Below are 1,066,300 nucleotides of genomic sequence, written 5' to 3' on the forward strand. Positions count from 1 at the left end.
TCGTTCCAATCAAAAACACTGCGTTGAATTGCTAAAGCTCCTCGCTTTGTGTCTAAATCTAACTTGCACCGAGATCTGTTTGTTCCCTATGTTTCTGAAGCTGCAAGATACCGTTATATTAAATTTCACGCTTCAATTACCTTACATCCCCAATTTTCTAGTTTCCCAAGTTACTGCATTGCCAACAAATCCTGCAAGACGATTGAAGCGCTGGTGGCGACGTGATCTTCTTCTAAATAAAGTATGTGCTAGTGCATAACTTTATTTGGGTTCCTTTATTTCATTACTGCGGATCGGATCGGTGGACAAACCAGGAAGTCTGTCTGTTGTCAAAGCAATAGTAACGGGACAATTCCCTCTTTTAAAGTTGGTAAACTGCAGAAACGCTGCCTTCTGGCGGAAGTTCTAAAACTCTAATTTCTCTTTCAATTCTGGACAATGATTGATAGACTTTATGGAGTAAAATAATAAAACATTAATATTTTTGGTCTATGAATGTGGAACAAACTTCTTTGCTATTTTTATTCCAATTGAAAATGTTTAATAATTAATTACTTAAACTGAGAACATTTCAATCTCACTACTACTTCCTGGTAAGAGAAATATTCCAGGTGGTTGCAAGGCCATCCATGTTTTAAATGTCGTCGTGGATAATCAGGTAGAATGTTGGTAAAGATAAATGTGCTTGGATTGGAGAAAATAACATTGAATTTCCCAGACGCAACAAATAATTCAAGCTTAATTATATTCATACGATTATTCCTTTATTGGAACTTGACAAAACTTGTCCCGTACAACAACTCCTTGCTCCTTATTATTATTAGTTTTCCTTCTAAATCTCCCAACTGATTATGCTTGTTATATAGTCATACAATAGTCGGACGATACGGCAAGTTACCAAAATTATATCATTTAGCATTAGGCGGTTCTTCCTACTGCTTTAAAGAATCGTGTTGTATTTAAGAGTGCTGTTGCATCTAACCTTAGAAGTGTTTCACTAGGGATATCCTCTCTTTCTTTCTTGAGTTCGAACTGTTCTGAAGGACCGTGACATTAGTTACAGATACGCTGCTGTAACTTTAGATATAGTTACCTGGTTATTATTCTGTTCTTTCTTCAGTACAACGTCTGGCTAGTTATGGCCAAATCGCTTTGTCAGCCAGATTAGACAGTTGTTTTTAGGAAATGGATCACAGGTTTCTAGAAAATATCCAAGTAGAGCTAACTTAAATTGCAACAAACTATTATTTCTAAAATATTTTTAACACATTATCCAGTGCAAATCTTCGCAAATCTTTCCTAATTGCTATTATTTCAAAGGTATTCCCAATAATTGGCACTTAGATAAGGGTTCTTGTGTAAAGCCTGCAACAAATACAATTTTGAATATTAATGAAAACTACACACACAAAATTCTGCTACTTCAAAGAGAAAAAGGAAAACGAACAAACAACAAATAAAACAAATAACTGCTAAGAATTTTCTTTGTGGAAGGCAGTGGGAGGGCAAAGATTTCAGATTAGTTGGTCTGTTTGTCTGTGACTATGAGCAAGGTATATTGGAAACGATAAACATGATATTCCATTTCGGGACCTCAGTTGCTAAGGTTTCAGCGCAATCAGTCGAACTGAAGCAACAACTGAAACCGTTTATACTTTCTCATACACGGCTAGAAGGAGAAGGTGTTGTAAAATGTGCTGCTCACCGATTTGGAGGTTTCCTCAGTCCCAAAAAGTGGCTTTTTACTAAATGGACACTCGTTGTATGTATTGTGTATCTGCCATAACTCAGGAAAAGGAAGAGCAGCAGAAAATTCATTAAGCTTAGCTGCTAACAGAGGACGTCACAGTAAAGCTTCCGTCAAAATCGATCTATCGGAAGTTACAATTTACAGAACAGATTTTAGAAATAGTTTTTTGTTGGTGGGGGCATTTTCTCAAAAACCGTTACTACTATTTTCGTCAAGCTTAGGGTGCTATTAGCTTAAGAGGAGCTCTTCGAATTTCGTATGACAAATTTTACCAGGAAAATTCGATTTGTGAAACTCCTAGAAGAAAGTTGAGTTAGGCATCGATCCAATGTGCCATCACTGTGCATTGTACTGGTTTGCTATCTGATAGTAATGTCCTAAATAAGGGGGTAGCTGGAGTGTTGAAAGTGGAAAATTTTAAAGAAAACTTTTTAAAAAATTATTGCCGAGGACTTGGTAATGTTCTGCCGCATATCAGATCTAAGGGTAGCTAATGTTGAACTTACTTCCGCCTTTACAGGAATTCTCCTGTTGTAACAAACATAGGCCAGCAAAAAGTTCGCAATATGAACCTTGACATGCGCAAATTAGATCCACGTCTATGACACAGAAATCTTCATCGCAAGAAACTTGTGAACTGGATGCTGAATTCCAAGTTAGATGCACTGAAAGCAGAGTTATTTCCTTATAATATTGTATATGTATTACAAGGAAAAAAAGGTAATTTAAATCATCAATTGTTAGGAGTTTCACTTTTTAAATTGTTCATTTAATTTGCGAATAATTTACTTTTCATAATTGAACGTTTGATCTTTGTAGGTCTGAACAAATACTTTTTTTCTGCAACCATGTAGGAATGTTCTCATTATGTACTCAATTAAAATCAGCTGTGTAATGCCCAACTTTACCTCATTAGTGGGGAAAAGTCCCCATTAGTGTCACTTTCCTCACTAGTGAGTGAAATAACTTTATTGTGCTTCCTGGATGTAAGAAGTTTTGTTATTAAATATTTTCTGTAAAACTTTAATAAGCTTATTTAAATTTATTTTATCTAAATAATTAAAAAACGAATATTAAAAAAATAAAATAAAAATTGAAAGGAATATAGAAATAAAAATAATATTTTAATAAATAATTAGATATTTTTAATTATAACAGTTAAAAAGGTTATAGTGTTACCTTATAGAAATTTAAAATGGATTCTAGTGATTCCTATTTAGTTTTTTTTTTAGTTAATAACCCTAATGGTTGCAGAAAAAATATAATATTTAACTCGAGTGTAAAGTATTTACCTCACACTCGGCAATTTGCACTTGCACTCGCCTCGCTTCGCTCGCTCTTGCGTGCCAACCCTGCCTCGTTTGAGGAAAAGTACTACTTTACACACTTGTTAAATGAATAACTATTACATAATATATTTTTAAATACTTATATTTTTTAATACTTTTAAATAGTTATTTATAAGAATTAAAGATCAATATGATGCTAGCTGGCATCAAGGTTCATTGAATATTTTGCTTATTCTATCGTAACCAATCTCCTTTTATTTATTGGTCAGAAGTATGAATGAACTAGATGCTGCAGTTAAATAAGATAATGAAACGAAGAATGGAACTGAAATACTAAAAAAAAATTCAATCAATTCAATCAGAGCATCATCGATGTTAAGCCATTTATTACACTGCAAAATATTTTAAAAATATTGAAAAAAAAATTATGCATAAATAAAACACATTAATAATAATATTAATAAGGAAAGGGATTAGCTATGCGGTTAGCGTACTGGACTCCCACGCGGAGGTCCCGGGTTCGAATCCAGCTGCTGACCCTTAGATTTTCTCTTCTTAGGAGGTTCTTACAGCTTACTGTCCGGTGATGGACAGTGTTTTCGGTAACGAGAGAACACTGTCCGGAGGCCGGTAGTGTACTGAAAAAAGCTCCGGGCGCCAATAACCATAGATGTTGACGCGCCTTAAATCATTTTAAAAATATTAATAATATTAATACCCCGGTGGTACACAACACAATGTCCAATTTTAAATTTTTTACACTAGAGCAAATGAAAGAGGTTTTTTGCGGGTTTTTCTCACTTATAAGCCAACGGGAGTTATTTTGCTTAAATCTTTGGTGGATAATAAGTAACATAGATGCTCCATAAGTAATGGTTGGGTAATAAAAAACAATAACTTTGTACTAGAAAGATTAAAAAAATAAATTTTGAAAAAATGGGCTTAGTATTGTTATACCTCCGGGGTATATTATATTATATTTTAACATTGTCAAAATATTATTTAAAAAATAAAACTAGGCTACATAAAAATAATTAAAATAATAATTTTAATAAAACAGAAATATTTACTTACAGAAAAGGCACACAAGCAGCAGATATTTTGGAATCATTTTTCTGGTTGCTCTCAACACGTACATAAATTTGCTATTAAATTTTTATGCGTAACTACTATATATATACGCACAATATCAAACTTAGACCACAAATATATATAATTAAAAAATAAATAAAAAAATATATCTTTTAATAATACTTTAGTTTTCCGGTATTATTTCCCTAATTATTTGGCTTTACGAATACTTTTTTTAGTCAACATTTTTCCTGGTTAGATATTTAGTGCATTCATTTCCGCTGGCTCAACGTTCTTTGGGTCATTGATACCTGTGGGCCAAAATTTTATCATCCACTACTGAACATAGACAGCTAGTCTAATTTGTATCCGGCAGATCTGCTCAATTGAGTGGTTGACCCCACGTCAACAACGGTAGCCGAGCGGTTAGAGGCGAGACCTGCAAAGCTAATATGCATTGTGGTACTGGGTTCGATTCCCAGTCTTTAGGTCTTGGATTTTATTTAATGGTTAATAAAAGAAATTTTACAGTAAAGTATGTTTGCTAGTCGCCTTCGTCCAAGACACCTAATTGGTAGTTGGACGTTAAGCCTCGCCTGAAAAAAATAGGCATTACTTTACTTTACTTTTTTTTTTTGATCATCCACCCTTTGCGCTATAAACCTCTCCGGTCTCCGAATACCAGTATTAGTGAACCATTGTCTCCATCCTAAGAATTAGCTTAGTGGTTAGCGTACTGGATCCCCACGCGGAGATTCTAGATACGATTTCACCTGTTGGTGCTTGAATTTTTCTCTTCCTAGGGAACTTCTTACACTCTCTGATTGTTTTTGTGACGGGAGAACACTTTCCAGAGGCTTGCAAGTGCTGTAAAAAGCTCCGAGTTGCCAAGACTTTAGATATTGAACTTAAATCACAAAAAAGAATTTTTTTTTATTCTTCAATACTGATGTTCCATCGCCAATTCGCACAACTACCTGCACAATTCTCTTTAATTTGAGCACCACTTACTCACAATCCTGGGCACTGACGATCTTGTCTTCTGGAACTAGGAAATTACTAACGCGTTGACGTCACTTTCAAGTTATCTTACATCCCTTAGGCTGGAAACATAGTGGAGCGGCGAGCAAAGCGGCGATGATAGCGAAGAGCAAAGCGGCGAAATCAAACACAAGTAAACAAATGGGACCGCGCATAGTGGCTAGCAAAGCGAAGATAGAGCAACGCTATCTATAGAGAGTAGAGCGAAGCGTTATGACATGTTTGATTTCTTCGCTATCATCGCGCTCAATTTGTAAAGGTTATTTTTCAAAGGTTGTGGATATTGATACATTATTGGTTTAGTTTGTTTAAAGAAACCTCTGTGGGGCCATAGTATTTGTGAAACTACAATAGTTTTTAATAATTAATCGTTAAAATTAATTAACAATTAGTAGTTAATGGAGAATTCAGGTAATTTTTGCTACATTTAATTTGGTTCTCAATCCCTTAATGCTAACTTTCATCTAAATACTAGGCAAAATTAAATTACATTTTCACGTCCTACTACTTCTGATCAGAATGAATTCTCCAATCCTTCTTCTGTAGCGTCCTACTACTCCAGTTTTTTCAGCTGAATAACTTTAATTTACGACTGATTTAATAATTATTAGTAATAATAAAGTGATTTAATAAAATTATTGTTTTTTTTTAATTGACTAATTTCTTTTTATCTGCATATATTTCTATTTTGTTTTTATTTATTCTTTTCTAACCTTAAAGTAACTGCTAGGATTAATGGGGTTACACAGATTTGTATTTAGTTAATTTTTCTATATTGTGCCTAACTTTTGTTGTGAGTTGTATTATTCAAAAACAATAAAATTTGATTTTGATTAATGGGGTTACACTGGGCTAGTATATAATCAAATGTTGGTATAGACATTCGAAAATACGCATGAAACTTGCCAGGATGCTCCCGAAGTTGTTGGTACAAGTGATGGAATTCACCAGGTTCATTTCTAGACTTATTTATGACATGTACACTGCAGCTCCTACTACTAAGCTGCTGCAAATACCAAAGTTTCAACGAAGAATTTTCATATAAAAATAGTTCCTCCATCTTGTTTTGCCAAAAGGAGAACGCGACTAAACTCGTCACTATTGTGCATGCGACTCTTTGCTCGCTGCTCGTCGCTCTCTTTGATTTGAAGCAGCTATCATCGCCGCCTTGCTCGCCGCTCCACTATGTTTCCAGCCTTAAGAGGAAGTAGTGTTTTCAATATTTATCTTACTGCTCTTATTTAAAGGTGCTATAATCGCAATGTTATTTCTATTATCCCTTTTAATGGGTGGTATTTATTGATCACTTAATTTCACATTTCTCCACTCTCCATCTTCATCCACCAACTTGTTCCGTACCATCACCTCTTAACTTGGGTCGTCTTTTTTTCTTCCTAGATGTTCCAACTAATTATTCCTGATTCCCGTATATCTAAAAAAATCATTAAATATAAACATTTGTTCCAACCAAGGAACAAAAAAAAAAAAATTTATCCAAAAGGTACAAAAATCTCCTTAACAAAAACTTACAGTTTAAAAAGTTAAGTATAAGGGTTGATTAAACGCCAAAAGGTACACAAATCAGCGAGTACCCAACATTTCATCCATACTTCTAGTATCATATTTTTTAGAATGTATTAGATGTCACAGACCCTTATGCTGGCCATTTTAATGCATAAAATATTTGTTCAGTAATGAGTAGCACCCATTAAATTTAGATTGTAACAAGAGGTATTAAACTATTCATGCACAGGTTTAAACAAAAAAAAGTTATAGAAAAATAAAACTGTTTGTACGTTAAAAATTAAAAATGCATATACCAACGTACATATCGATTTCATTTTGTTTTCTGTTTTTAGCATTTGATTTAAGTTCAAGTTTAGCGCAGCAGAAGGAAGTAAAATCGTTGGTTTAAGTTCATTGTTCAATTAAACTGATTGGTACTTTATGCAGTAGTTAAGCATTAATAATATGTAATTAATAACTAATCTAGTTCGTTAATATTAAATGTTAATGTACTTTTCTTCAATTACATTGTTAATCTAGGTGTTCTCCCCGCAGTGTTATATATATGTAATATAAAATAGATATGGATGCAAATTTTTAGTTGGCAATAAAACTTATTTACAACAAGTACTCAATTAAAGGGCTGGAACTAGGAAATTACTAACGCGTTGACGTCACTTTCAAGTTATCTTACATCCCTTAAGAGGAAGTAGTGTTTTCAATATTTATCTTACTGCTCTTATTTAAAGGTGCTATAATCGCAATGTTATTTCCATTATCCCTTTATAAATATATGCTCGCAACCCGAGCGTCCTGTCTAAATTAAAGTTTGAAAATGAATGAATTATAATTAAAAGTATTATTTATTTGATATGAACTATGTAACTTGTGCTCACGTAAGACGAATTCAAGACTGAAATTTCGTTTTAACTCCGTAATTCAAATTGGAACAGTAAAAGAACAACTCTAACTTTTCCTATTTCTTTTTAATATGCGAGTGAATGTGATGATTATTCAGAATAAAGATAAATCGCAAGAATAATTTGGAATAGAGTTAAAATGAAATGCCTTTTTATTACTAACTATGATGATGAGATACATCTTTCATTATTCTAACAGAAAATTATTTATGCGTGATAAAAGGCTAGCACAAGGGTCTGTGACATCTAATACAATCTAAAAAATATGATACTAGAAGTATGAATGAAACGTTGGGTACTCGCTGATTTGTGTACCTTTTGGCGCTTAATCAACCCTTATACTTAACTTTTAAAACTTGTAAGTTTTTGTTAAGGTTATTGTATACGGAATTAATCTTTAAATACATATCGTGGGATTTGAAAATAAAAGTATGAAAGTCTTCTCTTGTACTAATTTAGTGAAACAATCCCTTTTTCTAATCTATAAGGTTAAAAAGGAAGTAAAAAGTAACGTAACGCCCATTTTTTCAGGCGGACTTCATATCTAACTACCAAATTAGGTGTCGTAGACGTAGGCGACTAGCAAACATACATTACTGCAAAGTTCTCATTTAACCATTTCATATTTACTATAGGGTCATTCCATGTCAAATCAACACGGGGTCTGAACCTCACCATCTCGGATTTTCTTGAAATTTGGCACATGTGTACTATTGGTATAGACTTGGAAAAATATGAAATTTTACTGTGATATGTCAACTGGTTTATGAGTTACAAGGCTGTAAAGTTGCCAAAAATGGGCTGAAAAACAGGGAACCCCGTGTTTTTGAATTACTGTAGAAGCTTTCCTAATTGAGCTACAGACGTGGGATTGGTGTCATTTTATAGCATATATAATGCCCTTTCCTGTGATGTGCGACACCATATGAGTTAGGATAAATAAAGTTTGTTAAATTTAAATTTTAAATTTAAATTTTAAATTTTTTAAAAAGTACATATTTTAAAATTTTAAAATTAATTCCATGAATAGCTAGTAGTGTTATGAATCACTGGGCAAAATATTAATTTGGGACGACAATGGCTTCATTGTTAAAAAAATTTAAGACTAAAGCTCCAATCCGATTAATTCAACTCTGAATTCATGTTAATACAATAATGCTAATAATAATTCCACTAGTAAGTCCAAAGTAAAACATACTGTTAAGTAATAGGATCTCTTTAATATTTTAAGCTTGAAAAGGCGTCATTTGTTTGTCATGCATCACTTTCTAGTAGGACATATGTAAGTTCTTCCAGTCAGAGTCACAGGATCAATTTTTATCAAAACATCCACTACTGAGACCCAAAGAATATCGGCATTTCTTGGATGCGAGATGATTTAGAGGGTCCAGCTGGATGAAGAAAAGTTACTTTTACTTCATCAAGTTCTCTAAAACATATCCAAGCCAAGCCACCAGTTTCTTTATAGACTACACTGATATACAACCTGATATGGCGGCTAATTTTAGATTATCAGGGAATTTTGAAACTTCCATTTCGCAAGCTTCTGAGTTCATAGAAAAGTTTTTAACTAATATTTTGGATTTACTTCTGGGAATGAAAGCATGGTATTGCTGTTCCTTTAATAGCCAATGCTTGAGCAAACCGATTTTTTAAAAAACAGATTCAACATAGTCTTCCTGGGTTGAATATGCAAAGTCTATGTTGGTGATGTTTTCTACTGCCCACTCAAAAAGTTGTAGTGAAGTTTGGATTTGATTTCCACAGGGTCGTTGCAAACTGGCACGAGCTGCCAGTCTCTTTACCGAACCCCCTACGCCATCACAAGGCCCTTTGCCGACTTAAACCAACTTAAAGAGGCTGTTATCTCAGCCAAAGAAGACTGTTCTTGAACAAAGATATTGAATTGAATTATTTTTGTATAATTTGATTAACTGCATAATTTCATTAAAATAATATATTATAATTAATATGAATAATTACTGTAATCATAATTATTAATTCTAAAAATGATTTCAAAATCAATATTTTAAATCTTAATAATTATGAATTATGATTCATTGATTCATTATTACTATTTTCAATTTATTTATTACTTTAATTTTATTAAAATATATTTTCCATGAAAAGGAGCTTTAGTCTTAAATTTTTTTAACAATGAAGCCATTGTCGTCCCAAATTAATATTTTGCCCAGTGATTCATAACACTACTAGCTATTTATAGAATTAATTTTAAAATTTTAAAATATGTACTTTTTAAAAAATTTAAAATTTAAATTTAACAAACTTTACTTATCCTAACCCATATGGTGTCGCATATCGCAGGAAAGGGCATGATATATGCTATAAAATGACACCAATCCCAAGTCTGTAGCTCAATTAGGAAAGCTTCTACAGAAATTCAAAAACATAGGGTTCCCTGTTTTTCAGCCCATTTTTGGCAACTTTACAGCCCTGTAACTCATAAACCAATTGATTTATCACAGTAAAATTTCATATTTTTCCAAGTCTATACATATAGTACAAATGTGGCAAATTTCAAGAAAATCCGAGATGGTGAGGTCAAAAATGGTCTTTTTTTGTGTTGATTTGACATGGAATGACCCTATAATAAGTAATAAAATAGTTAATTCCACTATTGATTTTTTTTTATCTTCCTCAAAATAGGAATTATTTGGTATTGAAAAACATCTGTTTTTCTAAAAGTTCATTTTGAATGGCTTTGTGTGGTAATGGATCGGGATAGGAATACAATTTTTGTGAGAAACAAATTATACCAATAAATTAAATACCTACAGTCCTAAATCAGTGTCCCAAAATTTAATTTTGTTCTTGTTCTTCATACATTTGGGTGGTCCCTGTTAACTACCAAATTTGGTTGGTTGATTTTGTAGTGAAAGATATATGCTCGCAACCCGAGCGTCCTGTCTAATTGACCTAATAGATTGTAGTTTGACGAGAAGCTGGAGGTGTTTGGACCATTTTCGTTTCTGTTTTTAGCCTTTCTTTTTCTCAATAGTAAAGTAAGAATGTGGTACTCAATTCCAACATTTAGTTTGCTCATGCTGAAGGCATGAATAGATCGAATACTAGTTCTTTTTAAATTTGAGTAGTAGAAATAAAATTTGATTAAAATAAAATCTAAATCTAATTGATCTTCCTTATTGCTGGACATTGGCATTACAGGAGCAGTTAGCAACGGCTATACAGTCTGAAACGGTTTTAAAAAGATTTACATTAAACAATCTTAGGGATCCGTTAAAATATGTAATGATAGTAATTCTTGAATACTTACTGCTGTTGTAACAGGTATTTTCTCTTTCAAGAAAACAGCGACTTGTAAAAGTAATGAATTCCGATTCATGGCAGTATCCGCAAACTGGGTCGGGTGCAAAAAGATATGGGCAAATAATGTCGCATATTCCTTCCGCTTCACCTGCAGTTACAGATCTAGCTAGCACTGTTAAAAAAATGGTTATGTAAATTATAGCGATTGCAATACTCAACCATAAACTTAAACAATGGAGCTGCCTAAGAGAATCATCTAAAACTATCAACTCCTAGTACAATTCTCAAGGTTTAACAGATACAAGTTCTCTAGTATAGTTGATAGGGGGTTATTTTGTTTTATTCATTTTTTAAACACATATTAATGTATTTTTTTCGCTTTCTGTTTAAATAAAGTTATAAATCGTTTCTATTTCCTGTATTGCGATGAAGAAAACCGGCGATAAAAGTTAACGAAAAATTACCAAAATAAACTCTTAGTATAACTCGTAATTAGTTCGGTGCGGACAATTAGACATCAACTAAATTCCGGACCAACATATTTAGTGTGAAACTAGAACTTAGTTGAAATTAAATTGATGGATGAACATCTGAATCCGGTCAGAAATATATTTAATGAAAAACTATTATACTTAAAAAAAGAAGGTAATATTAATGAAACTTATTAGTAATTTGGTTACCTATTGCTACAATCAACAACCTATAAAAACACAAAACAATTTTGCTTGCGTGAATATTTTGAAATTACTACAGGAAGGAAGTAATTAAAGTAACCGGTTTTATGCATATATCGAAAAAGGAAAAATGGAGTCAATTATAGTTTTAACAATTGAGGAAAACTTGACATGAATTTCCAGGCCATCCTAATTAATGTGCAAATTATCAGTTATGGTTCTTTTTTACTATTGATCGCTTGTATCAATTTTTCAACTAGTTACTAGGAGATAATGCAATCTTATACTCAATGAACTATCGATACTTTTCTTTAAAAGGAGGATTACTTAAATTATATTGTCGTTGGTAAACTTTAAAACGAAATCGATTACCTTTATAAGTTCTAATTATCTACTTAGCTGTTAGAACAGGTGATATTTTATCAAATGAAAATTAGCGATAATTATACTAGAAGTAGTAAAACAATATTTCTTTATACAAGTAGCCGAGCTTAAGCTAATAGTTTCGAATGAATTTAACTAAAATAAACTAATAATACTTCGATTTACGATGAGAGGGGTTGGCTGAGTGGTTAGCGTTTACTTTTACCCAACGCGGAAATCCCAGGTTCGAATCCAGCTGCTGGTCCTTAAAGTTTCTGTACCTAGCTGTTACTCCTGAGGCTTTTCCCTTCTAGGAGTTCCTTTAAGCTCCCAGTAATGGACAGTGTTGTCTGTAACGAGTGAACACTGACCAGAGGCCGGCTGAGCACCAAAAAAAGCTCCTGGCGCTCTGTACCGCAGACGTTTGCACGCCTTAAATAAAGAAATAATTATAATAAAATGATTTGTTATTCTTTTTTATATCCTTCCTGAAGTTTATTAATAATTGTTTCCTTCTGTTCCAGGTAAGTGGGAGGTTTAACATCTTTACTAAGCTTAACATCCTGAACTTTTGGTGAGAAAATTTAAGCTTATATTAAAAATAAATTGATATTATTTTTTCTTTAACTTGGAGTTTCGCCTTTATCAACTTTGATATCGTTATTTTTACGTGATTTTGAGAAACTTTGAACGGATGAGCGGGAAAGGTTCACCATATTACCGGAAGAGTCTCGTTATACTTATAATGCAGTTTAATTATTTGAAAAAGGTGGCTCCATCTATTAGATGGATGAAATTAGAATGCTTAGAATGTCTATGAGATTAACCATCACCTTTATTTGTAACGATTTCTAGAATCAATTAATTTCGCTAGTTTTATAAACGATAGACATAAATTAGAAATCTTAAGTATTTTCTAATTGGGGGGGGGGCGCAATAAAGTGGTTGGTTAGTGGAAACTGTAAGTTTTATTCATTCTGGGATAATTTATGGTATCCTAACCGACACCTGCACAACTAGTACGAGCCAAGTAAAACTGAGAATGTATAAGGAAAAAGTCAAAGAGATCTTAAGGTATTTTTCTAAATTTAGTTTAGTTCTCTTAATTACTAACAAGGGTTGGAACTTCATTGATTAGATTAGATTCCATGGAAGCTGGCCAGAAAGCGTACTCCACCGCCACTCAGATAGTCTATCTTGGCACCCTCTTTCGCTTTCTATACTAACAAGGGTTGGAACTGCATTGATTAGATTAGATTCCATGGAGGCTGGCCAGAAAGCGTAATTCACAGCCACTCAGATAGTCTATCTTGGCACCTTCTTTCGCTTTCTATACTAACAAGGGTTGGAACTGCATTGATTAGATTAGATTCCATGGAAGCTGGCCAGAAAGCGTACTCCACCGCCACTCAGATAGTCTATCTTGGCACCCTCTTTCGCTTTCTATACCTAGAGTTTATGTCGGGGAAATTGCGGGCTAACCAGAGCTACGGGGAAGAGAGAGTTTGGGTGGGGCCACAATCCAATGAATTATATTTTAATATTATTATTATGGTCTGCTTAGTTTTTAAGTTTTTAAGTAGTTTCAATGCAAGAATTCCAGATGATGGGTTAACAAAAATTTCGATACATTTTTATTTTATTGATGAACATTGATTGAGGAGAAGATTGATTACATTAAAAGAATGGTAATTAGTGATTTTGTTTATTTTTTTTTTGTGGCAGAAATTCTCAATTTCAAGATGATTGCATTTCTTAAATTAAACTTTGACGGAGTCGTATTAGAGTTCCCACCAGATTTGTAGTTTACAATTAACTATTAAGGGTTATACTAACCAACCTAACCTGCCGGGATTGAATTTAATCTCATCACTCCCCTTCCTACAGTGATAGGTACCTGGGATTCTTCATGGATAAACGCCTAACCTGGAACCCATATCCTAGACTTAAATGGAAAGAACTAAACAGACGATTCAAACTTCTCTCTAGACTTCTCGACTAACGATCTAAACTTCCACTAAACAGCAAACGATTTATCTAGACAATGATGCCCAAAACAAAGTTCGGGGTTTCAGTTAAAGCTGCCAATATCTATAGAATCCAATCGTTCCAATCAAAAACATGAATCGCTAATGCTCCTCGCTTTGTGTCTAAATCTAACATGCACCAAGATCTCATTGTTCCCTATGTTTCTGAAGCTGCAAGATCCCGTTATATTAAATTCCACGCTTCAATTACCTCACACCCTAAACCCCCTACTATCCCAACTTACTGCATTGCCTGGAAATCCTGCAAGACGATTGAAGCACCGACGGCCACGCGATCTTCTTAATGAAGTAGGTGCTAGTACCCAATAGTGAACTGTTTTTTCCTTGGGAGTCCAACCATTGGGTGAATTCTCCCTTCATGCTACTCATGTATTTACATGTATCATGTTGTATCAGTTTCAATTGTTGCAGAAATGTACTGCAGTTGTGAAAATAAATAAAGTTAAAAAAAAAAACGAATATGGAACAAACTTTTTTGCAATTTTTATTACTATTGAAAATGTTTAATAATTAATAAATAAACTGAGGACATTTCAAGCTCGCTTCTAGTTCCTGTAGAAAGAAAAATGGTCGCAGATGGTCCCGAGGCCATCCATGCTTCAAACGTCGTGGTGGATAATCAGGCAGGATGTTGGTAGACAGGGCTTGGATTGGAGGAAATAACATTGCATTCTCAGACGCAACAAATAATTCAAGCTTAACCATATTCATATGATTATTCCTTTATTGGGACTTAACAAAACTTGTCCCGTACAACAACTCCTTGATCCTTGATTATTATTACTTTTTCCTTCTCAATCTTCCAACTGATTATTTTGTTATATGGTCATACAATAGTCGGACGATACGGCACGTTATTAAATTGATCTGCTTCTGCATAATAGAGGTGACAGAAGTTCCATCTACTTTAAAGAATCGTATTGTGTCTAAGTCTGCAATTGCATCTAACATCAGAAGCGATTTCGAACTGTTCTGAGAGACAGAGACATTAGATATATGTAGATACCTGCTTGCTATTTTTACTCTGGCTCAACGTCTGGCTAGTTATGGCCAAATAGCTTTGTCAGCCAACTTAGACAGTTGTTTTTAGGAAATGGATCACAGGTTTAATTGCACATTGATCTTTAATAGCAAAAAAAAATTTTATTTTTAAATACTTTTAAACACAATTCATCAGAAAAATTCTTTGCAAAGCGGCCTTAATTGCTGTTGTCTTGAAATTAGTAGCCTTAATTGCAGCATGAGATATCTACTTGGACATAATCTGCAACATAATTACAATTTTAAAAGATGAATATGAACACACTTGAAATAAAAGAGACTAGGCTTATAGCTAAGAATTTCCGTTCAGCAAGGAAGTGGAGAGTTCCCATTAGTTGGTCTGTTTGTCTGTGACTATGAGCAAGGTTTATTGGAAACGATAAACGTGATATTCCATTTCGGGACCTCAGTTGCTGAAGTTTCAGCACAATCAGTCGAACTGAAGAAACAACTGAAACCGTTTTTACTTTCTCTTACACTACTAGAAGGAGAAGGTGTTGTAATCGTGCTGCTCACCGATTTGGAGGTTCCTTCAGTCCCAAAAAGTGGCCTTTACTAATTGGACACTGTTTGCTCGTTGAATGTATTGTGCATCTGCCATAACTCAAGAAAAGGGAAAGCAGCAGAAACTTCATTAAGCTTAGCTGCTAACAGAGGACGTCACAGTAAAGCTTCCGTCCAAATCGATTCACCGGACGTTGCAATTTACAGAAACTTCTGAAAGAATGGTAGATTAGGGTTCACTCTAAAGTGCGATTGTAGTAGCTTGCCATCTGATGATAATGCCCTAAATTAGGTCGTTGTTGGAGAGTGGAAAGTGGGAAAATTTTAAAGAAAACTTTATAAAAATTATTGTCCTGAACTTTGTAAAGTTCTGCCGCATATTTGATCTAAAGCGAGTTAAATATAAACTTACTTTTGCCGTTACAGTCATTCTCCTTATTTAGAAAACATATGTTAGTAAACTTTTTGCAATCTGTACAGTCACATCCGCAAACATAATCCACGTAATAAGGACAAACTTTATTGCATGTTGGGTTTGCATTGGTTGCAGGTGTCCAAGTTAAGTACACTGTAAACAAAGATATTAGCTAATAATATTGTGCATTTGTAGAGGAAGAAAAGGTAATTTAAATGATCAATTTGTTAGGTTCAGATTTTTGAATTGTACGTTTAAAATACAGATATATTACATAAACTTCAAATTTACTTTCTTACAGAATGGGTCTCTGGTTTAAGTAAATGACAAAATGGGTTCTTCATTAACCAATCAGCAGCGCCAAATATTAAAAAATCTCTGGTCAAACAACGAAAATTTAATAACATGAAAACTTTGTTTAACTTCTCATTGGGCTCCGGGAACGATGGCTACCTATTAAGACTTTTTGGCGGAACTCACCATTTCACAAGTACCTCCCTGTTGTTTACTTTTTCATGTTTCATTTTATTCAATTTTTTTTTCGATCTATTATAGAAATTCACGACTGTTGCTACAAGCACATGCGATATAAGATTAAAATATCTGGAATATCAAGATCATTGATCGTAGAGGGCACCCAGTGGTGCCACTCCATTAACGTGAAACTATTATACTGCTCATATGATGAGAGTAGATCGCTCCGCATGATGCTTTGCGGAGTAGTTAGCGCTTTCTATTATAATTATTTTCGATTTATTTATTGGTCTAAAGTATGAATGAATAAGATTTTACAATTAAATAAAACAATGATAAGAAGAAAAGAATAGAAATACTCTAACTAATTTCATCAAATCTCTTCAATCTCTTTGGAGGATTACCTGATATTGCGGAAGAAGATTAGTGGGTTAGGATGAGCGCCTGTAGAGGAATGAAATTTTAGGAAACGAGACAGAATGGGGCGTTAAGTAGTCATTTATTCTTAAAAATCAATTATTTGATTGCATTACGAATGTTCAAGTAGCAAACATTTCTATTTACTCAAAATAATCGCGCCATCTTACAGTTGCATGAAATGATGATTCGTCAACTCCTTGAATTATTTATTATTATTCTGTTTGAAGTTATTACTAATGATTTTAGTCCATCTGTTTTACAAGCTGAAAACGCCAAACTATGATACATTAATTTCTTAGATGTATATTCCATTTATATGAAGGCTTTTCATCGTAAAACGCATGATCTTGGTTGAACTAAATACTTTTAAATACAACTTTATAAGAATTAAACATCAATACGATGCTATCTCTGGCATGATGCTTTGCGGAGTAGTTAGCGCTTTCTATTATAATTATTTTCGATTTATTTATTGGTCTAAAGTATGAATGAATAAGATTTTACAATTAAATAAAAGAATGATAAGAAGAAAAGAATAGAAATACTCTAATTTCATCAAAAAATCATCCAGGTTAGTTTATTGCACTGCCAGTACGATTAACTCACATTTTGACAAAACGATTTGAACACATTGACAAAAAAGTTATATAAAATAATAATAATAAAACAGTGATAAAATAGAAATATTTACTTACAGAAAAGGCACAAAAATACCAGATATTTTGGACTCATTTTGCTGGTTGCTCTGAATACGTTGAAGGAACGTTCTATTGTGTTACTAAAGTTTTATGTGCAACTACATATATATGCACTCTATATCACTCAGAAAATATATTTATTTATGAAAACAATGTAGAGGAGATAAAACAGTTTTCTAGGTGATAATACTTTGGTTTGCCCCACTAATTATTTCTGTATTTATTTTGTTTCATACCTTTTCTAATCAACATTTTTTCTGGTTAGACACGTAGTGCATCCATTTCCAATGCTTTCAGCATCTTTGGGCTCATTGATACCCATTTGCCAAAATTTATCATCCTCCCTATGCGCTATAAATCTTCACTATTTAGTACTTACGAGCATGCTGTGTTCCATAGAATGGGGTTGATCGTGCGGATCGCTCTAACACAGGGGTCGGCAACCTCTTTTAAGTAGAGAGCCATTTCTCCTTAAATAATTTTAATAAATCTTACCAAGAGCCGCAAGGATGATAGTGTAAACAAACTCTGTAGATCATTTGTATTCTCAAATTATTATTTTATGATATTCAACAACATTTAAATGTTTTATATATTTATTTTCACATATTGAAAAGTAAATAAACATATAAATAATAACTTAAGGAATGAAAAGGCGGCAGTCTTACAATATAAATCAAGTACTTTATTTTGATATTGTATAATTCCATTCAATTTCGAACCTATCACATTTAAAATTATTTTTGAAAAATTACCTTTAATAAATGGAATTTTCATTCGTTTCAATAAAATTTAACTAACAACATATTTTGGGCAGGCTGAAGAGCCACAAAATTTGGATAAAAGAGCCGCATGCGGCTCGCGAGCCGCGGGTTGCCGACCCCTGCTCTAACAGCTTCACTTATCATTTGACTTATCTTACAAGTTGAACAACCAACCGTTCAGTATTAGTCAATATATATTTTGCTATAAATTATTTTGGGTTAACCTCCAATTATGTTCTAGTTGAAATGATTGAATTTGTTACGAGTATTTCTATTCCTTTCTTCTATCACTCTATTATTGACTTGTAGCATCTTATTCTTTCATACTTTAGATCAGTAATTCAATGGAGAATAGTTGTGACAGAAAACACAAACTACTCGACGAAGCAAGATGCCAGGTAGCATCGTATTGATCTTTTATCCTTATAAAGAACTACTTCAATAAAGTCGTTCGAATGTATGACTTCATTCGCTAGTAAAACTGAATAACTAAAAGCATTAGTAATAATTACCATTAAAATAAATATTAAATTAGTGAAGGAGTTAATAGTTGGAAGAGAAGCTGGAGGTAGATGTTTGGACCATTTTCGTTTTTTGTTTTAACCTTCCTTTTTCTCAATCGTAAAGTAAGAATGTGGTGCTCAATTCCAACTATTAGTTTGCTCATGCTGAAGGCGTGAATAAATAGGATACATGGTCTTTCTGAATTTGAGCAATTTTTGTGGGAAAAACTGTTGTGCATATGTGTGTGTATATACTCAAATATTTTATGTCCTCCTACACTTTACCATTTTTAATTATTAACTTACCTAAACTGTTTTTTGTCTAGAGACCAAATTTAATTAGCATTGCTTTCTAAAAGTTGATTTTTACTTTCAAAGAGGAAATATTAAGAAATGAGGGGAGATTATGTTGAATAAATTAAAACATCAAACCGTGGGTACGGAAACAACTTTGAACCATAGTGCAGCAGTTTCTTCTCCAGGGCAACCGGTACTGCGAATGAACTGTTGCTAAGAGAGTCATAGTTACTCCCGCCGATTATCTGCGCAGAGTCAGTTCCAGCCTATGGAGCACAGCATGCTGGAGAATACTAATAATTAAAGATTTATAGCGTAAAGTGCTGATGTTAAATTTCAGCCCGTCGTTATCAATGAGCCCAAAGAAGCCGTTGCATAGATACTCCACGTGTCTAACAAAGAAAAAGTTTGATTAGAAAATGTATGAAACAAATAGTGCAGGGAAACAACAGGGGAAAACCAACGTATTATCTTTAAAAAAGACAATATTTTCTTTATTTTTTCCATACATTCTAAATAAGATATTGTGGGTATTCATATGTATATATGGTAGTATACAAACTTAAAAATTTAGTAGCAAAATAGAACGTTCCTTCAAAGTGTTCAGAGCAAACGACAAAATGATTCCCAAATATCAGCTATTAATGAGCCTTTTCTGTAAGTAAATATTTCTATTTTATCACTGTTTGAATATTATTATTTTATATAACTTTTTTGTCAATACGTTTAAATAAATTTCTTAAATTGTTAGTTAACCGTTTTGGCTGTGCAATCATTTATTTTGGGTTAACCTCCAATTATGTTCCGGTAGATTTGATTGAATTTTTTAGAGTATTTCTATGCTTTTCTTCTTGTCTTTCTTTTATTTAACTGTAACATCTTATTCATTCATACTTTGGACCAGCAATTAAATGGAGAATGGTTGTGATGGAACACGCAAACTACTCAACGAAGTATGATGACAGCCAACGTTAATTAACATTAAAAATTAATTTTATCAGTAGATAAATTTTTATAGGTGAAGAATCTCTTGTTAATGGTCTTTTAATAATCGCGCTTCTGGAAGCGCATATTTTATCCAAGGTGGTGAATCCCGGGCCATCTGATTCACTATTTATCATTAGATAAGATGTTTCAATACTTAATAAACTGCTTCTAATATATAAAGCAATAGCAAGGTGTTGTTTGCTCACTCTAATACTTTCTCACTCTAATTGAAGATGTTCTAGCGTCTTTTGTTTTGTAAAACAAAGCGCAATCACAAAATTAACCTCGCCAATCCAAACTTAATTAATCAAAAGTAACTACCAGAAAATATTTGAATAAATGTTTGTTTAGAAACCAAAAACACTAAACTGAAAAAACTTATCTAAACCGTTAGAAATTTATCTAAAAAAAGATACTTTTAACCACTTAAAAAACAGAGCAAAAGTAGCTACATGTGAACACTTCGCTATCTCAGCTGATTCCCATTTAATTAGAGACCAAATTTAATTAGCATTGGTTTCAAAAAAATTATTTTTAGTTTCAAAGAAGAAAGATTAAAAAATGAGGGTTATTAAGTTGAACAAATTCAGAGCTCTTTAGTAGTCTTTTTTATTATTCCTTTTGATTAAAATAAAATCTAAATCTGATTGATCTTCCTTATTGCTGGACATTGGCATTACAGGAGCAGTTAGCAACGGCTATACAGTCTGAAACGGTTTTAAAAAGATTTACATTAAACAATCTTAGGGATTCGTTAGAATATGTAGTGATGGTAATATTTGTATACTTACTGCTGTTGTCACAGACATTTGCGCCATCAAGCGAACAGTAACTTGAAAATGTTCTGAATTCCGAATTACTGCAATATGCGCAAACTGGCTCGGCTGCTATCATAATGGGGCAATGTATAATGCATGGTTTTTCCGTTTGATCCGCAGTTACAGAACTGGCTAGCACTGCAAAAAATGGTTATGTAAACTAATGCGATTGCAATGCTTAATCTTAAACTTAAACAATGGAGTTGTCTTGGAGGAATAAAATTCCCACGGCGATTCTGGAGGATCTGACTGATAAATGTTCTCCAGTAGTTCATTAAGGGTCATTTTGTTATTTATTTTTTAACCAGTATGAATTTTTTTTTTCGCATTCAGATTGAAAATACGATAAAATCTCTTGCATCTCTTTCCTGTTTTGGGATAGAGAAAAGCCCGATAAATATTAACGAAAAATTACCAAAATAAACTCCTTGAATAACTCATAACTTTTTCGGTGCGGTGAATTTTAAATCAACTAAATTTCTGTTTAGACCAACAAGTTTAGTGTGAAACTAAAACTTAGTTGAAATCAAATAGATGGATGAACATCCAGAACCGGCCGGAAACAAATTTAAGAACACATGCGCAGTACTTCGGCTAAAATTAATGAACCTAGTAATTAGCTTACTAAAACTGCCAACCAGCAACAAATAAAAAAAAAAATCATTTTGCTTGGGTGAAAATTGGGAAGATACTGAAACCAAGTGATTAAAGAAAGTGGTATTTATAGATATATCGAAGAAGGAAAACATGGAGTCGATTGTTGTCACGTTTGAGCAATTAAGGAAAATTTACTATGAAATTCCGGACATAATGTTCAAATTATCAGTAATAGTTCTTTTTACTATTGATCGCTCGCATCGATTTTTCAACTAGTTACTAGGAGATAATACAATTTTATGATCAATAAACTAAAAATAGTTTCTTAAAAATGGGGATTATTTTAATTATATTGTCGTTGGTAAACGCTAAAACGAAATCGTTTACCTTTATAAGTTCTAATTATCTATTTAACTGTTAGAACAGGTGATATTTTATTAAAAGAAAATTAGCAATTAGTATGCTAGAGGTGGTGAAAATATATTTCTTTAAACAAGTAGCCGAGCCATGGCTTTCGACCTAAATTGTCAATAATCTTTCTGCTCTAAAGCACTTTACTTTTCTCGTATTATCATCAATATTTTTATAATGAAACGAAAGCGTCAAGCATTACGCATCATCATATGATACAATCTTACTCTTCTAGTAACAGTAGCTGTTGCGATCGTGCCGTAATATTTACGGTAAATATTCTCTTGAGCTCCTATGTGGGAGAAAAAGTGTTTCAACAGTTTCAAACTGTTTTATTCCTCATCAATTGATTGCCGAAGCAGGTAATGCCAGAGGTGAACTCTTGTAGTAGAACACCAAAAGAACCATTACCCGAGGCTTCTTCTGATCAGTTCTTCTTTCTCAAAACATCCATGAAAATCTATTTCTGTCGGCTCAAAATAATCGCGCCTTCTTAGGTTAAAATTGCAGTGATATCAAGAAATATCAAATTTAGGAATAATTTATTATTTATTTTGATGGATATTATTACTAATGATTTTAGTTACTCAGTTTGACTGGCTAATGAAGTCAAACTTTAATTGATAAAACAGTGAAAAAATATTATTTAATTGAAACGACTGACAGTAGAAATATTTACTTACAGAAAAGGCACATAAACAGCAGATATTTTGGAATTATTTTGCTGGTTGCTCTGAACACTTTGAAGGAACGTTCTATTTTGCTTCTGAATTTCTATGTGTAACTACTATATGTATACATATATGCATAATAACATATTTATAAAACACAATATATATTGCAAAAATTATGGATAGATTTTTTTTTAAGATAATACTTTGGTTTTCCTCCCTTATTTCCCTGCTCTATTTGGCGGATGATAAATTTTAGCCCATGGGTGTCAGTGAGCCCAAACTAGCCGTTGCATAGAAACTCCACGTGTCTAACAAAGAAAAAGGTTGATTAGAAAATGTATGAAACAAATAGAGCAGGGAAATAACGGGGGAAAACCATAGTATTATCTTTAAACAAAAAATAATCTTTCCATTATTTTTTCAAAATGTACATGTATTATAAATATGATATTGTGCAAATATATATATATATATATATACAGTAGTTACACATAGAAATACAGTAGCAAAATAGAACGTTCTTCAATGTATTCAGAGCAAACACCAAAATGAGTCCAAAATATCTGATGTTTATGTGCCTTTTCTGTAAGTAAATATTAAATAAAAAACTTCTCAATATTCACACAAGGATAATGGTTCAGTGTTTTTATATGTTGCTGGTTGGGAGTTTTAGTAAGCTAATTTCTAAGAAGTTTCATTAATTTTAGCCGAAGTACTGCACTTGTGTTTTTAAATTTATTTCTGACCGATTTCGGTGGTTCTTCCACTTCAATTTGATTTCAACTAAGTTTTAGTTTTACACTAAAAATGTTGAGCAGTCAAAAACTTGGTTGATGTCAAATTCTGCGCACCGAAAAAGTTACGAGTTATTCAAAGAGTTTATTTTAGTACCAATCAGATTCTCCAGAATTGTAGTTGGAGATGAGAGTTTTAGATATTTCTCTCAGGCAGCTTCATTGTCCAAGTTTAAGATTGAGTATCGCAATCGCATTCATTCACATAACCATTTTTTTACAGTGCTAGCCAGTTCTGTAACTGCGGATCAAGCGGGAAAACCATGCGTTTTATTTTGCCCCACTTTTATAGAACCCCCACCAGTTTGCGCATACTGCAATAATTCGGAATACATTACATTTTCAAGTTACTGTTTGCTTGATTACGCAAATATCTGTAACAATAGTAGTAAGTATGCAAATATTACTATCAATACATATTTTACAAATCCCTAAGTTTGTTTAATGTAAATCCTTTTAAATCCGTTTCAGATTGTGTACCCGTTGCTAACGGCTCCTGTAATGCCAATGTCCAGCAATAAGGAAGATCAATTAGATTTAGATTTTATTTTAATCAAAAATAATAATAAAAAAGACGACTTAAAGAGCTTTGAATTTATTCAACTTAATCTCCCCCATTTCTTAATATCAATTCTTTGAAACACTAAAAATCAACTTTTAGAAACCAATGCCAATTAAATTTGGTCTCTAGATTAAAAGCAGTTTAGGTGAGATAATAATTAAAAATGGCAATGTATATGAGGACATAAAATATTTGAGTATATACACATATATACACAACAGTTTTACCTCACAAAAATTTATTTCTACTACTCAAATTTATAAAGACCATGTATTCGATCTATTCATGCCTTCAGCATGAGCAAACTAAATGTTGGAATTGAGCACCACATTCTTACTTTAAGATTGAGAAAAATGAAGGTTAACATAAAATAACAATAAATTACGACTTAAATTGTCAATAATCTTTTTGCTCTAAAGCACTTTACATTTCTCGTATTATCATCAATATTTTTATAATGAAACGTGAGCGTCACGCATTACGCATCATGCGGTACAATCTTACTCTTCTAGTAACAGTAGGTGTTGCGATCGTGCCGCAACATTCACCGTAAATAGTCTCTTGAGGTCCTGTGAGGGAGAAAAAGTGTTTAACAGTTTCAAACTGTTTTATTCCTCATCAATGGATTGCCAAAGCAGGTTATGTCGGAGGAGAACTCTAGTAATAGAACACCAAAAGAACCATTACCCCGAGGCTTCTTCTGGCCGTTTATTCTTTTCCAAGACATCAATGTAAATCTATTTGAAGTAATTTGAATCCATAAAAAGAGAAATCGCGTAAGAACTGTCAACGATTTCGGAAATAACCTTCCAGGACTGCTTCCAGCATTGGGACAGCATTGATTTTACAAATGTAGTCGTTAGTTTAGAGCAGTGGTTCTTAACCTTTTCATAGACGCGGAACACAATTATATGTATTATATATTTTTTTCGCGGATCACTAACATCAAATAATTTGAAATTCGGTATTTAGCAAGAACTTAAAATTAAATTCAAATTAAAAAAAAAGGAACAATTTTTTGTTTTCGTATCTTTCCTAAGTTTCTAAATTTCAATACATTTAAAATACTTGGACCATATTCCGCGGAACACCGGTTAAGAACCACTGCTTTCTATCTTCTAAAATTATAGTTCTGTGCACAAAATAACTATAGTTTATAATTGAGGAAAACAAAGTGTACAAGAGAAAAAAATTCCATATCAATACGTGCTTCACAGTGGGAGATATATAACGGCCATAATTTTACGGAATTTCATGACCCAAAAAATTTTCAACCCTTTATAATAAAAAAATAATAATAATTAACTAATAATAATTAAATAATAATTCTTAACCTTTTCATAGACGCGGAACACAATGATATGTATATATTTTTCTCGCGGAACACTAACATTAAATAATTTGAAATTCGGTATTTAGCAAGAACTTAAAATTAAATTCAAATTAAAAAAAAAGGGACAATTTTTTGTTTTCGTATCTTTCCTAAGTTTCTAAATTTCAATACATTTAAAATTGAAATTTCGCGGAACACCATTGTTCCGCGGAACTCCGGTTAAGAACACTGGGTTAGAGTGTTAGAGCAAGGATTGCAAACCCGCTTCACTCTTCATATCCTCTGCAAGCTTACTTTTTATATTATTTTATTTGTTTATTTATTTTTTTTTTAGTTCGAACTGTTCTGTGGGACAGAGACATTAGATATAGATACCTGGTCACTATACACTAGCTCAACGTCTGTTCAATTATGACAAAATAGCTTTGTCAGCCAGATTAGACAATTGTTTTTATTAGGAAATTGATCACAGGTTTTTAAACAATTTAAGAGAACGATTTGAACACATTGACAAACAAATTATATAAAAAAATAATAATATTCAAACAGTGATAAAATAGAAATATTTACTTACAGAAAAGGCACATTAACATCAGATATTTTGGAATCATTTTGCCATTTGTTCTGAACACTTTGAAGGAATGTTCTATTTTGCTATTAAATTTTTATTTGTAACTACTGTATTGTGCGCACTATAACACTTTTTGAAAAAATATATATAAATATATATAAACTATGTAGAAAAGATAAATCATTTTTTCAAGTGATAAGACTTATAGTTCCCTCCACATTATTTCCATATTTATATTGTTTCATACCTTCCCTAATAAACATTTTACCTGGTTAGACACGTATTGCATTTGTTTCTAGTGTCTCAAACTTCATTGGCTATAAATTTTCACTATTTAGTACTTACCAGCATGCTGTGTTCCATAGATTGGGATTGATCGTGCGGATGGCTCTAAGAGCTTCACTTATCATTTGGCTTATCTTATAACTCCAAGAACCGTTCGGTATTAGTCAATATCTTTGTTTTTTGATCTCAATGTAGTCATCTACCTAGGAGAGGACCTTTCTTAGTGGTTAGCTTACTTGATTCCCACGAGGAGATCCTGTGTAGGAATTCAGCTGTTGGATCCTTGATTTTCTCTTATTAAAAGCTTCTTACAGCTCATTCAGTATTTGTAACGAGAGAACACCATCCAGAGGCCGGTATTACACTAAAAAAAAGCTCGGAGTTGCTAAGGCCTCAGCGGTTGATCTCAAAAAGTATCTTTAACAGGGATACCTCGTCAGTCGTCATATACTCGTTTTCCTCGCAATCCTGGGCAATGACGAGCTGATCTTCTGAAACTGCAGTTTGCAGTTTCTTCCTCTCCATTACCTCTTCCCCTACACATGACTGTATACTACTAGTATTTAAACAATAGTCGGACGATACGGCACGTTACCGAAATGATCTGCTTTTGCATAATACAGTTGAGAGTTCGAACTCTCATATACATTGCCATTTTTAATTATTAACTTACCTAAACTGCTTTTAATCTAGAGACCAAATTTAATTAGCACTGGTTTCTAAAAGTTGATTTTTAGTGTTTCAAAGAATTGATAATATTAAGAAATGGGGGAGATTAAGTTGAAGAAGTTCAGAGCTCTTTAGTAGTCTTTTTTATTATTCCTTTTGATTAAAATAAAATCTAAATCTAATTGATCTTCCTTATTGCTGGACATTGGCATTACAGGAGCAGTTAGCAACGGCTATACAGTCTGAAACGGTTTTAAAAAGATTTACATTAAACAATCTTAGGGATTCGTAAAATATGTAATGATAGTAATATTTGTATACTTACTGCTGTTGTAACAGGTATTTTCCCTTTCAAGAAAACAGAGACTTGTAAAAGTAATGAATTCCGATTTACGGCAGTATCCGCAAACTGGATCGGGTGCAAAAAGAAGTGGGCAAATAATGTCGCATGTTCCTTCCGCTTCACCTGCAGTTACAGAACTGGCTAGCACTGTAAAAAGATGGTTATGTAAATTATAGCGATTGCTATACTCAATCTTAAACTTAAACTATGGAGTTGTCTTGCAGGAATATCTAGAAGTAAAACTCCCGCGGCGATTCTGGAGGATCTGACTGAAACATGTTCTCCAGCAATTGATTGGGGATTCTTTTGTTTTATTCATTTTTTTTAAACAGATATTAAAGTTTTTTTCGTATTCAGGTTGAAAATAAAAACTGTTGCATCCATTTCCTGTTTTACGATGGAGAAAAAATCCGATAAAAATTAACGAACTATTACCAAAATGAACTACTTGTAACTATTATTATTTACTAGTTTGGTGCGGAGAATTAGACATCGACTACCTAGGCATTCAAGTTTAGTTGAAATCAAATTCTCTGCATGAAACTTTTTAATTTATATCTGATGATGGGTGAAAATCCGAAACCGGTCAAAAAATAAGTAATTAAATAAAACATACGCAGTAATTCGGCTAAAATTAATGAAACTTCTTAGAGATTTGCTTACTAAAACTGCCAATCAGCAACATATAAAAACACTGAACCATTATCCTTGTGTGAATATTCAGAAGATACTGGAAGCAAGTGATTAAAGTTATCGGTATTTATAGATATTTCGAAGCAGGAAAACATGGACAGTCAATTGTTGTCACGTTTGAGCAATTAAGGAAAACTTAGAATGAAATTCTGGACATAATAGTTAGATTATCAATAATAGTTCTTTTTACTATAGATCGCTTGCATAGATTTGTCAGCTAGTTACTAGGAGATAATCTAAGCTTATGCACAATAAACTAACAATAGTTTTTAATGAGGAGGTTAACTAACTGCAGGTTATTGATTTGAGTTTTTTATTTATTAATTTCAAACCAATTTCTTTCTTCTTTTTCCTCATAACAATTATTTAATAATTTATTCCTTAAACAATTATCTAGTAATAGTTAGAATAACCTTCATTCTTATTGTCTCCATAGTTTCTTGGGTTCTTTGATCGCTCCATTAAAACTCCCATTCAGCTCTAAGTTGCTTTATTTAATTCAAAACATTTTGCTTTCAATTCGTGCCGCAAGAATATTTGGTTTATACCATGGCAAGATTACTTGAGGTTCAATCTAAAACTTGACATAGAAAAATGACGCTCATATTACTAACCGCTTGGTTCGCTTTAGTAAACGCTGTAACGAAATCGTTTACCTTTATAAGTTTTAATTATTTATTTAAGTATTAGAAGAGGTAAAAAAAGGCGCCATGGTAGCCGAGCGGTTAAGAGGCGAGACCTGCAAAGCTAATATGTATTGTGGTAGTTGGTTCGATTCCCGGTCTAAGGCCTTGGATTTTATTTAAAGGTTAATAAAAGAAATTTATAGTAAAGTATGTTTGCTAGTCGCCTCCGTCTAACTACCTAATTGAAATGAAAATTAGCAATAATTGTGTTAGAAGTAGTAAAACTATATAAACTTTGGTACGAATGAATTTAAGTAAAATAATTTAGTAATTTAAGAGTAGAGGGATTAGCTGAGTGGGTAGCTCGCTGGATTCCCATTTGGAGATCCCTGGTTCGAATCCAGCTGCTGGTCCTTAAATTTTCTCTACCAAGAAGCTTCTTACGGCTAATTATCCTGTGATTAAAAGTGTTTTCTGTAACGAGTGAATACTGACCGAAGGACGACAGTGCACTGATAAAACTCGGCGCTAATGTCGTCAGATGTCAGATAAATAGAAATAGAAATAGAAAATAAATTTATTATTCTGGGACAGTTGTCCCCTAAGAATAAATACAGGAACAAATAGAGGCCTTAACAGTTTGGCCTGTGATTAAACAGAAAATAAATAAATAAATAAGTATTTACAAAAAGTGAAAATAAAAATAACAGCAGAAATTAAGGAAATAAATTAAAACAATTAGAATTTCGGAGGAAGCTGAATAGAGACGAGATAACTGAATAGATGGGATTTAAAGATAGATAGGGTAGGAGCATGGCGGACAGTTGAAGGCAAGGAGTTCCAGAGAGAGGTAGCACGTATTAGGAAGGAAAAGGATGAGGTGCGGTGAGAGGGAATATAAAGATCAGATGAGCGAGATCTAGTGTTACGGGAATGGATGGAGGATTTAAACTTAAGGAGATGAAAAATATAGGAAGGCCCTTGAGACTGGATGACTTGAAAAAGGAAAGAAGCCAAAAGATATTGGCGGCTGTAGACAAGAGAAAAAGCCACTTCAACTCATCGTAGCAGCGGCGAAATGCGAGAGTCTCTGGAAATGCTGAAAATAAATCTTATAAAGCTGTTCATGGAGGCGTTTGAGCTTAGCTTCAATATCACCAGAAAGACCGCCATACACTAAGCAACCATAGTCGAAATGGGGGAATATAAGAGAGGAAACAAGGAGTTGCCGGGTCTTAATTGGAAAATGGTGACGGAAACTATTAAACTGCTTTAGGATATGGATGGAACGACGAGAGATTTGGGAAACATGGTTTTTCCAGGATAGGTTTTGATCAAAAGTGATACCAAGGTTTTTCACAGAGGAACAATACTTTATTATTAATACAATAAGTTATTATTTATGTGGTAATGTTGCAATTGTGGAGAATTTGCTGCAAACTCTTCACGGTCATCTTAGAAACGCTTGAACCACTCAAAAACTCGCAGACGTGATTAACATTCTTCGCCATAAACTTCTTTTAATAAAAGATAAGTTTAAGTAGCGGTTTTACCCAGTTTCACGTGAAATTTTACGACAATTCGTTGCTCTACTACATGTGTAGTATCATGTTTTCGGTAAAACGAAACTATCACCTCTTACACAAACGCGACGGTTCCGGTCAAACAGATTTCTCTACAGACACGTGAGACGCTGCAATCGAAATAGAAGGCTTTACGCTGCACAGCTGTCGGTCGTTAGGATTTGGCGCATGCATAGATCTTCTGTAGCAGCATCAGTCTCGTTATTTAATAGCCACAACTGGTATATTATCGATATTTTTGCCACTCTAAAAACAGAACATAAAACATGTTTGTAATTAATTGAAGTTGTTTGTGCACTTACTGTAAATACCCGCTGACAGAAGGGCGAATTTCAATCTCATGTTTTTCTAGTTTGATTGACAAGTGTCATAGAATGAGACAAAATTAACTAAATGCCAAAAATGTTAACACTATTCTTGAAACTAACAATAAAAGTCGATTGAAGCAATTCGTTTAAATATATATAGCCTAATTTTACCTGAACGAACTGATAATAGGGTAATAACTCATGTTGCTATTACGTAAATAATTTCTGTATTTAAATTACTTTTAGCTAGCTCATTTACATTGGTAAACTGGCTCTTACAAAAAGTTATGGGCACTTATTAGGCCTAATTTAATGAAATTATGATGTAATTGTTTACGAAAATCACTCACACTACTTTAATATTAAACTTGTTACAAGGAAACTCCTCACGTTTTAGTTTTACTGAAAATAAATGTCGATTCATTCTCAGGTAAAGAGGATTAGAGTGTTTTAGATGTCCTTTAGTTCAATCACAAAATCCCTCAAAATTCTGGAAGTTAAGGTTCCTCAAGGATCCTCCAAAATCGTTGTGTCCGTTTAAAATTGTATTAGTTGTATCTGGGTGTAATTATCATTCTAATTTAAATAAAACATCTTACAACCAAAAGTATTTTAGTAAACTTCAAGTTATGAATAACTTACAGAACAGACTTATTCAGTATTCTAATAATAACTTTAACGTTACTTGGCCTTCTAAAGATACCGGAACAATAACCTTGTCTTCTTTTTTTTTTCAAATCAAGACTTTTCAGAGTGACTCCATAAGTGACATTTATTTGAGAAACCGTCAAAACCTATGTATGTTTGCCTAGGTGGCCAAAAAATCGATTAATGAAATAAAATCGTAGATTTTATTTTTTTAAATGAGCAGATGTAAAATAATTTACTAAACTTTTTTTTATTTTTGTTTTATTTATTTATTTTGTAATTTACAATCTGTATAAATATATACAATAAGTAAATAGGAGGTGAATGAGGTGAACTGGTGCGGGAGGAGCAGGAGGAGAGAAGCTACCCAGCGGTAGCACTCTCTATTTGAGATAGGGTAATGCAAAGAGGAGAATATGGGTAGGAGAGAGGAGAGATTTAGTTCTTCAGACTGTAAGGAAGTCGCGGGGGGCCACTGGCAATTCAGTCGGCGAGGAGGATTGTCAGGAATGTCAGAGGAAGCGAGAGGCAGTACAAGAGGATTAGAGTCTAGTCGAGAGAGTAGTGTGGAATTTTTGATATTTAGTCTTAGCGAATTGGTCTATGAAGGGAATGTTGAGGCCATGGTGAAGAGTGAGGTTAGTCACCGTAGAAAGGAGCGTCAGCTATCTGTCGACAGTAGTTTTGACTGAAATGTCTTGTACAGTCCGTATGTTCTGTAGGTTTGGCTGAACCCAACAGCTCTAGTCCAGTAAGTCCACATAGGTTTGAGAATATTACTGTATATTAATCGTTTGAGTTCAATGGGTAATTTGGAGCGTCGCCCAAGTAGTCTGTAAAGTAGTTTCGCACGTTTTGTCATTGCTTATCTTTTAAGTCTAGTGTGTGGGTTCCACCGTGAGTCGCTTGTCTATGTAGAGCCCAAGGTAGCGCACCAGATCTGTATAAGGAAGAGGATTGCTGTTGAAGAGGACAGGTGGACAGGAGCCACGCCAGAGAGTCAGACAAACTTAAGTTTAGATTAAGGAAAAATGAAGTCTAATTGAACGAAAGTTAATGGATTTTTGTAGTTTAATGTTTTAAAACTTAAGTTTTTTTAGGCTTGTATTTAGCGGAGGAAGCGAATAGAAAGAACTATTAAACAAAGAATCTGGAAAGTCTTATCGCAGAACTTGCAGTAGAACGGTACTTTGGCACTGGTTCCGTCTTGTGCAAAATGAAAAATAAAGAAAGAAATCTGTTAAATTGTGCAGTTAAGTTCATTGTCCGCATCTTCATTGTAGCATTTGCTGGCAAAATGTCAAATTCGGCGGCTCATGTGCATATCTATTTGCTATTTCCTGCGATCAACTCATGTACATTGTCCAGGCAATAACTATTGGAAAGTAAAATTTAAAAAAATTTACATACTTATACCTAATTTAATGATTCACCTAACTTTTGACCTTTGACATTTTTATCAATTTGAATAAAGGTGAGCCTTAGAAATTTTAAATGGCAACTTTGTATAATTTTAATCATTTTTCTTTTAACCCTGAATTCAATATGATGATTTAAACTAAAGATAATCGTGATTCCGTTAGAGAATTTAATGTTTTATCAAAATGGGTCTAACCTTTGTCCAGCAGTAGACCAGAGAAGAGTTTTCTCTGATAAATGAGAGCAATGAGAAATACTGGATTTCTACGAAGAGCTCCTGAGTCCAAATCCAGTTGCCGACCTTTAGATTGTCTCTTCTTGTGATGGAGAATAGTGTCTATAACGAGAGAACACTGATCGGAGGTTGGCAGTGCACTGAAAGACGCTCCGGGCGCCAATGGTCTTAAATGTTGAAGCGCCTTAAATTAAAAAATAATTGGAAATAAAAATAAAAAATTAAAATATACATTTTATACTAATGATGTAACAATCAATTCCAGTCCTCCTTCTCAGGAATTGCAAATTTCCCGCTGACGTCAGCAGAACAGTTTAGCTTTTGACCTATTCAGCTTTCCTCTAAGTTTCTCCTGGTCCTGGTGTAAGTTCGAGTTTGTCTAGAGGCATTAAGAAACAGTTTCTGCATCTTTATAATTAAAATAGTCTCAGAAATAAACCATTGTAGAACCAAAAAGAAGAAAGAATTCTTGTTCAAGTAAACCTCCATCACAGTAATTATGTATATATTACAGCAAAAATATTGATTGCAGGGCTTTCCAAGTCGGCTAAGATCCGCGGTCAGAAGTGAATGTAGAAGCGCTTCTTTCAGTCCAATGGTGTCAAGGGCCACCACCTCTTACAATCCCTCACATCTTCTAACTTCTTTCTAAATTAGCATTCAGCTACGTTTCGTTACATCATCATCATCATCAGCCGTACCGACCATCACATACGTCACTCTTACGTCATATATCTTCTTTAATTATTGTAAAATTGTGCATATTATAACCGCATTTTTTTTCACAGTAATCATTTTAAGAAACAAAAAAAATTGATCACAAGACGAAAAAATTCGATGTTATTTTCGATTAGGTTCTTTTTATATTTGTTCTAACCCAAATATCAACTCTAATCTAAAGATTCGATTATAAATTTTCTGCTAATACTGGGGAAAATTGTACGCTAAGGGTCAATTGAGGAAATAGATGTTTTTAAAACTGCAAATGGAGACCTTATATTACCAGAAACAGTTCACTATCATTATGGTTACGGTGACATCCTAGTATCTAGACATAAACCTAGAATCGGTTTAAAGTTTTAGCAATTAACTTTCTGCCACCATTTTGCTGTCACATTTAGGCTGCTAAAAGTCAATTAAATATTGTGGTAGCAGTGCTTGCGAATGCCACGAGAAGATTAAAAAAGTACAACCATTTGGCGGTTAGGCTTTCAACATTGCCAAACTAGAGATCTTAAATTATTCTTCAAACTAATTTGTAATTTACCTGTTATCATATTATGACGAAAAGGATGATCAGCCATGGCCATTGGTGTGCCCTTCGTCAAAGAAGCTTCTGATTACTTTCCATTTTATTGGCCAGAAAATCCTTTCTTTTGGAATTGGTACCTAACACTATATATTTAACATTATACACCAATTTCTTCTTTTATTTTATTTTATTATTTATAATGTAAATTTAATATTTCTGAATATAGTTCTTAAATAAATTAATTATTAAATTACACGTTTGCAATAAATCGTACTGAATTTGATGATTCTGATCAATTATATTTTTCTCGAAGGTGAATTCCTTTCATAATGCCGACGCTGTTTAGAGGCCTACTTTTTTGCAGTTAATAATATAATAATAAGTGTTTATTTAATTTCAATTATATACATAAATTACAGTACAGAAACTTTTTTGCAGTTAATCACAGATTTCTGCATCAATTTCTAAAATAACCCCTATGCATTGCATACCTTTCGAAAGGTGATTGTATGTAGATGTTTTTCCTGAATAGTGCACGTTTTTTTCATATAAAATGTTTTAGAGAAAAATGAAGTCGAAAGTTTTTAGAAAAAATTAGAAACTTGCTATTTCTTATGTTTGGGCCAAAATTTGAAATACTTAATATTATTATTTTGGAATATAAATTAGCTTATTTAAAAGGAAATTTAACCTTCTTTCTAATGAGCTGAATAAACATGCTTTAGCTATAATAGTTTGAGAAATATAGACAACTGTTTGCTAAAAAGTAGTAGTACCTTGAAAAAATATAAAATTAAAAATATCTATAAAACGGAGCCGAATCGAGCCATAGTTTATATGGAATTTTTTTGTTGCAAATGATGCCCAGAATCGCCTCCCGAAGTTACGGTAGTCTTATGCCGAACACCCTGTATAGTGAGCAGAAAAATTACGAATAGAATTCTTCGATGTTATGAAAAGAGGCGAATTTTCCCATGGTCAAGAGATGCTGACAAAACGTTGCCCTTGGCTTCTTTCAGAATAAAGAGGAACTATTGTTAGATTGTCTCTCTTTATTCAAATAATATCGATATACAAATAAATAAATAAAAAAATGGGAAATCACGTAGAAAGCATGAACATACAAGTTGGCCATCTTACACCAATCTAATGCAACAAGTGTTTGTACAGACTTAGAATTGGAGTATGGCAACGTTTACGTCATTGTGCGTGTTTATATGTACGTAAAAACTGGACAAATGGGGAGGAGATATGATGCCGATCAGATCTTAGTGGAGGGGGAGCTAATTAAATTTTGTCTGTACGTAAATCTTTGAACAATTTATGTGTTCGTAATTTAGCAATCTAAACCGGAAAAATGCTGTTCATTTAATCAACTATTTAGGATGTGATCCTTTATCCTTTTAATAATCTCAGCGGCCAAAACTATTTCAATTAACCTTTTGTGAAAGACTGCCAATATTCCTCCTAGCTTAGCGAGAATCCTTGGATTAGCGCTCTATGTCTGGCTCTTAATTTTTCTTCTTCTATTGGCAGCCGTCTCAGAGCCCCACTGATCCATAACCAGAAAGTTATTTTGTAGCTAAAGAGATCATTTTGTTAACTTTCTATCAGAAACCATATCATTAAGAAAGTGATTTTTTTTAAAAAATTTTTATTGTAATCTACAATCTGTATACATTGTATACAATCAGTAAATGAGAAGAGTATGATGTATATGGTGCGGGAGGAGAGAAGCTACCTCTCTCTATAGGAGAGAGGAGAATGTGAGGAGGAGAATACGAAGAGGAGAGAGGAGAGATAGGAGAATAATGATTCCTAAATCATCTGAAGATCTATCTTCAGCCTACAAGGAAGTCGCAGGACCACTGGCGATTCAGTCGGCGAGAAGTATTAGGGATGTCAGAGGAGGCGAGAGGCAGTACAAGAGGATTTGAGCTAGTCGAGAGAAAAGTGATTGTATTTTACACGAAATAGTTCTTAAATAATTATTTCTTAAATGAAACCTCACTTGAACCAAGGTTTTGAGTAAGTCATTTATGTTATTTGGTGTGGGTATTAATGAGCTAGAGTTAGTTAATAGGTTCTTTAATTAACCAAAGCATTTGCACTCATCAACAACCTCTGCCGCCTCATGGTATTCTGTGAGGTGAAGGTTATTTATTTTCCCGCTATTTTTCAAGATGATACAAAAGATAAGATTCAATCAAAATAAAACAATGAAGCCTCTTCTCATGTACCAGGTAAAACCATAGCCTCCCTGATCATCCTACAGCTCTGCCTGGAAGTGGAACAATTAACACTTTTCTAGAGAAGAGACTGGGAAGCCGGCAATTAGGGATATTTTAGAAACGACTAGCCTAAATTAAGGGAAGCAAGTTTTCCAGTTTTAGGAAATAGAGTGATCGATATCTAGGGATAACAACTTCCTGGATGCGTTTTGTTTTTAGTTAGGCTGGGATTCTCCTGAAAGGTCCTTAAAATGCATGTTAAAGTGGACAGTTCGCTTCCTTTATCTGTTCAAATTTGCGTAATTACGTAATTTGCGACTGGGATTTCTTTTATTTTGAACTAATATTCAAATGCACTGGACAAGGTTAAAAGAGAGACTCACTATAAAATTTCTCAAAATCATTTAGTTTTCTTTCTACCTTAAAAAGAACACTAAATGATTTTGAATTAAAGATAACATTCTTCGTGTCTTCACGTGAAGTTTACGTGATCGTCGTATTTTATAGATAGAAAAAAGATTTAAAAGACACGAATCAGGAAGTGCCATCAGAATGTATTTGAGGAAGTTATTTTTTTTTTTTTTAAACTTTAGAGGAGCGTGATTGTCAATATTATGCAGTTTTTGTCTTGGATGCATTATTCTAAAATAGTGAGGAAATTAAAAATGGTTATGTAGTCGTACAGAGGTTGGCATACCTGCATGAATTTATATTTTAGATTTAAATGTTATTTAGCTTAACTGGTATTTCGTGCTTCAGTCTTGAATGGTGCACTATAGGAAGCCTTCATTGGTGCGATTACATAAACCTTTTTTTTGCAAGAGCACTTAGTTGTAAATAGAGTTTTGGAAAATATCTTCAGGACCTAGGATTTTGTTCTTTTTTTTTTTTTCACTCTCGTTACTCTTGTAGAAATGGTGCGGATGTAAAACTGAATCCTGGAACCGTGGAATGCGCTATAGGTGACAGAATTCACGAAAGTTTACGCGAAATTCCGCCTTAGGCGATAATCGATCTTCTAGCAATGATGGAGCCACAAAATGAACTTTATTTCATTGGAAATCTTGTACGGAAGTTGTCATGAATGAAATTTGAGAAGCCAGAACATATGTTTTATTTAGATGTATCGATCATTAGCATCACAGAGAACATGTTAACCAGTAACTTGCTGCAGTAACCATATTAGAGAGTATCGATTATCTTTTCAAATTAACTGATGTTATTCTTGACCTCCCTTCCAAAACAGGGAAGAGAAAGAACAAAGTCAAAAGTAAAAATCTAGAATAACTTTATTAAATAATCAAATTTAAATACATTAACATATAACAGCCAGAATGTAAAGGATTTCAAGTGTAACGTTTTTAGAATAATTTCACATTTTATTGTTTAAAAAAAACGTGGGTTTTTATATAAACTATATGTATTTAAATTATCAAACTATTTTGCAAATATACTATTCACTGTAAAGAACAGTCGTTGACTACTAATACAGTCTTGCCCCCAAAAAACTAATATTTTTGTTTTGTTTTGAAAAGCTGGTAAACCTGGTTATTATTACGTGAAGATCGTTACAATTCTTCATTAAAACAGTGGACTACCATTAGCATTACCATTACCACAAAATGGATCTTCTCTAGAAGCGAACACACTCTGTTCATTGCAAAACATGTTTTAGTAACCAACATGTGTTCTACGTGTCTCTATTTAGGAAACTAAATTTAGGCCTCTCCTCTTACTCAACAGCTGTCTTCTTTTGGTAACTACCCACTGTATATAATCGTGAAGATGATATATATGTAACTATATCGTGAATGTATAATGTTGACGAAATCTGTAAAACCATCGCTAGATGATTGTAACTATCATACTATTTATTTATGAAGTAGTGAGTGTTATCTAAATATTAGTTATTAGTTATTATCTGAATATTAGAACACATCTGAAGTATTGTTACGAACCATGTGCTAAATGCAAATAGAATTGTGATTGTATATATATATTTAGTTTTTAAATCCAAATTTTTTTTATTATTTTTCATACTTTTTATTGCTTCAGACACTTTTTGACCTGAATCAGGTATGATGTAGGTTAACAGGAGATGTGATTGGATAGAATTTATTTCTGCAGTATTTTTTAAATTTTTCGAAACGTACTGCAGGGATTGTATAATCTTTTTAAACTTGGAATGATTATAGTCCAGATAGTAAATAGGCTACAATTTAACTGCATACCTCAACAAATATGCAGTCTATGGCTAATTATTTGATATTAGATCTGGGTTGTTACAAAAACATGCAGTTGTAAAGGAGGATTTGCCCTAAAACCAAAAATTGAGAATATTTCCTTTTATAGAAAAAGAGACAAAAAAAAATATTAAATTCTACTTTTTGAAGATCAACCCTTGTACAACTGTACAATTTTGGTTTTAGCAAGTCCAAGAGACGAACTCTAGCTCGGCAAACACTAATCCACACTATCCTGAAGCCATAGTCTGGATAGTTCTTTTTAAATAGAATTTTAGACAGCGAATCTGGCTTTATCACCTCTGTCTGTACTGTCCAATCTAATCCAAACTTCAAAGGAATTTCATTCACTTTGTTCAAGTAACTGCTTAAGAACTTCGTACTTCATACATAAGTCCATCCTCTTCTACCACCTTTGCAGAAGAGTAGAAGCAAAAACTTTGTCAAGATTTGAAATATTAGGCACTACAATTACTTGAAACGAATGGCACAAAAAGACGGCAATCAGTGACGGTATTATTTTCTCATAATAATTAAATAACCGTAGCTACTAAACTTTGTTTGTTATAACTAAAACAAACAAGTTGAGAAATCAAATTTGATTTACGAAACCAAAATTTATGACAGTGAATTTTGGTTTTATTTCCAAATTATATAATTAAAAAAACTAACATACATTCAAACGGGCGAAAAACTATTTCCTAATATTTTTTATTACATATCGTCTTAAATTTCCCAGCTTTAAATGAACTGTTTAAATCAATTTTACGCCTACTGTTAAGTTTAAAATAGGGAAATCTAAATCGAAAGCAATCCCACGCCATTCAGTTGTGTCTTTGATTACAAAATCATTTAATGTGATTGGAAAACCATTCGCCTAACTGATTGGAGGTAAAAAACTAAATAAGTTTTTATTGACAGAAGGTTGATTGAATTACAATTGTGAGAGACCTTTGACTTCAGTGCCATCTCCACGTTCTAAATACATTGTGAATTATATTTAACAGATAGTTATGTATCATCTTATACAACTAATGACTAGAATGTTAATTCAAGGCTGCATTTGCTAATTGTGGTGGACTAAATTTCGCAATACACTTCTTACCTGGAACGAAGCTAATTGGAAAGGAGTTACGATAGAAAGCATGAACTTAAAAAGGGTCAAGAATCATTGCATTCTCTCTTTGACAGGATTTGCCGTGAGAATCTCTTCGTCCTCTAGAAACGGCGTGTGTTTGTTAGTACTATCTCTTACACCTGATGACCACCAAAGGTTTCTAAGGACTTTTCCAGATAGAGAGAGAAACATTCACCACCTCTCGCCAAAAAAAAAAAAAGGATTTTCAGTTCTACTATTAAATTTTTACTAAGGCTTCCCGGGGAGGTGAAAATCTACGTTAACTAGGAAAAATAACTTCGAGGGTACGACTGGTACCTCAGAGGCTCCACTTTCGACACTGATACTACTGTGACATCCATAGAAAGATAGATAGATTAGACTAGGGTGGCCTCAAGGCCTACGCCACTGCGACCCCTTTGGATCTATTGTGGCTCCCATCACTCTAAAGCTCACCCTACACAACACGTGCAGTGCCGTTTCCTACTCTTCCTGACAGAACCTGCAAAGGCTATCATCTGCCAGACCCATGCGATGCATGTGTTTCCTGAGCCTGCAGTGGCCAGTTAATAGGCCTACAATCATCCTTATAGCCCCCACGGCCTTGACGGATTAATTCTGCAGTCAGCTTCGACGAATAGCTTTTAATGAACTCCTTCGCCTGTCTCTGTCCAGTGGTGAACTCTTGAGACCTACTCTGCACCCATAAGTTAATGGCCGCAGTCTTCACACACTTCGGAACCACAAAATAGGGCTCCGGGCTGTGACATCCATATTAGGTCATCACCCCAAAAATTTCCTCAGATATTTTTTTTAATTTAATATAAGGCGCGTCAAAATCTGAGATCATCAGCGCCTGGAGTTTTATTCAGTGGACTGTTGGCCTCCAGTTCTAGTGTTCTCATTGCAGACATTTTCGACGAATGGACTATATAAGAAACTCCTTGGAAGAGAAAATCTAAGGGCCAGTACTTGGATTTGAACTCGAAATCTTGCATGGTAATCCATTTCGCAAACCACTCAGTTAATCTCCTCCCAAAACGTTCTGCGGATGATTCTCTTTTCAGCGAGAGTAGATTCAGGTTAGCTCAATTCTGACTTTGAAACAAGTGTTCATAACGTCTCTGTTATAGCTTCTTTTAAGAGCACAATTGTTCCGGAAGCACCACGAGAATATGGAGATCGGATTTGGCCATCCTCCCAAAACATTATTTCTTATTAAGAAAAGGAACTTAATTATTTCTTATAAGAGAGGCTAAGTAGAGCAGGAAGTGGGTTTACTGTTAACTTTGTTTAAATCAGAACGTTTCACTTTAATCCAAGCCTTTAAACATTTTACTTCCGTCAGAATGTCTGCATCTTATTACACAATACTAAGTCAAAGCAATTCGAAAGAAAAGTGCATTTCTATCTTTAAACATAAAAGGTAATGATAGGGTATAATAGAGTGGTCTGTTCTCAATATGAAGATGTTGTGAAAGAATACGTACGGAGAGGTGTGTATTGTCTAGTCAATAAGAAGAAAATAACAAATACATTTTAGAACTTCTTTCTCTATAAAATTAACCCCGAATCAAATAACTGTCGGCTTAGCTGTGAGGTATCTCCGACAAGATTGTTGGGAACGCATGTCCAGACAAAGGTACACAGTTGTGGATGTAGATAAACATTATTTGAATTACCCCTTCGGGCCAATAAAAACTGGTGTCTGTCAGTTAGCGGGTCTGTTGCAATGCATGTCTTCAGCCTTCCTCCTGCAATATTTAAACTTTCCGTTTCTACATTTATTTTATTACTGACTTCTTCTTAATGTCTTCTTAATGGTAACTTCCTTCCTTATCTCCTACAACGAAATAAGCCAAATAATTCCTCAGGTCTAGCTGCTGTAATCCAAGCAGCATCTTGCGATCAAGCAAAAAAACTGTAGCATGAAAAAGAGTTTTTTTTTAATTAGAAATTACTCGTAATTGCCTATTTTTCAGGCGAGCTTTACCTCCAACTACCAATTAGGTGTCGTCGACGGAAGCGACTAGCAAACATACTTTACTTAATAGGATGAAAATTTAATGCCATTTTCAGTCATTATAAAACTTTATTATGCCGAGCTTTCGACCTAGGGACTAGGTCATCTTCAGGAACAATTTACAAAGTTTACAATGTTTTACATCATTGGTTGGTGTGTCTTCTATCTTGTCTGTCCATGAACAGACAAGACAGAACACATACCAACCCTCTAATGATGTAAAACAGTACATTGTAAATTATCTCTGAAGATGACCTAGTCCCTAGGTCGAAAGCTCGGCATAATAAAGTTTATCATGACTGAAAATGGCATTAATTGTTCATCCTATTGAAACTATGATTCAGTCACCAAAAATAATGAACAGTAAATACTTTACTTAATTGGAAATATCCGTATTAATTTTCCCTGAGTCTCAAAAAGAATACGGAAAGTTTAGAATGGGAAGGATACGAAATGCAGGGAACAAGGATGGAAACACCTGCAGCTGGTGCAGAAAGAGAAGGATGTGTTTTATTCTTTTGTGCCCTGTAGGAATAGAAGGATATGTAGCAGGCTATGTCGCGGCAGAGTGAATTAGGATGACAGACTAGAGTGGGAAAAAGAGTTTCAGCAGACGATTTTGGATTTAGGAGGGTACGGGGATAATGGACGCAGTCTCGTGGAGTGATTATCGATTTTAGTGCATCGAGCAGAGTAGATTAGACTTATTTCAAAGCAGTCTGTCCTCTTTTCTGAATGGAAATTCAATTTTAGATTTTCAAAATAAGAAATTAATATATTATCTTCACATTCGACCGATACTCCTGTAAGTAGCCCATGTTCTGGTCTAATACTTACACTACTAATTACAATAAAATACAGTCTGTATAAAATAAACGCCTCAGATTGATTGGCTCATTTGTCCTAGATGGACGCCCATAGACTAAATGCACGCGATGTTTAACATTCCTTGTGCCTCTACTTCTACTTTTATTATCTTTTAGACAAATTTGTCACTACCTGTCATATAAGTCCATACCCTCAAACAGCAAACATTGTTAATAATAATTTATATTGTAATTATCTTGTCTATAAAAAAGTGTAAACACAATTATTTTACTGTCACAATTTCCTGCATCGAGCCAAGGTTTTTTTGTTAATAATTTTTCCTTTGAGTGAATAGCATATAGGCACTGAGCTTGAAACCTCAATTTTTCTTTATTTTTTTAAAAATTTTATAATTTAAAATTTTAAAATTTAAAAATTTAAAAGTCTATAAAAAATTCCGCGCTAACCACTCCACTAGCCAGCAATGCTTCAGAGTCGTCGATGTCATCTCTTCTGCTTTTGAGAATAAAAAGTACTGCTCAGGAGTTTTCCTGGACATTGCCCAGGCCTTCGATAAGGTTTGGCACTTAGGTCTCCTCTACAAACTTAAAAAATTCCTTCCAAGCACTTATTATTTAATTTTACGCTCCTACTTGGCTGATCGACATTTTAAAGTTCGAATGGGCTCCGAATATTCTCCTGTTAAACCTATTTCCGCCGTAGTTCCACAAGGCAGCATCCTTGGTCCCATCCTTTACACTGTATACACTGCTGATATTCCTACTCACCCAAACACCTTAATCACTACTTATGCTGACGATACTGCCATCCTCTCTACCCACTCAGAACCATCCGAAACCTCAAAATTCCTTCAAGAGCACCTCAACCTAATTGAAAGCTGGTGCACCCACCCATTGGCGCATAAAAATTAATGAAAGCAAGAGCGTTCAAGTAACTTTCACGCTCAGGCGTCAAACGTGCCCCAGTGTTTTCATCCTCAACAATCCGATCCCTACCTCGAATGTAGTACGCTACCTGGGTTTCTACTTGGACAGTAGACTCACGTGGAATCCACACACGAGACTGAAACGACTACAACTAAACCAAAGGTACGGACAACTAAGACGCATGATGGGACCTAAATCTAAACTAACCACACCTAATAAACTAACTCTCTACAAGACGTTACTTAAACCCATCTGGACTTACGGATCAGAGCTGTGGGGCTCAACTAAACCTTCCAATATCTCCCGCATCCAATCCTTCCAATCAAAAGTCCTCCGCCGAATTGTAAATGCTCCCTATTATGTCACTAACATCATCCTTCACTAAGACCTAAATATTCCTTTTGTCACTGAAACAATTCATTCACGATTCCTCAATTTCCACAAAAACCTATCCTGTCATCCCAATCCAACAGCTCAATCTCTTTCCTCATCATCCCATCCTGATAATCCCCCACGACGTCTGAAACGACGTTGGCCTCGTGATCTCCTAACCTAGACCTTTTCACAACTAGAATTCCCGAGAGTGTCAGCACTGGCTGATTTCTCTCTTCCTGCGTCCTTACGGTTGCGGTGTGCGTCGGCTATGCCGGGCAGTTTTCGCATCCTATACTGTACTTCTAATATTAACAATTTGCCTGGTGTATATTTATTTTTTATACAGGTAGCAAATAAATAAATAAATAAAATAAAATAAAAAAATAAAAAAATTTGGAGTACATACATTTTTTATTAATGAATTCAAGTAATTTTGAACCATCACTATTCCTACAGAACCTCATTGTAATCTTTTTAAGTAATAAAACATTTTTAAAATAACATTAGGCAATATATGAGCGTAGGCTATTTAGCATTCATTTCTGCAACAACAACCTATTATGCCTCTAATTACACTTAATTAGGTGTTGTATGCATGGCCGGTGTCAAAAGCTACACTATAATAGTATATTGCGAACTTTTTAAATATTGTTTGGCATTAGTATTGCAATACGAGGGTCGTTTGAAAAGTCCGTGCAAAAATAAAAACTACTTAATTTTTTGGGGTAAACCTTTTTTATTTTTCAACATAGTCTCCTTTTAGGCTTATACACATTGACCAACGCTGCTCTAGTTTGTTGATCCCTTCCGAATAATAGGATTTGTCCAAGTCTGAAAAATAGCCATTCGTTTCTGCAATCACCTCCTCGTTTGAATAAAATCTTTTTCCCGCCAGCCATTTCTTCATATTGGGGAAAAAAATAGTAGTCCGAGGGAGCCAAGTCTGGAGAATAGGAGGGATGTGAAACGAATAGGGAATAAGGAACCCTATTTCCATTAATTTTGCTACCACAACTGCTGAGGTGTGAGCTGGTGCGTTGTCGTGATGGAAAAGGACTTTTTTGAGGGCCAATCGTGGGCGTTTTTCTTGCAGCTCGGTTTTCAAACGGTCCAATAACGATGAATAATATGCACCTGTAATAGTTTTACCCTTTTCCAGATAGTCGATGAGGATTATTCCTTGCGAATCCCAAAAGACAGTCGCCATAATCTTTCCGGCCGAAGGAACGGTCTTCGCCTTTTTTGGCGCAGATTCCCCCCTTGGTAACCCATTGTTTAGATTGTTCTTTGGTCTCAGAAGTGTAGTGATGTATCCATGTTTCATCCACAGTGACGAAACGACGCTTAAAGTCCTGCGGATTCTTCTGGAACAGCTGCAAACCGTCCTTACAACACTTCACACGATTTCGTTTTTGGTCAAGCGTGAGCAATCGCGGCACCCATCTTGCGGATAGCTTTGTCATGTCCAAATGTTGATGCAAAATATTATGTACCCGTTCATTCGAGATGCCCACAGCACTAGCAATCTCACGCACCTTCACTCTTCTGTCCATCCATCACCATATATCATGGATTTTATCAATGATTTCTGGAGTAGTAACCTCAACAGGGCGTCCAGAACGTTCAGCGTCACTTGTGCCCATATGGCCACTCCGAAAATTTTGAAAACACTTATAAACTGTTCTAATCGAAGGTGCAGAGTCACCATAATGTTTATCAAGCTTCTCCTGAGGCGTTTTGCCTTTCATAAAGTAGTGTTTAATCAACACACAAAATTCTTTTTCGTCCATTTTTTGAAACACACTCGACTTCCTCGATTCAAACGAATGCCAAACACAAAGAAATAGACCGATCTGGCTGAAACTTGGTTTGTGTTCTTCCAAGAGATGCTACTAACTAAACATAACCTCGATACGCGCCAGTAGTGCTATCTCTCTGACTTTGCACGGACTTTTCAAACGACCCTCGTACTTATCTCCATTCTACAATAGTTGTAAGCTAATGTTTGCTAGCCTTTTCTGCTTTTTCATTATATTTTATCACATTTTTTTTTTAATGCATAAGACTCATTAGGGTACTAAATGATAGTGATGCTTTTTAATGTTAATTATAATATCTATTGTTTATTATTTATCTGTGTTGGTAACACTTATGAACTAGAAAATGCCCTAACAAAAAATATGAATTTTATCTTTTACAGAAAAAGTGAAAACAATTATCACGATTGGGCAATAAATTATGCTTTTTAGAGCATTATTTTGACGATAACCCTCTTACAGCTGTCCTAAGTGGTCTGTTTCAATGGTTTATTATTAATTAATTTTAATTTCCGTTTCTTCAAATTAAAATCCTCTTTCACTTTTTTAAAATTTTATCAATTTAAAATTGTACAATAACAAAGCAAAAGTGAGTAAAATGATTTATGAAAAAAACCTTTGGTCACTTGGTGAAGTGGAAGCCAAAATGGTGGACCTTACTAAAATATTGTCTCTTTAGACCGCTTGCGGCTCCAGACGTCGCCTTTGGTTTTAGCTGGATATAAGGGGAATGGTATGAACGGAAAGGCTAGTGTGAAATCAGGTTGGAAACAAAAAAGGGAAGGTTAAGACTAGGTGGTACAAAATAGGTAGCGTAAAATCTGAATTCTAACATAAAAGGAGCTACCATTTCTTGGGACACGTCATTGTTCTGGATAGAAAGACATCTCCAGCATATTATCATACATTTTTCATATTTCACATGATAAACGGAAACCAATTAATGGTACCAATTATTGAAATTAGAAATTTTAGGAAAACTATAAATTTGTTTGAATCAACTAATTTCAAGTGAGATGATGATGATGATGATAATAAATAGAATTTTTTTAAAAAATAATAACTTTATAGCTTCTGCTATTTTGACCTTGAGTAATCAAAATATTCAGCGAAAAGAAGATTTGAAAGCGTGCCGCCGCGAACTTTCGCCAAGTTGGTACGTAGAAGCTGGTGCCGTGAAAGTGAGCAGCCTCAGGTGCGGAGGTCACAGCCGATCCCCCCTCCAAATCCTCTACAATATAGTTCACATCCTTACAATTGTATTGAAATTATATTTCACTACTTTGTTAATTATAGTAATCAACAAACTGCAAAGCACTATTTACGTCATTCTCAACTATAGATAGTTATCTAAATATTTTTGTAGATATTAAATGGAATTTGATTTAAATTGGAGAAATTTTGTTATTAAAGAATTTTGTATTTTATGTTTTTAGGTACACGAAGAACAGTGGGCAGCTCTTCAAAAATTGGTACTTAAATCCTGAATATGTGAGTAAATCGCTTAAATTTAATTTCAGATTGTTTGTTTTTTTAATTTATTTTAATTTCAGGCGGTTTTCAGATGGTTTTCGGTACCGACAACACTTTACAACTCCAAAATAAGTTAAAAAAAAAAATTCTGATTGGCCTAATCTGGTTAAGATCCACACCAATCTCACAATTAGAATAGTAGTTCCCAATTTGGCTCCCAGTCCTAAGCCTTACCAAAATATTTTTACAAAAAAATATAATAAAATTATTTACAGTTAATTTTTTGCACAAATTTTGCACCGTTTGACAGGTTTATCATTTTTGAATAATATACTATGCGAATAAACGAAATCCGAACGTACACGGATTTTACCGAAGGCTGTTCGTTGTCTTAGACACCTGCACTAATACAGTTGTCTTGTTACTCGTTGGGTAATTAGATGCTTGGCAGATCAGCGGCTAGTTAAGACTGAAGCATTGGATTAATGCTGTGTAATCTATGCTGAAGAAAGCCCACTCGACATTGTGGCCACATGTTTCCTTGTTTTCATGCATTTTTTATTTTTATTTATTTTTTTGTTGAATTAATTCCCTTTTTTCGGGGCCAACTTACCGGTTAAGGTATTCAAGGCGACAAGTCCTTTATTGTAAATTTCTAACCATTTATTAAACAACAAAATCTTGAAAATTTAAAGTTAACTTCTATTTCTTGAAACGGTCCATGTCTGTAAATTGGTAGTACGCTGCTCAGAGACACGCCAATCTGCATGTTCAAGATCAACGAACATTTAATCTTATAGCTCATCTATCTTCTGATTTTTCCAACATTCACTTAGAATGAGATGCATTCTGCTTATTTTGAGAAAGAATTTCCAATTTGCTAGTAATTTTAGCAGCAATTTTGGAATTGTAAACTCAAATGAACAACTACAAATCCTTTTAGAGCTAAAGGATCTCTAAAACTGAAGTGCCGGTAATCTTGAACCTCAAATTACTCTACTGTTTTTACTCTTAACTTTATAGGCATGTTCTATAGTTCACACTTTGAAACCTGTTGATCAAATAATATCCATTAAATTCCACCAAATCTTATTACTATTTTGGAAATAGATTTCCATGCGAACTTTTGCAGCTTTTTCAGCCCCCCCCCCCCAAAAAAAAACCAATGAAAGCAATCTTATACAATCTTGAATAGAGCCAATAATGGCAAATAGTGGCTTTCCCTGCACAGTTTAAGATGGTTAAAGTGATTTACTAAATAGGTGCAGCTGCAACGATAAACTATAATGCATCTTAAACCAGTTGTACAAATGGTGATGTCATTGACATTTCAAAGAAAGATTATGGTCTTTACAAAAGGCTGGAACTAGTTTTAAATTTGTCACGGCTAACCACCTTCACTTTTAGGTTAGAAAGATAAAAATAAATTCGGCGGAAGTTAGATTTTTTTTACGAGAAAAATAAAGCACTTCCTGTGAATGAATTTGTTGGTCTCTTTATTCTTTTTAGTCCATTAACCAAACTGAACCTGCAGCACCTTAAACTCAGCGCCTTTTACCGCTTTCTGTTCGAATTAAAAAATATATATATATATATATTCCAGTCATAGATTGCATTTATAAACAAGTTAAAAGCATCGTAATCATTTACGAGAAAAACTCCTTAAAGAACTGAATTAAAATGGTGCTGCAATTGATTCATTTTGACCAAAACTGTGTTGCCGAATTCCCTGGCAGTTCCTGGTCGAAATTTCCAATTAGATATTTTAATTTTGAATTATGTGGGTCAACAAATTCGGCCAGTCTTTCTCAAAGTGGGCGATAACGCCCCCTTGTGGGGCGCTGGAGGCCTACAGGGAGAGCGGTAAAGGGGCCCAGAGAAAGTTGGGGGTTGTTGAAGAGGTTTAGGGGGGCTGATTTGTGTTTTTCTAATATTTGTAAACTAAAATCAAAACCTGCCTACTGCAATACATCGATTATTTAGTTAATTTTGGGCTACAAAAGTCAACTCCTCAATTGTATCCAGAATTGTGGTCGATTTGTTCAACGATTTTTTTTGCTATCATCACCATCGTCGTATTCGTTTGAACGTGGATTTAGTGCTGTGGCAACGCTCGTAACTAGAAAGAGGAATCGTTTTGCATGTTACCGAACAGCGGTGACTTACGACTGTTTTTTTGAGTAAATTCGAGCCTGATATTAACCAAACTTGTTAAAAAAAATCATCAGCATCATCCTTCACATTAGATTAGTTTTAAAATTTAAATTGAAATGTTTTGTTTTAATTTGAATAAAAGTTTTTTATAAATATTATTCATAAAGTTGCATTTTATTGCTCTGATTAGAACAGTCTCATTCAAAAATGTAAGTTTGAACTCAGAAACAGGATAAGACTCATATGGCTCGCTATAATTAATGATAACGATTATGTATTTTAAGAAGTGGTAAAGTTAAAAATGTTAGGGGAACTTTGATTCTCAAAGTGGGCTGATTTATAAAAACAACTATTTTTAGGGTTCAAGTTTATTTTTGTATTTTAAGGTTTATTTTGCATTATGGGGTTTCGCTTAGCCAATTTTTTTTTTTTATCGGATCCAATCTTCCTTACAAATCCAAAAGCCAATGCTCCTTATCATGTCTCCAAAACTCTACATAATGATCTATCCATTCCCTTCGTGGCCTAAGCAAAATTCCTCTATCAAAGATTTCACAATTCCTTATCCAATCATCACAATCCCCTTATTCAACAGCTTTCAAGACTAAACTGAATCAATCCCTCTTAGACGACTGAAACGCCAGTGGCCTCATGATCAACTTCACTAATTCCGACGCCAAGAAATGATAACCGCTGGGTATCTTCTTCAAATGACATTCGTGTCTCATTTTATTCTAGTTTTACAATTTTCTTGTGATTTTGACCGTTGCCAATCAATAAATGGATGATAAAAATTTGGTTTTTTTAAGAGGTTAACTGAAAATCAAAAATCTGATCTATTCGCTGTACTTCCTTAATCGAAAGGTGGGTGAAAGTAGAACTAGAAGTTCTAAAAATCGATTTATGATCGCAGTATCGCATTTATCACAGTACTTTAACATGAATAAAGTAACAAAAAAAATTGCTCAGAATAGTTCTAAGTGTTGTTATAACAAGAAGTATGGCTACCATGACCTATACGATCTAGTAGAATGATCTAGTCTTTAGGAGGAGAGTGGTTACTCTTTCACTTTCCCCATGACGGCCGGTATATTGCACCGACCTGAGGTTACGTTCGGGTTACTCGGTAGTGGCTAGGAGAGAGGAAAGTTACCAGACATGGTGACCACCTAATCGATGGTCCTAATTACCTCGGTCTTTGTTCCTGTCTATTTATCGTATTTTGTTCGTACTTTTGTTCGCTATAGCTAACTTTACAATCTGTTGGTAGTAGAGTATCCGATAAAGTTCAGTTGAGAAATTTTATATCGTAATATGAAGTAATTAGCAATAAATACAGTCTTAACTCACTAGATCATTTGTGCAAGTTTGTTTTCTTTAATTTGTACGTAGCTCTCAATTTTATGTGTGATTGTAAAGCTGGACTTTAAAAAGCGGGTAGTAGTGAGTATTTAAGTGGATAAATATGAGCCAACTCCTTGTACAAGGAACTGTTTGCAGTTAGGGGAAAGGTCGTCTGTTGACCTGCCAGCGAACTAGCGGGAGAGTGCAAGTAAAAGTTCTGGAACGGTGACAGAACTTTCTTTCTCTTCCTTCTTAAACCATCGTCAGACTAGCGCGTCGCTGCTATACCAGACGCACTAACCAAACTGACGTGTTCCTTTTACATGAAATATAAATGGGTATTTACCATTTCAAATAGATTTATCTTCACTTTTGATAGCTTTGCGATCATGCTCATTTTTTTTGACTTGAGTTTTGATCGAAAATAATCGTTCTTTTTTAGGATTTTGTTTACAACACTTTACAACAGGGATCTTCTTTATTTATTTATTTACTTTTTGAGGTTTGTTAGAGACAGTATGGTCAATGAAGGGTGGTAAAACGAGAAATATTACCAGTTTTTCTTGAATGAATTATAATTTACTTGATTGAATGATTTAGTTGAATCGTTATTTATGTTGAACATGTGGTTAGGTCAGCAGTGTTGGGTAATATCTTTGATTTTAACCGTCATAGCGTCCCGCATCCATCAACAGAGCTAGATTAATCAGTTTGGATGAAGTGATTTCGATTTCAGAAAGTGTTGGGCAAGTCGGAAACATTAGTGAAGTCGAAATCCCTTTACCAAAATGATTCATCCAACATTTAATACATTACATGACCCACAGTCCTGTAGATTTAAAGCCGTTTATGGCGATATCCGTACGAACATATTTTGGGTAAGCTTTACCCAATAACTCCGAAACGGTACTTTGTTTAATTGTTAAATATTAAGGGATTTAAAAAAAAAACGGTCTAATGGTTGAAGACGGTGTTCATCTACCTAGCTCTACAGTTATTGTAAATGTATTTCAACAAATACGCCAGAAAACTAAACTTGAAACTCCTTACGGCCGGATCTTAAGTCTTACGAAGCGTAAGTGGGTACGAGATAAGGCACAGCGAGCATGTCAGTTAATAAAACCCCAAAAATATTTCGAAAAAATCTTCCACAAAACTGCAAGAAGCAAAGAAATCACTAATAGATATATAACTTATACTAAAAATGCAAAATGTAAAAAAGTAATCGCCAATTTTTTCAGGCGGGGCTTAACGTCCATCTACCAATTAGGTGTCGTGGACGGAGGCGACTAGCAAACATACTTTACTGTAAATTTCTTTTATTAACCATTAAATAAAATCCAAGGCCTAAAGACCGGGAATCGAACCCAGTACCACAATACATATTAGCTTCGCAGGTCTCGCCTCTAACCGCTCGGCTACCGTGGCGCCCAAAGAATGCAAAATGTATTTAACTAGTGTTTTCTTACCTTAGGAGCTTCCACACTCCAGATGGAAATTACACTCAAATGGATGTAAATGAACTTGTTTACCAAAAACAGACTTAATTCATTGAAACGCAGATGCCACTGTCAACGCGCAACCGAGCAGTATAACTATTGTATATAGTTACCATTTGTAAGGCGCCACGGTAGCCGAGCTGGTTAACAGGCGAGACCTGCAAACCTAATATGCATTTGTGATACTGGGTACGATTCCCGGTCTTGGCCTTGGATTTTATTTAATGGTTAAATGAGAAATAGTAAAGTACGTTTGCTATTCGCCTCCGTCCACGACACCTAGTAAATGGTAGTTGGACGTTAAGCCCCGCCTGAAAAAATAGGCGATTACTTTACTACTTTTACTTTACTTTAGTTACCATTTGTAAGGAGGAAAAAATGCTTTTTAAATCATTGGGGTACGATTTAAGCACCGGTACGACTTTTAACGAACAAATAATCAATTTAAAGATTGCCTACCAATGTCAGTTAACAATTGTAAGTACAATCAACATTACTTTGGTTAATGTAAGTAAACTGGGCCAGTTTTTAAGTCTGTAACTTTACAACTTCTGGTTGATGCAATATTTCTTCCTTTTTTTTTTGGCGCGCAGTTTAGTTTTTGCGCTTTTTTTCCCTAGAAATTACATCTGTTGCTATTTTATCCATAGTCGTAATTACTGAACAGTAATAACAATGAAATGTTCTCTTGCAACGCTGTTTATAACATTTTACAGTATAATTCTTGTAGATGTGGACGTTAATCTGCCTTTCTCGGCTCGTAATAATATTCTTTCTTAATAACCGGTCATGTTGGATGTTAGGAAACACTAATCTAGTCTTATACGAGCTAGCCCACATGGGGAAATCAAAACAACCAAGTGGGGGTGTTCATCAGTTTAGGTTTCTTAAAATTTTTATACTCAATTTATTATTTATTATTAATTATTTATTTTATACTTAAAAAAAAGACAGCGTCAGATGGCTATGAAATATGGATTAATTTAAAGATCTACTTCCGGAACAGGATATTTGAAAATTTAGGATTAATTATATCATTATTATTACTATTATTTTAACAAGTATGTAAGCGGTTAGCGTACTGAGTTCGAAACCATCTGCTAGCCCTTAGATTTTTTCTTACTAAAAAGATTCTTACTGCTCGCTGGCCGGTGATGAACAGTATTGTCAGTGACAAAAGAACACTGTTCTGAGACCGGAAATGCACTGTAAAAATATCTGGTGGCGAATGACGTCAGATATTGACGCAACTTAAATTAAAATACAAAACAAGTATATCAGTTTTTTGGACTGATTCCTCTAGTGCACAATTGTCTTTAGAGAAGGTCTAGGCGTGTTTTTGTAGAAGCAAGCTAGTGACTAAACTCGTTTGATTGGGAAGTCGCTAAGTATACGACGAGGAGAATTATCTGGATGGGTGGATGAAGATAGGGCCTGGACAGTTGAATTTGGTTGAGCTGGAAGGTTTTTGTAGAAATTAAGGGAGTTATAATTAAGGGATTGGGCTCAAAAACAAAGGGTTGAGAGCAGTTAAATTGGGAGCTAAAGTAGGGAGCGTTTGCAATATGGCGAAATACAATATATTGAGTTAAAATAAAACGTGACAGGCTTTGTTAGTGTAATAAACAAATTAGAAAAACTAGTTGTAGGGTTCTTTGAGCCGTAATGGCCTCCGTTTAGTCGCATACCCAATTGAAGGAATTCAGCGGATACATTATCAAAACGTGCGACTACGATTGGCTTCCTGCAAATTTGCGTTTGTTCAATAGTCTGATTTCTCTCTTTCATCCAATCCCATTGGACCATGTGCTAAAAAAAGAAAAACATTTTCTAAATGTCTAGTGCCTCCAAAATAAGGTTAATGCGTAATCAACATCGCCTTAGCGAATATGCTGCATTGTAACTACATTCTACAGTTTCTAAACCTTAAATGGCCTTTCGTAATCTATTTTATTCAGACATGTAAACACTAAGTCAGTGCAAACTTCAAACCTGGTTTGACCTTATAGCGAGACACTTGCTTTGGTTAACGTTAAGATAGGTTAAAGGTGGAGTTCACTTTTCTGTCACCTTTATCTCCGCAGCATTCCAAATAAATGAAATCGGTTTCACGCCTGTTTTGTAGCCTGTTACTAAATAAATCTTGTCCTTTAAAAAACAAAAAATTCCCTTTTTCATCACTTTGTTTATCTTTTTAAATGTAAATTCTTTAAGTCCAACTAAAGGCTGGCTATTTATTATATATAAACAAGTCTAATGTGAAACACTCATCCAATCAAATCGTACTTATTTATTTTATCAAGCTCATCCTCTATACAGATGTTTACTTCGATTTTATTTTTAAGGAGAAGGGAAATTTGTATCTGACAAGAACTAATGGTAAACAGCTACTATAATTTGAACCTGAATCGTATATAAGTTACATTAAACAATTACAATATATTACCAATCGCTTTCAACTATTTAGGTGCTTGACTGCAACTACATGCAGCGTTGTCGATGTCTGAATGAATCTTTTACACCAATTCTCGTAGTTAACGTGATAATACTGGGCGGATTTTCAACAGCCCTTCAAATTATAGCAACATACTTTAACCACTAATCAGGGGAAAAAAATTGTTCATTTCGACCTTCTTGAGAGAATAAGATGTTCCTTGTTTGGACTTGTTTTGAATTTAAGGCCCGTCACATCAGAGGTCCATTGGTGCCCGGAACTTTTTTCAGTGCACTGCCGACCTCTCGTTACAGACAACACTGTCCATCACAGTAAAAAGTGAGCTGTAAGAAGCACCTAGTAAGAAAAAAAAAAAATCTAATAACCAGCAGTTGGATTTGAACCCAGGATCTTCACATCGGAATCCAAATACAAGCTATACTAGTACCACTTTCTGAAAATGGAAACACGAAATTCTCGTAAATATACCTGCATTTGTTGGTTTTCTGCAGCATCATTAATGGGACTTTTGCCGTAGTTATCTTGTAGAAGAAGAGCACCATGTCTTAACAACCATCGGACACAATCTACATGACCTCGACTGGCGGCGAAATGAAGAGGAGTGGCACCGTCTCCATCGCGTAGATTAGGATCTACTCCTTGGTCTTCTACCTGATGATCACAAAAAAAATAATTAAAATATTTCTGCTGAGCAAATCATTTATAAACAAATCGAAATAAAATTATTAAACTCCAAGAATTTAACTATAACAATAAACAATTCAACCCTTTAGAAGCTTCTAGGGTCAACATTTTTTGAACTGCTAGAAGTCTTTACATACCATCCATTCAAGACAAGATAAGGATCCCATCTGTGCGGCTGCATGGACCGGTGCCATTCCATCTTTTGCTCTTATGTACAAAGATCCACCAGCTACTAGTACTAAAAACCTTAGAACATCTAAATGGCCTTCTTGAGCTGCAAGAAATACCGGCGTTATATCATTTTCCATCTGCGTATTCGCTCTGAAAAATTATAATATGATTAATTTCCTTTTATTTTAACTAATCTCTTCCTCAGGGGCAGTCGAAGCGCCAAAATAAATTAATAAATAAAATAAAACTATCACTATTCTTTGTATGCCATCTAGAGTAGTTTAGTTCTGTACAGGATAAACTGCATGTCACTTGGAGGAACCGGTTTATTAGGGTAGCAAGGACAAACCACAACTGGCACACTTTTGTAGGGTAGAATATGATGAGATCTGGATTGGCAAGTCCAGACTGCTTATCTGGGAGATATAAAGACTACCGCATTCCATCAGAACTGGCCTCCATTCACATTTTACATGTCTAGTTCCCCTCCTCCTCCACCCTAAAGATAGGAGACTTTCATGTTCTTGTATCTTGTCCCACTGTCAAGGTTACTAGAGCGTAGAGAGGTGTTGCGTAAATTGCGTCCATTTTTAAAGAAACTTGTTATAACATGCTCATAATTTGTCTTTTAACATTATTTTATTTAACGCCTACATTTAGCTGGTATAGGCTCATTTTTTTAACTTGAAATTCTACATTTTTTTTTGGAACCTGCATACATTAATAGCTTATGGGAGTTGTTTGATTTATACTGAAGTTAGAACCAGCTTTAAATCCGTTTCATTGTAGATACTTGAACAATCTTTCTTAGAAACCAGTTCACAAGTTCCAGTCGTAGCTTCAGTGGCACCTTATTGCGGCAAAAATTGTAGATCAAATCGTATCAAATTATTTTACCGAGCTGTATACAAATGTTTACTTCGATTTTATTTTTAAGGAGTAGACAAAATTTGTATCTGGCAAGAACTAACGGTAAACCGCTGCTATAATTTGAGCTTGAAATATATATATTACATAAAACAATTACAATTAACAATTACTTTCAACTAACTGGGTGATTGACTGCAACTACATGCAGCGTTGACGATATCTTGATGAATCTTTAAATAAGTCTTTTTTATTCGATTAGTAAGACTCAATTGTTTTAATTTGCAACCCTAACAGGATCTTAATCTCGATGTAAGCCAGTCGTGCCAACTCCTTATTTAACTTCTTCGAATTTCCTTCTTTATACGAGTAGTTTCCATCATACTGCTTTAGTACTACATTCAGTACAACTATTGTAATTATTAATGTTCACTTCTGAGTTTACTTCGGACGGTGCACTATCAAAACAGAAAAAAATTGCCTATAACCGGAAGTGAACTGTAGAGACTTGTAGGAAAAGAAAGTATACGGGAAGAAGAATTGCCTGAAGTTGAGGTGGACATCTCCGCGTGTTAGTCAAGCGCATTTACCAATCAACTTCATTTCTTTGCACGTTGACTAAGTATCTCCACTAGGTGGAGGTGGTTGTACAGGATAGAAAAAAAAGGATAGTTGTAGAGGATCCCAGCAATAGAATTAAACCAACTACCTTGGCCTGAAAACCGTACGCAAATTCTTAATTATTAGCACCTTAATAAGAACTGTGTGTATGAGAACCCAGCAGATAGCACTAGATTTGGCATTAAATTTCTTTCTACTTATATAACATCTCTTAAACTCTAAGAAAACTGAGCATTATTCAACTCTGATATCTATTGTTATCAAATGAAACGTGACTCGCTAAATTCCTTTGTTCAAAAGAGGAAGGTAGTACATAAAAACTATTTTGGCAGGCAAAAAAATAAAAGAAAACAAATTACAAGTCATTAAATTTTCACTTGAAGAAGTAGAAAGAGATCATGAAGTACTTAAGATCGTCTACCAAAAGTAGAAGACAAACAACATAGCTTTTTTTTTTAATGTCCTACATTTAGTGAGCTTAATTATGTCTTTATGAACAACTTCCAACGTCACCAATCGTGAATCGTACTATCGCTTACTCTACAGCTACTCGACAAACTGAAAGAAATGCGGAAACTTGCTGGAAGTTAGAAGCCTCTCTTAAATATTAAGTACTTGTTGAGTAGGCAATGGTGGGGATAAGACTCTTCTTTTCTAAACTTTCACTTCATTTACAAACAGTTTTATAAACACACTAGTATATAACTGAAGCACTGAAACATAAATTGATTCTTACCTGATGAAATCTACCTATCGATATATATATTCGATTATAATATATGAGTTTATTTCCAGTTTAAGTGAAACTTATTTATTTATATTCTATTGATAAAACATTGGAGTATTTGGTATTGTGTGTATTATCTTCTGGTCGAACGTTACAAAATCAAGCAACAGCTTGACTACTTACCTTCTATAATCTTCATCATTCCCCGCTTCCATGGTGATAACCATTAATGAGCTCAGGTAGTACCGAACATGGTACTGTTCTAGCTTATTAGAGAGCGAACGACCTCTCAGGGGGATTCTCTAAAAAAAATCCATTTTTCTTGCGACAAAAGTTGCAAATAAAAGTGATCGGCCTTTATCTGTACCGCTGTTTATTGCTAAGTTATAGTTTCTATAGCTTATAGTTGTAGTTTTTATAGGTATGTTATAGTTACAATCTTTTAGGACGGAATCTCGAATTTTTTCACTGTTTTCTACCTATATTATGAAATAAGGACAACCCAGTCTTGTAACATCCAGCCTTGCAGTGGTCAATGATTATTTAACATTAAAATCACATATTTTTTTTGGTTAATCTAGGCCAAAATTCCGACTTTTCTCAGTATTTTTTAAGTTTATTATACTTAAATGATACATTGATGATGGAGCCTTTGTTCTCTTCCCTAAAACTGACTTCAGAAGGACTTTCTTAGGAAAGTGTTATCACTAAAAGTTATAGAACTACGTGTACTGTAAGCGTATTCAGTTGAAAGGTGATTTTTGGAAGCCGTTTTCAAATAAATCCCCAAAAAATATATAAAGTTTTATAAAGTTAGATGCTCACTACGTAAGTTCACAGTAAACGCATAATATTATCATTATTACATAATAATTTATATTGAAATTATACTGTTATTTTAAATTATGTAGCCATATAAAATAAGATTTTTCTTTATTATGTTAACATTTTATGTCCGACGTTTATTACCTAAGAAAAGAAGTTTACATTTTAGACATATCTAGTCCAGACAGAATAAGTTCCAAAAAACATTTTATCGTGATCAAAGTGAAAGTTTTATAAATTATGGAGAAGACAATTCAGTAATAGAGGACATCTTCCGAACGCGTGAAGGCGGCAGCAGAAAGGGCGTGTCTGATTCTTATTGACAGACAATTTCTTGATATTCCCAATTGGACAAAAAGGCGAATTATGGAAGAAATGGCACATTATTCGAAATATTTGGCAATGAATTCATGTTGAGCGTTGAACTGTATAAGAAATTGAAATGTTTAAGCCCTTTTATCCCTTAAAAATTTCTCGTCTAAGAAAGAAGCTAGAAGGGTGGTTACATACTTCGCAATTTCATCTAGAGAATTTAAGTCTCCAGATGAGAGTAGCCGACATTTCAAGCAACTCTAACTACTTGCGATGACCAGTGAAAAAGAAATGACTAACTTTACTATAGAAAGAAGTAGGAATTAAGGACAGTGGTGGATATCCGAACTTTACTACAAAAATACAAGGCTAATCCAGAACCGGGGTACATCTTTGAATTGCGGTACTCGACCCCAACGTGACGCCTCAATTTTCCTTCTGATCACTTCATATTTCACACAAAGCACTTTGTCACAATACTCTCTTTATTTAACTATTCTCGTATTACCAGGACATAGGATCTTACACAGTAACCATTCTTACAATGAGAGCATTAGATAAATATTACTAGAAAAGTATCTATTTGATTTTCACACAATGTAGGGAAATTGGTTAAACTAAATCGTGAAAGATACAAACATTGAAGATGATATAAGCATATAAAGTTTACTAACTAGCAGTTAATCTAGTCCATAACCATGAAAGCGCACATGACAAGAAAACTGATGGAACAGTTTTACGGAGTATCTAAAAATTTTAACTCGAGTAAATCAGAGGCTATGCTAGTGATAGAAGATAAAGAGGAACAATGATTGCTATTGGACAATAATAGTATCTGCAGGGATGACAAATCACAAATGACATGAACAGTTTTGGTTTAGAAATATCTAGAATAAAACTGCGTGAAAATTGGCTATTTTACTGTTAAACTGTGTTTTGGTGAGAATTAGGTTACAATAGTAAGTGAACAAATTTAACAATCAAGTAACTTTTTTTTCTTTTTTTTTTTGTGAGGAGCCATTTTGTTTGTGGATCAGAAATTTGAAGATTGTTTACAAAAATTGCAGGTCCAAATCGTTTCCTGCTTGGAATTTCTTGAAAAGATTGCAAAACATGGGATCAGCATTCAAATCATAAAATGAAAACTTAGAAGAATTTCGATATCCACAGAATTAAAAAGAGGGATTTATGCGGCAAATACTTTTGGAGTCTAAAGGGATTTTTTTTTTTTGGAAAGTGTGGATAGAGTGCACAGCATCTCTTTATCCGATTGTCCTCAACAATCCTAAATTGAACTTTTTTTTTCTCTTGGATTTGAACTTCCTTTTCTACGGAAAAATTTGATGCGAAAACTTAGCCGATTTTCTCTCATCACAATCGCAGATTGGGCAGGTTTTTCACCAAATTTTGCCTTTTAATTTCCTATTGGAGTGTCTGTCTATTAGTATTACAGAGATAATGGGTCCATATATTATACTTAAATGATACTTTGTTCTCTTCGCTAAAACTGACTTAAAAAGCATTTTCTTTGGAAAATTTTATCACTAAAAGTTATAGAACTACGTGTACCGTAAGCGTACAAAGTTGAAGGAAGATTTTTGAAGCCATTTTTTTTTTTCAAATTCAAGGACCTCAAACTCAAAAAAATGTGTAAAAATACTTAAGTAAATCAATTCAGAGACTTCTCTGGGACTTACCTATACTTTAGAGCTGTCACAATTAAGTGGTGATAGAAGTGTCGCAGGGGGTTCTGCAGGGGGAAAAGCTCAGTCCGCTGCTTTTTAATTTTTACCTGAGTGATTTTGTAGGTTTTTTTAGGGAAAGAGGTGTGGAGGGTATTCACCTTAAGGGTGGTAAGGATGTCACGATCTTAATGTATGCAGATGACGTGGCAATAACCTCTTATTCTTGGTATGATGCACAAAATAAATTGAAATTGCTGTCGGATTACTGTGAAATTAATCAAATTAAAGTGAACCCACAAAAAAACGGTAGTGCTACACTGTCACAAAGGAGGTAGAACGAAGAAAGTAAGGGATTTTTTATATGAAGGAAGTAAGCTAAGTTTAGTAAACAGCGCTTCGTACTTAGGGGTCCCTTTTTCCGCCTCCGCCAAGTTTATCTTAGCGGCCAAGCACTTTGTAAAAAAAAGTTCTGTCGCTATGGCTTCCGTGTTGAGTCTCATAGCCAGATCCGGGTGCAACTCTTGGAGGGATAAGATGTACATCTTTGACAGTATGGTTTCGAGTGTTTTACTCTATGCTTCGGAAATTTGGAGCCATAATTATTTCGACCTTCTGGAAAGAGTGCATTTAAAATTCCTAAAATCGTTACTGCATCTTTCTCGCAATACGCCTGACGCTTTTGTCCGTTTGGAAAGTAATCGGCTGCATATTAAAGCTCTAATTTTTAAACGAATGTTGGGATTCTGGTCAAAAATCTTAAATCTACCTCATGATAGTCTACCAAGAGTCTGCTATAATGGTTTGTTTGAACAGTCAGATACTATTCAATGGCCTTATAACTGGGTAATGGAATTTAGAAGACTCTTATTGTCTATAGGTGGCGACGATGTGTGGCTAGCGCAAAGTTCGGAGGAATTTGGAAAAAGGAAAAACTCCTTGACAGAAAGTTTTAATAATAATTTGTTGAGTAAGGATGTACTTTCTGTGACTCATGCTTCCTTTAATAACTATTTTAGAAGCATAAGCCTTCTTGGTTTGCCTGAACCATACATCTACTTCAGATGTGATCCTAAATTTATTCGGACTTTGTCACAAATCCGCCTAATGAGCAAAATCAAACCTAGAATTTATCTAAATGGAACTGTTCATAGCTTCAATCCTGATAATGTTTGTTCTTTATGTAAATGTTCTAAAGATGAATTTGCACATTTTTTGTTTGAGTGTACTGTATTATCTTTCTTTAGGGACACTTATTTAAGAAGTTATGTGCGATCGAATGTAAAGTTTCAAGACCAAGTAGATGATCTCCTTTTGGTTGATAACTTGAGTAAATTAAAAAGTATATATTTTTATGTTTATAATGCATTAAGGCTAAGAGCTATACTTGTGGGTACCCAAAAAAAACCGGAATTATTTTTTAAAAGCTATTTATTTACAAATTTTTTACAGAACAACCTTATCCCCTTCAAAATACTCTCCATTACAACTAATACATTTGTCCCACCGGTGCTTCCACTGTTCGAAAAATTTTTTGTAGTCATCTTTAGAAATGGCTGACAGCTCCTTCTTCGTTTGTTTCTTGACCTCTTCAATGTTGTCAAATCGGTGACCTTTCATGCCCTTTTTCATGTGTGGAAATAAGAAAAAGTCGCACGGAGCCAGGTCAGGCGAGTAAGGTGCGTGGGGCAGCGGAACCATGCCATTTTTAGCCAAAAACTGTGTAACAAAGATGGCTGTGTGTGCAGGTGCATTGTCGTGGTGGAAGAACCAGTCTCCTGTTTGCCACAAATCGGGTCTTTTTTGGGCGAACACTATTGCGCAATCTTTTCAAAACTTCCAAATACAAGGTTTGATTGACGGTCTGACCTGGGGGGACAAACTCTGAATGGACTACGCCTTTGGCATCAAAAAAGCAAATCAGCATTGTTTTGATGTTTGACTTGACTTGACGACATTTTTTTGGTCGGGGTGAAGATGACGTCTTCCATTGGCTCGACTGTTGCTTTGTTTCTGGATCATAACCATAGCACCATGACTCATCACCAGTAATGACCTTTGACAGAAAGTCTGGATCAGTTTCAAGCTGTTGTTTCAAAGCACGACATGTTTCAACTCGATGTTCTTTTTGATTGTCAGTCAGAACTCGAGGAACAAACTTGGCAGCAACCCTTTTCATCCCCAAATCTTCCGTTAAAATTCGCTGAACCGAGCTCCAAGATAACCCACTACTCTCTGACAGTTGATCAATTGTCTGTCGACGGTCTGTGAACACCAGCTCTCGAATTTTTTCAACATTTTCGTCGATTCGGACAGTTGATGGACGTCCAGAACGAGGTTTGTCATCAATCGACATGTCGCCATTTTTAAACCGAGTAAACCACTCGTACACTTGAGTTTTTCCCATAGCGTCATCTTTGTAAGCTGTTTTCAACATTAAAACACTTTCAGCAGCATTTTTGCCGAGTAGAAAACAAAATTTCAGAGCTTCACTTAAACTTGCCATCATAAAAAACGAAAAAAGAACAAAACAGCGCTGGTAAAAACAATCACTGCAGATGAACAGAACAAGCCAGGCAGACAACACAGGCAGGACTGAACTGGCAAGGAATTGCGCTATACACGTCTAGCGGCAGAAATGCGTACTACATAAGCTCCATGCGCGGCAACGCAATTCCGGTTATTTTTGGGTACCCCCTCGTACTTGTGGGTTGATATTTCTTATTTGTTTGTTTTTTAAACGCAGATTTGTTTACTTTTTCTTTCTTTTTATTTGTATACTCTATCTCATAGTTATTTAATTGTGTATAATTATTAGCAAATATATTATAAAATTGTATGTATCACTCTATTGTGTGTTGTATATAGATATATAATAATGTGTAACCGAGACCAACCCTTGCTATGAATTGTACAAAATTTAAAAGCAATAAATAAATAATAATAATAATAATTAAGTGGTGTGAATTATACTTTTTATCTGGATGAAACGGAAGGTACATTAGCTTGTTAAGAATAATGCTCAGTCAATGATTGATGTGTTTTTTCAACCTGTCATCACACTGCCAGTGCCTCCTCAAGCTGATTTGTTTTCTCTCTATCAATGGTGTCTTTATTTATGTTCTTGTGATATATCATGGCTGCGCTATTTTGGTATCTTTTTTTATTTGATACTGTGATTATTGCTTATTTTTATTTTAATTAGTGACAGTAAATAGAATATTACTATAAAACGATACTTTAGTGTGGAAATTCTCACTTTAATTTTCATAATTTGTGATTAATTTACTTTCAATAAAACCGGCGTATAGTTTTATCTAGTCATCAATCATCTGGACAATATTTCCGCTCTGAAGAAAGGAAACTGTGGATAACTTCTATAATTTGTAAACCTCCTCCTCTTGAAATTGATCTTTTCACTTTAATAAAATAATTTGCAAAAAAAAACTAGACTAATGGAAGGCGTTCCTAATTTTCTTTCATTAATCAAAAAATTGAAATTTGAAAAAATTAATCTCCATTCACTTCACTAATGTGGTGAGGTAATGTCGGTGTTTTAGGGTTAATAATGCTGGCTTTACCTACCCAACTTCCGGGTACCACCAATTTACGTACAAGAAAGTATTAGTAAACAGTTTTTTGCGATAAAAAATCGTGAAAAATTACTATACGAGGTGAGTTCAAAAAATAAGGTGAATTTTCATTTTTCTTAAAAAATATTTATTTATTCATCGATTTTTATTTTGTCTCCTTCAAAGTAGTCCCCCTCAGATATAATACATATGTGCCAGCGTTTTTTCCAATCCTCGGAACAGTTCTGATATGCACTTTTTGGTATGTCCTTGAGCTCTCTCAGCGATTCGGTTTTTATCTCCTCAATCGTCGCAAATCTCCGTCCTTTCATGGGTCTCTTCAATCATGGGAACAGGAAAAAGTCGCAGGGCGCCAAATCTGGTGAATACGGTGGCTGAGACATGATAATGTCATTCAACAATTCCTGAGCGATGCTCATGCGACGGTTTTTTTGATCAAAATTCAGCAATTTTGGAACGAACTTCGCTACTACACGCTTCATGCCCAAAATTTCCGAAAAAAATTGCAGGACATGTGCCAACCGATATGCCGACAACCTTAGCAACTTCTCTAATTGTGATTCGACGATTCTTCTCAACATTTTCATCGGTTGTTGATGTGCTGGGGCGTCCAGGGCGAGCGTCGTCATTCACATCTTCTCGACCTTCTGTGAAAAGCTTGTACCACTTGTACAACATTTTTTTGACACAAGAGTACTCTCACCGTACGCCACTCTCAACATTTCAAGTGTTTTTGAGCACTTAATTCCAATTTTTACATAAAATTTGATTCAAATTCGTTGATCCATTTTTTTCGACAGAAGAAAATCGCCGAACTCGCAAAACACTTGTCTTATTTATGCCTCTAACATACAAACTAAACATGCTATATAGCTACAACTTTGAAAATATGTTCGAGACAAGTGTACCAACATAAAAAAAAAAGACAATCGAAATTCGAATGTACGTAGCCCGCGAAATTTGAAAATTCACCTTATTTTTTGAACATACCTCGTATACGTATCCCTAGGATGGCATTTCCGTTCTGGTTATTTTTTGAAACAAAATTTTAATTACCGTAATGAGTTCCTTCTTAGCACTTAACTGATACTTACAGATGTAACCTTAAATCAACGAAAAATTTTTTAAATAAAAGTTTAGAGGCGTTGGTTAAAATATCGCTTCAGTAAAATGTCACGTCCGAAAAGAGGATTGGAATGGACACTTTTTCAACAGAAGAGATTGAATTTGCTGAAGATTGGAGCGTTCCGTTGAACCCTACAGTTTAATACCAGTACGTCCAGGTGGGTTTTAGTGTATATCACCCCTTTGTTATTATATGAGTGATTAGATCGTCGAAGGCGCTTTCGAGTAATCGATAGCGCCTTAGTAGTCGAATGTTGAAACTCTGAATTTTGAGTATAGTCCACTTGTTCGAAATTTGAGACGATTGTTCTTGTTTATACTTTCTCAGACAGAAACCTTGCGCAGTGGTAATAATCGTAAGCAATGAAGGCCTCCTGAGGTACGATTATTGCTAGTTGAAAACTAGGCGCCACGGTAGCCGAGCGGTTAAGAGGCGAGACCTGCAAAGCTAATATGCATTGTGGTACTGGGTTCGATTCCCGGTCTTGGCCTTGGATTTTATTTAATGGTTAAATGAGAAATAGTAAAGTACGTTTGCTAGTTGCCTCCGTCCACGACACCTAGTAAATGGTAGTTGGACGTTAAGCCCCACCTGAAAAAATAGGCAATTACTTTACTTTACTTTCTCCGACAAACAATGTTCCCATAAAATGTGCGAGGAAGTAAGAATAAAATCGATATTAAATCCAGTTTTGACTATATCCGTTGTACAGTTTAAGAGAGCTAAAATTGAATGCGGTTGCTAATTCAATGCAAATGACATGTGTTTTTAAAAAGCAATCATAAAATTTCATTATAATTCTTCACCTTTACACTCTTATTATGTTACGTAGATGCAAAAGAGGTAGTTATCTGTTTTTAATGCACTGTAACCACTGTACGGACTGTAGACATCATTAATTACCCAGAGCTTGCATAACAACCTTGTTCTTTTCATCTCATCAAAGTAACATTTCGAACTTCATATCATTAGTTGACTTTTAGAGACACCTAGAAGTCTGGTGCCTAAGATATTTCTTAGTTCCAATCCATCCCTAACTTTATTGGCAACCTTTCTAAAGAAATCTGCTTTTAGATTGCGGTAATCAAAATAAAACGATTATCCATCGACATTCCGCGTCAGTACCTCCATTAATAATTTGGGTGCTCTAATCCAAGAATTCTTCCTTCTCTTAACCAACGAATTTTGTTGTTTACAAATCAGGAATTACTCTAAAATCTGGCTGCTAATTAAACTATTTAAGCGTGTAAATGCATTCTAGGTGGTGCATTACAGAATAACGATGTATCTCTAATGAATTATCTTAATTTTTATTGTCTTGGAATAATGCTGTGTCGCGTTAAGTGACATTAACTATAAAATTACGATTGTCATTTCTTATGACGTTCTTTATGTTGTATAATTTAGCATAATTATTGTAATCCGATGAATATAAATTTAAATATCATGGTAGATACGTATTACTGTATCTTTTAAAGAATTTCTTTCTTGTAATTTCTATTTAATCTCTTTTATTTCCATATTTTTTTGTATTCTGTTACGTACTAATCACATCTCTTAAAGTCTTAAGTAGTTTGCAACCTCTTACCACATACACTCATCTTTACGATAATGATCATACTTAAATCTTCTGCAATGTACCATGTTATAACATTGGTCGATTTCGTCATTTTGCTTCATTACTTTGACAAAATACCGCATCAAGCATCCATTTTTTTTTTTTTTTATAGTTAATTCATTTTTATGTGCGAGGGGTTTGTAAATTTTTTTAGTGGTTCATCAACGTAAATTTATTTTATTTTCTTTTTATCATTTAAATTTTTAATAATGAACACGAATTTTCTTTACACGTATTTTCCTGTCGGACATTGATAGTTTTTTGTGTTTATTGATTGAAAGCTGGAAAAATTTGGTTCTTAATGGATTCAGATCGGACGAATTGCGTAATTAATAAGAAAAGTAAAGTTATGTTTGTTTTTCCAGGCGGCTTTACGTCTAACTACTAAATTAGAAATCTTGGACGGAGACGATTAGTAAGCTAATTAGGCGATTAGTGAACTTTGATATAAAGTTCTCATATTAACCATTAAATTAAATCCAAGACCTAGACCAGGGGAATCGAACCCACTAACCAACAATACATCTTAGCTTTGCGGGTCTAGCCTATCTAACCGCTCAGCTATCGTGGCGCCAGCGTTTATGACAACCAATAACGTATAAATATTAATAAATAATTATTTGTTTAGAGCTCAACATGATAATTGTCTTTGCCATAATTCTATCAAACAGTATGTTCTCACAAATAGTATGGAATGCGTAACTGTTTAAATGAGAAAGGTAACCGATGTGCCTAATCATTTGTAATAAATTATTAATGGCTTATTTTATTTTTAAAATATAAATTATGTAACTTTATGTTCGGTAAAATGTACAAAATTATTTAATTATTAAAGAGAGCTTTTAAATTTTGTTTGTACATCAAAGTTCACCGGGCAGAAAAAAAAATCTAAACTTGATCAGAAAAGGAAGGCAATTAACAAATCTTCACTTTCGTTTACTGTAATTATTTCTCTTAACAGTTGATAAATTTTTTCTTTTTCTCACTAGTTAAGTAAAGTTTGCTATCATACAAAATTTTAGGAACTGACTTTTTATTGGAAATCTTTTTTGATTTCTTGAATAAAAAGTACGTAAATTAATGTCTATTTCTTCAGGCGAGCTTTACGCCCAACAGTTGTACGATAACTGAGCCATACCATGGAAACGATGAATACTGTCCACAGTTCTTTGGTCTCCTAAGCCCACCAGAGTTCTAGGGAACGAGGATGCTGTTAAAGCCACGCGTTATACCTGTGACTCGTCAATCTTCTAACCCTGTATCCTTGGACGTGAAACAATGGGCAGTATTTGCGTGCATTACTTCCGTTTTGACGGCTGCTGTAACCATCATTACTTTTAAAGCGACCTGAACTAGATTGATAGTTTTTTTTTTTTTTAAAGATTTATGTCCTCTTGTAATACTTAAATTTCATTGTATAGCGAAGGGGGATTTGTTTGACTAACACGATATTTTGTTTTAAAATCCTGTTATTTGTTTAATTAATGAGCGGTTACGACAGTTAAACTCTTTTAAAAGATAGACAGCTTCCTTGTTTGTTTTTCTGGCTGAGATCTCAACTGTGGAGGTCTTTCATTCAGATACCAACATCGCGTGCACATTATCAAGGAAGTCAGGCTCGCCAACTGTTTCCAAAACATAATGTTTTTTACATAATCAAATTGTGGTTAAAGATACCTGAAATTCTTTTGTTATTCAAATGAAAATACTCTTATCTACTGCTATAGATAACTTATCTGTTCCAGTTTCAATTCTATTCAAAACGAAAAATGGGACTTTTTGGGCTAAAAAAAACTATGGCCAGACAAATTGTTACTTATCTAGATTGAGTTGAGTTGTACTCAATTTGTTTCATGCCTCATTTTCCACTTAAGTTAGCTTTGTTTTATCTACAAGTTAATTGCTAACTATTCTACCAAATAAAGTATGTCAATTACTGTGACATCGTTAAATAAATTGCTGTTTTTCGTAATACGATAATTACTAAATAGAGTTATATTTAAAATAAATTATTATTAATATAATATTAGATTGTAATATTACTCCATCACTTATCGAAAACTGGATGTTTTAAATTTCCTAAAAGCGTATATTTCACATTTTCTCTATTGCCTTCAGGTATTTCCATAATTCTCTATTTAACTCAAAATAAATATTTAAAACACGCAAAGTTTTTACCATTTTGGAATTTTATTAAAGTATTGATTATAAATTTTCTATTTGATTACTAAATTGCCTGTTTTGGAAGTGACAATTCTCTTGGTTATCTTGTATAACAGGTCTTCTTCAATAATGTGGATTTTTTTAATAGACTTATGCAATTGATTAGAAGGTGTGTATTTCATTAGTCATTTCAAAGTTTAATCTGTGTAGCTGTCCTAAAAAATTATCTATCATAATTTATTCATTTAAACGTGAATGAAATAAATGCTTCGTTTGTGCATTAGTTTGTCTTTGACGTGCCAGTGCAGCGAATGAATCAATTTGATGAGAATAGAATAGAATAGATTAAATTAGGGCGGCCTCAAGGCCTACGCCACTGCGACCCCTTTGGATCTATTGTGGCTCCCCTCACTTTAGAGCTCGCCCTCCAGACCAGTCCGTTTAATCAGACTCTTAATTCTGAAGAGTGACTCCTGGGTAAAGCTCTCAGGCCTTGGTTTTTCCTCCCCGAGAAGTAACATCCTTAGCCATACAAGCCCCTCACACTGACACAACTCGTGCAGTGCCGTTTCCTCCTCCTCCTCCTGACAGAACCTGCAAAGGCTATCATCTGCCAGGCCCATGCGATGCATGTATTTTCTGAGCCTGCCTGTGGCCCAGTTAATAGGCCTACAATTATCCTTATAGCCCCACGCGGCCTTGGCGGATTAATTCTGCAGTCAGCCTCGGCGAATAGCCTCTAATGAACTTCTTCGCCTGTCTCTGTCCAGTGGTGGCGAGCCACCACTCCTGAGACCTACTCTGCACCCACAAATTAATGGTTGCAGTCTTAACACACTTCGAAACCCCAAAACAGGGCTCCAGGCCAACGAAGTGTCCCGCAGAGCCTTCCCGGGCCAATAAATCTGCCACTTCGTTTCCTTTATGTCCTGAATGCCCAGGTACCCAAACCAGAAAGACCTTATTTTGGTCACTAATTTCCTTCAGGGCATCCAGACAGTCCCAAACCAGCCTTGAGTTGACCTGGTAGGAACTAATAGCTCGTAGAGCAGCCTGACTATCCGAGAAAATTACGACCTTAGAATTAACTCCTCGTCCAACAATCTCGAGAATAATAATAATAAAAAGTTAAGGTGAGGAACCTATAGTTACTCTAGTATCTAGTTCAGTTTCCGGTATGCTGAATTTTTCGTTCAGGATATTTAAGAAGAAGATAGCTTCAAAGGAATGCTTGGAAGAATTAGAAATTAAGGATACGATAGAGTACTTTCGACTAGCCAATAGGTTAATCCTGGAAGATTTTTTGGAGTATTTTATCTTCTTTCTTTTTTTATCCTACGGATCTTAATTTTCCCATTTCCCTGGCGAGTCCTGAACACAATAATGTCACAGATAGTATAGGTCACCAAATCTTTGGCTGTCAGTTCTGTAAAATTAGACAGCTTGAATCGTCAATCGTCGTGATATCCTTGGATGATAATTTGCAAGCAGCTAGGTAAAGGGGAAAAGATTATAAAAATATCAGCTGCAGTAGCGCAGCTTTCTCTAATAAAGCTGGCCTTTAGAATAATTGGAAATGCCTCCATAATATCACAATTAATTTATTTAAAATATCTATTTTTATTTTTTTGTTTTAGTTTTGTAAGGTGCGCAACATCAAGGGTCCTTTGCACCTTCACTATTCTGGGGAATAGACACTTTACTACACAGCCTAATCTACACCTAGTCAATCTAATCGAAACTAACCTAGCGGTTGGCCTAACTCGTATTTCCTGTTAACCTAACTAACTAATGTTGGGGTGGAGTACTCGATATTCCTCGCACCACATAGAGGTCTAACCTAAATATTAAAATCATCTATTTACACAAAATTTATATACACACTCATTCACTCATCCTAATAAGAACATTCATCCTAATAAATACGTACATCCCTAATATTTACATTCATGCTAATCATTACATTCATCCTAATAAATACATACATCCTAATAGATATAATCCTATATATACATTGAGTGGAGTACTCTATATTCCTCTCACTCATTTACAATCCTAAACCTATTTACATTCACGCAGCCCATTCATACGCGTGCCAGGGATATCCAAAAGTGCTTGGGTCTTAAATATAATAATAACAGAAATATTAGCAACAAATTAACTATATTTTAGTGAGCAGAATTTAATCACATAGGCACTGGAATAGTCTTCGAACATTCTCCACTAACATACTTAACCAGTGAGGTTCTTTTGCAGTTTATTGTTTGGTTGAACTCGCGTATCAAAATGTAATAGAAATGTAGCCTTTCCTATCTGCAGTGGTGTCTGAGTAGATTATTCTGTTATAGTCCAAGTATTATATAATACTAGTGTAGTTGTGTTTTTAAAGAAAGTAGATGAGGTCCTCCGAAGAGGTCAGTGGGAGTACCCCAACTACTGGTTGTAATTTATGGCCGACTTGCATGTTGCTCTTGTATGTAGCCACTACGTACTGCATGTCTACATAGTTCTTTCATTAAAACACACTATAGTGGAAAAAAAAAAACTTATAACCTAATTTCTTTTATCACTTTTAACCCATCTATTTGTTTCAAAATGAAGTTGAAATCTTTCTTATTTTTTAATTGATTTATTTGATGACCCAATTTCTAATGAAACTACTCGACCAAAACATCCCACCATCTCCTTTGCGCGAGCTCTCAAGAATCGTTTGCAGTTCTTCAGAGGAAGTGAATATTGCCATTTTTCAGACAACTTTCTACGGCTCACTGATCTCTGTAAGATCAGAAAGAAGATATGGAAGCCATGGCTGATCTGAGGTTTGACGGCCTGGGGATTTTCTTAAATAATATTTTGTGTCTTTGAGCACAGTAAATAGCAGTAATTATGTGCAACGTTGAGTGCTCAAAGGCTGAAGATATTTAATACCCAAAAAACTGAATCTTCTCGGGCAACTATTGGTTTGATTCGAGTTAATTCTGAACTACTGCCTGAGATTGCTGGTTCTTCTGATGGGATTAAGTATTCAGAGTATGATAGCCTTTGGCTGTATAGAAAGGATATCCTATAAATGCACCCACCTTATTTCTTAGATACGTAGTTAGAATGGAGACCATACGAGTATGTGTACTTCAGTAACCACTCGCTTCAGTTGAAGAATTTCCACAAGCAAGGCCGTATTGTTCCATCTCAATGATTGTATGATATAAGCAAGTAATTTTTCCGACAGATAATTATACGAGGTGTGGCTATTAAATAACGAGACTGATGCTGCTACAGAAGAACTATGCATGCGCCAAATCCTAAAGACGGACAGCTGTGTAGCGTAAAGCCTTCTCTTTCGATTGCAGCGTCTCACGTGTTTGTAGAGAAATCTGTCTGACCGGAACCAACGTTTGTGTAAGAGGTGTTAGTTTCGTTTTGCCGAAAACATGATACTACACATGTAGTAGAGCAGCGAATTGTCGTGAAATTTCACATGAAACTGGGTTCCCCAAAGTCAAATCTGCATTAAAAGGGACACGATTTCAGTCCGCTGAAGCTGTGAAAGAAAAAGCGGCACGCGTCATGCAGGAGTTCACAGAAAAAGACTTCCAGCACTGTTTCAGAACAATGGTAAATTCGCATGGAGCGTTGTAGGGATAGGGGAGGGGTGTATATTGAAGGTGATAATAACTAAATGTGTATAAATTTAAAATAAAATGTTTTGTAGCAACAGTCTCGTTATTTAATAGCCACACCTCGTATTATACGGAACAAGTTAGGTGTACCATATTGAATTTTGGCTTCTTTCATGCATAAGACGCATATGCAGAAGCATTATACGTCCTAGATGGGCCTGTAAAAACTTTACAGCCTGAATAGTTTTTGTCAAGAAAAGAAATAATCGCCACTTACGTATTATATCAATATCAAGTTCTTCTATGGCTGATTTTTCCGCTTTTCAGATAAAGAAAAGTTCATATCTTCTGCAACTGCAAGATAATTGGGCTTCACAAAAATTGTTCAAAATTGTGTATCCAAGTTTTAACACAATTGTTCTGGTTATTGAATATCCGCACAACACAAAAATCGTTTATAAATTTTTAATTCTTGAGCTCGTAAAAAGATATATCAATTTTAAGTCAACGATTTTTTAACGCACTACAGCGATTCACAAGTCAGATAAATGATAATCCGCATGCGCATGAATTATGGAATATTTCCTAGAGACAAAAACAAAATCTCTCCAAATCCTTAACAATTATTTAGTTTGCATAAAGGACAACAGAATTGAAATATTTAGAAAGGTAAATATTATCGCATCCGAAATCAATAAAAAAAAAAAAATCTAAGCTAAGCTCATCTCTAAGAATGTAAATAAGTTGATTTAATATACGAATACTTTCTAAATAGAGTCCAAGATGTAAATATCCAAATAAGCTGTAAATATATTGCATTATTCCGCTAAATCTCATCACCTAATCTCCCACTTGCCGCAGTTGTGACAAAAAGATAGCCCCTTATTATGCAAAACGTTATTAATGTAAAAGTTATGAGTTAGAATATATCGTACTAGAAATATGTTGTGTAAGTTACTCATAATTTAGTTAATACTCATGAATAGCCGCCATGTTTTAATTTCTGTTGTGAATGTGGAAACCACGATTGTGAATATTGTAGTGAAAGGAATGTAACAGATTAATTCACATCTCACGAATTGGCCGTTCCATTACCGGACGTATAGTCGTAAAAACAAAATTAATAAATGGACGGAGCTGCAAGTAATGTGTGTACAACTTTTCCGTTCTACTTTTGACAGACAGTGGTGCCTAAAGGATAGTTTTGTTTTATTGTAGTTTGATAAAAAATAGTTTATGCAGAAATTAAAATATAGTGGGCAGTGTAAAGTGTGTACTGTAACTGGCAGTTAGGAATTGCAACCCGTTTAGTAACCAAATAACTAATTTGAATCCCCTAGGCAATCAATTATTAGACGGGTAATTTGAAAGCTTGTTTGTCTTGCCTTCATTTACTGTTCTTATTGAGGAGATATTAGATCCAGTTGTTATTAAAACACAAGGAAGTCTCCGTTCCCTAAGGCACTGAAGTGCAAGCTGCAATGGAATTGTGGATATGGTAAGCCATTTCCAAGACTTCCTGACATAGTTCGCACAGAATGGATTCAGGACTTTATAATGGTGAGATTATTAGATTTTCATTCTGGCTTGGTACCGTTAACGGCACAACTTCACCTGCAAGTGAAACCTCTGTACTCCCTTGCACATCTTTTTTACTGAAAGAAATGGATTATTTTGAAGGATATGAAAACTAGTCGAATGAGAAGAATTTCAGGAGCTGAGGTGATTAAAAACTCGAGCAAACGGTGAGTAAATACTCATCCGATTTCAGAATGGGTTTCAAATGAACGTTTTGTTAATTTTTAACGATGCCTTTATTTTCTACAAGTCACTGTTGCGAGAACTGTATTCACGAAAGGATTGCCTATATCTGGAAGAAAATATTTAAGTTTTCAGGTTTGAAGTGTAGCATTAATTCATTACATACTTAAAGTCAGTAGAGTAATTGCCTATTTTTCTTCAGTCGGGGCGTCCAACTACCAATTAAGTAGTACATACTTTACTTAGTACCCTTAAAATTTTTTTTGTAATAAATAAAAAGTAGCTATACGCGGGATTCGAACTGTGGATCTCCCACTTACAAAGACACTCTCTTAACCATTAGACCAAAACCCACCCCTTAGTTCAATTTATACTCGTAATGTAATAGCTAGCGTTTATGTTTATAGATCAAACTTATTGTACTCATCATAAGTGAGTTTGCCAAAACTGAAGTTTCTGCCATATTTAAGAATTTCTTTTTAGGAACCTATCAATCAAGTTTCGATTGAATCCAAATTTCTAGATCACAAATAAGAAGCGCACCCTCGCACAAAGACCATACTAGACCCTGAAGGCCAAAAAGCAACAAGCTTTTTAGAAGACGAAATTTCGGTGTTGATTTCAGTAATTCTAGGAGCAAAAGATAGTAAAATTTGATTGCTCTCAGTGTAATGGATTTGTTAAATAACCATTACCAATTTCGTTACCCACTGTTAGAGATTCAGACTTCAGGTTTGGACTCCCATTTCCTGTTCTTCCAGAGGGACTGCCAATACTTAGAAAAAATTAATTTTCGGAGGGGGCATTGCACTTGTGTTTTATGCAAGAAATAAAGTTATTCAATTCAGCAATTGTTAGTAATAAGTTAACCGTATGAATTTTTCAATATTGTTATTAGATAAACAATTCCAATTAGGCTTTATTATCTGATTTAAATTCTCACCTGAGCTTACATTCCTTATTTATCCGAAATGGCATCATCTCCCAAACTTTATTCACTAGTATTATTGCCAGAAGCAGAAACACCTTACTGTTTACAGTAACCTATCCACAGGTTGGAGGTAAATGTTAGGTTACGAAAGTTTTCACCTACATTGAACTCCACGTAACTTTAATAAATAATTTGAAGATATAATATCTATCCGGTTAGGGTCACTCAAGTAACCTGAAGTCCAACTTCTCTTTAGGTGTTATTTCCTAGCCATCTTGAACAAGTGATGGTGGCCAAAAATTTAAAAATTTGTTGTGAGCACAATTATCTTAAAGTATAGAAAACAGCGGAATTTTTAGACATGTGTCCAAGTAAGTAAATTATTTCTTTTATAATAATGCTACTTATTTATTCGATACATTCTAGTCGAAATATTTTTTTTTTTTATTTATCACAAATCATCTAAGGGGTATAACTCCCATGATTTGCCAAATTCCTGCATTGAAATCGGTCAAAATTATAGTATACAAAGGTGTCAAGCATAGAGTTTAGGAAACACCGACTTCAACAAAAATTTCTTTTGCTGATTGTATGTCGAAATATATTACATACGGCTTCCCGAATTTTTGTCTACATTCGAAAGAAACATTACTACATCTCCTGCACTTGAAAGAAAAGATTTAGTTGTACAACTGTTGTCTTTGGGCAGTTTTCATTAATTTTTACAGAACCTTTCTCCATCGTGAAAAACAAGAACATGATGCATTAATTTCATCATTTTTACTTTTCTCATGCTGAATACAAAAAATAAATACTTTCATGGTGATGGGAAAAAAAAGTCGCAAATCTACTTAAAAAGTTCACCAACTTTTTTTTGGCTAGCGTGAAAGTAACATATTTTTCTAGCCTCCTCGCCTCGGAACTGCTTAAGCATTGGTCTGTCTAAAAGTTTGTCAGCTTATTAAGTTAATCAGAAGTAAAAGAAAGTAGAAATGAAGTTTTCTGAAAGAATAACACACATTTTTTTTTGTAATTAATTTTTAATAAGTTCCAAGTATATTTCATTTTGATTGACTATTGTAAGCCATATTGTCGATAAACTCCTCGTTGATAACAATTTTTGGGCTTAGAATAAAAATAAAAAGGGAACCCTTGCATTCAAACTTCAAGTTTTAGAGACGTTATTACATTTCACTCTCGTAAAGAAAGCGAACCATGGACCGTAACAAATGGAAACTGGATTGAGCTAAGTCAGCATTTGTTAAAAACAAAAAAATCATAAAAAAACACTTTGTGATGGTTCCAAGTTGTTGTACAAAAGGTCGTGATTCAGTTAGAAGTCGCCTTACCAAAAGATTAATGCAAAACTAAAAAATACTTATAAGGATTGGTTCTTATTGAAGCTGGAAATGTTCAAATTATTGAACTGTAACGTTGTCTATCGTGCTGCTAAAGTATTGGGTTGAAAAAAAAGTACCACTCCTTAATATAAAGTATTTTCTTGTTATTTCCCCTTACTGTGGGTAAGAAGTATTGGGATCATGAAAAATATTCGCTGAAAGATATAAATTTCAAATCGGTGCCACAACGGGACCCGTTAATCAAGATTTTAGATAAAAACAGTCATTCGGGGTGCCACATTATTCAATTGATTACCTGATTTCTTGAATTTTCTTTTTATAACTGTGATTTCCTGCAAACTTCGTACAGCAAGTTAATCAGATTAGATTCTTCAAAAGTCTGATGAGACTCATCAAAAAGCGGAGGCGTGCATTTTGCCTTTTCTAAACATCCAAGACCCTCACCTAAACTAGGTCATCACTCAGGGCGTTGTAAGGTTTATTCAATCTACAGTGGCTCCTTGAAAAAAAGACCTACGATCTTCCTGATAGCCGCCAGACCTTGCTGGTGTAGCGGTGTACTAAGTTTAGGCAACTAGCTTGCTAATAAACAATCTCGCCTGCATCTGGTGCACCCATCATTGCTCTTATTCTGGCAGCTCTGGCAAGGGATTTTGATACGCTGCAAAAGGGTTCAGGACTCTTTGCACCATCCGGCTTCGTCTTAATGCCCAGGATAAAAAAACCTTTGTTTTTTTTGCCAACAATTCCCGTCAGAATTCCCAAAGATTTTCACACCAGCTTTGGACAAAACTCCATAGAACTTAAATGACTTATAAGGCCTCCTGACTGTTCGAGAAAATGACGATTAAAATTAATTAATAATAGGTTTTAAGATAATAAAGAGTTCATGGGCTTTGTAATGGTTGATCACAGAGCTAGCTCGCTATTTACCAATTTATACGCTAAACAAATCAAAAGTATGTCAAAGTTTTTAGCTGAAAAATAATATTATAAATATAAAATACCAAGATAATGTTATATATGTTATATTTCCATTCTTATTTTTGATTTTACATAATAAATTAGGTGTGAAATCATCTCTCTAATACACTCTGTAAATATCATTATGAAAACATAACACTACCTTTGAACAATGGGCCATATTTTGGGCGAATGTAATTCCTTCTGTCTGACTTCACTGTTAACACTTTGCATCATATTTATCTAAAAATCTGTTTAAAAGCTTTATCTAACTTTTGCACTTTTTTTTTTTTTACATAATCCTTCGGAATAACTATGTCCAATATATCTTCATTTTTGAGATTAATGTGCTATTGTGTATTGAAGAAAACGAACCCTTACAGTTGACTTGACAACCAAAATGTTTATTCCTCATACAGCATAATTTCTCATAGCACAACAATTTCAACGAACACACAATTTACTTGCAAAAATACCATAATAATGGAAACTATTCGCAGATCGATGGCCAATTATTGTGATGTATATTACTGCGTTTAATTGTGCAGCTCGATAAGATAGTTTATCAGGCCACTGAAATTTGTAATGAGTTTGCTAGCTTGCAGGTGAAGTCACTTTCAGTTGGTTGATTTCAAAGAGTACCTGAGGAAAATTTGAAAAATAGAAATAATAAACTATTGTTTACCATCAAATTTCATCGATTTGTGAAATAGTTTTGGTTTTTGTGAAGGAAATGCCACCATTTGAAAAAGATCTTTGGGAATAACTTAGTCTCATTTTCACCTGCTTTATTCAAGGAAGTAATAACAAAAAATAAAAAATGTTTACTTATAAATCGGTGAATAGGTGAATGATTGTATTCTGTAATAAATTATCATGCAATCAACCAGCTAACTCTATCATTATTTACGCAATTATTTTTATCACTCAGGTGCGATTATAGTTTTTTGAAGAAGACCCAAGTGGCTAAAAGTTAGTTGTTTAGCGCGGAGAATAAAATCATTACGTTAGTTACTATCCGCGATCCATATAAATTGTGAAACAATCATTTTCAAGTATACAACCTGCAATAAAACTATAAAAGTAAAAACAGATAGTTTTGTAATTATTCGCAATAAAAAGTAATTAATGTAACCAGGACTCACGTATATATGAAGTCTGTTCGCTACATTAATTGATTTATTGTAAAGAATAAAATAAATAAATTTCGTAACATAGAACTGGTGGTTACTTATTTGATTTCCGTACAAAATTTCCATATTGTCCTAAAATCAAGTGAAGATACATATAAAAAAAGGTAGGCCAATTTGTAAACGTTAAAAGGCGTTGGATATTGAAAATAGAATTTCAATCCTACCTTATAATCATGAGGTTCCAAACACAGCATACGAAATGCTTTACAATCTCTCCTTTCAAGTTATATCCTAAGTAATAATCATGTGTATAAACTGAGGACCTTTATCCATCTTCAGACTAGCACTACACTTGTTGACTCAAGCGCGATAACGAAACATAAATAAAGTCAAAATCTCTACATCAACTGAATAATCTATCTCTGATAATGGCTTAGAGTCAGAAACCGGTCAGCGATACAATAAACATGAGAGCTACAATAGAGAAATTAAAAGATATTACCCAGTACTGCACAGCTAACCAACCTCATTTGCAATCATTTTAAGTCAAATGAATAAAATGTTTTAGGCGTAAACACAGTTTCGAAAATTGAGCAATTTGGCATAGTCGCATTATTTACCTTTCCTTGCAATCGATAATAATTAAATAAAGTCTGAAACTTAATAATTTGAAAAATAATTTGTAGATAGGATGAAAAACAAAAGTTATTTGAATAATTTACAAAAAAAAAATGTGTGTCTTGTCTGCTAAAAATGAATCACAAGGTCTTTATTATAGTTGAGTCAGACTTTTGATATTGACCTCGGTCAAACAATAAATCAAGCAAGGTTTTTCATTCATCTTATTTATTTATATATTTTGCGTGATTGAGTCTGTTCGACTGACAGCTTTCTTATCAACCTACCAAAAACTCTTGATTTGTTACCTTCTTTTCATTCTTTATTATTTAATTTAATGGGCGTCACCATCTAAGGTCGTTGGCGCCTGGTATTTTATTTTATTTTTATTTTTTAGTGCGCTGTTGGCCTCAGGATTGGGTTTTCTCGTTACAGACAACACTGGCCATCACTGGACAGTGAGCTGTAGGAAGCTTCTAGAAAGAGAGAATCTAAGGATCAGCGTTGGAAAGGAGCTAATTCCTTCCCTGATTTCCATTTTTACTCTATATAGCGTTTAATTTAATTTCTTATATGGCTAGGTCAAGGCCTGAAAGAATGTTTATTTCTTTGGCTGACAAATAAAAAACTAAGGCTGTGAGTGATAGTACAAATGGGATTGGCTAAATATTTAATCTCCTTAACAAAAACTTACAGTTTAAAATGTTAAGTATAAGGGTTGATTAAACGCCAAAAGGTACACAAATCAGCAAGTACCCAACATTTCATTCATGCTTAGTTGATATAATTTAAATAATTTTGCTGCATTAACTTTTCCTTCACATTTTTTAGAATTTATTAGATGTCACAGACCCTTATGCTGGCCATTTTCATCTACAAAATATTTGTTCAAGTAGCACTGTAGATTGACTTTAATCTATAATAATCAAACTATTAATTACATGTTAAAAAGAAAATGTTATTAAAAATAAAAAAAATTATGAGGCTAAAAAATTCACACTTTTTTAAAAAATGCTCACACCAACATACATCAATGATTTTGTTTATTTTATTTATTTATTTTATTTTTAAATAAAAATCGTCGGTTTAAGTTCATTCTTCGATTAAAGTAATTGTTATTTTATGTAGTAGTCAAACGTTTATTACAATAGGTAATAATTATCTGGCTTAAACGCAAATAATATAGTTTTCTTCAATTACATTCTCAATCTAGATGTTCTTCCCACAATGTTGTATGTATGTAATATAAAATAAATAAAATATGCATATTTTTAGGACAGTAATTATTCCAGTATTTTACTATAAGTAAAATTAGGGGGACTAAATTAAATTACAATAGAGAGATGAATGTTTAATAATCTACTTGTTATTAACTGTAAGTCATTTGTGCTCACGAATATTTCGGTAAGACGAATTCAAGACTGAAATATTGTTTCAGATCCTCCGTGATTCAAATTTAAACAGTAGCCGACTCTAACTTTGTCTTTTTTTACTTTTAACAAGCATGAATATGTGTCAGAATAATGGGCATATTAAAGATAAATCAGAAGAATAATTTGGAATAGAGTTAGAATAAAGTACCTATTTAATAACGAAGATATAATAAACATTTTATCATAATTATAACAAAAAAATATTATAAACGAACTGGCCAGCATAAGGGTCTGTGACATCTAATAAATTCTAAAAAATGTGAAGGAAAAGTTAATGCAGCAAAATTATTTAAATTATATCAACTAAGCATGAATGAAATGTTGGGTACTTGCTGATTTGTGTACCTTTTGGCGTTTAATCAACCCTTATACTTAACATTTTAAACTGTAAGTTTTTGTTAAGGAGATTTTTGTACCTTTTGGATAGATTTTCATTTTTGTCTATTTTGCGAAGTTACATATCTGCTTTACAGATTTTTTTAAAGTTTGGAATAAGCAATTCTATCATTATAACCTGATAAGGTGACCGTAATTACCACCGGAGAGATCTTTGTAATAAAGAATGATTATAGTTGCGGTCCCTAAACCATCCTCAATAACAATTCTTTTTTAGAAAGCGTCTTGAACAAAATAGCAAGGTATTTGTACGTAAATAGCAAAATTAAACTGCGATTTCAGAACTTCCTTTATGAGGAGTAAGAAAAATAAACTGCGATTACAATACTTTTCCATCAAAGGCAAAGAGTGAAATATTTTGAATCGAACGACAATTCATTGATGTAAATCGGTTCACTCATTGATAATTTTAACGATTGCAGTACTTCCTCTTAGTAGGTGTAAGAGCACGATGGCACTTCACAGCCACGTAGAGGAGCTTTAATCACTTCTTCGTGCTAAATTTTATCGAAATCGGACTAACCGTTATAGAAATATTGGTAATAATAGTTTTAGAAAGGGCCTTACTTGGTGGGGCAAACTCCCCTCCTTAAGAGGCATAGCATCGAGACTTTTACAGTGCAAATCTGTACAAAATTTTGATTCGAATGACACTTCATTCATGAAAATCGGTTCACGTGTCGGTAACTTGAAACGATTTCTATACTTCCCCTTAACAAGTGTAAGAGCAGATCGTCGCTTTAATGTTACGTAGGGAAGCCATAACCCTAGCATCCTACCAAATTTTATCAAAATCGGGCCAAGATTTACAGAGTAATTAGTAATAATAATTTTGGAGGAGGCCTTACATAAAGGGGGCTAACTCCTCTCCCATTCGATGTACAGCGTCGAGACCCCCAAAAGGCACATCTACATAAATTCCTGAATCGAATGACACCTCATTCATGAAAATCGGTTCGCGCGTTTAGGCGCTACGCAGTTTACAAAAAAGGTAACAACAACAAGAAGAACAAGAACAACAACAATTTCTGAAAAAGCCGTTTTTGCTCATTTTCAGCAACTTTTTTCTCAAAACCTATTAGATCTGGGTTGTTGCAAAAAAATTACAGTTATAAAGGAGGGTTTGCCCTTTATTTTAAAGAAAATTCGGGAATTTTATCTTTTATAGAAAAAGAGAAAAAAATTGTCAAAGTTGGGTGTTTTTCAACGTTACACTTTTTCGTGCAGTTTTTGACGATCAACCCTTATACAACTGTCCTACCGGACAGTTTTAATGAAAAAGTTCATAAATAGTAAAAAAATTATAAATCATTGCATGGTTTAAGTAGAAAAAATTGTTTTGTTTTTTCGCTGACAAACCAAATCAGACAGTGATGATTAGTGCCAAGGTACCTGATGCTGTAATTTTGGAATTCACATTCAAAAAATATTGAGAATTTTCACTTAATTTTTACAAGAAAGAATGTAATTCCTGTCGATGGCCTATAAACTTTGGCTACGCTGTTTTTATTACCATTCATTAATGCCAGTATATTAAATGAAAAAAATTACATATTTTTTTCTTATAGAAATTACTCTTTTTAAACTGTATGACAATGCTGATAAGCCAGGTGTGAAAAGTTTGCAAGGAGGTTTATCAATGGTTATCACCAGTGTTATTTCCTTCGTTTACTAACCAGCAAATGCTGATACTTAAAATCGCTATTTAATATAGTTTTACAACTATGGATGGTTTGAAATACAAGGATGTTCGTAATACACATTAGTAGCGTTAGAAACAATTCTATCCCAAGAGTATGTGAGTATTGTTTTCTGGTAATTTTTCTAAGTCTGAACAATGTGGTGCATAATTTTGCAATAAAAATTCATTTATATCTGAGTGGAATCACGTAATTGTCGTGTAGAATATGATTCCTCTTTGAAACTATCGCTTATTTTCAAAAAAAAATATATATTTACAGCTTGGTTGTCAGCGAAGTGTTAGATAAATGTAATATTATTAAAGTGTGGTAGGTTTTAATAATGATTGCCTAAATCATTCGGTTATAAGGAAAGCTTTACATGTTTTATATATACTTTAATATTGTGTAACTCAACTCAGTTGGCTATAAAATCTTCCAATATAACTGTATTAAATAAAAATGTCTTTAATAAAAACACTTGAAAAGTAACTACGAAACTTTCATTCCACCCTAATATTTGCGTGTTTTTTAATAATTTGTTTTTCTTTTCTCAGGTTGGTGACGTGCTAGTTGGACACAATATAACATATTGAGAGATTAAATTGATGAGTCAATTTCAACGAAACATTGCGACACTGTAGTAGAAAAATACACCTTAAATTGTAGTTCTGCCATCTGAGAATTAACAAGAAGCATAAGTTGACCATTCTATTGTGAGTAGTAAACCTTTTTTCTCAATTCTAATTGTTTCACAGCTTGTAGAAAGAAAGAAATAAGTCTTTATTCAATTTAAAAAGATACATATCTTTTAATTATTTCTTTTAAAAAATATGTATAAATTATAGAATTCATAATGCACAAATTAATAAATCATATAATAATAAAACAAAAAAGAAACTTTATTCAATTTAAGTAATTAAGATATTTAGCCATAAAGACATCCACATGGTACTCTGACCGTCAGGGGAGTCTGTTCAGATATAGTGAATTAATTTAGTGAGTCAGAAATTATCAGTGTGATAAATATATATCTATACACATATATTTAAATATGATCGTATTTTTATTTATTTATTTTATAATATATATTATGTATTTTAATAAGTAAGTAAATTTTACTAAACATAAACTATGTTAATAAAGCACGGCGAGACAAAGCAGCAAGGTAATATTTGGCCAACGCCTCCCAATCCTTTCCATTCAAGTAAGCCGCAACGTGCTGAGCGGGAAGGGTTCACGATCCGAACCATTGCTCACGCAGGTTGCTCAATGCATGGCAGACCGCAGTAAGTCTTTGCCAGAAATCTTACAAAAAGATACCAGATGATCCTTGGTAGTTTCACAGCTTGTAAGTTGGTTAATTTTATTTAGACTTCACTTTTTTTTTTGGAACATTCCAAATTTTATTTTATATTCACCTTTTTAGTATGAGTAGATTTTGGAGAAGTAGGATTTGTAATCGCAAAATTTAAAAGTCTTAGGAAAATAGTAAATTTTCTCTGGTACGAATCTAACCTTCATAATGACCTCAAAATCTTGTCTTTTTTTTTTCTAAAGGCGGATATTTCAAATAGTTCTTATCTAATTCAGCGAGCTTTTTTTGAGGAAAAAAAAGAGGAATTTTAAATTTTATTGTTTTCAAATTCCCTCAGGTCTTTTTTAGAATGAACTTGTTGAGTTAGTTACTTCTTGAAGTACATCGTATACGTATTTAGGAATGCCGTTCAGCAGTTCGAGTAGATTTCAATCCGTACTTCAGTAAAAGCAAAATGACAGTATCCTGCACATGGAACATCAATTGTGGGGGAGTTAGTAGAATGATAAGTTGAAGAAAGCCTCTTGTTAAAATTTAAAATTTTATGTATTCACAAAGGAAGATGTAAATGACGTTAAATAATTTTTTTAAAACATTCTGCTATTAGAATTTTTATTTATTAATACAACTTGAAGAATAATGGTGTATGAAAATGTAGAGTATGCTATTTTTCTTGGAGCCCATATACTTGGATTTTAAACGAAACACCCTATAAATCTGAGGCTTCCAAAACGAGTATTTCTCTCAGTATTTTCTTCAGACACAGTTTAGTTAGTTATGAAAATGTTATCTATCGGCTAAATAATACTTATTAGTAACCAGTCTTCTAAAATTACTTCTCTCTTGCTAATTTTATAGAAATTTAAAAATAGTTTAGATAATAATTTAAATTTAGAAATAGTTTCATATTTGTAGGATCACATATTCCACTCAAGTCGAAACTTCATATATTTAATGCCGTGTCGCGAGCCATTCTCTGCTATGCAGCGCAAGTGTCGGGGTCAGAGTATTTTTATGTAGTAGAAAAAGTTCTTTGGTTTTTCATTAGAAAGTTATTCGCCCTGCCAAATTTCACCCCAACTTACATACTTCACTTAGAGACTGGTCTAGAGCCTATTTTCCATTATACCTTAACGTTAAATAGTCGCTATTTAGTGAAGGTATTGAATATGGACCATTCAAGATTTCCCCGAGTAATCGCGGAAGAAGTTCTAAGGCTGGGAGTATCTTGGGCTGGGAACACTGGATCACTTTAGCTTCCCAGACTGGAGTTGCCCTTAGTTTTGATAGGTCTGAAAGAGAAGTTCTTAATTTAAAACTCCAATCTATAGTGGCTCGCCTAAAAGAGAATTTTAATCTTAAGCAAATTGAAAGGGCGCAGGCTTCACATCGGTACACTACTTACAGGCTGCTGAATCATGAAGCTAGGTGTGCGGATTTGAGCGATAGAGGTGAGGTGTGCAGTAGTAATGAAGAGATGCGATGGGTGATCAGGTTGAGGGGAGAACTGCTGAATCTCAACCATAAACCTTATAACCCTGATGGTCAGGGAGAATGTTCCCTCTGTAATTATAGGGTTCAGGAGGATACTTTCCATTTTGTAGCGGTCTGTCCTATCCTTGCCTCTTATCGCCTAGAGGTTTTTGGCGAAAGATTCCTTTCATTTGACTTTTTTATAACTCTCTTAGATGGTCCAAACTGGACTAATCTGATTAAATATGTAGTTGGTGCTTGGAAGTACAGGAGGATGCTTAATAGTGAATACAGCTGCTGTTGATCTAAAATGATGGTCTGATCTTTGAAACCTCAGTTTCATAATTTCTAATTATTTACAATTTCTTATTTTATTTTTGATGCTTAATTTCATTTTTTTCTAATTTCCCAGTGAAGTGAGCATTATTTTAGAGAGTATTGTTTTGTTAACTATTTATTTATAAGTTAGAATATTGGATTCTGAATGACCTGCTGATTTGTTTATTATTATTTGTTGATTATTTATTATTATTATTATTATTATTATTAGGTATTCTTTGGCTATTGATTAATTTTTTAAGATTATTATTTTTTCTCTCTAGTATAAAGAAAAGTAAAAGAATAAAAGAAAAGAAAGAGGTCTGTTTATTTCATATTATCAACAACACAAAATTGTTTATAATTATTAAAAATGTATAGTTTTACTTTATTTATATTTATATAATTTGATTTATATTCAAAACCAAACCCCGGCAGACGGATTTCCATGCCGTAATAAGTTTTTTTATTTTTTATAAATTAAAATGTATTATGTATTTTGAGTTTCTCAATAAAACTTTATTATTATTATTTGTAGGATATTTCCATTAGGGTATATGGATAACGAGTGGTCGAAGCTGAATTACAAACACCTCAATTAGACTGCACAGTTCATTAGAATATCTTTGTATTTCTGATATGATGTGTTTGTTATTTGTCCTGCAGCTTAATTTTTTATTTTTAACTGCTATTTTTCTTTCATTTAACTAAAACTATACATTAGATATGAAGTTCACTTACTTTATCCCCTTTATTGCAATTCTCAACATTAAAATGGTAGATATTTCTTCAAATTGGTATTTTTATTCCATTGTTTGGGGTTTTATATTCTTTGAAAGGCAATCTTTATTGAATTATCCGCTACTACGTCTCATAAACATGCATCTAAAAGTAGTTGTAAGATAAAAGTGAAGACCTATGTTATTTATTAGTAAGTGTACTGTGGTTTTAAAATAGTTTTTTAGTTCTGTTATAGGTGCCTTCGTCCTCTTTCAGCCATTCGCCAGCTTGCACTTACGTTTGAGAATCCATCTTGACATCCAGCAGCACTTCTGCATTTAAGCTGAAGTAATTTCCATCTATATCTTCATTCCGGACGATGTAAGGAACATAGAAAGATGAATCAAAATTCATGTTCATATAATGAACTGATTGTTTTAATGTATTTATCTTTTATTTTTCCAGTGTACTCCTTTCTGAGCCCTTTCAACCCTTCACAGTCTGCTGCCACCTTTTAGGCCATTCTTTACATCCAGCAGCACGTCCATACTTTGGAGAGTCTTTTACACCTATTTCTACATTTCAAGAAAAATCTACTCATGCTCACTTGTGAGGCTGTTCTTTCAGGTAATTATCCCTTAATTCGCAAAGCATTTTAACAGAAATAAAACCCTTTCTTCAAATGATTTAGATCTTTTCCTTTATGAATAAGATAAAATTTAATTTTATTCAAAGTAGGTTATACTTAGATTGAAACATACAACATAAATGTTCATGCGATTGCTATAGGATTTCGAATCACTGTTTAATAATTTATTATACAATATTTCTAATGTTTAGTTTATTTAATTCATCACATGTATATTACAGAAATAATGGCCAATTTCAGGCATGATTTTTTTTTTTTTTATTTTTTGTCAACTTATTTTATGTCAACCTTTCGTTCTGGGACTAGGTCCATCTTCAGGGCTCATCTAATTATATGTATTGATACACTGTTACATCTAAGATTATTGTGTCTTCTGTCCTGACTATTTAGATACTAGGATTAATTACTGGGAATTAGGTGCTGTTTAGAATTCATATAGGAGATGAAATTTATTACTAACTACGGTTTTGTTTTATTTGAGGTATAATTGTAAAGAAATATGATTGTAAATTGTAAATGACTGATGTAGAGAGCCATACCTCAACTTCATTTATAGTCTGCTAAGTTTCAGTAACAAAATTGCTTACAAAAATAGTTTCAAGGTTAATGTTAAGAACTATTTGTTTATTAGTAAGTGTATCTTGTTTTGAATTTAGTTTTCTTTTGTTCCTTTACAGAGTGCCTTCGTCCCTCGGCCCTTTTAGCCATTCGCTGGCGCACAGTTAGCCTTGGAGGACCCTTTTTTACATCTAGCAGCACTTCCCAACTTAAGTTAAGATGATTCGCATCCACTTCTACATTCTGGTCATTAAAAGGAATTTAGAACATCTAGCACACATTCTTGTAGAGCTGTAATTCAGGTAGTTTTATCTCAGTAAAGTATTGTTAATTATTGATCGATTGATATTGTTAACTGAGTCAATTATCCTAAAGGGAGAAAGATTATTGCCAATTTCAGTCATAATATTTTATTTATTTTTTGCCAAGCTTTCAACTTAGAGACTAGGCCATCTTCAAGGCTTATACTTACTTATCAGCAATCATAATATTTTTTTACATCGAAGTGTTGTGTTTTCTGCCCTGACAGTTTAGACACGGGTATTAGGTGCTCTTTAGTATTAATTCAGATAGGAATACAAATTGATTAACTAGGTTGTTTTAATTTTGATAGTAGTAAATAAGAATAATAGTAAAGAAAGCTTCTTAAAACTAGAATTACCTCATTAAGCACTTTTTTTAATTAAATAATGTTAGTTTTAAGAATTAAAACAGCGTATGGAGTGGTGCCTGCAAAACGTCTCACCAAATTTTGCAAATACAGTTTATTTAATAAATAAGTTATAAAAACGTATACACAATTATAAAACGTAGTTGTATTGTAATTTTGAATTTAATCCAATTAGTTCTATATTTCATTTTAACTTTGCTAACAATAAAGTGAAAACTCATTAATTCAGAAAGTCTTCATTTATTTACCAATTTTTTCATAATCTTATTGTTTTAAATTATATTTGTATAAAAATAAATAAATTAAAAATGAGTGGTTAAAATGCCAAAATAGAAAAAACTAGAATCAATAATCATGAGGTTGGAAAGAAATATTAATGAAATTAAAAAAGAAATTAATAATAGTTTCTAAATTGGTCACTAGGTAGCAGCATTAATTGGAAAAGTAATGGATAGTACTTTCAAAAAGCGCCACTAGGTAGCAACACTTGATGGACCTCTATATATAGAACTAAATAATTTTCTTCAGTATCATCGATGAGATCAAAGGGAGAGGACATTTTGTCGGTCTCCAAAAATGATAGTTGTAAAAAGCGCCACTAGGTGGCAACACTAACTGGACTTTTAAACATAAAACTAATAAAATTTCTTCAGTACCATCTGAGACATTAAGGGGTGAGGACAGTCTGTCGTCGGTCTCTCCAAATATGTCTTGACATATTCGAAAATAAGTATGATAAATAAAAAAAATGAACATCAAAATATGATAAATGTTTTGTTGAATAAGTTTTGTATATTTAGTGTGTTAAAAGAATCTCCTAAAATGTTAGAGTGGTAGATGCAGATGGTACAAAAGACGAAAGAAACCAATTTATGTTAGATAAGGTTTTAATAATTTCAAACAGTGTGGTAAAAGGTAAACAAAAAAATAACCAGGGTGTTACCAGCAGTTGATACACACAAATGTAATAAAACGTTTTGTTGAATAGAATAATAAGTTCTGTATATTTAGTGGTTAAAAGAATCTCCTAAAATGTAGGGTGGTAGTATGTAGAAGGTACAAAAAACGAAAGAAACCAAAGTTATATTTTATGTTGATAGGGTTTAATAATTTCAAACAGTGTGGTAAAAGGTAAAAAATAAGAATAACCAGGAGTGGTAACCAGATGTACCCAATAAGATAAGGTTGTTTAATTGCCCCACCCTCCGCACCCTGCGAATTTAACTTTGCTTTATAAAAACCAGGGCAAAATGGCCACTATCGAAGGAACTTTCATTTATTGCTTTTTTTTCAGCGAATACAATTTATTATAGCTTTTTTTTAATAGAATCTATTAATAATAACATAATACCACATAATTATAGTTGCATCTAATTTAAAAAAGGTCAAACAGTATGATTAATTAAAGAAAACGATTAATTTTAAAATTGTGTTAGTTTGTGATTAGCTACCAGAAAGCAGCACCTGTTCTAGAAAAAGTACTATCTTTCAACTTGTACAACAGTTTTTATTTTTAAATTAAAATAAATCCATTAACTACTCATTTTTTCACAAAATTAATAAAAATACAGAATTGTGAAGTGAAAACAAACTTATTCGTAATTCGAATCTATCTTTTTTAATTTTATTTCGTAGAGGATGCCATAACTACTTTAGTTCATAATATAAAACTTAAAAGAGAAATAATATGAACATATGTTAAATTGAAAGCTTAAAAGGTGGGAATTTATCATTTTATGTTTAATATTGTTAACTTGCCGGCAAAATATAAATAAGGCGAGTACTGTAATAATTTTAAACTAACCAAGGAAGAAAAATTACCTTTCTCCAAGAAAGCTATTGTTAGATCTGAAAACCACTTAGAGTATTAATTAAACAAAATTGATTATGCCTGTTTTTATCTACTTACGTTTTTAGGAGGTCGCGGACTGATTTTTTAGAATCTATCCTCCCCTAAAGCAAAATATTCCTTTCAGATATGTAAGGGAGTGTGCCCACGAGATCACAGGGTGGCATCTTCTTGACCAGCACGAAACAAGAAATGCCCAACACCTACATTCTGTTTACAGGCAAAAGGTGGTTCTTACAGGAATGATTAGCCTGTTTTGGAAGTATATGAGACGAAATAACCATTCAAAATCAGAAATTCTCTTTATTTTGGGATCGAAAAGTGTGTTTTCCATCGCCTTCATTCTATATACAGGCCAAAGGTGGTTCGTACAAGTATGGTTGGCCTGTTTTGGAAGTATATGAGACGAAATAACCATTCAAAATCAGAAATTCTCTTTATTTTGGGATCGAAAAGTGTGTTTTCCATCGCCTTCATTCTATATACAGGCCAAAGGTGGTTCGTACAAGTATGGTTGGCCTGTTTTGGAAGTATATGAGACGAAATAACCATTCAAAATCAGAAATTCTCTTTATTTTGGGATCGAAAAGTGTGTTTTCCATCGCCTTCATTCTATATACAGGCCAAAGGTGGTCCGTACAAGTATGGTTGGCTTGTTTTGGAAGTATATGAGACGAAATAACCATTCAAAATCAGAAATTCTCTTCATTTTGGGATCGAAAAGTGTGTTTTCCATCGCCTTCATTCTATATACAGGCCAAAGGTGGTTCGTACAAGTATGGTTGGCCTGTTTTGGAAGTATATGAGACGAAATAACCATTCAAAATCAGAAATTCTCTTTATTTTGGGATCGAAAAGTGTGTTTTCCATCGCCTTCATTCTATATACAGGCCAAAGGTGGTTCGTACAAGTATGGTTGGCCTGTTTTGGAAGTATATGAGACGAAATAACCATTCAAAATCAGAAATTCTCTTTATTTTGGGATCGAAAAGTGTGTTTTCCATCGCCTTCATTCTATATACAGGCCAAAGGTGGTTCGTACAAGTATGGTTGGCCTGTTTTGGAAGTATATGAGACGAAATAACCATTCAAAATCAGAAATTCTCTTTATTTTGGGATCGAAAAGTGTGTTTTCCATCGCCTTCATTCTATATACAGGCCAAAGGTGGTTCGTACAAGTATGGTTGGCCTGTTTTGGAAGTATATGAGACGAAATAACCATTCAAAATCAGAAATTCTCTTTATTTTGGGATCGAAAAGTGTGTTTTCCATCGCCTTCATTCTATATACAGGCCAAAGGTGGTTCGTACAAGTATGGTTGGCCTGTTTTGGAAGTATATGAGACGAAATAACCATTCAAAATCAGAAATTCTCTTTATTTTGGGATCGAAAAGTGTGTTTTCCATCGCCTTCATTCTATATACAGGCCAAAGGTGGTTCGTACAAGTATGGTTGGCCTGTTTTGGAAGTATATGAGACGAAATAACCATTCAAAATCAGAAATTCTCTTTATTTTGGGATCGAAAAGTGTGTTTTCCATCGCCTTCATTCTATATACAGGCCAAAGGTGGTTCGTACAAGTATGGTTGGCCTGTTTTGGAAGTATATGAGACGAAATAACCATTCAAAATCAGAAATTCTCTTTATTTTGGGATCGAAAAGTGTGTTTTCCATCGCCTTCATTCTATATACAGGCCAAAGGTGGTTCGTACAAGTATGGTTGGCCTGTTTTGGAAGTATATGAGACGAAATAACCATTCAAAATCAGAAATTCTCTTTATTTTGGGATCGAAAAGTGTGTTTTCCATCGCCTTCATTCTATATACAGGCCAAAGGTGGTTCGTACAAGTATGGTTGGCCTGTTTTGGAAGTATATGAGACGAAATAACCATTCAAAATCAGAAATTCTCTTTATTTTGGGATCGAAAAGTGTGTTTTCCATCGCCTTCATTCTATATACAGGCCAAAGGTGGTTCGTACAAGTATGGTTGGCCTGTTTTGGAAGTATATGAGACGAAATAACAATTCAAAATCAGAAATTCTCTTTATTTTGGGATCGAAAAGTGTGTTTTCCATCGCCTTCATTCTATATACAGGCCAAAGGTGGTTCGTACAAGTATGGTTGGCCTGTTTTGGAAGTATATGAGACGAAATAACCATTCAAAATCAGAAATTCTCTTTATTTTGGGATCGAAAAGTGTGTTTTCCATCGCCTTCATTCTATATACAGGCCAAAGGTGGTTCGTACAAGTATGGTTGGCCTGTTTTGGAAGTATATGAGACGAAATAACCATTCAAAATCAGAAATTCTCTTTATTTTGGGATCGAAAAGTGTGTTTTCCATCGCCTTCATTCTATATACAGGCCAAAGGTGGTTCGTACAAGTATGGTTGGCCTGTTTTGGAAGTATATGAGACGAAATAACCATTCAAAATCAGAAATTCTCTTTATTTTGGGATCGAAAAGTGTGTTTTCCATCGCCTTCATTCTATATACAGGCCAAAGGTGGTTCGTACAAGTATGGTTGGCCTGTTTTGGAAGTATATGAGACGAAATAACCATTCAAAATCAGAAATTCTCTTTATTTTGGGATCGAAAAGTGTGTTTTCCATCGCCTTCATTCTATATACAGGCCAAAGGTGGTTCGTACAAGTATGGTTGGCCTGTTTTGGAAGTATATGAGACGAAATAACCATTCAAAATCAGAAATTCTCTTTATTTTGGGATCGAAAAGTGTGTTTTCCATCGCCTTCATTCTATATACAGGCCAAAGGTGGTTCGTACAAGTATGGTTGGCCTGTTTTGGAAGTATATGAGACGAAATAACCAATCAAAATCAGAAATTCTCTTTATTTTGGGATCGAAAAGTGTGTTTTCCATCGCCTTCATTCTATATACGGGCCAAAGGTGGTTCGTACAAGTATGGTTGGCCTGTTTTGGAAGTATATGAGACGAAATAACCATTCAAAATCAGAAATTCTCTTTATTTTGGGATCGAAAAGTGTGTTTTCCATCGCCTTCATTCTATATACAGGCCAAAGGTGGTTCGTACAAGTATGGTTGGCCTGTTTTGGAAGTATATGAGACGAAATAACCATTCAAAATCAGAAATTCTCTTTATTTTGGGATCGAAAAGTGTGTTTTCCATCGCCTTCATTCTATATACAGGCCAAAGGTGGTTCGTACAAGTATGGTTGGCCTGTTTTGGAAGTATATGAGACGAAATAACCATTCAAAATCAGAAATTCTCTTTATTTTGGGATCGAAAAGTGTGTTTTCCATCGCCTTCATTCTATATACAGGCCAAAGGTGGTTCGTACAAGTATGGTTGGCCTGTTTTGGAAGTATATGAGACGAAATAACCATTCAAAATCAGAAATTCTCTTTATTTTGGGATCGAAAAGTGTGTTTTCCATCGCCTTCATTCTATATACAGGCCAAAGGTGGTTCGTACAAGTATGGTTGGCCTGTTTTGGAAGTATATGAGACGAAATAACCATTCAAAATCAGAAATTCTCTTTATTTTGGGATCGAAAAGTGTGTTTTCCATCGCCTTCATTCTATATACAGGCCAAAGGTGGTTCGTACAAGTATGGTTGGCCTGTTTTGGAAGTATATGAGACGAAATAACCATTCAAAATCAGAAATTCTCTTTATTTTGGGATCGAAAAGTGTGTTTTCCATCGCCTTCATTCTATATACAGGCCAAAGGTGGTTCGTACAAGTATGGTTGGCCTGTTTTGGAAGTATATGAGACGAAATAACCATTCAAAATCAGAAATTCTCTTTATTTTGGGATCGAAAAGTGTGTTTTCCATCGCCTTCATTCTATATACAGGCCAAAGGTGGTTCGTACAAGTATGATTGGCCTGTTTTGGAAGTATATGAGACGAAATAACCATTCAAAATCAGAAATTCTCTTTATTTTGGGATCGAAAAGTGTGTTTTCCATCGCCTTCATTCTATATACAGGCCAAAGGTGGTTCGTACAAGTATGGTTGGCCTGTTTTGGAAGTATATGAGACGAAATAACCATTCAAAATCAGAAATTCTCTTTATTTTGGGATCGAAAAGTGTGTTTTCCATCGCCTTCATTCTATATACAGGCCAAAGGTGGTTCGTACAAGTATGGTTGGCCTGTTTTGGAAGTATATGAGACGAAATAACCAATCAAAATCAGAAATTCTCTTTATTTTGGGATCGAAAAGTGTGTTTTCCATCGCCTTCATTCTATATACGGGCCAAAGGTGGTTCGTACAAGTATGGTTGGCCTGTTTTGGAAGTATATGAGACGAAATAACCATTCAAAATCAGAAATTCTCTTTATTTTGGGATCGAAAAGTGTGTTTTCCATCGCCTTCATTCTATATACAGGCCAAAGGTGGTTCGTACAAGTATGGTTGGCCTGTTTTGGAAGTATATGAGACGAAATAACCATTCAAAATCAGAAATTCTCTTTATTTTGGGATCGAAAAGTGTGTTTTCCATCGCCTTCATTCTATATACAGGCCAAAGGTGGTTCGTACAAGTATGGTTGGCCTGTTTTGGAAGTATATGAGACGAAATAACCATTCAAAATCAGAAATTCTCTTTATTTTGGGATCGAAAAGTGTGTTTTCCATCGCCTTCATTCTATATACAGGCCAAAGGTGGTTCGTACAAGTATGGTTGGCCTGTTTTGGAAGTATATGAGACGAAATAACAATTCAAAATCAGAAATTCTCTTTATTTTGGGATCGAAAAGTGTGTTTTCCATCGCCTTCATTCTATATACAGGCCAAAGGTGGTTCGTACAAGTATGGTTGGCCTGTTTTGGAAGTATATGAGACGAAATAACCATTCAAAATCAGAAATTCTCTTTATTTTGGGATCGAAAAGTGTGTTTTCCATCGCCTTCATTCTATATACAGGCCAAAGGTGGTTCGTACAAGTATGGTTGGCCTGTTTTGGAAGTATATGAGACGAAATAACCATTCAAAATCAGAAATTCTCTTTATTTTGGGATCGAAAAGTGTGTTTTCCATCGCCTTCATTCTATATACAGGCCAAAGGTGGTTCGTACAAGTATGGTTGGCCTGTTTTGGAAGTATATGAGACGAAATAACCCTTCAAAATCAGAAATTCTCTTTATTTTGGGATCGAAAAGTGTGTTTTCCATCGCCTTCATTCTATATACAGGCCAAAGGTGGTTCGTACAAGTATGGTTGGCCTGTTTTGGAAGTATATGAGACGAAATAACCATTCAAAATCAGAAATTCTCTTTATTTTGGGATCGAAAAGTGTGTTTTCCATCGCCTTCATTCTATATACAGGCCAAAGGTGGTTCGTACAAGTATGGTTGGCCTGTTTTGGAAGTATATGAGACGAAATAACAATTCAAAATCAGAAATTCTCTTTATTTTGGGATCGAAAAGTGTGTTTTCCATCGCCTTCATTCTATTTACAGGCCAAAGGTGGTTCGTACAAGTATGGTTGGCCTGTTTTGGAAGTATATGAGACGAAATAACAATTCAAAATCAGAAATTCTCTTTATTTAGGGATCGAAAAGTGTGTTTTCCATCGCCTTCATTCTATATACAGGCCAAAGGTGGTTCGTACAAGTATGGTTGGCCTGTTTTGGAAGTATATGAGACGAAATAACAATTCAAAATCAGAAATTCTCTTTATTTTGGGATCGAAAAGTGTGTTTTCCATCGCCTTCATTCTATATACAGGCCAAAGGTGGTTCGTACAAGTATGGTTGGCCTGTTTTGGAAGTATATGAGACGAAATAACAATTCAAAATCAGAAATTCTCTTTATTTTGGGATCGAAAAGTGTGTTTTCCATCGCCTTCATTCTATATACGGGCCAAAGGTGGTTCGTACAAGTATGGTTGGCCTGTTTTGGAAGTATATGAGACGAAATAACAATTCAAAATCAGAAATTCTCTTTATTTTGGGATCGAAAAGTGTGTTTTCCATCGCCTTCATTCTATATACAGGCCAAAGGTGGTTCGTACAAGTATGGTTGGCCTGTTTTGGAAGTATATGAGACGAAATAACCATTCAAAATCAGAAATTCTCTTTATTTTGGGATCGAAAAGTGTGTTTTCCATCGCCTTCATTCTATATACAGGCCAAAGGTGGTTCGTACAAGTATGGTTGGCCTGTTTTGGAAGTATATGAGACGAAATAACAATTCAAAATCAGAAATTCTCTTTATTTTGGGATCGAAAAGTGTGTTTTCCATCGCCTTCATTCTATATACAGGCCAAAGGTGGTTCGTACAAGTATGGTTGGCCTGTTTTGGAAGTATATGAGACGAAATAACAATTCAAAATCAGAAATTCTCTTTATTTTGGGATCGAAAAGTGTGTTTTCCATCGCCTTCATTCTATATACAGGCCAAAGGTGGTTCGTACAAGTATGGTTGGCCTGTTTTGGAAGTATATGAGACGAAATAACAATTCAAAATCAGAAATTCTCTTTATTTTGGGATCGAAAAGTGTGTTTTCCATCGCCTTCATTCTATATACAGGCCAAAGGTGGTTCGTACAAGTATGGTTGGCCTGTTTTGGAAGTATATGAGACGAAATAACAATTCAAAATCAGAAATTCTCTTTATTTTGGGATCGAAAAGTGTGTTTTCCATCGCCTTCATTCTATTTACAGGCCAAAGGTGGTCCGTACAAGTATGGTTGGCTTGTTTTGGAAGTATATGAGACGAAATAACCATTCAAAATCAGAAATTCTCTTTATTTTGGGATCGAAAAGTTTGTTTTCCATCGCCTTCATTCTATATACAGGCCAAAGGTGGTTCGTACAAGTATGGTTGGCCTGTTTTGGAAGTATATGAGACGAAATAACAATTCAAAATCAGAAATTCTCTTTATTTTGGGATCGAAAAGTGTGTTTTCCATCGCCTTCATTCTATATACAGGCCAAAGGTGGTTCGTACAAGTATGGTTGGCCTGTTTTGGAAGTATATGAGACGAAATAACCATTCAAAATCAGAAATTCTCTTTATTTTGGGATCGAAAAGTGTGTTTTCCATCGCCTTCATTCTATATACAGGCCAAAGGTGGTTCGTACAAGTATGGTTGGCCTGTTTTGGAAGTATATGAGACGAAATAACCATTCAAAATCAGAAATTCTCTTTATTTTGGGATCGAAAAGTGTGTTTTCCATCGCCTTCATTCTATATACAGGCCAAAGGTGGTTCGTACAAGTATGGTTGGCCTGTTTTGGAAGTATATGAGACGAAATAACCATTCAAAATCAGAAATTCTCTTTATTTTGGGATCGAAAAGTGTGTTTTCCATCGCCTTCATTCTATATACAGGCCAAAGGTGGTTCGTACAAGTATGGTTGGCCTGTTTTGGAAGTATATGAGACGAAATAACCATTCAAAATCAGAAATTCTCTTTATTTTGGGATCGAAAAGTGTGTTTTCCATCGCCTTCATTCTATATACAGGCCAAAGGTGGTTCGTACAAGTATGGTTGGCCTGTTTTGGAAGTATATGAGACGAAATAACAATTCAAAATCAGAAATTCTCTTTATTTTGGGATCGAAAAGTGTGTTTTCCATCGCCTTCATTCTATTTACAGGCCAAAGGTGGTTCGTACAAGTATGGTTGGCCTGTTTTGGAAGTATATGAGACGAAATAACAATTCAAAATCAGAAATTCTCTTTATTTAGGGATCGAAAAGTGTGTTTTCCATCGCCTTCATTCTATATACAGGCCAAAGGTGGTTCGTACAAGTATAGTTAGCTTCTTTTGGATGTATATAAATATAAAAATGCATTAAAAATAAGAAATTCTCTTTGTTTTGGGATCGAATAGTGAATTTTCCATCTCCTTATTTCTATAAACTGGCCAAAGGTGGTTGGCCCAAGTCTGGTTGACCCTTTTTGGAATTATATAAATAGAAAAATGCATTCACAGTAAGAAATTGTCTTCACATTGACGATGAAATGTGAATTTTTCATCCTCTACATTCCATTTCCAAGCGAAAGGTGGTTCGTACAAGTCTGGTTGACCCTTTCTGCAACTATATAAATAGAGAAATACATTCAAAATGGGAAATTCTCTTTATTTAGGGATAGAAGTGTGAATTTTTCATCCTGTACATTCTATTTCCTGGCTAATTGTGGTTCGTACTAGTTTGTTGTTTAAATAAAAGAATGAGCACGGTAAGTTGTTTCTATTTGCTGGCTATTGATGGTTTGTTCTTGTGTAAGAAGGCAGTATGGATAGTGCTAATTAAAAAAAAAAACATTTGAAACAGTAAATGCTGTCTACTTTGAACAGGAAAACTGATTCTTACATTTTCTAGATTCTATTTCCGTGCCAATTCTGGTTCGTAGAAGTTTACGTTTTCGAACTGCATGTTAAGGAATAGCATTTTAATAGGTTTTTGTCTGTACCTTGAGCTGGAGAAGTTAATTTCTTATATTCTATTTTGTAAAAGTTATGTTGGGCAATTAGGGATGTGTTAGATAAGAAAAAGCATTTCATTTTCTACAAGGTAGATATCTTGTGGGCACAGAATTAATGAAGTAAAATAATTAAGTTTTACTAACGGTGGTTTTTGGTGGAGAGATGATTATATTGAATTTCGGCGTTTTTACCTTCGGTCATCTCGTGCATAATCCGGTAAAATGGTATTCTATTTGCGATCCACATACGACCTCTTTCGGAATCCAATCATGTGTATTTGTTTGTAAAAGTGTTCAAATAATTCATTATAAAGATTAATTACAAGGTAAAGTAGATTACGCTTACAAAGTTTTCTATAAATTTGTAATATCTTGTTTTCAGTTCTCTCTTTAATACAAAACATAGAATCTGCATTTTTCGTAAATTTGGGACCTGTTACGCAATATATATTAGAGTAAACTCAAACTGAGTTCCGTGCTGATGGGTTTTTCTCACAGGTTTTTGACAGTTAGGAGGGTAGTACTAATTTAATCTAAAATGAATAACAGATTTATATATAAAAAGTTTATTTAGTACAAAAATAATAAAAAATATTGTATTCCAAATAAAGTTTGGCATGGTGATCACTTCGAATGCTGGGCAGGATGGTAAATAATAAATAAGCAGGAAATAAGTTAGGAGGAGAGGATGGAACATTAACTGGCGGCCACCATTTCATCGGGTTGTTCAGTTGTGGTGGTCGTGGTGGAAGTATGAGAATTTCCTCCATGAGAACTGGCCGCCGTGCCAATAATCTCTACAGACCTTACAGCTGGCCGTTGTGTGGAGGGCCTGGCTAGAAGCATTCTGATTAGAGCCGAAGAAGGCGGCCTTGTATCGGAACTGTCTCGGTGATCATGGCGATCCATACGATCTTTTAGTTGACCCAGTACACCATCACTTTGTGTCTCTTCCTGTTGGTGTTGAGACTGCTGCTCTGGCTGGGAATACTGGACGTTTGGAGAGGAGAACGCACTATATCCAGGGTACGCTGGTGGTATTGCCGGTAACACTGGTGGTAAGGTAGGTGCAATTGCTGGTGAAACTGGATATCTGAATACAAGAAAACTTTAATTACATTTCTATAATAAAGTGAAACAAAATTGTAGAAAATATGGTTAGGTCCGCCAGTGCTGGATACTATCTTTGATTTAATTTTAATTTTGTATTTATTCTATCCCTGATCGGTTTCAGAATTTCATCCATTATCAGAGGCAAATTAATCAGGGTGATACTTACAAACTAGACTGTGATAGCATCCATATTGGCCTGAAGGGAGAAAAATCCAAAACAGAGACAAAGAACATTACTAGTCGGCGCTAGTGGCTGTTATGTGGTTAAGTAAAGTTTTGAAACAGATCTTTGCAAAGTAATTGATGGATAAATGGAATTTGAGCGGTGTTTACTGCAGGAAAGGAGTGTATGTAGGATAACTGAAACTTTGAGATCGTCTCGAGGAGTTCGGCAATTTCTGAACAGTAATAGCATTGTTTTGCAGTTCCAGATTAATGATTATCCAAGGTTTCTAAGGTTGAGGAAGTTTATTCATTATTAATCAAAATGATGCCCGCTGGGGAGTCTGTCACTAGGAGATGAAGAGAAGTTCTAGCTAGAATGGACCACGCATTTTAATTATTGATTTATCCTCGATGAACGATTTTTGAGAAAAATCACAAATAATGTATTCATCCAAATGATAATTACTGGTTTGAACTTTCTGCAGTTTCTATTTTTAGATTTTAATAAACACTTATAGAATTTAAAAACTACATTTTTGAAAACCAGAAGACATTAAAACTGTGAAAACTTGAAATTTTAAACATTTCTTAATTGTTGATTTAAAAAAAAAAGAAAACCCTACCTACCTTGGGTAATAGGGTGCTCTTGGAGGCGGATAGTACGGAGTTTCAGATTGGGCATGCTGATAGTAGTAATAAGGATTGATCCTGCGAGCTCTAAATTGAAGGTACTGAATAAGATAATTCATAATTTCTTCTCTAAGTGCTTCGTAATCTAGAGGTGGAAGATAGTCATCATAAGGTCGAGGTACGCGAACAGGATACCTAAAAGAGTTGTTTAAAATAATGCAAATCGTTAATTAAATTGTACGACTTTTTTTTTTTAGTACAGACAATTAGGAACCAAAATCAGAAATTAACCTTCTTTCAGGCACTGGATAACCTGATTGATCTACAACTGCTGGTGGACGAAATCTCGGTCTACTAGCTAACACTCTGTCTACCATGGGTACAACGGCAGGCACATCTGGATATTCTTCTTCATCTACTGGGGTATAATATCTCACTCTACTAGAATATTCAGGTTTCAAATTGTTCTGTTCGAGTAACATATTTCTGTAAACTTCTCTAGGATCTGGTCCAACTATTTGTGGGTATCTAAATCTCTGAGGGAGTACCTAAAAAAGATTAGTTAATTAGTTTCAGTGTTTAATTGACATTAGTAAAGTAAGAATTTAATCGAAATATGTTAAATTAAAATTATTAGATAACTTATATTAAAATTAAAAATTTGTGGATTTAAAAAATAGAAGTTTAGAAGTTCCCGCAAGTGATCATTATATTGCTCAGCCAAAACGCACATAGAATGGAAATCATCTATATATGGAATTTTTTTATGTAGGAACGGGGTAGAGGACTGTCTTATTAGAATATTAGATTAATATAATATTTAAGTAAAAAATTACAATATTAATATAAATTGGATATAAAAAGGCAGTTGATTGTAAAAAATAAATATTTTATGGATAAGATAAAATCTTGAAATTCGGTAAAAGTCATGTGCTTCAAATACACCAATCAAGACGCATTGTTTATTATAAAATTTAAAAGTTAATTATTCATAAATTGTATTGTAGGAAAATAAATAAAATAAAAACCTGATTCGCTACCTCACTATTCATTACCTTATTATGGATTAAGATTAATAAAGATACTTTTGCGAATTTGTGTAGAAAAAAAGCTTTGAAGAACTATTTTATCTGCAACTTAAACATGAGGTTCCTTCAAGAAAACCATGAGCTCGTAAGGTCCCACAAAATGTAAAAGGTTGAAGACTCCTAGACTAAAGCAAAATGCTCCTTGGGTACCATATTTGTTAGTGAAACCATTGTTGATTTTACAAATTTAGATCAGGAGTTTTTGAACTCTTAAGATAACCCCACCTAACGGGTGGTTTATCGTAATCGATGCTAATGAGATTCTAATTTTTTTTTGATAAATGGAATTGTTTACTTTTGGCAAAGATATTAATGCTAATTTCGATTAAATTGAACAAACACCATTTTAAAGTGCATCCTTTGGAAACCAGCATTTTTTCCTTCCAACCACAGACATTAATTTAAAGAAAAACAAAAACAAAAACAATATTAATTACTTTTTGGAAAACCATAGAACTATAAAAACGCCATTCCAAACCTTGGACATGACCGCATTACTTCCTCTTAACTTTATTACATAGTAATGCTAAAATTAAACTAAAAGTTCATTTTGTAATATTCATTCTAAAATTTTATGCAAAAATTTTTCCAAAACTTACCCTAGGTACGGCGACACCAGGTTGATAAATATCTTGCGAATCTCTTGGTCTAGCTTGATCAGGTAGTAACTGCCTTCTAATTAAATTCACACTCTTTTCATTCACTACAGGTCTTTTAGTGACCAACACTCTGACTGGTGGACGTTGGGTATCTGGTACAGGTGTGGTGGTCGTATGGTAAGTTCTTTGTCCGTAGTCTAGGGTAGGCGTAGTAGCAGGAGACGGCGTACTGTCTTCAGTACTACGACGTGGAATGTGTTGGATTACAGGCGATCTTGTTGGTCCCCTGATAATGTAAAAAATAATTATTCAGGTTGAATTGTTTTTTGAAAATAATGTTAATTGTTAAAATATTAAAACAGGATAGCTTAAAACGCCCTCTTTTAGAGGCCTTAGAATTAATTGCGTCTAGAGCCTCTCAAGAGTTTGGTGTAAAATTTTTCAATTTCTGAGTAAAACACATTAGACATTTCGTAACCTATGAAATAATTAGACATTAATCTATGAAATAATACGTTTTGATGTTTATATTTTCTCCTGCAGCTTTAAATAGTAATATATTTATTAAAAACCATTATTAATCAAAAATCACCTGTAGAATAGGACTGGCCTTCTTGTGGGCGCTTGCTCTGGACGAACTATATTTCCTGTAGCCTGAAAGCCGGTACCATTGCTTGCCGAATAGGAAACCCTCTTCAGCTCACCAGTATCGTCAATAAAGCCAAACATTCCTTTCACATTGCCAAGTACATCCCTGGTCTCTATTTTAAAACTACCATCCGCCGCTTCGTAACCAAAAGTGTAAGTACCGTCTTCGTTTACCCTATTTATTTGTTTAATAATGGCCACCTCCTGAGGCTCTTCTTGACTGAGAGCTGGTGTGGTAGTTATTAATGCTAATATTAATAATAATGACATAGTCCTGGTTGGACAGTATGATTCCACCACGGCCTGAAAAAAATACCAAATTTTGTAAGTCTATCTGTTTTCCGTTAACCTACTAAATTAAATTGTCCAATTTGGATTTTTCACGGAAAGTACACTGATTTTAAGAACTCTAGCAGTTGAAAAAGTAGCTTTAAACTACTAGTTGGTTGTGAGTGTGTATCCAACGTGACTCAAAAAGTCAAAAATAGTCAAAAAAAGGCACTTTAAAGACGAGTGTCGTCACCTCAATCGCTCTTCTAGTAGTACCTTAAAATGAAAACATGGAATAAAAATAAACTCAAAACGTCGAAAATTCAACTTAAAACTTTTGACACAATCGCAATACTTATTCTTAATAAAGATTAATCAGAAAAAAAGAATTTGTTCAGAAACTTTCACCTAATTAAGCGATCAGAAGTTACTAAGCACTAGTAATCTGAAAATAAGCACTATAGGTAAACTCTCAGCACAATTATCACCTTTAAAACGCTAACTTTCTTCCAGATTCACTAAATCCCAAAGATAAATGAAGATTTATGCTCTAATCTTGGTCTTATTACTATAATATGTTAATTACATTGAATTTTGTTGGTTTCATCACTCGCGGAGATGGTGGTGTTGTTAGATGTTGCACTTCCTGTCCTGTAGAACACACGGTATTGCACACTTCCTTATTGCCACACAATTAGACCGTCAGTAATTAGAGTGATAAATCAGAGTGTGTGGTCTGATATTATCTACAACTTAGAGACATCTTGGTCTTAATTTTTTGTTTTTATCTTCCATCCTACTTGTACAACATATATTCTTTCCTCAGTTTAGACATTTATAAAAAAAACGTTCAGAGAAGTATTTTTCCTTTAATAATAATAAATTTTGGGCCTTGGTTCGTTGGTTGATGCACATTTCTCGCCAAAACACGCAAAGCTTCAACCCCGGTTTACATATGTAATTAATCTTTACTTTCTCTAATTAAATAAGAAAAGTATTGAGATTCTGTCAGATTTTCTATTACTAGTTTTCACCATAAAAAACAGTTTTGAGCTTCCATGAGACCGATAAAATAGTTTTTAGAAAATTAATATTACAAAATAAAATCTAAAAAATGCACGTAGCTGAAACACTATACATACGTTGTATTATCTTTTAGTAACCGTAAACTATTAATACTTAAGATTGAACTAGCGAGGATTTGGTAAAAATATTATACGTATTGTTACACAATACACAACTGTTAAATCCCGTTAAGTCTGTACAAAGATAGTTAAGGTTATTAAATAACAGGTTATAATTGTGTACACGTTTAATGCTCATACAGTATATATATATAAAATTCTTATCTACATTTGTTGTAAGTTGGCAGCATTGTTTTAATCTCAAAATTTAGGGGAAGCTCTACTTTTTTTTCTTCCATCTTGTTTCAGTTGCAAAGCATAGATTAAATTTTAATGTTTGTTCACAATATTAATTAACAAATCGCTATTAATTGGTTTGTTCACATTTAAAGTGTTTGCCGTGAGAAAATTTTAGTGCATATTCCTTGCGAGTGAATTGTGGCTTATGGGTCAATTTTTCAACCGCTTCATAGCAGTGAGTAATGGTCTTTTTACTTTTAATGTAATTCTTTTTATTTGTAATGTTTCTAATACTTTTCAAACATACTTCGCTGTGTTGTTTGACATTACTGAAAAAAATGTTGTTTTTTTTTTCATTTCCTACTTAAAGAGAAATATTTGAGCAGTTCACTGCACAAATCGGTTGGTTTTCTCCACTACTTTGAAATATTTTAAATTTAAGGGTCAAAACACTTGGTTCAATCACAGCTTTTTATGTTTACAATCAATTTTCCAAATAATAAAGATTAAAACCATTAAACGACAATAATTTTTTTCGGCCATCAATAATAAATAATTTATTTCAGAAGCCTTTTTAACTCTGTGGTCTAATGTAAATTGTTGCAATAATTTAACACAAATTCAGATTAATAACAATCATTCAAACAAATGATAACGGTAAATTTATTTGAATTGATATTATAAACAGAATTATAAAAAATAATGTACATTTTTTTTTTTTTTTGAGTTGTGCAGTGATCTTCATTTTAAAATCATTATTTTATTGAAAAGTAGCCATTCAGGGGGACCTGACTGCCTTCCATGATTAGAATTTTTATTTTTTTTGTAACATTCTCAAAAAAATAGGTCCAACCATATTCTTTGAACTACTTACACAAGTTGTACTCTTGGTGGTCTCAACTTTTATTTGGAACATTTTCCTATTCACAGGAGGTATCCGCTTTGAGACCTCCAGAGCCCAAATAAGTGGTTTTTACAAATTGGTCGGTATGCGCGTGGTCAAAATGCCCCAAAACAAAAAAGGCATTATTTAATTTAAAATTTAGTTTAGATTCAAAAATCAGACTTAATTTGGATTAAAATTAACCAACCGAGAAGGCCTCTTTACTGAATCGAGTTTTCATTTTTATGGGATTATTCCTAGAAACAATTATTTCACTTTCTCTGAACATTAGCGTGCCATTTGCATTTTATGTAGATACATAGCATTTGGTTAAAACATTTTCCAAGAGAAATTCATAAAGAGATCCTTTTGAGTGGAAAAGAGGGACTTTCCTCAAAGTGCCATTCCAGTCAAATGTACGGTCATTACATCCATGAAATATTGAAACGATTTAAAAGTTGATTTATGTTCAAAATTTGAAGAGAATCAACCGATCACATTATGGAATAAGTTTAAGTAAGCAAGCGATTATTTCGAAAATTAACATGGTTAAATATGAGTGTAGAATTGTCCTGTACAAGTCTAGTGAGTCGTAAACATGGTTAAATATGAGTGTGGGAGTTTCTATACGCCTAGTGAGTCGTAAACCTTGTTAAACATGAGTGTAATATAGTACTATTATAAGACTAGTGAGTTGTGAACATGGATAAATATGAGTTTAGAATTTGCATTTATGTTTACAGAAATCGCCGCAAGAGTTCTCCACAAGATGGAGTGTAAAGTAAGCTTACAGCCTATTTAATGGCGGCTCTCATGCCTATTTCTATATTATCTATTTCTTGATTAAACGAAACAAATTTTGAAGTTTTTTTTCTTTCTGTTAACGATAATTGGGTAAAAGACGAAGTATTATTCCAAAAGAAATATTATTTATCGTATTTTTAAAGAGATTTTTTTTTCTCGCTTTAATCGATAGTTTATCAAATACCTATGGGAGAAATGTTGAGAAAAAATTTTTAAATTAGTTATTTCATTAAAATTATTGATTTCAAAGTATTGGCCAATCACAAAGCAGTACGGTTGCAGACGGTGGGCGGGTCATGCCCACCTCTAGTGTAGCCACGCCCCGTCCAATGAAAGCGAGTCAAGGCTGATCACAACTGTTTTAACATGGTGCTTCAATACCTTTAACTAATTTTTCTAAATCTGTTATTATTTTCTCATATTTTATTAACTATTTTTTGTGATTTTAGAAATAATATTAATCTTGGTTAGATATTGAGAAAAAATGCTAACAAATTATGTGAAAAAAATATCAATCTCAATTTTCAAGACATTTTTCATTAAGTAAGATCGATTTCGAATAGTTTTCGCCAATATTCGACAGTTTCACTTTACTTTCTCATGAAAAGAATCTCGTATGAACACTCGCATGACTTTTTCTTACAATAATTTACGAATATAATGAATTGAATGTTATTGTAACTTAGAATTGCATAATAAAAAGGAAAAAGGGATCAAATTAATAATAATGTTGATAGAGTGCGACACATTCCCTCTGAACCAAACTATTAATTAAGACAAAGTAAGAAGTCAAACTGACATTTAAGCTTAAGTACGCCATTAGATCAGCTTCAAATGAATCCGTTTGGCGAGTTTATAGTAAATTACAGGCCTTTCTTTAAAACTGCACTTACGGAGTATTGATTTTTTATCTTCTTGGAAGTTTGGTTAGAAATTTAATATATTAAATACTTAGAGGTAGTAAAACCTTAAAATATCTAAAATGGAACTTTAGAAAACCTTATTAATATTATTTCTTATAGAAAGGCTTTTCCTTACTTATCGATATGTTTAACCATATTTACGACTCACTAGACTTATATAGGACTATTCTACACTCAAATTTAACCATGTTCACAACTCACTAGACTTGTATAAAAATATCGCACACTCATATTTAACCATGTTTACGACTCACTAGACTTGTCTAGGACAATCCTACACTCATATTTATCCATGTTTACGACTCACTAGACTTATATAGGACTATTCTACACTCATATTTAACCATGTTCACAACTCACTAGACTTGTATAAAAACATCGCACACTCATATTTAACCATGTTTACGACTCACTAGACTTGTCTAGGACAATCCTACACTCTTATTTATCCATGTTTACGACTCACTAGACTTGTATAGGATAATCCTACACTCATGTTTAATCATGTTGATGACTCACTAGACTTATAACTGACCAACTTACACTCATATTTAACCATGTTGACGACTCACTAGATCTAAAAAGTTTCACCTTACACTTATGTTTAATCATGTTGGAGACTCTATTGACATATCTAGAACCACTTCACAATTAACTATTATATTCACAATTAACCATGATGGAAACTCGTAGGATTCATATAGGTCCACCCCACTCATATTTAATCATGTTAGAAACTAGATAGACCTTATAGTTCCAACTTACACTCACATTTAACCATGTAAGAGACTCACTAGACTTAAATAGGGCTACCTTACACTCACATTTAACATGTTGAAGATGCATTAGACTTATATAGGACTATCTTATACTCATATTTAACCATGTTGGAGACCGATTAAATTTAGGTTTAATTTAATTGGAATTGAATTGATTAAATTCCAATTATAAGTTGAAAGTGAATTTAATTCAATCAACTAATTTTGGTCCATTTTTTAAATTTTAATAATGATTAAAATTAAATTTAGGTTTAATTTAATTGGAATTGAATTTATTAAATTATTGCCCAACTCTGGTGCCAAATGAATTGTGACTTTTTTGCTGTGACGTATATTACCGAGGGAAGGGATTAACTCAGTGGTTAGCGTAATACTGGATTCCAACGCGGTGATGCTGGGAACAAATTTAGTTATTAGTCCTCTCTCTTCCTATGATTTTCTTTTTCTAGCAACTTCTTATAGCTTCTTTTCCGGTGTTGGACAGTGTTGAATGTAACGACAGAACACTGTTCGGGGACCGGCAGTGCACTTAAAAAAGAAGAAAAGCTCTGGGCGCTAATGACACTTTTTAAAAAAATAATAATAATTACATATTACCGATCACCCTCCAAAGAACCTTATCAGTATTATCTAGTCTTATTACCAATGCCGAGCGAGGTTAGAGGCGAGACCTGTAAAGCTAATATGTATTGTGGTACTGGGTTCGATTCCCGGTCTTGGGGGCCTTGGATTTTATTTAATGGTTAATAAAAGAAATTTATAGTAAAGTATGTTTGCTAGTCGCTTCCGTCCACGACCACCTAATTTGGTAGTTGGACGTAAAGCCCGCCTGAAAAAATAGGCGAATACTTTACTTAATCTGCCGGAAGTACCATTTAACTGAAGGGATTCTTCTGGTTCAAAGCAATTTTCAACAGTTAATAAAATTTAATTACTAAATATGAGAAAAGTCATGTAGGTGATTACACCCGATTTTCTAAAGGATATAGCTGTAAATAGAGATATTTCTGATTGAAATTCGATAGAGAAATCTTGATTCCAATACTTTGTCTTTAAGGAGTTACAGATAATAACATGTAAAGTTAATGTGGGCAAAATGCATGATAAATTCTAACATTCTAAATAAGATATATTTAAGAAGGAAGTTTCAATTAAAGAACATCCTGTATTACGGTTAAAAACAATGCGCTATGAAAGACAATAAAGCTAACAGTCACTAAGCTTTCAACTTGTGGTAACAACTCGTGCATTACTCAAGTAAACACCATTAAAAGAGTCTTCACTACAGGCACAGTTACACAAGTTATGTTACAAATTTTTCAGATTGCATCCTAATTTATGGTATTATTTAGTTAATTTACACGTTTTGTTTACAATTATGTGGATGTATGAAATAATAAAATGAGTAATATAAATAATAATTCACATAAACATGATCTAATTCTTTAGGACAACTCTCGTGAATTCCTCAATTAATAATAAGTGATAAAAAAAAAAGAAATAATAATTTCTACGAATTAAGCAGATCATATGTGGGAAGTATGATTATTATTCTGTGGAAATTGTCTGACTGTGAATTGTTAACTCGTTCTTGTTTATTTTCTGAAAAATAGCTAACTTTTTGTTGCATTCTTCAAGCTTATTCTAGTTAATGGCTAGTTCACGCTCTTTTAGGGCAACAATTATTTGATTCTCGTAAGATCTCAAACGCATCATTGTGAGTAGATGAGCTTCAGTAGATGATTCAGTATGTACTGCACTTGGCTTTCTTCCTTCTCTAAAGATATCTTGTAGTATTGAACCTTTAAAAACTTTAAAGAGCTTCATCAAGATTGATACTTGGGGTGAGTTAGTAGTTATTAGTCTCCAACATCGGCTCCCATTCTCTTAGAAAATCTAAGTGGTCTCATAAACCTCAGGAGATGTTGTAGAGCAGGGATGTCAAACTCAATTAAAACCAATTGGTGCTACAGGCAAGATGCACGCGGGCCACATCACGTTTACAAATTTTGTTAAATTTATATTCTTAAGTGAGGACTCAGGAATATGGATAGGATAATTAAAACGCTATATAATTGTACATTTTTACCCGAAACTTGGCCAGCGATTTCCTCGAACAAGTTTTACTATATCTGGGATTCAAAGACTAAGGACGTAAGAATATATTTCAGGGAATCCCTACTTCTTTTTTGTCTTTTAGAACTGAATCATTCAGTAGATGATTCAGTATGTACTGCACTTGGCTTTCTTCCTTCTCTAAAGATATCTTGTAGTATTGAACCTTTAAAAACTTCAAAGAGCTTCATCAAGATTGATACTTGGGGTGCGTGAGTAGTTATTAGTCTCCAACATCGGCTCCCATTCTCCTAGAGAGGCAGACATATCACTCACCAAACGTTGCCGGAACTGAGTCAGCGTGTTTATACAAGTCTGCAGGTCTCCAGATAAGCCACTGGGCCACGTCTTCAGTAGCTAAAGGGTTAACGAGGAAGGAAATTATGTGTACGATATTGCCTTGATGACCCCCTAAGCGATATTTTCTTCATAACAATTTTTTGACTATTTTCATTTTATTTCAGAATAAAATTGGGCCACAAAAAATTACCTCGGGGGCCGCCATTTTGACACCCCTGCTGTAGAGTGAATAAATAATCTTATCTATCACCAGTGAGCGCAACAGTAGGCTTTTTTGACCGCAAAACAGTATTCCTATGTCTTCTCTAATGTGCCATATCTGTGTATTGTATTATCTTATCACCAGTATAACATTGATAAAATCAATTATGAGATTAAATTCCCGAAATGAAAACAAATCGGTTGGCGCCAACACAATTTTGCTAAAATATCTATTCAGTATTTTGAATTTTTCTCGAAAATGGATACTTAGATTTTTGGTAATTTAGTGTATACATACATATATTACGTGCCTACGTTACATAGATAATAAATTTTACTTCAATCGTTTTTCTAGAAAAATCGTTTTAAGGAATACCATTCTGAAGTGGTTAGACTAGGCTTTCCTGTGAGGTAACATTTCAATTTTGAAAATTTGGTTAGGTCCATAAGTAAAGTAAAGTAATCGCCTATTTTTTTCAGGCGTGGCTTAACGTCCAACTACCATTTTCTTGGTGTCTTGGACGGAGGCGACTAGCAAACGTACTTTACTATTTCTCATTTAACCATTAAATAAAATCCAAGGCCTAAAGACCGGTAATCGAACCCAATACCACAATGCATATTAGCTTTGCAGGTCTCGCCTCTTAATTCGCTCGGCTACCGTGGCGCCTTGGTTAGGTCCATAATGTTAATTTTAATCGTCTTAGAACGCATTTTTTTAATTTTTCTGGCATCTTCAGATTTTGATTCATTATTACAGGTTGATTTCTCTTAGTATAGAGAATCAGATGTGTTCTTTCTGTCCCCTCACAACACTAACATGGTCAAAGTTAAATTCTCTACACTAACTAGGGATCAAGCTCTGATACTGGATGAAAATCTGAAATCGATTAGTTCGCTAACAAGAAGATAGATAATCGATCATATATTTCAGTGCTTCAAAAATATTAACGTTAACAGGACTCTAATATTCTGAGTTTACAAACCATTTGTGAGAAAGTTAGTAGCAAAGAAAAAGTTGATTTAGGGGTTATGAGTTCAGATTTGTAAGTAAGAGGCTCTTGCTTTTAATGAGAACTACATTTAATTTATTGTAAAATGAAGTAATACGAGTATATGAGTTTACGTTCTCCACCAAGATACCTAATTTGGTACTTGGACGTAAAGCCACAACTAAAAATAGGCGATTTCTTTAATGTAAGAGAAATCCATACCGGATTTTCTTTAGTTTTTTCTTTGAATAGTTTCTGTTGAAATACCTGTTGTAATCTTTTTTTAAAAGATGGTTTTTAGATTGTGTTGGGAATGAATTGCAGATATATATATATATTTCTTAATCAATAAGTTTGTTTTTTTTCTTTCTTTTTTTAAATAAAAGTTGGCCTAAAACTGACGCCATTCTGTGGTAACACTGGTAGAAACGATGGTTGGGAACGTTCCCGAGAAATGAAGTAAAACCTTCTCACGGCACCTTGCTCAACCAGCTGGCTGTGGGAAGTGTCCTGTCAAGACTTGCTACAGTCTAACTGATAAAGCAGTGGGGGGGGGGGGATTCTGTCCAAAAGTGAATTGTGGTTTATTTATTTTTAAGTTTTAGTTGATTAGGAGACATTGCCAAACCGTTTAATCGGGTAATTCAGTCATCAAGTGAGCAAGTAGTACATGGCGGAAGCATGAGTAAAGTCGAAAACTATTCACCAAATCTGATGATGAATAGAAGTCTTAAACCGATCAGAAATACAATAAATATGCATGCTAAGACGGATAAAGTAAAAACTATTACTGTGGATCAACCACATTTACAAGAATAATAGTTTAACAAATCAAACAAGCTAGACAACAAAGGTAAAGAAACATCTCTACGAACAAAGATCATTATCAAGGTGACTGGCGTTGGCTTTGCATCTTGAAAATGTGATAGTAGTGTCACGATTGCGCGTTGATTCCTCTAGGTTTCAGCGCCACAATCAGGAGACTAGAGTCAGCCTGTGCTGGAACTGTTTGGTTACGAATTAGGAGTTAGCAGTTAGCTTGTCGGTGTGAGCGATGTACAGCATTATCGAGATGGGTGGGCTGTGGGATGGGTGAAAAGAACTTGTACTACGGATTTGGGATGGACTGCAAGGTTATGGTGGAAGTTCAGGAAGTGAGGAATGGATTAGGTCAGTACCTAAGAAAATTATTAAAGTCTTGGTGGAGAGCTGAATTGGGACATAGTAAGGAGCAATGAGTAAAGTAACTGCCTATTTTTTCAGGCGGGCTTTACGTCCAACTACCAATTAGGTGTCGTGGACGGAAATTATTAACCATTAAATAAAATCCAAGGCCTAAGACCGGGGAATCGAACCCAGTACCACAATACATATTAGCTTCGCAGGACTCGCTTCTAACCGCTCGGCCACCTTGGCGCCTAGTAAGGAGCGATGTGGTTAAAGGCTTTAGATTAGAAGGATTGGATTCTCTGGACAGCGAATGTTTTCGCGAAGCCCCACAGTTTGGTATCATAATCTAGATTCATCTCAGAAGTGTTATGAACATTTAAAGTTTGATTTTTTACATTTACGGATGATTTTCTTGGCCCAACGTCCGTTTTAATTTAGAACTGAACGAGTGCACATATATATAGAGCCATTTTACTGAAAAATAGACCAAATACTAATTTGAATTTATAGCAGTTAAGTAAAAACCATTACTTCCGTCCCAGAGAACCTAAAAACGGATTTTCTTGTGAAAAATTAAAATCAAAAATTTTATATTTATGTGGAATAACTAAATTATTTTTTTAGAGCTCCAAGATTATTAAAAAGAGAAGTTTACTTCTTTATTTTCTTTAAATATATTCTTAATTTTGGTCATTTTCAACTATAAATAAAATTAGCATAAGTACAAAATGTGTTGAACACGACTAACTATTAACAGTCACTTTCTCCTAAAACAAATAAATTAATGAAAACAATGGCAGATCTTTAAACGAAAACGGATGTAGCAAAACGGAACTAAGTTAATTTTTGGAGGAAGTTAATTTTTTCATGGTAAACTATTTTTGTTAGTAAAAATTCAAAATAAAAAAGTAAGACCCAGTATGCGGAATATACTTGAAAAATTAAACTACTAAATCAGTAGCAACTTTTTGTCTAAAATTTATGATTGGATTCACTTTGTCGGTCAGCATCTCCTTAAACTTTGTCTTCTTCTCCAACAACACTCTAATCCATTAATGTAGCCAGTTTGGCCTGGTTCTCAGCAGCTACTCTTCCAGTCTTGAGGCCCGAATAAGAGTCCTGGCATCAACTTCAATTTTAATCTATGCAACGCACCCTGGGATGGTGTGATGTGCTTATTTCAGAATACTTTTTTTTTTTTTTTGCACATTTGCAACTGCTCATGCGTGTTGAATGCTTCTTATATAGATATTCTACTTGTTTTAACGATGTTTAGATCGTTAAACGAATACTGTAGCTAACTTCAGCATCCAATTCTGACCAACTTTCAAAAGATTTAGATAAAGGCGCCTCGATAGCCGGAGCGGTTATAGGCAAGACCCGCAAAGCTAAGATATATTGTTGGTTTAGTGGGTTCGATTCCCAGTCTCTTTGCCTTGGATTTTATTTAATTGTTTTAATATGAGCACTTTATAATAAAGTTTGCTAGTTGCCTCCGTCCACGTCACCTAATTTGGTAATTGGACGTAAAGCCTGCCGCAAAAAATAGGCATTACTTTACTTTAAATCTTGAGTACATGAGTACTGGGCTAATAAGGTTTTTATAGACGCTCAGGTCAATGCACTTAGCCTTAGAACTTCCCTATGATTCTTATTAACAGCTGATGAAGTTCTTACCAAAAAAATTGAAACAGCTAACTTTAGAGGGTTCCCTTAAACGAAATAACTTTTAAAAATGAATTATAAAAAAAATTATAGGCCAGATCTATCAAGTTTAACCAAAAAGATGGAGCCGTTTTCGAGAAGAATTGAAAAAGTATTATTTCAGATAAGTAGCATTTCCAGTTTGATGGGTTTCTCGAAAAGCGCTTGCTTTACGGTTTCCTGAACTAAAAATTTTGAACATCTAAGATTTTTCGTAGTCAGACTGACGTACACAGGCCAATTTGTAAAAAATCACTCCTTCGAACTGAGGTAACTTCTAAAGATGGAGTAAGGTGGGAGTTAACATCCCAGCTTGCACTTCTTTCAAACCATTCTCGTAATTCTTGAGATTTTTTTCGCCTTCATTGTCCTTATTATTGGTTAAGGCTATTTGAATAGCACTTTAGAGGCATGTCTGAGTTCATCGTTCTTCTAGCATCCCCCCCCCAAAAATGTTGTCCAGAAATAAAAAATTCCAAAAAAAAAGTTTAGCGTAATTAAATAAAGTATAGTTAAGTATAGTAAAGCAGTATAGTTGCATCTTTTTTTTTTACTGTTCAAATTGTTTGCTTAACATTTGATAAGACATTTGATGTAAAACACAGAACGATATCAGAGAATATAGCGAGTGATATTTGAAGTTAAAAGTCCCTCTAAAATAAAAATTTAAAAAAAACTGAGTTACAAATATCTCTGAAGATGGATACAAACTCGAAAATAGTCAAAAGTAAACAAAATCATGCACATTGTAACGGATAAAATCTTTGAAAAATATTTTCTCGCCTCTTTTTAGCAGAATTCTTTAATTCAAATTTTTCATATGATTATTAATTTTTTTGTTATAAAATAAGGAAAATTTAGTAATAACTGTCCCCACATGGGTGTTGTATTTAAATTGAGCGCGTTAAATAATAGGAACAAAATAAGAAAAATAGCAATGACTCACCACCAGTTTGTCGGGATGCACCATGATAACTGTGACCAAGCTGGGTGTAGGAGTGGTGGATATATAGCTTTGGAATTCCCACTTCTGGGTAGCGCTGGAGGGGCTGTTGGCTCCTCCAGGGTCGTGTTGGCTAAGTAAGCTAAATATCCTTCACCATCCTCTTTTTAGGGGTGCTCAATCCTCATGTACTTATATTTATTTATTTATTACTAATTTAAAAAAGAAAGAAAAAGATTTGTAGAATTTCCACGGTTTTTTGATATCTGTGGTTTTATTTTAGAAAAAAATCTTAATAAATATAAATTTGACGAAGAAGCTATTATAAAAATGTGGGTTCATTTTGTCCTGGACGGAGGCGACTAGCAAACAAACTTTACTGTAAAGTTCTCATATTAACCATTAAATAAAATCCAAGGCCTAGACCGGGGAGAATCGAACCCACTAACCAACAATACATCTTAGCTTTGCCGGTCTAGCCTCTAACCGCTTAACATACTTTACTGTAAATTTCTCATATTAACCATTAAATAAAATTCAAGGCTTAGACCTGGGGAATGGAACCCACTAACCAACAATACATCTTAGCTTTGCGGGTCTAGCCTATCTATAATCGCCTAACATACTTTACTGTAAATTTCTCATATTAACCATTAAATAAAATTCAAGGCTTAGACCTGGGGAATGGAACCCACTAACCAACAATACATCTTAGCTGTGCGGGTCTAGCCTCTAACCGCCTAACATACTTTACTATAAATTTCTCATATTAACCATTAAATAAAATCCAAGGCCTATACCGGGGGAATCGAACCCACTAAACCAACAATACATCTTAGCTTTGCGGGTCTAGCCTATCTATAATCGCCTAACATACTTTACTGTAAATTTCTCATATTAACCATTAAATAAAATTCAAGGCTTAGACCTGGGGAATGGAACCCACTAACCAACAATACATCTTAGCTTTGCCGGTCTAGCCTCTAACCGCCTAACATACTTTACTGTAAATTTCTCATATTAACCATTAAATAAAATCCAAGGCCTAAGACCAGGGGAATGGAACCCACTAACCAACAATACATCTTAGATTTGCGGGCCTAGTCTATAACCGCTTAACATACTTTACTATAAATTTCTCAAATTAACTATTAAATAAAATCCAAGGCCTAGACCGGGGAGAATCGAACCCACTAACCAACAATACATCTTAGCTTTGCGGGTCTAGCCTCTAACCGCTTAACATACTTTACTGTAAATTTCTCGTATTAACCATTAAATAAAATCCAAGGCCTAGACCTGGGGAATGAAACCCACTAACCAACAATACATCTTAGCTTTGCGGGTCTAGTCTATAACCGCCTAACATACTTTACTATAAATTTCTCAAATTAACTATTAAATAAAATCCAAGGCCTAGACCGGGGAGAATCGAACCCACTAACCAACAATACATCTTAGCTTTGCGGGTCTAGTCTATAACCGCCTAACATACTTCACTATAAATTTCTCATATTAACCATTAAATAAAATCCAAGGCCTAAGACCAGGGGAATGGAACCCACTAACCAACAATACATCTTAGCTTTGCGGGTCTAGCCTATAACCGCCTAGCATACTTTACTGTAAATTTCTCATATTAACCATTAAATAAAATCCAAGGCCTAAGACCAGGGGAATGGAACCCACTAACCAACAATACATCTTAGCTTTGCGGGTCTAGCCTATAACCGCCTAACATACTTTACTATAAATTTCTCATATTAACCATTAAATAAAATCCAAGGCCTAAGACCAGGGGAATGGAACCCACTAACCAACAATACATCTTAGCTTTGCGGGTCTAGCCTATAACCGCCTAACATACTTTACTATAAATTTCTCATATTAACCATTAAATAAAATCCAAGGCCTAAGACCAGGGGAATGGAACCCACTAACCAACAATACATCTTAGCTTTGCGGGTCTAGCCTATAACCGCCTAGCATACTTTACTGTAAATTTCTCATATTAACCATTAAATAAAATCCAAGGCCTAAGACCAGGGGAATGGAACCCACTAACCAACAATACATCTTAGCTTTGCGGGTCTAGCCTATAACCGCCTAACATACTTTACTATAAATTTCTCATATTAACCATTAAATAAAATCCAAGGCCTAGACCAGAGAATCGAACCCACTAAACCAGCAATACATCTTAGCTTTGCGGGTCTAGCCTATAACCTCCTAACATACTTTACTATAAATTTCTCATATTAACCATTAAATAAAATTCAAGGCTTAGACCTGGGGAATGGAACCCACTAACCAACAATACATCTTAGCTTTGCCGGTCTAGCCTATAACCGCTCGGCTAACGTGGCGCCTTTATCTAGATCTTTTGAAAGTTGGTCAGAATTGGATGCAAAGATATGCCCGTTAGCTACACTATCCGTTTAACGATCTAAACATCGTTAAAACAATTAGAATATCTATATAAGTAGCATTCAACACGCATGAGCAGTTGCAAATATGCAAAAAAAAAGTATTCTGAAGTAAAGTACATCGCACCATCCCAGGGTGCGTTGGATCGATTAAAAGTTGATGCCAGGACTCTTATTCGGGCCTCGAGACTGGAAGAGCAGCTTCTGAGAACCAGGCCGAACTGGCTACATTAATGGATTAGAGAGCTGTTGGAGAAGATAACAAAGTTATAAAAACTGGAGAAAAAAGAGCGTTTAATTTATAATTTAGAAATAAAATTTGAATTTGAAAATATCGCTCGGCTTTTGTCTGGCAAATTTGTCACCGATGATCTTGTAATTAATATAATTGACATATTATCTTGGCACTCCAAAAAAGAATAGATCTTTAATGATGATCGATAATGAAGGGGATGATGAGTTAAGTGAAGAGCGAAAAGGAATCATAAGTGAAGTAAAAAAATCTCTGTATCAAAACTGTTTAATCTTCTTCAAGAGAGATTATAAAAATGCTGAGTCTGTAACGAAAGAACATTGTTCGAAGGGTACGCAAAGCATAGTAAAAGGGTTTTTTTTGGGGGGGGGGCTGTTTTTTGGCATTGGCTTTCGCCGTACAGCCAGCATCGTCTAGGTGCTTATCACTAGAATATCACTCACTCTCCATTCTTACTTATAAATACATTCGCTTCACCCATTCATCCCTTTACTATATACAACTATTTACATAAACTACAGCTAATGGATGGATCAGTACTCTGTGCTCTTGCCATCCTTATAGCTTAACCGAAATTAAAATCACGTAAACCTGCTCTAATCATTTTCTTCCATTCATTCTAATCGGCTATAACTTTTAAATACATTCATATTTCATAGCTAGCTCTGCTATAGATTTAAGCACATAGATGGTGGAGAATATTATGTCTTCGTAGCGAAATGGTGCATCTAAATACCTGTATATGTCGTCAAACATTCGTTTCCTTTCTACTCCACATAACGTGGACATATTTATTATTATATGTATGAAATCCTCCTCATAGTAAAAGGTTGAGAAAGCCATTGACCTCAAATGTTGACGCAACTTATAAAAAAAAGAAAAAGTAAAAGGGTTACCGATACTTCCTTCAAATTTAAAAAACCGGAAATGCCATTTGCAATCAGAATATTTGTTAGATTTTAAAAGTTTTTCACAATTTTCACTGCTTTTTTTTTTTAATCACTTTTCCCGTCTCTAGGGGGCTTTAAAATGGATTTTATTTGGGGAAAACTAAATACAATTTGTTTTTTAATTACTAGATTGTAAAAAATAGCTTTTCCGGATTGACTATTTTAACCAGGAAACTCACTTTTAAATTATAAAGATGTTATCCAGAACTGTGGATTTCACATTTTGTTAAAAAGCATTCTTAAATCTATATCACGAAAACTCAGAAGCAAGCCAATTATCTACCAGTGTTCCACACCTCTATACAATTTTGTACTACTTCATTTAAGTTATTTAAAAACTATAAACTGTTTTTAATTACCCACATAGTTTTTACTAAATATTTATCACCATCAACTACAAGTAAACAAATCATTTTATAAACACATCCGTGAGAATCTATTATCTCATCATTTTCCTTAGACCGCGCCTAAATCATTTTTCAAGGTTAGCTGATGTCTTTTTTGACTTGTTTCCATCCTATTTTTATCTAATCTTTAGATAAACTAAAAATGTAAAGTTTTATTATTTATGTACGATTAACGATTATATCTTGTATGGGGGACTATTGCGAGGGATTAGGATGATCTGTAATCTAAAGTAGGGTAAAATATTACTTAATAATAATGTAGGATATTGTGTTTAACTTTAATTTCCGAGTTAAAAGACAATTTCAAAACCAAAAGATGGGGTTTTCACTGTTCTGATTTATTTTTTCTAAAATGCCTTTTTAGATTTTTCAAAATCCTTGTGAAGTAACTTTTGGGCCATTTTGATTAGGGTAAAACTGTGCCTTTTGGTGTAACGTAAAGTTTGTAAAATCTGCATCTTAGAATAATAGTAAAAGAACGGCCTATTCGTGTTAAAGCCAATTATTTTTATTTTTCCCAAAATGCAGTAAATAGAAAATTGAAAAATCATTTTTTAAAAGAAAAAAAAATTGATACTTTTATTTTTTATTGTAGGAAGGCTTCATTTATACTTTACGAATTGTCTTCCCATTTTTAGGGAGACAATGTTGGGAAAAGTCATTTTGTGTATATATAATAACACAATGTAGAATTGTCAAACAAGACTAGTTCTAGACAATACTATTGCACATTAGCTATTCAGATCTTTCTTCTAGTTAAAATAAAGGCTTTATTCAATTTACGTGAAGCAATATCTTTCGTGATATTCTAAGGTAAATTATAAGATATAGATAAGTATATTTAATAATTTTCTCTGAAAGTTATGCGTGCATGTATTGTCATGCTTTATAGCGCTTCTTTTGGGCAAGGTTGCATTTCTGTCTTCTTCTTTTTAAGGATATGCAAGTATGGTTGTATTAAAGTCCAAGTAGGAAGGCTTCAAAACCAAAACCACTTAATATTGGTTAAATTATGAAGCGCCATCTATCTTTCCTGGTTATTTTTCTGGCGTAGAACATTTTGTTTTCTTTTCGGGTCACAATGATGCGCTGAAGACCTTGCAAGATCTAAAGTGTTCTTACTGGTGTCAGATGGAACCTTTTACCAACTCTCTTCCTCGACCAAAGATCCTCCTCCTTCTTCACCTGGTGTTTGAATGTTCCTAGATATTGGCGTCGCCATTAAACGCAGGAGATTTATTGGAGTTTCCTCCATTTAATCACAGAATCTGCTGGTGCTATCACATTCCAGGCTCGGCATCATCTTGTGCCCTCTAACTTAGACCGAGATCAATTTTCTTTTCATTATAATTGCCTAGACAGATCTTCATCTATCCTCAGGATTGAGAAGCTGGTCCAAAGTGAAGTCCAAACATAATTTTCTATCAGTTAGGGTTATAGCAATTCCATTAAGACACGTAGCGTTCATTTTACTAGTAAATATCAGAGAATAAAGACATGTTTAGCGGCACTGAATGGATGATGTTAAGAAAGCTCGCAGCATGGGTGTAGCTAAACTTATTACTCTTGAGAGAAACAGTTAAAGTAGGTGATTAAATCAAGACTAATTAAATATGAAATATTGTTCAAATTTACAGTAGGTTTGAACAGTAATTCTTTCAAACAGAAGCGGTGTCCATATTTTATGTAAAGTTTCATCAGACAATGGTCGAATATTTCCAAGCGCAGAAAGTAGAAAAGCTGTTTTATACTTCCGCCGAGAAGAACCAAGAGCGCAATCCACTGCCATATTGACACCCATTTACACACTCTACTAAAGTACCGACCGTAGGCCATTACAAAGTAGTTCATCTCTTCTGACACCTTTACTAAAACTGTAATTGCAAAGTTCCCACAATTGTCTCACATTTTTACTATTCTTAGCTGTAACTTCTTTGATGCATAATTATTTCATTTTATTATTATTTTTCTTAATTAAGACAACAGAGGTTATTGTAGCCTGGAGCTTTTGTTTCACTGTACTGCCAGCCTCCGGACAGAGTTCTCTCTTTATAGACAACCTTCCACATTGTTGGGAAATTGAGCTGTCCCACAAGGAAAAAAAATCTAAGGGTAGGCAGTTCTTGAATCCGGGATCTCCGCATGGGTGTCCCAAAGTACTACCACGAAGCTAATCGATTCCCTTAAACTAGGGGTCCCCAAACTTTTTACACAGGAGGCCAGTTCACTGTCCCTCAGACCGTTGGAGGGCCGGACTATAAAACAAACTATTTTAAAGTAAAAAAAAAAACAAAAAACAAACAAACAAAACGGGAACAAATAGAATATTTAAAATAAAGAACAAGTAAATTTAAATCAACAAACTGCCCAGTATTTCTGTGGGAACTATGGACCTGCTTTTGGCTAATGAGATGGTCACAATGTCCGGTTTAGTTATAGTGCTTTGCCTTTCTTCCTACTTCTGGCTGTTATTTTACACTGTTTTCGGAGCCGTGACGCCGGAAGTAGTACTGTACATGAGCGACGCAGCGCTTTGCGGCACCGCCACAAATATAGTGCTCCTCTCACTGACCACCAATGAAAGAGATGCCCCTTCCGGAAGTGCGACGGGGGCCGGATAAATGTCCTCAGGGGGCCGCATGTTTTGGGGTCCTATAAGTTTGGGGGTCCTTGCCTTAAACGTATAGTAATTGCTACTTATTTTCTTGGCGCATCGCTGTTATTTGACATTAGCGCATATTATCTGTTATGCTTTTAAAAATAATACGTCCGGTATGAAAAAATCGACTTTCTCATACCCCGTTTTACGTAAAAAAATATTTCTTGGTACTATTTTATGAGAAAACAAAAATCGCTATAGTCGAAACAATAAAATTTAAATAATAAAATCTCTTCCGCTAGCACAGTCGATTTTCTCTACAATTTACAATGTTACTTATATATTTAAATTAGATATAATACCTCCTTCAAATAATCAGTTTCATCTTTTCCCTTATTTTTGTTAACCATAACGGTATTAATTGTGTATTATTACTAGTGGCGGGGAAAAAAAGCAGTGTTCTGTGTGGAATCTAAATGTAGATGTTCTTTTTCAACGCAATGTCTGGTATTGGATTTTAAACACTTTAATTGGGTGATCTTAACTGTTTTTTTAAAAAAGAAATAGTTCAAGGTGGCCGCCATATTACTTTAAAGAACTTAGTGGGTAGTTGCAGCGTCGAACCCACCCAAAAGCACACGTACCTTACTGCAGAACTATTCTACCTTGAAGTATCCAGCAGGAGGATACAATCTGCCAAGTTCTCTTTCGAAAAAAAATTTATCCAAAGTGAATACTGAAATTTGCTAGCGAAATCCTGATTAGAATAGCTGGATTACGATCAAATGACTATTTGACAAAAAAATTCATTGTATTGACATATTCATCTACAAAACTTCTAGTTCCTTCCGCTTTGCATCGCCCCAGTGTACACTTCAATAACTTCACGGAAAACCATCTTCCGGAAGACAATATTCTTAAAGCTCACAGTCCGGTAATGGACATTGCTGTATGTAACGACAGAACACTGTCAGAAGGCCAGCAATGCACTGAAAAAAAGCCACGGGCGCCAATTACGTCAGCTATAAATTTAAAAAAAAATAATAATAATAAACTGAAGTTGAATTGGAACAGCAGAGCGAGAGATTCCAATCTATTCATACCGAAGGCAAGTATCTACGTCAAATCTAATATCTAGTAAAAAAGATGGCTTACAGTTAACTGCAATAAATGTTTTAAGCGGTGTGGGTGGCTAAAAAGACAGAAGTCTCTCTCTAACATAGATTAGCTACTAGGTCTGTAATCAGCAGCGAATCATTAAAAACATCAAAATCCATATACCACAATCTCTTACTTTCATTTCTCCCGAACTAAATTATTTTTAAAAAATTAACTTTTCACTAATTTAGCAGCATCTTCACGTGAATAGTATCTTCTAATCTCTTCTTTTTAGTGTTAGCATTCTTATACGAGTACTACAATAAAAGTACTCTAATTTCTACTTTTATATCCATTACGTAAACGTATTATGTCACTAAGCGTATTCTTCTAGTTTTTTTAATTATACTCAATTTAAGACAATTATAAGAATTAAGAACACCAGGTTATTCTCTTTTTTTATATAAATTGAATACATTTAGAAATATATTAAAATTTAAATAATTAAAGTTTGCGGTTTAAAAATAAACTAACATTTTTTCTTTATCCAGAGAAAGGGCTTTACGTAGACCGAAAACTTTCTTGGAACCTCCACACTAGACTTAAAAGAACAGAACTAAACAGACGCTGTCGACTACTTAAAAGACTCTTAGACGATAGATCTAAACTCTCTCTGGACTGATTTATACTTCTATTTTGAAACCCATCTGGGCTTATGGAATAGAGCTGTGGGGTTCAACCAAACACACAAATCTCCAAAGGATTCAATCTCTTCAATCTAAAATACTTCGAACTATTGTAAACGCTCCATTTTATGTCTCTCAACCTGGACTACACACACTGACCCTTAACATTCCTTTTGTCACCCAAGTCGCTGAAAACACGATACAGAAAACTCCACTTCAACCTGCAATCTCATATAAAATCCTCTAGCACAAAAATATTTCTTCAAGAACTCTTCTAGACAACCCGAGACAAGACGCCTTAAGAGACAGTGTGGCCTCGTGATCTCCTCTCCAGTGAAGAGAGTGGACTAACCATCTAATATTTTGGAGTGTTACCACTGGAAAACTTCTCCACTCGTTACCTTATCATTTGTTACTCGGTTATTACTGTTACTTATATCGCTAACGCGCTGATTGTAGCATAAATGAATGCCAAAAAGAAAAATTCTGAGAAAAAAATGACAATAATTTAAATCGTTTTTGTAGTCCAGAATGTTGAAGGAAATGTAACGGTTGCAGAGTTTCAGATTCTCTTACTCTAATAAGAGAAACTATTGCTATGGATCAGATCTTTTTTTTTTTTTTGGAACATTTTTCAAGGTCCTTTGAGTCCGAAAAAGTGTTTTTACGGAGTAGAATATTTTTTCGTCATTTTTAACAGTAACCTTGACGAAAGGGTATTTATTGAAATACACTCAACACATATCACATAATGTATATCGTGGTTATATTCTGATTACTACAAACAAACAAATAATTTAATTACCTAAATACAATTTCAATATTTGAAATAAATCCTCTAAGACCAAGATGGTTGTCTCTTAAGCTCCCGTTTATATTTATTTTAACAAAGTTTTGCTGCCATTTATTGACTGTAAATTACTTTAAATTAATGTATGTTTGTACGAAGCACAAAGAATTGATTAAAGACTTTTATTATTATTTGTATAAATTTAAAATAAATTTTACACAAAAAAAAGCAAACTTTTTCTCTTGTTACAATCACTAAAACACTAAATTCTACAATTTAGCACTTTGTTTCCAAATTTATATCATATTTACGACAAGTTGGGCCACAATATAGATTAATATATACATTTTTCTGGAAAAAAAAACTTAAAAAACTAACATCATGTCCACAGGCTTAGTGTGTTTGCTTGCATAATATTGTTTTCTCTGTTTAATTATTAAATTTTCCCAGATGTTTGCGACAGTCTCATTGTATCGGCTAGCTCTATCCAATTGCCACACCCGTGGGATCATTATTCCAAACTTTACACTCCCCTCGCTACTTCTTAGCCTAACAATCAACAGTACGTATATTTTTTCTTTTTTTTTTGTGTCATTATTTCTATTATTATTCATATTTTATGACTAACAAGAAGTATGTAATAGTAACTGGTGATGATAATGTAATTCTGTAGTAATTTTTATTGTTTAATTCTTGTGTTTTTGGGGGGAAAAAAAGTTATTGGAGACCACAACAAACCAAGCTAATTAATCTGTATATTTCAAATTCGGGGTTTAGGTTTTCTTGATGGCTAGTGTACCATTAAGTGTCTCGTACAGATAGGTTACGTAAAAAACTTGTCTTATTATACTTGCTGCTGTAGAAAAGACAATTATTGATGTCACTTTACTGAACAGTTTCCGCAATACATTTAGTATTTTCTCTTACTTCTGTAATTCTCAAGGTTATAACCCAAATAGGAATATTTGACCAATCACATACACTATAGTTTGTAAAACCGTACAATTACACTGTAATGTGACTTTACAGATAGCCAATAAGAAGTTTATAGAATAGTGTTGGAGCCATTAGTCTAATAGTCTAGAAAGTGGACTATCCTACAAAATAAAGGGGCACCTCCGCTTGAGGAATTTGAGTCAAACTCAATTTTAACAATAAATTTAACCCCCTCCTTTACAATATCGTACAGGTAAGTAATGCCCATAGGCCTACTGTGTGTAGTACATCTAAAGTAGAGTTCAATGTCGTATTGGTCAACTTCATATTTTCCACTGTTCTTGAGTGACGTCACTTTAAAAATTTTTTTTTCACAAATCATTACTTTTTTCCAATAAAAATTGTTATTACTCAGAAAAGTTTTAGTCCGAATTCGATTCTGATGACACGGTTAGAAAGACAGATAAATTCTCTAAAAATTGATACCATTTTGAAGCATAAGTTATTCTCCAAACAGCCTCAATCTTCCTCCGAATGCTGGAAAAATAAAAGTAATAGAAATTTTTGAAGAAAACTCATTAGGCCCTTATGTGATCATTATCAGACCTAGGTGCTGGCACTTTTTTTATAAAAGTTTCCCTTGTTTAATGGGCTTTCAAACGGTATATCATTTTCCATGATTCCTTTTATCTTCGTATGAGAAATTACGTTTGTTTTACAAGAAAACGTGTTCACGAGCACTCAATCAGTCATCAAGTTGTTTAATTCATTGAAAACTCTTTTAGATGGACCACTAGTCAATTTTTAAAGTAGATTGTCTTAAAATAAGGAAGTCAAAGGTATAAAAAGTGCCAGCGCCTAGGTCTGATAATGATCATAGATTCACTGGTTCAAAGAATTAAATAGCATAGCATCAGACTATGAATTGAAAATAGAATTTAAGTTAAATAACGTAGACTTATGGTTATATAATTTAAAAATTATTCATTTTCGTTGTAATTACTATTTCCGTCAGAATTGTACATCTAAAGCGCTAAGTTCTTCATTAGGTAAAATTTACATAGAACTGAATTTGGACGTTACACACTTAATTTTTTTTTTTTATTTTTGAAAAAAAAATAAATGACCGCATATTTTTTTAAATTTTATTGTATATTTATTTAAAAAAATATTTTTTTCTCCTTTTTTCAGGGACTGAAGAACTTAGAAAAATATTATGTAGTGTTGGTCACACTGTCTTTAATCATTCACGAAGATAACCTAGTCATAGCAATGAGTCCCATGTGTTATGAAAAACACAATTTGTGAATCCAGTTGTATCCTAGGCAAGTATAATTTAAATTGCTTTCTTATGTGTTGCTTCATATGTTAATAATACAAATATTCTATCACAATGGTTTTAGTTTGGCAATAATAGGATTAAAATTTAAGGTTTTTCAATGGAAGATAAAACTCAAGAATTGTGTACCGAACCTTTACAACCGACTGTGTCTGTACCAGCCACGGATACAACGAACTATCTGAGTGGAGACTCACCAGAAGATGATCCAATGAAAGTGTTCCATGGAAAAGTTAAAAGGTGAGTGGCTGTTCTATGTTTTGTGCTGTAGTTCAGGACGTAATAGTAATTTAGTAGTTAGTTGGGATTAAAAAATATAATTGCATTTTGTTTCATTTAATCTTAGCAACAGAATGTATTATCGTGTGATTTTTCGAATTTGAGGGTTCACTTGAAATGCATGTGTTCTGTGTATCGTCTCTATACTATACAACAATGCAGAGGAATTTAGTCAACAGAACTTAAAACTTAAAAAAATTGTAGAATTTTTCAAACTTTATGTCCGTTTCTAAATTAAAACAGTTTTATAAAGATTTTAATTGTCAAAAAGTGTAACGTTGAAAAACAACCCATTTTGACAATTTTTTTTTCTCTGTGTATAACTGTAAAAGAAAATTTGAAAATATAGGGCAAATCCATCTTTATAACTGCAAATTTTTGTAACAACCCAGAAGCTAATAGAGTATTTCGAAAAAACGTTACCGAAAATGGGCAAATTCAGAAAACGTTTTTGTTTATGGTAGTAGAATTCTTGTTACCTTTTTTTGTTAACAACGTAGCAACTAAACCGCGAGAAATTGATTTTCATGAATGAGGTGTTATTCAATACGGAATTTCATGTAGATTTGCCTTTTGGTGCAAAAGAAAGTCAAGAGTGTTCGTAAGATTTTCCAAAATAGTTCCAATATAATGTATTGTGTAATTTAAGGTAACTACTATTCGGCAAAAATTCTATTTTACAAGAAAACTCAACTTCAATGGTAGTGGTAACAGAAAGTCGTGTGAGTGTGCATTTAAATTGGAAATAGTTATAAAATGTGCCGACAATTGCCGACAGAAACCGATCGTATTCGGTTTAAAGTCGTGAGAGTGTGCAAGTTAGATTTTTTTTTTTTAAGGCGCGTCAACATCTAAGGTTATTGGCGCCCGGAGCTTTTTCCAGTGCACTGTCGGCCTCCGGACAGTGTTCTCTCGTTACAGACAACACTGTAAGTTAGATGTTAAATATTAAATTGGAAATAAAATCATGGTCAACTGAACCGAAAGTTGCCGACAAATTCCGATCGCATTCGTCTAGTAAGGCAGGTTGGGTTACAGATCCAGTGATTCCTGGAATTTGAATTCTCTAACCCATCGTGCCTTGATGACTTAGGTTTGGGACTGACTTTACTACTCTGCAGTTAGTTTTTCCACTATATCTCGGGAACGGTAAATCGTAGAAACTTCAAATTTGATATTTCATTCACGTTCAACTAGAGGAAGTGACGATTAATTTTTAGTCAAAATAGCTCCACCGGAAGTACCACTTTACTGAGTAGATTTTTCACTTATTTAACTTTTTTTAAAAAACCGCTTCTTGGATTTTCTTCAAACTTGGCACAATTATAGCTCACAAATAGTTCTATAACTTTTATACGAAACATTTTTCTGGATTACTTCGAATAAGGGTACTTTTGGGGGAGGGGGTGGTTAGGCAGTCCAGTAGAATACTAGGTCGCTGTAACATAAGGTCACACACTATGGAAGGCTACACTTTTCTGAACAAATTTATTTTATTTGAAAATGGCCAGTATATGGGTTTGAGACATCAAATGAATTCTAAAAAATTTAAATGAGAAGTTAATGTAGTAAAATTACTTGAATAATATCAATGAAGTACTCGTATTAGTGAAATGTTGGGTTATTGGTGATTTGTATAACTTTTATCGTTTAATCAATATATTTTGATCAATTTTTTTGATAAACACTTTTAGATACTTTCCTCAAATGGACCTAAAGAGATAGATTATTGGTGGAGAACTCAATTTCGAAAAATTTTCACGATTGCAATGCTTCCATTCAGAAGAAGGAGAAAGTAAATTTTAAAATATTTTTAGAGTGTTGTTCAGAACCGCTGTTACAAATAAGAGAGACCCAATTTCCTTTGCACCTGAGAACATATTTGTTTATTTCAGTTTTTAAATTTAACCATATGATGTAAATATGAAAGAAATATGTATAATATTGTAATTATTGGTTCGCGAATGTAACAATCAGTAATACACTCAGTTATTAAGTACAAAAAAAAAAGTTGCCACTGGATTCATTGAACAATGAATAGAAGATTTTATTTACACGTTGTCATAACTTTTACACTATTTTTTGTGTTTTGTCTTTGTGTTAAAATGTTGTACTGTATTTTGAGTGAAATCACTTTTACTGGTGGTTTAAAACAGAAAAATTACTTTAATATTGATGGCAGTCAAGTTTAAAAATATACACGTATATAAAACAAGAGTTACATCAAGAAAAGAATTGCATTTTTGTTTTTTGTTTTTTAATTGGTGACTATTACTATCTTTCTAATAAGTTCGAATATACATAAACAATTCAGTAAAATTATTAAAATATAACTTATGTTTCTAAATGAATGTAGTACATACGAAAGAATGTTCGCTTTTAATATATTTATATTACATTTATGTAAATGGACACCAAAAAGTGATAGCCGCCCGGCCATTTCTGGGGTTACCGCAATAAGTTTAGGCGACTAGCTGTTATAAATTATTGAAATATTGCTAGCCATACTTATAAAACTCAACCGTAAAAGGCGCTCTTAACAAAAATTGATAACCAAACGTGATGGTAGCTTTAAAAAACACCCCTTGTTAAAAAAATGAAGCATTCCACTTACAATTATGCCTACTGTCTATAAAATTAAAAAGCAGTTTGTGTATACTTGTGCTTTATTTCTTATAATCTCACGTCTTTTAAATTGTTTCTGCGTTTAAATCAGTGGGGAATAATTGTATGAAACGGTGTACACAGCGCTAGGTATGGACACTAATTTCGGAGCGTTAATCTCGAACTCTGAATATGGAGATGCATTGTGAAACGGGTTACTGGCCGAGAAGCATTTCCACCTCAGTTCGTTGGAATCGCTATCGGAGGTGTTAAAATATTTCATAGAAGGCAACCATCTATGCGCTCGATTTTGTTTCAAATTGTCACGATGGATCTGACATGCTACATAGTAGTTTTCTATAGCAGCTAGTTGGCCAACATTGATTACCTTCACGTTGGGCACATTAGCATAACGGATACTTTCCCAATAATCTCTGGACACCCGATATGTCCTACCATCGAACAGTGGTGCGATACCTTTCTTATATTTGACATCGGTGCTGGGCTTGGCATCGACCCTTGTTCTCTCCGGTGGCCGTTTATTTGCTTCAATGGTGTATTTATGGGCAACACCTTCCTTCAAACACTGACTCATCTTTCTTGTCTATGTCCCAGTATTAACACAAAGAATTTTGAAAAATGTAAAAATTAAAATGGAATATTGAAACTGTTACAAAATATACTATTTAATATTTCATATTTGTTTTCTAAAGCCGAGCATATGAGTAGTATATACTTATATGTCATATGGAAAATAATAGTTTTTTGCACATATTTAATAACATTCCAGAATTAAAGTGAAAGGTATAACAAAGAAAAAAAAAAGTTATTTCAAAAAACTCACAGTACCTCTTCATTTACAATCACTTTATTTAGTAGAAAAGTACTGAGAAACCAAGTGGAATGTAACCTACTCAACACTCACTGAGTTATACCTTTAGAACTGTTTATTTACCTCCTGTAATACTAATGCATAATGTTTATTATATTTACAGCAGATCCAAGTTTCTTTATAGCGCTGTCACATAGTGACGACCTTATTGTAAGTAAAAAATGGTAGTTTAGTCAAAAATATATATATTTTATTATATTGCACTTAAACATAAAGTGTTGTTATTTGGCAGAAATACACCCACAGATTCCTAAAATCTTTGAATTAATATGTAGATTACTCTCAATGAAATTGATAATAATAGGAGTAATTGTTTTTTGCCGGCTTGATCTGTTTCAGGGAGGCAAACAGGGTAAAACGGGATACATCTTCAATGGTATGTACACAGAAACCTGAAATTGTAAACGCTTGCAGTTCAAAATGTGAAGATAATGAACAATCGCGTATTTCTAAAGAATTCATGCAAAAATTACATGAGGAGAAACATCAAAGGCAGTGTACTTTCGTTGAATTATTGCGTGATTGGTAAGTATTTGAATGCATTTATTACAAAGTTTTGCTAGTATGAAAAAAGAAAATATTTGAAAGTTAAATGGAATAATTCATTATTATTGTTATTATTTCTTTTTATTTCAGTGCACAGTACAGTTTCGGTGAAAAATTGGCAATATTCTGCGATTGGATATATGCTAACATCGATGGTAGAATTGCTTTATTTGGTACATCAACTGTGGTGCCTTTGTGTGCTTGGTTTACTAGAGTATTTTGGGGAGCTTTGATTAGCCAAATAATTTTTGTAATATTTGTGTGGATGTTCGCACGTTTTGTATTCTTTCCGCCGACATCTCCTCCTCTGCGTGAAGCTGAAAAATTTGTAAGTATAATCATACAATTTTTATTGCTATAAAATAATAGTTAAGGTATAAATGGAAAAAATGAAAACTCTCAGCTTATCGAATTTTAAAGAAATTACGTATCTCAGGCACAGTTTTCAATTTATTTGCATTTTTTGACGATCCAGATTTTAATTGTTTAACCACCTCTGTGAGTAACTCCAAAAAAAATGTAGTTTTGTACATTCCGCCCCTAGACAGCTCCTAATTCAACTAATATTTAGTTTAAGAAAAATTAGCTTACAATTTTTTTGTCTTTGGGAAAAATTGTGAATGTATTCCAAACAAATATTCTACGAAAGCGGCATTTGTATGCTGAATAATTAAGAAAAAGGAATGCTCGAAGAATATTTTGGTTAGTAATAGTAGGAATGTGATACTATGACAGAACTACGAGGGTCGTTTGAAAAGTCCGTGCAAAAATAAAAACTACTTAATTTTTGGGGGTAAACCTTTTTTATTTTTCAACATAGTCTCCTTTTAGGCTTATACACTTCGTCCAACGCTGCTCTAGTTTGTTGATCCCTTCCGAATAATAGGATTTGTCCAAGTCTGAAAAATAGCCATTCGTTTCTGCAATCACCTCCTCGTTTGAATAAAATCTTTTTCCCGCCAGCCATTTCTTCATATTGGGGAACAAATAGTAGTCCGAGGGAGCCAAGTCTGGAGAATAGGGGGGATGTGAAACGAGTTGGAACCCTATTTCCATTAATTTTGCGACCACAACTGCTGAGGTGTGAGCTGGTGCGTTGTCGTGATGGAAAAGGACTTTTTTGTGGGCCAATCGTGGGCGTTTTTCTTGCAGCTCGGTTTTCAAACGGTCCAATAACGATGAATAATATGCACCTGTAATAGTTTTACCCTTTTCCAGATAGTCGATGAGGATTATTCCTTGCGAATCCCAAAAGACAGTCGCCATAATCTTTCCGGCCGAAGGAACGGTCTTCGCCTTTTTTGGCGCAGATTCCCCCTTGGTAACCCATTGTTTAGATTGTTCTTTGGTCTCAGGAGTGTAGTGATGTATCCATGTTTCATCCACAGTGACGAAACGACGCTTAAAGTCCTGCGGATTCTTCTGGAACAGCTGCAAACCGTCTTTGCAACACTTCACACGATTTCGTTTTTGGTCAAGCGTGAGCAATCGCGGCACCCATCTTGCGGATAGCTTTGTCATGTCCAAATGTTGATGCAAAATATTATGTACCCGTTCATTCGAGATGCCCACAGCACTAGCAATCTCACGCACCTTCACTCTTCTGTCATCCATCACCATACCATGGATTTTATCAATGATTTCTGGAGTAGTAGCCTCAACAGGGCGTCCAGAACGTTCAGCGTCACTTGTGGCCATATGGCCACTCCGAAAATTTTGAAACCATTTATAAACTGTTCTAATCGAAGGTGCAGAGTCACCATTATGTTTATCAAGCTTCTCTTTAGTCTCCTGAGGCGTTTTGCCTTTCATAAAGTAGTGTTTAATCAACACACGAAATTCTTTTTCGTCCATTTTTTGAAAATCACTCGACTTCCTCGATTCAAACGAATGCCAAACACAAAGAAATAGACCGATCTGACTGAAACTTGGTGTGTGTTCTTCCAAGAGATGCTACTAACTAAACATAACCTCGATACGCGCCAGTGGTGCTATCTCTCTGACTTTGCACGGACTTTTCAAACGACCCTCGTAAAGAATGATTTTTAGGGCTCAAACAAAGTTTCTGTCAACGCCTCTAGTGCGTATAGTCTTCTAAGGTTACGAAATCTTTCTACTCGCTTGTCAGTGTTCTCTCGTAGAAAACATTGGTCATCTGTGCTTGAATTTCGCAGGATTAAACCCGTTAACACCCACAGAAAAAATTGTAAGCTAATTTTTCTCAATCTAAATATTAGTTATATTTGGAACAGACACAGTTTGGCATGAATTATCATCAAGCAGTGAACAAAATGGAAATAGAGACGTTAATGTTCCATCCTTCCATAAGTATAAGATTATTGATAAATGAATGCGCAAGTAGAATGAATCCTTTAACCAAGTTAATCGTTTTAAAGCCTTCACATTTACATCAACTATAACCGAGACTCGTGTCAAAAACTTCTGAGTTTTGCATATTATCAGAAACGCTCTAGAATTTTCTAGGGAGCGGCAGAAGCGGGTTAACGCGTTGATTTGAGAAATTAAAGCATTACTTTTTAATTTTAAAACTGTTCTTTCATTTAGGGTATGGGACAATCATTTTCTTAATGAGATTTTTTATACGGATGAAAAAAATATAATAGGTAGTTTGGTCAATCGAGTGGAAGATTGATAATATAAACAAAAAAAAAAATTATGTTGGGGGGCTCAGTAAGGTTTAAGGCACCTCTGCATAGGAATAGATTTATTTATTTATAGATTTTTTTAATTAAAATTTGGCATAATAGTTATAAAAAATAAAATGTAATATAGAAAGAAAATTTAAGGAAAAAAGATAAAAGAAAAAAAATCAGAGAATAACCACTAGAGAGGTTATCGGCAGTATTGTCTGTGACTTACGCTCATGGTGACCAGTTGATTGGATTTCTTGGCGTTGCTGTATGATTGTGTTCTTAAGTGTAAAGGAAAAATATCCGCGATGGAATGTTCTTTGGATATAGTTGAGGCCAAAAAGCGAAAGGGCAAGAATTTTAAGAAAAGGTGCTTTGTGTGTAGTGCTAACCCCAGTGCTGTTGGGTGATTTTCGACAAAACATTTATTTAAATGTTTAAGGAATTTATTTATTTAAATTAAGTATGATAGAGGTAAGTTATATGCTTTTTGTCGTTCAACAGTCCGTCCGTTCGACCGGATAGATCGGTATGCTCTTTTATATTAATTTGTTTTAATTTGACTTTCTACTAAGTTCGTTCGAGCCATTCAAGATTTACATACTCTCTCAGAATGCTGTGTATGGTGTGAGAAAGTTATATCATAACCAAAGATGCCCTAGGACCATTATTGTTTTCATTCTTCATTAACGACCTAAAAGAGCCTGATGAGGTTTTAGGCCTGAAAATAATATCTTCTGTATACGAATAAGACTTTGGCAAATGATTCCAAAAGTTTACAAAAAAAAACTATTAACGAGTTCTGCCAGTATTGTAATGTGTGGAATTTGAAAATAAAGTCTCAAATTATGGTTTTCCAAATTTGGGAATGAATTGATAAAAGTTATTAGTTGAAATAAAGTTAATACCTACACTCGTTTCATAAAACCTACTTTATGAAAAACTTCAAAAATCGAAAAATTAATTTTACTTATAAAATCTGTGTAAGGTATGAGATTACCCAACTCTCAGAAGTCAGGCAGCCTTAAACCTATTAAAGATCACTATTATATTCCATCTTTAAGCTATAAAATAAACAATAATTCTAATTATGTAAACATTAAAAGCATTAATAATTTAGTCATTACTTATAAAACTAATGTGTTCTTAATTTACGGTGCTAATTCTAGGTGTGATAAATATTTCACCTAGAGGTAAGCTAAGGAAAACTGACCACTGTTTTTAACGACAGAGCTAGTTGCAATTCATTGCCAAGATTATAAAATTCGTAAAAGAAACTATTCCAGAGTCGTAATTTTTGTCGTTAGCATGGGGATCATGTTGTGTGATTCGTTCTAATATTTTGTTTCAGTTAGTTTGAGTATTACCCAGTTCTCCATTACATAATGTTTTATTTTATATCTGAAAAGGTATTTTAATGTAAATATCTTCCTTGCAGGATAGGCAGTTGTATCATCAAAGCCAATCGCATATGGATAAGATGTTAAAAATTAAGGATAAATTAGAACTCAGATCAAGGGTAAAAATTAGTAATTAAATTGTTTTTACAGATTCAAAGGGTAATTTTTTTAATGTATTTACCTTTTAATTTTGCAGATATCTCCATCAATTAAACCAACTGGAGAAGATTCAGTTGGAACTAGGGAATGAAAGGAGAGACGAGAAAAACTATTTTAATTGAAAAAGTTTTTTATTTAAAAAAATATATAATAAATTGCTCACAGTAAAAATCATGTTTAAATTTGTTTAAGTGGATGTTTCTTCAGGTCTCAGTCTGAGGTAGCAAAGGAAAGCATTCTTTTATGATTTACTTTTTAGGTATCAGCATATTTGGTTTGTAGTCACTTATAATAGTGGTTCTCTTTCTCATGGTTCTAAAACAGAAATATTTATTTCTTCTATTCCAGTTGATGAATCCACTGAAAATCTCAACTTTAAAATTGCATGAAGTTAAAACTTAGTTTTTCTATCGAATACCATATCGTCGCTCCTGATACCTAAAGTTTCGAATAAAATTCGACAAACTACTTTTAAAAAAGTTATAATGCCTATTTTTCAGGCGTGGCTTAACTTCCAACTGCCAAATTAAGTGTATTGGACGAGAGAAGGAAGCTCAAACTTTAATATTAACATTTTAACAATTAAAAAAACTCTGATCTCAAACTGGGAATCTCCCACTTACTAGACTGAAGGTTTAAAAATGAATAATTTGTAATCTGTAGTTGGACGTTAAACCCCGTCTTAAAAAATAGGCGATTACTTTACTTCATATATAACTTGTGATGACTAAATAAACTATGTTAACAAGGTAATTTTTATAAAATTATATGATTAAATCTTCAATAGACACCATTAATCTAAATCTGAATAGTAGATCGTTGAAGATTTATTTTAGATACAAAGAAAGTTCTTTTAAATTGTTGTTCTTATAAAACTATTTAGGTTACTGGCTTATTTATTTAAGCACTTGAAGAACGTTGAGTATTCTATCAAAGTTACCGTATTAACTTAAGCAATTGCAGCAAGAGAAAGTCTGCGAGAGTTCAAGCTGAAGTAGTCACGTCCAGAAGAAAATGACACATCTTGCCAGCCAACAATTGCTATCCACAAAACAGAGTCTTATAACTCGCAACACTTTTCTATTTTCCTATTTTTATTTTCAGAAAATCCAATGTCTTATTGGCTAATACTAGATAAAAGTTACTGTGAGAAAGAAATTGTACTGTACACTGAGTAATCTGTGCCAATGTCAAGACTCATTTTACCTTCTTCTCATACAACAAGATTATGTTTTGTGATAAGATTGTTTGAAAACTGTGATTAGTCAACACTTAAACAAAATAATACCACTTTACTGCTATTTTACAATTTTGTATCGTTAACTTTAAAAGTTTTTATTTTATTTTGATGCGTTCCATGATACAGACGATTCCCAATGGCAAGAATAATTTCTGAATAATATACTTAGCTAGTTTAGGTACTTTTTGGTTATGATATATATTTTCTGTTACAGTCAACCCTCCTATAACGCGGTACTCTCAGAACGCGGTTTCCATATAACGCGGAGCTGAAATTGCGACAGCCCTCCTATAACGCGGTACTCTTAAAGCGCGGTTTCCGTTCAATAACGTCCCATCAGTTCTTTCCGTGCACCCAATGAATGATTTTAACTGGATATGTTTATATAAACATTCAAGCTTATCTTTTAGCCGTTTACGACATCGGTTTCAGTCGTCTCAGAGCTCTTTCACAGTACGTTTCGTTGGTGACCAATTCTTTCTAAAATATTGTTGCTGGCACTGTTCTAGCGACAGCGAAGAAGCGCAAAATCGCTCCGTGGCACTCAAACGGTTTATTTGTGGTTTATAATTGTCTTCCTTCCTCCTAACTGCACGTCATTAATACAACCTTTGGACCAAGGAGTCATTCAAACTGATCATTCAACGGTGCGCAGCGCAAAGTTTAAGAGAGAGTTAAGAAATTGCTTAGCTCCCTATAGAGAGGTTTTAGTGGAGTTAGAAAAAAAAGCTACGATCGAAAACCAATGTGAAGATGAACCAAGTGAGGAAGACATTTTACACATTAAAAGAAGACGAGTTAGGCGACTCATATTTAAAAGCGAGGATGAGTGTTAAAAGATTACATAAGTTTACAAAAGTCTTTCTTTTTTTTGTTAAAAAACAATTTTTTAGTTCAGTTTTTGTTTCATTTCCTTCTATGAACTCTTCAATTCAATAAAAATAATTTATAATTTATCTTGTCTTTTTTATTATTATTGGTCTCCATATAACGCGGTACGAACGATGTGATTTGTACTAATTCTGAGTATCTTATAGCGCGGTTTCCATATAACGCGGTACGCACTCACCGCGTTATAGGAGGGTTGACTGTATTAGCATTGTATTTTTTTTTTTTTTTTTTCAACAAACTTATTGTTAGGTTTTGGTCCTTAAATAGAAGAGATGAACGGTACCCTACATATCTACAGTCACTCTTCTTTTTCCAAGAACAGTGAGTGTCTGCAGCCAAAGACAATAATTGGCAACTGGCTAAAGCAGAGGACTTCCCTGTGTATATTCTTAGCGTGTGATAAATTGGTAAATAATGATAAAAGTAATATATTTATTAGATTAAGGGCATTTTTAGCGAGATGAAGGGTAAAGGCTTTTAGTGATAGTAGTTTTATTATAATTGAAAGTTTGGTGGACTCGAACCCGGGATCTCTGCGCATGCTAGTCGTTGTATGCTGCACAAATCACTGAGCTTAATCTTTCCGTATTCGTCCCTTAATTTCTTGTCGAGACTTATAATTTTTTTCGTCCATTTATTATGGAAAATACCATTCTATTTAAAGGTAAGTGGTGGACTAGTCTCTCCATTAGGGCCCTTCAGGTAACCTAGCTTAACGTTTCTGACAACCCAACACAATAGACTTAATTTTGTTTTTTCATAAATTCATAAATCGGAAGTCCATAATGAAGATTTAGTCGAACAGTCAGTAATATTAAACAAAACCTTTCATTGTTCTACATTTATTTATTTTTCCCTCTAATTTAAAAACAATATAATTTTGTGTCTTTGTAGACAAATTTTTTTCTTTTCAATATTTATTACCTCTTTTGTTTGAATAAGCCCTAAGAAATAGTGAATAAAAAAGTATTCTTAATTTATGATAGCCCCTCAATAATCAAGAAAGTCTTATTGAAAATGTAATAATAGGCAACTAAAATGTTCGGGGACGTTCGGCCAGTTCGGCTGGCTATGACTTCGCGCTGGTCGGCCCATCGCCCGCGCGCGTACTGACGTTCGCCTCCGCTGGTTGGACTTTCAGCTTTTCGTGTATATTTAAAACCTTATTCTTATTCTCTGAAGCTTTTTATCTATTTTACCTTATTTTCTATGCCATTCTCACGCTACCCAACTACCCCCTCTACCTTCTCTTAGACCATAGGGTCACCTCCTTATCTATTGAGGGAGTCCGCTACTGACCAGCGTCCTGTACGGTGCTTGGTCTGCTGTATGTGCCTTTGAGCCTGCTGGTTTTACTGTGCTTCTTACCGCTTCGCTTCCGCCTTGGTGGTATACACGTACCATCACTCGATTGGCATCAAGGGACATCACCCCAATTATCCTACGCTTCGCGGGCCACTCCGTGGACCCGCTTCCGGTGCAAGGTTCGTCCTCTCCTTGCGCCTTTCCTGAGATTTCCCTCTTCCTCCACGCTACGCTTAACCCTCAGACATACAGTTACTATTTCCGCTTTCCTTCTAGACGCATATACATGTACTATTTCCGCTTTCCTTAGAGACGCTTATACCTCTACCATATCCGCTGTCCTGGCATTCGCCCTTATACTTCTAGCACTGCGCTTCAGGAGGTTCACATCCGGCCGCAAGGGTAAGTGTTACTCATTCCTACCTCTGCTCTACTCTCTATATATATTTGCATGTATTCAAGTGTGACCTATTCACGATTATTGTGACCCACTTCGTCACTAGCGTTTAACGCTACGCTTTGGGGTGTCAACGTTCACGCGCTGACATAAAATATAAAACGCAGTAACTGTTCAAAATATGGCCCTTTTTATTACAATAGGTAAGTTTCATTAGAAATACTTATTTAAGTAGTAAACGTGGAACTTCATGATTCTGAAGAAACTTTTTGGCCATTCATCAGATTTTCGGAGATAATATTCTAATTTTTGTTGTATTTCTGAAGAAAGAGTTCAAGGAAGGAAGATTTTGTTGGGTCTCAGAGCTGATATCTCAGGTTTGTTTAAATGTGCAGCTGTTTATTTTAATTACTGGAGTTTATTTATTCAATTGGCAGATGCTACTTCAGAAAGAAGAATGGTGATTATTGAAGCTTAATTTAAAATCAACATGATCCATATAATGGTTTCAAGTTTGTACTACCTTGCAATTCGCTACATCTAGCTCCGTAAGTCGTTATAGACGACTTAAATATTTATTTATAATACGAATCGAGAAATGTGTGCTTTAGGTGTCCTGTAGACAATCTGTGTGTTTCTAACGAAACAGTTACATGACTTTTGATTTATTTTCTAAAACTTCATTATATTTATTTTTCAACTTGCTCTTTACACCAAGGTGGACAAATATGTTTTTAATTTAAATGATGGATAACTTTAAGAAGAGATACAAACGACCCTGTATTATTAAAAACATTTTACTACTGAGGTGAACCCCCTGAAATGTAGCTTAAACAAAATTATAATAATGCATTTTATTCTTTGAACGTAGTTTAGTCATATTGATCAATTACTTTTATATAAGTTAACAAAAAATAAGTCCGTCAGAACATAACATATATGTAAACGTTAAAAGTACATTCAGAGCTAAGCCTCGATTGAGTTACTCTTTTAAGGCGATAAGAAGAAGGAAAGGTACCAGTTATGTTTGTTATAAATAACAGTTTATTACAGATTCTAATAACTTCATGGGAATTATTCTCTAAACATTTTCCGTACTCACTCAAGATTGCGTTAACAAAAATACAACTGGCCTCAGATAACAGTATCTCCAGTAAACAATTACTCTCAATATAAAATAAAAATGAATTACATTAAATTGGGAACTACTTTTTTAAAAAGCACAGAATTTAATTAAATTTAAAATAAGATTTGCTTCCAAGTGAAGTACAGTAAAATCCTCTAAAAAATACGACAAAATTTCATGTTTACCCAAATTGCCACCAGATGCCAACACATGACGGGAATTGAATATTTAGTTTACAAAAGTTGCCACCAGATGCCAACACTTGCCGGCAATTAAGTTTAATGCTTACAAAATTAACTTTTTAATTTACCATTACTTTTTATTGTTTACTAAAATTGCCACTAGATACCAGCACTTGCCGGGAATGTTATTTTCACAGTTTACATAAGTTGCCACCAGATGCCAACACTTGCCGGGAATGTTATTTCTATTGTTTACAAAAATCGCCGTTAGATGACAGCACTTGCTGGGAAATAATTATCTGGGATTAATAATAATCGATAGGTCAATTCGATATAACAAAGAACCTTCTTGAATAATTTCTGTTTTCATAAAACATGTACGTCTCTGTTGATCTTCCCCTTCACGGAAAGTAATTGAAATAATCTATGATCACATAATTAATTCCTTTTAAATAAAAATATTTTGATTCTATATAAGGTTTCATTTATTGTAGAGGCTCTAACCATATTTCTTGAACTACTAATTCGCTATCTCCACTACAGTACCTTGCTTACCTTTTGGAAGAGAAAATAATTGTCCCGCCCGCCCACCCGGCGAATTAATCTACATAAGTAGAAGCCAACACAACATGGCCATACGAGAAAGAAGTGCAATCAATGTAATATTGTTTTGACACTGTTTGTTATTAAAGCTCAACTATACTTAAATTTATTAGCAGTAATATAATACCAGGTAAAGATAATATTTTAATGTTTTAAAAAACGCAGTAAGTATAATAAATTAATAAATAAATACATGAGGTAATTAAAACGACCATTAGTTGGCAAAATAGCTGTAAGGTAGCAGCAACTAATATTCAAAATATTGCTTTGGAGCTACTAGCTTTTTTCATTTCTTTTTTAAAAGTTTTAATTAGAAGTACCTTTTTCAAATTAGGCCGAAAATTTGTTTTTATTACCTTTAGTAATAAATTTATAAAAATATCGAACGACATGAATTTGAGTAGAGCTCAAATTCAAATACATACTACATAAAATAATAGAAATTCAATGTACTACATTTACCTACTTCAATAGTTCTACTTCTTATTAACATTTTAATTTTTTTAATTGTTCACGCTAAATAGTCACATTGTTATCGTTAGATCTTGATGATAAGTTCTATTTGAGGCTACTCACACATCCAACGGTTACAGCTTTAGTTTCCGCTTTTTTTTTTTTCTTTTTTCTTTTTTTAACATAAAAGTACTTTGTGAAGATGATGTTAAAAAAGATAAGTACATTTGCTGATAGAATTTGTAAAGGTGTAGACGTGAAATCAGAAATGCTGATTACTTATAATTATCAGAAATTATTCTTTTATTTTTATTCATACATCGGATAAAACACAATCATTTATTAGAAAAAGAGAAATCTTTATTCATTCAATCATTTTATGATAAATATACAGATGTATTATTTGTTTTAATACACGATTGCAATTATAACACGTATAAAATTTATAATATATTCAAATTTTATAATTTATTTGGCAACATTAACATTGGATTGTTAAGTTAACAAATCTTTACCATTTGTGTGCACTAGAAAAACAAGTTATTGTGTTTGTAATTTTTATTAAAAGTAAATAAACATTAATTAGGATCAAAAATATATTATAATTTAAATGCTATTAAACAATATAAATTGGAATTTACTGACACTGTCAGTCTAGGTGTTTAAATAAAAGCTCTATTGTAGATTTATCGTTTTTGGTAACAATTTAAAAAATATAATTTTTAATAGTATAAGGTAATTAATTTTTTATACCAAATTTATTTTCGTTAAACCAATTTAATTCACTATAATTCTGTAACAGTAAAATATATTCTCCAACCCTGAAGATGACATAATTCCTTGGTTGAAAGCTTGGCAAAAATTAAAAAATTATGACTGAAATTGGCAATATTCTATCTTCTATTTTGAAGTACTTTGTTGCTGTCCAGTCACTTCTGTTATCTGGTGTTGCTTTATAACAACTGACTTGTGTCCAGTAAGTGCTGGTACCTGCTGGCGAGAGCTGAAATTAGTTTAAGTAATATAATTCGCTTTTTTAAAAATGAAATAATAAATCTAAAAACTCTATAATTATTAAAATATTAAGTACCTTCGTTCAAAATTTATTTTAAAATGAATCTAAAGCTTACAAATAAAAATCATTTAAAGGAGAAATGTTACTTTGTTCGGCTATTTGTAGCAGAAGTAGCAGAAGGAATACATTCATGTTTGCTGAACTTAATTACAATCGAACCTCATCAATTAATTGATAATGAACGATATGTTTATTATAATTAGTTAATTACAGGAATAAATATGTACAACTAAATATAAGATCCTCATTCCATCAATTTAGGTATCTATTAATTCTATCAATTTTATATAAAAAATAAAATTATGATTGACTTGGACATTAGATATTGCATACTTGTAATTATTGTTCATTGTTTTTGGTGACTGATTCTATTGCTGATTCTGATCCTATTGCATACTCGCTCATCTATTCATACATCATTCAATTTGTTAAGAATAATTGATTATCGCTCCAGAATGAATCACATGTCAAGGTTTGTTTTAGAAAGGTACATTCTCGTTGAAATCAAAATTAAAATTGAGCATTCACAAATTTAAGTTCCTGTGACGAAGTGGATCGTGTAATACACCTACCTGTAAGAGTGAAAATATGGTTAGAATCGAATTAATTTTAGTTAAGTTGAAAGCATATCACTATCTAGAAAATTTAATATAAACTACTGCTTCGGCAAACATTCTCAGTCATAAAAAGTATATGTTGTAAACCTGTAAGAGAGAAATATTCAAAAATGTGCATTAAGTTGCTTTAAGTTGTTTTGTGCAGTACAGGTTTCTTACCATTATTCCGTAATTAAATTTTCCTGATGCAGTTAGTACTAGGTGCAATTACTTATAAAAATAATAAAATATAAAATTCCATTTCCGTATTGCACGTGAATTTTATGTAAATCGTAAACCATTCAAATCAGAAAAAGCCTAGATTTAATCTATTCCTAGTCGACCTAGATTGCTAAACCCAGAATAATGGTCCACCATAGAAAAAAGTTTCTGTGAACAATAAATGGTAGATCGATCCTGGATCAACCGAATTTATTACGTCCCATAGCCTCAAATTATGAAGTAGAGGTTCAAATTACCTTTCATGGTAAATATATATATTTTTTATTGTTCTGATAAAATAAAGATTGATTGGCCAAGACATATTCAACATTAATCAAATATACTTTAATTATTTCATCAAAAACATATTAAACTGACTCATGATGTTAATAAATTAATTCAGTCACTATCAGAAGGCCAAACCTTAACCTGAAATCGGTTAATTGTTAATTGTTCAATTAGTCGTGGATAAAACTTTTGCATTTCCTATTATACTAGCTACATCGTATAATATATAAAAAGAAAGTTGGTATACTTTATATATTCTATGAAATTGGATCAATGTTACATAGGATACTACTATAGCAGAGTAACATTTATTTCTTATTTACTGTTCATTTAAATTATTTCACTTAAGGAAATATAATTCTTACCAGTAAGGAAGTAATCTCAGAGAACAATTATTCTGCATCAAGTAACAATTTTTTTAAATAGCGATCTTGTTTTTTGAAATTCGTAATTAGGAAGTTTAAGTTTTTGCCTTTAAATTTTATTTTATTGATTTATATCTTTTTTGTTTTACAATATAACAAATATCAAATGTATTTTCCATCACTAAAAGACAAATAATGGTTCGATTAGTGCCATTTCTTATTTTTTGTAGAAAGTGAGTGGGTTTTGAGGTAATTTATACATCTTTTAATTTATTTCTCGTAGGCCGTAACAAAGAGCGGTTCATTTATTTAAAACTGAAATAAAAACTAGCTGCCTCTTATATTTTATTATTATTATTATTATTTCTTTTTTTGAGTTATGGGGCGTCGATACAACATTAAACTCTCCTCCGGGGTCCTTTCAAAAGATACTAAACTACTTTTGCAACAGGAGGAATTACACTAGCCATTCTTCAGGGATCTTGGAAAGTGTCTCAGCCTAAAATCCAAGCTTTTCTTGACAGCAGATCTACCAAAACTGTTTAACTGCAACCAGCTCAAAGAGAGAAGATACTTTGCATATCCCTATCTAATTCTTTTGGGCAAATCTTTACCTGGAGACACTTTTATGCGTCCTTCGAATGCTTCCTTAGCCCACTCACTCTCCAATCATTAATCTTCCCATTAAAAAATAACTGCTTTTCTTTTGCTGGCATATGATTGCTCAAGGCTATAAAACAATGTGATGATACCTTCTCCCAAGCGCCTCCATTCTTTTGTTGTCTTTTATCCAAGCCTTTTCGGAAACCTTGAAAAAAATGTATAGTAAAGAATTCATCTTATAATATAGCTCATACAGTTCTTCGACAATTGAAGATATTTTATACAAGATTAGATTTCACGTTACTAATTTCTATGAGCCTACACTACCGCGATCAAAAACTCTATTGTGGTACCAAGTTACTCTTTTGTGTAAAATAATAGTTCTTCTCTTACATTTTTCAACTAATTTGAAACGCTTACATGTCTAGCCCAAATTCTTGAATGAAGAATACCTGAAAATATCCTCTATTTTTTTTGTTGTTAATCACCCTGCTATATAACCATCAATTACAAAATCCATCTTAGAAGAAAATTTGTGAATTAGATTGGTAAAAATCATCTTAGGAATTGTTTCAAAGGTACTTCTTTTGCAGCTATAACTGATTTTATCATACATAATGTTTCTGCATGGCAGAACTTTGCCTTTGTATATTCAGTTACCTTTATAAAACAGGAGAACACTTTTATACAACGCCTAGCTACTGACCTTTAAGCAAAACAGGTGTTCTAATTTCCTTTGAGTAAAAATCCGTTCGTCTTAAATATTAATCCAGCCTTTATTTAATTACAATTTTCATTTTATAATTATTTTAGATCCAAACATATAGTTTTATGAGAATTGCTAATATTGCTTTACAACATTAGTTTTCTTACGGTGAAATTAATTTGTTTTTCTAAATTTAGAGCTGCGTAAGAGAAGTTGTTCCAAATGAACTACGAGCCAACAAAAACTAAAAATCAAGTTCCTTCTCTTTTTAACCTTGAATGAAATTACATGTAATTACAAAACTAGAGTTACTGTTTTCTTTTTTTAAGTCACTAAAAATATCTTTAAATCTTTCAATATCCGGTGTACAATCTCTTGCAACATCACTACATTGAACACATTTTGTACTTTCTAACCGTATTATTTCTTTTTTACTCTTTTTAAACTCCTTTTGATTGTGTTTGACGTTTACAGTGTTTCAAGGACAGTAGACCTAATCTAAGTACTTGTCAGGAGATTGCTACAAATGTAATAAACTTACTTCTCGGTTTAAAAATGTTTTAGATCTATTGGCTCTAGGTTTTCCTATTTTTATTTCATTATTACCATTATAATTAATGAGATTTAACATCTGTAGTATAAGCGTCTGGAACTTTCTCAGTAGCTGCCAGCCTTGAACATTGTTCCTTCGCTACAGTATTTAGTTTATTCAGGGGCCGAAGGAAAAGAATTAGTTTATCACCTATTTAACTACTTCTCTTGGATCTAGGATTTAAGATACTTGATGCAAATTAATTTAGCCCAATTTTAATTGATTAATAACTTTTGAATATTAAATATTCCTTCAGTGTGGTTCATTATTTTACTTCGCTTTTTCACTCTGTTATTTATTTTTTATGGTGAAATTTCGATTAAATGATAAAATTACTGCGATCATATTTCACCCCAAGTTTGCACTTCCTAAACAATACTAATGGTACGATGTTTATAATGCGATTATTATTTATTTCAGGCGACAAATATAAATTAGATATATTAAACCCAAAAGCTAGATTCTCAAGGAGATAATTTGTCTTACTACTGTTTCATGCCTTATCACAATGTAGTATTTTTAATACAGATACGGCTCTATATTAATAATTGTCATTACTAATTTCCCCGCCAATTGCATAATAATAAAAAACAAAAAACACTCACTTTAATTTGCATGTTGATATGTCGCACTATCGCTTTCATCAGGCATATTTCTACTGTAAACTTTCACCAAAAACAAAATTAACAAATTTGCCTGAGATACGATCATTGACCCGCCAGTCTTAGAAATTCCTTTATACTGGACTTTCAAACCATATCTTGCCCTACAAATTATAATGTAATATTATTATAACATTTTTAATTTCTGCTTTCTCAAAAAAAAAAATAAATAAATAAAAATACATTTTAGCAAAACGGCTGCTTGTTTGAATTTATTAGATCCATATCTTACGAAAAAATAAATTAATTTGGGCAGACTATTTTATAGTTTGCTTTTAAAATTGCTCTTACCTTATCTATGTAAAAAAAAAATTGTGATTCTCTATTCAAATCTTGTTTGTGTTGTATTTTATTTCTCCAACTGAAAATAAAACTTAAATATCATTCCAACAGATTAAGTTTTTTTTTTATATGTCTGAAAGCAGCCAGCCACAAAAAGCAAAAGTCAAACAAGTTAATTCTGTTAGAGAAACTGCGTTTAGGTTTGAAATTTGTATTCGCACTGATCATCTTATTTTCTGTTGCGGTTATAGTTTTCAAAAATAAAAAAATTGAGCGGATTGATTGAAATTAGAAAGAAGGATAACGATGTAAATAACCAATTTTACATAGAAAAAAAAAACATTTTTTGTTAAAAATAAGTTCTCGAGTTAAGATACATATATTGCTGAATACTTTCCCTAGGAATAACAAAAATATGGGTTTTAGTAGAGATAAAAACAAAAATTAATGCCAATAAATATGAGATATACTGAAAAATTCCACTGTAGAAGGCAGATTTTTAATTCCTAAGAATTGTAATAAAACTTTTTACAGAATTATTTGTGAGGTAAACATTATACTCTAAATTCCTCATAAGTGAGAGTAATTATGTAATAACGAAAGAAATCATTAATGAAGTTAAAAAAAAGTCCATTGGCATTTGTAACATTATCTTTTTGTCAAATCAGATTTGTCTTCAAGTAGAAATGTTTGATTACCTACATTTTTATTCATTCAGGGCTAAGTATATCGAAATTAAATCAATATTCAGCTTCTAGCTGATGTACACAAGTTACAAATTAAAAAAATTATTAACATTTAAACTCACCAAGAGATAAGACAGCAGTGATACTTTTTTACAGCACTTCTTGGTCTTGGACTTGATTCATTCATTTTTTCGTGAAAGATTATTAAACAATCATTGCATTGTGTTTCGGTAATTAGAAAGTGAAAGAATATTATGGATCCTTTAACTGTATGTTATAGATATTCAGTTCCATTATCTTCTGTATGGCACAATACATAGTTTGATTCCGCCATAACTTAGCTGATGAAATCTCATCTTTTAAATAGTCTCTACAATTTTTTACTGATATAGATGAACAACTGGATGGATGAAAAGTACTGGAAATAAAAGAATTAATTATTAAGATCTAATCTGACAAAAGGTTATCTGCTAGTACTAGAATAAATTTAACCTTATTTGATGCTGGCTGTTACCTATTGTTTAGTTGAGCAAGTTTAGCCAACCCAACCCACCAACCCTGTGTTTTTGGCAGACCACTTTGGAAATGCACTATTGTAATATACAAAGTATTAAATATAGTGAGTTTATTGCACATTCGAACTGTGTGAATATTGTAAGTGACATAAATATCCTGCCTTCGGTGTCAGCCTGCTTTTCTTTCATCCTGAAGAAGATGAACTCCCAAGACAATTGAAAATATATCTCTGGAAGAAATTAACTCTCGCAGAAGTGCTTTTAACAGAATTTGCCGGGAAAATTCTAAATTCTTCATTCTAAAGTGTGAAAGTTTGTTGCCTGCGAATTAATTTACTTCTCGATGTTACACACTACTTTCTGATTCTGACTACTTATTGATTGTGCCTAGCAACAGATTAAAAGCAATAAAAAAGATGACAGGAATACCATAAATGATGTATGAAGATCAAAATTATTTGATTCTTTACAATCAAAGAACTTATGAAGCCAACTTTATGTCGTAAGAATTTATTATAATGAAATTAGGTGATAATTAGACAATATTATCTCACAGATTAAAATGATTGCTATCAAATGCAATATACGATTGCTAAAACATTATGGTTACTACATATCTTTATTTATCCAACCTACTTTAATAACAACTTTCGACCGTTCTGATCCAATTTGGTTTTCGTATTTCTTAAATCCGTTTTTTTTATATACATAATAACAGCTTTTTATTAATCTTGCCCAATACTTTTTGACGTTTTAGTCATTAGCTATTATTGGAATGTTGTAAAACTTAAATTGGATTATTGCTTTTTTACTTAAACACTTTTTGATATTTATTTCTAAAAATCGTTTACCAAACTAATGCCATTTTTTCATTTAGATTGTATTTCTTCCCAAAGCGAGGGATTTTCACCGAGTTTGTTACAGATTTTGTGATTCTCGAGAGTACATTTTAGGGATAAAATAAACGTACATATGAACTTGCTATCAGCACCAGGGATAGATATACGTTTTATTTATTATGTTCAGGACTTTATCCCTTCGAAACTTAGAACTTTTATTAACAAAAATTACTGTAAAATTTGCAGGCTCTATTTTCTGACGGCTGAGATCATGAGTTTTTAAAGATGATGTTCAGATGTATGCAAACTTAAGATTGGCGAATAAAAATCATAGAAGAAATAAAACCAACTTAGAAATACATCAGAAATCTGGACATGCCTGTTAATGTAGCAATCAACTCTTCCTTACATAAGTAGTTCGTAAATGGAATTCTTGATATCAATATAAGGTAAGCAAAAGAATTAAAAAAAAAGTTCATTCTCAACCTGTATAAGTGCATCTCCGTAATTGTTGCAAAATAACTTTAATTGGCTCAAAAGTTCACATTAATTTATGTCTACTGTTGCAAGAAACCAATGGTTGAACAGGACCGTCTGATTTTAAGTTACTTTTATGTGGGTTAGCTGATTATGAAATATAAAAACAGTGAAATTCAAGGAAAATATTTCTATTTGCGTCTAAATGATTTTTATAAATGGAAAAAAAGTTTTCTATAAGACGACTATTGACCTGGGAAAAGTGAGATAATCTTTATTGTGCTTTTAAAAAGTTGCATAATAAAATATCAACAAGCTAGAAATAAATATGTTACTTAATAATTAATTAAGGACTACTTACGTTATTGTTGGTTTTTCCACTTTTTTTGCTTGAGCACGAAAAATGTTTTTTTCTGTTCTGAAAAATATTAGCATGGACTTTTCTAGATAGCGCATTCTGGTCTTTCTGATGACCTCCTTCAAGCAACAGTTTTTTTAAAAATTAAACATTTAGAATATTAAAAGAGATTTAAAAAATCAGTTTAAATTCAGAAAGTAAATATAAAAAAGTGTATTTTTCATTTTAACACGCCTCATTTCCTGTGGGCAATAAACTAACATATACTAAGCTCTTAATAGTTATTGCTTTTAAAAAACTAACCAAGTTCCTTCTTCCAAAAGTTAGGTCACTTCACTATTTCTGTACAGAGATTACAAAAAGATATTACGATTTGCGGTTCTCTGTGGCTTTTCTAAGAGTTTGCATTGTAAATAATGCCGCAAGTGATGGGATATATTAAGCTTTAAAGATAATAGATTTTACAGGGAGCTCCAAATTTTTAGTGATAGTTTCCGAAATTAGATCCTTGTAGGTGTCACAATAAACCGTACTGGTCGCAGTGATGTAAGCTTGATGAGTGACCACCATGAAATCTACCCCGTAAATGAGAAAGTGATTTTAAGTGGTTTTCTGGAATCTAGTATCTATGAGATCACTTTTACCCAGAGTTGACTTGTGGTGGCCTTCAAATCTAGACTAAAGTGCATCGCAATTGGCCTTTTAATTATCACAATGAATGAATTATCTACAACTCTACTAAGTGCTCATTTACTTGAGAGAAAATGAGGTATCTGAGGAAAGTTTTTCGTACAAAAGAATATGACCTGCGAGAGTTCGCGCCAGATTTGTTTACTTCAACACTAATGTAAGATGAGGTGTGAATACATTCTCCAATACTTGAATAAATGTGAAGGAACTTTTAATAATAAGATACGTAGCTGAAATCGTTAATGAACAACTTAGGAGAATTAGTATTCAACAAGTGATCCTATTTTAAGAGAAAGTGTTACCTTCTTTTTATCTACATATATAAAAGGAAGAGTCTTCCGTCATTTATGTATTTTCTTTCCAGGTCTGGAATAGGGCGTGTGTGGTGTGAGAAGAATGTGTAAATGATGATGCAATGCTGTAGCGAAAATTCCTGAGTTAAATACTACAAAAGGAAGTAGAGCTGTCTATTAACTGGACTGGTTCACATAAATCGTACATATATATCTTCTTCCTCTACACGTCGTTTTGAAAGCTATAAGGAAGGTGGATTATGTAATCAATAGCATATAAAAAAATTAAGTATTTATCATTAGATTTATTTTATTTATTCACTCAGACCAAATCAAAATTTACAATGTACAAAACAAAAAATTATTTTTGCTAAATATGACAAAACAAAATTTTAAAAAAATAAACAAAACAAATACGACTATATGAAAATAAAATACATGGCCTCTACAAGAAAAATCTGAAAGTGCTAAAAATGAAAAACTAATTTGTATATTTATTTAATTTTTGACTCTTATATTGCTACCTGATAGGTAGTTAGTGCCTCCTTATGGTACTTGAATTAATATAAAATAAATAGCGTATTCCTTTCTTTCATTTTTTAGCGCCACCTTTGTCTTTTCAAAGGAGGGAATTCATTATTCTTGGCAGAGAGGATTCTGGACTAGTCTGTCTCAACCTTCGAATAAATATAAGGAGAGTTGGAAATAAAACTTATATTGGTCGCAGTTTATTTCAAAAAAATTCCTTTGCTCAAACAAAGATTTTTTGCGACCTGATCGCAAGCAATAAACTTTCTCCCAAACACACATATACATATTTACAACAAGAAAATATAAAAAAACAAGAATTTCCAATTTAGAAAAGCGCTCTTATTTTTTTTTTATTTACTCATTTTTTTTTAGAGAGCTAAAGAATGTCCGCGAAGAAAAGCGTCAATTTGGCCATTAGACAGACCCGTCCTATCACCGTTTGGGGTCACGAAGAAAAATGGTTGTGCTGGAAGTGGATTGGCAGCGTATTGTTTTGGCGAAGAAGTAAACCTTTGAGGTTCTTGCTGTAACAGACTAGCTGGGTATCTTTGTTTTTCTTGTTGTTTCTTCTGTTGAGCAGCGAACAACTGTTGCGATTGTTGGAGCAAGTTTGATTGTTGTTGTTGGAAGATCTGTTGTTGTTGGTTGTATGGATTTGGTGGCGGGGGACGGGAAGCGAACGGTCGCGGCTGGAAGAAATGGGCTTGTTGAGGCTGTACAAATGGTTGCAGCCGACCGCGGAGATTGAAATCCGCCTGAGCTTGCGGTAACTGCTGATAGAGCACCGTATTATACTGTCCCGATTGGGGATCAAATACCAGTTCTGAAGTGTAAATTGGTTGACCTGTTAATGCTTTTGATGGGATTGCCGGCCTAGGGGTTGATACAACGTTGTGCTCAAGTTGGAAGTTCTTTAGTTCTTCGTCCAAGTTGAGAGAAGCAGGTGCAGATGTGGCAACGGCCGGCCGTTTACTGTATGCAGGAGATGCCGTAGGGGTCGGAGAAGGTGTCGACAGGTGCAATAACTGTGGTCTGTAAGTGGTTGCTGGGGGCTGTGTTGACGCCGGTCTGGGAGTGATAGATACAGACTGTCTCGGTTGGCTGGCCAACAACAGATTTGGTCTTGAAGTGGGCGCTCCTTGTCTCAACACTTGCGGCTGCACTTCTTGTTCCAGTTGGGCAAAAGTTGGAATTGGGTAATTCCGTACAAGTTGAGGACGTGCTGTAGGTTGTGGTCTTGGTGAATGTTGAAGTGGCTGTATGGGTCGAGGTGGGATATTGGGTATGTTTTCTTCACTATCCTCTGCGCTATCTTGATTGTAGCTTTGATGGAATAGAGTCTGTGCAGGTCTTGGTGGTTTGGACACAACTGCTTTTGATTTCGGTATCAGCGGTCGTCTGGGAATATTGGGTGGAATATTTTCCTCGCCAGAATCAACTTCTTGACGTTCTTCTTCCTCTTCTTGAACAGAATTTGGATCACAAGGATTGCCTGATACATAAGTGAATTCCCTCTTGTTACCATCTGGGTCTATGTAGCCATATTTTCCCCTAACCACACAGTCAGTTCCTCTGGTTTCTTCCTTAAAAGAACCATCGGCCGCTTCATAGCCAAATGTAAAGGAACCATCATCATTGAGCTTATTATAGTTTCTAATCGTTTGCACAGGAGGCGGTCTAACTCCTACAGGCTTCAATTTCGGTTGAAGCCTTGGCTGACCTGTCGCTCGGCCGTAAGTATCTTGCCTAGAGACGAGTACTGGACCTTGATCATCTTCTTGTTCAGCATAGTATTCTACTTGTTGCGGTGAATCTTCTAGGGAGTCTGTGCTTACTGGTCTCACTCGTACTCTTCTTGCTTGCGTGCTTAGCGTCAGTGCTGCCGTCTGTAACAGACGAACAAAGTTTGAGATTAAAAGTTTTTGTCACCTGTTCAGAGTTTATGTTTATGAGCAATCTAAAAACTTAGCATGCAGTTTTGTTAATATGATACCAAAATACGTCTGTTGGAACTGCATTATATTGACGTGTTAATCCAGTTTGAGTTTTGTTTCTGTTTTTATTTTGTTTCTAATGGCTCCAATGTATTTCATTAAACTAAGTAAACTATTTACCCATTTAAGTGCGTATAAATTTTATTTGAAAAGTTTAAAATAGTGATTTTAAAAAAAACTTTATTTTATTTTCTACTAATATTTTCCTTTGCTTTTAACAGGTCACCATTGCGGTTAACCGGTTCAATTCAAACTTAAAAATGTGTGGTTTACGGATCTGAACAAAAAATGGTAGAAAACAATTTCTGGAAATTAAGTGTTACGATATACAACCCATTTAAACTGTCTATCTAAAGAAATAATTACTGCAAACTCTTTGTTCATCTTCAAACGCCTAACATCAAATTATCTTTAAATTTTTAAAGACTAACAGAAGTCATAACAAGTGTTCCAAGTATGTATTTGTACAAGAATTGAAATGGGCCATTGTCGTGATAGACGCTCAATAAAAGGTTAGATGGAATACTAAAATTCTTCTTTAAGTAATGAAGAAAAGAACGTGCAATGAAAGGACAGAAAATGTTCATATGAGAAGGAGGACAAAATAAAGAGTCGAGGACATCTTCTCTGCGCTTACAATAAGTGACAGAATCTTGCACCATGCTCTTATCTTACATTACATTTTCATTGTAGCTCATCTTTATATTTTCAGAGGTGGGGGATGGTTAATTGTGATAATTTGTTCATAAAACCCCCTTCTCCCTCCTTATTTATATACAAGGGGAAATTTAGTTAACATTTGCATTTTAATTAGAACATCTGCTTTTGGGTTCATCATAGAAATTATAGAAAAGTCCAACGAACATTGTAGAAATTCAATTTTATGATTTACAAATATTTAAACCTCTCTATCAGATCTAATCCGTTACTAGAACCTGTTTGCTTACCACTCAGTACTTTTTCTTCGAAAAGAAAATGAAAGTAACCCAAATCAGTAACCCTTATTAATAACTTTTCCTTTTTTTTTTTAAGAGCAAGGCGGACTACTTTTCCCTCCTTGAAGTATAATAAAATGCAAAAACATGTTAACCAGATATTGCATAGTTCACAACTTGTTTGGATTTCAGTTTAAACTTAGGTTATTATTTTAAAAAAATACATAAAACAATTTAAGCAGCATTAATCAGGTTTTACAGTCTGATATATATATATATTTTTTTAATTCAAATCAAAAGTATAATTTATTGACACATTATTATTATTTTTATTAATTTAAAATAAGTTCCTTAAATTTTAAAAGTGTAAAAACTTTAATAAAGTATAAGACAAAATTGATCAACTAGAAGAGCTAGCTAGTAGTTTACTTTACTGAATGAATTCTGCATCTGCTAGTAATTTTCCCGTAGAAAAGATGTACGTGTACTAAAATTAATCTTTAACTTTTATATGAAACATTTTAGGGCGCTTTTTTGACGAGAAATAAGGACAGCCCTAGGCCCTAATTTAATAACGTACACAAGGATTAAATGAGCTGGTAATAATATTCCGAATTTTAAGAAAATGAAGCGACCATAAATGCGATTTTTTTGCCATTTTTTTTTATTTTTACAGGTAATATTTTCCCTGTGCCATAGAAAAGTAGTGTTTAGTACACGGTCTGAATGCATGTTTACCTAAGAAACGAAAATCAGGCAACTTGACGGAACCGAAACTATATACTTCGATTAGGTCTAAACAGAGGTCCTGGACTTTATCTTAAGAGATCATAATTTCTGGCCTGGAAGTACAGTTTTACTGGATGCCAATGAGTAAGTCAACTCTGTTTATACTTCATTTTTAATTTTAACATTAATCATATCTGGTTTAAGGTGATTTGCATATGACCTCCTCGAATTTAGTGGGCAGTCTTGTTGTTTTTGCCTTGAAAGTCACCACTATTACCTTTATAGGTCATTGCAGTTCTCTCTGCTTAACTTTTATTGATGGCTTGTTTTTTTTTTGGCAGTTCGTCACTGCCAAGGTTATGCCTAAGTTGAAGGTCGAGGTCATTATCAATACTAGTACGGGTTGTAATTTTAGTATCAAGAGGCCAAAAAAAGTGTGTGTATTGTTAAACACTCAAATGACTTTATTTTACTATTCGTAATCTAGCCAATTTTCTTCACTTTATTTTTTATTTTAACTTATTGGGCTTCAATATTATAAAAATCTGCAAGAAAGCAGGGCGGGTCTTCGAAAGAACGCCTTAAGTTACATTTACAATCATATGCTTGCTCTACCGCCTTCTTTCATTCCTCTGTATCTGCTGCCAAGATTCTTGCATCTCTCCAAGAAGTGCCCTGTACCTTTGGCCTGGACATTCTCTCTCTTTACTTCTTAGCCTGAGTCTTGTTCGCTATCTTGGGCAGAAATTATTCGCAGAACCAGCATAGCATGTTTTCCTCTATTTACTCCTCTGCTGGCTATAATCTCCAGACTGGATCTTTTTAATGGCATTAACCAACCCTGATTTAACCCTTTATCTTCCACAAATAACTCACTGCACACGCCTAAATCTGATTTTTTTAGTCTTTAAATTAAACGCCAGGTCACAGATGATTAAGTTAATATAGAAAGAAATGTCCAACTTAAATTCGAATAGAAACTTAGTTTCAAAACTCTTCTTCGAAAAAATAAAAAAAACATCATGGAGAAAAAGAAGTTTCGAGCACTCAAATTCGTCAAAATTAGAAGTAAAAATATTCTGAGAAAGTGGAAGGAATATTTTAAAGGTATCTTCAGAGAGAATGAATCAATGGAAGAAAGATCTGAATCAATCAACGAGGGTTGAAGACCATTCTATTGACAAGACGGACATCTATGAGTTTCTAGTAGAACTGAAATTTGAAGAAAATTGCTGATATGATCTAAACCCGTAAAAGCAAGCATTTCAATGAATACATAGTGTAATTGTAATTTGTAATTTATAAAAGAATCTTATAATAATCTATGAATATTCATTCATTTATTTATTCAATAATCTATGAACAAAATTTAATTTAATTAAATTAAAACAGCTAACAATAAATTCAAATTGCGGTTTTTAAAAATGTATTTCTAGTATTTCATTGTTTGAACCATTATTAATGTTCTCATTGTGCCCATATTTTTATTGCATTCACAATTCGATAGTACAATTTGTTACGTGCAAGATCTAGAGAGTCGTGATCAGTCTTCGCTTTGTATCCATGCTTTTTTACCTTTAGATTCTGGTATTTCAAACTGTTATTAGAAGGTGTGTCTGGGTCAATGTATCATTACATAATCAAAACAAACAAATAAAACAAAAAAATGACAAATTATTTCATTTTACATAATGATAATAAAACCTGAACGTAAAAATATTTTTAAAAAGTTCAATTCCCCCCCCCCCCTCAAACTTGTATCCCCGACTAGAACTTTCTTCATAAAATATACTTTTTTATTCGATCCCCAGAACATTCCAGCTCGTAATTGGAGGCAATTACAAGTATTTGGTGTAAAAGATGTAAATCATTAATGAAATTCAATAGGGTGCGTTGTCGAATAAAGAGCGGAGTTCTTTTCAGGAGGAGAGTCTATGAGAAGGGCCAGAAAGACACGAGCGTGTCCTCCTACGTTTATTCTCGTAGTTAACGGAAACTGGGAATTGTGTTCGATATTTTGCCTCGATCCTCCCCTAAGCGCTATTTCCATCAATAAAACTTTTTCTATTTTCATTTTATTTCAGTACATCGTGGGGCCACAAGAAATTACCTCGGGGGCATCCAGTTTGACACCCCCGTCCTAGACGGACCCATCCTTACCCAGATCTGACCTAGAAGTAAGCCTGACATATAAAAGTGTTGTTAAAAAAGTCTATAACCTTCTGTAAGAAGTGAAGTCTTGCTTAGAGTCTTTAAAAAGTATTTCGTGAAACCAAAGGAAATATCACACTTTATATTGCGAAAGTTAAGGTATTAATTTTTTTATTTTATTTTGTCACCTTGCACCTTTTAGCAACGATTTCAGTATATCACTAACAATTTAGGCAACTTATGTTATGAAAACTGGAGGCCGTTTCCGCTTTTACCAGATTTTAACTCCTTGCCATGTCGCAATAATCCTTGGAAAATATCTGAATAGGAATACTCACAAGACTTTTTCTCTAACCTCAGTGTTCCCCTCAAAAGAGGAGAGTGGATTATCAACTTTTTAAAAGGAATTCTGGTGTCCCTCTAGGTATCCCCATCTAACAATTAGATCCAACACTTTACTGGCACCTAAACCTACACAAATCACATGGGGCCTGCAGTTTTTAGTTGATGTATGCAACTATTTAGTTTTAGGCAAACTTTGAATTCATCTTATAATCACGCGCATTCATTTAACACATTACAAACGCCTACATTCTAAGCAGAAACACAAATATATATAAGAGCAACAAAAAAAAATTCATTACAAGTTGTTTCAAATTTTAGAGATCGTAGCAGGCTTCTTTCGTTCACGTTGTTTTTCAGACAAGGTGCAAATTTGAAAAGGTTTCAAAAATAAATATTAGACCATGTTTTCTTAATCTACAATTTTCAAGACTTAAACCAGAACATACTCTATATCGATTCATATAGCAATAAAACGTAATGTGCAAAACACAAAAATAATTGTGAATTGTGAATTTCTTCCTTAAAATTAACTAAATATCCACCAATCCTGCCAGTTGTTAGACTACAGAAGACTAATCCACAAGTAACCAACTGCATTTCACTGCTCACTACAGAACCATTATTGTTGTACTTAAAAAAGATTACCTATTTTCCTATGAACAGGGTTTTCAAATTACGTGAATTTTCCCGAATTGCTAATATAAAAAACCGTTATCAAATTGTGAACTTTGTAAAATTAATTGTTTTATCAAGCTTGCATTCATAGAGAATACCCTACTGGCCTTGTGTTTATTGAATTCTGACGGTCATCTTGTTAATTTCAGCGCTCCTGTTCAAGTTCCCACCTGTACATTTTCCAACACCATTAATTAGATTTATTTTATAATAACAACGTCACAAACTTTCTCTTTAGGTGGACACAAAATAAATCAATTGGTTATTAATTAAAATCTTTTTTAATTTTAATTTTTTTTTTAATGGTAAGACCTAACCAAATGATAAATTAGTTAATTCAGGGTTGAATAATGAATATTTGAAAGTAACGAACAACAAACAACAAAAGGTCTACTTCAAAAATCTGTTTTAGTGAGTTCTAAGTTAACATGACTCAACATGTTTACTGCGTATGTAATAAGCCACATTCACTTGTAGTAAACCAGTTTTTTTTTGTTCTGGCTCTTATTTGAAGACCTTGAAAAGTATTTATAAAAATAGTGCATTAAATGACCTGGTTGTTTTGTTTTAATATACTGGGTTAGGTTTATTTATTATTTTGTTTAGGATAAGAGAGTCAGACAATAGAATCTAGCAAGATTAATAGTTTGGGACTTACGCGCTGCCTACTGCGCTACCGAGGCTCGCCACTTGTTGCAAAAGTGTGTCTTGTATCACAGTAGACAGTATAAAAAATGTAAGGTTTTCCACGCGGGTACTGTCCGCCTCGCAGGTAACTAATTCGGTAAACCATGTCAACAGCTAGAACAAACGCGGACACATACCAAACCCAATTATAGTATTCAAAATCACTTCTCACTTCTCAAAAGCCTAAAAAGCTTAAGGAGAGAAAAACCTAGATCCTCCAAATTAGTGGGGACTAAGCGTATTCCAAAAGATAATTGAATAAAAAGTTTTTTTGAGACCAAAAATTGAACCCTTTTTGAGAAAATTTTTGAAAATAATGAATGTACTAAATTGAGAAAACATATTTCTTGAATTTTTAAATCAATAATTTTTAGTCGGTCCCCTGGATGGGCGGTATTCGAAAAAATAAAAAAGTAAAAAATATGACACAGTAAAAGTGGGATTCCATTAGGCTAGTTTTGAACAAAAACTTAATTACAGGGTCTCCAATGGTACCATTAATTTTTTAAGTTAATTTCCATGAAACACAAGTCTAAAAATAATCCACAGGGTAAATCAGGTCCCCACGAGGAAGTCGACTGAGTGAACGTTCAAGAAAGAGGCGTACAGCATTATCATCAGTCATTGACAATTACCCACATCGTTTATGTGGACCTTTCTCCAGTTATCTGGTGACATCATTGGCTTCAATAATAATCTATTCTAATGCTACAATTATCGTGGACATAAATGTACGCTATAGATCTAATTATTAAAGGAAATGATAGATCTGTAAGGCGGGACCCAAACCACGACCACTTCTACTCAAAGAAAAGGGAGATTCATTTCCCGAACATACAGTTGGTGTATTTCTTTTTTGGTAACGTATCTTACTTTCACTATGTGGTATATTTTTGGCCGCCAACTTGAAACAATCTATATCAGAGAGTCTAGATAGAAAGTTTTTATTATTTAGCTCTTCAAAATAAATGGAATATAGTCACGAAGAAATATATATTGACAGAAATTCTCTCACATACGCCCAAATATTTCTTGGTAATAAAGATATTACATATGTGGGTATTTTACAACCTCCATTACTGTTAAGGAACAAAAATACAATTTGCTGGAAAAAAGAATGCAAAACTTGCAGCTTTTAGAGGAAGAGGAGAACGTTTAATTAGTGGTGGCTTCAGGGCAAGGAAGGATCGTGGATGGCTATTTCGCGGAAGAGTGGGTTAGGATGACAAGCAGAAGTGGAGAGAAGCTCCAGCAGATGGTTTTGTGTAAGTGAGTTAATTTTAGGATATGGAGAATATAGTCAGTAGTAAGTCTGAGAAATTTCTTGATGTTTACAACTACAGATCAGGCGCAGGAGGTGGCGCACAGTAACAGAGTAAAACTAATTATAATTGCTAATAAGTATAATCCTTAAAGATGACCCAAAACCCTAAGTAGAAAGCTTTACAAAAAAATAAAAAAATAGTGACTGATATTGGCAATAATCTTTCTTCTTTTAGGACTAATAAATCAATGACTAAAAAAGATAATACACTATTAATTAGGTTAAATTATCGGTTATAAAATCGTTAAATTAAAAGAGATTATATTGCCCTGCCACAAAACGTAGTAAATCCACACTTTTACCTCGTTAGATTCAGTTACACTAAATTCTTATCAATATTTTAAAACTTCATAAATCGAGCGGAGAAAAAAAAAAAATTGACAAACTAGTGAGTTTACAAAATACAAGTTTATACCTAATTAATTGCGTACAACATCAAGTTTCTTATGTAATCATCGTTGTTACGAATGAAAAAATTAATAGTGGTTGATGAAGAATCTAAATTTTTTTATTTTATTATTTTATTAATAATAAAATAAAATTATCATTGGCTCACAAATCTCTTTTTGCACTACATTTAATAATAACAGTACTAAAACTTTCTAACCTAATTATCATTCCATTTTATCAAATTCGTTTTCACCTAATTAATGTAGTCCGTGTAGCGTTAGCAATACAGGTTTCACCGCAGTATCTCGTAGTAGTTTGATACTAAATGAAGCCATAAAAATGTGACTGGCTGTATGGACACAGAGAGAGGCGAAATGATATCTACTTATATCTAAAGGAGATTATAACAACTAGTTTTATGAAAAACTAATACTTTTGAGAGATTTTTGCTGGAATATCGTTAGTAATAGAGCAGAAAATGATCCAAGAATTAATCCTTGTTGAACACAATCCTGGAAATGATCAGTAACTTAAACTTCCGCCAGACTGTATGATGAATTATTTATTTACAGCCTGTACAATATATACATCTTGAAGATGAGATAGTAGTCTCACGATTGCAGGGTAATGCTAATTTCTCTAGGACTCTAGGCCACAATCAGAGAGGCACGATGAGAGGAGTGAGCTTGGGCTGGAACTCTTTAGTTACTAATCAGGAGATAAGAGTTTAGAAGGTTGCGCAGCCAACGTCGATTTGAAAGATGTGGAAAATTATCAAGATTGGTGGTTATATTGAAAGATGCTTTCATTTTACAATGTTAATCTGACTGACATTGATTCAAACTGTTTCACACCAGACGATCTACATTCTTCAACATTTTATTGATCACTTAAAGAAGCATTTGTTTTACGAACTGATCCTTAATGTGGCGATATATCAGGATTACAGTTTAAACTGGCCTTTTCTACGCAATAATCCTTTAGGAGATCTGACATTTCATAATAACAAAAGAATCTGGACAAGGCCTTTCTTCAATCGGCAAGGTCGTATAGCAGGCGTGTCACAACACCAATGTACTCTAAGTGCTAATTTTATGTTTTGCTATTTTAAATAATATTTTGTTTACATAACTTCGCTTTATGTTTACACCGTAAACAAATATAAATAAATAAATAAAAATGTAGAATTACACTCTATGGTATAATAAATTTGCCTAGTTTTGTTGGACCATAAAAAAATATGCGTCGTAAAGTTATGCGTTATATAATATAAGAAGAAATATTACGAAAACACGTGCGTATTACGACTGAGAGCATACCAAATTTATTATAATTATACCTGCTTCAGGTAATAAATTGAAAATTAGAGTAGTTAAATAAAAAAAGCGTTAGTATGTTTTAATAAAATGTGCTATGATATAAACGTATACTTCAGTTTATGATGGTTGTTATGGTTAGGAGGTATATCATTCATAACAGCACAATTATTCTTCTAATATTATTTAATGATTATATTTCAAAATTGTAATGTCTATCTGACAAAACTGTTACATAGTTTTGCGGCTATTGGATCAGATAAGAAGTTTATTGTATACTCTTACCGTGTTATTAGATTTAAAAGTGAAATGTATATAAACAGATAAATGCTTACAGACTTCTCTTATATGAATGTAGTACTTCAAATATTGCCTCAAATCTAGGAATGCTATATTTATTTTTCTAATATAACAACAATTTAGGCCTGAATAAATTGTAATATTAACATTTGGCCTGAATATTAACTGCTTTTTAACATAAAGTACCTGAATGAAATAATTTCAGGGGATTCGTAATGTTGAAATACTTCCACCCAGTTGACTAAAACATTATTAAGAATTGAATTTCACTCTGCTCATTATTAAAAGTTGCAGGTAATAATGAATAAAGGTGTAAAGAATTGGCTAAAATTAATCACCAACAATTCTGGGAGAGGCCGCGAAATTACTATGCTTTCTTTCTTCAAAGTTTAATATAATTTATTTATTTTTTTTATAAGAGATCTGCTTAAAATTAAATGAACAAATATTTAGTCTTTTGTTGAAAATGTAGTCAGGTTCGCAGAGCTGGATAAAATCAGCTATATTTAGGGGACAAAAAGCTTTAAAAAATTAATGTCACTTATGAGCTTTCAAAAGTTTATCCAAAAGTTGTTTACAAATTTGAAAATAATAATACTCGTACATCCAATATTCAAGCGCATGAAACCTCTCGCCTTATATGAAATCACCCAAACATTGCCAGTATTAGTGGAATCCATTACAAAACATTTTAATGTACATAAAGGGAACTATGGTGTACAGATTTATAGTAAGTTCCTCTACATTGACCACAATGTCTAGTGAAAGTAGAGTTAGTTACTGCACGAACCAGTCTCTGTAATGTATTTATATTTTTCGTGTTCTAAGTCACCTTTCTGCTATACAATAAAGGTATCTAGGTAAACCTAAAATTGCATGCATTCAAACGTAAATATCGAATTTTATCAATAAGCGCCAATTATTTTAGAAATATTGATTGTGTTAAAGAAAAATAATTTTAAAGTTTCTAAGGACTGAGAAGAATTGTAATGATTAGGAATACAAAAAAAACAAGATAGAAATTAGGATGGATGGAATTAAATTCGTGTAACAATTTTTGTTGAATGCCAACGGTATGGTAGGTACGGAATCCCACTAGATGAAACAGTAGAGGAAAACAGACTGAGATATGAGTGACATCGGAGTCGGTTAGCTCTTTATAGAATGACAGATCTAGTTATTAGTAATTTAGAACTTGTTAGGTAGCCTCTAGTCTGTTAAGCATTTTTGCAAATTTGAACATTTATTTGTTATAATCAAAACTAAGAACAAATTCAATTTCAATACGACTGTTCAAAGTATTTAACTTTCGAACTGATATAAAGGTCGGAAACAGGTTAACATACTTTACTATTAACACATTTAAATGAAATTTTATGGTGCAGAACAGAGAATCAAACCCCATTACCGCAGTATATCCTTGCTTTGCGGTCTAGCTCAGCTTATGGTAGTGTGTATTCACTAAACAATAATTGATATTATTGTCTGTGGCCTTTAAAAATACAAATATTTTTTATAAACATCGGCAGAAATTGGAATTCATTGAAGACAAATATTTGGAGCATAAAATGCTCTGGTTGAGACCAGTACAGAATCTCTTGCCAGCAATCACAGAATACTACATCAGCTGCCTGGTAATATTGCCCACGAATCAACCTAGGAAAAATAATAGATGGTTACAATTTTTGACAAAGCTATAAAACTACGCTTAGAACTGTGATTGAAGTGATAATCATTTATAGAGCCAAGTTTATTAGGCTCCACGATAGCCGAGCGGTTAGAGGCAAGGTCCAGCTAGATGTATTGTGGTACTGGGTTCGATTCCCGGTCTGGACCTTGGATTTTATGTAGTGGTTAGTATGAGAATTTAATAGTGAAGTACGAGGTGTGTTCAAAAAGTAACGGGAATTTTCGTTTTTTGAAAAAAATATTTATTTATTCATCTACATTAATATTGTCGCCTTCAAAGTAGTCCCCTTCGCATACAATACACTTGTGCCAGCGCTTTTTCCAATCCTCGAAACACTTCTGAAACTCGATCTTTGTGATAGCTTTCAGCTCTTTCAGCGATTCTCTTTTAATGTCATCTATGCTTGTAAAACGACGGCCTTTTAATGTTCTCTTTATGTTTGGAAATAGAAAAAAGTCACATGGAGCCATGTCTGGCGAATATGGAGGCTGGGGCATCGTTAAAGTTTTGTTTTTGGCCAAAAATTCACGAACAAGCAATGAAGTGTGAGCAGGTGCATTATCGTGGTGCAAAATCCATGAATTGTTTTGCCACAAATCCGGGCGTTTTTTTCGGATTGCTTCACGCAAACGGCGTTGAACTTGTAGGTAGTACTCCTTATTGATTGTTTGACCTTGTGGCAAGAATTCATGATGCACTATGCCATTAAAATCGAAGAACACAGTGAGCATAACCTTCACATTCGACCGCACTTGTCGAGCCTTTTTCGGTCTTGGCGATCCAGAATGCCTCCACTAGGACGATTGAGCCTTAGTTTCGACATCATATCCGTAAACCCATGTTTCGTCACCTGTTATAACACGTTTCAGTAGATCCGCATCGTTGTCGACTTCATTGAGTGACTCTTGAGCAACTTCCATTCTCCGCTGTTTTTGTTCGAAATTCAACAATTTTGGAACAAATTTTGCTGCCACACGTTTCATACCCAAAACATCCGAAAAAATTTCATGGCATGAGCCAATTGATATGGCAACATCATCAGCGACTTCTCTGATTGTGATTCGGCGATCGTTCATAACCATTTCTATCACTTTTTTTCACGTTTTCATCGGTTGTTGATGTGCTTGGACGTCCAGGTCGTTCGTCATCTTCAACGTTTTCGCAGCCATCTTGGAAACGCTTATACCACTCGTAAATCCTTGTTTTACTCATAGCATACTCACCATATGCCTTTATTAACATTTCACACACTTTATTTCATTTTTACGCAAAATTTAATACAAATTCTTTGATCCATTTTTTTTAACAAACAAAAATCGCCAAGCTCGAAAAACACGTCTAACCTTAACGGCTGCCACTTAAGAAGTAAACAATGAATATTACTGAAAATTTTATCGTACTTCAGGGGCATGTGTACCAACATAATAAAAAAAAAAATTTTACAATCAGACTCTCCAAACCCGCGAAATTTAAAAATTCCCGTTACTTTTTGAACACACCTCGTATGTATGCTAATCGCCTCCGTCCATTACTTGGACTTTTAATTTAAAAAAAAGTAGGCATTACTTTACATTTTTTGAAAAATGCAAATCGCTTCGATAGACTAGTATAGTGCAAATACTAACAATAGATTATTTAACAATCAAAGTTCGAGTAAAGCAAAACAATTCTTTTGTAGCTATTATCTATGAGTTATAAAACCATTTGCATTGCTCTCTATTACTGTTATACTACTACTACTATTATAATGCATTGTGTCACTGAAGAATGCGTAATGCATATTGAACGTGATGTTCGCAGCGAGAAATAGGTAGAAAAATATGGGGGGAAAACGGAAATAATGACCAGAAATCACGTCACGCCAAATAAGTTCATATGTGTATGTTATATGATTGTTGTATGTATGTATTATATAAACGTTAGTTTATATATAATATAATATTTACTAGCTTCCGTTATCTAAAAGATGATTAATTTTGAGAAACTTCTTACTAGAAATATAATAGTTTTTCCGGGAAACCATTTTAGTTATAATGGAAAATGAATTCCTGTTCTCAAATAATTTATTTATTTTAATGCTTTCCTTGAAAATAAGTCATTTGTGATTCAAAGCAATTATACTGCATTTATGACGTTATATGCACCTGTGTGAACCAACTAAGCGTAATGGATTTAATGAGATTTTAATGGAGCGTAATGGATTTTTAAAGAGAATCTAATTTAAATAGATTATTTTTAAAGAAACTTTCTCTTACAATGCGTTGAATGTCTATTTCTATAATTTATTCTTTCAATTAGTTTTAGGAGAGGTTTTCCTATATTCCATGTCTGTAACTAAAACACAGACCAAGATTTTGTTTTAAGGTTAGCATAATAATTTAATCAATACATATAACTATAACCAACTTTCTCACAGTTTCAGATCTGTGGTGGAGCCGTCATTTAGAGAATTACAACTAAACGTTAGGAACTAGGAAGTTATTTCACAAACTGGGTTACGGTTGTAATAATTTAAGATGTTGCACTGGGGAGTCAGCAGCAATTCGAGGTCGTAATGGAGCCTACTAATTTAAATGAATTTTAAAGGTTGTTTCACACTAATTTTAAGTTTCAAGTGTTTATTGTATCTGTGTTTGACTTAGTTAAGAAAGAGCCTTTATTAACCTTACTGATTAGACTAACAAATCAAAACTTCACCATCTTTTAATGAAGTTTTTTACTATTAAATAATAAATATTCTTTCCAAAACCTAATATCCACCTGTTCTGTAGTTTACCTTGTGTACATATATATTATTTTCGAATGTAAATTTCAGTCAGTTTAGTAAAAGTTTTATTTCTTTAATTGCGTGTTTAGAAGTATATTTTTTTAAAATGAATGATGTAGGTAATAAGAAATTTCTTAGAATACATTTGAGATCTTTTCACAAGGCCAAGGAGCAAAAAAAAACAAGGAAATTTAATTGAGAATTATTTTGAAATTATAGAGCATATAATCTGACCCAATTATGATGAGTTATAATTTACATGTGAATAATTTATGGTTTGATTTGAATTGCTTACATTTTGGTTTATTTTTTCGAATACCTTTGATTATCTTAGCAGAAATGTTTAATTTAAGAATGAATTTCATCAGTTACTCAGTTAATATTTTAGGATTCGAGTCTCCTTTATCTCCCCAACACGATCTGCAGCTAATATCATGTACTAAGTCCAGTTTTTTTCACAACTAAATGTAGATTTGTTAATTATGACAATCTGTATTGGAAGAAGACAAAAGTGCAAATTCATACAAGATAACTTTGTTAGTATAAAAGAGTTATCAGAAATTTTTCTATCAAGAATAGGTTTAAACGTCAGCATTACAAGGTAAAGTGCTGGTCTAAGAAAAATGTAAAATACAAAATAAGAATAAAGGGTCGAAGAAAAACCAAAGTGTATTTAAATTAAAAAAGTAAATTGTACAGGATAACCAACCAACCATTAAAACATGTCTAAACATGATTAAAAAAAAAAAAAAAAAAAGGCTTAACTTGTCATTTTTATTTTTATTTTTTAGATCACACCGGGTATTTGATATGAGAACCTTTAGCGTCACGTGATTAACTGAACGTGACTTATGCTAGTGCCAAGAATGTCTATGAAGACTTTATTACAAGTTATTGATCATATAAGGTGGTAAAAATGGTGCAAGCTATACAAAAAAAAATATATATATATAAATGCTGGCCTTTTTACTTTGCTGAAATCTAGTAAACGTGATGTACTAAAAAAGAAAGAGATTCGCCAGGTTAACATTTTGTATGGATATGGTTATTTTGTAATTATTATTAAATTGTTCTTATATTAGTCTTGAAGAAATGAGAATATTATTGTACTTTAGTTTAGTTTTTTTTTTTTTTTAACTTGCCTTGGCAACATAACTGAATTTATTTATTGATAAGGATGCGCAGATTAGGATGAAAATAAAAAATTCTCGCTCGCTTATTTATTCTTTTTCATAGTACATTTTAAGTATTTGAGGTTTTCTTCCAAATTAAAGGAAGATAAAGTGTTATCAATAGTAATCAAGAAAATTACTACATCCTTGTATCTTGCCAAGGTTCCCTCAAGAAATAGCCCAAAACAGATGTAATAATCCTCAGCAAGTTCATAAATAAACCTATCCCCCGATTTACACGGAAGATAGGTTCCAGAGAAAACCGTGAAAATCGAAATCGATGATTTTTATACGTAAAACCGTGTAAATCGAAAATAAACTAAATGTGCATAATTCAGTTATTTATTTCAAAGTAAAATAAAACTAAATACATCTTAAAAAACATAAATATAATAATAGTGTATATAATTCATTTTACGTTTAGAAACAAGAAATATAAATTTAAAAATTGAACTAAAAATTTCATTATGTACTGCTATCACTTTCATAGACTCTTCGTTTTTTCTTTCTGTTTACTAAGATGTCACTTTCATCACTCGATAGTATTTGGTACAATTCACTTTCGTTGTTAGATGAATAAGAAGCAATTTCAGATCGCTGAACCTGAACCTAACAATTGTGTTTGGTTTTTGGTCATATCCTTATAGACCTCCTCATATTGAGTTAAGCATTTATTAATATAAATAGGAGAGCTCGTTCCAACATTTGGGTCATTTTGTACAAAATGATTACCCAATTTTAGCTCTAATTCAAGTCCTTCACGGATAACTTTTGCTGTGAACGCTACTGGGTCAGACTCCTCTTCATCAGGATCACTATTACGAATATTTGTTGCATTAACCATGTCAACTAAATCATTCTCATCTAGTTCATTGTCCGCCATTAGTTCTACAACATCTGCCTCAACAAAATCTTCGAAACCTTCTCCTCCTATTGTATGCGCTATCTCCGTTATCTGAGAATATTCGTGCTCCAATGGTAATACGGAATTTCCACCTTTCACCACTTCTGGCCATAATTTTTTCCAGCAGGCATTCAGCGTTGATGGCTTAATCTCCGTATTTGATATGCCAACATGTTTAACACAATCCAAGATTGTGAATTTTTTCCTAGCATCCGAAATCGATAGAGATTCATCATTTTCCATTTGTTCTAAAATGTATTTGAAGGTTCGCTTGATGTACAGTGCCTTAAAAGTCGAAATTATCACTTGATCTAAGGGTTGCAATGTAAACAAATCGAACGGAATTAAAAAAATGTGTGGAATTTTTTTTTTTTTAAATTTCATATTTTAAAAACCGTGTAAAAGTGAAATCGTGTAAATCGGGGGATAGGTGTAGTTAATTATCCTCTTAATTTTAGCAGCCAACAGGTGGTGATATTTTGAGGATACTGCTAAAAATGAAATTGTAGAACTATGCAACAATATTCGCACAATTGTAACAACCATTAGGCAAATAACGCATTGAACACCCAGTTACAATATAAAAAATAACTCTTTCGAAAATTTTTTACAAAAAAAATTGAACACCTGCTCCAACTTAGTTTGGAGTACCTATGAATTACGTATCCGCAAACTGCAAAAGTTTTTTTTTCAGAGACAATTTTCTACATTGGATATTTCCGGCCATTTAAGTCAACCAACCAACTAAAAAGCATTTTAAAGAAAACAAGCATGAAGGACCCTATTTCAAAAAAAAAAAAAAAATTCATCACGTACTCTCCAGTACTAACACCACCTGTGGTTTATCTTACACAATTATTATCGCATTATTTGCTTATTTTGAAGTAAGTTTGTTTTTTTTTTGTTTACCTGTTTATACATTTATTTACGAGTTATGGGAGAGTGTGAGAAGGGGAACTCTACCTGCAACATTGAGCCATTAAATAATATGATGGAGACAAATAGGTTATTACTCAGAACGTTCTGAAAGGTAACTGGCTAACAGGATACGTCCTACCCGATGTCCTTGAGCCCGCCACAGTTAGTCACTATTACCTAGTTAACCACTTTACTTTGACTTCACCTACAGTTAGGTGGGCTGTAATTGTTATATAGTTGATTCACTGCCGCTTTCCATGTACTTATCTATCATATTTATGTCATGGGGTTTGCTATAAGTAGGTAAAGTAATGCCAATTTTTTTTTTTTTTAAGGCAGGCTTTACGAACAAATATTAAAATTAGGAATCGCGGACGGAGCAGCTAGCAAACATACTTTACTATTAAGTTTTCGTAATAACTATTAAATAAAATCCCAAGGCCTACACCTGGAATTGAACCGAGTACTACAATACTTCTTGCCACTAATCGCTCGTCTATCGCAGCACCTTACTTACAGTAAAATTTGATTATAATGAACAGTGTCTTCTCTCTGTTCCCTTATCTCAAAAAGTTAATATTGTCACTTAGGGTTCGAAGCCTCCAATCTACCTCATTAACGGTCTTCCAAGCGATTTCTCTTCCTAAGGTACCCTAAGCTCCGAGTTCCTCCACTGTTTGTACACTACCCATCCCAGCCATCTCAATTTACCGGCCTTAGCGAAGCCTACTCATATCCAAGACGTTTTATTCCTCTTGTTTTTAATCTTAAATCCATCTCGTATCGTGGTAACTCCTCAGGACCTTTCTTATCCACTTAACTAACCTAGACTCATCTAGTTTAATCAACAACCACAGCCTCACAGGTTGCTATAGAACGTAAAATGATTCTGTGTAACCTTTCATATAGATGTCTTACTAGCTACTGCACCCCAACACATTGCCATCTCCTACAACCCCTTCATGCAGTTTTTTGACGCAATAATTGCTCCAAGATCCCCGAATTCCTTCAAAAGCAGGATCTGGAAACTCCACTATTAAGTGGCTGCTGTAGGCTCCAGGTATTTCGCTTCTAGTCCCACCCTGTTACTTAGTTCAAATTGCCATACCATCGCCATAGGCCAACCCTAATTATCCTATTATACTCGTTGCCTTTAGCGGCTCGTATTATTACTTAAAATAAAATAAAACAAAATGACCACCCTTTCCTACTTTAATTGCTTATGTTATGAATCTCATATGAGATTGGTGTGAACTCATTTAACGATCACGTCCCACAGGGTAATTACAGGTTCCTAACATGGAAACTACCTTTATTAATAATAATAATAAAAAAAGAGTGAATAAAATAAATGATTTAACTTTCTCATGCATTGAAATAGAGTGAAAGGACCGCCAGTACAAGTGTACAGTACTGTGAGTAATGTAACTGTCTCCATTTATCTGAACTCCACGTGCCCTGCACCTTGACAGCAATCAAGATTTTATTTTTTTATTTTATTTTTTTTCATTTCAACATAAAAATAACTGATTGCGACATTCATAAAGTTTACTTACTCCGCTGCCCTCCAAAAAAAAAGTTTACCCAATATTAGATACAAATAAAATTCAGTTTTAACATTGCTACAACAAACATTTTCGAAATATATACCTATTCATTTTGTAATATTCTAAGTTTGGTATTTAAAAAAACAAAAAATTCTTTTTTCATTTTGAATTTAAATTTAATAAATGTTATACCTATTTCACAAATCTAGTTTTATTTTATGTCATTCGCAGAGAGATTTCTTTTGATTGCACGAAATAGTAAATGTCAAGGAAGATTGTAAAATAAATTTCTCCAAAAATAATATAATTAATTTCTATTTTTAGAATTTAAAATTCACTGATTTCTATTTAGTTTACGAATTTTGGTAAAGTTCAAGAGAGTTTTAATGAGATTCAACTGTGTTATAGGAGAAAAAGAAGGGACATGTTTGTTATTCTACAGGCTGTTGGCTAACAAAATGTCGATATTTACAGATTCTAGTTCTGATTTTTTTTTAATGGTGAAATGGTCCTTAGTTGTTTAATATTACATAAATAGGGAGGGTTTCATTAACAAAATTCTATACCAGATCTCCAAGACAAATATCGAATTATATTGTTGGTCGTTCAATTTATTTTCTACATTAACAAATATAAAACTTAGCGTAAGTTAAATTTAAAAGTAATTTAAATAATAATAATGCCAACAAGCACGCAGTGTTCCCAGGCGGTCACCCATCCAAGTACTAAACCACGCCCGTTGTTGCTTAACTTCGGTGATCGGACGAGAAGTGGTGTATTCAACATAGTATGCCCCTTGGCTACAACTGCAGTGAAACTAGCGAATTATACTTTATAAGAGGAGGAGGCAAGTATTGTGAGTGAACCTCGTAAAGTCATTTCGTGAAGTATGCATGTCTTGAAAACATGAGGGGAGATGCCATAACAGTGAAGGAACTCCAAGATTATGGTTGAAGTTATCCTTTTAAGGAAGATGGTCGCGTGGACAGTGGTATTTACTTTCCAAGGATGATTGTTTAGGATTGTGAATGAGGTGAGTCTTTGAACGAGAGGGTTCAGATGGTTGGATTTATGGTTTTTTTAATAAATTGTTGTACGAAAGGAATTTTTAGGTCAAGATGTAGGGTTAGATTGGAAACTCAAACATTATAATTCGGTTGGAAATTCACGTGAAAACTTGCTGGTTAATCCCTGAAAATGGCTGGTACAAATTTTCTTTCTAGTTCGCATGATACCTTTTCTATAAATCAATAATAAAATACAGGGTTCGATTGCCGGTCTAGTTGGTCATGGATTTTTTTCCATTTAATACGCTCAATAAAGAGAAATTTACAGTAAAATTACAGAAACATTTTGTGGCCGATTTAACACAGTTCTAGCCCGAACTATGCGTCCTAAATGGATATAAATTCCTAAACTTCCCTTTTTTTCTGCTAAAAGTGCTAGCAGGTTGCATTTCAACTTGTTTTACGTCATAATCCCCGGCCAACTACCTTCCTTAAAATAAAAAAACACCCTGTCTACTTAAGGTCATACAGGAATTTAACTCGTACTTCTTATTTAGTTAGAAAGTGTATAATATACGTTTATTGTGTAAGTAATTGAAAGATTTCAAATTTTATATATAATTATAATTTCATTATTAGTTTTTTAAAGAATCTATCTACGGTCTTCTTAGTTATTCCAACTTCACCAAGGCAAGCAAGTTCTAGAATAATTTATTGAAACATCTATATGCCATTTACCCATCTAACCAGTTAAAAAGAAACCTTAATAAAATGTATTCAAGGTTAAAGTTTTCTTCGAATAGTATTCAGCAAATAGTGTTTTAATATATTTTATTCCAAAGATTGGTGGAAGATCTTAATAGTTCTTTTTGTTTCCCATCAAGTAGAGTGTAGGATAGTATCAAATTTGAAAACTCACTTATTAGTCTTCTGTGTATTTATAAACCTAACTGAGAAAAAAAAAAACGAGAAATCGAGGAAAATTGAGATTTGGTATTTCCCTTAAGACACCACCCTAGGATGATGCTAAAACAAGGTTTTATTTAGAAGAACCACTTTGCTAAATTGATTTTAAAGTAGATCTGTAACGTTTATATGAAACATTCCAGGGAAATTCGTAGTAGGACACTACTGTAAGAGAGAAGTATTATATTTCCTCTATAGTTTTACAAACCTAAAAATGTTGCTAAGAATTAAATATGATTCAAATGTCCGAAGATTGAGAACAATTGTTTGAGTAAAAAAAAAAAGAGATAAAAATCGAAATTTATGCCCATAATTTCATTAAAAAAACTTTTCATTGAAAGTAATTTAAGTTTCTGGTTTTTTGGAAAGTTTAATCAACTTTTAATTTATACGGGTAATCAAAAGAATTTTAAGGCAACCAACAATTGAGGTCAAACCGATTCTGTTGGTTGATTGCACGCTAAAACGGAGGCCCACAGAGCTTGTACAATGCAGGTAAATGCATTAACCTAGATGCTCCTATCTTGCTTATTGCTACTTTCTCTATTGGACAGAAGTTTTGATGGTTTTCAAATCAAGCAGGTTAGTTATTTTGCTTTGAATTGATTCACTATTTCTTATTAAGTTGAAACTTATTTTCTTTCCATAGTTTTTTCTAAATTTCAAGAACTTAGAGCGTTCATTCCACCTTTCAAGCATTTTGCTTAATCACTTTCTCTCGGTAATATATTTTTGTAAATAAATAAGATTTTAGGTAAAATCTGCCAATCAGAAGAACCACTTAACTGAATTGACTTCTCAAGTTCTATATATTGTCTTGAGGGACGGGTGTTGTGGTCAAGAATATGGTTTTGTGAGTGGGAGATTCCCAGTTCGAATCCCGGGTATGACTACTTTTTATTTATTAGAAAAAAATTGTTTATTGTAAACTATGTGCTTCTGCCTCCGTCCACGACACCTAACTGGTAGCTTGCACGTTAAGCCCCGCCTGAAAAAATAGGTAATTACTTTATATTGTCTTGAAGACCGTCCCTAGATTTGACTGCAGTTTTTATTGATTTTATCGAACATGATATCTTCAAAGCATAAATTTAAAAAACAACTCTCTTTTGAGTGTAATTTGTATATTTATATTAGGAAAGTTAACTGTGTAAACTAAGAAAAAGTCGTAAGAGTGTTCACACAATATTTCTAGTTTAAATGAAAATAAAGGAAAACGAGAAATGTTGGCTAACCGAGCAGTAATTCCCAGATATTTCGCCAGAGGTAGACAGAGGCATGACACCCGCTGAGTGAGAGTAACTTGACACTAATATCCGTCAGTTATTTCTATTGTTCTGGCTGCTAACAGCTGCAGTAGTTTAAACAGTCTCCGCTGTACGTAAACAGTCTCCAAGCAAATTGATTACTACCTACAAAATGAACTAATCAATATAGACAAAAAAAATTACTCCAACCTTGGTCACTTTTTGGACATGTCATTAACATTTGGTATTACAGTCACTAAATGGTATCTTATTATTTTCACATCATCTCTAGATATTTTACATGTCACCCTTTTTGTATTATAGACTTAAAAATAATATCTTTTTCATGAGAAAAGTGATTAGCTCAGCGATTAGCATACCGGATTCCCCACGATAATCCTCTGTTCAAATAGCAGCTGCTAGTCCTTAGATTTGTCCCATTCTAGGAGCATCATACAGCTCATTTAATGCCAACAGTGCAAAGGTAATTTTTAACAGAAAAAAATTGTAACAAGTCAGGATGTGTAACTAATCCCAGCAAAAGAATTAGAATAGTGACTCTAATGATATCGATGAAGAAATCGAATAAAGTGAGTGTGGCTACACCACATATTTAATAAGTTCATTATATTCTATTTAACATTTTAAATTAATAATTATTAGTGGCACGCACTTTCGTGATAAGCCGAAGATCAAGAACATCATTCTGAATGGTTTGCTCACGACATTAGAATATTCTAATAGATCAATCTTATTAGAATATTTAATTGACTAATGAAAAGGTCATCTTATAGTCATCTCTTCTTTATCGAATTATGCCCGAAAAAATAAAGATCAACATCATGATAAGTACGGTAATAATAACAGTAGATTAAATATAATACAGACAAAAATTTTTAAAATTATACCCACTAAACAAGGGGCGAACAAACCGACTTTATTTTTGATACAAAAATAATGAAAATTAAAACATTTAATAACTAATAAATAAGAAGCCATTATTTTTAAATTATTTATAAATATTTTTTAACTTTAAATAAATAAGCAACGCCTTTGTTAAAAGTTTAATAAAAGAGATGTATTATGTAATTTTTTTTAAAAAGAATAAATATATTTTATTAATAATAATTATTTTATTTAATTTTTGCTTATTACAGCGTAATTATTTCCATATAATTATGAGGCCAGGACCTTGTGTGGGGAAGGATTTGCCACTGAATGCTCAACAATATTCCCACACCAGATGTTCATCAAGTTCTATCTCTGTTGTGGTGAGTCCTTCACTTGTTTTTATTTATTGTTCATATTTTTTTGTCACTATTTTAAGTTACCATTGTTTTTCTATTCGTTAATGCTGATTTTAAAATTGTCTTTTCAATTAAAGATGTTTTGACATTTGAATGTATATTGTATCTTTCTAGTTTTCCATTAAATTTTGACAGGAGGATTTGTTTTCATGGTAGCAGCTTTCTTCATTTGAGAATTATTGCTAGGGAAATTGTTTTTGATGAGTTATCAGTGCTTCTTCTGAACAATTTAGTAATTTGGGGTACTCCTGGCCAACGGCAGGTGAACACGTTTTTTAACAGCTACTCGTCCAAACTCTTTACGATAAGCTGGGCGGCCATAGGATGATCATATGCTACTTAATTTTCGTGAAGAACGAAGGGCTCACAGTTCGTCTGTACGGAGAAAGAAAGCCACATCTTCATACTTCGGCCAGGAGCCACTCACCAGACTCCTAAATGACTTCTAAACTACAGACTGGATTGGAAGAGCTGTTCCAATTAGTGGTTGCCGCGCAATAGACCTTCTGAATCGCGATAGCCTTAGGCTTTCTAATCTAAGATTTCCCAATGAAGTGCTCCTCTAGAACCATTTATTGCTACGTCAATCTTTAGACAGTAAGAAAACGATACAAAGCCTTAGGAAAATCCAAGGTTGAGAAAAGTCTGTCGCGCAGAAGTACAACTTTTTAAATAATTTTTTCCTCTTTAACTTCCACGGAAACTTCAAGTGAATTCTAAGCTTTAAAGTATCAATTTATTTGAGAAAACACGATTTCGCGTAATAGAGGGGCAAATACTTGTCTACTTAAGTTCAGGCTTGTAAACTAACTGCTTTGTTTATACCGGTGAAAAAAACATGTACCCCACTAGTTTCGTACATTTATTTCAGTGAAATTAAACAACTGAAGAAAATTGGTCATTTTATAAACATAGTAAAGTTAAAGCCGGAGAAAATCAAATAATTTTCTATCTAATCTAAGAAATCTTGAATACATTTTGATATCTTCTATAAAGCAAGCTTGTTCGTGTTATGCAATGAAATTTTCTATTATAAATGTAATAAACTTTACACAACGTTTAAATTGAAAATTAATAAACAAACAAATCAATAAATAACAAAATAATTCTTGTAATAACAAATCAAATTATACTGTAATTGAGTGCGTGTCGATTAGTTTATTTTTTTAAGGTAAAAGCTAAAATTTACCATTAATCATGAATGTACAAGGTTGTGGGTTACAACAGCAAGAAGTCACGAACTTCTGTTGATCTTCACTACTGAAGTACAATACAAACAGTAGAGGTTATACTGTTTGCAGTCCGGTAGTGCATTAGCCAAGGAGTTAAACTGTACTCAAAGAGACGGTTAGTTCGTCACGCTTCTTAACAGTATCTTTTTTTCTTTTCTTTTTTTAATTTGGTCTTGCGACAACATTTTCCTGTCTTCTAGTCTTTTGCCCTTTTTCTAAATCTTTCTATTGGTCTCACCTTTGTACTATTCTCAATTCTGTATTTTTTTTGTTTTGTTTATTAATCCCCATTTTCTTTGCATTCATTTGGAAATGGTGATGCTCAAATAAACATATATTTCTTACTCTACATCAAAGTGAATTGCAAAAGGCCTTTCTCCACCACATTGAAGTTGATACAGAAATTAAAGAAGCTACTTATAACTAAACAAGGGTATATAATAAAAATAAAAGGTTTATGTTGAAAAACGCTCAACTTTAACAATTTTTTTATATTTTTCTATTAAAAAAATAAAATAAAATACCCAAATAAAGGGCCAGTCCACGTTATGAGCCACTGAGCTAAGCCGTTTTTATAAATTATATTTATTTAATTATTCTTTTTCATTAAACATCCATCCTGGAACTGATAAAAAAAAATTAATTGTGCAGGAGTTGTATTTTAAACATTTTTTTTAAAATTAATTTTTAGAATATTATTCGTTCCAATTTCAAAATTATTATTTTCTTCATTCCTTTAAATTGATCGTAGTAAAGCGATACACGGTTACATGATACAGATTTTCTAAAATATTGTAATGGTCGATACTGCTGCAAATTCATAAAACAGATAGGATGATGATGGGTAAGACACGAATTTGGCCTAAAACCGAGTTACACGACAGCTAAGGGAAAAAAAAAATTATCTTTAATAGTCATTTTTAAGAAAGATATTCGTAGAGTAGAGTTAAGTGGTTTTCGATAGATTGATTTTGAACTTGTTACAACACGTATTCCCGTAATTCCACAAAACATATTCAGAAATCCATAACTAGCAAGTATCTATCAAGCGAACATTTTTAATATTAGGTTGAATTAATTTTAATTGCTCAATTAAAAACAAAATTTTATTACCCATCCTGCATAAGTTATTTGGAGCCCCCCCTCAAAAATACTTAAACGCTTCAGACACCTCTGTTGTCCTACTTCATGAACGACGCTTGTAGAGGTAGGCAGGTGGAAGGTTATTTAGCAATGGAGGGTCCGAACATCAACCATCCAAGAAAATGTATCTTTTATTTTTAGTCCCAACCAACCATTGCTGTTTGTATAAGAAATAAATGATAAATGAAACCTATTTCTTAATATAAAAAAAAAAAAAAAAGCTGTTACAATTTAAAGAATGATTATGTAAATCAATTACTTTACGTATCTCAAAGGAAGAGTAATTTTAATTAAAGGAAGCTGATTAACTTGTTGCTAAAGAAATTCTCATTAAAAAAAAAAACAATAAACAAGTTAAAACCAACTGGAAAACATTTTCCTGTTTCTTTACCGTATTGTAAATATTAATATTTGTTTAAGAGTAAAGTGAAATGACTTTATTGAATGAACTATGGAAGTATGTATAATACATAAACAACTTTTACAATTTTATGCAAAACAAAATGCGAACAACCTGAGAAAGAACTAAATAAATAATAATAAACAAAAAAGAAATCAAGAAAAGATTGGCGAAAGTATTTTAGCGCACGTTAATCTCCATTTAATATGATTGTCTGTCATTAGTGTATGCACGATACGAGACAAGGTGACAACCACTTTCAAACTGACATTGTAGCACTCTTTTTGTCCCCTTTCGGCCATTGAGACATCCGACAATATTGCTACAACTGCCACACCCACTTAAATTTCTGTTCCGTGACGAAACTCGCAGAAAAGTGAAATGACTGTCTTACATCTGAAAACATACTTGCTATTATTTTCAAAGTTTTCGTTTGAATTTGTACTAAACGAAGGTTAGCTTCAATATAGATTACTAAACGGATAATGTTCAAAATTATGGAAACCTCTTCCAGGTTAAAAGAAATTTTGTGGGAAACAAGACAACAACTCTGCCAATAAATGGTTGTCCTGTGTAAAAAGTTATATGTGTATGCGCAGACGTTAAATAGATTAAGAAAACCAAAGAAGATTTAGGCTCCAACTAATGAGTAGTAAAATACTTTTTTAAGGCTACTTAAATGGATTGTTTTTGACACATTTACGTTTCCACAATATTTGATTATTTTTGAAAAAGTTCTGTAAATTTGATTACCTATTCATATTAGTAAAATCACAATACCTTAACAAAATAGATTCAATTTGGATGTACTTATAGTTAGCATTGGGGAGGCTGCAAGGACAAAGCAACGCCACAATTACTAAAACTAGCTTGTACTAATTACTTCTAATAGTTTTCTGTAAATTTCACTCACGGATAACCAGGTAAATTAAGTCAGAAGTTGAAAAATTGGCTAAAGAGGCTTTAGACAAAAAAAAAAAAAAGAAAAAAGAAATAATACTCCAGACTAAAGATATTCATCGAAGTTAATGCGGTCAGATAAATTAAACTAAAGCAGCATCGAACTACTGAACCTTGGCTACACCAAATTATCAACCTAACCAAATGTCACGACTTTAGTTGAGCAACCAACGTAAATCCAAATAATAATAATAATAATTCACAATATCAATGTTTTATTACCACTTTCATACAAACATTCAAAGAAAAAATAAATAATAATAAATTGCTATATTATTTATTATGTAATAAAGTATATGATATAGCATATGAAATGCGTGTTCATTATCTTGAGATTCAAGCAATCTTAGTTATCTCTCACTACATGGGAATTTATTTATAAGAACATGTACATATGTTTATTATAAAAAAAAAATATATAGTAAATGAAAGTATTGTATAATAAAATAATAGTCTTTGTTCAAAAAATTTCGTATTAAAGTAGTTACTTCTACGAGAAATTTCAATCAACTTTCAAAACTGTTGAATAAATAACGAATTTCAAGAAAGTAATATTTGATTGTGATTAATAATTCCTGATGAAAGAATTTATTGAATGATTGTCACCAATAAATTACGTAGATGGGTGCAAATGGGTCTGTCTATGTATGGACAACAGATTAGAAAAATATTTGAGATAGATAAGAACAATTTCAGGCTTCCCTCCAATCTATTCGACGATTGCTCAAAAAATCCTGAAAAACTTGCATACGGTGGGGCGATTATAGTCCAAACCTGACCTAAATTATACAAAAGACTGCTTTAAAATAACTAACTATGGTCATTGAAGAAATTTAAAGACTACGTCTTCTATTATAAACCGCATCCAGATTATCATCAATCTTGAGTACTATGTCCTATGAATCCAATCTCATTCCTACACTCTGACAGTAATACTTCTGATCGCCATTCTTGGCCACACACACAAAGTCGTTGCCTCCTGGAAACTTCTAAAGACAAGGGTGAATACTCATCATTCATTAGTTTCCTAATGGAAACCATCATCGTCAGATCATATGGACCAGTTAATTTCTTCAGCAAACTTACGTTTACCACGAAAACTGATAAAAAAAAACAACCACTTTTCAACTTAAATCGATTGAAGTTAGAAAAATAAAAATTAATTCCTAAAATAAACACTTTAGTTTAAGTTGTTTTTCACTTATTTGAACTTAAGCTTTCTGGTAAAAGTTTAAACTAATACCATGGTAACACTTTATTCGTCACGTGACACTTTTGACCTTGGGAAATATTTTATGGTTTTTAATTAAGTTAAATGAATCAAAAGTAAACACTTACAATTAATAGTAGATACAGCTTCATATTCTATGTCCGTAATTCCACAGGACACCACTGTCTGAACACAATTGCAAGCCGAAGAAAGGTGTCCCTAGTTCTTATAACTTCCCCCGCTCTTTGTACTTCAGTATAAAGCCCCACCATGGATGGCTTCTATACATTATCATCCTGCACAAAACATTTTGTTTTTTCTTTTTAGTTTATTAAATCATTATTTTTATTTTGAATTATTATTAACCTAGAATTAACTTTAATTTTGCAGATGTTTTATTTTACTTTGATTAATATATTGTAAAAATCAAAGTGGACATTCTGAATTTTAACTAAATGTGTCCTTAATGATAAACACGAATTGGATCTGCTTTATATTCTAAAAATAGCAGCTTAAAGGAAGCTACAGCTGCACTTCATAAACTTAATCTATATCTGATATAGTTTCGAGCGATAATATTACAAGTTAATCGTTACTGAACTAATTTTGAATAATTTTGTTTTTGTTGTTGTTGGAATATGCAATGCGACCATTTTCTGTGTTCTGACCAGAGCAGCTGAGACCTCACGCCCAGATAATGAAACAACAACCTAATTTGAGTTGTCTAGGGAAGTACTGAGAATAGAATTGGAAGCGTGCAGTTAGGGACAAACACCCATAGGCGCCAATAGGCACTACCCCTTAATATGCCCTCCTTAAATATGCCTAAAGATAGAGAGTATATTATCCTCCAACTTCTGGTAACTACTCAGTTTCTGTATGGAAGCACCAGTGAATAGATAGATAGAATGAATAGAATAGGGAGTCGGCAGTCAATGATAACCATTTCTTGGTGCAACAACGTGCCCCAACCATTTCAGAGATCGTGAAAATGGTTTTACAAAATAAAAGGAAACTTAGAAGCACTATTCTACACAACCACAAAGTCTTCACAACAACTATTGTGTTCTTAAGGAAGTTCTTAAATTTATAACTGTGATAATTTCTAGAAGAGAAAGTTTGTTCTCAGAAGAATTTACTTTCTCTTAAATGGTCGAAATTCGTAAATATTCGGTATACTCGAAAAGCATCCGTAAAAATTTTGTTTATTCAAAAACAACTTCAGAAATAATAGTTTTTATTCATTATTTAGTCAGATTTAGTTTGAATTATCGTTAGTTTTTTTTTTAACAAAATTCATATTTAAATTAAGACGTAAAGAATAACTTGTAATAAAATCATGTTCATCTCGTTGCGAGAATTATATTTTTAAAAAAACAAAATACTTTGCTTGAACTTGACGTTGAAATTTACACAACAGTGGTTTGTATACAACTTGTCAGGTTTGAATTACAACCAATAAACCTCTACTAATTTCACTGTGCATTACGATTTCAGTATTTAATTTTTACTTTCTCTCACTAGTGATAAAACAAGTGTACCGATCCTGTATTTTTTTTTTAGAATTTTAGCTCCTTTTTTTTAAATACTTTTTTTTGTTTTTTACATTCATCATGAACTTGATAGAATACATCATATCCACAACTTTCTCTTCAATCATCACAATCCTCTACAACTCAGGATGACTGTCCTCCCTATATTGTGACAGTGCCAGTTGTAACCTTTAATTAAATAATATTTAGAGAAAGAAGATACTTTGTGAGATTCAGCGTGATTTCTTATTAGAAACCATTTTTGCCTGGAGACAGCAGGCCGCATCCGTCCAGTGTTTCTCCACTTTTTAATTTCTTTCTTCGTGATGAGTAGTCAGAAGTTGGAAGGCTACTATAGTATTGTTTGAGAAACTCATCTACGCCAACTCATGCGCACCATAGTTGTCTTTTACCTCCCGGACAGAGATGAGCTTCTGGTTACTTCCATTGAGCTCACTCTCTCACTGTAAACAAAGAGGAAAAAAGAGTTACAAATCTGACAGTCTCGAGATGAATTTTTTTTTTAAGTCTGAGAGAAGATTTTACATTAGTGCAGTTGGCAGAAAGGTTGTGTTACAGTTATCTCGATAAAACTTCCTAAGACCTTGACTCACGATATCAAGACTATTTTTTTATTTTTGAAAATTTTTTCTAAAACCAAGTAGTTTTTTGAATTTTTCTAATACTTTACAATTTTGATTGTGAATTTTTCGGAAGTTCTAGAATGATGGAGTAATTAATTACCTCAAGTTGGTTACCAGGAAATGCAGCAGCATAGAAAATAAACTTATAGAAAGTAGATTTATAAATAATAATTCAATTAAAATAACTTTATGACACTGAATAAAATAAATATAGTATTTAAAAATTATTATATTATTTATTTATCATTTCAGGCAATCAACAACTGAGGTCATTGGCATCCAGAGCTTTTTCCAGTGCCCTGCCGGCCTGCAGACATTATCTCTCATTACAGACTTCCCATCAACACACAATGAGCTACAAAAAGCTGCCAGGAAGAGAAAATTACATGGCCAGCTGTTGGTTTCGAACCCAGGATCCCGACCAGTGCACTAATCACCAAGTAAGTAAGGAATGAGTTTTACGAAATCCGGACTAGGATGAAGTCACGTGGAGCGAATGAAAAGCTGGCAAAACAATACTATTTAACAAGACGAGAGATTCTCTCAAGGTTTATCCCAGGTAGATAATTAGAACAGAAGATTATACTGGTATAGATGGCTGAAGAATGACCCACAGGAGTTAGTAATGAGAACTCCTCAAGAGTCTAGTTAGAGTGCATTTTTCGGGAGACTATTGGACGATGAGCAAGTAAGGGTGTCAAAATAAACGATTAATACAATTTCTAATTATAAATAAGATTGTACAGAAAAACTTATGCCTGGAATTAATTTTAAAAAAATCATTCACTCCAAAGTGAATGCATAAATTAATGCTCATTTTATGGATACCTGATATTTCCTGTTTCTTATTACCTTTTAATTACCTACAGAAAACTTGTTGCGTGTTTCGTGCAAATCTTGTTTCCTACTTCTGGCCTACGTTAATAAAACAACTAGGCCATTCATTTTGTAATTAAATTAACCGAAATTTTTTTATGGAATAATTTATAATGAAAATAATTTTTACTATAAATTCTAAGTAATACAATTACTTAAGGTCTAGGCCAAGATTCTGTCCCGACCTCGAACTTCCTAAGATTAACACAGTCCGAATAAATCAAACAAAAACCATAAGCGATAAAACCTAAGCTCTTTCATATCAACCTGTTCAGAAATCTTGAACATAGTCTCCTCACAACCCAAATGAAGACGTTGCGAGATATTGAGAGTTTTCTCTTCTACCTAACAATCCCTATACAAGGGATGTTCTGGTGGCTTACAGCCCATTAGGTGTTCTCCTTAAACCACAATGTCCACTAAAGATCCAAACAATTGTAGTAGAGATAACCGAGACAGGCATTATTTCACTACCAGCTCTTTATGTATCCCAATTAGCATTTTAGATTGCCGACGGTCTAACGATGAATGTTGTGAAGTAGATCATTCCTGGAAGTCAGGAAGTCTTATGTACCGATAAATGCCAACTGCAGGTTCAGGAAAATAAAGGGGAGAGGCGCGCTTAATTTGATCACCACAACTAAATCCTCATTTCCTAATATATCCTCATGACCTGGTAATCTAGATAAGAATTGTATCCTTGACGCAAGGAAACTTCTTGCAGTCACCTGGACATTCTATTATCTACTTCAAGAAGGAGAAACTACAATTTAGTTCTTCCAACTATAATTGAAAATCCGAGCAGATACATTTTCGTTTTTGAACCAAATTTTCACAGTCTATCATCCAAAATACATCAAATAACTGCATACAAATGGGTTCATTCACTAAAAGACGCGAGCAAAGTAGGGTGGATACTGTGATGTCAATTAAAAACAACTATTCTATAAATCCTAGATTGCACATCCAAACATGGGGTGTTAGTTCTGTTTGTTAGATTAGAAAGACCAAATTATCTTTCTTGGATTTTGGCTGCTCCCTCAGTTATAGTTAGGTGGGTCTGCATGTGTCGTAGAATGATAGTTATCACTCCTGTTTGCACCAAATTAGATTAGATTCCATGGATGTTGGCCAAAATGTCCACACTTCGCAATACAAAGGGTCCTACGGTTAGAGCACAACCTCTAACTCTCATCGCTAAATTTTCAACGGTTAAATTAAAATTGGTGATACAATCAACTCTATCCATAAGTTTTGGAGATATGTTCCAGTTGTTTGAAATGGCATTAAGTCCTGCAGACACTACAAAACCAGAAGAAGTGTCTTCTCTTATGGAGAACTGAAATACTCGTATATAATATAGAAATTCTTTCTTCAGATTAAGCATTCATCAAGGACAAAAAAAAACTCATCAGGGTATTTTATTGTCAATTGTTTTACAGATTATTAATTTATTATTATTATTTTTATTATTAATGCATTGTAGTTAATTACACCCACGTTTACGGGCGCGGCTCACTAACAATACGGACGTCTGATTGAATTCCCTTGATTTCGAATGACTAATCAATATTTATATATTTAATCCCCATATTTTGAGACGCATTCTGGGCGTAATACTCAGAAAAGAATCTATTAGGTAATTTTTGTACATAACACTCTGAATCTGAGTCCCATATTTACGATTTAAAAGTAAAAAAGAAATATTAGAAATAGTCTCGCTAGCAAGCCGGCTTTCTTTGAGGTCGTATGTGGAGCGCATTAGAACGTAAATGCCAGGGTTACAATTTGTAAAAAGTATTTGTGAGCGGGCCTACCTTTACTATTGATTTATTGCAAATTTTTTGTGTTAAAGTGTTCCAATACATTATTTTTAATCTGAAAAGAACTTCCTATCTCAAACTTCGTTCATCTTGTTACAGATGGTTAATTATTTCCCTATTTTTACTGAAGGAAACGATAATCGATTTCTAAACAAAATTAAACGGCAAATCGGGGCGCGTAGGGTGGGTGATGAGCCTCCATTTTTTTGGTGACAGAGCCTGGGTAGTAACCAGGTGTTACAATATTCTCAACCCTTTTGGTGAGCTTACTTTAGAACACATAGAGAGGGCAAGGAGGAGAGGATGAATTGGCTCTAGATAGTGATTAATCATAACATTGACTCCCACTTCTTCAACTCGATTTCCCTAAACTGGGTAATACTTCGAACGGGATCATAATAATAATTGCAAGAAAATAATTTTATTTTCCAAAGCCTTCGAACGTCAGAATACTCCTAAATGGTAGTTTTAAACGTACAAAGCTCAATATAAAAAAAATTGTTCTTAATTACGCCTTATTCACTCATAATTGCAGAACAAAAAAGAACAGCGAAAGATTCAATTGTAGGCCCTACTCTACAAAATGTTTGGAGAATAATTTTATCTGAAACAATATAATCTAAATTAAAAACTCTGTTAACACTTAAAAATCTAAGAAAAATGAAATGATGTATAAATAATTGAAAAATCCTTGTCAATTGAAAAATGAATAGTTTGAAACAAAATGTTATTAAGTTTTATTTTAGCAATAAGAAATCAATTTTTCAAGGATTGCAGCTAAAACTGATTGAATTTCTAACGCTCTTTCCTCTAATGAAACTGCAACAAATTTGTTACTTAAAATTAAGAATTAATATTAGAATAATCAATATTTTATGCAAAGTTATTATTAGCTTTTTTTTTTTATAATTTATTTCTGAAAGCATTATTTCCAAATGTAGTCATGTACTCGTAGTTTCTTTATTTTAAATCATAGGTCGAAATTTCTATTTTCTCTATTTTCCGAGTAAACTTCGTAATAATTTCTTTCTTTTACTCATCTAATGATCTTAATTTCATTGACTTCTTTTTCACTTAATTTTATTTATTAATAATTTTTATTTGTTTCAGATCTCAATATTTCACTAACTTGCAAAACACTCGTGTATAAACTGCGTTTTCCTTCAGTGTTGTTTAGAATACGAAACAGTACTGCGATGAAGGGAAACTTTATAATTGAATTTTCACCCAAGAAGGTTCAGATTCAGATGCTCTCAGATAAAACAATGCTTTTGAGCGAAGGACCTCTATTACTTTCTCGTCCTGGCGCTTTCATTTACACACATCACCACCAGCGTGAAAAATACAAAAATCTCAATTATGCGTGAAAACTGAGGGTGTTTGGTCTCGGAATAGTTTTGACGATGGAGGAGCTTCACAATTCAGTTCAACAGAAAATGTAACAGAAAAAAAGTGACAGTATGAACGAAGAACAGGACAATCTTAGCACTTATCAAATCCAAACTTCTACTAGACCAAGCACTACATTTAAAACTAGTAACTTTATCGGTCACTAAAGAACTTTCAAGCTGGCGAAACAGGTTGTAGCTCGATTTATACGTAATTCTGTTTGAATTACAGTTGCCTCAGTCAACATACCTATCTATCGATATTATTATCGATGTTATTCTTTTTAATAGCTATATGGACCATGAAAGATTTCGTGTAACGGCGCATTACCGTCCTCAGCGATGAATAAATAATAATGTAAAAGCTTCCAACGCACACAATAATCACAAAAAAAAAATTACACGGATTTACAAAATTTTAATCGGTAATTTGACGCGGAGATTCTAATCGTATGATGTTTAATTTCGTTTCCACTTTTTAATCTTTTTTATTATTATTATTATTATTATATTAATTCCTGATTGTTGTGGAAAAGCAGTCTGGTAGCAGAACGATTTGCATACTTCATGCACTGTTATATGTATTATGTAATACTTTCTCCATTAGGGACAAATTGGAGCAATTTTCTGTATATACTATATTCATCTAGTGAAGGAATTGTTTTTTCGTTATGTTCAGTTACCCATGAAGTTTGTATATAGTTTTGGCCAAACTAATGGATTCTCAGCTGTTACTAGTTTCTAGCTCTTTTGTTTACAATCTGGAGAGATATTTAATTATACTTTCTCTTACTAGTCAATATAATAAGGCCTAGGTACAGTCGTTTTCAAAATTTTGAAATTAAGTTTTCATCGAATATTCATATTTTTTTTGTATCATTTGAAGATAAAAACAATAGTTGAAGAAGTGGTCTGTAACTGTACATCGTGAAAGAAATGCCAAATTGATGTATTGATCTGCAAGTATACCATCACCATAATCGTAGTAATCGTAGAATTTCTAAAACAATAAGCCTCAGGTAACCAATGAAAATATAAAATTAGTAAGTCCTTACTATATCAAACTCGACATTAATATCTACGTTACAACTAAATCGTTGATAAATAAACTGGTTGAATCAAAGAAGATGGTACCACCAAGGATCCTCCCTGACGACAGGAGATTAGATCTATGAGAGGAAGTGTGGAACCAATTCAATCACCTGGCGCTCCACCATACCATTGCAAACGGGCAGAATATCTAAGAGTCGTCTCAAGTTGTAAAGAAGAAAAGTTGAGGGGTGCTAATAGATTTCCATACGCCAAAATAAATAAATAAATAATAATATTAAAAAGACGAACATAAAAGAAGGCACAATTAAAAAAAAAGAAATAGACAACACTGCAAGAGCATCCATCCGATCAGCACAGAAGACGATGATGACTGCAATTGATGTAGAAAAGACAAAATGTCTATTTTCAACTCTTTACGGATCCTTAACTAGTATTTGGAAATGCCTTCAACGATTATTTTGTACCGAATTTGCTAAAGTTCTGCGCGCTATGTCAAAATTGATCCTTTGAGTGTAGCTAATAAAAAAAATGAGCACGTTTGCGCACAGCCTAAATTCTGATTACAGTTCAAACAATAACAGAGCGCAGTTTGAAGTTAGGCCTTGTGCGCAAAATGTTATCAAATTACAGGTTATACAGTTCAGTTAACAGCCACATTAACCGGTTTCCATTCCAGAAGTAATTGGAATTACTTTTAGCTGTTAAGATTGAAACACAGATAGTAATTAGTTGAACTTCCTTCGAGTTGTAAAATATATCGAGGCTAATAGGTGAAATTCTCTGAGCACACTCCTCTCAATTAATAAAACTTATGTTACAATAAATATTTTTATAAAAAAATTATATATGACTTCATAAAAATACAGGTTATTATAGTAATTATTTAATCATAATTACGTTTTTAATTGAAATTGAAGATGCAAAACGTTGTCTCTTTCATTCATAAACAAGATTAACGGCTGCAACCAGTTTTTACTTCCCCTTTGCGACTAAAATGGAAACATAAATATCCGGTTATATTTTTGAAATTAAGCTTTAAAAATATCTATACAGATATAGTCGGGATGTTAAAAAAATTAAATCCAGTAAAAACAATCATAAGGTTTTCTGTCGACTGCAAATATTTGTTATAAATTGTTAGTTAAAGGACGAGAGTTGTCTCAACTTCCCCCAGAACTCCACTAAAATCCTGTAATCTACCAAAAAAAAGTTTGAAACCAAAATGAGAAGGCTAAGCACATTATGTCGCCAGTTTAATTTGTCCACTTTACTACTTAGAGAGCTAATCTCCACCACTCCCCAGAACTGCCTCTGGATGGATATTACTGAAAAATTGTTCCAAATACAAGTTCTAGAACTGCACACATGCGATGAGCAACGGAGCTAGTTTCATGGAAAATATTAAAATCATTTTCGACCTTTCTTAGTTCGATCTTTTTTAACAATTCACTAATGGGATTGATAGTTGTAGTGAGTTACCAGCACTTCCATTCATTTTCACAGATCACCTGGCTACAATTAAAGATCTGGCTTCTCCTAGTAAGAAATTTTGGTCAATTCTTGCAATGTTGTTCTCAATTAGTTAGGAGCTTTGAATACTGTTTCCGTTGCTTAGTCCCCTGGTCATTCCGGGATTCCGGGTAACGAACTTGCTAATGAAACAGCAAAGGAAGGAACTGTGACGATTACAATGACTCCTCAGCCTATAATCCCTGTATCCTAACCAACGTTGTAGAACGGAGGTGGAGCAAGTGATTTTTGAAGGAACACCGGAAACGGTGGAGATCTCGAGCTCAGAGAATTTCAAAACCTGCATTTTTCGATAAATACAAAAAATAGAAAATCAGCTGGATTACATTATTCTACCGCGAAAAACAAGTAAAAGTTCTTAAATTTTTAATTAATAATTCCATAATTTAGTTAGTTAATTAGTTCTTAATTTTTCCTCTAAGAAAGTTTTAGACAATAGTGAAACAATCTTATTAATCCCATAACTTGACATTAGATAGAGCACATGAAAATGTTATTGAAAAGATTTTAAGCAAATCTTACTAACAAGCAGTTTAACATTTCACATTGCTGACGTAATATTTTGAATAGTAGAGTTAGGTATATTTCCTAGAACCGAGGAAAAGATATATATATATTATAGAAAAATAATCATGGTTAGGATTTGGTGAACAGTTGTGACTGATAAGACACGAAACGCCTGTGGATATCTCGCCCAAAATAATTCCGGCTAACCCCCGCCTAAGTTTTGATAACCATATAACTCGCCAAAGGGAATATGCTTTTGTGTGGAAATATATGTTGATAGTATACTTATATGTCTATCTCTAATTTAATCTAAGATAATAATAAAATTGTCTATATTTTGAAAATACCACTCAAGTTACTCCATTTGACGGTGCTAGATGTGCGAAATTTACTCGTACATCTACAGATATACCAACCGGTATAATCGTGTGGTTTACCACAATGTATGCGCAATGCTCCACTTTCTCTACTATGTTTACATGCTACTACATCATTATTAGCCACATTGTTTCTTTATAATAATACTCATTAAGAAGAATTAATTCAAATACTACGTTATTAATTAAAAAAATCTTGTGATTATATAACAAGGGTTTTAGACAGCCATTTTTACACTGTTCTATGAGAAGACAAAGCTTGACTTTTAAACAGAACATTTTTAAAAAATAAAATTTGAACCTGAATTAAATTTAATGATTGATTGAATCAATCTGTTACCAAACAAGAAAAATAGTACTCCACAATGCAGGATGTAAGTTATTAGACCGAACATATTCAATGTGACTGAAATTGGAAATTACTATTCCCTCTTGGATGGATCAATCACGAAGAAACAGAAGACTTCACAATGTAAGTCGAGAGCAAACCATTTCACTGAGACTGAAACTGGCAATACTTTCACTATTCTACATAACATGAATTCAACTAATAAAGGTGTCTAAAGAGGTTTCTGTGACAGATAGGTATTGGCTATAAAATACTTGCAAGAATAAAATTATATATTAAAACTTTTTGGAGTTAGCAGTGAGCCTATACATGGGCTTTTTATCGGATGTGCCAATCTCTTATTTTATTTTCACGTAATTCTACTTGGATAAATTAGATTTGTTCTTTACTGGATACCCCACAGACGATTGTTCAGATCTTATAGAGATTGTAACAGCTGAAGAGGTAACGGTCTCTTACATCATGTCTGATCGTGATGCGAGTCTGAGATGTGAGATCTATGGCAAGAAAGGCATTAATTGAGGAAATATTTGGGTGTTGCGAAATAAGGTGAAAACAAAATTCCCTTTATTTTGAAAAGAGATAAAAACAAAGAAATCCTACGTATTCTGAAAAATATATTCCAGAAGATTCTACGAACCTTGTAATACTTTTTTAGATTTTAATACATGCACTCTCATTAGTAATGTAGAACGTGAGATCAAGTTGACCATGTTCAAGGAATTGTAAATAAATACAAAAATTTATTTGAATATTATTCTTATTAGTTGGATATTTAATGGATCCACTAAAAATATGTGCATTATAAACCGACTGTATGGAAGGTTTATTTATTGCATTATTTATTAAATTATGTTCAAATTTACATTAGCGCATGCACATGCGTTTACTAAATCTATATCCTTGAAATTTACTTCGTAAAATTACCTCCAAATCCCGGTACAGGTGATATTTGGAAGAGTATTTGGTAAATGAGTGTACGCAAGAAGGGCAATTAGTTCCAATAAATCTTCATTTCATAGGAGTATTTAGCAACGTTAAAAAAATTAAAGAACGACAGGGGATGAGGGAAAGTTCTACAAATCAATTACTTTCCAAGACGGATCCTTCAGGAACATCTGTCGGCTGGCTTAGACTGGCATTCATGACTTTGTTCTGTAGTCTGCCCTTGAATAAAAGTCATAAATACTAACGTCAGAGAATTAATAGTTTTTCATTTCAAACAATCAATTGGTAAATAAAAAAAAAGAAAGAATAATGCCGACAAAACCCCATAGATTAAACCTCTTGAACAGCTTTTCGTTTTGGGACCAGAAAAGAGGCAAAAAAGCTTCGTTAATAATATTTTAAAAACATCACCAAATACCAGGAACAAGCATTATTTTTTATATTATTTTTATTGAACATTAGAATTTGAGATGATTTCCTTAGTTTAAAAATGACGACTGAATCCTAATATTTTGCTGACTCGGATCTATGCGTTCATTTAAATTCCACACAATTTAAAACGAAGATCAATATTATTATAGTTAGAAAACGCAACCAAGGACTAATCCGACCACAATATTGTAATGGTTTATTCTTTCAAATAAAAATTGTAACGCTATTACTACTCTATAATTTTTTTTTGGTGCAAAAATTACGCTCCTTAAGTGCATCTAAAGAAGAAAAAACTTATCTCTTACCAAATTTGTTCAACTGAATATATAAAAATTAGTGAATACAACAACCAAATTCTATTAAAGAAGTTTACCACAGAAAATAATTGAATTATTCCAAAACGTGAGTTTTCCCCACATTTAAGCGAAATATCATACATTATCCTTGGACATTACAAATCTCATTCGTAATACAAGACTTCTTACTTTTATAAACAGCAATAACCAAGGATATATTTGAAATATATAAAATAAAACTGCAATAGAAAAAAAAAACACAGGTAAAACTGTCATCACAGTTTTACAGAAATTTTTTATGTAAAAACAGAAAAAGAATGTGGAGCAGAAAAAATAAAACATCTGATGTGAATTCTAGGACGACTTCTTACCGTAACTTATGTGATCAATGTGTCGTAGTTATTAAAGGACACTACCAACATCACATTTTTAAAAATATTCTTAAAAAAACATTTTTTGTTTCCTAAGCCCAAGCGATTCGCCACATATGTGTTTCGTCCAAATTCAAATAGAACCGTTTGTCGATGAAAAACTCGAAAAATCTCTAATGTACGATAGCATTTCTGTTTACTGATATTCTTGTAAGTCGTAATTCTGGCTAGAGATTTCATACTCATAAATTATAGAGATGTTAAATCCGTATATCAAGAAACAGCACTTTATAGGAGCTTAACTTCTTCTCCTCATCTAAGAACTCCTCTTCAATAAAGTTTTCTGGACTAATGTTTCAAAGAATAACTGTTGACCTTAACAGGAAAGCTCAATGGTTAGCATTTACTGAATTCAACGCGGAGATGCTGGGTTCTAATTCAGCTGCTTACCTTAGATTTTCTGTTCCTAGGAGCTTCTTACAAATCACTGTCCGGTGAAGGGCAGTTTTGTCTATAACGAGAGAACACTGTCTGGAGACTAACACCGGGCGCCAATAACCTCAGGTGTCTTAACCGAAGTGTTGGTTAGAAAAAATGTCTCAACACACTAAAATTGCCACTATTAAGTGTGATCATTGGTTTCCATTATGAAGAAACTAAACAATAAAAAAAAACTTCTTTTTAAAACAAACAATAAAACAATTTGGTTAATAATTACTGACACAATGAGAAACAATCTCTTTTATCTCTTAAGCAATTTATTGACAAATTAAACGTAACTTTAAATACTGCTTAAGAGAACTATATTGCAACTTAATCTTGCTAAAGGTTTAATCAGTTATTATTATAAAATAATCTCGCATACCTACAGCTATCAAGTGATTTGAATTGCATCGTCCCTTACAAGTTAAGAAAACATTCTTTCACAGACAGCAACCATTAATCTGTAATAGAAAGATTTTTAGTTCAACATAAGAATGTGTCCATAACTTATAAAGGGTATTTTATTTTTTTTTTTTTTTTTTAGAAAATACTCACTTCGTGACATTCTGAAATTTCTGGAAAAGTGCGATTGCCATCAAAATACTACCGAGCTCCAATTCAACTTCAGACAAGTATTGCGAATTAGTCTTAGTTTTTCAAACGATGATAGATGCTAACTGCGCATGCGTGCATTCTAATAAAAAAACACTGTATCCAACAGTGAAATTGCTTATCGTATGAACCCCATTATTCACTAATTTCCTAGATCAATATCTACTCACAAGAAATTAACTCTAAAATTTAAATTGAGTTAAAATTTTGATTAAGTTAGAGTAAAATTTCGATATATGTCAATCGAATTTTTTATACACTGGTAAGCAAAATACGTCATAGCAGGGAATTTTATTGGTATCCAGAGTCCTAACAGTAGACTGATCTTGTGGTAAAAGAAAAAGATGGGTTGTGAGATCTGTAAGTCTTTTGTTCCTTTATTTAATCTGTTAAGAAGTATTTTTTAATCTTATTGAAAATTATGTTTTCTATCTTAAAGAACAAATCAACCAATTAATTTCCACTAGTAAGTATGATAAAGCTAATCATTAAATTAAGATATTATCAGGGACTTTTAAAGATATGTAAGTTTGAATCTGGGTCACAGATGGTCTGGTTAAACATAGGCTTGATAAAAATAATAATAATAATAGTCCAGTAAAGCCTTTGTGGTGAAAAAAGTACTGGATCAACATTGATAAAGAAATTATCAAAGGATAAGGTAGAAAGTCTTATTTAGTTATCTTAGAAATTAATTTTTCCAACTGCCACTTTATAAACCTGAAAAACACCAATTAAGATTTCAACTTAACAACATAAGATGGCCAACTTCATGAAGTTGGTAGATAATAATTAGTTTGAACTTCTTATTTTAAAGCTAGTGCTTTTAAACTTTAAACACATCGCGCTCGCAACTTACATATGTATCTAATTTATTATTCATAATAAGTCATTTTCTCATTTCTATGTTGTCATTGTGGATGTCTTTTAAATTAAATTACAATGTTATTGCTATTTAGAAATATATATTAAAGATCATGTTAGCGATGTTTTAATCACATTATTAGACATTATTATTAGACTCGTAATAACAGACAGCAATTTGCTGTCACAATTCAGAATTCAATTAAACTATGAACGTTCCTTAGATATAGAGGCCTTCTGAGCACAACTTCAACTAAATTCAATTTCTTTTGATTGATCTGTGGATGTGAAGGTCCATAGGACAAAAGAGAAGTAATTGATTTTTTTGTTTTATTATTTTATTTATTTATTTTTATTTTTTGGTAGTGTAGTTAGCCAAATCTTATAATGTCCGTTGTTGGTTATTAAATACTCATCTATTTCGAATTGAACTTTTAATTCTTGCTCAACGTCTTTAGATCTTTGTTGTTGGTCCTGTGTACCTGTGGCTCTGCCCCAAAAAAGGCAATTGCTTTCTTTCCCGAACTGGTCCAAACGAGTTTTTTGAATTAGAATTGCTGGCCATCTTTTCTTTTACCGTTTTTCTTTCTGATATTATTTTTTAGTGCCTTATAACCAAATACTTCGATGCTAGCCTGTCTTCATGTTGGCGTAGACAATCGGTTTCTGGTGGAGCGTATAGGCTCAATGGATTTTGTTTTACGGCCAATCTACTACATTCCCATTTTGGGTAATTTTAATTAGCTCTAGGCTCTGTACTTACAAGACAAGACTCAGTAAGAAAACTAATAGAAATAGTAAAATTTATATTTTGTGGTAGCTGATAAATTTCAGCAAAAACGCACGAAAACATAAGCAATAACAAACACTGTATTCTAAAGAAAAAACTTGTTCTTTTTTTTTAACATTCAGGCCACTCCTAAATAAGATTTTTTCTTTCTTGGTTCGTTGAAAGCGACGAAATAAGTAAAAAAAAAAAATTACAGTTGCATAAAATGTAATTGTACTTGCAATTATAAATCCAAAATTACATTTAATGAACTGAGGCAATTAGTACTGCTAAAATATAAATTAAAAAGACCGAAATGAATTAGTACAACCTGCATCCATGTTCAGAAACTTTGTTTTTCTTAACAAAATGGTTATGCGATTAATCTAGTTTTCTACACAATTCTGTTCGACTATATAAAGTTCAATTAGCTTATCTGCTGTCAACAACCACTGCAGCTTCTATCAATTTAACTTTGAAAAGCACTGTTCTGAAGAAGTTTAGCGTAATTAAGTTTCCCAAAAGCAAAGTATTAATAAATTAGATGCTAGAGAGTAAGGGGAATAATGACTTAATTGTGAATATTATAATATGACTTGAACTTAATTTTATTAAGTACAGTAAGTGTAACATATGGGCAAATTAAAATTAGTATTAACTAGTGGTTTTACAGAAAAGTAACACATAGCATAGACGGTGGCCGAATGGAACCCAGGTATCGGGAGTCCGGGTTTTTTATACTCCTGGAGTGGAAGGTCCTTTGACCGAGCTTTACTGTAGCGGTACTTCGACCTAATTGCATGCCTGTCATTTTTGATTTGATTAAATATCTTATTTTAAAATTGTAATTCTAGAATTTTCTACTTGTTGCTTCCATCAAATTAGTTAATTCATCCTCTCCTAGTGGGCTTTCTAGATTATCACATATCAGTGGTTTACATTTATTTATGCAGATAACTTGTTCTTCGATTTGTAAAGAGCCGAACCACTAATTCTTCATTGACAATCATCTAACTTAGAGATATAACCAGAAAGAACTTGGAAGTTAAGTAGTTAATACCACTAACTAGGACTAATTGATAAAAAGCTGATCAGCCTGGGCAGTAAGAACCAATGGAAAAGTGGATCTCAGCGACACATGATAACATATTTCTACAGAAAACAATCAAAAAACTGTCAACGAATAGCAAATGCTCCTTAATTAACTTCAAATCTCTTTGTTTCTCTAATCCCTCTTCTTCTCAGACCATCCTTTCTAATTGCCCAATATTCGCATATACTATTACTTTTCTTCGATTGAATTTTAATTTACCTAGGATTGTTTCATGTGGAATTAGCGAGTAGTATCACATTTTTTTAGAGTTAAATCAATTACCGTGTGGTTTGAGTTAATGAGAAAATAATTTAAAACTTCTTCTATGCTGTTAGTTTAACGCAGATTTATTTATCCACGTTAGGAAATTAAAAGTTATTTCAAAATTTTTCTGTTTTTTATTTTGTAAATCACGATGTGTAGTGGTTATTCCTAGAGTTACTTATTGTATGCAGTAAACGTTTAGAGATTAATGTAAAACGATAGAAAAAGTCAAAAATAAAATTCAGTGCTCTTAAAAAACAGGATAAGAAAAGAAATCATGTAGAAACTTTGCATCAGGATCCGGGTATTCTGAAAAAAATGTTAACCAGTAACTTTTTATGTCCTAAATTAACTCCGTTGTGAAACTATTTCCAACAAATCTGTTTGCCTAAAAATACCAGTTGAACTTTTACGCCGTTAATAGTGCAAATTAAAAATTTCAAGCAATTCATTAAGAACTCGCATAGAATTATGTTATCAGAATATAAAGTTGCTTTCTTTGTTGTTAAATAATTAAAGTTAAACCTACACTTTTTTATCCACTTTGGGGCATTAATAATTCCTTTTAGCGTACAAATTATTTAGTTCTTTTGATTTTAAAAAATAAATATAAAATTTAATATTTATTAAATTAATTGTAGAATCGTGATATGATTATCATTTTTATGAAAATGGCAAGCATTTCTAGTTGTTAATTATTTATTTTTTTATAAAAACAAACTGAATTTTAATGTAATTTATAAAATAATCTGTAACGTATTTATATAATTAGAATAATTGTTATTCCCAAAAATAAAACTCAATAGCTCCAATTTAAATTGATCATTCCACATAATGTGGATATCCGTTGTAAGATTTAAATTAAATCTAAAATGTAGCTTAAAAATAAAGATCAAGGTAAGATAATGTCACCCTTGAAAATCCAAGAATATTACGGGATGAGAGTTGAACATAGGATGAACTTTAAAATTTATTCGTATTTCTTTTTGCACAAAATGATCTTTTTATGTGAAGTTTTATATCGACGATAAAGGTTACGGATATTTAATAATGGTGCATAATGAAATGTTAATTGGAAGTTAAATTATTGTGTTTTGCTTGTTTTTAAATTGTATCAGTGTTTTTATAGTCAAGTGTATGATCTTAAAAGTTGTTTGTTATGCCTTTTTATGGCGCCTTTAGACTTAGATAAATCTTGAAAATAAGATAATGAATCTAAAACTTTTCTACATTTAACGAAAGAAAATCTATCGATACACCTGCCATATTGATACCACCTGCTATATGGAAAAATTAGTGTCGATCAAAGGAGTAAAGGATTTTTTGGAGCAAACGCGATGGAAAACGTATCCTACATTAACCATTATTACTAGACGAAACGTTCCAAAACAGTCAGGGTGTCTAGGATTCCTGAAAGAGAACTATAACTCGAATATTTGGCCCACAGCTGTGAACTCGGAATTCAAGGAGAAATTTTCTATCATTTCACGGGCAAAAATTCACTCATGAGGAAAATGATTTCAGTTTAACCTCAATAAGGGCTATCGGTTTCAGCAAATTATTATATTTTCTGGTAGGTTACTCTCAAAAGCGATGAACTCCGGATTTTGCGCTGAAAATTAATGGCCGTCTTACAACGGAGTTGCGGTGATGTTAAATGGACAGTCTTTGTCCAGTGATCATTAGTGTAACAACGAAATTTAGTGGTGTAGGAAGTTTACTTCATTTGGCAAAATGCAATAAAAAAGGTAATAAAGATTTATTCATTATTTATTACAAAACTGTTATTTAAATCAAAATAGAAATAGCATGATAGTAAATTTTAATAGAGCAGAACAAAATATTGGAAAATATCTTTCATTTTCTTGATCCTGCTTTGTGGTTCCAGCTTACCTTTCTATTTTAATATCAAGGAAATTACATCGCATGTCAATAGGAAATTCTTTCATTGTACTTTGTCAAATTCCATTTTAGTCTATTTCTTGAATATTCACCTACAATCTCATAGATGTGAGTTGACTTTTGTTTTCGAGTTCTGCACTTTCGTACAGAAAGTAAATGATTTTCTAAGATGAGAATTACTGTTCCAGTCATTCTGAAGGGTTGATCAAAATTCAAGCGACAGTTTTAATTTGTATTTCTGTAACAGGTACGGTAAGATAGCGCTTGTAACTTTATGAACTGAAAAAATAAAGACAGACAATGAACGAAGCTATTTCTTTCAATATCTAGCAATAAGAAGTATCTCAGGTGTATGAAGTTTTATGAAAAATGAACGGTGGAAAAACAAAGGTTTCCTAACTAACGGACAGAAAAAAATATTAAAAATAATAGAACTGAAAATGTAACAATTGATATTCTCAAAATTTAGCAGATACCTCAGAGAAGGTGGGCAGATGTTCTATATTTAACCGGTTTAATGAAAATTTAGGGGAATTATACATTACAATTGCCACAAATTGCGCATTTTTTACCCTAGTTTATATGTAATTTGTTAAAAATAAAAATCTGTACTTTGTTTCCTTCGTTTTCCCGTGTTAAAGAATTAAATAATTTCCTTCCATTAAATAATGTTTTTCTCTCTTATTTAAACTAAATATAATCTCATAATTTGCGCTAGACATTTTTAATACTTGGAAAGATCAAGAAATGGCAAGTTACTTTTTTTTAAATATCTTTTCATTACAAGGAGTAAAACGAACGAATATTCTTGGGTAATTAATTCTTTCCAAACAATCAATCCCTGGGAGTTTAAAATTGGTTATATAATTAATTTAAAGAGATGAAATGCTTCATCAAGTTAAATAATTAGGGTGAGAAGAAGTATAGTACACTGCACAATGCTGCCTTAACAGCTAATGTCCTAATAATGTCATAAAACTATATAAGAAGGAACTCAATTACAAAACGAGCACTAGTACATTCATTGGTATATAAATTCTCAAAATTATTTTATGTTTTATGTTACATAAATATAATTTTATATGCCGGATTTTATTTTATTAATTATGTCTTCTGGGAGATACATATCTGCTGCTTATAGTTGAAAGATTAAATTAAAAATTATACGTGCATAAAAAATACACTTATATCTGCATAACGAATGTTTAATTCATTATTCCATGATTATATAAATATTAAAATTGTTATACGAGTCAATGTCAAGAGCTTAGGTACTAATAATTTTTGTAAGATTATATTTTAAGGTTAAAACTTTGTACAATAGACGCCTATTCAAATAATTGCTTTCTGATTTTAAATGCGTACCAAATTAATCAGAAAATAGAATTCGTTATTTGCTTCAATTATTTTTTAGCGTTTTTTTTTTTTAAGTTCTCATTGATTAATTAATTAGTGGTCCTAATATTTTATAAGCAAAAAATCTAGTGTGAAGGCGAGTGTTGGTGATACTCAAGTCATGTGGAACTCGCTAATCACCTCTTTTAGTCAGAAACCTGTCAGGAACAATAAAACATTCCTGATGTGATGGATAAAATCAACGATAATGGCCAGTGATGGGGGCCTTACCATATCAACATTTAGATTTATTTAGGTGGTAACTACTAAAGTAAATATGCAATTATTTGTTAGTGCAATCGCAACTATTGAGATTCGATTTAGTAGGGTCTACAGAAAGTAAGGTAGCTCTGTAATGTATATAATAAACCAATATAGTTTAGAGTTCATTTATGGTAACCCAAATAGATATAATAATAATAGTGTGGGTATGCTAGACACATTTATTACCTTTACAATGCTTAGTATGTTGAGTAAATAAGTCAATATTTTGTTTGAATTACCAGTTCCAGATTTCTTCATGTACGCCAAGATTGTCTAAGAAATGACCACTCCAGCCTATAGCAGTAAGAGCATGTAAAAAGGTGGTTGAAAGCAGAAATTTAACTTTCGAAGATTCTTCTGACCCTTTAAAGAATTTAAGAAGGTAAGAAATAAATATGTATTATACTTACACAAAATTTTTGCTACAGTGAATGCCTCCATTTTCGAAAATCATACAGATATTTAATGAAAAGATTAATGATAATGACATTTGTGGCAATTCAGGCCGCCACACACACTGTATGTGTAAATTAATTTAATTATAAAAATTCCATTGACAAAAAATGATCCAAGTATATGTAATGACGTTTCTTAGAAATACATTGCAAAACTAAGTTGAACGTCTCATATTGAATGTGAGAAAGCGTTGCAAAATAGAATTGATTGCGATTAGTAATCTAGCTAAACGTCTTTTTTTGTTTCTAATGAATCAAGTTGACATTTGGTGGTTATAATTCGCTTATAGTTTGTAATAACCACTGTGGGCGCAAGAATTTTTAACAATGTAATATGATCACCTATAATGTCAAACCATTATTTTGCTATAACTAATTTGAAATTATATTTTCAACCTAATCATTGTTCTACAAGAACAAGTAATTCCTTATGTACTTAATAAAGATTATTTAATAAGTGAGGTTATTTCGAATAAAATTTGTTTTTGTATTAGGGAGATTGTTCAAAAAATTTCTAAATGTTATACGGGATTTTGTTAATTTTGTAAATTAACTTAACAAATGTGTATCAGAGGAGAATGGTTAAAGAAAATATTGATCCTTATTAAAATTGTTTCTCTATTAAGATTAGCCAGGATGCTCCGTCTCAAGGGGGCGCGTAATATATTTTATGCGATTAGAGCTCTGTCCTTCAATGTAGACTTCTTCAGCACACTGTTCCGAGGAAATATTTCTTGGAGACCATTTCTTTATTAAATCTCTACGTCTCGGTACCAATGCCTCTCATCAGAACTTCTTTGAGAGGAAATGTATACATTTTGTAATCGTACAGACTCAATTCGCCACTGCATCGGATAGTTACGAATGATAGATTAAAACTGACTTAATACTAAGCTGAGTGCAATTCGAGAAATATTAACATTGGTAGTTTGAAACGACGAAAATAAAATTAATTTTTTCCATCATATAGTTTATGCTATAATCACTTAATGTTAGATCCTAAGAGAATGTTTTACTTTCATTTAACGAAAGCAGTTCACATGCTTGAGAAAGATTTTCTTGTTAGCGTACGGAAGAAATTATTTTCTTTTAGAAATGTCTCTCATCTCAATATTGTTTTATAATGAAAGTTAAAAACAAAAAAAGAACAAACCTAAGTACAAAAGTTATAATTGTTAAGTATTGTGCAATTTAAACAATGGTCACAAATTAGGTTTCACTTGGTAGTTGGCTCATTGAATATTTATATATCTTAAGGTAAACAAAACCATGATGTTATTCGAACAATGACATTGATTTCTTCATCGCTGTATTTTCTTCCGGACTAATTCTAAAATCTTTCCAGGGTTAAGATGAGCACGAAAAAAAATGTATAATTTTCTTCAATTTTATTTGATAATGTACAATTATAAAACTGTTACCAGAAGAACTAAGATTCAAACTTCTGTGTGTCCTTGGGCAATTGATTTTAAAAAAATGTTATTTCTTTCATTAGATAATAAAAGCTCGCGGAAGATTTATTTGCCTAAATAAACATTCTGAATGATTATGAAAACTATAGCCCGCTTATGTAATCTTGCAGAAGTGCGTGACCATATAGATAATCAGTCTAATTTCGCAAGCTTAGTATCTACTTTTTAGTCAGTTTTTTATCTTTTCAACAACGGTTAGCAAAGGAGTGAACTGATATGCTGAGGATAGCTTGTGACTCATTTTGAATAGGAAACAGTAACAAAAATCAATTTGAAGTTCATTGCAACAATATACTACGTTATTTATTAATTTTTTAAACTGAAAAACTCTACGAAATGTTCACGTTTCCGAAGTCAGTACTTTAAGCCCTGAAGTTAATCAACTTAATTAAACTTCGTTCCTATTATAAAAGTCCTTACATCACTGTAAAATAGCCCTAAGGAACTAACTATAAGGGAGAAAGTGAAAACGTTTTATAAATATAAGTTGATTAACTTTGATTTATTTTTTCAAGTACAAAATAATAAAGCATTAAGTTATTTAAAATAACATGGATATGTATTTATTTCTTGCAGAATCACAACTGTTTATTTTATGGACCAAAAACGTAGGACTAGCACTTCATCAGGGATATTGGCGTTTCTTTGGGTATCCCAGCATAAAAACAGAAGCTTTTGGCGAACCCACAAACTCGTAACTCTGCTCAATCAGTAGAAATTTCGACCCGTGCTGAATTATGCATGTCACAGGGGTGACCGTGTATAGATAGAAAGGAACCTGACACTCCCTCTGAGTAAGTAATCTTTCTTGATTATTTAACTTGGGCTTGTGATCATACCTCTAAAAAGCCTGCACATTAAATACGGTATGCCCTTTCTTTGAAAGAGGGAGGATGATTGTTTTGATCTGCTAGCTATTGTTTCTCTAAAATATTAGGAGTTGAAGAGGGAATAATCCCCCCTTGGGGCACTGGGGGTGTCTGGTATTAGGGATTGGTAATCCCTAAATGCCTATTCTGCTTCTCTGGGATTTCCCTAAAGAGCCTGGCTAATTGTCAGGTTTGAGAGATATGGCCTCCCCCGAAAACATCCAACTTTTTAAAACCAAGTGTCATCAGTAGAGGTTTTTGTGGAGAGAGATACATTGAATGATCAGGATGTGGATATCCTGGCCTACAACTTCCTTATCCATATAATGAGATTCAAACTCTTTGTAGAGTTATTAAGGTAAAAGAGGACACAACTAATCTAATGACAGAACGAGGTGTGGGAAGATTAAGTTCAGGGTATTTGGACTGAACATAGGCTAACAGTGGAGAACATAAAGCTGTTAAATTAATGCTCGTTTTGTTTAAACAGCTGTGGATCTTAGATCGCTCTGGTCCGGGAATACGTTTATGTTCTAGTCTCGACTTGTGTTGCTGTATTTGGCCCAAAGGCTCTTTAAATGGCGTAAGGCTTTTTCTCCCTATTGACTGTTAAAGTAATGGTGTGCAACTTTTTGGGTTTAACGTGCCCTCATAAAGCGAACACTAACTTAATTACCACTCACTCACACTTAGATGCCAACATTCTAGATACAAACACTGATACAAAAATCTTTTCGATTGCTGAGAACTTGCTTTATAATCATGCCCAACAAAAACCAAATTTATTTTGAAAATAATTAATTTTAAATGCAGACATATGACGATGATGAATCTATCAGGGGGGATGTGGGGATCTTCATAATTCAAAAGTGTAAATTTACAGAAAATGAGACAGATGATGAAGCAAAAAAAAAAAAATATTCGGGAATAAAAGGACAAAATATTTGTGTAAAAGAAGAATAAAAAGAGGTGGAATGAATTGCTCAGCCCGGTCGACACTATGACGTACGCGTCTACATCTTTGGTATCAGACAAACAGCATCATGTAGGAGTCTTGAAGGGTTATATTCCTAGCTAAGGAAACACGTCCCACATACTTGCCACAGTTATATCATAACTTTCTTATGTTTATTTCTCATTTCGCTTTCTTCCACAATTTCCTAACCAGTTTAGATTTATTTAATCATTTTAAACTTGTTAAACTACTGTACGGCGATAACACTAAAACCTATGTGTTTTGAGAGCTGTTCATTTATAACTGGAAACATTTATTAAAGCTCTTGAATTTTTTGTTTCTTATTTCTCGAAAGTGGAAGTATAAGGGTGTCCTCTTAAGAAGCCATTCAGTGTATATACTGTTCTAAAACCTGTTTAATATTCGTAAGTATGAAATTTGTCGCCAGAATGGCTAAATAAATTTTTTTATTTTTTCAAAATTTGTTTTTTTATTTACGAGTATCATATAATTTGTAAAGGAAAACAAATCCATGAATATATTCAAAATCCAACAAAACATTTTTTAATTAAAAAACTGTTAGGTTTGCTGACTAGTTAAGGTCGTTGCATTTATAATGATCTTATTACAGTTTTGTCATTGAAAACTTGGCTTAATGTTTCATTATTTGGACATTGAGCTTTTAAGGTCAAGTTGAAGTTAGAATTTCATTTTTTTTACGTTAGTAAAATTTTTAGTAATTCCCAATTATTTTTTTTGAGTAATTGCGTGCTGACTTTTCAGAAATTTGGAATTCTAGTTAGTATCAAATGCATATTTTTTTTCTTATTTATTAATTTTTATGTAATTTTTTTTACTATTAAAACATGCTAATAACCAAAATATGTTTCAGGAAAGTGGCGCTTCCAGTCTTTCAATTTTCTACAAGTTTGGTATTTTACTGACATCAAGTTCCTGTTAGTGGGCCTTTAGTGGGATCTTTAACCGCACCTTTTTTCTCAGAGCTGCTGGAACTTGGGGTTAAGAGAAGGTAAAAAAAAATTATTCGATTCGTAATACTTAATGTAAAGTACCTTTATTATCAAATCTTTAGTATTAATGTTATCTAATTATTAATTGTAATAATTATGCCACGGGGAGCTTGGTAAATGGGATGAAAGAACTAAGAGCAGTGCGGCTTAAGTCTAAACGTAGTGTCTTACCTACCTTTTCCTACGCGCTGTTACTTCAGTGGCAATCCTTTCTGTGATGGTCAGTTTCTCAACTTCTGGTCTTTCTTTTCACGTACCGTAGAAAAAAACATCAATTTTTTGCTTTTTTCTTTGATTTATATAAAATCAATAATATCTTTTACAAGAATATGTGAGAATTGATAGAAATGTAGATCACCATTCGTCTAGGTTTTTTTCCACTTACATTGTCTTAACTATACCCGGGTTGTTTGCTAGCATGCTCAAAACGTTTTAGGTGTTGACAGATTTATTTCATTTGTCCTTTTGACTTACGTTCGACTGCATTCTGCACTGTTGTAAATAGTGATTTAAGCTACTATTCTGCTCAGAAGTAGAGTAAAAAACTAGAGGATAGATCATTATTGATTGGTAGAATATAATTATCTACTTTTTAACCAGGTGTAAAAATTGACAAATTAGACGGAATAAGAGGCAAACTGAATAACCAGTTCAAGCGTTGAAAATGGTTAGTTTTTTAGGCATGTGGTGCGAGAGAATTAAAAATTCCAGCCTGGGGCTCTGTTAGGATGTGGGTAAGGTAATAATAAACAGAACTGTACATACCTACGTATATTTTCTAATTTAGCACTTAAAACGATAATATTTCATCCAGTTGTAAAAATCAATGTTCTCTACAGTTGTACGGAATACACAATAGATGTCTGAACTGTAGAGAGCAAGATATTGATACCCAAATTTTGAATGTCATGCAAAACCACCAAATTAGAGAATATTGTATGTGGATCTGTTTGTATGATGTAATCTCATCCGACCTACTCTACACTTGCGCGCCTCAGATATACAGAGCGACACGCCTCGCTCCCACCGCTTGCCCAGCAATATCGCCTCAGATCTCTGTCTGCTACGTACTCAGAGCTCTCTTATTTTTATTTTTTTTATTTTTTTATTGTTCGTTTTAGTTTTTATTTTTATTTTAATTTCTCCGTGGGAAAATGTAGACTTATTTTTATTTGTTTATTATTCCTATTATGTTTCTAAAAATTTGTTTTATTGCACGTGGAACAAATCGAAAATAGGATCGCCATTCATTATTATAATTATAGGGGATTTATAGATTCTTTGAGCTCTATCGTCTCCAGCACATTTTGATTATTCCTTATTATTTTTAGCCAACAAAGAATTATACTAGTAAAAATTTTGTTGTAATTAAACTCTTTTGTAAAAAAGTATAATTTTTAAAAAATTACAAAATGGGTGATCTCGCAGTTTGGATCTAAAACCTGTTAAAGACTTCTTTGAAAAGAATTTTTTATTCAATCCAAATTAAGTGATAGTATAAATGTTCAGAGTAGTGATTTTGAATTGAGCTAGTTACGTTTTTTACATATTTTTTACTTCCGAAGAAATTCCCAAAATTTTGGCTGCGAACAATGGCCTTGCATTCACTTCATTCTGCTAAAAGAGAACGGCTTTAGTAGTTGCATTTGTATAAATAATATAATAAAACGGAAAAAAGTTAATTTAAAAGAAAATAGCGTAGCCAATGCCTTCTATTTCAATCAAGACCCAACACGAAGATATTAAATCGTTCTGCTTGATTAACTTCTAACAAAGATGGCACAATAGTAATCTAGTCTTTGTTCCAGGTCGTTCTTATCGACGATTCGTTCCTGTGTCAAAAAATAATAATAATAATAATAATTACGAATAGCCATTGATGTCAAATAAAAAACTTTTTATAAATCTTTGCGAATATTTCAAAAACAGCAATATTGTACGACTACTAACAACTATTTACTATTCTTTAAAGCCAGTTTGGATTGGTTAAGTTTATGAGCTGAAAGTTTGACCCACATTTCTAACTTAGCACATTAAATTCTTTATTATTGTTTGCATTACTCGTTATGAATTATTATTCAAATCATTGTCATTGTGTTTTGTATTGCTTAACTATCTACTCTTTACTTTCACCTGTTTTCGTCTGTTCACAATTATTTTAATTGGTCCAAAATTATTCATTTTGGAAATCCCTAATTATTTTTTTTTTCGCCATCTGAACTCACAATCATAATTAGTTGAAGTTGACAAAATTATTCGAAGTGATATTTAGAGGTGTATGTTTATTAGGAAGCCATTAATGTTTAAACTTTCTATAAAGCAATTTTAGTAATAATCAATAATAATTATACGAGCATTGTTGAGAATAGTAGTAGAAACTCTGGTAAGACCACCCTGCTTCATTTATCGTAGTTTATTTAATGAAACTATACGAAAATAGTTTAGAGCTACACAAATTCGTCAGCAAAATAGCTCTTGCGCTTAACAGAATGATATTGTTATGTCCCTTCTCGTTAAGAGGTATCGCATTTACAAACATTACTGATTTTTGCAGTATTCAACGCATTACAAAATTCAATTTATGCAATTTGAGCAGAGGTTCAGTTAGGTCTCGTTAGATTTTACTGCCATCACCAAACTGGAACTGCTGGATCTCACAAAACTCACTTCTCTAAAGTATCAGCAATATTCAGAGCTTAATTTTATTAAATTGTGAATTATCATAAAATTGTAGTTGTATAATGGATTAAATAAGATTTGTTTATCTTTTAATTTTTTTTAAATCGTTTCTGATGTTATATTTTAAGTTGTTCTTGGTTACATAGTTTTGTAAAACTATATGTAACTATATGTAAACTATATGTAAACTATATATGGTTAAACTTTAATATTTATTACGTGTACTACAAAGGTAATGGGGCAGTCATCTTTTACGTTTAGATTTTAAGAAAATTGGTAACTTTGGAATATTTATATTCGAAAAAGTAACTCGTGTGAATGCTCTCTCCGTTTTTCTTTATTTAAGTGTCGCTTGGTAATGGTCATCTTAGGCAGATGTCATCCGATTAGGCGAATGGTACTTCGAGTTTTCAATATCTCCTTAACTAATCACCTCAGGCATCTAAAAACATAGTTAAATTTTCTTTACGATTGAATAAAAGAAGGAAAATATTCTTTAAAAAAAAGAGAAATCAATTGTAATTATTCATTTATTTCAATATTACTGGACATGCTTGGTTACAAAATGCCCAAGAAATGGTTTACTTCAGATAATATGTTGACTAATGGAAATAACCGTTTCTAAAATCCTTGAATAATTCCATCATGGAAACATCAACAGGAAATGTGGTAACCAGTTTTACCAATCAATAAATTATTAAAGAATTCCTTATTGAATTATAGAAAAGAAAAAAAATATTATGACTAGGTATGGCCTCTTTTCCTCCTACCCACTGTTTCGTATAAAATTCTTAAAAACTATTTGAAGCACAAAAGTGGTTAACCATCATCTGAAAATAGTAGTATTGTAGTTTGTATGTTAGATCTGGAAATGTAGATTTACGAAGAGTTATCTTGATAAGTTTTTTTCGAATTCAGCTTTCTTTTCTACATTTTTTTAGATATATTTATTTAGGTAATTATTTGTTAAAACATTTAATTTAATTGATGTTTGAGGATTCTATGCAGGCTAACATAAATGCTTTTCTTTAAAGTATAACTTCTAAATTACTTTGTTACGATAATATTTTAAATATTTTTCCGTGAAAAAATTATCCATTGTTAACAGTATCATTAGTATAAGTTGTAATAATGATGGTGAGAGAAATTCCTTCTATTTTGTCAGCAAAACAACTGGTAGTTTTTTAAAAATTGTATCTAGAGAATATTTAAAAATTTATGTTTTAGGAACAAATTAATTAGAATTAACCACATATATTTAGTGAAAGCTTGTTTGCCGCTGGAGTTAGCATGCATTACGTAGTTGCTCCAGTTTAAATTATTAAAAATTGATTGCTAGGACGGGATTCCAGGTAGGACAGTTACTTCCTGATCCAACTAGTAAAACTATCCACTGAAGTTGACTTGATATCTGTTAAAATGTTTTCGTTATTAGCAGACACTAGGAATTATTTTCAAAACTATTTGTAGAAATATACTTTACGAACTAACTCAAATTTTTCTTGGTTTTTATTTGTTTTATTTTAAATATCCAAGTTTTTCCTTTTATTCCCAGTGAGTATGATGGTGGTACAAAGAGATAGTAGGACCAGGTTTTATAAAACCAAGGTTTTGGTCGGTAAGGGTGGCTAGGGTGGCTGGTTATTGGACGGATGGTTGCAGCACTAAGTGATTACTTTATTTTAGATCCTGGTTAAAGAGGTAGCCCGTCTGATCCGATCATCTCTTCAACAACTCAAGCTCAAGCTCAAGTCCATGCTATAGTCTCTGCTGAGTCATTGGCAAATAGGTGCAATTGAAGGTCCCGCAGATCTTAACCCGAACCAAACTTGTATTCATGCCGCCCAACTTGACCTTTTTTTCTTTTTGACAGTTGTTAAAGCTCATTGGAAACTTATGCTTTTTTTATTTGGCAGTGAGGATCAGAAAATAACACCAGTGAATGTCTCAGATGGTTCAGCTCCTATTAAGACAGTGGTTATGACAGGAAAGGAAACTCTCTTACATCTTACCTGATAGCGCAGTAATCGCTGGTTTACTATATGAGCTCTGGGAGACTTGAGGAAAGGATAACAGACAACTAACTTGCAGGAAACCTTTGACCTTTGAGGTATCAAGAAAAAAAGCCCTCTTTGTATGCAGTGACTGAAGAACAGTACCCGGCACCGTGTTCTCATCCAATTTGATGAAATGACAAATAGTGTTCTAATAAATCCTGTTTATGGATTCGAGGCCAAAATGATTAAGTATGTATGTACACATTCATTAACTTTTTACTTTTTGTATACTTTTTTTAATACTCCAGGAGCTGTAAAGCGAAATAACGTATGGTTGAAAATGTAATATTTTCTAATTCTAATTCCTGAAGATTGTTCGTGAAAAATCGTAGCATGGCAGTAACGGCGCGGTCCGTAAAACTAAGATAATGGTTTCGATTTCTGTTCTTGGCTACAGATTTTATTTAATGTGTTAATAGAAAAATTTGTAGCATATTAGTTAGCTTACTGTTCCTGTGCAAAATACTTGATTTTCGATTTTCTTAAAACGAGGAAAGATACGATTGCATTTACAATTATAATTGCCTTCACAGAATACTTTTAGAAATCAATCACTTAGATCTAGTAAATCGCAGAACCAGAAAATTAGATTTCACAAATTTCAGTATTGCAGTATTTCCTAAATAAATGCAATTGGAAATACTTTCTACTGTTTTATTCAAGATGGGAAAGAATGGAATCAAGTTTGAATCCTTGGAATTAATAAAAAAAAAAAAAAAATCGACATTGTGGTCAACGATTCCCTTCAGGGTCAAGAATTAAATCAAAAACGATAGTTGCTTCGTGGTAGATATTCCCATGTTTCCCGCCACCACCTTCATTTCATGACCTTTAAAACCGCCTACACGTTGGCAAGGCCCTTGACTCATACACCACACGCGGCAAAAATCTGATTATCGGTGGTCCGGCTGTGGTTAAACTATTATAATATTGAAACAAATAGTTTATTCTCCAACTTCTGAGAATAGCAACTTCTGAGAATAGGAAATACAACGTTCTTTATTTTGCACGTACTGCACGAAACCCTAAACCAATTCGGTCTTGCATCCACTTTCATTTCCATTTCCATCGGGCTTTCATTCATGCCTTTCCACTTAATCTGTTTATTTTTTTTTAAAGTGGAAATTCCCTATTTTGTTCTCTTCCAATCACTTGAAATATTTATTGATCAGTTACAGTAACAATAGTTACTGGGACCATGAAAGTTACAATCATATACAGATATACGTTCTTCATAAAAGGGGTGGGTAACAAGTAAGAAATATAATTAAATTATAAAAAAATTATAAACTATATAAGAATATGTGTATTTTTTAAAATAAAATATTCAAATATTTTTAAATAAATATTAAGACACTCCTTTAAAAATGTCCTGTTAACATAATATTATTATGTCACATGGAATCATAGGCAAAAGATATAGGTAATTCTTTCCATAGGCGCTACACCTTAAAACGAGACCTGGATCTTTTCACAACATCTATTCCAACTTAGCCGTGTCCAACTACCTCGTTTTTCTTGCCCCTACTTGACTTCCATTTCGTAGCCTTTTTTGGTAGGCTCTCTTGCGATAACCGTTGGGGATTTTATCTGGCTCTCCGAAAAATTCTTCAAGTTCAATAACAAATCGTAATTTATTTTAAATAATACTTGTTTCCTTAAAGCTATCCATCCATTGGGTTTTAATTAAGTTTTTTACATTAAAAGTTCCAATTTGAGCATCCTGAACCGTTTCAAGATTGATTCTTATTAAATCCATCAGTTTTTTTTTGTTACCTCCTTTTTTACTGATGTTATGTTTGTGTAGTGCAGTTGGGAAGCAGGCTCGGCGTACTGGTCCTATTTTGATGACCAGATAAAATTTTTTGAAGGAAGATGTAGAGGAGGAAATGTTTAGAAAAAAGCTATATTGGAATGAATGTCCACGTACTAAAGAATGTCGTCGATAACAAGCAAGGAGTTCCCCAGGAACACAGGAGGAGAAGTGTAATGATAGGATGGAAGAAAATGAAATAAAAGAAATGGAAAATTCAAGTAAGTGTATATTATCATATTAAGATACACGTTTTATACTCCTCAGTTGTTAAAAAATTATTTCTTATGTTTTGATTGAAGAGTAACATTTTGGTTGTTCTACTGTTTTTGAATAAGTAAATTTTTAAAGAAGCGTTCGAACTAACTCTGCCAAAACTATTGTATATTATAAACTTCCTGATTAATTTTGTAAAAACCATCAGAAATAAAAATATCTACAACGAATTGAAAATTAAAGTTATGGAAGAATATGTTCTCAATGAGTTACATTACCAATCCATCCAAAAAAACTGTTTAAAACGTTAACAATTTAAACTTTTTGTTCGGCTATTGTATTATTATACTTTCTATGTATTATTGTCACATATTGACAATAATATGGTTACTGTCTAATAGTGATGTATAGTAAAAAAGTATGATGTAAACATTCTAATTTTTCGTACTACAATCTTGAGTTTTTTTTAAAAAATTTTGATAGTTTACTAAATATCAGTTCAAATTCTATCGGACGTTAGTGATGTTTTCCTCAATAGCACGCTTTAATCCACAGTTAACCTCAGTATAGTGTCCAGTTCTGAATCTTATTTAAAGTGAGGATTAAATGTATTGCATACAAATAAATCCTTAAGATTCATCATTTCTATTTCTTTCTTTCAACTTCGCATACAAGTATATTTATTCTTCTTTTTAAATAATTCGTATAGGAATATCAATATTGAGCAAATTTGAAGAGGGAAGAAAGAATAATTTCCGTGTTATGTACAGTTATACCTACTGTTTAAAGATTAGAATTATTAAATGTGTTTTGAAAACGAAGTTCGAAGAAATGAAAGAGTTTCAAGCTTAAGAAATATAATTTTTTTTTTTTTTAAAGTAAAAATGCGATTCTAGTGGTTAAAATCTTGAAGAATTTGTTTAATACGTGTTTAATGTTTTCGATAAAACAATTAAATAAGACAGGTTACTACTATATGGGAAAGTGTGAACATTTTAATTGTGGAATAGTCTAAGCAGAGGCACGTTGCTATTAATGAAGTCTCTTTTTTTTACACAATAGCAAAATGGAATTATGTAAAGTATTAAGAAAAAAAGTAAGAATGTTTTCTTGCACAATCTGGAAACATCTAAACTATTATTATTATTACTCTAAAGCTATAAAATGAAATATATGACAACGGCTAATTCATTCAATGAACCGTAACCAAAATAAAATATGTGAAATGTCAAAAAATATTCTGAGCCGTGATTTAACTGACAATAGAAATGTAGATGCAACATTTTACTTGTAAAAAAAGAAGGAGTAAGATAGGTTTGGGCAGAGGGAGACAGAATAGAAGGAGAAGTACTGCGTGACATTACTGTAAAAAACTAAGCATTCACCAGTGCAAGCGTTTATAAAGTCCCGTTCACCATCAGTAGTAGAGAAGATTTAAATAAATTTAAAACAAAATACTATTAAGTGAAATGTGTGGGGCTTATTACTTGTTTATATCTGTGATTTCATCTGTCGCAGCACGCATGATAATTGGATCTCTGACCGGTTTCGGAATTTCATCCATTATACAAACCGGTCAGGTTTGCAATAAACGCGTTCTACGACGAATAAAATTATTATCCAGCACTGTGGGCCTAACTACATTTTCCATAATATTAACGAGTATTTATTAATTGAGTAATTTTGAGTTACTAGGGAATTAGCATGACTAGAAAAGCGAATTCCTGAAGGATTTTCCAGCTTCCCGTGATTTTCTCCACAAGCTTCCTTTTTTGGGGGGGAAACCTAATGTAAATTAGATTTCATAACTGCCTAAATTAGACTCCACAATTGGCCCTAGAAGTTTTGATAATAGGTTATGTTTTCCAGGTATTTTGTACTGAAAATTTCATGGTAGTTCTCATTTTAGTAATAGATCTTACTTTAAATTCCACTTCACTGAATTTTATGAAATTAAACAATCATTGCACTAATCTTAAGGCAAATCTATGGAGATAAGAAATGCATTCAGTAAAGGGGCCTTTACTAAAGGTTATTGTCTGTTCCTATGTTGACTCCCAAATAAATTAAAAAAAAAACTATTTTGGATTCAGGAAGACCTCAAAGTAGATGTTGTTGCGATTGAACTACTTTCTCTTACTCAGGTGGTAAAAATTAACTGTTTCATAACATAATTTAGCCTTCGTTATTAATGTTTGGCAAATTTAAAAAAAAAAAAGTAAAAAGTATTATTCACACATAACTATTTCATTAAAATAATTACTGCAGGAAATGAAAGCAACGTTTCAATTAAAAGTAATAAAATGAATGCAATCTTTGCCTCTTTTTATCCTGCAAGATTAGCATATCCGCATTTTTTAAAAGGTAAAACCATCCACTTTTGAAGGTGAAGTAAAAATTAGAGAAAGTATTAAAAAAAGCAACATTATAAGCTCGGATGACCTTGGCTTCATGACACTGCTGTTCCAGACAATTCTGTTCCATGCTCTTCCTAAATACTCTTTGCCATCCTGGCTTTCTTACGTCGTCTTCTACATCTTGAGTCTTCAAGGTTGTCCAACTCTTCCAGTTATAGCTGACATTCAAGCAACTGCTATTTTTATTACTGATACCTCAAGTGGGACTGACTGTTCAGTAGGTGAATCGTTAAAATAAATAGTAAATTAATACAATAAAATAGCTCAGATTATTATATTATAAAGTGATCCGGCATATTTTAATATTTCTGCCGTTGGTAGGTTTGTGTAAAAAAAAAGATAATGCATTTGGTTCTTGAAAACATTGTATGAAGCAAAAGATTTGGAACACTCTTTCACTGTACAATTACATCTCGTTCTAAGCACATTGTGTTTATAATAGACCAAAAGGTATCAGTTACTGACATAATTTATGTATTTAAATGGTTTTGAAACTTAAAAAGAAATTTGACTTCAATATATGTATATGTTAGGAGTAATTTATCGTCACCAGATACACACTATATTTTCTGCAAAAAAAAAAAAAAGGTTTCGAAACAAACGGCCTAGAAAATTACAGAAAATGTGAGTAAGACTTTTCGTGGAGTCGCACTTTCGATATACTGATCATTTTCCAGCTAAAAATTGGTTAATCTTTTCGCAAGCAAACATCATACTGATATTAGAATCGCACAATATTTATAATAGTAAATTGGAGGTGCTTCATCCCTCTCTTATAACTTCGCATAGAATAAATTGCCTTGGAAAATGTTTCAAATAAATTTCACAGTCCTTTATCTGTGATGTTAGCATACAAAGTTTAATGTAGGCCGCTAGAACTGTTTGTGAAAAAATAGTTTAAACAAGAAAAAAACTGTAAACCTCTTAGTAGTACTGCAATTAAAAACCCATTTCATCAAATAGAACTTCAATTACATATTTAATTTGTATGAATATTTTTAAAGACCCAATCGGGAAAACCACCCCACCCTCTTACTAAAAATACCGTTTTATTAATTTTCTTGTGTAACATTTACAATTATATGTTTCAGATCCACAAATCGTTGCGAGCACTTTCCGAGAAAAATCTAAAACATTGTAGAATCGATGCAGTAAATTGACACTTCTGATTTGCTCATTTTATTGGAATTTGGAATTTTGGTAATATATTTAATTCATATTTATTAGGTGATAAATCCATACTTTACATGCCACATTAATGGTAATCCTAAACGCCTCGCTTATAAGTGCTTTTAATTGGTAAAGTGAAAGTTATCGAATTATTTATTTGCAATTTTTTGAAAAAACCTCTTTTTGGAACTCAGTGGCCGTAAAGCGGATTTAATCGTTAAAGAATCAAAATGAAAATTCAAAGAAAGTAACAAGGTCACAAAGATGTAAGTTAAAAGTTTTAGTTAACTTTTCGGGTTATAATGGCTTACTTCTGGAATACTTCTAATTATAATGAGTTGGCTGCTAGGTTTTCAATAAACTTCGTTTTGATTGTGGTAGGCTTCCTCTGAATGATTACATTTCAGTGTAATGTGCTGTTACATTACAAACTATAATGTCGGCAATGGTTAATATGGGTCAGATATTCCTAGTTTGAGGGGTATTAATGAGTTATAGTAATAACCTTGAGAATAGTAATAAGAGATAGTCGTGTGAGTCTTCACGTAATTCTTTTTTGGTTATAATATATACAAAACTCTGATGGATAATTAGACAGTTGATATGAAACACGTACACTGGTCAAGTTACGCCTGACTGAACGTTTAAGGATATTGGTAATAAAAGCAGACTGCTGTGCCAAATAATTAATAACTTATTATATAATCTTATTTCTAAACATTAACTTTACAAATCTTTTAAACTAGTTTTCCTTCTTGATAAACTGCGACTAACTTAGTTAATATAGTTAAAAATCAAGTGAAGAAATGGATTCAATCCATAACCATTGTTTTTTTTCTCTTTTCTTTGCTATTGAGAAACTTACAGGAATCCGGGGTCTTTAATAATAATAATCGGCACTACAACCCATTGCTCAGTCTTGGCCTCCCGCTCCCACCATTTTGAGTAATTCGCAAAAAATATCTATTCAGTAAAGGGCAATCCTGATTGGATGAGTTTCTAAAACCTTATCAGATCATATAATAGCTTCTTGAGTTCAAACTTAACATTAAATCAGAATCAAAGTTTAACTTTTAATGATTTTCCGTTTTTAGTAATACAGAAGTAAGAAAATGAGAATAAAAATTTTTAGAACATATTCCGAAAAAAAAAACCGTAAACTTAAAAATCTATTAGCAAGAAGAAACAAATCCGATTATTCGAATTTGTCCGAAAAAAACATCTTGTCAGCACGAAATTGTAAAGTTGAACATTGTATGACCTTACCTTCTTTGAATTATGCTTACTACGGAGAGAGATGCAAGCCTACAGACATCCAGTCCTGTAATTCCTGTGAAATCTTAAAATCTCTTATCTGCACGATTACAATACTTCTTGTTAATGGTAGTTAGAGAGAATAAAAAGCGTGTAAAATATTACCACAACAAATGGGTGAATTACTGACCTATTTGCTCTAATATGTTGTAAATAGTGGAATGTGTAAAGGACAAATTCTCAATATATTTCTTTTAAATACTTAAGTCTACTTTTGGTTGTTAATGTGATAGAAGAGAAAAGATCTTAGGTAATTAAGAAATAAGTAAAAGATGCGAGAGATAATGCCCATTAAAAAAAAAGGAGAAGTGAAGATCAGACCGGAGCCACCACTCTTGATGACTCTCACTGCAATAAAGAAGAAATGGTGGCAGAAGAAAAAAAAAAATACTTGACCATTTTTATGTCACTGGTGGTACATGCTATCTATACAGTCGTATTCGAAACTTTCATTTATAGTGCTGAACTTTCTTTGCAAACTGTAATAATACCCCAAGGACTAATTATCTTTAATTTAATGCTGCACTAGAAGTATCACAGTTCAGAAAGGTACAGAAAGCTCGGTAGATATTGTGCGTACCAATTAGTTTCTCTACCTAGTAAAATTATTAAATTTTATTAACTCTTATACTTCGAGCAGATTTGAATGTGTAATGTAAGGTCTTATATTCATGTAAGACCACATGAAAACTATTTTCAGTAAGACCACATCTCATAAATAATCAATAGTGACAATCTTCTTCCTCCCAACCAATCATGCCCTCTATTGCCAGACCCCATTGAAATGCAAAAAATTTGGGCGATTTGCTGATGATAAATTTTATGACCTGCCTTTGGCAAGGTTCCTCCTGCAACTACTTCTGCCTGTTCTTTGATGGCTGCGTAAACGAGACATATATCTCTCGTAAAATTTTTCTCACTAACTTTAAGGAGACCTCGCTGGACTTGATAGTCCAGGCTGTAAATGACTATTTTGGAATTATTTACTGCTCCCCTTATATTAATATCAGTAGCTCAAATATATACTCCGCCTAAAATACTACAGCCAGCCATCAAAGGCTTTCTGTGGGTCGAATCAGTAGTTGTGGTCTTTAAAAAACTGGATAATTATGATTTACTAATAAAATGAAAAATTGAATCAGGGCAGTGGTGTTTCTGGTTAGCTGATTTTGTCTTCATAGCACCTTAACGAATTAAAATATGTAATTTGAGTCATAACTGTGAGTTTCAATTTTTCATGATTTGTTATCCACAAATTAGACACACTGACAGACTTCTAAACTGACCAAACACAAACAAATTTGTAAAAACATCATTTTCGAAACCATGAGCTTTAAACAATTCATTTATGTGAAACCTCGAATGAGAAAATTAGCACTACTTATTTCAAGTAGATTGTAATGCTATCTCCTACGAGAGGAAGAGAAAGAACAAATTGAATCCTTTGAAGATTGTTTATTCCATCTTTCAAAAACGAGGGTAAATAATGCGATAAAATTCATTTAATAGCAGTGTCAACATTGTTTAATTATTTGAAATAAATTGTTGCTACATCTTGAATATTCATAAAGAATGGTTAAATAGCGTGTGACTGAGAAATAATTCTGACACTCTCCCAACATCTCAACACTGGGGTTAGATATGACGTTGTTTACATAACTTTTCGAAACAAAAAAAGAAACTCGGCTTTAAAAAATAAAAAAAATTGAAAGAAATATTTCAGCAAAATTATATTGCAACTCAAAGCGATCATTTTAAGAGAAATCAAAGAAGCAAAATAAAGAGTTGTAGCCTTGAAGTTGCAATGAACTTATGTATCACTTCTCTTGCATCAGTTCTACCAATTTCAACTGTATGAATTTGATTTTTTTTGTGGGTGACAAGCGTAGTTTTCAAGTATTGGCGATTATTCTTTACTTATTTATTGTAGTTTTGCTCGCAGTTGGATACTAACTTTACGCTATTTTTTAGTAATTCTAGACAAGCGTTTAATGCATCATTACCTCTTTTCAGATCTTTTCCACACTGCATTTAACCACAAGCTAAATGTCACTTGCAATGAGGGTCATCTGTGGTCCATATGGTGCAGCCTTTTTCTACAAATGTGTGGAACATTTTCATTATTCTTCGAAGATTAAACTCATTTTCCATTATTAATCCAAGACCGTAAGTGTTCTTTTTGTTAAGTAATGTTTTTGGAAATCATTAAGACATTAAATGTTTTGATTTTTGGTGGCTGAGAGGAGTGAGTAGTTTCACTTCATGTCTTTCCTCATTAGTGCAAGTTCATTTTCAGAGTTTTAAAAATATATTCTTTGCTACATCTTTCAGCCTAAACTGGTTACCCAATTCACTGTTTTTTGTTATATATTATTCTGAAATTATTACTCTGTTTAGAGCAAATGTCAACCAGTTTCAATAGCTAAGAGTTTTTATTCAGTAGTGAAGGAACTGATTTAGTTATCCTTCCAGAACTGTATATTGTATCCGGTCAGCCAACGAAACGTTTCGCTTTGTCAGCCATAATAAATAATTAAAAAATTATGTATCAAGTAATGACTAGCTTCCGTTAAATGGAACAGGAAGACGAAGTCTTCACTATGAGAACTATTTCCTAAAGAAATAATTTTCTTTTCTAGATTGTCCATTCTATAGATTGTCCAACTTATGTAATATATTACCGAGCTAGTATTTTAGAATGATTATGATGGCAGGTAACTGTTAATAGTTGAACTGGCGGAACTTTTTTTTAGTAAGTACACGATATATCACTTTCAACAATTACTGAGAGAGAAATGAGGTCAGGTACAGTCGAGTCCATATTTGTTTCAAGGTTTATTTATTTATTTATTTTTTTAAAGATTTACTGCTGTCAAATATTATTTCCAATTTGTACCAATTCTTTTATGCATTCGATTTTGTATGCTGTTCAGTGTTTTGCTGATTTAAAAAAAAAATACTGTTTGCATTTTATCTTCTTAGCAACAGTGCTTCTCTTGGAGACCTCTTGACTATTTGGATATTTATAGGCAAAATTTTACTCTCATATAAAAAAACAATAGTTTATTAAAAACTAGAGAAATTAGAATTCTGTGAAATGAACTTAAAAGGCGTAGTCCTTCCTATCGGTTTTATGATTCCAAAATTAATGCGTTTTCATCTTCTACTTACATGAATATTAACTTAATAGACAGATATTTTTTAAAAAAATGAAGTAAATTATAATTATTAGTATTATTACAAATTTGGGCCATAAAACTTGAGAATCCAAGCCTCTTAGCCCAACCTTTAGGAGTTGAGCAACTTTTAATTGAGGTAGATCCTCCCTTAATGTATGGCCAGAGTCAAATGTACTACAACTGACCTTGAGGAAGCAAGGTTACAGTGTCAAATAATGATGCACAGTCATCCTATACTCCACTATATACAGACTTGTTTGTCTCCCTTACCTTACCAGATGCAATAAGTAAGTACCTTGTAGTGTCCGAATTAAATCTCTTATTAATTAGATTAATTTTAATTATATTGTCCTATACCTCAGAAATTTCTTGGTGAACCTTAACATAGAACAGGTAGAAAACTTTTGTGAATTTGAATTCGCTAGCCTAAAAACTAAAAACAGCAAATCCATTTCAAGGTGCACTAAATCCGAGGAGTTAGTAATAGTAGGCGTTTGTAGAGATAATCGCCTATTTATCAGACGTTGCCTTATGTCCAACTACCAATAAGATGTCGTGGAGAGGTTGTGGAAGCTCATTTTGTTCATCTAATAAAAAGTAACTGTAGACGGGACTCTAACTAAAGAGCTCCCATTTATTAAACCACACTAAATTTCTTTTTTTATGCACAGTTTTCAGTAAAGAAAAATTGAAACTTCTATTTTTCTGTTAATTTTAACAAAAAAAAATCATTTATATGATCCGTTTTAAGTAGAGTTTGATATCTTAGTAAAAAAAGAGCCGTTTGTTCTCTAACAGTACATGTCTGATGAAAGTGGAATAGATTGCCCCATCGTAATACAAACAGCGATGGTTAGACGGGGTCAGGACCTTTGGAAATAGTTCAAGGCAAGATAAACGCCCTCCGCCCAGTTCATAAAGGGGTGTGGCATTCTCTTTGTATGTTCCTTGGACGATTTTCTTCTTATATTCATTTATTGTTGAAAGAGAAATAGGAAATTTTCTATTATGAAAGCGTAACATTGTTTTTATTGTTTCCGGAGATAATCTGTTTCCTTCTGCGAGCAAGGGTTAGCGAACCGTAGAGATGTGTTAAATCATAAAATGAAAACTATAGTCCGGCAAAATGTCCCAGCTTAAAGATAAAAAACAGTACTTTCAACTCTGAACAAAAGCTCTGTATTTTCCAAATAATACTTTCATTATCATTTCTTTTAGCATGTAGCATTTAACAATTTTGTAATTTAATAATTTAGGGAATGGCATTTGCTCAGTTGTATGTAAAGATCGGAAGAAGCTGGTTTCTAGTCCAGCTGGTTAACCTCAGATGTTCTTTAGCTACGTCCGAATTGTACAGTCCTCTATGTAGCTCACAATCCTTTGATGAATAGTGTTGTTGGCAAAAGAGAGAACATTGTTTTAAAGCTAGTAAATAGCAAAAACAGTGTTAAACACTGAAAATAAATGTTTCCCCAAAAATAATTAGATTACACATTTTCATAGAATGATCTATTACATTACTGTAACCTTGATGACATCAATTACCTCATTTCTCGGTCTCATCAGTTGACCATTTTTCCAACATTATCATCATGTAAACTTTCACTTTCAACTATAAACTTCATGGTCTTCACTTGTGCCACATTTAATACCCCCTCTGTCACTAAAATTTATATCTTTATTGTTACTTATTATAATAACAAATTTTATACAGAAAATCCTGGAATTCAATACTCATCAGGTTTTCTTTTATGGCTCTTATTAATGGTAAATTTTCTTCAATAGCTTCTTTAAATTTCATTAAACCTTCAGTCATAGATACTTCCAAAATTCCCCCTAAATGAGTGGATTTAAAATCGATTTAAATTGATTCGTGTGTACGAGTATCACTCTTCAGTGCACGACCAGTGTGTGACTGGTTAACTTATTAATTACCTCTGATGATGGGATGTAAGGTATGCAATAAACATGAGTGTAATGACGCATAAAATCAATGATAAAAATTGCGAATTTGAAGCAAATTGTGAATTTATTGTATGATATCTTTTCTTATGTCAAAGTAGCGTAGACTTGCACTACTTGGCTAATGGACTTATTGCTCATGTATGAAACTTTTCATTGCTAAACTAAATGTTTCAATAAAACTGAGGTGTAAGATTAGAATAATAATCTTATCCATCGAATAGCAGACTGATTTTAGTGTTTACTTTAAATTGACAGTGGCTAAAAATAACAAGAGGCATATTACAAAAGTTGGTTGACGTTTATGAAAACAATGGCGTGAATGTGTTTATGTACAAATTGTGTGTTACTAACACAACATAAATATGCATACAATGAAGTGGAGCCAGCAATTGCTTTTTTTTTCTTTTTTTTTTAGTTATCTGATTAACCAATGTCCTAACGGTTTACCTGCCGAAAGCGTTTGTAATTTTAGTAACGTTGTGTGTACTAATACTTCTCTGAAAAAAAAAAAAAAAATTTCTACAAAAAATAATATGAAATGGGAAGAAGTTTAAGTGATAGGTTAATAATAATAATTATCAACATCAACAATTGCTACTTTTTATGGAATTAGAAAACTTCCTGCTTTTATTGTAACTCTGTTACAACTGCAAGAGTGGTAGTAAAAGAATTATCTTCAATGAGGACATTCTTAGACACAGAAGTTCAATAACAAAGAAGTTTCCACATAGCCTTTTCCAAAACTTAGAACCCTGTATGAATTACTATTTAGTTCATCCCCTCAATTGAGTAAAAGTCAAAGAGAATTGGGAAAGAAAGCCAGCTGGGTAGTAGTATTTAACAAACCACTTCCAAGTTCCACCGGTAAGTGGTCTGTGGGTACAGTTTCAGCTAATATTCTGTTTGTTTTCGTTTTTCTTGTTAGATTGCGATATGGACCTTGAGACCTGAGCTGATATTTGCGAAAAACAACTAGTTGGGAAACACTGGACCTAGTAAAAAAAGAAACTATTCTCATACAAAATATTCAGCTTCTAAAACATATTTATACCAATGGTTAGGTAAGTATTGCGACCTGCTAAAATTTATAAATTTAGTTTTCACCGGGTATATCAATTTTGAGATCCCCCGAGTCAGAAAAAATGTTTTCTAATCTTTTTTAATAATAATAATAAAATAAAAATAAATACAGGTAGAGGCACCATTTCGCTACGAAGACATAATATTCTCCACCAACATCTATATGCTTAAATCTTTAGCAGAGCTCTAGCAAAGAAATATGAATGTATTTAAAAGTTATAGCCGATTAGAATGAATGGAAGAAAATGATTAGAGAAGGATTACTTGATTTTAATTTCGGTTAAGCTATAAGGATGGCAGTAATATAGAGTACTGATCCATCCATTAGTTGTAGTTTATGTAAATAGTTGTATATAGTAGAGAGATGAATGTGTGAAGCGAATTTATTTTGAATTAAGAATGAAGAGTGAGTGATATTCTAGTGATAAGCACCTAGACGATGCTGCCTAGATGGCGCAAGCCAATGCCAAAAAAAAAAAAATCTCTGAATGTGTACGTGTGTAAACAAAATTTTTAGAAATCACAGGAAGATGAAACTCGTTATTTTATTTGAGGTGGTCCTACCTGAGGGCTCGACTGTAATTAGCACTCAGCTTTTCAAAATACTTTAACCGGTAGTATCTCTGTATTGATTGAATTTAATCACTTATGCAGGTTTTTTTTTTTAAATAGCTTCAACGATTTTTCTCTAAAACATCATATTTACATTTGATGCAAATAGATCTGTAACTTATAGTTTTTTGTTTTTTTTTCCTAGGGGAATCCATTTTGGGAAAGTTCTGAGAAGAGGTTGAAATAGACTTCCTTCTAAAGAATAACTCAAGAGGAATGTACGTTTTTAAAAATCCTATAATGTGAGTATGAATTAAAAACGTTTGGCAATTCCAAGTTTTTAAAAAGTACTGATTAGAACTTTAGGAATTTATGTAACAGGAATTTCTGTTAGATTTTGTTATATTATCGTATCCGTTCTTAGACTTCAAAGACATTCTTATTACCTTCCACTGTAAAATTTGAATCTTAAATGTCAATTTTTAATTCTTTCTTTTTTTTTTTTTTTCTTTGTTCGACAACGCTCTCAGCGATTCCATTTAAAGGTAGTTTGACGGAAACACCTTTTAATAGTACTTAAGACATTGGTCTAGAACAAGCTGTTGTAACTTCCCTCAATGATTTCTGGTGGTGTAGGAATCAATTTCTTTTACCACAGTGTGCATTTATTTATTCACCCGAAACCCATAGATTTTCAGATAGCTACGATTTCCATTGTAAATGCCGATGCTGCTTTATTAGGAATCCTTTATTGACGGCAAACCTCCGTTTGTGGGTTCATCAAGGCACAATTCACTCCATTCTTCGATTTCGACACGTCCTTGAATAAATAAGTAGGGATTATTTTAGGAATAATCTAATAATCTTTTAAGAATAAGTCCGTGTTTTCTTGCTACCAAAGGAAAAAAAAAATCTATCGCTAATAGAATCTCGCTGAAGCTGTTCACTCAGCTTAGATGAGCTAGTTAAACATCAGCTTCCACAGCCCTGTTACACACAATTGGTAGAAGGGATCATTGTGAAACTTACCAGTGCATATAATGTACAGTACAACTTTATGAATTTTCATCTTATATGGACCGAGTGATAGCTGGTAATAGAGAAATTTATTCAATTAACAAGGTCATCTTGTAATGTAATTAGTGTGATGTTAACGGAAAGTAAACGAGATATCGGTATTTGCTTTTTACTTCTAAAGAATCTATTGAAAGCACATCCCAGTAATCTTCTTGTTTTTTTTATAACATTGATCTTATTCTTAGAGCAGATTTTACTTTCTCTTACTGTTCGCAAAGGAAGTATTGCAGTCGTGGCGATCTTTTTATTATAGAATTTTCTATGCGTATATCATGCCAACCGAGTCAAATTAGATCTTTTGCCTTCAACCTGTATAAACATATAAACTTGAACTAATATTTAAAAAGTGTATTGTTTCTTGAGAAGTTAATTGCAAAATAAAATATAACGACGTGTGTTTTTATATCTTTAAAGAAAATTTCCGTTATATCTGTATAAGTTTTGCATTTATTATAACAAAAAAGTAGTATTTTAAGTTCGTTTCTCGTAGATCAAGACACGAGCATATTTTTCTATAGTAAATGGAAGCGTGCCGGACCGCTTTTGCTTGTAGCATGACGACGTGACGCTAGCCTCTGGGCTGAACTGCCGTGACTCCTACCTTTCATTAAATCTGGAACATTGTTCAGACCAGCGGGCACAGACATCATTTTATTTTATATATTTAGGTAGCTTTGTTCTACATTTATAAGAAAATAGTAATAAAATTACTATTTTAATGGAATATTGATGTCATCATAGTATTGTCCTATCAATTTAGGATTGTAGATTTCATTACGGTTTCTTATTTTCTCTCACTTTTTAAGAGGACGTGTTGTAATCATATCAAATTTACGAAATGAACTATTACTGCGATAATGGAGCTGCTTAATTCTCCAAATTTAGCATTAAATAATATGTAAAAATTTATTTTTTACTTTCCCTTAAACCTCAGAAAGATATTGAATCGTCCAGACTTTCGATTTTGGGTTTTTCACCAGAAATATTTGTTCTGAGGTTCACTGAGTCACAAAAGGGTGATTTTACAAATTGAAACGTGCATGTCTTTGTTAATGGTCAGCCTAACTTAAAAAGGAATGTAGCAGAAAGTTCAAAATTGACCACCATGAATCTAAGCAGAAAGTTTTTTGACGAAGTCTGCTAATCCTAAAATGCCGCTTTACGGAATTGATTTTTTTGATTTCGTTTCGAAAATAGTCCCAAAAATTTCGTAAAACAATGCATTTATGTAGATCTTCAACTTTTTATTTGTAAAATTTTCCCAGAAGTGTCCTCAAGATTGTTCTAAAGGAACTTTATTCACTTCGTTGAAAAAATGTTTTGTTTTTTAGCGATTTTTGTTGTTGCTAAGTTTTGAGTCTTTTAAAGTAGAAAGTTTAAAAAAACTTTTATTACGTGAATTGCTGCAAGTCGTGTCAGTTTTTGCACCAGATATATTAACAGATGTGGTTTTAGATATTCACTTATAAATTGGACTTGAAAATTAGAATTTTTATAAATTATTACCATGTCGACACTGCTCTGTTGTTTACTACACTCTAATATCCCCCTTTGTTTTGCTCTCTATTTTGTTTTTCTTTTACCACGTTACTTTATTTCCTATTCATGTTTCAATTTTCTCACATCAATACGTTTTACATCATTGCAATCTCACTTTTAAGGCAATTTCTTTCTCCAAGGTTATCTCTAAATGTAATCTACTTGTTACAAATGGAAGCAAATGTTTCACCCTTGCGTATCAAAGTTTCAAAAGTAGATAAAGCAAGGCGTTGCTTCATTAATACAAATTGATTCTAAACAAAGCAACGGGGAAGATGAGACTATCTGGGGTTGCATCAACTTAGGGGTTTCTATTTTTTTGTTTTTTTAATGGGGACTGGCTTTTATGTACACCCGTGCCGTTATGTATCAATTTCTTCCCCATCTAGCCTCTATATTGCATATATTTTTGCCATCTTTGTTTGAAGAAAGTACCGTATTTGTGCAGATTTACGATTTTTCAGTTTTCAATAGAAGTATCTGTTTAACGAAAATTTCCTGAGAAAGAAAAAGTGGATTTGTGAATTGACAAATTGTTTTGGGTGAATGTCTCCCGTGGTAAAAAGGTTAAATTTGATATTTTCTGATCCAGGATGAGTCAGTGTATTATCAAGATTACAATATTTTTAGAATCGGCATGTTTTAAACTTGGTGAGGATTTTGATCTGGTTAAAATCAATCATTAAAGTGGCATCACTTCGATTTTTTAGTTTATTTGATATTTTCTCGAAAAGTGCTCTTACGATTTTTTTTTTTTTTTTAACTAATCACACAAATAGTTCTGTTACTTTTATTTGAACAATTTGCTGGGTGAATTCGCTTGAAGGCACTTCTCGACGATTTGGTTGGAAGGACATCTTTTTAACATGTCATTACAGTGTAAGGAGGACTTATGAAATAATAATTAAATGTATTATCAAGATTACAAATTTTTTAGAATCGGCTGAAGAGCGTGTCATTTAGCTAATCGATATTTTGTTTCTTTTGAAAATTGAAATTGAAAATAGCCTCATTGAATTAAAAATGTATAATCTAATTAGTACTAATTCTAATTTTAAAGAAAATTTAACTAGATAAATAAAATGTAAGTCCTTTTTGGATTTTTCACAGTTTTTTTTTTTTAGAATAGAATAGAAAATAAATTTATTATTTTGGGACTATTGTCCCCTAAAAAGTAAAAACATACACAGTTTGAGGCTCTATTAGTTTGGAATGTATTTTAAATATTTATAAATAAAAATAAGTATTTACAAAAATAAAAATAAAAATTAATGAAATAAATGAATACAATTATAATTTCGGAGAAAGCTGGTTAGGAAGGAGATAATTGAACAGAAGGAATTTAAAGATGGAAAGGGTAGGAACATGACGGACAGATGAAGGTAAGGAGTTACAAAAAGAGGTAGCGCGTATTAGGAAGGATTTGTCGAAGGATGAAGTACGGTGTGAGGGAATATAGAGATCGGAGGAACGAGATCTAGTATTACGGAAATGGATCGAGGATTTGAAGTTTTTATTGTTTTTATTTTTTAAATCAACTATTATTGTTTTAAATTCCATCTAGGATAGTTGTGTCTTCAATTTTACATGGATTCTTCAATTAGGCATGTTTTGAAGAACTTGGTGAGGATTTTGTTTTAGAGAAAAACGTCTTGGCAATAATAGTAACGATACTTTATCTCCGGGAATAAAGTAACGTTTAATGACTCTATCAATTAATTCCATTTTATTTAATAACAAATTTAGTTCAAAATTGACAAATGATAAATTTCAGAAGAGAGTGGCAAAAACTAATTGCGAAACAATGTTCTGTTCAATGTCTCACCTTTCACGTGATAAGTAATTTACGAATTCGTAGAAGATGTAAAAGGGAGATTTGGAGTTTTTTTTTCTTCCCAAAAATAGCTTTTGAAGTCGTTTAAAGAAACAACTATAGTTGGCTTAAATAGTTGCGTTAAGTTTCGAAGCAAATGATAACTATATTTCCAAGCGAGTAAACAATATTTAAATTTGTTTTATGGTTACCCACAGACTACTGTTACAACTAGTGTTTTGTATTACAATAATAGTATTCCAAACGACTATTTTCTAACGGGTGGTTATTATTATTTTTGTTGCCCTTGTTGTTGAACTGTTCCTACATATTCTATCATTTACGAATATAAAAGGTGATTCTCCACACTTATTTCCAATAGAGTAGACTATATTGCCTAATTTTAATAATAATATTAATAATTCAATTATAAAGTTCTATTCAATTCTTTATAAGAATCTCAAAAAGAATCTGATATCGACATATATTATATATTCATTTATTTAAGGCTATATAAGGTCAGCCTAAGGCTATTTGCTACAACTTATACTGTACATGCTAGCAGATATAAAAAATGTTGCGTACTTTATTTTGGTATATGTTTTCACTTTTTCAAAATTTATAGCCTTAAGCAATTCCTGTTTGTAATAACTACATTTCTCTATTGTATTATAACTTCTCTATTCTTAGTTAAAAGATTAGTGGTTATTGGAATTATTGCGGGCACTGATAGAAGTGGGTTCCAACTTTTCAAATATACCAAAAAAAAGGCAGAAAAATTTCTGTATTTAATGGCCACTACTCTGATAAGTCTAATATTTTGGTGAGTTCGTAAGGAGAATTTTAATTTATTTATTAAAAATGAAAAATCACTCTGGCCTTTAGATACTTCCCGGATGCGCTAATAATTGTATGCATGCGTGGATAGCACAATTCGAAAAAGAAAAATGCACAAAAAGATTAAATTTGTCATTCGGTTAAGTCACAAAAGGAAACCATAGTAACTTTAGGGTCGAGACCGATTCAAGATTCAGTCCGCATTGCCCTTGATGAACATAACAGTCTCAGATTTTTGTAAAGTTCATTCTGAATTGCCCTTAGTTAAAGCACCTTTCAAGCAAAAACATGACCTTATTTTATTTATTTTCAAGATAGATCGTCTTGCTCCTGGTTTATTAATCTGTCCCAAGAGTTCTCTTAATCTAAAGGAATATCTTTCTCCCATAGTTAAGCAGGTATCACTTTTCTGAAGCTATCTATTACATTGGGCTAAACACAGACCAATTATTTTATGTATTACAGCAGTTTCAAAAATTATAAAGATTAAAAAAAAAGTTTTGTTTTTTGAATGCTAACTGCCAAATTGATTTTATTGATTTAGTTAGATCTCTGGTAGTTCAACCATTCCACCACTCTCCCTAGGCTTGCGAACTATAGCACTGGTGTATTTTTTTTTTAATTCTTCTATGTGTTCATTCAATGTGACGCCCTTCGGTGAAAGGTCATCATTAAAATATCTTTCTTTCACCTCGTCCAATACTTCAAGTATTACACTTATTATCCAATCTTGTTTTTCTTTGAAATCACGTAAATATTTATTTCTTGTTCTCGGTTTATCATCCCATAGTAAACCTTTCTTTTCTATAAGTTTTTCGTCTTCTTTTTGTAAAAAAACAATGAAATCATCTATACACTGGATGCATTTAGATACATTATGACTCCCGTAAATTCTGTCCATTTCGTCTATAAGGTGTCTGCATAAATTTACTTGATGTTTTGAGTGTTCTCTGTATTCCACCACGTGGATTTCCTGTAATTTAAATAATTGATTATTGTTATATATATTAGAGCGCTTTTTTAGGCTTTAGAATAAATTATAGGAACCCTAAGATTGGCCTAAACGACAAGCAACCTCCTTAAAGACTTATTAGAATGCATTAAACTTTTTTTCATCATTAATTGCTAATCTACAGTTATGAAATTCAGGCATATCTACATTAGAAATAATTATACTTTTCAGACATTGCTATCCAAAATATTCTAGCACGATATACTTTCAAAAGCGATATAGTAACCTTTTTTGCACAGTAAAGTACCTAATCATTATTATTAAAACAATACAACTCGCTGAATGTGAAAAATGTCATATAAGAATTGATCTTTAACTGAGTTGGAAATAACCAACTTATTTATTTAAATAAAAAATGGATCAGTAATCCAATTTACAAAAAGAACAATAATAATTATAACATTAATAATACAAATAGTTCAAAGAAATTGTTGACGTCTGGCTTTATTTAGAAACTTGTAGATCGGTGCCAAAAAAAATCGTAAGTCAAAATGATTGGCTGTCCGCATCATACGAAAGATAGGGGAGTAAAAAGCGTAATTATGCTTGCAGTACGGTACATTGAACCGTTATTATGATGGAGAGATAGGCGAAAAGAGCGATTCTAAGAATTTCTAGAGAAAGCAATGGAAACTGTATAAATTTACACTAAAGATTATACATAACTGCCTTTTCTCTGATCTGTAGCTCCTCTAGAGGTAGTACGATCAAGAAGTAAAGCTTTGTAAGGACTTTCGTGACTAATACCTGAAGGAAATAAAGTAGCGAATCTAGTTCTGGTATTAAAACCGAAGGAATCGTATGGTACACGTAAGTGCCGAGTACCTCTGAGGGTACTGGGATTAGGGTGTTTGGATCCTAATTTGAGTATACCTCCTTAGTGTAAGTTTAATTCTTCTGTTTGGCTTGAGAGTTATACTCTGTCATCTAAGCAACGTAGTTTCTTAAATCCTTTGGAAATGGGATTTTGAAGGAGGTGCTTGAAACAAAACAGTCGATAAGATTCCGATTGATTGCAGTATGTCACCGGGTTAGAATAGTTTCATGGAAAATAATAAATTATTGTGCCTGTTGCGAAAGTCGACAAATAGGGGTGTTTACTGAAAACCATTTTCACCCAAAATTATGTAGTAAGCCCAAGCTGATATCAGGGGCGTGCGGAGAAACCGTTCATCATACTTGTATGGCTTAGTTGCTACCATTAATTAGAGGGCTTAGTCTCGTTTCTCGCTGCAACATGTTGCTACAGGATCATGTGTGGCCCTGATCTCCAGGTTCATAAACAAAGCAATGTAATGATTAGAGTTCACTTTTCATTTTACTAATGGAATGGTTTTGAAGTATTCCTCCTGCGAGTATATTCACCATCTTCCCTTTAACCAACATGTATTTAGTAGGAACTCAGTTGCAGCGAAAATTCTGTTCTCGACAAGATTGATGCGTGAAAACTGCTATGCTGGGCCTTGTTATATGGTAGGACATTAGGCATGTGTCAACCTATTTTCAGCCAACAGCACACCCGAAGTCAATAGATGCCGCCATCTCTTTTAATTTTATTTTTTTGTACTTTAAAGTAGAGTCGAAATAGTTATTAATTCTTGATGTATTGCTACTACTGTTCCGAGAATCAAGGTAATTAGCTTAATATGTGGATCCTGATGAGGAAGAAGAAAAAAATTTATAATATATATAAAAAGAAATACCAAGAAATCGTGACATGCCCTCTTCAGTCTTCTGTACAAAGATTCGAAAGTCTTAATTTCATCTATCGCCATTTCATCATCTTGGCAAACATTACTAATGTAGGCAATCTTCTGTGTAGCCACCTCCACAAATCCTTCGAAGATATGTTTCATTGATTTTCCCAAATAACGTATACAGTCCATCAGTTTTTGTAAAATGACACATTGTTCGATGATTATTTTCGAAAATCCAGTCAAGTATGTTCTATCCTTTTCAAATATTTCAGCTAACGCATCGCTCAGTTTTTTGTCAGTTTTGCCTGATATCATTTTTAACTCATTTATGTGTGGTACAGAATATTTCCATTCTTCTTTTTTTCTTTTTTTCTTTTCACATTCTTCAAAAGTGCGAACTACTATTGCAGGAAAATTTACATGTTTAAGTTTTCGTAATTTTTTAGTTTCACATTTTTTGTTCGTTTTTATTTCAAATTTTTTATGTCTTGAATTAATGGTGTTATCTGCTTTGTTTTCTGAATAATCAGAATAATTATTTTCCTGGTCTGCTTTAGTTTCAAACTGACGAAGTTTCTTTTTTTGTGAAAGCTTATCTCTGGCTCTCGAAATTTTACTCTTTATTTTAGAGGTGCTCTTTTTGATGCTCTTTGTGGATAGTAGATCCTGATCGGATATTTTTTTCATTTTCTCACCAAATAGGTGTTATTTTCTTTTTCTCAAAAGATTTTTGACTAGTTTAGACTATTCTACTTCTGAATAAAGTATTTTCAAATAATTTTGAACATATTACCATTTAATGCTGCATATGATTTATTTATTTTTTTTTAATCAAACAACTTTCTTGAAATAAAATTCTCAAAGTTCGAATTTTTACTAAAGTGACTTCAATGTACCATAATTTCATTGTGATAAAAGGATTTTAGATGGAAGCTTTAATTCCTGGAATTTCTCCATAAAAATCAGTTTCATAAAAAGGATAAAATCTATGAAAGCGGTATATCCTGAGAAGGCTTCTTTCTATAGGATGCTAACTTGCCAATTCTGTGAAATGGCACATTTGAGTAAAACCTACCGCTTCCTCTGGACTGAAAGAAAACATTCTTGGAAACAAAATTATTCCATTAGAGTTTCAAGTCATCCCTTTATGAAAGGCAGCTTTTAAAAAATTCCTAGTAAAGTGATAGAATTTCAGGAAGTCCAGGATGCCTAATTAGTTTTTGAGATATATGGTTCTTGCTAACCATTCTAAATCATTTTCTAAAACCAACTTATTTGGTTCTCAGAAGGCCCCAAATGGATATTTCCAAGGAAAACTCGAAATTATGAAGTGTCTCCAAGGAATCTATAATTATAAATATTTTAGGCCAAGTGTTGAGGTCAATGCCAACTTGGTAAAAAAAAAAAAAACTGCAGTAAATTCAGGCACTGCAACTCTCATGCATCAAAACATAAACCGCTTACCTAGAATTCCGAACTCCAAATGCATCACGGTACTTTTCTTGAAAGGAGGTGGTGCCATTTTTATAATTTCTAATCGGCTTGCTCGAGAGCAATACTTTCAAACATAACTATAGAGTCGACAATAGAAATATAGTACTGCTGGACCATCAGTGCTGGTCTTGTCAAAGACAAACGACTTTAATTCGTACAACAAGCGTATAAATTTTACAAGTAGCTTGGTTATGATTGTTCAAACAAAAATATCTTCTCACTAAACTAATAGTTTAACTAAGTAACTAGTGTAAAATCAATTGTTATTTGACAGAGTAGTTTATTATGTCTCTTTTCAACAACTCCAAGAATTTTGAACACTTCAACGGACATTTTGCAATATGCATGAACACTAGAACACGTAACATGTATAATAGTTCTATTTATTCTTTCAAATGCAGTTTTGTGAGGTAATTCTTGGTAAATTAAGTGAATACTAATAGAGAAAAAATTGTACATGTGTTGGAGACACAATTTCAATTTTGCAATCTTATATCAATATGGAATTTAGAAGTGTCACATAAAAGGAAGGGATATACTGCTGAATGGTTAGCATACTGATTCTCACTCGGAGATCCGGGTTCAGTCTAGCTGCTGGCCCTTAGACTAGAAATTTCTTACAGCACACTGTCCGTTGATGGACTTACCTGTTACAAGACAAAACTAACCGGAGACCATCAGTTCATTGAAAAAAGATCTGGGCGGTAATAACCTCAGATGTTGTTGCGCCTTAAGTAATAACAAATTTAAGGTGGACACGGAACAAACCAAAATTTCTTATTCTAATCGCATACCTCACTCGTCATCTGTTGCAAATGTGGTATGGGTGTTTCATCTCGATCTGGCAAACAAAAAGATTTCTCGTAGGAAAATGGAGGGGTATCTTCCTAATGCAGAAAGTCCAGTAAGTAATCGGATTTCAGACCCCATCGATTGCCTGTAATTCGAGAAAGGCACCCAAGCTGACCCAATTCTAAAATAAACGATTAGTTTTGAAATCAATAAATATAAGTCATAAATTTTAATAAATTTGCATTAAATGTTCGAAAAAATATTATTAAAATTATAAATTTCTGCACACTTTCTACAATCTTATTTGTTTATGTATATATATAGAAGTTATTGTAGTTCTTTTTTTTATTAAGTGGCTAGAACATAACTTGAGTTTCACTGAAAGTGTGTTCATTTAACAGGTGCCGTTTCTTTACCGTGATTTATGAGTATGAATAGATAAATTTCTTTATGTTGACTTGTTACTTTATCAGACTACTTAAATGCCGTATCAATTTATTTATTATTTGATCTATTTTAAGGCTTGTTATATTTATCAAATCAAAATCTATTTCAAAATTGATAAATTTAGTACATCAGCTTTATCAAATTCAATTAGATCTATCAGAAGGTAGAAAACAAAAATTATAATTAATTAGAATAATCTATGAAACTATGCTAAGGAAATTCTTTTAATATACTTTCTATAATGTTGTTAATGTCATTAAGGAAACCTGTTGTAATATTGTTAATTTTTTAATTAGAATGACAAATTAACCAATCAAGATTTAATTAGAGTACCAAATTCAGATTTATTATTTACAAAATTTCTATTACTTAACCGATTGTTCATATTATTTTCTCGCTGACTTCATTACTTATTTGCATTTTCCGATTTTCATAAGTTAAGGTTTCAGTTCTCCAATTAAGAGCTTCAGTATCTTTTGTTTTATACCAGTCGTTCGAAGTACCTTAGAATTTGTCTAGGCATTTTCTTTTTTAAACTTCTTTTAAATGGAAAAAAATCTTGACACCAATATGAAATTAAAATTAAAAAAAGTTAACAGAATTCTCTAAATAATCAATCACTATCTAATAAGATAATAGAATCACAATGTTAATGTAAAAAAGCAAATTAAATGTTAACTCACATATAATTTGATGTTATACTATAGTCATCCATATTGGTTACTTAAAATTTCTTATGGATGGATTTGTAACAGTTATGTAAGTTAGAATATTAATTAATTAAGAATTTAAATTTCCTTTTTTATTTTTTAAGCGGCAATTAAAAAGACGTACGTTCACCATGTGTTTTTTGTTTTGTTTCTAAACTGCTACAAATTTGAATCTAGCCGTAAATCAAGAGTAGGATTAATAATTTTTTGTAATTTCTCTGAGTCTTAAGCTCTAGCAAGTGAGCTCAAACGGTCATTAAAGAACTAAAGTAAAAAGTAGTTATAGATTAACTAAATGTAATGAAATTTGGCTCAGAATTCATTTATTTTACATCATAATACTCCGTAGTACATTTATTTATTTTTTCTGTTATAACGAGAAAAAAATGTCAGGTTTCGTCCCTGAATGTACTCGAGTGCCACTCTTTTTCTTATTATTTTCCTTTATAATTTTAATGGCAGCCAGTTTCAACAGTTCATTATCCGGTGATGGACAGTGTTGTCCGTAACGAGAGAACACTGGCCAGAGGCCAGAAGTAAACTGAAGAAAGCTCCGGACGCCAAGGACCTCAAATGATGCGCCTTTAAAAAAAAAAAGAAACGAAAAAAACAACCTATTTCTTGTAAAAACTAAAAATCACAAATCCCAGCTAAAAAATAAGTCCGTTACTTTACCATTTTTTAATTAGTAATAATTGGCATCCTCGTGATTGAGGAGATTGGTTTAGCCACTTCTTCAGGGTTCTAGAATCACTTACGCACATTACATATGTCTAGATATTCTCCTAAAACCGTCACGTATGGGAGTTAGTTAAGATCTTTTAAAGATCGGTGTATTTAGCCCTCTAACCACTTCTTGTAAGCCTTCTATTAGATTTCAATTAACCAAACAAAATATTTTTAAAAAATTATAATAAAAGAACCAACAACTTGTATCCGTTTTGGGTTTTAACAGCGGGACTTTCCATACATCTAAAGACATGTATCAAGAAAGTGCAATTTCATGACCTACTGTGTTGCGTTGTTTATAGTGCAGCAATAATGTTCCATGTTGCACATGAAGAGTACACTAAGTGTCATCATTTTAGAAAGTTGTTTGCGTTAAATTATTATAATATCTTTTTATAAAAAGAAATTTTACTTTCTGTAACTTCATAATTATTTAAATAGGTAAAGTTTAGAAACAATTACTGACAAGTTTTCAACAAAATTTGCCCACACATGGGCAGTTTTCATTATCCTAAGACTGGCGCAGTGCTAGAAACCGCAAAGTGCAATGTTCATACTAAAGTGAAACAGATAAAGAACATTTATGTGATATCAACCTCATAAATCAAACAGATGTACTACAAATTTTCTGTTTTCTTAAAAATTGGCCCCACATTCTTGATCGGGACTGTCCCAATATGGTTCTCCTGCTTAGCTTTTATGAACAAACTTGACTAAGCAAAACTTTTGCAATATTTTCCTGCGCCACGTACTGTTTCAATTATATCCCTTTTCCTTATGACTTATGCGACTTCCAAACAAATTGGTACCGACATATTTAATAGTACTATGACTAACTGAAATAAGTTAAGAATAGAAACATAAGTAAGTTCCTTTTATTGTAATTCCATATTTTAATGTTTATGGTTTACATTATGTTTAAATATTATTCTAAGTTTTTGTACAAAAAATATTTTTCTTCAAAACTAACTTATGGTAAGGAAACCAGGAAAATCTGAAGTTAACATAAATTTGAATAATTTTTCTTCATTTTTAACGTCTACATTGTCAAAAATCCTCACATGTATTCTAGCAAAAGTTAGTAAGTCCACAGAATTAAATAAAAATTTAGGGTTTATATATTATCATGAAAGTATTCATTTTAAACAATGCGTTTCTTAATTGTTTCGTACTTTATGATTGGGTAATTATACTTCTTACTCAAATATTTTTACTTAATATCACTTCAATTGTCTAGTGATTCTTGTATATTATGTTATATTATATTATACAATAGTGTATAAATATGTCTTTTTATTTTTAGATAAATAAAAATTCTCTATCTAAAGAGATTTTGTCGAAATAATTGGATTTGAAATCTCATTTCTTAATTTCGGCCTCATTCCACACTTAAATTAAGTTTAGTGCCTTGCTTGTCCACTAGACTGCACTTGTGTTTTCATCTTTCTGGATTGCAACCTTTTGGTACTATCGATTCACGAATTGATAAGTCTACTTGAACAGGTTACAATTAAAACATTTGATTGAAACTACTTAAAGGAAATTCAACGTTAACTTCAGATTTAGGAGTGTATTACTAACTATGAAATATTAGTAAGAATAACCTTAAGTTCTCAGAGTTTAATGAAAATTATTGACCAGAAGTGTGAATCTTAAATACTGTCTCTTTTTGAATACCAATATCGTCTATCCAGTTCAAGACCTGTTTTATTTGGAATGATGTTCATGAATATTACTTTATAGAAAGGTTCCCAGTTCGTCTCAATCTCAAAAGTTCTATTATAGTTAACTAATATTTATAAATATAAGAAGTTAAAATCCTGACAATTTTAAAGAAAATCATGTGAGTGTTCATTTCCTGAAATCTTAGCATTTTGATTCCCATTTAATTTTTGAAAATTTTTTAAGATTAGTTTTTCGTTTTAGTTGCCACAACAAATTACTGGTGAAGCAAGAAGATTGCGCAAAAGTTAGTCTCAAATTTCTTGGAGTACCCAGTTATAATTATTGTACAACCAATGCAGGTACAGTAGTATATTTATTTTTGTTCTAAGATTTTTTTTTATTAGTGTATGAAAAAATTAAAATATGAGGCTAGCTGTTATCTCTGAAATATATTACAAAGAGAAGAACTTTAAATCTGATTCTTGAACTTGAAGTGATTAATCTTAAGAACATCACTTCTTACTCGAGACGAAACATCTGAATAGTTATTTAGCTACTGTGAATTGAACTAGAAATATGAAGTTGTCCGACAATTCATAGTGTCAATCATCAGTGTCATCATATCTGAATGCAGTTGCATTTCTCATAACCCTATAACTTTCTTCCCGCTACTCAGAATGTATGACCCGGTATAGCACGGCTAGAAACATCTGAATAGTTATTTAGCTGCTGTGAATTGAATAGAAATATGAAGGTGTCAGACAATTCATAGTGTCAATCATCAGTGTCATCATGTCTGAATGCAGTTGCATTTCTCATAACCCTATAACTTTCTTCCCGCTACTCAGAATGTATGACCCGGTATAGGACGGCTAGTTTGCTGCGAGAATGTGTCCGTGACTACGTTGCCGAATTTCCTGTATCTACCTCATCCGCCTTCATTCAGGTATGAAGAATGCTTAAAAGTATTGCAAAACATTTAAATAATGTAAACCATATACCAGCCTTCTTGCATTCTTTTTTCTCTGGCTTCCCCTTGCTTATAGAATGCTTAAATGGCTGTTCACGAAATTACGGTGATTTTTCTTGTCGGACTCAATGGAATTTCGAGAACATGCATACATCTTACCCCAGTACCCAGTTCTGACAACTAAAATTTTACAGCCGAGTAGGGTATGGTACTTATAATTTTGTTGACTAGGTGCTTAAGTAGAAACAAATTTTAGCGGCTTGCCTTGCCAATTTATTTTTAGCCAACGTCTTCTTCTTTACTTTTTGTTTAACACTAGACCAATATACTCTCAGAATAATATTTTTTTCTTTTCTTACACTTATTATTTACAATTCCAACTATACAAACATTCAAAATTATTTTATGGCCTTTTAATAGGCGGCCATCTGTCGCACTGACTTTTTACAGCTGAATTATTTAAACAATAAATATTTAATTTTCTTTGATTATTTACAATCTCATATATGCATTACAGATATTCACCAAGCTAAATCTATATTCTTCAAAAGTTATTGGTTTTAAAGTCAGCTGCAAAATTTGAATTGCTTTTAGTTATTATTGAGATGCTTATGATTATTTATCTGAAGAGATATCCAAAATCTCTTCCAGGCTATTTTTTTTATAAAAAAATAATTTAATAAGTGGAGGAAGAGAAGGAAATGTCATGGGTGAAGCCAGTGCTGCCCTGAGGTAGAGCATAGTCTTTGGCTAACTGGTCTAAGATACTGCCGCCAGTTTGAGCTCTAGATTTGGGTGGAAGATGTACTGGGCTTGGTGAACGAGCTGATGCTAAGTAAACTGGTGGTTCAGCATAGGTAGGAGTAGGTTGTCGTTGTGGTTGCGGTAGTATGGGAGCTGGTGGTGGAGGAGGTGCAACTTGTTTTTGTTCCTCATAGACTGGAGCCGGAGCGAACACCGGAGCTGCACCGGTCACTTGCGCTCTAGGCGGAAGTGCGGCACCAGAAGTAGATAAGGATCTGGTAGGAGCGGAAAAGTATTGTGGTTTTGGTTTAGGTGCTGGCGGGCGATAGGCTGGTACTGGAGCTGGAGCGAACTGAGTTCGAGTAGCGGCGGGTCTTGGTAACTGCTTTGGAGCTGGTCGTGGTACTGGTTCCAGGAAGTCTTGAAAGTATTCTTCTTGCGGCACAGTTTGGATTGGTCTGGGAGCTGGTCTAGGAGCTGGCCGGGGAGCAGGTCTTGGAGCGGGCTCTGGCTCGTAGTACCCATCATTTTCGACCTGGTAAGTTAACAAATTTTGTTTCATTTTCCTATTGAATTTCAGTTTCCTAATTAGAGAATAAAAAAATGTTTAATATGGGTTGATACCGATATAGTGTACTTGTGTGTGTGTGTTTGCACTAAAACTCTAAAAGCAAAAGATATAGTTAAAATGGTATATTTAATTTAGGAGACCCCCAAGGTACAAAAGATTTTGCCCAAAACGGGAGTACCAAGTAACCGAAAAGATTTTTTAAAGAAAGATGGTGAAGAAAGATATTGAAATAAAAATCTTTAGTTTTCAATTACAAGCCCTAATTTCTATACTACAGAAACAGTAATGTAACAAGAATAAGAGCTGTAAGTACAGCCTCTGAACTTAAAGAGCACAATTCAAAATTATGTCAAAAGTTGCATTTATATGCATAGCATAATAGTTAGCTAATGGATAAAAGTGCAGTTGGTGGTTATGTGAAAGTTCAGCGAAAATTGGTGGGGACAGTGTTTGAGAAAATACTTAAGTCTTGAAAAGCGGCAAAGAAGCACTTTGCCTTAAACCGTGAAGCATTTTAGAACAAAGAGGTGTACAAAGTTCGACTTTTACTTATATACGTATAAGTGAGAAAAAGTGGTGCGTACAATTATAAATCAAAGGAGTACAAGATCTCTTGGTATATATGCTGTCAACTTACTATGTTTCCATTCTTATCAGTAGTTTCATCAACCAGTGTTGGCGGGGCCACTGTGATACCTTCACCAGCTGGCATGAATCCATAACGGTTGGCACCGTATTCCACAACACGCACCTTGCCAACATCGTCCACGTAACCATACTTACCCATTACTTCACCTGTTGTTAGTTTTGTTTCAATTTTGAAACTTCCATCTGCACCTTCGTAACCGTATGTGTAAGAACCATCCTCATTGTGCCTGAAATATATAAAATTACGCTTTTTTATTTTATAAAAAAGTACAAACATTTCATGCTTAAATTTTTACTTTTCCAAAGTATGACTTTGGTTACAAATTTACTTGGAATTGATATTGCGGTAATCCTAGAACCGCACAATCTTTGTTGCTCTTTATAAGGCAATTGGTCACTCTTTTCCCAGCACTTCTTAAATGAATTTCCCGGAAAAGTATTATAAATAACATAATAAATCATCAGTGATTAAAACTTGCACTATTGTTTTAGGGGTAATCTATCAGCAAGGAGTGTCATTGAATCATGTTAAGAGATACATGGGGATCACCCGGAGTGTCAGATAATTGTTAGTATTAATATTTTTATTATAAAAGTAAATATTGTCGTTGAAAATGAAAGATTTATTGGAATTGTATGACATCGAGCTGATTCAGTTTTTAAAAATCATCAAAAAGGCGCCTTCTTAGTTTTTTTTCACAAAACTTGGTGAATTCCTAAAAGTTGATGTTATTTCACTTCGATTTTTTTTTTAAATTATGTACATAAATAGTGGTTATTGGCTAATTAGTATGTCAGTAATTAATCAATCTCAAAATGATTGAAAGATGAAAGTTTAGACGGAAAAATGTTAAAAGAATTTTTTGCTACCAATCCTACGATCAAATGCAGCTACATTATCCTTTAATAACAAAACAGAATGTTTAAAAACAGTAAAATTTAATTACATTCAGTGCTATAAAATAAATTACAATATGACATGCAAAGAAAATACGAAACTTATTTGTTTTTTACAATGATTAACCAAGCGGAAATTATATTTGAAGTACAGAAAACAAGTGTAGCGATCTCATTAAAAAAAGAACTAATAAGAAAGAAATAGATAATTCTGTACGGAAATTAGACGCAGAGATGATATAATAATTGAACATAATCCAAAATATGGAGTATGTTATTTTGTATTATTGCATTTTGTATGCAGAAATCAAAATAATAAGACGACTAGTGAAACTACAAATAAGTCTTAGGACATGAATCTTTAAAGTGATTACATAGATACTTAAGGTGGAAATTCTTTGCAATCTTGGAAATAATTGTGAGTATACAAGCGGGTTATGCGCGATTAGCTTTGACTTTGAAATCGATAACTTGGAAAACTATTTGCAGTGTTACAAAGGTAGTTTTATTTGATAGTAGCTACCAACATTTTTTTCTGTTTCTTTTCCTTAAATTAACAATACAATTGAATTCATTGTAACAGTAATCTGATGTGGACACCTTTCTTTTTCTGCCATAATTGTAATACAATTAGCATTTAAAATTGAATTTGCTAAGCGTTCTGTTCTCCTTTGGACTAAATAAAACCAGTTGAATTTAAATAATGATTCAAAATTTAATAAGTAGTATGACAATCCAAGAGGGTAGCGTGTTTGAGACACCTGAGTTTAGCCATTCAGGTTCTCTATTCTGTTCGATAAATGCAGTCAACGGCCCTGAGAGTGTAGACTCAGCTTGAAATAACTTCCTTAAATTTTTGTATTAAAAGAAAAAGTTCTCTTTTTGCTCGCTTTATTTGCAGCATTATCTATTTTGTGAAAATTTTTATTCCGACCTATCCGTAAATATTTCAACTCCTCCGTACGTTCCCGCTTTACGCTCACTCGTCCTCCTGTCCTCGCTGCTTCCTTCAAGAACTTCGTTCAGACATCCGTCCGTCACATCATGATCCTTAACTCTTTCTTCTTCGTATCCGCTTTTTTAACATGTTTTCCAACAGCAAACTAGATTAAAAATTGTTGTTCTCCTTTTATATGTATTGTATCGTAAAAATATAAAATCTACTCTGTTAAACTGCAATTTAGATGACTGATATTGATCAAAATAGTTTTCTCAGATCTCTTAATGGCGGCACCTAAAATATAATTAACAAGAAAATTCTGACCACATGCAATAAAATAATTCCTCATTAAATTTTTCACAATGTTGAAGTTTTTACTAGAACGATAAAAAATTCCCTGACTAACCTGTTGATCTGTTTGAGAATTGGCACAGGCGTAGCTCTGGGAGTGTTACTGGCTGTTGCTGACGGCCTGGTGTAAGAAGTCCTTGGTGCAGGTCTGGCTACAGGCTCTTCATATTCGTATCGATCTTCTTCTACGTAGTTGTGATGACGTTGGCCGAATGTAACTGCCGCCAATAACAGGACCGTCAGCAACACCTGGCGGCAAATTATAAAACAGGTTTAGTGTATCCTTTCACCTACAGATAGAGTTTAAATGCTTTGTACAATCTCGATATTGTAACAATAGATAGCGTTCATGTGAAACTTTGAAAATCAAACTAATATAAGTATGTATTCCATTATATTGTAAAAAAAAAAAAATAAATGGCTAGCCTAGCCTACAGGATAGGTTTCCTATGTCTAAAAGTACCTCGCACTCATTTACTGTATTGTGACCAAGCAGATCGCTATTTTAGTGAAAGTATGAGGTTCGGGCTATGAAAATTTGCACAAAAGGGCCCACAAAAAATATTGACCTCTAGGACATTCCGAAATACGTCAGCTATTGGATTGGGGATAAGTTTAAACCATTTCTGTCAGTCACTAGGTTTCCCAAGCGAACTTTACGCTCTCCTTGCATCATGACACTAGCATCTCATAAACACCTTCTTCTTCAGCTAGGCTTTTTCATTCTGAGGTCAAGGGTCTACTGGAAAGCAATTGAACAAATGGTCGATATCTGGTAATTGACAGACATCTAACCATCACAAACTTATATAAAAAGAAATTTTTTCTACTCACAGAGAGACATTAGATTGGACAGTTTACTTCTCTTTGGGCGTTGCCCAGATTTTTTGGTCGTGCCAACTAGTTGGCTAAGTGAACACTGCTTATAAGCTGTGATAAATAAGTAATTATAAGAGGCGGTTTTGTAAAGGTTAAACTACTATGCTTTTTTTAATGGTAGAAGCCCGACTTAATTTGTCCTTCATACAGTTGACTTTACCAATTCACAAGGTTCTAAGCAGGAACCAAGGAAGAGTTGTTAAAGCTTATTGCACCGCTTCAATATTATTTAAAAGCAAACTCGCGATGCAGCTGCCTCAGTAATTGTGAAAAAGCAGCTGGACTCCTTTTCTTTCTTAGTCCTCTTCTTGATGCGTTAAAGGTATGAATGTTACAAGTCCAGGGTATTCCATTTTTCCCATCTCAACTTAAATGAGATTTTTTGAAAGACTTAGTTTTCTAAAACTTTTCAAGATAAAAAAAGGGTACTTCTAACTTAATTTAATATTTTTATATTTTTAAATAGGTAGCAATTTCTCTAAAATTTATAATCTGCATTTGCTGTGATTTAGAATGTGCAATGCAAGAATTACAAGCGTACTGAAAGTGTAATCTTTATTACTTCAAATATGCTTCTCTTTTTAAGAGAAAACAGCGTTTTTCTCATCTATCTGTCGATAAGATTATTGCATCCATGATTCCTTCTAAATAAATCCACTCATCTATATAAAACAAATATGTATAAAGAATTTTCATTTTTATAAAAGTGTTTTTTCTTCACGGAGGAAATCACGAAAAAAAAGAGGAAAAATAGAATTTTTCCAAATCTTTTAGAAAAATGTAACATTTAAGTAAATGAAGACAAAAAAAATGTGGCATTACAGGGTTGCGCTTATATCCAAGATAGATGATGAATACCTTGGCAATCTTAATAATCCGGTTTTATTAATAGCGCCGTTGAGAAGTCCTTGCCGGTCAGGGGAAATGATAACGAGTGTTTGGACAGAGAAGGGCGGGAGGCTGGAGAGCACAGAGAAAACTAGTTCGCCTCGACGACAAGGAGGTTCAAGGTTAAGTAACAGTAACTGGCCGGCAGTAGGAAACCGAAGTACAAATAGCGCGACACGCCCGCTTAATGAAATTCAATTTTTATGGGGTGTTTTTGTTACTATACAACATACAACGATACATAATTTTCAAATGTTAATAAATATTTTTCTAATGTTATTATCCATTGCCCTACTTCATACTGGCCAACCGCATAGTTAAGACATGCTTCCTCATAACTCCGAACACCAAATGAATTTTGATTAAGTTTAATGATTACAGAATCAATTGAAATGCTAAAAAAAAAATCGAAGTTCATTTTTATCAATTCCTGCTTTGTTTATATTCAATCTCTCGTTCGAGTGTGCCTTCAATCTGGACATATTGATATTCGTATTAAAGATATCCGGTTTGAAAGCAGAGGCGGAAAGCCGAAACCGCTCATCTCCTATAATTTGGACCATGTTATTCCGCTCAAATGATACCAATTCAGCCGCATTAGCTACGAGCCTAAGTTTTAAAATGAATCAAGCGATATATAGAAAGAAATGAAACTGGTGTGGGAACAAAAATCAGGAATAACATAGATGTGTCTCTGCAATGCAGAAGTTACCTAGGTTGAGATTCTTGTCTCAAGCGGTTAATATAACTAAATATGTTTGTTACAGATGGAGAGTGATGCAATATAGTATGTACTGGATAGTGGTACAGGAGAGCTCGAAAAGTACAGAGAATTTAAGGAAAGCAAAATAATAAAGAAGGTTTATGACATGATGTGCAAGAGAGAAATGTGAATGACCACGATGAGTGAAGAACTGCTGCGATTGTATGGTGAGTCCGATTTGATAACAGGATCCTTCTGAAAAGATCCAAAGGGGAATTATCTATGTTTTTCGAGGAGCTATCTAGAAACAAAACTGAGGCTGAACGATGGAATGAATAGCTTGTGAAACATTCCAGTAAGATTTTTTTTAAATAAAAGCCATTAATTTTATTATAGTACATATACGTTGATAGGAACGTAAACGTCTTTTGAAAAAACTCAAAAGTCTCATATCAGTTCGTAAAGAAAAGGTATATATGTAAAAAAAAAAAAATTGCAGTTAATCCTTTAATAATTAGTTTGTTTAAACTGGATTTCTATGTTCCAAAAAGGGTGTAAAAGAACAAAAAAGTGTGATGCCCTCAACAAGAATTCCATGGTCACCAACGGGGTAGCAGAATTATAGAAATTCTTGAGATTTCATCGATCTTTGACATTTATTAAGGAATTTAAAAGGATCATCTTACAAAACAAAAGAAATCAAGCAAAAATATTCAATAATTGATATAAAATTGACGAGTCTTGCAAAGATAAAAAATTATGGGCTCAACTATTTTATTTCTTTCATTGAAAGAAACAGGTGTTATAAGCAAAAACCAGTTTCGTTTATATCATTTATACTTGACATTTGAAATAAACACAGTCTAATAAAAATCTATGCTACATACGATTGAAATTTATTTAATTAAACATTGTTGAGGCAATTTGAGCTCAAATAATTAAATTTAAACTAAGTTTTACTATATGTAAAACTCAATCGGAATCAAAATCAATCGGAATAAATTAAACTAAAAAGACCTAATTTTTATTAGAGTCGTTAGATTTTAGCAAAAACCAGAAATGTAAAGGAATTTTTTGTTTCAGTTAGTTATAGTAATTTGTAATAGCCGAATATATGTAATAATGAATACTTTAACATGCGGTAATGATTAAAATAATAACATTTACTAACGCCCCTTTCACATGGCCCAGCTAGCTCTACCTTGACTTGGTCCTCGCTTTCCACATTCCCTGGCAACCAGTGTTCGTTGCACGTGCTTCCGAGTAACGAGCAGAGCTGCTATTATTATCATTACTAAGTTAGTCTTCAAATTGTTCATAACTTTGATTATGATTTCTTTATTACTGTAATCATTTGACCTTAAACGTATTTGCAATAGACATGCACTTAAAGGTTACCATGCACAGAATGGATTTAGATTGCGGAAGAATCACAAAATATTAATTAGGATAAAATTTCAAGCTTTAAATATAAACACATTTGAGAGAATGCATTTGCTAAATTCGAAAGTTAAAATGGTATATATATATATATATAAGTGTAATACTGTTTAAAAAACAAAAACACCAACATCCCATGGAGGCATGATGACCTTATCACCTTCTCTACGATTTGGATTGAGTTAAATGCTGCTCTAACAACAGTTTGTTAATACCAAAAGAGAATGGCCTATAAAAGCAATGAATGTGTCTGTTTTCGTTACAACATGCTCAGTTTTATCGGTATGTAAGTATAATTCCATATCATTAACTGGATGTAAGTAGTAAAATAATGAACTTCGCAACTGTTTTATTTAAACAGAAACAAATCAAACAAACAAAAAATAGCATTAAATTAAAGTGAATAAAAGAAATTATCTTATATTTTAGGCAATAATTTCATAAAATACGTCTGATTTGGTTCGCTTTAAAATCCAGAGAATTTGTAGATTACATGAAATTGCTTCCAATCGATCTAACTGCCCTTTCGCGTTGGAACTTGAAATAACAGGAGCTGATTGACTTAGAGTTCTTTCATATGATGCGAATCTTTTGCAACCTTTATGATAAAAAGGTCATTAATGTACAGGGAGTTATTGAAGCTTTCTTTTTAAAACAATTTTAAAATCTCAAAAAACTGAAAGAAAACTTTAAAAATTAGTAAAATGCACTTCCACATATCGAATTTTGACTATCATTTACTTTCAAGAAAAATTTTGGTATACAACATATAGTAAAACAAGAACAAAAATAGTAGTTCAGACGAAAAAATTATCAGATATTGTTGCAGCTCTTTTAAATATTTAAACCTAAAACTTAACTTTGTAAAAGAATTAACATTAAGTTTGAAAATTTAAGCATAATTATAAATCTATTAATTTTTAAATTGTACAAAATTAATGTTAGTTAATTAATTAATGTTCTGAACGAACTAATTTTGTTTTTTAGTTTCAAGTCTTGTGCGAAACCTAAACGAACTACAAGTTTGGACTTACTGGTTTTTGATTGCGCGTAACATGCTGAACTACAGAACAAGATATTTTAGTCCACAATTGTCAGATTCAGGATACTAAAAAAGGTATTTCTATGTAGATGAAATAATATTAAGGAAAGTAAAAGTTAGTGCCCTTTAAAAGAACAGCCTTAGTAGCTAGTTTATCAATACCAATAACCATAGCTTTTGAAAATTCTTGAAGTCCTTATGTCGTTGATATAATTTGCCTTCTTGTTCAATACCCATTACACCCAGAAGATTTTTAGAGTACAATTAAGAATTAAGAAACTGTTGAGGCTGAATCCTTAAAGTCTGAACTAACATTTGCTTCATTCCATATTATCGACTGTGTAGCAATAAGAGAGGATGGATCGAATAATTCGACATGCCTCCATTGTTTTTGATTTATTGTATAAGAATATGTAGGGTCAGTTTAGCTCATTAGTTGTGTGACTTAATGCTATTAAAAGGGACAGTAAATAATTGAAGATTTTTCGAATTAATTAAAAAATTGACAGTTTTCTTCTTTTTTTTTCTCATTGCTCTATTTGATGTATTTCAACCGATGTACTATAAAGTTGTAGTCACTTTTAGTACTCCCAAAACTTTACACCCAGCTTAGTTCCTCTATGTTTGAAGTTACTTACTTCGTTTTCATATGTATCTTATTTAAATCATTATTCTTTCATCCCATTGCCAGTATAATTACTTTTCCATGTGGGGCTAAATTCATATTAGAAATCCTTTCATATTAGAAGTTTAATTTACCAATTATTTAGAGATGATAACGGCATTGATAACAGGGTTAACCTCATCTGCAAAAATAGAGATATTTTAAACTGATAACTAAAAACTTACCCTAAATGGGATATTCCTGATCGCCATAGTGGAGTAGGACTGGACCGAATTCAGATAGTTCCCCAGTTCATATATAGTACAACTCCCTCTTTACTCCCACCTTCAATCAGTTCGGTAGTACTTACCGGCAAAGAACCTTCCTTATACATACTCTCTCCGAATTAATGTTATCCTTTTTATTAATTTAATGTTAATTTTTTTTAAGTAACATAATTGAAAATTCATTCATATTTTTCTGAAGGTAAAACTTCAATTTTTTTTGTTAATTTATATTTGAAAGTTGAAAGGAATAAACTTATTGCTGATCATTCTAGAAGAAGATATTACTTAGTATTTTGTTAGGACAGACTGAAACTTTTGATATACCCTCATTATAATATTGCCATCAATATTATTGTTTTCCCCTAATTGTTTTCGCTAGAAGGTAATGGAATGAGGTTTTTTGACATCCCTGCAGGCATCTCACCCTATGAGTTACTCTTGCAACAGTGCGACAATAGTCCTAATTGGATTTCTGTGAACTTAGCATTTAAACCATTCCCAGTACCCTCACATCTTTAAAATGTCTGCTTCGTAATGTTTAGTCTGGGTTACTGTTAATTTGTTTATAGGAATTGATTTCATTCTTTAATTGAGGGTTTTCTCGAAAATTACATAGGCTCAAATTTCAACGAATCGCCTGCAATGCGAATATTAGGTCCATTTTCTCTGGATGGAAGATGAATTAAATCGTTTCTATTTACAAAATATTAATCACTTCAGATTGATAGTAGGTAACGTTCGTGCGTCAAAACAGAATCTGGACATCTACTGTTAATCAAAGATCAGTGAGGATTTTAAAAAGTGTATAGTTCTTTATAGGGAGTTCCGTTTCTATTGCCAGAGCCCTTGCTAGATCTACTGTTGACTTTTACCTCCTTGAAAAGGTCACTCTTGTTTCTTTACACAATAACAATAACACTTCTGAGTTTTACAATTTTTGATTAATTTATTACGAAAAGAACTTATCTTTTAATTTGAAAGACTTCGTAGACCTACATAGTGTAGAAGCTGGACAGTATCACCACCTCCGATAGGAAACTGACTTTAATGACTAAAACCTAGACTGACAGAAGAAGACGTAATATATTAACAATAAATTCTATATTATGTTGTACGATAATGTTTCTGTAATTTTGTAAGGCAGAAGTACTGTCGAACAAATAAAGATGTTTTTTTCTTCTTTCGTAGTAGAAATTTTGATCTTACTGGTGCATAAGAGACTAGAAATTGCGTATTGATTCAAGGGATAATTAAGATAATTCAAGATCAATCCAAAAAACTTGATCAGCGTGTGCACCTAAAAACTTGGTTTATATTTTATGGATTGCTTTTTTAGCGTGTAGAAAGTTCTGAAGAGCTCAAAGCTTCGGCTTATTCAATTTCTTAGTGGATCATTTTAGCTACAAGGCTCTACTAATCGGCCGATAATCTTTGATAATCTTAATTGGTTATCGAGAATGCGTACGTTTTTTAATGAATTAAACCAAATGCATTGCCTCCTTCAAAGTAATAGTTGATTTTATTTGAAGTTCAGCTGTTTGCCATTTATTCCGCCTCGAACTAATTCTTATTTATGAAACAACTGAGTAAATATTCCAACATCTTACCTCCGCATATCATACGTCTTACGTCTCTCGTATCGCTGCATAAGGGACAACTATACAGTCCGATTGAGTAAAATTGGAAAGAAGTGTTCCCAATTTCCATTCCTCTCTTCGCGGATTTTTATTTGAGGGTTAATTGAAGAAATGCCTTAATATCTTTGTCTTACTATCCAGATTTTGAAAATTGACTAATGGAAAGAAGAAGTTTTGAGGACGTCTTCTAGGTTCAAATAAAATGCAGAAGTGTAAAAGAAAATTAAATAAATAAGTACTTATTTGTTATTTTACAGCTCGTAACTAATGTTGATAAAAGAAAGCGAGAAACGAGAGCTCCCCTGACCTTCCTAACGCCTGGATTACGGTCTTATAATTTGTTCGGTCAAGGTTATAAAGTGTGTGTAATTTTATTTAGTTGTGCAAGGAATAAAATTTAGTTTTTACCTGTTAAAACTTGATCAGCGTATGCACCTACCGTTTTAATATTTTATGGAATGCTTTTTTTGCGTTTTGGTAAGTTCTGCATTTCTGCAAATTTTTAATTTTTAGTTTCCTCTGAATTTGAAACATTATTTTTAAATATTGGTCTTTTCGCAAACCCTCGGAAAGATAGATCCATCAGGAAATAAAGTGTTCTAATTAGTGATATGGTTTAGGTGCCAAGTAGAATACGTCAGCAGCAATTAGACTTTGTATGCCAACGGTAGTGCATCCTTACTGAGTCGATTTTTTCTAATCTTACCGCTTCATTGCCAGAATTGATTATAATTCAAAATTTGAATTTGTAATTATTAATTTTTTCCCCCCACAAATAAAACACATATACGAGTGCTGGACCTTCATTAATTTAGTTTGAGAAGTGTTTAACTACTAACTACTTTATTAAAAAAAAATATGTCATTTAAATAACTAAAAGTATTGATTATAATTTCATTAGTAATTATCTCTTAAAGTATTTATTTTGAAAAGACATTTTGATTGAACCCTTGTCTGTATACAGTACGAGTGTATCGTTTAATGTTTATCTCGTATATCTTTAATGTTGGTGTACGCTGTAGCATTAGTGGTTTTTTTTATTAAATATTGTAAAAATATTTTGTGCAGTGCCTTGAGTATATTACATTTATTAGGCCCTAAACTATACTGTGTTTTTTATTTGCCAAGACAGTTATGTCCTCGCTTGGTCGGAAACTATTCCTCTACCGGGGCGTGTTATGGTCAACTCCTTCTTGGTCGCATATGCTTCCTGTTCTGAAATATTTCCGTCTTTATTTGTTTTTCTTATACATAACTCTCAAAATTATAATTATTTTTAAACATGGCACCCCCCAAATTTGTTTGTTTTTGCTTTTATTTATTTTTATATAAATTTTTATAAAACAGCTTTTAACCTTCTATTTGTGAATTGATTTGTGATTAACAATTTTTTTTTTTCAGCCGATCGTCTAGTGAAGAAGATATCTTATACAGGTCCACCTCAACCTACACGCGGTGAAGAGGAGTACTCATAGAATCGGTTAAGGAAAAGTCACAGTAGCGGTTTTTTAATTACCATCTGTAAACACGGAATCTGTAAGTACATATGAAAGGTCAATACAAAACATAGTGTAATGTGTCTTTCATGTAACTCATAATATAGCTGAAAGCATCGCTTGCTGACGAACTACGTTAAATTTTATTAGCTTCCCTTCATAGCTCAGAGCTATCAACGCCCAGAGTAACGCTTCTCGCTATGTTTTAAATTGGGAAAGAACATGCGAGTGATCTCTGTTCCTCAGTCAAGTAAAATCTACCGTGACCACCATCGACCAGACACATCAGATTGCATATGAGCATGCAATTTCCGGCTTACACCCCTTTGAGTTGGTTCTGACTTAGTAGATCCGCAATTTAAGGTGCTTTATTGCTTGTGTTAGGCCGTTCGTCATAGGCCTGGGTATGGAGCAGAAGGGTTCCAGGCCTACGAGCGGTTTACTACAACCTTCTTCGTCCACTGACCAAATTTTGAGAGAACTATTAACATCCAAATAGTAAAGTGTAGAAACGTTTGGTCTCACGTGTTCTTGTAAATCTTGTTTTTACTAGTTTTTAATTCACTATTTTTGACAGTGCACAGTAAATTGTAAAGAGGTAATTTTATTGTTCATCGATTTAAAAGCGTATGATTTACTAGTAGAGCTACATTACTTTTCCCCGAAATTGCTATTCGTGTTAAGAGTTCACAGTAGAAAGAGTATTGTAAGGAGTTAACATTTAATCTGGTCTTACTTGCCACGTTACATCATCAAGGTTTCTTAAGCATTTTCTCTGATTTTTATATTATTTATTATATTCCTGTTAAAGTAAGCTGTACATCTATTTATTAAGGTGTAATTAGCTTTTTTTATTATCTTTTATTCAAACAGAGGAAGAATTGCGTAGGGGGCAAATTTTCCGGTGTAGAATAGTTTGTTTTTGTAACATTCTTTAGAGTTAAATGTTATGTTGAAATTCAGGTTTTACATAAAATCGCTTGCCCTGATGAATCACTTGAACCTGTTGTTTAATTATTTATTTTAACACACTAAACATTGAGATGTAATTTAAATGTAACAATAGTAAACTGCCCTTTGATGGTTGCAACAAATCCTCCAGCACTTTCGAAGAGTAGATCTAGCAACAGATTATTTCTTCTAAAGACACAATATGTGGTCATAATTATCAGGAATTCGCAATTGCAGCAAAATTAAATTCCGTTCCAAATTAATCCCAAAATACCTTATAAGTTCCCTATCTCAGACTACATTTCAACTTTAGAGCATTCGTTAAAAATGAACAATATGTACATATAACGCAATAAAATGTTATTCAACAAAAGCCATTCCATTCTGAAGTGCAGGAGATGCTTGCTAAAGATACTTTGATAGAGTCTAAAGGTTTTAAATGTGTGCATGACGTGGTCAGCTAACAGTTACTCATGAGTGACATTGAAACAAAATTGTCTCTAACCTTAATGTGAGAGCGTACCTGTTGAGTTTAGTAACGGCTATTGACAACAGATAGCGGGTAATTGCTTTTTAATTTAGAATTTAAAATCTTATCATTTTTTGTGATAATGTTTCTTCACGTTTGCCATTGTTATGGGATCTTCAAGTTATTTTGCTATTGAATGAAAGCACTAAATTTGCAACTAATTACTATTTCTTCCAATTAAACAACTATTTAACAATTTAACAATCCATCTCCTTATTTGGTAACTTGATTTTGAGAAATATACACCTCTCTAGCACTGTTCTATTTCACATAGAAATGCAGTTTTATACCTAGGTTATTCGCATTTAACAATGATGAGTATAAGCTTCCCTAAATTTTGCACTTAACTGAAGAGCCTTTTTATTTTCACTTATTCTATGAACAAAATCTCAAACGATCTGAGAAAAGTACTTATGGATGAATTTTGTTAGTGACGTTGGAGTTTCCTATTCCTTCGTGTTTGCGGTCAACCTTGTATAGCTTCTTGAAAAATTTAGGACACATGGATCAAGGCGCAAAAGAAGATGATGACAGTTAGTTTGTGAAAAAGAAAAAAATCTTAGTTTCAATCAAGCGAAAACTTCAAATATATGAATGGACATATTAGATAGAAAAGTCTTTCATATTAGTCGTTGTTGGCAAGCTCAAGGAAGATAAGTAATGTAAATAAATTGTATCTGTTGCGAATTTATACACTCCTATGAAATAGAGAAGATCTGCATGAAGACAATGACGTGACCTGTCGTTTTATTGTTCTTATATTTATGGACATGGTTCATAAAAGTAAAACCCAAATTCAAATCACTGCGGAAAATTGAATAGAAAACGAGGCGAGACCGGATCAACAACACCACCGCCCAAGCCACTTATAACTTATTTTACTATATAAGAGGAAGGCAACTGTAGTGGTCCTGTAGCATACTGCAGGATAGAGATAATATGTTCAGTTTTGCGGTTTTAGTCAAATTTGTGGGGTACACCCTCTCAAAGCTATTTACATAACCTAGCAAAAGCGGTGCCACCTCAAATGTGGAAGTATACTTACAATTTTAATGTTTTGTCTACCTCTTACTACAACTTATTGAAATCATTTTTTCAGAAAAATGGACATAAATAAACATTTCCATCTGCACTGAACGAAATCAATTAAATTAATGCTTAACTTTGAATTATTCTTACTGTTTTTCTTTTTGTTCTCGAAATATTTCTAGTATAATTACTGGCAAAATTTCAAAAATTAGTTTTATTTCTTTTTAAATAAAAATTTCCAGATCACGTAATTGTCGTTATGTTTTATGAGAACAGAATGAATAAGAAAAAGGTGCCAGACCGTTGTTATTTTTCCATTCCTCTCTTATTTCGTATTCTTGTTGGTGATTAGTGATGCAAAAGGTGATAGATATTCTGTATGTAGTTCAGTGCATATATTACTACTTTGTAATTCTGCTTTCTCTTAAATATATTTGTAAACTTCCTCTCTTTTTTTCATTATGTCCTGGTTATTATTTGTTCCCTTTCAATCCTTTTGGGAAGTTTCCTGTTAGAAAGAAGAGTTTTAGATAACACAAGATCTGTTCTTTTTAACAGAATAATCTAAATCCGTCTTTACAAAGACAATGGAGAATATAAAATGACTTTATTGCACACCAAAACAACTTTTTTTTTCTCGGCGAAGATCTGCAGTGATTAAGAAGTTAGATAGCCTGTTGCAGTAATAAATGATCCTTACTTCCTTTTATTTCTAAATGAAAGAATATCTTTCGAATGCATAACATTTCTCTTTGGAGAAAGTAATAGTAAATTATACAGATCTTAGGCCGGAACTGTTTTTTGAATAGATAGTTTAGACTAGACACTCAGAGAATTGTGCCTAAGTTAATTGCATAATAACCTTGAACTATTGAAAAACTATTTTAGTTTTAAGTCCTATTTAATATATAATTTTCTTCTTAAGATTAGCTACTCATATTTATACTAATATCTTAGAAAATTTCAAGCAATGGCTAAATTTTATTAAAGTCTAAAAAATCAAATCAATATTATTTGATTCACTTAAATCTCTGGCTTAAAAATACGAAGGAAACCCACACTTTTTCTTATTTTAATATTATAATCTATTTGATGTTTCTGTTAACATTCAGTTATCCTTAACGAAGTAGCAGGGCCCAAAATTTCGTCTAACAATAAGGGGATGTGGGTTGTTGAAATGCTCGCCCACAAATACAGTACCACCAGCAAACCCGGACAAATATGTAGAACTAAGTCTATGTAGCCCACTTTACCTTTAATCAATTTTTCAATGAAAGAAGCTAGCTTATCACACATAGAGTCACATTTAACCATCGTTTACTTTATAGTCGCCTACATTCTATTTACAACTTCTGTACTTCATTGGATTTTATACTGCTTCCTTTTCATTCTGTAACCTATGTAATCAATGCACCATACGCTAAAAAAAATGCTGCGTACAAGTGAGACCTCTTTTATTTATTTATTTATTTATTTACACAATATGTACAAAATATTTACAGGAGTACCAATGATGTGTAAAAGTGAGACCTCAAACATTTATTGATTTACTGCGAACTTAAAAGACTTTTTCTAGGGGGATTGTCTTCGATATCAGACAATTGACGGATTGTTACGAAATGAAAATGAGCCATAAGATTAAGTAGAACGTAACGAAAAACGTGACTTAAGTTATTTAGCTTAATTACCCAAACAAATAATTATCCATATCACGCATATCTTATAAATAGACCGTTTTAATATTTTTACTTGTACATGTTTGGTGGAAGTTATTTGAAACTTATGAATATTAAAGAAAATGAGTTCAATATTTAGGTGAACTTAAAAGAAGTCTTCCAAAGATTATTTTTTCATCCTTAAAATGTAGACTTCTTCCGTCAGTTTGATTTAGGTTCATTAATTAAGCAGAATAGTACAAACAAAAATCTTGTTAATAACTTGTTCTTAGTTTGCTAAATCTTTAGCCAGTCTTTTGACGTTTCAAACTTTTTTTTTTTAGGTACTTCCGTACGATGCCAGCAGCCTCGCAGCTTTCGTTTGGTGCATTTTTGCTCTGAAATCAGTCTGGATTAAAGAAATTGTGTAAGTTAGAAGCTGAGAACCATAGTAAGAAAATGATATGGTTATTCACTATATGATTATGGTAGTTTTTTTGTTTTTAACATTAATATATGCAAAGAGTATGAATGGAATTCAGAGTTTGAAAAAGATACTTTACAAAACTTGTGACTTTTGAGTAGGTTCATTTTTTCGAACTATCTTTTTTATGTTAAACATTTGTTTACTAATTGATAATCTTTTATCACTAATTACAAAAGACCTATTCAATAAAAAAAACAAAGACTTTTAATTAAAGAATCTGGTTTAAAGAAATTAGCCTAAATGATTAATATTTTCTGAAATTTCACAATACATTCCATTTTCTTTTTCATTACATCTAGCGTAATTCTTACGCTTCAGTGATTGATTACATGTGTTCTATTTTTATTGTTTATACTTACTTAACAATCGAATTTTGTTACACTAAAGTTCAAAGCACTTTTTAAATTTTGCGTGTTTGTTTCGTTGATTTCTGTGGGCAGGCTTTTTTGAAATGTGTTTCTACATCTGATTCTATATTTAAATTCTTTATCTGAGAAGCTTTTTTTTGTATTCTTTATAATAAAGAAGAATATGATCACTTCTGCGCTTTTGTGGCTTTAACTGTCCATAGAATAAGCGGTTATAAAGGCTAGCCTTAGCTTGGCTTTGCTTGAGGCGAGGATGATGGCATTCATAAAAATTATCACGCTGTAATTTAATGCAGAAAAATATTTTCAAGTTCTCTGTTACTTTTGTCAGAAATTTCGTTAATTTCTGCGGAGCGTATCATTGCTTTCTTGCTCTATTAAAATTATGACACAATCATTCCTTCTTTGAAAATGTCAGTTTCTGTTTTTAATGTGAAATGCTTTAAATAACCTGTGAAAAACTTGTGAAAATCTCCTACGTTTTGTGAACAATAGTCTCTTGGATTTTTAAGCACTTGATCGCTGTTTTATGAATTCATTTTTAAAATATTACGCATTTTTTTTATTTTTTAATCGACGAATTAATAAGAAATGATACAGTTGTGGAATGTGCAAGGTCATATAGTCTGCAGCATGAAAATGCCCCACCCTGACATGGCCTTCAACAACCCCGCCTCCTCGCACAAGTATGAAAAAGCAATGTTGACTGATATAAACTTTACCGCATTCTTTCTTCACAGCTTCCTTCTAAACCATTCCCTTTTCAGTGTTAATTAAATAATAATTGTGTAGATTCTTCCACTTGTTTTTTCCAGGTCTTCTTATTTCAATTTATTATATGATGTTTTATGAATTATTATCTTATTCATTACTTATTTTCAGCATCTGAATTTTTTTTTTCTTACTTTCATTCTGTATGATGAAAAATTGAGAGCCTTTGATTGTCAATGATTTGAGGCCCCACCTGTGTCAGAAAAAAAAAGCAATTGTTTCTGTTTTGAGTTTTGGAGAAGTTACAGAGGATTCAATATAAACTTTTAGGAGAAAGTGCGGCAACCGATGTGCATAAATAAATAAAAATAAATATATTTATTTTTAAATAAATTTAGTGATTATTTGTTTTTTTATTTCCTAGATCAAACTACATTCAGAAGGATTTTCAAACTTCCTGGGGGAGTTTTTGGGATGCTGCTGGGTGATTTCTACCATAAAATCCATCGTCAGCAAAACCATAAGGCTTCATTCTAAAAATTCACGATGTTCAGAGAATAATTTTTTAAATTCTTTTATTTCCTAATAAGAAAATCCTCATTATTAGAAGTTGTGGCAAATATTGGAGAAGATAATATTAATAAATATTAGAAGTTGTTGCAAAAATAAATTCTTACACATCTGATTCAGATGAATCTGGGTTCGCATTGCTGGAAACATTAGAGACCTTCTTCAAGATGGCCATTCCATCAACTTGTTTCGGACAATCCGAATAAAAAGTTTAGTTTTCAACACTTACCAAAAATTACTCAGATTATATTTCAGATATGTGATTATAATTATTTTTTTGAAATTACTTCCAACGCTTTGTCTGTGTCTGAATCGTACTATCTTTCAAAATTAATGAACAGTAAATTTTTGTTTTAGCATGTTATCTTATACGTGTTTTAAATGAAATAATAATAAACTAGAAAAATAAAAACTATAACAAAGTCATTTACTTTTAATTATAAGTTACATTTAATAATAACAATAATATAATTATAACAGCCTATTTGGTATATTACACAGTCCTAGGGCTTATATATACAATTGGAGGGAGCTTTGGCCATTAAAAAAAGTTTTGACCATTGAGGTACTTTTTTTTAAGTGAGGAGGGTCTTTATTTCTTTGTTTTTGAAGGAAAAAAATGAGTCATTTGGCTCACTTTTTCTTGTAGTCAACAGAATATGAACCAGAGAAGATGTCAATGTTCTTAACTGCTGGATGTGTGGCCAATTGTGCTGAATTCAGGTAGGATTGCTGATTAAACGCTGGTCTATATGGTTGATAAGCTGGCTGTTGGTAGGTGGCTTGTTGATAGGGTTGTGGTTGATAATAACTTGGTTGTTGATAGGACTGTTGATAGGTTTGTTGTTGATAGGGTTGCTGTTGATATTGTGGCTGATAGGCCGGCTGTTGATAGGCTTGACGATGTTGTTCTTGAGGCCTGTAAACTTGTTGATTTTGAGCAGGTTTGTTGTATCTGCAACAGTATAGAGAAATATCGTATGTTAAATTCGTTCAGGGTTATTTTCTTATTTTAACTACTTCCAGCATCAGGGAAGTTTCTTTTTCTGTACGTAGCTATTGTAATTACCTCTCATCTTTATAGTAAATACTGGGGTCTTCTCTGTACTGTCCATCATCTTCTTGTCCTTCTGGCAGGGGTGGAAGAGCTTGTGGATTGTTAGTCAAGGTTGGAGGCGCCACGTTTATATCATTGCCAGCTGGTTCGAAACCACGTCTGCTTGCTCCATATTCTACTTCACGGACCTGTAAATGAAGATAATATTAATAAATATTGGAGAATAACTTATCTAATAATACTTTAATAAATCCACTACAAAGATTTAACAGCAAACTTCCGTTTGGATGAGGAGCCGAATCTTTAAAGGTACAGCAATAGTTGCCAGAACCCCTTCACAGTCAATATTATCAATGTTATCAATGAATAATATTGTTTGTAAATTCAGCGTACAGATTTCGATTTAGATCCCACAGAGAATAAACATTTATTCTAATAATGGAGCAATTAATAGCGTCAGTGATTTAGAATACTACATACCCTCCAAGACTTTAGTGGCCTTTGAGGAAGCTGTCTAAACTATTTACAAGCCTTTACTCAAACTGATAATGGCATTGGACATGATTTAGCTCGCCTCAGGCCAAGCTGAAAATACCTTTCAATATTAGGTACTATTACAAAGAATTCATAATCTACACCTCTATTAGATTTCCAAAATATTAAAAAAATTACTTAGAAAATTTTATAAATTAAAAGGTCCTGATCTTTAATATTTTGAGCCAAGTTTAAAGAATATCAAACATGCTGAAACTCCAATAATCTCACACTAACAGTTCGTGTACAGCTATAACTATAAATATGACCGCCTCATTCCACCGATCTGCAATCACCTGATTTTAACCTGATTAGAGTATAACCAGTTCTACTTAAAGTTCTCTTAATGTCGTTACAGCTAATCGAATTAATATACATTCTTGTCAGTTATATTAATACGACTAAACAATTCCTTAACCGGCATTACAGAGTTCAAATTGTAAAAGTGGGAAAGAAAATGTCAACTAACCGACTAACATTATAGGTTTAATGATCATGCAAAGTTCTTGTAGACTCCATGCACCTTCACCCCATAAAAGTGAAGGCTACACCAAATTAGAAGGGAAATAGACGATTTCATGTTCAGAACGTTAGTAGATCTAGTATTACCTACGGGCATTGCACTACATATTGAGGAAGATAGGTTTAAAAATCCACGGTCTACTATCCTTAAAATTTTTAAGTTAATTAATCACTACCGTGAATTGAATTATCAAACGTTGATTTAAAAAAAACAGAGAATGAAATATTTTATTTACAATTCCCTAAACGAGTGCGATGTGATTACCTTGTTTTTACAACCCGAAGTAATGTTTATTCTCATTAATAAAAAATTTCTTGATTTAATTGAAGTGGAGAAAATTATGTTTGAAAAATAATATATTACGTGATTTTAAATCAGTCTATCAAAACGATTGATTTCACCAATTGGTTTATACATATGAATGAGCTAGTCACGATGGGTAGATATATTAAATCAATTCAAAAGAAGATCTGTTTACCTTAGAACAGGTATATAAAAGCAATTTTCTAATTAATTTAAATTTATTTTAGGTACGTGTTGGATTGAATGTTTAGCAGCCACGAAGTACTCGGCGAGAAAGCAGAATAGCTCAAAAGTAATTCGAAATGTTGACTTTTGATTAGAGGAATGAATTTTTGGACATCATAGGCCGGAGTGTGGCTTGAGAATAAGAAGATTTACAACTTGGGAATTTATGCATGATACAGTGAGACCTAAACTTAGTAGTTAAACGTTAATGCAAATGATCCTGACACATCAATATCTTATTAAGGAGAATACTATAGGAACAAACATGGTTAGTTCATTAAGTATATAGAATTTTCCAAAAGAGAGTATTTCTCTCTTGAAAACGTTTTGTTTTTTGTGTAGGCTATGATAAATTATTTTGTTATTAACTAGAGATTTGGTGTAACATATTGTTAAGATTGTTTAATGTTCAGTACTGTAAAAAATTTGAAATTTTACAACATAATTTCTCGCCGACAAATCAGTTTACATTACAAATTCATAATCTAAACTAGTAGTTTATGGAAAGTTTTGATTAATTTTTGAATAATTAGTAGCGCATAATAATTAATAATTTCATGCAGTTTGCAATTATCTGTGAACATCATAGTATAATCTTTATAATATAATCCTTTCACTGGATTTTTTTTAATCATATTTATTACTTCCAAAAGCTTCAGGTATTAAATAAAATAAAGGTTATTTTTCATGCGATAGAATGATAGCAAATTAGGTTGATAAGTACAAACCCAGCCTACTGAATCAGCTTCAGTTACTAGTTTGGTTTAAACATAGGTACGTTTTCCTACAAAAGTACATAGAGAATTGGTATTTATTAATTATTTAAGAATATATTTACTTTTCCTAAGTCGTCCACATATCCATATTTACCATACACTTCTCCAGTCTGATATTTAGTCTCGATTTTAAAACTACCATCGGCTGCTTCATAGCCATATGAATAGGAACCGTCTTCGTTGTGCCTGTTGATTTGTTTTAGAATAGGTACTGGAGTGGTGTACTGTTGAGCCCATGCCGCGCCAAGCAGGCAAGCTGCTATCAACTGGAAAATAATTAATAAATTATTAATAAAGGTGGTAAGTAAAGGTTTTTAATAAAATTTAACAAATGAATTTTATAAAACCTCCAATATTTAAGGTATTTTTGCGCTAATTTTGATGTTACCATTCACTAACACTTATATTGTTAGTGAAACTATTATTTATAAACCAAAGAACATGAAGGTGTCTAACTTTACAGGAACGTCGTGAACAGTAATCCTATAATTAGAGTTACGATGCCTTAATTTTATTTTACAACATCCTTAAAATAAATAATAGTTGTAATTATTCCGTTATATATATGCTACAACTTTCCGTTTCTTTGAAGCTTTGGAATTTTGTCTGAAAACACTGTCTACATACAATTTTATGAGTTACTCAATCTTTATTGCGATAAACTGCCACAATAAGAAAAAACTAACAAATGAAATAGATATTGCCAGACTGGAAAAAATCTACAAATGTCCCATAACCCAATTCAATGATGCTTAAGCCCCTCTCTTGGGCCTTGGGCCCTCATCTTTAGATTTAACCTGTAATAAATTCCTCCATTACAATATTCCTCAACTTCTGGTATTTGAAAGGGAACGTTTACCTATTTGGTAAGTGTCAAAATAATCTTAGCTTCGATCCGAACAGCGCTATCAGTACTTTGCAAAATATTGCTCGAGACAATTGTATCTTAATTTTTTTCTGTTACAGACTAATGTGAAAATGAAAATGATTTGGTTTATTGGATTGAAGAAGCTTATGTTTTGTAGACAAGATGTCAGTTATCCAAACTGTAAGATGAATATAGAGCTGAAACTATTCTTTTGTAACCAAGAATCTTAACTGCAACCTTCACTATCCCAAAATGCGTATACAGAGCAGTTAATGTTTAGCAGACGTCTGGAAACCAGTTAATTCTGATGATTTCAGAACAGTTTTAGATTGTCGCCGTTTAGACAGAAATCGACGTTATCTGCTGAAGTATCCCGTGGCTTTACTGATAAGTTCAAGACTTAACAATTGTTAGGAATATCCATCTTCATTTCTATGAAAGTCTAATAATAGTTATACGCATATCAAACCAGATGGATACAAATATGGAATTGCCTAAAAGGCTAATGAAAATCTTGCTAAGTAGAGGAAACAGTTAAAAATGATTATGTGAGATTGCGGAACTGTGAGTAAAGTTAATGATTTTTTTTTTAAATATATATTTTATAAATTTCATTTTTACATTAGCTTTCTTTTTTTTATCATATAAGCTTCCGATTCTGAGAGCTTTAATGCATAATCACTAATTTCGATGGATTTTATTCGAAGTAAATTAACATACAAAGTACAATATTGTAAGAAAACTCGTTTTAATTTGCAATATCGTAGAATAAATATAGAATGCTCATAAATAAAAGAATTACAGTGAAAGGCGTGGCAATAATGAATAATTACGGCACTTTACGTTATAAATAGTTTATTTAAAAATTTGTTGTAGCTTAAGAATTAATTTTGTGCATGTTCTAAGTTTTTGGTAGGATGTATCCTATGAAAGAAAAGGAATTTAATATCATAATGCTTATTAAAGATGTTTTCGTAGATTAATTTCAGATCTGATCTGATGGAAAGAAAACCGACAAGGAAAATTTAGGTGGTGATTTCAGTTGTGGCTTCATATTTTTGAAAAAATCTACTCCAAGGTAAACTAGAAATGTCGCATTCATGGAATTTTGATATCTAATTACTTCCTAATAGAAACAAGGAAGTTTCAATAATCTCTAAAATTGTTTATTAAATATTTCCTTTAATAATCAGTTTCTTGGCCCATTAATTACCATTACTGAACAGTTTTTTGTAATCTCATTTTTTTTTTTTTTCAATTTTCATTGCAGAAAGAAGGTCTTTTTAGTTCTTTCCAGTTTGAGATTTGATGGACAAAGGTGTTGGTTGCCAGATATCTACAATTTTTGTATTACTTAGCGAATAGCTATGTATTGTGGAAGAAATCATATCCAGAGCATAGACACTATCAAGTCCAGTTAAATTGGCTAGCAAAGAATGTAAACTAGTACGATTCAGCAAAGATATTAAAATAGATCGACGACCAAAAAATGAATAGGCTTTACAGAACAAAATGTGATATTCACACTTACCCAACTTTCACTTATCACTATTCACAAGGTACTTCTTCATACATTTCTTTATTCTCCAAATTCATAAATTATATTAAAATCTCACTAAAACTTTATAGTTGATTTTTTGTTCTGATTTCTTTATTATTAAAAAGTTTCTCTGTATGTGAGGTGAATATGGAAACAGATATGTAAAGGAATGCAGCCAGAAAAAATATTAGGAATAATTATTATTCTAAAATCATATTAATTAATCATTCTTGACTTTCTAATAATAGAACTTTCTTTTAAAATTATTTCTCTGCTTTGTAAGTAATTATTATTACATTTTATTTTTTGCTACAAATTGTTCATATTTAAAGATTAGAAATACCTAACTCACTAAATCTTAGATCTGTTGATCTTAAATTTGGTTAAAACTTTGCAAAAGGGAAAGTTAGTACTTTTCGTCTATTTATTTACTTTTATTTTAATTATTTTTTAAATGATGACTATCTTATTAAACAAACTGTGTCCTAACTGAAAGCAGTCCATAGAATTTTAATTGTTTGCCACTTCCTCTTTGATTTCTTTTTCAACTCGAAAAGAAAAGTAAGTCACTTTATGTAACTGTTACTACTTTCGATACATCCTTCACTAAAACAATGTTACTGGCACAATGGTTCGGTAATTTTGAGTGTCTGTGACGCATATATCTTTTCCAATATTAGGGCTGTTTAGTAATAATTAGTTTAGTAGCAATTTAAATTAAATTTTAAAAGAGAAACATCTCTCTTACTTCCTTATACAAGATTTCCGTTTAAAATACTTTTAATCGTTAGTATCGTTAATTCAATGCAACAATCAAATTATAGCACGTTCTTATTATATTTTCTAATTATGATTTTAATGTTATATTAACTTCCTACTTAAATTTTATTAACGACACAAGGACAAAATGGATATCTATTGCAGGGTCAATATATCGAATTCAAGGAGAAATGCCTTTCGGGACAGTACAGTTAGTAGCTTTTTGAACTTCACTCCAGAAGCTAGCCAAGTGCTTGTCGAAAATATAGTTTGAAATACAATCTTTTCTTCTTCTTTTTTTGTGTGACGTGCGCCAGATGTGAAGGTCACTGGTGACTGTAGTCTTCTCAAGATACTGCGAGCTCTGGACTGTGAGCTCTTGAGAAAATTTTAAAATAAATAAATTCTGCCAAATGTTTTTGAACTCGGGATTTCTGCGACCTGGGCTGAGCACAACGTACTACTATTACCTTTTTGGTATTGCTCTATATAAATTGATATTCTTTAAACAATCCCATTCTTGGTTTGTAGTGTCACAAATAAGGAAATCTAATATAGAATAGAAAACGCTGCTGCTTCAAAAGAAGCCTTCTAAGAATCAATTATTCCTCACCCCCTAGAAAAGTGATAGGCGTTAATAATTAGTATTACTAATAGTGTTGAATAAAAAAGTAGTTTGATTCGTGTTGAAACCTCCACTAAGTAGACTTGTAGAACGGGAAAAAAATATAACGGCGAATAAGTGGGAATAATTTATTGGAAATTAATTTTAGACATTTGCGTAAATTGTGGATAATAACTCAACAAATGAGTAATATTGCACTTTCGGTCGCTGATTTATAATTGGAGCCTTCTTATTTGAACATTCTTAATAATTATCTTGAATTATTCAAATTAATGGTAGAAAACTGGGTGCATGAAGTATATATATATGAAGTGGAGAGGAATTCTAGACACGATTTTCGAAAAAGTCTTGGAAAAGCGAAAACCTTTTTTAATAAAGTTACCTTTGCTTGTGGAATTTACTTCATACTTGCAATTTAAGCAAAAAAAGCAACCTTCGTTAATGATGTAAGTGTTTTAATAAAATTATTTTTGAAAAATATTTGAAATACAACGTATAGAACAAAATAAGAAAATGGTAAGTGAAAGTCAGACTCATTGAATCAAATGGATTTTTTCGCGATATTGAATATTGGACATGATTGTCATAATTTTCAAGAAAGAAAGTGAAAGTTAAAAACTGCTTCGAGGAGATTTGTCAGTTTCGAGATTAATTGCTTATTTACCAATTACAGAACTTCATGGCAAAGTATGAATTACTAATAGTGTTGAATAAAAAGTAGTCTAATTCTTGTTCAAACCTCTAATAAGAAAACTTATAGAAAGGGAAAAAATATAACGGCGATTCTGGTTATACTATTAAGAATTTACCGGACTTTGTTCAGAAAGTATCTCGACTAGCGGGAATGCAGTCTTTTCAAGGTTAAAACTTCTGTCTTCGTTGTGATAATAATATAAAACATTCGCTCCACCCATTGTGCGCCAATCTTCAGCCTGCCACATGACAGCACGCCGTGTGCAGATGTAAACAGCAAGGCCGTCAGGTCAAATACCACATTATTTATTTATTTTTAATTTAAATAATAAAACTGTCTAAATTTAATATGGTTTTATTTGTAATTTAATTCAAGGTGAGAATATCAAAATAATGCCAAAACGGATTGCTTAAGTAAACCCCTCCTTCACGCACTTGAAGTCTGTTTTTACTGTAGCGTCACGGTTATGAAAATTTAGTTGTTGATTACATTGTAATTAGTATATTTACATAAACCGTTATTATTTAAATAACTTAACGTTGACAACAGTATCACATCACCCAGAAATAAACAGATTATGTTAGTTGTTTTATGGAATTTTCAATTATATGATAATTTGGACCTATGTATATCTTAGTTTTTCATGTTCTCTAGAAAAAAGCTAGTACATTTAAAATTTTCAATCGCAAATTACACTTAATAATAAAATATAGTTCTGGCGGTCAGTGTGAACAGTACACCGTAATAACCAATATTGAAATAAATTGATTTTTCTCGTTTGGTTCTTGTGATGTTTGGACGTATAGACTTTTAAAATGTTAAAACAAAATTAAGAAGTTTTAGAAATTCCATTTTGTCCTTCAAAAATTAAAGTATATTGGGATGTATTTTAGAATGGCTTAAATACTAAATTATAAAGCTACATATTTTAATTATAAAGAGATTTATTGAATAAGAACAGTAGGGAAGGAAGTAGTTCAGTGTTAAGCGAATACTGAATTCCAACGCGGAGATCAGGGTTCGAATCAGCTGCTGGCCCAAAGATTTTTTTTTCTGCTCACTGTCCGGTGATAGACCTTTGGAAAATAGCCGAGATAAAAACCTGTTAGAATATAGTTTTTTGTGGATTGTCTTAAAATTTATTCCGTAAAGGACTGTTGTACTTCGTGTAGTACTACTGATTACCTTCCTGTGCGCGCATAAGATAGATTTAATTTCTGGGATGCAGTATACCTCTGACTGTACAGGAAAGAATGAATGTTCTTTAGGTTCTTACGCGCTGTTTTTACGTTCCACTTACGATTATAACAGTTATTATGTAAAAGAGGTGCACATATTACGCCTCAGCGAGAAAAGTGAAAGTTCAGAAATGGACATTACCAAAACAATAGTTTACTGTTTAAACGCACAGTAAATCTGGCTCAGTAAATATAATTTTCGGTCCCTGGAGATGGAAAAGCAGATATTTCCGGGTAAATGTCTGAAAAGGTTAATGCTCCTTGTCGGAGCAGTCTCTTAGAAATGTGAAATAATTCTAAACCTTTTAGAAGCTCTCTTAAAATGACGATAAAAAGCCGTAACTTTCAAGTTAGATTTCCCAGAGAACTGGCTGGTGGATGTTTTGCAAACCACTTGGTACGCATCAAATAAGTTCAGCTAGTTCTTCTAAAATCTAAAAAGCTCAGCATCCTTCCGCCTGAATCTAGCTAAAATAAGTATCTTCATGTTAGAAACGACCAGTAAATCTTTTTTGTTAATTATAATTTTAGCAAACAAAATAAAAATTCCTCTCTCGTAATTCTCTCTCTCAAAAAAAAAATAAATTATTAGTAATTGACCTTGCCCAATACAACCAAAATCCATCCATCAAAAGACACCTACTTACTACTGTTCGTGAAAATATAATTTATTCATAAGCAATTCTTTGTTATGATTCAAAGTTATTATTATCATCAGAGTATTCATTTTTGTTAACTGTCCCGTAATTCTTAAGTTACTTGAAAGAACTTAATCATACACTCAGAAAATAATAAGTAAAGTAAAGGTATAATAAGTAATTATCTCAGTACTGTCGTTAAAGTTCCTGCTTTCCTTGAACTACTCGTATTAGACATATTTATCATTCGGTAATATTTTCATATTTTTACTTCCTTTCTATCTGTTTGAATCGAGAATACGACAAAGGATTTATTGTAGTGGTTTAAGTTACTTATGTAATGTGTTTTTTGTTCACTTATTGTTAATGGAGTTCCCTTCTTTTTGTATGATAAGCAGATTAGTCATATTTTGTCAAAATTTTGAGGATGATGAATTTTTCAGGGAGAAATGGAATATTATAATTATAATTATAGTTATAATTTCTTTGTAATTGCCTGATTGAGGAGGATATGTGAAGGAAATGTAAATTGCATACTGATCAAAAGCTTCAACTGTCTCTAGATAACTAAGGACAAGCTAAGAGAATATAGCAAGTTTTTCAATCAAAAGGATATATTATTTCTAGATGCATTCTGATTATTTTTAGATAAGTGAAAACAATCATGAAATGGAACTCATTGTATCTGTTATACCAAGTTTTTGTTGAAATACCAGGTTTTTACAGTGATATAAAATTGACGCTTAAAAGTTGAGAACGTTTATATTCACTTTGTCTTTAAGATTTTTCAAGTGGTTCAAAACTTGGTTGAGATTAATGATTTGAAGTGAGATATTGCCAGCTTAATTGCGTTTTCCATCGTCTACTTTTTTCTTTCATGCTATTTGCATTAGCCCTTTTAACCAGCCCTCTTACGCGTTTCGGAAGCGAATGATACTTTTAGACAATCTCTTGTTTTATTAAGGATTAAGTACGAATTTTAAGGTGTTTAATTTTTTGGAAGACTTTTATTGTCAGATAAATTTACATTTTAATTTCATTTAATGTTTTTTCGAACCGTAATAATGTTTTCTTTTTTTTTTTACAGAAAGCCCCAATTCAACAGTAATTATGGAAGCATTGTTGGATAATCTATAAATCTGAGTTCTATAGAACAGTTAGTTCCTTCAGGATTTTTGAGACCATTTGTGAACAGAGGTTTTTACATATAGACGTTCCTTGTGAATTGGAAGTAAAAGATAATTTCAAGGGACCACACCCTTCAAAAACAGTAGTTAATGGTTACAGGTTAAACGTTAATTGCATCAGTGCGTCCGGTTTGCAACAACTTTTAGTAAAGTTTGAAATTAAAATTTAGATTGTTTTCTTTTTAATCTTTGTTTTAGATTTGTTTATAACAACCTGCTTTAAATGTATATAATTTAAAAACATCATGGTTAGAGAAAAGTATAATATAAACAAATGAATGAAACTTACTGAATAGCTAAATTGCATAACGTCTGTGCACCCTTCAAATATCACTTCGTTGTAGTGTATCAAATACAGCGGCAAGTTAGAGTGACCTAGGTTGTATATATAGTGTTATATATGATTTCCCCCTCTCCGCACAATTTTGTTATTAGAACTGAATGTGTGCACAATACATACAGGGTAGGAACGGCTAGAGGTGTATCGGGGCGTATTTCCGTTGCTTATCAAGTATCCCACTATACTTATTTGAATTTGAAAAAGAGAAAAAATAATTGAACATAAACAAAAACGAAAGTATGTGTTACATTAATAGTACTAAAACATCTTCACCGGCACGTTTATTAAATCTGTTTATTAAGCCAGTTTTTGTTACCAATTTATGGTCCTATTCTATAGTATTCTTTTGTTGCAATTGCTGATCTTGTACTTTCTACTTCATATACTTTACACTAGTTTGTGATCTATCAGTTTGATAAAGACTATCAATTGTCCATATTGGCTTCTTGACCGTTTTGACTTTAATTTGCAATATTTTTTTTATTAAACAATACGATTTAATCTTCCTTACGTATTCATTCTTTTTTTAAATTTTGTTTTGATTTATCACCACCATTATATTAGTAGACCTCGTCTATCTGGGTGAGAAGCTCCCATTCAAATTTAATGCCGTCTACCTCTTTGGAATTCCAAAAATGTTCATATAGTTTCTTTTTTTATATTTTGAATTGTTCGCAAGATCAGGGGTGGTGTACATTTGAGAAAGAAGAAATCTTCCCAGACATTGGACTATCATCCCTTGTTGTGACACTAATATTGAAGTGAAGAGGAAGGAATTAGCTCCAAAGATTGAAAACTGGAACAGAGCTCGGTGCTGAATATCCGTGTTTGAATCCAACTGGATTATGCTCTGAGATTTCTTCTTCTACGGTTATTTATGCCTCAGTTAAAAAAAAAAATGAAGCTAAGACTTGAGTAAGATTTAGACAACTAGACAATTAGATAAATATTAGCGATTAGGTATCTAATTAGTGCCAAAATTAGTGATGCAATCATGATAGTTAAATGTTTGCTCATATTGAACGAATTAAATTATAAAGGACGTAAACGATAATCCTGCTTATTGCGCAGTTAATTAATACAGAGTTCGGTGTTGAATTTCCCGCGTTTGAGTCGCAATTGTATGCTCTTAGATTCTGTAATTCACCCTTTTCTGGGTAAAATCTTGCTCTCCCCTCTTTGAGTATAAAAGAAAATTCAAACAAAACGTGTGATTGAACTACTACGGTGAAAACTAACGAATTAAGAAAACTAACTGAAGTACGAGTATAGGAAACTTTAGTTTCTTTTCTTTCCTATTGAATACATTTTTCATTAACGTATTGCGAAAATTTTAGTAGTTGGCCTTCTTCTTTCTAACTATTTTGATGCAAGTACATTTCAAGTTTACTAATTCTTTTTGTTTTATTTTCAGATCCTTTAGAAATAAATCAAAAGCCGAAAATCGTAGTAAAACAACCTATAAGGTCTAAGGTAATTTATTTTATTTTCATCAAAATGTTGGTTGAACAATTCATTTTTAACCATTTTGTTTGAGGAAAACGATCGTTCCCTCTGTATCCGAGCATGGGAAATACGCATGTCTCGAAAGAGAGTTTTCATCTTATTTCCCAACATTTAGAGAAAATTTGTGTCTTTGTCATTGGCTCATTGACATATTTACTACGTGTGGAAAGCGTTCACTGGTGGTTATTATCAGGTATGTTACCAGCGGCATGTTACTTCCGTCTTCTTTTGTTTGAAGGGTTATGTTTGAGGTATTAATTTATGTAGGTATTCTGTCACGATTTAGTATAAGAATCTTTGACAATATGTATCTCCTCTAATTTTTGTTTGGTATTGCTCTTCACTTTGCACATAACGGAAAACTAAATAAATCAGTAGATTTTACGCCATAACGCCGAATCATACATTCAACTGCTTTTATAGAAAAACAATTCAAAACTCATTAAATAATTAAAGATGATTTTATCTCAGTTGTTAGTAACAAAAAATATAACAAAATCAAAACCCAAATCAAGAAGGCAACAAACCCCATTGCGGTCACCTGATTGAAACTATTACAGATTGTAAGCTCCACACGTAACTTGAGCTCACTGATAAGGACTGATTTTTCACAGCGTTGTATCTATCTAAGCATAGACCTTCCTTGGCATAAACGTTTGGCAATTAGATAAAAGGCTTTTCCAAAACTTACTAACCACAAACAATATAAAAGGAATCAAGACAGTGCCGAGAAGTAAGATAGGTGGTTATAATTTAATGTGCTTATTATTTAGGTAATTACGTTTTCAAAAGCTTCTCAGTTGGGTTACTGAGGACCGCGTTTAGGACATATCCTAATAATAGGTAAAGAGAATTATTACAGTAGTGAGTTTCAGGAATTGAAAATATAGAATACAGGAGTATCGTAGGTAAGAATCATCTTAGTTTAGCTCTTGATTAAGTCTGACTTAATATGAAGAAGTATGTAGTTATTTATCTAAAATTAATTGATTGTTGAAAAAATTAACTTTAGGTAAGTTCGAAATTACCCAAATGATCAGGGGAAAATTAAACATTTTTTTGTATTTTTTTGTTGTTTTTTGTGTGATTTTATATTAATATAAATATAATTTCCTCGAAAGAAACTAACAACCAATTCATATATTAAGGCCAATTATTATTATTTAATCTCCTAATAACTCAACCGTGCATGTTAAGTGGAAAGTGGTTTGTGCAGTTTAACTTTTTCACGATGCAAAGCATTCCTTATTGTCCTCTTTTGAAAATAATAGTTTAAGAGGCGAAATCCTCTTTTGTAATTTTCAAGACAGTCAGTTCTTCAGAGGAAATTATTAATTTTGAAATAAAAATTACTTTCAATCCCAAAATAATATTGATTAATTATTTTTTATTTTTTACTTTTTTAAAGACCTTTCATACTTAAAAAAGGTTTATGTTGCAGTCATCAAGCAATTTTAGAAAAATGAAAGGAGTTCCTTTTACTTCTAGAACTATTATTGATTTTTCTAAAAAAATATATATTAAAATTGCCTAAACTTAATCCTTCTTTCATAAATTTAAAAATCGTTCAACGATATTTGTAGTACACATCTTGGTAATCTTTTATTTATGTGCATGTATAAAGAAATTTGCTTCGTGGCCACATTATGTCATATCGATTTAGTATGCTAAATAACTTCAACGTATCAGGACATCCCAACGAGGATGTGATTATGAAAGTTAGCTATTCATTCCATAAATGGAAAATGGATAAATTGTAGAGAGGCTAAATAAAACTTATTTCGAAAGTTCATCAGTTTTCATCATCTTCACTCTGGTAAGCATCTAAATACCTTGTCAACTATTAAGTACACTAATTTTTTCTTAAATCCTCATTTAACCATCCTCATTTCTGTGCAGCACCGCACATAGCTTGTTTGTCTTTAAGAACTTTAAAAAATGAACGTACTGTTTACTGTTCGTACCTGGCCTCAACTTTTCTATCATTTAAGGTTTCATATAATGAAACTAATTGCAATTGGCGCGCTGTTCCATTTGGGTAAAATAGTAATAACTCATAGAATTTTTATAGTGTTATGCTAAATGATATCAACCCAATATTGGGAAAAAATTCTCTGTTTTCTTTTGCCACTTTGCAACTATTTTCTAAGTTGGTAAAGCAAATTTTAAGAAAGTCTAACTAAGATTCTCTAGCATAGTCCCCTAACAAATATATTATGTATATTAACAAATATATGATGGTAGTCAATTGCAATGCATTGGGAAGTTGCAGAATATACAAATCTTGTACAGTGGCCGGCTAGATTAAATCAGACCATGAGGCGTGCTTTGTTTTCAGCTACTGCAACCAAAAGTTGCTAATGAAGGATCCCTCCTTTCTTTTTCCATTGGTTAATAAAGTCTAGAGAAATATTACAAACATCAGCATCTGATGTAGTGTTCAGAGAGTCATGCTAAGATTCAGTATTGGCAGTGCTTCCGATTAACCTTATTTGTTGACCAGGAAGAAAATATAGTCAATGACTAATTTAGAAACCATTGATTCCCTATCCCAAATGTATTTTTTAAATGTTAATTTGAAGCGATACCTTTCTAGTGCCCAAGTTTAATCTTGAAAACATATTTGATTTTGAAATTATTTTGCATACTGAGTTGCGAAGGAATTAAATATAAAAAAAAAGATGTAAAAATATATGCAAGAGGATTAAAATTCCTTAAATTATTTGCAAAACAAAAAGTAAACAAGCAACTCTTAATTTAATAACAATGCTTAAAAGCAAAAAATAATAAATAAGTAACAATACAAAAGGAAAAAAGAGACATCATGTTGGAGCTAACATTGAATTTTTAAAACCTTGTTTTTGTTTCCTTCTTTTTTGTAATTTACGTATATGTTTACTGCATTATTTAGTTGTGTCAATCTCAAAAAGTTGGACATTCACAAGTGGAGCGCTTTAGGTTGGGTTCCAAGGTGATAATCCTTGAAGAAAACTTAGGAAATGTTAAAAACGATTATAAACGATTTTAATAATAATTAGCTTTCTGAAAAGCAGAATGCATTTTATTATTTATTTATTTATTTATTTTGTGTAAATAAAATGAAAATTTTTCAATAAAAACTACTTTATTGTAGATCTATTGAATATTTGAAACACGAGTTTCGCTCCCAACACTGTTTAGTAAATACATCCACTATATTAAAATCCAAGAGAGCTTCTCTTTCGTAGTGAATTTTCCCCTGAAGCCTCTCCATAACTAACAGGGGGCTACATAACCAACAAAATTTAATCCCACTCATCATCTATTTTGTTAGTATTTCACTTCAAAAAGGACTTCTGTAAATGCAGGTGCCTGTTAATTAGATTTGTACATGCATAGTAGAAATATTTAATTAAATAATTGTAAAATGCATTTTTAATTTTTTTTTTTTTATTATTATATTTTACAATGCTACAGTAATTTATTTTGCTTCCAGAGATGACGTAAATATTGACAGTACAGTAAAAAATATTTATGAGAACCGAAACAGTTGTCTTTTATCTCATTGGCGTTATCAGTATTAGTAATGAACACCTGTATTTTCAAATTGATCGGACACCTACGCTGCATAAAATTTACTTGGTCAGAGCGTTGCTTTTGAAAATTTCCTAAAATAGGAAACATATGGGAGATAGATCTTCTTTGCTGCCAATCTGGTATTGCTAGCGCAGGATCAAAAGGTTCTGGGGTTAATAATAAAGAAGCTACAAAAAAAATTTCTGAACTGGATTTTGTTGAAAACTTTTGAAAGTTAAGGGTCAGAACACAATCTGGTATGTAGCACTAAGTTACTTAGAAATCCTCTCTATTCTTAGTGTGAAATTTTCTTCTATCTTAGAATTATACTAGTTATTTGGAAGGTTTTAAAAAATACCGTATGCTGTGTTTTAAGTAATTAATCTCAAATTTGCAAAATGAAAGTTTAAACGATCTCTGATTAAGCAAAGAAGGTGGTTTTTGTTTTTTAAATTTCATTTAGTTTGGGTGTATGTGTCTACAGATCCCAACTTAAACTTCGTGATTATAATTAGGGGGAAAAAAAAGTGAAGTATCTTAATGAACAAAATTTATTACATAAAGTCCCTGACAAACGAAAGCCTCAAATTCAACTACTATAAACATCACTTTCATTGTCGCCTTCAATTCGAAAACGTCAAGTTTTGAACTAGTTCATTGTAAAAACTTTTGTTTAGAAAATATGTTACATAGCACTGAGTGCATCACGTGGACCCTGTCCTGCTTAGAAAATGTCTGTCAGGCAAGTTGACAGTATTATTAACTACGAAAACAGGAAATGATTTCATAATTTCCCTCTAGCATCTTGTGCAGCTTCATTGTCTTATTAATTAATTTCTAAAATTTTTAAGCAATATATATTTGTTCGCTGACCACTTCTTACGGCAGATGTTGTTGCAATACTTTTATTTTAACTCTGAAATCATGAGGTGAAGAAGAGTCATTTATTCTAGCCTTGGATTAACTGGCAGCTATCAAGTCCTAAGAAGTCTACTCAATGCTTACTTGGCATCGAATACCTGATAAAGAAATTGTCCGAATTGTATAAACAGTACTAATATTGAAAATAGATTCTGGATAAAGAAATTACTTTATGGGATTCAGGAGGCTATGAATGTTACAAAATTGAAATAATTCCGAATTTGGCAATAACACTTTTTTTGGCGATTGAGGTAATCAACCTAATTTATTTTTCAAGAGAAATGTTTAGCTACCATTTTGGATATAAAAATATATTCTATTTGAATATCAGAACCAAAGCTCTATTCACTTCAGTATTATTAAGCTCTATTCAGTATAAAGCTCTATTCAGTCGTCTAGAATTGCGATAAACGTACTGGGAAGTTCTCAAGGAAAAATAACTAATCGCTCAAAATTAGAATTTAAAGGTTCATGGTTTTGTAGTATCAATGCAGATCTGTGGTTAGGAGTTTTGTGTAATTAGGGAATTAAATACTGAAAATAAGTAGTTTTTGGTATCAAATACTATTTACATAAAAAAGAATCACCTGAGATTGGAAAAACCATACAAAAAATAAATGAATATCACTACGTCATTTTTGAAAAAGAAAATATTATTTTAAAAGTAAACTGTGTTCTCATCATTTTTTCCTTCCCTATTGTTATAACATGGTTCCAACCTTGAGCACTTTGCGAAGGAAATCCCACGACATGTCCAAATTAGATTTTTGATTTTCCTCTTTTAGTGACTTCTGTATAATTTGAAAGGAAACCAATTTATTTCTTATAGTGGCTTTTAAAAGATAACAGAGTGTATTTATTTTTATTTTTTTTTTAATTTTAGGCGACGGATTCCAGCAAGTTATGTACGATTATATTAAATACGATCGTCGAACAATTTCTGCAAAAGTCAATACTATTGACATTGTCAAGTTCAAGAATATCAACAGCCTAGGTCCACAGTGAGTTTCGAAAAACTGTGGTCATTGTTTTTTTCCTCGCAGAAGGTATTTAAATCTTATTTTTGGATAAAAATTTTAATTGCTTCTATCGTAATTTTATTCCCAACTTAGAGATCCCTCTTGTAGATTAACTAAGTATCTTCCGCAAATAACGAGTTCAACTCTGACATCTTAAAACGTCAAACTTCACGAAGTTTTGCACAATTTTTCTTTCAAATTGTTTGTATTAAAGTGTGCCATTACTTCTAATTGTCTGAGAGTTCAACTACATTGCAAGAATGATTACGATTATAGCTGAAATAATTCCTTATTTCGCATTATAATAACCCAGAAATGGAATAAAACTTCACCAATCTAATACTTACAGCTGTTGCTAAATATTCACATTAACAATTCACGTTTCCATTTCCCATTTGCATCAATTGATTTGAGTTCGGGTTGAATTCTCAAAATGTATTACTTTGTTATTTTATAGTTATTCTTTATAATTTAAGTAACTCTTTCAATTAAAATTTGTCCTTGAAATTGCAGATTTAATATTGCAGAATAGGAAAGGAAGAGATGCCTTACAAAGCTGTAAGAAAAGAGAGCCCACATTAATAATTTGCTGAGTACGCAAAAACAATTTTAGTTCCCAGAAACAGAATGAAGGTAATAAAAAAAAAAACAGTCTCAGTTATCTTTAGACTTCAAGAAGAGTAAATTTTTTGTTTTTATAATTTACAAATTGTTATTAGGACATTTTAAGAAATGTTATTATTGTTGACAATATGGACATGTGGAAAACAAAAGTACTCTGAAAATATATGGCCAGGCTGTGTGAAGAATAGCGACGGAAGATTAGATGAATTGAAATTTTTATGGAAAAAAGGGTCAGCTTAAATGATTTGATTCTGTCGTACCTACCTGAGTAACATTGGTGGAGTCTTGGCGCGGACCAGCGTCTATTCATACTGTTGAGTGAACATTAGATTTACAGCAGAAAGCAAATTCTCACTATCCAAACTTGTTAGTAAGAAAAATTAAGGAGTGCCAAGGCGCTGAAGTGGTTATGGACCCTTATTTAAATGGCAGGTAAGAGTCTTCCTAAGATTTTTTTTCACAATGGTATTTTTATGACTTTGATCGTAGCCTATATAAGTTAGTTATGGACAGTAAGTTTAATTAACCTCTAAAGTTAGCGTGATGTATATAGGTTTGATATAGTTGTGAAATGTAGTTTACCCTTTATGAATACTTTTACCTGAATAAAATTTCATAAATATATTTACGTCATAATCTCAATACCTAGCTAGCACAAAAACGGGGTCGAACATTCTGGAATTAGAGTACATGACCGTCACACATTTATTCGTATATTTGTTCCTCATTCTTGAACTGAATTCGCTTTACTGAAACTACAACAGTCAAATACCAACACACATAACAACGTCCAAAGGAAGACAATAAATTTGTCGAAACGTTGGCGTAAACACAGAATTGCTAGACCAATCCGACCGAATCCTCGCTAGTTTAATCCAAAGTAATAATAATTTACGGTCACTAAAAGATAATCCAAATCATAATAATTATATTGTTATTTTTACTATTTAAGAGTAATTCTCCTCATATTAGAAATGCTAAAACTATGGTTAAAAAAATATCTTACACTTCAGCTATCAAGTTCTAACTAAAATTATTTCATCAAACAACTTTTAATTAGTATCATACATTAGTTATATGTACAATTTTATCTGAATTTTACTTTCTTTTAGCCCTTGTACAGTCATCTATTGCAATAGAAAACTATTGCATTCGTGATAATTTTAGATTTTGAATTTTCACGAAAATTCTGACATCATGTCCCTTGAGTTCTAAAGTGATTTAGAACTTATTTATTATTTTTGTTTTTTAGTGTTTCGCGATTTTCAAAATTTGCTCTTAGGACTTGGTATCCTGTAAGATAATTGTAAATCTGTAACTTTTATTTTAATATTTATTCAGGCTAACTTCATTTTCGAGCATTTCTAGGGGAAGGCGATGATTACGGTTTTGTTTAAAATACAAATTTAATGTAATGTTTAGCGTATGGTTTTGCTAAAATTCAGTTTTTGTAGGGGTGGAATTAATGAAAATATTGCTAAAAGAATGATGTCACACCAAACTTCTTTATTGGAAATTTGGTGCAAATAATTGCTGCTATTCTTAATTTTGAGAGATAAGTAATTTTATAAATAATTTCTTATAAATATTAGTTGCACTATTTTAAATTGGTGATATATCTTGTTGGATTGCAGTAACCAGTGTTTTAAACACAAATCAAATCATTTGCTTATACATTCCTAAAAATATTATATACTTAATCTTTTTTATTATTATTTTTTTAATAGATGAAGAAACTTTATTATAAATATATACAATAAAAACAAACATGAAGTTTCAATGTATAACTACATTACAACCTTCATTACGTAGTAAAAAGGAAACTTTAGGCTGATGAGGACAGAGAATGGGAAAAAGGTTGGAAAAACCTGCAGCTAATTAACTTAATCATGCTATGACAACTTCCAAGAGAAAAGTATAAATATATTTTGAGTTTTATTATATTTTATTTATTTATTATTTTTAATTTTTCAGACGTTCAGAATTACACCAACTTACAGAAATGTTGTTTCATTATTTTTGGACTAATTCCACACGTACCTCAACATGCACGTGTAGCCTTAACATCAATAAAACAAATGTCTGCAATCAGGAGTACATTGCACTTGAAGTAATTAGTTTTTATGTGTGTTTGTTATTAATATCTACATTCTCAAATTTTGCAACTATTATTAGGAATAATGTTATTAGGATAGAGGTTTCATTTGATTCTGTACAACATTGTTAAGAAGTACACATTTTCATAGGCGAATATTATTACAATCTGGTGTTAGGTTTGATAAAAAAGCCAAATATGAAATGTCGTCAGCTGAAAAAAATAAAAGGATAATGGGTGAACATTTTCTTATGTATTTAATTAAATCATGAGTTGGCCTCATTGCGCTTGTATTCAGATGATATTAACTTGGCAATCTTTAGTCAGTTTGTTCGTCGTATTTGTACTTATTAAAGTTGAAACAATTTCGCACACTAATTTTGTAAGCGAGATATATTATCTAATATATTTGTATTTTAATAATGCCTAGGAATCCATCTACGAAGTTTGATTCGTGAACCTGTACTGGTATGTAACTGTATTGGTGGTGTAGATGAAATAAGGAAATTTGCATTAAAGAGAGCCATTTTATTGAAATTTTGGGATCTAAATATGTAAGTAGAAGATTAAACTTTTTAAAATGCTATTCATAACCCTGGTGATATTGTTATAAGATGGTCTACACTTCTATGATCGATTCTCATCAGAACTTATTTTCCTACACTCTTTGCCTGTCCTCTATGATGAATGTATTGTCTGTGTGCCCAAACAATTCATTTTGTTGTGGTTTATAATTTACAAAATTTGTTCCAGATCCCTTGTTTGCATCCGAAAATTTTAAAAACGCGGACGCTCATCGCATTTGCACTTTTTTAAAATTTGTTTACACCCCATCTGCTACGGAAAAGAGATGATGTTTCTATAAACCAACCATCGACTGATTGACAACTGAATGTCAAATTATGCATTTAGAAAAACCAAAAAAGTTTCGACTAAAAGTCTTTATTCATTCAATTATTACGATTTCATAAAACTGGCAATTTATTTAATACATTGCTTTCAGAGGTAAGTTCTAAATGTGTACATTGTTAAGATCTACCAACTTTAAATATTCCATGAAATAAGAGTTTAAAAGAAAAAAATAAAGTTAATTGTTACAAAAGCAGATAAGACAGAGGAAGAACAATGTAATAGACATAAAACGAAGTGTCCTTGTTGACGTGATTTTCCTAGTTTTCTTTATTCTCATATGAATTAAAACTTTTTTTTGTTTACTACGCTCTTATATAAACAAAGCTATTCTGATCATTTTTAAAGATTATACTTGCTGCTTCTAAATAAGGAAAGGAAATGAATAATTAATTAATTAGTCATCTCGCCGAACATTTCTTGTGTACAGCATCAAAAGTTTTGTTAGTAAGTAAAATATAAACAAGGTTGAACTTGGTAGCTACTTTATTGCATTTACATTTTGTTTGCAAGTGATGGTCTATAAATGGTTAAATGAAAAGCTTTAGAGAATGTAAAAACAAAAGTAAGAAAGTGGATGTCAAGTTAGACTATGAAAAAATTATGCTCTCTATTATGACTAAATACAGAGTTCCAGTGGACTAAATTCGAATAGAAGAAAATTAACGGAAGTTGTTATAACGGTTGTTTATTAAAAATGTGTTATTATAACATATCAGTATACTTGAGTTTCAAGGAACAAGGCGATGAAGAAGGTCACAACAAAAACAAAAAACAGTTCGATCGAGTATCTCGGGTTTAATGTAGAGGACTTCAAATAGTGAATAAAGAGAGGATATCAATGAAACAAATATATTCGTTTAAGGTCGAATAATCACTGGAACGTTTAACTCCTCTTTCTAAATCCTCCTAATCAGTACGAGAACAAAACAATTTCGTACGTGTAATTCCTATGTAGCAGAAGCATGGACACCCAAAATCATCGTGAGCAGTTCTGGAGCTGTACCATTGTACACCATTTGTACAATTACATCTTTCTGTCAACCACTGGATCCCTCGCGGATAGAAATCACTGCTTGGGTAATACAAAAATTACTCTCATTCCAGTTTCTGCTTCGGTGAAGTTATTAAATATCCATTATTCGCTACTCGCTAAAGGAATGTGCCGCAGAGCAAGAAAAAAATAAAATAAGAATTTGAGAAAAAAATACTAATTATTATTGTTTTTTTACATCAAACCCTTCTTAAAAAGAATGGGGTCGGCCAGGTAAGAAATAATAGTACTGAAAGGGAAGTTGAAGGATTTTTCGTGAGGAGAAGGCGAAGATGAATGTTATTTTGGAGAGCCTGTTGGAAGAAAGAACTGGAATCGCGAAAAATGAAGGAATTTTATAAAGAATTTGTTATATCTTTTGAAAATTGGCAAATTCCTTCGCCATAAAAATTTAGCAAAGCATACCAATCCTTTAGATCTGAAATTGTTCGAAGAATTTCTTTTTTATGTAAATGATCTTTTCTTTAAATTAGGTACAATTATTTGTATAATTTTACAAATGTATTGTAAATTATAATTTGTTAATAAAGCTGAACCATAGTTTGCAATTTTAGAAACTATCAAAAATTTCAAGTCATCTCTATTTTAATTAGTGACTTTGGAAACTAAAAGCTTAATTGATTATATAATTGCAAAATGTGTACAGTAATTATCTGATATGCGAGCAGCAGATCAAAATTACGTTGTGAAAGAAAAATCACCAAAATTGTAAATGCAAAACATTGATGTGATTTAAAAAAGTAAAAACTTGTAACTAATGGGATAGGAAAAAAAGTGAAAGAATTATTAAGAACCTATTTTTCGTGTTTCGTTTGTAATTAACGAAAATTACCCAAGGTCATATGAAAATAAATAACTAGGATATTACAATAGAAGTAATTTACAGATGTGATCTAGTTACTGCTAGATACATTATTGATTTGGATTTAGTTTAACTGTACATGGTGACAAGTTTAAAAAAAAAAAAACTTCATTCATGTGAACAAAAATATTTGAGTTATTAGTCACGTGCTTGTATCCTAAATATTCTAAAATAATGATAGTGTTTGCATAATGTGAAACGACCTCGGTGCGGTGCAGTATAAATTTTATTTTATAGGATGGTAGCGAATGTGTGGTGGACTAATCTCTAAACTTACCTTTATTACAAAGTATCCTTGTATACGATAATTTCCTCATTTTCTGTATGTTCCGCTAGGTAGCCTGTATTTAAACGTAGAAGGTGAATTACTAATTTATATAGCTGTTACATTTATATTAGTTTATTTATATTATATATTTGTCGTAAAACCGTTGCATTTGTTAGATTTTGGCAATCTTTGGGCTAAACATTTATAGTCAATTTTAATTTAAAAAAAAATTCAATAGATAAACATGTTCACCATAAAAATAATATTGTTTTTTTCTAACAAATTTGCCGGATTTTCATTGAAATCACAAAGTTATTTTTTGAATTTCATTTCAGTTTTAATGATGAAGATTTTAATTTGTTTATTAATTACTTAAATGTGCATATAGATGTGCATATTTCAATAATATTTATTTAACTTGATTGAAAATATTTTAACATATATAGTAAATGTAATACTACATCTTTTTTCATTACAATTGAGCCTTTTTGAACTATATTAAACCTTTCAACAATGTAAATGTATAGTACTCCTTACTTTTGTTTGAAACATTCTTACCTTACATGAAATAGAGGTGTAGTAAACAAAAGAGTTACAATAGTTACTTCATTGGTGAAGGAGGATTTAAGTTGAAACATTATGGTTTAAAGTAATAATTTTTCCATTTTCTAATATCTTCTTCCCTGGGCGCTTTCAGCTCTTCGCCGACACCTTCGAGGGTCCTTCTTTACATCCAGCAGCACGTTCACACATTCAGGTCACCCACTTTACCTTGAGAAGCTGTTCTTCCAGGTAGTTATCTCCTAATATGTAAAGCATTTAATGAATGAAATGATAAAAGTTTCAATTTGATGAAAGAATTCTTTAATTTGATTGAAAAGTACTGTGTCAGTGATGGTTTATGTGAATTCAGTAGCATCTTTCAATTAATTAAAACTATTTTTTAATCAAGCTAAACTTTTTTTATTTAATGTCGGGGAAAAAGGTTCAATTTAATTTGAAGATATTAATATTCAAAGTATATCAAAATGATATTGTATTTTTCTTACAAATGAACCCAAATTTCATAAATTATACATGTAAATCTTGTATCTTTATTCCAATCTCATTTGTCAAAAGATTATTTGTTAAATTATCATTGAAGATGAAATATTGTTCATAGTTTTTGGAGACTGAAATGATACAAAAGGAAGAAAAACTATTTTAAAAAAAACTGTTTTGTGATATGTCTGAAATTGGTAAAAGTTTTCCTATTATAATTGATGTTAATTTCTATCATTACAATAAATGATAATTTCTATTATATCAAAGATTTGGTTCTGAATAATGGCCTAATTAATGCATTTCATGAAATTTTAAATTGCAGGTAGGTAGGTATATTGAAATACAGAAAATTAAAGTTGTAAAGCAACAAAAACTGCAGTTAGGAGCGCTCTACCGGTAAGAACATAAACTACTCAGCCATCTGTAGTACTAAAGTCTTCCACCAGATCGCATGGGTATGTCAATGGCTGTAGTGTCTGTCATGTATGACATTTACTTTGTTATTATTTCTTGTATTAGATTAGAGTATAATTATATAACTAGCTAATTAATATAACGGCAAACTAATTATTGAATAATTAGTAGAATTAAAATATTGCAAAAATTAGAGAATAATTAGTTTCAAATAAAAAGTTTAGTTGTAGCAGTATTCATTGATTTTTTTTTTTTTAATCAAAACTATAAGTTTTTGATTTACTTATTAATGATTCAGAGTTGCCTAAATTCTCGGCTAACCCTATAATATGTAGTATGGTTTTATTTATATTTGTTGTAAGTGATTCAATCAATAAGTATGGATGTTTGTAAGTGGTAAATGACTAACTTATCTACCCTAGCAAGTAGTGCCGACAACCTTTTAAAAAGTTATTTTAAACGTTTCCTAGACAGGAAAACATTACTCAAAGAGATTTGAATAACGAATAATTTTTTCCCCTTCATTTGTTATCCATACTTAAAAAAAAATTAATTAAAATTATGTTGTTGATTCGCAGTAACCGTTGGACTCTTCTTCACATCCAGTCTCACATCTGTACTTATGTGAGGTAATTCACTACCTTTTCCACATTCTTGACTACACCAGGAATGCAGAAAATCTGTATTACAGGTAGCTTTATCGATTTTATTTATGCTTCCCAAGCAATTTAACAGAAATTTTTTTTTTTTTTTCTCAGACAACTAATCTATCGTCCTTGAACTCTTCCATTTTAAAAATTTCATCCAATATCAAGGACAGTTGTATAAGGGTTGATCTCCAAAAAGTGCACAAAAAAGCATAACGTTGAAAAACACCCGACTTAAAATTTTTTTTCTCTTTTTCGATAAAAAGGTAAATTGAATTTCTCGTCTTTTGTACATTCTGCTGCACCACTCTGGTTATTCTTTTATTACCTTACTACACTGTATCAAATAATGAACCTTCTTAACCAACATAAAGTATAATTTTGGACATTTTAGAGGATACTTTTAGCACTTACAAAACATATCATATTTTCACATTTCGATTGATCATATTTTTTTTCAAATATCTCAGACATATTTAGGGAGACCGACGACAGAGTGTCCTCTTCCCTTGAAATCTCAGATGATACTTAAGGAAATTTATTACAGTTTTATATTTAAAAGTCCAGTAAGTGTTGCCCTCTGGTGGCGTTTTTAGAACTACCATTTTTGGAGAACGACAGAGTATCCTCCCCCCTTGAACACCTTGATGATACTGAAGAAAATTTATTTAGTTCTATATATAAAGGTCATCACTGGATGGCCGTCATTCACGTTTGACACGTTAATTGTTTATACATTTATCGCATTTACCTATTGTACCCTGTGGGTACAGGTGTAAATTACATTAAAAGGATAAATAAAAATAAAAAATATATAAAGGTCCAGTAAGTGCTGTTACCTAGTGGCACTTTTTAAAACTATAATTTCTTTTTTAATTCTACTTATATTTCTTTCCCTCATTACAGTTGATTTTTGTTTTTTCTATTTTGACATTTTAATCACTTTTAAAATTTTTAATTTATTTTTTGTATACAAGTATAATTTAAAACAATAAAATTACGAAAAGATAGGTAAATAAATGAAGACTTCTGAATTTATGAGTTTTCATTTTATTGTTACCAAACTTAAAATATACAAGTAATTAGATTAGATTCAAATTTACAATACAATTACAGTTTAAAATTGTGTATTTGTTTTTATAACATATTTATTAAATAAACTTTTGTATTTTTCTATTGGATAGATGTACTTCAATGTATTTTTAATTTTGGTAAAATTTGATGAGACGTTTTGCAGGCACTACTCCAGTATTCGCTGTTTTAATCCTGAAAATCAACATTATTCAATAAAAAAAATGTTAGTTTTAAGAAGCTATCTTTACTATTATTCTTATTTACTACTGTACAAATTAAAACAACCGTAGTTAATAATCAATTTGTATTCCTATCTGAATTAATACTAAACATCACCTAATACCAGTGTCCAAACTGTCAGGGCAGAAGATACAACACTTCGATGTAACAATGTAAAAAATATTATGATTGCTGATAAGTAAGTATAAGCCCTGAAGATGAACTAGTCCCCAAGTTGAAAGCTTGGCCAAAAATAAATAAAATATTATGACTGAAATTGGCAATAATCTTTCTCCCTTTAGTATTAATGACTCAGTCAACAATACCATTCAATCAATTAACAATACTTTACTAACACACACACCTGTGGGGTACACACCCCTATGAAGTAATAAGTTTCCTCTTTTTCATTAGAGTTACAAAGGGAACATCTAACTGAGTATACTCCGTTCAAACTTTTCCCTTATTCAGTCAGATTGCAAGTGACAAAAATGGTTAGCTCACATCAGATTGGTTTTTCCTTCAAAAAATATATTAAGACGATGAAAAATAAACCGAAATTCCACTTATTATTTGAACATGTCCAAATATGTTTATTTTACATTTTACCATATTTCATCTATTAGTTGTGTCTAGTCCTTTCAACGTTGTAATAAAATCCTGGAAAGAGATTACCAAAAATATAATAATTTTATTTCCTTATCATAACAGAGGAAGCTTCTAATAACTAAAACAGGAGTTCCATTTAATATCCTTTCATAGAAATTATTAACAATCGCAGGATGTAATTTTTAGCGTTTCCTGTACTCTTTTAATGCATCATTTTAATTAAAGACAACCTGAATTCATCGCAGACCACTAAGAACTTCTGCTTAAATGTAAATATTGCAATTATCAGCAATTATTATAAAAACTACTTCTGAAAAATTAGAAGCTTGAATTTTCCTTGAACTAACCTTAAGTGGAGAAAGTAGAAAAACAGTTGACATTGAGTGTGTTTAGGTTTAGAATTCAGCAACTAAAAATCTGAAAATCCACTTTCTCCCACCTCTACAACTTTTACAATCATAATTGGACAAATCTTCTTGATAGATAGATTCAATAGATAAATTGTTTTATTTCTGAAAGTACCCACAATAATTACAATTTATGAAATACGCATTTTTCTCACATGGATATATCCGTCAGCCAGGAAAATTTGCTGAAAAGTAAAATTACATCTCTTGAATAAGAAATAAATTAATAAAAAATAAAAATAACTATACCTACCATAAAGCTAACAAAACAAAAGCTGTATCATTTCTAAGGAACATAAATGCAATGAATAACTCTTATGAGGAGATGAAAAAGAAAGAAACAGAAATTAGTTAATATTTGAAATGGCACTACAAACTTCCCATAATTCTCCGCAATTTTCCCAGACTTTATCATTTAGAATTTGAATTACTACTTCTTGTGTCTGGTTAGTCTAATTGAAAACAGACTTTCTAAATTCATTCAACAGCGGGCAGCTTGCTATGAAGTGGTTTGTATCTTCATTCTGGTTTAAATCACACAGAGAGCACCGATATTCTTTATTTACCAGATAATCTCTTACTATTCAAATTCACTAGTTCGTCCCTACACTTCATTACAATAATGATACCTTTTAATTTTAAATTTGAACTCAGGTAGTTAATATTATAATTCAATTGACTGTAAAGACCGTGATAAACGCCTTTTGTTGTTCGTTAGTGGATTTCTCCCTAAACCAGGAAGCGAACCTGGCTACTACATTTGTATTTTTATTTTATTTTAAATAAAAAAGGGATCAATAATCCAATTTACAGGAACAATAATAATAACATAAATAATAAAAACAGTTTTCAGTCTATAATTTAGGTTTATAATTAGGCATTAGCATTTTATTTTCCCTTTTAGAGGTTTTTATACAAATTTATATAATAGAAATAGTTCAAAGAAATAGTTTACATCTGGGTTTATTTAGAAAACTTTGTATATCAGTGCCAAAGAAATCTAAGTTAAAATTATTGGCTGTCCGCATCATACGAAAGATAGGGGAGTAAAAAACGTAATTATGTTTGCAGTACGGTACATTGAACGGAGAAGAATGTCGTCTAGTATGGGATGAGATATTAAAAGAAATTAGAGGAAGAAGGTAAGGCAAATCTTCTTGATAACTCAGAAGTTTTATTAAAGCTTTTGTTGCCCTTAAAATATCTGTAAATAAACAAGGTGGTAAAATATTGTAAACTAGATGTGTTCCTGAACATTTGGATCTACAAGAATTCTTTTATCAAATCTAATAAAACATTTAGGAAGATGACTCTATACTGTGTAACTCCAGATTTTATTAAATATAACTATTCTATCAAATAGACCATTCATTTTTATTGAAATCGATTAGAGAATTGATTTTTGAAGCACACCTCACACATAGAATTAAATAAATCGATATTTGTTTAACGATTTTTATTAAATATATTAAATATGTTCTAAACATATTTAACCCTTTAGAACTTACAATAAGAAGATTTTGGTAAAGCTTACAATTTGTCTTTAAATACGAATAAAAAGAAAAGATTCAATCTTAGAACAATAGCTTTTTTTTACTATTGTTACAAATATAATTCACAAATTCATCTTTGCTTTAAGCTTATTTTGATTTCGTTTGATGATGAACCATCTAATTGTGGCTATTTTGGTTAAAAAGATGAACCAGAATTGAGCGGTAGAACACTGTCTACCTCTTTTCCACCAAACTTTTCAAGTATAAATAAAAAATAACAAATTTACTTAGAATTCGTAACTATTATGAAATTTTTTTAGATATTAGGCTGCTTACTGTTCTTGTAGATGATGTAGATCACATAATTGGAAAGTATTTTGAACGAAATGAGATCCCAGATTCTCAATTCTTTATAGTATAATAATATTCAGGATTCTAGGTGGTATATTATTGTTAAACATACATTAATTTGCTCTAAAATTGCTATATTGATCAATCAGAAAAGTAAATATTGAACGTATGTATTGAGTATTGGTTTTTGAGCTATCTTAGTGAACTGAACATCACATTTAGGGTCTTAACTGTTCTTAAGCTTAATATAACATGTATAAACCATGTACATCACAAAAGTAAAACCTAAATTTAGTTTTTTTAATTAATATTACCCAATAGAAAAGAAACTGATTGAGTGCACTTTGCAGATAAAAGGAAGAATGGGTAAAAGGCTGATCTGAGTTATTTAAAAAATTGTTCACAGGTATAAGTTTCCGCCTAAACTATTATTCTTCAATATGATGTAAAATTTAATTATAATGCGTAATTGCAAGCTAAAATTTCATTATGAAAGAACATTGACGTAACTAGGTTTCCCACTCTAAGGCTTACATATGAAACAATTTCAGTGCAAGATTAAGATCTTACCACCAGTGTAGAATTAAAGGCAATTAAGATTTAGTACAAATATAAAACTTAAAAGATGAAATTATTTCGTAGGTTCATGGAAATTCGCCATGTATAAAGGTAGGTAATAGGTTAGGTAGTTATTACGGATTTTCTTAAAAACTCCTTCAAAGATTTTATTCAAACTTTGTGTGCTTCTTATTAAGGGATTATTACATAAATTATATTGAAAACCGTTTTCTGAAATCTTATTTTGAGACCACTTTTGGAGTAGAACTTCAGCCCTAGGTCAAAATCGTAAACTAGCATTTAAATAAAATTTCAAGTTTTACCACTAATTTATTATTAATCATTATCTATTATTTAATAAAAATTCCAAATTTGAAGAAAATCTATCGAGCAGATTTTCAAGAATTAGCCAAAGAAGGTCAGAAGTATAGGTGCTCATTTTTGCCTTAAAAAACAATTTCTAGTGGAAAATCAATTTTTAGCTACTTAATTCAACTTGATAATTTAATATTCTTTCATTTTTTAAAAGAAAAAAATTAGTATTATTAATTTTTAATTGAAACTACTTTTTATATTCTTCCGCAAAACCATGTGCTTAGGTGTGACGTCATAAAGTAGTCCCAAATCAATTATTAAAAAAAGACTTTAAACCTATTAATAGAGTGGGAAAATCATTTTTTTATCTAAATTAACTTGTTATTAATCCATTTTAAACCGAATTATGCTTAAATTTGATTTTATAAAAAATCCAAGTTCAAATATGGCGACTAACGAATTTTTTCAGTCAGTTGCCATTGGGCTCCCGACCAGTGAACATCTATGCTGTTCATGTGAGTAAGATTTTATTATTTTTTAAATGTAATTCAATCAAATTTTTATTAAACTTAATAGAAAATTAAATTAGTGTTACAACTATATTAAATATACGGAGTTTTACATATTTTTTTATTAAAAAATTAAAAAAATTGAATTAGCACGTGGCCGACCAATGAATCTTGCATGCCTGAACAAGCAATGATTCGTATTTCTTTAATTATTTTTATATTTCACTTTATTAATTTTTACATTTTAACTTGAAATTAATTATTATTAATTTAAATATTTTTTTACTAAAAATCAAGTTCAAATATGGCGACTAACGGATTTTTGCAGTCAGTTGCTATTTGGCTCCCGACCTGTGAACATCTATGCTGTTCATGTAAGTAAGATTTTATTATTTTTTAAATGTAATTCAATCAAATTTTTATTAAACTTAATAGAAAATTAAATTAGTGTTACAACTATATTAAATTTACGGAGTTTTGCATATTTTTTTATTAAAAAATTAAAAAAATTGAATTAGCACGTGGCCGACCAATGAATCTTGCATGCCTGAACAACCAATGATTCGTATTTCTTTAATTATTTTTATATTTCATTTTATTAATTTTTACATTTTAACTTAAAATTAATTATTATTAATTTAAATATTTTTTTTACTAAAAATCAAGTTCAAATATGGCGACTAACGGATTTTTGCAGTCAGTTGCTATTTGGCTCCCGACCTGTGAACATCTATGCTGTTCATGTAAGTAAGATTTTATTATTTTTTAAATGTAATTCAATCAAATTTTTATTAAACTTAATAGAAAATTAAATTAGTGTTACAACTATATTAAATTTACGGAGTTTTGATATTTTTTTATTAAAAAATTAAAAAAATTGAATTAGCACGTGGTCGACCAATGAATCTTGCATGCCTGGACAAGCAATGATTAGTATTTCTTTATTTATTTTTCTATTTATCTTTATTAATTTTTACATTTTAACTTTAAATTAATTTTTATTACGTAATTTTTTTTTTATAATCTGTTGCAATTCATGTACTTAAGAACATTTAAATTAATTTATTTTTATTTTTTGTAACTGCACTCTTGAAATAGCTTCTTACCTTGGGACATTACTTAACCACTTCACTAAAACAATCAATAATCCAAATTGTGAAGCAAGTCACCCCGAACAGGCGATTGTCTTTACCTACCTTGAACTGAATACGCAGGGGTTAAGTAAATTTTGGAAAAAAACAAGTAAGTAATATTTATTATTTTATTCAATAAGAACTGCAATTAAAAATTTTTAATAGAAATTTAAATAGTTTAAAATAAAATGAATTAATGAAATCAATTAAGGATTCAAATGAAACTTGCTACAATCTACAATTAATTGGATTTTGAAATAATTTTAAAGCGCACAATATGAAAGACAACCTTCACATTGGAGTTAAGCAATGAATAAAAAGAATGATATAAAAATCTTGATTTAAAATATACTAAGTGAATTTATAAGATTTATATGAGAAATGGGTAAGTTAATTACATCCAAATGTTGATCTAAAACAATCATCTTTATATTCATTGTTTAAAAACAATATCGAAATTTTCAATTAGTACATTGCATTAATAAGGAAAGATTTCCTATAACTTATTGATATTACGAAATTCGGTAGATAGAGGTTGTTGGGGAGCGAAATCTGATCTCTACCTCCTCGAGGTGCTCCCTGGGCAACTACTCCCGGGAGTAGGCTAACAGAGACAGTACACTTTTCCAATCTATTAAATTAAAATTTTTTCCAAATTTTATTGAAAGCTACAGAAGATAAAAGTGTTATCTGCTGCAGTATCGCGAACGTTTGAGATATCTATATCAAAACTATACAAAATAAATAATACGATATTCTTTTATTAACAAATTCTCATCCATGTAGAAAAAAAAATAGATTTAAGAATTGACGCTATCATAAATGGCAATGAAAACTGATAGGTGGCCCTAGTTTTAGTTACAGTATTGGTTGTAGTTTAGTTTAAGCAATGCATTACTTTTAAAGTAGAAAAAGAATTAAGTATTAGTTGTAGAAATAGGTATAATTTTAGAAATTAGATATAGAAATAGGTATAGTTTTAAGAAATAGTTATAAAAGTAAATAGTTTTAAGAACTAGTTATAAAAGTAAGTATAGGTTTAAGTATTAGATATAGAAGTAGGTATAGTTTTAAGAGTTAGTTATAAAAATAGGTATAGTTTTAAGAATTAGTTATAAAAATAGGTAGTTTTAAGAATTAGTTATGAAAATAGATATAATTTTAAGAATTAGTTATAAAAATAGGTATAGATTTAAGAATTAGTTATAAAAATAGGTAGTTTTAAGAAATAGTTATGAAAATAGGTATAATTTTAAGAATTAGTTATAAAAGTAGGTAGTTTTAAGAATTAATTGTAGAAATAGGTACAGTTTTAAGAATTAATTGTAAAAATAGGTATAGTTTTAAGAATTAGTTATGAAAATAGGTATAGTTTTAAGAATTAAATATAAAAGTAGGTAGTTTTAAGAATTAGTTATAAAAATAAGTAGTTTTAAGAATTAGTTATGAAAATGGGTATAGTTCTAAGAATTATTTATAAAAGTAGGTAGTTTTAAGAATTAGTTATAAAAATAGGTATAGTTTTAAGAATTAGTTATAAAAGTAGGTAGTTTTAAGAATTAGTTGTAGAAATAGGTATAGATTTAAGGATTAGATATAGAAGTAGGTATAGTTTTAAGTATTAGATATAGAAGTAGGTATAATTTTAGGAATTAGATATAGAAGTAGGTATAGTTTTAAGAATTAGACATAAAAGTAAATAGTTTTAACAATTAGTTATAAATATAGGTAGTTTTAAGTATTAGTTATAAAAATAGGCTTAGTTTTAAAAATTAGTAATAAAAGTAGATAGATTTAAGAATTAGTTATGCTAAAGAATTAGAGATAGAAGTAGGTATAGTTTTAAGAATTAGTTAAAGAAGTAAGTGGTTTTAAGAATTAGTTATAAAATAAGAATAGTATTAAGAATTAGTTGTAGAAATAGGTATAGTTTTAAGAATTAGTTATAAAAGTAGGTAGTTTTAAGAATTAGTGGTAGAAATAGTTGTAGTTTTAAGAATTAGTTATAGAAGTAAGTAGTTTTAAGAATTAGTTATAAAAATAAATATAGTTTTAAGATTTAGTTGTAGAAATAGGTATAATTATAAGAATTAGATATAAAAGTAAATAGTTTTAAGAATTATTTTTAAAAGTAGGTAGTTTTAAGAATTAGTTATAAAATAGGTATAGTTTTAAGAATTAGTTGTAGAAATAGGTATAGATTTAAGGATTAGATATAGAAGTAGGTATAGTTTTAAGTATTTGATATGGAAGTTGATATAGTTTTAAGCACATTTAACGCCATCATAACAGTTCACATTCAACAAAAAAGTGCTGGTGTGGTGAGATTATGTTTTAATAGATAATTGTATTAAAAAGAGTACTAACTTCCAGACATGTAATTTTAATCATTTATTCCTCTAATACATTCTGCGCCTTGCACATCTTTGCACGTTAATAAAAAAATAATTACTAGCCTAAATGTGAGACTTAATTCTTCTAGGGTTCACTAATACGTTGTATTTTAACAGTATGGTACCATACTACTAATATCCGAGCAACTAAATAATTTAAGAAATGTCTGTGGCGAATAAAACGGAGCGCGTACTGGTGATATTAGTATTGGCGGGACTTCTAGGCAACGATAAAATCGAATATTCGGGTATTTCGATAATCCGAGAACGTCAAAATAATTTGATATTTAATATCCTCGGTCCGAGCTACAATTTTATTTTACAGAGTTTAAAAGATTATTCGGCGCGGAGCGTGTTCGGGAAGTATTACAGTGTGGCAAACGGATTTAAATCGGTTACCGGTGTTTTTCGATAATATGTGATCTCTAGAACAATTAGATACGACTTATGACCGAACAATTAGTTAGCTCTTATTAATGTGCTAAGCAGAACTGGGCGCAGAGCAAGTAAAGAGTTCTACTTTAGTAATTGCTTGTCATGCTTCGAATTCGTTCCTATATTTTACAGTTTATGTCAGCAATAAGAAATAGCGTGGAATTTTTTTGATTCCATGAAATTCCTTATTCATGATTGGTCAGATAGGCCTTATTGTATCGTTCTAACATCCAGTGCAATGTGGAAACGGTATATGTTCTTATATTCTTTATGAGAAATGAATTTACATTTTACATAATTTCCAAATGTGCTTTTATTTATTATGTTCAACGTTTTTGAATTTATTGTTTTGGGATATTTTTTCTTTCTGTTGAGAGTTTAATGTTCATGGACTTGTTTTCGCTGCAGTAGATTAACAATCCATAGGGGTTAATCTCTCAATTGATGAAATCCTTTTTTTAAAATTCAAAACGTGTGAAATAAGATAAAAGTATTTTTTATATTGTTTTTCTAATGGATTATGTAAATTTTAAATGAATTACTAATCAAAAATTTAGAAGCACATGTACTTCTACAAACAGATAGTGGACAACAACGCATAAAGAAATGTAATATTTTCTTTTTGTGTATACATTGACCTTGAGTGTAAATAGACCACTAATAATAATTAGTAAGAAGAACCACATCTTTCGAATCTCAATGGATGCTTTAAATAATTAGTTGGGATAAATTCACCTAACATATCAAAAGAAACTAAACCTTATGAATCACAATACATGCCTTAACTAATTAGTTTGGCAAAATGCATCCGCCATATAAGAAGAAACCATGTCTTGGGAATCATAATGGATCGATTACGTATTTAATGTTTAAGTATTTTGTATTAAGTATCTAAGTATTAGTTCATAAGTTAGCTTAGATGTAAGTTAGGCTGTATGCCCCTGCCAAATCAAAAGAAACGATATCATAGGAATCTCAATGGATCGCTTCAGTATTTAGTGTTTAAGTATTTAGTATTAAGTATGTAGGTATTTAGTTTATAGGTTAGCTTAGTGTTAAATTGGGCTGTATGCCCCTCAGATATAAGAAGAAACTTATCCAGATATTCTTAATGGATCGCTTCAGTATTTAGTATTTAGTATCTAAGTATTTAGTTTATAAGTTAGCTTAGTTTTAAGTTGAGCCGTAAGCCCTTCCTATATCAAAAGAAACTTATCTTAAGGAACACAATGGACTGCTTCAGTATTTAGTGTTTAAATATTTAGTATTAAGTATGTAGGTATTTAGTTTATAGGTTAGCTTAGTTTTAAGTTGGGCTGTATGCCCCTGTTATATAAGAAGAAACCATATCTCAGGAATCTCAATGGATCGCTTCAGTATTTAGTATTTAGTATCCAAGTATTTTGTTTATAAGTTAGCTTAGTTTTAAGTTGGGCTGTAAGCCCTACCTATATCAGAAGAAACATATCTCAGGCATCACAATGAACTGCTTCAGTATTTAGTATTTAAGTATTTCGTATTAGGTATGTAGATATTTAGTTTATAAGTTAGCTTACTTTTAAGTAGGGCAGTTTGCCTCTGCTATATCAGAAGAAACTTATCTTAAGGAACACAATGGACTGCTTCAGTATTTAGTGTTTAAGTATTTATTATTAAGTGTGTAGGTATTCAGTTTATAGGTTAGCTTAGTATTAAGTTTGGCTGTATGCCCCTGTAATATAAGAAGAAACCATATCTTAGGAATCTCAATGGATCGCTTCAGTATTTAGTATCTAAGTATTTAGTTTATAAGTTAGCTTAGTTTTAAGTAGGGCAGTTTATCTCTGCTATATCAGAAGAAACTTATCTTTAGGAACACAATGGACTGCTTCAGTATTTAGTGTTTAAGTATTTAGTATTAAGTATGTAGGTATTTATTTTATAGGTCAGCTTAGTTTTAAGTTGGGCTGTATGCTCCTGTTATATAAGAAGAAATCATATCTTAGGAGTATCAATGGATCGCTTCAGTATTTAGTATTTAGTATCTAAGTATTTAGTTTATAAGTTAGCTTAGTTTTATGTTGGGCCGTAAGTCCTTCCTATATCAGAAGAAACATATCTTAGGCATCACAATGGACTGCTTCAGTATTAAGTATTTAAATATTTAGTCTTAAGTATGTAGGTATTTAGTTTATAAGTTAGCTTAAATTTAAGTAGGGCAGTTTGCCTCTACTATATCAGAAGAAACTTATCTTAAGGAACACAATGGACTGCTTCAGTATTTAAAGTTAAAGTATTTAGTATTAAGTATGTAGGTATTTAGTTTATAGGTTAGCTTAGCTTTAAGTTTGGCTGTATGCCCCTGTTATATAAGAAGAAACCATATCTTAGGAATCTCAATGGATCGCTTCAGTATTTAGTATTTAGTTTATAAGTTAGCTTAGTTTTAAGTTGGGCCGTAAGCTCTACCTATGTCAGAAGAAAGATTTCTTAGGCATCACAATGGACTGCTTCAGTATTTAGTATTTAAGTATTTCGTATTAGATATGTAGGTATTTAGTTTATAAGTTAGCTTAGTTTTAAGTAGGGCAGTTTGCCTCTGCTATATCAGAAGAAACTTATCTTAAGGAACACAATGGACTGCTTCAGTATTTAGTATTTAAGTATTTAATATTATGTATGTAGGTATTTAGTTTATAAGTTAGCTTAGTTGTAAGTTGGGTAGTATACCCCTGCCATATCGGAAGAAACATCCTGGGAATCTTAATGGATCGCTTCAGTATTTAGTGTTTAAGAATTTAGTATTAAGTATGTAGGTATTTATTTTATAGGTCAGCTTAGTTTTAAGTTGGGCTGAATGCCCCTGTTATGTAAGAAGAAATCATATCTTAGGAGTATCAATGGATCGCTTCAATATTTAGTATTTAGTATCTAAGTATTTAGTTTATAAATTAGCTTAGTTTTAAGTTGGGCCGTAAGCTCTACCTATGTCAGAAGAAAGATTTCTTAGGCATCACAATGGACTGCTTCAGTATTTAGTATTTAAGTATTTCGTATTAAGTATGTAGGTATTTATTTTATAGGTTAGCTTAGTTTTAAGTTGGGCTTTATGCCCCTGCGATATAAGAAGAAACCATATCTTAGGAACCTCAATGGATCGCTTCAGTATTTAGTATTAAGTATCCAAGTATTTTGTTTATAAGTTAGCTTAGTTTTAGGTTGGGCTATAAGCTCTACCTATATCAGAAGAAACATATCTTAGGCATCACAATGGACTGTTTATAAGTTAGCTTAGTTTTAAGTAGGGCAGTTTGCCTCTACTATATCAGAAGAAACTTATCTTAAGGAACACAATGGACTGCTTCAGTATTTAGTGTTTAAGTATTTAGTATTAAGTATGTAGGTATTTAGTTTATAGGTTAGCTTAGCTTTAAGTTTGGCTGTATGCCCCTGTTATATAAGAAGAAACCATATCTTAGGAATCTCAATGGATCGCTTCAGTATTTAGTATTTAGTTTATAAGTTAGCTTAGTTTTAAGTTGGGCCGTAAGCTCTACCTATGTCAGAAGAAAGATTTCTTTGGCATAACAATGGACTGCTTCAGTATTTAGTATTTAAGTATTTCGTATTAGATATGTAGGTATTTAGTTTATAAGTTAGCTTAGTTTTAAGTAGGGCAGTTTGCCTTTGCTATATCAGAAGAAACTTATCTTAAGGAACAGAATGGACTGCTTCAGTATTTAGTGTTTAAGTATTTAGTATTAAGTATGTAGGTATTTATTTTATAGGTTACCTTAGTTTTTAGTTGGGCTTTATGCCCCTGCGATATAAGAAGACACCATATCTTAGGAACCTCAATGGATCGCTTCAGTAATTAGTATTTAAGAATTTAGTATTAAGTATGTAACTATTTAGTTTATAAGTTAGCTTAGTTTTAAGTTGGGTAATATTCCCCTGCTATATTCGAAGGAGCCATATCTTAGGAATCTCAATGGATGCCTTATGTAATTAGTAGGACAGTAAGCCTCTGCTAGTTTATGAGGGGTTATTATCTTTTTATGCTTCAGGATATGACTTGATTCCTTAGAGAGTATAGCTTTCTCTGCAACAGGTAGTTCTCAGGAGTCTGATTGTTTCTGCATTAATCGCTTCGCAGTCAGTCGGAAATTTTTAGGTGTTTTATTATTTATAATTGATTCACTTACTTTTACAATCTTCTATCATAATCTTGCGTTTCAATAATAATTATAATTCCACTTATTTTACATTTTCATATACTATTAATATGGTGTAATTAACAGCATGATAATAATGCATGTAAAAATTGAATCATTTCACTAATTGCATGTACTCTAATCACTTAAATGAATACTTGGAATTATAATTATTTAAAACATTTTAGTTGTAACTATTAATAATTTTCTTCAGCTTTTTAAGGCCAGCTGTGAATCAGTTATACAGACTAATAAAATATTGTATTAGATTTATTTCGGTTACACATTTTGCACAACACTTCGTGACATAAAAACACTAGTTCCGATTTTACACATTACACGATTAAGCTTTTTTAATTTGTCGTTTCTCCGATTATTTATTTAATTTCAGGCTGAGGTTTTAGTTGTTAATTGTCTTCTAGTTGTTTTTAGAATTTCGTTTTTCTTTTTGTAGACTGGTTTTTCTTCAAGTCTGTATCTTTTTATTAGGCCAATTTCCCACTAGTCCAAAAACCCTTCTTTTCCGAACGCCTTTCTGATTATCCCCCTTTTTCCCTAATTGCCCTATTCTTTACTTAACTTAGAAATCTAGGTTTACGTCATTCTAGGCTCTGGTCTATGGAGACAGATCTCCCTGTATTTCCCTCAGTCACCAAACCATTTATTTACCCTATTACCTTATCCTTTAATTTTCCCCCAACCAATTTTTACAAACTCCATTTTTTGGAGTTCTGCATAACCCTGTGTCTGCTTAATAGACCATGGAGAATGCGGATGTGGGTAGAAAGGCGTTCTTTGGGGAGCGAAAACTGATCTCTACCTCCTCGAGGTGCTCCCCGGGCAACTACTCCCGGGAGTAGGCTAACAGAGACAGTACACTTTTCAAACCATTAATTCGAAAATATCATTCCATTTTTATTTTATCTTTTTGCGTTGATCCTGAGTCACGTCATTACAGGGTCTTTATGTTTGTTAGAAGTAAAAAAAAATGGATGTTGGATTATTAGCTAAAAGACAGAAATAGAAGTTATTTGTTGTTGTTAGGAATTTGTTGATTTAGTGGAAGATTTTGAATCCGAAGTACTAATTGATCCAGTTTGGTGGTGAGAGGGAAAAATAATTGAAAATATCAGTGCTTTTTTTTTTTTTCTGTCTGCGTTCTCCGAAAATTATCTGATAATCGGATAACTGGAATCTATGAGAAGTTATAGTCCCATTCTTAACTTTTTTTTTAATCGACCTTTTTTGGAATACTGTTGGGTGTATTCATTTTTCAAGGAACTTTAAATTATTTAATTATATGCGGTTACTGTAGCTCAATCATGGGCTGATGTCCAAGCAAATCTAGTTTCCTTGCAAATATTGATTTTGACTTGAAGCCTTCTTTTATCTATCCGGGAATTTAACAGAATCAAATGAAATTCCCCAAAATAGATCTGTATTTATTTGTTTGCTTTTGTTACTGTGGTAGCGGGTGGGATACTAAATAAGTTTTACAAGCTTTATTGAGAAATTTGTTGAGAGATTAATTATCTTGCTTCAATGCTTTGCAAAAATGAGAAATTGGATTTATGCAGACTCTATTTGAGAAATGAAGTAAACTGTGTTTCTAAATTGAGAGATCTTTTGTTTAACTTTGGTTTCTCTGAAAGTTGGGTTAAAAATGAAGCATTCACAGAAATGATAAGTTTACAAAAACGAAGTCTTTTTTTAACTTATCATGATCTGATTTACCGATTTATAACTCCTGATAAGTCTGGAGAACCTTGTCTGTGATTGAATATAAAAGAATGAAACTAAGAGGTCTCTCTAAAACTGGGTCTTCAGGGAAAACGGCTTTTCCCTAAAGTTCGAATAGTTTCTGACGGTTTCAATATCGTCGAGACGCTTGAAATACTTTCGAATACGATTACCGTCGGTTTGTTTGTAAATCAAACGCAAGCGCGTCGATCATACGTTCCAAAAAACTAAAGGCTGCCTGAACAAAATCGTTTATGCCGTGCTACGATCTTCCGTTCCGTATTCCGCGTAAGTTCGTGTTCTTATAGACCCGGCTTAAGCAGGCATTTAGGGAAAAATTGTGTCAAGTTTTTATTTAAAAGAATTGGTACATGCTTCAGTCTGATTGTGATTATCAATTTTGGTTTTAAAATGTGAAAAAAAGATCTCTCCTAATATCTTTATGTTAGGTTGGCCATGATTATTCAGTCTGTAGAAATTTCTACATATTCAAACTGAAAGCCTCCATGAGCACACGCTCGCAAGACTAGTTGCTCCAGAAATTAGCAATACGTAATTGTTTTCTCTTGAAGAGTACATAATTTAATATGGTGATTAGGTTTGGAATTCGAGGGTATATAATCTTTTTTCTTTTATAGTTTCTTTATTGCGTGCATTTATTGTGAAAATTCAAATTTGGTTCTAAATAAAGAAAGCTTTTTTAATGCCCAAATTCAAGGCTGCAGATTTACATCCCTGTTAGCTAAATATTGCTTTCTAACTGCGTCTTATATTGGGATAATCGTTTCACAGTTTAATGATTTGTCACTTCCTTTAAGTCTCCTAATGAAGTAAGCAACCATTGGGAGTTATTGGGTATTAGAGAGATATTTGGGAGCTCATAGACAAAACTCAGTACAATTGCAGAAGCGATACTTAGTTTTGAATTTTTTCCAATGCATGTTGAATTCCAGCTCACTGAGTTAGTGTGTAATATTGAAGCAGACATTTAGTTGCACATTACATTGCATTAATTTAAATTTGAGGTTTGAACATTAGAACATGTTAATCATCTCCGGATTATTGAATTAAAATACTCAAAAGTGATTTATTGCTGCTAATAGGAGAAATATGAATAATTCATTGATTGGCAGCTAAATTGAGATGAAGTTTAAAGTCAGAATAATTATTTACGGGGATACATGGATAGACATAGCGAAAAGTGCGATGAATGGATTAGAGGGATCAATCAAAGGGAGATGAACTGGATTTGACCTCGATTAACGGAATTGATGACCTGAATTTGAAGGATGATTATTTTAAATATCTATTTATATTATATTATGTATGAACATATTTTAAACTTTGCAGGGGTTGTTTTATTCTTTTGTTGTTTCGTCTTTTCAGTTGTTTGTTGGTTGTATTCTCGGTTGTTGTTGTCCTCCCTTTCTATATATTCCCAAACGCGACTTATCCCTTATTCCGCCATTCATGCCAAAATCCCCTCTATAATTTCGCGGTTAACCTCGGTTAATCGTATTCTTTAATCGCTGGTTTTCACCCTGACCCTTCGCAGGTAATGCATGTCACAATGTTGGCATCTGCTACCCTGCACTATACAGGGTCAAAACTGGCTGGAATATGGTTAGGCAAGAATGGTTTATTTTTTGGGGGGCAGAAATCTGAGCTCTACCTCCTCGTGGTGCCCCCTGGTAAACTGCTCTTACGAGCAGGCTGACAGAGCCAGTACCAAATGTTAGCATTTGCAGCCCTTGTAACTGTAAACAGTACAATGGTTTGTGATGCCCAAATTGATAGGAATTGATACCTATTACAATTTAAGATCCCCTCAATCTGCAGTGGTTTAGCTGCGTCTAGGCAGTTTGTCAAAATCATCCCCAAAATTTTTAACATTTTTTTTTTATTTGTTTATTTAGTTTGCAACTGTAATAGATGAAACAAGCAAAAGAGGTGAATGATAAGGATAGCACAAATACACATGCACACATATATACATATATCCATATCCACTTTTTTTTTAACAACAACTTATTTAGCAACAACTTTAACAACATATGTAAAACCATTTTTGTCTGTCCTTAATAACAATTTAGATAAAGATATCTATATTCTTTTGTTTCCTATTACTATCTTTAATTTTCTCTTACTTAATAAGAAAGGTTTTATTAGATCATGTGAAATTTAGAGGAAAGCCAAAAAATTTGCATTAATCGATGAGGACGTCATTAAATTATCTCAAAAATATAAAAATCTGGAGAAACCAAATGTTATTTTACGATTTGATTCCTTCCCGTTACCCAACTAGAACTTAGCGATCAAAATGTTTCTTTCCGGAATGATCCTTGACCAAATAGGTTCCTCACTTTTTTAACGTTTTAATTTGTTCAAATTTTAAACCTTTGTCTTGCTCTTCGTATTGTTCAGATTTAAATGAATTCCTAACTAAATTGTAGAGAAAAGTTAGCTCTATATATAGTATAACTCGCAATGTTTTAGTGATAATAGATAATGATATACAGAAGGTTGAATTTTGAATAAGAGATATGGCTGTTTTGGGTCTTGATCACAGTTAAGGAGTTTCGCCACGTGTTCCTCTTAAAGTATTAAAACTTATTACTTAGTAAATATTAGCCCGATTTTGATAAAGTTTGTGAGGAAGTTAGGGCTTCTCTACGTGCTGTTTTTACATCTACTAAGTGAAGTACTGTAATCGTTCAATTTATTGACGCATGAACTGGATTTACATGAATGGTCATACCATTTGAAACTCTATGTGGATGTAGCTTTCGTAGATTTTAATGTCTAGAACATTAGAAAAGAAGTTTGCCCCACTTATGTAAGGCCCCTTTTAAAATATTACCAGTAATAACCCAATTTGAATTAAATTTGGCAGGAAGAAGTGCTTTGTTGCTTGGCATCCTTCTTCTACAGATGTTAAAGGTAGAAGAAGGAAAGGAAGAAGGTAGAAGGTTAAAGGGTAGTATTGCAATCGTGCGTATTTGATGTTTAATTTCTTTTTGCTCTTTTTTAAAGAAGCATTGTAATCGCAGTTTAATTTTGGAATTCATGTACAAATTCTTTCCTGTTTTATTCGAGTTTGTTTCAACCACCTTCCTTTAGTATATAACAGATTTACGCGTGATTGATAAGTCCATCGTTTTTGATAATTTTAACCCTACTATTTTATTATATTAATTTTTTTTATTATTATTTAAAAAAAAAGTTAAGTTCAACAGAAAAATCCTACGTTTATAATATTATTAGAATAGTGTGAATTAAATTCGAATTATTTACTGATGTTTATTAATGAGGTATTTTTTATTTTTATTTATTTATTTTTTTATCCAGCGCCTCCAATCTTAGGCTTTTTCGATCTTTTGTCAAGTTACAGCCTTGTTAAGCTCAGCTGTCACCTGGAAGGATTATTTTTAAGATTCCATCTATACTTCCAGCAACACTACCGTAAAAGTGAGGTGATACGCATCCATTCTAATTCTGATAGTAAACTAAACAAAGGAATCTACCAATACGCCGTTTGTGGAACTGTTCTTCAGGTATTCTTGTACATTATTAAATACTTTCAAAGTAATGAAACAAAAAACTTAATTTTTTTAAATACAATTTATATCTTTGTATCTGAAAAAGTAAAGTTCTATATTTTTGCTGAATGAAGGTTTTCATTTGAATTAAAAATTTAACATCAAACGTGCAAATTAATTCTCTATAATTTTGTAATCACACAAAACTATTTTTAGTAAAGCTAATAATTTTTAATTCATTTTCATAAAAATAATTAAAAAGAGATTAGTAAATTATGTGATGTATTGTCTCATTGATAAATAATAAGTGTTGTTATTGAAAATATATATTATTTTCATTAATAAAAAGATTCAATTTCTTAAAAAATTAATTAAATAAACATATTAATACAATACTTAAGTTTAATTGCCGTCACATTTAACTGTTATAGATGTTTTTCTTTGATTTTCTAAATTCAAGATAAATCTCAGTCAACACTATATTTTAATTACATTTAAAAAAATTGATTTCCAGAATAAATTCCGCAAATACTAGAATACAGGCCACAAAACAGTTCATCAATGCAAGCCCAAGTGAAATAGACGTTTAATCGTTTATCCAGTGAAAATATACCATTCATAGGAATCAATTAATAAAACAAGTATTTATTTGTTGTATATAATATGCATAATTGTTGCACTATCAAGTAAAAATGTTCGGCAAAGTCTTGAGAGTGTGCATATGAAAGATTAAAATCAAGTAAAAATGGTCGTCAGAGTCGTGAGAGTGTGCTTGTAGAAGATATATGTAAAAATGGTCGGTAGAGTCATGAGAGTGTGTATGAGAAAGATTAAAATCAAATAAAAATGGTTGTCAGAGTCGTGAGAGTGTGCTTGTAGAAGAAATGTGTAAAAATGGTGGGCAGAGTCATGAGAGTGTGTATGAGAAAGAATAAAATCAAGTAAAATTTGTGGGCAGAGTCATGAGAGTGTGCATGAACAGCAACACTTGCCATCTAGTGGGAGTGGCATTTGCCGTTGTCATGGAGATATGACGCGCCGCCATCTTGTCTCCAGAGGGTATATAAGGAAGTTCGCTGCGCGGGCCGGGCCGGGTGGGGCGAATATTTGCCTTCCGACCGTCGAAGCGACAACATCTCCCTAACCATTACACTACAATATGACTTTTTGCGAGAAGAAGTGACAGATGATGTCAAACTAGACTAGATATGTTTGGAGCGACGAGCGATATACCCCCCTGCATCACTCAAGTCGTACTGAAGAGAATTTGTTTATGTTTACGTTTATATAGAGGACTAGTAGTGCTACCTGGTGGCGAATTTTGGAACTAATTCATTGTTTACAAGTCAAGTGACAGCTGTAAAAAATTTGTTTACATACACATAGCAGTGCTATCTATTGGCGAATCTTGGAACTAGATTTTTACTTCTCTGTTAAGTGGCGCCCTCTGACGGATTTTTTTGGAACTAATTTTCTATTTTTACATTTTTCTTCCTTATTTCTTTAATTTTTTGGTTTTTTCTTTTTTTTTATCATTTTTTTAGCACTTTTTTTTTGCATTTTATTAAATAATATATGTATTTATGTTCTATAATAAGATGTTAATGTATTTAATAAATAGGTATGCCAATAAATAGACTTTTTTAAACTAATTAATGGTTTTTATTTATTCTGCTCCTAAATAATACATTTTTTTTTTTACAGCAGTACAGAATTCGAGTAATTATTTAGATTGTGATATTAACAGCATGCACATTACATATTACAACTAAATAATAAATTTTTTAGTAATTATTTTATAGCATTAGTTGTTTGTATATTCACATTGGATGTTTTCTCAACGTCATTTTCATTTTATCTTGATTTGATGGTCAGTTAGGCAGGAAGTTCTCCCGGTATTGGCTGTTTTCAATCTGTAAATCATCATTATTTAATGAAATGGTATACAATTTAAACTCAACGTTTCTAAAGATACATTTTTATCCTACAGGAATTCAAAGAATAAATTTGAAAAATCGAAATAAAAAATAAGTTTAAATCTTTTAAACGAATCAGTCTTTTAGAATAAACTGTTAGCATTATAGAATATTGTGTTAGTAAATTATTTAAACCTCAATTACTTTTATGTTGGAATTTTACACTTCTTCTAGTCAAGTTACCAACAAAATAAATGACTTTCAATTTCATTTCCATGAGAAAAGTTTCAATTTTGTCCAAAATGATAAAAATGACAAAATATTATTGACTTCAATAATAAAAGCTGCAGGGATGTTTATGACAAACTATTGATGAAGTATTATATATAAATAAATGTGACTGACTGTATTTTACTAAAGCTTTGAAATTGAAAGAAATTTTTAAAGAACCTAAATCTGTTGTTTCAATGGAAATAAAATACAAATACTTCCAAAAAAATACGCAAAACGAAAATTATTAAGATTAATTTCATTGAACAATTAGCGCCACATTTATAATCTTCTAATATTATCGTTCTAATTTCTAATTCTATTACCTTTCAACTTTTTCATGGAAATTAATTGAAAAATGTTTAGCTCCATTAATTAAAAATAAGGCGATTTGATTGAAAAAAAATAACCAGAATTCACATGCACGTTAGAAGTGCAGTTCAGATTTAATCAAATTAAAACCTACTTCCAACAAAAATTAAAATATCTTTTCCAGATTCAATGTGAAAAAATTACTTACCTGATAAATATTTTGCACTGTAGTTAGATACGAAATGATAGGTAAGAAAACCCGAAGAACAGTTCCACAGGCAGAATGGTAGGTAGATATCCTTGACTTCCTTATATTCCGAAATAGAATGGATGAAAATCGAAATGCTGCTGCATGAAATGAATAGAGGTAATCATTTAAGATTAAAGATGAGCGTTACTGTGCTCAACCTGGTCTAGCGTTGGAAGGCCCTTGGATGAAAGCACTGGAAAATGGAAAATAAAATTACATCAATAATTATAATTTAATTCACACCTAGGATAACATAATGGAAATCGGAGCATTTTTCTGTTAAACTAAATCACTCATCGCGCAGTTCCCGACCGCGGCAACCAGTGAATATTCAGATGAATATATACATTCATAATATTGAATGTAATATTTGTTAGGATGATTAACTTTTTTCAAGATTATAAAATGAATGCATTTGTAATTTGCATTACTACAGATAGCTAGTAAGAAGTAAAAGGAAAACTATTATTGGAAAAACCTTCACTATCACGTGTAATTTTCTGATCGATATACTTAGAAGAATAGTAATACCTATTTCTTTTCAGCTGGGATTTACATAACTACCAAATTAACTTAAAATTAAAAAAAAAAAAAAATCAAAATATACAGCATTCATCAATATTTCAGTCAACCTTTACAAAAATTAAAACATGACCGACTCAGATTAAAAGGGAAAGCAAATGAAAAGGCAAAGGGAAAGTAATTATTTATCAGATAAAAGGTTTTAGTTTATATTGTAATACAACGTATAAAATGAAAGATAAGATTACCTGAAGGACAGTCCTACTAAGGGAGAGTGGTAAGCAGATTTCCTTAACTTCTTTATTCTCCAATATAGACTTGATGAGTGTCACCTAATATTATCGGTGTGCTGCTGGATGTAAAGGACCATTAAGGTAATTATTTCCAGATGAATGCTGAACATTACTAAGCTGCAAACAGCCCAAATGTTGAATAGCACTAGGAATAGGTAGAACGCTCCTGACTGCAGTTTTTAGAACTGTGTTCATTTCAGCAGGCTATTGATCAACAAAATACAATCAAACTTGTAGTTCTTACTTTATGGTACTTTAGTATACTAAAATAAATATTCATTAACGATTTGATACTTTGTGCAATAACATAATACAAGATATTTTGGGATTCACAATTTATAAAACATGTAAACTGTCTTTGGGACCAAAATAATGGAAACCCTAAAAAAAGTGTACATCCACGTATGTATAATCCCTACACCAATTTAGAAAGAACTTCACTAAAACCTCTCTTTCATTTTGAAGAGTTTGTAATAAAATACTATTTTAAAACATGGTTACATTGAACTTCTCTAAGCATTAACATATTTTATTACCTGAATGTAAAATGTATAGCTGATTTTGTTCATCGTAGTACACTGTTTGTTGTAACCCATACAGGTTTTGGACTTTCGTAAGACCCAATCGATGATTATTCGGTTTATATGTTTACATGTTGGTTGGTTAACTCTACTTAATGCTCCAAACTCACAGAAGAGGGCGAGAGGTTACATATGTACGTATTACAAGATATCACACTGAGTGTGATATTTAAAAAATTAATACTTTTTTTGGAAAGTGAAATAAAATTAATTAATGAAACCTAGCATGTATTTAAGTCTTCTGTATTTCTGTTACATAGATAATGTTTTGAAATTTATTTTCCTTGAGGGGGCACGTCTTTTGCAAGCAGAAAACACCGAATGATACCAAACTCAATTGTACTGGAAATAATTATAAAAATCATTATTATAAAACAATGATAAACATGTAATTAAATTCACTTAACAAATAATGCGTAAATAGTAAAATTCTGAAGAAACGTTTAACTTTAAAGAACAAGCAACGTACTTATATAATCATGCGTTATGTTTAATTTTTTTTATATCTGTTTCGGAAAATTTGCTCAAATGAGTGTGTGTTTGAAACAAAATGACTTTAAATAGTATGTCCGAGTTATATTACTTTCATCGTTCTTAATGTTTTTATGAATAGCTTTGTGTTTGTACATTTCAATATTTTGTAAGATATCTATACTTCTTCCATATGTTACAGCATCATTTGTTGTTGATACTGTCCAGTTGGTTGATAAGGTGGTTAGCTTAAGTTAGAGTACCGTTTTATTGTATTTTTACCTGCAAATATGTTCTTTGTATCTGTAAATTTTTTCCGGCAGTATATAGATATCACAGCCTGAACAGATGATTTTGTAAACACCGTTGTTGTCAAGAGAGTTTCTGTTTTGGTATGTGCAAGTGTTAAGACATCTTAATTGGTTTGTAAAAACTTTAATTTTCGTTTATTTTGATTTAAAGTGAACAGTGTGCAATCTGTACGTTGATAATCATTATTGAAGAGTTATTTCCTTTCATGTTTATTTTTTTTTGTGTACCATGCAGGGTAATAGAGAAATAAATTATTAAAAGCATTAGTTGTTTATTGCACTCATTGTGTTCCAGAGTTCTATATTTAACATTTTTGGAATCCCTTGAGGGAAAAACAGGAAAATGAGGGCACACTTTTTAATATCAATTAAGAAAGATCTCAATGGAGAAGCCTGTTCACAAGGTCAGCAAATGAAATTGAAAATTTGTAATAACAAAACAGACGATGAACGTTTGCAATTGGGATTGAAGAAATTAAAGAATAAACCTAATGAGTTTTTACATTAGATAATAAGGTAAATAAAATTTTATTTGCTGAAAGTGAAATTACTGATACTGAACAAATAACTGGAATAAGATACTGTAGAAATTTATCAGAATGGATTTGTAAGTTTAAAAAATATACTTGAAAAAGAATAGCACAGAAAGAAGGATTCAGGTTAAAAATCAGATCAATTGGCTGGAAGTCGTTTTAGCTCTACGAATAAAAAAAAAAGAAGCGTTTTTTACCGAAATTGGAGTTGAATAAATTAAGTGCAGATATAAAAGAGTGGATTGGTTTTTGGGCGCAATACAAGCTACTCATGAAGAACGATGAATTCTCAAGAAGAGTTCGATGGAAAAAGATAAGAAACAAGCCATTATTTACTTCTCCATCATGTAATTAAAGAAAACGGTGCAACCCAAGTCCGACCTGTTCATCCCATCTAAAGGGTTACCTATCTTTTAATAAGTACCTAGAGAAGGGTTTACATCTTATTGGTCAGATTCAATCTATTTTGTTGCGTATATAAAATTGGTATAATTTCTGACATAAAACGTGCTTTTTTTACAGATTGCATTGCAAATAAAATAAGTGTTAATACTGAGGAATCTACTTATCCCCGATGTTGTGAGTATAATGGATGAGGGAATGCTTAACTTGAGAGGTTGGGCACGATCTTAAAAAGAAGTGCAGGTAAACTAAGTGTGTTATAAATGTTTTATCAATCATTTGGTGAAACAAGAAGGGACACCCTTTCTATTAACTCATTTATTTCAGAACCTAACATAAATATGGAAACTAAAAAACAATTTTATATTTTAGAAAATATTTGATCCTATAATTTTTACTCGCCTAGATACACTAATTTCTAAATTGCTGTTACAGGAGCTATGGAAAATAAAATTAAGTTGGGATGAATCGAATTAAAAGCTGGTTGAGGATTACATCATATCTCAGATATTCAAATACCTCGATGGCTTAGAAAACACAAATCTGTTGAGGACAGTATTCGTATATTCACAGATGCAAGTAAATCTGGTTATGCAGCTGTAGTTTATTTAAGAAGCGTTTCTAATAACAATGAAGTTAATATAAATTTAATACAAGAGACGCTCTCTTAATGCACCCCAGAGATCAAAAGATTCCTGAGGAGAAAAAGATGTCTAAAAGGAGTTGAACCATCAAAGTTCCTCAACATTTTTTAAATTCATTGTTGGGCCATATGTAGATTCATTTTGACTTAGTCCAGTTTTACTTTACTTATTAATTTCATGTTTCATTGTTAAATTCTAGATCAGTTTTCAAGTATTTTGATTGTGTTCGTATTAATGTTTACAATTCTCCAAACGTTAAGGTGGGAAGATGTTAGAAATCTTAATGAGTTTGTATAAACTCTAATTTTCATTTGAAGTGAAAGGTAGTATGTTGATAACCATAACTGAAGAGTTGTTACCTTAAAGTTCTATTTGTGTACCACAAATGTGTGAATAGAGAAATAAATTATTAAAAACTTTTTTATTAGTTGTTTATTGCACTCAGAGGGTCCAGAGATTTATACTTTAAAGGAAGTATCCTGTTTCTTAGTTTTTTGTTGATCCTAAACGCGGTTTTGAGGCCTACCTTTGTAAAGAGTACGTTGGATATTTTATTAGTTTTGGCAATGTTAGTTTTTACTTAGTTTAGTTTTAACGATGTTGGTATTGTGATCGATATTTGTGAATATTATTCAAACGGTGTCCAGTTCTCGCTTATAGTCGGTCGGTGCAAGAGGTATACTTTTCAATCAGTTTGTCAGGTGCCAGAGGGTGGCTAGTTTATATTAAGCAGGAATAGTGTTAATGAACATGGGGGCTTTCTTTGGATTGAACATTGCATTATTCTAATTTATTGTCTTTTCGAGTAAGTGGGATGGCCAAGAGGAATTTTGCTATTCTTGATTTTTCAAGATTCATAATCTTCTTGTCGCAGATCATTAACATTTTAATGTTAATAACACACCTCCCTCTCTCAGCCAGCAAGTGTAGGCTGAGACGGAAACATAGTTAAAGTCGAATTCGCTACACCAAACTGATGAACCTTTAATAATGGAGGTTCAATGTAATGTATGTTAATGTTGAAGTAAGACATATGTTACATAAGTTCATGTAATTGTTATTTAAAATGAATTTCTTTTCGAAGAATATGATTTCAATGACAATCCGATTAATTTTTCTAAAAAAAAAAATGAATTGTACTTGAAATTGCCTTGAATACACTTAATTTAGAATTAAACCATATTTTTCTAGGTGTTATTAATTTGTTCTAAGTATTGATGGCAAATTTCGCGCACTCAACTTTCTCTTTAAAATGCTGTTCCAAAGATAGTTTTTATGACAGCGTGACACCCAAATATTTATAGTTAGTATAGTTAAGTAGAATGTAGTCAAGTAGCACGGTTAATAAAGTTTAATTAAGGACCTCAATTGCTTCTTTTTTATGCCACTTCTCTCTTCTGGCTTACCTTTTCCTGCTCCTGAAGACTATAATTTTCATTTTTTTTTTTAAATTAACGACGACTGTGTTCCACTTATCGTAGATAGGGAATTTATCATTTTTTGAAGAGAATACCTGTTCGATGGCATTAACACTAAGTGTGCATATCCCAAACCTTTAATCGTAGTACCCTGAATTGTAATTCCAACCTCAAGGAGATCATAAATATCATCAAAGGACCCCTGTACAATAACATATAGGCTCAATTTTTCTGAAAGGTTGCTCGATTGGACACCTTATTATGTTGCCATTATCGTTATTTGATAACGTTCGTAAGAAACGAATAACTCCCTTGTATTGTAAAATTATCTTGAAAGGGTGAATGTTTATAAAATAATTTCTCTTTGAGTAAAAAAACACTTTATTATAACTTACAATATTTTCATACATAAATAAAAAAAGTTGAGGTAGCTGGCTTTCAAACTCATATTCACTCAATGTTTCTATTGGACACAGTTGTAAGGTTTGAAGACTTCTTTAACTGACCAAAAATTTAATATAGGTATCTAGGATAGAAACCGAGATATTTGCAAAGGAAAATGTTAGGAAATATTTTAATCAAGTGCTATTTTTATAATCGAAGGTTAATTTTCTTAGTTTCAAATAGTGTACAATACAAAATTTTGAAAGACCAAGTCTAACAGATAAGGGAAGTTTATTTGCAAGGCACCTAGTTGTATTGATTGATTAATACCTAATTCCGATATAAGGATTATCTGTTTGTGGGTTCAAAGGGTTGTTAAGGCTTATTCACATTCTTATCTTTTTCAACAGTGCAGTTGAGGGTGAAATTGTAATTTGGAGTAAATACAATCAATATGAATTTTTGTTTAAGTACTTAAAATACTTGTTTAAAATATTTCCTAACAGTTTTTCAAGTATTTCAGAGAGATCAGAAGTAAATGTTTAAAGTGCAATTTGTAACCTTTGCCTTCCTTATTTTTAAGACAGCCTACTTTAAAAATTGACTACTGGTCCATCTAAAAGAGTTTTCAATGAACTGAACAACTTGATAAACTAACACTGTTGAGAGCTCGTTTCATATATACATTGTATATCAACTGAAGCCGTAGCTACTTAGATACTTTAAAGAGAAACATTGAGATATGTCCAAAGAAACGTAAAAAAAGAGAAAAACCTATTTGGTGAAGGATACTTCCGTTACAATCCATTTTGATCGCTAAGTTCACCTGACTGAATCAAATCGTAATATTAAGTTTCGTTTTGCTCCGTTGTTTTCATTTTTGAGATAATCTGTTATCATGGCCAATTTTTCTGGTTTACCTCATTTCCGCATGATCTAAATACTTTCCTTATAAAAGAAGTAAGAAGAAGAAGTTCCTTGTAAGAGAAAATAAAAGAATAATTTAAACTGAATATATTTAATAGATATAAAACTCCCTGTCAGTCTATAACACCCTTGACCTTGTAATGGTCAAGTCTACAGAAAACAGCTTCTCAAAATACAAGTTTATGGCTTGAGCAACCAGACCCTAATCGAAACTCTACTACTTAGAGTCGGAAAGGGCAAACAAAACATTTTTTTAATTGGGGATCGGGAAATGTAACAACAGATTGGACTAGGGAACTTAAGTACGTTAGTTTTCATTGATGAAATCTTTCAAGTAAAACTCTTGCGTTTATTGATTACTTTCATTGCATTTAGCACACACAATTAAATTGGAATCAAGGACAGACAAAAATGGTTTTATAGATGTTACAACAATTTTTGGGGATGATTTTGACAATCTGCCAAGAAGCAGCTAAACCACTACTGACGGAGGGGTTCTTAAATAGTTATTAATTTCTCAGTGCATTACGAACCCATTGGACTGTTTCCAGAACCAAGGGCTGAAAACGCTAAAATATAAGGTTATTCGGTACTGGCTCTGTTAGCCTGCTCATAAGAGCAGTTTACCAGGGGGCACCACGAGGAGGTAGAGCTCAGATTTCAGCCCCCCAAAAAATAAACCATTCTTGCCTAGATTTTGGCATGAATGGCGGAATAAGAATAAGTCGCGTTTGGGAATTTATAGAAAGGGAGGACAACAACAACCAAGAATTCAACCAACAAACTACTGAAAAGACAAATCAACAAAACACAACAACAACAACTGAAACAAAAACAACAAAAGAATAAAACAACACCTGAAAAGTTTAAAATACATACATAATATATAAATATACACAATATAAATATACATACTATAAATATAAAAAGATATTTGAGATAATCATGCAGGAAAATAAAGATGCTTAGTAACATGCAGAATGGACTGACCGACTCTGCTCTACTTGGACTTGAAGTTCCGAAGAAGGATATTAATAGTGGTCATATTAACGATCAATATAATTATAATTCCAGTTACTTTAATAAAATGACTAGTGTCATTTTGTCATGCACTAATAATATCATGCACTGATCTTGACGATGTAGATGATGTAGCTGGTTGATTGGTACCTGAAAACCCTAACTGAAAAGCAAACATTAAACTTGAATTTTGATATTACTTTAATGTCTAACTAATATGATGTCCACCTGAAAACCCTAACTGAAAAGCAAATTCTAAACTTATTTCTGATATTACTTAAAAACTAACTAATATATACGTTGTCCTCTTCCTCCCTCTTGAAGTCCCTAACATGCCCTAATAATTGGAATTATAATTATTTATTATTTAAATCGGTAGTTGGACGTAAAGTTAGCCGGAAATGATATACAATACTTAACTATATTTAGATCGGAGACAAGATTTCGGAAAATATTAATTTTGAAGCGTAGTCTGATCAAAATTTAGAATATTAAGATTATGAAAAAGGAGATTTTAGTGTGCCGCTCGCTCTAGGCGAGTGACACACTAATCGCGTCCGACGCGTCATCAATATGCCACTAAGAATTCCCCAGTCTACCTTATACTGCTGTAGGTTGGGATATGTAACAATATCTTGCAGTTACATATCCATCGATGTGGCCTGCGACGTCCAGGTTGATAGGTGGAGTGGAGGTCTGGTCAGTAGACAGTCTTCTTCTGCACCGCATCAGAACGATAGATAGGTGGAGTGGAGTGGAGGTCTGGTCAGTTGACAGTCTTCTGCACCGCATCAGAAGGACAGCGCTTCTTCTTGAGCTCCATATAAGAGTGGAGATAAACGCAAAAGTTTTTATCGCATGAAATGGCGGAATTTGGAAAACTTACCGATAGGAAAAGAAATATTAAAAACATTTCCGAGCAATCACTCCCGGAACTTTAACATTTCCGACCTGAAAACACAAAAAGTTAACTAAATGCTCCCCAATGGGGGGAGGAAGTGGTTTGTGTTGTGTCTGTATGTGTGAAGTTCTACTGTTATGGAGTGTGCATGGCCTACTGAGCTGGGGTATCCGTGGGGTCGCTACTCCCCAGGTGACTGCATGCATCAGTCACCTCTTGCGGCACTCCTAGATTATATTACCGGAATTATGACCAATAATTGCCGGATTAAAAGGTTTTTGAGTTTAAACGAAATAGTGATAAATGAAGGATAATTATTTTTTATCGACATGGTTGGCAAAAGTTGGTTCGAAGCAGTATAGTGAGTGAAAGAGCATGGAAACCTCTAAAGTGTTCTTGGCAGCCCAGGTAAACTTCCAGGTCAGGAAAATCGGCCAGTACCAGGTCAAATAAATAAACTTAATAGCGATTTAGGAATCAAATCGAACATAAAAAGGTTTAATTTTCACCTATTCAGTCTTAGTTTGAAATAAGAAGAGTTATTAAAAGCAATTTGATAATAAATCACCAAGGCTATCACAAAATGAAGTAAAACAGAACAATAAAAATATGCTGCTCAGTATTCTAGTGTAGAAAGTATGGATGAGCTATTTAGACTTCAGTTTCATCTAGAGTTGAGCTCAATATCAGACAAAATGACTTAATTCATAACGGAATAGAATTAGGCTAATTGTAATCATACTATATACTACATATGATGCTTATATAACATTAAACTAGACAAAAGAGCGAACTGTTAAATTATACTAATTTACGAGACTATAATAAAAACCAGTCATCAAATCCAGTACGTCTATCCACAATCTATCCCTCAAATCCAGATCATATAAGCATTATCAATCCAAATAATCTATCCAATATCAATCCAGATCATCTATTCCCCTAATACTAGTCATTTATCTCTCATCAATTCAGTTCATTCACCCATTATCTATCGCTCTTATCCAAATCATCAATCCCTCTAATCCAGGTTATCAATCCCATGTCTTTTCGCTATGCCAATTAATGTATTCCCTTACATCTTTTTTCTGTCTTAGACCTTATCTCAATTTAGCTAACTCATAATGAATTATGCTGATATGCATTAGCGGCAATAAATCCCTCTTGAGTATTTTAATTCAATAATCCGATTCTGATTAACATGTTCTAATGTTCAAACCTCAAATTTAAATTAATGCAATGTAATGTGTAACTAAATGTCTGCTTCAATATTACACACTAACTCACTGAGGTGGAATTCAATATGCATTGAAAAAAATTCAAAACTAAGTATCGCTTCTACAATTGCACTGAGTTTTGTCTATGACTCCCAAATATCTCTCTAATACCCAATAACTCCCAATGGAGACTTAATTCACTAGGAGACTTAAAGGAAGTGACAAATCATTAAACTGTGAAACGATTATCCCAATATAAGACGCAGTTAGAGAGCAATATTTAGCTAACAGGGATGTAAATCTGCAGCCTTGAATTTGGGCATTAAAAAAGCTTTCTTTAAGTAGAACCAAATATGAACTTTCACAATAAATGCACGCAATACAGAAACCATAAAAGTAAAAAGATTATATACCCTCGAATTCCAAACCTAATCACATTATTAAATTATGTACACTTCAAGAGAAAACAACAATTACGTATTGCTAATTTCTGGAACAGCTAGTCTTGCGAGTGTGAGCTCGTGGAGGCTTTCAGTTGGAATTTCTAGACTGAATAAAAGGGCCAATCTAACATAAAAACGTTAGGAGTGATCTTTTTTTACTTACTAAAACCAAAATCGATAATCACAATCAGACTGAAGCAGTACCAATTCTTTTAAATAAAAAGTTAACAGCATTTTTCCCTATATGCCTTCTTACGCCGGGTGTATAAGAACACGAACTTACGCGGAATACGGAACGGATGATCGCAGAACGGTGTTACCAGTTTACTTTTTTTTGCAATATACGATCGACAAAAACACCGACGATAAACGTATTCTAAATTATTAGAAGCGTCACGACGATATCGAAACCGACAGTAACTATTCGAACGTTAGGGAACCGCCGTTTTCCTAGAAGACCCAGTTTTAGAGAGACTTCTTAGTTTCATTCTTTTATATTCAATCACAGACAAGGTTCTCCAGACTTATAAGGAGTTATAAAACGGTAAATCAGATCATGATAAGTTAAAAAAAAAAACTTAACGCTTATTCTTAACCCAGCTTTGAGAGAAACCAAAGTTAAACAAAAGAACTCTCAATTTAGAAACCCAGTTTACTTCATTTCTCAAATAGAGTCTGCATAGGTCCAATCTCTCATTTTTGCACAGCATTAAAGCAAGAAAATTAATCTCTCACCATATTTCTCAATAAAGCTTGTAAAACTTATTTAGTATCCCTCCCGCTACCACAGTAACAAAAGCAAACGAATAAATACAGATCCATTTTGGGGAAGTTAAATTGATTCTGTTAAATTAATGAAGACTTCAAGTCAAAATCAATATTTGCAAACAAGCAAGATTTGTTTGGGCATCAGCCCATATTGAGCTACAGTAACCGCATATTATTAAATAATTTAAAGTTCCTTGAAAAATGAATACACCCTACAGTATTCCAAAAAAGGTCGATTAAAAAAAAGAGTTAAGAATGGTGACTATAACTTCTCATAGATTCCAGTTATCCGATTATCAGATAATTTTCGGAGAACGCTGATAGAAAAAAAAAAAAAGCACTGATATTTTCAATTATATTTTACTCTCATCACCAAACTGGACTTCATCACAAACTGTACTTCGGATTCAAAATCTTCTACTAAATCAACAAATACGATTCCAAATTTAATTTCTTAAGGTCTTGAATCGAATACATAATCATTTTTATAAATTCCTAACAACAACAAACAACTTCAATGTCTGTCTTTTAGCTAATAATCCAACTTCCATTTTTTTTTACTTCTAACAAACTTAAAGACCCTGTAATGAGGTGACTCAGGCTGGCTGCAGTCCAACTACTGCAGTAACCTCAATACAGGTCTGTTCTGTTAGAAGCTTTAAAAAAATCTATTGGAATTTCGTAGCGTTGACTATGAAATGAGGAAGATTGTTGTTTCAGTGTAGTTTAAGAAAAGTGTATTTACAAACTTTTTAGGTAATAATACGATGGCAACACATAATACATATTAAATAGTAATATATATAAAGGTCACCACAATTTTGCTTTTGCAATTCATTTAACCACGACAAAAAAAAAAAATGGAATCATGTTTTAGAATGAATGGAAGAGATTTGGAATCCTCAGCCAGACAACGTTTGTTTGATGGAGAGTGTAAAACAGATGTGATTTCTGAAATTATCTGAGCACCTTTCTGCCGCCAGTGATCTACAAAAACGATCTAGTTGTTCCTTGCAACAAGGAGTAATAGTCACGCCGTTATCTTTTTTTTTATCTAACAATTCTGGAATATTGTATTTTACTTCTACAAGGAACTAAACATCTTAACGTTTTAAATTATTTTCTTTTATCTACCGAAAGTTATTGGATTAAATTACTAGTAATTATTAACTTCGATATTATAGAAGTAGATCTTAATTTACTCGTGAGCAATTTGTTACGTTTAGACAGCGATGGATACAAAGCTCTAAAGTCGAATGATGAGAGATGGAATCACACTTACTCAATTGAGCTGTTTAAAAATAACTGGACTTATAGCTGGCTCGATATCATAGAACTGGGTTTGAAATTGAGCAAATCTTTTACATACCTTGGTTCCTGCTCAGGAATGCGGGGTAAGAAATGGCTAAAGTACCGTTCTATTAGTTCCCATAAGTCAATGAACCATTATCAGATTGAAAAGTGATAAATAAAATTTAAGACTTCTTCCTCCAATTTAAGATGACAAATAAAAAAAAAATGCTGTACCGTTTTATATTTAAAAGAAAAGATTGAAATTTTACTCTAAAAGCAATTATAAGTTTGGTTTAATGCTGAAAAAGATCACATCCTACATTTCATGTATTGTAAAGCCTATTCAGAACTTAGAAATTTAAACACATTCACTTAGGACAAGCCATACAAAACAAGCTATCTGATCTATATATTAACAACGGTCCCAACTAACAAGTTGAAAGTATTTTTTTTTTATAAATTAAGTACATATTAAGACTATGAGTACAAGGTTTAGAGATTTAGTTTTATACAAGCTTAACCATTTTGATTCCTATATAACCATTTTGTTTTTTGTGAAAGTACGTTTTAAGTTCTGCTCAAAGGAAACTTTGATTATGCTCGAATTCTAGTATCTACTTAGCATTCCTTGTAAGCTAAAAACTGCCCCCCTGCATGTGCTTGAGTATTCGAATAATCATTTACATTTCAACAATTTACCACTTAAATGAAACTGCACTAAGATTGGGGTTAATGGGGGAAGAGCACCTTATCTGCAGTTCAAGCAGACTAATGTTCAATGCCATCGAGTGTTGCTATAGTTAATTTTGATTTTTTTAAAAATACACTTTGAATTACAGATCCTAAAGTAATGTATTAATTTTGAAACAAATCGCAGAACAGATTAAAAGCATTGTTTTGAAGGTGAGGTTCAGAAACATAGAACATGATAAGCGATCCCAAATTATTGAAGAAAAATCGAAATTTAACCACTAATGGAGATTGATGCAAAAACATGAAACTTGAGGAAATTGTTAGCGAAGATTATCAAAGTCAAAATTAGCTCTGACCTGATAGGAGAAGAATACTTCAAAATGATTTAGATCATGTTACTGATGCTGTTTACGAGTCGAGGATATTTGTAGAGCTATAGGAGTTGTTTATAAAAGGTCGATTTTTTCTTCAGCAAAATTCTTTTAGAATAAGAACCCTAAGAAATGCTTGTCATTGAAGATGGTTGGTGATTTACAATTCGTTCTTTTTTTCGGTATTTGGAGAACAAGAAATCGTCGAATCGTTTGTTCTGTTTTCTTATATATCAATTAGTTGATTATTGACTTCAGAAGGTACATTAGGAGCTTCAAAATGAATTCCTGAATATCCGCCAAATGGCCTTCGTAAGACTCCACATATTGTTTTTTTTATTATTGTTAGTTTAATATTTAGATAATTCGCTCAGATATCTTAGATTAAAATCATTAGAATAACAAAAGTATAGTTCTGCAACTTAGTTATGACACCTCAGATGCATCTGTCTCCTTGAGGATGACGCCTCTAAGGAGTCATAACTAAGTTGTAAGCCTAGTTAAAAATTACAAAAAGCTAAATCCACCCATAGAATTCAAATCAGTTATCCTTCTGTTGAAGCCAAACTTTTGAAACTGAGTTCTGTAAATAATTAATCCAAACTCACTCCATAACAAAATAAAGAGAAAAACTTTTTAAATGTACCATTTTATCGCAGCTTTGTGATGGCATGTTCCATTAATACCGAAGCCTGTAACTCGATTCTAATTTCAAACTTAAAGTTGAATAACCTAACACCTAAACTCTAGTTATTTCGATTTGAGTACCAAATTTGCTAAAGTAGTAAATGGTAATAGATATAATTTTTTCAACACTCTAACACTTCTAATTAGATCTATATTGTCATTTTCTTTGGTCCGGTTCTTGCTTGATAAATTTGGGGAATAATTTCCTTGGGCAGTATGGTACCTCATCAAATATGTCATCCTGTTTGTTGACTTGTTCCTCTTGATACCATCAAAAATATAACTGCTTCAAACCAACTGTACCACACTTTAGTAATAAAAAATGGTACTATTCAAGAATCATTATATAAAACTTTTTAATTTTTCAAATGCCATCAAATACTAAAAAATCAAATGCCATCGAACTATTTAAGTGTAAAGTGATTTTATCTTAGAATGTAGTTATGTATCATGTTCTTACATTATGTGATTGTTGATGACTGATATGGTGACAGTGTAAGAGTGTTGTTTGTGTAATTAACAGTAAAACCCTAACTACAAAGCAAACTCTAACCTTTAATTTTGTATTCATTTAAAATCTAACTAATATGATGTCCGCCTGAAAACTCTAACTGAAAAGCAAATTCTAAACTTTAATTTTGATATTACCTTAAAAACTAACTAACTAATATGTTGTCTATTTCCAAAGGAGCTGGTTGAGTGTACCTGAAAACCCTAACTAAAAAGCAAACTCTAACCTTTAATTTTGTATACATTTAAAATCTAACTAATATGATGTCCACCTGAAAACCCTAACTGAAAAGCAAATTCTAAACTTTAATTTTGATATTACTTTAAAAACTAACTAATATGTTGTCTATTTCCAAAGGAGCTGGTTGAGTGTACCTGAAAACCCTAACTGAAAAGCAAATTCTGAACTTTAATTTTGTATAAATTTAAAACTAACTAATATGATGTCCACCTGAAAACCCTAACGGAAAAGAAAATTCTGAACTTTAATTTTGATATTACTTTAAAACTAACTAATATGTTGTCTATTTCCAAAGTAGCTGGTTTAGTGTACCTGAAAACCCTAACTAAAAAGCAAACTCTAACCTTTAATTTTGTATACATTTAAAATCTAACTAATATGATGTCCACCTGAAAACCCTAACTGAAAAGCAAATTCTAAACTTTAATTTTGATTTTACTTTAAAAATTTAACTAATATTTTCAAATAAGTCCTTCTGTAAATACCTGTAAAAAAAAAAAAACATGCATAAAAAGCGAAGATGCTTAGTAACATGCAGAATGGACTGACCGACTCTGCTCTACTTGGACTTGAAGTTCCGAAGAAGGATATTAATAGTGGTCATATTAACGATCAATATAATTATAATTCCAGTTACTTTAATAAAATGACTAGTGTCATTTTGTCATGCACTAATAATATCATGCACTAAATATAATGTTGATGTTGATGATGTTGCTGGTTTATTCGTACCTGAAAACCCTAACTAAAAAGCAAAGTTTAAACTTTAATTTTGATATTGATTTAAAAGCTAACTATTATGATGTCAACCTGAAAACCCTAACTGAAAAGCAAATTCTAAACTTTAATTTTGATATTACTTTAAAAACTAACTAATGTGTTGTCCATTTCCAAAGTAGCTGGTTTGGTGTACCTGAAAACTCTAACTAAAAAGCAAACTATAAACTTTAATTTTGTATTAATTTAAAACTAACTAATATGATGTCCACCTGAAAACCCTAACTGAAAAGCAAATGCTGAACTTTAATTTTGATATTACTTTAAAAACTAACTAATATGTTGTCTATTTCCAAAGGAGCTGGTTGAGTGTACCTGAAAACTCTAACTAAAAAGCAAACTCCAAACTTTAATTTTGTATTAATTTAAAACTAACTAATATGATGTCCACCTGAAAACCCTAACTGAAAAGCAAATTCTGAACTTTAATTTTGATAATACTTTAAAACTAACTAATATGTTGTCTATTTCCAAAGTAGCTGGTTGATTGGTACCTGAAAACCCTAACTAAAAAGCAAACTATAAACCTTAATTTAGTATTAATTAAAAACTAACTAATATGATGTCCACCTGAAAACCCTAACTGAAAAGCAAATTCTGAACTTTAATTTTGATATTACTTTAAAAACTAACTAATATATACGTTGTCCTTTTCCTTCCTCTTGAAGTTTCTAATATTTTCAAATATGTTCTTGTGTAAATACCTGTAAAAAAAATCATGCACAAAAAACGAAATGCCCTAATAACTGGAATTATAATTATTTGTTATTTAAATCGGTAGTTGGACGTAAAGTTAGCCGGAAATAATACACAATACTTAACTATATTTAGATCGGAGACGAGATTTCGGAGAATATTAATTTTGAAGCGCAGTCTGATCAAAATTTAGAATATTAAGATTATGAAAAAGGAGATTTAATCGCGCCCGACGCGTCATCAATATGCCACTAAGAATTCCCCAGTCTACCTTATACTGCTGTAGGTTGGGATATGTAACAATATCTTGCAGTTACATATCCATCGATGTAGTCTGCTGCGACGTCCAGGTTGTTAGGTGGAGTGGGGATGGAGGTCTTGTCAGTTGTCTGTAGAGGAGCAGCCTTGGTTACTTGACCATGATCAAAATGACGTATAACGCATCAAACACTTCATAACGCATGGCTGTAACGGAATTCGGAAGGTACCGAAGCAAATTTTTTGTATATTTAAAACGCACTGGCTGTTCATCTTAATAAAGAGTTGAAACAATCGCGAGCAATCACTCCCGGGGATTTTAACACTCCCGAACTCGGTAACTGCAACAATAAGAAAACACAAATATTAGTAAAAATTAGTTTGAAGGATTGAAGATACTAAACAACTATATGTGAAGTTGAAGTATTTTCTAATTAGCTAAACAAAAACTAGTCTAATTTATCACTACCAACTCATTCTAAATTCACATTAATACCTACTTCGGATTTAGTAAACACCTAATGAGTGAAAGCTGACTTTATTTAAATAATTTAAAAAGAAAAAAAATTCACTCAAATCTATAAATTTACTCAGTTATATTCAAATAATCTACTTCCAAACTTTATTCAATTAAAATAAATTTTAGGACCACCTTTATCATAAATAAAAATTAATAAAGAAACTGTTTAAAAGATTGAAAGTAAAACAAATATTAAAATTATGAAAAAAAAACATGATTTTAAATCAATCATTCATGCCTGAAAGTTGGGTCAATTTGAGTTATCAATTCGGGTCAACTTAAGTTAAATTTGATTCGATTTAAGTTACATTACATTTTTTATCCCACATTGTACTAAATACATAATTGTGCAAAAAACATTTTTGTAGATTTGAAAAAATTATACCACTATATCCATCTAATTTTTATTATAAAAACTAAATTATCCTAAAATATTAATCAAAACAATTAAATAGAAGTTAAAAGATTGATAATTAACAAAAAAACTCTAATTAATTCCAAGAAATCAAAATTCATGCCTGTTGGAACAAGTCGCTTAAGCAGGCAGCTCTTTTTTTTCGATTTTAATCAAATAAAATTTTGTAAAATCATAAATTTTTATATAATTTTATTACTTTTGTATTATTATATCAATAATAATAAAAATTTGATGCAATATTTTCAATTTTAATTAAGAAAATGAACTTACTTTGCAACTACGATGTTGCCTGGCTGAGAGCACGAGTAAAACTGGCAAAATGGCCGTTACTTTCTACATATGTTCTGCTTTACAAATATTATTAAAAATTATTTAATCAATTATATTGAATTTCGTGAAATTATGGATAAAAAAAAAGTATTTTGAAACTTAAAATATTTTTTAATTAATTTATTAGGGACTACTTTATGACGTCACATGCGGATGGTGACGATGCGGTACTTTTGATAAAAAAAAAATAGTTCCAACTAATTATCAATTTTTTTACTTCAATTAGACTAGTTTTTGCCTAATTAATTTTTGGAATTGAGTTTTTAAAAGTAATTTAAGTTTTAAAGACGAAAATAGAAAGCTATTACATACAACTTCATTTTGGCGATTCTTGAAAATTGGCTTGATAGATTTCCTTTAAAATCGAAATTTGGGTTAAGTAATAAACTATCTTTAATATTTAATCAGTGGATGAACCATAAAATAAGTTAATGAGAATAAGTCTGTATCTTAAGTAGCAAAGGGTGAAGGTGCAAAGTTGGACTTGCACTCCAAAAACCTTTTTAAAATCATATCTTAGAAAATAGTTTTCAGTAAAAACAATAGAATATGATATGTTCAGTAATTGTACAAAGTTTCAAACGAATTGGTGAAGTCGTTTTGGAGAAATCATAAAGCAAATCAGACAACTTTGGTATCCATCAACCAAAAGAGATCACGGTTGAAATTTTAGTAGGTATTTAATGGTGCATCGTTAAAAAGTACCTTAGATAGCAAATTTACGCAATAAGACAAAACATGTCTAAAAAATGTTTAGAAAATCTTTAACCAGTTGTTCTATGAGTCAGATAAGAGTGAAGGTCCTGGAGTTGGATTTGCACTCCAAAAACCTTTTTAAAATCATATCTTAGAAAATAGTTTTCAGTAAAAACAATAGAATATGATATGTTCAGTAATTGTACAAAGTTTCAAACGAATTGGTGAAGTCGTTTTGGAGAAATCATAATACAAACCAGACAACCTTCGTATCCATCAACCAAAAGAGATCAGCGTTGAAATTTTCGTAGTATTTAATGGTGCATCGTTAAAACGTACGTTTGATAGCAAATTTACGCTAGATTCCTTTAATTCATAGAAATCTTCAATCAAACAGTTCACCTTCATGAGTTCATTCAATTCAGTTAATTTCTTTAGCTGTATTAATAGATTCTGTTCATCAATATCAAAATTTTAATTGAATTTAAAGGATATACTGTACCTATGAAACGAACAATGTCATTTTCAAGATAGTTTTTGTTTAAAAAAAAGATTCAGTTCTTCCAGCAACATATCGTAGATCATTTACTGTAAGTTCCTTCAATCAATTTCCTTTTAGGTTATATAATAATTTTAAAAACGAAAAGATAAACGAGTGAGGAATGATGCTAAATCAAGAGAGTTAAAATATAGTAAGAACGTGGTTGCATTTGAAAACTACATCAACTTCTGCTTCAAGTAGAATTTTGATCAGATTAGAATAAGGTATCTAAGTTTAGTTTATTTTCCAAACAGGTCTCTTTTCTTTTATTTCTTTGTTTTCATTTCTTACATTGCCTTAAGTTTCAACCTCGGCCTCTGATTATCAAAAACTTTTTTATTAGTAATTGAAGGTTTAGTTAGGAGTTCTTTATTTTATCTTCAAGAATCTTCATTGTTTCTGCAGTCACCTTTTACATAGTTCATTTAATAGTTGGTTTTACATAGTTTATTATGTTCTGTAGACCTTCTTTTTTATTTATACGTTGGTGTTTTGTTCTCCATGTATTATGAAAATTAGTAATTTTAGGAGTTTTTCACATTTATTTTGATTAAGAATCATCAATTATTTATTACAGTCATCTTTATTTTAAATACTTTCCATTTAAAAATAATCATAAGTTCATAAGTGACATTGTACGTGTTAACTTTTAAGATTTTTGTTTATTTTCTACCAGTATTCGAGCTAATATTTTATCTTTGATTTGATTTCAATTTTGTTATAGTTCACTTCTGTGATTAATTGTTGATTAAAAGTAGTTTTATTCATTTTATGAAAGGTGTGCCTCTCGAACTAGTTATGAATCTCTCTACAGTTCTTTATATAATCGTTAATCTTTATATTCTTTATATAATCGTTAAGCTAAAAAAGTGTTTCTTTTGCTCTCCTTACTTGCATAGCGGTACATGGCCAGTTCTATTTTGATATCTAAGTTGAATGATCAGTTGATTTTTGTAAGAAATTTGAACACCAAAGAGTGAAAGTTTCTAAATAACATTCTCGTTGTGAAATCAAGGAGTTTCGTACAGTGTTAATGAAATCTTCACTACTTCTACTTATAAATCTAAGGGTATATTGAAGCTTTTCGGCAAATTAAATACATATGGTCAGAAAAAGTTGAACTGCAGTTGAAAATTATTCCAAGTATGAGCTAAGTGTTATTATTTAATTTATTCACTGTTAGTAGCAAGAACGGATATGACACAATCAGTATAGTTAAATTTAACTTGAATTTATACTAAAATAGTTGTACCCCAATGTTAATAGCGTGTTAATGACAAAAGAAACAGAAATTTATTATTAAAAATGTGGTTAGGTTGGGTGATATCGTTATAGCACACATGGTTTTTGTATTCCTGACCAGTTCCTGACCTGTATCCAACATCTGAAGTAGATCTAATCACTTTGGTGTAGAGAATTTGGCTTCAACTTTGTTTTTCTCCCACACTGCACTTGCTGATTCTTAGAAATTGAATTGTTCAGAAAAAGATGTTATTCACTAAAATGGCATGAATAGGGTGAACTATTTCTCGGGACAGAGTTAAGCTTATTTTAAAACTGTTTTGGATGGCACCTTATACTTTCTTAATTAGATCGATTGTGAAATATGTTTACAGAATAAGTTGGGCAACATGATCTCTGTAGGGGTTAATTATGGACAGTGTATAATAATTGAGTAATTACTTTGAACTTATTGCTCAGTTAGGTTCTCAGAAGGTAAGAAGAGACAAGAGTCTAAGGATCTAAAACTTATATAAATGACCATCCCAAATTAGCCTACTAAATTACTTTCTTTTCTTTTATAGCTTGTCATAGTTTATAAAGGGTAACACTTTAGTAATAAATGACGCACTCAGTAACGAGTCTAAATCTTTGGACGGTAAATTATTATTACAGAATTCGATTAGATATTTCTTTTTTCGCATTTAAGTGCTCTCATTTCTTTAAGAACACCTATTGTGAATATGGCTTTCCTTAACTGTAGAGTGCAACTCTCCTTTTTTGATGTGTCTTGATTGATTTATCGAATAGGAATGAGAAATGATAACCAATATCAGTTTCATTTCTAATTTATTTATTCCAAGCTATCTGCCTGGAGGCATTCAGGGCTTTCTTTATCTGATCATTAAAGAATTGGACATTGCTTTTGATTATACATCTTAAAGTGTGCTTAAAAATGTTTTTACATGCTAGTTGGTTTAAAGTAATTAATTTGCGAATTACCAAACAGCCACAAGTATAGAATTTAACGAGGCATACGTTTACACATTTAAGATTAACACTTCATTTGAACCAACTACAATGTAAAAACAAGTGTTACGTGCAATATAAATTATGGAATCGCAACTAAAGTGCATTGTTAATTTAGAACATCAGCTCAGAAAGCTTGGTTATAATAAATAAAGCAAAAGACTGCAATTGGCAGTAATACCTCTTTGGTCTTGTGGTTCTTAATGTTGTGGTCCTTTATAAAGGAAAATTTCTCTCATTTATCTAGAAATAGATAGTACTGAGGAATATTTTCTGTCGACCCAAAAATAAGAACAAAATTATAAGGCGTTGGAAAAAAATGATGCAAGTGCAGGACAGTTTTTAATTTTACCAAAATAAGACAATTCTTACCAGTACCTACTACTTATGGCTCTTCTGTTCCTGATTCTCCTTCACCAATTTGTCTATTCTCGCTTCTTGCAAAGCAATGCAGCGCCTTCCACCTACTCTTCAAAGTGATTTATTTTATTGTAGTTGTAAAGATTTTAATAAACTGTAGCTTGTTTCATTAAAATTGAATTATGAATGCAATGGCTTTTTATATACGAAATTGGCCACAAGTCACGACCCATTTTTAAACTCTCACGACCCAAAATTAGGTCGCACTCCTAATTACTAAAAGTTTACTAAAATAAACCACTTTTTGTATAACTTTCATATAATTATAAAAGCTACGATATGTGTATAACAAACTATTGATGATGTATGATTTATATAAAATAAATAAATGTGACTGTATTAAACTAAAGCTTTAATTAGTACACTAAAATAATTTTTTAAAGAACCTAAACCTGTTTATTCAATGAAAATGATACATGTGATATACCAGAGGTTCCCAACATGGGGTACGCGAAAGATTGTTTAGGGATTCGAAAAAAAAAAGTTATTATGGCGGAAGATATAAAAATTATACAGATATATTATTAATGAGAAAAAAATTACATAATAAATGATTCCTACAACTTAATTACAAAATTATTATAATAAAACTGAATAACATATAAATTGACAAGAATTAAGTACTCATTCGATACTGCAGTATTTTTATTGGTTTGAAATGTTTACCTATCCATAAATGATTTTTTTAATAGGAACGTATCATATGTACGAGTATATGTTCTTTACAAGAACATTATATTCAGATTGTTTTGCTGTTAATTTAAAGTTACAATAAGTAAAATCAAGAATACGATTATTTATTTTATATATGTATGGGGTACACACTAAGAAAACAATCAGGTAAAGGGGTACACTAATGAAAAAAGATTGGGAGCCGCTGTGATATACATATATTTCCAAAAAATACACAAACGAGTATCACTAGGATTAATCTCATTGAAAAATAAACGTCTCATTAATAATCTTCTATTATCATTGTAACACTAATTCTGCTATCTTCTTTTTCATGAAAATGAATTAAAAAATGTTTAGCTAGATTAGTTAAAAATGGCGCGATTCGACTGAAAAAATAAACAGAATTCACAAGCACGTTTGAAGGTGAATTTTTCAATCAAATTAATACTACCAACAAAAATTAAAACATCTTTTCAGATTGAAATTGAAAAGTGCTATCTAACGGCGAATCTTGGAACTAATTTTTTACTTGCCTGATAAGTGGCGCTTTCTAACCGATTTTTCTGAAACTAATTTTACTTTTTTAATGAGGCTGACGATTTTTCAGAACTTATCTTTTTTATTTTTTAGTCATATATAACAAATGTTTCGCACACGCCCTCTTTTTTAACATCTGTTATTTTTTTTTTTTGTAATTTTATTTTTTTTTAACCATTTGAATCAAGCATATTTTATCGGGAAACAATAGTAACTTTTTTTGAGTTTTAATAAAATTTTAATTTATTTTGTGTTTTTTAAAATTTCAGGTGTTCTTAATTTTTCTTCATGCTGGTAGCTCAGTACTTTTTATTCATTAACTATTTTATGATGAATCAAATTGCTGAGAATAGGATTTCTTTGGCAATAGGGTTTTAGAGATACTAAAAAAAAAAAACCTCTACATTATAATAATTCCACCACCAAATTTATTTTTTCTAATGCTTTTATAAATTTAAAAAGTATGCAATTTTTTGTTTTTAACATAATACATTTACGTACATAATTATAATCGTATAAAACTTATTAATTTCTTTATAAAATACAACTTCATCAATAAGAAGAGTGGAAACGTACATCAAGAAATCACGCAAGAAAACAATAAAAATTAGTTGGTAATATAAAAATTTATACAATAATTTAGATGGTATTATTGTTACAATGCAATAACTACTTATATTTATAATGTGTATATTACTAGTATACATTTATATATATATATATATATATCTTTAAAATATTTTTTCATGGAAGTTCTAATATTTTATAAGTTAAAAACAATTGTTATACAATTAGAAATATATTAGTATTTGTTTATATACGTTCACAATAATTTTTTATTTTATTTTTGTTACTGATTTCTTTCTTTCTTTGTTTTTGGTATATATTTGGCTTAAATAAAATTTATTTTACAAATTTTTAATGAAAATCCATTTTTAATCAAAAATATGAATTGTAAGAACGTCTTAATTAGATATATTAAAGGAAATATGTGCTCATCTTCAAGTGAGAAAAACTATTACACACATAATGTTTCCTTTTTAAAACTTCTGAAGGCTATTCGAAAAATGCCAGATATAATATGAATTCAATTTTTTATAATCTTACAAATTATAATCTATAATGTAGTAATATAACTAATTTTTAAATGGTTTTCGAACTATTTACAATATATATATAGTACAGTCCAAATGAATATTTTAATTTATCAGGAAATATATATTTTTTTATAATAATCAGAAGAGCTAAGGACTGCAGCAGCCGAAATAATTAGAGCAGGTAAAAATCAATAATTGTATCTCAATTTAAAAAGCTATGCATTAAACATAAATAACATCATGATCAACTCACCAAACCCAATTTACAAATAAGATGCATCGAATTTACTCACTGGACTTAATCTTGTTTTTTTTTTTTTTTTTTTGTTTTTTAATATTTACTTAAATATGAGAGCTATTTACAAAATTATAAAAAATTCAAAAAATATATCTTTTGTTTATGAATGAAATTCACGCAAAAACAATTTAAAAGTCTGCAGCAATTCACATTCAATCCCATTCACCGATGTACATTGTTCTAGGTGAAGGTATATATCCTCGGGTGGGGATAGGTAGTCGGCCGTAGATGTGATTGTACGGTGAATCCATGAATTCAGAATCTACAACATTAATGAAAAAAATGTATTCGTCTGTAAAAAACTATTGAATTATACTTTAAAGTTGGATAATAAATTTTTGTCAGCGTTGAACATTAGATTACTCATAAGCTAATAGCAGACATTCAGTTATTCAAAACAAAGCAGTTGTTTAAACTACTGAATGTCTAACCAATAAATTGTAAAAGAATTTTGAAGCGTCACAGTAACTCACCTTATGAAATAATATTAATTTCTGGTTGTTATATTTTTTTTATAGTCAAAAACACTCACCCATGCCGGAATCGTAGCTGCGAGCATGCCACATAGCTGGATGATGTTGTTGCGGTAAATGATGCATATGGTGGATGCCAAGATGTGAACCGGGTTGTCCGGGTGGGAGTAGATACCTTCCTCCAAGTGGAGGCGGAGGTGGACCTCCTTTCATGATCACTGGTGTAGGCTCTTTACCATTTTTACTCTTTACAAAGTTTGGTACACGAGCGCGAAGACCGCAATAGTAAGGGTCATCTGGCAAAAAAAAAAAAATGAAATTCACTATAAGGGAAACAGCAGAAGTATTATATATACATATGTATTGTACAATATATCGTATATACCTAAAAATAATAAAATGTTTACAATTCTATAAAAATTGGTTATTTATTAATCCCTTATTAGTAAAGAACCTACAAATAATATTATTTTATTTTACTCACCGTGTTTATTTGAATCTTTGGTTTTATCCTTTCCTCTTGATGAAGAGAAGTTAGCTTTTGGACCAATACTGTTCTCAACTTCTTCTATGTCATCGTAATCAGGCTGCAAAATGAAATAAATATATATTTTGAAAACTATTGTCACAAGTGGTGGCTAAACGAGAATTGAAATTAGATGTAAAATTATATTTGTTCACTAAAGCTTCTGTAATTAGATAAATCTCTTGAGAAAGAACATTATTATAGTTTTACTATCATTTAGAATATAATATAATCGATCAAATGAAATGTGGAGCTCCAAGCAAATAGGAAATAACATATGCAATGAAAGTAACCCGGTTTAAAAGTACTTGCTTTTTGAAACATTACTCTTAATTCGATTAGGTAATTTTCTCAAATAGATGTTAAGTACAATGCTACAGAACGTCATATTTTCTCATAGCTATGAACAACTCTTACGTTAACATAAAGGACGAGTGAAAATCACCCTGAGAAAAAGGAAAAATACTCCATCTTGTGGAAGAGGATGTTTCTGAGCAATTTATCATTAAGATTCTAAGTTGAACAGTTTCTAGTTACTTTCCATTTTACCCAAAAAACTTTGAACTAGTTTAAGATTTATTTTCTTATCTAATATTATATTCAATTATCGGAGGGGCATCAAACTGTTCATTTCGGATGAGTTAAAGTCATATAAAATGATGACCTATTTATCGATGAGTAAGTTTAGCAGGTAAATAAACATTTTTTGAATTGATGGTAGCAAACGCGTAGATGTTAGTTAAAAACCTAAGAAATTTGTGCATTAATTGTATTTTTTAATGACTAACCTTAGGTATATGATGTGGATAGGGGTTGTTATCTCTTGGAGGCAGTTTGGGTGGTTTATCACTTCTTCTTGGAGGTCCCTGATGAACAGAACCACCGGAACTTCCTGAACTTCCACCGCCATTGCTTGCTACAGAATATGGATCTTCATCTGGTACTGGAATGCGAGGACGATTTCTAATGTCAACTGTACTGCGTTTTACTAAAACACAAAGAATAAATAAATAAATAAATAATTTAATACAAGTTCAAAATATATTTTGAAATATTTGAGGTTTTAATAGTATGAAAAACAAAAAAAATATTGAGGTAATATTGATGGTACATGTAGTGTAGTGAGCCAAACCTATTACTGGTACATCTACCACCTTATTTCGTTAGAATAGAACAATGAAGCCAGGCTCTACACACACAAAAGGTTTTAATTAAATTCTAATGTACTTCACCAAAGAAACAAGTGCAATCATGAGGTCACACAGAATTAATAAGTAAATTAAAAAACTTTAATAACGAGTTCTTTTAAAGTTTGAAGATTATCTACTACTTTGCAGAGTTACATGTTAACTGTATTACTGTATTGGATTTGGTACAAAAATTTAAAATAAAAATGAATTGCACTCATGCATTCGATACCTTTTATTAATGAATGTAGTCGTATAAACTAATCAAGAAATAGGAAGAGTTAAAATGGTCAAAAATAAACTTACTAAAGATTGTTAAAATTGGTAAAACCAAGTCAGTACTTCGTATGCCTACGACTGATAAGACAACTCGCCACAAATACTCAGTTAAATCTGAAGGTTACCGCAATTGTAAATTATATGGTTAGATTTAGATTAGATAATCTTTGTTAAAAATACTAATACATTACATTATCATTGTACAACAGACACAAACAAGAGAACTTAAATCGGCATGGATTTACCGTCTGAGTTTAATAAAAAAAGAAATTATTATGGTTTCCAATTCAACTCAAATGCACTGTACGCTATGTGGAAAGATGTAACAGACATATTTTTGCGTAGATATCACTATTTTCAAACTTACACTGGAGTGTTCCTGTAAATCCAACACCATCACTACTCAAATTCTCTGGTTACCAAAAAAATATTGAAAAAAGATGTTAAATAAGACGGACTCAAACTTACCAAGCAGAACTATAAACACTAGGTAAAATAGACCAATACTTTCACATCTAGCGGAGCCCTTGGTTATCACGAATGAAGTTTGAATAACCTTACCCAGATCACCAGATGCCAGCTGATGCAAATGGTTGCATAACTTTGCAATAACTTACACAATTTTGATCATTTAACCGTTTAAAGACTAGTGTGTAGAATGCAACATTTTAAATAAGCTTTTACTCGAATACAAATAAATAAATAAATTAAATATATCAGAGACTTTAAAGAAGGCCCCACGAAGTTACTATTTATCTTGGCAAAGTAAAGCAATATCTGTACCTTACAATATCAATTCATAGTCAATACTCCAAGAATATAGATATTAAGAAAATTTTTAAAATTGCATGCATGCATATTAGCTTTCATGGGAGGGTCCACACAGATGTATTCACATCTTAGATACACAGTGACGTTGCCCAACAGGAAAATTTTAACTTCGTATGGATTTCATTCAAAAGATTTATAGGATATTATTTTCAAAATGTGAAAGTTACGAAATTCATAGGCTGTTTGAATGAGTACATTCAATTTTAATCCCAATTAATGAAATGCAAGCAACCTTAATTTCTAGATAAAACGTCATTGATGAAAGCAAATGTTCTGTGGTCTGTTTTGACGAATTTGTCCACATTACCCATGTAATGAGATAAGGAATTCTAAGTATTTAGAAAAACGATTGGATGGAATTGTTATTTCACTAACTTGAAGAAACAGCGATTTTTTTTCCACATTTCAAGAAAATTTCAGTACTTAAATTGCAATAAGAAAGTAATATGTGGGTTCGCACTAGATTTTTCATTTATTTCTTGTATTAGAAATTGTTTACGATTATAATGTGCAATGTAAATATCAATATTATTTAGTACTTCTAAATGTTTGCTATTAATTCATTAAACACCAGTATTAATATGTAGGTATTATAGTTTCTAATGACTTTAGGCAATTAAATCAGATGTGCAAATTTAATTATTTCTTTCTCTAATTAAGAAAAATTATTAATTTTATTATGAACATAAGTAAAATCTTTTTCATGTAAATTATTTTTTATGCAATATATTTTTATTTTATTATATATAAATTATGTATTTTTGTTATAGAAATATATAAAAATGTTGTGTGTCTTAATCGTCACTTATTAAACAAAAAAATCTGATTAAGTTAGCAATCAAACAAAAAAGAATCGGTAGTTTTAAAAAATTTCTTTAAAATGGTTTATTTGAACACTGAACATAGCCGAGGCAGGCTGCTCACAGTTTCAAGAACAAGGACTTCAGGATGGCATCTTGGAGCTGCATCCTACATCATCAATGACTGATAGCAATCATCCGTAAGTGTTTTTTACTTTCTAATGTTTTATTTCTGTTTTTAACTTATATTTGTTTTTAATGATGTAATTAGAAAAACAAAATAAGAGCTTATGATTTACTGAGATTCTTTCGCCTCTACCAAGTACTGTTTTAATAATTTTCTTCAGTTCTTTTAAAGGATTATTACTTACGATTTGAAGGCTAGCGCTTTGTTTTTCTTTCTACAATCTCTCTTTTGTTACCATTCTTAGATTCTTCAGCGTTAACGTTCCATTTTAAAGTTTTCTCTTTGTCTAGTGCGAGACCTTAGGGGAACTTACTGTATATTCCTTTGATACATCTCAATTTGCAGACACACCATCTAGTAGTTACTCTGAGAAAGTTACTACAGCCTTAACAATTCTGAACGTCATCTCATTAACCCTGTTAACAGGCATTTAAACGTTCTACACGCACAGAACAGTTGTTATACTAAACCCAGCTTCTACAGATGCATTCATAGGTCTACATAATTTTAAGTACATAAATGTTCTGAGTTTAATGGATACACAAAAGAATTTTCGGTAAGGCGAATTTACATTTGAACAATTCCTTCAATTTGACATGGGTTTATTTCAATTTTAAGGTTGTTTTTTTTTTTTCTTCGGCTCATTTTGATAAAAACATTATTGATGTTCTAAGATTTTGGAAACCATTGGTATGTGTGCCCCTTCATCAGAAGATTTTTTTAGTTTATACAGCAAAATGGTGTTTATTGAAAAAAATGATTGTTTCATATGCTTTTCTCAAAATCCAATCCAGCTGATTTCATAAAACATACCTAGTAATTAATCTAAGAAGCGTCTAAATTCATTTTAGGAACCTACTTCTCCTAAATAGGATATAGGTTATGATGGTTTCCTCCTCCATACTCCAGACCTTTTTTTTTTTAGCAAGTCTAATTTTTGATTACTTTTTGACGCCTCTGTAGCTTCAGGATCGTAAAAATCTATGTCCTATCTAAGCTAGAAGAATTTTTACTACTACTCTATTTTTAGTTTGATGTTTAGTAAAATAATGTTGGAGACATTGGTGAAATGAGATTGTTTAAAACCTTGTTCACAGATATTAAGGCCCGCTGTTGAAAAAAATAAAAAAAATAAAACATTGCAGATGAAGAAGAAAACAATTTAGTGAATGAAAATAGAAAGAAAAGTTGAAACCAATTGAGCGATTTAACTCCAAAGGGTTCACCTAGGCGCGCCTCTATTTACCAGCGCTATACTAATCTTAGTTAGATATATGTATGTGCGAAATACATATATAATAAAAATTACCAGTTTAAAAAAATATTTAAAAAACAAATAATCTAATAAGTTATTTAATTTTTGAAGAAAAAAAAAACTAAAGAGAAAAAGATGTTCTTATAAAAAGGAATTAGCAAGTTAATGATGATGTAACAGAAAAAAAATATAAATAAAGTAAAAAATGCCCAAAAAACTATAAAAGAAGAAAAAACCGAATCATTTTGGAGCGACTTCTCTTACAATTGGACTTGGCTTTATTTCTGGTAATAAAATAAAGAAATTTTCAACTTTTTTGGAAAATAAAAGCTACCTTCATCGTTTTTTTTTTTTTTTTTTAAACCAGAAGAAAAGGGATCACTTGAAGAAAATACAAAACAAACATTGCAGATAAACAAGAAAATATGACCGACAATGGAAAACTAGCTACTGCAAGGAACATCAGTCTGCCTCGACTATATTTAGAAGATAAAATTTTTGTATAGACTTATTTTCTTTGTTAATAACTTTAAAAAAATTAAAAAAAAAAATGATAAAAAGAAAAAATCCCTTCCCCCTCAAAAAAACACAAAAATTACAAAAAAATTTCCGCGTCCCCAAAAATTAAAAAAGGAAAAAAAAAATTAAATATTTCTGTAAATACTGTTAAATTATTTCTTTTTTAGTCCAAATTTTTTTTTTTTTTACTTTTTGTTTAATCAAAATTTTTGTTTATATTTTCGACCCCCCCCAAAATAACCAAATTCTTCTCTAACTATTCAATTTTTATTTATTTTTTAAATTTCTTTCGTTTGTAGTAGTATCAAAATTCTTTTACTTAAATTCAAAATTATAAACAGTTGGTGTAAAGTAAGTTATTTTTTTCTAAATCTTAATTGAAAACTTCATACTCTAACCAAAGTGGACGATTAAAAACTTTTACTTTAAGATAATTTTACCTCCTATGATGATCGATTGGGAGAGTATCTTGCAATATCTTGGCCATTGTATGTCCCTTAAGTCCTTCTTGATGAACTATTAACTAAGGACAATGACAAACACTGAATGGTCACGTTATTGCTAGATACTCTGCTATTGGTCACAGAAGATCCAGGGGCCGTTTGTCTCTGCAAGTAAATTTAACCGCTTCTTTGTTTCCTTTATGCATAGATGGAAGTTTTGAAATAACAATTTAGGTGGTAACTTACTTTACGTCGCCCTGTATATATGTATAAATTTTCGATATCAAAATTCTTGTTTCGATCTTTCCAAATTTTTAGTTAATCATTTCGGCTCTGTATACTTCTGATTATATATAGTTCTAAATAAAAAACGTAAACTTTTGATTGTTTCTATTTATTCAATTGTACTTTTAATGTAAATTTAGCTTGTAAAATTGTTAATGGATAAAGTTTTTTTATGCTTTATCTGTCATACTAATTGTATTTTTATTTTAACTTCACATTCTCTGCTTTTTAATTTTATCTTTTAGTGCATGCCAGAAAGTCCAAAGCATTCTGGAAATCTGGAACCATTATTTTGGTTTACTTAACATTTTTTAAGTCTCTAAATTTTTCCTTTGTGTTACAATACTTTCTGCTGTTATTCGATTCTGGTTTAGCTACACTGTCAAAGTGCACATTAATACATTTTATAATTATTTTTCCATCCTTAAAAATACATTTATAATCCTGTTTCTCCGTTAACATAATTTTGCGTACGAGAAAATTTTCTCTCTTTAGAATACTAAAGTATAAATAGAAAAAATAGAATGAAAGCATGAAAATGAAATAATTTACTGCTTTACAAAAATATTTTGAAATAAAAAACCAACAAAAGACGGTAATCAGTGACACGACGTGCATGCTTCCAATGACAATTACAAATTACCCTTTCTCTTGAGCCCAAAAGGGCTCTTGCTTATTAGGGCTTAGGGGGAAAAAAACTTAACCTAATCCCTTAATTGCAAACTGACTGCTAGAATTAACCTATCTGTCAGTGAAGGTGATCAGAGTAAAGATCTGAGGATGGACTCTAGACCGGTCAAGATTTCCAATTAAGGAGGAGAAAGAGAGGTCCCCAATTAGCGTTGTTTGAACATGGCCACTAAATTGAAGTATGTGCTCATGAGATATGAGCACATTAACTCATTATTCATCTAATTATCTTTACTTATGTATTATAAAACATACAGTTAATTTATTTACATGTCTGATACCACATTCTAACAAAAAAGGTTAACAAAAGGATCAGTGAACGTACGATAAATAAGAAAAAAACAGTACTTTGAGTCTATTAATAAACAAAAAAATAAGTTTCTTAGAGTTGATTGGTGCCTCTATTGCTTTAGAAGCTTGAAAAGGCATTGAAAATTAGGGCTTACTACATACAAGGGAAGCGAGACTGTTCTAAATAGTGTTGCATTCTACAATGCAACTCACTATCATTTACAAAATAATGATTGACGAAAAGGTGCACTGCCACAGACAGGTTATCTCCAGTTGATTAATTATGGTAGGCCTTATTACATCTGCTTTCTAAAAATGTTAACAATTATTTCATCTTGCTTCTACAATTATTAAAACACAAACAAATGAGAAATATGTTCATTAATTTTCTGAAAACTTGTTTTTATTTTGAATAAAGAGAAAAATAAACCAGAAATAGAAATACCAAATAATTAAGTATAAATTAATAAAAGGTGGATACATCCTTCACTTACATTAAGAAAATTCAACAGAGCAATGGTAGAAGTGCTGGAAGAAGCAGAAGAACGTAGTTCTAAATGTTAATGGATAGAAATGGATACGATAAAGTGAAGGATTTTGTGGATATCCATGGCTTAGAATTTTGTTTCCAGCATTTCGAATGTTTTTAGCCCCGAAAATGTGGGCATCACAGAACCATCTCCTTTATTTGAGTAGTAAAGTGGGGATTTGGCACCCCCAATCACTTTTACTTTAACGATTTTAAGAAGTCTCGCACAATCTATTTCCTTAATAGAACGAAAAATTGAGCTAATGTTGATTACCTCCCTAGACATGGAAGGCTGTCTCATGAGTTCAAAACAAGTTCAAAGAATGGAACTATTTTCTAAAACTATTTAGAAATTTTTACGAGGACTGCTTCCCTTTTGGGAATGCTTACACTATATTAGGCAAATGATGCCCCAAATTTGAGGCGTGCCGAACTGAATGTAGAAGAGTACTAGTTTGCCACGTCTAGCTGAATCTGGATTAGGGTTTTGATGCTTTCAGCCGCGATACAGATCATCCACTACCTCTTCAAGAGATTTAATGGTATTTTAAGGTGGGTACAGTTTTAGCATATGGTGCCAATTCTCGTTCAGCACCACATACAGACTTTAATTTGCTCTTCTGGGCGAGCAATAACGAAGAATTGTTGATTTCAGAACCCAAGAATGATATAAAAAGATTTGGAGAAGGCCTCCTGCATTTCTTACCATTGATTCTCTTTCTAATGCAGGTCAATAATGACAATGTCTCAATAACAATGATATTATATTTAATTTCTGAGAGGATCTGCGTTATGTACAAGGATTTAGCTTCTAATTCACACTCAGAGAGATGATAGAAAATAACTACTAAAGTAGTTTTTAGTCAAAATAGTTTTTTTTTTGGGTATATATCCTGATATTATTAACACTAGCACTAAATTCCCCATCTAATGATCAACATCAAGATACATATCTTACAACATTACGCTCTAATTAATGACAACACAACAATGTTATTTTTCTTGAATATATGAATAGCAATCACTTTAATTGTGAAATGATATGTTATTTTATACAGAGAATGTAATGATTGTGTTTGCAATATTTTGTAATATCCTTTTTTTCTAAACTAATGCGATGTTAGTAGTTAAGTTTTATTTTATATGTTTTAATGAATAATTCTACCTAAATTCTACGCAAAATTAGTTGCAAATCCCAAAATAAATTCTACGACAAGCGCTAAACTTGAAAATAATCATTTAAAAATATAGCTCCCGGTTAAATGCATAGTCATTGACTAAAAGTGTTCTCTTGTTACTTATGTTTTTATGTAGACAAACAACAAAATAGATTAGTTGGTTATTTGCCAATAAACTACAAACACAAACTTTTAAACAATTTATCAACCACAAATACGAAATAAAATATCACTTACTAGAAGATAAAGAAAATCCACTGATAAATCCCCAGAGAGGTTAATTCAGAAATGATTTTTAGTACGTACTTTTATTGAGACATTGTCATTGGGCGCATTCAGCAGACAAGAGCGCTACGGAACTATCCGCTGAATGGCGCACTTTTAGCATCGCTCTCACAACATGTTATGGCAGCGGACGCCATCTTATGGAGCGGAAATTTTCTATGCTACTCCGACGGAGCGGTGATCGCTACTAGCAAAGTACGTGTATTTATAAAAACAATTTTGAAATTTTTCCAATTTTTTTGGTAATTAAACGCAACTCTCCCAAAATTACCAAATAATTATTAAACCTTCTTGTTTGTAACAGATGTAAAATTATTTTTTAGTCATTTCGTGTATGCTTGAGAATATCTAAAGCTCTTAACATCTGATTTTTCTTAGAAAAATCACTCGGAAAACTACTTATTTCCCGATATTAAGAAAAATACTAGCTTTACTGCCTTGGCAGTATTTTTAGTAGAAATGGGGATGAAAAAATACATAAAAGTGACCTATCGCGTGCTCTTCTTTCTCTTTGATAACAAGTTAAAAAATTGAAATATGATTAATAAATAACAGATTTTAAAATGGCCTAGCACTTTTTAATTTAAAAAACGAGTTGTTTTTTATTGGACCAATTCCTCGTCAATATTAATTCCAAAAAAGGTTATGTTTAGGTTATATTAGTAGCAGAGCGTTCAGAGAAATAAAGCGCTCCCTTTGGGAGCGATCTGGTAGCGCTCTTGTCTGCTGAATGCGGCCATTATTGACCTGCATTAGAAAGAGGAGGCCTCCTGCATGGTAAGAAATGCAGGAGGCCTTTAGATCAGCAAAGAATATCGGAAATAGCAAAGCATCAATCAAACTGACAATATATACATCACTAACAAGGATTATTTTGAAAAGTTTGCGTGCAACTAAAGTGTTTAATATAAATAAATTTGTAATGGTTAGATTATTTCTAAATTCTGAAAAAATTATGTAAGTAACCTACTTTATAAATTTTAGAATGGAGTCTAAACTATTTAGAAACTATATAGTTCAACATTTTGTTCAGCCATTCCCTAAAAGTGTGGGAGATAGTTGAATGGTTACGATCGTAATCTTGTTATTATAAAATAAGATAGAAAACTGTTAGTACGTAATATTGAAATAGTTACATTTTACTTCTCGGCAGATAATCATGTAAGAAAATATACACCGAATCTTCCTTTTCTCGTCTATTCTGACAAATAATTAGTTTTAATTAATATTGTAACACAAATGATTTCTTCTTTCATTCAGCATAGCCATTAATGTTACATACATGAGAACTAAATAAATTAATCGCAAACTTAATTAATTATAGAAAGAAGTAAGACGCATTGGAATCCTTTAATGATGCAATAAACCCTTCTTTCTTGCATAACTTACAGCTTCTCCGAAATGGAATTTATACGGACAAAGAAACCTGTAAAGATAAGATTTTATTTTATGTGAAACAACTTCTGAAACCCTATTTAATGTTTTCTAATTTTAAAATAGCTTCTTTTTATTTATTTTTTTTTATTCTACGAAACAAAAATGTCTCTAAATTATTATTTTCCAGTTTCTCTGACAGCTTAACCTTGGCTAGTATTCAACCTACCTAGATGTAAGTTGTACAGCGAATGGCTTTATAAAATGAAATCCAAAAATATCTTGGTTATAAATCGTTTGAAGATAGAATGTACTTCATTATTTTACTCTAATAGTGCAACGAGAAGAGGTATCAGCCTTGCAATCAGTGTAAGTTTTGTTTATTCTATGATGTTTACACATTTATCAAATTGCAATAACGTTCAGCATCAATGGTCCACTTGATCAGTAAATTAGCATTAGAAGCTGTTTATTTCGAAGCAATAAAACTGGAATATGTAGCCGCCATTAAATTCTTTGTATTAGACGTTTGTTTATAAGGGGCCAGCTTCTTATTTTTCATCAATCAAGAAATAGGCAGCTGAATTTGAACGTTTTTGAAGAAGATTCATGTGAAACACGACTTAAAACTGACACCAAATATTAATAATAATAATAAAAAATGGAGCAGTTTCACAACTTTGGATTAGGTGAGGTGAGATAGCTGACGTCGTGGCCAATCCGAAGTACGAATAAGGCACATCCTACATCAAAAATTATAACCGTTATCTATCTGACTACGCTTGCTTATCTTTTAGACTGAATTTATTTCTATAATTTCCATTCATTTTTTTTTTTAAAGTTGTATTTAAAATGTAAAACAAATCGAATAATGAGTTAATCTACCTGGAGGTAATTTAGATTTGAGCATATCCATAGCTACTACGTTGATAATCAGCACCCAGATTGGACATTCCAGTAGATCTTGATCGGATTTAACAAAAGCTATCGCACTAAGACATTGACATTCCAATCGCCTGCGATCTGGATAGGCACGCCTTAGTTCACGTGATACATTCGCCTGGAATTTCTTCATATCAAACAGCTGGGAACAAAGTCAACAAAAGATTAAAATAATGTTTACTACAAATTTAATTCTATAAAATTTTATTTCAAAATAATAAGAAAAGTTATGTAAAAATACTATTCTACAAAAAAAATGAAACAGAATTGTTTTGTTTCACGATTTTGGAGACCAATAGATAAGTTCAGGTTAGGCTTTTAGGAAGTCTTATAAATAGTTACAGTGAGAAATAGATATATTTCTTCTATTTTATTTTTTTGGGGTAAGTACAAAAGTAAAACTAAAAAATTAAAAAAAATAAATAAATCAAACGTGATATTTATATAATATAATACTTTAAACATTCCACCACGTTTGTTGATGTAAAGGTGCACTCATTCAACCTATAAAATGAATTTAAAAAATAAATAATTAAATAAGGGTTTGAAGAGGAATATTTATTTTAAAAGATTTGACTGCTAAATACTCAAAAAGAATTAATTTAATTTTAGCTTTAAATTATATCCTCTTACAATTACAGTGGTCAAAAAAAGTATTCATACACTAAGCTCAGAACCAATTTAAAGAAATTATGGGCAGAAATCACATCTCAAGAGACTCTAAACCTGGTGGAATCTATGCCGAGGAGGCTTCAGGCAATAACAAATGCAAAGGGATTGCTTACAAAATATTAGGTCTTTAGTTTTGCGTTAATTATAATATTCAGACTGAGTGTATGAATACTTATTTTGCATACAATAAATTATTTTTCTGCTTTTTAATCAATTCTTTATGTTTATAAAAGAAAATGAGTGCATTAAATTCATTGTTACTATCTTCGATTTCAGCGCTGAAGAAATAGTCATCCTAGAAACAAAAGTTCAGTAGATAAAGTAAGAAAACTTAGTGTATGAATACTTTTTTTGACCACTGTATAAGTAAAATGACATCTTCATCAATTTGTAGACAATTTCATGTTATTTCAATTCAATTGTAATGGAGCAAGAGCTCCATTGAGAATACTGAGAAGTTAAAGCCATTAATATAGGAAAAAAAGTCGCAAAGCATCACAAAGTTTTCAAATAGTTTTCTAGAAAAACGGTTCAGAATCAACACTGTGTAGAAAGCTCTTAATTGCTTAAATCAGTACATCCTCATGATGTCATATGCTTCAAAGTTATTTTGAGAGGGTATCAACTTCAACGGCCCCTCCCAAATTCAGATATAAATGCCCTTGTTTAAACTGTATCATACTATGGACCTGAGATGAGTCACTGAGAGTAAAATGAAGTAATCATTTAAGGCAGAAAAGAAGCGACATCAGGAGATGATGAGCATTAGCAAATCATTACGAAATATTATTTATACTGAATCAAACTTTGCGCTAAGTACCACTCACTAACCAAATTACTATACAAAGAATTAGGCAATAATATATTAACAGTAAAAATACTTGAATAGATAATGTGCTGACAATTGTAGGCACAACAGTCAGAAATGTATACAAATGAAGGGCTTATTGCGTAAAGCTAACCTCAAACCGCCTACACGATTCTTAACAGTTTCCATTGTCTTTTAAAACGCTTCTAACAACAATCACTCGCCACCTTCCCCACTCCCCCAGTAAGGCTTTTAGAAGAAGAGGACAAAAAAATGAAAGAAAAGTCGACTAGGCGATAAAGGGTAAGAGAGACAGTGAGAGATAGACATTTGCTGTGACATTGGAGGTTGAAGATTGCGGATATTAGGTAATATCTATTATTTCTTTAACTCCTTAAATAACTTACAGACAAGCTATTCAACTTAATGATAAAACATTATTAATTTTTTTGATTTCTTATTAAGTAATAATCATATTATTGCAAAGAATTCAATTATTCATGTGCATCTAAGAGAAGTTATCTTAATGTAATGGTTATCTTTGCATTTTTTATTTTTTAACATTTAAAACAATAATCTTAAATTGTTCGAACAATTGATTTTTCAGTGGTTGATGAACTTCTTATTTTTATTTTAATAATTATGGCTACCGAATTGGCCATTAATATTATTATTTGCTTAAGATAATCAATCCTGCGGTGTCCAAACACAGCAAACCGAAGAGAAAAATTCACCTGAAGTAGTCCAAGAATAAAACTGAAATTTGAGCGAACAATGGGTTACATTCTCAAGGGATGCTGTGACATTGAAGTTGAAGATTGCGGATCTTAGTCCCTAAGGCCAAAGAGCCCAACCTAATTTTCTTATAACTTAAAACAATTTATCATAATTTAGATAGATGTACGTGGGATGGAATTGTTGTACTCCTAAGTTACTTCATCACCAGTTCAAAGACACTAAGTAGGTGGTGGTGTCCATCCCGGGTCCGGAGTAAACGGAATCATCAGCTACAGCATATTGACCCAAAATTTAGGTAACAGCCTAGAAACGGAACTCTAAAAAACTTATTCTACTTCGTGTCACCGCCACAGTTACGTTAATGATAGAAGAGTCTTGGATACTGAGAGGTTAGCTCTTGCCTTCATACAGTATGGTCAGGAAAGTGCAAAACCCAATCTATGTTAGTGTCAAAAATATAAGTATACCTACATATATTGCATATATACCTAGTTGAAAATTTGAACTTAAAATTACCCATATTGAAATTTATATTAAAATATTGCGGAACATAGATTTGGGAAATAGAACCTACCAGCATAAAAATTTAAATGGAATATGATTGGGAAATAAAGTGAAAGCAACATTCAGGTTTAAGTAGAAATCTCTCGTGAGCTGTAGTTTTTACAATCATTACTTGAATTAGATTCAGTGTATAATAATACTTTTATGTAATATTACTGACATTTTTTAGTTGTTTTATATTAAAGAATGAAACAAACCCAATATTTCTCTTTAATCTATTAATAAATTTAAATTTTCCTTAAAGCTTGAAATTATAATCAAAATGTACATTTAATTTATGTTCCTGGACAAATAAATATACTCTTAAATTGATTTCTATGTAAAAAAAAATAAAAATTCTGTTCCATTTAGTTGCTCTAATTAAAGTTGCAATCGATTTTTTTTCATTTATTTTGTCATATAATATGACTTAACAACAACTACATCATAAAAGTTTTCTTGTGGTACTCATTTAAAGTACCACAAGATGAGAGGCGTGCCCAGGACATAAGGTCTTGCGTAAGAGATCTTATTGTTCTAATGCAAATACCGTTGAGGGATTTTTTTTAAGCGGGCGCCACTCTTTCATTCTTTTTGAAGTTGCGTGGTCATTATTTATCTATTTTCTGAATACTAACTGAGTATATTTTATGTTTAATCTTGCGCTTTAAGATCTAGTAGAATAGTAGCAATAAATTTACCATTTTTAAGGAGGATTAAATCTTTTAGAAAAATAAAAAGAGAAATACAGTAAAAGCTCCTTATTCGCGCTTCCTTCATTCGCGTTTTCACTATTCGCGGATTAAAAAAATGCGACCCAATTCCTATATTCGCGGATATTCGCGGAAGTACACTATGATAATAAAAGGATTCCAATAGGTATCCAACCCAATATCCTTTGTAAATGCCGTCAAATGGACTAATAAAAAAAGTAAAATAGATCTTAGTATTACAACTTTGCCTAAAGTATGTTGTTAAATGATATCGCCGAGGACTTTGACATAAGCCGCCTTCGCCGCGATCGGTGATTTTGAGAATGTAAACGCACAGAATGAAAGCAATTGTTCGTGATCCAGCAATAGAAAAAAATGGAAGTGGCGTTGTCATTATGGATCGAAGACCGCAATCAAAAAAGGGTACCCCTGAGTGGTCCAATGGTCCGGGAGAAGGCAAAGTATCTTTACGCTCATTTTAAAGAACCTGATGGTAGTTGTAGTGGCAAGTTCAAACTTTGACTGCAAACAAAAGCTTTTAAAAACTGCCAAGCAAGAGGAAATTACAAAATTCTTCAAACCATTGCCTAAGCCTTAAGATAATTAATCAAAATGTTCAAAAACTTCAATTAAATTGATTTTTTTATATATTTGTTTTTGTTTTTTATTTTGTCACCTAGGAACGTATCCCCTATAATCCAATATAAATTACCATTCCGTATTCACGGTTTCTGTATTCGCGGCATATTTATGGAACATATACCCCGTGAATAAAGAGCTTTTACTGTACTCATTTTTCGACAAAATGTTTTAGCAAGAAAATCATCACTTTACTAAAAATTTCCTTTGTTAACATTCTATTAATATCCAGATTTTTTTTTTTAAATATTTATTTTAGGAAAGCTTCTTTGGATGTCTTGGCATGAGCTATTGCAAAAGGAGATTTATATCTTGATTTGGCAACAAATAAAATAGAAAAGAAATCTACACACTAAAAATGAAAGACATTTTTTGCAATCAGATATTTAAATACTAGAATTAATAGAAAGGTATGAATAATTGGGTTAGAATTAAAGACTTGTATCAAGTAATAAAGCTTTACACACGTAGCACTACATGAACGCAGCAGGCAGGCCGATGTGTTCATGATACAAACACGTTATGTTCGTCCTTCAAACAGACAAATTTAAAAAGTAAAAAAATAAATAAATATAAAACAATATTCTCCTTTCACTTAACTGTCATGTGATAGTGGTGTGCTGTTCTGCTAACTGTTAGCACACTACGTAACATGTTTGCAACTTTATATTTGTAATTTTATTAATGATTTCTTTAAAATAACATTAAAATTGCTTCAATTATTCTGAATAGTACTTTTAAACCTATCACATCTTTTTCAAAAAAAAAGAAAACAGCAAAAAAGAAAAAAAGGTATCGTCTGGAAAGAAAATGAGTCTTTAGTCCACCTAAGATGAACTAGTTAACAAATTTAAGAGAGAGAAAATACAAAAATTAAGTTGCTCCAAAGAAAACCTAACCATTCCAAATTTTCTCAAAGGTTAAACCTACTATCAAAAATTAGATTAATGTTTCTTCCTCTATCTAATCGAATGTAGTCTGTGGCATGAAGCCCATTTTGCAGAGATATGCCCTTTAAGTACTAGTAGGAATCTTCAATTTAGCATCTTAGGCTACCGATAAATGTCTCTAGTTGTCCAAAACGATAAGAATGTTGCGATGCTTTCAAAGTCTCGATAATATATCTTTGCCATGCAGCAAAACCCATAGGGTAAGCTCAAGTTCGAGGGCACCTTACCTTCATGTCACGTTAATCTGCCGATGTGAATACAAAAACGCAGGAACTTATACTTCAAATCATGCGAGGTGAAAGAGAATTACACTTTGCAGAAAAGTGTACCTTCAATTCAGAAGATCAAAACCTCTAAAAGTGGTAATCAAAGCTCATCAACCTGATTCTGATAGTAAAAGATAATCCAAAACTTAAAACACGAGAGCCAGGGCCGGATTTAGATGAAAAAAGGCCCTAGGCTATTCCACTTATGAGGCCCTTTCACCTCCCACTTTTTAAGTTTGTAAATTACATGAAAGATAATAAAATACATCACTACTGTGATATATATCAACATGTTTAATGTTAAATTATAATATGTTATGTTTTTAGAATAGTGTAATTTTAATTTTGTTAACAATTTGAATGTAGGCCCCTCTTGATCTTGAGGCCCTAGGCTGAAGCCTAGTTAGCCTATAGGAAAATCCGGCCCTGACGAGAGCTATGATAATATAGCTCACATTGCAAAATAACAATTCAAGAAAAAGTGACTATGAAAGAAGTTCAAACAAATCAGCTCAAAGTATTCCACTTTTTAACTTAACAAGATAAATGTTTTCATAAAACATGAACCATAATTATATAATTCAATTCTTTTGTATTTTTTTAAAGTAAACATTTTAATCTTGTTAGTAAATATTTAGAAATTAATGTAAGGATAGACTTTACGTTTAAAGCATTAAATAAACGAATATTTGTATTTCTAATACACTTGTACAGCAGGAAGAAATGAAGGAAGTCTTTCTTAATCTTGATGAACAATAGCACATTACTTTCTCCCAAGCAAGAGGTCATGACTATTGCAGAAGGTTAATTTGTAGGAGACTATAGAGTTGGTTTGATGAGAACACAGAAGATGGATAATTGGTTACTGTCACATGATGTACAATTTTAAAGCAAGAAATATTAAAAGGTTATGGTAAAACAGGAGGTGACAAAATCGAAGGGAATAAGGCAATTAAATAATTTTTGCGATTAGTTCTAATATGAAGTGAGAAATTACAAATAAATTTTACGTAATGTTTATAAGGCCTTTCTCTTGTTGAACTTTCTCACAGAGTTTTGAGTGTTACATTTTCTTGTAGACTAAATTTATTTACAAATTCTTTATTTCATATAACACACACACAGTTCTCTTGAAAACAAAAAGACTCAAGACAATATTGATCAGGATATAAAAGTAACAGGTTAAGCTAAGGACGCGGCTTGAAGTGAAAAGTGTAACATTTTCGAAAAAACACTAAAGACACACTTTGACTCAACACCATTCCAAAAAACTTTTATATGTTTCGCCTCTAGATGCGAATACGGTAACCTGTTGAATAAACAGTCCCGGAACGAGAAAGCATCCAAGATCAGCGCGTTTCTTGAACCTCCTTTAAAAGGAATCGAGTTAGCATTTCTCTGAAACTATCATGAAAATAGGTGGATGAGACCTTAACTACAACTATTGCTATTACAACTCTGATTTCGACACCCTACCTCACATTACCTAAAAATTTAAATCGCAATAAGTGAGTAAAAAGGCCGCTTTTCTTTAAAAAGTAACCTTCGGTACAATTAAATACTAAATTTGACATACCCGCGCACCTTTGTATTCTCTCAACAGTAAGAAGCAGCAAACATTCTTCCGGATTTAAAGAGCATATATATATATAAGTCAACGTTCAAGGCTAAAGTAATTTAGATTTCAATCATTAGAAGAATCATTAGAATCATCAATAATAATATAAAAATCAATAAGAACATCATATTCTAATTAAATTAGATTGACATCTTTCAAGATGCATTCATTCCTTACATCCTGTTAATATGACAGACAATAAAGTTCTGTTTTTAAACAGATGATTTCATCTTAAAATTATTTACTTTATGGCTCTGATAATTATGAATTGTTGAAGGTTGAAATAATTTCTACTCATCGTAAGCACCATTGAGATAAATGTAAAAGTTATACTTACGATTTGTGCGAAAGTAAATGTTAATAGTGTGAATGTCAGATGCAGAATTGTCTTAACTATTAACAGTCATACATCATCATATATCTTGTTACTTATTCTCATCCGGCTGGTAACTTTACAAGAACAAATAAATCAACCTATAACTGGAATCGCAACCCATGAATAAGGTTTTAGCAAAAGGGCATTTTCCCGAGGAAGAATTTTCTTTCAGTTTTTCTTTGAATAGGTTTTACTAGTCAGCTCACTATATTACAATCCAAAACGTAACGCAACATTACTTGACTTCAGAAGTAGTCCCTCGTTTTGAGTACCCTCCATCCGTTTCTACAGCTTTTCTCCTGTCACAATTAGCACCCCATACAAACCCTTTTAAAAAGGTAAAAGAACCAGATCAGGGAAACCAATTAGAAAAATAAAGTGGGTAGTAAACTTGAATTTGTTCAAATAATCTATGAGAATTTTGAATTAAGTAAGCGGTATGTTACTTTTTGACTGTCCTCGTTAAGGTGATAGATAATATCATAAAGCAGATATGGTAGCACAGTAGTCCACATAATATTATCACGTAAAATAATTAAGAAATAAGAGGCTTACAAAAATATAATTTGAGAAGTAGATTAAGATCAAAATGCAGAAAGTAATAAATAAATTGTAAAAAAGTGTACACAGACTGGTAGATTATAGGAGTGTGCAATGTTAAGGAGAAGGCAAGTTCGAGGAGCACGTAATGTTGGCTCTCTTGTTGCGAGACACGTGTAGGCGTGCGATGCACAATCTGCCGGAATAAAGCGTATCCAATGAGAGTCACAAACCACTAAGCCTTTTGTCCTTATTTTACTTTTTTTTAAAGAATTAAATAACAGAAGATTTATAAATGTTTATTGTTCTCAGTTAATTTTATCCGGCTACTGGAGTTGTAGAAAGTGCATTAGTAAATACTACCGTAGAATTGATTAAATTGGGTGTAAAAATAAACACAGAATAGAATATTATGGCGTTAATCAATTGCCATTTCCTACTTGCCTAAATTAAATTTGAACTTTGAATCCCTTCATGAAAAAAATTCAAAACGTGATATTCTCAACAAAAAAAGAAGAAAAACCTCGCCTTTCCGAACAACTCTTGAGACTATTCTTCAGGAAACATCATCTTTGAGGAGTTAATCTCACTGAATGGGGAAACGCTGAAAGTGCTGGACTGAAATTACATGCAGCCTTTGATGTAGGACTTGAACAATCATCTTTTGTGATTGCAAGTTATTAGTACATTAAAAATAATACGGCAGAAAAAAAAGCTACAGTTGAAAACGTAAAAATAAAGTTGAAACAAAAAAATTGAAAGCAAATTTTTCAGGGCTTAAAAAGTGTCTAGTAGTTTAAGTGGATAACAAAAATAAATCAGCTCTCAGTTACTGCATATTCAGCTCAAAATAATCCTTCTACGCTTCTACGTTGTTAAGATAGAAAACTAATTCAGAACAAAAACAGGGCGAAATTGTAAAACATTACAATTATCAATTAAAATCACGACTGCTGCCTTTTTACTGATGATTTGTCTCTATTCTTGGACTGGAACACTTTTTTTTCTGAATACATAAAACATTTACTTGAGAAAAAGAGGAGAAGATAACAAACAAGACGAATACTAGTTCCTCCTTCATCACTACTTTTACATAAAATATTCTTTCTGAGCTTTCAAATAGCATTTCGTGCACATTTTCCAGAATTACGCCATAGAATAGAGAAAAAGATATTTCTGTCCAAGATTTATAAAATGTTACTGTCAACTAAAGTTTTTTGTATTTTTTTTTATAAAAAAGTTTCATTTTGCTTTCTATTAACTCTTCCAATTGGGTAACTCTTTATTTTTTTTAAAGAATTGTCTTGTCTCATTTCTTGTTAAAAAATGTAAAAAAAAAGTATTTTTATTTGGGCTACAATCAGCGTGAGATACATACAAGAGGAGAGTTACCCACTGGTTGTTCTCTGAAGTCATGTAATACTAACCACTCACGGAGAATAAGAGATTAAATTCGTTGGAGATTGGTGCAAGGAACTGCTAAACCCCATAGTTTACGACAGAATTTGAAATTGTGCAAATTTGTCTTTCGTGTGTTTGAGAGAGCTGTTGTCTGAGGATATTTACGTGGTCAAAAGCGACACCCCGGATAGCTGGGGACTCCTGTTATAATTGGTTAGAAGGCTGTAGGAAGAGTAAGTAAGATTACAAATGAAATGATGTTTTTTAGAATTGCTCTCATTAAGCTTAATAACCCAGATCAACTGTTCTAAAGAAGGGGTGTGGAAAGTTTCTGTGAGCTACTAAAAGAACATGATTAGTTCATAGAATGCTGCTAAGTTTCACGTTATGTAAGAAGTTCAGTTTCAGGAACTGTTGTGCAGTCTGAGGTATGAATTGAGTACAGGAAAGACCTAGAATGCCTGCCTTTTAAGTTTTGCAAAGAAAGACGAGCCAATATTTACACTGAAATACCTTCACTTCAGTGAAATTTCAATATAAAGTAATACGCGATAGAAAGTATGCCCTTATAAGTTTCCATAATAGACCAGCATGCTAAACTCGAACTACGTTTGCTTTATATTAATAAAAGTTTTCGAACCACACTCCTTATCAAAAGAGGCTACCCTAGTGTCTCTATAAGCTTTTACATTACTGTACAGTTAAAAGAAAGACGACGTCTGAACCTTAAATGATGGTCTGGAAAAACTTTACAATCTTTTCTAGAAAGATAGATGTGGTAAACTTTCTTCGAGCAATTTACCAATAGAATACTGTTACTACACTAATTAAAAATAAAAAACGCTACACTCACTTTGACTGGTTTATCAGTTTCTAGGGCACAATTTGGCAATTTCAGAACATCAGCTCCTATACTGGTCTCTTCACCGCTGCTCGTACTTTTCACATAAACATTGCACTTGGAAACACGTTTTACAAGGATATTTCCTTGATCGTCCATCTTCACTTTGACGCCCTGTAATTCAAATTAATAATTAGTTTATAGATCAAAAAATGAAAAATTAATTAATAAAACTTTGACAAAAAAAGAAAACAAAACAAAATAGGATGACAAGATCAAGGTCTCGGTTCCGACAAATCTCGATCTGTTTGGTACTCTTTTTTCTTTGTTTAGTGTGTTTCTCTCATCTTTTATCTTTTCTGGGAAGTGGGTATACTCAGTCGGCTTTCCTTTTAAAAGATATTATCTATGAATAAGTTCACAAGTACGTTTGTATAAACTCCCCCTTAACCTAGGATAGTTCGTCATTTAATTCTTTGATAATAAAGTACGTGATGACGCTTTAAGAAAAAATTGCAACATTGTTAGTTTAGCTTCTAACCAGGGGTTTTTGTACTTAAACTTTAAAGAGTAATGCAATTCTAACACTTGGTATCTGGTTAACCCACTGTAGAAGACCACCAATCACAGTAATGTTATGTTAGAATTAAATCTACTCGTTTCGCTACGTGCATTAAAGTTTTGTCTTATTCAAGATAAATTCATCTAATTACGCTTAACATTAAAATGTACAAACTCATGATTCAACATTGCCACGGGCTATCTAACAGCACTAGAACGTCAAAAAAGCAGTAACAAACAGAACTAAATTTGTCATTTCTGAACTTTGGTTTGTTAGGTGTAGATTAAACAGAAGAATCCTTTTTATCTCATTTCCTGGATGCATGTTGGATGAATGATGCACATTATTGCATGAAGTGCGAGTGATGCATGTGGTGTATAGAGGTTAAAACTTCGATTATGGCTACCTGTGGAGGCTATATTCTGTTATAATATAAATAGTTTTCGTTACACTTACAATCTGGCGATTGATTGTAATGGCAAATGACTGCCTTATGCCAATGAGTCTTTTTTTTAAATTTATTTAGTAATTTAAAATATATGTAATAAGAAAATAAGGTGCATGAAGAGAGAAACTACCCAGCGATAACTCTTGACTTGTGTGCATACAAAAGAAGAAAATGAAACACTCAAGAAAAATACGAAGATCAGTTGAAGAAAAAGGTTTATAATTTAGTTATTCTTTTGAAAAATAGTGAAACTTAGAATTTCACAAGTAATTGCGCTCTGACAAACAAGTATGCAAACGAACTCAATGAAAAGAAAAGTGTAACTAATTTTTCTTTCCTTCTACACCAGATTTTTTTTTTAGTTGATGTAATATTTGTTCGAATAAATTCTCTTGCAAAAGATATTTTCCATAAATAAAATATCACTATTTGAAAGCAGAGTTATATAAAAGCTACCGACAATGAAGGATCTATAGCTCAGTTATTGAACAAAATGACTTCTATTAAGTTACACCACAGTCAAATCGATTGTCTTACTTCTTTTTTCCTAATAAACAAACGTTCGATTGATATACTATTTTTGAAACACATTTATCTTTGGTGAAAGTTAATGCATTCTCATAAAGTTCATTTAAATCTAATTCAAAACTGTCCGGTAGGATAGTTGAATAAAGGTTGATCGGCAAAAAATACCCAACTTTGTTATCATAAGTAGAAATGATTTGACCTTTTTACAATCCGAGTTCGTACTGTATGAAGTTTGTTAAGCGCAAGTTCTTGTCTTAAAAAGCAGAACAGGGCACAATCCTAGGCATCAATCTGGATTTTGGAAGTCAAGTAATTTAAATTTGAAATCTTTACATTTCTGTCCATGTTAATTGGAAATACCCAGTTATTTTACGTCACTAATAATCTTAAATCTTATTCAACCGAAAACGGTTTCATGTCAAGCTCTGAGCTAAGAGGTATCGTATATGGTTTAACCATCAATAACCAACTTAAAACGATTTCTTCCCAAAATTTAATTAAACTCAGACGAAATATTAGAAGAGTCTCTATGTTAGATACCGGTAAGGCCAATTAATCTGGACTATTCCTCAATATTTTACGCGTTTAAGTTGATAAGTATGATACGCTGCCAACTCTGTTAGTATCATTTAGATGATTCTTTCTGTGATGCTTGTTTTGCTTGTTTCATTCCTTCAAGATTCATTCAAGGTTATTGATAACCACAACTGTGATGAAAGTTTCCGAGATCTTACTGGCGAATTTGCCCTTACTCCCAGAAAACCTTCCATAAGAGGGACTTTTTTAAAGCTTGAAAAAGATATACAAAAAAGTCCGTAGATATAAACTTATTGTTTTTCTTCTTTCAGGCTGGTATCATCGCCATTTCAAACTTTGCCTTATGTTTTAATGATGAGGACACTAAAGGCATAAGAATTACCATATTCTCTAGTCGGGACGCCCTAATAAAGGCTTTGGGTCAGATCGAAGACTGTTGAACGTCGCAAAGTATTAGAAACTCTAAGGTAACAAAGACATTTAGGACTGGAAAAAGATACATAAACGGGTAAATATTTTTGTGATATCTTTATAAAAATACTATAAATAGTCCATAGAAAAGTTCATTCAGAAGCAATAACAAAATTTGAGAAGTACGTAAGAAACGAAGAGGTCTTGACGTGACTCGCTCGATCGATAGTACTTCCTTGGACCAAGTAAACTGCTGTGTGTAGATTATATAGGAAGAGGATGAAACCCCGTTCAACCTCCTAAAGGCGCCTTTTTAAGTTAGGTGCTTACTACAGCAAATAGGAATTCAAAGTTGTCACACGCCTTAATGTTTCTGGATGTTACAGAGCTGATATAAATTGTTTTTGTTAATTCAATAGTACCCTGGGCAACTTCTTCCCTCAGTAGGTCCCGATCCCTGATTAGTGAAACTCCCATTGGCTCTATTTATGTACACAAAATTAACTGTCCTCATGGCTTTGTCCAAATTGCAATTCCCATTTATCATCTAGTGTTTACAGATAATAAATTCTTTTAAAATGAACCATAAGATTGGCACCTTTTTAACAAGCACTCCGTTGTGTAGTTTTTTGAAAAAGAAGAAAATGATTGGAGAAAATGCTCCATGACGAGGTGATGACCTTGTTGTCATTATCGTGCGGCTAGATCGCCGTCAGTGATCGTACGGAGGTACCTTGGTACGTGTCCAACAAACAATAGTTACATTACTAAAGGAGATGCTGTCTGGCAGGTAGCATCCCTACGCTGACATTTGCACTCTATTTCTAGTCATTGGTGATAGTATTTTTTTTTTTTTTTTTGGGTAATACTTTGTCTTCTTAAGCGAACCTTTTGCATCGCAGAAATTGCATTAAAAAAAAAGTTAGTTTCTAAAAAGTTTTATTTAAAAATAAAAGCATCACTTCACTACAAAGTTTCACTTCGTATTAAAAAGAGTTTTCTAACAAAGATTGTTATTTCATTTTAGAAAGATGAATTTCTGAAGATTGGAAGTTTCTCTTCAGCATTTCAACCCACAGCCTAATACTGAGGCAATCAACTCTGTTTCTATAATATCTAGCAAGAATTTGCCCATTCTATACAGAATCCTGGAAAAAATGTTTAAAATGATATAGACTTTATGTTACGAATTAAAGACCTAAAAGGAACATTATTTTTATTCTAATGAAAGAGTTTCAATTTGTATCTAATTCACTACTTACATGTTCTGTCAAGCCATACTATTTGTATATTATTTTATGTATGTTTCTATTAAAAAAAATTAATTTAGTAAACAACGTTATTTCTAATATTTTTCCTTACATTTGAGCTGTAAAACATATTTCAACAATTTGTCTGTTATTCGTTCATGAGTAAGTATAGTTTAGAGAGCTTTACCCAGGAGCCGCTCTCCAGAATTAAGAGTCTGATTAAACGGACGGGTCTGGAGGGTGAGCTCTAAAGCCGGGGAGCCACAATAGATCCATAGGGGTCGCGGTGGCGCAGGCCTTGAGGCCACCCTAATTTAATCTAAGTATAGTTTAAAAAAGTATACATTTAATTTTTTGCTGAAAATCAACAATAGATTCTTTTTGACGATCAGATGTTCTTCAATATATTTAATGTTCTATTTCATTTAGTATAAGATCTGATTAAAAATCATTATAATTGCCGTATTTCTACAACATCTATTAAGTAGGACAGATTCTACAATGACACTCTCTTTACGAAGGAATCCCAAGAAACACTTTTTAATTTTTTTTTTCATTTGGAAGACTTCAAAAGTGCAATAATTGGATAATTGTCTTCTAAGTTGAGCAATTATTCTTCCGATATGTTAAATAATTGAATGAGTCTAACTGAAGATTGGAGAAAATAATAATTGGAGAAAAATCAAATAGTTGCTCAAATTTCAAACAATATATTCAATTGAAGTGCTGAATGGGAATTTATCCTTCTCCATTTAAATAAAAATCCAATCTCATAACTAGATATTCCTTTATATAAGAACAAACTGAATCAATAAACAAGTGAATCCATAAACTACTGTTTATTGGAATGTTTTATAATAAAATAGAACCAAATCCAATATATAGCTCTCACGTGTAGGCAGAGGTGAATATATTCAAATTATCTAGCTACATCCACATATTGACAGTACTCTGTATTAAGTTATTCCAGGAGGGCGGGCAAAAATAATTCTTCTTCAAAGAAAAAACTAACTTGTTTGGATGTCAATGACTTTGAAAACGTTTATCTACCTACTCAAAATATATGTTTCTATTTTGCAATATATAAACATATTATTTTCTAAACCGGATGGTATGATGTGCACAAACACATGACTGGAATACTTAGGAAATTCTCAACACATTCATAAAAGTGTCAATATTATTTCATGAATTACAATTTAATTTAGCTGTAAGGTAATAGAACTTTACAGAGATTGAAACAGTGAATTAATGGTACAGTCTTGAGAAATACGTTAGCTGGCCAATTCCACGATGTGTCTTCTTGTAACCGATTGGTAAATTACAAGGACTTGTCTAAAAAGGGATTGTAGAAGTAAAGATAGATTTAAATATTATATAGTGTAATGATTAGCATTAAAAACTAACTTAGAAACGAGGAAATGGCTAACCCACTTCATCTCAAAGGGTCAGGTAAGGATGAGACAATGAAAACAATATTTTAAAAATAATATCAAGAATTTAAAAGTGTCTTGATAACGGAAAAGAGCAATTCAAAATCAAGATACGCATCTAAGCGGAGAAATGCGATGGAAATAAAATTGAAAGCCACTTCATGGGGAAACCGACTGTGTAACAGCCAATCATGAAGATATTTCAACTTCCTGCCTGGTCCAGCACCATTTCTTAATGAGAAGTCTTTTAAAGTCGACGACAATAATGTGTTATGCAGCACAAGTGTGGGGTTTTCAGCAGCATCAAACTGTAGACAAACTCAATCAGTTTTTCCTGAAGAAGTTGTTTAGACTTCCTCAATGTACGCCGCACTATGTTTTATATAATGAAACTAATGTACACCCTCTATATTTATATACATTTAGATTGCACTATAATTATATCACCAAACTGTTATCTATGCCACAATCTCGCCTTCCAAATATGTTAGCTTCAATTATTATTCAAAGAAAATTGTTCTGGTGTAAAGAATATATTCAGTTGTGTAATAAATATAATTTACAATTGTTTGATAGTACTGGATTAGAGGATAGTACTTTTGAAAATTTAATTGCATCAATTTATGTAGATTTTAAGAGAATGCTGGACACCAGAATATTGAACGCCAGATTTCACGCATTGTATAAAGACCTAAAAGTAGATCTTGGTGCAAATCGTTATGTCAGCGATGGTAACTCGCTAAATTTAATAAGTACTGTAATGAAATTGAGAGGGGAGTTGCTATCGCTGAACTATAGTGTAAGTAGATCTGAGAGAGGGTGTATTTGTGCGCACTGCAACACTGGAGATTTAGAAGATACGGTCCATTTTGTGGGAACTTGTCCTGTTCTGAGAGAGTTCCGTGTCAGATGGCTAGGAAAGGTCTCCATCAGTCGGAGGGAGGTTATTAACCACCTGAATGGAGTATTCATAGATACACTCTTGAAGCCTGGCGTTACCGAGCATTTCTAATTGAACAATTTAATTATGATCCCTAATCTTTAATAATAAATAATCTTACTAAACACTCTTAATAAAGAAAGCATAATTTATAAATATTTCTAAATTTGTAATACTAGAGTAATACCAAACTCCTGGCAGACGGCTAATAGTCATGCCTTATTCTGCTTTAATTCAAACTGTAAATAATGTATACAAAAAAGTGTAAAATGAATAAAGCGTTTATTATTATTATTATTATTATTATAAAGTCGACGATATTTAGGGAAACAGAGGTACATCAGTAAAGAGAACAAGACGTTTTATTTTCGTAGGACATTCTAAAAGAAGTGTTTCATGTTTAAAACATTATTGCGCTATATTTCATCCTAAAGACTTAATATTACTCTTCACGAGACAAATCATTTATCAAAAACCTCTAGTTTCTTATAAATTTGCTCAGAACAAAGATGAATAAAATATTGGCAAAAAGATAAATAATTGAAAATAAATTTAAATGTAATACTCACGTGTCCTATATGTTTCTTAACTTCTTCTGTTTTTTGGTCTCTCATCGGATTATCGAAACCGCACAATCCGATCCTGAAACACAATTTTTTATAATTAATTAATTAATCCTTTATTTTTAAAATAAACAAATAATAGTACAAAATACAAAATTTGGAAATTGCATGGCTTATAGCCGTCTGCAGGAGTTAGCCTTTATATAAAGAAAGAAAAAAAAAATACATAAATACGACAATTTTTTATAATTTAATAGGTTTTTCAGGGAAAATAATGGTTGATTATTGAATAAAATTCTCCTTTCAAATGAGATTATTATATTGCTACTATTATGTAAATGACTAACAATTTAAAAAATAAATAAAAGTGATAAAATATAATGCGAACAATTTTCTAGTTCTCAATTTGGGATACAATACACTACTTACAGTGTTAACCCACAAATATTCTTGTACACATGTAAAGCTATAAATATAAGAAAGACTTTTTTCTTTTAGAAAAAAAAATAGGTATTCGATGACTTTAGGTTTGAACCAGCGGCGGATCCAGAACTCCTTTGGGAAGTGTGAATATTTAGTAATAGGGCAGGTAAATGGAACCTATTCGACCTATAATACCGCAAATATCCTTTGATACTGACAATTAAATTGAGGTTGAAGTCATAATTAAACATGATTTGACCAAAATTACCTAAATGATGGAATTGATTGATGAATATTGAAAATTGATAATGATGTTGATGAGTTGATCAATATTGCATGATTATACATACTATATTACAGGCTATTGCTCATATATAAACAAATAATATTGACAATGATGATGATGTACTTAGATTTAGAATATAGTGTTTTAGTTCATCCAACTAATGGCGCAATTAAACTGTGAATATAGTTTTACTATCAATATTAGGTTTATCATTTTTTAAAAAGACCGTTGTATTTGAGTTACATAAAAAGGCTAAAAAAACGTCTGATTGAACGACTATTAGTTCAAAATAAGAAATGCATTAAACAGGGTAAACAATTATGAAGCTTGTGAAGAATGTAGAGAAAATTAGATAGGTGCACTTCATGAAATTAACTTACAATGGGGAAAAGTAGATTTTTTATTATAAAATTAAAAATTATCTAATTTCTGTAGACTATTATTATTCTAAATATAAAGAAATAGCATAGCTACATGGTGGCTATGATGCCAAAATCTAATTAATAACTTAAAATCAACGGTAAAGTATCTTCCACGCAAGATAATTTTAGAATGGTCTGCTTTAACAGCAAAGAATTTACGACATATTGAAACAAAACTCATGTTATATCTAGCATATATATGTCCAAAATCTAATGGTCTAGCCTAGTGAAACGGTAATTAAAAACAATGAAGAAGTTTTTATGTCCTTAAATGTAGGAAGACACACGCAGAACCCCAATGTTGCATTACTGCAATACAGTAATAAGGTCACACATGCCAAAATGCATTTGCTAAAAAACTTCAATGAAATTATTAAAACAGTATATTTCTAAAAATGGTTTAAATATTGATCATGCAAGGTTGAAGGGCCTAAGTATGGGATGGCCTACAATGAAATTAGGAAACAATTATTACTTGCCTATGTGGGAGCACATAGCCTAGAAGTTAACCAACATTTGTACATAGCTAGACAGCTGCTTAGTCGTGACTATTCAGAAGTAGTAGGCGCACTGAGCTTTGCATAAGCCAGAATAAACTATTTTTACTGCCAGAATTGAGTTCAAAGAGTAAGGCAAAAGTGAGGAACAGTCACTTACTTCATTTTTAATGGGTTAAGAAAAAAAAAAAAAAAAAATGAAATAAATACCGATTATGCTAAGATGTGCCAGAAATCTTGGACCATATTGTCAATCACTGTTCAGCTCTTAATCATCTCAGAACCCTGTGAAACCTATCCAAGCTGCTCTTTCAACACTTAACTATTAAACGATGTCTTTCATAGATTCGATGACAGATTAATTTAATGTTTCACTAATGGACATTTACTTCGAAATTTGCTTTTTAATTATTAGGTATTCTCCATCTCTCTCCCCTCTTAGAAGACAGTCATAATAATTACCTTAGATATTTAAACTATTTCTTAACTTAATTGCACTCATGGTTCATTTATAATTTCTATCTACCTTTAGTAATTTATTTTTTTGTTAGTATTTTCTCATTTATAGAATTGGAATGCTACTTCTATTTTGTCCTACACCTTATTTTGTTTTGCACACGTAATTGAAGCAACAATAAAGCATTTGGTTTCTCTTTAAAATATAGAAATATTTGGTTTTGTTCTTGATCACGGAGGTAGAATAGCAAAAACAATTGTCCTCTAAATAAATTACAATACAGGCTGCTTATTACATTTGACTTGAGTTGAATAATGAAAAAAAAAATCTCTTCTTAAATGCTCCCATCCAAAATTTAATAGCATCGGAAAATTGCACTCGACAGGTCAATGGTGTAGATAAAAATCGTGCAAGTATTGATACCAAATTCTGGAAAAACAATGCAATTTAGTAGTAACAGATAAAAATGAATGCAAAAATCAAAAGGAAGTTTCACTTTCAATATTAGCTGGTCAGACAGGTGTGTGTACCAATGTAAATATCCAGACTTGGAGGGGAGAGAGTAGTCCACCTCCCAGACGGCACGAGTATGGACTGGATCACGTTCCCGAATTGGACACCGTTAGCCAAGGATAACCAGATAGTGAATAAAAATAAAATATGTTGATAAAGCGCAGTTAATGAAATGAAACTTTTTATCAAAGCTTAACGCAGATTAAATTTACCAAAAAAAATAATAAATAAATGAAATAATTGAATTAAATAACAAAAAGGAAAATTAGATTTTTCTAAAAAGAAATCCTTGCTTGACTGAATTTCCCACTTATTAGTTACAGTTCTGCTTTATTAACACCGTCTTCAAAATAATTACATTTCTAATAGTTTTGGTTTTATGGCCGGTTATAATTACTAAAATAGTTCTAGCTAACTACTTCAAAACCAAATACAAAGAACTAACACCTATTTGTAAGCATTTACTCCTGAGATCTTAGAATAAATGGATTGCTAGATCACCTGTTTTTATAAAATCCTAAAAAGTTTGATCATTTATAAGTAAGTGAATTCAAAATAGAAACTTGGATTATTCTTTTTCTTTTAAATCAATAAAATGAATATTATTGTATCCTTTGTAAACAAAATAAAATCTACATAGATGTAATTTAGATCCTTACACGCGAAGTAGATTGTCTTTGTATTCAAAGCAGTGTCAAGTTAATAGAGGAGGGCCTATGATTATGTGGCACACCCAAATTACAAGGAGACCTTGTGCTATTTACTTCCACGTTCCTTGTTAGAAACATTTTTAGCTTCAATTCATTTGTAATTAACTATTGCTGGACTCCCCCTCTCGATTTAATTAAATGCTGTAATTGCTTTCAAATTGTATTCTCGCAGAATTTGTTTTTGCATAGAAAATATTCATTCAATGTAGAAGTAAACGTAAATTTTGGTTTAATGGATACTTCTCTCTCACACAGACACCGATTTTGTGTGTATCGAGCGTGGGTTTTATTAATATTTACATTAATTTAAATTGTACCACTTCTGTAGTCTGTGGTGTAATCAATGTGCTGCCCTTTGTACGAAGGTTTAATTGTGATTCTACAACTCTAGACAGATCTGCTCATTCCAAACAAACGGTAGTTCTATCAAGTGGAAAACTTAACATAATACATACAATACCTTATAATTGATGTGTGTAGAATGTAAGCAATGTAAAGAAAAAGTCATTGTACGGGTACATGAAACGAGTTTACAAGAAAAATCTGGCCGACGCTGAGATCCCATTGCTGGCCCATAGATTTTCTGATCCTAGGAGCTTCTTGCGGCTCACTGTTCGGTGACGGACAGTGAAAAAGCTCTGGGCGACTATGACCTCAAATAATTATGTGCCTTAATTAAACAAAAAAAAACAAAATCTGCTTAGACGGGAGTTAGGAAAAGTAAGCCGGCCATAATTGGATCTCAATTAGACAGATTACCTTTTAATGAGAAGGTTTTTAACACAATATTGAACAAACATGTAGGAAATGGGAAAACACCATCAATTCTTCAACACAGCTATCTAGGCCTGAGTCCTAGCCCTTATCTTCTCACATCTCAAACAGCTAGAGATCAAAGGAGGTAGCTTTTCCTTCTGTCTAGTAAGAGTACTTAAATGATCCTCAGAGATAACTCGTAAAATCACAATGCCCAATAAAGTAAAACAACCAGGAATCTGAGAGATGCCCTAGAAAGCACAGTAACTTCCTAATTATAAAACATTGACAATGATTACATTGACAACCCAGCAAATCGATTAATTAAAACAAGGTGGTTATCGATTAATTAAGGACAGACCTCTTTGATGGAGTAGGTTATCATGCAATGGTGTGCGTCCAAGTTAATTTTATGTTGAATTGAAAAATTACTGTTTAATTTGTTTATTCCAGTGCATCTACTGTTAAAATTTTAAAGTTGTCTTGGTTGTGCTTTAAACTGTAGTTATTTTTATTTGTGAGACGAGAATGCAACAAATTTTGACTAATTCCTGAATAATAATTAGAAAATCTACTTTAAAGGTCTTCAGGAATCTTAACGTTCTGTAGGTATCTCATCCAATAACGAATACCAACTCTCACATTAATACCAAAGGCCGGCAAAGTGGTTAAAGCTGGATCAATTATTTGGGTTTCGATGTAAACTCTAGCAGATTGTTCTTCAAACAAGAAGACACGTTTCCCTAAACTATGTATAACTATATTTCTGGACAATACAGATGGATTTGTGCAAAGAATATCACAGCTGAACTCAGATTGGCCCTCATAGTTTTGCTGAATGAACTCATTATTTTACAACTTATGAAGCAAGAGGAGAAGATATTTGAAATTCTTCAATTTTATATTACGTGAATGAAACTTGTTACAGTTTAATTTTAAATATATTTTATATTATATGATATATTGATCTTGGTGTTATTTTTATGGCAATTCTTGAAGTTGACACTGCAGAGGTTAATTTTCATTGAAAGCAACGGTACTACAGAATCAAAAGGCTACTTTCTTAAAGATAGGAAAATAGTTAACTTAAAAAAGCGGAAGGAAAATCTTGCTAAAAATTAAATACAATCATCTAACTTTATGCAGATTACGTGAACTATTAGCATCCTATTAAGAACATATGAAGCGAAAATGTTTTTGATAATAGCCATTCATCTCCATTATCATTCAAAATTATAACAATGTGCCTGCCTATTCAAAGAGAAGTGAAAGTTTCAAAAGAAAGTCGAAACTATATGAAAATAAAAAGACAAAACTTCGCTTCCAATCATTTCGCTGGGTAAAGTATTGTTCAAAGTTTGTTTTTATTTATCTAACTACGTTTGATAAAAACTGTATCTATTGTGAGACAAAATTGTTTTCTACATCATACAAGGATGCGCCTTAATCTTTTACGGATCGCTGGATTTGAGATATAATTCAGGAAAACACGGATAGGAGTGCAATTATGATACCGTCAACAAAGACAATTGACTACCGTCATACAAAGTTATTTTTTCTTGTGAAAGTAAATAATGAGCGCACTAAAATACTTTGATAATAGGACTAGCATATCTTTTTCCTTTACTCTAGATGTCCATTGCGTTTCCTAGTAGCCACTCTCACTGCCAGTAGCCACCAACCATCTGTTGGAAAACTTATCAGGTAACAACTAATAGCTGATAATAAAGAATAGTACTGATTACGCTAATTGAATTTGTCCGTTTTTAGTTATTTTTTAAAATGCAATCTCAATGATTGACTGAACTAAATGTGGAAAAACTATGGATGGGTATCTTTTAGGGGGCATCCTGCATTGGACGAGGTGATGCACTTGGCCAAGTAGCTTTAGCTGGTCACCCCAAAAGTGCCTGCCTTTAAATGAAGAAAATCGAACAGGCTTATTCGAGGAAACTTCATAAAATAATTTCATTTTGTGAGTAATGATGATGTTTTATAAGATGATGGTAGTTACATAATTCCAGATAGACAATCACACACAATAATTCACTTATTCACGAACTCAAAACAGATAATACTAGTCGAGACTTGCAACAAAATTGAACGTTGAAAGAAAAAATTAAATACTATCATCTTATTGACATTGCTTCAAGTTCATTGGCAACATTTAAAGAATTTGGTCAACTCGTGACTGTCCTCTTTATAAGTTGTCTGTATTCTTATGTATCTTTCCTAATTTCATCATTTCCGCTGTAGTAATTGAATGCATCAGCTATCTTCATAAAAAATAACAGTCAAATTTTCATTTAATTCAAATTTAACCGTCTCTTAGTAATCATTTAATGGATAGAGCATTTATCAGCTTCTAATATTGTTAGAATTTAGTGTCAATTCGTTAATAGTTAATTGCGATAAATGAAACACAACTTATTCTAATATGTATGCACAAATAGTACATCATACACTTACTATCGTTATTGTTATATACATTTATATTTAAAAATAGATGTATAAAACTAATCATTTTTGGAGTTGGAATCCGTTGACTTCTTATTCCTCAATACTATTTAATTCCTGTCAGAAGTAGCCTGCACCCTATAGGAGGGAGCTTCGTAAATAGTTCAGAGATCAAGACCTAGAGTCTAACTAAAGCTTGGATTGGACATCTTGAAAAAATGGAAGAAAATTGAATCTAAACTAAGCTATTTATTGGTAACCTAGGAAAAGCGAGGAAGATGAGAAAACCTCGTGTAAGATGGTTGGTTAAGGATAGAGAGAAAAGTTGGTGGAGAATGGTAGTTTAAAGAGGCCAAGGACCAGACAGTCCATCTTAAAGAAGATGATTTAATTATCTCTTACGATATTTTATTGATAATAAGTACATAGACAGAAGCTATTTTTCTAAATTTATCAGCCAATGAGATATTATTATAAGATGTTTAATGCAAAATCTTTAAAAACAACCGCAGAAAAAACTTGAACAAACTTATTATTGGCCAATTTTCTCCAAAACATTATGTTGAGTTTGACACCCTGGTAGCACATCACCGAAATATTTTAACTTCTTCAAACTCACTTTCAATTTTTTTTTTTTTTCTAAAATAAAGAACAATTAAGTTATCAGTGAAAGCTGGATGAAAAAAAAGCACACCTAAATATCAGCAAATTACCTTATTGTCATCAAAATGACGGTTACAATTATTAGAGCATTTAAAACACAAAAGCCTTGCGTACTACAATGATAAATTACCAGATTTGAAGAAGAAACATAATTAAGAAAAGATGAGAGATTAAGTTATCTTTATTATTTATAAAAAAATCTAAATGAAGGAGTTCAAAATTGGATAGACTTCGTTGAAATTTTATTTTCTACATTGCACAATTAAGTGTTCCTCTAATTCATCGTATGTTCCATATTAGGCAATGAAAATCTAGCACAAAATGGTGCTAAGCAATGCGTAAGTTTAAAAATAAAATAAACTGTACTGTTCATTCTTAATTTGAGTAAGATGAAACAATTTCAACCATTGTAAAATCAGAACAAATTGAAGCAAATAACCTGACAGCTGTGCAAATAAAAACCTGTTCACTAACCAATTTTCTGATAACTTTGGACCTTTAACATGTTAAATTGTACATCGTAGTATAGATATTACAATATTACACAACATTGAAATGCTAGTTTCAAGATCAATGCCACTTTGAATTTCTTAATATTGATGCATTGAGGCGTCGCTTGTCATGCAGGAATTATAAATAGTTCAGTGATTGTACTGAATGGAAGTAATTTACAGTCTGAGATGTGAATGGATTAAATACAAATTCTTATTTTTAGATTTAGTCATGGTTTCAGTGTAGTATTAGTGAGGTAGTAAAGGTTTTTTTGTAAGATAAGAGGAGTGTGGTCTGAAACGGATGTAATTGATTGCTTGAATGTGGGATGAAATGAAGTTTAACTATGATTCGTAGGTTTTAGTTCAATTCAGTTATTAGATAGAAATTACCTTCCAGGTAATAGTTATCCAATACTGTCTGGAATTAGTTTAAGCTGGCCAATCGTTAATCAGGATAGAACTCTGTGGTAGGGTGATTCGTGGTTCTCCACGGATATAGAGCAAAATATGAAAAGATATGAGAAATCCAATGAGGACTGATAGGTTATCAGGGTAAAAGTGGAATAGAGGGCGCTGCGGATACAGTATTAGTGTGGAAGGTAAAAGGAAAGAGTGCGTTTTAGTTCATATGTATTGGATTTTCGGTGTAAATGATCGCCAAGATTCCTGAGGAGAAGGTGGTTAGCCCACTTTACTTTTTGAACATACAGCCCTGAGAAAGAAATAAAAAGATGCTACTCGTTTATGCAAAACCCAACCACAATCTAATAACAATTCAAGGTAATAAAGCACAGCCAGACTATTATACTAAATAGGAAAGAAAATAAGAGCATAATACAAGTGCGCATGAAATATTTTTGGGCTGTACAGAACAATAAGAATGCAGTGCACAAGTCTAATATAAAGCCAGGATAAAAAGTAGAAATAAGAAAAGTATAGAACATCCTCCTTAGAATGTAGGTGAAATGCAATAAAGATGGTGCAGACTTTATTGCCATCTATCGGACAATAGCCGAGCTACACTTTGGAATTTATTTTATTATCCTTTAGGTTCTACTTCTAAACTTTCTTATTTTTCTCTCTTAGTAGCCATCTTTTATCTTTCTAATTTTATTTTATTATTTTTAGTTAAACAGTTAACATGTACTTACTAACTGGTGGCTAATTGTTATGCCTACTAGACAATAAAAGGGCTTATACAGTGAAAACTATTCAATACACTTAACTTCTCATTCTTGTTACATCACATTAATGAACTGTTAAGCTGTTGTGTATTTGTACTTATCTGGAGGAATACACTTTACTAAATGGCCTATCTTGATTCTTTGTTTATTTAGAACCTATTAGCATACTTAATCTAATCTGAACTTATTTATTCCACTATTTATAACATTAAATACTTTTAATTGTTAACATATCTCAATTCATTAGCATATTTTCTGCAATAAAATAAATAGATTGCGTAACTTACAGAATCAGAAGGTACCATATAAGTAGAAGAAAATTTTATTGAAATATATCTTAAACTTAGGCGCCACGGTAGCCGAGCGGTTAGAGGCGAGACCTGCGAAGCTAATATGTATTGTTGGTACTGGGTTCGATCCCCGGTCTCTGGGCCTTGGATTTTATTTAATGGTTAATATAAAGAAATTTACAGTAAAGTATGTTTGCTAGTCGCCTCTGTCCACGGCACCTAATTGGTAGTTGGACGTTAAGCCCCGCCTGAAAAAATAGGCGATTACTTTACATTACTTACTTATATCTTAAATTTTCGCAAGGCTTGTAGGATAAATAATAAATTGGAAGTTTGTGACTGATAATCATAAATAAAGGACATCTTTTAGGGGAATTTATACTTAAAAATAAAGGCTTAAGAACAGAGTTTAATTTAGTAAATCTTTCAATGTAATTAATGGTTTAATGTTAATAAAAGAATAATTCCACTGTAGTTCACAGCCACGGTACAGCTATTACTGACAATTTAGGTATATTTTCGAATGTTGATTTTTGCACCGGAATAAAATGATTTTTATTTTACATTCAGTTCGAAAGAATGATGAAATAGATGCATCATATTCTTACTTTATGATAGAGAAAAGACCCGATAAAAATGAACGAAAATTGCCAAAATACGAGTATAGCTCATGATACCAGTAAAAGTAAACCTAAGCGAGAAGATGAACGACTAATTTCCTATACTCTAATCGATGTAGAGGTTGAGATACTCTAATCGATGTTAAACTATGAGAGAAGTCAGTTAACCATTTTGAATTTTTGAAGAAATAAGAACCACCCTCAAGGAAATTGACAGGGCAAAAGAAGATCCAAAACTACATAAACTTGACGTCCTAGCCAGAAGCTCTAAGGGCAAAAATTATACTTCGGAAAGAGTATGATCTAATATCCATCGGATCAATTTATTACTAAACAAAATAGGCATTTCTGCCTACAATTAGGCATTTTTTTTTTTTACATTTTTCAACCAAACCACACAATAACTAGTTCACAAAATAAGAAATATTGATATAAAAATAGGTCACAAGTTGAATAATGACCTGACTAGAATATTATATCATTATAACCCGATATGGTTAACATTTATCATACTTTCACTGAAATTGTATAACTATGTCCACAATTCTCTGTTCTATTTTTTTCTTTTTGTTTTGCTACAAATTTGTGGTGCTCAAGTTTCCCAAGTGGAATAACAAATAAGAGTACTAACTGGGAATGAATGTGGCCTAACTAAAAACAATAAACTCCTATTAAAATGAAATTTGATTTACAAATTTATAAAGTACGAGGGTCGTTTGAAAAGTCCGTGCAAAAATAAAAACTACTTAATTTTTTGGGGAAAACCTTTTTTATTTTTCAACATAGTCTCCTTTTAGGCTTATACACTTCGTCCAACGCTGCTCTAGTTTGTTGATCCCTTCCGAATAATAGGATTTGTCCAAGTCTGAAAAATAGCCATTCGTTTCTGCAATCACCTCCTCGTTTGAATAAAATCTTTTTCCCGCCAGCCATTTCTTCATATTGGGGAACAAATAGTAGTCCGAGGGAGCCAAGTCTGGAGAATAGGGGGGATGTGAAACGAGTTGGAACCCTATTTCCATTAATTTTGCGACCACAACTGCTGAGGTGTGAGCTGGTGCGTTGTCGTGATGGAAAAGAACTTTTTTGTGGGCCAATCGTGGGCGTTTTTCTTGCAGCTCGGTTTTCAAAAGGTCCAATAACGATGAATAATATGCACCTGTAATAGTTTTACCCTTTTCCAGATAGTCGATGAGGATTATTCCTTGCGAATCCCAAAAGACAGTCGCCATAATCTTTCCGGCCGAAGGAACGGTCTTCGCCTTTTTTGGCGCAGATTCCCCCTTGGTAACCCATTGTTTAGATTGTTCTTTGGTCTCAGGAGTGTAGTGATGTATCCATGTTTCATCCACAGTGACGAAACGACGCTTAAAGTCCTGCGGATTCTTCTGGAACAGCTGCAAACCGTCCTTGCAACACTTCACACGATTTCGTTTTTGGTCAAGCGTGAGCAATCGCGGCACCCATCTTGCGGATAGCTTTGTCATGTCCAAATGTTGATGCAAAATATTATGTACCCGTTCATTCGAGATGCCCACAGCACTAGCAATCTCACGCACCTTCACTCTTCAGTCATCCATCACCATATCATGGATTTTATCAATGATTTCTGGAGTAGTAACCTCAACAGGGCGTCCAGAACGTTCAGCGTCACTTGTGCCCATATGGCCACTCCGAAAATTTTGAAACCACTTATAAACTGTTCTAATCGAAGGTTCAGAGTCACCATAATGTTTATCAAGCTTCTCTTTAGTCTCCTGAGGCGTTTTGCCTTTCATAAAGTAGTGTTTAATCAACACACGAAATTCTTTTTCGTCCATTTTTTGAAAATCACTCGACTTCCTCGATTCAAACGAATGCCAAACACAAAGAAATAGACCGATCTGGCTGAAACTTGTGTGATTTCTTCCAAGAGATGCTACTAACTAAACATTACCTCGATACGCGGCAGTGGTGCTATCTCTCTGACTTTGCACGGACTTTTCAAACGACCCTCGTAATGTAATATGAAATTAAAAAGACTTTTAAAAGTATTTATTAGGGCAAACAATATCTACTTTAAAACGAAAAATACCAGAGAAAAAATGAAAGTTCTTAATATTTAAGGAATATCTTCTGTAAGCAGAGAGAGTATTGAAGACAATTTAAAAATATATGAAGTTAGTATAAAGCATTAATTTTACCAATTCTTAAGACGGTATGTATCGGAGTTGCAGAATGGAGGGCGTACTAGGTAATTGATATTTTTTTTTAATTAAAAAAATTCTTGTTTAAAGAAAATGTATAATCTGTAATTTGAGAATTACAGAAAGTTATTTCGAATGTTTGAACAAGGCTTTAACAATAACCCCGAGCGATCATTTCTCCTTGTATAAATTTAAGAGCAAAAGTTACCAGAAAAATAAACAACCAAATAAAATTTGACCTTTACTTTGGAAATTTATGACGTAAAAAAAATTGGAACCGGTTTAATATTGAACGGTTAATTTCAACGTTTTCACTTAATGCTTTGGTTCGGCAGAAAGAAAAACAGTGAACTCGTTTTAAGTTTTACATTTGCATTTTTTACATTTAATATTTTAGCTCACAGATAGGGCCTCTTTTTTTTTCAATGATATATCTTCACTTATTTTTGTTACAAAAAAATAAATCCCCACAGGGGCATAATTTAAAGTTAATTTGGAAAATTAAAAATTAATGCTACAAAATTAACATTAATTATTGTTTAAATCAAAGGACTTCTACCTGGGTTCTGCAGAAACCTAGGGTTCCCTAGATCGTTAACAGGGGTTCCGTAAGTGATAAGTATTTGCTCAGCCAAGGCACACTTAAAATGGAAATCATCTATACAAGGAATTTTTCATGTAGGAACGGGGTGGAGGATTGTCTTATTAAAATATTAGATTAATATAATATTAAAGTAAAAATTACAATATTGGATATAAAAAAGGTAATTGATTGTTAAAATAGATATAAATAAATGTTTTATGGATGAAATAAAATCTTGAATTCGGTAAAAGCCACGTGCTTCAAATACACCAATCAAGACCCATTATTTAAAAGTTAATTATTCATAAAATAAATAAAATAAAACCTGATTCGCTGCCTCACTATTCATTGTCTTTTAAACATGAGATTCCTTCAAGAAAACCATGAGCTCTAGGCGCCACGGTAGCCGAGCGGTTAGAGGCGAGACCTGCGAAGCTAATATGCATTGTGGTACTGGGTTCGATCCCCGGTCTCTGGGCCTTGGATTTTATTTAATGGTTAATAAAATAAATTTACAGTAAAGTATGTTTGCTAGTCGCCTCCTTCCACGACACCTAATTGGCAGTTGCGACGTTAACCCCTTAATGCACAGAATTTTTGAAAAAACCGCTATATTTTATACGATTAAGTAAGTGTTATAGCTTGCAATCCCATGTAAATGATAAATATCAATAAAACGATTGTTTTTCTTTGCTTTCACATTATTTTCAATTCTCGATTATATTCGAGTGTGAAAAATTATAGCAGCATAAAGTACAACGCCGCTCGAATTATCTCGAGTGTGCACAGTTTGGCTAATTTAGCGCGCTCGAGTTAACTCGAGCGTGCACGTTAAGGGGTTTAGCCCCGCCAGAAAAAATAGGCGATTACTACTACTACCACCATGAGTTCCAAGGGTTCCTAAAAGTGGAAAAAAGGTTGAAGAACCCCTGGTTTAAATATTGTCTGCATAGTGATTATTGTTTAAATTCATTTAAATAATTTGAGCCAATATTACCTACCCATGCTTTACAATTTACTCATCATTTTTTTTAAGCCCACTGTTTGTAAAATTTATGATTTGATTATTCTTCTTTTTCTTAATCATTCCTCGTTTACCTTTCAATGTCGAGGTGTCTTCACTAAAACTTTCCAACTATCCCTATCCTCAGTCAAACTTCTCCTTCTTCTCCAATCCAAGTTCCTCTTTCTGAAATCCTCTCTCACCATCCCTTCCCATGTTGTGCGCGGTCTGCCAATGCCTCTTTGACCCTGCATCTTAGCCTCATAACAAAGTCGTGCTATACGGCTTGCGTCCATCCTCATCATGTGTCCAAACCATCTTAGCCATGTTCTCTCAGCAGCTCTTCCACCGGCCTGACATCGAGATTAGACCTTATAGTAGAATTTTTTATTCTATCTCTCCTCGTCTTTCCCTCTATTTTTCGGAGGAAACGCATTTCGGCTGCCTGTACCTGACTGCTGTATTTGGAAGTTAGAGCCCACGATTCGCTGCCGTAGGTTTAAAATTGGGATTTTTAAATACCATTATTTTCGTGCCCTTTTAGTAATAAATCCTTTCTTAAGGGATTGAACATTCTACCTGCCACAGCCAATCTTCCGTTAATTTCACCCTGGATACGGCCTTGTTCATTAATACTTACTCCCAAATATTTAAAATCAGCGACTTGCTCCAACTTAAAATTCCTGATGTTAACATTTAGCGGTCCATCTCTGCAACGGCTAATCTCAATTGTTTTAGCTTTATGGACGTTAATCGTCATGTGAATTTTCCCTAAGATTTGATTATTATTAATTTAAATTTAAACACGCCAAGAAGAGAGGACATTGGGGCCAGAGCTATTTTTTAGTGATTGCGATCGTAATGTAAGTTAGGAACTCATTTTTTGTCAAATAAAAAGACTTGTGTGATCACAATATATATATATAATATATATTTGTAAAAGAAATAATTTGTTATATGCTGTAATCCAAAGTAGTTTATCTTTTTTCTGTTCTTTGAGATGTTAAAGGCCATTCGATAAATCCATCCATGCATCACTAGTTCAGCTTCACTCATCAACGTGATTTTAATCAGAATTTCATTTAGTCTGACGAAAGTTATTCAACAAAAGAACTACAAATTTGCACTATTTTTACTAGAAAGAATTTCTTCACGGCCAAATTGGGCACGAACTTAAATCAATCTCTCACTGGATTAACTTTCGAGAATTTACTCTTCAAACGCAGCAAAATTTATTACTAATAAAGATGGTTCAACGTAGAAGTTTGTCTGCCTCCTTGTAAAATACTCAACTTTTTTGTTTTGTTTAAACTTTTATTTTAACTTTCCATAATTGACTAGCCTCCAGCGATAAATCAGATATCACGTAATTAGTTAAACAATCAGCTGTAATAAATCTGAAAAGGTTATGACCGCTATTGTACATACACTGCCAAGTTGTATATATACTTTTTTCTTTCTTTTTTTTAGCGGAGTTTAGGATCTTCAATTTTATCATGTCTTTGTTCTTTTGTATTTTCTTATTATTATGTTTGTTTTTCATTAATTTCTAATCTTTTTTTTTGTTTGCCTCCTTCTTTGCGAATTAATCGCCTATCTTAAGGCTCTATCTAGTGCATGATCTTCAAAGAGAGATCTTCTCTTTTTATCCAATAAACCTTACGCACCACGTTTAGGTCTCTAACCTTGTGCTAATAAAAATTTACTAGGAATCCTTCTATACTATGTGATGATTCTAAGGTATTTTGTGGATACCTATGTGCATATAATTATCTAATAGCTTTAAAAATTAAATTGGTTAGAATTAGCCACGTTTATAAATAACTTAAGTGCGGTTGATTATGCAAGTTTTTTTTTTTTTTAAATTTTAACTCGAGTTTTTATAGACTTTTGAAAACATTTTAAACTTCCTCTTACTACAACTAGTAAACGGAAGTATTGTGATCGTGCAAATTTTCAATTCTCATAAGAAATGCTCCTTTTGAGCATCTGCTGAACACGAAAAAGTAATTTTTTTTTGCACAAAGTTCTGGATGCTCGTACTGTCTCACTGAAAAGCAGAAATTTTATATAGTTCAAATTTGATATGGCCTCGGTATCCTTTTTAATTTTTGGTTTTTGTCAAAATTTGGACAAACAAAAGAGGCCCTTTAATGAATAGATTTTTTTCAATTATTAGTAAATAGTTACTCACCGATTTTTTTCAATGAAACTTTGACTTGTAGGTTAATCTTGTTTGTTAACGGTTTCACTTCCTGGAAGTACTGCAATCGAGTCACATTTTGGGTATCGAATTTTCAAAGGAAATTTCCATTTTATCCCCTATTCCAGGTTATATACTCCATGTGTTTGATTATTTTTTGTTACATTTATCCTTGAGCAAAATATAAATTTCAGAGGGTGTGAGGTTCGAGTGAAATTTCTTTAGAGAGACGGGGTGAAAAAAAGGTTAGGAACCACTGTCCTAATCCCCCCCCTCAAAAAATAAGTTTTTACCAATTGGACTTACGTAAGCGCTTAAAAAATGTATGCTCAGCATAACCAAAAAAAAAAACGCTGGAACTTCAAAATCAGATATCTGAACCAATAATAAGGCCAATCAACCTTAAGTGTTTACTTCACTGAATCGATTGGTTAAAACTTCATTAACCTAAAAATGTGCATTAATAATAAAAAGTAATGAATAGTCTTTACTCTGTTCAAGGAAAGAGGCAAGCCTATAAGTGTAACAGCCAAGACTGTGTAACTTCCAGTGTAAGCTGAGACTTTTGGCGAAGTATCAGGTGTCCATTGTGTGAGAACGACCTTGGCCACAATAGGGCTAAATTACTCTACCAGCTGTTTCAATAAAAATAAGGTCATCTCGCTTTTAGAGAAACAAAGTAATTCTAGTTGTAAATATAAAAAATTACTACACTTATTTTACTGTAACAGTAACTATAACTTATTACTATAACAGTAACGATTTACTACATGTGAAACTAAAAAAAAAAAAGAAGAAATTATAGGAATTTCGATAGAAGACCTAACTGCAGACTGACTGCAACTGATGAACAGCAGTCACTATTAGCAGTATTCCATAGATGGCCGTGTGTTACTTTCTAATAAACAATTCGAATGAAAGCAAAGTGACAAGCAATATTTTTTTTTTTTTTGAAAAGGGCTTTCTAGTTAGCGTGCATGAAAGGTTGTTATAGCAGATTAATATCCTGCTGATTATCAAAACAGCATTATTATCACAAAAAGATAAGAAGTAAACCAGCGTTTTGTTTTTTACTATAAGACAATGACAAGCAGAAAGTTTATTATTATTTTTTTAACCGTTGCTAAGGAATTCATATCATTACAAATTGTAATATTTAAATTCATTTATTTATAGAAGACAATAATAGAAACAATAGATCTGATTAAATTTATGACTAGGCACTTTTTCCTGAAATTAATTTTCGATCTACGATCAATGTTAATTTTTTATTCTGTCCCTGCTAATTAATTAGACCAGGTGTCTAATATAAACAATCAACCTACATAATCTAATTGAATTTATAAAAAAAGAATTGAATCTATCATTGTTGGATCAAATATTATCCGCTAACACCATTGTTAGAATTAGAAATATGCGCAAGATGGGTGTAACTGAAATGAAACTATCTGGTAACTTCTAAATGAAATGCAGGATAAGAAAACAAAATATGGTCGACTTAATAGTGAAAATCTTGAATAACACTCAATAAGTGCTGAAATGACTACTATCTTAAGTTGCTGTTCATTATTTTTATAATAGGATGAAAAAATAATTGCCATTTTAGTCGTGATACACTTATTCTGCCGAGCTTTCTGACCTAGGGACTAGGTCATCTTCAGGGCTAGTTTTACAAAGTAATATTTTACATTACAGGGTTGGTGTGTCTTCTGTATTGTCTGTCCGACCTAGTCCCTAGGTCAGAAAGCTCAGCAGAATAAATGTATCACGACTGATATTTTTTCATCCTACTATCTTAAGTTTATCTATTTGTAATGACTACATTTAGTTACCTTGTAATGAATTTTTTTTGTTCCAAATTCCGGCTAACATCAAATACCTGTATTTAAGGTGGAAAAATTAACGATCGCCACACTTCCTGATTTTGGATGGATCAGTTACTTAACACAAAAAAACTTAGCGATGATGCACTTTCTATTTTGTTTACTGGCCCAGTTTGCCATTAAAATGAGTTACCCCTTTTATATTCTGTCTTGCATAAAATATTTTTTACTTTCCATTTGTCCGTCTGCTTCTCGGGTAATTTTCTAGACGGTCGCTCGTGTGCGCCGTCCAGACACGGAATTCCATTTTTTTTTTTTAAAGAGAGCCAGTGGAAGATAAGAAAAGTAATTTTTCCGCAAAACTTCAAGCAGAATATATACTTACATAACGGAAGTAAAATAAAATGAAGTAATTAGTAAAAAAAAGGTAAAAATGCTTTTTGAACACTAATTATTACTTTCCTTATCTAATTAAATACATAACCTACTAAGTAATTTTTTTTAAATGTAAATTATTCTACAGAAATGTCAAGGCTCGCTTGGAAATCATATAGGAACATTAAAAAAATATAAATTAATTCACGGAACTCTATATGCGAGAGATATTAAACGTTTATTTCGCTAAAAGTAGCTGCAGTTATGCGTACAGAAGTTTTGCAGTTATCTAAGTGCAAAGACATTACTTCCTTAATCATATCTTTAACTGTCATTCATTTAAGGTGATTACAGTCCCTCGATGAGTGACGTGAACGAACTGATAAAAACTTTCTAATAGTTGTTGATGGAACGATTGTCATTAGCAAAGAAATGAACTCTAGTAAGCAATTAGTTTTTTTTTCAAAAATTTTTTATTGCAAGAAGTTATTCTAAATCGATTAAGTTTTTCCAAATACGTGCTAAATTACCTATTACATAAAAAAGAAGAGACAATTTTGAAGGCTTCCACCGTTCTACTCTTTTGCGCTCAGGGTCTTAGAATCACAAGCCTAATCCTCAGATTAAATCCAAATTGTTTTGCTGACAATCAGATGGCCAGAACTGAGGTTATAGGTGCTGGTTTGACGGTGAGGAAGTAAGAAAAGTTCTTTCACATGCTGGGGTACATCAAGATAGATACTGAAATAAAAACGAAGTATACGGCAATGACGAGAAATGATGAGGAAGTGCTGATAAGAAGTTCACACAAGATAGGAAAGTAATACGAACATTACATCTAGTAGAGTAGGGAAATAAAGAGAAACTTTTCAACGCTCTGCAAGAGTAGCTTTTGGTGAGTTGAGCTGTAACCCAAAAGTGTATTACAAACGTAAATATTGTAGAAATCGAGGAGTTTTATACTAAAAATGCGAAGGCATAGAATTAAAAATGGGAATGAGATGGAAACAATGGAAAAGTGAATACGGGTGAAAAAGTTGAAGTGACATAGACTCACTTAGGAGGATTGGCCTGGGCAGATGGAGCAGAAAATGTACACCCCAAATAAATAGAAAGAAATGCAATCAAGAAGGTACGAACTCGGAGATGGTTAATATTGGCTGGCATGATCGTAAGCTTTGGAGAAAAGCTTTTCGTAGGGAAAATTTGTGGTAGTTTTCCCACAAAGTCAGGAATCTATTTTTTAAAATACCATTTGTTCAACTTTACAGGTATTACATCTGTACAACCTACCATACTAGCACTTTAGAGAGAAGTTTAAGCAAACTGACTTCAGTTCTACGGAAGCCATTTAAAAAAGCCTTATTTATTTATTTATTTTAAAACTATCGAATATATTATGTACTTCGTAATTATATTAAGTATTTTTAGAGAAACCTCAATTTCAGAAATTTATTATACTAGAATTGTAAGGAAGTAAGAATGACTAACAATAGATAAATAATCGTATTATTAGAAAATTAAGAGCAAAAAAAGGATGAGGTGGTTAGAGGAGATCGACACAAGGTTCTCTGAGAGAGTAAAAAATGAAAGTATTGAGGAGAAAACAACCTTTTCAGTAATCTGGAGGACCGATGAATTTCTAGTGGTGACTTGAAGTGAAAACAAGAAGGTTTTAAGATTAAATGCCACGGTGACTGACAACGAGGAAATGGAATTAGCTTGGGATAGCCGAATGAATAGGGAAGCGTAGAAGTTCATATTGAAAGATGTAAATTGACGACTTAGGAGTGTAGGATCTTGTACAAAAGTAATAAGAAAAAAAAAAAGCTTCTGTTTGCAGGTAATTTGGAACAATTTCGTACAAAATTATAAAGGGTACAGTAAAAATTACAACCGGAAAAAAAACTTGCACATTAGAAGGAGAACATACAAATCCATTGACCAACAACTTAACGCATTAATAATTAAGAAACACTAACCTGAAACCATCGAATCCTTCATCAGAACCATTTATAGTTAATACTGGAGCTCTAGCATACGCTTTGGCAACTCTACGATTTTTTTCTAAAACTATAACTTTGGCCCAGATTTCATCGTCAATTTGGGTCCATTTGTCCAGTACTTCTTGAATATGATCCTGTAACAAAAGAAATTAAAATTAAATTTGTTTCTAATCTATGCTAAGTTTTTATTTTTAGGAAAGAACTTTGTTAAAAACTTTTCAGCCTAAATAGAAAAAAGTAACCAATTATTGGGGATGTTTGAGGATTCTTAATGTTATTGCTAAGTTCTAAACCATAAAAGAACAAATACACTTGATTAGCATTGTTGATTGATTATCAGGGTGTGCTACAACTTTTGGAAGGTTTCAGAGCACTATCTTCATTACCTTCCATCTGTTTATATTTTACAATGTGACCAACTCACACACACAAAATATTTATCTATCCTAATGTATATTTCTTCAATATTATTATTTTTATACTATTTACATTATTTATATATTCTTTCATTATTATAGTTATAGTTATTATTATATATACATATTCTCCCACCCAGTTCGGAGTGATAGGGACTTTGGTGATGTAGGGGATTTTCATCTTTTCACCAACAGGGACCTTGAGAAAGCCGTATGCTCTCTCAAAAGCAAGAAAGCGCCCGGCCCAGACGGCATCCCTAATGAGGTGCTTAAGTTGGTCGCAATGCAGAGTCCTGGTCTGTTACTGAGAATGTATAATGCCTGCCTGAAAGCTGGGGTTTTTAGTACCCGTTGGAAGATAGCGCGGCTGGTCCTCATTAGCAAGGGAAAGGGGGAACCGGAACTTCCGTCGTCCTTCCGGCCTCTATGTATGTTGGATACAGCGGGCAAATTATACGAGAAGCTCCTCAGGGAAAGACTAGTGTTGGCGGTGCAAGCGGCAGGAGACCTATCGCCGAGACAATATGGTTTCAGGTCTGGGCGCTCCACAGTAGGCGCGGTCCAAGAAGTAATTGAGGCGGTACGCAGGGCGGAGGATCACAATCATCATTCTCGTCGGGTGGTCCTTCTGGTCACGCTTGACGTAAAAAACGCCTTCAACTCAATTAGTTGGGTAGATGTGCTGAGAGCGCTGGAGGAAACGTTTCAAGTCCCGAAGTACCTTCTGCGAGTAATAAGTGATTACCTGCGGAACCGAACAGTTATTTACCAGACCTCGAGAGGGCCAAGAGCATCCGCAGTTACGGCAGGTGCAGCGCAGGGATCGATCCTGGGGCCGGATCTCTGGAATGTGGCGTATGATAGCCTGCTCAGACAGGAAATGCCAGAAGAGACAGTTTTGGTTGGATACGCAGACGACGTGGCAGCACTTGTTGCCGCACGTGATGTCGAGAAAGCCCAACTAAAATTGAGTAGGGTGATGCGTATCGTCAATCGATGGATGACGGAGCATGGACTATCGTTAGCACTGTCCAAAACAGAGATTGTGCTCCTGACCAAAAAGAGGATCCCCACGAGCATATCATGGCATGTTGGGGAAGAAGTTGTGACCTCGAAGAGCACTGCCAAGTATCTGGGTTTGATGATTGATGGCAAGCTGAGCTTCGGTAAGCAAATTCAGAGCGCAGCGGATAAGGCCGCAAAGAGTGTCGCGTCCCTCAGTAGGCTGATGGCGAACGTTGGTGGCCCCCGGGGCAGCACACGCCGAGTGTTGATGAGTGTGACACATTCGATACTCCTTTACGGAGCTGAGGTGTGGGCAGATGCTCTTAACAAGGAGGTCTACAGGAAGAGAATGGCTCGTGTGCAGCGACTTGGTGCGCTGAGGATTGCCTCTGCATATCGCACGGTGTCTGAGCCAGCGGTTCTCGTGATTGCCGGAGTGATCCCGATTGCACTCCTTGCTAGGGAACGCAAGATCCTCCACGAAAGGAGGGCAGAGGGGAGTAAGGAGGCTCTCTCCAGGGAGGAGAGGGATGGGACTTTCCGGAGGTGGCAGGCTTCCTGGGAAGATGATCTGCGGGGTCGATGGACCGCTAGGTTAATAAAGGAGGTAAAGCCATGGACGAAGAGACCACATGGGGAAGTGGACTATTACCTCACACAACTCCTGAGTGGGCATGGCTATTTCAGGGCATACCTGAAAAAGGTGGGAAAGGTAGAGGATGAGGAATGCCTTTACTGCCCCGGCAGTAAAGACGATGCTTCCCACACGTTTTTCTCCTGCGGTCGGTGGGAGCGGCTCAGAGGTCACTTCGAGGCAGTGATTGGGCAACAGACTCCAGACACTATAGCCGAAACTATGCTGGCCAGTGAGGCCAACTGGCAGACTGCAGCTAGGTACGCCAGGGACCTTCTTCAGCAGAAGAAGCAGGACCTGGACGACTGCCAAGTAGGGTAACACCGAGGGAAATACTCCAATGAGTAAAGACAGAGGCCTAGCTCTGAAGTAATGCTGGTCGCCAGTGAATCCAGGCTAGGCCTAGCAGCGGGGGGGTGTTTTAGCCGGTAGTCTATTTTGGGAGTCCGGCACAGCAGGGCCTCTGCGTGCGTAAACGCATTTCACCCCTCAAAAAAAAAAAAAAAAAAAAAAAAAATATATACATATTCAGTCCGATTCCTACAGTTGTAAAAAATTAATAAATATTAAGAAATGAAGGCTGAAATGTTTAAAATAGTGCACAAATTATTGTACTTTACTAGTGGATAGAGCTTTATTATAAGTTCCGAATGTAGTTTTTTTTTAATTGATGCCAAAATTCTGAAAAACTTTTTAGGATTTACTAGTACATTAAGTATAACATTAAAAGAATCATATTGGTTTGTTTTGGGGATAGATTCCAGCTCTATGGAGCCCGTATTCCGTGTATTTATTAGCTGCGAAAATTTATTTTACCACGTTTAATATTTGAAATTACTATCCCCATTCTTCGGTCCGAACCATTAATTTAACTATTGTCTAGGTTCAATAGATTCCTAGACTCCATGTAAACTGCAAACTGCGATGGAAGAGATAGAAAACGAGGACTGACAGGCGCCATCCCAGCTTGCTAATGACCAAAGTTGGTGATGCGCAGAACTTACTAAAGAAAAAAAGGAAGTACATTTTAACAAAGGTTGTTAAAAGCACATTGAACCTATCAATAGCAATCAATGTTCCTAACCTTCAATAAATTATCTGTAAATTCTTTCATTTCTCTCGCGCTTCTCTATAATTTGAAAAGATATAAACACGGCAAAAAAGAAAAATGAAAAAGTTCATCAATTCATCAGTCAATTTCTTGGCCTTGAAATGGAGAACGAACGATTAATACTTCCAAATAAACGCTACTTATTAGTAAAAGTAATTGATGACACTGAAGAAATTTTCACACATCTCAAAAGATCAAGTAACAAAACAAAAATAATAATAAAAAAGAGAAATTGGAAGAATTATAATGAATTTTCTGTTTAGAGTAGGGAGAATCAATTATTCAAAATTGTAAGAATAAAAAAGTTGGTGAGTTCACTGACATAAATTCTGACATAAAATTCAATTTAATTGAAACTAGTGACACTAACAAGATACGAGATTTTTGGCACCACTGGGCAGAGACAGGCGAAGGAGTTTAATAAAAGCTATTTGCCGAGGCTGCAGAATTAATCCGTCAAGGCCGTGGGGCTGTAAGGATGATTGTAGGCTTATTAACTGGCCCCTGCAGGCTCTCAGAAAACATATGCATCGCATGGGCCTGGCAGATGGCTAGCCTCTGTAGGTTCTGTCAGGAAGAGGAGGAAACGGCACTGCACTGGTGTTGTGTCAGTGTGAGGGGCTTGTATGGCTAAGGATGTTACTTCTCGGGAAGGAAAAACCAAGGCCTATGAGAGCTTTACCCAAGAGTCGCTCTCCAGCATCAAGAGTCTGATTAAAAGGACAGGTCTGGAGGGTGAGCTTTAGAGTGAGGGGAGCCACAATAGATCCAAAGGGGTCGCAGTCGCGTAGGCCTTGAGGCCGCCCTAATTTAATCTATCTATCTAACAAGATAGTTGACATCAATTTGCATATTATCTTTAATAATACTGTCATAGTTGGATGAAATAGCAGAACGTGGATTGCACTTCAGCAGTGAACGCTGCAAAGTAAACAGGCAGAGCGTTGAATGTAGATCATGAACTCAGCAATTAAGTGAATCGATCTGAAAAATATTTTGTTTGTATAGACAACAGGGATGGACTGAACAGAATTAGGAACTACGAGATGGAAACATTCGTCTCTAATCGAATGGTAAAGAGGATATCTACCGCTCTGAAGTGCTTACTGGAATTAGTGATTGTTGGAGTAAAAGTAAATTTAGGATTTCAGGGTGAAGTCACTGGAGACTCGATAACACGTAGCGTCATCCATCACACTGACTGGAGAACTAGGCCAAACATTGCCTGAAAGAGGAACTAAACAAAGGCAGTTTTCTCCAAGTGTAGCTGGACCGGAGAATACGAGGGTCGTTTGAAAAGTCCGTGCAAAGTCAGAGAGATAGCACTACTGGCGCGTATCGAGGTTATGTTTAGTTAGTAGCATCTCTTGGAAGAACACAAACCAAGTTTCAGCCAGATCGGTCTATTTCTTTGTGTTTGGCATTCGTTTGAATCGAGGAAGTCGAGTGATTTTCAAAAAATGGACGAAAAAGAATTTCGTGTGTTGATTAAACACTACTTTATGAAAGGCAAAACGCCTGAGGAGACTAAAGAGAAGCTTGATAAACATTATGGTGACTCTGCACCTTCGATTAGAACAGTTTATAAGTGGTTTCAAAATTTTCGGAGTGGCCATATGGGCACAAGTGACGCTGAACGTTCTGGACGCCCTGTTGAGGTTACTACTCCAGAAATCATTGATAAAATCCATGATATGGTGATGGATGACAGGAGAGTGAGATTGCTAGTGCTGTGGGCATCTCGAATGAACGGGTACATAATATTTTGCATCAACATTTGGACATGACAAAGCTATCCGCAAGATGGGTGCCGCGATTGCTCACGCTTGACCAAAAACGAAATCGTGTGAAGTGTTGCAAGGACGGTTTGCAGCTGTTCCAGAAGAATCCGCAGGACTTTAAGCGTCGTTTCGTCTCTGTGGATGAAACATGGATACATCACTACACTCCTGAGACCAAAGAACAATCTAAACAATGGGTTACCAAGGGGGAATCTGCGCCAAAAAAGGCGAAGACCGTTCCTTCGGCCGGAAAGATTATGGCGACTGTCTTTTGGGATTCGCAAGGAATAATCCTCATCGACTATCTGGAAAAGGGTAAAACTATAACAGGTGCATATTATTCATCGTTATTGGACCGTTTGAAAACCGAGCTGCAAGAAAAACGCCCACGATTGGCCAACAAAAAAGTCCTTTTCCATCACGACAACGCACCAGCTCACACCTCAGTAGTTGTGGTCGCAAAATTAATGGAAATAGGGTTCCAACTCGTTTCACATCCCCCCTATTCTCCAGACTTGGCTCCCTCGGACTACTATTTGTTCCCCAATATGAAGAAATGGCTAGCGGGAAAAAGATTTTATTCAAACGAGGAGGTGATTGCAGAAACGAATGGCTATTTTTCAGACTTGGACAAATCCTATTATTCGGAAGGGATCAACAAACTAGAGCAGCGTTGGACGAAGTGTATAAGCCTAAAAGGAGACTATGTTGAAAAATAAAAAAGGTTTACCCCCAAAAATTAAGTAGTTTTTATTTTTGCACGGACTTTTCAAACGACCCTCGTAGGCCTCCTACTTTCTCCGAGCTGGATTTAAACACAACCCTGACTAAAAGTGATCATTGCAAGAAATATTTACAGGTAGGTGGATTATCGATTCTTATTACTGATTAATTAAGTGATCATTTCCGGTCTAATATTTCTTTAAAAAAAAGTTGTTTTTTTTGTTTTTCTACAAAATTGCTAATCACAAAATATTGCTTAAAATTTTATAAATGACTACGCCTTTGTTCAAAAGGACACGGGCTGTAATTTGAACTTTCCCATAGCAAGATATTTAATGTATTGTTTGTACAATTTATTTGATAGATGAAAGTGTCAAGGTAAAACATTAGACATCATTATTTTGCAAACAACAAATCCTGTTGAAAAGGTGGAAAATTTAATTCTTCTAGTTTATTGTTTTCTTTTTTTTTTAAATATTTTAGATGAATCAAAAGAAATAGCATTGTCCTTGCCAGCAGTCATAAATAAAGTAACTGTTAGCTAATAATACATAAATAGTAAATAAGTGACTACAAAATAAAACATATTTTACCAAAAGAAAAAGTGAATTAAAGATAGATTTACACTGAGCCAAACAAGCGTGATTAACAAGGCACAATATAGGTAGTTTTTTTTTCTGACCTACTCACGACATTCTACTCGATCTAAAACACGACACATAATAACTAGTCTAAGATTACTACAAAACAAATAGTGAAATAATGCTGTGCACTTTTTTTGGGGTGAAAATGGTCGACTGTAATTTTATGCGAGAAAATAAGACGGTATCTAAAAGGAAAAGAACCAACTATAATTTCGTTTCACCAAAGTCCTTCATTTCTGGTGACAAAACTGAAACTTATATCTTGTTCTCTACTTCTTTTATATGGTAAAAGAATTGTCAGCATGTGTTTTTCCATGAAATGAATGGTACAAACGTGTAAAGTTCAACGTTTCCATGTGAATGAAAAGAAAAATATTAAATCCTGGAAGCAATGACACTGGAAAGCAGCTGATCAAAAGAAAAATGAAAAATCTTATGACATGAAAATGGTCAGCTTAGTTTTTTTTTCTTTTTTGGCTGTTTCCCTTCCGTTGAGATATGTCTATTAGACAACTTCCGTTTTAGCAAAATAATAATCCGCTTATATACCATTTTATTGCACTACAATAAAGAAAAGTGAAGTGACATGATGACTAAATCTTCTGGCAATTTCCGCAATTCTACCTTAACTTGTGTGTGTGTGTTTTTTTTTTCAACACGTAATTTTTACTAAGCGTTTAGATGTCTTTAACGCGAGATGAAAGTGGTTATATGAGAAGGAAATAGGTAGATTATGTTAGATTAGTCTTGCGTTCTGTCCACTGTAACACCGCAACCCAAAAGAGGCTAACTTGAGACAAAGAGGCTTATGTCCAGAACCAGGGTTTTGACAATCAGTTATTTTTTGTATATTCTTTGGTGGTTTAAAGATACCATAGGACTCATCTAGCTAATTGGTATTACAAGGTAATCAGATAGGATACAAAAGGCTGTGTCTTCCACTTTTGGTCACAGCTTGCGCAACACTGGAGAGAAAAAGACAATATGGGGGAGTTTTATTTTGGGAACTTAGCCTGCCCTAAAAATAGATGTGCGATTGGAGTAAAACATTTTGGAGACACTCTTTGGCTGTGATGGAGTCAAGTCATTTATCTCGTTCTCACGAGACAAGAGGGATGGTCTGGTAAGTATCACTCCCTCTCCAAGGGCCGGTATAGAAGAATGGGGAGTCCCGTGCAACTGCTTTCGCGACTAAGCTGGTGCGGATTGGAACTGCAGGCCTTCCAAGTCGTCCCAATACTCTAAGCAGCAGTTAACCAAGCCTGGAAACCTTAACTCCAAAGGCCTTGGGCACACAGAAAGCGGTTTGTCGCGGCGGGCAGCAATCCAGCGGTCTACGATGTGGGGACGTCACACAGGACGTGATATCTTTGTTAGAGCGGTCCAGTTTGGTAGCTTTCTTCTTGAGAAGTAGTAGTGCGTTTTCTAGTTCTTTGTTTTAATTTTTATACTCGTATATTGTATGAGCTCGGACGACGAACAACTCCTTCTGCTGTTAGCTTTGCAAAGCAAAAAGAGGAAAATTCGACGAAGTTGGGTGCATGAAATCGATAAGAAGAGAGAACAATTAGGGGAATACCACCGCTTATGTATTGAACTGAAGTCACATGAAGATGGGTTCTTCTGGTATGATCGTATGTCGCAAGAATTTAATAAAAAATGAGTAATAAAGTTTCTTAACATTGGAATCTTTATTTTGTATTACTAGGTGGCAAGGAGAAATCTGCGATTTTGTACTACTAGATCGCTTGTCGTCGGCGACAAAAACTAGCCCTTCGGCTAGTTATACCGCAATCTGTTTGACATAGATGATGCAACATTGTGTAATACAATTAGACCGCCAGACCGGTCGGAGATCGTTGCCCGCCGCGACAGACTGCTTTCTGTGTGCCCAAGCCCTTAAAAAGTTAGCCATGCTCCGAATCTTCATGCATAAACCAGAGTCAAGTGCAAGGACATACAAAAACACTCAGAGGTCATTTCCAGAAAAAAAAGTAACACTTTTTTTGACCTTAGTGACCTCTGAGCCCTGATTTAAAGGAAATTTACATAAAGTTCGGCAAGATCACAGCACTGCTTCTCACCTATAGTAAGAGAAAGAACGAACAATCCGACTGTCTCCTTCTCTCTTGCAGCCACTCTTACATTATAGAATTTTGCAATTCACAATGTCGACACTATAATGGCGTTGTTATAATTTTTTTGCTACACATACTTCTTTTGAAAGTTGGCGATCTGCTCCTTATCTACCAAAAAATATAGACATTTATAGAAATTACCCACTTAACTTTTATCAACGGTGGACATTGACGCCATAAAACAACAAAATTATCTTCTTTAATTCGTTTCTTCTTTTTAGTGACCTCAAAAAGAAATGAACAAAGCTTTCTACTTTGTTCGGAACGATTTTTTTTTATCTCTACCAGAACCATATAGATCTCAAGGTCAGTTGAGACAGAAGAAGGAACAAAAATTATACAAAGAAAGAGAGCGAGAATGTGGGAGAGAGGACTGTTATGGGGGGAAAGTAGTTTTTTTTTTAGAGACTGTGCAAGAAATGGAAGACACTGTACGAAGAAGAGGTTATGGAGACAAAGATACGAGAAATGGTTGGTACACCTGTAGTAAAGGGCGTCACAATTTTCCACAAAGACTTTTGGCTCGTTTTCCTCACCTCAATGGATGGCCGCCTTGGATAGATGCTGTGGGAAGGAAATCTGTTCTAAATCTTCTCTAAGCGGCCCATACTGGGGCGTGAAATGTGGAAAATAACAATTATTTTTCGTTATGTTACAGAAATACTTCTATAGGTATTATCTTATGCAATTATTATTTATCGTTTTATAGAAAGATACAATGAGCAACAATAAGAAACAGAAAACTAAAACAAAACAAAACAAAAAACAAACTATAGTAAAATGGCCAATTTTTTGTTTTCTATAATAGCTTTAACCTTGGGGAAGCGACTTCTTTGATTAATGTCCATTCTTCGGCAATAGTGCGGGTTGTTGAAGTGCTCTAATAATATGCCTGAATGCCTGAATAATATTTCATTTTTGGAAGGACTTTACAGGATGGCCAGCATAATCAACGAAGATTTGAGGACACGCCTCTCATTGATTTGGCTGGGTTTTTATTCCCTCAGTTTTTTGGGGAGTCTTGAAACGAGGGATTTTCCAAAGAGATTTTTAAAAAATATTGTTTATTACCTTTTACAGTCGTTTCGAACTTCGAAAGCTATAATTTCCAAACACCATTCACAAAACACGAAGATAGAGTCCTTATTTCCAATTTCTTTATATAGAGATTGATTTACGACATAGAGTTTTCACGACGATGAAGGAGTTTTGGGGTTCTCTGAATTCGTAAACAAAAAAAAAAAACTAGCGCATATTTTGGGCGTGAGTTATGAACAGAATGTTTCAAAAACTAGAAATTGTATAAGTCTCATCCTTGGTGATTCTGTTCTAGGTTCTGATACTTAGATATGATTAACCAGCCTTCGAAATGATCATCCCACGTTATGGTCACTTCCCAGTACCAGAAACTAGACATGGCAACCTGTTGGACCAGCTATGGGACGTTTCCCGGTTGCATCTATAGGACCTCTTCCCTTCTTAACTCATTTTTCGATCCAAAAAAACCATAAAAATTCAATGAAGGGCATCTCTGGGAGGGAACGATAAATGGTAAGCTTAATTAAAATTATTGGTCGCTAAAATTTCGAATAACTTGCAAATAATAGCATTTAACGAAATGCAGTACAACCTGGATTAACCGGGCTGACCTCCGGTTATACCCATCCCGGAAAACTGAAATCCCGGTTAAACCGAATACACAGTAATACATAGTAGTACATTACTGTTTCATCCCAGAGATCAACTCCTATCTTAGACGGCAATCCTTTTTTTTATTTTTTTGTCATCCCATGGTCTTTTGTAAGATTTTTTGAAAAGACCGTGGTAAATCCAAAGAAATTCAATATTAATTGCACCATATTTTGGGTTTTTACATACATGCACACATATGTAATGACCCTTCAAGAAAATCAGGTATAAAAGAGTTGCTGCCACGCCTACAATTGTGCCGTTTATTTTGAAAGTGGGGCAAGTCCATTTTTTGTTATTTCGAGCTATTTAAGGTTTTGCGGTTCAATAAATTTAAAAATATTGGTAAATATTAATAGACATATTTTTTTTTGTATTTTGTGGAATTAGATAATGTAAGTTAATAATCCAATAGTGTTTATAGTGCTGGCTAAGAAAAATAAAGTTTTATTATAACTAAATGGACTTGCCTCACTTTCAAAATAAACGGTTCAATTATGTGTTACATCGGAAGACAAAAAATTTTTCCTGTCGCCACCGAAAATTTACTTTTGTTTTGGGCGCCGATCCAGGTGTTCTTATGATGACTCAACATGATCCCGCGGTTAATCCGAATCCCGGTTAACCAATAGTGCTGCACGAGACCGAGACGAGGCGAGACTTCGGTCTCGGTCTCGGTTTTTTGAATTTTTGTTTAAGTATTAAAAGCGGTTTGCTATTAATAATCTTTTCAAAAAATGTTATTATTTTCTAATAATTATTTTAATTTATATATTGGTAATGAAAATGTGTGTAAAAGAAGACAACTACTTACACTTCAATGCATCATATGTTACTATTACTGTTATATATCTTTTATATGATTTCAAAAAGATGTTAAAAACGCGCCAAATGAAAGACCCGAATAACATATCTGCCTCCTATAACAAGTCGATTCGTGAAATAAAAAATACACTTCCCAACAAACTTCCCGCTCCATTAGTTATGGCTGTTGGTGAAGATAAAGAATCTGATGATTCACCTTTTGACGACGACGACGACGACTGCATCAATATTTTTGCACCATTTGCTCAAAAATCAGCAAATATCACCGAAGCATGGAAGGCAGAAATAATTAATTACACCAAATTAGACCAAGCACCAGTAGATGTTGACATTTTAGAATGGTGGAAAACACTTGAGAATTCCTTCAAAAATTTGTCTAGAATGGCGAGAGATATTTTTAGTATCTGTGCAACTTCAGTGCCATCGGAAAGATTATTTTCGCAAGCTGCGATGATAATGACCAATAGAAGATCTTCTCTAACTTCTGACTCAGTAAAAGCTCTTTTATGTATCAATGCTTAGGCAAAGTGTATCTTAAAAACGAAAATTTGTGGCAATATTTTTTAGGTGCATAGTAGTCTTTTTTTTCAAATTCACTAATTCCAAAATTCTAAAATATAATTCAAATAATATCAAAGTTCAAAGTATTAGATTATTAATAGTGAAATTTATGAAATTGAATGAATGAATGATATGAATAGTGAAATTTAGTGAATTTATGTAAAAATTATGTAATTCGAAGGGGGCCGCCACGGTAGCTGAGCGGTGCGAGACCTGCGAAGCTAATGTGTATTGTGGTACTGGGTTCGATTCCAGGTCTTAGGACTTGGATTTTATTTAATGTTTAATACGAGAAATTTATAGTAAAATATGTTTGCTAGTCGCCTCCGTCCGCGACATCTAATTGGTAGTTGGACGTAAAGCCCCACCTGAAAAAATAGTCGATTACTTTACTTTGCTTACTTTACTTATGTAATTCGAAGTCAAATAGATGTATTAATATTGAACATATATAATAAAATAGTATCTTTTAATAATTAATTCAATACCCGTAATGATTATTTATTAATAAAGAACACAATTTTATAATTTTGTAGCTAAAAATTAATATTTGAAAAACCGAGACGAGACCGAGATTTCTCGACGAGATATATATCATGTCTCGATCTCGGTCTCGGTCTCGGTTGCTCAAGTCTCGTCTCGGTCTCGGTACCGAGACCGAGACCGAGATTTGTCTCGTTTCTCGTGCAGCACTATTAACCAAGGGCCGGATAATCGAGGATGTACTGTACAAATTTTCTAAATTTGTACAGTTTTCCACAAATTTCTGGATAATTATGCTTAACTGTTTAAACTAAGTGTACCACAAACTGATCAAAAGAATTACCTATTTTTTTTTTTACTAACAATTGTTTTAGTGCATATTGATTTTGAATGCATTTCCGGGGGGCAAGCAAGCTAATTTTGTGCACATCATTTTATTTTTACAGTTTTATACGATTTTTATACAATGCTGCTGCGAATTGGCCCATGATATTACTCAAATTCCTATGTTTGCTGTAAAATCCTCAGCACTTTTGTCACTTAAAACTGTGTGAGAATTGGAGAAAAGATCCATCACAGACTCGCATTAGAGTTTTTATAAATTCTTGACGAATTTACAGACTATTTTGTTTCTTTTTAAACCTGTTCAAATAAATTGCTAGCATTATTTTGTTTTAAGTTAATTTGTTTTCCCTCTATACACAAGTTTCGTGAAACCTGACTTCCTCACTTAACTTTCTCTGTTTTTGCAGTTGCACTTTCTGATATAGATGGTGAGAGCGAAAGATATATATAAAAACATTTAATATTAATAAAAATATTCCTGCATATTTATGAATAAAATTAAATTTTACTTTCATGAAATTCATTTACAATAATAATAATTTTCATATTTTATTGAATGTCCTTGAATGAGTTTTTTCCCCTTCATATGGAGGGGGCAGGTTTTGTCAATCCACCAAAACAGGAAACTTATTTCTATTGTCACGTGTGCCCATTCTGATCTGCGCGCTGCTGTAGAGGGTACAAAGAGAAAAAGAAAGAAGAAGTAAAGCAGATCAAAGAATGGAGAGAACAAGAAAACCTGGTGAGTTGGAGGGGGAATTGGTTAGCTGGTGGCTGAATCCGTGCGTGATAACAGAAATAGTTTTAAGGAAAATGCGCGCTCCTGTGTTAAGGATCGTGATTGGTTGCTAAGTAGTTCCTAACTTGTTATTCCCTTGTTGTGACTAGCAACCTTTCTTTCTCTTTTTTGGATTATAGCTACGTCATACAGCAAATTTGAAAACGAAAACAAAAAAAATCATTTGCATTGCTATGGAACAGGGGTCTTAAACCTGGGTTCCACATAATGTTGACAAGGGGTTCCGCAAAGTGATCACTATTTGCTCAGCCAAAATACTGAGTAAAATGGAAATCATCTACATAATTCTCTTAATAAGATGTTTAGTATTAAGATTAAATAAAGATAACAAGAATAATTTTGGGAATTGGAGCAGAAAAAAAGTTGTGATAAACTATTTTATCTGCTACTTAAAGATGAGGTTCCTTCAAGAAAGACCATGAGCTCCAAGGGCTCCTAAAAGTGTGAAAGGTTGAAGACCCCCTGATCTATACAATTGTCTCATTAAGATTAAATAAAGATAACAAGAATAATTTTGGGAATTGGAGTAGAAAAAGCTGTGATAAACTATTTTATCTGCTACTTAAAGATGAGGTTCCTTCAAGAAAGACCATGAGCTCCAAGGGCTCCTAAAAGTGTGAAAGATTGAAGACCCCCTGATCTATACAAGTGTCTTATTAAGATTAAATAAAGATACCAAGAATAATTTTGCGAATTAGAGTAGAAAAAGCTGTGCTAAACTATTTTATCTGCTACTTAAAGATGAGGTTCCTTCAAGAAAGACCATGAGCTCCAAGGGCTCCTAAAAGTTTGAAAAATTGAAGACCCCTTGCAATTAAAAATGAAATCAAATAACCAAATTTCATACTTTTTGTTAGATTCTGTGAATAATGGTTTGATTTCTTATCTTATCGCACTACCCTGGCTGGATTGAATAGGAGAGTACTTTGAGCTAAATTATATAGTTATTAACAGTTACATTAGGGAGGATATAACGAATCGTAATCCGTAGCCAGAAACATGACCCTTCTCCCTTGAACGTTTTTGGTTATTAGATTGACTTCTAATTCTATCCTTGCAGCTTCACCCATCAGGAGCACAAAGTAAGAAACAAATCTTTCCGAAACAAAGCGACTACACAGTCGAACTCGCACGAAAGCTGTGGCTGGACCACGGAGAAAGTATTATCATCCAAAAAAAAAAAACATTTTCTCAAAGCTAATTTCTCACAGTTATAAATGAAAAAATTTGCTTCTTAATTTTCATCAACAAGTATTAAACTTATATTAGTAATGCTTCTATAGTCAAATTATAGTTTACGTACACATAAATGAGTGATTTCCGTTTTTATTTTTTTGGAGTTATACTGTTTAGAAATACAGGCGGGACACACATTTAGGCCACTTTTTTTCCAGTCTAGAGTAAACTGCAGAATCCAAAATCTGCCCACTAACAAATGAAAAGTGAAAGTAACAAAGTTAATTTCAAAACAGAATTTCAATTAAACTATAAAGTAAAACAAAAATCACACAATTTCACTAAATTTGTATAAAATTATAACGAAATATAAAAGTTACAAATTTCTTTCTTTTTTTTTTTGCCTGTTTTTGCCTGCAGCAATTTATGATCACGTTTTTAAGTGAACTGGAATATGCATACATACGTACATAGAGACAGACAGACTTGCACATACTTACATATCCCCAAGGACGTAAGAATTATTTTTTTCTCCATTCACCTCCCTAACATTATGAAATAACTTCATTCAACGACCTTAATTCGATTAAAAAAAATAATAATTTACCTGTAAATATTTTATGACAGAAAAAGAGTCTTAATTAATATGTTTTTTTGCTAATAATTTGTGCAAAAAATTGCTTCCATGGTTAGCACAAAGTATTTAGAAAATTTGATGGAAATAAGTACAGGAAAAAGTGTTAGCTAAATGGAAAATTGAGGAAAAATCAAACAGGAAATTTCAGGGAGGTTCTAATAACCATCAATTTAACAACAATACCTTTAGATTTAGATTTAGACTTTGAACGGCGGGACGGGACTCATGCCTCACTGCACCGCAGCCACCAAGAGGCTTATTGTGCCTTCCCCTTTAAGTCTAGTAGATGAAACCTCCCCTTCTAAGAAGGTTGAGGGCTTTCCCTACCAGTTCCTTCTGCGCTATAATCTCCTTTGGTCTCAAGGTACCAAAGATTTCGGAGCGCACTCTCTCGATTGCATTGCAATCGAATAACAGGTGAGAGGCCGTTTCTTTCTCTTCCTGACACAATCTGCACAATGGTTCCTCGCTAATAAGCCCTATCTTGTGCAGAACTGCTTTCTGAACCTGCCGTGCCCTGTGAATAGGCCTGTAATCAGAGTAATCTGATTTCTGCCCAAGCCCAGAGTCTCTTTGGTTCTTTGTTTACACAGCCAAGGCATCAAGGACCAACTGTGTTTGGCCCTAGGACAAATAAAGCAGTTCTTTTCATGTTCTCTCCAGATCCAATCTCTGAGAGCCAGACGAACTGCACCCCTAGTGATCCCCAGGCTCCGAGCCAATGAAGAGAGTACTAGCTCCATTCCTGGCCAACTGATCAGCTATTTCATTCCCCTTAATCCCCCACATGACCCGGCACCCAATCCAATCGGACTTTATTGTGCTGAACCAGTTGTTCCAGGAACTTTTTACATTCCCAGACCAGGGAAGAGGTAGTTCTGAAGGAAGAGAGGGCCTTCAGTGCCGCTTGACTGTCCGAAAAAATGCAAATCTCCAACAATACCTTTAATGAAAGTACTATTATTTAGACAAAATTTTGTTAGCTTTGTACGAACTTGTTTTTCCCAAAATATTTCAAATAAATGTTATATAATAAAAATCTACAAGTATCTTTTTTATGGACAATCTGAACAAATTCGATCGTATTCTAGGTTGACCATTAAATTTTCATTTTTTGAACACATAGTTACTCCTCTATTTTCACCGACTAGTTAAATTGCCCAAATATTTTGTAAAAACTAATAATTTTGGAGAAAAAAAAGAACTTAGTTTAAACAATTAATTAATATTTTACTGAATAGATGTAAAAATAAAGTTTGCTTTCGGGTATGTAGCGATAAGAAGGTGTAATAGTTTAAAACTAAAGCTTGCTTGCAGAGATGAAGTATGAAGACGATAAATCTCCAGTCCATCAAACTGCTAGATTACCCAGAAATGGAGTCCTTCCCAGGGGAACTGTAATGATCATAAATCAAACCGTTTTAGAAAATAAAGTATAATTTTTTTTTTATTCTTTCTAATTTTATTAGCTTTAACTAAATAATTATTTCATTTTTATAGCCCCTCACATATAATAATTTTTTATTTTGCAAATATCTTCTTTATTAACAGACTCTGGAGCTTAGTAAAATTTATTTATTTATTTTAATCGTAACTTAAACCCTTTAAACTTTATTGCGATACTTAATTCTCCAGAGGTCGTAAACTTAAAGAGGAAAATAGCTTTTTGGAAAAGCTATTTCTATTATTCATTTATTTTTATGGAAGGATTTTATATTTTTCTTTATATTGTTAAAAAAAATCAAGATATGGTTTTTGTTACTAAGGTTTAAAAAAGAATTTTACTGTCACATCCAAATGGCTGTAACTTTTCTGTGATATGTTAGTCTATGATTTTTTTTTAGCATCATTGAACGAGTTTTGTTTAATTTTTAAAGTTGTAAGTGATAAATTTTCTTCAGAAGATCGACTTTTAAAGATATTCAGAAACTTTACACGTTTTAGAAGTCCTTAACCACGTTAGAAGTAGAAAATAGACTAGAAAAGAAAAGTTATTGGGCAAAATTTAAAGGGAACGGATAAATTTGTTATTTGAGAGAATGCTGTAAAACTGATTTCAGCTTTCAGAAGTACATTTTGAGGATTAAATTCCGCTCTTCCCCGATAATCCCTAAAAAAGTTTAAAAAAAACAAAAAAAAAACGAAAGTACTACGATGGACGTTGAGTTTATAATTGGTTTTGTAAGTTTGAACAAGGCTTCTGATTTAGTTGTGAAGAACATCGGAAACTTAAATAAGTTCAGGAAAACAGAAATGAAATAAGAAGTGCTTGACTATCTTGTCCTTAATAATTAAAAAACAACGTTTTTTCGAAAAACTAAATAAGATTTTAAAAATATATCATGAATTTTAAACGATAATTACATTTCGTATCCGAACAACGATTACAGCGGAATCAGACAGAATATAAGAGAGAGATTGTATCCTTTCTTCCTGTCCAGAACCTGCACAAAAGCTGGATCTCAACAAAGAGGCACTTAGTGAAGATACTTTCTGGAGCCGAACAAAGCCTAGTCAAAAGTTTTAAATACAAGATTTAATTGGAATGGGCTGTTAGCCTAGAACGCGAGAAGATTATGCCATATGCTTTGACTTCAAGAGAGTAACGTGGCAGGAACTAGTGTATCTTACGCTGGCTGTAAGTAAGAGAATTCTCCTGAGGAATCGGACCAATACTTTGACTAAGACGTTCTAAAGATACCCCCGATGATGGGAGAAACGAGAGTGTAGCATTTTTTTTTGGTATTGGCTTTCGCCATACAGCCAGCATCGTCTAGGTCAGTGATGGGCAAAGTACGGCCCGCGGGCCAACTCCGGCCCGCGAAAGTATTTAATCCGGCCCGCCGAGGGTCCATCGACATGGAAAGTATATGGCCCGCTATAATTACGTTTTGACGGTCGAGAAGTATAAAGTAGATTCTACTTAGAAGAATAATAGATGCATAACCTATAGGTGAAGCTAAACTAGCCGCGTAGTTACACAAGTGTATAATGCTGTAATGTTTTTATAATATTATGATTAAAAGCTTTAACACAAAATGCATTTTTTCTATAATTCTGGCCCTCCTCTAGAATTTCTTAAACTTTGTGGCCCCCCATTAAAAAAGTTTACCCACCACTGGTCTAGGTGCTCCATTCTTACTTATAAATATATTCGCTTCACTCATTCATCCCTCTACTATATACAACTATTTACATACAAACTTACAACTAATGGATGGATCAGTACTCTATATTCCTGCCATCCTTATAGCTTAACCGAAATTAAAAATCACGTAATCCTTCTCTCATCATTTTCTTGCATTCATTCTAATCGGCTATAACTTTTAAATACATTCATATTTCATTGATAGCTTTGCTACAGATTTAAGCACATAGATGTTGGTGGAGAATATTATGCCTTCGTAGCGAAATGGTGCGTCTAAATACCTGTATAAGTCGTCAAACATTCGTTTCCTTTCTACTACATAACGTGGACATATCATTATTATATGTTTTAAATCCTCCTCCTCATTGCAATCTACTTCCTGTCAAGAGAGGGAATGTTTCATCCATTCCGCTTTAGGAGATCTCCTGTGTTGTGTTCATTCCGCTGAGGAATCAAAGCGATTAATTGGAGTTCTGCTTATGGTTTTTCCATTCTGGCATTAATTCAGTCATAAATGCTATTCAAGTAACGTTTATCAGCAATAGTAACCTTCGTTTTTTATTTAAATGAAACCGTAACAGAGGTTACTTTACTTCTGGTAACTTGATAACAGTATATTCATGGGTGGATTATAATTAGGTGCTTTTTTTTAAAAAAAACCTGTATATGTATGGCTTTTGATAATTTCCTCGTAGAACTAGCTGTGACCGTTAAATTCCTCAAATACTTGAACACAACTATGATTATGTAGTTATAGTTAAGAATTAATAAAGAAAGAGAAAAAAAACCCGTCAGATAGTGGTAAGAACTGCAAGGAGGCTGTTGTGGGAGAACCGTTTATCATAGTCCAGGGTGTGGCATATTGGCAAGGTCGTACTCCAAGGACGGCTTATTTTCAGCTCAGACTCCTTCTCCTTATTAACTACCTTCATCGTCAGAGATATGTGCTCTGGCTGTCCTTTTTCATTTGTCCCCCCCCCACTCGTCCATCACAGGACTTCTTTCATCATGTATCAGTCGCCTTACATCCCATTCTGTTCTGTTCTTGTGGTTGAAAGGAGTTGTCTCTTTTTTCCATTTAATCTCTTTTGTTTTGACTCCTTTTTTTTTACTCCATATTGTTTTCGGCAAACAAAGAAGTCCCATCTCTGTCTACTTTATCATTTGTCTGTTTCAAAGTGTTGTCTTTACTTTAAATTTCTTCTTTTCTTTTTGCCACATGGGTCTTTGTATAAAGTTAACTATTAATTTCTTAATGCGTTTTGTTCATGTTTAATGCATTATTTTCATTTTTTGTTTTAATTCTTGCAGCTTCATCACGCTTTTTTTTGGAAATAAAGGAACGAGAAAAGGGTCTCATGCACGTGATCCTGCAGAAGGAAGGTTTTTTTATAGTCGATTAAAAGGTTAAGTAAGAAAAACAATGACATTTTCTTAAAATAGCGGAAAATTTGCACTAAAATGGTCTACCGTCAACGTATAAATTCAATTGTTTACTCAGAAACGTTTTGAAAATTACATACACAAAAGTCGCGTAATATTTTCCATCCAATCTAATAATTAACGTCACTTTTCCGAGAGAAAAATTTCGGTTTTCTTCTTTCCGATACAAAACAAAAGGCAAAATATTTTAAAACTCACAGAAACCTGAAACTTTATATTTTCATTGGATAACCACAGCGGAAACCTCTATAATTTAGCTTCCAAAATCCCTAAAATCGGATGTACCACTTTGCAGAATAGAAATTTCCATTTCCTGATAATTACGAGGGTCGTTTGAAAAGTCCGTGCAAAGTCAGAGAGATAGCACCACTGGCGCGTATCGAGGTTATGTTTAGTTAGTAGTATCTCTTGGAAGAACACACACCAAGTTTCAGCCAGATCGGTCTATTTCTTTGTGTTTGGCATTCGTTTGAATCGAGGAAGTCGAGTGATTTTCAAAAAATGGACGAAAAAGAATTTCGTGTGTTGATTAAACACTACTTTATGAAAGGCAAAACGCCTCAGGAGACTATTGATAAACATTATGGTGACTCTGCACCTTCGATTAGAACAGTTTATAAGTGGTTTCAAAATTTTCGGAGTGGCCATATGGGCACAAGTGACGCTGAACGTTCTGGACGCCCTGTTGAGGTTACTACTCCAGAAATCATTGATAAAATCCATGATATGGTAATGGATGACAGAAGAGTTAAGGTGCGTGAGATTGCTAGTGCTATGGGCATCTCGAATGAACGGGTACATAATATTTTGCATCAACACTTGGACATGACAAAGCTATCCGCAAGATGGGTGCCGCGATTGCTCAGCTTGACCAAAAACGAAATCGTGTGAAGTGTTGCAAGGACGGTTTGCAGCTGTTCCAAAAGAATCCGCAGGACTTTAAGCGTCGTTTCGTCACTGTGGATGAAACATGGTACATCACTACACTCCTGAGACCAAAGAACAATCTAAACAATGGGTTACCAAGGGGGAATCTGCGCCAAAAAAGGCGAAGACCGTTCCTTCGGCCGGAAAGATTATGGCGACTGTCTTTTGGGATTCGCAACGAATAATCCTCATCGACTATCTGGAAAAGGGTAAAACTATTACAGGTGCATATTATTCATCGTTATTGGACCGTTTGAAAACCGAGCTGCAAGAAAAACGCCTACGATTGGCCCACAAAAAAGTCTTTTTCCATCACGACAACGCACCAGCTCACACCTCAGCAGTTGTGGTCGCAAAATTAATGTTTCACATCCCCCCTATTCTCCAGACTTGGCTCCCTCGGACTACTATTTGTTCCCCAATATGAAGAAATGGCTGGCGGGAAAAAGATTTTATTCAAACGAGGAGGTGATTGCAGAAACGAATGGCTATTTTTCAGACTTGGACAAATCCTATTATTCGGAAGGGATCAACAAACTAGAGCAGCGTTGGACGCAGCGTATAAGCCTAAAAGGAGACTATGTTGAAAAATAAAAAAGGTTTACCCCAAAAAATTAAGTAGTTTTTATTTTTGCACGGACTTTTCAAACGACCCTCGTAAATCAACGAGTTTCCTCAAACGGCATTTCTAGACGAATCCTAGTTGGTATTTATTTTATTTATTAAGGACATGTGAGGGTTTATCGCCTTAAAGCGACATTGCGTTGTAAAGGACAGTTTTTTTTAAATAAATAAATTAAAAGAAGCGGTTGCTCTTGCAGGAAGTTAATTGGAGTAACTAATGCAATGATATAAGAGGAGTTACCTACTACCCATTGGTAGCTCCCCAATGAGTCTTTTATTAAAATCAAGACGTCAGAGAACGTCTCAGTTGATGGTTAGAATTGTGGTCAAATGTGCGAGAATCAGATTTCTTGTAACGAACAAACAATAGAAGAGACTTTCAGATCAGTGTTCAGAGTCTGTAGATGTTGCAATGTAAGGCTGAACCCCAGGGCAGGATTTAGATGAAAAGAGGTCCTGAGGCTAGTCCACTTATGAGGCCTTTTCACCTCCTACTTTTTAAGTTTGTGAATTACATGAGAGATAATAAAATACATCACTACTGTGATGTACATCAATATGTAATATGAAACATGTTGTTATTGGTACTGTTTTTAGAATAGTGTAAATTTAATTTTGCTAACAATTTGAATGTAAACCCCTTTTGATCTTGAAGCCCTAGGCTGAAGCCTAGTTAGCCTATAGGAAAATCCGGCCCTGGCTGAACTCCATAATTCAGTCCAAATCGGTTAATTATAAATATTTTATTGTTCAGCGACCATTTTGTTCGTCTTCCAATAAGTCTTCTCAGTAAGGTAGTAAGCACCCAAAGCAGTCTTACGTTTTATAAATTCCGACTACGAAGAAACAGATAAATCTTGGAACTTTGAGAATTACAATTTGATTTGTAAATTCATCTTTCACGCCATTATTACACGATTAATTTTGAATTTAGGATAAAACTTCATACGCAAAGAAGATGTCAATGTATTTACTTTTTTTCGTTCTTGTTTATAATATTCATTTATTCACCTGACGATCTAACAACAGAACAGCTGTAACAATTCAAGGGCATCATGATCAGTTTTGGTTTTTACAACAATACAATGTAGCTTGCATCATTTCTCTGTCTCTTTATTCTACTTTTCTTTCTTTCATTTTCCATAATAATTTGCAAGAATATCTGTCTGTCGGTACTCGGGAAAAAAATTCATTGATATCAAGCTGAGGGATCATGATGTAATCACTCTGACGTCTTATAGATGGCGTCATCAAGATATGTACTAGAAAGAGTGTTTATCTATCGATTATTATCAACTTGAATTTGATATACATTTGCTTTTTTTTTTGTAGCGATGCATTTGAAAATAAGACCAGCTTGTTTTAAGTTCAAGAACAGAATTATGATCTGGTTTCTTCTCAGTATAATCTACGCCATCTTTAAGTATACATACATATACAACAAGTTTTGGTGTAGGACATCGCTTATTTGTGATAATCTTGTATTATACTTTTATATTCTAACCTAGAGAGATATTCTGTTCCATTTATTGCAAAATTATTATAATACTTGTTGGTAGGCTGAAGAAGAGAAGATAATCTACTTTAAGCATAATGATTCGCAACATCCAGGTATGGAGACGGTTTTTTATGTGCCCCTATTTGGAGTTAAGTAAGGAAAGTGGTTGTTTGGAGTTGATTTCTTTTTCTTGTTATTATTTAGTTATTTCTTTAAGGAACATTTATGCAGAGCTCACATTGGATAATTTTCTTTTATGGAAAAATCTTCCAGTAAAACAGTCTCATCTCTTTTTATTTTTCCTGACTTGATTGGAGGAGACCCATTACTGGAGACTCGTAAAAAAACAGTTTTCTTTGAGGCTAAGCGCCAAGAGAAAATGGTGTGGAGAATCACAACTTTCTGGCATCAATCAACGATTGATGATGATTTAAGAGAGGACTGGAGCCTGTTTTGAGCGAACCCACATTGGATTCAAAACACACGGAGACTACAGGCGAATATTCATTCTCAAACTCTCCGGCAGTCATTAAAGCGCAGATTTCATACGGGATCAGGCCAAAAAAAGGGTTTCAGGAGCCTAGGCAAACTCAGTGACCAGAGAGTGTAAGTGAGAAATAGTCACCTTTATAGAGAACAGCTAAGCTCTGGAGTATGAACCAAGAGTGTGGAAAAGGGAGAAAGGTTTGGTAACTCTAGCCGGAAGAGATCTAATGCATGATGATGGGGCGGGTCAATCGGCCAAAAGGTAGAAACTGCGAACCCACAAGCATCTAATCTAACATCTTCCACCCCAATGACACAGCATACATACGTGAACCCAATGATTACAAGTTGGTCACCAAGTAGCTTAAGAGGCATTCCTACATGGCCATTTCTAGTTTTTTGCCACGACCTCACAGTAAGGCATAAAAGACTTTAAAAGGTGTGCTGATTGATAAGCACCTCCAGAACTGTGGGAGGAGGGATGAAGTACTGTCATCATTTCAAAAGAAGTTTGGAATATCTTACAGATAACCAGAAATTGGAGAAGATATATCTGTGCTAAAGCCGTTCCATAACCCTCAGACTTCTCGGTTATCTTAACAATTTGAAGGTGGTGCTCTAGAGTGACAGTTTGGGTAAGTCCGACGATTTTTGGACGGACTAGGGTGTCTGAATTTTTGAGGATCTTCAAAAAAAAAAGACCTCAGGATTTTTAGAAGTCGTCTATTGCCTAGTTCATCAATAAAGTAAAACTAATTTCTATTTCTGCAAATGAAGGATGTTAAAAAAAGTGCGCAAGAGTCTTAAGATTGTACGAATCCGATCTTCTTTTCTCACAAAATGGATCTTTTTCCATAATAGCAAATGTATTTCCAAGTAATTGAGGTAGAAAACCACGATGTTAGGCGACAAGTACAATGATCCTTTCCTATAAAATATTTATTAAAAAAATAATAATAAAAAGGAATAGAAAGAGAAAGAAATAATAAAAAATGCAGAGATAGCTCGCGTTGACCAACGGAGAGGGCGAGGTACCTTGCGAAGAAGGTAAAGTAAGTGCAGGTTAGTATATAGATGGTACGTGACCAAGACATGTCATCGCGTCACGCTCCACGATCGCCTACTAGTGTATCTTTGATTTTTCTTTTATTTTTTGGTATTTTTCATTTTATTATAGATTTCTTCTTTTTTATTACCGCCTTTTCTGCTTCGATTATTATTCACGAATCCCCATATCTTATTAAATCTCATCCGGCTTCTTAGAATTTATTTTTCCAAAACGTTGAATTTCTCATAGATTCTCTAATTAAATGCTTTTTCAAGTTTGTAGAGATTTTTATGGCCGAGCTTTGAGCTTTGTGGAGAATGAAGCTGTTCTTCAGAACTGTGCAGCCTTCTTGTAGAAGATTTTTTTAAGGGAAACAATGGAGAATGCAAATCTAGGAAACGCGATGGTTACTAATCAAGGATTTGTATCGCAGGACACCTTCTCAGCATCTAATGTTATTACTAATTTAGTTAGTTAAGATCAGCTGAGACTTTTAGCCTTCCATAAGTCAATCGATCTACAGCAGCTGGGATCCTCGAGTATTCCAATAACTTTGCTAATCTCTTTAAAATAAAGAATTGCCCTTATGTCTTCATGGATTAGATCCATGGTATTATCTGCTTACCATTGAAGGCGACGCTAAAAACCCATGGTTCGCCAGCTTATATTCTTAATATTGAAAATTTAATTGAAAGAAAATTCTCACAGAGTGGAAACTATGAAGAAAAGAAACAGCAGGTGATCTGGAAGGTACAAATACTTGCAGAATACCTCCACAAAAAAATTCGAACATGGGCATCTCCCATGAAAGGGTACGTCCAGAACACAGGTAGGAGCAGAAGAATTAGTAAAAGTGAGATCTCCAATACTTTTATGCAATTTCAAGGCAAAAGTAGCCATCATCAAACCCTAAATAGGATGTAGCTTAGGGCAGGAAATGCGCACAAAAAGTGGAAGAACGGAAATGTGATATCAGTTCCTAGGTCAGTGTCCTAGTTTTTTGTGAACTGGTATTTTAAATGATGGAGGAGGCAGATCTTCTTAAAGTAAATGCATCGGGGACATATCTTACGGTTTTATAGACGGACCAGGAGACTGCATCTAGAGGATGATTCTTAGATTGTTACTTTCATTCTGGAGAGGAGATTTGGGAGGCGGATATAAAGGAGAGAGCCACTAGATCAGATCCTGCGCCCTTCTGATCCCATCCATGGCAATAATGATAAGGTTGGTTTTGGGATAAGAGGATCCAAGATCATCACAACCTTAAAATAGAGATATTAGAGATTAGATTATTGGGGCCCCACGGCTCCGCAGCCAAAAGAGGCTTATTGTGCCTTCCCCTTTGAATCTAGTAGACGAAACCTGCCTTACTAAAGAGGTGGAGGACTTCCCCTACTAGTTCTTTTTGCGCTACTATCTCCTTTGGTCTCAAAGATCCAAAGTTTTCTTAGCGTGACCGCTTGATAGCAACGCAATCGAACAACAAGTGAGAGACTGTCTCCTCCTCATCCTGACACAATCTGCACAACGGTTCCGAGCTAATAAGCCCCCTCCTTGAACAAGATACTATGCCCTATGTGTATTGTGTAAATGTATTGGGGTGTAATAGTATATGTGCTCATGTTCATGTTGTTAGACTGGGATACCAGCAGGAACGCCAAGTACTCTGAAAAAGTAGCTAATCCACTTCCCCCTACGGGGAAATTTAAAATAACTTTCATATAATTGTGAACAAAGACTACAATCAGCTGACAAGAAGTCGAGCAAAATAGTTTCGACGGTAAAGTTCTACTCATTCATTCTATTGTAAATTATAAAACAAAAGAACTTTTTTAAAATAACAAATCCTGTAGAAAACTAAAGACAAACAATAAAACATATGTTTTGCATTTAACCTTCTCCGTGAGTAACAATTTCTTAATCATTATAATAATTGGTAATTTACTCGCATACAATGGTAAGTTTAAACACAGACATATTCACAAACAGTAAAGACAAAGAACGGTTTAAGTCCTCTACAGAATTGAAATGTCCTTGATTGGAATAAGTTCAGTTAGAAACGTTAAAGGTAAATCACCATAGTCGTGACCACAATTAATTACAGATCTAGAATTCTCTCTGTGCATTAAGAAAAAAAGTGAGAGGAAACTAACTATGATTTCAGGGGACTAATAGAATAATTATCGTCTTTCTCACTCTCTAGTTTCCCCTCCACCCAGAGATATTTGTTTATTTTTATTGAATTCATCCGCATTTATTAATACAATGTAGCGTGCGCAAAGATTATAATAGAGAACCTTGACATTTGTGTTTATAAAACGGGTACCCGGTTTTTTATGCAAGTGGGTGTAAAAGCTTGAATGATGAAATGTTAAGTGCTGCTCCTAGCTTGATTACCCGGTACTAACTATATTAAACGCAAAGACATGCTTCTTGTTATTTTCATTTTTATTACAGTTATTATTACGTCATTATTAGTAATTAAAGAAAAAAAAAGCTCTCGGATAATTCAAGCATAATCATGATTAATTGGTAATCGGATAAAATTATGGATTTGTCGGGTTACTCGCAGTACTTTGTTTAAAAACAATGGAAATAAAGTAATTGCTAATGATTCCTTACCATCCCGTATTACCAAATCCTCGACTTCTATTCGCAAGATCATTACTTTCAAGTAAGGAGCGGTATTGAGCTCATCCAAGTCGGCTCCCGGTAGGGAAACACATCGCTGATATTCTCCTCCTTGTCCAGGAAACTCTGATTATGATCAGTAGGTTATGACCCATACATTATTAATCAGGCAATTGCGATCCTGCTAAAGCGCCTACTTACATCCTAGAACTCCTTAGGCACATCTTCTCTTGGTGCCGAAAAACCAAAAGCACATGCCAACAGAATAACCTTACAATTTACGAAGATAAAATTGCGCTCCCATCTATTTCAACGACATAGAAATTGTCGACCTCCACTCAAGTATTGTACTAATGTCAGTCGACTCACAAGAAATCCACAAACGAGGCTGAAAAGTCGAGTATTAAGGAGATCTTATTGATAACTTCGTAAAATTGCTGATAAGGAAAGTTTTTCTGAACTTAAAAACTAGAACGTTAGACGTGAAACAAATATAAAAATCCATCACATTGTAATTAAGTAAAGTAAAGTAATTGCCTATTCTTTTAGGCGGCCTTTACATCAAACGACAAAATCAGGCAACGTGGGCGGAGGCGACTAACAAACATACTATAAAGTTCTCATATTAACCATTAAATAAAATTCAAGGCCTAGAGACAGGGAATCGAACCCACTAAACCAACAATACATCTTAGCATGGCGGGTCTAGCCTATAACCGCCTAACATACTTTACTGTAAATTTCTCATATTAACCATTAATTAAACGGCAAGGCGACTAGACCGGGGAGAATCGAACCCACTAAACCAACAATACATCTTAGCTTTGCGGGTCTAGCCTATAACCGCCTAACATACTTTACTGTAAATTTCTCATATTAACCATTAAATAAGCTGCAAGGCCTAGAGACAGGGAATCGAACCCACTAAACCAACAATACATCTCAGCTTTGCGGGTCTAGCCTATAACCGCTCAACTATCGTGGCGACTTACACTGCCATTAATTTGGGCCTGTACCACTTTTTCTATCTCAAAATTTCCTATTAGTTATTTTATATCTAACAGATTAAGAACAATAACATTTCTATTTATTGTAATACTGAAATTATTTGTTAAAACATTTAACATTTAATCGATGTTGAATGATTAGCAGTTATAAAACGTTCAGCCAATTACACTATTAAAACTGAATAGTGTCATTTACTTAAATCATTTACTTACAGAGCATCTGAATGTAAAAGCAATGCGCACAAGTATGTGTAACAATGGTGGTAACCTACTGGGAACAAAGTATACGATATGATGATCTACAATAATCTATTCCTATACAACTAAATTACTCTACATTGTCTATAGAGGGTGCTACCTCAGTGAAAGTTATGTACTAACTGTCTGATATTATATAAAACAAGGATAAATAAAAGAAGTAGTTATGAACATTGCTTAAAAGAGACGTAAGAAAATATGTATTACCGGAAACAATAAAGTTAAAAATAAGGAAGAGGCGATGTCTAATGTTTGCGCGAGATATAATGCAGTTAATGGCTGGCCTATCTTTGTTTTATTATTTAAAGGAGCGAAGCGAAAATCGTATTTTAATAAATTGGTGCAATAAATCCACTCCTTTTAAAATTTAAGACAGCGTAAGTGCATCTGACATCCGCCTAATTCCGTTGGCGTCTATTTTTAGTTTGTCTATTGGGAAAACAAATATTCTTTGTGATCCTTACTATTTCCCAAGAATCCTGTACTTCAAGAATTAGAATTTCAAACCAAAATGGGTAGGTAAGACTCACGTATGTCCAAATTTGATGAATTCGTACTGATCTATCTGATGGTACCAAGAAGTACTAATTGGAGGACCTACAAAAATGATGATTTAACTAAGACTTCATTTAATAAGAAAAAAAAGAAACTTCGTGATGAGGCACAATCTAAATACATCAAAATTCATGCAACATAGAAACAGGAACTCTGCCATAAAGTTCCTAAATTTAAATTCATGCAATTTTAGTGTAATAAATTATTTACGAGGAGCTGACTAAATTGGTGCCCAATCCAAAAACCCTTAGCACCGAGCATGAAACTGAAGAAGAGCCGCTGATTTTATTCTACTTATCTTTAGACGAATACCAATTGCATTTTGGTTGCTTACAGTACCTTAATTTTTGGAATTATACGAAAAGAGATGAGATTTTTTTAAAAAGATGCTGTGGAGAATTAAAATTAATGAAAACAAATGTAATTACATTACATTCTCCCTAAGGCGAACCCACCCGTTTACCTGTTCCCGCAACAGATTGCGTTAAGTACCTTCATAGACAAACGCCTAACATGGAATCCACATACTAGACTCAAACGGAAAGAACTAAACAGACGATTCAAAGTTCTCTCTAGACTTCTCGACAACGATCTAAACTTTCACTACAGAATAAACGACTTATCTACACCATGATACTGAAATCTGCCTGGACTTACGGAATGGAACTTTGGGGCTTAGCCAAAGCTTCCAATATCTATAAAATCCAATCCTTCCAGTCAAAAACACTCCGTAGAATCGCTAATGCTCCTTACTTTGTATCCTAACTCTACCTTGCATCGAGATTTCCTTGTTCCTTTATGTTTCAGAAACTGTAAGATCCCATTATATCAAATTCCACGCATCGATCACCTCACATCCTAATCCATTAGTATCCCAACTTACTACTCTACCAGGAAATCCTTCCAGGCGGTTGAAGCGCAGGTGGGGCCACGCGATCTTCTAAATGAAATAAGTGCCAATGTACAATAGTTGAAAGTGTACCTCTTTGGCAGTTTCACCAATGGGTGAATTCTCCCTTCATGGTATTCATGTATTTATTCTATTATCATATTGTAACAGCTTCACTTGTTGAAGAATTATACTGTTGTGAAAGTAAATATGGTAAAAAAAAAAAAGATGCTGAGGCAGAGCATGGTGGTAGGCATTTAGACAGGTGAAATAATTGGGGATTATAGGAAGTCTAAAGTAAATCTTCGGAGCCATTTCGGAGAAAATTATGAAAAACTGAACATTAGCATAAATAAAGAGGTGATTCCCCCAAAGATAGATTGCCCAAAAACCTTGGTATCGGAAGCGACAGAGGAATCAAACCGGAACTCCAACCTAGAACTGTTAACGACTTTTCGTTTTCAATACATTTCAAAAGTTAAACAAGTGATACATCCGGTATCACGATATAAATGCCCGAAGCAGAAGTCCATTAAGGATTAAGGATAAGTATTAAGCCCTTCAGTATAAAAACAATATTATGCTTAATAAATTGCCTTACAAAATTATTAGCTACTCGTGTAAGCAGATTGAAAGGTAATTATTTTATACTTAACAACTTTATACATTTTATCTCCAAAGATCTATAATTTTTAATTGAGAACATTTTATATTCAACTTGGACGCATTCCACAATAGTTCAGGGGCAGAGCCCACAAGGTAAGCCGCCATATTCTCGCAGTACAGTTTTATTTATTCAATTTCAGTCTTAGATTTACTTTTTATTCAAGATAAAAAAAAAAAACAGTTTTAAAGAGAGCTATAAAAACTGTGTCCACCACACAATGACAGAGAGGAGGTAATGAATCTACCTGCAGATTTTCCAGGCTGATTTTTTGTAGCAAAAGTTGTTGATAGCCCAGTCGCAAATCTTAAATATTACCCAGAAATTCAAAAATAATTTTTTTCTTTTATGTTAAAGAAAAACTAGAGGTAGACAGAAAATAAAATGGAAATAAGTAAACTTGAAGGAAGAATAAAGATAACAGATAAGGAACATTAAGTCAAAGTTACTTAAGAACAAATCCTAGTGTACTTATAAAACTGCATTTGTTAGCTAATCGAATTGAGAACGATTTTACTTTCATTCGTTCGATATTTATCGCTGAAGGGTTCTCAAATAATATTGACATCAATTTTGAGATAAACTTTTAACGAAGGCTTTTTTTCTTTCAACCCAGTATCCCAATGTATGGTTATTAAGACATTAAAGTATCTAGTGCTCCTATACTTGGAAACTTAGATTAAGAATAGAAGCATCTTTATCTATTTAAGCAAAAAAGACGTTCTAGTTATATGGGTTGAAGAAAGTGAACTTAACTATTAAAGTAAAGTGAATTCAGACATTTAAACTAATCTTAATGATGCTGAATTTACGACTTTTTTTGTATTTTTATGCTTAAAAGTATGGAAACTTTCATAATACTACTTAAATGCTTGAAGAATTTATATTCAAATTCAAGAAATACTTAGCAAATATATTTATTTCTTTAATAAATGTATTACAGAAGTAAAGGAATTTTCTTATTAATCGATAAGTTGCGTTCGATTAAATTCGCACAATTGTTTGGTGAACAGAGTTACTGTGGTCAAAGGTTTATTAGATTAGATACCAATAAGATGAGGGAAGATGTAGGCTTGGTGGCTTTTTTTAAAAAACCTCGCGGGAGGCTACTTTTTATATTTTTAAATAAAAAAAAGGCATTAATAAAGTATGAGCTTTGTCCACGGTGGTAGTTGGACTTTTTAGCCAACCAGGAAAGATACTCGATTTCTTTTCTTTAAGATGAGAAAAGGGGCTTAGAACAATACTTCTTGTAAAGTGGCGTTTTAGGAGAAGATACGTTGGACGGATTGAAGGTGATCAGAGGATATGAGAAGCTCAGTTATCAAGTTCTCTACAAGGGGAGGAATCCGTCCAGAAATCACCCTGGCGCGCTCTCATGATTTTACTGGATTTTGCTTTAAGCCTTAGCATAATAACACGATATTACAAAAATTGGCGGAGCTAAGTGCTAAGTGCTATTTTAACGGCTTTAAAATATATTCATTCGTTGTCGGAGAAAAAATATACCATTATTAGTGACAGCCAGAGTGCGCTATGTAAATTATCACATATACACAACCAGTCTGCAGGAATGAATCATACGAGTATTATCGCAGAGATTGTAAAAACTATGGCCATTTTTAAAGAGAAGGTGGGGTCTGCTTTAATTTTTCGTGGGTAAGGGGGCCATTGTGGTATAAGAGAAAATGAAATTGTTGATAAACTTGCAAAGGAAGCCACCAATAGTGGGGGTAATGGCTAATTATAAATTACCATACACCGATATCAAGTGTATAATTGCAAAAGTAGCACTACAAAAATGGCCAGACAGATTACAGTAATGGTAATAAAGGGAGATTCTATAAAACTATGGCAGATCAGTTACCTAGACAACCATGGTTTAACGGGAACTGTCACTAAATAAATGGGTTGTTACGACAATAAGTAGGCTGAGAGCGAACCACGCGGTTGCAGATCGTATCTTCACAGGATCAACAAAATGTCCTCTCCTCTTTGCGTAGATTGCAATGAGGAGGAGGATTTCAAACATATAATAATGATATGTCCACGTTATGTGAGTAGAATGGAAACGATTGTTTGACGACTTATACAGGTATTTAGATGCACCATTTCGCTACGAAGACATTATATTCTCCACCAACATCTATGTGCAGAGCTAGCAAAGAAATGTGAGTGTATTTAAAAGTTATAGCCGATTAGAATGAACGCAAGAAAATGTTTAGAGAAGGATTACGTGATTTTAATTTCGGTTAAGCTATAAGGACGGCATGAATATAGAGTACTGATCCATCCATCAGCTGTAGTTTATGTAAATAGTTGTATATAGTAGAGGGATGAATGTGTGGAGCGAATGTATTTATAAGTAAGAATGGAGAGTGAGTGATATTCTAGTGATAAGCACCTAGACGATGCTGGCAGTATGGCGAAAGCCAATGCCAAAAAAAAATTTAAAAATAATTAAGGACGATATAAAAGAAAAGAATTAAAATAAATGTTGACAAATTAATAACTACAGGCTAGGAATTCGTCTCTATCTCCTCTCTGAGGGCAGAAGGGGAAACCATAATCTGTAAAAATATCGCCTTTTTTTTGGAATGAAGATGGTATAGCTTGTCCGCGCACACCGTAGTTACACCAGAGAATATCCGTTATAGAACAGATTACCTATCTTGGGTCGCCCTTCATCAAGGCTGCTAGATAGCCAGTACCGTTATTTTGTGGTTACATTACACTGGACTATTCTATTACCTAGGTATTAGGGTAAAACGTAGATTACAGACGTTTGACTCTAGGGTGAAGTTTTCGTTTTTTTGAATTCAATCTTCATCCATTAAAATTCTTTTATTTTACTTCATTTTTTTTTGTCCAACAGTTCGAATTCTCTTTCTATCTGTAGCTCCGTTTCTCGATTTATTTATTTATATTTTTCTCATTACCACGAAGAATATGAAGAACAAAAAACAAAATATATGGATCTAAATTAGGATAATGGCAGCCTAAAAAGTTTGTTTTTAACGTGTATAGTTGTTAGTGCTTGTATTGATAGATTTTGTAACTGCAGTGAAACGTACCACAAAAAATCGATCTGTCAGTAGACATGTACAGAATACCAAATTGTTAACACCAAACTGAGTCATACTCAAAATGGAGGGGAAACAGAGAAAGAAACTTGGCTAGCTAACAATAACAATAACAAAATAACACTTTTTCTAGCTAGCTTTAGAATAATAATAATCTAGCCAACATTTTAGTTTCACTAAGTTAACCAAATTTAATGAGTTTAATTTCTAGTTTAGGCATGTCTTCAAGATATTAGCTAGAAGTTTGATTTCTTATCATCTGCTAAAAGTGTAAGACAAAAAACAAGAAGAGCTTTTATTTTTTGTCTGTCCATTATTAGCCTTATTTTATCTTAAAGCTTCTTGATGACAAACAAGATAAATTCTGCCTGTTTTTGTCGGCTTTTCTTTTAAGCGTCTAAAACTCTTGAATTATAATCTTAAGTATCTTGAATGAGACACACTATTTAACACAATTTAAGATACTAGAACAAATGATTTGTTTAAATCTCACATAACAAAACATATCTCGCAAAATAATATTATTTATAATGAAAGTTTTTGGTTTTCGATCGTTGTTAATTGATGTATTTTGGGGAATATTGAGGTGCGGCCAATCAATACATTCAAACACAAATTTTGTTTCATCTCACCAAAGTTTTGGTAAATCTATTATGTTCTTCATAATAGTGTAGATCCCTGCTCCACAAATTCCACGAATAACTCAACAAATTTTACACTACCCTGAAGATGGTAATAGATTTACCGAAACGTTGGTGAGATGAAACAAAAATTTGTGTTTGATTTTATTGATTGGCCGCACCTCAATCTACTCCCAAAATACATTATCTATTATTGGGTTAAAAGTATAAACAAAGAATGGCGATATAGTCTTTTTGGGCCAACTGTGAGGTGTAGGGGGAGATCACAGAGTGTCGAAGTGTTAAGAATTTTAGGTGAATGGATGTAATGATGAGGTAGCATTTCATTGTGGGTACACACTAATACAGGAATATAGGTGACGTAGAGTTCGTTCTAGGGTAAGATGGTTGGATGACACAGAAAGTGATCAGCGGAAGGTGGGTGTTAGAAGATGGCGCCGAAGACAGGGAAAGTGGCACTCGCTCTTGAATGAGGTCCAGGTCCTACTATAGGACTGTAGCACCATGGGAAGAAGAAGATAGCTGATAAGAACTATCCCTAGTTTGTGTTTAAGGTTTGGTTACCTTGTAGTCGTGGTTGAGGAGAGTCAAGCTGTGCGCAAAGTATGGAGCGCACTGAAACTCCAAGTTAATGAGTTGAAGAATAAGGTGAAGCCCTTCTGGGAGGACCTAAGATTTGCCAGAATAGAAAGGGAAGCCCAAAAAAACGGACGAGCTAATAAGTTTAGGTTCCTCTTATCACTGTAGCACTAGCCCTACAAACTAGGAAGATTGGACACCTGGGGAAATGATGGAGAACAATCAAGGGCGCCACACAACTTGAGCCTTCAAGCTGTGTGGTCTTTGAAGATGGGCATCATCTTGGAGATGATGGAAAGAAGTACCGGACACATTCTTACCAGAGAAAAAAATTGATATAAAAAGAAAAAGATTTCCCAAAATATAAGCTCATATTTCCTCCTCCCCCAAAATCCTTATTTAATTACCCAATCAAAAAGAGAGAACCTAAATATATAGGTGACCAATGAAATCAAGAATTTGAAAGTTATTTCCCGTTGTCACCGTAAAGACAGAATGTTTTTTTAAAGAAAAGAATACAAAAAAAATATAAGAAACCCTCTGAATGTTAACTAGCAACACTATTTGAATACTAACTGCTGAGATTTCTATCTGGGCTTTAATATCGTCTTCAGGTACTTCTTCTTATCTTGGAATTATTAGTTTTAAACACCTTCTACTTAATGTTTACTTTCACTACGCGACATTTTTATAGTAAGTGTAGTATTACATATTAGGATACTGTGTTTGGTATTTCTAGAATTTAAAAAAATAGTAAAAATAAAAACGTGAACAGTTATCATAAAATTGAATAAAATGAACAGGTATATTACAATCTATCAATATCATAAAATAATTGAAAAAATTTTGTAGCCTAATAAAATAGACTAAATATTGAGAGAACTACATAATTTTTTCAAAGAATTCATTATGTGAGAAATAAAGATGAATTAGCTGAGTTCTTCACGTGATTGTGGTAAGTAATCTTCAACTTTAAAAAAAAATAAAGCGTTTTTTAAGCTCACTCTGTTAAATTAACCCAAAAGCTTAACTCACCAGCACCCTCAGAACCTGATAAGACTACTTATCCGCAGAAATCTATGGCCGAGTGTTCGAAGGAAGTGTCTTGGGCGAAGTAGAGAGAGAGAGAGAGAGAGAGAGACTTCATTTAAAGAAGTAATGCACCATCTTTCTAACTGTGGCTTTGAATGGTGGAAACGGGAAGCTACACAAAGATGGTGGGACAGCAAAGAATGAGATGGTAGCCATGGACATCACGTTCTTCTCGACACAAGTAACTGAGAATTGGGCGCTAGGAATAGAAAATGTAATGGCGGAGAGGACAAGTTGGAGCCCCACTGATGAGTTGAATTTATATCAAGTTGAGGGGAAAAGAAATGAGCCTTAAACAGTGATGCCAGGTGGAAGTCAAGAGAATGACCGAGACAATGCAACAGCTACCCAAATCCTAAAGACATTTAGATGGCCGTGAATAAACAATATTGGATAATTGAAGCCTTCACTTCGCTGAAACGGAGCCTTATATTAATTAACAGATAACAAGATCTAAATGTTATTAAAATTCCCTCCTAAGATGAAAATAATTCTCAGAGTATCATCTGCCGTTTCTAAAAGAGAAAACAAGCGAGTCCAATTTACAACCACCATAAATGTATTTATTTATTTTTTACTCTTTTATGTATTCTCTCCATTTTCTGCATATCGATACATTATATCCATTACACAGTTTCTGTGCGCAACAATATTATGGGTAAAATAAATACAAGTTACCAACTAGAGTTGATAAACGATATCGTTCAAGTTTGAACATGAACATTCCCCTAACGTTATCTAATATTATCATCGGCATCATCACCACTTAGTTTATGTTAACTGTTTTCTGCAAATACACTTATTTGTGTAGGTCTGGAGTAAGGATAAAGCAAGAAATATAAGAAGACTTTCAATGAAGAGGAGGGAATAGAGGTAAGCCATAGAATGAGCATAAATTGGAAAAAGTATTGCTCTTTCGTTGTGGAGAAGCGGAAAGGTGTGGAGAACAAATCACTTGTTTGCTCATCTAAAAAGAGAGAAATAAACACTGTTTAGAACGTAAGCTACCCACTCACAATTACAGTCTTAAAGTGCTAAAAGTAACGTTAAATAATCCCTGTATTGAACAATGTCGTAAACTACAGACCCTTTAGGGCTATTAATACTTTTATTTAAAACATTTTGACAGTAAGTTACAATGTAATTATCAAATTACTCTGTCGGAAATGCTTTGTGTGTGGCCCTTCTTATTCTCCCCTTTTTGTGGTCTAAGAATTTTTATTATTATTTATTTCTGTATTATACAAAGTATATTATAAAAAGTGTTAGCCTTTTACTGCACTATAAGAATTAATACTAGATACAAAAATTATAATTGAAATAAACAAACTTATACTGTAATTAAACAAAATAAAACTGCAGGAGAATTTAAAAAGAAAAAGGAAAAAGGAAAATCTCACTCAATAATACATAAACTGTTCTTATCTTTTGCTCATATTCGAAAGGAAACAAAATAAGAGGTAGCTCAGGGAGACAACATTAACCTATATGATAATAAACAGGAACCAAGACAATAAAAAATCACAAATTATTCGTTCGCATTACCGACTAAAGTAACATTGTAGATCTAGTGAGCACAGACTGGACATTACTCTTGTAGCAAGGTACTACGTAGTCACATTGCTTTAGTAAAAGCCCTTTTTGTTGTCAATTGAAGTGTATAAGTAATGATTGAATTCAATTTTTGGAAATAGGTGTAAAAGTAAAGTAATCGTCCATTTTTTTTCAGGTGGGGCTTGACGTCTAATTAGGTGTCGTGGACGGGGCGCGGAAGCTCATACTTTGCTATAAAATAATTTTATCTAACAAATAAAAAGTAGTCCATACGCGGGATTCAAACTAGCGATCTCGCACTTACACAGCCTCGCTCTTGGCCACTACACCAAGACCTGCCCCTCAATACGTGTAAAGAAAGTTTCTTTTTGAATCACAGCCACTCTCAAAAAAGTGGGTATGCAGTGAGAACCCAATAATGAGTATCACTTTCTTGATTGCCACAGTATTGGTTATAGGCGATCCTTTATAATATAGTTACGGTCTTATCTAAGGTTCTATTATTACAATTGAGAGTGAAATATGTTTTGTAATTCGTAAATTTTTAAGTCTTGTGAGCGATAAAAATAATATTTTTATATTCTGTCAATATAAAATACTCAACTTAAGTGTTAAATTACATAACAAATAAGGAGGTAATCGGACTTCATAGATATTGTATTACAAATTTCATTTAAATGAAGAAGCGTTATGTAAACATGTTATTGATAGTTATTGCAATGCAACCTTTTTGACCCCACCATGATGCGAGTGTAAAAGATATTAGAACCTTTGAACTACAGTTTTGTTGCAAAATGTCGCTTCTCAGTAGAAAGCCAGTTTTATATGCACTCCTTTACACAAAGTGAAGTTAATTGTCTTTTCGTAAAGGCGCCACGGTAGTCGGGAGGTTATAGGCTAGACCCGCAAAGCTAAGATGTATTGTTGGTTTAGTGGGTTCGATTCTCCCCGGTCTAGTCGCCTTGCATTTTATTTAATGGTTAATATGAGAAATTTACAGTAAAGTATGTTAGGCGGTTAGAGGCGAGACCCGCAATGCTAAGATGTATTGTTGGTTTAGTGGGTTCGATTCTCCCCGGTCTAGTCGCCTTGCATTTTATTTAATGGTTAATTTGAGAAATTTACAGTAAAGTATGTTAGACGGTTATAGGCTAGACCCGCAAAGCTAAGATGTATTGTTGGTTTAGTGGGTTCGATTCCCCCGGTCTAGGCCTTGGATTTTATTTAATGGTTAATTTGAGAAATTTATAGTAAAGTATGTTAGACGGTTATAGGCTAGACCCGCAAAGCTAAGATGTATTGTTGGTTTAGTGGGTTCGATTCCCCTGGTCTAGGCCTTGGATTTTATTTAATGGTTAATTTGAGAAATTTATAGTAAAGTATGTTAGGCGGTTATAGGCTGGACCCGCAAAGCTAAGATGTATTGTTGGTTTAGTGGGTTCGATTCTCCCCGGTCTAGTCGCCTTGCATTTTATTTAATGGTTAATATGAGAAATTTACAGTAAAGTATGTTAGGCGGTTAGAGGCGAGACCCGCAATGCTAAGATGTATTGTTGGTTTAGTGGGTTCGATTCTCCCCGGTCTAGTCGCCTTGCATTTTATTTAATGGTTAATTTGAGAAATTTACAGTAAAGTATGTTAGACGGTTATAGGCTAGACCCCCCAAAGCTAAGATGTATTGTTGGTTTAGTGGGTTCGATTCTCCCCGGTCTAGTCGCCTTGCATTTTATTTAATGGTTAATATGAGAAATTTACAGTAAAGTATGTTAGGCGGTTAGAGGCGAGACCCGCAATGCTAAGATGTATTGTTGGTTTAGTGGGTTCGATTCTCCCCGGTCTAGTCGCCTTGCATTTTATTTAATGGTTAATTTGAGAAATTTACAGTAAAGTATGTTAGACGGTTATAGGCTAGACCCGCAAAGCTAAGATGTATTGTTGGTTTAGTGGGTTCGATTCCCCCGGTCTAGGCCTTGGATTTTATTTAATGGTTAATTTGAGAAATTTATAGTAAAGTATGTTAGACGGTTATAGGCTAGACCCGCAAAGCTAAGATGTATTGTTGGTTTAGTGGGTTCGATTCCCCTGGTCTAGGCCTTGGATTTTATTTAATGGTTAATTTGAGAAATTTATAGTAAAGTATGTTAGGCGGTTATAGGCTGGACCCGCAAAGCTAAGATGTATTGTTGGTTTAGTGGGTTCGATTCTCCCTGGTCTAGTCGCCTTGCATTTTATTTAATGGTTAATTTGAGAAATTTATAGTAAAGTATGTTAGGCGGCTATAGGCTAGACCCGCAAAGCTAAGATGTATTGTTGGTTTAGTGGATTCGATTCCCGGTCTTCGGCCTTGGACTATTTTTAATGGTTAATATGAGTTTACAGTAAAGCATGTTTTGCTAGTCGCCTCCGTCCACTACATTTAATTGGTAGTTCGGCATAAAGGCCGCCTGATATAATAGGCCCACGCACAGTTAAAAGGCAAAATCTTAATAAGGATAAAATCAGATGGATGAATCCGAAAATTTAGCTAACACAAATACGAACAACTTACACAATTAAAAAACTAACAAAACTGAAAACTACGTAATTGATTGGTAAACGTCAAATTCTTACTCTTTCTTACTAATGGTTATTTGTTTACAATGTTGCTTAAATGTGTTTTTCACCAACTTAAATTAAATTAATTCATCAACGAGCAAGAAACTTTAAAGACAGTACTGTAGAGTATCGTTTACAATTGGGAACACAACGTAACATCCAGAAAACGTTCTTGCATTTAGTTTGGCTGAAGCTAACGCTGAATCAAAAAGTAGATAGACATCTCAACTACATTGCAGGCCTAGGTATATCTAAAGAGGGTCAGTCATTGCAGCATCCTCAAGTCTTGTTTCCCACAAAATTTGAGTTACGTCCTCTATAAGAAGATAAATAAATGCATTCTTTAAACAGAAAGGCTCATCCAAAATTAAGTTCCAACTGTAACAATCTTTTTTTCTTGATAAAATAAACTAAGTAATATCAAATTTCCGTTACTTTCAAATGACGTAATCAAAATTTCAAAACAAACTGTCAAAAAATTCATAACATAACAAGTGTGCAATTATGTGAAAGCAAAATTTTGAAAGCTGCAAAAAATATATAGGTACGTATATATTTAATAAACCTATATTAAATTTATATTTACATTTATATTTAAATATATTTTAAAAATATTTATAAGCTAAAAAATAACGTGATTTTTCCCCCATTTTAAAAAATTTGTAACATTAAAAACAGAAATTTTATATTTAAATATAACGAACTTTTGCAGACAACCTTCACAAAAATTTAGCCTTGGTACTGTATAAATAGTTACCGTGGAATTTAAGCAAATGATCGAAATACTTGTACTAAAAAAATGTAAAAAAGTTTTAATTAATACAACAACTTTTTTTTACAGACTCACTAGAAAATATTAAATTAGCTAACTTTTCTAATAAAAAAGATTTGGGGATAGAAAATTAAATGTTCGTTTTTTTACCAAATTACTTTTTCTACGTAAAAAGGAATTTTGAAATTATCCTTGACACAATCAGACTCGAGATCTTCATGTCTATCTCGCGCAGGCGTCACAGGAACTCCTTTCTCTTGGAGACCTTGCAAAAACATTTTTTTATTTTTTTTTTGTCTTTGTTGCATATCATTAATATTTCCATGGAAACCACAGGACGCTTTCTTTTAAAAGTAATTTGCTTAAAATTCACAAAAGGGATAATTAAAAATTATTTTTGGCATTATTATGCAGTAGTTCTCGAAATGAGTAGTTTGAAACACAATTTCGATAGCTTGTCATGATGAGGATACTCTTTATATTAGTAATCAAGAGAAAGCTGAGATGACAATTCAATTATTGTTGTCTTAAATTCGTTTATCAGAATCAACTATCTGTAATATAAATTATGATTGGTTATCAAGATTTGACAAACGTTTAATGATATTCTAATAAATTTAAATTTCACTTCCACCGGAAGTAATAATGATCAGTATACTCCATTTAAATTTAGTTAAGTACATGTTTTGTTCCTTTAATGGCGTATTGCAAACGCACACATCTTTGCTAGTAATAAAAAGAAATAGAAGATTAGCTGGCCGATAATGAATGGAGGAGATAAGTGCTAAAGAGATGACAATGCGTCACGTATTTGCTTTCTAACAAGAGAACAAAAACTTTCATGCTGCACCAGTGACAATCGGTGACTTTCTAAGATTGGCCGCTCAAGAGATAACTATCTGGTTCTTTTTGTTTTTACTTTATCTTACGGCCAAAAAGGGGCAGTACTAGAGGCAGTAAAAGGGATTTAAACTTTAAGTGCGATCTATTTCTTATAATGAAATGATAGCAAGTCTTCCTTGCTAAGCAATCAATAAAGAAAATCTCTTGGAAAATTAGTGACTGTTATAAAATAACTTTCAACAAAGTTCCAGAGAAAATTGATTTTCCTCTACGCTAATCTCGTCTAAAGTCTAGATCTATAATCTCTATTCTAAATATTTCTCACGAAAATCCATTTAAGCCACAGGTTGAAAAAAAAAAAAAAAACTATACGTTTTTCTCATGGGTACCTTTTTTTTTAAGAATATTGTACGTTTCTAATTCCTGTATACTATTTATAACTTTTTTAAGACAAATCCATAAGTTGGAAGATTACCAGAGTACAGAGGAAGTGCCGACAGTTTTCCGAGTTTTCTAGTAATTTCTAGAAAACCGCCCAAGGCTTTCATTATAACTTGGACATAAACTATATATTAAAGCCGATTACTTTGACTACAAAATTTTGTTTTTTTTTTTAGAGGATTCTAGTTTCAGTTGGCTTAAAAATAAGTAAGGCTACTTTTTTCAGGGGTTCTTTGCGTCCAACTACCAAATTAGGTGTCACGGAAGGTGGGGAGGTTAGCTAACATATTTAACTGCAAAATATCCATAAATTAATTCAAATAAAATCCTGTGTTAAGATCTGAAATTGAACTGAGGATAAAAATAGAACTCAGCTTTTCCATATTTGCGGGACATATCCTGCCTCCTATCTTGGTGAATCCCCCCTTAACCTGTTAAGTGTTAAACCCAATATCTATTACGGTGCATTCGACGTGTATACCTCGTTGTGAAAAATATAAAATTGCCATTAACTATAAAAACTCGAAATTTTAATAAAATACAATAAGAATATTATTTGGTGGGATGTTTCCTTTATCTTACCAATAGAACTGCCAAGTATTTTATACGGAGTGGAAGGTGGGAGTCAGCCAAATGATAAGTGGTTGGTACACGTTTGGTCTCCGCATAAGAGATTGGGAATTACGCACACAAATAGAAGCTCTCAACCCTTGTGCAATGCCGTTTTTACCTTTTAGATAGAGATTCAGACCTCAGTACAAGCATGATTTCATTTTGCCCTGAATTCAAAGCTCTTTTCTTCCTTGTAAAAGCTCTTGCGTCCCCTAGTTAACTAGGCATTGCATACGTGAAGCGGTGTAAGATTTTGAAATGTACAAAATACTCTATAATCTCAAGCCCCCCAGAGATTGCAGAAAAAGTCGCTTGCAGTGACTATTACGACGTTGTAAACTTTTAGTTGTTTTGCTCCGCGTTCGACGTGTGTACACGTCATTGTCTGATTTTAAAACTAAATTCCACGCTTAACTGGTTAATTGGTGCTAGGTGGAAACCCTACAACATTCTCTTCAGTTTGGGATATCTGGAAGACTCAAAATCTTGGAGGATTCTATGAAAGGGCTCTTTCTAACGTCTGCCAGCTTTAAAGGTATCTTAAGTTTTGTGAATGAGAGCTTAGCAGTCAGTTAGGAGATTAAAACTGCATGATTGGATAGTCAAAAAAAGTACGTAAAAGTACACTTGTATACCTGAGGTCATGTTAAACCTAATTTGATTCAAGCCGCTCGACAATTTCGGCTCTTAAATAATATTTTAGTACAAATTCTTAGTGTTAAAAAACACAGATATTTTGTTTCAACAATAAAATATGGTAAGTTCAAAAAAGTACAATGACCCTTAACTGTTTACTACTCGGGTTATAAATATTCTATGTAAAACTATTTAAGTAATCCGTTTTTAGTTTTTATGCCCTGGGTACCTTCGGCTAAGAGTCATGAAGGATTAGTAAAAGTAGGCTAACTACAAGGAATGCTGTAAAGGTGATGATGCTACGTAATACTAAATTATTATCAGATAATAGAACAGTAGTCGGTAGAACAAGTGAAGGAAGTAACCAGATTTGGTTTTTCTCACAGCATTCTTTCCAGATCTGGCGAGATACTTTTACAGTTTAAAATTAATACGTACCATTAAGCTACAAAGAGCCTTAGATTTTATGAAAATAGGTTATACAGGTTGCAAACAATTATGATATAATAAAATTGCAATTAAATGCGTTTTTCAGAAATCATTTGAATATTTTTTAATTTGATTTTAGTCGGTTGTTTTAAAGGGGGAGGTTCTCTGCAAAAATAAGAAAGCAGCTAGTTGGCAGAAAAGGAAGCAATAACCATTGCGATGCAATTTCACTTGCAGCCCTGGGGGAATATCAGGTGAAAGAAACCAGCTATTAGTCCAGGGCCACAATTGAGGGCAAAGGGGAATCCTAGAGATATCATTAATGAGAAAATATTGCCCAGTAACCGGTACTGAAATGAGCTAGATAAAAGTAAGACTGAATTAATAATGGTGTTCTCGCTTAAAGCTAAATTGATCTCTGAAATTATTAATGACGATAACAGAAAATTTTTCACTCTCTTCGAACAGATAAACTCCGAGCAACGTCATGATGAAATTGTACTAAATGTCATAAAATTCGATCTACATGTATAATATAAAAGGATAATATCAGGGATTCAAAAGATGTTTTTAAAAAACAATGCGTTTTTTCTCCTGTAATAAAACAGTTTTAGCCAGTTTGAATAATAATTTTTTATTTATTTTCTACCAAGCTTTCGATCAAGGATCAGGGATCGTACAGGATCTATACTCAGTAACAATTATACTATTTTTTTACATTGTTAACATCTAAATAACTAATAATAACTAATAACATCAGAGTTAATTGTTTTGTTGCAACAAAAATCTAATAAGTAATAACTGTCAGATAGAAAATGAAAAAGACAAAGAAATATCTCAAGAAAGAACTAAAAAGAGATCAAGATACAATCTGTAAAAGCTAATCTTGTTTACTTCTAAAGAATTACGCAAATTTCCTACAAAATTTCAACATGGTAAATTTAAAAAATAAAATAAAAAAATACTTCGAATAGGGCAAAGATTTAAATTAATATTTCTAATAATTTTTGAAACAATTTTAGGCTGCCATCTTTCAATAGAAAGGTAGAGGTTCGATTTGTTTCAAATATTATTATTGCTTACTCCCCACCATCTTTTATCTGTGAAAAATTTAGATTTATTGTTTTTTGGGGAGGGGACGAATTCTCAGCTAAGTTTAAAGGCAAGTGTTTTCTTTAAAGTGGCACATTTTAACTACTCAAGGTTTTGGCATCGAAATAGACAAAGCGCGTCTATTTAAATGTAGTAGACACAATCATAAATTCTATTCTCAACCTCTTAAATTTAATTCTCTAAAATTTAATTGCAAGAAATTTTTGAAATCTGTAAGAAAAGATGGGGAATTTCTTTAAGAATTGAATAATTTTTTTTTAAAATTTTTAAGTATGGCTAAAGGACAAACATACTCGTACTTTCTATCTTTATAACATTTTAACGCCCCGTATCCTGCATCACATCTGTTTGTTAGTAAACCTTTATGAGAATCATAAAAGAATTGCATAATGCACATTTTATTGTCCAAGTATACTGTACTGTTTAATAATTCATAGGATATAATTTGAAGTGCATTTCATAAACAAAATTATTTGTTTAAACTTTACTTTATTTTATTATAAATGCATTCATGACCTCGATAATGCGAGTTTAGTTTTGTAAGTGGTTTCATAGTTTTATTTAGTAAGTTAGTAGTAACATACTCGTAAGATTGCAAGCGGACGTAACTGATTCTTGTTTAGTGAACACTAATAATTAAGGGTCAAAACAATCAGCGTTTTGGCCACCCATGTTTTCATCTAATCTACGTTGTGGTTTCATCCTGAACGATTAGAACTAGCAGAACATTTAATTCCAATCAGTCCGCTGCTGCTCTAGGGATTGATTCCCATTCTAAGGCAATCCACAGATGATTTGGTGCATCCAGAAGAGAATTCCTAGTCAAAGTAACCTATTTCCGGTTAGGGTTTTAGCGTACAATCTGGTTATTACATGGTGGGGCACAATCCTAGCTCATACTCCTCGCAGTATTTCCTGAGAAACTTGCCGAGGAAGAGACTGGAAAATGAATTCTACAATTTTTTGCAGTAGTAAGTTAGAGCTTCTGCTAGCTGACAATGAAGGACATCGGCGAGGCCCAGTTTGGAGCTTATAAGAAATACATCGGAAGGTTTACAGCGCGACGGTTACGCTAATATTATTATTAAAAAAGTAAAAAATAAAGTAAAGTAATCGCCTATTTTTTCAGGCGGGGCTTAACGTCTAACTATCAATTAGGTGTCGTGGATGGAGGCGACTAGCAAACTTATGTTACTTTACTGTAAATTTCTCATATTAACCATTTAATAAAATCCAAGACCTAGAGAGCTCGGGAATCGAACTCACTAACCAACAATACATATTAGCTTTACTGGTCTCGCCTCTAACCGCTCGGCTACCGTGGCACCTTATTATTATTATTATTTTTTCGGCGCATCAACATCTTGGTCATTAGCGCCACCTTATTATTATTATTATTCAAAAGGGATTCCCTAAGGCTCAGGACCTAGACACGAATGAGCTCCTAAACTACTGAACGGATTACCCTAACTCCCAAATTTAATCCTCACACTGTCTGCTATTAATCATAATTATTCTGGGTTATCTTCTTAAATCCGTGAAAGACAAGTTTATGAATTAGTTCATCTATATTACCTCCAATTCAAATACCCTCAATTAGCATAGTAAAAAGCGAGAGCATTCCCCATGTTAGTAGTACCCCACTAGATTAGAATTAGAAACGGGACGGGACCCATGCCCCATGGCACCGCAGCCACAAGAGGCTTATTGTGCCTTCCCCTTTAGATCTAGTACATGAAACCTCCCCTACCTAAAGAGGTTGAGGATTTTCCCTTCTAGTTCTTTTTGCGCTACTATCTACTTGGGTCTCAAACAAACAGCCAGTGAGAGGCCATTTCCTCCTCTTCCTGACACCATCTTCTCAACGGTTCCGAGCTAATAAGCCCCCACCTTGTACAGATGCAAGTACCCCACTAACTTTATACACTCATCAATTCCAAACAGTTAACTAAGTATGGTTAGACTAAGATCTTCAGCTACAGCTAAAAAACAGAACATCTAACAGACGAGAACGATTAAACCCAAATTTCCATGCCTCTTAGATTGGTGGGTTGGACGTAGAGCTAACAATTCTATTGTATATCGCGAAAAAAAAACCAGTCTCACTGGAATACAAAAAATTATGAATGTGTCAGTCAGTGGAGGAGACGCAGAAGATATTAAATGAGGCACAGGCCGTTGAAGGAGCATAATACGTACTGGCTGCCTTCCTAGGATTACTGCAGTATTATTCCCAAAGAATTACACGTGGATATCAGAAGTGCTTCTCCTCAGGAAACCCATGCTTATCGCCAACAAAATAGAATTAGTTAAGCACTTATGGAAGTTCATTGATTTGTACCAATTTAATATTGGCTTCATCAGGAGAGGCTTAAATTTCTAAAGATTTGATTTTTTTTCTTTAGCAATACAGGAGTCATTTGGTCATTGTACTTCTTAAGATCTTGTCATCGTTGAATTACTGAACAGAGGTTAAGTTTTACGTAACAGTGGTCAATGTAGTTGGTGTAAATAGAGAGACGGGGATACAAACATGGATACTGAATAGTGCTGCACGAGAATCGAGACCGAGACGAGACTTGAGCAACCGAGACCGAGACCGAGACATTATATATATCTCGTCGAGAAATCTTGGTCTCGTCTCGGTTTTTCAATTATTAATTTTTAGCTACAAAATTATAAAATTGTGTTCTTTATTAATAAATAATCATTACGGGTATTACGGCGACTAGCAAACATACTTTACTGTAAATTTCTTCTATTAACCATTAAACAAAATCCAAGGCCTAAGACCGGTAATCGAACCCAGTACCACAATACATATTAGCTTCGCAGGTCTCGCCTCTAACCGCTCGGCTACCGTGGAAAGAATTCTAAAGTGTTTTACACTATTTTAAAATGTCAACGTCTACTGGTGGTTGGTCTAATTTGGTATAGTATTAATTATTTCTGCCTTCCATGCTTCGGTGATATTTGCTGATTTTTGAGCAAATGGTGCAAAAATATTGATGCAGTCGTCGTCATCGTCGTCAAAAGGTGAATCATCAGATTCTTTATCTTCACCAATAACTAATGGAGCGGGAAGTTTATTGGGAGGTGTATTTTTTATTTCACGAATCGACTTGTTATAGCAGGCAGATATGTTATTTGGGTCTTTCCTTTGGCGCGTTTTTAACATCTTTTTGAAATCATATAAAGATATATAACAGTAATAGTAACATATGATGCATTGAAGTGTAAGTAGTTGTCTTCTTTTACACACATTTTCATTACCAATATATAAATTAAAATAATTATTAGAAAATAATAACATTTTTTGAAAAGATTATTAATAGCAAACCGCTTTTAATACTTAAACAAAAATTCAAAAAACCGAGACCGAGACCGAGACGTGACTTGAGCAACCGAGACCGAGACCGAGATCGAGACTGCATAAAGTCTCGCCTCGTCTCGGTCTCGTGCAGCACTAATACTGAATGAAACGCCAATCATTACTTTGTATTCTTACTTTATTGAATATTCTCGCGATTTATGTTCAAAACAGATGTTCATTTAAGTAGTTACGTAATAATAATAATTGCGTAACAGTTGCGTTACCAAAGCTTGGATTATTTATAAAAAGAAGTTTTGGATATAAAGATACTCAATATTTAATGACAACCGACATCCAGTTCAGCCCATTTGTCAAATTGGTTTTCACCAAAATTGGGTGAAAAAAAAAAAAAAAATTTAATAAGTGCATAACTAGGAGATCTAGTTCTGTTTTCTATTTCCTCTCTGCAAGTCGTGTGATTGCCTGAGGGATCATATTTGAGACCTTTCCGAGTCCTATACACGCTGACAAACTGGTAAATCATAATGTTGCATAATAACTTAACTGTTCTTGGAGTTATTGTCTTGTTTTGGAGGGGAAAAAGGTGGTATGTTTTGTAACCACTAGCATTTTTTTTGTAGTTATTACAGAGATTTGTTGCTTAAAAAAAAGAAGAGACGCCCAAGAAACAATTTTTTTACTTTTTTTTAATAAAAAATAAACAAATCTGAAATCTTGTGAACACTCACAAGACTTCTCTCGAAAAATGGAGGAGGGGCCAAGTGTGACCAAAATCTTTGATTGTGGTATCCTCTAAGTGGTTAGTAAGAGAAACCTGTAATCCTACGGTGGATACACGCTTAGAACCATTTCCAGAAAATCACTTTTTCGGACTTGGGGGGAAACTCAAAGCGGTTAATTTCCTTTTCATAATTCAAAATCAATAATAATTATTATTGTGTTTATTTAAAAATAAGCAACAAATATTTACAAATTCACTTTATTTACAAACACATCTACATGGACATGTGTCTGTTTGCACAGTTCTGTTGTAGAGTTCAAAGAGTGAACAAGTAGATGAATGCTCTGTGAGTTTTTAATCTGTTTTAAGTGGTTCTAGGCTGAATTCTTTTTATTGAAATTTGGTATTGCAATAGTGGAACGTTTTTGAGGAGTTTAATGAAAATTGAACGAACAGTTTTCCTGTAATTAATTATGGTATTGCAATAGTGAATGGTTAGTGGAACGTTTTTGAGGAGTTTAATGAAAATTGAACGAACAGTTTTCCTGTAATTAATTATGGTATTGCAATAGTGAATGGTTAGTGGAACGTTTTTGAGGAGTTTAATGAAAATTGAACGAACAGTTTTCCTGTAATTAATTAATTAATTGGAGGACTTTCAAAATCAATAAACTGTATATACTTCGTTTATTAAAATATTTAATAAAAGGCTTATTTTATTTAATATTGTATTAAGTGACAGAACCCATACCTTATATTAAAATGGCAATTAAATGTGAAGTGGATCTAATCTTCCTTTTTCCTAAATTGGCGTTGAATTAATTTTTTTCTGCACAAATCGTTCAAATAAAAAGTTTTTAATCGATACATGTGCGATGAATCCGCCAAATTTGGCGAAAATCGATAGGGTCGACTGGAGGATAGATTATTTGTCGCTCTTAATAACTATCAAGAACCACAGGAACGATGGAACTACCTGAATTCCTTATCCTGAATCAGTAATCCATTAAACTTCAATAAAACTTAAAATAGATCTTAATAGTTCTTTTATGTTATAATCATTGTCATAAAACTGTTTCTCTTTTCTTTCAAGTTAAGGGAAGTATTTTGTAATAATTAAAAAAAAAATGTAAATAACAATGTAGCAATGTAGAACTAGAAATAGTTCAATGTTTGGAAGTGCGCACGTGCAGTAGCGGTACAAAGATCAAGGCTAGGTGTTTGCGGTCAAGGAGTGGCTCTATTGTAGCCAAGGATAATGCCAACATATAGGCGCGATATAAGTTGATTGGGTACCTGGTGGCTAAATAATGTATCGCCCGCGCTAAGCCATTAGCTGTAAATTATTGAAACTTTAGTAATTAGCACTAAATGAAATGATTGATCATTTCAATGATTAGTTTTATGCTTCTAAAGCACTATTAACGGAAACTTAATAAACCCGGAATGAAAATTAACTGTTACGTTAACTAACAGTTTTTATAAAGATATTTTTTTTGTATTTGTCCAATTACTTTTAAAGGATTTTTTTTTTTGAAATTTCATTTTATTTAAATTATATCTAAATTTGTGGCGCCCTAACTTCTGTGATTATGAGCACCAGGAGCCTTTTTACAGTACTCTACCGCAAATTGGCAGGTTTTTCTTTGAAATACCGCATATTTCAAAACATGGGATACTACCTCAAGCGTCTTTCTTTTCTTATTTATTCTTTTTAAATTTAGTAATTTACAATCTGTACATACATATAGGTATGTATACAATGAGTAAATATAAGGTAAATATGATTAACTGGTGCGGTAAGAGCAGGAGGAGAGAAACTACCCAGCGGCAGCACTCTCTACAGCAGGGGTCCCCAAACTACGGCCCGCGGGCCACATGCGGCCCCCTGAGAACATTTATCCGGCCCCCGGCCGTACTTCCGGAAAGGGCATCTCTTTCGTTGGTAGTCAGTGAGAGGAGGAGCACTATATGTGTGACAGTGCCGCAAAGCGCTGCGTCGCTCATGTACAATACTACTTCCGCGATGACGCGGGATGCACGCGTCACGGCTCCAAAAAACAGTGCAAAATAACAACCAGAAGTAGGAAGAAAGGCATAGCACTGTAACTAAACCGGACATTGGACCATCATCATAAGCCAAAAGCAGGTCCACATTTCCCACAGAAATACTGGGCAGTTTGGTGATTTAAATTTACTTGTTCTTTATTTTAAATATTCTATTTGTTCCCGTTTTGTTTTTTTTACTTTAAAATAGTTTGTTTTATAGTCCGGCCCTCCAACGGTCTGAGGGACAGTGAACTGGCCCCCTGTGTAAAAAGTTTGGGGACCCCTGCTCTACAGGATAACGGTATTAATGATGAAGATCATCTTCAGAGTGCAAGGAAGTCGAGGAGCTATTGGCAATTCAAATTTGAAAATATGCAAGCAAAACCAAGACGTGCTTTTAAAATACAAGTTTCACATTTATTAACAGCTGATTAAAGTTCAAGACTGCAGCAATAATCTGTTGTTAACCTAAAAAGACGATAAGGCACTTTCTAGAATCTATAGAGACACTATTAGTGCCGAGTAATATGCACTAATTGCCAGATAACGATTTATTATTTTAAATAAAAGTATTTTGAATAGGAATCGGTATTATTTGTGTAAGCTAGTTTAACTGATATTTTTCTAGGATGACATTGCGATAGTTAGCTATAGCTGTGGTGCTTAAAATATGTGCAAGTAGAGTTCCACACATAATTTTGGTGCTTTTATTTTTTTTTAAACAAACATGTCATCATTATCAGTCAATCATTAATTTTTTGAAAAAAGAAATGCCATCAATCACCAGCAGAGAAAGAGATTTGCCAGCCTAATATCTATTTAAAACTGTAAGTCGTTTGCAAAATACTTTTGTTTAATCAATCAAAGTTGACAACGCAGATTTGAAGGATCAGGTCCCCGCCATACAAAAAAAGCTGGAGCTCTCTTGATTCCATTAACAGCGACAACTATTGACAACTGACAAGAATTGTTGTCCATTGAACTTCGCTCAGTTTTGAATCTAATATAACCGAGCTGCAAGAAAAACGCCCACGATTGGCCCACAAAAAAGTCCTTTTCCATCACGACAACGCACCAGCTCACACCTCAGCAGTTGTGGTCGCAAAATTAATGGAAATAGGGTTCCAACTCGTTTCACATCCCCCCTATTCTCCAGACTTGGCTCCCTCGGACTACTATTTGTTCCCCAATATGAAGAAATGGCTGGCGGGAAAAAGATTTTATTCAAACGAGGAGGTGATTGCAGAAACGAATGGCTATTTTTCAGACTTGGACAAATCCTATTATTCGGAAGGGATCAACAAACTAGAGCAGCGTTGGACGAAGTGTGTAAGCCTAAAAGGAGACTATGTTGAAAAATAAAAAAGGTTTACCCAAAAAAATTAAGTAGTTTTTATTTTTGCACGGACTTTTCAAACGACCCTCGTAAGTTGGTGTTACTGGTTCGCTAAAACTTAAGGCCAATACAAAGAAGTAAAGTAAGTAAAGTAATTGCCTATTTTTTCAGGCGGACGAAGGCGACTAGCAAACATACTTTACTGTAAATTTATTTTATTAATCATTAAATAAAATCCAAGGCCTCTAGACCGGGGAATCGAACCCACTAAACCAACAATACATATTAGCTTTACAGGTCTCGCCACTAACCACTCGGCTATCGTGTGGCGCCTCCAATACAAAGAACTTGGTGCTTCAGCAGCTCACTATAGAGAACTCCAGTCATTTCTAGTATGTCCCAAATTCAGTAAAGCGACCGTGTGATTCATTGCTAGTCCAACAGAAGGGTGTATTTGAGGAGACAGGGCCAACCGATCAATAAAACCACTATTTACCCATCGTGGCACTTAGCGGAGGAACCCTCTTAGGTTATACAAATCGATCTGTGCCATTTCGACCGATTACATCGACATTTTACGGCGATTATACAGCTTTTTATCGATTGCGGGACTACCATATCAGTTGTAATTAACAAAAAGTAAAGTAATCGCCTATTTTTTTTTTAGGCGGGCTTAACGTCTACCAATTAGGTGTCGTGTACGGGGAGCGGAAGCTCATACTATAAACAATTTTTTTCTAACAAATAAAAAGTAGGCATACGCGGGATTCGAACCGGTCATCTCCCACACTAGCCAAGAATAATTGAGCATAATTAAGACACTCCCGCATCTCAGTCCTCATTGTTTTCACTCAATAGAAAAGCATTTTCCTCCTGCCCAAAATTGAGGGGAAAGTCTCTAGGCAAGCTTAAATTTTAAATTGAATGCTCAACTTTAGTGAGCACTATCAGAAAATCTGTTCATTAAAACCTATCAAATTAACAGAAATCTCTCAGAAAAACGTTTGCCTTATTGTTAATAGAGAATAATAAATAGCTAGTTACCACTTTGATAAATAATTAAACTATACATGTTTTAACTTGTTCAAGGTTAAACAAAAACATAAAATGGAACAGTTATTTGAATTTTTAACTCAGACAGATTTATTTACATAATAATCGAGAATTAAATGACCAATAATGAGCACAATAATTTTATATAACAAGAAAGAGGCAAAAATAGAACACCATGACGAAGTAAAAGAAGTAAAAAATAAAAATAAAAAATTAGGCCAAAAGCGGTTACGTGTTAAAGTAGAGCGAGCACAAAGCCACCAACATACCAAACACACTATGGAGAACAGGAGAACATAAGATTGGGCAATAGTTTTTTGATTTAATTGTAATAGCGGAAGTCACTAAATGTTACGTTATATTCTCAAGAGGCTGGGAAATCTTTTGTACGAGAGAATTCGTTCAGAAGTATTAAGAAAAAAAAACAATTACAAAGAAATTAATTGTAATATTGCGTTAGCCACTATTTCTATTATTATTTTATACATAATATCTAAATATTATGATATTTATTTACAAGGCAATCGTACAGGTCAGAAAAAAATCGGATAAATGAAGGGCAAAATGTAATAAAACTGATATAAAATCTGTTTTTTTTAATTGGTCAAAAAAAGGGCTAAAAATATCAAAGGTACATGCATAGAGAATCGCTTGTAATCGGCCAGTTACGTGAGCGATTTAATAAGTCTGTACGATAAGGTAGCCCCGTCCATCAGGGTCGGCCGTGCGAGTCTAAATATAATTATGGTTTAACATACACGCCTCTACATTTAACGAGCCCAATAATCTTGTTAGAAATATCTTACGTAAGATATAATCGTATTGGTTTGGCCCCAATTTTTCTTCTCCTCCCAATTCCTCTCAGTTTGGGGGGGGGGGGAGGAGAGTTACACTTTTCCTTTTTCTCTTTTGTACAGGTTCATTAAGAGGCTGAGATATCTTTTGATGCCCCTGGCTACATGCATGAATTTGTTCTTATAATGTTTAGTAAGTGACAATTTTCTGACACAAGAATTTGAGAAAATGCTGAGGATTTGCTGGGGAGCGAAAAGTGTTGCGGAAAATCTACGGCCCGATGGTGTACATTGACGGAGGCTCCGAAAGAACCAAGAACTCAAGACACTATACGGAGAACCCGACATAGTTTCTTGTGCCAAAAAAAGGCAGGCTGAGGTGGCTCCCGGCCATGTTGAACGGATGCCCCATCACCGAGTTCCTAGAAAAGGACTATATGGACACCCGGGGGGACGCAAGACGTAGAGGTCGTCTCAGGATAAGATGATTAGATGACGTAGAAAGAGATCTGCGAAAGGTGGCCTGAAAGCTGAGGACAGGAAAGAGTGGCGCTCTCTCTTGAATAAGGTCCAGGTCCTATTCTAGGACTGTAGCACCATGGGAAGAAGTGACAATTTTCAGGGGTATTCCTTGGGAACAAAAGACCCAAGACGTCTTCTATTACTTATGAGTACAAAAAAATCTGAAACCTATCCCATACCAGCTCGTAATCCTCATAGCTCTGGAGAACCTACCATCATAGCTCTGATTTCAAGGATAGCTCTGTGATTGCTGAAAACAGGAATTGCAAAAACTTCTAGCTAATTACAGGACTGGATTTTTTTTTTTTTTTGAACGCTCACCTACACGAGACAAGATGCCCCAAATAAATGAGATACGAGCGTGAATCTTACATTTCTGCCGGATCTGACTTAGCGGAAGCGGAAGAGGAAGACCAGTTTTATGAAACACGTTACGAGTCACTGTGCAAGATTCAGATTGGCCCGAAATCTCACAACAGGTTTTATAAAAGTAAAAAAAAAAATGAACTCGACAGAAACTTCTAAAAAGCGAAAATGTTAGTTCTTCTAATCGCAGCTTTCTACTGGCTAAAGAACTCTACTACTTTACTTCCTTTTTGTATAAATTATAGTTGTACGTGATCGTTTCCTAATTATGTATTTAGTACAGTTAATAACTAAGTAGGGACACTTTTAAGAATAAAGCTTATTAAAGTTATTTATTTCATTACATAGATTATTTTAAATTATTTATACTTAAGTTAAGTACACTTAAGTTATTGAATTTGAGTTGCTATTAAGGTAACAAATTAACTAAGTATTGGTGCTTCTCTAGAACGTCATGAAAACACTTATCCCAACACAAGACGCCCAGCGATATTTCAGGAAATGCAATATAAATTCAACAAATGAATGCTAATTCCTCACAAAACTATTTCTTTCTTTTGATTAAAAAAACTTCCGTTTAATGAAAAAGATATTGCCAACTTTTTAATGCTCAATTACAATTACCAAATTAGGTGTCACGTACTTGTTCAATTACCAAATTAGGTGTCACGTACTTGTTCAATTACCAAATTAGGTGTCACGTATTGTTCAATTACCAAATTAGGTGTCACGTACTTGTTCAATTACCAAATTAGGTGTCACGTACTTGTTCAATTACCAAATTAGGTGTCACGTACTTGTTCAATTAACAAAGAAGCGCTATTTCTAATATCCACTTTACTATTACTAATTAAAGAATCCGTGGGGAATCCTGATTAAAGTCTACTCATCTCAGAACGACTCAGAAACTACCCGGTAACCGTTTTTTGTTCAAAATTTTGAATTGAGTCAGTTTTATTAGTTTCCGGTTTTAGAAGTTTTTAATATCATTTGTTATTTTCTAAGCAGCTAAGTGCTCATTAGGGACACTTTTTTGGAAAAAATCTTTAGAAAAATAAGTTCTTTCGGTAAAATTCAAAAAAAAAAAGTGATGAGCCTGTAGCAGGGTAAACAGTTTAGAAAGCCATTGGTGTCACTTTAGAGAAAATTGAGAAAAACTAAAAAAAATTTTTACTCGTAAACCTATCATTTCCGGTTTAGCGTATTTTTGAAATTTTTATTTTTATTTTTTGTATTATTCTAACTGGACTCACGTTCATGCATACATCCTCAAGCACACACAGCTTAAAGACTAAGCTCTAAGGCAACTCAAAGTTGGAAAATCCGCAAGCTTACTTTTCCTTAATACGTATAAGCGGAAGTAAAATTTTGCACAGTCGATCGTTTCCGGTTTTAGCAGGATTGCCTCATTTACACTTGCTAATATAATCATTTATCTTACAAGTTTTTTACGATAAAGCGGATATAGTAATGCGTAAAAACTATGTTCGGGAAAGAGAATATTTTTTTTTTTTTCCTTTTTATGATAATCGTGTAAGGTGTGGCAATTAAGAAGGCAGTGATAAATAAAGCGGTGGAGTAGGATGGATGGCAGTGAGGCGGGAGATGATTAAGAGATGGTCTGAAAGTGAATGTTACGGCGCGCGAGCGGGAGCAGCCGTTCACCATGGCGATCCTAACGGGAATCCAGCTGTGCAGGAGCCTGACGTCATATCTAACTTCAAGGTCACAACCCTATTAGTCCAGTAAACTCAACCTTACGGGATTCATAAAGATGGCCGCGCCATATTTTCTTCATTCTTTTTTTTTTATAAATATGGCTGTAGCTGTAAAACTTGTTGTTTTATTCCAAAGCTATAAATTTTTTTTAAACAAAGTAAACAAGTATTCAGGTTATATAACAGGCAGGTTAGGCTAACAAGGCGTGATTCATGCTTACTTTGACAACAAGCTGCAAAAGAAAGATTATAATCATTCAAAATACATTCTCAATTAGGACTTTGTTGACGCTAACACCGAAAACCACCCTGATTTATTTTTACGTCAAATTTAAGGTCCTTTCAGGGCTCAGGCTAATGTGCTGTTGAAGAGAGGCAAGCGCTGATGGTTTAAGGGAACTGTCACTAATAAATGGGATTAGTTACGACAATAAGCAGGCTGAAAGCGAACCACGCGGAGTGCGGATCGTATATTCTTCACAGGATCAACAAAAAGGTCCTCTCTCTCCTCTTTGCGTAGATATATTTCAAACATATACCTAATAATGGATATGTCCACGTTATGTGGTAGAAAGGAAACGAATGTTTGACGTCATATACAGGTACTTAGATGCACCATTTCGCTACGAAGACATAATATTCTACAGCAACATCTATGTGCTTAAATCTATAGCAGAGCTAGCTAAGAAATATGAATGTATTTAAAAGTTATAGCCGATTAGAATGAATGCAAGAAAATGATTAGAGAAGGATTACGGTGATTTTAATTTCGGTTAAGCTATAAGTATGGCAGGAATATAGAGTACTGATCCATCCATTAGCTGTAAGTTTGTATGTAAATAGTTGTATATAGTAGAGGGATGAATGTGTGAAGTGAATGTATTTATAAGTAAGAATGGAGAGTGAGTGATATTCTAGTGATAAACACTTAGACGATGCTGGCTGTATGGCGAAAGTCAATGCCAAAAAAAAGCACTAATCAGTTCCAGGCACAACTGAGCACATCACGAACTAGGAGCTGAAGGCGGACCAAGTTTTGGGTTTTTTTCCCTTCTAAAGACAACTTTTTCTTTGAGCAACTCTTTTGAAGTTCTTATTTCGGACAGAGAGGCTTGGAAGCACGATTCGCCCAGGACTAACTGATGACTCCAAGATGGTGGTACTAGTGGGATCCAAAATATTAGCCTAACTACAGGATCGTCAGCTTTACTAATATCCTGAGACTCCCTGGATAATAAAAAGGCTAGAATAATGTCTAGGTTATAAGGGTAATGAGGCGGGTGGATTTTGGGTCCCGAAATAGGGTCCTGTGCAGTTCTCACAGGTCTTGAACTCTTCAGGACTGTAGACATCAGAGAATGGGTACATAATAAGTCATAGAAGTTTTAGCAGAAATGCCCAAAGACAGAAAGAACTGGGATAACTAAAAAAAAATCAGGAATATTATTATTAAACCGCTGAGAAAACATCAACTTCACTTTCTAATTCAAATAAAGGTATAGTTTTTCGTTTTATTTTAGTTTATTTTTAAAAAAATATATTTTATAATCCAAACCTAGTGGGAAAATTTAATACAAATGGTTCTCAAATGGAGAAAGTGTGGATCATATGAAAGGGCAATGAGAAGCTGATGTCGGTATTTTGTTTCCATTACTTTATCTCTTCTTAACAAGTCTCTTTAAACACGTAATCACATTGCAAGTTATATATCAAAATATAAACCGCAAATCTTTCATTTCTTCAAGTGGTTGAGAAAGTTCTATTCTCAAAGTTAGTACGTCCATCATTAACTAACTATAAAGATTTCTTTATACAGCATCACATAAAAGAGTTACTTAATTTCTTCAATTTTGAAGACTGTTAAGTCTTTTCAGAAGTTACCACATAGATTTCAATACGATGAATATTCAAATTAAAAGATAAAAAAAAAAAAGGGAGAATGCCTGTTACATGTTAATGTTCTCTCTTAAATAACATTTTGCTAAGTAACACGAGTTAAGTTATTTCTTCGTTGCCATTTAATAAATTTAAAACCAACATCAAATAACAATATTCAGTTGATTGTTTATGCTCTTTTGGTAGAATAAAATTGTAGATACAATTTATTCTTGCAAAACATCCTTATTCCCATATGTGTGCTTCATAAAAAAAAGGAATATTTATAGCTTTAATGTGGGAAGATTAGGTCTTATGCAACCACTGGAGTGCTTTCCTTGCAGTATATTCTTTTAACTAACATCTTTTATGCGTCCCGAGTTGTTAGAAGAGACGATTTAGATCAGCGGTTGGGAATCTAAGAGTCAGAATTGGTACGTAAGTGGTTGATGAAGGACCACAATACTTCTATCTCTCATAAGATCTTTTACTCGTATTACTGTAATAAAATTATATAGTGTAAAATAATTTACGAAATACTGTAATTAATGAATGATAAATCTTTGATTTTAAAACATTACTTTTTTGCCATAAAAATGTTATTACTCAGAAAGTTTTAGCCTGAATTCAATTCTGATGACACGGTTAGAAAGACAGATAAATTTTCTAAAAATTGACACCATTTCGAAGCATAAATTATTCTCCAAACAGCCTCAATCTTCCTCCAGAAACTGGGAAAACAAAAGTAATCGAAATTTTTAACCGTTAGAAAGCCCACATTAGACAAGGAAACTTTAATAAAAGGTGCCAGAATAATCAATCGATATTTTCTTAGAAGAGAAAAACGGTACCCAAAAGAAAGTATTTGGAAAAAAACACAGACCTTAAGATTTTCAAAATAAATGAAAAATTAATTATTAAAAAGTTTACAGTTTATTTAATTTCTAGGTTAATGGTAGTTATGATCTTTTTTGGCCAATAAAATGAATGAAAGGCCTCGAAGAGTGGGAAAAAAGAGTACTTTCTATTTTAATTGGCTACTTCTAGTTGGACAATTTTATACGTTCTGGGAATATGGACGATTATTGCGTCACACTTGCCCAATCATACTGCCTTGTTTTTTTTGTTTTTTGACCCTCCATAGTTTTGTGTGACCCACCTCAGCCAAATTTTACTATCTGTTCACATTAATATTGTGAACGTCATAATAATGAACAAAAATTAACATGTCATTTTCTGCATATCTATAAAAATTCATTGTATCAACTAGTTGCATATTCTGAATGCCTATAAACTAATTGTTATAAATTAATTATTGCATTGTTATTGCAACACCATTCTCCTACTAATAAGTAATTAGGGATTCTCCTTTTACAGTGACAAAAGCATTATTTCAGGGACAATAGTGAATCAAAATTTGGGAAAACTCAAACGACTAGAGAGATGTATTAGTAACAACACTACCACCATTATCCCTCAAGCTTTCTGGGACATTAAAGTTGCTGGAAAAATCCCAAATTTTTGGTATACAGGGTGAACCAGTAAATAATGTCCATAGACCTACTGTGTGTAGTACATCTAAAGTAGACTTCAAAGACGTATTGGCCAACTTCATATTTTCCACTGTTCTTGAGTGACGTCACTTTAAATTTTTCGTTAAAAAAACATTACTTTTTTCCAATAAAAATGTTATTACTCAGAAAGTTTTAGCCGGAATTCAATTCTAATGACACGGTTAGAAAGACATAAAATTTTCTAAAAATTGACACCATTTCGAAGCATAAGTTATTCTCCAAACAGCCTCAATCTTCCTCCAGAAACTGGGAAAATAAAAGTAATCGAAATTTTTAACGGTTAGAAAGCCCATTAGGCCAGGAAACTTTTATAAAAAGTGCCACAGCACCTAGGTCTGATAATGATGACATAAGGGCCTAATGAGTTTTCTTAAAAAATTTCGATTACTTTTATTTTTCCAGCATTCCGTGGAAGATTGAGGCTGTTTGGAGAATAACTTATGCTTCAAAATGGTGTCAATTTTTAGAAAATTTATCTGTCTTTCTAACCGTGTCATCAGAACCGAATTCGGACTAAAACTTTCTGAGTAATAACATTTTTATTGGGAAAAAGTAATGATTTTAGGAAAAGAAAATTTAAAGTGACGTCACTCAAGAACAGTGGAAAATATGAAGTTGGCCAATAAGTCATTGAACTTCACTTTAGATGTACTACACAAAGTGGGCCTATGGACATTAGTTACTGGTTCACCCTGTACATTTAATTCTAACTAACTTAATATACAGTTTGTAAACCAGTTTGAAAAGCTATAAAACAGTTATTTAAAAACAGAAATTGCAATTTAAAGGGAAGTTATCCCCCTCCCACTTCACCAGAAGTGCCCTAAAAAAAAATTATTATTATAATTGCTTGGGCCCTTTTTTTAAAAAATTATTATTAATAAGGGACACCATCCCTTAACGTCACGTCAAACTACCATAAATTGAGGTCATAAATAATTTATTAAACACCACAAATGTTCAATTTTCAATTGTACCAAAATGTATGGATAAACTTCGTCCAAATTCGGAAATATAGAATTAATTAGATATTTAACTTGACAGCTAATGATCACACAAATATGGGATAATAAAAGGCAATGATTTACGCAAATTTATAAATTAATTTTGTTACTTAAGAATGAATTTAAAAAAAAAAAATCCAAATAAATGTCAAAATAAGGGGGAAGAATGCTGTTTTTGCTATTCATCCTTACAACATACTGAAAGTAATGGACAGAATTCAATAAAAAGTCACAGCTGACACTCGTAATTACCTACTTAACACTAGAAACACAGACAACAGTTATTATTTCTTTAAAGGAGTAAAAAAATTAATACTAATTGAAATTATGGTGTTAGAATGTCGTGAGGTTGATTATATAAGTTGTATAATACATTATGTAGAAATTTGTCTGTCAGTTTTAGAAAAAAAAAAAGAGGATGCTAAGAAACGTGTAGTTTAGTTACCGCATGGAGTTAGGGATGCTGTGTGTGTGTGAGTGAATGGAGAGCCCTAGAGATCCCCATCCAGCCTCACGATCAAGGAAGAAGTCCTGATCATACTCTCGCTGAGAGATACTGTGTGTTGGTTAATACACTTTAGCACCTGTTAGTTGATTTGATGCTTCTTACTTCTGAATGCTATTCATTTGGTCTTACATAATGGGTACATCTTTAAAGGCCAGAAATCTTCCTTTATTTTGGGACGGTATAACTCCTTTTTTAAATAAGCTAATTACAATTAATAAGATCTGGGATGCTGTAAAGCTGTTTCGTATACCTATGTATTACGTGTAATTAAATAATTTAAAAGGTGAAGTAGGACTTGTGTAATTGTGGATCAATTTTAGAAATTGCATAGAACTATTTGCAAAAAAAATAAAAATAAAAAATGCTGTAATTATAGAGTTAGCAGCGCACAGCATCCACAATTTCTTCTTTGTTTCTTTGAAGAAACACAACAAAGAGCACTTCTAAACAAGAATGATTCTTCTGGATTAAGTTTTAGAATGTTAAAATACAAATTCTTCATTACTTTAGGGTGAACACTAGAGGTATTCGAAATGGAAGAGAAATTATGGCCATTTCATTCTTATGAGTTTAATTTTTGACAAGTTTCAAACCTAGGAACTGACTAGGACATCTTCAGGGCTCAGACTGAATCTGTCAGTCACCAAAAGGACAAAAAAAAAAGACTAATAGATTTGCTCTATCAATTAAATTTGTAAACTGAACTTCTATAAGAGTAAAGTGGCGCAAGTGCAATAAGTAAAAAAGGTTAATGGAATGCAAGAATGCATGAATTATGCAGAGTATCTTGGAAGATAAGTTCTTAATCAGAGGAGACGTTATTGGAAAGTTGGTAAAAGCTGTGGAATGAACGTAGAATTCAGTGGTGACATGCAAATACTACAGCATCAATCGCTTCCGCAAAAAAAATACGTATTGGAGCATCAATCTAACTTTAAATAAAGACAAAGGAGATACAAGTGACACGTGGAATATTTATGTCGGCTATATATGCACGTGTAAAGAGTTGCATTGCGAATTCAATGATCGTCTTATTCATGAAATATTTAATTTTTTTCCCCCTTGCAGATTCAATTTTAAAATGGTACTTACGTATAAAAGACTAGTAAAGAAATAGACTCGTATTTGGCACATACCTGTAACAAAAATAATATTCATTTTAGTTAAGATCAAAATTACAAAATGCACATTGGGGTTTGCCTGTCTGGCAGATGGGAACAAAAAATTAGGTGGGTAATTGGGAAAATGTCAAATTTGGGACAGTTTACTGTTTACATAGAATTTGGTAATTGAAATCCAAAAAAATGATATCCAAAAAGGTGAAAACTGTACTAAAATTAATTCCTATATCCACTCCTTGAATTTTCTTCTTAAGTGAAGTATAGTGCTGTATGAAATTTGGGTATTTTATGTTTTTACCAGCAATATCTAGTGTTGAGAACCATAAGTCCAAAAATATGGGGTTTTCCACAAAAATTAGAGACCGTCAGAAGAGTATATAGTCTGCAATAATCAAAATTGAACCATTCAGAATGTGCAAACTTGATATCTGGTTTTGATACCAATTTTGGGGCCGACAATATCAGCTTTTGGACAATATCATGCTAATCAAAAGGGCCCAGTATAGTATCGTTTCCTTTTTTTTTCAAAATCGATACTTTTGGGCTAGAAGTTTGTTGGTCCATCGTTTGAATAGCCATTCCAGTGTAAAATCTGATCTCTATATTTCCTCACATCGTACTTCATCCTTTGACAAATCCTTCCTAATTGCGCTACCTCTCTTTGGAACTCCTTATCTTCATCTGTCCGCTATGTTCCTACCCTTTCTATCTTTAAATCCCTTCTGTTCAATTATCTCCTTTCTATCCAGCTTCCTCCAAAATAATAATTGAATGCATCTATTTCCTTAAAAATACTTGCTTATTTTTTGTATATAAATATCTAAAATACAGGCCAAACCAATAGGGCATCCAAACTGTACAAGTATTTACTCTAAGGGGACCAATAGCCCCAGGATAATAGATTTATTTTCATTCAGTCATTCATAATATGGATAATATCTACAGAAAACTGACTGACCAAAAATGACACCTGCCATAACTGAAACAATATTGTAATAATCATGACCATAATTTGTGGAAACCCCCCTCCCAAAAAAAGAAGGGTTTGTGTAAACTTTATTTTAGTATGTTTACAAATTTTAGTGTATTTTAAATAATAAATCAAATTAGATTTTTTGGTTACCTTTTATATGATTCATAAGTCTGAGGTGAATCATGTTTGGCATTTAAAAGTATTAAAACTATGATCAAAGATATTTATAAGTACATAAAAGGTGAAAAGTATTTCAACGTTAAATCACAAAATAGGTAACTCTGCACGATTAAAGTACCAACTTTCTCTCGCTGTTAAGTAATAGGTAATGAATATAATAAATAATAGGTAATTAGGTACTGAAGATTACTATCGTAAGGGAAATTAAAAATTATCAGAACTGCACAGAATAGAAGAACAGAGTAGAACAGAGAACAGAACCTCAAACTGTGCCCAGAACAATTTACAAAAGAAAGTGAAAACTACTTTTCTGTAAATAGAACAATTGTCTATCAAAGAATTTTGTACTTATTAATAAAGTATCTCTCCTAAAATCTGAGAACAAACTGAAAGAGGCTCTTTGAGAGGCTGCCAATCATGTGTTTACCGCCCCCAACAGCATGTAGTTAGATGCTGGAACTTTCCCCCTTTTTAAGTGGACAAGAGTAGCTGCACGTATGAGAGGCGTATCTTTGGCTCTCCTCTATTCACCACTCATACACGGGAAGAACATTGACAGCTCTATCTTTAGGAGCACAACCAATGGATTATATCGGCTAGATCTATTCAGCTGTGCATATTGAGTCGACTGTGACCAATGTTATATTCTAAATTATTCAGGTGAAGTATTCGATCTGATCAGCAAGTGGATTTTATTAGAAAAATTTGAATTTTTAAGTTCAACCCTGTTTTAGCCTTACATAAAGGCCATTCGATGGACAGCGTGGAGACCCCCATAAGGCACATCTATATAAAATTCCAAATCGAATGACACCTCATTCATGAAAATCGGTTCGCGCGTTTAAGCGCTACGTTGTTTACAAAAAAGGTAACAACAAGAACAAGAACATTTTTTGAAAAAGCCGTTTTTGCTCATTTTCGGCAACTTTTTTCTCGAAACCTATTAGATCTGGGTTGTTGCAAAAAAATTATAGTTATAAAGGAGGGTTTGCCCTATAATTTAAAGAAAATTTGGGAATTCTATCTTTTATAGAAAAAGAGAAAAAAAATTGTTAAAGTTGGGTGTTTTTCAACGTTACAGCTTTTTTGTGCACTTTTTCGACGATCACCCTTATACAACTGTCTTACACAGTTTTAATTATGGTGCTGTTATTTCTATGTTTTTTTTAAAAATGTGCTGGCCACAATGGAAGAAGAAGTTAAAGGCGCCTCTAAAATACTACTATAGTGTTAATGCCACAGAAAAAGTATGTAGATGTAGATACTGTCTCAAAATCGACACTTCACTCACTTTGCAGTGACAATATTTAATTGGAACGGATCAATATACGAGGTTACTAGGCACCTGGAATGATTTTAGTGCACCGCCAGCCATTCTCTTCTTCACTTGCACCAGAATGCATTTCCATTATAGTGCAGAGACTCACGCTGCTAGTTCAAGCCGAGCTAGATAGGTAAGGCGAATCCAGAGGGACCTTATTGTCCAGACAATAGGCTCAGGCCTATTACAGGTACGACCTTAAATCCTCTGATAATCGCAATGGTACTAGCGAGCCATCAGGATTCTGATTCCAGGATGACCAGACATGGAAAAGGAGTGTGATGGATTGAAACTCTAATTGCAGAGTTCTTAGCTTTTGTCATCTATTTCGGTGAAATGTTCGCGAAGTAACTGAAGAATGATAAAGCTTAAAAACGCTATCTTATATCTGTTATAACAGTCATTTCCTTTATTACCTCTCATTCAATTTACTTTTTTGGTTCCCTTTTATGATTATTATTCCTTATATAAAGGAGAAAGTTTGAGAAATAAAATATATGTAAATTTGAAATGGACTGGATGCAGCGAAGGAATTTATTGTTAAAAGTCACCTTGCTATATGATGGTATATAACGAGATGCCTATTCAACAAGTGAAAGTGGCCGATAGAGACGCTGTCTGTAGAGAAGATCGTGAACTTGGGATGCTGCTTAGCAGACGCTGTATTCAATGCGCTTTAGACAAACCCTTTTTTTTTTTATTATTATTTCTTCTTTTTTTAATGTCACCAAAAGGTAGAAAGAATATTGTAGAAGATGAACAAGCGGTAGAGGAGTAAATAAAAAAATATTCTAAGCAGAATAGATGATATGAGAAGCGAAAACTATCCAAGCTGGTCACAAAGATTGGCCACGCTCTTCATCATGACAAGTTAGCCCGTGCAGCTTGGACAGCCCAACATAATTTGGAGTAATAGCCGAACATGAAGGCTGGCCATCGTATTTCTTCACTTCTCTACCAAGCCCAGGGTTACTTCTTCCTTCAGTTTTCAAAAATTAGCGACAAAAATAGTCTTAGCAAAAGATGGAAGGACACGTTCTATGGTGGCTATTGATAAAGATAATGGGCATCTTCAGCTGGGGAACAGTATTGTTACAGGTAGTTGAATCCATCTGCCACTTAATCCGGACTGTTTCCGATTTATTTAGTCAGTCTTTTGAGGAGTCGTTGACTTCCAGTTTTTTAGTGTAAAAGTCTTAAGAGATTGTATCCGGTACGTTTGGTCTAATGTGTGACAGAAAGTTTTTTAGAAAAAGAAAAGATGGATTCTTTATCTCTCCATGAACTTTAACGATCCACTCTCTGAAGATGGAGGTAAATTTGAACATATACAGAATTTAAACAAAAAAAAGTATTAAACAACCTCTAATATGAGCATATTATATTAGGGATTCATGCCACAAAGTGGGAACACTATCAATGTCAACTCAATGCCAATATGGTACCAATTGATTCTTATTAGGGGATTCATGTATCATTTTGCGTATTTCTTTTCATAAATCTTATTACTAGCAAAGGCCAAACTCTTGTTATAGAAATATATATTTGCATATAAGCAATAATACTAATAAATACTAACATATGGTATCATTTTGCTCAACAAGGCCATTTGCAATTCCGGCCAAAGAAAAAGACAAGAAATAGATGGTATCTATGGATCATATTGCTCTTAATAATTACTCTTCCCCGTAGCGGGAAGTGGATTAGCCACTTCTTCTGGGTACATGGCCTCCCTACGGGTTACCCAGCCTAACAACATGAACATGAGCAACATATACTGTTACACCCCTACATACATTTACACAGTACACAAAAGGCTTAGTCGTCTGTACAAGGTGGGGGCTTATTAGCTTGGAACTGTTGTGCAGATTAGTGTCAGTATGAGGAGGAAACGGCCTCTCACTGGTTGTTCGATTGAGTTGCAATCGAGTGGTTACGCTATGAAATTCGTGGCTCTTTGAGAACAAAGGAGATAGTAGCGCAAAAAGAACTAGTAGGGGAAGTCCTCCACCTCTTTAGTAGGGGAGTTTTCATCTACTAGATCCTAAGGGGGAAGGCACAATAAGCCTCTTTTGGCTGCGGTGCCGTGGGGCCCCAATAATCTAATCTCTAATCTCTCTACTTTAAGGATGTGATGATCTTGGATCCTCTTATCCCAAAACTATCCTTATTGCCAGAAAGGGGATCAGAACAGCACAGGATCTGATCTAGTGGCTCTCTCCTTTATATCCGCCTCCCAAATCTCCTCTCCAGAATGAAAGTAACAACCTAAGGGCCATCCTCTAGATGCAGCCTCCCAGTCGGTCTATAAAACCGTAAGATATCTCCCCAAAGCATTTCCCTAAATAAGATCTGCCTCCTCCATCAGTTAAAATACCAATTCACAAAAAACTAGGACACTAACCTAGGAACTGATATCGCATGTCCGTTCTTCCACTTTTTTTTACACATTTCCTGCCCTAAGCTACATCCTATTTAGGGTTAGACGATGGTGTCTGATTCATATAAACCCTTCTGTGGGCCTGCAGTGTTCCGCTAATTCACCATTCACCTCTGTTTTAGGTTCTCTTCACCTGTATCTAATCTAATTTAATCTAACATTACTCTTTAATTAAACCCAGACTCCCAGATCAGAAAGAATACTTCCAATAATTGTAACAGTTTTCAAATATCCCTTGAATCTGTAATTTGCAAAAAATGAATTGGTTAATTCAAAGCTGCGAGTTACCAACAACACTGTGTAATGGATTCCAAAGATAGCGTCATAAAATTGAAGTTCTATAAAGAGATATTGTCAATACTGTATTTTACGTGAGCGATTTACGCGTTCATAAATTATATTAAAATCGTGTGAAGTTTTCTTTTAAATAGATATATCTGTATTTTCACAAAATTAAAATAACTACTTTTCACATGTAAACTGTTGCCACATAATACATGTTTAGGGCTTATCATTCTACATCTTAATACCCACGCTGGCCAGCCAATAATGTTACGTAGTGAGTCTACAAACAGTAGTTATAATCTCGTTTCATGTCTTACTTCAATAACACAAAAAACAGAAATAAGACGAATTGTAATCACTTCACGGCACGTCTTGACCGGTCGATCGGGCAATTCACCGTGCTATGTCCTCATGTCAACAGCTGGCTTCAACTAGACCATTTTTTCTCCACTTATATAACTTGAACTGATTTCATAATGTTCCTTACTTATTTACTCTTTTCTTTACAGCCAGTCTAATCAGTAGCGTACCAGTATGGAACGGGGACACAATTATCTGTATTATACACTGGCTAATTCTGTAACCAAGTTAAATGTACCATGCAACTACCAGTTCTACAAATAAAAAATTAGTGTAATTTACCCCTTGCAACCCAATGTCCGAGGTTATTTATACAAATTTTCGCAAAAGTAATTTTAATTTAATCATTTATTTTGTTTATTTATTGTTATTTTTTTAAAAATAGTTATCCCCGGAAGTGGAAGTAGATTTGACAAAAGTTGAGTAACTAGGTAATTTGTATTGAGGAGGGAGGCAAATTGGTCTTAATTTGTTGTGGTCAATGTTGCCCAGAATTACGATAGATATAAGATGGATGTGATAGAATTATGGATAGATTACTCTTTCCGGATCAGCCTGCTTATAATAACCAAACTTGGGGTTGTGTAATACAAAATAAATAAATAATCTTCTACAAAAGTCACTTCCTGTTCTCAGTAAGCAGTTTGGAAAAAACCTGGGTCATGATTAAACAAAAAAAAAAAACGCTAAAAAAACTGCTTACTCTAAGTCAGAAAAGATCATGGCACTTCACCTAATTAGTGCAGTGTCGTTTTCTCCTACTTCCCAAATCTCTTCAGGAGACTTAGGTTGAATAGAGCTACCCAGAGTCATGTTGGGATGTAAAAATAAAAAAAATTCCAACTACCGATTAGGCGTTGTAGACGAAAGCGGAAGCTCATACTATTAAACATTTTTTGACTAACTAATAAACAGAAGCTGGGATTCATCACATTACTTCGGATCTCGGAAGACTTCAAAAATCGATGATAGGTAAAAATTAAAAATCTACAATTGGCCCAAAATACAATATTTTCTCTTAATAGTTTAAGAATAGAAAGTCTAAATTCACTGATCTCCTGTTAAAATTGATCAAATTTATCGAAAACTTGTATCTATCGATTTAGGACATAAGGGTAACGAAGCGGCAGATTTATTGGCCCGGGAAGGCTCTGCGGAATACTTCGTTGGCCCTGTTTTGGGGTTCCGAAGTGTGTTAAGACTGCGACCAATTACTTATGGGTGCAGAGTAGGTCTCAGGAGTGGTGGCTCTCCACCACTGGGCAGAGACAGGCGAAGGAGTTTATTAAAGGCTATTCGCCGAGGCTGACTGCAGAATTAATCCGTCAAGGCCGCGGGGCTATAAGGTTGATTGTAGGCCTATTAACTGGCCACTGCAGGCTCAGAAAACACATGCATCGCAAGGACCTGGCAGATGATAGCCTCTGTAGGTTCTGTCAGGAAGAGGAGGAAACGGCACTACACGTGTTGTGTCAGTGTGAGGGGCTCTGTGGCTAAGGATGTTACTTCTCGGGGAGGAAAAACCAAGGCCTGAGGAGCTTTACCCAAGAGTCACTCTCCAGCATTAAGAGTCTGATTAAAAGGACAGGTCTGGAGAGTGAGCTTTAAGGTTAGGGGAGCCACAATAGACCCAAAGGGGTCGCAGTGGCATAGGCCTTGAGGCCGCCCTAATCTAATCTAATCTATCGATTTAATTAATTTGTCGATAATAAATCTAATGTGAAAATAAATATTTTTTTTTTCATTTATTTGTGCTACAATCATCGCGTTGGCGCTGTAAGTAACAGTGATAACAGAGTAACAATTGAAGCAAACGTGTGGAGAAGTTACCCAGTGGTAACACTCCAAAACATTGGACTGTTAGTCACTCTCTTCACTTGAGGGGAGATCACGAGGCAACTGTCTTTTAAGGCAGTGTCTTGTCCGGGTTTTCAGGAAGAGTTCTAGAAGAAAGATTTTGAGCAAGAGGATTTATATGAGATTGCAGACTGAAGTGGAGTTTTCTGTATCTTGTTTTAGCAACTTGTGTGACAAAAGGAATGTTAAGGTCAGTGTGTGTATATAGTCCAGGTTGGAGACATAAAATGGAGCGTTTACAATAGAAAAGTAAAAGTACAGTAATCGCCTATTTTTTCAGGCGGGGCTTAACGTCCAACTACCAATTAGGACATACTTTACTGTAAATTTCTTTTATTAACCATTAAATAAAATCCAAGGCCTAGACCGGGAATCAAACCCAGTACCACAATACATATTAGCTTCGCAGGTCTCGCCTCTAACCGCTCGGCTACGGTGGCGCCCTAGTTTTTGCTTCCCAAGAAGTACAAATGAATAACCAGAGTTTCAAGTTTCCCTCCACTTAGGACATCAATATAAAGGTGTACGTGAACATATCGGACCCTCTTGCTTGTACAATAGTTCGAAGTATTCTAGATTGAAGGAACTGAATCCTTTGGAGATTGGAGCGTTTGGTTGAATCCCACAGCTCTATTCCATACGCCCAGATGGGTTTTAAAATAGAAGTATAAATCAAGTTTTTTGTTGTCCAGAGAGAGAGTTTAGATCTATCGTCTAAGAGTCTATTAAGTAGTCGATAGCGTCTGTTTAGTTCTGTTCTTTTAAGTCTAGTGTGGGGGTTTCAAGAAAGTCTTCGGTCTAACTAAGAGGCAAAATTACCCACAAAATTATTTGAATACAAATATAAGAACTGTTGCGTAACATTTTTGTACTAAATTAACATCATCATCATCATCATTATCGTTACTATATATATATATATAGTTATAATTTTATTCGTTTGAATAAGTATATATATATATATAAAACATTATATAAAAGCAAGAGCTAAAACAATTACTGAACCATGTACCACAGCCCAGTTGATCATGTATAATACAATACATCCAAACAATACAAAAAATGAATTATTCACCAACGGAAAGTTATATAAAGACGCCGTTGTTCTTCTCAATTAGCCATGATTACGACTGATCATTATGCGAGTGAAAATGAACAAACGATTTGGAAAATTAATTCTGCAATACCATATAGATGAGGGAAAAGCGAATCTTGTTAACATCCAATTTATGGTTCTGATTTGTTTTAATTTTATATAAATATATGGCCAAAGCAAGCAAAGCAGTTGTGCAACACCAGGTAGCGGAATAAGCGTCTTACTGAGTATAGATTGGCAAGGAGCATTTCATTTATTTAAGCTTATGAGGAAAAAAGTTGTAATCTACTGATGTTGAGCGTGCTGGTAGAAACGTTTCAATGATGAAGTTGCGTTGAGATAATTAATATAAAATAAGATCAAGATGCAGAATTCTCTAAAAGAAACCTGTATCTTCTTAATTTATATTTAATCATTAACCAAAGTTCATTTTAAGTTAACAGAATTTAAGCTTTCGGTTATATCTAATTGTAATTATAGGTTTAAGGTCAATTAAATAAGCGCCCTTCAAAACCTGCTGGTTATAACCTAAATCCTCGTCTCAATCATACTTAATTCCTGCATACAAAACCTGCAAGAGATAATACTTCAAAATGGACGCTATAGACACGCCCACTAAAAGACCACACCCAGTGCCCATTTTTCTGAATTTCAAATTTTCATTCACTGAGAAACTGAAAACCGATATTTCCTTTTGTAAACTTGATAACGAAAATTTTGACATAAATCGCGCTAAGTTTCCTTAGTAAGAGTAACTAAAAAATGATGGTAATATCGCGTTTGCGGGATATCGGCTTTTGGTGACTAAATTTGTACCGGAAGAATCAATAGTAATCGCCTATTTTTTTTTTTCAGGCGGGGCTTAACGTCCAACTACCAATTAGATATCGTAGACGGAAGCTCATACTTTAACTATAAATAATTGTTTTCTATCAAATGAAAAGTAGTCCCCCGCAGGATTCGAACTGGAGATCTCCCACTTACAAAGTTACGCTCTTGACCACTAGACCAAAACCCGCCCCAAGGAAGAATCAATATGATCAAAATAGAACAAGTTTCCTCTCTCCTCTTTGCGTAGATTGCAAATGAGCAGGAGGATTTCAAACATATAAACTGCTCCACAAAAAAAGTGGCGCACTTTGAAAAAAGCGTTTATTTTTTGTTTTATCACATTTTGGGGAAAGATTATTAGTTTTAATTATTTTCATAAACTGTCAGGGAACAATTAATCGAATCAAGGGTCCTAAGTTTCTTGTAAATAGAGAAGCAATTCCTCGTTTAATCCCCTTCGGTCTTTTTGTGTAAACAACAACGTGAACTTTACCACAACAGTAAATAAATTTATTGACCTCTACAGTTGCGTTTCGACTTTTTTCAAGCTGAAAGCATTGCAAACTCTCAATTACAGCAGAGCAAGTGGCCCGTATTATTGCAATAGTTGAGGATGGACGGAGTCAGCGGTACGCAGCACGAACGTTAGGGTTGCCTGAGACCACCGTCCGTAGAGCCATCCATCGTTACCGGGAGACAGGCCTCTGCACTCGTATACAAGGTTCGGGTCGACCAAGAGCCACAGAAGCACTAGATGACCGATTTATTAGAATTCACACTATAAGAAATCGTAAATCAACTGCTTCTGAAACAGCTCAAACACTGCTTACTGTTCGTGGAGTTTCACTCAGTGCCGAAACTGTACGAAGAAGGCTTGCTGAAATGAATTCACGCTCTAGGAAGCAAGCCACAGGACCATTGCTCACCGTAGACCATCGGAGAGCCCGTCTAGAGTTCGCTAGGGAACACCGCAACTGGTCTGAGAACGATTGGAGAAACGTTCTCTCTTTAGACGAGTCCCGTTTTGCTCTCTATGCATCTGATGGGAGGCGACGAGTTTACCGAAGGCCTGGGAAGCGCTACGCTCCGTGCAATATTTTTGGTAGACTACCATTTTGAGGTGGTTCAGTGCTGGTGTGGGCTGGGATTTCTATGGAGGCTAAGACTGAGCTCCACGTGTTCAACAGGGCAATCTTGAATGCAGATTTGTATGTGAGAGAAATTTTGCAGCAATATGTGATACCCTATGCACCATTTATTGGGGAGAATTTTATTTTTATGCAAGATAATGCCAGACCACACACTGCCGCCTGTGTTGTTCAATATCTACAGGATACTAGCATTCGTGTTTTGAGGTGGTCAGCACGCAGCCCGGATTTAAATCCAATTGAACATCTTTGGGATGAGCTGGGTAGGCGATTAAGATGGAGAAATAATCCTCCCAGGAGCTTAGAAGAGTTGCGAGGTGCTCTGGTGGAGATATGGGAGGAATTAACACAAGATTTCGTGAGAAATTTAATAAGGAGTATGCCGAGGAGATGGGATGCAGTAATGCGAGCAATACACGTTACTAAAATTCTTTTTCTCTTTTTTTAATCGGAAGAAATACTTTTTTTTTCAAACTCATTTTTTGCCGAGAAGTACTTTTTTGTTAAATTAAAGGTTTTTATTTCTTTTAGATCATTTTTTATTTTATTTTAGCCCTCCCGTAACTTTATACTTCTTATATTTGCTAACTAAAATAAAATGTAGAATAAAAAAGTTACAGAGAAGAAAAAATAACGCATTTTTAAAGTGCGCCACTTTTTTTGTACCCTAATAATGGATATGTCCACGTTATGTGAGTAGAAAGGAAACGAATGTTTGACGACTTATACAGGTATTTAGACGCACCATTTCGCTACGAAGACATAATATTCTCCTCCAACATCTATGTACTTAAATCTGTAGCAAAGCTATCAATGAAATATGAATGTATTTTAAAGTTATAGCCGATTAGAATGAATGGAAGAAAATGATTAGAGAAGGATTACGTGATTTTAATTTCGGTTAAGCTATAAGGATGGCAGGAATATAGAGTACTGATCCATCCATTAGCTGTAAGTTTGTATGTAAATAGTTGTATATAGTAGAGGGATGAATGTGTGAAGCGAATGTATTTATAAGTAAGAATGGAGAGTGAGTGATATTCTAGTGACAAGCACCTAGACGATGCTGGCTGTATGGCGGAAGTCAATGCTGGCTGTATGGCGGAAGTCGATGCCAAAAAAAGGAAATAAAAAGTTTCGGCAACTTTTTGAAGAGATTTTCTTCCATACAAACACACAACATAATCGAAGAACCTTTTTTCCTACAGAAAACTAGATCATCCAATGGAAAAGCTGAATTTCAGAAGTTGGACACGAAGGCGGAAGTTATAGAAGCTTTTTAATAAAGCTAAAAATAGTTTCTATGTTTTTTATCTACAAAATATCTTAGTATTAAACAATCATCACTAAATGCGACAGAAATATCAAAGTGCCATTGAACTACCGGTTCGATGATTTAGTTTCTGTTCCTTCTCAGGTTATAAATACAGAATAGAAAATTAATAAACATAGAGCGGATGATATTCGTGACTCGACTTTGAATCTAAACCGTCATGTTTTATGAAGATGTGATCATTTTATAGAGAAGAAGAAGACGCACAGTTATCGTGACCGATTGTAGCTGGAAGTCGATGTACTATTGAAATGAAAAGGGAGAGTAGAGATATTTCCACTAGCTATTGACTAGTATTGGAAGTGGATGATGTGAAGAGGTTGATGATCATGAAGTTATTGTGTCCAAAGAGGATGCTGTAGAATTGTACACGTTCTTCACAAGGATATAGAGTGAAAGTATGTACATTGTGAGGGTGCACACAATAGGAAATAGCTCTAGTTTACTAGTTTGTCATTTTTTTTAATCTTTATCAGATGAAGGATAGACATTGGGGAAATATGGTTGATTTGGAGATGATTTGTACTTCATACGGTTTGAAGACCTTCAAATTGGGATTCGATTTGGACAGGAGAAAGTTATACATGTTCAGCGGATTTAGTTATGTCCATCCATGGACAATGGACACATCAAATATTTGCCTGCATTTAGAAAGAAATAAATATTTACCAAAGCGTAAATTTGATGAAATTGTTTGTTCATCCTTTAGGCGAGAGTTCCGCCATCCGGTGTGCCAAGTCCGTCAGCCATTTCTCAATGAAAAACATGGCTATAATTACTGATCTTTTTTTTTTGGGGGGGGGGGGTTCACAATGAGAGGAAAGGATGTTGGCATCATGGATTGAGTATCATCTCCTGTCATTTCCAAAGAGAAAAAGAAGAAGAAGCCTCTATCCAGTTGTGGGGAAACTTTCTTTGACCGGAAGCGAACATTGGCAGAGGAAGTACTGTTCCTTGTCTGTCGCCTTTTGCTGCTCTTCTAAGCACTTTCCTACAAAAGCTGAGTGTCTTTGTTTTACCACCAAATGCAGCGCTACAGGATGATTGGCCTCATCATAAGTTTAGGGTTCTGTAGATATATTTTGGGCGCAGTGCTAATCATCTCTTTAATGATGGGGGGGAAAAAAAACAAAGCCAAAAACTGTGGATGATTGTGGTACTGTGAGGAAAGATACTACACCTTGGGGCTTCACTGATACAAAATAGAATTCCATGGCAACGAATTAGAAAAAGAAGAAAGATTATTGCCAATTTCATTCATAATTTTAGTATTTATATTATTTGCCAAGCTTTCAAGCTAAAGACTAGGTCATCTTCAGGGCAGTGGAACATGTTTTACAGTAATAGAATATAATATTAAGGGATTCAAATTGGCGAGGAATCGGTCTAAATAAAGAACAACAACTCGTCTTTTTGCCAACGTTTTGTCCAATTTATTGCATTATTCAGGGCTTGTCTACAGTACTTACAGAAAACGTTTCTCAAAAAAAAACGTTACGATAAATTTGGCGAAACGTTGGCGAAAAGACGAGTTGTTGTTCTTTATTTGGACCGATTCCTTGTCAATTTGAATCCTTAATATAATATTTTTACGGTCACTAAAACCAATATAAATTCAATAGAATATAATGTACATTGTTTTTCATATATCAAATTAATGTATTCAGTAATCTGCAACTGTTAACTATGTTTGACAACCCTGAAGATGACCTAGACCCTAGGTTGACCTCTTGGCAATTTTACAAAAATTATAATAACGCCTAAAAATTGTCAATAAACTTTCTTTCTTTCGAATCAATGAATCAGTCACCAAAAATGGTGAACAATATTTTACAAAATAGATGTAATTTTCATAAAAATACGAACCTAAAGTTTAAAAAAATGCTTCTTTTCTTTAATGAACTGATAACTTCTAAAGTTGCCAGATGAAATAAAATATGGAAATTAGGTAATACAAATGGTAAATCTGGTGGAACAATAACTTAAATGAACCGGCCTAAAAGACCGATCTGTTGGGAATCTCAGAATACTCTTAACTTCTGTATTTAACGTCCTTATTAGGAACATCGGTAGCTGTAGTCTCAGAAATTGACATAAAACTTCTTGAATTAAAGAGAAATTTTCACATTAATAAGAAGATAGAAATTAACTACCTCTAAAAATAACATAAAAAAGGTATAAACATCTACCATAAAACAAATAATCCAAACTTTCACTAAAAAAATAAACAATCAAATTGACCTAATAAAACACCAGCGGATCTCATTAATTTTAAACAATAAAAAATGACCGTAAAATTTGATGTAATAGTTGCTAGAAATAAAAATAAAAATCACTTTAAGTGAAATGAATTGTCCAAAATTATTGAAGTTAAAAAAAGAGTAACTAACCGAATACAAAACAAGCAAAACTATAATGATGGCAGTGGAACACAATGGAATCAAACGGTCACTTAATTTCATGGTTAAATATCCGCTATAATTTTTTTTAGAAGATTCACCTTCTGATTTCTCAATTTATTTGGTGATCTGTTTATCTATGAGGCTGTAATCTATCCAATGATGAGCTTTAAGTCTAACAATTTGATTGGGTAAAAGAAATAATCTCTTACGAACACACAACATAAAGAGGAATTTCTTGTGGTCAAAACTTGTGCATCATTTACTAAAAATCCAATTTTTGAAACACATATAATTCTTACAAACAATTTTCTTCACGTTAGTGAAACTATAAAATTACTAGGAAATGATAAATTAGGGATTCGGGGTAGTGATGGACAAACTTCGGCCCGGTAAAGGTTCAATTCGGCCTGTCACATATTTTGTAGTAATAATTAAAAACAACAATTACACTTCATATACAGGGTGTACATTTTAAGACGGCTCAAATGCATTTCATGCTTAAACGGTTGATCTGAGCAAAAAATGGTAGAGGAAAAATTTGTTGCCCGTCACCTCTAGTTTCAGAATATGTGACTTGATTTTAGATTCCTGCCTGTATACACGGCTGACGCGCGACCAAAACTGAGAGTTTGCAGTTGACCCCCATTTTAATATACACAGTTTTAAAGAGTATAAAAAGTTATGAAAGAAACCGGAAACCGCAATTCGATATCTTCAAAATTAAAGGTGCTAGGCTATTGCGAAATCTGGTATTTATTAATCATATTTCGATTTTTTAACTTGTTATCAAAGAGAAAGAAGAGCACGCGATAGGTCATTTTTATGTATTTTTTCATCCCCTTTCTACTAAAAATATTGCCAAGGCAGTAAAGCTAGTATTTTTCTTAATATCGTGAGATAAGTCGTTTTCCGAGTGATTTTTCTAAGAAAAATCAAATGTTAAGAGCTTTAGATGTTCTCAAGCTTACACAAAATGGCTAAAAACCAATTTTACATCTGTTACAAACAAGAAGATTTAATAATTTTTTGGTAATTTTGGGAAGAGTTGCGTATAATTACCAAAAAAATTGGAAACCTCCTGTCACATATTTAAGTGTTCAATATATTTCATGTAAAGGATCAAACCTATTAGATTAGAGGATCAAACTTATTATCAAACTAAAGATTAGAGGATTGTCAACACCCATCCTTAAACGGAACTAACCCCAAGACGTTTCTATATTTAGTCATATTTAATTTTTACCATTTCTTGGTTTTGTATAATCGTACATTAGTATGAAATGTAATGTTACATGCAAAATCTGTACGATTATAATAATTTCTTTAAGAGAAGTTGAGATAACTTAAATAATACTACAGAGCCATTCTATTTAGGTTATCGGTGTCAACTCCAAATGTTTCTCATATTAGGTGAAGGTTTAGAGAGAGCTAAAATAAAGAGACAGAGAGTGCAGTGAGTCTGCTGCGATTCGCTAGATATGATTAGTAAAATCGCCCATAAATGTTTTTATAACAAACTCGAAGAATTCTTTCTAAGTTCCATAAAATCAAGAAAAGAAAGCAAAAAAGATTTCTCAAGAAACTCAAAACCATCTTATCAAATCAATAATAAAAAAACTTGGCCACTGGTGTAGACATACTGGATTTATTATTGAAGAAAAATAGAAAAGAAAGAACATTGCACCAGTTCGTCACCACAAACTGGTTCTAGAAGTGTGGAGCTAGAGTGTGGGCTAATACCAGATCCAGAGAAATCTCAATAAACACAGAACCGGATCTTGGACAAGAAATAAAGTGCCATCCGGTTCCACAGATAGTTTTAATAACTTCCCAAGAAAGTGCCCCTAACGCTATCCACTAATAGTTTCCAAATCGCAAGAGTGGAAAAATAAAACTCTGAAGCCAAGACTCACAAGACTTTTGCTTAACCCAGTTTAAGCGTTGTTTAATTTCTCTTGTAACTTAGAATTAGTTATATTTGGATAGAGGTGAACTTCAATATTCTAAATGTTCATTGCAATTAAATATTCTGGCAACTTTTTTCTCGAAACCTATCAGATCTGGGTTGTTGCGAAAAAATTACAGTTACAAATTACAGAGGATTTGTCCTATATTTTAAAGAAAATTTGGGAATTTTATCTTTTATAGAAAAAGAGAAATAATTGTCAAAGTTGGGTTACACTTTTACGAGCAATTTTTGACGATCAACCCTTATACAACTGTCCTACCGGACCGTTTCAATTTCTATTGGAGGAAAAATGAGACGTCAAAGCTCCCTCAGAACTTTGCTGAATTCTCTGAAAAAAAGTTGCAAAAAGTAGACCAACTTAGTGCTGCACGAGACCGAGACGAGGCGAGACTTTATGCAGTCTCGATCTCGGTCTCGGTCTCGTCGAGATATCTCGGTCTGGGTCTCGGTTTTTTGAATTTTTGTTTAAGTATTAAAAGCGGTTTGCTATTAATAATCTTTTCAAAAAATGTTATTATTTTCTAATAATTATTTTAATGTATATATTGGTAATGAAAATGTGTGTAAAAGAAGACTACTTACACTTCAATGCATCATATATTACTATTACTGTTATATATCTTTATATAATTTCAAAAAGATGTTAAAAACGCGCCAAATGAAAGACCCAAATAACATATCTGCCTGCTATAACAAGTCGATTCGTGAAATAAAAAATACACTTCCCAACAAACTTCCCGCTCCATTAGTTATGGCTGTTGGTGAAGATAAAGAATCTGATGATTCACCTTTTGACGACGACGACGACTGCATCAATATTTTTGCACCATTTGCTCAAAAATCAGCAAATATCACCGAAGCATGGAAGGCAGAAATAATTAATTACACCAAATTAGACCAAGCACCAGTAGACGTTGACATTTTAGAATGGTGGAGAACACTTGAGAATTCCTTCAAAAATTTGTCTAGAATGGCGAAAGATATTTTTAGTATCTGTGCAACTTCAGTGCCATCGGAAAGATTATTTTCGCAAGCTGCGATGATAATGACCAATAGAAGATCTCCTTAACAAAAACTTACAGTTTTAAAAGTTAAGTATAAGGGTTGATTAAACGCCAAAAGGTACACAAATCAGCAGTTCCCAACATTTCATTAGTACTTCATTGATATAATTTAAGTAATTTTACTGCATTAACTTTTCCTTCACATTTTTTAGAATTTATTAGATGTCACAGACCCTTATGCTGGCCATTTTCGTCTACAAAATATTTAAAGTAGCACACCATTTAACTTAGATTGACTGTAATATCTATTTATCTATAATAATCAAACTATTAATAATCAAAAGAAAACGTTACAAAAAATAAAAAAAAAATATGAGGCTAAAAAATTCATAAACTTTTTTAAAAAATGCTTACACCAACATACATCAATGATTTTATTTATTTATTTTTATTTTTAAATAAAAATCATTGGTTTAAGTTCATTCTTCGATTAAAGTAATTGTTATTTTATGTAGTAGTCAAACGTTTATAATAATAGGTAATAATTATCTGGCTTTATCGCAAATAATATAGTTTTCTTCAATTACATTCTCAATCTAGGTGTTCTTCCCACAATGTTATATATATGTAATATAAAATAAAGAAAATAAAGATATGCATATTTTTAGGACAGCTAATTATTCCAGTATTTTACCATAAGTAAAATTAGGGGGACTAAATTAAATTACAATTGAGAAATGAGTAAATATTGTTGAATAATATACTTGTTATTAACTGTAAGTTATTTGTGCTCACGAATATTTCGGTAAGGCGAATTCAAGACTGAAATATTGTTTTGAATCCTCTGTGATTCAAATTTAAACAGTAGCCGACTCTAACTTAGTCTTTTTCTACTTTAACATGCATGTATAAGATGTGACTACTCAGAATAAAGGGCATATTAAAGATAAATCAGAAGAATAATTTGGAATAGAGTTAAAATAAAGTACCTATTTAATTACGAAGATATAATATACATTTTATCATAATTGTAACAAAATTATATTATGAATGAACTGGCCAGCATAAGGGTCTGTGACATCTAATAAATTCTAAAAAATGTGAAGGAAAAGTTAATGCAGTAAAATTACTTAAATTATATCAATGAAGTACTAATGAAATGTTGGGAACTGCTGATTTGTGTACCTTTTGGCGTTTAATCAACCCTTATACTTAACTTTTAAAACTGTAAGTTTTTGTTAAGGAGATTTTTGTACCTTTTGGACAGATTTTCCTTTTTGTCTATTTGCAAAGTTACGTCTGCTTTACAGATTTTTTAAAATTTGGAATAAGCTATTCTATCATTATAACCTGATAAGGTGTTAAATCGGAACCGTAACTACCACTAGAGAGATCTTTTTAAAGAATGATTATAGTTGCGGTCCCCAAACCATCCTCAATAACATTTTTTTTTAGAAAGCGTTTTGAATAAAATAGGAAGGTATTTGTACGTAAATAGCAAAATTAAACTGCGATTTCAGTACTTCCTTTTAAGAGGAGCAAGAAAAATAAACTGCGATTACAGTACTTCTCCCTAAAAGGCAAAGAATTTGAATCGAACGACAATTCATTGATGTAAATCGGTTCACTCATTGATCATTTTAACGATTGCAGTACTTCCCTTAGTAGGTGTAAGAGCATGATGGCACTTCACAGCCACGTAGAGGAGCTTTAATCACTTTTTCGTGCTAAATTTTATCAAAATCGGACTAAGCGTTATAGAAATATTGGTAATAATAGTTTTAGAAAGGGCCTTATTTGGGTGGGGCAAACTTCCCTCCTTATGAAGCATAGCGTCGAGACTTTTAAAGTGCAAATCTGTACAAAATTTCGATTCGAATGACACTTCATTCATGAAAATCGGTTCACGTGTCGATAATTTGAAACGATTGCTATACTTCCCCTTAACAAGTGTAAGAGCAGATCGTCGCTTTATTGTTACGTAGGGGAGCCCTAACTCTATCATCCTACCAAATTCTATCAAAATCGGGCCAAGATTTACAGAGTTATTAGTAATAATAATTTTGGAGGGGGCCTTACATAAAGGGGGCTAACTCCTCTCTTATTCGATGTACAGCGTCGAGACCCCCAAAAGGCACATCTACATAAAATTCCGAATCGAATGACACCTCATTCATGAAAATCGGTTCACGCGTTTAGGCGCTACGTTGTTTACAAAAAAGGTAACAAGAAGAAGAAGAAGAACAACAACAACAACAACAAGAACAAGAACAAGAACATTTTTTGAAAAAGCCGTTTTTGCTCATTTTCGGCAACTTTTTTCTCGAAACCTATTAGATCTGGGTGGTTGCAAAAAAATTACAGTTATAAAGGAGGGTTCGGAGTAAGATTTAAAGAAAATTTGGGAATTTTATCTTTTATAGAAAAATAGAAAAAAATTGTCAAAGTTGGGTGTTTTTCAACGTGACGCTTTTTCGTGCAGTTTTTGATGGTCAACCCTTATACAACTGTCCTACCGGACAGTTTTAATCTTCTCTAACTTCTTACTCAGTAAAAGCTCTTTTATGTATCAATGCTTGGGCAAAGTGTATCTTAAAAACAAAAATTAATGGCAATATTTTTTAGGTGCATAGATAGTCTTTTTTTTCAAATTCATTAATTCTAAAATTCTAAAATATAATTCAAATAATATCTAAGTTCAAAGTATTAGATTATTAATAGTGAAATTTATGAAAATGAATGAATGAATGATATGAATAGTGAAATTTAGTGAATTTATGTAAAAATTAGGTAATTCGAAGGGGGGCCGCTACGGTAGCTGAGCGGTGCGAGACCTGCGAAGCTAATGTGTATTGTGGTACTGGGTTCGATTCCCGGTCTTAGGCCTTGGATTTTATTTAATGGTTAATATGAGAAATTTACAGTAAAGTATGTTTGCTAGTCGCCTCCGTCCGCGACACCTAATTGGTAGTTGGACGTAAAGCCCCGCCTGAAAAAATAGGCGATTACTTTACTTTGCTTACTTTACTTATGTAATTCGAAGTCAAATAGATGTAGTAATATTGAACATATATAATAAAATCGTATCTTTTAATAATTAATTCAATACCCGTAATGATTATTTATTAATAAAGAACACAATTTTATAATTTTGTAGCTAAAAATTAATATTTGAAAAACCGAGATTTCTCGACGAGATATATATCATGTCTCGATCTTGGTCTCGGTCTCGGTTGCTCAAGTCTCGTCTCGGTTCTCGTGCAGCACTAGACCAACTAAATGTTCATCCAAAAGAACCCATTTGGGCTAGCGAGTATCAGAAAACGTGAACAGGTTTCCTAAAAAGAAGCACTTCCGGTACTTCTGAGCTTCTTTCTATCCATACTTTTGTCATAAAAAAAAAAGTTAGTAACGTCCAAACTCCAAAAATGACACCTTTAGTGGGTGTGGCCTTAATTCACTCCTCTGCTAGGAACACCGAATTAATAAAGTTGCTGAGAAAATTGCTTAGATGCAATTAGTATGCCAAGCTGAAAGGAAATCGGAACCATTTTCAAGTGCAATAAAACAAACAAACCGGAAATAGATTCAATAAAGTTATCACTAACGCTCAACCATTTTTATTCGAATTCTAAAAAGTCAAGGCGGATATTTTCGTTAAAAACTCGATATCAAAAAAGACAAGATTCCGATACTTTCTAGTAACTTATTACAGTGAGAGAAAGTCGATAGTAATTCGATGTATCGAATAAATGTTTTGATTCTTCCCTCTCCCACCAATTTCTTAAATTTTTGCATGAGACATGTGTTAGCCAGAAGCAAGATAAAAACGTAAGATAGAATTAAAATTGTAAATAATTGTAAACCAAAACTTACCTTATATAGTTTGTCCCTATTATACCAGACATCCTCCTCCTCTTCTTGTTGGGGATAACCGGGCGACATCTCTAAATTTAGATCATCTCTAGAACGGGACAATATCCTCCGTCGTGACACCATGTCGCTTGGAAGTGTCGAACCACAACTACTGGAACAAGTAAAATGAAATGAATTAGAAATCAATGAAATGTCAGAAAAATTTAAGTATTAATGTGCTTAAAAATGATTATTTACACATTTTTTTAATCATAGTCACTATCATCATAATCGTGGGCATCTTTTAGAGCCTCAGCAGTGGTGAGAAGGTTTTCTGAATTCTTTAAACTTTACTACCTTGATCTTGATTAATATCAAGATAAGTTGAGAATTATTATTGATGTGAAAAGTCTTCAATTATTTTCTTGATCTTGAAGTATACCATCAAGGGATTAATGTTGAAATTTTGTTTTGTAAGGGGGCAGGGAATCCCAAAGAGATGGCGCAAAATCCCTGAACAAGAAGATTTTAATGATTAATAAACAAAATTGGGTAATACAGGCTGACCATTAAATCCAAATGAATAGTTTCCAGTAAATTTTTCTAAAAATAACCACTTTATGGTTATTTAATGATTTTTGGGTTACTATTTTTGTAAGTAATGTTATCATTATGATTTTGTAAGAACAAAAATTTATTATTAAATTGGTAATTGAAATGATAATGTTAATCTCTTTTTGCATGTCTTTGATCAGATAAGGGATGTTTACTGATCAAAATATCACGTAGCAACATTACCGTTCCACTGTTTCCATGGTTATTCATCAAAATCATTAATCAACGTCAGCTTCTTTTGATTTGGAAAGTTATTGTTAGATTGCTACTTTGTTCCCCTTTGTGATCATAAATTGATAGTTTTTTTTGGAGGAAAGAAATTGTGATTGCTTCATCCCTCATAGAAGGAGTATAAATATTCATTGTTCACTGATTTTGTAACTGCAAAGTGATTTAATAATTTTAGATTCATTTCTTTTGCCCACTTCAAAAGAAAATAAAAGGTATTACGTTGAACCGATGGCAAAATAAGCGGCGTATTTAACCTTTACAAATTTTTTAAAATATGTTCATTAAATCATATTGGTAAATGCTAGTATTTATTTATTTATTTATTTGTAATATGTTAAATATCATTCATCTTCTATTGAGTAATGTTGAGATGATTAAATTGTGAAACAAACTGCGTTGGTTTATTCATAAATAAGCAATAAAAAGATTCATACTTTTGTTGTTGTTTCAAGTACTTGGTTTCAGATATTCTGTTCGCATAGACTCTCTAAAAGGAAGAGATAGATTAAGGGGAGGTATGCGCTAAAAATATTTTTCGCATTCACAGTATTGACAGGTTGCTGTTACCTCAATAGAGGTGAAGGAACAAAAAAAACAGTCTCAACAGTTCTCTAAGACATAATAACAAACATTATTCGCAGTTCGTTCCATTGAAAAGTAAAAACAAACTACGAAATACGAACAAGATCTATTTTAGAAGTAATGAGGTGGATCGGCTAACTGATAATGCTACTTTTACTGTTTACAATCTTACTGTAAACATTTACCTGTAAATTCTAAGAGTACTTCTATGTGGGAGGTGTAAGGTAGTTTCCTTCTGAAGTGAGGTAAAGATTAAATATGTCAGACACGTTCAGGATAACCTTTCTTTTTTTTTTTTTAATTCCAGAAATAAAGTCATTTAGGCTAATTTGAAGCACTAAAAGTCTAAGCAGAAGTTAAAAGACTGACTTTACAGGTAAAAACAGATCCAGAATGTTGACATTAAAGTGGGGAATCGTGAGTTTGCTAATATAAAGTACTTTCAGTTTCCATTGTCCTTCACCTTTCAATGGAAACCACTGCTCTACTCTCCTCCACTCCTTATTGTTCTCTCGCCGAGTAGAACACTAACAACAGTTCGGGGAGGTTATTTCAGGCCCAAAACAAAAAAACAGTCTGGTTTAAAACACTCGCAAGTTACTATTCCCAAAAGTTCCAACATCTAACTTTGAATGTATTGGGTTATTGTTGATTCTTATTACTTTAAAAAGAGATCTTATTCGATTCTTCTTTTTAATGTTTTTTTTGGAGCACCCATAAAAAACATATTTATAATGAGTAAAGTAAAGTAATCGCCTATTTTTTCAGGCGGGGCTTAACGTCCAACTACCAATTAGGAGACGTGGACGGAGGCGACTAGCAAACATACTTTACTGTAAATTTCTTTCATTAACCATTAAATAAAATCCAAGGCCTAAGACCGGGGAATCGAACCCAGTCCCGCAATGCATATTAGCTTCGCAGGTCTCGTCTCTAACCGCTCGGCTATATACAAAGTTTGCTGATCTGTTATGAGACCAATTTGTGAAAAACCACTTTTACGGACTCAGGGGATCATAGAACAAATTTCCAGTAAAAATTGAAAACCTGCACGATTGCAATATACCTTCTTTTATTTAGGAGAGAAAAGAAAATAATTAGTCATGAAATAATCGAGAAATTAGGCGCCACGATAGCCGAGCGGTTAAAAGGCGAGACCTGCAAAGCTAATATGCATTGTGGTACTGGGTTCGATTTCCGGTCTTAGGCCTTGGATTTTATTTAATGTTTAAATGAGAAATAAGTAAAGTAGGTTTGCTAGTCGCCTCCGTCCACGACACCAAGTAAATGGTAGTTGGACGTTAAGCCCCGCCTGAAAAAATAGGCGATTACTTTACTTTTTTTTACTAATCGATAAATTATTTTTTCTATTTTTCTGCAATGATGATTTTATTCATATTTTAACTTCTTATTCTTTAACATATGGTGAGCAAATGAGCTAGAAGTGTATAGAAAGTCAACTGCTAATTACTGAAATTAGAACAAGGAGTGGTTGCTGTAGCCCAAAGTATAGCCTTTAGTGGCTTGTTGAAACGATGATCTCCTGAAAAGATCTAGCAGATATAGACACCCCCAAAAATGGCTATTGAACAGAAAAAAAGAGGTTTAAAGCAAAATGACCAAGACAACGGTTGGAGTGTTAATAGTTCTTAGCTGCAGTCTTTGAATTGGCTCAAAAACATGTATATTTTGGTATCCTAACCACAACCACTTGTTATAGACCATTCTGTTTGCATAAAAAGCGTTGTTTTTAAATAGTCTTGATGCTGATAGGTTAAGGGATAAAACTTTGTGGTAACAAACACTAGAAAAGAATCACTTTTTAAATTAACAAAAAGAAAAAGATCTAGATTAAGAAAAAAAGGCAAAATAAGTGCACTCCCTGCATAATAAAGTGAAACCTCATTGCTACACCAATTGCATTTATTATTTATGCAACTAGATCTTTATTTAGAACCTCCTTCAACACCTACTTAATAAAAGTTCTCCTTTTACTTTGTTTTTTTTTTTTATTAAGTAATGCAGAATATAGAGAAGTAAGATGGTACTGTAGCCATGGTACTTGTCTAGTATAACTAGCAGCTATCTCGAGTAAGTGTTTAGTAGGCGACATTATCTAAAGCGATGGACAGAGAGACACGCGTTGGCTAATGTCCTTGAGGTGTTAGCCAAAAACTAATTACATATTCAATGCAGATGTATTTAAAATAATTGAAAAAAAAACTATCCACACCCTGCACCTGTTTTTCTAGTGCCATTCGCTTTCACATTTGGTAAATTTGTTTTAATGAACTAATAGCAGTTTAAGTAATGAAATAATTTAAATACCATCGCTACCAAATTTTCGCTTTTTTGGACTGTAAACCTGTTGAGAATAAATCTAATCTCAAAAATTAAAGGAAATATAGTGAGTTGACAACAAATTGAGCACGAGTTCTCAGCAAAGTTTAACAGGTGTCACAACCACATGGCGTCACTTTGAACGAAAGAGCTTAGGTTGGACGAAAAACTGCCGTAAAAGGAACATGAAGTGGAAGTAGCGGAATTGAATAGAGTATGTTCCCAGGTTGGCCACTAACTAGCGTACAAGTGATTTGCAAAGGAGTTGCAGAGTGTGATCAAAGAAATATTCCTCAACAATGATCGGTGTGGCTCATGAATGCTAAGTGGTATCATAGGGAACCGTAGAGCCTTTACGCTCACTCGCCCTGCGATGGAAGCGAGGCTAAAGGGTCCAAATATGTTCTTTAGTTTCCACAAAGAGACGCACGCCTTCTTCTGTCAACGCAGGATGTGTCAGCTTGAAGATTGGGAAGAGAGATGGCAAATAGTCTTTTGACTGCTCCTATCTAATTATCTTTTACAGAAAAAAAGAGAAAAAAATTGTCAAAGTTGGGTGTTTTTCAACGTTACGCTTTTTCGTGCAGGTTTTGACGATCAACCCTTATACAACTGTCCTACCCGGGACAGTTTTAATAAGTGGTAGAATTGTACTTAATTTCAAAATGGCATTTAAAAGCAATTTTCAAGTAGACTTTCAACTCTCAATTTAGCAAAGAGCTATTTCCGATTATGGCCGCTAACTTCCTGTCAGATCTCACGAGAACTTCTTTTATTTTTTGTCTTCTATCCTTTTTTGATTTAAAGAACCTTAAAGAAGATATTTCCGCGGAAAAGTTGACAATGAAAATTAGACACAACCACAATATTTTCCCTACCTGATTAGTTAGAGTAAAAATTCTACTCAAGCACCAGGTACAATAAGACGAAATTGACAAAATAGAAAAAAAGTGATATTGCAAATATTTTATATACATACAGAAGGTGAAGGAATTTAGTTATTCTAAACAGATCAAGGTGAATTCTTTTGATAATCTACCCGCAAGGTCGAACCAACATTCACCAAACTGTGTATGCTACTACAGTTGCCTTGTGCCTTCTAGATTTGGAATCAATAATTTTTATATAATTAATCTACGAAAATCAAGCTAATTTAGTATAGAGTCTTGATTAGTTACTTATAAAAGTTCATCATTTATATTAATGATTAAATTGGATGCTGCAGAACATTGATTAACTATATTTAATTTGTCTTATCCTTCAAAAAGAAAAAGGAAGTCATACGATCGTGCAGATTTCCGGTTTTGAATTTTTACTGGTAATACACGTTTTAAGGTCCTGTGAGTTCTAATCTAAGAGTTTGAGCTAGAGATTTTTTATTTTTTTTAAACTTGATTTGTGTGATTTTTGGTTTAAATTCTCGTAGATCACGAGGCCATCTTCTCTTCAATCTCCTTAGAGGATTACCTGGTAATGTGGAGGAATATATAGGTGTTCTACGAGAGGGTTTAGATGAGCTGCTGTAGAGTGGAATGGAATTTGAGAAAAGTGAGTGTTAGCAAGATCTTTAGCGAAAGGGATTTTGAGGTCATTATGGATGGTGAGATTAGATACATAGAACGGAGCGTTAAGAAGTTTTCGAAGATTTTGATTTGATTTTTAGTTTCAAATGCCATCTTTGAGAGCCGTCAATAACCTTTACGACAAAAACGAGAAGGAGTAGGAGGTGCCACTCTTTACTGGAGTTTACTCGGCGACCTTTCAGATTGTCACTAATTTTTAAAACATTTGTGCATTTACAAAGAATAATTAGACGTTTTCTCAGCTTGGTAATCATGAAGGACAGAAAAATTTCATGTTTTTCTTCTATTATTCTTCTCAGTTTTAATATATCTGACCGTTTTCGGCGGTCTACAGCGGTTGGTTCATCATAAGGAGATTTTGAGCAACACTTATGTTTCTAGAACTCTGCAAGTTTGTTGAGTGTATCAGAAATTTAAGTGAAAGTCAAATTCTTTTACCTCGTGATAAAGTAAACACTGAATATGGATCAAATCCTGCAAACGGCCAGAAATATATTTTTTTTTTAAATAATAATAATTATAATGCGCAGATAAAATCGACGAAACTATCCAGGCACTGCAGATCCAATCACATTTTAACTGAAAACTTGCACCAGTAATAGGCATAGTTCTTTTTACTTGAACCGGATGAAGTATTAAGTAGTAATGTAATACTTTAAGAATATCTAACCTTAAAGTAAAGCTTGCCAAAGCTTCTATATATGACCGAAGAGGCCTCGAGGGGTGAAAAAACAGAAAATAACTGATTAAAACATTTTAATAAAGACCTGTATGACATTTAATTCCTAATATGTCCTTAAGGCTAAATCTTGAACTGGGAATTTAGAAGAGATATCGGCCTTAATATCTTCTATTTCTTTTTGATCTTCTTCATTTCAAAGCCTGGCGAGATCAAATTTTATGCAGAATACTTCCCCCCCCTTCCAATATAATATTTTTCTTCTGCTCTTAGTAACAAGTCCGCCTCTACCCTGTGTATCTCCCGATCTACAAACTAACACAAGCACACACTTCTGTAATGAATTATATATTTCCAAAGAGGGCGACCTTGGAATTTTTAAATAACACTCGTCCAATACTAGAAGTTATTTACCCCTTTTGGTTGGCAGCCATGTATAGGCTCTTAATCTTTAGGACAAAACCAAATGTACTGTGTATAATATTAGCGAAATGTGTACAAAAATATTTCTATGTTTTTTTTACAAAGCTTTGAAAGTAAGCATTATTTGACAGTAAAAATGAGTACAACCGACTTTTTTTTTTTGTGCCAATGATATGAATGCATCTGAAGATGGAAGGTAATTCATCTTAATTGCCTTCATTCAAACACAATAAGCGAAACCAAATATGGTATAATTTAATGTCTTTCCGTTAGATAAATAAGTCTAGACAAGTTAATTTCTTCATAAATCATGTAATTGCCACCGATTTCCTGTGTTGCCGATCTTAGTGAATAGGAAGGCTTTAGATTTGCTTCAGGGAGTGGCGATAGAACTAAATCCACGGCGGGCTAAAAGATATAAGGTGATTCTTTTCAGATGCTGAACATGGAATCTAACTGTCAGAAAATTGAATGAATGTGCAAGATGAGCTGCGTCTGTAGTTTTAGGAACATTAAATTAAAATAGATTCAAGTTGAAGAGTTGGAAAATATCCTTTGAGGCTGGATGACTTGGAAAAGGAAAGAAGCCAAAAAAAATACTGGCGGCGATAGACAGGGGAAAAGCCAGTTCAACTCATTATAGTAGCGCGAAATGCGAAAGTCTCTGGAAATGCTGAAAATAAATCGTCTGAAACAGTTCATGAAGCGCTTGTGCCCGTTGAAACTATTTTTAGTTTCAACTATTTCTGTTGGTTTCTACTTATTCCGGAAAAACGTTCTCTGGAACTACCGGAAATGACAGTAAAAATAAAAAAAAAGTCTTGGCTAGAGCTAAACAAATATTTGGGCATGTTGGGTTGTTAATAACGGATGTAATGTTTTAACTACCGTTACAGCTAAATGGGTAGATGCACGCACCGCAATACATTAGGATGTATTACAGGTTTAGATATACAATTTATAGTTTTAGCCTTTTTGAAAGTAATAAGAGAACTACACAATCAAATGTTAGCAGCAAATCGCTTTCGTTCACACTTGATTGTAATCGCCAACAATGTTAATTGTTAAGCAAGTGCTATTAGTTACTGGGCATTTATTGTACAATTTATTCTTCCGTCATCATCATCATAATCATCCCCCCCCCCAGTTTACCGCCTAAGCAGTGTTGGGAGCTTTTTTTTTGTAGAGTGCGGTCCAACTCTGTCTGTCCCCCGCCAGCTGCTTTCTCTTCTGCCAATCTATTCCTCTCCTATGACAGGCCTCTCTAACACCTTCCTAATATCCTTTTTCCTCGCCAGGTCGGGTTCCTTAAAATCAGTCCGGCTCTGCTTTGTTTACTTGTGATAAATTAATTCGGATAGGTAGGGAATCGGCCTATCCCATCCTAGTTCGGTCGGGGGGCTGCCCCTCAAGGGAAACCGAACATTCCCTATATTTGCTATCATAGATAGCGTTTCTCTTAGGGTCGGTAGCCCTAAGGTAAGTACTGTAGTGCCTTCGTATTATTTGTAAGTGTATTGTGTTAATGTGCGTGTGTTTCCTTATGTAGTGTAGATGCAGTGTATTGTTCTGGTGGGTGTGCATGATGTACTGAGCTCAGGCTAGGGTCGCTACTCCCCAGGTAACTCCATGCAACAGTTACCCCTTGCGGGTTTATTCTTCCGTTTTCATTCCAAACTAGCAATTTGGAGAACCAATAAATCTTTTAAGTTACCACCGATTTGAGTGAATACTCTTTCCGTGTAAGCCACATCTATTGAAAATAACCTCAAGCGTCTCATGAACTGCTTCATACGATTTATTTCCAGCATTCCCAGAGACTTTCGCATTTCGCGCTACTACGATGAGTTGAAGTGGCTTTTTCCTGTCTATCGCCGCCAATATTTTTTGGCTTCTTTCCTTTTTCAAGTCATCCAGTCTCAAAGGCCATCCTATATTTTTCAACTCTTGTAAGTTTAAATCCTCGTAATCCATTCCCGTAATACTAGATCTCGCTCATCTGATCTCTATATTCCCTCACACCGTATCTCATCCTTTGACTCTGGCACTCCTTGCCATCATCTGTCCGCCATGCTCCTACTCTATCCATCTTTAAATCCCGTCCATTCAGTTATCTCCTTTCTACCCATCATTCTCCGAAATAATAATTGATTGCATTTATTTCCTTAATTTTAATTCTTAGATTTGTAAATACTTACTTATTTTTTATTTATAAATATCTAAAATACAGGCCAAACCAATAGGGCCTCCAATTCTACACGTTTTTATTCTAAGGGGACAATAGCCCCAGGATAATAAATTTATTTTCATTCAAATGTGGAAGAGATTAGAAAGCATACTTTACAATAAAGTTCTCATATTAACCATTAAATAAAATCCAAGGCCTAGACCAGAGAATCAAACCCACTAAACCAACAATACATCTTAGCATTGCGGGTCTAGCCTACAACCTCCTAACATACTTTACTATTAATTTCTCATATTAACCATTAAATAAAATCCAAGGCCTAGACCAGAGAATCAAACCCACTAAACCAACAATACATCTTAGCATTGCGGGTCTAGCCTACAACCTCCTAACATACTTTACTATAAATTTCTCATATTAACCATTAAATAAAATCCAAGGCCTAGACCAGAGAATCGAACCCACTAAACCAGCAATACATCTTAGCATTGCGGGTCTAGCCTACAACCTCCTAACATACTTTACTATAAATTTCTCATATTAACCATTAAATAAAATCCAAGGCCTAGACCAGAGAATCGAACCCACTAAACCAGCAATACATCTTAGCTTTGCGGGTCTAGCCTCTAATCGCTTGGCTACCGCGGCGCTTCATAGTTCCCATAATAATGAATCTTAGCTTTGAAGACCTCGCCTCTAACTGCAGGGCAATCATAGCATCTCACAATGTAGAACAAGTTAAGGTACCCTCATGACCTTTTTTATTGCCCATTATTTTGAATAATATCCGTTCAATGATGTAAATCATGTAGTAACAGAAACATAAAGGACGATTTCCTGTAAACTATGACACTCTCTACAGTCTCCAATTTTTAGAAGATTCAATAACCCAAAAAAGATGGACCTAACCTGCGCACAGGGATTACCATAACCAGATAGAGCTAAGACGAACAAATAAACAAACATCCAAAACGCACATTTTCTAACTCACTTTGACCATCTCAAAAAAAAAGAGCTATTAATAAATAGCATGCAAACATAATTAAAATACAATTATCCACTAAAAATAAAGATAATAATAAAGTAAATACACCTATTTATTGTTGGAAAATATGAAAGTATATTGCTCAAGGGCAGTTTAAAAATTAAAATTTAAGTAGAAAAATTAAATAAAATTAAAGATAAAATTATTAGTAAAAAAGGTATACTTTTTTTCTTAAAAGATCATCTACAGAGCAGATAATTGCCTTTATTAGTTAAATTAATAATGAAAATGTCAAGATAATATTTTTTATTAAAGGTGTAATAAAAATATTCAAACTGCCCATAAAAGAAAACTCTAACTTTGATAATCTTAAAGCTATTAATGCAAGTAATGGTAGAAGTGGCCAATATACTTCTTGGAGGCGTTCATTTTAATTGAATTGTCGTGTACAAGCAGAGGCTTTATCGTGCAAGTAATGCAAGTGCATTATCAGACAGTGGTCTGCAAGTTGGTAGTCCATATTGCGTCGTGGTGGTAGATAATCCAGCTCATATCTCCTTTACAAGGTGAACTGAATTCCAGCAGTTCTGACTGAATTAGGCTCAGCTCTAATACGAGAGATTACTTCGTAACTTATGATCAAGGGGAGGAGAACATTATCAGTAAAAACAGCAACACTGGGAGGAAAAGCAATTTTCTTTTTGCAACGTTTCAATCGCAATATGTGTAAAGTAAAAGTAAAGCAAAGTAAAGTAATGGCTATTTATTTTTACTGAGGGCTTTACGTCCCACTACCAAATTAGGTGTCGTGGACGGAGGCGGCTAGCAAACATACTTTACGACAAAGTTCTCTTATTAAACAATAAATAAAATCCAAGGCTAAGACCAGGAGGAATCGAACCCAGTAAACTAACAATACTTGCAGGTCTAGCCTACTAAACGCTCGGCTATCGTGGCTCCTCAAAGTTCCCATAATAATGCTCCTTAGCTCTAACTGCACAACTATCATAGCATCTCATAAGGCGCCACGGTAGCCGAGCGGTTAGTGGTGATACCTGTAAAGCTAATATGCATTGTGGTACTCTGGGTCCGATTCCCGGTCTAGAGGCCTTGGATTTTATTTACTGGTTAATAAAAGAAATTTACAGTAAAATATGTTTGCTAGTCGCCTCCGTCCACGACACCTAATTGGTAGATGGACGTAAAGCCCGCTTGAGAAAATAGGCAATTACTTTACTTTATTTTACTATCATAACATCTCACAATATGCATTAAATATCATTTATATCAACCACAGATAAGGTTTCAACGACCTTGTGATGGGAAGGGAACTAGCCACTTCTTAGGGGGATCTTTAGAGAGAGGCCTCAAGCCAACTCTATCTTGTCATCATACTTTTTATCCCGGCTGCGCGCGGTGAGCAAATAAAAACGCTGAAATCTCTGTGTCCCAATAGAGTTTATTTAAGAAGCTTCTAGGAAGAGGAAATCTAGGGCCAATCAGCTGGACTCGAACCTGAAATGTCCGAGCTGGAATCCAGTGTCAGCTAATCACAGAGCTATTTCCTTCCCCAAGAATCTAATTTAATTTAAAAACAAAAATACATCCATATACGTGATTTAAATAAACAAAATTAGATTTTGAAGACGTGCAGCCCGGGAAAAAAAAGGGACTTTAAAAGATCTGAGTGAATCAAATAAATCAAAAAAGGAATTTGCACTTACGTATTAAGTCTCTTCACGAAATCCTTAGAAGAAAATAAAACATTTTTTGCATCAACAATTTTTGATTCCCACACAAAATACATCCCATATGTTTACAAAAGAGGAATCAAATACTAGTTGGTATGACAAGCTTATCGCAGGAAGTACACTCTGGAATGTCGTAACTACTCAAACTATTCAACAACTTATTTCCTATTCGTGTCACAAGCTGGGGAGCCATTTTCTTTTCTGAAAAACTAACTGTACTATTCGCCTACGTTAAGGTTTCAGCTAAATGATGCTGATACTTCCCTTATTCGGTATAAGCTTCACCAAAGTTTATAGGACTACGCGTATAACTTGTGAATGAAAGTGGGCGATTTGATTGGTCAATGATATTTGATTCCTGTTGTTGTTCACAGTACCAGAAAGATTCCTCAGTAACAATCACGTAATTATAAATTTAAACTGAATGTGGTGCAGTTAGTGTTTGAGTTAAAAATTGTAATTTCGTCTGTCCGATTGTTCACTCATCTACTTTCTTTTATTCGTTGATAATAAATAAATTCACAAATTATTTCATAACTTTAAAGAGTGACGTTACATTTTTTTTATCCTTTTAATGTAATTTACACCTGTATCTACAGGGTACAATAAGTAAATGAGATAAATGTATAAATAAATAGCGTGTCAGACGTGAATGACGGTCATCCAGTGATGGCCGCCCATTAGTCACCCAGTTGGTCACGGGACCAACGGCGCCTCAGCCGTCTTCGAGGATTGGAGGGTAGCGTAGTTGAAGACCAAGTTTGTAGCTAAAGGGTTAGGGGATGAAATGAGAGTTTTTGATGAAAATTTTTTATATCGAATTTTGGCAAGTTCGGAGATGAGTGGAATTTGGAGATCTGTATGTATTGTGTGTGGTTGCTAACATAAGAATGGAGCGTCAACTATGAGGCGGAGTATTTTAGATTGGAGTGTTTGCAGTCTATTGATGTTTGATTTTTTTTAGCTGTTCCGTAAAGTTCCGAGTCCGTAAACGGTGTGAAGAGCTGTATAGAGTCGTCGTTTGTTCTGTAGTGAGAGTTTTGAGCGTTTGTCAAATAGTCTGGCTAGAAGTTTGTATCGTTTGTTTAGTTCGGTACGTTTAAGTCTCGTATGGGGGTTCCCAGGTAAGTCTCTTGTCTAGGTACAGTCCATGGTACCGCACATGGTCCGGCTGGTGGGATAGGTGTCTGTTGTAAGAAGACAGGTGGTGGAGTTTGTCGTTTGAGTGTGAAGACTAAGTATTTAGACTTGGTTGGGTTAATTTTTATACGCCAGTTTTCTAACCAAGGTTCTATTGAGTGAAGGTGGGACTGTAGTGAGCGTACTGCGAGGATAAGGTCAGAGTGTGTGGAGAGAATGGCAGTGTCATCAGCGAAGGTGTAAATAGAGGTATTAAGGTTAGAAGGTAAGTCGGCAGTGAAGATTGTGTAAAGTAGAGGAGCTAAGACGTTACACTTTAAATACGATAATAGCTAATTTTCTCTTTTGCGCCATTATAAATACATTATTTATTCTTAAATAATAAAAAAAATGCTTTATTAGAGACATTTGTTGGACAGAAAGATTTGAAGTAAACACGAAGAACAGAGATTATTGATTAGTATGATGGAGTAATCATGGCCACACAGAAACCGGAAATTGCAATAATATTTAGTAGCTCTTTTCAAATTTGTAATTGTAATACGAGGGTCGTTTGAAAAGTCCGTGCAAAGTCAGAGAGATAGCACTACTGGCGCGTATCGAGGTTATGTTTAGTTAGTAGCATCTCTTGGAAGAACACACACCAAGTTTCAGCCAGATCGGTCTATTTCTTTGTGTTTGGCATTCGTTTGAATCGAGGAAGTCGAGTGATTTTCAAAAAAAATGGACGAAAAAGAATTTCGTGTGTTGATTAAACACTACTTTATGAAAGGCAAAATGCCTCAGGAGACTAAAGAGAAGCTTGATAAACATTATGGTGACTGCACCTTCGATTAGAACAGTTTATAAGTGGTTTCAAAATTTTCGGAGTGGCCATATGGGCACAAGTGACGCTGAACGTTCTGGACGCCCTGTTGAGGTTACTACTCCAGAAATCATTGATAAAATCCATGATATGGTGATGGATGACAGAAGAGTGAAGGTGCGTGAGATTGCTAGTGCTGTGGGCATCTCGAATGAACGGGTACATAATATTTTGCATCAACATTTGGACATGACAAAGCTATCCGCAAGATGGGTGCCGCGACTGCTCACGCTTGACCAAAAACGAAATCGTGTGAAGTGTTGCAAGGACGGTTTGCAGCTGTTCCAGAAGAATCCGCAGGACTTTAAGCGTCGTTTCGTCACTGTGGATGAAACATGGATACATCACTACACTCCTGAGACCAAAGAACAATCTAAACAATGGGTTACCAAAGGGGGAATCTGCGCCAAAAAAGGCGAAGACCGTTCCTTCGGCCGGAAAGATTATGGCGACTGTCTTTTAGGATTCGCAAGGAATAATCCTCATCGACTATCTGGAAAAGGGTAAAACTATTGCAGGTGCATATTATTCATCGTTATTGGACCGTTTGAAAACCGAGCTGCAAGAAAAACGCCCACGATTGGCCCACAAAAAAGTTCTTTTCCATCACGACAACGCACCAGCTCACACTTCAGCAGTTGTGGTCGCAAAATTAATGGAAATAGGGTTGCAACTCGTTTCACATCCCCCCTATTCTCCAGACTTGGCTCCCTCGGACTACTATTTGTTCCCCAATATGAAGAAATGGCTGGCGGGAAAAAGATTTTATTCAAACGAGGAGGTGATTGCAGAAACGAATGGCTATTTTTCAGACTTGGACAAATCCTATTATTCGGAAGGGATGAACAAACTAGAGCAGCGTTGGGCGAAGTGTATAAGCCTAAAAGGAGACTATGTTGACAAATAAAAAAGGTTTACCCCCAAAAATTAAGTAGTTTTTATTTTTGCACGGACTTTTCAAACGACCCTCGTAAATAACTTATTTAAACGAAATTTACAGAATAAAATAAAAATGGTTCAAAAAAATTACACATCTACTTATTTAATGCCCTTTTGCTGTAACCTTTTTTTTTTTACGAAAAAACGCAATTAACAACCCGCTTTTGTCGTATTTTTGTAATTCCCAATTTCATTACAGTACATATTATTTTTGTGCTTTAAATAATAATAAGAACTTGGTTGTTTTTACAGCACGAGGTCAGAAAAACGAGTTTCAGTTTTTTCTGTTTGTTTGTTATGATGAGATTTGACATTTAAAAACATTTTACTGATCTTTAAACGAAATTAACCTAAAAAAATTGTTTCAAATCAAATGTTAAACTCTAGTGTATATTTTGTATAAAACAGCGGAACAAGTCGATATACAAATGGACTTAATTTTTTGGGAGGATATTTAAGTATTACGAAAACAGTTTCTTTGAAGGCCAAAGAAGGTGGTTTTGTTTAGGTGTATCTGTGGCTGAGGAGAGAGGATTGCATGTGGGGTGCTATCTTCCCATTACTTTGATTTCTCTTTTACAGAAGTTTGTAATATTTTGCCAAAATAAAGTTGAACCAGATATCAATGTTGCAAAATACTTTTGAGGTTGTATGAAACTTAAAAAAAGGTGGGTTTCTTTCGTAAAGTTGAGTTCCTCCTTGTACTTACTACCACAAAAACAACACACAAACCCAGACAGTTACAGTAGATTTTAACGGAACTGGCAAGTTGCAGTTCGCGCTGCACGTATCACCACTACTGGCAGTCACTTTCTACGCACGCTATACAACAAATTAGCATTTTATCTGAGGTTTTTATTTGTCTTTGACAACGTTTATTTATTTATTTTTGTGCAACAACGAAAGCGGCTGTAAAAATACTGAAAGTAGCAACTTTAAATATAAATAGCGTTATTACTTTTTTATTATAGTGTTTTTACGAGATCTAGCTGCCAAATTTCCGTCAAAATTATGAAGTATAATTTTTGTGGAATTAAAAAACAAATATACACTTTCACCAAATTCTCGTTACTTCCTTGTTATCGATAAGGGTGCCAACAATCGATAGTAGTAAAAAAAAAAAGTAAAAAGTAAAGTAATTGCCTAGTTTTTCAGGCGGGGCTTAGCGTCCAACCATCAATTAGATGTCGTTGACGAGGGCGGAAGCTCATATTTTACTATAAACAATTTTTTCTATCCAATAAAAATTAGTCATACACGGGATTCGAACTGAGGATCTCCCAAGCTCTTGACCACTAGACGCCCCAAAAGGAGTAAGATGGTACTATATGTTTACCGTATACTCTTATATCTGTCCTAATGGATGGAATGTGAAACTCTGGTGTTCATACGTACTGAAGCAAAAACTACATTACAATCGATAACAATCGATGTGTTTGGAAAGAAAAATTAGGATCAAATCTCACCCCATTATTTTTTAAACAAATTCACGCAATGGAATGTTCCATAAACTGGGAATTTTTACTAAAAAAGAAGTATTTGATGAGAATATTTTACTCGTATTTAGAGAACATTACACATTTTACTGCTTGCACATATCTGATTGTAAAGACTACCCTCGTATATGAGCATTTAATTTTTTTTTTTGTTTTACTTTGTATTTAGTAATTATATAAATATACAGGGTGAACCAGTAAGTATTGTCCATAGGCCTACTGTGTATAGTACATCTAAAGTGGAGTTCAATGACGTATTGGCCAACTTCATATTTTCCACTGTTCTTGAGAGACGTCACTTTACATTTTTTTTTTTCTAAAATCCTCCGAATTAGGCCTAATGAGTTTTCTTAAAAATTTCGATTACTTTTATTTTTCCAGCATCCGGAGGAAGATTGAGGTTGTTTGGAGAATAACTTATGCTTCAAAATGATGTCAATTTTTAGAAAATTTATCTGTCTTTCTAACCGTGTCATCAGAATTGAATTCGGACTAAAACTTTCTGAGTAATAACATTTTTATTGGAAAAAAGTATTGATTTTAGAAAAAAAAATGTAAAGTGACGTCACTCAAGAACGGTGGAAAATATGAAGTTGGCCAATAAGTCATTGAACTCCACTTTAGATGTACTACACACAGTAGGCCTATGGACAATACTTACTGGTTCACCCTGTATAATATAAGTAACTATGTTGTAATGAAGACGATGTAAATGATGGTGCATGAAGAGCAGGAGGAGAGAAACTACTAAGAGGAAGGACTCTTTATAGGATACCGATGATGGCCATGATCTTCAGACCTCAGTCTTAGGATTCAGTCGGCGAGATGGATGGTATCAGAGGAGGCGAGATATCGTACGAGAGGATTTGAGCCAGTAGAGAGAGAGCAGTACGGAACTAAGAATATTTTGTCTTGGCAAGTTGGTTGTAATTGTTTGAATCATTATTAATATTAACAAAAAATGAAAAGAAAAATACAAATAAATCAGAATGAAAGTAAATAAAATGCTATTATATGATAATGTATTCGTAATTTCCAAGGACGTTCATCGCAATATCAACAATACTGATAACAATTAGGTTAATGACTTCTAAAGAAAAGAATAGAATAATTTTTATTCAGATTGTAACAAGTTCACGGTTCGTTTAACTTGTTATCATTTTTTTATAATTTATTTAATGTTATATAAAAAAATAACGTTCACAAAAATTGTTTGCAAATATGGTGATGAATTTGGAAAATAATAAATGTGAGCTTAAATTTAGCTTCCAAAACTGCTCAATGGGAACCTAATTTGAAGAGAAACTTCGCAAACTCCCATTCATAAAAACAAGAAAACTAAAAATCCATAATGATTTATGTTCCAAATTTCATTGATATATCAAGGTTAAGAAACAGGATAAGAAATCAAGGACGAATTTATGAACTAAAAAATGTAATAATCGAAAAGTAATCTAAAAAAAAAAAAGAAATGAGCATAAATAATAAAGAAATATAAAAGGGCGGAACAGAATCGATATTCACTAAACTAATATCGTTCTCAAACACTTAAGATAATCTTCAGGAAGGTTACTAAGCAGGTTAATGTACCCAATTTGTTATTTTTCCCTTAAATTCCTCTCCCACGATTACTTGGGATAAATGAATGGTAATAAAGAATATTTAAACTAAAATTATTTACTAATACAATCTAGTTAGATCTAATTTATGAATTTCAAAGAGATATTTTGCATGTTAAAACATGTCTTAATACACTACGTATGGAGAAAGTGATTAAGCAGAAGAACTGTATGATATGAGGCAGCAAGAAGTTTGATTAACGACCCGCTTTAGAAGGACCAAGAGAACTGGTAGTGAGAGAGATAGAAATGAGAGAAGATTGTAACACTTTCTCCGTCTATAATCAGCGGCAGACATTAGATTCATATCCTTCTAGAGTGCGTCCACCATTTACCTACATGTCTATCTGTCCATAACTATGTACAAGCTCCCATTTCTAGTCGTAACTTTTCTTTTGGGCTTAATAACTGTCTTTCTTTGCGGTGTTTGTAACTGGTAGAGTTACATACCAGTTTATTGCATTCTTTAGGCACCATTACCAGCGAGTATTAAGGAAAAGTAGAATAAATTTGTTTAGTAATGATTACTTTCTATCACTGGGTGAGGAAAGTATTGAGTGGTGCCAAATTTTCGAAATAGAAATATCCTTATTAAGGTACCAGGCGCCACGGTAGCCGAGCGGTTGTAGGCTAGACCCGCAGAGCTGAGATGTATTGTTGGTTAGTAGGTTCTATTCCCCTGTTCTAGGCCTTGGATTTTATTTAATGTTAAATATGAGAACTATGTAGTAAAGTAACAAGCTCCTATTACCGTCAGGCATTGAGGAGCGTATCAAGAGTTATACGAGGAGCTGGAGGCCGACCCTATTCTGAGCCTGCCTTCGGATTTTATGGCTTCCAAATATAACTTCGACAAGCCTTTCAAAATCTGTATTGGAGACCGGGAGGCCTGGAGACGTGGACCCCCCCCCCCCAGTTGTGGGAGATCGATGTGGTACACGGATGGCTCCAAGACGGAGGAGGGTGTGGGAGCGGCAGTGTACGGGGCGAAGCTGAAATGTGGATTTTCGGTTAGCCTAGGAAAACTAGCTACAGTTTTTCAGGCTGAGCTAGCTGCAATTAGGTTCTGTGCTACCGAGATTAAAGGGCGAGGAATTATTAATTCTAAGGTCGTGATTTTCTAGGATAGTCAGGCTGCTCTACGAGCTACTAGTTTCTACCAGGTCAATTCAAGGCTGGTTTGGGACTGTCTGGGTGCCCTGAAGGAAATTAGTGACCAAAATTAGGTCTTTCTGGTTTGGGTACCTGGTCACTCAGGACATAATGGAAACGAAGCGGCAGATTTATTGGCCCGGGAAGGCTCTACGAGACACTTCGTTGGCCCGGAATCCTGTTTTGGGGTTCCAAAGTGTGTTAAATCTGTGGCCATTAACTTATGGGTGCAGAATAGGTCTCAGGAGTGGTGGCTCAACACCACTGGGCAGGGACAGGCGAAGGCGTTCATTAGAAGCTATTCGCCGAGGCTGACTGCATAATTAATCCATCAAGGCCGTGGGGCTATAAGGATAATTGTAGGCTTATTAACTGGCCACTGCAGGCTCAGAAAACGCATGCATCGCATGGGTCTGGCAGATGATAGCCTCTATAGGTTCTGTCAGGAGGAGGAGGAGAAGGAAACGGCACTGCACGTGTTGTGTCAGTGTGAGGGGCTCGTATGGCTAAGGGTTTTACTTCTCGGGGAGGAAAAACCAAGTCCTGTTTGAGGCCGCCCGAATTTAATCTATTCTATTCTATGTAGTAAAGTATGTACTTAATTTGGTAGCTGGACGTAAAGCCCGCCTGCAAAATTAGGCATTACTTTACTTCAAGGTCCCCCAAGTCAGAAACAGCGGTTTTTAGAAAATAGCGCGATTGTGTAAATAGGATTTACTATCAATTGAAATATTTGAAAACGGAATGAATTAAAATAATCCCCTACAAAGAGCACTTTCTAAAAAAAAAACAAACAGAAATTCTTGACATCTTAGTGCATTCTAGTGCAATGAAATTGCACAACTTGACTCTTTAAATCGTGATAGGGCGTGCGCGCTATATATATATATATATATATATATATATATATAAACCTTCGAATGCACATATGTGCCCTACAATGACTTCAACTTTGGTTCATTCTCTCTCCCTTAAAATAATAATTAAGTAATTTGATCTAGTATTAGATTATAGTCAGCAGTGTTGGGTTAAATTAATCGTCTGAGGCTGTCTCAGGAGTCTGTTTCAGTGCACTGCCAGTCTTCGTACAATGTTCATTCGTTACGGACAACTCTGTAGATCACCAGAGCAGTGAACTATAAGAAGCTCCAAGGAAGAGGAAATTTAAGAGCAGGTTATAAGTTATTCTAACCTCGAAATTAACCTTAACCAGCTGCTCTACATAGCTACATTCATGACAATACCTCATTTTACCATAAAATAAATAAATAAATCCATTGTATTCTTATCAATTTTATAAAATGAAACAATAAACTTTCCTTTTATAATAATTAATTTAAAAATATCACCTTTAATTAAAGGTAACCCATTAAAAATGATAAATATCTTGGTATTTGAACTATTGTTACTGAAAAGAACAATACTAATTTTCTTTTTTATATTAAAAAAAAAATTGGGTTAATTTTCTAAACTAATTACTAATTTTCTTGCATAATTTTAATTAATTTTTGAACTATTTAAACCCAGCAAATTCCCATTCTAAATTTCACATCAACACAATTGTATGAAACAATTAAATAAAATAAAAAAAGAAGAAAAATAATGCAATTGGTTTAATTATTGATGAATATCATTATGAGATGATTCATTGGGAAGCTGAAGATTGCAGAGGAGTGTGTCAAGTGTTAACTGATTCTGTGTGGTAAGTGCCAGGTGAGTTTGTCTATGAGTTCGCTAAACCCAAGAAGTTTGTTGCCACATCATCATCATCTGTGCCAAGATCTGTGTACCTATTATCTTGTGGGGTTTCTAAGGTGTAATTGTGGCGCTCCATTAAACTGGTATTCGCTACCAGAAAACAAAGAAATCATCTTTCTTTTTTTTTTATTGAATGTCTTTTAATTAAGATCACTTTTCTAATAATTATCTTTTTATTTTGATGTCTATAGTAATTGATTTGTTCACTAGAGGTGTCTAGGATCTATTTTTTTCATTTTATTTTTCACTTGTATGATCCGATAGATTATGTCGTATTTTATTTTGACTCATATTCCTCTCTTTTCATTCATAAACTTTTACTATTTTTTTATTTGATTTTCATTTTTTTGATTGGCAGTAAAGGGCGGCAACGCTTTGAAGTTTGGTCACCAACTTCTTCAATTAAACTTTCAATTTTTACACGTTACTTGTAAGGGGTGATCGCGCATTACGAGGGTCGTTTGAAAAGTCCGTGCAAAAATAAAAACTACTTAATTTTTTGGGGTAAACCTTTTTTATTTTTCAACATAGTCTCCTTTTAGGCTTATACACTTCGTCCAACGCTGCTCTAGTTTGTTGATCCCTTCCGAATAATAGGATTTGTCCAAGTCTGAAAAATAGCCATTCCTTTCTGCAATCACCTCCTCGTTTGAATAAAATCTTTTTCCCGCCAGTCATTTCTTCATATTGGGAAACAAATAGTAGTCCGAGGGAGCCAAGTCTGGAGAATAGGGGGGATGGGAAACGAGTTGGAACCCTATTTCCATTAATTTTGCGACCACAACTGCTGAGGTGTGAGCTGATGCGTTGTCGTGATGGAAAAGGACTTTTTTGTGGGCCAATCGTGGGCGTTTTTCTTGCAGCTCGGTTTTCAAACGGTCCAATAACGATGAATAATATGCACCTGTAATAGTTTTACCCTTTTCCAGATAGTCGATGAGGATTATTCCTTGCGAATCCCAAAAGACAGTCGCCATAATCTTTCCGGCCGAAGGAACGGTCTTCGCCTTTTTTGGCGCAGATTCCCCCTTGGTAACCCATTGTTTAGATTGTTCTTTGGTCTCAGGAGTGTAGTGATGTATCCATGTTTCATCCACAGTGACGAAACGACGCTTAAAGTCCTGCGGATTCTTCTGGAACAGCTGCAAACCGTCCTTGAAACACTTCACACGATTTCGTTTTTGGTCAAGCGTGAGCAATCGCGGCACCCATCTTGCGGATAGCTTTGTCATGTCCAAATGTTGATGCAAAATATTATGTACCCGTTCATTCGAGATGCCCACAGCACTAGCAATCTCACGCACCTTCACTCTTCTGTCATCCATCACCATATCATGGATTTTATCAATGATTTCTGCAGTAGTAACCTCAACAGGGCGTCCAGAACGTTCAGCGTCACTTGTGCCCATATGGCCACTCCGAAAATTTTGAAACCACTTATAAACTGTTCTAATCGAAGGTGCAGAGTCACCATAATGTTTATCAAGCTTCTCTTTAGTCTCCTCAGGCGTTTTGCCTTTCATAAAGTAGTGTTTAATCAACACACGAAATTCTTTTTCGTCCATTTTTTGAAAATCACTCGACTTTCTCGATTCAAACGAATGCCAAACACAAAGAAATAGACCGATCTGGCTGAAACTTGGTGTGTGTTCTTCCAAGAGATGCTACTAACTAAACATAACCTCGATAGGCGCCAGTGGTGCTATCTCTCTGACTTTGCACGGACTTTTCAAACGACCCTCGTATTTTCAATTTTACATTTCTCACCGGATATACCCTTTTTAGAGATCCACAGAGATCCAGAAAGTGGGTTTTTACTCATTATTCTGTGCTTATGAACATCTGAAAAGCATAGTTCAAGATCAGAAAACAACACAATTATTACAGTTTTCGAATAAAAATCAGCTGACTTCTGAAATCCAATTTTAGTGAATTATCTATTTATTTATTCTAATTGTTTTTTAATTTAAGGCGCGTCAACAGCAGAAGTTATTGCTCGTCCAGAGCTCTTTTTTTCAGCTCAGTTCCGGCCCACAGGAAAGGGTTCACTCAGCAAGTAGCTCTTTGGAAGAAAAGAAAAAATTGTAAGGGCAAGTAGCTTGGATTTGAACCCTGGGAACTCCGCCGCATTGGGATCCAGTAAACCCTAACCTCTGAGCTAGCCCCCTTCCTTATTAATATTTAGGGTGTTGGTCTTTTGACCCCCGAAAACGGCAGTATTAAAGGAGTAGAAGAGTTAAATATAAAATATCAGTACGCTCCATTATGGTTTTGGTTTATTTCGACCCGTTGTTGATAGATGATTTTTGGTAAATATCGAGGTGCGGTCTTAAATAAAAACAACTTTTTTGCTTTATACCAACGTTTCGGTAATTTTTACTACCTTCTTCAGGATATTATAAAAAAAGGTTTGTGAAGTTTAATGTAGAGCTACAAGTATATCATCATAACTGTTGAATCAGTTATCATCAACAGTTATGATGATATACTCGTAGCTCTACATTAATCTTCACATACTTTTTTTTTTATAATACTCTGAAGAAGGTAATAAAAATTACCGAAACGTTGGTATAAAGCAAAAAAGTTGTTTTTATTTAAGACCGCACCTCGATATTCACCAAAAATCACCCTTCATTAATCTTTACAAATGAGGTTTTCAAACATTTAGGCAATTGCAGGGACTGTTAAATTTTTAAGCTTAAGGGATGGTTGTGCTTTAAGGGAATTGGGTAAAAGGGAATTCAATTTATAATAAGAATGAAGTTTAGTTTTCTATCCCTTTTATAAAGTTTGTTTTTGGGGCGAGGGAAAAGATGCCGCTTTCTAAATTTAGATAAGAGCTTCGTCTTGCCCTTCCAAATAAATGAATTAAGTTTAAAAAATAAGATTCATTTTTAAGATTGGAGAAAAGGGACCCAGTATAAAAATTATGGTTGCCTTATCAGAAAGACCCTCCGCGTATATCGGGCGTTAATTTAAGTTAAATATAAAAAAACGAATTCTTATTAACTAAGTAAGTAAAAATACCTATTAGTAATAAAATAAACAAAGCTATGTAAAGACTCCCAACAAGTTTTTGTCTATTATCAGTTGCCTGCATCAAAGACTATAAAGCTAATGGCAGTCCATTATCTTGATGAATATAAATAACTAGATGTAAGAAATATGATAAAGATAAATACAAAAAAAACACACAGGTAGGCAAGGTGGGAAATAATATCAAACAAGTGAATCTTTTCCAATGCCAAAATACTTGTGAAATACGAAGTTAAAGAAACAACAGGAAGAATGCTTTGCATGTTCAGGTGGTGGTGAATCGATGTTAGACAGAAAGAAGAAGTTGGATTATCTGGCCCCCTGCCCGCCGTCGCGGCCACGACGACCAGGTGAGTTAGAGAGACCACCGTTAACAAGTTCAAACATGTTTCTTGATTTTCCTTTCACTCCGGGGATACTGGCACACAGAGGAATTACACAAGCGCCTTCCAGTCTTTGGACTTCTACGAGTACTTCGTCGTACTATGTGCCTTTCACCGTGCGCTGTCTATCTCGTTTATTTCGTATTTAAACTATTTGTATAATAATTTTTACCATTTCCTCTTATTGCAGAGTTAATAGCCTCATACTTTTCAAGATCTTCTAATTGTGGTCTCTTACTAAACCATCAGTTACCCTTAAGGAATAAATACGGATTGTCAAAAAGACAATGTCAACATTAAATTATTCTAAAATTGCAAAATCACTCAAATTTTCTGCTTAAACAGAAGTCGTCACAGAAAGAGAGAAAAATAAAAAAGAAGCAGACTGAGAAGAGAAAGCGTCAAAATGGTACAAAATGTTTTCTCACGGCATGTTGGCCAATAACGCAGACAAGTCGAGTCGAGTTTGTGTTCATTGTCTTATAGCTAGTGATTTCAACATATTTCCAAGTGGGGCTCCACCTTTACATTTTTATAGGTCAGCAATATGGTGGACGCCACTTCTTTGCTCGTATACACAATATTACAGTTAGTTACGCGATCTAGATGACTTTTACTTGTACTAAACACCTCCGTCATGACCCTACCCGTGGCCCGTTCGTTTCAACAAGAATACCAATTGGTAAATATTGGTTATGCACTTTTTAAACTTGACAAATGTACGGTTCCTTAAAAGTTTTAATGAGTTCTTTAAAAAATCAAAATACTTCGCAAGTCATTATCCTCATTCTGATGTTGACACCCTATTTTCGCTATCTTAACCGCTTTACTTATGCATCAATCTGTCACTAAAATATTTGGCTTTGTTTACATTCAACCCAGAAACTACTAAATAAAGTTTTTCAACCCGCAAAATCAGACAGCGTCCTTGTCAATAATTCTTTTTGTTTAAAATTATTTAGTAATTTACAATTTGTATGTACATACACACAACAAGTAAATAGGAATATATAGGATAAATGAATGCGTGAAAAGCAGAAGGAGAGAAACTACCCAGCGGTAGCACTCTCTACAGGATATTAATGGTGTTTATGGTCTTTAGACAGCAAGGTAGTCGCGGGGCCACTGGCGATTCAGACAGCGAGGAGTATTGTTAGGGATGTCAGAAGAAGCCAGAGACAGTACAAGAGGATTAGAGCTAGTCGAGAGAGCAGAATGGAATTTTTCGATATTTCATCTTGGCGAGTTGGTGTACGAATGTGATGTTGAGGTCGATGTGAAGAGTGAGGTTAGTCACCGTAGAAAGGAGCGTCAACTATCGGAGTAGTTTTGATCAAAATGTCTGTAAAGTCCGTATGTTTATAGGTTTGGCTGAAACTCCACAGCTCTAGTCCGTAAGTTCACATAGGTTTGAGAATAGTACTGTATATTAAACGTTTGAGTTCAATGGGCAATTCGGAGCGTCGTCCAAGTAGCCTGTAAAGCAGTTTCGCAGGTTTTGTCATTGCTTGTCTTTTAAGTCTAGTGTGTGGGTTCCACGTGAGTCGTTTGTCTATGTAGAGCCCAAGGTAGCGCACCCAGATCTGTACAAGGAAGAGGATTACTGTTGAAGAGGACAGGTGGACAGGAGCCCCGCCGGAGAGTAAACGTGGCATGCTGGCATTTCTGGGAGTTCATTTTAATCCGCCACTTCTTGGCCCAAGATTCTATTTTACGTAAACGTGTCTGTAATCCTGACAATACAAGTTTGAAATTTGTTTGGAGTAAATATTTAAATTTATCGCCACGGGTCGCTGATGCATGCAGCTAGCTGGATGTTGCCCTACCACGGGTTCTCCCTTTAAATGCAGCCCTTTAGATGTAAGTGAGTAAACCCTTTAATCGAGGATTGGGCGTAGGGACGCCAATCCCTTACTTTGCGACAAACCTTAATACGCCACGAAAACTCAATGGGAAATTCATGTGAGTGCACATACCAGTTTTTCCTTCATAAAATCGGGAAAATGCAACTCTAGACTTTGATTATGTGAAAAAAAACCAGTCATGGTGGGTGCAGTAATAAATTTTCTTTTCAACCATTTTGGCGAATTATAATGGCTACAATTTATAGACAATGATTTCATTATTTTTATTGGCTTAAAGTTACATACTATGCAACTTTTTCATCGTTATAAGCACTATGGAAGGATAAAATTACGAAAGAGATCAAAAAATAAAGTCACATTCTACTGCATTCAATCTCAGGTCAAAGGACAAACCAATTCAAAGTTCAAAGAGCAAGGATTTGAGGGCGGAGTCATGTTGCGAAACAGTTCAACCGTAACCAGCAGTTATATGACACCGATATTGTCATAAAACTTTATTTTTAAGGAGTTAAATTAATTTAAGGAGTTTACGGAAAGAGCATGCTTTCTAAATTAAGAAGCATTACTATGATGCTTTTAGGAAATATACTGTAGAAGTATCATACGTGTAAAGTTAACAAAACGAAATAAGCTTTCCCCGTTAGTTAACAACAGTTAAGATAATCAGAATAAAAGAATGGGTTGCAGTCACAACAACGGTAAATGTCGTGCAAAGTAATTCCAAATAAAGAAGGCATTGCAGCACAAACACTACACCGCTTCCCCTTTGTAACATCCTCAAGTATTGTTCCACTGTAAATGGTTGCAATGGTTTTGGGCGGGTACCGAGAGAGGTAGGTATAGTTTTTTGTTTAAACTCCTTCCTATACGTGTTACATATAAATCAACTTCCTGGACTCTAACGTTCCATTATTATTATATACCTTCACGTACCATACCACCACAAACATTTCGTCATATCTGTTATTTCCCGTTAAAGCGAGGGAATGAGTTACGTTATTTAGGACAAGCTATTGCAGCTGACCTAATTCAGTGCGCATTACTATGCGCAACGTTTTACGTTATTAAATAAGGTGGTGCCATTCAAGGGGAATATTACTAAACAGATCTTGATTGTGTTTCGAGGTAAAGGAAATCCTAATAGAAATGAACTGCCTTGGACTTGACTAAAAAATGACGCTTTAGTTCCTGAAGATGGTTCCAGAAATTTCTTTTGAAATTTATACTCCTGGAGAGATCAACGCGCTACCAATGTTTGGCCTTCTACCAGCAACCACGCTAGAAAGAAGTCGCAGGACATTTTGTTTTCTAAAAATAATCGGCTTACAAACAAACAAAATAAGACAAATCATGTACGTCTTATATGCACGGATATCCGTTAATGCGGGAGTAACTTCTTTCCGTTGTTTCTTCTAACCCACAGATTTTTGAAAAAGTCCAAGAATGGGAAAACAGGCGTTGAAGATTAAAAATAGTGTAAAAAGTGGAAATAATGCAGTTTAGAATTAGTCAGTCATCTGACCTGCACTGTACACTCAGGTGAAATTTTAAATGTAAAGAATACGTTCAAATTTTAAACGTTTACATCTCTTTCCCTGTTGTTCAGAATTCAATGAATTCTTTACCAATTTTTAGCGAAAAGTAAGCTCTATAACTGGTATAAATTGCAATGTTTTAGTGATAATAGTTAATGAGTTATGGAAGATTAAATTTTGATGGTTTTTACATTCGTTCAAATTTCAAAACTCTATATCTCTCTTCGTAATGTAGCGATTTCAGTGAATTCTTTACCAAATTGTAGAGAATAGTTAGCTCTATAAATGGTATAAATTGCAATGTTTTAGTGATAATAGTCAAAGAAATATAGAAGGAAAGATGCGCCAAGAAAGTTTGTGAAATAGAATAACTGGTGATTCCCTTTCACAATAAACGTACCAATTTCCTAAGAAGCATTTTTTGAAACATTCAGTTAATTGGCTAATACTATTTAAATAAAATTAAATTGAATATGGCAGAAAGATTGCCAGCTTTCACTGACTTTAAACAAAAAAACATCAGCAAGCATATGATTGGCTGTGAAGAAAGGATTGACTGCCATCATCAGTGGTTTTCCATTCTATTCAAAATGACAAGGACGTTTCTATGACAACTGATTGTAAAGGATATTTTTTTCGTTCACAAGTTATTGTAGAAGGATGGATTGTGCAATAATAATTGTTATTTACAGTCTTATTTGCTTTTATGATCTCTAGATAAAAACAAGTCTATTTATGCTAGAAAACGGAATAATATAGTTTTGTAGTGTCTGCTAGAAAAAAAAACGCCTTTTAAAAATAGTTTCTCTCTATTTTACTATCCACATGGCGACGTTAAGAGATATAAAAAGCTGAAATTTCTTTGATTTAAACATATAAATAGTCACGAAATGGATCAGCTGTTATTTCTAGCAAAATTCTAGCTGCACAATATGGATATTGCGAGAGAGAGAGAGAGAAATTAGCGCTGCCATCCATTTTCCCATTGGTTCATTGTTGGAAAAGATCGAAGATCATAGTTTTAACTAATCATGGCGTAGCTTTTAGATAATTCCGTCTGAAAATGGTACAAACCAGGTGAATGGAAGACGTAACCAGGTGGATGAGAGGCTCTAACGATTGATTTAAAAGGAGCAACTATAGAGTTCACGAATACTGATAAGGATCCAAGAACGAAGAAGACGAAGAAGAAGAACTCTTAGACGGAAGGGTGATCGCTATAGAAAGAAACCAAGGGATGATAAAGACAATGCTTTAATTTGGCCATCCGCCGATACCATCAACATCTTCTATTCATGTGGCTGGACGCTGGACTTCAAAGGACCAAAGCCTCCACCGTTATCTTTTCCCAGACCTTCACTCTTATGACACCCATGATCCCTGATGTCCTCCCCAAACTGATTCAGTCACTTTTTTGGGCTTTTGGGGTTTACCTTTCATCGCTAATCTCGAACCGCGAGAAAAAAGAAAATCAATTCACTTTCAGAAAGCAGAACTCCTTCAAGAAAATCGCAATAAAAAACTAATTAAGATTGCGTTAAATGAACGTTCTTAACTGAAATCTGAATGTTTCAGCGATCATTATTTCTTTAGCTTTAGAGAGACCACGTTTTCCATTAAAGAAAATAAAAGGCACCATTAAAGATGAATAATTCTTTCTAATTATTCGAGAAAGTGGCAGCACTTGCACTAACAGACCAGGTGTAACAACATTGAATATACTAGAAAGTCTACTGCAATTAAAGAAAACAAAATTAAGGTTAAAGAAGTGCACTGAGCAGCAGTTTCCCAAAATTTTTCAACTTTTTCTTGGTTTTTCATTCTTAAAATGTATATTTAGAGACCTAACCTCTATAATTTCTTCTTTTTTCTTTTCTTTCTATACGTTCACGGGTCACAACCTAACTTAATACATGCGCAGAATTCATTCTGTAACTTACAGACAAATTTCACTGAATAGTGAAATGGCTCTTTCAATTCTGTTATTATTTTTTAAATTATTTCTATTCTATTCCGGTTTTTACGTATTACCACAATCAAGAAAGCGTTTTCACCGTCTGTAATTTGTTTTGTTCCATTCGTATATCCGGTAATGATTATGATATTCTTGTAATTATAATATTAAATCCTAGCAAAAGAGTATAGGAGCTGCGCTCCACGGAGATTCTCAATTTTGCGACTTTACCGGAAGTATCCCTTTTGAGATAAATAAAAGATTTCTCTCTATCAACTCCCACCACACTTGGATAGGGCAAGTTTAGGCGGAAGTACACCATTTACTTGGAGACTAAATCAACTCTTCCTTCAGGTTAATTAATGGTTACATAATATTTTTGGTATGCGGTGAATCAGAAATATGTGACACGACAATTATTCTTCTTGTATCGCTACAATGAACAATTTTTTATCAAAATAAACAATTTCTATTTTGTTCTAAATTTTCTTTCGCTTTATGTTATCTAGTAAAATTAATTTAGCCAGAAATTAGTTCCTGTTTAATTAAAAAAATAAAGAAAATGCTATTACCGAGTTTGTTTTTTCTTCCTTGTAAGTATTATTTTAAGAGTTATGCAGTCAACAGCGTAGCAATGTCCGCCATAAGTCTATGCGCTGACTATTTGCAAGTTGCTCCTTGAGATAGTAAAATGTTCGAGACCGAAGATGGGATAAAATCGATAAAAAATCTCGAAACAAATCAATAAAAATTCAATGATGCAATCACGAATTAATTGAAATGTTAGTAATAAATATAGAACTTACGAGGGTCGTTTGATAAGTCCGTGCAAAAATAAAAACTACTTAATTTTTTGGGGTAAACCTTTTTTATTTTTCAACATAGTCTCCTTTTAGCTTATACACTTCGTCCAACGCTGCTCTAGTTTGTTGATCCCTTCCGAATAATAGGATTTGTCCAAGTCTGAAAAATAGCCATTCGTTTCTGCAATCACCTCCTCGTTTGAATAAAATCTTTTTCCCGCCAACCATTTCTTCATATTGGGGAACAAATAGTAGTCCGAGGGAGCCAAGTCTGGAGAATAGGGGGGATGTGAAACGAGCTGGAACCCTATTTCCATTAATTTTGCGACCACAACTGCTGAGGACTTTTTTGTGGGCCAATCGTGGGCGTTTTTCTTGCAGCTCGGTTTTCAAACGGTCCAATAACGATGAATAATATGCACCTGTAATAGTTTTACCCTTTTCCAGATAGTCGATGAGGATTATTCCTTGCGAATCCCAAAAGGCAGTCGCCATAATCTTTCCGGCCGAAGGAACGGTCTTCGCCTTTTTTGGCGCAGATTTCCCCTTGGTAACCCATTGTTTAGATTGTTCTTTGGTCTCAGGAGTGTAGTGATGTATCCATGTTTCATCCACAGTGACGAAACGACGCTTAAAGTCCTGCGGATTCTTCTGGAACAGCTGCAAACCGTTCTTGCAACACTTCACACGATTTCGTTTTTGGTCAAGCGTGAGCAATCGCGGCACCTATCTTGCGGATAGCTTTGTCATGTCCAAATGTTGATGCAAAATATTATGTACCCGTTCATTCGAGATGCCCACAGCACTAGCAATCTCACGCACCTTCACTCTTCTGTCATCCATCACCATATCATGGATTTTATCAATGATTTTTGGAGTAGTAACCTCAACAGGGCGTCCAGAACGTTCAGCGTCACACGTTGCCCATATGGCTACTCCGAAAATTTTGAAACCACTTATAAACTGTTCTAATCGAAGGTGCAGAGTCACCATAATGTTTATCAAGCTTCTCTTTAGTCTCCTGAGGCGTTTTGCCTTTCATAAAGTAGTGTTTAATCAACACACGAAATTCTTTTTCGTCCATTTTTTGAAAATCACTCGACTTCCTCGATTCAAACGAATGCCAAACACAAAGAAATAGACCGATCTGGCTGAAACTTGGTGTGTGTTCTTGCAAGAGATGCTACTAACTAAACATAACCTCGATACGCGCCGGTGGTGCTATCTCTCTGACTTTGCACGGACTTTTCAAACGACCTTCGTACTGAAAAAAAAGTGCATTATAATTAAAAAATTTTAATGGTCTTAAAAAGAAAGAACCACAGAATAAAATACGACCAGTGGTTAAAAAATGACCTAATGAGCTTAATTCCACCTATTTAATACAGTTTACTTGTTCTAGAGCAATTACAGTTCGCTATAAATATACTAGTAAAACTATTAAACTGCAATAAAAACCCAAGAAGTTGTCGTAAAACAAAAGAACCTCATCTTTGAAAACAGATTGATACCAAGTATTCTTTGAAATTGTTAACTGATAATTAAAGTACCAAGATATTAGTAATCCAAAAAATAAATAAATAAATAATTATTCTGAATATATAAAACAAAATAAAGTTCATTATTTCACTGTTCGGTGATGGAAATTGATGTCTGTAACGAGAGAACACTGTCCAAAGGCCGGCAATGTATTGAAAAAGCCAATGGCACCTCTTGATTTTAAGGCGCCTTAAATTATAAAAGTAATAATAAATTAGTCTAATGAGAAAAAGTGTTTGAAAAAGAAAGAACCAGAAATTGCAATATTTAATAGAAAAAGAGAAAGTTTAAACGATAATTTTGACATCGAATCTTCGTGCGTGATGTCATAGATAATTACAAACTAAACTAGTTTAAAAGACGATAGAATTTTTTTTAAAAAAAACTACCGGAATAGATAATTTGGTAAATATATATAACTTAAAAATCCTAGTTACATAATTTATTAATGGAATCTAACGAGTGCTTAACTTTATAGAAACTGGACTTTAAAAAAATCTGTTACAACTGTTCTCAAAATTATAACTCAAAAACCATTTTTTTTTTCGAACTCCGTGTTCCATTACCCAATACAGATGACTTAGAATAGAATAGATTAAATTAGGACGACCTCAAGGCCTACGCCACTGCGACCCCTTTGGATCTATTGTGGCTCCCCTAACTTTAGAGCTCGCCCTCCATACATGTCCTTTTAATCAGACTCTTAGTTCCGGAGAGCGGCTCCTGGGTAAAGCTCACAGGCCTTAGTTTTTCCTCCCCGAGAAGTAACATCCTTAGCCATACAAGCCCCTCACACTGACACAACACGTGCAGTGCAGTTTCCTCCTCCTCTTCCTGACAGAACCTACAAAGGCTAGCCATCTGCCAGGCCCATGCGATGCATGTGTTTTCTGAGCCTGCTGTGGCCAGTTAATAAGCCTACAACAATTATCCTTATAGCCCCACTTGGCCTTGACGGATTAATTTTGCAGTCAGCCTCAGATACAGATGATTTAGATCATTAGGAATAAACTTCTAAGATTAAATACCTACTTCTTTTTATTTTACGGCTAGTTCAAGAAAAAGTATGGCGATTGAGTCAAATGTTTTTTTATATAGATTTTCATCGGATAGTTTTCTACCCAAATTGGGTGTGTTTTTTTGGGTGAACTAAATGTTTCACAATGGAAAAACAGCAGCAGGCTGAAATGGTTTATTCAGTTGTGATGCTGTCTTTGATATTCAGGAACCAGTGGACATTAGGAAATCGGAATTTCTACTTTTTATAGGAAAAGAGTTTTCACAAACTATGAAATCCTAGTTCAGAAATTCCCCACCTGATATTTTGACGTACTCCTTTTATTCACATTAATGAAGCCACATCGTTAATAATATCGTAGTATGAGTTATTTCCGTTTCAAGTTCAGTATAACACGCGTTAATTCTAAAAGTGACAGATCTAAATTTACAGAATTGTAAAAAAAATTGAACCTGTATCTCCTATAATAAAGGCAAGAGTATCGACTATAAAAACTTTATTAGTTGGGCTTAACTTTAAACTATAAAATGTAAAAGCTAATTTTAAAACCGATTTAAGACTATAAAATTAATTAAATTAACGTAATTAACAAACGATTAACATAAAAACTAAAAAAAAAAAGTTGAAAGAGAACCTGTCAGTTAAAATTTACATCCTTGTACAAACAATAAAGTAGCTAGTATTGTGATAAAGAATAACAATTATTGTGTTTGTATTTAATTAGTGATTGCTGAAAGGAACAACGGGCCGCGGTTGCACTTTTTTTTAACAAATGTATGTTTAAGCAGTTTAAACAGTTAAGAGTTATACATATATACATCAGTAAATAATGCTTCTACTAGCATGGCAACCTCGTCGCTGCTGTGTTTGTATTGCTTAAGACAAAACGCCAGGTAACTGTTAGCATTTCTTTGTTTCTCCTTTAGATATATGTTATATTAATGCATTTTTTCTTTCTTTTAGTTTTTACGAAATCTTTTACACGAACACAGTTTTTTAATATCGTGTTTTTTTTTCATTTTCATTTTCAAGCAAAGAAAAGCTAAGTTTCAAGATCCTCTTAATAAAAACAATGGTTTTTCCAAAAAACCTAGCTACTGTTTTCCACCAGACTACTTAGTCCCGCAAATGTCTGTCTTTAATGATCGAAATTTGAATTTTTAGGCCTTCGTCTGTACCTTGTTTACAGCCAAGATCTGGAGCCCTCTGGTTGCTGTATCTTCAGCACCCATAGCCTACTTAATATGGGTAAAAAGTTGACAAATATGGAGATGGTAGAAACAGAATGTTTACCACAAAAGAGAGACACCTAGATGTGTATACGTTAAAGATATTTATGACGTACAGTTCCAGTAAAAAATATTGTATAAAGTCACCGACTTCCGTTCCACCTTAGTAAATAAGTGGCAATCAAAAGTGATTTAATATAATTTGAAATCAAATATTTGAATCGCATTCCGTACGTTAAGTAAAAGAAATACAAAATTTCTGTATACAAATAATAATTATTTATAATTTTTGCTAAATAATAAAGAATTTAGGGCAATATTGCAACCGGAAGAAAAAGGAGTGGAAGGGGAGGAAAAGAAAAAAGGAAATCGGAAATGAAAATTTTGAAAAGATTTGACAACACGACCCCTATAATCATAATAAAAACTTAACGCGTCATTTATTTAAGCGAGACGGAATTTCCGGTCGTATTGCTAAGGTATTGTCTCAGATGGTTTTTTTTTTGCCGTGCACTCTCGCGGATTAAAAGAGAAGTATTAGTTTTTAGCATATCCATTGTTTGCCCAATAGTATGCGTTATGTCATATACTAGTATTAGAAATCTAATTTTGTTTGTCATATCTGGTATTATTGCTGTTGTTAGTGTTATGATTGCAGTTAAAAATCGCTGAAGTAGCAAACTATTAGGAAATTCATTTGCCTGCATAAATTATCTGAGACAAATCACAGTGGGATTTTCGGATCAGGATATCTTTGCTTGTAAAGTAGTCCTTTATTGGATGCTGGGTACTTATCGTAGCTTGCCCACTGATCTGTCATTGTTTTCTCTATTAATCTGTACTGAGTTTACTTGGTCATATTTCTTCCTCTTTATTAATTAAGGAGTACTAGCCTACTTTTTCAGTCAGGGCTTAACGTCCAACGACCAATTAGGTCTAAACGGGGCGGAAGCCCGTACTTAATTATTAACATTCGTTAAGAACTTGGGAAAATCGTGATAATGCCCCAAAACAGATTAAAAAATAAATAAATAAATACAAAAAAACAGTATTAACTACTTTTCACGGCTAAAATGTATAAAGTATACAAAATATATATATTTATATACTTAAATAAATATAAAATATATAATAATATAATCTTAACAATAATTATTCTAAAAAATAACAGTAAAAGATAATACGAAGGTGTGAACTGCTAAAAAGTTGATAATAATGAATTTAAGAGAGTAAAGCAAGGAAGGAAAGTAAGCCGAAAGTAAACCACAGTTAAACCAAGGACAGGTAACCCCGGGCTTCCTCCTCACCACTGCCACCAAGATATTTAGTTTCTAAAAGATTCAAGGTGACCGCCCACCACTGGCGCGCTGTGTCTTGGAAATTATACTCGAACTTTTGGAGTGTTTAATTAATTGTTGAAATATATTATATAGGAAGTTTCTACCTTCACTTCCGATAAAAGTTGTAGCTTTTCACGTAAGTGGCAACTGTAAATAAGATTAATGCTATAATCACCGGACAGTGAGCTGTAAGAAGCTTCTAGAAAGAGAAAATCTAAGATTAATGAAAACAGCTGAAGTAGTTTTCGCAAAAAAACTGAAAAAATTCCTTACAAATTCGTAATTAATTATTTTTAATTCCACGATAGGAATTTTGCTTAAAATTACATAAAATAAAGTCTACAGTGCCTCTTTCATTTCAGAAGTTCCCCCTAAAATGAAGTTCATCAAATAAAAGTTAAGGCCTATATAGATGCAAACGGTTGACTAAATTTAAAGGAAATTGTTGGTGGAAAAAGAAGGTAGAATCTATAAAGCGGTTTAGCATTTCCGGTTGTTATTTTATCTAGAAAGAAATAGGAACATCCGTTTTTTTTTCCGGAATAATGAAAACTATTTTTGAGGGAATCTAAAAGCTTGTATTTCCGATTAAAATTCAAAAAAAATAGCATCTACACTATTGCAATACTTCCTTTTTACGAGCGGTAAGAGAGAAAAAGTGAGATGGAGACAGGAAGTGAGCTAGAAATATACTCTTACCAAAAAAAGTAGCTAAATGCATTCAAAATATGCACTTCCGGCACCAAAAAAATAAATTATAGATCTCTTAAATATATACGAGTATATATATATTTTTTAATTTATTTTGTAATTTACAATCTGTATACAATAAGTAAATATGGAGAGAGCTGGTGCGGGAGGAGAGAAACTACCCAGCGGTAGCACTCTCTATAGGAGAGAGGAGAGATAGGAGAATAATGGCGTTTAGGCCTTCAGACTGTAAGGAAGTCGCGGGGCCACTGGCGATTCAGTCGGCGAGGAGTACTAGGGATGTCAGAGGAAGGCGAGAGACTGTACAAGAGGATTAGAGCTAGTCGAGAGAGTAGTGTGGAATTTTTGGTATTTAGTCTTGGCGAGTTGGTCTATAAAGGGAATGTTGAGGTCTTGGTGAAGAGTGAGGTTAGCCACCGTAGAAAGGAGCGTCAGCTATCTGTCGGAGGAGTTTTGACTGAAATGTCCTGTATAGTCCGTATGTTTGTAGGTTTGGCTGAACCCCACAGCTCTAGTCCCGTAAGTCCACATAGGTTTGAGAATAGTACTGTATATTAATCGTGTACCAAGTAGCCTGTATAGCAGTTTCGCACGTTTCGTCATTGCTTGTCTTTTAAGTCTAGTGTGTGGGTTCCACGTGAGTCGTTTATCTATGTAGAGCCTAAGGTAGCTAGCACCAGATCTGTACAAGGAAGAGGGTTGCTGTTGAAGAGGACAGGTGGACAGGAACCCCGCCGGAGAGTAAATCTATTAAATATATTATATTATGTTCAAATACGCCCAATAAAATCGCTCACATCATATTGATCACGTTATATTCTAAAAATAGACACTATAAATCACAGCGCCCAAGGGATGTTATTAGATCATCGAAGGCCATTTAATTTCAACCATAAAATGTAATAAAAGATTTAGTTTTAAATAAACCTAACAACCAATGAGAATTGTTTGCCTTTAAAAAAAAGAAAAAGGAAATTGTGTGTCTGTGTGTGTGTAAAGATAGACCAAAGTATACTTGGCCAGTTTTAATATTGTGACACATCGCAATACGGATATTTCTATTTATAGTAACCTTAGATAGATTACTATATTTTTATAATATAAATACATAATATGGTTTAGGTATTGTTTGTTTCAGAATTACATATGGTCTAAACATTATAGCGCACCTTAGATACTTACATGTTACATCATACATAAAACAATGGTTAAGTAAACTGTATTGTAATAAATTCGAGTAAAACTTGGGATAGACAATCCTCTGACGTCAAGTAAGAGAGAGAGGGAAAGCTTTAATAAGCAGATGTCGTTCCTCGTGAAGAATCATACATATTTAATTACACCTACATTATTTAACCCACTACGTAGTTCAAATCAATGACTTTTTTTTTTATTCTTCATATAGACAACACTTCCGGCAATTTTATGAAGTGGAATCGGTTAAAGAAATAAGCAACAACTTCCTGCGGACTAATAGTGGCCATCTTCTTTTCCAACCTTGGCCTCATTATGAGAGCCTAGATAAATAAATGAAAGTGGTAGAATTAGGACAGTTTTTTAAAGTTAATTATCTGAACGTAATAACTACGAGGTGTGGCTAGTAAGTAACGAGACTATTGCTGTAAAACATTTTATTTTAAATGTATATATATTTAGTCATTATCACCTTCAATATACACCCCTCCCCTATCCCTACAACGCTCCATGCGAATTTACCATTGTTCGAAACAGTGCTGGAAGTCTTTTTCTGTGAGCTCCTACAATGACGCGTGCAGCTTTTTCTTTTACAGCTTCAAAGTACTGAAATCGTGTTCCTTTTAATGCAGATTTGACTTTGGGGAACTGATAAAAGTCACGTGGGGCCAGGTTAGGCGAATAACTGGGATGTTGTACTTGGCTAGAAACGTCTTGACAAGCGGTTGCAGTGTGAGCTGGCGCGTTGTCTTGATGGAAAACCCCGTGACTTGTTCTTCCACAAGTCGGGTCGTTTTTTTCCTTACTCTTTCACGGAGTTGAGCAAGCACCTCACCGGTAGTAATATTGATTAATTATAATCGATATTTTCATCCGTTTTGGATGTGAAAGGGCGACCCGGGCGGTCATCAACGCCGACGTCTTCTCGGCCATCTTGGGAAACGCTTGAACCATTCAAAAACTCGCATAAACTCGTGATTAATATTCATCGCCATTCTTTTAATAAAAGATAAGTTTCATTAGCGGTTTTACCAAGTTTCATGTGAAATTTCACGACAATTCGTTGCTCTACTAGATGTGTAGTATCATGTTTTCGGCAAAACGAAACTAACACCTCTTACACAAACGACGGTTCCGGTCAGACAGATTTCTCTATAAACACGTGAGACGCTGCAATCGAAAGAGAAGGCTTTACGCTGCACAGCTGTTGGTCGTTAGGATTTGGCGCATGCGTAGTTCTTCTGTAGCCAGCATCAGTCTCGTTATTTAATGGCCACATCTCGTTTTTTTTTTTATGGACAATTTAAGACCAAAGATTAATAATAAAATACGGTCCGTGTATCCATACTAATTTCATAAATAAAAAATAGATTTTTCACGAAAAACTCCAGCATTGGAAAAGTTTTGTTTTTTCATGAATCATGGAACAATAAAGTAATAATAATTAAAAAAATATAATTAAATTTATAAATTTCTTTTACTCTCAGTACGACCGCTCCTCCCAATCACAAACCCTGCCTCTACAACGTCACCCCAATCACAACCTCGTTGGACAATTTTCTGTGTCGTTTTTCGACCAATTAGAGCCAAGTATAAAAAATATTCAGCTAAAAACTACATTTTGTCTCCACTAAATTAGTAATATCACGTCATTTCTTTACGTTACGTCACCATTTTTACCAAAATCACACTCCCATAAAACTTTTTCAAATACTGGTGACCTTGATTGTGGTTTTTCGCGCCCCCCAGTGATTCTCAAAAATTGAAAAAATAAATCTACTCCTAATCGCATTACTTCTCTCTTAGAACAGGTAAGAGAAAGTACATAATAAACATCCTCATCTCAGAATTTTCTCAATCGACTATAGAAATCTGGCTGGTTGCAGTTAAGCTGCACGAATTAAGGTCAATTCAGTGCTTAAATCACATTCAGTTTCATCTTAAAATTAAGAATGAGATAACAATTTCAATCACGACCTCCCAAATATTTGGCCACTCGTATTCAGGTGCTATAAAAGTAACATCGTGACATTAAAAGCAAAAAAATTGTTGATGCCTATTTCAAACAAACAAAACAATAACAATTATTCTTTGCCTCAAGTTATGTAACAGCTTGAAACGAAAAAGATCGTGTAAGGCTCAGTTCTATTATTTGTTAATTAACTTATTAAACAAAACTGTAAATAATAGTTTTTTGTTTATTTTGTTACATTCAGTTAGTACATAAATGATCACGTGGGAACGTACATATCTCTTTTTGAGTAATGATTTAGACGTGACTTCTGCTCTAACGTTTGACCTGTCATATTAATTTCTTTGTTTTTTGTTTTTTTTCCTTTAAATTAATGAACGTTTAAGTCAGTCTTTCGCAGCTGATATGTCACATTAAGATGGTGGTAGTCTTTATCTTAGATGTAAGTTAAACCATGGGCATGTTTTAGCGATCCACGTGGTAAATAAAGTAGAACCAAAATGAAAGAGAAGAATGATAATGATATTTTTAAATCAATAAATCGAAGGTAAGTGAAAATTACTCAAGTTAATTTTTTAAAGGTGACTTGATCAAGCTTTATTACCTGTGTTCAATCTCATTAACTGCGAAGGAGTAATTTTTTATTTATTATTTTTTTATTTAAAAAAAATCATACGTATAGATAGCCAAAAATAAATCACTAGAGATCACTGCTTAAATATATTATAAAAGATACAAAATATTCCATAAAATAAACAGTAGGTAAATAACTTAATTGCCTTTCATCGAAATACAAGACACAATTTTATATTTAACTAGCTGTACCCGTTCACACGTTGCTGTGTTTAACAAAAAGGCAGTTTTGATACCTCAAACATAATTTATTAATGATCAAATGTATACAATACATCGAAATGAAAATTAACAATAAAATTATCCCTATTTCAGAGTACAGTAGTGTCCTTGCAAAGGTAGCATTTCTACATAATGTGAAAAATTCAGTTAATGTAGTTGGCGGTGGTGACATTGCTCTTGCACGTACATTTTCTGATGTAAAGTACACACGCTGTCCATTTTCTGCTAAATGAACAACCGTTGGATATCGCTCATGAATGGAAAATGATAAAATACGCCATACGGCCTCATTGCTACTTATGTAGCGTCCCAGTTGATATTGGGTGACTTCATCGTTAGATGCAGTTGTATTTTCCACCCCAAACACTGCCATATCGCTTCATTTGTTCACATATTTGCAAATATACTTTATAGCTTTCACTGAATTGCAGTACCCAACATTTATGTGTGCGTTATACGTTTTTAGTAGTAATGGAGAATATGGTACTACCCAACGATTATCAACATCAATAGTATTGTTGAGTACTTTTAGTTTAATGGATTTTCCACCATCTTCGGTATAATTTATTCTCGTATTAATAATTGCAAAAAACTGTTTTTCATGGTTTTCATGGTTACACATTCAACAAATATTACTAATTAAATGTTATTTTGATATTTTTGGGATATTTGTTCGGGAGCACCTAGAGCCCCAACTCTGATTTTAAAAAAAAATTGCAAAAAACCTTCCCGGGGATATACCTAATAATTTCCCAAATTTTCACGGCGATTGGATGTATGGTTTTTGAATCTATCGAGTACAAACAAACAGACAGACACACATTCATTTTTATATATATAGATTTAATATGATGTAAAAAAAAAAAAAAAAAAAAAGCAGTAAGTGCATCTGCATAAACTTGATTAATAAGAATATGAATTATTGCACCAAGGGCCGGACGAATCCAGATTATTACCGTACACATCTTTATTACAATCTTTGCAAACTAGTTGAGGAATTATGTAGTGGTAATGAGATAGTATTTGAACCAACGTGAAGTTTAATAGCAAGATTAATAGTTGGCGACAACTCACTTTACTAAACGGGACGGGTGTTGATCTAGTGGTTATGAGTGTGGCTTTTTGTAAAGTAGGAGATCCCTAGTTCGAATCCTGCGTATGACTACTTTTTATTTGTTAGAGAAAAAATTGTTTATATTAATGTATGAGCTTCCGCGCCCCGTTCACGACACCTAATTGGTAGTTGGACGTTAAGCCCCGCTTGAAAAATTAGACGATTACTTTACTCAAAAAATACAAAAATTCGAACTAATTCGAATACTTATTTCTTCTTTAAAATGCACGAATTACAGGTGTCTATCTAAAGTAGCCCTCATTTTCCACCCAAAAATGGCACATTTAAAAATGGTAAACCCAATTCATTTCTAAATAATATTTATTTGAAACAATGACAAAATCCAAAAAAAAAACAATGGCTAGGTTACACATAATGCTGACACAATGAAGAAGTAACAACAACAACAAACTGCGGTTTATATTCACGGAATGATGCTTACAGTAGAAGGTCGTACAGCATCCTCTTGTACACACTGATGCCAAAAAAAAAAAAAAAAAATCATCCGTAAGAGACCTTCACGGTCAATGACCATTAGTTAAAGATGTCTTAGAATTTTTTGGTAAAATATATTATTTAATTCTATAATATAATCTTATCTAATTGTTTTTAGCCAATGGCTGTTTAAATCCAATTATTGGTTTCAACTTTTTAACAATTTTTTTTTTTATTTAAGAGGAAAAAACTGAAGAAATATCTATTCTGTAAAATTGACATTTCCGTTTTTTGTCTGAAAGCTTATTATCAAGTTCTATGATGGCAACAATTTGAAATATCATTGAAATTTTTTGCGACTTTCTATTACACACAGACGAATTTAGTAAAAAACCCTTTAATCTAACTCAAGAAACTGAAAGCAATCTTTCCGGTGTCAACTTAAAATACTAATTCTGCTCAATGATTCTTGATGTAGGGCGAGAAAATAGTAAATCCATTTATCTACCTCAGCGTTTCCCAACCTGCGGTACACGAGGAATAATCAATAATGGCGGACACAAAAAATTAAATCATAAAAATATCATAGATACGTTTTTTCCCCCTATAATTCATAAAAATTATTTTAATTAATAATATTATTCAGTAAAGTTGTTAATACGTACAGGAATAAAGTAAGTCTATCTCGAACTATACGAGAAAATATAACAGCACATTTAACAGGATTAAAATTGTCTTTCATGGAGTATTTTCCAAAACCCGGAAATAACAAATGATAATTGAATTTCAAACCCTTTCTATAAAGAAAATTTAGGAAAAGCTACATCATTATCGATAAAAGATAAAGAAAATTTAATAGAATTATCATGTGACAGAACTTAAATGATAACTATGTACGAGGGTCGTTTGAAAAGTCCGTGCAAAAATAAAAACTACTTAATTTTTTGGGGTAAACCTTTTTTATTTTTCAACATAGTCTCCTTTTAGGCTTATACACTTCGTCCAATGCTGCTCTAGTTTGTTGATCCCTTCCGAATAATAGGATTTGTCCAAGTCTGAAAAATAGCCATTAGTTTCTGCAATCACCTCCTCGTTTGAATAAAATCTTTTTCCCGCCAGCCATTTCTTCATATTGGGGAACAAATAGTAGTCCGAGGGAGCCAAGTCTGGAGAATAGGGGGGATGTGAAACGAGTTGGAACCCTATTTCCATTAATTTTGCGACCACAACTGCTGAGGTGTGAGCTGGTGCGTTGTCGTGATGGAAAAGGACTTTTTTGTGGGCCAATCGTGGGCGTTTTTCTTGCAGCTCGGTTTTCAAACGGTCCAATAACGATGAATAATATGCACCTGTAATAGTTTTACCCTTTTCCAGATAGTCGATGAGGATTATTCCTTGCGAATCCCAAAAGACGGTCGCCATAATCTTACCGGCCGAAGGAACGGTCTTCGCCTTTTTTGGCGCAGATTCCCCCTTGGTAACCCATTGTTTAGATTGTTCTTTGGTCTCAGGAGTGTAGTGATGTATCCATGTTTCATCCACAGTGACGAAACGACGCTTAAAGTCCTGCGGATTCTTCTGGAACAGCTGCAAACCGTCCTTGCAATACTTCACACGATTTCGTTTTTGGTCAAGCGTGAGCAATCGCGGCACCCATCTTGCGGATAGCTTTGTCATGTCCAAATGTTGATGCAAAATATTATGTACCCGTTCATTCGAGATGCCCACAGTACTAGCAATCTCACGCACCTTCACTCTTCTGTCATCCATCACCATATCATGGATTTTATCAATGATTTCTGGAGTAGTAACCTCAACAGGGCCGTCCAGAACGTTCAGCGTCACTTGTGCCCATATGGCCACTCCGAAAATTTTGAAACCACTTATAAACTGTTCTAATCGAAGGTGCAGAGTCACCATAATGTTTAATCAAGCTTCTATTTAGTCTCCTCAGGCGTTTTGCCTTTCATAAAGTAGTGTTTAATCAACACATGAAATTCTTTTTCGTCCATTTTTTGAAAATCACTCGACTTCCTCGATTCAAACTATTGCCAAACACAAAGAAATAGACCGATCTGGCTGAAACTTGGTGTGGGTTCTTCCAAGAGATGCTACTAACTAAACATAACCTCGATACGCGCCAGTAGTGCTATCTCTCTGACTTTGCACGGACTTTTTAAACGACCCTCGTAAAGATCTGCTTAAAGAGACTTGATTGTAACGAGTAAGCTCTATCCAAGCTACATTATATTTAATTTAAAAAAAAATATTTAAAAGTAAGATCTTACACTACAAAGTTTATAAAGTGAACATGAACTTAAACTCCTTTGTAACAGTTACATTGAATCTCTATACAAATAAAGATAATAATATTAAAATAACACTCTCGGAATAACAAATTTCACGAAATACAATCATTTTTACGAAGTGGTACAACGTAGCATGATGTAACTACCAAGTGGTACGCGAGCCAAAAAATGTTGGGAAACGCTGAATCTAGCTGATAAATACCACAATCACAACTTCAAGTAAAAGTGTAGAGTCAAAGAAAGAATAAAAACTGGCTAGAAAATGGAATGCAAATGAAAGAATTAAACAGCGAGCTCTGTAAAAGTGGAAAAGAAGCTAACTATTAAATATTTATAAGTTCCAGTCTTTTTGTTCCTCGCGACTGTCCTTACATTCAAATAACAATAACTTTTAATAGCAATAAAACAAAAAACAAAACCAAAAAAGGCCAATAAAAAGCATGTCTGTGTCTTCTTTTTTATATCTAAAAAAATAAAATAAAAAGGGCTGAAAAGCAGTAACAATAATTTGCCTAAGGTGACATGAAGATGTACCTCTGAAGACAAAGGAAGCTGAGCAGTTGCAGATCCTAGGGCTACTATTCTTTCAAAAAAAAAAGCTTGGCAAGATTTACCACCACCAAACAATGTTGTTCTTGTTCAGACTTCAATCTCGTACAGGGTAGCTGGTTGCTGCTGTAAGGAGGAGAAGTGAATCGAAGCGCGCGCGCGCGGGTGGGCGGGTTGCTAAGAATGTCGCTGTCAGCAGAAAAATTTTGTCGTGTACTCTTAAATCATAGTCATGGGATGTCTCCTCCCCATAGAATTTTGTTTCTCTTGAGGTTGACAGCCAACATTGGTCCTAGATATTATGAAGGTTCCAACCACCCAACATGGCGCTGTGACGTAACAGAATATTTTGAACTTGTTCACCGGATGTTTGTACCTCCACTTTGTTCTTAGATTTTAGCTTGATATTAATCTAAGATTCACGATAGAATATTAAAAAGAGATTTAAAGCGCAGCTTGTGTTTCGCTACTTTGTTTCGTTGTAGATCTAGATAAATAGTCTTTCTAAATTTATCTTTCAGGCAAAATGTTACTGTTCAGATCTTCAGCGGCAAAAGCTCAGTTAAAAATCATTCAATCCAAAAAAAGGTTCTCTAATTTCCTTTTAAAACAAAAAAATTTCCCTAAATATTTGTTTGCCCTTATTTTTTTTTATTTAAAATTATTATTGTTTTGAAATATTTTTTGTGAGCAGTTGTAGTTTCTTTTAATCCTGGAGAGAACATGAAAAGAATTGGTTGTTGTGTCCTGGGGTTAAGCACAGTAAGAGTATGATGCCTTGGATGCGTAAACAAAGAGCTGAAGTGACTCTGGGCTTAGGAAGAAATCAGATTACTCTGATTACAGGCCTATTCACACAGGGCATGGTAGGTTCAGGAAGCATCCTGTACAAGGTGGGGGCTTATTAGCTCGGAACCGTTGTGCAGACTGTGTCAAAGAAGAGGAGGAAACGGCCTCTCACCTGCTAACTGCGTTGCAATCGAGCGTTATGAAACTTTTGACTCTTTGAGACCAAAGAAGATAGTAAGCCCAAAAAAGAACTAGTAGGGAAAGACCTCAACCTCTTTAATTAGGGGAAGTTTCGTCTAGGACATCCAAAAAAAGGGGGCTGGCACAATTAGCCTCTTTAGACTGCGGTGCCGGTGGAGCACAGATCCCTGTCCCTATATCTTTAATCTTAATCATAAAAGAGGAAATATTGTAATCCTGTAGATTTTTATTTTGAATTATGACCGAAAATAGATTGAAGTCCTTTGAGAACGAAACAGTTTTTCTTACAAATTAGTCTATGTGTGCATATTTGATTACCACTTGCAGTAATCACTTTTTGGCGTTCTAAGGCAGCGACATAGTTAAGCGCTCACGTAAATTGTTTAATAGACAATTAACCGGAAACTATCATTTGAAGTTGGTCATATTAGACCAACCACATTAGTTTTTTACTTATTTAAGTGAACATGGAATCCGGTAGAATTCTAACAGAAGTTGTGACGTAAGACTTAGTACTTCCGTTTTTGTAATACATTTCATAGAAATTGATTACTAAGGGTTCTCATGGAAATTGTTTTTCCCCCCTTTTTATAGATCGCAAAAACTTTTCTTTAAAATGGTAACCAAGAAAAAGGTAGTTAATAAAATATTATACTTGTTTACATTTTATTTGAATTAAAATTTTCCTGAATAAATACTACAAAAAGTTGCAAAACTGCCGGATTATTTGAAATTAATAAAGATGGTAAAACAAACATTTGGGTGAAGTATTGTTGGCCAATAAGGTGCATGCATTCTATGTGAAGGTTACAAATTACCTAGGCATTTATAACATGTCTAATTTGAAACCTTCACTTATCCATCCGGTCTCTCACATTAAATTCAAAATAAATAAATAAAAATTCTGATAAAAATATTTATTAGAAAGTTAGTGAAAGGGTTTATTTTTAAAGGAAGCCAAGTCTGTCAGTCGGCCAGCCACATATCGAACCTACTACATACTTTGTAGTACTTTTCTCTGAAAATCTGTTCTAAATTCTATAAATTTTAATACTTGAGTTTAGTATTGTGGGTGAGGGGGAATTGACTCCACGAATTTAAATTTGATTATTAGTTTCTCAAACGATTTCCAACTAACGCTAAAAGGTATTAGAAGCGTCACTTCATCGTATTGCTAAGACTGGGATAAGCCGCCACACTCTCCAGAACCCTTGTGGAACTAGCTTCTCAGTAAGGTAAGCACTGTTGTCTCTCATATATTTGCAAATAAATAAAATACTTCCCAAAAATACCACCATTAATTGAAGAAGCTCCACCAGAAAAAACGCACCATTCAGGCGCCCAGTGAAAATAATATAAATGAATGGAATGTTGGAGGTGAAAACATAAAAAAATGGTAATTCATATTGCTTCATTATTATTATTATTATTATGGTTAAAGAGAAAGTGTAATAAATTATTATTATATATGTATCTTGATAGTTAGGTCATGCATTGGGTGGTTCTCTGGATGCGATGTTTAACTGTGCATTACTCCAGGTGAATGGTATAATTTAATTATTAATAAACTTTAATATTAACACGTATTTCTAATTTAAATAACTGAATAAAAATAATAATAATAAAAAAATTTACAAACATATAAAATGGAGTAGTAAAATATCATATAATTAGAACTCAGAAAAAGTAAAAGTTATTTAATGGGAATATTTCCCATCATAGAAATTATGAAATTCTTTTTTACAAAAATGAATTACACAGAAAGTTATTCCATAGCTAGACAACAATTTTAGATCATAGAATAAAGTAAATTCGAAAATCTACATCCAAGTTAAAATTAAGTTTCATCCAGAAAACCCCGATGAATAACCTACAAATTGAATTCTCATTAATAGTGAAATGTTATTACAGATACGTCCTGAAACGGTGGTATAGACCATAAAGAACAATATGGCAAACCTTATTCGGGTACAGGGCAATTCTTTATTATTTGTGGATAATTAAAAAAATGGAGAAATCAAAAGTATTGCTACCATGGAGACGCATTCAACGGTATTATTAAGGATCTATCCAAGGATGTGGACCAGGAGTCTGAGTTTGATTCTTATAGCGCCAAAAAAAAAAAAAAATACGTTCTAAGGATCTTCACCCAGGAGCAGCTCTTAAGGTTCCCTAAAATAGCCTAAGATATCCTTGAACTCCAACATCCACAATATTTCCCTTTGATTATTCCTCTTTTCAACAAACTAACCCTGGGAAATGATCTATTCGGGGGGACCTTAACTGAAAAATTTCAGGGAAGAAGATGCTTATCTTGTGGTGAACTGAAAAAAAAAAGGGATTTTTTTTCCACGTGTAATTGCAGATCTAGAAAGTCATGGAAATGGATAACACGTGCAGTGATGTCGGACTGAGCATCAATTCTATGCTGAACATGAGCAAAAAATGTGCTTTTTTTTTGACTGAGTTTGGCTCTTTTAAGTGAAGAGAAAGACTTTATTTTTTTAGTTTTGACTAGATCCCTAATTAAACTGACGTCTGTGAAGTGGATGCACTAATTGTGGGTAGCCCAACCCATCCTTAGGGTCTATAGCAAAGGTAGCAAGGATCTAGCCGAAGCAAGAACCTACTATATATTTGATAACCACACAAAAAAGTCACTCTTTCATCATTTAAATCAACGAGCACAATATTTTAATGAATATAACAAATTAATAAATGAAAATTCATTTGATCAAAACTTCTGGAAAAAAGTTTTCCTAAAAGAAATCGATTTGAGTCAAAGAAATTGTGCAATCTCCTAATCTAAAAGATGCCTTTGAACTACGGAAAATTTGTTTACAAACAATCGTGTAAATCAAATTTACATTTTAATTTAAGCGGAACTAAAAAAAAAAAAAGATAAATAATAAATAAAAATACTGGACAAAAAAAATAATGATAATCAACAAAAAAGTGAAAGTAAAAACAAGATTATAAATTATCTACTTAAAAAGTAAAAGGTAACCATAAGTAATTACGAACTAATCTTAAATTTAAAAAAAAAAGTTAATCTAGGTAAAAAAAATAAAAATTAAATTAAATTGTTAGGGTGCATAATATAGGCCCAGAACAACCCCTAAACTCTGACCTGTATGTAGGTCGAATACTTAGGATAATTAATATCGATGGAGTAATACCAGACGTTGAATACTTTTTTTAAAAAATATTATAAATGAACTCAAAAAAATATATTAAAAAAAGGGTTTAAAATGTAAAAAGAGGGGATTACTGCATGGAGGAGAAATAATTTGGTAAAATAACCTTCCACCAATGGGGTTGCATAATTTAAATTTAAATCAAGGCCACAAAAAAAGAATGAACTTATTGTTAATAAAAATGTTACTCACCAAAAACTATATTATTTAAAATAGTATTAATAATCCAGGTGTTCCAAAAAATCAAATTTTTTTTGATTGATCAGTAAAGAAAAATAAGTTCAACAAAAATAAAACCTAGGTAAGGGGGGACGACCACATAGACACACTTTAAAAAATTGTTTTGAAAAAACCAAAAAACAAAAAACAAAAAAATTATATTTTGGGTAACTTAAAAACACCACGAACTAAAAAATTTTACTATTTTGAATTGATAATTTACAATTAGACGAGTTATAAGGAGGAGGAGGGAGGTCTTAGCTACTGAACAGCTATTTACACACTGAGGAGTGAAAGCCTCATTGATGGAAGGCCCGGCTATGGGCTATGCGCATGCGCCCTCCAAGGACATTACTATAACTCCCCTTCTCTATGTATCTCTAAAAAAAAAATGAAAACAATAAGAACAAGAAATATATATATATCACGGTTCCCCACCAAATCTTTGGCTCCCATGAATCTGAATTTAAAAGGATAAAGATGAACATTTAGAATTGAATAAATCCGAAAAAAAAGAGGGAAATGTTTAAAATGCACTCAAAAATGTCCCTTCATATTAAATCGAAAATGGACAAACTAAATATTTAAATTATTTTTTTACTTTTGATTAAGGACACCTGGATAACCAGATGGTTTCACAATAAACCGGAAATAACATACTATTTCATCTAAAGGGGATTGCTAACTTCCTTTTTTTTCATTCTACAGGAAGCTTTGGAATTTACTCCTTCCTCCTAAAAACATACCATCCCAGAAAAAACGTTTTCAAAATTGGGGATAAAGTTTTCCTCCTTGCAATAAAAGAGCCTGTTGCTAACATTGTATCAGTTTTTTTGGGGATCACTGCTAACCAGTTTTTCGTTCAAATTCACAAAAAAATTAGGGGTTGATGCTTATTTAATATTGGCTTAGAGCACAATATTTAATTAGAATGAAATAGGAGCCGCCTATGGTCTGGTGGTCAAGAGTGTGGCTTTGTTAGTGGGAGATTCCCAGTTTTTTGCCTTTTTTTTGGGCATTGGCTTTCGCCATACAGCCAGCATTGTCTAGGTGCTTATCACTAGAATATCACTCACTCTCCACTCTTACTTATAAATACATTCGCTTCACACATTCATCCCTCTACTATATACAACTATTTACATAAACCTTACAACTAATGGATGGATCTGTACTCTATAGTCCTGCCATCCTTATAGCTTAACCGAAATTAAAATCACCGTAATCCTTCTCTAATCATTTTCTTCCATTCATTCTAATCGGCTATAACTTTTAAATACACTCATATTTCTTTGCTAGCTCTGCTACAGATTTAAGCACATAGATGTTGGTGGAGAATATTATGTCTTTGTAGCGAAATGGTGCATCTAAATACCTGTATAAGTCCGTCAAACGTTAAGTTTCCTTTCTACTGGACATAACGTGGACATATCATTATTATATGTTTGAAATCCTCCTCCTCATTGCAATCTGCGCAAAGAGGAGAAGGACCTTAGATCCCCAGTTCGAATCCTGCGCATGACTACTTTTTATTTGTTAGAAAAAATTGTTTATAGTAAAGTACGGAGACCACGACACCTAATTGGTAGTTGGACGTTAAGCCCCGCCTGGAAAAAATAGGTTATTATTTGACTTAATTAGAAGGAAATATCTCTTTTCTATATGGTATACTACTGACAATCCTGAAATCCTAAGATACTTCTATTTCTGGTGAAAATTTGAAGATTACAAGTCTGCACGATCACTATGCGTCCCCTTGCAGAGGATAAGAGGTAATAAGTATTAAATAAATGCGAATGGCATAAAAAGAATATTACTTTAAATCAAAATAGGGACATTTGCTTTAATTGGATAATGACAGGGGTTTGAGTTGATTTAACCAGCAATACTTGCCTGTATTGCTGGAATTGCATATACGAGAACCTTATAGATGAACCAATAAAACTTAGTTTTAGACAACTTGGAATACCAATCAATTATTTTATTGCCACAAATAAGTAAATAATCAGGGAAATCTATTTATCTATTACTAGAAAGTAATGGATAAGTGAAATGGTAAAACTAAATACTTTGTTCATAAGTGAAGGGGTAAAACTAGGCTTCAATTTGCATCAGGTGACAAGAACTATAGTAGAGGTGTCCTGTTGCATTTTAAATATTACTCTAATTAGAGAAGTTATTCACTAATAATCACAATATCGAAATTACCTTTCACTTTATTGTGTGGAACAATAAAAATAAAAAATTATGATGTAATTAAATAGATTATCGATGTTGCAATTTACTTTTACAAAAATAAAACGATATTCAGGTCATATAAATATATTATAATTTCTGTTCGCACTAATGAAACGGAGTCAAGTTTAATTCACATTGAAATCTAGTAATTAGAATTGTGTTGCAAATAAATATTTTATTTTAAAATTATAATAATTATTGTAACAAAGGAATTATCACATGAATTTTTTTTGTAACTTACGAAGATTAGGTTTTTGATAATGTAAATACGAGTATACGAGGGTCGTTTGAAAAGTCCGTGCAAAGTGAGAGAGATAGCACCACTGGCGCGTATCGAGGTTATGTTTAGTTAGTAGCATCTCTTGGAAGAACACACACCAAGTTTCAGCCAGATCGGTCTATTTCTTTGTGTTTGGCATTCGTTTGAATCGAGGAAGTCGAGTGATTTTCAAAAAATGGACGAAAAAGAATTTCGTGTGTTGATTAAACACTACTTTATGAAAGGCAAAACGCCTCAGGAGACTAAAGAGAAGCTTGATAAACATTATGGTGACTCTGCACCATCGATTAGAACAGTTTATAAGTGGTTTCAAAATTTTCGGAGTGGCCATATGGGCACAAGTGACGCTGAACGTTCTGGACGCCCTGTTGAGGTTACTACTCCAGAAATCATTGATAAAATCCATGATATGGTGATGGATGACAGAAGAGTGAAGGTGAGTGAGATTGCTAGTGCTGTGGGCATCTCGAATGAACGGGTACATAATATTTTGCATCAACATTTGGACATGACAAAGCTATCCGCAAGATGGGTGCCGCGATTGCTCACGCTTGACCAAAAACGAAATCGTGTGAAGTGTTGCAAGGACGGTTTGCCGCTGTTCCAGAAGAATCCGCAGGACTTTAAGCGTCGTTTCATCACTGTGGATGAAACATGGATACATCACTACACTCCTGAGACCAAAGAACAATCTAAACAATGGGTTACCAAGGGGGAATCTGCGCCAAAAAAGGCGAAGACCATTCCTTCGGCCGGAAAGATTATGGCGACTGTCTTTTGGGATTCGCAAGGAATAATCCTCATCGACTATCTGGAAAAGGGTAAAACTATTACAGGTGCATATTATTCATCGTTATTGGACCGTTTGAAAACCGAGCAGCAAGAAAAACGCCCACAAAAAAGTCCTTTTCCATCACGACAACGCACCAGCTCACACCTCAGCAGTTGTGGTCGCAAAATTAATGGAAATAGGGTTCCAACTCGTTTCACATCCCCCCTATTCTCCAGACTTGGCTCCTCAGACTACTATTTGTTTCCCAATATGAAGAAATGGCTGGCGGGAAAAAGATTTTATTCAAACGAGGAGGTGATTGTAGAAACGTATTTTTCAGACTTGGACAAATCCTATTATTCGGAAGCGATCAACAAACTAGAGCAGCGTTGGACGAAGTGTATAAGCCTAAAAGGAGACTATGTTGAAAAATAAAAAAGGTTTACCCCAAAAAATTAAGTAGTTTTTATTTTTGCACGGACTTTTCAAACGACCCTCGTATAACCAATAAAAGAATTATTAAGAAGGCATAGGAAATTTTTGAATGTTATTGAAAAGGAATTTGTCATTGTTTGTAAGAAAAACAGGTAGCCAACTTGGGTTAGCCTACCTGCTGGTGAAGCAATCATTTTTACAATTCGCAATGATCGATATGGCCATTCGATATTGATTGGGCGGATCTTGTAGAAGGATATTTAACTAGGAACTCACAGCCATAGACTTTATCTATGGCTCAAATTGTTTCTAGACGAAATTCGAGGGCTGACAATTAAGTTGCCAGCAGAAGAATTGGAAGAGTCATGAGCAAATTCTAGTCAGAAGTGAGGGGCCTGTTTTCTTGATGCAGAACCTCAAAATCAAATAGAAACTCAATAGATTATTTTCTCTAATGATAATAAATAGCCTCAAATTTTTCCTTGAAAGAACAACTTGTTGAAGAAATTCATAAAATAAAGGAAACTGTTGCACAGACTAATCATAATTTAATTTTTAACTTTCATCGATTCTTTCAACATCAATCAATAAAATACTTAACAATCAATAGATTAGCTTTTAGCACAAAATGTAATCAAAGCAAACGGATATGTACAAGCAAATAACAAAATAGAAGCCAAAGCTAAACAAAACTGCACAATTCTATACTATATATTTACATCAATAAATAAAGTGCTTAAAGGTGCAATCAATCAGCGCGGCTGTGATTTGATTGAACAATCAAAGTTCAACTTTTCAGAACGAAAAAGTAATTTCTATGTGTTCTGAAAATAAGGCTGCACAAGCATGGCTGATAAATAATTTATCAGCTGTGTACTATTTTCTTTTCTTTGTATAGAGAAATACATACTTGATAGAATTGAGCGATGGATAGCTCCCTTGGAATCTGTAACAGTCATCTTAGCTTAGTATACTGTAATTAGATAATCTTTAAGATAAGTTTAATATAATCATGAATTTCAAAATAGAAAAGCAAGTTTCTTTATGAGATGTGGAACTAACATCATTAAGAAGTACGTGAACTTTTCATGACACAAGGCGTAAATATTATAAATTGGACAAACGCAAGTTATGTACTAAGATTGCATAATATTGCTGCTGCAGTAATAACATAAATGCAATTTGTTTAAACCTTTTTTTAAACTATTACAAAATTTAACTGCACTAAAATCTTATCTGCGCAATACTTATTATTTCAGAGAAAACTCAAAGAATCTGATACGACAATTATTGGGGTTCTAATTGGGACAGTTTTTCAAATTCCCAATTTTAAGCTGAGAGTGTACTCCAATCAAAAGAGCTAAATTATATTAAAATGCGCGTTATGTTCCAGTTCACAGGCAATTGAATCTAAAAGAATCCCAGCTAAAGGCTAAATATTGTGACGTACACACTAATAGTTGCAGCCAATTCATGAGAAACCTAAATAGAATCAAGTATTTTTCCAAGTTCACCGCAATGAATCATGAAACAATCTCATTCAAAGATATTAAACAGGAATCTAGAACCAAGAAATAAGAATTGCCTAAACTGTGACCATTGTTGCAACATAGAGAAGGCTTAGTAGAATTGTTTTTTTTTTTTTTTGTGAAGGACGTCTTAGAAATGACTGGGAGCATCCTGTATCAGTCAAGACGACCTTTGAACATTTGTTAATACTTCCGTTTGTTAGTGAGTTCAAGGATTTGATACATTTTTTAGCCATAATGGAATAGTTATCAATCTGGTAACCAATAATCTGGAGGTTTATTCATAATTCTTATTAAAAAAAGATAATTGGGTGCAATAGATTGGCAACCCAAATTTTAAGAACATTTTAAAATGTGGCAATTTCCAATAAATTTGCTAGATTGTTGATTCAAAATCTTCATAGATAACAAAAACTCTATTTATCAGCGCGTATAAACTTGAATTAAGGGCAGCTACGAATTGGTAACCATAAATCATGGAGAATGTGTTCCACTACGTAATCTAATCCTGGCTAACTGTGCGCAGGTAATGTTCAGCAGGTAAACTTTCTTCAGTCTCTCTTTTCACCTTCGTTTAACATAAGTTTCAATAAATTATTTATGGTTAATAAATATTTACGTTCGTTTACTGTTAAGATTAATTAAGAATAGATAAGTTGATAAGAAGGAAAGTAAGATTGGAAAGTAATTATATAGGATTGCAGTGGTATCTGATAAAACTAAATAATGATTTATTTTTTTTTTTTAATATAGAGTCCATTAATTGTTTTAGCAGTTAAAGATTAAATAGAAAGCGATTTTCGAGAAAATAGAAATCTGGATGCCGGGGCAGGGGTGGCAAACTTTTGTCTTCTTGTCTCGCAGGACGTCTTCCTGCACTTTCTCGGGAGCCACTGCTTTCTAGGACGGGTGGGTCTGTGTCGGGATTGGCACCCTGGCACGCGTATGAATGGGCTGCGTAAATGTAAATAGATTTAGGATTGTAAATGAGTGAGAGGAATATAGAGTACTCCTCTCAATGAATATATAGGAATATAACTATTAGGATGAATGTATTTATTAGGATGAATGTATTTATTAGGATGATTGTATTTATTAGGATGATTGTATTTATTAGGATGAATGTAATTATTAGGATGAATGTAATTAATAAGATGAGTATATGAGTGTACATATAAATTTTGTGTAAATAGGTTTTTTTAAAATTTAGGTTAGATCTCTATGGGGTGCGAGGAATATCGAGTACTCCACCCCAACATTAGTTAGTTAGGTTAGAAGAAAAGAGGAGTTAGGCCAACCGTTAGGTTTGTATCGATCAGATTGACTAGGTGTAGGTTAGGCTGTGTAGTAAAGTGTATTCTACAGTATAGTTTAGGTGCAAAGGACTCTTGTTGTTGCGCACCTTACAAACCCCCCCCCCACCAACAAATAGAAATCGACGAGTAAAAAAAACCATTTCCGGTTTCAACCACATTTGATATTATTATTACTGGTATCCTCTAGTGACCTCAAAATGGGTATTTCTGGGCCATTCAATTTGGAAAATTTGACTTAGTACAGTGAGAAAAAGCAAAATAAGACTTAATTATGAGTGGTATACGTTGGAACCTGCAGTTAACGATCGAAACGAAATACTATCGAGTGATTTGAACAGGTGGTATGATGATCTGTTGTGTTTTGTGTGATGATATTCAATGCTCTCATTGTGCGGACTAAAAATCCGAAAAAAAGGATGAATAAAAAAATTAAGCTTGCCCTAAAAGAAGTAGAACAGTTAAATGTTATTTGATTTTGGTTATATTAAGAAACTATTTACACAAAATAAAAGTAAAACAAGTAAAGTAAGCGCCTATTTTTTTTAGGCGGGGCTTAATGTCCAATTACCATATACTAGGTGTCATGGACGGAGACGACTAGCAAACGTACTTCACTGTATTTTTCATTTAACCATTAAATAAAATCCAAGGCCAAGACCGGGAATCGAACCCAATACCACAATGCAGAATTGACTTTGCAGGTGTTGCCACTTAACCCGCTCGGCTACCGTGGCCGCCTATTTACACAAAATTAACCCAAAGTTTGGTTCCTTCTTAAGCTTGGTACATGTGATCTTTTCTTTTTTTCCCAATCGAAAACCTATTGGTCAAGACATAGGGGGGGAGGCTTTAGGAGAGAGAACTGCGAGAGAGTGCGGGAATGTTTAAGCTGATTGTTGGATGAAAACTTGGGGACCCATCATCTATGAGATGATGCTGGGTAATTTAATCAAGTATTTTGTAAAAGATTACACTTAAATATTGCTTCAGTAAAATTAATTATTAGGGGTTTTGAGGGGAAGACATAGATTAGGCATCAAAAATTTTAATCAGCTACAATTTTTCCGTTATTTTTTCTTGTTAGACCAGAACAGAATAGACTACAGCTTCGATGAAATTTTAAAAAAATCCTTTTTAAGCAAAATTACTCTGTTTTCGAGAACTATAAAACGTACAGAAGTATTGAAAAACCATCTTTAGTAAAATGATTACAAATAATGAAACCATTCAAAATTAAAAATTAAATAATATTCTAAGAAAATTTTAATGAATTTAATTCATAGGTCTTTATCGATCTATTATTGAGTTTAATCGATATATTTTCTATTTAACAAAAATTATTTATTGCTTCATATTAATTTATTTAAAAAAAATTAAAAATTAAAAATACGTAGTACTTAAAATTAATTGCTATTATTGCCATTAATTAACGGCTTACTTATATGGTTAATTGAAAAATTTTAACGACAGCTATAAAATTGTGAAAACCATAAAAATTCTAATATTCTATGTGTTGCCCATCAATCTATGTGGAGGTTCTAAACATACGTACATGAAATAGTCCATTATGGACAAAAGTGGATGAACTGTAGACTTTAACAAGGTACATGGACGCTCCAACTGTAATGAGCGTTTTCTGAACAGGTGAAAGTAATTTCATCGGCGTGAGAGTGATTACTCTTTGGGAGTTCTTAGCAATAAACCATCCGAGCCACCTGTACGAAGAGGAGGACTCGCTCTGAGCTAACACGTACTAAGCATATTAGGTAGGGTAAAATAATTGTCTATTAGAGAGATCATTTACTTTCTATTTATAGCGATTTTGCTTTATGTAAACATAATTCCCTTTAATAATTTTAAAATTCAATAATACTATCAATATCATTAATCGATATTTTTTAATAAAAATATCTAAGGCTATAGACTGTTACAAAAAATTTGTGAGTTTTAACCTTAGAATTCAAAAAACTTACACGTGAAAAATATGATATACTCGATAAAATTCGGATCGATTCCTTAGTAGGAGGTTCATTCAATAAATAAAGACAAAAATATTTAGTGAAGGCAATGCTTAATGCAGGGGAATTTATACTTTTTTAGGTGTTGGTTGGCAACCATGCGTCGAGAGTCAGTCAGCTGATCCATTAATATTTACGTAAAATATAACCTTTAAGGTTTTAGTTTCGATGGCGTGACCGCTTGCAGAAAACACTTTTAAAGAACAGCGTTCTGTGTTCCCAAGTTTTTTACTTTCCGAAAGTGTATACAATCGTCAGGAATATTCTCTCGGATGAATAAAATAATAGGGCAGAAGTTGCATGAACCGAATGAGTTTTAAGAAAAGTTTAGAGGTGGCCTCAAAAGAGTAAGCGACGAGCACCGCTCAGGGTGACAGGTAGCAGTTAACAGACGTTGTGGTTGGAGGAGGAATGCAGAATACTACGCTTAGACTAGTTAGACATGATTGAGTACAAAGTTAAGCTCGCGCTGATAAAGGAAACGTCTAGGATGGCAGAGAAAAGGCATGATTCTTCTTCCAAACAAAGCTCGACCTCAAACGGCACAACTGATGCTCGAAACTGTTGGTAACAAAATAGGTTAGGAGCTACTGCCTTATGTTCCTTACATCCCAGCCTTGCCCTTTCGAATTGGTCCATTGAAAACCCCTTTACGTGACATTAAGTTCGACAGCAACCAGTACTGGCTTCGTGATCAAGATAAAGAATTCTTCGCTGCGGGGATAAGAAGTTTCATAAAATGATGAGACAAGTGCAAAGATGTTAGTGGAGATAACATGGAAATAGTCAATCTACAATCAGAAGAACCATTATCGTATCTACTCAATGAATCAACACGAAGTTCGACTTTACGATTGGAAATGATTCTTTCTAGGACATTTAGAAGACAAGACTCCCCTTCTAATGTGCGACTGCGGCTAAAATGTAGAGGAAAGTGAAACGCTATATACGAGCCTTAGAAACAGTAAATACGATCATAATGTTGGTTAGTGAAGCCAGTACACAGTACAATAGTTGTTGGGTGTTACGTTATTGTTGGGCGGTACATTACTAGAACTGCAATAACTAGTGCATGACACTGCATCATACTGTTAAAACGCGCTTTTTAACGTTCCACCTATTCTAGAGAGCCATCCCCTGGCTTTCTACAAAACAATAGAAAGAAAACGTTTTAGAAGGACTTTTCAAATAGTTTCCTTATTTTCAGATTTTCTTCGCTAGGTCTTTTTTTTTTTTGTTGAGTTTATCAGTTGAAAATATATTGTTAGATAACTATTTTCCAGCAATATTAAAGAAAATTGTAACTATTAAGGGAAACAGCCTTCTAAACTTAGCTCACTATACCGTCCTGCAATTTTCTGAATCTTAACCTATTTCAAGGTAGTCTGAATGCTTAAGAGATGTTTACACTTCTAGCCAATAGCTGTATTCCCAATTATTGGACTTAGCATTAATAAAAAGCAGTAGATGGGGATTACATCTTAATCTTCCTAAGACTAAGGCGTGAAAGGTGATCCAGGAAACCGAAATGGCTTACATAAGCACATTAATGTAAGTAAACTATAGCTAGAGTGACCGAACATCCTGAGTATTCAAAACTAGCGTACTTCTTTGCTAGTTTGGGTAGCCAAAAAGCGATTTCCCTCTGGAGCTAGAAAAAGGGAACAGTTCTGAGGTTTCATGTCTGACCGTGGTAAGGCACTTTTTATTGGTGCACAAGAGTTTATCTAATCAGGCGCAAAAAAACAATCAAATTGCTTTTAACTCAAGTCATTCTACAGAGAGTCTAAACTAGTTTGATCATAGTTGAGTTTATGCCAATAAAGTTAACCTAATTTAGAACAATAGCTGAATTGAAGTTCATGTCTAGAATCAGCAAAGAACTTCACTGTTTCAGTCGAAAGTAATTTTTGTTTTTACTTCTGCCAAATTTCACTTGATCTCCATTAAAATTCTAAATGCACAGATAACCTACTTAATTGTAAAACGGAAATTTCCGTTGTTCCTTTAATCGAAAGCCAAAGTCTGGACATGCAATTTCTTTACTTCTTAACAACTGTGCTGTTGTAAAAAAATGAACCCTCTTCTGGTGACACCTACCAGAAGAGGACATACAACCAACTCTTAACCAATTTGACAAAACCAGTTTTCCTTGAACTCAGGAGAAAAGCGATAAGAGTGCCACACATTACTCTTGGAAAAGATAGACAATTAAAATTAGAACAAAGAAGAATGTTCAGTAAATTAAGAAAATGTACAAATCTAAAACAGAGCAATCACCAAAGAAAGTGTTAAAAACTAGCTAATAATGACAACTAGAAAAAATTACCTTACTTCAGATATAGTATATTAATAACTGAGAGAGGAAATCAGTATGACATTTTGCCAATGATCAAGGTTGCAGAGAAATTGGAAATAACTGAATCACGTGATAACGGGCAGCAGGTTGTCCTCGTGGAACCTATTGAGGTTAATAATCTGAATCTAAAGCGCTTAATTAAGCACTGATGCAAATTATATTCTATCTAAAGTTTTGAAACTATAATATTATTTACTATACAGATTTTCTGAGCTTTTTGTGCTGTTTAATCACTCGAGGACCACCCCAAAATGGGTATCTCTGGGAAGAACTCAAAATCAAAGATCAGCTGTAAGAGAAAGCGACATGTTCATACTTCTCAACAAATGCGGTCCCTCCAAAAATTGACACTTTGACTGAAATTGCTTTAGGCTACTTGAACGTTGTTCTCACGATGCTTCTCAAGAAGGCCACTAAACATCTGAATACTCCGGAGCATTTTTTTTTTGAGGAGCTAAGGTTTCGCACAAATTGGTATTAGCTTGTAAGAAACTGTTAAATAGCTATGGACCTGCAACTTATTACCTTCGAATTGTGAAAAAATATAAATCAATTGGGAAATATATATTCACAGATTATTCACTTCAATTCTATCTTTTTACATCCAAAGACCACACAAATCGTGACGAAATTTCTTAGAAAACTGGACAATCTATAAGATTACTGAGCAACGTGTTGTAAAAGACAAAAAAAAGAAAGAAATATTTCATTAATACATGGAGTAATTCTAACAATATCTGATGGTGACTGAGTGTGACGCATTACAGGTCAATATTAACTGTTCAAGATTCACCGCAAACTGTTTATTGCACAATTAACTCTTGTGACTTCATTCATTGCAATTGAAATTCCCACGTAATATGTGTATATATATATACTTTTTTTAATGAGTCACAACCTTATTTTTACTACGGGTAAAAATGAATGAAAACGGCTGAAATACAGCTCATTGTAAAACTTGAAACTGTTTATTTCAGGATTAAGGGGGCCCATTGGGAGGAAAAAACAGGCCTCGAGACTATAATATGGTTTCAATAAATGAAATTTAATCTCTAAAACAAAATAAAAAATTTCTCTTTCATTTTATCCAGCACTGCGGGACATAAGCCGCATTTTCAAAATAATTTATTGTTAATAATATTGTTAAAAACAAAAAAAAAATGATTGGTTGAAATCGGTGACCCTAACAGTGTAGCGCCCTTGTAAGAGATATACGAGGGTCGTTTGAAAAGTCCGTGCAAAGTCAGAGAGATAGTACCACTGGCGCGTATCGAGGTTATGTTTAGTTAGTAGCATCTCTTGGAAGAACACACACCAAGTTTCAGCCAGATCGGTCTATTTCTTTGTGTTTGGCATTCGTTTGAATCGAGGAAGTCGAGTGATTTTCAAAAAATGGACGAAAAAGAATTTCGTGTGTTGATTAAACACTACTTTATGAAAGGCGAAACGCCTCAGGAGACTAAGGAGAAGCTTGATAAACATTATGGTGACTCTGCACCTTCGATTAGAACAGTTTATAAGTGGTTTCAAAATTTTCGGAGTAGCCATATGGGCACAAGTGACGCTGAACGTTCTGGACGCCCTGTTGAGGTTACTACTCCAGAAATCATTGATAAAATCCATGATATGGTGATGGATGAGAGAAGAGTGAAGGTGTGTGAGATTGCTAGTGCTGTGGGCATCTCGAATGAACGGGTACATAATATTTTGCATCAACATTTGGACATGACAAAGCTATCCGCAAGATGGGTGCCGCGATTGCTCACGCTTGACCAAAAACGAAATCGTGTGAAGTGTTTCAAGGACGGTTTGCAGCTGTTCCAGAAGAATCCGCAGGACTATAAGCGTCGTTTCGTCACTGTGGATGAAACATGGATACATCACTACACTCCTGAGACCAAAGAACAATCTAAACAATGGGTTACCAAGGGGGAATCTGCGCCAAAAAAGGCGAAGACCGTTCCTTCGGCCGGAAAGATTATGGCGACTGTCTTTTGGGATTCGCAAGGAATAATCCTCATCGACTATCTGGAAAAGGGTAAAACTATTACATGTGCATATTATTCATCGTTATTGGACCGTTTGAAAACCGAGCTGCAAGAAAAACGACCACGATTGGCCCACAAAAAAGTCCTTTTCCATCACGACAACGCACCAGCTCACACCTCAGCAGTTGTGGTCGCAAAATTAATGGAAATAGGGTTCCAACTCGTTTCACATCCCCCCTATTCTCCAGACTTGGCTCCCTCAGACTACTATTTGTTCCCCAATATGAAGAAATGGCTGGCGGGAAAAAGATTTTATTCAAACGAGGAGGTGATTGTAAAAACGAATGGCTATTTTTCAGACTTGGACAAATCCTATTATTCGGAAGGGATCAACAAACTAGAGCAGCGTTGGACGAAGTGTATAAGCCTAAAAGGAGACTATGTTGAAAAATAAAAAAGGTTTACCCCAAAAAATTAAGTAGTTTTTATTTTTGCACGGACTTTTCAAACGAACCTCGTAAGTGCTTCATTTCTTGTTAACAATGGTTTTATTTTTGGACTGAGATAGATATTTAAGTTATACTTTTTCTCTTTTCAACTTTAAATGACATTATTATCAATAACTTATTTTTGTTCTATTGCCTAATGCAATTTAGCAAGGGGTATACTGTAGCAAGAAGTTAGAAGACTGTAGGCGTTTTGAAGAAACGTAGATAAAAGAACTGTATAAGACGTTGGCAGTAGAAGAAGTAGTAGAAGAAAGAGATGGTCCAACAGGACACAAAGCTGTGCAAAGAAGTGAAGATAAGTGTAGAGGCCACATGTTACGCCCACCAGAAGTCCGTCCCAAGTAGTTCTGCTCGGTGCTACGAAGATCTATTGGCTACTCCCTGCAGTTCTTCATTAATACACACCAATTATCCCACCCACAACTATATGGGTGTCTTTTTTTTTATGGTTCTACACTCTGTTTTCTGTGCCTACTCATGGTTTTTATTAGATGGCGTCGTGAAATCTATATCCTAAGTAACAAAAGCGCAAAAGCAAAAGGTCACTGATCTCTATGACAACATTGTTCTAGATTCTACAAAATTTAGACATTTTTTTTTCGATTCTACGTATAAATAGAATTCAATCTCTACAATCTAAAATACTTCGATCCATGATTAACCTCCTTTTTGCGTCTCCAATCGCACCATAAATACTGATCTAAACATTCCTTTTTCGTACCTAAGACGCCAAAAAACCCGTTGCAGGAAGCTGCACTTCAATCTGCAATCCTCTAGCCTAAAAATCTTGCTTTCTACAGAACTCTTCTTGTCCACCCAAGAAAGACGTCTTAAAAGATAGTATGGCCTCGTGATCTCTCTAGTAAAGAGTGTAGACTAATAGTTCATTGTTTTGGAGTTTTACTTCTGGGTGGATCATTCAAAGTCTTGCAATCGTCAGTAGTAAAGTTCTTAGCGCCTACATGTTGATCACAAATTAACTTGGAAACCACACATTAAGAGAAAAATCCAAAATTTTGCGTAAAATGCACTTAATGTGCTCTTGGATATGTCACAAATGGTACCGTCGTCCCAAAAATAGCCCTCCTGTTTATGGAAACTTAATTTTTATCAAAAAATAGCCTATGTTTATTACAGTATTTACGGAGATGCTTGCCAATCTTCACTATCTTTATTAGACAAAGAGTCCAGTACAAAGCAATACGCATTTGTTCAGGAGTTTCGAGATCAACGCGCCACTAAATGATCTCCTAATGGAGGCCAAAATTATGCCTCTCCACATAGGTCGAGAATTATTGCTGGGGTAGTCTTTAAGCAAAATAGCCGGGGTAACCGCTCTACTAATGTTCAGTGTTGTCATGGTTACTTACAGAGCCATTGAGCTAATTTTAGCACAAATAAACGAGAAAAAAATAAAATTTAGCTCGACATTTTGGCCATTTGCGCAATCATCTTCATATATATATAAAGATTCTTTTTATAGTTTAATAAAAATTATTTATTGTTAACATGAAATCTTATGTAACAAAAACTTCTCTGAATCCGATCGTTGTAACCAAAAATTGAATATAATAAATAAAATAACTTGATAAAGCGACAGTATGACGAAATAGGTGAACGTGTAGGTGTCAAAAACACTTATTGAACATTACATCCATTTTGACAGATATAACTATTTATAGTTTAAATTATTACGTATACCATATGATGCTGTTAAGTGAACATAGCACATGAATGCATAATAATATTGTCATGGCTGTCGTATGTGGTTTAAGCGTTAACCGTTTCACAGACACGTTTCAAATGATAGATTACATATTTACAGAATCTTATGCTTTCACAAAGTGTATAAAAAAAATGTTGGTTATATGTAGCTGGTTATTAATATTTTTTGTAGATTTGGAGGTTTAAAAAAGACAAAAGAAAAATCGTGTATAATAATTGGGGATGTTACAAGAATCTTCGCCATGTTTTAGTAAGAGTGTATACGAGGGTCGTTTGAAAAGTCCGTGCAAAGTCAGAGAGATAGCACTACTGGCGCGTATCGAGGTTATGTTTAGTTAGTAGCATCTCTTGGAAGAACACACACCAAGTTTCAGCCAGATCGATCTATTTCTTTGTGTTTGGCATTCGTTTGAATCGAGGAAGTCGAGTGATTTTCAAAAAATGGACGAAAAAGAATTTCGTGTGTTGATTAAACACTACTTTATGAAAGGCAAAACACCTCAGGAGAGTAAAGAGAAGCTTGATAAACATTATGGTGACTCTGCACCTTCGATTAGAACAGTTTATAAGTGGTTTCAAAATTTTCGGAGTGGCCATATGGGCACAAGTGACGCTGAACGTTCTGGACGCTCTGTTGAGGTTACTACTCCAGAAATCATTGATAAAATCCATGATATGGTGATGGATGACAGAAGAGTGAAGGTGCGTGAGATTGCTAGTGCTGTGGGCATCTCGAATGAACGGGTACATAATATTTTGCATCAACATTTGGACATGACAAAGCTATCCGCAAGATGGGTGCCGCGATTGCTCACGCTTGACCAAAAACGAAATAGTTGTGAATAATGTCTAGTTATAACTTTAATTTTGTTTGAAATAATTGAATAGTTTTATTTAACGAATACCAATCAGGCGTAGGTAAGCATGCGTAATTTCTAGAGGAAATCAATTATAAAGTAGGAAATGAATACACACTTATCCTCTATCCTAAATCGCCTAGAATTTAATAGAAAGTAAAGGTATCCTAAAATTTATTTATTTACTCTGCCATGCCTTTAGGCTAGGAGAGCTAGAGGAGAGAAACTACCCAGTGGTAGCACTCTCTATAGGAGAGAGGAGAATATGGGGCGGAGGGTGTGAGGAGGAGAGTGGAGAGCAGGAGGAGAGTAGCTACCCAGCGGTAGCACTCTCTATAGGAGAGAGGAGAATGTGAGGAGGAGAGCGATGAACTGGTGCGGGAGGAGAGCAGGAGGAGAGAAACTACCCAGCGGTAGCACTCTCTATAGGAGAGAGGAGAATGTGAGGAGGAGAGCGATGAACTGGTGCGGGAGGAGAGCAGGAGGAGAGTAGCTACCCAGCGGTAGCACTCTCTATAGGAGAGAGGAGAATGTGAGGAGGAGAGCGATGAACTGGTGCGGGAGGAGAACAGGAGGAGAGAAACTACCCAGTGGTAGCACTCTCTATAGGAGAGAGGAGAATGTGAGGAGGAGAATACGAGTAGGAGAGTGTGAGGAGGAGAATACGAGGAGGAGAGAGGAGAGATAGGAGAATAATGGCGTTTAGGTCTTCAGCCAACAAGGAAGTTGCGGGGCCACTGGCGATTCAGTCGGCGAGGAGTATTAGGGATGTCAGAGGAAGGCGAGAGACAGTACAAGAGGATTAGAGCTAGTCGAGAGAGTAGTATGAAATTTTTGATATTCAGTCTTGGCGAGTTGGTCTATGAAGGGAATGTAGAGGTCGTTGTTGAAGAGTGAGGTTAGTCACCGTAGAAAGGAGTGTCAACTATTTGTCGGCAGTAGTTTTGGTTGAAATGTTCTGTACAGTCCGTATGTTTGTAGGTTTGGCAGGTAAATTTAAAAAAAATAAATATACTTTTGAAATACAGTCGAGTAAAATGGATTAGTCAGGATCTCAATCAAATATTAATTGCCTTACAGAGCGCATTTAGCAGCATGATGCGTTGAAAGATGCATTTAAGTTGGATGACGAAATGGGGAAACGAAACAAAAAGAAAAAGATGCAAATAACTGAAAATGCAGTTAGGTCGCAGTGCTGGATAATATCTTTGATTTAAATTCGAAACCGGTCAGAGATATAAAAAAACACGCGTGCTACAATTGATCAAATCAAAGATATGCAAATAATTGTCTTTATTAACAACAATAACACTCTTTTTCTTGGACCATGATCTGGAAAAGTACAACTCAGTTTAAGTAACAAAGTTTAGGCGGGGGGGAAAAAAAGTGTAGCGTAAAGAACAAGATCATCAGAGGAAATGGCAGAAATACCAGAGAAGGACATAAATTAGGGCGATAACCTAACAAAGAAAGGGAAAAGTGCAGAGTCATTTATTTGAGGAAAAAACACGGCATAGTTGGTTTGATTTCAACGACGAATGAATCATCGTAAAACCCGTTTGTGTTGAAGCTGTGAAGATTTAATTGTGTCCACTTACAAGGGGGGGGGAGCAGAATAAAGTGATTTGGTTTTTTAGTTAATGGTTGGATCCATTATAACATTTGTGTTATTAACGTACATAATAAAAAAAAATAAGGTTACCTTTAACCAAAATGGCAGGTATTCAATGCACCACTCACCTGAAACAAGAAACAATAACAAAATTAGTCTACAAAGATATTGGAGAGCCCAAATTATGTATAAAACCTTCCAAGGCAAGGATTTTAGGCGCCACGATAGCCGAGCGGTTGTTTGCGAGACTCGCAAATCTGAGATGTATTGTTGGTTTAGTGCAGAAATGGCGAACCTTTTTGAGATGTGGGTCAAATTTTGTTCATTTTTTTTTTAGTACTAGCTCTTGGTTCACTAATGCCCATTTCAACAAGAGTTAAGTTTAAAGATTTTAAACTGAATATTTTTAAAACTAAACGTCTTTAAAATTCAGTTGGCTTAACAGGTAAAACGGGACGAAACAAGTGCTATGGAAGTCTCTTTTTTACAAACATAACTGAAGAAAACCTTACAAAAGTGTGTTTTATCTGAAGAAAAATCTAAATATGGTTATTTGCTTTGGGTTGTCGAACAAACAAAATATCAGTAAAATTATACATTTTATTTGATATTTTGTAAACACTTTTGCTTTATTTCAAATACTACAAAAGCATTTGTCGTCATTTGCGTTTTAGAACTGTAATAATCAAACTAAAGGTTATAGATAGCATTTAAATTGCTTTTGTGTCAATGCGTGATTGAAAAAAATACAGATAGAATATAAATTATCCACACAATTAGAAAATCTAAATCAACCTGCGTAAGCAAACAAATGGTTGCCTAGCAATTGGGTGGGTCAGTGAAAAAGCTTGCGCGGGCTATAGGTTTGCCATCACTGGTTTAGTGGGTTCGATTCCCGGTCTAGGCCTTGGCTTTTTATGTAATCTTTAATGTAAAGAATTGGAAGTACAATATGTCTGCTAGTTGCCCCCGTCCACGACATCTAATTTCTAGACTTCACCTCATTTTAAGCCAAGGATACTCCCTATATCCTTGAGGGGGAGGGGAAATGCAGGTTATCGATCATCCCCTAAAAAGTGGGAAAGAAGGGAAGTGGACCATCCCACACTTCTTCAGGATTCTTGGTGATTCTGGATCTTCTACTATCACTGTATTTATTCTTGCAACAATAGCAGAAAGGATAAGACGAATTCATCGCTTATCTTTTACAGATCCAAGTCTTTGTGGCTCTCCAGGTTTTGGGGAAACTCCGTGTATTTTTCTCAATTTGTCCTTTATCCTTTTCATCTCTAGTTGTTAACATCAGGGTATCCAGGAAAATGTACACTTATCAAACGGCAATCAAGCCGTTGTTGCAAATCCATTATGTATCCAACTTTGGCTGCTCGAGGTAATACGAGTGTACTTTTCATTCAAAGCCTTTATGTTTCATAATATAGACTCGCTTTAAATACTAAATAAATATGAATGAGGAACGAAACTTTGGAAACAGATGAAGCAGAGAATACTGAAGCTTTGTTGTGAAACTTTTATGCGTCACACACTAGTTATTCTCCAAAAAAAGTTATGTGCTTCGTAATTTAAAGTATCCACTCTGATCTCACTTATTACGTGATCCAATTCACGGCCATCACTGCAGCTATTTCGAACATTATATAGCACAGGAAGTTATGAAAGAAGATACAAATTTATGAAAAAAAAAAAAAAAAATCAACACAGATAACTATTTCCGGTTACCTTTTTCTTATGAATGAATGATATTTTCTAAATTGAACTATGACGTAGCACAACTTTTTAACGGGAATTATTAACATTTCATCCTTATTTAAACGGTCAAGGGCTGATTTTCTAACATAATATTAGTAAAAGGTATAAAAATGGATATAATTTCACCCCGTATTGGAGGGCTACGTCATTAGGAGACAAAGGAGTCATATATATAGGTCATCAAAATGTTACACCATAATAATTACAAGGTTACAAAAATTACATCTTTCACTCTAACTGTTAGTGTAGTTACAAATAAAGATAACAGGAAGTTAGGATCGTAGTTTTTTTCCGGAAGGACAGTTGTTTTAAGGGTTGATCGGAAAAAATTTCACAATCAAGCGTAATATTGGAAATCACCCAAATATAACACCTTTTTTTTCGATCAAGAAGGACGACAATGTATGATCATTTGTTATCACTTAATCGCTAAAATCCACCCTAAACATATTTTAGGATTAACCAAAAAAATGGATTACAGTATTTTATTGGTATTTAAATAAGAGAAAATTGTTCAAAGTTAATGTATTCATTCATTATGTCGCTGCATGTAATGCAACAGTATTGCATAATTCATAAAGAAAAACTCAAGTTGCACGCATAACCCGGAAGATTGGTACGTGAGATGGTTACGGTTGGTTACAAAGTATCATCCAGTACCATCTTGTTCATCAACTTTAAACAAATTGTATTAAAAAAACGTTCTATTTGCGACAAACTGCATAAAAATTGTAATTTATTTAGTTTTTTAAATCTTTTTAATGGTTTCCATCAAATCTAGGAATGGTTTTTAAATGCTACTTGACGTTTATAGTTATTTATTTAACAAGTGTGGAAAGTAGTACTTTTCCTCACGCGAGGCAGGGTTTGCACGCACGAACGAGCGAAGCGAGGCGAGTGCAAGTGCAAATTGCTGAGTGTGAGGAAAATACTTTACACTAGAGTTAAATATTATATTTTTTCTGCAACCATTTATTAACTAATAAAATTAAAAATTTCATTTTTACAGTCTACAAAAAGTAATTTATTTATTATAAACATTTAGTGTTATATTACAATTATTTACATTACTTACTTATTTACATTACTTATTACATTCTCTGCTGTTTCTTTTATTGATGGAGGAGTGTTTTCTAAACAGGCATCACTAGAATCCATTTTAAATTTCTATAAGGTAACACTATAACCTTTTTAACTGTTATAATTAAAAATATCTAATTATTTATTAAAGTATTATTTTTATTTCTATATTCCTTTCAATTTTTATTTTATTTTTTAATATTCGTTTTTTAATTATTTAAATAAAATAAATTTAAATAAGCTTATTAGAGTTTTACAGAAAATATTTATGTTAATAACAAAACTTCTTATATCAAGGAAGCACAATAACGTTTTTCCACTCACTTGTGCGGAAAGTGACACTAATGGGAATTTTTCCCCACTAGTGTGGGAAGTTGGGCATTACACAGCTGATTTTAATTGAGTAATGAGAACTTCCCTACATGGTTGCAGAAAAAATAAATTTTTTCATAGATCTGAAAATCTAGAATAATCTAAATTGGAAAAAAATAATTTAGACAGAGCGGAAACCACTAATTATCTAAAGTTTTGCTCTAGATTTATTGTAAACGCACCAAGGTTGCTGCTAGAGTTCATTGAGTAACCCAAAGTTAAAGGCAATATTTCGAAATTCGGAGCCGGCTCCACCATTTTTTTACTTTTTCTTACTTCCTGCCTGAGGAAGTTTTGCAATTGTATTTTAAAGCATTATTTCTGTGACTTGGTGCAAGAAGTGCCAATGTCAGATTTTGGTAAAAATGAGTAAAAAATCTGTTTCGATATATTAACCATCAGAATTTTTCTTGCAAGGAATGCCGAAGTCAATTTCAAAGTAGTAACTGAGTTACTAAAACCTACTAGTGCCAATGTCAAAATTTAGCATCAATATTCCCCCCCCCTCCAGATCAACCAAAGAGGACGTACACTCGTAATCCTTTTTTTGACATTAGCACTTCCTGCACCAAGCCACAGATTTGTATTCCAATATGAAAGAGATTCAGTTAAAACGGAAGTGCGATATGTCCAGTTTTCTATTGGAGGGTGGGAGAGAATTTACAGGAAATACTCGTATGCCTCCTTGATTTTTAAGTTTAAGCATTATTCTTCGTCTTCAAAAACTTAGATTCAGTTAAGACTGACGCTTACTTTGTACCGATCTAAGTGCGGCTTTACTTGGACACTATGCGAATTTTATGGAGGAAGTGTTGATCCAATTCTGGAGCCTTTAAGTTGAGGGTTTTATCAAACTTCTTCTTTTTTTTTCTTTTTTTTATGGACATCCTCCTCTTCGAGGAGGACGTCCGTTTTCCCATAGGTACAACTCCAGAGCCGCCAGGAAGCTCTAGGTCTCCGCTTCTTTCTTTTTCCTGGTGGTGACCAAATTAGGGCTTTCATCCTCCATTTGCCGCACATCGTCATACCTCTGTAGAATTCGTTCCTTTAAAAAAAAAATGCTCTTTGAGCTTTCAAAATATGGTCCTAGTAAACTATTTGCTGTTAGGTCATTCTGCCATTCCATTGTTGTCTTTTCCTTCATTCCTTCATTCTCAAGAATCCACCCTAATCTTCACACCGAAAGTCAACTGACTTCACGCGAAAATCCTTCAGATTCTTTCAGCACCCTCATAGCTCTTCTAGATTTTCAAAAACTCTCCGGTCAATATCTTTTGTTTATCTTCATTTAGTTGTAAAAGAAAAAAAAATGAAAGCAGAAATATTTTTATAAGATTATGAATTGTCATTTTGTAATTACGTTCTACGGTAAACACTACTTTATTTTTGTAACGCTATAACTGTAAAGGGCGTCCAACAGTATAAAAGTGAAAAGTTGTATACAAAAATTAATTGCTTGTATCATACCAATGTTATAAAAAAAAACGCTGTTAAGGTAATATTTGTTAATTTTATATATACTTTTATTATAAAAGTGGGAGTAGAAGATGGAAAAACCTCATCAAGACAGCCCGAATCTAGGGAGTGGGCGATGACGCTGAATCATAAACATGGATACAGTTGGCACTGCATTTAGCGAAGGCGGCGATATGCTGAGTTTAATGACCTTGCTGGATGATGTCTACGAAAACATGAGCCCAAGCTATTCTGTTTACAGAGTGATGTACCTCTTCTTTTTTTTTTAAATGATTGTTTATTGAATCTTTAAGTATGGCGTACGATGATACCTGAATTACATACGATATAGTACTATTGGAACTTAAGATTTAGATCAAGTGTTTACATTGGTTAGTAACGAGCATCTTATTGATATTACCAGTCTTCAAGTGGGTATCCAAGAGCCGAAAACGAAGAGCAAACCCCCTCCAAAATAAAATAAGATTAGCGAATAAATTCGAATCATTGATTAGGGCGCGAACCATGTATTTGTAGTGGTTAAGTTCACATCCAAGACTGGCATAACAATATGACAACACTATCGTCATTTTCCCTGAACAGCTAGCCACTATGAATAGTATATCAGCTGGTAGAGTGACTTTTGAGGTGAGTGGCCGTTCAACATAAGAATCTTCCTGGAATATTATTATATTCCTCGACTACCATACACATGTACATATTATAAATACATGTGTTTGCAATGTGACAACAACTAGTGTTTATTACATTCGCACATTCTCAGTTATACAACTAGAGATTCTTACATGGCTTTAGTACAGTTTAATCTGTGTATTAAATCTGTGTATTAAGTACCGCTAGAAATGTTTTCTTGGTAGAGACGCAAATTTGTCCGGAAGTCGTTAATGAAAAATCTAGCACTAGCAATCGTCCAAATTTCCTTTATCGTAGATTAGAATAGAATAGAATAGAAAAGAAATTTATTATTCTGGGGCAATTGTCCCCTAAGAATAAAAACAGGTACAATTAGAGGCCTTAATAGTTTGGCCTGTGATTAACCAGAAAATATACGTAAGTATTTACAAAAAGTGAAAAGAAAAATAACAATAGAAATTAAGGAAATAGATTAAAACAATTAAAATTCCGGAGGAAGCTGGATAGAAAGGAGATAACTGAATAGACGGTAGTAGCGTGGCGGACAGATGATGGCAAGGAGTTCCAGAGAGAGGTAGCACGTATTAGGATGGATTTGTCAAAGGATGAGTTACGGTGTGACGGAATATAGAGAACAGATGAGCGAGATCTAAGTATTACGGGAATGGATTACGAGGATTACTTAAAGAGTTGAAAAATATAGGATGGCCTTTGAGACTGGATGACTTGGAAAAAGGAAAGAAGCCAAAAAAATACTGGCGGCGATAGACAGGGGAAAAGCCACTTCAACTCATCGTAGCAGTGGCGAAATATGAGAGTCTCTGGGAATGCTGAAAATAAATCTTATAAAGCAGTTCATGGAGGCGCTTAAGCTTAGCTTCAATATCACCAGAAAGACCGGCCGTACACTAAGCAAGCATAGTCGAAATGGGGGAAAATAAAAGAGGAAAGTAGGAGTTGCCGGGTCTTAATTGGAAAAAGGTGACGGGAACTATTAAACTGCTTTAAGGATTTGGATGGAACTACGAGAGATTTGGGAAACATGGTTTTTCCAGGATAGGTTTTGATCGAAAGTGATACCAAGGTTTTTCACAGAGGAACAATATTTTATTGGGGTATTGTAAAGGAAAAGATTAGGAAGAGGAGCCAATGATTTAAGGAGAGAGTTGGAGCCAATAACAATAGCTTTGGTCTCCAAAGATTACAAAATTAAATTTTCTTGGTAACTCAGAATAAACTCAGAATTTGAACAAGGAGATATAATAATCTACAATTTAATATTAGTTCTCCAAAATGTTGTGTTGAGAATGGATGATGTTAGCCCCTAAATCGCCCTAATATCAACTTCCGCTGAGAAAAAGCTTCAAAAAAAAAAAAAAATGATAGGTTTAAATAAAGGCCTCTTCAATGTTTTATGAAGAACTGTTTAACTATTTTTAGTGACTTAATTCGTTAATCCAAAAAAGAAGAAAGAATATTGCCAATTTCAGTCATAATTTGTTCACTATTTCTGCCAAGCTTTCGATCTAGGAACCAGTTGTAATCTTGAAGGCAGTGGAACATATGTTTTCTTTCAGTAACAGAATATAATATACATTAATTTAACATTAAAAATACTGTAGATTATACTACCCATCTAATGATTTCACAGTTTGTTGTTTTTGTACAACTGTGGGTTTGTTGGAGGAAACGCCTACCATGTTTTCCATTTAACTTTAACCCATGTGGGTAGAAAGTGAACATACTGTCAGTAGTTGGTCTAAGATTTATACCCATTACCCACAGAACACGCAATTCCACATATTCTATTTCAATACTATTTTCTGTGCCTACTAAATTAGCTGTACACCATTTATCTAATTCAGATTGTCTAACTAATGAAATTAATTTGTGTTGATTATTTGTATTTCACCGCAATTAATTTAGTTATTTACATGTATGTATATGTGTAGGTAACAGGAATGTATTTCCTTGAAATCATGCTTCCGTTTATTTGGTCAACGACCGTTTGGCGTTTGTCGTTTTTCAGAATGTTCTGAAATGTCTTAGAGCGTTAAGCACAATGATTGCCCAAACTAGAGGACTAGATACACATCTGGAGGACCCTAGGAGCATTGATTACAGCGCATTACTAATTGAGGAATTAATGCGCTAATGAGGTATCGGCACGTTGAATCTCAAAGAATGAGTCAACAGAGAAAAATATTGTTTCTACGTAGGGAATAATTTATATCAGAAAGTTCGGATTCTCGAAGTAGTCAATGGCTTCTACACATTTTGAACAGTCTGGAAACAATGGCCATATGCAGACGATGAGGCCAATAATCTGACCTTAATCCGAAGGTATTATATTCCTCATTTCAGAAGTTAAGGAATATTGAATAGAACGGAATGTGCTGTAATTAGTAATTGCGAAAACAAGTCCTGGGAACAGTTATTACAAATACAAACCTAGAAACTGCAGCAAGATGAACTGCAGGTAACAGAATTATATTCTGCTCTGGGCAAAGCGGAGGCAAAAGCTTGGGTACTAACAAAAAAAAAAGCGCAAGACAGGTTGGGGAAACAATCTGCCGTGTTGGGCCTGTGTAGAGGGGTAACTCCTGGTAGAAGAAAACAAACGCACAGCTGAAGACGTCTTTAACGTCAGCATGATTAAGAGGCTATGTGGGATAGATTGGTTGGAGTGTGCAGCAAGAATGGAGAAAGAGAGAGAAGACTAAGATGTCGTTTGGATCAGTGGTGTCCGCCGTTTTTCCGAATGTTCTTAGCTTGCTTAGAGCGCCAGGCACAATGAGTGGACTACCCAAACTGGAGGACTAAGTACACCTTGGAGGTACCTGGTATCTTGATTTCAGCATATATGGATTTCGCCACTGAAAGGGTAAGAAAAGACTGGCCGAGGTAGAGTTGGTGGCAGGATTTACGGGAATATCTTAGGGAATGTTAGGCGAGGTTCAATTTAACCAGGTTTTAATTCCAATCCCAAGTGCGAAATAACGAAATCGCTTCTACAGTCTGCTCAGATTGCATTGATGTAAAAATCTAAGTAGATTTTTACACTCTTATTTCGTTGTCTGACGAAGTGAATCTATTTAGACATTTATATATTTGTATTCTTGCTTTCCATGTACCATGAATAAAAATATAAATAAATAAAAAATACACATCTCTTTGAGTGTACATAATGTTTTACAAAATAGTTGAATTTAATACTGCTGTTAATATTCTTATCTTGTTGCCATGGAGAATGACAACAGAATAAGATCAGAACATACGACCTACAAACTTGTCAGATAAGATTATGCATTTGTTAGTTTTAATGTTCAAATAGTCTGCATATTTACGCATAATGTTGTCTCGTAGCCAGATTTATGTATATTTATATTGCATCTTTAGATACAGAGTACAGACTGATGTAATTTTATGTTGTGTAGGCGATTTTGTACTTTATATAGTTGTTAGTTCAATATTTTTCTTACTGGAATAAAATATACAGGGAGTTCATTTTAAGACGGTTCAAATGCATTTCATGATTAAGCGGTTGATGTGAGGGAAAAATGGTATAGAAAAAATTCTGTTGCCCGTCACCTCTAGTTTCAGAATATGTGACTTGATTTTAGATTCCTGATCGCGTACGCGGCAGACGCGCATCCAAAAGTGAGGGTTCGCGGTTGACCCCCACTTTCATATACACAGTTTTAAAGAGTATAAGAAGTTATGAAAGAAACCGGAAACCGCAATTCGATATCTTCAAAATTAAAGGTGCTAGGTCATTTCAAAATCTGATATATATTAATCATATTTCAATTTTTTAACTTGTTATCAAAGAGAAAGAAGAGCACGCGATAGATCATTTTTATTGTATTTTTTCATCCCCTTTCTACTGAAAATATTGCCAAGACCATGAAGCTAGTGTTTTTCTTAATATCGGGAAATCTGTAGTTTTCCGAATGATTTTCTAAGCAATAATCAAATATTAAGAGCTGTAGATGTTCACAGGCATAGACGAAACTATTGCTTTTTTAAAAAATGATTTCCGTTCTGGCTTATTAGATCAATAACTTAAGTTTCACTTTAACCCATTTAAAAACTGAGTTAACTCACTAAGACATAAAGCAAACACCATTTGCAAACAAATTTTAGTGAAACTATGTAGCGAAAGATTTACAAGTTATACATGGACAAGAATGATCCGCTACAGCGGAAGTCTTAGAATAAAACGGCTAGACAAAGACAAAGAATTTTCCAAAAATATGGTGCACAAAAGCGGAAGAATCATAGATGAGGCCACGCCTCTTACAAGGCTAGTACGCAGCCTATTGGTGAGAAAGTAAATACATTTTTTTATGAACCTATTGTCAAAAGAATAGTTAAAAAAAATTATTTACAATTGAAGGGCATTAAAAATGATGTCTTTGTTCATGAGCATCTAAATGTACTCAAAGAGAAAAACTAAGTGAAATATAATTGATAAAATAAATAAAAAAAAGAAGAAGACAATTGGGTACAAAGAAATCTTGGGAGAATAGAGCAAAAAATACATAATTTAGGCATTAGGATCTGACCTTCATAGTTATTCTTCACCTTTAGCAAAGATCTTAGGCAAACATAAATGTGACTTCACTCCCCCCGCGTCCGCAGATGGTATAATCATCTGGAGATTTTAAACATTGTTCTTCTCTGAGTCAACATAATAAAAAAGGCTGCAGTGCACAAACAGAAAAGCTTCTTTCCAGAAAAGCAGAAGGCTCAGAGAAGCAGGAGCCTCTTCTACCCAGTTGATAATCTGATTTTGGCTATATGAATTCTTTAGCCTGTAGATCTTGAAGCAGGCTAATTGTGAAAACATTACTGGTAGCAGAAACCTAGGATACTAAGTGAGGAGATTCGTCCTAGAAGAGCTGCAAAGGCGTCAAGATAAAAGCAGTGCATGGGCAATCTCCAAATTCTATCCATCAATATAAAAAGTTATTGATATAACAAATCATCCTAATTCTTCACACTATAGAGAGATTGGTGTAGCAAAAAAAATGGTCCATACTTAATGGTATGTCCATCCTGAACATCTGTAACTCCTCTCTTAACATTCTCCTTTCACAGAAGTTAATTTTCGGGTGCAACGTTAACCAATAACTAACTATGCCAGCCACATACAGTCATATATAGGGAGATCCATTTAAAACGTACCAATAGCTAATAACTTTTTAGGAAAGCGGAAATCCGGAAAACCCAATAAATAAACTATATTTCTATGTGTATGAGGTACACCTGATGTGATGATTGCTTTTATTTGATGGTAAATATGAAATTTAATCCTGATTCTCCCACAACCATTACATTACACTACATGTTTTAAAATCTTCTATTATTATTATTTTTGCTCTTAGCGTCACAAATAACATTTTTTTTGGCAGTCAGAGGGCCTCCCAAAACTGGTGTATTTCTGGTGGAAAATTAATATTGAAAACCGATCACGAATAGATAAAATTGTAACTTTGATCTTAAATATCTCGACAAATATTAGGGATATCGAAACAAGGACAACGTAATTTTTCACAATTTTTTATGTACTTTTCATAATCATAGTCAAACCAGTGGTCCTTATGAAACCCCAATCAGGTTTTTGGCCGGAACTCCGCCAAAAATGAAGATGCAGCATCGGGGGTGGAAATTTTGAAAACTAGACCAAAAAAAAACATATAGTTTACTTGGTGGGTTTTTTCGAAATTCCGCTTTCCTAAAAAGTTATTAGCGATTGGGGCGTTTTAAATGGATCACCCTGTATATATTGTAGCTCATCTGCAGCAACCCTTTAGATCGACGTAGATTCAGATAAGTCACCTGGCAAGGCAGGAAACATGGAACAGCTAAAAGAAAGTTGAAATACAAAAACAATTCAAGGTGATGTGAACAGACCCAAAGAGGAAATACCAGAGCTGCGGTAATATTCTCAGTTTTTTAATTAATCTGAAAGCAATGAACTTCGAAGAAGGAAAACAAGAACTTCATAAAACCAGTTGCCATCTTCTCCGGCTACTTTCTACTTAGTCTTTTAAAAAAAAAATAAAAAAAATAAAAAGTAATGTCTTAGTGATTCACAAGGTAAATTGGTGACCTTTACCAAGAAAACTGAACTACTTTGCCAGCAATTCTATTTCTTTTCTTTGTTTTTATCTCTCTATTGCTGGTAGGGCAACAGACTCCAACTAAATTTACTGTGTTTCCCGTTTAGGTGAGTCAGAAATGCCCCTGGGGATAATACAGTTTTTATTTTTTCCAGATGCAGGAAGTCTAAAATAGTAATCGATCCCCATGACTGTAAGTTCTATAGTCAGCAGAATTTTTTCCCCATGTAAGTTTGCACTTGATGAAGCCTAAATTACTTAGATTAAAAATTGCTTTGTCCATATTATTTACGTATTTAATACTTATTCCTTCCAAAATTCTTCTCTTTTGTTCATTGTTTTCGTGCATTTTTGTATGCATTAAAGAAAACAACCAATAATTTGAAAATATAAGTTATTGTATGGGGATAATAGACAGATGAGATCTCTATGTGGTGCGAGGAATATAGAGTATTCCACCCCAACATTTGTTAGTTAGGTTAGAAGGAAAGAGTTAGGCCAACCAATAGGTTAGTTTCGAGAAGATTGGATATTAAAGTAAATCAAGTAATGTAGTCAAGTGTCTATTCTCCAATATAGTTTAGGTGCAAAGGACCTTCGATGTTGCGCACCTTTTCAAATTAAAAAAAATAAAAATATTTCTCTTTTATCTTATCTCCTCATTCCGATCCTCTAATCGCTACTCGAGCTCAACAAACACACATCAACCACTTACAGGACTGGATTATCAAATGGAGAATCAAAACTAACGTTAAGAATAAATGGTATTTACTCAAAGACGAAAAATCCTACCTCCCATTATCTTGAACCGAACTCCGAAGGTTAGGTTAGGTTAGGTTAGGTTACCTATACCAATTGTGGACAAAGTACGCTACCTTGGACTGTACCTAGACAAACGGTTGACATGGAATCTCCATACTAGACTGAAAAGACAAGAAACTAACCAACGCTACAAAATTTCTCACCAGACTACTTCACAAACGTTCGAAACTTAGCCTAACTAACAAGACTCTTATACCTTCTGTTACTGCGACCTATTTGGTCATACAGCATCGAAGTATGGGGAGGATCGACTAAACGTTCCAACTCACTACGCTTCCAGACATTACAGTCCAAATAATACTTCAGAAAATTTCTTAACGCTCCGTTCTATGTATCTAACCTTACACTATCCATAATGAGCTCAAAATCCCTTTTTCATTACAGAACTTGCTAACACTCGTTTTCTCAAATTTCATTCCACTCTACAGCAGCTCATCCTAACCCACTCATAGAACACCAATCTTCCTCCACATTACCAGGTAATCCTCTAAGGAGATTTGAAGAGAAGATGACCTCGAGATCTACCGTGAGTATAGCAAGAGCACGTTACTGGAGTGACACCACTGGGTGCCTTCTCCACTCGTGATTTTCACGTATATTTTTAATCAGGTACCACATTTGCTTGTTGCAACAACCGTTGCAGTGGTAAATTCCAATAAAAGATCTAAATATAAATAAAAATTGTTATAAATCATATCAAGAATTCAGAAAGAATTCTTGTATAAAAGAATGCTATATACAGGGTGTCCCAAGCTATATGGATAACGACTTTTTCTCGGAAACTAAGATAGCTAGAAAAAAACTAAAAAATACGTGTTCCCTTAGTTTTTTGTTAGGAATCCAAATTTACTTTGTAAATTTTTTTCGGTGCTTCCAGAAGCGAGATACAGGCACCAACTTCATTTTTTCAAATGGGGAGGTGGGGTTTTTATTTCAGAAATAGATTCCTCTATTTTTTTAAAGAAAAATTTACTTGAACGGTTTTTTTCTGTGAGCGATATTTTAGAAGTTATGAATGAAAACATGATTCTTATAAGAAATTTCAAAATGATAATATTATAACGGTTTTTTGATTGAATAAGAAGAAAAGTACTATTTTATTATAAATTTTACTCCTCATTAATATTACAGATCATGCTCGAACTGGCCTCCACCATTAGGGATGCATAGACATGCTCTTTCCTGCCAATTGTCCCTTACTGCCAAAGAAATAAATTCGGCTTTAACCGAGTTACAGGCATCTATTATTCTCTGCTTTATTTCATCTACAGATGCAATCCCGGCTTGATTCTGATACACCTAGATTTAGAAATGCTTCTAGGTAAGCAGAAATAAGAAAAGAAAGAAAAAAGTTATGAATAATCACCTTGTTTTTCAGGGATACCCAAAGGAAATAGTCCGGTGAGAGAGGTGGCTACTGAATCGCCCTCGTGATGGATATAACACCATCAGGCATGTAAAGAGATATCTCGATAGGCAATTTGATGGGCGTGTTATATCCATCACGGGGGGAATTCAGTGACACCTCGTTCTGAATTTGACACCTATGGACTATTTCCTTTGGGGATACCTGAAAAACAAGGTGATTATTCATAACTTTTTTTCTTTCTTTCCTTATTTCTGCTTACCTAGAAGCATTTCTAAATCTAGGTGTATCAGAATCATGCCGGAATTGCATCTGTAGATGAACTAAAGCAAAGAATAATAGATGCCTGTAACTTGGTTAAATTCGAATCTATTTCTTTGGCAGTAAGGGACAATTGGCAGGAAAGAGCATTTCTATGGTGGAGGCCAGTTCGAGCATGATCTGTAATATTAATGAGGAGTAAAATTTATAATAAAATAGTACTTTTCTTCTTATTCAATCAAAAAAACCGTTATAATATCATTTTGACATTTCTTATAAGAATCATGTTTTCATTCATAACTTCTAAAATATCGCTCACAGAAAAAAACCGTTCAAGTAAATTTTTCTTTAAAAAAATAGAGGAATCTATTTCTGAAATAAAAACCCCACCTCCCCATTTGAAAAAATGAAGTTGGTGCCTGTATCTCGCTTCTGGAAGCACCGAAAAAAATTTACAAAGTAAATTTGGATTCCTAACAAAAAACTAAGGGAACACGTATTTTTTAGTTTTTTTCTAGCTATCTTAGTTTCCGAGAAAAAGTCGTTATCCATATAGCTTGGGACACCCTGTATACGCCCTAAGACTAAGATAAATGATACATCATCCTTAAAACTGTGATCATTTTAATGATCGGATGTCGTATGAGTTTTCCGAGCAGTTTTTTTTTAAGATGAACCAAAATGGTGGTCAGAGGATTTGAGGCGTTCAGAGTTCATCTCAGATTTTATCAATACCATAATAAAAACGCAGAGAAATGATAATTGCCAGTACTGTTTAAACATTCAAAGGTTTCTGTAGCAAAATTAGGAAATAAAAGGGCCCAAATTTTGATTTTTTTTAAATTATTTATATTAGTGGCCATCTTAATAGTAGAACAATGTAATAACGTCTTTTTTTTCCCTTTGATTTCATTCAAGGCCCTTCTATTGGCTGTAGGAGAACTACCGATAGAACAGATACCCCACACTTGGCCGAATCTTAATGCTAAATAATTAAAAAAGAAATTGACAAAACAGAAGCAGAAATTTGCCCAGAATAATAAATCACCAAACTATAAAGTAAATAAAAAGAAATATGGTGGGAACAGTAAACTTTTCTTATTATAATTATGTGGACATTGGAAGAAAAATCAATCGCATATCTTTAAATATTTTAAAAGTATGTGTAGATTATAATTTACATGGGATAAAACTAGCTTTCGGCCAGTATAACTTCAGACGGAGTTACCTCTCCTTGACCGTCAGCCGAACGCAGCATGAATCGACTCAACAATGATCTTCTAAAAGGATATTTGAACTATTTCGCCACTTTTGCTTTCTATATTGAAGACAAGCGTTCAGCTAAATTATATAGCATTTATTTTACCATATACAATGTTCTCACTTTGGCATTAATTACAAATTCTTTCCTCAGCTTAATGCCGGATATAGATAAAATGGCCGTATTATTCCACCATTTCACCGTAGAGTTCGATATGACCGCACATGTAATTATCTGCTACTACTGTAGACCCAACATTCACAGATTAGTAGAAGGTAAATATTCGATCTTAAATATAAAGTATATTGAATTTTTATTTTTTTAAATTTTCTCTTATACACTGAAAAAATTTACGAAATCGACCAATTTTCGTGATTTAATATTCGTATTAATGGTTCTAGAATCGATAAAAGAGTGTTTTTGTACAAACTGGAAAAACAGTATGTCTGTCTATGTGGGATGAACGGGCCACCATAAAATAAAAACTGATAATCATACGAACTTAAAATTCGATATTTAGTATACTCGTATAGGTGCCACAATCGAACCCGACAAGTTTTTAGGGTTTATCCGAAAAAGAAAAAATCTGCTACGCAAACATACGAGTAGGTACGAGGGTCGTTTGAAAAGTCCGTGGAAAAATAAAAACTACTTAATTTTTGGGGTAAACCTTTTTTATTTTTCAACATAGCCTCCTTTTAGGCTTATACACTTCGTCCAACGCTGCTCTAGTTTGTTGATCCCTTCCGAATAATAGGATTTGTCCAAGTCTGAAAAATAGCCATTCGTTTCTGCAATCACCTCCTCGTTTGAATAAAATCTTTTTCCCGCCAGCCATTTCTTCATATTGGGGAACAAATAGTAGTCCGAGAGAGCCAAGTCTGGAGAATAGGGGGGATGTGAAACGAGTTGGAACCCTATTTCCATTAATTTTGCGACCACAACTGCTGAGGTGTGAGCTGGTGCGTTGTCGTGATGGAAAAGGACTTTTTTGTGGGCCAATCGTGGGCGTTTTTCTTGCAGCTCGGTTTTCAAACGGTCCAATAACGATGAATAATATGCACCTGTAATAGTTTTACCCTTTTCCAGATAGTCGATGAGGATTATTCCTTGCGAATCCCAAAAGACAGTCGCCATAATCTTTCCGGCCGAAGGAACAGTCTTCGCCTTTTTTGGCGCAGATTCCCCCTTGGTAACCCATTGTTTAGATTGTTCTTTGGTCTCAGGAGTGTAGTGATGTATCCATGTTTCATCCACAGTGACGAAACGACGCTTAAAGTCATGCGGATTCTTCTGGAACAGCTGCAAACCGTCCTTGCAACACTTCACACGATTTCGTTTTTGGTCAAGCGTGAGCAATCGCGGCACCCATCTTGCGGATAGCTTTGTCATGTCCAAATGTTGATGCAAAATATTGTGTACCCGTTAATTCGAGATGCCCACAGCACTAGCAATCTCACGCACCTTCACTCTTCTAACATCCATCACCATATCATGGATTTTATCAATGATTTCTGGAGTAGTAACCTCAACAGGGCCGTCCAGAACGTTCAGCGTCACTTGTGCCCATATGGCCACTCCGAAAATTTTGAAACCACTTATAAACTGTTCTAATCGAAGGTGCAGAGTCACCATAATGTTTATCAAGCTTCTCTTTAGTCTCCTGAGGCGTTTTGCCTTTCATAAAGTAGTGTTTAATCAACACACGAAATTCTTTTTCGTCCATTTTTTGAAAATCACTCGACTTCCTCGATTCAAACGAATGCCAAACACAAAGAAATAGACCGATCTGGCTGAAACTTGGTGTGTGTTCTTCCAAGAGATGCTACTAACTAAATATAACCTCGATACGCGCCAGTGGTGCTATCTCTCTGACTTTGCACGGACTTTTCAAACGACCCTCGTATATAAAAAATATGTGTAAATGAAATTCACAATTAAGCCAATTTTTGTTGTATATTTTTAAAATTTATTTAAATATTTATCCCTTGAATGTAACAGGTGTTACGTCTTAATATTAGAAGGGTAAGAAGGGATTAGTTAGCACAGTAGTTAGCGTACTGGATTCCTACATGGATATCTGGGGTTTTAATCAGTTAGATTTTCTCTTCATAGAAGCTCCGGTTGCTCCGATGGCCTAAGATGTTGACGCGTCTTAAATTTAAAAAAAAAAATGAGAATACAATGGGCTTTTAGAAAAAAGAACAACCAACCCCACACTTCCGGAAGTGCTTATAATCAAATATGCGGTAAAATGGTAAAACGCAACAAGTTTGGAATCTATAAAGAAAAATATTATGAGCTCATTTTGAGAAAAATTTAATGAAGAAAATTTTGTAACGTGCCATTTCCGGATTTACCGCTTTTGACCGCATAGTTATTGCAAAGTCCGGAGGTGGCCCCCAAACAAGTTATCAAAATTCACTAACTACATACTTTTTCAGACAGATAGACTGATGCAACAAAAGATGGCCAAATTTGTAGAAAAACTAAAATTTTTTTTAAAAAAACAGGATACCAGAAATTTAACGCAAATGCAGTACTTGACAGGAAGTTAATAATAAAATTATTTTTATATTTTCAGGACTAAACGTTACCCATGATTATCAAAGTCAATTAATTCAAAAATTTGTTACCCAAGTTGAAGTAGAGCGTAATGAAAAAGCTAACCAAATTTTAAAAGGAAGTTATATCGCATGCTTTTTCACATGCGTAACTTTTGTTCTTGCTGGCGTTTTTGACAGGTAACTGGAATTATCAATGTTTGCTGATTGATGTTTTGACATCAAATTAGTTATTTGTAATTAAGTTTTGACAAATTAATTATTTGTAATTAAGCAAAAAAAAAAAATGTAAGACACGTAATTCTAATAATGCACACTTGCATATAATGTAATATGCAATAATCCTCATTCTGAACCTCTTATCGCTATAAGGGCTCTTCGAATGCATAAAACCTCTTATAGATCTGGCTTAATAAATGGCGAATCAAAACCAACGTTACGAAATCAAAATTTATAGTATTTACTCTCAGACGGAAAATCCTACCTCCCGTCATCTTGAACCAAACTGCAATACCAACTGTGGACAAAGTACGCTACCTTGGACTGCACCTAGACAAACGGTTGACATGGAATCCCTGTACTAGACTGAAAAGACAAGAAACTAACCCAATGCTACAAACTTCTCGCCAGACTACTTGACAAACGATCTAAACTCAACCTACAAAACAATAGACTCTTATATCTGTTGTTACTGCGACCTATTTGGTCATACGGCATCGAAGTAAAGGGGATCGACTAAACGTTCCAATTCTTTACGCATTCAGACTTTAAAGACCAAAAATACTACTAAAACTACTTAACGTTCCATTCTATATTTCTAACCTCACCAACCCATAATGACCTCAAAATCCCTTTCATTAACGACCTTACTAAAACTCGTTTTCTTAAAATTTCATTCCTTTACAGCAGCTCATCCTAACCCTCTCATAGAACACCTATCTTCTTCCGCAATAACAAGGTAATCCTTTAAGGAGATTGAAGAGAAGATGGCCCCACGATCTACTTTCCTCATAAGAGCAGTATAGTGCATCTACAGGGTGTATACGAAGGAGTGGTCGAAACTTCGGGAGGTGATTCAGCAGCTCAAATGCAACAAAAAATATTCTCTTCACTTTGGCCCGATTCTCAATAGTGTCCTCTTTTAGCTTCTCCAAGACTCTTATAGCTTCTGTAACTGCGACCTATTTGGTCATACAGCATCGAAGTATGGAGGATCGACTAAACGTTCCAACTCTCTGCGCATCCAGGACTTTACAGTCAAAAATACTCCGTTCTAAATGTTTAACCTCATCATCCGTAATGATCTCAAAACCCCTTTCGTCAAAGATCTTACGAAGACTAGTTTTCTCAAATTCCATTCCTCTACAGCAGCTCATCCTTAAATCCTTTAACCAAACACCTTTCTTCTTCTGCAATACTAAGGTAATCTTCCAAACAGATTGAAATTGGTTGAAATCGATCTACTCTTACCGTGAGGTCAGAGTAATTAAATGATCACGATAATGAAACGACACCACTCGGTGCGTTCTGATATTGTGTAATCAAGTGACGTATCTATTTGTTGCAACAAGTTTTCCAGTTAGGTATAATATTTTTGAAAAATGTAATAAATTTTATATTTCAGATACATACTACATAAAACTAAATATTTCTTATTGGTCCCAATGGTTTTCCCTCTATCGTTGGATCAATGGACCGGTTACATCATATTACTGATTTGGCAATTTGTTGCCCTTGCTTTGGCAGTCGGCATGCTATTTTGCCTATTTGACTTTTTATATTTATTTTATATAAAAATTATAACTGAATTAAAAATTCTGGATTATGCACTGAGCACGATCAAAGAAAGGGCTGCAGAAATTAGGGAATCAAATGAAAAGAAATATAATAAAACATTAGATCACAAGATGGGCGACTATTATGAGGAATCTATAAAACACTGCGTCATCCACCATATTCAGATTATAAGGTCAGTCTTATTTATTTGGTAAAATTTATTTTATTTAGCTAAACTTATTGTAATTCAAATAATCAAATTTCAGAGTAAATTTGATACAATCTACCATTTTCTTTACATTAGATTTGCCACCCAAAATGCTCAACAAAGACGACTTATACAAAAATCAAAGACAGAATCTCACAAAGTAAAAAAAAAGAAGAGTCTAATTAATTATATAAATTTAAATTTGCGTTCACTTAACCCACTTCCGGGTATTGGACCAAAGTAATATTTGGAAATAAGAAGAAAACCACATTTCAGCGGGAAAGACAACACTATCATAACATAACGTTACCCAGATTTTGCAGCATCCAGAAATCCTTTTAATAGCAAATAGATTAGCAAGAAAAATATAGAAATAGAATTTTGACTCTGGGACAGCTTCTACACCAATTAAGTAATTATATAGTGGACACAGATAACTTAAAACCAAAATGCATCAATCACAGAATCAAATTCAATCAAGATAGAAGCAATAATGAATTTAGGACATATTTTATAACCTTCGTACACTTTCGTATCACATCAGGACCACTGAGAAAGGCACAAACACTGAACATTTATAGAATATTGTTCATCGTATTTGATGGCTGATTCATTAACAGATTAATGCCAATTTCAGGCATAATTTTTGTTTATTTATTTTATTGCCAAGCTTTCGACCTAGGAGCTTAGGCCATCTTCACGGCTGATATAGTTATTGATAATTATAATTACTTTTACACAGTTTTGTCTGCTGTTCTGATTGTTTAAATTATAATAATACTAACAGTATCTAAGTACTGTTAACAACAGAAGACAAAATAATCTTCGATGTTAACTGTAATTGTAATCGAGACAAGCCCTGAAGATATTTTAGTACGTATTTCGAAAGCTTGGCAAAAAAAAAAGATGAATTAATAATTATGACTATAATCGGGAATTGTCTTTCTTCCTTCAGGACTAAGGACTGTTATTCTAGACCTACACCAACGAAACAGATGTAAAAAAATATAGAGTCCCTAAGAAAAATGTGCGAATAACGTTACGGTTATATTTGCAATTTGAGTTTTGTATTAGACTTAGAGTTTGTCTTTAGAGATAACTTCAGATTTTTCGCTGATGGCTAAGCGATATAACGACCTAGGTACACTTGGATATATAGAACTTAGAAAAAATAATAAATAATACTAAAAAGTCAAATAAAAAATACAAATAAATAATTAAGTGAAAAGTTAAATGTTTTAAGTTTAATATTTCTTACAGTGGTACCTCGGTTCTCGACCACAATTCGTTTCGGAAGTGCAGTCGAGAACCAATTTGGTCGAGAACCGAAACAATTTATCCCATAAGAAATCATGTAAACTAGTTTATTTCGTTTATAAGTCCCAGAAATAAGCCGTTTTACTGGCCTAAGTTTTATATTTTATGTAAAAACATAAAATACATTTCATATTTGGTAATTATTTCTTTCTTGAGTTGAATAGTTCATCTCGCCGCTTCTCTCTTACCTGTAAACTTTACTATCACTGCTGGCTTTCTTTGGTCCCAAGGTCTAAGGGTTAAAGTAAGTGTAATGTAATGGTAAAACACTAAGCGTGATTCTTCCTCCGATCGCAGATTGACTCGTACTGATGCTGCGGGCGAGGCGCGTCGGGCCGAACGAACGCCATTCGGCTCATCTCGGGTGTTCGAGTTCCAAAAGTTTGTACAGATTTCAGGACAACATTTTCTCGAATTTTTTGGTCGAAGACCGATTAGTTCGAAAGTCAAATCGTTCGAAAACCGAGGTACCACTGTAATATTGATCTGTAGGATAATTATTTGTGTAAATTTATAATTGTACATAGTATATATGTTACAATATATATTTTTTTTTTTTTGTATTTCCTTTGTATAAATAAAGGCTTTATTATTATTTTATATTTGCAGTACCTTTAACGATATGAGGACCACCGAAAGTTGGATGTACTTCATTGGAAACGCCGTAATTCTAGGACTGTTGGTCTGTACAGGTGTTACTCTACTCACCGTGAGTTATTTAGCCTATTACTACCTAATCTAAGATTATACTATAATATTTCATAATGATTATAACAGTAATTTGTATTTACAGGATGATTTATTGCTGAAAATTAAATTTGTTCTAATAATGGGCATTACAATGGTTTACGTATTCTTTTTCTTCTGGATGGGACAGGATATGTCCGATGCGGTATTTGTATATAAATTTTGGAAGCCAAACCTTCTCTTCTGAAGCCTTCTCCAGTAAAAGTGAATCTTTTTACTTTCCAGAGTGAGGATATTCTATTGACATTACACAACGCCCACTGGATAGATATGCCAAAGAAATGTCGTACAGCTTTACTAATAATAATGGCCAGAACAATGAAGCCATTGATTATTTCTTCTGTTGATGGTGTCGATATAACTATGGAGAATTTCATGGCGGTAATGGTTAATTTTAATTTTGGGCAGAAGTTTTTTTATGATTATGCATTTTTAGAGTTAATTTATAATTGTCAAAAACTTGCGACGATCTCAATCGTATTTTTAAATATAAATCATATTTTTTACGATTTATTTTTTGTAATTGAATTGTTCTTTTCACATCGTTATAAGCGAGGAGCGCTTTCACTAGATAGCGGAAACGGAAACTAAAAAAAACTGAGCACTTGTTCAAAACTGCTTGAATTAAGATTTCTTTTATAACTTGCTGCAACGCCCTGAGCTTCAACTTAGCTTAAACTTCATCCCATTGGCTGTTTCACTATTGAAACTTATTTATTTACTTAGATTAAGGCGCGTCATCGTCTGAGGTTATTGGCGCCTGGAGCTTTTTCCTTTTCCTTTTTCCTCAGCGCACTGCCGACCTCTGGACAGTATTCGTACTTCTTATACTCTTGCAAAGATTGTCTTTTTGGTGAAGAATATTTTTGCCTTTCTCTCTATTAGAATGCTGAGCATTGCCGTGGCTCCAAGTGAAAGGCAACGCTTTTTCGAAAGGAATAGGGAATTCTTTGTTAGAACTCAGCTTCCTGAAGACCCTTTAGGATCACTGCATTGTAGTGGGACAAAGTAGAAGAACTATCCAGGAATATTTAAAGATCTTCAAAATGATTTGATCACTCCAGACTCCCTCAAACATTATATTGGTGATTGTCAAATTTCCCGCCTACTCTTACATTCTGGATGGAAATTCTATGATAATTATTGGTGGGAAATTGTGAACATAAGCGCCCTCTGATTCACTGAATAAGAACCACTGATTCTGATAGAACTGCGCTCAATTCGAAGACCAAACTTCTTGATTTTAAAGCACCGAAATTCTTCTCTTTATAACTTTGAATCTCCCAACTTCTCGCGTTATAAAGTGAAATATTGTCTATTTCTCAAAATCTATACCTCCGAAATCCTCCTTGTTATTGAGTTCTGAATCTAAATTCTCCCTACATCGCCTTGAGATGGAAACAAAAGAAAAACCTCTATTCCTTCAGATTGATGACCAACACAACTGATGGAAATGCATTTCCATCAGCAAAAACAGGAGGATTTTTTTGGCATTGGCTTCCGCCGTACAGCCAGCATCGTCTGGGTGCTTATCACTAGAATATCACTCACTCTCCATTCTTACTTATAAATACATTCGCTTCTAACATTCATCCCTCTACTACAGTGGTTCTTAACCAGTGTTCCGCGAATATAGTCCAAGTGTTCCGCGAAATGTAAATTTTAAATGTATTGAAAATTAGAAACTTAAGAAAGATACGAAAACAAAAAATCGTAAATATGTAATAATTTATCCTTTTTAATTTTAATTAATACATACATCTTTTTTGAAAATTATATTCAATTTTTTATTAATCATTAATTTTAAGTTCTTGCTAAATGCCGAATTTCAAATTATTTAATGTTAGTGTTCCGCGAGAAAAATATATACATAATTGTGTTCCGCGTCTTTGAAAAGGTTAAGGACCACTGCTCAACTATATACAACTATTTACCTAAACTAGTTACAACTAATGGATGGATCCAGTACTCTATATTCCTGCCATCCTTACAGCTTAACCAAAATTAAAATCACGTAATCCTTCTCTAATCATTTTCTTCCATTCATTCTAATCGGCTATAACTTTTAAATACATTCATATTTCTTTGCTAGCTCTGCTACAGATTTAAGTACATACGAGTATATGTTGGTAGAGAATATTATGTCTTCGTAGCGAAATGGTGCATCTAAATACCTGTATATGTCGTCAAACATTCGTTTACTTTCTACCACATAAAGTGGACATATCATTATTATATGTTTGAAATCCTCCTCCTCATTGCAATCTACGCAAAGAGGAGAGAGAGGACCTTTTTGTTGATCCTGTGAAGATACGATCCGCACACCGTGTGGTTCGCTCCTCTCAGCCTGCTTATTGTCGTAACAACCCATTTATTAGTGACAGTTCCCTAAAAACATGATTGTCTAGGTAACTGATCTGCCTATACTTTTATATGTAGATAAAATGTTTAAAGTCATTTGATGTAAATGATTATTTTGGCAAAATTTTCTATAAATGTTTTCTATTTGCTTTACATGTTTCAGCTGCTAAAGGCTGCATATTCATGCTTCAACTTGTTGATGCAAATGAAGGAATAACTATTATTATTAGTAAATACCATTTATAGTATATTATTGTAGTTAAATTTGGTTTAAAATTAAAATTAAAAAAATAAAGTGAATGTAATATGGATGTACTAAATTTCTGATCATGTTATTTATTTTAATTTTAATAAATCTATTCATTAGAATAATCATTTTTCATTACCCAATCAAATAATGTATTGGAGAATGTATGACAAAATAGCTTTTTCAGTGAAACCTAAAAACGATTCCTCCTTACAAGAAGTGGGAGAAAATAAAAGAACGTATGAATAATTTTAAGTAAATAGAAAGTAAATAAAAGATTTGCGACGTAAAAAGTAAATATATTATTTACGTCCAAGAGCGTTTTACTTGACAACCGATCAATCAAGTTCGTCAATATTTGATCAAGAATCCAAGAGTATGGCTTATGATATAAGTAGCGTCCAGTGTTACTTTTGGACCAACTAACAACACACCAACTGGACAACAAGCGCCATGCAGGAAACCAGCAGACAGAAAAGTGTTATGAAAGATTATTTAAGAATTTTCGATATTTGCGCTTTCTACGTTCAAAATGATCGATGGGCCAAAATGTTCTGCATTTATTTAACCATCTACCACGTGTTTACTTTTATATTAATGATAAATTCCTTTATCATTTTTATACCAGACACAGATAAAATGGCAGTTCTATTTCACCATTTTACCGTACTAGTAGATGTGGCCGCACATATCTTAATCACTTATAGTTACAGACCGACAATTAAAAGATTGATAGAAGGTTGGTAAGTTTTTCATTTAATTTTGGGCTTAATCTAATTTTAACTTAATTTGAATTTTTTTTAAACGACCTCCTTCTTCTCTACAGCTTATCAATTTCTTAAGCTTATAACGTTTTGATTTTTTAGAGATAAATGGCGCACAGAATCTTTTCAGTTTACCTCCGGCTTCCGGACAGTTTAGATAACACTGTTTTGAGCGTTATACTTTTTTCTTCAAGTTATGTACTCACTTTTTTATAATAATATATTATGGATGGAATTCATTTAAAATATATATTTATTACTTAGTTATTAAATATTTGTCAACTTTTTTCCTTGTACAACAGACAAACATTGGTAACCTTATATCCTTCTATACAGGATCTGATCCTGAAGGTAGAAATAAATATGGAAAGGTTACCCTATCGTAATTTGGTGAAAATAGGAAACACATGTTCGCTATTATGTTATTATATAACCATAATAACTAGGGAAGAGATTCCCACTCAGAGATCACGGGTTCGAATCCTGCTGTAGGCGCTTAGATTTTTCTTTTTCTAGGAGCTTCTAGTACACAGTCCGATCTTGGACAGTATAGTCTGCAATGCGAGAGGAAAATATCCAGAAGCCGGAAGTAGACTGGAAAAATAATCTTCGAGTGCCAATAACCTCAAATGTCGACGCGCCTTAAAATAAAGGAAAACAAATAATAATAAGGAAAATTTTCAAATTTTCAGGAATTTACGAGACACATGATTATGAAAGCGAATTAATAGATGAATTTGCGGCTAAAGTTCAAGATGAACGTCTGGAAAAATCTAAAAAAGTTTTAAAAGGGAATAACTTCGCCCGTTTTTTGACATGCATACTGCTCTTTCTGACAGGTGTCTCTGACAGGTGACTCTACAGCTATTTGTAATATTTATAGTTAACTCAACATCGCTTCGCGTGAATGAAGAAAGATTTGCAAGTGTTTATATGAAACTAGCGATTTAATTAATATTGGATATTGGATATAATATTGAAGCATTGTTAAATAGATAGATAGATTAGATTCTGGAAGGGCGGCCTTAAAGGCCTTGCCACCGCGACCCCGATCGCGATCTATGGTGGCTCCCACTGCTCTAGCACGCAATCCGGACACTTCCGCCTAATTAGACTCAATTCTGGAGAGCGACTCTTGGGTAAAGCTCTCAGGCCTTGGTTTTTCCTCCCCGAGAAATAACATCCTTAGCCACACGAGCCCCTCACACTGACACAACACGTGCAGTGAAGTGTCCTCCGCCTCCTTCTGACAGAACCTACAGAAGGCTATCATCTGCCAGGCCCCATGCGATGTATGTGTTTTCTGAGCCTGCAATTGCCAGTTAATAGGCCTACAATTATATTTATAGCCCCCAAGGCCTTGACGGATCAAGTCCGTCAGTCAGCTTTGACGAATAGCCTCTAATGAGCTCGTTCGCCTGTCTCTGCTCAGTGGTGACCAACCACCACTCCTAAGACCTCCTCTTCATCTATAATTAATTGGCCGCTCGCTTAGCGCACCTGGAAACCCCAATATAGAATTTCGAGCCAACGAATTCTCCCGCAACGCCTTTACGGGCCAATAAATCTGCCATTTCGTTCCCCAAGTTAAGCACAAAGCGCTAAATAATATCGATGACTACTGATATTATCCATATAAAGACTTTCAAAATCTCACTCGCTGGTGTCCCTCACTATGTTCCTTTAGATGTGACGCTAAGCCTAATTTGGAGACTAAATCGTTGCAATTTAATACACAAAACCTATTGTAAAATATATTATTAATATATTATGCGAACCTAATCATAATATATTATGACGGAAAACGGCAATTATCTTTCTACAGTTTGGACAAATGATTACGTCACCAAAAAGAATGAACTGTATTACTGAATATACAATGTTCGAAAATATGCAAATACGCATTTTTTGTTACAAAACATTGTTTTACAAATTTCAGATATGTATTAAAGAAGACAGAACGTTTTTTACTAATCCCAATGGTGTTCTTCGTATCAATAGACACTTGGACAGGTTACAGCCTGTTACTGATTTGGCAATTTTTCGGCATGATTTATGCTGTATGCATTCTATTTTGTATATATGACTTTTTATATTTATTTTATATAAAAATTATAACAGAATTTAAAATTCTGGATTATGCACTGAGTACAATCAAAGAAAGGGCTGCAGAAATTAAGGAATTAAATGAAAAGAAATATAATAAAACATTAGATCACAAGATGGGCGACTATTATGAGGAATCTATAAAACACTGCGTCATCCACCATATTCAGATTATAAGGTTAGTCTTATTTATTTCGTAAAATTAAAAAAAAAAAAACAAAGAACCAGCTGCAGACTTTTTAGATTTTCTCTTTCTAGGAGCTTCTTACAGCTCATTGTCCGGTGGACAGTTATGCCTGTAACAAGAACTCTTTCCGGTGCCAGCGATGTATTGAATAAAATTTCGGACGCCCATAACCTCAAGATGTTGACACGCATTAAATTAAATTTAAAAAATAAAAATAATAATTATTTCCAGTATTTGATTTTATTTTCAGTACCTTTCAGAGCATAAGAGACGCAGAAAAATGGATATACTTCTTTGGTTATGCCGTCAATTTAGGGCTATTAGTTTGCACTGGGTTTACTTTGGTCACCGTGAGTTCATTGTTTTAGAAAACTAATTTAAATTAACAAATTCTGTAATTAGTAAAACAAAAATTGTTAAATTTTCAGGATGACGTCATGTTGAAAGTTAAATTTCTCGTAATAATGGGCATTAACATGGTTTATGCATACTTCTTCTTTTGGATGGGACAGAAAATGTCTGATGCGGTATTTATGCCTATTTCTAAAATTACGGTTGGTCTTAAAATGCATTTCTTTATTTTTATTTATAAACAAAAACTTGTGTTTGTTTTAGAGTGAGAATATCTTATTGACATTACACACTGCGGATTGGCTTGATATGCCCAAGAAATGTCGCTCAACGTTACATCTAATTATGACTAGAACTATGAAGCCATTAATTGTGACGTCAGTCGAAGGGACCAAAATAACTACGGAAAATTTCATGGCGGTAAATGTGAACATTTTCTTATGGTAATTGTGTTGGTATATCAGTCTAGTAAGGTTATGAAAACATCTCAAATATTTGAGAAAAGTGTAATAATTTGAGCTCAAATTCTGGAGATATTTGGCTTAAGGGTTGCAAATTTTTTAGCAGCTTACGAGGGTCGTTTGAAAAGTCCGTGGAAAAATAAAAACTACTTAACTTTTTGGGGTAAACCTTTTTTATTTTTCAACATAGTCTCCTTTTAGGCTTATAAACTTCGTCCAACGCTGCTCTAGTTTGTTGATCCCTTCCGAATAATAGGATTTGTCCAAGTCTAAAAAATAGCCATTCGTTTCTGCAATCACCTCCTCGTTTGAATAAAATCTTTTTCCCGCCAGCCATTTCTTCATATTAGGGAACAAATAGTAGTCCGAGGGAGCCAAGTCTGGAGAATAGGGGGGATGTGAAACGAGTTGGAACCCCATTTCCATTAATTTTGCGACCACAACTGCTGAGGTGTGAGCTGGTGCGTTGTCGTGATGGAAAAGGACTTTTTTGTGGACCAATCGTGGGCGTTTTTCTTGCAGCTCGGTTTTCAAACGGTCCAATAACGATGAATAATATGCACCTGTAATAGTTTTACCCTTTTCCAGATAGTCGATGAGGATTATTCCTTGCGAATCCCAAAAGACAGTCGCCATAATCTTTCCGGCCGAAGGAACGGTCTTCGCCTTTTTTGGCGCAGATTCCCCCTTGGTAACCCATTGTTTAGATTGTTCTTTGGTCTCAGGAGTGTAGTGATGTATCCATGTTTCATCCACAGTGACGAAACGACGCTTAAAGTCCTGCGGATTCTTCTGGAACAGCTGCAAACCGTCCTTACACGATTTCGTTTTTGGTCAAGCGTGAGCAATCGCGGAACCCATCTTGCGGATAGCTTTGTCATGTCCAAATGTTGATGCAAAATATTATGTACCCGTTCATTCGAGATGCCCACAGCACTAGCAATCTCACGCACCTTCACTCTTCTGTCATCCATCACCATATCATGGATTTTATCAATGATTTCTGGAGTAGTAACCCCAACAGGGCCGTCCAGAACGTTCAGCGTCACTTGTGCCCATATGGCCACTCCGAAAATTTTGAAACCACTTATAAACTGTTCTAATCGAAGGTGCAGAGTCACCATAATGTTTATCAAGCTTCTCTTTAGTCTCCTGAGGCGTTTTGCCTTTCATAAAGTAGTGTTTAATCAACACACGAAATTCTTTTTCGTCCATTTTTTGAAAATCACTCAACTTCCGAAATAGACCGATCTGGCTGAAACTTGGTGTGTGTTCTTCCAAGAGATGCTACTAACTAAACATAACCTCGATACGCGCCAGTGGTGCTATCTCTCTGACTTTGCACGGACTTTTCAAACGACCCTCGTAATTAGTTATTGTTAAATATGTGGCGAATGCAAAACCTTTTCGCACTAAATTCGTAAAATTTTTGTTAATAGATTATCTTTTGAAATACTCGTCGTTCTATTGTGTTTTATTTATTTCAGCTCGTATCTGCTGCCTACTCGTATTTCAATACAGTAATACAAATGAAGGGATAACGAGAAACTAGTATTACTAATGTTTAAATTAGATAGTCAATTGTTATTTAATTAACCAACGAATGATTCAGATGAAAACACAATTTAAAATCAAACATGGCCGCATTAATTTCTCTTAAGTGATCTATTTAGTAAGTAAAGTAAAAAAAGATCAATATAACAGTGACTCTAAAGAAAACTTGGAAAATCAATTAATTATACTTACATAAAAATTACGAAAATCGAGAAGATAATCAGAGTACATACCTGTAACAGAAGAAATAAAACGAAAATTAGAAATTGCCTATTTTTCCGAGTGGGGCCTAACGTCCAACTACCAAATTAGGTGTCGTGGACGGAGGCGACTAGCAAACATAATTTACTATAAATTTCTCATATTCAATATTAAATATAATACAAGAACTAGAACGGAAATCGGACCCACTAAACCAGAGGTGGGTAAAGTGCGGCCCGCGGGCCACTTGCGGCCCTTTGAACATTTTCCTGCGGCCCGCAGCACAAAACGGCATATATAATACAAATTTAAATCATAAAATATTTCAAATTTTATGGTAATAAAGTTTGGTAATTTTCGCTAGTACAATTATTGTCTAAGGTTTAAATCTTTAGATTAGTAATCCGCGCTCTTTCTTTGTATGAATCGACTTATAGTTCGCCATTTTTACACCGACACAAAGCGTGTTGTCGCCGGTGAAGCTGCGGATTTTCGCTTCTTCTCTAGTTATTTATTTTATGGGGATATATAAATTTGAATGCAATCGCATTATTTTTATTTCGTCTGGCTTTTAATAGAAAAAATGATGAAGGAAGATATGAAGCAATTTCATAAAAATAACTAATGCCGTTTTTTTTTGTTGATTTGTTAATAAATTTCATTTTAATTAATAATCTGTATTATAAATAGATAAAAATAATTAATAAATAAGAACCCGAAATAAATATAAAAAGAAATATACAGGGTGTCCCAAGCTATATGGATAACGACTTTTTCTCGGAAACTAAGATAGCTAGAAAAAAACTAAAAAATACGTGTTCCCTTAGTTTTTTGTTAGGAATCCAAATTTACTTTGTAAATTTTTTTCGGTGCTTCCAGAAGCGAGATACAGGCACCAACTTCATTTTTTCAAATGGAAAGGGTGCGGTTTTTATTTCAGAAATAGATTCCTCTATTTTTTTAAAGAAAAATTTACTTGAACGGTTTTTTTCTGTGAGCGATATTTTACAAGTTATGAATGAAAACATGATTCTTATAAGAAATTTCAAAATGATAATATTATAACGGTTTTTTGATAGAATAAGAAGAAAAGTACTATTTTAATATAAATTTTACTCCTCATTAATATTACAGGTCATGCTCGAAATGGCCTCCACCATTAGAGATGCATAGACATGCTCTTTCCCGCCAATTGCCCCTTACTGCCAAAGAAATAGATTCAGCTTTAACCGACTTACAGGCATCTATTATTCTCTGCTTTAGTTCATCTACAGATGCAATCCCGGCTTGATTCTGATACACCTAGATTTAGAAATGCTTTTAGGTAAGCAGAAATAAGGAAAGAAAGAAAAAAGTTATGAATAATCACCTTCTTTTTCAGGTATCCCCAGAGGAAATAGTCCATAGGTGTCAAATTCAGAACGAGGTGTCACTGAATTCCCCCCCCCCGTGTCGATATAACACGCCCATCAAATTGCCTATCGAGATATCTCTTTACATGCCTGATGGTGTTATATCTGTTACGGTAAAAGTAGATATTGCGGCAAATGTACACATTTTCCGGTAAATGTGCACATTTTCCTCCTCGTTTGGGTAATGTGCATTCAACTAACATTTACAATTTCAAAGAAGGGAAATGTACATTGACCATGTCGTTTTGGTAAATGTGAGCACTTCAGGAACTTACAATAAAATGATCTTGTTTTACATTATTTATTTAATGTTTTGCTCTTCACTTCTTTCTTCATCTCTACTTTCTTAAGGGGAATTTTCAAAAAACATAAACTTTTACCCCTGGCAAATATTTAACAAAATTTTGTTATACTCCCGATAAATATTTGCACAGTTATAATAAAGAAAAGTATGTTATTATTATTATTAGTTTGATTGCCATCGTATTGGTCCTGAAAAACTAGGACGAAAATTGTATTTATGAATATTGGGATCATAACCTACGACATATTATATAATATGCAAAGAAAAGTATGTTTTGTTTGTCATTTACATTTTTTAATTAAAATAATTTTCGTTATTAAAGCCTTTTGTATTATGTTTATTTAAATAAATATCTTTTTACTGCAACAACATTTTTAATTTATTTGTATTCTAACTTTTCTTAAAACATGAAGGTAAGAGTATACATTTACCAAAACGTGAAGGCAAGAGTACACATTTGCCGGGAAATGTACATATACATTATATTCAGTTCACATATACCTAACTTTTTAGGAAATGTACACATTTTACGGTAAAAGTGTACATTTCCCAAGAATGTACATTTACCGTAACATATCCATCACGGGGGCTATTCAGTGGCCACCTAGTTCACCGTAGATGAACTAAAGCAGAGAATAATAGATGCCTGTAACTCGGTTAAAGCCGAATGTACTTCTTTGGCAGTAAGGGGCAATTGGCAGGAAAGAGCATGTCAATGCATCTCTAATGGTGGAGGCCATTTCGAGCATGATCTATAATGTTAATGAGGAGTAAAATTTATAATAAAATAGTACTTTTCTTCTTATTCAATCAAAAAACCGTTAAATATTATCATTTTGACATTTCTTATAAGAATCTTGTTTTCATTCATAACTTCTAAAATATCGCTCACAGAAAAAAACCGTTCGAGTAAATTTTCCTTAAAAAAAATAGAGGAATCTATTTCTGAAATAAAAACCGCACCCTTCCCATTTGAAAAAATGAAGTTGGTGCCTGTATCTCGCTTCTGGCAGCACCGAAAAAACTTTACAAAGTAAATTTGGATTCCTTACAAAAAAAACTAAGGGAACACGTATTTTTTAGTTTTTTTTCTAGCTATCTTAGTTTCCGAGAAAAAGTCGTTATCCATATAGCTTGGGACACCCTGTATATATACTGCGGCCCTCGGTAACAAACCAATAACCTTTTGCGGCTCTCGGTAATAAACCAATACCCTTATGTGGCCCTTTACAGAAAAAAATTGTCCACCCCTGCTCTAAACCAACAATACATCTTAGCTTAGCGGGTCTACCCTGTAACTGCATCGGTTATCGTTTACTTCCGTTTTCAAGTCAAAACTATATAATTCGTAATTTTAGCGAATTATAGCTGTTAATAATGGGCGAACAAAACAAAAATGGTGCTATATGGAATGTAAACAATTAAGAAATAAATTTTTTAGGCATTTATATCTAATTAGCAAAAATAATAGGTTAGAGTTTATTAGTAATAAGAATATTATTTGTAATCGACAATATAAGTTTCTATATAAAAGTAAAAAGAGAGAATATGTTTTGACATTTAGTAGACAATTGAAGAAAGTTTGGAATTCTTAAGATTTTTTTGGTTAATTATTAAAAAACTGGGAAATAAGAATTTTATCTGCTTGTCGAGAATTAAAAGTGATAAATTGGATAGAACATTTTAGTCCAGCTGGGCGTACGAATTCAATAAGTTTGACGCCGCCTTTAACAGGTGTTGGTGGTACTTGGATTGAGTTATAAGAAGTTATATTATTAAGGAGGTAAATTTTTTTTTTTTTTTATTGATTTCAAGTCGTAATAATTTCTTTTATATATTATATACTATAGGAGTGTCTACTTAACTCATTACTGCGGTACAAGGATTGTATAAACGGAAAGAGTTCAGTGTGTGGACTCCGGTGGGCGTTACTAGGAGCTTTTCCACGAAAATGGGTTTGAAACAAGGATGTTTATTATCTCACCACGGATGTTCTCGTTATATATAAATGATATACATGAGACCCTGTAAGGTGGTATACGTATTGCGGGTATAAATATTAGATATTTATTATACGCCGATGATATTGTTATAATGACTGATGCCCCTCTCCATACTTCAAAGAATGATAAATAATTTTTTCACTGTATTGTCAATATTGGAACTCATCAGTGAACCAAACCAAGTAGAAAATAATGATTGTTAGTAATGGTGGGAGATTAGCGCGAAATGAACATTCGTCACATCTTGACTATAAGTGGTGGGAGATTCGTGAACAATTATGATGTCCCCATATCAGCTAAAATGGAAGTGTTTTAACGCTGTTTCAAGAGCAGATTATTGGTTATGCTGCGCTAGTTTGGGTTTTTAGGCGGTTTGTTTCTATAGAAAGAGTATTCACCTTTTGCATTAAAAAAATATTCTCTCTTCCACGAAATTCGCCGGACTATACAGGGTGTTCAGCATAAGACTACGGTAACTTCGGGAGGCGATTTTGGGCATCATTTGCAACAAAAAATTCCATATAAACTATGGCTCGATTCGGCTCCGTTTTATAGATATTTTTAATTTTATGTTTTTTCAAAGTGTTACTACTTTTTAGCAAAAAGTTGTCTATATTTCTCAAACTATTAAAGCTACAGCTATTTTAATAAGCTCATTAGAAAGAAGGTTAAATTTCCTTTTAAATAAGCTAATTTGTATTCCAAAATAATAATATTAAGTATTTTACTTTGTGGCCCAAACATAAGAAATAGCAAGTTTCTAATTTTTTCCAAAAACTTTGACTTCATTTTTCTCAAAAACTTTTTATATGAAAAAACCGTGCACTATTCAGGAAAAACATCTACATACGATCACCTTTCGAACGGTATACAATAATTGGGGTTATGTTAAAAATTGACGCAGAAATCTGTTATTAATTGCAAAAAAGTAGGCCTCAAAACAGCGTCGGCATTATGAAAGGAATTCACCTACCATAAGAATATAACTGATCAGAATCATCAAATCCAGTACGATTTTTTGCAAACGTGTAATTAATTAATTAATTAATTTAAGGACTATATTCAAAAATATAAAATTTACATTGTAAATAATAAAATAAAATAAAAAGAAGAATAATGAATATGATGTTAAATGAGTGTTAGGTACTAATTTCAAAATTCCAAAAGTTTATTGAGTAGTTCAAGAAAATCTGTGATTTATTCACATTATTTGGCATATTTCTTTAATTAACTAAAGAATAACACACAGTCCTAAACTCGTTAAACGAAAATCCTTTCTTTCGAAATTGGTACCTAACACTCATTTAACATCATATTCATTTTTCTTCTTTTTATTTTATTTTATTATTTATATTGTAAATTTTATATTTTTGATTATAGCTCTTAAATTAATTAATTATTAAATTACACGTTTGCAAAAAATCGTACTGGATTTGATGATTCTGATCAGTTATATTCTTATGGTAGGTGAATTGCTTTCTTAATGCCGACGCTGTTTTGAGGCCTACTTTTTTGCAATTAATCACAGATTTCTGCATAACCCCAATTATTGTATACCGTTCGAAAGGTGATCGTATGAAGATGTTTTTCCTGAATAGTGCACGGTTTTTCCATATAAAAAGTTTTTGAGAAAAATGAAGTCAAAGTTTTTGGAAAAAATTAGAAACTTGCTATTTCTTATGTTTGGGCCACAAATTAAAATACTTAATATTATTATTTTGGAATACAAATTAGCTTATTTAAAAGGAAATTTAACCTTCTTTCTAATGAGCTTATTAAAATAGCTGTAGCTTCAATAGTTTGAGAAATATAGACAACTTTTTGCTAAAAAGTAGTAGTACCTTGAAAAACCATAAAATTAAAAATATCTATAAAACGGAGCCGAATCGAGCCATAGTTCATATGGAATTTTTTGTTGCAAATGATGCCCAGAATTGTCTCCCGAAGTTACCGTAGTCTTATGCTGAACACCCTGTATAGTATATTTGGAAACAAGGGATAGTCCGTTATCGTATCAAGTATATTCATAAAGTATTGTCACTGGATAATTCCAGGTTATCCAAGTTGCTTGCACAAGGAATTATTAATAAAAATATTAATAAAAAATATGATTGTGAGATAAATTATAGCAATATATCTAATACAGTTAATTTGTTGGATAAAACTAAACAAGAATTTAAATGTAGTTTATTGTCAAAAGCAAATGGTTCTTATTGTAATAGTAAATTTCTGATAAGGTTATTTATTTTAAATTTAATAAATCTATTTATTAGAATAATTATTTTTCATTGCCCAATCAAATAATTTATTGGAGAATGTATGACAAAAAGAACTTCCCAATGAAAGCTATTAAAACGATTACCAAAAATTCCTCCCTACAAGAAGTGAGAGAAAATAAAAGAACATATAAATAATTTTAAATAAATGGAAAGTAAATAGCAAATTTGCGATGGAAAAAGGAAATATATTATTTATGTCATCACAACCGACCAATCAAGTTCGTCAATATTTGATCAAGAATCCAAGAGTATGGCTTATGATATAAGTAGCGTCCAGTGTTATTGTTGGACCAACTAACAACACACCAACTGGACAACAAGCGCCATGCAGGAAACCAGCAGACAGAAAAGTGTTATGAAAGATTATTTAAGAATTTTCGATATTTGCGCTTTCTACGTTCAAAATGATCGATGGGCCAAAATGTTCTGCATTTATTTAACCATCTACCACGTGTTTACATTAATATTAATGATAAATTCCTTTATCATTTTTATACCAGACATAGATAAAATGGCAGTTCTATTTCACCATTTTACCGTCGTAGGAGATATGGCCGCCCATGTCTTAATCTCCTATTATTACAGACCGACAATTAAAAGATTGATAGAAGGTTGGTAAGTTTTTTATTTAATTTTGGGCTTAATCTAATTTTAACTTAATTTGAATCTTTTTTTAAACTTCCTCCGTCTTTCTCTTCAGCTAATCAATTTTCAAAACTTACATTTCTTTTATTTATTTATTTTTTTTGGAGATCAATGGCGCCCAGAATCATTGCAATGCGCTGCCAGCCTCTGGGCAGTTTTCTCTCATTTCAGGCAAATCTGTTTTGAGCATTATACTTTTTTCTTCGAGTTAAATATAAAGTAAGTGGGGGGAAGATGCCACACTTAACACTTATTTCCGTTTTGTAGGAAACTGGGTTATCGAAAAACAACACCAAATGTATCAACGTCAAGGTTGTTTTTTACTCTTTAATTACAAATATATATATATATATGTATATATATATATATATATGTATATATATATATGTATATATATGTATATATATATATGTATATATATGTATATATATATATGTATATATATGTATATATATATATGTATATATATTAGTATATTTAATTAAATGCAAAACCGATAAAAACGCATTTGAATGAAATTTGGCAAAACTGGCATCTTCCCCCAAAATTGGCATCATGTGGGGAAGATGCCAGTTGATTCGGGGGAAGATGCAACAATATCTTAAGATATAATTGAGAAAGAAAAAATTACAAATTTAATGTTAGGTAAACAGCAAAATATTCTCATTAAATACTGAGGGGAAGGAACACCGAACAAAAGACATTTTTTGCAATGCAAATTGTCTTTGCTGCAAATTTCATCTAGCCATCTCTTGCATGTTATGCATTGAATCCAATCGCATTTTGGGCCCTTCCTATCATAAAAATAACCTTTACACTCAATACAAAAATCATCGTCCTCCTCTTCAATGTCACTCTCACCATTGGTCATTACCAAATTATCGGGAGCGGAGGATGCTGAAGATGAACTGTCCTTCCTTTTCTTTTTCTGCTGCACTTTTCCCCCTTTTTTTGTCGGCAGAGCAGCCTTTCTTCTCAATGCCTCCCGTTTCTCCACCGTCGTAAGGACTTCAGCAGTTTGTTTCTTTCTTCGAGTTTGCTTGGGTTTCTGAAATCTGGGGATAGGACTAATTTCTTCAAAAGAAGTGATGGCACCGCTGCTGCTTGTTGAAGCTATTGCCAGAGGTGCGTTAACTTCTTGTGTGGCATTCAAATTTTCTTTTATATTGTCAGAAATGGTATAAGCATGTTCTGGAATGTTCTGGATAAATTCCGCATGCAGAAAATCCCACGCTGTCATTTCCAACAGTGACTGCCCTATTTCACGCGGCGCTCAGCAAAAACCCAAATTGAAGTCTGGTGATTCTGCGTCCTGGTTGTTAAGGGCCTGGCTGCCAAAAAGTTTTGTCTTTGATTTCTATTCCCTATAACATGATATTAGTTAGTTTTCCTTTTTATTTAATAGTTTTTAATGCTGGGTCAATATGGCCCGAGGTGACGGCTTATGGCACTTCACATAAGGTGACGGCTCAAGGGTTAATAATATTAATGTATTATACAAAAACTATATTTCGGGTGTCAGTAATTGTTTTATATTGATTTTATATTATAAAATATATCATTATAATGTAATAATGAACGAGAATCAATATGAAATTGAAACACTTCAATAGGTGGCATCTTACCCCAAGCACTGGAGGGAGATGCCATATAGGTTTATTTTTGTACTAAGACTTCAGTCATGTTGTTTCAAGCTAACACGTAATCACCAAGATGCACACTAAACAAATATCACGGAATTATTACGTTTAATCTAGTCAATCCATCATCAAACCTTAAGTATCGACAACGAAATATTATAACATGGGTACTCACCAAGTTCAAAGAGTTGAATTTTCAGTTTAACGACTATTAAACTAGATATAAATAGAAATACTCACAAGCACGGTATTCACAGTTGTTTACTACACGCTTTAACGTAGGAATCGCTGTCATCCAGTTGCAGATATGCAAAATCTGACGATACTTGCATCTTCTCCCAACTGGCATCTTCCCCCCACTTACCTTATAATTATTAGTAATATATTTATTACTTAGTAATCGAATATTTGTCAATTTTTTACCCTCTACTATAGACAAACATTGATTACCTTAGATTCTTCTATACTTGGTCTGACCTAGAAGTCAGAAATAAATATGGAAAGGTTACACAGGTAGTAATTTGATCAAAATAGGGAATAATTGTTCGCTTTTATGTTATTCTATAATAGCCAGGGAAGAGTTTCCCAGTCAGAGATCACAGGTTCGAATCCAGCTGTAGGCGCTTAGATTTTTCTCTTTCTAGGTGCTTCTAGTACACTGTTTTCCCTAGGCCGGAGGGGAACTGAAAAAACCTCCGGGCGCCAATAACCTCAAATGTCGACGCGCCTTAAAATAAAGGAAAAACAAATAATAATAAGGAACATTAATTTCAAATTTTCAGGAATTTACGAGACACATGATTATGAAAGCGAATTAATAGATGAATTTGCGGCTAAAGTTCAAGATGAACGTCTGGAAAAATCTAAAGAAGTTTTAAAGGGGAATTATTTCGCTTGTTTTTTGACATGCATAATGATCTTTCTGGCAGGTGTCTTTGACAGGTGACTATTTGTAATATTTATAGTTAACTCATCATCGCTTCTTGAATAAAGAAAGAAGTGTTTATATCAAATTAGCGAACAATTTAATAATAAACATAAGCCTAAGCAAGTTAAGTAGATAAATAGATTCTAGAAGAGCGGCCTTAAAAGCCAACGCCACCGCGAACCTGATCGCGATCTATCGCGGCTCCCACCACTCTAGTGCTCCCCCTCCAGACCCGTCCTTTTGATCAGACTCTTAATTCTGGAGAGCAACTTCTGGGTAAAGCTCTCAGGCCTTGGTTTTTCCTCCCCGAGGAGTAACATCCTTAGCCAGACAAGCCCCTCACACTGACTCAACCTGTGCAGTGCCGTTTCCTACGTCTCTCCTCCTCCTCGTCCTGACAGAACCTACACCTGCCAGGCCCATGCGTTGCGTGTGATTTCTGGGCCTGCAGTGGCCACTTAATAAGCCTAATATTATCTTAATAACCACACGGCCATGACGGATTAAGTCTGCCGTCAGCTTTGGCGAATAGCCCCTAATTGAACTCCATTCGCCTCTCTCTGCCCAGTAGTGGCCAACCACCTCTCCTGAGACCTCTTCTGCATCCATAATTTGATGGCCGTACTCTTAAAGCATCTGGAAACCCTAAAATAGGGTTCTGGGCCAACGAAGTCTCCTGCAACGCCTTCAAGGGCAAATAAATCTAACACTTCGTTCCCCAAGTTAAGTAAAAAGTGCTGAATAATATCGATGACTGCTGGTCCATCTAAAGACTTTAAAATCCCACTGGCTTGTGTCCCTCACTATGTTATCCTAGATCTGACGCTAAGTCTAAACTAGCGACTAAAACGTTGTAATTTAAAACACAAAACTTATTATAAGAAAAATTGCAAGTAAGAAAAAATTTTAATTTAAAATTTATAATAACTAGCTGTACCCGTTCACACGTTGCTGTGTTTAACAAAAAGGCAGTTTTGATACCTCAAACATAATTTATTAATGACCAAATGTATACAATACATCGAAATGAAAATTAACAATAAAATTATCCCTACTTCAGAGTACAGTAGTGTCCTTGCAAAGGTAGCATTTTTACATAATGTGAAAAATTCAGTTAATGTTGTTGGAGGTGGTGACATTGCTCTTGCACCTACATTTTCTGATGTAAAGTACACACGCTGTCCATTTTCTGCTAAATGAACAACCGTTGGATATCGCTCATGAATGGAAAATGATAAAATACGCCATACGGCCTCATTGCTACTTATATAGCGTCCCAGTTGATATTGGGTGACTTCATCGTTAGATGCAGTTGTATTTTCCACTCCAAACACTGCCATATCGCTTCCTTTGTTCACATATTTGCAAATATATTTTATAGCTTTCACTGAATTGCAGTACCCAACATTTATGTGTGCGTTATACGTTTTTAGTAGTAATGGAGAATATGGTACTACCCAACGATTATCAACGTCAATAGTATTGTTGAGTTCTTTTAGTTTAATGGATTTTCCACCATCTTCGGTATAATTTATTCTCGTATTAATAATTGCAAAAAACTGTTTTTCATGGTTTTCATGGTTACACTTTTAACAAATATTACTAATTAAATGTTATTTTGATATTTTTGGGATATTTATTCGAGTGCACCTAGAGCCCCAACTCTGATTTTAAAAAAACTTTGCAAAAACCTTCCCGGGGATATACCTAATAATTTCCCAAATTTTCACGGCGATTGGATGTATGGTTTTTGAATCTATCGAGTACAAACAAACAAACAGACACACATTCATTTTTATATATATAGATTATGCGAACCTAATCATAGTGTACGTATTATGACGGAAATCGGCAATAATCTTTCTACAGTTTGGACTAATAGTTACCTCACCAAAAAGCAAGAACAGTACAATGTTTGAAAATATGCATTTTTTGTAATTAAATAATTGTTTTACAAATTGCAGATATGTATTAAAGAAGACAGAACGTTTCTTACTAATCCCAATGGTGTTCTTCGTATCAATAGACACTTGGACAGGTTACAGCCTGTTACTGATTTGGCAATTTTTCGGCATGACTTATGCTGTATGCATGCTATTTTGTCTATTTGACTTTTTACATTTATTTTATATAAAAATTGTAACAGAATTTAAAATTCTGGATTATGCACTGAGTACGGTCAAAGAAAGGGCTGCAGAAATTAGGGAATCAAATGAAAAAAAATATAATAAAACATTAGATCACAAGATGGGCGACTATTATGAGGAATCTATAAAACACTGCGTCATCCACCATATTCAGATTATAAGGTTAGTCTTATTTATTTCGTAAAATTAAAAAAAAAACAACAAAGAACCAGCTGCAGACTTTTTAGATTTTCTCTTCCTAGGAGCATCTTACAGCTCATTGTCCGATGGACAGTTATGTCTATAAAGAGAGAAGACTGTCCTGAGCCAGCGATGCACTAAATCAAATTATGGGCGCCGATAACCAATGATGTTTTAATAGTTGTTGTGGTTTCATTTTCAGTATCTTTCATAGCGTAAGAGACACAGAAAAATGGATGTACTTCATTGGAATAGCCGTCAATTTAGGGCTATTAGTTTGCACAGGGCTTACTTTGGTCACCGTGAGTTCATTGTTTTAGAAAACTAATTTAAATTAAAAAATTCTTTAATTAGTAAAACAAAAATTGTTAAATTTTCAGGATGACGTCATGTTGAAAGTTAAATTTCTCGTAATAATGGGCATTACGATGGTTTACGTATTCTTTTTCTTCTGGATGGGACAGGATATATCTGATGCGGTATTTATATAAATTTTTGAAATTGCATTTTATCTTATTTATAAATAAAAGATTGTGTTTGTTTTAGAGTGAGAATATCTTATTGACTTTACACACTGCGGATTGGCTTGATATGCCCAAGAGATGTCGCTCAACATTACATCTAATTATGACCAGAACTATGAAGCCATTAATTGTAACGTCAATCGATGGGACCAAAATAACTACGGAAAATTTCATGGCGGTAAGTTTGAATATGTTCTCTTCAGTGAAATTATGAAAACATCTCAAATATTTGAGAAAAGTGTAATAATTTGAACTCAAATTCTGGAGATATTTTCCTTAAGGGTTGCAAATTTTTTTAGCGAATTATTTAGGTATTATTAAATATGTGGCGAATGCAAAACCTAAATTCGTAAAGTTCTTGATAATGGATTATCTGCTGAAATATCTCTACATTGTGTTTTATATGTTTCAGCTCGTATCTGCTGCCTATTCCTACTTCAATACGATAATACAGATGAAGGGATAAGGAGAAACTAGAATAGTCAATTTAAAAACCGGAAACATCATCTGTAGCACAAAAATGAACAGCTTTATTGAAGAAATCCAACTGTAATACGAGTTTTGTTGTAGTAGAAGATGCACATAACTTATTGTGAAGGCATTGTTTAAGGCGTAAGTGTCACATTAAATAAAAGATAATAGTAAAGTTGGTCACATGTTTAGCAATAAGTTTGCCAAATTTAAGGGCAAATCTTTGGAACCTTTTTTGTCTTAAGAACCCCAAAAACATTAAAAAAAAAAATTGATCTAGTAAAGTGACGTCACCGGATGACTGATTTGAACTAAAACCTTTGATTAGGAGAACTCAATTGTGGTACTTCCGGAAATTGTTCTTTAATTAACCAACACCATTCATTTAGTAAAAACCAATATTTCATGGAATCTTAAAACGGATCATTCAGATAAAAACACAATTTAAAATCAAACTTGGCCGCATTAATTTCTCTTAAGTGATCTATTTAGTTAGTAAAGTAAAGGCTGACTGCAGAATTAATCCGTCAAAGACGTGGGTGATTGTAGGCCTATTAACTGCACGAGCCTGGCAGATGATAGCCTTTGCAGGTTCTGTGTCAGGAGGAGGAGGAGAAAACAGCACTGCACTGGTGTTGTGTCAGTGTGAGGAGCTCGTGTGGCTAAGAATGTTACTTCTCGGAGAGGAAAAACCAAGGCATGTGAGAGCTTTACCCAGGAGTCACTCTCCAGCATCAAGAGTCTGATTAAAAGGACAGGTCTGGAGGGTGAGCTTTAGAGTTGAGAGGAGCCACAATAGATCCAAAGGAGTCGCAGTGGCGTAGGCCCTAGTGTAATCTATCTATCTATCTAAGTAAAGTGAAAAAAGATCAATATAACAGTGACTCGAAAGAAAAATTGGAAAATCAATTAATTATACTTACATAAAAATTACGAAAATCGAGAAGATAATCAGAGTACATACCTGTAACAGAAGAAATAAAACGAAAATTAGAAATTATATAAAAGTAAAGAAATTGCTAATTTTTTCGATTGGGGGCTTAATGTCCAACTACCAATTAAGTGTTCGTGGACGGGGTTAGGGTGGGTGGAAGCTCCTACTTTTACTATAAAACAATTTTTGTCTAACAAATAAAATGTAGTCATAAGCGGGATTCGAACCGGGGATCTCCCACATACAAAGCCACACTCTTGACCAATAGACCAACACCCGCCTCTAAAAATTATACATTAATTTTTTGATTATGTACATTTATTTAATCATTTTATAAAAAATTATTGTTTTATTGTAATTTCTTTTTATTATCTTAACTTTGATGAGTAAATAATGAATTATTTCACAAGACAATTCGACTTAAATATCCATTAAAAAGTGAAGTAATTTCTATTTTTACCAACTGCCTTTACGTCCAACTACCAAATTAGGGGCCGTGGACAGAGGCGATTAGTAAAACATACTTTACTATAAATTTCTCGTAATAAATATTAAAAATAATACAAGGTCTAGAACGGAAATCGGGCCCACTAAACCAACAATACATCTCAGCATTGCGGGTCTAGCCTATAACTATTCGATTATCGTTTACTTCCGTGTTCAAGTATAAACTACATAATTCGTAATTATGGGGAATTAGAGCCGTTTTGATATGGAATGTAAACAATTAAGAAATAAATGTTTTAGGCTTTTACAACTGATTAGAAAAAAATGAGTTTAGAGTTTATTAGAAATAAGTAGGGTGAGATGGCCACCATTTTATTTGGAGGGTGCCTGTAAATTTTTGGTAAGGGCTAGGCGTACTTTATTATTATTTTTGGAAACCTCATACGCTCACAAAAACATAAGATAAGAAAAAAATTTCAGAAAAAATGCTGAGGGAAACATTTTTTTATTCTTACAAAAAAAAAATAGCAATTGGCCATCTATCCCCACTGGGTTGGGTGAGTTGGCCAGTGCAACTTGGGAGAGATGGCCACATATTGTAAATGAAATTGCGCTAGTAAAACGTAAAAATAACAGAAAAAATGAATGGTTACTTAATATTTACTTATTATTCTTCTTTTTAAATGCGCTTTTACTACAATTTTGGCAAGCGTATGCAAAAGAAGAGCAATTTTCGTGGAACCACTTCCGGCATATTATGCATTCCAACCAATCTTTTTTTCCTGGTCTCTTTGTAGCTTTCCTCATATCCTGTACATTCAGTTTCATCGATTTCTAAAATGGCATCACTTTCCTCTTAAAATTCGATTCCTGTTTCGTCCTCTTCATCGGAACTTGGGGAAGGTGAGCGTTTTATTTTTCGGACAATCCTTTCTTTCAGAATTGTCTCTTTGGGGATGGTATTAGTGCTGCACGAGAAACGAGACAAATCTCGGTCTCGGTCTCGGTCTCGGAGACTTGAGCAACCGAGACGGAGACCGAGATCGAGACATGATATATATCTCGTCGAGGAATCTCGGTCTCATCTCGGTTTTTCAAATATTAATTTTTAGCTACAAAATTATAAAATTGTGTTCTTTATTAATAAATAATCATTACGGGTATTTAATTAATTATTAAAAGATACGATTTTATTTATATGTTCAATATTACTACATCTATTTGACTTCGAATTACATAAGTAAAGTAAGCAAAGTAAAGTAATCGCCTATTTTTTCAGGCGGGGCTTTACGTCCAACTACCAATTAGGTGTCGCGGTCGGAGGCGACTAGCAAACATATTTTACTATAAATTTCTCGTATTAAACATTAAATAAAATCCAAGGCCTAAGACCGGGAATCGAACCCAGTACCACAATACACATTAGCTTCGCAGGTCTCGCACCGCTCGGCTACCGTGGCGGCCCCCTTCGAATTACATAATTTTTACATAAATTCACTAAATTTCACTATTCATATCATTCGTTCATTCAATTTCATAAATTTCACTATTAATAATCTAATACTTTGAACTTTGATTTATTTGAATTATATTTTAGAACTTTGGAATTAGTAAATTTGAAAAAAAAGACTATCTATGCACCTAAAAAATATTGCCACAAATTTTCGTTTTTAAGATACACTTTGCCCAAGCATTGATACATAAAAGAGCTTTTACTGAGTCAGAAGTTAGAGAAGATCTTCAATTGGTCATTATCATCGCAGCTTGCGAAAATAATCTTTCCGATGGCACTGAAGTTGCACAGATACTAAAAATATCTTTCGCCATTCTAGACAAATTTTTGAAGGAATTCTCAAGTGTTTTCCACCATTCTAAAATGTCAAAGTCTACTGGTGCTTGGTCTAATTTGGTGTAATTCATTATTTCTGTCTTCCATGCTTCGGTGATATTTGCTGATTTTTGAGCAAATGGTGCAAAAATATTGATGCAGTCGTCGTCGTCGTCAAAAGGTGAATCATCAGATTCTTTATCTTCACCAACAGCCATAACTAATGGAGCGGGAAGTTTGTTGGGAGGTGTATTTTTTATTTCACGAATCGACTTGTTATAGCAGGCAGATATGTTATTTTGGTATTTCATTTGGCGCGTTTTTAACATCTTTTTGAAATTATATAAAGATATGTAACAGTAATAGTAATATATGATGCATTGAAGTGTAAGTAGTTGTCTTCTTTTACACACATTTTCATTACCAATATATAAATTAAAATAATTATTAGAAAATAATAACATTTTTTGAAAAGATTATTAATAGCAAACCGCTTTTAATACTTAAACAAAAATTTAAAAAACCGAGACCGAGATATCTCGACGAGACCGAGACCGAGACCGAGATCGAGACTGCATAAAGTCTCGCCTCGTCTCGGTCTCGTGCAGCACTAGATGGTTTTTCTTGTTGGTTTGGATTTCTTTGCTACTCTGTTTTTCACAACAGCAATGTGCTCGAGTGAAGTTAATAAAGTGACAACAGACTTGGCTCGTTTTCATGCAGAGACGACAGTTTGGGTGTGGGGTTAATACGATCTCAAATTTTCTGCCGTATAATTTCCGCGGTTAGTGTTCTGTCTTTTATGCTGGGTTGGCATTTTCTCTGAAACTGAGCCAAACTATAACAAAAAAAGAGAGAAACATTTTAATGCAAATATTTGCAAAACAAAGGGTGCTCCCCAAATAGATCGGGTTGCTAGACACACAGCGTACCAATCAGTCAATCAAGATATATAGACAAAGTGGAAAAAAAAGAAAGAAGTCAACACCAATACTACACCATTGAGAGATCCTCAATTCGTCAGGCAAAAAAAAAAAAAAACGAAAATCGTTCCTAACACTAATACAATATGTCAACAAAATAAAATAAAATAAAATAAACCAAACCAGCAACAGAAACATCCAAATCAGAATAACAACATATCATAATCATACAATACCAACAAATAAGCGGGCAGAACAATCAAACTCATGCCCCGTAGATGTGGTGGTGGATAATGCCAATCGAGTCCACAATGATAGACTCCGCCAAGGCCTCCAACTCCCTCAGATCAATCCCTAGCTCCTGAAGGAAGCTGAAAGTCAGCTTAGGGATGACACCTCGGGCACCGAACCAGAGACCCCGAACCCGAAACTCTCGGTCACCGAAGTCATGGAACCTCTCTTTCAAGAAGGGGACACAACTCTCATATATACCTTTTTTTTCCAAGTCCACCTTCTCCGCCTGGTCCGGGTCATTGCTCTCGAATCTCACGGTCGGGTCGAGGACTAGGGCCGATCTGTCGCGGTCATGAAGGGCGACTATATCAGCATACCTCGTCGATCCCGCTGAGTCGATGCAATAAACTTCCTCAAAGCATGTATATCCTTTTTCCCTCAGGAGCCGAATTAGCTCGTGCTTGACCTTATGGTGGCGCCGAGTGATAAAATAATTGGCCATCTATCCCTACTGTTGTTATGGCCATCTGTCCCGAATGCTAGAGAGAGATGGCCAACATGATAAACATAACTCAACGCATACTTTTTGTCAGTTTTAGAAGGTAGGATTCATTAATGTATTCTGAAGTTTCCTAATATGTAAAAAACGACACTAAAATTTTGACAAATACATTCGCTGCAGCACGCAGTATGTAACTATCATAAAATTTTTTGTTGAGACGATAATGTTTTTATTCTCTGAGTTAATTAATAACGCTTTGACGCAGACTAAAATGAACTCACTGTAGTCAGACATGAAGGTTCATCACTTGAGAGGTCACGCAGCGCCGTCGGACGACATTTCGATTAAATTTCGGCTGTTGGCCATCTCTCCCGATTGGCCATCTCTCCCCACTTTACCCCACCTATATTATTTTTAACCGAGAATACAAGTTTCTATATAAAAATAAAAAGGGAGAATATTTTTAGACATTGAATGAGCAATTGAAGAAAGTTCGGAATTAGTCCAGCTGGGCGTTCGAATTCAATAAGTTTTACGTCGCCTTTAACAGGTGGTGGTGGTGCTTGGATTGAGTTATAATATGTTATATTATTAAGGAAGTAAATTACGTTGGTTTTTTTTATTGATTTCAAGTCGGAATAATATCTTTTATAAATAATATACGATGGGAGCATAACTGCGGTACCAGGTTTGCATAAACAGACCGAGGTCAGTGTGTGGACTCTGTTGGTCGTAACGAGGGGCTTTTCCACGAAAATGGGTTTGAAACAATGATGTATGTTACCACCACGGTTGTTCTCGTTACATATATAAATGAGGCCCTGGAAGGTGGGTATACGTGTTGCGGATATAAATATTAAATGTTTACGTATTATACGCCGATGATATTGTTATAATGACTGATCCCCCTCTCCTTACTGCAAAGAATAATAAATAATTTGTCTCTTTATTGTCAATATTGAAACTTATCAGTGAACCAAACCAAATCGTAAATAATGATTTTTAGAAATGGTGGGAGATTAGCGCGAAATGAACATTCGTCACATCTTGACAATGTGTCTTTTGGGACGAAGCAGTTAAGTGTGCCCCAATTTTTTGAGTATCTGAATGGTTTGGGATTGGACACAGCTCAATATGTTTTTGTCTATGCGCAGATAGATACAGGAAGTTTATGGTTGATGAGTTTAATTATTAGGTTCTTCTTTTAAAATTTATTTTATTATTTGTTCTGAATCTCAAGTTGGAAATTTTTAGTTAGGTGCTACTCTGATTTATGTTCTTTCGTATTGTAATTTTTTCATATTACTCTTAGGTTATTGGCGCCCAGAACTTTTTTCAGTGCACTGCTGGCCTCCGGGCAGTGATCACTCGTTACAGACAACACTGTCCATCACCGGACAGTGAGCTGTAAGAAGCTCACTAGGAAGAGAAAATCTAAGGGTCAGCAGCTGGATTCGAACCCGGGACCTCCGCGTGGGAGTCCAGTATGCTAACCTCATAGCTAATCCCTTCCATCCATTATCATTATTATTATTATAGCAAACATATCAGTGCAGAGAATATTGGACTCTAGAGGGTCCCATATGTTCGTCCTCGTAGTACATCACACGTGAGCACCTATTGTTCATGAATATGTTTCAAAATGGACGGTATTTAAGATTTTAATTAATTTGTTCTCAAGTTGAATATCTATTCAAATTTTGGAACTATAAAACAAAATAAAATACGAGCAATTTTAATAGAGATTCAACTTGAAATTGGGTGTCTTTTTTTTTGGCATCGGTAGCACCCATACAACCAGCATATCATCTACTTGTAAATAAATACCAAAAATGTAGATTTAAACCTTCATATTTTTATAAATTATCCATTAGTACCAAAAATCTGTTAAATTTTAATGCCTGTTTCTACTATAAAACTGTATAATATTTCACACTCCATGATGATGTGCTCAGCACTGTTCACCTCATGGCATCTCTCGCACAAGTCAGTATTAACCTTCCCGATTCTATATAAATACCCACCGCAAATAGCATGGTTTGAACGTAACCGGCATATACTGCTAATAAATCTCCTGTTAGAGTACTCTAAATTTCGAAACCATGGTTTTACTCTTACCTATGACCGGATTATATTGTTTGTAAAATGAACCTTTTTCGTTTGCGTACATCTATCGCCAACTCCTCTCCACCCGCTCTTTGTCGGCTCAGTGGTGTTAACGTCCTCGTTAGTAAGTCTGTAGTATGTAGTCTGTCCATCCACTGTGGCTTCCCTGACCAGATCGTCCACCTTCTCATTGTGCAATATTACAACAACATGACTTCTGATCCAGACAAACTTCACCATCCTATCTGCGGCTACTATTTCTCTATTCAACTCTAGAATTTCCACCAGTAAATGAGAAAATTTAAAATTTTGCAGTTTCTGTAGTTAACTATTGCTGTCTGTGTAAATTACGGTTTTTTTGTGGTTAAGTGTGTTGATATTCCTCAATGCCTCTTTTATAGCGTACAGTTCCGCGCTGTGTACCGTACATTGTGGTGCAAATTTGAATTTAGCCCCATATTCTAATTGAGGATCACAGAACGCAGCTCCAGTACGACCATCTAATTTACGAGGGTCGTTTGAAAAGTCCGTGCAAAAATAAAAACTACTTAATTTTTTGGGGTAAACCTTTTTTATTTTTCAACATAGTCTCCTTTTAGGCTTATACACTTCGTCCAACGCTGCTCTAGTTTGTTGATCCCTTCCGAATAATAGGATTTGTCCAAGTCTGAAAAATAGCCATTCGTTTCTGCAATCACCTCCTCGTTTGAATAAAATCTTTTTCCCGCCAGCCATTTCTTCATATTAGGGAACAAATAGTAGTCCGAGGGAGCCAAGTCTGGAGAATAGGGGGGATGTGAAACGAGTTGGAACCCTATTTCCATTAATTTTGCGACCACAACTGCTGAGGTGTGAGCTGGTGCGTTGTCGTGATGGAAAAGGACTTTTTTGTGGGCCAATCATGGGCGTTTTTCTTGCAGCTCGGTTTTCAAACGGTCAAATAACGATGAATAATATGCACCTGTAATAGTTTTACCCTTTTCCAGATAGTCGATGAGGATTATTCCTTGCGAATCCCAAAAGACAGTCGCCATAATCTTTCCGGCCGAAGGAACGGTCTTCGCCTTTTTTGGCGCAGATTCCCCCTTGGTAACCCATTGTTTAGATTGTTCTTTGGTCTCAGGAGTGTAGTGATGTATCCATGTTTCATCCACAGTGACGAAACGACGCTTAAAGTCCTGCGGATTCTTCTGGAACAGCTGCAAACCGTCCTTGCAACACTTCACACGATTTCGTTTTTGGTCAAGCGTGAGCAATCGCGGCACCCATCTTGCGGATAGCTTTGTCATGTCCAAATGTTGATGCAAAATATTATGTACCCGTTCATTCGAGATGCCCACAGCACTAGCAATCTCACGCACCTTCACTCTTCTGTCATCCATCACCATATCATGGATTTTATCAATGATTTCTGGAGTAGTAACCTCAACAGGGCGTCCAGAACGTTCAGCGTCACTTGTGCCCATATGGCCATTCCGAAAATTTTGAAACCACTTATAAACTGTTCTAATCGAAGGTGCAGAGTCACCATAATGTTTATCAAGCTTCTCTTTAGTCTCCTCAGGCGTTTTGCCTTTCATAAAGTAGTGTTTAATCAACACACGAAATTCTTTTTCGTCCATTTTTTGAAAATCACTCGACTTCCTCGATTCAAACGAATGCCAAACACAAAGAAATAGATCGATCTGGCTGAAACTTGGTGTGTGTTCTTCCAAGAGATGCTACTAACTAAACATAACCTCGATACGCGCCACTAGTGCTATCTCTCTAACTTTGCACGGACTTTTCAAACGACCCTCGTAGAACCGTCTGTGTACAGAGTGTAAAAATCAGAGTGTTTTTCATAATTGGCATTAAATATTATTTTTGAAACGTAAGATGGGTTATCTCTATTATCGAGTAGAAATTCGATATTGAGATTACTGTATTTTGTTTTATATATTGGAGCTATTTCGCTACTGTACATCTAAGCACAAATATGTGATAATTCTGTAAAACTATTTACCAACAAGGGTGATATTTTCTTCTGCCAATAATTAGCAGAGATGACCTTTACCGATAGCTGGCAAAGTTTACCGCATATTGGACTTGATTTGGACATTAATTTGATCTAGGTGTCTATTACCTAATAACCAGATTTCCAAATATAATGTTGGAGAATGAAATTCAAAGATTCTATCTATAGTAAACAAACTGCAGTCTCAACAAGAGCTGAGTTAACCAAGTGTTCTCAGCTGTGTACAGATAGAATGAGAGATAGGCTAATAAAAATCCATTAAAAAACATGTACATTATCAATTAAATAGATTGCTCTCTAAGTAGGCTAACATTATCAACAGGCCTATAAAAACATGTCTGCCAAGTTAGTAAATAATTAACTAGAATCGATAACAGAACTCTAGTCATGTATTGTTGCTGAAGAAGATGAAGCGTTGGTTTAAGTAAGAAAACAGAAACTAGAGTTAAGGATAACAAGTGTCTCTTACAGACCACATACTTGAGTACATATTTAGAAATAATAAATTGTAAAAACTAGTTACCAAATACAGATGGAAGAGATAACGGTCCAGAAAACGTAGCGGATAGCAGAGTGTGTACAGTCCTGGAGGAATGTTGAATAATCATTGGGAAGAAAGGAGTGTACTGCGAGCGGGGTAAGTCAAGTAAACTTGACTAGGTCTCTAGGTATTGGCTACCGGTTTAACAGCTTCGTAAAGCACTTTCGGAGTAACAACTATATGAACTAGGTTCCATCTGTTTCATTTTCAGATTTATTTTATTCTTTTATTTATCTCTTTTTGCTCATCAAAAAAACAGAAATAAGTGTCCCTTACTAATTTTTTTTTTCTTTTTTTTGCGTTTATTGTGCTACAATAAACGGGTTGGCGCTATAAGTAACAATGATAACAGTGAACAGTAGAAGTAATTGAGTGGAGAAGTTACTCAGTGGTAACACTCCAAAATATTAGGCTATTAGTCGCTCTCTTCACTTGAGAGGAGATCACGAGGCCACTGTCTCTTCTTAAGGCGTCTTGTCGGTTTGTCAGGAAGAGTTCTAAAAGAAAGATTTTTTGGCTAGAGGATTTATATGAGATTGCTGGCTGAAGTGGTGTTTTCTGAATCGTGTTTTAGCAACTTGGGTGACAAAAGGAACGTTAAGGTCAGTGTGTATAGTCAGGTTAGAGACATAAAATGGAGCGTTTACGATAGTTCGAAGTATTTTAGATTGTAGCGATTGAATCCTTTGGAGATTGGAGCGTTTGGTTGAACCCCACAGCTCTATTCCATACGCCCAGATGGGTTTCAAAATAGAAGTATAAATCAGTCTTTTGTTGTCCAGAGAAAGTTTTGATCTATCGTCTGTCTTTTAAGTAGTCGATAGCGTCTGTTTAGTTCTGTTCTTTCTAAGTCTAATGTGGGGGTTCCTAGAAAGTCTTCACTCTAAGTAAAGCCCAAGGTAGCGGACAACGTTCACTACTGGTAGAGGAGTTAGGTTATAGAAGACTGGAGGAAGAGTAATGCGAGTGAAGAGTGAAGGTGATGTTTTGCGACTTAGTTTCATTAAGCTTTATAGCCCATTTCTTGAACCACTGTTCTAATGAGGAGAGATAAGATTGCAGATTTCTCTGAGCTATTACAGGATCATGATTAGTAGACAGTAAGGTGGTGTCGTCTGCGTATGTTATTAAATTTACAAACAAAAAAGAATTTTTTCCCCCACTGAGTACAATGAGTTTTGAAACACTTTAAAAATTAAGACTGTCAATTAGCGATATCAGTAAGACATATTGGATGACACTCATCGTTAACGATCTATCAAGATGTATCGTGTTTATTTATTTTTTGAGGAATCTTTGAGCTTAGATCAGTTTATAAATATAAAATGTTTCAGCCAACGTTTCAAACTATTGCACAACTATAGTAAGTAACATTCTGTAACTTCACATAATCAAAAGTTTCACTCAATCTCTTTTTATTTTTTTGTAGCCCTGAAGATGAACTAAATATATAGTTCGAAACGTTGGCGTAAAGATTTTTTTAAAATTATAACTTACCTAAACTCAACATTCCTCAAGAAATAACATCTCATCAGGGATTGATCAAGAAGTGCTACTATCTTCCGCACAGTGTTTAGATCGCTAGAACTTCGTTCGCTAATCGATTGAGCCCTACCATGCCATCAGACTAGGTTTGATGTTGTCTACAGTTTCTTTAAAATTAAACGATTCCACTAAGTGAAATAATGATGCAACTTGCTGTTATTTTTCAAGACTTGCATCTAGGATCCAGTATTTGTCTGTGGCCGAAAACTGTGAGAAAGAAATTATTTGGAAAATGGAAAGAAAAACTGCTACAATGAACAAGGTAGCGATGACGGAATCACTTTAAGAAGTTTTTCATAGTTTTATTATGTTATCTAGCAAGGCCTGAAAAGATACTATTCTAATTATAGTTTTCCATTATTCGAGACAAATTTAAATTAAAAAAAATGGCTTACAATTTCCAGCACTCTGTTAGAATTTCTAGAAAGGTGATACGCGAGAAAGCTTAGCCAATCAGATCTGTAATTCTATTTAGAAAGTACTTAACCAAAATTAGGACTCTTTTAGATGATAAGTACAAAAATGTTAATTATCTATAAAAACACCAAAATATGTTTATTGTGGTCAACTTGAGCATTTCTCTCTGAACATAGTAAACCATAATAGAAGTTATTGGAAAGATTTTTAGTTAACTTTCATTGATAATGTACGTAAACAGTTAAGAAAGAGCAATATGGTGTCTTTATCATCAGATCTCAATGTGACAGTATAAACTATTATGTAAATTCCTCTCTAATAACTGCATTTATTAATCTATACAAAGGCATATTGGCACCACAATGTGGTCAATCAATATAAAATATCGATTGCTAATTGAGCGGCTGTTGAAAGTGATATGGGAAGGGCAGATCCGAAAACATTTACAGGAATTCTTTTTCGTCTTTCGAACATTGAAATTTTTAATCTTCAAAAAATAAGAAAACATGCATCTATTAATTTAATCTGCAAATAAATCTATACAAAAAATAGTGATAATAGATAGTTTATTGGAGGTGTTACAAGTAATACTTTTAACTTGCAAAGTTTATCAACTCACGGAAAACACTGATAAATGACGAATAAAACACATCCTCTCTATCTGCATTGAGTAACCAAGTCGATTCAAAAAGATGAAAAAGAAGCGTTACATCAAAGTAGTATTTGCCTAGTTTTATAAGTGGCCAGTCAATCCAAAGATTGGTTCAGTGTAACATAAAGTGAAATTTACTATAATGTATGCATAAGACTAAAACAATTTCTCACAAATTAATTGAGCAATGGAGCCTTACGTGAGATCTTTCTAATCCAGAAATGTACAAAACGAAGTTTCACCAGACTGGACCTAGCAAAGGTGAAAAAGAAGTTGCTCGAACTACTTACTTCACCAACATGGAGATGTGCAGTTCATAAATATAGGTTACATGTAATGCAGTAAAAAATAGTTAAATACGTATGAGTGTAAGATAGAACTATATAGGTCTAGTGAGTCATCAACTTAGTTAAATACTAGTGTAAGATAGTCCTGTATAAGTCTAGTAAGTTACCCACATGGTTCAATGTGAGTGTAGTAAGGTAGTCCTATGCAGGTCTTAAGAGTCATCCATATGGTTAAATATGAGTGTAAGATAGTTCTATATAATTCTAGTGAGTCGTCAACATGGTTAAATATGAATGTAGGATGGTCAGATATAAGTCTAGTGAGTCGTCGACATGGTTAAATATGAGTGTAAAGTGGTTCTATATAAGTCTAGTGAGTCGTCGACATGGTTAAATATGAGTGTAAGGTGGTCATATATAAGTCTAGTGAGTCGTAAACATGGTTAAATATGAGTGTAAAGTGGTTCTATATAAGTCTAGTGAGTCGTCGACATGGTTAAATATGAGTGTAAGGTGGTCATATATGTCTAGTGAGTCGTAAACATGGTTAAATATGAGTGTAAAGTGGTTCTATATAAGTCTAGTGAGTTGTGAGCATGGATAAATATGAGTTTAGAATTTGCATTTATGTTTACAGAAATCGCCGCAAGAGTTCTCCACCGGATGGAATGTAAAGTTAGCTTACAGCCCATTTAATGGCGGCTCTCATGCCTATTTCTCTATTATCTATTTCTTGATTAAACAATACAAATTTTGAAGTTTTTTGTTTCTGTTAACGATAATTGTGTAAAAAAGTACTATTAAAACAAGTATTATTCCAAAAGAAATATTATTTATCGTATATTTAAAGAGAATTTTTTTTCTTGCTTAAATCAAAAGTTTATCAAATACCTATGGGAGAAATGTGGAGAAAAAATTTTTAAATTAGTTATTTCATTGATTTTAAAGCAGTAGCCAATCACAAGGCAGTACGGTTGCAGACGGTGGGCGGGTCATGCCCACCTCTAGTGTAGCCACGCCCCGTCCAATAGAAACCAGTTATGGGCTGGTCACAGCTTACTAACAATGGTGCTGCAATACTTTTCACTTATTTTTCTAAATCTGTTATTATTTTCTCATATTTTATTAACTTTTTTTGTGATTTTAGAAATAATATTAATCTTACGAAGATATTGAGAAAAAATGCTTACAAATTATTTGAAAAAAAATATCAATCTCAATTTTCAAGAGATTTTTCATTAAGTTAAGATGGTTTTCGAATAGTTTTCGCTAATATTAAATAGTTTCACTTCACTTTCTCATGAAAAGAATCTCGTATGAACACTCGCATGACTTTTTCTAACTATAATTTACGAATATAATTGAATGTTATTGTAACTTAGTATTGCTTTTAAAAAAGAGAAAAAAGATCAATTTAATAATAATGTTGATAGAATGAGGACACATTCCCTCTCAACCAAACTATTAATTAAGACAAAGTAACAAGCCAAACTGACATTTAGGCTTAAACAAGCCATTAGATCAACTTAAAATGAATCCATTTGGCTAATTCATAGTAAAGCCTTTCTTTAAAATTACATTTCCGGTGAATTGTTGGAAGATTGGTTAGAAATTTAATAATCAAAATACTTAAAAGTTAAGAAAACCTCAAAATACCTAAAATGGAAGTTTAGAAAACCTTTTTAAAGTATGCTCGTGAAGTCATAGTCTTAAAGAATTAATCGAAAATGTTTTTTGTCGGAGATACTCTCAGTAAGGTGGCCCTCGCCAAAACATGGTCCGAACCACATTAGTTGTAAAGTCATATAGTGAGTGATTAAATCGATTTGTTTAACGATTAAATTTGAAATTTAGTTCACTAATTAATTGTGATATAATTAGAAAGTAGGATTAATTTCGCCGATTAAATTCTGATTAAAATTAAAACAAAATCAATCAATTGTGTTCGGTCGCGGCCGAGGACCCTCGGCCAGTTTGGCTAACTTCCGACTCCCGCGGCTCAGTCTCGCGCCCGCGCGCGTACTAATGTACACATCCGCCTTAATTTCCTTCTTTCTACATATTTCTTATCACACATATTCTCAGAGCTCAACACACACACACACACACTTACATAAACATATACACCCGCTTCCGCTCCACAGCTTCCTTTCCTCTCATCGCTTCTCAGGCAGCTTATCAACATACTTCACGCACATCGCTCCTTGCAAAGGGTAAGTACCTTCCCCTTTTCTTCTACTTCCTTTTATTTTTATTTTTTCTATTCTTATTTGTTTACTATTATTTCGTGCAGCGCCCACTTGGGCATTTGGGTATAGGCGTACTCGCGCGCCTACAAATTGTATTTTTCATTAGTGCTCATTTATGGTAAAGTTAACATGTGAAACAGTGTAGTGCTGCTATCTACCGCCAAACCGATAAACTAAAGAGAAAGGAACGCACGAAAGAGGGGGCAAGCTGGAAAGATCACTGACAGACAAATGGTTACTTAACAAAAATGTAAGACCGAACTGATGAAAGTACCAATACCAGATCCGTACAAGTAATCATGCATCTGCTGTCTGGCATGTCTTGAACTGGAAGATTGCTGTTGAAGAAGACAGAAGGAGAGAAAACGTGGCATGCCGCCATTTCTATGGATTCAATTTGATTGAAAGTATTTTCAAATTCCAATTTTGAATTAATTAATAAATAATAATTGTTCTGATAAATAAATTAAGTTTCTGATTATGTTAGAAGCATATATATTTGCCCGTCTCCATCTACTTATCAACCTCAGTTTGAACCGGGGAACAAAAATGAATAGCTTTTCCATGGCAGCTTATACACGGAAAACGAGGAAAGAACGCTTTTATTCAATCACCGATAATTGGACAGATATTTTCCTTAGCAGAAAACCATGGTCCCCCCACAATATACTTATATACGTATAGATATAAATAAATAATAATAAAAAAAGAAAAAGAAGAATATATTGTCCAAGCTGAGAATGTGGAACTGTCCGTGACAAAACGTAAATCATTTCATAGAATAGATGTCCTTCGTACTAACACACAGAGTTTACAGATAATATATGAGCCTAAAAAGTGGTTGTATTGATAGATGCGATCGAATAATAACAGAATATCGAGAACAATAGGGAACTTTTTGTTGCAAAAATCGATATAACAGGAAATAATTGTTATTATTTTTTTTTTAACTAATTGAATAGCATAATGAGGTATGTGTATTTAGCTATGAAAGGAGTATAGCCTAGATAGGCTATTTCTTAGCGCTTCATTATAAAATTCTCAATATTCTTTTTCAATTTGTTTCTATGGGGACCTAACAAAACAATATTAAAGTTTCATTCGGGATAAATAATTTATTCTACTTTAGCACTAATACCTGGATAAACAAAATCAATTTTGTTCTGGATGAAAACAAAGCAAGAACCAATCTAAAAATGTGAGCATGTTAAATTTGTTTTCGTTGAATGTTTTGTGTCAGCTGATGGCCATGAATTGATTTAAAAAAAAAAAAAGTAATTGATGAATCTCTAGGACAAATGATATATGATGATTCTCTAGGTGTGAAGGACAAAAAATTGACAAAAAATAAGAATTTTAGTCAAAACATTTATTGTGTAAAAAGAAAATATGGTAGTCATTGAAAGGTTGACTTTATAAAACTGTCTTAATAATGCTGCCAGAACTGCTTTGCAGTAATGCGGGTTAGAATAGCAGATAAAGTGAAAGGCGTTTTATATGTACTTTTAGTTTTTTAAAGGCTATACTGGTTTGAGTTGTTCATAGTTATTTAATTGAGGGCATTACTTAAGAGTGTGGTTTATTTATTATGACGTTAAACTAAATTTAAATTAAAATTCGGAATTTGGACAAAATTTAGGAGAAAGAACTGAGAAGGATTGAAATAGTATTAATAAATGTAGACTACTAGGGAAGAAAAGGTTAAGTACACTTTATAGATTTTTCAGGAGAGGAACTTTAAAGTTTGAAACGTTACAGTTTCAGTGTTAAATTGAAATATGCTTTTGTAATTTATACAGTGCATTGAATGGACCATTATTTAATATTCCTTAAAAGTATCAAACATTTTTAAAAATTGGGGGTCCTCTGTGTCTGTTTGTCTGTATGTCTATTTTCCAATTTCTTAGTATAACCCTCGAATCAGTTTGTGAAAATAGGAATAAAATGTAATATAGAGATCACATTTCACTATATAAACTCCATGCAACTCTCACGACAAAATTTCTATTCATCTGTGGAGTCTAGTCCGTCTATCTTACAGGGTGGTTCATGGCTAATTGAGTTTCAGAAAATAATAATTGTTTACAAATTTTCTGCTTTTATTTTGAATGAACTTTTGTAAATTATAATATATCACGGTTCGCCTAGAACGATTTTAATTGAAAAGTTCACCAACATGAAAAATTTTCCTTTCTCCTTATTATTTGGGTCAAAACTAACCAAAATCCACTGAAAACCAAATCGGTTTACGTTGCGGATTTTTTTTTTTTAACTTTTCAGGTCAAAAAACGGGAAAAAGGCTTTTTTTTGCATTGTTAAGCCTAATAAATGGAAAAACAATACAGTTTTTTGCAAAACCAATGCATGCATTTTGAAGCTGTGGGAAATTCCGACAGATTGATGTATTTTTTAAATGATAATAATGAAATTTCGACATTCAAAATCAATAAAAAAGACATTTTTGAGCAAAATAGGGCAAAAACAAGGGTTTCTCGCAATTCAAAGCTTACTTAACAAATAAATCATCTTTTTTTTTTGTGGAAGGGAATGGGACTTTTCAAAAATGAGAAAAATTCCTGCAAAATACAATATTTATACACTGGGAAAAGGGAAATTTTCCAATTCAAATTCATTTAATGAAACTTTTTGGATTAATAATAAGGAGAAAGAAAAATTTTTCTTGTTGGTGAACTTTTCAATTAAAATCGTTCTAGGCGAACCCGTGATATACCTTTCATAAATAAATTTCATAAAACCAGGCAAAAAAAATTAATACAGCTTAGAATACAGCTCTTTCTGTCCATGTTTTGGATGGGACTTCACCCGTTTTCTCAGTGTATACCATACATTCATCTAGCTATACCTCTCGAGACTAAAACCATTACATTCAACTAAGTTGACCCAACTGAAAGTTTGTGTAATGATGACTACAATAATGATGCCAAAAACCCATTTTCCTCAAAATTGTTCTTCACCCCTTTTTTTGTCCGTGTAGTCCTCATATAAAAACCCACACTTCGTTCACATAGTCTTCTGATTTTATGAGGTCCAAACATTTCAAACTATATGTCATCATCAAAGACTTTTTTTTTCTCTTCTTTGCATTTCCTCTTCTCTCACATGACTCCAAAATGACTGGGGACCAACAAACTACTCCTTTACAAAGTAGTCATTAGGCCGATGATGCTCTACGCCTGCTCTGCCTGGAGCCTGACTTGTAGAAGAACATCAAGAAACTCCAGGACAACACAAGAACAAATTTCTGAGACTCGCAACAGACCTCTCCACGACGCACTAGAATTGACTCACTCCACGAGACTGTATCCATTATCCCCGTACACTCCTATATCCAAAAATCGTCTGCTCAAACTCCTTTCCATTCTAGATTGCCATCCCAATCCCCTCTGCCGCGACATAGCCTCCTACAGATCCTTCTACAACATACAGACACAGAAGACTAAAACATATCCTACTCTAACTTTCAACACTAGCTGCAGGTTTTTCCTCTCCTTTTTTTCCTTGCATTCCAATCCTCCTCACCCAACTTTTCTCTTACTTCACTTAGTTAAGAAGGTTGAAATGTATTATACATTTACACTTCTGTATTTATTTTATGTATATATTTATTGAAATAAATATTTATTCTATTCTATTCTCCTCTTTGCACTTATTTCATTTTCATCCATTTTCAACCAGTTCTTTTTGTCATTATTATTAATCATTAAATATTTTCCTTTCCTATTTTTACAGAATAATTTTTTATTAATAAATCTTTTTTTTATTATTATTCTTTTTATTTAATTTACAACCGCCTATTGGCAAGAAGTAAAGATGAAAATGAGGGTCATCCAACGATGAATCATGAATCTCCTCAGCTAAACCAGAATACCGATGAAGTGAATTCGTAGGATGCCCCTTTTCTATCTTATGCAAGGCCATCGACGCTTCAGGCCTACAGGGCAGGGTTCGTGGAAAGTGTAGTTTGAAAACAAATTATTGAATGAACGGGTTGGGAAACTTTGGGAATAAAATTTAGTATAAGGAGATTGCTTTTGGTTAGGTCCAACGTTTAATCTGTAGTTTTAGAACAGTCTCTACCACTGGATAGTAGATTACCACAGACCAAAATGGTAAGAAAATAGAAAGGGCCACCATTTACCAGAATACCACCGGAAAAGAGTTCGAAACCCATCAAAACTGATTACGAATTACGAATTACCAAAAAAGATTATTCTCTCTAATTTTCGAAATACTTGCAGTAACTATAAACCAAGAAAACTAGTGCTGCACGAGAAACGAGACAAATCTCGGTCTCGGTCTCGGTACCGAGACCGAGACGAGACTTGAGCAACCGAGACCGAGACCGAGATCGAGACATGATATATATCTCGTCGAGAAATCTCGGTCTCGTCTCGGTTTTTCAAATATTAATTTTTAGCTACAAAATTATAAAATTGTGTTTTTTATTAATAAATAATAATTACGGGTATTGAATTAATTATTAAAAGATACGATTTTATTATATATGTTCAATATTACTACATCTATTTGACTTCGAATTACACAAGTAAAGTAAGCAAAGTAAAGTAATCGCCTATTTTTTCAGGCGGGGCTTTACGTCCAACTACCAATTAGGTGTCGCGGACGGAGGCGACTAGCAAACATACTTTACTTTTTTCTTTTATTAACCATTAAATAAAATCCAAGGCCTAAGACCGGGAATCGAACCCAGTTCCACAATACATATTAGCTTCGCAGGTCTCGCACCGCTCGGCTACCGTAGCGCCCCCTTCGAATTACCTAATTTTTACATAAATTCACTTAATGTCACTATTCATATCATTCATTTATTCAATTTCATAAATTTCACTATTAATAATCTAATACTTTGAACTTAGATATTATATTTGAATTATATTTTAGAATTTTAGAATTAATGAATTTGAAAAAAAAAACTATCTATGCATCTAAAAAATATTGCCACAAATTTTCGTTTTTAAGATACACTTTGCCCAAGCATTGATTCATAAAAGAGCATTTACTGAGTCAGAAGTTAAAGAAGATCTTCTATTGGTCATTACCAACGCAGCTTGCGAAAATAATCTTTCCGATGGCACTGAAGTTGTACAGATACTAAAAATATCTTACGCCATTCTAGACAAATTTTTGAAGGAATTCTCAAGTGTTTTTCACCATTCCAAAATGTCAACGTCTACTGGTGCTTGGTCTAATTTGGTGTAATTAATTATTTCTGTCATCCATGCTTCGGTGATATTTGCTGATTTTTGAGCAAATGGTGCAAAAATATTGATGCAGTCGTCGTCGTCGTCAAAAGGTAAATCATCAGATTCTTTATCTTCACCAACAGCCATAACTAATGGAGCGGGAAGTTTATTGGGAGGTGTATTTTTTATTTCACGAATCGACTTGTTATAGGAGGCAGATATGTTATTTGGGTCTTTCATTTGGCACGTTTTTAACATCTTTTTGAAATTATATAAAGATATATAACAGTAATAGTAACATATGATGCATTGAAGTGTAAGTAGTTGTCTTCTTTTACACACATTTTCATTACCAATATATAAATTAGAATAATTATTAGAAAATAATAACATTTTTTGAAAAGATTATTAATAGCAAACCGCTTTTAATACTTAAACAAAAATTTAAAAAACCGAGACCGAGATATCTCGACGAGACCGAGACCGAGACCGAGATCGAGACTGCATAAAGTCTCGCCTCGTCTCGGTCTCGTGCAGCACTAAAGAAAACTTGTTTAAAAAAATATAATGCATATTAACATGCAACCATGGAGGGCACCCCTCTTGCAATATCTATTTGTAATTAAAGTTTCCTTAACTAAGTTAAAACTGATACAGGTAGCTAAGTCAGGTAGTAAATTAAGTGTTGCTATTCATTACTGAAATCTAAGCCTGGCATATCTAATAACTATATTATGTTGAACATACTTGGTTGTAATTATTATTAATTTGTATTATGTACGTTCGTGCGTATGTATCTGGGTATGAAGGTTTACACCTCTCTAAGTTTAATTTCTTTAATAATTTATTATAGTTCCCTTTCCTAGTTTTTATGTAGACAATTAATCATTATGGTTCAAACTCATTTTTTCTACTTTCTATTATAGTTTTAAATTCTTTATATTTTATTAAACTATCCTTTGTCATGTTATTCTCGTGTAGAAAGTTGGTACATATAATAAAATGTTTTATAAGAAATTTTTCAAACAATTCACGAATAAGCGACATGTTTTCTCATTAATTTCTATCTCTCTCTAATTTTTCTTTTTATATTTTCTAAGGTTTAGAAATCTTTGTTCCCTTTGTTATCGGTTGGCTTCTAACAATAAGTTGTTAACTACTGATTACACCGGGACTTCCATTTTTGGAATTAACTTCATTTAGGCTACCGGAAGTTAAAAGAGATTTTAACTTTACTTTCTCTGACTTTATAAGGAAGCTGTACAATAGTAAGAAATTAGCTGAACGAATTTTTTCTTGATAAAAATATGTTTTGAAATAACTTTTATCATTTTTGATAATGTAGACATTTAACGTGCACATGAAAAATTTGGAAAAACTATAAATGGACCAAGGTGTAAATATTAGAGGAAGATTTCAGTGTAAGGGATCTGTTAATCAAGTTTCGTAGGAATGACACGGTTTCAGAGGGGCAAAAAAAATGGCTAACCCACTTCATTTAGTGGTTCTTTCCCACAATCCTGGTCGATTTTACAAATCTCCAAAATCGTGAGAGTTCTGACGATTGTCAGACGATTGTTGATGAAATTTTTTTAACAAGTCGAAAAGGAAGTCTCTCTAGAAATCGATAGCTCTGATTCTGACCAGTTGACCAAAAACTTTCGATTAGTCAGATCATCATTATTTGCCACTAAAATGTATTACAACTATTCAAGTACTTTGAAGCTTCCGTCTGTTAAGCTAGTTCCGGTAACATTACGTTTCTCCTAACAATAAAACTGGACTCCCACGCGGAGGTCCCGGGTTCGAGTGCAGCTGCTGACCCTTGGATTTTCTCTTCCTAGGAGCTTCTTACAGCTCACTGTCCGTCCGGTGATAGCACAGTGTTGTCTGTAACGAGAAAATACTGTCCGGAGGCCGGCAGTGCACTGAAAAAAGCTCCCCGGGCGCCAATAACCTTAGATGTTGACGCGCCTTAAATCATGGAAAAAAAAATAATAAAAATAAAAAAGTAGAGTTACCTAAACTAAAATCGGACCCTATAAGTTTATTATTATTATTATTATTATTACTGTTATTATTATTATTATTATTATTACTATTTAAACCTATAGATCTGCTCGCTCAGGCTAGAACGTTAATCTATTAAGGCGCAAGCAAGAGAGTTTGTTAAACGGACTTGGCGCGATCGATAGTTGGCTGATACCGGGGTCGATGGACAGCTAGACTGATCGGAGCTCCTACATCTTGGGCGGATAGGAGACACGGCGAAGTAGATTACTACCTAAACCCAGTCCTTAACCCCGGCCATGGATACTCAAGTTCGAATCTTGGCAAAAAAATAGGTAAGGTAGCCACATAAGATTGTATTTACGGGGATTCAGCTCACGATGATGCGTGTATCATACGTGAAAGATAGGCGGAGGAAAGAGCTAGTCTGCAGGAAAGAACTGGTCCGCTATCACCGCACAACATAGTGGATACTTTGCTGGTTAGCCTAGGACCTATGGGAGGAAGTTTCCTATCTTGTCTAGGCCTGTGCTGAGGACTAAGAGGAAGGAGCTAGACCATCGATAAGATCTACGGTCCAGACAAGATGTAAATTTGGATGGTTGAATTCAATACGAGGCACCACCCTGAAGTTATGCTTATGGCGGTTCCGGGGTGGACGTTATGCCTGAAGAGGAAGGGATTTTTTAGTTGGTGGAACCCCACATACCCAGTCTTAATCTGGAAGGTGCCTGTGGTATTTTTTCCCCCCCTTGGGGAAAAAATATTACTATTGTTATAATTATTACTATTATTATTATTATTATTATTATTATTATTATTACTGTTATTATTATTGAGAGAAAGAGAGAGAGAATACGAGAGTCAGGAATTTGCGAATGGCAGAAAGATTAAGACAAGTCAAAATACTTTAAGATTCACTAAAACAAAGACTATCTTTTTTATTAAATTTTTTAGCCATTCACATTGGCTCCCTTAATATTTTTATTTGAAATATTCAATTGATTATTTTATTTACAAATTTAAACGAAAAAATACCTGTTTCGCCTAAAGGGCAAAATAAAAAGCCTTGATGACCCCCCTGCGATGACCTTTATTAAGTTAAATCCTTGCATAATTTCTCATAAATACAGTAATCAGTGTTTTTTTAACTTCTATTTCTTTAATTTTTTTTTGTTTCTTTTGATTTTTAATAAATTAGTGTTTAATTTTTAAATGTTTCAGTAGTGTGTTTTCATTGGTGTAACGGGCTTCAAATCTAAGCCAATAATTATCATTGAACGACCTTTCTTAACAAATGTTACAGGCTGGCAGTGTACTGAAAAAAACTCCGGGCGCCAATAACCTGAGATGTTGACGCGCCTTAAATCATTTTTTTTTTTTTTAATTACAAATAAAGCAGGATAACTTGTACAATCAGGTGTTAAAGTTGGTAGAATTGTAAAAATATTGGATATAAAAACAATCACGTAATCAGATATTATTAGTGGATAAAACACGCAAACAGAAATATCCCAAGTTTATTAGAGCTTGTTAGCTATGTAGAGTTATGCATGAGCTAAATTAGAAGGAACGCTTGCTCAATAGGATGGAACATGAAATATTGTTCGCCGAGCGAAATTCTCCCCCACTACCCATGCATTCAACAACACATGGCTCTAAAAAAATTGTCACCAAAAATAATTTAGTGAAAGGTTTAAGGAAATCTGGGCAAGACAGTACCGTTGCATTTAGTCGTTTTGGTGTTAAAAGTTCATTTTTACGAAGGGGAGATGTAATTACTACTCGACCCTGAGTTTGATTGCTCCCTCCTCCACAATTTTAGCTACTGTGGTGATGTTACGGAGAACGAGCAGAGATTGGATTGTAAAATCAGGTGTCTTAGTCTGGAATAACCTGCTAACTAAATTTGGATGTCCTCTTGGACGGTCTTTGGTTGTCTAGTACTGGGTAATCCTTCCTACTTTGACCCAATGGTAAAGTCAAGGCGGCTGTGACGAGGGATACCCCCCTCTACCTACAACTCTAGGAGCAAGCTTGGAAAGCTAGTTACGTAGTCTTATCACACGACACTCGTATATACTTTTAGCGCAAACAGAATACTCCTGGCTATCCTGGATCATGGCTGGTAACTATGCCGACTCTATCTCAACCTCAGGCTTGATAAACTCAGAAAATTAGTGTTAGAATTTGAATTGTCCGTATACACTGTATAGAGGCGCCTGTAAAGCTAATATGTATTTAGGAGTATTCGATTCCCGGTCTTAGGCCTTGGATTTTATTTAATGGTTAATGAGAGAAATTTACAGTAAAGGATTTTTGCTAGTCGCCTCCGTTCAAGACACCTAATTGGTAGTTACACGTAAAGCTCTGCCTAAAAAAATAGGCGATTACTTTACTTTACTTTTACACTGTGTATACCGAGAATCCTGGATATGAAAAGATATTCTTATAGAATTCTGTGCTTAAGAGATTGCTAAGGAAATGCAAAAACATTTTTGTTAGCCTAAATAGGCTGGCTATAGTCTACCAGGAGGAGCTAGTCATAGTATTAATAAGGAAATCGTAAATTTCAGAGTCATTTTCCCTGAAAACCCATTGTAGTCCTCTCAAAGCTAGTTTAGGAACTGTGTAAAAAATACTGACAAGAATTCGGTGGCTAAAATAAGTCTGGGTGCCAAAAATTTCAGGATATAGGGGCTTTGAGTGGGAAGATCGTTGGCCCCAGGAAGGAGCCTGCGAAATTTTATCGCAGCAATCCAAACCCTATTGTGGTATTGCATAATGATTGCTAATCATCAAAGAATAGTTACAACTGGTCGAAAGGGTAAGGTTGGGGGTTCCAATTACCATAGTTCAGGATCTAATTTTGTTGGTAGAAGATAACGCCAGTCTTAAGATATGAGCTGAAAGACAGTGGATTGTAGATTGGGGAACGTATAGTCCGAACAGACTCGACCAAAGACTTGGGTAAATAATTTCAATTAAGAAAACACAGACTAACAATAGATTAAGATATCTGGACGAAAATTAAAATACAAAAAAATAAACAAAATCAAACTTTCACCATTTCAGGCCATTCTTGGTTTAAAAAAAATGAAATGTCAAAACTGCTTTGAAAAATATTCGTGACAAAAATATCTGAAGCAACCTGATATATCTCATTGGAAAAGAAATAATTTGTAATTACACAACTAGCATAACAATCGAAAATATTATGCGCAATTCATCTAATACTAATAAATAGATAAAACTATCGACATCCATAAATCAATATTTAATTTGATCCAGAAATATAAGTATGCAACAATATTGAAAGTGTTCACAGAAAAAGAGAACTGTAACAATGGAGGAAAAAAAAAATAGATAAATAAAATAGATACATAAATCATACAGTTAAGCTCTGGAGTAACATCTCAGAGTACACAACATCCGAAAGGGATGTATCTAGAACTATGACTCGTAAGTTTTGACTCAGCTTGAACAAAAAGCTGGACCTAGAACATGACGGTATCCGCAGATTCTGTGCAGAGAAATGGAAATGACCATCGATGTATCATCCAACGGAGAGAGAGAATCTATCATACAAAATAAAGTAAAAGAGAAGCCAGGGTGTTGAAGGAAGTGGATGACCTCCCCTAGAACCCTTCCAGATTCTGTATCCTTAATTTTGAGGGAATGATATTGGGTGATACGTCCAAGAATGGGGGCACAGTAAACTTAATTGGGCACAGTGCACTACTAAAATATAAGGTAAAGTCGGGTGAGATGGCCAATCGGGAGAGATGGCCAACAGCCGAAATTTAACCGAAATGTCGCCCGACGGCGCTGCGTGACCTCTCCGGTGATGAACCTTCATGTCTGACTACAGTGAGTTCATTTTGGTCAGCGTCAAAGCGTTATTAATTAACTCAGGGAATAAAAACATTATCGTCTCAACAAAAAATTTTATGATAGTTGCATATTGCGTGCTGCAGCGAATGTATGTCGAAATTTTAGTGTCGTTTTTTACATATTAGGAAAGTACAATATACATTAATGAATCCTAACTTCTAAAACTGTCAAAAAGTATGCGTTGAGTTACGTTTATCATGATAGCCATCTCTTCCTAGCATTCGGGATAGATGGCCAATTATTTTTACTTTTTTTCTGTTATAGTTTGGCTCAGTTTCCAATTCAGTGCAGAAAAATGCCAACTCAGCATAAAAGACAGAACACTAACCGCGGAAATTATACTGAAGAAAATCTGAGATCGTATTAACCCCCACACCCAAACTGTCGTCTCTGCATGAAAACGAGCCAAGTATGTTGTCACTTTATTAACTTCTCTCGAGCACATTGATGTTGTGAAAAACAGAGTTGCGAAGAAATCCAAACCAACAAGAAATACCATCCCCAAAGAGACAATTCTGAAAGAAAGGATTGTCCGAAAAATAAAACGCTCACCTTCCCCAAGTTCCGATGAAGAGGACGAAACAGGAATCGAATTTGAAGTGGAAAGTGATGCCATTTTAGAAATCGATGAAACTGAATGTACAGGATATGGGAAAAGCTACAACAAGACCAGGAAAAAAAGATTGGTTGGAATGCATAATATGCCGGAAGTGGTTCCACGAAAATTGCTCTTCTTTTGCAGATTGCCAAAATTGGAGTAAAAGCGCATTTAAAAAGAAGGATAGTAAGTAAATATTAAGTAACCATTCATTTTTTTCTGTTATTTTTACGTTTTACTAGTGCAATTTAATTTACAGTATGTGGCCATCTCTCCCAAGTTGCATTGGCCAACTCACCCAACCCAGTGGGGATAGATGGCCAACTGCTATTTTTTTTTTTGTAAGAATAAAAAAACGTTTCCCTCAGCATTTTCTCTGAAATGTTTTCCTTATCTTATGTTTGTGAGCGTATGAGGTTTCCAAAAATAATAATAAAGTAAGCCTAGCCCTTACCAAAAATTTACAGGCACCCTCCAAATAAAATGGTGGCCATCTCACCCTACTTTACCCTATATATTATATAAAATAAAATCAAACTCTTGAGCTGCAAAGAATCGTACTTAATTGATCGATGATGGTACTTTACGAGTAAATTATTAAATTATAATATTCTTCATTAATAAAAATTCAAGCTAAAAATAATTAGGGTTAAAAATTAAATAGACAAATTTATTAAATAACTACAACTATTCCACTATTTCTTCGGAGACTGTTACAGAATTCTTGCTCTAAAAAAAGAAAGAGGCAAATACTTTTGGTTAGAAAAAACGGGCATGATTCGAAAGAGGGAAATATTTGCATTTTATTATTTTGTTATCAATTCAATTAGAGCGAAATATTTTGAAATTTATTTTACAACCATGTGTGATATATTGGCACATGCAACTTTGATTACAGAATAGAGAGGCACTTCCGCCGGATGGGGTAAGGGGAGATGTCGCGCCTGGTTGATTAGGTTGAATTTTTTTAACATAAACTGGGTAGGTAAATCTCTAATGATTTGATCTGTTATCTAAGAATTTATTTTACTCTGCCTTAGCTAAGATTAAGGGCACTAATTTGTGTCATCTAAAATTCAGATCTGAAGTATTGGCAGTTGTTTTTGAATTATGCAAACCATCTATACGCACAACCAATTGATAATTAAAAACCAATATTTCATGGAATCTTAAAACGGATCATTCAGATTAAAACACAATTTAAAATCAAACAAGGCCGCATTAATTTCTCTTAAGTGATCTTTTTTAGTAAGTAAAGTAAAGGCTGACTGCAGAATTAATCTGTCAAGGCCGTGGGGCTGTAAGGATGATTGTAGGCCTATTAACTGGCCACTGCATCGCATGGGCCTGGCAGATGGCTAGCCTTTGCAGGTTCTGTCAGGAAGAGGAGGAGGAAACGGCACTGCACTGGTGTTGTGTCAGTGTGAGGGGCTCGTATGGCTAAGGATGTTACTTCTCGGGGAGGGAAAACCAAGGCCTGTGAGCTTTACCCAAGAGTCGCTCTCCAGCATTAGGAGTCTGATTAAAAGGACAGGTCTGGAGGGTGAGCTTTAGAGTGAGGGGAGCCACAATAGATCCAAAGGGGTCGCAGTGGCGTAGGCCTTAAGGGCCGCCCTAGTTTAATCTATTCTATGCATAAATGCAATGGAATCTGAATAAATGAACGTTACTTTGTTTCAAAGAGGTAACGCCGGGCCACGTCAGAATTTTTTAATATTTTTTGAGCTTGTGAAGGAGTTTTAGGATTTAGGCGTAGGCCCTAGTGTAATCTATCTATCTATCTAAGTAAAGTAAAAAAAGATCAGTATAACGGTGGCTCTCAAGAAAACTTGGAAATCAATTAATTCTACTTACATAAATATTACGAAAATCGAGAAGATAATCAGAGTACATACCTGTAACAGAAGAAATAGAACAATAATTAGAAATTATATATTTATTTTATTAATGCACTTATATTAAATTATTTTATATAAAATTATGGTTTTATTGTAACTTGTTTTTATAACTAACTTTGTTGAATAAATAATGAATTATTTCACAAGGATATTTCGACTTAAATATCCATTAAAAAGTGCAGTAAAGTAAATTAGGTGACGCGGACGGTGGCAATTAGCGAACTTAAATTACTATTAATTTCTCATATTAATCATTAAATAAAATCCAAGGCCTAGACCTGGAATCTACTGCATGCTGACCTCATAAATATTATTATTATTTTCTTTGCAAAAAAGACAACCTCCCCTCAAAAGAAACTCTAGGGGCTGTAGGGTGATTGGGAAGGTATCATTCAAGAAAGTATTGGATGGTTTGGGTACTGAAGGAGGATATACCTCCTCTAGAACCCTTCCAGATTCTATATTCTTAATTTTGAGGTAGTGCTGAAAGGTGAATGTAGGTGAATCACATGAGACCCCAGAAGGGGGTGTAGTAGACCTCTTAATTGGTATCCCCAAAGGTTTTTTTTAATTTTGTACTGGTGAACGTACTCGGTTTTTGGGAAAAAACGGAAAAAACTTTACTTTGTTTCGAAACTTTGTCCCCATCACTTATATTTTCCTTAAGTGACAAAAAGTAAAAACTCATACATATTTCTTTACAGAATGTAATAAAACGATATATAAAAATAATAAGGAAAACATATTGCGCAATTATAGATAATAAAAGTAAGGAAACTGAGTTAAAAACGTTAAGATTGGATAGAACAAGATAGTGAAAGTTGGCTGTATGTGCAGAGGAGGTCACGTGGCCATCTAACGGCCTGACCTTTCTTTCATGACCTTGCAGTATACTGTTGGAACTAGAGTTTACTTAAGACTCGAACACGTGCTTCGGAGGACTGAAACATTGGGCCGGAGACAATTGTGGAAGACTTCACTCATATTTATACATGTTACTAATACAATAACGCTTGATTAATGATAACGTAATGAAAAACTAATGTAAAAATATCTTAGTGTGAACTCACGATATTAGTGACTTCTCTTTAATTTCGCATTTTTACTGAACTTGAATTAGAAACCTTCCTCAAAATTAACTCTCATGCAAATAATAATAAAAAAGCGATAGGTCTTGAGGCCAAAAAAGGAAGTAAAGAAATGCCTAGTTTCCAGGTGGGCGTTACGTCCAACTGCCAAATTAAGAGTAGTGGACCGAAGCGACTAGCAAACATACGAGTACATTACACGTAATACAAATTAAACGTATACACAATGTTCTCATTACATTAAACTACGAAGTGTGGCTATTAAAAAACGAGACTGATGCTGCTACAGAAGAACTATGCATGCGCCAAAACCTAACGACCGACAGCTGTGCAGCGTAAAGCCTTCTCTTTCGATTGCAGCGGTCTCATGTGTTTGTAGAGAAATCTGTCTGACCGGAACCGTCGTTTGTGTAAAAGGTATTAGTTTCGTTTTGCCGAAAACATACTACACATGTCGTAGAGCAACGAATTGTCGTGGAAATTTCACATGATCTTGGTAAAACCGCTACTGAAAACTTATCTTTTATTAAAAGAAGTTTATGGCGATGAATATTACGTGCGCAAGTTTTTGAGTGATTCAAGCGTTTCCAAGAAGGCCGAGAAGACGTCGGAGATGATGACCACCAGGGTTGCCCTTCCACGTCCAAAACGGATGAAAATATCGATTATAATTAATCAACCTTATTACCGTGAGGTGCTTGCTCAACTCCGTGAAAGAGTAAGGGAAAAAATGACCCGATTGGTGGAAGGACAAGTCACGGGGTTCTCCATCAGGACAACGCGCCCGCTCACACTGCATTGTCTGTCAAGACGACGTTTCTAGCCAAGTACAACATCCCAGTTTTAGGCCATCCGCCTTATTCGCCTGACCTGGCTGGCCCCATGTGACTTTTATCTGTTCCACAAAGTCAAATCTGCATTAAAAGGAACATGATTTCAGTCCATTGAAGCTGTGAAAGAAAAAGCGGCACGCGTCATGCAGGAGCTCACAGAAAAAGACTTCTAGCACGGTTTCAAACAATGGTAAATCCGTGTGGAGCGTTGTACGGATAGGGGAGGGGTGTATATTGAAGGTGATAATGACTAAATATGTATAAATTTAAAATAAAATGTTTTATAGCAATAGTCTCGTTATTTAATAGCCACACCTCGTATATCCAAGGCTTAGACCGACAATCGAGTTCAGTACCACAATATACTCGTATCTTAGCTTTGCTGACCTCGCTTCTTACCGAAATTTGTTCTAAACATTTTCCAAATTATCCAGAGGGAGTACTTTTGGGAGAGACTTAAGATAGCTGTTCCATGACCCTGGTCATGCATTCCCCGATGGTTGCTTCTATTCCAAGTCATGGACCCAAACGCAAAACTTATTCTAAGCCAAAATAATAAATAAGTAGAAAGCTAAAAAATGCTTAGAAATATTCGACTTTGTAAAATTAGCGTAAAAACCATTGCAAATGTTTTCCATTACACAATTCAAAGGTGTCACAAGAACTAGAACCAGACAACAATATTTCACGGATTAACCACCAGGAGTGTTTCATGGCTATTACCTTCCACTTGTTTGCGAATGAAAGAAGTAGGTTATACTGTTGTGTTACACATTAAAAGCCAGCTTAGATAACAATAATTGCACTAAAAGAGTGAAATGTATTTATCATAATTACAGTTTTACAAATAGATACATTAATAACTTACTAAACTCTATCAATGTGTTGAAAATGTAAGTATCCAAAAACAATGAGCATGATTATAAAAAATTAGTGATGAATACATGCGGACTCGCATTATTTTTTGTTTCTATGTTCAACACTTTTGTACACATTGTGCAACAATAACAATAGCATCGTGTCTTTTAAAAGGAAACACGATTTGTATGTGTTAGTGTATGAGTTTAGTTTTGTGTTTGTATCTGTTTGAGATTTGCAAAATACTATGAAGAAATAAGAAAGGTTACTACGACATATCACTGATAGTTTGATTTAAATTTTATTTGATTATTCTTTTACAAATGATTAGCAAAATATTGGTGAGTAATAATTGTTTATTAACAATGTGAAAGTAGTATGATTTTTGGGGGGTTTTCGTGGCCATTGATCTTGAGTATGACCAGTGGGTTAGATAAACGGTACTTTTCCGTTAGCCGGGCGCAAATGTCGCCAATTATGAACCAAACGCGAGCGAAGTCAACGGAATAAAAGTCGAAAACGTTCAACTAAAAAACAAATATTAATGAATTGAAAAGAAATTTAGGATAGATTTAGGTTAGTTATTGGATGATTTGATGGTTGATTAAATGATTGGTTAAAGTTCTAGGTAAATGTAAAGAATAGCGCCCGTAGGTGTGGCCTAATTCGAAGTGATTCTAATTCGCTGTTACCATATAACCCGCCAAATTCAAATGTAAATATAAAAATATTTCTTTGGTTTTTTTTTTTACATTTAAATCTGGCGGGTTATATGATAACAGCGAATCAGAATCACTTCGATTTATTTATTTAAGACTGAAAAAAAAATTCGCTTGAACACACCCCCTTCTACCTAAATAGATAAAATCCCTAATGTTTAAAAGAGTTCACACACGCGATTCAAACAAATAATGATAGAAACAAAAACAGCTTACCTTAATATGGCTAATCCCTTTCAGGCGGCCTGTACACGGCAGCTACACCCTCCAGAAAATCTCGCATTAGGTCGCCACTGGAAGAAGTGACGGTCCTAGTTGGTAGCTGCCTTTTTATGGAACTCCATGTTCCCTCAATAGCATTCGTGTGCACACCAGTTTTCGGGTCTTTAAAATTTAGGGAGTGATTTACTTTCAAGTGCTTGAACCCTTCGTCTGCTAGACAGTCATATGACTTCCAACAGTCCGAGTAAATTGTAGATCCTGGCAGTATGAAAGTCTTAATGACATCTAGCAACGTATCTTTATCCCTAGTTTCAACGACCCTGAAAAAACATTTATTGGACCCCCTCTCCACACCACCAAACACCCATCTACCATCCACATGCTTACCTCTATTGTATTTTCTCTTTCCAAACTTGCTTTCATCTATTTCCACAATCTTACCGACGCCACCAAGCATACTACTTTCATTTATCACAATCTCCATGCACACCTCTCTATAAAAACTTCGCCAGTCACACACAGATACTCTACTCAAGCTCAATTCAAAACAAACATCATGTTGCGTCCTCTTTTGTACAAAAAAACTCAGTCATCAACAGCACATCAATCAAAGCAATCTTACTTCTTTCAAACCAGGAACCCTTGCGCACACTTCTTCTCAGATCGTGAGAAGGGGTCGAATACACTCGGCACCTCCATTCATACTTATCAATTGCACTATTTTGTTTACTCAATTTCATATCACATCCACACTTCGGGCATACATATCTTCTACCAATTAAAGCAACATCCATACAAAATTGCTAAACTTTCATTTCTCCATCCTCACTCATATTACATTCATGCTTTAAGAAGTAGAAGAACTCTAAATTCAAAACACTCATTTTAATGGAGTTTCAAAAAATAGGCACCTACAAAGTAACAAAACTTGCTGAAAACGTTGCACATGTAGCCACTGGCGGGAACCGATAATACATTGAAAAGGAAGCAGTTACTGTGCAGTAAGTGTACTGCGCATGCGCGCTAAATATAAATTGGTAAGAAGTTCAAAAAATTATATACAGCACATTAGCGGGAAGTTGAGAAATTTAAAAAGAATATTTTGAACATTGGCGGGAAGTAGTTTAAAAAGTCAACGGTAAGTGTGCTGTACTGCGCATGCCCTAAAAATAAACAGGCCACACCTCCGGACGCTATTCTTTACATTAGCCAAGATCTAAATTTTGGAGGATCTTACTTATAAAATGCGATTTTTTTTAAAAATTCTTGTACCATGTATCTCTAGTTAGAGATACTCAGTCTAGCACCAGTCAAATGGGGCTTTAATAAACGTACGGATGTACCAGATTTTTAGAATATGAAACATACAATATTCTTTGCTTGAAAAGGCTTTCAATTCTGTGTTGTTTTATTTTTCATTTATTTTGCACTTGTTTTTAAAAAAAAGACCAAAAACAAAACAATTTAGTGCCCAGATGTGTAGCACACTAGGTAGCGGGTATACAAAGGATGGGATAAGATTGTTAAAAGATGAATTCGGACAAGCTGGGTGTACCCTGAAGCTGTAGAATGGCGAATCACTATGCTATATTTTATATGCTTTTTATTTATTTTTTTAATAAAGCAGAATCGCCTTTAGGGCATCTAGCTAAAAGAGTGACTGGATAAGATTGAACGCTCAGTTGTAACGTATTATTATAATTAATGTATGTAGAAAAAAATATATATATATATATACATGAAAGGGGAGATGTTGGCTAACTGGCAAATATTTGTGTATGAACCTCTTTTGCATTTTGAAAGAAATATTAATATGTCTATTGCTAAATCCTATCTAGGAATATATTTGATATATGAACTTAAAACTAGAAGAGTTAAGCAAAAAGTTTGTAAGTTTTCTATTAGAGTCGTTCTTTCAATACAATTTACTGTGCGCCGCTTTTTAAAATATTAGAAGCTTATAATTGAAAAATGTTATTAATAATTGTAAAATTTGCAACAAGAGAAAATATTATGAGAATTAAAAAAAAAACAGATTTCTCTCTTTAAATACTTTGAGTGAATACTTTTAATTACTTAACATTATGAATAAAATTGTATTAAAGTATTCCAAGTGAACTCCCTACATATTCAACGTTTCACCCTTTGACAGCCCAGCAAACGGATATGAATTTTTAAATTTCTAAAGTACGTACTTGAAGTCTAGCTGCCCTTGGAAAACTCAGTTCCGCTTTTATTGTATTCAATTTTTTGTCTTTGTTTTATAATGAATACTTAGCTAATCGAGATTTAATGTGTGTTTTGTTTGACATACAGTCTGTGAGCATGTAACAAAGCATTACAGTTAAATTCAAAGTAAATTACATTCATCTTAGATTGTTGGGGGGAAAAAAAATATTCTCATGACATTTTCTGTGTGGTAATATGATATTTTGTTTATAAGTGTTAGATTTACAGCTGCTAATTCAGACAGCTGATATAAATTAGTTTAATAAAAAAAAACCTTCAACCATGATCTTGAGAAGTTATCAACGCTCTCAAGTTAAAACACTCGTATTGAGGAAATAAGGAACTGTGTTCCACGAATATGAAGCAATGAAATTGATTGTTATAAATTTTGCTAATCTGTAGCAATATTTCACCTTAGCAGTTTGTTGGGTTACTTTAGCGTTTACAGTACGTGTAATCTCTCAGTACATTAAATTAATAAGATCCATTAAGATTTATATGTAGCCTGCAGAATTAGTTGTTGTGAAGTAATTACTTAAGAGTTAGCAAAACATAATGATCTTAAGGTACCCACTTTATGTATGAACTATGGTACCAAGGGCAATGGAATGGCCTTAAATAATGTGGGGGGAAAAGTTGATCCCCTAAGAAAGGGCACATGGTTCCTGTAAATGGTAGGAGAAGTTTGGAGCATAAGAAACAATGAACTACTCAGAACACTTGTAAAAATAATTGGCTCCCGGCGCCACGGTAGCCGAGCGGGTTAAGAGGCGAGACCTGCAAAGCTAATATTGCATTGTGGTACTGGGTTCGATTCCCGGTATTGGCCTTGGATTTTATTTAATGGTTAATATGAGAAATAGTAAAGTATGTTTGCAAGTCGCCTCCGTCCACGACACCTAGTAAATGGTAGTTGAACGTTAAGCCCCGCCTGAAAAAATAGGCGATTACTTGTACTTTTTTACTAATTGGCTCCCATGGGTGTAAAGTGGCTGGAATCATGTGGAGAGGCTGGATACTGAATGTTTGCCAAGATAGATGTTTAGCAAAGGTTCCTAATGGTATTTTGTGTGTGTTCAAAAGGGTATATCTATGTGGCATTGAAGGGAGCGGGTATGTTGGCATCAAGGAGTGATCCAAACGCCCTTCGTATAGCTTCCTTAAAGGGGAAACTGGATTTGAATTAACATCCTTCCAGTTTTGAGGATTCTTCCTCAAAATACAAGAATGTGAGGAAGTGTTGGAAGCAAAGGGTTTATTGACAAGCAAAAGGTGACCCCCTAACTGCTAGCCCGTCTTCTTCTAAAACATCTCTAAAATTTGGTGGAGCTATTCTATTAAAAAAAAAAACACATTTAGGTGGGTTGCGTTGTGAGAAAGAGTTGAATTAGCTTCAGGTGGTGGTTATACCCAAGTGCCTGCTCTTTCTAGAGTTTATTTCGGGGTCCCTGGGTAGTTGGCCAGGTGTTGGAGAGGTATGTATTCTTTGAGATTGTTTTTTTGGGGGAAGAGGTCTTCTGGACAATATCTTGGAGGTAATTGTGGGGGAATATGTTAGTATAGGGCAGGGATCTCCAAACTTTTTACACAGGGGGCCAGTTAACTGTCCCTCAGATCGTTGGAGGGCCGGACTATAAAACAAACTATGAACAAATCCCAATGCACACTGCACATGTATTATTTTAAAGTAATAAAAAACAAAACAAAACGGGAACAAATAAAATATTTAAAATAAAGAACAAGTAAATTTAAATCACCAAACTGTCCAGTATTTCTGTGGGAACTATGGGCCTGCATTTTGGCTAATGAGATGGTCAATGTCCGGTTTAGTTATAGTGCTTTGTCTTTTTTCGTACTTCTGGCTGTTATTTCACACTGCTTCCCGCCTGAGGGAGCCGTAACGCGTGCGTCCCGTACGTGAGTGACGCTGCGCTTCCTGTGCTTCTCTTACTGACCACCAATGAAAGAGGTGCCCCTTCAAGAAGTGCAGCGGGGGTCGCATGTGGCCCGCGGGCCGTAGTTTGGGGACCCCTGGTATAGGGAGGGAATGGTGATTTCGGATTGCAGACTCCCACTGCTTTTGCTAGAACATTTCTTGAGTGGTACCTTGAGTTTAGGTCTCAACTGGATTTATTATGGTCTTGGAAATATTTTGATCTCTATTTCGTTAATCTTATAGAAATCCATTGATGTAGGGAATCCCGCAGCACAAAGTAAAATGACTGCACTTCTGCATCAAAATATGGTCATTCTACTTTTAAAGCGCAAAATTCTGTGAAAAAAATGAAATCGTATTGCTCAGTTCGACTTTTCACAGAGTATAATCGATATATACATATACCTTTGCAGCCCGCTCCTTACAGAATTTTTATCAAATTTTGTAAAAAATTATTGCCATAGTTGGACGAATCATACAAAACAGCAGTTGCTCTTAACAATTTTATTTTTATTTTTTTCTTTTGCAATTTCTGATTAAGAAAGTTGAAAGAAAGAATGAAAGATGGATATAAAAATAATATTCATAATTGATGACGTTTAAATGATTTATGGTAGAAAGAACAACGATAGATTTGTTAAAAGTATGAATGAGCTTTTATTATTACATAAAAGAATAACTTTCAGAAAGCAAAAGTGTAATTTACAATCGAGTAGGATCACAACCTATGATGTAATCATTGATTATGTTTTAAACCCATTGAAGGAATTCGTAAGAAATACTGTTTTTAGAAATACCAATTTTTTGTCTTCATAATATTTGGAAGATCAGAACTAACAATGAGCTTCGTGACTTATTTGGCGAACCCAGATCTGGTCTGTTTCATTGAAGCCGCAAGATTAAGATGGTTAGGGGACGTAGAAAGGTTGCCGGAGGCGAGAATTCCCCCCCCAAAAAAACTGTTGCATGGGACTCCAGTTGAAAGAAGAAAAAGAGCACGTACTTGCTGGAGGTGGCTGGACGATGTCGAAAACCGACATCAGAAGGCTGGGAGTTAGAAGATGGAGACTCCGTGCTTTAGACAGGAACGGGTGGAATGCTGTGCTAAAGGTGGCCAAGATACAGGACCGTAGCGCCCTATAGTAAGTAAGGGTGAAAAGATTTTTACTAAACTTTTACTAACTTTTTTACTAAACTAAAGTGCTTGGAATTGGAGACCTACAATTCGCCTTTTACGAGTATATCGTATTAACTGTCTCATTATCACTTAACAGAATTTTTTGTGTGCAACAAATTTTCAAATTTAAACAATAATCAGAACAATATGAATAGTTTTACTTATACATAAATTCAAGTTATAAGAATTGTGGCACCTAAATATGTTGAAATATGTGGGAAATGTTATACTAAATTCCATGGCTGCATCATATAATCTGCCACTGATAGATCGTTCTGTCTACACGGTACACTACATTGGAAGGATTTATTTATTTTTTTTCTACCACTAAATTAGTCTTTGTTATTTCAAAAAAAAAAAAAAAAAAATCTCGGATATTTTTTATCCTAAGAATCCTATTATACCTAAAGTTCCAAAAGGGAGTTGAAGTGTTATGAAACGGGTGTGATTAATTCCATTTAACTTGAAGCCTTTCTCACCATAATACTTCATAATTATTAAAAAAATATTTAAAGAATTTTAACATTAATTTAAAATTTAGGGTATTAGCCAAAATTTAAACCACGAACACCTGTTATGTTTATAGTTTGTACTTAGAACATATCCCCACTCTAATTACTAATGTAACATGTCAGTTAATAAACAGAGTTGATTGTGTGCACACATTTGCTCGTCTCTGTGAATACCCCAATTCCTTAATAATAATAACATAATATAACATGGCGCAGTCGGATTCGGAACTGGTATAAAAAAAAATTATTAATAGTGTCGGTTAATTATAATATTAATAGTTAATTAATAATAATAATAATTAATAGTGCCGGATAGTTATAATTCAAAAAAATAAAAATAATTTTGTTAAACATCGAGAGAGAAGAAGATGGCTATGAGCTGTTTTGTACCACCGGCTCCACTAAGTTTGGAGGGAAACTTATTGGAAAATTGGAAGAGGTTTCGAAGTGATCTAGAAATTTTTCTAAAAGCAGCGGGATTCACGGAGACTAAAACAACAGTTGGACGTGCTACGGCCATATTACTCAACTTGATAGGTGAAAAGGGTAAGGACTTTATAATACTTTCCAATTTGAAGAGGGCAAGTCTGAAATCTTTGAAGAAGTTCTTAAGAAATTTGAAGAGTATGTAAGCCCTAGCTTTCGATTTAATAGCAGAAAACAGAAGGAACAGGAAACCTTCGATGATTTTGTCACTGAACTGAAGAAGTTAGTAAAAGATTGTGACTATGGAGCTGTTGGCAGACAGACTTCTATTGGACCGAATTGTGCAGGGTTTACAAGATAACCAACTGAGGGAGAAGTATCTGCAGGAAAAGGAGCTTACCTTGGACAGAGCCATTGAGTTGGGGAGGACTACGGCCTTGAGCAGAGAACAGGCAGCCGAAATGATACCATCAGAAGTCGACAGAATTGTAAATAGGAAGCAACCGAAGAAGACGAAAGAGAAAGTGGGTAACTATAATAAAAAAGATAATTACAAATGTAATAATAATAAATTTAATAATTTTAATTATGGGAGTAATTATAAATGTAAAAAATGTGGATCTGTTCATTCACAATTTAACTGTCCGGCTTTCGGCAAAAAATGCATTTTATGTGGAAATTTAATCATTTTAAGATCGGGTGTTTCAAAAATAAAAAAGTAGATTGTGTAAATGAATTAGAAAATGATGAAATTAATGATTTAAATCTGGTTGTTGATGTAATAAATAAAGTAAACAAGGTTAGCAAAATTAGCAGAGGGCTTGATGGTCAGCCTTCCCCTTGAGGATCTGTTCTGGACAACGTCTCTGTTTATACTTGTACGAGTATCATCCCTAACGCTACAATTGTTCTGATTATTAGTGCTGTCATGACTGTCATATGACCGATCTCATCTCACGATTAAGTACCAACTTTACATGTGATTAAACAATTTATTTATTATATAAATACAAAAATTTAATTCTTAACATAAATTAAGTTCATGGTTGCATATTTGCCTTTCAATTTATTTTTATAATAAACAAGGCCTTGCAAAGAATGCCGCATGCTACATTCACTGGACAGAGATGTTTGTTACCCAAGGACTTGTAAACACCTCAGGTGCAATGCAGCGTTATAATATAATTAATATCGAATAAAATTAAAATATAAAAGGGAAAATTTATATAAAGAAAAATCTAGCTGCAATTAAAATTTATAATTGCATAATTAAGTAATAAAACTCGATAATGTAAGTATATTTATCAAAAGGTTGTTTCCATTTTATAAAAAGAGTGATCGTGTAAAGAGAGATTGCTATTTTCAAGTTTATAAAATATTATTGCAATTATTTTGTGTACTTTAAGAAGGCAATAATCTTGAAAAAAAAAAAAATAATAATACTAAGGGCAGTTTAAGAGCCTCGTAATTAAAAAACTCCTGTAGCAATTATTTTTTAAATAAACATACAAGATAAAAAGGTAATTAATGGTCCACAATGGACCCCCTCTCTCGAAGGAGGTTTTGTGGCCACCCCTTGTAGAATCTAATCTAAAGGTAATTATATGTAATTGTTTTTCTGTCTCAGGAACGAAATAGATGCCAGCCACTGAGGAACTCACCTACAACAAGAGGAGTGTTCTGGCAAGACTAGTTCTATAAGAAGAAAAATGCATTCAAAAACAAACAAGCAAAGGCATTCATCCTTAAAAATAAAAGTTAATAAAATAAAATATCCCTCGTATTAATGTGGGCAATGAATACTAGGCCTTCAAATCGAAACATCGAAGTAAATCTAGTCAGCGGTGTTGCATTTGCTTGGAAGGGTTAAGTATAAGACTCGCAATGATCGAAATAGGATTACAAGTAAGTGACCCACAATTCTACAAAAAAATACACTTTATTGGTTCTTCGATGGGTTAGCAAAATACGAATCGATTTACAGCATTGGAAATTATGAATCAAGAAGTCATCAACATTTATCGTTAGGGCCGGATTTAGATGAAAAAAGTCCCTAGGCTATTCCACTTATGAGGCCCTTTCATCTCCCATTTTTAAGTTTGTAATTTACACGAGAGGTAATAAAATACATCACTACAACAGTGTTTTAGTGTTCACTGTTTTTAGAATAGCGTAATTTTAATTATGCTAACAATTTGAATGTAGGCCCCTCTTGATCTTGAAGCCCTAGGCTGAAGCCTAGTTAGCCTATAGGAAAATCCGGCCCTGTTAATCGTATTTTAATATACCTCGATAGACATCATATGAATAATGGCTAATTTGCATTAGTACAAAATGGCCAAGAAGAAAAAGATTGAAAAAAGCCTTAACCAAGACTTAAATTAGAAAAGCTTTTCGGGTACGCATTTGGAAGGAAAATTTGGCTTGATTTAAAGTGGATAGCCTTTCACAAAATACCTTCGTGTGCGGAAGAACGATTAAAATCAATGGCACAAAAAATTCGTAAGGTCCACAATAGTTACAAGTGTAGCTTTTGTAATTTAGTTCACTTTACTAGCGTGATTTTTATTTAATTGTAAGACGACCGATAGAAGATCCAATAGAAATATTTCTGATGAGAACTCAAAATATTTTTTAAAAAAATGTGCTTGATCATAATTTGTGAGGAAAGAGAAAGTAAAAGTGATGATGCCGGGGATCCCACTGAAGGACACTGTGCCTTCTTGTAAGGCACTTAAAAACCGTGAGCTGTACGAAGGCATTTATTTAGAAGAAGAAAAGGAAGAAGATTACAATACTAATGGGCAAAATTTTAGTTCAACACAATCATAATTCTTTTAAAATAAATTGTTTATGAAATGTAAATCTTTTAATTGATGTATTTGCATCCTGCCTTCTCATAAAACGATCAGATAATAGCACACAAATTTTGTAAAAGTAATTAAACGGAGGTACAAATCAAATCGATGCTTCAAAATTGTCTTCTTTTTTTTAAAAAAAAACAAATCGTATTAACAACATCCTTCAACTCTTCGAATTAAATGTGTTGACCTTTTAATTGCCCACAAATTATATAACAAAATATTGTAGCAGAACGAAATGTCTTGTGTACGTGTTCCATTATTTCTTTTATTTTGCAAGGATAGGGTGTACAAAATTAAAAATAAAATATTTTTTTGTGTATATGTTGGCTGCTAGAAGCACAGTCAAAACACATCCTAGCATTATCTGCTAGTCTGTTATGGATGATCTTTCAATTATCTCAGACCACACCTGTGATGTAATATTTAGCAAGAAAAATAAAATCTATTTCTGAAATAAAGGAAACATACATACATATGTCTAACAAAGAAATTATAGTTATCATGTGCAAAGTAACACAAAAAGAACAAGAAAAACGACCAGATTATAACGTAATTTTGTAATATTATTATTTTATATTGTTGACTGAAGAAAATTATGCAGTTTTCTTTGTCTGCAGGAACTTATCTATCTGAATAATTATTTTTTACAAAAAAGGTTCTACTTTAATTTGCGCGCGGCAGTACCTCAATAATTTCGTTTGTTTTAAAGAAAAGTTGCAATATTTAATTATACCATGCAATGGAACTGAATCAATTTAAATAATTATAAAGTTGCTTTAAAAAAAAAAAAATGTAACTTAAGTCCAACCGAATACAAAATTTTAATTCTACATGTTTGAACAATTCCCTTTTTTCAGAATCTTTAATGGATTCATGAACTTGGAAGATTTTTAATATTTTGTAAGTTATGATTTGTATGTCCAGTCTTGGAGAATGTACATTTACACATATGAATTTTCACAAATTGCCCTGTTATTAGCCAACACCTTGAAAAGGAATCAAATCTCAGGACACGTACTCGTTTTATATCCTGAATCCTTCAATAATAATTCTTGTAAATGATTCGCTTTAATTTTATTAGCATGGGTGGCCTATTCACATACCGCTGAAATTTTATTCTTTATTTTCTCTGACGTAGTAGATCTAGTTCATCCGTGTGTTAATTAAACTTTGAATATACTTTTATCTACGACCACCACATGGCAATAGTTTCTCTTATTTGTAAAAGGAAGAATTGAGTTGGATTGTTGGATACCATTTAGGGACTCGAATGAATGCCTCTAGTCACAGGAGTCTCCGATTAGTAGTAAAGTAATTGCCTATTTTTTTCAGGCGGGCTATTAGGTGTCGTGGACGGAGGCGATTAGCAAACATACTTTACTGTAAATTTCTCATATTAACCATTAGATAAAATCCAAGGCATAGACCGGAAATCGAACCCATTACCACAATACTTATTAGCTTTGCAGGTCTCGCCTCTGAGAACGCTTATTCTGATTCAACTTTTCATTGGCAGCTATTTCATTTAAACTTGATAGAATGTTTCCTACCTGAACACCTTCATTTTTAGTTAGTTTAGGTCGAAAGCTTGCCTAGAACAAGCATAAAATAAGCCTCAATTAGGCAATAATTCTTTTCCCTCTTGAATAAATACAGGGGGTGGACAAAAAATGGAAACACCTTGAAAAATCATCAAAATACTTTTGTGGAAACTGAGTTCTGTACATGTCTATTGAGCTCAATAGTGATTTTAGGAGCTGTGGTCTTGCGATCAGCTCTAACAATTCGCTTAAGAGTCCGACGGTCTCTCTCAGACAACTTCGACTTTCGACCAGACCCGTGCTTGGCTGAGGACGTTTTCCCTTCTCTTTCAAAAGCAGTCATTACTTTTGAGACATTACCCCTTGAAACGCCAAATATTCGGGCACATTCTGTTACACTGCCATTCGAGCACCAACAATTTGGCCTCTTTGAAAGCCTGAGAGGTCTGCTATTTCTAGAAGGTTATAAACAATTTCCTTAAATTTCTTTTGTTTTTTTTTAAAAAAAAAGGTAGGTTAAAAAACCATATCAAATAACAGAATTTAAAAAAAAACATTAAAATATGTCAAGTTTTGATTGATTTGAACATGTTCAAACATTATGATGCCAAAAGTCAAGTGTTTCCATTTTTTTGTCCACTCCCTGTATGAAATTAGATAGTTGCTTTCCCAAATTAAAATCAAAGAACGAAAATAGGTAATATCACTGAAGTTGTTTCCTCATTCATAACACAATCATTTCTTTCCAACTAAATAAACTTGTACAAGTTAGGTTAAAAGTTCGGGTCTGCCAAGCTTTAACTAAAAATATGTACATTAACTTCAAACTTATTACTGTGTTATTTACATAGAAGACAATTCAAAGTTGTACGAAAGATATCTATCATTGTAAAATAAAATGAAACATTTAAAATAACTTTATTCAAACAAGCAAACTTACAGCAAACATTATTTCAACAATCAAAGTATAATAGTTATAGTTGATCACGTTTCTTCAATCCTTGTGATTAGTTTAATAAATCCCTCAAAAGCACTAAAGGTTGTAAGATGAACCATCAGTAATTTGTAAAACATTTTGTAAAAAAACTTGTTCCTCTTCACCAACTACTGTTGTTTCCTTCTAAAAGAACACCCTTCGGTTAATCTTGATCTTCCACCAGTTGGCTGGCATAAAATTGTACTACAACCAGCACAGAGTACCACAGTTTGGGCATGTGAAAATACGGTAGTAATTTTATAACAACCTGGACATTTAACATCCATAAAAAATGAATTAGGATGTTGCACCAATCTTTTTAGCTTATGTTTCTTTTTCTCTTCTAAGATGCTTGGATGAAGTAAATCCTTGGCGAGTGGCATTGTTAATATCTGGATGAATCCACTTACTTCTTTACAGCTTTAGTAAACACTATTACGAGACAAAAGGCTGTATGGTAATAATGTTTAAAAACAGCTGGAGTTAGGTTATGAAGGTTATTGATTTTTGAGGATATTTTCTATTTCAAATTTCAAAAACATTTGGACATGTCCATTTCTTGTGGTTAGTGAGTTTAATTTATAATATTTTTAGAACGATGTTCAATGAATTGAAGTTTTCATGATAAAAACACATTACGATTCCTGACTTTAAGTTCTTGTTCATTTATTTGATGTTCTCATATTTGAAGAAGTTTTCATTCAAAAAATTTGAGCTCCTTCGTTTAATAACAAATGTTTCATCTAATTACTTAATATTTTGGGACAAAACAAAATTATTAATTGCTGATTTATTTTTGTTTTTTGTTTCTTCAGTTCGTAAAATGAATGGAAAATGAAGTGCTCCAAGTCACTCACCATCATTAGTTTGAATTGGATAATAAAACTAGTTCAACATTCCGCAGTCAGCAAAGCTTGAATAATTTAGCCTTAATGAGAAAGTAAGTCTAATATTAATCACAATAAAAATCTTGAAAATTTGGATGTCCTTACATTAGCCACAACCATTTTGGGTGAAAGATTTTCAGATTCTCTTTATTTTTGCTTAATTTTATTTCTCGTCAGAGGGAATGTTGCAATCATAGAATTTGTGCTTTTCTTGCAGTTTTTAGAATCAAGAGTTTTATCGAAAATTCATGATGGGAACACACGAAATTAAAAAAAAAAAACTATTGTGGGCACTACTTTCTCCGAATTCATCATCATATTTAACTTCTACCAACATTATATCTTTCACTATTAAAAAATTAAGTAAAAAAGTAAACTTGATAAAATAATTTATGTTAATCTAAGCAGTTAAAAATTTGAATCAGGCAGTCAAATAGAAGAATTTCTCATTGTCCAGTCTAACTTTAATGCTCCATTGTTGAAACTATGTGGTGGGATAAAAGAAAATAAATTGAAAAATAGAAAAGCAAGCAGAGTCATGTTCAGTTTTCACTTGGATATATAATATATTTAATGTCAGTTTCAGATTTAAGAAGCATAGCGGCCAAACAAACCATAACCAAGAGATATGTACCAATTTAAGGTAAAAGATTGCATAATTTATATTATATTTCAATATTACCGCTATAACAACTTCAATTTTTCTTTCATGAATATTTTATAAGGAATATAAGTGTCGAAATTTTTATTATTAATTGGGCTTGTTCATTGTAAGTTGTTCTTGAAAGGGTATAACTGAAGTATTTTACATGAGATTATGTTTAAAATAAGATATTAATTGTTTTTAAAAAGAAATAGTAGCCAATTCTGGGACAGGGCAGTAGTGTCCATCTGCTCCAGGCTAAAGGTGCTCCCTTCAGTGACGGAATGAGAACGAACAATCGCTAGTATGATATCAGCTCACTCGATGTAGTACACGGATGGCTCCAAGATGGAGGAGGGCGTGGGAGCGGGAGTGTACGGGGTGAAACCGAAATGTAGCTTTTGGGTTAGCCTAGGGAAATCTAGCTACAGTTTTTCAAGCTGAGCTAGCTGCAATTAGGTTCTGTGCTACCGAGATTAAGGGGCGAGGAATTATTAATTCTAAGGTCGTAACTTTCTCGGACAGCCAGGCTGCTCTACGAGCTATTAGTTCCTACCAGGTCAAATCAAGGCTGGTTTGGGACTGTCTGGGTGCCCAGAAGGAAATTAGTGACCAAAATAAGGTCTTTCTGGTTTGGGTACCTGGTCATTCAGGATATAAAAGAAACGAAGTGGCAGATTTATTGGCCCTGGTTGGCTCTGCGGGACACTTCGTTGGCCTGGAGCCCTATTTTGGGGTTTCGAAGTGTGTTAAGACTGCGGCCATTAATTTGTGGGTGCAGAGTAGGTCTCAGGAGTGGTGGCGAGCCACCACTAGACAGAGGCAGGCGAAGGAGTTCATCAGAGGCTATTCGCCAAGGCTGACTGCAGAATTAATCCGTCAAGGCCGAGTGGGGCTATAAGGATAATTGTAGGCTTATTAACTGGCCACTGCAGGCTCAGAAAACACATGCATCGCATGGGCCTGGCAGATGACAGCCTTTGTAGGTTCTGCCAGGAAGAAGAGGAATCTGCACTGCACGTGATGTGTCAGTGTGAGGGGCTTGTGTGGCTAAGGATGTTACTTCTCGGGGAGGAAAAACCAAGGCCTGAGAGAGCTTTACCCAGGAGTCGCTCTCCAGAATTAAGAGTCTGATCAAACGGACAGGTCTGGAGGGCGAGCTCTAAAGTCGGGGAGCCACAATAGTTCCAAAGGGGTCGCAGTGGCGTAGGCCTTGAGGCCGCCCTAATTTAATCTATTCTATTCTATGATATCAGCTCTTTGACAATTGCTGACAGAGGAAATTATACCCAAAAATGGATGGTGGTAAAACTAGACTTTTTCCCAGGAACTATGAGTATTTATGGCTGTACTGAGTCTACTACATCCTAATTCAAAGCTAATCTAATTTTTGTGGACATACTATACCACAAGAGATCTTGAAGTGACTTTTTTATTGTTAGGAAAAATTTGGGTGGCAACTAAATGTTTACTGTACCAAGAGAGTTAGTATTAGAGTAAAATGCACTTTTAATGGAAGTGACAAGAGTTACCAAGACTAACTGAACTACTAATAGAAAGCGCTAATATGCCGATATTTGTCAATATTTATTTTGGCCAAGCAATATGACTTGCTAATGGACTCATTATTTTACAGTTATTAGTGCAAATTATCAAGTATTAGAACATATTAAGTATTTTTTGCTTCAATATACATTTATTTATTTTTTGTTAACAACACTGCAAGCCCAATTAGTAAGTTTAATTATAATTCAAACAAATGTTGGTGCAGCTTTTAATTATTGTTTGTAAGTAATGGTATGAAACTTTATTGCTTCAATAGTGTCTTAATTTCAATAATTTATTAAACAAAATTAATAAATAACAAGTTAATAGAGTAAATGATTAATTATAACGGTTGCCAGAATGTTAAAAATTACAGCGAATGTTCTGGATAGGGTCATGGTCATAAAGATTGATATGAACTAGGAAATGCAACGGTAAAACTGGATTTTGCACCAGATTGAACAACAATTCAACATTGTGTCCATGAATATTCTGGTTTAGTGCAGTTTTTTACCCCCCACACTATTTAATTATAGATTGTTATCTTTATTAATGGAACTCTACGTTCGTTTTTAAACTTTCAACAAAATATTTTCATTGTTCAAATACTTAAAACCTGAATTTATAATGGGGCTTTAATTAAAATGATTAATGAAATTAAAAATTGTATAAAAAATAAATTAATGTACCAAAAAAAGAGAGAGGTTAAAAATAATGTCCTTGTTACAGGTAGTCAGTGGGCGCAAGGAGTTCACTATTTTGGATTTCACCACAATAAGTTACTGTTTTATGGATTAGAATTCCCCGAAATATCACCATATTACTGAATCCAGATCCTGCCTTGTTGGTATTTATTAAGGTAACTTTTTTTTTTTATACATTTCATTTATGCATAAATGATGTATGGCTAAGGGCATTACTTCTCGGGGAGGAAAAACCAAGGCCTGTGAGCTTTACCCAGGAGTCGCTCTCCAGAATTAAGAGTCTGATTAAACGGACGGGTTTGGAGGGCGAGCTCTAAAGCTAGGGAGCCACAATAGATTCAAAGGGGTCGCAGTGGCGTAGGCCTTGAGGCCGCCCTAATTTAATCTATTCTATGCATAAATGCAATGGAATCTGAATAAATGAACGTTACTTTGTTTCAAAGAGGTAACGCCGGGCCACAAGTCAGAATTTTTTAATATTTTTTGAGCCTGTGAAGGAGTTTTAGGATTTCTTACTTAAAAGTATTTATTTTTAAATTAATTTTGGTTAATGGGAATTCCTTGAGTGCGAATTAATTAAATACCGGCCCTTTAACTGTCGATAAGCTCTTTAACAATAGACAACAACAGGATTGGACTCTGTAGTCAGTGAAGCGGGAGAACCTCTTGGAGGTGCCCAGATCAGCACAGACTACTGAGATGGACCAGAGTATTGTAATCTGTCCCTAAATAACTAACTTTACTGCTCAAAAGCTCGTAAAGACCTTGGAGCAGAGGCTATTCGGGAATAGCTGGCGGGTCTTTGCCTTAGGATACGTCAGAAGTCGCCCAGCGCGGGAACAATCGTCCAAGACCCTCCACGTTTAGACTGCCGGCATCCCAGGCTACTTTATTACATTATTATAAGTATCTTTTTTTTTTAATTTATAATTTAAAAGTAAGTAAAAGAATTAAATATATTTTTTCGGACACTATACCAGGAGCTGCAAAGACAAAAGACGCACGTATGTCCACACAATTAATCATATTGGAATGTAATCTTAATACCCTTGAACAGATCTGGACCATTGCACCCACAACTCTTTTGTCTAGTAGGGAATGAACTACGTATCTTTGTTCTTAGACATAATTACAACCCAGAAGGGCGGTTCCGTCTATATCTTATTGAATATTATTAAAAAGAAGAAAGCTATAAAGAAAGACTTAATTATTCTTTTGAAGGCTTGCGAGTTTTATCTACTTAAGAAGCTTATTTACGCGTGAACTCTTTATAAGTTTAAAAAAATATTGAAAAATATGAGTAATTCAACTTTCTCCAGGAAGAATTTTAAGAATTTTCAAAGGATTTAAATTATTTTGTTTATTTTTTTGTTAAATTATTTGTTTCTTAAATAACATTTTATTATTTTATAAAGTAATCTGTCAGTTGAAGCGAAGAAAGAATAATAATATAAAATAATAAATATTCAATACTAATTCGACAATGTTAAAGAAAACCACTTCAGAAAGAGAGCTACATACAAGGTACATATACGAGTATGTGTCTCTATTCTCTTTTAATTAAGCAGAAAACCCACTTCAAATTTTGTCACTTCAAAAATCATTTTGAATACGGTAAATTAGATTTAGTTGTTTACAGATTTAAACTCATTGTGGAAAAAAAAATCATTTGAAACCTTGAAACATTAGAAACGCTTTCTAATTGGCTAATTTGTAAGTTGAAATTCATTATTTCTGTCGCGTAAACACAGTCAACATGTTTTGCGAACTGTTGTTCAAATTATTGTAACTGTTATTTGGAACCTTTCTTCATTCCTCAAAGATACCAATTGTTATTATTATTTTTTTTGTTAAAGGAGAATGAGAGATTAGATGGTCATGAAGTTTTAGGAGGATAAGTCCTCTCCTGGAGAATTGGAGAACGAATGTGTCACCAGGGAGTGATTATCCCCATTATGCTGGGCTCTCTGATCCCTAGGATTTCTCAAGAGTTCCTTGAAGGTTACTGGAATTGAAGAAGGTGTATATACCGTCCTCCTTAGGACAATTTAGGGCCCAATTATGGAATATCTGCGGAGTGCTAGTTGTGAACACCACCGATTACGGGCTACTCTCACTTTCTAGAACTTCGTTTGAGAGCTTGCTTATTTTGTTTTGGAGGAACCATCCTTAGAACACCTAAAGAGCTTTACGGGCGAGGCATGGGTGAGTTGCAACGAAAAATCAATCGATGATTAATCGATAGAAATGTGCGGTAAGAATGTTAACTCCTCCCTAGTGTCTAAAAGACTCTTTACATTGTACAAAAATATGTGATTAAAAAAAAAAATTACCGTTAGCTTTGTTAATAAATAAAAATTTGCTAAAAATAAATATACAAGGTTTCCTCTCACAATTTGATTTGTTTCTTAAAATGGTGAACAGGAAATCACAACCATTTCATAAACTAAATCGATCTAGCGATAAAAATGTATAAAAAGTTATGTCCTTCGACTTTTATATATTAATAAGCGACATGTAAAATAAATAAAACTTAAATTATTTATGTTTTACTGAGCGTAAAAAAGTAGTTGAAGTATTATCTATTGTGTAAAAATTGTAAGCTTGTTTTTTGTATTGTCATTAAAAAGAAAAATATTTGTTTATTCTAAAGCTTTCCTCTATATAGGTAGACGTTTAGAGGACAGAAATTCAACCATCTGAATTATTTATCAGATGGTTATTTGCTTAGTTTTATTATTTAAATGAAATGCGCTTGTGTTTAGATTAAGATAATTATTCTACAAGCGATGCTGCAGAATTTCCTGTCATTTGTTCATTCAAGTTTAACTACAACACCGTTATTTTCTGCATATGTAACATACTATATTAAGTAAACGAGATTTCATTGAATACGAGGGTCGTTTGAAAAGTCCGTGCAAAGTCAGAGAGATAGCACTACTGGCGCGTATCGAGGTTATGTTTAGTTAGTAGCATCTCTTGGAAGAACACACACCAAGTTTCAGCCAGATCGGTCTATTTCTTTGTGTTTGGCATTCGTTTGAATCGAGGAAGTCGAGTGATTTTCAAATAAATGGACGAAAAAGAATTTCGTGTGTTGATTAAACACTACTTTATGAAAGGCAAAACGCCTCAGGAGACTAAAGAGAAGCTTGATAAACATTATGGTGAGTCTGCACCTTCGATTAGAACAGTTTATAAGTGGTTTCAAAATTTTCGGATTGGCCATATGGGCACAAGTGACGCTGAACGTTCTGGACGGCCCTGTTGAGGTTACTACTCCAGAAATCATTGATAAAATCCATGATATGGTGATGGATGACAGAAGAGTGAAGGTGCGTGAGATTGCTAGTGCTGTGGGCATCTCGAATGAACGGGTACATAATATTTTGCATCAACATTTGGACATGACAAAGCTATCCGCAAGATGGGTGCCGCGATTGCTCACGCTTGACCAAAAACGAAATCGTGTGAAGTGTTGCAAGGACGGTTTGCAGCTGTTCCAGAAGAATCCGCAGGACTTTAAGCGTCGTTTCGTCACTGTGGATGAAACATGGATACATCACTACACTCCTGAGACCAAAGAACAATCTAAACAATGGGTTACCAAGGGGGAATCTGCGCCAAAAAAGGCGAAGACCGTTCCTTCGGCCGGAAAGATTATGGCGACTGTCTTTTGGGATTCGCAAGGAATAATCCTCATCGACTATCTGGAAAAGGGTAAAACTATTACAGGTGCATATTATTCATCGTTATTGGACCGTTTGAAAACCGAGCTGCAAGAAAAACGCCCACGATTGGCCCACAAAAAAGTCCTTTTCCATCACGACAACGCACCAGCTCACACCTCAGCAGTTGTGGTCGCAAAATTAATGGAAATAGGGTTCCAACTCGTTTCACATTCCCTCTATTCTCCAGACTTGGCTCCCTCGGACTACTATTTGTTCCTCAATATGAAGAAATGGCTGGCGGGAAAAAGATTTTATTCAAACGAGCAGGTGATTGCAGAATCGAATGGCTATTTTTCAGACTTGGATAAATCCTATTATTCGGAAGGGATCAACAAACTAGAGCAGCGTTGGACGAAGTGTATAAGCCTAAAAGGAGACTATGTTGAAAAATAAAAAAGGTTTACCCCAAAAAATTAAGTAGTTTTTATTTTTGCACGGACTTTTCAAACGACCCTCGTACATGGTGTTATTTATTTATTTTAAATTTTAACATACACGCGCCTAATATTCTGTATCAACTGTATCCAGGCCTCTGTATTGGAAGAAGCTGCAAGTGAAAATGAGCTTAGCGTAGCGATTTATCTGGGTACTAATGATGTAACTGTAATTCTTCTTGTAGTTAGCGTGGTCTCATCTAATCAAAGGTTTCTAAACCAACTCTAAATCATCCGGACTCCTGGATTCAAAAAATTCTCTTCCAGTTTTAAAAAAGGGGGTTTTATTTTCACGACTACACTTGGTTTATAGTATTTTTTTTTTTTTTTTCTTAGCTTCAAACAATGTATTTTGAAGACCAGAATATCTAGGATTTTGGCTTTTTTCAATTATTTTTCCTCAGAGATGGTAGTAGCATTGAATAATTTAATAAAGATTATAGTCAGTGGACACAATTAGGATGTGGCCCGCTCCCTAGTTCATATTTTCGGCAAGATCGTTGTAGTGAAGACGAAACTGATGGAACCGAGTGGAGTCCAATGAGTCCAAATGAATAAGGGGACGAATGAGTATTTGGCCTGAGCAATATTGCTTGGTTCAGCTGATGTTACAGACTGTCAGTTTGATTAAATGTGGTGGATATCCAGTGTAAAAATGGTTCTTAAACTAGTCTGCAATTTCTGCTAGATTTGGGGCAATGGGAATTATAAACATTCACCGTTCTTTTAATGCAACGAAAAATGATTTAGCAACCTGTAGTGCAGTGTGGTTCCCAACCTTTTTACAATCCTTATCACAATAAACTAATTTTAGATTTTAAAATAAACTATAATTAACGTTGTGATTATGTTTTCAATTGTATTAAAGTGCTTTTTGAGCTTGAATTTTCTTTAAAAGATGGGTAATCCTGGGATTGATGAGATTGCTCAATGCTACACGCACATCATCATTTGCTTTAAGTCGACTCCTGGACTTGTTTTTAGGCGCTCTACGCTCGCTCGTCGCTTCACTCACCGCGCCGTCGCCGCACATGTGGCCGCATGTCAAATAAATATATTATTATTTTAAAAATGTTAAGTGTTTCGCGGACCATATTTCAGTTCTTGCGGACTACAGGTTGGGAACCACTGCGAGTATCAGTGAAAGGAAATATACAGCCATTTTGGAATCATCGAACTGATGTTGTTCATTAAATTTTGCCCATTCTCAGAAGATATTTCAAAAAAAATTTTTGAATTGTTGCAACATGCTGATGGTACAATGCTATTCAGAGAATTTTATTCATTTTAAAATTTCCTCTTTCTGAAGAATGATCTAACAAAAAAAAAATGAAAACCATAATATTCAATCATCTAGACATAACCGAAATATTCCGACATTATAACCGCTACATTTTGTTGTGATCACATCAATTAGACTCTCATCCAATCTCTTTCTCTTTCTAAACGAGAGATTCCTCACGACGTTCGTGATAGGTAAGAACGTTAGCAATATACTCTCCACTATAACGGCCTTGACTTTTGTAACAAATGAAAGGGGACAGTAAAGTATGCCGTTGTCTCACATTACCTTTTCGACAAATATTTAACATATGTATGCATAAATATACTATTTTTATTGGTTAATTTAATGCTGAAGCCATCATCCGTTTGGTATTGCTGTGTAGCTGTTTCTCAATGTCACACATGTAGAATGTTTAATTTCTAGAACATAATATTTAAATGAGGCATTTTTTTTTTCAGAAATTATGACATTTAACAAGCAGCTTTTTCAAAAATATAAATAAATGCCTTTTTAAATCGAAATATATTCGATTTTAAATTTAAATTTATATCATTTAAACGGATTTATTATTGGCTTCACAGTCCTTAAAGACCCAGCCCTAATATCCACAAAATTTCTGGTAGTCACCTATATAGATGGCTATTTACTGCCCTTCTCCTTCGAATCCCTCGGTGAGATAGGTCATCCTAAGTTATCCGTTCACCACAAACGGACGACAAGAACTACTTCGACTTTAATAGGCACTTTCTCTTATAATATGACCTATCCAACGAAGAAAAACCTCACATGAGACCAAACCCCTTGTTTCACTGGAACTCCGTTGCTCTTCTTGTCTCATTACTGTCACTGAAAGGGCTTTACTTTAAGGAAATGTAAGTTTAAAGGTGACTGATTGAGTTCAGCAAATGGGCGGTTGCTCTTGTTGGTGTATGTTCCATTCAAAGTTGTTGCTAGAGTGATATTATCTCATTAATTAATGGCTTTTGAAGATGTAAGGCTTGCTAGTAGGTGGTTTTTATTGGAGAGCCTTGGCGTAGCATCACTACCTCTGCATAGGCCTGATATTTGTTTTACTTCAAGTTACTGGAGCTCAATATTTTTATTGGAGAGCCTAGGCTTAGTATCACTACCACTGCTTAGTTCTGATCTTTATTTTACTTCAAGTTACTGGAGCTCCATATTTTTATTGGAGAGCCTTGGCGTAGCATCACTACCTCTGCATAGGCCTGATCTTTATTTTACTTCAAGTTACTGGAGCTCCATATTTTTATTGGAGAGCCTTGGCGTAGCATCACTACCTCTGCATAGGCCTGATCTTTATTTTACTTCAAGTTACTGGAGCTCCATATTTTTATTGGAGAGCCTTGGCGTAGCATCACTACCTCTGCATAGGCCTGATATTTGTTTTACTTCAAGTTACTGGAGCTCCATATTTTTATTGGAGAGCCTAGGCTTAGTATCACTACCACTGCTTAGTTCTGATCTTTATTTTACTTCAAGTTACTGGAGCTCCATATTTTTATTGGAGAACCTAGGCTTAGTATTACTACCACTGCTAAGTTCTTCATATTTTTCCTCATTTTACTATGACACCATTTTTACCACCTACTGAAAGATGCTGGCAAGATCATGCTTCCTAAATATTGCAATGGCTTTAAATGTTGTCCCTTCTTTTCTTTCAAGTCTGCCTTTTCTCAAACCTCCACTGTTTATATCTTCTGCCAAATACTCTCTTCATTGAGTGCGAGACCTACCACGTCTTCACGTTTATTATAAGAACTGTATAGTCACTCATTTTAAGCGACCATCTGAGGTCATCTGATCTCTTTCACTTATAGTTTCAATTTTTAACTTCATCATTTCGAAATGTACGATCTAAAAATGTCCAAAATAAAAACAATAGAACAGCGATTTCCCCTTCAATGAATCAGCGACATTTAAATTCTACTAATCTTGTTAGATACCTTATACAATTATCATCAAATCACTTGAATAACAATTTAAAAACCGAATTAAATTTAGCAATTTTTGGAGGAGGGAAAGAAATAATAGAAAAACGCAAGTATCTAAAAGAATTATTCTAAGGAGGACCTAGGAAGATGTCCATCTACCCACTAAACATTCTCTGACTTCCATCCATAGATTTGCTTTCTTTGAATAAGTATACAGCAATTTTTTTAAAATTCAAATCAGTCTCAGAAAAATAGAAAGTGAATTCCTAGCAATAGAAAGAATAACTGCAATTCTAACAATACAAAAGAATAACAAATCATTTAAATGGTTAACTTATATTTGTAATGTCAATTAGAGAACAATTACTGATGTAATTTTGCATAATGAGTGTTATAAAAAAAAAAGAATTATAAAGTACGTTCTAAATAACAGGTACTATATTTTAATAATAGCCTACACATGCACACGTTTTCTGTTGCATAAAATATTTTTTTTGAAAGTATTGTAAAGGTAGATACAAATACTTGCTTGCATAACTTTAAACACAATTTAGAATAGTTCCAATGCATCGATTAGTCTATACCACCATCCAATATAATATTGTGTTTGTAAGACAAAATTTATAACTGGCGGTTATTATAAACAAGAACAATGGGAATTGATGTTAGAATAATGAAGATGATGTTCTGTAACGATTTTTATGAAACGTAAATTTGAAAAATGGGCAAATCAAAGATAAATTACATAAGCAGGTTAATATGTAGGTGCAGTCTTCAAGTGATGCTCTCCTCTCCGCGTAACTGTTATTGTCTGCGCATTAGATATGTACTTTTTTTCGGACTTAGGAGACTTAAATAGTGATTATTTCGTGTGAAAGCACTTATTGAAAGTTTAGCACGATCGCGATACTTCCAGTTGCCAAGAAAGTGAAAATAATAAAGACATCCTCTTGATAAGATGATTCTCACCAGGTCAGATTTTTAAATACAATGAACTGTAAATTTAAACTGTCCGGTAGGAGAGTTGTATAAGGGTTGATCGTCAAAAAAAAGTGCGCGAAAAAGAGTAACGTTGAAAAACATCCAACTTTGACAATTTTTTTCTCTTTTTCTATCAAAGATAAAATTCTCAAATTTTCTTTAAATTATAGAGCAAATCCTACTTTACAATTACAAATTTTTTGCAACAACTCAGATCTAATACATAGGTTTCGAGAAATACGTTGCTGAAAATGGGTAAAAACAGTATTTTCAGAATATGTTCTTGTTCTTCTTCTTTTAAACAACGTAGCGCCTAAACGCGTGAACCGATTTTCATGAATGAGGTGTCATTCGATTCAGAATTTAATGTAGATGTGCCTTTTGGGGGTCTCGACGCTGTACATCGAATGGGAGAGGAGTTAGCCCCATTTATGTAAGACCCCCCAAACAAATTTATTATTACTAGTAACTCTGTAAATCTTAATCCGATTTGGATAAAAATTTAGCATTATGAAAGGGTTAGGGCTCCCCTAAGTAACATTAAAGAGACCTTCTGCTCTTACTCCTAGAAGTAAGCAACAATATTAGGAGGATTACTCTTAGGATAACAGTCGATAGTAAAATGTTTGCACTAATTTCTTGTAAGTACTTTGCTACGAATGTATTTTATGAAGTAACTTATTGTGTAATTGAATCATTCGCTTAAGTGGTAAGCACACAGGGTTGTGCAATACAATTGACTAACACACTTGAGTCTGCACTAGTTTTCAGTTAATGTTCAAGTTAAGTCATAGTAATTCTATTGTTAGGCCCGTAAATGGAAACAGAAAGAGGTCATACACATGGAGTAAACATATGTTTCGAAGTGGTTTCGAATCTAAGACATGCCGAAGAATCCTTGAAAAAGAGAAAAAAAATCTTAGTTACACTCTTTATACTACGATTCTTACTAACCTTAACCGATCTAGAAGTCAAGGCAGTGGCAGTTCGGGTTATAAAACCTACAATACCAGCGCTACAATTGAATTGGAATGATTCTAAAGGCTAAGCTTGCCTTTTTCAGGGTACATTGTAACAAAGATAAGATGTTAAAGGCTCTGTTTTGTATGCATTAGGAACTGCAAGTGCACGTGCATAGCATGAATGGAATGTATGCGTGCACTTATTAGCGCGAATGATTTTTGTTTTTTTAAATTAGGTTATTTATTTATAAATTAGGTATGTATATAGGTTACATATTGTATACAGAATTTTAAGTTTAGGTTTAGATTCCTAGAGATGTAACGGATATCGAGTAGTCCAGCTCATTTAGTAGCTAAATTTCACGATTTAAATCTCACCGGGTGAAAAACATCTTACCCAAGAGGATAATATCTTTATTATATTACGATTTAGGTAGCATGTTGAAGGGTAAATACGAGTTTTGGGTGAGTGTGTAGCGGGAATTGAGTCTGTAACAGTTTGAAGTTAAAGTTCATCAAAATTGATGTTATTTTGGGTGAATAACTTCAAAGTCTAGGCAAAAAACAAAAAAAGGATGAAAACCAAGCAATGTTAATCCTAATATATGTTAGATATTTGAAAGAGAAAAGTTAATTGTTTATTAGAAAATTCTTATTTTCAGTTTTCCGTGATCTGGAATAATTCCAAAAAATGAAAATTTACATTTCCACGTTCAAGCTGGATGTGACCCTTTCTTATTTTATTTTTTTTACAAATGAGCTGACATTAAACTAGATTGGCAACAACAGATGAACAAAAAGGCAGAATTTATAGAAACTTCTTTCTAAGAATTATTAAAAGAAAATTAACAACACAACAAACAGATCCTTTGGCAAGGTGTGTAGAGTACAACAAGGAGTCGCTGTCCGAAGGCCAAGAGTGCATTGAAAAGGTTTCCGGCGCCAGTGAACTTGCACTTTGACGCGTCTTAATTATTCTGCTGACAAAAAATTGCAGTTCTTCTGACATAAATTTAACGGAATGGTATTTTGGAATGATTTTTACATTGCGAATTAAGATTTGCTCAATTAAAGCCTCTACAATTAAATTAATTTATATGTTAATTATTAAAATTTAAAGAAGAAAGACTTACAAGTAAGTTGTCTAATATCTTGTAAAACGGTACATACCTGCAACATAAAACAAAATATTTGTTAATCATTTGTTAAACCAATTGAAAAAGCGTGTTCCTTGTTTTTCTTTAAAAAAAAATTAGGCAACTTGGGTGAAAAAAAGGGAAGAAATTAGACGTAGAGGTAAATCACATTGTTTCCTTCTTGAACTAAAGAATGTAACTTCACAATTTTACCAGCTCTCTAATAAACAAGTAATTTTACAGTTAAACCAAAGCCTTGTTAATGTAAAATTAATCGAATACAAAAATTGATAAATTCACTAATGTCAGAAGATAAATTAACGACATGGGTTGTTACGACAATAAGCAGGCTGAGAGCGAACCACGCTGTGTGCGGATCGTATCTTCACAGGATCAACAAAAAGGTCCTCTCTCTCCTCTTTGCGTAGATTGCAATGAGGAGGAGGATTTCAAACATGTAATAATGATATGTCCACGTTGTGTGGTAGAAAGGAAACGAATGTTTGACGATATATACAGGATTTTAGATGCACCATTTTGCTACGAAGACATAATATTCTCCAACATCTATGTGCTTAAATCTGTAGCAGAGCTAGCTAAGAAATATGAATGTATTTAAAAGTTATAGCCGATTAGAATGAATGGAAGAAAATGATTAGAGAAGGATTACGGTGATTTTAATTTCGGTTAAGCTATAAGGATGGCAGGAATATAGAGTACTGATCCATCTATTAGTTGTAGTTTATGTAAATAGTTGTATATAGTAGAGGGATGAATGTGTGAAGCGAATGTATTTATAAGTAAGAACGGAGAGTGGGTGATATTCTAGTGATAATCACCTAGACGATGCTGGCTGTATGGCGGAAGCCAATGCCCAAAAAAAGCAAAAATAAATAAATAAATAAATTAGCGACGCAAAAAATTCGAAACGTGGGTTGGCGTTTTGCTCAACTAAGCTCATGAAGAAAGTCATGCTGAATTTAACTCGAAGCTTTGTTTTTAAGTAAAATGCTTAAGAGAAAAACGAATAATATTTTAAGCAGGATATTTCCTGCAAAAGTTATACTCTTCTGAGGAGGCAAGAGTAGATCTGAAGTTTTTAAAATGAAATAGGTAAAACGAGACAAATTTATAAAAACCGCGTACGTACCAAATCTTATTATTGACATAGGAAAAGAGCTCTTTTGGAAGAACTTTACCAGGAGAAGGACCTTGCTGTATGAATAAGAGACTTAGGAAGTACGCAGAAATAGGAGTTTTCCCTTTCTGGGAAGAAGTTAGAAGTTTAAAGAAGAAGTCTAGAGTGTAATTTGAAGTTGCAAATTATGAGACATGGAAAAAGGAAGAAGAATTGCAAGAGATATAAGAGAAAGGAAAGGCAAGTATTGGACGAGGAGGTCATGGTCTTGCATTCCAAAAATGAAGAAGATCTTGAGTGAATCAAATTCCGCCAAAACACCTTTCAAAGATTTTTTTTATTTAAAAAAAAAAAAATAATCCAAAAAAATCCATCCATTTTGTACTAAATTTACACAGAGTAAGGATTGGATTTGATAAAGTTTAGAGTACTTAGCGGAACCCTAAACCTCTATTTAAAAGGAGGACCCACCCATGTAGGTTGCAGCAAAGTTTTGCACAAAGTAAGTTTGTCAGTTAGTCTTGACTAACTCGTCTGTTAGTCTTTAATTAACTTTTTAGACTAGTTTAAAGGATTCTAAATTAGTCATTTGGCCATTCAGTTAATACAGAAATTTTCTTTAATACAAAAACGTTTAAAAACAAAAAAAAACTCCATAGGCATTTCCGTTTTGAATCGAGGACAAACTATCATTAATAATTGCGCAAGCAAAAAGCAAAACTGAATGGGTTCATTCAGCGTCTTGAACTTTGTTCAATCCACCTACATAAAACAAAAAGGCAAATTAACATTTAGAGGCATGTATCGTTTACTAATCGTTATTCCAAAAAAATAGTTCCTTTCTCTTTATCAAAAATTTTAAGCATTGTAATCAATAAATTTACTATGTTGGTAAACATGTATATTAAAAACTAAAATGTCGTTTACTAAAGAATGCTTAATATATTATTGCTTAATGCTTTAAACATAATTGAAGAATTATAGAAAGTAAATGGATTGATAAAATGTAATAAAGTTGATGCGGCCTTTATGGTGATGCAATCATCTTGACCGCAAACACACCCTGGACTAAAAAATAAAAACAGTTTAAATGAGATGCTGTTAAAGCGAGATCTATATTGTCTCGAGAATTTAGAACTGAGATAACGTGTGGTTCAGTTGGTATTAAGTTCTGAAGGTGTCTAGTCTGTCAAATTGTAACATCTCTGGGGGGGGCATGCCATGAACTCCTCACTGTTCTGTTGGGTAATAATTTTGGCCTTCTAAAATAAGTTTGATTGATTTTTTATGATACATCTTGTACGACACTGAAGAAACTAAGATCTGATAGTCTAATTCTTAAATGAAGTCTTGTAGAATATGTTTCGGACTGATCTAAAAAGAGAGAAAACAAACGTTTAAATTGGATTTCGAAAGATTTGAATCGTTATTGTTTTATTTCTTATGACGAACAGAGTAAATCACTAAGTTTCATTTGCTTTTCACAATTAATGGAGTTTTTCTCTTACTTGGAAAAATTTGAACATCAAATTTGTAGATCTATCTGAGTGAAATATGAAACCGAAGTTTTTGTGAAAATCGTAAATAAATTAAAAATCTGCTTAATGAAGTGGCCTTTTTGCAGTTAAAATTTGTACCTTAAAACAATAAGTGTGCGATGTTCAAAGCGAATCGTTGTTATCCAAGAAAACTGGAAATCCTTTTTGAATTTGGAAAATAGGTTATCGTCAATTTGAAAATCCTAATTTTCTATTTATTTTTTTTTGCCAACCTTTCGATCTGCGGACCTAGACCATCTTCAGGGTTTTTGCTTATATTATATTTACGTATAATTTGTTTTATATTTGTGTAACAATAAAAAGTTGGTTGGTTTTTTGTTCGGACTGTTTAGATACTGAACAGTAGACCCACCAACTTTTAATGTTACCCAGATATAGAACTAAAATTATCCTTTTAAATCAGTATAACCACTGAAAATGTCCCAGGTGGTTCTTGGGTCTAAAATTTGGCAAACCAAAAAAATAAATAAACCAAATTATAACTGAAATTAGTGGTTATCTTTTTCCTCCCTTTTTGGATAACTGAATCAGCAATCAAAAAACATGAACAGTGTTCTATAAATAAGTGGAGAAGTTGTGTGATTTGGTCTTCATGAAAAGTCTTGTAATTCCCACTGGGAAATTGGGCTAAAAGAAAATTTGCGTGTTTTTTCATGACGTGGTGTCAAATAAAGACAATGTGTTCTATTTTCTACTTCTACTGGTTTTGTTCCTGGTTACAAACATCGATTCTGCTTTTAAAATGATTTCAATTCCATTTATGATTATCAAAATTATTCTATTTGTAGAGTTTATTATAGATTTATTACGGATTCATCTTGAAATAACAAGAATAGGAATAGAAAAAAGGTCTAAATTTGGGGAGCGTATCGGATATAAAAAAGTAATATCAGATTCCACAACGCAACATATCATTATGCAAACATCGATATGCTTTATAATTGATTAGAAATACGCGATTTTATTTTATTATATTTTTGGATATCTATAACTTGATCGTCTTACGAATACATTACGAGTGCATTATATAAATGGATAATATTTGCACATGCACAAAATTATTGTAAACTTTAAAAATGTACCGTGAAATACTTTTTTCTTTTTGCGTTTATTGTGCTACAATAAGCGGGTTGGCGCTACAAGTAAGAATGATAACAGTGAACAGTAGAAGTAATTGAGTGGAGAAGTTACCCAGTGGTAACACTCCAAAATATTAGGCTATTAGTCGCTCTCTTCACTTGAGAGGAGATCACGAGGCCACTGTCTCTTAAGGCGTCTTGTCCCCGGGTTGTCAGGAAAAGTTCTAGAAGAAAGATTTTGGAGCTAGAGGATTTATATGAGATTGCAGGCTGAAGTGGTGTTTTCTGTATCGTGTTTTCAGCGTCTTCGGTGATAAAAGGAATGTTAAGGTCAGTGTGTACAGTCCAGGTTGGAGACATAAAATGGAGCGTTTACATTAGTTCGAAGTATTTTAGATTGAAGGGAGTAAATCCTTTGGAGATTGGAGCGTTTGTTTGAACTTCACAGCTCTATTCCATACGCCCAGATGGGTTTTTAAAAAGAAGTATAAATCAGTCTTTTGTTATCCAGAGAGAGTTTTGATCTATCGTCTATGAGTCTTTTAAGCAGTCGATAGCGGTGAAATACCTTAAAATATTATTTTTTTAATGCAATTCTAATAGATCAAAATTGTTATAGGACCTTTAGAAATTGAATTCTGTAATACATGGTCAGCCATTGTTAATGTTATTTACATTATGTTTTTTTAATTATCTGGATTATTGTGGTTATAATACTTTAAGTTAATAAATAGAAAGAAAATGTATAGCCTCAGTTATACGACTCGTAACATCAAGTTCCTAAGTTCAGTTTTTGAGAAAATCGCACTCAAAAACGTTCAAAACATCCAGGAACCTGTAATTTGGTACCTTTTTACGAAACTAAAAGAGTATGACTATTGCGTGATCAAAAATTTAAACCATTGAGTTTGAAATAACGAAATTTGGCAAACTTTGGCTGAATTTAGACAAAATAATAAATTCGATGTAAAAATTAGTAAAGATAAAAAATACAAATAAATACAAGTTAGTAAAGTAATAATTTCAGACGGGCTTTAGATCCAATTACTGATTCCTGGTGGACGGAGGAAGGCATCGAACATCCTTGGTGTTCTTCCTCAATCATTAAGACGAAACTCTGTTTAGAATACCCTCAAGAGGCAAACCTCTGTTCAGCAATTTAAACCATTCAACACAAATATTTATTTAAGACTAGATACACAGCTGGTTAGATAAATAAAATCAATAATGTATATACAGGCTACATTATTGTGTCAGGCGAGATAGTGTCCGTTTCTAAAAATAACTATTTTACGATCAATAAAAGATCCTACAACAACTCCAACAGGAGCTTCTCTAATGGACTATTTTATAACAATAAATAAAAAAGTGTCATAAAAAAGAATTGTGTTGACATTTAATGAATTTAAAGATAAATGATTATGTAAAACATTTAATGGGGAAAAATTGTTTTCGAATACTTTCAACGTTTTTAGCTGGCTATTATGTAAATGTGCGGAATTTAGCGTAGTTTTCAATATTTGGATCAGTAATAACTTATATCGGATTGGCTTAAAAAATCAAATTGTATTTAGGTAATTAAGCATCTTTTATGGTACAACAACCAATTAGGTTTTTACTTGGTAACCTCATTGCTTTGCTCGAGTTAATTACTTTCTAATCTCACTGAAGGGATGTTGTTTTCTTTCGGTGTTGTTAGCCCGCAGGGACGTTAAAAATCATCCTTCTTCAAGCTCACTTCATCTTTCACAGCATCACAAAGAGATAAATTCTTTTCTAGTTGCTTAGTCTCCCATCTTACTCACCAGAGAACATATTAAGTTTCCCAGCCACCCCTTTATTTTGTTTAACGCCTTAAATATTAACTACTTCCTCCTGACAATGCATGGAAATCCTAATAACGAACGAATGACATACTTTTATCTATAAATGTCATAATCTGGAGGATATTAAATGGAGCATTAGTGCTCTAATTTCCAGATCTGCTTTTTCTCTCAGCATTTTAATGTATTTAAATTCGCCATTTTCAATTGGCTGTAGTCACAGCTAACTACACTGCTCCACAAAAAAAGTGGCGCACTTTAAAAATGCGTTATTTTTTTTTCTCTGTAACTTTTTTGTTCTACATTTTATTTTAGTTAGCAAATATAAGAAGTATAAAGTTACGGGAAGGCTAAAATAAAATAAAAAATGATCTAAAAGAAATGAAAACCTTTAATTTAACAAAAAAGTACTTCTCAGCAAAAAATGAGTTTAGAAAAAAAATGTATTTCTTCCGATTAAAAAAGAGAAAAAGAATTTTAGTAACGTGTATTGCTCGGCTCACTGCATCCAATCTCCTCGGCATACTCCTTATTAAATTTCTCACGAAATCTTGTGTTAATTCCTCCCATATCTCCACCAGAGCACCTCGCAACTCTTCTAAGCTCCTGGGAGGATTATTTCTCCATCTTAATCGCCTACCCAGCTCATCCCAAAGATGTTCAATTGGATTTAAATCCGGGCTGCGTGCTGGCCACCTCAAAACACGAATGCTAGTGTCCTGTAGATACTGAACAACACAGGCGGCAGTGTGTGGTCGGGCATTATCTCGCATAAAAATAAAATTCTCCCCAATAAATGGTGCATAGGGTATCACATATTGCTGCAAAATTTCCCTCACATACAAATCTGCATTCAAGATTGCCCTGTTGAACACGTGGAGCTCAGTCTTAGCCTCCATAGAAATCCCAGCCATCACCAGCACTGAACCACCTCCGAATGGTAGTCTACCAGAAATATTGCACGGAGCGTAGCGCTCCCCAGGCCTTCGGTAAACTGGGTAAACCCATCAGGTGCATAGAGAGCAAAACGGGACTCGTCTGAAGTGAGAACGTTTCTCCAATCGTTCTCAGACCTGTTGCGGTGTTCCCTAGCGAACTCTAGACGGGCTCTCCGATGGTCTACGGTGAGCAATGGTCCCGTGGCTTGCTTCCTAGAGCGTAAATTCATTTCAGCAAACCTTCTTCATACGGTTTCGGCAATGAGTGAAACTCCACGAACAGTAAGCAGTGTTTGAGCTGTTTCAGAAGCAGTTGATGTACGATTTCTTAGAGTGTGAATTCTGATAAATCGGTCATCAAGTGCTTCTGTGGCTCTTGGTCGACCCGAACCTTGTTTGCGAGTGCAGAGGGGCCTGTCTTCTGGAAACAATGGATGGCTCTACGGACGGTGGTCTCAGGCAACCCTAACGTTCGAGCTGCGTACCGCTGACTCCGTCTATCCTCAACTAATGCAATAATACGGGCCACTTGCTCTGCTGTAATTCAGAGTTTGCAATGCTTTCAGCTTGAAAAAAGTCGAAACGCAACTGTAGAGGTCAACAAATTTATTTACTGTTGAGGTAAAGTTCATGTTGTTGTTTACACAAAAAGACTGAAGGGGATTAAACGAGGAATTGCTTCTCTATTTACGTGAAACTTAGGACCTTGATTCGATTAATTGTTCCCTGACAGTTTATGAAAATAATTAAAACTAATAATCTTTGCCCAAAATGTGATAAAACAAAAAATAAACGCTTTTTTCAAAGTGCGCCACTTTTTTTGTGGAGCAGTTTATTTGAAGGATTCCAACGTCTTTAATTAATTGAATAGCAAAGCGGGTAGCAAGTTCTTCTTGATTCATCATCGGCAAATCACACTGGAGTTCACATAATGCCGATCAGCTAGCTTCAAAAGCTCTTTATAGTCTTTTTATTTAAAAATAAATAAACTTGCTGGAAAAGTGTAATAATTTATTGAAATCAGTTGTTCTAATGAAAAATAGAATTATTACTATCAGCTTTGAGAATCGCCGCCCTCGGGGGCGGACATGTCCCCAGTAACAGCTAGTACAAAGTAGTAGCCATTATTCATTGTTAATACAGACGACGATATATCCATCTACTTCTTTTCTCCAACTCACTAAGTTCATCTAACCCAACTCTAGGGCGCCACACTTCTGCCACATAAGAAGTTACAATAAAATAACTCTACTATTGTTATTCAAAAAATAGGTTCTTTGAATGATATAAAAGGCTATAAAGGTCAAGTGATGGTGTTTAGAATATGGCCATTGATGAAGAAATACCCCTTAGAATTCCCTTTAGTCAAATAAATAAATAATATTTAATACAGTGGAAGAAATAGAGTCTATTGAAAGTGAGTTGAATATATTAACTGGGACTTTATGGGACATTGATACATTGTGTGTTATACATTTAAAAAAAATGTTGCCAACAACATATTGTGTTTCGTAACATAAGATATCTGTAAAGTTTCTTGGTTTAATTCTCTCAAAACGGAAATGGAAACAAGATGTCATATTTTATGAGAAAAAAGCTAATTCTATTTAATTTATTTAAATATTTTTATTTCCAACAAAAAAAAACTATTTGTTTAAAGATAAATTACTGGCCTAACAATGGTAGAAATGGTTGATACTTTGATGTAATTAAATCACTTGTTTATTTAAAGATTTTTAACTTAGATTAGATGAAGTTCCAAACTCTATGAGGGCGTGAATTCCGAACAGTTTATTTACAGCAAAAAATGTTGTGAGATTCGCAGTGCTGCCGATAATATCGGTGGTGATAGCACGCATGTTTACAATGGCGTCAATGATTTTAGTAACCTTTTATATTGGAAATATTTTTCTGAAAAAAAATATACAAAAAGCCTGCATTACATTCACATCTCTGCACTCTGTTACATCGCAACCGTGCAAGAACACAACCTACAAGAAATCCGATCTGGAAAAACTAACTAAATTTGGATTGGAAGTTTACAAAACCATTATCTGGCCGGTAGTAACCTATAGGTGTGAAGCATGGATATTGACCAAGGATATTGAGTGCCTACTAAATATTTGGAGAAGAAATATCTTAAAAAGGATGTTTGATTCTGTAAAAGTGAATAACATTAGGAAGATCAGATCAGTGAGCTACGTATGGCGAACCAGATCTGTGTCTGTTTCATTGAAGCCGCAAGATTAAGATGGTTGGGGGACGTAGAAAGGATGCCGGAGACGAGAATTCCCAAAAAAAACTGTTGCATGGAACTCCAGTTGAAAAAAGGAAAAGAGCACGTACTTGCTGGAGGTGGCTGGACGATGTAGAAACCAATATTAGAAGGCTAGGATTCAGAAGACTCCGTGCTTTGGACAGGAACGGGTGGAATGCGATGCTGAAGAAGGCCAAGGTTCTTATAGGACCGTAGCGCCCTATAGTAGGTAATTAATTAAATTTGGTCCAGAATGATTTACAACATATTCCTGGATGCAAAACCTGGTATTTACGAGGGTCGTTTGAAAAGTCCGTGCAAAAATAAAAACTACTTAATTTTTTGGGGTAAACCTTTTTTATTTTTCAACATAGTCTCCTTTTAGGCTTATACACTTCGTTCAACGCTGCTCTAGTTTGTTGATCCCATCCGAATAATAGGATTCGTCCAAGTCTGAAAAATAGCCATTCGTCTCTGCAATCACCTCCTCGTTTGAATAAAATCTTTTTCCCGCCAGCCATTTCTTCATATTGGGGAACAAATAGTAGTCCGAGGGAGCCAAGTCTGGAGAATAGGGGGGATGTGAAACGACTTGGAACCCTATTTCCATTAATTTTGCGACCACAACTGCTGAGGTGTGAGCTGGTGCGTTGTCGTGATGGAAAAGGACTTTTTTGTGGGCCAATCGTGGGCGTTTTTCTTGCAGCTCGGTTTTCAAACGGTCCAATAACGATGAATAATATGCACCTGTAATAGTTTTACCCTTTTCCAGATAGTCGATGAGGATTATTCCTTGCGAATCCCAAAAGACAGTCGCCATAATCTTTCCGGCCGAAGGAACGGTCTTCGCCTTTTTTGGCGCAGATTCCTCCTTGGTAACCTATTGTTTAGATTATTCTTTGGTCTCAGGAGTGTAGTGATGTATCCATGTTTCATCCACAGTAACGAAACGACGCTTAAAGTCCTGCGGATTCTTCTGGAACAGCTGCAAACCGTCCTTGCAACACTTCACACGATTTCGTTTTTGGTCAAGCGTGAGCAATCGCGGCACCCATCTTGCGGATAGCTTTGTCATGTCCAAATGTTGATGCAAAATATTATGTACCCGTTCATTCGAGATGCCCACAGCACTAGCAATCTCACGCACCTTCACTCTTCTGTCATCCATCACCATATCATGGATTTTATCAATGATTTCTGGAGTAGTAACCTCAACAGGGCGTCCAGAACGTTCAGCGTCACTTGTGCCCATATGGCCACTCCGAAAATTTTGAAACCACTTATAAACTGTTCTAATCGAAGGTGCAGAGTCACCATAATGTTTATCAAGCTTCTCTTTAGTCTCCTGAGGCGTTTTGCCTTTCATAAAGTAGTGTTTAATCAACACACGAAATTCTTTTTCGTCCATTTTTTGAAAATCACTCGACTTCCTCGATTCAAACGAATGCCAAACACAAAGAAATAGACCGATCTGGCTGAAACTTGGTGTGTGTTCTTCCAAGAGATGCTACTAACTAAACATAACCTCGATACGCGCCAGTAGTGCTATCTCTCTGACTTTGCACGGACTTTTCAAACGACCCTCGTAGAACCCATTTCGAAACGCGAAGGTTTTTTAAGAAAAATAATAATGCTACAATGAAAAGAAGGGAACGAACTGTTTATTTTCCTGCATCAATCTAAAAATTTCAAAAATAGGAAAGAATCAAAATTTACCTCATGAGATCACAGAATTTTGAAAATTAAACTATTCTATTTCAATCATACAGAATCAATTTATGACCACGTCATTGGCACCGATCAGGTCATGGACCTTTCTTAAGACAGAGAAGGCACTTGGATAACACAATATTATTGGATTGTTTGTTTCTCTTTAAGGAGGCACTGAATGATTCCAAAATAAAATTTAATTGAAATACCACCAGAAGTACGACAGCTTTCTCTTCTCTATACACAGCATCCCAATCATAGCCGTCCCTGTCTTGTCTCTATCAGCTATTACATCATCATAGTTAACCGAATAGACAAGGTAAACAACTTTCAATAGGTATTCCACATATTTGTGTGTATATATAAATGTGTCTGTCTGTATATATGTACACATACAGAAGTCAAACTGTACTTTTATAAGGATTAATTTGGCAAATTAGTGATGACGTAAGATCATCCTTAAGAGGTCAGATATTTTGTATCGTCATCCTTTAAAGTATAAATAGATTTTGTTTCTCTGTACTTCTAGTTTCGTTTTGAAGAGTAACATTTTTCAGGATTTTAAAAGCGCATTTTTTTTTTAATTATTTCTATTTTTATCCTTTCATTCTGTGAATAACTAATTAAGGCATTCCCTTTCCTTAATATTCTTCACGAGCTGGAGATTTTTTCTAGCAAATCCTTGTTGCAAACTAAACACCCTTAGACCATCTGCAAGAAGTTTGGAAGTAACAGGTCGTTTACCTATTTTCTGACAAGATATAGTTGCTCTTATCCTGGTCTATTCAACAGTTCGTAGTCCTAGCGATCTTCAGCCCTCTCATTCGCCATCTTATTCTCTCTCAATTTTCAAAATATTGTAACCACGTCACTTTTGGACTTCCTTTTAATCTCTTTAAGCGTGTTCTAAGCTTTGATATCCTTCCTGAAGTGCAGACATTCCAATCTTATTCCCTAGACTACGTAATCTTCTAAACAGTTCTCTTAATTCTCTCTTTTGGACACTCTGGACCAATAATCTTTTCAACGCACCAGACCTGTCCTTTTAATCATACTCTTAATCCTGGAGAGCGGCTCTTGGGTAAAGCTCCTCAGGCCTTGGTTTTTCCTCTCCGAGAAGTAACAACCTTAGCCATACGAGCCCTTCGCACTGACACAACACGTGCAGTGCCCGTTTCCTCCTCCTCTTCCTGACAGAACTTGCAAAGGCTATCCTCTGCCAGGCCCATGCGATGCATGTGTTTCCTGAGCCTGTAGTGGCCAGTTAATAGGCCTGCAGACCATCCTTAAAATCCAAATATTTTCTTCCTGTGTCTGCCATTCTTGTTTTGATTTCAGTCGTAGCCATTTTTAATTAGCTGCAGTTGCAGCTAACTACTTTTAGGATTCCACCATTTTCAGTTCAAGAATAGTAAAGTGGATAAGAAGTTCTCTATCCTTATTCTGTGCCTCAAAAACATCGAATGCTTTGTTTTATCTTAATTTATCTCAATGCTCGTACTTGGATATATAGTTTCTTCAAACTCCTGCTGAGCTCTCCTGAAAGAGTAGTTTCAGTTCGGACTGAAACTACACCATCCACAGCATATGCTGAGAGCGAGTTTGTAAGAAAAAAAAAAAAGTGAAAAACAATTTATAAACCAAAAACAACGGAAGTGTTTAAACAATAGCACAAAAAACCTGTTGGTTATTGTATTATTCAAAGCGGGCTAGTGTTGTTATTCAGAGTGTAAAAAAATCAACCACAATATTTCAATAATTAATTAATTTGACTAGACCTTGATGTCAAATTCGACTATTATAGTTTTATATTACTTTCACCTGAGAGAACAATAGATTAATTGTTAATATTTAGATTAATTATTATATAATATTGTATAATAAGTTTAAGAAAATTTATACACAAATGCCGGATAAAGAATTAAAAGATTGATATAAAATAAAAAAGAATGTGTATAGTCGTGACGCTTTGAAACAAAATAATTGGACTGCCCCATGATTGCGTAATTGTAAAATTGTTAAACGATATAAACATGTATACTTATATATACAATATATAAAACCGGTAAGTTATATGCACCATATATAAAACTCCCTGAAGCGTAAGATAAATAATAAAAAAAAAAAATAAGTCAACAAGTTCAGAGCTATGCAGTTATTTATGTAGATTTTGTTATTTATTTTAGATCAATTTTTCAAACAGACGATGTGGGTGAATAAAGCTGCTACAACATTTACATAATCTAGTGTTCAGTGTTAGTTTTTCAATGTATTGTAGCGAAAGAGAAAGATCTATGATGATGGATAGAAGTTCGTAACTAGTAGAGGATACAATAAAGATGCATACTAAGATGGGATAACATCAAAGATATTAAAGGAAATCGTTGAAGGGAATCGCTAACAAAAAAACAACTGAAAGAACTGATTCAGTAACAATTCTGATTCTCTTTACAACCGCTCTTTACTAGGTCTACCCCTAAGTTTAACCAAAACGAAATATCAAATTTGCAACATGTACGAGGGTCGTTTGAAAAGTCCGTGCAAAGTCAGAGAGATAGCACTACTGGCGCGTATCGAGGTTATGTTTAGTTAGTAGCATCTCTTGGAAGAACACACACCAAGTTTCAGCCAGATCGGTCTATTTCTTTGTGTTTGGCATTCGTTTGAATCGAGGAAGTCGAGTGATTTTCTCACGCTTGACCAAAAACGAAATCGTGTGAAGTGTTGCAAGGACGATTTACAGCTGTTCCAGAAGAATCCGCATGAATTTAAGCGTCGTTTCGTCACTGTGCATGAAACATGGATACATCACTACACTCCTGAGACCAAAGAACAATCTAAACAATGGGTTACCAAGGGGGAATCTGCGCCAAAAAAAGGCGAAGACCGTTCCTTCGGCCGGAAAGATTATGGCGACTGTATTTTGGGATTCGCAAGGAATAATCCTCATCGACTATCTGGAAAAGGGTAAAACTATTACAGGTGCATACTATTCATCGTTATTGGACCGTTTGAAAACCGAGCTGCAAGAAAAACGCCCACGATTGGCCCCACAAAAAAAGTCCTTTTCCATCACGACAACGCACCAGCTCACACCTCAGCAGTTGTGGTCGCAAAATTAATGGAAATAGGGTTCCAACTCGTTTCACATCCCCCCTATTTCTCCAGACTTGGCTCCCTCGGACTACTATTTGTTCCCCAATATGAAGAAATGGCTGGCGGGAAAAAGATTTTATTCAAACGAGGAGGTGATTGCAGAAACGAATGGCTATTTTTCAGACTTGGACAAATCCTATTATTCGGAAGGGATCAACAAACTAGAGCAGCGTTGGACGAAGTGTATAAGCCTAAAAGGAGACTATGTTGAAAAATAAAAAAGGTTTACCCCAAAAAATTAAGTAGTTTTTATTTTTGCACGGACTTTTCAAACGACCCTCGTATTATGGATACTGCAACAAAATTTGAAAATCTGTATCATGCATTCCATTTAAGAGACAATACAATGTATTTATTTAAGTTGTAACCTTACAAAATTTTGTTCTAGTCAGGTTACCCTACTGGTTACTAAAGATTCTAGACTCTACCATCTCTATAAATAAGGAAACAGTAGTAAGTTTATACGGTATATATCGTATATATTTCTGGAGACAAACTAACACGTAATCTATTATATATAAATATATACAAAACATAACTTTTCAGCTGTCAAAATTGTGTATTCTTTTTTTATAACCATAAAATGTAAATTTTTGTCTTGACATTCAATTTTTTTATATACTCCTTTATATTGTAGATTGGAGATTGGAATTAATATATAACTATTTCACTTCCTCTAATAAAAGGCGGCACTTCACGATGATAACGGAAGTGCTAGCTGACCTAATTCTGGGAATTAAGCTTTCACTAAAAAGAAAAAGCGGTCATAGATGATATCCTAATTCAAGAAGAAGAAATTATTCTAGGATTTTTTTAATTATTTGCTAAGATTTCGTTCTAAGGACTAGGTCATCTTCAGGGCTGTAGGATCATATTTTACATTGTACAGTTTATAATGTACATTAATTTGGTATAAGCATCAGGCTGTGGAGTAGGAAATCCACGAAGAGAGATCTTTGGGACTGTCTGCTAAAGAAGGCCAAGGCTCTGCATCGTGGCTGCTGTGCCAAAGTAAGAAGAAGAAGAAGATTAATTTGGTACAAGAAATAGTTCACAAAAATTATTTTACTTCATAGACATTAACAATTGTTACGTATTTCTTATATTGGTCAAAATCTAAGGTTGTGGTGCGTCTTCTGTCCAGACTATTTTGGAATTATTTACTTAGGACAGAAGATAGGAGGACTTTGATGTTGAAAATGTAAAAATTATTATTATTAACAATTATAAGTCCTGAAGATGAACTAGACCCTAGGTCGAAAGCTTATGTCTGAAATTGGCAATAATCTTTCTTGCTTCTAGGATTAAAGAATCAATCACCAAAAATCGATTAACTGTATCCTACAATCAATCAAAGTGTGGGTTTCTTTGGCCTTGCTCCGCTTAAAGTTCTATCGTTTTGATTTTTTTTTATAAATTTAAGGTGCGTCAATATAAGGAGGTCATTGGCGTACGGGGCTTTTTTCAGTGCACGGCTCAGGACAATGACAGTCTCTTGTTACAGACAACATTGTCTATCGCCGGAGAGTGAGCTGTAATAAGGAACCTGTGAGCTCCGCACTTTCAAATCCAGTATTCGCTAGCCACACATGTAATCCCTTTCCCCTCTGTCGTTTTGATAAAGTAGAAATTTAAAAGTGTACTTAAGGAATTTTAGAATATTTAATTTCTTCTAAATTTTACAATTGGAAAAATCGATAAATCACGCTGTAACGACCATTTAGATCAGGGGGAGTCAAACTCAATTAAACCTCGAGCCACAACATATTTACAAATTTTCCCTTGTTTTCCAATATCTGGATTATCAGAGACTGAGAACAGACAATCTTCATTAAGGTAGATAGATGTTTATCCAGTCAATCTTGGTCTGTATGCGGTTTTATTTAATTTCATAGACGGAAATAGGTGCTCACACAAAAATGTACTCCAAAAATAACCAGCAAAATTTGTACAGCAAAATTTTTGGGTATATCTCACCTAAATAAGAATATATTTTGGGAATTCCTACTTCGTCTTTTTAAAACATAATCATTCTGGAATTCCACTGAGAGTGGCTGGACATATCATGATTCCAAACGTCTCTGGAACTAAGTCAGCGCGTTTATACGAGGGTCGTTTGAAAAGTCCGTGCAAAAATAAAAACTACTTAATTTTTTGGGGTAAACCTTTTTTATTTTTCAACATAGTCTCCTTTTAGGCTTATACACTTCGTCCAACGCTGCTCTAGTTTGTTGATCCCTTCCGAATAATAGGATTTGTCCAAGTCTGAAAAATAGCCATTCGTTTCTGCAATCACCTCCTCGTTTGAATAAAATCTTTTTCCCGCCAGCCATTTCTTCATATTGGGGAACAAATAGTAGTCTGAGGGAGCCAAGTCTAGAGAATAGGGGGAATGTGAAACGAGTTGGAACCCTATTTCCATTAATTTTGCGACCACAACTGCTGAGGTGTGAGCTGGTGCGTTGTCGTGATGGAAAAGGACTTTTTTGTGGGCCAATCGTGGGCGTTTTTCTTGCAGCTCGGTTTTCAAACGGTCCAATAACGATGAATAATATGCACCTGTAATAGTTTTACCCTTTTCCAGATAGTCGATGAGGATTATTCCTTGCGAATCCCAAAAGACAGTCGCCATAATCTTTCCGGCCGAAGGAACGGTCTTTGCCTTTTTTGGCGCAGATTCCCCCTTGGTAACCCATTGTTTAGATTGTTCTTTGGTCTCAGGAGTGTAGTGATGTATCCATGTTTCATGCACAGTGACGAAACGACGCTTAAAATCCTGCGGATTCTTCTGGAACAGCTGTAAATCGTCCTTGCAACACTTCACACGATTTCGTTTTTGGTCAAGCGTGAGAAAATCACTCGACTTCCTCGATTCAAACGAATGCCAAACACAAAGAAATAGACCGATCTGGCTGAAACTTGGTGTGTGTTCTTCCAAGAGATGCTACTAACTAAACATAACCTCGATACGCGCCAGTAGTACTATCTCTCTGACTTTGCACGGACTTTTCAAACGACCCTCGTACATGCCCAGGGCCAAGTGTATACTCGTCTTCAGTAGATAACGGAAACTGGGAATTGTGGGTTACGGTATTGCTTCGATCTCCCTTAACCTCTATTTCCTTCGTAAAAAACTTTTTTCTATTTTCATTTTATTTCAGTACATCGTGGGCCACAAGAAATTACCTCGGGGGCAGCATGAGGACCGCGAGCCGACAGTTTGACACCCCTGCATTAGAAGGTTGACCACCAGAACTAACCTAAATCTAATACATCCGGTTAATGGCTAAGTAACTTCCGGCCCCCAGGTGGGTTATAAAGATATTTAAAAAACACACACACACACACAAGTATCGTTTTATAAAACATATTTTAAAATAGGATAACTAAATTTCAAGAATTATGGTTTATGGTATTATGGTATGCACGCAAGGTTTTCCTTACCTATCATGAGAACGTGGAAATTCTAAATCTACCGAAATTCTTTTCAAAAAATATAATAATAAATTTCTAAGAACGGTCAGACTAATTCTTAACGATTTTTAATATTCATCAGAGTATATCCGGACATCCTCTACTACGTACCATGAATACTGTAATGCCGTTTCTCCTCATCTTGCAGGAGACCTTCCTATGAATCATAAATCTGCATAAAAAGGTGTGTCTAATGTTGATGATTTCTTATTAATCATAATTTTTTGTTTTTTTTTTTCTAAACCATAACTCTTACTGATGCTGATAAAGTTATTACCCGCCAGGACGGGAATTGAAGGAGTAATTTAGAAAAAGATTAATATTGACAATATTTTTGTTGGTTCTATTCTCTATAATTTGATTCATCTATTTTGTTAAGTGACCATTTTGGAACAGTCAATTTTCGTCAAATTTTCAGTATTTAGTCCCACATATGATTGTTAAGGTGGGTAATCAAGAAAATCTACTGAATTAGCACTGATGTAGGGAATACCTAACCATCCATCTTTTTCCCAGCAATGCCCTGATCCAAAATTGCCCGAGAATTCTTCTAATAATACTCGTAATTATAGATCATCAGCCTAAATTAGATTGGTTCCCCAAATTTTAAGAAATTAGGTTGTTTTTTCTTGAGGAAATTCAAAAAGTAATTCATTACAGTAGTACTTCCGTTTTACCGCTTTTAACCAAAAACCTATTTTGTGGCGCCCTCGGTTGGCACCTGAACGAAATATCGGTTTGAATTTTTAAAGATTTTTCGTATCTAAGTTACATAAGGTCATAAACAATTGAACAAAGAGAGAGAGGCAACAATTTATCTAAACCATTTTTTCATCTAATTTTCAGCCACACAAACAGATATTTGTTAGTGAAAAGTCAAAGGGGAAATCGTAAGAGAAAGTAAAGAAAAACTTACACCAATAAGATTACCGAATCTTTGGATCGAATCGAACGAGAACTCGTGGCAGCATCTTATATCTTTTTTATTTTATTAAAACGATTAATTAAATAATCTCACAAAATGTCGAAGAAAGTTGGGCGCATAAAAATGGGAAAATTGGTACTTTTATAAATATCAAGTTTTGCTGCATAACTCAAGAAAATTTAATATTAAAAAATAATTAAAAAAAAAGAGAGAAATACGATTATGAGGATGTCTTAAAACTTTGAGAAATTTAAAAGAAATCTTTTATTCAACTAGTTCTTACAATATAATTGCAGTAAGCGAACTTATAGTACTAGGCGCTTATCAATATTCAAGGCAATCAACAGTGATCTAATTAGTTTAGTTTTAAATCTAGGTTATAGTCTTGGAATTCAGTTTGAGATTAATTCTAGAGAGTTGAACAACATAGAGTACCTAATTTATAGATTATTTACTGAAAAAGTTTTACACCAATTGATAAATTGCCTGAAATTAACAGGCGTCCAATTATTGAAGTAGATTTATCTCAATTTCTTTGAAATATGATAAAGTGGTCCGCGAGAATTCAGACACATTCTAGGAGAGGTTCGTGAAGCTAGTTTAGGTTGCTGAACACGCTACACTAGACAGCCATCAAAGCTAGCAGAAGACTGCAGAAAAAGGGTTACTAATACTAAATGAAATAGTACAAGATAGATTAATTAGACTTTTCTAGATATAGTCAGCTATAAGAGCCATTCAGAGCATCGAGAAGGACCAATAACTCCTCCAAGAACTAACTATCCAACCCTTTTCTTCCGCAGTTGTTAGCCTTTTCTGAAAAATTCTGTATTACCAGAAATCCCAGATATGGGAGGTTGATGAGATGAATTGGTGAAGCCCAAACGAATGGAGTAGAACTGAATTTTAGAATTTAACAGGAGAGTTGGGAGAGCCACCGGTTGGGCCACCGTTGGGCACCAGTTGTCTGAGATTGGCAGTAATCAAGGCGGGTATTAAGAAACCAAATTTGTTTAAATTATTTTCAAAAATTCTTATACATTCTGAACTGGAATTCAATGGCAAAATTAATTGAGTTCAAATTTAACGATATACAGGGTGACCAAAGTTATATACTCTACCCACTTTTTTTTTAACGGCGGGAAATTTCGAAAAAATAAAAAACACATATTTAATCATTTTTAGTCTAGTTTATTTTCAGTGATTGACCCATTTTTTTAAACCCTTGTATCTCGAGATACAGCATCCAACTGTTGTTTTTCAAATGGAACGTTGGATTTTTTGTTGCATATTTTTGTAGTATTTGAGCTTCTAAAAACAACAAAAAAAAGTTTTTTGAAATCGGTTAGGTTTTTCAAAAGTTATGGGTATTTAAAATATGAAAAACAAATTTCAGTTTACTGTCAAAATTACGTTATTTTTTTTAAAGAATCTATTCAAACTGGGCACAATCAACGGATAGGCAAGCCAAAACTCTGAACTCCCACGCTTTGCTTGTAGCAGCACTTATGGTAGCGAAGTCAAGATCTAGGCAGGCTAGAAGTATTCGACGTTCAGGTTGCTTTTTCTACAAAAGTTTAGGTGGAGTTATAGGAAATCAACTAATCGGCCCATACTTCTATAGAGAGAACTTAACTGGTGAAAGGTATCCAACTTTTATTTCAGAGACATTTTGCAAGTTCCGTTTGAAGATGTTCATCTACAACGTCGGATAGATATGTATTTTCAACAAGATGGTTGCCCGGCGAGGGTGGTTCGAGGTTAGCTGGGCAGAAATTTCCATTAAAAGTGCGTAAGGACTCATTGTCCCATCCAATGGCCACCTCGATCTCCGGACTTGATCCAAATGGACTATAGTGGGGATACCTAAAAAAATAAAGTGTAAAGTATCCTTAATCCCATGGCTTCAGTCGATGATCTGTAACGTCGAATTACTCTAGCCTGCCTAGATCTTAACTTCGCCACCATAAGTGCTGCTACAAGCAAAGCGTGGGAGTCCAGAGTTTTGGCTTGCCTATCCGTTGATTGTGCCCAGTTTGAATAGATTCTTTTAATTTTGACAGTAAACTGAAATTTGTTTTTCATATTTTAAATACCCATAACTCTTGAAAAACCTAACCGATTTCAAAAAACTTTTTTTTGTTGTTTTTAGAAGCTCAAATACTACAAAAATATGCAACAAAAAATCCAACGTTCCATTTGAAAAACAAAAGTTGGATGCTGTATCTCGAGATACAAGGGTTTAAAAAAATGGGTCAATCACTGAAAATAAACTAGACTAAAAATGATTAAATACGTGTTTTTTATTTTTTCGAAATTTCCCGCCGTTAAGGAAAAAAAGTGGGTGGAGCATGTAACCATGGTCACCCTGTATATAGAGCGATAAGACTGGGTAGCTCCGATTTAATTCAATTTAAATTTAAAATTAATTCAGCCAATATAATAATTAAAATTAAAATATATTTTTTCAAGCCAATAATTACTTATCAAACTTTACCCTAAACATTCTTTCGTTTGTTTTAAATTCAATAAAACATTGTTTCAGCAGCAAAAAATAATCACCATACTTTATAATAAATAATTAACCTATTTTTTTTTTATTTTGCAGTAAAATAAGGTCAAAGGTTTAATTATCCATTAAAAAGACAGACATGTGTTTTTTTTTATATAAATATATACTCTAATAAAATAAATTTAGTAATCATAATGTATATCAAATATAGCCGCAACTTATCGCCACCACTGTAGGCGTTGTCAGTATTATACAATACTAAGGTTTGACCCTGTATAATGCAAAATAATACAGAAAGAAAGGGGAGTAAAGGACCTTTTTGACCCTAACAACACCGTATGTTCTATGTGGTTACAAAATTATAATACCGTATTTAGAATGATCACGCAGAAAACATACATAAAAAGTACGCTATCTTATGTAATGACCTATAATATGAGCTAAAGTTCAAAGCGTTCGATAGAATTGAAATAGGAAATTGGATTCGAGTTCAGTTCCGCCCAAGGTCCTTATCATTTGATAAGAGAAATTAATTACTGAATAATGGAGAAGGTGTTGAAATATACACTACTGCAATACATATACTCGTAATGTAGAGTATTGTTGATCTATTATCTGACAGGAAATGAAAGAATATATTTGTCGGTGTACTATTTACACGATTGAGAAGGCAGTGAGTTTTCAGTTGAGAATAAAGCTCTTGCACTTTATGTTTAGCGGGACAATAAACTGTAGTATTTGAGGGGAAAATAATTTTTGAATTGTTTGAAAGAAGGTATATTTTGTTTTGTACCTTTTTGTAAAGAAAAATTTCGACAATCGAAAATTTAACAACTGTCGGTAAAAAGTACGAGAAATTACTGACAAAAATGTCAGAATATTTGCAACATTCCCTAATTAAAAAAAAACGTATACCTAAATATTATAAATCAAATTGAAACTTTAGATTGATCTAAAATTTAATTCTTGCCGACCAAATAATGTCTTCAAAAAAAAAAAAATAGTATAGCTAAAATGAATTATTTAACTAAAAACTTAATTATCTAAGTCTAGGTAAAGTTTAAGCTAAGTTTAGGGACAATCGTGATAGGCATTTTCGAGAAAAATTGTAGAGAAATTTGAAAAATACATTTAACAAAATGTGACTTCCGGTAGTGCAATATTCTTTGAAATCGGAATTTTTGGCAAAATATTTATCCCTTTCTTTTCTGCTATATAAGAACAGGAGGCGCCATGGTAGCCAAGCGGGTTAAGAGGCGAGACCTGCAAAGCTAATATGTATTGTGGTACTGGGTTCGATTCCCTTGGATTTTATTTAATGGTTAAATGAGAAATAGTAAAGTACGTTTGCTAGTCGCCTCCGTCCACGACACCTAGTAAATGGTAGTTGGACGTTAAGCCCCGCCTAAAAAAAATAGGCAATTACTTTACTTTACTTTACTATAAGAATAGGTTCTAAATTTATACTTTAAGGGGAACTTCAAAAAAATAGCCTAACAGTTTTTTGAACTGAGGCAACCTCTTTAAAAATAATTTATTTAGCAAAATTAGCGTGATTTCTTACAATTTAAGAAACAAGGTAAGTTGAAAAATAAGTCTAATTACAAATCTCATATCATTGTTTCAAAAAAAATCTATCTGAGTTTTATAGTTTTTGAATTCTAAAAGCAAAAAAATATTTATTAGTTGTAAAAACTATTAGAGGGAAAACTGATAATATTTTTTTAAAAGAACTATTAAAAGGTAAAACTGCCAGATTCTAATTTTCGTAACTTTATTTTAGACTGAAAACAGACATATAGATTCCCAAAATGACTCGTAAAATGGGAACCAAAATTGATTGACCGAGACAGAGAATAAATACTGTTCCGGATACTCTAAGACAAGTATTTTTTTTTAGCGTTGGAAAATTGGGGAAAACCTTTTAGCATCAATTTTATTGGGTAGTTTTATTAAAGGATAGTTTTCAGAAAATGTTTTAATTGATTTGAAAATCATTTGACTAATGTGGTATTCTGTTACGACGACGTATATTTTCCTCTATTAAAGCAGGAAGTAAATATTTAAACGACAAACTTTTTTTGTCTTTCTTGTTATAAAAACCGATCTTTTGTAAAACCACAAATTAAAGAAAATTCTAACCAAAAGTGAGAGTGAGATAGAAATAATTGGTAAATTTTCTAATAATTATTTTGGATAAATAGTGAAGGGAACTTGTTGAAGCAGTAGTTTTGACAAGTAGAGAAAACACATCCTTCTAATTGGTGAAAAACTGAGTCGGCTTTCACGCGAAGAAAATTAAAAATGGGAAACTTTAATGGAAAAACTGGGATAAAAAGAAGAAAAGCCAATCCTCTTGTAACGCCGCCGTGTCTACGTCTACACCCAATTCCGCTGGCCAATCAGTTTGTTACAAGAAGTGGACAGATCTTTTTCTTTCTTTTTTTATTAATTTCTATTTTACAATGTTTTCATTGAAAATCATTATTCAGCATCTAGAAAAAAGTAAGGACACAAAAAAATTGTCACTAGCTCTTGTGGGAACCAACCTAATAGGCCAATTATCTACTGCAAATAGAGCAGAGACAAAAAACTACAACACAAAATCACAATATTTTAAGGTCACTGAAGGCAAAAAAAAAGAGAAGATTTTTTGACACTTTCTCCAAGCCCAAATTTCTCTCATCCCATTCCCGTGTCTGAGAGATGACCGGAATAGAGTCACAGCTGAAAATAAAGATGAGTAATAATGCAATTCTAATGGCCGGAAACAAAAAAAAATCGCAAGAAATTGAGAAAAAAATTATCATAGAGGCTGTGTAAGGAAAGATGGTATCACATGTATTGGGAAAACTTAGCTCCCGCTCCCGCCAAGAAGAAAGCTAAAAAAAAAAACTTAGATTTAATGATTTCCCTCCTCCTCATTTTCAGGCAATGCGACGGAAATATCAGCCATAGTTTTTATATTATATCTATCTAATATAAAAAAGGCAGCAAGAACCAGTGTGAAAATTGCAGAGGGATAACTCTGTTTTGGGCACTTTATAAGGTTCTCTCTTGTATAATTCTTAAAAAATTAACAAAGTACGCTGAAGAGATTCTTGGAGATTATCAATGTGGATTTAGAGGTGGACGGAGTACCACTGACCAGATATTTGTACTTCGACAAACAATGGAAAAATGTTTTGAATTCGATATCGACTTACACCTCTTATTCATTGATTACAGACAAGCAAAGAGAACAGCGTTACTAAGGATACTGGCCAGAAACGGCGTGCCTCAAAAGCTAGTGAATTTGGTGAGAATGTCCTCGGAAAATACATCCGCTAAAGTTATTGTTGGTAACAAGGTTGGAGATACATTTCATGTACAATCAGGAATGAGACAGGGGGGATGCACTTTCAGCTACCTTATTTAATATCGCTCTCCACGATGCTGTGAAAGATGCAATCAAACATGGCACTGTTGCTGCTAAAAACATGGCAAATATGCGCATACGCTGATGACCTTGTTATTGTGGCCAAAAGCGAAGCAGCATTAAAAGAGGTAGGTGAAATAATAATAAACAGTGGTACCAAAGTGGGACTTGTTATCAACGAAAACAAAACAAAGTACTTGAAGATGTCATCGGCAGAGCACAGGAGATCCGTTAAGGATATTGAAATTATGAATTTTAGATTTGATGGTATTTCTAATTTTGTTTATCTCGGATCCCTGGTGAATAATGAGAATAAGGTTAGTGTTGAAATCGATCGAAGATTAATGGCAGCCCTTCAGAGCTTACTTTGCAAATCTTACTCTAGTCAAAATTGCTCTCTAGGGCAACAAAATTGAGGCTTTATAAATCCCTTATTAGGCCAGTTGCCACGTACGGCGCAGAAACATGGTATTTATCACAGAACGACTGCCGCCAGTTGGCTGTATTTGAAAGAAAAGTGGTAAGAAGAATCTGTGGTGCGACGTTTGTGAATGGCCGATGGAAGTGCAAAACAAATGAAGAAATTGATGCCCTATTAAAAAAAGAATCAATTATTAATTTTGTAAAAACAAGTAGATTGAGATGGGCTGGGACATGTGGCACGAATGGAAAGGGAAAGAATGCAAAGTAGGGTACTGGAAATGGAGTTATGCGGGAAAAGAAGAGGAGGAAGACCCAGAGGCAGATGGAAGGATGAAATTGATAGGGACGCCAGGAGGTTGGGAATAAGGAATTAGAAGCGTGAGGCGCAGAATAGAGATAGTAGATGGAGAGAAATTAATTCGGCAGGCCAAGGGTCGGACAGACCTGTAGTGCCAGGGAGTTAGTTAGTTAGTTAGTTAGTTTTTATATTGCCTATTAGCCACACTAAATTGTGTGACACGATCATAATCACAATTTAGTTACAATAAATGGGAAGAAAAATCACTTCAAATCCTGGGCTCGAATCCAGACTGCCGGCCTTTAGATTTTCCCTAACTAGGAGCTTATTTAATACAGCTCACTGTCCGCTAGATGGACATTGTTTTCTGTAACGAGAGAACACTGCCCTGTAGCGCCAATTACCACAAGTTGCTGGCGCGCCTTATATTTAATATAGGTACTTACATTATAGGTGCAAATATCTTGATATTCTAAGATACATTACCTGTAACAGAAAAAGAAAATAGATTATTAGAATACAATTTATTATTGGTGTATTGTGAGTAAAATACATTAGATACATTTTGTATTTATATTAGTTGAATTCTCGGAGTGTTTAATATCTTAAAAAAAGTTGAGCTATGCACCCCCCAATTCCTCCAAGATTACAATTCCTCGTAATTTCCACCCAGCTAACTATTTCTACCAATCAAATTAGAGAAAAAGCAGTAATTATTATACAGGGTGTTCATTTTAAGACGGCTCAAATGCATTTCATGCTTAAACGGTTGTTCTGAGCGAAAAATGGTAGAGGAAAAATTTGTTGCCCGTCACCTCTAGTTTCAGAATATGTGACTTGATTTTAGATTCCTGCCCGCATACGCGGCTGACGCGCGACCAAAATTGAGGGTTTGCAGTTGACCCCCATTTTCATATACACACTTTTAAAGAGTATAAAAAGTTATGAAAGAAACCGGAAACCGCAATTCGATATCTTTAAAATTAAAGGTACTAGGCCATTTCAAAATCTGGTATTTTTAAACATATTTCTATTTTTTTAACTTGTTATCAAAGAGAAAGAAGAGCCCGCGATAGATCATTTTTATGTATTTTTTCTTCCCCTTTCTACTGAAAATATTACCAAGGCAGTAAAGCTATTATTTTTCTTAATATCGGGAAATAAGTCGTTTTCCGAGTGATTTTTCTAAGAAAAATCAAATGTTAAGAGCTTTAGATGTTCTCAAACATACTCAAAATGGCTAAAAAATAATTTTACATCTGTTACAAACAAGAAGGTTTAATAATTATTTGATAATTTTAGGAGAGTTGCGTTTAATTACCAAAAAAATTGGAAACCTCCCGCCACATAATTGAGAGATCAATATCTTTCATGTAAAGGATCAAATTTATTCCTTAATTTATCAAATAATGCACTTTTGCAGCATGAACTATGTCTTGAAAGGTTAGCCAGGAGGTAATGAACTGCTCTCTGTATCTGAAGAGGCACCTTTGAAGGCACAGTACATGCTTCATAAGTTGAGTAAAGTGCATTATTTGGTAAATCAAGGAATAAATTTGATCCTTTACACGAAAGATATTGATCACTTAAATATGTGGCAGGAGGTTTCCATTTTTTTTGGTAATTAAACGCAACTCTCCCAAAATTACCAAATAATTATTAAACCTTCTTGTTTGTAGCAGATGTAAAATTAATTTTTAGCCATTTTGAGTATGTTTGAGAACATCTAAAGCTCTTAACATTTGATTTTTCTTAGAAAAATCACTTGGAAAACGACTTATTTCCCGATATTAAGAAAAATACTAGCTTTACAGCCTTGGCAATATTTTTAGTAGAAAGGGGATGAAAAAACACATAAAAATGACCTATCGCGTGCTCTTCTTTCTCTTTGATAACAAGTTAAAAAAATTGAAATATGATTAATAAATACCAGATTTTGAAATGGCCTAGCACCTTTAATTTTGAAGATATCGAATTGTGGTTTCCGGTTTCTTTCGTAACTTTTTATACTCTTTAAAACTATGTATATGAAAATGGGGGTCAACTGCGAACCCTCACTTTTGGTCGCGCGTCAGCCGCGTATGCGGGCAGGAATCTAAAATCAAGTCACATATTCTGAAACTAGAGGTGACGGGCAACAAATTTTACCTCTACCATTTTTCGCTCAGATCAACTGTTTAAGCATGAAATGCATTTGAGCCGTCTTAAAATGAACACCCTGTATATTTTAGAATTTATTCCTGATTTTTAGCAAATACTTTTTCAAGATACAGTTTTATCTTGTACAATAAACTAGATACACAACAAAAGGCAAATATTTCTATTTGTACATACATTGGCGCTGTGAGTTAACCATTAACCATGCTGTCCTCTCACCTGATCTTTGCCTTTAATCTAAACGTAGATCTTTATCGAGAAGCTGGTATCATTAAAAAAGCCTAATTAACTATTTTGTTCTCCATATTGTTACCTACTTAAGCGGTTATCTGTTTTGTTAGTACAAGTGGTTAATTGTGTGGAAATATTTAGTTGAATTTATAACTTTGTTTTTTAAATTCTATTTACAGAAAAAATAAATATCATTTTTCTGCAACCATGTAGGAATGTTCTCATTACTCAATTAAAATCAGCTGTGTAATGCCCAACTTCCCTCACTAGTGGGGAAAAATTCCAATTAGTGTCACTTTCCTCACTAGTGAGTGGAAAAACTTTATTGTGCTCCCTTGATATAAGAAGTTTTGTTATTAAATATTTTCTCTAAAACTTTATAATCTTATTTAAATTAATTTTATCTAAATAATTAAAAAACGAATATTAAAAAAATAAAATAAAAATTGAAAGGAATATAGAAATAAAAATAATACTTTAATAAATAATTAGATATTTTTAATTATAACAGTTAAAAAGGTTATAGTGTTACCTTAAAGAAATTTAAAATGGATTCTAGTGATTCTTGTTTAGTTTTTTTTTTTTTAGTTAATAACCCTAATGGTTGCAGAAAAAATATAATATTTAATTCGAGTGTAAAGTATTTTCCTCACACTCGGCAATTTGCACTTGCACTCGCCTCGCTTCGCTCACTCGTGCGTGCAAACCCTGCCTCGTGTGAGGAAAAGTACTACTTTCCACACTTGTTAAACAAATAACTATTATTTATTGCGAAAATTGTCTCTTTGCATTCTTGCGAGATTTATTTAAATATTCTTAAATATGTACGAATATTTTTTGCCCCCAAAAATATGCGGTAAAACCAGTTTAATTCTCCCCTTTGAAATTATTTCTTCCCTATTGTATTTGTATTTTTATTTTAAAATTTTTCCCCAAAAGGCAAATAACCTTGACTCATATTGTCCATTATTATTTATCTGTGTTTTACATGTACAATATCTTAATTTTTATTTTCTTTTAAATATCGCATATATTTTTTTTCTTTTCTACAGAACGTATTGTTACAGTAATGCATTGTAAACATATCCTCTACGTGAATCTACTTTAGTTATACTCCAGCTTATAGAGAGATTTAAGTGGTGCAACACTTAATTTACATTATGAAACATATTCGCCAACAGAAAATAAGTATGTCAGCATAACAAATCGAGTTATTCATGCACGAAATCTTTTCAAGCTTAAATGATATTCAATTTTTTTTTCTAGAGTATGCAGACAACCAATAGAAATAATGTTATTTACCACATATCAATTAACTATAACACAGAGGTTCCAAAAAATTTTTTTTGACAATTTTATTAAAAAATTTCTCTTTATATGTTATATGCCCAAAAAGATCTAACCGGAAGTTACTATTTTATATATTTATACGTCCCACTACGATTAAAATTACGAAGTATACGTAGTTTGTATTTATACGTTGAAATAATAATTATTATAAATCATTCTTTCGTTAAATTAAAATGTTTCCCCTGACTTCCAAGAGTCAACATTTTTCAGGATTATCAAGGACATAAAATACAGTGAAAAAAAAAAAAAAAATTGGACCTGGCATTTACGGGAGCAAGAACTTGGCCAGCCTGTGAAGATAACATCATAAACTATAAGCGGTTAGGAGCCAGAGGTTTTTACTCCTTTTCTTGATTAGAGCTGGATATCGGTTTATTAACAAAGAGAATTGACTACTGTTTTATTTCTAAACAATATGCAAATTAATCTATGGATTTTTTGTGTGTGTTTGTGCGCGTATGTATTGCAGATCCAAGGGAAAAAAACCAGTTCCTATAAACGTATATTCCAGAATTTTTTGCACTTTTTCTCGTACAATGCGATTCATTTTGTATATTTTATACAAATGATGTCTGTTATGTAAGTATATACTTTACTAGATCTAGGAGGCTGCGTTTCTTCCCTATTTATTCACTTTCAATATTTAAAATAGAAATATGAAAATAAATAGTAATCCTAACAAAATATTACCCTAATGCCGTTTTAAATTGACATCAAAATGTTATTTGTAATCGCAACATAAACTAATTTACATATTATGAATCAGTGTGATAGCGCGTAGAATATGTTTATTATGTATTTATGAATACAAAAATATTAAAATGTATAAATTTCCAATATTATGAGGTGGGTTATTTGAATGTGTTTATTTTTAGCGGTTAGCTAAGTTTTTCAGTGATGACTGAATTTTTTAAAGTGTTTTAGGTGTGGCCGCTGGAATAAATTCAAAAAAATTCGACCATGATACGTAGATGAAAGTAAACCCTGTCTGGAAAAAAAAACAGGCATTACTATACTTTTAAAAAAGATCGATCTGCAATCTTGTGCAGAAAAAAAGCTGAAACATTGCAGAAAAATATTCATCTCAGGGACCTCAAAAAACGTTGTATTCAACAAAAAAAGAAGAACAAGTTTTTGCATCATATCCTCTGAAACGATGCGATAAGATTAACATTTTTTAAATAACAAATATAATTAAAACGCGAACCCACTTTTTTTATTATTATTACAGAGCGATAAACAACATTTATTTACAACGTAGAATCATGCAATAATATGATGGTTATACTTTTATGCAGTAGTGGCGTGTATTGCGAATTACATAATACTTAATACGTACAGGCGCCCACGCACACATACACACAAATACACCGTAATCTCATGCTGGTAGTAGTTTTAAAAGAGAAACTACCACCTGATGATTATTATCGCGTCATCTCAAAAAAAAAAGACATGTTAGTGCGTGTTTATTTTTAAAATGCATTTTTAAACGTCAATTTTTTTGTTTTAAATGTTGCCGTTAAGACGGGAATATCCCCTCTACTCTCACTATCGAGCTATATCTGTTATATTTAGACGAAAACCTCAAAAAAAAAATTATGTTATAAGAAATGAAGTAACACTCAGGTCAATGGAACGGTTCAGATCTATCGTAAGCAAGCACTATATTAAGGATATAGTGACGTTTCATAGAGCATTTGGTTTATAAGTATTCCATATTAAGTTCATAAGATTTTTTGGTTTTTCCTATGTTTGTCATTAATGTTTTTGTATTAAAAGAAATGTCCCACATCTACGAGGGTCGTTTGAAAAGTCCGTGCAAAGTCAGAGAGATAGCACTACTGGCGCGTATCGAGGTTATGTTTAGTTAGTAGCATCTCTTGGAAAAACACACACCAAGTTTCAGCCAGATCGGTCTATTTCTTTGTGTTTGGCATTCGTTTGAATCGAGGAAGTCGAGTGATTTTCAAAAAAATGGACGAAAAAGAATTTCGTGTGTTGATTAAACACTACTTTATGAAAGTCAAAACGCCTCAGGAGACTAAAGAGAAGCTTGATAAACATTATGGTGACTCTGCACCTTCGATTAGAACAGTTTATAAGTGGTTTCAAAATTTTCGGAGTGGCCATATGGGCACAAGTGACGCTGAACGTTCTGGACGCCCTGTTGAGGTTACTACTCCAGAAATCATTGATAAAATCCATGATATGGTAATGGATGACAGAAGAGTGAAGGTGCGTGAGATTGCTAGTGCTGTGGGCATCTCGAATGAACGGCTACATAATATTTTGCATCAACATTTGGACATGACAATGCTATCCGCAAGATGGGTGCCGCGATTGCTCACGCTTGAGCAAAAACGAAATCGTGTGAAGTGTTGCAAGGACGGTTTGCAGCTGTTCCAGAAGAATCCGCAGGACTTTAAGCGTCGTTTCGTCTTTGTGGATGAAACATGGATACATCACTACACTCCTGAGACCAAAGAACAATCTAAACAATAGGTAACCAAGGGGGAATCTGCGCCAAAAAAAGGCGAAGACCGTTCCTTCGGCCGGAAAGATTATGGCGACTGTCTTTTGGGGTTCGCAAGGAATAATCCTCATCGACTATCTGGAAAAGGGTAAAATTATTACAGGTGCATATTATTCATCGTTATTGGACCGTTTGAAAACCGAGCTGCAAGAAAAACGCCCACGATTGGCCCACAAAAAAGTCCTTTTCCATCACGACAACGCACCAGCTCACACCTCAGCAGTTGTGGTCGCAAAATTAATGGAAATAGGGTTCCAACTCGTTTCACATCCCCCCTATTCTCCAGACTTGGCTCCCTCGGACTACTATTTGTTCCCCAATATGAAGAAATGGCTGGCGGGAAAAAGATTTTATTCAAACGAGGAGGTGATTGCAGAATCGAATGGCTATTTTTCAGACTAGGACAAATCCTATTATTCGGAAGGGATCAACAAACTAGAGCAGCGTTGGACGAAGTGTATAAGCCTAAAAGGAAACTATGTTGAAAAATAAAAAAGGTTTACCCCAAAAAATTAAGTAGTTTTTATTTTTGCACGGACTTTTCAAACGACCCTCGTATTTTACTCTTTTGTTAAACTGTACATTGTAATGATTCTATTCTATCTGTCCCATCTCTTTACAGCTAATACCAAAATTCCCGTGTAAGTCCCGCTATATCTGTATATATAACACCTGTTCTCCAGTTCTGGCTCTTAGTTTTCTGTAACTCAACCAACCCGCATAGCCACGTAAGTTTTCAATAATTATAAAGAATTTATTGTATTTTACTGTGTTTCAATTCTCTAAATTGTTTTATTTGTAATATCCAGGCCCTGAAGAAGGCAATGTATTAGTTGAAACGTTGGCTAAAAAAGACGAGGTGTGGTTTTTATCTGGACCGATTCCTAGCCAATTTGAATCCTTAATATAGTATTTTACGGTCACTAAAACTAATTTATATTCATGTAAGTATGCACATTAAAATTTCAGGTCTCAGCATAATTATGGTAACCTAAGCGTATTGGGTTAAAATCCATATCAAGCATGTTCACTTGTAGCAGGTTTCTACAATTAGGTTACCTAAGGATATGTAGACAGATTTCAACATGCTTTTCCCCCTCAAATAGTAATTGCCGCAACTATGCAGTGGTAATTTTAATGCAGCTGTACATAATGGCGACATGTCTAAAAATGAATAATTGATTTTCAATTCTGATATTGAACAAATTGAAAAGAGAAGGTCATTAAAATTTGTGTAATTTTAAACACAAACTGCATTTCCTTTGTGTTTTTTTTTTATCGAGATGTTATCGATATGTCAATGATTGAAAATCGTTTTGTAAACTAGCAAAAGATGAAGTTAAATCTTACAAGAAAAATAGTTTTTATAATTAATATATTTATGCATTTTTTTTCCCGAAGCCAAGTAAAGACAATGATTGTTGACTGATAAATAAGGTGGCTTCTGTTTCTGACTTTGTTCAGCGGTTCCGATAAAGTTAGCGCTGGTAAATGGCGTCACTATCGCCCCCAACATCCTCTAGGGGATGCGATCAGTCATTGGTTCTTCAGGTTAGGGATTCTTGATTCCTTTTCTTTCCCGCGTCCACTTGCAGGTTACCTGCAAGTATCGTGGACCTCAGTATGCACACAAGGAATAGATCAGTAGATGGCAAATCCATCAGTACTGTCACACACTTTTGAGTATGAAATACTGAACCTATGGGCGCAAACATTAATTCAAAACCTAATTTACTTGTAATAGTAAGATGTGCGCGGTCAACCAAAGCATGTTAGTTAGAGGAGAGAGGAGCCTTCCCTAACTTCTAAGAGTATTGGTGGGATGACCACTTCTAAGCGCTAGCTATGCTTATTTCAAACTGCCTTTAAATGGGCCTAGCGGGAGTTAAGTCTTATCGGGGGCGGATCTAGTCTATCAACAACCTAGACGATGTGAGTGATATCGCCTTCTTGTAAAACAATTTCTATGCTTGCAAAGCGGGGGAGACTGATATACCCGAATAGAATGGGAATAGTCTCTACATTCTGCCCCGTACAGCATGCTATGAAAAAGAATCAACAGGGAAAGATTGTTCAGATAAGCTGAACTCACCACAAATTACTTGGACATACTTATAAAGTATACCTCCAACTTAATTCAGAGAAAATTCGCCTTAATTTAATGAAGAAAAACAGCATAATTGTAAAAAATGCTTTTGATACATTCCATCCAATAATAATTTAAAAGATTTTATGTAAACCCGTCTTTGCAGCATTATTTTATAAAGCAAGATCTTAAATTGTATAGTTGAATTCCGACAATTCTTAGACCAATCCTCTACAACACTGCAAAACATTTGTTGACGCCAGTGTAGATTTCCAAACATGGCTTAATACAAAGCAGCAATGATAATTTCACAGACATTTCCATATTAGTAAAGGAATATTTGCTTCTGATGAATAAAAAATTAATATCAGTTAAAAATAATCATTTTTTTAAAATATTATTAAAATTATTAAAAGATTAGATAAATATGAGCAGAAATTATGTGCAATAGACAGGTACAGGTACAAGAATTCAATTACGCAAAAAAGAGCTAACAAAAATAATCAATGAAGAAATGTTCGTATAAGAAGTCGGGACTGATGATGATGTTGATGTTGATGATGAGGTAGGACTAAAAGAAACTTTCACATATTTTTAAAAGATCACGCGTGTTAGTAGCAAAACCTTTGAAGGTTGTAATTAAAGCGAGATGTTCCCCATTTGTTACTAGAGAAGCTGGATTCTCTTGCCGGTTTAAAGCAGAAGCTTCAGTTGCTAATTTTGTTTTTGTTGTTCATTAAAACCGGTTCTATTTATTCTAATCGCATGGTGTTTAGAAAATTTATTCAATTATTTTTAAAGAATGGGGCTTTGTCCGTCCAGCATCAGGCCCAACCCTAAAATGGTTAGTTTATTATTTTTATTTTTTACTTCTCCTTGAACTGGCCGAAAGTGTTTTGGCAGATCTATATTCATTTCTCATTTGTTAGGGTTGTCGTTTTGTTTTTTCCACCCCCCCGAGAGCAAAACTGATTTGTCTGATGAATGATTCATCAGTTTGCTCCCATTAAATGGTCCCCCACAATTATTTTTTAATATTTTCATGAGTCACAATAATTTATAGTTCATAGATGAGCTGGACCAGTAAAAAACTAAATGCCAAACTTAAAAATAGAGCTGATTATTTTGTGAGGAAGAATTAGAATTAGAAAACAGGACGTGACTTATGCCCCACGGCACCGCAGCCACAAGAGGCTTATTGTGCCTTCTTCTTTTTGGATCTAGTAAACGAAACCTCCACTACTATAGAGGTTGAGGGACTTTCCCTACTAGTTCCTTTTTGCGCTACTATCTCCTTTGGTCTCAAAGTTCCAAAGGTTTCATAGCACAATCAAAGAGCAGATGAGAGGCCGTCTCCTCCTCATCCTGACACAATCTGCGCAACAGTTCCGAGCTAATAAGCCCTATCTTGTACAGACGAGAGGAAGAACTAAGTTGCTAAACTTTGTTTACTGTTCTTATTTAAGCATTAACATCTTCAGAGTCAATAAAGCAGATTCTAGTAACAGTTTCTAACTGTTTGGAGTATTTGGAGAAAAGTGCAAAACTATTTCAGCACTGTCTAGGAGGAGGCACAAGTTGAGGACACCGTTTTGAACCAATTTTAAGAAATCAAAGAGCTATGACTTATACAACAGACGAGAAGAAAGGCTTCAACAATGTACAAGATTAGCACCACTTTTAGGTCACTTCTGTGGAACTGTCATCAGTAAGGGAAGATGAATGAATGGCTAAAGCAAGCTGTAAGTGCGGCTGTAAGAACTCTCTAGAACTTACCCTAGTAAGAGCTAGACAGAGTGGGTAACAGAAGGTTAGATCTCTCTCTTCTCTTGTAAGAGGCAACTTCTTCCTTTTCCTTTAAATTAACTTCACGTACAAGCGAGTGGCACCACGATAGCCGAGCGCGGTAAGAGGCGAGACCAGTAAAGCTGATATGTATTGTGGTACTGGGTTCGATTCCCGGTCTTAGACCTTGGATTTTATTTAATGGTTAATAAAAGAAATTTGCAGTAAAATATGTTTGCTAAGTATCCTCCGCCCACGACACCTAATTGCGGTAGTTGGACGTAAAGCCTGCCTGAAAGAAATAGGCATTACTTTACTTTAGAAGTGAATGGTGAATGGGAATTTATGAACAAATAATGTGAATGGTGACACCGAGATAGCTGAAATTAGTCATCCAGTATTGAGAAAGGATGATCAGAACGAAATTAGGATAAGGAGATTAGGGTGTCAATCTGAATTAGTCCATCAGTACCACACAGAAAATGCCATGACCGACTGTCTAGTAATCCGTTAAGAAGAAGGCAATGACGTTTAATCGAGAAGGTTGAAGATCAACAATTACTTTAACTCGATTACTAGTCACAAATACATCGCTACTGATACCCTACATAAAGTCAGTATTCACCCGCGGAGTCCATGAGAATTTAAGGGATTTTGGGGGGCGGATTTTATTCGGGTGAAGTCAGAAACAATAAGAAAACTCATGGAAGTGGACAACGATCTAATAGTCCTGACATACCATAGAGGTTTAACTTGGTAAGGTCACATACAAAGAATGGTAGACGACGGATGGCCCGGGAGATGTTTAAGGTGGCAACCGCCCTTTAATAGAACCAGAGGACGACCGAGGCTGGACTGGCAGCAGAGCACATCCAGGAGGTTATGGCCGGCTGGGGACTGCGGGGCAGTGATTGGGAGAGATAAGATCCGTGCAGGCAACCTTCCGGAGACGCCTCGAAGAGTAAAGTAAAGTATTTGGGATGTAAAATAAATAGATCTTCAAAACTTTTTATCTTCAACAGAATGCTGAAGAATATAAAACTCCACTCAAGGCTAGCCTGAATTCCTCGCTAAGAGTGGATTTATTTCTATTTAAAAAACAAAAAAGATTTCATTCAGCCTCCCAAAATAGAGGAGGGTTCTAGTGGCTGAAATAACCTCTTTAAGCCTAGTTTCTTTGGACAAGTATAATACTCCGACAACCAACTATTATTTTAACATTTCTTTAACTTCTAATGAAAAAAATAAAAATAAAGATAAGCTATAAATAAATATGTAAAAAAAAAAGTGACAATGAAAAAATAATTGTATACTGAAGACATAAATTCCTAGACAAAAGTCTGAATCAAAATTGACAGCAGTAAATCTAAAAATGTCATTCAACTTCCCAAAACTAGTTTAAATTCAAGAAATCGATTACATTAAACCAAAAAAAATTAATTATACCACCTGTTATTTCCTGTTTTTTTATCATTCTAGTTTTTTATTTTTATATAAACTATTTTACGCAATCATTCCAAAATAAATAAAAGAGTATTCTGAACTCTTTAGAGTAGTGATTTATTTTGTAGAATTAACTAATTTTAAAGAAAAAGATTAATGGTCAATGTCTGCAATTAGAAATAGAGATAGTTCTCTTGTTTTAAAATCAATTAAATTAAAACTGTCCGGTAGGGAAAAGATGATCAAAAACTGCACGAAAAAGATGAGTAACGTTGAAAAACGTTTGACAATTTTTTTTCTCTTTTACTATTACACGTTAAAATTTCCAAATTCTCTGTAAAATATAGGGCAAATCCTCCTTTATAATTTTTAATTTTTTTTGCAACTACTTAGATCAAGTAGATTTTAAGAAAAAAACTTGCTAAAAATGAGCAAAAACAGCGTTTTGAGAAGATCTCGTACATTCATAATCCTAGGTGTTCCTCCCACAATGCTATGTCTATATGCAATATAAAATAGATAGAATTGCATATTTTTAAGGCACCTAATTATTAAAGTATTTTATTACAAGTAATAAGTAATGAGATATATCAATCAGAAGGTTACATTTTGGATGTTTTGTAAGTCGATCAAATTTCAAACCTTTATATCTCTCTTCATATTGTTTCGATTTTAATGAATTCTTCACCTGAATTGTAGAGAATAGTTTGCTCTATAAGTGATATAAATAGCAATATTTTAGTGATATTAGTTATTGAGATATAGAAGGTTAGATTTTGGATGTTTTGCATAACGTTCAAATTTCAAACCTTTATATCGCTCTTCATATTGTTTCGATTTTAATGAATTCTTCACTGAATTGTAGAGAATAGTTTGCTCTATAAGTGATATAAATAGCAATATTTTAGTGAGATTAGTTATTGAGATATAGAAGGTTAGATTTTGGATGTTTTGTAAATCGTGCAAATTTCAAACCTTTATATCTCTCTTCATATTGTTTCGATTTTAATGAATTCTTCACTGAATTGTAGAGAATAGTTTGCTCTATAAGTGATATAAATAGCAATGTTCTAATGTAAATAGTTATTGAAATTTAGAAGGTTAAATTTTGGAGATTTTGTAAATCGTGCAAATTTCAAACCTTTATATCTCTCTTCATATTGTTTCGATTTTAATGAATTCTTCACTGAATTGTAGAGAATAGTTTGCTCTATAAGTGATATAAATAGCAATGTTCTAATGTAAATAGTTATTGAAATTTAGAAGGTTAAATTTTGGAGGTTTTGTAAATCGTGCAAATTTCAAACCTTTATATCTCTTTTCCTATTCATTGGATTTTAATGAATTCTTTACCGAATTGTATAGAAAAGTTTGCTCGATAACTGGTACAAATAGGAATGTTTTAATGACAATAGTTATTGAAATATAGAAGGTTAAATTTTGGAGATTTTGTAAATCGTTCGATTAATAAGCACTTACTAATCTGTGGCAGGTGAAGGAAATCTAAGGCTAAGCAAGATTATCGGTCTAGGAATGCCAAACATCCTGTGGGTGAGCTTTAAACTAACGAGATCGAAACTTAAAGAAATTATGAAAAAAAAATCAAAATAAAACCGGAAATAATGAACACACACATAATAACGATCTTATTATTATATTACTATCAAAAAGGAAAGAAAATGAACTAATCTGCTAGTAATGGCGACAGAACTCCGTGAATAAACCTCATACTATAATCTAAGGGACCACTTAAGATATCACGTATCCAATCTAGCGAACTAATTTCGCTGGATATGTAACCGGCACGCTTTTACCTTTCATGTTCGTAATACTGGAATTGAAAGTGTCCACTAAACAGGTAATTAGTGGATTTATTCTTATTTAATTGGGTCACCAGTGGAAAATGAAAGAAAAATTTCTCTATCTTCTATTGAACATCCAGATTTTATTTATTCTAAAGCAATTGCTTTTGTGCCCAAACTGTAATTTTTAATGTTTAATGATGCGTAAGACAATATATATTTTTTTTTTTGGTTTAGTTTCTCTGACTAAGTAGGGAAAGTGTTCCGATAATTTGAAATTTTCCATGACAGTTTTCAAAGGAAATTTCTGAGAAAGGTGAGCTTCAGAAAATGGTCTCTCTGTGTGTGCGCATGCGTATGAGAATCATGTTTTTCAAAAAAATATTTCAAAAAATGCGAAATCGCTGGAAGCTGTAATTTTTGTATGTCGATTTAGTTATTGAATTGAATAAATATTTATTACAATAAATATATACATAAAATAAATACAGAAGTGTAAATGTAATGTAGTATACATTTTACCCTTCTTAATTAAGTGAAGTAAGAGAAAAGTTGGGTGAGGAGGATTGGAATGCAGGGAAAAAAGGAGAGGAAAAACCTGCAGCTAATTTAGTTATTGATCTTTACTATTACTCAAACGGAAGTACATATTACTGAGTGAATGTTTTTCCTTTTTCCAAGATTCCCCCCCCCCAAATTGTTAAACAATTTCCTTTGAACCAAAAATATTCTTATTTTTCTCATTTATAAATCAAATAACTTTTATTTGAAGCTGGAGGAGGTTTGTGTAGCTAAATTTAAGATTTTCGAATAAAACTCTAAAAGTGGAAGTAGAACAATTCCAAAACGTTCAAAAAAAACGTTTAGAGCACGCACGAGTAAGTTGTATTCAACTACATTGAATGCAGCATCACCTCACGGGCAAAACTCTAGGCTAATCATCATACCACACAATCACATGTACACACATTATACTCAGTAGACACCTTCTTCCTTTGAATAGACATAGAAGGAGCCAGAATAGATCTTTATGGATGCAGCTTCATTTAGGCACTCCTTTTTCAATCAACGAGATATAAAAAAGTAAGCTGAACTTTTGCGTTTAAAAGGTAGAAAACGGACTATTGGAGGGTTCTTAAAGAGCAGAATTGATTTTGCTCGAGTTTAGTTCGAAAACGACTCCGTAAATGTTACTTCTAAATCTTAGTTTTTGCTAAACCCCCCATACATAAAAACCAATCAGTGTTATTTGAAATCATTTTTCTGAACAGGAAATGAAATATTGGGGGCGTCCATGATTTAAGTTTAAAACAGCCATTACTGTAAGTTTTCAGTGAGTGCAGGCCAAGAGGAAGGGTGGGGGATGTTGCGTTAAAACTATAGTTAGTTTCCGGTGAAATCTTATGCCCTACTATCCTGTATCTACGTGTAACATACATTTAATGTTTTTATTTTTAAAAAAAATAAGATTGAAGAACATTTGTCAGCCATTTAGATCGTACGAGTGTTGCGCTATTCTTTTTTTGTCTTCAAAACGTTTTCAAGGAAGTTGGTTACTGTTGAAAAAAAAAACGCTGCCCATCGTCTTAAATGTCATCGCCATTTGACAGGTAATCTCTGTTAGGGAAATACTGGACAGATTTAAAGACAAATTTTTCTTCTGTATTTATTTTCAGTTCGCTGGGACGTGATAATGTTGAGTCAATTCACTGTGAGGGGGCAGCCAAAAAAAAAAAAGAACCTGATATGTCAACTCTTCTTCTATCCTCAGTGGGGGGGAAAAAAAGCTAACTTTCTCGAAGATATTTCCTAATGAAGGTGAAATTAAAACTGTCAAGTTGTATAAGGGTTGATCGTCAAAAATTACACGAAAAAGCGTAACGTTGAAAAACACCCAACTTTGACAATTTTTTTTCTTTTTTTCTATAAAAGATATAATTCCCAAATTTCCTGTATAATATAGGTCAAATCCACCTTTATAAATCATTAAGAACTGTGAGAAAAGATTGAAAAAGCTGCATATTGGATACAGGAACCTCCAGCGGATAGGGTTCAGCATCCTGGCATACGCCGACGATATTTTGTTGGCAGCAGACTCGGATAAGAATCTCCAGTTTAACATGAAAGTCCTGACAGAGGAGTTGGCAAAAAAAGAAAATGAAAATAAATGTAGAGAAATCTAAAACTATGGTAATTGGTGGAAAAGGAAAGAGACTACAGATAAAAGTTAAAGGAACTGTGCTGGAGCAGGTGAAAAATTTCAAGTATCTGGGCGCCCACCTAAATGAAGAAGGAAGAATGGAAGATGAAATAAAAGAAAGAATAGGTGCGGCAGGAAGATTTTTTTCACGCAATCAGAAACAGCTTCATAGGGAAGAAGGAAGTCTCTATGCGGGCCAAGGTCACTGTTTACAAAACGGTATTTTTGCCAATCATATCCTACTCAAGTGAATCGTGGACCCTATCAAAAAAGTTAGAGAGCAAAATCCAAGCGATGGAAATGCGTTATTTAAGGAAGATTTTGGGGAAGACGAGAAGAGATAGGATAAGAAATATAACAGTGAGGAAAGATATAGGTGTAGAACCTTCCATAGACATACTAAAAAGAAACCAACTCCGCTGGTACGGACATCTTATGAGAATGGAGGACAATAGAGTTGCCAAATTAGTATACGAGGCAAGAACAGAAGGGAAAAGACGTTGAGGTCGCCCTAGAAGAACTTGGGAAGAAGAAATACGGGAAAGCCTACAGGAAAAAGGAATAGAATGGCGAAAAGGAAAGGAACTCGCCAGGAACAGGGACGAATGGAAAAGTATATGCAAGACCTCTACACTGTCTAGGCGGTAGAAGAGGACGGATTATGTATGTATGTATGTATGTATAACTATTTTGAGAAATTGTTATTGCTTTGAGAAAAATTATTTTTAAAAAACGATATATAAGTGAGAAAATGCATTTAATAACTGCGTGTTATTCTCCAAAAAAAAACGACAGCGCTAACGTTAACTTAAACAAATAACCCACTATGTCCATAACTGTGGCTATCACTTTGAACTTATCTTAATCTTACTTAATGATTATGAAGCATGGGTTTGTAAGTTCGAATCCCAACTGTAAACTACAGTTTTTATTTTTTAGAAAAAAAATTATAATATTAAAGTATATTGCTTCCGCCCTCGTCCACGACATCTAATTGGTGAACTGGACGTTAAGCTCCACCTTTAAAAAAAATGGGCGATTACTTGCTTACATTGATTTTGAGGGGGGGTTCCAAATTATGACAGAAAAAATAAAATTTCTGAACTTAAAGAAATTTAATCGATTTGTGACCAAACAGAATCGAATTTATGATTCCCATAACAGATGGGAATGCATTTGTTTGAATGCATTAAGGTTGAATCACAATATTTTTTTAAAAAGGGAGAAACTGCTAACGTCACAGATCATTCTAAATCGAATTACAAATTCCAAGTATTTCTTACATTTTTAGTTCAACTTTGTTAAAAACAATCATTAAAAGACTTTTACAGCAATATTTAGAAGTCAATTTAGGATTAGCCTAAGGTTAAAACTAATTGCAGAATTAATTAAAAAAAAAAAAATTATGTTTTCACCTTTAATTACGTAAAACTAAAACTATTGAGTAGTAGATTTAGTACAAATAAAATTCATATTGTATGAATCATATAAAAACTATTTTGCATACGAAAACCAATTCTACGATTTGAAACTATTTCGCAAAGTGGTGATGTCCAATGTCCAACAATAATAATTTAAATAAATAATAAGAGAATTAACAAAAAAACAAAATGGAGGAACCTTCTATTAATGACCTCTCCCGCCACAAAAAATAAGGACAGATATAATAAATAATAATAAGATGGTATTATGCAATACCAAGGAACTAATATCCAAGTTGAATATCTTCCATTTTACAATATATATTATTATTATCCTTTTTTTTAAAGAAAGAACAGTAAGAGGATTAAAGAACTGCCCAGGATCCTTTCTGTTCTCTGGCAGATTCCAGATCTTGGCAGTTTCTATTCTGGGATATTTCTTGTTCTTTTTTTTCTGGTCTGTGCCCAGTTGAAAGAAGCAGGTTGACAGATCATTCCCCCCTTTCTGCCAGAATTCTAAAAGTGAAATATTTACTTTTCACGCTATTTGGTGGATTTTTCTTGTTGCTAAAGTGAGAAATATTGTGCTGTTTAGCTGAGAAATAATATAATTCTAGGGGAATCATTTCAAAATTCGGGTTTGCTTATTTTTTCGACGGAAGGGAGTTCCTTAAATGAGGTTATAAGTTTACTGTCTCTAGATACAGATATTTTTTGGGGGGTAGCTCCGCCCCTAAAGTGATCGTAGGTGAAGATATTCGTGATGCTTTTCACGGAAAATCTGAATCGACAATACTATATACGAAACAGCAGTTTTGTGAAATACAGAAAATTGATACCTTACCGCCAAAAAAAATTGTAAAAAAAGAGAGGGAAGTAGGAAAAGAGAGACAGAGAGAAGAAAAACTCAATTTTGGGGGAAACTCTTTGAGTGAAGACTTGAAGAGTGAAGGGGAGAAGAGTTGAATTATTTGGCTTTTCTTTGAGCCAGAATTTTATGCAAAAGGAAAAATAGAGTAATTTTAATGACTGAAGGGTCTATCAGCAAAATGAATGTTAGATGGAAACGTAAATGAAGTGGAATTCTCTGCACCGAATTAATCTGATCTCTGGTGATGGAAGAAAGTCCGAACTGGTCAAGGATATCAAAAAAAAGAAAAAGCGTGCTAAAACATGGTTTCATACCATTTATTTTTATTTTTGGTAATAATATTTCTTAAAAACGAGTTAGTCCAAAGAAGTAATAACATTGCATCAACATTTAGCTTGATTAGTCTGCTAACAGAAAATATAGGTCGCGAGATATTAATAGCCAACGTAGAAAGCCAAGAAGGTTGGTAATACTGCCTAACAGAGATTACCTTAAGCATACAGTTTAGCAACTTGGTAATTTGTAATAAATCCATAGTGTAAACGTTGTTCTTTCTTTATGAAATAAACAATAATTTTAGAAGTGTCATGGATGTTATTAATTCCAAAAGGGTGATTGAACTAAAACGTCTTCAAAGTCCCTCTACCACCCCTCACCATTCTATTTAATGTCGAGGATTCTTAGATTGTCTTTCTCCTCCTCCTTTTCTCTCATTCTCTCTCTCTCTCTCTCTCTCAGCAACTATTTTGGCCATCAGCCAACTACTGACAGAATGAAGAATCAAGTCTGCCTTGAATTTTAAACGGTGGTTGCAAAAAAAATAGTTATGAAAACAAATTCACTAAACTATCGTTACTGATCAACAGGTCTTTTATTTATTTATATATTTTTTATAAAAATTACTGTAGATTATAATTTATTAATTTATTCCAATAATTATAGGACTATGAATGTTTTTAAACAAGTGGTTATTATTATTATTATTATGAGGATGATTAATAATTAAAATATCTTTGATTTTGTCCGGTCGTAGCACGCATGTTGATTGCATCCCTGACCGGTTTTGGACTTTCAAGAGATCAACCAGTTTGGAGCAGAGATTTCGACTTCAGTTAGTTCACTACTTCGTACTACACAGACTGCTGACTTTGCTGACTGATTCAGCAAATATAGTACAAGACGGTAATATATGAGAAGTCAAAAATCTCTTAATCTAGCTCTGACGTTGGAAGAGACACCGAAATCGGTCAGGAATGCAATCAATAAACATGCCGTGCTATGACCGGATAAAATCCAAAGATATTAATCCAGCACTGGCCAACCTAACCATTTTTTTTAAATTAGTCAAATCAGTAGGAAAAGCCAAATTTTCTCTTAAGAGAGAGAGATAAGTTGCTGTAGAAACCGGATTAAAGAATAGAGAGAGACATTAATAGATTAAGGATAAAGGATAAAGATTAAAGGTTTCGAACAAAGACCAGATTAATGGAAATTTACACAGTTCTTAGTTTAGAAAATCTTGCACTTGTGAGAAAAATTAGTACCTTCATAGTTTATTGGGGAAAAATCACTTGGGTGGGCTGTGATTGTGTTTGGAAGATTAATGAAATCATTCAAATATGTCTATGCCATCTATATCAAAAATGGTCAATTATGTCCAATAGATATCCGATAAAATGGGGACATAGTTTCAAGTTAATCACAAACAAGTTAGCGCTATAATTAATAATGATAACCAGAAACAATGAAGCATACGAGTGAAGAAGTTACCCATGGGAACTCTCCAAAACATTAGACCGTTAGTCATTCCCTTCACTTGAGAGGAGAACACGAGGCCAGACTGTCTTTTGAGACGTCTTGTCGGGAAGAGTTCTTGAAGAAAGATTTTTAGCTAGAGGATTTCTATGAGATTGCAGGCTGAAGTGGAGTTTTCTGTATCGTGTTTTCAGCGACTTGTGTGTGACAAAAGGAATGTTAAGGTCAGTGTGTATAGTCCAGGTTGGGAGACATGAAATGGAGCGTTTACAATAGTTCGAAGTATTTTAGATTGAAGGGACTGAATCCTTTGGAGATTTGTGTGTTTGGTTGAGCCCCACAGCTCTATTCCATAAGCCCAGATGGGTTTCAAAATAGAAGTATAAATCAGTCTTTTGTTGTCTAAGAGAGAGTTTTGATCTATCGTCTAAGAGTCTTTTAAGTAGTCGACAGCGTCTGTTTAGTTCTGTTCTTTTAGGTCTAGTGTGGGGGTTCCTAGAAAGTGTTCGGTCTAAGTAAAGCCCAAGGTAGCGGGCAACGTTCACTACTGGTAGAGGTGTTAGGTTATAGATGACTGGAGGAAAAGTAATGCGAGTGAAGAGTGAAGGTGATGTTTTGAGACTTGGTTTCATTAAGCTTTATAGCCCATTTCTTGAACCATAGCTCTAATGAGGAGAGATGTGACTGCAGATTTCTGTGTGCTAGGACAGGATCATGATTAGAGGACAGTAGGGCGGTGTCATCTACAGTGTAGTGTTTAGGATCAGTTGGTATGTATGAAGTGTAAATTACTTTAAAATTATTTTTAGCGTTACAACATAAACGATAAATTCTACAAATAGGTAATGATTTTCAAAAGAATTTATAAATAAAATTTCACCACTCAATTTTAGAATGTGACCTTTACTAATTCAGTCTGTGTAATATTACATAAACGTTACTCGTATAAAAAAGTACTAGGTATATATTTAGTGGAGACTGACTGATAAATAGAAAGGAAGATCGGTCTAAAGACCTATTTGCAAGAAAAACCGGTCGTACAATTAGCCAGCGGAGTAAACTGGATGACCGAGATAACTACTGTAAAAGTGATAGTCATTTCTGAACACATACAGCATCCTAAAACATTAATCACATCTTGTTGGAAATCTGTTTACCCAGAAAATTTAATTTCTGATAAAATTTAATAATAGTTTTGTTTCTTTTTTAAATTTACTTATTAAAAGCTCTTAACTACTATCTACAATTCAGCACTAAGAACAACTTACTTCCCGATTCTACGGAAATCCTCCTTAATTTACCCTATTCCTAAACCTAATAAACCACTCCATCTTTCTTCTTCTTACCGACCAATAAGTCTACTGCCAATTCTTGGCAAAATTCTTGAGTAACTTCTTTTAAAACAAATTCTTCCCATACTCGAATCCTCTAAAATTATTCCAGACCATCAATTTGGATTTAGGCGACAACACTCTACTGTACAACAGTGCCATCGAGTGGTGGACACGATTTCATCCTCCCTTGAGAAGAAAGAGTGTTGCTCGGGTGTCTTTCTCGATGTGAAGCAAGCCTTCGAACGGGTTTGGCACCCGGGCTTGCTCTGGAAACTCAAGGGCATTCTTTCGTTCACTCACTTCCTCATCTTGAAGTCCTATTTGTCTGATCGTCATTTTCAAATTCAAATCGGGACATCGTATTCAGCTAAACATCGCATTGAAGCGGGTGTTCCTCAAGGAAGCATCTTAGGACCTATCCTATATGTTATATACACAGCAGACATACCAATCCATCCTGAAACTGTCCTTCTAACTTATGCAGATGATACCGCTATACTTTCTCCTCACATTGACCAAGTAACTTCACACAGAAACCTTCAAACTCATCTCTTTTCTCTTGAGGAATGGTTTAAAAAATGGGGAAATCAAGTTAAATGAAACCAAATCTCAAAATATTACTTTTACTCTCCGCCGCAACACTCTTCCTTCGATCTTCTATGACTCAATTCCAATTCCTCCTGCCAATGTTGTCCGTTATCTTGGGCTTTATTTAGACAAAAGACTGACTTGGAACCCGCACACACGACTTAAACGAACTGAAGTTAACAGGCGTTATCGACTACTTAAAAGACTACTAGACCAACGTTCAAAACTTTCACTTAATAACAAACGACTGATTTACAATTCCATACTAAAACCCGCCTGGACGTACGGTATTGAACTGTGGGGTTCAACGAAACGCTTCAATCTTCACAGAATTCAATTGCTTCAGTCTAAAATTCTGCGCACTATCGTTAACGCTCCATTTTATGTTTCTAATCTAACTGTCCACACAGACCTGGAAATTCCGTTTGTAGGCCCAGGTTGCACGAACTCGCTATAAAAGTTTTCATCAGAACATGCACTCTCATTCCAATCCTCTTATCCGCCACTTATCATCTCATCACCATCCAGATCATCCTCCCAGACGACTAAAACGCCTGTGGCCTCGCGATTTTCTCTCTTCTGAGGAGTGTAGCTAATCCTGGGAGACGACTTAGGGAGTGTTATCACTGGGTAACTTCTCCCCTCAATTAGTGAGTTTGTAGTGGTATCAGCTATTGACATTGTTACTAATAGTGCATCTAGCGCTGGTGTAACTTAACTAATAAATTAAGGGGAAAAAAAATTATTAAAAGCGTTATTAGTAAGAGAAGATTTTGTATTCTTGCAGATTTCCGGTTTTACTTTTTACCGGAAATATAGCGTTTAAGATCGAAAGAATGGTTTTAACCAATTTTATTGGGAGTGTGTTTATTTATTGTGAACATAAATGAGTATAATAAATAACGTTATATGGCTTAACCACCAGCGATATTAAGTGTGTCAAAAGACAAGGCAATAATTAATTTTTAGACAAAATCAGAGTGCGGAAGTGACGCTTTCCGAAATAGATTTTGAATGCTTTTTGTTTTTTTTAATTTTCCTCGAAAAAGTCTCTAAAGATTTCCTTCGTATACTCAAATCTTCATTCGAGCAAATCTTTGCTTTTATTTATCCCCCCCCAAAAAAAAATTCCCGTGGAAATGGTGCTAAACTCAGTTCTGGGAGCGAGCTGTGAGTTGACATACCTTTTAATGAGCCTTAAATTTTGCAAATGTACCCTTCACTTCTTCCACCAATTCGATAGTAATTAAAATTGCATTCGAAGTTAAAGAATTGAAAAAAAGTAAATGAAATGTTTTCAGTTAATTAAAGAAAAAGAAAAAAAAAATTCCTAACCCTGATTCTGGAAACTGTTCTGCTCTCCCGGTGATCAAGAATTTAATATTTATTTTGCATATTTTTGTTTCCCATTTCACTTGACATGAACATAAAATTCTCCCCACCAATTTAATACATTCCAATACACTGTATTATATAATACGACTTAACTTTTTGTAGAAAAACATTCTTTAGGAATAAACTTATTTTAATTGCCCCTACTTTTATTCTGTGGAATAATGGTAAGGCGCCGGCTTAAAGTAATCTTACGAGTAATCTCGTAGATAGTTTACTGATGCTGTGAATTTTTTTATTAATTATTAATATTAAAGCTTTCGAAAAAGCAAAAAAACAACCACCATCCACTCACCAACTCGTATTTTTTAGTTCAAAAATCTTTGTATTAAATAGAACAATTAAATTTAAAGAAAAAGTTCGATAGTTGATCAAAATGAAATATCAAAACAACCGAAAAATCTTGGGACCCTGATGATTCACCAGAAATAGAGCATTAATTTCTGGGATTGTTCCGCTTTAGAGTTGTCGTGCTTACATGTTGAATCAAATTGGATAATTCGAGTGAACCCTAGTTACACTATTGTTACCCCAGATACAGCCTCACAAGTATTTGTAATTTTGTTGGAAATCAAATCATTGATTGTGGTTTTTTTAAATTAAATTCATCAGTTAGTTGGTGATTAAATCACAAGAATCAGTCATTGGAACCACCCATAATGATTTGGAATTTTTTTTTTTGATATTTAAAGTTGTATTTCCTTTACTAAATTTATTTTTCAACAACCTTGAACAGGATCGTTCATGCCAAAAATCGAACAAATAATTGGCAAGATATATTCATGCAAAAAAAAAAAAAGCAAAACAGAAAAAACAAATATTTACTTTCTTTGAAGTATTTGTATGCGTAAGTGTAACTCGAAAACAATTCAACAAAAAGTTGCAGTAAGTTCAAATTTCATATTTCAAAAACGGTGCCACCATGTGGATCCGATAATAAGCTTTAGGATAAAATCAGCTATCGAAAGTACTACTTAAATAAAATTTTTTTTCAATTTTTCGTGTATTTCCGGTAAGCGCCTTTTTAACGTTTTTCTTTCAACTTCGTTATGCTTATTCCGTTTGCGAAGAATTATAACTTTTATTTGAAAAACTATAACTAGAGAAGTGCTTGCTTAAGCAGTTCTAGAGGAGAGATCCGGTTAAGCTTCGAGAATTCGTCTCAGATTTTGATTAAAACGAAGTTATTGTGTTAATTATTGTAGATTGGATTACCACCTGTTCTAAGCTTTTTTCTGGAATGATAAGTATTTCATGTTAATGGGCAAATCAAATCAAGTTAGCCAAATTAAGATGGCACAATAATTTAATGAAATATTGCCCCAAAATAACAAAAATTTTCAAAACAGAGAACGAAATATCCTGTGAACAAATTCCAAACTGCATAAGAAGAAACTATAAAAGACTAAATGCGCTAAATGAAGTCAGACCTTGGTCTAAAAATCCTGCATTCTACAGGTGGGGTGTGACGTATAAGTATATATCTTGAATAATGTCGTAATCTTAACTGTTAATATATCACTTATTTAAATTAGATGCCAACAAATCTTATTTTTGAAGGTAATCAGCAATTCGATTACGGACTTTCTTTAGTTATATTTAGTAAAAATCTATGGGGTTTCAATTTAGATTGAATTGTTCTTTTAGTTTCTTCATTAAACAAAATGGCCAATCTTTTAAACAAAATATCTTAATTTTATTCGCTAAATATTCCTTCAAAAATTTACTGATTTTTATCGCGATTTTATAAATCTTATTGAAAAATGTGGTAGCCCTTGGAACATATTCCAACAAGTTGCCGTTATACTTAAAATACTCAACTATATGTTCAGTAAGTAAATATATCAAGCAGATAAGGACCATCTAATTAAGGCTTCACTGAATAATCAAAATGCATTGATGCTGCCGAGATATCTGCAGAGAAAAAAGAAAGCCATTGCAAGGACATCCGGTGGTCTGATAATCCATCTAATTCGTAATTTTTGCGAATAATTTCATTCTTAACTGGTGACAGAATATGGTACTCAAAGCTCACTTTGAAGGAGAAGTGAGAATCCCTCAAAGCTATGAGGAAATGTGATGGTACTTCATATTATTGTGCTTATATTTCAAAACCCTTTTGAGAAGGAGTCATTAATATTTCATGAATTATCCAAAGGGACACAACTGCCTTCCCGATCTACACAGAACCCAGTCAGTCCCTGTCCTAATACGTAATATTTTTTTATTAAATATTTATCAAATTAAAATAACGCAAATATTAGAAAATAATTTCCCATTTTGAGTAGGAGTAAAAGGAGTTTAGACAAATAAGGAGCCACAAATCTTCCTACGTGTTAAATTAAGAAAAAAAAAACACAGGTATCTAATTTAACATCGCTATTATCCTAATAACGTAATTAATACATAAATATTATTTTAGTGTAAGTTAATTACATGTCACAATATATGTATATATCCAAAATAACAATCCAAGGTTGTCCAGTTAGAAGAAGAAGCAAAAGTAACTAGTGGTATTTATCTATTTGTATTTAAGGTATTCTAAAATAACGACATCGTGATGGCCAACCAATATAACGGTGGTGTTTGTCTGTCTAAACTGTTCTCTGCTTTCTGCAGTTCTATTTAAGTTCATTGATAATTTTATATTATTTTATTTTGTTCTATCGCAACCATGTTAGAATATCTATGTATATGTAGATCAATATTTTGTTCTGACTACCAAATAAAATGTCGGTGGACGGAGGCGACTAACAAACATACTTGTAGTAGACCTGGGCAAAAATACCTGGAACTAAACCTAATACCACTATAGAGTGGTATAGTGGTATAGTGGTATGGTGGCGCCTAGTTATTTACTGAGTACGCTAGGTAACGTGCATAGAGGTTAAAAATTTAAATGTTATATCCTGGCGTATAAAAATTAACCCAACTAAGTCTAAATACATAGTCCAACTCCACCACCTGTCTTCTTACATCATACACCTATCCCACCAGCCGGAACATGTGCGGTACCATGGAATGTACCTAGACAAGAGACTTACCTGGAACCCCCATACGAGACTTAAACGTACCGAACTAATAACTGCCATTTCAGTCTAGAAAAATTTATTTTGCCGAGCTTTCGACCTAGGGACTAGGTCATCTTCAGGGCTAGTTTAGAAAGTAATACTATTACATTTCAGGGTTGGTGTGTCTTCTGTCTTGTCTGTTCATGGACTCCATTCCATTGAAATTATGAATCAGTCACCAAAAAAAATGAACAACAAGTACCGAACTAAACAAACGATACAAAACTTCTAGTCAGACTACTCGACAAACGCTCAAAACTCTCACTACAGAACAAACGACGACTCTATACAGCTCTTCACACCACCAATATGGACTTACGGACTCGGAACTTTACGGAACAGCTAAAAAATCAAAATCAATAGACTGCAAACACTCCAATCCAAAATACTCCGCCGCATAGTAGACGTTCCATTCTTATGTTAGCAACCACACAGATTACATACAGATCTCCAAATTCCACTCATCTCCGAACTTGCCCAAATCCTATAAAACAATTTTCATCAAAAACTCTCATTTCATCCCAACCCTTCAAACTTGTCTTCAACTACGCTGCCCTCCAATCCTTGAAGACGGCTGAGGCGCCGTTGGCCCCGTGACCAACTGGGTGACTAATGGCGGCCAACACTGGATGACCGTCATTCACGTCTGCCACGCTATTCATATACACTTATCGCATTTGCTTATTGTGCCCTGTGGGTACAAATGTACAATTTCAATAAAAGGATAAAAAATAAAAAATAAAATGTTATATCCCTGACCAGCTCAGGCTATTGGGTTGGATGGACGTTGCAAACTGGTCTTAAGATGCACAAAATTAGCCAGAGATGTTAGGGTTGCGACTCGCAAAGCTAATTATGTATATTGTGTTTACTGGTTTCGTTTTACCCTATCTTTTGGTAACTAAAACTGTAATTATGTGTAGAAACTTTTCATCAGTTTTAACAATCTTTGAATCAAAATCTTGTCAATCTTAAGAAAAGTCCAAATTAATTAATGTCACTTAATGATTCATTACCCTTCGCAGCATCGTCCTTCTCATGTTGCCAAATTAGTGAAACAATAGCTAATTTCTTTTATTATTAACTAACAATTCATTACTAATTTTTATTTACCATTCCCCCCACCCACCCACCGCCACAAAGTAACAAGAAAACTACAAAACCCACAGGAACACTATAATTGGAAGCGAGCTACTAAGTATGCAAATCTTAGTCCATCTAATTAATATATAATTAGTTGTTCAATATTAATGTTTTCAAGTCAAGAGTGTTGAAAGTTGAGTTTCAAGTCCGTGTGAGTGATGTTCTTGTCGTAAGGCTGGGCTACCCACAGGGATTCCGAGATTCCTGAGTGTAAGTGGCTAGTGAACAGGGTCTCAGTGATTTTTTAATTACTTTTTAAGGTTCGAAATTTAACTAAACATAGTTATTATTTAATGAAATCGAAGACCAATATTTTATTATTATTATTATTATTATTCTAACAAATTTAGCAAAAAATTATTCGTTAATAATTAATAAAATAAATACATCAATGCTCTTAAAAATGAGAAGTGAATAATGAGAAGTGAATTAACAATTTTTTCAAAGATTTCTTTCACCTTTTAGGTACCCCAGAGTACCAATAGAAACCGTACTGGTACCCAAATACCCTTAGGAAACATGAAGAGATTTGAAGTGTCCAATTATTTGAGTTTTGCTAACGTACGAGTATAGGGGAAATTCCAATTAAATTTTGGCTAAATTTTGGATCTAGACACTTACGGGAGCCACAAAATAACTTTCAAAATCGCAGTGAAAGTAAGATTTTGTTACAGCCTCAACATTCTTGTACCAGACCACGGAGGATATTTTCATATTATCTGAATATCTAATCCCTGAAATTTTATGGGAGTCTCAATAGGTCTTTTTGGGGGGGTCACGATTTAGTCACCCCTTGTGGAAAATGGAAGGTAATCCGTTCTTGCATCTCTGCAACAAAAATGAACTCCCTAATTCATCCGATAGCTTTTGGTTGTCAAAAAATAATAATAATAAATGCAAAATTATTCTAATAAATTAGGAAAAACTTGTTTCTTAATAATTAATAAAATAAATAAAACAACGCTCCTAAAAATGAGAACATCTTCAAGTTCGAACACATGAGGGAGCCACAATTATTTTACTTCATGGTAAGACTTCATTCTGTTAATCTTAAACTGCTAATACTGAAGAAGCAATCCTCAAATTTTTAATCTAGAGTACGCAATGCAATACAACAGTTCGGCCGATTCCACAAGAAAAGGGAACAAAAATTGTTGTTTTTTTTAATCTATTTCCGGTGGTGAACTTCTCGAAAGATTAAAAAAAAATAAAATCGATCCAAAAAAATCGACTGACCTTCTATCTCTGGACCTTTTATGAGTACCACCTTTGATGGTTCTGTATAATGACATCATCTTGAAGGAGATTTTCTTTATGGGCACGTTAAAATTAAAAATTGTAAAAATTTATTAAATATTAAACAAAAAGAACAAAGAACTGGCACTATAAAATTAATTAATGAAAATCAGACGAAACACTAAATTTCGCGACAGAAACAAAAGAAAATTAATGGAAAGAAAAAGAAAAAAACACAGAAAAACTAGATGAAAATCACACACACTTGGGTCCGACACTCCATAAGGGACACGGGTGCGACGCCGGAGGTTTAAATAGTTAATATATATATATATGTATCCTTTAGTTCAGTGGTTGGTTTGATATTGTTAATCTACGGGAAGTTCAGTCAGGCTGGCCACTATACTATCAACTGGCAATACACCGGTGTAATTCTGTCAGTCTGAGAGACCCCTCCGCGCCTCTCCCAGGTAGCACACGAAGGCTCGATCTAAGCTTCTCCCTCCTCTCATTCTGATAACTTCACTTTCCTTCTTCCAACGTATCTCTTAGTTACTCTCTCTTTCAATGTTATTCCACAGCCTCCTTACAGGTTTATCTAATAAGATTCCGTTTCCCTTTCGTTTCCTTCGTGTGTTATAAGAAAACAAAAAAGTATGAATTCTTAATCTGGGATCCGTATACCGTTTTCAACGGGTCCCTACGATGGATGGTACATTCTTAAAAAGTCGAGGTGGACAACATCTACGTGATAAATATAATTAGTATTTTTATAAACATATAACGCGATCGTTAGCTAAGAGTGGGCCAAAATAATTATAGAAAGTGCAGTTAGGTGCACCGTGCTGCATAATATCTTGCACGCTGGTTTATTGTTTCCGATTTTGGACTTAAATTCAACAGTAAAGGTAGATTAATCACTTTAGTAAAAGATTTATAAAATTTAAAATTTTCATAATTACGAACAAATACTGCATTGCCAATGCTCGAACTTAGTCAGTTGTTGCCAATGTGGAGTAATATTGACTCCATAATTTTATATTGATTTCAATTTTAATAATAAAATTTGTATTAAAGGATGAGAAAGAATAGGAATTAAGAACGAAAAAACAAATTTTGTCCACAAATCGGCTTTAACATTTCACGTAGAAGGAATTAACTTCAACTTAGGATCGCAGTAATTTCAGTATTTTCTAAAATCCTTAATGACTGCCTTCTGTTCAGGGACTTTTTCATTTTTTTCAATTACATTCACTCTTTTTTCAATTACTGCGCGCTGTTGACACGGATCGGAAATTACCCAATTCGCTGCAAGTTTTTGCTGCAATTCGGACAGAAAATCAATTCTAGAAAGAGGCTTTTTTCTTGTGCCTTGATACTTGAAAATTATGTAAATTTATTGAATAAGCATTTAGGCAATAAACTGGAGTCAAGTTAATAACAGAAAATCTAATTATATTACCAATCAGGAGTCGAAACAACTACGATATATTTACGAGTAACGCCAATCTGGAGTCAAAATGATTCTAACGATTCAAGTAAACTAATCTGCAAAAAAGAAACTAAGAATTCCATGGTCTTCAGTTCGTGACTATCAAATGGTGAGAGAGTGGGGATAGCATATCTAAGAGCATTTCGGGATAGCTATGTGATGTGGGGAAAACGAGACCATTCCTATTTTTTTTGGAAACAAGTTGACTCCGGATTGGCAATGCAGTGATACGTATGGTACAGGAAAGTTTACTAGAGTAACAACGTGTAGCTTCCGATATATAAAACCTAACTGTTAGTTTCAATAAAAATTTTATATATTAATTTTAAGGGCCTTACTTGCATTTAAGCACGAAATGGTGACTCACAAGCTGTAATGCTGATTTTCGAGGGTAAAGTTCTCATGAACGGAAGTATGCAGTTAAGAATACAGAAAGATTCTGCCCTAAATTAAAATGCATCTACAGATATGATTTTTTTTTTTGGCAATGAAAAAATTGTTGCGTTACAAAAATTTAATTTTTGTTTCCGCTTATACTTTACTAGAATTAATTATTGTGAGAAAAGGGATTAGTAGCCCTTTAATTCACTGTCAAAAGGGACCGTACGACAATAAAAATGATGTTAAAATCCATGGGTTTAAGCAGTCTCTCCCTCTTAACCCTTCTAAATTTAATTCTTACAAATGGATCAGTTAAAAATAGGTTAACTGGATTGCTTTACGATAAAATTGTAAACAAATGAATACAATAAATAAAACAGTAAAGTATCATGTCTTATGATTTGTGCGTAGCCGTGGCAATCATTGAAAGAACTGAAGATCTAGTTCCGTCTCAATGGAAAAGAGTGGAACAGGTATATCCTATTATCCTCGTCACTTTCTTCTCCTGGGTACAATACGAGAATGGAAGCTGTAGAGAGTCATCTTGTACAGAGATTTACCCCAGTTCACGCACGCATTGTATGAATGTGGGAGGTTCTGTTATTTGGTCACTTTCATCGCATCAATTTGGCTAATTACAATTGAACGTGTCCCAAAAAAACGGGTCTTAAAATTCAGTCTTTCTATATTTTAATGAGCGTTCTTAGTTGGCACAGAAAGTGTGTTGTCTTGTGTAGAGTAGAATTACTAAACATTGTCCTGAGGCGGAAAAAAAGGTTTGGTCGACGTTGTCTGAAAGATGGTACGTAGATTTTGACTGGTAGCATGTTGCTAAATATGTACTTTTCGTTTCTTTATCTTACTTTTATTGCGATTCGGCCTAAATTAATTACTTATAATTAGTACAGGTAACGATGATTACAATGAACAGTAGAAGTAAACGAGTGGAGAAGATACACTGTTGGTAACACTCCAAAACCCTGAACTATTAGTCCTAATCACTTCACTTGAGAGGAGATCTCGAGGACACTGCCTCTTAAGGCGTCTTCTTGGGTTGTCAGGAAGAGTTCTAGAAGAAAGATTTTGAGCTAGAGGAATGCAGGCTGAAGTGGAGTTTCTTGTATCGGGTTTTGGCGACTTGGGTAAGGTAAGATTCTAGTAGGGTGGGAACCCTTTGGATCCATTGTCGCTCCCACTACTCTAGAGCTCGCTCACCAGACCTGTCCGTTTAATCAGACTCTTAATTCTGGAGAGCGGCTTCTGGGTAAAGCTCACAGGCCTTGGTTTTTCCTCTCCGAGAAGTAACATCCTTAGCCAGACAAGCCCCTCACACTGACACAACTCGTGCAGTGCTGTTCCCCCGCGACTTGGGAAACAAAAAGGAATTTAAGATCAGAATGCCCGGGGTTAGAAGAGGTAAAAGGAAGCGTTTACTATGGATCCAAGTATTTTAGATCGTTCAGATTCAATTCTTTTTAGAGATCGCTTCGTTTAGTTGGACCCAATAGGCGTCCAGTTAATGAACTTAAAGATCTGCTTTTTAAACCCGGATCTATTTATGCAAAAATATTAAAGTAGATAATTTAATAAAACTCGTTAGAGAATAGAAATTAAAATAAAAGTTCATAAAAGTCAAGATTCATTGTAAAATACTTCTAGTAATAAATACCTACTTAAATGATAATTTATAAGGGATCTAAATTAAATGTATGCGAGAAAAGATGACGATTCTTCATACGTTCCCATGACCGTCAACAACTTGTTAAGATTAATGGTGTATTGTTCTTTAGCGCTGAATGTCTGGTGAAATCTAGAATACCCAATTTCTATATTCTATACTCTACATTCAAAAAATATAATATATTTTTTTTTCTTAACTAATTCATAAACAGGCTAAGTGAAAGTTTTTAAGTGCAGATAAGTTTGTACAGTTGAACTTTTTGTTTTTTTTTTGGAGGGGTTGATCTTTAGAATCATCTTCCCACTCTAAATGCATCTTCATTTGTGAGGTTATTAACCAGCAATTAAATACCCGAAGTTACATGAACTTCGCTTAAATTGATAACTCTCCAGTTCAAAAGCTCCAAGGGTCCTAGTAAAGATGTATCTCCGGAAACAGTGGCAAACAGGTTTGAATGGAACAGTTCAGTACTTTATTCCCCTCAAAACTTAAGGGGCCCTCAATTTTTGGTACCGAACAAGAATCCTAACTCAAAAAAAAACTAGTCCAGCTGTCTCTTAGCGACCATGGTTTCGAAAGTGAAGGTATAAACATGGTCAGGGCGATTGTAAGAACTTTCTGTCATTGTCTTGTAATAATCAAGATGAATCGAAAACCCTTTTTGAAACTTTTTTTGAAAATTTTAAGGGCTCAGACTCTACAGGGTGATCCATTTAAAACGCACCAATCGCTAATAACTTTTTAGGAAAGCGGAATTTCGAAAAAACCCACGAAGTAAACTATATGTTTTTTTGGGTCTAGTTTTCAAATTTTTCACCACTGATGCTGTTTTTATTTTTGGCGGAGTTACGGTCAAAAACCCAATTGGGGTTACTCAAGGACCACTGGTTTTGACAATGATTATGAAAAGTACATAAAAAATTGTGAAAAATGACGTTGACCTCGTTTCGATACCTTTAATATTTGTTGAGATATTTAAGATCAAAGTTACTATTTTATCAACTCGTGAACGGTTTTCAATATTAATTTTCCACCAGAAATACTCGTTTGGGGAGGTCCTCTGACGGCAAAAAATGGTATTTGCGACGCAAAGAACAAAAATAATAATAATTGAAGATTTAAAAAAAATGTAGTGTAATGTAATGAACTGGTGATCTCCCACTTACAAAACCACGCTCTTGACCACCAAACCAACACCCTGGCAAGATATTCTTACCGCAATCATAGGTCATGAAGTCTTGCGTACAGGGTACATTAAAATGATGTAATTTTCACAATCATTGTTAAAACCAGTGGTCCTTATGAAACCCTAATTGGGTTTTTGGCCGTAACACTGCTAAAAATGAAGATACAGCATCGGGGGTGGAAAATTTGAAAACTAAAAAAAAAATGTATAGTTTACTTCGTATGTTTTTTCAAAATTCCGCTTTCCTAAAAAGTTATTAGCGATTGTTGCGTTTTAAATGGATCACCCTGTATATTTCAGATCTTTCTTTTCACACCACATTCAGACTTGGTCCATCCAACTTCCATTCTTATGCCACCATTTAAATTCAAGATAATGGTATCTAAAGGGGGAAAATTGAAGTGAACTTTCAAAAACATCAGGATCATAACCTTTATTCACAGACGTGCAACTAGACTGCAGTTTGCTGCAACCAAGCTGTACTTGCTTACATTGTGTTGTACAAATTACCTTGGGACTGTACATGGAAAAACGTTTCCAACAAGAGAAGAATCTGCTGCAACTCCTAATACGAAGAGCACTAAAAACACCGCTAACCGCTACAGAAACAGATTTGGAATTACAAACAAAACTCTGAAGTTCAGACAAGCATCAATCGAATCCAAACATTTCAGCATTAAAATTCGGTCGCCGTACAGCAAATGTTCCCTACTATCTCTAAAAGAACTAATCTCACAAAGCTCTAAAGGAGATGTTCTATTCAAGTTTTGGTCGGCTCACAAAAAAAACAAAAACGAGAAATTTCACTAATATCTCTTCCTTTAACTATTCCAGACAATTCCTATTACTGATTGTGACGATGGCCAGGCAATTTACTCGATATCCGAAGCCAATAATTTACTCATTTAAAAGAGCATACCTCTTACGGGTCCTTGATGCTGATTGCCATTTTTCAAAGAAGTTTGCGGATATAAAGAAGTTTATTGAAAAACGGATAACCGTGCACATCTTAGCTAAACGTTTACGTTTTAGCATTAAATGACAATATAAATGCATGAGAAACAAAATGAAGTTGTAATACTCGTATCATTATTAATATTATTTAAACAATAACGAAAAAAATATTTGCATAATTATATACGTATATAATATATATTTATACAAATATATAAAAAATCTTTTACACTACAAACAAATGCGGAGCAATAAAATTCAAGTCTTACATGTATTTTGTCTAAGATAAAACTAGTCTACGATTTATAAGTAGGCGTCCTAGTGTGTTGCATGTTTTCTGAACATTCGTAGACAGCGTTTGTTTTTCTGTTCTTTTTTGTACGTTTGTATGTAAGTAAGTGTTTCGATTTGTATTTTCCTAAACGGAGAAACAATATATAAATATAAAATAAGTGTATAATATACATATAATAGGTGTTTAAATGTCTTATCTTCTTTATTGGAATACAAGAAATACGAATCCATATTTAAAAACTGATTATTCGAATAGAAGGAATATGTTTCTATGAATAATGAAATATCTTATCTTTATTCAAGAAATTAAAAATTCTAAAATTTCTTCTTAGTTGGCTTAAAAATTTATGTTTTTTAATTTTAAGAGCCACTTTGAACTTTGTTAAATATATATGATTTAGCAATTTTTAAATGAAATTTTAGTTAATTTTTCTACATTCGAGGTATAATCTTTATCTACAACAATAATGGTGTAAGTTAAGAATAAAAGTAAAGGTAAGCCTAATTTAGAAGGCACTGAAGATGTTCAATTTACCAAATTAGGTGACGCAAACGGAAGCGAGTAGCAAACATACTCTACTAATAAAGTTCTCATATTAACCATTAAATAAAATCCAAGACCTAGACCGGGGGAATCGAACCCGCTAAACCAACAATACATTTTAGCTTTGCGGGTCTAGCCTATAACCGCCTACCTTACTTTACTGTAAAGTTCTCATATTAACCTTTAAATAAAATCCAAGACCTAGACCGGGGGAATCGAACCCGCTAAACCAACAATACATTTTAGCTTTGCGGGTCTAGCCTATAACCGCCTACCTTACTTTACTGTAAAGTTCTCATATTAACCATTAAATAAAATCCAAGGCCTAGACCGGGGGAATCGAACCCGCTAAACCAACAATACATTTTAGCATTGCAGGTCTAGCCTATAACCGCCTACCTTACTTTACTGTAAAGTTCTCATATTAACCATTAAATAAAATCCAAGACCTAGACCGGGGGAATCGAACCCACTAAACCAACAATACATTTTAGCATTGCAGGTCTAGCCTATAACCGCCTACCTTACTTTACTGTAAAGTTCTCATATTAACCATTAAATAAAATCCAAGACCTAAAGACCGGGGATCGAACCCACTAAACCAGCAATACATCTTAGCATTGCGGGTCTAGCCTATAACCGCCTAATTTACTTTACTGTAAATTTCTTTTATTAACCATTAAATAAAATCCAAGGCCTAGACCGGGGGAATGGAACCTACTAAACCAACAATACATCTTAGCTTTGCGGGTTTAGCCTATAACCGCTCGGCTACCGTTTAATAAGGCGCCTAATGAACGAAGCTGTAAATATGTTGAAGTAATTATGTATTGCTCAGTGGTGAAACACTTTTACTGTAATTTTGTGGTAAACGACACTTCCGCTTCAAGCGACAAAGAGGATTGTCTAGTATGGTGAAAAGAGAACAGTTTTTGGTAAGATAAGATTCGGATTTAGTGCTAAATACGATGTAAAACTTGCGATAATTGATGATTTTATCAGTTCATTGATCGAAACGATGTAATGGTCCATTATGGATGAATTATGGATTTGCAACGTAAATCCATTAAGGATTCTTTCGCTAGTTTTGGGATTGAAATAGTTGTCCATATCTTAACAGTGATGCTTTGTTCGAAAGTCAACTCAAGCTTTGATCTATGATTATTTTTTTATTTAACGTTTCATAAAAAATATGGCAACTAAATTCTGTTAAATTTATTGATCATTATCAATAAAAAATCAAGTTTTATATAATTTTTTTTAAAGAAGTTGAACTAATCTCTTTGATTTAGTGAGTGAGTAATAGAAATTGAAGACGGCACAAGGATGAACTCGAAAGAAAAACAATTATAAAAATTTTTTACTCCGTAATACCCGTGACGAAACCATTGTTAAACATCTGCCCAATTTATAGCGCTAGGGATGCTGGACAAAAGATTCATGCGCAGATAACTTCAGATTGACAGTGGCCTCTCTCCACCCCACCCCCCCGCTGAACCCTCCTTCCAGATATTTGTAACTAAGAATCACAATTGGAGCATGAAGTGGACGAATTGTTATTGGTACTCGTTACAAGTAGTTATTCTTTTGAATCATTAAATTAATTTTCTTCTTGTATTTTATTTATTTATTTTTATTATTTATTTTATTTTGTTTACAAAAGGATCACTTTTGAATCATTCATCTTATTTTAACCAACTTTTTAAAATCTAGTGAAAGAAAATAAACTCATTTTTAACTAAATAATGATTATATTTAAATTATACGAAAAGAAAAGTGATTTAAAAATAGCACAGATTTGAAAAAGATGTCCTATTTTTCATGGATTGTTCAAATATTTTGATTTTTTTTTTACGTTGAATAACCGAAAGGAGGAAGTGGAATTTTCGCGCTCCTTTTTTGGCAAAAAAGGCGTCCCCAAATAGCCATTTCACGCCATCAAAACCGTCAAAATTATTTCTAAATAATTTAATTATTTGGTTTTTTTGATTATTAAAAAAATATTGATCGGTAATTTATCAATCTCTTATCAAAGGTGATAACAGCCCGCCAACTTTATCCAGAGCACTGCCGAGCTTTCGGAACGTGTTCTCTAATTAAAGGCAAACTATAATTCATATAAGATCACAGTTGTAATGTGATAATTTAAAAACATTTAAATTAACTAAACCATAACTGCACCAAATAAGGCACCATTATCTCTGAACAGTGCATAGAATTAAAGTTTTTTTTAAAAATAAAGACTTCTAAAAAAGTATTACACAAAGACACGTCTCGGCCAACCAAAAACGTGAAAAGAAACAAAAATATGCCATGCAAACGTTATTACCAACCAACATATCGCATTGAATTAGAAATAAAGGCCCTTACAGTATTTTATTCAATATATAAAATCCACACGTATAAATAATGTACATTTTCTCAAGATAAAAACAAAAAGGTTGATAACCTTGTCTATTTTCTTACAGTAAAATGGAGATTCATTAATATTCGAAACTCGTGAATAAGCAAGACATGTCCCCGCCTCACAAGCTGTGCAGCAACGGTACTCCCGGAGACCGGCTCCTTATTGTTCCTGGTTTATTTGATCAAATATTTGAGGTCAAGTTGCAGTTATTCATTACAATTATTATTATTATTATTAAGACACGTGGAATGCATAGTGCATTCGTGTGCAGCAAATTAATCAGCACCATACTGTTATGGCCGCTGTGTCCCTAAAAATTGTGAGTGAAAAGAAAAAATGGCGAAATAATATTTTCTAAATTTCCCGAAGGGCCGATTTTCAGATTTTTGGACATTTTACTAAATTTTATGATGTTATCTCATACGTAATAATGGTGGAAATTAAAATTGTGGCTTAAATTCACATTTTTAAAAATTCTTTTGCTCAGTTAAAGACAATTTTTGTGAGATTACTTTCTTTAAAAAAAATCAGTTCTAATTGAAATTATTGCATTTTTGTGACACATTCTGGAACGTAATGCTCCCATAAAATGTATTTTTAATGCAATTTAAATTGCATTAAATGTTATTATTTATATTAAATAATTAAATTAACGGTAAATAGTACAGAATGCATTTTATTGTACATAAATACTGAATGCACTCAGTAAATACACAGAAAAAATGGCAAATTGTACTAAGGGAAAGATCGTGTTCAGATATATTTGTTCTTCATAAGATTTCGTGACCTATCTCTCTAGATGTTAATCATTAGGTTATCTAATAAAATTACGCGGAACTAGCATTTATCGTAATCATTATTTGTAATATGATGCGATCATGGAATAGCAAAAATACAGTTAGCAGTGGAGTCTGTTTGATGAAGGCCAGAACCAAAGACGATGATGGGAGAATTAACGGGCATGTTGCCTAAACTTTCGCTTGACAGAATCACACACAATAACGGACATTGTCCTTCATTGACATTTGCGCTATTGTTTTACGTAACCTTGTGTTAAATTTTTTTTTTTAATTCACGAATTTTAACCACTGTACAACTTAGTACGAGAAGTAAAAACTGAGAAATCTGCTGTACATGAAGTATGTATGCACAGATTCATGGACCAGCGGCGCACTCACGTTGCTTTGTACTGGGTAGATGGCGGCCATACAGCGATGTCAGACATAATAAGCTATACAGGCGACCGGAAATGCTACCACCTCTTAGGGACAGCTGTCGTCAGGCTACCACAGGTGGTCGCTCGGCTAATGTCGCCACAGAGTTTTTGTGGAAAGTTAAGGATGTCTGCTTTGACAGGAAGCAAAATTTGGTTTTACCGGAAACTTAGAGAATAAACCTAACTTTAAGGAATTTTTCGAATACTTGCTTAAAATAATAAACGTGTTAATTACTTGCTGATTATGTTCTATCAGAAAAATTTATATTAATTCCCACAATTGTCAAAAATTATAGGCAAACTAATGGGTGGCCAATTATTTTAACATCATTCAGTCAAACAATAAAACTAGAATAAAATAATAGACACTAATTTAATGAAGACAATCCAAATTCACAATAGACGAATGCAGCAAAAAATAATTATTTCATCTGCTATTCGTTCATAGTACAGCGTGAATATGCCCTAAAGGGAAATCAATCAGTCTAGGAATGTGGTAGAGTAGCCCTTTGTATATTTCCTATTCAGGCTAGAAAACAATACAATGGAAAACAGGATATAGCGTCACCTTTCTATGGTGACAATATTTTTTTGTCAGCCATCTTTATCTGGCTTTTTATTGGCACTATTTGGACTCCTATAACGATCGCATTTTATCAATGATTTCATTCACATTTTTAATTAATGTACTAATCGTTAGTTTCATAGAATTTCATATTGAAAGAACAGTATTGTAATTTTTTGATTGACCATTTCTACAGGGTAACCATGGTTATATGCTCCACCCACTTTTTTTTTTAACGGCGGGAAATTTCGAAAAAATAAAAAACACGTATTTAATCATTTTTAGTCTAGACGCTGAACGTTCTGGACGCCCTGTTGAGGTTACTACTCCAGAAATCATTGATAAAATCCATGATATGGTGATGGATGACAGAAGAGTGAAGGTGCGTGAGATTGCTAGTGCTGTGGACATCTCGAATGAACGGGTACATAATATTTTGCATCAACATTTGGACATGACAAAGCTATCCGCAAGATGGGTGCCGCGATTGCTCACGCTTGACCAAAAACGAAATCGTGTGAAGTGTTGCAAGGACGGTTTGCAGCTGTTCCAGAAGAATCCGCAGGACTTTAAGCGTCGTTTCGTCACTGAAAAACATGGATACATCACTACACTCCTGAGACCAAAGAACAATCTAAACAATGGGTTACCAAGGGGGAATCTGCGCCAAAAGAGGCGAAGACCGTTCCTTCGGCCGGAAAGATTATGGCGACTGTCTTTTGGGATTCGCAAGGAATAATCCTCATCGACTATCTGGAAAAGGGAAAAACTATTACAGGTGCATATTATTCATCGTTATTGGACCGTTTGAAAACCGAGCTGCAAGAAAAACGCCCACGATTGGCCCACAAAAAAGTCCTTTTCCATCACGACAACGCACCAGCTCACACCTCAGCAGTTGTGGTCGCAAAATTAATGGAAATAGGGTTCCAACTCGTTTCACAACCCCCCTATTCTCCAGACTTGGCTCCCTCGGACTACTATTTGTTCCCCAATATGAAGAAATGGCTGGCGGGAAAAAGATTTTATTCAAACGAGGAGGTGATTGCAGAAACGAATGGCTATTTTTCAGACTTGGACAAATCCTATTATTCGGAAGGGATCAACAAACTAGAGCAGCGTTGGACGAAGTGTATAAGCCTAAAAGGAGACTATGTTGAAAAATAAAAAAGGTTTACCCCAAAAAATTAAGTAGTTTTTATTTTTGCACGGACTTTTCAAACGACCCTCGTACTTTTAAGTCCCTTAAATCCCCTCTCCCCCAAACAACAAGATTACTGCAAGAGGTTGAGCATAATATTAAATTGACGGGTCGAGGTTACATGTGTTTTGTAATAGTAATAGAAAAAAGAACTGCAACTATAAGTTTAGCGTGTCTATCGGCTAAGACACGCCTTCTAAAGGTTGGGCGTTTATAAGATGAGAGGTTACAACTGTTACTCGAAGACAAAAGTTTAAACCGCATCATTATTATATGCGACCAATTTAATGTCTTAAACTAACAAAACCAAACTTAGTTTAACATCCAATGAAAAGGCTATCATAGTTAATGACAAATCAGCGTACAAAACAAGCTAGATAATATAATTATAAGAAACAACACCAGCTAGATTTCGAACATGCTATATTCCCTTTGTTATCTATAGTTTGTAACACATCACGCACATTTAAGTCATTTCGAAATATCATTGCGTGCGTATGCTAAACACGGCACAATACAGTAAATCAAAACATCTGTACCACTAAATTTGATCATTACAAACGTTCCAGCACTACCGTTGTTTAGCTGGGATATTAAGTTGCACAAACGGTTTTTTTGATCGTTGAAAAACAACGAAATCTGACGATTTTTCACCAATTTTCTTATTTTTCACCAAATTTATTTTTAAATTATAGGGCATATCTTCTTTTAAGAATATAAATTTCTGCAAAACAAAACAATTAAAATAGATTTCGAGAAAATCGTTGCCCAAAAGTAGGCAAAAATAATTGTACTTGTTGCCTTTTTTGGCCTTACGGGACCTCGAAACTATTGTAACATATCCGGTTAAATTCGTTTTCGATGATCCAATACTTCCTCTTGTCGACTATAAATTAAAATTCTAAATTTGAAATACGTACATCCGAAACTCTAAAATAATCTTTATTTCTTAATTTCTCTGCATATCCGTTCAATAGATTCAGAAGAAGATGTTATTGGTACCATAATCAAACAACAATTTCTTCAATTATACGTGAAGAGAAATTGGAACTAATTCCTCTACTGTCAGTCGGAAGAGACTCGTACAATTGGAGGCTTCCTAGTTATCTAGATTTCACTCTGCCATCTACTTTCCTGCAGGAAAAGCAGATGGAATTATTTCCATCTGTAGGACGACAATTTTCTATTTTGCGGATGAAAGAGAACGTCTATTTGCAAAGCTTATTGATGTTATTGAAGGAGATGATTTCTAGTAAGGAAGTCATATCGTAAGTTGAGATCTATTTTCTAGGATTTATTAACAAAAAAAGATAGAAGATTGCAGCCACTAATGTTAGTTAACAATGCCCAAATTATCACCCATTACTTTACCTATCACATAATTTTAATATCTGTTCTCGTCACAAATGTGTGTAAAGAGGTTTTAAAAAAAATCTATCTTGAAGAATAGGCCCCGCTACCTTGGGCTTTACTTAGACCGAAGACTTTCTTGGAACCCCCACACACTAGACTTAGAAAGAACAGAACTAAACAGACGCTGTCGACTACTTAAAAGGCTCTTAGACGATAGATCAAAACTCTCTCTGGACAACAAAAGACTAATTTATACTGCTATTTTGAAACCCATCTGGGCGTATGGAATAATTCAACCAAACGCTCCAATCTCCATAGGATTTAATCTCTTCAATCTAAAATACTTCGAACTATTGTAAACGCTCCATTTTATGTCTCCCAACCTGAACTATACACACTGACCTTAACATTCCTTTTATCACCAAAGTCGCTGAAAACACGATACAGAAAACTCCACTTCAGCCTGCAATCTCATATAAATCCTCTAGCTCAAAATCTTTCTTCTAGAACTGTTCCTGACAATCGGACAAGTCGCCTGAAGAGACAGTATGGCCTCGTGATCGCCTCTCAAGTGAAGACAGTGGGACTAACAGTCTACTATTTTGGAGTGTTACCACTGGGTAACTTCTCCACTCGTTACCTTATCATTTGTTACTCGGTTATCACTGTTATTTATAGCTAGCGCTGATTGTAGCAAAAATAAACGCAAAAAAAGAGAAGAATATGCGCTTCTAATAAGAGTTTTTGAAAACGTGGTTAATTCAGAACTGCTAATTTGCTCCGTCGTTGTTCGCATGTTTATTGGGGAATCCCGAACCGTTTTCGCAATTCCACTGATCATCAGAGGATAATTGATCAGTTTGGTACAGAGATTTCCACTTCACTGATATTTTTTCCACCATCATGCTATATTTTTATAATTTATTATTAGGTAAGATTTATCTTGGAATGTTATTTTTGAAAAGAAGGCCTAATTAAAATATACTTTAGAAATTAAAACTTAATTGCACCCCATAAAAAATGCTAATTGCTCATGATCAATATTAATGAGCAGTAATTTCCAAATCATATTACCATTTTTTTAAACAATGAAATAAGAAAGGCATCAAGTGTAGGAGCTGAACTATCTTTTGTCACCAGGGCGACTGGAATGTACAATCTACTCTTTCATTCATAAATGGTTGGCAGAAAATTCGACACCCACTTTCTATAAGCTGCATTGCAAATATTCTCTAGACCTATTTTTCTAATACAGAGTGTTACACAATTTGGTTGACTAACTGGAGAGAAAATGGCACATTTAAAATATGAATAAAATTGGAAAAGCGTGAACTTTTGAGATAATTATTTGTAAAAGAAAACCTTAAATGTTTATCGAGAAAAACTGAACCAATAGAGATCAAAATTTTCTAGTCGACAATTTTCCCCTTAATTATTCTCATTTTTTTTAGGTAAAGTGAACAACAAAATGATCTGAACATTCTCTTAGGATTTAGACTATTCAGGATTTCTTCAAAATGTTAGTTGCCTTCAATGATAATAAAAGGGGCTTTTAAGAGAATTTTGAAGTCAAAGAAACCTTTTTAACATTAATTTTTCCTTCAGAACTACCTCTTCCCTGGTTTGGGCATGTAAAAAAGGCCCTGGAACAACTGGCTTGGCACAATAAAAGTTCGGCTGGAATGGGTGCTGGGTCATGTGGGGATCAAGAGGAAAGAAACAGCCAATCAGCTGGCCAATGAACCTGTCCTAGGAATCACCAAGAGTGCAGTTCTTGTGGCTCTCAGAGATTGGATCTGGAGAGAGAGCATGAAAAGAACTGGGTGATGCTTCCTGGGGTTAAACACAGTAAGACTATGATACCTTGGCTGTGTAAACAAGGTGCTGAAGTGACTCTGTGCTTGGCCAGAAATCAGATTACTCTGATTACAGGCATATTCACAGGGGCATGGTAGGTTCAGGAAGCATCTGTACAAGGTGGAGCTTATTAACTCGGAACTGTGTCAAGGAAGAGGAGGAAACGGCCTATCACTTGTTGTTCGATTGCGAGTTGTAATCGAGTGGTTTGCGCTATGAAATCTTTGGAACTTTGAGACCAAAGGAGATAGTAGCGCAGAAAGAGCTAGTAGGGCAAGTCCTCAACTTCATTAGAAGTGGAGGTTTCGTCTACTACATCCTAAGGCACAATTGTGGCTGCGGTGCCGTTGGGTATAGCTCCCTTCCGTTTTCTATTCTATTCTAACATTAATTTTCATTTAAAAAAATCAAAACAAAGCGATGGGTCTCCATCGAAATACCCGTTAGCTTATGCGAGTATCCGGGCTGTTGGAATCCAAAAAAGAGGTGGTAACGCCCTTCAATTCAGTTCAACGCCGAGAAAATGTAACCCTATCCATTTTCCAATGAGTCAGAAAAAGTTTGAACCCTTCCAGTTTGTTACGTTTAAAGGGAGCGACTTTGAATTTTAATGGCATCTAAAGCGATGAAATATGGCCAACCCTCTAAATTGGGCTTGAAAAGTAAAAAAAAGGGATAATAAATCAATTCAAAAACAAGCGAGAAAAAATTCTTAGAATGCAGGAAACTAAAAGAAAGCAAGGACATATTTGATAAAGTGCCATGTCCATGCTAAGTGCTAAAGCACGACAAAGCAGTACTTAAAAATAAGTAAAACATTTGTCCTTGGAAGTAAGTAAATATATTCCCCACCCTCGGTAAATAAAATAACTGTTCACTTCTCAGCCACAAGTCCAAACCAGATCATGCACAGTTTCCACGATCACGTGCACAAATCCACCCCCCACTCCTTTTCTCTTTTTTCTTTTCTAGGACTCCATCCTTTGTCGCCAATACAATGCACATACGTACAGCACAAACAATCCTATTACGATGTTATTATCAAGTGCGTAGCATTGTGGTCCAGGTGAAAATGTATAATGCATTTCGATTTTATTTTATTTTATTTTTTTTAGAAAGCAAGAAGTGCGTGTGCACTGAAAGTACCACACAGTATACCACGTAATAATTTGGTTAGGGGGGGGCGCTACATAGCTTAAAGGAAGTCGCCCAGTTTAGGAAACTGAACTTTTCTTTCTTTTATATCCACCGGAAGATAATCTAAAATTGTTCTTGTCTTTTAGAGGTTATAAATTCCAAATAATTATCTGAAGAAATTGAAAAATAAGATCTAGTAAACGAAATTCTCCTCATATCGTTTTTTTCTATTTCTGATCGGTTTTGGTTTTTCACCCATTATCAGAGGTAAATTCCCCATTTTATTTGACTTCTACTCATCATGTTTCTGGCACAATGTTACGCGTTATTATGATTGAGGGAGGTTCAGTGTGTATGTGCTATGTATGTAGGAGAATTATATTAGCTTCCCTTAGGGAGAAGAATCTTCTTGGAGGTTCCAGAGAGAATCTGAATGGTCATAAGTTGTTGGAGCAAGTATATCCTCCCTGGAAGAGCGATTATCCAAATCTGACGGCTTTTTAATCCCTGGACTTTCTCTAGATATCCTTGGCGTGTACAAGGAACGGAAGAGATACAGTGCATACTCTCCTTAGAAGACTTCCTATCTATTAATTTTGGGCCAATTTTAGAGTTTCTGGTAAAAGGCTTTGAGGGGCTCATCTTTCTCTCTAAAACTTTTCAGGAATGATAAGTTCTTCGGTGTGGGCAGTTAGTCTTAGAAACACCTATAAGTCATTGGAGTCTTGGCGTAGGTGGAGAATCTCATACTCGCTGAAAAGCCTAGTAATTCCAGGTTTTTGCAAGTGAAATGGGCTTTCTCATTAGAAACCAAGAGGGGCCTAGAAGAAGCGAAAGAACTTGATGGTTGGCACCTACAGATTTTGTGGAGAGCTGTAGGAAACTCCAATACTGTGACAGACTCGCTGAAAAGCCTAGTAATTTCAGGTTTTCGCAAGTGATGGACTTTCTCATTAGAAACCAAGAGGGGCCTAGAAGAAGCTAGAAGGCCTAGAAGAAGCAAAAGAACATGATGGTTGGCATCTACAGATTACGTGGAGAGATACAGGAAACTCCAATACTCTTACAGACTGCGATACAATTTTGTAAAGAACACAACTGGGAAATTGCCAGGTTCTGGAGAAGGTTAAACATTCCAGTAGGAGGCTTTGTCTATCACCGAGGAACAAGGGCACAATGGTTCTTTAAGATCAAAGTACAACAGCATCCTTATCATTGAATTTGAAAATAAATTCAGCTAAACGATAATTTTTTTCCCCGAATTTATTAATAATAATGTCTGGAATATCTCTTTTGAACAATAGCGCAGTAATGCGCAAGTCGCAGGTCGTAGCTCCCATGTTATTTTTGTTTATGATCGGTTCCGGATTTTCATCCATAATCAGAGACTGATTCATGTGTTTAGCTAAGAGAATTTGTCATACAGTTTTATTTGCTGATTGAACGAAAACTGAGGTGTCAGGTTCGTAGACTCTTCCTAAATTAAACACACAGCCAATAAGAGAGTATTACCAATCATCTATAAAGATAAAATCTCTGCAAACTAGAGATATTTGAATAAAATGAAACTTGAACTGGAATTAACAGGTACACCAACAATATTTATAAATCCTTAAAAGAAATTTTCCAAAAAATGGATTGTCCCAAAAAGAAGAAAAATAATCCGCAACAAAACGATTTGGAAATGTAACCTGGTTAATGCAACAACAGGTGTTCAACCAAATGAAATACTAGCGTGTAATGAAATGATAGAATCTTATGTACATATATATGTACTTGTAATGTAAACAAAACGGTTCCACAATAATTCTACATATTGTGTGTTTAACAAAGTGTGAACGATAAAAGTACATAGAAATACGTAATATCACGGTATTGTCCGAGCAAACTATTGGGATAATTGCAACATCATTCGCACAGAAAGCAACAAAGTAAATTGTGATGATATTTAGCTAAAAGGTTTTTTCTTTAAACTGTGAACAATATCTTAAAGGAGCCATTTTGCATAAAGTAAGTGCAGCTATCTTCAATGAGAAGCTGCAGTTACTAAGAAGTTATGGAGACCATTTTTTCTTGTTATTAAAGTGTCGTACCTAAATCGCAAGACCTAAACCTAATTTGAATCACCCCTCCCATCAATAAAACTCTGAAAACCCCAACAGTGTCTTCTTGGACTATCTACAATATCTTTAAGTTATCCCTCAGCTAGAATTTCTCAAACGTTTTATTGGGATCCTATGAAAGAGGTGAAAGAGGTTCGGATAGTCAGTTTACGATGAAAGCACTTGTACTTTCAGCGCCCAGACTGATATTTGAATATTCTAGGTCAATAGAAGAGTTAGTTATATTTAAGATGTTCTAGATACAGAGGCAGAGTCACACGAGGTTCAGGCTGGCCATATTAAGAGCATTACTTGTCCAGAACCGGCTATTGGGACAGCTGTCATTTGGCAGGATGTATGTCGTCGGTCTTTGAATGTGATCGGTTCATTTTAATGGGATATTCAACTCTCTGTGATTTCGACATCCCAAAATGGTGATTTGAAGCCTGACAAGGATTGTGCCTAGGCCAATCGGTTGGTTCCCTTACTGGACATTGTGTTTTAAAACTGCCCGGTAGGACAGTTGTATAAGGGTTGATCGTCAAAAACTGCACGAAAAAGCTGTAACGTTGAAAAACACCCAACTTGACAATTTTTTTCTCTTTTTCTATAAAAGATAAAATTCCCAAATTTTCTTTGAAATATAGGGCAAAACCTCCTTTATAACTGTAATTTTTTTGCAACCACCCAAATCTAATAGATTTTGAGAAAAAAGTTGCTGAAAATGAGCAAAAACGGCTTTTTCAAAAATTGGTCTTGGTGTTGTTACCTTTTTTGTAAAGAACGTAGCGCCTAAACGCGCGAACCGATTTTCATGAATGAGGTGTCATTCGATTCGGAATTTTATGTAGATGTGCCTTTTGGGGGTTCTTGGAGATAGTTCTAAAAAAATAATAATAATAATCCTTATACCCGATTCTGTCTGCAGAATTTGTGAAATGGAAGTGGAAAAATCCCATTTATCTTAAGGCTGATTCATGGTAATTAAGATCAGGGTAGCTTAGGCATTTTCTCTTCAAGGTTTTCCTACATACGAAGTAGGCATTCCAATAGTTTTTGAAACGTCGGAAATGGAAACATTTACGAACGGCAATTAATTCTTAGTAAAATACGAGGGTCGTTTGAAAAGTCCGTGCAAAGTCAGAGAGATAGCACTACTGGCACGTATCGAGGTTATGTTTAGTTAGTAGTATCTCTTGGAGGAACACACCCCAAGTTTCAGCCAGATCGGTCTATTTCTTTGTGTTTGGCATTCGTTTGAATCGAGGAAGTCGAGTGATTTTCAAAAAATGGACGAAAAAGAATTTCGTGTGTTGATTAAACACTACTTTATGAAAGGCAAAACGCCTCAGGAGACTAAAGAGAAGCTTGATAAACATTATGGTGACTCTGCACCTTCGATTAGAACAGTTTATAAGTGGTTTCAAAATTTTCGGAGTCGCCATATGGGCACAAGTGACGCTGAACGTTCTGGACGCCCTGTTGAGGTTACTACTCCAGAAATCATTGATAAAATCCATGATATGGTGATGGATGACAGAAGAGTGAAGGTGCGTGAGATTGCTAGTGCTGTGGGCATCTCGAATGAACGGGTACATAATATTTTGCATCAACATTTGGACATGACAAAGCTATCCGCAAGATGGGTGCCGCGATTGCTCACGCTTGACCAAAAACGAAATCGTGTGAAGTGTTGCAAGGACGGTTTGCAGCTGTTCCAGAAGAATCCGCAGGACTTTAAGCGTCGTTTCGTCACTGTGCATGAAACATGGATACATCACTACACTCCTGAGACCAAAGAACAATCTAAACAATGGGTTACCAAGGGGGAATCTGCGCCAAAAAAGGCGAAGACCGTTCCTTCGGCCGGAAAGATTATGTCGACTGTCTTTTGGGATTCGCAAGGAATAATCCTCATCGACTATCTGGAAAAGGATAAAACTATTACAGGTGCATATTATTCATCATTATTGGACCGTTTGAAAACCGAGCTGCAAGAAAAACGCCCACGATTGGGTCACAAAAAAGTCCTTTTCCATCACGACAACGCACCAGCTCACACCTCAGCAGTTGTGGTCGCAAAATTAATGGAAATAGGGTTCCAACTCGTTTCACATCCCTCCTATTCTCCAGACTTGGCTCCCTCGGACTACTATTTGTTCCCCAATATGAAGAAATGGCTGGCGGGAAAAAGATTTTATTCAAACGAGGAGGTGATTGCAGAAACGAATGGCTATTTTTCAGACTTGGACAAATCCTATTATTCGGAAGGGATCAACAAACTAGAGCAGCGTTGGACGTAGTGTATAAGCCTAAAAGGAGACTATGTTGAAAAATAAAAAAGGTTTACCCCAAAAAATTAAGTAGTTTTTATTTTTGCACGGACTTTTCAAACAACCCTCGTAAAAGACTTCTTGTGAGTTTAGTGGTTAGTTAAACCCGCCGCCTTAACCTGAACTGAAAATTCTCCTCGCAAAATTTCGAAAACTTGTTAGACGATAACACGGAAAACTAAGTGAAATTTTTCGTTATTTAAACGAATTTCACTCAAAGAATTCGTTTCCCCTATTCTCTATTGTAAAATATAAAAACAAACTCATGAATGCAAAGGAAACTCTTTCAAGTGGAAAGAAACGGAGAACTTTTAATTTTACTTTCATTATAAAAGTAAAATTATATTTTGTAATAAGCGTTTTATTAATTAATATATTAAAAAGAAAAAAAGAAGTGAAATAGAAAGTGTATTAGTGAGACGGTTTAAAGATGGCTTATTTATGCGTCATAATTATTTAGGGCAATATTTAATATAATAATGATTGATTATAATTAATATAATCGTCATCAAACTCCTATGTACGCAGATATGAGCTAGATTTTATAGTCTTAATTTTAGGTGTTGAAAAAATAATGGACCAATGACGTTAGATAATTTTTTTTTAAATAGTCAGTGATGTCAGTTTCAAAGTTAGTCTGTTAAGAGGCGCACCTAACAGAATGTTAACCTTTTTGATGACTCAATCACTGATTTAAAATAATTTAGCAACGCTACTATGAGCGAATTATAGAACTATGATTTGATTAAATTTAAAAAAAAAAAAATCCCTTAATTATTTTTGGTTCATTGTTTAGTCATTCAATTGCAGGATCTTTGCTGTAAAAAGATATTCAATTTCGCAGAATAATGGGCACTCAACCGAACATGGTAACAAGTTTGGATGAAGCGGAGCGCAGAATCCCTAATTTTCAACAGCTTTCCTGAACAACTATGTGCTAGTGATCGAAAGGTTGCTGCCTTGGAGAAGAAAAAAACCATGAGTTCTTAGATATATGCCTATTTGGGAAACAATATGTTTTAAGGCAAATTACTGGAGCGATTTCCATAGAAAATTTCATCGATTGAGTAAAATGGAACTAGGTTGATCGATTATCACCAAAAATTACGTTACAAATTGATTCTCTTGCTATCCTTCCAAGAAAAATGTAAACGCAAAGTTTCGAGTTATTTAGTTCGATTTAGTCACAAATATCTCTCTGCCTGTCTCACATTCACCAGATTTTCGAGCCTAGCGAACGTCATAAAGAAGTTAACAATATAGTGTACTATGAAAAGCCAAGCTGAAGATCCCTGAATTTATTATCTGAATGCTATCCCAAAGTTTTCTATTCGTATGAGGACAGATTCGAGCGAAAGGAATCGTAACTGTGGGCCGCAGGTAGCTCATATCTGCACTGGCTCTATTGCCACCAATAAAATCGCATAACATGATTCCATCCAAGTCTGAACCACTTTTTTTTAAAGGAAAAGGGCAAGATCAAGCTGGAGTTCAAGATGGTAGGACTAGCTGCGGTTGACAAATAGCTCCAATTTGTGGTTTTTTGTGACCTCTTTCTCTTCGCTAAGTGTTTATAACCTAGCCTAACTGATTAGCGCCCTAATAAATTGGGACCAACAAGATGAGGATAACTGGAGAACTGCAGTTAGCAGTAATCCTGGATACGAAGGTCACACAAAGTAATAACAGACGTTGGGAACCTCCTAATCCAAAGTGGTTTCATTGGCTGATTGACGCCAAAGGTTAAGGTGAAGGCGAATAGCTTACAACAACGGAACGGAAATCGACTGTAAATCTGCAGCTAAATCTTCACGCAAATTTCTTGTTATTTATCAAACATGATTCCCTTGAATGAAATTCTAAAACTCTAGACTTTCTTTAAGGTAAAGTTACCTAAAAATCAAGGACAAATTGATGGCGGCATCATATTATTCTGAAATGGCATTTTAAGGTCCTCTCTCCTCTTTGCGTAGATTACAATGAGGAGGAGGATTTCAAACATATAATTATGGATATGTCCACGTTTTGTAGTAGAAAGGAAACGAATGTTTGACGACATATACAGGAATTTATTATAAATTACCACACACCGATATCAAGTGTATAATTGCAAAAGCAGCACTACAAAAATGGCAGACAGATTACAGTAATGGTAATAAAAGGCGATTCTATAAAACTATGGCAGATCAGTTACCTAGACAACCATGGTTTAAGGGAACTGTGACTAATAAATGGGTTGTTACGACAATAAGCAGGCTGAGTGCGAACCACGCGGTGTGTGGATCGTATCTACACAGGATCAACAAAAGGTCCTCTCCTCTTTCCGTAGATTGCAATGAGGAGGAGGATTTCAAACATATAATAATGGATATGTCCACGTTATGTAGTAGAAAGGAAACGAATGTTTGACGACATATACAGGAATTTATTATAAATTACCACACCCGATATCAAGTGTATAATTGCAAAAGCAGCACTACAAAAATGGCAGACAGATTACAGTAATGGTAATAAAGGGAGATTCTAAAAAAACTATGGCATATCAGTTACCTAGACAACCATGGTTTAAGGGAACTGTCACTAATAAATGGGTTGTTACGACAATAAGCAGGCTGAGTGCGAACCACGCGGTGTGCGGATCGTATCTACACAGGATCAACAAAAGGTCCTCTCTCCTCTTTGCGTAGATTGCAATGAGGAGGAGGATTTCAAACATATAATAATGGATATGTCCACGTTATGTAGTAGAAAGGAAACGAATGTTTGACGACATATACAGGAATTTATTATAAATTACCACACCCGATATCAAGTGTATAATTGCAAAAGCAGCACTACAAAAATGGCAGACAGATTACAGTAATGGTAATAAAGGGAGATTCTAAAAAAACTATGGCAGATCAGTTACCTAGACAACCATGGTTTAAGGGAACTGTCACTAATAAATGGGTTGTTACGACAATAAGCAGGCTGAGTGCGAACCACGCGGTGTGTGGATCGTATCTACACAGGATCAACAAAAGGTCCTCTCCTCTTTGCGTAGATTGCAATGAGGAGGAGGATTTCAAACATATAATAATGGATATGTCCACGTTATGTAGTAGAAAGGAAACGAATGTTTGACGACATATACAGGAATTTATTATAAATTACCACACCCGATATCAAGTGTATAATTGCAAAAGCAGCACTACAAAAATGGCAGACAGATTACAGTAATGGTAATAAAGGGAGATTCTAAAAAAACTATGGCATATCAGTTACCTAGACAACCATGGTTTAAGGGAACTGTCACTAATAAATGGGTTGTTACGACAATAAGCAGGCTGAGTGCGAACCACGCGGTGTGTGGATCGTATCTTCACAGGATGAACAAAAAGGTCCTCTCTCCTCTTTGCGTAGATTGCAATGAGGAGGAGGATTTCAAACATATAATAATGGATATGTCCACGTTATGTAGTAGAAAGGAAACGAATGTTTGACGACATATACAGGAATTTATTATAAATTACCACACCCGATATCAAGTGTATAATTGCAAAAGCAGCACTACAAAAATGGCAGACAGATTACAGTAATGGTAATAAAGGGAGATTCTAAAAAAACTATGGCAGATCAGTTACCTAGACAACCATGGTTTAAGGGAACTGTCACTAATAAATGGGTTGTTACGACAATAAGCAGGCTGAGAGCGAAGCACACGGTGTGCGGATCGTATCTTCACAGGATGAACAAAAAGGTCCTCTCTCCTCTTTGCGTAGATTGCAATGAGGAGGAGGATTTCAAACATATAATAATGGATAATGTCCACGTTATGTAGTAGAAAGGAAACAAATGTTTGACGACTTATACTTTAGATATTTAGATGTACCATTTCTCTACGAAGACATAATATTCTCTACCAACACATATGTACTTAAGTCTACAGCAGAGCTAGCAATGAAATATGAATGTATTTAAAAAGTTATAGCCGATTAGAATGAATGCAAGAAAATGATTAGAGAAGGATTACGTGATTTTAATTTAGGTTAAGCTATAAGGATGGCAGGAGCAAAGAGTACTGATCCATCCATTAGTTGTAGTTTATGTACATAGTTGTATATAGTAGAGGGATGAATGTGAGAAGCGAATGTACATATTTATAAGTAAGAATGGAGAGTGAGTGATATTCTAGTGATAAGCAACTAGACGATGCTGGCTGTATGGCGCAAGCCAATGCCAAAAAAAGCCCCCCCCCCCAAAAAAAATATCCTTTATAACAACCATATTTTCTCTTTATTTCTAGCAGATTTCGTATTTTAATCCATCACCAGATGAAAATTAATCAGTAGCTGAGTTTCACTTCCACTTACAAAGTTATAACAAACGGTTCACTTTTTACAACAAACGATTATATCCCTCCTCATTAAATCATAAATCTAACAAGCACACGCTGCCAGCACACTAAAGTCAACAGACAATACTAAAAAAGTGAGAAAACAAAAATATTACCATAACAAAACAACTACAACAAACAAAACTTGTTGACATATTTGTTAACTTTTTTTTTTTTTTTAACAAACATTACCCATTATCTTGTTTTTTTTGCTGGTTTATTTACATTTATAATTGTTTGTGTTGGCAGCACTGGGCTTGATATTATTGTTTAATGAAATCAACTCTACATTGCTACTTATTTGCTTAACAAAACATCACAACTGATTTTATTTTTTTATATTTTTGAATTAATTACAGAATTTTCTTTACAAATTAGTTAACCATATTTTTAATAAGATCCTTTCAGTTCGTTAAAACCGTTAGAGGACGCTGTTTGAATGCTATAATTGTATAAATATGGATTTCTTGATTGGAGTAAACGTAATTATATCACGAAATCCGAATTAAAAGTATATTTGAAAATATGGTTATGACCGCAATGCTGAATAAATATCCAGTGACTCATGACTATAGCTGAATCAGCGCGAAACGGTAATGTAACATATGTTAAATCGAAATCACATCAACAAATTGATTAAACTACCTCTGACGATCAAAGAAACTCCAAAACAGACCAAGGATACAATTAAAAAAACAGCTGATAAAATAAAATAAAACAATGGCTGCTATTGTTGTTGTAAAGGTACCGCAGTTGTTGTAAAATCAATCAGAAAAATGTTAGGTATTTGATTGATCAAATAGGTTAGTTTTAATCACCAATCATTGTTCGTGTAATAATTCATTATTTGAAAAGGGCATTCTATTTGGTTGATATAAGAATGTTAATATTTAATTCCGTTTTAAATTCGAAATAAGCCAAATTTCGAAATGCACCTAAACACTTTCCCTCTAATTGTAGGCATTTGAAAGTAAACATTGCATTTGAAATCATGTCTTTATAAATATAAAATATATATATAAATGCTAGACTTTATTTTCAAATAATGTATTTAACATCAATGGATGTTTATATTATTATATGATTTCTATTTTAACATTTAAAAGGTTGACTAGATAAAATCGATTATTGTGCAATAGGGCGAAAGTTTCCGATTTTAGGCCATAACATTTCCGTTAATTTTTATTTTTTCTAAATTATTTGGTTACGGCCCTAGTTTAAAGTTAAGTCAAATCTAGAGATATTAGTGACAACCAGAGTGCGTTTTGTAAATTATCACATATACACAACCAGTCTGCAGGAATGTACCATATTATCGCAGTGATTGTAGAAATTATAGCCATTTTTAAAGAGAAGGGGGTCTGCATTAATTTTTTGTGGGTAAGGGGACATTGTGTGGTATAAAAGAAAATGAAATTGTGGATAAACTTGCAAAGGAAGCCACCAATAGTAGGGGAAATGGCTAACTATAAATTACTACACACCGATATCAAGTGTATAATTGCAAAAGCAGTACTACAAAAAATGGCAAACAGATTACAGTAATGGTAATAAAGGGAGATTCTATAAAAACTATGGCAGATCAGTTACCTAGACAACCATGGTTTAACGGGAACTGTCACTAATAAATGGGTTGTTACGACAATAAGCAGGCTGAGAGCGAACCACGCGGTGTGAGGATCAACAAAAAGGTCCTCTCTCCTCTTTGCGTAGATTGCAATGAGGAGGAGAATTTCAAACATATAATAATGATATGTCCACGTTATGTATAGTAGAAACGAAACGAATGTTTGACGACATATACAGGTATTTAGATTCACCATTTCGCTTCGAAGACATAATATTCTCCACCAACATCTATGAGCTTAAATCTGTAGCAGAGCTAGCAATGAAATATGAATGTATTTAAAAGTTATAGCCGATTAGAATGAATGGAAGAAAATGATTAAAGAAGGATTACGTGATTTTAATTTCGGTTAAGCTATAAGGATGGCAGGAATATAGAGTACTGATCCATCCATTAGCTGTAGTTTATGTAAATAGTTGTATATAGTAGAGGGATGAATGTGTGAAGCGAATGTATCTATAAGTAAGAATGGAGAGTGAGTGATATTCTAGTGATAAGCACCCAGACGATGCTGGCTGTACGGCGAAAGCCAATGCCATAAAAAGCCAAAAAGAAAAATAAAATAAAGCGACAAAGTTCCTAAAAAATTTTATAACCGGAAGTGAGTGGGAGTTCGAGCTTTACTATTCTTAAATGTCAAGATATATTTCCGCTGAAAACTTCAAAAAATAGTTCGACAAAAAATTAAAAACAAATAAATTTTTTTGAATTTCACACAATCAACATCAATGTGCACTTTTAAACATGACTTGAAACTCGAAGAATAGGAATTTTAGAACAAAAATTGGTCCACGAATGATGCATGTCTTACAAAATGACGTCAGCAAGAGAGTTTAACTCAACTGTAAGAGCAAGAGAGAAGTTCTCCACATTACATCCGCCGTCTAAAGTGAAAGTGTTCTGCATACCTCTACTCCCCTCCACCCAATAGGTATTATGTTTCTATTCTAAGTTCACTGTGTCAAGGACTTATCATGTTCGTAGGGTGTCATCATTTTTCAATATTATTTATTATTTAATAAATTACAAATATTTATAATCACATAGAATAGCCTCAAAATACTGTACTCTGAATGAAAATGCAATTTGGTATATTCCCATCACATATCCCCTTCCGGAAGTAACAGAATTTCAATATTTATTTTATCAATTTAATATTGAACGTTACCATTTTTGTATTATTATTAACAATAAAATGCAAAAAAAATGTCAGAAATGTCAGAGTGGTTGATAATGACCTCAGCGGGAAGTAGAATTATTGGAAATGTCAGTAGGTAAAGCCAAACACAAAGCCAGAAATTTATATAACTGAACAGAAATGGTAGATACGGTGAAAGGAGAAATATTGCCATAGGTAGGGGGACAAGATGTTAAGTTCGATAATACGTAGAGTAAACAGATGTCTATCTGATTAGGTTGTCCAACTTGTTAGTGCTTATAGTTATTTGTTGAATATTAAGTTCATTTTAAATATCTCTTTGTTTTTGGATAAAAATTCTAGTTTTTGCACTAACACGGCCTTATTACCTAATGACATAATGAAAGTTTGAGTAATCATGGGGGAGATTTCCCATTTAAACACTCTCATCAACAACCATTCGAGGCGTCAAAAAAAAAAATCCGTATTCAAGGGACCAAAAAAAAAACATGTTCAAACTTGTTTAAGGCAAGCTTGAACCTGTATACATCCAATTTAGTAAAATTTTGATCGCTTCATAAAAATTTACCCGGAAGAAATATGTGAATGTAACAAATCTTACTCTCATAATTATTCTAGATAAGCTCCCAAAAATCTCATTGCTTTGTTACACAAATTTCTATTTCCGATTTGAAGAACAGAAAACATAGATAAACATTTCAGTAAATATTCCGTGAGACTGTCTGGGTGCCCTGAAGGTAATTAGTAACCAAAATAAGGTCTTTCTGGTTTGGGTACCCGGGCATTCAGGTTATAAGGAAAACGAAGCGGCAGATCTATTGGCCTGGGAAGGCTCTGCGGGACACTACGTTGGCCCGGAGCCCAGTTTTGGGGTTCCGAAGTGTGTGAAGACTGTGGCCATTAATTTGTGGGTGCAGAGTAGGTCTCAGGAGTGGTGGCTCGCCATCACTGGACAGAGACAGGAGAAGGAGTTCATTAAAGTACTATTCGCCAAGGCTGACTGCAGAATTAATCCGTCAAGGCCGCATGGGGCTATAAGGATGATTGTAGGCCTATTAACTGGCCACTGCAGGCCCCAGAAAACACAAGCATCGCATGGGCCTGGCAGATGGCTAGCCTTTGCAGGTTCTGTCAGGAAGAGGAGGAGGAAACGGTACTGCACTGTGTTGTGTCAGTGTGAGTGGCTCGTATGGCTAAGGATGTTACTTCTCGGGAAGGAAAAACCAAGGCCTGTGAGGTTTACCCAAGAGCCGCTCTCCAGCATCAAGAGTCTGATTAAAAGGACAGGTCTGGGGGTGAGCTTTAGAGTGAGGGGAGCCACAATAGATCCAAAGGGGTCGCAGTGGCATAGGCCTCGAGGCCGCCCTAGTTTAATCTAATCTAATCTAAATATTCCAATTTATAAGAAAAAAATGTTCAGTTAAATCTTTAGACTAATTTAAAGAGAAAGTTACATGTACCGTTTTTATAATTCTAGTTCTTAGCAAACAGGGAACTTGATCATTTTAATTAAAAGATATTGAATTAATGGTTTGTACCAAATGGACTGTTATAGGCGCCATTTAAATCGATATTAACCCAGAACCCAATTATTATAATTATAAATTCCTAAGAATAATTTATGTTGCTGTTATTTTAATGCTTAACATTTCTGTAGTTAACTCAGTTAATCAGTGGTATGTTATTTGTAACTTTGAATTAAATAATAATAATATTTAAATAAATTATAGTGCAATTTTCATTATTCTCAATAAATTTGTTTAAAGGTTATATTTAATTTTTATAATTTAATTCGATATTTAAAAAAAACTGAGATATCTAGTTGAAAATGGTAAAGTTTCAATTATTTTTATGTTCACTGGATATTTGTTCGTATTTGTTGGTGTTTCTGGTTTATACCAGAAGTATGGCAGAGATAAGAGTTGTTAAAAGGTGAGAATCTTTTGGAATAGCTAGTCTGCTTCTCAGTACAAGCTGTACTAGGGATTCAAATTGGTGAAAGAATAGGTACAAGCTCATTAGGTTTGCTCTGTGGAGTAGTTTCAACTCTTAAGGGTGTCCCTTGGACGGGATTGACTGAGAGGAGAAAAAAAAACATCAGCACCGTTCTGAAGTCCAGAACTAGTGTTTGTCATTACAAAACCAGATGCAGGCGTGGAGGATGTAGAAATTGGGTTGCAGAAGCATTGGAGGTACTTGAATGCCTGCTGGCTAAAAAGTTTATTAAAAGAGCTTAAGCAATGGGGGGAACTCCGAATTACTCTTAGGGAGAGCCCTGAATAAGTAGGCGATTATCTAAACAAAATGGATGAATACTAAGGCTGGAAACGTAGAGGAGCGGCGATAATAGCGAAGAGCAAAGCGGCGAAAACAAACACTCTCTATAGATAGCGTTGCTCTATCTTCGCTTTGCTCCCCACTATGCACGGTGCCATATGTTAACTTGTGTTTGATTTCGCCGCTTTGCTCTTCGCTATCATCGCCGCTCCTCTACGTTTCCAGCCTAGTCATCCCAAAATTGAATAACCAAATCGCTAGCCATGATCAAGGCGATGATTAATTTAGTCGAACGAAACAACAAATATTTTTGACCTAATAACTTGGGAAAGTGAGATATATTTCATTGTTACAATTTTCTACGAGAAATTTCGATAAAAAAAAGAATAGAAAATGGGTAAATTTTTTGTCTAGTTTACATTAAATGCGGAACTGATATTTTTATACAAAGAACCATTAATATCAGTTGACATACTTCATATTTCTTTTTTATTTTCTACTGAAAGTAAATAATGGAGAGAATTATAGTGTTCGAGGTCAAAGCGCAATGTACATAGACCAAAACTATTTACAATGTTGTCTGTGCCCTTTGGTCACCGTGTAACTAATCAAAACAAATCTTAACGTTCAGGTCAATCTAACTGGGTGGGAGAGGTTACCTAAACTTCTGTAATCTCTTGAGCTCATGTCCTTGATTGTAAGAATGATATCATTTTTTTTTTGTTTTTCTAAAATTTCTCTTCTACTTTCTATATCCGGTTATTGATGAGGAAAAAATAATTCAAAACTTCTTTCTAATTCTTAAAATGCTAGTGCCCTTTAAGAGATGTTCAAAGAAAAAAAAACAGAGAAAAAGAATGAATAAACCCACTAAATTGACTCAAACTCATTATCGATTAATAAACTCTCCCCCAAAAATAAAAGAGTACCTTTATTTCAGGTAATTTATGGCACAGAATACTTTTTTTCATCAAAGTACACTGCAAATGCAGTCTAAGATAACCTACAGATCTTTTTAGCAACAAAATATCACATTTGTGGATATATTTTTGGCAATTAAAAGTCTCATGAGTTGTTACATCAGATGTTTTGCCTTGTGAGATGAGAAAAAAAAAACAAACGTGTCTTACTTTAAATTCTTTCAGATATTTAGTAAAATGTCCCAGTTTTGAATAAAACTTTGAATCATGGAGTGTGACAGCAGACAGAAATGGATGATTGGCCTGATGACAACTGTAAAGTAGACCCATTTACAATTTGTATATCACTCTTTAAACTGTTAATAATGTAAGTTATATGAAGAATATCCCATAATTCAAATCTAGCAAATGCAAACCAATGTATCCGGTCACATTTTCAAATACTGGAACCCTGATTTCGCAAATGGAGAATAAAGGACAAACGAGGCTAAATCTCACACTACATAACCTTCACCCTCAATCACAAGATACTCCTCCCAATTTATCTGATCTAGATTCCCATTGCTCCAGCAGATAAAGTGCGATATCTCAGACTTTATCTCAACAAACCCCTTAAATGGAACACTCAAACCCAACTCAAGCGTCATAAACTTAGCGACAAACGATCCAAAGTGACTCTAACGAACAAGAAGAAACTCTACACAGCCCCAATCTGGACTTACGGACTTGAACTGGTTCGGAACAGCAAAACGTTCCAATCAAAATCGCATCCAATCCCTTCAATCGAAACTCCTACGCACCATCGTTAACCCTCCTTTCTAGTTAGCAATCAAGACTATTCACACTAACCTAAAAATCCTTTTTTGTCCTTGGACCTAGCCAAAAAGAAAGGTTGAAAACACCTCCAATCCACCGAAATATGCCAAAACCTTAGTATAATTAGCTTCATGACAACGCTATCAAAACAAAATACTAAGATTGCAAAAATAATATTTTCAAACAGACAAAAACATACAAAAATGCTCTAAAGTCCCCCTAAAATCTCATTATAATTAATCTCAGGTTTTCCTGTTTGAATTATATTCAAAGAAATTTCGAAGTTCTTGGTGGGAGAGTGAGTATTTCCTGTAGTTCATCTCTGTTAGTTGTACATCTGTTAGTGAGGTGGGATGCTGCAGGGTAATAGTGGGTGTTATTACTTAAAGCTAGAAATATTATCAATGCTAGTAGTTCTTTTGTTATCTACCGTAATTTAAATTGTTACTTTAATTTAAATTAGTAAGCTGCAAGATATTTGGGATACAATTTAATCGCTTAGTGTAGGGTTCGCCAATTATGATTGGTTTAATATACTCTGAATCATTATATAACATTGTTTTGTACTAATAATGAAATCATTTCAGAAAAAAAAATATATATTTATATATATAAACATTTCAATTACCTTGTAATGCTGGAAATTTAGTTTCAGCAGCATCAGCAAGCATGGTTCGAAGACACTAGGCATCACTAGACACATCACTGACTCTAGGGAATCCAACAGTTCAAAGTATCCTTCACTGCACTGACTTCACTGCACTGCATTCACTGCACTACACTAAACTGCACTGCACTGCACTTACACCACCGACCTGAAACAAGCAAAAAAAAGAAGTGTTAAGCAGATTGAAAAATTGTAATGAGAGAGAAAGAAGCAGATGAAAGCATTAAGGGTATGTCAAGTGATAATTACATTGAATTACATTTTCAGGCAGATGTTCAGAATATCAGCAATTAAGTGGAAGCCTAATTTAAAAAAGGAATTTAGCACAAAGCAGAAAATCTAAAATTAGTTTGAAAAATATTGCTAAAAAACAATTATAAATTGTCTAAATATGAAATTTAAATATTCATGCACTCCTATCCCACCAGCCGACCATGTGCGGTAGCTTGGACTGTACCTAGACAAAAGACTAACTTGCAACCCTCATACGAGACTTGAACAGGCTGAATTACACAAACGATACAAACTCCTTGCTAGACTACTAGACAAACGCTCAAAACTAACATTACAGAACAAGCGTCGACTGTACACTTCCCTTCTTGCTCCAATATGGACTTACGGACTTGAACTTTACGGGACAGCTAAACGATCTAACATCAACAGATTACAAACACTCCAATCTAAAATACTCCGCCGCATTGTAAACACTCCCTTTTATGTCAGTAACCACTCCATACACACAGACCTCAACATTCCATTTATACCAGAACTTGCCAAAACCCGCTAAAACACATTCCACCAAAAACTATCATTTCACCCTAATCCTTTCGCTGCAAACCTATTCTCAACCACACTTCCCACCAACCCCCGAAGACGGCTGAGGCGCCGTTGGCCCCGTGACCAACTGGTAGACTAATGATGGTCATCACTGGATGATCATCATTCATGATTGCCACGCCATTTTTATTGTACTGCATATTTACTTATTGTACTGCACGAGTGCAGGTGTAAATTTCAAATAAAAGATATATATAAAAAAAAAAAAAAAATCATGTTACTTGGAATTAAATATATAATAATTATATCTAATTTATCTAATTATTAGAAATTAAAAACTATCAGCATACAAAATATCTTTAATGAAGGCTAAGATTTGCATAATTTATAAATGCAGGTCACCTACCAGATATGTGCAGTTTCAGAATTAGTTATTTAAAAAAATAAGTAACAATGATTTTTAAAAAAGCTCATTGAAAACCACATTTATGGGCAGGAGAAATTTATATTTTAAAATTAATGAATTAGCAATAATAATCAATTAGAAGATCTAGGTAATTTACAATAATAATTTCAAAATGAAAATAGGATGAATAATGAACAAATAAAGGTATCAAATAGTAATTTAAAAATTATTGGCCAGCCATATTGAAATTGAGCCAGCCATATTGAATATTCCAAAGTCAAATTGCCCCAATTATTTCACCATCCTCGAAATTATTAATTCAATCATCCTAGTTAAAACATTAACAAATCCGACATTAATCTTTTTAAATCTGACAATATTTTTAATACTAAGTTTGATTACTAAGCTAAAAAACTAATAAAATGTAGTTCAAATACTTTATATGCCCTGACCTTGGTCCAATTTTCATTTCACATTTTTAACCATAATATTCCAGAAAATTATAATTTATCTTTCATAATTTTAAAACTAACTTACTTATTAATGATTTGTGATAAAAATTTGCAAATACTTTGCTGATTTAAATTAATAATTAATAATTAAAAAAAACTCACCACACAGATTCAAGTTCAAGATGGGGCACACGTAACTAACTGCTAGCCAATCAGATTGCGAGATTCAAATCTTACGGATGAGATGTATCTTGATTAAAATATTAATACATTTATTTATATAAATATAATTTAACGTTTTAATTATTTATATTATATTATTTATTCTATTTTCAATATTATTAATTTATTTTTTTAATCAGCACCAAAATAAAAGTTTTATTTTTTACACGAAATTAAACATCATTATTCCTAATATTTTTTTTTATAGTATTTATTATTATAACAAGAGTATTATTGATAGAAAATTTAATTATTGTACTTATTATATAAAACAGTCTACTTGCAGGACCAGTCAGTACTTTTTGGAGGCGCCATCTTTCTTTCCCGGGGTTAACCTCTGAGTTGTGAGGGGTCTGCTTATTTCATGTTTAATGGTATAATATGCTAATGATGCAGTCTTCATAATCATTTTTATGGATATCAGGTACATTTTGGATGGACCAAAAATGGATTTGAAAACAATCTTATAGTAATGCGATCACTAACAATGAGGTTCGTACACTTATTTTACATTAATTTTTTTTCCCTTACTTATTGTTAGGGCTAATATTTTTGGACTTATAATTAACCAAAATGTGCTAAAAAAAAAAAAAAAAAAAGGCGACTCTGTTAAATTATTAAGGAAAACAATGAGGAAATATGAACCTCAGGTACAGTTAGAGAATTTGTTTTTTTTTTATTCTCAACATTTTGAAATATTCATCAAAATGAAACTATTCAAATTAGAACTAGCAAATTCAAACTTGTATCATCTCAGAATGAAATACTATTAAGATTTTAAATGACAACATGCCTTTGAAAATAAATTGCAACTTTGGCACGTATGAATTTGTATATGTCTTAGTGTAAATTAAAACTATTTATTATTATGTGCATTTAAATAAGAATGTGAAGGTCATTTCTAATCGTATTTAAGGAAGCAATAGAAATATTCCTTGGTTAAATGAACTTGTTTAGCTGGTTGAAATCAAACTGAGTAATTAAAAACTAGAAATATTTTAAGGCCGACAATAACAATTGTATCGATTTTATTATATGTAGAAATTTTATTTTATGAACAGTTTTCGTTCCACAAATGTGCATGCTTTTCATGAAATTAAATTTTAAATGAAAGCTCAAGTTGTAGTAAAAATATTTTAACAAAAGTTAATTGTATTTTCCTGTTATCATATGTAGGATCTTTTTATAAAACCATATTTTATCCATTTCTTCTTAAATACGTTTAGAAGTTTAAGGCGACTGAACTAACTTTTCTGGAAATTGACCAGGTCATGTCTGGAGTGGAGATTGGAGATTTATAAATGAGAAAACATTCTTAAGAGAATTCTGCACCAAAGTAAAAAAGAGAAAGAAAGATCACCTTTCAAAGAACCAGAAAATGGAGGAAATTAGATTTCTATTTTCAACGTGAGTACTTTCAATGCATTTAATTTTTCAGATAAATGGAGTTATCAGAATTACTTGGAAAATAATCAGTAGACAAAATTTATTTTTAAAAAACCACTCTTGTTCCAACAGTTATTAGATTCTAGAAGCGTTGGCCTGCCAACCAGAGGGTTTATTATGGTTCGTTGTTGATATTAGTTCCACAAAATTAAATAATAAAATCAAACCTACATACTTAAAGTAAAATAGAATTTAGGCGTAGGCTGAATATTTCATAAAGAAAAATGTCCTATTTTTACCAAACGTATAAATAATGCATGAAAAACTCGTTGATTCGTAATACAATCAATTAATATGATTCTTTCATTTAAAAGAAACTCCTTTACTATTACAATGTTTGTAATGATTCTCATTTAGCATCATTATCTCTTGGATAATCACATGATTATTGGATGACTTTCATTGGGTAAAATAATCACGCAGATAATCTATTTAAAAAAAAAGGCTATAAATGGAACCAAGGAATGCGGAAGCTGTAATATTGTTATGGGGATCTAGAGGTGGAGCTATCCTCTATTGTTTGACACCCCACAGAATATCCTTGGTGTTAGCATAATTTTAGGTGGCTAACAATGCCACAATTCTGTTCATATCTCACCCTTTTTGTTTGATTTGTCACTTCTAAAATTAGAAATTATTCTTCTTCTCTTTGTACCTTGCACAGGAGTTGCATTCATCTACTTTTTGGGCTGAGAACTCCTAATATCCTGGTCTTCTTATAGCGTCTATCGTATATTTCATTATAGAGCATTATCGATATGTATAGGACTTCCATTAACTTTTAAATTGGTCTAATGTTTATGCTGTATTCCTTTTAATTCTTACTTCCTTTTCTATTGTGGTTTTCCCGCTTTCTCAGACGTATTATAGCTGGCCGGTCACAGAATAAGATGTCACAGACTCTAATGTTGACCATTTTCACATATAAAACATTTGTTCAGAAAAGTATAGCCCTTCCATAAAGAGTAAGTCCATATATTGCGGCGAACTGGACTGCTACCAGACTGACCCACTACCCCCTCCCCCAAGAGTGCCCTTATTCGAAGTAATCCAGAAAAATGTTTCGTATAAAAGTTATAGAACTATTTGTGAGCTATAATTGTGCCAAGTTTGAAGAAAATCCAAGAAGCGGTTTTTTAAAAAAAGTTAAATAAGTGAAAAATCTATTCAGTAAAGTGGTACTTCCGGTGGAGCTATTTTGATCAAAAATTTACCGTCACTTCCTCTAGTTGAACGTGAATGAAATATCAAATTTGAAGTTTCTACGATTTACCGTTCCCGAGATATAGTGGAAAAACTAACTGCCGAGTAGTAAAGTCAGTCCCAAACCTAAGTCATCAAGGCGCGATGGGTTAGAGAATTGAAATTCTAGGAATCACTGGATCTGTAACCCAACCTGCCTTAGGGTACGTTCACAACGGAGCTGTGAGCATAGATGATAGCGGAGATGATAACTGATAGAGTAAAATATAATCGCTGATTAGTGTGCACAACGGAGCTGTGATACATGCAACATGTCGAGTAGTGAAGAAGAGTTTTTATTGTTCACCAGCAACGAAATGGTATATTTAAAAAAAAAAAGATGTAGAAAATATCGTGTACATACCATAAATAAAAAAACGAAGTACTTTGGGCGAATTTCACTATTTATATAAGGAACTTAGAAATTATCCGGATCGTTTTTTTGAATATGTGAGGATGGGTCCAACCACATTTGACTAAATTTTAGAAAAAATAAGGTCAAAATTAAGAAAACATAGGAAAAATTGTCATGGAAATCCTATAACTATAGAAGAAAAACTAGTGATAACTCTGAGGTAAGGTTATATTGAGGAAAAACAAATAAATACACATAAAAATAAATGTAAGCACGATTTAAAAAACAAAATATTGTTTAAAAGTAAATAATAAAATAATAACCAAAAATAATGAGTAAAGACAGCACTAATTAATTTTTCTACCTCCATTTTGAAGCTCCGATACTGGAGTTCAGCTAGCAGAAAAATGAAAAATTCAATTCTATCATCTATGCTCGTTTATACCAGCGAGTATGAGTCACTAGTCGAAGCTTCGTTGTGCACGCTCACATAAGGGTACGTTCACAACGGAGCTGTGAGCACAGATGATAGCTGAGATGATAGCAGTGATGCATCAGCGCTTATAGAATAACCTAGTACATTCTTATGTGAGCGTGCACAACGAAGCTTCGACTAGTGACTCATACTCGCTGGTATAAACGAGCATAGATGATAGAATTGAATTTTTCATTTTTCTGCTAGCTGAACTCCAGTATCGGAGCTTCAAAATGGAGGTAGAAAAATTAATTAGTGCTGTCTTTACTCATTATTTTTGGTTATTATTTTATTATTTACTTTTAAACAATATTTTGTTTTTTAAATCGTGCTTACATTTATTTTTATGTGTATTTATTTGTTTTTCCTCAATATAACCTTACCTCAGAGTTATCACTAGTTTTTCTTCTATAGTTATAGGATTTCCATGACAATTTTTCCTACGTTTTCTTAATTTTGACCTTATTTTTTCTAAAATTTAGTCAAATGTGGTTGGACCCATCCTCACATATTCAAAAAAACGATCCGGATAATTTCTAAGTTCCTTATATAAATAGTGAAATTCGCCCAAAGTACTTCGTTTTTTTATTTATGGTATGTACATGATATTTTCTACATCTTTTTTTTTTTAAATATACCATTTGGTTGCTGGTGAACAATAAAAACTCTTCTTCACTACTCGACATGTTGCATGTATCACAGCTCCGTTGTGCACACTAATCAGCGATTATATTTTACTCTATCAGCTATCATCTCTGCTATCATCTATACTCACAGCTCCGTTGTAAACGTACCCTAAGAATGTACTAGGTTATTCTATAAGCGCTGATGCATCACTGCTATCATCTCAGCTATCATCTATGCTCACAGCTCCGTTGTGAACGTACCCTTAGCCGTGCTTTTTTAATATCGTTATTTCTCTCATTTCTCTTGTAACAAGCCGAATGAGATCGGATTTTGTCGGCAACTTTCGGCTCAGTTGACCATGATTTTATTTCCAATTTAATGTTTAACAGCTAACTTGCACACTCTCACGACTTTAAGCCGAATACGATCGGTTTCTGTCGGCAATTGTCGGCACATTTTATAACTATTCCCCTATTTAAATGCACACTCACACGACTTTCTTCTTTCCACTATCAATGTAATTGGGTTTTCATTTAAACTGGAATTTTTACCAAACAGTAGTTACCTTAGATTACACAATAAATTCTAATAGAAAAAATCTTTATCTTTCAGTTTATGATAATAACTGAAATAAACATGAAAATGTTGGTAAATATGAACATTAATAGCTCATTTTTAGATTTACCATTATGTTACTGCCTTTTACATTTACTTTGGTGTGAATCACAAAGTATCAATGCTTAAAATATTACCATCCTTCAAAATATGCAACATAATTTAATTATTATTTAACTTCCAATATTTTAAATTTATGAACAAAATTATAGTTTTTTTCATCTTTGATTCACACTTTATTTTTGTTGACGAACTAATCAATTTGAATGGAACACAGACAATAATGCCGACATCTCATTCAATAAAAAGTATGTTGTAATGAAACAATAGAATAATAGTGAACATATCCCGCTGTTTGTTGTTAATTAATCAGATTCAATTAGTCTATAAAATATTGTACAATAATCTCTTTTAAATTTTATCAAACCAAATGTTGAATGAATGAGATGTACATTAGTTAATTTGTGAAATGATGATACGGCTTGAAAATATTCCTGAATGAAATAACAGTTTTATTCCTTTTATTTTCATGAACCAAACAGAACTATAGAATTAAAAGTTAATTCTTAACTTTCTTTTTACCAGTAATATACAACAGTACAAATCTATCTAGTGATTATCCTCTTAATTATAAGATAATTAGAAATGATTAGCTGAAATCAATTTCAAATGTAAGTTAACTATGTACACTGTTACAATTGTTGTTTTAAACCAGTGGTTCTTAACCGGTGTTCCGCGAATATGGTCCAAGTGTTTCGCAAAATTTCAATTTTAAATGTATTGAAGATTAGAAAATTTTCTTATTTGTAGCAACGTACTTTTATGTTCATTATTTGATTAATTTAATTTTCAGAATTTATTTTTTAAAACTATGTCCCACCAGCCGACCATGTGCGGTACCTTGGAATGTACCTAGACAAGAGACTTACCTGGAACCCCCATACGAGACTTAAACGTACCGAACTAAACAAACGATACAAACTTCTAGCCAGGCTACTCGACAAACGCTCAAAACTCTCACTACAGAACAAACGACGACTCTATACAGCCCTTCTCACACCAATATGTACTTACGGACTCGAACTTTACGGTACAGCTAAAAAATCCAACCTCAATAGACTACAAACACTGCAATCCAAAATTCTCCGCCGCATACTAGACGCTCCATTCTACGTAAGCAACCACACTATACATACAGATCTCCAAATTCCACTTATCTCCGAACTTGCCAAAATTCGATACAAAAATTTTCACCAAAAACTCTCACTGCATCCCAACCCTTTAGCTGCAAACTGTCTACAACTACGCTACCCTCCAATCCTCGAAGACGGCTGAGGCGCCGTTGGCCCCGTGACCAACTGGGTGACTAACGGCGGCCATCAATGGATGACCGTCATTCACGTCTGCCACGCTATTCACATACATTCATCGCATTTACCTATTGTACCTGTAGGTACAGGTGTAAATTTCATTAAAAGGATAATAATAAATAATAAAAACTATGTAATAATTTATCCTTTTTAATTTCAATTAATACATACATCTTTTTTGAAAATTATATTCGATTTTTTATTAATCATTAATTTTAAGTTCTTGCTAAATACCGAATTTCAAATTTTTTAATGTTAGTGTTCCGCGAGAAAAATATATACATAATTGTGTTCCGCGTCCTTGAAAAGGTTAAGAACCACTGTTCTAAACGAATAACATCCAATTACATAGACGATGTCTTCATGAAATCGAAAGAACACTTAAGCGTTATTTCATTAAATAACGAAATTAAGATTAGGTTGTACAGAGAGTGGCTTTAACGGCAAACCTACTGCTTATCTGAAAGATTTATTTTGGCTTTCAGTAGAGAAATTGTTAGATAGAAAGGGAATGACAAAATTTTATTGTTTTGGAGGCCAGAGTGGTGATTACATTTGGGTTTTGATTGGCACATTTTTGGAAACTAAAAGCAAAGAAAATACATCATACTCCTCTCCACAGAATATGGTTAAATGTGTCAAATGGAAAATAACCTTCTAAGCTTTTTGTTAATGCATTTTTGCCCCATTATTACTGAATCAAATGCACTAAATAATAAATATTGTTGCACTTTGTTGACTATTGATTGTAACTTCAGCCTGGTTGATGGTTTTCTTTAGCTTCTTTTGAAATGTACAAATCTTTTGTTGTATGTTTATTTAACTTGCAAGTCAAGTAAGAAAATTTAACATATTTTAATTTCCAAGTATTATTTCTCTTCGATATTTAGTTAGTTCAGTCTTTCTCAAAGTGGGCGGTAGACGAAATAAGTTTGAGAACATCTCTGTTTTAGTTATTTAAAAAAAATAAGATAATTGAAAGTTCAACGAAACCATTCTACAGGTGAAAAGTAGAAGGAATACAGAAAGGACATGAAACTTACAAAACTTTATTGTGTGTATGGTGTCATATTTCCAAGATATTTTTTTATTTTGTTCTTTTATTTAATCTTTTTTTAAATAAAAATTTGTTACGCTGTGTTACCTGACATGTTAACATAAGACAGGTATTGTCAGACATATTTTTAAAAATTTAGTTATATCTTTACTATGACTTGATTTTTTTATAGAGAAATTTTTACTTATCCCACCTTTAAGGCTATTTTAACGAACAAAAGTGTGGATTTAATTTATCAATTCATACTTCTCCTATTAATTGTTGTGTTCATTGAGGGCGCTCCAGGAGTGCAGCTGGTATTGGAAGTTTCAATAAACTCGGCAATCCATTGTGCATTCATATAATACTTTGTACAATGTTCAATCCTGTTGCCAGTAATAATATTATTTTCTTGTTAAAATTCCTTGATTGGAAAGAAAATCGCGTGGCCAAAAGTGCGATAGATAATCTTTATTCAAAATAAGTGCCAATGAAGAATACATAATAACCTTCATAACAATGGTACGGGGAAAGCTTAAGATGTGAAGGATACAGAATGCAGGGAAAAAGGAAGGAAAAACCTGTAGCTAGTGTGGAAAGTTAGAGAAGGATGTGTTTTATACTTTTGTGTCCTGTAGGGAACAGACGGATCTGTAGGAGGCTATGTCGCGGCAGAGTGGATTAGGATGACTGTCTAGAGTGGGAAAAGGAGGTTCAGCAGACGATTTTTGATGTAGAAGTGTACCAGGGATAATGTAGTCTCTTGGAGTAAGTCAATTTGAGTGCATCGTGGAGAGTCTGTTGTCCTGGAGTTTCTTGATGTTGCTACTACAAGTTCAGGCTCCAGGCGGAGCAGGCGTAGAGTAACATCAGCCTAATGACCACTTTGTTGTAAATGAGGAGTTTGTTGGTCACAGTCATTTTGGAGTCACGTGAGAGAAGAGGAAATATTAGTCGTGTAGTCCAGTTTGCCTGAGTTTACTTTGTCCTGAACGTGTGTAGTGAAAGTCAGTTTGTTGTCCAAAGTTAGGCCTAGGTACTTAACGTGGGTAGGACCACGGGATCAGAGAACTGTTCTGTCTAATCTGACGATTAAACGAGGGTCTACGTTTGGTGAAGAGTGTAGGGTTAGTCTTATCGTGGTTAATTTTAATTCTCCACTTAGGGCAGAATTTGGTTAGTCTGTCGGTAGCAAGAGTAAGTCTGTTGGTGACGGTGTCCATTCTCCAAGATAAATGAGTGCGATTTTACTGACCATATTTTCAATTTTATGCCATTTTTCGAAAATGGTTACTTTTTGTATTCTTAGTCATGTAGATCTATTCCGGTTATTTGAAGCATTACTCAGAAAACGTAACTTCTTTAGGGTTGCAGTGTATTGTATGGTTCTTACTATATGATACTACTTGGTGCAACAGATCTTAGAGTAGGATCCTGGACCTCATCAACAAGTTTTCCCCATTCATCACGATCTGAGGCCTTAAGGCCAAATTTTCTCACTTCAACCCGACGAAGTTCTTTCTCTACAAAATTTCAACACTGTGATATTTATGAACAAAGATGTCGCTAGGAAGATTCCCAGTTTGAAGAAGGAGTATTAGGTCTAACTGGTAGTGGCTGAACAGACTATAGTTTTCTTATTTTTCTATAATCATTTTAGTTAGACAAGACATTAGGGTTTATTTAAATTAGATACGATTTATGTTAGGTCGGTCACTTTGATTTAAAACATATTCTCAGGTAATGTTGAATTACTGAGATTCTAGCAAAGCTGCAATGGTCACGCTTCATCGTGCCTTAAGCCTGTTACTGCATTGAACATAATATTGCAGTGAACCGTTTTGTAAGTACAAATTCTAAATTTACATATAATTTAATTACGTATGTTGCAGTAATAGAAAATTATGCGAATCTTCTAACCAGATATTTTTAACTTATGAATAAGTATCATGAGAAAGTTATTGCCATGAGTTAAATTCAAGAAAAAAATAATAGTAATAATTTTTTAATTAAAAAATAAAGACAACTAGAGAGGATATTGTATGCAACAGAGATAGTAGGATATACATATTCAATCTAAGCAGATTGTTAAATTCATGTATATTTCATAAATCAAGGTCATAAGTACTCAGTCTTTGTCCTTTCTTTACAAAAAAGAAAAAGGGAAAAGACAAACTGGGCGTATAATTAACTGGTCTGGTTTGGTTGGTATAATAGAAATTTGTATTCCCACTTATAACTTGTTACTAACATTGCACATTTTATTCTACCACGTGCATTTATGAACTAAACGTTGGTAGTTTTATAAGACAGGCTATCTTAATTTCTTGAGTCTCAGAATAAGTTAGCTACTTCTTCAACTTCTGACATTTATATTACAAGAAGCGAAAATTTATAAATATTTATATGTATGTGTGTACGTAAATTGTAAGAATTATAGTTTCTATTGTGAAACTAAAATGCAGATGTAGAACGTGTAATTGAAAAGAAGAAGATGATGTAGTTAATGCACTAAGAGGCGGGAAGATTGAAAACTAAATCATAAAAATATATTGTATAAATATTATTAACCTTAACTTTCTGTGTTTATTCGCATTTGTTTTAAGGTCTATAAGAACTGTACCACTGTCCTCTCATTTCTATAGCCATTCTCCTTAGATGATGAAACCTTTAACCCAGGACCTGGAGAATTTTGGAGTCACCACTCACTTAAATTAAAAAAAAAAAGAGGTGTAAACCTCTCCCAACACCTCTATCCTGGACACTTCTAGAAAATCTTAAGAATGAGCCACCAAACCGTTTAGGCTAACTACCTGAAGTCAACACACCATTCCCCATAATGCCCTCAGACGTTTTAAGGCTCCACCAGATGAAGGTAATGTCTCACACGGATATTTTGTTTTCGCTCGCAATGCCAACTAATCTTTCAATGGCTTCCAAGTTATTCTGAAGAAGAATCTCCCAAAATAAAAGAAATTGGCTGGATGCTAAATAAAATCTAATTTTTTCTATCCAAAATCATAGCTTTGAGGCTCTTTGAATAATTTTAATTTGACGAAGAGAAAGAAATATCTAATCTAATTCTGTTAAGATGCGTGTAAATTTATGGAAGACCTTAAACTTTGTAAGGGAAAAGTTAGTAAAGTATTTGATTACTTGCTTTTTGAATCGAAATTCAGGAACCGCTGCTTCTGCATAATTAATAGCAGCAGCAGCAACAACAACAAATAAGTTAATCTAATGTTAAGAATGATATAGTAAATCCACTGAAGATAAAAGCATAGATTATCCCAGTCAATTAAAACCTAAATATTTACATCTTTTCATGTTCTAATTGTTTATTAGAGTCAAAGAGGATTTTTCTGGTTATTAACCTTAAATAACTAGTTGAGATGTGTTAGTTTATCTTTCAGAGAACATCATAGTGAAAGTAATCATTAGTGTTAAAAAATTAACAAGAACTCTAAAAGAAAAACCAAAGGAAAATTATTTTCCAATAATTAATGTCACACAACGCTTCTTTATATATATATATATATATATATATATATATAAACTTTCACTTCTCAAATAATAAAAGCTGAGCTAATTTAGCGGACAATACGTAGATCGAACTGCCGCCGTATCCATTATTTTCTCCAGATAATAGATACTGCCTTCTTCCCCTATTTCTTCTAATAATGTTCTCTAGATTAGGTGGGAAATATCTAGGGTGATAGATTCACATGTTCACTTTCTCTTAATATTATTCTTCTCCTACCGTGGGGAAGGTTATCTGTGCTCATATTGTCGCCCAGAAGAAATAGAAACCAGTTTTGGACTTGAGCCACCCTAGTTAACCAGTTTTGAGAAACTCAGAAAGAAACAGTGAACTCTTCCACAGTCCTAACCTGACTTAAACAACCAAAACAATGTTGGTGGGTGTTACCTCCTTCTGTACCAAGCAAATATGTATAATATGGGTCTTCTATAAGCTCCATTCTTTCAAGATTTCTCCTTAAACCACAGTAAACAGTAAGAGTGCCGACCAGGTGTGTGATAGATAGGTATTGTCAGGGCAGGAAGTTGGTACTCTTTGCCAACTTCAGCCTTGACGTCGTCGAAGGCGTTTGGAAAGCGTTTTTGATATTCTTTAACGCTTCCAACAGGAAACCACTTAAGAAAATCGTCGGCCTAAGGGATGTTCACGATGTTCTTAAGTTGTTTCTTGTTGGAAGCGTTAAAGGATGTCACAAATCATCTTACAGACTGTTCATCTAGACTTCCAATCATCACTGAACCTGGCGAGATCATCCATAAGAATGATAGCTGCAAAGCTGAATATTTTTAGAAGCTAGGTAATTCATATTTCTATATCTTTATTATCTTCTTCGCCCTACTTAGTAATACAGGTGATAGAGATGCCTAATTTGGTCTCATTTATCCTACAGCTTCCCGTCTCTAGAATACAGGAATTAGCGAACTAAGTTACAATAGATTTAAATTTTCTCAATGCATTTTTGCCACTCTACACTTAGAGTAACCTCCAGTTTTCATAATTGAATGATCTTACGGTTATGGCTACGATAATTGGCGACTACCTTTTGATGGAGAGGCTTTTCCAAGCTAATCAGTGAAAGTAGAACTTAATTGTTTGTTTTTGGTGCAGAAAGGCTAGCGTGAAGCTCTTCTGCTATATCAGAACTAAGAAATGTAATAAAAAATGAAAGGTGGCTATGAAGGAATCTTCTATTTTTTTGGTTTTAGGATAGTGAACCAGTGGTTACCTAATAAAGCAATTTTGAAGATGCATTGAATTGGTCCGGAAGGGTTCTCCAAGACTAAAAAATGTATAAGGAATAACAATATGGAAGTATCTTCTTCTTCTTTTAAATGTGATGAAGCACCTAATTCGCTGCCAGAACCAGATACTTTAGTAGAAGTTGAAAGTGCGGACCGTTGAAGATCCAAAAGATTTCAGTCTTGGCAAACCAAAACTCTTGGCAACACAGCGGGTATCCCAATTGTAACCTGGGCAGCTTAAAAATATCGAATAATATAGGATTATCACCAGGTATATTGGTAAATTTAACCCGACAGTACAGTAAAGTCCACTAGAATAATGGTACCGGCGTAGAGCGAGGTGGAGCACTCCACTGCCAGTACCCGCAGTATGCGTATCTCCTCTCTTATGAGTAATTATTGTATTATAGTGCCTACCTTGGAAATTATCTTCAATAAATATCTTAGCAGAAAATTAGAATGATTTTTGTGTACATCCCCCCTTCATCACCTGGTCTGGCCGAGGAGGTTTATAATTTTATTTTTTGTGTGACTGGAGAACCCTGGTAAGAGCCTTATCTTATTTTTCCTTGTAGCGCTGGGAATTTTCCGGGCTCATACAATCTATTCCAGCCTGAGACCTTCTTTATCCATATCATGCACAAAGTGCCCTAAGTTTGAATGTCTATTTGGGGTTTCAGCGTACCTAATAGCTAAATTCTGTCCATTAAGCATATTACAGACGTCTTCATTTTATGTTCAAATCACTGATTTTGTATAAAAGCCAACAAAGATTCTCAGTGGATTCGGACTTAATAGCCATTTCTTTTATACTTCCAAGATCTGACATCTTTATAATTGATTAATAATTACAGTAGCTCACAAGGTAATTGTTCTAAAAAATCAATTAACTATTTAAATGATTATAATCTAAATAACAATGACCTAAGAATCATTAAGTGCAGCTCATCTTTGAAGAGTTCCCATTACTTTGAACATTAACTATTGTTCGACGCAATATATTATGAATTTTATTTTACCCCATACATCTTGAGTTTAAACTTACCATTAAGTGAGTGTATCCATTTCTGCTCACTATAGTACTAGAATTTTGTTTAACTATCAATTTTTTCACCTTCCCTCTGGAAGAGTATCGACCTTGAAGTACGACAAACATGCTTTCAGTAAACTAGTAACCCAAAATTGAAGAAAAATTCAATATTTTATTTATTATTTATTATTATACAACCTAATTGTCCAAAGATATGGATTCGAATTAGTGTTATTTCCTTTAATTTAAATAAATTAATCACCTACTATTTTGAAATTACGAATTGTTAATGATATAACATTTAGGTAGTTTAAAATTTAGACAATGAAAAATTATTTAATATTTAAATAATAATGGTAGTTATGGTTCCGACTTAACACCTTATCAGATTATAATGATAGAATTGCTTATTCTAAATTTTAAAAAAATCTGTGAAGCAGATAAGTAACTTTGTAAAATAGACAAAAAGGAAAATCTATCCAAAAGGTACAAAAATCTCTTTAACAAAAACTTACAGTTTAAAATGTTAAGTATCTCCTTAACAAAAACTTACAGTTTAAAAAGTTAAGTATAAGGGTTGATTAAACGCCAAAAGGTACACAAATCAGCAAGTACCCATCATTTCATTTATACTTCATTGATATGATTTAAGTAATTTTACTGCATTAACTTTTCCTTCACATTTTTAGAATTCATTAGATGTCACAGACCCTTATGCTGGCCAGTTCGTTCATAATATTATTTGGTTATAATTATGATAAAATGTATATTATATCTTCGTTTTTAAATAGGTACTTTATTTTAACTCTATTCCAAATTATTCTTCTGATTTATCTTTAATATGCCCTTTATTCTGAAGTTGTCACATCTTATACATGCATGTTAAAGTAGAAAAAGACAAAGTTAGAGTCGGCTACTGTTTAAATTTGAATCACGGAGGATTTAAAACAATATTTCAGACTTGAATTCGTCTTACCGAAATATTCGTGAGCACAAATAACACACAGTTAATAACAAGTAGATTATTCAACAACAATTATTCATTTCTCAATTGTAATTTAATTTTACTTACAGTAAAATACTGGAATAATTAGCTGTCCTAAAAGTATGCAATACTTATTTATTTTATATTACATAACATATATATAACATTGTGAGAAGAACAGCTACTTGAGAGTGTGATTGAAGAAAACTATATTATTTGCGATAAAGCCAGATAATTATTACCTATTATTATAAACGTTTGACTACTACATAAAATAACAATTACTTTAATCGAAGAATAAACTTAAACAGACGATTTTTATTAAAAATAAAATAATCGAAATCATTGATGTATGTTGGTGTAAGCATTTTTATAAAAAAGTTTTTAAATTTTGCAGCCTCGTAATTTTTTTTATTTTTTATAACGTTTACTTTTTAACCTGTAATTAATAGTGTGATTATTATAGATTAATAGATATTACAGTCAATCTACAGTGCTACTTGAACAAATTTTTTGTAGATGAAAATGGCCAGCATAAGGGTCTGTGACATCTAATGAATTCTAAAAATGTGAAGGAAAAGTTAATGCAGTAAAATTACTTAAATCATATCAATGAAGTATAAATGAAATGATGGGTACTTGCTGATTTGTGTACCTTTTGGCGTTTAATCAACCCTTATACTTAACTTTTTAAACTGTAAGTTTTTGTTAAGGAGATTTTTGTACCTTTTGGATAGATTTTTCTTTTTGTCTATTTTGAAAAGTTACATATCTGCTTTACTGTTTTTTTTTAAATTTGGAATAAGCAATTCTATCATTATAACCTGATAAGGTGTTAAGTAGGAACCGTAACTACCACTGGAGAGATCTTTTTAAAGAATGATTATAGTTGCGGTCCCCAAACCATCCTCAATAACAATTTTTTTGAGAAAGCCTTTTTATATAAAATAGGAAGGTATTTGTACGTAAAAAGCAAATTTAAACTGCGATTTCAGACCTTCCTTTTAAAAGGAGTAAGAAAAATAAACGGGCGATTACAGTACTTCTCCCTAAAAGGCAAAGAGGCAAAGATTTTGAATCGAACGACAATTCATTAATGTAAATAGGTTCACCCATTGATAATTTTAACGATTTCAGTACTTCCTCTTAGTAGGTGTAAGAGCATGATGGCACTTCACAGCCATGTAGAGGAGCTTTAATCACTTCTTCGTGCTAAATTTTATCAAAATCGGACAAAGCGTTATAGAAATATTGGTAATAATAGTTTTAGAAACGGCCTTACTTGGGTGGGGCAAACTCCCCTCCATATGAGGCATAGCGACGAGACTTTTAAAGTGCAAATCTGTACAAAATTTCGATTCGAATGACACTTCATTCATGAAAATCAGTTCACTTGTCGATAATTTGAAACGATTGCTATACTTCCCCTTAACTAGTGTAAGAGCAGATCGCCGCTTTAATGTTACGTAGAGGAGCCCTAACTCTATCATCCTACCAAATTTTATCAAAATCGGGCTAAGATTTACAGAGTAATTAGTAATAATAATTTTGAAGGGGGCCTTACATAAAAGGGGCTAACTCCTCTCCCATTCGGTGTACAGCGTCGAGACCCCCAAAAGGCACATTTACATAAAAGTCCCAATCGAATAACACCTCATTCATGAAAATCGGTTCGTGCGTTTAGGCGCTACGCAGTTTACAAAAAAGGTAACAACAACAAGAAGAAGAAGAAGAAGAAGAACAACAACAATTTCTGAAAATGCCGTTTTTGCTCATTTTCGGCAACTTTTTTCTCGAAATCTATTAGGTCTGGGGGGTTGCAAAAAAATTACAGTTATAAAGGAGGGTTTGCCCTATATTTTAAAGAAAATTTGGGAATTTTATCTTTTATTGAAAAAGAGAAAAAAATTGTCAAAGTTGGGTGTTTTTCAACGTTACGCTTTTTCGTGCACTTTTTGACGATCAATCCTTATACAACTGTCCTACCGGACAGTTTTAATAAGGGTTGATTAAACGCCAAAAGGTACACAAATCAGCTAGTACCCAACATTTCATTCATGCGTAGCTGATATAATTTAAGTAATTTTGCTGCATTAACTTTTTCTTCACATTTTTTTAGAAATTATTAGATGTCACAGACCCTTATGCTGGCCAGATCATTCATAATATTATTTTGTTATAATTATGATAAAATGTATATTATATCTTCGTTTTTAAATAGGTACTTTATTTTAACTTCATTTCAAATTATTCTTTGGATTTATCTTTAATATGCCCTTTATTCTTAGTAGTCACATATACATTCATGTTAAAGTAGAGAAAAACAAAGTTAGAGTCTGCTACTGTTTAAATTTGAATCACGGATTTAATATTTAAATATATGTGTTACTCAAATTTTTATTACAATAGTAGTACACATATTCTACTATCTTATAATATTATGAATATAATATAATATATTGAACGTAATTATTGCATATATAATTTTACATGATCCAAATCGTTTAAACGAAATGTTATGCGTCTTTAACAAAGTGTAATTTCAAAAAAATAATTCATTAATTTATTTCAACCCATAATTTGTATTCATATTTATAGGTAATGAAGTTCACTGATGATGGCATATAAAGAGATGCCGAAACGTCTATATAAAATAGGTATAGTTTTAAATAGTCTTAATTGAGACTAATTAAATAGGAAGGGAGATCACAATTTTATCTCCCTTAAAAGGAAAATTATAGCACTGTATCTGTAACAATAGCTCTGAAATCTGCTGTAATTTTCTTTTTCTCGGCATAATTATAATACTAGGCTACTGGTAATCGGCCTGGGCGGATTTTCTTCTGAGAAATGGGCTCATTCTTCCTCTACTGCGCCTATACTTTCCTGAGAAGTGGCTCATGTTCAGTGGCTAGTCCTGAATATTCGTTTAAGAGACCGATTGAATCTTGAATCTGTTTAGTTCGGTTACATTTTACAGAAGTCGAACCCTACACTTCTCTTTACAAGATTTAAGGGAAAGCAATAAAAACATTTTTCTGCCTTTTATTGAATTAAGTTTAACTCTTTTTAATAAAAAAATACATAAAATTGAAATATCAAAACAGAATTAGACTAGACGCCGACCATTGTTGGGAAGAAAATAAAGATGTACCCATATTATAATATAAAGTCACTTTTGCTGTTTATACAAAACAGATAGTTGGGTCGTACATTTGCAGAGACAGCTTTGTTTAAAAGGAGTGACTATCTTGTGAGAAATATGTGGAATATATCTTCATTTTCCATCTGTCCACAGACTTGTCTGTCGCCTACACAGATATCCTTTTAGCTAACAATAAAGAAAGAAAATAAACCACAACGTTGTGACTTGAGAGAATACTTACAAATAAAATATATATAAATATATATTTTTTTTTTTTACAAATAAAAAAGAAATGAGAAACAAGACTGATATAAACGATTTCAGTGAAATATTTTTAGGATATTCTCTCGTGTTTGCTCGAATGGAACTGTCCATTGTTGTTGAATCAATTATTCTACATCCATCTTTTAGGAATTAACGGAAAGATTTGCAGAACCCAGAATAGTGAGAATCGCAAACTACTAACAGGGCAGCTCTCTCTCAGGAATTCTGGATTTTGCTAAAATCTTAACACAGCCTCAATGCTTAGGTGTAATCAAGGCCCAAATGTTAATTTCGAAATCAGTGAAGTTGAGTATTAATGATTTTTTTTTAATTTTCTCAGGTGTCTTTCTAAAAGTATGGACAGAGTGGCAAGAGACTGGCAAAGATTCTATCGTCCAGCTCGCCTTTAGCCTTCCACGGAGCAAACATGAGCTGACGGCAGCTAAAAAAGCGTCTACTTGCACCAGCACATAAACTATAAGGTAAATACCTTATTTTTTTTATATACATATATGTGCAACTGTATTTGAATATAGTATTCTTTGGTGAGTGATGTCAGCTGGACTGGATTGGAAGTAATCTTGTTTAGTTCTGTTGCTTATCTTGCGGCTTTTCTTATCGTTCTTTATCTTCTAAAATTCATGTCTTCCACGTTTATAAAATTATAAACGAGTTATAGAATTGTTGAAGGCTATAAAATTGTTATAGATTGGTTTCGAAAACCATCAGATAAGAAACAAAACAAATCCGACTACTACACATTGTTGATGCCTCTGCCATCTAGCGGATACTTTTAGTACCATAGTATTATTCACTCTCTCCACTAGATGGCATGCACTTCTGATATTTAGACAAAAATTATTTAATAATATTATTCCAACACATTATTTAAACATATGTATGTGTTATTCAAATTTTTATTACAATAGTAGACAAATATTCTACTATGTTATAATATAGGTATATGAATATGTAATATACTGAACATAATTATTACATACATAATTTTATATAATCCAAATTATTTAATCTTGTAAGCTTGTACGCCATCGAAAAAGTATGCCAATCATTTCCGAATCTGTAGGTATCATGGGCTATGCTTCCTCTTGCAATAACTTCCAGTGACCCCCTCAATCTGTCTTTTGGTCTGTGGCCTTCCGAATTGACCTTCTGTATTTCTTCTATTCACTCTTTTTACAGACATAGTCAACGCACATTAACTGTTAAATTTGTTCTCTGTTACATCATTTTAATGATGCACTGCGACCTACAAGAACTGTTTCCCGTTCTTCTATTATCCTCTTTCTTTCCTAAATTTTTTTATTTCCGTTTTATCAAACTTAATTCTTCAATAATTAAAGATGCCTTCAAACAAAACTGTGCGTATAACTGTGGCCCTCTACATCGTTTCCGCAAGTTTTTCTCTGTTTATTTGATTAGTATAATCTTCCTCCCGTTTTTACTAATTGTCTCCTTGTAGTACCTTTTTTATTGTAATAGAATAAAGCCATGAATAAATCTGGAAAGTGTTGAAACTGAGGAGGGTAGGATTATAGATTGGTTTCATTTTTGAAATCATCAAAAATCTATCAAGAAACCATCAAACATGAAATAAAACAAATCCGACTACTACATATTGTTGATGCCTCTGCCATCTAGCGGATACTTGTAGTACCATAGTATTATTTACTCTCTCCACTAGATGGCATGCACTTGCTTGTACGTATCGCTGATTTTAACCTTTATATCAGCAGGTTATATCAGTTCGGATTTTGACTTACATCCATCATAAGAGGTTGATTAAGCATTTAAGGGTTGAAAATTAGGCTTCATGTTTCCGAATCATTACGACGAATAAAATTAGCGATATATCAAGCACTGCGAACCTTACCACATTTTCATTGATGCCTGGACCTTTTTTTCAGCGCACTGCAAGGATTTATGAACAGTATGCTGCAAGAAGCTGGTAGGAAAAGAAAATCTAACGACCGGCAGCAGAATTCGAACTTGGGATCTCGAAGTCCGTATCCGGTACGCAATCCAATTGCTATAATTATTATTTTTCTTTAAATATTCTGCTACTTCAACATGTGCCAAAAGAAGAACAGATTTTACTATTTAATTAAACTGAAAGTATTTACTTCAATCTCTGAACATAGTTTTCATTCACATATTTATTATTATTATTTTATTTATTTATTATTTAAATTATTACTTAACTAAAATATTTAATTATCTTCTTGATTTAACGTATTTTATAAAAATTCTTCAGTAATTTACTGTCGTATCCAAGAATTTGGATTGGACCTCATTTAAACATTTTGTACATTTGTTGAGCTTTACTTTCTTTAACCTTCAACGATCTGAACGAAGGCCTATTAAGTCTTAAAGAGCTTGAAGCTTCTTGATTATCTAGTCTATTCTCTTCTTGTTGATTATTTCTCTGTCGTTCATTATCTAGAGTTTCACTGGCCCAATCAAAGTTATCTGCTCCTTGATAACTCTGTCTAAAATCTCTTCTAATAATTTGCTTTGCTGGACTACCACGATTGTCTACCGTACTGCTATCAGATGAAAATGATATCAATGAAGTTGTATCTCTCTGCACAGTTGTCCCACTTGTCACTTCGATTTCAGTGGTAGCACCGCTTGTAAGTTCTGTAGCAGAAACTGGAGATCCGCTAAACTCTGTTGTTGAAGTTTCAGACTGAACAGTTTTTGGTTCCTTTGCCTCAAATACAATACTTTCTTCTTCTGTAGTAAATATTTGTTGTGTTTCCGTTTTATCTGTTTCAACTGATTTGGAAGATTCATCTGATTCTTCTTTCAAAGTTTCTTCAACTAGTTCTTTAGAATGTTCTGAAAATATCTCTTGTGTTAGAGTTTCTTCATGCTCTTCTTCTTTGTCTTCTGTAGATTCAGATTCTGATGTTTCTTCTTCAGTTTCAGTTTCTTTTTTACTTGTATCAGTCTCAGATAAAATTTCATATGGTGTCTTTCTACGAAAAACATTAAAGAAAACTTCTTTTATTCTGCTGAAAATGCCAAATTTCTTACCTTTATTAATCTCCCTGACCTTTACATCTAACATGGCCGCTTCTATGTCTGCTTTTATGGGGATCTTATCTATAGGATATTCTTTAAAATTCTCAAAATTAAGCCAGCTTTGTACCTTTTCCGAAGGACAGATTGCTTTGTTTATATTGTCACACTCGACTGGTAATATCGCCGGCGGACCTTCGTACTTCATTTTACTGAAATTAATTCCAAAATTGTCCACTTCCCAGGAATTGACTGATTGTTTACTATCAACAGTCTGCTTATCATTTTCATAAACTTGTTTCGCAGATTTTACATTCTTTCTTTGCCTTGTTTGAAATGTTTCATCAGAAATACTATACTGTGTATATTGCATCTGCAATGAATGTGATACCCATGGTGTCACTTGATTGCTTCTTTCATCACATACCCGCGCCATCATATATATTCTTGGATTGTTTTTGGTATTTAGCACGGAATCGCTCATCCTACTATCTCTTCTTAAATTTCTTTGCCCTTCTAAGTCGGGATTTCCAGCGCTGTGTGAATCTTCTGATGTCCTTGGAGGAAAGAAAAAATTATTTAGACTTCTCACGGTGCTTGACTTTTTCCTATCTGCTAGATTCCTTTCGTCTTGTTCATCTTTATAAAATTCATCTACCTGTAAAGCGAAATCTGTTGTTAAAATTTTAAATCATCTGAAGGTTTGTTGCATTTCTAACCCGTTGCAAAAGTAACATTAATGCATTTGTGCAGATTTTCTATTTTAAGAAAGTCGTTTTTCAGCTAGTGCTATTTCTCCAAATAAATGTTAATGTTTTTTCGAAAATAGTTCTAATTATATTCTCTTAATAACTTTTTACACTCTCCGTGCATAGTCCTGCAATTAGTTTGATCTATTAGTTTCATTTTATACATTTTACCCGATCGGTACCTTAATTGGGATAAAGTTAAGAGCTCTTCTCTAAAGTGCTATTCTAGTGAATTTTACGGTTCTATCACAACACCTTTGTAACATTTATGTGTGAGAATATAAACGAAATTTCAAGTAAAAAAAATGAACTATCGGAAGTGTGGTTGATGGACACGCTTTTCTATTTATCTTTAATTTTTCTAGTCAGTCGCCATGATATTTCAGATAAACTTGGACTTAAAATAAACGTTAGGTCTATTTTTAGATTCACACTTTTTTTGAAAGAATTTTTAGAAAATAGGAAAACTAAATTAAAACAAATTTTTAAAACTGTGAGATCTCAACAAATGTATTGGCCATTCTCAGAAATCTTTTAATTTTAATCTTCGTGCTCAAATACAGAACACTATAATGGATCCTGTAAAGAATCATTGGATCCAAATTTAGCATATCCAAAGTTTAATGGGTACGATTTCCCCAAACATTGTGAGTTTCCTCATTACTGTCTGTTCTGTCAAGTTCAGAGTTTAGCTATGAATGTGTTCAACCCATGTTTGGCCTGTTCATTCAATCTTGAAACTCTCGCGCCCCAGCTAAATAGTAAAAAAAAAGGACGTATTTATGTTCCAGGAGTTCCGCAGTTAATGTTACCGCTGACCATTTGAGCAAAATGCTTCTTCTTATGACAGTTGGGATGGTTTGGCCATGTTTTGAGAATGGAGAATGGACAGAAGACGAAGCAAATGCTGGATGTCAGACCTATTGGCAAGAGAGCAAGAGGCAGACCTCGTACGTAGTCTAGGCCGAGCTAGAGGAGAATTTCTTGCGGGGATGTGAAGGATGGCACGGGATAGGGATCGATGGAAGGGCTGCTTCTCCACGCCTCTCGGCACAAAGGAGATAGGGTAAGAAGAAGAAGAAGCATCTTCTTATCTCTCCCAATTATAACTATCAGGTATGAAAGTGTTTGATTGAAATAAGGTCAAGTACTTCCGTTTAATATAAAGCCCCTGAGGCAGCTGCCTCCCTGTAAAGATAAGATAGCTACAGCCAACTTATACACCCTGACTAGATATAATTTCTTCCAAATTCGTCTTTGACTGGATCCCCCAAATACGTTCTCTATCTGGAGAGAGATTCTAAGCATCTCAAACATCTGCCAAATTCCAGAAATTGGATCCAAGATACAGCAGAATCGAGAGGCAGGTTTAGTTTAGTGGTTATGTGTGTAGAGTGGAAGAGCCCCAGTTCAAATCTTGTTTGTAACTATTAAGTTTTTAATAATTGGAAACTTATAAATCTGATAGAATGAACTTAAATCTTCTCTTTCTAGCCCCTCACAGTTTAGATCCCAAGATCTGCTGATGGACAGTGTTGTCTGTAATAAGAAAACACTGTCCAATGACCTAAAAAAGGCACTGCAAATAAAATGTCAGCAAGTCTTCATATAATAATACCGGCTCTTCAAAAGTATCGATTGTAACTCTATCAACTGTTTTCTGTGCTTCCACATCGTGTGCCAGAGCGAAGGATGGTCTGTCTCCAAGTGGTCTTGGCCTTTCTTGATACGAATAAGATAGCTCAGAATCCGTTGTATCTAAATTTGGGACAGCTGTAAGAAATTTAGAGAAATGTTTAGTACAGCTTTAAATAAATTTGGGCAACCATTACAATTTGGAAAAATTTACCATCTAATTCGTAAACATTGCCTTTCTCTGAAGAAAGTTCGCTTCCGCTTCCTTCAGAATCCTGTAAAAGACTTCTAACTTTTGCTTGACTCTTTTTTATCATGGAGCTTTTCTTCTTCTTCATTGATTGAGTTAATTTCTTTGCCAATAGGTCATAATCTTCTTCAGATGAATCTCTAGTTGAAATGATTAATTATTTCCTTTACTCTATCTATAATTAAATTTCTTTTAAACTGAATACGGAAGTGTTTAGAATGGTTTTCATCGCATTTAAAAGCTTTGAAGACTTCTGAACCAGAGAAAAATGATTTCTTGGCTCATGTGGTTCTTCCAAAAATATCACGATCAAAGCAAAGTGCAAAGTAGGAGAAATCTACTTTAAATCGTGATTCAAATTTAAACAGTAGCCGACTCTAAATTTGTCTTTTTCTACTTTAACATGCATGTATATGTGACAACTTCAGAATAAAGGGCACATTAAAGAGAAATCAAAAGAATAATTTGGAATAGAGTTAAAATAAAGTACCTATTTATACGAAGATATAATATACATTTTATCACAATTATAACTATTATGAATGAACTGGCCAGCATAAGGGTATGTGACATCTAATAAATTCTTAAAAAATATTAATGAAAATTAATGCGGTAAAATTACTTAAATAATATCAATGAAGTATTAATGAAATGTTGGGTACTTGCTGATTTGTGTACCTTTTGGCGTTTAATCAACCCTTATACTTAACTTTTTAAACTGTAAGTTTTTGTTAAGGAGTAGTTACAGAGCAATGCCTTGTAACAGTCCACCAGGAGACCTGTGTTCGCCAGAATAGTCACTCAGCCTTGTTGGGATAGTATTATAGTGAACTAACAAACCCTGGTAATTAAGTTAGTTATGCTAACTAACCCATCCCTGGCTTAGGCTTACCACCACCTGCACTTACAGAGCATCAATTAATAAAATATTTTTAGAATAGTACCAGATTCTCAGTTTTTTAATTTTCCCAGGAGGAAACCTGCTATCAAGCGAAGCGTAATTTACGACAATAGTCGGAGCTCGTGTTCTCAGATAGTTACAGAGGCCCTCAAGTTGAACTACAGTACATTTTTTTTCAAATTCCTTTCCAAAATGAATACTCTAAGACATTTTTACCTTTCTTCACTGACATCTGACAAATCTCCATACTCAATTGGACTTTTACACAGTGTACAAATCTGATTCAGTGTGGTATAACATTGTCCACAATATTTTCCTGGACATCCTGGGCTAGGACAGTTTATTACTGGATTGTTTGGCGAAGTTGGCGTCCCACATAGTATGCAGAAGTTTGATGTCGAACCTGGACATATTCTTCTCATAATTGGACATCTAAAAAAGCAAAAAAAAGGGGGTAGAGTTTTGTAAACCTAAGCATTTGGCCAATAAAATATCTGGAAAAACTTCAGAACGGCGATAATATTCGACATGAAAACAATATCTACAATGCAAAAGTGAGAAAGAAATCAGATAGCACAGGGTTTACTTTAACTCGTCTTTAAAAATAATAATTACTATTATTATTACAACAACACACTCAACATTAAGTGCTTACAAAGCTCTCAATCTATCCATTAATCCGACTTTTTCAATGCCTTCACCATAAGCTGCCACTCCTTTGTTGAATTTGCGCCTCAACTGTCTTCGTGCGAATTTGATAAAAGAACCACGAGATCTGAGTATATGGTTATACAACCATACAGCCCTTTGACGAGCTATTTGCGGATAATAATAGGACATGACGTAATGACGCAGTCTTAAGCCGTACGGTTCAAGGATTGCCAATATCCAGGTCATCACGATGAGAGTCACTAAATGAAAAAAAAAAAGTCATTAAAACATTTTAGGTTTTTGAAAAATTAAATCTCTTCATTAGTGAAACGAAAATTCTTATCCACCTATCTGTTTGTATACGCCAATGTCTGGTGGCTTTGGCTCTGGAAGGCAGGGTTTAGTGTCCAGATCATACTTCAGTCCTTTTGGCTGGAAAGCATTAATTATGCTTTGGAAAAAATTAGCAACCATCCCAGTGCCACTTACTCTCACTTCTACGTTACTGGGCGCTGGAAAAGTGGTTCGTTTTAATATTATTGGCCAATATTGGGAAGTAAAATTATTGCCAATTTTAGCATAATTGTTCTCTTTATTTATTTACCAAGCTTTCGACCTCTAGGTAAAGGTCTCCTTATGGGCTTATACTTATTAACAATTATAATTTGTTTTTTACATTATTAATATGACGCATTAACCTTTAATTTTAATTATTTTGTAGAAAAGAAAAGCAAAAGAGCAAGGAGGCTGTGCAAAGTTAGGGGTTGCAGGAAAGCTTCCAAGATGTCGGCCAAGGCTTCTTCTATGAGGTGCTTGCTAGAGAAAGAAATGGAAAACAAGCTGAAGAGTTTTTATCATCGTGCCAAAGTTGTAACTTCATGGTTCGTCGCGCTTAACAGATAGCCGAAGAAAAAGCACAACTATAACTTGGTGTCGATCAAGGGTCTATTCAAAAATACTGATCAATTACTAATTACTTTATTCTCCGATCATTCGTCAATCATTACGGATAATTCTATTCTCTGATTGTCATGCATAATTGGTTTGTTGGTCAGTCATTGTTAATTATATTTAACCAATAATTCAAGTAGCTTCCACAAGTAAATGATAAAATCCTTAGGGGTAAGGTAACTAATTCAGGCAATCATTTCCTTGTTCTGCAAAAAGTTTCCAGCCTTTTCGTGAGAAAAATAAATTGCTGCTATGTACTGCAGTGATTGGACCACTGATGCTGTATGCTTGCCTATCCTTAAGCTTGGTTTTGTAAGTCCGAAGTCAAGTATTTTATTGGTGATACAAAATAAATGAATCTTGTCTAAAATTAGTTTGGATTTTTTTTGAGGATTACCTTAGCTGAGTTAACTACTTTGATCAAAAAAATAAAAACCTAAAATTGTTTTAAAGGAATAATACTCGAAACTTCTATTTATTTTAAGTAATTATGTTGTACTTTAATGCTGAATAAGATTAAAGAGATTAAAGATGCTGGATAAGATTTAAAAAGCAGAAAAGCTGTAGGTAGCGTAAGGCTCAGTTACTCCACTCGCTCATAACAAAGCAGAATTTGGAGAAACGGTAGGCATCAGGGTACTGGGACAGAAAAATAAACAGGCTCAGAAGAGTTGCTAATGATTTAAAAATTTTATCCTTGTTTTTTTATAATGTAAACTGGATTTTTAATCAGATCTTGTCTTGAGGCTAGATCATCCTTAAAAGTGTAGCTAATAGATTCCTAGCTCTAGCTTCTCCAACTTTATATCACAATATGATCTTAATTGATAAAAAAAGCCATACCATCTAATTCCGTCTGAAATTGGCCATGATATTTAATCATATTTAATATCCAGAACAAACTGTAATCAGCCAACATATGTATTGATAATTTTATCGTAGCTACTGATAAAAATATGGCAGTTTTGGCCAGCCTTCTTCTTTCATTTGCTACCAAACGCCATGACGTAAGCTGTAGTGAAATAATAATAATAATAATAATATATTCAAAAATATTAGAAATAATATGATAATATAAAACCTTTGTTTTAAAGTAAATACTTTTAATCAATTGCTACACATCCTGCATGGGGCGTTCTTTAATTCTGACCCCCAGAATCATTTTTGGGGAGCGCAGATTTGGTTTGAGAAGTAAGTGGTTTCTAAAGAGAATTTTTTTAATTTAGAATTCAACAAAATCACCTTTTTTAATGATATTTTTTCGCTTGATATCTTTAAAGAAATTAATAATTAACCACCATAATATTTAAAAAAAGTAATCACTAATTAATAATTCTCAAATAATAACTTTAAAATTATGACTCTGCAGGTTCTAGGATAACCCAAGATAAAAGAAAAGGAAAGAGCGGAAGGATACGGTGATAATAGGATATGTGATATCTTCTCGGGTATGCCTGGGAACTCTGGCTGAAGAGTCGGCAGTTTTCTCAGTCATCTCGGCCTCTGTTGGCTACAAGATTCCTCGAAGTATTTTCAAGGTCGTGTAAGACTGACATTTTTGGCGATACATATTGTTTGGAGGAGACCCAATCATTCAGGGACAAAAGATAAATTATTGAATAATGATTGGTTAGCTAGTTTTTTTTTTTTTTTGTGTGCTAAACCTAAATTACGATTATGACCATAATTCGCCTCTTTTAACAGCAGTGCCTGGTAATAAACTCCATCCCATGGTCTAATTTTAATCTAATGTTTAAAGATATTTTGGCCAAACCGCATTTTGTTTGAAACAGCAAGAGTACTTTTTTAAATTGCAAAATGAAATTAGGGAGCCTAGATTAGTTGGGGAAAATCAAATCAAGAAGCGAGATGTCGGACATCTAGAAACAAAATTGTTCAAGTCAAGTCCACATCCATTAGTCACTTAGTCTCTTTTGAGACCTATCAGACCATCTTCTTCCTCATTTTATTGCTATCAGAGCTATTAAATTCTAATTATCGTTCATTATATTTTTCAACAAAATCCCAAATTACCGAAATATACTTTTTCCTTTCGTGAAAGTTTAACGGTAGGATTGTTTCTCTTCCCATATAGGTTCTTTTCAAATCCAGCATAATAATGTTGTCTGTTATGAATCTGTTATCGTACCAATCTTGTGTCAGGAATTTCCTTTTATAATGTATTGTTCTGCAGAGAAAAAAGTAAATATGTATTTTTTTTTTCTTAGTATTTTACAAAAGCATGGGTAATGTAGTTCAGAATGTCGATATAACGAAGTTAATTTGGGTGTTTGATCTAAACTTATTATCATATAATCAGCCACGGTGTCCGAGCGGTTATAGGCTACACTCTCCAAAGCTATGTTGTATTGAGTGGTACTGGTTTCGATTCCCGGGCCAGACCTTGGATTTTATTTAATGGTTAATACCATTATTAGTAAAATAAACAAATAATGGTTAAAACAAATTGGTGTAGGACGTACAAACCGCCTCAAAAAATAGGCAATACTTTAGTTTGCTTATCATCAGGCTTAAAAAACAAATTATATATTAATTGTGTATTTAAGTAAATATTTCTTATTTATGAATTTATTGAATAGTTTGTATAATCCCTTTATACAGACCCTGATGAAGGCAATTAATTTGCCTAAACGTAAGTAAAAATGAAGTTTATTAAAAAATATTTTAGACGGTCCCTCAAAACTTCTATACTCCAAAAAATCAATTCATTATAAGAAATTGTGATGAAGTTCACATCAGCTGACTCTATTATTTATCATATAGTCATCAAAATGGAAAGGCAGTGACGTAACTGAAAGATCATGTATAAGAAGAAGAAACTGAATGCAAAACTCATCCAATCGAACAAAGTCAACAGTCCGCCAGTCCTCTGCCGTATTTCCAAAGCAATACCAGCCGTGATATCACGAATCGGTTTCGATTGATTGGTGGTTATCTCAAATGAATGATTATATTCAATACTAACGTAAAAGATGTTGCGAACTCTGTAGGCAAATTCACGAAATTCTAAAACAAGCAGAAAAAATTATTTATGAAGTAGTTATTTTCTTACTAGAATTAAATTAAATTGTTAGATTTAAAAGTTCAACTCACTTTTCTTTACTTTAGAAACAATCTCATCACTTACAAATTCAAATAATGCGCAAATATAATCTAGGAATTTGACAGTGTAGCAGACACTTGATACCATGTAGGCCACAGAGCACATCCAGTTAAATAGCGGCCCAAGTTTAGCCTGAAATTAATGTATGAGACCTGTAAGAACCAGTAACACAACTTTTGGGTCTTTTGCACAACCTAATGATATATCTTCGCCCTATAGCATTTGAAGATTTTGAATTGGAGAGATAGTTACTAAGTCCATTCCTTTTGACTCTGGTTATGGCAAATCACCTAGCAGTTACGTCTGATCAGGCTAAGTTACACCGTCAACTTAATCTGGCTTACATTTTTTTAAGGCACGATAGGCTCAGAAACATCTCCACAATGGTACAATTTTCTTATATTTACATTTCATGCTATGATAGGAGGTGAGAAATTGGCTTTTTAATTTCCGTCTAATTTCACTGCAATTCCTAGTTGTGTTCTTTGTCTTTTTTCTAGCAGAAGTGACAGTATGTTCACAATAACGAATGGAGGACTTTTAAAAAGATACTTTTTTCTTTTAAAACCTTCGAAAAGTCACTAAAAGTGTTTGAGAACGGGACCCTCTCCATCTTCATTGAATTTGACTCTGTAATGTAGGTATAAAAATTTACCCACTTTCATTAAATTCTGGTTATTTTTAGATCTTATTTCGTGATTAATCAAATTCATATGAATTTAACCATCAAAGTGTGGAAAAAATAAATTTGAATCTTGATGCCCTTACCTTACAATCTACAACAGCTTCATCGAACACTTTTGAGCATCTTTCAAAAGGTGTGCCCATTTTCTTGCTACAAATTGAAACTACACTATTCAACCAATCAAATCCAGCTTTCAATACACCCACTGTAAAATGAAAACACGAATAAAATGATAAGTAAAATTATAAATTTATCCCTAACTCTGTTTTATAAAGCTCTTCCCGAAACTTACAAATAGATAAGATAGTTCTCTTGATCGCTGATAGCATTTCTTTGACTTTGTTTATCATTTCTTTGATTTTTTTAACTATTAATTGCAGAGATAGACGAATAGCTTTTATTGGTTCGTTCAATATATCGATCACTGATTTGATTGCTCTCTTAAGTTTGGCCTAAAATAATTAACTAGCAACAGTTTAAAAATAATTGCTGCATTTTTCATTTGAAATTGATCGTGTTGCTTGGGTGTTAATCGCAGATTATAAAAAAGAGATTAAAAGCCAAATCTCTGCCTGAAATTCAAACATCTATTTTGGTTTTCGTTAATTGGACATCAGTAAAGAATTGAATGTGTTCATTAGAAAATAAGCGTGAGTTTTCGTATTAACATTTAATAACGCAACTTTTAAATAGGTAGGGTTTGTCTTTCGATATCAAGAATCGGAAGACCTCCCAAAGTTCTCTTTACTTGTTGTCTTCTTTTTGCATTAGAAGACCAACAAACTGAAGGAAAGGCCTCAAAAAACGGATCATAATGAATGAATTTGGAATTCCTGGTGATTAATTAGCAAAGGTTAGCGCTAACTCTGATGTAAAGGCCCCCAACTATGTTCACTAAGCTGACGACAGATCAGCTTTATTCTGGAAGAATGTTTACTTACCTGTCCACAAGCCAAACTTTCAGAAAGCATTCTCATATTGTGCAAGCTATTCTTTGCTGGCCCTGTCAACACCAAGATAAAAGCATAAGCGGTCAAAGCTTGACGCCCTCGTTTGCTGAACAGTTGAGGTAAAAGCATCAATACTACGCATCTACAAAAATGTATGCTGTTAATTTCAGACTTTACTACGGTAATTATTATTGAATCAAAGTAGTGAGTGGCAGATCGCATCTCACGTAATTGCCCTCATAATCCTTTTTGATTAGTTTTGATTAGAGAAAACTCATGTCTTCATTACAAAATTATTTTAGATTAAAGTGATATTACTTGAAACTAACCTGACTCTGTATGAATAGGCCAGACCCAGAGTAAGCACCATGCCAAATATGGAGCACAGCATGGTGGCGGATATGAATGAAAAATTTAGCTGCAATATGAACAGTGCGAAGAAGGCATACGTCAGACAAACTCCTCCTGAAATCAATAAAATTGATAAATATATTTGGCAACCAAGAAATAGCTGCAAAGTAAGTATTCAACTTCGAATTTTTACCAAAAAGTAAGTTATTTGACTCTCCTGTAAGTTTACTATATAGAATAAAAAGTGGTTTTCTGGGAAGTATAAACTTCGAGGATTCACTTCTTAAAATTTTCAAGAAAATAGTTTCAAACGAAAGTGGAACGTTAATTAAATAACTGTCGCACGTCGATGCTCAAAGGAAATCTTTCCAGTTATTTCCGATTCTGGTGAACGGATTTGCTTCAAACTTAGAGTAATAGTTAGAAGAAGTGGTAATACCGTACAATTCAATGAACAGGCACATTAGAAAAAGGCGCACACAATGCCTGCACACGTTCTGTCCTAAAATAAATTTTCAAGGAATATATTTCAAAGTAAACATAGCTTATCACTTAAGCGTAACGCACATATCGTTTAAACATACTATTGTAAGTTTAAACATATCAGCTTAAGTGTTTTGTTTTTTTTCTTAAAAAATTGACGGAAAACTGAAAAACTCTTCAGCAAATTCACACTTCCAAGCAAATATCTCAAAGTCAGAATATTGGCCACTCACTTAATCCATTTACCTACCATGGTTGACAGTTGGTTGATCCATATTTTTTAAACTCAAATTCCTCTTGAGAGGGTAGCTTATCGTAGTCTTTACTTCTCAAGAATTTCCACACAATATGAAAAATAAAGTGTATAAATAGAGCCTAAATGCGATTTTAAAATTTGATATTAATTTCTATGATTTTCAATATCAAAACATTTTCGGAGATCACCAAACATGTATACCCAGAGAACATTTTAAAATCTCAATGCTCCCACTTAAAGCAAAGTAAAACGAGTTTCCATTTAATGGAATTCACTTACCCAAAAATCCAATAATACTTTTTACAATGTAATTTTCAAATGTACCGTAAGTGCTAATTTTTTTGCAAAATTTTTCTAACGCGTTGTAGTTTTCCGGTGACTTGGTTCGACCACCTAACCATACTGGACAATGTTTACTCCAAAATTTAGCTGCAGGTTTTTCCGGCTTCTGACCTTTCCCAGCTAGATTTTTCTTAATTTTATATTTTTTCAATTTACGTTTTACTTTTAAAGCTTTCAATACTAACGTTAGAAAACACATTTTTACCCAACTTTATTCGTTTGATTTATAGGGTTTAAGTTGGAGAAATTGTTAAAAAATACAAATCATCTGGTATTTATTAATAATATGGTGAAAAACATACAGACACTGATTAAATTATTCGGACAATTGGTAACGTACCAATTGGAAATTTTTATTGACTTAGCTTAACATCATTTTGTACAATTTTTGCAACTGAAACAACAATTTTCGGAAGGCTGTCATCCCTCTTTTTGAATGATTTAGTGCAGTGTTCGTTGATGTCGTATTCGTGATTTAGGTTTAAGCATTCAAGAATGGTACAATTCTTATGTACAATGGTACAATAAAGCTAGCCAATTCTTAGAGACCCGTGGTATCTCAGCTTTAATATACCACCCACTACTACATACGCTACTCCATTACTTAGACACTCAAGAAGCTGTAGGGGTAGTGTTTCTTAATAGTTCACATATTTGTTGGCTTCATTTAAGGAGGACTTCAAAAAATTCATACCACTGAGGGAAGAGTGCTATTCACATTTTCAGATTTCTTAAATCAGTGATTTTTTTTTTCGTTCATGGATGTTGAATAGATAGATAGATAGTGTTTTTATTTTTCAAATTTACAAAATACTCACAAAAATTTATATATACAAATACACTATAGACAATGGACATTTGTCCGTCTGCCAAGTTAACCTCGTATGTTAAAAACAACTGAAAATATTTACTTCTAATTTTAAGAAACGAATTACTTAATTAAATAATAATTACACTTTTTTTTTTCAATGCAACCAAAAATAACGTACTTCTGTAGTAAGAGATTGGAGATAAAATAATTAGTATGAGATTAAAGGTAAAATACATAAAACAGAATAAAATAAATAAAAATAAACCATTGAAGTGTAAAATAAAATTATTCATTGTATTGTGAAATCAGGAAAGCTCTATAAGTGGAAGCGGTCTGTACGTATGAATACAACGGGTACCAGTCGCCCTTTCCATTTAAAAGACTAATAGCCTCGTCACTGGTCAATTCTGCCTTGTTAAACCAACTTACTCTGTACTCCCTGAGTATCGGACACACGGCAAGGAAGTGGAAAGCACACTCTTCTACACCCAAATTACACATAGTGCAGAGTCGGGAATTTTCATCTGCCCACGGCTTGAAGTTCAGATTTAGCAGCTGGCATCTCGCCCGAAACACCACTCTCTTTAGGTGTAGACAACTCTCGTCTGACGTATAATTTTTATAATTATCAGGTAGATCCTGACTCAATAGCTGGTTATAAAGAGAGTAATGCTGCGAGCGGGAGGCCAATGACAACATATCCCTTTTATGCCGATCTTCAAACAATTGCAGAATTGTACTCTTCCAATCAGGCAACTTTACACGCTCCTCCAGGAACTTCTCGACGCCACAACCATAACGATCCGATAATTCTAGCCACGAGCGATACCATTATAGTTTTTTATTTATTACTTTTTGTGCAATAATTTTGGGCAGACGATGGTCGGGTAGTTGTAGAACTTTTATTATATATTGTATCTGCATTCTTAATGTATGTAGATACAAAGGTTTTAACCCAGTCTCTATAAACAACATGTAACTCGGTGTCCAACGTGGTAACGCAAACAGTTTTTTAATAAAATATCTTAATAGTATTTCTACTTCATCAAACTGTTGGTGACCCCACACTTGGCAACCGTAACACATAGCAGCACGTGAGACCGCATTAAACAAGGAATACTTAGTTGATAACGGAATTTCGCCTCTACCAACAAGATCTCTCCAAGTGCAATTAATCCCATATTTAGATACAGATAACTTATCTTCGAAATGCCGTCTCAGGGATAGCTGCGGTGTCATTCCGATACCCAGATATTTATAATAATTTACTGTCTCAATGCACGACCCACCCAAAAACCATTTCTCATCGCGAGCCAGTTTGCCGCCGTTCCTAAATACCACGATTTTCGATTTATTCAAGTTTATCTTTAAGTTCCATAAATTCGAGTATTCGTGCAATCTATTTATCATGTTCTGAAGGTCTCTGGGAGTTGAGCTAATAAGGCCTATATCATCTGCGTACATTAAACAGTTTATTCTTGTACCATCCACCTCCATACCGCCCCCTATGTACTCAGGTAGATCATTTATATAGAGAGAGAACATCATAGGTGATAGCAAACATCCTTGCTTCAGACCTAACTTCGTGCTAAAACTTCTAGTGACGTCATGGCTGTTGAATATTATCAATTTAAATTTGTGAGTTTTTGATCCAGAAATCCACTCTAATTTTAAGAGTGAGTTGATTGTGTGTGAGTGTGTGTGTGTATGTGGCCAAAACGTTGTTATAAAATTAGTTTATTCATTGTCCGAATCCTCTCAAATTTATAAGTAAGTCAAACTAACGGTTTATTGCCACTACATATATTTAAGCAGGCAGTTGGTCTTCCTTATTTTCCACATGACCTGCATGTTCTGGGACTAAGGATAAACTGGACAAATTTTAGTTGTGAGAAATTGAATTCTCTCTTTACTCTTTATTCTCTAATGACTAGAGGACAAGTCTATCGTGCTTGATAACTTTTTTTGCTTTTTTTTTTATTGAAAAATTCAACATCGAAAATGCATGTTAATTCTGTATTTTTTAATTCATTTTCATATATTTTTTTTTTTACATTTTTGATTGCTTGCAGTTGATTGTTTATCAGTGTTACATCCTTTTGAACCATTCGCATTTATTTTACTTATTAAACTTCTATTTTTTTATTTAGACATATTGCTGAAAGGTGGTAATAACTTGGTAGAAAGTTCGTAAATAAAAAGAAGCTATTTATTTGTAAATGCATAGGTTTTTATTAACACTTAACAATTTGTACATTTATATATTTATGTAATTAAATTATATATATATAATTAATTTTATAATTAAAATTATAATAGTAATAGTGGTTAAGACTATTACATAATAGCGTCAGTTGCTTGGTCCCCTGGTCACTCCGGGATTCCGGGTAACGAACTTGCAGATGAAACAGCAAAGGAAGGAGCTGCGAAGATAACAATGACTCCTCAGCCCATTATCCCTGTATCCTATCGACGTTGTAGAACAGAGGTGGAGCAGTGGATTTTGAAGGAACATTGGAAACGGTGAAGATCCCGTGCTGACTGCCGTCAGGCTAAGAACATTTATTGGCCTGTCAAAAACGGCTATAGTTGGTTTTAGCAGGTCTCGGATCCGCCAGTTGGTTCAGGTGTTGAGTGGACATGCGAATTTAGCGAGTACCATTTTGTCAAATACGGCCTTACCCAGTCGCCAATTTACGCTGGCTGTGGTGAGTCCAATGAGACTGTGCCGGCACTTTGTAGAGGTGTGGCCCGTTTATTCTAAAACTAGATTTCTCGTCTTCGGAAGGTCAAATGTCTCCCTACCGGAGATTGTAGCATCTGGTAATCTTTACCAGAACTTTCTAGGTTTATTCAGTGCACTGGGCGATTCAAGTCGCCATGCTCCCTAGTGTCCTGATACTACTTTATTAGTTTATTGTATTGGCATCTGGCAAATTTTAGCCGGATTTGTTGTTTTAAAGCCCCGGTATCTCTCATGAGATGAGGGGTGGGCGGGCAACAATGGACATTTTGGATTGCCTGCGTTCCTTCCCCTTTCTGGTGGAGCCGCCCTTTTAATACAATCTACAATTACATGATAGCGTACTAGGTACATAGATTTCTTATTTGTTTATTGAAGAAATTGGTGTTCAAATAAAAAAATATATATTTTACCAAACAGAATTAGCAATTTGACAATTTTACAAAGTATTTACTTTTTATCAGGTGCAAACAAGACCACAATAACAATAAATAAATAAATACTTTTTATCAGAAGGCTATGAAGAAGATTTATTTTCGAAGTGTAGGCAACGTTCGCACAAACACGAATGGTTTTGTATAAATTTTATTCTTGTAAAAATATTTCGCTAAGCCGTTGATGTTTTGATCGTATTCACTTTGATTTTTTCCATATTTGTCCGCTTCTGATTTTTCTTTTGACATGAATGCTTCTGCAATCACAAGAAAAAATATATATATAAGAGTATATATACCTATGTACAAATCAGGTATAATCATTAAAAATTATCACGAAAAAGGTTTTAGTTTGAAATAGATCACCTTCAGTAACACGAGGTCTGCGTTTGCTGGGCTCTTTTATAGCTGAAATTGGATGTCTACCGCCACTTTGGAAATATAGCGGATTCATTGGAGGAACAGCTTCTTCGAATTGTTCTTTTCTGTGCAGTCCTGCGGCCCTATAAAGATCTGGTGTAGGTTCCTCTTTCATATCTCCTGAGCAGTTATAATGATCATATTTACCATACCAGGATACAGAATTCATTTAAATCTTTTGTTTTCAATGCTCACCATAATCACATCTATAAGTAGTAATGTCCGATCGTAAACCTTGAAATTTCAAATTTATTCCAAACTCGAAATCATCCTTAGGTAAATCTTCTGGCAATATAGATGGGTATTTAAGATACAACTGTTTTTAGGGAAAAAAATATGTATATATTTTTAAATAATATTATATAAATTAATAAAAATCACTTTTTAGGGCGTTTTTCTAAGCTTTAAAAAAAATCAAAAAAAAGCCGCATGGTATGGTTAATGAGTCCATAAGATATTATTTCTAATATTAATAATTAGGTTAATATTTCTATAAGAAATTCCGTAAGAAAAAATTTAAGATTTAAGGGAAATGTGATTCGTTCAGTTCCTAAAGATGGTTTACCAGAGGTGTCTGCAACAGCAGACATTAGAGGATTTTTTTTTTTCTATCTAATGATTGTACGGTACATTGAAGCTTGTACGGTATCAATGGCCAAACATCTAACTTATTTTGTTAGATTTTATTCATCTTTCAACTTTCGTTTGGAAGTCTTATATTTTTCATAGCTCGAAAACATGTGAATTGTCAATGTTCACTTTAAAATGTTGCTGTCAGTCGTGTAATGCTTAAAGTTTTATATATCAAGGCTACAAAGAGCTAACTTCTGTTACTATAGGATAAAAAAAATTAGTACCAATTTCAGTCATTATAAACTTTATTCTGCCGAGCTTTCGACCTAGAGACTAGGTCCTCTTCAGGGCTAATTTACAATATACTGTTTTACATCATTAGAGAGTTGGTGTGTCTTCTGTCTTGAACTGTTCATGGACCAACCCTCTAATGATGTAAAACAGTATATTGTAAATTAGCCCTGAAGATGACCTAGTCCCAAGGTCGAAAGCTTGGCATAATAAAGTTTATCATGACTGAAACTGGCATTTATTTTTCATCCTATTGAAATTATCATTTAGTCACCAAAAATAATACATTAATTCAGAACAGTAATTCAGTTTTTATTATTTCCTACGGTCTTACAAAAAAAATGCTCTTTTTACCACTTCAATTAGGAGTTTGGAAAGTATAGAATACAATTATTGAACTATATTTTGTACTATATCTTTTTAGTTTATTAGTTGTTTCTGTAAATTATCTAGTAATTAAAGAATAAGTAATAGTTTATTTATTAACATCAGTAAACAGAAACTTATAGAAGTTAATTTAATCTTAAGTGCTTATATAAACTAATATTTTCATAATTGGAGCAAGTTAATTTCATGTTGAACCCTGTTTTTATTGTGTTTTTAATTATACATATTTTTTTACCATTGTTACCATATTTTCCGTTGTTTAATTTCAGGTTCTGTTCGTATTTTTTTGTTTGTTTGTAATTTTCACTAATATTTTTTTAAGGCAGAAAACACCTGCCAAGCAAATAAAAAGATTTATTTCTTTCTTATTTACTTTCTTTTTTTACTCAGGAACAAAATTTTATTGTAAAAAATTATTATTATTAATTAGATGGTACGGTCAAATATATTTTGTTTTAGAAAATATATGTTTCTCAAAAGGAATCCGTTTTTTTTTTAATTTTGAACAACTTAAAACCTTTTTTTATAGTTCAACTATTTATTATGAAAAGTTAATGTTTTAGAAATTATCAAAATTTGTTAATCTTTTGCGATGAAACTTTTTAAAAATAATGAAAAATATTTACCATATTCTTTCTACCTGTTTTAAAAACTTGTTATGCATACGAGTATCGAATCTTTCACCATAGTTCATAAATTTTCCTATTATTGGAGGATGATTAAATTCTTGATAACCCATAGAAGTTTTTTTTTTATCTGACTGCCCAGCATCTTCTGTGATTGCGTGTTTTGTGTTTATTAAGAAGCATATATGTTATGGTACAAAGAAATATCTATTTGAAAAGTTAAATTGATCAAAATTTAAAAGTTATTGCTTCAATTTGGACTGTTTCTGTATTTTTCCACCAAGTGAAAAACAAAATTCTTTATATAGAAATATATATTTACCATTTCCAGTACCTCCGCCTACATTTTTAAGCCACGAATGGCCACCACATTGCTTTGATTCATGTTTACCAGAAATCATTTCAATGGGATTTGCAGATTTTGCCTTTAAATCAGCCATTATTATTCCGTTATTTGTAAAAATATTTTTATTGTTGGAGCATACTAATAAAAGTTACCAAAATACATATGATACGACCAAATCTACAGATGATTTGAATATTCAAAATGGAAATGAATTTTTCCTCATATACTTATATATATGTTTCTATTTAATAGCTTAATTTACAAAGTTGTAGGCACATTGTCACTGCAACATGTCAAGCAGATGACTGTATGTGACATGAGAGGAGGTACTACACAACATCGGTGGCTCTCCAAAGTTAAGTATCATTAATAGCTTGTCAATTGCAGTAATGGGTTTAATGATGAAATTACGAGCTGAAGTATAAATTAAATGTCGCGTACTTGCTGATTTGTGTATCTTTTGTTGTTTAATCAACCCTTATATTTAATTTTTTAAACTGTAAAATTTTGTTAAGATGATTTTTGTACCTTCTAAATAGATTATTCTTTTCATTCCTTGATCTAAACCAATTTATATATCAAATCATAAATAAATATTCGGATATCGAGAATAATTAGGCTTATTTTTTAGCCAGGGTATAGGGAATACATTTTTTATTAATGCCTTGTTGTACTAGTTAGTATCCCCACGCACAACATTAACATCAACGTTATAGATTTCCCAGAAACCTATGTGCAATTCATTTTTTTTTATACTTTCCAATGAAAGTAATAGATTTCTAATTTCTTTAATTATCATTCTAACTTTTTAAATAATATAATGCCTTTTTCCTGAAAGTTAAACCTTTTAAAGTCTATTATGTAAAGTTGCATATCTGGTTTAGAGATTTTCTTAACTTCTGAAAGTAATACTTCATTATAATTTGGTGTCGAATAGTGGTGGGAATTTATCTACCAAAAGAAAAATACTTTAAAAGAAGCTGCCGTCTCCAAACATCAGTTTCGAATAATAGTGGAAAGTATTTTTATTTGTAGTTAAATAGTAATTTTCACTGAGAGATTAAACTGCGGGCACACTACTTCCTCTTAAGAAATGTAATAAAAATTAAGCTGCTTTTATAGTACTTGTCAAATTGTATTAAATCGGACTAAGGTTTCAGAGTTAATGATTATTATAAATGAGAGAGCCTTCTTACGTGGGGAACATTCCCCTCTTAAATTATGTATGCATCGTGTCCCCAAAAATGATATCCACACAAAAATTTCGATTCGAGTGACACTTCATTCATGTAAATCTGTTTACGCAACTATTATTTGAAACTATTGCAATACTTCCCCTTAACAGATGTAACAGCACTTTGATGTAACGTAGGAAAGCGCTAACCCTTTCACCCTACCAAATTTTATCAAAATCTGGCTAAAATTGCTGCACCTACCGAAAGAAAAGCTCTCATGACGACAGCAGTCTGCCCAGAGTGGGAGAAAAGATGAAAGGCAGATAGAAAGAACAAATATGCTCGTACAAATATAACAAAACCGATTCTACATAAGTAAACTGCTTTATCAACCACAGTCACAAAACGGACAGTATCAACAACCTATGGTGATGTTACATAAGAAAGAATAGGAAGGCGTATGGAGATCAGAAAGAAAGAATCACCCAGACACAGAAAGCCATTCAAAAAACATTTTTTAAAACCAAAATTAATTATAACTAAGACATGCTATCTAAAGACAATTCGTGTGAAACAAATATACAGCTAGAAAACTTTATTGAAACACTATAATACAAAAAATAAAACAAAAAGCTTGACATTTCAGCATGTTGCTTCATCTTCAATCTTAAAGGTTTACCAGATTTTATTATTTACACATTATTTATTAATATCACATGTTTATCGTTATTTAATTTTATAGTAATATCTTCTAGTTGTACAATATTCTCTAGTAAAAGTGAGCTTGGTACAACTCGTTTTCTGATTACAAAAAGAGCGCCCCCTCATACAAAAGACAATTCTAAAACATTACCTAAATAACAAAAATACTATGTATGACACAAGACATAAATACATACTAGGTTTTATTAATTTTATTAAACTATTTTTCAAAAAATGTTTTCCAGTACATTAAAATTTTAAGTATCACCCACATGTGTTATTTAGTAACCAAATATGTAACCTTCCTCTTTCAGTCAACAATTCAAGTGTGAGCCGGGATAACAATAAGTTACTTTTCTTTTTGATCCAAATTAAACTGTTTTCAAGAAAATTGTATACTAAATGAGTTAATTAGATTACTAAGTACCTGAACTGCTTGATCAAAGATTTACTTGCACAGAAAAATTCTTTGGTTTTTACAAGGTGTGAATTGAGTTAAATGCTTTCAACTCGTTTTTTTGCCAACGTTTCGACAAATATATTGTCTTCTTCAGGGCCTGGATATTACAAATATCAACTGTATCTCAACCAACCCGCATAGCCACGTAAGTTTTCAATAATTATAAAGAGTTTATTATATTTTACTTTTTTATTTTATTTTTATATTACTGTTTTTTCTGTTACTGAATCTCTAAATTGTTTCTATTTGTGTATTTGTAATATCCAGGCCTTCATATATGTAAGACAATTCTAAAACATTACCTACATAACAAAAATACAATACGTCACACACGACATAAATACATACTAGGTTTTATTAATTTTATTACACCGTTTTTCAAGAAATGTTTTGTAGTTCATTATCATTTTAAATGTCACACTCAACATGTGTTATCTTGTAACCATGAATGTATCCACCCTCACAGTAAGATACTGTAGAGTGAGTTGGGAACATAGTAGAAGTTAAAACACTTATCATTTTGATCCAAATTAAACTTTTTTCATGAAAATTGAATACTGAATGGTTTAATTAGATTGCTACATACTTGAACTGCTTCATAAAATATGTACTTACACAGAAAAATTCTTCTGTTTTTACAAGGTGTGAATTGAGTTAAATGCTTTCATTCATCGGCTTTTCTAAGATTATACCGGCTTGCAGCCCAGAAAGAGGCCCCGTTTTACATTCAGCAGCACACCAATAATATAAGGTGATTCTTATCAATTTTATTTTAGAGTATAAAAAAGTAAAAAGAATTTACTTAACACTGCCTGTGTGGGACTGTTCTTCAGGTAGACTTTTCTATTATTTCACACTTATAAATGTTATAAAAAGTTCTAAAACCTTTTTTCTGATAATTAATTTTTACGTTTTAATGTGCTTAGATGATTCAATATTGGTAAAATTTGATTGAAATATTGGCGAATATTGTAGAATTTTCAATCAAATAAAAGCATGCTTGAACCAGATAAATCTTTTTTCAAAACTAATTATTAGATATAACTTTTCAAAAAACGTTTCATAAAAAATACATTTTTATTAGCCGAAGATAGTAATATTTAAAGCATGTAAGAATTATATTTAATTTGTTGATCAAATTCTTCCAATAATCTAATTCAATCAAATAATCATATACCCAAATAAACTTATTTTTCAAAAATATTATTTCTTATTTTTATGATCAATCTTTGCCTTTGAATTGGAATATGTAATGTATTAGATTTTAGATTTTATTGACTAAAAAAAGGTTTAAGTGTTAAAAATACTGTTTCGATATTTTGTCTACCTACACCCCCGTTAAGTTCAGCTTTTATCTGAAATCGTTATTTTTAGAGTCCCTCTACACTTCCAGGACCACTGTAAATACGAGATGGTTCGCAACCACTCTATTTCCTATAATAGACTAAACAAGGAATCTACTTACACTCCATCTGTAGAAATGTTCTTCAGGTAATCTTATATATTATTTTATTTTATTAAATTATCTTTTAATTTAAATCTTTCCCTTTGAATCTGAAAATGGAGGTTACTTTTTGATTGGAAAATTCATCATTAAAACTGTCCGGTAGGACAGTTGTATAAGGGTTGATCGTCAAAAAGTGCACGAAAAAGCGTAATGTTGAAAAACACTCAACTTTGACAATTTTTTTCTCTTTTTCTGTAAAAGATAGAATTCCCAAATTTTCTTTAAAATAAAGGGCAAACCCTCCTTTATAACTGTAATTTTTTTGCAACAACCCAGATTTAATAGGTTTCGAGAAAAAAGTTGCCGAAAATGAGCAAAAACCGCTTTTTCAAAAAATGTTCTTGTTCTTACCTTTTTTGTAAACAAAGTAGCGCCTAAACGCGTGAACCGATTTTCATGAATGAGGTGTCATTCGATTCGGAATTTTATGTAGATGTGCCTTTTGGGGGTCTCGACGCTGTACATCGAATGGGAGAGGAGTTAGCTTCTATGTAAGGCCCCATCCAAAATTATTATTACTAATTACTCTGTAAATCTCGGCCCGATTTTGGTTAAATTTGGTAGGATGATAGGGTTAGGGCTCCCCTACGTAACATTAAGGCGGCGATCTGCTCTTACACTTATTAAGGGGAAGTATATCAATAGTTTCAAATTATCGACACGTGAACCGCTTTTCATGAATGAAGTGTCATTCGAATCGAAATTTTGTACAGATTTGCACTTTGAAAGTCTCGACGATGTGCCTTATAAGGAGGGGAGTTCGCCCCACCCAAATAAGGCCCTTTCTAAAACTAATACCAATACTTCTATAACCCTTAGTCCGATTTTGATAAAATTTAGCACGAAGAAGCGGTTAAAGCTCCTCTACGTGGCTGTGAAGTGCCATCATGCTCTTACTCCTACTAAGAGGAAGTACTGCAATCGTTAAAATTATCAATGAGTGAACCGATTTACATCAATGAATTGTCGTTCGTTTCAAAATCTTTGTCTGAATTCGCAGTTTATTTTTCTTACTCCTCTTAAAAGGAAGTACTGAAATCGCAGTTTAATTTTGCTATTTACGTACAAATACCTTCCTATTTTATTCAAAACGCTTTTTCAAAAAAATTGTTATTGAGGATGGTTTGGGGACCGCAACTATAATCATTCTTTAAAAAGATCTCTCCATTGGTAGTTACGGTTCCGACTTACCACCTTATCAGGTTATAATGATAGTATTGCTTATTCCAAATTTTAAAAAAATCTGTAAAGCAGATATGTAACTTTGCCAAATAAACAAAAAGGAAAATCTATCCAAAAGGTACAAAAATCTCCTTAACAAAAACTTACAGTTTAAAATGTTAAGTATAAGGGTTGATTAAACGCCAAAAGGTACACAAATCAGCAAGTACCCAACATTTCATTAGTACTTCATTGATATTATTTAAGTAATTTTACTGCATTAATTTTCATTAACATTTTGTTATAAAATGTATATTATATCTTCGTTATTAAATAGGTACTTTATATTAACTCTATTCCAAATTATTCTTCTGATTTATCTTTAATATGCCCTTTATTTTGAGTAGTCACATATACATGCATGTTAAAGTAGAAAAAGAGACAAAGTTAGAGTCGGCTACTGTTTAAATTTGAATCTAAAACTAATCTAATTTGGAGGATCTAAAACAATATTTCAGTCTTGAATTCGTCTTACCGAAATATTCGTGAGCACAAATAACACACAGTTAATAACAAGTAGATTATTCAACAATAATTATTCATTTCTCAATTGTAATTTAATTTAGTCCCCCTAATTTTACTTATAGTAAAATACTGGAATAATTAGCTGTCCTAAAAGTATGCATTTTTTATTTATTTTATATTACATATATACAACAACATTGTGGGATGAATACCTAGATTATAAACGTTTCACTACTTCATAAAATAACAATTTCTTAAATCGAAGAATGAACTTAAACCGACGATTTTTATTAAAAAATATAAATAAATAAAATAAAATCATTGATGTAAGATGTTGGTGTAAGAATTTTTTAAAAAAGTTTATGAATTTTATAGCCTCATATATAATATATATATATATAAGGCCTTATATATATATATATTTTATAACGTTTTCTTTTTCACCTGTAATCAATAGTTTTATTAATATAGTTAAATAGATATTACAGACAATCAATCTAAGTTAAATGGTGTGCTACTTGAACAAATATATTGTAGACGAAAATGGCCAGCATAAGGGTCTGTGACATCTAATAATTCTAAATGTTAATGAAAATTAATGCAGTAAAATTACTTAAATAATATCAATGAAGTACTAATGAAATGTTGGGTACTTGCTGATTTGTGTACCTTTTGGCGTTTAATCAACCCTTATACTTAACATTTTAAACTGTAAGTTTTTGTTAAGGAGTCAAAAATGAATGTTAATCCTGTATTTTTTAATTAATTTTCATATTTTTTTTTACATTTTTGATTGCCTGCAGTTGATTGTTTATCAGTGTTACATCCTGTTGAACCATTCGCATTTATTTTACTTATTAAACTTCTATTTTTTTATTTAGACATATTGCTGAAAGGTGGTAATAACTTGGTAGAAAGTTCGTAAATAAGAAGAAGCTATTTATTGGTAAATGCATAGGTTTTTATTAACACTTAACCATTTGTACATTTTTATATTTTTACATTTTAGGCTACATTTTCACAACAGTTAGATAATAAAATAGAAATGTATGATAAATTTTTACCTTTATTGCACATTTATAAAATACTCAATTTAAGTTCAATAAAATTAAAATTATAATTGTAATAAATAGTGATTAGCGTACTAGGTACATAAAATTCTTGTTTGTTTTGTTGACGGAATGAAGAAGTAGATGTAAATCTCTTGAAGGATTGTGTAGCTCAATCAATTTAAGTCTCCTCTTTGGCAATTATTAACTTCTATAACAAATTTTTTTTACTCTGGTAGGGTCGTAAAACTCTGAAACTTAGGAAATATTATATGTTGAATAGATTCAAAGAAAAGATTAATTTGATTGTATTCTTTAATCTAATTAATCTTATAAAGAAATAATAAGTGTATTTTTGGATATTTATTTAATTTTCATAGATGAAAAGGTTTACGTTCTTTAAAAACTTATTTAAATGTACATATCAATGCTTCAGTTTCATAGCAGTCGCATTCATTTAATTTTTATTGCAGTCGTGACTTATCTGTATCCAGTGCTATCCAACACTTTGCCAGGTTGCAGCCTAGTAATGCTCAACTTTCATCTGGATATTATTACCTCTATGGGTTCTTTACATCCAGCAGCCCACCATGATTCTCATCCATTCTATTTCGGAGTATATTGACGTCAAGGAAATCTACCTAACTGTGGTACTGTTGTTCAGGTAATCTATTTATTCATATGTAAATGTGTTAGTATTACAGCCTAAACTAAAACTTTTTTTTCAGAAAGATTATATTTTTTCTATTGAAAAAGTTTTAATTTTGGTTGCATGTAGGTTTTACTTTGATTGAAAAATTCAACGTCGAACTGCATGTTAATTCTGAATATTTTTCAATCTAATTTAACTAGTTTTAGAGCATTTTACCGGTCTGGGACTTGCGATTTTATTTAACGGATAATATGAGAAATGTTTTGTATAATATGTTTGATTGTCGCCTCCAAAAAAAGTTTGGTTTATTTAGGTTGTAACAGATTAAATAAACCAATCCTTTGAATTTATTAGTGTAACTTGACTAGTTTATGTTTAGTACAAAAGTAAAATTGCAAAGTAGGAGTAATTTAAGTTCAAATAATTTACCGTCACAGTGTTTTACAATGCAATAAGTTCATTCTAAAAGACTGATCCGTTCAAAAGATTTAAACTTAATCTTTGTTTTCAATAGTAGAATTGATTCCTTTCATTCCTGTAAGTTAAAAATATATCTTTAAAAACAGTAGATTTTTTAGTTATAGTATTTTAAATGGAACGCTTTTTTAGTTAAGATTATTTCTTATAAACACTATTTCAATGAATAATGATGATTTCCAGATTGAAAGTAGCTGTTACTGGGAGTACTACTTCAAAACTATTCATCAATTGAAGATAACATGTAAACGACGTTGCGAAAACATACAATGTAAATATACAAACAACTTTTGTTGTAAATCAATCACTAAAAAATGTATTGTTTATTTATAATACGTAACATGCATGTTCATATCACTATTTACTGAATTATAGAATCTTGTACTATTGTAAAAAAAATAATGTATTATTTAGGAGCAGAATAAAGAAAACCATTAATTATTTTAAAAAAGTCTATTTATTAACATACCTATTTTTTACATACATTAATATTCTATAGACATAAATACTTATATTAGTAATTAAATTACAAAAAAAATGGGTAAATACAAAGAAAAATTAAAGAAATTTGGCGTAAAAACAGAAATAACACAGATCCAAAAAAAATCCGTCAGACAGCGTCATGAGAGTGTGCAAATGGAAGAATATAAGATAGAATATAGAACATAAGTAAAAACGGTCGGCAGAGTCGTGAGAGTGCGCAAGTGAAATATTAAAAATAAGTAAAAATGGTCGGCACAGTCATGAGAGTGTGCATTGGAAATAAATAAGTAAAAATGGTCGCGAGAGTCATGAGAGTGTGCATGTAAAAGATTAAAAATAAGTAAAAATGGTCGGCAGAGTCATGAGAGTCTGCATAGGAAAGTTTGACAGTTCATATTTTTAAAAATGACCACTAGGTAGCACTGTCATTTGTTTACGTATGTAAAAATAAACAAAATAGTTCCAAAATTTGCCACCAGGTAGCACTGCTAGTCCTCTATATATACGGGAACATAAACAAATTTTCTTCAGTACGACTTGAGTGATGCAGGGGGATATATCGCTCGTCGACTCCAAACATATCTTGTCTAGTTTGACATCTGTCACTTCTCTTCCAAAAATCTTAATGTAGTGCAATGGTTATGGAGATGTTGTCGCTTCGACGGTCGGAAGGCAAATATTCGCCCCACCCGGCCCGGCCCGCGCCGCGAACTTTCTTATATACCCTCTGAAGGCAAGATGGCGGCGCGTCATATCTCCATGGCAACGGCCATAGTACAATGCCACTCCCACCAGATGGCAAGTACTGCCCACGTCACCATGACAACGGCAACACAGTACAAAGCCACTCCCACTAGATTGCAAGCGTTCCTCTTCTTACACACTCTCATGACTCTGCCGGCCATTTTTACTTATTTCTTTCACACGCACACTCTCATGACTCTGCCAACCATTTATACTAATTTCTCCCACTTGCACACTCTCATGACTCTGCCGACCATTTTTACTTGTTTTTAATCTTTCACACGCACACTCTCATGACTCTGCCGATCATTTTCAAATATTTATTTCACATGCACACCCTCATGACTCTGCCGACCATTTTTTACTTATTTTTAATCTTTCACTTGCACACTCTCATGACTTTCGCGAACATTTTTACTCACATTTAATCTTTCACATGCACACTCTCATGACCTTTTTTACTCACATTTAATCTTTCATACGCACACTCTCATGACTTTCGCGAACATTTTTACTCACATTTTATCTTTCACACGCACACTCTCATGACCTTTTTTTACTCACATTTAATCTTTCATACGCACACTCTCATGACTCTCGCGACTTTTTTACTTACATTTAATCTTTCACATGCACACTCTCATGACTATCACGAACATTTTTACTTATGTTTATTCTTTCACATGCACACTCTCATGACTATCACGAACATTTTTACTTATGTTTATTCTTTCACATGCACACTCTCATGACTCCAGCGACCACTTTTACTTAATTTTGAAATAAACTTGCATATTACATATAACTACCTACTTGTTTTATTAATTGATTCCTGATAAAATTGTTTGTACACTTTCATCGGATAAATGTTTTACGACTTTCTCACTTGGGCTTCCGTTGATTAACTTTTCTACAGCCTGTGCTCCAGTATCGGCAAAATTTAGTCTGAAAATCAACATTATTTGAGCTAATTAAAAAGAATTGTTCGCTAAACTTTGAGTAAGTAGTAAGAGAAAAACAACTATAACAAGAGATTAAGTATTATTCATAAAATTTAAATATTTGTTTCTGCAACTGGGCTAAATCCCAGTTGTAAATACAAGTATTTAAATTAATAAGTAAATCCAAATAATTTATTAATGAACTTCAATAAATTTTATTCAAAAAAATTCATTTGATTAAAAAATGCAATCTAATTAATCTTAATATAATTGTTTGAATCTGTTTAACATAAAGTATTTCCAAAATTTCAGAGTTTTACGACACTTCTGAAGTATACAAAATTTGTCATTTGGAAGTTAATAATTGCAAAAGAGGAGACTTAAATTGATTGAGCAACATAATCCTTCAAGTGATTTACATCTACTTCTTCATTCCGTCAATAAACAAATAAGAAATCTATGTACCGACTACGCTATCATGTGATAGTCTTAACCAATATTATTACAATTACAATTTTAATTTTATTGAAATTAAATTGAGTATTTTATAAATGTACAATAAAGGTAAAAATTTGTCGTACATTTTTATTTTACTATCTAACTGTAGCGATAATGTTGCCTCTATGGTATGTTTTATATAAAGATAAATAAATGTACAAATGGTGTAAGAGTTAATAAAAACCTATGCATTTACAAACAGCTTCTTTTTATTTACGTTCTTTCTAACACCTTTCAGCAACATTTCTAAATAAAAAAATAGAAGGTTAATAAGTAAAGTATATGCGAATGGTTCAACAGGATGTAACACTGATAAACAATCAACTGCAGGCAATAAAAAATGAAAAATAATATAAAAATGAATTAAAAAATTCAGAATTAACATGCATTTTTGATGTTGAATTTTTCAATCATAATAAAACCTTTTTTCAAAACAAATTAAAACTCCTTTTTCAGAATGAAAGGGAAAGATTTAAATTAAAAGAAAAAAAAACTTTAGATTATGTTATACTATTTTGAACGTATTAAATAATAGATAAGATTACCTGAAGAACATTTCTACAGATGGAGTGTAAGTAGATTCCTTGTTTAGTCTATTATAGGAAATAGAATGGTTGCGAATCACCTCGTATTTACAGTGGTCCTGGAAGTGTAGAGGGACTCTAAAAATAACGATTTCAGATAAAAGCTGAGCTTAACGGGGGTGCAGGTTGACAAAATAACGAAAAAGCCCAAGCAAGAAAGAATTGGATAAAAGGAAAAAGTATTACATTTAAACAGCAATAGTTATCACAAATTTAATTCACACAATTGTATTACTACTACAAACGTAGGATTTTCAGATAAACTAAACCTTTTTTCCCCAAAAAATTAAACCATTCTGCTTTCAACTTTCTTTAAAAAAAATAAAATAAATAAGAAAGTTCAAAAACTTTACCTATTATGGGAAAAAGATAGACTAACCACACGCAATTCTAAAGTAAACTAAATGAATGTGGTTGAACTGTACCTACAGAGTTCGCATGCACTATTAAATCAATTTTTAACACTTAATCTTGTTTTTAATCAATAAAATCTAATTAAACATTTAAAAATACTTACTTTTATTGACAATATGGGTTATTTGACTTTAAAATAAAATAAAATGTTTAAACTATTGAAACATTTTGTACCAAAGTGGATACATTACGTATTCCGAATCAAAGGCATAGATTGATCATAATTATTGTAAGAAATAAAATAAGTTTAATTTGGATGAATAATATGATTATTTGTTTAGATTTGATTATTAAAAGTATTTGATTAGAAAATTAAATGTAATTTAAATATGCTTTAAGCATTACTGTCCTTGGCAAATAAAATTGTATTTTTTAAGAAACCTTTTTTTAAAAGTAATATCAGATAAAGAATGATTAGTTTTGGAAAAGGATTAATCTGGTTCAAGAATGCTTTTATTTGATTGAAAATGCTACAATATTCGCCATTATTTCAATCAAATTTGGCCAATATTGAAACATCTAAGCACATTAAAACGTAAAAATTAATTATCAGAAAAAAGTTTTAAAATATTTGTAACGTGTGAAATAATAGATAAGTCTACTTGAAGAACAGTTCCACACAGGCAGAGTAGTGAGTAAAATTTTCTCACTTTTGTATACTCTAAAATACACTTGATAAGAATCACCTCAAAATATTGGTGTGCCGCTGGATGTAAAGAAGGGCCGAATTATTTCGAGATGCTGAGTATTACTGGGCTGCAAGCCGGTATAATCTTAGAAAAGCCCATGAATGAAAGCATTTAACTCAATTCACACCTAAACAGAAGAATTTTTCTATGTAAGTAAATATTTTATGAAGCAGTTCAAGTATGAATTAATCCATTCAGTATTCAATTTTCATGAAAAAAGTTTAATTTGGATCAAAATGATAAGTGTTTCAACTTCTACTATGTTCCCAACTCACTCTACAGTATCTTACTGTGAGGGTGGATACGTTCATGGTAACAAGATAACACATGTTGAGTGTGACATTTAAAATGATAATGAACTACAAAACATTTCTTGAAAAACGGTGTAATAAAATTAATAAAACCTAGAATGTATTTAAGTCTTATGTCACATATTGTATTTTTGTTATGTAGCTAATGTTTTAGAATTGTCTTACATATATGAAGGCCTGGATATTACAAATACACAAATAGAAACAATTTAGAGATTCAGTAACAGAAAAAACAGTAATATAAAAATAAAATAAAAAAGTAAAATACAATAAACTCTTTATAATTATTGAAAACTTACGTGGCTATGCGGGTTGGTTGAGATACAGTTGATATTTGTAATATCCAGGCCCTGAAAAAGACAATATATTTGTCGAAACGTTGGCAAAAAAACGAGTTGTTTTTTATTTGACCGATTCCTCGCCAATCTTGAATCCTTAGTTTAAGAATTTACTGTCAAGAAGCCTACATATTCCTGAAAAAGAAAAATTAGTTTCAAACATGGCCACAAGGTAGCAGCACTTACTGGACCTGTCAACTATATAAACACATTTTAGTTTACATATTTGCCACCAGGTAGCACTAAAACTGCATATACAACTCTCAAGATTTCTCTTTAGTAGTGATGGGCAGAACGAGTCCGTCTTTGGACTCGTTGGATTTGAATCAGTTCCAGGGTTGGAATCGATTCCAACAACTCGTTCACCGATTCCGGTCTCTGTACTTACCCTATGCATTAGTAACATTGTAAAAAATATCATTAAATGTTAGCTTTCCCAGTTAATAACAAAACTATATTTCTTTAACACACATTGAGTACTATCCCTAATTTCCAATTGCACTGATAAATATAAAATTAACAACGTAACACAAAAATTAACATAAAAATAGACTAGTCAATTATAAAAATTAAAGCAATGCTGTTTAGTCATTATCTAGCTTGACCACTGGAAGACTGGAGTTAATGTGCTTCAAGAGGATCCAAGATAGAGAAACGGAAATGGGTAGGAAATTATTCCCATAAAAAAAAATCTAACCCTTCAAGCAAAATGATAATTACTCATAAATAAAGAAATATTTATTTACTAGGACTTGTATATCAAGCTTTAAAAATATTATCTCATTATCTTACGAAAAGAAAAAGCTGTGTGCTTAATCTTTAACATAGCGCTGGACACTCTTATTCTTATCTTCATTGGGTAAGTTTAACCGTGTACATGACCGTGAGACAGTCAAAGTAACACTGAGCCAAAATTTAGTATTACCTAATTGGTTTACTTACTGCAGTATCCCTCCCACTCTATCACCAATTTCACAAACATTCATCGATTGGAAATAATTTTTAGTTAAATATTCGTTTTATTTGAATACAAAAAACATTATAACGCTTTCTTAAGATGATTTTAATTTTTAAAATTTGTTTTTGTCCATTACTCTTATAAAATACGAAGAATTTCAAATAAAATATAATATACAAACACAATGATCTAGTGTGCAGGTGGAGTCAGTCCTCGTTACCATAGCAATGGAACCGTTAAACAACTCCGGTTCCAGCTCCAGCAATTTCTATTGGCTAGATTCAGTGAACGAAAAAATGGAACGAGTCCGGTTTCAAAAGGATTTAAATCACTCCGGATTCGACTCCACCAACTCCAGTGGATTTAACCAATGAAAATGCTAGAGCTGGGCCGGAGTCGTTTAACGGTTCCGTTGTCATGGTAACTACGACTGACTCCACCTGCACACTAGATCATTCTGTGTTTGTATATTATATTTTATTTGAAATTCTTCGTATTTTATAAGAGTAATGGACAAAAACAAATTTTAAAAATTCAAATCATCTTAAGAAAGCGTTATAATGTTTTTTGTATTCCAATGAAACGAATATTTAACTAAAAAATATTTTTAATCGATGAATGTTTGTGAAATAGGTGATAGAGTGGGAGGGATACTACACTAAGTAAACCAGTTAGGTAATACTAAATTTTGGCCCAGTTTTACTTTGACCGTCTAGCTGACATGTACACGTTCAAACTTACCCAATGAAGATAAGAATAAGAGTGTCCAGCGCTATGTTAAAGATTAAGCACACAGCTTTTTCTTTTCGTAAGATAATGAGATAATATTTTTAAAGCTTGATATTCAATTCTTAGTAAATAAATATTATTTATTTATTTATTTATTTATTGTATTTGTGGTCAATAAATATTATGAGAGTAATTATAATTTTGAAGGGTTAGAATTTTTATGGAATAATTTCCTACCCATTTCCGTTTCTCTACCTTGAATACTCTTGAAGTAAGTTAACTCCAGTCTTCTAGTGGTCAAGCTAGATAATGACAAAACTGCATTGCTTTAATTTATATTTGACTAGCCTATTTTTGTGTTAATATTTGTATTACGTTGTTAATTTTATATTTATCAGAGCAATTGGAAATTAGGGATAGTACTCAATGTGTGTTAAAGAAATATAGTTTTGTTATTAACTGGGAAAGCTAACATTTAATGATATAATAATATAATAAATTGCGTGACATTTGTTCTTATGTTTAATCGTTCCAAACCTTCTGCTGCCTCATTTTCATTTTTATTTGCCTAAATTTTTTGGGGCGGGGCGGAATCACTTTTTTTAAAAATAGGGATTTGAATCAACTCGTTCCACCATCGGACTCGTTCCAATGGAACGAGTCCGCTCAAATAGCCCATCACTACTCTTTAGTAGTGATGGGCAGAACGAGTCCGTCTTTGGACTCGTTGGATTTGAATCAGTTCCAGGGTTGGAATCGATTCCAACAACTCGTTCACCGATTCCGGTCTCTGTACTTACCCTATGCATTAGTAAAAATGTCACGCAATTCATTAAAAAATATCATTAAATGTTAGCTTTCCCAGTTAATAACAAAACTATATTTCTTTAACACACATTGAGTACTATCCCTAATTTCCAATTGCACTGATAAATATAAAATTAACAACGTAACACAAAAATTAACATAAAAATAGACTAGTCAATTATAAAAATTAAAGCAATGATGTTTAGTCATTATCTAGCTTGACCACTGGAAGACTGGAGTTAACGTGCTTCAAGAGGATCCAAGGTAGAGAAACGGAAATGGGTAGGAAATTATTCCCATAAAAAAAATTCTAACCCTTCAAGCAAAATGATAATTACTCATAAATAAAGAAATATTTATTTACTAGGACTTGTATATCAAGCTTTAAAAATATTATCTTATTATCTTACGAAAAGAAAAAGCTGTGTGCTTAATCTTTAACATAGCGCTGGACACTCTTATTCTTATCTTCATTGGGTAAGTTTAACCGTGTACATGACCGTGAGACAGTCAAAGTAACACTGAGCCAAAATTTAGTATTACCTAATTGGTTTACTTACTGCAGTATCCCTCCCACTCTATCACCAATTTCACAAACATTCATCGATTGGAAATAATTTTTAGTTAAATATTCGTTTTATTTGAATACAAAAAACATTATAACGCTTTCTTAAGATGATTTTAATTTTTAAAATTTGTTTTTGTCCATTACTCTTATATAATACGAAGAATTTCAAATAAAATATAATATACAAACACAATGATCTAGTATGCAGGTGGAGTCAGTCCTCGTTACCATAGCAATGGAACCGTTAAACAACTCCGGTTCCAGCTCCAGCAATTTCTATTGGCTAGATTCAGTGAACGAAAAAATGGAACGAGTCCGGTTTCAAAAGGATTTAAATCACTCCGGATTCGACTCCACCAACTCCAGTGGATTTAACCAATGAAAATGCTAGAGCTGGGCCGGAGTCGTTTAACGGTTCCGTTGTCATGGTAACTACGACTGACTCCACCTGCACACTAGATCATTCTGTGTTTGTATATTATATTTTATTTGAAATTCTTCGTATTTTATAAGAGTAATGGACAAAAACAAATTTTAAAAATTCAAATCATCTTAAGAAAGCGTTATAATGTTTTTTGTATTCCAATGAAACGAATATTTAACTAAAAAATATTTTCAATCGATGAATGTTTGTGAAATAGGTGATAGAGTGGGAGGGATACTACACTAAGTAAACCAGTTAGGTAATACTAAATTTTGGCCCAGTTTTACTTTGACCGTCTAGCTGACATGTACACGTTCAAGCTTACGCCAATGAAGATGAGAGTAAGAGTGTCCAGCGCTAAGTTTAAGATTAAGCACACAGCTTTTTCTTTTTGTAAAACAATAAGATAATATTTTAAAAGCTTGATATTCAATTCTTAGTTAATAAATATTATGAGTAATTATAATTTTGAAGGGTTAGAATTTTTATGGAATAATTTCCTACCCATTTCCGTTTCTCTACCTTGAATACTCTTGAAGTAAGTTAACTCCAGTCTTCTAGTGGTCAAGCTAGATAATGACAAAACTGCATTGCTTTAATTTATATTTGACTAGCCTATTTTTGTGTTAATATTTGTATTACGTTGTTAATTTTATATTTATCAGAGCAATTGGAAATTAGGGATAGTACTCAATGTGTGTTAAAGAAATATAGTTTTGTTATTAACTGGGAAAGCTAACATTTAATGATATAATAATATAATAAATTGCGTGACATTTGTTCTTATGTTTAATCGTTCCAAACCTTCTGCTGCCTCATTTTCATTTTTATTTGCCTAAATTTTTTGGGGCGGGGCGGAATCACTTTTTTTAAAAATAGGGATTTGAATCAACTCGTTCCACCATCGGACTCGTTCCAATGGAACGAGTCCGCTCAAATAGCCCATCACTACTCTTTAGTACGACTTGATCCATACAGGGCAGCAGATTGCTCGGTTAATTTTATTATCTAAGTGTAGTGAAAATGTTGCCAAATAGTTATATGTTTAATGTAAAGATATGTAAATGTACAAATTGTATAAAAGCTAATAAAAACCTATGCATTTACAAATAAATAGCTTCTTTTTATTTACCCACTTTCTACCAAGTTATTACCACCTTTTAGCAACATTTCTAAATAAAAAAATAGAAGGTTAATAAGTAAAGTATATGCGAATGGTTCAACAGGATGTAACACTGATAAACAATCAACTGCAGGCAATAAAAAATGAAAAATAATATAAAAATGAATTAAAAAATTCAGAATTAACATGCATTTTTGATGTTGAATTTTTCAATCATAATAAAACCTTTTTTCAAAACAAATTAAAACTCCTTTTTCAGATTCAAAGGGAAACATTTAAATTAAAAGAAAAAAAAATTAGATTATTTTATACTGTTTTGAACGTATTAAATAATAGATAAGATTACCTGAAGAACATTTCTACAGATGGAGTGTAAGTTGATTCCTTGTTTAGTCCATTATAGGAAATAGAGTGGTTGCGAATCATTACGTATTTACAGTCGTGCTCCTGGAAGTGTAGAGGGACTCTAAAAATAATTATTTCAGATAAAAGCTGAGCTTAACGGGGGTGCAGGTTGACAAAAAATAGAAAAGGCCCAAGCAAGAAAGAATTGGATAAAAGGAAAAAGTACTTACATTTAAACAGCAACAGTTATCAGGAATTTAATTCACACAATTGTATTACTATTACAAACATAGGATTTTCAGATAAACTAAACCTTTTTCCCCAAAAATAAAACCATTCTGCTTTCAATTTCCTTTAAAAAAAAATAACAAAGTTGAAAAACTTCATCTATTATCGGAAAAAGATAGGCTAACCACACGCAATTCTATAATAAACTAAATGAAAGTTGTTGAACTGTAGCTACAGAATTCGCTTGTACTATTAAATCAATTTTTAACAGTTAAATCTTTTTTTAATCAATATAATCTAATGACATATTCGAAAATATTTTATTTTATTGACAATAAGGTTTATTTGTCCATAAAATAAAATGTTTAAACTATTCAAACATTGCACATTTTCTACTTCAATGTTTCTTTTACAAAAGTGGAAAAATTACGTACTCTGATTCATAGGCAAAGATAAAATAAGAAATAATATTGTTGAAAAATAAGTTTAATTTGGGAGAATAATATGATTATTTTACTGGATTGGATTATAGGAAGAATTTGATAAATAAATTAAATATAATTCTTATATGCTTTATATATTACTATTTTCAGCTAATAAAATTGTATTTTTTAAGAAAACATTTTTTTAAAGTTATATCAGATAAAGAATGATTAGTTTTGAAAGAGGTTTAATCTGGTTCAAGAATGCTTTATTTGATTGAAAATACTACCGTATTCGCCAATACTTCAATCAAATTTTACCAAAATTGAAACACCTATGCACATTAAAACGTAAAGATTAATTATCAGATAATTTAGGTTTTAGATCTTTTTATAACATTTATAAGTGTGAAATAATAGATAAATCTACCTGAAGAACAGTCCCACACAGGCAGTGTTAAGTAAATTGTTTTCACTTTTTTATACTCTAAAATACAATTCATAAGAATCACCTTATATTATTGGTGTGCTGCTGAATGTAAAACGGGGCCTCTTTCTGGGCTCCAAGCCGGTATAATCTTAGAAAAGCCCATGATTGAAAGCATTTAACTCAATTCACACCTTGTAAAACCGAAGAATTTTTCCGTGCAAGTAAATCTTTTAACAAGCGGTTCAGGTACTTAGCAATCTAATTAAATCATTTAGTAAACAATTTTCTTGAAAACAGTTTAATTTGGATCAAAATGATAAGTATTTTTACTTCCACTGTGATCCCGGCTCACACTTCATTGCTGACTGAGAAAGGGAGGTTATATACATGGTTACTAAATAACACATGTGGGTGATATTTAAAATCTTTTGAACTGCAAAACCTATTTTTTGGAAAAATAGTTTAATAAAACCTAGTATTTATTTATGTCTTGTGTCATATATAATATTTTTGTTATGTAGGTAATGTTTTAGAATTGTCTTTTGTATGAGGGGACGCTCTTTTTGTAATCAGAAAACGAATTGTACCAAGCTGACTTGTACTAGGAAATATTTTACAACTAGAAGATATTACTATAAAATTAAATATAATGATAAACATGTGATATTAATAAATAATGTATAAATAATAAACTCTGGTAAACCTTTTACATTAACGAAAAAGCAGCATGCTGAAATATCACGTTTTTTGTTTTATTTTTTGAATTATAGTGTTTTAGTAGTTATCTAGCTGTCGGTTTGTTTCATACGGATTGTCTTTAGATAGCATGTCTAAGTTATCATTAATTTTGGTACTAAAAAATGTTTTTTTGAATGGCTTTCTGTTTCTGGGTGATTCTATTCTTACTGATGTCCATACGCCTTCCTATTCTTTCTTATGTAACATCACTATTGGTCGTTGGTACTGTCCGTTTTGTGACTGTGGTTGATAAAGCAGTTAACTTTTGTTAAATCTGTTTTGTTACGTTTATATGAGCGCAGTTATTCTTTCTATCTGCCTTTCATAATTTCTCGTACTCTGGACAAATTTGCAAATACTGCTGTCACTTTTTTTTTTTTGTATGTGTTAGTTGTTTTTCGGTAAGGGAATGGTGTGCGAATTGCAGCAAAAGATAGTACTGTACTTATATAATTTGTGCTGCGAAATAATTATTTTTAAATGAATTAACACTCACATCTATCAATAAGGTTAATTTGATCCCAAAATAAAATAACGTACAATATTTTTTTATTATTTTAATGAAAATTTATTAAAAAAGTATTAAAAATAACGACTAAAGATAGTGCTATGTGATCAGAAAATAATACGAACGAACATGAACGTTTGATGAATTTTTCAATCAATTTAAAAACTTCTTTCAATACAAATTAAAACTCTCTTTTCAGAAACAAAGGGAATCATTTGAATTGTATGAAAAAAGTTTTAGATTGTTTCATACTACTTTGAACGTAGATTTCTTTACTGAGACGTTTTATATTTCTCTTAAGAGAAAATAAAAAATAAAATCTTTGGGATAGCGAAAATAATAACAAATGCAAAAACAATTTGCAAAAGTTTTTTTAATAATGCCTATTAGATATAATAGGATAGGTACACATTTAATACACAGTTATCCCACGCACACTGGGTGGATATAATTATTTTAATTTTTTAATTAACTTTTCTATTCATTTTGAAAGTCCTGCGTGATAAAATAAAAAAAAGAAGTAAAAATCTAAATACAAAAACAAACAAAATAGTAATATAGGAAATCAATGAATTAGCACACAATTTTACTTCGTGTTTTTTGTTTTGTTTTATTATATTTGGTTGATCAATCCACTTTCTTACGATTTTTTTCGCCATCATCAAAACTTTACCCAATTTGTCCAATACCAAAAATAAATAAATAACATTTAAAAAAAAACTAGAATGCATATTTAAAAAAAAAAAAAAAAAATGTAAACTTAGCAAAAACAACTCTTAGCAATTATTGAACCTTGGGAGTCAAAAAGTTGCAAATCATAATTAGGTGACCAACTTTTTAACACTAAACAATAGCAGGGCACAATTAGAACTCTTTATTTAGTGTGATAACAACACTTGAGAAGTGGTAAATGTTTTTGAAAGATGAACATGCCAGGACCTGCACGAGATGTTTCCAGGAGAGATAGGTCTATAAGGCTGGAAACATAGTGGAGCGGCGCGCAAAGCGGCGATGATAGCGAAGAGAAAAGCGGCAAAAACAAAAACTAGAAATAGATAGAGTTGCTCTATCTTCGCTTTGCTCGCCACTATGCGCGGTCCCATATGTTAACTTGTGTTTGATTTCGCCGCTTCGCTCTTCGCTATCATCGCCGCTTTGCTCGCCGCTCCACTATGTTTCCAGCCTAAGGGTTGTCAAGACGCCCGCCCAGTTATTAATTTAACTTTAAGCATACATAAATTTCATAGATATATTCATGTATGAATGGAACGTTTTTAGAATATGAAATCATTAGAACAAGTCTACCTAAGAAATCAGTTACTACACTATAGGAAAGTCCGATTTAGTCCATAAAAAAGAGGCCCATTTGCACCCTGGTTTTCACCATGCAAACTTCTTTTATGATTCAATAATAAAACTCTTGGAGAAGTAAATAAAAAAGTTACATCCACATTTTTAATGAATTATGAAATGTATCAATAAAAAAAAAAAAAAAACAATCGAACAAAAAAAGGACTATTCATTACGAAAAAAAATATATATATAAAATAAGTAAATGAGGTTCAGTTTTCACAAAATGGAGGAGTATTTTAAAACTAAAAAATTAAAATAAGAATACACCAACAAATACAAGCATAAATAAAATTTTTAAACAAAATCAAAAAATAACCTGATTGAACAGAAGGCATTTTTTAAAATCGTACATTCAAGTCAATATTACAGGACAGGGGGGATACCAGTTTGAACTACCACATCGAAGGAGGTGGTTCTACAGCTCATTTACGACCAAAAAGAAGTTAATATAAATCATTGTCAAGATTCTCTTACCTGTTTCCGAGAAAACTTTTTTAATAATTGGAAACTATTTTTCCTCAATAAAAGTTGCCTTAAACTCATGGACACCACCTGGAGGCCAAAGCGAATTAGAAGTACATCAATCAAAAGGGAATCCCTAAAGGGGTTTAGACACTCCAACAGTAAGTGGGGAGCTCCAGAAGACTGGAAAAATCACTCCCTAATGCCAATATATAATCCAATCCCAATCCTTCTACACAGATATACAAAGATGAAATTCCACATTTTAAAAATTGGGTAGGATTCTAATACATCCTTTAAAGTTACCATCTCTAAAATTGGATACATAGCAAAGTAGAAAATATAATATTGACACGATTGGTATTAATTATAAGCGCCTTAGCTCTATTTCACTAGAATGTAAGACAATTTTTAAGTCGGAAAATTTAGTAAGCATTTAAAAAAATTAAAATAGTTGATTACTCGAAAACTATTGATAATCGACAACATAAGAACGCTTTTGGTCGAAAATGATTATGTAGAAGCATCAACTTAAATCTGATGCTACTAGTTGTAAACTAGTAATTGTGTTTTCCTCAATTAATGCTAGAAAAGCTTTAACACTTTTTCATTTCTTATTTCTATTATAAAATATTGTCTATCTTTTCTTTTTCAAAATTTCATTTTATTTCTTTAAATCATTATTAAATATTATTTACATTTTTTTGTCAAACAATTTTTTTTTTAATCTTTTTAAATTTAATTAATTTATTTTTTTTATATATTTTCATTTTTTTTTTTATTTATTTTAATATTTTATATTAATGAAAGCTAAAAAAAATATATATATATTAGTTAAATCTATATATATTAACTTATATATTGAGGGGCAAAGGGAATATAATTACAATATTTTAAACTAATAAAGTTACAATATGTACACACACGAAAAATAACAAATACATTTTTTTCTTTGTTTTCAGATCTTGAGAAAATAAAATGTGAATGATAAATACACGAAAAATAAAACATGATAGATTCTAGGCCATTAGAGGACATAAATGTATAAATATATAGATACATATATATTTATAATTTTTTTTAATTATTTTTTTTTTTAAATATTAAACTATAAAAATCGAGGCTATAACGATTTAATTAAGAAATTAAATTAATTATTAACTTTTTGAGAAACTTAAATGTATGTATACATATATATATTTATATAAAGATACAAAGAGAGCATTTAATACTAGATTTTTTATTTTATTTTTTAAATTATTAATTAATATTTAGCAGAATTGTAAGGGCTGTTTTTTTTTTTAAATTTCTATTTTTACCCCGACCAAAAATCGAAGACATAAAAAAGGCACACATTTCCTAAGGGTAACTTATTTATGCCCCTATTTAATTAAGATTTAAACAAAACTCAGTGTAATTTTTTTTGTCAAATATAAAAAAAATTAAAGTATTTGAAAATATCTTGTTACGAGAGGGCTAATACAAATAATTCCTATAAAGTTTTTTCTAAGGTTTATGATATTAATTTCCTTTTCAAGCTGTTTTCAAATTTGTTTATATGTAGCGGGAGTTTTGTTAAACGTGTGGTTCTCCTCCCCGGAATGTTGTACTTTTACGCATCCTGTATATTGTTTCTGGCGCTTTATAGTTTAAAGGCAGTTTAAACATTTGTGGGCAGGTATGAGTGTGACTGCCTTAAATTTAGCAGGAGGGGAGCACTTGTATAATAAACATTCTCAAAAATGATCTTTGTGACATTTAGAATGGTGGAAAAAAAGTTTTAAAAAGGATCTGTTTAGAGCAGCAGAGAGAGAAAAACACTTTTTAAACGAGGAAGGAATAACCATGGGTCACAAACCGGTATCCCAAAAATGCCTGGGCCATCTTCTGTGAAAATATTTTTATCGAAAAAAACAGCCTTAGCTTTTTGTTTCAAGCCGACTTGCATATCCCGGATTGATATCTAGACTGCCATGTTTTTATACAACACTTTCAATTAAACAATTTAGCAGTCTTATTTATACCACTACCCCCAATCATATAAAAACATAGATACAAGCTGTAACGAAGTTTATGAAAAGAAAGTAACTTTTCTTCTACGAACTATCTGGATCCACCCTCTACTTCGTCTCAAAAAAATAACACTAATTAAAATGAAAAAAAAATCCACAAAAAACAGCCTTAGCTTTTTGTTTCAAGCCGACTTGCATATCCCGGATTGATATCTAGACTGCCATGTTTTTATACAACACTTTCAATTAAACAATTTAGCAGTCTTATTTATACCACTACCCCCAATCATATAAAAACATAGATACAAGCTGTAACGAAGTTTATGAAAAGAAAGTAACTTTTCTTCTACGAACTATCTGGATCCACCCTCTACTTCGTCTCAAAAAAATAACACTAATTAAAATGAAAAAAAAATCCACAAAAAACAGCCTTTAACCTCCAGTGTAGATCTGTTCAACATTTTGCACAGCCTTCATGAGTTATAAAAAAAAAAAAAAATTTACTAATAAAAATAAACTAAACATTTTTTAAAAATTATTATTTTTTTTTTAAAGTGGCGTATGGTTAAGCAGTTGTAGGCGTTGGTTTTTAGAAATGACCGATTCATCGTGTCTCGGACCGGAGGCGGCGGATATTTAACATAATTTATTACAACTATAATTTTCTCAAGTCAACAAATTATAACAAAATCCAAGGCCAAGACCGAGAATTGAACCCAATAAAATACTTTCCCCCCCTCCTCTTTTTTCTTCTTCAAATTAGCATACTTTTTGAGTAATAAATAATTTTTATTGAGAAGGCACAATCAAGATCCCATTAATTTTTATTAATACAAAATTTCTTTATTATTATATTAGGAACGTAAATTAAAAATAAATATATATTTTTCATTACATACCTGAGCAAAATATTAAGGCACTAATTTCTTCATATATCGCTTTAATTTTCTCAATTTACATATAAATGAGGCACTTTATTCTTTGAATGAATTATTTTCAATGTTCACCTCGAAAAAAAATTTTTTTCCTTCCCTACATCTATCAACACATACGCCACAAATATACCATTCTAATGAAATACACCTTTTTTAAAAAATATAATACACGATCATTAAGAAAATAATAAAAAATAAACAAAAATAGGGCCATTACGAAAAGATAGAGAGAGAGATAGAGACAGAGAGAGAAGAAAAAACGAACTAAAATGATGAAATACAAAATAAATAAGATGGTACATATAGTTAACGCGTAGTACATTTTTTTTTTTTTTTTTTACAGAGTTATTAAAAAATTAAATTATACATATAATAGTAGAACTTTACTCCTGTAAAGATTTAAAACATTTACAATACACTATATATTATTATATAATTTTATTCATCAGATATATCACACCCACAAAAAGTATTAATTTTGTAGTCTCAATAATTAAAGGCAACAATAATTTAATTTTACACAAATAGTTTTTCTTTTCATTTTATTATTTTTAATCAGTAATATGATGAGTAATAGAAATGAATAATAATTTGTTTTATATATATATACAAACTAGAGTGCAATTATAAATTGGGAAAAAAAGAAAAAAAATAATAATTCATAAGATTTATGAATTATTATTTATGAAGTCATAAAAAAAAGTTTCGATGAATACAAAGTTATCGAAATTTGAATAGAAAAATAAATATTTACTAACAATAAACTCGAAACTGTAAATGTAAATGAAGTGATTATAAGCTACAGAACTGAGAGCAGAAGGAAAACCCAGGTGTTAAAAATAAAGTAAAATCAGAAAAATATCACTGATTTCTCAATTGTGGGAAACACCTATCTAGCTGCAGGTTTTTCCTCTCCTTTTTCCCCTGCATTCCAATCCTTCTCACCTAACTTTTTTTTTACTTCACTAGATAAGGTTATAATGTATAATACATTACATTTACACTTCTGTATTTATTTTATGTATATATTTATTGTAATAAATATTTATTCAAATTCAATTCAAATTCAGAAACACGTATTTTTAAGAAATATTGTCTGTAAAACATTCTTATAAGCTAATCTCTTATCTTTTTTTAACTACCACAGAGGATCACTTTAAAAGACAACGAACTGATTTCTGCGAAGAGATTGTTCTACCATAAATTTTAATAGAAATTGAGAACCATTGATATTATGTATCTTTCTATGGCAGTTAAAACAAGAACCATTTTTTTTTTGTTTTTGCCATTAACACATAAATTGTTTAAAGAAAACATAGAATAACTTTTCTAATCATCGAAACTTTTTAGTGTGTAAAATAAAGTAAATAAAAAACCAACATATGAAATGAACAAAATGAAAATCTTGGCACCCATTAAAAAAAAACACCTTTCAGTTATAATATTGGCAGTTCAATTTAAAGGAAACATGCAGAGAGAGAGAGAACAAAAAAATATATTCATATAAATATGTATATATGCTTAAAAATGATGAAAGCAAGATTAATAAATTCGTTAATATAGTAAATGGTATACTGAAATTTAAACAAGAACAGAAACAAGTACAAGCTATTTGTTTTTCAGAGTTAATATAGCACCCTCTGAAAGAAATTTGACTGAAAATCCGGTCGATAAAACATTCCCCACCCCAAGTCAACAAATTTAAAAAAAATTCGTGAGATTTCTTTAAAAAAAAATAAAATAAAAATTGAAAAGCTTCATTTTTACACATTTCATTTAAATATCTGATATAAAATAAAAGAATATATATACATATTAATATCTACAAATAATTAATATAAGACTTTTTTTATTAATAAAAACCTAAATTAAATAAAAGACGTTGACTTGAGCGGAAAAAAAAGGGGAAAATTAAAATTTGTATCTTTTCGCGAAAGCCTCTTTTCTATATAGCAGAGTACACATTACGTTAGTATTTGTTTATTGCTTTATTTTATTTTATTTTTATATACATATAGGAAATTATAAAAGAAATGAACGAGTTTTACCTAGGATTATTAGGTCCAAGTATTCTAATGATTTAAATAAAATTTACCTTGATATTGTCAAAAAAGAGGGCACCTCCTTTTAAATCTATTTTTTACTTTCTCTATTTCTTTTTCTAAAACATGATAAAATGGCACAGTGTAGAGCGTCCAAATACAAATACAAAAAAACAAAAATTCATCTTGGCACATGATCTTTTTTAAAACCATTCTTACAACCTACGATTACCTCTTTCGGCTTTGTTTTCATGAAGGCTAATAATTCTAAATATACATAGTCAGGAAACTGGACCTAAACTCATAAATGATGGATTTACAACTTTTAAAAAACCATTTTGGGTACGGTACATTTTCAAAATTGAATTTTTCTTCCTTTTTTTTTATACTAAAAAGACAAAAGAAAACATAAAACATTAAATTCGATTAGAAAATGCTAAACATAAACCGCACCATGATTATCATTATCATCCAAACTGATTTTACTTGGATACGGAGGTGCTGGCACTGAACCTCCATCATCAAAAAATCTTCTAAATGTAAATTCAAAAAATCCATGAAAAGGTTTACCATTATCGGATAGTTCGTCTGATTGGCCCGAATCAGACGAAGAATTACGTAACTTATCTGGATCAACTGGATCAAAATTGGATGTATCAGTTGAATGTTTAATACGAGGTATGTGAGGCGGTGGGGTTCTTCTTACACCGCGTTCAAAATCTATTGGAGCGAAAAATGGATGCGCTTTAACTTCTTGAGCATTTTTACCAAGACGACGATCGGCTGATGTACATAATTTTAATATTAGATCAACACCTTCAGCGGAGACATTGGCTGCTTTTGGAATTTGTAGAGTGGTTTCCCAGTGAATAACCTGTGCAGTAAAAAGTAATATTTAATTAATCACTGTTTTCATATTAAATAAAAATATTAAATACATTTAATTAAATTTATAACTCAATACTTTAATACACAAGTACTGTATGTACGCCAGCAGATAATTCCCTAAAAAATAACAAGTACAAAAACAATGGCCTTTACTGGCTAAAAAGAAATTAAATGATAATCGTATTGCATTCAATTCAACCAATAGAAATTATATATTTGCAGATATTATTGTTATTGGGTTTAGGTTCGAAACCTTTTCCCCCCAAGACACTTGTACAGCCAGAGTAGCTTACTGCATCATCTCGTAGGTAGAAAGATAGAATAATAGATGAGGATAAAAGGTTATTAGAGAACGAAAATCCTTCCTATATTAAAAAATTCAGGATTTTCCAACAGTTTTTGTTCCGATATCATCTTAAGACAGCAACCTCAATCAAATATAACGTGCGAAAATAAATAAAGTACAACAGATATTGATAAAAATTATTGTTGAAAACTTAACAAAAGAAATGCATGTAGACATTAATGTGCGGCATGCCGAAAATAGAGAAATTGTGAGAGAATACTTAAGCACTTGAGAATGGAATAACAGAAATTAGAAGTAAGCTCTGTCATTTATTAAACCATCTAAATTCGGTAAGAAACTTCGAATAGGGCACGGAAAGCGGCGCATAAACATATATTTTTTCAAATATACTTAAAATGAATATTTTCAATTTAAATTCTATACAGAAAAATTGACCGTTCGTTCTACCCCCCCCCCTTACTAGAAAGGGAAAGAAACAAAATTAAATCAAATCAATTATTTAAATTTAAAAATAACTGAATAATCTCACCTTATACTGGGTCTCTGCTGGGGTGCTAGCCAGAAATGGCGGACTACCAAGTAACATTTCATAAAGTATAACACCAACACTCCACCAATCACAAAGCTGAGTATAGCCAGTTCTCAATAATACTTCCGGAGCTATATAATTAGGAGTTCCGACAAGTGAATGTGCAAGGCATCGTTGATGTTCTCTTCTACGTCGCCTTTCCAATGGTTTTAAAGGTTGGTGATGATGAGTAGTAGAATTGGACTGTTGATGACATCGACATTCCGCACCAGGTACCGTCCAATCTTCAGATGGCTCCATCGAATCTTGCCGACCGTGTTCACCTAGTACATAAATAAATAAATTTATTTATTTACTCACGAAAGACGATTTATGAGGTGAATCAATCTTAAAATTTTGTTGTTAATTAAAATATAACGACGGTACTCAAATTTCATTGATTTTTTTTCGTTTCTCAGCACGTATTTTTTCCCTTATTCCGATCAAATTCGGAATTTCATCCACTACCATGGGTTGCTTTGAATAGGAACATTATAGGTGGAAGTCAACTTCTCAACACTAAACTGACATATCAACCTCTGACAGATAAAAATCCAAAAATAGTTGAAGAAATAAGGAAAAAATTGTGCTATGACAGATACAAGCAACTAAATTTATCGATTATCGATATTTACCGGATTTTTAAACACATTTTCAAATTTTACAAATGCTTACCATTTCTTTGATAATATTTGGAGTTATGCGTCCACCTAAAACCTGTACATAGACCAAAATCAGTCAGTTTAATGTGACCATCCCTATCGATAAGTATGTTATCTGGCTTGATATCTCTGTGAATGAAGCCCATTTTATGAACACTTTCCACAGCGCATGTCAATTCGGCTATGTAAAACCTGAAACACATGGAAATAAATGATTAGAAATACTATTATATATTTAAAAAAAATAATAAATAAATAAAAGTGATTTCGTCTTTACTTTGCAATGCTCAAAGACGAATCACATATTGCTCCACTTTTGGGCATTCTGAGATAAACGAGTATTTCCAACAAACTGCAATTAAATAGACACTTCGTATTCATTTAAATATTAAGTTTGAGATATTTACGTATTACTTGGTATTACGTATTTTAAGTCTTTTAGATTGTGTCTGTTTAAATTTAGTTAGTATATGAAAAAAAATATAAAAAAATTGGAAGAATTTTTAAATTTATACTTAGGTTGGCTAAACCCAAGCAGTTGCACATATCTCTGCTGGACCATACGTGCATTTTAAACAATAATTATACGTATCAAATATTTTGTCTTTGCTAAACAAATCTAGGAGTCTACAATGAATGCTGCTTCTTATTAGTGAAGTACACTCATAAAATCGCCTAAATCTCTGAAGATAAGTCTAGTTCACTTCTCTTTACAGAGGAGACAAACTACTGTAGATATTAAGCAACTAGTCTGATTTGTGAGAGACCTAAATGTTGCCATACTCAACTAATGTAATCCAATTTAAATCTAGAAAACAGGCACCACATACTTTTGAAGGATGTGATCAAGAAATCATTTGGCAACGTGTGCAGAGTGATTCTTCCCAAATCTTAGTACTAATATGTTATTAACTCACTAGCAAACCCAAAACTATAATTATTATTCAAAAAAATGTTTTTCTTTGCTACAAAATCGGGAGTAATAATTTTCTAACCAATTTAAAAGGCAAAAAATAATCAATAATTCTAATGAATGTATAAGATCTGTTATTAAAAGTAATCTCATTTAAACATTTATTGGATTCCATTACCTAGCCAAAGGTTCTTCGAAGATACCAAGTTTAATAAGCAGTGACATTAGATCACCACCTGGGATGTAGTCCATTACAAAGTAGAGATTATCTTTATCCTTTTGAAACAGAAATAATGAAACATCAAATTAATAAATCTAGTATTGTAGTCTTAATGAATTGGAAATAAACGAATTTAATAAAATTTACCTGAAAAGAATAATAAAGTTTAACAACCCATTCATTATCCGCTTCGGCGAGTATGTCTCTTTCAGCTTTGACGTGGGCCACTTGATTTCGTTTCAATACATCCGCTTTCCTTAAAGTTTTCATAGCGTAAAGGTGGTTTGTATCAATTTTACGAACAAGTGTAACCTCACCGAAAGCTCCAACACCTGATAATTAAAAAAAAATAAAATAAAAATGCTCCAAAAAGAAACAAGTAGATAAGGCATGCACACAAAAATGAACCAACCTATTGGCTTGATTTTCACGAACATAGACTTGTCCATTTTGGCCCTTTTCAGTCTAATATAATTAGATTCTTTTTGTGATAACATCTTCCTCATTTGTGCCTGGGCCTCCTCAGATAATCCTATTTTAGACATTTCCGTTTCTAATTGTAAACGCCTAAATACTCGCTGTTTATGAGATTTAATAACATTTTCTACATGCTGTTCCATAAAAAATTTAAACGCCTGAGGAGAATAGTTACGAACCTGGATAAAACAAAGAAAATTCAATTTTCATAAGAATAATTATTTAAAAACAAATAATATAATAGTTTTCAGATATCCAAACATGTACAGGTTTTCTGGTGCTTTTAAGCAATTGTAAACATTATCTATGAGTGAGATCTTCTACATCCATGATTTCTAGAGACTTTTATGGGCATCAAAAATTTACTTTTGCGTTAAGAGCTTTGATAGAAGTTTAAACCGAATCTACGCCTCCTGAGGATCGTTGTTATTACAAATTTTAAACCAACTTGCACAGTTCTAATTTATAATGAAATTCACGATTTTGAAAATTACGTTCTCTTGGAAAATAATTTCCTTTAGCAATCACACAAATCGCTTATTTATATCATGTTTCACATATTCTTAAGTATTAGATATGAATAACTTACTTGACTAATACTGCTATGCCTATAATATATAATAACACTGAAAATATTTGAAATTAGAACCTAGTGGAACTTCGAAAAGTTTATAGCATTATAAAAAGATGAAATTTGGGACAGATTAGGCTATTTATACATCAGTAGTTTAACCTAATGTGAGTCAGCATTTAATGCACAAGATCAACAACTATTAAAAACTTTAACAGCCACATTTACTTACAGCGTTTCCTTGATTGAACAGCCTAAGGAATGTGAAGCTGCTATCTGCACTAAGAGTTAAGTAAACTAATTAATACTGTCTGTTAGGACAGTTGTATAAAGGTTGATCGTCAAAAACTGCACGAAAAAGCGTAACTTTGAAAAAACACCTAACTTTGTCTATAAACTAGATATCCAAACCACACTCACCTTGCAATCTCTCCTTTCTTCTTCTTTCTCTTTGCTAATATGTTTTCTCTCTGGAATTGGTGATTGGTGATCTATTTTATAAGGTCTATTGCCGTTTCCACCGCCTCCAGCACCACTACCGTTGACTACACCAGCACCACCTGTTTTTACTGAAGAAGAAGCGGTCGGTGGTAGGGGAGGTGTCCGTTGTCCACCTCCGCCACTTGGACTACTTCCAGCACCAACGCAACCTCCAAGTCCACAAGGAGCGCCAGGGCTGTCTGAACGAGGATCGTTTGCGGGCGAATATTTTCTCTGTGAATTAAAAAAATTATATTATTTTAAAAACAATGTGATAAATATAAGAAAAATATTCAGAATTATCTCTAAAATTAAACATATTAGTTTAAACTAGATAAAAAACAAAACCAGACCAGTTTTCAATACAAAAGTTAAGTTTGTATAATATATAAACATTTAAAATAATTCTTTAACTTGGCCAGCTACCTTAAACCTGCATAGCAGCGGATTTCCAAGGTTTCTCACTAGTATACCTTTTATTTACAAAGAAATCTGAGAAATACTTGTTGACTGTCTGGAACTCTGACTGAATTTATAGAGCAGAAAACACATTTCAGGTTCTCCTGTATTTGTTAGTAGTTAATTTGGTTATACAAAATAAAAATTACTCAAAATAATGCTAAAACTTTATAGAGCTGAAAATGGTATTGTTACTTGTATCCACAGCCTCCATAATCCTTAAGAAAGCAATTTTTTACTTTCAGACTGGAAAATTAAGATTACAAAACTGCTTTGATACTGGGATAGTTTTTTTTTGAAAGCCATCTTGTTTTACCGATGGCTAACTGTTGGCATGATAAGTACCATTCTTGAACTCTTTGAGGCACACGATTTTAAAGAAAATAGAAGCCCTAGTTGCACAGAATTTCTTTTATTATAAAAATAATGGAAATAAACCTTCATTTCCATTATCTTACACATGTAATCATCCCTCTCAAATAATCATCACTCTCGAAATAAGAAAAAAAGAAAAGAAAAAATTAATACCATTTCAATAGTCCTTTTTTAGTGAGGGGCGCTGGTATTGTATAATACCACTATGCAACTAATGCTTTATATGATCTTCATTCAAACACAACTTTTTACCAAAACAAAGCGGGAACTTTGCAGACAGTACAGCACTGTCCTTCAGCGCACTGTTCCTTGAAATGTTTAAGTTCCATGTTTTGACCCAATTTTTTATAAACAATATATGAATTAACAACAGCTGCATCCAAATAATAGAACAGTATGCGGTGCCACCATTTTTTACTATCGGTCAAGTTTATAATAAATATAAAAATTATTTCACTTATTTTCGTATTTACCATTGGTGCATAGCACTGCCAACTGAATGAAAAACTTTAAATAACATATTAAGCTGTATGTATGAATAACTTCAACTTTTCGAGGTGGGTTAAAATATATCCCACCACGCAGCAAAAGCTAAGCAAAAGGTGGGACAGTTTTTAACCCACCCAGCCGCAAAGAGTTAAAACAAAACAAAATACCTGCAGGGGATGGTGCACAGCCGGAGAAGTCTTTGGCGCAGTCCCGCTTTCAACAGTAGCCAGATCGTCAGCATAAGGTGATGCGATCGCCCTTTGTGCTGCCAAAGCTTGCATAGTACTATGATAACTAGGAGGCTCTGTTGTTGGCACCCCAGGCGGAGTAGCTGGCTTTTGTTGACTATGTTGGTGTTGCTGCTGTTGTTGTTGTTGTTGCTGCTGTTTCTGTTGTATGGATGATGCATATGAAGGAGGCGGAGGTTGTTGTGATGGAGATGTTGTATTGCTAGAAATTGTTGCCGAAGGCGGTGGCGAAGTTGGCGCTATGGCCGTTTGTAATACTGGTTTTTGTACCTGGGTACTTTTTACAGATTGCATTATTATTGGCGGTTGGGTTTTAGCTTGTCGTGCACCCCATGCTAGTAGCGGTGTTGGCCTAGCGACTGCAGAAGTGGGAGTTGTAGTGCCACCAGTGGATACTGTAACAGGACTAGGACTTCCAGCGCTGGCTGGTCCTGAATATATACCAGAGGAAGGACTTTTACGGTAATCTTGTTGAGTAGGACTCTGTCTACTCTGGATGGACGCTGTATACGAAGGAGGAGGTGGTGCTACTGGAAGAGGATACGGCGGAGGCGGCTCGCTAGAAGGATACAGAGATAATGCCTGCATTTGTTGGGACAATTGCTGCTGAACCTGAAACAATTGATTGGAAATTAATATTTTAGACTTGTCAAGTTAAAGCTTGTTTAACCAATTGCATTCAGTAAATAAGTGGTCATTGCCCAGGATTTTCGTGAAGATAAAGTGCTTCTTAGATAAATAAATAAATACATAAATAAAAATACCGTCTTTAATTTATTTCAAAATTCACTTATTCATTCTAGAGAAGTGGAAATAACCACAAAAGGCAACGTTTTATTTAACACCTCATTAACCTACAGTTTTACAGAGAGTTACTCATCTAGCAAAGCTGTAAGATGGAGATCATGTCAGATTTTTGTATCCTTTCTCAAAAGCTTATTAAAAATTGTATGGCAAAAATATTTACTTGAGCATTGTTTTGAACAACCATAGGTTGCCTAGATACAGGACTTGTGCCCCTCTGACCGCCGGCCGAACCAGGAGGCGGTGGGCAAGGTGCTGGGGACATCCTCTTCAACAGTTGTTGCATGTTGGTCGCTGAGTAGACATGAGGTGGAGGCGGCGGCGGCGGCGTGCTGCTCGATCGTGGCGGAGGCAGCGGTGGAGGTGGTTGGTCGTGTAGAAAACCGGACGGTGAGTATTGTCTGGCCAACTGGGAGTGATCAGTTGGCTGGCGTGGGCTATCCGATCGTGAACTACCAGCTCCACTGTCTAATGCTGGACTTCCACGGTGAAGACTTAACTCCCTTTCCAAACTCGGTTTGCGCATCAGTTTTGTGCCCAGCACCGTCATTCCTGAAAATTAAAAATATTTAATTAACAACAAAAATTAAACCAAATTTCAAATAAAATAAACGTCAATGTGATCTGAATGTCGTTTCAAATAAGGTCCATAAACCTTAAAAAAAATTATATGCTAGCTACACTTCCTTTACTAACTAATTTCAAACTGCTGCTAACCATTTAGATTTGGCTTAACTTTAAAATGGTAAGCCAGTTTCAGCAAATCTTTGTTCTTCTTCTTTGTTTTTGAAATTACGATTATTTAGTTGCGAACAAAATGAACTTTACGATGCACAGGAGTTCAGGAAAGAGATCGTAGGGCTAGCCACAAGTGGGCAGCAAACGCTATCACTTAGAGGAGGAAGAAATCCAGAAGTGTAAAGTTTGCAGACTTGAAATTGTGATAGTTTAATTAAAACCTACGATTTCAGCTCATCCAAGTTCTCTTCTGAGACGAAAATCAATGGCATTTAAAGAAAAGTCTATTAGAAGGGTTATCAATTTGATAATATGAAGGGCATGCTTTGAATTAAGTACTCGATACTTGAGGTATCAAGAATAGCTGAATGTGACTCGCAGCACTTCTAGATTGTTTGCTAATTAAGGGAACGTATTAAGAGATGATCAATTACATCTATCACATCTGCATTATTAGGTTCTGTTAGAGTTATTAGTTTATCCTAGAGATCCTAGTTTATCACCTTAATAACATTAAAATTCAAAGTAAAAAATCGGTTAATCAGAAAAGCGACTGTACTAAATACATGGTAGCGTTTTTTGTTTTTAATTTCTCTGAAAACAGCAGCAAAGGTTGGCTTTGAATGCAATAACAATTGTAAGAATCAACAAACCTACTGGAAGTGCAGCATTAGATAACCTCTAATACTGTTTAATGTTCAGTTATGTTGGTATAATTATCACAATAATTTTTAATATGAACGGGACAAACGATAAAAAAACTAATGTTTGAAGCCAAATAGAATCCATTTTTATAAATTCAAAAATTTTACAGACTACCTGTATAGACGACTATTTGCTTATAATCCAAAATAACTTACCTTATTCAAGACATTATAAAAATAAAAACATTTCCTTCTGTTTTTCACGATAGAACTATCAATTAACTGACTTTTGTTGGCACTCACTATAGCTGCAAGACAATACTTACAAAGCAATGTAACTTCTCTGAACTGTTACTTACTATAACCTTCCCTGAACTTTTTTTTTATGAAGACTAAATAAATTTATGATATCCGAATATTATGATTGTAATATTTAGTTAAAAGAATCACGAAGAGGTAAATTTCAAGAAAATGGGAAAAATAATATATATTTTTAAAAAAAAATTAGCTTATTAAAATTTTTGAACTGCATTATTTCTCCCTCAAACGTTACATTCTGCGGCATTCCAATTACTAAAAACTTAATTTTATACTTTTAAAACAAGTATATTACCTAATTTTTTCAATTTGTATATTTTATTTATTCCTTTCTTAAAAGAAGTATCAATTATCTTTGTCAACCAGTTAGTTTTTTTAACCAATAAAAACATTAAATTTTCTCTACTGTCCTCGTTGAGCTTGTACACACTAAATGAAACTAACTCACTCTTCTATCCAATTCGTAAATGGTCGAATCACTATTTCATTAGTTACAAATCGCGAATGGTGGTTAAATACATAACGGCACCAATATATACAGTAGATGCGACATTTTTAACACCAATAAGTGAGAGTTTAAACGTTATCAAGTATTTTATTTTTTCCCCAGGGTTAAATAATTACCAAATAAATTATGAATAAAGTATGCCTATTTTTATAGGCTGGCTTTACTTCCAACAACCAAATTAGGTGTCATGGATGGAGGCAACTAGAGCAAACATATTTTACTGTAAATTTCTTTTATTAACCATTAAATAAAATCCAAAGCATAAAGACCGGGAATCGAACCCAGTACCACAATACATATTAGCTTTACAGGTCACGCCTCTAACCGCTCGGCTACCGTGGCGCCTTAAATTATAAATATAAAAGATATATTCAAATAATTGCCAGTGGGTAGTTGCTCCACTTTTACACTCATTTTTCCCCCTCATCACATTTACTAGATGCTAATTTTGCTGCTGTAAATTTTTCAATAAATAAATTTAAAAAAAAAAATCCATAAAAATATGGAAGGCAAGAGTGACGGACGCAAGCTAAATCCCTTCTGACCAAAATTCCTTAAGGCTTAAAAGGGCTGACCACTGCGGCATTCTTGAAATGCACGTACATTGTAAAGTGCGTAATTCTTCAACTTATTTCACTAATATCACAGCAAACAGATGTAGTATTTTAATTGCGTTCATCTACCCCCCAGTCTTTTGAAAACTTTTACAGCGAAAAAAATTCATTTGCAACCAATATGTGTACACATGATTTGTTTTCCCCAAAATAAACTTTTAATTTTATTATCAAAATAAAACATGTGTTACCTTAATAACAAAAAAATTAGGACTCTATAGTAACGTTTTGCTATTTTCTTTTTAATGGAAAGTGTATTAAAATAAAAGTAATGTAAAAATGGTAAAAGATTCAATAGAAAGAGGTCATCATAACGTAACCCCTTATGAGGATTCAATTGATGGGCATAAAATAGAATATACAATAAAATTATTATTATCTTGTCAAATAGCTTGGTCGATTTCAAGTCGAAATGAGCCAAAAGTTGCATGGATGCTGGAAAAATTTGGTAGTGATGTACGCCTGTCGAGAAATGAAGATTTCTATCCGGGCACATTGGAGAGGGTATGTCTAATTATTGGAACAGTCACTCAGATAAAGAATACTTTGGATTGGATATTTAATGTGAAAAATGATGATAAATCTGATGAAATAAGACAAATGAAAATTTTAATACCAAAAACTTCCATGGGTTATTTAATGTATAACAGAGGCCCTAATGGTCTGAAAACATTGTGCGAACGTGAACATGTTGATATACAATTACCTGAACAACCTGGTGGCAGTGGTAATAACCTCTTGTTAAGAGAAATTTGGGCCATAATAACTGGCCAAAAGGATGCAATCATTAGAACGGTTGTAACAATGGCCAAAGTAATAACTAAAGATCCATTTTATAATATTTGCAGAAACGTTTCTTATGAAGATTTTAACGGCTACTTCAAATGGAAAGAATTAAAAAATAATATAGCTAATACTTTTAAGACATCAAGAATTCCAATGAATTGGCCGCAACAGCAACAACAACAACAACAACAACAACAACAACAACAACAGCCATTTATCCAACAAAATTACTATCATCAACAACAACCAATAAATCCTCCATTATGGGAACAACAACCATTACCATTGCACCATATACATCAACAACAACAGCAAGTATATCATCAAGAAGTTCATCAACAACCATCACTACAACAATGCGATAATCCAGTCACCACTGTTGAAAATCAACACACAGAAGAAAACAATAGTAATACAACAACACTAACACAACCTGTTGATGGCGGCAATAATGAAGCAATTGGAAAGCCAATACCTTCAATAACGACATTTTGGAATAAAGCTTCAGATCAATGGGGAAATAACAGTAATCACAATCGACGTACGGACAATAACAATTCAAATGATGTCATAATTCCTGGCATCAATTAAGTTCATTTTAAAAGTTAAATACTTTTTAGAAGAAATAATAAAAATGTAAAAGTAAATAAAGTAAGATAATTAAAGAAGGTTTATCAGAAAATTTGTTCTTAACTTAGAATAGTTCCATGTTTTTGTTTGTAATATAATTCTTTTTTATTATACTTCTTTGAAATATTAATTACTTCTAAATTAATTCCAAAACATATAACGATTCCTTGAACTCCGTCAAATACACCTATCTAGTTCTGCATACAACCTGGCCCTGTTCGGGTTTACTATTTTAGTTAGTGTAATGTAGAGCCCTGAATATTTTAGTTTCTTTCTAATGTAGTGAATAAAATTGATTTTTATATTGTTTTTTAATTTAAGGCGTGCCAACATCTGAGGTTATTGGTACCCCCAAGCGTTTTTCAGTACACAGCCAGCCTCCTAACAGCGTTCTCTCGTTAACACAGCGGAAAAGTGAGCTGTAAAATGCTCTTAGGAATAGAAAAATCTAAGGACTTGATTTTCTTATTATTTATTATTTTTACAAATAATATTTTCTCATATTTCACTGCTAACAATCAAAATAAGCCCCAATACATTTTTACAGTAGTGATTGGAAACCAAATTTTCCGACACGCTTTTAGATTCTGTGCGGAAACCACATCTTAAATTCAGAAGTAAAGAATTCTAACACTGAAGGAAAATTTGAATTTAATGTATACGCTACATTTTTGAAGCTTCAACAACTACCAGTTTTACTCGGATTCATTAAAGGCATCCTGCTAACCAGCATACTTTGCAATTCGAACTGAACAGTGCAGCCAACAGACTTTTACGCAAAGCTACCTCGAGAAAAATTCATAAAGTTCCTCGCTAGCATATCCAATTGAATAAATAAAATACTTCCACAGTTTAATACATACAATAATTATTACTCTTATTTTATTTTTATTTTTTAAAGTGTCCATCACTATTAATCATTGCAAGATTGTTAACTAACCAGCAGTGGAGACTTTGGCCAGCCCGTTGATTGGTTCAGGATGTTGTTTGGCCAATAGATCTAGCGCAGCCTCGAACCTTCCGCCGGCTAACTTCAGCGCTCTCAGTGAGGAATCCTGCAAAACAAAAATAAATTTTGCAATTAAAAAATTATGTTTTAATCAGAGTATACGAGGGTCGTTTGAAAAGACCGTGCAAAGTCAGAGAGATAGCACCACTGGCGCGTATCGAGGTTATGTTTAGTTAGTAGCATCTCTTGGAAGAACACACACCAAGTTTCAGCCAGATCGGTCTATTTCTTTGTGTTTGGCATTCGTTTGAATCGAGGAAGTCGAGTGATTTAAAAAAAAAATGGACGAAAAAGAATTTCGTGTGTTGATTAAACACTACTTTATGAAAGGCAAAACGCCTCAGGAGACTAAAGAGAAGCTTGATAAACATTATGGTGACTCTGCACCTTCGATTAGAACAGTTTATAAGTGGTTTCAAAATTTTCGCAGTGGCCATATGGGCACAAGTGACGCTGAACGTTTTGGACGCCCTGTTGAGGTTACTACTCCAGAAATCATTGATAAAATCCATGATATGGTGATGGATGACAGAAGAGTGAAGGTGCGTGAGATTGCTAGTGCTGTGGGCATCTCGAATGAACGGGTACATAATATTTTGCATCAACATTTAGACATGACAAAGCTATCCGCAAGATGGGTGCCGCAATTGCTCACGCTTGACCAAAAACCAAATCGTGTGAAGTGTTGCAAGGACGCGGTTTGCCGCTGTTCCAGAAGAATCCGCAGGACTTTAAGCGTCGTTTCGTCACTGTGGATGAAACATGGATACATCACTACACTCCTGAGACCAAAGAACAATCTAAACAATGGGTTACCAAGGGGGAATCTGCGCCAAAAAAGGCGAAAACCGTTCCTTCGGCCGGAAAGATTATGGCGACTGTCTTTTGGGATTCGCAAGGAATAATCCTCATCGACTATCTGGAAAAGGGTAAAACTATTACAGGTGCATATTATTCATCGTTATTGGACCGTTTGAAAACCGCGCTGCAAGAAAAACGCCCACGATTGGCCCACAAAAAAGTCCTTTTCCATCAAATGTTTACAGTATCCATTTTGATGGACCAACTTTGAAGAGTTGCTGTTTGACAGAAACTATGATTACTGCAAACCATTATTGGAACTAAACATACAGATATAAGAGAGAATAAGCCAACAGTATACGAGGTGTGGCTATTAAATAACGAGACTTATGCTACTACAGAAGAACTATGCAGGCGCCAAATAATGACCGACAGCTGTGCACAGCGTAAAGCCTTCTCTTTCGATTGCAGCGTGTCTCACGTGTTTTGTAGAGAAATCTGTCTGACCGGAACCGTCCTTTTGTGTAAGAGGTGTTAGTTTCGTTTTGCCGAAAACATGATGCTACACATGTAGTAGAGCAACGAATTGTCACGAAATTTCCCATAAAACTGGGTAAAACCGCTACTGAAACTTGATCTTTTATTAAAAGAAGTTTATGGCGAAGAATGTTAATCACGTGCGCAAGTTTTTGAGTGGTTCAAGCGTTTCCAAGATGGCCGAGAAGACGTCGGAGATGATGACCGCCCGGGTCGCCCTTCCACGTTCAAAACGGATGAAAATATCGATTATAATTAATCAACATTACTACCGTGAGGTGCTTGCTCAACTCTGTGAAAGAGTAAGAACAAGTCACGGGTTCTACATCAAGACAACGCGCCGGCTCACACTGCATTGTCTGTCAAGAAGACGTTTCTAGCCAAGTACAACATTCCAGTTTTAGGCCATCCGCCTTATTCGCCTGACCTGGCTGGCCCAATGTGACTTTTATCTGTTCCCCAAAGTCAAATCTTCTTTAAAGGATCACGATTTCAGTCCGTTGAAACTGTAAAAGAAAAGGCGGCACACGTCATGCAGGAGCTGACAGAAAAAGACTTCCAGCACTATTTCGCATGGTAAATTCGCATGGAGCGTTGTAGTGATAGGGAAGGGGTGTATATTGAAGGTGATAATAACTAAATATATGTAAATTTAAAATAAAATGTTTTACAGCTATAGTCTCCTTATTTAATAGCCACACCTCGTACGTCATATTGTACAATTTTAATAAGACCTTTCAATTAGTTTAATAGTCCTTCAACAAGAAATCTCTTGCTTTCTTCATGGAAAGATTTAAGAACAATACTTGCAAAGATTGACAACGCACCAGCTCACACCTCAGCAGTTGTGGTCGCAAAATTAATGGAAATAGGGTTCCAACTCGTTTCACATCCCCCCTATTCTCCAGACTTGGCTCCCTCGGACTACTATTTGTTTCCCAATATGAAGAAATGGCTGGCGGGAAAAAGATTTTATTCAATCGAGGAGGTGATTGCAGAAACGAATGGCTATTTTTCAGACTTGGACAAATCCTATTATTCGGAAGGGATCAACAAACTAGAGCAGCGTTGGACGAAGTGTATAAGCCTAAAAGGAGACTATGTTGAAAAATAAAAAAGGTTTACCCCAAAAAATTAAGTAGTTTTTATTTTTGCACGGACTTTTCAAACGACCCTCGTACATAGGAGATTAGGTCACAGCAGGGTAGTAATGCAGTTAAACTAAATGGAATGCATTTTTTGTTTAATTAATTTGCTGATCTTAAAAATAGTTAGCAACACTCTCAGATGTATATGTACGCCATCTTTAGTGGCAATGTTGTGTAATTTCCATCGTGTACTAAATGAGGATTATGTTGAGGTAATAAATCACTAAAATGGCGGTTCATTCTTGCAAGCATACTCATTTCTAAGATATCTGAATTTACTCCTGGTTGTAGTTAGACTTGGTACTCAGAAATTGCTGTCTCGTTTTACACAAATATACTTCTCTGAATTGGTTTACTTGGGTAGGGTCGTTTTTTTGTTGTAAATATTTACGCTCATCTGTTGCAATCGTAGCGTTTTAGGAGTTGCCAGTCACAATAATAAACAACGTTTTAGAGAAGCGATCAGCAGTGCAGTGTTTCTCTCTTTTGCGAGCCGCGAAAGTTTTGAAGTGTGCCGCCAAATTTTAGAAATGCATACAATAAAAATTATAACTCTTTCATTTATTTTTAACTAGTTGTTTTTGTAGTACATATTCTTTTATTTTATATTGAAAATAAACTAACTATTTTACAGTGTATTATGGATAAGTAAAATACTTTTACATTGTTAGTGCACCGCCAAATTTTGAATTAGTTAAAAGTGTGCCGCGACAAAAAAAAAGGCTGAGAATCACTGCCTTAGTGGTTACCTTGGATTGATTCCCCCACGGAGATCCTGGGTCCGAATCCAGTTATCAGTGGTAATGCAGATTTGACTTTGGGGTACAGATAAAAGTCACAGTGGGCCAGGTCAGGCGAATAAGGCGGATGGCCTAAAACTGGGATGTTGTACTTGGCTAGAAATGTCTTGACAGACAATGCTGTGTGGTAACTTACCATCCTTGATAGAGGATTTTTTTTTATTATCTAAGTGCTTCCTTCTTACAGTCCAATATGTCCGGCAATGGACCGAGGTTGCCTGTAACGAAAAAACTGCAACACTAAGCTCTGGGCACCAATGGCCTCTGACTTTACTGCGCCTCAAATTAGGAGGGGAGGGAAATAAGCAAGAAACTGTATCCATTTTGATGGACCAACTATGAAGAGTTGCTGTTTGACAGAAACTATGATTACTGCAAACCATTATTGGAACTAAACATACAGATATAAGAGAGAATAAGCCAACAGTATACGAGGTGTGGCTATTAAATAACGAGACTTATGCTGCTACAGAAGAACTATGCAGGCGCCAAATAATGACCGACAGCTGTGCACAGCGTAAAGCCTTCTCTTTCGATTGCAGCGTGTCTCACGTGTTTTGTAGAGAAATCTGTCTGACCGGAACCGTCCTTTTGTGTAAGAGGTGTTAGTTTCGTTTTGCCGAAAACATGATGCTACACATGTAGTAGAGCAACGAATTGTCACGAAATTTCCCATAAAACTGGGTAAAACCGCTACTGAAACTTGATCTTTTATTAAAAGAAGTTTATGGCGAAGAATGTTAATCACGTGCGCAAGTTTTTGAGTGGTTCAAGCGTTTCCAAGATGGCCGAGAAGACGTTGGAGATGATGACCGCCCGGGTCGCCCTTCCACGTCCAAAACGGATGAAAATATCGATTATAATTAATCAACATTACTACCGTGAGGTGCTTGCTCAACTCTGTGAAAGAGTAAGAACAAGTCACGGGTTCTACATCAAGACAACGCGCCGGCTCACACTGCATTGTCTGTCAAGAAGACGTTTCTAGCCAAGTACAACATTCCAGTTTTAGGCCATCCGCCTTATTCGCCTGACCTGGCTGGCCCAAAGTGACTTTTATCTGTTCCCCAAAGTCAAATCTTCTTTAAAGGAACACGATTTCAGTCCGTTGAAACTGTGAAAGAAAAGGCGGCACACGTCATGCAGGAGCTGACAGAAAAAGACTTCCAGCACTGTTTCGAACAATGGTAAATTCGCATGGAGCGTTGTAGTGATAGGGGAGGGGTGTACATTGAAGGTGATAATAACTAAATATATGTAAAAAAATAAAATGTTTTACAGCTATAGTCTCGTTATTTAATAGCCACACCTCGTACGTCATATTGTACAATTTTAATAAGACCTTTCAATTAGTTTAATAGTCCTTCAACAAGAAATCTCTTCCTTTCTTCATGGAAAGATTTAAGAACAATACTTGCAAAGATTTATAAAGAGAATTGATAAAACAGGAAGATTTAATTGAAGAGGAATGTAGATAAATAGATAATGCAACAAGATGGTTAGTGTGATAACTTTAATAGAAAAATGGGTCCATCAAAGATAAAGAGTTGCTCAATAGATATTGTTAAAGAAACAATTTGCTGATCATTTCGCTTTGATAGAATAATTTATAAGACCGATAAGTAACAATGATGGTATTTGCACTACTCTAAACTTTATCATTGGCTTAATTTTAGTACTTTGTTGCAAATAAAACTAGCCTAAATATCTTTCTTTGTTAATAAGGCTATTTCAAACATGTTTAAACAGAACTTTCAATAAAAATAGAACACACTGCTAAGGTTAGGTCTGCCATAGAATGCAATTTCTAAAATTAAAAAAAGGGGAAAAAGTAAATATCTCTTTTTCTTAAATAACTTTCCCATCTGTAAACAATGTAAATTCCCACAGTTAGGTTAAATTAATAATCTTCCACTAAAGAATACGTCATGCGTGCTATTTTGATCTAACAATGAAATATTATAGAGAAATTCTAATGGCCATCATCTTGAAAAGGAACAATAAATTATTTAAATTAATTAAAATGGCGTAGAATGGGTGTAAAAAAAAAGTCTGCTATTTATTAGATGCTGTCACCCACCAGTCAGGAAAATGCTTTCAAGGATTTGTTAATTGTTTTAATAAAATAACGGAATTAGATATCAATTATTCGGAAAAATTAAGCAAAGATGTTGGAATTGAAGAAACACTTAGGTTTCACATTTCCAGCCATTATCAGAGGAAGAGATTTATTAGTTTTTGGTGTAGAGATTTCGAACTTCACCGTTTTGAACTACGTTTAGCAACTAAATCAGTGATGCAACAATGTGAGACTGACTCACTGGCGGATATTTTAAAACGAGAATTTATCCTTAGCACAAATCTCCGGTCTAATCTGATCTCAAGAAAGACGAAGATGGGACTTTATAAGTACACTGATACGGCCAGTTCTCACCTATGGCACAGAAACCTGGACCACTAGAAAGGCAGATGAAAAGAAGCTCCTAGCGTTTGAAAGGCGAATACTCCGTAGAATATATGGCCCAGGACTGGAGCGGGCAGATATGGAGAAGAAGGAAAAACCAGGAGCTTTATAGCCAATATGAGGAGAAATGGATGTGGTAAGGTTCATAAAATTAGGAAAACTAAGATGGGCAGAACACGATATTCGAATGGAACAAGGCGAGATAACCAGGAGAGTGCTGAAAGACGAGGAGATCCACAGTCTAAGAAAGATTGGCCGGCCGAAGGCGATGGTGGATTGATGGTGTTGCCGCGGACGCAAGTTCATTACTGGATGGCTGCCGCACAAAATAGGGATGCCTGGCGGAGGCTTATTGAGGGGCCCAGACTCATTAGTGGGTTGTTGCGCCATTTAAGTAAGTATACTTAATTTTTAGAAGCTTCACTTAATGTGTAACAACCTTATTACCAATGTAATATACACAGGAAATGAATAAGATCACGGGTTCGAATCCAGCTGCTGGCTCTTAGAATTTTTTTTTTTTTCTCTCTTGCTAGGAGCTTCTTACAGCTGTCCGGTGATGGGACAGTAACGAGAGAACTTTGTCCCCAGAGGCCAGCAGTGCACTGGAAAAAAAAACTATGGGAAGAGCAATGACTAGACGTTGATATACTTTAATTCAAACAAAGCGAAGGGATTAGCCGAGTGGATGAGAGTATGCTGTGGATTCCTACGCGGAGATCCCCGGTTCGAAACCAGCTGTTGGCCCTTTGGATTTTTCACTTCCTAGGAGCTTCCTTTTACAGCCCACTGTCAGGAGCGTTGTCTCATGTCCGGAGACGTGCAGTGCACTGAAAAAGAAGTATGGGGAGAGCAATGCAAATATTTTTGATAATGCAATGCTAAACCATCTTAAGTCGATTAGTTCGAAGTACCGACTGAATTGAATTCGAAGGATGCCCTGGGTTTTATTGTTCGACCAGATGTATTTGTAAAACGTGGATGTTAATTGTAAGGATGAATTCAGGACAGCGCTACTGCCTGGAACCAAAAAAAGACTCTACTACCGCCCTGTATATGGGATTAAGACTGACCCAGGTATGAATAAAACTGAGGAGGATTTTTTTTGGTAAAATTAAAGGGGGCTAGGGGAGGCAGCAAAAGAAGATTCTTCTAAAAAAATGAATTAAAAATTCTCCCTCATATTTCTTCATCACGCTCCTCTTGAGACACACTTCGATGGTTACGCGTAACACACCTATTTTAGCAACGGTGGAAGGGGAAAACAAATGTCTGACAGTAATTAATGAATTATGTATACAGGAAATAACCACCAACTGCTAGCCAATAAGAGTTCTGTTATTAAATTCATTAATTTCTTTTTAGTGCGCACAGAGAGCGTCAGAAAGAAGAAGAAGAAGTAGTAATGAACACGTCAAGTTTGGTAGATGTGAGCAAAAGGGGAACTGTCCACTAGAGATAGTGACGTGCCAAAAAAATTAAAATACATAACTACACATGTACGGTATGTAGAGAGACAATGTTCTACAGACGGAAGTGGAGTTGCCAAAAATATTAAAGCGAGTTTTAGATATTACCTGTGGGAAGGAGAGGACTTTTTTTATTTTTGAAGCACGAGCTACGTTTTACCGCCTGCATTTATCTATCACAGAGTCACTACCGAATACTTCAGCTAGTTCGTGCACTGATTGTATAATACACAATTATGCATTAAATAGTATTCATTGCTGAGGCTATCTATAGATTTGTATTTTATTCTATTAGACTTTCCAATAGGTGAATAATTTTATATTGACTATTATAGCTTATTTTATACCTCAATTTTTCTTCTTAAATACATAATTGAGCCGGTGCACAGCTCACAACTCAATTAACTCCAAAAAGTGAAGAAATGCGATGAAATAATGTACATTGTTTTTTTAAAATTCCGTTTATAATATTCGTAAATTTACCCTTATCATTCGGCGGCTGCTACTGAATATGACTTAAATTATTGGAAAGATTTACATTAAAGCACGGAGTTAATCAAAATGGCTTCGGAAATAAATTATTTATTATTCAATGGCCAAACAATTTTTGGTCGTTTAATGGTGTTGATCTTTATTATTTAGGAAATTTATTACAAATATAAAAAAAACTATGACTGAACCAAGTGCTTTGAGAACTTAAATTTAAGATACGAGGTGTGGCTATTAAATAACGAGACTGATGCTGCTACAGAAGAACTATACAGGCGCCAAATCCTAACCACCGACAGCTGTGCAGCGTAAAGCCTTCTCTTTCGATTGCAGCGTGTCTCATGTGTTTTGTAGAGAAATCTGTCTGACCGGAACCGTCATTTGTGTAAGGGGTGTTAGTTTCGTTTTGCCGAAAACATGATGCTACACATGTACGTAGTAGAGCAACGAATTGTCGTGAAATTTCACATGAAACTGGGTAAAACTGCTACTGAAACTTGATCTTTTATTAAAAGAAGTTTATGGCGATGAATGTTTATCACGTGCGCAAGTTTTTGAGTAGTTCAAGCGTTTCCAAGATAGCCGAGAAGACGTCGGAGATGATGACCGCCCGGGTCGCCCTTCCACGTCCAAAACGGATGAAAATATCGATTATAATTAATCAACATTACTACCGGTGAGGTGCTTGCTCAACTCCGTGAAAGAGTAAGGAAAAAAATGACCCGATTTGTGCAAGAACAAGTCATGGGTTCTCTATCAAGACAACGCCAGACGTTTCTAGCCAAGTACAACATCCCAGTTTTAGGCCTCATACGCCTTATTCGCTTGACCTGGTCCCATGTGACTTTTATTAGTTCCCCAAAGTCAAAAATCTGCATTAAAAGGAACCACGATTTCACAGTGCGTTGAAGCTGTGAAAGAAAAAGCGGCACGCGTCATGCAGGTGCTCACAGAAAAAGACTTGCAGCACTGTTTCGAACAATGGTAAATTCGCATGGAGCGATGTAGGGATAGAGGAGGGTTGTATATTGAAGGCGATAATAACTAAATATGTATAAATTTTAAACAAAGTGTTTTACAGCAATAGTCTCGTTATTTAACAGCCACACCTCGTATTTCCAAAAAAAAAAATGGAGTTTAAATGCAGTTTGTGCAGTGAACGGCTCATATAAGGGTTGATCGACCAAAAAGCGCTGGAAAAAGCGTTAATTTTGAAAAACACCAAACATTGAGCATCTTTCTTTGTTTTTCACACGTACAAACTCAAAAAACATCTTCAAAAAAACCACTACTTACGCCTCACAGGGCACTTTCACTTCAAAAATACTAGAGAACGACAAATTTGCCACGAATCCCCACTTTTTACTTTCAAAAAACAATTTTTGGAAATAAACTCATAAGAAAAGTAAGGGATGTTAGTTAAAGTTTACTTATAAATCCAAAAGGGGTAGCGGAATAAGAGGGGTCTGGCGGCCCCCACTGGTTTTGATACTGTCGACCCAAAAACCTTGGAGGAGACCGAAAAAAAAATTTTTGAAATTTTTTCCGACCCTCTCCAACCCCATAAAAACCCGTAAACGAGAAAAATGTGTTTTTTTAAAAATCCCGATTTTTAACGATTTTTTTTGGATTCAAAGCTATGTTTCACTTCATTTAACTGTACAGTGAAAACCGGAAAAATTCAGGGAACATCTACATATCCAAAATAAATTTTTAGTTGCGTTGGAACCGCTTTAAAATGATTTGAACGCTCGAAAAAAATTAAAATATCAAAAAAATACATTTTTCTCGTTTACGGGTTTTTATGGGGTTGGAGAGGGTCGGAAAAAATTTCAAAAATTTTTTTTTCGGTCTCCTCCAAGGTTTTTGGGTCGATTGTATCAAAACCAGTGGGGGCCGCCAGACCCCTCTTATTCCGCTACCCCCTTTATGATACAGTAGTTCGTTTTATTTGTTTCTTTATTATTTTGTTTACTGCGAATATAAGTTTAGAAGATTCTGATTAAGCTTAAAAAATAAACAAGTTTTTTTTTAAAGAGAAGAATTAATTGGGGCCCGGTGTGAAACACTATCATGGTACCAAGATTCTGGGAAGTTAAATCTTTAGTTAGATCTCTTTTAGCAAGGCGCCTGTTTCCTCTCCCGCCTGCTCGCAGAGTGTTTTAGTTCGTACTTCTTAGAAACTACATCGTTACTCTGTCAACTTAAAACATGTGGGCCTAGGCTGCACATATTAACTCCTAAGTATTACTAATTGATGAACAGATTGCTTCTTAAGAAAATATTACTAATTATTGAATAAATCAGGTAAAAAATAAAACGGTAATACCGGTTTCTTTTAAATACTCGAGTTCTTAACAGCAGACATTGTGACAGACACTAGTCGAATAACTTGAAACTAGGAAGTTGACAATATGACCACAGTCGGCGGCTAATCCCCTAACTCAGTCCATTGATCATTCCATAAATAATAGATGGATTTCCATGTAAGTTATTATGTCTCTGCAACTATGATCCATTTGTTAATCTGCCACATTAGATTAAAGTTAGAAGTTGAAAATTAGAATATATATATAGGAAACGCTTTTTATCTAGATTTAAGGATCTATCGAGGCGAACATGAATTTAATAAGACACGAGTCTAATAGGGGGAACAAAATTCAATATCATCGCGTGTAATCAAGTCGGAAAGATTAAAAAATATATAAACTGAAATAGTTAAAACGATCTCTGTTAAATTTTTCGAGTGAAAAGTTAATCTCGTGCCACATAGGATAAAAGTATATTGGATGCCTTTTTATTATTTCCAAATGATTTGATAGAATTTCAAAAAGAAGAAGATGATGAAACTGATGCTGGCCAATGATAAGATGCTCAAGAGTTCAAAACCAAGTGTGACTGTGGCCTGCAGGAAGAGTCTTTCTTTGCACCATAGAACTAGAACATCAAAAAAAAACAAAAAAAAACAAGTAACTGAGATGGGCGATTTCTGCCTAATTGGGCTTTAGTTATTTCAAATCACCTATCGGTGTTTAATTTTAGGCCCCAAAAATAATAACGCCTTTTTTTTTTGTACAAAATTTATACAATGCAATGTGTCTAAATGGTCTGTCAAGAAAAACAGTTGGAGCTAACATATTAGCGAGAAAATCGCCTAAAACTTACTTCTTCTTTTTTTGCGTTTATTTGTGCTACAATCAATGATAAAAATAGAGTAACAGAGATGATAAGTAACGAGTGGAGAAGTTACCTCCAGCGGTAACACTCCAAAACATTAGGCTAAAAGAACGGTCTCTTCACTTGAGAGGAGATCACGAGGTCACTGTCTTTTAAGGCAGTACCTTGTTCGGGTTATCAGGAAGAGTACTAGAAGAAAGATTTTGAGCTGGAGGATTTATATGAGATTGCAGGCTGAAGTGGACTTAGATAAAAGGAATGTTATGGTCAGTGTGTATAGTCCCAGGTTGGGAGACATAAAATGGAGCGTGTATAATAGTTCGAAGTATTTTAGATTGAAGGGACTGAATCCTTTGGAGATTGTGGAACATTTGGTTGAACTTCACAGCTCTGTTCCTCACGCCCAGATGGGTTTCAAAATAGTAGTATAAATCAGTCTTTTGTTATCCAGAGAGAGTTTTGATCTTTTGTCTAAAAGTCTTTTAAAGAAGTCGATAGCGTCTATTTACTTCTGTTCTTTCTAAGTCTAGTGTGGGGGGTTCCAAGAAAGTCTTCGGTCTAAGTAAAGCCCAAGGTAGCCGGGCAACGTTCACTACTGGTAGAGGTGTTAGGTTTTAGAAGACTGGAGGTAGAGTAATGCGAATGAAGAGTATGATGTTTTGCGACTTAGTTTCATTAAGCTTTATAGCCCATTTCTTGAACCACTGTTCAATGAGGAAAGATGTGACTGCAGGTTTCTGTAAGCAAGTACAGAATCATGGAGCCTAAAACTAAAATTAAAGAATCAAAATGGCTTCTGTAATAAATTATTTATTATTCAATGGCCTTCAAACATTTTTTTGCCATTTAATGGTGGCTAATCTTTATTATTTGAGAAATTTATTACAAAATATTGTAAAGCTATGAACTGAACCAAGTGATTTCATACTTAAATTTAAGATAATATTTCGAAAAAAAAGTGGAATTAATCGATTTGTGCAGCGAACGGCTCCCATATACGAGGGTCGTTTGAAAAGTCCGTGCAAAGTCAGAGAGATAGCACTACTGGCGCGTATCGAGGTTATGTTTAGTTAGTAGCATCTCTTGGAAGAACACACACCAAGTTTCAGCCAGATCGGTCTATTTCTTTGTGTTTGGCATTCGTTTGAATCGAGGAAGTCGAGTGATTTTCAAAAAATGGACGAAAAAGAATTTCGTGTGTTGATTAAACACTACTTTATGAAAGGCAAAACGCCTCAGGAGACTAAAGAGAAGCTTGATAAACATTATGGTGACTCTACACCTTCGGTTAGAACAGTTTATAAGTGGTTTCAAAGTTTTCGGAGTGGCCATATGGGCACAAGTGACGCTGAAGGGCGTTCTGGACGCCCTGTTGAGGTTACTACTCCAGAAATCATTGATAAAATCCATGATATGGTGATGGATGACAGAAGAGTGAAGGTGCGTGAGATTGCTAGTGCTGTGGGCATCTCGAATCAACGGGTACATAATATTTTGCATCAACATTTGGACATGACAAAGCTATCCGCAAGATGGGTGCCGCGATTGCTCACGCTTGACCAAAAGCCAAATCGTGTGAAGTGTTGCAAGGACGGTTTGCAGCTGTTCCAGAAGAATCCGCAGGACTTTAAGCGTCGTTTCGTCACTGTGGATGAAACATGGATACATCACTACACTCCTGAGACCAAAGAACAATCTAAACAATGGGTTACCAAGGGGGAATCTGCGCAAAAAAAGGCGAAGACCGTTCCTTCGGCTGGAAAGATTATGGCGACTGTCTTTTGGGATTCGCAAGGAATAATCCTCATCGACTATCTGGAAAAGGGTAAAACTATTACAGGTGCATATTATTCATCGTTATTGGACCGTTTGAAAACCGAGCTGCAAGAAAAACGCCCACGATTGGCTCACAAAAAAGTCCTTTTCCATCACGACAACGCACCAGCTCACACCTCAGCAGTTGTGGTCGCAAAATTAATGGAAATAGGGTTCCAACTCGTTTCACATCCCCCCTATTTTCCAGACTTGGCTCCCTCGGACTACTATTTGTTCCCCAATATGAAGAAATGGCTGGCGGGAAAAAGATTTTATTCAAACGAGGAGGTGATTGCAGAAACGAATGGCTATTTTTCAGACTTGGACAAATCCTATTATTCGGAAGGGATCAACAAACTAGAGCAGCGTTGGACGAAGTGTATAAGCCTAAAAGGAGACTATGTTGAAAAATAAAAAAGGTTTACCCCAAAAAATTAAGTAGTTTTTATTTTTGCACGGACTTTTCAAACGACCCTCGTATAACAGCTATCTAACTTTCTGTCCCTTGGTATTATTTAGTCCCTACTTCTGATTGAATAACCACCACATTACTACACGCATGGACAAGAAAACAATTAAGCTGTATGAATACGAAGTAGATGGGCAGGTATTACAAAATTAGATAGCCCCCTAGACAATGCAACATTAAAAAAAACTATCCACGATTACTAAATGTCATCTTTTTTGTCACATCTATTGCAAAATAAACTACTACAAAGTACTACTACTACTAGAAAATATTCAAGGATTTCTAATAGTTAATGGTGTCCTAGTTACTGCTGCCATTTTTCTATTATCTATACATAATCGTTTCAGTAGTGCGCATTCAATACCTTTATTATTATACTTTCAAAAAAAAAAATAGATTTAGTTTCACTATTTCCACTAGTAGCAAGACCAATCAATTTGTAGGACTTTTGCAAAACTGTTTCCAGTTAGGAAATCGCAACAGCTAGGGTGTAGTTTTAAATAGAATATTCTAGTTGAAAATCTTGGACACAAATAGACTTCAAATTTCAATAACAATTAAAACCTTAATATGTTTTTGAAGCCACGAATTTTATTTCGCTTTTATTAAAAAAAAATTGTTAACATCGAATTGCATTGACTCTAAAATGAGTTACAGTGGACTAAAATAAAACATTATATTTTTACTTTCATATATATAATATATGTATATAAATTATGTTAAATTGAGAAGCCTGTTTAATTTGATTAAACCTCAAAAATTTATTTTATTAAAAAATGTATAAATTTTAAAGTAAATTTGAAATATTTACAGTATAAGACGCCACGGTAGCCGAGCGGTTAGAGGCGAGACCAGTAAAGCTAATATGTATTGTTGGTTTAGTGGGTTCGATTCCCCGGTCTATAGGCCTTGGATTTTATTTAATGGTTAATATGAGAAATTTACAGAAAAGTATGTTTGCTAGTAGCCTCCGACACCTAATTGGTAGTTGGACGTTAAGCCCCGCCTGAAAAAATAGGCAATTATTTTACTTTACTTTTTATTTACAGTATACAGTAAGTAGTCACTGATCATTTGTTAGGTTATGTAAATCACCACAAAAAAGTTGAAAAATTATTAATGAAAATGAGAGATCGTTTGACTTAAAGACAGGCCTCGAAGAAATTGCTGATGAGATAGATTAACACTGGAAGTTACAAGGAAAGATGTGGAAGGTTTTAAAATTGGAAATAAGAACTCTTAAGAGTATAGAAGAGAACAGAATGAAATGGAGAGGTATTGTCTGGCAAATAGATCCTAATAGAACCTACGGTTGGTTCCGAGTAATTCTCGTTAGTACAGAAGAAGACAGCGTGTAAACGTTGTAGAGAGGAATTATGGTCATTTGGACTGCAACTACGGGCAAGTTGATGGTGATTGGTAGCCCTATCTTGCCCTTCAGTTTGGCTTTTAAAGTCAGTTCATTTCTTTGAAAGGGGAGGAGAGAATCAGTGGATCTTTCTACTACCTCGTTGGCCAATAATCCTACGGATGTCCTCGTTTCCTTAAATTTCGCCAAAGGATAGAAGATCCCACAGACACTACTAAACTGATGCCAAACCACATTAATTAAGTGACAGTTCCTCTCATTTCAAATATGCACTTCTACTCAGGACTGAACTATCCAAAAGAGATAAAATTGCCACGCAGGAGACAATGTGGTTCTACCATAAAGAAGTCGCCATATTTTGTACACAAGTACATTGCAGTTGAAGGGAATTTGCTAGCTCAAATTTAACAATGGGTTTACTTGTAACCGGAGAACCAGGTGATAAGGTTTTGATCCAAATTAGATTAACCAAAACGACCACTTGGCCCACATTGCTTTTACTATTTGTCCTGAATTAAAGTAAATTCATTATAGAACGTTTAGTGGTCAAAAACTGGGCACTGTCTGTAAGAAGTGAAATTGGATATTTTGAGATGTACAAAACAGACATATGTGTTTACTGATTTGTTTCCAAACAACCCACCGCCTCCCATCCAAATTGCATTTACCCTAAATAAGATTGCAATGTGGTGAAAACAACATAAGAATAAAAAAACATGGCAATCAATCAACGTGTACACGAAATTAGTATAAATATTTTGCCTTCGGCGCCAGTTCATTACCAAGAAAGAAACTTGACGTTTTATTCTGATTCCAATACTTTAAGAGTCTTATTTTTAACAGACAGACTCAATGTACACACATAAAGCATTCTGTTAAAACAATTTGTTTTTTAATTTCCCAAATTCAGCTGACCACAAAGAGGAAATCTACAGTAATCAAAAATGTAGAAGTACCTCACTATAATGAGCTATTTAAAAAAAAAACAAACCCCCAATGCAGAGAACCTCAAAAATTTTCCTCTCTTGGAAAACACGCTCCCCTCATTTGGGCAATTTTACTTCTGTTTTCTGCAATCGTTTCAATAATTTAATAGGAAAACTCTAAAACGAAAAAGCAATTGAATTTAGAATAATTCAATTCAATTCAGCTTTAGAAATGTAAAAAACCTCATTCCTCATCCCACAACAGATTGTGGTAAATACCCAGCACTATTCATGAACAAATGCCTAACCTGGAAACCACAGACTAGACTCAAACGGAAAGAACTGAACAGACGATTCAAACATCTCTCTAGACTTCTCAACAAACCATCTAAACTCTCACTACAGAATAAACGACTTATTCTACACTATGACATTGAAACCTGCCTGAACTTACGGAATGAAATTTTGAGGCTCATCTAAAGCTTCCAATATCTACAAAATCCAATCCTTCCAGTCAAAACTACACTCCGTAGAATCGCTAATGCTCCTTACTTTGTTTCTAATTATACCTTGCACCGAGATCTACTTCTTCCCTATGTTTCTGAAGCTGCAAAATCCTGTTATATTAAATTCTACACATCAATCACCTCACATTCTAATCCACTAGTATCCCAGCTTACTGCATTGCATAGAAATCCTGCAAGACGATTGAAGCGCAGATGGCCACGCGATCTTCTAAATGAAATAAGTGTCAGTCGGCAATAGTGAACTGTACCTCTTTGGGAGTTTCAACCAATGGGTGAATTCATCCCCTCATGCTATTCATGTACTTATCTATTATCATGTTGTATCAGCTTCAATAATATTGCTGCTTTTTTATCAGTCGTTTTTTAATCGCTGACCGGGGTCAGCAAGTGTCCTGCAGGACAGGAACAAAGTCAAAATCTCTACACTAAACTGATTAAATCAAACCTCTGTTAATGAATGAAAATCCGAAATCGGTCAGATATGCAAAAAAATAACGATGCAGGCCATGAAACGAGTTTATTTTTTAAACTGCTATTCATTGTCCTTACAATTGTGTCCTTAACTAGCTGTCTTAGGCAATCTTAACGTTTAAATAAACGTTATTTACTATTATACTACTAACTGTTAAGGCAGTTATCTGTTAGTTTTCTAAAAATGATTTAATTTTTGGAAACAACTTAGAAAAAATATTAATCACAATCGCGTAACCTTCTTGTGATGTTAGTTCTTTATGTAAGAAGGTTTCTTATAGGCTACAGAACAGGGGTGCCTAAATTTTAAATAATATTTAAAAGGTACTACTGCTAACTTATAATTTTAAAATTATTATTTCATTTATTAATTTAAAATTTAACTTATTTGTAACATTATATTATTTTGTAAGGTTAATGTAAAAATATGAATTTAATACATTTATTATTGTGAACTTTTTTCTATCCCTATTTTCAATTACTAGTGATTCAAAATTGAAATTTAGAGTACGAATGGAATCTTTATTTAACGATTGCAGAGAATATATAAATGTCTTCCATTTCAAGAAGAGAATGTATGGAGACATTCTAAAGCAAAGATGAAATTCCCCAGTAATGGAGCGACAGTGCTATCTCTTGTTGATATTAGGGAAATGCCGACAGAATAACTAATATAAAGGAATGCCGATATACCTCTATTTATATTGCTTTCATGATTCAGTAGATTAGTTGGAAAATAAAATAATCAGTGAAATATTTTAATAGCGACTCATGGCTCATATTTGAAGTTAACAGCAGAAAGAAATTCATCTGCAGAATGCTTAAGAATGGTTTTTTAAAAAATATTTATTTGAAAAGAAAAACAACTTTCTCAGCGAAATGCATTGAAACATCTGTCCTTTAGCATACTATAGATTCCGGAAGTGTACTTTCAGGCAATTACGCTCAATATAGGTGTAAGTATAGAGAAAAACGCTCGGGAAAAGTTATTTCTGGTACTTACGATTATTTACTGCAGCAAATTTAAAAGAAACTTCAATATGGGCCAGCACCTGAGTTCGAACCTACACGTGAGTACAAAAAACACTAAATATTTAGCTAATTTCTTACCCTAACATTTTGTTTGAAACATTTTATAAGGAAAATTCATGAATAAGGGGGCACTTTTTGAAGGATGGGAAAGTGGTCTATATAGACCCCTAGGGGTCTAATTCACAAAAGTAGGGGTCGATCTGAGCCAGGGGGGTCGAAGGAAAAACAATTTCGAACCCAATATAGCGAACCTTGCAAAGAAACACCAGGCACACCCATCTCATTAATTAAGAAGCAATACTGTAGTTACTTTACTTATTTATAATTACTCATTATTTAATAAAAATATTAGGGTGAAGGGACCAGTAATTGACTGCTTAACAAAAAATTCGAGTTTAAGATAGAATAACTTCCGTTATTTTGGCTCCAGGTGCTGGTTGTAAAATTGTACCGCTCCAGTAGGATGTATTTTATTTTATTAATATTTTAAAAGCAGTAAATTCGATCTTTATGTCAACCAAAAATGACTTTATTTGTAAGTATGTCAATGACCCAGTAATTGACATACCGAATTTTCGGTGGAACCAGTGTTTGACATGGGGTGGGACCAGTAATTGACATACAAATATATTCATGAAACGACATAAGATATGCATTCAAAATCACTTTTAAATCTAAATAAATCACTTAAATCACCCAAATCACTTTTTCAATTGGATTTATAACAAAAATTAGTCTTATTCATAATTAATTACAATCAGTTTTTAAATAGGCAAACCTAAATAATCTAATATTTTTTCAACTTTGCCCTTTTTTATGCAGTTTTTGACGATCAACCCTTACACAACTGTCCTACCGGACAGTTTTAATTAAGTCCAAACCAAGACAGGTAATTTGTAGAACAGCCCTTACTTTCAATAATACCAAGGAGATATTAGCTAACATGCTTGTTAGATCGTACACAATGTCTGTCGGCTCGCTTTTATCTCTTTCTCTCAACTCTTCCGCTCTCTTATCCTTTCAAGTTTCCGCTAAATATTTTGTTATTTAAACCTTTTTTTGGGAACTTTTTTGGTTCTTACTTTACCAAACTACCCTCTCTACTTCCGATTAGACTATGTGGTCACATCCTTGTTTCATTCATTCCACCTATAACGCAGCTACCGATGGCATCTACGCGTCTTTGGGTTCGAGTTGTTGGTGCTTTCTAGTGAACCAAATTTCTCCTACGCTTCCCTTCTTTTGGAGCGCTTCGTTAATATTTTCCACAATCTGTGCTGCCAGTGTCATTTGCTTCGAAACCAAACTATCTGAATGTAATTCATTCTTACTTTCTGCATCTATTCAGTATTTTATTGTTTATTATTACTGAGTTAGCTCTTGGGCACATGTGTATATATGTACATTGTGTGCACGTTCATCGCGTCCCGCCACAGGTTGTAAGCATTCGCACTTATAACAGCTAGATGAAAAAACAACTAGATTAAAAAATATATATCTGTTATTGACTCTTTAACTTGGAAAGGATAGGTATTAAAATACACATACCTACAAATAAACCACTGATATTCACATAACTAGGTAACCAATTGACAAAAATATGTGTTATTAAAATAGGCACACCATAAAAGAAAAAATGAATGAAAAAACAAAATATTCTTTCGGAATAGATAGGAAATGAACATCATAATATATCTTATGTAATTGATAATTAGCCACTTGAAATCACAAGCCATTTGAAAACCTCACACATCAACGGTTTTATTAAATTGGTAACGTTCTCCATAAAGTAGTACAGGGCGATCTAACCTTCACGTCTTTGGGAATTAAAAATGGTTTTCATACCGATTTCATTTTTTTTAATACAGTTTAGCCTATTTAGCCTATGGGATGCTATATATTCGTCTTCGGTCAACATGTCTGTCAATTGGTAAATACAATAGATCTTACCATCTTTGCGAAACTGCGAAAAGAGGAATTTGGGTGCATACCCTCATTTTGCGTACCTAATCTTAAAGTACCCTAATTAATGTGGCATCCCTTTTTATACTTCCCAAAAAAGAAGGCTCTCATCCAATTACCGGAGCAGTTGTAGTGGGACGAATCAGGTGAAGTGAAAGTATGTAGCAAACTACTGATTGGTGAACGCACCAAATAATATCCAAGGCCAAACAAAGCTGGGCAATGTAACCCTTCACTTCTCATAAAGGGAGTGGACTGATTTAGTTTTACCACTTTATTAAAATTTGTTAACCAACTCCAGATTAAGATTTGTAGGGAGTGGCTGGCTCTAAAAAAAAAAACCAACCTAATTGTGACCTAAAAGATTTATAGTTGGCTTCCTTCGGTGTCAAGTGGTTATTCATAGAATGTAGGCGTCTGATCAGAGCAAAAGAACTTAGAACAAAGTGTTTCTTCTGTTTGTTAAGCTGTAACCTTAAGTTTCCAGAAGAACTGAGGATCACTTCCTCTAAGGAAGAAATCCAACCTCAAGGAGTATCTGAGATTCAGTCTCGTTACCGCCAGTTCCTCAGGCCAGAGGCTGAACTTCTCTCTCAGATCTAGTCCCCGGTATCTGCTCTTCTTCCTTACTCCTCTTCTGTTCCTCGAAGAGTTCCACCTCCTAAGGGAGGACAAACTCCTACTACTACTGGCGCTACAGCCCATTACTGAGCCTTGGCCTCCTTAATCCGCTTCCGCCAGTCACTCCTATCCATTGCAGCAACCTTCCAATTCCTCACTCCAAGCAGGTCTCTGGCATCCACGCATACCCCATCATTCCATCTCAATTTAGGCCTGCCCACTCTCCTGATCCTATGTACTTCTTCTTGCAGAAGCCGTTTGGGTGTTTCCAAACTCCTAAGGTGTCCATATCATTTAAGCTTTTTCTTCATTAAATTTTTCCCTCATTGTTTCCGAGACTCCCATCTCCCTCCAAAGTCTTCATTGTATACCTTATTCTTATTTTATTTGTGTATACATTTTTTTTTAAAATTTTATCACGACAAATTAAAAATTATAATTAAGGGCCCTAATCTATAAACATATTATACGAACACTCTAAAAACCTAATGAAATCCGCGTCAAGCCTTTTATAAAAACCATCTTCGCTTAAGTGTTACCCCAAAAATTGATTTAAAAGACCATACCATATTAAAAACCACTTTTTTGAACTCAAAAGGCATTTCAAAACGGATATCGGCGGAGAAAACTGGATAATCTGACGTCACTACTCGCCATACTTCCTCCGATTAGAAGAAGAAAAATGATAAGAGAAGTTATAAGCGAACAAAGTGGATGATGACATTGTAGAAGAGTATAGAGCTAACCAGTGTTATTATTAAACTGCAGATAATCAGAGCGGAATATGAAGAGAAGCGACACGATGAGAGAAAGAGATGACGTAGTAGTTAGCTGCTGCAGGTATGTCAAGGTCGTGGAGTTTTATGTTCGCCCTCCACTAACTAGACAATAACAATTGCCTACTGCAGTACTAAATAAATATTATTTACGCAACTCTATCTCTATGGCAACCCTATAACATACGATAGATAAGCACAAACAAACTTATATACATATATTGTATTAGAGGGGAATCACATAAATAAGGCTAACTCCTCTCCCATTCGATGTACAGCGTCGAGACCCCCATTAGGCACATCTACATAAAATTCCGAATCGAATGACACCTCATTCATGAAAATCAGTTCGCGCGTTTAGGCGCTACGTTGTTTACAATAATGGTAACAAGAACATTTTTTTGAAAATGCCATTTTGCGTTTTCGGCAACTTGTTTCTTAAAATCTATCAGATCTGGGTTGTTGCAAAAAAATTACAGTTATAAAGGAGGGTTTGCCCTATATTTTAAAGAAAATTTGGGAATTTTATCTTTTATAGAAAAAGAGAAAAAAATTGTCAAAGTTGGGTGTTTTTTAATGTTACGCTTTTTCGTAAAGTTTTTCACGATCAACCCTTATACAACTGCCCTACTGGACAGTTTTAATATACTCGTACAGGTCTGTATATTGTAACCTACAAGCACCGAATAGTTCCAAATTCGACCAAATTTGGCAAACATAGTTTTTAGAACATTACTACCCCGATGGTAAAGGATTAGCTTAGCGAATTGGATTCCCACGCGGTGGTCCCGGGTTCGAATCCAGCTGCTGGCCCTTAGATTTCTCTTCCAAGGAGCTTCTTACAACTCACTGTCCGGGTGATGGATAGTGTTATCTGATACAAGAGAACACGGTCCGGAGGCCGGCAGTGCACTGAAAAAAGCTCCGGGTGCCAATAACCTCAGTTGTTGACGCTCCTTAAATCATTAAAAAATAAAAAAAATTACTACGGTGATACATAACAGCTTTGCGGACCTCGTCCCTAATTGCACGACTACCGAGGCGATTTTTCCCTTAAAAATAACCATAAAAGAAGGAGACAAAAGTGCTCTAAGGTGCTTTTGCGAAATAATATACGGTGGTACCACTTTGTAATATGAATATTTGGAAAAGATATTCTTGTGTTGAAATTTGCAAGATCTTTTTATTTTTCCAAAATAATTTTTCATAATCGGCATTTTGCTGGTAGCAAAGATTGCATGTCGTGTTCCATTTGTCTCCTCTGGGCGATACAGGCGAACATAAGAAGATGTATTGTTAGAGACAATTAAAAAGCCTAAAGACAAAAAGAAATTATGATGGAATGAGAGCAGTAAAACAAAGCAAGGTGCATTGAAGGGTAAAAATAAAAAGGATCTCTACAAGAAGGAATGCTATTTGGATATGACGATGATGTGTATGGTGGAAGATGAGCAGAATGGAGAGATCTAGTCACTAGTGTGTGTGTGTATGGAGACAGAGGAGAACTGGAAGATCCAAGCAGCAGTGTGGCTGGAATGTGCTGTAGATCCAGAGGTCCATGGTTGGAAATACTCGCGCACATCACATCCTGGGCTAGTGTTATGTTAGCAAGACTAAGAGATGCTGTCTGTTCCTCCCCGAATCGTACAATAGAGCACATTTACATGCCTGCAGGCTCCACATACCTTGGGCCTGTGCAGCTCACCCCGCTCCGTAACAAACACAAAGGAGAGTCTTCAGCGTCTGCGGCTAGTAAGATGGCCGTGCATGAAGTCTCCTCTCCACTTCTACACACATACAGACACGTTACTACAAATTTATTAGATCAATTTCCAAAGAAATTATCTTATCCTGTATGCCCAGTCTCTTAAAGGCATGTTTGTTCCAAATCTTAGTCGTAAGCAACGGTTGACGCTATCCATTTTATTGTTATTGTACCTTGTCTAAACTTAGGAACAAGTACTGCGTTCTTTCCCAGTTTCTCTTATAAACTATAAGGTTTCAAGTTTCAACGACTTACTTCTTGAAGAAGGGGTATATGGTTCGGTTTTCTTGAAGAAGAAGCAAGTCTTTCCTATATTGCCATCCCGGACATTTCCTAATCAGCGTGGGCTTGACTGAACCAAACCGTTCCGCTCGTCGCTTACGCTTTTGCGACCACTTATATGCGGCCCATGCGCAGGGAGAGGCAAAGACCTCGCCCGGTTCATGCAACTACCTACCGCTGCTTCATTCATCCGAGAGAATACCTATTTCTGGCGGTTGTACCCTTTTCGAAAGAACGCTGTTCTACAAAAGTATTTTCTGCGGACACTCCATTGTAAACAATGACCTTACAGGTTATGTTTTATCCATCACTGTTATAAATCGTATTACCCAGCACTACGGGGGGGACCCAACCACAATTTTGAATTCTTTATTGCTCACAAATATTTGGGTAAATTAAATTCAAGGCTAAAATGGTGCCCAAAAAATGTTTTGGTAAGCCATTATTTTGTTAGAGAGACAAAATATACAATAGTTATTTTATACATCTGAATATATAAAATAAGCAGATGTTTTTGCAACCACCTGCCAATTTTTTGAATAAAATAAACATCACCTGCAACAAACCTCTTGTTGCTCATAACAACACACTCGAAATATTTTTATTAACCTTTTTTTTTTGTTTAAAAAAAGTTGTTTGAATAAAGCAGAATATAAAAAGAAAAAAATAAATAAAATAAAGAATAATATTTAATTAAGAAGAGCACCCCGAACTCAGAACAGAATAAAAAAAGAATATTAAATTCGAAGTGATTAGCAATATATATGCAAATTTGGTCACACCTTAATGATAGGCAAATATCTGACCAAACTAATTTATTTTGGTCCACAAAGTCCAACTTTATAACTGGATATTGAGGTTATTTTTGCCCCGTCAGAGAAATATCAACTTTATACTGTAGGCATTTTGAACAGTAATACCATTTGGGCTGTTTATTTTCATTTCATCAAGATGTTTAGAAGAATTAAAATGAAATGGAAATGGCAGAAATAAGGAGTCTCTCTACCAAATGATGGCTGACATTTGAAAAGATTTTTTTTAGTCCTGAGTTAGTTAAAACTGGTAAGTGCAATTAAATTTATATCGTATATACGATACAATAATGGCAAGCAAACATTGCAGTTTGGGGCACTTTAATGCACTGTAACAGCCATTAATGCAGATGTCTGTTCCCTACTCCAACTCAAAATGTAACTGAATATGAACTTGATGTTACCCCTTGCTTGCCAACAAACACTTAAAAACATTTTTCTCCACAAATGCGGGAGGAATCGAGTTCAGTAAAAGATGTAAATGAACATAAGATACGGTTTTATTTTATTTTTAAATTGCGGTCGTTTCCAGTGAGCAGGTTAATATCGTTGTTTTTATCGGTCATAGAAAGAGCTTGCCGTCTTTAAGCATAAGACCGGTGGTAACCGATTCTCTCTTGTCAATCCATGAATGCTTTAAAGCAGCATTTCCCTAACCTGTGGTACACGAGGAATAATCAATAATGGCGGACATAAAAAATTAAAGCATAAAAATAGCATAGAACGTTTTTTCCCTATAATACACACAAATTATTTTAATTAATAATATTATACAGTAAAGTTGTTAATATGTATACAGTAATAAGGTTAGTCTGGCTCAAGATATACGAGAAAACATAATAGCACATTTAACAGGATTAAATTTGTCTTTCATGGAGTATTTTCCAACACCTGAAAACACAAATGATAATTGGATTTCGAACCCATTCTACGAGGGTCGTTTGAAAAGTCCGTGCAAAGTCAGAGAGATAGCACTATCGAGCGCGTATCGAGGTTATGTTTAGTTAGTAGCATCTCTTGGAAGAACACACACCAAGTTTCAGCCAGATCGGTCTATTTCTTTGTGTTTGGCATTCGTTTGAATCGAGGAAGTCGAGTGATTTTCAAAAAAAAATGGACGAAAAAGAATTTCGTGTGTTGATTAAACACTACTTTATGAAAGGCAAAACGCCTCAGCAGACTAAAGAGAAGCTTGATAAACATTATGGTGACTCTGCACCTTCGATTAGAACAGTTTATAAGTGGTTTCAAAATTTTCGGAGTGGCCATATGGGCACAAGTGACGCTGAACGTTCTGGACGCCCTGTTGAGGTTACTACTCCAGAAATCATTGATAAAATCCATGATATGGTGATGGATGACAGAAGAGTGAAGGTGCGTGAGATTGCTAGTGCTGTGGGCATCTCGAATGAACGGGTACATAATATTTTTCATCAACATTTGGACATGACAAAGCTATCCGCAAGATGGGTGCCGCGATTGCTTACGCTTGACCAAAAACCAAATCGTGTGAAGTGTTGCAAGGACGGTTTGCAGCTGTTCCAGAAGAATCCGCAGGACTTTAAGCGTCGTTTCGTCACTGTGGATGAAACATGGATACATCACTACACTCCTGAGACCAAAGAACAATCTAAACAATGGGTTACCAAGGGGGAATCTGCGCCAAAAAAGGCGAAGACCGTTCCTTCGGCCGGAAAGATTATGGCGACTGTCTTTTTTGGGATTCGCAAGGAATAATCCTCATCGACTATCTGGAAAAGGGTAAAACTATTACAGGTGCATATTATTCTTCGTTATTGGACCGTTTGAAAACCGAGCTGCAAGAAAAACGCCCACGATTGGCCCACAAAAAAGTCCTTTTCCATCACGACAACGCACCAGCTCACACCTCAGCAGTTGTGGTCGCAAAATTAATGGAAATAGGGTTCCAACTCGTTTCACATCCCCCCTATTCTCCAGACTTGGCTCCCTCGGACTACTATTTCTTCCCCAATATGAAGAAATGGCTGGCGGGAAAAAGATTTTATTCAAACGAGGAGGTGATTGCAGAAACGAATGGCTATTTTTCACACTTGGACAAATCCTATTATTCGGAAGGGATCAACAAACTAGAGCAGCGTTGGACGAAGTGTATAAGTCTAAAAGGAGACTATGTTGAAAAATAAAAAAGGTTTACCCCAAAAAATTAAGTAGTTTTTATTTTTGCACGGACTTTTCAAACGACCCTCTTATAAAGAAAATTTAGGAAAAGCTACATCATTATCAATAAAAGATTTAATAGAAAATTTAGTAGAATTATCATGTGACAGAACTTAAATGATAACTTTGTAAAGATCTGCTTAAAGAGACTGGATTGTAATGAGTAAACTCCTATTCAAGCAACATTAAATTTAATTTAAAAAGAGTTTTGAAACTAAGATGTTACTCTTTACGTATTTTATGAAGTGAACTCCTTTGTAACAGATACATTGTATCTCTACACAAATACAGATAATAATAATAAAATAACACACTCGGAATAACAAATTTCACGAAATACAATCATTTTTACGAAGTGTTACAATTTAGCATGGTGTACTACCAAGTGGTATGCGAGCCAAAAAAGGTTGGAAAACGCTGCTCTAAAGGAAAATCATTCTTCTACCCCCCAAAATTCACACCAGCACAGTCTTTCTAGGATATTTCTACGTCCAGAACCCCTTGGTGACCCACTGTTCGCCCCTTTCTCAGTAAACTGGACGAGTACATCACTTCAGGGTGACTAGGGATTTAGATAGCATTTGGCCATACGAGTGTAACTTATTAGGGAGGACAAAAAGAAACCGGCAAGTAATTTTATTTTTATTTAGAAGAGTATTGCAAGAAAAAGCTTGGGTGGTCTCTTGTATGCGGCCCCCATGGAGGCAGTCTTAGTAAAGGAGCATAAAAATTGGAAGTATTTCTGGACAAATGGCGGGTGGAATGCTACTAACCAGTGAATACCCCCTTTTTATACTACTATACAGGAAGTTATTAGTAATGCCTGGAGAAGAATGCTGCGCGCCTCTTGTAGTCGCTTATCCCGCTTAAAGACAATTTTATTGTCTCTTCCTCCAACTTTACATATGCACAGTAAGTTTTAACAAGGATTTTTGTTTTTTTCCTACCGGATTTTGGAGCGTTATTCCAGACTTTATACCCAAAACTGCGGCACTCCCCAAAGATCATGAACCTTTCTCCTTTTTTGTTTTCATTTAATTTTCCGAGTAAGAAAGAATATTGCTTTTGTGATAAAATTTTCAATATGAGTATATGACAGAAAAATTGTAATTTCTAGAGTATTGGAAATAAAAAGTTTGCATCTCATTTTGATGCATGATTAAAATGCGACTTTTTTTGGTTTTTTGAGTCTTTCACGATAATGACTCCAACGGTCAGCTTTAAAACCTTTTGTACTACGTTATATTATAACAATAATTATTATTATTTTTAAATTTATTTCGTTATTTACAATCTGTATATACATATATACAATAAGGAAATAGGGAGATTGAAGTATAAAGGCGTGAAGAGCAGGAGGAGAGAAACTACCCAGTGGTAGCACTCTCTACAGGATATTAATGATGTTTATGGTCTTTAGACAGCAAGGAAGTCGCAGGGCCACTGGCGATTCAGTCGGCGAGAGACTGCTCAAGAGGATTAGAGCAATTGGAGAGAGCATTATGGGACTTTTCGATATTTCGACTAGGCGAGTTGGTTGTACGATTGGGGATGTTGAAGTCGTTGTGAAGAGTGAGGTTAGTCACCGTAGAATGGAGCGTCAACTATCTGTCGGCAGAAGTTTTGATCGAAATGTCTTGTACAGTCCGTACGTTTGTAGGTTTAGCTGAACCTTACAGCTCTAGTCCGTAAAGTCCACATAGGTTTGAGGACGTTATATCATATTGATCTGATATTTTTGTTGAATCAAAAAAGATTATCCGGAAATACAACTTCATAAAAAATATAAGAGGGGCATTAAATAATTGAGCAAACGGGGGTAGCTGTGCATCGAAAAAATGCAATTTAACAAATATAAAAATGCAGTTCACAAAATGTACAATTTTTGGATATTTTTTCTGCGTAAACCTAACCAACTTCTATGGACATTGTCCTATCTTCTTACGAGACTTTTTATCCCCCTCGAATTTTTTTATATTGATCTCGACGCTTCTTCGATGCCGTTGATCTTTGATGACATGCTTAGCTTCTTTCATCGGACCAAACAAAGTTGGAAACCTGAAAGGGCAAGGTCAGGGCTATAAGGAGGATGAAACAGGAGCTGCCAAAATCTGCTTTGCCATTAGTTTCCAGCGTCAGTCGTGCATTTATTCATCATCAGCGCGGGTCTGACTTTGTTCTCCTCAAGAGTTTGGTATAAGCTGTTGATAGTACGTTGCTCTTCCGAAAAAAAAAACAACAGAAAATCTGACCATGGCCACTCCCGGAGCGATACTCGTCCGCTTCCACATTTTACAGCCCCTTTTAAACTTAATTCCACCCACGCGTAAAAATAAAAAAAACTCGCCATACTGTTTGCTTCATTCAAGAGAATATTTCTAAAGTTTTTACACACTTTACGAAAGTAAAAAAAATCGGATACAAGAACGCTGTACATCAAAAGTACTTTCTTCAAGCGAACACACCATCATAACTAAGAGACCTTAAAGAGGTTAGGTTTACGTAAAAAATGTTAATCGAACAGCTGATTCGACATTGTTCGCAAGGTTGCCAACTAATACCCATAAAAGTTTTCAAATTTCCCTGCATTAAATGTTGCCTTCCAACTAAATTTTTTTTTTTTACATAAAAAACAATTTAACGCAAAACAATAATAATTAATTTCTGTCTATGAGTTCTACATGATAGAAAAGTATTTCAAAGAATCCTTGCTTTTATTAACCAATTAATATAAATAACTAGGGTCCATTTAACAGTGATTGGGGCAGTTAAACTAAATGGTAACACTTAAAAAGTAGGAGATTCATGAAGTTTTTATATATATTTTTTTTTTGTAATTATTATTTTTTCAATACCTATTTAATACGTAGTTATTTCTAGTCAGCTGTTCTATCTTTGTCTACTTTAAACTTAAATAATTAATAATCGATTATTTCAAATCTTTTTTTTTTAAGTTGAAAAAATTAAAGCGCCCTAATTTTATTTTATTTTTTTTATTTGTAATCTTTGATTTGCAATAAAAAAATAAATGAAAAACCCAAAGGGAGGGGATAAAAATGAGTTTAGACGTTCAGCTAGAAGGGTAATTAGGATTTTTGGTTTAGCTTTTTTCATGTTTACAGCTAACTATTAGTGCTTATTATATGCTGTGGTTGTTTGCATGGGTTTATAAAAGAAATGAACCGATTGGTAAGAAGCGGAGGAGGAGATGGAGGAACAACGATCCAAGAAAAACGAAAAAAAATATGAGAAACTATGAGTTGCTGCGTGGGCGTGGTCTGTATGTTAGAAGATATTAGCATAATGTCGAAGGCCTGCCACTCATTATTACCAACCTCCTCCCCCGTTGTGGCTCCACTGTGTGTATACGATAACATCCTCTCGCCCCCCCCCCGAAACTGAAAGGGGGAGACATCATCTTAATTTTTATGTAGCAATTCTCTCTCACTCACACACTCTCATTCTCTCTTTCTTTAGCATTCCTTAACTTGTATACGTATTTCACGCCTTTTTAAATAACAATCTACCTAAAATATATATGCTAACTTTCAAAACTTTTGACTCTAATTTTAAATAAAAAAAACCTCTTGAAACATTTTGTGTGTGGAAGAATGGGAATCTGGTTTGTGGCTGGAGAGGTACAGAGAAATTGAATTAATTATTCACATATCAGATAAATGTTTTATGCAAGTTAAGTAATGCCTATATTTATATAGGCGAGCTTTTTTAACGTCCAAACTTACAAATTAAACATTAAATAAAAACCAAGGCAAAGAGTCCAGGAATCGAACCCACTAAACCAACAATACATCTTAACATTGCGGGTCTATTCTCTTAACCACTCGGCTACCGCGGCGCCTAATATATATGTAATAAAATATACTGATTATCCTTTTTTTAATTTATTTTATTTTATTTTTTTGTATTTAACTGAAATTAATATAATCCATATTTAGAACATTTAATTTTTGTTTGTTTATAAATAATTAGCTCAAATACAGTTCCCTTAAAATCTCAAATCTGATTAAATCTCTAAAATAAAATTACCTTGCAGAAAAACCATAATTGATAACCAAAAATGGTTAGGTTCCAATAACAACAAAGCAATATACTCGTATAACAGTCTTAACTATATATATATATATATATATATATATATATATATATATATATATATATATATATATAAAAAGCCTACATTACATGACTAGTCTGACGAAAATATAGTCTAGCTAATTTAAAGCCCACGCCTAATCATTGTCCTTTCTAGAAGGAGTTATTAAAAAATTTTAATAAAGACAAAAAAGTGATTTGCGGAGGAATTAGAAGGAAGAGCGTCTAAAACTTGTTAAGTTCACTTACTAAACACCATTTCACACCAATATTTCTCTATATTTTGATTCATTTGTTTTGGGTTATACCCAAAATTATTTCAAATAATTTGTATTCAAAGTTGTTATAGTCCTTTAATAAATCCGTTTTTAAAGCGTGTGTACTAATTAAATCTTTTTCTACAGAAATTAAAAACACTTTCGAGACAGTGGTTGGTTTGATTCTTGTGCTAACTGTGGTATATCTCTGTTATTCTTAGTGGACTTAACTTTTACAAAAATAATCATGTATTTCAATTTTCAATTTTTACAAAAAATTTAAAGAAAAAAAGATTAGTACGATTCTAAATTTTTTTAAAAAATGGTGGCACGATTGTAGTAATTGTAGCACGATTGTATCTCATTCAAGAAATATTAGTTTTTTAATTTTAATTATATTTTAACTAACTAAAAGGAATAAAACTCTAGAATAACATACGATATGGTCTACATCCTGTTAAATCAGGGAGGACAGATAATGCGGTTATCTAATTGGAGATAATGTGGTTCTAGTAGTGATGTAGGTCTGCTAATTATTAGGCGGACATGTTTCATTCTAAAAAACAAATAACGAAATAAAATACAAAAATAGAAAAGCTTCAATTTATAGCAGTACTTAAGTGTATTGCGTTTTTAAAATAAACATCCGATTTGAGCGTTCTCCGGAATTCGGGTAAGTGATAGAAAAATGGTAACTATGGTTGAACACTCTCAACACAAAGAAACTATAAATAACAATAATTCCAGAGTAAATGGATCAGCTAAGTGGTTAGCGTTTACCCAAGTAGAGGTCCTGGATTCGAATTCTACTGCTGGAAAGTCTAAGGTGCTTACAGCTTTCTGTCCGGTGAGGGACAGTGTACTTTCAAAATGAGTGGAACCACTTTCAGGAGGCCGGCTGTGAATGAGCAAAAGAATCAAGTCCACAAAAATAAGTCGATTACTTTACTAATTTTTGTTCATCAATATTAAGCGAAAGCAAAGCGATGAGGAGGATATTAAGGAAGCAACAGGAATTTGTTAAGAAGAAGTAGAAGAAGATGGAACATTCTGCCTCAAAATAACGATATACTTTGAATGATTAGTTCTTTTAAAATAAACAATGACACATTGTGAATAGTTTGTTAATGAGTCAAACACGTGGAATGCCACGTGTTTTTAACAATATTATTACTTTATCTACAACTAAAAAGGGGTCTTTGTTTGAATTACAACAATAACTGTTACAAAACGTGACTTACACTATCTTAAAAACGGATGAACTAATTTTTTGTCTTTTGTTTTGTAATTAATGCCATTTCTGTTATTTCTTACTCTAAATAAGAAGAAGATATTGGCAATCGTGCCCAAAATTTTGTATTTTCACCATTAAGGACAGCTATTGAGGGTATTGAGACCAAAATATGTAGTTTTGCTTTTTATAAAATGACCTCTCTCATAGATAAAAAAAATAATTAGCGCAAAAAACGGATTAGCACAGTGGTTAGAGTATACTGGAATCCAACAATGGACAGTGTTGTCTCTAATGATAGTACAAAGCCCGGAGACCGGATGAAAAAAAAGCGCATTTAAAAAACAAAATTTTGCAAAAAGAACAGTTACGTGTGAGAATACTAGAACGGAAAGAGTTCTTTTTATTGCAGCAAAGAGCAGAAGATGAAGAAGTGAAGCTGTTTGAGGCCGCAAGAGGGGAATTACGAATATGGTACACAGGATGTCTCTCAATGAGTAGAGCAATACACCTTGCAGCTTGGGATGGCGGAAAAGGATCGAATTCTTACGCCTCGTCTGATTGCTTAAGCAATTACTACTTTTCATCTTCAGTACTTGAAAACCGGAGGAGATAAAATATGTAATACGGTTGGTGGGTAAAGCCTGGGTCTTGCCCATTATATTGCTGATGGCACAAGAAGCCTCTTTTACAGCTGCGATGGACTGGTGCGATAGAAAATGCCCTATGATATGATCTAATCTTTAGAGGAAAAATTGATTTTTAGGCGTTATGAAGGGAAGTATCAAACAGATAAAATTAAGAACCACTATTTCAGATTTACGAGGGTCGTTTGAAAAGTCCGTGCAAAAATAAAAACTAATTAATTTTTCGGGGTAAACCTTTTTTATTTTTCAACATAGTCTCCTTTTAGGCTTATACACTTCGTCCAACGCTGCTCTAGTTTGTTGATCCCTTCCGAATAATAGGATTTGTCCAAGTCTGAAAAATAGCCATTCGTTTCTGCAATCACCTCCTCGTTTGAATAAAATCTTTTTCCCGCCAGCCATTTCTTCATATTGGGGAACAAATAGTATTCCGAGGGAGCCAAGTCTGGAGAATAGGGGGGGGGGGATGTGAAACGAGTTGGAACCCTATTTCCATTACTTTTGCGACCACAACTGCTGAGGTGTGAGCTGGTGCGTTGTCGTGATGGAAAAGGACTTTTTTCTGGGCCAATCGTGGGCGTTTTTCTTGCAGCTCGGTGTTCAAACGGTCCAATAACGATGAATAATATGCACCTGTAATAGTTTTACCCTTTTCCAGATAGTCGATGAGGATTATTCCTTGCGAATTCCAAAAGACAGTCGCCATAATCTTTCCGGCAGAAGGAACGGTCTTCGCCTTTTTTGGCGCAGATTCCCCCTTGGTAACCCATTGTTTAGATTGTTCTTTGGTCTCAGAAGTGTAGTGATGTATCCATGTTTCATGCACAGTGACGAAGCGACGCTTAAAGTCCTGCGGATTCTTCTGGAACAGCTGCAAACCGTCCTTGCAACGCTTCACACGATTTCGTTTTTGGTCAAGTGTGAGCAATCGCGGCACCCATCTTGCGGATAGCTTTGTCATGTCTAAATGTTGATGCAAAATATTATGTACCCGTTCATTCGAGATGCCCACAGCACTAGCAATCTCACGCACCTTCACTCTTCTGTCATCCATCACCATATCATGGATTTTATCAATGATTTCTGGAGTAGTAACCTCAACAGGGCGTCCATAACGTTCAGCGTCACTTGTGCTCATATGGCCACTGCGAAAATTTTGAAACCACATATAAACTGTTCTAATCGAAGATGCAGAGTCACCATAATGTTTATCAAGCTTCTCTTTAGTCTCCTGAGGTGTTTTGCCTTTCATAAAGTAGTGTTTAATCAACACACGAAATTCTTTTTCGTCCATTTTTTTGAAAATCACTCGACTTCTTCGATTCAAACGAATGCCAAACACAAAGAAATAGACCGATCTGGCTGAAACTTGGTGTGTGTTCTTCCAAGAGATGCTACTAACTAAACATAACCTCGATACGCGCCAGTGGTGCTATCTCTCTCACTTTGCACGGACTTTTCAAACGACCCTCGGGTATAGGATCAGTTACAACAATTTAAACAGTCAATATCTTTAGAATGTTCCAGATAGCGGAAGTTAGGGGCCGTAAATGAGCATCCTGAAAGGAAAGGATTGTGCGGAGGACCTCGATTGAAAGGAGAGGAGTAGAATTTTGGGATCCCTTGGCCAGCTGAGCAAGAGAATGTCTGCAAGAGATGGGAGGTTGTAGTGCAGGTTAATATCCCATGGGTAAATAAATACAAGTAGTTTAACAGAAAAAATAAATAAATAGATAAGTAAAAATATATTTGGCAGAAGTGTTGGGGGATCTAAATGGAGCAGATCCATTTTGAGATGTAAAACAGACAAAATAAAAACACTAATTAGAAAGTTGATCAAAATGAAACTAAACAAGGTATGCCCATCTCATATTAAACATGAAATTAGAAAGCATTAAACAAAATGAAATGAAAGAACATGGAAAATTTATACGAGTAATTAAATTTAAATAGCTAACTTTATACACAAATTTAATAATATCAAAAAAGTGTTAACATTTATAAAGATAAATGCACCAACGGTGGACATACAATATGGCCGTTTGCCAAAACTGGTCAGTTTGAAATAAATAAAGTTGGAAAGATTTGTAAAAGGCCTTGTGGGTAATACAAATAGACTTAAGGAAATATGTAATTATATATATGCACACAAATACGAGTACATGCATATATGTAAATGCAAATTTTGAAGGCATAAAATTAGTTCAGAGATTTTTTTTTAGGTTTAGTCAGCATGAAATGGCATCTCTAACATAGTTTTTTTTGAAGACTTTTGCAATTACCAAGTCTGAATTCAATAAAATAAACCAAGGATCAGTTCAGGCGAAAAACATTTCTAATTAGGATGAGAAAAAGTCACACAAAATGACTTTGATTTACTCATACTACTGGTTCTACTACCTGGGAAGTAAGGAATCGAACTGATGGGTTCAATCAAACCGTTCCAAACGCCCCCAGAGAATATAACCCCTTCAAGTCAAAACATATGTAGTTAAACATCCCATCTACGTTTCCAATTTGCCCAGATTTTACAATCCCCAAAACCCTGCAATCCAAGCCCAAAATCCCTTGTGAGTCTATCATATCACATACCGCACCGTACCATACCAGAACTTCCAGGCGGTTAAAGTGCCAGTAACTTTGCAAATAGCTCAGCAATTGGGAATGTTAACCTTCATGGTAGCTCTTCTCCCCTGGAAGTGAACATATCCATCACTAACACGGAGGCACTGTAAGAAAAACTCTGGGCGATAATGAGTTTTTAGATTTGATTGTGACACGAGAGTGGTCCCCAGTGTTGTCCATAGGAATGTTACTCCCATGGGAAACGTCCCATGGGATGAGATGGGACAGCACACATTTGTATTTCCCATGGTAGTCGATACTTGATATTGTAAAATAAATTTAGGCTGAAATTTGCAGTTGCGTAAGTGCAACAAAATTGATAGGAAATAGTGTGCTGAATGAGCAGAGTGACTCAGAAATAGAATGAGAGTGTCAGAAGGATACTGAATTGTCATACTTAGATTATACTTTTGAGTGTTAAAGTTAATAAAGTTAATAAATTTAGTCGTTTTGCATGTCTCTTTGTACATGTAGTCCTATTTAGTAGACACTAAACGTAAACTTTCATAAATTTAGTAATTTTATTTGAACTGTATTCCATATTAATATTATAATAGGAATCCCATGGGATGGGACAGGCATAAATTGCCATGGGATGGGACAGGAAAATATGTCCCATGGACAAGCCTGGTGGTCCCTCCTCCATAAGGGGGAAGGAGCGCGGGCAATCCAAAATGCCCGCCAACCACTCACCTCATAAGTGGCACCGGGGTTTCAAAACCACTAATTTGGCTAAAAATTGCAGGTTAACAGTACAATAAACAAAGTAGCGTCAGGACACTAGGGAGCATGGCAACTCAATCGCCCAGTCTGCTGAATAAACCTAGAGGGTTTATAAAGATTACCAGATGTCCAAATCTCCGGCAAGGTAATATTTCACCTCCCGAAGATGAGGACTCTAGATTTAGAATAAACGGGAACACACCTCTACCAAGTGCTGCACAGGTCTCATTGGACTCGAACACAGCCAGCGCAAATTGGCGACTGGGTAAGGCCGCATTTATGGTAAAAAAGATGACGCAGCTAATGACTTTAAATGTAATTAAAAAAAAAAATAATTGGTTACAGGAAATCGCCTACACTTTTAGAGAAAATGTCCAAAAAGAAAAACAAAAAACCAAAACGATAAAATCGATTCAATAATATGAAACTTTCATTCATATTATTCGGTTGGCTAATTTATCCACAAATCCAATGGTGGTACTTTCAGTCAGTATTTGGACAGACACACAAACCGAGAAATCACTTTTTTAAAACGTGTTATCGACAATAAGAATCGATCTCCACACTTTTACTTACATTTCTAAGAAAAAGTAAAAAGAAAAATTAGTCGCTGTTTTATTTAATGAGGAAATCGAATACTACTGAGCTATATTAGGTTGGCCGTGGTGCCTTAAAAAAATTTTAATTACTTGGCAATGATTTAAAACTAATCTAACTTAGAGCAACAACCTCCTTCCAACTAAATGAGAAAAAATATCTTAAGGCAAAGTGACTCTCCAGCCTCTCAAAAATTTTAAAGTATTACAAACTATATTTTTTAGTGCACATTAATAACAAGTTTTCTAATTCCTTCGAATATAATAATAAAGAGTCCTTGGGAAAATAAAAATTGAATATTCTTCCAATGACGCCACAAATATGTCTACTTAGACCGTTAACAATTCTGTACGCGTTTGTTTTACCTTAACATAGTTGAAATGGCTGTCATAACATTATATATACGAGTATATATATATATATACTTAAGCACGTCATAAACATATCCCATTCTTTTTTTGCTGCGTACACTATCCTTGGAACATTTGTTTGGTGGTGCATAATTTACATGAAGAAGAAGAAGGATGTATTCCCCTGAATTCCCTAAATATTTCTCTAGATATCTAGGAATAGTAAATAGGTACAAAAGAAGAGGAATTCCAACATCGTGAACAAGCTAAGGGACCCTACCAAAAGAAAAAGATTCTGGATTCTGATTAAAAATAATGTTGGTTGGGCTAGCTACCAACGCCGGATGAAATACGAGTATTTGCTTAGTTTTTCTATTCAATTCTGATTTTCAATTTTCTTCATTTCACTCAACTCCAACTTGGTAAGGAAGTAGAGCAATCGTGTTAGCAGTGCCATCAGTATCATATCGTATTAAATCAGTATTATATTAAATAGACTTCTGAATCTACATGAAACATAGATATTTTAAAAAAGTAAAGTAATTGCTATTTTTTTCAGGCGGGCTTTACGTTCAACTACCAAATTAGGTGACGCAAACGGAAGCGACTAGGGAAACATACGAGGGTCGTTTGAAAAGTCCGTGCAAAGTCAGAGTGATAGCACTACTGGCGCGTATCGAGGTAATGTTTAGTTAGTAGCATCTCTTGGAAGAACACACTCACAAGTTTCAGCCAGATCGGTCTATTTCTTTGTGTTTGGCATTCGTTTGAATCGAGGAAGTCGAGTGATTTTCAAAAAAATGGACGAAAAAGAATCTCGTGTGTTGATTAAACACTACTTTATGAAAGGCAAAACGCCTCAGGAGACTAAAGAGAAGCTTGAAAAAAATTATGGTGACTCTGCACCTTCGATTAGAACAGTTTATAAGTGGTTTCAAAATTTTCGGAGTGGCCATATGGGCACAAGTGACGCTGAACGTTCTGGACGCCCTGTTGAGGTTACTACTCCAGAAATCATTGAAAAAATCCATGATATGGTGATGGATGACAGAAGAGTGAAGGTGCGTGAGATTGCTAGTGCTGTGTGAAGTGTTGCAAGGACGGTTTGCAGCTGTTCCAGAAGAATCCGCAGGACTTTAAGCGTCGTTTCGTCACTGTGGATGAAACATGGATACATCACTACACTCCTGAGACCAAAGAACAATCTAAACAATGGGTTACCAAGGGGGAATCTGCGCTAAAAAAGGCGAAGACCGTTCCTTCGGCCGGAAAGATTATTTGTGGTCGTAAAATTAATGGAAATAGGGTTCCAACTCGTTTCACATCCCCCCTATTCTCCAGACTTGGCTCCCTCGGACTACTATTTGTTCCCCAATATGAAGAAATGGCTGGCGGGAAAAAGATTTTATTCAAACGAGGAGGTGATTGCAGAAACGAATGGCTATTTTTCAGACTTGGACAAATCCTATTATTCGGAAGGGATCAACAAACTAGAGCAGCGTTGGACGAAGTGTGTAAGCCTAAAAGGAGACTATGTTGAAAAATAAAAAAGGTTTACCCCAAAAAATTAAGTAGTTTTTATTTTTGCACGGACTTTTCAAACGACCCTCTTATGTTGGTCTGACAGTTGGTCCATCATTCTGTCAATCTGTGATCTACAGGACTAAAAAACAAAGAACATTAAATCGTAGATATTTCGTCCAATACCATACAGAAATCTGATCAATACTTTTTTTAACCCTTCCACTACCAAAGCTATTTTAATTCTTTTATTTCTACTATTTAGAGTATTCTCAATACTCCAACATTTTAATTTAGATATTTCTCACTGTTCTGTTTAACAAGGGTCAACAAATATTAATATTAAGGCGAATAAATCACATCTTCCAGATGCTGTATCATCCATACCCCCACAAATTTAGATAATGCATTATAAACTTCAGAGAAATTTTAAGCAACAATGGCAAATCCACAAAGTAAACATTTATTAAATTGTCAAATATTATTGTAATTACAATATAGCAATAAAAATTTACTATATGTAATAATTACATTATTAAAATTGTTCAACTCTAATATCTCTTAGCAAAACCATCTTTTACGACAGGTTGAGAATATAACAATGCGATTATTCTTATTAATAATCATTCGATTCTCAGGCAAATCGATATTTCTCCTAAATTGAACTAAATACTAATAATAAAGTATTAATTAAGCTACTTACTTACTAAGCGTTTAACTGAAACTTCATCGATCTGATAAAAAATGTCAACTACTCACCTGAAATACACAAAAATAAAATCATTAATTTAACGAACAGAATGTATTTAAAAAAATATACATAAATATATTGATCGAATCTCAGATGAGAATTTTTAAATTACTAACGGAATGATACTGGCAGTATTGATGGTGAAAAAACGGAAATTGTAACCAATATTTGGGGAAAACAAAATTCTGTTACTGAATTGACATAAATTAGAGCAAAAGATTCGTAAAGTTAATTCCAGAATCGTTATCACCTCAGGCGGCCCTATAAGAACACTAAGTCCGATAGGGTCTAATAAAAATTTAGAACTACTTTGAGCTCCTGGTGGTAAGAATTGTTAAGCGAAAAATAAGATCCTTCTCTTTTTCCAGGACATTTGTGGAAGATAGGAAGGTAAACCTGGCGGCCATGGAAGGATGTCCTATGAGAAGACTTTGAAGGACTCGAATCGTAATAAACCTGGCAAACTATCTCAAAGTGATGCAATCATAAAAGTTTTAACATTCAGCTGCTAGGCTCAGTAGGCCATTCGGTTATCATAAGCTAACTGTGCATATCATGCTAAAAGAATACAATTGGCATGCCAAAAAGGAAGAAAACAAAATGGCAGCACAAGAATTAGGATGAAGGATCAATCCTGATTAATGAATCAAAACTGGGATAAAGAACAATCTAAGGATTGTTTAGCCCTTGAAAAGGCTTTTTAGAAAAGAACATTTTAAAAAAAACTTTCCCAAGGAGTCCCTAAACTGAACCCTTGAGACTAAATTAAGGAGGATTAGAGAGGAGATGCTCTTATCGCTGGATTCATTGCCGTGTGTTAGCGGATGACCTACGATGATGCCTTGATGGAATCCAGTCGCTCAAGAACTGTTTTCAGGAATAATACCTAATGTTTTGCTGAATTTTTGAACGTTTCTATAAATCTTGATTCGAAAAATAGATGAAAAATAAAAATAAAGAATCTGTCTATCATACTTTTTTATTTTTCTCCCTCCTTTTTTCTTAACAAATGCCCTTGTCGCTATATTTACAAAAAAAAAAGAAGTATATTTAGTATTTTAGTATAAGGGCCGAGGCTAAATTCTTTAAAAGTACGATGGTGTTTAACAATGCGCCGGATATGTCTAGTATAGAGTATTTTGTAAGGAGAAATTTGTTGTAAACTGTTTACGCCAGGTGTCTAATATTATGAGACTGAAATGTGTTGCAGCAATCGATAGCACAGAGGAATCTATTGATTTTTCAGCACTGATTTTGGCTTTCTACCAGGTAGTTCTATTTTTGGAATTTTTTAATGATATTTTCTGATTAAATGACTACGCTTTTTTTTTAATATTTTAAAAAAAAACTATTATTGTTTGCCCAAATTTCCAAATTAATATTGTGAAAATGGAATTGAAATTACATTAGAAATTGTTTAATCGATGTCAATCGATTTTTTTCTCTTAATTTTGGCATAAAAACGAAAAATCTTAGTTGAAATACCACACAATGTTTTCGATTTTTTAAATTAATTTTTAATTTTCTTATTATTTATATTATTATTATAATTGAAATGATGATTCTAGTTTTTCGACCGTTGTTATTAGGCATTATCGTGATGCAACACCCACTTGTCATACAGCAATTTCAATAAACGTGTTTTTAGCCAGTAAAAAACATTCCTGTGGCTCCTCACAGCCTCCTTATACGCCTGACTTGAGTCCTTGTGATTCTCTTCTCGAAGTTGAAAAAAATCACCTCAAGGGACAGTCGAAAACATTCAAACGGCTGTAACCGACCAGCTGAAGGCTATTCCCCAGTATCGGAGTTCGAGCACTGCTATGAGGAGTGGAAGAAACGTCTCCAGCGCCGTGTGGCTTCAGAAGGAAGTTATTTTGAAGGTGACAATATAGAATTGTAATTCTTTTTGAATAGAAAAATTTAAAAATATTCTCATTACTTAATTTACAGACCTCGCATTATTACCTTCTTCAGAGTATTATACAATTTGTGAAATTTAATGTTGAGCTATATCACCATAATTGTTATTATTATTAAATCTACCAAATCTAAGGCTGGAAACATAGTGGAGCGGCGAGCAAACCGGCGATGATAGCGAAGAGCAAAGCGGCGAAATCAAACACAAGTAAACATATGGGACCGCGCATAGTGGCGAGCAAAGCGAAGATAGTGCAACGCTATCTATAGAGAGTAGAGCAAGGCGTTATGACATCTTTGATTTCTTCCCTCTCATCGCGCTCAATTTTTAAAGGTTATAGCTCATAGGTTATGGATATTGCTGCATTTATTAGTTTAGTTAGTTTAAAGAAACCTCTGTGGGGCCATAGTATTTGCGAGCTACAATAGTTTTTAATAATTAATAGTTTAAATTAATTAACAATTAGTAGTTAATGGAGAATTCAGGTAATTTTTGTTACATTTAATTTGGTTCTCATTCCCTTAATGCTAACTTTCATCTAAATACTAGGCAAAATTAAATTACATTTTCACGTCCTACTACTTCTGATCAGGACGAATTCTCCAATCCTTCTGTAGCGTCCTACTACTCCAGTTTTTCAGATGAACAACATTAATTTACGACAAATCATGGTGTAGTGATTTAATAAAATTATTGTGTTTTTTTAATTAACTAATTTCTTTTTATCTGTATATATTTCTATTTTTTTCTAACCTTAAAGTAACTGCTAGGATTAGTGGGGTTACACAGATTTGTATTTAGTTAATTTTTCTATATTGTGCCTAACTTTTGTTGTGAGTTGTATTATTCAAAAACAATAAAATTTGATTTTGATTAATGGGGTTACACTGGGCTAGTATATAATCAAATGTTGATAAGACATTCGAAAATACGCATGAAACTTGCCAGGATGTTCCCGAAGTTGTTGGTACAAGTGATGAAATTCACCAAGTTCATTTCTAGACTTATTTATGTCATGTACACTGCAGCTCCTACTACTAAGCTGCTGCAAATACCAAAGTTTCAACGAAGAATTTTCATATAAAAATAGTTCCTCCATCTTGTTTTGTCAAAAGGAGAACGCGACTAAACTCGTCACTATGTGCATGCGAATCTTTGCTCGCTGCTCGTCGCTCTCTTTGATTTGAAGCAGCTATCATCGCCGCTTTGCTCGCCGCTCCACTATGTTTCCAACCAAAGTGGTTCCAAAAAAAAAAAATCTCTTGTAAACGGAGATATTGCTTAACATTTTAAAGAAAATTTGGTAATTTTATCTTTTTATAGAAAATGAGAGAAAAAAAAATTATCAAAGTAGGGGTGTTTTTCAACGTTACTCCTTCCTCGTGCACTTTTTTGACCATCAACCCTTATACAACTGTCTTACCGGATTAAACAAAGTTTCAAGAAAAACCTGAAGAACCCATTATCGATAAAAAGGAAAAGGTGAAAACAAAATTCATTTCCTGAAAAGCCAGCACTTTCGAATTAATATAAAAGTTAGAAAATCAAGGCAGGATCAGTGATGGCTGTAAACCAAATATTAACTTTCAGCTTCCAACTCGCAGTTTTTGAGTTACTATGCTGTTAATGGCATGAAGATTCATGCAGGTCAACAAATGAAAAACACAAAGAACTAGGGTGAAGGGACCAGTAATTGACTGCTTAAGAAAAAAATCGAGTTTAAGATAGAATAACTTCCGTTATTTTGGCTCCAGGTGTAGGTTGTAAAATTGTACCGCTCCAGTAGGATGTATTTTATTTTATTAATATTTTAAAAGCAGTAAATTCGATCTTTATGTCTACCAAAAATGACTTTATTTGTAAGTATGTCAATGACCCAGTAATTGACATACCGAATTTTCGGTGGAACCAGTGTTTGACATGGAGTGGGACCAGTAATTGACATACAAATATATTCATGGAACGACATAAGGTATGCATTCAAAATCACTTTTAAATCTAAATAAATCACTTAAATCACCTAAATCACTTTTTCAATTGGATTTATAACAAAAATCAGTCTTATTCATAATTAATTACAATCAGTTCTTAAATAGGCAAACCTAAATAATCTAATATTTTTTCATCGTTACTCTTTTTTATGCAGTTTTTGACGATCAACCCTTACACAACTGTCCTACCGGACAGTTTTAATTAAATCTAAACCAAGACAGGTAATTTGAAGAACAGCCCTTACTTTCAATAGTACCAAGGAGATATTAGCTAACATGCTTGTTAGATCGTACACAATGTCTGTCGGCTCGCTTTTATCTTTTCTCTCAACCCTTCCGCTCTCTTATCCTTCCAAGTTTCCGCTAAATATTTTGTTACTTAAACCTTTTTTTTTGGGAACGTTTTTGGTTCTCACTTTACCAAACTCTACTTCCGATTAGACTATGTGGTCACATCCTTGTTTTATTCATTCCGCCTATAACGCTGCTACCGATCGCAACTACGCGACTTTGTGTTCGAGTTGTTGGTGCTTTCTAGTGAACCAAATTTCTCCTACGCGTTCCCTTCTTTTGGAGCGCTTCGCTAATATTTTCCACAATCTGTGCTGCCAGTGTCATTTGCTTCGAAACCAAACTATCTGAATGTAATTCATTCTTACTTTCTGCATCTATTCAGTATTTAATTGTTTATTATTACTGAGTTACCTCTTGGGCACATGTATATTATACATTGTGTGCACGTTCATCGCGTCCCGCCACAGGTTGTAAGCATTCGCACTTATAACAGTAATAAATAAATGAAGCTGTTCGGCAATCACGATTATTCCAGTTTGTTGTTCATACATTGTTGTTCTGTACAGAATAATCATTCTGCATGCCCTCTTGAAATAAGGCGTACATTTGCTAATTCATTAATTTAAACATATTTTGTTGGAAGTTTTACTATTTATTTTGCCGATTTTTATCAATGATTTTATTTTACAATGATTGAATTTTTAATTATAATAAAATTTATCAACCTATCTTACCATTTTCCCAGGAAGTCAATCACTGGTCTCAAACAAAAAAGCTGTAGGACTAGTAATTGACATGTATGTCAATTACTGGGCAGATTGCCGTTTCAAGGACCAGTGATTGACAGCCCCATTTTAATCCTCAATGCTTCTTATAATTAAGAAAAAAACTACATAAATGAAATCTACAAGTAATACTAATTATAACAGAACATTGATAACCACACGAATATATGAACTAATAAACGAAAAATAAGAAAAAAGAAAAATTATTTTCTTATCAATCCTCCTTAGCAACGGCTTGTTTTTTCCTTGATTTTGAACTTTTAACACAAATAACCTTCCACTGATACCAAGGAACCTTCCAATAATTAATATTTTTCTGGAACTGCTGCCCAAAGGCTTCTCAATAACGAAATTGAAAGAATCACCACTAAAAACGGCTCATATCCCTTATAATACCAGTTTATATCTGGTATGTCAATTACTGGTGCCCAGTCAATTACTGGTCCCTTCACCCTATTTGCAAAATAATTTTTTTTTTCTATCCTCAAGAGTAGATCAAAACTTACACTTCCCAGCAAGATCTCAGCAAGACTTCTCTCTCAGATCGGCTAAAGAGTATCTTGAAAAATAACACAAGATTGGCGGAGAATTTTATCAAGAAATATTTATTAAATTCCGATTGTATACAGTTTTTTTTTTTGGAAATGTTATCACAGACTGGGCTGATAAGAGAAGAAATACACGCCACATATGTCAAGGATTTTAGTTTATTTTTTTGTTTTCCCAAGTGAAATCAGTGCTACATATATTTTGTTAAATGCCAACATGGAAATGCTTTTAAATGAAAATAATAGCGGTGGATTGGATGATGGAGGAGGGGGTGGGAGAGAAAAAAACACAGTGTAATGAATGATAATTAGGGGCTGTGATTGAAGTTAATGTTACTACAGAAGGCAGTGAAAGTTTGTAAACGGCCAGGCTATTTATAATGGGAGATTATTCTCTTTAAGGGAATTCCTTTCCACTGGACACAATGTCAACTGAATGATCTACAAACAGCTTCTTTTTTTTTTTGTATTTTTCTTCTAATATATGACATAATGAAGACTTGTTAACCCCCATAAAGTGGTTAGTTTGGATTAAGTAAAACCCAAATCCAATACGAGCGCCGGCGCACTGCACAACTCGATTAACTCAAATAAAACCAAAAAAAGGCGGAGAAATGCGATGAAATAATGTACATAGTTTTTAATATTTCCGTTTATCATATAAATTCAAATTAATTTACCGATATCATTTAGCACCTGCTACTGAATTTGAGTTGAATTATTGCATTTGAGCAATTACTGCATTAATTATTTACTATTAGAGCACTGAGTGGCATCAAAATGGCTTCTAAAATAAATTTGTGTTCTTTTTAAAGGTGCTCAACATCTACGGTCCTTCGCACCTGACAATGTTGCACAATGACATTACACCAGTTCATTCCAAAACACTCATTCTAGTATAAAATGCATATAAATACCATTATCCAAATAAATATAATCACCCACATTAAATTTACCTAAAATGCATTTACTCGTTCACTCACTATACTAATCGCAATGAAATAAATTACATTTTATTATACAATGGCCAAAAAATGTTTGTCGTTTAATTGTGTTAATCTTAATAATTATTTTGAGGAATTCATTACAAATATATAAAAAACTACGACTGAACCAAGTGCTTTGAGAACTTCAATTTAAGATTTTTTAATTTAAGAAATTGCAAAAAAACGGAGTTAATAGATTTAAGCAGTGAACGGCTCCACATATACAGGTTCGTACACGGAGGATGGTCGAAAAAAACTTCGGGAGGTGATTCTAGGCATCATTTGCAACAAAAAATACTTTATTTTTTACTTCCGTTTTATTAAATAATAATTGTGAAAAACTAAAATGGCTACTTTTCTTTTTGTTCCTTCTCCAAAAATTGACATTTGAGTAAATTAGTAGTGAAAAGTCGGTTACGCAAAATCCCAGTTTTCTGCATTTACACCACTCTGTTCGGGGTAGGGTCTTATTAAAAACCAAAAAAATCCATGTGGTCTTGAAGCTCAATAAATGCACTACATTTTTCTCAAATTATGTGACTACTTAATTCATTAATCATTGAATAAATGCAGTTGAAAATTGTAACAAAAATCATCGAGAAAGAAATTTTTTAGGCATTAAACATTTCCTTCTTATAAGAAACGTTCTGAGGCTCTGAATTGAGCAAATTTATAGGAAATTTAATGCTCTTTCGTTTGGAATAAGCAGATTTGTTGTAGGTTATAGGATAGAAAAGTTACGGCAGTTTTTATAGTGGAAAACGCGAGTATGGTCGGAAAAGTTAAAAATGCAAATATCTTGGACACTATTGAGGATCGGGCCAAAGTGAATAGAATATTTTTTGTTGCATTTGAGCTGCTGAATCCATCTCCCAGCAGTTTCGACCACTCCTCCCCGTGTACACCTCCAAAACATGTAGATGAACTTATTAAATTTTATGTTTTTTTTTTTTTTGCTTATTTACAACTTTATATTGATAATTCTTGGTCCTGAAATTAAAAGAAAAAATAACCAATGGCACCAAGGAAAGGGATAGAGCTCCAGGACATTAGATTTCTCCAGTGAAAATCCTGCACCCCCCAAAAAGTAGGATTACTTCTTAGTGGGTCCTGAACGTCCAGGATTTTTTTTCCATTTTCTTTGGGCCTATACCGGAAACAAAATAATTAAAAAAATCACTTCCTGTACTTGGGATTTCAATGCTTCCTTTTACTAGAAGAACCAAAGGGGCAAAAACTAGTAGTTATTCAAACGAACATAAAAACCTAATGAATTACCAATCTTGTTCTCAATATACGTAAATCAATCTTACAATCTTCAAAGCCTACGCCACCGCGATCCATTGGATCTATTGTGGCTCCCAACTACTCTAAAGCTCACCCTCCAGACACGTCCGTTTAATCAGACTCTTAATTCTGGAGAGCGGCACAGTTTTTCCTCCCCGAGAAGTAACATCCTTAGCCCAGACAAGCCCCCTTCGCACTGGCACAACACGTGCAGTGCCCGTTTCCTCCTCCTTCTCCTTCTCCTCCTGGCAGAACCTATAGAGGCTATCATGTACTTTCTGAGACTTCAGTGAAGAAATTTAAATTTATTATTTATTATATCTATCTGTAAGCGTCCAGATAAAAGTTGACAAACAATTAGCAACGTCAGGGGATTAAAAACTATCAGCTAAAATATAGCTCGTGTTTATCATCGAACTACGTTTTACACTATAATAAGCAATAAGATTGGAATGATGGGAATGTAAGAATAAGAAAAGACATTAAATTCTTATATCTATATTATATTCAGTTCGATATAACTATGTAATAATGGGTGTCTATTATGTTCTGCAGGCTAGGGGGATAATCTCAGTTGGCCTCGATAATAGTTTAGCCGATAACCAGGCTATCCACCGATATTTTTGTTAATTTATCACAATAACATTTTATATTTTGAGTATATAGATATAGTTTTTAATCTAGAAGTTTATTTCTCTTGAGAAATAGCTTTTAATTTCTCTCAGTGTATGAGAAAGGAAGGAAACTTAAAAGTTTTCGAAAACAAAAACCAATTACTCCATTTCAAAAACAGGAAAATGCAACGATCTAACGTCATAATCATATATACGTAAAACAAACTAGCGCTCTTTATTGCAAACAATATATCACAATTAAATAAAAAAAAAAATCATGATGTTTGAAAGCTGCGGGAGCCAATGATCTTAGCTATATTGATGCGCCTTAAATTCAAAAAATAAAAATAAAAGTAATAAAATTTAATTCCACGGTAATATCTCCTACGTGCGGCTAAAGGAAGTTGAATGTGCTGCTAAAATCGAGTCTAAAGGAAATTCTATAGCCGGAAGTACTCTCTTAATCAATGGATTCTCCATTTTTTAAAAAAAATATATTGTTCTTATGTTTTTTTGAAAATCCCTACATACTTACAGAATCATAACAATTTAATATTTGCTTAGAAAAATCCACCGAAGTTAGAAGAAAAGTAAGTAAGAACCTTGATAGCAGTAGTGAGATAGGCCTTAAACGTTGACCCACCTTAAAATTTAAAAAATAAAATAATAATATAAGGGAAGGGATTGGCTATATGGTTAGCGTATCAGATTCCAAAGCGGAGATCATGGGTTCGAATCCAGCTGCTTGTGACCCTTAGATTTTTCACTTCCTAGGAGCTTCTTACAGCTCACTGTCCGGTGGTGGACAGTGCACTGAAAAAAGCTCCGGGCGTCAATAGCCTCATATGTTGACGCGCCTTAAATCATATAAAAAAATAAATAAGTAAAGTAAAGTAATTGCCTATTTTTTTAGGTGGGCTCTACGCCCAACTACTAAATTAGGTGTCGGTGGACGGAGGCTACTAGCAAAAGATACTTTACTGTAAATTTCTTTTATTAACCATTAAATAAAATTCAAGACCCTAAGACCGGGAATCGAACCCAGTACTACAATACATCTTATCTTTGCGGGTCTAGCCTATAAACGCTAAAAAATAAATAAATGAATAATAAATAAATAATAATAATCGCATATGTTCTCCAGATTTTTTAATAACTATTATTAAACTTAGCCTGAATCTTAAGTTAGTTTATCAAACAGATGTAGTTCGAGGCAAATCATTATTCAAAAAGAACCATTTCACTATACTTGGATTGGGGACAACTAAAACAGGAAAAAAAAATACCCTCTTGCAGTGACACACTCATGTGACAGAAATGATGCAAAGGCCTTTCCTGTATAGTGTCAATCAATACAATTACGGTTCTATCAGAGTCTGTTCGAATTACATGCGGTACTAACCTTGCCCATCCTCTACAGACTGACCTACGTTCTTCCTGCGCCTGTTTTCACAGTGTTTTTATATCACTCACGCAGCCATCATTTCTGTCACCTATTCAGCCTCAACTAATCTGTTGGCGACCTCCATTTTAAGGAACGTGTTTTGTTTTTTTGGTTATTTCTGGTTATTATTCTGATATTCTTATTGGAAAGTTTTCAACTAGAAATTGAAGAAGGGCAAAGGTGTTGCTGGGTCTAATGGTTAGATCAGATTCCAATAGGGCGATCTACAAAGCCTACGCCACCGCGATCCATTGGATCTATTGTGGCTCCCAACTACTCTAGAGCTCACCCTCCAGACACGTCCGTTTAATCAGACTCTTAATTCTGGAGAACGGCTCCTGGGCACAGTTTTTCCTCCCCGAGAAGTAACATCCTTAGCCCAGACAAGCCCCCTTCGCACTGACACAACACGTGCAGTGCCCGTTTCCTCCTCCTCCTGGCAGAACCTATAGAGGCTATCATGTACTTTCTGAGCCTTCAGTGAGCCCGGTTAATAGGCCTACAATTATCCTAATAACCATACGCCCTTTACGAATTAAGCCTGCAGTCAGCCTTGGCGAATTCAGACCCGTAATTGAACTCCATTCGCCTGTCTTTGCCCATTGGTGAGTGGTCTGCTGGTTACAAAGAGTGGATTTGTTAGTGAGAGATGTCTAGTTCGAATCCCACGTTTTATTTGTTAGAAAAAGGATGTAAATAGGTCAGCAGCTGCATTCAAACCTATGCCATTTTGATGAAGTTCAATAATGGTTTCGTAAATTTCATGAAACTTGAAATATATAAATAATCAAGTTTGGCGTAGTAGTTTCTGTCTTGTAGCATAACAGGAAACTGCCGGTTAAAATTGTGTTTTAGACACCCCTAGCTTTTTAAATTGTTAACATTGGAAAATCTTTTAGAAATTTTACAAAATGGTCTTTTCCTTAGCTAAAATTGGCTAAAATGCAAGATATGCCACATCAGAGAGTCGTCAACTGCTAGCTCACAAATCAATTTCTTCGGACCTGGCTAGACAATAAAAAGAAATGAGACAAAAACCAAAATTTTAAGAACAAAATGCGTAAACATATGTCCGTTTGTATAGAAATACCTGGAGAGGAGATTAAAAAGAGAGAAAGAATGATCAGAGAAAGAGAAGAGAAGAATGCTGGCTTCTCGGAGAGAGTTACAATGTTTGTTAGGAGGAGAGTACGCACGCGCAACACACATACTATCAAGAGTGGGTAGTGGGGGTGTTCGCATTCCCTACATTCCTCGGGCAAGCGTGCCTGCCAACATCTGATTAGCCTGGGACTATAGCGCGCTATAGTGATGGCATATTGGCGGCGATCCTCCTCCTCTATAGCATACCCTTTTTCTCCTTACATCGTACACGCTCTACTCAGAGTACAGCCATACACGCAACTATTTGAAACTAATTTAATTACATATTATTCCTCAAAATACGTAAAAAGCAATTAAAAACCCTTTCTAAACGGTGGATAGCATTAAAATGTACCATTTTGTTTGTATTTTCTCAGAAATCTTTTTCTCATTAAACTTACGCACGAACATATCAAGCCTCCGTCTGTCCAAATGTTACAGCACCAAAACAAAAATAGCATTCCTCTACTATGCAATGGCATATAATTCATAAAGAAGATCGCGTACCACCTGCGTTGCAATCGTCTTGCAGTATTTCCTAGCAATGCAGTAAGCTGGAAAACTAGAGGCTTTAGGATGTGAGGGAAATTGAAACGTGGAATTTAATATAACGGGATCTGGAAGCTAGCAAAAAACATAGGGGAACAATAGCTGTTCATTATTTTTGGTGACTGATTCCTAGTTTCAATAGGATGAAAAAATAAATGCTAATTTCAGTCATTATAAACTGTAGTATGCCGAGCTTTCAACCTAGGGGACTAGGTCATCTTCAGGGCTGTGGAACATATTTTACAGTGAGTTAACAATAGAATTATTGCAATTGAATTGTTAACAAACTGTAAACATGTTCCACAGCCCTGAAGATGACCTAGTCCCTAGGTCGAAAGCTCACCAGAATAAATGTATCACGACTGAAAACTGACATTTATTTTTCCATCCTATTAGGGGAAAAAGAAGATCTCGGGGCAAGGTAGGAGTCTGATAAAAAGCGAGGAGCTTTAGCGATTCAACGCAGTGTTTTTGATTGGAACGATTGCATTCTGTAGATATTGGCAGCTTTAACTGGAACCCCGAACTTTGTTTTGGGCATAATTGTGCAGATAAGTCGTTTATTGTTTAGTGGAAGTTTAGATCGTTAGTCGAGAAGTCTGAATCGTCTGTTCAGTTCTTTCCGTTTGAGTCTAGTATATTGGATTCCAGGTTAGGCGTTTCTTCATGAAGAATCCTAGGTACCAATCACAATCTAGAAAAATCTAGCGGTATCAAACCAGGGAGTCCCTGGTTCTAGATCAGATGTGGGGAAGAATATCTGAGTTCTACACAGCCATTCCACCAGGATTGATTTGATGTTTCTGATCAATTATATTCTTATTTTTAGGTGAATTCCTTTCATAATGCCGACGCTCTTTTAGCGTCTTTTTTTTTGCAATTAAACACAGATTTCTGCATCAATTTTTATAATAACCACTATTCATTAGTATACCTTTCGAAAGGTGTTTGTATGTAGATTTTTTCTTTTATGAGCAGTGCACGTTTTAAACATATGTAATATTTTTGAGAAGAATGAAGTCGAAAGTTTTGGGAAAAAAATTTGAAACTTGCTATTCCTTATGTTTGGGCCACAAAGTGAAACCCTTGATATAATTATTTTGTAATATAAATTAGCTGATTTAGAAGAAAATTTAACCTTCTTTCTAATGAGCTAATTGATTTTTTTTTTTTTTTTGGCATTGGCTTCCGCCATACAGCCAGCATCGTCTAGGAGCTTATCACTAGAATATCACTCACTCTCCATTCTTACTTATAAATACATTCGCTTCACTCATTCATCCCTCTACTATATACAACTATTTACAGACAAACTTACAACTAATGGATGGATCAGTACTCTATGTTCCTGCTATCCTTATAGCTTAACAGAAATTAAAATCACGTAATCCTTCTCTAAGCATTTTCTTCCATTCATTCTAATTCGGCTATAGCTTTTAAATACATTCATATTTCATTGCTAGCTCTGCTATAGACTTAAGCACATAAATGTTGGTGGAGAATATTATGTCTTCGTAGAGAAATGGTACATCTAAATATCTGTATATGTCGTCAAACATTCGTTTCCTTTCTACCACATAACGTGGACATATCATTATTACATGTTTGAAATCCTCCTCCTCATTGCAATCTACGCAAAGAGGAGAGGACCTTTTGTTGATCCTGTGTAGATACGATCCGCACACCGCGTGGTTCGCTCTCAGCCTGCTTATTGTCGTAACAACCCATTTATTAGTGACAGTTCCCATTAAACCATGGTTGTCTAGGTAACTGATCTGCCATAGTTTTATAGAATCTACCTTTATCACCATTATTGTAATCTGTCTGCCATTTTTGTAGTGCTGCTTTTGCAATTATACCCTTGATATCGGTGTGTGGTAATTTATAATTAGCCATTTCCCCCACTATTGGTGGTTTCCTTTCCAAGTGTATCAACAATTTCATTCTCTTTTATACCACAATGACCCCTTACCCACAAAAAATTAATGCAGACTCCCTTCTCTTTAAAAATGGCAATAGTTTCTACAATCTCTGCGATAATGTGATTCATTCCTGTAGACTGGTTGTGTATATGTGATAATTTACACAACGCACTCTGGCTGTCACTAATTTTTTTTTTTTATTTATTTATTTAAGGCGCGTCAACATCTAAGGTTATTGGCGCCCGGAGCTTTTTCCAGTGCACTGCCGGCCTCCGGACAGTGTTCTCTCGTTACAGACAACACTGTCCATCACCGGACAGTGAGCTGTAAGAAGCTCCTAGGAAGAGAAAATCTAAGGGTCAGCAGCTGGATTCGAACCCGGGACCTCCGCGTGGGAGTTCAGTATGCTAACCTCATAGCTAATCCCTTCCCTGGCTGTCACTAATAATGGTATATTTTTTCTCCGACAACGAATAAATATATTTTAAAGCCGTTAAAATAGCAATTAGCTCCGCTGTATAGATGGACGCCTCATCTTCTAATTTAATTATCGTAAAATAGTTCCGAACCGGATCATACACAGCACTTCAGACTTTATTATTGATTTTGGACCCATCTGTAAATAAACGATATGAGCCCGGATAATGGGAAGAAATGTAATTGAAATTGCTGTAGCTATAATAGTTTGAGAAATATAGACAACTGTTTTTCTAAAAAGTAGTGATACCTTGAACAAAAATTTTAAATTAAAAATATCTATAAAATGGAGCAGAATCGAGCCATAGTTTATATGGAATTTTTTTGGTTGCAAATGAAGCCTAGAATCATCTCCCGAAGTTTCGTCCACACCTCTGTGTACATCCTGTCTCACAGAAGGTGAATATTTTCCATTTAATACAAAAAAAAAAAAAAAAACCGGGAATATCCAGTAAAACTATAAGTGGTTACTCTCCAGAACATACAAAGAAGTGCATACAAAATATTGTCTGTTTAAAAAGAAAAAATTTGCATTCAAATTCATTTCAACAGTAATACAAGAAGGATTTGAAAAAGAAATAAATAAAGTAAACACTGAGGCGGATTTAAAAACATTTTTATAACCGTGAACAGTTTTAATACCAAACTAATGAGTCCTAGACGAGGAAGAGTGGAAAGTATTTACTAATAGAAGAAGAACTAAAGGCAAGAATTATTAACATTCCTTGAGTGAAGTTGTTTAAGTATAATTTAGTGACATGAAAGGTCACTCAGTAAGAAATAATAAAGAGAAGGATTATAGATAATGAGTAGCATTAATAAATACAATCAGGATTTTTTTTGTTTTTTGAAAATAAAACTTTTAGAAGCTCGTTGAACTGGATCGAAAAATAAAAATTGCGTAATATTTAAGTAGAGAATGAGAAATAGCCAAGGTCAACAACTTCAAATATCTGAATGGATTATGTTACAAGAGTGTTCGTTTTAAGATTTACTGGTCCAGCCAGCCTCTCTCCTATTGGCATTTCTCTCACTCTGGCTCATTGAATGCTAATTTAAACAGAAAAAAAAAAAATACATATATATTGTGCAATGAAGCACGCAACTCTAGAGATTAGAGTGTATAGACGTTGTTAGCATCAAAAAGTGGGCGTAGATTTTTAGCGATTTACAAAAAAATAAAAATAAAAAACTCGACTTTTGAAGCTAAAAAAAAATTTTGGGTAAATTAAAAATTTTTGAATAACATGGGGAGGTGGCTTCAATTAAAAACTTGGGGGAGAACTATTTAGAAAGCATTGAGAAACTAAATCAAATGTACGAGGGTCGTTTGAAAAGTCCGTGCAAAGTCAGAGAGATAGCACTACTGGCGCGTATCGAGGTTATGTTTAGTTAGTAGCATCTCTTGGAAGAATACACACCAAGTTTCAGCCAGATCGGTCTATTTCTTTGTGTTTGGCATTCGTTTGAATCGAGGAAGTCGAGTGATTTTCAAAAAATGGACGAAAAAGAATTTCGTGTGTTGATTAAACACTACTTTATGAAAGGCAAAACGCCTCAGGAGACTAAAGAGAAGCTTGATAAACATTATGGTGACTCTGCACCTACGATTAGAACAGTTTATAAGTGGTTTCAAAATTTTCGGAGTGGCCATATGGGCACAAGTGACGCTGAACGTTCTGGACGCCCTGTTGAGGTTACTACTCCAGAAATCATTGATAAAATCCATGATATGGTGATGGATGACAGAAGAGTGAAGGTGCGTGAGATTGCTAGTGCTGTGGGCATCTCGAATGAACGGGTACATAATATTTTGCATCAACATTTGGACATGACAAAGCTATCCGCAAGATGAGTGCCGCGATTGCTCACGCTTGATCAAAAACGAAATCGTGTGAAGTGTTGCAATGACGGTTTGCAGCTGTTCCAGAAGAATCCGCAGGACTTTAAGCGTCGTTTCGTCACTGTGGATGAAACATGGATACATCACTACACTCCTGAGACCAAAGAACAATCTAAACAATGGGTTACCAAGGGGGAATCTGCGCCAAAAAAGGCGAAGACCGTTCCTTCGGCCGGAAAGATTATGGCGACTGTCTTTTGGGATTCGCAAGGAATAATCCTCATCGACCATCTGGAAAAGGGTAAAACTATTACAGGTGCATATTATTCATTGTTATTGGACCGTTTGAAAACCGAGCTGCAAGAAAAACGCCCACGATTGGCTCACAAAAAAGCCCTTTTCCATCACGACAACGCACCAGCTCACACCTCAGCAGTTGTGGTCGCAAAATTAATGGAAATAGGGTTCCAACTCGTTTCACATCCCCCCTATTCTCCAGACTTGGCTCCCTCGGACTACTATTTGTTCCCCAATATAAAGAAATGGCTGGCGGGAAAAAGATTTTATTCAAACGAGGAGGTGATTGCAGAAACGAATGGCTATTTTTCAGACTTGGACAAATCCTATTATTCGGAAGGGATCAACAAACCAGAGCAGCGTTGGACGAAGTGTATAAGCCTAAAAGGAGACTATGTTGAAAAATAAAAAAGGTTTACCCCAAAAAATTAAGTAGTTTTTATTTTTGCACGGACTTTTCAAACGACCCTCGTAAAATACGACTTATTTGGGCCACTCAAAAAAAAAAACGCAGTGTGCAGTCGCTAAAAAAATATATATTTAAATAAACGGAGACTGATCTATTTATTTTAATGAATTACCTAAAAAAATTCATTAAAACTTTATTCTCCACAGTTAATTATTTAGGGCATAGAAATAGTCGAATCATTCCACTGCATAACTTACCAACCGGGAAATAACTCGACCATGACGCAGAGAATATGAAACGACAAATAACATAATTGGAGATAGATAACTGTTGGAATATTTCCTCAGGAAAAACACTGATTCAACTTTTTTTCCACATGAGGGACATATATTTTTATTCCCTTCCCGTACATATACAATATAAAAAAACTTAAACGCGCTTCAGTTTTGTTTTTTTTTAATTCATTTTCGTTAGAAGGAATTATTGAATTCGTTAAAATAAATTTATTAAAATAAATACGCGATTTCAGTCAACCCCAGTACAAATAAGAGGCACTTTTTGTGAGATATTAATGTGAGAGGGAGCTCACAATGTGACATCATAAATAAAAAACGACAGATTAGCATAAAACTACTTACAAAAACCAATGCCTCTTATATAACAAAGTATAAATAAACCGGAAACTTTATCTCATATATTTATACAATGTCTACTCTATGAGATATTTAGGAAAGCTTTAAATTTATCCGTTCAAAGCGACCCTAATCTTTAACAAAAACTTACAGTTTAAAATGTTAAGTATAAGGGTTGATTAAACGCCAAAAGGTACACAAATCAGCAAGCACCCAACATTTCATTAATTCTTCATTAATATTTAAGTAATTTTACTGCATTAATTTTCATTAATATTTTTTAGAATTTATTAGATGTCACAGACCCTTATGCTGGCCATTTTCGTCTACAAAATATTTGTTCAAGTAGCACTGTAGATTGACTGTAATATCTAGTTATTTATAATAATCAAACTATTAAATACAGGTTAAAAAGAAAAACGTTATAAAAAATAAAAAAAAATTATGAGGCTAAAAAATTCAAAACTTTTTTTTATAAAAAAAAATGTAATATGTAATATAAAGTAAATAAGATATGTATATTTTTAGGACAGCTAATTATTCCAGTATTTTACTATAAGTAAAATTAGGGGGACTAAATTAAATTACAATTGAGAAATCAATAATTGTTGTTGAATAATCTACTTGTTATTAACTGTGTGTTATTTGTGCTCACGAATATTTCGGTAAGACGAATTCAAGACAGTAGCCTACTCTAACTTTGTCTTTTTCTACTTTAACATGCATGTACATATGTGTGATTTATCATAATTATAACAAAAAAATATAAATGAAGTGGCCAGCATAAGGGTCTGTGACATCTAATAAATTCTAAAAAATATTAATGAAAATTAATGCAGTAAAATTACTTAAATATTAATGAAGAATTAATGAAATGTTGGGTGCTTGCTGATTTGTGTACCTTTTGGCGTTTAATCAACCCTTATACTTAACATTTTAAACTGTAAGTTTTTGTTAAAGAGATTTTTGTACCTTTTGGATAGATTTTCCTTTTTGTCTATTTTACAAAGTTACATATCTGCTTTACAGAATTTTTTAAATTTGGAATAAGCAATTCTATCATTATAACCTGATAAGATGGTAAGTCGGAACCGTAACTACCACTAGAGAGATCTTTTTAAAGAATGATTATCGTTAAGGTCCCCCAAACCATCCTCAGTAACAACTTTTTTTGAAAAAGCGTTTTGAATAAAATAGGAAGGTATTTGTGCGTAAATAGCAAAATTAAACTGCGATTTCATTACTTCCTTTTAAGAGGAGTAAGAAAAATAAACTGCGATTGCAGTACTTCTAGGCAAAGAGGCAAAGATTTTTTAATCGAACGACAATTCATTGATTTAAATCGGTTCACTCATTGATAATTTAAACGATTGCAGTACTTCCTCTTAGTAGGTGCAAGAGCATCAGCAATGTAGAGGAGCTTTAACCACTTATTCGAGCTGAATTTTATCAAAATCGGACTAAGCGTTATAGAAATATTGGTAATAATAGTTTTAGAAAGGGCCTTATTTGGGTGGGGCAAACTCCCCTCCTTATGAGGCACGGCGTCGAGACCTTTATAGTGCAAATCTGTACAAAATTTCGATTCGAATGACATTTCATTCATGAAAATCGGTTCACGTGTCGATAATTTGAAACGATTCCTATACTTCCCCTTAACAAGTGTAAGAGCTGATTGCCGCTTTAATGTTACGTAGGGGAGCCCTAACCCTATCATCCTACCAAATTTTATCAAAATCGGGCTAAGATTTACAGAGTAATTAGTAATAATAATTTTGGAGGGGGCCTTACATAAAGGGGGCTAACTCCTCTCCCATTCGATGTACAGGATCGAGACCCTCAAAAGGCACATCTACATAAAATTCCGAATCGAATGACACCTCATTCATGAAAATCGGTTCACGCGTTTAGGCGCTACGTTGTTTACAAAAAAGGTAACAAGAAGAAGAAGAACAACAACAACAACAACAACAACAACAACAAGAACAAGAACAAGAACATTTTTTGAAAAAGCCGTTTTTGCTCATTTTCAGCAACTTTTTTCTCGAAACCTATTAGATCTGGGTGGTTGCAAAAAAATTACAGCTATAAAGGAGGGTTTGCCCTATATTTTAAAGAAAATTTGGGAATTTTATCTTTTATAGAAAAAGAGAAAAAAATTGTCAAAGTTGGGTGTTTTTCAACGTTACGCTTTTTCGTGCAGTTTTTGACGATCAACCCTTATACAACTGTCCTACCGGACAGTTTTAATTTAGAATTTTCAAATCTGATAAATGATATTACTGTAAGTAATATGTTTCCAATTCATAAGTTCTTAAAAAATGTGCTGATGCATTAGAGCTTTTGCCTTGAATGAATGATCAATTTTTTTGTATTAATGCCCTCGCATTACATTATATGATTGCAAAAGATCCCCTTAGTAGATGTAAGAGCAGAACGTCGCTTTAATGGTACTTAGGGAAGCCCTAACCCTTTCATCCTGCCAAATTTCATCAAAATCGGGCCAAGATTTACAGAATAATTAGTAATAATAATTTTGGTGGGGGGGTCTTACATAAAGGGGGCTAACTCCTCTCCCATTCGATGTACAGCGTCCAGACCCCCCCACCCCCAAAAAAAGGCACATCTACATAAAATTCCGAATCGAATGACACCTCGTTCATGAAAATCGGTTCGAGCGTTTAGCCGTTACCTTGTTTACAAAAAAAAGGTAACAAGAACATTTTTTGAAAATGCCGTTTTTGCTCATTTTTAGCAACTTTTTTTTCTCGAAATCTATTAGATCTGGGTTGATGCAAAAAATATACAGTTATAAAGGAGGGTTTGCCCTATATTTTAAAAGAAAATTTGGGAATTTTATCTTTTATAGAAAAAGAGAAAAAAATTGTCAAAGTTGGGTGTTTTTCAACGTTACGCTTTTTCCTGCAGTTTTTGACGATCAACCCTTACACAACTGGTCCTACCTGGACAGTTTTAATATTATTATATTTACCTTTATTTACCTATGTATCATTACTATATCTTAGACATGGACTTGTATCATTTCTATATCTTTCTGGGTATATATTTTTTTGTTTAGAATATTATGCCAAATGACAGAACTCATTTTTGTGGTAACAGGTGTAAACCTTTGTACAAAAATAAATAAATAAAAATAAAAATAAATAATAGCGTAAAACTTAAAATATATATTAAACCGGAACCCGGTAAATAAGCTTTTGCACAAAATAAGGCTACCGGAAGAGACCTTTTTACTGAATATATTTTTAATTTTCTCAAAAAAAAGAAAAAAAGAAAAGATTTAACGATTCAAAGTTGCTGGTAATGTTCTTAGATTGATTAAACCAAGTCTCACTTCTCATTGGTAGCGAACTAAATAAAATTATCCCATTGCTGGCTGGGATAACCGCCTTCAACTGGCCAACATTTGGGACAATCCGTAAAAAAAAAAAAATGTCTCAGCAGGTTATAATCTGCCAATATTATCAAAGGAAACAATCGATTTTATCCAATTAAATTGATAGTAAACTGGTGGTATTATTTCGTTTTATTTGGACGGTAATAAATATAGTAATTTTATATATCTGACTAATAAACTAAGAGGCAGGACCTTTAATAATTAGAATCAAAGAATCTTCAGAATTTCTTAAATAAAAAAAATATATATGCATATATTTGAGTGTTCGAATCAGATTTGGACTGCCACTTTAAATAAAATGTTTAATAAAAATCGATTGAACAATATAGTTGGATATTAAAAACACAATTTGCTATTAAAATAACACAGATAACTGTATGGCCACAAGGCTAGTTATAACTGGGCACAAGTTAAAGGGACATTCACAAAGAAAAACAAAAAAGTAAACATTGAAATACCAAAGTATGAACTCATTGTGTAACGTGAAACTACGAGGGGGGAATCGATGGTAACCACGCATGGAGGAGCTTTCCAACGATCTCTTGGGTAACTTTCCTAACCCACACTAAGCGAACAACACTCGCAATACGCACATTACAGACCTACAGACTAAATATAATTTCAGATATAACTCATCATATAACCAGAGAGAGAGAGTTGAAAGTAGGATGAAGTCTCTTTCTCTTTATTGAATTACGGCAATATTTATACACTTTATAAATTCCTCATCTCTTACTCTCGTCAGAGGATACTGCGCCAGCAGTGTTACCCCTCTAAGAGGGAGCAACTTCTTGGAGGAAGTTATGCCACACGATTTTTTAAAAATTATTTATTAAATACCCAAAAAAGGAAGAAGTTATTTAACCAAGGGTACGGCAGATACGAGGGTCGTTTGAAAAGTCCGTGCAAAGTCAGAGAGATAGCACCACTGGCGCGTATCGAGGTTATGTTTAGTTAGTAGCATCTCTTGGAAGAACACACACACCAAGTTTCAGCCAGATCGGTCTATTTCTTTGTGTTTGGCATTCGTTTGAATCGAGGAAGTCGAGTGATTTTTCAAAAAATGGACGAAAAAGAATTTCGTGTGTTGATTAAACACTACTTTATGAAAGGCAAAACGCCTCAGGAGACTAAAGAGAAGCTTGATAAACATTATGGTGACTCTGCACCTTCGATTAGAACAGTTTATAAGTGGTTTCAAAATTTTCGGAGTGGCCATATGGGCGCAAGTGACACTGAACGTTCTGGACGGCCCTGTTGAGGTTACTACTCCAGAAATCATTGATAAAATCCATGATATGGTGATGGATGACAGAAGAGTGAAGGTGCGTGAGATTGCTAGTGCTGTGGGCATCTCGAATGAACGGGTACATAATATTTTGCATCAACATTTGGACATGACAGTGTGAAGTGTTGCAAGGACGGTTTGCAGCTGTTCCAGAAGAATCTGCAGGACTTTAAGCGTCGTTTCGTCACTGTGCATGAAACATGGATACATCACTACACTCCTGAGACCAAAGAACAATCTAAACAATTGGTTACCAAGGGGGAATCTGCGCCAAAAAAAGGCGAAGACCGTTCCTTCGGCCGGAAAGATTATGGCGACTGTCTTTTGGGATTCGCAAGGAATCATCCTCATCGACTATCTGGAAAAGGGTAAAACTATTACTGGTGCATATTATTCATCGTTATTGGACCGTTTGAAAACCGAGCTGCAAGAAAAACGCCCACAATTGGCCCACAAAAAAGTCCTTTTCCATCACGACAACGCACCAGCTCACACCTCAGCAGTTGTGGTCGCAAAATTAATGGAAATAGGGTTCCAACTTGTTTCACAACCCCCCATATTCTCCAGACTTGGCTCCCTCGGACTACTATTTGTTCCCCAATATGAAGAAATGGCTGGCGGGAAAAAGATTTTATTCAAACGAGGAGGTGATTGCAGAAACGAATGGCTATTTTTCAGACTTGGACAAATCCTATTATTCGGAAGGGATTAACAAACTAGAGCAGGGTTGGACCAAGTGTAAAAGCCTAAAAGGAGACTATGTTGAAAAATAAAAAAGGTTTACCCCAAAAAACTAAGTAGTTTTTATTTTTCCACGGACTTTTCAAACGACCCTCGTATCTATACTTGCAGATTCTCCTACTATTGCGATCTGTTTTAATAAATAAACTGTGGCTCCATTTATAAGGATGCTGTAACGGCTACTGTTGCCACTGCACTAGGTAAAGGTGAATTACAGTGTATGAATGATATATACAACAGGCACGGTCTCTTACTTAGGGATAACTACTTTTGAAAACATTAATAATAATAATAATAATAATAATAATAGTAAAAATGCGGTTAGCATACTGGATTCCCACGCGGAGGTCCCGGGTTCGAATCCAGCAGCTGACCCTTAGATTTTCTCTTCCTAGGAGCTTCTTACAGCTCACTGTCCGGTGATGGACAGTGTTGTCTATAACGAGAGAACACTGTCCGGAGGCCGGCAGTGCACTGGAAAAAGCTCCGGGCGCTAATAACCTCAGCTGTTGATGCGCAAAAAAAAGAAAAAAAAAAAATAGCAAAATTTGTGAGGATTATTTCGTTTTTATTTTAGTTATTTTTCGCACAATCTTAAGAGGAAATATTGTCAGATATTTCCGTCTTTCCAAGATGCTACTTCCCGTGAAAATGTTTATTATAAAAGTAATAAGCATTTATTTCAGTAAATAGTAAATATATAAGTCTTTATCATGAAGAAATAGTACAAAACCGTTGAAATTCAGTGTTGTCAGTTCAAATTCGGGTGCCCCCTCCAGTAATAAAGTATAGCCCCAATCTTTATTATTCCAAAATATAACTTTAGTACGCTCATATTAGCTTAGATAAATAAATCTTTATTATTAAATATGCACAATAATTACAGACATGAAGTGCCAATGTACGATACATTATAACCTTCATAACAATGGTATGGGGAAAGCTTAAGATTTGAAGGATAAGAATGCCTAAACCTGCAGCTGGCGTAGAAAGAGAAGGATGTGTTTTATTCTTTTGTGCCCTGTAGGGAACAGACGGATCTGTAGGAGGCTATGTCGCGGCAGAGTGGATTGGGATGGCAGTCTAGGATGGAAAGGAGTTTGAGTAGACGATTTTTTGATAGTGGAGTGTACGGTCGATAACGGATGCAGTCTAATGGAGTAAGTCAATTTTAGTACGACGTGGAGTGTCAGTCGCAAGACTGACGAAATTTGTTCTGTGTTGTCCTGGAGTTTCTGTGTTACTACTACAAGTGCCAGGCCGCAGGCGGAGCAGGCGTAGGAGCATTCATATTTGGCTTTAAGTATTTCCATTAGCTAAAAAACTCGTAAAATATACTGATTAATTATCTTCTGACGATAAATGAAGATCTGCAACCGGAAATGAGTGCACCGACGGATTAAATCAAAATATATTATCCAGACACTCGATAATTTTATTAGCTTTAATATTTTTACAAAAAACGTTTTACTCTCTTATTAACGTAAGGATCACAAATTCAAACTAAGTAACCTCCCTCAAGAGTAGCGTACAACAGAAACATTAAAAGTGGAAATCAAACTCTTAAGAGTTGAAGCTCAACTTCGGTCAGAAGAGGAGCTCAACTTTCCATTAAAAATTATTTTAAGTAAACATGTTTGAAGTAGGAGTTGTTAGGTCCTCTAATAATAATTCACTAGTCCGGCTAGTTCTGGCAGCCGAAGTAGTACAAGGTGGAGGTCGGTGAAGTGAAAACCGTGAAGGAATGCCAGAATCGCATGTTGCCCGCAGTTAGCAGTGGATGTCCTGGCTTCTAGATAATAGTGGAGTAATTATAATACTGTGCGCGGTAATTATGTCCTATGGCTGTAGGAGAGACAGGCTACCTCCACACTCTGCGCCAACTTCTTCGGGCTTTTTTCTTTTCTTTTTTGTCTTGTTATTTGAAGAAACCGGTTTATTCTGTTTCATTTGAAACAATGACTCTCCCCTTTAACACTGTATCCCCCATAATTAGTTCACAGTAATCTAATAAGAATAAAGAAATATTAATTATAATTTCCCCAGATTTACATATCCTATATCCAGGATAGGATGTCTCCACTAGCTTCATTTTTCACACAGACATGTATTCCCAATACGTGGCTTGGATGGAGGCGATTAGCAAACACACTTTACTATAAAGTTCTCATATTAAACATTAAATAAAATCCAAGGCCCTAGACCAGGGGAATCGAACCCACTAAACCAACTATACATCTTAGCTTTGCGGGTCTAGTATTTTAACCGCTCGGCTATCGTGGCGCTTCCCTTTTTTTAAACAATTATAAGTTTAAAGCCTAGTTTCTGAAACCTTTTTTACAACAGTCAAAAATTTATTATATTACCTCCTTAATGAAGAATTATAGCAACATTCAATAGGAAGAAAAAAATGCCAATTATTTACCAGCTCCTCTTCAGAAATTATTCGCTTTACAATAATTTTACATCATTATTGTTAAGTTAACAACAATGATACAAACTTACAAGTTCAACAAGAGAAGACAGAGAGGTTACACCAACTTAACAATAACCATTTAAAAATATCGTATAGACAACAAGCCCTGAAGATGACCTGGTCCCTAGGTCGTAAGCTCGGCATAACAAATAAATATCATGACTGAAATTGGCAGTCATCAAAAAAAAAAGTTGGCAGCTGTTCCAGAAGAATCCGCAGGACTTTAAGCGTCGTTTCATCACTGTGGATGAAACATGGATACATCACTACACTCCTGAGACCAAAGAACAATCTAAACAACGGGTTACCAAGGGGGAATCTGCGCCAAGAAAGGCGAAGACCGTTCCTTCGGCCGGAAAGATTATGGCGACTGTCTTTTGGGATTCGCAAGGAATAATCCTCATCGACTATCTGGAAAAGGGTAAAACTATTGCAGGTGCATATTATTCATCGTTATTGGACCGTTTGAAAACCGAGCTGCAAGAAAAACGCCCACGATTGGCCCACAAAAAAGTCCTTTTCCATCACGACAACGCACCAGCTCACACCTCAGCAGTTGTGGTCGCAAAATTAATGGAAATAGGGTTCCAACTCGTTTCACATCCCCCCTATTCTCCAGACTTGGCTCCCTCGGACTACTATTTCTTCCCCAATATGAAGAAATGGCTGGCGGGAAAAAGATTTTATTCAAACGAGGAGGTGATTGCAGAAACGAATGGCTATTTTTCAGACTTGGACAAATCCTATTATTCGGAAGGGATCAACAAACTAGAGCAGCGTTGGACGAAGTGTATAAGCCTAAAAGGAGACTATGTTGAAAAATAAAAAAGGTTTACCCCAAAAAATTAAGTAGTTTTTATTTTTGCACGGACTATAAACGACCCTCGTATATAGACGCTAGTACATAAAGACCAGATGAGCATTGAGACAAGATCTGCGACGTACTCTTCTAGAACTGCCATAAAACCAAGAAGAATGCAATTATCACGCAAAATACTACAGCCAACTAACACATCTCACATAAAACAAAAATGAAAATAGAATATACAAAAACAAATACAGTTTTTGGTAAGAAACCACCTGAATATCTATTTTAGACCAGATTAGACAGGGCAGATAAAGACAAAAGACAAAAAAAAATTCCAAAGAATGACAGTCGTTAGAAAAAGAAGGTAGAAAAGGAAAGAGAAGAAGAAGGAAGTGGGGTCAAACAAAATGGACGTAAATAACTGCACTAACTCTTAGGCAGGAACTGAGGGGGTCCTGCTGTACAAGAAATGTGGTGTTCGATGGTGGATATGAGGGAGATCGTGATGGTGGTGAACGGAGACAGTGCCATCCAGTGAGATGCTGTATAATTTTTTATTTTTTTTTATTTTTACGATTTTGTCCAGTTGGATTGGAACGACTGTTACACGAACTGAACAGCTACACTGGAATCCCAAGGCATCATCACCACGCGGGCCAGGCAATCCGAGCTCCTCTCACTGCTTACTGGTCTTGGTCCAGGTCAAGAAGAGCGGCTGGCTAGCAACTATGAAACTTTACGACCAGCTATAATCCTTCTTCAGCAGATTAGTATTGACCATTACTTGGTAATCTCATCTTCATCTTATGGCTGGCAAGGCAATGAGACCTTTATCATTCTGGGTTTTTAAAGTGACACGAATTTATCGCTGGTGTGACACAGCAGCATTATTTCATTGTGGTAACTGCTCGTTCAGAGTCCTAACATCTCGAGCATTCATGCAGCTATCAGGAAAAGTGTACCATCAATATTTATGGCTTAATTTAATGCTAGCATTTGTATGTTTTGCGAATAAAATAACTCGAAGAACTAATGCTAGCAGTATTTTAAACCTTCTCATACTTAAGGTTTCTGGTTATCTGTGAAAATGAGTGCGATTTTAGAGTTTTCTTGATTTTTCTCCAGAGAATGGCGACATATTTCATATTTATAATTTATGCGCTATATATTTATGAGGTCGAAACTGCAGGGAGGTGATTCAGCAGCTCAAATGCAACAAAACAATATTCTATTCACTCTGGCCCGATTCCTCAATAGTGTCCAAGATATTTGCATTTTTAACTTTTCCATCGATATTCGCGTTTTTCACCATAAAAACGGCCGTAACTTTTCTATCCTTTATCCTACAACAAATCTGCTTATTCCAAACGAAAGAGCATTAAATTTCCTATAAATCTGCTCAATACAGAGCCTGAAAACGTTTTTTATAAACAATGAAATTTGCCACTGTAGCAGAGAGGTTAGAGACGAGACCTATAAAACTAATATCTATTGTGGTACTGGATTCGATTCCCCGGTCTTAGGCCTTGGATTTTATTTAATAATTAATAAAAGAAATTTACAGTAAAGTATGTTTGCTAGTCGCCTCCGTCCACGAACCCTAATCTGGTAGTTGGACGTAAAGCCCCGCCTTCGTTCTCGATGATTTTTGTTGAAAATTTTCTACTGCATTTTTTTCAATGATTAATGAATCAAGGAGTCTCCCCAATTACAGGAAAAGTTGCGTATTTATTGAGCTTCAAGAACATATGGACGTTTTTGTCTTTAATAAAACTCTACCCCGAACAGAGGGGTGTAAATGCAGAAAACTGGGATTTGCGGAACCGAGTTTTCACTACTAATTTACTCAAATGTCAATTTTTGGAGAAGGAACAAAAAGAAAGGTAACCATTTTAGTTTTTCGCAATCATTATTTAACAAAACGGAAGTAAAAAGTAAAGTAGCAATAAAACGCAGTAGTAATAAAATAAAATAAAATAGGTAAGTAAAATCGCTAAAACCTAAAATCGCTTAAGATTTTGCAGAAAAGTACGTTCGCTAATATTAAAAAAGCTCGCCCAAAACGATAGGCATTACTTTACTATTCACCTTGATGAAGTACAAGTAGAAAGACGAAGAAAGTAAAAAAAAAGAAGTCAACAGCATCATCATGCTATACCCATATAGTGTGATTTGGATTAGGTGAAGTGCGAAGTTACAAGGACTATTTGGTCCAGTGCCAATGGCCCCTTACTGAATTTGGAAGCTGTATGTATGTGTAAAGATCTAAATTCGTTAATAGTTTGTCTTGTTCGCTACCTCTGTCACACTCTACAGAATCACCCTCTTCATCAGTTATTTATTTATTTTATTTTTTTTTCCTCCCCAACCGTTGCAATGTTGCCCATCTTGCCTTGCTGATGGTGCCAGTAAAAATAAATCCAACTAACACTATAGCACACACATACTCACACATTGAAGCCTACAAGTTCCTAAATGGTCCATATAAAATAACCAAATAATAATTATCCCCACTATTTAGAAACAGGACAGAGATAGAGCTAACTAAAGCTGAAAATAATTTATTAGCTACAGAAGATAAGCACAATTAATTCTCCACTTTAAGGTTTCAGCAACTATTTTGACGTCTTTAAAAGACATTAATAAAGTTGTACATGACCAAAAAGAAATTTGAACTACGAAATTACTGATTTTCTTTCTTTTTTCTCTTTGATCTGTACTATAAATAGGACTATAATTAATTCTGACACTTAGCTAGCCATTGATGGGGGAGTGGACTAGACCAGAACTGGGTATTAGGTTTCGCTGGATTTGATTCAACTCCCTAATCGGAATAACTCCCATGAGATTCTCACTGAATACATTGTTCAGTTCCAAATCAAAGTAACAAGATCTACAACCTTAGATTGCTAAGTTCGGATAAAACCTTTTAGCGACGGAAAATAAAGAAAACACGAAAAATTCGTTCTGCACGGTCGCACTTCCGCTCTGTATACTGATATATAATTCTTCCGCCTCAGAAATTTGGCAACATATTCAAAACTTGATGATGTGGTAAAGTCTATATTGAAGGATGATAATAATGGCTAATTTTATTCTTCGGTGTTGATTCAGCTGACAAGTGAAGTACTACATACATGGAGTCAAAGACTTCACCGAACTGATTATCAACTTCTAACAATGAAAATTCGAAACCTGAGAGAAATTAAAAAAATAAAATAAATAAATAAACGGATCCTACAACAAATAAAATCATGAACAAAAATTAATTTAGCCGAACATTATACAGGTGTTTAAACCGTACAAATTACTGAAAAGCACGTACGTGGAAAGCAACCAACGTAGCCCCACACTATGTAAAGGGCATCCCAATAATCAAGAACAACTTAAGCAGAGGACAAGATTAGATAACAAACCTTCAGGAGACCAAAAGAAATTTCTTCACCGAGAAACTGTTCATCCTGAATCTGATTCTGCTCAAGCCATAAACAGTCCATCATGAGATGAAATGGGATGACTGCTTAAGGCGCGTCAACTTGGCGCCCGGACTGTAAGCTTTAAAGAAGCTCCTAGAAAAAGAAAATCTAAGAATCAACAGCTGGATTCGAACCCGGGTCCTCCGCGTGGGATTTCAAAACGCTAACCGCATAGCTAATTCCTTCCCTAAATGGCTATACCAGAACAGCCAGCTTAAGTTCCAACCATTTCCTTTGACAGAAGTCCTTTAACAGTCGTCTGACTTACTAAAAGTAATCGCCCATTTTTTCCAGGCGAGGATTAACGTCCAACTACCAATTAGGTGTCGTGGACGGGGGCTGAATCTCATACTTTACTATAAACAATTCTTTCTAACAATTAAAAAGTAGTCATACGCGGGATTCGAACCAGGAATCTCCCACTTACAAAGTCACACTCCATTAGACCAATGCCCGCCCCTTGTGCGTCTTACCAGAATTTTAATCAGGACTCATTACCAGCACAATTAACACTTCTTTATAAACCTTTTATCTATCAGGATGGTTGTTTTGAAAGCAACTTTGGGCAATTCGAAAGAGAAACTAGAAAATCGTGTGCTTATAAAGACACGCCAACAGCAGGCTCGAGTTTGGGATCTCTCACTTACAAAATACACGCTTCGTAACCACTAAACACAACACCTGCTCCTCATCATCAATGATGATGCTAATATTAAAAACTAATCCATTAAAGAAGTAAGTAAAGTAGTAGTAATTGCCTATTTTTTCAGGCGGGCTTAACGTCCAACTACCAAATTAGGTGTCGTGAACGGAGGCGACTAGCAAACATATTTTACTGTAAATTTCTTTAATTAATCATTAAATAAAATCCAAGGCCTAACAGACCGGGAATCGAACCCAGTACCATACAATACATATTAGCTTTGCAGGTCTCGCCTCTAACCGCCTCAGCTACAGTGGCGCCCAACTAATCCATTATATGATCTAATTAAGGAAATTAGTGGCAGGGATGCTGCAGCCCTTTTTCAGAACATGCTCCTAAGTTCTGGTTTGTTTTCCAACCAATTGATTGAGAACGCTCTCTCATATGAGCATGAGAGAGAACACTTTTTTGAAAAAGCCAATCTCGAGCTCAGCCTTTCTGCTGAGACTTTAATTTTTTGGGGGAAAACCAAAATCTAAAATTTTGTCACGATGTGCTTGCTCTTAAAAGAAAGTAAAAAATTTAAGAAGGAAACCAAAAAAAAACAAAAACCGGTATCACTTGTGCATAAAAACAGTAAATATTTGCTATGATATAATAAGTAGAGACTAAAGTAAAGGAAGTTATAGGACTAGGGAGTGGGGATAGATGAAGGGGAAGGTCGGGGAATCTATCCCCTGTCGCAGTGGAGGGGAACGCCAACGGCATGCCTCTCTTCACAAAATATTTGATACGTCCTTGACGTTCCGAGTAGAGGCACCACACGAGCACGCACAGCGCACGCTATCCCCCCCGCCGGCCGTGGCTCTCACACTTTGGCCAGAGGAGCACCGTTCGGGGGGGCCTTTTTAAAATCCCCTCCACTTCACCTCTCCATCCAGCCTATTTACATTTCTCTCTCTCTTTTTTTTAAAGATCCCCCGTTTATTGTCGCTGTCTACTAAATAAGAAATACCGCCCGGATATGCAAATTTTCATTTTGGAGCCAAATAATTTTTCTTTTCTTTTTAAACAAAAGCTCACAATGTGACCTTCAAACATATTTATGTTCTTCTTCTTCTTTTCTGGTGCCTTATGTGAATCTCCCATAAAACAGATGACGAAATAGAAATAAAAGAAGCATTCCTCTAACTTTCTCTACTTGCCAAAACAATCAAATGCCATTTTAAACACCCTCCAGACTCCAAAAAAACACCGAACCAAATGTCTAGCTCATAGAAGCACAACCTTATAAAGGCGAATAATGCCGATTAAGTTTTGACGAAAACCTACAATTTCGATATAAGCTCACAAATTAAAATTGCCAATTTGATATCTTATTTTTGCAATTATTAAATAATGGTCCCATACAGGAAAACTATAGTAAATGCAATAAATAGCTACAAATTTGTGAAATATTCAAAATATCTTAGTATAAGAACAATTTTTTCCACTTTTCTAGGACTCAAAATCTCGCCTGGATTTGAAACCATAATCTTCGACTTCCTAGACTGCCTACTAAGATAATCCATTTAGTAGATTGACAAAAAAAGAAACGCCCAAATTTCATGGCGAACCGGAGCGTTTTTACAACTTGATGCGAAAGCAATGCTTTTTTATTAGAATTAAAGAAATTAAATTGAATTCTGTCGACAAGAAACTGATGAATCAAAACCTCTACTAATGGTTAAAAATCCGAAAATTTAAAAAAGTAACAATTATTTACCAAAAAGAAGTACCAAACAGGAATGGAGCCAACACTCCTTTCATCGGTCCGGAGCCTGTGACCTGGGGATCACCAAAGGCTCGGTTCGTGCGGCTCTCAGAGACTGGATCTGGAGAGAGAGAACATGAAAAGAACTGGGTGACGCTTCCTGGGGGTCAAACACGGCCCTTGCTGTGTGAACAAAGAACCAAACAGACTCTGGGCTTGGGCAGAAATCCAGATTACTCTGGAGTTACAGGGCTGTTCACGGGGTGTGGTAGGTTAAGGAAGCAGTTTTGTACAAGGTGGGGCGGCTTATTAGCTCGGAACCGTTGTGCAGATTGTGTCAAGGAAGAGGAGGAAACGGCCTCTTAATTGTTCTTCGACTGCGTTGCAATCGAGCGCTATGAAACCTTCGGCTCTTTGAGACCAAAGGAGATAGTAGCGCAAAAAAGAACTAGTAGGGAAAGTCCTCAACCTCTTTAATAGGGGAGGTTTCGTCTACTATATCCAAAGATGATGGCACAATAAGCCTCTTGTGGCTGCGGTGCTGAGGGGCAAAGGTCCCTCCCCGATAATCTAATCTTAATCTTAACCATTCAACAGATTGAAATTGTTATTATTTACAAATTCAAAAAAATCTACGTCATTTCATTTTTCAAAATAATTAAAAAGTCCATTAAATAAATACCTGAATTTAAGCAGATACTGCACTAAAATTTTAACAACTCACCTGAAACACAAAAATAATAATAAATATATAAGCCTTTATTTCTATCTCGTGCATATTAATACATATTTTATATAAAAAAATAATATAAATCCATTTAGGTTGGCAATATGTTGATTACGACTAGCAAACATCCTTTAGTGTAAATTTCTTTTATTAACCATTAAATAAAATCCAAGTCCTAGGCACCGGTAATCGAATCCATTAAACCAACAATACATCTTAGCTTTGCGGATCTAGCCTATAATCGCCTAACTTACTTTACTGAAGATTTCTTTTATTAAACATTAAATAAAATCCAAGACTTAGACCAGGAGAATCGAACCCACTAACCAACAAATACATCTTAGTTTAAAATTCAAAGTATACGTAATTAATTGCTGGACAAAATAATATCCACGAGTCACAGCTGTTGCAACATCCCGTGTAAAATGCGTTGAAAGAGCGGTAGTGGAAGGGGAGAAATAATTAAAATGTAGAAGTTCAAAGTTGATTTAATTTAACAGGAATGTGCGTGGTCAAGGCCATAAGATCGGTGGTAATTCTCTGAGTCAGTGTGATGTGGAAGCCATTAGAAGGGGGGGCAGATCGAATTTCTCTACACAAAACTAATGGATGCAATTCTCTGAAGATGGATGTAAATCCAAAATTGGTCAGAAAAAAACTATTACTATTTCGAATGAAGTCCCCTGATATTGGCCAATTACCTCTTCTATAATTGTAATTAAATTAAGATGTAAGAGCAGTTTACAGAGATTTTTAAATTTCACTTACATCTATAAAAAAAGGAAGTATTGTAGTCATGAAAATTTTTAAGAGAGCTCACAGAGAATATCCGTCCCCTGAGTCAGAAAACATTTGATATTTACATACATGGTGCCAGTACGCACATAAAAAAGCCAGAAAATACAAAGAAACGGAAAAGTTACACTTAACGTAGAGAAAATTATTTCAATACTTTGAAATTTCCTCCAAAATTGATTAAATTTGATTTTCCTCAATTTTATACATACGAGGGTCGTTTGAAAAGTCCGTGCAAAGTCAGAGAGATAGCACTACTGGCGCGTATCGAGGTTATGTTTAGTTAGTAGCATCTCTTGGAAGAACACACACCAAGTTTCAGCCAGATCGGTCTATTTCTTTGTGTTTGGCATTCGTTTGAATCGAGGAAGAAGAGTGATTTTCAAAAAATGGAGGAAAAAGAATTTCGTGTGTTGATTAAACACTACTTTATGAAAGGCAAAACGCCTCAGGAGACTAAAGAGAAGCTTGATAAACATTATGGTGACTCTGCACCTTCGATTAGAACAGTTTATAATTGGTTTCAAAATTTTCGGAGTGGCCATATGGGCACAAGTGACGCTGAACGTTCTGGACGGTTACTACTCCAGAAATCATTGATAAAATCCATGATAAGGTGATGGATGACAGAAGAGTGAAGGTGCATGAGATTGCTAGTGCTGTGGGCATCTCGAATGAACGGGTACATAATATTTTGCATCAACATTTGGACATGAGAAAGCTATTCGCAAGATGGGTGCCGCGATTGCTCACGCTTGACCAAAAACCAAATCGTGTGAAGTGTTGCAAGGACGGTTTGCAGCTGTTCCAGAAGAATCCGCAGGACTTTAAGCGTCGTTTCGTCACTGTGGATGAAACATGGATACATCACTACACTCCTGAGACCAAAGAACAATCTAAACAATTGGTTACCAAGGGGGAATCTGCGCCAAAAAAAGGCGAAGACCGTTCCTTCGGCCGGAAAGATTATGGCGACTGTCTTTTGGGATTCGCAAGGAATCATCCTCATCGACTATCTGGAAAAGGTTAAAACTATTACAGGTGCATATTATACACCGTTATTGGACCGTTTGAAAACCGAGCTGCAAGAAAAACGCCCACAATTGGCCCACAAAAAAGTCCTTTTCCATCACGACAACGCACCAGCTCACACCTCAGCAGTTGTGGTCGCAAAATTAATGGAAATAGGGTTCCAACTCGTTTCACATCCCCCCTATTCTCCAGACTTGGCTCCCTCGGACTACTATTTCTTCCCCAATATGAAGAAATGGCTGGCGGGAAAAAGATTTTATTCAAACGAGGAGGTGATTGCAGAAGCGAATGGCTATTTTTCAGACTTGGACAAATCCTATTATTCGGAAGGGATCAACAAACTAGAGCAGCGATGGACGAAGTGTATAAGCCTAAAAGGAGACTATGTTGAAAAATAAAAAAGGTTTACCCCAAAAAATTAAGTAGTTTTTATTTTTACACGGACTTTTCAAACGACCCTCGTATTCTACATTGCACGCCCATAGATAACTCGGAAGCCACCGGAAATTAGGATTAAAGAGACACTTTTGGAGAAGGAAAGGAAGAATCGGCTTCTTTTTTGAAGTGCCATCACAAGTGTAATGTACAGTTTTACCAATTATTAAAGAATGAAATGTGTACCAAACATTGTATATTAATTAGAATTTACTAAATTAGTGTTGGTAAATTGTGCTTGAATACATTCAAACTACAGATACTTGTGTCTAAAACACTAAACATCACAAATTTTAAATATAAATCTACTTAATGTGAAACATAATTCATTTAATTAATATTACAGAAATGGTAGAAGTTAATTTACCCAAACGGAACAAAAATGACACTTCTCTCATTCAACTCACTGAAAAAAATAAAAGAGACAGAAAAAAATAAAATTAAAAATAACTATTTAAAACAGGAAAGAAAGATGGAGAAACGAAACGGATGTAGAAATTACTTGTCCATGTTCTTAAATACCGACAAGCACTTCCGTTTAAATATAAGGAGTATTTATATTAATTATTTAGTAGGAGCACTTTCTCTCAGAGATATTTCAAAGACAACGTGTTACTAACTCATTATTAAGTTTTAACTAATAATAAAATATTTAAGGATCTTCCTTTTATTTTTAATTTTAGGCGCGTCAACATTTGAGGTTACTAGCGCCTGGAGCCTTCTTCAGTACAGTACTGGTCTCTTAGACAGTGTTCTCTCATTACAGACACTGTCCATCACCGGACAATGGAGCTGTAAAAAGCTCCTAGGAGGAGAGAGACAAATCTAAGGGCCTCGTTTCGAACCTGTGATCTCCGCATTGGAATCCAGTATTCGCTAATCAATAACAGCTAATGAATCCCTTTCCTCATAAAGCTTGTTTCTCTTGGACCAATTTTTGTTGCAAGAAGGAATGTCTATTTCTTGTTGAGATGCAGTCGGTTTTGAAATTTATTTTAATTATCATTATTAAGTAGAAATATTTCCACATTTTGTGGGCTTGTACAAATTTTTCGATTACCCAAAAAAAAAAAATTACTGATCAGTAAGCGAGTTAACCTCTCATGTTGATTCTCAAATTCGAAATTCTTTAAGGAACCCTGTAAGAGCTTCACTTCACTTATAGATTACTAAGAATCATTACGAGTAAATAATGTGCGGTAGAAGAGGTAGAAGAACTGACCACAAAACGAAATCTTAATAAGTAGAAGATTATTTTTTACCAAAACTTAATAATATAACCTAGATAATAAGATATTTTTCCCTCTTTAAGGATTTCTATCACTTCTTAAGAGATTCTAGAAGTTCATGCGAGTTTCCTAGCCAAACATCATGAACAATAGTAGTCCATGGGCGCCACGATAGCCGAGCGGTTAGAGGCGAGACCTGCGAAGCTAATTTATGTATTGTGGTACTGGGTTCGATTCCCGGTCTTAGGCCTTGGGTTTTATTTAATGGTTAATAAAAAGAAATTTACAGTAAAGTATGTTTGTTAGTCGCCTCCATCCACGACACCTAATTGGTAGTTGGACGTTAAGCCCCGCCTAAAAAAATAGGTGATTACTTTACTTTACTAGTAGTCCATGAGCAGACAAGACAGAAGACACACCAACCCTCTAATCATGTAAAACAGTACATTGTAAATTAGCCCTGAAGATGAGCTAGTCCCTAGGTCGAAAGCTCGGCATAATAAATTAATATGATGACTGAAATTGGCATTAATTTTTCATCCTATTGAAACTATGATTCAGTCACCAAAAATAATTAACAGTAACCATGAACACCATCTAGACCTGCAACACGAATTTGACTTTGTCAACAGATCCATACTTAGGGAAGGGATTAGCTATGAGGTTAGCATACTGGACTCCCACGCGGAGGTCCCGGGTTCGAATCCAGCAGCTGACCCTTAGATTTTCTCTTCCTAGGAGCTTCTTACAGCTCACTGTCCGGTGATGGACAGTGTTGTCTGTAACGAGAGAACACTGTCCGGAGGCCGGCAGTGCACTGGAAAAAGCTCCGGGCGCTAATGACCTCAGCTGTTGATGCGCCAAAAAAAAAAAAAAAAAAAGATCCATACTTGCAATGAAAACCAACAGAAACGAACGTTACATATCAGAAATGTTACACATTAAACAACAAAAGACATCCATCAACTTTAGGACAGACACGAACAACATTCTTCAAACAGTAACTTAACAATTACACATCACATACCTAAGGTTTTCCCAGTCCTATTGTTTTTCACCCCTCCCTTACCTCTATATAAACCCGCTTTTCCATGAATCATCAACAGTTATGTTGATGTAGTTTAACGTTAAACTCCACAAATTTTACAACATGTCATTTTCAAATATTTTTTTCTAGACGATTTCAAAAAAATTAAAAATGTATAGCTATATATTTTTTATTTTGTTTAGTTAGTATCTATATTAGTGAAATATTCCTTTTGTACAGACCCTGAAACAGGAAACGTTGGTATGAAGAAAGAAATTGAAAGGGGTGAATTTATTGACCGCATCTCAATATTAACCCAAAATCATCAATTAACAGCGGTCGAAAACCAAAACTATCATTAATCAAGAACAACATTGCATACTAGGGCACCAATGATGTTCATTTAAATCACCCAGGACATACGCAAAAGACGAAACTATACTTGGACCATCTATAAAACCGCTGGTTTATTCTTATTCCTTTAACTCCTCTACTTCTTTTAGAATAACCAAACATTCTTCACCCTTTCTACTTTTACCCCTTTCAAGATAGAAACCTTGAAAAAAAAGAAAAAGGAAAGCTGTGTACCTTGAAAAAAAAAAAAAAATTCTTTTCATTCTAATATTATGAGTTAGAAGAAGAAGAGAAAGAAGTGGATGAGAATCCGAGGAATGACCCGACTGACACCAAAACTACAATAATGTAATGGAGGAAAAAAAGATATAATAAAAATTAAAGAAGCAAGAGATGGATAGACAATGTGGGTAGAGAATGGAGTGCGGGGAAAGAATGAGAAAAAAAAAGAAGAGATTATGGAGAATCTACCAGGAGAAGGAATAAAACTAGGGGAGATTAAAATGCGTTATGTCACGATAAAGGAGATTGGAATGGAACTAAAACTGAAAGAGGAAAGTATGTATGGACAGGCTAGGGGCAGTGGAGGAACCGAGAGAGAGGGGCGATGTAGTATGAGGTGAGATAGATTATTACCACGGGGTGGAGAGCAATGGGATGTACTCGTGGCAGAGAGGAGAGACGTGGTCCACCAGTTGGAATGTGAAGAAAGAGAGGGAATGAACATACATCCAGGTGGTAAGGATTACCTCGGCCTCATCACCAACATCTTCCACTCTGCACAAGACAGAGCAACAACTACCGCTTTCTATCTCCTGAAGAGCGCCAGTCTCTCTCTCTCTCTGTTAACTTCTCTCCGGCTACTGGACTTACACGCACCACCTCCTCACCCTTGGCACCAACCCGTCCGTACATACCCATGTCTAATGACCTTGGATCACCCGGTTCACCGTCTTCTCTCCTTGTTTTCTCTACCATCTCTTTCTTCTATAACACCCCATACTCTCACATTTCTTACATATTAGTTTTCCTTTTATCCTTACATTCCGTTTCGTAATAATCCTACCCTACAATGTTCCTTTTCCTTGATAAAATCTGGTTTTCTTGAATAATGGTTGGCTTCAAAATAAATTTTCTTTGACTTCTGGGAGAAGCCCGGCCACCTTTCTTGATCACCTCAAAACCCCAAACTTCCTAATCATCATAGCACACTTTGAGGTCCAATAGACGCCACAAAGTACAATTTATATCCTCAAGTTCGTAGATATTATATATTGTTCATCTTTTTTGGTAACTGATTCTTTCAACCAAAGGAAAGAAAGTTTATTACCAATTTCAGTAATAATTATTAATCTTAGTGAAGAGATTAGCTATGCGGTTAGCGAACTGGACTCCCACGCACAGGTCCCGGTTTCAAATCCAGCTGCTGACCCTTAGATTTTCTCTTCCTAGGAGCTTCTTACAGCTCACTGTCCGGTGATGAACAGTGTTGTCTGTAACAAGAGAACACTGTCCGGAGGCCGGCAGTACACTGAACAAAACTCCGGGCGCCAATAACCTTAGATGTTGACACGCCTTAAATCATTAAAAAAAAATTATTAATTTTTTAGCATAGCTTTCGTTGCAGGGACTAGGTCATCTTCAGGGCTTATATTTATTAACAATTATAATTAGTTTTACCCAGAAGGTTAGTACGTTTTCTCTTCTGACTTTTTAGGTTTTCTAAACCATGTTAAACAATCAGAGCAGTGTGCTAATAGTGCAAACTTAGTGAGACTAAAGTTGTATTCTCTACACCTTTCAACCTGGGCTCCGCGGAACCCTAGGGTTCCCTAGAAAGTTGACAGGAGGTACCACAAGTGATCTGTACTTTATATATTCTAGAAAATAAATAAAATAAAACCTGATTCGCTACATAACTATACAATTGTCTTATTAAGCTTAAATTAAGATACCAAGAATAATTTTGCGAATTTGAGACGAGAAAAATAGCTTTGATAAACTATTTTATCTGCTACTTAAAGATGAGGTTCCTCCAAGAAAGACCATGAACTCCAAGGGTTCCTCAAAGTGTAAAAGGTTTGAAGAACCCCCTGCTCAACACCAAACTAATCTACATCTGATGACGACTGAGAGCCTAAAACCGGATACAATAAACATGCGTGCTAGCACAGGTAGAATCAAATTATATTAACCAGCACTGTGTACCTAACCACATTTTCTATAAGATTTAAAAACAATAATAATAATAAAAATTAATAAATAACGTAAGAATCAAAACTAAATCTTAATTTGAACAGATACACGGTAATAAAGTAGTAAAACCAAAATTGTTACAGACTAGACGTAAACAGAAATTTAGATAATTAATATGGAAGGATAAAATGCCCCTATTATAATAACCAGTAATAATAAGGAGCCTAAATAAATGGAACACTTCCGCTCGAATATTAACTTTCATAAAGATAATTTTTTAAGTTAGAGTGGGGATAATTGTAGTTTTTGGTTACATAAAAACCTTGTTGGCGAAGAATAATTAAATCAAATTTTTTAGCCTAACTTAAGTAATTTTTTGGTTTTGTTTTACTATTGCTAACCATAAGTGCCCAATAAGATCAAATCATTTCTGATACCGGTTCGTTTTTTGGATTTCTCAAACGTCTCCCTCGTAAAAAAAAAAAAAGGTCTGCGGGCATATATTTCTATCAAAGCTCAAGGACGAAAAGTCACAGGAAGTTTAAAGTTAATATTTTGCTTAAGTGCCACCAGATGACGCAACCGGAAGTATTGAAAATCGATTTTCAAATTTAATATATAGGAATGTAAAAATTTTATATAAAACTATATTCCTGGGGAAAATTCAACTAAATCCATTGAGTTCTTTTACGAGGGTCGTTTGAAAAGTCCGTGCAAAAATAAAAACTACTTAATTTTTGGGGGTAAACCATTTTTATTTTTCAACATAGTCTCCTTTTAGGCTTATACACTTCGTCCAACGCTGCTCTAGTTTGTTGATCCCTTCCGAATAATAGGATTTGTCCAAGTCTGAAAAATAGCCATTCGTTTCTGCAATCACCTCCTCGTTTGAATAAAATCTTTTTCCCGCCAGCCATTTCTTCATATTGGGGAAGAAATAGTAGTCCGAGGGAGCCAAGTCTGGAGAATAGGGGGGGATGTGAAACGAGTTGGAACCCTTTTTCCATTAATTTTGCGACCACAACTGCTGAGGTGTGAGCTGGTGCGTTGTCGTGATGGAAAAGGACTTTTTTGTGGGCCAATCCTGGGCGTTTTTCTTGCAGCTCGGTTTTCAAACGGTCCAATAACGATGAATAATATGCACCAGTAATAGTTTTACCCTTTTTCAGATAGTCGATGAGGATTATTCCTTGCGAATTCCAAAAGACAGTCGCCATAATCTTTCCGGCCGAAGGAACGGTCTTCGCCTTTTTTTTGGCGCAGATTCCCCCTTGGTAACCCATTGTTTAGATTGTTCTTTGGTCTCAGGAGTGTAGTGATGTATCCATGTTTCATCCACAGTGACGAAACGACGCTTAAAGTCCTGCGGATTCTTCTGGAACAGCTGCAAACCGTCCTTGCAACACTTCACACGATTTCGTTTTTTGGTCAAGCGTGAGCAATCGCGGCACCCATCTTGCGGATAGCTTTGTCATGTTCAAATGTTGATGCAAAATATTATGTACCCGTTCATTCGAGATGCCCACAGCACTAGCAATCTCACGCACCTTCACTCTTCTGTCATCCATCACCATATCATGGATTTTATCAATGATTTCTGGAATAGTAACCTCAACAGGGCGTCCAGAACGTTCAGCGTCACTTGTGCCCATATGGCCACTCCGAAAATTTTGAAACCACTTATAAACTGTTCTAATCGAAGGTGCAGAGTCACCATAATGTTTATCAAGCTTCTCTTTAGTCTCCTAAGGCGTTTTGCCTTTCATAAAGTAGTGTTTAATCAACACACGAAATTCTTTTTCGTCCATTTTTCGAAAATCACTCGACTTCTTCGATTCAAACTATTACCAAACACAAAGAAATAGACCGATCTGGCTGAAACTTGGTGTGTGTTCTTCCAAGAGATGCTACTAACTAAACATAACCTCGATACGCGCCAGTAGTGCTATCTCTCTGACTTTGCACGGACTTTTCAAACGACCCTCGTAAAGTACTTTTCATGGATATTGTACAGTCTTACCACCAGTTATACGCTATCAACTATGGAATTAAATTTTTAAATTTAAAAGAAAATAAAAAAGCTACTTTATTTTATCTTGGTTTAAAGATTAAAAACGGGAGAATTCCTTGTGAAAATGCCATTTTCTGCCTAATGTCAGTTTAGTATTAAAATTTATTTAATTTTAGGAAAAGTTAAATGTGCGATTTTTTCGGGCATCGTTTTCTAAGGAACGTATCAAAAGGAACTTTTGATCAAAACCTATCTTAGAAAAACCATTTTTCCCAAATCTCTCGTCGTTCCATCCATATCCTAAAGCAGTTTAATAGTTCCCTGACACCTTTTTTCCCAATTAAGACCCGGCAACTCCTAGTTTCCACTTTTATGGTCCCCCATTTCGACTATGCTTGCTTAGTGTACGGCCGGTCTTTCTGGTGATATTGAAGCTAAGCTCAAGCGCCTCTCATGAACTGCTTTATAAGATTTATTTTCAGCATTTCCAGAGACTCTCGCATTTCGCCGCTGCTACGATGATGGGTTGAAGTGGCTTTTTCCTGTCTATCGCCGCCAATATTTTTTGGCTACTTTCCTATTTTAAGTCATCCAGTCTCAAAAGCCTTCCTATATTTTTCAACTCCTTAAGTTTAAATCCTCCATCCATTCCCGTAACACTAGATCTCGCTCATCTGATCTCTACAATCTCTCTCACCGTACCTCATCCTTTGACAAGTCCTTCCTAATACGTGCTACCTCTCTCTGGAACTCCTTGCCATCATCTGTCCGCCATGCTCCTACCCTATCTATCTTTAAATCCCTTCTATTCAGTTATCTCCTTTCTATTCAGCTTCCTCCGAAATTCTAATTGTTTTAATTTATTTCCTTATTTCTGCTGTTATTTTTATTTCCACTTTTTGTAAATATTTATTTATTTATTTTCTGTTTAATCACAGGCCAAACTAATGAGGCCTCTATTTGTACCTGTATTTATTCTTAGGGGACAATTGTCCCAGAATAATAAATTTCTTTTCTATTCTATTCTATCTACCGTGCAAAAACAAAAAAAAGATTTGGGTTTATTTCTAGTAGAAACTCCAAACTGAAATATTATGGACACGATCACTTACATATACGTACATTAAATGTAACGAATTTGTAAATAAATTACTTGAAGGCTCTAGTTGCGAGTAAAAAGATTGGCAAAGTTAGAAGTGTAAAATTGTAGTGGGGGTGGAAGAGAAGTAAATGCTGCAAAGAGAGTTTGGCGACTGGGCGTCTGTCGGAGACGGCGGCCATTGACGTCACGCCCGCCGTGTTCATACTACAACCATATCTATATATATATCCACTGGTGGTGGCGAGGGGCGGGGGCCTCCTCAGTGCATTCCCTCTATTCACCACATCTCTAATATTTAAATATCACATACTATACGAGTATAAGTTCTCTGCACTGGATAGAAAGCAATATTAACTACGAGGCTCCTTCAACAACCCATCCACAAGATTAATGCTATTTAATACAAGTGCAGTGCAATTATATGCAGATTAAATAAACTGCACTTTTACACTATCTTTTATTGATGCCATTAAATTCGCGTTAAATTTTCTGTATTAAATTTGACAGGAAATAGTATTTAAAACAAAAAAAATCTTAGAAAAATTTAAAAACTGATGTGAACACTGTTAATCCTATTCCCAAATTCCAAAACTTAGAACTCACAAATTTCCATGAAAATCAATAAGTTATATTCAATTTTAACATTTCACAGTTTTTGTAAAAAAAAAAACGTACGTTTAACTAGTGAAACCTGCCAAAAAACGAATTTTACTGGAAATGGTGAAAATGAATAAACATAGCCAATGAAAAAATGGTGATTAGAACCTTAGTTGATTTTTTCTTTTCCTTTATTCTTAAATTCGCAACTGCGTAATACATAAACGCAACAAGCAAATACGATAGCTATAGTATAGTACGTCATAAATGTGAAATATAGAACAACAAATTAAATAAAAATAAAGTATTATACAGGGTGTTCATTTTAAGACGGCTCAAATGCATTTCATGCTTAAACGGTTAAGCTGAGCGAAAAATGGTAGAGGAAAAATTTGTTGCCTGTCACCTCTAGTTTCAGAATATGTGACTTGATTTTAGATTCCTGCCCGCATACGCGGCTGACGCGCGACCAAAAGTGAGGGTTCACAGTTGACCCCCATTTTCATATACACAGTTTCATAGAGTATAAAAAGTTATGAAAGAAACCGGAAACCGCAATTCGATATTTTCAAAATTAAAGGTGCTAGGCCATTTCAAAATCTGGTATTTTTAATCATATTTCAATTTTTTTTAACTTGTTATCAAAGCGAAAGAAGAGCACGTGATAGGTCATTTTTATGTATTTTTTCATCCCCTTTCTACTAAAAATATTGCCAAGGCCGTAAAGCTAGTATTTTTCTTAATATCGGGAAATAAGTCGTTTTCCAGGTGATTTTTTTAAAGAAAAATCAAATGTTAAGAGCTTTAGATGTTCTTAAACATACTCAAAATGGCTAAAAAATAATTTTACATCTGTTACAAACAAGAAGGTTTAATAATATTTTGGTAATTTTGGGGAGAGTAATGATGTTGATAAAGTTTGGAGTGGAATTTGATGTAGCCGGGACTGGGCAAGGTCAGAGACAAGATGGGATTCGCAGGTCGGTGTGGATTGATTTTATCTATCGTAGATTTTCAGATAGAAAAAAAAAAATACATAGTTAATAGTCGATATCTCTACATCGAACTTCATTAATCGAACTCTGATGATGGATTAAGAACTGTAACCGGTTAGAGAGATATAACAAAACATTCGTACTATAAGAGATAAAATCAAGCGAAATCTGGAAGGTGTTTGTATGTATGTAAAAAGTTGATAGAAAATTAACTAACCGAAATTTTAACTCTAATTTACAAGCTAACTATTGGCAAGAAGTAAATATGGCTGCGATTAATATACAAACAAAATACAGTGGTACCTCGGTTTTCGAACGACTTGACTTTCAACAAATCAGTATTCGACCAAGAATTTCGAGAAAATGTGGTCCTGAAATCCGAACAAACATTTGGAGCTTGGTACATCCGAGATGAGCTGAGTCGTTTTTATATTTACACTTTTAGATCTTATTTCTTGTTTAGATACCCTGTTTTTACATAAAATATAAAAATTAGACCAGTAACACGGCATATTTCTAGGGCTTAGAAATGAAATAAACTACATAGTTTACATTATTTCTAATGAGATAAATTTTTTCGGTTCTCGACCAAATTGGTTCTTAACCGCACTTCCGGAACGAATTGTGGTCGAGAACCGAGGTACCACTGTAAATAGAAAGAATTGATCGAGGGCCATGCTACGACTACCCCATCATTTATTTATACTTACACACTAATTTTTATATTTTATGTAAAAACAGGGTATCTAAACAAGAAATAAGATCTAAAAGTGTAAATATAAAAACCCCATTCTACAATGTGGATCTAGAGATTGTGAGGCCAACTACGCTTGTCTTCAGGAAGGAGTGGATTCGAGGGAAGAGTAGTTTGGTATAAGTTGTGCACGTGTAAGTTGAAGGTAGGAATGAAATTTGGTGTAAAGAGATTTTGAGCTACGTTAAAAGTAAAAGGGATTTTCAGATCTGACTGAATTGTTTAATTGCTAACGATTGTAATAAAAACAAAGTTATTGTAATAATAAGTTCAAATTGATAATCATTAAGTTTGTTAGTTATTAACATTGACAAAAAACAAAAAAATGAAAATCAGATATGAATTACGTCAAACATTTTACATATTATTGTAGTAAATGTACAAAAATTAGGTGCACTGTTGACGGGGGGAAAAATTGTTTAAAAAACCCACAATCAGTGGGCCTCAAAATGGGTACTTCCCGGGGGGGGGGAGGAACTAAAAATCGAAAACCTGCACGATTATCGATATACCTATCGATATCAAAGAATAATGTAAGAATCAATTGGCAACAAACATTCCATTAAAGTGAAATGGAATGCAAAGTGAAATCAACAAATGACAGAAGTGAAATTAGTTTAAAGAATGTTTTAACAGATTAGAAAAAAGATAAACTAGTTTTACTAATCAGAAGAAAAACGTAACTAAAAAAGGTGGAAATCAAAATTAGTAATTACATTAACTAATTAGAGAAGGAGCCCCTCCAAAGATAAAACAGAAAACATTTAGGCACATATCCCAAATAAAATAGTAAATTACAACCGACCACCCAAACTGTATTTCAGTATCATCCACACATAAAGGGAAGTTCACGTCTGGAAATCTAGTTCTTTTTTTTTATTTATATATAACAAGCCGAAGATATAAGAGGCAGTGGTTGTTGTGGCACCTTAATCATCATATTAGGGACCACCTGTTCAGGTAACAGTCTACTACCAGTATCATTGTTATTGAATACTGTAGCCCACCGACTGGTATCCAGCCCAAAAAAAAGTAGTGGAAACGACAGCAAAAAGGGAATTACTCACAAATAGTGGTTTCTATGTTCAAAAAAAAATAAATATAATAAGAAATATGTCAGAAAGTAAGGTAGCCACTACCACTACCATATCTTGCACATCTCTTCACGTTAAAGGAGAGAGAACAAAGAGAAACGTCCTCGCTGGCTGATCCGAAACTAATGTCGCCCGCCGGTAACTCTACCGAAATTTGGACAATAGCTTTCTTCCGGATAGAGTGACTAGGACAAGAAAATGCTGCTCAACCTTTTTTTGCCCATAGAAATAGGAAGTCGAACCTATCAATGAAACATTATTCGTCATTAGTTGTACTTGGATTCGTCGACATACGAGGGTCGTTCAATAAGTAACGAGACAAATTACTACTGCTCAAAAACAGCTAAATTGATCCGTATGAAACTTTCAGGACATAAAGTTGGCAACCTTGCGATGACATCTGATCAGCTGTTCAATTATATTTTGTAAACATAACCTCAAATTTACTCAGTTAACGATGGCGAGTCCGCTCGAGAATTGCACCGTGGAAGAACAACGTGCCGTGATCAGATTTTTAGTCGCGGAAGGTGAGAAAGGTAGTAAAATCCACAAAAGAATGTTAAAAGTGTACGGAGACAATTGTTTGAATCGTTCGAACGTTTACAAATGGGTAGAACAGTTTCAAAGTGGCCGTACAAAAGTTTCTGACGAGCAACGCAGTGGATGACCGATCGAAGTTGGGACTTCCTCTCTCGAATCTCGGATTGACGCGTTAATTCGTAACAATAGGCGTATCACCGTTGAACTGATAAGTGAAAAAGTAAACGTGAGTGTTGGAACTGTCCATACCATTATTCACAACAAGCTGCAGTACAAGAAAACCTGTGCGAGATGGGTGCCCAGACAACTCACGGACGCTCACAAAGAAACCCGGATTCAAATCAGTCAACAGTTGAAAAATCGATATTCGACTGAAGGAGAAGGTTTTTTTCAAAAGAAATGTAACGTGTGATGAAACATGGATCCACCACTATGAGCCAGAGTCAAAACGACAGAGCCTTGAGTGGAAGCATACGACTTCTCCCATTAAGAAAAAATTCAGGACCCAGCCATCTGCCGGTAAAGTCATGCTTACAGTATTCTGGGATTTTCAGGGGCCAATTTATTGTGATTTTCTTGAAGGCCAAAGAACAATCAACAGCCAGTACTACAGTGACATGTTGGAAAACAAGATAAGACCTGCAATTCGAACGAAACGCCGTGGGCTCTTGACTGAAGGCGTGATTTTGCTTCATGACAACGCCCGTCCACATACTGACGAAAGAAAAACTTCAGAAACTGGGATGGGAGATCCTTCCACATCCCCCCTACAGCCCCGACCTCGCCCCATCAGACTTCCATCTGTTTGGACCCCTTAAAGATGGTCTACAAGGGATACATTTTCGATCCAATGAAGAGGTAAAAAATCAGGTGCAAAAGTGGTTTCGAGATCAACCCAAAGAATTTTATGCCAAGGGCCTTTACAAATTAGCAGAAAGATGGGACAAGTGTATAAGTGTTGCTGGGGACTATGTTGAAAAGTAACCAAAGTTTTGTACTGATTCAATAAACCGTTTTTGAGCAATAATAATTTGTCTCGTTACTTATTGAATGGCCCTCATAGTTTACTTTACCTTTTTACCCAAAAATTGTGAGTATTTCGCTAAAATGGATAAAACTGGGATGAAATTTTTAGGCCTTTTACAAATAATAGAAATGGGATAGCTTTCACTTTATTTTTGTCGTAGCACGCATTTTTTGCTATTATATCTCCGGACTTTCATCACGTGTCGCGGATTTTCATCTACCATCAGAGGTAGATGTAATCAGCTTGGTGCCGATTTCCATTTTACCTCATTTTATTCACCGCTACACTTGTTAAACGTTGCAGCTAGCTGACTCCTAGCACAAGGCATTAAGTGACGAAGTTTTATTTAAGATAACTAAAAATATTCAAATCAAATATTATAAATCGTATATAAATAATGACCGACTGAAAATTTTAAAAACCACTTTTGAGAAAAACTATTAATAAACATTAAGTAAATGGTAGTTTTTAGGTATTCTGCCGTTGTTAATGGATGATTTTGGGTTCATATTGAGGGGGCGGTCAATAAATTTAAAAAAGAAATTTTGTTTCTTCATACCAACGTTTCGCTAAATATATATTACCTTCTTCAAGGGTCTGTACAGATAGTTATTTATTTAACAAGTGTGGAAAGTAGTACTTTTCCTCACGCGAGGCAGGGTTTGCACGCACGAACGAGCGAAGCGATGCGAGTGCAAGCGCAAATTGCCGAGTGTGGGGAAAATACTTTACACTAGAGTTAAATATTATATTTTTTCTGCAACCATTTATTAACTAATAAAATTAAAAATTTCATTTTTACAGTCTACAAAAAGTAATTTATTTATTATAAACATTTATTGTTATATTACAATTATTTACATTACTAACGTATTTACATTACTTATTACATTTTCTGCTGTTTCTTTTATTGATGGAGGAGTGTTTTCTAAACAGGAATCACTAGAATCCATTTTAAATTTCTATAAGGTAACACTATAACCTTTTTAACTGTTATAATTAAAAATATCTAATTATTTATTAAAGTATTATTTTTATTTCTATATTCCTTTCAATTTTTATTTTATTTTTTAATATTCGTTTTTTAATTATTTAGTTACGTTAAATAAGCTTATTATAGTTTTACAGAAAATATTTATGTTAATAACAAAACTTCTTATATCAAGGAAGCACAATAAAGTTTTTCCACTCACTTGTGCGGAAAGTGACACTAATGGGAATTTCCCCCCACTACTGTGGGAAGTTGGGCATTACACAACTGATTTTAATTGAGTAATGAAAACTTCCCTACATGGTTGCAGAAAAAGGAATTTTAGATACAAACTGAGTAATATAAAAACTATAATTTTTTTTAAAAATTGTCTAGAAAGAAATTAAATATATAAATATATAGTAACAATTTAGGAAGGAGTAGGTTAGGCAGTGTGAATGTGTGTGTGAAAGAGGTGTAGGGGGGCCAATGCCGGGGCAGGGGTGGCAAACTTTTCTCTTCTTGTCTCGCAGGAGGTCTTCCTGCACTTTCTCGGGAGCCACTGCTTTCTAGGACACCCGTCCTAATGATTCAGGACACAGACCCACCCGGGTCTGTGTCGGGATTGGCACCCTGGCACGCGTATGAATGGGCTGCGTAAATGTAAATAGATTTAGGATTGTAAATGAGTGAGAGGAATATAGAGTACTCCACTCAATGTATAAATAGGAATATAACTATTAGGATGAATGTATTTATTAGGATGATTGTATTTATTAGGATGATTGTATTTATTAGGATGAATGTAATTAATAAGATGAATATATGAGTGTACATATAAATTTTGTGTAAATAGGTTTTTTTTAAAATTTAGGTTAGCTCTCTATGGGGTGCGAGGAATATCGAGTACTCCACCCCAACATTAGTTAGTTAGGTTAGAAGAAAATAGGAGTTAGGCCAACCGTTAGGTTTGTATCGATCAGATTGACTAGGTGTAGGTTAGGCTGTGTAGTAAAGTGCCTATTCTACAGTATAGTTTAGGTGCAAAGGACCCTTGTTGTTGCGCACCTTACAAAACCCCAAAACAAACAAATATATATTTTATAAATAAATATATTTTTATTTTACTCAGTTAGTATCTACATTAGTATAATCCTTTTGTACATACTCTGAAGAAGGTAATATACTTACCGAAACGTTGGTATGAAATTTATTGACTGCACCTCCAATATTTCACAGTAAATAAAGTTGTATTTCCAGTTGAGTTTTCTTCTAACTTAGAATAAATAAAATTTGACACTATTTTGAAATACTTTCCTTAAATAGTGAGTGAAAGTAATATTTTACGGACGAAAAAAATAAAAAAATAAATGTATTAATTAGTAGAATAAATGTGAAATGGTACGAACAATTTGTAAAACGAAAATATGTTTGGGGAATAATCTGTGAGATTATCAATGTTGTAGTTATTATCAAAAAGGGCCAGCCGGTTTATTGTATCGAAATATTTAAATATCATTATACGTAAAATTGATACCCTTCGTAAGAATTAGCGCTACAAAAAAATAACGCTCTAATAGTCCGACAAACAAATATAGATGGCAGTAGGCAGTGATCCTTATTTGAAGAAGAGTACAGAAGAGCTTGCCAAGATTATGAAGTGGGATGGTTAAAAAGAAAGAAAAAAGCCTGTAGGACAAGAAGAAGACAGAATGGTCGGCCCACAAGGTCGGCCAAGGTCATAGGGAGCAAGGGCCAAAGTAAGAAGTCTTCCCCATCATCGCCCCTACCAGAGCTGCACCAATACTACTCAGCATAACAGCTGGGATACGACAAACACGTGGCTAAAACCAAACTACGGCAGCCAGAGATAGTAAGAGTTCTTCCAGCAGGGGCAGTGTGTGTGTGTGTTTGGGCGGACACAGCGCAACAGATGTCACGACCTAAAGAGGCGACGTCCAAAAATAAGCTCCCATGTATGCAGCGCATCTATCGTTGTTACTAGAAAATTTGCTTACAATTTAACACGCTACAATTGTAACTAGAAGAATTGTATTTCCGTTCAAATCTAGAACAATTTCCTAACTAATACTATACGAGGTGTGTTCAAAAAGTAACGGGAATTTTTAAATTTCGCGGGTTTGGAGAGTCTGATTGTAAATTTTTTTTTTTTATTATGTTGGTACACATGCCCCTGAAGTACGATAAAATTTTCAGTAATATTCATTGTTTACTTCTTAAGTGGCAGCCGTTAAGGTTAGACGTGTTTTTCGAGCTTGGCGATTTTTGTTTGTTAAAAAAAATGGATCAAAGAATTTGTATTAAATTTTGCGTAAAAAATGAAATAAAGTGTAATAAAGTGTGTGAAATGTTAATAAAGGCATATGGTGATTCTGCTATGAGTAAAACAAGGATTTACGAGTGGTATAAGCGTTTCCAAGATGGCCGCGAAAACGTTGAAGATGACGAACGACCTGGACGTCCAAGCACATCAACAACCGATGAAAACGTGAAAAAAGTGAAAGAAATGGTTATGAACGATCGCCGAATCACAATCAGAAAAGTCGCTGATGATGTTGCCATATCAATTGGCTCATGCCATGAAATTTTTTCGGATGTTTTGGGTATGAAACGTGTGGCAGCAAAATTTGTTCCAAAATTGTTGAATTTCGAACAAAAACAGCAGAGAATGGAAGTTGCTCAAGAGTCACTCAATGAAGTCGACAACGATGCGGATCTACTGAAACGTGTTATAACAGGTGACGAAACATGGGTTTACGGATATGATGTCGAAACTAAGGCTCAATCGTCCCAGTGGAGGCATTCTGGATCGCCAAAACCGAAAAAGGCTCGACAAGTGCGGTCGAATGTGAAGGTTATGCTCACTGTGTTCTTCGATTTTAATGGCATAGTGCATCATGAATTCTTGCCACAAGGTCAAACAATCAATAAGGATTACTACCTACAAGTTCAACGCCGTTTGCGTGAAGCAATCCGAAAAAAACGCCCGGATTTGTGGCAAAACAATTCATGGATTTTGCACCACGATAATGCACCTGCTCACACTTCATTGCTTGTTCGTGAATTTTTGGCCAAAAACAAAACTTTAACGATGCCCCAGCCTCCATATTCGCCAGACATGGCTCCATGTGACTTTTTTCTATTTCCAAACATAAAGAGAACATTAAAAGGCCGTCGTTTTACAAGCATAGATGACATTAAAAGCGAATCGCTGAAAGAGCTGAAAGCTATCACAAAGATCGAGTTTCAGAAGTGTTTCGAGGATTGGAAAAAGCGCTGGCACAAGTGTATTGTATACGAAGGGGACTACTTTGAAGGCGACAATATTAATGTAGATGAATAAATAAATATTTTTTTCAAAAAACGAAAATTCCCGTTACTTTTTGAACACACCTCGTATATAGGCTGAGCCTTGACAAAACACCGTAGAAGAAGGCATGTATCGTTACGCAGCTAATCACGTACTACGCTACCGCCAAATTCGCAGAAAAAAAAGAAAAAGGTTTTTAGGCTTTATCTATCGCACCCAAAATGGCCAAAAATATGGGAAACCATTTCCAAAATACATGAAACATTCTGTTACAACTAAGTATGTTAAAGTTGTTTTAGTAGTTTTTGAAATTTTATATTGTTGCAATGCTTTTAATGTTTTACAATTTAAAGTAATGCTAATTTTTTTGCAGGTGGGCTTTACGTCTAATAACCAAATTAGATGTAGTGGACGGAAGCGACTAACAAAACATACTTTAAACTATAAATATATTGATTTCGTGCCCGTAAATTGTTAAACTTAGGATGGATGATTTGCGAGGAATCGGTCAAATAAAACAACTCGTCTCTTTGCCAACGTTTCCAGATTCCAACCAACTTTGCCAGACAAGTCAGTATCTCAAGGCGAGGTTGTACCAGCATCAGTATGACTGTAAGACAAAAAAAGACGACAATTCTAACGCGCTACTTACGACACCACATGGACAACAAACACAACTTTGACTTTCAGAATGTGACAGTACTCGATAGGGAAAAAACCAGTATAAGCGAAATTTTCTTGAAATGTGCTACATAGTAAAACAGAACAACACAGTTAACTTTAGGACAGACACGTCGAATTTGGCCAACTGCTACAATTTTATTATTAAAAAATAAATAGATATCCAAATTTTGTACATAATTATTGCTGGGTTTTTTAAATTTACTTCAAATCTTGTGGTTATTTGTTATTTAGTTCATAAGGGTTATTTGGTTTCTCCTGTGTTTTGTGTTTAAGTGTTTCTGTTACTTAAAGAAATTTCCCAATATTTATTGTATTTACTCTTTTGTTGTAATTAGACTATTGTATCTGTCCAATTGTAATTACCAAAATTCCCGTGTTAGTCCCGCTATATCTGTATATATATACCTGCTTCTCCATTTCTGGCTCTTAGTTTCTGTAACTCAACCAACCCGCATAGCCACGTAAGTTTCAATAATTATAAAGAATTTATTGTATTTTACTGTTTATTTTTGTATTACTGATTTTTACTGTTTTTTCTATGTTACTGACTCTGTAAATTGTTTGGTATTTGTAATATCCGGGCCCTGAAGAAGACAATATATTTGTCGAAACGTTGGCAAAGAGACGAGTTGTTTTATTTGACCGATTCCTCGCAAATCATCCATACTTTAAACTAATAAAGTTCTCATACAGTGGAGTCTCGGTTATCCGTCACCCTTTTATCCGTCTATTCCAATTAACCATCACTGTCCTCATTTTTTCCTTTGTTTTTTAGGTACATACTCGTGTCCATCATTCGACAGTTTGTGGGTTTGTTTCCTAAAAAAGATCAATCACAAACAAAACCGCCCACAAAATCGATTAGATGTCGCAGACATTGTATTCATTAATTTTAATACACAATAGAATGAATTGAATAATGAAAGATAACTGATCATTAAGGCTTAAGCGTATAAACGTATAAAATATGTATACCAGTTAATACAAAGTTTTATACACGTTAAACAAAAGAATCTGGAAATTTTCCTGTTTTTTCCCATTATCCGTCTATTCGACTATCCGTCACGTGTACGGTCCCGGTCATGACGGATAACCGAGACTCCACTGTATTTAATCATTAATTAACAACCAAGGCCTAGACTAGTACCGCAATACATCTCAGCTTTGCGGGTCTAGCCTATAAACCGCTCCGCTACCTTAGTTAATATTCTAGAAGCGAATCTATTATTAATTGAAGTTTAGTTCCTAAACCAAAGAAATCTAGGCCAGAACAAGTGCATTTCCGGGAAAAATATCAAAGAAAACCAGAAAATCTGCACAATTGCACAATTCTTTCTCCATTAGAGGGGTTAACAAAACAAAGAATTGACGAAATAATGGCGTAGCCAGTATTTCGTAGAATTCATACGAACAGAGATCAGGACTGGACCAGAAGAATTCCCTCTAGAATTTCAGGTCCCTTCACTTTTTTGTTCTTGAAGGTAATGAGGACAATGCCACACTGATTGAAAAATAATTACACACCAACTGACATAACTTCCTTTTTCTGTTTTTTTTTTGTAAATCTGGTTGGTTGATATTTTCGGCCATTACTGCCACTATTATCTATTCCTAGAAGTGAAAACCTACAAACTTCCCCTCTCTCTCTCTGTCGGATAATAAACCTAATGATTCCTAACCTGATGATCTAAAAAGAGAACTATTCCAAATATTGTCTGAGTACATCCTAAAATAATGGCGCCACAAAGAGGGGGTTATCATTTTATAGATAGGACAAGCTGTCCTTAATTAACTAGAAATTAACTGCACTATTTTCTCGCTAATTACTTTAATTAATTGTCTGGAAAGATCGCTATATTTAAACAATGCAATAGGAATGCAGTATAATTGAATGCAATTTCCTTTTTTTGAATGAAAAAGGCGCTTTCTAAATGGTACCCATAACTGTTAAGGTACTAAGTAAGATAGATAATTTCATATTATTCCTTATTTTTTACACAATTTTAAGGATCAAAAGACGTTACTAGTATTTGTGGTACTGGGTTCGATTCCCGGGTCTTAGGCCTTGGATTTTATTTAATGGTTAATCAAAGAAATTTACAGTAAAGTATGTTTGCTAGTCGCCCCCTGTCCATGGCACCTAATTGGCAGTTGGACGTTAAGCCTCGCCTGAAAAAATAGGCGATTACTTTACTCTACTAGTATTTCTTTCATACTTTCCGGCACCGGCTAGCTGAAGCTTGGGCTGATAACAAACTCTTCAAGGCTTTTAAGGATGAAGTGATAGTTCCTAAAGACCAACAAATCATTGGCTGGCCAAGACAAAGACTGAACTCTCTGCACTGAAATCGGACCACGTTAAATACCCATGAACACTTATTACTAGTCACTTTTATGCATGTTGTTGGTTTTAAAAACCACGATAAACTATCATCTAAACATCTAAAATTCCGACATTTCTGTCTCTCCCACTTTCTTTTCAACAAAAGAGACTTTGAAGATTATTAGCCGGGCCGTTGTTGAAATTATTAAAAAAAAAAAAAAAATCTCTTCCGGAAACTAATACAGTAGACTCTCAGAAATTCGGACTTTTGTGGCGGACGGCCGGTCAGGATTTCGAAAAATTCCGAATTTCCCGGTGGTTAGCATGACTGATGATTTCCGTCTTTATGGCTAACAATTATGACAATACTGTATGTGACAACGTTTATTAACAGTAAGCTGCTGTTCTGTATTGTAGTTGTACAGTAGTATTGTAATCAACAGTGATAGAACATTTCCTTTTTTCATTTTATTTTCTTCGTTTTTAAACTCTCCTCCATCGATTTCATTGAACTGCCTCGTCAATGTTACTGAAACACAGAGCGCCCGACGATGCAGACTACTGTAACATAACATTTGTATAATGCGGGCTATTCACGTGCCATGCATATACGAAGGGTCGTTTGAAAAGTCCGTGCAAAAATAAAAACTACTTAATTTTTTGGGGTAAACCTTTTTTATTTTTCAACATAGTCTCCTTTTAGGCTTATACACTTCGTCCAACGCTGCTCTAGTTTGTTGATCCCTTCGGAATAATAGGATTTGTCCAAGTCTGAAAAATAGCCATTCGTTTCTGCAATCACCTCCTCGTTTGAATAAAATCTTTTTCCCGCCAGCCATTTCTTCATATTGGGGAACAAATAGTAGTCCGAGGGAGCCAAGTCTGGAGAATAGGGGGGATGTGAAACGAGTTGGAACCCTATTTTCATTAATTTTGCGACCACACTGCTGAGGTGTGAGCTGGTGCGTTGTCGTGATGGAAAAGGACTTTTTTGTGGCCCAATCGTGGGCGTTTCTCTTGCAACTCGGTTTTTAAACGGTCCAATAACGATGAATAATATGCACCTGTAATAGTTTTACCCTTTTCCAGATAGTCGATGAGGATTATTCCTTGCGAATCCCAAAAGACAGTCGCCATAATCTTTCCGGCCGAAGGAACGGTCTTCGCCTTTTTTTGGCGCAGATTCCCCCTTGGTAACCCATTGTTTAGATTGTTCTTTGGTCTCAGGAGTGTAGTGATGTATCCATGTTTCATCCACAGTGACGAAACGACGCTTAAAGTCCTGCGGATTCTTCTGGAACAGCTGCAAACCGTCCTTGCCAACACTTCACACGATTTCGTTTTTGGTCAAGCGTGAGCAATCGCGGCACCCATCTTGCGGATAGCTTTGTCATGTCTAAATGTTGATGCAAAATATTATGTACCCGTTCATTCGAGATGCCCACCAGCACTAGCAATCTCACGCACCTTCACTCTTCTGTCATCCATCACCATATCATGGATTTTATCAATGATTTCTGGAGTAGTAATCTCAACAGGGCGTCCAGAACGCCCTTCAGCGTCACTTGTGCCCATATGGTCACTCCGAAAATTTTGAAACCACTTATAAACTGTTCTAATCGATGGTGCAGAGTCACCATAATGTTTATCCAGCTTCTCTTTAGTCTCCTCAGGCGTTTTGCCTTTCATAAAGTAGTGTTTAATCAACACACGAAATTCTTTTTCGTCCATTTTTTGAAAATCACTCGACTTCCTCGATTCAAACGAATGCCAAACACAAAGAAATAGACCGATCTGGCTGAAACTTGGTGTGTGTTCTTCCAAGAGATGCTACTAACTAAACATAACCTCGATACGCGCCAGTGGTGCTATCTCTCTCACTTTGCACGGACTTTTCAAACGACCCTCGTACGTTACCTTAGATCAAATCAACGTTTTGTCCTTTTTATTTGAAAGAATTTTTTTTAATTCAAGGTCATCGATCCGGATTTCTGAGAGTCATCATCACTTAAATTGCTAAACCTCACATGGTAATAAAGGACCCAGGTATCTGTACAGAGAATGCAGCCAACAGCAATCTGTTTAAGACTTAGGATATCAGCGAGAATATGAACACAATCAATAAACAAACTAACTCTGCTGCTGGCAATTTTGCTTATTATGCGAAACTATTGGGAGTTATTAGATTGGAATTAATGCGAGAAATGGTCTAGAGAAAAAGGCTCGTAACTCTTCTTCTACATTGAACGATTAGTAACGAGTTGTAAATAATAAATCAAAAAAATTAATGAAATAATGTCTAAAATAGAACACTTTTCTATTAAATATCTATGGAGTGGATCTTTTTTATCCACCCACTCAGAAACAGGAAGTACGTAACTTTCATAAAATGGAAAGAAAGATAAAAAGTTGGACATAAAAAAGCAATCAAACAAAAAAAATGAAATCACTAGAAAAAAAAAATTAAGTGATTAAATATGTAGATGTGTCATTATTATTTAATAGATGATAGTAATTTTAATTAACATAGTCATAATATTAATTTTACTAGTAAATAAACAATTATATAACACGGCAATCCCCTATTCGTTTAAACTAAACACCATTTGCTATAATGGAGCATCAATGAAAATAACTTTTACTTTTATTAAATGGTTTCATTCGATTCTAAATGATTGTTCAAGAAACAATATTTACAAAATGGATAATCTGTGTAAAAATAAATGTATTTTAAAAAAGAATAGGGGGGGAAATAAATAATAATAAGATATGCAAGAGAAATAAACAGAGGAACCTTGATTAGGAATTTCAAGGCCAGCGACCTGTAAAATTCTTCTATCACTTTAATTTATTTTAATATTTATTTCAAACCTACACAAGTTCATAAACCTAAGCTTTGTTGCAGCCATTTCTTTTAGACCGAGCTGATGTTTCATTTCTTTATATTTTTTTTTTAAATAAAAAATAAAACTTACTGCAGATAATAAAACTTACTGCAGATAATAAAACTTAATTTAAATAAAATAGTAACTCGTGTGATGATTACTCTCCACCTAATAGTCGAGGCTTTAGCAAATAACAATTGTAAATATGGATAATTCAAAAATTTTGGAGCAAGTTCTTTTGACGTGAATACGTCTTTAATTAAATTTGAATCATATGGTGGCAATCCAAAAAATCTAATGATAACAAAATCGGGGGATACAGTTTGGCATTATAGTTTCGAATCTATGGTCTACATCCAAAATTAAATTAGACCACTGGATAGCTAAAGGATCGAAGAATTCATTACGATAAACGAGGACTGTAACGCATCGCGCGCGGTGGAGGGGGAAGCGTCGCCATTTTGAGATAATTTTGCTGCGTATCGAGATTTGCAATTAGTGCAACTTTTGACACGGAGAAGCTACGATGTTCGTTTAAGTTTTAATCGTTAGCTGTCGTCTCAATCTATCGATTGTGTATAAAACATTAGTGTAAAATAGTGACAGTTAATAAAATAAGGTGTTAGAATAAAAAAATATTATCAAAAATATATAATGTCGGCCTATAGGAGTCGAAAAGCCAAAATCAAATACAGAGATCGTATACGGTTGGAAAGGGCTTCTCAAGAACAATCGAATGGTTAAAGTCGCAAAGCCGGTGGAGTCGCCATATATCGCAACATTGCTTCACTGATTGTAATAGAGTTAACATTGACATTTCGGAAATTTATTTGGAAATGAAAGAGGCAAAAGCTGGTGATGTCTGTCTAGTAAACGAAAAAGGGCAATGGCATCTTCAAATTCGTACTCGGGTGTGTGTGTATATCCATCCGGGCACAGCGTTAGCAGAAATTAAACTCTTTATGTTACGATCGTTGTTAAAATATTCCAAAAACATCTCTAAAATTATACCCGATTAAGAGCCTGATCTTACTACACCAATTATGATGGTTGGAGACTTTAATTTTGATGTCTCACAAAACCGCTCATTGCCCGACTTCATGCTCAGCGAGTTCAATTTGTCTTATATTGAACCTTTTCCAAGAACGTTAGGTAATACCTATATTGATTTAACGTTTACCAGAAATCTCGATGTATCTTGTATGCCATTTGTGTCGTACTTTTCGTATCATAGACCTATAATTAATAAGGTTATATTGTAACACAGTAATTATTTGTTTCCTTGATTTCATCCTAAATACCTAAATAAAAATATTTTATATAAAAAATATAACCCGTTACGTAAACGTATTCACGTACAACACACGGCCGTGTCCAAGACACAGCCACAGTTTAATTTTTTTAATTATTTCTTTGTAAAAATCTAGAAAAACTCAAAATGGGGTGCCCTTTGACAACAACAACAACAGAAGCTCTAAAAATCCGAACTCTTTTTAGAAATAGAAATACACATTAGCCGGAAATGTCGTCCCTTTCTATAAACTAACATAATCAACCACATATCTCATTATAGCGTCGAAAATTTAAGTGAATAAAAGTGATACGCATTACATTTAAAATAGCATTAAAATGGAAATAGCCTAATAAAAACCTACCGCCTCCTTCACAGAAGACGATTCGCTAAAGTACTTGTCCCCCTCCTTTTTAGAGTAGAGATTCTCGAAACTTATTTCGTCTAAAACCGACCCACTTTGAGAGAATCAATTATTTTCTAGTGCACCCCTAAAATGTTTGTCACAATAGCAATCATTATTTTAATTTTATTATATCGGACCATATGGGCCGCCTTATCCTGTTTCTGAGTTCGAACTTTACATTTTTAAATGAGACTGTTCTAATGAGAGCAATAAAACGGCAAACTTTATAAATAATATTTATAAAAAACTTTTATTCAAATTAAAGCAAACTAATCTAATGTGCAGGGATGAATCTGATGATTTTTAACAAGTTTGGTTTAATATAAGGCTCGAAATTTACTCAAAAAAACAGCCGGTAAGTCACCGCGTTCGGTAACATGCAAAACGATTTCTCTTTCTAACTACAGAGAGTTGCCAAAGCACTAAATCTATATTCACACAAATACGACGATGGGAATGCTGCCAAAAAAAATCGTTGACCAATCGACCACAATCCTGGGGTACAATCGCGGGATTGGCATTTGTAGCCTAAAGTTAACGAAACCACGATATAATCAATGTAAAGTAGTAGGCAGGTTTTGATTTTAGTTTCAAGTATTAGAAAAACACAAATCAGCCCCCTACCTAAACCACTTCAACAACCCCCAACTTTCTCTAGGCCCCTTTACCGCCCTCCCTGAGGCCTCCAGCGCCCCACAAAGGGCCCTTGTCGCCCACATTGAAAAAGACAACTCTAGAAAGACCACTTCCTTTTGGGTGTAAACTCAATTTTATGAGGAGACTTCACCTCATATTGCATTCGTCTCCACACAGCAAAACAGAGAAAAAAAGAATCTATTTAATAAAAAAAAGGACTGACAGACAAATTATTTGTTTAAATAAAAAAAAATAAATAAAAAAATCACAGCTGAATTTATTATTTCAATTTAACTAAACTTTCACTTCTTTAAAATTATATTCTACATAATTATGTTAATATGGTCGGTCAGGTTATGTTGCTCGCTAAGTATGGCAACTTAATAATGAGCTGCCAAATTTTTAGTTCTATATCACATAGTATATAAACTGGATTTTAATAGTCTTCAATATGTATATAATATTAGTCCAACATACGAGGGTCGTTTGAAAAGTCCGTGCAAAGTCAGAGAGATAGCACCACTTGCGCGTATCGAGGTTATGTTTAGTTAGTAGCATCTCTAGGAAGAACACACTCCAAGTTTCAGCCAGATCGGTCTGTTTCTTTGTGTTTGGCGTTCGTTTGAATCGAGGAAGTCGAGTGATTTTCAAAAAATGGACGAAAAGGAATTTCGTGTATTGATTAAACACTACTTTATGAAAGGCAAAACGCCTCAGGAGACTAAAGAGAAGCTTGATAAACATTATGGTGACTCTGCACCTTCGATTAGAACAGTTTATAAGTGGTTTCAAAATTTTCGGAGTGGCCATATGGGCACAAGTGACGCTGAACGTTCTGGACGCCCTGTTCAGGTTACTACTCCAGAAATCATTGATAAAATCCATGATATGGTGATGGATGACAGAAGAGTGAAGGTGCGTGAGATTGCTAGTGCTGTGGGCATCTCGAATGAACAAGTACATAATATTTTGCATCAACATTTGGACATGACAAAGCTATCCGCAAGATGGGTGCCGCGATTGCTCACGCTTGACCAAAAACGAAATCGTGTGAAGTGTTGCAAGGACGGTTTGCAGCTGTTCCAGAAGAATCCGCAGGACTTTAAGCGTCGTTTCGTCACTGTGGATGAAACTTGGATACATCACTACACTCCTGAGACCAAAGAACAATCTAAACAATGGGTTACCAAGGGGGAATCGACGTGACGAAACGACGCTTAAAGTCCTGCGGATTCTTCTGGAACAGCTGCAAACCGTCCTTGCAACACTTCACACGATTTCGTTTTTGGTCAAACGTGAGCAACCGCGGCACCCATCTTACGGATAGCTTTGTCATGTCCAAATGTTGATGTAAAATATTATGTACCCGTTCATTCGAGATGCCCACAGCACTAGCAATCTCACGCACCTTCACTCTTCTGTCATCCATCACCATATCATGGATTTTATCAATGATTTCTGGAGTAGTAACCTGAACAGGGCGTCCAGAACGTTCAGCGTCACTTGTGCCCATATGGCCACTCCGAAAATTTTGAAACCACTTATAAACTGTTCTAATCGAAGGTGCAGAGTCACCATAATGTTTATCAAGCTTCTCTTTAGTCTCCTGAGGCGTTTTGCCTTTCATAAAGTAGTGTTTAATCAATACACGAAATTCCTTTTCGTCCATTTTTTGAAAATCACTCGACTTCCTCGATTCAAACGAACGCCAAACACAAAGAAACAGACCGATCTGGCTGAAACTTGGAGTGTGTTCTTCCTAGAGATGCTACTAACTAAACATAACCTCGATACGCGCAAGTGGTGCTATCTCTCTGACTTTGCACGGACTTTTCAAACGACCCTCGTACTATACAATGAGACTGGCATGTTTTTTTTGGGACTGAGTAGGGTTTTCTAGAGCCCATTTGTGGGTTTACGTTCAACCACCTATCTCGAAATAGAATAAAGGCCCACAGACTCTTCGTCCAGAAATAATGAATTAGACAACAGAACACCACAAACTACTAAATCAAGAGTTTAGACAAAAGTTTACTCTACTTAATACGCACAATGGAATACAATAAATACTGAAGCAATGAACCAATCAACAGGGCTGACAGTAACATAATAAATAAATAAATTTATGGTAAATAACCAACAAAAGAACCTTTAGAAGTTAAATTAATTATTAATTATACACAATTTAAAAATCTACTTCCTTTGAGTTCATAAAAATGATTTACGAAGCAATTAAAAATACAATTTTTTTACAAGCATGCTCTTTCATTAATTTCCCCAAAATTGATGTATCCCCATATCCCAGAAATCGTCTGGCTAAAATCTCATAAATTCCCTCAAGTAAGCTAAATAAAAGAGGAGCAATAAATAATACAGTTTATGATTTTTTTAACAGTTCTTTTCAAAATTAAAAGGAAACTAATTAGTTGTAAAAAATTATTTGGTAGACGCTAGTGGGTAAAACTAGCAATAAAAGTTAGACCAGACTTATGTGGGGGGAAGCAGGGAAATGAACAATTTAATTAAGCAATTCTCAGGGCTGAATTTACTACAGCAGAATTTCCTTAATAATAATGATAGGCCTAAACTATCTACGTGTTCGTAAATATTAATAAATGCCTGCGATTATGTCGGTCTTTTATGTCCCCAGATAGTCACCGATTGGCCACATTAGAATAGAATAGAAAAGAAAATTATTATTCTGGGACAATTGTCTCCTAAGAATAAATACAGGAACCAATAGAGGCCTTAACAGTTTGGCCTGTGGTTAAACAGAAAATAAATAAGTATTTACAAAAAGTGAAAATAAAAATAACAGCAGAAATTAAGGAAATAAATTAAAACAATTAGAATTTCGGAGGAAGCTGGATAGAAAGGAGATAACTGAATAGACGGGATTTAAAGGTAGATAGGGTAGGAGCATGGCGGACAGATGATGGCAAGGAGTTCCAGAGAGAGGTATCACGTATTAGGAAGGACTTGTCAAAGGATGAGGTACGGTGAGAGGGAATATAGAGATCGGATGAGCGAGATCTGGTATTACGGGAATGGATGGAGGATTTAAACTTAAGGAGTTGAAAAATATAGGATGGCCTTTGAGACTGGATGACTTGAAAAAGGGAAAGAAGCCAAAAGATATTGGCGGCTGTAGACAAGGGAAAAGCCACTTCAACTCATCGTAGCAGCGGCGAAATGCGAGAGTCTCTGGGAATGCTGAAAATAGATCTTATGAAGCAGTTCATGAGAGGCGCTTGAGCTTAGCTTCAATATCACCAGAAAGACCGCGCTATACACTAAGCAACCACAGTCGAAATGGGGGAATATAAGAGAGGAAACTAGGAGTTGCCGGGGTCTTAATTGGAAAAATTATCTAGCATTAGTGCTAGATATTGCTGGACTATCTACCAACTGTTTTATAATTCAACTTAAAGATTTATACCAGTCTTGTTCTTACTTCTCCAGTTTAAGGAAAAGTCTTTAACCGGATGTAGAACTTTACTGAATCAATTTTTTCGATAATCAGAGAGAGGGGAGGAAGAAATTTAGTTACCACTGGCGTTGACGATCCATGAAATCAGAAAACAATTTTTCAATCCAATGGGCGATAGAAAATGACGATATAATAATATTTAATATTTATAAAATCAGTGTTATATTGTTTTGAACCTTGAAAACTGAAATAAGATAATCGCTTGTTTAAATTCAGTGGAACGCCAAACTTATTTTCCCGCTGAAAATCAAAATTAAAAAACTGCACGTGGATAACTTTCCCCTTCAGTTATTTAAAAAAAGAAAAAGACGTACCACATAAAATGTCACATCAAGAGCTTACACTAAATAGAAAATATATAATATATTAAATATTTTATTGAAATTTGCAACTGCAACAATTGATGCAAAAAGCAAATGTATAAAGATAAAACAATAACATGAATATGGATCGGAGAAGGCACCCAGTTATGACACACCATTATCGGGAATATAGTACTGCACCCACAGATCGCGGGGGCCATCTTCTCTTCAATCTCCTTGGAGGATTACCTGGTAATGTGGAGGAAGATAGGTGTTCTATGAGAGGGGGTTAGTATGAGCTGCTGTAGAGTGGAATGGAATTTGAGGAAAACGAGTTTTAGCAAGATCTTTAACGAAAGGGAGATTTTGAGATCATTATGAACGGTGAGGTTTGAAATATATAATAAATATATCAAGCTTTAATTACTGTTCAATTGATAAAAAATAATAATAATAATAATACCAAAATTGCATCATTAAAACATGAATACTAATAATACTCGTAAGTAGAAATAAAAATAAATTGTACAGTCTAAAGACATTAAAAACAGTTAATCTTTTCAATAATGTAGTATTTATTCATATATACACACACATATTCCTTGGGCATGATTTAAAACAACATAACGTTTGGGTTAGAGAGGGGGAAAAAAAAAAGAAGAAAGAATACTTTGGCCATATAAAAGATTCTAAAAAAGATGAGCAGCAACAGTACACATAAAACAAGTGGAGAACGTCCTGTACACATAATAGTCTAGACCCGATCTGACAAGGTCATTAAAAATTACGATCCTTCTGTTGTAGATTAAAAAAAGGTTCGAGGTGCCAGGTTATGCTGTTCTGTTAGATATCACTTCTTTATTTTCTCGTATAAAGAGAAAACACGTATAAAGGAGGAGAAAAAACAAAATGTGATAAAATAAATTTATAATATAAGTTAGGAATGAATAGAAATAAACAGTGATAGACTGTTATAGCTGTAGTTACCATAAACATATTTAGTTGTTTTTTTTTAAATTACCTAAACAAATGCAATGCTTCTTCTACTGTACAGATACATTCAGAGTCATTTATTTGAAAAAAATTTCAGATAAATGAGAAATTTATTCATTAGATTGGTAGAACTGATTGTGCATTTCCTTTATAGCCACCAATTTAGCTCTCTCAAACCACTAATCCAATAAATAAAACTATATATGACATAATATACTAAGACTACCCTCACTACAAAAGAAAAACCTACACTGTTTCCCCCCACCACTTCCAATAATGTCATATCAATGTTATTAAATTACCCATTTTTTATACGAAATCAAACTTCCATTAAAAAAAACAAAAAGTTCAATGTTAAAAGATTCCAAAAAAGAACTTATGATGAGAAAGCAGAAAATGGGAGAAAAGTATCAAAAGAGAAAGCGTAGAAAACCAAAAATGGAAATTTTGGATGCTCTTTTTTTAAATATTAGACACTGGTTTATTATCTTCCGATAAGAAATGTTCGTAGAACCTAGACGCAATAAGAAATGAAAAAAAAATTACGAAAAGAATCTAATGCAGCAAGGTCAATGAGAAACGTCATCGTTTGTTCTTGTATTAATGGCATCGCAACACATCAATTATTTAAAATTTACATATACATATATTACAAAATAAAAAATATTAAAAAAAAAAAAAATTCCTAGCGTAATTATAAGATAAATGCACTAAAAGCATGTAGCGTGTAAAGTTAATTCTGCAGACTATGTTCTTGTAAAACGTCGTAAGAAAGTTTAATGAGTTGCAAGCATTGGCACAAGTCTAATTGAATTTCTCTTTAAAAATATTAAAAAATAAATGTTGTAAATCTATAAAAATATCGTTGCGAGTTATTTTAGAGGGAAATCTAAAAAAAAAGATGAAAAATATACTCATTAAAAAGTGGGACTCCCAGTGGATGATTTTTTTTTTTTTGAAACTCAATAAATTAGCAAAACAATACAACCTATATAAGACATAAGACCTAACTGAAACGGTATGTTTCGAGGACTGTAGGTAGGCTTCCTAAATCCTCATTTCAAAAAAGAAAAGTTGATAGTTAAACATGAGTACAATGTGCATAAGAAGTTTTAGGAGATCTCAAAAATGTGAAAAAAATTGTCTTTTAACACTAAACCTACCACGACAGGTCAATTGACTGTTTTTTAAATTTGGTTTAAATTTTCTAATTACCGCGTCATCAGACCGCCATTAAACTTCACGACTTTTCCTAAAATGTGTATACAATTGGTTTTTTAATATTCACTTCTTTTCCTAATATTTGATTTTTGAGAAAAATTTGTAGTCCGTCTTAACTACCGCGACAGGTCATTTGACCGACTGAATATTTTCATTTTATTTACTTATTTTAATATTTTATTTTGTTATTATTGCTATTATTTTTTTTAACAGAATTCTCTCAAAAACTCAATTTGATAATGCATTTATCGGAGTATTGTTTGCACGTGGTGCATATGAGGCGAAAAATGGACGATATTGCCCTTTTCTATGGAACAAAAAATAGGGACCAGCATTCTTCTCAACATTATGAGCAGAAATGTAAATACGGAAATTTTGTGCTTTATTCGAGTGGATCAAAGAAATAATCGTTTACAAACCGATAAATTTGCTTTGATTTCTAAATTTTGGAACAAATTCGTTGAGAACAGTCAAAACTGTTCTAACCGAGAGCATGTATCTCTTCCAAGGACGTTTGTTCCCAACAAAGTCAAGATGCAGATTTACTCAGTACTTGCCAAATAAACCGGACAAATTTGGGTATCAAATCTTGGCTAGCGTTCGATGCAATAAAAGGCTTTCCATTTTTGGGAAAACGTGAAAGCAGATAAACTTATAGTTCCGCTTGGGGAGTTTGTCGCTCTGAAATTAGCAGAAATGTATACAGCTCGCGGAAGAAATACAACCGTGGAAAATCTCGGAGATGGCCTCAACAAATAGTTTTCAATAACCTAGACTTAGTAGGGATGAATGCATGGATTTTGTATCAAAAACTACCAGAAGTGAAATTTCAAGGCAAAATTTGTGTTACCATTGCAAAAGCATGACAAATATTAGTATACGAACAAATGGTCGGAAAATAGCCAAATAAGATATGTCAAAGGCAATAAGACTAAAAAATGCTGTCTAAAATGTAAAAAATACGAATGCGGGAAATTTGCAATTGAGAAGCCTGTAATTATAATAAAATTATGCAAAAAAGAGTAAAATCTACGAGATTTATTTTTAAACAAAAGAAACAATGGTTTTTCATTGTTAAATAATTATTATCTTTATTCTAAAATAAGAAATTTAAATTAATTTAAAGTCCGGTCAATTGACCGGTTTCGGTAGGAATAGTTATGCATAAATGTCGGTAGGTTTAGTGTTAAAGTACGTCGTGGAGGATTTCGATCACGAAGTTACGATTAGTAAAACAATTTTTTCTCACCAATGGTACCTCAAAATGAATACCATGTTACAGGCACGATAATTACACTATAATATTTTAAAAGCAAAAGTCATCTTTCCTTCCGGTACTGCCGGATGTGAGATATTTCAAAGCTTAGAAACTGTACTATGGAGTATACAACAGAAATGTAAATGAGTTTCCAGCGAATTTTCGTTCTTAGATTAGATACTTCACCCTATTTGAGACCTCAAAAATTGTAAATTTGAAAAACCACAGAGTTATTTTTTACTAAAAAGTAAAATGACATCAAAGGAAAGCATAATATCTCAAAGTACTGGTTAATAAATTTCCTTAGAATGAATTCTCGAATAAAAATGGATAAAAGAATTCGTTCAAGAGAGTTACATTTCCGGTCAAGCAATCAATGGAACGTGAAAATCAATTCATTGTTCCAATCGTCACCGGCATTTTCTTTCAATTTAAAATTTTAGCCCCGTTAAAATCACAAAAGTAGGATAGGATCATATATATTATTATAATTGCATTTAAAAGGAGAACTTAGCTTATTAAAGGGAAACGTTTTGAAATAATCAAAGTAGCCTGCATATATTGTAATTTGCTTGGCATGGACCAATGAAAAAACATTCGCTGAAATTACTTTCGCTAAAACTATCTAGAACAATCTATCTGGTCAAGCTGATCGATTTGACCCAAAGCTTATTTTACTTGCTGCCCTTATAGTAATTATACTGAATTTCAAATATAAACCATCTGTTATTTCTGTATCTAAGTTACAATAATATCATCAAGATCACTTACATACAGATACATACTAATACAAAAACATACAGACCAAAAATGTAAAAACCATTTCTACGCATTTTGGAAACCCCAAATTGTGTATTTCAAGATGATAACTCAAAATAGAAAATTGCAACAGAGAAAATGAATGAAAACAATCAATTCATCATTTCTAGAGACACCTCAAATCATTAATTACTTTCAACACCAAGCAATGATAAATGGAGAATGCATGAGAAAAGGTAGGGAGAGGAAACAAAATTACACAACAACAGATGTTCAACGTTAACCAAGAATGTGGAAATTACATGTAAGAAAGGCAAACGGAAATATGGCAACAGTGTACAAAAGCAGTGTGAGGTTTCATTAGGTATGTTGCCGAAGATTGGGCGGGGGCAGGTTATACAAATCAATCCAAAAATCAGGTTGGAACACTCACTGAGAGTACAAGGTGACTCTCAGTGAACTCCAAAACTCACTACTATGACTCTTTTTTTTTTAATTAAAAAAAAAATAATTAAAAATCCTAATAAAAGTTTGACTGCATTTAATAAAATACCACGATATTTAATTTAACATGAATGATGTCCATTTAGTTAGAGTAGCACATTCAAGAAAGGCAAGGTACACAAAAGCAAGATTTAAGTTCAAAAATATTGTTAATATAACATTTTTCCAAAAAAATAAAACCCAAACCTGAAGTGCGATTCTACAAGATTTTTCCCGCACTTTTGGGGTGGAAAAAAAGACAAAAAAAGAAGAAGATTGTGGAAGGCATTTCCCATATCTTCAGACTGCAGTATACGTAGAGGTCAGACGATGTCAAAACTGATGATCTTTCCAACAATTCGTACTTTAATTTCCTCAGTCTTCTTTCTTTTCCAATATTGACTCCTATTCACATGAAAGCCAATCACAAAGAACTGAACACTGAAACACTGAACTTTCCACAAGAAAACCTTCTGGAAAAACAAGTTCACTAGGACTACCTATATCTACCTAGGAGGCACGAAAATGAAATGCATCCAGTGCATTAAACCTCTAAAACAATGAAACATTCTTCTATTTAAGATATCACAGTCGACCTATTTTAAGAAATTCATCCTTTAAAAACGAATTATTTTTCTATAGTCAGACAGAGAGCTAATTCTTCAATGATTTAATTTGGCTACGATGACTAAACTAAATTAGAAGATTGAATAAAAAGTGAAACTAAAATTTTAGGCATTACAGCGATAAGCTTTGAAGGACCAAAAGACAGCCAAAAGTACAAGTTATGTTGTCCATTATTTATTAAGATTAAAAATAAAATTTAGCCCTGCTAAGCTCGTCAGGTTTAAGAGTTATAAAAGGGGGCCTTGGTTTAACAATTGGCTGAAATTATATTATGGATGCACCTCTAAACTATACAGACCAAATTCATTATTGACCAGTTTTGACCCTGCTATGTGATTTCCATGGTCTTCAGGATATTGGAAATCGTATGACACCACGGACTGTAAATGAAGTCAGCGTAACATTTAACAACAGATGCACTGGCAAAATCTATTCATTTTGCTGGGACCAAGGTTAAAGATAATTTTAAGATAGATGATTGTCTAACTAAACCAAAACTGCAAAGTAACGCAAATCGTATTAATAGCACTCACTGGTTAGGCAAGATTCAAGTACTTGGGTTAAATCAATCAAATTTTGATCGCCGAGGATTTGGGTTCTTTAAAGCCACTCCTTTACACAATGAATTTACGAAAAATTTCAAATAGTGGAAATTTTTTTGATGTGCTGGAATTTAAAGAGCTAAAAGATGATGAGCAGGGTCATCAGAACTCAAAAAATAGTTTGAAGAATTTAACATAAACACAACTGGTGGGAAAAAAACTTATAAGTAGCAATAAAAATAATTAAAAAGGTACTTTAAAATAAGGAGAACTCACCTCAGGATATCCCATGCTGACTAGCTGGGCGTGAGCCTGTCTGGCAAGTGCTTCCTTATCCAGTCCATTGGAAGCAGAACTGGCGGACGATACTCCGCTAGTTGTAGATAGTGTAGATATAGTGGAGGCAGCGCTAGAAGAACCGCCCGCACCGGGGCCAACACCGGCTCCCGCGCCGACATCGCAGGAATTTGCAAATGGCAGCAGAGAGTTGCGAATCTCGGCCAACGCCTTTTGGTGATAGCCCGACGAACGGGTGCCGCCCTTACCTCCAAGGGGAGCGGGGATCATCACCGGGCGAGGGCTCTGGCCCATACTAGGCCCCACCTATCCCATAACATGTGGCCGTTACTCACTGCGTGCGCTATCCAAATCTCGAACACCTTGCACTTTCTTTTACAATTACTACCGATTTGATTAAAATAAGTAACCTATAATTCCGTAAAATTAATAAATTTACAGTTTTTTATCCACAAGTAAAAAAAAAAAAATTAATCACAAGCTCACTGTTTAAAAAATACAAAAAAGTAAAAAGGCACTGAGGAGGTTTTTACACCAGTAGATAAATTCATTTAAAAGGCACTCCGATTCACTATTCACATTTTATGCCTGTAATTGGACGTGTGCATTGTAGAGTAAGGCAACTTTGCCGAAAGGCAAACTGAAACAAACAAACAAAAAATTAATGTTTAAATTGTTTTTTGCGAACAAAAAAAAAATTCAAGCATAAAAAAACTGTTAATGTAATTTTAAAATCTTTACAAACAGTGAAAGTAATTCAGAACGTTCACCGCAGATATTATTTCCGCTAGTGAATGCATGCATTTATGTTAAAAGTATAAAATAAAAACTGATATTTTGCCAAAAAAATATTCCTTGACACCTCACAACACACTAATTTAAAAATTTCAAAAGAGTAGCTCAAAAAAATTTCTAATAATGACTTTTTCTCTTAATAAGTTCATATTTATGGTTTATTAAACATTTTTATGGGAAGATAATTAGAGACAGGCTTCAACACTGTGTATCCCAAATGGTCTCTTAGAAATATTAAATCAAACGGGACACTCAGTCTTGAAAATATTTTTCACAATCACTCTAAAAAATTCAATAGATTCAAAATTATTGCAATTAAAGTACATTCAATTTTAGATAAGTGAACACTTTTATTAATGATATGTGAACTGCAATTTCGGTGGTCACTTAATTTAAATAACGGCACGGTGAAAAACTTACAAGAAATTCATTTAAGCTTTATCGATTCAAGCGATTCTATCTCCCAGATTGAACTAGTTGAGGGGCAGAATGCTAATGCAAAAAGAAAGTATAAAAATACATCATGTTAAGGAAAAGATTTCTTAAGTATGGATTTATGATTTAGCAGTGAACAAATATTTAACATTGTTACTTTATTAAATACCCTTAATCAGAGAATCACTTTTTCAATGAACAGGCATCCACTGATTGTGTATGGCTGTAGATTAATGTGAAAAATATCCGTACTAAACATATTTTTATGATTAAATGTAATTAAAAATAATATGAATATTCTCATAAATATAATGAAGATATTCTTAGAAATATACATATTCTAAAAACTAGAGCATTTATTTTTAAAAAAAGGAAATAGAGAAAATAGATAATCTAAGAAAACGTTTCTCACATTTAAATTGGTATCCAACTGCAATGAAAAATTAAAATAGTCGATAACACAATAAAAAAAGATTACTTATAAACAAAAAAAAAATTGTTTCCTTTGACTTTTCAATCTTCTATTATTCACAATCAGTTTTAGTACTAATAATCAAATGAAAGTTTGGGATACATCCAACCACTAAACAATTTTGGGCAGTGTGAAGAAGAAGGGCAAAAATTTTCATTTTAACTATATCAAAAACATAGTTTCACTGAAATGACTCAAAATAAACAACGATAGAAGTGATCAATCTTCAATAAACGTTTTCATCAACAAGATTTTTAGTTTAGAAATAAAATTAATGATTTATTTTAAACGACACTCTATTCCTCACCAGACTACAAAGGGATATTTCTGTCAAATAGGTTCTAGATTAATACAAAGTGAAACTAAGCAATCTTTAACTAAAATATGGGAGCATTTCATTTGTTCTAGATGAAATGTTCTCAATAAAAAAGTATTCTTCGGTAAAAGAAACATTATCTTAAATCTATAAATTTATTACAAATAACAGTAATTTTATTTCAACTTACGATATAAAGTTTAAATCAACTTCTTTCTAGATTAAATTTCCTTTCAGGTAATTAATATATGGACAAAACGCCTGAACATCTTTTGTAAATTCATTACAAATTCCAAAGAAAAGCTCAAAAGTAATCAAGTGTCACTCACATTTCACCAAATAAATACATTCATTATTTCACTAAAGTTCTAGTTTAAATCCTAAAACACTCGCGCACTCAAATAAATTCACGAACCAAATAATGAGACACCTAAACTCCATTAAGTTGGCAAGCCAAAGGCCGCCATCTTGAAGTGCCACATTCCGATGCAGTGACGATGTACTATTCGTTCAATATAACAAAAATATAAAAGAATGTGGATAATTGTTCGTTTAGAATATACTAAGCCAATCAAAAACATTGATTGAAATTTGATATTTATATATTTTATAGAAATAAACTAAAAAATATTATTCTTTGAAGAAATATTGTTAAAAATTAACAAATAATAATCTAGTATAATATAAAAAACTAGTTATTTATATTTATACAACTGGAGTAATGAGATTGTCTTATTTTTGACCAATGTGAAGTTTAATTACCACAAACATTAAATAGGTTAGGGCGATTCTTAACTTGTATGCACAAAAAATCGTTAAAAATTAATTAGAATATCGTTTTTGTTTAGAGTTTATCATAAAACAAAATTGCAATAGAAGAATTAGTTTTCTTTCACTGTGATTTTTTTTTTTTTTCAAGTTAAGCATTAAGTACCTTATGAACTCCTTGTAAGACGATTTTGCAATAAAAAAACAGTTTTGTGGAGTTTACATTGTAGCCCGAGTGTTAAAGATTTTTTGAAACTTTTTTTTTTACAGAGAACTTAAGTTGCGAATGATCTGATAAAATGCCAGAGGCATACTTGGGAGGTTAAAAGAAGGTATAAAATGTAACCTAACTCTTTCGTAACCTTTCTTTCATTTAAAGGGTATAGTATTTCTTATCAGCAGGAAAGTATGGATGAATCTGATCATGAATGTGAACAGTTACAGAGAGAGATTACCCAAACTGACTTAGCCCTGAAATCATTGATTCAGGACATATACAACTGTACAGGGTCTGCAGAGGATCTCAATGCGTTGAATGCCGAAGGTCGTACAAAATTAAATTGTCTCCGTAGTCTTATTGATAAATTAGAGTCATTCGGTAGTGAAAAACAGAATGCAGAAATTCAAATAGCAGCATCAAATCACCGGGAACAGTATTACAGTACGTATAGCATGTTTCGAAAAGCTAATGTGGCTAGTTTGCTTGCTATAGAGAAAATGGAAAAGGATGAACTATACCAAACAAGTGGAGAAGTTGAAATAAGAAATAGAAAGAAAAAGGATAAGGCTAATTTAGTGAAAATGTCTAGCGGAATAACGGAGCAACTTCTCTCTATTAGTAGACATCTAGCAGATACTTCAAAATTGAGTGCCGATACACTTGATACTTTAGTAAATTCATCAACTACCGTTTCAGGAACGATAACTGAACTTATGGACACCAGGACTACTCTCTCTCAATCAGGTAAATTACTTGCCAAATATTCCAGGCGGCAACTGACTGATAAATTCATATTGTTTTTAGGTTTTGCATTATTTTTCTTTTGTGTGCTATACATAGTTAAAAAAAGAGTTTTTTGATATATAGCGATATTTTAAATGTTACTATTTGCAACTTAATAAAACTGTTATTTAAATTCTAGCATATATTTTTTACAATCCTTTCTTCTATATCTAGCATGTTTGCCAAAACAGAGAACAGTTCGTTTGTAGTTAGTGCGAGTCGGTAACGTAAGTGAATTAAAAATCTACGCTAAACTGATTTATCACCTTTGATGATAGAGGAAAATCCGTAACCGGAGAGAGATAACAGAACACATCTCTTAAGATCTGCTTGGTGTTCTTGAAGTGAAACTACTTTATTGCCTTGATCCTTGCTGGAAGGTACACAGGCTTAAAACAAAAAAAAATCGTATGTACAATAATAAAATTGTAAGTTTTCATTTAAAATACTTGTGTATATACTTTCCGATGAAACGCTTAATTTTTATAAAATTCTAAACCCCATCCAAGTGTCTGCGTGAGACTTCTCCGTAATCTTTTCATGCTTTCGTACAGCAATCGGACTTAGGACACTGAAGAGCAGTGTAGTCCCAGTTCATCTATGTCGTCCGCACACTGACACCCTCCACTTCTCATATCCGACAGTCCAGGAGAGCACTTATCAGAGTGATATCTTTATTCTTCTCCTAGATTCAACCATTACTTCTGAGCTCCAGCAAAATTGAAATTCTGATTATCTGAAAATTAAACTTCCTTGCCACTCTTCTAACGAAGTTTCTTCTTCGATTCCCTTTGCCTTCAAGGAAAATTATTTTCGAAACTTTACCTTTTTTTTTAGTCATATTAAAAAGGAAAGTCCATTAATAAGTTTCTAATTTTTATGGTGTCAACGCAAAAGCGGTGATCTTTAAGGATTAATGTTGCTTAAAACCTTAAGCACTATAAAAATATTTATTTCTGTATTTCAATTTAAATATAAAATTAAAACATTCATATTTCCATTATATGGGATAAAAATAATGTTGTTTTTTTTAAATAAATAAGGAAAAAATATTTGGAAAAATATATCTTATTTACTATCTTCTTAGCACCCTTTAAGTAATATGAATTATGCGTAATTAGTAAGTGCAAATATTGATTTGCTTTTGCACATCACAGATTGGATCACTAAAGGTACAAAAAATATTATTTAAGAAATAAATTTATAAGGCAAATAATTCGATGTATATCTTCCTCATTTCGTAAAATAAAAATTAAATCATATAATTTCCTATAACAATAATCATATAAGTGCTAGTAACTAGTAAAATAATTTTTATAATTTCCTCTTTGGCACTTTTGTGTACACAAATGTGCCTTTGATATAATCTTTTTTGTACTTTTCCAAATACAAATCACTGTCTGCTGTCGTTGCCGGCACACCTGGAGAAGTATTTATTTGTTAAACAGGCAAGGTTATTAAGTAGCTGAGTAAGAAACTAATTTTTAGTAACTTCACGATTCCTAAATTCAAATTTAAAACGTCCAATTATTAATTAAAAATGTAATATTACCTATATGCTGATTTAAAAACTTCAGTGTTAAATGATTATTTATCTTAGTTCCAACATCTGGATCTAGTTTGGTCATAAACCAATTCAACCAATAGCCCATAATATGTGGAGTATCAGTTTGTGTTTCATGTGTAGTGTGCCTGTAAGTAGAAAATAAATAAAACTGAGGAAAACAAAGTTTAAAAATGTAACATTTTGGATTAATTTTAACAGCCTAATTGATCGTTGGACGTAAAGCCCGCCTGAAAAAAAAAGGCATTATTTTACTTTACTTTTTACTAATTTTACACGTCAAGCTGCAAAGTCTACACTAGCAAGCTAACGGTAACCCTTATCAGAAAAAGCTCACACAAATTGTATTTGTAAAAGCGGGAGAGAGAAGTCGTTTTTTTATTTTGTATTTTTTAAGAATACTGAATCCTTTTAATGAAAAAAATCATAATAATAATCACTACTCCAAACATTTATCTCCCCAACAACTTCTTGCTATTTAAGTCTACCCTAAATCCATTCATTACAAAACCATAAGATAGAGCTGCCAGTTCCTTGGGAGAAAACATTCCAAAGAAGTAGGAATTACAACAACAGGAAGAGAATAACAATTATCAAAAGCAGATAAAAGTTGTTTTCTACCAGTGAATTAGATACTTAAGGCCTTAATTAATTTCTTAAATAAATGTGATTCTTGTTTGGACATTTAAAAGAATAAAAACAAGCAGAAAACCTATGAGCACTTTGGCAAAAAGGAAAGGAAGAGTGCCAGAAGGTTAAGGCGGGGAGTTTCGGTATATCATAAAACCGTTTCACTCCCCTAGGGCACAACTACGAGGGGTAGGAGTCAGAAATTTGGAAAACATGAATGAAATAACGCTTAAGTCATCAGATATATCCGGATAAATAACGAATTATTGAATGTATTTAGCTGTTTAGAGATGATGATATTTTTATTGTTATTGACTTATGACAGCGATCGAAAATCTGAGCACTGCTAATGTTTCTGTGAATTTCATTAGAAGAATCACAGAAATTTCAGATGTTTTTGAGTAAAGATTCAAAACCACCTGCGTTATTTTATTTTTTGTTTTTGAAAATAGATATTTAGATAGATATGCAATAGACACGCCCAAAACGACCAATAAGAATAATTATTAATATAAGAAATGTTTTGCCTCGGCCCAAGCCAACGATTATTAAGTATTTTATAAATAGCAAGTTAAAATAAAATCAAATGGTACGTTACGATACACGAAATTAGTGAAAATGTGTGTGTAAAAACGATACCTAAATAAATACTAGAAATGTATATGCGAGACTTATATTAGCAAGATTTTACTCACATGATGGTGTAAACTTCTCTTGTGGTCCCATGATTGTTATCGACTACTTTATCAATAGCTTGTATATTACTTTCGATGTGAAATGTTTGGGTGTTAATAAAAATTAATGGTTTCTTGATTTGTAACTCTTCTTCTTTCAATGGAAACATCCAACCATCTAGGATTACACCACATCTGCAAAGACAGATAAGGAACAATTATAGTTTGTAAAAACTGAGTAATCTTTAATCTACTTAAGGGAGCTTTAAAAAAACTTGATGTTAAGATAAAATGAGAGAAAATGACCATCAAGTGTATTAATTTGATAAAACACGGTTATAAAATAACAATTTCTTAATAATTACACATGCATTTACTGAATATTCTTTCTATGCATTGGATTGAATCACTTCTATTTTCTAAAAATTTAATAGAAAAATATACATTTATTTATTTATTGTATAAGACATCACGTCGTTAGAGTTGTGTTGACAAACAATAAGATAAAATAAACTTACACTTAACAAATATACATTATATTAGACTTACGATATTCTTTCGTCGTTAGCCATTGTTAGGAGTGATGTTGCCCCTCCGAATGAATGGCCCATCATACAAAGAGAATTAAGATCCAAACTATCCTAACGAAAAAAAAAAATGAAATTGAAATTTCGGCTCTCTTTCAAACTTTTTGACAGTTTCATCAGAAAGTAAATAAAACTGGGTCTACGATGAATACAGGCTATAGTAAAGAAAACTTGTTTAATTGCGAATGATGGTCCAATAGTCAGTAAGACATGTAAGATTTTCATTTGAAAACTTCAATTTAGTCCTCATAATTATGCTGCAAGAGGATCTACAAGTAGCGAATTTTTGATAACAGCTATACGTTCTAATAATTGTTGAATATTTTAATGAATTTTGGAAATTACACGAACATATAAACTTAATATTCTTTTTTATGTAAACACTTAACTAATTAGATTATAAAAACAACAATTTAATACATCCATTCTAAGACTTTTAAATTAAGAAAATTGTATATGAGCAGCACTTCATCAATATGAATTCATTTAAAACTGAAGTGAATGCTTATTATAATAATTAATGAATAATGATACTCTGCAGTAATTATTGAACGTTATTGAATTTTTTTAATATTAAGAATGTTCGTAATAAAAATTTAAATTTTAATGTAACGGCGATTTCCAATTTTGATTATCTTCTATTTTCCTTCTCTCCATCAAAACGAAGAAACAACAAGACACTTAAATTTTAAGTTAATTCCACATACTTCTAGTTTTACTCAAAATATGAAATTTTGGTAAATTTTCAAAATAGAACAAAATAAAAAGTAATAAAAAACTGTAAAATATATATTTGCTTACCTGGAAATTTTTCAAATCAAAAGATGAAGGTAAAATATTTGTGGCAGTTCCTAGGTTCAAATCGTTCAGGTAATCAATAAGTTTCTTTATTTCAATCATTCTTCCATGAAGCTGAAATAAAAGAATTATTCTTAAAAGAAAGAGTAAACATAAACGAAGTCCAATGACATAGCTAAAAGTTAAATTAAGCCTAAATTAGCAGAGCTGTTATAAACGAGGTGGACCCGCAGTGCTTGAACGGTACCGTTGATTTTATCCACCCTGGCACGATTATTCTTCTTTAATTCATCTGGTTTTGGATTTTCATCCACCATCAGATTGAAATACAAAAATTTGAGTTCAACTAACAAATCTTGAGACGCACTTGAGAAACAAAATCTCTTTGTACCAAACTAATGACTCATTCTATTTGATGATCTTAGAGAAGATCTAATACAGAAAAATTCAACGAAATTGGTATCGATATTTCGTCCACAAAGAAGCCAAGTGCTAAAAAACAATATATACCGGCGAAGCCTAATACTTCCTTACACTATAAGAATTGTATACATTTAATTAAATAAATAAAATGGCCAACAGTAAATTCATTGCGTTAGCGTTAGAGGGAAAAACTATTGTACTTGTGACGCTACAATTTTTAGGAAGGAATTATTCTAATTTAGATGAAAACTACTAATAAAAGCGAAATTTATGCTTAATCGACCTCTCAAAATTATCAAAGCAAACTTGTTCGATGAAATGCTGCAAGATAATAAACATGACAAAAACTATCAACAATATCCTTGAAAATAGGATAAACCTGAGTAAGCCAGTACAACTTTTTAAATCAGTCTTTTACAGAATCAAAAATTTCATTTAACACTAAATTCTAAAAAAAAAACCCCTATTCCCAAAGTAATTTTAAGGTCCTGAGATTTTTCAGCTCAACATTAACCTAACAATTAAAAATCTACAACTATATTCGTCTTTAATAGATCAATACCTGCTCATTCCTAACTGTGTAGTGATTAGGTCCGAATTCCATTTTTTTATGTGGTATCCAAGTACGATTATCACAGTTCCTGTCTTCTTCAGTGTTATAGAAGTAGGTTGCGCATGCTGAAGTATCCCTACAACAAAATAAGTTTTAATTTGCAATAATTTTTTGTGAATTCAGTGTACGTATTCAGTTAACAATTTTAAGAAAACTAGAGTTAATAGTTACAATAAGTTTTCAAAAAAAAAAGTAGGCTGCAGAACGAAACTTAATATCAGCCTCATTCTTGCGGGTGTTACCAACAGATTTCGAGTGGCACTTCTTGTTAGCTATTGTAGACTACCAGAACTGGGCTATAAAGCAAGGTCAAATCAGCTCACAACTCTTATTATAGTTACTAGACAGCAAAATACCTAGATTAGATGCTATGAAATTATACTGGGACAAATAACTGCAATCAATCAGCCTATTTCAGCAAAGCTCGTTATTTATTGCTCAGTGCGGAGGTAATGAGTGATTTCATAGATATAACCGTTCCACTACAGCTAAATTTGAGTGAAGGCATAGCGAAAAAATTTGTATGTATCTTTACCTATGAGCTGAGTTTGTGGGTAATCATAGATCGATTATTCTTGCCTAGTTCCTGCCATCTAAGAGACGCATAGTGGTTTAAGAATTCTAGTTCTAGGATGGCCATAGTATTTCTCTTTATACTAGCCTATACTGAAGGCTATAATTATCAATACCCACAACTTGGTAGGCCAATTCTTGAGGAAAATTGTGCCTGTTGGCAGTGATAGAGGTTCAAGTCAGAGTATCTCGAACAAAGCCCGATGTCGAAAGCAATAAATTACTTGTTACTAATAAGCCACTGTCTTTTTATGCAATAAAAAATTTAAAGCTTTACTTGTGCTCAATAGATGCAACCATAAATCCCCAAGATGCCAACTCCATTCCAATTGTTGAAGAAATAAATCTTGTAGCTCCAAATCCATGCGAGAAGATGACAACAGGAAATTTGTTACTATTTTTTTGAGGTTGTACTTCCCACATAGCAGGAACCATAGGTTCACCTAATTGAAATTAATCAGAGAGAGGGATTAAACAAAAGATAATACTGTATAAAAAAATACTATTAAAAATAAAAAAAGTTTCACGGACTTAAATAAACACCTATATTCGCCTGATGTCTAAAAACAAAATATAATAATCCTAATATTTTTTTTTTTTTTGTATTACACGATGCCCTCTCTAGAAATCAGTTCAATTTGTAAGCTTTTCAAAAAAAACCATTACTATATATTTCGATTAATCAGAATTTAACGTACCGCAAGAACAACCGCTATACAACTGCCATATTGTGAATTCAAAGAGGAAGATGTTTTTGATCAGCGTGCAGACTAACGATGGACGCAAAAAATTAATAATAAATTAGTTATACGAGGTTAGAGAGAAAGGCAGGTTCATCAATGGCCAATTTGACACTATGTACAGCCTTTATGGGATGCTGTCGAGTTCATGCATACTCAAGAGTTAGTTCTAGTACTGACTCACAGCTACTTCACCTTGCTACGGAAAGAGGGTGAAGGAGATTGAAAGAGAAGAAGAGAATATTTCACTTAAAATATCATCTTCACTTCAACAAAGGACTAGTCCTATTTGTCGAGAAGCATATCTATAGGGAAATAACGAGCGTTTCTCGTTAATGCAAGAAGATATTTGAGAAAAAGTACATACGTATGTGATCAACTCGAGAAATCAGGAACGCGTTCCTTCGGTAAATTACGACCTTCAGTACCAGCAAGATAGAGGACACTCTAAAATGGTCAGCGTTTTACAGCTTTAGTTGATTCCAATGTATATTAAAAAAGTTTTATTACAGCAAGCAAAAGCCTAAACATTCAGTTCCTTCTGCGTAAAGAAAACATTTGGAAACTAGGTGACACTGAACTTACTCCAACTACACCATTTAGATATTTAGTTCTATTATAACTTTCGTTTCAGCCATAGCAAAATTTATTTGTGAGTGAAAATTTCATGGCTTAACAATAAAGTTGATACCAAGTGCCATAGTTTTTTCCCCCATTACAAACCAAGGGCTGGTTTCGGCAAAGGTCTGGCAAATGGATTTCATCTCTTACTGAACATCGACAAAAAATTAAAAACTTACAAGATTAAAATAATTAAAAGGAAAACAGTAGTAAGCAGTAATTTTTTATAAACTCTATTGCAATAAAAATGAAAAATAGTTTAGTATGATATTATCAACGTTCCTAAATTTATCAGAACAAAAAATATTTTGATCATTTTAACGTTTACTATCAAGGAGATTTCATCTTCTACGTTCATTCTTGAAATCTCATATATTAGTGAAATTTCTGAACGATTTCACTTCAAACGAGCAATTTTCAAGTTTTAAAATGACAGAAATAATAATTCAGCCATGGCAGTAAAACACTATCAACTGAATACCTAATTGTGAGAGGTGTCCCTTTTGTGTTGATGAAGTCTAGCGTTTTTATAACATGGTCTGAGTTTTTAAAGATTATCCTAAACTTACCTCCATAAAACCAAACAACAAGTTTGACAAGAGAACTCCAACTATTAACTAATTGAGCAAATCCTTCGATATACTTCTCATGAGGTGACCATTTGTACCATTTAGAGGCATTGTTCTAGACAAAAAAATACGAACGATAAGGTTTTTGGTCAAGATCATAAGATATTGTTCTTTTATGACAGTCTTATTACCTCTTTATTTGTAAAGGCAGAAGGATAATATAATCTAAAAAATGTACTATTTGCCCCAAATCCTGACATGACATCCATACAGCCAGGAGCCCATGGCCCTATATTAAATCAAAATAAAAACAAAAAAATGAAGTTAATTATTTAAAAATTTGACTTATCATCATGAGTCAACTTTTTTTTTACGTGAAAAATGGAAATAATGATACTTACCCAGTGGAAGTGGTAAGTGTTTCGGCATGGTTGCCCTCCACCACATACCTACTATACACTGATTCACTAGAAAGTCACAAGTTTCTTTTCACAAAACTAAACGTAAAATAAAAGAGAGAATATAGAATAAATAACAAGCTGTACAATTATCTCACGCAGTCATCCCTACCATGTATGCATGAACCCCCTACAAATTATCACTACTACCAATACAACCTGTTGACGGTGTTACGATGATAAACTTAAAAGTGCTTGTTGCAACAGAGAACCTAATCATTACCTTCTTTTTTAGTTTGTGGCGGCAAATTTAAAATTGCAACAACCAAGAAGTTAAGATATTGGTTTAGAATAAGTCAGGAACATTAGCCTCCTTATTTATTCACGTTGATAATCTTTAAAATATTATTTTTTATGGAAACCGATGCTTTCTTTATATTTATAAAAATAAAGTTGTTAAATTCTGAATCCCCTCACTGTTAGAAAAAGTGTTTCACTAAGTATTAAATTTTTAAAAACAAAGATTTTTCCAAGAATCCGTAAAAGATGAACTTTTAAAGCATTAAAAGTTATTTTTAAAATCTACGTACCTGCTGCTTAAGTAGAACTAAAAATAAAATAAGCCCTATTTTATATACGGTAAAGGCCAGACAAAGCATCATTAAAAAACATTTTATTGGTGCTCTACGCTTTGGATACCATTGTTACACTTCATTAGAAGCTTCTGAAAAATAACAAAGTGTACAAATATTAATATAGTACCAGAAAACATACATCAATTTATAAACAATAAGTAAATAAGAAAACAGTTAAGATACCATATATGGTGCGTGAAGAACAGAAAGAGAGAACTGCTCAGTGGGTAGCACTCTCTGCAGGAAATCGATGATACGATGATAATGATCTTCAGACCTCATAGGAATAAAAATTTATTATTAACTGGGTTGTTTTAATTTGTGTAGTAAAAGATAAGTAAAATAGTAAGAAAGCTTCTTAAAACTAGAAATGCTTCGTTTAACATTTTTTGTATTGAATAATTTTGATTTTTAGAATTAAAACAGCGAATACATGCCGACACGCCGACATGCCGACACCTTCGAGGACCCTTTTTTACACTCAGCAGAACGTTCATTAAATTAACATTGAACGTTTTAAAAAAATATAATAGAAAACATTCAGGTCACTTACTTTACCTCGTGAAGCTGTTCTTCCAGGTAGTTATCCTGGTATAATAATATCTGTAATTGATTTTAATTTCTATAATTGTAGTAAATAATAATTTCTATTATATCAAAGATTTGATTCTGAATAATTGCCTAATTAAAGCATTGCACGAAGTTTTAAAATGCAGGTATATTGGAATACAGAAAGTTTTAAGTTGTAAAGCAGCTAAAACTGCAGTTAGGAGCGATCTACCGGCATAAACGGTAACTACTTTTATGGTTTTCAAATCTTCCACTATATCGCATGGGTGTGTTATGACTAGTTTCATGACATTTATTTTATTATTTTTTGTATTAGCATAATTATATAACTAACTAATTAATATAATGGCAAACTAATAATTATTGAATAATTAGTAGGGTTAAAATATTGCAAAAATTAGAGAATAATAATTAGTTTCTAATAATAAGTTCAGCTGAGGGATTAACTTAACTACCCTAGCAAGTAGCACTAAAAAGTTATTTTAAACGACTCCTAGACCGGAAAATATTACTCAAAGTGATTTAAATAACGAATAATTTTGTCCCCTCTTTTATTTGTTATCCATATTTAAAAAGAAAATAAATTAAAATTATGTTGTTGATTCGCAGTAACCGTTGGACTATTCTTTACATCCAGTAGCACATCTGTACTTATGTTGTGGTTCACTACCTTTTCCTTGATCTGGACTACATCAGGAATGCAAAAAATTTAGGTATTGCAGGTAGTTTTATTGATTTTATTAATGCTTCCAAAGCAATTTAACGAAAATTTACCGTTTTCTCAGACAACTAATTGTCATTGATAAAAAGGAATGAAAATATATTTTTTATTTGGGTTTAAACTTCTAGTATCACTAAAAAAAAAACTTCAATTAACCCTGTATTATACGGAATAATGTTTATATTGCAGGTTAAAAACACTGGTGTTGTGGAATACTGCCTTTTTGTTAAAGACATAAAGATTCGTTCTTAAGGGGATTTATAAAATTCATTATGTTTCAATATTTTAAATTTATTTTATTATGAATCAATTATTTTAAAAAAATGTATGCATTCAATTTTATTATTTAGTTAATTGTAAGATTTATGCTAGAAAGTTGCAAATTTTGTCTTAAAAAAAAAAAATACTTAATTTATAATAATACAATAAAAAACTTAAACTTAAATTTTTAACATTTTTCTATTAATTTACCTATATTTTATATTAATTTGGTATTTTTATTGATTTTGTGAAAAAATGAGTAGTTAATGGATTTATTTTAATTTAGAAATAAAAACTGTTGTACAAGTTGAAAGATAGTACTTTTTCTAGAACAGGTGCTGCTTTCTGGTAGCTAATCACAAACTAACACAATTATAAACTTAATTGTTTTTTTTAATTAATCATATGGTTTGACCTTTTTTTAATTAGATGCAACTATAATTAGGTGGTATTATGTTATTATTAATAGATTCTATTAAAAAGAAGCTACAATAAATTGTATTCGCTGAAAAAAAGCAATAAATGAAAGTTCCTTCGATAGTGGCCATTTTGACTTGGTTGTTATAAAGCAAAGTTAAATTCGCAGGGTGTGGAGGGCGGGGCGTTTATATCTCGTTTTGTAAGTCTAACTGCTGGTGTCGTCAACCCTGGTTATTCTTTTTTTTACCTTTTACCACACTGTTTTCAAATTATAAACTTTAACCAAAATAAAATATTATTTTGAACATTTTAGGAGAATTCTTCCCAATACATTATATATACAAAACATATTCTTAAAAAACATTATCAAATAAGTTTGAGATATTAGGAGAGATGGACTACAAGAGCAGTGTTGTGGTCTCCTCCATCTTCTTGATGATCAATTTTCAATTTAACATATTCATTTTTAAATATCTCAGAAATATTTAGAGAGACCGACGACAGACAATCCTTTCCCCTTGAAGTCTCAGATGATACTGAAGAAAATTTATTACAGTTTTATATTTAAAAGTCCAGTTAGTGTTGCCCTCTAGTGGAGCTATTTAGAACTACTATTTTTGGAGACCGACAGAGTATCCTCTCTCCTTGAACACCTAGATGATACTGAAGAAAAATTATTTAGTTCTAAATATATAAGTCCAGTAAGTGCTGTTACCTAGTGGCACTTTTTGAAAGTACAATTATTACTATTTCCAGTAAGTGCTGCTACCTGATGGCCATTTTAAAAACTACAATTAATTTCTTTTCAATTATTCCATTTTCATTTCTTTTCAACCTCATTTTTGTTGATTTTTGTTTTGTCTTTTTTGGTATTTTAATCACTTTTAATATTTTAAATTTTTTTTTTTTAAGCAAATATGATTTAAAGCAATAAGATGACGAAAAAATAGGTAAATAATAAAGATTTGAATATATTCAAAATTACAATACAACTACACTTTCTAATTTTGTATTCGTTTTTATGACTTATTTATTAATATTAACGATTTGTATTTTTCTATTAGATAGATGTACTTCAATGTATTTTTAATTTTGGTAAAATTTGATGAGACGTTCTGCAGGCACTAGTCCAGTATTCACTGTTTTAATTCTGAAAATCAACATTATTCAATACAAAAAATGTTAAATGAGGCCTTTCTAGTTTTAAGAAGCTTTCTCTACTATTATTCTTATTTACTACTATAAAAATTAAAACAACCTAGTTAATAATAAATTTTTATTCCTAAATGAATTAATCCTAAGTAGCACCTAATACCAGTGTCTAAACTGTCAGGGCATAAGACAAAACACTTTGATGTAACAATGTAAAAAATATTATGACTGCTGATAAGTATAAGCTCTGACCTAGTTTCTAAGATGAAAGCTTGGCCAAAAAATAAATAAAATATTATGACTGAAATTGGCAATAATCTTTCTCTCTTTAGGATTAATGAATCAGTTAACAAAATCAATCAATCAATTAACAATACTTTACTAAAAGATACAACTACTTGAATTACAGCTCTACAAGAATGTGGGGTATATGTTAGACGTGGAATAATTACCTAAAAGAACAGCCTCATAAGTAAGCGTGAGTAGATTTTCTTGGAATGTAGAAATGGGTGTAAAAGTCTCATCAAAGTATGGACGTGCTGCTGGAGGTAAAGAATGGCCTAAAAGGTGGCGGCAGACTGCGAAGGGTTGAAAAAGTCCCGAAAAGAATTCATTGAAATAAGAAAAAATAAATAATAAAATAAAATAAAAAATCATTTATTTCCGTCCCCTACGTACTATTTCCAGGCCAAAGGTGGTTTGTACAAATATGGATGGCAGGTTTTGGATGTTTATAAGAAGAAAGAAGCACCGAAAATAAGATATTCTCCTTATTTTGATGACGAAAAATGAAACTTCTATCCCCTACATTCTATTTCGTAGCCAAATCTGGTTGGTACAAGTGTGACTGCCCTCTTTTGGAAGTATTTAAGAAGAAAAAGCATTCAAAATTAAAAATTCCCCTTACTTTGGGACGAAAACTGAATTTTCGAAGAAAATTTATGGAAATGTGAGTTAGTTACGCCAGTTGAAAGGAATTTCTGCTTATGACCGTAAGTACACCAGTAAGCACGAAATGATAGAAAGAAGGTGGATCTTTTTCTATTCACACAAAGCTAAAAACGAAGGAAATATTAGGAAATCAGAGCTAGTTTCGCCAGTTGATAGGGGTTTTACACTAATGACAATAAGTACACCGGCCAGCACGAGATGTTACAACTAAGGTTGAACTTTTTCTATTCACTCACTGCTGAAAACAATAGAAATGTATGGAAATATGACCTAGTTTAACCAGTTTAATGAGGTTTTCCGCTTAGAAGAACAAGTGTACAAGTCAGCACGAGTTATTACAACCTGGGTGAACCTCCTTCTATTTACACAATGCTACAAACGAAAAAAAAATTTGTAAATGTGATGTATTTGGCCAGTTTACAGGGTTTTTCCGCTTATGTCAAGAGGTAGGCAGGCCAGGAAGAGATCTTACAACCTGGATGGACCTTTTTCTACTCACACACTACGAAAATCGATGGAAATATTTGGAAATGTAATGTAGTTTTGCCACTTTGAAGGATTTTTCCACTTATGACAAGAAGTTGAGAGGCCAAAACAAGATGTTATAACCTGGTTGGACCTTTTTCTATTCACACATTGCTAAAATTGAAGGAAATTTATGAAAATGTAAACTAGTTACGCCAATTTGAAGGGTTTTCCGCTTATGACAAGACGTAGAGAGGCCAAAACAAGATGTTGCAAACAGGGTGGACCTTTTTTAGTTACACACTACTAAAAACGAAGGAAATATTTGGAAATTTGATGTACTTTGGAGAGTTTCAAGGATTTCTCCTCTTATGACAAGTCGTAGAATGGCCAAATCGAGATATTACAACCAGGCTTGACGTTTTTCTATTTACCCACTGCCAAAAACAAAGGAAATATTGGGAAATGTGTGGTAGTTTGGCAAATTTAAAGGGTTTTTCGCTTATGACAAGACGTAGAGAGGCCAAAACAAGATGTTGCAACCAGGTTGGACTTTTTCTCTTTACACACTACCAAAAACGAAGGAAATATTTGGAAATGTGATGTACTTTGGAGAGTTTCAAGGATTTCTCCTCTTATGACAAGACGTAGAATGGCAGAATCGAGATATTACAACCAGGCTTGACGTTTTTCTATTTACCCACTGCCAAAAACAAAGGAAATATTTGGAAATGAGGTGTATTTTGGCAAATTTAAAGGGTTTTTCGCTTATGACAAGACGTAGAGAGACCACAACAAGATGTTGCAACCAGGTTGGACCTTTTTCTCTTTACACACTACCAAAAACGAAGGAAATATTTGGAAATGTGATGTACTTTGGAGAATTTGAAGGGTTTCTGCTCTTATGACAAGACGTAGAATTGCCAAATCGAGATATTACAACCAGGCTGGACCTTTTTCTATTTACACACTGCAAAAGACGAAGGAAATATTGGGAAATGTGTTGTAGTTTGGCAAGTTTAAAGGGTTTTCCGCTTATGTCAAGAGGTAGCCAGGCCAGCAAGAGATCTTACAACCTGGATTGACCTTTTTCTATTCACACAGTGTTAAAACTGAAGTAAATTTATGGAAATGTAAGCTAGATACGCCTGTTTAATGGGTTTTTCGCTTATGACAAGACGTAGAGAGGCCAAAACAAGATGTTGCAATCAGGGTGGACCATTTCCTATTAATACACTGCTAAAAACGATGGAAATGTGATGTAGTTTTGCCACTTTAAAGGATTTTTCCGCTTAAGATAAGACGTAGACAGGCCAAATCAAGATAATACAACCAGCCTGGACCTTTTTCTACTTACACACTACCAAAAACGAAGGAAATATTGGGAAATGAGGTGTAGTTTGGCTAGTTTATAGGGTTTTACGCTTATGACAAGAGGTAGGCAGGCCAACAGGACATGTTACAACCAGGGTGGACCTTTTTCTACTCACACACTACTAAAAACGAAGGAAATATTTGGAAATGTATGCTAATTACACCAGTTTAAAGCGTTTTGCGTTTATGACAAGATATGAATAAACGATATGTTACAATCAGGGTGCACCTTTTCCAATTAACACACTGCTAAAAACGAAAGAAAAATATGGAAATGTGATGTAGTTTGTACAGTTTAGTGGGTTTTTCCGCTTATAACAAGACGTAGAATGGCAAAAACAAGATGTTACAAACAGGGTGGAACTTTTTTTATTCACACGCTGCTAAAAACGAAGAAAATATATGGAAATGTAAGCTTTTTACGCCAGTTTAAAGGGTTTTTCCGCTTATGAGAAGATGTAGACAAACCGACACGAGATGTTACAACCTGGCTCGACCTTTTTCTATTCACACCGTTCAAAAACTGAAGGAAATATATGGAAATGTAAGCTAGTTACGCCAGTTTAAAAGGTTTTCCGCTTATGACAAGACTTAGAAAGGCCAAAACGAGATGTTACAACCAGGTTGGACCTTTTTCTATTCACACAGTTCAAAAACTGAAGGAAATATATGAAAATGTAACCTAGTTACGCCAGTTTAAAGAGTTTTTCTGCTTATGAGAAGAGGTAGACAGACTGACTCGAGAAGTTACAAACAGGGTGGAACTTTTTCTATTCTCACGCTGCTAAAAACGAAGTAAATATATAGAAATGTAAGCAAATTAGGCCAGTTTGAGTGTTTTCCGCTGAAGACAAGAGGAAGGCAGGCCAACAAGAGATGTTACAAACTGGATGGACTTTTTCTATTCACTCAGTTCTAAAACTGAAGGAAATATATGGAAAAGTAAGCTAGTTACGCCGGTTTAAAGGGTTTTTCCGCTTATGACAAGACATAGAAAGGCCAAAACGAGATGTTACAACCAGGGTGGACTTTTTTCTATTTACACACTGCTAAAAATGAAGGAAATATTTGAAAAAAGATGTAGTTTGGACAGGTTAAAGGGTTTTTCCGCTTCCGACAAGACCTGAATAGGCCAAAAACAAGATTTTAATACCTGGCTTGACCTTTTTCTATTCACACAGTGCTAAACCTGAAGGAAATTTATAAAAATGTAAGCTAGCTAGGACAGTTTAAATGGTTTTCCGGTTAAGATAAGACGTAGACAGGCCAACGAGAGATATTACAACCAGGCTGGACCTTTTCTAATTAATACTGCTAAAAACGAAGGAAATATTTGGAAATGTGTTCTATTTAGGCAAGATTAAAAGGTTTTCCGCTTATGATAAGACGTTGACAGGCCAACACCAGATGTTACAACCAAGGTGGACCTTTCCCAATTAATACACTGCTAAAAACGAAGGAAATATTAGGAAATGTGATGTAGTTTGACCAATTTAAAAGGTTTTTCCTCTTATGACAAGACGTAAAGACACCAAAACAAGATGTTACATCCAGGGTGCAACTTTTCCAATTAATACCCTGCTAAAGCGAGGGAAATATATGGAAATGTAAAGTAATTACTCCTGTTTATAGTGTTTTCCATTTATCACAAGTCGTAGAATTGCCAAAATGAAATGTTACATCCGAGGAGGAACTTCTTCTATTCACACACTGCTAAAAACGAAGGAAAAATATGAAAATGTAAGCTAGTTACGTCAGTGTAAAGGGTTTTCCGCTTAAGACAAGACATAGAAAGGCCAAAGCGAGATATTACAATCTAGTTGGACCTTTTTCTATTCACTCAGTTCTAAAACTGAAGGAAATATATGGAAAAGTAAGCTAGTTACGCCGGTTTAAAGGGTTTTTCCGCTTATGACAAGACATAGAAAGGCCAAAACGAAATGTTACAACCAGGGTGGACTTTTTTCTATTTACACACTGCTAAAAACGAAGGAAATATTTGAAAAAAGATGTAGTTGGGACAGGTTAAAGGGTTTTTCCGCTAATGACAAGACGTAGAGGGGCCAAAACAAGATGTTACAACCAGGGTGGACCTTTTTCTATTCACACACTACTAAAAGCGGAGGAACTATTTGGAAATCTGATGTAGTTTCGCAAGTTTGGGCGGTTTTTCCGCTTAAGACAAGACATAGAAAGGCCAAAGCGAGATATTACAATCTAGTTGGACCTTTTTCTATTCACACAGTGCTAAAACTGAAGGAAATTTATGAAAATGTATACTAGTTACGCCAGTTTGAAGGGTTTTCTGCTTATGACCAGACGTAGGACAGCCAAAACAAGATGTTACAACCACGGTGGACCTTTTTCTATTCACACAGTTCTAAAACTGAAGGAAATTTATGGAAATGTGATGTACTTTGGAGAGTTTGAAGGGTTTCTCCTCTTATGACAAGACGTAGAATGGCCGAAACTAAACGTTACAACCACGGTGGACCTTTTTCTATTCACACAGTTCTAATACTGAAGGAAATTTATGGAAATGTGATGTACTTTGGAGAGTTTGAAGGGTTTCTCCTCTTATGACAAGACTTAGAGAGGCCAAAACGAGATGTTACAACCAGGGTGGACATTTTTATATTCACACAGTGCTAAATGGAAAGAAATATTTTGAAAATGTAAGCAAGCTAGGCCAGTTTAATGTGTATTCCGCTCAAGATAAGACGTAGACAGGCCAAAACGAGATATTACAACCAGGCTGGACCTTTTTTTATTAATACACTGCTAAAAACGAAGGAAATATTAGGAAATGTGATGTAGTTTGACCAATTTAAAAGGTTTTTCCGCGTAAGACAAGACGTAAAGAAGCCAAAACCAGATGTTACAAACAGAGTGCACATTTTCCAAATAACACACTGCTAAAGCGAAGGAGATATATGGAAATGTAAGATAATTACAACTGTTTATAGTGTTATCTGCTAATGAGAATACTTACAGAGGCCGAAACGAGATGTAACAACCTGGGAGGACCTTTTTCTATTCACACACTGCTAGAAACCTAAGAAATAAATGGAAATGAAATCTAGTTACGCCCGTTTAAAAGGTTTTTCCGCTCATCACAAGACGTAGAGAGGCCAAAACCAAATGTTACAAACTGGAAGGACCATTTTCTATTCACACAGTGATAAAAATGAAGGAAATTTATGAAAATGTAAACTAGTTACGCCAGTTTGAAGGGTTTTCTGCTTATGACCAGACGTAGGACAGCCAAAACAAGATGTTACAACCACGGTGGACCTTTTTCTATTCACACTGTTCTAAAACTGAAGGAAATTTATGGAAATGTGATGTACTTTGGAGAGTTTGAAGGGTTTCTCCTCTTATGACAAGACGTAGAATGGCCGAAACTAAACGTTACAACCACGGTGGACCTTTTTCTATTCACACAGTTCTAAAACTGAAGGAAATTTATGGAAATGTGATGTACTTTGGAGAGTTTGAAGGGTTTCTCCTCTTATGACAAGACGTAGAATGGCCGAAACTAAAAGTTACAACCAGGGTGAACCATTTTCTATTCACGCAGTGATAAAAATGAAGGAAATATATGAAAATGTAAACTAGTTACGCCAGTTTGAAGGGTTTTCTGCTTATGACCAGACGTAGGACTGCCAAAACAAGATGTTACAACCACGGTCGACCTTTTCTAAATAATACACTGCTAAAAACGAAGGAAATATTTGGAAATGTGTTCTATTTTGGCAAGATTAAAAGGTTTTCCGCTTAACATAAGACGTAGACAGGCCAACGAGAGATATTACAACCAGGCTGGACCTTTTCTAATTAATACACTGCTAAAAACGAAGGAAATATTTGGAAATGTGTTCTATTTTGGCAAGATTAAAAGGTTTTCCGCTTATAATAAGACGTTGACAGGCCAACACCAGATGTTACAACTAAGGTGGACATTTCCCAATTAATACACTGCTAAAAACGAAGGAAATATTAGGAAATGTGATGTAGTTTGACCAATTTAAAAGGTTTTTCCTCTTATGACAAGACGTAGAATGGCCGAAACTAAAAGTTACAACCACGGTGGACCTTTTTCTATTCACACAGTGCTAAAACTGAAGGAAATTTATGGAAATGTGATGTACTTTGGAGAGTTTGAAGGGTTTCTCCTCTTATGACAAGACGTAGAATGGCCGAAACTAAAAGTTACAACCAGGGTGAACCATTTTCTATTCACGCAGTGATAAAAATGAAGGAAATATATGAAAATGTAAACTAGTTACGCCAGTTTGAAGGGTTTTCTGCTTATGACAAGACGTAGGACGGCCAAAACAAGATGTTACAACCACGGTGGTCCTTTTTCTATTCACACAGTTCTAAAACTGAAGGATATTTATGGAAATGTGATGTACTTTGAAGAGTTTGAAGGGTTTCTCCTCTTATGACAAGACGTAGAATGGCCGAAACTAAAAGTTACACCCAGGGTGGACCTTTTTCTATTCACACAGTGCTAAAACTGAAGGAAATTTATGAAAATGTAAACTAGTTACGCCAGTTTGAAGGGTTTTCTGCTTATGACCAGACGTAGGACAGCCAAAACAAGATGTTACAACCACGGTGGACCTTTTTCTATTCACACTGTTCTAAAACTGAAGGAAATTTATGGAAATGTGATGTACTTTGGAGAGTTTGAAGGGTTTCTCCTCTTATGACAAGACGTAGAATGGCCGAAACTAAACGTTACAACCACGGTGGACCTTTTTCTATTCACACAGTTCTAAAACTGAAGGAAATTTATGGAAATGTGATGTACTTTGGAGAGTTTGAAGGGTTTCTCCTCTTATGACAAGACGTAGAATGGCCGAAACTAAAAGTTACAACCAGGGTGAACCATTTTCTATTCACGCAGTGATAAAAATGAAGGAAATATATGAAAATGTAAACTAGTTACGCCAGTTTGAAGGGTTTTCTGCTTATGACAAGACGTAGGACGGCCAAAACAAGATGTTACAACCACGGTGGTCCTTTTTCTATTCACACAGTTCTAAAACTGAAGGATTTTTATGGAAATGTGATGTACTTTGAAGAGTTTGAAGGGTTTCTCCTCTTATGACAAGACGTAGAATGGCCGAAACTAAAAGTTACAACCAGGGTGGACCTTTTTCTATTCACACAGTGCTAAAACTGAAGGAAATTTATGAAAATGTAAACTAGTTACGCCAGTTTGAAGGGTTTTCTGCTTATGACCAGACGTAGGACAGCCAAAACAAGATGTTACAACCACGGTGGACCTTTTTCTATTCACACTGTTCTAAAACTGAAGGAAATTTATGGAAATGTGATGTACTTTGGAGAGTTTGAAGGGTTTCTCCTCTTATGACAAGACGTAGAATGGCCGAAACTAAACGTTACAACCACGGTGGACCATTTTCTATTCACACAGTTCTAAAACTGAAGGAAATTTATGGAAATGTGATGTACTTTGGAGAGTTTGAAGGGTTTCTCCTCTTATGACAAGACTTAGAGAAGCCAAAACGAGATGTTACAACCAGGGTGGACATTTTTATATTCACACAGTGCTAAATGGAAAGAAATATTTTGAAAATGTAAGCAACCTAGGCCAGTTTAATGTGTATTCCGCTCAAGATAAGACGTAGACAGGCCAATTCGAGATATTACAACCAGGCTGGACCTTTTCTTATTAATACACTGCTAAAAACGAAGGAAATATAATGAAATGTGATGTAGTTTGACCAATTTAAAAGGTTTTTCCGCGTAAGACAAGACGTAAAGAAGCCAAAACCAGATGTTACAAACAGAGTGCACATTTTCCAAATAACACACTGCTAAAGCGAAGGAGATATATGGAAATGTAAGATAATTACAACTGTTTATAGTGTTATCTGCTAATGAGAATACTTACAGAGGCCGAAACGAGATGTAACAACCTGGGTGGACCTTTTTCTATTCACACACTTCTAGAAACCTAAGAAATAAATGGAAATGAAATCTAGTTACGCCCCTTTAAAAGGTTTTTCCGCTCATCACAAGAGGTAGAGAGGCCAAAACCAAATGTTACAAACTGGAAGGACTATTTTCTATTCACACAGTGATAAAAATGAAGGAAATATATGAAAATGTAAACTAGTTACGCCAGTTTGAAGGGTTTTCTGCTTATGACCAGACGTAGGACAGCCAAAACAAGATGTTACAACCACGGTTTGAAGGGTTTCTCCTCTTATGACAAGACGTAGAATGGCCGAAACTAAACGTTACAACCACGGTGGACCTTTTTCTATTCACACAGTTCTAAAACTGAAGGAAATTTATGGAAATGTGATGTACTTTGGAGAGTTTGAAGGGTTTCTCCTCTTATGACAAGACTTAGAGAGGCCAAAACGAGATGTTACAACCAGGGTGGACATTTTTATATTCGCACAGTGCTAAATGGAAAGAAATATTTTGAAAATGTAAGCAAGCTAGGCCAGTTTAAAGTGTATTCCGCTCAAGATAAGACGTAGACAGGCCAAAACGAGATATTACAACCAGGCTGGACCTTTTCTTATTAATACACTGCTAAAAACGAAGGAAATATTAGGAAATGTGATGTAGTTTGACCAATTTAAAAGGTTTTTCCGCGTAAGACAAGACGTAAAGAAGCCAAAACCAGATGTTACAAACAGAGTGCACATTTTCCAAATAACACACTGCTAAAGCGAAGGAGATATATGGAAATGTAAGATAATTACAACTGTTTATAGTGTTATCTGCTAATGAGAATACTTACAGAGGCCGAAACGAGATGTAACAACCTGGGAGGACCTTTTTCTATTCACACACTGCTAGAAACCTAAGAAATAAATGGAAATGAAATCTAGTTACGCCCGTTTAAAAGGTTTTTCCACTCATCACAAGACGTAGAGAGGCCAAAACCAAATGTTACAAACTGGAAGGACTATTTTCTATTCACACAGTGATAAAAATGAAGGAAATATATGAAAATGTAAACTAGTTACGACAGCTTGAAAGGTTTTCTGCTTATGACCAGACGTAGGACAGCCAAAACAAGATGTTACAACCACGGTCGACCTTTTCTAAATAATACACTGCTAAAAACGAAGGAAATATTTGGAAATGTGTTCTATTTTGGCAAGATTAAAAGGTTTTCCGCTTAACATAAGACGTAGACAGGCCAACGAGAGATATTACAACCAGGCTGGACCTTTTCTAATTAATACACTGCTAAAAACGAAGGAAATATTTGGAAATGTGTTCTATTTTGGCAAGATTAAAAGGTTTTCCGCTTATAATAAGACGTTGACAGGCCAACACCAGATGTTACAACTAAGGTGGACCTTTCCCAATTAATACACTGCTAAAAACGAAGGAAATATTAGGAAATGTGATGTAGTTTGACCAATTTAAAAGGTTTTTCCTCTTATGACAAGACGTAGAATGGCCGAAACTAAAAGTTACAACCAGGGTGGACCTTTTTCTATTCACACAGTTCTAAAACTGAAGGAAATTTATGGAAATGTGATGTACTTTGGAGAGTTTGAAGGGTTTCTCCTCTTATGACAAGACTTAGAGAGGCCAAAACGAGATGTTACAACCAGGGTGGACATTTTTATATTCACACAGTGCTAAATGGAAAGAAATATTTTGAAAATGTAAGCAAGCTAGGCCAGTTTAAAGTGTATTCCGCTCAAGATAAGACGTAGACAGGCCAAATCGAGATATTACAACCAGGCTGGACCTTTTCTTATTAATACACTGCTAAAAACGAAGGAAATATTAGGAAATGTGATGTAGTTTGACCAATTTAAAAGGTTTTTCCGCGTAAGACAAGACGTAAAGAAGCCAAAACCAGATGTTACAAACAGAGTGCACATTTTCCAAATAACACACTGCTAAAGCGAAGGAGATATATGGAAATGTAAGATAATTACAACTGTTTATAGTGTTATCTGCTAATGAGAATACTTACAGAGGCCGAAACGAGATGTAACAACCTGGGAGGACCTTTTTCTATTCACACACTGCTAGAATCCTAAGAAATAAATGGAAATGAAATCTAGTTACGCCCGTTTAAAAGGTTTTTCCGCTCATCACAAGACGTAGAGAGGCCAAAACAAAATGTTACAAACTGGAAGGACTATTTTCTATTCACACAGTGATAAAAATGAAGGAAATATATGAAAATGTAAACTAGTTACGCCAGCTTGAAAGGTTTTCTGCTTATGACCAGACGTAGGACAGCCTAAACAAGATGTTACAACCACGGTCGACCTTTTCTAAATAATACACTGCTAAAAACGAAGGAAATATTTGGAAATGTTTCTATTTTGGCAAGATTAAAAGGTTTTCCGCTTAACATAAGACGTAGACAGGCCAACGAGAGATATTACAACCAGGCTGGACCTTTTCTAATTAATACACTGCTAAAAACGAAGGAAATATTTGGAAATGTGTTCTATTTTGGCAAGATTAAAAGGTTTTCCGCTTATAATAAGACGTTGACAGGCCAACACCAGATGTTACAACTAAGGTGGACCTTTCCCAATTAATACACTGCTAAAAACGAAGGAAATATTAGGAAATGTGATGTAGTTTGACCAACTTAAAAGGTTTTTCCTCTTATGACAAGACGTAAAGACACCAAAACAAGATGTTACAACCAGGGTGCAACTTTTCCAATTAATACCCTGCTAAAGCGAGGGAAATATATGGAAATGTAAAGTAATTACGCCTGTTTATAGTGTTTTCCATTTATCACAAGACGTAGAATTGCCAAAATGAAATGTTACATCCGAGGAGGAACTTCTTCTATTCACACACTGCTAAAGACGAAGGAAAAATATGAAAATGTAAGCTAGTTACGCCGGTTTAAAGGGTTTTTCCGCTTAAGACAAGACATAGAAAGGCCAAAGCGAGATATTACAACCAGGTTGGACATTTTTCTAATTACCCACTGCTAAAAACGAAGGAAATATTTGGAAATGTGTTCTATTTTGGCAAGATTAAAAGGTTTTCCGCTTATGATAAGACGTTGACAGGCCAACACCAGATGTTACAACCAAGGTGGACCTTTCCCAATTAATACACTGCTAAAAACGAAGGAAATATTTGGAAATGTGATGTAGTTTAACCAATTTAAAGGGTTTTTCCGCTTATCACAAGACGTAGAGAGGCCAAAACCAGATGTTACAAACTGGAAGGACCATTTTCTATTCACAGAGTGATAAAAATGAAGGAAATATATGAAAATGTAAACTAGTTACGCCAGTTTGAAGGGTTTTCTGCTTATGACAAGACGTAGGACAGCCAAAACAAGATGTTACAACCACGGTGGACCTCTTTCTATTCACACAGTTCTAAAACTGAAGGAAATTTATGGAAATGTGATGTACTTTGGAGAGTTTGAAGGGTTTCTCCTCTTATGACAAGACGTAGAATGGCCGAAACTAAAAGTTACAACCAGGGTGGACCTTTTTCTATTCACACAGTGCTAAAACTGAAGGAAATTTATGAAAATGTAAGCTAGTTACGCCAATTTGAAGGGTTTTCCGCTTATGGTGAGACGTAGACAGGCCAAGGAGATGTTACAAACTGTATGGACCTTTTTCTATTCACACAGTGCTAAAACTGAAGGAAATATATGAAAATATAAGCTACTTACGCCGGTTTAAATGGTTTTTCCGCGTATGACATGAACTAGACAGGCCAGAACGAGATGTTACAACCTGGGTCGACCTTTTTCTATTAATACACTGCTAAAAACGAAGGAAAAATTTGTAAATTTGATGTAGTTAGGCAAGTTTAAAAGGTTTTCCGCTTATGACAAGAGGTAGCCAGGCCAGTAAGAGATGTTACAACCAGGATGGACGTTTTTCTATTCACAACGTGGTAAAACTGAAAGATATTTATGACAATATAAGCTAGCTAGGCCAGTTTAAAGTGTTCCCCGCTTATGACAAGACGTAGAGGGGCCAAAACTAGATGTTACATCTAGGGTGGACCTTTTTCTGTTCACACACTACTTAAAAGGAAGGAAATATTTGGAAATGTGATGTAGTTTCGCCAGTTTAGAAAGTTTTTCTGCTTATGACAAGACCTGAATAGGCCAAAAACAAGATGTTAATACCTGGCTTGACCTTTTTCTATTTACACAGTGCTAAACCTGAAGGAAATTTATAAAAATGTAAGCTAGCTAGGACAGTTTAAATGGTTTTCCGCTTAAGATAAGACGTAGACAGGCCAATGAGAGATATTTCAACCAGGCTGGACCTTTTCTAATTAATACACTGCTAAAAACGAAGGAAATATTTGGAAATGTGTTCTATTTAGGCAAGATTAAAAGGTTTTCCGCTTATGATAAGACGTTGACAGGCCAACACCAGATGTTACAACCAAGGTGGATCTTTCCCAATTAATACACTGTTAAAAACGAAGGAAATATTAGGAAATGTGATGTACTTTGACCAATTTAAAAGGTTTTTCCTCTTATGACAAGACGTAAAGACACCAAAACAAGATGTTACATTCAGGGTGCAACTTTTCCAATTAATACCCTGCTAAAGCGAGGGAAATATATGGAAATGTAAAGTAATTACGCCTGTTTATAGTGTTTTCCATTTATCACAAGTCGTAGAATTGCCAAAATGAAATGTTACATCCGAGGAGGAACTTCTTCTATTCACACACTGCTAAAAACGAAGGAAAAATATGAAAATGTAAGCTAGTTACGTAAGTGTAAAGGGTTTTTCCGCTAATGACAAGACGTAGAGAGGCCAAAACAAGATGTTACAACCAGGGTGGACCTTTTTCTATTCACACACTACTAAAAGCGGAGGAACTATTTGGAAATCTGATGTTTTTTTCGCAAGTTTGGGCGGTTTTTCCGCTTATGAGAAGACGTTGAACGCCCAAAACGAGATGTTTCAACCTGGTTGGACCTTTTTCTATTCACACTGTTCTAAAACTGAATGAAATATATGGAAATGTAAGCTACTTACGCCTGTTTAAAGGGTTTTCCGCTTAAGACAAGACATAGAAAGGCCAAAGCGAGATATTACAATCTGGTTGGACCTTTTTCTATTCACTCAGTTCTAAAACTGAAGGAAATATATGGAAAAGTAAGCTAGTTAGGCCGGTTTAAAGGGTTTTTCCGCTTATGACAAGACTTAGAAAGCTCAAACGAGATGTTACAATCAGGGAGAACCTTTTTCTATTTACACACTGCTAAAAACGAAGGAAATTTATGGAAATGTGATGTACTTTGGAGAGTTTGAAGGGTTTCTCCTCTTATGACAAGACGTAGAATGGCCGAAACTAAAAGTTACAACCAGGGTGGACCTTTTTCTATTCACACAGTGCTAAAACTGAAGGAAATTTATGGAAATGTGATGTACTTTGGAGAGTTTCAAGGGTTTCTCCTCTTATGACAACACGTAGAATGGCCGAAACTAAACGTTACAACCACGGTGGACCTTTTTCTATTCACACAGTTCTAAAACTGAAGGAAATTTATGGAAATGTGATGTACTTTGGAGAGTTTGAAGGGTTTCTCCTCTTATGACAAGACGTAGAATGGCCGAAACTAAACGTTACAACCACGGTGGACCTTTTTCTATTCACACAGTTCTAAAACTGAAGGAAATTTATGGAAATGTGATGTACTTTGGAGAGTTTGAAGGGTTTCTCCTCTTATGACAAGACTTAGAGAGGCCAAAACGAGATGTTACAACCAGGGTGGACATTTTTATATTCGCACAGTGCTAAATGGAAAGAAATATTTTGAAAATGTAAGCAAGCTAGGCCAGTTTAAAGTGTATTCCGCTCAAGATAAGACGTAGACAGGCCAAAACGAGATATTACAACCAGGCTGGACCTTTTCTTATTAATACACTGCTAAAAACGAAGGAAATATTAGGAAATGTGATGTAGTTTGTCCAATTTAAAAGGTTTTTCCGCGTAAGACAAGACGTAAAGAAGCCAAAACCAGATGTTACAAACAGAGTGCACATTTTCCAAATAACACACTGCTAAAGCGAAGGAGATATATGGAAATGTAAGATAATTACAACTGTTTATAGTGTTATCTGCTAATGAGAATACTTACAGAGGCCGAAACGAGATGTAACAACCTGGGAGGACCTTTTTCTATTCACACACTGCTAGAAACCTAAGAAATAAATGGAAATGAAATCTAGTTACGCCCGTTTAAAAGGTTTTTCCACTCATCACAAGACGTAGAGAGGCCAAAACCAAATGTTACAAACTGGAAGGACTATTTTCTATTCACACAGTGATAAAAATGAAGGAAATATATGAAAATGTAAACTAGTTACGCCAGCTTGAAAGGTTTTCTGCTTATGACCAGACGTAGGACAGCCAAAACAAGATGTTACAACCACGGTCGACCTTTTCTAAATAATACACTGCTAAAAACGAAGGAAATATTTGGAAATGTGTTCTATTTTGGCAAGATTAAAAGGTTTTCCGCTTAACATAAGACGTAGACAGGCCAACGAGAGATATTACAACCAGGCTGGACCTTTTCTAATTAATACACTGCTAAAAACGAAGGAAATATTTGGAAATGTGTTCTATTTTGGCAAGATTAAAAGGTTTTCCGCTTATAATAAGACGTTGACAGGCAAACACCAGATGTTACAACTAAGGTGGACCTTTCCCAATTAATACACTGCTAAAAACGAAGGAAATATTAGGAAATGTGATGTAGTTTGACCAATTTAAAAGGTTTTTCCTCTTATGACAAGACGTAAAGACACCAAAACAAGATGTTACAACCAGGGTGCAACTTTTCCAATTAATACCCTGCTAAAGCGAGGGAAATATATGGAAATGTAAAGTAATTACGCCTGTTTATAGTGTTTTCCATTTATCACAAGACGTAGAATTGCCAAAATGAAATGTTACATCCGAGGAGGAACTTCTTCTATTCACACACTGCTAAAAACGAAGGAAAAATATGAAAATGTAAGCTAGTTACGCCGGTTTAAAGGGTTTTTCCGCTTAAGACAAGACATAGAAAGGCCAAAGCGAGATATTACAATCTGGTTGGATCTTTTTCTATTTACACACTGCCAAAAACGAAAGAAAATATTGGTAAATGTGTTGTAGCTAAGCAAGTTTAAAGGGTTTTCCGCTCATGACAACACGTGGAAAGGCCAATCCAAGATGTTGCAAACAGGGTGGACCTTTTTCTACTCACACACTAACAAAAACGAAGAAAATATTTGGAAATGTGATGTACTTTGGAGAGTTTCAAGGGTTTCCCCTTCTACGACAACAAATAGAATTTCCAAATCGAGATATTACAACCAGGTTGGACATTTTTCTAATTACCCACTGCTAAAAACGAAGGAAATATTTGGAAATGTGTTCTATTTTGGCAAGATTAAAAGGTTTTCCGCTTATGATAAGACGTTGACAGGCCAACACCAGATGTTACAACCAAGGTGGACCTTTCCCAATTAATACTCTGCTAAAAACGAAGGAAATATTTGGAAATGTAAACTAGTTACGCCAGTTTGAAGGGTTTTCTGCTTATGACAAGACGTAGGACAGCCAAAACAAGATGTTACAACCACGGTGGACCTCTTTCTATTCACACAGTTCTAAAACTGAAGGAAATTTATGGAAATGTGATGTACTTTGGAGAGTTTGAAGGGTTTCTCCTCTTATGACAAGACGTAGAATGGCCGAAACTAAAAGTTACAACCAGGGTGGACCTTTTTCTATTCACACAGTGCTAAAACTGAAGGAAATTTATGAAAATATAAGCTACTTACGCCGGTTTAAATGGTTTTTCCGCGTATGACATGAACTAGACAGGCCAGAACGAGATGTTACAACCTGGGTCGACCTTTTTCTATTAATACACTGCTAAAAACGAAGGAAAAATTTGTAAATTTGATGTAGTTAGGCAAGTTTAAAAGGTTTTCCCCTTATGACAAGAGGTAGCCAGGCCAGTAAGAGATGTTACAACCAGGATGGACGTTTTTCTATTCACAACGTGGTAAAACTGAAAGATATTTATGACAATATAAGCTAGCTAGGCCAGTTTAAAGTGTTCCCCGCTTATGACAAGACGTAGAGGGGCCAAAACTAGATGTTACATCTAGGGTGGACCTTTTTCTGTTCACACACTACTTAAAAGGAAGGAAATATTTGGAAATGTGATGTAGTTTCGCCAGTTTAGAAAGTTTTTCCGCTTATGACAAGACCTGAATAGGCCAAAAACAAGATGTTAATACCTGGCTTGATCTTTTTCTATTTACACAGTGCTAAACCTGAAGGAAATTTATAAAAATGTAAGCTAGCTAGGACAGTTTAAATGGTTTTCCGCTTAAGATAAGACGTAGACAGGCCAATGAGAGATATTTCAACCAGGCTGGACCTTTTCTAATTAATACACTGCTAAAAACGAAGGAAATATTTGGAAATGTGTTCTATTTAGGCAAGATTAAAAGGTTTTCCGCTTATGATAAGACGTTGACAGGCCAACACCAGATGTTACAACCAAGGTGGATCTTTCCCAATTAATACACTGCTAAAAACGAAGGAAATATTAGGAAATGTGATGTACTTTGACCAATTTAAAAGGTTTTTCCTCTTATGACAAGACGTAAAGACACCAAAACAAGATGTTACATTCAGGGTGCAACTTTTCCAATTAATACCCTGCTAAAGCGAGGGAAATATATGGAAATGTAAAGTAATTACGCCTGTTTATAGTGTTTTCCATTTATCACAAGTCGTAGAATTGCCAAAATGAAATGTTACATCCGAGGAGGAACTTCTTCTATTCACACACTGCTAAAAACGAAGGAAAAATATGAAAATGTAAGCTAGTTACGTAAGTGTAAAGGGTTTTTCCGCTAATGACAAGACGTAGAGAGGCCAAAACAAGATGTTACAACCAGGGTGGACCTTTTTCTATTCACACACTACTAAAAGCGGAGGAACTATTTGGAAATCTGATGTTTTTTTCGCAAGTTTGGGCGGTTTTTCCGCTTATGAGAAGACGTTGAACGCCCAAAACGAGATGTTTCAACCTGGTTGGACCTTTTTCTATTCACACTGTTCTAAAACTGAATGAAATATATGGAAATGTAAGCTACTTACGCCTGTTTAAAGGGTTTTCCGCTTAAGACAAGACATAGAAAGGCCAAAGCGAGATATTACAATCTGGTTGGACCTTTTTCTATTCACTCAGTTCTAAAACTGAAGGAAATATATGGAAAAGTAAGCTAGTTAGGCCGGTTTAAAGGGTTTTTCCGCTTATGACAAGACTTAGAAAGCTCAAACGAGATGTTACAATCAGGGAGAACCTTTTTCTATTTACACACTGCTAAAAACGAAGGAAATTTATGGAAATGTGATGTACTTTGGAGAGTTTGAAGGGTTTCTCCTCTTATGACAAGACGTAGAATGGCCGAAACTAAAAGTTACAACCAGGGTGGACCTTTTTCTATTCACACAGTGCTAAAACTGAAGGAAATTTATGGAAATGTGATGTACTTTGGAGAGTTTGAAGGGTTTCTCCTCTTATGACAACACGTAGAATGGCCGAAACTAAACGTTACAACCACGGTGGACCTTTTTCTATTCACACAGTTCTAAAACTGAAGGAAATTTATGGAAATGTGATGTACTTTGGAGAGTTTGAAGGGTTTCTCCTCTTATGACAAGACGTAGAATGGCCGAAACTAAACGTTACAACCACGGTGGACCTTTTTCTATTCACACAGTTCTAAAACTGAAGGAAATTTATGGAAATGTGATGTACTTTGGAGAGTTTGAAGGGTTTCTCCTCTTATGACAAGACTTAGAGAGGCCAAAACGAGATGTTACAACAAGGGTGGACATTTTTATATTCGCACAGTGCTAAATGGAAAGAAATATTTTGAAAATGTAAGCAAGCTAGGCCAGTTTAAAGTGTATTCCGCTCAAGATAAGACGTAGACAGGCCAAAACGAGATATTACAACCAGGCTGGACCTTTTCTTATTAATACACTGCTAAAAACGAAGGAAATATTAGGAAATGTGATGTAGTTTGACCAATTTAAAAGGTTTTTCCGCGTAAGACAAGACGTAAAGAAGCCAAAACCAGATGTTACAAACAGAGTGCACATTTTCCAAATAACACACTGCTAAAGCGAAGGAGATATATGGAAATGTAAGATAATTACAACTGTTTATAGTGTTATCTGCTAATGAGAATACTTACAGAGGCCGAAACGAGATGTAACAACCTGGGAGGACCTTTTTCTATTCACACACTGCTAGAAACCTAAGAAATAAATGGAAATGAAATCTAGTTACGCCCGTTTAAAAGGTTTTTCCACTCATCACAAGACGTAGAGAGGCCAAAACCAAATGTTACAAACTGGAAGGACTATTTTCTATTCACACAGTGATAAAAATGAAGGAAATATATGAAAATGTAAACTAGTTACGACAGCTTGAAAGGTTTTCTGCTTATGACCAGACGTAGGACAGCCAAAACAAGATGTTACAACCACGGTCGACCTTTTCTAAATAATACACTGCTAAAAACGAAGGAAATATTTGGAAATGTGTTCTATTTTGGCAAGATTAAAAGGTTTTCCGCTTAACATAAGACGTAGACAGGCCAACGAGAGATATTACAACCAGGCTGGACCTTTTCTAATTAATACACTGCTAAAAACGAAGGAAATATTTGGAAATGTGTTCTATTTTGGCAAGATTAAAAGGTTTTCCGCTTATAATAAGACGTTGACAGGCCAACACCAGATGTTACAACTAAGGTGGACCTTTCCCAATTAATACACTGCTAAAAACGAAGGAAATACTAGGAAATGTGATGTAGTTTGACCAATTTAAAAGGTTTTTCCTCTTATGACAAGACGTAAAGACACCAAAACAAGATGTTACAACCAGGGTGCAACTTTTCCAATTAATACCCTGCTAAAGCGAGGGAAATATATGGAAATGTAAAGTAATTACGCCTGTTTATAGTGTTTTCCATTTATCACAAGACGTAGAATTGCCAAAATGAAATGTTACATCCGAGGAGGAACTTCTTCTATTCACACACTGCTAAAAACGAAGGAAAAATATGAAAATGTAAGCTAGTTACGCCGGTTTAAAGGGTTTTTCCGCTTAAGACAAGACATAGAAAGGCCAAAGCGAGATATTACAATCTGGTTGGATCTTTTTCTATTTACACACTGCCAAAAACGAAAGAAAATATTGGTAAATGTGTTGTAGCTAAGCAAGTTTAAAGGGTTTTCCGCTCATGACAACACGTGGAAAGGCCAATCCAAGATGTTGCAAACAGGGTGGACCTTTTTCTACTCACACACTAACAAAAACGAAGAAAATATTTGGAAATGTGATGTACTTTGGAGAGTTTCAAGGGTTTCCCCTTCTACGACAACAAATAGAATTTCCAAATCGAGATATTACAACCAGGTTGGACATTTTTCTAATTACCCACTGCTAAAAACGAAGGAAATATTTGGAAATGTGTTCTATTTTGGCAAGATTAAAAGGTTTTCCGCTTATGATAAGACGTTGACAGGCCAACACCAGATGTTACAACCAAGGTGGACCTTTCCCAATTAATACTCTGCTAAAAACGAAGGAAATATTTGGAAATGTAAACTAGTTACGCCAGTTTGAAGGGTTTTCTGCTTATGACAAGACGTAGGACAGCCAAAACAAGATGTTACAACCACGGTGGACCTCTTTCTATTCACACAGTTCTAAAACTGAAGGAAATTTATGGAAATGTGATGTACTTTGGAGAGTTTGAAGGGTTTCTCCTCTTATGACAAGACGTAGAATGGCCGAAACTAAAAGTTACAACCAGGGTGGACCTTTTTCTATTCACACAGTGCTAAAACTGAAGGAAATTTATGAAAATGTAAGCTAGTTACGCCAATTTGAAGGGTTTTCCGCTTATGGTGAGACGTAGACAGGCCAAGGAGATGTTACAAACTGTATGGACCATTTTCTATTCACACAGTGCTAAAACTGAAGGAAATATATGAAAATATAAGCTACTTACGCCGGTTTAAGTGGTTTTTCCGCGTATGACATGAACTAGACAGGCCAGAACGAGATGTTACAACCTGGGTCGACCTTTTTCTATTAATACACTGCTAAAAACGAAGGAAAAATTTGTAAATTTGATGTAGTTAGGCAAGTTTAAAAGGTTTTCCGCTTATGACAAGAGGTAGCCAGGCCAGTAAGAGATGTTACAACCAGGATGGACGTTTTTCTATTCACAACGTGGTAAAACTGAAAGATATTTATGACAATATAAGCTAGCTAGGCCAGTTTAAAGTGTTCCCCGCTTATGACAAGACGTAGAGGGGCCAAAACTAGATGTTACATCTAGGGTGGACCTTTTTCTGTTCACACACTACTTAAAAGGAAGGAAATATTTGGAAATGTGATGTAGTTTCGCCAGTTTAGAAAGTTTTTCCGCTTATGACAAGACCTGAATAGGCCAAAAACAAGATGTTAATACCTGGCTTGACCTTTTTCTATTTACACAGTGCTAAACCTGAAGGAAATTTATAAAAATGTAAGCTAGCTAGGACAGTTTAAATGGTTTTCCGCTTAAGATAAGACGTAGACAGGCCAATGAGAGATATTTCAACCAAGCTGGACCTTTTCTAATTAATACACTGCTAAAAACGAAGGAAATATTTGGAAATGTGTTCTATTTAGGCAAGATTAAAAGGTTACAACCAGGGTGGACCTTTTTCTATTCACACAGTGCTAAAACTGAAGGAAATTTATGAAAATGTAAACTAGTTACGCCAGTTTGAAGGGTTTTCTGCTTATGACCAGACGTAGGACAGCCAAAACAAGATGTTACAACCACGGTGGACCTTTTTCTATTCACACAGTTCTAAAACTGAAGGAAATTTATGGAAATGTGATGTACTTTGGAGAGTTTGAAGGGTTTCTCCTCTTATGACAAGACGTAGAATGGCCGAAACTAAAAGTTACAACCAGGGTGGATCTTTTTCTATTCACTCAGTGCTAAAACTGAAGGAAATTTATGAAAATGTGATGTACTTTGGAGAGTTTGAAGGGTTTCTCCTCTTATGACAAGACGTAGAATGGCCGAAACTAAACGTTACAACCACGGTGGACCTTTTTCTATTCACACAGTTCTAAAACTGAAGGAAATTTATGGAAATGTGATGTACTTTGGAGAGTTTGAAGGGTTTCTCCTCTTATGACAAGACTTAGAGAGGCCAAAACGAGATGTTACAACCAGGGTGGACATTTTTATATTCACACAGTGCTAAATGGAAAGAAATATTTTGAAAATGTAAGCAAGCTAGGCCAGTTTAAAGTGTATTCCGCTCAAGATAAGACGTAGACAGGCCAAATCGAGATATTACAACCAGGCTGGACCTTTTCTTATTAATACACTGCTAAAGCGAAAGAGATATATGGAAATGTAAGATAATTACAACTGTTTATAGTGTTATCTGCTAATGAGAATACTTACAGAGGCCGAAACGAGATGTAACAACCTGGGAGGACCTTTTTCTATTCACACACTGCTAGAAACCTAAGAAATAAATGGAAATGAAATCTAGTTACGCCCGTTTAAAAGGTTTTTCCGCTCATCACAAGACGTAGAGAGGCCAAAACCAAATGTTACAAACTGGAAGGACCATTTTCTACTCACACAGTAATAAAAATGAAGGAAATATATGAAAATGTAAACTAGTTACGCCAGTTTGAAAGGTTTTCTGCTTATGACCAGACGTAGGACAGCCAAAACAAGATGTTACAACCACGGTCGACCTTTTCTGAATAATACACTGCTAAAAACGAAGGAAATATTTGGAAATGTGTTCTATTTTGGCAAGATTAAAAGGTTTTCCGCTTAACATAAGACGTAGACAGGCCAACGAGAGATATTACAACCAGGCTGGACCTTTCCCAATTAATACACTGCTAAAAACGAAGGAAATATTAGGAAATGTGATGTAGTTTGACCAATTTAAAAGGTTTTTCCTCTTATGACAAGACGAAAAGACACCAAAACAAGATGTTACAACCAGGGTGCAACTTTTCCAATTAATACCCTGCTAAAGCGAGGGAAATATATGGAAATGTAAAGTAATTACGCCTGTTTATAGTGTTTTCCATTTATCACAAGACGTAGAATTGCCAAAATGAAATGTTACATCCGAGGAGGAACTTCTTCTATTCACACACTGCTAAAAACGAAGGAAAAATATGAAAATGTAAGCTAGTTACGTCAGTGTAAAGGGTTTTCCGCTTAAGACAAGACATACAAAGGCCAAAGCGAGATATTACAATCTGGTTGGATCTATTTCTATTCACTCAGTTCTAAAACTGAAGGAAATATATGGAAAAGTAAGCTAGTTACGCCGGTTTAAAGGGTTTTTCCGCTTATGACAAGACTTAGAAAGCTCAAACGAGATATTACATCCAGCGTGGACCTTTTTCTATTTACACCCTGCCAAAAACGAAAGAAAATATTGGTAAATGTGTTGTAGCTAAGCAAGTTTAAAGGGTTTTCCGCTCATGACAACAGGTGGAAAGGCCAATCCAAGATGTTGCAAACAGGGTGGACCTTTTTCTACTCACACACTAACCAAAACGAAGAAAATATTTGGAAATGTGATGTACTTTGGAGGGTTTCAAGGGTTTCCCCTTCTACGACAACAAGTAGAATTTCCAAATCGAGATATTACCACCAGGTTGGACATTTTTCTAATTACCCACTGCAAAAAACGAAGGAAATATTAGGAAATGTGTGGTAGTTTGGAAAATTTAAAGGGTTTTTCGCTTATGACAAGGCGTAGAGAGGCCGAAACAAGATGTTACAACCAGAATGCACCTTTTCCAAATAATACACTGCTAAAAACGAAAGAAATATTTAGAAATGAGGTGTATTTTGGCATGTTTAAAGGGCTTCTCGCTTATGACAAGAGGTAGACAGGCCAGCAAGAGATGTTACAACCTGGATGGACTTTTTTATACTCACACACAACTAAATGGAAAGAAATATTTTGAAATGTGATGTAGTTACGCCAGTTTAAAGGGTTTTTCCGCGTATGACAAGACGTAAAGAAGCCAAAACAAGATGTTACAAACAGAGTGCCCCTTTTCCAAATAACACACTGCTAAAGCGAAGGAAATATATGGAAATGTAAGATAATTACGACTGTTTATAGTGTTATCTGTTAATGACAAGACGTACAGAGGCCGAAACGAGATGTAACAACCTGGGAGGACCTTTTTTTATTCACACACTGCTAGAAACCTAAGAAATAAATGGAAATGAAATCTAGTTACGCCCGTTTAAAAGGTTTTTCCGCATATCACAAGACGTAGTGAGGCCAAAACCAGATGTTACAAAGTGGATGAACCATTTTCTATTCACGCAGTGATAAAAATGAAGGAAATATATGAATATGTAAACTAGTTACGCCAGTTTGAAGGGTTTTATGCTTATGACAAGACGTAGGACGGCCAAAACAAGATGTTACAACCACGGTGGTCCTTTTACTATTCATACAGTTCTAAAACTGAAGGAAATTTATGGAAATGTGATGTACTTTGGAGAGTTTGAAGGGTTTCTCCTCTTATGACAAGACGTAGAATGGCCGAAATTAAAAGTTACAACTAGGGTGGACCTTTTTCTATTTACACAGTGCTAAAACTGAAGGAAATTTATGGAAATGTGATGTACTTTGGAGAGTTTGAAGGGTTTCTCCTCTTATGACAAGACGTAGAATGGCCGAAACTAAAAGTTACAACCAGGGTGGACCTTTTTCTATTCACACAGTGCTAAAACTGAAGGAAATTTATGAAAATGTAAGGAAGCTAGGCAAGTTTAAAGTGTATTCCGCTCAAGATAAGACGTAGACAGGCCAAATCGCGATATTACAACCAGGCTGGACCTTTTCTAATTAATACACTGCTAAAAACGAAGGAAATATTTGGAAATGTGTTCTATTTTGGCAAGATTAAAAAGTTTTCCGCTTATGATAAGACGTTGACAGGCCAACACCAGATGTTACAACCAAGGTGGACCTTTCCCAATTAATACACTGCAAAAAACGAAGGAAATATTAGGAAATGTGTTGTAGTTTGGCAAGTTTAAAGGGTTTTTCCTCTTATGACAAGACGTAAAGACACCAAAAAAAGATGTTACAACCAGGGTGCAACTTTTCCAATTAATACCCTGCTAACGCGAGGGAAATATATGGAAATGTAAAGTAATTACGCCTGTTTATAGTGTTTTCCATTTATCACAAGACGTAGAATTGCCAAAATGAAATGTTACATCGAAGGATGAACTTTTTCTATTCACACACTGCTAAAAACGGAGGAAAAATATGAAAATGTAAGTTAGTTACGTCAGTGTAAAGGGTTTTCCGCTTATGGCAAGACGTAGAGATGCCAATACAAGATTTTACAACCAGGGTGGACCTTTTTCTATTCACACACTACTAAAAGCGGAGGAACTATTTGGAAATGTGATGTAGTTTCACAAGTTTGGGGGGTTTTTCCGCTTATGACAAGACGTAGAACGCCCAAAACGAGATGTTAAAACCTGGTTGGACCTTTTTCTATTCACACTGTTCTAAAACTGAATAAAATATATGGAAATGTAAGCTACTTACGCCTGTTTAAAGGGTTTTCCGCTTAAGACAAGACATAGAAAGGCCAAAGCGAGATATTTCAATCTGGTTGGACATTTTTCTATTCACTCAGTTCTAAAACTGAAGTAAATATATGGAAAAGTAAGCTAGTTACGCCGGTTTAAAAGGTTTTTCCGTTTATGACAAGACTTAGAAAGCTCAAACGAGATGTTACAACCAGGGTGGACCTTTTTCTATTTACACACTGCTAAAATCGAAGGAAATTTATGGAAATGTGATGTACTTTAGAGAGTTTAAATGGTTTCTCCTCTTATGACAAGACGTAGAATGGCCGAACTAAAAGTTACAACCAGGGTGGACCTTTTTCTATTCACACAGTGCTAAAACTGAAGGAAATTTATGAAAATGTATGCTAGCTAGGCCAGTTTAAAGTGTATTCCGCTCAAGATAAGACGTAGACAGGCCAAATCGAGATATTACAACCAGGCTGGACCTTTTCTTATTAATACACTGCTAAAAACGAAGGAAATATTAGAAAATGTGATGTAGTTTGACTAATTTGAAAGGTTTTTCCGCGTAAGACAAGACGTAAAGAAGCCAAAACCAAATGTTACAAACTGGAAGGACCATTTTCTATTAACACAGTGATAAAAATGAAGGAAATATATGAAAATGTAAACTAGTTACGCCAGTTTGAAGGGTTTTCTGCTTATGATCAGACGTAGGACAGCCAAAACAAGATGTTACAACCACGGTGGACCTTTATCTATTCACACAGTTCTAAAACTGAAGGAAATTTATGGAAATGTGATGTACTTTAGAGAGTTTGAAGGGTTTCTCCTTTTATGACAAGACGTAGAATGGCCGAAACTAAACGTTACAACCAGGGTGGACATTTTTATATTCACACAGTGCTAAATGGAAAGAAATATTTTGAAAATGTAAGCAAGCTAGGCCAGTTTAAAGTGTATTCCTCTCATGATAAGACGTAGACAGGCCAAATCGAGATATTACAACCAGGCTGGACCTTTTCCTATTAATACGCTGCTAAAAACGAAGGAAAAATATGAAAATGTAAGCTAGTTACGCCAATTTGAAGGGTTTTCCACTTATGGTGAGACGTAGACAGGCCAGCACGAGATGTTACAACCTGGGTCGACCTTTTTCTATTAATACACTGCTAAAAACGAAGGAAAAATTTGTATATGTGTTGTAGTTTGGCAAGTTAAAAAGGTTTTCCGCTTATGACAAGAGTTAGCCAGGCCAGTAAGAGATGTTACAACCAGAATGGACGTTTTACTATTCACAACGTGGTAAAACTGAAAGAAATTTATGACAATATAAGCTAGCTAGGCCAGTTTAAAGTGTTCTCCGCTTATGAGAAGACGTAGAGGGGCCAAAGCAAGATGTTACAACTAGGGTGAACCTTTTTCTGTTCACACACTACTTAAAAGGAAGGAAATATTTGGAAATGTGATGTAGTTTCGCCAGTTTAGAAGGTTTTTCCGCTTATGACAAGACCTTAATAGGCCAAAACAAGATGTTAATACCTGGATGGACCTTTTTCTATTCATACAGTGTCAAAAATGAAGAAAATTTATGAAAATGTAAGTTAGTTAAGCTAGTTTAAATGGTTTTCCGCTTAAGATAAGACCTAGACAGGCCAACGAGAGATATTACAACCAGGCTGGACCTTTCTCTATTTACACACTGCAAAAAACGAAAGAAATTTTGGGAAAGGTGTTGTAGTTTGGCAAGTTTAAAGGGTTTTTCCTCTTATGACAAGACGTAAAGACACCAAAAAAAGATGTTACAACCAGGGTGCAACTTTTCCAATTAATACCCTGCTAACGCGAGGGAAATATATGGAAATGTAAAGTAATTACGCCTGTTTATAGTGTTTTCCATTTATCACAAGACGTAGAATTGCCAAAATGAAATGTTACATCGAAGGAGGAAATTTTTCTATTCACACTCAGCTAAAAACGAAGGAAAAATATGAAAATGTAAGCTAGTTACTTCAGTGTAAAGGGTATTCCGCTTAAGACAAGACGTAGAGAGGCCAAAACAAGATGTTACAACCAGGGTGGACCTTTTTCTATTCACACACTACTAAAAGCGGAGGAACTATTTGGAAATGTGATGTAGTTTCGCAAGTTTGGGGAGTTTTTCCGCTTATGACAAGACGTAGAACGCCCAATACGAGATGTTACAACCTGGTTGGACCTTTTTCTATTCACACTGTTCTAAAACTGAATGAAATATATGGAAATGTAAGCTACTTACGCCTGTTTGAAGGGTTTTCCGCTTAAGACAAGACATAGAAAGGCCAAAGCGAGATATTACAATCTGGTTAGACCTTTTTCTAATCACTCAGTTCTAAAACTGAAGGAAATATATGGAAAAGTAAGCTAGTTACGCCGATTTAAAGGGTTTTTCCGCTTATGACTAGACTTAGAAAGCCCAAACGAGATGTTTTAACCTGGTTGGACCTTTTTCTATTCACTCAGTTTTAAAACTGAAGGAAATATATGGAAAAGTAAGCTATTTACGCCGGTTTAAGGGTTTTTCCGTTTGTGACAAGACTTAGAAAGGCCAAAACGAGATGTTACAACCAGGGTGGACATTTTTCTATTTACACACTGCTAAAAACGAAGGAAATATTTGAAAAAAGATGTAATTTGGACAGGTTAAAGGGTTTTTCCGCTAATGACAAGACGTAGAGTGTCCAAAACCAGTTGTTACAACCAGGGTGGACCTTTTTCTATTCACCTACTACTAAAAGCGGAGGAACTATTTGGAAATGTGATGTAGTTTCGCAAGTTTGGGAGGTTTTTCCGCTTATGACAAGACGTAGAACGCCCACAACGAGATGTTACAACCTGGTTGGACCTTTTTCTATTCACACTGTTCTAAAACTGAATGAAATATATGGAAATGTAAGCTACTTACGCCTGTTTGAAGGGTTTTCCGCTTAAGACAAGACATAGAAAGGCCAAAGCGAGATATTACAATCTGGTTAGACCTTTTTCTAATCACTCAGTTCTAAAACTGAAGGAAATATATGGAAAAGTAAGCTAGTTACGCCGATTTAAAGGGTTATTCCGCTTATGACTAGACTTAGAAAGCCCAAACGAGATGTTACAACGAGGGTGGACATTTTTCTATTTACACACTGCTAAAACTGAAGGAAATTTATGAAAATGTATGCTAGCTAGGCCAGTTTAAAGTGTATTCCGCTCAAGATAAGACGTAGACAGGCCAAATCGAGATGTTACAACCAGGGTGGACCTTTTCCTATTAATAAACTGCTAAAAACGGATGAAATATTGGAATGGATGTAGTGTGGCTAGTTTAATGGGTTTTCCGCTTTTGACAAGAGGTACGCAGGCCAATAAGAGATGTTAGAACCTGGTTGGAACTTTTTCTATTCACAACGTGGTAAAACTGAAAGAAATTTATGACAATATAAGCTAGCTAGGCCAGTTTAAAGTGTTCTCCGCTTATGACAAGACGTAGAGGGGCCAAAACAAGATGTTACATCTAGGGTGGACATTTTTCTATTTACACACTGCTAAAAACGAAGGAAATATTTGAAAAAAGATGTAATTTGGACAGGTTAAAGGGTTTTTCCGCTAATGACAAGACGTAGAGTGTCCAAAACCAGTTGTTACAACCAGGGTGGACCTTTTTCTATTCACCCACTACTAAAAGCGGAGGAACTATTTGGAAATGTGATGTAGTTTCGCAAATTTGGGAGGTTTTTCCGCTTATGACAAGACGTAGAACGCCCACAACGAGATGTTACAACCTGGTTGGACCTTTTTCTATTCACACTGTTCTAAAACTGAATGAAATATATGGAAATGTAAGCTACTTACGCCTGTTTGAAGGGTTTTCCGCTTAAGACAAGACATAGAAAGGCCAAAGCGAGATATTACAATCTGGTTAGACCTTTTTCTAATCACTCAGTTCTAAAACTGAAGGAAATATATGGAAAAGTAAGCTAGTTACGCCGATTTAAAGGGTTATTCCGCTTATGACTAGACTTAGAAAGCCCAAACGAGATGTTACAACGAGGGTGGACATTTTTCTATTTACACACTGCTAAAACTGAAGGAAATTTATGAAAATGTATGCTAGCTAGGCCAGTTTAAAGTGTATTCCGCTCAAGATAAGACGTAGACAGGCCAAATCGAGATGTTACAACCAGGGTGGACCTTTTCCTATTAATAAACTGCTAAAAACGGATGAAATATTGGAATGGATGTAGTGTGGCTAGTTTAATGGGTTTTTCCGCGTAAGACAAGACGTAAAGACACCAAAAAAAGATGTTACAATCAGGGTGCAACTTTTCCAATTAATACCCTGCTAAAGCGAGGGAAATATATGACAATATAAGCTAGCTAGGCCAGTTTAAAGTGTTCTCCGCTTATGACAAGACGTAGAGAGGCCAACACGAGATGTATCAACCTTGTTAGACCTTTTTCTGTTCATACACTGCTAAAAACGAAGGAGAAATATGGAAATATAAGCTAGTTACGCCAGTTTCAAGGGTTTATCCGCTTATGATGAGATGTAGAGAGTCCAAAACCAGATGTTACTACCAGGGTGGACCTTTTTCTGTTCACACAGTGCTAAAACTGGAGGAAATATATAGAAATTTAACCTAGTTACGCCCGTTTAAAAGGTTTTTCCGCTTATCACAAGACGTAGACAGGCCAAAACCAGATGTTAGAACCAGAGTGGATCTTTTTCCAATATGGAAATATAGGCAAGTTACACCAGTTTGAATGGTTTTCCTCTTATGACTTGAGGTAGGCAGGGCAACAAGAGATGTTACAACCTGGTTAGACCTTTTTCTATTTACACACTGCTAAAAACGAAGGAAATTTATGGAAATGTGATGTACTTTGGAGAGTTTGAAGGGTTTCTCCTCTTATGACAAGACGTAGAATGGCCGAAACTAAAAGTTACAACCAGGGTGGACCTTTTTCTATTCACACAGTGCTAAAACTGAAGGAAATTTATGAAAATGTATGCTAGCTAGGCCAGTTTAAAGTGTATTCCGCTCAAGATAAGACGTAGACAGGCCAAATCGAGATGTTACAACCAGGGTGGACCTTTTCCTATTAATAAACTGCTAAAAACGGATGAAATATTGGAAAACGTGATGTAGTGTGGCTAGTTTAATGGGTTTTTCCGCGTAAGACAAGACGTAAAGACACCAAAAAAAGATGTTACAATCAGGGTGCAACTTTTCCAATTAATACCCTGCAAAAGCGAGGGAAATATATGACAATATAAGCTAGCTAGGCCAGTTTAAAGTGTTCTCCGCTTATGACAAGACGTAGAGAGGCCAAAACGAGATGTATCAACCTTGTTGGACCTTTTTCTGTTCATACACTGCTAAAAACGAAGGAGAAATATGGAAATATAAGCCTGTTACGCCAGTTTCAAGGGTTTATCCGCTTATGATGAGATGTAGAGAGTCCAAAACCAGATGTTACTACCAGGGTGGACCTTTTTCTGTTCACACAGTGCTAAAACTGGAGGAAATATATAGAAATGTAACCTAGTTACGCCCGTTTAAAAGGTTTTTCCGCTTATCACAAGACGTAGACAGGCCAAAACCAGATGTTAGAACCAGAGTGGATCTTTTTCCAATATGGAAATATAGGCAAGTTACGCCAGTTTTCCGCTTATGACTTGAGGTAGGCAGGGCAACAAGAGATGTTACAACCTGGTTGGACCTTTTTCTATTGGTACACTGCTAAAAACGAAGGAAATATTTGTAAATGTGATGTAGTTTGGCCAGTTTAAAGGGTTTTTTCTTTTATGACAAGACGTAAAGACACCAAAACCAGATGTTATTACCTGGTTGGACCGTTTTCTATTCACACAGTGCTAAAACTGAAGGAAATTTATGAAAATGTAAGCTAGTTACGCCTGTTTAAAGTGTTTTCCCGCTTATGACAAGACGTAGGGAGGCCAAAACAAGATGTTACAACCAGGGTGGACCTTTTTCTGTTCACACACTGCTAAAAACGTAGGAAATATTTGGAAATGTTAGCTAGTTTGGCCAGTAGAAAGAGGTTTTATGCTTATGATAGTAAGTATACAGGCCTCCACGAGATGCTAAAACCTGGTTCGATCGGTTTCTACTCACACACATCTAAGTTCGAGGAAAATATTAGACCAGTTTAAAGAAGTTTTCCGTTGATGAGAACAAGAATATATTCCAGTACGTGATGTTACAACAAGGGTGGATCTTTTCTATTTGTTCACTGATAAATACGAAGGAAATACAAGGAAATGTGAGCTAGTTTGGCCAGTTGAAAGGGTTTTTCCGCTTATGGCAAGTATACAGGCCAATACGAGATGATAGCATGAGGGTAGAATTTTTTCTATTCATTCATTGTGATGTACGAAGGAAATTTAAGTAAATGTGTGTTAGTTAGGTCATTAAAGAGAAAGCGTAAGAAATATGGTCTTGTTAGGAGTATAAAAAGGGAGTTTTTCGGTACGTAATAAACAGTAATAAATTTTAGACATAGTGTCGTCTTTTTTATTTCCATCATTGCGGAATGCGAAGAGAAAGTAAGACTTATTGTGGGATAGTTGAACAGAGCTGGATGTTAATATTCTGGATATACTTTTTTATTTATTTATTTTATTTTTTTGTAATAATGTAAGTTCATAACCTTGTGGTTAAAGTTGGATTTACGGACTAGATTGTCTTGATCAAGGGATTGTTATATCTAATATCCAAATTATTTCTATCTTAGTTGTATTTTCCTACTCCGTCTTCATTAGTAGTTTTCTAAATAGGTATTTCTAATGTAGGAATGTTCTTTTAATATGGCCAGAAATATTCTACTCATATTTTCTCTCTACCTCATTGTATTAGAAAATTCTATTAGAAATAGAACTATATATTTGAGTAAGGTTTTACTTAATCCTTTGATCTTATTGCAAAAACTACACTAAATTTGAGAATGTTCTCTTGATTTGACTAGAGATATTGCCTGCTTTTTATGATTGTTAAGTGATTGATTTCAGCCTTGTGTTGGTCCAGAAATGGTAAAATATTGATTCGAAAAGAAGAAGGTCTAAAAGTTGTGTTAATCAATAGCGAAAGTGATCTGATGAAATATGGGTATGAAGTTCCAGTTGACTTAGAAGATGGATCTTCCTTAGCAACTGGAGAAGATACAGAAACTGAAGATGTTTTGACTTCTTAAGGGATCGACAGATCAGCCAAAAAGAGAAAACTTAAGAAATCATAATCTGGTCGAATTTTGGGGTTTCTGAAACCAAAGGTGCCTCCTTTAACGGCTACCAGTTGTGCTCAAGATTTATCTACTCCTCCTCCAAAAAAGTAGACTCTGTTAACAGAAATTTTGTGTCAAAAATTAATGTATTATTCAGTTACTAAATCATGAAATTATAAATGTAAATGATCTTTATTTTGAAGTTTTTGTATTTTATTCTGTTATAAATTTATGTATGTATATTTATTTTTATATGGGCGAATTAATTATTATTTTAATGTTTATTATTTTTTCTTTCGTCTGGTTATCATGTTCATTGAGGGTATTTATTTTATTTTTCCTTATTACTGATTTTAGGTGGAAGCTTTATATTCTTTTAATCATTATAGCTGTTTTCAATTTATTAATTTTCTTCAATACTGTTTATGATTTATTGTTTTTTTTCAGTTTTGTATGCTTTTTATTTATTTATTTTCTTTTGTGTGAATTTATACACAAATTATTATATATATTATTATATTATATTATTATTATTGATTTCAGCCTTGTATCTTAAGGTCAGTATTCCAAAAAAACACTTTTCCACTTGACAAATGAAAAGAACTTATAATTAAGGTTTTAAGAAAAAAGTAATAAAAGGATCTTTGTCACGGTAATTAATTCTAAATTATATTTGATGATACGTCTATCTACTTATCTACATTAGTAAATAATTCGCATACACCAATAGGAATATATTTAGTATATAATTTACTCTATTCTCAGCTAAAGTACTTAAATGAATTACACCCTCTAACATTTACCTCATTCACTATGATATTCTTGATGATACTGTTTGGTTTGACGCATTGTGTGTTCGGAGGAGGAAAGGAAGTGCGTAAGTTCCTTGCTCTTATTTTTAGTTTCTATTTGACTTATCTAATATTTGAAAATGGTTTTCATTGGTAAATTATATTTGAAAACTTTGCAAATAAAAAATAATGAATTTTTTAAATAAATTTTCTTCCAACATTCATCACCTAAATTCATTTTAATCAACAATCAATTTAACGCCGTAAACGTTTTTGGAATTTCAGCTCCTGGAGTCGTACTGTGTAGTAGAAAACATCCAAAGATAAATGACTGTGTGAGAAATGCTATCCAAGAAACAATGCCAAAATTTATTTCAGGTATATCACATAAGTTTCTTTTTTCTTTTTTTTATTGTACTTCTTTAAGTTTGAAATGCTGACTGGTAGGACACTTTCGTGATTCAATAGTTGATATCCTTGTATCTTACTTATGGTCTTTTGTGCTTGGAATTTAAAGAATTAACTAGTTTAAAACGAATTCTAATGAATTTTTAAAAATAGATAAATCCAGCTGCGCGCAAATACCGCTTGTAAAAAGTGGATTATAAGCTTAGTGAAATTACAACTATCAGCTTCTGTTGGTAATAGAACAAAAAAAAATTGAAAAACTCGATATTTGTGGACTTAGTTGTTGCTGAGCGGAGTTATTGCATTTGAGGAGGGTGAAGAATGGGTTAGAATATCAAAGGGCGACAAACAATAATTGTTAAATTTAGTTAAAACAAAAATTGAGCGCTGCTTGGGAGAACAGTGGTGTTTAACATTTAAATACAATAAATAAATTAAAAAGTGTATAGTCTTCTTATTTTACCGTTTTTTTTTCTTTTTCTAGGTATCAAGTCATTAGATATACCAAGCCTAGATCCTTTCCATGTTGATAATCTAATTATTGATTCTAAAAGAGATGATGGCAGTCCAGTGAGTATAGATCTCAGTTGGCACAACGTAAATATAAAGGGCATAAAATCAGCAAAAATTACTAGCGCCAAGTAATACTGTTATACTGATTGTACATTATTATATCCATATTATTTCATACGCATTCATTTGTGTTCCATTTTTATTAAATCAAACAGAGCAGATTGGGATAACAATATGGTGAGCTTTGAAGCAGCTTTAACAGAACCTGTCGATATTACTGGAAATTATAATATCGATGGTATTATCCTCATTTTGCCAATCAAAGGAACGGGAACTTTTGATCTCAAATTAGGTAATTATTTCTCGTAAACAAATTTTTATTTTATGTAAACTGGTAGCTAAAATAAGGTTATAATTTTTTTTTTTATTAATTTCAGAGGGTTTCCGAGCCCATATTAAGGTTCATGGCAAAGAGGAAATGAGGGATGGTGATAAGTACATGATGGTTGACCGACTAGCATTTACGTTTGATATAGACCATATGGAGGTTCATTACTATAATCTGTTTAATGGTGACCCAGTTCTTGGTAAATAAACTTTTTTAAATTTAAGAAAAAATAAAATAAAAACCAGCTTTTAAATCCATAATTCGTGCAATTTGTAAAATAAAATTTATACTATTAAAAGAGCATTATAATTTTGTTTCTAGGTGAATCAATGAACTCATTTTTGAATGATAACTGGAGAGATATTATAGCCGAAATGACACCATCAGTAGAAGCATCGTTTTCCAAATATTTTGAACAAGTAGCTAGAAAAGTTTTCGATCATATACCTATAGATAAAATTGCTTTACCTTAATAATGACTAAAATTAGTTTACATGTCATTATTTTCTGCTTTTGTAAATATTTCTTCCGAGTATTTTAACTGTAATAACATTTTTCTTAAAAATAGTATCTGAAAAAGATGTGGGAACAATAATAAAAAGTTTTCAGTGAGTTTAGAAATTCTACTTCAGGTGCCAAAATAGGCAATGTGGCGATATAAAAAAAAAGAAAAAAAAAAAGAAGTTACTAGTTCAAAATTCTGAGGTCTTTATAGTTTTGTTTGCCTTTATTTAGAAAAAATATTTGGGAAAAAAATATTTTATAAAACTGGTTACGCAATAATAAGTTTTTCCAGCAATTTTATTTCTAATTTTTCTATAAATTTTATTTTTAACAAGGTAATAATTGTAAAATTATAATTAAAAAAGAAAAAAAAAATTGACAAAAAAAAAAAATGGTTCACATTTTATTTTCTCCTTTGCTTTAGTTCTAAATCATTTCATTTACATCATTTCCTGTACCCAAGAGGAGAAAGTAGAAGAAAAACAAAAAGAATTACAATACTTTATAATTACAATATGTCATATTTAATTAGACATATTTCATTGATTTGTTTTTTTGTCTTGTTTTCATTTTAGACAACCTTTTGTAGATATTTATATAATATATTTATAATATACAATAAATATATACATCAACTTAAATTTTAAAAAAAACTTTTTGTTGAGCTTAAAATATAAAATGAAAATTCTTAATAAGCGATATTCTACTTTTATAAATTAAAAAAAAAAAAAAATACAAACAAATACAATGCCGAATATAATAATATAATTACGACTCTTTTATTTTTTATTTCACAGAACAATATAAAAACAAAATAATCTTGCCTTTAAACAGAAAAAAAAAAAAAAATTAATAAATAAAACAAAAATACAAATATTTAAAAAAGTCTGTCTACTTTTAAAGGGGATTATTATTATTATTAAATATATTCTCTCGTGAAGTGTTTATAAAATATGGATATATTTTGTGGAAAGTCGTAGAAATATTGTACGTTATTTTAGTCATTAAATGCCATTAAACCTAGGTCTAGGGCAAACTTGGATGTGTGCTACAAGTTAGGCGAATAGCATTGTTGTTTTTGTTTTTGTTTTGTTACGATGTGTATTTGAGGTTTGCTTTTAATTAATTTCTAAATCCTACTTTATTTTATTCTCTTTTTTTTTTAATTGCTTAAAAGCTAGTACAGGATTTCTGTTAACACTTAATTTAATATCCACAATAAAAGAAAAAAATATATATATATATATTCTTTAATTAGTCAGCGTTTGAGGTTACGAAATTGCTAATATTTTTATTTCATTTTATCAAAAATCAATGGAAATCGTGAAAACTAATTTATCCCAACACACAAGGTGATACAAATGCTATTTTGATTGCACGGTTCCTTCTTCCAATTTTGTAGACCATTTTATTTAATGTTAAATTTTGAAGTATGATTTGATGAAGTTTGTTTTTTTTTTTTTTTAAAGTAAAACTTATTTTATTCTCACAGTAAAACATTTAAACAGACTATTTATGCAACAAATAAAATTAAAAAAGAAGCCAATCGCCTAACCTATTGTTATAAAATTCGAACAGTATTTGCCTAAAAAGTGTTTAGGCAAGTGGTAGACTTGCCCAAGAAGAAGAAGCTTCTGCCTAAAATAACTATTAGAATTTAAACACAAAGAAAAAAAAAAATCAATCAAATTGTAACAAATATTTTTTTAAAAAAAGAAAATGCTGATTATCTCAATTTTCACAGAGGAATGAAGGAAAATGGTCTTTTAAAAACATCATCTTCTAGAGTTTTTTCCCTTCCTCAGGCAATGGACAAATATTTACAAACAGAAATTGTATGCCTGTTCTTCCAACATTTGAGTTGTATTTATTATTTTCCTCCATAAAAAGATGTTAAGAAAAGTAACTCCTATTAAAGCAATAATTTTTTTTCTCATTATAAATCAGAGATGGATGTAATATTTATAGAGATTAATGTATAATACAATTTTTATATATATAATATAGGTTTCAAGTTTTAGAAAAAAGTTAACTATAGAGAAACAAAAAAAAAAAAAGGAAAACATATATTTATTAATTTTTCTCTTCTTTTTTTTTGTACTTAAAAGTGAACTGTTTTTTCTATTTACTTTTTTTTGAGACAACATAACATATGTACAGTTATTTTTATCTAACAATTAAATTATGTTTCTTTTCCCTAAACAGCGTAAACGGCTGTTGGGGCGGCGCGTCCTCATCTACTCAACGAATGGCTTCTTTCTCTAGACACGCCTAAACGAAGTTCATCAGGAATTTTATCAAAAAATGGATGCCTCATCGCTTCACCTAATGATATTCTCTCGGTTGGATCATAATCAAGCATGCGTGTTATTAAATCAAATAGTTGACGATGGTCTTCATCATCAGAAGTTTGATAGCGCTGTGAACATGAAAAACAAAACAAAAAATTTTTTCTAACTTTTGAATTTACGATAGGTGACTTCAATTGTAATATTTTTCATTTTTCACTCCTTTTGAATCTTTTAATGCCACAAACCGCAGAATTATAATGATTTTCATGTTCCCCCACAATATATAGGGACAACTTGTACATATAGTCTTATTGTTCATATAAGATAAAATTAAAGAATGAAAAGGAAACACCAGCCTGGGGATTACGAGGTATGGCTAATAAATAACGAAACTGATGCTGCTACAGAAAAACTATGCATGCGCCAAAAATTCTTAACGACCGACAGCTGTTCAGCAGCGAAAAGCGCCTTCTCTTTCGATTGCAGTGTCTCACGTGTTTGTAGAGAAATCAGTTTGACCGTAACCGTCGTTTGTGTAAGAAGTGTTAGTTTCGTTTTGCTGAAAACATGATACTACACATGTAATAGAACAACGAATTGTCGTGAAATTTCACATCAAAACTTGATAAAACCGCTACTGAAACTTCATCTTTTATTAAAAGAACATTATGGTGATGAATGTTAATCACGTGCGCGAGTTTTTGAATGGTTCAAGCGTTTCTATGATGACCGAGAAGTCGTCGGAGAAGTCCCTTCCATGTTCAAAATGGATGAAAATATCGATTATAATTAATCAACATTACTACCGGTGAGGTGCTTGGCTCCACTCCATGAAAGAGTAAGGAAAAAAAAGACCCGATTTGTGGATGAACAAGTCACGGGGTTCTCCATCAAAACAACGCGCCAGCTCACACTGCATTGTATGTCAAGACGAAGCCAAGTACAACATCCCAGTTTTAGGCCAACTGCCTTATTCGCCTGACCTGACCCCATTTGACTTTTATCTGTTCCCCCAAAGTCAAATCTGCATTAAAAGGAATACGATTTCAGTCCGTTGAAGCTGTGAAAGAAAAAGCGGCACGCGTCAAGCAGGAGGAACTCACAGAAAAAGACTTCCAGCACGGTTTCGAACAATGGAAAATTTGCATGGAGCGTTGTAGGGGTTAGGGGAGAGGTGTATATTGAAGGTGATAATAACTAAATATGTATAAATTTAAAATAAAATGTTTTACAGCTATAGTCTCGTTATTTAATAGCCACAATTCGGTAATTACGATACACCCATAAGTCCTGTTTAATGAATGGATTTGAAGAAATTAAGATTGAAAGGATTAGATAACTACAATGCGGCTAATCTTAACCTCTTCAAAATAAAGATACCAAGAATTTTTAAATGTAACTATGACGGTGGAGAGAATGGTAGTGGTTCGTTACAGTGGGAGAAAAAAAAATTCTTAATGTAAACATTATTGACGGGTGTTGGTCTAGTGGTCAAGAGCTTGGCTTTGTGAGCAGGAGATCCTCAGTTCGAATCCCGCGTATGGGCTACTTTTTATTTGTTAGAAAAAAAAATTGTTTATAGTAAAATATGAGCTTCCGCCCCCTGATTGGTAGTTGGACATTAACCCAGCCAAAAAAAAAATGGCGATTACTGTACCTTATATTCTTAATCTAACAATTTAAGCATACACTACTTCCCCGGTAATACTAAAGCAGTGTTCCCTCTTTAGTTCCCTTTCCGTTCACGTCCTTTCTTTCCCGCGCGCACAGAGCAATTAAGCCACAGTAAAGGTCAAAGAGAAGTTCCAAAAGCGCATAGAGGGTCACAGCCTTCTCGACGTAACGTAAAAAAGAATAGAGGTATGCTAAAAGACTAAAGAATAAATCCCGGGCAGATTCAACGACGAGAACTGGAAAATTGTTCTCGAAAAAAAAGAGCTATGCAAGGCAAAAAAAAAAAACGTAAGCCTAGTATCATTTATTGCCATTGAAAAAGCGACAGTGTTTCCTCTATTATGATGTGTAGAGTACTGAATGTAGCCTCACATGAGCGAAAATGTGAAAATGAATTCTTTCTCCACCATTTTTCTTTCACATTGTCTCCGAAAAACATAGAAAAATACCATCTTTATTAATAATAGATATAATGATGGAATAAGTTTAGTCACTTACATGCAATGGTTTACAATTATCTCTGACGTATCGACCAGCAGAGCTCTTTTCATCCCAATCAAGTTTACCACGATAAAAATATTTTGTCTTCGTCTTGCGAGCCATTCTGAAACAAAAACAAAAAAAATGCCGGTGAATATTAACAAGAATTTCTCTTTACTGCAATAATAACAACCTAATTGGCAAACTTGCTTTAACCAGTTAAGCGTGTTTGACGAGCATACACGTCAAACCAAATCTCTATTACTGTGCGTTCGACGTGTATACCTCGTTGTGAAAAATATAAAATTGTCATTATCTATAAAAACTCGAAATTTTAATAAAATACAATATGAATATTATTTGGTGGGATGTTTCCTTTATCTTACCAATAGAACTGCTAAGTATTTTATACGGAGGGCGGTGGAGGGAGTCAGCCAAATGATAAGTGGTTGGTACATGTTTGGCCTCCGCATTAGAGATTGGGGAATTAAGCTCTCAACCCTTGTGTAATGCCCGTTTTTACCTTTTAGATAGAGATTCAGACCTCAGTACGAGCATGATGTTCATTTTGCACAGAATTCAAAGCTCTCTTTTCTTCTTTGTAAAAGCTCTTGCGTCCCTAGTTAACTAGGCAATGCATACGTGAAGCGGTGCATGATTTTGAAATGCACAGAATGCTCTGGTAATCTCAAGCCCCAGAGATTGCAGAAAAAGTGCTTGCAGTGACTATTAACGACGTTGTAAACTTATGGTTGTTTTGCCCTGCGTTCGAAGTGTATACACGTCACTGGGGGGGGGGGGGTTAAATTAAATTCCACGCTTAACTGGTTAAACACTGAATTTTATTGAAAGTAGGTATTAATTTATTTATCGAAAAAAAAAATGTAAAAATTGTGTGGATTGGATTACCTGTAAGGAATGGGTCCCAAAATCCTTTCCATCATGGCCAGATGTTCTCTGTTATCATGTGTTTGAAATAATGTAATTCCAAGATATAATTCAAACATAATACAACCTATAGACCATACATCACACGGCTGTGCCCAACCTAATTCTGTGGAAAACAACAAATAAAATACGATATAAATAAATAATTAATGAAGCTATGGAAATGGTTAGTAAATGTTTAAACACATTAAAGAGGCAAGATGAAATGAAGAGCGAATAGAAAATAAAAATATTATTATTATTATTATTAGTAATCACCTAGAATCACTTCAGGTGCCCTGTAATGCCTAGTAGATACAATAGTTGAGTGGTGTTCATGGTCAAATGTTGCTGAACCAAAGTCAATCAATCTTACTTCTGAATTCTTTAACCGTTTCACATCGCGCTTCTAGAAAAAGCAAACAACTGTTTGTAAATTGGATTGAAGAGAAATAAATTATTATTATTATTAATTATAATAACAATAAAATGTTAACAGTTCATTTACACATTAAATTTGTAGAGTACACATTTCTATTAGCTTTCATAATTTCAAGTTATGTAAAATGTTAACAGTTCATTTACACATTAAATTTGTAGAGTACACATTTCTATTAGCTTTCATAATTTCAAGTTATGGAAATTTATCATAAAATCATTTATAAATCGTATTTCATCTCCCTTATGTTCTAAGGCTTTTTATATACAATATTTACATTTTATATACAATAAAATGTTGACGGAACAAACAAATTGTAAGCCTTAAAAATAATAATAAATAGTTTGGCTGTTTTAAAAAAATAAATTCATTTAGTAGATGCTATTTGATGTTACAGGTTCATAATACCTGTTAAATGAATTAATAATAAATAATATTAGCTCAAAACTTGGCCGAGAATTCATTACGAATCTTTGTAAACATAATTTTTAAAAAATGGCATCCACTAAAATGAAAAATCTCTTTATCATCTTCGAAGTTCGCATCAAAACTGAATTTGTAGTAAGTAAATATGTATAAAAAATATGTACACCACTCATTCAGAATAAAATGCAATTTAACTTTGTTACAAAAATATTTTTTTAAATACTTACCGGAAATGAAAGTTGAGTTAAAAAAAAAATTGATAAAAATCCCTGTTTTAACAAAACACAAGAACAACAACGTATGGACACATAAAAAAAATTAAAGAAAAATCAAATAGAAATTCACGTTTTATTCTTATTGTTTTCAGATTATAATTTTCTATTTTTTTTAAATAGATCTAATTTATTTCTATTAGACAACATGAGCAACGAGTTTCTATTTGAGCAACGAGATCTAAGCATGCACATATAGTTTTTATCTTACCTGTATTTTTGCTATACACAAAGAATACCCTTACAGATTATATATACGAACACTTACCTTTTTACTATTGAAGACCAAATCATAATCCGAGGTGACTAGTAGTATATTTTCTGGTTTGAGATCTGTATGTGTGAGCTGGTTGTCATGAAGAAATTTGACTGAATAGCACAGCTGGTAAGATATATGTCGCACATGTTCCATTGAATAAGGTTGGTAATTGTTGTCTTTCTGCGGGCAAAGAAAAATAACCATACTGAATTATATTTTTTGTTTATGTTCTTAAATAAAAATTTTTTTGCTCTTTGTCACTGATTTTTGTATTTGGGAAATTGAAATTGTGATGATCTTGTTTACTTACCAAGAAATCAAATACGCTAAGCCCAAGCATTTCAAATCCAATGCAAATGTGACCATGATAGTTAAACCAATGTACCATCTTCACACAAAGGCTGTAAAAATAAACAATAATGCAACAAAAGTAGAAGTAATCTAAAAAAAATTAATTACTAAATATAACCATATCTTAAATTATGTTTAAAATATTTATTTAAACGAGATAGGTAATTTGCAAATTTTTGATTAAAAAAATAATTAGCAAATAATAAATAATGCCGGCGCTAATAACTAATAATTAATCTTAGGATGGAAGATTAGCGAGGAATCGGTCAAATAAAACAACTCGTTTTTTTGCCTACGTTTCGACAAATATATTGTCCTCTTCAGGGCCTGGATATTACAAATACAAAAATACAAACAATTCAGTAATAAAGAAAATCAGTAAAAAACAGTAATAAATAAAAATAAATAAATAATAAATAAAAAATAAATAAATACAATAAACTCTTTATAATTACCCGCATAGCCACGTAAGTTTTCAATAATTATAAAGAGTTTATTGTATTTATTTATTTTTATTTATTACTGTTTTTTACTGATTTTCTGTATTACTGAATTGTTTGTATTTGTAATATCCAGGCCCTGAAGAGGACAATATATTTGTCGAAACGTTGGCAAAGAGACGAGTTGTTTTATTTGACCAATTCCTCGCTAATCTACCATCCTAAGTTTAAAAATTTACGATCACGAAACCAATATATACTAATAATTAATAATATTAATCTTACTGTTTGCACGATGGATCTTTTTCGGCCAATTTCTCGAGAACGTTGATCTCGAGTTTTGCAGCATCTCTGTATTTTTCAACATTTTTTATAATTTTCAGAGCCATAACATCATCACTGTAAAACAATTAAAATTTCTTAAAATTTGTACATTAAAATAATAGTTATAAGCGCGTTTTATTTATAATTTAATACTTTATTCAATTGCATCTCTTCGAGAAACTATTTGTTATTCAAAATTATTTAAACTCTGATGTAATAATTAATTAATCAGAGGGTGAATTTTAATATTTATAAGACTTAAATCTCATCAAAATGTGTCAATTTCCAATCGCTATTTGGGAAAATAATTTTTAAAATTTAAATTTGAAAGAATACTTTAAGAAAAAATTAATAAAATTATTTGCGTGATTTGGCAAAGTGATTATTTAATTTAACACAACACTCACTAAATTAATAGAAGCTTCAATAAGCAAAAATCTATAAGCATTTCAAAAGATTTGCATACATCGAAACGTTGGCAGCATTTACTCATTTTGTTCACTGTTGAACCTTATAAATGATTTGAAAATAGTCATTACTAACAACTGATATACATTTTAAAAAAAAAACGAGTATAATCAAGGGCTTAAATTAAAATCAGTAAGTAATGCCCAACAGTTGAAATCAGTCTTAGAACATACATACAAGTCAGTCTATAAATAAGTGTAAATGTTCCGAGAGAGAAGAGACATGCTTTTAATGCATTCAGGAGTTTGCTTAATTAAAATTTACTTATTATTTTTATATGTTATATTTCTGTTACTGTTTCAAATTTTGTATTTTTATTACCATAGTTAAAGTCGCATGAAAATGAAATTAAAATCTTAGCAGAAAGTTTTGAAAATTTATTTGTTATTGTATGAACAAAATTTCGCTGTACTTGGTTGACACACAGAGCAAAGGGACAATTTTGAATCTAAATCTATTGTGGAAACGTTGAATAAAGAGGAGAGTGCGACAACAATCACAATCTCAGCTTTGTCCAATTCTCCACTACAAAATAGATGACAATAAAGAAAATACGAGATCGATCACAATAAAAGGAAGACATTTTAAATATGGATAAAATCAATTGTGATTTCTAGTACTGCTAGTTAATCACCATTTGAGCCCAAACAAGTTACACAGAATAAGTTTGAGGTGATTATTGGTGACCACCAGAAAGTATGGCAGAGGGCAAAGCCTCTCTGATAGCCAGGAACTAGGTATAATACGAGGGTCGTTTGAAAAGTCCGTGCAAAGTCAGAGAGATAGCACTACTGGCGCGTATCGAGGTTATGTTTAGTTAGTAGCATCTCTTGGAAGAACACACACCAAGTTTCAGCCAGATCGGTCTATTTCTTTGTGTTTGGCATTCGTTGGAATCGAGGAAGTCGAGTGATTTTCAAAAAATGGACGAAAAAGAATTTCGTGTGTTGATTAAACACTACTTTATGAAAGGCAAAACGCCTCAGGAGACTAAAGAGAAGCTTGATAAACATTATGGTGACTCTGCACCTTCGATTAGAACAGTTTATAAGTGGTTTCAAAATTTTCGGAGTGGCCATATGGGCACAAGTGACGCTGAACGTTCTGGACGCCCTGTTGAGGTTACTACTCCAGAAATCATTGATAAAATCCATGATATTGTGATGGATGACAGAAGAGTGAAGGTGCGTGAGATTGCTAGTGCTGTGGGCAACTCGAATGAACGGGTACATAATATTTTGCATCAACATTTGGACATGACAAAGCTATCCGCAAGATGGGTGCCGCGATTGCTCACGCTTGACCAAAAACGAAATCGTGTGAAGTGTTGCAAGGACGGATTGCAGCTGTTCCAGAAGAATCCGCAGGACTTAAAGCGTCGTTTCGTCACTGTGGATGAAACATGGATACATCACTACACTCCTGAGACCAAAGAACAATCTAAACAGTGGGTAACCAAGGGGGAATCTGCGCCAAAAAAGGCGAAGACCGTTCCTTCGGCCGGAAAGATTATGGCGACTGTCTTTTGGGATTTGCAAGGAATAATCCTCATCGACTATCTGGAAAAGGGTAAAACTATTACAGTTGCATTTTATTCATCGTTATTGGACCGTTTGAAAACCGAGCTGCAAGAAAAACGCCCACGATTGGCCCACAAAAAAGTCCTTTTCCATCACGACAACGCACCAGCTCACACCTCATCAGTTGTGGTCGCAAAATTAATGGAAATAGGGTTCCAACTCGTTTCACATCCCCCCCTATTCTCCAGACTTCGCTCCCTCGGACTACTATTTGTTCCCCAATATGAAGAAATGGCTGGCGGGAAAAAGATTTTATTCAAACGAGGAGGTGATTGCAGTTACGAATGGCTATTTTTCAGACTTGGACAAATCCTATTATTCGGAAGGGATGAGCAAACTAGAGCAGCGTTGGACGAAGTGTATAAGCCTAAAAGGAGACTATGTTGAAAAATAAAAAAGGTTTACCCCAAAAAATTAAGCAGTTTTTATTTTTGCACGGACTTTTCAAACGACCCTCGTAACTAGAGTCAGGCTTTGTAAGTGCAAGCCGTAAGTAAAAAAAAAAAAGGCTCTCTAGGTGCTAGTTTTGCATCCCCAGCACTCACACAATATGGATTATCCGTGCCTGACTTAATGGTGAACACTGGTGGATGTTGCTAGAGGTAGCCCTCCTAAACTTCAGGCCTTCAAGCTTCAAAATAGGATCCCTCCTATGGTCTCGCCGGAAGAACTCGGCCGCGAGATTGTTTACATTACAATCATCACGTACGATACCTTCGGGTATTGAGTTCAGAGAAGTGACAGGTCATCAGGGCATTGGACGTAGCAACAAGATTTAACAAGAACTTGGGGGCACTATTTGCTGCTTCTTGCCGCAGCGGCTTGTCTGGGAAAAAAGGGACCCCATTCCCGCTAAATGTGGGCAGTATTGCCACAGCACAATGAACAAAAAAAAAAAAATAAAACTTAAAATAGACAAAAATATGCGAACAATGAAGGACATTAACCAGAAAACATTTTTTACTTACGTTTGTAGGTCTTTAACTTTGACCACTTTTCCAAAAGTTCCTTCGCCAAGAGTGGCTTGAATTTTATCTGTCAATAAAAGAAAAATACACAATCGAATGTTATAACAAAATGTTACAAAAAAACAAAGAAATTAATAATATTTATTTAAACAAAATAACATAGAGGTTGCATAATACTTTACTAGCAGCCATAAATAAGTGTAATCCCATAATATTTGGGAGAAAGAGGATGAAATTTTTTTTTGTATATAAATAGTATTAGATTTTTGTTTGTACCTTTTTCATGCAAAGCAATTAATTTTTGCTTTTAAACCAAATAACATTAAACAATTAATATAATAATAAACAAAATATTATAAATGAATGGCTACTAGTATAAACTAATAAAATGCGGGACAGATAGTTACATACCTCAAAGTATGGGAATGAGGTATTATAACCAAGGTTTTTGACGATTGGGTGCTCTGCAATTACACAAAAAGTGTAATTACATTTAACAGATGTAGCATTTATTTCTCATTTTAAATAAATAATTTTGTTTATTGAATTTACAATAAATTGATGGAAATCATCAATAATTTTTGTGAATTCTTTTACTAAATAAATATTCTAATCTGTGGGGACCAAGTGGGAGCAATTATTTTTGGAAGAACTTTAAAAAATTCCTCCTTAAATAATATGAAGTGTGATTTCTTAATTTGATTATTTTTGAAGCAATTGGAATGTGGGCAAAACTGAGCAGTAACTCTACAATTAGAGAGATTGCAAATAGTTTGATGGTAATTTATTTATTATTATTATGTATGTTCACGAACATCTGCTCTGTAGTACGTCCCCGTGACGATATATGAGGTGGCCATCTTCGTCATCCTGAATAGATGGCGGTCTTGGTGGTGAGCTCTGTATAGTGTCGTCGTCATCGTCGTCGTCACGGAGACAAATGGACAGCGTACGAGTCGGGAGATCATTGTCCACCATCATCATCATCATCATCATCATGGTCATCAACATCGATCGTTCCACCATCACAAGTCACCAACCGCCGCATCAGTCAGGTATGGCACAAGATGGTGTAGAGGCAAGTGTGCGTGTGTTTGGTTGTTGTCCACCATATTCGCATCCATTTTGGTACCATCCGTGAGTGTGTGGTCGGCCATCCGTAGTCCATCCATTGGTCCGTCACCACCACCGCCGCAACGTCCACCAGGACACCACCGCGCGAACAATGCCACACCAATCGGTACAATGACCCAGTTGTTGCCGTTCCCAGTCATAGACAGAGAGGGGAGAAAAGGCATACGGTTGCCGCGTTAACAAAATAGCTCTTTTTTGGTTTTTTTTTTTTTTTTTTTTTTTTTTTTTGTTAACACAATTAACAGAAAAGCACTACGCCTCACACAAAAATAAGTTATACCAGACAAAAAAATGGGTGTATCTCTTTTTATTATTTAAAACAACTTAAAACAGAAAATAAAAAAGAAAAAGAAAAAAAAAAGAAAAAATAGAAGTATCACATACACACGGTACTGTTTATAAGAATCACGACTAACACATACACCCCAACATACACGCAAATCCACCTAAATCGTCCATAAATTTCTTTTTACTAAAGTGCCAAGTACCATTCACCACAAGATATACACAACACATTGAACTATACCAAGTTCAACAGTTAAACTGAACAAACCATCAGAACTACTAAATATAGCTGCGGTTCCCTCTCTTTTCTAGATACTGTGCAATCGAATAGAGTGGAAGACACACGTCCTCACAGCCAAATTTATCAAGCATACTCATCAGTATTTAAAAAACTCAAATGAAATCCTTCGGTTACTAAAATACCAAAAGGGGTACCCCCCAATAAAGGGTTTATTAATATTTTTTGGGTTCATTGAGCTTTTTAACTTACCTATTTTATCATATAAATTGAACATTTAACAAATTACGAATGTAGCAGGGTTCAACGTGGCCATACTTGAACTAAGTACTCCACCCATTCATAAATCTTGTTCCGATTAAATCTTAGTTTCCGAGAAATGCCAACAATTTATACGTTCTTAATACTTCAAATTTTTCTCCATAGATAAATTGTCTTTTACTTCTAAAGAGTTAGGAGCTAAAGCAAATTTAATTACAATTTAAAGAATATAAACTGGAAGATAATTTAGATTAATCTAGCCAATCCAAAAAAGGTTTACATAAAACAAACCACCACTAAGATGGAGACAGTAAACTAGATTTACATTAAGAAAAAGTTCATAAAATTTAGTTCACTTTTTTGTTTTTTTGTTTTTTTCCCTCCAAATTTAACTAATAATTAGCAATTTGGGGCATAAAATTTAATAAAATCAGTAAGACAGTTAGCAATTTTTCTAGACAAATTACCAGACATTTTCTTATTCTAATTGGTCGTCAATTATGATCTGTTAATAGTTTTTCTACTGTAATTTTATTGTAATTAATAATTTTTTAATACTCGCAGTTATTACATAAATGTGAGATGAATAATTTTATCTTTTCATCTCTCTCTTAAACTATTTCAAGACTGTGAATTTACAGATGTTTTAGGATGCACAGGAAAGCATTCATGAATGCTAATATCCCTAATATACAAGATTTAAAATAAATGAAAATAAAATTAAACACGAATTTTGAAGCACATAAATTAAGACTTAACTTTCAAGAAATTTTGAGATGGAATTGGTTAAAAAGGATGTGATACGTAGAGTGAATAATTGAAGTTATTTTTCAGCTTTTTAAAATTTAGCTTTAACTCTCTACGAGTAAATAAATAATAAATAAAATTTATGATTTATAAAAGCAAGTCAAAATATTATATTTAAATGAAACTATATGAATCTCAGAAACAGCTGAGATTCAGTCTTTACTTTCCTCTTTTTTTTTGCCGCAAATGGGGTGTAACTAGAACTGAAAAGTGTGTCCAGTCCCTTCTAGAAGAAATACTCAACATTTTTTTTAAAAAAAATCTATTTATTCTCAGCCACCTAACCGTTCTTAGCAGCCAGAAATGGACAGTAAGCTGAGGAAGAAACTCTTATAAAAAGGGAATCTTAAGGATACTGGGACTCAAACCCTAAACTACATTCGTCCTAAACCCGAGTAAATCTTTTTAATCACGACGAATTTTTCGACATCTCCATTCAATATAGTTTCGACCTCGATCGGAATATTTGATACAGTAATTGCTGACAGATCTCTCACACTTCTTTCCTTATTTTGTCCACTTATTGGGAACTCATGACCTACCACCATGTTGTCAAAGATCACTGAACTGATTTAATTATATCTCCCTTAAACAAATTTAGTTATTAAAAATAGCCTGAAAGGGTTCTTCCCGCCTAAGATAATGTAAGTAGTATAAACAAACAGAATAGAAAACAAAATCAAATTAAATTTAAATCAAAAAAATTGTATAAAACAAATATTTAAATTAAAGGAAATCTGCCATGTAAGGTTTATTTTGATGCCAATCCGCTGCGTATTTAATCAACTCAAGCATGTTTTGCAAAGGAAGAAGAAATTAAAAATAGATATTTTTTAGCAACTGCTATTTTATTTACTCTCTTCGACTAAAAAATATTTTCGCATTAAAAACTTACGTAAAATATGAAGGGGGAAAATAAATCCTTTATAGAGACATATTTATAATTGTAGTATTACTAGTGCCAGAAATCCATAATACAGCAAACAAAATCACTTCCGGAATAAAAAAAAAAGTATTTTCACGAGCCTATGTTTGAAGATAGTAAAATTTTTGGTTTTTCTGTAAGCAAATCTTACTGCATATCAAAAACTAAGAGGCACATGGGCTCGCATGCTCTCAAAAAAAGAAAGAATTAGAATTAGCTGTAAAGTATTTCTGGACCTTATTAGACCTTATTACTCAAAATATTTTTGATAGAGTTGCCAAGAAGGATGACTTGTATCTCTAAAATGAAGGGAGTGTAACTGACCGCCAATTAATTTTGCAATATTAAAAGAAATTAATAAATAAATTCCTTATTATAACAATAGTATTTTGGGTAAATAACGCAGTATCTATCCAAACAAGGTGAGTAAGTCTCGTAAATTATTGAAAAAGCCGGAATTATAAATGAAGAGATTAAGAAAAGACTTTTTACAAATACTGTCCGTGTTACTCCATTATTAAAAGTGTACAAATACGAGGGACGTTTGAAAAGTCCGTGCAAAAATAAAAACTACTTAATTTTTTGGGGGTAAACCTTTTATATTTTTGAACATAGTCTCCTTTTAGGCTTATACACTTCGTCCAACGCTGCTCTAGTTTGATGATCCCTTCCGAATAATAGGATTTGTCCAAGTCTGAAAAACAGCCATTCGTTTCTGCAATCACCTCCTCGTTTGAATAAAATCTTTTTCCCGCCAGCCATTTCTTCATATTGGGGAACAAATAGTAGTCCGAGGGAGCCAAGTCTGGAGAATAGGGAGGATGTGAAACAAGTTGGAACCCTATTTCCATTAATTTTGCGACCACAACTGCTGAGGTGTGAGCTGGTGCGTTGTCGTGTTGGAAAAGGACTTTTTTGTGGGCCAATCGTGGGCGTTTTTCTTGCAGCTCGGTTTTAAAAAAACGGTCCAATAACGATGAATAATATGCACCTGTAATAGTTTTACCCTTTTCCAGATAGTCGATGAGGATTATTCCTTGCGAATCCCAAAAGACAGTCGCCATAATCTTTCCGGCCGAAGGAACGGTCTTCGCCTTTTTTGGCGCATATTCCCCCTTGGTAACCCATTGTTTAGATTGTTCTTTGGTCTCAGGAGTGTAGTGATGTATCCATGTTTCATCCACAGTGACGAAACGACGCTTAAAGTCCTGCGGATTCTTCTGGAACAGCTGCAAACCGTCCTTGCAACACTTCACACGATTTCGTTTTTGGTCAAGCGTGAGCAATCGCGGCACCCATCTTGCGGATAGCTTTTTCATGTCCAAATGTTGATGCAAAATATTATGTACCCGTTCATTCGAGATGCCCACAGCACTAGCAATCTCACGCACCTTCACTCTTCTGTCATCCATCACCATATCATGGATTTTATCAATGATTTCTGGAGTAGTAACCTCAACAGGGCGTCCAGAACGTCCTTCAGCGTCACTTGTGCCCATATGGCCACTCCGAAAATTTTGAAACCACTTATAAACTGTTCTAATCGAAGGTGCAGAGTCACCATAATGTTTATCAAGCTTCTCTTTAGTCTCCTCAGGCGTTTTGCCTTTCATAGTGTTTAATCAACACACGAAATTCTTTTTCGTCCATTTTTTGAAAATCACTCGACTTCCTCGATTCAAACGAATGCCAAACACAAAGAAATAGACCGATCTGGCTGAAACTTGGTGTGTGTTCTTCCAAGAGACGCTACTAACTAAACATAACCTCGATACGCGCCAGTGGTACTATCTCTCTCACTTTGCACGGACTTTTCAAACGACCCTCGTACATAACCTCCCAACAGAGTGAACGTAGCAACAGGCCACAAAAACTGTTTCAGAAGGTCTAAATTTCAAATTTATATGTTACGAAAAGGTTTTCAAAGTACGCGAAAAAAATGGACATTTTCAGTTTTTCCAAAGGACATCCTCCTAAACGCAGTTATCTGGGGATTTTCCCACAGGCTCGCTTTTTAATAGTCCAACAGTTATAAATTTAAAATAAACGGAGATATTTCCTAAGCTGTTTAGTAAAGCAAAGAAGCAGTAGTTGTAACTAAACTAAAAAGTTAATAACAATTTACTATTATTAAGGGCTAATAAGTAATAGAGCTATTGGTTGTTCTGTAATCTCTTAAAAACAAAAGCTATGATCGAACAGATTAAGAAAAGTTGATTGTATACAAAAACAGCAAAAAAATTGAAATAAAAAACTATATAGGTTTTCAATTAACTGAGAGTATTCTAATCAACTTTTAGTGGGGCCTTAAACGCTGAAGAGAATATAAATGCAATTTTTTGGGAGCTGGATGCGCAAAATTTGTTTTGACTGCAATCAGTCGACATTTTGAGGAAAATGTGGTTATAGGGCAGCCAATGACCTTCATAGAGAACTTGTGGTTTAAAGTTAAATCAAAACATGCAGGCTGTACAAAGCTTTTCAGAATCAAATCCAAACTATTGGAAGTTCAGAGTACTGAAATTATTGATGAATAATTGTGTATATATTTCAACAACATATGTACACAATAAGAGCATAAGTTTAAAAATGTTATGAAAATTATTAATATTGCTGTAGACAGGAAGAGGGGGAAGAAATTGGATTAATGAGCAAACAGTAACTAAAATATTAATTTCTAAGAATCAAAATATAACTTCTCCAATTCTCTAACAGTAAATACTGTCATTCAAATTTAACATACAATACTTTAAATATTCCATCTTAATAAGATCGTTTCTAAGAACAGTCACAACTTTCTAAATGTTTGCTTTTCAGAGTAACCGTTTCAAACAAATTATCTAACAGAAAGATTTCCTATAAAATTGTCAACTAAATTCATTGTCAATCACAACAAGACACACAGCGTTTTCTATATAATTAATTTCTTTAAAACAAGAAATTATATTGTAATTTACAACAATTCAATTTAAAAAAGCTTTCCAAATACTTACAGGGGAAAAAATTATATATATTGATTAATTGGTTATTTTAAAATCAGAAAATTTTGTTTAAACCCAAATTTACCGAAATCATAACAATAAGTAAATTAAATGTGGAAGATACATTCGGCTCTTGTCTTGCTAACAAAATAATAATAATATAAAAATCACTGACAGTTTCAACAGCTTGGTACCCCAATTTATAATTTTTCCTCAACTCATTTCCATAAAGTAAGAAAATGAAAACATTATAAGTTACGAGTATTTTGGGAACTAGTAATCCGAAAGAATGACTGGTTTTTGATAAGTAGTTCTCAAAATCTTGGTGATTTTTCTGTACAGCCAAGTTTAGAGTTCTTTAAATCATACATAGGAATATGAAAAGCCATATTTATTAAAAATAATAGATCCAAAAAAAAAAAAAGGGAAATTGTCAACTCGCATTGTAAGAATTGCAACAAGAAAAAATGAAAATGGCTTCAAGATTATTTAACTATTTTTAATAAACATTTTAAAAAAAAAAAATGAATCACCCTCAATTAATAATTAGGCAAAAAAAAAATAAACTGCTTATATTTAAATTCACTATACTGAAAGCTAAAAAATTTCTCAATTTAATTTGGTACATAATCTAAAATTTGTTAATAAAATTGTCAATTTAGCGACGCCGCAAAAAATCTTAAAACATATGTATTGTGCTGAATTTAATATTATATATAAACAAAACATCCACCTATACGAAACTGAAAGACAAATTTTCAGTGTTTTACAAAAAAAAATCATATTAATTTGGAAAATACTAGAAAATTAATATAATTTTAAAATCCTAACAGAAAATGGAAAACATTCTATAGCAAGTCTTGGCCGAACAAAGTCTGGGAATAATAAAGAATTTGAAAGAATTTAAGAAAAAAACTAAGAATATCTTCTTTAAAAATAAAAGAATAAATAAACTACTTAGCCCCTTTATTCTGGACTATTGCTGAGCCGGAAGCGATGGCATAGGAATGTTGGCTTCAAATGTGGAATAAAATTATCTATAAATCTGTGCTAAATTGCCAGAGCAAGAAAGCATAAGGTGATGACAGTATTCTAAGTAACAAGAATCTAGAATTATCATAGAATATCTAGCGAAACGGCACACTTCGGAAACTTTTCCATCACTAAAGCAGCACACAACAGAAAAAGCAAGCAATAACAAACAAGATTTACAATAAACATGATCTGCGCAGTAGAATTTTTGTTAGTTACCTAAACACTGTTAGATACAACTTACTACACGAGTCCTGCGACGTCCTCCAGTTGTGGATTCACGATGATGGCCTAATATAGCGGAATATTTTTGCTGGCATTTACTTAGTGCTGAGGTTGTTGATGAAGTGGCTGAATTTGATGTTGAATTATTTGATGAGTTATTATTATTATTGTTATTGTTATTGTTACTTCCATCGTCTATGGTACAATATTTCATAATCAACGATTGTATCTCTTTTCGTTTGGCCGCTCTTTCTGAATCGTCAACATCTGCGGTTGGAATATCCACTAATACGGGCCGCATTTCACTAGGACCTGATTTCCTCCTACGAAAAGGTGTTTTCTCTCTTGGCGTTAAACTTACATAAGGATACGCTTTTTCCGCTAAAACTACTGTTGTAGAACTTTTTGATAATGGATTCAAACTTCTACTATTGTTGCGACTACTTCGGTTGTTGTTGTTGTTGCTACAAGTGGCTTGCTCTTCTTTATATTTCAATGCAGCAGCACTTTTCCTGTCCTCTTTTCTTCGAGGCCGTTCTGGACTTTTTACTTCCTGTGTATTGTGTCTTCTTTCAAATCCACTAGCGCTGGTAAGCCTGTAACTAAGCGCTTCCCAACGAGGGTAATAATCCTCAACACGTCTCCCCACCACAGTACTTCCAGATGATCTCCCAAGAGAGCGTTCCTGCCTCTTACTCCTTCTCGTCCGTGCGCTATTACTAGCTGCTGCCTTAGTACCTTCTCCGGCCGTATCCGTTTCGGGCGCCAGTGTAGTTTTAAGACAAAGTGGTGTTTCGTCTTCTTGTATATCTTTCCTAAATGAGGATGTTATAGCGGCGGCCGCGATAGATGGTCCTCTAACTTTTGAGGTTATCCTCTGTATTAGGCTTGAACATGAATCAGTAAGTAGTTGTGTTACGCTAACGGTATTGGCCCTGTTGTACCGAGATCGTCCTACTTCAGGATTATTCCTTGTGCTGCCCATACCCGAGCCTACCTCCACACTAGAACTAGCTACCCCTAGCCCCCCTCCCTGATCATAAACTCGCAACTCGCAAACCGCACACAACTCAATTCTATTAATAAAATAAGGCTCCCGTCCAAAAATGTTACGCAAATCACACACACACACACTGGCACCACTCTAGTAGCACATTCTTAAAACAACGTCGTTTGCAATGCCATATTACAACGACCTAAGTAACCTGTTAAGCTTAACGAATATATTCCGGGGTAAAAGGTAATAGCTCAATTCATAGCATTAAAAAAAATATGTAGCTTTATCTATTACAGCCACTACCTATTTTTGGTAGACTGTTTATAGCTGACAGTGAACACATTACCCTTCCATTTTACTTGGGATAAATTTAGGAATTCGAATCAGTGGAGGGGAGAGAAAGAAACGAGGAAACAGAGACAGATAATGGAAAAGAGCAGATGAGTGGCTAAAATGTACACAAATATATTGTATAGAGGGGTGATTGTACATTAACAAATCTCAACGAAGAATGCAATTCCTCTCTAAATTTCTCCTGTGGTTTACATAAAATAAACAAAATTCGCATATTGACGAAAGGAGTATTGCTCTAATTCAGATAATTACCACCAAATTCAAATACTTATTTTCGAATTAAAAAAAGTCAGCTACTGATCTATCGGTCAACCTTTAAAGCTAAATTTATAACACTTAAGTCTTATTCTCAATGACAGGCTATTTATTTGACTATCTGTTAAATCTTTCCATCTCAAAACTTCTTAAAGGAACTATCTGATTTTATCTTCGTAAAAAAATAATAATAATAATAAAATTAAAAAAATAAATATGTATATCTAATCAGGAGAGGGATATTAACTGAGCAATCACAATCAGACTCAAAACTACTTCTCAATGAATTTCAATTCAATATGTCAGTATACAGAGCATTTCGAATCCAGTTTTATTTAAAGATCCTACAAAAAAAATACGTTTATATATACAAAGTGTCTTACAAGAATCTGTCAAACACTAGGAAGTTAAAAGGCCAATCACTTTTAGTGGAAAAATTTTTATAGAGGAAAATATTTTGTTAAGATTTTAGGCAAGTGCAAACCATTAAATTTCCCTCTAAAGTACCAAACGTCTGAGGTATTAATTTTTCTCTATCAATCATATAAAAGCAAAGTATATTTTAAAACAGTGGTTCTTAACCGGTGTTCCGCGAATATGGTCCAAGTGTTCCGCGAAATTTCAATTTTAAATGTATTGAAAATTAGAAACTTAAGAAAGATAGGAAAACAAAAAATTGTTCCTTTTTTTTAAATTTGAATTTCCTACTACCAAAGCTGGCCTATCTTTTTAAGTCGTAGTCTTTTACAGCATTTTTCCAGTGGAAGTGAATTAGTGATGGGCAAAATCGTTCATTTCAATGAACGAGTCTGAACGAGTCGTTCATTTTCTTTTTTGATTAATTTCAATTAATACACCTATATCTTTTTTGAAAATTATATTCGATTTTTTATTAATCATTAATTTTAAGTTCTTGCTAAATACCGAATTTCAAATTATTTAATGTTGGTGTTCCGCGAGAAAAATATATACATAATTGTGTTCCGCGTCTTTGAAAAGATTAAGAACCACTGTTTTAAAACATTAAACAGAATACCAAGTCTGAAGAAAATCGATAAACAGTAAAAATGCATTGTTATACTTCGCGGAACAAAATTTTCTAAGTTCTGTGTTCATTCAATGAACAATTACCAAATTAGTTAATTACAATTGTATTAATTGCAGCAAGAGGAAGATGCAAATGATTTACGATTTTGTGATAAGGCAAAATAATGATAATTATTTAATGATAAAATTAAAAACGGTATTTTAAATGCAATTCATTCATACGTTTGGTTCATGTTTAGGTATTTGTAAAATGTGGAGGATAAAAAGCTTCTTTTGAAGGCAACCAAATAAAGATGAAAAGAATCTACAGGGCCGAAGGCAGATATGACAATGAAGAACGTTTAAAATGGAGTTTGGGAGGAGGATGGGTGAACAGAAAGCATAATCTACAGGGCAAAATAATGAACAACAATAAACTCTCAAATTTCTCGGAGACTAGATAGAGAAATATGATCAGTAATTTTGTAGAAGAAAAAAAAAAATGGGGCCGTGAGTTTCTAAGAATTATAGGAATGTGTTTCGCAGTTTTCTAATAACGTTTTCATTCCCAAGTCAGGGTAAACATTCATATTGTGGCACTTTCTCCAAATTTTTCTGAAACTAATAACTTGTATTCAAGTAATCTGTGAATTAGAAGGGAATAAAGGCTATTTTTTTTTAAAAAAAAGTTTATATTCAAAAATATTGCTACACTTACGAGGGTCGTTTGAAAAGTCCGTGCAAAATTAAAAACTACTTAATTTTTTGGGGTAAACCTTTTTTATTTTTCAACATAGTCTCCTTTTAGGCTTATACACTTCGTCCAACGCTGCTCTAGTTTGTTGATCCCTTCCGAATAATAGGATTTGTCCAAGTCTGAAAAATAGCCATTCGTTTCTGCAATCACCTCCTCGTTTGAATAAAATCTTTTTCCCGCCAGCCATTTCTTCATATTGGGGTACAAATAGTAGTCCCAGCAAGCCAAGTCTGGAGAATAGGGGGGATGTGAAACGAGTTGGAACCCTATTTCCATTAATTTTGCGACCACAACTGCTGAGGTGTGAGCTGGTGCGTTGTCGTGATGGAAAAGGACTTTTTTTGTGGGCCAATCGTGGGCGTTTTTCTTGCAGCTCGGTTTTCAAACGCTCCAATAACGATGAATAATATGCACCTGTAATAGTTTTACCCTTTTCCAGATAGTCGATGAGGATTATTCCTTGCGAATCCCAAAAAAGACAGTCGCCATAATCTTTCCGGCCGAAGGAACGGTCTTCGCCCATATGGCCACTCCGAAAATTTTGAAACCACTTATAAACTGTTCTAATCGAAGGTGCAGAGTCACCATAATGTTTATCAAGCTTCTCTTTAGTCTCCTGAGGCGTTTTGCTTTTCATACAGTAGTGTTTAATCAACACACGAAATTCTTTTTCGTCCATTTTTTTTTGAAAATCACTCGACTTCCTCGATTCAAACGAATGCCAAACACAAAGAAATAGACCGATCTGGCTGAAACTTGTGTGTGTGTGTTCTTCCAAGAGATGCTACTAACTAAACATAACCTCGATACGCGCCAGTAGTGCTATCTCTCTGACTTTGCACGGACTTTTCAAACGACCCTCGTATATACAAAAAAAAAAAAAAAAAAAAACTAGTTATTCTGTGGACGGGCATAATTAACTGCACATTCGCTACATGATCTAGTGCAACTGTAACATCATTTATCATTAGATAAATAAAATATATAATAGGTAATATGCATTGTGTGATTAAAAATTAAAATAAAAAAGAGGTTAATATTGGAGAAGTGTTTACAAGGCCAACCAATATCTTATTAGTAAAATTCCACACTCTAACCTCTGGCTAGATAAAATTTAAATATTAAGAATCTATTACAAAAAAAAATCGACTCATTCGTTTTCCACAATCTGCTGTTATTTAAAAATGGTTAGTAGATGGAAGAAGCCAGTCATTGGTACATTTTCCTGAAAAGTCTTCCTTTTCTTTTCGGCCCATTTCTTCCTTTTATTTATTGGCTTTAAATTTCAGAGTCAGACCAATGGCAACAAAATTTTACCTGCCACCAGTTTCGCAAACATTTCTTTTAAAGCGCTAGTCTGGTGACTAAAAAAAATTAGAATGATTATAAATACAAACTTAAAAGAAAGGGAGGATTATAAAAGTTATTTGCGGATTGCGATTCAACTTCTTTTTAAAGTAATACTTTAAACTAAAAAGCAAAACAAGGTTGGAAGGTAGATTCCGGAGTAGAAGGGAAAAAAAATACCAAATTAAAAAAAAAAAAAAATTGTCTTTCGAGATATGTAATCCGTTGTCTAGCGTCATAAAAAAAATAAAAGCAAAAAATTTAACGAGCTTTATAAGCTTTTTTTTTTTTTAAAGCAAAACAGAAATTCTAGAATAATTAGAAACCGTTTTAGAAGAGATTAAAGAGGGATAACCAACAAACAGGGGAAAAATACTTACAAAAAAAGAAAAATTCAACCTTTCCATCAACCAAAAAAAGGCACTTGGCACATTACCTAAAATACTATCCGCAGACTGTCCTCGGATCATTCCAAAAAAAAAACAGAGAGAAAGAGAGAGAGAGCAAATATTATAACAGTAACAATAATAATAATAAATAATACTAAAAACCATGTACGGAACAAACATACAATAAACAGACATACGGCCAAAAAAAAAATTGGATTTAAAAAAATAATAATAATTGAAAATTAAAATAAATTAACAAAAAAAAGAGAAAACCGTGATAAAGAAATTGGTTATCATTCACCGACCTGGTCAGAAGAGGCCACCGCACTTCTTGGCGATCCATAAGAACTGGCTCTATGTCCTCCACGGCTGGACGCTCTATGACGGCTACTTCTATGTCTTCGGTTTCCACCACTATGCTGTCGGCTTTCATTACGTTGTACTTGTTGTGCTCTTCGCCTTGATGTTGGTGAACGACGGTGACTTCTTTTGTATCTACGTTCAGCGCTGGTACCACGTTCATGTAAACGTGATCTCTCCGCTCGTTCAGTACTGTTCAACCAAAAAAAATAATAAAATAATATATAAACACTTAGTAAAAAAAAATTAAATAATATTATTTTAGTTCAATAAAACTGTGATTTAGTTGTAAATTAATCAATATTATGCCAAACCCTTAATATTGACTGAAGGCTATTCATTAAGCCTACCTGAAAGTATTATAAAGGATCAAGATATCCATTTTCTCCTCCATCGATAGAGAAGGATTGTAGCAATTATAATTGTCACACTTGGATAATATTGTTCTATCGTCTTATAATACGAATTATTATAAAACAATTAGATGTTCTACACAATCAGGGCATCAGGATATCATTGGGAGCATTCAAAAGCAGCCCTGTACTAAGTTTATATGTAGATTCAGGTGAACCTCCGCTTTCGTACAGACGCCGTTATTTGGCGACAACATTTTATGTTCAGCTGCTGGGGAAAATGTTGAACCCAAGCTCCAGAACAGTTAAGCATATACCCCTCGAACAAAAATATAACAGAGCTGTACGGGCAACTAAACCGTTCGGGATAAGGTGTAAAAATCTTTTGTCAGAATATGGATTTGTGATCCCACAGTTATTCAAGTACCAGTTACAAGCGACCGCCCCCTGGTTAACTCCGCCTATATTCTTAGACCTGACTTTACTAAAATATTCGAAAAGTTTGATACCGGATACTGCCTTAAGGCTACACCTTTTAGAAATAATTACTAGGCTGAACCCCGAAAAAATACTATATACAGATGGATCGAAAGACCAACAGGGATGTGGTGCCGCAGTAATAATTGAAAATCGAAAATATAGGTTTGGTCTACCTGCCGGAAGTAGTATATATGTTGCGGAGCTCTATGCAATTTACATGGCCCTAAGTGCAGTAGAGGGGACTACTCAGGGTAGAGTTGCCATATGCTCCGACTCAATCAGCGCCCTCCAGTCTCTCAGACATATATACGACAAACACCCAATTATCCAGGACATCCACACAGTGTTGTATAGAATGGAAAGAGAAGGAGCAACAGTTGCATTTGTCTGGGTACCCGGTCACTCGGGAATTCAAGGTAATATAGATGCTGACCTGGCAGCCAGAGAGGCCGCACACATGGAGGTAACCATGGGAAGGTCCTTGCCAGCAGACGAGGCGAAGCAGATTAGAAGCTACATTTATGAATCCTGGCAGAATGAGTGGTCCCTGGTGACGAATAATAAGCTTAGGATGATTAAAACTGTCGTCCAAGCCTGGGACTCCTCATCGCGGGACAACCGCAGAGAAGAGGTAGTGGTTTCTCGCCTGAGGATCGGCCATACCCGGTTGACCCATGGTTACCTCATGTGTCAGGATAGCCCTCCTACATGCGGTTCATGTAATGAACCCTTAACTGTGCAACATGTTCTGGTGGAATGTTCCGAGTATGAGCAATATAGACAGCGCCACGGTGTTCCGCACTCACTGGAGGAAGCCTTAGCAGATGACCAGAAAAGAATAGACAATGTAATAAAGTTTTTGAAGGAAATTAAATTAATTAACAGTGTATAGGAAAATAAATTAATATATAGAATCATGTATATACAAAAATTTTAAAAATGTATATATTGTATTTAATTGTATATAGGTATGAATGTGATTTATAGTGTGAATGAGTTAACTTTAAGTATAGTGTGTATAGCTTTAAGAATGGAGTTCCGTAAGTGGTTGTCCTAGCAAAACGTTGGGTATAAAGTTGGCATATGAACTGCCACAGAGAGGTGAAGGGCATAATAACCACCCAGGTTCATTGCCTTGAAAAAAAAAAAAAAAAAAAAAAAAAAAAAAAAATACGAATTATATTAATATTATTATATTTTAATATAAGAATCTTATATTGTTACAGGTAACCCAATATCAAAGGCAATGTTTACGTGGTCAAAAATAACAATAATTTTATCAGTAACATTTAAAAAATGATAGCATCAAATATTGTATTTCTAACAATTTTTTTTATTAAAAAACCTATTCATAAAATCGTTGAGGATTTTTGGGGTTCCCCTTAAATGAAGTTGGTAAAGAGTAAGTCTTAAGTAAGTTTTAGGCTAACATTAACAAAATATGAGGAGGAGTGTTCTTTTCGTCACTTCTTTAATAAGGCTGTCTATTCTCAAATCTTGAAATAAAGCTTCTGAAAAAATGCAAATAAAAAAGACAATGTGGAGTTTTAGTAAGTAAAGTAAAGTAATCGCCTATTTTTTCAGGCGGGGCTTAACGTCCAACTACCAATTAGGTGTCGTGGACGGAGGCTATTACTGTAAATTTCTTTTATTAACCATTAAAAAAAATCCAAGACCTAAGAGACCGGGAATCGAACCTAGTACCACACAATGCAGACTAGCTTTGCAGGTCTCGTCTCTAACCGCTAGGCTACCGTGGCGCCTGGGTACGTTCACAACGGAGCTGTGAGCATAGATGATAGCAGTGATGCATCAGTGCTTATAGAATAACCTAGTACATTCTTATGTGAGCGTTCACAACGAAGCTGCGACTAGTGACTCATACTCGCTGCTATAAACGAGCATAGATGATAGAATTGAATTTTTCATTTTTCTGCTAGCTGAACTCCAGTATCGGAGCTTCAAAATGGACGTAGAAAAATTAATTAGTGCTGTCTTTACTCATTATTTTTGGTTATTATTTTATTATTTACTTTTAAACAATATTTTGTTTTTTAAATCGTGCTTACATTTATTTTCATGTGTATTTATTTATTTGTTTTTTTTTTTTCAATCTAATCATCGATTTGTTGTGCACGCTAATCAGCGATAATATTTTACTCTATCAGTTATCATCTCTGCTATCCGAGTGTGACAATTATAATTGCTACAATCCTCTACTATCGATGGAGGAGGAAATGGTTTACGTTTCACAGCCTGCTGATTTAACCCTTAGGGTACGTTTACCAAGGAGCTGTGAGTATAGATGATAGCAGAGATGATAACTGATAGAGTAAAATATAATCGCTGATTAGCGTGCACAACGGAGCTGTGATACATGCAACATGTCCGAGAAGTGAAGAAGAGTTTTTATGTTCAGCAGCAACGAAAAGGTATATTTTAAAGAAAAAACGCTTTAGAAAATATCATGTACATACCATAAATAAAAAAACGAAGTACTTTGGGCGAATTTCACTATTTATATAAGGAACTTAGAAATTATCCGGATCGTTTTTTTGAATATGTGAGGAAGGGTCCACCCACATTCGACTATATTTTAGAAAAAATAAGGTCAAAATTAAGAAAACTTTGGAAAAATTGTTATGGAAATCCTATAACCATAGAAGAAAAACTAGTGATTACTCTGATAAGTAATGATTTTATTGAAAAAAAAACAAAAACAAATAAATACACATGAAAATAAATGTAAGCACGATTTAAAAAACAAAATATTGTTTAAAAGTAAATAATAAAATAATAACAAAAAATAATGAGTAAAGACAGCACTAAATAATTTGTCTACGTCCATTTTGAAGCTCCGATACTGGAGTTCAGCTAGCAGAAAAATGAAAAATTCAATTCTATCATCTATGCTCGTTTATAGCAGCGAGTATGAGGCACTAGTCGAAGCTTCGTTGTGAACGCTCACATAAGAATGTACTAGGTTATTCTATAAGCACTGATGCATCACTGCTATCATCTCCGCTATCATCTATGCTCACAGCTCCGTTGTGAACGTACCCTAACTATGCAGTAGAGCTTCAATAAAGGACTATTTTTCTCGATTTAGTTTCATATTTAAATCACCTTAAAAGCCATGTTTTTTTCATAGTTAATTTTAAACTCATATGTCGTTTAATAATATTGATTAATGATTCAATGACCTTGGGGCCTCTGTAGAGCTAATTGATCTTCTGTTTCAATGAGTAGAAATTAAAGCTATTGTTTTTGTACTGAATGTGAGATGTATAAAAAAATATACCGATTGATTAATTTACATAAAAGTTCAGATAGAAATTGGAAATTTGTTCATTTAACCAGTAAATTTAAACTAATAAATATGGTGGAAAAGATTTAGTGTCGCGTATGATGGTTCTAGGTATGTGGAATCTGAGTTGCCAAATTTACAGTAGTATTTTTGTTGCAGTTCGTCTGGTATTTTCTTTTAATTTCGATCGTGGATATCTTAATCTTTAATTTTAAATAATAATAAATAAATAAACCTTGGCTAATTTAAGTTTTCTTACATAATTTTAATCAAAATTCACTTCATTCCCTTTCAGTTTAATTAAACCTGTGGTCTATTATTTTTAATTTGTATTTTTTTTAAAAAAACTAAGATACCATAAACATTTTCTAGTATTTTTTAAAAATATTTTGGGCTTTGATCTGTTGGAATTACACCATTTCTGCTCGGATTAAGTCCTCATCAGAGGGGCTCTGGATATGATTCGGAATGTGATGAATTCAGATTTAATCAGAATCGTTTTTTTTTTCCTCCCCATTTCAGCAGTTTTCCTGATCCCAATTTAGACAACATTGCACAGGACAAGGTTAAATCAGCAGGCTGTGAAACGTAAACCATTTTCTCCTCCATCGATAGTAGAGGATTGTAGCAATTATAATTGTCACACTTGGATAATATTGTTCTATCGTCTTATAATACGAATTATATTTATTTTTATATAAGAAACTTATATTGTTCACATCAAAAGCAATTTTACGTGGTCAAAAATAACAATAATTTTATCAGTAACATTTAAGAAATGATAGCATCAAATATTGTATTTCTAACAATTTTTTTCTATTAAAGAAATTCATTAATTAGTGATTTTTTGAGGCATTACCAAAAAAAAAATTAGGTCAGCAGTGCATATCTAATTTATAAATAACGAGCCATTACTACTAATTGGTACGATTTATCATAAAATTACTCATTAATAAACTCACATGGTGCATGCAGTTGGGCACATCACAATTTTCAGATTAAATATAATAATTATCATTGGTAGAAATTTTAATGAATCCAATTTATTTATATTTACTTTCTCTTACAGTACCACTTAGTGAGAGTAGGAAATATTGTTTTAAGGAATAGGAATTGCGAATGGATGTATTTGGTGAACTCAGTAAGGTTCAAATACTTTTCTTAGATGTGAAAGGCCAGCCAAAAATGCAATCCGGAAATGGCACAATATGGTATCACTATTAATAAGTATTGACGATTTAAAGTGTATGATAAGTTAGCTATCATCACAGGCAAATCATGATAAACAGTACTTTAACATTAAGAAATAAATATTGATAAAGCTGATTATGCAAGATAGGTTCTATTATTTGTTGAATGTTGACCAAAAATATGAGAAAAAAAATAATTTTGCTGAGATGTTTGGATCTTTCTAAAATTTGCGCCCATTTGTATATGTTACTGTGGATTTAAATGTGGCTCTGTCGCTAGTCACCGTAAATAATAAGTATTGTAACAACTCTTCGCGGCTAGGTGGGTTAAAAACTGTCCCACCTTTTGCTTAGCTTTTCCTGCATGGTGGGATATATTTTAACCCACCTCGAAAAGTTGGAAGTTATTCATACATACAGCTTAATATGTTATTTAAAGTTTTTCATTCAGTTGCCAGTGCTATGCACCAATGGTAAATGCGTAAATAAGTGAAATAATTTTTATATTTATTATAAACTTGACCGATAGTAAAAAATGGTGGCACCGCATACTGTTCTATTATTTGGATGCAGCTGTTGTTAATTCATATATTGTTTATAAAAAATTGGGTCAAAACTTGGAACTTAAACATTTCAAGGGACAGTGCGCTGAAGGACAGTGCTGTCTGCAAAGTTCCGCTTTGTTTTGGTAAAAAGTTGTGTTTGAATGAACATCATATAAAGCATTAGTTGCATAGTGGTATTATACAATACCAGCGCCCCTCACTAAAAAAGGACTATTGAAATGGTATTAATTTTTTCTTTTCATTTTTTCTTATTTCGAGAGTGATGATTATTTGAGAGGGATGATTACATGTGTAAGATAATGGAAATGAATGTTTATTTCCATTATTTTTATAATAAAAGAAATTCTGTGCAACTAGGGCTTTTATTTTCTTCAAAATCGTGCGCCTCAAAGAGTTAACCATCAGTTAAAGTTCTTTTATTTAATTACCTTGTAAAACAATATCTGAGACATTGATCCCATTACAAAATGGCCTCTATGTCTCAGTATAACTTTACAAGTTAATTTAATACCTAGATCTAAACTTATACTTGAATAATTTATCTAGAGAGTTAGTTTTTAATGAAATGTAAAGTTTTAAAAAATTAACAACTGGATAATATTGGCAAAAATTAAATATATATTTTAAGAATTTAGTGTTAGAAGACTCATTACTTAGAAAACGACAAGGTAATCAGTCTATTTCTAAATTAATGACAGAGAATAATTAATTCCAAGTGCAAAAACAATACATTTTCAGGCCAACTTTATGTCAACAATTGATCAGATGTCCTATACAAAATGGCGGAAAGCAAACAAATATTTCACTAGATAATAGATCAAACTCGAGGCCAAATTCTAAGGGGGAATGCAAGCTCAATAACTCGTCTTGGCAATAGTCTCCACGGCAGAGGGGAACGTACTTACAAAAATTTTTTTGTTTTTTTTAGCATGTATAGAATATTCTAAATAGCCTTTAAATATTTTCGCCTTTACCGTCAAATAATTGTTAAGTTAATACGAGTATACTGAAATGTAGGACTTGGGTGTAGTTATTGTCACTTATCTTTTTTCTCAGGCTGTTATATTCTGTGGGCTTTAAGCTGGAGAACAGAGCTTTTTTTGCCCGCTGTCTCTCTCTCTCTCTCTCTCTCCTCTTTCTCGCAACAAAGCCGAACCATTTCTCAATCAAATCGTGAAGTGCGATGAAAAATGGATCATGTACGATAATCGTAAGCGTTCATCGCAATGGTTGGACAAAGATGGAACCACCAAAACACTTTCCGAAACGAGACATCCACCAGAAGAAGCTGATGGTCACTGTTTGGGTGGTCTGGCTTAGGTGTCATCCACCACAGCTTTATGGAACCTTGGCCGATCGATCACGGCGGATGTCTACTGTTATCAACTAGACGAAATGATGAGAAATCTTGCGATTAAACAGTAAAAATTAGTTAATCGGATGACTCTAATTCTTCTGCACGACAACGCTCGACCACATGCCGCACGAATGACCGTGTCAAAGCTACAGGAGTTGAAATTGGAAACTCTCCGTTACCCACCGTACTCGCCAGACCTTGCCCCCCCACTGACTATCATGTCTTTCAAAATTTAAACAACTTTTTATCTGGGAAAAAATTGCAATTCCGCACAGGCTGTCAAAATGGCGTTTCAAGAGTTCATCGACTCCCGTGATCCAGGCCTTCTACAGCAAAGGAATAAATTAGATACCTCTAAAATGGCAAAAGTGTATCGATAATATGGGTGCATACTTTCGATTAAAAATAAAATGTTTTTATTGGAAAAAATCGAATTCAATTATGTGCATTTTTTGCTCCATTTCATACTTGACAAACCGATACTATTTACTATAACATTTTCTTATGTCTTAGTTTGTTATTTTACCCAAATTTTTTTGAATTGACGTAATACCAAACTCCTGGCAGACGGCTAATAGCCACTGCTATATTGCTCTAATTATTTATGCGTTTAAATATTGTAAAAAGAACAATTTAATTTAAATAAAGCATTTATTATTATTATTACTATCTCGCAACCCAATTTGCTGCACAACTGGTACTCTCTTAACAGATAACTTACACCAAATGCCATAGCCTAAAGACAAGCCCAAGCAAACTTGGGCCTTGGGTAAAGCAAAATATGACTGAAAAAAAGGATTCAATAACAAGAGAATTTCAGCGAATGTCATATGCAATTTCTCGAAACTCGAGAAAAAAAAAAAAAATTGATGTGGACACTTATAACGATATTAACTCTAATGTAAGGGATACCTAAACTCAATATCATTCTCTAGAATACCATGGGACAGAAAAATATTTTTTTGCCTAGAATATTTCAAATAAAAATATAAAACGTCTGTGTATATAGAATTAATTGAAAGTCTACAAATGTAACAATGTTGGCATTGTTGTGATCGTCTACTAAATTAGAGCAAATAAAACAATGCATTTATGAAAATAAAAATTACGATTAAGAATTAATAATTTTCTGACATTAAGTGAAAGTAAGGAAGGTTTCAATTGTTGCTCTCTCTATCTTACCTTTCAAAATTACTATAACGAACTGTATTATACACTAAAATGGGCCACAGAATGGAAAGCATAGATAATCTGAAAACTATATCACAGAATGAACAGTACTTCTTCACTATCAAACAGGTTTTATACTAAAAAATATAACAGAACATTGCAAAAACGATGTTTTAAAAAGCGATAAATAATATTGGAAATAAATATAGGTTAAGTTAAAAATTCTATTAAAAATAGATTCTCAATTATTTCGCGATAAAAAATAAATAAATTAAAATCTAGTGTCTGCAGAAAATGTCAACCTCCAATGAACTACGATATCTCTGTACAATCAGCTTTTTAGATGAAATCAATATACAAGACTGAAAAGATCAGAACTAAAAGCAGAGGTTACTGACAATGTACAAACATGGTGCAAAATAAACTCTAAAATAATGTAGCCGAGACAAATCTGAATCTAAGGAGTCGAACTGGTATGGCTCTGTGAATCGTAACTAAAATCGCAACAAAATCCTAATCTAAAAAGTCGCATCAAAGTCAAAGCGCTACCAATTTACGAGGGTCGTTTGAAAAGTTCGTGCAAAGTCAGAGAGATAGCACCACTGGCGCGTATCGAGGTTATGTTTAGTTAGTAGCATCTCTTGGAAGAACACACACCAAGTTTCAGCCAGATCGGTCTATTTCTTTGTGTTTGGCATTCGTTTGAATCGAGGAAGTCGAGTGATTTTCAAAAAAAATGGACGAAAAAGAATTTCGTGTGTTGATTAAACACTACTTTATGAAAGGCAAAACGCCTCAGGAGAGTAAAGAGAAGCTTGATAAACATTATGGTGACTCTGCACCTTCGATTAGAACAGTTTATAAGTGGTTTCAAAATTTTCGGAGTGGCCATATGGGCACAAGTGACGCTGAACGTTCTGGACGCCCTGTTCAGGTTACTACTCCAGAAATCATTGATAAAATCCATGATATGGTGATGGATGACAGAAGAGTGAAGGTGCGTGAGATTGCTAGTGCTGTGGGCATCTCGAATGAACGGGTACATAATATTTTGCATCAACATTTGGACATGACAAAGCTATCCGCAAGATGGGTGCCGCGATTGCTCACGCTTGACCAAAAACCAAATCGTGTGAAGTGTTGCAAGGACGGTTTGCAGCTGTTCCAGAAGAATCCGCAGGACTTTAAGCGTCGTTTCGTTACTGTGGATGAAACATGGATACATCACTACACTCCTGAGACCAAAGAACAATCTAAACAATGGTTACCAAGGGGGAATCTGCGCCAAAAAAGGCGAAGACCGTTCCTTCGGCCGGAAAGATTATGGCGACTGTCTTTTGGGATTCGCAAGGAATAATCCTCATCGACTATCTGGAAAAGGGTAAAACTATTACAGGTGCATATTATTCATCGTTATTGGACCGTTTGAAAACCGAGCTGCAAGAAAAACGCCCACGATTGGCCCACAAAAAAGTCCTTTTCCATCACGACAACGCACCTCAGCAGTTATGGTCGCAAAATTAATGGAAATAGGGTTCCAACTCGTTTCACATCACCCCCTATTCTCCAGACTTGGCTCCCTCGGACTACTATTTGTTCCCCAATATGAAGAAATGGCTGGCGGAAAAAGATTTTATTCAAACGAGGAGGTGATTGCAGAAACGAATGGCTATTTTTCAGAGCTTGGACAAATCCTATTATTCGGAAGGGATCAACAAACTAGAGCAGCGTTGGACGAAGTGTATAAGCCTAAAAGGAGACTATGTTGAAAAATAAAAAAGGTTTACCCCAAAAAATTAAGTAGTTTTTATTTTTGCACGGACTTTTCAAACGACCCTCGTACTCTTAACTACCCAAGATCTCAAAATATCACCCTCGTTATAGAAATAATTCATTATCGATTACTAAAATCCCATTATAACCATAAAACCTGCACTACTCCTATCTACAGCCACTCTTCTTCACAAAAATATTTTTCGGAAAGCTTTTGCTGGCCACTGTTGACAAAAAAAAAATTAATTTCCAATTTTACAATACAGTTAAACTGAATATCAAATAGTTAAGACTAAAAATGTACTCTTCTGATGGACCTTTACAGACCAAAGATAAAAGACTATATTTAGCATTTCAGTAATTTAATTTAATCTAGACCAATTAAATTATATCAGTTCAGTTTGAATGAATGCAGAACAATAATAAATATATCAAAGAGAGGAACAATGAACCCTTTTCTTTAACGGTCCAATTAATTTCAATTAAATCTGATTAAATGTAATGTGCAGCAGCTATTCAAGATACTGTTAACCAATAATATCACATATATAAATAGTCAATTATTAGAAAAAATAATAAGTTAAGATCAAATTAATTCAACTCTTTTATGTAGAATAATTTACAACTTTTATTGAACAAATAAGGTTACCCAAACTTTCAGAATTTTAGTTTTTAATTTTAGATTAATTAGAAAAAGATAATTATATTTTGTGAATCAAACCCAAAGATCATTGTTTAATGTGTAATCCAGTAGAATGAGCCGGAAACATTAATTCACCTGTTTATCACCTGCCCAGTCTATGAAAGTTTCAGAATCCCACTCCATATAAATAAATATAAAGTTTCAGAATCCCACTCCATATAAATAAATATAATAATCCTAAAGAAGAATTTTGCAAATTAATTAATAATTTTGAAGAGAAAAATATGTACGCAATTTTTAATTATTTAAAAAAAAAAAAAAATTAAAATTAAGATCTTATAGTCTAACAAAGTTTATAAAGTAATCATGAACTTAAAACTCCTTTGTAACAGGAGTTTGAATTGATAATTATATTTGTGGATCTATACGTGCATGCAGACCCATAAATTTCCTTTTATTGAATCATTTCTCCAAAATACTTTACTTTAAGAGAGGTTCTAAGAATAGCGTTCAACTGACGTAAAGAGTCCTGATGTCCCCCATTTGTACCAATGTTTTATTATTATTCTATAAAAAATGAAAATGCTAGTTTTTACGTCACATGCAAGGAATTGTGGTAGGATTAAACTGTTCCGCAATTATTTTTACTCTACCATGTGGTTGGTGGCATAGTAGATAACGAGAAATATTGTTTCGATTAATCCCATTGGAGATAAAAGAAAATTTAATAAATAAACTAGAAAATTGCAAAGGAGCTTTAGTTTTTTAAGAAAAGTGATAATTGTAGTGAAAAGCCCAAGTATAACTTCATAACTTATTGAGCCCATATTTATTATGTTAGTTAAAACTATATTCCCGAATAATAAAATAACCATTTCCTGCCCAAAAAGTGAGAATAGAATTAGTTTTACGTATTTCGGTATTATTTGGGGTCCTCTCAAGAAGTATCTAATTAATTTTTTTAAAGAAAAATAGTTCAAAATTAATTTAAAAAAAAATAACTTACAGAGGCGGCATGATATATTTTAGTTGAAAATGAAGTCACAGTAAAATAACATTTCAATAAATACAAATTTGAACCAGAATGAATATCTTTATACGTTGAGGGGAGAATAAAAATGCCAGAATGTCGCTTCAACAACCGAGGTTAAAACCAAAAAAAATTAAGATCTTTATATGTGCAACATATAACAAAAATCACAGCATAGCACAAACTATAACATGAAATATTGTTGCTATTTTCCTGTCACAACAAACAAACAAACAACAGTATAATGGTCGACCAAAGATAGTAGCAATGGTAGTACGAGTAGTAGGATAACCACTTACATAATACAGCTCTATAGTGGGACTTTGGTGACGGTCGAGTTTTGAAAGGCACAACTAAATTGTAGCCCCTTTTGTCTTCATGTTGTTGTTGTCCTACTAATTCACGACAATTTATATTATTAAAATGATTCCCTATTTTACATATTTATGGTTTTGTTTTTTTTAACTTGTGTAATTTGGTAGTTTGCATATTAAAACCTCGTATCTCTTAGCGCATTGTTCGGAAGGTCTAAATCAGTGGTTCCCAAACTTTTTTGGCTCATGGACCCCTTTTTATAGTCAAAACTTGCCCATGGACCCTTTTTTTATAGTCAAAACTTGCCCATGGACCTCCAATTGAAAAAGCTACATAAATGCATAGTCCAAAAATTACAAATTTAAAAAAACATTTTGTTGAAGAAGTATTTATTGAAATTATGACTTTTGTTAAAAATAAAATTTTAAAAAATTAATAATTTGGATGAACGTAATGAGATGTTATGAGTGTATTTATATCCGGCTCAATGTTTGTGAGTAGCTACCGCAAATCCCCACGAGTAATCTTTGGTTCAGGTCTGCATGAAGAGCCGTTAAGTGTTCCGACAGTGAGTAAGCTAATCTTCATCTCTATTTTACAATTTTGAAAGATTTGGAAACTGAGAACGTTCTCCTCTTCCCAAGTTTTGTATTTACAGAAAATGTTTTGCAACAAACGGAGATACTACGCTTTAAGTTTTGATTAAATTTAATTGGTCACCTTGTTAGTTTCTAATTTCCATAATAATAAAAATGGATCACAGTTTTATTATTTTATATTGAACCTTGCGCGGACCCACGTGACGTTTGTTCAGGGACCCCCAAATCAATTTTAATTTTCCACGGACCCACTGAATGGATACCGGGTCCCCCTGGGGATCAGTAGGGACCACTTTGGGAACCACTGGTCTAAATGAACCGAGAGGGAGGGAAAAAATATTCACCTAAGTGTGCAATGATTTATCAATATTTTGGTAGGTCTTAGAATGCATCTAGATTCTAACCTAAGGTTCACAAGATCAGAGGTTCTAACCTAAGGTTCACAAGATCAGAGGTTCTAACCTAAGGTTCACAAGAACAAAGGTTCTAACCTAAGATTACAGTCCCTTTGGGGGTCCATGAAACGCAACACCCTGAAAATGGATAGTGTTGTCACATCACCCGGTGATGGACAGTGTTGTCTGTAACGAGAGAACACTGTCCGGAGGCCGGCAGTGCACTGGAAAAAGCTCCGGGCGCTAATGACCTCAGCTGTTGATGCGCCAAAAAAAAAAAAAAAAAAAAAAAAAAAAAATAAAATAATAATAAAATTTTTGTTTGATTGATTGCGTCATCTTTTCTGTTTGGAGCAAAAGAAAGTTATCTGCAGTAGAAAACTCATTTTTGCTCCAAATCTAACGTAAGTTAGAGAATGAGTAATATAAGTAATAATAAATGAGTCTGCATAAAGACTCGTTTATGCACCAAAAGATGTAGAATTGAACATACAGTAGGGGGCGCCACTAAACACATTTTCTGAAAAAATGTAGATAACTCCTTTTTGCACCAAGCTCTTCAATTACATACAAAAAAACATGTATGACATAAGTAAAGTTTAATAGCGCTGCAATGCATGGTTTCTAAACTGTAACATAACTGCAATTTACTTTTAAAATTTTACAGTGCTTTACTTGCATTAATGCATAAGATAGGAAGAACTCACAAGCAGTATTTGCTTTTCTTGTAGTAAATTTTTCTCGCGAACAGAAGTTTGAAGTTAAGAAAACCTCAAGTTCTGACTCTAATTGAAAAAAAAAAGAAGCATCTAAAGTAATATATTTTTTTTGTCAGGAAAAACGTCCAATTCGTTATAACAGGCACAAAAAAATAAATTCTAGTTTAAGCTGTACGTACGTATTAAATGGTTTAAAAACTGATAATTCTAAAAAAAAAAAAGGGATCTGTGCATAAAAAAGGTTGAGAACTCCTGATCTAGATAATCTTTCGAGATCACAGCTACTGTGAACCCTCCATACACTACATCCACATACGAAAATCTCCAGGTTTTCTTTAAATCATGCAATTTATTTTCACAATACTAAGGTAACTACAACCAGAAATAGCTCATTATGTAAGGAGAACAACTTCAAAAGAGAAAACGAAACATAGGCGCCCCCATGTTAAAACAAAAAACAAATTCTAAATCGAGATATTAATATACATTTTTAGTTTCGAGATAAATACGCCAATTTCGAGAACAAAAAAAAAAAGAATCCTCCAAGAACTGAATAAATTATTAATTTCATTTTGTTATGTTATGATTTAATCTCATTTGGTAACATCAAAAAAAAACAAATAACACTCCTTTTGCTAAACTGAACTTTAAATGACTATTTTTTTTAAAAAAATCCCTAAATACCCCAATTTAAACGCGGCTAAAACCGTGATATTGGATGTTAGTCTCTTTGGAATGTATGCTGTATTATTTGTGGACTCATATTGCGTAGTAAGAATTTAATATTCTTTAACAACTTGAAATTTTAAAGCAGACATATTTTTATGTATTTTTTTTAATTCGGTGTTGCAGTTATTATATTTTTATATAAATATAGTATTAAATTTATTAACTTATCCTACCACAGATTTATCGATGCTATCTTTATTTTAAAGAGAAAAAGAGAAATACATATGGTGTTAATTATTAATAAGGTTATTTTTAGTTAAGCTAATATACCAGGTGTACTTTGTTTATCAGATTGGCAGTACAAGGCCAAGAAAATATATGAGTTTGATTCCGATTAATAGATTAAAACAAGAAATAAATAGCTACACAGAAATGGTAACAAATTTTTAATTTAGTCTCTTATAAATTCACAGTTAAATATACGAATAAGTAGTTATTTAAAAATAATAATTTTTACTTCAGATCACTGTGTATTTATTATGTATAACTAAAAATATAATATTATACAAAGAAAATACTAAATATTCCTTCGATGGCTGTGGTGGATACGAATCACTGAATTCGTTACAACTTTTACAAGACGTTTAACACGTTATTACTGTTCAGAGAAATCTTTTTATTGTAAAAATTAAGAGAATCAATTGAAGTTAGAAGTTTTTTATCTATACTTTATGGTTTGGATTATTTGGTAGGCTCTCTATTAGGTAAAAAAAGATATTTCTCGATAAGTTTTATGAGACATTGGATGTGTTTAAGAATTACTTATTCTGAAAAAACGGGGTCAGAGGCCCATTATACCCCCCCTCAACTGTTAAAGGGGAAAAAACAGATTCAAGAATCACAGCTCTAGTATTTTCGATGTGATGTACGTTTCAAAAACTGAATAGTCTGTCTTGAAATTCCGCATTAGGAACTTTAGTTAAGAGATAGGTGGTAAGAGATACGAGAAAATGTGACCTGATACAAGTAATAAACTAGAATGTGAGATAATACATTCAATATTAAACGGGGAGAATGGAGAATTGAAATTAAATATTTATACTAATATTTAGGCTTAAAAAATGTAATAAAAATTAAATTATGCCTTAACATACACTTCAGCGGAATTGTTCTCTTTATCTGATGAAACCGTCATGCTGAAGATATGGTGTTACATGTTGTTGACACCAGTAATTATAATACGGTAATTGCATATTAATTTTTCTTTAACTATAAATTAAAATTAATCACACAACACTAAAACAAATCAATTTAAATAAATGCGAAAAAACAAAAAACAAATTTGACAAAAATTAAATTAACTTGTAAACGAAAAACAAAATTTTATACAACAGAGAATGTGGATAAAAGAGGACGAAGAAGACATTGGTACAGTTGGGTGAAGGTGAAAGCCGTGTCATAATCGCTCAAGTTATCAGTCCGCACCATGGCGTCACTACGATAAAGGAAGTGACTGCGCCATCATAGACACTCCTCCACTTAAAGGCACATTATTACTGACACTCTACTGGCTGGCTGAAGCAGCCTCCAGGGAGATATATAACAAGTTGATATTTTAGAGGAGTGGGAGATGGAGGATAACGAAAGTGAATTATATTCTTTCACACACATAGACACACACACACACACACACACACACACTTGAAACAAATAGACGCCAGAAGGAATGGGAGACAGAGAGAGAAGTGAAAAAGAGAAAATATGAAGTAAAAAGAATAATAATATAAAAGAGATGTGAGGACGCATATGGTCAACCTAGTTACCATATAGGGAGGTAAACGGGGTAAACCAATCTCCTAGCGAGAGATTTACACGCCAAGGGAACCTTGAACGTTAAGACCTTCGGTATTAAGAGTTACAAACTCGTCGCCTAGCCGCTCTTAACACTGAACTAATATCAAAGATGGATGATCTCACTGGTTGTCGAGTATATAAACATAGGATCAAGTAAAATTACTTATCGTTAAATCAAATTCAAAGACTCCCAAAACTCTCTTGTACCCAGAAGCCTTAAAATTTATTCAGTGAATCACTTCCACTCAACAGATTTATTATTATTAACCTTCTGCCCACAAGGCTGGGGTCGGATACGACCAAGCTCTTACATTTCTGTGAACTACGCAGGTGATACCGTTTTGACACCAAAATGTACTCAGGTATCCTTTCTCTCAATATCGATAAACACGTTCTGTAGGCAGGATATGATTTTAGTATTCTTTTAACTGAGTTCTAATATCATTTTTTACAAAAGTTTGTCTCTTGGGGGCGGATAGGAACCCACCTTGTTTATAAAGTGCGAAAATTTTTTTTAAATACAAGTTTCCATTGTTTTTTGGTCCATCAAAATGAGTAAAAAAATTTATTTTTTTCATGGAGGATGAAGTAAGGGCGGAGTTTTTAGGACATAAGACTGAATCTGAAGGCGAATCTGTAAAAGATACATGTTCTGAGGAAGAGAGGATGGCCTTTTATCAAATGTTGATAATCAGGACGATGTTTTCGATTTAGGAGGTGAGGACGTAAGTTATAGTTGTGACGACGAAGATAGAGAGAAAAGAAATTTTATTTTAGGAAAGAATTTGGAAATTACATGGTCTGACAAAACTCCCAAAATTTTCCAAAAATCCTAAAAGAAATATTTTTACACATCTTCCAGGGCCAAAGGGTGAAGCCAGAGAGCTTTTTTTACACATCTTCCAGGGCCAAAGGGTGAAGCCAGAGAGCTTTTTTTACACATCTTCCAGGGCCAAAGGGTGAAGCCAGAGAGCTTTTTTTACACATCTTCCAGGGCCAAAGGGTGAAGCCAGAGAGCTTTTTTTACACATCTTCCAGGGCCAAAGGGTGAAGCCAGAGAGCTTTTTTTACACATCTTCCAGGGCCAAAGGGTGAAGCCAGAGAGCTTTTTTTACACATCTTCCAGGGCCAAAGGGTGAAGCCAGAGAGCTTTTTTTACACATCTTCCAGGGCCAAAGGGTGAAGCCAGAGAGCTTTTTTTACACATCTTCCAGGGCCAAAGGGTGAAGCCAGAGAGCTTTTTTTACACATCTTCCAGGGCCAAAGGGTGAAGCCAGAGAGCTTTTTTTACACATCTTCCAGGGCCAAAGGGTGAAGCCAGAGAGCTTTTTTTACACATCTTCCAGGGCCAAAGGGTGAAGCCAGAGAGCTTTTTTTACACATCTTCCAGGGCCAAAGGGTGAAGCCAGAGAGCTTTTTTTACACATCTTCCAGGGCCAAAGGGTGAAGCCAGAGAGCTTTTTTTTAAGGTGGGAAATTATTCTCTTTGCCTTGGGAAACTTTATACCAGACGAAATGATTGGCACCTTAGTTTGTTGTACAAATAAAGAAATAGAAATGAGATGTGAAAAATAGAATACTAAATATTGGTATATAGGAACCACAAACTATATACACAAACTAACATTAATCATTATTAGTTGATATTTACTTTAAAAAAGCAAAATGAGAAGCAGGCGAAATAAAAAAATGTACAGGGTCGGATCCGACCCCACCTTGTGAAAAAGTGAACGATGATTTACCTTGTGGGCAGAGGGTTAATATCATAATACAGGTTATACCTAGATGAGGCATGTATTAATATGAAATGACTTAAAAGGGAACTACAAAACAATCATTATATTAATTTTTCAGTGATTAGTAAATCAAGATAAAAAAAAAATATATGAGGAGTTAATCCCTCAAAAAATGGATAATCTGGCAATTCCAGGATCAAAGTAAAAAAGAAAGTAATCGTCTATTTTTTTCAGGCAAGGCTTAACGTCCAACTACCAATTAGGTGTCGCGGACGGAGGCGACTAGCAAACATAGTTTACTGCAAAATTTCTTCTATTAACCATTAAATAAAAACCAAGGCATAGATACCGAGAATCGAATCACAGTACCACAATACTCATTAGCTTCGCAGGTCTCGCCTCTAACCGCTCGGCTACCGTGGCGCCTCAATTCCAAGATCATTTTTTGGCCCAAAAACTTATGGTCAGAACCGTTGGATGAACAAAGACCCAACAACACTGTCATACCCAAGAAATCTACTAGTTTTTTTGTTTTAAATAAGAAGTAGGGCATTTCTTTATTATGACAATAGCCCCAAAAGCTTTGGCCGAGAAGATAAAGTATCAGCCAAGGTGTGTAGGATAATCTCGAAAAAAATGGCTGGTGCCTGAAAGGAAACTATAAAATGAAAATGAGAGAAAAGAGAAAACTAGAAAATGTACAAGCGCTGGGATCTGGATCTCTGGCTTTTGGTAGAAGTCCAGAACAGTAAAAGTTACAGGTATAGTAAATAATTTTCTCAATATGTGATATTTATTATATTAATAGGTCAGAGATATTCCCCACTCGTAATAATAGAAAGTAAAAATAATAATAATAATAACAGGGAAGGGATTAGCTATGTGGTTAGCGTACTGGCCTCCCACGCGGAGGTCCCGGGTTCGAATCCAGCTGCTGACCCTTAGGTATTCTCTTCCTAGGAGCTTCTTTCAGCTCACTGTCCGGTGATGGACAGTGTTGTCTGTAACGAGAGAACACTGTTCGGAGGCCAGCAGTGCACTGAAAGAAGCTCAGGGCGCCAATAACCTTAGATGTTGACGCGCCTTAAATCATTAAAAATAATAATAGTAATAATAATAAATGAAATACGATTCTCTGCTACACATGCTCACTGAGATCTTTAATTTTAATTAAAACCTAATATTGCTAGCTTTGCAGTTCTACTGAAATCTTATAGAGACACATGATTTGAATTCATAGCATTCCTCCTCACTAAATACACCATCTTTTAATTATTTAAAATACTAAGAAATTGCTTTTACTGAAGTCGCATTGTTGCAGCTCCCATAGACTCCCTAAAAGTTAAAATAAAAGTACGATTGCAATGTAAAATTCACCATACATCTGGATGGCTGTCAATTTACAGAAAATACGAAGAACAGTGTTGTTTGTAATGAATGTGATGATTGGTCAGAATGTATGTATGTGTAAGAAAGAGAGGGAGATTTGAAAATCACTTTTTCATGCCCAATGAATCTTAAAAAACAAAGGTGGTATCAAAATACCCAGTAGTTTGTAAGAAAAATTAATATTTTACCTGATAAAACAACAGAAAATATAATAAAACCTCATGATTTTATTATTATTAAATTGGATTTGCATTATTTTTTATTTTTAACCATCCTAATTAACAAAACTTACATAAAAATATTGCAACAAATTTATTAAACACTCAGCTATAACTTTAAAAAAACACTGTGTTTACCTGACGAAATTAATGGGTTAAAAAACTGTTATCTAAAGAGCACAATCTCTCTTACGCACACCACAAAAAACAAAACATTGTCTATTTTATGTAGGAGAGCCTAAATCCTGGAATTGAGCTTCCTTAGTTTATGGTAGTTGCTAAAAATCCAATTTCAAAGAGAAGCAGAAAGATAAAATGGAAAAAAAATATGAGCTACTTTTTTGAGCCGTTTGAGCTGACAAGACATAATAAGAAAAAAAAAATGTCAACCCAAAATAAAAGGATTCTAAATTGATAAGAAAGTAAATTGTTTTTTACGCCGCCATTATCAATTTTGTCTTTAAATATTATCTTATCAACAGCATTAAATTTCTTATTTATATCCCTCCCCGTATTTAATTATTTGCGGTTGATTTCAATTTCATTTTTCTTCATGCGTTCGGGTCAAATTTTATCGAATATTGAAGTGGAATTATTGACTTTTGTGATTGCGCATTTTTTGTTTAATAGCCTACATAAGTGTAAATTGCCCTCTAAAATACCAAAAATAACTTCCTCTCTTTTTTTTGGTATTCCAAATTCAAGAAAACCCTAAAAGCTGTAAGAATTTAATTTTTTTGCAAATCACAATAAAAATATCTCAACAAAAATTAGTGATTTTAAAGCAGGTTTCGAAATTTTAAAGAATTTAAAATGCTGGGAGTTGTAACTAGATTGACTGTTAAGCTAACGTTCACACTACATTCTACTCCATCTACAGACGTGAGAGATTTAATTTTACTTGCCCTACATGCACTTATTATTTGAAGGTTAACAAATGAAGGAAATTTATTTTTTAAATGGATTAATTGCTGTAAAATCAAACTGAAGCATGAGGGGGAAAGCCATTCCTAAATATACCCCAGGTACTACGAAGCAAATTTTTTTATCCACTTATTTTGGTTTTTGCTAAAGTCTAAAATATCTCTGGATTTCTGGATTATAGAGAATTCAGACGAAATGTTGTTTTACTTATTTTTTTCCCCTCAAAGGGACTTGACCAGTTAAGATGATGGCGAACAATGCAAGTACTTTTATAAATATAAATTACCGCATTAAAAAAGCATCAAATATTCCAAGTTCCAACCAAGAACCCAGTTAACTTCAAGCATGCCCTTAATAACTCAAGATACTGGAGGTCTCAGACCTATTTGATCAGAGGGTAACCAACTTTACACCCACTCAATCTAGTCTAATTGAAGAAAAAATGTTTTTTATTCATAATTGTAACTAATTGTAGTTTAAAAAGTCGATGTCTAGTCTAAATGTCCCTCAATTTTAATTATACTCATATATATATATATTTATATACGTATATAAGCCAAGTTTTTCTTTCGTCACATTCATATATAATTTTTGTATTTTGACTGAAAATTTTCTAAATATATCCAACACACATTAAAGACCAGATTAATGTACTCATAATTTATTTTTAAGCTAGGATATTTTTTAGTATATTTATATTATGTTTGGAGGAGGTGTAAAATTATAAGATTAGATATATACGACTGAGCAAAAGATCTAGTACGTCAAAATTAGAGTATACAAAAATTAATTCTAGAAGTAAATTAACACCTTCTTAATTAAATGAAGTTTTAACACATTATTACATTGTATTATAATATGCACACGAAGAGCAGAGAACAAGGAATGCTTAAAAGAATGAATTAACTATCATACATAGTAAAACTAGAAAAATAATTGATAAAGTAGGCTCAGACATAGAGAGCAACAGACCTGTAAATAAAGTTTTAACACATCCTCGACCATGTTCTGAACGAAAATAAATACTTTCAAGGTTATATTCGAAGCCAAGACTGGACTTGTATCATATAAATAAATATAATTCAACAATTTAAAAAAAAAATCAAGACATCAAAGTGGTAATCAAATAAAAATAAAAAAGATATGGCTGGTAACTTTCGTTATAGGATTTTTTTTTAATTAATAAGGAAATAGTAAAGAATTTCTCGACAATGAAAAATAATGCCCTAATTTTTTTTGAAAATGCATGTTCTGCAATGAACTGTAAACTTCCGAGAGGAAAAAGACTGCAAAACATTGTCTAAATCACACTGTTCTTAAACCGACATGAAGATCTCCCCCTATTTTCCATTGTTCTCAACCCATCCTTAAACAATGAACTCTAAAATCGTTAATTTACACAAGAGCAAACAATTTCCCAAAATAAATTGCATAACTTGTTGCGAAATAGCAAAATCAATAAATAAGTTTATTAAACAAATAAATAAGTTTAAAAAGAAACTGTAAGATTCGAGAAAGACCATCTTATGATCGGATTTCAAAATTAAATGTCTTTGGTGGAAAACTAATGAAAGGTAAAACAAGAGAAGCGTAACTAAAAGGAACAAATGTCAGCTAACTGCGTCAGCTTTTTGTTTAAAATTTTCGTACAATCATGGGCTACGCGCTGAAAAAAAAACTATTTTGCATTCAATACACCTTAAAAACAATATGTACACCGTAAAGTAGGCTCAGACATAGAGAGACATAAACGTGTAAATAAAGTTTTAACACATCCCCGGCCATGTTTCTTACATTTGAACGAGAATAAATACTTTTAATGGCGATAAGAAAGAATAACAAAAGTAAATGCTAAACTAAATTAAACTTTAATAATTATAATACAATGAAACTTAATATGAAAACGAAGATAACAAAAAATTAAACCAACAACTGACTTGTGGAACAGTTAGGAATTTCTGGAACTGAGCCACAATCAACAATGAATACGTTTTATTATCGAACGAAACTGCGTTTAAAAGCAATAAAAAAATTAATAAATAATTGTTATTAATCTAAACAATAATTTAGAAAGAGTACTTCGTGCTGTACATAATAATTTTTAATCTCCCTTTAAAAATTCAAAAAAAAAACTACTTGCAATATTTATTCACTCAAGGTTATATATCAATGAGGGGCAGGAGACCTTGGTTTAATTCACTTAAAATATAATAATATAGACAAAATAGCAGTAACCAAAACAATAAAATAATTTAAAGATGAAATAAACTCACTTTCTGTAAGATCGTTTTAAATTTCTGTAACTAAATTTCAAAAAATCACTGTTTAAAAACATGACGATGAAAAATGTGAATAACAAATATAGTTTTCAATGACTTCTGATTTGATTTGACCGTTTATGGGAGGAGAAAAAAAAAAAAAAATTATTGATATAATGCATCGAAAATAGCCATTTCTTGAATGAAAATGAAATATTTTGTTTCTGTTTTGTGTGATAATTGACTACATAATGAAAAATTATATTGGAGAGGAAAATGATGTTACTTTTAGGTTAATTTAGGTATATAATTGTAAAAATAAGAAATCATATTGTTTTTATTTAAGTTAATGACTATCACTGATTAGTTACTATGGCACCACAATCAAATAATTCTTGAACAAAAACAAATGATGCATATAATGGATTAACTGTCACGCTAAAATGATTAATTTTGGGTACTCCGCAAATAAGGAAATAAAATCATAAAATAAAATAAAAAAGCTAGAACTGAAATAAAATATCTTCTACTTACTATATATAATTACAATTATATTTTCACTACAAGATAAGTATTGAGAACAAGACGGCACACACAAAAAATCTACCGCGTCGGCGACAGGCTAAGGCTAAGATATCTGTCACGGGCGGGATCTGGTTTTTCTGCGATATTTTCATCTATATGGATCACATATTAGGCAAAGATTTCGGCAGAAACAAACTAAGTGACTATTAGTTCTATCCACCAGAGGTGGTACTCTCCAAATTTTGCAATGTTGCACATTATTTTATCTTGCTTCCTTAACTGACCATCTAACCATTATCGGACATGCCCAACAAGAACAAACCGAACATGTCAGGAAAATTGTTAACTATCACGAACTATATCGCGATAAGCGCAACGCTCTCAGAGTTAATATAACTAACGCCGTGATCCACTGCTATTTGATTAAGGTTATCCAATGTTTATCTGGCAAGTGATTCAAAATTAACAATCTTATTGCGCGATCAGTACTAAACAAACAAAAAAAAAAAATGCAAAGTATAAATCCTGATTAGAAAGAAGCGCTAATGAACGTAAATATGTTATCATTTTAACTATCTATCAGGCACAACTAAAGTTGATGAATTTCATAATATTATTAGCTTAATTTCATATTGCAAAGTAGACCTTCTGTTGAAGTAATCGAAGTGGCCGTCACAAACTTGCTTAAAATGTGGAATAAATAAAGTTATTTAAAAAAAAACATTTCTCCTATTGCTTCAAATACCTAAAGAAATGATATTACTCTTCTCTTGCTAGCTACTAATTCTTTGAATCTACAATTTTTTTTCTTAAGAAACTGAATGAGAACAGAAGATACATGTAATTTTGAGAATTGTAGTAGAGGGGTTTTAGTAAACAATAAACTAGATCCAAATATAAAACCGGGTAAGTTCCCTTTCTCAGATGCTTCACTAACTGCGTCAGGAATATTTAACATTCCCTTCCCCATCCAAGTCCTTTACATTTAGAGAATAACCAATCCCCTGTATTCTATCAAAATGTTAAGTGAGAATTAATAGAAAAACACAAATCTTACAACAACAACAACAAAAATCCAAATAAGTGTATCATAGACTTGGAAAATAACATTCAAGAGTTGTAAAGGAGTAAAATTAGGTCAGTAAAGTAACTTTTGCAATTAATTTTATACCAATTCCAAGTTTTACGAAATTAAAAATAAATAACACAAAAATAGGAATCGAAACACTTAAACGACTTGTTCGTACAGCGATTCAAAATGTTCACTTGAAAAACTTACTTCAAATTATACTTTAAATGTAATATTACAGTATTGTTCACAAAATATTACATTTCACAAAATTATTGAGACAACCAAGACCTACCAGAAATGTCGTTCTTATCTACATAATATCCGAAAATATGTAGTTCAAAAAGTGCTAAATTAACTTAATTTAGACTTTATTTGATAAATTCAGGGTAAAAAGAAAATTGTTGCGAGTCGTTATCTAAAATAAAAAATGGCTAGTTGTTTCTTGGGAACCTAGAATAGAAAAATCTTCAGAAAGATGTTTGGTTACATGAGACAGAGTAGTAATGAATTGTTATGATCTAATCAGGAGTGGACAGGTACGGAGAACAGAAGTTATAGTGGGAATGCTTAAGCGTAAGAGTTGAAACAATGAAATTCTAAGAGTCTTGCTGAAGCAATAGAATGAAGGAAGAATTCGCTCAAAATGGAAAAACGAAGAGAAAAGCAAGACCTAAGGGAATTAGTAGTGATAGTTGGAGATGTCAGAAGATTCTAAGATCAGAAGAAATAAAGTAAGAAGTGACTGAAGAAACTTTAGAAGGTATTACCCAACGAACAATGGCACTCTAAGTAGTAGGATAACCTTGAAAATCATGAATAATATTTAATTTGCTTTATCTGGTTAAAAAAATTAAAAAATGAATCACTTAAAAAACATATTTTAAGAATGCGAAGTTTACCATTTTCCAATACCATTCTTTTCACTAATTTAAATATTTCAATTAGATCAGAATAGTTACATTCTCAACACATCACATTTTTTTTTATGTAATTTAAGGTCTGTTACATAATGCATATATTCATTGCAAGGACGAATTGCATTAACACATAATGTGGTACAGTTGGAGAGGAAATATTAAAAGGATTTTTTTACACCAAATACTACAATTCAGATAATGAACAAAAAACCACATCCAAACTTCCCACGAATAAACAAACTAGAGGAACATAATCTAATTTTCCTACGTCCGAAAACTTAAAATTGGGATAATCGGCATTCCAAGGCACTTAAAGGCAACGACTAGACAGAACATATCAACTGATATTGTTTAAAAAAAGGATCCAAGAACAATGATGTATTAATCAAATAGATTAAGATTATTTTAGCTCTAAATTATCTACTTATTATTTAAAATAAAATCGAAAACATAAATAATTCTATAAATGATAATTTAATAAAATAAAACTTGAATTTATTAAAATATTTTTCAATATAGTAACTAAAACTACAAATTTCTAGAATCTAACCACTATATTAAAAGATACAAATTGCAAAATGTTGGTTGCATAATTTCTATTAACCAAAAAATGCATTCTTTACAAATAAATAAATTAAAAATTTAAAAAAAACAATTCATTAGTTTTAATAAATTTAGAAAATCCTTCGTAGAGAATTTCAATAGAATTATGACAATGTAATGCAAATTTGGAGTTCTCAAAAGAATTTTTCTAAATTAAATTATGGCACTACCATTATAGATGTTACATACATCACACCTGGCACTGATCAAATCTTTTAATCTTCAAAGATATCCCAAAGAGACCAACAAAATCTCGCCCCATCCAAGTGTCACTGATGTCCTAACGAATTGGTCAATATTCTCTTAGGACAAAAGCCTTAAGTTAGCTCCTCTCCAACAACTCCTGCTCCAATGATGCCTTTTCTTAAAAGCCTCTAGCAATATTTCGTTACCACATTTAGATTTTTTGTTATTTATAAAAACATTTTCAACTTAAATAATCTGTGCACTAATTAAAACTGTCCGGTAAGACAGTTGTATAAAGGTTGATCATCAAATGGTTGCAGAAAAAAAAAAAAAAATTCAAGGGAAATAAACTCTTCTAAATGCTTTCTTTAGAACACAGCTGATGAATTTACAACTTGTGGAAGAGCAAATGCTAACGCCACTACAACTCTTTAAAAAACAAAATGTTCTAAGCATCAGTTTCTACGACACTACCTGAACACAGAAGGAACCAATTAAATAATCGCTTATTATCTTTCGGAAAAAATACTGTTAATAGCATAAAACATACAAAAATTATGAAAGAAAATCGAGAACTTGACTCTCGTTTCTGTTAATCCAAAAATATTTTATGTATCTGCCATTTTTGAGAAATCCAACTATCAATCCAAAGTGAACGAGTATGAACAATCAAATTTAGGACTCCATTATTTTAATGTTAAATCTTTTCACTTAGCAGAAAACTAAATGTCAAAACTACATAACGTGGTCATCACCAACAATTTAAAATTAAGTGATTAGTTCAATTTTATCAAATTATAATTTCTAAGTATTAAAACAAATTTGAACAGAAGAAAAGAATACAAAGATACTGGGTTTCTTGCTTTTCTTTTTCGACCTGCTTCAACACAATTGGTAAAATTATGCAAATAAATGTAACTTTTATTCACTAGAATGTATTAAATAATCCTTTCCCATTAAAGTTTTTTAAAAATTATATCATCGTCCGTTTTCAAAAATAATAACTATATTAACGAATTCGATACTTCATTGAACACATTAATATTAATTCTAGACACGTAAAAGCACCTATAATAAGATCTGGAATGAATAAGACCTAAAATATTTAACATGGAATGAACCCACTCCTAATGTGTATTAACTGAAATTTATGAACTAGAAGGATGTGACAACATTCCAATACATTTCTTAATTATCTATGATAATTTCAATTTTCAAGCAAAATTGAGGTTGAGAAATCAATTATTTCATAGAGGAATAACCAGCCTAGGAGAAATAACCAGAAATCTTTAAAACAATCTACGTTATGGCACTCTTTGTTAGGTTAATTATATTCAGAGATAAAATTTGATGGGTTTGTGGCATTAAAATAAGCTACATTGAACATATAAAACAAAATGTAACATCTTACTGCCGTAGATTCTTACATTTTGTTGCCTTTTTTACTTAATTACGTCATTATGAATACATAAGGAACATACTTTGTCAAGATGTACAAAAATCTACAAACCTATAGGAATTCTTGTAGTAAGGGCTATCGTAAGATTCTTTATATCTCCTTTTCGCAACCTGATGTGGTGTCCTAGATCTTGATCTTGATTTAGGAGAATACGATCTGGAAATACTACGATGTCGCCTACCTCGTGGCATCTATAAATTAAGCATTGTAAACGATCAATATGAAATGGCATTACTGTTAGATGATCCAGTATTTCCTTAAAGTTTGTACCTGGTACTGAAAAGACATTTTTAGCTAATCTACACGTAAGTAGGTTGAACAATTAACATGATTAATCTAAATTAGCTGTCAAGTGACAAGTAAAAGATAAGTCTATATCGATTGTAATTGAAAAATTCACTTTTATTGATTTAAGGCGAATAAAATTTCCCACTATGGTTCACTCAAAATTCTACAATGTGGTTTAAACTATTATAACGTCAAAAAAAAGTTACTTTGCTTTAATCTCCAACTGTTAAATGAGACTGCTCTCTACATGAAAAGAGTCGTCGGCCATGATGTGTAATTATAAAATATTGATCAGAGCAACAACATGCACGAAGTCATATACACCTATTTACAATAAAAATAGTACTCACATTTTTCAATCTAATGGTGTCTAATATTCCTTCGAACAAATCCAGATCAACGCTTGTATTTGACCTTTCTTAAAATTAAAATAACAGGTTGATGGCGTTTCCACACAGCAGCTAAAACAAGGCTTCGCTAGTTACACAGAAATCCACTTAGCAGAAAATGGCGCCTTGAATATGGTATGGAGTTCCAGTCACTGCCTTTATGTTCCCCTACTGTTGTCAAAATAGTATAATTTTATTAACGCGCATTTTAAATTCGAATAGCAGTTAAATTATAATTTAGTTGGTATTACTATGTTTAATCTTTAATAAAAATTTTTTTTTTACCCACCATTATATACAAATTTATTAAATGTTCAAATGATTTCTAGAAGAATAATAAAAAGTGGAAATGTAAAAACGAATTGAATGAGTTTAATTTAGGGTTTTTGCTTTTTAAAAAGATTTTTTTTTAATTAGTTTACTGCTCTTTCAGCTAATAGAAGAATCTATATAAAAGTAAACCAATAATTTCAAATGTTAAAGGGTCCACGGTTTGTTTTCTGTTAAAATAAAAGAAAATAACATTTACCTCTGAATGTTGTTTGAATAAATTTTACGCCAAACATAAAACAATTGCGATTAAATCTCGTAGTATAAAAGGGTGCCGTGCTGTATCTCAAAGACCGTATAGTTATTTAATTTTTAAAAAACAATAATAATGTAAAACTTATTATTTAAGAATGACTACAGAGGAGCTATCAAACGCCTCAACCTCTTTTTTGAAGGCAACTTAACATTTGAATAATATTTACCGTTTATAAAAAATAAAATAATCCAGTGAGAGTATAAATCAGATTTATTACTTATGCAACGGTCTTCGAAAAACATCCTTAAAAACAAAAACACAAAATACTACCTCTTACTAGAAGTGGGAAAAAGTAACTTTGACGTGCAGTAAGGTCGGACCAAGCCAATGGTGACTTATCAGTTTAACTTAATTTAAATACTCAATCAAGCTGTTATTATAAAATATATAATCATTTAAACTTACTTTAAGAAATAAAGTGTACGATTTATAAATCTCTGAAAATAAACTTATACTGATATCACTCTGAACAAAAGAGCTACCCTGAAGCTTTCATGAAATTCTTCTCCGAAAGCATATTTAGTTCGAATGATTATACAAATTAAATTTTATAATCTACTCAATACATTCGCAGAAAGAATCTTAATTTTTAGAATTTTATTAGCTGAGCATCTGTTATTTATAAATTAATTAGGTCATTTGCTATATTACATAAAAATAAGAAATTTTCAAAATAAATTCTAGTACGAATAAAGTAAATTTTGTTTAAAGTTCACTAAATGGACTCTATAAATAATTATTTTTACATGTACTTATCGATTACTACGGGTAAACGTAATATAATTAGATGGCATGTTCATAAAGAATTGATTGGCTTAATTATCACGCAATGAATGTTGTTTGGAGTAAATTTTACGCCAAACATAAAACAATTGCGATTAAATGTAAAATAAAAGGGTGCCGTGCCGTGTCTCAAAAGCCGTATACTTATTTAATTTTTTAAAAACAACAATAATGTAAAACAATATGATTTAAGAATGACTGCGGCTAAATTGTTAAGAACGCCCGTTAGGGGCTAAGTGGATTAGCAACTTCTTAAGGGATCTTACCCACCTCTCCTAAAAACACAAACGTTAAATGTTTCTCTTTACACCTCAATGTAACTATAAACATAAAAATAGTTGTTTCCAATAAAAAGTAGATATTTGCAATATAGATTTAGTGAACCCAAATAACCAAAAATATGGTCACCCTGTTCTCTAGTTCAAAAAAATTGCAGCAAAAAAATGAAAAATTGTTCTGTGATGTCGCATTTTATTTAGTCTCAGTCCCTTTTTGCAGGACAAATGGGAAAAGGTTTTAGACTACTCGGGGGAGACTTATGTAATAGAAACATTAAAGAAACTCGTAGGTTATTTCAAGCTGGAAAATCTCAAGGTAGGTGGGTAAGTTGAACAGACTATATGGTTTATAAAGTAAGTAGAAAAAAAAAACGAATAAGGTGTAAATGTAACAAAGAATTCCGTAAAAAGATGAAATATTACTTTCTTTCATCCAATTCATCATTTGAAGCGATAAAAGAGACAATGAATAAGATGAAATGAATATAGCTAAAACGGAACATATTACCCAAAATGAACAACGCATAAGTTGACGATTTCTCTTTTGTTAAGAGTTCATGCATGGTCGCGAATGTAAATGACATGGTTTACTACACTATTATTTTCTTTTCTTTTTTTCTCTTCACAAGCAAAATTTAACGGAAACAGGTACTTGTTACTAAATAAATGACTGTCCTAATTTTAAAATTATTCTGTTAACATTTTAATAAATAAAATAGCTAAGTTATCAATAAAAGGTGATAAGCATTTTCGATATTTTTTTTAAAGATTCAATTCAAAGGTAATTTAAACTATTACGTACTCCTTCAGTAAAACCATTTTATTTAGCATAAATGCGGCATTTAATCAAATAATTAACTAATGATCAGAGAATGGATCCTTAGTTGCTGGTACAGTTTTTGAAAATTTCTTTTTTTTTTGTTTCAGTTTATAGAAGAGTTTTGGTTTTTAGAATTGTGTAAGAAAAAAACTAACCTAATGAAGCTCCATTTACGATAAATGAATCCATAAACTTACAAATTAGGTAAACAGTTTGCTAAGACTTTAGAAATAGATATTCACATAAACTATAAACTGGCTAAATACTCCATACACAATAACAAACCTTACATTTCGATGCTTTAAGAAGAAAATAAAAACTGCCTTTACCTGACATCTAGCGGTAGAATCAAGAAACTAATCATTCAATCGCTAGATGGCAGGAGCGTGCATTTATTTTGTAGGTCAGTGCAGACATTCATTGTGTTTACCAATTTTTCCTGTATTTGTTCTGAATTGCTTTGTAATTTGACTTCAAACTTCAACCACCTTATTTGCCATTAAAAAGAGGTATTTTATATTATTTAGTATGATTTACGGAAGGGATTAGCTCAGTGATTTAGCGTATTCTGGATTCCAATGTGGAATGATTATGATGCCCTTAGATTTTCTCTTCCTGGGAGGTTTTCACAGCAAACTGTTCGGTGATGGACAGTGAAAAAAAAGGAACTATTTGCATGTTAACATACATAATTACATCCTCTTTACTCTGAAATTGCATAACAATAGTGACGATGTACATATATTTTAATCAGGCAAAATAAGGTAAATGTGCTTATATAAACAAGCTTCTTTTCCTTTGTTCAGTCTCGGAATTCCCTTCAACAGAATCTGGTTCATCAACCAGATGAACTTCAACTAAAAAAAACTTTGGTTTTATGTGGTTAATACCTATAGTGCAAATTGTAGTGTATAAGTCAGAGTAAACGAAATTAACAGGAAAATATGTTAAATATGTATATAAAGTTGTTTGGTGATTGGAATAATAAAAAGACAATTTTGGGATGAAATTAAGCAATAGAATTAATAGTTAATTACTAACTTTGAATTGCTTATTAAGTAGTTAAAGTAATGTATTGTTTTTAAGTCATTATAGTTTTTATATCCATTCCCCTTGGGTTGCGAAATTCAACAAAAAGTGTTGGACCCTCGCCGATATCATTTACCGAAAGCTATACTTTTCCAGAGCTGAATTCATTTTGACTGACTGAAATAATTAGATTTATTTATAGATTTGAATACGCAATTTCATAATTCGGAAGAGGGCGGTTTTTCTGTATATTACACAATAGTTCTTTTTCCTACATCTGAGTTTTTGAAATATTTCACTAACAAACAAAAATTAAAATACCAGCTCTTTTGTTACTCTAATTAGATCCAACATTCTTGAATCAGAATAGTTTTCACTAAATTATCAGAATAGTACAAAACGCCCCTAAGATTAATGAAAATCGAATTCTAGAATTAATGAAATCATTAAGTTATTTTGGTGTTATTTGTTTGTACAATGTAATGCAATATTTGTAATGTATATATTACATTAACACTAATGTTTTAATAATGATTTTTTATAATTTATAGTTTGAAATTCAAACATTCTGGCGGGAAATTAACATGTTCTTCCGTTTTTGCGTAATATATGTAGAACTGTAACCTATTCAAATTTCTTAAATCCTTCGGAAGTATAAATCAGTTATATTACCTGTCGAATTTTTTTTTAATTTAAATAAAACTAAGATAAATTTGTGAATCATTATTGTTAATAAAATGAGTCTGGAGTTGAAAGTAAATTGGAATTTTTATTTGGTCGGATAGAAAAGTTCGTTTTTATTGGCGCATGCGTAATGGCTTAGTATCATGGTTTGTGTACTTTCGAGATTTGAATGACGTCTTATATCCTATTTCTTGTTGATAGGGTATGGTTTTGTGTTTTTATTATAACTAGAATGTTTAATATTATTATTAAAATTAAGTTTACGGGTGAGTAATACTGAATAAAAACAACTAGTATATTTCATCTTTATACTGTCAGTTAATTGGTTCATTTCATTCCAAAAACAGGTTAACTTTTCTTAAACAACAAGAGAGATAAAATCACAAGTTATGTCTTGATAACGGATGAAATCACTAGGACCTGCAACTTGCCAGCTGTGATGAAAAGATGTAAGAGTTCATTCTGTAACAGATAAGTAAGAAATAATTCAGTTTATTTCCCCAAAATTATCTGTACGTTTATAAATTATAAAGCAAATGACAAGTAATGTACTTTCAAAGTGGTTTAGAGTTATTAAAACTGTGTTATTTTTTGGGGGGTGAATTTTAAGCACAATTATTCTATTACAATCATTTATAATCACATTCACATCTAGAGGGCTGCTGAACTATTGATTTCTTAATTCGATCGTTTTAGAATATAAAGTCAAAAGTCATAAGATTTACTCTAGTGATTGTCTGTTCGATTGCCTTCGTTTAAAAGCTGAAGGAACTTTATGAAGATGTTTTGTTAGAATTTAATTAAATCATTCACAAATGTATTGAAATATTCTTAAAATTACCGTATACTGCTTACATTTTAAGTTTGTTCTAAACGATTTTTATTCGAACTTTAAAAATGGGAAGATCCTGCAAAGGGTGCAAGATGTATCAAGATTCTGACATCTGCCGGTTGAGTCATTAAATAAGCCCTTGATAGAGCCATGAATTTAGATTACATATTAACGGTTACTGGAAGTTGTCAGAACTCATTATTCAAAGAATGCTTTTAAACTTATAAATGCCAAACAACCTTCAAAATAATTATTTGGTAGAGTAATAGGGAATATTAAGTAATATTAGTGCAGAAAGCAGTATATTAAATAGATTGGCAGTTGAAATTGATGTCACATTCTAAAGGTGCATTAAACGAAGGATAACTAGACGTAGCGTAAACCTTATACAGGAAGTAATCACGTAAATAAACACTAAATTTTTTGTACTTTTTGGTGATTCACATAATTTATGATCATTGTTTAAAGGCGGTTGCAAATGGGCAAGGCAAACACGAGGTTATATCAAATAAATACAGTAAATATTTAGAAATAAAAATTATAAATGGTGCAGAAGTGGTAAAAACTTGTCTTCACTCTGCTCCAAGCCCAACCCTTGCAGACTGCTTTGATTCCTTTTCAAATCTGTTGGGAATTGCACAACTATCATGCACCTCGTAACGTATCTTTTTATCACAACATAAATTCTTTCTTCCCATTGCTTCTTTGAATTGTCCAACATTATGGAACTCTGAACCAGAAGTGGTGGATGAAAAAGACTCTCTGAAAAACTAGGTTTGTGTTTGTTGCCAATGTTATTGTGTGGAGCTATGCACGACAGGTTGCTAAATCATTGATTTAACGTTTTTTTTTTTTAAAGAACTAAGTATGATGATGTATTATCTGGTATTGTGTCAATGTTTAACACCATTAGCTTATAGGATAGTGGCATGATATTTGTTCTTTTTACTTTTCCCTTTAGAACGAAATGGTAGTTTGTTTCAAGTATAGGGCCTCCTCTAAACCCTGGTTGATAAAGGAGAAGGGCCCAGTGGTGTGATTCATTATATTGCACGATATAAAAGAAAACTCAACGCTTGAAAGATCATATTCAGATGATGTTAAAATATTATTCATGATAGAACTTAGAAACTATAAATAGAACTATCCAAAAGGTACAAAAATCTCTTTAACATAAACTTACAGTTTAAAAAGTTAAGTATAAGGATCAGTTAAACGACAAAAGGTACAAAAATCAGCAATTACCCTACATTTCAGCTCTTAATTTCGATTATATAGAAACGTTCGACAATGCTAGTGTTTAAATGACATTTTACAATTTAAATTAATTAATTTTTTTTTTTTTCATTTTAAAATACAAAACATTTGTTCAGAAAAGCTTAGCCTACCATGAAGAGTGTGACCGTATATTACAGCGAACTGGTATTCTGCTGGACTGCCTAACAACTCCCCTCCCCCGAAAGTACCCTTATTCGTAGAAATCCAGAAAAATGTTTCTTATAAAAGTTATAGAACTATTTGTGAGCTATAATTATACCAAGTTTGGAGAAAATCCATGAAGTGGTTTTTGAAAAAAACTTAAAAAAGTGAAAAATCTATTCAGTAAAGCGGTACTTCCGGTGGAGCTATTTTGACCAAAAATTAATCGTCACTTCCTCTAGTTGAACCTGAATGAAATATCAAATTTGAAGTTTCTGCGACTTTCCGTTCCAGAGATATAGTGGAAAAACTAATTGCAGAGCGAAAAAGTCAGCACAAACCTATGCCATCAAGGCACGATGGGTTAGAGCAGTGGTTCTTAACCGGTGTTCCGCGAATATGGTCCAACCGCGAAATTTCAATTTTAAATGTATTGAAATTTATAAACTTAGGAAAGATACGAAAACAAAAAATTGTTCCTTTTTTTTTTAATTTGAATTTAATTTTAAGTTCTTGCTAAATACCGAATTTCAAATTATTTAATGTTAGTGTTCCGCGAGAAAAATATATACATATGATTGTGTTCCGCGTCAATGAAAAGTTTAAGAACCACTGGGTTAGAGAATTCAAATTCTAGGAATCACTGGATCTGTAACCCATCCAGCCTTTAGCCGTGCTTTTTAATATCATTATTTCTCTCTCTTCTCTCTAACTAGCCGAATGAGATCGGTTTTTATCGGCAACTTTCGGCTCAGTTTACCATGTTTATTAACTTTATTTAATATCTAATAGACACACTCACACGACTTTTTTATTTCTATTTCTAACAAGCCGAATACGATCGATTTCTGTCGGCTTTTTTCGGCTCTATTGATATTAACTTTATTTCCAATTTGATTTTTAACATTTAATATGCACACTCACACGACTTTTGTTACTATTATTTTACCAAATAGTAGTTACTCTAAATTACACAATACATTCTAATGGAACTATTTTAGAAAAATTCTAATGGGCACACTCACATGAATCAACATATGGATGGTAAGGTACAACATACGAAACTTTCTTTTATACAGATAAAATTGCCCTAAATTTGTGCTAAATTAAATAAAATCAGAACATTATGAGGGGTCAAATTGAGGGTTAAAATTTCAGTAAGGTACAACATATGTAAACTTAATAATTTCGATTTTGGCTATTTTGGACATATTTTTTCAACTTTTTTTTTTCCATTCTGTTTATTAAACAAATTTAAAAATTAAGAAGTTTTTTAATCAGTATTTTAGAAATTTTTTTCAATAAACTTCCAACAAAAACTGTAATTAAGTTAAGAAAGTAGTAATTTGAAAGAGTGCCAAAATCTTTTTACGGAAACTTTAAGGGAATCAATTGATGTTTGACTATCAATAGATTTTAAGGTAGAAAAGATCTAATTAGGGACAAACAATGCAGCTAACAAATGGGTTGTTTACGGCTACTGTCTAGATCAATAAACAAATTAAGAAATTGTTATTAGTGTTTTAAAATTTTGTTGCTTAAAGGCATGAAACAGTTGTGAATTATTAACTTACCTGGTATTTCCATTCTTCTATGCTGGCTGAAATAAGTAAATAAAAAATGTCACATTTTCAGCAACTATAAAAATAAAGTATAGTTCTTAAGAGACTAACGTCTTAAATTATTACCAAGAACAAGAATTGTTCTTATCTTTTTACATCTTCGTCTCCTAGTTAGAGAGAAGTAATACGTCCTGTAATTCCTGCAACAGGAAATAGTCTTCACTAGATATCTATCTATGATTGGGTGCTGCTGATGGGTCCTGGCCTGCTCAATGCATTCAGCTGCTCTTTGCTTTAAAGTCGCTTTCCAATTCCGAAACTTTCAGCAGGCGTCTTGCATCAGGCGCATTACCATCTGCTTACCTCAACCTCTTGGCACTTCTCGATTGTGTACTCACTTTGTAAAACCTTCCTCAGTCTCTACTCTCTTTTCTTTTTTTGGCCAGGTAGTGTGGCTAGCTCAGTTTTTTCAAAGATTCGGTCGATGTCTGCTTCAGCAATGTGTTCAAATAGTTCTCTCTTCTTACTGCTTCGCCAGATTGAATCTTCTCATGCCAGTATTTTTTTTTCGAAAGAGCCTAATTTTGATATCCTTATACAGGGATCCCCAAACTTTTTACACAGGGGGCCAGTTAACTGTCCCTCAGACCGTTGGAGGGCCGGACTATAAAACAAACTATTTTAAAGTAAAAAGGGAAGGGATTAGCTATGAGGTTAGCATACTGGACTCCCACGCGGAGGTTCCGGGTTCGAATCCAGCGGCTGACCCCTAGATTTTCTCTTCCTAGGAGCTTCTTACAGCTCACTGTCCGGTGATGGACAGTGTTGTCTGTAACGAGAGAACACTGTCCGGAGACCGGCAGTGCACTGAAAAAAGCTCCGGGCGCCAATAACCTTAGATGTTGACGCGCCTTAAATAATAATAAAAAGTAAAAAAAAAAAAAAAAAAAACGGGAACAAATAAAATATTTCAAATAAAGAACAAGTAAATTTAAATCACCAAACTGCCCAGTATTTCTGTGGGAATTATAGACCTGCTTTTGGCTAATGAGATGGTCCAATGTCCGGTTTAGTTAGTGCTTTGCCTTTCTTCCTACTTCTGGCTGTTATTTTACACTGTTTTCGGAGCCGTGACGCGTCCGTCCCGCGTCATCGGAAGTAGTACTGTACATGAGCGACGCAGCGCTTTGCGACACCACCACATATAGTGCTCCCCCTCACTGACCACCAATGAAAGAAGTGCCACCTTCCGGAAGTGCAGCGAGGGCCGCATGTGGCCCGCGGGCCGTAGTTTGGGGACCCCTGACTCTCTTTGTTGTGACCCACGTCGGAGTGCCATAAGTCAGGGCTACTGGGAGTATCAGTGTTTTACAAGTTTCGTTTGTCAACTCATTAGCTCTCCCTTTAGATGTTCCAATTAACCATATCATATGGTGGACTGCTGCTATTCTCTGCGGAATTTCAGCAGTACTATCATTGATTGAGCTCACCTGAAATACTAGAAATACAATTTACTTGCCCGATTCCCTTCTTTGAGCTTCACGATAATTGGAATTAAAATTTCGAAAATTAGATTCGCTCTTATTATTTAATTTTGTATCTTAAGAAGTTAAAAAAAACAAAACAAAAAACAAAAATCCCACTCCAATTCTCGTAATTCCGATAATATTCTGTGTATTTTCAGTAAACTTAGAATCTCCCAACATGCTAATGGTACAAGCTTCACAGCAGTATAGGTGGTTTAAATAAATATGTCAATGTTTGATGCAATCAATTAAGCTCTTAGTAACATCGTTCATGCTTACCACTTATTCATAAGACGTTCCATGAAAATCCTTTAAGCTGCTTTCTAAACTTGTCCTGCTGATTAAAGCTGTAACTCAACATGATTAAAGTTAGAACAATTTAGAAATACAGTAATCTAGAGAGCTTTTATCGTAGTTGTGCTTTATTTTTCTGCTTCTTTCTTTTATTAATAATTATAATATTACTATCTTTACTATTGGTGTTTTCCGAACATCTTTCTTACAAAACAATAACCTAATTAAACTAAACAATAAATACAATAAATACAAAATTGGTCATAAAACAATTTACCATTTCTGTACAAAGATGATGAATTTTCTTCAAGAAAGTTCTGTAAAAATTCAAGAAAATTAATTTTAATAAAAGAAAAGATTGTGAAATTTCAATTCAGGTACATGAAATTATCTGAAGTGCGTTTTTCTCCGAGAGGAATTAAAGAAAAACTGGAAAACCCCTATTCAAGAAATGCCGGTAATTTTCGGTCACGAATTGAATTTAATTGCATTTAATTCTTATTAAATACTATATAATATTATAACCCAGATTTCCATGAAGTTTAGTGGAATTTTTGGTGCTATTTTTTTTTTTTGGAAATCTAAAAAATACAAAAAATCCTGAGAGGAGCATTCACACGTTTTTTGCACTTTTTGGGGAGCCTTTAAAAAAATATAATTCCGTTAAGTAATTAATAAATCATCCCTTTCTAATGATTAAATTTAGTTATTACTTGCCTAACTGTAGTTGGGACGAAGCTTGTTGCGGCTAACCAGTGATAGCGACTGGATTAACGAGGACTGAACATTAGATTAAAGTGCTTTATAAAGACAACTTTCCCCACTCTTGAATAAGATTATATCCCCCTACTCCCTACACTTCAAGGACCCTACCAAAACAACATCACCACACCCTCTATTTTCCTTGCAACAAACAATTAAGAGATCTTCTTTTTAAGAGTGTGGGTGGAACCTTAAGAGATTGGCACGAAGGTCAGTTTGTTGGCTAGGGATTGTAGAAGAAGGTAGTCGATTTAACGCACTATTGGGAGTACAGCCTCAAGAGCGTACTTTTTCGTGTTTAAATTGTTTTTCTTTAGCAACACTTTGATCGTTTATTACATACTTTTTTAAATTTCTCCAATTTTTACTTCAAATAATGGAAGCATTGTAATCATCTCAAATATTCTGTTACTACCACTTTTTACTAAAAATATTCGTTTAGAAAGTTCTAAGTTGGAACCATTCTTCTAGAGTGTTTAGATGTTGTTTTACAAGAAGCGTGTAGATAGAACAAGATCTAACTGTAGAGAGAGAGGATGCCTATGGTCGTCTGCTTGCATAAAGACAGTGGAGTGCGCATAAAGATAAAATTAGATATTTAGAATCGATACCACTGCCAGATAGTAACGTTTTGAACAAAAATATCCAAACCGAAGTGCCAACCATATTGTGTAGATTTCTTCAGTATATACAGGGTTGATCCATTTTGTAAACGCACCAATCGCTAATAACTTTTTAGGAAAGCGGAAATCCGGAAAAACCGATTATATGAACTACATACAGGGTGAACCAGTAAGTATTGTCCATAGGCCTTCTGTGTGTAGTACATCTAAAGTGGAATTCAATGACGTATTCGCCAACTTCATATTTAACACTGTTCCTGAGTGACGTCACTTTAAAGTTTTTTTCTAAAATGATTACTTTTTTCCAATAAAAATGTCATTACTCACAAAGTTTTAGTCTGAATTCGATTCTGATGACTCGGTTAGAAAGACAGATACATTTTCTAAAAATCGATACCATTTTGAAGCATAAGTTATTCTCCAAACAGCCTCAATCTTCCTCCGGATGCTGGAAAAATAAAAGTAATCGAAATTTTTAAGAAAACATATTAGGACCTTATGTAATCATTATCAGACCTAGATGCTGGCACTTTTTATAAAAGTTTTCTTGTTTAATAGGCTTACTTATGCTTAGAAATAGTATCAATTTTTAGAAAATTTAACTGTCTTTCTAACCGTGTCATCAGAATCGAATTCAGTCTAAAACTTTCTGAGTAATAAAATTTTTATTATATAAGAATATTGCACAATGAGAATGTGGACGATCTGGCCAGGGAAGCCACAGTGGATGGACAGACTACAGACTTACTAACAAGGACGTTAACACATTGAGCCGACAAAGAGCGGTGGTGAGTTAGAATCAGTTATACGCAAACGAAAAAGGTGCTTTCTACAAAAAACATAATCCGGTCGCAGGCCAGAGAAAACCCTGGTTTAGAAATTTAGAGAACTCTAATAAAAGATTTATAAGCAGTATGTGCCGGTTGCGTTCGAACCACGCTATTTGCGGTGAATATTTATATAAAATCGAGAAGGTGAATAATGACTTGTGCGAGAGATGCCATGAGGTGGATAGCGCTGAGCACATCATCATGGAGTGTGCGAAGCATGAGATACAAAGAAAAGAGCTTTTCAACCGCCTTGAAAAGGAGCTAACTTCCCCTTATAATTATATGTGCATGTTGAGCAGTAGTAATGTAAAGGTGTATGGAATATTATATGGTTTTATGGTAGAGGCAGGCATTAAAATTTAACAGATTTTAGGCACTAATGAATTATAAAAACATAAAGGTTTAAATCTAAATTTCTGTTATTTATGTACAAATAAATTATATGCTGGCTGTATGGTGCTACCGATGCCAAGAAAGAAAGGAAAAGAAGAAGAAAAAAACATTTTTATTGCAAAAAAGTAATGATTTTAGAAAAAAAAATGTAAAGTGACGTCACTCAAGAACAGTGGAAAATATGAAGTTGGCCAATACGTCATTGAACTCCACTTTAGATGTACTTCACACAGTAGGCCTATGGACAATACTTACTTGTTCACCCTGTATATGTCTAGTTTTCAAATTTTCCAGCCCCGCTGCTGTATATCTTGATTTTTGGCGGAGTTACGGCCAAAAAACCGCTCGTGGTTTCATAAAGACCACTGGTTTTGACAATGATTTATGATAACTACATAAAAAATTGTAAAAAAATAGCGTTGACCGCGTTTCAGTATCCCTAATATTTGTCGAGATATTTAAGATTAAAGTTACAATTTTACCTTATAGGTGATCATTTTTGCAATATTAATTTACCACCAGAAATACACGTTTTAGGAGGACCTCTGACTGCAAAAAGATGTTATTTGTGACGCAAAGTGAAATAATAATAATTGAAGATTTTAAAACATGTAGTATACGAGGTGTGTTCAAAAAGTAACGGGAATTTTCGTTTTTTGAAAAAAATATTTATTTATTCATCTACATTAATATTGTCGCCTTCAAAGTAGTCCCCTTCGCATACAATACACTTGTGCCAGCGCTTTTTCCAATCCTCGAAACACTTCTGAAACTCGATCTTTGTGATAGCTTTCAGCTCTTTCAGCGATTCGCTTTTAATGTCATCTATGCTTGTAAAACGACGGCCTTTTAATGTTCTCTTTATGTTTGGAAATAGAAAAAAGTCACATGGAGCCATGTCTGGCGAATATGGAGGCTGGGGCATCGTTAAAGTTTTGTTTTTGGCCAAAAATTCACGAACAAGCAATGAAGTGTGAGCAGGTGCATTATCGTGGTGCAAAATCCATGAATTGTTTTGCCACAAATCCGGGCGTTTTTTTCGGATTGCTTCACGCAAACGGCGTTGAACTTGTAGGTAGTACTCCTTATTGATTGTTTGACCTTGTGGCAAGAATTCATGATGCACTATGCCATTAAAATCGAAGAACAAATGTGAGCAAACCTTCACATTCGACCGCACTTGTCGAGCCTTTTTCGGTCTTGGCGATCCAGAATGCCTCCACTGGGACGATTGAGCCTTAGTTTCGACATCATATCCGTAAACCCATGTTTCGTCACCTGTTATAACACGTTTCAGTAGATCCGCATCGTTGTCGACTTCATTGAGTGACTCTTGAGCAACTTCCATTCTCCGCTGTTTTTGTTCGAAATTCAACAATTTTGGAACAAATTTTGCTGCCACACGTTTCATACCCAAAACATCCGAAAAAATTTCATGGCATGAGCCAATTGATACGGCAACATCATCAGCGACTTCTCTGATTGTGATTCGGCGATCGTTCATAACCATTTTTTTCACTTTTTTCACGTTTTCATCGGTTGTTGATGTGCTTGGACGTCCAGGTCGTTCGTCATCTTCAACGTTTTCGCGGCCATCTTGGAAACGCTTATACCACTCGTAAATCCTTGTTTTACTCATAGCAGACTCACCATATGCCTTTATTAACATTTCACACACTTTATTTCATTTTTTACGCAAAATTTAATACAAATTCTTTGATCCACTTTTTTTAACAAACAAAAATCGCCAAGCTCGAAAAACACGTCTAACCTTAACGGCTGCCACTTAAGAAGTAAACAATGAATATTACTGAAAATTTTATCGTACTTCAGGGGCATGTGTACCAACATAATAAAAAAAAAAATTTTACAATCAGACTCTCCAAACCCGCGAAATTTAAAAATTCCCGTTACTTTTTGAACACACCTCGTAGTGTAACGGTTGCGAGGGAATCAGGATAAATTTGTTTTATCATCAAAAAAAAGCAATCATCACATCATTTTAATGCACCCCTTATGCAAGACTTCTTCACCTATGATTACGATAAGAATATCTTGCCAAGGTGTTGGTCTAGTGGTCAAGAGTGTGGCTTTATAAGTAGGAGGTCTCCAATTTGAATCCTGTGTATGCAGTCATTCATAATACTTAATACACCATAATACTTTTTTTTTAAATAAAATGTAATCATTCGCGTTTTAAATGGATCGCCCTGCATAGATTTTTGTTAATAGCTCTCAATTATATTTCTATGGACTTCCAGATTACCTGAGTAATTAATAGGAATAATATATCGGAAAAAGTCCAAATTTGGAGAAAGTGTTGTTTTATTCAACAAACATTGTGAATATTTGCAATTTATTCGCCATTAATTGATTCATTACTTTAATGGCGGAATGAGAACATCAATTCTCATACTGGACATCTAATTTTTAAATATATTTAAAGTAATAAAGAAAATTAAATTTCTGCAAGTATTTAGAAACACATTTTGAAATGTTACACATACTTTACTTTCCATGATTCTCCGCCATCTTGCACTCCTCACTTATAAAACATCTCTGTTGACTCATTATATAATTAAAACAAAACATTTTTAAGAATAATATAAATTAAAGATATGGAATAGACAAAAGAAACTAAACTATGTTTTAAAAGTGAAAAAAATTTAGAGAATAGGAAGAAGGCCTCCTGAATGGATACCGTTGTAGCCCGGAACCCATCGCAGGCGTCCAACTTCTTGTAACTATGGTGACACTAATTCAAGCCAGTAGAACAGGTGCTGAACATTGAGCAAATGTTCAACTTAGCCGCCATTATGATCACCAGTTATTAGAATGGAAAATTATAGGCTATTTTTTTTGGTCCCCTGCCGTTCCACTTACCTTAATACCACTAGTTCTTTCGGCTATGTACATGGTTTCGTTTAAATGAGCAGGCGGTGGTTGTCTAAATACCATCATCGGATTCGGTACATATGAGGATGTTGACGGGCCAGTATAATTCGGTTGATACATTGGATGCAGGAAACCGGGCCTCCATGGCAGCCGCCCGGTTACCCGTCGGTTCCACTGGATAGCCAAAAAATAAGAAAAATATTGTAACAGTGACTTGTTTAATAAAATTCAAGTACATATTATTTCAAGTGAAATCTTGTCGGAGACGATTCGGCACAAAAAAAGAAGGTAATCCAGATGTTTACTTAAATGAAAGTTAAATTTAAGAAAAATGGATGAAGAAAGAATTTTGAATTTAGTTTTTAACGTGAATGCGAAAGACAAAAGATGAAGAGGCAGACCTTGGATTAAGTGGTTGTGTTGAATCATGAAAAGCCGATACAGAAATGGAATAGAATAGAATAAATCTTTAATACAATAAATAAATAAATATACGAAGTAACAATGTACAAAACATTGTAACCTTCATAGCAAGTGAGGATAACTAGAAAGGTTAAGATGTAGCTATAAGAATGCAGGGAAAAAAGAAGGAAAACCTGCAGCTAGTGTAGAGAGTTAGAGGAAGGATGTGTTTAATTCTTTTGTGTCCTGTAGGGAAATAGAAGGATCTGTAGGAGGCTATGTCGCGGCAGAGTGGGTTAGGATGACTGTCTAGGATGGAAATGAGTTTCAGCAGACTGATTTTGGATATAGGGGTGTACCAGGGATAATGGATGCAGTCTCGAGGAGTGAGTCAATTTTAGTGCGTCGTTGTACTGGAGTTTCTTGATGTTGCTACTACAAGTGTCAGGCTCCAGGCGAAGCAGGCGTAGAGTAACATCGGCCTAATGACTACTTTATAGAGGAGGAGTCACAGTTGGTCACCAGTCATTTTTGGAGTCACGTGAGAGTAGAGGAAATAAAAGAGTCGTGTAGTCCAGTTTGCCTGCGTTTTACGGAAATGGATTGCGTGAGGAAAATTCGCCTGTAGATGCACTTAGAAAAGAGCCATCTATGTACAAATATTTTTTTTTGTTTGAGGTGACCCTCCATTGCGAGAACAACGTAAAAAATATTAAAAAACAGATATAAGAAAGAAACGATTCTCAAATTGATGGAATAATGATTCATAGTAAAGACTTAAGTACGATGTTTAAATTTTTAGCGAAAACATAATCATTCGTAGCAACCATTTTGTGATTTGCTTAAATCATGGTCAATAATGATGCAAGCACTGTTTGTATATATGTACATAAACCACAATCAAAATAGACCACTGGGGAACGGCTATTAGAGGCCATTTTTCATTCTTATCATTTCCTCTTTCAACCAACACATGAATTATCGGAGTACTTTACTCTTGTTGTTATTTTCCTTTTTTTCTCTCTTTCCATCATCAGCTTTTATTTCCTGTCATTAATTTAAAAAAAATATTTATATTAGCGATGAATCATGCAGTAAGTAAAGTGAAATTGTTTTTAAATTACCATAATTATATGAAAAGTTTATTGAAAAACTAAAAGAGGTTTCACTATCCAATGGAAAGTTATCTTTTTCAAAAAAATGGTCAACTGAAATTTCGTTACATATTTCTACCTACTTCTGTAGTCTTATTAATTCAGTTTTCTTCAGAAAGTATTGCTTTTCAAAAGAATTTAGTTGTCAGTCCAGTTGACAAGACTTTAGAATTATTCACCTTTTTGAGGAAGTGGAGTAGTCTGATGGTAGAGACCAATAAGAGATAGTCTTCAATGATCCTAAATGTTCTTTTGTACCTAGTAGTGACTTGGACGTTGAACTAAGACTATGCGCGAAAAACAATTACTCCCAACTGAAATATAATTTTAGAGGAGGTCCGCAAAAACTTTTAGTTTGTAATAGATAATTAATTAAAGAATTCAAAGAATAAAAATAATTGAGGATTAAATAAATATCAAAGAGATGTTAGAAGACTGAGATGGCATGGAGTATAGAGAAGGAGAGATTCCCAAAAATGGGGCCCAGAGGTGGCAGGAGAAAGGTATAATGGACCAAGAGAATGAAGAGAAGAGGCTCCTGAGTATGCGAGCTCCTAATTTAATTATATATTATATTTTTTTAAAATAATAATTATGACTTACCATAGTCTTAACGCGTAATATTTTCAACAGTTCTTCTGTTGCTGTTTAAATTTTCAAGTTGACGACAGCATCAACAGCAGCAGTCGTTCGGGCTCTTGATAGTTCTCCACGATGGCTGTATTTAGAGTCCTCTCTGGACGGCCCAAAATCTTCGGGCTGAAAATATAGTTGTATGTTTCAATAGGATTAGTCGTGATACATTTATTCTGCCGAGCTTTCTGACCTAGGGGACTAGGTCATATTCAGGGCTAGTTTACAAAGTAATATTTTTACATTAAAGGGTTGGTGTGTCTTCTATCTTTTCTGTTCAGTCCATGAAGACAGAAGACATCCATGAACAGACAAGACAGAAGATACACCAATCCTGTAATATAAAAATATTACTTTGTAAACTAGCCCTGAAGATGACCTAGTCCCTAGGTCAGAAAGCTCGGCAGAATAAATGTATCACGACTGAAATGGCAATTACTTTTTCATCCTATTGAAACTATGAATCAGTCACCAAAAAGAATGAACGTGTGTTTCTTTTTCAAAATACATTTATATTAAAAAAATATTGTAGAATATTTTTCATTGTTTTTGGTGCCTTATAATCTGAAAGAAAGAAAGATTATGACTGCAATTGGCAGTAATCCTTCTTTTGTAAAAATATTTTTAAGGTAAAAAGTACATCGAATCAATAAATTATAAATAATTAAAAAATAAATTCAATTTTCTCTCTCAGACCGAAAAATCCGCATTTAGATCCGTCCTCTGATTCCAAAAATATATTTTTTACTAATTAGTTCCTTTTGTGTATTCGGTGGGGTTTAAGGTAACAATAACTCAAAAAATCTAAAATCACAGGTCGTTCAGCCGCCTTGTATTCATAGAAATTGATATTTTTAAGGAGTGCTCTGGCAAGCTGGAACGTCACATATTCTTCAAAAGGTTCTTTGCAATAGTTAGCTTGTAGAGTTTTGAAGACAAATAATATTTAGTTTAATCTCGAATAAAATGTTTAAGTTGTACAGAATTAAACTAAAAGAATATCAACGTGAGAGTTCATATCAGATTTATTCAATTGATCTTTACATTATATAATGATGTTACTGCCAGAAATAACCTGACGCTAAATTACATATGTATCGAACATGAATCAATCTAGCTTGATTGATTAATTAAAATTGAAAGCTACAAAATAAATGAATTTAAAACGAAACTCTCAGCTCTGCCCACTGAAGTGCATAAAATATAGTGAACTGCATTGTTGACTAGGTGAAGTGGCGATTTGTATGATGATAGTGATGATGGGGTACGGGCTGGAGCGCAACAAGTAGCGATGATCTTGGGCCGTCACACTGTTTGCCGAGTACAACATCACGCAATCGAGATGACAGCCTGCTCTCGCCTCTCCCACTACTTTATTACTGTCCTAAATTCTAACACTTCTTCACCTGTACTTCTATTTGACCAATTTATAAACTCTTCCTCCTCCTTTTAAAGAGCATCCAATTTTAGAAACGTTTTCATAAAGAAAGGATTACTTTGTGTAAGGCAAAATTAAGTACTTTGGCATTGATTTTTTTTTTTTTAGTAATTTTATTAAGCCGCGTTAACTTCTGAGGTTATTGCTGCCCTAAGCTTTTCCAGGGCACTGCCGGCCTGCGGACAGTGTTCTATTGTTCCATCACCAGACATTCTTTCCCGTTTTAACCCGTTCCTGTACTAGTACTAAGGGATCTTTAAAGTCTGTACCTATCCTTTCGGACATACCGGACCCCCTGTGCAAGCACAGGGTCGTTTAACAAGAGAGGGATGTCACCACTACGAAGAGGGTGGTGTGCTAGGCCTCTTCGCAGCAGAAGTGTCCCGAAGGCACACCCCCGCTTGGCCTCCAAGGAGGCAGGTTGAGATTACGCCCAACCAACGCGTGAGCCCAGCTCTCACTCCCAGATCGTAGAGGAGGCATACTCTACTTTAGCTCTGGTCAGCCGCACCTTCTAGCAGCAGCACTTCCATCGTCAAGCGATGGCTGGTACTCATTTCTATGGCGGTGTACCCTTCCGCCCAGATCATGTCCGGGGACAGCGGACCTATTGTTTAACAAACGGCCACTACGAATCCAACCTCAATTGCAAGCAATTGGCTTGGAAACTGGCGCTTGCGCCCGTAGTTCAGTAATTCACTAAATAATAAAATTATCAGTTAGCAGCGTGACTGATCGCACGCCCGATGAACTGTCTACTTATTATCTACTGTTTTGACCCAGTGCCGGAAGGGTCAGGTATACAGTAACCTAGGAACCAAGGACCAATATAATATCAATCCTTGGAGGAAAGGAATAAAGGATGGGTAGTGGAAGGTTTTTGGGAATTCCCCAACCTGGAGAGCCAGAAGCTGATTGCATTCCTTACGGAATGGGCGATGGTGGCGCTACTTACCTACGCCTAGTCCATCACCAGACAGTGAGCTGTAAGAAAGCTCCTAGGAAGAGAAAGGCTAGCAGTTGCATTTGAACCCAGGATCTCCGTGTGGGAATCCAGTACGCTAACCATTGTGCTTGATATCTTCCCTATTGTGTATTATAAAGAAATTTTGGGAATCTAAGTACATGATTCTCAAATGTGCAAAAACCATTTTTGGGCTAGAATAGCTACCTATGATTTAAATCATAACCTTATTTTTGCAGGACCATGGATTTTTAGCAAATAATTTAAATACCTCACCCAGAAATTATACCTCTTTTTGACCGATTTGGACGAAATATCAAATATTGATTTTTTTGTTTGTGGTTTTTATTTTTTTAGTGGAAGCGGTGAAGCGATGGAGGTGGAGGAGCTTGCCCTGATAAGAAGATTATTATGTCATCCTGATAAGATGGAATCCTGGTGGTTGTAAACTGGCTATCTGGGCAACAGAAGAATCAGAGAAGATGCAACGGCCATATGACATGAAATGAATGAGTGTAGGCCTATCACTTTTTTCCTAGCTTCTTTATCATATAATTTCCTCTTTGTTTGTTTATTTTATTTTATTTATTTTTAATTTATTTAAGGCGCGTCAACATCTAAGGGTTATTGGCGCCCGGAGCTTTTTTCAGTGCACTGCCGGCCTCCGGACAGTGTTCTCTCGTTACAGGCATCACTGTCCATCACCGGACAGTGAGCTGTAAGGAAGCTCCTAGGAAGAGAAAATCTAAGGGTCATCAGCTGGATTCGAACCCGGGACCTCCGCGTGGGAGTTCAGTTCGCTAATCGCATAGCTAATCCCTTCCCTCCTCTTTGTTGTTAAAATTTATTTCACCAACTTCTAGCAATTTGTTTTCAAATACCTAAATTTATAATGATGAGGAATGTGGAACAGTAATAATTAAACGTTTCTTATTATTAGAATCACTAAACAACACTTGTGGTTGGGTTGTCCTAGAATCGCTTGAGGCGACAATGTAAAAGCAACTAACTGTGCGATATGTACATGAATTCTTCAAGAGTACCTCAATTTTTTGTTCAATGCAAGTGTTATTTTTTTCTAATTTCAGTGTTATTTTAATTAGGATATACTTGAAGTACAAATAAAAATCTTATTACTTTATGACTGTATTTATTTAAGATCGGTTGATATTGTTGAGTTTAACTATTGTTATAGTTAAAAATCAGAAAACTCAATTATGAATAAATATTAGTTCATATCCGGTCGAGAAGTTTTATATAGAATGTACGAGGGTCATTTGAAAAGTCCGTGCAAAAATAAAAACTACTTAATTTTTTGGGGTAAACCTTTTTTATTTTTCAACATAGTCTCCTTTTAGGCTTATACACTTCGTCCAACGCTGCTCTAGTTTGTTGATCCCTTCCGAGTAATAGGATTTGTCCAAGTCTGAAAAATAGCCATTCGTTTCTGCAATCACCTCCTCGTTTGAATAAAATATTTTTCCCGCCAGCCATTTCTTCATATTGGGGAACAAATAGTAGGCCGAGGGAGCCAAGTCTGGAGAATAGGGGGGATGTGAAACGAGTTGGAACCCTATTTCCATTAATTTTGCGACCACAACTGCTGAGGTGTGAGCTGGGGCGTTGTCGTGATGGAAAAGGACTTTTTTGTGGGCCAATCGTGGGCGTTTTTCCTGCAGCTCGGTTTTCAAACAATAACGATGAATAATATGCACCTGTAATAGTTTTACCCTTTTCCAGATAGTCGATGAGGATTATTCCTTGCGAATCCCAAAAGACAGTCGCCATAATCTTTCCGGCCGAAGGAACGGTCTTCGCCTTTTTTTGGCGCAGATTCCCCCTTGGTAACCCATTGTTTAGATTGTTCTTTGGTCTCAGGAGTGTAGTGATGTATCCATGTTTCATCCACAGTGACGAAACGACGCTTAAAGTCCTGCGGATTCTTCTGGAACAGCAGCAAACCGTTCTTGCAACACTTCACACGATTTCGTTTTTGGTCAAGCATGAGCAATCGCGGCACCCATCTTGCGGATAGCTTTGTCATGTCCAAATGTTGATGCAAAATATTATGTACCCGTTCATTCGAGATGCCCACAGCACTAGCAATCTCACGCACCTTCACTCTACTGTCATCCATCACCATATCATGGATTTTATCAATGATTTCTGGAGTAGTAACCTCAACAGGGCGTCCAGAACATTCAGCGTCACTTGTGCCCATATGGCCACTCCGAAAATTTTGAAACCACTTATAAACTGTTCTAAGAGTCACCATAATGTTTATCAAGCTTCTCTTTAGTCTCCTGAGGCGTTTTGCCTTTCATAAAATAGTGTTTAATCAACACACGAAATTCTTTTTCGTCCATTTTTTGAAAATCACTCGACTTCCTCGATTCAAACGATTGCCAAACACAAAGAAATAGACCGATCTGGCTGAAACTTGGTGTGTGTTCTTCCAAGAGATGCTACTAACTAAACATAACCTCGATACGCGCCAGTGGTGCTATCTCTCTGACTTTGCACGGACTTTTCAAACGACCCTCGTATGTAGAAGTGTTGAACGTCTAGTCTTATAAGGCATTCTATCTGTAATTTTGTTATTTTTATTTATTTTAAAAATACAAACAATTTAAAATACCGATGTACAGTCCACAGAAGAAAATAAAAATAAATTAGCCACAAATAGTGTGGTTTTGGTAATTAGTCGAGAATATGCCGTAGAAGGCCGTAGCGAAAGAAGACTTAAAAGTATTTAAGTCTTTTTAAGAAATTATTTTAAGAAAAATAATTTTAGAATGGTTTTAAGAAAGTTGATAAGCTTCCTTTTCACAACTACCGTTTTTCTTCTAGTAAATAAATTGGAAACTCTGTTCAATTCAGCTGAAATTTAGCAGGAATGCCAATTTTAAAAGAAAGTTGAGAAGAATTTTTCTTTAAAAATTGAAGTGTATGAGTTTTGTGAGTGATCAGAGCATTGATTGTTTGAAACGTGATACAAGTTGAGAGAGATTTAATTTTCATCATTTTATTAAAATAATTACAAAAGTTAGTTCACAGTTATTTATTAAATAAACCTTTAATAGAATTAATAGAACTGTACAGTTCAAACTCAATACAGCTCAATAAAATATTAAATCAACACAATAGAAATAAATACACTCACGTCCAAAAGAGGAGTTCATGTTATCATTAAATATTTACAGTCTAAATAGAATGATTGATTGTTGATAATTGCACAGTTAAACATTACCTATCATTTAATCGATTTTAGTTTATTTGGATTAAAACAAATAACTAAATATAATTTCTAGGATAGGAATTTTTTTTTCTTTTATTTTCTCTGTCCATGGTCTCGATTGATTGGCAAGGAATATAAAAACTCTTGTCTGGTTTTCATGCCGGAGAGAAATTACTTCCTTCCGATTATAGACAAAAGCTACTCTGCACCTAATGATTCTAATTTTTTATCAGCCATTTTTTTGTTTCTTTATCAAGTTATCATTAATTTATTATTTGTTGTTCCGTTTTTCAATAATATTTATTGGTTTCTGTTGTGGTTATAATTACTGATTTGTTTTTTTACTTTTTCTTGTTAGGCAAGAAAGTCTTTTATCAAGACCAAGTTTTTTTTAATCAGAAATTTCCGTTTTTATATACCTTTGAGTCAATCTGAAAAAGTGACTTATAGAAAATGATATAATGAACACGTGGTTGAATAATATATTTGATTTGACGCCATCGTAGGCATTTCTAAATTGTACAGAACCCTTAAACAAGTTCTAGGTTTAGTTAATGTTATTTGATTCTTTTTTTGTACAAAATGTATCCAAGACAGCAGATAAACTTTGTTCATTCTAATTATCATTTTCTCCCACTCATCCGTTATTTACAATTTAAAGTTCAGTCTTTTTTTCTGGTAATATGACTTCCAAATAAATACAGTACAACCTGGATTAACCGGGCTGACCTCCGGCTATACCCACCCCGGAAAACTGAAATCCAGCTTAAACCGAATACACAGTATTACGTAGTAATACATTACTGTTTCGCCCCAGAGATCAACTCCTATCTTAGACGGCCATCTTTTTACTGATTAACACTGAAGACTAGCTTGAGATTAGGCTGCTCTCTGGGAAGATTAAAATAATGACGGTAATTATCCACTAAAAATATTACATATAATCGTGAAGTTGAAAATCAACCATTTACGACACGTAAATCCCATGGTCTTTTATAAGACAGTGGTAAATCCCAAGAGATTCAGTACTAATGGTACCATATTTTGGGTTTTTATATACCCTTCAAGAAAATCACGGTATAAAAGAGTTGCTGCCTCGCCTACAGTTATGTTACATCGGAAGACAAAAAAATATTCCTGTCGCCACCGAAAATTAACTTTTGTTTCGGCGGCGATCTGAGGTGTTTCTTATGATGACTGAACATGATCCCGGTTAATCGAGGTTGTACTGTAGTTTATATGTTTTTAATTACTACCTCCTTAGTGTACCAGAACGGAAGTATAATTCATTTAAATTCAATTGAAATATGTGAATGAATTCTGACTCTTATTAGAACTACTGTATCCTTAGTAAAGTTTGCTTACTCAATACCGAAATAAATTTACTTGGTATATAACTTAAAATGACTTTTTATTAGAATAAGTATAATTTAATTTGATAATATAAGAAATTGATGTAAATTAGTTAGCACGAAAGCTTATCCGTTAACGCCCACGACACCTGATCGGTAGTCGCATGTAAAAGCCCATCTGAAAAATTAGCCATTACCTAGTTTATATAATATTATTGATGTTGAATACCAACGGCCATACCACGTTGAATGCACCGGTTCTCGTCCGATCACCGAAGTTAAGCAACGACGGGCGTGGTTTAGTACCTGGATGGGTGACCGCCTGGGAACACCGCGTGCTGTTGGTACTCTTTTTTTAAAAAAAAAGCCAAGCGGTTGGTTAGAGGTGAGGCCCGCAAAGCTGAGATACGCTACGCGATTCAATGGCCGGTCTAAGCCTTTGATTTTTGATTATGTAGTATCAGTGGTTCCCAACCTATGGTCCGCGAAACTCTTAACATTTTTAAAATAATGAATATATTTATTTGACATGCGGCCGCATATGCGGCGACGGCGCGGTGAGTGAAACGACGAGCGAGCGTAGAGCGCCTAAAAACAAGTCCAGGAGTCGACTAAAAGCAAATGATGATGTGCGTGTCGCTTTGAGCCAGTGGTTCTCAACCTTTTTCATGCCGTACAGTACAGTTCCTCATGTTGCGGTGACCCCAAAACAAAAAATAATTTTGGTGGCTACTTCATAACTGTAATTTTGCTATAGTTATGATTCGAAATGTAAATACCTGATATGTATTCTCATTGCTACAAATCAAACATAATTTAAACATAGTGATTAATCACAAAAACAATATTTAATTATATATTGAGAAATATTTATTACTAATTCCAATAAATAACATTATCGGCCATAACGGCGCGCGTTCCAGCTGAATAGCGCTGCTGCAGACGGTAGCGCGGCTTCTCAGCGGCTAAAGCCATCGGGAAATATGTATTTTCCGATGGCTTTAGGCGACCCCTGTGTTTTGGTCGTTCAACCCCCGCCGGGGTCCTGACCCACAGGTTGAGAACCGCTGCTTTGAGCAATCTCATCAATCCCAGGATTACCCATCTTGTTAAGAAAATGCAAGCTCAAAAAGCACATTAATATAACTGAAAACATAATCACAATGTTAATTGAAGTTTATTTTAAAATCTAAAAGTAGTTTACTGTGATATTGAACCTTATGGTCTCTGCTAACAACCAAAATATTAAAATGGTCCCTGGTCATAAAAAGGTTGGAAACCACTGATGTATATGAAAAACTTAAAGTAAGGTATGTTTGCTAGTTGCCTCCATCGACTACATCTAATTTGTTAGATGGGCGTGAAGCCTGTCTGAGGAAGTAGGCATTACTTAGCTTTGTAAATATTTAATTCTCAAAAAATAATTCTTTTATTCAGCGTACTTCCTAACATACATTCTTTGAGGAAACACGATGTACAGAAAATTTGGCACGCACGATCACAAACACTTCTTCTTTCGTTTAGCAAGAGAAAGTAATAAATTCTATCTAAATGTTTGTAATACAGAATAATAATGTACGCTAGCTTGTAGGTTGGAAATACCCAAGTGTATAATAATATGTGATCGAACCTGCGAAGTACGAATGGTAAGATTGCACGCGATCTGAGCGCTGAAGATTGGATGGCGAACGGAAGCAGGATTATATGGTTATACTTGTACAGGAAGAAGTTTTGTCTGTGTGAACTGGTGACACAAAATGTATATTTGCTCCCGCCGCCGCCCTTTTCTGTGGAGGGAGGGAAATCTAGCATCTCACTTTGGCGGGGGCGGGGAGGCTTACACGGTAGTAGGTCGCACATACTAACCAACTTATGTAACAATGCATCCTCTTGCACTCTCTAACTCACACCAACACACGCGCGCGCGTGCGTTGAACATGAAAGTAATGACGTGAGCTGCTCATTTACAAAACTGCCTTTTTATTTGTTAATGAATTTAAAATATATTAAAAAGCAAATTATATTTTAATAAAATGTTTTCCAAAGAGGATGTAGACTGTTTAGTGATGAAAATCATCTATTTGACATGCCATCTAGATAAGATCAATCAGACAGGTCAACAAATTTATTGAACTGCCCTAAAACTTTCTGTTATTAGGTTAGAAGGAAATTTGGTCGGTGTTCTGGACATTAGCAGACACAGGAGAGGGAACTAGCTCTATATTTAGAGGACTGAATTCCCACACAGAGATCTCGCGTTCGAATCCAGCTGTCGGCCCATAGATTTGTCTCTTCCTAGTAACTGTCCGGTGAAAGACGTACCTCTAAAAAGAGAACATTGTCCAGAGGCCGACAATCAAATTATTATTATTATTATTATTATCAAATAATGCACTTTACTCAACTTGTGAAGCATGTACTGTGCCTTCAAAGGTGCCTCCTCTGGCTCGCAAGCCAGGTTAGTCAGGAGGTTATCAACTGCTCTCCGTATCTGAGGAGGCATCTTTGAAGGCACAGTACATGCTTCACAAGTTGAGTAAAGTGCATTATTTGATTATAATAATAAGTTTGATCCTTTACATGAAAGATATTGATCACTTAAATATGTGGCAGGAGGTTTCCAATTTTTTTGGTAATTAAACGCAACTCTCCCAAAATTACCAACAAATTATTAAACCTTCTTGTTTGTAAAAGATGTAAAATTAATTTTTAGCCATTTTGTGTATGCTTGAGAACATCTAAAGCTCTTAACATTTGATTTTTCTTAGAAAAATCACTCGGAAAACGACTTATTTCCCGATATTAAGAAAAATACTAGTGTTGGAACCCCAACTTCACTTTGCTGCATAATTGAACAGCTACATAATTTTTGTAAATAGAAAAAAAATAATTTTTATATGTACATATGATTGCTTATCAAAGAAAAATAAAAAAGGAAAAGAGGCAAATAGCCCATTTTAAAAAGTCTTTCTCAAGACTCTGGAATGGCAGTGTGGTTCTTTGGACGGTACAGAGATAGCGACGCAGTCGCGACGCCAGGGCGCAGCACGGTCGACTTCGCTATAAAAAGGGCAGAATCGGCCGTGTCTGCATCAGTCCAAGATAATTTTTCAACGGGAAAACATCCACAATAGCTACCTTAGCTGGAAGATTGCTGACTGGGCCTTACTCTCAACCTGGATCTCTGTACCGGCCAAAGGACCTCACTGTCCGGACCAGAACAAAAAATCGATCACTTAACCCCTGTATTGTGAAGAAAGAAGAAAGAAGGAAGTGCAGCACACGAGACGCCTTGGTTTACCAGCTACGAAGGCGAGCCGAACGCCAGCGCTGCCGCAGTGCGAGACAAGAGCGAGGACCAAGCCCAGCACACGAGCCGCTGCAGTTCGCCAGCTACGGAGGCAAGCCAAATCACCAGCGCTGCCACAGTGTGAGATACGAGCGAGGACCAGGCCAATTGGTACCGGGGTTTATCGGGGTGCTGGCCACACTGCCGGGGCTCCCAAAGCCGGTTGACTGGTATTAGCGAACGGCCCTTTTCAGGGCCTCTCACAGCACTTTTGCTGTGGCCTCGCGCTGGGAGCAAGCCATTCTCGGAGCGGCGCAGTCACTTCAACCAACAGTGTGAACGGCCCTTTTCAGGGCCACCCAACTGTACGGCTACCCCGCTGGGGAGCGCCATAGGCGAGTCAAGCGCCGACACATTTTTTTGTGAACGGTCCTTTTCAGGGCCATCCAGTCACTTGTACCTGCGAGCGGTGAGAAGAAGAGCTTGTATACTGGACTTCATCCCTCGGCCGCATTAGTATACAACAATTGGTGACCCCGACGTGATGACTGAAGCGAGGGACGCACCGCTCGAGCCTGCACCGGACACAGAGGCTGTAAGCCTCGTGAAGTTACCCCAGTTCTGGGAGGAAAATCCAGCATTATGGTTTCTACAAATCGAAGCTCTATTTGGGGCCTACAAGATCAAGAGCGAGGCTGGACGATTTCAAGCCCTGGTTGGTCAGCTACCATATCAGGTGCTTACACAAATAGCCGGCTCAGTGCAGTCACCTGGTCCAGTGCCTTACACGTCAACGAAGGAAAAACTGATCGCTATCTACAGTCAAAGCCAGGAGAGAAGGATACTAAGGCTTCTGGAACAAACACAGCTTGGCGACATGACTCCTTCACAGCTGTTGCGACAAATGCAAAACCAAGCGGGTACAGCGATGTCGGACGGCGTCTTACGTACCGTTTGGCTGCGAGCACTACCGCAGAGAGTGAGAGGGATTCTAGCCGCTATTGAACAGGACGACCTAGACAAGTTGGCCACTGTGGCAGACAAGGTAATGGAGGTAGACTCCAATACCTCTGTTCACGCTGTGAGGGATACTGACGGCGACAGACTTGCTCGACTGGAGAAGCAACTGCAAGATTTGCACGAGCAATTTTCTTCATTGGCCACTACCATTCAGCGCAGCAACCGTGGAAGAAGTAGGTCCCGTAACCGTGACCAAGGAGCTCCCAAGGATGGGTATTGCTACTACCACCACAAGTTCGGGGAGAAGGCCACCAAGTGCAAGAAACCTTGCAAATGGGGGACCACCAGCCAGCCGTCAACAAATGGGACGCGGTAGACGGGAAGGCGGAAGCCGCTACCGCTAATAAATTCCGCCGTCTCTTCGTCACTGACAGAAAAACAGGGACAAGATACCTGGTGGACACTGGCGCGGCGATATCCATCATCCCCAACTGTAACAAGGCCAGGGAACGAGACTCAGGATTCAGCCTGTATGCGGCTAACGGCACTCCAATCCCAACTTATGGAGAGCAAAGGAAGAGCTTGGATCTTGGCTTACGCCGACTGTTCGTGTGGGATTTCATCGTGGCCAACGTCACGCAGCACATACTTGGGGCAGACTTTCTCGCCGGAAGCAATCTGGTGGTTGATTTGGCCCAGCGCTGCCTAATAGACCGGACCACAGGACTCGCAACTATAGGGTCCATTGAAGTCGTGGAGCTACTAGAGCTATCTACTGTACCACCGCACGTACCATTTAGGGAGTTGCTGCTACAGTTCCCTACTTTAACGAAGGTTGGCTCACATAAGGTACGACAAAACAACGGGATATTTCATCACATTGAAACTACAGGGCCTCCCGTATGCAGCAGGGCGCGCAGATTGCCGCCAGGCAAGTATCAAGCTGTCAAGGAGGAGTTCCAGCAAATGATGAACGACGGTATCTGTCGGCCATCCAAGAGCCCATGGGCCAGCCCACTGCATGTGGTTGAGAAGAAGGATGGAACACTGCGACCTTGCGGTGACTACCGCCTGCTGAATAGCAAGACCGTGCCAGACCGATACAATGTGCCTAACTTGCACGACTTCACGATTCAGTTATACGGCACTAAGATTTACTCGGCTCTGGATATAAACAAGGCGTACCATCATATACCAGTGGCGGAAGAAGACATTCCGAAGACGGCTATAATCACACCGTTTGGCCTATTCGAGTTCGTCAAGATGACGTTCGGTCTAAGAAACGCCGCCCAGACCTTTCAACGATACATGGACCACCTTTTTAGGGATCTACCATTCGTGTTCGTCTACGTAGACGATATACTCATTGCGTCCAAGGATGAGCGAGAACACGAAGCCCACCTAAAAGTAGTGTTCCAGCGGCTGAGTGAGCGAGGGCTGACGCTAAGGACTGATAAATGTGTGCTGGGACAACCGACAGTCAGCTTCTTGGGGTACACCGTGTCACCAGACGGGATCTGCCCACTCCAGGAGAAGGTGAAAGCTATTCGGGAACTACCAAAACCAGCCACCATCTATGATCTAAGGAGATTTCTTGGGATGGTGAACTTCTACAGGAAGTGCCTTCCCAACGCAGCCACCGCCCAGAGAGAACTCAACAAATATCTCCACCACGCTAAACGCAGGGATAAGACGCCTATAGTGTGGTCGAGGGAAGCAGAAGCGGCCTACGAGAAGACCAAGGAGGACCTTGCGAATGCAACATGCATAGCACATCCTTCACCGGACTCTCAGCTATCAGTAGCTTGTGACGCCAGCAACATCGGCATGGGAGCAGTGCTACAGCAACAGGAAGAGGGCACACTACAGCCGCTAGGGTTCTTCTCTAAAGCGTTCAACAAGGCGCAACAAAACTACAGCACCTACGACCGAGAGCTTCTGGCAGTGTATGAGGCAATACGCTACTTCAGACCCATGATTGAGGGCAGGCATATCCTAATATACACCGACCACAAGCCACTAACCTACGCAATGCTACAGAGCAATAAGACCTTGTGTCCCAGGAGATTACGGCACTTGAACTACATCTCTCAATTCTCCACGGATATACGCTACCAGCGGGGAGAGGACAACACCGTGGCTGATGCTTTATCGAGGATTGCGGAGGTAACTGTACTGAACAACTTTCAGAACCTAGCTGAAGCTCAGAAACGGGACGAAGAAATCGATACCCAAGAGAAAAGGGAGACTCTTCGCCTCCAGCTAGTTCCGGTACCTGGTGCAGAGTACAGTCTTTTCTGCGAGACCACAAAGGGAACACCCAGGCCATACGTACCAGGAAAATTAAGGAAGCCAATCTACGAGCATCTGCACAACCTTAGCCATCCAGGGATCAGAGCATCAAGGAAGCTGGTAACCGCTAGATTCTTCTGGCCAAACATGGAAAGGGACGTAGCCCATTGGGCAAAACACTGCGTACCCTGTCAACGGGCCAAGGTCAACCGACACACCTCGACATCGTTTGGGACCTTCATGCCGTCCAAGAAATTTGAACACGTTCACCTAGACTTAGTCGGACCACTCCCACCATCAGACGGGAAAGAATATCTCCTGACAATGGTCGACCGAGCGACCGGGTGGCCGGAAGCGATACCTCTGACTAGCATCACCGCTACCGCTGTGGCAGAGGCCTTCTATCGCCACTGGATAGCTCGATATGGAGTACCAGTCCGCCTAACAACTGATAGGGGAAGACAATTCGAGTCGACGCTGTTCAACCAGCTAGCGCAACTTCTAGGGATCACGCATCTCAGAACAACGGCTTACCATCCACAAAGCAATGGAATGGTAGAAAGATGGCACCGTTCCCTGAAGAGCGCACTTCGGACGAGGCTAGAAGAGGCCAGCAAATGGACAAAGACCTTGCCTACGGTCCTGCTAGGACTAAGGTCGGCTCTAAGGAGAACCACCGGGTTAAGCGCAGCAGAGGCAGTGTTGGGACAGCCACTACGTTTGCCCGGAGAAATATTCATGCCCCCTCGAACACAAGAACCCACCGACGCCAGTTTGCAACTGTTACGGCAAGAATGGGCACGAACCATCAGTCCAACGCAAACGAAATGTTTTGTCAGCCCGGACCTGGAAAAGTGCACACACGTATTCTTACGAGAAGAGGTTCACAAGCGGTCACTGACGCCACCTTATTCAGGACCGTACCTAGTGCGGAAACGGGATGACAAAACGGCTACAGTGCAACTACCCGGCAGGGAAGACCGAGTTTCGTTGGACCGCCTCAAGCCAGCCTACCTACTGGAGGAGAGCCAACAGGATGCACCAAAACCTCCAGAGCCTTCTACCGCCAACGATGAAGGAAGCGAGCATCGGTCAACTAGACCATCGAGGACCATCAGGCGGCCAGTGCGATTTGCAACGTAGCTCTTCAATTAGGGCGGAGGCATGTTGGAACCCCAACTTCACTTTGCTGCATAATTGAACAGCTACATAATTTTTGTAAATAGAAAAAAAATAATTTTTATATGTACATATGATTGCTTATCAAAGAAAAATAAAAAAGGAAAAGAGGCAAATAGCCCATTTTAAAAAGTCTTTCTCAAGACTCTGGAATGGCAGTGTGGTTCTTTGGACGGTACAGAGATAGCGACGCAGTCGCGACGCCAGGGCGCAGCACGGTCGACTTCGCTATAAAAAGGGCAGAATCGGCCGTGTCTGCATCAGTCCAAGATAATTTTTCAACGGGAAAACATCCACAATAGCTACCTTAGCTGGAAGATTGCTGACTGGGCCTTACTCTCAACCTGGATCTCTGTACCGGCCAAAGGACCTCACTGTCCGGACCAGAACAAAAAATCGATCACTTAACCCCTGTATTGTGAAGAAAGAAGAAAGAAGGAAGTGCAGCACACGAGACGCCTTGGTTTACCAGCTACGAAGGCGAGCCGAACGCCAGCGCTGCCGCAGTGCGAGACAAGAGCGAGGACCAAGCCCAGCACACGAGCCGCTGCAGTTCGCCAGCTACGGAGGCAAGCCAAATCACCAGCGCTGCCACAGTGTGAGATACGAGCGAGGACCAGGCCAATTGGTACCGGGGTTTATCGGGGTGCTGGCCACACTGCCGGGGCTCCCAAAGCCGGTTGACTGGTATTAGCGAACGGCCCTTTTCAGGGCCTCTCACAGCACTTTTGCTGTGGCCTCGCGCTGGGAGCAAGCCATTCTCGGAGCGGCGCAGTCACTTCAACCAACAGTGTGAACGGCCCTTTTCAGGGCCACCCAACTGTACGGCTACCCCGCTGGGGAGCGCCATAGGCGAGTCAAGCGCCGACACATTTTTTTGTGAACGGTCCTTTTCAGGGCCATCCAGTCACTTGTACCTGCGAGCGGTGAGAAGAAGAGCTTGTATACTGGACTTCATCCCTCGGCCGCATTAGTATACAACAACTAGCATTACTGACTTGGCAATATTTTTAGTAGAAAGGGGATGAAAAAATACATAAAAAGGACCCATCGTGTGCTCTTCTTTCTCTTTGATAACAAGTTAAAAAATTGAAATATGATTAATAAATACCACATTTTGAAATGGCCAGCACCTTTAATTTTGAAGATATCGAATTGCGGTTTCCGGTTTCTTTCATAACTTTTTATACTATTTAAAACTGTGTATATGAAAATGGGGGTCAACTGCGAACCCTCACTTTTGGTCGCGCGTCAGCCGCGTATGCGGGCAGGAATCTAAAATCAAGTTACATATTCTGAAACTAGATGTGATGGGTAACAAATTTTTCCTCTACCATTTTTTGCTCAGTTCAACCGTTTAAACATGAAATGCATTTGAGCCGTCTTAAAATGAACACCCTGTATAATAAAGTTCATCAGATAATAATAAAGGAATTAATAAATTGGTGAGATGGTAGAAATGTACTTCTATTCAATTCAAGTTAAATTCTCATCGTACAGCTTTGTGTTATTTTGTTTATCTCAACATTTATTGGTAGATACTCGTTCGATGAACCATTATCAATTCTTTTTGATTATGTTTTCTTTTTTTCATTGTTTGTTTTATTTAGATAACGATTCTATTATAATTTTATATAATTTAAAAATAGAAAAGTTTCTTTTATTATGCTACAAAGCCAAGAAGTTATATAAAGTAATAAATACGATATTCTGCATTTATAACAATGAAGTAATATATACTATTTTAACTCGGACCTTCAGCTATTAAAGTTGTTTTAGTTATTCTAAGAAACACAACCAAACAAAGGTCTCTCATTTTGTGACATCAACATAATGGAAGTCAAATTCTCTACAACAAAACTAATGGAGTCTATCTGTGATAATAAATGATCTGAAACCGGTAAAAAACACTTTAAAAAAAACACGAACAGTCAAAAAAACGGTACCAGGGCAGAAATTGGTTTTAGCTTTCATTAACCGTCAATTTAATTAATGATGTAACGTTTTTGTTTACAGATTTTCATTCAAGAAAGCTGAATTTATAAAAAGATTGTTAAAAACGTGAGACCCCAGATTGTTGCTAAGTTATAGTAAACATTCCAAGTGTAAAGAAAACATTGAGTACATATTGGAGTTTAAAAACTCTTGGTAAGTATTCAATTTATCTTTTCTTTTTTTTCAAAACTTATTTAGAAGATTAAAGGTAAATAAATAAACATTATGCGCTTTATTGTTACTTAAATGTGTTATAAAACGCCAGGATTCTGAGTAGTTAAAAGGTGCAGACCGTATTACTCAGATGTATTGCAGTATGGGGATAATCGGATAAATTATGTGAAGGAACGTTGTCAAATAGAATCATAAAACAAAATTATTATAGAAAGAGCACAGGCGGAGAGTGCTTAAGTCAACATAAATTGAATATTCTATTATCTATTTATCACTATTTTATGAAGCACTAGAAATAGTTACGCTAGATTATTCATAATTGTACGTTTACAGGTTCAGGTTTTATGTTGTGGTAAGTGGTAATTAGATTAGAATTAATAAATAGTGGGTCTACAAGTACTACCAATGGTGAACCCAGAAGGGATCTATTGACGTAAAATATTACATTAGATATTGACAAATTAATTTATTTACAAAAAATATTTACAAATTATTAATATGTCCTTTGCAGTGGAATGGATTTAAATGTCATAATTGAATTGACATTTGACACCTGAATTAACATTTTAGTTTATTAATAAAATATCAACTCTATTATTATCTTGAACGGACACCATTTATAAATTAATTTGAATATTGCATAGCTGATATTATGATTACATTATTAAATTAAATACCAAGAATCTTTCACTGTTATTGTAGTTATTTCAAGACGTAAATAGTTACGATAATATTCTGTTTATTAACATCTAATTAAAAATAAATAACCTTACAGTAGATTGATTTTTAGTAAATAAATTATAAACTTTGGATAATTCATAAACATTTTCTGATTATGTATTCATTACCATGATTTATGTATGGGTAATCATTGTTTATCGATTAAATTATAAATGAACCGCAGCTAAATAAAAGAATCAATTTTTGGGAATTAATATTAGATTGATCTTTCAGTGTAAACGATAATAGAGTAAATTATATGTAGGATTATTATAGAAAGAGCATAATTACTAAATTCAGAACTAAATTCTGATCAGTCCCCTAATAATTGTGGTTAAAAAAATGTCTGGTAAGAACATTCACTTATTGTAGTATTTATAAAGTTTAACCATCTTCGTGGTTTAAGTGCACAGATTTTCAAATTACGAAATTTTACTTGCATCTTTATTTTTCCTTTTTTTTTTAATTTGAGGCACGCAAACATTTGAGTCATTGGCGTCCAGAGCTTTTTCTAGTTCATAGCCGGTCTACGGTCAGTGTTCTCTGGCTGTCCATTACCGGAGAGTTAATAAGTTCCTTATTTAACTTAACTGGCGATGAACTTTGGCCTCCCTGACAATTCCTCCTGCAAGTATTTCTGTCTTAAGCTTTTAGTTTCCAATCCGTCACACAGGTCATCTTCTAAGTCATTCCTCCAACTCCAGGCACTCCCTCTTTGGCGTCCACTCTTTTTCGTGGAGTAGCTGTCTGGTTTGACGACCATCTGGTAATAGCCTTTCTTTATCTCCAAGCCAGTTTATTCTTTTTTGATTTAATGAAACATATTAGATCTTCATGACATCAGATCATTACTTTTATAACATTAATAGGAATTTAATAATTAAACTTCCAGATTGAAGAAGTCAGTTCAGAATGGAAGTGCCGCTCTTCCAAACAATTTCTTTTTTGATAGTTTTTTGGTATTAATTTTTAGTTCCAAGAAAATTGCATTTTGTTTATTGCAATAAATAAACAAAGGGAATTTTGTGTGTATTTAGATAAATATAAACGAAATAAATATTTCTAGTAAAAGCTAACGTTATATAAACAGTCATAATGATCTTATTACCTTCTTATAAACATCCAAAGTAAATTACATCGAAAAAACAAAAGGAAATGTAAATAAAATAATCATTTCCGTTTCTCCAAAACTAAATATTAAATAAAACCGTGAACTAAAGTATTTAAACTGGAGAAATATGCTTTATTACCACGACAGTTACCAACCTATATTACGTAGACAAAAAAAAAATTTATCATTTTGTTTGTTGTTCTCAGAATGAAGAAGAGAGAGAGAAAGAGAGCGGATTATAGTATAGAGAAGGGCGGAAGTGATAATAAAAGGAGGATATACATGGCAGGAACATAGAAAAGGTATATATGTACACATGTATGGATAGAGGGGGTTGATATAGCGGTGGTGAGGTGGCTAGTTGCCAACTACGATGGTTAGCAGGAGTTTCACCGACCAAACTTACTTCCTATATAGTGTGCTACGTAATCGGACATATACACATAGCACAAACATACACAGAGCACAGAATGGAGAGAAATTGGACATTGTATGTGACTTCCAATACAACCAGCTCAGCAACCAATATCTCACATCTGTATAACCTACCTATAACCTACAAAATTATTTACCTTATTTTAAACTTATCAAATCTCTTCAAAGTTTAATGTATGTCAACTTTTTAAGGTAATTGAGGTAAGTGAGTAAAAATTAGATAAGGTCATTGTGGGTAATTGGTAGACAAAAGGGCGGTCATTGGACAATGCTTTCTATGAAATTACGTAACAACAGTTATCAATTCAGCATTATTTTAATTTTATTAAAGTTCAGAAATCAATATACTCTAGATTAGTGATTCTTATCCGCGAAAGTTTTGAAGTGTGCCGCCAAATTTTAGAAATATCATTAATATTCTTATTATTAACTTGTAATTAATCCCTTAATAAACATATAGGGTAAAGTCGGGTGAGATGGCCAATTGGAAGAGATGGCCAACAGCCGAAATTTAACCGAAATGTCGTCCGACGGCGCTGCGTGACCTCTCAAGTGATGAACCTTCATGTCTGACTACAGTGAGTTCATTTTGGTCTGCGTCAAAGCGTTATTAATTAACTCAGAGAATAAAAACATTATCGTCTCTACAAAAAATGTTATGATAGTTACATATTGCGTGCTGCAGCGAATGTATGTGTCGAAATTTTAGTGTCTTCTACATATTAGGAAAGTACAGTATACATTAATGAATCCTAACTTCTAAAACTGTCAAAAAGTACGCGTTGAGTTATGTTTATCATGTTGGCCATCTCTCTCTCTAGCATTCGGGACAGATGGCCATCAAACAGTAGGGATAGATGGCCAATTATTTTTACTTTTTTATTTTTATTTTCTTGAATATATTGGTTTCGTGACACCGTAAATTACTAAATTAAGAATTTAGAATTGGCGAGGAATCGGTCTAATAAAAACAAGAACCCGTCTTTTTCGCCAACGTTCCGACAAATATATTGCCTTCCTCAGGGCCTGGATATTACAAATACAAAAATATAATACAAACAATTTAGAGAATGAGTAATATAGAAAATCAGTTAACAAAATTAACAATTAACAAAAACGTTAAACACAAAACATCGGAAAACCAAACTTATGTAGCGGTATCTGTGTGTATTGTTTTATAGTGTTCCATTTTTTGGGCAATTATGTTGACTACTAATTCGGTATCTATATAAGGGTTCGTAAGGGTTTTTGGTTTTTCCGATGTTTTGTGATTAACGTTTTTGTATTAAAAGAAATTTCCCAGTATCTACTGCATTTAGTCTTTTGTCAAAGTTTAACATTGTAATTTATTGTATCTGTCCCATCTCTTTATAGTCATTACCGAAATACCGACAAAAATTATATATATATATATATATTTTTGTTGTAAGAATAAAAAAATGTTTCCCTTAGCATTTTTTCTGAAATATTTTCCTTATCTTTTGTTTGTGAGCATATGAGGTTTCCAAAAATAATAATAAAGTAAGCCTAGCCCTTACCAAAAATTTGCAGGCACCCTCCAAATAAAATGGTGGCCATCTCACCCTACTTTACCCTACTGTTGTTTTTGCTGTACATATTATTTTATTTTATATTGAAAATAAACATTAGCTATTTTACACAGGAGTGTTATGGATAAGTAAAATACTTTTAACCTTAACTTATTGTTAATGTACCCCCAAATTTTGAAATTGTTAAAAGTATGCAGCGATAAATAAAAATGTTAAGAATCACTGCCGTAGATAGTTGCTTGGATTTCGAGAGAGATTTAAATCACATTGATTGTTTACAATTTTTATTCTTTTATTTACTTATTAATTAATTTTAGGTAATTCTTGAGATTTTAGATGCATTTTATCTATTTGGATTTACGAATTAGAGTTATGAGGTACTAAGCGTTACATCATCAACTCCAATTCCTTCAATTAGAAATATTTCGTTGCTAAACTAACACTGCTTTCTACGGATCTAATGTGACAATCCATTCCGGCCTTCAGATCCACATTTATCAATAACCTAATCTGAATGCGCAGTCGTTTAATCCACCAATTCTTCTTATCACCAGATAATCCTGTTCGACGAATGACGATAACAGTGGCCTAGTGATCTCCTTAAAAAATGTAATAGTGTAAAGTTCGGCTAGTGTTCAAAAAGTATTAATTTCCAAAATTATACACATAGCGTATTTCAAAATTTGAAAAATCGGCTCAATAAAGTGGCGGCAATATGGTATCTGATATTGATCAAAACTTTCATCGTTAAATCCTCTGATGATTGCAAAGTATTTGATTCCTGACAATTGTGTACACACACACTGCAATAATTGTAATAATTGGAGATCTCAAAACTTCATGAAAATCGATAATCTGTTCCGATTATGTGCGATATCAGTAAGTAAAGACGTAAGCAATTAGGTGGTACTATGAAATAAATATCCTATTATTGGTAGCATGTTCAGCATAATCGCCTGACCGTAAATAGAAACTCATAAGTTATTTAGCCATGAATACATTTCGCTTCGATTGCCAATGAATATGAATATGGTGTTATAAGTTATGAATATTTTTTAAATATTATATGTGAAGCTATCGTGTTATTCTTTATTTATTTAAATTTAAAGATCAACGGTAATGGTCATTGATGAAGTTTCCATCTAGGAAATAAAATGTTAAGCCTTAATTTCCGCCCTGGTGGAGTAGCCTCTTCTTAGTAACAAAATTCTTCCCTAGATTTTTTATTAAAATGTTTTCTTCATGGGATATCCTTAAAATAAAATATTAATGATATATTTATTCAGAATGAATGGGGGACTAGGGCTTAGATTTTTAAAAGACGTTCTTGGAGTGCCTTCTGTTTTTGCTTTAGTTTTTTGGAGAAAGAGCCTACATCTCCGGCTGACGCGGTAATAATCTGCCGGCTCTACTGGGAGATACAACCTCTAACTACTGCCCTTAAAGCTGGTAGACCCTTGGAGCCAGCATGAGACATTTGAATCCCATTTTTACACCCGACTAGACACTTCCTCGTGGTCTCACAGGTAAACTGGCCATGAATATTGGGACCTAAGCAAAATATCTATGCGCCAACTCAATCTCTTTAATTATTTTTTTTTTTTTACAGGGATCCTTGACTTAGAAAACGTATTCGACACTAAGTTAAGTGCAGATTCTATCACAGAGAAAAGAAAAACCGCTTCTCATATCTTGTTTTTGATTACGTTGCGATATAAGTCCTACTAGGAGAATCTAGAGGAGATTATAAGATTAAAACGACTGGTTGGAAGAACCAAGTATCTTATAAAAAGGGGCAGTTTTCTTTCTATTAGACCATCAAGAAGTGAAGCCTCTGTTGGCTACAGGTAAAGTGAGTATTTGAGTGTAAAAAATACATTTTACGTTAGAATGGTACTTTAGAGGCAGTCATGATTTCTGATAAACCCCATCTTGTAAAATTTAGGACAAACCTTATACGAGGGTCGTTTGAAAAGTCCGTGCAAAGTCAGAGAGATAGCACCACTGGCGCGTATCGAGGTTATGTTTAGTTAGTAGCATCTCTTGGAAGAACACACACCAAGTTTCAGCCAGATCGGTCTATTTCTGTGTTTGGCATTCCTTTGAATCGAGGAAGTCGAGTGATTTTCAAAAAATGGACGAAAAAGAATTTCGTGTGTTGATTAAACACTACTTTATGAAAGGCAAAACGCCTCAGGAGACTAAAGAGAAGCTTGATAAACATTATGGTGACTCTGCACCTTCGATTAGAACAGTTTATAAGTGGTTTCAAAATTTTCGGAGTGGCCATATGGGCACAAGTGACGCTGAAGTTCTGGACGCCCTGTTGAGGTTACTACTCCAGAAATCATTGATACAATCCATGATATGGTGATGGATGACAGAAGAGTGAAGGTGCGTGAGATTGCTAGTGCTGTGGGCGTCTCGAATGAACGGGTATATAATATTTTGCATCAACATTTGGACATGACAAAGCTATCCGCAAGATGGGTGCCGCGATTGCTCACGCTTGACCAAAAACGAAATCGTGTGAAGTGTTGCAAGGACGGTTTGCAGCTGTTCCAGAAGAATCCGCAGGACTTTAAGCGTCGTTTCGTCACTGTGCATGAAACATGGATACATCACTACACTCCTGAGACCAAAGAACAATCTAAACAATGGGTTACCAAGGGGGAATCTGCGCCAAAAAAGGCGAAGACCGTTCCTTCGGCCGGTAAGATTATGGCGACCGTCTTTTGGGATTCGCAAGGAATAATCCTCATCGACTATCTGGAAAAGGGTAAAACTATTACAGGTGCAGATTATTCATCGTTATTGGACCGTTTGAAAACCAAGCTGCAAGAAAAACGCCCACGATTGGCCCACAAAAAAGTCCTTTTCCATAACGACAACGCACCAGCTCACACCTCAGCAGTTGTGGTCGCAAAATTAATGGAAATAGGGTTCCAACTCGTTTCACATCCCCCCTATTCTCCAGACTTGGCTCCCTCGGACTACTATTTGTTCCCCAATATGAAGAAATGGCTGGCGGGAAAAAGATTTTATTCAAACGAGAAGGTGATTGCAGAAACGAATAGCTATTTTTCAGACTTGGACAAATCCTATTATTCGGAAGGGATCAACAAAATAGAGCAGCGTTGGACGAAGTGTATGAGCCTAAAAGGAGACTATGTTGAAAAATAAAAAAGGTTTACCCCAAAAAATTAAGTAGTTTTTATTTTTGCACGGACTTTTCAAACGACCCTCGTATATCCTGCCACAACAATAACAACAATGCCACACATAATTTGTTAGTTTTTTTTTTTTTTCTTTAAGTCAATAAAGCAATAAATTAATTAGTACATATGATTTGACAGAAAAGCAATAAACAAATTTGGTTATAAGAGTGGGAGAACTCTAACAATTCCATTATGATGATTGTTTGTTAAAAGTGTACAGTTTATGTTTTGGCGACAGCTTTAATCGGCCATTTAAACTTGTTTTTCATTTTAACAAAAACATTTTCTGGCCAATTTGATTTTACATACTCTTTTGAAGAATAATTTTTTTTTTAACACTTCATAAAGAAATACGGTAGCCGAGCGGGTTAAGAGGCGAGACCTGCAAAGCTAGTATGCATTGTGGTACTGGGTTCGATTCCCGGTCTTGGCCTTGGATTTTATTTAATGGTTAAATGAGAAATAGTAAAGTACATTTGCTAGTCGCCTCCCTCCACGACACCTAATTGTTAGTTGGACGTTAAGCCTCCCCTGAAAAAATAGGCGATTACTTTACTTTTTTTTTACTTTACTGCAAATGTTTAGATTGTGGATGTCAAGTTTTCATTTGAAAATTCGGTGCGCAGCACAAATGGGAAACAATAAAAATCGTAGGAAATATATATTGAATATTAGTGCCAGAGGTTTAAAAAAAATCGACTATGAATGAAAAAATGAATATTTTAATGATTGTATACCTAATGTTAAGACAATTTAAGTGCCACCAATAAATCGTAGTTAAAAAAAAGTAGAAGAAAACGAAATATTTATAATACATGGGACTTTTACTTAAAAAAAAAAAGTACTGGGAAAAAATGTAAAGAAAAAAAAAAGAGCGTAAAGTGCTCAATAAAGCCAATAACGTGGCGGTGGGTGCTACATAGTCGTGGTACTAGAACGGTCCACAAGAGGTAGTAAAGATCAGTAAAACAGCCAGACAGCCCTCTCTGCACGCACACGGCCGCACCAGCGCCACGTGCTAGTATTGCCCGTTGGTGGGGGATTTTGACTACACTATTTCCCTCCCTCCCACCCACGACCCTAAATATCCCCACTACCATAAATGCCGCACCTAATTCCTCTCCCACTCCAAAAACACACTTATATTCTCAGTTTCTCCTACTATTCTCAACAATCTAAACCTCCTCCTTCCAATACACACAGCATCCCTGTTGTGTTCTCTTCAGTTCTTCTTCTTCTTCTTCTACTTCATCCTCGCATATCCTATACAACCATCCTCTCCTGCCAGCTTTTACAACCATCCTTTCTCATCTACTACGGGCTCACTACTCTCTCTATTGCACCTCCTCTATCAAAATCTCTCTTTCTCTTTTCAGGTTCCGACGGCTACACGCAGAATTTGCCTTGGTTATTGTTTGTCTTTGTTCGACTCCGTTTTTGTATTGATTTGGAGTTCGGGGGCGGCAGAGAGGTAATGGTTTGGGGGTAGTAGAGAGGGTTTTTGTACTCGCGCTGTCTCTCTCTCTCTCTTTCTGTGTTGTTGGAAGGTGGCACTCCGGTAGAGCTCTGCCTATATTGCCTGTGTGCGCTACTGTGCTGCTCTTGTTCAGCCAGTGTGCTCCATTATGATGATGGCATGAGAAGATCTACCGGGGCGGCAGCGGCGGAAGAGGTGGGAGGCCCGTCACAGTGGAGGTGGAGTTTAGAGGTTGAAGGGACCTCTGTGCACTACCCCCTCCTAAGTAAGTTTTGAATTTACGACTAAAGGTGATCCTAGGGCTGGTTGGACTAGGGACCCTGGAACAATGTATTTAGGATTGTCACAAGTAGCGTTTAGATAGTGTCAAGTGAGCTACTGATAGCCAACTCATTATCCCATCCTGGTGGCTTTGAAACTAGTAAACAGCTCTGACACAACTATAATGTCTTCTTTTCTAATTAATTTTGATCATACAATCTAATCTCACTCAATTTTCTTCAAAATTAGAAAATTTTACAAAATATTCCCTTCAATTACTATATAAGAGCATTATAATAGAACTGCATCCTGGAGAGAACCGTGACGTCCCAGTTCCTTTGGACCCAGATTAATGTTTGCTTTGTGCTTAGCCAACTATCAAAAAATAATAAGAAAAAAAAAGTGATGGGCCATTATTATATAAGATAAATCTTACAACATTGTGATGCCCTAACTATGTTACCCTGTGTAGGGTCTCATTTTCTGGAATAACATGGAAAATTCTTTTACAGGAAATCCTCACTTCCAATCAAATAATTTTCTTGAGACTTTAGAATTTCATTCAAAACATTTATGCTCATAAAAGAAAGGCCCTTGGAAAAAATTTCTACTTTGTCCTTTCCGGAAAAAGCTAATAACCAAAAACTCTGCACAATTGCACCGAACGGTAACAGAAGGTAAGAACAAAAAAAAAAAAAAAGAATCCTACTCTTCCAGAATCCAATTGAAATCCATTTTCGCAGAAAAAAATTCCAGATAAAAAGGAATTGTTTGGACATTATGTTTGTATAGTTCGTAATAAAAAATTTAACTAACCTACTTGAGGTAGTTAAGGAAAATACACCAGTTGAAGTAAATAGTGTAGCAAGCAATTCTGGTCAATAGAATTCTCTCCAGAAATTGAATTTCATAATTATGTTATACATGGCCGCTGTTTAGCTGAGCAGTTGGGGTTCTTGGGCTAAATTTGTTATTTTGAAATTAATTAATATTTAACAAATAAGTAATTATGGCAAATATCAATTAAGATTGCAAACCAATAGGAACAGAAAACTAAAATTGGTAAATGTTTTTGTTATTTTTCGTTATTGAAATATCTAACTTCTATGGTATGTATCCTAGGTATCAACGAAAACTCGCAGGGACGTTGAAATTTTATTAATATGTTTCTAAAATTTGGAATTTGTTGATAATCCCAAGAAAATGTGCCCCTTACTGGTGTATGGATTGTGGATTAAGAGAAATTGTAAGTTTTTTCTCATGTTTAATTTTTTTACAATAAAATTCCCATCAATTAAAGTAATAAATATATATATATATATATATATATATATATATATATATATATATATATATAAACTATATCATCTTAAAGAAATCTTAAGATAGTAAAACAGATTTCTTCAGCTCACAGTTTTACTTAAATAATTCATTGCTCACGTCGTTTATTAGAGCTGAAATATCTTCTAGTACCTATGTTTTATGTTTACAACATTTATGTTCTTCAAATGAAGCGTAAAAAAAGATTACGATCTTTTTATACAAGATGTAAAGAAGTATTAAAAAAAAAAAAATGATATAAAACTTGCAGTGAAAAAAGTAATATAACCTTCTTTTTATTTACCCTAACGTTTATTAACATACTAACTGAATGTGTCAAATAATACATTATCTATTTTTATTAAAATTGAGACAGTTAATAAGGCTTTTGGTTTTATGTGATTGTGTTTGTGAGTGGGGAAAAAAAGGCTCACGCGATGAATTGGAAGTAGAACCATCAATCTATTTGGCAAGCGAGGGGGTGGCTAATTTGTGGCTAACTAGACGGTCTTTTTTAAACCTTTTTGATCTGGAATCTTGAGATTTTAGAATAGTTTTAAATTAATCGATGGAGTAATAACATGTAAAAACTGTCACAACAGTTCCTCCTTGTTCTTTGTCTTTAAAGGCAAATCCATGCCAATAAATTGATTTCTGTCCGTCTGATAGGTGCTTCCCCACTAAGGTATTTAACATTTTAATTGTAGTGGCTGGTGAAAATTAATAAATAAAAACTTCGGTAGTCCAAGGATGATTTGTAGGATAAAGCCTACCAACCGTACTGACGGATCTCTTAATCTAGGTTCCGTCACCACGCTAGCCAAATCCAGTTACTCACTTTAACCCAAGCCCTCAGAAGTACACCCTTAACTAAGTCTAACTCTTGAAAGGGTTAGTGTTCCCGCTACCTCATAAAGTAACTTATGGTAATCTTGATTTAAGGAAAACATTATAAACATTAAAAAAAATAAATAAGGACCACTTACCAGAAGTTGATGCAGTTTTATCGAGAGTAATTTTGTCCTTATTTTTACTGGTTATGAAAGCCAATCTGTTTAGCACGCATCGGAAACGTTTTTACACTGAAAATTTACACTACGCGATGATGAAATTAGTACTGTAGACTCCTAAGTTTTCTGATAGTTTTCAAATCTTCATGGAAGTGGATAGGATTCTTCTAATTTGGTTGAGCTTTATAAATAATCTTCCTGCAAAACGAAATAAAAGAAGGTTAACACATTATTTTAGAGCCGTAAAGAGAGACAACAAAGGCTTTTTTATTACAATCAATAGACTAATTAAAAGAGTAAGTCTTTGTATTTGTAACGAGATAAAACTTAAGATTTTTATCAAATAAAGTATTTTGCCTATAAAAAGATAAGTGAGGAAAATTAACAGGGTTAAAAGAAAAATAGTTAAAAACAATAAAAGTAAAATAATAAGAAATTTGATTCCTGTTTATTGCAGTAGATAAATTGTTGACATCTTGCCTCATATTATTTATAAAGAAACTTACCAGAATTCATAAACCCTTCATACAACTTTGAAGTTTTATACTTTCGATAACATCACAGAAGCAACACCCTCTTTTGAGGGAAACCTCTTCTCAGAGAAACCCTTTTAAAAAATAATTTTTGATGAGTAAAGTACTTCTAAGTACAGCTAAAGGTCACCTTCTGTGTGAAGGGTTCAACTGCTAACAGAATTTGTTCATAAGATTCCTTACTGAATGTCAAATAGTTTTATTCAAAGACAAAATTTTAGTTGTAAGTTTTCTTGTTGACATTGAATAGATGGTAATATTGTATAAAAATTTTTGAATTGGCACGTTAGAGAGTAGCCTTTCTTTCTGATTTCTATGATTAAATGTTTTTTTGTGGCAGAAAAAAATCAATTAAAAATCATATTATATTGTTCCAGGATAACCGGGTGTATAACGATTTGCAGTGCAAGAGCTTAATTCTTCTCTCCAACAGTTTGAAGTCTCGAGAGAAGTATGAGAACAGTGTTCGTGTAGCTGCTTTGCTTTGCAGCTTTCTTAGAGGGAAGCGTAACCTCCTCCAAATGTGCTCTTAATAGCATTTTATGGCAAAAAACTTTAAAAAAAGATAAAGGTAATAGTTCTTTATAATTATATTTATCCTGAGTCTTTAAAGAAAAATCAATGGAGCATTTCAAAAAAAAAAAAATGAAAAAACCCTATTTGTGAAGTTATACTCTCAGTTGACTGAATTTGACCAAAAGCTGTCCACAAATTTCTCTGGTAAATAATACTTAAACTAAATATCAAATTTTATTGCACGCACACCCATCAGAACGTATCTGTTTATAAATATTTGTTCGTAAAACCTCATCTCATGTTTTACACTTGAAATTTCAAATGCCAAAATTGGTCGGTTTTCATGGGTAAGAAAAAGTAAAAATATTGGATCAGGTTGTCAAAGAAAAAATTCTCTAAAAATATCAATTTTGTCGTAAATTTGTCAATTAGAATTTTAAATAATAAGGGGAAATTCTTGCGAGATTTTTGTGGAAATTGTTTTAAAGAAAAATTAGGTTTTAAAGCGAAGGAAAAGCCCACCAGCTTAAGTCTAATACACCTAATGATAGATAGTGACATGGAACCTTTAATGTGTTCGGGAAAGCTTTGAGAAGAAAGAGACAACTTCCTTAGCCCGCAATTCAACTTCCCCTTCTGAGGAAATGTCAGGAAGATTATCTGCTTCATTTTTCGATTCATTCTTCAGATTTTATGAACCAACGATTCCTTTCAAAAATGCTCTGAGACTGAGTGAACATAATTTAAATGTTCTTGATAATAATTTGTGCCAAATAAAATGAAGTTTATTTAATTATTCACTTTGATTGAAGCCATTTTCGAAAAAGTTTTAAGAATACAAAATTTATTCAGTACAGTGGTTCAGCTGGCATTTAAGAAGTGTTTTAATTATTGTGGGACACCGCACTAAATGTTTAATTTAAATATATAAAGAATAATAATGAAAAATTGAACAAATTTGATAAATTAAAAATTAAGTTAAGGTCAATTATTCACGCCAGAATTACATTTCAAACATTTTAAAATAGTATTTAAAACTTTGTAATGATCTCTAGTTGATTGTTAAATGGATGAAAGTTTAGTTAATCGTTATGGAAAGAGGAGCTGTTCAGTATTTCCATTTATTATCAGTAAATAATGATTGAATTGATGTTACAATCGATATAACCATTAAATATTTATGGTAATGTACCACGATCGTAATTAAAATCAAATATTAATAGAATTTAGATTTAATGAGACTGTCAAATTCACATTATTATTTTAGGTTCTATGTGTGACAACTTGAGAGTTATGTGTTTTATTAATTGATTCACTTGGGCTATAATATTGTTTATTAAGTAATTACTACTCTCTCGTGCTCTAATAAGTAAGAGAAGGCAGAGTAATCATGCATGTTTTCGATTTTTAGTTTCACTTAATATTCCTTTGTGGTTCCCTGAGTACGAATTAATGCCTCATGCTTCAGATCGCGGCCTAAACATTTGCAAAATTATCCACGAAAGAATATTCTTCGATTAAAAAAAACAAATGGTTGTAAATGTAGTTAGATCCGCAGTACTGAAGAATATCATTGATTTTGCCCGTTTTAGCACGCATGTTTATGGTAACTCTGGCCGGTTTCGGATTTTCAGCCATCATCATAGGTAAGTAGATTAATGTATCAGTTTGGTATAAAGATTTCGAGTTCACTTACATTACCATCTTGCACTATACTTGCTGATTCAGTCTCTTTTGATGGATGAAATCGGTCAGGAATACAATAAACATTCGTTCTACAACGGATAGAATCAAATAAATAAATGTATAATTTCTATAGAAATTTAAGTGTTTCAAAATTAGTCTACATAAAAATTAATTAAATGCGAAAAACTTGAAAGAGCGGATATGCGAGCAGCATTGCCGTTCGTTTAACCAAAATACTAAATACCTCGAAGCCATCATGTCTGCACTTCTACTATCCTACATGCGAAACTGAACTTGAATGACGCGATTTTACAGTTTCACGATTTGCTTGAAAATTACACCTCAACGATTGTGTTTAAAGTTATTTATCTTATTTTTCGCAGGTCATTGAGTTGGCCGTGGTATACTCAAACAATTTTTTGTGCACTTCCAGTATGTGAACCCAGCACTTTAATGGTAGCCTTGCTTTTGGAAGGATTACTATTCATCAGGGAATCAACCAATACTCCCTTTTCAAGGTAATGTGAACACATAATTACGTACACTTCATATCATGGGAACTGAGAAATGTAAATATTAAGCATTTTTGGTTGAAACATTTTTTCAGAAACTTAATTCTAAGATTGAAACCAAATTCGAGAATAGAGTTGAATATTTTTTGTTGATAAAGCTGTGGGCTTTAAGTTTATTATTAAAAATTGTCATCATTTGGTATCAAAACAATATTACTTTGTACAATATTATAGTCGTATAAAAGTTATAGAAAGAAAAAAATTTGTGTCAAGTTTTGATAGATTTATTTTCTAAATTAGCAGTCTATAAGAAAGTGTGATGTGCTAGAAATTTTATTGAGTAAAGTTTGGCGAAATGGATTCGTAGTTTGCCTTCTTGGTCCACCCGACACTCTTTCTGCCCTTCATTTCTGATTACCACCTCATGATGACGATAAAAGCTGAAGTGTCAATGATGATCAACACTTCCTCTCTTTAGATGTAAAAACCATCATCACATCGCCAATCCATTTATATTTACCGACCCTACTTTAAAAATACTTCTTTTTTATGTCACTATTCATAAAATTGTTTTAAAATAAATAAATAAAAATTGACTAGTTAATGGAAAGGTAAACACTAACGTTATCTTACTATAATCGATACTTTTTGATAAAACGCTACCGTCACGCAATACATATCAACGATTTTTTTTAAAAAAAATACTGTTATACGTAAAGCCCATTATGCGAATATCATAATTATACTAAATGTTGAATAGGTTACTATATCGATAAACTAATTTCGAATAAATTTAGCACACATATTTTTTACTGAAAAAGTAAATTACTGTAGAAATGGTAAAGAGAAGAAGAATTAATAATTTATTTTTAAATTATAAATTTATTAAAAATTATAAATTATTTTACTAAGAATTCTTATTATTTATTAATAACAGCCTGACAGTTTTCAAATATTTTTAAAAAAGAAACATTGTGTGTCCTGTCAAAATATTTTTTCATGAAAAAAAAATCTATTCCAAGTGTTTCGGTTGAGAAAAGTATATAATTTATGACGTTATTAAGTCATGGTGTGCTGTGTCAAAAGAAGCACTGTTATAGATTCGGCGTTAGTGATTTATCTTTATTGGACAATGCATGTTTATGACTTCAAAAAAAAATATCACCGATAAGGTAGTTTATGTTATAATATTAATAAATTTTACCATGTTTGAATGGGTGAAGCGTAAGCTCTAGAACACTGCACTCGACATCTCCCAGTAAAATATACAGCTAAATATTTAAACTTTTATAAATGCTAATATATATGATTTCAAAAAATGCATGATTTATAACTTATCAGTTCAACTATTCACAAATTAGATTAAATATAAAATAACTGAAGTAACCAATTATTTATCTGTCTAGAGTAAAGGAGCCGAGAAATAAAAGGTTTGCAAGCCTGGGATCTCGCAGCTGATTCAACGAGTTATGAACCTTCTGGATTCTAGGATTAGAACGAGAGAGAGAGAGAGATTACCCACTTAGCATGCCAGAGCTTATTGTGAAGCAGTTATTGTGGAAAGAAAACTTGCCACCATCGTGATGAACACTTCTGATGTTTGGGAATTGAGTTACATGTTTAATCATTTTGAGGTATGTATATTTACAAAAAAACTAATATTAACCTAGGTGATAAGAATAGTTAGGCACAGTATTACTTAATATTTACAAGAAGCTCTTATAAGAGTGAATGAGTAATCATTTAGATTTACCGTCGGTTGGCTATGAAGTGTTCATCAATGTTATTTTGTACGCAAGAGACCTTGCTGAAACGCAAGGCAAGCTCTAAAAGATTGTGTTCAGTTAAATTTAATTATTTCAATTTGAAGTCAACAAAATTCAGAAAATTCTATGGGCAAGAATCAACAGAATCCATGATTTTTATACACATGGCAAGATATGTAACAAAATAGAAAGGTAGATCTCAATCTTCCTTTACCTGGGCTTTACATAGATGTTTAGAGATCGAGACAGTATCCAGAGACATTGAGGGGCAAAAAGATGGTAAGAATTTCGAAGATATGTGACTGTTTCTGAGGGAAATCGCGATAAAGCGAGGAAGTTCGTGTATTTTTTTAAATATAGTAATTCAGATGTTGAAGGCCTAGGAGATATTTCAGAATGTTGGACGACCCTTCCCACAAGTCAAGGTTATATTGAAGAAAGAATTCGTAACAGGATAAGCAAATGAATAAATAATACGAATGATACCTAAACTTTTCACCCCACTTTATGTTAAAAAAAAATCACAGAATTTTTTTTTTATGAAGACCAAAATGAAAAGTATGCTGTAAATTTCATAACACTATTTACATACTTAAGTGGGCTGATAAAAATCTTCTGCGGGAGAAAAGCTAAGGCAAGAAGAAAAGCACTCCAGGAGGGTGTAAAGAGGAAGGAAAATTATATGACGGGTTTTATGGGCATTTCATTTTAGTTCCCACACATAGTTCATAATCTCGCCCTCCACCACTTCTTGTACATCGCCCTTTCTGTGTACTACCCTTCCGATTCCTTGGGGTTTAAGATTTCATTTAGAAGTATAAAATATCTCTTCTTTAGTATTTATATTCTTCCCGCCCTCTTACTTGAAAGCCAATCCTTTGAGGTAGGAAAAAAGAGCATTATTACACCTTATCTTATAAGGGTTATATTAAAGAATTATTTTAATATATATTTAAATTAATTGTAATTTTACATAATCTCACCATTACAAAAAGAAGAAATTTATTACAAGTGTATTTATTCACGTGAGCTAAAATGTCTTGTCAAGAATAAATCGCAACATTCCTTTCACTACGCATAGATTGATAGATCCCTAAATGTGGCCACTGACTAATATTTTGCAAGAGAATAGACCCGACAAGAGGTCTATGGTCGTCCGAACGGCCTCACGTTCACGTGAGTAATGCCACGATAAACTTACGCGTGTGGCTAGTAATAAAGTTTTTCCTCTACCTCTGATCATTTTGCCTACTATTACTATTTGTGCGTCTACGCTTTGTTGTTGGCTGCATTATTGTAGCATTTTGTTGTGCCATAAACGGCTCCGGCCCTTTGAGAATACCTTGGCAATCCTCGTAAGGCAGCCTGCCGTCTCATTACGATTTTGCTCTAGTGCTAGGACACTCAAACAATGTGTGCCAATAGTCATCAAAACCAGACAATCACACACTACTCTGGATTAACTATAAAGGACTAGTAAAACCGCCTGGACGTCTTAGAAAATTGCGACTCTAGAATTGATTATCTTTATCTTAAAATCTCTGAGAATGTATGTATTTCATCGAGCTCGTTCAAAAAGACCAAATTTTCTAAACTTACTAAATTATCATATACATCTTGACTTCAATCCTAATTTCTCTTTCTTCTGTAACGAGGAGCCAACCAAGAAACTCGATAAGTATCAAACATTCCTACGATTATTATTTTTAGATCAGATTATTTTATTGATTATGTTGCCTACATCTTTTTCTGTAAATATATTCTAATTTTTGCCAACTGAAATGAATAGTTTTCAAATAAAAAATCCATACATTTACTTCTAAAACCAAAACTACCCCACTAAAAAAAATTATTTAATTCTTCCCTCTACACAAAACTTTTTTATTATTTAACAACAATAATATTCAATTTAATAACCTTCCTTATTTTAAGAATCCCTGGCTGGAGGTGTAGAGAGTATGCTTTCTTTTAACAGCCAAGTTAAACATTTAGTAGGTTATAAGCGGCCATTAAGAATACAATTATGGTTACGTATTAGGTAGTAAATTAAATTGTGAAAAACATGTGTTGCGTAAAAGAAATACTTTGAATACATTTTAAATAAATGTTACACAGATTTTCTTATCGTAAAAATAATCGAAGTCCAATTCAAATTTTGTCATGTGTTTGTCTACTCAAAAGTAGAAAACAGTACTTAGGCCAATTTCATTAAAATTACAAGTGCTACTAAAAACTAAACTCATCCATTCTTAAAGGTTTTTTCTGCTGCAATTAAAATTAGTTTTTTGAAAATATTACTTCTTGAAAATGTGTCTTTGTTTCAATCTTCTTTAATCAATATAATATTAGTTTTATATACTAAAAGTATTTTTGAAGTAAGTGCAATTTTATTTTTAAATCTTAGTTGATTATTATAACTTTCATGAAGAATACATTTATTCGTTTTATTACGAACAATGTTATTTGTTACATGAATTGTTTTTTACTGCAAACTTGCAATGTTTCTTGACTTCTATTAGATTTGTCCAACTACGTTGATGCGATAATTGATTTTTTGAAGTTTTTTTAATGAAATTTATAATTCTTGCTCTAATTAATTATTTGAACATTATTGTGACTTATTGTCAACATTTAAAGAAAGAACCGTTGGCCGTAGACGAGTATTTTTTGATATAAGTTGCGCAAAATTTTTCTGTGGTATCAGTCTTTTCATAAATCTAACCCCATATTCATTGGGCTTATTAGAGTACACGTTAATAGAGAACAAAAAATTTGCATTTCTTCTTTTATTTAGATTAATGAACTGTTTATACAAATGTCTTTTTATTCTCTTAGAGCAGACTGTTTGACATTCACTTTTTGCTGTTTAATAGGATTTAGTTGAATGTTGGCTGTTTGTGTTTATTACAAAATGAGTGAATTAAATTATAGTGTTCGGTTGATATTTGATTATTAGTTTAATGGGCCTATATCACTTTTAGTTGTGCAGTGTTAGTTTACAAATTTGAGAAAAAGAGATTTTTTTAAGAAAGGCAAGGTCAAGGCGTTGTAGTCTTTGACTCAACTGTATTTGGAGAAGTTAGTTCTCGTAAAGACATTAAGAAATGCTGGCGGCTCAAGATTGTACCATTCTATCATAAATAGCCATCATTTACAAGTAATTGGAATGGTGCCTAAAAGGTTTAGGACTAGCACTCACGAATTTTTACCGCAGAAGCTAGCTGAAAGGGTGAAGGCTCATTTTTAACGGGATAAAAATGTTATTGAAGAGAGCAGTACCAGCTGATATCTAAAAAAATCAAGGTTTGACGCCCCAATATATGAATTAAGCTTTTACGCGGCTTTCGCGTAATCCATTTATCTTTATTTTGATATGAAACTAAGGTCATTAGCGCCATTAATTTCTAATTTAAATCAAATATTTTTATTGTTTAACTCTCTGCTTAAACCGATGTCAAAGCGGAAACCATTTTATATTAGTTTTTGCCGAAGCGGAGATATGTTTATAAGGCAAATACATTTTTTAAGGAAACAAAGTTACTAACGTCTAAATATTTTAAATTCATTCTAAGTTAACTCCATACTTATAAATATTCTTTTAAAAGAAAGATTTAAGAATTATCTTAAAAAACAAAAAACATCAAAAATCTACATTATGTAAATACATTTAAGTCATTGTTATATGGAATTAATTACAACGAGAATTGCATTTAATTTTTAGTTGGTGTGCAGACACTTGGATGAGGACAATGTACGCCATACCAAAGAGGATTTGAATTATGGCCACAAGATGGGTTAAAGTGATAACAACAATGGATCATATTTGTATAAATAGAATGGTGAGAATTATTTTTGAATATTTTTTACAAAAATAAAAAACAGCATATCCCTCAGCCGAAATTGAGGCACTATCTGTAGCACCTCTCTTAGAGATAAACTTAGAGAATATTTGGGGGGAAGGCTTTGAGAACTTCCTTGTAGAACCCAAGTAATTAAAAATGTAGAAAGATAATATATCTTCGGGGACATCACACATGGCAATAGGATACCGTCGGTTTCCTCCTAATCCTGGATTTTTCAAGAGTGATTAGAGGTAGGAAAAAGAAATTATTTCCTAGATCGGTTTCCTATTCTCTTAATTTGGGAGAATCACCTGGAACACAGGATCGCTTGCACTAAGAAGTGGTTATTCCTGTTTAACTCCTATCTCTTCTCTTAACTGGTTCTCTCCTTGGCAGTTACCTTACTTGTGGGGGGAAACAAGATATTCTCGGTTGCAATATAATAAAATACAAAATGTTTAAGTATTTTGCATTTATTCTAGAATATTTATTGAGAATGTACTTTAATCTTTATTCAAGATACCCAAAGCATCATTAACGTTAAGTATTTTGAGCTTACTATAATTTTGATGCCTCCAAGAAAGTTTGAGGCTCGTTAAAATATAATACTCCTATGATAAATTGAAGAATAATTAAACATAAATATTTTGAAGATAAATTTAAATACTAAGTATTAATTTGTTTTATAAATTGTCTAAATTGAATTCGTAAAAGATGCCCGCTACATTTAAAAGGTCCACACACAGCCAGAAACATCCTACCATTTCCCATTTCTTATTCGCCTCGTACTCCTGTAAAAGTTAATCGATACGATAGAAAGCCTTGTTCACATTAAATTGCTGACTGGTCTACATGTTGCCTTATCTCTTTACTTTACACGACTCGCATCTCTGCTTACCACTACTTTGTGGCCTCACTAGTGACGGATGTTTAATCTTTTTTGGATTTTTTTATATGTTATCCGTAATAATACAAATATAAAATTGTTTATTAATTATATTTAAATTAAAGGAATATATAAGTAATCACCTATTTTTTAGGCGGGGCTTAACTTTGTGTTCCCTCGAGTGCGAAATATGTTTTTAGCATATTGTCCTTGGGTGACGAAAATTTGATTTTGGGTGTTTTCAAGAAAGTGTGCCTATAAGCTTTAAAACTCTTTTCAGTAAATAGTAGTTCTGTATAATAATGGTAAAAGGTATTTAAAGGTTTAGAAAGAAATGAGGAGCCCCTAACATCTGGTTAAAGAGGAGACTTCCCGGCCCTGACCCATTTTTTCTTTTTTTTATGCAACATTCAGTATACCAGCGTTTCCCAAATTTTTTTGACCTCGGCCCGGTACGAGATTTTACATTTTTTCGCGACCCACCTTATAAAAAAACATTTATTTACAAAACAAATTTTATTTTTTAATAAAAATCAAAATTCAAGTTATTTGTTTGTTTATTTCATACACAAAAATTTGCAAAATAATTATATAACAAAAACGTAAGAAATTAAAGACAATCCATTATCTTCATTTAAAACTTAAAGTAAATTTTGTTTTACATATTTTGACCTTAGTGCGAAGGATGGTGTTGTTTTTCATCACATAGTAATTTCAAATTAGGACTTAATGATGTTAATTTTATTCTCAAATTAGGTTCGACATCCAATCTGTTTCGATACTTATTTTTTAAGTACACCAAGGCTGAGAAGGCAGTTTCACATGTATAAGTGGTGACAAAAGGCATTAAAAATTGTATCGTTTTTTCGCTTACGCTTGGATATTCCTTTTGACAGCGCAACCAAAAATTAATTAGTGTTATAGTTTCAAACACTTTTTTAAGATCGGTGTCGCATGAAGTTTCAATTAAATTATCAACTTCTTGTTCACTAAGATTAAGCATTTCTTCCTTTTCAATATCGACAGAAGGCACTGAATGACCAATCAAAATCAGCCAATCACGAGCATCCGAATTTAAACGGTCCGGTAGGAAACGGTGGTAAAGGGTTGCCACCTGCACTACTTGAAAAAGTTTCGAAAAATATTAAATTTAGAGCAAAATGTTATAGATTTTTTGTGTTTTTACAATTTTTGCCACGACCCAGCTGAATTTTTCTGCGACCCACACTTTGGGAATCTCTGCAGTATACCATGCCTTTTTCGCACACATGACAATATTAGTGAAGTGTGGCGGGAATGTGGCACAAAGATTTTTTTGGTGGGCCCTGAAAATGTTAGCGCATCTTATCTCCTAGGCATAACGAAAATTTAGCTGAAAAGGGTGGTCCTAATCATAGTGCATTATTTATCAAGGAATCTTCAAAAATTGGGTGCACTTTCTGTAGAACCGATATGTAGGAAAAGTAGCTAGATGAAACCTTGTTCTTTTTCCTTGAGGAATGAATGCATTATTTTCCTGGATTTTCCGGATTTGAGTTGTGCACTCCACAATTAGATACCACTTTTTTTTTTTATTCAGGGGTGAGAACTCTTACTTTAAAATTCGCGGTGTTGCCATACTTAACAGTGATCAAGCATAAGTAAAACTTTTTAAGGAATTAGTCTCCTCAGAATCAAAACACTTATCCGCGCAGCTATCATATTTAAATTTATGGGAAGATTGAGGTAAAGATCTTGTATCGTACTCTCTAAAGCAGCTTTAAAATGCCCTAATAGCAGAGATTTGCCGATTTCAATACCTCTGAGGTTATAAGCATTGATAAATTAAAATGGTACTCAGCCTTGTCAACACGAATCAACACCATTCGAGGGCATATACTTCGAGGCACCTTACCATTTCTTATTAAAAGAAACCCAACATTTATTCACTTATTCGGAACCACAATCTAATGCTAGTGAGTTTCACAGAAATTTTAAGACTGGTTTGCTAATTAACGAAAATAATGTAAATATTTCAGTAATTTTTAATAATATACGCTATGTACACCTACTTTTCATATTAAATCAGAACTAGAACAATCACATATTCTGCTCTAACGCCTTAAGTTCGAACACAGATATCAATAACTAAAAACTACTTTTGGTTCCTCAAACTTTGAATTTTCGGAGAAAACCCTAAATACGCTTAGAGTTAAAAGAAAGTAATAAATATATAAATTTAAAATAAATAGATAATAAACACATTAAACAAAATAATGCTAATTTTGAAATCAATCAAATGTTTTTACAATAAAAATAATATTTAATAAATTAAAATAAAATAAATAATTATAAATATTTAAAAAATATAATAAATAATATGAAAAAAGTATTTATAAATTGAGTAAAATATATATAACATAAGAAAAAATCAATTATGTTTTGTTGTTTTGTTTACGTGTTGTTGTTTATGTTTTCTCGTAAATGGCGGGGGTTGAGGTGGGTGTGTATGAGGGACGTGGTACTGGAAGGAGTATATCTGTGTGACTGTGTCTGTAGGTTTCTTTGTGGGTGTGAGTGCGCATGGGTTTGAGGGAGGTTTGGGATATATATATTGTGTTGGGGTGTACTGGGTAATATGAAGAAGAAGGGGAGTACTGGTGGGCCCGGGCGAGTCGGAGAAGGACGCGGCGGCGCGCGAAGCAAACCTACCTACCTTGTGCAGAAGGAGGCCCCCTGGAAACTCATGCAAATGTGCACAGGCTCCTCTAAACAGCACAGCTCAGCAGCTAAATCGATTGATTCAGAACCGGAGCTGCCTTTTTTTTTTTATTTTATTTATTTTTTAATTCATTTTTATTTTTCATAAATCTTTAAAGTTTTTGGTTAACCAATTTTAGAAATTTACTTTAACGAGGAAAAAAATAAAAATAAACAAAAGGATACTCACTTTCTGGTTTATATTTAGGAAGAATATAAATAAAAATAAGCTATTAAGATTGATTTTTTGGTAAATTGCTCCCTTAAGAAGTAGGTTATCATTTAAAAAGGAAAACTAAGATCACATAACCTCACCCAAACCTTGGTCTAGTTGTTTATGTTTATTGTTTTATAGTGTTATAGAGAGGGAAGGTTTTGTTTTGTTGTATACTAGTAGCAAAATAAGGGGGAGTGGAGTGGGGTAGTTGTATACTGAGAGGGGGTTAAAGTTTTCCAGGGTGGGGGTGTTGTGTTTTGTTGTGTAGTGTTGTGTAGTTTGAAGCGCCAGCAGCATCTCACCAGTGAGAAAGGAGAGGGGAGAGGTTTTGGCGGGAGAGTGAAAACCAACCGGCACACTACCTCAGTCTGGTATCAATATCACCACCCACTAGGGAACCACTATTTTCAATTTGAAACTATCAAATAGGGGTATTTTTTAAATCATGTTTTAATTTGAGAAGAAAAAAAAAATTAATCACTGGCCACTCCTTTTGAAATAAATTTTCTCAAAAAATAAATAAATACATAAATAAATAAAAAGTAAACATATCCACTTTGAAAAACAATTTTTTCTTATAGTTTTCTAATTTTTTAAAAAAATTAAAAATATAAATAATAATAAAAAATAAAAAAATATTAATTAATATTTATGCTTACCTCAACTTCCGATGTAGGCAAAGGAATCCTTCTTCGAAGAATAGAGATCAAATAGCCGTAGACAATTGCGCAAGTGTTTCTCAGAAGCATGCGCTTATACTTTGAGGTGGGAAATGTTGTTAGTAGTATACAGGGAGGGCCAAAGGGATGCCAAACGGAGGCGGGGAGGTGTACGCTTTACCACCACCCTCCCAATAAAAATCTCCACCTCCGGACTACCCTATCCTCTTGGTCCAAGAGGGGCCCAATGTACCCCCCTTGGCAAACATTTATAGGTGTGTTCGTAACTTAATTGCCACATACAAAGGATAGGAGGGGCAGCAGTTTCCTCTGCGATCTTTCTGACAAAATGAAAACAAAAATTATTATTTATTAAAATAAAAAACTTATTAATTAAACCAACTTGAAACGGGCAAAAAAATTAATGTATTT

At 33.8% G+C, this 1,066,300-nt stretch overlaps 20 protein-coding genes, 10 long non-coding RNA genes, 1 other non-coding gene and 2 pseudogenes across 72 annotated transcripts; 15 read left to right on the forward strand and 18 right to left on the reverse strand.

The window, feature by feature from the left end:
* Positions 1 to 15,073: 15,073 nt before the first annotated feature.
* Positions 15,074 to 75,249, reverse strand: LOC141458848 (uncharacterized). Of its 3 annotated transcripts, none has more exons than XM_074137389.1 (9): positions 75,073 to 75,184; positions 55,181 to 55,364; positions 54,828 to 55,010; positions 32,584 to 32,806; positions 27,774 to 30,258; positions 27,093 to 27,257; positions 25,817 to 27,009; positions 15,908 to 16,063; positions 15,074 to 15,214 (listed from the first exon to the last, which is right to left on the reverse strand). In XM_074137389.1, exons 1-5 carry the CDS (start codon positions 75,108 to 75,110, stop codon positions 30,239 to 30,241), a joined length of 648 nt encoding a protein of 215 aa, XP_073993490.1. In that variant the 5' UTR covers positions 75,111 to 75,184; the 3' UTR covers positions 15,074 to 15,214; positions 15,908 to 16,063; positions 25,817 to 27,009; positions 27,093 to 27,257; positions 27,774 to 30,238. The 3 variants fall into 3 exon arrangements, with proteins under 3 accessions (XP_073993490.1, XP_073993491.1, XP_073993487.1); XM_074137390.1 differs by having other exon boundaries at positions 27,727 to 30,258; XM_074137386.1 differs by lacking the exons at positions 25,817 to 27,009; positions 27,093 to 27,257; positions 27,774 to 30,258 and adding exons at positions 17,500 to 20,760; positions 20,845 to 21,009 and having other exon boundaries at positions 75,073 to 75,249.
* LOC141459036 (U4 spliceosomal RNA) lies at positions 65,300 to 65,379 on the forward strand (annotated as a pseudogene).
* On the forward strand, positions 75,206 to 100,400 carry LOC141458851 (uncharacterized). 3 transcript variants are annotated; one of them, XR_012461225.1, is made up of 7 exons: positions 75,206 to 75,431; positions 83,201 to 83,359; positions 83,790 to 83,994; positions 86,718 to 86,853; positions 86,938 to 87,099; positions 87,799 to 87,981; positions 88,376 to 88,581. It is a non-coding gene; the product is annotated as an uncharacterized lncRNA (long non-coding RNA). The 3 variants fall into 3 exon arrangements; XR_012461226.1 differs by lacking the exons at positions 75,206 to 75,431; positions 88,376 to 88,581 and adding exons at positions 82,318 to 82,762; positions 99,855 to 100,400; XR_012461224.1 differs by lacking the exon at positions 75,206 to 75,431 and adding an exon at positions 82,322 to 82,762.
* Positions 99,171 to 115,467, reverse strand: LOC141458847 (uncharacterized). Of its 4 annotated transcripts, none has more exons than XM_074137383.1 (6): positions 115,315 to 115,467; positions 102,808 to 103,166; positions 102,216 to 102,501; positions 100,820 to 101,076; positions 100,526 to 100,723; positions 99,171 to 99,713 (listed from the first exon to the last, which is right to left on the reverse strand). In XM_074137383.1, exons 1-6 carry the CDS (start codon positions 115,336 to 115,338, stop codon positions 99,317 to 99,319), a joined length of 1,521 nt encoding a protein of 506 aa, XP_073993484.1. In that variant the 5' UTR covers positions 115,339 to 115,467; the 3' UTR covers positions 99,171 to 99,316. The 4 variants fall into 4 exon arrangements, with proteins under 4 accessions (XP_073993484.1, XP_073993483.1, XP_073993486.1 ...); XM_074137382.1 differs by lacking the exon at positions 115,315 to 115,467 and adding an exon at positions 105,372 to 105,506; XM_074137385.1 differs by lacking the exon at positions 115,315 to 115,467 and adding an exon at positions 104,276 to 104,421.
* On the forward strand, positions 104,545 to 136,090 carry LOC141458850 (uncharacterized). 3 transcript variants are annotated; one of them, XM_074137391.1, is made up of 7 exons: positions 104,545 to 104,732; positions 126,648 to 126,781; positions 126,888 to 127,035; positions 130,910 to 131,095; positions 131,207 to 131,444; positions 135,206 to 135,286; positions 135,364 to 136,090. In XM_074137391.1, exons 2-7 carry the CDS (start codon positions 126,745 to 126,747, stop codon positions 135,415 to 135,417), a joined length of 744 nt encoding a protein of 247 aa, XP_073993492.1. In that variant the 5' UTR covers positions 104,545 to 104,732; positions 126,648 to 126,744; the 3' UTR covers positions 135,418 to 136,090. The 3 variants fall into 3 exon arrangements, with proteins under 3 accessions (XP_073993492.1, XP_073993493.1, XP_073993495.1); XM_074137392.1 differs by lacking the exon at positions 104,545 to 104,732 and having other exon boundaries at positions 126,700 to 126,781; positions 126,860 to 127,035; positions 135,364 to 135,497; XM_074137394.1 differs by lacking the exons at positions 104,545 to 104,732; positions 126,648 to 126,781; positions 126,888 to 127,035 and adding an exon at positions 128,990 to 129,338.
* A 1,770-nt stretch (positions 136,091 to 137,860) lies between these two features.
* On the forward strand, positions 137,861 to 168,256 carry LOC141458256 (uncharacterized). 8 transcript variants are annotated; one of them, XR_012460850.1, is made up of 8 exons: positions 148,479 to 148,617; positions 149,201 to 149,403; positions 150,844 to 151,025; positions 153,519 to 154,011; positions 154,758 to 154,831; positions 154,909 to 155,105; positions 166,256 to 166,425; positions 167,398 to 168,256. It is a non-coding gene; the product is annotated as an uncharacterized lncRNA (long non-coding RNA). The 8 variants fall into 8 exon arrangements; XR_012460849.1 differs by adding an exon at positions 154,330 to 154,435 and having other exon boundaries at positions 150,844 to 153,588; positions 167,398 to 167,777; XR_012460848.1 differs by lacking the exon at positions 148,479 to 148,617 and adding an exon at positions 137,861 to 139,164 and having other exon boundaries at positions 150,844 to 154,011; positions 167,398 to 167,782.
* On the reverse strand, positions 151,058 to 182,584 carry LOC141458251 (uncharacterized). The gene is made up of 3 exons (XM_074135989.1): positions 182,375 to 182,584; positions 180,748 to 180,915; positions 151,058 to 153,189 (listed from the first exon to the last, which is right to left on the reverse strand). The coding sequence occupies exons 2-3, from the start codon at positions 180,769 to 180,771 to the stop codon at positions 151,672 to 151,674; spliced, it is 1,542 nt and encodes a 513-aa protein (XP_073992090.1). The 5' UTR covers positions 180,772 to 180,915; positions 182,375 to 182,584; the 3' UTR covers positions 151,058 to 151,671.
* LOC141459011 (5S ribosomal RNA) lies at positions 171,828 to 171,948 on the reverse strand (annotated as a pseudogene).
* On the reverse strand, positions 175,582 to 180,739 carry LOC141458259 (uncharacterized). The gene is made up of 2 exons (XR_012460857.1): positions 180,225 to 180,739; positions 175,582 to 177,531 (listed from the first exon to the last, which is right to left on the reverse strand). It is a non-coding gene; the product is annotated as an uncharacterized lncRNA (long non-coding RNA).
* Positions 182,585 to 191,710: 9,126 nt separating the features above from the next.
* On the reverse strand, positions 191,711 to 193,928 carry LOC141458258 (uncharacterized). The gene is made up of 4 exons (XR_012460856.1): positions 193,784 to 193,928; positions 193,611 to 193,689; positions 193,196 to 193,401; positions 191,711 to 191,865 (listed from the first exon to the last, which is right to left on the reverse strand). It is a non-coding gene; the product is annotated as an uncharacterized lncRNA (long non-coding RNA).
* Positions 193,929 to 194,054: 126 nt separating this feature from the next.
* Positions 194,055 to 239,416, forward strand: LOC141458257 (uncharacterized). 5 transcript variants are annotated; one of them, XR_012460852.1, is made up of 11 exons: positions 194,055 to 194,200; positions 200,634 to 200,773; positions 202,895 to 203,112; positions 205,035 to 205,172; positions 209,769 to 210,102; positions 211,717 to 211,943; positions 215,447 to 215,555; positions 218,853 to 219,005; positions 222,909 to 223,044; positions 223,821 to 223,917; positions 237,689 to 239,416. It is a non-coding gene; the product is annotated as an uncharacterized lncRNA (long non-coding RNA). The 5 variants fall into 5 exon arrangements; XR_012460851.1 differs by having other exon boundaries at positions 194,107 to 194,306; XR_012460854.1 differs by having other exon boundaries at positions 194,107 to 194,306; positions 211,722 to 211,943.
* Positions 228,133 to 232,439, reverse strand: LOC141458252 (uncharacterized). Its single transcript, XM_074135990.1, has 2 exons — positions 231,597 to 232,439; positions 228,133 to 229,854 (listed from the first exon to the last, which is right to left on the reverse strand). The coding sequence occupies exons 1-2, from the start codon at positions 232,275 to 232,277 to the stop codon at positions 229,426 to 229,428; spliced, it is 1,110 nt and encodes a 369-aa protein (XP_073992091.1). The 5' UTR covers positions 232,278 to 232,439; the 3' UTR covers positions 228,133 to 229,425.
* On the reverse strand, positions 238,648 to 248,506 carry LOC141458253 (uncharacterized). Its single transcript, XM_074135991.1, has 4 exons — positions 248,350 to 248,506; positions 242,604 to 242,797; positions 240,350 to 240,587; positions 238,648 to 239,676 (listed from the first exon to the last, which is right to left on the reverse strand). Exons 1-4 carry the CDS (start codon positions 248,374 to 248,376, stop codon positions 239,074 to 239,076), a joined length of 1,062 nt encoding a protein of 353 aa, XP_073992092.1. The 5' UTR covers positions 248,377 to 248,506; the 3' UTR covers positions 238,648 to 239,073.
* Positions 248,507 to 258,230: 9,724 nt separating this feature from the next.
* Cpr97Eb (Cuticular protein 97Eb) lies at positions 258,231 to 269,222 on the reverse strand. Its single transcript, XM_074135992.1, has 4 exons — positions 269,081 to 269,222; positions 261,305 to 261,508; positions 258,894 to 259,069; positions 258,231 to 258,779 (listed from the first exon to the last, which is right to left on the reverse strand). The coding sequence occupies exons 1-4, from the start codon at positions 269,096 to 269,098 to the stop codon at positions 258,458 to 258,460; spliced, it is 720 nt and encodes a 239-aa protein (XP_073992093.1). The 5' UTR covers positions 269,099 to 269,222; the 3' UTR covers positions 258,231 to 258,457.
* Positions 269,223 to 304,662: 35,440 nt separating this feature from the next.
* LOC141457797 (uncharacterized) lies at positions 304,663 to 307,770 on the reverse strand. Its single transcript, XR_012460553.1, has 5 exons — positions 307,631 to 307,770; positions 307,117 to 307,503; positions 306,536 to 306,784; positions 305,724 to 305,958; positions 304,663 to 304,930 (listed from the first exon to the last, which is right to left on the reverse strand). It is a non-coding gene; the product is annotated as an uncharacterized lncRNA (long non-coding RNA).
* On the forward strand, positions 306,334 to 309,942 carry LOC141457796 (uncharacterized). Of its 3 annotated transcripts, XR_012460551.1 has the most exons (5): positions 306,336 to 306,564; positions 307,181 to 307,295; positions 307,422 to 308,925; positions 308,999 to 309,121; positions 309,314 to 309,942. It is a non-coding gene; the product is annotated as an uncharacterized lncRNA (long non-coding RNA). The 3 variants fall into 3 exon arrangements; XR_012460550.1 differs by having other exon boundaries at positions 306,334 to 306,564; positions 308,999 to 309,942; XR_012460552.1 differs by having other exon boundaries at positions 306,337 to 306,564; positions 307,956 to 308,925; positions 308,999 to 309,942.
* Positions 309,943 to 329,914: 19,972 nt separating this feature from the next.
* On the reverse strand, positions 329,915 to 714,785 carry exp (expansion). Of its 8 annotated transcripts, none has more exons than XM_074137372.1 (11): positions 682,108 to 682,529; positions 515,506 to 515,541; positions 462,299 to 462,446; positions 378,687 to 378,844; positions 358,766 to 358,838; positions 352,100 to 352,261; positions 341,926 to 342,124; positions 331,696 to 331,895; positions 330,866 to 330,968; positions 330,441 to 330,677; positions 329,915 to 330,170 (listed from the first exon to the last, which is right to left on the reverse strand). In XM_074137372.1, exons 1-11 carry the CDS (start codon positions 682,164 to 682,166, stop codon positions 330,061 to 330,063), a joined length of 1,485 nt encoding a protein of 494 aa, XP_073993473.1. In that variant the 5' UTR covers positions 682,167 to 682,529; the 3' UTR covers positions 329,915 to 330,060. The 8 variants fall into 8 exon arrangements, with proteins under 8 accessions (XP_073993473.1, XP_073993471.1, XP_073993479.1 ...); XM_074137370.1 differs by having other exon boundaries at positions 462,299 to 462,449; XM_074137378.1 differs by lacking the exons at positions 515,506 to 515,541; positions 682,108 to 682,529 and adding an exon at positions 714,613 to 714,785.
* LOC141458842 (uncharacterized) lies at positions 333,839 to 336,790 on the forward strand. Of its 2 annotated transcripts, XR_012461219.1 has the most exons (3): positions 333,879 to 333,893; positions 333,975 to 334,204; positions 335,289 to 336,790. It is a non-coding gene; the product is annotated as an uncharacterized lncRNA (long non-coding RNA). The 2 variants fall into 2 exon arrangements; XR_012461218.1 differs by having other exon boundaries at positions 333,839 to 334,204.
* Positions 353,035 to 355,902, forward strand: LOC141458843 (uncharacterized). Its single transcript, XR_012461220.1, has 3 exons — positions 353,035 to 353,311; positions 354,474 to 354,670; positions 355,601 to 355,902. It is a non-coding gene; the product is annotated as an uncharacterized lncRNA (long non-coding RNA).
* LOC141458360 (uncharacterized) lies at positions 543,500 to 552,956 on the forward strand. Its single transcript, XM_074136231.1, has 7 exons — positions 543,500 to 543,949; positions 546,259 to 546,418; positions 547,863 to 548,207; positions 550,149 to 550,248; positions 550,333 to 550,431; positions 550,512 to 550,667; positions 552,811 to 552,956. The coding sequence occupies exons 1-7, from the start codon at positions 543,670 to 543,672 to the stop codon at positions 552,862 to 552,864; spliced, it is 1,194 nt and encodes a 397-aa protein (XP_073992332.1). The 5' UTR covers positions 543,500 to 543,669; the 3' UTR covers positions 552,865 to 552,956.
* Positions 553,181 to 560,921, forward strand: LOC141458359 (uncharacterized). Its single transcript, XM_074136230.1, has 7 exons — positions 553,181 to 553,633; positions 554,351 to 554,510; positions 555,598 to 555,942; positions 556,202 to 556,301; positions 556,380 to 556,478; positions 556,567 to 556,722; positions 558,251 to 560,921. Exons 1-7 carry the CDS (start codon positions 553,348 to 553,350, stop codon positions 558,302 to 558,304), a joined length of 1,200 nt encoding a protein of 399 aa, XP_073992331.1. The 5' UTR covers positions 553,181 to 553,347; the 3' UTR covers positions 558,305 to 560,921.
* LOC141458752 (uncharacterized) lies at positions 564,746 to 571,226 on the forward strand. The gene is made up of 7 exons (XM_074137137.1): positions 564,746 to 565,127; positions 567,584 to 567,743; positions 569,694 to 570,038; positions 570,259 to 570,358; positions 570,437 to 570,535; positions 570,603 to 570,758; positions 570,993 to 571,226. The coding sequence occupies exons 1-7, from the start codon at positions 564,842 to 564,844 to the stop codon at positions 571,044 to 571,046; spliced, it is 1,200 nt and encodes a 399-aa protein (XP_073993238.1). The 5' UTR covers positions 564,746 to 564,841; the 3' UTR covers positions 571,047 to 571,226.
* LOC141458006 (small ribosomal subunit protein eS27-like) lies at positions 614,663 to 615,213 on the reverse strand. Its single transcript, XM_074135479.1, has one exon. It carries the CDS (start codon positions 615,120 to 615,122, stop codon positions 614,868 to 614,870), a length of 255 nt encoding a protein of 84 aa, XP_073991580.1. The 5' UTR covers positions 615,123 to 615,213; the 3' UTR covers positions 614,663 to 614,867.
* A 2,002-nt stretch (positions 714,786 to 716,787) lies between the features above and the next one.
* On the forward strand, positions 716,788 to 763,040 carry LOC141457681 (uncharacterized). Of its 9 annotated transcripts, none has more exons than XR_012460446.1 (14): positions 716,788 to 717,000; positions 717,777 to 717,915; positions 728,421 to 728,727; positions 734,221 to 734,362; positions 735,806 to 735,911; positions 738,463 to 738,737; positions 741,830 to 743,688; positions 745,687 to 745,820; positions 747,166 to 757,363; positions 757,861 to 757,969; positions 758,593 to 758,709; positions 761,293 to 761,357; positions 761,934 to 762,124; positions 762,773 to 763,040. It is a non-coding gene; the product is annotated as an uncharacterized lncRNA (long non-coding RNA). The 9 variants fall into 9 exon arrangements; XR_012460441.1 differs by lacking the exon at positions 761,293 to 761,357 and having other exon boundaries at positions 716,789 to 717,000; positions 747,166 to 747,336; positions 751,134 to 757,363; XR_012460442.1 differs by lacking the exon at positions 761,293 to 761,357 and having other exon boundaries at positions 738,463 to 738,787.
* Positions 734,642 to 748,449, reverse strand: LOC141457666 (DC-STAMP domain-containing protein 2-like). 2 transcript variants are annotated; one of them, XM_074134872.1, is made up of 15 exons: positions 748,188 to 748,449; positions 747,148 to 747,283; positions 746,810 to 746,960; positions 746,161 to 746,320; positions 745,952 to 746,073; positions 745,174 to 745,315; positions 744,873 to 745,086; positions 744,094 to 744,247; positions 742,903 to 743,071; positions 741,456 to 741,620; positions 741,113 to 741,368; positions 740,674 to 740,889; positions 739,521 to 739,696; positions 739,290 to 739,444; positions 734,642 to 737,580 (listed from the first exon to the last, which is right to left on the reverse strand). In XM_074134872.1, the coding sequence occupies exons 1-15, from the start codon at positions 748,447 to 748,449 to the stop codon at positions 736,189 to 736,191; spliced, it is 3,870 nt and encodes a 1,289-aa protein (XP_073990973.1). In that variant the 3' UTR covers positions 734,642 to 736,188. The 2 variants fall into 2 exon arrangements, with proteins under 2 accessions (XP_073990973.1, XP_073990974.1); XM_074134873.1 differs by lacking the exons at positions 746,161 to 746,320; positions 747,148 to 747,283; positions 748,188 to 748,449 and having other exon boundaries at positions 746,810 to 746,946.
* On the reverse strand, positions 752,192 to 755,033 carry LOC141457676 (uncharacterized). Its single transcript, XM_074134888.1, has 5 exons — positions 754,858 to 755,033; positions 754,550 to 754,683; positions 752,854 to 752,974; positions 752,605 to 752,778; positions 752,192 to 752,495 (listed from the first exon to the last, which is right to left on the reverse strand). The coding sequence occupies exons 1-5, from the start codon at positions 754,973 to 754,975 to the stop codon at positions 752,335 to 752,337; spliced, it is 708 nt and encodes a 235-aa protein (XP_073990989.1). The 5' UTR covers positions 754,976 to 755,033; the 3' UTR covers positions 752,192 to 752,334.
* Positions 763,041 to 775,224: 12,184 nt separating the features above from the next.
* wts (serine/threonine-protein kinase warts) lies at positions 775,225 to 905,835 on the reverse strand. Of its 3 annotated transcripts, XR_012460436.1 has the most exons (13): positions 905,476 to 905,835; positions 903,247 to 903,907; positions 794,315 to 794,429; positions 789,300 to 789,688; positions 788,252 to 788,944; positions 786,702 to 786,995; positions 785,646 to 785,889; positions 785,381 to 785,565; positions 785,192 to 785,289; positions 784,114 to 784,292; positions 783,400 to 783,722; positions 781,908 to 782,549; positions 775,225 to 781,794 (listed from the first exon to the last, which is right to left on the reverse strand). XR_012460436.1 is itself a non-coding variant. In XM_074134875.1 (12 exons), exons 2-12 carry the CDS (start codon positions 903,559 to 903,561, stop codon positions 782,112 to 782,114), a joined length of 3,273 nt encoding a protein of 1,090 aa, XP_073990976.1. In that variant the 5' UTR covers positions 903,562 to 903,907; positions 905,476 to 905,835; the 3' UTR covers positions 775,225 to 782,111. The 3 variants fall into 3 exon arrangements, 2 of the variants coding, with proteins under 2 accessions (XP_073990976.1, XP_073990977.1); XM_074134875.1 differs by having other exon boundaries at positions 775,225 to 782,549; XM_074134876.1 differs by lacking the exons at positions 794,315 to 794,429; positions 903,247 to 903,907; positions 905,476 to 905,835 and adding an exon at positions 790,735 to 790,884 and having other exon boundaries at positions 775,225 to 782,549.
* A 213-nt stretch (positions 905,836 to 906,048) lies between these two features.
* On the forward strand, positions 906,049 to 907,189 carry Sec20 (vesicle transport protein Sec20). Its single transcript, XM_074134890.1, has one exon. It carries the CDS (start codon positions 906,462 to 906,464, stop codon positions 907,131 to 907,133), a length of 672 nt encoding a protein of 223 aa, XP_073990991.1. The 5' UTR covers positions 906,049 to 906,461; the 3' UTR covers positions 907,134 to 907,189.
* An 803-nt stretch (positions 907,190 to 907,992) lies between these two features.
* Positions 907,993 to 915,502, reverse strand: LOC141457671 (platelet-activating factor acetylhydrolase-like). Its single transcript, XM_074134883.1, has 10 exons — positions 915,250 to 915,502; positions 915,040 to 915,137; positions 914,849 to 914,963; positions 913,196 to 913,361; positions 912,295 to 912,421; positions 911,313 to 911,423; positions 910,474 to 910,565; positions 909,946 to 910,119; positions 908,609 to 908,748; positions 907,993 to 908,477 (listed from the first exon to the last, which is right to left on the reverse strand). Exons 1-10 carry the CDS (start codon positions 915,293 to 915,295, stop codon positions 908,371 to 908,373), a joined length of 1,176 nt encoding a protein of 391 aa, XP_073990984.1. The 5' UTR covers positions 915,296 to 915,502; the 3' UTR covers positions 907,993 to 908,370.
* Positions 915,503 to 952,485: 36,983 nt separating this feature from the next.
* Positions 952,486 to 954,434, forward strand: LOC141458744 (protein takeout-like). Its single transcript, XM_074137119.1, has 6 exons — positions 952,486 to 952,641; positions 952,841 to 952,933; positions 953,448 to 953,604; positions 953,692 to 953,828; positions 953,914 to 954,063; positions 954,186 to 954,434. The coding sequence occupies exons 1-6, from the start codon at positions 952,578 to 952,580 to the stop codon at positions 954,335 to 954,337; spliced, it is 753 nt and encodes a 250-aa protein (XP_073993220.1). The 5' UTR covers positions 952,486 to 952,577; the 3' UTR covers positions 954,338 to 954,434.
* Positions 954,435 to 954,647: 213 nt separating this feature from the next.
* Positions 954,648 to 974,904, reverse strand: Doa (CDC like kinase darkener of apricot). Its single transcript, XM_074137118.1, has 10 exons — positions 973,175 to 974,904; positions 966,083 to 966,167; positions 965,268 to 965,334; positions 962,213 to 962,326; positions 961,447 to 961,537; positions 961,146 to 961,316; positions 960,020 to 960,149; positions 959,723 to 959,867; positions 958,832 to 958,937; positions 954,648 to 956,787 (listed from the first exon to the last, which is right to left on the reverse strand). Exons 1-10 carry the CDS (start codon positions 974,138 to 974,140, stop codon positions 956,602 to 956,604), a joined length of 2,061 nt encoding a protein of 686 aa, XP_073993219.1. The 5' UTR covers positions 974,141 to 974,904; the 3' UTR covers positions 954,648 to 956,601.
* Positions 974,905 to 977,398: 2,494 nt separating this feature from the next.
* Positions 977,399 to 1,009,799, reverse strand: LOC141458745 (uncharacterized). Its single transcript, XM_074137120.1, has 5 exons — positions 1,009,647 to 1,009,799; positions 1,006,986 to 1,007,195; positions 1,006,399 to 1,006,538; positions 978,586 to 978,832; positions 977,399 to 977,908 (listed from the first exon to the last, which is right to left on the reverse strand). Exons 3-5 carry the CDS (start codon positions 1,006,536 to 1,006,538, stop codon positions 977,897 to 977,899), a joined length of 399 nt encoding a protein of 132 aa, XP_073993221.1. The 5' UTR covers positions 1,006,986 to 1,007,195; positions 1,009,647 to 1,009,799; the 3' UTR covers positions 977,399 to 977,896.
* Positions 1,009,800 to 1,031,748: 21,949 nt separating this feature from the next.
* On the forward strand, positions 1,031,749 to 1,031,868 carry LOC141459009 (5S ribosomal RNA). Its single transcript, XR_012461359.1, has one exon. It is a non-coding gene; the product is annotated as a 5S ribosomal RNA (ribosomal RNA).
* The last annotated feature ends 34,432 nt before the right edge of the window (positions 1,031,869 to 1,066,300 follow it).

This window comes from Rhodnius prolixus, unplaced genomic scaffold, assembly GCF_049639745.1.
Source record: "Rhodnius prolixus isolate KJV_2025 unplaced genomic scaffold, Rpr scaffold_5, whole genome shotgun sequence".
NCBI classification, from domain to species: Eukaryota; Metazoa; Arthropoda; class Insecta; order Hemiptera; family Reduviidae; genus Rhodnius; species Rhodnius prolixus.

What these genes read in the sequence shown, in the direction of transcription:
- LOC141458848 (XM_074137386.1), bottom strand. Translation starts at nt 75,110, where the DNA reads ATGATGCCATTTCGGATAAATAAGGAATGTAAGCTCAG. An exon ending in CAGAAAACCAACAAATGCAG is followed by an intron (nt 32,807 to 54,827) that starts GTATATTTACGA and finishes TTTTAATTTAAG; the next exon opens with GCGCTTCAACATTTAAGACC. An exon ending in AAATGTCTGTGACAACAGCA is followed by an intron (nt 20,761 to 20,844) that starts GTAAGTATACAA and finishes AAACCGTTTCAG; the next exon opens with ACTGTATAGCCGTTGCTAAC.
- LOC141457666 (XM_074134872.1), bottom strand. Translation starts at nt 748,449, where the DNA reads ATGTGTTTTCTAACGTTAGTATTGAAAGCTTTAAAAGTAAAACGTAAA. An exon ending in AAGCTGTTGTAGATTGTAAG is followed by an intron (nt 745,316 to 745,951) that starts GTAAGGGCATCA and finishes CATTAATTTCAG; the next exon opens with GCTAAACTTGGGCCGCTATT. An exon ending in TCGATACTTTTGAAGAGCCG is followed by an intron (nt 737,581 to 739,289) that starts GTATTATTATAT and finishes TTCGCTTTACAG; the next exon opens with GTAGATGAATTTTATAAAGA.
- wts (XM_074134875.1), bottom strand. Translation starts at nt 903,561, where the DNA reads ATGGGCCAGAGCCCTCGCCCGGTGATGATCCCCGCTCCCCTTGGAGGT. An exon ending in AAGAAAGGAGAGATTGCAAG is followed by an intron (nt 785,890 to 786,701) that starts GTGAGTGTGGTT and finishes TGTTTTATCCAG; the next exon opens with GTTCGTAACTATTCTCCTCA. An exon ending in CAAATATTATCAAAGAAATG is followed by an intron (nt 783,723 to 784,113) that starts GTAAGCATTTGT and finishes TTTATGTACTAG; the next exon opens with GTGAACACGGTCGGCAAGAT.
- LOC141458850 (XM_074137391.1), top strand. Translation starts at nt 126,745, where the DNA reads ATGAAAAACACAATTTGTGAATCCAGTTGTATCCTAG. An exon ending in TGAATCCAGTTGTATCCTAG is followed by an intron (nt 126,782 to 126,887) that starts GCAAGTATAATT and finishes TTAAAATTTAAG; the next exon opens with GTTTTTCAATGGAAGATAAA. An exon ending in GTTGAATTATTGCGTGATTG is followed by an intron (nt 131,096 to 131,206) that starts GTAAGTATTTGA and finishes TTTTTATTTCAG; the next exon opens with TGCACAGTACAGTTTCGGTG.
- exp (XM_074137370.1), bottom strand. Translation starts at nt 682,166, where the DNA reads ATGATGTCATTATACAGAACCATCAAAGGTGGTACTCATAAAAGGTCC. An exon ending in AAAAGGTCCAGAGATAGAAG is followed by an intron (nt 515,542 to 682,107) that starts GTCAGTCGATTT and finishes TGACTGTTACAG; the next exon opens with ATTCCAAGGGAGCTATCCAT. An exon ending in GAAGGATTCGATGGTTTCAG is followed by an intron (nt 358,839 to 378,686) that starts GTTAGTGTTTCT and finishes ATTGTGTTTCAG; the next exon opens with GATCGGATTGTGCGGTTTCG.
- LOC141457671 (XM_074134883.1), bottom strand. Translation starts at nt 915,295, where the DNA reads ATGTGGTGGAGGGCAACCATGCCGAAACACTTACCACTTCCACTGG. An exon ending in TGTTGTTTGGTTTTATGGAG is followed by an intron (nt 913,362 to 914,848) that starts GTAAGTTTAGGA and finishes AATTTCAATTAG; the next exon opens with GTGAACCTATGGTTCCTGCT. An exon ending in GTTGCATCTATTGAGCACAA is followed by an intron (nt 912,422 to 913,195) that starts GTAAAGCTTTAA and finishes ATTTTGTTGTAG; the next exon opens with GGATACTTCAGCATGCGCAA.
- LOC141458744 (XM_074137119.1), top strand. Translation starts at nt 952,578, where the DNA reads ATGATATTCTTGATGATACTGTTTGGTTTGACGCATTGTGTGTTCGGA. An exon ending in AATGCCAAAATTTATTTCAG is followed by an intron (nt 952,934 to 953,447) that starts GTATATCACATA and finishes TTCTTTTTCTAG; the next exon opens with GTATCAAGTCATTAGATATA. An exon ending in AACTTTTGATCTCAAATTAG is followed by an intron (nt 953,829 to 953,913) that starts GTAATTATTTCT and finishes TATTAATTTCAG; the next exon opens with AGGGTTTCCGAGCCCATATT.
- LOC141458253 (XM_074135991.1), bottom strand. Translation starts at nt 248,376, where the DNA reads ATGGCGATCAGGAATATCCCATTTAGG. An exon ending in TCAGGAATATCCCATTTAGG is followed by an intron (nt 242,798 to 248,349) that starts GTAAGTTTTTAG and finishes ATTTGCCGCCAG; the next exon opens with GTGTTGCTGACGGTCCTGTT. An exon ending in ATTCTCAAACAGATCAACAG is followed by an intron (nt 240,588 to 242,603) that starts GTTAGTCAGGGA and finishes TATATATTTCAG; the next exon opens with GCACAATGAGGATGGTTCTT.
- Sec20 (XM_074134890.1), top strand. Translation starts at nt 906,462, where the DNA reads ATGGATGAATCTGATCATGAATGTGAACAGTTACAGAGAGAGATTACC.
- Cpr97Eb (XM_074135992.1), bottom strand. An exon ending in ATGTGGACGACTTAGGAAAA is followed by an intron (nt 259,070 to 261,304) that starts GTAAATATATTC and finishes CTTCATTTACAG; the next exon opens with GTCCGTGAAGTAGAATATGG. An exon ending in ATTTACTATAAAGATGAGAG is followed by an intron (nt 258,780 to 258,893) that starts GTAATTACAATA and finishes ATACTGTTGCAG; the next exon opens with ATACAACAAACCTGCTCAAA.
- LOC141458752 (XM_074137137.1), top strand. Translation starts at nt 564,842, where the DNA reads ATGCAGGAAACCAGCAGACAGAAAAGTGTTATGAAAGATTATTTAAGA. An exon ending in CACCATATTCAGATTATAAG is followed by an intron (nt 570,039 to 570,258) that starts GTTAGTCTTATT and finishes TTTCATTTTCAG; the next exon opens with TATCTTTCATAGCGTAAGAG. An exon ending in CAGGGCTTACTTTGGTCACC is followed by an intron (nt 570,359 to 570,436) that starts GTGAGTTCATTG and finishes TTAAATTTTCAG; the next exon opens with GATGACGTCATGTTGAAAGT.
- Doa (XM_074137118.1), bottom strand. Translation starts at nt 974,140, where the DNA reads ATGGGCAGCACAAGGAATAATCCTGAAGTAGGACGATCTCGGTACAAC. An exon ending in TTAGCGTATTTGATTTCTTG is followed by an intron (nt 961,317 to 961,446) that starts GTAAGTAAACAA and finishes CTTTGCCCGCAG; the next exon opens with AAAGACAACAATTACCAACC. An exon ending in TTGGGACCCATTCCTTACAG is followed by an intron (nt 958,938 to 959,722) that starts GTAATCCAATCC and finishes TTTTTGTTTCAG; the next exon opens with AATGGCTCGCAAGACGAAGA.
- LOC141458360 (XM_074136231.1), top strand. Translation starts at nt 543,670, where the DNA reads ATGAATCGACTCAACAATGATCTTCTAAAAGGATATTTGAACTATTTC. An exon ending in CTTGCTGGCGTTTTTGACAG is followed by an intron (nt 546,419 to 547,862) that starts GTAACTGGAATT and finishes TTTATATTTCAG; the next exon opens with ATACATACTACATAAAACTA. An exon ending in CACCATATTCAGATTATAAG is followed by an intron (nt 548,208 to 550,148) that starts GTCAGTCTTATT and finishes TTATATTTGCAG; the next exon opens with TACCTTTAACGATATGAGGA.
- LOC141458251 (XM_074135989.1), bottom strand. Translation starts at nt 180,771, where the DNA reads ATGAAGCTGTATCTACTATTAATT. An exon ending in AGCTGTATCTACTATTAATT is followed by an intron (nt 153,190 to 180,747) that starts GTAAGTGTTTAC and finishes CGTCTGTTACAG; the next exon opens with ACGGCAGCACTGACGCTAAG.
- LOC141458847 (XM_074137382.1), bottom strand. Translation starts at nt 105,413, where the DNA reads ATGTTCCAAATAAAAGTTGAGACCACCAAGAGTACAACTTGT. An exon ending in AGGCCAGTCCTATTCTACAG is followed by an intron (nt 102,502 to 102,807) that starts GTGATTTTTGAT and finishes TTACATTATCAG; the next exon opens with GGGACCAACAAGATCGCCTG. An exon ending in TATCCAGTGCCTGAAAGAAG is followed by an intron (nt 100,724 to 100,819) that starts GTTAATTTCTGA and finishes CAACTCTTTTAG; the next exon opens with GTATCCTGTTCGCGTACCTC.
- LOC141458006 (XM_074135479.1), bottom strand. Translation starts at nt 615,122, where the DNA reads ATGCCACTCGCCAAGGATTTACTTCATCCAAGCATCTTAGAAGAGAAA.
- LOC141458745 (XM_074137120.1), bottom strand. Translation starts at nt 1,006,538, where the DNA reads ATGCCACGAGGTAGGCGACATCGTAGTATTTCCAGATCGTATTCTCCT. An exon ending in TACTACAAGAATTCCTATAG is followed by an intron (nt 978,833 to 1,006,398) that starts GTTTGTAGATTT and finishes TTGGTTGAACAG; the next exon opens with TACTGAACGAGCGGAGAGAT.
- LOC141458359 (XM_074136230.1), top strand. Translation starts at nt 553,348, where the DNA reads ATGCAGGAAACCAGCAGACAGAAAAGTGTTATGAAAGATTATTTAAGA. An exon ending in AATTAAAAGATTGATAGAAG is followed by an intron (nt 553,634 to 554,350) that starts GTTGGTAAGTTT and finishes TCAAATTTTCAG; the next exon opens with GAATTTACGAGACACATGAT. An exon ending in CTACGGAAAATTTCATGGCG is followed by an intron (nt 556,723 to 558,250) that starts GTAAATGTGAAC and finishes TATTTATTTCAG; the next exon opens with CTCGTATCTGCTGCCTACTC.
- LOC141457676 (XM_074134888.1), bottom strand. Translation starts at nt 754,975, where the DNA reads ATGGCTGATTTAAAGGCAAAATCTGCAAATCCCATTGAAATGATTTCT. An exon ending in AGGCGGAGGTACTGGAAATG is followed by an intron (nt 754,684 to 754,857) that starts GTAAATATATAT and finishes ACGCAATCACAG; the next exon opens with AAGATGCTGGGCAGTCAGAT. An exon ending in CAGACCTCGTGTTACTGAAG is followed by an intron (nt 752,496 to 752,604) that starts GTGATCTATTTC and finishes TTGTGATTGCAG; the next exon opens with AAGCATTCATGTCAAAAGAA.
- LOC141458252 (XM_074135990.1), bottom strand. Translation starts at nt 232,277, where the DNA reads ATGAAAAAAATATCCGATCAGGATCTACTATCCACAAAGAGCATCAAA. An exon ending in GGGCATGTCACGATTTCTTG is followed by an intron (nt 229,855 to 231,596) that starts GTATTTCTTTTT and finishes TTTAAATTACAG; the next exon opens with GAAATCCACGTGGTGGAATA.